The sequence below is a fragment of the Nomascus leucogenys genome, chromosome 11, assembly GCF_006542625.1.
Source record: "Nomascus leucogenys isolate Asia chromosome 11, Asia_NLE_v1, whole genome shotgun sequence".
In the NCBI taxonomy this organism is placed as follows: domain Eukaryota; kingdom Metazoa; phylum Chordata; class Mammalia; order Primates; family Hylobatidae; genus Nomascus; species Nomascus leucogenys.
This window is the reverse complement of record NC_044391.1, coordinates 2,488,477-3,444,009: the sequence shown is the minus strand read 5'-3', so window position 1 is coordinate 3,444,009 and position 955,533 is coordinate 2,488,477. Positions and strand designations below refer to the sequence as shown.

The 955,533-nt window shown below is 38.6% G+C and overlaps 1 protein-coding gene and 1 non-coding gene across 6 annotated transcripts; both read right to left on the bottom strand.

The window, feature by feature from the left end:
• Positions 1-150,866: 150,866 nt before the first annotated feature.
• PLCB1 (phospholipase C beta 1) lies at positions 150,867-938,486 on the bottom strand. Of its 5 annotated transcripts, none has more exons than XM_030821960.1 (33): positions 937,978-938,486; positions 920,459-920,536; positions 696,534-696,602; positions 445,943-446,080; positions 430,136-430,215; positions 428,370-428,423; positions 426,884-426,959; positions 419,004-419,104; positions 417,582-417,748; positions 390,225-390,371; positions 377,883-378,040; positions 368,150-368,232; positions 360,601-360,685; positions 359,098-359,275; positions 354,480-354,547; positions 352,150-352,246; positions 349,505-349,589; positions 347,744-347,868; positions 343,688-343,842; positions 340,159-340,323; positions 338,323-338,422; positions 337,222-337,326; positions 336,096-336,205; positions 320,466-320,598; positions 317,152-317,205; positions 312,346-312,565; positions 302,721-302,901; positions 288,691-288,767; positions 288,496-288,585; positions 287,569-287,626; positions 286,872-286,958; positions 275,767-275,884; positions 150,867-150,883 (listed from the first exon to the last, which is right to left on the bottom strand). In XM_030821960.1, exons 1-32 carry the CDS (start codon positions 938,074-938,076, stop codon positions 275,786-275,788), a joined length of 3,522 nt encoding a protein of 1,173 aa, XP_030677820.1. In that variant the 5' UTR covers positions 938,077-938,486; the 3' UTR covers positions 150,867-150,883; positions 275,767-275,785. The 5 variants fall into 5 exon arrangements, with proteins under 5 accessions (XP_030677820.1, XP_003252638.2, XP_003252637.2 ...); XM_003252590.4 differs by lacking the exon at positions 150,867-150,883 and adding an exon at positions 183,094-186,365; XM_003252589.3 differs by lacking the exons at positions 150,867-150,883; positions 275,767-275,884 and adding an exon at positions 183,094-186,365.
• LOC115837394 lies at positions 238,414-238,621 on the bottom strand. Its single transcript, XR_004032439.1, has one exon. It is a non-coding gene; the product is annotated as a small nucleolar RNA SNORA73 family (small nucleolar RNA).
• Positions 938,487-955,533: the final 17,047 nt, after the last annotated feature.

Here is a 955,533-nt window from a genome sequence, read left to right as displayed (position 1 = left end):
AAAGGCTCATTCCCCTGGCACATCCTGGCCATTTCCAGGCAGGGCTAAGAGATGGGGGGAATAATCATCAAAAGTTTAACCAACTGGGCATCTTTAAGCAAGAGGGGGCTGAGGCCCCACTGACCACTCCCCAGCTCAACTACTAAGCTGTAATTTTAGCTGAGCCTGGAAAAAAAGCTCCTCAGCAGCTGAAGCTGTCTGCCTGTGAAGAAGCCAAGAAAAATATCCCAGACCAAGTTTCCCTACAAGATTGGAAAGGAAAGATAGATCCCAGGGAAAGGCTGGTGGCTCTTCACTGTTAGAGATATTAAAGATGTGGTGATTTTGGCTGGGCGCGGTGGCTCACGCCTGTAATCCCAGCACTTTGGGAGGCCAAGGCGGGTGGATCATCTGAGGTCAGGCTTTCAAGACCAGCTTGGCCAACATGGTGAAACCTCGTCTCTACTAAAAATACAAAAAAAAAAAAAAATTAGCCGGTCCTGGTGGTGGGCACTTGTAATCCCAGCTATTCAGGAGGCTGAGGCAGGAGAATCGCTTGAACACAGGAGGCAGAGGTTGCAGTGAGCTGAGATAGCCCCATTGCACTCCAACCTGGGCGACAAGAGCAAAACTTCGTCTCAAAAAAAAAAAAAAAAAAAAAAGGATGTGGTGATTTTGAGTGATTTCAGCATGATAAGGCAGTGTGTAATGGGCATACAAGTTGCCTGGGGATCTTGTTAAACTCCAGATTTTGATTCAGCAGATCTGGGGTGAGATCAGAGATTCTGCATTTCTAACAAGTTCCCACACCATGCTGATGTTGCTGTCTTTGGATAGATTTTTAGTTGCAAGAGGTTAGGGCAGTATTTTAGGCCTGTTCTTTATTTTATATGTATAAGAAAACGAAGGTTCAAGAAGGTTAAGCAATTTGCCCCCAGGTCACAACGGCCAAGAAGTAGCATCACTAAGCTCAAACCCAATTCTCCAGGGCTTCCTGTGTATGTTCCTATATTCCTAGGTATCACTCACAGATGAGCCGAAGCTGTCATCTGTGTGTCTTGATAGTTTTTAACAATAGAACATAATATTAGTAGATAATGCACCCAAGCATACTATATCAGTTAGCCTTTGGTGTGTAACAAACCACACCAACACATAGTAGCCTAAAGCAACAATTATTCATTAGCTCACAATTCTGTGAATCAGTAACTGGAGCTAAAATCAGCTGAGCAGTGTTGTTCTCCTGGGCCTACTCATGCAGCTGCAGACATGCGGAGCTTGGAGCCTCTTCCGGATGGCAAGGATGACAGGGTATTCCCATATGGCTTCTTCATATGGTGAGTTCCTAGTTCCCAGCAGCAAAAGAAGGAAAGCCCCAATTCAAAATAGCATTTTATACCTCTGCTTGCTAATGTTCTACTGGCCAAAGCAAGCCACATGGCCATGCCCAGATTCAAAACATGGAGAAATCAACTTCGATTTTGATAAAAGGAGACACAAAATAGAGTAGTATTTTGTTTTTAAAATCTACCACACACATCAGATTCCATAAAACTAGCCCACCTGCCTTAGAGTTCAAAGTTGTATAGATTAAGCCTATGTTGCATTTTATATATTGGTAAACTAAGTCACAGTAATCTTTGTTGTTACTGTTAAGTCTTCAATCTAATAATGTGTTTATTAAGGAATCTCAACTCAGTTAGGTATAAACATTAAATAATTTTTTTCTCTAAATCCTAAATTCAATCCAAATTCTAAATTCCCTTACCCTGCCTTTGACGACATATTAGACGGTCATTCATTCAACATTTGTTTTCGAGACAGGGTCTTGCTCTGTTGCCCAGGATGGAGTGCAGTGGCATCATCATGGCTCACTGCAACCTCAAACCAGGGACTCAAGTGATCCTCCCACCTCAGCACTCCCAGTAGCTTGGACTACAAGTGTGCGCTACCAAACTTTGCTAATTTTTTTATTTTATTTTTTTTTGTAGAGACAAAGTCTCACTATGTCGCCCAGGCTGGTTGTGAACTCCTGGGTTCACATGATCCTCTTGCCTCAGCCTCCCAAAGTACTCGGATTTCAGGTTTGAGCCAATGGATTGAGCTTGGATTACAGGTTTGTGCCTGGCCCACTGAACAAATTTTTTGAAAACTTCTATGTGCCAGGCACTATTCTTTGCCCAGGATGCTAAAGTAAGCAAGAGACAAAATCATTGCCCCTAAGAAACTTAGATACTATCACAGGAGATAGACAACAGCATATTTAAAATATGTAACATTGGGCCAGGTGTGGTGGTTCACGCCTGTAATCCCAGGACTTTGGGAGGCCAAGGTGGGCAAATCAGTTGAGGTCAGGAGTTCGAGACCAGCCTGGCCAACATGGCAAAACCCCAACTCTACCAAAAAATACAAAAATTAGCTGGGCATGGTGGCGTGTGCCCATAGTCCAGCTACTCAGGAGGCTGAGGCTTGAATCTGGGAGGTGGAGGCTGCAGTGAGCCAAGGCCGTGGCCACTGCACTCCAGCCTGGGCAACAGAGTGAGACCCTGTCTCAAAAAAAAATATATATATATATATATATGTATATGTATTTAACATCGAGTAGTTCTAAGTAGTGTTTTATAACCTATACATGTAAATATATATATAATCTCTCTCTCTATATATATATGTGTATATATATGTATATATATATATATATACATATATATATATACATGTAAAACATTGAATAGTGCTAAGAACCATGGTGAAAAGAAGGCTTCCTGAGATGAAGTAGAGAGGCAACTATTTTAGATAGGGCTCAGAGATGGCCACTCTAAGGCCATTTGAGTGGAAGCTGAATGAGAGATGTTAATATCTAGGGAACAGTGTTTCCAGCAGCGAGACCAGCAAAAGCTCTCAGATGAGAATGTGCTTGGCATGTCCAAGGGGTGAAAGGAGGCCAGAGTGGCAGAGCAAGACATGGAGTGAGCAGAAGTGGGATCACAGAGGCAGCAGGGGGCCAGACCATGTAAGTTTACAGAAACGATTTTGAACTTTAGTCTGGGTGTGTCATGAACCTATTGGAAGATGTTAAACAGGGTCATGACATGGTCTGATTGATGGTTTAGGAAGATGTGCATTAAGAATGCCTATAGGAGGGAGAGTAGAAAAAGGAGCCTATTCTAAGGATACAGCAGTGGGTCCACTAGGGCAGAGTTTATCACTTTTCAGTATTAAAACTCAGACCAAATGTATTAGTCTGTTTCATGCTGCTGATAAAGACATACCTGAGACTGGGTAATTTATAAAGGAAAGAGGTTTAATGGAGTCACAGTTCCACATGGCTGCAAAGGCTTCACAATCATGGTGGAAGGTAAGGAAGAGCTAAGTCACATCTTGCATGGATGGTGGCAGTCAAGAGCTTGTGCAGGGGAACTCCCCTTTATAAAACCATCAGATTTCATGAGACTTACTATCAGGCGAACAGTACAGGAAAGACCCATCCCCGTGATTCAATTACCTCCCACCGGGTCCCTACCGCAACATGTGGGAATTGTGGGAACTACAATTCGAGATGAGATTTGGGTGGGGACACAGCCAAACCATGTCATCAGGTTAAATCTTCACCTTCAAACTCAACTTAAATTCAGTCTTCTGTCTTCTCCCTGTCCCATTGCAGGCCCTACTAGGTGCCTTAATTCTTGAAGTGGAAGGTTAGTGGCATAGGATCTGGCCTTTAAACATTTTCCTACCCGCTGCCCTTCCCCAGCCATCCTCTCCAACCCTGTCATTTGCCCTTCAAGGCCTAGTTCCGCCAGCATGTTGGGCAGCAAGAAGAAAAGGCCAGTGTCTCTACCTTTGACCTATAGCCATTATGGCCCTCTCTTGGTTCACTGTGGCTGCTTCTCTGGCTAGGAAATCAGGGACACACTCTGTCAGGATTGCAATGCAAGCTCTCTGCCATGGAGATAATAAGGGAGGCCCTTGGAGGGTCCTTCTGGAATTCTCACCCCAGGTTCTCCTTTTTTCCCAGGCTCCACAGTTCTCTTCATGGTGGTCCAGCCCAGAGCATCTCAATGCTGGGTCTCACATGCTAGGTAGGCCACCCTGTTGGGTGAGGCATCTGCAAGAAAGTTAAGCTGAAGAGCCTTCTAGAGTATCTACTGGAAGCCCAGAGAAAATAGAGAAAATTGCCCATCCCAGCCAGGCTAATGGGTTGACCAGCAGGAAGGCAGGTAAGATGGAGCTGTTTCTGCAGCAGGGAGGATGCCTAGACCAATTTTGAAGACTTTCTCTAGAATGTGGATCCCTGAACACCTCATCGTGCTCAGCTGCAGACTCTAGTTATCAATTACCTGGCAACATTGCGTTATGAAAATTAACATTCACCACAAGAAAAGCCAAAACAAACTACAAACACCACCAGTTCTTTACTTTGATTTTTATAGTCTTGCTTTTTGTCATTGTTACTTAATATGAAAGGATAATAGTGACAATAAGGACCTTTAGCTGAATAGTCTCAACCGTATTAGCAAAAGATCATGTTGTATCTCTTTTAGACAAAGGGCAGTACATCTCTTCTTCCCATTTAAAGTGGCACATTAATTACAGTTTTCACCTAGCTTTTTGCATGCTGTCCTTTGGAAGACAGAGATCACCACTGGCCCATTTGTCCAGTTTACCTTAATTAGAGACATATATCTTTGAAAAGTGGGCAGCACACAGACAGGCCTGATATGAGCTGTCTGGACCTCAGGGTATCCTTTCCCTAACTTTGTGTCTTGTTCCCCTGTGCACTGAACAACTAAAACAACTTTGGTTTTCTTTGAATACCAAAGAAAATGATAATGGAGAAAATTGCCTAAGGATTGAGTTTATGTGCAATGTAACGTCTGGTGAAAAAAAAAAACCCACTGAACTTTCGATTACATTAATCATTGATTGGAGTGTAAAGGGAAAATAGAAAAGTAAAATAAAGATTAATTCCATTCCAAACTACTTGCTTAAGAATAGAATTTTGTTTAGGCTTAGGATATGATTAGACTGCAGATGTTCAAATAGACTGGATGATGATGATGAAGAAGATGATGGAGGTATTATATATATATAATATATGTACAATAAAGTACAAAAATCTTAAGTGGGGGCTTGAGGAGTTTTACTTATATAAACATCTATGTGACCACACCTGGATCAAGATATAAATCCTTTACAGCACTCCAGAAATTTCTTCGTGCACTTTCTCAGTCAGTATTCTTCCCACATACAAACACACACACACACACACACCACCACCACTACCACCACCACACCACACCACACCACAGGTAACCACTATTCAAACACCACAGATCTGCTTTCTCTTGTTTGTGAACTTAGTATAAATGAAATCATGCAAAAGGTACTCTTCTGTGTCTGGTTTCTTTCACTCATCATTACATCTGGGAGATTCATTCATGTTGTAGCTTGTATCTGTAGTTTCTTCCTTTTTATTGTTGTGCAGTATATCATTGTATAATAAAATAGAAGGTATTTATACAATCCACTTTGATGGTAAAAAAAAAAAAAATTGTGGGATTTTTTAAAAGTGCACATGGAAGGTCCTTGAAAGCTGGTCTTGGCTGGGCATGGTGACTCACGCCTATAATCCCAGCACTTTGGGAGGCTGAGGCGGGCGAATTACTTGAGGTCAGGAGTTTGAGACCAGCCTGACCAACATAGTGAAACCTCATCTCTACTAAAAATACCAAAATTAGCCAGGCGTGGTGGCACGCAACTGTAATCCCAGTTACTTGGGAAGATGACGCAGGAGAATCGCTTGAACCAGGGAGGCAGAGGTTGCAGTGGCCATTGCACTCCAGCTTGGCAACAGAGCAAGACTCTGTCAAAAAAAAAAAAGAAAAGAAAGAGAGAGAGAGAAAGAGAAGAGAGAAAGAGAAGAGGAAAGAAAGAAAGAAGAAAGAAAAAGAAAGAAAGAAGAAAGAAAGAAAGAAAGAAAGAAAGAAAGAAAGAAAGAAAGAAAAAGAGAGAGAGAAAGAGAGAAAAGAAAAGAAGAAAAGAAAAGAAAAAAGAAAAGGAAGAAAAGACAACTGGTCCCGGTACTACTATACTACTTCTTTCCATATTCTCTATTCCTAGCACAATGTGGTATACTAAGTGCTCAATACGGGGTTGTTCTGTGAGAATAAAGAATATTCTGTGTCATGGTAAAGTAAATTCCCAAATATTTTATTCAGAAGAACAGAAATAAAATTATGACATATTTCTGGATAAAAAAGGGTTTACTCCAAATAATTCAGATGACAAATTATTTTTCTGATGCCAAAACATTAGTAATCGTTCCCTTGAAATGTGAGGAATATGTGCTGTTAAATTTAAATCAGAAAGCCTCAAAACTGATATCAGCATTTAACCTACAGAATATGATTTACAAATGAGTGCACTGTTCCCACTTACCTGTTGTTTATGACAGGATTACGTAAAATGAAATGAGAGCATATGGAAAATATACCCGGTACTTAATGAGGCTGCTCAACTGCTGGCCTAATTGCATGGTTTTATGTTTCTTTCCATTCTTTAAATGTGAACAAATCAGTTTTGTAAATACAATGGTTCGTTCCTACCATTTATGTTATGCTGCGACAAGATTAGAAAAATACATTAACTTACAATATAAATATCAATTGCACACTCAACAAGACTCAATGTTCTTTTCTTTCCTTCACTGACTCCATGTGGTTGGAATCACAACAAAAGTACAATTCAGTTAAAATGATTGTTCCTCTATGCCTCAGGAAGCCCAAAATTTTCACCCACAAACAAAAATAAATTTTTTACATTATTTTTTAGTCAATTTTGCCATTGTGATTAATACTGACCAAAATAATAATTTTTTTTTGCAGTTTTCCACCTAGAAGTGACTTAGAGGATCAAGTGATCCAATCATTTCAACTAATTGATGAACTTTTTTTTTTTTTTTTTTTTTTGAGACAGAGTCTCGCTGTGTCTCCCAGGCTGGAGTGCAGTGGCGGGATCACGGCTCACTGCAAGCTCCGCTTCCTGGGTTCACGCCATTCTCCTGCCTCAGCCTCCCTAGTAGTTGGGACTATAGGTGCCTATCACCACACCTGGCTAATTTTTTGTATTTTTTAGTAAAGACAGGGTTTCACCTTGTTAGCCAGGATGGTCTCGATCTCCTGACCTCATAATCCACCCACCTCGGCCTCCCAAAGTGCTGGTTGATGAACATTTTAAGTCCGAGAGGCTGTGTGACTTGGTCAGTTTGCATACCCAGCTGATGGGACTCCAGCTTCCTTTTCAGAAATTGGACTCACATCAGTTCAACAAAATCCAGAAGAAAGAAGGCAAGATTAATTGAATTTTTACAGAATTTTATGAAGCTTATATTTTAGCTCATGATCAAAAGAAAATTTTTCCTTGCATTTCATAGGTGTTTCCTCAAAGAAGTTCCTTTTCTAGACTTTATTAAACTGAGCTGGCAGGGTACGGTGACTCATGCCTGTAATTGCAGCACTTTGGAAGGCTGAGGCGGGTGAATCACTTGAGGTCAGGAGTTCGAGAACAGCCTGGCCAACAAGGTGAAACCTCATCTGTACTAAAAATGCAAAATCAACCAAGCGTGGTGGTGCATGCCTGTAATTCCAGGTACTCAAGAGGCTGAGGCAGGAGAAAGGCTTGAACCAGAGAGGCAGAGGTTGCCGGAAAGTCCCATCTGAAATTTAGGCAGGACTACCACATACAGTAGGTCAGGTTGCGCACTGCATAAGGATACTCAGCCAATGGGGCAAGTGTTGGCTGAGATGCTCCTCTTGCAAAGCCTTTTGCTTGGCACTGGGCTGAATTGGCCCCAAAGATGTAGTACACTTTTTTATTTTGCACAAAATTGTGGTATAGATCTTACTCTTTGGAGTGGATGCACCCACCAGGTTTACCTTATATGTATAGTATTTTATAAAATGCAGCAGATTTGCAGACAAATAACTAACGGCAAAGGATTTGTGTGATGTTTATGCTTTTTCCTCCCCTTTCAAAATAATATTAATGCAACCAGAAATGAATGCGTCCATTTTGGCTGGTTCATAAAGGGCTTTATTCCATCTCAACTTCATGGTAATGGCAGAAGTACCAGAGAGAGGAAGTGCCAATGCTAAGCCCATTTCACACCTCTGCTTGCATCGTGTCTGCTACCCTCTTGTTTTGCCCAAAGCAAGTCACTGGGTTGGGCCCAGTGTTTAGGTATAGGGCAAAGTGACCTGCCCATAGTGGGAGGGTGCTGCAAAGGATACAGATCGAGAGAGCAGTGATTACTTGAGGTTATGACTGCCATCTACCACATGACATTATTAGATTTCACCTTCCTTAAAGAGAAGGACTGGGCCGGGCGCGGTGGCTCACGCTTGTAATCCCAGCACTTTGGGAGGCCGAGGCGGGCGGATCACAAGGTCAGGAGATCGAGACCACGGTGAAACCCCGTCTCTACTAAAAAATACAAAAAATTAGCCGGGCATGGTGGCGGGTGCCTGTAGTCCCAGCTACTCGGAGAGGCTGAGGCAAGAGAATGGCATGAACCTGGGAGGCGGAGCTTGCAGTGAGCCGAGGTTGTGCCCCTGCACTCCAGCCTGGGCGACAGAGCGAGACTCTGTCTCAAAAAAAAAAAAAAAAAAAAAAAAAAAAAAGAGAAGGACTATTTCTTATTTAAATTCTAATCTCCAGGGTTCACCATGGTGCTTGGAATATAGGGAGGTGGTAAAAAATATTTGCTGAACTAAAAATAAGTAGGCCTGCAATCTACCAGGTGGCTGGAACCAGAACCAGTGAATCTTTTATTTTTTTTTTTTGGTTTTATTTTTCATTGATAAATAATAGTTGTATATATTTATGGAGTACAAGATGATGTTTCCATATTTGGCTTCTTCAGCAGCCTCACATTTTATTTCGAGTCTGTCATTAAGTAGATTCATCTACACCATTTATAAATATTTCTTAAATTATTCTTTCCATTCAAAACTCAGCTTCTCTAACCCCTCCAGTAGGAATTAGGCCTCTTAGGCTTCCCCAAAGCACCTGGTACAGTCTTATTTCATAGCCCTTGCCTCATTATTTAAGAGTTATCTGTTCATCTGTCTCACCTCAAAGGAGTGTGAAACTCTGGAGGGTAAAATCAGGATTCTAACTCATTTTTTCCTTGCCAAAACAACCGCAGTATACATTTTATAATAGGCAGTACATGCACAAAATACAAAATTCAAAAGGCATAAAAAGGGGTATGTTTCAGAATGGCTAGAAGATTTGGAATGTTCTCAATACAAAGAAATGATCAATGTTTAAGGTGATGGATATCCCATTTCCTCTGCTTTAATCATTATACGTTGTATGCATGTATCAAAGTATCATATTTATCCCATAAATATGTACAATTATTATGTATCAATAAAAAGGGGGTATGGCCAGGCACTATGGCTCACGCCTGTAATCCAAGCACTTTGGGAGGCCGAGGCGGGCGGATCACTTGAGGTCAGGGGTTCAAGACCAGCCTGGCCAACTTGGCGAAACGCTGTCTCTACTAAAAATACAAAAATTAGCTGGGCGTGATGGTGGGCATCTGTAATCCCAGCTACTCAGGAGGCTGAGGCAGGAGAATCGCTTGAACTGGGAGGCCGAGTTTGCAGTAAGCCACGACTGTGCCACTGCACTTCAGCCTGAGCTCCGTCTCAAAAAAACAGGGGGGTGGTGGGGTTGGGGGGAATACAGAGAAAAAGACTGCCTTTCCCCAAGACTTCAAATCCTGAGAGGAAAGCATTATATTCCTTATTTAGCCTGCCTGTGAGTCTACACCAGTGTATGTATACCAATTTATATACATACATCCTTTGTTCTTCTTATACACTCTTCTCTTTAAAATTTTGGAAATTATATATATGCATGTAGAGCAGCCTCTATGTTTGTAACAGCTTCATATCATTCCATTGTATGGATGTGCCATGATTTATTACATCTGTACAATTCATGACTATTCCTTACTATAAGAAACAATGAAAGTAATATATTCCCACTCCTTTCTCTTTTTCTCCTCTTCATCATCCAAAACTGTAGTTGCTTACCACATAACTTGTCTCAGTGTTTATCTTTGAAGCTTTAAATATATCTTTACTTCTATTACTTGCTTTATTTGATTTATAATATCTTTGACATCTGGTTCTAAAGGTAATCAGTATATTTACATTGCTTTTCATCTTTCTCCTCCTTCCTTTCCTGAATGTTACTATGTTACTCCTACATTTTCTGGGTTTGATTGGCATTTGATTTAGTCTTAGTCTTAAAATTAAATCATTTCATTGACAGTGAATGTGCTGTATTTTCTCCAGTCATCTCTTGGTTTGCTGACATTTGGCCTATAATAATTTTTTAAGGGATTATGGAATTCATAATCCTTAATGAATGCATGCCAAGATGTCTGTTTGTTCACTGCATACTTAAATGATTGCTTGACTTTGTTTAAAATTTTTGTTTTACCTTTTCTTTCCCTGAGGACTTTGTAGGCATTGCTTCTAGCATATAATGTTGCTGTGAGGGTGTCTGAGGCTGGTCTGATGGCTTTTCCCTTAAAGATTAATTTTTTTAACCAAGATTCCCAAAGGATTCTTTATCTTAAAAGTAAAATAATTTTACTATAATATTTTTACATCAATGGTAATATTTAACAGTGAAAGACGGAATGCTTTCTCAAGTTTTAGATTCAAAGTTGTTATGACTAACATTTTCTCATATTACATTTTCTCATATTTTGAGATGAACTATATGTGCCTTAGATTGCCTTTGTTGGTCTTCCATATATCATTTCTCTCAATCTTTCTTAACTCTTCATTCTTTTACATTATATTTTGCTCACTTTTCTTAATCCTATCTTCCATGTCTGCTACTGTGTTATTCAGCACAGATTTTTTTCTTTGTACCTCTCAGTGGAGTCTTTATTTTTGTGATTTATTTTTCTCTCCCATTTTTCCCTTACCTGTGCTAACTAATCTCCTGGTTATATCTTACTTCATCTTCTCTGAAGTTTCCTGGTGAAACAGATTTGCATTTCTCTTTCCAGCCCACAAAAAGGCAGCTTCAGGGCTATTCCCAAAGCAAGGTTTCTTTCCTCCACTCTGCTGCACTGAGAGACAGCGTCCTACAAATAATGATATCTGTGTAAGTCTTCATCAGCCCTGACTCTTTGGTAGAAAATTTTGTCTAGGGAAGCTCTCACTACCAGCTGTTAGTCTTCCTCTCTGTTGATTAAAACAATCCTGTGTAAATTACATTTCAAAATTTTTAAAATATCCCTAAAAATAGGCTGTGTGCTTTGGAGAATTGTACTCCACTGTCTCAGTCTTAGATCTACTTCAATGGCATGTCTTGTTTCAGCATCTTCCTGTATTCCTAGTTGATCATCATTGAATGTTGCACCCCTTACTTACATATTTGTTAAGGGTCAGGCAGTTGTGTTTTTTCCTCATTTTCTTTTTTTTAGTGTGCTTTGCAAGAGGGAAAGGAAATATTTCTTTACTAGGAAATTTTAAAATCAGAAAAGCATAGCAATAATTTCCATCTTCTAGCTCATTTGTCTTCTAATTTCCAAGGTCTAGTATGATAGGTACTTAATTAAATTGCTAAAAGGAAAACAGAGAAGGAAAGTGTATTAGTTTTCTATTGTTGCTCTAACAAATTACTTATAAACTTAGCGGCTCAAAGCAACACACATTCATTATCTCAGTTCTGTAGGTTAAAAGATCAAAATGCGTTTCACTGGGTAAAATAAGGGTGCCAGCACAGCTGTGTTCCCTTCCAGACTCTCTAGAGGAGAATCTGCTCCCTTGCATTTTCCAACCTCTAGAACCACCCATACTCCTTGGCTCATGGCTCCCTTCCTCCATCTTCAATGCAGCAATGCTGGTGGCAGGTCAAATACTTCCCACATGCCATCACTCTGGCCTTTTCCTATTCTCTTTCTACTTTTAAGTAAATACATGATTATATCCAATCCACCTACATAATCCGGGATAATCTCCAATATCTCAAAATCCTTAATTTAATCATGTCTGCAAAGTCTATGTTGCCATGTAAGGAAACCTATTTATAGGTCCTGAGGATTAGGACACGGACATCTTGGGGGAAGAGGGCATTGTTCTATTACAGAGGATAGAAGGAATTAAAGGAAAAAGTAAGTTAGTCGTTCTTATGCAAATTTAATTCTACAACACAATAGCAGGGTTCTATTTGGCATTAATAGAGGCTGTAAAGTTTCAAAGTACTTAAATACTTGGCCTATCCTGAGATAAGTAAAAATCTTACAGAGAGGGGTTGAAAATCATATTATGTCTCATATAAATATACCTTGATTAATCCTGTTTTTAGGAAGAAACTATATCATTTAATATATAATATTTGAAAAGTCTGTTAAAGCATTTCCTAGATGTACTGGTTACCAACATAGTAAATAGTTTAAGACGGGCCCGAGACCCTCTGGTCTGTGGCCTGTTAGGAAGCAGGCCGCCCAGCAGAAGTTTAAGGCGGTACAGCAAGTGATCATTACCTTCTGAGTTCCACCTCCTGTCAGATCAGCTGTGGCATTAGATTCTCACAGGAGTGCGAACCCTGTTGTGAACTGTGCATGCAAGGGATCTAGGTTGCATGCACCTTATAAGAATCTAACTAATGCCTGATGAGCTGAGATGGAACAGCTTCATCCCAAAACCATCCCCCGCACCACCTTCCATGAAAAATTTCTTCCACGAAACTGGTCCCTGGTGCTAAAAAGGTTGGGGACGGCTGGTATAGGAGATCAAATATAAATATTAAATTAAGTGTAAATATAAAACAGTATATACAGTTTAAATATAGGTATAAAATAAAATATATTATATAATAGATACATGGACACAGAGATATTAAAAAAAGTAAATACTAAACCTAGAGAATAAATGAAGGAATGTTTCAAATTTATCATGATTAAAAGAGACACTTCTAAAATTACCTTTTGAAATCTGAATTTATTCTTTCAAATGAGATGAAATATAGGGAAAGCTTTTGATAACAGAAAGACTGTACAAAAAATATTAAGTTAACACACATGACATTCAAGAATTATGCAAATGAAAACATCTAGGATCTAGAGTGCTCCAGAGCACTCCAATCTGAGTGCAGTGGAGCATGTGATCAAGGCTTACACCTGTACTTAGAGAGGTGAACTACTAATTACAGCTTGGATTAAATCTCTGACACCTTGAAGAAATAAATAAATTCATTATTTTTAAAAAAAGAGAATGAAGAATAGTTCTGAGAATTTCCATGTAGACTACTGAAAATCTTAAGGCAAATCATTTCTTTGAAACTGCCTACAGCATGTGGGCAATGTTTGATTTGGTTTTGTTTTAATCCTGTTTGAAACATCAATAGCTTCTGTGATGCCTCTTTAAAGTGGCCCTATTGCTCCCAGCCCCAAAATGCAGATCTAGAACTCTGGAAATGGCATCTGGACAGATAGCATCTATTGCCCACTGTCCCTCACTATTTTTTAATACTGCACTGATGTTTTGCCAAGGAAGCATGACTCTACTTTCATCTGGCTAATGGCTTTGCGTGCATTTTTCTTTTGCCTATTTCAGTGTCATCTCCATGAAGGCACCACAGTACTTTTTCAGTGAGCCAGGCCCAACTGATTATGGACATTAAGGCTGGGCTGATTCAGCCTTTGGGCTAAATTTAGAAAAATAAAAATAAATAGAAGCAGAAATGAGTTAAGTGGAATTAAATGTAGGTACAGATGAGGAACTGACTAGTGCAATGGAGTTTTCCAGGTGCAGTTTTGGTGAATCTAGGAAAGGATTGTCGAGGTGGCTTCTCTCACTCCAGTTTCTCCATAATTGTGTTAATATCAGGAACAATATTGTCAGTCTACCACTGATTCCAATGTTAATCTCATCCAGTAATACCCTCACAGACATACCCAGAATAATGTTTGGCCAAATGTCTGGACACCTCATGGCCCAGTCAAATAGCCACATAAAATTTACAGTCACAAGTGCTTAGTACAGTATCTGGCACCTACAAAAATTCGATGAATGCTAGCTCAGGAATCTTTCAGACTACTAGAGCTTATTAATCTCTTTCTTTCTCTGAACTTCTACAATGGTTTAGTAGTAGTACTATAAAGGAATGACTTTATATAGCACTTATATTATTGTAATGCATTTTATTGATAGTTTATGTACATTACGTTTTCCTAAAGAGATTAGGGAGATAAAAAGAGAATCACTGGCATCTTCAGCTGCTGAATAGTAAGGAGAACCATGGCTTTTCCCTTCCTCTTCATGAGAGAAAGGAGGGGGTTCTTCTCCCACACCACACCAAAGAAAGAGAGATGCTCTGAATAAACCATTTCTAAAGATTTTGTTTTGCCCCTTAGAAAGGAAGACGGGCATCTCATGGGGCATGTAGTTGGGCAGCATGTGGTCTACAAAACCTATTGGCCCACTTTGTGCTATTACAGCTAACTGGAGCTTGAATGAGGGAGCAGGAGAAGGAAGTTCTTGGGAGAGCTTGAGATGTAGCTGCAGAGTTACTGAAAGGACATAAAGTGTAATGCCTGCTTCTCACGTGGATATCATTATCAATGACAGGAACTTGTGGTGGGTTGGGGAGAGGAGCCAGGCAGGAAGGGAGTGTGGTGTTGCATGCTGGTAAGAAGATGTGGGCAATCTTCACCGTATCTCAGTGCTCTGAGACTCTTAGAGGGCATACAAAAGGGCTTCAGCAATTTCCATGCATGAAGAAGCACAAAGGATAGAAAAGGAAGCAAACCCAGTAGCTACTTCAGACTATATGATGCCCAACCCAGAGATGGGACTGAGGACAAAGGGAAACTTGGCTGCTGCTCTCCACAAGGTCCTCGGTGGGACAGAGGAAAACTATGCTGGACATCACCCCAAGAAACAGTGCATCACCATCCTAAGGGAGATCACCTTGAAACAGACCATCAGCTGCATACCCAGCCAGAGACTGGGGCATGTTCCTCCAACAACGGACAGTCATTTCTATTTCCATTTCTCCTATGTCCTCACCATTTATATAAAACAAAGGATTACAACCTGGAAGGAGAGGAAAGAAATGTTGCCATAAAAGACAACGAATTTCCGGGCTGCGAGCCGTGGCTCACACCTGTAATCCCAACACTTTGGGAGGCCGAGGCGGGTGGATCACGAGGTCAGGAGATCAAGACCATCCTGGCTAACACGGTGAAACTCCATCTCTACTAAAAATACAAAAAATTAGCCTGGCGAGGTCACGGGCACCTGTAGTCCCAGCTACCCGGGAGGCTGAGGCAGGAGAATGGCACGAACCCGGGAGTCGGAGCTTGCAGTGAGCCGAGATGGCGCCACTGCCCTCCAGCCTGGGCGACAGAGCGAGACTCTATCTCAAAAAAAAAAAAAAAAAGACAATGAATTTCCTTTCTTGCATGGGAGAAGAATTAATAATGCTGCCCACACTGCTTCTCTCCCTGAAATTTCCAAGTTTCCAAGTCAGGAGGTAAGAAGATCTCTAAAAGGTATAAATTAAAACTAATTTAAACTGGAGATTTAAAGTGGACCAATCTGAGTGCAGTGGAGCATGTGATCAAGGCTTACACCTGCTCGACCTGCCGGGCTTAGGCCTGCCTCCTGCCTCAGCCTCTCGAGTAATGGGGACTACAGGTATGTGCTACCACACCTGGCTAATTTTTTTTGTCAGTAGAGATGGCGTCTCATTATATCGCCCAAGCTGGTCTTAAACTCCTGGGCTCAAGGGATCCTCCTGCGTCAGCCTCCCAAAGCACTGGGATTACAGTCATGCGTCATAACACCCAGCCTGACTTTTTTTTTAGGTAACAAAGTATAGAAAGATATCACTAGTTACCACCAATATTGAGTTATTTCTTTCTGAGCACACACACACACAAAAAAACAAAAAACAAACCTTACATTTCTCATCCTTCTTGGAGTTAGGCAGAGCTGTGTTTTATTTGTGAATCAATGGACTGTAAGCAAAAGTGACAAGTGATTTTTTCATCTGAGAAAGTAAAAATCCTCCAGGGTTTTCTTTTCCTGCTGTGGGCCCCTGAAAATATACATATTAGGTTAAACTGAGTCATGAGATGTAAGCAGGCTGTATCTCTGAGTCACCTCTTGGAAGGGAAGTGTCCTGGAGTTCTGCTGGGCCCATAGCAGATTTTCTATGAGTAATAACCCTTCGTGAAATCACTGGGATTCCTAGTTAATTTATAATGACAGGATAGTTTAAGCTATTCTGACTCATGTAAGAATTGAAACTGGAAGTAAAGGGCTGTCATAACACAAACCTAAAATGTTTGGTGGAGACTTGTCAGTTAGGTGGTGAACAACTGGCTAATGTGTATCCGAGTCTGGAAAAACAGTGACGCATGTATTACAGGAGCAAAATATTTCTTAAAACGGTTGTCAATGGAACCTTGGGACATGTATTAGATTTTGATTATTACTCCAATGAATTACTACAAATTTAGGCTGAAAGCAACACAAACTTATTATCTTAAAGATCTGTAGTGCAGGAGTCCTATATGAGTCTCACCAGGCTGAAATCAAGGTGTCAGCAGGCTGCATTTCTTTCTTCAGGCTCCAAGGGGGAATCTGGTTTTTTGCACAGTCGGGTTGTTGGCAGAATCAGTTCCTTGGAGTTGTAGCATTGAGATTTACATTTCCTTGCTGACTGTAAACTGAGGGCTGTTCCAGCCTCTAGAGGCTATCACGTTCCTTGACTTGTTATCTCCTTCCTCCACCACCAAAGCCAGCAAGGGCAGATACAGGCATACCTTGTTTTATTTGTTTCACTTTATTGTGCTTTGCAGATATTGCTTTTTTTTTTTTAATAAATTGAAAATTTGTGACAACCCTGCATCAAGCACATCTGTTGGCTCCACTTTTCCGATAGTGTCTTCTCACTCTGTGTCTCGGTGTCACATTTTAGCAATTCTCACAATATTTCAAACTCTTTCGTTATTATCGGGATGATCTGTGATCAGTGATCTGTGATGTTACTATTGTAATCGTTTTGAGGTGCCACAAACTGTGCCCATATAAAGTGACGAATGTAATTAATGAATGTTGTGTGTGTTCTGACTGCTTTACCAACTGCCCGTTTCCCATCTATCTTCCTCCTGACCTCAGGTGATCTGCCCGCCTCGGCCTCCCAAAGTGCTGGAATTACAGGTGTGAGCCACTGCACCTGGCCAGACAGCATTTATTCTTGTAAAAAAAAGAAACAAATTGAGCAAGGTGATGACCAGTGGGGCCCAACCTAATACTTCATGTTGATATAATTGAGAATCAAATGGAAAAAGACTAACTTTTCCAGTTTCTTATTGCTTTTCATTTCACAGATAATGATTACTTAAGATTCACTAATTAGCTCTTAACCCCACACCTATCATCATCATCAAATTTCAATGCATAGGTGTAACTCAGTGATATATTCCTGACATTTTATAAAATTTGAATTTCTTTTTTACTGTCAAATCATATCTTTGCTTTACAGCTGTTTTATCTTGTGCCTTATTCATCTTCAGGTGGCAGCATCTTTTAAGCTACTAAATTTCTCTGTCCCCAGGTTAATCTGCTAAGGAGTTAAGGATCTAAATACACATTTAATTGTGAGAGGAATTAAAAGCTTGGGACCTCAATTCACGATGCCAAAAGGAAAAAATTAAACTGAAAGCTGAGTCATGAAAGAACCTGCCTTTCCTTTTGTTCTTAAGCAGTTAGCTACAGGTAAAATATCTCCATAGGTAGCTAGTCTGTTCACCTTATCTTACATAAAGTGCCCATTTACTGAGCACAAGACAAATGCATAATTGATGATACCTCCACCTGCTTCTTTTCTCTTGAAATATGTGGATGATGATACCTTCCCTCTTTCCTTTCCAGCCCACTTTTCCCTTTTATATATTGAAGCCCTCAAAGTCATCTTTGGAGAAAGGCACGGACCATAGACAGTTTCTGGGTTTCCCTGTATTTTTGTTGTTGTTGTTATTTGTTTGTTTTTCTCTCAGATATTGTCCTTAACCTTGGCAAAATAAACTTCTAAACTGATTGAGACCTATCAGAGATACTTTTTTGGGTTACAAAATATACTAACATAGTTTATTTAAATTTTTTTAAATTTTTATTTCAATAGTTTTGGGAGGTAAAGGTGGTTTTTGGTTATGTGGATAAGTTCTTCATTGGTAATTTCTGAGATTTTAGTGCACCTGTTACCCAAGCAGTGTACACTGTACCCAGTATGTAGTCTTTTATCCCTCACCCCACTCCCAGCCTTTCCCCCATCCTGAGTCCCCAAAGTCCATTCCATCATTCAGATGCCTTTGTATCCTCCTAGCTTAGCCCTCACTTATAAGTGAGAACATACCGTATTTTCCATTCCTGAGTTACTTCATTTAGAATGATGGCCTCCAGATTCCATCCAAGTTGCTGCAAAAGACATTATTTTGTTCCTTTTTACGAGTAGTATTGAGTAGTATTCCATGGTGCATATGTACCACATTTTCTTTATCCACTCATTGGTTGATGGGCACTTAGGTTGGTTCCATATCTTTGCAATTGCAAATCGTGCTGCTATAAATACGCATGTACATGTGTTTTTTCCATATAATGACTTCTTTTCCTTTGAGTAGATACCCAGTAGTGGGATTGCTGGATGGAATGGTAGTTCAGCTTTTAGATCTTTAAGGAATCTCCATACTGTTTTCCATAGTGGTTGTACCGCTATGGAAACCTAATTTGCATTCCCACCAGCAGTGTAAAAGTGTAGGGTAGCTCATTTTTAATCATGATGTCATAGAATCACCGATCATTAATTTATTATTATTATTTGGTTTTCATTTTGTACGCCCACAAGCTTCTTAAGAACTTCCTTGTTCTTAGAAGCCTAGGAATAGTAAAATTGTTAATGGTTCCTACACATTTGGGCAGCTGGCCATGCAACTTTCCAAAGTGACTCCTTTTAAAAAGTTATTCCTCTGAATACAAGAAGAAAACAGCCTAAGGAGAGGTCTGATTTATCCCAAACACACTTTTCTGACAGTTTGTAGCTTTTGAAGATCTATAATCCATCTAGGAGGCCTCAATGGGAAAAAATGTTATGGTCTCAAGAAAGGTCAGGAACAGCTAATTTACAGAAGAAATAAGAGGAAAATGTCCAGCTTCACTTATGGTAGTTAATAAATATAAAAATCTAAAACAATATAATATCTTTCAATGACTGAATTAGCAAAGGCCTCCTTAAATGACCGCACTTATAGCAGATGAAACAAACACTCTAGCCTGGCTAAGGGAAGCATAAACCTTCCTGGAAATTATTTGTAATACTTATATACTCTGTCACTATAAATTCACTTAGAGTAGCCTCTTTAAAATATATACTTTGTTGCAGGGACAATGACTTATATACTAAAGTATTCATTTCAGTGAAAGATGAATTCTGAAAAATAAACTGAAATGAACCTAAATGTCCAACTAGAGACGCATGGTTACGTGCACTATGGAGCAGTCCAGATTCTTTGAAAAAGTTGGGGTTTTGGTGTCTCTGACCTAGATTCTTCTCCCAGCTGTAAAACCTTGGGCAAATCAATTATTCTCTCTGAGTATCACTGCTCTCATCTGAAAAGTGGGGACAATAATACTTAAGATTCATGGATGTTGTATGACAAAGGCTTCTTATAAAAAAAAAATCTCTCTCCACTTTTGGATTTCTCTAAGCAGGCATCTAGAGGTATCCTGTCCAGTGCAGAAGTCACTAGCTATAGATAACTATTTAAATTAAATGTATTAGAAATAAATACAACTTGAGCTTTAGTTCTTTAGTCATACTAGCCATGTTTCAAGTGCTCAGGAGTCACATGGTGACAATGGCTACCTCCCTCAATTCTTCCATGTAGCCCAAGACCAGATAGTTTTGTTTTACTGACTCACTTGCCTGGGTCTGAATCCAGCTCAGGCTGTTTCTAGCCTGATGACTTGGGGTAAACACATAAATTCTTGGAGCCTCATTTACCCATCTGTAACAGGGAGATAATGAAAATAACTAGCTTGTGGATTGTTTTGAGAATGAGAAATAAAGTGGTTCCTGGCACCTAATAACTCAGTTGTAGTTATGAGGATAAGCCTTTCTCTACACCCATTTCCAACAGACTGCCATCTTGCTGCTGAGTTGGCTTCCCAATGATCCTGATACTAGGAGAAGGTGCACTGACAATGTATGAAATAATATTATGCAAGCTAGAGAGGTCTCTCATCATACTCTTGTGAGCTTGAGAGCTATGAGTCAATCCTTTGAGGCTGATCTATTTGCATGTGCCTGCAAAACTGAGTTTCTGAAAATGCACACTTAGGACCATACCCACTGTCATATCACAGCAGAGAGATCAGTCTCCTTAGAGAAATCTACTTTCTTGGGTTGCTTTAGCTACAGCCTACACAATAGTCAGACAGTTTTGTGATTCATTTATATCCGTCATCCTATGCATCTTCCCTATGCAGACCGATTTTCATTTTAAGGGCACATTTATATTTACCATTAATCCTTTTGCTTTGCATCACTCCATATAGAAATAATGCAGTAAGAGTTAAATTTCAAATACGACAAAGCAAAACAAAACAAAACCTTTACCCATCAAGGTCAAAAGAAGCATCTGGAACAATTATCCACACTGAACGCCTTACAAAAAGCAATGAACCCAAATTTCCTCTTTTGTTTTCTTTCCCTGTCTCTGTAGCCATTTTTTAATCATTATCTGATAATCATGGTTTCTCTATTTTTCCCCTATCTCCATCAAGGATTGCTTTAAGAGGGGAAAAAAATCCAATAACCTCATTCACATTAAGATGTAAATTAGCAATTCCCTGCAAGGCTTAATAGGGTCTCTCCCACAGGGAATTTATATTTTAATGTGAACCAAAGGACCATATCTATAAAAGTATAATTTCAGGGATCAGAAAGTTAAGTAAAGAAGGTCACTCAAGGAGGCTATAAGCATTTCTCCAGCCTACATGTGTGCCAGACCCTGGGCAGTGGAGCACAGCAAGACCTGGGAGGAACAGTCAGAAACTGAGGACCAGGCTGAACATTGTGGATGCTCCTGGGTGAGTTACAGCAAAGTGGGAGGTGGAGCGTGGGAGGGGAAGGCTTGGTGGCAGGTGGAAGTCAGGGGCCTAGCTCCTCCAAAGGTGAGTGTAGGGGAGGCCCAGCAAGAGGAAACCACTGGGAGTCCTGGCAGACAGGAGAGGAATCTGGTAATAGGCAATGTGCAGACATCCAGACAAGCAGACAGCAGTGCCAGGAACCATGGACTCCACTGCGACTTTGAGGCTTAAGGCAGGCTTAGTTTTTCAGAGAACCAGGATAAGAAATTCCGAAACTGCGTCCCAGAGTCATGGGGGTAGCAGCCAGACAACCAGAGTGAAGAGTCTCATTGTCCTGTGACACCTGAGACCCTAATGATCCAATCCACCCAATTTCTTGGCTCCAGTACTTACTCAAAAGTAGGTTTTATCCAGCCTCAGTGGCTTAGAACAAATGGGCCATGGCTTTGACCCTGACAAACGCTTGTTGTTGTTGTTGTTTTGTTTGTTTGTTTGTTTTGTTTTTGCCACACTCCTGGCCTTACCTATTTTCCAGGACTGACCTCCGCTCAGTACTCAGCTCTGGAGTTTTTCCAATGTGTGATTATGGAGCATCTGGCTGCTTGCTCTTCTGTCTTTCTCATGCTTTGTAGCTTTGGTTCTTCTTGTCCTAGTCTCCCATTCCTGTTCCTCACCAGCCGACTTCCTTCTATCCTCTGCACTGGCTCCAGTTCCAGTTTCTGAAACTCACTTCCCTTGAAGTAATTTATGTTCCACACAGCTTAATCAAAAGATGCCTCTGATGGTGTCCAAACTATTCCCCTCCTCCCAAGCCAATCTTAGCCAACTATGTCTCAATTACCATTAGTGGGAGCCCTGAAGAAACGTGAAGTAGGAAGAATCTGGCCCATACATGTCAGTTAAATGATGCAAAGAGGAGTTCTCTTTGGTAGCCTGAGCCTTTCACCTCTTAGAAGATCATCAGCAGCGCCCAGAATCCGCTGGTCCGATCAGCTCTTCTACTCTTTCAGGATTTATCCCAGATGTCACAAGTCTCCCTGGACCAAGCAATAAATTTGGGGAAGACTCCGAAGCTCAATTTGTATTTTCTCTTTTTTTGACTGTATTAGTAAAGTTTTTTTTCTTCATGGCAATAATAGCTATATAACAAAGAATTCCCAAGTCTCAGTGACTCAAAGGAAAATTTATGTTTCTGTTGAGATTCCTTTCCCGCAGCAGCTTCCTGGACCGTCAACTGTAGGTTAGCTGAGCCAGCTCTGCTTCAGGCTACAGATTGGATTTAGATCTTCTCCATATGCCTCTCATTCACGGACCCAGGATGAAGAAATAGAGACTACTTGGCATATGTTTTCCTCAAGGAAAATGGCAGAAATACAAGAGAGCAAGCAGAACTATATGAGCACATTCAAAACCTTTGGACAGACATGGTATAGATTATATCTCTCACATTCCATTGACCAAAGCAAGACACATGGCCAGGCCCAAAGTCAGTAAGTTGTAGAATAGTATATTCTGTTAAAAGTGAATTTAACAGAATATAAAAGTATATTCTGTTTAAAGTGACCTCAGAGCAAAGACAGGATTGTGAAAAAACAATACAATCCACAACATTGTCCTAAATAGTGGCACTAAAACAACGGAATAATAGGAGGAAAAGCTACACTTCATTAAATGCTTTCTCTGGGCTAGCCAACGGACTAAGCTCTCTATATGCATTATGTCATCCATCCTATTGACAATTTTCAAAAGCAAATATCTTTTTATTCCCCATGTGTTAGATGAGGAAACTTAGAAACAGATGATAAAGTAAGCACTAACAACAGTAGCAGAAATAGTTATGAGCTCATAGCCACTAAACACTGCATCAGTTTCAAGCCTTTTTTTGTCACAAATAATAGAAAATTCAACTGAAGTTGTTTTAATGATGTCTTTAATTACTTCTTGTGCAAGAAGTCTAGAGGAAGGAGATGACAGGTATGGTTCCCAGTGGTTCATTAGTATCTCTCAAGAATCCAAGGGCAGGCCAGGCGTGGTGTCTCACACCTGTAATCTCAGCACTTTGGGAGGCTGAGGAGGGCGGATCACCTGAGGTTGGGAGTTCAAGGCCAGTCTGACCAACATGGAGAAACCCTGTCTCTACTAAAAATACAAAAATTAGCCGGGCATGGTGGTGCATGCCTGTAATCCCAGCTACTTGGGAGGCTGAAGCAGGAGAATCACTTGAACACGGGAGGTGGAGGTTGAGGTGAGCCGAGATCACACCACTGCACTCCAGCCTGGGCAACAAGAGCAAAACTCCATCTAAAAAAAAAAAAAAAAAATTGGCTGTTATCCAAAAAAAAAAAAAAAAAAGAATCCAAAGGCTTCTTTGTTTCTGTTCTGTCATATGGTGGTGTTGCACCTTCATAACACCAAGATGGCAATCCTATGCAGATGACAACTTCCAAAGTATTCCCATGATGCATCCCTCTATTAAAGTCCTCACAAGACACTTCCCATCATATCCCATTGGCCAGAAGTACGTCACATACTAATGTCTAAACAGTCACTTGACAAGAGATAAAACAACTCCGATTGGCTTACACAAATTATGATTTCTCCCTCTGTGTTTAGGAAAAACCTGCACTTTTTAACAGGCTGTTTCTCTGAGGCAGGTAAATAACATTGGCTTTCTGTTAATGAGGAGGAGAGAAAAGAAAGGCTGTTGGATTGGCAACGAAAATGTCTCCACCCTCTCTTACTATGCGCCATTGTCCACTATGATGAGCGTCCTGCCTGTATTGACTCATCCAATACTCTGAATGGCTCTGTGATTTTAAAGGCTCACAATTTTCTATTTCATTCTGAAAAATGAGGTAAATTTTGCAAGATCACTCAACTAACAAATGGCAGAGCCAAAATCTGAAACTTGAATCAAAATTAGTTTCCAAAGCCGGAGTTCTTAACCAAAGTCTAGATATTTCTGCATTATATTGGTTGTAAGATATATATTGTCACATTTTAATAGCTATGAAATTACAATGTACTAACAACCAATGATGTCTTAAAATCTCACCGCCCACATTTCTTTTCCCTTAAGGATACAGTAGTTCCTGCTTATCATAACAGGGGATATGTTCCAGGACCCCCGAAAGTCATGGATAATACTGAATTCTGTACATAGTATGTTGTTTTCTAAACATACATAGCTATGATGAAGTGTAATTTATAAATCAGGCACCGTAAGAGATTAAAAACAACAACTAGTAATAAAATATAACAATTATAACAATACGTCAGCCCCACTACTCTTGTGCTTTCAGGTCATTATTAAGTAAAATAAGAGTGACTTGGACAAAAGCACTGTGATACCTCCACAGCTGATGTGATCATTGAGACGGCTTCTAAGCGACCAATGGGCAGGTAGCACGTACAGTGTGGGTACACTGGACAAAGGAATGATTCGTGTCTTGGGCATGATGGAGTAGGATAGGCAGAAATTTCATCACACTACTCAAAGTGGTGTGAAATTTAAACTTATACACTTTTATTTCCGGAAATTTTTCTTTTATATTTTTGGATCACGTTTAACATAGGTAACTGAAACTGAAACCATGAATAAGAGGGCTACTGTACATAAAATAATGTAATGATGTAACTTATAATCAAAGGCATGGCTGTGAAGTAATATAATTCCAAGTCAAGATAGGATTTTAAAAAGTGGGCCGGGCATGGTGACTCATGCCTGTAATCCCAGCACTTTGGGAGGCCAAGGCAGGCAGATCACCTGAGATTGGGATTTCAAGACCAGCCTGACCAACATGGTGAAACCCTGTCTCTACTAAAAATACAAAATTAGCCGGGTGTGGTGGTGCATGCCTGTAATCCCAGCTACTTGGGAGGCTGAGGCAGGAGAATCACTTGAACTTGGGAGGCAGAGGTTGCAGTGAGCTGAGATCGCACCATTATACTCCAGCCTGGGTAACAAGAGTGAAACTCTGTCTCAAAAAAAAAAATGATGCCAAATTGCCCAGCCCATGTGTCCAAAATGCCAGTTCCCTGATTAATCACTACTAGGAATATGCGGGAGGGACCTCTTGCCCCTGTTTGTTGGGAAAAGGGGAAGTTCAGACACAAGTAGAAGTTATACATACTAATGGCATATTCTTCTTTTTATGAGTTACAACCCAGAATGACATCCTCTAATGGAGAGTTGTCTCCCACCTTGTATTGACCTTGAAAACTCATAGAAAAATAAGACAGGGAGCCATGCCAGTACCTCTTGTCTCCAGCTGGCCCTACCTGCCTTGAGATCATAGTGTCTTTTATCTAGAACCAACCTTAGTGCATTCTGACTATATAATGAGTACGCCAGCAGCTATACCTACCACCACCACATTCCTACTATCTGATTGGCCCAGGAAAAGACCTGCCTACCCTCTTCCCATACAATCAAAGCCTTCTCTGTTCATGAACATATTGTTACACTCATGCAAATCTGGGCTTCCCTCTAATTTACCCCTTTCCCTGTCCCCTTTGCTTCCACCATCTCCATAGTCACTTTGGATGAATTAATCTCTCTTCATCCTTCTGTTCTGCTCCAGGCTCTTGTGCCAGCCCTGCTGTGAACCAGGGGGATTTGCTTATTTATTTATTTATTTATTTTTATTTTTATTTTAGAGACAGTGTCCCACTCTGATGTCCAAGCTGGAGTGCAGTGGCGTGATCTGCAGCCTCAAACTCCTGGGCTCAAGTGGTCCTCCTGCTTCAGCCTCCCAAGTAGCTAGCTGGGACTATAGGTATGTGTCACCATGCCTGGCTGATTTTGAAATTTTTTGTAGAAACAGCATCTCGTTATGTTTCCCAGGCTGGTCTCCAACTACTGGCCTGAAGTAATTCTCCCCAGAGGGCTAGGATTACAGGCATGAGTCACAAAGCCCAGCCAAGCAGGGGGCATTTAAAGGGCTCTAAGGCTGTAGCTAAGGTATCCTCACCAGTGCATTTATTGGTGTGCATCCTGAGGGGAAAATTTTGAAAAACGCTTTAGGGACACATGGATGAAAATACACAAACTCTTCTCAAATAAGACAGGCTTGCTAAAGGCTAACGACTATAAAGCAGAACCTTATGAGGGTCAAAGCAGAATGCTTAAAATCTGGGGGTGTGTGGGAGATAGAGGCGAGTATTCAGGAGGGTTTTACAGAAACCTTTAACCAGTGCCAAGTTTGTTTTTGTATTTTTTTTTTTTTTTGAGACAGCCTATGTCGCACAGGCTGACACAATCATGGCTCACTGTAGCCTCGACCTCCTGAGCTCAACTGATCCTCCCACCTTAGCGTCCTGATTAGCTGGGACTACAGGTGCACACCACCATGCCTGGCTAATTTTTGTATTTTTTGTAGAGATGGGGTTTTGCCATGTTGGCCAGGCTGGTCTCAAACTTCTGGGCTCAAAGTGGTCCACCAACCTCAGCCTCCCAAAGTGTTGGGATTACAGCCATGAGCCACCATGTGCAGCCGCCAAGTTCTTCAAAAGCATTTTTAGTAGGGATGTAAATGCTAAAACTGACTATTCTATACAGGAAAGGCTAGAGCTAACTCTAGCTAACTCTCACCATAAGAGGTAGAATGCTGAGAGTAGTTTCAGTAGGAATAAAAATGAAAAGATGAATATGGAGTATGAAGGTGCTAATGATGATGCCTTAGCTAGGATTCTGTAGAGGCAAAATCTGAGATGTTCTCAGGAACAACTCAGATAGCACCAGAAAGAAACTAGATAGGATCACTTTCAGCTAGAGGGTAGCCTCAGCCTGTTCCTGCAGGGAGCTCTGGAGTAAGAGCAGCACCACAGAGCTGTCTTCCCTTAAAGCAAGGGGGCTGGGCTTTTAAAAATTCACCATATTGGCTACTAACTGGGGGCTTTTTCTAGGAGAAGCCACCATTTCCCAGGGCATTGCAGGTGAGGCGACTCCCACAGCCAAGGACAGCTCTCCAGAGAAGGGTACATCTATGAACTATGAACGGCCAACATTTACATCAACTGGGCGTCTAGGTGAGACACCAAAATTATCAATGGCAGAAAAATTTTTATAAGACTTAATGACACAGTAGATGGTGATTTCTTAAAACTGAGTTTCTTATGTTTCCATTTTCTATTTTGATTTATCTGTACTTCAAATGCATGTGTTTTTAAACCATAAAGCAATGTAAAAAAACAAAGAATGAGAAAGATTTACTTGCTTCATACTGAAAGAAATCTCTCTTTCCTGTCTCTTTCCACTCTAGCAGAGATATAGATACTGTGTACATACCCAAAGGAATATAAATTGTTCTGTTATAAAGACACATGCACGCATATGTTCTTTGCAGCACTATTCACAATAGCAAAGACATGGAATCAACCTAAATGCCCATCAATGATAGTCTGGATAAAGAAAATGTAGTACATATACACCATAGAATATTATGCAGCCATAAAAAAGAGCAAGATCATGTCCTTTGCAGGGACATGGATGGAGCTAGAGGCCATTATCCTTAGCAAATTAACATAGGAGTGGAAAACCAAATACCGCCACTTACAAATGGGAGGTAAATGATGAGCACATACAAACACGTAGAAAGAAACAACACACCCTAGGGCCTATCAGACAGTACAAGGAAGGAGGAGGGAGAGGATCAGGAAAAATAACTAATCGGCATTGGTGATGAAATAATCTGTACCACAGATCCCCATGACACAAGTTTACTTATGTAACAAACCTGCACACGTACCCCTGAACTTAAATAAAAGTTAAAAAGAAAGAAAAATAAGCTTATCCTTAAAGGGCCTATAATCGTTACCTAAAAATTTGCTCAGGGGAAAAAACATATTGACTTTCTCAATGTCTGAAAATATCCCGATATTTAATCACCTTAACCTAATGGTTGGTTGCCCCACTTTCTCTGTATGTTTTTGTGTTATTCTGCCCACAAACATATGCTCCCTGCTCTGGAGCAATGGTTCTTAGCATTAGTATGCATGAGACTCATCTGGAAGGCTTATAAATACACAAATTCCTGGGCATCACACCCTGAGTGTCTGATTCAATAGGTTTGGACTGTGGATTTTCATTTCTCTTTTTTTGTTTTCCTTTTCATTCCCATCACCCAGGCTGGTATGCAATGGTGCGATCTCGGCTCACTGCAACCTCCACCTCTCAGGCTCAAGTGATTCTCCTGCCTCAGCCTCCCAAGTACCTGGAACTACAGGTGTGTGCCACTGTATCTGGCTAATTTTTGTATTTGTTCTGTAGAGATGGAGGATCTCACTATGCTGTCCACGCTGATCTCAAACTCTTGAGCTCAAGCGATCCACCCACCTTGGCCTCCCAAATTGTTGGGGTTACAGGCTTGAGCCACCACACCCAGCCGGATTTTCATTTCTAACAGCTTTCCAGGTGACACAGATGCTGTTGGTCTGAGGACCTAATTCTGAGAACCACTGCTCTGGGGAAAATGGATGGAAAAGTCAGCATTTTGACCACTACAGATGGCATTTAGCAAGATATTAGATGATCACAATAGGCTTAGACAAGAAATGGCTGGTTTTCAAGTCAATATGAAAGGAAATCAAAAGCATCCCTGTTATGGGGTTGGACTTTCACATAGCGGTAGACCAAACTGAAAGAACTTTGACAAAGTTCCAGGAAATTTCTGTAATTGAACAAAGTTATTCAGCCAGACACAAAGATCAGATAAACCGCCTTGACCTTCTTACTACCTGACTCTGTTCCATATGTCCTCAAAGTAGTTGCCCTTAGCTAAAAAGAAAGACGTTGGGCCTAGAATACAAACTAACAAAATCAGATTTGAGAACTATGTTTAGGATCAGAACTATGTAATGACGTGAGTGTACTACATTTTTGAAGTGCTTGCATTGCCAAAGAAACTGTAAGCCAGGACTGAAAATGTTTGGATTGTTTGAACTTTAAAACAACTTCCAGTCTGTTTCCTTACCTAGAATGTAAGATACATGAAAAAAGCAACCTTGTTTGTCTTCTTAAACCACTGTACCCAGTACCTAGATGGAGCTTCACACAGAATATATGCCTAATAAATGTGTTAAGAATGAACGAAACCAAAACACCACAATACAACCATCAGAGATCTGAAATTTGCAGCTAGAATCTGGCTGTGAAAACTGTGTATCGCCCAAGGAAGGTATAGTCTCCCCAGATATGGCCATAGAGGTTTATGGACAAGAGACTCCTTGAGTGCAGATCTGGGGCATGAGGAAAATGAAGAAGGAAGTTGCTTCTTGCTAGAAACAGGGTCTAGCAAGAAAGTCCCCACAACCCCAAGGGTACTCATGGGGGAAGCTCTTCACAATGTGTGTGTAGCAGGATTTCAAATTTGCCAGTTGTGCATCTCGCAGTATTCCCATTTATGAATGGGAAGATTCTTTGGTCTCTACTGGATCTCTGTGTATTGTGTATTGTGAGGGTTTGCAGATAATTTATCTTTTTAAATTATAGGTCTTTGGACTATCATAAGCCACATGGGGATGGAGTGGTCTCTCCCATCACCTGTGATCTTGTAATTGAGCTGAGCATAGTGACTGGGTAAAGCTTTGAGTTGTCTCCCTTGGAGAGGGAGCATGAGAAAAAGAACAAATGTTTGAAAACCAAAAGAGATGGCTAAATATTCAGCAATCCATTTCCTCTTTCATGTGGGCTACAGATGGCCTATGTTTCCCCTGGCTCCTTTGAAGTTATGTGCAGTCACCTGAGTGAAATGTAGCCAATGGAATGTTCACAAAAGTCATGTGGCCCATTTTCAGGCCTTGTCCATACTGATTTCCCATGTGTGATTCTCTACACTCTTTCTTTGTGCACCATCTAAATGTCAACATCTGGGGCAACCTCCAAAGCCACCTGTCGGAAATGGCAGAGCTTCCATCAGCATGAGCCCCTGAATGACTACATGGAGCTCCCACAGTCATAGACACTTACACTGGAATTTGCATGACAGCCAATAAACTTTTACAGTGTTAAGTTACTGAAATGTTGGGTTTATTTGTTATAGCAGCTGGCATTACTATAATTTATATATGTAGTGTTTCTATATATATAAACATATACATAATATATGTGTTTGTGTATATTATATATATATAAAATGTATCTATCTATAGGTTTTTGCTCAGAGTTCCTGACTTATATTGAACTTTATCTCAAAAGCAAAGGTGGAGTTGGGGGTGACTGAGCTCTTGAGGATTTTAAACTGAGTATTACACCATCGGATTGGAGCTTTGGAAAAAACGCTGTGGTGTGATTTAGAAGATGGATCGCATTTAAGCTGGCATGGTTTTGGGAAGAGCAGTGAGTAGGTACCAGCAATGGTCCAGGAAAGACATATTGGTGGTGAGGTGGTGAGAAGTGGGATTCGATAACAATTTATCCTTCCCTTCCAGCATCTTCTCTCCAGACACCCTCTGCAATGTTCAATGTACTGCTAAACATAGAATAAGTACTCAATAAATTTTTGTTCAATGGAATTGTTATAACTGCTCAAAATCTTTCAAATTCCAGGACAAATTTAGCCCATTCAGCAGTAATCCTACATAGACACAATAATTCCGTGTATGAACTCACGCAATATGCTATTCAAGGTGGATTAAGAGAAGTACCTTGTTATACCAAGCTATAACAAAAAACTCTAAAATCTCAATATCTTAACCTGCTAGAGATTTATTTCTTTAGAGAGAGAACCACCATTCTCTAGGGTCTTGCGGTCCTCTACTAGATCCTTTGCATTTGGCTGGCAGATAGGGAAGCAAGACGATATACATGATATTCACAGTTCTTCTCTACCTTAGCCTGGAAACGACCTACGTCACTCTGCTCACATCCCATGGGGAGAACTTTTTACATGGCTCTACCAAATTGCAAGAGGGCTGGGAAGGGTAGTTGAAGTGTGTGCCCAAGAAAAAGAGAAGAGCAAGCAGTTTTAGCTGTAACATGTTTCCTTGCATAAATCCTAAAATGGCACTCATTTAATAATATACAATTTAATTAAAACACACTTTTCTTCTATATTGAATGTTTCTTGTTGAGGTAGTTGCAGTAAAGGGGGAAGAGATCTTTGTTTTCTAAATATTAATGATTCATCTGCCTACTGTTACAGAGGTCACTATGAGCATATGTAAAATTAATTTGAAATCATCTGATGGATGACATTTAATAGTATAATGTAAATATATTACGAACAATTGCCAAAGAAAATTATAATTTTTTTTTTTTTTTTGAGATGGAGTCTTGCTCTATTGCCCGTGCTGGAGTGCAATGGCGTGATCTCCACTCGCTGCAAATTCCGCCTCCTGGGTTCAAGCAATTCTCCTGTTTCAGCCTCCCGAGTTGCTGGGATTACGGGCATGCACCACCAGGCCTGGCTAATTTTTGTATTTTTAGTAGAGATGGGGCTTTGCCATGTTGGCCAGGCTGGTCTTGAACTCCTGACCTCAGGTGATTCGCCCACCCCAGCCTCCCAAAGTGCTGGGGTTACAGGCGTGAGCCACTGTGCCCGGCCAGAAAATTATACGTCTTGTAAAAGATGCTAGATTTTATGCTGTTAATAAACATGAAATTAGTGAACTTTTTGAACCATACTTCCCAACTCTTCCCCAAAATCTGATAAAGACAAAGTTGAAAGGATTAACAAGTGAAGAAGAAAAGTGAGACCAGAATTTTGATCAAATATGTACTTTAGAGTTGAATAATTTAATATCAAAAGTTAAGAGGAGCCATTGGGAAGGCTAGCGAAGCCTTCAAATTTATTTTTAAAAATTTGCCCTTCTTATGATCATGCTACAGAAATCATTTGTGACTTGAAAAACATTATATCACCTGTATATGTTCATGATTACACGTATACTACTTATACACAACAGCCGGCATTTGATTTACTTGCTGTTCGGTCTAGCAACTAGTGTAAAACTATTATTTTCAACCAGTTTTTAAAAATGTATATAAAATAAAATAAACTTGAATTCATAATTTTTTCTCTTTCATATATCAGGCTTATTTCAATATTAAATCATTTTTTCACTACTTCCTATGAAATTTTGGTCACTACTTTAAGTGGAATTAAATTTCTCAGTACAAAGCGTGTTCGAATAGCAAGGTTTTCCTGTCATGAAGAAGCAGTGGACTTGCACTGGGAAGGCCTGCATGTGTGCTAGCCTATTTACCGAGGAGGAGAGGGTAGGGATAGCTAACCTTGGTTTAAACTACCCAACAGCTAGGTAGACATACAAGTTCATGCACAAATGTTCTTGAATATTATTATGCATTGCAAGGGAAGAAACAGAACGGGCTCAGGCACAGAAAGGCAGAGGACCAATTGGGGGAGAGCATGGGACAAGGCTGGAAGCCAGGGTAGAAGGGCAAGATCATGCTCCCAGGGAGTTGACCAGCAGCCTGATAGGCCTCTTAGTCATTCCTTAAAAGTGTAGAGATGTTTAATGTACTGCTCTGGACTGGAGTGACATCCATGTGTATTAACATCATCTCTACAGGGGTTGTTAAGATAAAATGTCAGAATATATGTAAACTGTAAAGTGCTACGCAAATCTTAGGTATATTTTAATCATTGTATTATCTTGAGATACGATATTAGAAAATTCTTCCACTTGAATTCCTTTCCTTTATTTTTATCATTCTGTTAGAAATATTTTTAAATGCCCTCTGCGATATTAAAACCCATGAGCCATGGGTTATTTATAAGTGTGTTAATTTCCAAAGATCTGAAGTTTTCCACCATATGTTATTAATCTAAATCCATCATGTGCAGGGAACATACCCGGTAGGATTTCAGCCAGTTGAAATGAGAGGTTGTCTATGCCCCAGCACTTGGTCTATACTCGGGAACCTGCTGCTCCCACTGCTCACACTTGAAAAGAATGTGTGTTTTGCAGTGATTGGGTAAGATGGTCTATAAATATCAATTGGGTCAAGGTGGTTAATACAGTTTTAGAAAAAACTTAAAAAATGTCTCTTTAGTTTTAGAAAAAAATTAAATACCTAATCATTTTGGGAATAGAAATTAAATTCGGTAAATTCATGTGCTAGACGATTTTATTGCTAAGCACTCACGAACAATTTTACTTTGTTGACACTCTCAGACTTGGAAAATTCTCTCATTAGCTCAATATGGCTCACTGCTTTTTCCTTCCAGACAGATTTCCTGAGTAGATGAGAATGACTAAACAACACAGTTACTGATGTCTAACTTTATACAAGTCACAAAAAAATATTTATCATCGGAACTTCAGAAGTATCACAGCACTTTAAGCCTCAGTTTTCCAAGCATTTTCTTTTTCAAGGGTTATACAAAGCTAGAGTGACCATAAATCTGGAAATGTTTACGTTTTGCTCTTCTTAATCACTGAATGCACGATCAATCAAATCAGCTAATTCTGCTAAATAAATAAGAAGCTCAAGTCTTCAAGCAATCTATCTTCTACTGCTGGTGTTCGGTTATGAATTATACTTTCCATATAAACCAGAATGATGGCCTGATGTTCAAGGTTCAATATAAACAAAAACGCCTGGAAACATTCATTTAAAATTGAAAAGTATAGGAATATGCCGCCCCAAAATATGCCACTTTGGCATAAGGATTATTTTGAACCGAAGGCAATTGAGAAATAGCAGATAGAAGAAAATTATCCGCTCTTCCCCTATTTGCAGGACATTAATTTTTAAAGGCGTATCCCCTCCCATCTCTACCAGGAAGAGCTGAAGTTCTTCTGACACCTTAGATGGTGCCAGAGAAATACAGGTAACAGACGTTGCTAAAACTAGCTCTTATCTACCATTAGTTTCCCCATGAATTTACCTTCCTACAATTTGCCACCCCTAAAAACTCAAAGTCCTTTTCCTTTGCCTTATCACTTCTCTATAAATTTATTGTTTTAATCACCTCAAGTTACTGAGTGCTCCCATGTGTATGTGTGATGCACATGTTAATAAAGTTCTGTTTGTTTTTCTTCTGTTAATCTGACTTTTGTCAGTCTAATTAATAGAGCCCCAGTCAGAAAACCTAGGAGGGGCGAGGGAAAAAGATGAGTTTTCTTCCCTCCAAAATCAAATGCATATTAGCCCTTGCTTCCTCTCTGTCTGTACTCACCATCTCCCCTTCACCTTCCACCAAGAGTGGAAACAGCCTGAGGCCCTCACCAGATGCAAATGACCAATCTTGAACATTCCAAATATCAGAATCATGAACGAAATAAACCTTTTTTAAATAAATTAAATAAAAATCAAATGCAGTTTAATTTGATTGGTACACTGTATCAGTCAGGGACTTGAGCTGCAAGCAACTGAATTGAACACTGGCTGATTTGAGCTGAAAAAAACATTTAGGAATAGCAGATAGCTCACACAAATGGTAGGCAGGATAGATAGTTGGGATTTGAAAATGGACAGGAAACAAGGCGAATCTGAGTCTGTGGCCTGTTCACTGTATGCAGTTGCAGTCACCTGAGAACCTAAGCGGCTGCTACATTCCTTTTTTCGTCTCCATAGCTTCCCATGAAAAGTTCTGTAACTGCCCAATGGGTTCACCTTGCCTGCTGCCTAGACAGAGAAGATTTATCAAAACAGAGGAATTGCAATAGAGAAAAAGTAATTCTTGGGAAGCCAAAGTGGGTGGATCACTTGAGGTCAGGAGTTCAAGACCAGCCTGACCAACATGGCGAAACCCCATCTCTACTTAAACATACAAAAATTAGCCTGACATGGTGGCACACACGCTTGTAATCCCAGCTACTGGGGAGGCTGAGACAGGAGAAACGCAGGAACCTGGGAGGCAGAGGTTGAAGTGAGCTGAGATCGCTGCACTCCAGCCTGGGTGACAGAGCAAGACTCCAACTCAAAAATAAATAAAATAAAATAACCTCCAGCTGCATGACTCCTAAACCATAATTTCTGATCTTGTGGCTAATTTGTTAGTCCTACAAAGATGGTCTAGTCTCTAGGCCAGAAGGAGGTTTGTTTTCGGAAAAGGCTGATAGAATGTCTTTGTTTCAAATTATAAACTATGTTCCTCCCAACGTTAGTTCAGCCTACGCCCAGAACAAACAAGGACAGCTTGGAGGTTAGAAGCAAGATGGAGTTGGTTAGGTCAGAGCTGTTTCACTGTCTCAGTTATAATTTTGCAATGGCGGCTTCAGTAGGAGCATCTGATTAACCAAGCCTATTCACCATGACTCAGCCACCACATAAGGAGGGAAAGCTATTCATTTTTTTTTTCCAGCATCTTAAAAGGAATTAAGCTCTACATTTTACCAAGCCTCATAAAGCAGGAAATATCTCCCAAATAAGAAGAGTTCAGACAATAGCAGGGAAAAAGAGAGAATACCCACTAAATATATTCTTCCTTTCCGTTTTTGTAGTTGATTATATTCACTCCAATAAGGCAAAGGGAGGGCTTTTTGTCTGTTTTATTTACTTATTTCATATTTTGATTTGTCTTAAAGAGGTAGATAGCACTTCAGCATGTGTTTATCCACACATTGGTCTATAGAATTGGAAGAACTGGGTTTCATACTAGATTTGTTATTGACTAGCTGTGTGATCTTAGTCAAGTCACTATTTCCTTGAGCTTTGGTTTCCTCACCTATAAATGAGGGGATTGGAGTAGATGAACCCTCCATGTCTGTCAGCACTATCCAACAGAACTGCCTGTGATGTTGGAAATGCTCTGCCTCTGGGCTGTCCATCATGGAAGCCAGCTGCCAATGAGACTATTGAAATGTGGTCTGTGTGATTGGAAAACGGTATCTGGGCGGGGCCCGGTGGCTCACGCCTGTACTCCCAGCACTTTGGGAGGCCAAGGCAGGCAGACTACTTGAGGTCTGGAGTTTGAGACCAACCTGACCAACATGGTGAAACCCCATCTCTACTAAAAATATAAAAATTAGCCAGGCGTGGTGGTACATGCCTGTAATCCCAGCTACTCAAGAGGCTGACGCAGGAGAATTGCTTGAACCCAGGAGGCAGAGGTTGCAGTGAGCCAAGATCACGTCACTGCATTCCAGCCTGGGCGACAGAACAAGACTCCATCTCAAATAAAGAAGAAAAAAAGAAAAAAACCAAAATGGTATTTCAGTTCTACTTAATTTCAACTAATTTAAGCTTAAGTAGTCATATGTGACCAGTACTACTAACTTGGGCAGTACAACTGTAGATTTTAAGCCCCGTAAAAGCAAGAAGCCCTGTCTGTTTTGCTAATTATCTAGTCGCAGGGTCAAAGTCTAGACAGTGACTGGTGGAGTGTTTCACGCATTGCAAGATTCCATTCCATATTCCTCTGGCCACTAATATGCCAGGCACTTTTCTAGGCACTGGGCATCAAATTGCAAACACAACAGGTGCAAACCACTGTTCTCATGGCACTTATATTCTACAGGGGAAAATACACAATTAAACTATATATATCAGTAAAATATTCAGTACTGTATATTGAATGATGATAAGAATTAAAGGAGAAAAATAGTCAGAAGAATGATCGGGAGTGTGGGTGCTAGGGCAGGGGGGTTATTATTTAAATAGATCAGGCAATGAGAAGGTGACATTCCAGTAAAGACTTGCCTGAGGCATGGGAGCTAGCCATGCTGGGAGGAAATATTGTTCCAGGCAAAGGTCCCAAGGTGAGATTATGCCTGGAGTGTTCCAGAAACAGCAAGAGGCCAGTGTTGGAGGGAACAAGGGGAGTTACATTAGGTAAAGAGTTTAAAAAGTTGGGCTGGTGCAGCGGCTCATGCCTGTAATCCCAGCACTTTTGGAGGCTCAGGTGGGCAGATCACGTGAAGCCATGGGTTTGAGATCAGCCTGGCCAACAGGGTGAAACCCCATCTCTACTAAAAATACAAAAATTAGCCAAGTATGGTGGTGTACCCCTGTAATCCCAGCTACTTGGGAGGCTGAGGCATGAGAATCCCTTGAACCCAGGAGGCAGCTTTCCTGTCTCCTTGGGAGACTGAATCCCCTTAAGAATTGGAAGTGCTATTGCATTCCAGCCTGGGTGACAGAGTGAGACTCCGTCTCAAAAAAAAAAAAAAAAAGGTATATACCTGTGTTGAGGACGGAAGGGGGGCATGTAGGGCTTGGGAAGCTTTTGTTTTTTTAAAGCCTCTAGCTTTACTTTGAGTGAAATGGGGTTCACTGGAGGGTTTTGAACAGAGGACTGTGATACATCTGATTTGTGGGGGTTTTTTTCAAATTTTTTTGTTTTTATTTTTATTTATTTATTTATTTATTTTGAGATGGTGTCTTGCTCTGTCACCCAGGCTAGAGTGCAGTAGCGCGATCTCGGCTCACTGCAAACTCTGCCTCCTGGGTTCAAGTGATTCTCCTGCCTCATCCTCCTGAGTAGCTGGGATTACAGGTGCCTACCACTGCACCCAGCTAATTTTTGTATTTTTAGTAGAGACGGGGTTTCACCATCTTGGCCAGGCTGGTCTCGAACTCCTGACCTTGTGATCCACCTGCCTTGGCTTCCCAGAGTGTGGGGATTACAGGTGTGAGCCACAGCACCCAGCCCCACCCCTCTCTTTTTTTTTTTTTTTTTTTGAGACAGAGTCTCACTCTGTCGCCCAGGCTGGAGTGCAGTGGCACAATCTTGGCTCACTGCAAGCTCCGCTTCCCGGGTTCACGCCATTCTCCTGCCTCAGCCTCTCCAAGTAGCTGGGACTACAGGCGCCCACCACCATGCCCAGCTAATTTTTTGTATTTTTAGTAGAGACGGGGTTTCACCGTGGTCTCGATCTCCTGACCTCGTGATCCGCCCGCCTCGGCCTCCCAAAGTGCTGGGATTACAAGCGTGAGCCACCGCGCCCGGCCGTCTTTTTTTTTTTTTTAAGAGACAGAGTCTCACACTGTCACCCTGGCTGGAGTGCAGTGGTATGATGTTGAATGCACTCTTGAACTCCCAGGCTCAAGTGATCCTCCTGCCTCAGCCTCCCGAGTAGATGGGACCACAGGTGTGTGCCACCACACCCGGAAAGTTTTTTTTTATTTTTTGTATTGATGGGGTCTCCCTGTGTTGCTACACAGGGAGTAACTCCCAGGCTCAAACAATCCTCCTGACTCTGCCTCCCAAAGTGCTGGGATTATAGGTGTGAGCCACCACACTTGGCCTGATTTGTGTTTTCAAGGGATCACTCTTGCTGCCCTCTTAAGAATGTTGTGGGCCAAGGATGGATACCATAGGGCCATGCAGAGAGATATTCTAACAGTGCAGGCAAGAGACGGTGCTGACTGGGACCATGAGAACAGTGAAGGTGGTGAGAATGATGAAGTTCTGGTTTTAAAGGGAATGCCAACAGCATCAGCTAACAGATTGGCCAGGGACTGTGAGGTAAAGAGATCAGGCAAAGATTACCACAGTTACTTTGGCCAGGGCAACTAGAAGAATGGAGCTGCTATTCACTAGGGTGGACAGCACTGTGGATGGTGCAGGTTCAGGGAGCAGACCAAGAGTTTCATTTGGCATTTATTACGTCCAAATCTGGAACGCAGAATGAACATGCTCTGGAGCTTCCAGCTCCACTGATACGGGAGTCTGCCACTGTAGCAGCCTGTACTGGCTGCCCACCCTGATGGATCCTTAATGGGATCTTACTGGGACCCCAGGGAAGCATGATGCTCTGAAGCTTGCTCTACTGCTCTGTCAAGATATGGAGAATCTCCCTAGCTACCTCCTTTCCTTCCTGAACCCTCAGCTGTCTATGACTGCCCATATCCCAAAGGGCAGAACATCCAGCTGCACTGGCCGCTGTTCGTTCTCCCTAAAGGAAGCTGTCTAGACAATGTCTTTCACTCCTTGCTAATACAGTTTTTCTTAAACTTAATTTTAAGGTGGTGAATAGACGATATTGTGTTTGTTCCCAGAGGTACTTACCTTCCACAACTAGAAAGCATTATTCAATTTTAGCACAAAGAACTGTTTAGAATGTTTATCCTGGGGACAAAATATTGCCTATTAGGACATTTAAAACTAAATTTGTCTTTGTTTTACATAACTTTGTTTAAAACCAGAAAAATACTACATAGAAAATAAATGCAATTAACTTTGAAATGCACAGTCACTGGGGTCAAGAAATAACCGAGAGCTTTTTATATATTCCCGTCAGCCCCAGAAAGGATGTTCTAGGTTTCGGAATCTTTCATTTATGAAAATCTAGAAGTCTGGCATTTGCTTATTCTTGGACAGGCGCCAAGAAAGCGAGATGTTTGTCATCTGATAGGACAGAAGGCCTCTTTGATTTCTTGGGAGAGCACAAACTTGGAGAATGTGAAGCCTGTGGAAAGGTAACTGGAAAGGAAAGCCCCATAGAATGCATACAGCCCTGCCAAGCTTTCTCCTGGGGAAGGATTTGCAGAACAGAGACTGCATTGTTAGTCCACAAGTTACCCAAGACATCTCCCTATTCCTCGCTGCTGAGTTCCTGACTGGGACCTAATTTAAAACCCAGAGATTTGCTTCTGGGTCCTAAATGTGCCCGTGTTTCTTCTGTCATGAGCAAGGACTCGGGCAAGCTGTTTGCTTCTCTCACGTGGCCTCTCTGTATCCATGCTAGCCCGTAACTCCCATATCTCTCCTAAAGGCCTCCTATGGAAAGTGTTTGTTTATCTGCCCATGAAGAGGAGCCCTCATTTTAAGCAATCTGTGTCCACTGGTGTATCCATTTTCACTCCCAATTGGCACTGTTGGTTCTCCACTCGTATCCTGTTTTTATTGTCCTGCACCCTCATCCCTCAGCTGCCACGAGAGCTGCAGCTAATGGCTCACAGTTGCGCCCTTCCCTGGAGAATTGCCCTTGACTGATGGGAGTCACCTGGTCTCAGATGCCTGGCAGGTTAACTCTCCCATGACCAAGTGGCCGTGACTAATAAGTCAGAGGGCACAAAAGCCTGATCTTTTTGACCCAGCAGCAGACAACTTTGCTATGCAATTTGTGCTCCAGAGCACCCCCACGCTGATCAGGTTGAGGCTACCATTCTTGAGGCCTCATCCTTTCTTGGTTTCTTCCAATTCTCTATTCTACTTCCTTCTCTCTCCCATAGGTCTTCTGAAAGTACCTCCTTAATAAATTATGTGCACACACATCCCTGGTTCAGGCTCTGCTTCTAGGAAACCCAAGACAATGGTCTCCTGATCCCAGAGTGAGGAGCACATACTATACTGTCTTATCTTGGGAGAAAAAAAAAAAAAAAGCCCTGCTATTTTTGGTGCTATCAAACAGATTCCCTTGATGTGTACAAACGCAACATGCAGTGAGCCTGTAGAAGACAATTGACAACTGTCTGTTGTCCCTCAAAGAGATGCTTGCTGGCATTTGGCACTCACCTGAATATGACAGATTGCTGCAAGGCTGAATTTGTGCATAAATACTGCCTAACTATATGACTACAACATGAGTGAATAACAGACATGGCAATTACAAGGATTTGATAAAAGATGATTTTAACCTGCAGAAGTGTCAATTGTTTTGAGTGTCTACTGAGTTTCTTCATGATGCTCTATTTTTTAACCAAGTCAAAAATTAGTTTGGGTGGAGTTCTCCAAAGACAACCTAATACCTTTTCTCGCTTAAAGTATGGTTCATGGACCAGTAGCATCAGCATCACCTGGGAGCTCATTAGAATTGCAGAATCTTGGCTGCATGGCTTATGCCTGTAATCCCAGCACTTTGGGAGGCCAAGTTGGGTGGATCACTTGCGGTCAGAAGATTGAGACATGCCTGGCCAACATGGTGAAACCCCGTCTCTACTAAAAATATAAAAATCAGCTGGGCGTGATGGTGCACACCTGTAATCCCAGCTACTCAGTAGGCTGAGGCAGGGAGAATTGTTTGAACCTGGGAGGCTAAGGTTGTGGTGAACCAAGATCACGCCACTGCACTCCAGCCTGGGTGACAGAACGAGACTCTGTCTCAAAAAAAAAAAAAAAATTGCAGAATCTCGTGGACTCCAACCCAGACTGGCTGAATTAGAATTTGCAACAAAATCTCCTAGGAGATTCTTATGCACGTGAAAGTTTGAGAACACTGGCTCGAAGACGTTCTATTGGTGAGTTCTGCTTGGTTGTAATAACTGTGCAAAAACTTGAAGGTGATAGAATTCACAACAACTATAGCTCATGGTAGAATAACAACTCAGTCATCTAGAGATCAATGATTCTGTAGCTTGAACCACCCAGGACACAGGCTAGCACTGAGGGTGTTATGCAAAAGATCTCTGAGAAACCAAAATAGATGTCACAAAGACCACAAACCAAAACTCACTTGTCTTAGAGGAAATCTCCTTAGACTCTCTCTTAGTTGACATTTATTTTTAGCTGTGTGTTCAAGTCTAATAAAATGAGTTATCTGGTTTGAAAGCCTTCTGGAAATTTGAAAGAGCAATTAAAAGGGGAAAAGTGATCTCCTGGAGTTCTCAAAATATAATCTTGGGACCAGGGGCATCAGCATGCGCTGAGGGCTTGCTAGAAATGTAAAGATTGGGTCTATCCCTGACTAGTGAAATAGAAATGTGGGGGTGTGATCCAGCCACCTGTGGTTCAGCAAGCCTCTCAGGTGATTCTGATGCATGCTCAAATCTTGTTTCCATTGTCCTGGAGGAAGTGAAGAGTGAAACTGATGACAAGGGAAGAGACGGGGAAAACAAATAAACAGAGGAACTGAACAGGCTGAGAAGTCTTAGGATCATTTTGGTTTGGTTAAGGGGGTGAGCTAGGGTAGATTTTAGTAAGCAGAGGGTCATGAAACAATTGCATGGCTGGGGCATATATTTTTGAAGTAAGACAGAGAAGATGCTAGAAATGCTGTGAGGAAGTCATTGCAGGCTATTCAAGGAGTTTGGCTTTTGTACTCCCAAGTACTGTGGAGTCTTAATCTTTAAGCGGTAGAGTAACCTGATTAAAAAAGAAAAAAAAAAGTTTTGTAGCTTACAGGAAGAGGATTTCATTATTTAAAGGTTATCCAGTGATGCTGAATAAATGCGGCACTATTATATTCAGTTAAACCAGGAACAATGTCATGTAGATAACCCTGAAGTCATTGACACAAGGCTCTACTGTAATAGGATCTAGTTGTACCCGTTATGATGTACTTGAGACTTTGAGATAGAAATCTTCACAGAAAATGAAAACCGTCATGTTAACATTTCAGGGCACCTTTCCGTGTTTATAATATAACTGTATCTCTCTTCAAAACACTTTCTATATTGTTCTAACAATTATTTCCATTATGTCAATTTTGGTTTCCCATTTTCCCTTCATATCTTTGTGGTTTTAGCCAGTTATATAAGCCATAGTCAGCTTCTAGTTTGCAACTAACTTTTGAGTAGATAGAAAAATTTTAAAAAATACGAAACCACGATTTTAATATTTGTACAAACCATAATGGAATTCAGCCTATGTTATATACTGACTCATTACTAGTTATAATTTTCTTTCACTTTCTTAAATTTTTCTTGTTTATTTTTGATGAATTATGTAGACTGACACAAAATTGCACAGCATGTTGCTCTGCCAAGTCTGTAGCTGGGTGATAATGCTAAAACAAAAGGTCTAAAATGTCCTTTAGATTGGAGAAATACACAGGGGGTACATTAAAATGCATTATTCTATGAGCATTATTCAGAAGCAGCACTGCTTGGTGTTTTGTTTAAATTATCAAAGTGTAAAAAAAAAAAAAAACTGGATGATGTCTTGGTGGCTTCAGGAAGTTCATGTGTCTCCTTTAAACCCCAGCATCAAAAGAAATAACATTATGTTAAGACACATGTTAATTCAGGGTAGACCGCTTCCAGGATAAAGGAACACTTACCCTGCCTGAATGGAAGAGCCCGTACTTTTACACTTATTAAATACAGCTCTGGGGGTGTGTAAGTACCTTGATACCGCTAACCTAATACAGAGAGATGCCAGCTCTAATGACTAGAACGGTTTCAATGTATTTTAGTTCTCTTTGGTACAGACCTTCTTGCAACAGAAAAGAAAGACACGGGTTGCTTCAAAAAGCATTCCTGAAACATTCACAAAATGTTCTCTGCAGTTTTACTATCAATGGTGGTCTTTTGTTTATTGCAAAATAGGACACCTACTTATGTAACTGAAACAAATGAAAAACACATTACTGGAATTTTTTTTTTTTTTTGGTTTGTTTAGTGGTTATATAACCTTTCAGAGATAAGCAAACCGTACTTTTTATATGAGGATACATAGAGACATGATGGATGTTCCTTTCATAATGATGTAAAAAATAATATTTATGTGAGCGATGTTGGGGCAGAATAGCTTTGTAGGGGGAAATATATATATATTTTTATATGGTACCTGAGTTTTGGCCTTATGGGTTGATGTGGTGTCAAAATTCCCAAAGATTTTGAATACCTCTCTCGTGGGCATAATACACACACGTATACGCATTCCTAGATGAATTACACATCTTAAAGTGCTATCTTCTAAAAATAAGGAGGAGCCAGGTGCAGTGGTGCACGCCTGTGATCCTAGCACTTTGAGAGGCCGAGGCGGGTGGATCACTTGATGTCAGGAGTTCGAGACCAGCTTGGCCAGCATGGTGAAACTCTGTCTTTAGTACAAATACAAAAACTAGCCAGGGGAGTTTGTGGGCACCTGTAATCCCAGCCACTCGGGAGGCTGAGGCAGGAGAACTGCTTGAACTTGGGCGGCAGAGGTTGCAGTGAGCCGAGATCATGACACTTCACTCCAGCCTGGGGGACAGAGTGAGAATCTGTCTCAAAAAATAAAAAATCAAAATAAAGAGGAGAAAAAGGTATAGTCATTTTATAATCTTTACCATTCCCATATTCCTCCAAAATGAGAAAATAATAGCTGCTAATTTTATTAAATCCAATTTAAAGTATTAATTATTATTAATTATAAACTATTATAATAATAGCCACGTATACTCAAGGTGGTTTTAAAATCTCAACTCTTTTTTTTTTTTTTAATTGGAAGAGAAGTGCCTCATTCATATGCTGCTTTCTTTATCTGGACTCTTTCACTTCTCCAAAACCTGCAACCCCTTAGTTTTGCTTCAACAGGTGAAAGTCTTATTTTACCAGGATCTCCGATTGGAAGTCACCACCTTCAAGAAGGTTTCCGTGATTTCCTTCCACCAAAAAGTCTGAATCAGTAGCTTCTTTTTTGTATGCCCGTGATGCCTCCCAGTCTTAACACTTATAGCTCTGTATTTAAATTCCCAGCTTTCCTGTCTCCTTGGGAGACTGAATCCCCTTAAGAATTGGAAGGAAGGCTTGTTCGCTGTGATGTCCTTAGGGCTGAGTACAGTTGTTGAAGAAGGATTTAATTGTCGAATGAGTGAATGCCTATATTTTCAGAACTTTTTATGCTCCGGTTAGTATGTCCAACCATCAAAAAAGATCTATAATCCAAAAAAGTCCATAATGCCACTGAATGTGGCAGTTCATAACATTTGACTCATCTTTTTCATAGATTTACAATTAAAACTTTGGCCATACACGTGTAGTGGTTAACAGACTCTGGAGCCGGAATGCTGGGGTTCAAACCACAGCTCTGTGAGACATTGTAAAATTTGCTTAAACTCTCCATGACTTGTTTTCTCATTAGTAGAGGATTTAATTAATTCATGTGTATGCAGCAATTTGAACAGTGCCTGGCAGAAAGTGTGCCTAAGTTTGTTATTTTTACTATTATTATTAATATTTGTAAAATAACCCGGTGACTAATATGACATTTGGCTATATTTTGACAAACCAGTTCTCTAAATATATACATTTATTTTCTTGCCCATTTTTATCTATAAATTGGGATGAAAAATACAAACGCTGAAGTCAAATAAAGATATGATAATATTTCCATTTTCTCTCTTCCAAAGGTATTTTTTCTTAATTTTCCACAACCATAAAATGTAAGCCCTCCCTTGTCATCCTCTTTGCACTGAAAATAATCTCATGCTTTGACATAATGTGAGATTGAAACTTGATGTGGGTTCCACTTTCATTTTCCTGTGCCAGAGTACTGCGGGCTATGATGAAAGAAGGCATTCCATGTGCCAAATCCTCAAACCAAATATATGTGTCCTCTGAGTTCAGAATGGTGAGAATGAGGCCTGTTATTATTAGACTGATAAAGTAACAAGAATATTTTGCACACAGGTGGTATCTACTCAATGCATATGTCAATGCAGTGTCACTTCTGCCACATTCTATTCATGAGAACAGAGTCACTGAGGCCAGCCCATTCTCAGGGAGGACATTCCTCATGGGTAAGACATTCCTTATCCGTTACTTATGGGTAAGACGTTCCTTATCCGTTACTTATGGGTAAGACATTCCTTATCCGTTACTTATGGGTAAGACGTTCCTTATCCGTTACTTATGGGTAAGACGTTCCTTATCCGTTACTTATGGGTAAGACGTTCCTCTGCATGCTCTTTGGCTTAATATTTATATGAGGGAGCCCGAGATGGTTCAATTGCCACAAATATCCTTCTTTTTGGTGTGCCAAAATCTCAGAAATCACCATTAAAGAACTTATTCATAACCAAACACCACCTGTTCCCCAAAAACATATGGAAATAAAAAATAAATTTTTAAAAAAGGACAAAATAAACCCCCATGATTAAAAAAATTCATCTTTAAAATTTCCCTATCTATACCTATCCTGAAAAACTTAGACACCTCAATAGCTTTGACTTTAAGCTTTTATTTCATTCGTCTTTTACATATTACCCATTGACAAGCAATCAAAAAACTGTCTCCTGAAGCATGTGAATATAAAACGACCACTCTCCTGTAACCTTTCATAGACAAAATATTGTTCCTGCAATAAGGAACAGGCATATATCTGTGTGTATTGTCCACAAAATAATTGCAGAAACATCCACCTTTCTAAAGCTTTCACCCCCAGTGCATCAGTGTTTATCTACTCACTATGAAGAAACCATTGTTCTCATTTGATACATCAAGGAAAAAGAAAAAGGCAGCAAAAACAGGATGGAGGGTTATTTTTTTAAGCCACAGAAAGACTTGGAGAGAACAGGAGGGAAGTTTTTGGGGCTTCCCTTTGTTAAATAACCTCCTTTGTTCATCTGTTTTGTCAGTTTTCAATAGTAGTATTATTTTTGTCTGTACCAGCAGAACAGATCTTCGGCCAAAAAGAAAGAAAAGGCAAACCTTGAACACTGATTTTTTTTTTTTAGAAATCACTTAAAAATTGATTCCACTTAGAGATATGAAGCTCTAACCTTACCAATTATCTGTGTATAGTCCCAGGGCAAAACCTTGAATGAACATCCAGCAGTTGCAGCATTAATATGTCTACACTCCTCTCTTCCACCATAAATGTATAAGAAAACTTATGAACAACACATAACAGAATGCCACTGAAAATTTTCACCTGACTTGAGTAGACAAGGCTTAATAATCTGTGCTTGCAGTACAGAATCCTAAAAATTTAATGTGCTACTGCTCTGATTTCACTAATTTAAGTGAAAGAATTTTACCATGGGCATATATTTTGTTCTAGGAAAATAAAAATTTTAATGTAATTCTCAAAGAGTTTATGAAGTGTAGGGAGAGAATTTACTACCAGAAGAATGTGGTACAATGAGATTTCCAGCCTGGGCAACAACAATATTATCTAATAAAAAGCATAATGAATACATGCTACAGAATATTAATTATTACCATAGGATAATTTAGGCATCTTCAGATGGCATCTGCAGGCTATTCTGTCGAGCATGCATCTTATGTGTGGACTGTTGTCTCTGTGTCAGGCTTTCTGAATTAATTCAATGGCTCCTTAATGCCTGTATCTCACGGTTTGGAAGTCCATCACCATTTGGCCCAGTAGCTTTCATTTGCTTGGGTGTAGAATCCCGATATAATAATCACTATCATTTATCAGGCACTGTTTTCTAACCAGTGGGCTAAGTTTATATGAATTATTCCATTTATGCTTATTACAAAATCTTTGTTTTATGAAAAAACAATATTACAGAGGACAAGAAACTTGTCGGATATCTTGCGCTTAGGAAATAACCAACTAAGTTTTGAAACTAAGTGGTCTGTCTCCAAAACTGATGACTTTAACCACTGGGCTACATTGTCTGACACACTATTTTTTAAATCAAATATGCAGCATACTAAGTCAGTTCTAGTTTATTTACAGCGGTTGAGATTATTACAATTGACAGCTAGTCCCAACATCATTTACCTCATTTGCTTGTTTGATATGTGATATATCCTGTACTCTGAGATGGTAGTTTGTGGTTTAAAGTTTATGCTTTAAAATTACAATTTACTGACCACCTACCATGTAACTCATTATTATGATTATTTACAAATAGCTCTATATCAAACCGATTTGACCTTAGTGTCACAAAACAACAACCATTTATTATCATTACCTTTCATGGTTCTGGAAGTCAAATGGGCTGTATTGGGAGGCTCTTGGTTGCAGCTTCTCCTGCAGTTGCAGCTTGATGGTGGCTGTGTAATTAGGCACAGGACAGACTTGGGTCATCTTGGAAATTTCTTCACTTTCATGCCTGGTGCCTTGGCTAGGAAGGCACAAGCAGCTGTGGGCTGGAGCAGCGGGGGCTCTATATCTATGTGATCTCTCTAGAATGGCAGCTTCAGGTAGCCAGGTTTCTTATATGGTAGCCCGGAACTCCAAAGGCATGTGCCCTGAGAGAAACTTGAAAGTCATGCAGTGTCACTTCTGCCACATTCTATTCATGAGAACAGACTCACTGAGGCCAGTGCATCCTCAGGGAGGAGAATTATACTCTATCGAGTGATAGAACGACAAAGAATTTGCAAGCATGTTGTAAAACCACTATAGGCACAATCATAAGCACGCTGCATACTATCTCAGTTAATTATCAAATTAGCAATGCAAAGCAGACATCTTCATAGGACAGTGAAGTAAGCTGACTTTCAGGCAGGAAGTGACAGAACTTGGATTTAAACTCTTATCTGCCTGAATTCATGATGAAATCCCATTCTCTTTGCTACTGAACTCTAAGTACCCATGTTCAAAAAGATATGAAGTTTCCAGTGGAATTAAAATAGGAAATTTAAAGATAAAGAGGACCATTTCAAGGGAGTATAGTGAGTCAATAGTACCCCTTAGTCATTCACTCAACAAATATGTTTTAAGTCCTACTATGCGCCAGGCAGTAGGGATACAGGGGTACACAAATTGGATGCAAGCAGAATAAGGATATTATCTTCTGGGTGGATCAGTATCACAGTATTTTCCACAGTCCCTATTCTTATGGACATTAGTGTCTAGAGAAACTCACATTTAACAGATAACAAAGATTTAGTAATATTTTTGCAAATTATGATAAGTGCTCAGAAGGGGAGTAAAGGATGCTGATGAGATTTGTGATGGATGGTCCTCATTCTAGGTGGTTTGTTGGAATGGACAATCATGTTACCTTACCTATCCTCAAACAGAAAATAATATGGCTCAGGCCAGGCCAAAAATAGTGTCCTATTGCACTGGTCACAGGGATTCATTTAAGAAAGTCCCATTAGAATCCTTCCTGGAATTCATATATACACAGAGGGAAAAGCAGTTTTCTGCCAGGGTTTCCATGCTGGGAGAATATGCATAAGGGTCAGTAGGTAAATATAGTGAAGAAGCATGTCTCGCCAAAGATAAATGATGCTGACACACAGATTTGGAAGAAAGCCATGTGGGGTAGGGGAGAGGAGAGCAGAAGACAGGAGAAGATAGTAGAAGGGGAGAGGAGAGTAGAAGGGGAAAGGAGAGAAAGAGAGCTGGTAGCACCCACTGAGATTAGGCTGGATTACATGGCATCATTGAATTGTCCAGAGCGCTCTGTACTTACCTACATAAGCTTGTTCTGCAACTGCTTGTTGCCTTTTCTGTAAAACCCACTCAAATGTGAAGTTGGGACAGGGCCACCCTTGCCCACCAGTTTATCCCTATCCCCTAATAAAATGTCTGGGACATATTTGATGCCTAGTGAGTATTTAGCCAATGAAGGAATGGGTGGATGAGTGAGTGAGTGACTTTGGAAGGATAAAGAAAAAGAACAGCAGAGGAAATTTGCTTTCCTTTTCTAAACACAAGAGAACAGTGTCCAACTAAGCTGAGGAGTCAGGGAATATTTTGGCATTTTCATATGTAAAAATACATTAATTTTAAAAATCATATAGTATTGATTCAAATACTACATTATCAATAAATAGTCATCAATTAATAGCATAAAGCATTCAATCATAAAAGAAGCTGTAATTTCTCATTCAAGTGAACATAAATGCAACTTAGCTAATAAAATCAAATATCTCAAACTCTTAAATTACATACAGGTTTCAGAGACAACTTAGTTTAAGGAAACTCAATAGTGACAGGTAGAACTCAAAGTCATGAGAAAATTGAGAGGTAATTAAAACCTTCACCTTTGCTAGCTTTCCACTGTAACAGGCTTCAAGCCTATAAAAATAATGGTACTCCCAAATCAAACAGCAACTGAAGTTAGTATGATCAGAGAAGAATCCGGAAGCCAGGGCCTTAGGACCAAAACATAACCAGACTGGATGCATCTTCATGAAGCCTCAGAGGTATAATTTAAAAATTACTGGGTTAATTTGCTCTTCTATAGCAAATGGTCCCTGAAAATGATAGTGTAATTTATCACCCAGGCATGTGGATGAAAAGTTCCTGGTGGGTAGCCAGGCCCTGCCTGATCTCATAAATTCTGGTGCTGTGAGATTTCCTCCATCATTATAGTGAGTTTAATGACACAGTAGATTTCCATGTTACCACTTTTCATTTCCAGTTCTGGCAACCCAAGCCTTTCTATTAAAAAAAATAAAAACAAACATAAAAGCCCATAAACATTCAGCAATAAAAACTAATGAAGAATCCAGACATAGGGGAAGTTAGATTCTGTTGTTGCTAGTCTTTCTTCTTCTCTAACTGTATTAGTCTGTTTTTATGCTGCTGATAAATACATATCTGAGATTGAGCAATTTACAAAAGAAAGAGATTTAGTGGACTTACAGTTCCATGTGGCTGGGGGAGGCCTCACAATCATGGTGGAAGGCAAGGAAGGGCAAGTCACATTTTACATGGATGGCAGCAGACAAAGAGAGAGCTTGTGCAGGGCAACTCCCATTTTTAAAACCATCAGATCTTGTGAGACTCATTCACTATCACGAGAACAGTGCAGCAAAGACCCATCCCCATAATTCAATCACCTCCCACCATGTTCCTCCCATGACACGTGGGAATTGTGGGAGTTACAATTCAACATGAGATATCACCACCCAACTTAGAAGACCACAGCTCTCATGATCCTTCCCACCCCAACTCCACCCATCCTAACCTCATTCATCCACACTAAAGAATACATGACAGTGAGTAACCAAAAGTATTTGTCTTCCGAAGTGCATTGGTAACTTAGGAGAGCAAAGCTTCAAGAGACGGCAATGGGTTCTGATGGTGAAATCTCTGGCATTAGTAAAAAGTTAAGCACATGTTTTGGGGTCCAATGGATTTTTCTAGATATCTCTCTGGCATTGTGGTAGAGTATGTTTTGCAAATGAGCCCAGATGAGAGGCTTACTAGATATTCATAAAATAGAGAATAATCTCTGTTTCATAAACCTGGAAAGGTTTAGGTTGATGACTAAAATTTGGGAATTGTCAGCTGATAGGCACTAAAGGAAACCATTGTGTCAGATGAGTTTTGTTCCTCCTTTACTAGGCATGCTACCTGTGTTATTTTAATTAATACTTGTAACAATCCTTGTATTAGAACATGGTTTCAGCCACATGTGGCTGAGACCAAAAATAGCACTGGCTTAAAAATATTCACATTTTATCTCTTTGGATGTATTCTTGCTAACATATTCTTACTAGCAAATGAAGAAGAAATAAAAGAATCAGAATTATTTCCATTTTGCAATCCCTAAAAATGACTGAGAGATAGATTGATTGATCTAGGTACTGATCTGCAATACCTGCTGACATCATAACAAAAGCAGAACATATGTGCTTCCAAATTAAAGTAGATAACACCATTGTGAAGTAATTTTTCTAAAAGATATCTTATTTTTATTAAACTTGTAGATCTAACTACCAGTTTATGAAAAAACACAGTGAATAAAGGAACATGTTAAACAACACCTAGGAAACGCTAATTATCAAATCCAGACTGTGGAAAACAAAACAGGACAAAATAAATGGTTTATTGGCTGGGAGCAGTGGCTCATGTCTGTAATCCCAGCACTTTGGGAGGCCAAGGTGGACGGATCACCTGGGGTCAGGAGTTTGAGACCAGCCTGGCCAATATAGTAAAACCCTGTCTCTACTAAAATTACAAAAATTAGCCAGGCGTGGTAACTTACACCTGTAGTCCCAGCTACTCAGCAGGCTGAGGCAGGAAAATAGGTCGAACCCAGGAGGTAGAAGTTGCAGTGATGGCGCCACTGCACTCCAGCCTGGGCAACAGAGCAAGACTCCGTCTCAAAAAAGAAAAAAGGAAAAGAAAAAGAAATGGTATATTCAACAAAAATTTCAAGGACAAAAATATTCAAGGCGTAGGTTTTGTCAACCAAATATAATATATAAACCTTAATTAGATCTTGATTTAAACAAAGTTAGAAAACACTATGAGAAAATCAAACACAGATAGAGTATTAGATGATATTATTATCACTTTTTAAGTGTGATACATTGGAGAAAACTACTAATCTTTTAGAAAAATATACGAATATATTGATGAATAAAATTATATAATATCTGATGTCTCTGGGATTGGCTTCAAAATAATAATGGTGAGGTTGGGATGAGGGACACAGATGAAACCAGAGTTGTCACAAATTGATAATGGTTAATATTGTGTGATATGTACATAGGGGACATTATACAAACTTCTATTTTTTAGTGTATGTGTAAAGTTTTTAATATTAAAAAAATTTAATTGATTTCTATGGAAGAGAGAAAGAATGAATATTGGTGGAAACTAGCAATTTTCTACCACAGTATATGTAAACATTTATATCCATTTTATAGATGAAAAACTGTGACTTAGGAAAAGGAAATGGATGGAATGTTAGGGAACACCAGCCTGTAATGGGCAGACTTAGAAAAAGGAACAAAAAAGGAGGCAGAGAAGATAAGGGACTAGCAGGAAGATCAGGAGAGAATGGTGCCATAGAAGTTGAGTTGGAGTTTGGAAAGGAAGACTGTCACAAAATTAGTTGATTTTTTTAAAAGAGAAAATTCATTAATCAAGTACTTATGAAAAGCCTATGGTTAAAGCTCACTGACCTTCAGGAACACACCTTGAGTCAGACAACATGAGATTTATTAATTAATTTATTTAGGGACAGGGTCTTGCTCTGTTGCCCAGGCTGGAGTGCAGTAGCACAATCATAATTTACTGTAGCCTTGAACTCCTGGGCCCTAGTGATCCTCCTGCCTCAGCTTCCGAGTTGCTGGGACTATAGGTGCATGTCACCATGCCTGTCTAACTTTTTAAATTTTCTGTACAGATGGGGTCTTATAATATTATGTTGCTCAGGCTGGTCTGGAACTCCTGAGCTCAAGCAATCCTCCTGCTTTGGCCTCCTAAAGTGCTGAGAGTACAGGTGTGGGCCACCACCATGCCTGGCCCAAAGTGAGATTTATTTAGCTTGCTACAGCAAAGGAGGAACCCCTCCCTGAGGAGTTGTGGGGTTCTTGGTAGGGGTTTTTGGTAATGGGGTTGAAAATCCTTCTTACAGGATATGGGTTTATGTTGGATGATGTCTTAGTCTGTTTGGGCTGCTATAACCAAATACTGTTTAGCCTAGGTAGCTTATAAACCACTGAAATGTATTTCTCACAGTACTAGAGAGGCTGGGAAGACCAAGATTAAGGCACTGATGGATTTGGTGTCTGGTGAGGGTCATTCCTTGTAGCCAGCACCTTCTGGCTGTGTCCTCACGTGGTGGGAGGGTAACTGAGCTCCTGTGGGCCTCTTTTATAAGGCACTAATCTCATTCATGAGCATTTGCTCTCATGGGCCAATTACTTCCAAAAGGCCCCGCCTCCTAATACTACCTCCTTGGGGGCTAGGATTCAACATATAAATTTCAAAAGGACACAAACATTTAGCCCATAGCAGATGACTCTAGGGAGGGTTTAATAAAACAGGGGCCATGCTGGATTGGACATTGTCTAGAAGCTGGGGAACTGAATAATTTTCTCTGTTAAAGCAGGGCTGGAAGTACATTTCGTAAAGAATCTTCTGTCACTTGTTAACCAATAGAAGGCTGTGGTTAATCATTTCTCCTGGGTGCCAAGTGGTCTTATCCCATCTTGTTTGAGCTGTGAGCATTATTTATGTTCAGTAAGGAACACCATGGCCTAGTTGTCAGGAAAGTCACTTTTCACCTTCCTAGTACTCTATGAAGAGTTTTATATTGAGGTTGCAGCTCTGGGTAGCAGAGGCTCTAACCCCTAAAGACATGAAAGTTAGCTTGTGGTTTGACGGGCAATCAGGTGGAGTTTAGGGAAGACATCTTAGCACCTAACACTTTGGGTAAACTTCTTTTCTTTAAGAAGAGCACATATAAGCATGTAAAATGAGAAGAGAGAAATGACAGAGACATAAATGGTTCTCCAATGTTGTGAACACACATAAATCTCACAGTCACAGGCCTGGCATGGTGGCTCACGCCTGTAATCCCAGCACTTTGGGAGGCCGAGGCGGGTGGATCACCTGAGGTCAGGAGTTTGAGACCAGCCTGTCCAACATGGCAAAACCCCATCTCTACTAAAAAATAAAAAATTAGCTGGGCACAGTTGCAGGCACCTGCAATCCCAGCTACTCGGGAGGCTGAGGCAGGAGAATCACTTGAACCTGGGAGGCAGAGGTTGCAGTGGGCTGAGATTGTGCCATTGCACTCCAGCTTCGGAGACAGAGCAAGACTGTCTAAAAAAAAAAAAAAAAAAAAAAACTCAAAGTCACAAAGTGGAATGAAACTAACATAATCAATTACCCAGCAAAATTCCATGTAGAGAGAATAAATAACCCATTACAATAAAAAATAAAAAGGAATCTCATTAATGGTTACAATCATCTTCTAGATTGTTTCAGAAACTATTAACAGAAATCCAAGTTATATTTCTTTAGTGCATTTCACACCATTAACTTTACATAAAGAGCAGCACCATCAAGAAATAAATGAAACAATTCAACTGGCATTGAGTGAAGAATTATTTAAGAAAATCACCATTTAAAAACCAAAACCATGGTGTTTTTCCATTTGTATTTCGGTATTGGCCATATCAAACAATTTCAACTAAAAGAAGAGAGAGTAAAGTAATTAAAATAACTTCCTTTGATATGGGAGGTAAGTAGCTGCAGCTGTTGGCTTTTTTTTTTTTTCAAATCACTTTTTGTTCTCTACTTTTGGTACTTGGAATCCTGATTTTCTGATAAAACTTTTGTCCATGGATATGAAACTGATTCTAGAAGCCCCAAGTTCAGAAAAGGAAGCCTCCTCTGCAATTGTCTGAATATTCGTCTCTCTATGTTGAAAACCCTAGCCTCTAAGGTGATGCTATTAAGAGGTGCAGCCTTTAGCGGGTGATTGGGTCATGAAGGTGGAGTTCTCGTGAACGGCATTATTGCCCTTGTGAAACGGGCCCAGAGAGCTTCCTTCTCAGCCTGCAGAACTGTGAAAAATAAACTTGTTGTTTATAAGCCATCCAGTCGAAGGTATTCTGCGACACCCTCATTCTCCTCTTGTCACTGTGGCATGAATCTTGCAGTAAAATTCTGCTAAAGATAGGGATGGGGCAGGAGCTGATTCTAATCTTGAAGGAAGTACTTCCCTTTCTGAGGAGTAGGAGCTGAGCTCAGAGGTCCCTGAGGTGTGAGCCCCTGCGTCAGAGGCAGGAGAGAAGAGAGGAGAAAGACTGGGAGAAAGAAAAAGGACAGACAAATGAAGAAAATAGGCAGAAGAGAAATGAATGGAAGAGAGAGAAACAAAAGAGACAGATAGAAAAAAGGAGTGAAGGCCGGGTGCCCTGGCTCACACCTGTAATTCCAACACTTTGGGAGGCTGAGGTGGGTGGATCACTTGAGGTCAGGAGTTCGAGACCAGACTGGCCAACATGATGAAAACCCATCTCTACTAAAACTACAAAAATTAGCCAGGATTGGTGGCACATGACTGTAATCCCAGCTACTTGGGAGGCTGAGACAAGAGAATCACTTGAACCTGTGAGGCGGAGTTTGCAGCGAGCAGAGATCCGGCCACTGTACTCCAGCCCAGGCAACAGAGGGAGATTCTGTCTCAAAAATAAAGAGAGAGAGAGAGAGAGGAAGGAAGGAAAGAAGGAAGGAAGGAAAAGAAGAAGGAACGAAGATTGAGTGAGTACCTTCTATGAGCCAGCCACTTTGCTAGGCTCTTTAGACTTGCTAATCTACTTTATTCCCACAAACCCCCTAAATTAGATGTTACTGCTTACAGTTTAGAGAAAATAGAGACATAGGGTAATTTTTCCATCCAGTATATAACTGGAGCTGCTGGGGTGGGGAGCTGTGTTTTAATTACTGCTCAGTAACAACCAGGGATTGCAAAATTAGATTCCTAAAAGGAAGCAAGCAGGTAACACGAAGGTATGATTTGGGTTGAGTGTTGGGAGCTATGGCCAAATTGAATATGTTTGCCCCAACTAAAAGCATTCCACTTTGTAAAAGTCCTGTGCTGGTTTTTCAACACTCTTTTTTTTTTTTTTTTCCTCTTGCACAGCTGATTTATTCATTACTGAAAGCTTTGAAAAATCTCCCATGTCTTAAAAGTTTGCTATTGGTCATGTCATATATATTATTGAAATTATTGTTGAATTTGGGAAAGCTTCTACAAGTGTCTTTTACAGATGGGTTGTAAGACCTCAGTTCATTGCAAGTTTTCATGTGCAGTAACTACTCACAAATTCTCTTTGAATTGACAACATTTGTTAACCAGTTTTTCACCAACTTATTATTACGAGTTTTTAGTCAGTCCTGAAAATTCATGTCACTAGCCTGAGTTAGGGCAGTGAGTAATATTTTTGCAAGCCAATCACTTAGGTATGCGCAGAAATGACAGGAAATCACATGAATATATTCTATAAACCAAAACCGAATGTATCTTCATTCAACGCCTCCTTTTCTGGAGCCCCCAAATATCCCTGATTACTTGATACCATCAGGCACTAGGGAAACGTGTGATTGGAAAGCTAGCAGGGAAAAGAGACAGCAGTGGATAAACTATATGATTTTTGCAATTTTTTTTTTTTTTTTGGAGGCAGAGTTTTACTCTTGTCACCCAGACTGGAGTGCAATGGTGCAATCTCGGCTCACTGTAACCTCTGCCTCCTGGGTTCCAGCTATTCTCCTGCCTCAGCCTGCATGGCACAAGGATACATATGTAACAAACCTGCACATTGTGCACATGTACCCTAAAACCTAAAGTATAATAATAAAAAAAAAAAAGAAAAATAACTCCTAACATTTGGATGCACATGGACTAAAAAAAAAAAAAAAAAAAAAAAAAAAAATCTAGCTGGGCACAGTGACAGGTGCCTGTAATCCCAGCTACTCGGGAGGCTGAGGCAGGTTTTTCAACACTCTTGTGGGTTCCAGCTGATAGAACTTTAGTTTAAGACCTGCGGATAATGCCGTAATCTAAGCCTATTCCTGACATTCTAGCTCTTCAGTACTCTTCCTCCTTATTGTCCTCTCCAAATCTTGTTTCCCTTTTTGTTCCTCTCTCTTTCCTCTCATTTCCAAAGGTTCACTGTAATTAAGAATATTCTCTTATTCCTTCTAATCCACCAGAATGCCTGGGTCAGTTAGTTCTATCTCCTTTGCTTTTTAACTCTACTAACATAAACATAGTAGATTTTAACTTGTTGTAGTAAAAGCTCGGTTCATTTAGAATCTGAGTGATGGAAGAAACCTCAGAAATAATAAAATCTGGGACTGTGATTTTCCCTTCAAAGAATTTAAGGGTCAAGCATCACAGGCTTTCTCAAAGTCATATGGGTTTCCCAAGGTCATAGGGGTTTCCCAAAGTCATTTGGCTTTTTACCAACGTAGCCAAACATTAAAGCTAAGTATCCTCATTTTCCTTGAAGAACAGTTTCTCCAATCCTTTTACTCAAGTAACACAGAAAATTTCTGCTTATTAATTATAGCAATTAGTAAAAGAAACGGTTCAGAGATTGCAAACATATGGGGGAAGGGACAATAAGTCACGTTTATATGGAGCTTCACCGTTTAAAATCTCAGGCCGGGCACGGTGGCTCATGCCTGTAATCCCAACACTTCAGGAAGCCAAGGCGAGTGGATCACCCGAGGTCAGGAGTTCAAGACCAGTATGGCCAACGTGGAGAAACCCCATCTCTACTAAAAATAGAAAAATTAGCAGGGCATGGTAGTCCCAGCTACTCAAAAGGCTGAGGCAGGAGAATTGTTAGAAACTGGGAGGCAGAGGTTGCAGTGAGCCGAGATCGCCCCTCTGCACTCCAACCTGGGTGGCAGAGTGAGACTCTGTCTCAAAAAAAATATATACATATATATATATATGTATATATATATATATATCTCTTATTTGCTCATCAGAACAAGCTTTGGAGATGGGAAGAAAAGATATAACACTTTACAGGTGGGGAAATGGAGAATGAAAGAGCATGAGTTATTTGTCTAAAGTTACATCCTAGGAAAGTTAGAATAAGAAATCCAGCCTCTGGCCCTTACTTTAATTCCCTTTCCATTATGCCACTCTGTTTCTCTTTTTCATAAGGAAATCAGTACTTATGGGCATCAATGCTGTGTGTTTGTTTACTGGTGATTTACTAATTTATCTTACAATCATAAAAGCTACTTAGTTTACCTAGTGTAGTGTCCACTCTCTTTTTGGACCCCTGATACCTGCATGCTACCAAGCCCAGGCTAGCTTTCTGGAAGAAGAGAGACCACATGGAGGGGAGCCCAACTGTAACAGCTAAAGCCTTCCTAGACTGGCCTTTAGCCAGCTAACCTCCAAACATATGAGAGCGCCTAGCCAAGAACTGCAGAGCTGCCTCTTGAAAATACAATACGGAGGCATGAATGAGCCCAGTCAAGACCACAAGTATATGCAGCTGACGTGGAGATATGTGAGCAATAATAAGTTTTTACTACTTTAAGGTATTGAGTTTTGGGATGTGTTGTTATGCAGCAGTAGCTAACTGATACAATGCCTTATTTTAGGGGCCTGTGTCACAGATTTGACATAGACAAACCACCATAGTTTCTACCAATTGCACTGTTGGTTTTAAAGGATGATAAATTTGGAATCTACCTTTTAAAAACCCTCTAAACTGATTTTTAAAAGTTGCTAGACTGCTTGCCTGATTGACTTATGGACTGTGTAGCTTTGTATGGTGGTAATATGAAGAAGTATTGGTTGCTAAGGCAGGGTGTGTGAATGGGCTATTATGAGACATAAAACCTTACCTGGCTGCTAAAATGTTAATTCAAGCAGTGAAATGTTTTAAAAATACCTAGTCATTTTATTAAAAGAGTTTTTAGTTTCTTCCTGGGTCATGAGTTTTAGGTCTCTTTATGAGGAATTGAAGGAATCCAAAAGACCTGAAGAAATGGACACAGAATATAAAGTATTTGTTACTGTCTTAAGCCATGCATTCTCAATCAACAGGGGCAATATTGCTTCCAAAGGAAATGAAATTGGTTTTTGGTGTGTGTGTGGTGTTGTGGGTAGGGGGCAGGATTTTAGATGTTATAGTGGCCTTTGGCCCATCAAAGGACCAGAGTAACATAAACAGATACACGGGATATCGTGGTGTTAGGATTTTAACAATTGGGTGTAGAGTGGGGAGGAGATTAGTATGAAAACGTCTAAAAAGTCTCTTTATGGGGGCAGTAATAAAGAACAGTTTGAGGAACACTGTTCTAAACAGAGGCTAACACCAAATTGTCATGGCTAATAATTTCTTCATCATATCCCTCTCACATTATTTATTTTTTATCTTAATTTATATCCTTTAATGCTTCTGGTTTCTATTTTCCATTTTTCACTCAAAATAAAACTCGTCTCTCTTCATTTCTGTAGTAACTTCCAGAGTAGAATTGTTACTAATATTGTCATCAGCATCACCATCATTATTTACTCTTTGTAAGGTGCCATTAGCAAACACTGTCTCTGGATAAACATGTCCCATCTGCCACAGGTTCTTTATCCTTGTTGCCATGGCATCTCTTAAGATACAAGTCTCTTAAACCTTGCTAGTTTAGCAGCAGGTGCTAAGAAAACAGTTTATCAGTGTACCTAGAGAAGGAGGTGAGAAGGCATTTTCATATTGTCTGCTGGGGATGGAGTCTCCCTTCCCTGATTTCATGTTTCCATTAAAGAAATTTCTACTAGAGTAACACTTCTGGTCTTTTTCCATTCCCTTACCCAGTCCTCTGAAGGACACGAGAGAAGACTCAATCGATAGGTGAGTTCAGAAGAAGCTCAATTCCAAGCTGGTGTCAAGTTGCTCTGTGGTACCAGCTTGCTAGCAAAGATCATTCATTCTCATCCCTTTCATTATGTAAGTTTTTCAGGAACAGGCCCCCATGGGGCAACTGGTGTTTTCCCAAGGACCTGTAATTCATACACAAATTCTACTCAGGAAGCCATATTGGAGAGCAGATAGAAAGCACTTTCCTGCATTTAGCATTTTTCAGACATAAAAGTTATACTTTGAATTCTGATTGATGTCTGCATCCATCTCCTTGTTGTTTCCAAATTTGGATGGGTTAAAAAATGGGTGCTAGACATTAACTTCCTTAAATTCCCACATGAATTTTCCTTAGAAGAAATTTTTCTAAAGTTGAAATAACCTTTTCCAGTTCAACCTCTATACATAGCCTCTCCATTAGACTATAGAATAGCTGGATACCATAATTTATACCACCTACATGGCTCACCCAATGTCCTGCAAAAAGTTTAATGCATGAATCCTTGGATTTTATTAAAGTTGCCACCAGTGAGTCAGGTGTGACAACCTTCTGCCTAATATCGCTATCCTGTAGCATTCATGATGTGAGAGTCAAGGACTCTTCAAGGAAGAAGTTCAGTATTCTATCTTCCCTTATCTGCAATACAATTTCTTCATATAGTTATTCAACAAATATGCATGTGTTATTGGCAGCGAATCCATACAAGTCTGCAGCAACCTCAATTCTTGCCTCCTCAGAAGAAAGAATTTGACTGAGGAGGTATAAGGCAGAAGGAGAGACTGAGGCAAGTTTTAGACCAAGAGTTGTCTAAAGTTTAATTTAAAGTTTATTAAAAAGCTTTAGAGCAGGAAGGAAAAGAAGTAAAGTACACTTGCAAGAGGGCCAAGAGAGTGACTTGAGAGATCAAGTCCATGGTTTGACCTTTTGATTTGAAGTTTTATATGTTGGCATGTTTCCAGGGTCTTGTGGTCCTTCTCCCCTGATTCTTCCGTGGGGTGGGCTGTGTGCATGTGCAGTGGCCTGCTAGCACTTGGGAGGGGAGCATCCACAGTGTGTTTGCTGGAGCTGTACACATGCTCACTTGAGGTATTCTTCCCTTGCCAGTCAGATATTCCTAGAAGGTCATATACCAGTTAAACTCTACCATTTTGCCTCTTAATACACATGCATGAGCCCATTTGCCCAACTCCTGAGATCTTCTTAGGAAGCTTCTGATCACCAGTTTCAGGTGTTTCTGTTTATTGAGAAACTGCCTTTCCCTGGTGCTGGCTATGACCAATTATTACTTTAGAGAGACAGTTAACAACCACCTGACCATCACCCAATGGTCGCCTGACATTCCCGGTGTGTGTGTGTGTGTATGTGTGCACGGGAAGCCCTCTCCTGCTCTGCTCATGTCTGACTAGCTACTTACTGTAACACATGCAGCACACATAAATACTCTGCTTTTACTTGCTACTCTAGACTCTCTTGTGGCAATGGAAATCCATAAGACACATTTGTAAATTATGAAACCTAAACAGACCTCTGCTGTGCAACTTCCGGAAAAACTTGCTTTCATGGAAAAACAGGTAAACCTGGCTGGTGTTTCCATTTCCTGACTTGATTGTAAGCATGGTGCCCGGAAGCACAGTAGCCATCTTGCACCTATGAGGTTATTAATAATAATAAAGATGAAATAAAATCAGTCATGACCTCAGGATGTTGAAGCAGCAAAGCAGAAAGGGCTAGAATTCCTATTTGCAATTTAAACTGTATGAATCACAGCCACCAACTGCCTACCTCCAGATTGCTTTTTACTTTGAGCAGGCAGAGAATAAACCTTTTTTGTTAAGGCTGTGTTAGTCAGGTTTTTGTCACTTGTAGTCAAAAGTTTTTCTAATAGAAAACATGCAACAATGGATAAGATATTGATTCTACTCTGAAGCTACCCAACGTCTACAGTCACCTCAATATAGGTGACAGCGTTATGATAAAAGTAAATACAGGAAGAATGAATATGGAAAACAGACCAATAACTTAGTCTAGACTGGGCCTTTTGGAAGAGTTAAATTCAAGATAAAATCTGGAAGTAAAGAGGAGTAAATTAGAGCTGGGTGCAGTGGCTCATGCCTGTAATTTTGGGAGGCCAAAGCAGGAGGATTGCTTGAGGCCAGGAGTTCGAGACAAGCCTAGGCAACATAGAAAGACCCAGTCTCTACAAAAAAATTTAAAAAGTTTAGCTGGGTGTGGTGGCATGCCCCTGTAGTTTTAGCTACTAGGAAAGCTGAGGCAGGAGGATCCCTTGAGGCCAGGAATTTGAGGTTGCGGTGAGCTATAATAATCATGCTACTGCACTCCAGCCTGAGTGATCGATCAGGACCCTGTCTTTTATTTATTTATTTATTTATTTATTTATTTATTTATTTATTTATTTGATACAGAGTCTCGCTCTGTTACTCAGGCTGGAGTGCAGCTCGTTGCAACCTCCACCTCCCAGGTTTAAGCGATTCTCCTGCCTCAGCTCCCGAGTAGCTGGGATTACAGGCACCCACCACCATGCCCGGCTAATTTTTGTATTTTTAGTAGAGATGGGGTTTCACCACGTTGGCCTGGCTGGTCTAGAACTCCAGACCTCAAATGATCTGCCCACCTCGGCCTCCCAAAGTGCTAGGATTACAGGTGTGAATGACCATGCCCAGCTGACCCTGTCTTTTAAAATAATAAAATTTTAAAACATTGTAAAAGAAGGAATAGGTTAGGTAAAGGGTTAAGGGAACTAGATAGAGGCCCAGCTAGAAAAGATAGCAATAAGATAATAGAGTTAGAAGAGGGGAGGGGAGAAAAGCCAAATGCGGATGGAGAGATGAGACATAACCAAGGACCAGAGGTGAGTCAAATCAAACCTACTCCCTAGGGAAAATATCATGCTCCTTATCATACCTTGAGTGGCAGAAGGATATTGGAACCACCATACATCATGAGTGAAGGATTATGTTTAATTATTATTCCCTACTGGTTTCCTTTCTATTAACAAATACATCTCCTTATACATACTGAAAAATTTTTATGATGATTTAATATACAAATCTCATAAGCTTTCTGTAATCCCTGCTGGGGATAATCCAGAAACAAAGCTGTCTCAGATGCTTAACAATAAATATTCTATTCAGTATTCTCCTGTAAAAACATATTTTGGACTCAAATCTGTGTTATATCTTCTTTGAAGCTCTCCAAATTCTTTAGGCTTTTATGATCCAGTTCTCCTTTTGCCTTTAGTGATGGCTGAGTGAATCAGGAGACTCATGGAATCTACTAGTTATTGGGTATTCTTACCTGAAAGGAGGGAATGTGGAGGCTCAGAGTGGCCTCGTGGGCTGAACCAAGCAATCCTAAAGAGAGGGGTGTTTGGAATGACCTTGACTTGATGATTCTCCTTTCAGCCCCTTTTACCATTCATTGACAGCAAGCATTAACTTCCACCTGCCCATGATTGCTTAACGAACATCCCCCAAATTTAGTGGCTTAAAACAACCCCTATTTCTTTAGCTCATAATATGGTGGTTCAGTTCTTGTTTCACGTTTGGCTTATCTTGGTTGGGCTTGCTCACGCATTTGTTGTCAGCAAGTGAGTTGGAGCTGTCTGCATTTGTGATGTCTGGAGTTGTGGCAGATGGGCTAACTGGGGTCTTTTCTGCATAGTCTCTCAACCTCCAAACTTTTCATATAGCAGTTTCAGGCTCCAAAAGCAATAAATGAGCAAGCTCCAATGTATAAGTACCTTCCAAGTGTTTTAGTCAATTTAGTGTTGCTATAAAGAAATATCTGAGGCTGGGAAATTTATTTTAAAAAGAGATTTATTTGACTCAGAGCTCTGCAGGCTATACAAGGAGCATGGCACCAGCATTTGCTTCTGGTGAGGGCCTCAGGAAGCTTTCACTCATGGTGGAAGGCAAAGCAGAGCCAGCATGTGTGAAAATCACATGGCAAGAAAGAAAGCCAGAGAGAAGGGAGGTACCAAGCTCTTTTTAACAACCAACTTGGGAACTAATAGAGTGAGAACTCACTCATCCTCTCCCCCAGGGGAGGGCATTAATCTATTCATGAGGAATCTGCTCCCATGACCCAAATACCTCCCATTAGGCTCCACCTCCAACATTCAGGATCAAATTTCAACATGAGATTTGGAGGGGGCAAACATCCAACATATAGCACCATGTTTCTGCTTATAGTATGTTTGCTACTATCCCATTGGCTAAAGCAAGTCATGTGGCCAACATTACCTTCAAGAGAGTGGAGAAACAGATTTCTCTTAACAGGAGAAATGACAAAGGCACCTTGCAAAGTATATGGATGCTAGAAGGGGCATAACGTGTGGTCAGTTTTAGCAATCAGCCAACCACAGTGGCACATTGAAATCAACTGGGGATAATGCTTGAGGCTTAGGCAGCACACCACACCAATTGCATCACAATTCCTGAATGTTGGAGTTGGTGTATTATTTTTTATTTATTTATTTTTGCTAACGGCCTACAGTGCTTCCTCTAGCCTGGGGCACCAGTTTATAGAAGAGAGTTAGGCCCTTTGAGAAACTTACTTTACAGTTGGTAAATTTTTCCATAGTTCAGGACTTTTTGATATGCCAACGTGATTTTGGTCTAGCTGACTTGTCAGGTCAGTTCTGACAAAACAGTCAAGACTTGTTGGTCTCTGTAAACCAGGTTTCTTCAAACTTTAGTGTGCATCAGAATTTTCTGGAGGTCTTTTAAAAACAGACTGCTGGACCCCATCTTCAGAGATTCTGATTGAGTAGGTCTGGGGTAAAGTCCAAGAATGTGCATTTCTGACAAGCACTCAGGTGATGCAGCTCCTCCTGACTGGGGATGATATTTTGAGAAACTACTCATGCATATACTGCCTCGATTAAGTATGATGCATAACCAGCTTAGTCTCATTGCCCCGTAGAAGCACTGTGGCTAAAGTGACCTTAGCAGTAGTTTTCAAAACCTTTAACCCCAGGGCATTAAGTATTTCTAAGGAGTAAGTAATCACTACTACAGGAGAAGGAGCCTCCTCCGGGACCAGAGATGGTTCCAATTGCCTGAGACCATTAAAAACCTCAATAGGACTTCCGCTTGGCCAACCATTCCATGCTTTGCCTTCCCTCACAGCTTCTATTAAATTATCAGAAAAGATGAGGATTTGAAGTAGCTGCAGCAAAGAAGCCTGAAGTCTTCAGTCCCCAACAATAAAAGTCAGAGCTATTACAGTGAACTCAGTCGTCCAGTTAACAATATCATCCAGAATGCACGAAAATCTCAAATGTATCCCCGGGGAGTCTATGAACCTGACCTTCTACAAATTGGGAGCTAGTAAGAATAGCGACAGACCACTTGCTCTTTTTGAGGTAAGAGCAAATGCTTTTTAAGGGCAATATTTGCAGCTCATGCCTTGATCATAATGAACAAAACACTCTGGTTTATCCTGATAATTGCAATGGAGAATGAAGGGGCTCTTATCAGTACTGGCCAGAAAATTATTTTCTATTCTTTAATGTAATCAGGAATCTATTTATAAAATATGTATTCCATCTAAGTATTCCCACTTATTAGGTAACAGGACTTCAATAGTCTGCTAGACCAGCAGCTCACTCTCTATGGGAATTTCCAAAGGAGACAAGGATGGCTTTATATAACATGTGTGCCATTGGCTGATACTCTGATTTTCTGCTCAGAGTGACATTGCCAGCTTTGCCACAGCTTGCTACCTTAACCCTAACTCCAATTAATTTAATCAGTGCTCAGCTTGAGCCACTGAGATGATGCTGATCTGCTCTTGACCTCTATTTCTTCTCCTTGGGGGCTTCTGTCTTTCCTTATTCCACGTGCCCCTAAATCTCCAATGTTTGTATCTCTGTTTGGCCAGTCAAGAAAAACTATCTCCCTCTAAACTTCGTATCTTTTGAAAATAAGTTCCTGTAGCAGAGATGTTTGGGCGTCAGTTAATATAGCTCTTTCTGTTTTATCATACAACCCTTTCCTTCCATGTGCATATAGGAATGACCTGGGACATTGGTTCAAGTACACATTAATGTGATAATAATAATAATTATGATATCACAATAATAAAAGTAACTATTATTAGGGAACACTATAATGAATTCTTACTGGTTATCATGCTTTATAGGGAATTAATATGTTTAGTCTGATAGTAAGAGATTATGATGCCCATTTTATGGATGAGGAAACAAGCACAGGGAAACTCCTATTTTTCCAAATTTCCCTCTCACAGAATCTGCAGGCATAACCACTAAACTCAGACCCACTGCCATTTTCAATACGCAGGCTCTGTTGAGTGTAGGCTATGGTCTCAGATTCTTCCTCAATTCAGGAAACCTTCATCTCAAGATCCCTATTTTGTATCGTGATGGAATGGTGGTATAACTTATGGACAGCCAAGAAGCTCAGTTAGAAGATGAAACATTTCTTTAGAGGCAAAGGATATTGAAATCCATGAAGATAGTGACGAAAGGCAAGAGAGCCCTGCAGCGTGCTCCTAACCTGAAGGGCAGAATTCTAAAATCCCCAAGTGGCCACCGGGACAATCAGCTGCTACACTGATCCCCAAAAAGAGAGGGTTGTAGCAGCAGTGAGAAGTCTACACTTCCTCTTCCACAAAGCATTTTTATACACTCCTGCATTCCACACTTCACCATCCCACCTGTCTTTTCTGGAGACTATTTAGCAGGTACAGTACCTGGAACTAAATAACCTCAGCTCATTTTGAGGTATTTAAGTTTATTAGCCTGAAAGGATTAAAGATCAAGTTCCCCAGGCATAGGATCCCTCAGCAAGGCCAGGTTTAGCCCAATTTAGGTCAATTTCTGCAGAACTGTTGCCCTCCCCACCAATGGTCTCCCTTCTTCCCCTCTAAAAGACTCTCAAATATTTGCATATGTCTGATTTACGAAGTTTTAGTCTGGAATTATTTTCTTCCTGGTCACCCTGAGCCACATACATATTAGGGGATGTGGCGAGATGCAGGATAGTCATGGGGGTAGAGTGGAAGGTGAGGGGAAGTAGACGGTTTACTTATTGTCACATCTAAGCTTCTGCTATGACATGGCCACAAACCTCACCGTGGTATTTTCGTTAAGAGAATGTCAGTTCAAATTAGCCAGGCATGGTGGCTGGTGCCTATCATCCTAGCTGCTCAGGAGGCTGAAATGGGAAGATTGCTTGAGGTCAGGAGTTCAAGACTAGTCTGGGCAACATAGTGAGATCCTATCTCTACAAAAAACAATTTTGTTTAAATTAGCTGGGCGTGGAGGATTGCTTGAGCCCCAGCCTTCGAGGATGCAGTGAGCTATGATCATGCCACTGCACTCTAGTGTGGGTGACAGAGAACTTGTCTCAAAAGAAGAAGAAGAAGAAAAAAAAACAGAAAGAAAGAAAATGTCAGTCCAATAAACCAATAGAGTGTGGGTAACCCAGGCATCTCAGGAATGAGGCCAAACAATTAATAATATTAACATTATTTACTACACACACTCACTGGGTAAATGACTATTTGTGTGGGATGAAGAGATGGGGGACCACTTGTAGGGGGGCCTTGGGTCAGTAGGAGCCCCAGTAACATGTTTATCTCAAGCCAGTCAACTTGGAGCTATTTTAACATCTGAGTTTCACAGAAGCTACACTGCATAGAACAAAAACATTGAGATTGAAAAAATTGTTTCAGATGGGCTTTCTAGCTTCAAATTTACTCAATTTCTCAAAAGAAAAAAACAAATAATTTGCAAGATCTGGCTTTACCACTCTTTTCTATCTAAGATTGCTGATTCCATATTTCTTTTATTTGTATAAAGGCAAACTCAGATGTGACCAATTTGAATATTTGATTGAAAAAATTTGTAGTATTTTAAAATAAGTTTAGCCTAACAATCTTTGTTATCTAGAAACTTCATTTATATTTATTTATTTGTTATCTAGAGACTTCATTTATATTTATTTTGATTACTGGTATATCTCAATAATTCCTGCCATTTTAGTTCTCACTTTCTATTTGACCTATTTTAGAAAACATTTTTTGTTTTCTTTTGTTACTTTGTTTTTAATGAATTTTCACCTCATTCTAACTTTTTCTCTCTACTAATAGTGTCTATTCTTTAGAAAATTCCATTTTTTAAGCAAATATCCTGGAAATATTAATATCACTATTTAACTGAAGAGTTCAAAATGAGTATCAATGTGTTTATCTGCTCCTGCACAATAATAAAATATTTGAAACTACTTTAAGTTGACTTATTCCCCAAGTTATATATTTTGTTGCTCTATCTTGAATTTTGTATTTTTCTATTGTTTACACTGTGAATATTTGCTTGGCCCTTTGCATATTTCATCCATTTTTCTTGCTCAAAATCACTTCCTGCATCTCATATCTATGTTTCTGGAATCATTTTTTTGCCCAGACCAATATTCTGAGTTTCTCCAATGTTTTCTTGTAATAGTGTCATAGTTTCAGGTCTTAGATTTAAGTCTTTAATCTATTTTGATTTTATTTTTGTATATGGTGAGAGATAGAGGTCTAGTTTCATTCTTCTGCATATGAATATCCAGTTTTCTTAGTACAATTTATTGAAGAGACTGTCTTTTCCCCAGTATATATGTTCTTGGTACTTTTGTTGAAAATGAGTCCACTGTAGGTGTGTGGATTTTTTCAAGGTTCTGTATTATGTTCCATTGTTCTATGTATCTGTTTGTATGCCAGTATCATGCTGTTTTTGTTATTATAACTCTGTAGTATATTTAAAGACAGGTAATGTGATTTTTCCAGCTTTATTTTTTTGCTCAGGATAGCTTTTGCTGTCCTGGGTCTTTTGTGGTTCCATATAAATTTTAGAATTATTTTTTCTGTTTCTGTGAAGAATATCATTGGTATTTTGACAGGGATTGCATTGAATCTGTAGATTGCTTTGGGTGGTATGGACGTATTAACTATACTGATTCTTCTAATTCATGAATGCAGAATATATTTCCATTTTTAAAATTTTAATTTAATTGTATTTGTGCTATTATAAATGAGATTACTTTCTTGATTTCTTTTTCAGATTGTTCACTGTTGGCATATAGAAATGCTACTGATTTTGGATATTGATTTTTGATCCTGCAACTTTACTGAATTTGTTTTTCAATTATCATAGTTTTTTGGTGGAGTCTTTAGGTTTTTCCAAATATGAGATCATATCATCTGCAAACAAAGATAATTGGACTTCTTCCTTTCCAATGTGAATGTCCTTTACTTCTTTCTCTTGTCTGATTGCTGTAGCTAGGACTTCTTGTACTATGTTGAATAACAGTGGGGAAAGTGTGCATTCTTGCTGCCTAAACACATTCGTTAGATGATCTTTTAGAATAAAATTGTTGCCAGTAAACTGATTCACTATTTTTTCTCTCTCACAAAGTATGACATAAGAGTGCATATAATATATATGTTTATATAATTAATAAGGTTATTTCATTTTCACTATATAGCTCTCTCCTATATTATTTAAACAAACACCACCCAGTTTATGCTTTCTCAGTTTTATTTGTCTGAAAATGTCTATATTTAACATTTGCTCTCAAAAGATATTTTTACTGAGTATAGAATTCGGGGTTGAAAAATATAGACATACCTCATTTTATTTCACTTCATTTTATTGAGCTTTGCGGACATTGTGTTTTTTACAAATTGTAGATTTGTGGCAACCCTGGTCAAGCAAATGCATCAGTGCTATTTTTTCCAACAACATGTGATCACTTCATATCTCTGTGTCACATTCAGTAATCCTCGCAATATTTCAAATTTTAAAATTATCACATTTGTTATGGTTATCTGTGATCAGCAATCTTTGATGTTACCATTGGAATCATTTGGGGGCACCAAGACCCATGCCCATAAAAGACAGTGAAGTTAGTTGATAAATGTGTGTATTCTAACTGCTCCACAGACCAGCGATTCCCTCATGTCACTCCCTCTCCCCAGGGCCTCTCTATTCCCCCAAGGCACAACAATATTGAAAATAGGCCAATTAATGATCCTACAATGGTCTCTAAGTGTTCAGCTGAAAGGAAGAGCTGCATATCTCTTACATTAAACCGAAAGCTAGAAATGATCAGGCTTAGTGAGAAATGCGTGTTGAAAGCAAAGATAGGCCTAAAACTAGGCCTCTTGCACCAAACAGCCAAATTGTAAGGGTAAAGGAAAAGTCCTTGAAGGAAATTAAAACTGCGAATCCAGTGAACACACAAATGATAAGAAAGCAAAAGAGCATTATTGCTGGTGTGGAGAAAGTTTGAGTGTTCTGGATAGACGACCAAACCAGACAACATTCCCTTGAGCCAAAGCCTAACCCAGAGCAAGTCTCTGATTGTCTTCAATTCTAGGAAGACCAAAAGAGGTGATGAAGCTACAGAAGAAAAATTTGAAACTGGCAGAGGTTGGTTCCTGAGGTTTAAGGAAAGAAACCATCTCCATAACATAAAAGGACAAGGTGAAGCAGCAAATGCTGATGGAGAGGGAGACTGCTGCAAGTTATCCATAAGAATTTTCTTTTCTTTTCTTTTTTCTTTTCTTCCTTTACTTCCTTTCTCCTTCCTTTTTTCCTTCCTTCCTTCTCTCTTCCTTTCCTTTCCTCTCTTTTCCTCTGCTCTCCTCTCCTCTCTTTTTAGAGATAGGGTCTTGCTCAGTCACCCAGGCTGGAGTGAAGTGACACAATCATAGCTCACAGTAGCCTTGAACTTCTGGGGCCAAGGAATCCTCCCACCCCAGCCTCCCTAAGTAGCTAGCACTACCCATGCACCATTGCACCCAGCTAATTTCAAACAACAACAACAAAAAATTGTTTTGTAGAGATGAGGCCTCGCTATGCTGCCCAAGCTGGTCTCAAGCAATCCTCCTGCCTCGGCCTCCCAAAGTGCTGATATTACAGGCATGAGTCACTATGTCGGGCCAACAGGCTTTCAACATACACAAAACATCCTTGTATTGGATGAAAGCCATCTGGGACTTTCACAGCTAGAGAGATGTCAAGGCCTGACTTCGGAGCTTCAAAAGACAGGCTGACTCTTTTGTTAGAGGCGAATGCAGCTGGCGACTTTAAGTTGAAGCCAATGCTAATTGACCATTCTGAAAATCCTGGGGCCCTTAAGAGTTCTGCTTAATCTACTCTGCCTGTGCTCTGTGAATTAAAAAAAAAACAAAGCTTGGATGATGGCAAATCTGTTTTCAGTGTGGTTTACTAAACATTTTAAGTCCACTGTTGAGTATTACTGCTCAGAAAAAAGGATTTCTTTCACAATGCACCTAGTCACCCAAGAGCTCTGATGGAGATGTGTAAGGAGAGTAATGTTGTTTTCATGCCTGTTAACACAGTATGCATTTTGTAGCCCATGGATCAAGGAGTCATTTCGACTTTCATGTCTTGTTATTTAAGAAATACATTTCATAAGGCTATAACTGTTATAAATAGTGATACTTCCGATGGATATGGGCCAAGTAAATTGAAAACCTTCTGGAAAGAATTTACCATTCTGGATGCCATTAAGAACAGTCACAATCTATGGAAGGAGGTGAAAATATCAACATTAACAAGAATTTGGAAGAAGTTACTTTCAACCCTCACAAATGACTTTGAGGGATTCAAGATTTTAGTGGAGGAAGTCACTGCAGATGTTGTAGAAATAGCAAGAGAACTAGGATTAGAAGTGGATCCTGGAGATATGACTGAATTGCTGCAATCTCATGAGAAAATGAACAGATGAGGAGCTGCTTCTTCTGGATGAGCAAATAAAGAGGTTTCTTAAGATGGAGTCTGCTCCTGGTGAACATGCAGGATTCAACATTGTTGAAATCACAATAAAAGATTTAGAATATTTCATAAAGTTAGTTGATAAAGCAGTGGCAGGTTTGAGAGGGTTTACTCCAATTTCCAAAGAAGTTCTGCTATGGGTAAAATGCTATCAAACAGCATCAAATGCTACAGAGGTATCTTTCATGAAAGAAAGAGTCCATCAATGTGGCAAACTTAATTGTTGTCTTGTTTTTTTTCAATTGCCACAGCCACTCCAACCTTCAGCAACCACCACCCTGATCAGTTTGCAGCCATCAACATTGAAGTGAGAACTTCCACCAGCAAAAAGATTACAACTTGCTGAAGGCTTAGATGATTGTTAGCAATTTTTAGCAATCAAGCATTTTTTAAATTAAGGTATATACATATTTTTAGACATAATGCTATTACATACTTAATAGACTATAAAATAGTGTAGTCTATTAACTGTATAACTCAGAATAACTTTTACATACACTGAGAAACCAAAAAATTTGTATGACTTGCTTTATTGAAGTGGTCTGGAAGTTGACATGCAATATAGCCGAGGTGCGCCTGTATTTTCTCTTTGAACGTATCATTCCACTTGTTTCTCTCTTCCATTGTTTTTAGAAGAGATAAGCTATCAGTCTAAGTTTTACTACTTTGTAGGTAATATATGTTTTCTCCCCAGCTGCTTTTAAGACCTTCTCTTTTCTGGTTACTAAAATACGTTTAGGTGCAGAATTCTCTTTATTTATGCTGCTAACATTTTATTGCACTTTATGAAATTTACCCAATTCTGGAAAATGATAGCCATTATCTCCCATATATTGCCACTCCCCCATTCACTTGGTTTTCTCCTTCTGACACTGAATAGATACATGCTGGAACTTTTCACTCTACCATCCACATCTGTTAACTTCTCTCTCGTAATTTCCATTGTTTGCTCTATGGGTTGATCTTCTGATAATTTCTTGATATCTATCTTATCCTTTAGCAGTGTCTAATCTACTATTTAATCTATTGGATTTCTCACTTAGCTGTTATATTTTTCACCTTTAAAACATCTGTGTGATTGTTTTTCAAATCTGCTTGATAAATGTTAATAGTCCCTTGTTTCTTTGTTGTAATTTCATTATCCTTTGAACTTAAAAAAAAGCAAAAACAACTAAACAAACTTATTTCCTGTTCCACATCTGTTAAGTTAAACACCTGCTCTTTGAATAGGTCTTATTCTGGTGACCTGTCACTCTCCTTTGTCCTTTGTCCACCCATTAAAACTAAAGATCTCAGATTCTGCTCCCTCCCACTAAATTAAAGACATCTTTGTCTATGGTACAGATCTACCTGGTTAACCTTACACTTTGGCAGAACAGAGAGAAAGTTTGGAAAGCCTCTTCAGGTAGACCTTGCCAAGTGTCCCTGCCATATGCAGGTCAGAAATCTGCAAAGTGAAAAAGCAGGTAAGAGGGCCAGCTGTGCCTGAGTTTAAGTGGTTAAAGAGAAAATATTAATGAGGTGTCTGCTTTTGAGATGCAGCAACTTAGCCCACTAGTGAAACAGGGCCCAATAAAGATCATTATTTCTCCAATTGGATCAATCAATCTTCCTTCTTTTGGGGGGATGGGGGAGCAAATGAGTAGAGGTGGGTGGGGAGCAGTGAAGTATTGGCAGAAGTCTCCTCCTGAAAGCAGCCTATAGACACTTTTGGTTTCCCACATCACAATCTCTTGGCTCACCTGATTTCAGCTGCAGCTGCTGTGGATAGTTTGTGTGAGCTCAGCCCCCTTGCTGGCCGCATTGCATCTGGAGAAAGTTCTATTTTTCAGCTCTCTGCCTTGGAGATTTATCTAGAGCCTTGGGAATCTATTCAGCCTTCCAGCAAGATGGCGATGCTCAACCAATGTGGAGGGGAAGCTGGTGGATATTATGGCTGTGTCTTGGGTAACTTCCATTGACAGTGTCTTTGGTTTTTTTTTCTCTGGGGCTGCTAACATTCCCTAAAGACTATCTGCTTCTCTTCTGCCATCTGGTAGCTGAAGTGGGAAGAAGGAAAACTTTTCCATATTTTATGTAATTTCCTGTTCTCAACTGGGGAATCAGTCACAGTGATTACAAAAATCTTTCATGTCCTTAACAATGCTCCCTAAACTACATGGCCTTAACCAGCAACTATTGGATATTCTGTAGGTGGAAGTTACGGTGCTAATCTCTGTGTTTCTGTCCATAACACCAAGATGTGGGCCCTGACTTTGCATTATTGACCATGTCTTTTGACTGGAAAAATGCATCACATTCATTATAAACATGAAAATAATAGTTTAAATTTAAACATAGATATATGTGAAAACATCTTGATAACATTGTTCTAGCATCAGAATTAGCTATCAGTTGTACTGACATTTAAAATACTTTTTTTATTTTGAAAAATTCAATGTGCTAAGAATAGCATAATGAATGCTCTTATATCCTTCACCTAGATTCACCAATTGTTCTTTTTGGCCCATTTTCTTCCCCTCTCTGTCTCTCTCTGTATTTCCCCTTATCTGTGTCTGTCCTTCACATATGTATATATATATATGTGTATACACATAAACACAGACATGTACACATGTATTTGCTGAATCATTTGAGAGTAAGCCATGATGTCACCTTTTGCATGCATCTACACAGACAAATGTATATTTTTAAATATAACTACAGTACAGTGATCAAAATCAGGAAATTTAACATGGATGCAATGGTCTTATCAAGAATACATATCCAAATTTTGCTAGTTTCTTCAGTAATGTCTTTCATAATAATATTCTTCCTCATCCGGTATCCACTATAGAAGTGTGGGCATTTTATTTAATTAAAAAAAATTTTGCCAGATGCCGCAGCTCACACCTGTAATCCCAACACTTTGGGAAGCCCAGGTGGGCGGATCAGTTGAGGTCAGGAGTTTGAGACCAGCCTGGCCAACATGGTGAAACCCCGTTTCTACTAAAAATACAAAAATTAGCCAGGTATGGTGATGCATGTTTGTAATCCTAGCTACTTGGGAGGCTAAGCTGGGAAGATCGCTTGAACCTAGGAGGCGGAATTTGCAGTGAACTGAGATTGTGCCACTGCACTCCAGTCTGGGTGACAGAGCAAAACTGTGTCTCAAAAAAAAAAAAAAAAAAAAAAAATTTTTTTTTCTTTTCTCACTCCCACCTTCATCACAGTTCCTAGGTCTCTTATTTAATTTTTTAATTCTTTTAGTCTGCTTTAATCTGGAAAATTTCATCAACCTGTCCTTTTTTGGTCTTTCATGACATTGATATTTTTGAAGAATACAGGCCAAGTGTTTATATAATCTGACACTTGTAAAAAGAAGTTTTAAAATAGCAAATCTGAGAATGAGTATACCGTTGGCCCTCTATATTTATGGGTTCTGTATCCTCAGATTCAACCAACTGTGGATGGAAAATGTTTGGGAGAAAAAAGTCAATCAAACTAAGATAAATTCAAAAATACAGTTTAATAACTATATAGCATTTACATTGTATTAGATATTATAAGTAATCTAGAGATGACGTAAAGTATATGGGAGGATGTGCGTAGGCTATATGCAAATTCTATGCCATTTTATATAAGGGACTTGAGCATTTGAGAATTTTGGTACCAATCCCTTGTGGATGCCAAGAGATGACTGTACTTCATATCTATAGACATGATTGTGGTTTCTTTAGATTGTGTCAGTTTGTAGCTTGAATTTTACAAACATCCCTCTGTCTTCAAAGTACTCTATGCTTCATGCATGTATGTGTGTATATACATATAAATATATATAAATATACATATATTTAAATTAAGAGGAAATAAATGGATTTAGGGCTTTGAGACACTCCCTGATATAATTAGGGTCAATCATGCAATTAGGAATCAATTGTCGATTTTGAAATGCAGACCACAAAGATTTTAACACTTTGGCAGATTAATTAATTCAACTTATGTTAAGAAGACACACCTAAAAACAAAATGTATGGTAATATATAAAATTAAAATTGAATCAAGAAACTGATTTTTGAAGGCTAAAATTACAAAATTTTGCGTGCATATTTAGAGAATAAGATTGGTGATTCTATACAGTCTGCACGAACGATATATGGTAACCTACTTTTTATGTGATTTCCCCTTAGAACTAAAATCCCAGTTATAATGAAGAAAAAGGATATTACTCATTAAAAAGAAACGTTCCAATATCCAAAGCACAGAAGGTAAGCTACGTTTATATATAGCAGTGCAGTTCCCTCAGCTTTGCCATTGAGCGTATTCCAGTTGAGCCAAAGCTCAATTGTTGTAATGTCATTGAGGAACAATCTACAGAAGTTTCCCCTTAAGAATTTTGATTTTCAGAACAAAATGAAAGACAACATGAGACTAAAATGGATAAGCAAGACAAAGAGCTGTCAGAGGTGCTTAATCTCTGGACTCCTACAGGTTAATGGACCCGGAACCAGGAATTACTGCTATTGAAGACAACAGATAAGTTATATTTATTATATAAGCCTTGAAGTATGGAATTTCCTTATTTGTTCTGTAATTGTTATGTGTAAGTCTAGTATGATGGGATTAGAGAGACTCAAGCATGCATTCATTCCTGCTTTTGAATAATATTGAGCTCCAAATTGTTTCCCATGTGCTTTTTCAGACATAGGTGATGTATGAACATTCAAAAATATGTGTACCTTACTCCTCAGCCTGTTATACTACCTTAATTACATTATAATCAGTGCATTATAATTATGGCTAATTTCAGAAAGTTTCTGCTTTGTTTTAAAACTATATTGCTAATTCAAGGCTCTACATTGAATGCCTCAGTATTTGTTGCAATTGTTGGTACTAATGTCGGGAATTGAATTATCAAAGTGTCTGCCTGATTCAGAGGAATAGAAACCCTCTCGATAATCTGTGCCGTGTTCCAGATCAAAGGAGGGATCGAAACTGCTGTTCACAGTCGTTGCTCAGGGAACACTATTATCCATTTTGAACTGAAACTACGGGAAGACACTGTATAACGTACGTTTGTAGAATGTGTAATTTAACATGAGATAGTATTTTCAAAAGGGAAATGATAGAGATGTAATTAGCTCCAGGTATTGTTACTAATCTTTTTGACCCTTTCTTATACTGCTGAGGTGACTTTCTAACAGGAAGATAACATTGATAGTTATTTATTTAAATGAAAAATAGTAAAACAATTCACAACAGTTTAACATTTTTAATGTGTGACACTTATTTATGGAGCTAGTGCAAGTATGAAAGTGACTCTGTGGTCACATACATGAATAATTCACTCAATTTCCTCATTCTTGTTCTTCCTAATTCTAATAGAACTGTAGAAACTGAAATATGACTTCTTATTCAGTGTGAATTAGTACCTTCGGGTGAACTAAAAATACAAGTTGTCTATAATATATTTTTGGTTTGTCTGTTTGAATGGAAGGATAAAGACAAGGGAGGAACTGAAATTGCCTTTTTTCTTGAGAGGTCAGAGATGAAACTTAGACACATTGAAGGGCTTCAGAAATATCGCAAAGATAACAGCAGCAGAAAGTCCACAGCCTCCCTTCATTTCCCATTAAATGTTCTTCTTGCTTTACTTTTTAGTCTCTCTTTTTTTTTTTCTGTGATAGCAGCAGCATATAACTCAGAATAAGCTTTTCTATGATATTTGAGAACTGAAGTTTTAGGACGCTGTTCAATGAAGTAAAATCCAAAAGAAGGCTTTACTGGAAAGAGTGTCTGATTTCTGAATTAATAGTAGGAAAAGGAGTTGGAGGATGAGGGGAATATTTAAAAGATGTTTTTAAATGTTTTGAGTTTGGGATCACTTCAGCAAGTTAAAATGCTTTCTTCCTTGCTAATTCTTTTTCTTTACTTTTCTTATTAACTTTTCCTGTTTTCCCTTCCTGCCACATGCCACATGATATTATATTGACTCTATCAGCGAGATTACACACACACTCTGGTGAAAGAGATGGGCATGGTTGGCATTGCATGAAGACTGTTGTGGCTAGAGTCCAGCATAGAATGACACAGGAAAGTAAGATGAAGGATCCCACCTAAGGACCCTCTATTCCATAGGCCAGGGGTTGGCAAATTATAGTCCACTGGCTAAATCCCACCCTCACCTTTCTCTGTGTGTGTGTGTGAGCAAAGATTTATTGGAACACAGCCATACCCATCTATTTACATATTATCTGTGGCTGTTTTCAGAGCAAAGCAGAATTGAGCAGCTATAACAGAGACCATATTGCCTGCAATGCATCGAATTTTTATTTTAATTTTTTGAGCTTAAAACATTTTTAATTGGGGTAAGAACACTTAACATGAGATCTACATCTCTACATCTCTAAGTGTACAATACAGTGTTGTTATCTGTAGGCACAATATTGTCCAGCAGATCTCCAGAACTTATTCATGGGCTAAGAATATTTAGCAAGAATGTTTAACGAGAGCTACCCTCTTAAGAAATTTCTAAGTGTGCAATGCATTACTGTTGACTCTAGATACAATATTGTACAACAGATTTCTTCTAGAACTTATTCATCCTGCTTGACTGAAACTTTATGCCCATTCATTAGTTACTCCCCATTTCCCCTGCCCCCGTCCCCAGCCCATGTCAACAGCCATTCCACTCTTGGATTCTATGAATTTACTATTTTAGATACCTCATATAAGTGGAGTCATGCAGTATATTTAGCTCTCTACGATTGGCTTATTTCCAGATGTTGCTCATGGATTGCAGGTGTGCCGAAGATATTGGTCTATAGGCCATGGCTGGCCTCTTATAAGATCACAAGGGGTCACAGTCTGGGGCAGGACATAATTTGAGTTATATTTTTAAAGATCATTTGGGCAGATTAATGATGATTTTAATACAGAACGAATTTCCTGTCAATCTCAGAGACTACTTTGTAATAACAAAAATGACCATTTTGATCACACTTCATAGTTTACAGTGTAATTCAGAGTGGTCTCAAAAGGCATTTGCAGCTGGAAAATGTTACTTTAGGAGAGACAGTACCTCTGAATAAAAGGCATATGTCTAAGTGTATGTATGTATTTAGTACCCTTTTCTTCAAGTAACTAAATATCTAGGTTCACTAAGGGGATTTAAAAATGTATTTATTTATTTATTTATTTATTTATTATTATACTTTAGGTTTTAGGGTACATGTGCACAATGTGCAGGTTTGTTACATATGTATCCATGTGCCATATTGTTTTGCTGCACCCATTAACTCCTCATTTAGCGTTAGGTATATCTCCTAATGCTGTCCCTCCCCCGTCCCCCGACCCCACAACAGTGCCCGGAGTGTGATGTTCCCCTTCCTGTGTCCATGAGTTCTCATTGTTCAATTCCCACCTATGAGTGAGAACATGCGGTGTTTGTTTTTTTGTCCTTGCAATAGTTTACTGAGAATGATGTTTTCCAGTTTCATCCATGTCCCTACAAAGGACACGAACTCATCATTTTTTATGGCTGCATAGTATTCCATGGTGTATATGTGCCACATTTTCTTAATCCAGTCTATTGTTGTTGGACATTTGGGTTGGTTCCAACCCTTTGCTATTGTGAATAGTGCCGCAATAAACATACGTGTGCATGTGTCTTTATAGCAGCATGATTTATAGTCCTTTGGGTATATACCCAGTAATGGGATGGCTGGGTCAAACGGTATCTCTAGCTCTAGATCCCTGAGGAATCGCCACACTGACTTCCACAATGGTTGAACTAGTTTACAGTCCCACCAACAGTGTAAGAGTGTTCCTATTTCTTCACATCCTCTCCAGCACCTGTTGTTTCCTGACTTTTTAATGATGGCCATTCTAACTGGTGTGAGATGGTATCTCATTGTGGTTTTGATTTGCATTTCTCTGATGGCCAGTGATGATGAGCATTTTTTCATGTGTTTTTTGGCTGCATAAATGTCTTTTTTTGAGAAGTGTTTGTTCATGTCCTTTGCCCACTTTTTGATGGGGTTGTTTGTTTTTTTCTTGTAAATTTGTTTGAGTTCATTGTAGATTCTGGATATTAGCCCTTTGTCAGATGAGTAGGTTGCAAAAATTTTCTCCCATTCTGTAGGTTGCCTGTTCACTCTGATGGTAGTTTCTTTTGCTGTGCAGAAGCTCTTCAGTTTAATTAGATCCCATTTGTCAATTTTGGCTTTTGTTGCCATTGCTTTTGGTGTTTTAGACATGAAGTCCTTGCCCACGCCTATGTCCTGAATGGTATTGCCTAGGTTTTCTTCTAGGGTTTTTATGGTTTTAGGTCTAACATGTAAGTCTTTAATCCGTCTTGAATTAATTTTTGTATAAGGAAGGGATCCAGTTTCAGCTTTCTACATATGGCTAGCCAGTTTTCCCAGCACCATTTATTAAATAGGGAATCCTTTCCCCATTGCTTGTTTTTGTCAGGTTTGTCAAAGATCAGATAGTTGTAGATATGCGGCATTATTTCTGAGGGCTCTGTTTAAATACCCTTTATGCAACCCTATTGTACCATGCTTAAACAAACATTATATATAAAAATCTAGACCAGATAAATTAGTACAGGGGCCCAAGATATTCAACAAATAGTTGAGTCAAGATATTGATCTTCCCTTTTGCACCTAAATAGGATCCCACTGACGATTCATTGCAAGTCGTGTTTTCAGAACATTTCTTTTGCTTTCAGCAAGGCATGCCTGCAGGCTAGCCAATTCATAACTGGCAAGCGCATGCTTGAATGTAAACCAGAAGTAATAAACAGTGGCCCACTGCCCATCTCTCACAGGGATAGAGACTGTTGACTCTTCAGTGGTATGTAGAACGGGGCCAAACAGAACACTGGTCTTGGGAATTGGACCCATGGCTAGGTGTTCGGATTCCTTTCTGCAAATGTCTACCCTGGAACTTAGACCCATAACAGGATCCCCAGAACTATTTTAGGAGAAGCCCAGAGCCAGATCAGCTGGGCCCAGGATGCACTGAAAATCCCCTGTGTTTTTTAGATATCTGGGGATTCTGCAGACTTGAGTCTTATCTGATAACTCTGGATCGCTATTAATCCAGTTTGGACCAAGACAATATTTGGGCTGACATGACGTGCTAACCCGGTTCTCACCCATAAAATACACATATACACACACATCAGTGTGGAAGCACTTGGGCATTTGGAACTTGAAGAGACTGTTGGCCACCATGTGGGGGCTCCCAAAACCTGCGGGGAAGTGAGCTGGGGCTGTAGTCCCTCCGTAGGATAAATTGATCAGACCCACTTCAAACAATTGTGTGGTAGGGCCAAAATTACAAATGGAGCTTGAGAACCACTCCATCCCTAATGTTCCCACTACTATGAGGGACTTTGTGTACATATACCCTCTCCCCAGCTGGCATGTAACTTCTTGGGCATAAGGGTACCAGAGAGGTCTTCCCTAGGAAAGACAGATGCAGGAAGAGGCCCACACAAGCCATGCTCAAGATTTCTGGGCTTCTGCGTACCCACGATGTGGTCTACAAGAGCAGATGTGGGCTCTGGGCAGACCTGTCCTCTTGGCCTACAGACTACTTGCTCCATGGGGAGCCACATAATTAAAGGAGGTCCAGAGCTCTCTGAAGCTTGGGGCCCGGGACAGGGGTCAGGGGTGACTAAGTTCAAGAATGGTTAAGGACAACATTTCTCAATTGACATTTGGGATTAGATACTGCTTTGTTGTGAGAGCTGTCCTGTGCATTGTAGAATGTTTAGCAGCATTCCTGACCTCTACCCACTAGGTGCCAATTGCATCCTCCTAGTTGTGATAGTCAAAAGTATCCATGTACCCTAGAACTTAAAGTATAATAATAATTTTTTAAAAAGTATCCATAGACAATGTTTGGCAAACGTGGCCAAATGTCCCCTGGAGGGCAAAACCACCTCTGGTTGAGAACCACTGTTACACTGGATACCACTGAGTCCCAGCATGTGTCAGTCTCACTTGTTGACCCAGAACTGAATCATCCTTCACTGGGCTGTTAAAACAAGTATAAAATGCAAAGTGAGGCAGTTCCTTTATATTATATGCCATACCATAATTGTGCATAATGGTGGTTCTAGCCTTGCAAGAGTTTGTTCACAATCGCAATGGGAGGCAAAATCAGAAATCTGTGTTCTCATATTGTATCAGGCTGATATTAGGGAAGAATTCATTATGCAGGTGACCAGTATTTTAGAACCAAATATCCAAGAAAAATTGTCATCTCATGCACCGATTCTATAAAATGCATTCAATGAAACCATGATTTTCATTCCATTAACTCATAAGAAATCAATTTGGTGTTATAAATCCAAAGTTGTGAATAGGATGCAAATGTTAAGAATATAAAGAAATGTAGCCATAAAAAAGAATGAGTTTATGTCCTTTGCAGGGACATGGATGAAGCTAGAAGCCATCATTCTCAGCAAACTTACACAGAAACAGAAAACCAAACACCACATGTTCTCACTCATAAGTGGGAGTTGAATAATGAGAACTCATGAGCACAGGGAGGGGAACATCACACACCAGGGCCTGTCGGGGGTTGGGGGCGAGGGGAGGGAAAGCATTAGTGCAAATACCTAATGCATGTGGGGCTTAAAACCTAGATGATGGGTTAATAGGTGCAGCAGACCACCATGGCACATGTATACCTATGTAACAAACCTGCACATTCTGTACATATATCCCAGAACTTAAAGTAAAAAAAGAAAAAAAGATAGAAGGAAATACTTCCCACCAAAATCGAGATTAATGAATGTTACATTTAATCCCAATTTCAGCATGTGGCTAACTCCTAGAAACTAGAGTCCACTTGAAATCATGTTTTTACGATCCCCTCAATAAAATAATATAAAAATAATAAGGTGCCCACTTACCCCAAATGAATCAAATCTACATTATTGAGTTTTGCCTCTTTTTTCCTTTTATTCTTCTTTTGCGAAAGTGCATATTAAAGAAGAAATTTCATTTTAATTAGTCAGGAAAATATAGACAGTGGTTAACCAACTATGGCCTATGGGCCAAATCCAGCCAGCCCGGTGCTTTGTAAATAAAGTTTATTAGAACACGGTCATGCACGTTCATTTACATATTTTCTATGACTTGAATAGTTGTGATCAATTGAGACTGAATGGCCCACAAAGCTGAAAATATTTACTATCTGCCCTTTACGTGAAATTTTTTTGACCCCTGATATAGGAGATTCGGGGATGTAGGGTGTCACTACAGAGGGCTTCCAAATATTTAAATTCATAGTTACATCAAGCCACAGACCCTTTTAGCAACTGTATACTCAAGTCCTCATTTCATGTTCACGAGGGTTGTAGTAGTTATTTTGGTAATTTTCTGAACGTGCCATAGTACAAGTGATCTGATTTTTGTGTTAGCTACTTGGGCACCAACCCATTGGTTGAGGTGTAGGGCGTTGTATTTCTCAATGGATGAATCCACGTTACTTATGTAGTAGATGATTGTCACAGGGGGATCTTGGTTAAACATACCATTGCATTCTGATAAAATTATCTCACATCCAATTATACCTTTTTAAATGATGTGTCAATAAAATGTATCAAGCATTGAAATGGATCATGGAATAAGCAATTCTCTCTTTTTCTTAAAAACTCTTGATATTTGAACATTGCTTGTATTTTCTTAATACCAAGAAATAATTTCAGATGGTTTCTTTAGTGTATTCATATGGAAGGAGGGCAGGCAGCTGTTTTGAGGTCTACCGTTTGTCACCAAGATGATTGTCCTGTTATTTCATGGAATTTTTAATTCTGATTTTTCTTTTCTGATTCAGGGAAAGTCAGTGATAGAATTATATTATGATGCTTCTGTGCATTTATGTTGTCTCAAGTTATCTATAATAGTTTTGAATACCATGCTTGAGAGGATTTAAGAACTGTAGAAAACATAATTTAAAAAAATTTTAGGACCCCAGTCTTCTTTAACATATGTGCTATATAGTACTTATATATCATAACCATATGGCTCTACTATACTTAATAGTTTATCACACTATTAGTATTATCATGTGTAATATAACGTTAAATATCCCTAATATAAATGTGTATATATGTATGGGTGTGTGTAAACTCTATGTGCTTATAGGTGTATGTTTATTGTACAGTGTGTGAAAAGCAGTAATCTATAAACAAAATTGATGGTAAGACCTTGACATAGGAAACTGCCTGTCAAGGTCAGATGTTTCTTTCTTGATGTAACTGAACTTGGTTATCCTGACTCCGCTATCTTTGTGAAGCGTAGAAAATGCTAATGGTGTAAAATGAAACATTCATTACCCTGCTTGTTTAGAACTTTTAGAGATAGATTTCTTCCTTTCTTTTACATTGTATTCTTGACTTTTTACTTTGACTAACTCTCCAAATCATTATACATTGCGCCCATCCCAACTGTCCATTCCCAACTTTTTCAGTGCTGTCTTCTACGAAGCTAGCCTTGGAGGCAGCATTCTCATGAACTCCCCTGGTTGGCAATGAGAGTATGTGGCCTCGTCACAAACACAGTGTCCTTTGGTCCCAATCTCTTATTTCTATCTGTTGACTATTTCCTAATAAATCACAACCAGCTCAAACCCACCCCCACTGACAGAAGAGTTACTCAAACACAAGCTGAATGTTGATGTTGTCTTTGTTTTCGATATTGCTCTTCTAAAGAACGCACCTCCCGACCGGGCATGGTGACTCATGCCTGTAATCCCAGCACTTTGGGAGGCCAAGATGGGTGGATCATTTGAGGTCATGAGTTCGAGAACAGCCTGACCAACATAGTGAAACCTTGAATCTACTAAAAATACAAAATTAGCCAGGCATGGTGGCGCGTGCCTGTAACCTCAGCTACATGGGAGGCTGAGGCAGGAGAATAGCTTGAACCTGGGAGTCAGAGGTTGCAGTGAGCCGAGATCATGCCATCGAACTCCAGCCTGGGCAACCAGAGTGAAACTCTGTCAAAAAAAAAAAAAAAAAAAAAGAAAAGAAAAAGAAAAATCTATACTAGAGGTCTGAGGGAGGTGCGTTTTTGTTTGTTTTTGAGACAGGGTCTTACTCTGTCACCTAGGCTGGAATGCAGTGACTCGATCTCGGCTCACTACAACCTCTGCCTCCTGGGTTTAAGCCATTCTTGTGCCTCAGCCTCCAGAGTAGTTGGGATTACAGGCGCGTGTGCCACCATGCCTGGCTAGTTTTTGTATTTTTAGTAGAGACAGCTTTTGCCATGTTGGCCAGACTGGTCTTGAACTCCTGACCTCAAGCAGTCCACCTGCCTCGGCCTCCCAAAGTGCTGGGATTGCAAGCATGAGCCTCTGCGCGCAGCCTAGTATAGCTTCTTTATCTTGTATGTTCATTTCCTCCCCCACTCCCAAACTGTGAGCTGACTGAGTGGAAGAACTATGTCTCAATTATCTTTATATGCCCCCAGGGGGATGTCTCTGCACACAGTTGGGGACAAGTGAACATTTGTAGAATGAAAAAATAATTCAAAATAACTTTTAAGCCCCTCATATTGGAAAGAGAGTGTAAGCAGTGGATTTTCTTCCATGCCAATTTAACTGACCCAGTCCCTGATGCTAAAATCTAGCAGAGGTCATGGCATTTCCTAGCTGGAGAGGAATTTTAGGCCATGCGCTCTAATCATTTCAGTTAACCATCAAGAAATGTGAGACTAAGAGAGCAAAGAAAAATAAACGTTTATACAATACCAACTGTATGCTAGATCAGTGCTTTGCAAATGTCAAATCTTCACGGTAACCTCTTGCATACTCACCACTTGCTATGAGGAATAGAAGCATAAAGTGAGAAATCATGGCATGGTTGACTTCAAGTGACAGGTGGAGTCTAATTACAGAGCTGAGAAGAGTGGGTTCTGTGGGGCCTCAAAGCCATGCTCACTTCCTTGCATCCTTCCCAGGCAGCCCCTGTCTTGTCTTGGTTTGGGCTGCTATAACAAAGTACCACCTACTGGGTGGCCTATGAGCAACAGAAATTTATTTCTCATGGTTCTGGAAACTGAGTGGCTTATGAACAACAGAAATTTATTTCTCATGGTTCTGGATGTTGGAAGTCTGAGAGCAGAGTGCTAACATGTTAGGGTTCTGGTGGGAGCCCTCTTCTGGGACTGCTGACTTCTCTTTGTGTCCCTAAAGTAGCACAGAGAGGATGAGGCAACTCTTTGGTGTCTCTTTTATATAGGCACTAATCAATTCATGAGGGCTGGGTCCTCATGACCCAAACACCTCCCAAAGGCCCCACCATCTAATACCACCACATTGGGGGTTAGGATTTCAACATATGAATTTGATGGGGATGAGTGGGGATACAAACTTTCAGTTCATAGTAGCCCCTAAGTTCAAGAACTTTGTGTTGCCTGATATTAACTTAAAATCACATGATACCTAACGAACCATTTATGAGAAATACAGAAATAGAGAAGTATGTTACAACATATGACAAGGAAATCATCAGCCATATCCAGAATTAGGGAAATACTACAGGGCAAATGGCCTCATTTCTTCAACACATAAATGGCGTTTAAAAATTGATAGGGGCTGGGCGTGGTGGCTCATGCCTGTAATGCAGCATTTTGGGAGGCCAAGGTGGGCGGATGCATGAGGCCAGGAGTTCGAGACCAGCCTGGCCAACATGGTGAAACCCTGTCTCTACTAAAAATGCAAAAATTAGCTGGGCCTGGTGGTGCATGTCTGTAATCCCAGCTACTTGGGAGGCATGAAAATCGCTTGAGCCTGGGAGGCAGAGGTCGCAGTGAGCTGAGATGGTATCATTGCACTCCAGCCTGGGCAATGGAGTGAAACTGTCAAAAAAAAAAAAAGATAGGGACCATTATATAATACATGACTTATAACTTGTGAACCAACTGTAAAAAGAAAATAATTTGAGAAAACTGGGGAAGTTGAACATGAACTGGTACTAAATAGTAAGAACTATTATGAATTATTTTTTGGTATAAAACTATTATTTTGGTTATGTTTTAAAAATAATGTGTTACAGATACATTTTTAAATGATTATAGGTGGAAAGATATAGTGTCTGTGACTTACTTAAAAACATTCAGATGTGTTCTTCTCTTTGTACAATTAAAAGCATTTGTTGTTGCTGCTGTTGGTATTTGGTTTTTGTTGTTGTTGTTTTTGTTTGTTTTTTAGCCATAATACTCAGAGCCATTAATTTGGTCTGGCTTTAAGTTCAGATACCAGTTCTACCATGGATTCTGAGCGAAGATGAAAATTCCTCATATATGTTTAATATGACTGCATGTTACAACAAAATCAAATTTCTCCAAAATCAAAAGTGTTTGTGGACTGATGTGCTCAGGTGTAATGGAAACACTCCACTCTTCCCCTGGGAGGCAGCTGTCATTGTGGGGTCACAATGGCCCATGCTCACTGCAAACCCTCCAAGGTTACCTGAGATGTCCCATTTGGAAGCATCTCTTTCACCCAAAGCAAGAATGTCTCTCTTCTATAGTGTTGTCATAGTGTCAATGAAAAAAGCCAAACTCTCAATCTGAGCCAAATATGATAATCATGGCCCAAGGCACAGTCTCATGAGGTCCTGAGAAAATGTGTCCAACATGTTTGGGTTACAGCTTGGTTTTATGTGCTTTAGGGAGACATAAGGTATCAATAGATACATGTGAGGTATACATTGGTCCAGAAAGGTGGGACGACTTGAAGGAGGGAGACAACTTGAAGGGAGGGGAGTTCTGATTGGCAATTCATTAGTTGAAAGAATTAAGTTATTATCTAAAGAGACCTGAAATCAATAGAACAGAGTGTCTAGGTAAGGATAAGGGATTGTGGAGACTGAGGTTATTATTATGTAGATGAAGTCTCATAGGTGGCTGCCCTTAGAGACAAAAGATGGGGTAAATGTTTCCTATTTAGATCTTTAAGAGGTGCTAGAATCTCAGTTAATCTCTTTAGGATTGAGAGGGATCTGGACAGGGAAAGGTCTCCTTATTTTAATGGAGATTCTTTACAGATGCAAATTCTCCCCCACTAAAGGTGGCTTTGAAGGCTACTTCAAAATATGGCAAAGAAACACATTTTGATTTCCTTCTTTATCTCTCATGTGATATTATACTAGAGTCAGGTTGGAATTTGGTCTCTTATTGCTACATAGACTCTGTTTTGGCCAGGTGCGCTGGCTCACACACTTTGAGAGGCCAAGGAGGGAGGATTGCTTAAGCCCAAGGAGTTAGCCCTGGCATTGCAGTGAGATCCTGTCTCTACAAAAATTTAAAAATTAGCCAGTTGTGGTGGCTCAGCTACTTGGCAGGCTGAGGTGGGAGGATTGCTTGAGCCCAGGAGGTCAAGGCCACAGTGAACTGCGGTTGTGCCATCGCACTATAGCTTGGGCAACAGAGCAAGACCCTGCCTCAAAAAAAAAAGAAAAAAAAAAAAAAAAAGGAGAGTCTACTTTGTCAGTCTTAAGATCTGTTTTAATGTTAAAGCTAGAGAATTGTCACTGAACTCCAAAAGGGAGAGGGTACAATGAAGCATGTCTGAATCCCCCTTCCCATCATGGCCTGCATTAGTTTTTCAGGCTTCTTTGGAATCCCCCTTGGCTGAGAGGGGAGTCCGTTCAGGCAGTTGGGGGGCTTAGAATTTTATTTTTGGTTTACAGAAGCTTGGAAGTGAGTAAAACCTACAGGCAAAATGACAGCTATCTTCAAGGATTTTTGAAAGCCCTTCCTTGTATATATATATAGCTGAGGAATGTGCAAATTCGTGGATCATTTACCCAAATGCTGCCTAAGAAACCCTAAGAAATCCTATCTCTTTCTCAATACTTTTTCCGAGGAGTTGTTACTGGAAAAGGGTCCGGATCCACACCCCAAGAGAGGGTTCTTGCCCATTTTTATGGTTATTTCTTGATTATGCTAAACAAAGGGTGGATTATTCATGCCTCTTCTTTTTAGACCATATAGGGTAACTCCCTGACATTGCCATGGCATTTGTAAACCGTCGTGATGTTGGTGAGAGTGTAGCAGTGAGGACAACCAGAGGTCACTCTCGTGGCCATCTTGGCTTTGGTGGGTTTTAGCCGGCTTCTTTACTGCGCCTTTTATCAGCAAGGTCTTTCTGACCTGTGTCTTGTGCTGACCTCCTATCTCATCCTGTGACTTAGAATGCCTAACCATCTGGGAACGCAGCTCAGTAAGTGTCAGCCTTATTTTACCCAGCTCCGATTCAAGGTGGAGTTACTCTGGTTCAAACACCTCTGACAGAGTCAGTGGAGAAAGAAAGGAAAGAAGTGATTCACTTCTTGCTGCCCTTTTCCCATAGAAGTACAGCTGTCCAGCTCCTTGTTGGAATGTAGAGAGACAGAAATTGAGGGCGGGGAGACAAGATTTTCTAAGGCTACCAGGGTTTGAGACCAGAATCTTCTCTCCTGGGGTGAAGGAAGGGAATCCCCAATTTCTAAACTAAAACCCACATTTAGTGCTCTAAAGATCAGCGTTTCTCAGTCTCTAATGTGTACCCAAATATCCTGGAAAATCTTGTGAATATGCATATTCTGATTCAGCACTTCTGGGAAGGGGCCCGAGATGCTACATTTCTAACAAACTCCCAGAGGATGAGCTGCTGCTGGTCCACAGATCACACCTTGAGTAGTGTGGTTACATGGTCACTTTTGGAGGTTGCATAGAATTTTATTTTTCTCTTTCTAGAATCAGATCTTTATTATATATCATTTGTGAAAACTTATCTGCTAGCCTTAGTGAGTGTTCTCTTCAAATGAGTCTGCTGATAACTTTGTGTTAAATAAATGGTGACTATTCAAAACCAAATACATTACAAGCCTGCAGAAAGGATTGGAGGATGAAGTGCTGAGTAGGGCCTGGAGATGAACATTTACTAAACTCTAGACCTTTATTTTCATACATTTTCTCAAGTAAGCCTTATAAAAGCTCTCTTTGCTTTGAGCATTATTGTCCCCATTTCATATAATAAAACTCTGAACCACAAGCTTACAACCATCCAGAGCAAAATGTGGGAAATTCTACGGGAAAAATGACCCAGTTTCTTTTATAAAAAGAATGGCATGAAAAAAAAGAGGAGGGGCAGAAACTGTTACAGACGAAGCGACTTAAGGGACATATCAAACTACAATATCAGATTTTGTTTAAAATCTGATTTAACCAAAAAACTCATCAGTAGACATTGTTGAGACATTTGGTAAAATGGAATATAAACTGAGTATTAGGTATTAAGGAACTGTTGCCCATTTTGTTAGGTGTGGTCCTGTTACTAAGCTATAAAACAGAGTCCTTATCAGTCAGAGAACAAATGGTGAAATTATATCCTGTCTGATTTGCTTTAAAATACTTGAGAAAAGAAATAAAAAAGAGAGTAGGAGGAGTAGATGAAACAAGAATGGCAGAATGTTGATAAATATTATTTTAAAAGCTTTTTATTTTGAAACTTTGAAACACTTTGAGAGTTACAGAGAAGTTGTACTTTTTTTAAGCACAGAGGGCCCAAATACGTGCTGCCTAGTTTCCCCTAATGTGATGTCTTACATAACCATGGTACAATGATCAAAACCAGGAAATTAACAAGGCAGCACTATTAACTGACCTAGAGATGTTATCTAATTTCACCTTTTCTTCCTACGAACGTCATTTTTCTTTTTCAGAATCCAACCCACGGTCCTCCCACATTGCGTTTACTTGTCATGTCTCCTTGGGCTACTGTGATCTGTGACAGTCCCCTGGCCTTTCCTGACTTTTGTGTCCCTGACACTTTTGAAGAGTACTCATTAGTTCTTTTGTAGACTGTTCCTCAATTTGTGCTTGCTTGATGTTTTTTTCATGATTACACTGAGATTATGCTAGTAATTATTATGGATGGGTGATGCATATCTAGGTTTTTCTTATATTATTCTCTCTACTTTTGGGTATTTTTGAAATTTTCCATAGTAGAAGTAACTTTTTTTTTTTTTTTTTTAAATAAAGCAGGGTGAGGTTATATAACTTTCTAAAATTGACTTAGTTACTAACTAAGCACAGCAGGGATTATAACCTAGATTAGTTTGACTAAAAAATTGGTGACCTTTACATTGTAAACAATATGATGCAGAATAAATGATCTTTAATTAGGGTTTATTCATAAGCAGCCCTTGTAGAGAGAATTTCTACTGCTCTGAACATAATTAAGCCCCAATTTATGGGTATATACCAATAATGAATATGTTAGGTCAAGGCTGAATGCTATCTTCTACAATGGCTTAGTTAGGAATAATTTAGTTTGTATGGGAAACTAAGACCCACATAAATAAGCTAAAATAAATATTGAATATATAGTGGAAGAGAGTAATATGGAATTCAATGTTATGAGAATAACCAGCTCCCTATTGGACAAGAATTGAGAAAAAGAAAACTCTGGGTATTCCCTTCTCTCTCTCTATCTCTCTCTGTCTGTATTTCTCTGGAGACACATGGAGCAGACAATTTTCTGCTTCTCTCTATGTGCCAGCTTTATCATCCCAGTTCTCTCTGTAATCATCCTTCATCCTTTGTGGCCATAAGAGAATAAATGGCTGTTTCATCTTGATGCTACGCGACCAGTTTATAGGCTTCTTCATTCAAAATCCTGAATTATATAATCAAATTTTTTCTGTCTTGTGGGTTAAATGACCATGCTAGTCCAATGAGCTATGAGCATTGACAGGTGATCCTCTCTGTTACCTGTGGCTACAGGGTAGGGGGGTTGGGGAAAGGGTGAGATTAGGCTAGGCTAAGAAGAAGCAAGTAAACTAGTACCTCAGTTCCATAGAATCAGCCATTGATGAATTTTGTCCATATTTTCTTGATTCTAAATCCTTAGATGAGATTACAGTTGCTGATTGCCGGTTTTCACTGTTGCAAAAGGAAAAAGAAATCTACTGACACTAGGTGATGTGAGCTGCTTGAACACCCCAGAATTTTATACTAAGCAATAGGCATGGTGCTAAGTTCTCTGGGCAGGTTGGCATTGTCCTTACCGTCAAGGAGATCAGAACCTAGTAGAAGAGACAATCGTATACATGAAAAATGACTGTGCTGTGTGATTAGTGCTGCAACAGGAACATATGCAAGGTTCATAGATCCAACATAGGATGGAAAGTCTTCAGAAAGAAGGGGATGTCTGGGCTGGAAAGTGAAGGCCAAGTATGGAGTGAAACACTCTTCTAAGATGATTCTCCTTACGAGGTTGACCCTCAGTCCACCATCTTGAATCTGTAAGGAAAGCTAAAAGATGACCCTCCCCTGCTGGAGCAGAAGGCTCAGTTATGCAGGCTCTCCTGTTTTCTGCCACCTTACCTCCAGAATTAAGTTGTGGGCATTTGTAGGTGTCCTGCTTTTCTGATGGTGGACATATTTGAAGTTCATTCTTATTGATTAGGCTTTTTCCTTGACTACTTAAAAATACAAGTCTGTTCAGATATGAGGCTCTCTTGGATGACATCACTGTGTTGTCCAGTTTGGGGCAGGCTGTCTGAGTAATCCCCATACTTTCAGTGACAATATGAGTTGAAGACTCACTGGTGATTTTACCTCTTTCTTGTTTACATTGTGAAATTGAAATGTGTAGGGTGAGAAGAGCTCTTTCATGATAAATAGTTTGATCAATTGTCCTGGTCTTAGAAAAGCACATATAAAAAGACAGCTGGATGTAGAAAAGTAAAATGTATCCCAGCTTATGAATTCTTAGAACAAGAGTGGGGACATGAGTCTTTCATTGTGCCTCGAAGAATTCATTTTAACTACCAGGTTGTTGAATTTCAGGGTGGAGGATGGATTTGGTTACTTACCAGGAGTGCTGGGTGGATGGGGGATGTATGTATACATACACCCTGCTCTTATTGTCAACTTGTGCATAACCAGAAGTCATAATGTTTGGAGTAGAAATATGGGTAAAACACAGCTGGATTTATTATAGAACAATGCAATAGCCACACCTTTCTTCCTATAATATGCACAAGTGATGCCAGGAAAGTACTAAACAAATGAAGTCAGAGTTTAAAGTGAGCATGTTGATTTACTAGCCTAGGATCCATTGGCCATCTGGCACAGACAATAAAAGGAAACCCATTAGAAAGAAACTTCTGAAACATTCAAACATTGTACCTTGGCTTAAAAGAAGAGGACAGCAGAACCAGTTCCTACTTGGACTGCAGTTTGTTTATTCTGCTGATTTGAAATAAGAACCAATGAGCCAAATGGTTTTGACTGGCTGTAACATTTCTTTGTTTCTGTACACTTGGACTGGGCCAGTTTCTGCAAATGAGCCTTTGCAGATATCACAGGACTTTCTTTTTTAGTTTTAAGGACCTTCAAAATTTCTGGGAAATCATTTCTGAAGTCATGTCTTCTCCAAAACGCTACATAGGGTCATGGAGAGTCAAACATATTATTTAATTGATAACCATTTACAGAATCTCTGCTGCTGTGAAGACAGGATTGTTATCGTGCTGTGGAGTTGGAATGAGGTGTGAGGTGTAGGCATGGGAAGAAATAAACATGGAAAGAGTGACCCTTATCTTCCAAAAAGCAGGTGCTACACTAGGGGAGATAGCTGTATACTCGAGTCACGTATAGGTTTGTCAAAGAAAGGGAGAGAGAAGAGCAAGGAAGGAAACTCAGTTTAGCAATATTTTAAATAGAAGCGTCACAATCAGGAATGGTGCACTTTTCCATCTCATCCCATAGGCACGGTGGAGCAGAGAGAGTCTTTCCCATTCTGAATACAGATCACATCAGTGGAGGGCCCACTCATACATTTCATCCCTTCAGTGTGGGATGAGCCCAGGGCAACTGGAGAGCCCTAGGACTTAGGGCACTGGACAGACCCTTGCCTGTGATGATGAAAGGACAGTGAACATGTCCAAAGTGTCTCTGCTAAAACATGGTAGAGCTAGGATTAAAAATCCAGATTTGGTTGACTTCAAATCTCATAGCCCTGGTCCTGAGACAGATACAATCAGCAAGGCATTTACCCTTTGGCCCCAGATTCTTTATTGGCAAAATAAGCGACTTGGAAACAGTGGTTTTCAAATTTTTTTTTTTAATAAACAATTTAACACTTCTTTCAAATAAGATATTATTCAAGCCCAAGACAGAAAACAGGTCAAAGCCACATTGCTTTGGTTGAAGACTGGGTGGGAGCCACAGCTTTGATCTCTCTCTCACCCCAGACAAGTCTTGTGCTATCTTGCATATTTGTTCAGCAAATACTCGTGCTCCCCTCCTCCTTCCACTGGAGAGTGTGCTTTATCACCTCACTGATGTTGGGCTTGCCTATGTGACTTGCTTTGCTCAATGAAATAGAAGCAGACATGACATTGTTTACATTAAAAATGGGATTGCATAATCAAGATGACTTGGTGTTTTTCACTCTGGCTTCTGTTATGAGAAAAGTATGTCCCAGGCAGTCAATTGCTCCTTCAGCATGGAATGAAAGACAGGTGAAGAATCTGTGTATTTTACTTTTAGCCTGAACAAACTGAAAACCCATCAGTGAGAAATAAAGGTTTGCTTTTGACCACCACTGAGATTTTTGGGGCTGCTTGTTACACAGTGTTACCATGGCAAAGTCTGACCAATGTAAAGTCCCAAAACATGTACTCAAAACCTGTGTGGCTCACAGCACAGATCTAATTAGTGGAGAAAAGTGAGACCCTAAAAAATGAAACAAAACCCACAACAATACCAACAACAAACAACAAACCCCACATTTATTCCATTGATAATCCCCATATCAGATAATTGAGTAGTTTTTTTTGCTGCTTTGCTGCATAGTATTGCTATTTCCCTGTCTTGTTTTCCAGTTAGATTTTTCAGAGTCTACACATCTGTGAAGCTTCTCATTTCACTGAAGTGAAATGACATCCTTGAGTGTCAACTGGCATTTAGACATGGAGATGACAACCTTCCTGTGGTCATCTTGAGCGACCTGGTGTTGGGGAAAATGGCCTACTTTCAGACTGTACAAAATCTGGAAATGGTTTAATTAGTGTGTAAGTTAATCAGGGTTCCTAAGTCAAAATTACCTGGAGTAGGCACATTTGCTTTTCTTAACCTCTTTTTCTTCTTTCCCACCCTGTTTTACTCTTTGTCTCCTTTCCACTCCCCCCAGGCCAAGAATGCAGGCACCACACATGGTTGTCTCTGTTTCATGAGCAGAACCTGAAATCATCAAAGCAGGTTTCAGGAGTTCTGAAATAAGTCCTGAGAATTTGCAATAAAATTTATTCCCGATACAATCATTTTACTTTTAATGTTCTAAGAACTCACTTTAAGTGATAAATAGTATGTGTGTTGAGTATGAAGAACAGCCTGTTTTTTTAAAAAATTTAATCTGAACGGGCTCCAAGTTCTTTGTAATGTTGACTGACAACACTTCATCGTGGAGATTTTTGTCCATGGAGTCTCCTATGAGACGACTGCTTTGGCATACATTTCAGGAAGCTTTGGATTTATTCCTAGCTCCTTCGGGTTCTAGCATCCCAGTCTGTTTCTCACCAGCTCTTAGGGACGTGAAAATCTCCCTGGGCCACAGTTTGTTCATTTGTGAAATGAAAAGTTTAAATAAGATAATTTACGAGATTCTCAATATATCATTTACTATTCTTTCATAAAATTACTAAAAATGCAGTCATACTCATGTTGGATACTTCCTTGGGATATAAGAGTTTAACCTCGCTTTATATTTGGAATTATGTTTATTTATATGGAAGAGGGTCTGGAATCATGGTGGCAGAGAAAGTGAGTTACCTATCAATAATGACAATTTTAATTTAAGATAAAAGACCGTATTTCTAAGCTTCTCTTAACAACTATAGGTGGCCAAAAATATAAATGGAATTGTTAGGTGAGACTGTTAAGAAAATTCCTGCAGAGGGATACAAACAGCAGGAGTAGACCCTACTTGCTTGCTCTATCACCCAACTTCTGCTTTCTGCCTGGAACAGAGATGTAATGGTTGGTGCTCCTGTAGCCATTTTGAACCATGAAACCAGCTTGAAATAAAAAACCATACATAAAGGATGGCAGAGCAGAAAAATAGAAAAAACTTGGGTTTCCTGTGTCACCATGGAGCCTTCATACTAGCCCTGAACATCTGTCTTTGGACTTCTTTTATGTGTTAGAGAAATGAACTTCTACTTTGTTTAACTCACTGTTATTTTGATAGTTTTTAATCAAAGCTGAATTCAATCCTGAACTGAGAGACCCTAGCTTTTTGGTTCTTCAAAACAGCATTTCCCAAACTGCATTAGGGTACTTGTTAAAACACAGATTACTGGGCACACCCCTAGGATTTTTGATTATGTAGGTCTAGGCTGGAGTCAGAGGATTTTCTTTTCTTTCTTTCTTTTTTTTTTTTTTTTCTCGAGACAGGGTCTTGCTATGCTGCGTGTCACTGCCCCTGGCTGAGAATTTGCACTTGTAACAAGTTCCCTGGTGATGCTGATACTGCCGGTCCAGGGACCACATTTCAAGAACCACTGACTTAGAACATCTCCAATTCATTTGAAAAGGAGGGAATAAACCTTTGCCTCTTGACAAAGCAGTGTCATAAACCAGATTATAGGGTGTCGGCAAAATAGTCCTTATGAAACATGTTTACATTTTGCTTCCAGACTCAAGATGAATGGCATCTTGGGAAGTTTTCATTTAAATGCATGGGAATGGATAGTTCCTGAGTTTTTTTTCCCTGAGAACAAAGTGGCGAGAAGCTGGAGCTGACAAGAAATTCAGCCTGGAAGTACCGAGGCAGAGAAATGGCCATATGGAAGGTTGTGTGTGTTGCCATTTTCAATGATGCCACGATTTTCTGTTCTCCCAAACAAATCTCTATCAGTGTTTTTAATAATCTCAAATGCTCTTTTTATTGATATCAAAGGACAGATGGAATTTTTTTTTTTTTTTTCTAAAGCGAGCTGAGGAAAATAAACAATCAGGCCAATTTGTCCCAGTGTTTTGGAAAGTCACCTCGGGATGTCCTCAAGCCTGAGGAAATGTCACTTTCCCAAGTCTCCTCAGGGCAGCCCTTTTGTCCCTTGTTTCCTGAAGGGAACAGTGTGTCTGAAGAGTTTCCTTCTGCCTCCGCTCCAGTTCACCATTGACAACTGTGAAACTCAGTGACCTGAGCACAGCATCTGCAGAAATCTGTCAGAATGATTAGGTGATTCATGGCTGTGGGGTCTCAGAACAGCCCATTCCCTGTAAACTGTTTCCTGGGCTTCATGGTGGCATCAGCATTAGTCATAAGTACCTTTCACAGAGATTGCAGCAGCTGAGTCCTGGGCTGTAAGATTACCTTGCTGTGGTCTGTTTCTCAAGAAGAAAAAGAAGTGCAAGGTGAATTCAGATCTCAGAGAATCCCCGTCCCTCCAGCCCTCATGACCCTTTCTCTCCCCTTTAAATCTTTCTGAGAGCTTGTCTCCTTCACCCTTGGGTGGAACTAATACTGCCCAGGTCTGAGCTGTGTGTGCTTTTACCTATTTGTTTACATATTTTTTCTCTCTGGCCACTTGGCACAGACCAGATGCTTGGCACAACCTCTCACAAACTAGGTGCTTATTTTGTGGAAAAAACAGGTGGAAAGTGTGCAATGGGTGACAGCCTGGGATCTGCAACACGTGCACCTTTATTTCCTTCTCCTTTCCTGCCTTCATTCCTCTGTTTCTCCCTTCTTTCCTTCCTTCCTTCCTTCCTTCCTTCCTTGCCATGGGAGATTCAAGTCAATACTTTAGAGTGCCAAAATTTACATATAGTGAAATGGGCAAATCTTAAGTGTACAGTTTGGTGGTGACATTTAGCTCAAGACCTGAAAGCTTCATGTGGATCAAGAGAATGACATTTCTATCACCCCCAAAGTTTCCTCATGCTCCTACCAGTCATTTGCCCCCCGCCTCAACCCTCAGAGGAAACCGTTGTTCTGATTTTTATCATCATAGGTGAGTTTTTCCTGTTCTTGAATTTCATTTAAGTGTCTGACTTCTTTCACTCAACATAGTGTTTTTGAGATGCAGAGGGCACCTTTCTTAATTTTCTTAAAAATCAAATTACCTGACCTTGAGCTTCATGGCATTGGGTTCCTGGACAGTCTTTTCAGTCAGAATTGGGGCTCTGAGCCCCAGCCTCAGCTACAAGGTCATGGCAACTCTGGCTACGAAGGAGGGGAGGTCTCAGGCACAGAAATATTTGGCGAGGCCTCTCTCTTCCTTATTCCACACTGGCTGAATCACGAAACACCAGCCACTGCTGAGGTTACTGTGGATAATATCAATCAAACAAGATGGTGCACACTGGCTTCCCTAATATGCCCATTGTCTGAGCCAGAGTCACAATGAATGGCATCTTGTGAAGTTTCCATGGTGCTTGGAAACTGAGACCATGGAGGCTCCCTGCAATTTCTAGACAAAGTACACCTGCCAAGGCCAGGGCTGCAGTGCCTAGAGAAGGTATCCTAGGTGTCCTTGCAGGTGCCCCAGGAGTTCCTGTCCCTCCTGAAGGCTCTGCCTTGACCCCTTCAGAAGGGGCAGACCTTCAGGCCTCCCTTTGCTGCCCAGTCTAGGGGAATCTCTTCCCTCTTCCCCTCCTTCCCATTCTCCCATCCTCAGGAATCTGCCTCTGTGTTCCCTCCTATTCCTTTTACAGAAGCCAGGAATGGGATGGTTTTCTTCCAACAATGTCTCTTTTGCTTCTCTGTTATTGCTGCTTCGTGCTCTGACCCAGGCCTGAGACAAAAGACATCAAACGCCATCTCTGGTGGGAATGCAAAGGCCATCTCTGGTGGTTACATAAAGGCCATCTCTGGTGGTTACATAAAGGCCATCTCTGGTGGGTACATAAAGGCCAACTCTGGTGGGTACATAAAGGCCATCTCTGGTGGGTACATAAAGGCCATCTCTGGTGGGTACATAAGGGCCATCTCTGGTGGGTACATAAAGGCCATCTCTGGTGGGAATGCAAAGGCCATCTCTGGTGGATACATAAAGGCCATCTCTGGTGGGTACATAAAGGCCATCTCTGGTAAAGGCCATCTCTGGTGGGTACATAAAGGCCATCTCTGGTGGGTACATAAAGGACATCTCTGGTGGGTACATAAAGGCCATCTCTGGTGGGTACATAAAGGCCGTCTCTGGTGGGGACTCTAATCTCCTTGTTTGGCTTACAAACCTTGTGTAATCTGGCCTGTCTTCCTCGCTGATCTTATCTTGTGCTGCTCCTCTTTCCCTCACTCCCTACACCACAAGCCTAGTGGCTTTCTCTGTTTCTAGAATTCTCCAAGTTCATTCCCTTTTTAGGACTTGGCACTAGCTAGCCCTTTTGTCTAGATTGCTACTTTCATTGGTCTTTGCCTGGCTGACTCTTCGTTCAGATCTTAAACTAATTAAGGTCATCCTTCAGCATCAAAAGTAAAGCCATTGTGTAGGCCCTAACTAATTCTACCACCCCTCCCCTGTTCTGATGTAATTCTGTGATATCACTTACCACTAGCTATTTTTTCTAGTTCATTTGTTCCTTTGTTTATTTGTTCATTTATTATCTTGTTTCCCCATTAAAATGTAAGCCTGGGAGAACAGAGACCTTATCTGTCATGTTCACCATGTGTATCAGTATCAGTTATCTACTGCCACAGTAAAGCTGTGTAACAAATAACCAAGAAAACCTCAATGTCATAAACAAGTAGCACTTATCATGCATTTGCATGTTAGCAATTTAGACTATGCTCCGTGGGATGCTTCTTCTGATCTTGGTTGGGCTCACGAGTCTGGCTGTTTGTTGGCTGGCTGTCAGCTGGAGTGATGTGAATAACTGGGATGCAACAGTAAGAACAAGCCCCAATGAGCAGGCAACTTTCTAAGCCTCAGGTTATGTCATGGTTGCTAATATCCCATTGGCCAAAGCAAGTCACACTGGCCAAGCCCAAGAGAGAGCATACGGACACTAGAAAGTTACACAGCCAAGGGGGAACATGAGAAGGTGTAGTATTAAGGCCAGTGATGTAATGAATCTCCCACAATATGTATTCCTAGCCTTTTCTACATAGAAGGCACTAAGTTCACATTTGGTTTGATTAATGGATGAGTTATTCTTTCTTTTTTTTTATTTTTATTTTTTTCCTTTTTTTCTGATTTTTTTTTTTTTTTATTATACTTTAGGTTTTAGGGTACATGTGCACAATGTGCAGGTTTGTTACATATGTATCCATGTGCCATGTTGATTTCCTGCACCCATTAACTCGTCATTTAGCATTAGGTATATCTCCTAATGCTGTCCCTCCCCCTCCCCCCACCCCACAACAGTCCCCGGAATGTGATGTACCCCTTCCTGTGTCCATGAGTTCTCATTGTTCAATTCCCACCTATGAGTGAGAACATGCGGTGTTTGATTTTTTGTCCTTGCGATAGTTTACTGAGAATGATGTTTTCCAGTTTCATCCATGTCCCTACAAAGGACACGAACTCATCATTTTTTATGGCTGCATAGTATTCCATGGTGTATATCTGCCACATTTTCTTAATCCAGTCTATCGTCGTTGGACATTTGGGTTGGTTCCAACTCTTTGCTATTGTGAATAGTGCCGCAATAAACATACGTGTGCATGTGTCTTTATAGCAGCATGATTTATAGTCCTTTGGGTATATACCCAGTAATGGGATGGCTGGGTCAAATGGTATTTCTAGTTCTAGATCCCTGAGGAATCGCCACACTGACTTCCACAATGGTTGAACTAGTTTACAGTCCCATCAACAGTGTAAAAGTGTTCCTATTTCTCCACATCCTCTCCAGCACCTGTTGTTTCCTGATTTTTTAATGATGGCCATTCTAACTGGTGTGAGATGGTATCTCACTGTGGTTTTGATTTGCATTTCTCTCATGGCCAGTGATGATGAGCATTTCTTCATGTGTTTTTTGGCTGCATAAATGTCTTCTTTTGAGAAGTGTCTGTTCATGTCCTTTGCCCACCTTTTGATGGGGTTGTTTGTTTTTTTCTTGTAAATTTGTTTGAGTTCATTGTAGATTCTGGATGTTAGCCCTTTGTCAGATGAGTAGGTTGCAAAAATTTTCTCCCATTCTGTAGGTTGCCTGTTCACTCTGATGGTAGTTTCTTTTGCTGTGCAGAAGCTCTTTAGTTTAATTAGATCCCATTTGTCAATTTTGGCTTTTGTTGCCATTGCTTTTGGTGTTTTAGACATGAAATCTTTGCCCATGCCTATGTCCTGAATGGTATTTCCTAGGTTTTCTTGTAGGATTTTAATGGTTTTAGGTCTAACATTTAAGTCTTTAATCCATTTTGAATTAATTTTTGTATAAGGTGTAAGGAAGGGATCCAGTTTCAGCTTTCTACATATGGCTAGCCAGTTTTCCCAGCACCATTTATTAAATAGGGAATCCTTTCCCCATTTCTTGTTTTTGTCAGGTTTGTCAAAGATCAGATAGTTGTAGATATGCGGCATCATTTCTGAGGGCTCTGTTCTGTTCCATTGATCTATGTCTCTGTTGTGGTACCAGTACCATGCTGTTTTGGTTACTGTAGCCTTGTAGTATAGTTTGAAGTCAGGTAGCGTGATGCCTCCAGCTTTGTTCTTTTGGCTTAGGATTGACTTGGCAATGTGGGCTCTTTTTTGGTTCCATATGAACTTTAAAGTAGTTTTTTCCAATTCTGTGAAGAAAGTCATTGGTAGCTTGATGGGGATGGCATTGAATCTGTAAATTACTTTGGGCAGTATGGCCATTTTCAAGATATTGATTCTTCCAACCCATGAGCATGGAATGTTCTTCCATTTGTTTGTATCCTCTTTTATTTCATTGAGCAGTGGTTTGTAGTTCTCCTTGAAGAGGTCCTTCACATCCCTTGTAAGTTGGATTCCTAGGTATTTTATTCTCTTTGAAGCAATTGTGAATGGGAGTTCACTCATGATTTGGCTCTCTGTTTGTCTGTGATTGGTGTACAAGAATGCTTGTGATTTTTGTACATTGATTTTGTATCCTGAGACTTTGCTGAAGTTGCTAATCAGATTAAGGAGATTTTGGGCTGAGACAATGGGATTTTCTAGATATACAATCATGTCATCTGCAAACAGGGACAGTTTGACTTCCTCTTTTCCTAATTGAATACCCTTTATTTCCTTCTCCTGCCTGATTGCTCTGGCCAGAACTTCCAGCACTATGTTGAATAGGAGTGGTGAGAGAGGGCATCCCTGTCTTGTGCCAGTTTTCAGAGGGAATGCTTCCAGTTTTTGCCCATTCAGTATGATATTGGCTGTGGGTTTCTCGTATATAGCTCTTAATATTTTGAGATACGTCCCATCAATGCCTAATTTATTGAGAGTTTTTAGCATGAAGGGTTGTTGAATTTTGTCAGAGGCCTTTTCTGCATCTATTGAGATAATCATGTGGTTTTTGTCTTTGGTTCTGTTTATATGCTGGATTACATTTATTGATTTGCGTATGTTGAACCAGCCTTGCATCTCAGGGATGAAGTCCACTTGATCATGGTGTATAAGCTTTTTGATGTGCTGCTGGATTAGGTTTGCCAGTATTTTATTGAGGATTTTTGCATCAATGTTCATCAAGGATATTGGTCTAAAATTCTCTTTTTTGGTTGTGTCTCTGCCAGGCTTTGGTATCAGGACGATGCTGGCTTCATAAAATGTGTTAGGGAGGATTCCCTCTTTTTCTATTGATTGGAATAGTTTCAGAAGGAATGGTACCAGTTCCTCCTTGTACCTCTGATAGAATTCAGCTGTGAATCCATCAGGTCCTGGACTCTTTTTGGTTGGTAAGCTATTGATTATTGCCACAGTTTCAGAACCTGTTATTGGTCTATTCAGAGATTCAACTTCTTCCTGGTTTAGTCTTGGGAGGGTGTATGTGTCGAGGAATTTATCCATTTCTTCTAGATTTTCTAGTTTATTTGCATAGAGGTGTTTGTAGTATTCTCTGATGGTAGATTGTATTTCTGTGGGATCAGTGGTGATATCCCCTTTTTCGTTTTTTATTGCATCTATTTGATTCTTCTCTCTTTTCTTCTTTATTAGTCTTGCTAGCGGTCTATCAATTTTGTTGATCTTCTCAAAATACCAGCTCCTGGATTCATTAATTTTTTGAAGGGTTTTTTGTGTCTCTATTTCCTTCAGTTCTGCTCTGATTTTTGTTATTTCTAGCCTTCTGCTAGCTTTTGAATGTGTTTGCTTTTGCTTTTCTAGTTATTTTAATTGTGATGTTAGGGTGTCAATTTTGGATCTTTCCTGCTTCCTCTTGTGGGCATTTAGTGCTATAAATTTCCCTCTACACACTGCTTTGAATGTGTTCCAGAGATTCTGGTATGTTGTGTCTTTGTTCTCGTTGGTTTCAAAGAACATCTTTATTTCTGCCTTCATTTCATTATGTACCCAATAGTCATTCAGGAGCAGGTTGTTCATTTTCCATGTAGTTGAGCAGTTTTGAGTGAGTTTTTTAATCCTGAGTTCTAGTTTGATTGCACTGTGGTCTGAGAAACAGTTTGTTATAATTTCTGTTCTTTTACATTTGCTGAGGAGAGCTTTACTTCCAACTATGTGGTCAATTTTGGAATAGGTGTGGTGTGGTGCTGAAAAAAATGTATATTCTGTTGATTTGGGGTGGAGAGTTCTGTAGATGTCTATTAGGTCCACTTTGTGCAGAGCTGAGTTCAATTCCTGGATATCCTTGTTAACTTTCTGTCTCGTTGATCTGTCTAATGTTGACAGTGGGGTGTTAAAATCTCCCATTATTATTGTGTGGGAGTTTAAGTCCCTTTGTAGGTCACTCAGGACTTGCTTTATGAATCTGGGTGCTCCTGTGTTGGGTGCATATATATTTAGGATAGTTAGCTCTTCTTGTTGAATTGATCCCTTTACCATTATGTAATGGCCTTCTTTGTCTCTTTTGATCTTTGTTGGTTTAAAGTCTATTTTATCAGAGACTAGGATTGCAACCCCTGCCTTTTTTTGTTTTCCATTTGCTTGATAGATCTTCCTCCATCCCTTTATTTTGAGTCTATGTGTGTCTCTGCACGTGAGATGGGTTTCCTGAATACAGCACACTGATGGGTCCTGACTCCTTATCCAGTTTGCCAGTCTGTGTCTTTTAATTGGAGCATTTAGCCCATTTACATTTAATGTTAATATTGTTATGTGTGAATCTGATCCTGTCATTATGATGTTAGTTGGTTATTTTGCTCATTAGTTGATGCAGTTTCTTCCTAGCCTCGATGGTCTTTACACTTTGGCATGTTTTTGTGGTGGCTGGTACTGGTTGTTCCTTTCCATGTTTAGTGCTTCCTTCAGGAGCTCTTTTAGGGCAGGCCTGGTGGTGACACAATCATTCAGCGTTTGCTTGTCTGTAAAGTATTTTATTTCTCCTTCACTTATGAAGCTTAGTTTGGCTGGATAGGAAATTCTGGGTTGAAAATTCTTTTCTTTAAGAATGTTGAATATTGGCCCCCACTCTCTTCTGGCTTGCAGAGTTTCTGCCGAGAGATCAGCTGTTAGTCTGATGGGCTTCCCTTTGTGGGTAACCCGACCTTTCTCTCTGGCTGCCCTTAACATTTTTTCCTTCATTTCAACTTTGGTGAATCTGACAATTATGTGTCTTGGAGTTGCTCTTCTCGAGGAGAATCTTTGTGGCATTCTCTGTATTTCCTGAATCTGAATGTTGGCCTGCCTTGCTAGATTGGGGAAGTTCTCCTGGATAATATCTTGCAGAGTGTTTTCCAACTTGGTTCCATTCTCCCCGTCATTTTCAGGTACACCAATCAGACGTAGGTTTGGTCGTTTCACATAGTCCCAAATTTCTTGGAGGCTTTGTTCATTTCTTTTTATTCTTTTTTCTGTAGACTTCCCTTCTTGCTTCATTTCATTCATTTCATCTTCCATCAGCGATACCCTTTCTTCCAGTTGATCGCATCTGCTACTGAGGCTTCTGCAATCTTCACGTAGTTCTCGAAACTTGGCTTTCAGCTCCATCATCTCCTTTAAGCCCTTCTCTCCATTGGTTATTCTAGTTATCCATTCGTCTAATTTTTTTTCAAAGTTTTTAACTTCTTTGCTATTGTTTTGAATTTCCTCCCGTAGCTCAGAGTAGTTTGATTGTCTGACGCCTTCTTCTCTCAACTCGTCAAAGTCATCCTCCATCCAGCTTTGTTCCATTGCTGGTGAGGAACTGCGTGCCTTTGGAGGAGGAGAGGTGCTCTGCTTTTTAGAGTTTCCAGTTTTTCTGCTCTGTTTTTTCCCCATCTTTGCAGTTTTATCTACTTTTAGTCTTTGATGATGACAGCAGTGGTGGCTGCAGAACAGCGGATTTTTGTGAGACCACAAATTCAGCTGTCTGATAGTTCCTCTGGAAGTTTTGTCTCAGAGGAGTACCCGGCCGAGTGAGGTGTCAGTCTGTCCCTACTGGGGGGGTGCCTCCCAGTTAGGCTGCTCAGGGGTGAGGGACCGACTTTAGTAGGTAGTCTGTCCGTTCTCAGATCTCCAGCTGTGTGCTGGGAGAACCACTACTCTCTTCAAAGCTGTCAGTCAGACAGGGACAGCCTCTGGAGGTTCCTGCTGACCTTTTGTTTATCTGTGCCCTGCCCCCAGAGGTGGAGCCTACAGAGGCAGACAGGCCTCCTTGAGCTGTGGTGGGCTCCACCCAGTTCGAGCTTCCTGGCTGCTTTGTTTACCTAAGCAAGCCTGGGCAATGGCGGGCGCCCCTCCCCCAGCCTCGCTGCCGCCTTGCAGCTTGATCTCAGACTGCTGTGCTAGCAATCAGCGAGACTCCGTGGGCTTAGGACCCTCTGAGCCAGGTGCGGGACACAATCTCCTAGTGTGCCGTTTTCCAGGCCCGTTGGGAAAGCGCAGTATGAGGGTGGGACTGACCCGATTTTCCAGATGCCGTCTGCTACCCCTTTCTTTGTCTAGGAAAGGGAACTCCCTGACCCCTTGCGCTTCCCGACTGAGGCAGTGCCTCGCCCTGCTTCGGCTCGCGCAGAGTGCGCTTCACCAACTGTTCTGCACCCACTGTTTGGCACTCCCTAGTGAGATGAAACCGGTACCTCAAGCAGAAATGCAGAAATCACCAGTCTTCTATGTCGCTCGGGCTGGGAGCTGGAGACCGGAGCTGTTCCTATTCGGCCATCTTGGCTCCACCCCCGATGAGTTATTGTTTCATAAAGAACATAAGAAAAATCAATTAATATTAACAAACAAAAAAGCCCTGGTGCAAAAAGTTATAATACTGTTACCCAAATACAGGGAGTTTCTGGATGGATTTCAGAAGTTGGAGAACCCCTGAAATGAGATATAAAATAAGGAAAAGATTATCCTTCTGGGCAGACAGCAGCCCATGTTAAAGCTGTGGCCACATCCACTTCCTTGGCTGAGTACAACTGTGCAGTACACAAACCATACAATGGCATGCAGCATCCCTAGGTACTCACATGTTAGAACAACTTTGAGTCTTTCTCCTCTGTCTTTAGTGTAGTTTATTGCCTTGACTACGGCTGTGTCTACTTGTTCGGATGCCATCATTTTTCCAGCTTCCATGTTGATTCTCACAAGCCAATTATTTCTTGCCATAACTGTTAGAGAAAGAAAGTGAAGGTTCATCCTGTCTGAAAAAACACTCAGCCTCCCAATATCTCCTGGGGTGACTTCTTCCCAACTTCTACCTGGAAATTCAGGTGCCTCTTATTGCGGTCCTTAGGGGAAATTATTCTTTATTTTACTTTATTTTATTTATTTATTTTCAGACAGAGTCTCGCTCTGTTGCCCAGGCTGGAGTGCGGTGGCGCGATCTCGGTTCACTGCAAGCTCCGCCTCCCAGCCTCACGCCATTCTCCTGCCTCAGGCTTCCGAGTAGCTGGGACTACAGGCACCTGCCACAACGCCTGGCTAATTTTATTTTTAGTAAAGACGGGGTTTCACCATGTTAGCCATCTCCTGACCTCGTGATCTGCCCCCCTCGGCCTCCCAAAGTGCTGGGATTACAGGCGTGAGCCATCGTGCCTGGCCAATTATTCTTTAAGCTCTAGACATACATCAATTTGCTTCATCGTCAAGAGGCATCTCAGGACCAACACTAATCTCAAATGAATCACCAAATGCCAGACACTGCCGAGGTTACTGTGGATAACATCAATCAAATAAGATAGTGCACATTGCCTTCCCCAACCACCCAAACATTTTCTACACATTCAAAAAGTCTCTAAAATGATGGATTGATCCTTGTTTGCACCAAAGGGATGTCTCATTCCTAAGGAGGTGGTTTCTAATGTTCATATAGTTTGGATATGTGTGCCTTCCAAATCTCATGTTGAAATTTGGTCTTCCGTGTTAGAGGTGGGGCCTGGTGGGAGGTATTTGGGTCATGGAAGCAGATCCCTCATGAATGGTTTGGTGCTTTCCCAGAGGTAATAAGTGAGTTTTCACTCCATTAGTTCACGTGGAAGCTGGTTGTTTAAAAGAGCATGACATCCTTCTCCCTCTCTCTTGCTCTTTCTCTCACCATGGGACACATTTGCTCCCCCTTCACCTTCTACCATGATTGTAAGCCTCTCACTGGATGCAGATGCCAGTGCCATGCTTCTTGTACAGCCTGCAAGAACCATGAGCCAAATAAACCTTTTTTCCTTATGAATTACCCAGCCTCAGGTATTCTCTTACAGCAATGCAAAAGAGACTAAGACAAATATGTTTCTATTATCATAAATAGATATCATAAATGATGTAGACATTATAAGTGATGTAAAGAGATTGTCTTGTCACTTACAATAAATATGTTTTTGAAACATACTATTAATGTAGCTCTTTGGTTTCAAGGGAAAAAATCTGAACCATGATAATCACGGAAAAGTTGACGTTTCTATGATATGACTGTACGCCTGTTTTTTCATGTGGTTCTTTATGTTGTAACATCTTTCTTTTAAAATATGTTTTTAATTTTTTGGACACTCTAAATTTTAAAAAGTCATACATGATCCACATCACAAGAAAGTGTAAATAAGAAAAATGCAAGAAATTATAATATTACTGATATGCATACCAGCTAGATTCACAGTGTGATTTTTATAGTACTAAGTATGTAGAGTTCAACTTTCAGAGAGGAACATTTTTCTAAGTGGTTTCACTCTCCTGAGTCCTTCATGGCCCTGGAAGAATGATGACTACTGGTGATTCAGGAAGAATCTGGGAGCTACAGAAGATAACTGCTTAAAATGCAAAATGAGGCAGCAATAATGAACCGATTCTCCAGGGTCAAGAGGTGGATAATATGTTTATGCACAACTTTCCACGAAGGAAGACTAAGGTGTCACTAAGATATGACTTCAAAGACACAGCAGTTCTATTACAGTTTCCAGGGCTGATTTTGGGATTATCAACCTAAACCCTTGTAGATTATTGTAAGAGTCCAATGGCCTTAAATGCCTTGTCTGGAATTCTAACGTTGCAGACCATTGTAACTTGTTAAGAGAACTGACAAGAGAGTGATGTGGAAACAGGGAAGAAATTATCGGGTTTCTGCTTTAAGGTTCACTTTTGAAAAGAGTCGTCATCAGTGCAGAAAAATATTGATAGACTTTGTCTCAGTAGAAGCTTCATGTCTTTTTCATCTCTCCAGAATTAAAGATCACTACCAGCAACAACCCATGTGACTGAATCTTCAATAAGAACACTTTGTCTGGATAACTTGGCTATTTTATGAGACAATTTTTCCAAGTGACATAAAGTAGTTAAAAGTGACCACAGAAAATCGATCTGCCCAGTTAATCTCCTCTTTTAAACTTAAAAAAAAAAAAATTCTTCATGACAACTTGTTTCTAAGCCATTCTTTCAGCAATCAGAAGCAGATACATAGGGATTAGGAGTTGACAGGTTTTTTTTTTTTATAAATAATATAGAAAATATTTTTTGGCATTCTGGGCCATATGGTCTCTGTTACAACTATTCAACTCTGCCCTGCAATGTGTAAAAAGCAAGAGCTAACATGTAAATTAATGGACAATGCCAACACAGTTTTATTTGCAAAAACAGGGTAAGCCTGTAGGCCATTGGCCAGAGTTTGCAAACCTCTCCTTTGAGGGTCCTCCAAGCAAATGAGCCAGTCTTAGGGAATTCTTTAGGGAGAGAGAAAGTTAGAAAATATCAGATTTGGAAAAGACAAAGGCACCATTTTGGGGGAAAAATGCCCAAACAAAAAACAAAACATCCAGAAGTTATGTTAATTTTACTTGAAAAACAGTAGTTTTGCACATTTATTTTTTAAAGTCAAAGAAATATTTTTCTCAAGTGAGTATTCATAGCAAATCTCAGTAACATATAAAAAGATATTATAAAGGAGATGCTATATTTGAAAGGGAGAATCTCAATGTTTATCTTCTCTTTTGCCCTCTCAGCAATTTCCTAATGTAGCTCTTGAAAATTCCAGGGTCTCTTGAGCAATTTAAAACTCACTGCTCCAGTATAATTTAAAAAAAAAAATATCTTACCTCTAACTTAGGGTTATAAGACTTAGAAAGTAAAAATTCAGGATGCTCGGTTAAATTTGAATTTCAGCAACTTGTACTTTTTTAGCATAGACATGTCATATGTAATATTTGGAATATACACATACTAAAAGCTTACTCATTGTTGATCTGAAATCTAAATTTAACTGGGCATCCTCATTTAACTGGCTACTCTATCTCTACTTCTTTTTTTTTTTTTGAGATGGGAGTCTCACTCTGTCACCCAGGCTGGAGTGCAGTGTCACCATCTCAGCTCACTGCAACCTCTGCCTCCTGGGCTCAATAGATCCTCCTGCCTCAGCCTCCTGAGTAGCTGGGACTACAGGTGCATGCCACCACGCCCAGCTAATTTTTGTATTTTTTGGTAGACGTGGGGTTTTGCCATGTTGCCTAGGCTGATCTTGAGCTCCTGGACTCAAGTGATCTGCTCACCTCAGCCTCCCAAAGTGCTGAGATTACAGGCGTGATCCATTGCACCTGGCCTACTTTTTTTTTTTTTTTTTTTTTTTTGAGATGGCGTCTTGCTCTGTCACCTAGGCTGGAGTGCAGTGGCGCAATCTTGGCTCACAGCAACCTCTGCCTCCTGGGTTCAAGTGATTCTCCTACCTCAGCCTCCTGAGTAGCTGGGACTACAGGCATGTGCCACCATGACCAGCTAATTTTTGTATTTTTAGTAGAGACGGAGTTTCACCATATTGGTGAGGCTGTCCTTGAATTCCTGACCTGGTGATCTGCCCCCCTTGGCCTCCCAAAGGGCTGGGATTACAGGAGTGAGCCACTGTGCCTGGCCTGCACCTGGCCTACTTCTTTAACTTCTCCCAGCCTCAGTTTTCTCATCCGTAAGGCAGGGGAAATGATAATACCAACATGATAGGATTGTTTTAAGTTTTAAAACAGTGAATATTTGTAAAGCACATGGAAAGGATCCTAGCACATAGTGAGTGCTATCTTATGGCCTGTTCACTATTAGTTATGTTGTTAGCTAATTAACTATTTTTAGTAGTGGTATCTGTTGTTAGAGGCTGTAATAATACTTACTGGTTGATATAATTGTTATGCACCAAACTGTGTCCCTACCAAAATTACACGTTGACACTAGCACCCCCAATATGAATGTAAAGAGGCAATAAGGGTTAAATGAGGTCATAAGACTGAGGCCCTAATTTATATGACTCGTGTTCTTATAAGAAAAGTAACTTTGGCTTGCATCTTAAAATTCTGTTATTGCAAATTCTTTTTTTTTTCTTTTGTCACTAAGATTAATGAACTAGACAAACAGTGGGCATTTACTTTTAATTTTCGGTAGTATTCATTCTTTCAGCTAGACCAGGCAGTTAAGTATAAAAGTCATCAATATTCAGTGTAAAACACCCATGTACAGCATCCTGGAATTGACTGTTTTTTTGGTTTTTTTTTTTCCTGAGATGGAGTCTTGCTCTGTTGCTCAGGCTGGAGTGCAATGGCGCGATCATAGCTTACTGCAACCTCCACCTCCTGGGTTCAAGTGATTCTCCTGCCTCAGCCTCCCAAGTAGCTGGGATTACAGACACGCACCACCAAACCTGGCTAATTTGTGTGTGTGTGTGTTGGGGGAGGTTTCCAGTAGAAATGAGGTTTCACTATGTTGGCCAGGCTGGTCTTGGACTCCTGACCTCAAGCTATCCACCTGCCTCAGCCTCCTAAAGTGTTGGGATTACAGGTGTGAGCCACTGTGCCCAGCCTACTGTTTCTTAATGTTGTTGAATATGTATTTGTGTCTTATTTTATATCAAGTTGACTTAGTAGTAAATCCTTTGTATTGTTTTGTAAACTCTTTGAGGTCTAAATAAACTCTCATCTTCAAAAATATAGATTCATTTTCTTCCCTTAAAAGACACTCATAATATCCAGAATTTGCTTCAAAATTATATGGGAGAGAAAGAAGATTAATAATGAGGTGATGGTTATAGCTGTGTGATAGGGTACATTGGAGTTTGTTATGACATTCTGTATAGGGTATGTTTAAGAATTTCCGCTTCGTGGCAGATTTCCAATTCTTTACTCCCCATTGAATAGAATTACATATGCACACTCTGCTGTTTGTGCAGTGCCTCCCACTTTGCTAGGCACCGATACACTTCTTCTCAGATGAGACTCAGCCCAAGGACATTCTTTGGTCAATGGAATGTGACTAGACCTGACATGGGCAATGTTCAAGCAGAGACTTCTTTTTTATATATAATTTTTATTTATTTATTTTTAATCGACAAGAAATTGTATGTATTTGTGGTGTACAACATGCTGTTTTGAAATAGGTATACATTGTGGAATGAGTAAATCAAGCCTATGAATATGAAGACTAAATGTGCTTGCTTGCTCGCCTTGGCCCTTTATTTATTTATTAATCTTTTCTCTTTTTTTTGAGACAGAGTCTTAATCTGTCACCCAGGCTGGAGCAGTGGCTCCATCTTGGCTCACTGCAACCTCTGCCTCCTATGTTCAAGCAATTCTCCTGCCTCAGTCTCCCAAGTATCTTGGACTACAGGCATCCACCACCACACCCAGCTATATATATATATATATATATATATATATATATATATATATATATATATATATATGGTTGTAGTAGTTGTTGTTGTTGTAGAGATGAGGTTTCAACATGTTGGCCAGGCTGGTCTTGAACTCCTGACCTCAACTGATCGGCCTGCCTCAGCCTCTCAAGGTGCTAGGATTACAGGTGTGAGCCACGCGCCTGGCCTAACTCGGCCTTTTATTCTCCACCCTCTGCTATGAAAAGAGGGTCCTCTGGGTAGATGTTATTCCTTCAGCCCACATCCTGGAACAAAAAACGTAGAGCAGACCTGAACTTGAAGTCAGCCTGGGGTCTAGCCTAGCCAAACCCAGCTGAAAATGGCCAAACCACAGCTGTAATAGTAAAATAAATGTTAGTTGTCTTAAGATACTGAGATTTTGGAATTGTTTGTTATGGAGCATTATCACTAGACAAATGTAACTAATACACCTAAATTTTTTTTAAGTAAAGAAATACATATTTAAACACCTAGTTTACATTAACAGTTGTGTGCTACATAATTAGTTGGTGTCACTGACCTTGATCTAACTTATCCTACTGGTTTTCTAACTGGAGTTCATCAGTATCTATTTAACAAATTTTAGAGCTAGAAACTGATTGCACCACTGGCCTGGAGGGTCCTGACTTACATGTAATAATTGACTTAGGACTCTTTCTAATGTTTCTTTAAAGGCTAGAGACGCATTCAAGCTCTGTTTAAGGACAGGGAGAATGCAATGCTGCCTTCTCTCAAGGGCAGGAATAATGACCTGGCTGGGCCTTAGAGGAACAAGAATTGTAACTGAAAGCAAGCAAAGGCAGAGTTACCATATATAGTTGTGAAAGTGAGGGACTTTGGGTTAGCCTTTCACATCTTAGAGACTGTACATTTTTATAGTTATTATGACAATTTCCTGGCATATGGCAATAATGTGCCTTGTTCTATATCAGAAAATGTTTCAATAGGTGAAAAGTGTCTTGAGGAGGTAAAATATTTTTGAAATTTGCAAAAGGCATCATATAGGCTGTAGTGGTTGTGGCAACTTGGACTTCTCTTACTGTCTCTGCTGTCAACTGGCTTTCTCGGGCTCAGAATTTTTGTTCCATCCTAATTTCAACTTGTACTCAGTGCATTGTCTTAGGACAAAGTCAGTGGACTTTGAGAAAAGGGTCACATTTTTCTGCTTAACCACAAGTGTCTTAGTTAATTAGCAGATCCTGAGAAAAGAACTTGGGTGCAAGTAGTTTACTTTTGAGGTGATTCCAGGAAAGCACTAATGAGGGAGTTGGGAAAAGAAGCAGGAAAAGAAGGGAATCCAATAAAAGGTGTGCCAATGAGCAGGTTACTGCTATAACTGGCACTCACGTCTATGGAGACTATGTATTGCGTGGAACATGCTTTAGATCTGTTCCCTGAGCAATGAAGAAACTGAGGCCTTTATCTACTGACTTCTGATTTTCATTGGCTGAGGGTCACTCCTGGCAGCATTAAATCCTCAACTTCCTGGCCGCATCACAGGTAGTCTGAGAACACTTTCAAGGCTCTGGAGAAAGACTTCTTGCAGTGAAAAGGAGAGAAGCAGGTACTTCAGGTGGCGAGTTGATGGAGCCATCAGGAACTGTCCCCATCACAGCTGTGGATAAGTCAGGGATGGATTAAGGGACCATGGCATAGAGCATGCAGCTGTCGTACTAATAAGTTATTTGATTAGACCCAGAACGGGTGTAAGTAGGTGCAAAGGACTGAAGGTATACATCCCTGACAAATTCCTATATTGAAATTCGAACACCCCACAGGTTGATGGTGTTAGGAGGTGGGGCCTTTAGTGGGTGATTAGGTTATGAGGACATAGATGTTATAATGGGATTAGTCCCCTTATCAAGAAGACCCCAGAGAGACCCCTTGTCCCTTCTGCCATGCAAGATTATAGCGAAAAGACGGTGTCTATGAACCAGAAAGTGGGCCCTCACCAGACACCAAATCTGCCAGTGCCTTGATCTTGAACTTCCTAGCTTCCAGGACAGTGAGAAGTAAATTTGTCTTGTTTATAAGCCACCCACCTATGATATTTTGCTATAGCAGCCTACATGGACAAGGACACTTGGGAAAATATTCTTGTATCTAGTATTTCAAATGAGTAAAATCTTAGGCTTCATAGTCTACCACCCACAAAGTACCTTTCAAACCCTGAGGGAAAGGGAAGAGCTGAAAGGTCAAAACACAAAATGAGAGCACTCCATCCATCTTGCCCTATTCTCCTTCCCAGGGGTTTCTCTCTGCCCTGCAGGAGCAAATAAACAAAAGACAGGTCTGTACAAGGGGAGTCATTGCTGGGAGCATCTTCTGCCCCCCAGCCTGCAGTCCCTCTTCTCCAAAGGTGGAGCCCAGTTTATGCTGTTTTACTATTAAGTATCTGGAATTTGTATTTTTTTCTCCCTCAGTTTCATGTCTCTCAGTGTCTGTCAAGCTGCCCTAACATTTTCTTAAAACAAAGCACACTTTGGACATGTTAATATTCCCCAAAGCGATGTTCAAAGTCTTTCTCACAGTAAAAGATAATGTAGCCAGGAAAACAGGAAAGGGCAGAGGGTTGTCTAGATTGTTTTGTGAGAGGATTGCAGAAAGGCAACTTTGATTGCACTTTTTCTATATGTTATGCACTCAGGAAGGACGGAGGCAAAAACATTACATGATGTGTAGTCAATAAAATGGGCTCCACTGGACACTCATAATGATATCCCTGGGTTTATTCATCAAGGAAATGTGGGATTAGTTCACTCAGTGCCTACCCTGCTGTTAACAGCTTTAGTCCCTCTGTTTTACAAATTCAGAATCCCAAGAAATGTATCTGATGTGCTTTGGCTGTGTCCCCACTCAAATATCATCTTGAATTATAGCTCCCATAATTCCCATGTGTTGCGGGAGGGACCTAATGGGAGATAATTGAATCATGACAGCAGTTTCCCCCATACTGTTCTCATGGTAGTAAATAAGACTCATGAGATTTGATGGTTTTATAAGGGGTTTCCTCTTTCACTTGCCTCTCATTCTGTCATCACCAGCTGCCATTCTTCCTTCATCTTCCACCATGATTGTGAGGCCTCTCCAGCCAGGTGGAACTGTGAGTCAATTAAACCTCTTTCCTTTATGAATTACCCAGTCTCAGTACGTCTTTATCAGCAGTGTGAAAACAGACTAATATAGCATCTCATTGGTCCACTACGTTATCAGGCTTGGCCATGCAGGCTGCTGAAATGCCAACCAGTGAGTTATTTTGGGTCAGGATGGGTGCAATAAGCTATGATCTGGGGGAATAGGGTAATGAGGGACCCCTGTGACTCTCAGTAGGATGTTTCCCCAAGAGATCAAACACCACAAGACCCATCTAGGAAACCAATTTTCCTAGGCAGATGATATAAAAAGCTGATTCACACTAACTTGTATTGCAGATGGTGACAGATGCACTAAGAGTCTACCATGGTTCAGACAAATGCATTTGGTTTCCTCTTTATCCTAGGTCAGGTTCCCTAGAAGCAGATCCTGAGATAGGGATTTATGTGTAATGATATTTTTTCAAAAGAAGTGTGACTAGGAGAAACCACAAAAGGAGTTGGGACAGGCAGGCATGAAAAGGAAGGAGAAGAAGCCAGCGGAAGCTATGATTGATTTCAGGTGCAGCCTCAGCCTGATCCTGACCCCGCAGGGGAGCTTAGGAACATAAACTACGCATGCCTCAGAGTTTGTCCCCACTGGAGGGAAAGGAGCTGGACTTTTGTATTTTATATAAGCTAGTCTTAGGCTAATGGACACAGGGACCCAGGAGAGGGGCGAATGCATAGTCCTCTAGGAACTTACAGCTCTCAGGTTGAGTGGGCAGAGCAGCTCTGGTAGCCCAAAGGCAGTTGTAGAAATAGAGTCCGAGGTGCAGGCCATTTGAAACAAAGCACAGAGAAGCCAAAGGGAAGGACAGAGGGAGGTGGAGCTGGGAAGCTACATCTGACTCTGCATATTGTGAGGAAGGGTCCCCAAGTCTTAAGAGTAGCTGGTACCCGATGTGCGAGGACTCACTAGGGGCCATCAACAGTGAGTAGCCCCTTCATTCCGAAAATGGCCTGTTAGAAGGGGCTGGAATCTATATTAATGATGCTCTGGCTTTGCTGACCAGGGAGAGACTGCCCCTCCTAGGATTAGCACATCTTTAGACAGAAAAAATAACTGGAGTATGCCTCTCATATGCAGACCAACCAGTCCAAAGCTCATAACCCCAACTACCTCCTTTAGCTCTTCCACTCCAGGCCAATATTCCCTTGACCTCATTATTCCAGGACCAGATCCCAGACAACTCAGGACAGCCTGGGCCCTTCAGAGCCCACTGAGATTATTCAAACTAGCAAACCTTAAGCCTGCTTACCCTGCCTTGGCTGTTTCTTCCCATGGAAACCACAAAAAAGGCTCTCACCCACACTTTCCCCTTGATCCCTCTGACTCCTGATGGACCCGGCTGCTTCTCCTGGTGTGGACCTGAAGGGCACAGCTGCCCCCTCCTCTTGAGAACTGTGAGTAATAAACTATCTTTTCAATGGCAGCTGTCTCCTATCTGTTGATCTCACCATATCTAAATCATTATAAAACCTACGTTTTAAAACAAAGCTTGGGCCGGGCACATTGGTTTACGCCTGTAATCCCAGTACTTTGGGAGGCCAAGATGGGTGGATCACCTGAGGTCAGGTGTACAAGACCAGCCTGGCCAACATGGTGAAACCTCGTCTCTACCAAAAATACAAAAATTAGGTGGCTGGTGCCTGTAATCCCAGCTACTGGGGAGGCTGAGGCATGGGAATTGCTTGAACCTGGGAGGCAGAGCTTGCAGTGAGCTGAGATCGTGCCTCTGCACTCCAGCCTAGGTGTCAGAGCGAGACTCTGTCTCAAAACAAAAAATTTTAAAAATAAATAAATCAATTAAAGCTTGGCTGAGCACCTTTCTAAAAGGGTAGCAATTGAGGCTGGCATGAGGAAAACCCCGTAGGATGAGGTGATTAGAGGTAAAACCCCCACTAGAGTGAGGTGATATTCTGCTTGGAAGTGGGATGACAGTTACTTTACAGAAATTATAAGTAATAGAGGTAGATATCTTGTAATTGTGAGACATCTTCTATTGTCTGATTATTCCCTTTCATCTGACAGGAGACAGTATGTGGAGAAGAATTTGATGTAGCACCATTCATAACCAAAAGCAAACTGGGGGCCTCAGCCAGATATTCTTTGTCCAGCCAGGCAAACCCTGTAGAAATGAAGTAAGCAGTCACAGAACTGTCAGTATAGGGAGAGTGAATGGAGGACAGATAAAGGATGCTATTTTGGAGACCGTACGTATAGAGTTGTGGTCCTCATGCGGAAGAGCCAGGCCCATCTGAATCAGTATGTTGGAGAAGCAGTCACAGGAATAGCTGAGGATGTTACAGAAGTTGATTATACTCCTCTCTGCCTCCTTCAGTCTAGATGATTGTGGAAAATATCATTCATTATTCTTGAGAACACGATTGTACTGTGAAGGGCAAAAAAACAATGCCAAATTACAACTAGCCTCCCTAATCTGTCTTTGTTCCATCTGCCTCTCTATTTAGACTGGTTGATAGCCCTCATATATTGAGTTTGGTTAAACATCTGGGCATCCCAGAGCTGACCCTGAAGGGCAGGGATCAAGAATACAAGAATAGGATCACAAAGTCTACAGTGCTGAAAGGCTTGGTTAGTAAGGACAAGTGCTGGATGAAGCATATTTTGTGACTAAAGTGAAAAAGTCCTTATATGCCAAGGCTTTGTGATGGCTAGATCAGGGGTTTTGTTTAGTCTTGTATGGCATAATCTAGAGCTCTCCATGCTCTGTGAGATCATTAATGAGAAACTCCACCTTTTGGAAAAACACAGTTATCTCTGACCCATATTTTGCTAATTCATTCAGACAGAATTGTGTTAAGTCCCCTGACTTCTTTGAACTTCTCTTGGAGTTTCAAAGGGCAAAGAATGAGGTGCATGGGGTCAGGAAATAAGTCTGTATTTAGGTAAGTAGGTTCTGTTCTCTAGTCAATAAACTTCCTCTGAGTCATGTAAACATGTCCTCAATTCTTCACGCATCTCTGTAACCACCTTCCATTGCAGCAACTCCCATCAAGACATCTAATTCCCCAAGTCTTGATTCTGGGCTGGCCTTTTGACTTTCTTTGGCCTATATAATGTGGTGGAATTTACATACTAGTTTTGAATAGAGCTTCAAGAGCACTTATATGCTATCCTCTCAGAATTGTTTTAAGCTGCCATATGTAAAAGTCCAGATTATCCTATGGAAGAATGAGAAACACATGGTTCATTCACCCTCATCATCCCAGGTAACAGTGAGCCAACCATGAGATATTTGAGTGAGAGCATCTTAGACTAGCTAGCCCCCCTTAGATATGATTTTCCAGTTGATAAGCACAAGTCTGTAGATCTCTGAGCCAACCCAGTAGAAACCAGAAGAATCACCCAGCCGAGCCAAGCCTAATTGCCAGTTCACAAAGTCATGAGCTAAAATGGGTGCCATTTTAAGCCACTAAATTGGGATGGTTGTTTTACAGAATAAATAACTGATGCAGTCAAGGAACAAAAGCTTTCTGAGCAGTATTTTCCTATCTCTGTGCTGCTTTCTTTGTAAACTATCATGTTCTCCATCAGGAAATTTCAGAGAGATATTGAGAACTCTTTTTGGATCCCCAGTGTTAGAAAGAGGGCAATGGGGAAGCACGCCTAGGTGGAGGAAGCTGAAGATGTGATGTTAACAGAGGAAACCACTATTTCAGGTCAAGCCAAAATAGAAGCCAAGAAATGAGATGAGGTAAAGAATCCTTGAAGGAACGGATCAAAAGATGAATTCTTACTGAGCAGATGTTGCCCAAGGAATATCTTGGACAAGATCTGCTTCTTTAGCACACTTAAGAAATGCCTCTTCAGTATACTTAAGGGCTGTCTCCTGTAGTTATGCTGCATTACTTCAAGAACGTAGGCTTGGCAATAATTCTTTCAATTCTTCCTTCTAAGCCCACTGGTTTCTGCCTATGTGTAGACAAATGTTTTGAAAGCAAGGCAGTATCCACATGTTCTGCACAGAAACTTTCTAGGAAAATTTCCAATCAGAACATTCAATCAAGCCTGTCGATGAAGTCTGTCTGCACAATGGCATGATCAGCAGGAGACACAAGTGTTAGTCTCCCTGATGAGATTGCAAACATGGACATTTGCTGCCAAATGATTGAAAAGAAAGCTGCATTGAAAGCATTTCTGTCAGAGTGCGCAGACATTGCCCACATCAAGTGTTCTTAAGATCCATCCATCATTTTGGGGTCCAGGTTCTGTTTTGAATTTAAGAATACTTTACTAAATTATTCATAATGAACCATATGCAGAGTGCAAAGTTTTTTGGAGCTTTTAGATAGATTCTGCTTTCAGTTCCCAACCCAAGAGGTCTGAGGCTTCCCACAAATTTACCTCTCCAGTGAGAGAAATTGTTCTGCAAAATAGATCAGCACCCTACACACTACCTGTCCTAGAATACCTGAGTCAAATTTCTAAAAAGCATTTCCCTCAAAGTCAAGATGGCAATTTCCTCACCTGTACAGTGGTTACCAGTAAAGATTCCACCTAGATGAAAACAAACAATTTGAGATTTAAGCATATTAAAGAATATGAAAACAAACAGAGAAGTCCTAAATGCTTAAAAATATGAGATCTTATGGAAATTGCTCCCCAAATGAATTCTTCTGGGAAGGCAACATTTGCTCCCAGAAGTGATCCACTAATAGGAGAATTGCAAGAGCCTGGAAATAGAACAGTCCTGACAATCCTTCAGATTGTGCCACCTACCTGAATTTACCTGTCTCACATTTGCTTATGGCTAGGTCCATTCTCCTCATGGCTTAAAAACTCACCTGGATGTTGGTTATCTCAAGTTATGGCAAATCTGCAGGTGCACCAGCATGCCTTGGTCTGCTCCACAACAAAAACTTGCACACTGACTTCACTTGAGTCGGACCAACATTTACTAAGCCCATACTCTGTGCCAGTTATTGTTTAGAGCTATTTGTGCTTGAAATTCACAGATGGCTTTCAATTATCTTTTTTTTTTCTGGCTCCCCCATAGACTTCTACCAAGTCTACTGGAATGAAAATGAGTTGGATAATGTCTTATGAGACTGTAGGTGAGAGAAGAAGAGATGAAGCAGCACACAGCATGAACCAAGTGTAGGAGGTTCCCTCTTTTCTGACACCAGCTGATACTCCCTGCTACCAACCCCTCAGTGGTACCCACACAGAGGCAGTGGTGCAGGCTCTCTTCTTGGCATGGGTGTGATGGCAAATCTAGGTTAGTGCCTCCGACAAACAGAGAAATAAGAATTTATTTTTTGAGGTTTTGTTACAACCTTTCACAGGCATTGCCCAAACAGCCCACAAAAGTCCACTCTCTTTGTAGATGTCCTATTTATAGTGACAGTTACAGCTGAAATGAAAGAAACTTCTTGTTCATCCTTTTATTTTCAATAGTTCAGCCCACGCCAGCATAAATTAGGACTATGTTGCCCCCACAAATCTTATTAATGAGAGTAGGTTGGATGTGTTCTTTGTTGTGTGTAGCTGTCAGTTACCCTTGGCAAGGATGGTCAAGGGTTGGGGGTGGCCCGGAGAGCCTGAGTAAGTTCAGTCTAATGCTGATTTCTGCCCCTCATTTGTGTTGTCAGTTTGAATTCTTTCCCCGCCAGACTTCTCATAGAAAATGCAAATAAATAGTCATATTGGAAAGATCTTTCCTTTTTTTCATTTGCTTTCATTGCCTCTGTCTTTTTCCTTGTTGCATGGCAAAATGGGGCTGCAGGAGAGGAAAGCTGCAGCAGGGGACTTACATAATTCAGAGCCTTCCAGAAGAGTTAATGGAGTTACGTGACTGTATCCTAATTATTTCCCCCTTGGGCTCCATTACATGTTAGGGACTTTCAGGCTCTCCACAAATTTATCATCTTCAAATTCCCATGGATTATAGAAACCAAAGGGCCTGATCCCAAAGCTTAACATTGTTTCCAGTGCCAGCAGAAGGCTTAAAGGATTAGATCACAAGGAACCCAGAGAGGATACTTTCTGTCTTAAGCGGGTAAATAACAGCTTCAAATTTGGCTGAGATTCTTTTGCTGGAAAATCTCCCCTTTCTCATCATTGTCAAAGGGCCAACAGTGTTTTTATTTTTTATAACGGCATCGTGATTTTTGCACACAGGCAAGAGCTGCTGGTGACCAGAATTATTATTGCTTCACCCATGAATGGCCACTTTGTGTTAGTGTTTTGCTGGGTCCTTATTTTCTTATCCTCTTTTGATGGGCTTCTAGAGAGTTTGGGAAGAGTTAGACCATCTCCTCTCAACATGTTTTCAATGATAGGGGGTGTCATAGACACTGTCTATAACATAACACAAATCTAAAACAGTGTCTTACTTGGATAATATTAGCTTCTGTTTATCAGGTGCTTATCAAGGGCCAAGCATTATTTTCAGGTGCCCTGGTCAGGGCCTCAGTGGAAAGCATATGGTACATTTAAAAAGAGTAGTTGAAGGGTGTTTAGTGAAGGGACTATTATAAGAAACCAACAGGGTATGTTGCTGTTCTAGCAACAGCAGAGAGCTTTTTGCCTTTACCAGACACTGGTCTAGAGGGGGTGGGTTTCAGAGTTAGTGAGAGTTCTAGGGGAGGGCCAGGAGACAGAAGAAATTGGTAATTGCCAAACCACAGCCTTCTAATCTCTTGAACATGCTTTCCATTGGTCAAATCCAACCAGAAGTCAGAGGGCAAGAGGGCCAGGTGGCAGAGCCGTTACAGATCAGGTTCCTATTCTGGGCTGAGGCTGGATCTCACATTCACTTTATTATTATTATTATTATTATTTATTTATTTTTTTGAGACAGAGTCTTGCGCTGTCGCCCAGGCTGGAGTGCAGTGGCACGATCTCAGCTCACTGCAAGCTCCGCCTCCTGGGTTCACGCCATTCTCCTGCCTCAGCCTCCCGAGTAGCTGGGACTACAGGCGCCTGCCACTACGCCTGGCTAATTTTTTGTATTTTTTAGTAGAGATGGGATTTCACCATGTTAGCCAGGACGGTCTCGATCTCCTGACCTCGTGATCTGCCCGCCTCGGCCTCCCAAAATGCTGGGATTACAGACGTGAGCCACCACGCCTGGCCCACTTTATTATTAACATGATTGTTTTTCAGATAAACAGAGAGGTTAAGTAACCAGCCTAGGGTCACCCAGAAAGGGAATGATAGAACTGGAATTTGAATCCAGGAAGCCTCTTTCTGGAGCTTGGACTCCTAGTTAATCATGTTATTCTGACATTGGGTGCCTTTGGGCACAAAACACTTAAAGACTCCCATAGCCCCTCCAGATCGGTGTTTTTCTGATTATCAGACTTAGCGATTATATGTTTATCTGCATAACTACCAATCCTCCCAACAGACTCTGTGTTCCAGGAGGCCAAGAACTTTATATTTATTTCCTTCAGGGGCGAATTTCCTAGTACAGAGCACCCAGTAGGCACCCCCTCCATTTTTTTCTAATGAATGAATAAATTTATGGAGAACCTCCTATGTGCCAGGTTCTGTGCTAGGTGCTGCCTTGTTCCTTTCTTTAGGGTGATGTTCAGTCATCCAGTTCTGTTCACTTTCCCCCAGGTACCACCTTTTCTTCAAGTAGAATTCCTTCTCAATTCTCCAACCTGCATGGGCAGGAGTTATGAGTTTCAGGCCATGGTCCTGAAGTGGTGGAATAAAAGGACCAAGGAGGCATCAAAGTTTCTCCTTCCATCATCAGCACACCCTCTCTGCCAACCTTGGGTAGCCTCTTTTTCTCAGGGGTGGACTAAGCAGCTCCTCCGCTGGCTGCCTCTAGAGCAGAGAGCATGCTGGGGCCTTTGTTTTATGCCCTTTCTTCCTATGCTTCCCTTTCTTGGCTCAGTTCTGTGCTTCAGACTGGTATGTCTTACTTAGGCCAGGCCATATTTGGTCTTTATTTCTCCCATTTATACAAACTGAATAAACCTCAGCCTATGGAGCAATTGGACTTCATTAGCCCAGAACTAGCGGGTGGCTGGTTGCATGTACTTAGGGAGAGAGGCCAGCCAGGATGACACAGTTTCCAGGGTCTGATTTACCAGCCATAGAGAACAGAACCCTTGGCCTGATTCATCCCATGAGAATAAAGAGCACCCAATAATTCGTTGTCATTAGCATGATGTATTGGAAAAAGAAGAAATCTATAATGTGATTTCCCACTCCTTCTGAGGTTTAAAGACATATTGCAATCTTTGACACATATGGATTATCGATGGTTTTCTAAATATTCTTTGGAAGAATGCTTTACCATTTGTTTAGGAAGAAATGCATTAATGAAGAATAGTAGAGGTGACAAGTATGTGTGTGTTCGGAGGGTGTCTTAAAATGTCATTTGGTCCATTTCCCTGTCTCAGGGCGACTCTACGTCATCCAAGAGAGGTTTCTATTTTGAAAGAATAAATAGTTCTAAAATATTCTTTGCAACCTGTATAATGAACTGACTTTTTAGAGCTTTTATGTAAGCAAATTGCTATATTTAAAATCTAATTATTTTAACTCTAAAAATAATCTTAATCTAATTTTTCTTATGAAAATATTCTAATATACACAAAGCAGAATGAATAATACAATGAATTCCCATATACCCATCACCCAGACTCAACAATTACCAAGAGTTTACCAAAATTGCTTTATCTATTTCTTTCTTTCTCATTTTCTTTTTCTGTTTTTAGAGTTTTATCATGGAAACACACACACACACAAACAAAACAAAAAGAAAGTTTTATCATGGAATTGTTCTGAAGCAAATCCCAGACACCATGTCATTTAATGCCTGCACACTGCAGTCTGAATCTATAAAAACTATGGTCACTGGTTTTCACTGGATATTCCATAGCAATATTCCATTATTCCATAATAATAATGCCAACTAATAATACTTTGAAAAATAATGACAATCATTACATTGTTGAATGGCAAGTATGTACCAGGAAATTCATTATTTCAGTCCAGGCACGTTTGTGAGAATAGACTGAACTCCATTAGAGCTAGTTTTAAAACAGGGTTTTGTGCATGACTACCTCCCTGAACCAAGGACAAAAAAGTAGCCAGGCTGCAACCAAGGGAATGAAACTAGGAAGTGGAAAGTCATTAGCATTAGGGACTTCCCCAAACTGCCATGTGTTTCCCTGAAAAATCTGTAGCAAGGGAAATCTCTGGCTCCTTTACTGCTGTTCTCTTATAAATTTCTGCGTATATCCAATTTCTATGCAGCTGCAGAAGGAACTCAGTCTTCTGAGAGTTGGCAATCAGGGAGCTGCTATGGCAGTTTGGATCTGAAGCTCAATTTTTAACAATACGTTGCTAGCACGTCATACCTAAGACTTGACAGATTTGATGTTCAAGTTCCAAAGTTTTGGTTTTATGGAATGGGATCACCCACCTCTGTGTGTAGTTGTTCTCTTTTCCAGTCTTTTCCCTCTGATACTAAAGAATTCAGAACAAAGAAGTCTGCACCAAATGTTTAGCACAAATGATGGAATGCAGGGCACCTTTAATCACCCCTGTTTCTATAGCTTATCCACAGGGAGATGTGGATGCTTGAGGGGCTGAATTGTATAAGCAGCTTGGAGACGGAGGTGGGCTGGCTCCATCGGCAGGACTTAATGAACTTAGACCTCTACCCGTGAGTTGAAAATGCCTGCTGCCATTCATAACAGGTTCAGAAGGGTTCCCATCCCAACAGAGCGGGGCTACTTTCATTCTCTACACAAATATCTTGCTCATTTTGTGTTCATTTTTCTCTGTCTGCAAACCAGTTGCTTCTATCCTTGCTTGTTGCCCAAACAAGTGGCTCTTGTCCAGGTGCCTCAAGTGGACTAACTATAATTTCTATGTTTCATTTTCAAATTTTTGAGGGAAAACATCTAGTTGGCCTAAGATAAACTTTGCATCAGTTGTTCATGCTTCGTCCTATCTGTTGTGGTCAGAGGAGAGAAGGTAGAAAGGGCTGTACAGGTTGCTCCTGGTGTTGGAAGTGGGGGAACAGTTCTCAGAGAAAGGACTTTGGATGGGCAAACTCATCTAAAAGGTGTCTATCATACCTATTTAACCACCACAGCTTCCTATGAGGATTTTACAAAAAGGTTAGTTGGGGCTTAGAGAATTATTTTGCTTAAGATTACACATTTGGATGGCAGAATTAGGATTTGAAACCAATTCCATATGCCTCCAGAGCTCCTGGTCTTGCCAATCCCTAGTCTACATTATTCTCATCTTAATATTAATTTATTCATTCAATAATTGTTGCCTCCATTCTGGAGACCTGAGCAGTTTCTTATTTTATAATCTTCAGTCTTTCAGAAAACAAGAGAGTGGCTATTTTGTTTCAATGGGGGGAGAGAGGGCACAAAAGTCACTTTATCCATTAGATATCAGCCAAAAGCTTAGGAATACATGCCCATGAGTTGACGAAACCCCAAGGATGATGAGAACCAGATTGTCTACACCAGGGACCAGCAAACTTTTTCTGTAAAGGGCTAGATAGTAAATATTTTAGATTTTGTGAGCCACATGGTCTCTGTTGTGACTACACAGTGCTGCTGTTTTAGCACAAGAGCAGCCATAGACAATAGGTACAAATGTGGGATGTGTTCCAATAAACATTTTTGTATAGACCCTGAAACACGAATTTCATATAATTTTCACATCATAAAATATTCTTCTTTTGATTTTTTTCAACCATTAAAAATATAAAACCATTCTTAGTTTACAGGCCATACAAAAACAGATTATGGGCCAAATTTGGTTAGTGGGCCATCGTTTGCCAAGCACTAGTATACATTATTTTCAGCCTAACATTAATTTACTCATTCAATAACTATTGAGAAGACACCAGCTGCACATTAGGCGCATGGAAGGCACTGCATTGGCAGTCATTGCATGCATGATGCAAACAAATCCAGACCCTGCTTTCATAGAACTGACCATCTAGTGAAAAGATGATATTAATTACATAATTACATCAAAATGTTAAAAATTACAACAGTAATAAAGTCCATGAAATAAAAGATAAAGGAGTTTTGATTATGTATTGCAAGAAGAGTTGATTTACTTTGAGGGTGGGGTTAGAGAAATTCCCCATTTATTGAGCTAAAGTCTTCTTGTCTTACCTATGAACTTCCACATCTGAAATTAATATTGCTGACTCTCATCCATCACATGGTACTCACTGGCTCTGGGGCAAGTGTCTATTATGGTTATATCCAGCCACTCTTACCCACCTTTGCAGCAATGTGGATTTTTGTTGGGATGAGCCACCTTGCATTTGTTCCTACTGATTTTTTTTCCTCATTTCTATCAAGCTGTCTTTTTAATTTACCCAGGATCATACTGAATTCTAGTCTGGTCTCTTGATCCCTTAGCAACTCCATCTATCTTCATTTTGCTTGCCATTCTAATCCTTATTAATCTCCAGTTCTTTCAGCCAGGCAATTGATAAAGATATTCTGCACCCAGAATAAAATGTCCTTCCTCTTGGGTGCATGGTTCTGTTAAAGTTCTTAAAATTGTTTATTCCATTTCTTTGCTCAGAAGAGCAGCAGATACTTCAATCCATTGGCACTAGCACAATTCCTAGCTTAAACAAATAGATCAGAATATCCCAGGATATAATGCTAGGATGTAAGATATACTCACCTTCAAAACATCCAGGTACTTGGTGCAAAATATGTTACTGAAATGAATGAAGCTCATTTAAACTTGAAACTATCAGAGATGTATTTGTAAATCTTGGACTTAGAGGCAGAAAATATGCTTAAATTTTGGCCCTGCAACTTAAGAGACAGGAAACTGTGAGCCCTTCTAGGTTTCCATTTCTTCAAATGGAACAGGTGAATCACAAGTTCTTTCCCACAGAATTGGAGGAGCAAGGTCTATAAAAATCTGTGTTCATTAAATGGAAACATCTTGTGGCTTCTTTGATAATATGTCTAATGCAGCAACTGGATTAATTGATTTGCATTTCTATGACTACATGCAACATTCTGGGTGAAGACCCAAAGGACATCGGCATAAGAAAAACAATCAACTAAATTTAATTTGGTTATTGCCCTGGTCACACAGGGTGGTGGTTTTAAAAAAGGGCTGAAAATCCTTTGATATTATTCCCATTTAGAGGTGGGATATAATCGCCTCCCCTTGAATTTGCTTGGGTTTGTGACTTATTTATAATTAACCTAATGCAACAGAAGCAATGCTGCATGATTTCTAAGGCAAAGTCAGTTCCCCCTGGGTTCTCAGGGAACATTTGCTGTGGGGAAGTTAGAGGTTAACCATATAAGAAAACTGACTGCCCTGACATCAACATGCTGGGGAGTTACATGTAGATGGCCCAGTCATCAGCCCTAGCTAAGTCCACTGACAGCCTGCACCTCCTGCCAGGCACTTGAGTGAGCCATCTTGGATGTCCAGTCCTTCAGATGACTGCAGCCCAGCCAACATCTGATTGCAACTGCATGGGAGATTCCAAGAGACAACTGCTCAGCTGGGCTGTTTCTGAATTCCTAACCCAAAAGACCAAGAACAAGATAAAATAATAAAAGCTGCTAAGTTTTGGTGCAATCTGTTATGTAGCAATAATACCAACAATAATAACAAGAAATACAGTCACAATAGCAAGTGAATATTACTCTAACCATATGAGGGTGATGGTGGAGATGCTGCTGGTGGTGGTGAAACAACACAGCTTAGCAATATTAGATGGATACATATTGGTTGGGACTTACTTGTGTCATTAGGAAAGAATCAAAAAGAGAAGCATAATGGAAGCAATGAGTTGAGAGAAACATAATGGAAGCAATGAGGGACAAATCTTTGTTACATTTCATTCCCATTGAGGTGATGGAGGTAACTTTTTAAGGGCTGTACTGACTCTTAAGCACATAATAGCCATGACTGCTTAACACTGTCAAGCAAGGTCTGGTTTTATGTCCATAGATTATCTATGGAGTGTTACATAAAATTTATAAGGCCATTGATTTGGACTGAGCTCCTACATTAGGCTCCAACAGACCAAACCGAAATGGAGTCAGTCATGTTCAAGTTCTCCATTACCATTACTCTATTACTTAGATAATAAAACTAAGTTTTATTATCTGACTTTCCAAGAAATCAGGAGAGGGATAGCTAGTAGCCAAACTCCCCAAAAGGCCAGTTTTAGCCAGCATGATAAGGAAGTCCCCTCAACTTCAACTCTTACAAAAAGAGTAATGTGAAGTAACCTGATGCTAACTAATCTGCTTTTTTTTCCCTGTTTCTGCTTTCTTCAGCCCTTTTTTGCCTGTAAAGCCAACTTCATCTGCTCAGGTCATCAGAGAGCCTTTTCTAACTCTTTAGATGAGATGACTCCCAAGGCATGAAAAAGCCAATTAGATCTTTAAATTTGTTGAAATTTTGTCTTTTGCCAAGAGCACAGGCCACACCTGAATCTTAGCCACCACTTTAAAACATGTATGTTTCCTTATAATCAAAAATTGAAAGACGTGAGGAAAAAGGGGGAAACAGAATCCAATCATAAATACGTCTTTCCAAATCTCACATTTGTAAAACTCTTTTAACCTGATTTACCCTGATATGGTTTGGATCTGTGTCTTTGACCAAATCTCATGTCGAACCGTAATCCCCAATACTGGCTATGGGGCTTTGGAGGAGGTAATTGGATCATGGGGGTAATCTTCATGAACCTTCATGAATGGTTTAGCACCATCTTCTTGGTGCTGCTCTCATGACAGTGAGTGACTGCTCAAGAGATCTGGTTGTTTAGAGGTGTGTAGCACCTTCCCCCACACCCCTTCCTCCTGCTCCAGCCATGTGAAGTACTGGCTCCCCCTTCGTCTTCCACCATGATTGTAAGTTCTCCAAGGCCTCCCCAGAAACTGAGCAGATTCTGCCATGCTTCCTGTACAGCCTGTGGGACCATGAGCCAGTTAAACCTCTTTTCTTTTAAATTACCCAGTCTTGGGTATTTCTTTATAGCAGTGTTAGAGCTGACTAATACAGACTCCAACTGGCAATGTATGACAAAATGCAAAATGAAATTTTTTCAAAAGTATATGAGGTAGTGATTCATTACCTGGGATCATTAAACTTTGAGGTGTCTCTCCAGGAGTCCTTAAGATTTTTTATTGGCTTTTAAGTAAACATTTTATTTAAGTATAACATATTTAGAAAAGTGTGCTAGGAGGTAGTGTACAGCTTAGTAAATTTTTTACAGGCTGAACACACTTGGGGAACTAGAGACCAAGTATGAAATCAGAACATGACCAGTTCTCCAGAAGTTCCCTTATACCTTCCTCTAGTAAGTACTCTATCTAATCATCATTCCGGCTTCTAACACAATAGATTAATTTGGTCTGCTTTTGAGCTTTAAATAATGAGACTCACACACTGTATACTCTCTTGTCTGCCTTCTTGTGCCCCATATTATGTTTATGAAATTCATACATGTGGTCAGGTATAATTGAAGATTGTTCATTCTTACTGCAGTATAGTATTCCCTTGTGCCAGTATATTGCGATTTAGTCACCCATTCTTCTATTGGTGTTCTCAATAGATTTATAATATTTCATACAGCTTAATGGAAAATTTGAAGTTCTAATTGGAATCAATTCTGTTGAAAACCTTGAGTATCGAATGTGGTAACTTTGGAATAAGCAGTCACTGTGATCTTATTGTTGGACACTCACTATGGAGAACCTCTGATTGGCAACCCCTGTCTTTGATGATTTTTTTTTAATGGCCTCAAAATGCAGAGTTGGCACCATCTCTACCACATTAATGACTTGGGCGAGTCACTGAAGTCCTTTTGGCCTCAGTGTCTGTGAGGATTCAGCTCTTAAAATGTCAGTGGTTCCCGCTGAGGGTAAGTTTATGGCAAGGAAAACACTGAGCTGAAGAAAACATTGTGCTTAGAGGTTTAGTGGAATGATCAAATCAAATTTCTGAATTACAGTTTGCAGTTTTTGTGGGCTTGTGAAGGATAAGTACATGCTAGCTTCAGAAGCCATGCCACGAGGCAGCTCTCTTTATGTGAAAATATCAGGTGACACTAGACTCTTATTAGGAAATAGAATCCATGCAGTTCACACCCGCTTAAAATAAAAAGCAAGTTATTAACACTTTAAACAGCCATGATGACTGCAGTAAACAAAGGCAGTCTCCTGGCATCAATAAGAAATTGTGGCAGGAGCAGGCTGTGACATTGGGCTACAACTTAGATCCCCATCTGAGTAGTTTACCTCTCTTTTGTTGAAGAACTGGGATCTTTGTGTTAAACATGAAGATTCTCTCCACGTGATTCTTTACCTAGAGTCCTTAATACACACCTCTATGCCGCGCTATTTCAGGAAGAATTCTATCCCAGTGACCTCTAATTAGCCAGGCATCAACTCTGTACATTGTCCCAGGACGAATCAATTCTTTCAGGAGTTAGTTTCTTAAAACCTAGACATTATTTCTTGCTTGGGTAATTTTGTGATTCGTGGAGGCAATTTTGTATTAATCAGGGTAACATAACTGCTGTTACAGAAAAGCCTCCATGCCTCGGTCGTTACTACCCCTCCCTTCCCTGCGCCCATTCCCTGCTGGGCCAGAGAGGCCGCGCCACTGCCTGGTAAGAAGAGTTGGGAGAAGAAAAGCCGAGAAGCGGGTCCTGGGGAGGAGCTCGCAATGCTCCTGAGGAAAGCGGCGACAAGATGGCTGCCTCAGGGAGGAGATGAAGGCCGAGTCACTCCGCTCGGCCCTGGAGGCCGGATGCTGTTTTTTCAATGCGATCGTCCTGCCCGCGGCCCTGACTGTCATGGTGGCTGTCACCACTTCCGGCCTGCTACCCACACTGACTGCGCTGTCTGAGGGAAAGGGATCCCGGCCGTCCCAGGGCCTGTCTTCTTGGAAACAGCGGGGCTGGAGCACAGGAGCACCTTGTGGACGTGCCTGCGAAGGAGCAGATTCTGCTGCAGAAACCCCTGTGGAGGAGCAGGACGCAGGGGACATGCTGTGGCCCAGACAGTGGCGGTGGAGCAGATGGAGCCTGCATCTGCCCAATTTGGCCAAAAACGTCCCCAAACTCTCTGTGAAAAAGATTTCCAGAAGCTGTGTCAATAACAAAGCAAAAAAAAACAAAAAAAACCCCGCAAAATCCTCAACACTAAAGATCATTCTTGAGTCCGATTTGAAAACGGAGTCAAATTCTGCAGAGGGATGCAAGGGACAAGACAGCCAGATCTGTAGGTCCTCTCATCACACCAGGGAAAGTGCTCCATTCACCATTCCTCAGGTCTGGCTGCAGTTTGAGGTCCGTCTATATTGGAGGGGTTTTAAAGCTCGAGGTCACAAGGTTAAGACATCAAGGCCATCCTGGCCAAAATGGTGAAACCCAGTCTCTACTAATAATACAAAAATTAGCTGGGCATAGTGGTGCGCACCTGTAGTCCCAGCTACTCGGGAGGCTGAGGCAGGAGAATGGCTTGAACCCGCGAGGTGGAGGCTGCAGTAAGCTGAGATCACGCCACTGCACTCCAGCCTGGGCAACAAGAACAAAAATCCATCTCAAAAAAAAAAAAAAAAAAAAAAAATCTGAATATAGAGGTCAAGAGGGGAAAGTGTCATGTCATAAGTCAGAGTAGAGTCAACAAGAAAACAACACAATGGCTGACCCCCTAGAGTATACTGGACATTGGTTAGCTACCGGGGATGCAGAGATGAAGAAAACATAGTCCCTTCTTCAAGAAGCTCAATCTAGCAAGGTAGATAGACTCTTTACAGGCAGGACCAGGCTTCCCTGCAGCAGAAGAAGACTTGAAATCAGGGTCATGGGCCTCAGCAGGGATGGGCCAGCATGCTGCCCTGAGAGGATCATGTGTGGACCCTGGGCTGTGGCATGCTCCTCTAGCTGTGCTGTAGGGCCTGGTGGGGCCTGGAGCGGCCTGAGATAGGGGCTGCAGTGAGCTCTTTCCACTCCCCCAAGGCACTGCACAAGTAATGTCACTTTCTATTAACACAAAATCAGGGACACAGTTTTTTCAAACACAGGGTGCCTCCCCTCCCCACAGTCCAGCCCAACAGACGGCCTACCCTGATTGGTGGGCCCTTGTTTCTGTTGGAGAGGAGACAGTCCTCAGGGTTCCAAGTGGTCAGTTGTGGCCCACAGGCCACTGGCAAGTGGAGGCAGAGCTTCAGAGCCCTCAAGAGCCACGGAGAGCCTGTTGCCCACTAGGAGATGCATACTCAGCTGCTGCTGGCCCACCTGAGGATGGCAGAACTAGTGATGTACAGAATCCTGGGACTAGTGCCAGTGAGTGTTGGAGGGAGGTGACTGACCTCCTTGGCCCACACCCCGCTGAGAATCCCGCATCTGCTCAGAGGCAGTAGAGACCATGTGGACCATCAGGACTTGGTAGTGAAGGGAAATAGGGAAGCAAGACACAGTGGTCACCCAGCGTCTTGGGCACAAGTCCCTCTGAAGAGTGTGGATGATGACAGTGACTTAGGTGCATTCTTTAAATGTCCTGAGGGGGATACTGGAGAAGCAGACATGCAACTGTGGGAAGAAAACCAAAGGGGTGAAGTACTCATAGCATAAATCCAAAGTCGGCTCAGCCAGCAGACCTCTCTGTAGGGTGCAAGTGGACAGCTGAAAAGGGACCTCCGGAAGCTACAGCTGGCGACTCCCACTTTGCCTAGACTGCACCAAGAACACACGATGGGGTCTCAGCAGGAAGTCTACTGCTTGGACCTCAGTAAGGTGTACTAAAACTTGAACTGTGTCTTACAGACCTGCAATCACTACAAGAAGATGGCCCAAGACCTGGCCAAGGAATGGAAGTAAGACACTTCCAGTTTTCAGAGAGAAATCCTCTTCTCTGAGAAAATGGCCCAGGAAGGCTGGGTGGCCACTTTATCCACTGAGAGACCGCTCCAGGTACTCTGGAAAGAAAATAAAAGCAATACGCAGAAGCTGGCTGACTGAGAGGCCAAGTTCCAGCCTTTTCCAAGAGGCCCTTTGGCTCCTAGGGCTCCACCTATAGCCCACAGGGGCCTGGAAGTACCAGGGGGACTGTGGTCCACTAAGGACCCAAGGAGGGAGGCTGGTCATGATGTGTGAGCTTGGGTCCAGAGCACCTGCTGATTTGATTCTGTTTTCCCTGTAGCCAGGTCCTAAACACCCAGAGACTCACCAGAACACCCAGAGACTCACCAGAACATCAGCTGGTGCTGCTCACTTTAAAATACTTTTGATTGATCTCTTGTCAGTTTAGCTACTGTTCGTTAGTTGTTGCTGAAATTGCTTTCACTGAAGTTTGATAGATCATGTTACGATTGCAAGGTACTATTTTTCAAATAAAGATTGTTTAATATAAAACAATAAGCCTCCAAATATCAGTGATTTAACACACGAGACATTTATCTCTTGCTTATGTAGCAATGTGATGCTGGCATTCCTGATCAAAAGGTGGGCATTCCAGGAAACGTTCAGAAGCTCAATTTCCTTCCATTTTGTGTTTCTGCCTCCCCAGAGCCTCAGGGGCCTATGTAATTTAGATGACGATGAGGAAAGAGAGTAATACAGAAGAGACCTCAATCTGGAAAAGACACGTATCATGTCTACTTGCAGTCTACTTGTAGAAACTAATCACATGGTCTTGCCCAGATGCAAAGGGTTCTGGGAAATGTCATCTCTTGCTGGGCAGCTGCTTTCTAGCTAAACACTGTATCATGGAACAGAAAGCACACATTTTGGTGGAGAACTAGCTCTCTCTTCTACAGAAAGTGTTGGACATTAGATTTTACCTTATTTTACAAGAAACAACAACACGATATTTGTTTAATTTTAATTAAAATGTGTGAATCTAAGGCTACAAAATTGGGTTACAAAAATATAATTTCATTTCCTATAACTCAAAATAATTTGCATTTTGAAGCATCATCCCTTCAGTACAGCAAGAAAATTTAACTAGGGTCTCTAAAGTGTTTCCTTCCCAGAATTTATGTCAGAATTCTGGAATGAATTTCTGAAATGTTGGGGATTGAGGCAGGAATCTTTTGATGGATTATTGTTGACATGGGTCCTCATGAGATGTCCACTAGAGAAGAAGTCATGCTCTTTAGTTCTAGTGATTTTGTTATGCTATTCTCAGGGCATGGGAATTTTTCTGTGTCTTCTCACAAACCAGTCCCCTAGAATGCAGGCACTGAGGTAGAAGGATGTTGTTTCCCTTTGCTCTGAGATCCCAGATGTTTTTCCAGCACTACTCTCCAATCCTAATCCCAAAGGGAGGAATGTAGCAATACATTTTAGGAAGGGAAATCCTTCTTTCAAGTTCCTGGCTGCTAAGTTTGGACATGGTTTGTTTTTCCCCACCAAATCTCATGTTGAAATTCGATCCCCAGTGTCACAGTGTTGGCAAGTGGGCTGTAATGGGAGGTGTTTGGATCATGATGGTGGAATCCTCATGAATAGATTAACACCCTTTCTAAGCGGTTAATGAGTTCTCACTCTATTATTTCTCAAAAGAGAGCTAGTTGTTAAAAAGAGCCTGTCCCCTCCTCCCTCCTGCTCTCTATTGCTTCCTCTCTCACCTTGTGACCTCTGCACATACCTGCTCTCCTTCACCTTCTGCCAGGAGTGGAAGCAGCCTTAGGCTCTCATCAGATATACATGCCCAGTTTTGAATCTTCCAGCTATCAAAATTGTGAGCCAAACAAACCTTTTATCTTTATAAATTACCCACCCTCAGGTATTTCTTAATAGCAATGCAAAATGACCAAGACACTGACCAAAATGTTTTGTCTATACCCCAAATGCTCCCTTTTTTTCTGAAGTTTAAGCTGTACTTCAAACATGCAAGCCAAACATGCAAGATAGATTCCCACATCCAGATCTTTTTACTTTTGATTAGTAATGGTTCACCAGCCCTTGGAACAGTACTGGGCACATAGTCATCACTCAATAATATTTATAGGATGAATGTCCTTCAAGGCAGATGACATAATCCTCATTTTACAGAAATGAATATTGGGACTCAGAAAGGCTAAGAAAATTGCAAAATGTTCCAAATCTAGTAAATGGGACGGCCAGGAATTCAACCCAGGAAGTCAGTCTGCAACCATATTTATTTTAAAAACTCTTTGCTTTCTTCCAATTCATCTGTAATGCATTAGAGAAAATCCTGGACTTGGATATAAAACTCCCTGTCTTACTGTATTTGTGATTTTGGGCAAATCACTTAATCTCATTATATGGTTCAGTTTCCTCATCTGCAAAGTGCAAATAATGACACATTTCTCACAGATGATTGGGAGGTTTAGATGGTGATAAATTGAGCACTGGGAAGATAGGTAGTTATGTCAGTTATCCATGGTCACCATACACAACAGGGAAGCAGACAACCATGCAACCACAGTGACATAAAACTACCAATTGATAGCTCACACAACTGGGGTCAGCTAGGGTCCAGCTAGGCAGTTCTGCTGATCTTGGCTGGACTCATTCATGTATCTGGGGTTAGGCTGGCTGTCAGCTGCACTAGGCTGGCCTTCACTTGGATGACTGGGTGATTCATTTCTTCCATTTATTTCTCATCCTCCAGCAGGTTACCCCAAGAATGTTGTCATGGTGATAGCAGAGGCACAATAGAGCAGATGAAAACACATAAATTCTCTGAAGCCAAGGCTTAGAAGTAGTACACCATCACTTCCACTGCATCCTGTTGACCGAAGCAGGTCACATAGTCTAGCCTATTTAAAGGCTGGGGGAATTGACTGTGTCTCTTCAGTAGGATGACTTGCAAAGTCACAGGGCAAGGGGCATGGATATAGAGAGAGAAAATAATTGGGCCATTAATGGGATCAATCTCTGACAGTAATTAATACATTTTAGTTCAATCTAATGTGTATTGGGGCATATTAAAACTTGGAATCCACTTAACGATTCCTCAGGAAGCTATTTCATAAACTTGTTTTAGCTTCTTTCCCTTCTGTTTCATTGGATGAATCCCTAGCTACTCTCTGGAAAGGAGAAGGGTGGGTGGAATCCCCTCAGGGGATATAGGCCTGTTTTCTGACTGGAGACTGTCCCTAACTGTCCATATGTCTACAATTAGTAGATTACCAATGTGTGTGTCACTCTCCCTTTCTTCTGAAAAAAGGAAAATCACCCTCCTGTTTCCGAGTAAGGTTTAAGCGTTTCTCTATTTGGGGTCGTAGGTAAAAATCCATCAGCACAGAGATCTGGGGCACCTACCAAGCTCCTCCTTGTACTGCACAAGGGCAAGGACCCTAGGTATACTGGGCACAGCATGGGTATTTTAATTGACCTTGCTCATTGCCTAACCTTTCTCCACTGTGCTAGCTCTGAAGACAAAGGGAGTTAGGTGAGCTCCACAGTCTCCTGGTATGGGAGAGACAGAGAGAAACTCTGGGTTTGATATGTTCTCTTAAATAATATGGGCATACATCATTTTATTGTGCCTTGCTTTATTGTGCTTTGCAGATATGGCGTTTTTTACATATTGATGGTTTATGGCAACCCTGTGTCAACTAAGTCTATCAGCATCATTTTTCCAACAACATGTGCTCGCTTTGTGACTCTGGGTAACATTCTGGTTATTCTCACAATGCTTACAGTTTGTTCATTACTATACACATTATGGTGATCTCTGATCAGTGATCTTTGAGGTTACTATTGTAATTCTTTTGGAGTTACCACAAACTGCACCCACATAAAATGGCAAACTTCATTGATAAATGTTGGGTGTGGTTGGACTGCTCCGAAAACTAGCTGCTCCCCATCTGTCTACCTCTCCTTGATCCTCCCTGTTCCCTGACATGCAACATTATTAAAATTAGGCTGATTAACAACCATACAATAGCCCCTAAGTGTTCAAGTGAAACGAAGTGTTACACATCTCTTACTTGAAATCAAAAGCTAGAAATGACTAAACTTAAAGAAGAAGGCATGTTGAAAGCCAAGGCAGGCCAAAAGCTAAGCCTCTCGTGCCAAACAATTAGCCAAGTTTTCAAAGGAAAACTTCTTGAGGGAAATTAAAGTGCTTCTCCAGTGAACACATGAATAAGAAAGCAAAACAGCCTCTGGCAATGTGGAGAAAGTTTGAGTGGTCCGGATAGAAGATCCAACTAGCCAAAACACTCCCTCAGGCCAGAGCCTAATTCAGAGTGAGGCTGTGACTCTCTTCAATTCTAGGAAAGCTAAGAGATGTGAGTAAGCTGCAGAAAAATGTTAGAAGTTAGCAGAGGTTGGTTCCTGAGGTTTAAGGAAAGAAGCCATCTCCATAACATTAAAGGGCAAGGTGGAGCAGCAAGTGCTGATGGAGAAGCTGCAACAAGTCATCCAGAAGATCTAGTTAAGATCATTAATGAACATGGCCATAATATCAACATTAACAGGAATTTGGAAGATGATTCCAACTCTTATGGATGACTTTGATGTGTTCAGGATTTCACTGGAGGAAGTCACTGCAGATGTGGGGAAAATAGCAAACAACAACAACAAAAACCTAGAATTAGAAGTGGAGCTTAAAGATGTGACTGAATTGCTGCCATTTCATGATAAAACTTCAGTGGATGAGCAATTGTCTTTTTCTGGATGAGCAAAGAAAGAAAGTAGTTTATTGAGATGAAATTCACTCCTGGTGAAAAGGCTGTGAACATTGTTAAAATGAAGACAAAAAATTAGAGTATTAAATAAACTTAGTTGACAAAGGCAGGGCTGAGGGAATTCACTCCAATTTCAAAAGAAGTTATATTGTGGGTAAAATACTACAAAGAGCATCGCATGCTAAAGAGAAATCTTTTGTGAGAACAAGTGTCAACTGATATGGCAAACTTCACTGTTGTTTTATTTTAAGTAAGTACCACAGCAAGCCCAGCTTTCAGCAGCCACCACCCTGATACCTGGCTCAACAAAGCTGTTTGGACCAAAGGAATAAGGCCTGTTCCATCCACTTGCAATTGTCCACAAAATGTAATGAGGATAAAGATTCATCAAACAAGCTCTAGACTTGGGTTCCCTATGAACCTGTTACTATCAAAAATCTACAGTCAATGTGGATGAGAGCTAATTGCTGCTTGTCAAATAAAGTTATAAAACCACACACACACAAAAAAAAAGAGAAAGAAAATAAATACCTGACCCGTTTTTGAGACTGCCTCCTCAAGGACCACAGTGGAATTGTGCTTTCCTGATCTGTATCTGGCCATTCCAAGCTATGTGGATGATAGGTAGTGTTGCTGTAGGACCCCTTAAACTCAAGTCCCCACAGGCACAAAGACTTATCTCTGCTCACTCTGAGGCTGTTACTGATCTTATTTCACAATAACGAAAGGAGACCTATTTATTAGGAACTCATCTCCTGCCTGCAGGCTCAGGGAGTCAAACCCTCTTTTCATCCAGCCACCTGGCCTGGTATTTTGGAAGAGGCTAGGTGAGGGTACCCTCTCTGATTCTAACTGAACCACACAGCCAGGCTTTGATTATCCTAAGAACACATTTCTTCCAGTTCGGCAAGTTCAGAAATACCTAGGTAATTAATTTTTCTTAGAATCTGCATCATAAAAAGCTCTGCTGAAATGAAAGCTGGCAGTAAAGATTTCAAGGTAAATGAAGTCCAGACTGGTTCTGTTCACTAAAATATTTATCCAGTTCTTCAGATATGCTACATGGTAAGATACATGCCTGCCTTCAAGGAGATCACAGTCTGGAAGGTGAAGCAGATAACTAGATCAATACCAAGAATAACCGGGGCAGGTACAAGAGAATGTTACATATAACTTTTTTAGTTGTCTTTGCACGATAGAGAGGAGGAGATAAATGCCATGTGGAAACTAAAGAGCTGCTAGATATTTCTCAGATGATTTGCATCTCCAACTATCTCCCCATTACTCCCCTACTGCCAGCCTATGTAAAAAGAATTAGCAGGGCCTGGCATGGTGGTTCACGCCTGTAATCTCAGCACTTTGGGAGGCTGAGGTGGGTGGATCACTTGAGGGCAGGAGTTCAAGACCAGCCTGGCCAACATGGTGAAACCTTGTCACTACTAAAAATACAAAAATTAGCTGGGCATGATGGCACACATCTGTAATCCCAGCTACTCAGGAGGCTGAGGCAGGAGAATTGCTTGAACTTAGGAGACAGAGGTTGCAGTGAGCCGAGATCGCACCACTGCACTCCAGCCTGGCGGATAAGAGTGAAACTCTGTCTCAAAAAAAAAAAAAAAAAAAATTAGCAGATTTTGTTGGAGACTTTGGGATTGAGTTTCCGGTGGAAACTTACTCCCTCCTATAGGATATGGGAATGGAAGGTGCTCCCTTCCTCCAGCCAGGTGAAAAGGGCACCATAAGTCTTGTTACTTGGAAGAAAGAGGGACTTGCTTTCTTTGCCTCACTGCTCTGTGCGTTTGTTGCCCGATCTCTGGATTTTTTTGAGCAGATTAAAGTGATTGGTGAAATAGAGGGAAGGGAGCAGCCCCACCTCCACTTTCTGAATAGGGGAAGTTCTTGGTTTCCGGATGAGTCAAATGGACAATAGGGGCCTGATCTTGAGCCATCTTTTCAGTACCCCAGCCAATAGAGAGTCAGAGGGGACAACATGAGCTGTGGAGTACACCTTGGGGGTAGAAGATAAAGAGATGGAGAAGAGTCTGATGAGGTCCCTGTAGAGCAGAGAGCTTCTTCTTGCCAGGGAACTATGCCCTTGGAAACATCTTCACAGGATCCCACCAGAAAGTCAGCCTGTGGGCACCCTACACACAGGGCAGTATCGCAGCAGCACCAGCAAGATGCTCTTCTCTGCATATCTGGATTATTGACTATATTCTCAGTCATTCTTAATTTTTTATTTTTAAGGGATGAGGTCTTGTTATATTGCCCAGGCTAGTCTCTAACTCCTGGGTTCAAGTGATCCTCCAGCGTTAGCCTCCAGGCACACCCTACTGTACCCACCTCCTTATTTTCTCAGTCATTTTAAATGGACTGTAAATTTCTATGTCTTGCCCAAAGTTGTGGTTGGAAGCATTGTCTACTCTACAAATACCCAGACAATACCCAGACAATACGGGAGTTCAGTTCCTGGTAGGAGTTTGCCTGAAGAAGCAAATCTGGTATCAGATCCTAAAACTGACATGTTTTCTTTTTATCTTAATGCCAGTAACCTCAGAACCATACCCTTGCCCAATGGGGACCATTAGCCCATCTCGCTCATCCAGAAACATCATCCTTTGCTCCCTTAAGTGACCCCTACCCTTCTAATTGTGCTGTTTGACAGTTGGTTTAATTTTGCAGACTGCCTCATGCCTCCTTGTTAGTGTTGACTCCAATTTCAGTCTTGCGTGTGTGTTCCCCAATGTGAGATGTGAGGAGTGACACATTGATATTGTGGGCCTTGAATCTGGATCAAAGGGTGTCTGTTGTCCAAATACACAGACAACCACAGCTGAAAGCAGAAATGTAAACCTGACTCTAATCAGTGAATTTGCTAAGCTAGCATAGTTCCTATTTTTAAGAATTAGCTACAGTTTACTTTTACATATATTTTTGGCTCTCTGAGCTCTCTGTAGTTAGAAAAAGCCCTAATTTCTAACTACAGAGATTGGCCCAGATTCAAGAGAGAGGACATAGGACACATCATTTGACAGGAGGAGTCCCTTCAAGTTTGAGGCCATGTTTTAAAATTACCACGGTTATTATCTGGAGGAGAGACTTTTCAAGTGATGTCCAGTCTTGCAAAATTTATTCGTGGTGCTTCTTTTTAGCTTTAACCAGAAAACATTACCTCCTGAAGCCAGTTAGGGAATCTTAGGAAGATTTTATTTCTGTGATTTTTATAATGAAAGATGATTGGCCAGGCATGGCTGTTCATACTTCTAATTCCAGCACTTTGGGAAACTGAGTCAGGAGGATCACTTAAGCCCAGGAGTTTAAAACCACCCTAGGCAACATAGGGAGAATCTATCTCTACAAAAAATTTTAAAAATCAGTGGGACTTGGTGGCACATGCCTGTGGTTCCAGTTACTCAGAAGGCTGAGGTGGGACGATTGCTTGAGCCCAAGAGGTGGAGGCTGCAGTGAGCCATGACCACACCACTGTACTTGGGCGAGGTGTCCAAGGTGGCTCTTGTGGCTGACATAGGATGCTGGTTGTCAGCCGGGAGCTCACCTAGGCTCTTGATGGAGGCACCTTCATATGGCATTTCCAACATAGTGGCCTCAGGGTAGTTGGATTTCTTACATCATAACTGGCTTCCCCAGAACGAGCATCACAAGAGAACTAGCAGAAGCCACATAGCCTTTTCCGACCTAGGCTTGGAAGTTACCTGGTGTCACTTCTGCTGTTTTCTGCCGACTACAAGCAAGTCACCAGCGTTGCCCCAGACTCAAGTGAAGGTTGCATAGAACCCATCTTTTGACAGGCAGAGCCCCCAGAATTTGAGGACATGTTTTAAAATTACCATGATTATTATCTGGAAGAGAGATTTTTTCAAGTGGTATCTGGTCTTGCAAAATATATGGGACTATTTAGGGAAACTACTTGAGATAAGGCTGAAGCCATCCTTACGCATGCCTGGGATCTGAATCTATACCAACAAAGCCTTCTACACTCCCTCTTCACCTACACTTTCTATTAAGCTAATTGAGGCAATGGTTTCTCTACTTATTCCATTTAATATTGGGTTTTTAAATAGCGACTTGGGACAAAAACCTAGGCTGTCACAACTAGTACTAGTGTTAATAGTTGCAGCATAATGATAAAAAGGAAAATTCTGCTCTCCTAAAACAAGTTTCCTTGTTTGGATTTACTAATATGAAACCAAAAATTAACATATAGTCATGTGTTGCTTAATGATGGGGATAATGTTCTGAGAAAAGCACCACTAGGTGATTCTGTCATTGTGCAAATATCCTAGAGTGCACTTACAGAAGCCTAGATAGTGTAGCCTATTACACACCTAGGCTATATGGTATAGCCTGTTGTTCCTATGCTACAAACATGGGCAGCATGTTACTGTACTGAATACTGTAGGCAGTTGTAACACAATGCAAAGTATTTGAGTAACTACATATATATAAACATAGAAGAGGTACAGTAAAATGTGGTATTATAATCTTATAGGACCACCATCACATCAGCAGTCCATTCTTGAACTAAAAGTCATTATGAGGCACACACTGTATTAACTATTTGTCCTACTATAGAATTATTAGCAGAGAACTTAAGGTAATTTATAACATCAGATGTCACACATGTATCATATTACAGCAACCACCCCTGAAATATAGTCACTGATTATTCAGTCCATTTCTACCTATAACCTTTCTCAGCTTCTTAGGCATACACCTTGCTGCCATCTGGCTCCCTCCACTCTGGAAGGACTTTCACTGAGAAACAACGTATTTTACAATACAATTTTGAAGATCCTGGTTTCTCCCTACAAACATCTTTAAGAAAACCTTTTGCAACTAACATAAACTTTTGAACTAACGAAGAGTATAGCTATTATTATATCATGTTTGTTACAGCCCCGCTGAGCAAGATGCCTCCTGAGGCTTCTCTCCTCCCCAAATTGTCCAGAATTTCAGTGCATATGGGTCACTAGCTCAGTTCAATGGGATCAAACCTATTTCCCATCACCGGGCAGAGAGGGGACTGGTAGCACTGACCAGTCTAATGCATTTGCTTTGCTATCATATGGGGTCACTGGGTCACTGCTGAATACAAACCTTGCACAGCCCCAAGAACGCCTGCCCATTGCTATAAGATGCTGGTCTGAATTTGTTATGGGGTGGTGCTGTACACCAGGTTAATCTTTGACAGTTACATTGGCTTGGTGTTTATAGCAAGTGATTTCAAACATTTTTTGACCAAGACCCTCAGAAGAAATGCATAGAAGAAATACATTTCACAACATGATCTAAGACACACATATAAAAAAAAAAGTCATGGAACAATGCATAGCCTTAATATTTAAAAACCTATTCTTCTTTTTTTCATGATGAATGTGAGCTACTAAATTGATATTATAACTGATAGGGTTTGGCTGTGTCCCCACCCATATCTCATCTTGAATTCCCGTGTGTTGTAGGAGGGACCCGGTGGGAGGTAACTGAATCATGGGGGCAAGTCTTTCCTGTGCTGTTCTCGTGATAATGAATACATCTCATGAGATCTGATGCTTTTATAAAGAGGAGTTCTTCTGCACAAACTCTCTTTCTTTGCCTGCTGCCATCCATGTAAGACGTGACTTGCCTCTCCTTGCCTTCAATCATGATTCTGAGGCCTCCCCAGCCATGTGGAGCTATAAGTCCATTAAACCTCTTTCTTTTGTAAATTGCTCAGCCTAGGATATGTCTTTATCAGTGGCATGAAAACAGACGACTACAATAACCCACTATTGAGTCATGGATTTTTGTTGTTGTTGTTGTTGACTTGTTTGAGTTTCTTGTAGATTCAGTCCTTTGTCAAAGGCATAATTTACAAATATTTTCTCCCATTCTGTTAGATTGTCTGTTTATTCTGCTGATTTTTTTCCTTCTGTGCTGAAGCTTTTTACTCTAGTCCCATTTGCCTCTTTTTTGTTTTTGTTGCATTTGCTTTTGGGGTCTTCGTCATAAATTCTTCACCTAGACCAATGTCCAGAAGAATTTTTCTTAGGTTTTCTTCAAGTATTTTTATAGTTTCAAGTCTTATGTTTAGGTCTTTAATCCATCTTCAGTTAATTTTTATGTATAGTGAGAGATAGGGGTCCAGATTATTCTTCTGCATATGGCCAGCCAGTTTTCCCAGCACCATTTATTAAATAGGGTGTCCTTTTCCCACTGTTTATTTTTGTTAACTTTATAGAATATCAGTTGGTTGCAGGTATGTGGCTTCATTTCTGGGTTCTCTACTCTGTTCCATTGATCACTATATGTCTATTTTTGTACTGGTACCATGCTGTTTTCAGTCACTAGAGGCTTGTAGTATAATTTGAGGTCAGGTAATGTGATGCCTCTGGATTTGTTTGTTTTTTGCTTAGGAGTGATTTGGCTATTTGGGCTTTTTTTTGGTTCCATATGAAATTTAAGATTGTTCTTTCTAATTATGTAAAAAATGATGTTGGTAATTTGATAGGAATTGTATTGAAACTGTAGATTACTTTGGGTAATATGATCATTTTAACAATATTGATTCTTCCAATCCATGAGCATGGGATGTTTTTCCACTTGTTTGCATTATCTGCAATTTTTTTTTTCATCAGTGTTTTGGAGTTTTTCTTGTAGAGATCTTTCACCTCATTGGTTAAATGTATTCCTAGATTATTTTTGTGGCTGTCATAAATAGGATTGAGTTTTTAATTTGTTTCTCAACTTGAACGTTATGGGTATATAGAAATGCTACTGATTTTTGTATGTTGATTTTGTATTCTGAGACTTTAATGAAGTTGCTTTTCAAGTCTAGGAGTCTTTTGGAGGAGTCTTTCGGGTTTTCTATGTATAGAATTATGTCATCAGTGAGCAGGTACAATTTGACTTCCTCTTTTCCAATTTGGATGCCCTTTCTTTCTTTCTTTCTCTTGTCTGACTGCTCTGGCTAGGACTTCCAGTTCTATGTCGAATAGGAGTGGTGAGAGTGGGCATCCTTGTCTTGTTCTAGTTACTAGGATAAATCATTTCAACTTTTGTCCATTCAGTATGATGTTGGTTGTGGGTTTGTCATATATGGCTCATATTATTTTGAAGTATGTTCTGTTTGTGCCTAGTTTGTCAAAGGTATCATAAAATGATGTTGAATTTTATCAAATGCTTTTTCTGAGATAATCATATGGTTTTTGTTCTTAGTTCTGTTTATGTGGTGAATCATGTTTTTTGATTTGCATATGTTGAACTATTCTTGCATCTCCTGAGTACTTTATATTTCTGACTCATGAAATTCTCACAATGATCCCCATGATACAGATGAAGAAACTGAGGCACAGGTAAATACCTAGCTTACCTGTGGTGACATTGGTAGGAAATGGTGGAGCCAGAAAATGAACCTAGGTATTCTGGCTCCAAAGACCAGTTTGTTAATGACTAAGATGCATTACTTTTCTCTAACAGTGGTTCTCAAAGTTTGGTCCATGGGCCAGCATTATTAGTAGCATCTAGAAGCTGGTTCAAAATGCAGACTCTCAGGCCCTTCCCAGAAACTTCGTGTTAACAAGATCCTCAGGTAGTTTGTGAGCTCATTCATGGTAGAGAAGCACTGCTCTGGAGTCATGTGTACCTGCTCACCTTATATTTGCATAACCTCAGAATCATCTGACTCTTCTTTCTTTGTTACATGTGACACCCAATCCACCAAATTGGATTGGCTTCATCCAAATCCATCCAGCCAATTCTGGCAACTGTTTATTGAAGTATATTTAGAATCTACCACTTCTCAGGACCTCCACTGATTACTACCTTGTACTGAAGCTCCATCTCTTCTCCCTGGATTTGTTGAGACTCCTGTGTCCCCCCTGGTCTCCTTACAGTTTGTTTTCCACACAGCAGCCAGCCAGCACACAGACATTGTCACTCCTCTGCTCAAACCATCATAGGCTTTCTCAATCTACTCAGAAAAAACTACAAGGTGCCACATGATGGCCCCTTTGTGCCCTTACCTCTATGACCTTAAATCACTTACTTCACAGCAAGATGGCTCTGCTCCAGCCACCCAAGCTTCCTTGATTTCCCATGAGTTTGCAAACCTTGCTGTAGCCTCTTCTTTGCATTTCCTGCATACATCTGCATAGCCTGCCCTCTTATTTCTGGGGATCTTGGCTTGAATATCTGTGCAGCCTTCCTCAGCCATCTTCTATAAAACAGCAAGTCTTCCCCCATCTCCAGCATTCCTATCCTTCTACTTACTTTTCCTCCATAGCACCCTTTGATAGCTGATTCCTATACACTTATATTTTTGTTTATTATCTATTAGCCACATTGGAACATGAGTTCTACTCACTGCTCTGATTGCTTCTACACATAGTAGGAGCTCAGTTAAAACTTGCTGAATAAATGAAGGAATGAATGAATGAAGAAGATACTCAAGTATTGAGGTGAGAACCAAGATAAGCTAGAAATGCATTTCTTTTTTCTTAAAAAAAAAAAACTTCTTCATTCCTAGACCCTCCACACCACAAAACAAAACCGGTTCCATTTTAGAGGATGTTCTTGACACCTGATAAAAAGTATCAATAATAAATAATGAAAGGCTTTTTTGAAGGACAGATGAATAAATAAAGCAATTAACCTTTAGATTCTGCCATTTAAACTAAATGATGTAGATGATGGTGCAGAAGGCATTGCCTGCTTTTCTAAGCCACCTGATTTAGGGAAATCTCTGATGGGCTGTAGTTATTGTTGAGAGTAGGCTTAGGACCTGGTTACTTATGATGATGGCTACTGACCATAAACTAGTCTTGGTTACAGACTGGGCATAGCTTGGACTGCACCCCAGAAGATTTTCATGACTATGCTAAAATAAGGTGAGGCAGAGAACTGTTCTAAAACAACAGAAAGGACAAAAGCATGCATCGAATACTTGGAATGTGCCGGAGAGCATGCAGATAACATCACATGGATTTTCTCATTTAATCCTCACCACGGCTCTATGAGGACATAGCACGTTCCATCCCTATTGTATGTGTGTGTGTGTGTGTGTATATATACATATATACATATGTATATATACACACACACACATATATATATAAAACAAACATATATATATTTGTTTGTTTGGTTGGTTGGTTGTTTTGTTTTGTTTTCTTGAGACAGAGTCTCACTCTGTTGCCCAGGCTGGAGTGCAGTGGCATCATCTCGGCTCACTGCAACCTGTGCCTCCTGGGTTCAGGCGATTCTCCTGCCTCAGCCTCCCAAGTAGCTGGGATTATAGGCGCCCGCCACCATGCCTGGCTACTTTTTGTATTTTTAAGTAGAGACGGGGTTTCACCATGTTGGTCAGGCTGGTCTTGAACTCCTGACTTCAGGTGATTAGCCTGCCTCAGCCTCCCAAAGTGCTGGGATTACAGGCATGAGCCACCACGCCCAGCCCTATCACTATTTTAAAGATGAGAAAACCAAAGGTATAGCACATCTTGAATAATTCAGTATAAGAATCGGAATTATCCTGTTTGCAGAGCACTTCCCCCATGCTCTTTCCAGAGCCTTGTGATGCTCTGTGAGATCCCAGGGCCCTGGGCTGGAATCCCTGATAGACAGTGACAGAGCTGAACATGGGAGGACAAATGGTTCCCCAAATTAGAGACTGGGTTGAGATTTGGCACCATGTTGCCTGAGTCCCAATATCTCATTCTCTCTCCACATACAATATCAGAATCACTGCCTTCACAAGAAGGCAAACAAATAATACTAGCAGTACAATGCAACTAGCAAACAAACAAAATCTGGCCATTCCCCCAGAGGGAAGGTGAGGCATTCATTAGTTTGGAGAATTTAAAATGACCCTGGGCTCTGAAGCTCAAAAACCAGTGAGGACAGGTCCAATTCCCCAGGGATGGGCTTCCTTTAGCCAAGTTTGTTCATTTAAGAGGCACGAAGATCTAAACATGCTAAATCAGGATTTACTTATTTCTGCTTTCTCCCTGTGCAGAGCAAAGGTGGAGGCTGAGGAATCATCAGGATGGAGTGAGTCCTGGGGTAGTCAAACACATCTTGTGGTGCCACAAGCCATTTCCCAGAGTGTAGTTCTCAAGCAAGGATTGGCAAAAGACAACCAGCAGCCAAATCCAGCCATGCCGATTCCTGGATACATTGTCTGTGGCTGCTTTCCTGCTACAAAGGCAGGTTGAGTAGTTGCGGCAGACCATATGGCCCGCAAAACTGAAGTATCTGCTATTTTTAGAAAAAGTTTCCTGATCACTACTTCAAACTTTCAAATGCCAGTCATAGTAGGTAGGATAATGGCCAGGTCTCTCCCACTCCTGTGAGTGTCTGCTCAGGGGTCCCTGTGTGCTTACAGCCATACCTCAGGGAAATAGTACCTGCCTTCTTTATCCCATCTCAGCACCCAGACCACGCTGGAGGGAGCCTGCTTGCTGAGTCAAAGCTGTCCTCATTGAATCATTAAAGGGAGGGAAGCTGGTGCAGGGCAAGGGGCTTCTTGCTCCTGTATTAGCCCCAAGTGCCAATGTGCTGCCCCAGCAGTAGCAACTCTGATAGTGGTCTCCTTGTCAGCAGGGCAAAACTCAGTATAGGGAGGTGTCATCTCAGCTGACCAAAGCTCCTTGGGTTCAACCTGGGGTTGGATAATGGGCCCAGCTGTGGCGCTTACTGCCAAATAGGCCAAGGTCGATCAATGCTGTGTTAAAGAGGAGAGTGACTTAGAGAAAAAGTTGGTGAGTGGGGTGTATGTTTCTCCAGTGAATGCTGGTCCTGTCTTTGCTAGCAGAACCACTGACAATTTTTTTTTTTAACAGAAGTGTGGTAGTAAAACCTAAATTCCTGTTGCTCAGCTTCAAGGTGATGCCTGGTGTTTCTCAGATCAAAGGCTGTGAGCTGTTAGATCTGCAGCAGCCCCAAGGATTACTGCTACCTTCACACTGGAGCAGGACCACTTCCTCCTTAGGATCTCAACCATTACGCCACCTTTATCTCTTACCGCAAGGTATTCAGGAGTCTTTTCCCCCCGAGCTTTTCCTTTTTCTTTTTTCTTTTTCTTTTTTTTTTTTTCGAGATGGAGTCTCACTCTGTCACCCAGGCTGGAGTGCAATGGCGTGATCTCGGCTCACTGCAACCTCCGCCTCCCAGGTTTAAGCTATTCTCCTGCCTCAACCTCTTGAGTAGCTGGGATTACAGCCACATGCCACCACGACTGGCTAATTTTTGTATTTTTAGTAGAGACGGGGTTTCACCATGTTGGTCAGGCTGGTCTCAAACTCCTGACCTCGTGATTTGCCCGCCCCGGCCTCCCAAAGTGCTGGGATTATAGGCGTGAGCCACCGCGCCTTGTCCCCCGCGAGCTTTTCAAAACACAAATTTGTTTTTGTTGTTTTTTAATTCCCCATTTTCTAGAACAATGGCACCAACAGACCTCCATTTATATATGTAAGTAAGGACATCACTTATGTGGCTTTTTTTTTTTTTTTTTTTTTTTTTTACTGGTAGAAGATCTGTTTTGTGGTGTATTTCTTGGAGTCTCTACTCAGAGCAGCTAGAAATATCTCTCACTAAAGAGAAGAAAATAATTGGATTGTAATATCTAATAGTCCAAATCTCTGGTAAAGGCTGCTGCAGTATTGGAATCAGAGGGTTGCTGAGTAAGCAAGGAAACAAAACACAAGGCAAACTCCAGGAGAGCTGAGTTCAAATCTATCATCTTCACCCTTGTTTCTCCATCCCTATTGTAACTGTAATAGATTCATTGCCCCATGAACATAGAAAGTCAATATGCAGAGACACTGGGTTGCAGCAGAGAAAGGTTTAATTACAGGGTCACCAAACGAGGGATAGGAGGGAATCATAAATCCACCTCCCAGAGGAATTGGGGGTTAGGGTTTCTAAGGGTTTGGGAGTGGGCCAACGTGTGGAGACCATCGATTGGTTGAAGAGTGCAGGGTGAAGTCATGGGACAGGGAGATAAAGACGCTGTATTCTCATGCTGATCCAGTTCCTCTGTGGGGGTCTTCAAACTGGTTGCTGGAATTCAGGGTCTAAAAAACCTTTTAAGGAATCCTTAAACAAGATCCTTATGATTCTTATGTCAGAGATCCTGTCTATGGGAATGATGGGTTGCAAATCAATTCTTCCAATAATAAGACTTCCAATGTCCTAAAACTTTGGAAATCCTATCCGTGGGGAAAATGGGGATGCAAATGGCTAGCATCTAGTGCTATATGACTTTTAGCAACAAGGAAGTGGGCCAAAATGCTGTCTGATTAATGCTTAATTTTAACGATATTTCTGTCCAGAACCCAGCATGAAATTCTTGTCAACTCTGTGGGGATAGGATGATTTCACCAGCACAGTAGCTGACATAGTAGGTGCTCAATAAAAATTTGTCATGTAACTGAATGATAAAGGAGAATTAGAATTAGTGGCTCAGGTTTGGAAGAGCCTGATGCTTCTGTCTCCCACCAGGGAAGTTCCTGTCTCTGGGATCGGATATGCTTTCTGAGGGCTACAACTGCAATGTTCACTTTGATCCAATGGTGCTGAGGTGGACACTGCTAAATTTTGTCATTATCAAGGTGGTTTTGGCCAGGCATTATGGCACATGCCTGTAAATCCAGCACTTTGGGAGGCCAAGGTGGGAGAATTGCTTGAGGCTAGGAGGAGTTTGAGACCAGCCTGGGCAACATGGAGAAACCTGGTCTCACAGAAAAGCAAACAAAAATTAAATAGAAAACTTAGCTGGTGTGGTGGTGTGCACCTGTAGTCCCAGCTACTCAGGAGGCAAAGGTAGGCAGATCACTTAAGCGTGGGAGTTTGAGGCTGCAGTGAGTGGAGACTGTTCCACTGCACTCCAGCCTGGGAGACAGAGTGAGACTCTGTCTCAAAAAAAAGAAAAAACCAAAAAACAAACAAACAACAACTCTATATTTTTTTGTGTTTCCAGGGCTAAGCTATTTCCCTTCCACTTTGCACATCTTTCCTTTGATATGTTAATACATTTAATCAAGTCCTCATGCCCTCAAGCTAGTCTGCTTATTTCAATTCCAGTAGTGAAAAGGGACTTCCTCTTGGGAGCTAGGTCTGCTCAGAAGTGCGCAGGAGAAAGCAGAACTCAGGTTTAAAATTTCAAGCAGAGCCTATGAATAAGTTTCAGGAATTTACCAAAATTGTACAGAAACTCCTGGGTATGTGTGAGCATTTTTTTAAGGGACAGAATCCAGATATAATCAGATTCTTAAAGGGTTGATGACCACAAACCAGTTAAGTTTTCAGGATTCTGTTGCTTTCCATTGAGTCTCCAATCCATTGAGTATGTTGTGCTGCTTTCTGTGTAAAATGTTCTTTGAGAATCAGCTAAAAAAAAGAGACAAAGAATCACATAGGACCTCTAGAAGTGATTTATCATTTCATTTATTATGCATTAACTGAGCACCTACTATGTGCCATTCACATTACTAGGCACTGGCGTATGAAGACTAAAATGGTATATGATTGATCAAGAACTTGCACTCAGGTAGGAGAAAAAGGCAAGTAAATTAATAGATGCTGCTAGCATGCAATTAGAGAGATGTGCATGTTGAGTGCAAAAAGGAGAATCTAAATTGTGCCAATTAGGCTTCTGGGAAGAGCATACTCTTGGGAAAATATTTTACAAAGTTACAGAACATTATTTAGTCTGAGAAATGGGGTAGTGGATGGGGTTAATTCTGGTAGAGAAAAAAATATGTATTTAAAGACAGAGCTGTGAAATCATATGACATGCTCTGATTAGAGCAGTGGAAAAGAAAGTCATAGAGGTAGTTTAGTTTAGGCCTTAGTTACCAAGCTAAGAGTTTAGCAGAGGAGAGGAATAACAAGACATGTGTTTCAGAAAGCTTATTCTTTTTTTATTTTTTATTTTTTGAGATGGAGTCTCACTCTGTTGCCCAGGCTGGAGTACAGTGGTGTGACCTCAGCTCACTGCAACCTTTGCCCCCCAGGTTCAAATGATTGTCATGCCTCAGCCTCCAGAGTAGCTGGGACCATAGGCACGTGCCACCATGACTGGCTAACTTTTTGTATTTTTAGTAGAGATTGATTTTCACCATGTTGGCCAGGCTGGTCTTGAACTTCTGACCTCAGGTGATCTACCTGTCTTGGCCTCCCAAAGTGCTGGGATCACAAGCATAAGCCACTGTGCCCAGCCCCAGAAAGCTTATTCTGCAAGCACTGTGGGATGGGTTGTTTGGGATAAGGTGAGGCTGAGGTCTTTACCAATGGTGATGTGGTGTGGGGGTGGGGAGGAAGAGAATGCAGACTAACACAATGCTTGGGAGATGTTAATGGAGAATGAAGATTAATTGTGTATGGGTAAAAGGAAGTCCATGGTGAGTCCCAGCTTCTGCATAGAATAGTTTGGATGATAGAAAAGGATCTAATTCACTTGAATATGTTTGGAAAAGGATTGTGGGTTTAATGACAAGCATATTTAAGGGGGCTGAGGAATTGGTGGATATCCAGGTAAAGAGATATTTAATAGACCTTTGCATATAGGTTTGAAACTCAGAATAAAAAGCATGTCTAGAAACATAGACTTGGGAATTTTTAACATATATGTGATAGTTCAGTTTGGATGAAGGTCACAATGAAAATATACAGAATGAGAATAAGAACCAAATAGAGAATTCTGAGATGTGCTGGAATTTAGAGATCAAGAGAAACATGAAGATTCTGGAAAAAAAAATAGTGAGAAGGATAGCCAGAGAGATTTAGGGGGAGACCAAGAGGTAATGGAAAAGGAGGTATCAACAAGGGAGTGGTCAATCATGTCAAACCTTGCAGCAAGGTCAAGAAAGCCAAGGGCAGAAAACATCATTGGTTTGGTAGCTAATCCATCTGTCACTTAACAGGTGCATTTTCTTTGGCTTGGTGGGAACAGAAGCCAGACATGAAAAGGCAGTGAGTAAATGAGAGACGAGAAAGCAGAGGGAGCTAAGAAGCTTGGCTAGGGAAAAAATGAGAGAGCATGGACTCATGGAAGCAATTGTGAGATTGAAGGAATTAGTTTTGTTGTAAAGATTGGAAAGGATTTAATTACATTGACTCATCTTCTACTCAGGATCTGTAAAAGGAACGATAGAGAGTGAGAACAACTCTGAGTTTGTCTCCACAGTAGGAGAGGCTGGGGTCTACAGAAGGAACACAAGAATTCACCTTGGCCTTGAAAACATTATGCTAGGTGAAAGTGTAATTTCCTGATAGGCTCTTCTTGCCTGATGCACAGATGGAGCTATTCACTGAGACAGTGGTATTGCAGTAGAGAAAGAGTTTAATAAACACAGAGCTAGCCAGATGAAAGAATGGGAGTTTATTACTCAAATCGGCCTATCCAAAAGTTCAGAGGCTTAAGTTTTTCAAGGATAGTTTGGTGGGCAGGGGGTTAGGGAATGGACAATGCTGATTGGTTGGGTTGGGGATGAAATCATAGTGGATGGAAGCTGTCTTCTTAGGCTGAGCCATTTCCTAGGTGGCGGTCACAGGGCCAAGTTGAATCAGATCCTTGGTATGGGTAGTTAATCAATTGCCAGAATGAAAAATAATGAAAGATATTGCAAACACCAGTTTCAGGTTTTGCAACAGCAATGTTATCTGTAGGAGCAATTAGGGAAGTTACAAATCTTATGACCACCCATAAGAGACTCCTGAGCAAACACAATGCCTAGTTATCTTTTAACTATAAGCAGGTCTTAGCAAAATTCAGACCTCTCCCATAATTCTAATTTTGTGACTTCTCATTAGTTTTATAAAGGTGGTTTCAGTTCCCAAACAGGGAGTAGTTTTGGGAAGGAGCTATTATTATCCTTGCTTTATGGTTAAAACATGAACTAAATTCCTCCCATAGTTAGTTTGGCCTATGCTCAGGAATGAGCAAAGACAGCTTGTAAGGTTAGAAGCAAGACGGAGTCAGGTATGTCAGATTTCTCTCACTGACTTAATTCTGCAAAGGTGGTTTCCATGGAAGCCAGATACAAAAGGCCACATATTGCATGATTCTATTTGTATAAAATGCTACAATAGGCAAATCTATAGAGACAGAAAGTAGATTAGTGGTTTTCAGGGGCTGTTGGGAGGGGAGAATTATGAATGACTGCTAATGATATAGGGTTTTTGTTTTTTTGTTTTTGAGAATTTGGTAGTGGGGATGGTTGCACAACTTTGTGAATATACTAAAAATCACTGCATTGTACACTTTAAATGGATAAATGCGATGGTGTGTGAATTGTATCTCAATTTAAAAAAACTAAAAAGGAAAAAAAAAGAATTCACTTTGGTGGGAGGAGAGCCTTCTTAATCCTGAGGCAGGAATGCCAAGAGGAGTATAAATGACATGTTTCCATTGGCAGGAGGTAGGGCCAGCTACATGATTTGTGGGATTCAGTGTAAAATGAAAACTGAGGACCCCTTCTTCACAGTGATTAAGAATTTCAAGACAGTTACTGCAGAGCATTAAACCAAGCACAGGGCTCCTCTAAGTGTGGGGCTTAGAAGACCCTTAGAAACTTTGTGTGGTTACACAGGTTTTGCACATTTATGAACTAGCCCTGGAGGAGGCAGAGCTCACCAGATGGGCTTTCTTATGGAAATGAGAAGTGAGAGGAGGTACTAAAGCTGCTGAAATGAGAGAATGGGTGAAATTTGGAACTGTCCTTGAGGGGAATTAGAGAGAAAATCAACTATGGACTTGAAAGAGAATTACTAGGCAAGGAAGAACGCTAGGCATTGGTTGGAGAGCATGAATTTGTAGGAGTATCACTGCAATTTTTCACCATTGGTTCTCAAAAGACCAAATATAGAACTTGAAACAATGAAGAATGATAGGAATAAAGTTTATCTGGGCAAATGTGATTGAAGATTAAAGGAACAAAGGAATAAAAGTTAATGATTAAACTAATTGAAATTAACAGGTTTTAATTAGCTATTGAAAGAGGATGGGTTAGGGAAATTATCACCCTTAGAAGGTGCTCATATAATGCCTGGAAGTAGAATGGCCTATGGCGTCAAAATTAAAATGAAGTCCAAATGTAGAAAAATTGGAAGAAAGAAATGAAAGTCAAAGGATTATGGACTGTCATGGGATTTTTGGAATTTAAGATTTTAGGTGTGGAGTTCTGAGTTTTGTTAAGTTCAAGATCCAATTCTGTTCAGTTAAGGCTGCCTGAAATGATAATGACTCACAAAGCATCAAGATTCAAAAAGAATTAATCTTAAGATCTAATTGGGGTAAGTTATTCTCCTACGTGGAAGGAATGTCCTCAACTACATACAGCAAATTGAGTGTTGATAGATGGTGCGGCATATGGTGTGACAGATGGGGAAAGTCGAGGAACATGTTTTTCCCTTGTCACAGAAGTGTTTTCTCTTGATGGCTTTGCTCTTTTATGGGGATAGCTGTGCTTCTTACAGTTCTCACCTCCTCTCCCCTCTACTACAGAGAAAGGAGGCGTCAGGCACAGCACTCAGGGGGAGAGGAAGAAGTTGGCCAGCATATAACTGTCCAAAGATCCACAGAACCATTTCTTCTTCAATTTATTTAAGTAAACTTTATATTGATGTTTAACATACATATAGAATAGTGCACAAATCATAAGTTTATGCACCCATGGAGCCAGTATAGAAGGCCCTTGTTCTGCTTCCAGTAACAACTCCCCCACAAGGATAATGACTATTCTAATTTCTAGCAGTGAAAATTAGTTTCTCCTGTTTGCACGCTATAAATAAAATCATACAGGATGTACTCTTTTGCATTTGACTTCTTTTGCTCAATATTATGTGTATTAGTCCATCCTCATGCTGCTATAAAGGACACACCCAAGACTGGGTAATTTGTTTAAAAAAGAAGTTTAATTGACTCACAGTTTTACAGGGCTGGAGAGACCTCAGGAAACTTACAATCATGGCAGAAGGGGAAGCAAACATATCCTTCTCCACATGGCAGCAGCAAGGAGAAGTGCAGAACAAAGTAGTGGGGAAGCCCCTTATAAAATCATCGGATGCCGTGAGAATTCACTCACTATCACAAGAACAAGCATAGAGGTAACCACCCCCATGATTCAATGACCTCTCCTGGGTCCCTCCCATGACACATGGAGATTATGGGAACGAGACTTGGGTGGGGACACAGCCAAATCATATCATTATGTTTTTGAGATTCCTCTATGTTTGTTACATTAACTGTGGTGCATTCATTGTGATTGCTGTATAGTATTTTATTGTAAGAATATGCTACAATTTATTTATTCTACTGTTGATGGACTTTTGGGTTGTTTCTAGTTTGGGGCTACTATGAGTAGTGTTTTCTTATACATGTCTTATTGAACATATCTTTACAGTATTGCTGTATATATGCTTAGAGTTAGAATCACTGGGTCCTAGGGTGCAGCACAGATATAGTCAGCTTTACTAGATGCTACCAAAGAGGTTTTCAAAATGGTTGTGTTAATTTTTATTTTCACCAGCACTGGATAAAAGTCCCAATTGCTCTACATCTTTACTGACATTGGTATTGTCTGTCTTTTAAAAATTTAGTCCTTTTTTTGGGTTGTATAGTATCACATCATATTGTTTTCTATTTGTATTTGACATGTGTTTATTAAATAACCCATGGTGGACCTAGCACTGTGCGGGATTATGAAGGATACTCCTAGTGTATTTGTCAGGATTCTCTGCTTTCAAGTGAGAGAAACTCAATTTGAACCAGCACAAGCGAAACCAGAAAAATTTATCTTCTGCATAAGTAATCTGTAGAAAAGAAGCTAGCAGGAACCTAGACATCATCAGGACTTTCTTGGCCTTTCAGCTCTGCTTTCTCTGAGTTTTAGCTTTTCTACTGAAGGCAGGCTTCTTTATGCAGCTGGGCACATGGGTGATGGCAGGGCTGGGCTCTTAGTCCAAGAACAAAGGAGAAAAACATAGCTTTTTATCACCAGTTGTAATGATAAAAGCCCTGGAGAAGTATTCGCACTGGAAAAGCTTAGATTGTATGCACATCTCTAGACCAGTCTTGGAGGTCATTGTAATAGGAATCAGGAGGAAAAATGGTAGATGACTTATTGTGATCAACACATTTGGGACAGGAGGCCGGACTTTATCCAATTACTTTGTCCAGAGGAGCATTGATTATGGAAGAAGATACAATTTTTACACTAATGACATAGCTCAAATTGAGGAAAGAGAAATTCCACACAATGAGAAGGATAAACAGATGTGGTTCCTCCAAGAATCCATAGGAGCCAGGCCAGCATTATTTGGTAGATTATTTGTAAAAATGGCTGTAACTATTCTCCTCTCTGTATCAAAATTTGTTTGCAATGTGATATTAGCTTCTCCTCTTAAGACAAGAGTCTATATTCTCCTTCCTTAAATCTGGGCTGGCCCTGTGACTTCCTTTAATCCACAGAATTCAAAGAAGTAACAATTTGCCAGCTCTCAGCCTAGGCTCAATAAGCCTTGGCAGTTTTCACTCATTTTCTTGACACTCTTCCTAGCTGTGACATGGTGAGCAAGCCCAAGCTGGAGGAAGAGAGATACGTGGAGCACAGGCAAATGTGTCCATTTCACCCAGCTAAGCTGGAGGAAGAGAGATACGTGGAGCACAGGCAAATGTGTCCATTTCACGCAGCTAAGCTGGAGGAAGAGAGATACGTGGAGCACAGGCAAATGTGTCCATTTCACCCAGCTAAGCTGGAGGAAGAGAGATACGTGGAGCACAGGCAAATGTGTCCATTTCACGCAGCTGAGGACTCAGACATGTGGGAGAGTACAGCAAGATTAGCAAAACCAACTAAGATGAGGGGGCCTGGCTAAGACAAGGAGAATCATTCAGCTAAGTCTACCCTAAATTGCTAGCTCACAGAACTGTGAACTAAATATATGGTTATAATTAAATCATTTAGTGTGGGACTATTTGTTACTCAGCAATAGCTAATTGATAATACATATCCCAGTTTGTGATTACTACATGAGAAAATTGCATGGTTTTGTTATTCTAAGAACTTATAGTTTTGGTGAGAAAACAAAACATTCACAAGCAAAAATATTAAAGAACGATATAAAGTAGTGTCAATCAAAGTATAAATAACGTGCAAAAAAAAACCCCACGAGCTAATGTAATGAATGGGTGAGATTAAATATGATGCATTTGAAGAATGCTTCATGGAAATGCAGAGATTTGGGGAAGCCTTTGAGGAAATGAGAACATGAACTACAGAAGAGGTAATAAAAGCCATTCCTAATGAATGAGCAAAGGATTCACATTCAAATATGAAAATGAACAGGGCAGGTATGAAGGACAAATGACCTGCATGGAACTGTGCTTGGATCAATGCATTAATGGCACGGAGAAAGAGAAAGGGTAAGAGAAAAGTGTGGCTCTATGAGTGAGGGTATAAGAGGGAAGCACAGGTGGCCAAGTGGAGACATATAATTTTGATTCATATTCTTTTTAGCAGGAATCTCTTAAAGTTTAAAAAAATATTTTGGCAGACTGTAGGAAGGATCCTAATCCTTTTTTTACTTCCAATATCCATTCATTCTACAATGTAACTTTTTATCTCCTCCCCTCAATAGATGTAGTCAATTTCTCCACTAGGTGAATCAGAACTAGCCTTGTGATTTGCTTTGCACAATAGAATGCAGAGGAAATGATGCTGTGCTAGTTTCAAGCTTAGGCTTCAAAAGGCCTTGGCTGTTTCCAATTATTTTTGGAACCTTGACTCTGCTGTATGAATAAAGCCAGGCTAGTCTGCTGGAGCATGAGAGACTTGCGGAGCAAAGACAAGCCCTCATGGCTGACCCTTTCCTAAAAGAATGGAGCCCTTCCCCAATCCAACACAGCAAAAAACCACAGATCTAAAAGGAAGCCCTGCTAAGATCAGAAAAGCTACCCAGTTGAGTCCAGCCCAAATTGCTAATCTGTAGAATCATCCACTATGTAAAAGTTTGCTGCCTTAAGCTATGTTTTGGAATGGTGTATTACCCAGTAAAAACGGACTGACTCAGATGCCAACATCTGATGGGTGATATCTCATAGAAATATGCCATCTTCCCTTGAAAAAAAATCACATGATGTGAAAATACTGGGCCTGCATTTCTGTTTGAGAACAATTGTGACCTGGGCGATTCTACTTCTCTTAGAGGAGAAATGCATAATCAAGTTTACTGCAATTCCCTCTCTCACTATTGTCTTACACCTGCCCTAATTTACTCATTCTGATTACTTGATTAGCCTTTATCAGTATATTAGTCTGCAACACTAGTTTAAGTAGTGGAACTGTTTGCAGGAGAGGGGATTTGGGGGGCAATAGAATGACATGATAAATGTAATGTGTAAAAAAGGCTATTCTGGTGGTAGGACTGGGGATGTGGAGGCAGGAGGTTAACAGGCTGAAAGTTGCTAGATAAATTTTTGTATCTGAATTTAGAAGACATTGCAAATATAAAGTATCAAAAGACCTTGATAACTGAGTGGTTAGTATGCTGAAAATGGAGACATTTCTAGTCAGAGATGATCCTGAAGTGCCTGGAAAATTGGTGTCATTAACAGCAGTAGGAAAGTTGGAAAGAGGTGCTAGTTTTGAGGGTAGAATGATGTGTTTGGTTTATAAACTAAGCCCAGCAGCTCCCTTAGGAAATGAAGGCTATTAAGGCCTAAAATTAATACCATCTACTTCTAATGATGAGCTAATTATTCAGGGAAGAAAATTTAGTTGACCATTCAGGATCACAGGGTCTTCTGCCCTAGTTAACAGACTGTTAACTTTTCTTTTGCTGTGTAACAAATCACTCCAAAATCAATAGCTTAAACCAACTCTAAGAATTTTCTTCTTATCTCTCATGGTTTTGAGAGTTGACTGGGGTTCAGCTTGGTGGGGTATGTCATGGATCGTGATGGAGTTTGTGACATGCTATTCCAAAATATGGCACCTTGGCATATTAAACATTTTAAGCTGAAATAATTTGAGAAACAGCATGTGCAGGAAGGTCTCTCTGACCTTCCCCTACCCTTCTCCCTTGAAGCAGGTCATAAGACCCTCATGTGAGAGGTGCCCTCCCTATACCCAGAGTAAAGGAACATCTTTACCTCCAAGATAAGGGATGCCAACAAGAATCTGAACAAACACATCTTGCCATTTTCTCCAGTTAGCTCAGACTCTCCTTTTTATCCTGTCATATTTCTCCATGACTTTCCATTCTTCACCAAACCTACCATACAAACACCCATGTTTAGCTGCTTTCTCTAGTCTTCATTTCCTAATGAAGGCTCCTATGACATGTAAAACTTGTATTACATAAAAATGCATGTTTCTCTCTTGTTCATCTGTCTTTTGTTACAAGGCCTTCAGCCAATAACCTAAGATGGGTAGAAGGAAATGATATTTTTCTTCCTCTATAGGCTGCAGTCAAATTGTGGCTGATGCTGGAGTCATGTAAAGGCTCCCTGAGGAACATGTCTGGTGGTAGATGCTGGTAAGCTGGGATACCTACATGTGGTCCTCCCACATGGCTTGGACTTCCTCAGAGCATGGCAGGCGCATTAGCAAGAGCTAGTAATCAAGGAGACCAAGGCAGAATTGAGTGCCAGTATTTTTTGACTTGGTCTTGAAAATCTCATAGTGTCACTTCCTCCATACCCTGTTGATCAAGGCAGTCACAAAAGGTCTGCCCAGGTTAAAGGGAAAAGGACATAAGTCCCCTGTTGGATGGAAGTGGTGTCACCATCACACTGTAGGAGCAAGATCTGCTGGTTGTCTTTGGAAAATATAGTCTGCCGCACACATAACCTAGGAACAATTTTGAAATGAATATAATTCCTGTTCCTTCTTATTTCAATGTGTTTCTAAGGATTGACAAGATTATGAATCCAAGTGATGGCAAAAGGAATGGACAATGGAAAGATTGGAAATTTGGTCTTGTTGTCAATACAATTAATTTGCCAGTTTTGTAGTTCTCAACTAAAATGGATTTCTACTTCAGGAATTCAAAAGTAAACTCAGAAGTGTAGAATTACTGTAATAGATCAGGTCACTAATGAGTATCTAGCCCATTCCTTTGATGCCAGACTAAACTGAATTTAACACATTCCAAGGAGATTTTTTTCTTTTCATCACCCTTCCCAGAATGTACCCATACAAGGAGACTCTTCCATGACATTTCTTGGTTGTGTGTTCCAGGTTCTTTCAAAGAATTCAGGGCCTTTAAAACTTTAAAATGTTGTCAGTACTGGATTTCCCTCATCATAACATCTCATGGTATTACTAAAACCTAAGTCTCAATTTGAAATACGCAAACAAAGTCTATCAACCTCCATGGATTGAAAAATATGCTTCAAGCCAAAATATAATTTTTTATTCTCTTAAATGTTTCTCTTTCCTTCCCAGGAAAATACGAATACTAACTATTTCAAGATATACTAATTATGGATCACAGTAGTAATCTAGGTTGCTTTAGTAGGAGAATATTAGGTCCTAAGAAATTTAAGTTAAAAAAACAGCTTTGCCAGGCTTTAATATGTAAAAACAGATGAAAGTAAAGATGCTCGGGTTTGTGTCCCCCATCCTCTGGATCTTAACCTCAGTCCCTGTGGGTCAGCCATGCCATTCAGCCATCCTACCTCCTGCCTTCCTCTCCCCTTGCAGTGACCCAGTGCCTAGGCCTCTGCAGGTCTTGGTTTGAAAATCACTGGTTACTTAGAATTCTAAGCAGATTGTTGAGAATGATTAGGAGGAGGCATTTGAAGCACTCTCAGCATATCATTACCATCACTGTCATTATCATTATCGTCTTCATCTTTAGAAAACACTAAAAACTAAATGTTCATAAGCAGTCTGTTCAAGGTTGAGCATAAGAGCAGGATAAATAGTGACTTCATTCTAAGAAGGAGAGCCCAGGCTGACAAGCCCAGAAAACACAGGATGAAATATTTTCACAAATTCATGAAGAGTTAATATTTTATTATTCATTCCATTTAAAGCACATATTTTGCCCCAGTCACCAGTTCTGAGAGAAGAGGATGGGTTTAGGAATGACTGCCCTCCCATCTATTGCAAATTCAAGGAGGAAGATGCAGGAACTGGGCGGGATGGTAGGGACTTCCTTCTCGGAGGCATTGACTACCTCCCACAATATAGCTGAGCAGTCATTGAGGTCTCCAAACTTTGGTTTCACTATGTTCTTCTAATCCAGAATGTTATTAAAATGTGGATTCTAATTCAGTAGGTCTAGGATAGGGGCAATATTCTACACTTCTATCAAGTCCCCAGATGATGTCCATGGACCACGCTTCAAGGAAAAACGGTCTAGAGAAGCATCCTTATTGTGTTAAAATGCATACATTTACCAGGTTATGTCTACCTGAACAGGAAAGACAATACTTGGGACATCTGTCTCATCAATTGAAAGCAATGAGAAATGTTGTCTACTTCCCAATTCCGAACAATGGCTAGACAAGACTATTTATTTGTTAGGGATCATGATAAAGTAACAGAAAATCTTCATATATGTGTGTGTGTGTGTGTGTGTGTTTTATAAAGTGTATTATATATAAAGAGTATAACAAACATAAAACGCACATTCAAATATATGTATATAAAAACATTTTTCACCAGCAAGAATATACTGCTTCTTATTATTATAATAATAGTATGTTATTGTGTAGTATAATCATATGTAACATATACTATTATACAGTATATGGAATATACTATAACTTACATTATGTGAGAATTCCAGCATTAAGGAGACTTTCCTGCCAGGCCAATATAGAACAAATTTCACATCAAGGTTTGAAAAGAAAGACAATGTAATGACATAACTTCAGTTTATTCATTCATTAAAACAGGAAGCATTTATTTAGTGTCCATCTTATATCAGGCACTGGAAAAGAATCAGGGTAATATCCACACTCTGTGATGGGAGACAGGGATTCAGACTCTAGTGCAAGAAGCAAACATAAATATCTAAGAAACATGGCAACTTTGACAACAGATCTCTTTGCTGAACTTTTCTTTCTATATTGAAGAAGAGTTTGACTCATTACCAAGCCTGAGAAGACATTTCAGTTTACAAACATATATTGAAATGGTCAATAATGCAGGTGTAGAATGAGAAATAATTTTTTTTTTTTTTTTTTTGAGATAGAGTCTCACTCTGTTGCCCAGGCTGGAGTGCAGTGGCTCAATCTCAGCTGCTTGCAACCTCCCACTCCCAAGTTCAAGTAATTCTTGTGACTCAATCTCCCAAATAGCTAGGACTACAGGCACACACCACCATGCCCAGCTGATTTTTGTAGTTTTAGTAGGGATGAGGTTTTGCCATGTTGGCCAGGCTGGTCTCAAACTCCTGGCCTCAAGTGGCCCGCCTGCCTCAGCCTCTTAAAGTGCTGAGATTACAGGCGTCAACCACCACACCCCACCAAAAATTCTTGTCCTGGTAAACATATGACTCTAGCAGATGGCTATTGTCTTAATAGAGGAGAATGTCTAATAGTGTGAAGACACTATTTTGTTTTGATAAATATCCTGTTTTGTTAAATAACTTAAGTGAATGTAATGAAACCACAAATTCTTGACTACTTGAATCTCCTGTGAAGACTAACTTTTGTAGTTTTTAAATGGCATATGTTTCTTTTACTTTTTCTGAGGCCCTTTACTCAATATGTTAGCTTGGACTGTGGACATTAGCTGAGATTTTTCTCTCTTGGATAGACAATAGCTTCCATGCAAAGCCTTGAAAGCAATTATAGATCTTGTCCATATAGTAACATCTTCCCTCTAAGGAGTTCTGATAAGTTCCAATCTCAATTTTCTCAGATGAACAACCAGAACGTGTACTAAAAGTCCTTAGGACTGCAGCCAGCCCTACAGGACCTTTGTGAGAATTACCAGATTTTAAAAAAAAGCATTTCCCCCAGGCAGTCAACTTACAAAGAAGACATCCCTCTCACCATGCTTCAACCCAGTATCATGACTCAGGGCTTAATTTCAACCTCCTGTACCCTCTCAGTGGGTGCTCACAGATGAGTCCATGCAGCTGTCCTGAATCCCCTCAGTTTAGAAGAACTTCTTTTGAATTTGACAACAAATTGGACAAATGACAACCTAATCTGTACTCCAGAGACCTTGGTAAAAGCTCTCAGGGGACCAGATGTTTCAGGCATGTTTAAGTAGTCAGTAAAGGCAGGCAGAGACGAACTAAAGCTCAATAAAGTTTATAAAAGCCACCAACAGGGCAAACGTATGAATGGGACCGAGGAGCGGAGGAAGTGTCTCAGAGAACAGGTACCTGGTTCCTTGGGATTTGTCATTCTTTCCTGAGAAAAGATCATCTAGAGTAGCCCAAGTCATCCTCTGTCATCTTTTTAACTAACTCGTCCTCATCATATGTGGAAAAGAAATCAAGGCTGGATGTCCTACCTATAGAAATTCGAAAGACACTTCAGTGGACTGTCACTATATGAGTCTGTCTTATTCGGCTCAGGCTTTTGTAATAAAATACCATAGACTGCGTGGCTTAAATGACTAACATTTATTTCTCATAGTTCTGGAGACTGGGATGGATTCCAGGATCCAGGTGCCAGCCGATTTGGTGTCTGGTGAGGGTACCCTTCCTGGTTCACAGATGCACCTTCCTGCTGTATTCTCACCTTGGCTGAGAGAGATCACCTCTATTGTGCCTCTTCTTATAATGGCACAAATCCTATCATGAAGGCTCCACTCTTACGACCTAATTGCCTCCCAAAGTCCTGACCTCCAAATATCATCACATTGGGGATTTAGGTTGCAATGGTGAATTTGTGGCAGGCTGTGGAGCATTCAGTCCACAGCAGTAAGGAAGCCTTAATATAATTTTAGGGGATGAATATAAATAAAAGAGAAATTTGAAAAATGGTCTCTCTAGGTGATAAAGCACTTTCTAAACCTCACTGTTGTTCAGAATTCACACAGGCTTGTTGAGTCCCCACTTGTGTCCAGGTTTCATTTCCATGATATCATTTAATCCTGATGATGATACCTTGAGGTAGGATATTTTTAAATTCCTGTTTTATAGTTGAAGAAATAGGTTCATAAAAACAAAGTAACTTGTCCAAGTGCAAACAGCTAGTTAAGTGATGGGACTGGGGTTTGAATCAAAGCCTTTAGGCCTCAATTCTATTTTTTTAACTGGAGCGTGGCTTTGAATACAATGTCCAACCAGGGGAACTCTGGACCCAATATGAGAGCCAATGCTTGTCTAAGGTATGAAAATTGACCTAGCAAGCGTGACCAAGGCGTACATTCTGCTGATACATTTTCACTGACTCTCTACCTTCCAGTGCATCCTTTGTGTATCTGTTTAGGTCCCAGATTGCTCTTTTTTCTTCCTTTTTTTTTTTTTTTTTTTTTTTTTTTTTCGAGACAGGGGGTCCTGCTGTGTTGCTCAGGCTGAAGTGCAGTGGTGCAATCATAGCTCACTGTGGCCTCTACTTCCTGGTCTCAAGTGATCATCCTGCCTCAGCCTCCTGAGTACCTAGGAGTCATGCACCAACATGCCCAGCTAAGTATTTTATTTTTGGTAGAGATAAGGTCTTGCTGTATTGCCTGGGCTAGTCTCAAATTCCTGGCCTCAAGCAGTCCTTCTGCCTTGGCCTCCCAAAGTGTTGGCCTTACAGGCGTTAGCCATTGTGCTTGGCCCCAGGTCTTTAAAAAAAAAAAAAAAAAAATTTGTGGAGAAACAAATGGGAATAATTGAAATGAATAAATTTGATTAAATCGTTGCTGTGAGATGTAGGACTTCAAGAAGCCAGGGAAGAGGAGTGTGTTGTGTTATGCAATACAATTTGCCTCTATCTTTCACATCTCTTTGAGTCTTCATGGAAGATTTTCATATTTCTTGGTTGGTTTGTTTGATGAGGCACTTGTGTTTCTTCGGAATGTAACCATGTACCAAGATTGACCATGAGGTAGCCCAATTATCTTGAGTTACAGAGTAAATAAGAAACTTGAGAGCCTGGGTCTGTCCATCCTACTATCTCCGTCTACTTCTGACTAATATATACTTCTAGGTTTTCAGTGCACCCTGGTTCTTGCGTCTCCTACAAAACATCAGGTATTATGTGGGGTTTTTTATTTACTCAGCCTTGAATTTGCAGCATGTTCACCTTGTTTCATGGTTCTTTTAAAAAATAATATTTTAAAGGAGTTTGTGGTCAGAGGCCATTTTAGGTATTCTCTATCCCCTGGTCCCCTATGGCTCAGCCTTAAAGCAATACTTTCTGTGACAGTAGTTGGCTTCTTTCTCCTTAGAAGGCATCAAAAGAGCAGACTAAATAAAACAATACTCTAAGCAAAGAAACCACCCAAAGGCACCGTTGATTTGTAGATTTCTTACATTAGGTTGCTGTCTTACATGAGAACAGCCTGCAAGGGAACCAGGACCCATGGCAATGAAGGGAAAGAGAGGGCGTAGAGGCAGGGCACAGATGGGATGGAAAAACCTTATGGTCACTCCTCCTGAGTAATTACTTAAACATCTTAAATGAGGCATTTTTTAATGTCTTCAGCAAGGTCATTAGCTGTGTATGGAGCAAGGTTTATTTTTAAAGTTTTGACGTAGTTCATGGAATGCTTTGTTCCTAATTTAGAGCACTTGTCCTGAGAGTTCCAAGTCTTCGGCATTTGCTTCCACCCACCACGTGTTTCGCTCACAGCAGGCCAAAATCCACTTGGGGTGACATCCCAGAGTCCAGCAGCTCCATGGGGAGCCAGTGAGGCCTGAGAGAGAGGTTGTTTGGGGATGATTTAGAAAAGAACCCAGCTTTTCAAAAAGACATGTAGGATGTGAGAGTTTGGGTTAATTTCAGTAAGCATTCACTTCTTTCCCCTTTCCGTTGCTGGTGGAGTGTCCTTCTTGGCCCTTTGAGGGTGTGCTTGGCTTTGTGACTTACTTTGGTCAGTGATATATTAGCAGATGTGAGGCAAACAGAGACCTCAGTTGAACTTGTTCAGTTAGGCTTAGCTCTTGCATTCTGGTGATCTGCCGTGAGGAGAGTTGCTGCTGGATAGATGCTGCTACTTCTCCCTTAATCTCAGAAGAAACGCAGATGGAGAAAACCTGAATGTAAGCCATAGTTTAGCTGCCTCACAGCCTAAAGCAGAGCCATCCAACTGAGCCCAGACTAGATTAGCCAGCCCCAAAATCGATGACTGTGATATTAATGCTTCTTGTAATTTATCTGGATATTTGTTACATAACATTTTTACAACAATAGCTGACTAATACACAGAGTTCATGATTGGTATTTTTGGTATTTTTTTTTCTGCACCTGGGTGGACATTTATATAACTGAACATGATAGTTTAAAACTTCTTCACACAAGATAAAAAAAAAAAAGGGGGGGGGAGCTTTAATTATCTTCAATCTAGAATTCTGAGACAAAAGAATGGCTTTTTATAGAAGTGGTTTCCCCTCTAACAAAAATGACAGCTGTCCCCAAAGTGAGCCTGCTGGGGAGCCAGGATTAGCAGATACCTAAGAGTGGTTGTGGGGTATTTACATTAATTGATTTATTTTGGCCTATTAGCCTGGAGAGTCCACTGAAATCCTCCAACCCATAAAGACTACCTTAAAAATTGTCTAGAACGTTTTAAATTTCAATGGAAAAATGTATATTTTTGACTTCTTTTGAAAAAAAAAATCAGAGTATTAGGAGATATTGTGCCTGCATTGCTTTCTGATAATATATGTGGGAGCTGAGTATCTGTTCCCTCTAGACTTCGTGTGTGCCTTTCAGTTTACAGAAGTCCTTGACATGTTCTGTTACTCAAATTCAGCTGTCTCATGTGTTTTTGTTACTTGCCTTATCCTTGTGGCACTGAGATTTGTGACATCTACTAGCTCAACAACCCTCATCCCATTTTAAGGAGTTCACAGAGGTAAAGGAAGGCACAAGTGCTTAGCACAGAGTAGATGCTCGAAAGGGTGGCCATACATCAATTCTCCCAAGACAGTCCTGGGTGATACCTGATGTCCTGGGCTCGTGTATCAATTTGATGAGAAGTTATACAGTTGTATGTGGCAGTTGTTACTGGCTTTCAGTTGGCACCTCAGCTGAGCCACTCAAGTGGGGCACCTCACATGGCTGTTCTGTATGGTCTGGGCTTGCTCACAGCATAGAGGCCTCTGGGTAATCAGGCTTCTTGTATGGTGGCTCAGGGTGTCCGAAGCTACAAGGCAGAAGCTGTATCTGTTGCCTTGTTTGACTTAGCCTTGGAAGTCACACAGCACCACTGCTACCTTCTTCTAATGGTCACAATCCTGCCCAGATTCAGGACAGGGGACATAGACACCACTCAGTGTGCAATGACTAGGTAAATCGTAGCAAAGCCAAGACTAGGGCCAAGACTGCTTACTCCATTCAGTGTTAATTCTTCTGTACCGAGAAGACTTATACAACATCATTCCCTCTCACCTCTCCACTGACAATATAACAAATGAGCATCTATGTATTCTGAGAGCTAAGCCGTGCATGATCTTCAGAAGATCTTGTAAAAATCTTGAAATTAAGTGCAAAATGTGTTTTTTTTATTTGATATGCATATATTAGTCAGAGTTCTCTGCTGCAGACATAGTTTAAGCATTTATTGAAGGGCATCAGATGACTCCCAGAATCTCAGAAAGGGTCTAAGAATTAGGCTTGAAAGTTGTACAGCTAGGAACATCTCTAAAGTTACACTGCACAGTGCTTCAGGGAATACTCTGATGCCCTGACTCCAGAACAGAGTCGCCGCACCTCACTTAGATGCCATGCACCATGATGTACCAGTACCGCTGCCCACTCACTGCTGTGTCTGAAATCTCAACGTCTTCGCCTCCGTCCTAGCCAGAGTGGATCTGTGAGTGCATGAGTTTGAATATCGTTTGCTTTCAAATAGATGTCCTATGTATATCTACCTGAATAGTTGATTATGGACCATGTGTCTGTGTCATAGATGCAATCATTGGAAGTGAATTTTTAGATTCTACTCTGGAGGTATGCGGATTAAGAAGGGGAAAAAATTCTCAAACGTAAGAAAAGTGTTTAGGCTAGGTGTGGTGGCTCACGCCTGTAATCCCAGCACTTTGGGAGGCCGAGGTGGGCAGATAACCTGAGGTCAGGAGTTCGAGACCAGCCTGGCTAACATGGTAAAACCCCATCTCTACTAAAAATACAAAAATTAGCTGGGCATGGTGGTGCATGCCTGTAATCCCAGCTACTCAGGAGGCTGAGGCAGGAGAATCACTGGAAGCTAGGAAGTGGGATCGTGCCACTGCACTCCAGCCTGGACGGCAGAGGGAGACTCTGTCTCAAAAAAACAAAAAACAACAAAAAAAACCATGAACAGTGTTTATAAAGCGCTGAGGAGACAAAAATCATGAAAAAGTCTACTATGTGAATGTTTACATTTCTGTGATTTTCTGAATCAAGGTTCTTAGTTTTCATCAGAATCTCTAAGAGATCCCTAATCTCCGCTACTAAGAATCATTGTCACATGGGCTCCCCTTGTATAAACACAAATTTGTGTGCTTGAGTCCATTACATATGAATTCATTATACTTTTCAGAATTGAGGGCTATGAGGTACAACAATTATCTCTACTCCAATAATATAAACAATTAGTAAAAATCAGATGAATACTGGAGTACCTTTTTTTTTTTTTTTTTTTTTGAGACAGAGTCTCACTCTTTCTCTCAGGCTGGAGTGCAGTGGCGCTATCTCGGCTCACTGCAAGCTCGGCTTCCCGGGTTCACGCCATTCTCCTGCCTCAGCCTCCTGAGTAGCTGGGATTACAGGCGCCCGCCACCACGCCTGGCTAATTTTTTGTATTTTTAGTAGAGATGGGGTTTCAAGGTGTTAGCCAGGATTCTTTCTTTTTTTGAGTGATATTTTTGTTCCATTATTAAATCTCTGTTTTGTGTTCCTTTTTGGGATGATGGAAGAGAACAACGTTCACTAAAGCCTTGATTAACAAGGATATTTATTTTAATAGATTTTGTTTGTTTGACTTCTACTTTGAGAATAACATAACAAAAACAAAAGAAAACACAAATCACTGAAAGCTCCCAATAAGGATTCATTCTAAAAATATGCTTTTAGAGAAGGCTTAGAGTAAGAATACATCAGCTCAATTTTCTAGAATTTCCAATACTTGATATGCAAGCAAATCCCTTGGAGACTCAATAAATGCTCAAGTATACAAAAAAAATCAACTTTTCTCACTGTATCATGAGGGATGGCAGGAATGCAGAGTAAAACTTTTTGGGAGATTCCACATGAAAAATAAGATTAGAACTGAAAGGAATCTCAAATCTAAGGCACAGAGAAGGCATGTTTTGTGCAAGACCAGCAAACTCATGGCAGAGAGTCAACTGGAATTGAAGACTTCTGATTCCCAATCTGGTGTCCTTTCTTTTAAAATACCCTTAGAAGGGTTTGTAACAATGATTTTGTGCAAGTTAGTTACTGCTATAAATGAAGCACTCCAAAATTTAGTGGCTAAAACAAAAAATCATTCATTAATGCTTACAAGTTTATGGATTGGCTAGAAAGTTCTACTGCTCTGGGCCAGCTCTGCTACCTTAGCTGGGCTCACTCAGCTGGGCTGTCAGCTGCTGCTTGGCTAGGTGGCTGAACTAATCCTGGTTGGGCTCTATCTTATGTTTGGTCCTTCAGCTGGGAAAATGAGGTCAGCTCTGCTTTATGAGGTTTCTCTTCCTCCAACAGGCTAGCAAAGGCCTGTTCTCATGGGGGTAACAGGATTCCAAAAAAAAAAAAAAAAGAGGCCTAATCTGGGTCCTGGAATAATAGAGTAACTCACTCTCTTAGCCAAGGCCTATCTTAAGACCAGCCCAGATTCAGGGATAGAGAAGAGACATGGCCTCTTCATGGCAAGATCTGCAAAGTCACATTATAAAAATACAGGAAGTCTGTGAAGAATTAGTGCCATTTTTTTTTTTGCAACCAATCTACCACAGGTTAATTAATTTATTCAACCTTTATTAATTGTCATTAATTGTGCCTGGCCCAGTGCTACTATAAGCCCTGGGGATAAAATAAAGAATAATTGATCTTATACTTATTTCTTAGTGAAAAATGTTATGTAATCAAAACATCTGTTTCCTCAGGCAATTTGATGACCAAGGGTCAGATTTTATATCACTGTCCAGAAAGCCATTAGCACTTAAATTTGGTATTATACCTTCTATTAAAAATACACATAGAAATTAGGGAGTAATTTAGGGTGGATAAATTAAAATTGGCATTGTTGAGAATAATTGACTTCTCAGAGGTGCAGCCAACAGGGAACTGTCAGGCTAGATGAGTTTTTACACATCTTAGAGAGAAACTGGATCTCTAGGTGCTAAATTTAGCTTATAAGGATATCATACATACATTTGACAACTTGAAGGTCTTTAGATTATAGAAGAAGGTTTTGCCATCCTTACCTGATATTTTTCTTTCTAGTTGCTATGAGTGTGAGGCTATGGAGTGTCCCCAGACAACAAATGAGCCACTTCATTTTTAGACTTTGATTGGCTACTTTCCCTAGGAGATTAAGAGTAAAAATTTCATGTTAACCAGATGCAGGGCCAGGTCTGGGTATCACTGAATATATTTTTCAGAAAAATAGTTGAAAATGTTCAAATATATCCAGTAGAAACTCAAAAACTCTTCTGAGACAACAACTAAAGTACTAGATAAAGTAGAAAACAAAACCTTTTAAAAATAATGAAGATACAAGATAGCATGTAATTATCATGCCAAACTCTAAGGGAAATCTAGAATCCATAGAGGTAAGTAGAGCACTGAAGCCATTGTTTACCAATCCTGGCAAATTTGAACTTCAATTTTGATGGCCCCATGGGACAGATAAAAATGAAAGTCTGAGTTAATTTAAATCATAAAGTCTAATAAGAGGCCATTTGACCATTAAGCAGGGGTCCCAAAGGGTTCAAAATTAGGATAAAGAAAAATTGGAAGTAATTTTAACACTGTCTTTATGATAGGGCCTGCAAAGAAAGTTTCTTTGATTCTCAGCTAGGGAAAACGTTTTCCCAAAAAGGCTGTATCTGCAAAACTGGCCTCACAGGAAATTGTATTCTTTTTTTTTTTTTGAGACAGAGTCTCGCTTGTCGCCCAGGCTGGAGTGCAATGGCAAGATCAGAAATTGTGTTCTTAAAATGAGATATTGTATACATTAGTGGTTTAGAGACATTAAAAAACCAAACCAAATAAAAAATAAACAAACACTAAAGAGATCTAGGTTAGCTACTCCCCTAGGCACCATGTAGAAACAAACATGAATTCTTTCTGCCAGAAGGCACTTCCATCCTACATCCTAGAGTATGGCCGTAAATAATTTTTCAAGGAAAATAAGTATTATTCAGTAAAAATTAAATACACAAGAAAATAAAGCACTTTAAGCAGGAACCAGTAGAAACTAACCTGTGAAACTGACATTTATAAAACATCTTACCATACTTAAAGGAAAAAAAGACAAGTAGAAATAATTTTCAGGGAACAGAAAACTATGAAAAGTGATCTAGCACTTCTAAAAGAATACCAAAAGAAATGTCTAGAAATAAAAATATGCAAGAGCTGAAATAAAAAGCAAACAACTCAATAGACGGATTTAAGAGCAAATTAGACACAGCTGAAAAGAGAATCATTAAATTGGAAGATAGGTTGGGAAAATTGGAAATAGGAAGCTAACTGAAAATGGTAGCTGTCTCAGAGGCCATTATAAAGTTGATGTGCTGAATGACGTAAGAAGGAACTTGCAAAAAGCAGAGAGGATTTGAGAGGCCATGGACAGCTGGAATAGCTAACATGAGTGGTTATCTAATCTCCCTTGGCATTATGCAGTTCTTAGACAGGCAGTAAATAAGATAAACAGCATAAACAATGGCTTTCTTTCCTCAGAATTAGAATCCAGCACATAATAAGTAGGATAATCCAATATACTGGACCACAGACTACCGTAATGGGCCATTGGAATAGGAAGGACAGTGTATGGCATTAAGCATATTAAGGTAAATATTCAGGTATGCCCAAATCTTAGAAGAAGAAGAAGGGCAAATCTGGAAATTTAAGAAAACATTATCAGCAAGGTTTCAAGCACTGAGAAGAAAAATCAGTGGTCAACATGAGAATCTCTAAGGGAGCTCTTCATCATAGTTGGTCAGTGGAACAACCTTTTATCTTTCATGTCATATACGTGTGTATTCCTTCAGGTCTTAAAGGACGTTTTGGATAAGCTCAGTCATTTGGGGTATAAATGACTATCTTCATGATTCAGAAGCTTTTGGTAGGATATTTTTATGTAACTCGATAGTTCATTTTTTAAGTGCCCATCTGCTAAGAGAAACTCACTTATTTTCAGTTGTAGCTAAATTCCAAGAGGCTTACATAGTGCTAAGATGTGCCAGAAGGAGAACCCACTGATCCTCAATGTCATCTTTCTATGCAGGCCTCTGCTGAGACATCCACCACTCTACTTTGTTGCTGTCCTCCTAGTCCATTTATATTCAATAGTTCTCACTGCTTTGTCTGTTTCCACCTTGGGAATCCTGGAATTTTTCTGTTGTTTCCATGCCACACTAGAATATAGGAATTTATTGAAGCTTCCTTAGTACAATTTGCTAAGGTTGACTGTGGTCCCTCTGAGATCTCGTTCTTTCTTTGGTGTTTTGCATAAAGAGACTAAATTCTTTTCTCAAGAAACTCTGACATCTATGCTTTTAATATACCTGCCCCCCATGTCTGTTTATTTTGTTTATTTTTCTCAGGTCAGGCAGACATTATTTTGTTTCATGATTTCTTTCAACATTTTGTCCATAACTGGAATCCTTTCCAGTCCTCCAATTATTCAGGCTTTTGAATGAGAAAGGCCAGGAAGAGATTCACAGACTTTCAGCTTTCCACCTTACTGCTTTTATTCTCTGAGACATGAAACACAGAAAGGCTTGACTTTTGAGTAAATGAAAGATCACATGGTGTATTAGTTTATTCTTGCACTGCTATAAAGAAATACCTGAGGCTGAGCAATTGACAAAGAAAAGAGGTTTAATTGGCTCACAGTTTGGCAGGCTGTACAGGAAGCATAGTGCTGGCATCTGCTCAGCTTCTGGTGAGGGGCTCAGGGAGCTCTTACTAATGATGGAAGCCAAAGGGAAAGCCAGCATGTCACATGTTCGGAATGGGAGCAAGAGACAGAGAAATGAGGTCTCAGATGTTTCAACAGCCAGGTCTCATGTGAACTAACTGAGCAAGAACTCACTTATCACCAAGGGGATGGTGCTAAACAATTCGTGAGGGATCTACTTCCATGATTCAATGACCTCCCACTAGGCCCCACCTTCAACATTGAGAATCACATTTCAACATGAGCAACATGAGATTTGGACAGGACAAACATCCAAGCCATATCAGATAGGGACAATATCATATTATTTTATATTTTTGAAATTATCCAGCTGCTTATGTTTGGAAGCAGTACTGTCCTGGATCCAGGCAAGAGAAGTGCTTGCCTTGGGCCTCATGTTTTAGAGGTCTTAACTCTGGCCTTTGCCTGGTTGTGCCTCCTCAACTAGGAGAAATCGGTTTGGCCTAATGCCAAACTGGAGGCAACATACCCTTTTTAGACTATAACCAGCACCCTAGAATTCCTGGCTCAAATATTTCCAAGCCCAATTCTAGGGCTGGCATAGGCTTCTTCACTGGGTCCTTCCATTTGAGGATGAGTCAAGTTATAATTGTGGTCATATATAAGTCTCAGAGTTGGGCGAGGGGGTGCCTTGACATTTAACAATTAAAGATCTATAATTCCTAGTGTATAGGTAGCTTTATGGAAACCAGTTTACCTAACTCTTCTGTGTATGTTACTTACAGATGGAATGCAACCTTTCTTGACATGTTGGGTGTTAGGATGTAGCCCTTAGCCTTCTTCAGAGATCACCTGAGAAAAATCTCTATTCACTCAAAGAGTTTTTTCATTTCTGCCTGAGGATGCTTTCTCGCCACAGGAGCATGCTTGGCTAATAGATTGCACAAGTTGGAAGTGTTAAGGAGCTAGTGCCTGAGCAGAAAGCCTCAACTAATGAGTGATGGGAAATGGTGGGTAAATGTCCCAGCTTCTTCATGTCTTGGTGAGTTAACTGTGAGGGGTGCACCTAAGGCCTTTTGAGTTTGACTGGGGGGCTTGAGCACTTTTGTTCACAGTGATAACCCAGTCATCAAAATAACTTTCCTCACACCCCCACCTCCCTTAAAGAAAATAGAAGAAAGAAAGAAAATAGAATAAATCAACTGGGAATTGAGGGAAATGTTAGGGGCAGGTCTTTAATCTGTGACTGTAGTAAACAGGGAGATGAAAAGATGGGGAAAGTAGAGACTTTGTAATGTGTTGTGAATCAATCCTAGTTTGCCATTTTTAATAGAGATTTTAGTACAAATTCATCTCCCAAATAAACTACTTGAACACATAAACTGTCTCTTGGGCTATATCCTAGGTTCCAAAACTTGGGGTGGCCCTTTGCTGCGTGTAAATTGCAAGTGAGGATAAAAAGATGGTAAATGCCATTCAATGCTGAAGACCCTCTGCCACAATCTGGGGTTTGTATGTGTGTGTGTGTGTGTGAGTGTGCAAGAGTGCATACTTGCATAGCATTAGCCCAGCTGTGAGAAAAGAGAAATACAACCTTCCTTCTGTCAAACTGTGTTGGGGTAGAGACACAGAGTCTGAGTAGAGGCACAGAGAGTGGACTTAAAGATATGCTTACCTGGGAATGATTATCACCAAGAAACAGGCACTTTAAATCTGACTGAGCCTATGGCAGAATCAATGCGTAGAATATAGTAGGTGTTTATTAAATATGTGTTGATTGAGTATATTACTGGAAAATATGTTAACGAAGGTGTAGCTGTAGCCTTTCCCAGTGTAAAGATAATTCTATTTTTGCCTGCTTTATTTGTGAGCCTTTTGGGGGCTGAATGAAGCAACACTAGAGCATTCAGACAGAATACAGTGATTCACATTGGAAAGCTTAAAGAGTTAATGCAAAGATTAAAGATGGTTCAAGAAAATAGAGTAAATGCAGAGATGAGGGTGAGGAGAGAAAAGGCAAGAGCTGTACAAGCTGGGTTTTAAGGGTGGTTTTGGTGGCAGTTTCTTTATCAGTGACAATCACGAGAGAGACAAAGAGGGGATGAAAGCAATTTTAAGAGACTCTATGGTAGATTATGAATCAAGTCTTACTTGGGCACTTTTTCTAGCAAGTTTAGTACAAACTTACCTCTGCTTTCCAACTATTTTTCTGGTCTTGGGATATTTTTACTTTGAATACAATCCTGCTTGGAGATTGTGCTTTCTATTGGTTTTAAATAAATTAATGTACAACCATAGGTTCTTATAGAACAGGTAGTTTTGGAAGTAAAAAAAAGAAAGAAAATTATGATATTTCACTGATATTCTAAGATATACTTTTGCTTTTAACCTTCCCGAAATTGAGTTAAATGCCTTTATGCTTGATGAGGAGTCATAATTTAATTGGTAGTTTGTTTTCCTTTGTTATTGGTGTGTTTCTTATTGACACATTGAATTTCTTGACAGCATCAGTTGGATAATGTGTTACGTAGTTTGCTTCAACTTTTAAAGTCTGTGGGGCTAAGATCGCCATTGCAATATTCAAACTTTCACTTGCCCTTAATAAATACATTTTCTTCTGTAAGAAATTTACTGGATCCAAGTTAATGCAACTCACATTTATCAGACATTTTTTGTACTCTAATTTTAGAAGAAAGAGAAGTCTGGGGAAATAAACATTTGACATTTAGTAAAACAATAAGCAGACAAATGGCTTTCTGGATTCACATAGAAAACAACCAGGACAATTTCCTATGCAACCTATAGCTATTCAGTAGCCTCAGAAAAATAATAATGGAAAGAGCCTTCCTAAGATGAGGTTTTGTGATGGACAGCCACAAAATCACCAGAGGCCAAAAATCAAGAAAGGAGACTAGATTTAAAAATAAATATTCAACCAATTAAAAATGGGCAAAGGATTTGAACAGATATTCCACTGAAGATATGCACATGGTCAAGATACACAGCATATTAGTTACTAGACGAATGCAAATGAAAACCACAGTGAGACATTATTCCACTCCCACTAGGATATTAATAATCAAAAAGACAGAAAACAAGTGTGAGCAAGAATGTGAGAGATTGGAAGCTTCATACATGCTGGGTATTTAAAGCAGTACAGCCACTTTGAAAAACAGTTTGGCAGTTCCTCAAAGGGTTAAACATAGAGTTCCCATATAACCCAGCAATTCTACTCCTAAGTAGATACTCAAGAGAAGCTGAAAACATATTTCCACATAAAAACTTGTATGCAAATGTTCATAGCAGCATTATTCATAATAACCAAAAAATGGAAGCAACCCAAATGTCCATCAGGTGTGAATGAATAAATAAAATATATTTCTGATAAAATATTCTCCAATGATTAAAAAGAGTTAAATACTGATAGATGAATCTTGAAAACTTTATGCTAAGTGAAAGAAGCCAGATGGAAAATGTCACATAATGTATAAATCCAATCGTATGAAATGTCCAGAATAGACAAATCCACAGAGACAGAAAAAGAATTAATGGTTTTCACTGGCTGAACAGGGAATGCTTGGGAGAGGGAATGAGAAGTGTTTTCTTATGGGTATGAGGTTTCTTTTTGGGGTGATGAAAATGTTCTGAAATTAGGGTGATGATTAATGAAAAACTGTGATTATACTAAAAACCACTGAAGTGTGTACTTTGTAAAACAGTGTACTTTATGGAACATGAATTATAAAGTTGTTATTTAAAAAGTTAGCTAGGTTGTGTACACCTGTAGTCCCAGCTACTTAGGAGGCTGATGTGGGAGGATTGCTTGGGCCCAGGAGTTTGAAACTGCAGTGAGCTATGAATGCACCACTGCACTCCAGACTGGGTGACAGAGTGAGACTATGCCCTTTTTAGAGACCTAACCCTAACCTGTACCTCTAAAAAAATTAAATACGATATTAAAAAGAATAAAAGATCCAGAATCAGAGAGAAACATAAAACAAACAAACAGATACAATATCCAGAGTGTTCAAAGAAGCAATTTAACAATACATGAACATTCAGGGGCAAGAATTGCTCCTGAATTGTCTCTTATGGGCAAAAAGAGGCTGCTTGGTAACCCCAGGATCTAAGGTAAGCCCCACTTTCTTCACCAATGTCTCAGAAAATAATATTTGGTTTCATCAGTTACTAGCTCTTTCATGTTTTGGAGTTGGTACCATAAGTCAGAGGCAAAGGTGTGGCTCCTGTGTAGTCTAGCCTTACTATTATAGTGTTGCTGACTCAGAAGGTACCTAAATAGCATTGTAGCATTGACTTATTGACATTTATTGTTGAGATAATTGAGATATCAGTTGTTTCTTTTTCTGTTTTTGCTTTGTGTTTGTTTGTTTTTGTTGTTGTTGTTTGTTTGTTTTTGAGACAGGGTATTGCTCTAAGTCTCCCAGGTTAGAGTGCAGTGGTGCAATCATGGCTCACTGCAGCACTGAATTTCTGGGCTCAAGTGATTTTCTTACTTCAGCCTCCCATGTAGCTGGGACTACAGGTGCATGCCACCATGCCCAGCTAATTTTTTCTATTTTAGGAAAGGGAAAAAAATTTATATTTAAAATAGGAAAAATAATATTGGGTCTCACCATGCTTCCCAAGCTGGTCTTGAACTCTTGAGCTCAAGCAATCCAACCACCTCTGCCTCCCAAAGTGTTAGGATTACAGGCATGAGCCTTTGTACCTAGCCAGTTGTTTATTTTCCTCTAATGTAGCACTAATAGCTAGATAAGCAAATGGATTTATTCACTGTAAATGCAGTATTTATTAAGTTATGACATTAGGGTGAGTGTGCAGATTCATCATAAATGAGACATGACATCTGACATCAAAGGTGTCCGTGGAGGATGTATTTAGAGAGAAGGCCATTAGTATTACATGGAGTTGGCATGCACTCTCTATGTGGAAGAAATAACAAGGCATTGCTGGATTGATTACCTTAGTAACAACCCTGTGTCTACATCCTTTTCCTTGTGACATTGGAGGCTCCTTTTATTCTTTATCTGGGCTGGCCTTTTGGCTTATTTTCACCAGTAGAATATGGTAGAAGTGATGGTGTATGGTTCTGAGTTTAGACTTCAAGAGACCTTGAGCACTTTTAGGTGTTCTTTATATCCTGCCTCTGACATGTGAAAAAGCCATACATTTCATACAACTGGATTTATACAATATGTGACCTTTTCCATCTGGCTTCTTTCACTTCACATAAAATTTTAAAGATTTGTCTGGGTTTTAGCGCGTATCAGTATTTAACTCTTTTTAATAGTTGGAGAATATTTTATTGGATACACATTTTGTCTCCTGGAGGATGAGAAATCCTATGAATTAGAGTCACATCAGCCCAGTTGTTCCAGCCAAGGCCCCAGACATGTCAATGAGCCTAGCCATGATCAGCCACCAGATAGCTCTTGGCTTACTGTAGCGGCATAGATGAGCCCAGCTGAGATAAGCCCAGCCCAGCTCGGATCAGCAGAGCCATCTACCCATCCATAGGCTCACAACCAACAGTAAGTGGTAGTTATTTCAAACACCAAGTTTTGCTGTTGCTTGTTATGCAGCAGTGGGTGACTGATACAGGATGCATTGGGAGAATAGATGAAGGGGCCTGACAGAGCTTTGGTGGATCCAAGAAGGGTTCCTAGAGGAATTGACATTTATGTTATAAACTGAAAGATAAATAGAAGTTAGCCAGGGAAAGAAGGGAACCAAAGCAACGTGTGTGTGTGTGTGTGTGTGTGTGTGTGTGTGTGTGTGTGTACTGGGGGTGTGATTTAAGAGAAAGAGAAAGGATGGATGAAGCAGTTGAAAGAAATGGTAGTTTAAAAGCCTATGAGGTGGAATGGTCCATAAGGTTGCATAGGCTGGAGTGTGATTTGTAATACTGGTTTTGTTCACTGATGTAGAAAGCAAAGGAGGTGGAGCAGCTTTGAAGGTAACACAAATTCAGCTTCATGCACACTGTAGGTGGCAGATTATATTTTTTAAAGATGGTCATGTCTATATATTCATTCCATCCCTCATGTACTTCTTCAGGGTGATCAACTGTGTTCCCAAGGTAAGATGGGGTCTATGTTTGTTACTGCACTTTGAATCTGGGAAGGGGCTTGTGATAATACCAATGAATAGAGTCTAGCATAAGTGATGCATGTAACTTTGAGGCTTGGTTATAAAAATGTTGATGGTTTCTGTGTGGCTCTCTCAGGAGGCTCTTCCTTGGAATCCAGCTACCACACTGTGAAAAAGCCCAGGCCCAGGCTCCTCCATAGAAAGGGCATGAGCAAGTATTCCACCCCAGAGCCCCAGCTAGGCTCCCATTTGATACAACATCAACCACTAGATGTGTGAGTGGATTCTAGCCCTAGACCTCTAATCTTCTGGCTGAGGCCCCAGATATCATAGAGACAAGCCATATCTGCTTTGCCCTCTCTGAATTCCTGATTCAAAAAAGCTGTGAGATAACGTTTGATAAAATTCAGCATCACTTTGTGATAAAAGCCCTAAAAAAACTGGATATAGAAGGAAAAGCCATATACAACAAACCTATAGCTAGTATCACACTGAATTGAAAAAAATGGTAAGTCGTTCCTCTAAGATCTGGAACAAGACAAGGATGCACACTTTCACCACTGTTGTTGAATATAGTACTTTAAGTCTTAGCTAGAACAATCAAACAAGAGAAGGAAATAAATGGCATCCAAATTGGAAAGGAAAAATCAAATTATCCTTGTTTGAAGATGATATAATCTTATATTTGTAAAAAGCTAAGACTCCACCAAAAATTATTAGAACTGAGAAACAAATTCAGTAAAGTTGCAGGATATAAAGTTAACATACAAAAAATAATAGCATTTCTATATACCAGCAGTGAACAATCTGAAGAAGATATCGAGTAGATAATCCCATTTATAATAGCTACAAGTAAAATACTTAGGAATAAATTTAAACCAAAGAAGTGAAAGATCTCTACAATAAAAACTACAAAACATTGATGCAAGAAACTGAAAAGGACACAAGAAAAAGGAACGATATTGCATGTTCCTGGATTGGAAGAATCAATATTGTTAAAATGTCCATATCACGCAAAGCAATCTACAGACTCAGTGCAATCCCTATCAAAATACCAGTGACATTCTTCACAGAAATAGAAAAAAAAATCCTAAAATTTATATGGAACCACAAAAGGCCCAGAATAGCCAAAGCTGTCATGAGCAAAAAGAACAAAACTGGGGAGGCCACATTATTTGACTTCAAATTATATTACAGAGCTATAGTAACCCAAACAGCATGGTGCTGGCATAGAAACAGGCACATTGACCAATGGAACAGAGTAGAGAACCCAGAAATAAATCACTACATCTACAGTGAGCTCATTTTCAGCAAAGGTGCCAAGAACATATGTTGGAGAAAGGACAGTCTCTTCAATAAATGGTGCTGGGAAAACTGTATATCCATATACAGAACAATAAAACTTGACCTCTGTCTCTCACCATATACAAACATCAAATCGAAATGGACTAAAGACTTAAATCTAAGCCCTGAAACTATGAAACTACTAAGACAAAATATTGGGGAAACTCTCCAGGACATTGAAGTGGACAAAGATTTCTTAAGGAATACCCCACAAGTGCAGGCAACTGAGGGAAAAATAGACAAGTGGGATCACACAGATTAAAAATCTTCTACACAGAAAAGGAAACAATCAACAAAGTGAAGAGACAATCCACAGAATGGGAGAAAACATTTTAAGACTTCCCAGCTCCCAAGGGATTAATAAGCAGAATATATAAGTAGCTCAAACAATTCTATAGAAAAGAAATCTATCCAATTTAAAAATGAACAAAAGATCTGAACAGACATTTTTTCAAAAGATGACATACAAATGGCAAACAGGTATACTCTACATCATTGATTATCAGAGAAATGCAAATCAAACTACAATGAGATATCATCTTATCCCAGTTAAAATGGCTTTTATCCAAAAGACAGGGAAAAATAAATGCTGATGAGAATGAGGAGAAAAGGGAAGCCTTGTACACTATTGGTGGGAATGTAAATTAGTGCAAGCACTATGGAGAACAGTTTGGAGATTCGTCGGGAAACTAAAAGTAGAGCTACCATATGATCCAGCAATCCCATTTCTAGGCATATACAAAAGAAAAGAAATTAGTACATTGAAGAGATGTCTGCACTACCATGTTTGTTGCAGCACTGTTTACCATAGCCAAGATTTGAAAGTAACGTAAGTGTCCATCAACAGATGAATGGATAAAGGAAATGTGATAACATATATACAATGGAGTACTATTCAGCCATTAAAAATGAGATCCTGTCATTTGCAACAATGTAGATGGAACTGGAGGTCATTACGGTAAGTGAAATAAGCCAGGCACAGAAAGAAGAACATTACATGTCCTACTTATTCATAAGATATAAAAATTAAAATAACTGAACTCATGAAGATAGAGAGCAGAAGGATGGTTACCAGAGGCTGGGAAGGGTAGTTGGGGAAAAGAGGGACTGAGGATGATTAATATGAGCAAAAATGTAGTTAGATAGAATGAACTAGATCTAGTGTTTGATAGCACAACAGGGTGACTACAGTCAATTAATTTATTGTGCATTTAAAAATAATTAGAAGAGTATAATTGGATTGTTTCTAATACAAGGAAAGGATAAATGCTTGAGGTGATGGATACCCCATTTACCCTAATGTAATTATTACACATTTTATGCCTGTATCAACATCTCTCTCTCATGTACCCTATAAATATATATACCTACTATGTACCCATACATTTTTTTTTTGAAAAGCTAAGAAATAAGAGATAATTTTGATTGTTTTAAGCCCCTAGATTTTAGAGCCATTTGTAACACAGAAATAAGTAACTAATATACTGCATTTGGGGTGCCTCTGGAACATTTACATTAAGCTCACACATACATTTCTTATCCTATCAATATTGCAAACACTTTTAAAATCTGTTTCATAAGAAAGTCTACATCAAGTGCTCTGTCAATTCTTGTCACTGTAACTATTTGTCAAAAAACTTTTGACTGTTTTGCTTTGCTTAACTTTGGTCAAGGGAGACAGGGAGAAAGGAAGGAAGAGAGAAAGGAAGAGAGGGTCTCCATTATGGAAACAATGGCAAGTGTAATTCCACTCCTGGATGGAGGGTGGTGGAATGACAGCAATGACAGCTGTGTCCTCTGGCACACATATTGCAGCATCCCAATATCCTTTACAGGCATAGATGTGCCCTGTCAGGGTGGGCATGATGGCCCTAAAGACTGGCATTATGCCCGCTCCCACCACTTTCCCTGTCAAAAGAAGGTTGACTCTGACACCAAGAAATAACAGCTGGGTTGTGTTAAGAAATTTTTATTGTTTCCTTTGGATTTGTGATGAAAGCACATAAAATTACAAGTGGAAGAAACATCATGCCACAAAATTGCATAGAATTATTACAAAAATGTGAATTATGCATTTTAAATAATTTGAGATAGAAGAACCAAAATATGTACATTTTAAGAGCTTCAAATACTTTGTCCTATCTTTTTTTTTTTTTTCTTCTTAAAAGGCAAGAGTCACAATGTCCAATCCATCACAAACAATATTAACGTAGTGCACAAGTGCAACATTAAATTCAAAGTAATGCAAGCAATGGCCCTTTTTTTGGAATTATTTAATGACAGCTTATCTACTACAGGAGTATTAATTAATGTATGGTGATACTCAAATTTTAAAATGAAATGTAAAAAACCAAAAACACATGGCATGTCATTAGAACTTTGAAAATTGGTATGCTATTCTCAGTAGTGTAAAGGTATCAGAGAGACATAGTCTAATTTAATACACAGCTCTACTGTCTATTATAGGAAAAACCACAGTACAGAATTTCACACATTCAACAAAGAACAAGGCAAATACATAAAGGCACAAAACTGCACATCATACAGACCCCTTTTCTTTATCTTAGTCTATTTCAAGTAATATTAATATTATTAAATGATAGTATCATTGTAGTAGTTTCAATGATGCAAGATGGACAGTGTTACACACTACCCCACAACTGCAAAAAGTGTCATTGTACAGATATAAAAATGTGATTACAGTAAATGGCCAAATACAAACATATGGTAAAATGATTAAATTCACTAAGATAATGAAATCCAACTACCAAAACAGTTTTGTGTAAGTCAAGGTTATTCAACTTCATTCCATCTCTGGACTAAAATGTGATACAATGTTCTGCAGTAATCACCATTGTGTTTGGTTATGAATGCTATTATTAGTTCATTCTTCTTCAATTTCAGACAGTCTGTAATTTTGTTTATAAAAATGCAGCATTCGGTTTTGACCATTCTTGCTTCTTTATGATTAATGCCTTTCTTTCAAAGTGCAAAAGTAGAATGACTTACAAAAGATTTCTTTTTCAGTGGAAGTTAAGTTTTATTGTGTCTAATGAACACCCCAAACCCTTCAGATCAAAATATAATCATCTCCAAAGAGGATGTGATTTTCCCCTTATGTCTTACTAGATGTGTTTTTTTTAATCAAACACTATTTCCTTATGTTTGAACTAAGCCTTCATTTTGATTAAAATTTAATTGTAATCTCTAGTTATTGCTTAAAGTTAAATAAAATAATTTTCATAAAAATATTAAATTCTTGAAACACAATTTTCAGGACACAACTGGTTTTTGCGTTTTAAGATATTTTGCAAAGCTACAATCAGACAGGTTTATTTTAAAGTAAAATAAAACTGTGAGCATGTGGCTTCTGGGTTTTAACTTCAATGTTCATGTGTTACTCTCTAAGTTACAGTTTTCTATATATTATTATTTTTCTTTTTTCAGAACTTTCAATCATGCTTTTGATCAGTTTTACCTTGATATAATTTGTTTCTCTTATGCCATCTAAAATAGGAACTTATAAAGACAGAGTTAAGTGAATTAAATATACTTAGTAAATATATAATGAAAGTTTTTTTATGTTAGAATAAAATAGAAATGTGTCAGACTTAAAAATTATGGAACATACTAATAAATGTCCATATTTCTGTCCTAATTTTTTGACCATTAAAACAAGCTTAAAATCTGATACTTAACATCTAATTTTTGATCTTGCAAAATATAAATCAAATTCATATAATAAGTTCTAAATCTACTTCAGTTTGCATCAATGGCTCCATCAATTATTTCTTAGCATCTCCATATAATTTAACATCCATGTAATCTAGATGTTTGACCCTTTTCTTCTCTATCCATTTGTCCCTGAATTTGGTTTTAAGTCTTGTGGAAGAGATTTGGGTCATTGTCAATTAATAAACACATATCTACACTCGTGTGTGTGTATGTGTATATGCACTTACGTGACTAAGTGGGTGCATATATACATGGAGATAATATCTATCATTTACATGTGGGTCTTTGTATTCTCTAGATAAATATTCAATCTTCCTCTCTATATTAAAAATAAATGAACCATAAAAAACGTCAAACAGCAAAATAACCACTGGAACCTGTTCATTCTGATTGAATATCTGCTTAACATATATCAGCTCAACTATTTTTATTCAACAGACCATTTGTAGTTATTTGATCATTTCAGGCCAATAACCAATGAATATCCAGACTTTGAGTGCAAATAGTCAATTCAAACAGCACACTGTCTGGAAGTGTGTGGCTGACTTGCTCATGCAGCCAAATGTACAAACCATATTGCTAAGTCTTAGGATGGCTTCACTGGGCAAGGATACAATCAAGTGATTTTTTTTTTCAAATAGAAAGCAAACTTATTTGAATCGCTACAGTATCTAATAAAACCATGTCAGCAACAAATACATTGATGACTCTATGATAAATAAATTAGCAAACTGCAAGCCACCAGTGCTTGCAAAGCAAAGGATGAAACAATGCAATATGCGCTTTGACTTGAAGATAACGGTAGTTGAGGGGCAGTTTGAAAACAAAATGCTCAAAGTCGGCTGTTCGATAGTGTTAAATAATGCTATGCATTTCTCAAACTATTTCTATGACTTTGAAATATTTTACACCAGAGCTTCGAATAAAAACATGAGCTTGATTTTCTTCAAAGAAGACACTATCCTTCACTAAAAGTTCCATGGAGCCTGCAAGTCGCTTGCTTTGAATTTACTATTGGAAAGAAAACAAAAATCTCACATACATGCATTCTTCACTAGCAGACCTGCGGAGGTTTCCACATGACACATGGAGCCTGGGCATGGGACTTCTTCATGGATTCCTCTGGAACTCTCCCTTTGGTGTGGATTTTAGGCTAAGGGATGCTTCTCGGGAAGATGGTCCTGGGCAGTGATCTTTGTAATAAGAGAGAGTCCAATGACGCTGGAGTGGCCATGCAATTTCTGAAGGCCTGGCAGGAGCATTCACAGAGGAGTATCAAATTCTTTTCCTGGGATGTCTCCTCCCAGCTCCTCACTGGAGGGAGTCTTGTGGTTCACTTTTCCAGGGTCTGAGGACAGGGAGAGAGGGGCAGAACCGTGATTGCTGTCTTCACTGATCTTTCCTTTCATGGCTTCCTGCACGAATTCCAAAATCTCGAGGGGCAGTCTTTTGAATTTGTCTTGGTATTCTTGCTCCAGCTCCACCTGCAGCTGGGAGACATCAAGAGGGGAGAAGACTTGAAGTTGTTTATGTTTCTATACCCACTCCCATAGAAACTCTCTGAAAGAGATATACAAAGGGGGCCGATGAATACATTAACTTAAAATATCATTCACTGGTCACCTATAGAGGAGATGTAACGAAGTTTAGTTGGACATGTCATTTGTCTGTAGCTGAAAGTCAACTTCAAGTTATGTGTGGCACAATAAGGCTAAAGACAGAATAAGATGAATAGTGGTATCTACAAATGCACACACACACACACACACACACACACACACACACACACGGGTCTTTTGAAAAAGGTGTCAGAGGCTGGGCGTGGTGGCTCACACATGTAATCCCAGCACTTTGGGAGGTTGAGGTTGAGGCAGGTGGATTGCTTGAGGTCAGGAGTTTAAGACCAGCATGGGGTGAAACTCTGTCTCTACTAAAATACAAAAATTAGCTGGGTGTGGTGGAGTGCGCCTGTGATCCCAGCACTTTGGGAGGTTGAAGCAGGTGGATTGCTTGAGGTCAGGAGTTTAAGATCAGCCTGGCCAACGTGGTGAAACTCCATCTCTACTAAAATACAAAAATTAGCTGGATATGGTGACGTGCACCTGTGATCCCAGCTACTTGGGAGGCTGGGGCAGGAGAATCGCTTGAACCCAGGAGGCAGTGGTTGCAGTGAGCTGAGACCGCACCAGTGCACTCCAGTCTGGGCGACAGTGAGACTCTGTCTCAAAAACAAAAATGAAAAAAAGAAAAAAGAAAGAAAAAGAGGAAAAGAAAGAAAGAAAGAAAAAGAGAAAAATGTGTCAGAAATAATATAAAATGATCTGAAGAAGTTCTTACATTTAGGGGTTGAGAAATATTGATAGGTGAGCATTCCAAGGTCAGCCATGAACCTGGCTGGGGGAAGCTAAGAAGCTGAGTAGAGTAGACAGAGCAGTGTGGAGTGGACTTTGAGACGTGCAGCTTTAGTCAGAGGCCGGGAAGCCAATGCTGGGGTCTAAGGAGCAGCTCGATGCATTTTCACAAAGTAAACAAACTCGTGTAACCAACTTGAACTTTTCTTTTGGCTTATTTTGCCACCTCTTTATTTTGATTCATTTTTCATTCTAATTTTTATTTGCCTTGTAAACTATTTTAGCTACCCTTTAAACTGTCTCTTAATGTGTCTATTTTATGCCCTGGAGAATTTTCAGATGTTTTAAAGTCCTGGAAGCCTTTCTTCAAATGCAGACTTACGTGGATGTCTTAGTCATAAAATAGTATAAAAGCTGGGATTCTCCGGTAGACAGGGAGAGAACGGGGGCAACAGGGAGAGTTGTCTGGTAGGGAGCTGTGCTGTGCTGAGTCCAAGAGAAAACCTTGAATTTTAAAGAAAATTATCTCTGCTTATCAATTGGTAAGCAGGGAGAATAATCCTTGAAACACGACGCAAGGCTTCCCCCACACCTCCTTATTAGCTTGGAGGCAATTTTTAAGATATGGCCTTAAAACCTGGATTTGTTCCCCCTGCTTTTCAAACTTTAAGGTGCACACAAATCGTCTGGAATTTTGATCTTGATTCTGTCCAACTCAGGAGGCCTGAGTGGGGCCCGAGCTCCTGCGTTTCTCAACAGCTCTTGGGGGGGGATGCCAAGGTGGTTGATCTGCTTTGGCCACTCTGATAGCTCCCTGTCTGGGTTCTACTCTCAGCCCCCAGTTCTACTTTTTGTCTTGATCTTGGCTGTGCATCCTCCCATCTGCAGCTTTCAGGGAGGCCTCTGGGGCTTGTTCTGACCCCTGGAATGCCAGGGTGAAGTCAATCTCCAGGACATCTGGATTCCTGAGTCTTAGCCTCCTTCTAGACAGTGTCAGCAGCTTGGGAACATCCTCTTTAGTTCAACTCCTTTCACTCTCGCTTCTGTGACAGATAAATTGTGCCAATACTAAATTATTTAATTTATATTAAGTAATCCCTTATCTATCCCAAAGTTCTGAAATCCAGAAGTTTCCTTTTTATTCCTTTTCTTTTTTCTTGCAAATTTGTGGCAGACTCATTGACATGAACTGATATTGGGATGATACTGATACATGAAATATGTATAATTTCATGTATCCCCTGTCATATGACTATTCATGAACTTAACTGCAGACATATTAATTTGTTTGATTTTGAGGATTACTCAGGTCTCCCTGGAGTGTTATGCTCATGGTATACGCATCACATTGCCTTTCTAAAATCAGAAAAGTGAAAATTCTGAAAAACAATAAGCCCCAAGAATCTCAGATAATGGATGATGGATCTAGTTTAAATGACTTTTTTTTTTTCCACATCAAAAGCTGTGTGACATGCACTTGTATGTTTATCATAGCACTATTCACAATAGCAAAGACATTAAATCAACCTAGGTGCCCATTAATGGTGGACTGGATAAAGAAAATATGGTACTTATAACGCGGAATAGTAGGCAGCCATAAAAAGAATGAAATCATGTCCTTTGCAGCAACATAGATGCAGCTGGAGGCCATTATCCTAAGCAAATTAATGTAGGAACAGAAAACCAAATACCACACACATTCTCACTTGTAAGTGGGAGCTAAACATTGGGTATTCATGGACATAAATATGGCAATGATGGACACTGGGGACTAATAGAGTGGGGAGAGGGAGTCGGGGACAAGGCTTGAAAAACTAATTGCTGGGTACTATGTTTATTATTTTCGTGACAGGATCATTCGTATCCCAAACCTCAGCAACACACAATATACTCATGTAACAAACCCGTACATGTACCTTCTGAATCTAAAATAAAAGTTGAAATTTTAAAAAATTTATAAAAATTATTTAAATATCAAAGAAAAATAAAAATAAATAAAAATAGAAAATAAAAAAATAAATAAAAATGGTATCTGGTAAAAATTGCTTAGGCTGAGTATTGAAAGTCAACTATTCTCCCCAAATATAAAATGTGGGGTATTTATGAATCTATTTCCTAGCATATAAATTCTTATAAGCCGAGGAGGAAACACGCTGTGAGGGGGCGCTCAGGGCCCTGGACTCATGTGGCTATGACGGAGCACCTTGTAGAGGCCCTACTCTCCATGTTGGCACCTACGAGTCACGGGAGCATCAAACAGGAAGAAGACAATTGCCAGTTCTTTCCCTGCTGTTCCAACAATTTGGAAGGAAGTGGGGCTTTTACAATCTCATACTCTTTTGCATGAGTGAAATCTTAGCCTGGTGTTTGACAGCTTCCATTTACTGCTATTCAGACGTCATCATCAATTCACCTCGATTTTAATTCAGTAACACATGTGTTTCCAAGGAAGATAGGGAAGGGAGAAAAGCAAGTGACCCCGTTTTAAGAAAACAACAGATTGCTGTTCTCTTATAGGTTGAACTAGGGGACCTTCAACTATGGATATATTGTACCTGACCTAGCAGATAATTTCTCTCAGGTTAATGCTCATTGGTGGACAAGACCCCATAGTGCTTGATAATTACTATTTCTTTACTTATTAACAAAAGAAGTAAAATACAAGAAAATGTCAAATACCTAAACCAATGTTTTTTAACATTTTTAATAATTTAATTCTAAGAAAAACTTACATTTTAGTAATTTAATTTTGGTAATGATTTTTAATAATTTATAATAATTGACCCAGTTGTGGCTAAGTTATAACTAGTAGACGTTTATCATGGGATAGTAGGGGATTTTATTATATTCTAAACTAAGTCACTGCCTCATGACATATTAAGTGCCATATATTTCACTCTTTTTAAAAAGCCATACAATTATTAATGAATTAATTTCAAAATTGTATTTATTACATTCCAAGTTAGAACTTTTGCTTTGTCTTCTTATAAACTAAATACTTGTTCATTGTAAGAAAATATGAAAAGAATGCAGGGTAATTCTGGCTCCATTCCAACAAAGCCCCATCCATCGGTGGTCTAGAGCTATTCCAGCCCAAGGGTTGCAAACTCAGATGTTACAGGGGCCAGGCAAGTCATGTAAATAAGTAGCAGGCTGTGTGCAAGGAAGAGGGGGTTGTGAGGGTTCCGAAGAGCTAGAGATGACAGACCCTGTCTAAAGGGAGTACAAACAACTCAGTTCGAGCTGATGCGTGTCAGATTGAAAACTGAAGTCAGAAATCCACATCTTCAGGTAAGAGCCTGAGTTTTTATTGTTGGCAATCAATTCAAATCGCATTCATCAGCCCCACTGGGCTCATGGAGAATTTAGAACCTTTCCCCTAGCAGATTTAAATCTGGCTTTAACCAGGGGACTCCCGAAGTTAGGTCCAACTGTGGAATGCCAGTTTAGATTCTTCCTAATTTTCCTTCCCCACAATCCTAGGCTTAGATGGTCCTCCACAGATCACCAGGGCTTCCTCTCGATTGCCTCTGTTCTGAGGTTCAGCATCATCGTATCTAATTGCCACATTCTGGGTTTTGTACTCTAATATGTGTTCAACTTCTATTCTGTGCAAGTGAAACAGTGTGTTAGGTGGGCATAGTAGATTGGTTGTGCAAATGGCAGTAATTCTTCACCCCTCCTTGTAATCATAACCTTTGTGGTGGGACTTTGCATCTCATCCCATCCCAGCAAAGAACAGAGTGTATTTCTCATCTTCTTGAATCTGGGGAGGCCTTGTTATTTGGTTCTGTCTAGGACAATGTCATATAAAAGTATATGCTGTTCTGAGTCCAGACGTCACAAGGCCTTGTGTGCTTCTGCTCTCACAGTTAGAAGTTTACTCAGCCATCATGTGAACAAGCTCAGCCTAGCTTGCCAGAAGAGGAGACACATGGCCCAGTTATTATACTTTTTCCATCACTTCAATTGACTATCAGATATAAAAGTGAAGCTATTCTAAACCAGCTCACCCCTAGCTGACCACCAGCTAAACACAGGCATGAACAAGCCTACTGAGATCAGGTGAGCCTGGTCCAGACCAGAACCAGTTCATAGACTCATCAACTTAGCAAATACTTGTTTGTTTTCTTTTTAATTTTTATTTTTAATTTTTATTTATAATTTTTAATTTTTATTTATTTTTTTTTATTATACTTTAAGTTTTAGGGTACATGTGCACAATGTGCAGGTTTGTTACATATGTATACATGTGCCATGTTGATTTCCTGCACCCATTAACTCGTCATTTAGCATTAGGTATATCTCCTAATGCTGTCCCTCTCCCCTCCCCCCACCCACAACAGTCCCCGGAGTGTGATGTTCCCCTTCCTGTGTCCATGAGTTCTCATTGTTCAATTCCCAACTATGAGTGAGAACATGCGGTGTTTGGTTTTTTGTCCTTGCAATAGTTTACTGAGAATGATGATTTCCAGTTTCATCCATGTCCCTACAAAGGACATGAACTCATCATTTTTTATGGATGCATAGTATTCCATGGTGTATATGTGCCACATTTTCTTAGTCCAGTCTATCGTTGTTGGACATTTGGGTTGGTTCCAACTCTTTGCTATTGTGAATAGCGCCGCAATAAACATACGTGTGCATGTGTCTTTATAGCAGCATGATTTATAGTCCTTTGGGTATATACCCAGTAATGGGATGGCTGGGTCAAATGGTATTTCTAGTTCTAGATCCCTGAGGAATCACCACACTGACTTCCACAATGGTTGAACTAGTTTACAGTCCCACCAACAGTGTAAAAGTGATCCTATTTCTCCACATCCTCTCCAGCACCTGTTGTTTCCTGATTTTTTAATGAGATGGCCATTCTAACTGGTGTGAGATGGTATCTCACTGTGGTTTTGATTTGCATTTCTCTGATGGCCAGTGATGATGAGCATTTCTTCATGTGTTTTTTGGCTGCATAAATGTCTTCTTTTGAGAAGTGTCTGTTCAGGTCCTTTGCCCACTTTTTGATGGGGTTGTTTGTTTTTTTCTTGTAAATTTGTTTGAGTTCATTGTAGATTCTGGATATTAGCCCTTTGTCAGATGAGTAGGTTGCAAAAATTTTCTCCCATTCTCTAGGTTGCCTGTTCACTCTGATGGTAGTTTCTTTTGCTGTGCAGAAGCTCTTGAGTTTAATTAGATCCCATTTGTCAATTTTGGCTTTTGTTGCCATTGCTTTTGGTGTTTTAGACATGAAGTCTTTGCCCATGCCTATGTCCTGAATGGTATTGCCTAGGTTTTCTTGTAGGATTTTAATGGTTTTAGGTCTAACGTGTAAGTCTTTAATCCATCTTGAATTAATTTTTGTATAAGGTGTAAGGAAGGGATCCAGTTTCAGTTTTCTACATATGGCTAGCCAGTTTTCCCAGCACCATTTATTAAATAGGGAATCCTTTCCCCATTTCTTGTTTTTGTCAGGTTTGTCAAAGATCAGATAGTTGTAGATATGCAGCATCATTTCTGAGGGCTCTGTCCTGTTCCATTGATCTATGTCTCTGTTGTGGTACCAGTACCATGCTGTTTTGGTTACTGTAGCCTTGTAGTATAGTTTGAAGTCAGGTAGCATGATGCCTCCAGCTTTGTTCTTTTGGCTTAGGATTGACTTGGCGATGCGGGCTCTTTTTTGGTTCCATATGAACTTTAGAGTAGTTTTTTTCCAATTCTGTGAAGAAAGTCATTGGTAGCTTGATGGGGATGGCATTGAATCTATAAATTACCTTGGGCAGTATGGCCATTTTCACGATATTGATTCTTCCAACCCATGAGCATGGAATGATCTTCCATTTGTTTGTATCCTCTTTTATTTCATTGAGCAGTGGTTTGTAGTTCTCCTTGAAGAGGTCCTTCACATCCCTTGTAAGTTGGATTCCTAGGTATTTTATTCTCTTTGAAGCAATTGTGAATGGGAGTTCACTCATGATTTGGCTCTCTGTCTATGATTGGTGTACAAGAATGCTTGTGATTTTTGTACATTGATTTTGTATCCTGAGACTTTGCCGAAGTTGCTAATCAGCTTAAGGAGATTTTGGGCTGAGACAATGGGGTTTTCTAGATACACAATCATGTCATCTGCAAACAGGGACAATTTGACTTCCTCTTTTCCTAATTGAATACCCTTTATTTCCTTCTCCTGCCTGATTGCTCTGGCCAAAACTTCCAGCACTATGTTGAGTAGGAGTGGTGAGAGAGGGCATCCTTGTCTTGTGCCAGTTTTCAGAGGGAATGCTTCCAGTTTTTGCCCATTCAGTATGATATTGGCTGTGGGTTTGTCATAGATAGCTCTTATTATTTTGAGATACATCCCATCAATACCTAATTTATTGAGAGTTTTTAGCATGAAGGGTTGTTGAATTTTGTCAAAAGCCTTTTCTGCATCTATTGAGATAATCATGTGGTTTTTGTCTTTTGTTCTGTTTATATGCTGGATTACATTTATTGATTTGCGTATGTTGAATCAGCCTTGCATCCCAGGGATGGAGCCCACTTGATCGTGGTGGATAAGCTTTTTGATGTGCTGCTGGATTAGGTTTGCCAGTATTTTATTGAGGATTTTTGCATCAATGTTCATCAAGGATATTGGTCTGAAATTCTCTTTTTTGGTTATGTCTCTGCCAGGCTTTGGTATCAGGACGATGCTGGCTTCATAAAATGTCTTAGGGAGGATTCCCTCTTTTTCTATCGATTGGAATAGTTTCAGAAGGAATGGTACCAGTTCCTCCTTGTACCTCTGGTAGAATTCGGCTGTGAATCCATCAGGTCCTGGACTCTTTTTGGTTGGTAAGCTATTGATTATTGCCACAATTTCAGAACCTGTTATTGGTCTATTCAGAGATTCAACTTCTTCCTGGTTTAGTCTTGGGAGGGTGTATGTGTCGAGGAATTTATCCATTTCTTCTAGATTTTCTAGTTTATTTGCATAGAGGTGTTTGTAGTATTCTCTGATGGTAGATTGTATTTCTGTGGGATCAGTGGTGATATCCCCTTTTTCATTTTTTATTCCATCTATTTGATTCTTCTCTCTTTTCTTCTTTATTAGTCTTGCTAGCAGTCTATCAATTTTGTTGATCTTTTCAAAAAACCAGCTCCTGGATTCATTAATTTTTTGAAGGGTTTTTTGTGTCTCTATTTCCTTCAGTTCTGCTCTGATTTTAGTTATTTCTAGCCTTCTGCTAGCTTTTGAATGTGTTTGCTCTTGCTTTTCTAGTTCTTTTAATTGTGATGTTAGGGTGTCAATTTTGGATCTTTCCTGCTTCCTCTTGTGGGCATTTAGTGCTATAAATTTCCCTCTACACACTGCTTTGAATGTGTTCCAGAGATTCTGGTATGTTGTGTCTTTGTTCTCATTGGTTTCAAAGAACATGTTTAATTCTGCCTTCATTTCATTATGTACCCAATAGTCATTCAGGAGCAGGTTGTTCAGTTACCATGTAGTTGATGGGTTTTGAGTGAGTTTCTTAATCCTGAGTTCTAGTTTGATTGCATTGTGGTCTGAGAGACAGTTTGTTATAATTTCTGTTCTTTTACATTTGCTGAGGAGAGCTTTACTTCCAACTATGTGGTCAATTTTGGAATAGGTGTGGTGCTGAAAAAAATGTATATTCTGTTGATTTGGGGTGGAGAGTTCTGTAGATGTCTATTAGGTCCACTTTGTGCAGAGCTGAGTTCAATTCCTGGATATCCTTGTTAACTTTCTGTCTCGTTGATCTGTCTAATGTTGACAGTGGGGTGTTAAAATCTCCCATTATTATTGTGTGGGAGTTTAAGTCCCTTTGTAGGTCACTCAGGACTTGCTTTATGAATCTGGGTGCTCCTGTGTTGGGTGCATGTATATTTAGGATAGTTAGCTCTTCTTGTTGAATTGATCCCTTTACCATTATGTAATGGCCTTCTTTGTCTCTTTTGATCTTTGTTGGTTTAAAGTCTATTTTATCAGAGACTAGGATTGCAACCCCTGCCTTTTTGTGTTTTCCATTTGCTTGATAGATCTTCCTCCATCCCTTTATTTTGACTCTATGTGTGTCTCTGCACGTGAGATGGGTTTCCTGAATACAGCACACTGATGGGTCCTGACTCCTTATCCAGTTTGCCAGTCTGTGTCTTTTAATTGGAGCATTTAGCCCATTTACATTTAACCTTAATATTGTTATGTGTGAATCTGATCCTGTTATTATGACGTTAGTTGGTTATTTTGCTCGTTAGTTGATGCAGTTTCTTCCTAGCCTAGATGGTCTTTACAATTTGGCATGTTTTTGCAGTGGCTGGTACCGGTTGTTCTTTCCATGTTTAGTGCTTCCTTCAGGAGCTCTTTTAGGGCAGGCCTGGTGGTGACAAAATCACTCAGCGTTTGCTTGTCTGTAAAGTATTTTATTTCTCCTTCACTTATGAAGCTTAGTTTGGCTGGATAGGAAATTCTGGGTTGAAAATTCTTTTCTTTAACAATGTTGAATATCGGCCCCCACTCTATTCTGGCTTGTAGAGTTTCTGCCAAGAGATCAGCTGTTAGTCTGATGGGCTTCCCTTTGTGGGTAACCCGACCTTTCTCTCTGGCTGCCCTTAACATTTTTTCCTTCATTTCAACTTTGGTGAATCTGACAATTATGTGTCTTGGAGTTGCTCTTCTCGAGGAGAATCTTTGTGGCGTTCTCTGTATTTCCTGAATCTGAATGTTGGCCTGCCTTGCTAGATTGGGGAAGTTCTCCTGGATAATATCTTGCAGAGTGTTTTCCAACTTGGTTCCATTCTCCCCGTCATTTTCAGGTACACCAATCAGATGTAGGTTTGGTCTTTTCACATAGTCCCAAATTTCTTGGAGGGTTTGTTCATTTCTTTTTATTCTTTTTTCTCTAAACTTCCCTTCTCGCTTCATTTCATTCATTTCATCTTCCATCAGCGATACCCTTTCTTCCAGTTGATCGCATCTGCTACTGAGGCTTCTGCAATCTTCGCGTAGTTCTTGAAACTTGGCTTTCAGCTCCATCAGCTCCTTTAAGCCCTTCTCTCCATTGGTTATTCTAGTTATCCATTCTTCTAATTTTTTTTCAAAGTTTTTAACTTCTTTGCTATTGTTTTGAATTTCCTCCCATAGCTCAGAGTAGTTTGGTAGTCTGAAGCCTTCTTCTCTCAACTCATCAAAGTCATCCTCCATCCAGCTTTGTTCCATTGCTGGTGAGGAACTGCGTTCCTTTGGAGGAGGAGAGGTGCTCTGCTTTTTAGAGTTTCCAGTTTTTCTGCTCTGTTTTTTCCCCATCTTTGTGGTTTTATCTACTTTTGGTCTTCGATGATGGTGATGTACAGATGGGTTTTTGGTGTGGCTGTCCTTTCTGTTTGTTAGTTTCCCTTCTAACAGACAGGACCCTCAGCTGCAGGTCTGTTGGAGTTTGCTAGAGGTCCACTCCAGACCCTGTTTAGTGCCTGGGTATCAGCAGCGGTGGCTGTAGTACAGCGTGTATTGGTGAACTGCAAATGCTGCTGCCTGATCGTTCCTCTGGAAGTTTTGTGTCAGAGGAGTACCCGGCTGTGTGAGGTGTCAGTCTGCCCCTACTGGGGCGTGCCTCCCAGTTAGGCTACTCGGGGGTCAGGGACCCACTTGAGGAGGCAGTCTGCCTGTTCTCAGATCTCCAGCTGCCTGCTGGGAGAACCACTACTCTCTTCAAAGCTGTCAGATAGGGACATTTGAGTCTGCAGAAGTTACTGCTGTCTTTTTGTTTGTCTGTGCCCTGCCCCCAGAGGTGGAGCCTACATAGGCAGGCAGGCCTCCTTGAGCTGTGGTGGGCTCCACCCAGTTCGAGCTTCCTGGCCGCTTTGTTTACCTGATCAAACAACTAACTGGGCAATGGCGGGCACCCCTCCCCCAGTCAGTGAGTGGTAATTTTTTACAGCAGCAACAGGAAACTAACACAATTATGAAGAAGACAAATGTCCAACAACGATAGACTGGATTAAGAAAATGTGGCACATATATACCATGGAATACTATGCAGCCATAAAAAATGATGAGTTCATGTCCTTTGTAGGGACATGGATGAAACTGGAAAACATCATTCTCAGTAAACTATCACAAGGACAAAAAACCAAACACCGCATGTTCTCACTCATAGGTGGGAATTGAACAATAAGAACTCATGGCAAAAGGGAATGAGGGCCAACCGTGGCACAAAAACATGTCAAGAAATAAGGACTTATTCACTCTTCAGAAAGAACTCCTTGAAAGAATTGTCTGTGCTCAATGTTAATTTTTTGCTTTTTGTTTTTTTGTGTATGCATTGTATGTTTTTAGATTTGAGGGATGAGGCTTGCAGATAATATAACCCATTATTTTGAACTGATGACAACTTAACACTGATTGCCTGCTGGCAAGGCTGTGAAACAATAGGGACACCTAAGATGGCCGAATAGGAACAGCTCCGGTCTACAGCTCCCAGCCTGAGTGACACAGAAGACGGGTGATTTCTGCATTTCTGCTTGAGGTACCGGTTTCATCTCACTAGGGAGTGCCAAACAGTGGTGCAGGACAGTCGGTGAAGCGCACTGTGCGCGAGCCGAAGCAGGGCAAGGCATTGCCTCACTCGGGAAGTGCAAGGGGTCAGGGAGTTCCCTTTCCTAGTCAAAGAAAGGGGTAACAGACGGCACCTGGAATATCGGGTCAGTCCCACCCTAATACTGTGCTTTTCCAACGGGCCTGGAAAACGGCACACTAGGAGATTGTGTCCCGCACCAGGCTTGGAGGGTCCTATGCCCACTGAGTCTCACTGATTGCTAGCACAGCAGTCTGAGATCAAGCTGCAAGGTGGCAGCGAGGCTGGGGGAGGGGCGCCCGCCATTGCCCAGGCTTGCTTAGCTAAACAAAGCAGCCAGGAAGCTCGAACTGGGTGGAGCCCACCACAGCTCAAGGAGGCCTGCCTGCCTCTGTAGGCTCCACCTCTGGGGGCAGGGCACAGACAAACAAAAAATCAGCAGGAACCTCCACAGACTTAAATGTCCCTGTCTGACTGACAGCTTTGAAGAGAGTAGTGGTTCTCCCAGCACGCAGCTGGAGATCTGAGAACGGACAGACTGCCTCCTAAAGTGGGTCCCTCACCCCTGAGCAGCCTAACTGGGAGGCACCCCCCAGTAGGGACAGACTGACACCTCACTCGGCCAGGTACTCCTCTGAGACAAAACTTCCAGAGGAACAATCAGACAGCTGAATTTGTGGTCTCACGAAAATCCGCTGTTCTGCAGCCACTGCTGCTGACACCCAGCCAAACAGGGTCTGGAGTGGACCTCTAGTAAACTCCAACAGACCTGCAGCTGAGGGTCCTGTCTGGTAGAAGGAAAACTAGCAAATGCTTGTTTTGTGACTGATTTTTATGGTTGGTTGTTAGGCAGCAGTATTATGGCTATAACTTTGAGTGAGGGGAACAGAAAGGAGTCTCATTATGTGGCCTGGCCCCATAAAATACTCATAAGCTAACTCAGCTGGCCCCATCCTTTCATTGCTATGGCCTCCGAGCATATTCTTGGGAAAAAAATCACCACAGGACAGATAGATTTTCAAGACAAATGTGATTTTGTAGGCTATGCCTTGGAGCCTTTCTAGCATAACATTGTCAAACATGAGTTTGTTTAATCTTAAGTTCATAAGACCTCTTTTTGGAAAATGAACAAGAAAGAGGAAAGAACATGATTGAATTTAACCTCTAAATTTAAGATGAGTTATTATTATACTCAGATAGATAGTAATAAAGAAGAGTGTTGTCAGAGTTTGTTTTATTATAGGCCCAGTTCTTCAATTTGACTAGTCAGGCTCAAATTCTAAATTTCTCAGTTAACTTGATTTTCAAAAGACATTGCCCACTAGTCATTACTAGTCATTTTTGTGAACTCTGGGTAGTTAAGCAGGAAAAGGCAATATGGTCAAGTTCAAATGTATTCAATTCTTCCTATGTTGTCAAAGATTTTTGTACTTGGGATGCTTTCTGACACTGACATTCTTTTCTTCTGTCTTTAAAAAAGGCAGAGATTTGATCTAGTTAAGGAAAGCTTTTAGATAAAAAAACATAAGTGAAGGCCAAAGTTACTCTTAAAGGTTAGCTTACAATCAGAAAACAAACAAAACCCAGTATAACATAAATGTGGCATAAATATAAGACAGGTTACTGAGTTATGAATCAGAGACAATCAAACCAATTTCCTAAGGAAACAAATTGAAACCACAGAACAATAAGCCACAGTGGAATAACAAAGAAGAATTGAGAAAACTTAAAAAAAAATGCAGCTGGAGAATGTGCAGACAGATATTTGCGAGGTTTTCAAAATTTGGAATTCCAGAGTCCAACTCAGGTCATTTTGCCCAATGAAGTGTATGAAAGATCTTAATATAAAATATAAGGCCAATGTATTTTATAATATAAATATTAATATATATAAATATTTAATGTTATAATACAAATATTTTATAATATAAATATAATAAATCAATATATTACATAGATTAATATTTATATTATGTATATTATATATACTATGTATAGTATATATACCATTTTATAATATAAAATATGAAGCCAATAACAATCTTAGGATTGTTATTTGCTTCTGTCTAGGAGAATGTGCCAAAAGCATAATTGTGATTGTGAATAATCATATAATCATGGGGTACAGAGACCTTTTTAAGCAAGACAGAAAAACATAAGAAAGAAAAATATAGATATCTTTATCTAGATGAAAATAATCCATTTCTCTGAAAAATGAGCATAAATAAAGCAATTCATAGGAAAAGAAATACAATACAAAGATATATATACAATACAAAAGAAATACAATACAAATATATATATATATTTGAAATATAGATGAAAGCATCTCATTAACAATTAGAGAAATGCAATAGCACAATACCTTTCCAAGGGACATTTATTATATTGCTTAAGTTAATTCATTAAATTTTAAAAGAAATTTCTTTTAAAGAAATAGCATTCTGAGAAATTGACACTTTGAAACACTGGGCAATAATTTGACAAAATTTATAAGAAGGCAAACATAGGCTTGTAACCCAGCAACTCCATTTTTGGGAATTTGGCCTGTAGAAACAAAACCACCAATATACAAGAATGAATACACTAAGATATTTATTTTTGTACAGGAAAAATAGCATTGTTTTAGCATTGTTTGTACAGGCAAAGCAACCAAAAAATAAAACAAAACAAAACCAGCCTGTGAAAACGACCTTAATTTCAATGTTTTGCCACATATGCATTATGTATTGTCTATCTCTATATTTTTTGCTGAGTCATTTGAAAATGTTTCAGGCATCATGACGCATCATGACATTTCACCCATAAAGACTGAAGCATACGTCTCCTAAAAAGGTTGCTTTCTGATAGCATTAGCATGTTTATTTATTTGCTTTATATTAATATATACAGAAATAGTTTCAATATTATGACCTGTCAATAAAATAAGCAAATGAAGCTTGAGACTTTTTTGAAGTTCTTTTTATTCATCAGCTATATCCCACTAAGGATGCACAATTATATTACTCTGCCAAAATTCACTGAAAGTAATTATATTCTTTGTATGGTTATGTTACCTTGAATATAGACATACGATCACTTGTCTCAGTTTGTTTTCTCAGTAGACATTTTCGATTCTGGGATCATCTGTTGTGCGTGTGTGTGTGTACATACAAATATATATGAATAAAATTGACAATTTAAAATTGTATGTATTTAGGTAGTACAGAGTGATGCCATGATTTATAAATACAACATGGAGTAATTAAATAAAGCCAATTAACATATTTATCACCTCAAATACTTACCATTTTTTGTGGTGAGAACATTTGAAATTCAATCTCTTAGCAATTTTGAAATGTAAAATACATGTAATTCCTTATAGTCTTTTAACACTTTAAAAATCTTTGAGAGGCAGGATTGATAATATGGTACTGTAATTATCTTGCTCAGAATATTTTGGAATTTACTGCTCAAGATTAGGGAAAATAGTGAAACTAACAAACAAGCCAAGAAACAGCAAAAACATGAATAAAACTTAAATGTTTCTGTAAAAAAATCATAAGGCTGTCACTTCAAGAACTATGCTGTAGTCAAATAATATAAACCAATGGCTTTGAAAACAAGGAGAAATAATTATATTTTTGTGATAAATGAAAAAATTTACCTATAGTTGTATACGTACTGTGATAATAACTATGACCATTTTTTTAAAAAACTACTTTGAAAAGAAACACTAAAATATAAACTGTGTTAGAATTATGAGTATCTTTATTTTTTCTATTTCTCACTTTCATGGTAATATGATTATTTTATTTTTAGCATAAAAATAGCATTCTAAAATGAAAACAAAATCTAATATAATTACTATAAAATACAAAAAAGAAAAATGTAGACCTCTGAATGTGGGATACGTGACTAGGACAATTTTACAAAGAATTACTGTAAGGACTATAGTATTTTAACCTCAACATCATCAGTTAGCTAAGTGGATATTAAAAGCAATGGGAAATGCATTAAAATAATACATTCATAGAATGAATGGTTTCAAAATTAAGCCTGAGCAAACGTGCAAGGCCTCATCTTATTTTTAGAATAATCTCATGAATTTTGCTTCAAGAATAAAAATAACAGGATCATAAGAAATTTACAGAGTGAGGTTAGTCATGTTACCCAAGGATTGTTGGACAGTGACATATGGGAAAATGGGACCACGTGCTATATCCTAACCACTTCAGTTTTTGTTTGTTAATTTGTTTTCCACTAAGTTTCCATAGAATAAATTGCCATGGGACTTTGAGTCAATATGGCTGACTGAAAATTTCCTTTTCTATTCCAAACATAGGGAAAGGCAAAATAAAACAGTACATACATATTCACTTAAGTTTACAGCTGAGTTTGAATATAAGGAAAAGAAATCCTAAGTTGCAGAAATAACAAAGGAACTCACAGTTAACAGCGTTGAATCTCCATTTTGCGGGGCGAGGAGAGATTGGAAGAGGAGGCCTCAGGATGCCGGGTGTTGGAGTGCTGAACCTGAAGTCCCTGAATAGAGCCAGGGGTGCCCACCCTTGAAATGGGAACTAGGAAAACCCAATCCACAACCTTGGGGATGAGGCAAGGAAGCAAATGATTCATGGAGCACATTGAGGAAAAACATCCACAAAGGGAATTAGAAACCCATGAATGAGTGCAGTTTCCAAATTCATATTACCCCTATGAATTGAGTACCCAGTCCCAATAAATTAAAGCCAAAACTGTTCAGAAACTGATAAAGCCCACTGACTCCCAGCAGAGGCATAGCAAATTCAGAATGTTTGGGTTCCTCGGCAACCAAGGGCAGGACTGACACCTATAGACAAACAACTCCTAGGAAACATGAACTCAAGTTCAAAATTACAAACCACTCAAGTAAAATGCAGCTTTTGTTCAACTTTGTAATTCAAGGTTGCCATTGGCAACTGAAATCTAAAGATAAGGAGTGAAATGGTGATCAGTGTATTTCTAGGTCAAAGTTGAAAATACTCCAGATGTAAACAGAAGCAAATTGGATAGTTCATGCCAATGTAGAAGAATACAGGCCATTCACAATGGAAATCAATTACTGCTGCTTTTTATTGGGTGCTGGAGTTTGGTGCATGCCTATATTTTGGGTAGATTTTCCTAAATATATTTGCTTCAAAATAATATTAATTTTTATCTTGCAAACAAATACCAACTAGCAATAGAACCTGTTACACAGGGCTAAGAAGGCAACATAAGTTAAACTGATGCCATAGATCTACACCAAGTAGACAATTCACTTTGGGATAGATAAGATTCTTCCTCCACACAGGGTTTAGAATGCTTGCATTTTATGAAATATGACCTTGCTCAGCTTATTTAATCTCTTGGAATTTTAACTGTCTCATGTATAAAATAGGAATAATAAAACCAATTTTCCTGGGCTGTTAAAAGGTTTAAACAAGATCATACATATTAAATGCTTCGCATACTCTGACTTATTAATAAATATTGTGTAACCTCATTTTTAAAAAGAGAGAAAAAATCACCTACAGCAAAAAAAATCTAAAGTCTATGAACCGATCCTTGTTCTTTCCAGCTAATCTGAGTCATTATTTGGTCAGTTGTGGTACTTGGTGGATTTCTCTTTTGGGACTATATTCTGATTTGTTGTTGATTTTGATGCATTTGTCAGTAAATGGTATTTTGAACACTCTGACTCATGCAAGGCCCTGTTTGGTGTTGTGGTGACTGAAGAAATTAGAATCCGTCCAAGATGAGAAGCAATGGATACGGGGAAAATAAAACATTGGACTGAATGAGTGCCACACACAAGATGGACTGTGGATGCTGAAAATGAAGACTGCATTGTAGCCTTAAGGTAATATGGGAAATACTTTATGAAGGACATTAGACTTAAAAATTGAGCCTTGTAGAATCTGCCAATACCTTTAGCATTATCCTTATTTTGGGCAGAAGCTCTCAACACTTCCTCCATTGGACATACAATAGGTGACATTCACTGGGGAGACACAGCTCTCTAGCTGTAACTTCCCTCTTCCCTACACAATCTACAGGTATATATGTAAGTATATAGATGTGATAGAAAACATGAATCTCAACTTTGAATCTGCTCTAATACATAAAAATTAAATTATCACACATTTACTTTCATGAATTAGCCATAGATTACAATGGAGGGATTACAATTCTCACATACTCTGTTTTCATAATCTATGGCTAATTTCACAGATGGATGCACATTGAAAGTGACAAGGTAATGTACATACAAAGACCCTGGGGATTTTGTTAAGATGCAGATTCTGATTCAGAAGATCTGGGGTGGGGCATGCTACCCTGCATTTCTAACAAGCTCCAAGGTGATGCTGTTGTTGCTGGTCTAAGAACCACACTGTGAATAGCACCACTTTAGACAAAGGTCTTCCAACAATTTTCTCCTTTTGTGCATTCTCTTCCTTCCTCAACAACATTACTTCAGGGTCTAGATAAATATTAAACAATTCTTTTGTAGATCTCATATCTTCAGACTTCTGGAATGCTAATGCTCAGATTTAGATTCAAAGTGTTGATAAGGCTATTGGGTGAAGGGCAGAATGAGGGTTGCTAAGTTGCCAGAAAGGAAGGATGGAGGAGTCAAGGACAAGGTAGGCAAAGTGCTAAGTAGATCCAAATACTGAATCAATAAAAGAGGAAAGACAGAAACTAGAGACCATGTGATTTACCAAGCACAGTTCGTAACATGCATTTCCTTTTTAAACTTTATTTCAAGTCAAAAGCCAAACGCATTCTGACATAGCTCTTTGGTGTGAACTCCTCTCTAAATGCATATATTCCATGAAACTGCCACAGAGGAAAACTCCTAACATAGTCCACGCTTTTATACCTCCTCTGAGTCCTGAAATATATTTCAAAATTTCTAATCATCTCACAGGTGTCTAGAGACTACCGTAGGAACCCGAAAAAAAACGTTTAACAATTACATAGTCAAACCCTTCATGACTTCGACGTCTCAGAAAATGACTTTAGCAATTATACTCAAATCCTTTCTTTTACTTAGTGAAAATCTGTGGCCCAGAGAAGTTAGGGTCTTTCTCAAGGATATGGCTGGCTAGTAGCAAAACCAGGACCAGGACCTCCTCAATTCTCTCCTCTGTGGTAGATTGACTGGATTAATGGCTCCTCCCTGTACCCAGAGCCTTTGCTTTATGATTCTCAGCTTCTCTTATGAGAGATGAGGGGTCTATTTCTCCATTCCTTGAAGATGATGTGGTCATGTGATGACATTGGTTAATAGGATGTTAGCAGGCATGGCCTATGCAGAGCCTTAAAAAAGCCCTTACTTAGCTTTCACTCCTATTCCTATGGCATGTCATGGGAACATGCTTAGACTACTCTAGTAGAAGATTTAACACAAGGAAAAGAGTTGAGTCACCTCAGTCTTCCCAGTCCCATACCCCAAATTATCCTAGATTCATCAACATCCAACTGATACCCAGAGATGTAAGTCAACCAAGATCAGCAGAGCCACCTGCCTGACCCATAATGAACCACAGATGTATGAACGAGTCCAGCTAAGCTCCGCCACACTCAGCCAAGATCGGCTGAACCCCACAATCTTATGAACTAAATAAATGTTTATTATTGTAAGCCAGTGAAGTTTTGTGTCTGTTATATGGTATTGTTGTTGCATTTCCCCATGACTCTTATAATTTCTCTCAAAAGTGTGCATTAAGTTCTGTGGCCTTGACATGAAATGAGTTGTTTACCATTTTCCAGGAGCAAAATTCTTATTGCTTTATATACATACCCAAGCTACTTACCCTAAAAGCAACTTATACTACAATTTAGGACAATAATTATGCTTCTCAGCAGGCCACGTCAGCCTAGCCCGGCCTTGAACTTTTTATTTCAGCACTGGAGTACTTTCTCCTTATAGGGGCCTGCGATTAAGGCCTAGAAGTTTTCTACTTTTAGTTAGGTGTTTTCTTTTGGAAGACTCAGCTGGGCATAAAAATGATTGTGAATTAGGAAACAAATTGTGATTTTACAAAAATGATAAATAACCTGCACGTTGTGCACATGTACCCTAAAACTTAAAGTATAATAAAAAAAATCAAGATAATAACCCAAAGACATTTGTCAAACAGAAAGTCACTATTGTATTTGAAATACCAAAAGATGTTCTAAGTCTTTGAAGATCCTGTGTTCTGGGGTAAGGAAGCTTAAGATACTTATTTTATAATCTTGAGAGAATAAACATTCAGCACATTGTGCATCAAATCCCATCAATCATGAAGTGAGGAGACTAAAGCCTACCATCCAAGTGGTTCAGCCCAGAATCAAGATCTGAATACTAAATTCTTGCCTCCTGGCCAGGTACAGTGGCTCACGTCTGTAATCCCAGCACTTTGGGAGGCCGAGGTGGGTGGATCACTTGAGGCCAGGAGTTTGGGACGATCCTGGCCAACATGGTGAAATCCCGTCTCTACTAAAAATAAAAATAAAAAATTAGCTGTGTGTGGTGGCTGGCGCCTGTAGTCCCAGCTACCTGGGAGGCTGAGGCACGAGAATCACTTGAACCTGGGAGGCGGAGGTTGAAGTGAGCCAAAATGGTGGCACTGCACTCCAGCCTGGGTGACAGAGTGAGATGCTGTCTCAAAATAAATAAATACATAAAATAAATAAATTCTTGCCTCCTATCCAGGGCTCCATCCCCACCATTCCAGGCCAACTGTTCACTATGTAAAAACAGGATGTGTGAAGATCTCAGGAACCTGATATTCTTGTGTGCTGAGGGGAAAATAACAAAACATTCCAATGTGTTTTCCTTTCATGTTTAGGATTTCAAAGTTGCTCTCACAAAATAATCGGGAATTGTCTTTTACTGAAAAGTGATGCTGAAGAGGGGTCCCATGGCCCAGGGTCTTATTGACCTGCTGCCCTCTTCATAATACAATACAACGGTTTTATGGGAACCAACAAGGACCCTCAACCAGCTGCAATTAGCCCAGTACATTTCTAAATCATCACGGGCTTTTCTTTGTGTCTGTCATACTTGGAAGATCCTGGTTTTTCACTCCCTCTGTGTCATTCTTCAGTTTAGGAAATGTTTATTTGATCAGCTAGTTGTTTTTCTGTTTTCCATTAAGTACAGTCTAATTTAATCAGAATACTTCTGTAAAGAATCAGATACCATAAAAAAGAACAAGCAAATGGAAAACTGGAATAAGGAAAAATCATAGATTAAAAGGAAAAGAAAAAAATCTCTCGGGTTATAACCAACCTAGTAAATTGCTAATAAACAAGGAAATATAGAACCATAAAATAATTATTTACTATAATCACAGTAACATTAAAATTAACTAAGTGCTCATTGTGTGGCTGGCACTGTTCCTAGGACCTTACATGTATTAACTTAATACATGTACATTAATTTCAGAATCTCTGAACTCAAATATCTATGGGGCTCAAGAAACAACACAAATCTGTGAATGAGATCTGGTATAAGGCAATTGAGAAGTAGTGGAATCTGTAGCCAAGTGGAATTGTATTTCTTGTGTAAAACACTCAAATTCAGCAATTTTAACATATACCAAGAGTCCAATAAAAGGCCCAACAGAGTCTGCAAGTCACTACTTTGTGGCTTCTGATTTAGCCGCACATGAGGAGCAAGGGCATGACAGCCTATTCGAGAGAGGCTAAGAAAGACACCACCAGAAGAATCCCATTCTCTTAACCACACGAACCCTGGAAAAAAAAATCAATAAAAGGCCTCCGGGCAATTGAAATAAAAGGCCATTCAAAGGCTAATTATTTTTAGATGAAGGATGTATTTCTTTTCAATCAGGTGGAATGCCACCAACAGGAAAGAACTGAACATACATTATGAATTCAATTCTTACACTGAGTCACATTAGAAGCAAGGTCAATAGTGCAGACAGTGCAAGCAACCACCTCAGAGAATCTGGAGTCCCATGAAGCAGTCTCTTCAGGAAGTCTTGGGTCTCCCAAGGCTTTTTCCTGTGGGGGTCCTGCCCTTGCGTGGGCCTCAGCTCGGATCAGAGTCTCCTCATTGGTGCATGCCTTTATGATAACTCCTTTTCAGATTAACCAAGGATTAGTAATTACCGAACTTGAGCCCTAGCTACAACCACTTTCTCAACTCAAAGCCTGTGCATGGCATTTACAAAACAAGGGACAGGCTGAATCAAATGTCCTAGAATGAACTCAGCTATGTCCCTGGAGAACATCTTTCTCCCGATCACCTAAAATTAGTTTTGGTTTTTCTTTTTCTTTTTATAAATGTATATTTCAAGAGTGGTTAGCCGTCCTAGGGTTTTATCAGGATAATTGATTTTGATGCTTAAGGGAGTATGTCCTAATTACATAGTCCCTCCTTCTAAATATGATGTTTATGTCTGCTGCTTAAATTGCTGTGGTTTTAGGGTGAGTATTTACAATTTTATCTGAAAGGAAACTAGACATTTGTTTCTTGGCCTCACAGGCATTTCGAGAAGCCTGCTTGTTGTGCTTGAATTCTCCCCCCAAGGTGAAGCTGAAAACAATGATGGGATTTCTCAGGGAGAGCAAACTGAGGCAGGGCCAGATCAAAAGGCAAAGTGAGTGACAGGAGCTGGGTGGTTACAGACAGCAGACACCCATTCTTCTAACTAGATTACTACCACATGGAAGTGTATGCCCAAGGTGCCACATCTGATTTTTCAAAAGAATCCAGAAATCTGGATTTTGTGTTAAACCTTCTAATTTGTCAGTGTTGCCTTAAATTAGAAATTTACGAAACACCATGCAGGTCGATTTGCAACTTCTGGAGTATTTGGGTAATGTATTCCATCTGTCTGACTTTGGACTTGATAGTTAACCACCTGAAAGTCTGCTGGGGCCCCACTATTCAGGGACTGGCCTCTATCCTTTTCCTTGTTGCACTAGTGGAGACTTAACCACATTGTGCTGGTGTCTAAAGTCTTTAACAAGGCAACTATCACTGGGAAGAGGAAGGCACTCTCCTTACCCCCAGGTAAATTTTTGATCCAATTCTTGAATAAAAGGCTTCTGCTAGAGAATATTGGACATCTGCCTCTTTTCCCATTTCCTTATTCGTCATGTAAGTGTGGTGATGTAACTGTGCTAAACACACCGGGTTTGGAATGAAAGGTCAGATAAACTGAATAGCAAGTTGTTTTTATAGAAATCCTCTTTTGTAAGTCTTCTAGCCCGGATCCTTCTGTTAATGGATCCACTTCTCGAAGAGGTCTACAGAGGTGACTTGGAATACAAAGTCGTCACTTTACTGATTTTATCTTTAGGGTCTTTGTGAGTAGCAGTCAATTTAGAATAATTCTACATTTAGCAGATTTGGATTCCAGTATTTTGGTCTACATCGCAGAAAATAACTCGGTATCCTCAAAATGTGCATGCACCTGTCCACGGTGTCTGCTGTGCCTGGGTGCAGCTGCCAAATCCACGGACAATGTTTACAAGTCCTCCCTACCACTTTTTAAACCAGGCATAGCCATTTGAAAAAGTCTTACCAATGAAAAGTTAGGGCAGGGCTTTTTGGAGACATATGGAGAATCTCTTCTATTTCTTTCCCTTTTCCAGCAAGATCCTAGGGGATGATGGAGCCACATTATGAAAGGAACCTGGTTCTCTGAATTGCCATGATGAGATAAACTGTTCATCAACTGGAAACACTTATGTTGGACTGTTGTACAAAAAAGAAATAAAATTCTATTGTATGAAGCCATTGGCATTTTGGTACTGTTTGTCACAGCAGCTAGTATTATGCTAACCAATACATTCTCACATACATATTTTGTGTTGCATGATTTATTTTGAGATCAGGGGAATGATGAATATACATGCAGATATGAGTGTTTCTTTTATTTATGATTAATCTTATTTGCCAATGTTTATGTCATAAGGATGGCCTCTTAAATTTCTGGGGCCTTTTTGGTTATTCTGAAGTTAAAGTAGAATTAGAGAATAATCCTAACTATAAATCTTGAGTACTTTATAACTACCTTATAACTATAAGAAAGAAAGAGCTAGTGTTATAAAGCCCAGGGGCACTTTTACTTTCCATCAATGTTTATCTCTTTCTCCTCTACAAGGAAAGTGCAAAGATGAAAAAAACTCCCTTTTCTTCCATTGTTATCACTGGATTAAGGTATATACAGAAGCTATGGCCGCAGTGAAGTTACTCTTATAAGGACAGGAACGGGTGACTTCAATTCAGTACAGTTGCAAATAAGTTTTAAAACACTATTCATTTTTCTTCTGCTTAGATTTACAAGGCAGAGCTTGTCTGCTAAATCTTACTTTCTCCTTCCATCTTCCCATCAGATAACCATATTCTGACATAAATAATTCTGGCGCTGCTTCCCAAAACTTGGGGGTTTCTTCAGATCACTCAACCTAGGAGATTAAAAGCCATTCTGATGCATCATAGGCATCCTTACTTACACTGGGGTAAATGGCTTTAGAGAAAACTACAACTAATCTTACTGGTGACAGGAAAAATCTTCTAGGTTCTAGTTCTAACAAGCCTGTTCTGGTTCTTGGTTGGCATGTCAGCCAGAGAGCCATCCTAATTCCAAATCATGGGAACATGCTGCAATACTTGGAATACTGGACTGAACGGCCAATACCACTGATTCATGGCTCATTCTCTGTTTACATCTACTCGCTTTTTGTGGCCTCCTCTCCCTCACATATTCATTGATTTATTCATTCACGTATCCAAAAATTTATCAAGTGTACTTCTACAAACCTAGCACTGTGACAAGTGCTAGGCAGAGACATGAGTGAGACACAGCCCTGGCTTCAGGAAGACCCAAGACTAGTAGGAGAATGTGAAGCATAAAATAATAAGGTTCTATGCTGAAATATGTACAATTATATGCAATATACATGGTATACTGCAATATACATGGGAAAATTATATGCAACATACAAATGTAACACAAAGGAGGGAGTGACTACCTCTCCTTGGCATCACAGAATAGAAATTACCTAAGACCAGAAGAGCTGGATATTATTAAATGCCAGTCTTTTTGCACATTTGTCCAGGCCACTGCCACTTAACTTCATCAAAGGCCTACCACATCATTTCCCCCTTTCTCTTTGCAGCATATCAAATCAAATTTTAAAATAACTAAAAGAGGAAAAATAATAAGAACTCTGAATTGCTTTTTGAAAACTGAAATATTTTGTCTAATTGTATGCCAAGAAGAATAAAACATTCTGAAAATTGAAGATACCTCTTGATAAATCAGTGATCAATAAGAAAAGACAGTCATGTGCATAATTTTTCATAGTGCTATGTAAAATGCCACTCAGAAACCCTACCAACTTAATCTCTACCTATGAGTTCTTGCTATGAATGACCATCTTTCAGTATGTGTTAATAAAAAATGATTATAAGTATAATAGGGTTTTCAACTCTGGATAGAAGATTCCAACTTTCTGTGGTTTGCCTTCTTCAGAGGTAGAAAAAACTTCCTTTGCTTAACTCTTCCAGTAAGAAGTAGATTGAAAATCAAGGCCTCTTAACATTTTCTTTATCTGAAGAATATAATGTACTTCTTTTGGTTATAATGGTAAAATACAAAACTGATTAGGGCAGGAGCAAGTACAGTGTGTGAGGTTATACAGAGCAGAAGCTCCCAAATTGAGGTCTCCCAAACAGCAGCATCGCTTCATCTGGGATCTTGTTAGAAATACATGTTCTCAGGCTCACCCCAAACTTACTAAGTCAGAAGCTTTGGGGGTGGGAGCCCAGTTATCTGTGTTTTATTGTCTCCTACCTGATTCTGATGAATCCCAAAGTGTGAGAACCATTGATTTAGAGCTTGAAGAAGCCTTGCAGGTGATTCTCATTTACATGAATTGTTGAGAATCATTCATGTATTTAATGGCTAAGTCTTGCCAAAAAAGTAGTGTCAGTTTGGAAAATATTTTCTAAACCCAAACATACTTGATTATTGTCAGACTCAGGCGTGGGTTTAATGCCACTAAAATTTGAATTATGGAGACTACAGCATTATAATCTTGGTGAACTTCTCATCCAATTTGAAGCTAATGATTGATTGTTAGTGCCCAGTTTATAGCTCTTTGGCCTAACCATTGTCATGCAGACTGTCCTAATTCCAACAGCTTGCTTTCTCTTGCAGGGTGCAAAAATGGCTGAAACTACCTGCTCAGTTGGTGTATATAGACTCCAGCTCCCTCGCCCTTTGCAAGAAATAACTCTAAGGTGCATAGTCTACACGGTTTCCCAGAATTCCATGGTGGGATTGATCACCAGTTGCCCACATTTGTAACTTTTCTGAGAAAAGCCACACCTTTTAATTGCTACCTTCTCTTTCCTGCTTCACCTCTCTACTTCCCTGCTGGTTTCCTGGGACCACTGCTCAGAAACACTATTATACTCAAATCCTCATCTCAGGATTTGTTTCTGGGGGAACCAAATGAAGACCTTAACTTAGTCCTTAGTTTGAATTTATTGGCTGGCATATATTGAGTGGACACATTGCAGGGTTTTCTTGTAGTTTTGGATTGATGCGCCCTAGTCCCTGATGCATGCTGACCTTATTTGACTTGTTTATGAAATGTTTGGGCTGGAGAGCTATCGTAAATTATCTAATAACTATGTTTAGATTAAAAAAAAATCCATTTCTTTCTGAGTCTAAATAGTTCTACCTGGACTCGAAGTGATTATATTCAAGCAGCAATCCAAGTTAGTTTGAATATCTTTTGGTCCCTGACTCTAACCATAGCCAACTAGATTCCTGTTACATTATATATGATCACTCAGGTTAAGGTCTATAGACCTAACCTGCTATGAAGCTATTTCCAAATGGAGAACAGAAATTGATGTACAGGAGAAAAGATAGGCTGCGAATAAAATGTGCCCAGCATAGTGATGATACACATTCATTTTCCGCTTCATCCAGCAGCATATGGAATAGACGGATAAACTAAAATGCCAGTTGGTCCTGGTGTTTTTGTTACATAACATTTCAAGTGAAAGAACAGGTTGTCAAGAAAAATTATGCTGAAATTTAAATAAATAAATCATGCATGACATAGTGAGTATATTCAAAAGCAGTTTATCCCATCAAAACAAGACTAAATGTATTCTGCAAGAGGAAATATATTACTGTGCTGTATTCAGTAGCAGAAATATAAATGGTATCCTTAAGAAAATAGCTTTTGCATTAAAATAATAGTCAAATAATAACATGCCAGTCTATTTTTAAATACAATTTTAAAGAAAAGTCTTCTGCATTAAAATAAATATCTAATATCCAGTTGTCTCAATGTATGTTTTCAATGTTTTTCAATAAGTCAAGTTAATCAAGTTCCAATAAATCAATGTACATTTTCATTGTTTTTCTAATAAATCAATGTTTCCCAGTAAATCAAGTTAATTAAATTGTTTTCATCAGCCTGCCTTTTTAATTTTATTTAAGTTCTAGATTTTTATAAAGATGGGGTTTTGCTACATTGTCCAAGTTGATCTCTTTCTTTTTTTTTTTTTTTGTGAAGTGGAGTCTCGCTCTGTCACCAGGCTGGAGTGCAGTGGCACGATCTCGCCTCACTGCAAGCTCCGCCTCCCGGGTTCAAGTGATTCTCCTGCCTCAGCCTCCCGAGTAGCTGGGACTACAGGCATGTGCCACCACGCCCAGCTAATTTTTGTATTTTTAGTAGAGATGGGGTTTCACCATGTTGGCCAAGACGGTCTCAATCTCTTGACCTCGTGATCCGCCCGCCTTGGCCTTCCAAAGTGCTGGGATTACAGGCGTAAACCTCTCAAAGTGCTGGGATTACAGGCATGAGCCATGATGCCTGGGCTAGCCTGCCTATTAACCAAATGTTTTATCTCAAAGAAAATGACCGAATTCACCAACTAATGACTTATCCTTTGTTCTGTCCCAAACAAACATAATAAGTGTATGATTCTTTACTAACATTTCTTGTGCCTTGATCACATATCATTAATACAAACACACAAGTTAAACTTGTTTGCTTTATACAAGTATGTTTGCATTTCCTACTTGGGATACAAATACAACCAACATTTTTCAAGTAGAAATGCCACTTATCAAGACATATAACCTGATTTAAAACATAGCCTTTTAGATTAAAATATAATCAGAAGGAAAACTGGTGATTTGGTTTTCCCTCACCTTTGCTCAACCATTAATTTCTATTCACCTTCTTCTTCCACTACCCTAAAATATGTATATTTATTTAATAAATCGGTAACCAACTTATTTGGAAAATGTCCAACAGAATAAAATTGCAATATTTGTCTGTCAAATCAAACATGGACATGACGATGGTGTTGATTCCTCTAAGAAAGTGTGTCCACCGTGATGTCACAACACTGAATTGAAAGTTAAAAAACTGATTGAAATTACTTAGTTTCAAATCAAAACTAGTTTGAGAACTAATTAATGATTGTTCTATCAGTATATGAACTCTTCCCTGTGAGTCCTCTTTAGACATCAGGGAGCTCATAATTCAAGAAACACATGAGAATGTACTGACATTATACTAATTTCTCAAAGAGGAATAGACCTGAAGATGTCTCTCCTGATTCAGCCAGCCTGAGTCCCTGTGGAGATGAATGGATTACTTTAATTAATCAGTGAAATAACTAATGAATATTTATTGGGGACCTACTAATGTAAACAAATGGCTCTGTGGTATTTGGTTTGGGGAGTCTTGAATAGTATAAAACTGTTACCTCCAAAAAAAAAGGTTAGAAACTTAAAATATAATTAGTGAGCCAAGGCAAAGTTAAATAATAACATGAGCTAGTCATATAAGGTGAATTGCCAAATCAGTGATATGCAGAGTGTTATGAATTCAGGAACTGTGAATCACTGTGGTAGGACTTGTCTCTGAGTTAATCTGTAAAACCAAAGCTTCAAGTTACACTACATGGAAATAAACTTATTGCCAGTGTCTTAAGCACAAAGCTTTTCTTCAGTAGGCCTTTGGGAGCTATTCTGTAATAGTTGTCAAATAACAATGACTACTACTATAAATATTTATTGAGCATTTACTATATCCTGGCACTAGGTTAAATGATTGGCATGGATTATTTGCAAGGATTATCTCTGTGAATTCTCCCATTATTCACTGGAGTAAATATTATGAGCATTTTATGGTTAAGCAACACAGCTGGTAAATGATGAAGTCAGAATTCAAACTCAGTTATTCTGACTCCACAGTCTCCAATTATGTATAATAATCTCTTCTCCTATCAGGCTTTAACAAAAAGCCCACATATTTGTATTCTCTCAATGACTCCCTAGAATGGAAAGTTAGTGGAAGCTTTTATATACAATAAAGAAAGAATAAAGGCAAGATTAATATGTATTATCATGGTAGGTAGAGTGGAGAAAAGTATATTATGTCTTTTTTTTTCTTCCCTCTCCTACTCCCACTGTATTTTCCAGGTTTCACCACATTCTAGCAAACACTTATTCAGTTGGATAACCCATCACCTTTGAAGACATTTGACTTGCTCTAATAGACCCCAAGCTAGAGTCTACCCCATGGAAAAGACTTCAACAAGAAATACCTGAGCAACATTCCAGAATTAGAAGGAGATCCTTAAAACATCCAACAAGATTGAAAAAATAGCCAGCTTTCTTGAATTAATAGAAGACTGAAGTAAAAAAAAAAAAAACCAAAAGGTTTTCAAAAGCTAACCATGATGCCATCTCTAGAAGGAAAAGTTATTCAATTCAGCTGTGCAGGAGAGCAGACCTTTAGAAAGCCTTGCTACTCAAAGTGTGGTCCTGGGACCAGCAGTATCACTTCAGGCCCACTCCAGATCTACTGAATCAGAATTTGCATATCAACAAGATCCACAGGTAATTCACATACACATCACATTTCTGGAAACACGAGTTTAAAGGTAATTGTTATGATTTTCTTCATGTGGGTATGAAGCTGAAAGTGTTCAGGCTGAACTATTTGGAACAATGTTCTATTTGTGAGCAGATGTTATTTATAAATATTCCGGATTTGGTGCTTCTTTATTAATTAAAGTTCTTGAGCCAATCAAGAACAAGCTAACTCTTCCCAAGCGCTGGCCTTAGAAGTAGATGAACCAATTAAGAATCAGTCCCTACTTCCAAAGCAGAAACCTTGAGGAAGAGGGACCAGCAAAGAGGTAGCAGGCCACCATCCTCAGGGCTTCTGAGTTGGAAGTGTGTTGCCCAGTTTCCTTGCCCAGGTGGCAATCTGAGAGATTATCTTATCCCTCCAAACAGGAGGTATGTCAGGAGGCTAAAGAGGAACTATTTGTCCCGCTTCCACTACTCTATTTTTTTTTTTTTTTTTGCACACTCAAATTGCCAGAGTTTGAGAACACTACACTAAGAACAGGAGTTGGGAAAAAGGGAATGGCCTTCTTTGTCTACTGAACCCCTTTTTAAAACAAGATCCTATTTTAAGAGCCTAGCATTAGGGTATGTTCAGTTCATCTGGTCACCTCTAAGTATGAGCAAGGAAGACTTGTGAGCTGTTTACACTGTTGAAATATTCCTATGACCCTATCTCCCTTTAGGACTCGAAGCTATGAAAACAAGCCACGTGAAGGTCAATACTGTAGTCCGTTGAATCCATCAGTGGAAGTGGCCCCGGTAGAATCATACAATCTCTGCACACTCACACTGAAGAGAGCCTACATCTTGGAAAATGTCATGTCATTTTCCATGTCTTGGAAAATGAGATCCCCCTGAGGGATCTCATTTGGACTGCTGCAGCCTTATGCCATTTAGATTTGAATGATTTTTGTGTTATTCTAGCCAGGGCCATCCCTGCCCTATCATTGGAATTTAAACATTTCTGTTACTATACAACATCAGGGTCTGGTGCCAAAAGAAAATGTTCTTTGAAATTATTCTTGTAACTTGTCAGAACGATTTAGATTTCCTGAGTTTGTGATATTTAGATGCTATTACTGAGGACAAGTCCATACCTAAATATTTCATAATGAACACAGGAGCAGCATTACCAAAACTGCTTATAACAAGAGCAGGCCATGGTGTGTCTGTGTGTGTGTGTGTGTGTGTGTGTGTGTGTGTGTGTCTGTGCAAATGAAACAGTATTGGTTATGTTTTGACTGCTAAACCTTTAATCTATTTCAGGTCCTGGGGTAGTTAAGGATTGGCTAAGTAGGCCTCAAGTACAGCTAACAATAAAAATTAAATAAAAATTTAATTCAAATACTTAAAATTATGAGACTTATTCAAATAACACCCTCAATAAAGTGAGAAGCAAGTGATAAACTGGGCAAATATTTTTCACAACAAAAAACATCTGACAAAAGAATAGTATTGAGAATATATAAAGAATTGTTATGAAGTAATGAGAAGACCAATCACTCAATTGAAAAAAGTAATCAAAAGATACAAAGAGGCATTTTGCTTAAGAAGGAACATATGGCTAAAGGCAAAACAAAAACAAACTAAATAGAAGGGATGGTCAGTCTCTTCACTGATCAGAAAAAGGCAGATCAAGACCACATTGAGCTATCATTTCATACTAATCTTAGAAGGAAATATTAGGAAGTCTGACATTAGTATCAACTATTGGCAAGTGTCAGGGTAACAGAGTCTTTCATATATTGCTGAAGGAAGTGTAAAGTGGTACAGTTACTTCAGAAGACAATTTAGCATCATCATGTAAAACTGAAGGTTCATATTCCCTATGGCCCAGTAACTCCACACTTTGTTATACAACCAAGAAAGCTTCTGGTACAGAGATTGCATACTAGGAGACATGAGATGGCATGTTCACAGCAGCTCTGCTTAAAACAGCAACCAACTGGAAATCACCAAATGCACATTGACAGCAGAATGGATAAGTGCAATACATTCATGGAATAGAATGTTATATAGAAGTCAAAATAAACTACAGCAACATTTAACAATATAGATACCTTATACACAGATATACTTTATTTACATTTTTTCATTAGTACACAGAGAGAAGTTCATATAAGAGAAGTGTGGTAGATTGAGTTTTCAAAAACCCACCATTCTTCACTCCTCTTTTGTGACTTGTTTTGTCAATAGGATATGACAAAAATGATACTGTTCCAGTGCTGAGTTGTTCTCAAAGGGCCACATGTGCCTCTACTCTTGCTATTGAAACCCTGCCACCAGCAAGTGAACAAGCCTGGGCTTGCCTGTTCACAGATTAGAGACTAAGTGGAGAGATCCAGTCGTTCTAGCAGAGGCCATATTAGACCAACCTACATCCAAGTGACCCTCAAACATGAAAGCGGGTCCGATAAATATCACTAGCAGAGCTGTCCACCTGATGCTCAGTTGACTCCAGACACATAAGTGAGAACAACTAAGACCAGAAGAACTTCCCAGCTCACCAACTTGTGGATAATAATAAATGCTTATTGTTTTAGGCCACGAGTTTTGTGGTGGTATTTGTTATATAGCAATAGCTAACTGATACAACAAATTCATGGACTTAGGATTTTCTTCCATAAAGTGAACACACCCATTTACCCAGCACTCAGATCAATACCAGCACTCCATAAGACCTCTACATGCCACCTTTCAATCACTAGCCATCCTGTCCCCTACTCAAGATAGCATATTTTCTAACTCTTCATATACACTGAATAATAATGTATGTACTTTTTTGTGTCTGGCTCTTTTTATCTATTTATTTTTTTGAGACACAGTCTTGCTCTGTTGCCCAGGCTGGAGTGCAGTGGTGTGATCTCGGCTCACTGCAAACTCCACCTCCCTGGTTGAAGCAATTCTCATGCCTCAGCCTCCCCAGTAGCTGAGAACTACAGGCGTGTGCCCCCACGCCTAGCTAATTTTTGTATTTTTAGTAGAGACAGGGTTTCATCATGTTGGCCAGGCTGGTCTCGAACTCCTGGCCTCAAGTGATTCACCAGCCTCAGCCTCCCACAGTAAGCAACATATTTTTAAGTGAAAAATTGTAGGCTCCCCCAAATTATATACAGTATAGGTTCAGTATGGTCCCTTAACTTACATTATCATATTTCAGTATGATACTCCATATGATACCATTTTTATGAAGTTAAAACAACTAAGATAAAAAATGAAGTGTTATAGGAATACATATGCATGATATATACGCACATGTATATCTATAACCACGTAAATATGAAAGAACTGGAATATATATACGCACAAGTTTCAGATTCATTGTTACCTTGAAGGGTAGAGGATGGAGAATGAAAGGCCAGGGTACCAGAGGGGGAGAAACCAGTATTGTAGTTTTTGTGCTGTATAATTATTTTATGGGTGTGTATTATATTATAAATACAGTAATACAGTCTTGCATGGACCAGTGAGAAGGAGGTTGTTTATCCAGTTTTCAAAATGTGTGTGTGTAGAGCTACCTAAATAAAGTAGGAGAACAGAAGGGAAGAAAGGGTTCTAAAAAATAACCAGTCTGTGGCAAATTTTACATTTGAAAAGACCAAAAAGACTGAAGACCACAAAATTTAAGTGACTTGGCCAGAAGTCATTCAGATATTCTTATGACATGAATTTGATATGAAGAAAATACATTTTAAAGGTAGTTTTCCCGCCTTATGGTTTATGCTTGAAGCAAATTCTATTTTCTTATGAATGCTGTGTTCTGATATTTAAGATGTTGTCTGGCATCATTAGGTCTCAATCCCTTCTTAGAACAAAATGTTCCTGCGCTCTCCCATTTGAAGAGTATTCTGTCTTCAGATGAGTTTTCTAAACTTTCCTATTAAACTTGCTGGAATGTGAATGGGGAAATTAGAAAGATTTTTGTTTTTTTGTGTCAGTGAGGTGATTAATCACAGCACATTTCTTAGAACTTGGAGGGAACTCTGGGTCTGGGAGTGCTGGCGACTTGGAATAGGTCCTGCTGCAGCTGGGTGAACTGGTCTTTGCAGATTTCTCTCAACTTTATCTCAAGAGGGGGATTTGGCCAAAGAGTTCGAATGGAAATAATGGCATTCTTCTCCCATTTCTTATTTCTTACCTAACAGCACAACTCAAAATACACTCAGGTGTTCTTTTATCTTATGAGACAATCCTCTAGAATTGGTGGGGGTGAGTGGGGGGAAGAACCTGCTCTCCCCTGCACCCCTTACCCCATTTCTGAAATGTCTGAATCTTTCTTCCTTCCAATCACATGCTCAAGAATATCAAAAACAGAAAGATTTCCAAGTCAATTCTACATTTTGATCACATCCCCCTATTAATCAGATGTTTTTGCTACCATCTGCAAGAGAGAAATTTTAAATTCATTGTGCACACATCACTTAAAATTTCCCCTCTCCCTGTTATGTTATTTAAACTTTTCCTACATATCAATTAGTTTGAAATAATAAGTCTTTAGGCTATCCATTAATTGCTGCACTGTAGACACGATCTGTATTTAAAATTATGCAAGGAAAATTAAGCTGAAGCACGAAGGAGTCTTGGCTAACGGTGAAGGCTTCTTAGCCCTTCAGAGCAAGAACTGAGATAACGAGGACAGGAAATACACAGGAGGCTCCTTGCCGAGTTTGTCGTTCGCCAGCGTGGAGACGTGAAAACAGACTGCTCCAGCTGTGGGCTCTTCCCTGCTTTTCAGTTTTCCTTTTGAATTCTTACTGTATTTGGTCATGCCGAGGCAGAAGAAAACGATTGTCAGCCAAAGGTCCTTTTCTAGTAGAAATTTATTATAAATAGTTTAACAGCAACTTGGCTTCGTAATTAATTTCCCTACTCCTCTCCCCTTGCAAAAAACAACACATCTCCATTCTGTAATCTTGGTTAAGTTTGTGGCAGGTAGAAGGGGCTGGACCCAGGGAGAAGAGGAGGAAAAAGGAGAGGTGTTGGGGCTGGTAGCCTTCCTCATTAGTGCCTTGATTTTAGTAAACACCGTGGTGTTATTGGAAGAAATATTACTTTGAATGAAGAAGAAATCACAGAACTCTCTGTTGCTTGTTCAGAGCCCCTGGGGCCTGGGAGCTTTGCAAGATTCTCGCCTTCCTAATAACCAAGGCTCTAGGCAGTGCTAAAAAAACGCCCTCTGAGATCTGTCTGCCTGACCTAGTCCCACCCTGTTGGGTGGTAGTTTCAGCAACTGAGGACTGTGCAATTGAGTTTTGCACACTGGAAAGAGAAAGATGGAACGAGTGTTAGAAAGTGGCTCATGGGTGACATTTTTCAGATCTTCCCTACCCAGGAAAGTTTAAGTTTATGGATGTTTATTTTGCCTTTGTGAGCTCTTCCCTTTTTCTCTCTGGCTTCTTGTTTTTGCCTCGTGATTAATCATTTTGACTGCAGATCTGGCAATGTCAAGCATTGTGGGGCTGCTCTTGCCCTCTAGTGGTGAAATAGTAAAGTACAGCACTCGAAATACTTTACGCCCATTACGAGTAAATGGTTAGAGCTTGGGAGAACAGCACTTCTTTGTTGAATAACGCTTTGAAGATTGCCCACACAATCACATAAAATGCCTCAGCACAGCGGATTGTGGAAGGAGAAGAAAGCGTCTTATTCTGAGTGTCATCATTTAGAAGACTCACACAAAAGTAAGAGAATCTTTCTAGGGAAATGTTCTCTTTTCCTTGCTTGAACTGAAGTTGCAATTTAGAGGCAGTTACCCTTAACCCTGGCATTTTTTTCCCCAGTACAAGTGTTCACAGAAGCACCACATGTAACAGGCAAAAGCTGGAAACAACCTAGATGTCCATCAACAGTGGAATGGGTAAATGAAGTGTGGTGTATTCACATACTTTATAGCAATCTTAAAAAACTTGACTACAGCTATCTACAACAACAAAAAAAGAAGCCAGATGCAAAGAACTATAGACTGTATGACTGTTTATATAAAGTTGCAAAACAGAAAAACTAATCTCTGTGTTGACTGACATCCGAATAGCTGTTACTTCCGGATGGAGGTAGTACTGACTGGGTTGGAGCACGAGGGAAGTTTCTGGGGTGTTGATAATGTTCTGCATCTTGACACAAGTGGTAATTTCATAAATTCTGTAAAAATTTGTCAGGCTGCATACTTTTGATCTGGGCATTTAATTTTTTCCTGAGGCTATCTCATATGGACTAATAACCTACGTTATTTTATTTATATAACTAATTGTCATGAGCATACTATTGGATTTATTTCCTTATGTGCCCAAAGTTCCTTTGATAAATACTTGTTTTTTTTAATTTTGTGATAAGCCATTTTTCAGAAAATTCAATATGCACATGTTTTCATATCATCTGTAAATTCATGCATTCTGTGGAAGTTGTTTTTAGAGAAGCTTCCACTTTCCAGGTGGTGACACTCACCTGACCTGCCTGACACTCATGTCCCCAATGGTCATGGGGGCTGCCACACTGTAAACTGACACAGTGTAACTTCTGGCCACCACTCAGGGGCAGTGACAAAATCAGAGGTCACTTCATGACACCTGGAGCCAGCCAGGGGCTATTGGATGTGATCATTCTGGTATACTGTGCTTCTGTTACCTGTAGGCTCTAGCATTGGTGAGGTAAGAGGGTTGGTAAATATTATAAGAAAACAATAAACATTACAGACCAGGAAAGAGTTGAGAAAATCGGAGAGCAAACTATGCTTTTGGAGATTTGTGGGGGCCTCTGGCACTTTCCAATCTTAGGATGTAAAAGTGAGCCTTCTCACACTAAGCCAATTAGTCCAAGAAGTGAGCGCCTCCTTATTCACTGTGTGCCCCTTGTCTGTGACTGACCCTCTACTGATGTGGCTTCTGTGGACAAAGGAAAGGTTAGAAGAGCAGATTTCCCAGGACCACAGGCCCATCTTAAGGAGGCTGGGATATGGCTAGCGGGAGTTCTGCCCTCCTCCACTTCTTGGGACAGGGGCCCTGATGTCAGTCCTGGAGTATCGGGAACAAGGTAACTCAGAGTAGTTTCTGTCATTAGACTCAGACTGGGTTGGACAGAATTGGTTTTGCTCAGCTCTGTCCTGGAGGATTGTTTTGTGGTTGATGAAAAGGAACACTTTGTAACAGAGCAATTTTCTTAGGTTCTTCAATTAGGAGTTAGAAAAATGATCGATCTTTCTTTTGGGAGACCCAGCGAAAAGATATTCACTAATGTCAGTAGCCACAATTTAGAAATGACACTTAGTAACCCCAGATGTGGCTGAAATGACAGAATAATTAGGAGGCAGAGATAAAACACAAAATGAAAAAAAAAAAACAAAAAAAAAATGGAGATGGAAGCACAGGGCTGATGACTTCTGATGGAGAGCAGCAGCTGGCGTGACTATGGCAGACATCACTGATCAATCTTAGTGGTACTTCCAGGCCATCTAGACAGCCTTGGAATCCTTATCAACAAAAAGTCCCAGGCATCTGCTAGCATACGATGGAGTTGGCATGCAAAAAGTAGCCCACTACCATACAGGATAAGGCACTTCGAACTGAAAGTTGAGTAGACACTCAGGGTTATTTTGCAGCCCAGTATAAATCTGCAAGCAATGACTACCTCCTAGGCTAGTGTGGCCTGTTGAAGCAAGTTTATATAAGCAAACACATATATCATAAATTGCTAGGGACCCTGAATAACAGGAAATTAGCAGTTATTAAACGCAAATGACTTTAGGAGGAAGAGAGGTAAAGAAAAAGAGTGAAAAGCACTGGTGGTGGTGGTGGCATGTGAGTCTAAGATAACAAAGAGTGATGGTGATTGTGGCAAAAGGGAGCCCACAAGGTCACCTAATCGGGGATTCCCCTCCTCAGATCCAGCTAATTGCTGCCAAGTTCATTGGAACATGGCCCCTGTGAGCCAGGTCTTTGAATATTTCAGATAAAGCAAGGAAACATTTTTAAAGGATATCTCCTTATTTTTAAAGTTGGCATCTTGTTCAACAAGAAGACAAAAAAACACTAAGAAAAAAACATTATAACAATGTGTGAGTACAATAAACCATGTTTGTGGATTATTCAGCCAGGTTACTGGTTGCGATCTCCGGCTTAAAGATTTTGGTTGGAATAGGGGCATCAGAGACAGGATTCTGCAATAGGCTGCTGTCTCGGTTCATTCCTGCTGCTATAACAAAATATCTTAGACCAGGTAATTTACAAATAATAGAAATTTATTTCTCACAGTTCTGGAGGAATTCCAGGATCATGGCACCAGAAGATTTGGTGTCTGGTGAGGGCTCATCTCCTGCATCCAAGATGATACCTTTTTGCTGTGTCCTCACATGGCAGAAGGGCAAAAAGGGCAAAGCAGGCTCCTCAAGCCCTTTGATAAGGGCACTATCCCCATCCATGGAGGCAAGGCCCTCATGACCTAAACCTTCTGAAGTCCTCACTTAATACTATTTTACTAGGGATTAAATTTCAGCATGAATTTTGAAGGGACACATATATTCAAACCATAGCAACTTTATTCCTATGTTTTCAGATGTTTGAATGAAAATCACCAGTCAACTGCCTTGGGAAGTTTAGTCTTTTATCTTTTCCTAACCAACTAAAGGGAGCCTGGTCTGCTTTCTCAGGAATGTTTGACTCTGGATGTTCCTCTTCATCCATAATTCATGAGCACTGTTGGTGCTACTCCATACATTTATACAGCCTCTTACATGCTTGAACACCCTGCCTGGCTCTGGAAGCACGATTAGAAAATGTTGTGCCTGTGGGTATTTTTGAGCATTTTAGTTTGCCCAAAAGCTGAAGAGTGTCTGCTCTGGCTATGACAGACATTAACATTCACAGCGGCATCTCCTTTGCTCAAGAAAAAAGAAATCTGCTGGGAGTCACACAGCTCTAAATTGAAATCTGTGCACATTTACACTTACGTGTTTTAAAGAGCTGGTTTAGGGTAGTGGTTTAGAGCGTATGAGTTCTAGGGCTGGGCTGCTTCGTTCTTTTTTTTGTTTTTAGACGGATTCTCGCTCTATCGCCAGGCTGGAGTGCAGTGGCGTGATCTCAGGTCACTGCAACCTCTGCCTCCCGGGTTCAAGTGATTCTCCTGCCTCAGCCTCCCTAGTAGCTGGGATTACAGGCGCCCGCCACCTCGCCCGGCTAATTTTTTGTATTTTTGTTCAGTAGAGATGGGGTTTCACTGTGTTAGCCAGGATGGTCTCGATCTCCTGATCTCATGATCCGCCCACCTCGGCCTCCCAAAGTGCTGGGATTACAGGCGTGAGCCACCGTGCCTGGCCTAATCTAGTACTTTAAATCTGTAGTCTTTCAAGATGCATGCATATGTTCAGAGGATAAAAGGAAAGATGATCTATTGGAATATGGGAAAAGTGTACTAGAATTTCACTTGTAAGGGAAATTAGCTTTACTCATACCTATTATCAGTGTTGACACCGCCGCCACATTAGTTTGTTAAAAGGTTGTTGGTGACTTACAGGGCTTGAGGCCTTCTGAGGAAAGAAGAAGGCACCATACCTTTCCCCTCCCCCACCCCTTTTTTTGAGACCAGGTCTCACTTTGTTACCCAGGCTGGAGTGCAGTGGCCTGATCATAGCTCGATGCCTTGAACACCTGGACTAAAGTGATCCTCCTGGCTCAGCCTCCCAAAGCATTAGGATTACAGGCATTAGCCATGGAACCTGGCCTGTCCCACACGTTCGAGGACTCCGACAGTGGTTGCCCTTGGTTATATAATGACTTTTCAGCTCCTTTCAACACATTCAGTGTACACATGCTCAGATTAAGTGCATTTACAGGCTACCTTATCTATTTTAACCAAACAAACCCTCAACAAATGGACTAAACCCTGCAAAGACAAGGAGATGAACCACATTAGCAACTGCGCCAACGGCAAACAAAAGGAGAATGGCAGAGTTGAGAGCTGACGTTTTCTCCTTTCCTACATTCTGAGGTGAAAACAATCAGATATTGCAGGAGAATCCATTTAAAAAGTAATTTTATGAAGAAAACTGTTTGAAATATGTATTTACTTTCTCACAGCTAACAGTGAGCCTTGCCTTAAGTGTATGGCATGTTAATGAAAGTGGCAAGCCATTGTAATTAGCAGGCACTTAAAAATTAAGCATCCATCAGAAAGTCAAACGTTTACAACTGGTAGATGGGAATGAATAAAAGGAGTGTAATGAAGCAGTAGCCTTGGCAAAGGATGCACATCTTCCATTTTAATCTTCAAATCTGTGTGAGGAATCTTTTTTTCCCCCAGCAGTGACAGCCATTAAAACTAAATATGAAAAAGAAAATCCAAACTTAAGAGTTTTGGATTCCTGTATCAAAGTGTTAAGTAAGGAGTTTTGAAAATAATAAAGGCTATTCAAACACATGGACTGTCTATATTGAGGGCAAAGATTTGTTTTGAATCATTAACAAATAAAATAAAACATCATTTTCATCTTTATTCTTTTTCATTATTTATATTTTATCATTTAAAAAATGTATATTATACATTCATTTATAATGAACACATGTGTTAGTCTAGTAATACCTACAATGTAAAAATGAATACACAAATAAGTGAATATGCCTATGACGGGGGTTGTGAGTGTCTAATTTTTAGGGGCACGAAATGGAAAAGTTTGGGCACTACTGTGGCAAATTACTGGCCTAATATTTAATTTTGTTCTAGTGGAAAACTAAAAGGTTGCCTAAAAGGTTGCCAATGCCCAACTTTAATTTTCACAAAAATAAAATTTGCCAAAGCCAGGAGATCCTAACTTTGAAATAGTTACTACTTTACTGGGGTTCCATTATTTATAGTGTAGAAATTCCACAAAATTTCTGTCTAGGTGATGCTACCAGGTTACGATTTATTTACAATTTGGTAAAACAAAATGGGTGAAAGATTGCCATCTTTCAAGTTCAAATACTCATTTTCAACTCAGATTTTGTAGGTTTTCTAATATTTTAAAAACTTAATGTGTAAGTTAACGTCAATTAAAGAATATATATCCAAATATATATTAGGTTGGTACAAAACTAATTGTGGTTTTAGCCATCACTCTCAATTGCAAAGACCGCAGTTACTTTTGCACCAACCTAATAATTTTTTCTCTTTTATATTTTGGCCCGTTGTTATTGCCAAATCATTTAACTGTTAAGGGAGGCAACCACCCCTCATGTAGTCTTATGCCCAATTTCTGCCTCCACAGAAAGAAGTAGTAAAAACTAAAAGGCAGAAATGGAATCTACAGGCAGATAGCCCAGCACCGTGCCCCAGGCCTGGTAGTGAAAAATCAACCCCTCACCTAACTGCTTGTGTTATCTATAGATTTCAGACACTGTATGCAAAAGCATCGTGAAAATCCCTGTCCTGTTCTGTTCCGTTCTGATTACCGGTGCATGCAGCCCCCCAGTCACGTACCCCCTGCTTGCTCAATCAATCACCCCTTTCACTCGTACCCCCTTAGAGTTGTAGGCCCTTAATAGGGACAGGAATTGCTCACTCAGGGAGCTCAGTTTTTGGAGACGTGAGTCTGCCGATGCTCCCAGCTGAATAAAGCCCTTTCCTTCTACAACTCGGTGTCTGAGGGGTTCTTGTCTGCAGCTCGTCCTGCTACGCTATCAAGTCTATGAATAAAACCTATTATGTACAGAATCCACATAATCTCTTAAGTTCAAATCAAAATAATACAAAACACTTCAGTAGAAGATTTTGCATTGCCATGAAGCACTTTCTGTGGTTTAAAACCACACTTCTGAATAAATTGTAAGGCTAGACTTACAAACAGTCGAAATCAGTAATCATTAGCAAGAAGTTCTAATAATAAATAGCTATTTGATAAAAGGTTGACAATCGCCACCAAAATTAATTAAATATTAAAAATTCATATTAAAATGTCATGCGCTTTAAGCATTTTTTACTGATTGTTTGCTTACCCCTGGGCTTGAGTTAGATGGCTCTGATCATTCTCTCCAGGTTTTTAGACTATTGCAAAGCATGGCATGTACAATGGTCAAATCTCATTCAATCTTACACTGATGTCATCATTTCCTTGTTTTATCTGAATAGTGGTTATATAAGCCAAGGTAATTTCTATGGGCAAAGATTATTAACACTAACTATAATAGGGGTTGGGCAATGTTAATGTCTTATTTCCATTTACTCTCTATTATCCCCAAACAGAGAACACATCAAATAACTAGGTTTTGCAGAAAGCTAAAGAATTAAGGCCCCTGCAAACAAGTTCAACATTTCAATAAAATGACCCCATGATGATACCACTGGTGTGAATCACACATCAAGGACATGCGCGCAGAGTCCATTGAGAACTTAAATTTCAAACTGCAGAGTCTGACAGCTCCCTGACACAAATACGACCAACAGAAACTGTGACCTGCATGGTTCAGAGCTTATTTCCTTCATTGGCATCCTGGACTTCTAATTTTAATATCAATTAGCACAAGTGTAAGAGTGAAGATGTAAGTCAGGAGTTGCATGCACACACATACCCCTTGCCAGCAAAAGGATTTGTCTTATGGAAAGAGAGAGGTAGGAAGGCAGAAAAAACTTGATATTCAACAGAACAAAAAATTAAGAGAGCTGTTGATCTTAATCACAATCATTGTACTGATTTCCTTTTAATAAAGATCTGTTTTAGAAGGAAAACAGTAAACAAATTAGCCTCATGATTCCCGCAAGGGGAAAAATAATTTGTATTTATAACAGTCACGATAAAGCGTTCTGTTCTTTAAAATATGGCCACAACTAAAGGTAATTATGGTAACAGTGACAAAGAGTATTGTTTTAGAAATGACCCCGTAAAATGATTTAATAGCCATTACTCACACATTTTAAGGAAACTGTCTTATAGTATAACACCAGGCTGTTTCTCTATATAGGTTGCAATCATAGAAAATGGTGATGTCTTATTTTTTTTTTAAAAGTTATTGTTGTAGGATGCTATGCATGCATATAAAATAAAAGCTGATGGCTGGGCGCGGTGGTTCACAGCTGTAATCCCAGCACTTTGGGAGGCCAAGATGGGCGGATCACCTGAGGTCAGGAGTTCGAGATCAGCCTGGCCAACATGGTAAAACGCCATCTCTACTAAAAATACAAAAATTGGTTGGGCGTGGTGGCAGGCACCTGTAATCCCAGCTACTCTGGAGGCTGAGGCAGGAGAATCACTTGAACCCAGGAGGCAGAAGTTGCAGTGAGCTGAGATTGCACCACTGCACTCCAGGCTGGGTGACAAGAGCAAAACTCCATCTCAAAATAAATATATATAAAATAAAAGCTGATTTCAAATTTAAAAAGAGGGGGGAAGTGATTTAGTACGATATGTAGCTCAGATTACATTTTTCTTGATGAGATTTGGTCTTAAAGGGGTCTCTGCCAAATTCAAAGAGAAAATGAAATCAATGGAGGGTTCTGGGTTGAATTTCCTCTTATGGCATTTATGAAGCTATTGCCTCCAAAAAGAAAGCATGCAGGCCAAAGTGAAGTTATGAAAGTCTGGAACTTTAAAAGAGAGAATCCACAGCTTGTTCTGAGACCATATGCTCAAGCCAGTCCCTCTACAGACGTCCCACCTTTGCCAGGTATCCTGCAAGACCGAACTCATCGTTTTCCACCCAGCTCACCACGTTCTTGCTACTGTGTAGCTTCCTCAGAGCACTCACTCTATTTTTGGAGCTTCTGTCAACCTATGGCCCATGTCACACAGTCTAGCCCTTGTCTCCTCTCTTCATTCCACTTGGCTATATTGCCCTAGTGAGATTACTAAAAGCAGAGACTGTGCCCTTTCATCTTTAGAAGCTCGCCCTGTTTCTAGATTGGCTGACTGAGGCACAGGAGTATGCTTGAGGCTTGGGCTCATCTAGGAAAAGACCCATTAATACTGCTTCCGTTCGGTCTGTGAAGCAGTACTTAGGGGCCCTGTGAATGCCAGAGAAGAATTCTCAGTGGTTCTATGCGATATGAACAGAACATTGAGGAAAATATGTGAAAAAAAAAAACAAACATATAAGTCAGCCCTGATTATGTTAGAGTCCACCATATAAGCCTTTTTTTTTTTTTTTTTTGAGACAGAGTCTCTCTCTGTCACCCAGGTTGGAGTGCAGTGGCGCGATCTTGGCTCACTGCAACCTCCACCTCTCGGGTTCAAGCGATTCTCCTGCCTCACCCTCCCAAGTAGCTAGGACTACAGGCACGTGCCACCACGCCCAGCTAATTTTTGTATTTTTAGTAGAGACCAGGTTTTGCCATGTTGGCCAGGCTGGTCTCAAACTCCTGACCTGAGGTGATCCACCTGCCTCGGCCTCCCAAAGTGCTGGCGTGAGCCACCGCATCTGGTCAAGCCTATTTTTTTTGGAATTACTAAAAAATAGTGTGACTGAGAAATCAAAAGCAGATAGGCTTTCTAGCATGCTGTGATAATGTTTGATTGCTGGCTTTATTACCTGTGATTTTTGTGACCAGTCACTTACCTGCTTTGAGGTTTCTGTTTCTTCACTTGTAGGGATGTGTGTGGGTGGGTGATGGCAATGGTGTTAATATCTACTTCCGAGCTTTATTGGGACATGACACATAATATTAAATCTAGACACCACTGAATCTGCTGAATCATATGGCCCAAGTGACAGAGCTGCTTGCATAGCAGGCTGGACCTGTTATAAAACCTTCTCTTGTTCTGGGATCCACTCAAAACTAGCAGCTTCTTGGGTCACTAAATAAATGAGTGGGAGTAACACACCCAAATGAGCAATATATTGCCTCCCAAAACTGAAAGAAGCCCACTAGGCATGGTCCCTCTTTTTTGATTTAGCAGGGGCCAGATGCAATATCTTATCCTTCACCTCAGAAGAATATCTCAACATGTCCCACGCCACTGGAATCCTAGGAATTTCACTGAGGTAGAAGGTCCTAAAACTTTGTCAGATATATCTCCTACCCTCTGACATGCAAATGTCTTGCCAATAAAACTAGAGTAGTTGCTACTTCTTGCTCACTAGGTCCAATCAGCATAATGTCATCTATGTAATGGACTAGTGATGAAAGCCAATTAAGATCCCTGTGAACTAAATTACAACATAGGGCTGGAGAGTTGATATGCCCCTTAGGTAGGACAGTGTAGGTGTACTGCTGGCCTTGACAGCTGAAAGCAAACTGCTTCTCATGGGTCTTATTGACAAGGATGTAAATAAAGGCATTTGCCAGATCAATAACTGTGTACCAAGTACCAGGGAATGTGCTAATTAATGAAACCACATCTGGTACAACAGCTGCAATTGGAGTCACCACCTGGTTAAACTTTCCATGTTACTCTCCATCATCCAGTTTTCTGCACAGGTCAAGTAAGTTAAATGGGAGTATAATGAGACTCACCAGCCCTGCGACTTTGAAATTCTTGATGGTAGCACTAATCTCTGCCATCCTTCAGGAATGTGGTACTGCTTTTGGTTTATGATTTTCCTAGGTTGAAACAGTTCTAGTGGCTCCCACTTGGCCTTTCCCTCTGCAATAGCCCTCACTCCACAGGTCACAAGAACCAATGTAGCAGTTCTGTCAGGGAATATATCTATTCCAAGTATACATTTCACACTAGGGAAATTACCACAGGATAAGTTTAGAGACTCATGAAGTTCACGGTGAGATGGACCTGAATTAAAACTCTGTTGATCACCTGACCTCCATTAGCCCTACTCTGCCTGGTGGACCACAGTGAAATACTGGGTCTTCTGGAATAAGTGTCAGTTCAGAGCCAGTGGTCAGTAGTCCCCAAAAGGTCTGATTATTTCCTCTTCTCCAATGCATAGTCACCTGGTAAAACACCATAGGTCCATTTGGAGAAGGGTGGGAGAAAGATGAACAGTATAAATTTTCAGTAATGTACAGGGTTCTTTCCTCAAAGAGACCCAGCCTCCCCTTCATTGAAAGGGTTTTGGGTCTATAAACTGGCTCAAGTGTGGGAATTCCTTGAAGGAGAGTGACTCTCTGCTTTCATGATTCAGGTAATACTTTTTTTTTTTTCATTTGACATAGAAATTTTCTGCTTACAGAGAGCAAAAAAGAATTTAGTCACCTGCCTATCTCTTACTTTCCAGGAACACCATGATCAACTGGCCAGTGCCTGGTTGTCTGTGAGCTAGAGAATTTTGGTTGCTGCCTGACTCCACTGTTCATCATGGTAATCATGCCCATCTTGCCTTTGATGGTCGAGTGCTGCCACTTGGCCCCTGCCACCCTGGGATCCAATTATTCCCTTTACATTTAGACTTTTCAATTCAGTGACTGCAGTTTCCATTGTAAGTTCTGGCCTACAGAGTAGAGTGTCACAGAGCTCTTCAAGGATGCCGGGACTCCCTCGCAAACTTACTTCTCACAGTTATGGTGAAAGGTATGTCTCCAGGACCCTCCCAATGTGAGTGAGTCATTCTTGAATGACAAACCCACTCTAACATCCCAATGTCTCTAAGTCATTTAATCCCTCCCTCTACATTAAACCAAGGGAAGTTCAGCATTTCCAGCTCGCTCACTGTGGGTGACCTTCTGGCCCGTGTTTCAGCCAACTGACTAAACAATTACAGCACTTTCCAAATGCCTGAGCTGCAAAATTAAATGCATGCTGTCTGCTTCCTTTATCCATATCAATAAATTCATTTTGATCTAATTTGTGTTTCTCCTACCGTTATCCTATGTTCTTAATATGCATTCCCTCACAGTTTTCCAAACTTTTCTCTTATAAATTAGAAAACTTAAATACTAAATACTTATTTGGAGCATAGCATAAATCCTCATGGGTTGCACTTTTTACGTCACCTTTAGGGGCCTCTTTGGACTTGAATGTAGTTATAGGTCTAGAAACAAAGAGGGGTCATGAATAGAATCAGCATCATCTTGCATGGCAACTGCCTTGGGGGAGACCCTTAGAGTTTCCTCTGGTGATACAGGATTAATCCCCTTAGAAAAGGCTGGAGAGGGCTCTTCTGCTGGCAAAGAACCCTCATCATAAGTTAGGGGCTCAATGTCCTCAGCTTCATTGGGGCTGAAGCTGATCTCCATTCCAACTTTGAGCAACACATTCCTTCCTAGTTCATACGCTGACTTTAACAGTAGACACCTTGTGAGGCTGAGGGTTCAAATTGTGTTGGTTCAGCCAGTTACAGGATGAGATCCTGCATTTGATTTTCAGTGATCTTAGTCCTAAGGCTATAGGAGATAAAGGTCTCCTTGAGGCAGACATAGCAGCTTTTAGATCATGTATGCAGCATTTGACCTGGGAATTCAAACCCTGAGCTCATTCTTTGTTCAATGACAATAGAAGCCAATCTCTTTACATTTCTTACTTTGCCAATCATGTTCAAAAGCATCATATACACAGTCACCAAAATCTTTGCTTCTTATAAGTGGTTGATTAGGAGTATCCAATGGTAATATTTTGTATATCTCTATCGACAGAGTACACCATGGACTATCTATCAGTGCCCTCTTTATTAATGGAAACAGAGTTATTAGCATTGTTAAACCTAATCGGATGAGAGAACCAATGCCAGAAACCTCAGAACCGATTCAGGAAACTCATCCTTACAATTCTCTTCCTCTAGAACCACTCTTGGGACAAAAATCTGTATTAGTCTTGGTTCTCCAGAAAGACAGAATCAATAGTGTATGTGTGTGTGTGTAATACCCCATCAGCTCTCCTCATTCTCAGGCCATCAGACTCAGACCAAATGAATGGGCACCCGGTGGACCAGTCAAGTTAACACATACAATAAATTAGCATATTATGTATAGATTGAAAAAATGGCCACGGTTATTTTTCAGCTCCTATAAACACTTAGAGTCTACTTCTTTCCCACTTGAATCTGGGCAGGTATTGGTGTTTGCTTTGGACAGTAAAATGTGATCAAAGTGACAATACGCCAGTTTGGGGCCTAGGCCTTAAGAAGTCTATGCTCCTGCTTTTGAGCAAGCTTTGATTAGCCTGCTAGAAGAAGAGAGACACAGGGCCCAGTCACTCCTCCTGTCCCAACTGCCAGCCAGCCAGCTGCCAGCCAGGAAGGTAAGACCGTCCTCAACTAGCCAGACTTCAGTTGATCTGCTAGCTGAACACAGATACCTGCCTAAGACCAGCTGGGATCAATGAAGCCCAACGCACATCAGCAGAAAGGTTCAGCTGACCCATAGACTTGTGAGCAGTAACATACGGTTATTGTCTTAACAGTGATTTGTTTTCAAGTCACTAAGTTTTGAAGTGGTTTGTTATGCAGCTAAAGCTCACTGACCCAGATGCCTTGTCAGGCATTTTATGTTAGAGGCATCTACTTTGGACCATTTCCTGTGCCCTCTGAGGTGGGAATCATGAAATACGTATGGAGAAACTATTAAATCTACTATGCAGTTTATAAGACACAAACTCTCATAAGCTGGTTCTACATGTATATGCATTGTCATTATAGACAGACAGCCCTACTCAAGAGTCCACAAATGAATTCGAACCACAATACTCAGGACAGGCTAGTAACACCAGATATGCCTGGAATTCTTAGTTTCATGAATGAGCAGATTGCTATATATAAGTCATAATAGAATTGGATGAATTACTTTTCATACAGCATAGATCTCTAAAGCCTGTGGTTAGGGACTTAAAATAAGGTTTCATGGGCATAACCAGAAAAAAAAAATACTCATAAAAAGGAAAGAACGTGACAATGGTGGAGACCCTGAAATAGGTCTAACAAAGTAACCAAAAGCAGACAAAAAGCCATGCCCGTGGTCTATCAAGTCTGCTACCAGCCTCACCTCAAGGACACTCTGAATTCATCTGCTACTCATCTCTTGTGCCTCTCAGTCCCTCTTGCACTTGCTGCCTCATTGTTCAATAAGCCAGGCCCTTAGCTTTTGAAATTTACTCTTCCTAGAAAGCTCTTCCCACAGATACCTTATGGCTCACTCAACTCCTCTCCTGTTATGGTTAATTTTGTCAATTTAGCTGGGACACAGAGTGCTCAGATATTTGGTCAATCATTATTCTGAATGTCTCTGTGAGGGTGTTTTTGGATGAGGTTAACATTTAAATCAGTAGCCTGGGCAAAGCAGATTACCCTCCCTAATGTGGGAGGGCCTCATCCAACCAGTTGAAGGCCTGAATAGAACAAAAGGTTAACATTCCCCTGAGTAAGAAAGAATTCTCCTTCCTGATGGCCTCTGAACTAACACATTGGTTCTTTTTTATTCTACAGCAGCCTGTGGCTTTTATTTTATTTTATTTTATTTTTTTTGAGACAGAGTCTATCGCCCAGGCTGGAGTGCAGTGGCGTGGTCTTGGCTCACTGCAACCTCTGCCTCCCGGATTCTCCTGTCTCAGCCTCCTGAGTAGCTGGGATGACAGGCATGCACCACCACACCCAGCTAATTTTTGTATTTTTAATAGAGATGGGGTTTCACCATGCTGGCCAGGCTAGTCTTGAACTCCTGACTTCAAGTGATCTGGCCGCCTTGGCTTCCCGAAGTGCTGGGATTACAGGTGTGAGCCACTGTGTTGACCAGCAGCCTGTGGCTTTTGAACTCAAACTGGGACATCTGCTCTGCAGATGTTGGACTTGCCAGCCTCCATATCACATGAACCAATTCCCTTGCAATAAATCTCATACACACACACATACATATGTAAGTGTGAATATCTCCTATTGGTTCAATTTCTCGGGGGAACTCTGGCTAATATATCTCCTTTCTGGAGGTCACCTTCTTGGTAAAGTCTTCCATAACCATCCTATTAAAACAGAAAACTATTCCCTATCCCTCTTTCTTTCTTAATTCTCTGTAGTTTCTTTTTACTACATCCAACATGCTATAACTTTACCTCTTTATTTTATGTATGGCTTGCCTATGAAAACTTAATGGGAGCAGGGATTTTTGTTCATCTTTCCCCTCACTTCCCCAGGCTTCTCTAGCATGCAGAACAATGCCTGGCACATGTATATGCTCAATAAATATTTGTTGAATATTTATTCAACAAATAATACTGAATGAATAAACTTGAATAGAAAGAAATTCAGTAGTTCAAGCGTTGCTTTTGATCAGATATTTTTTTTTCTGAGCTCTGCAGATTTCACACATACAACCCACAAGAAATGTGGTTGTAATGGTCTGCATAACTGCCACAAAGAATATTCCAGAAGGATGGGCAAGAGCATGGAAGGAAAAAAGACCTTTCAGATACCTCACCTGGAAAAGCAGACATTAGGGAAGGTATGAATAAATGGAGGAAACAGAATTCATTGTTAGTGTATTAGTTTCTTATGGCTGCTATATTGACTTACCAAAAATTGAGTGGCTTAAAACAATAGAAATGTATTCTTTCACAGTTCTGGAGGCCAGAAGTCTGAAATCAACATGTCAGCAGGGCCACACTCCTTTGGGGGAGTCGGTTCCTTGCTTCTTTCACTTTCTAGTAGCTGTCACCATTCCTTGACCTGAGCCTGCACCACTCCAATCTCTGCCTCTGTGGACACATTGCCTCCTGCTCCTCTTCTTTCTGTGTGAAATCTCTCCCTGCCTCACTCTTCTAAGGACATACATCAATATGGTTTGGCTGTGTCTCCACCCAAATCTCATCTTGAATCGTAGCTCCCATAATCCTCATGAGTAATGGGAGGGACCGAGTGCGAGGTAACTGAATCATGGGGGTGGGTTTTTCCTGTGCTGTTCTCATGATAGTGAATAAATCTCATGAGATCTGATGGTTTTATAAAGGACATTTCCCCTGCACATTCTCTTTTGCCTGTCGCCATGTAAGACATGCCTTTGCTCCTCCTTTGCCTTCCACCATGATTGTGAGACCTCCCCAGCCATGTGGAACTATGAGTCCATGAAACCTCTTTTTCTTTATAAATTACCCAGTCTCTGGTATGTCTTTATTAGCAGCATGAGAACAGACTAATACACACATCACTGGATTTAGGGCCCACATGGAAGATCCAGGATAATCTCCTCATTACAAAATCCTAACTTTATAACATCTTTAAATATCTCTTTTCCAAACAAGGGAACATTCACAGGTTCCAGGAAACAGGATAAAGACATGTCTTTTTGGGGACCACCACTCAACTCATAACAGTGAGATAAAAAATTGGATTGTGCCATGATTCCACAATGACAATCCTTGAGGTTGTTGTCCAGCTGCCGACATGAGGGTACCTTCTGAGGGATGTGGGCCTTTGTAGTCAAGACAAAAAGAACCCTCTCAGGGTTCCCTAAGGACTCAAACTAATTCAAATTAATAAGTAAATTAATAAGTAAAGCTTTAAACAGTTACTTATTAAGGTAAAGATCATTTTCAGGAAGCCACATGCTGAAAGCAAGAGCAAGCATTTTCTTTAGACAAGGGAGTCAGCTGTGGGTCAGGCTTTTGATTCTGATTCTTTTCTCCCACTTCTCCTAATCTTATGATAGGGATTCTTATAATCTGGCTCAAGAGTTATCATGTGCTCTAATCCATGGAAAGGCAATACATTGCACTTTGCACTCAAATTTTTAAAATGTTATCAAGGTCATCTCTTAAGCAATCTCTTAAGCAGCACAAGGACATGCGAAGAGATCCAAGTTCAGGATTTCTAGCTGTTTTTCCTGATGCTAGTCTCTATATCCCATGACTGTATTTTCACCTTTCCCTGATGTTCAGGAGGCTTGAAACTTTTAAATGAAATTATTTTGTTTAAAGTATTACAATGGGCAGTTTTCAGGACCAAGTGTTCCACAATTTATTTAAATATCCCATATAGCCCTCCAGTTCCCTGAGTAAGTATAAACAACTATTCTATTTAAATTTTAAGATGCTAAATTTTATTATAGCCAGAAATAGTTTCTTTTTGCTGTTAGAAGTGGAACCACTTAAGTCTCTGACCTTACCATTCCTAGGCCAATAAAATATCTATTAAAAGGTCATATGCCAGTGACATGTAATATCTACTGAGTGAATTCATAAGTCAGATTCTGGCATTAAAAACTCTTTGAAAATTAAAGTTTCACTACTCTGGGCACCCTGCCTATGGGATAGCCCTGCTACACAAGGAGCAATATGAGAGAAAGAAGCACAGAAAGAAGCACAGAAAGAAAGAAAGAAAGGAAAGAAAGAAAGAAAGAGAGAAAGAAAGGAAAGAAAAAAAAGAAAGAAAGAAGGAAAGAAAGAAAAAATTAAATTTCAACTGAAAATGGGGAAATATTTGTGAAATTTATTTCAAAAATTCATTTAGCAAAATATAAATAACTAGCTGGGCATGGTGGTATGTGCCTGTAGTCCCGGCTACTTGGGAGGCTGAGGTGGGAGGATCGCTTGAGACCAGGAGTTTCAGGCTACAGTGAGCTACAATTGTACTACTGCACTCCAGGCAGGGTGACAGAGTGAGAGTTTGTCTCTAAAATAAATAAATAAGTAACAATGTAAACTTTTTTATTTTGGGGCTTAGTTTTTAGGAAAAAAAGAGGCATATTACAATAAAATAAACTGGTGGGATTTATTCAACATCTCAATATCTAAGGTATGGCCTGAGGTCTTAGTGATGGACTTCACTATTTCTTTAAAAATTAATCAATTAATACAGTAAAATAAATTAAGGCAAATTTTTCTTAAACATGTAAGACAAACTTAGACCCAGATTGGGTGCTCTAGAGGGCTGTTTCCTGCATGGTTTGTCTCCTCCATCATTATCCACAGGACTCTGAGAAATTGTAGGAATATGCAGGTGCAGAGTTGAGGCCCAGCTTCATCTCCTAGGTCATAGAAACGGACTGTACATCATGGGGACAGAGCCCTGTGCTGCCCTATGCCACTTGGACACAGCCTGGGGAGAGAGTGACCTCCTGGGTGTATCCACATTGGAGATCCCGCTCTTTTATCGTGACCTGACCTTCATACTGATGACCCCAAGACACTATACACCAAGGCCAAATAATCTAGTAATAAGAGCAGGGCATTTAGAGTGATTTTAAAATACGTATTGAGAGAAAGAAGGATCACCAGTTAGTATGCGGTCAACATTCTAATGCAATCTGATATGGCTGTCCATCATGTGGCAGAGAGATGTGGGGGCCAATGAAACAGCTAGGCTACCTTCTCCTCTTGTCCAGGGTGCTGTAAATTTAAGCAGCACTAATGGACTGATGGCAGTGGAGGCCTCCACCTGTGAAGATCAGTGTGCTTCTAACAGCTATGTCTGAAACTCAAGGGATTCTGGACTGCTTGTGACATCTATGCAAAATCTGGGCTAGAATATACATCCTGCCCAGACATACTGATGCCAGCCTTCAGACAGATTTTTACTACAATTAGTATATGGAGACTCATATTCAGTAGGTTCTAATGAGATGCTTAAATTAAAAAAAAAAACTGTAAAGTTTACTTTCATTTAGAAAGGGTACTTGGTCGGATATATAAAGGAAAATGAAGTAATGGGTGGGTGGTCCTGATCCTTTTCTCTATCTTCCTAATCCTTAGCCGGGGAATATTCTTTTTCTACCAAATGTGTATTCGGTGGTCCTTACCTATGCTTTCTTCTCAGGGACATAAAAGCAGAATATTGCCATTTCATGGATTACAGAAGCAGCCTCCTAATAGGTTTCCTGGTTCCCCTCTCCAATTCGTTTTCCACATCACACTCAAAGAGATTCTGCTAAAACAAAAGCTGGAGCATGCCCTCTCGATGGCGGCTCCTGTCTTCTGGATAAAGCTCCATGCCCTTGATGCTTCTTGCAATGGTCTTGCATGCTCTGGCCCCATTATGGTTCCCCTTGGTCTCAGCTCTTTTCATTGGAATGGACTTCTTTCTGATCCTGCACCGGTCCCTTTGCCTTAGGCCAGCTACATCTGCTGTTCCCTCTGACTTGAACCCCTTCCTACAACTTCTAAGAGTTCTCATTCCTACTCACACATCTCTTACACTGACTTAAGATTCACATCTTCTGGAAATGATATGCAGTGAAGCTAAGACCCTGTTTTATATTATTAGTAGGCCATCTCTTGGACCAGCAGTTATAAATCAAAGACCACTGGTAGTGTAAGTACTTTGAAAAGAGATTTAGAATTATATATGTAGACAATTTGAAGCAATTATCAAAGATAGGTTGGTTTCATAATATTTTCTGACAGGATCATCTCTTTGGCACTGGATACTCTATGCAGCAAAAATATCCATCACGTCCAAAGCTGCCTCTGCGTGCTTCAGAGCTTTCAAGAATAATTTCAAAATCCTTTCAGTCAGGCAAATTTTTACGCTGAGTACTTTTTATTTGGTTTTAAAACCTAATGATCTATACATTGCTGAACAGTTTGTTCTACCCTCTCTACTCTTTCATATTAAATTGAATTAAATAAACAAGACACATCAATGAGAAATCCAAATGTCAAAATGGCTGATTTTTAGCTCCCTTTGGCTAGAAAATATCAGTCCATGGACTCCTTCCAGGCATGCATTGCGAGGGCATTCTGTACTGAAGCAATGAGAAGTCTTCAAATCCATCTACAAAACACTCCAGAATGGTATTGCCTACGTTTTCTTGTAGGATTTTAATGGTTTTAGGTCTAACATTTAAGTCTTTAATCCATCTTGAATTAATTTTTGTATAAGGTGTAAGGAAGGGATCTAGTTTCAGCTTTCTACATATGGCTAGCCAGTTTTCCCAGCACCATTTATTAAATAGGGAATCCTTTCCCCATTTCTTGTTTTTGAGCCAGCCATCCCACTACTAGGTATATACCCAAAGGACTATAAATCATGCTGCTATAAAGACACATGCACACGTATGTTTATTGAGGCACTATTCACAATAGCAAAGAGTTAGAACCAACCCAAATGTCCAACAACGACAGACTGGATTAAGAAAATGTGGCACATATACACCATGGAATACTATGCAGCCATAAAAAAGGATGAGTTCATGTCCTTTGTAGGGACATGGATGAAACTGGAAAACATCATTCTCAGTAAACTATCGCAAGGACAAAAAACCAAACACCGCATGTTCTCACTCATAGGTGGGAACTGAACAATGAGAACTCATGGACACAGGAAGGGGAACATCACACTCTGGGGACTGTTGTGGGGTGGGGGGAGGGGGAGGGACAGCATTAGGAGATATACCTAACGCTGAATGACGAGTTAATGGGTGCAGGAAATCAACATGGCACATGGATACATATGTAACAAACCTGCACATTGTGCACATGTACCCTAAAACCTAAAGTATAATAATAAAAAAAAAAAACCCAAAAAAAAAACACTCCAGAAAGCATCTCTTAACCGAAGATGTACAGAAAGACAGTACAAACCAAAGCACATGTGTAAGGATCGGGCTCAGAAATCCTTTTAAAATCTAGAAGTCTAAGTGCTCATATTCTAAGCACAAAGGCGTTCATCTGAATTATCCCCTACTGGTCAATGGGCAGAACTGTCGCAGGGAGGTCAGCGGGCACACACTGAGGAGATGGGAACTGGGAACTTGCATTTGTGCCTGAACCTGAGCCATGCCCGAGAAAACTTGGACGGCACTCTTTTGGGGTCACAGACTTTTCCTGATGATTTACTCCTTTGAAGACAGTTCTGCCTGTGGCTAATGCTGAGGAATTAGAGGCTTACATGAAATGTATTCCAGGAGGATTTTTTCCCTAACATTTTGTTATGAAAATCTTTACACATATAGAAGAGTTGAAATCATTTTACAGTGGACACCCATATACCTACCACATAGATTCCACCAGTAGCATTTCACCATACTTGCTTTAGCATATGTCTATATCATTTATCCTTTTGGGTGCACTTCAAAGGAAGGTGCAGGCATCAATAAGAATACTCTATTATATGTGCTCTTAACTAGGATTCATGAGGATTAAGAAGGGTGCTCTGCAACAGAAGCATGATTCTCTTTCTAGAACACTAATTCCACTGGGCCTAGAAATTCCCTGGGTGCCCCTTAAGGGAATCTATTCAGGACAAAGCCACACATTTCATCTCTTCCTAAAGAACTACTTATACATATATCAGGGAAGAATATAAAAGGTGTTTTTTCTCCCCACTCCCCCATACAATCTTGTCCATCAACATTATCAAATAGGTTGGCAGGGCTCCCTACAGTGCTTTGTCATGACACCACTCAATTCATAGGTAGAGAAGACACAATGCTAGTTCTGCTGAAATTCTGAATAGCTCCTATTCTGATAGGGAATGACTTAATGACGTTCTTGCATGTATTTAAGCCTGTCCCAATAAGAGATAATGTATTCTTGTTAGTGAGCTCATCCTCAAGAGATGGGAAGAGATGGTTATAATGAGAGCAGCTTGTGACTGGATTGGCTTGGGTCTCACTGCAAAACAATTTTCCATTGTCTTAGGCATTCGCCTAAGAGAATGTTTTAAAAAAAAGACAGATAATTGGCATTGCTGTCAAGAGACTAACTGAATTTCCTTGTTTCATATTGTCAAACTTTTGAGAGGACTTAATTTGCCTTTTACAATGGGGAAGATGGTGAATTACAGAGAGAAGTGAGCTTTTGAGAGTATCCTAAAAAACATGCAAAGACACTGAGAAAGCTGAGGGTATGATGGAGCCTTTTGGATACATGTTAGAGGCTATTGCCAACGTTTCCAGAGCTTTCACCCCGATCCGCCATCACATCCCCAAATGCAGGATATCCCACGGCCATCAAATCTGGGCATGAATTCTAGATATACTTTCCCTTCTCCTTATTGATTTCATTTTCCAAATCTATACAGAATATTTTTTATGAAGGCAATGTGTGATACTACTCCCTTCCTTCCTTTAGCTCAAGAGTTAACAAACTGTTCTTAACGAGCCGGAGAGTACATATTTTAGACTTTGCAGACTACAAAGTCTCTGTCACAACTACTCAATGCAGCTGTTGTAGTGTGAACACATACACAATGCATAACAGAATGCACATGGCTGTGCTCAATAGAAATTTTAAGGACACTAAAATTTGAATCTCAAATGATTTTCATGTGCTCTAAAATATTCTTCTTTCGATTATTTTTCAATCAGTTCAAAATGTCAAAATCATTCTTAGTGCACTGGCTGTGCAGAAAGAGGCACTGGCCTGGATTTGAACCCTGCTCTTGTTTGGCACTATTCAGTAGAACCATCTGTAATTGTGGAAAAGTTGCATATTGGCATTGTCCAATACCACAGCCACTAGCTACATGGGAACACTGAGCACATGAAATGTGCTAGTGTGACTGAGAAACTGAATTTTAAATTTTATTCAATTTTTCAATAATTTACATTTAAATAGCCCTGTATGGCTAGTGTTTACCACCTTGGACAGTACAGCTCCATAATTTTCTTTCCTATTAACTTGAAAAAATGGTCTTATCTCTTGCCTACATTAAAATGGACCCCCAAATCCTTTCCTTTGCTGCTTAAGTTATATAGCTATAACTCTGGGGAGACAACAGTTGATGTCTTGATTTTATATATTACACAGCAAACACAGGGAAACACCGGGAAACATAGCACATGCAAATACCTATACTGCACATGTGCATGAGTGCATATGATCCTGATATAGCTCTTCACTGGAATTCCATCACTTCCAAATTCAGCGAACAAATAATCATGGGGAAAAATGCCTACCACTTAGTAAGGATAGTTCCCTCCTATTCAATGTCTATTATAAAAAATGCAGCATTGGATAATGAAAACTATCATATAGTATAAACTTAAACTTTTGTGGTGGTTTCCTTAATTACTTGTTACAAAATCCTATACCTCCTTTAGACAGCTTGAAATAATGAACTTGCAAAACTGACCTAAGAGATGTCATCTTCTGAAATACGCGAAGTGATCATTTCCAAGTAAATGACTGTACATAAACTCTAGGTCATCTTAAATCAAATCTCAGCACTTCATGCTGAGCTCACAGGTCAAGGCCAGGGAAGCCGACCAGTGAAACACAAAAGTATAAAATCACTGTCATTTAAATGGTTTTGGAACAATCATTTAGCATACCTGTAAAGTCTTATTCATTATACAATGATGTGATTATATTTTTCATCTTGATTAAACCCATTTAGAGTGAAACTTCTATCATCATTGGCAAAGATGATTTAGGGTTAACTAAGGAAATTCTAGAGTGAGAGATGAGTGACAGTTGTCTGCCATGGGTAACACAAAACAATAGAGAAGAAGTTTAAGTTAATGGTGAGAAAATAAACACTTGCCCTTACAATCCTAGTGCTGAGTTTAGGATAATCCCTGGCCTAGTTGCTCCTTGAAAACTCTCCATGGCTCCATCTGAGGCCTTCTTTTCTTTTCTTTTTTTTTTGAGACAGAGTCTTGCTCTGTCGCCCAGGTTGGAGTGCAGTGGCACGATCTCCCGCTCACTGCAAGCTCCACCTCCCGGGTTCATGCCATTCTCCTGCCTCAGTCTCCCGAGTAGCTGGGACTACAGGCGCCTGCCACCACGCCTGGCTAATTTTTTATATTTTTAGTACAGACGGGGTTTCGCCATGTTAGCCAGGATGGTCTCGATCTCTTGACCTCGTGATCCACCTGCCTCAGCCTCCCAAAGTGCTGGGATTATAGGCGTGAGCCACCGCGACCGGCGAGGCCTTCTTTTCTTTGTCATGCTATATTCTCTTCACTTTCCTTCCATTTTAATATGTATGACTCACAAATCTTTTATCTCCAGCTAAGACTTCTCTTCTTAATTCCAAAGTGGTACATTTTACCGTCTACATGACCTCTCTAGATGCCTGAAAACATCTCAATCAAACTATGTCCAACGTTGCTGTCATGGCTCCCTCCCCCTCATTCCTAGTTTGGCAGTTTGACACCTAGCCCAGGAATAGGAGTCAAAATCCACTCAGTTGCACAAACCACATGTCTAGGCAATTCCTTGACTCCTCCCTTTCCCTGTGTCCTACAGCCAATCCGGCTCCAGGCCCTGCTTCTCACATCCTTCTACCTCTGTCCATCACCACTGTCATAAACTGACTCCACACTGCCAATGTCTCTTGCCTGCGCTAACATAGTATCCCTAGCTAATCTTTTGCATCCCGCTTGCCCATTCTGCCCTTTACTTTGCTCCCCACATTAATCAATAAAAATATTTTCAAAGCCTAAATCTGATCATATCACTACCTTCCACCAGCCTTAAGTCTTCTTAGGATAAAAGCCAAAATTGTTCATGCAGCAGCCAAGGCTTTATGGGTTTCATTTCTGTCTACCTTTCTGGCTGCACTGTATATTCTTTTCCCGATGCTCTGCGGTCTATCTACCATGACTCTTCAGTTCCTTGCACACACCATGGTCCCTCCTATCACAGGGATTTTGCGTGTATTATTCTCTGTATCTGAAAGGGTTTCTCTTCGTCCACACACTCTTTCTCACTCTACCAGACCTTATATCATTTACTTAGTTAATTCCTACTCAGCCTTTGGCTCTTAGTTCAAACATCACTTGCTCCAAGATGTTCTGCCTGATCTTCAATCCCCTATACCTACCTTGCTCAGACCAGTCTGGGTTTTCCTGGCACCATGCTCTTTTCTTCCAGAGAACTTGTCTGGGTTTGTAGCTAGACAATTATTTCATGAGATCATTTGTTTATCGGTTCCTTCTCTCCTTTTTTGGGGGGGTAAATTTCACTGGAGCAAGGACAATGTCTACTTTTTACAAAGTATGGTTTCTCCAGAACTTGGTCACTGGCATACTGAATACATTCAAAAAACATGTGAACGAATAAAATGAGTACAATGAGGACCTGGGGACAGTGTAGGTGAGTCTACGGTGGCATCTGGGGATGGGAAGGGATATAATGCCGACCTTCCTTGCAAGCCCAAGCTACTCTAATGATGCTTCACCGCTGTGGCCGGTGTTGACCCATCAACTCAATATCCAGACATCAACCAATATCCAGGATGTTATGGGGTGTGTGTTATGATTGGCTTACTAATTTATTCCTCCCTTACTCCAAGTTACCTTTTTATTCTTATTCTCAATTTTCCCCTTATCTCATATTCCCCAATTATTTTTTATGGATTTTTATCTTTCAGTGATGCATGCATTATTATTATTTGTGTTCCTTCTGAGACCAAAACTACCTTTTAATAAATAACACTTATAATTATAATTTATGAATCCCAATCCCCATTGTACTGCTAAGCCTCGAAAATCCAAGCTGAGATCCAATTCTGGTGGCTATATGGCAATACAGTAGCCAGCTGGATATGCAAGCCTCATCGTCTCAGTAGCATTATTCTTGTTTTGCCCTTAAGTCTACTTGTAGTTTCTATCACATACTCTTTCTCATCCACTTCCTGCCATTCCTGAGTTCTCCTGAATTTCTCCTGCAATAAAACATGGATTAATAAAGGAGAAACAGGGCCCATTCAAATTCTAGCATCCAATGAAAATAAAAGACAGAGAAAGCATGCAGCCTGCATTTTAAACCTGTGCTTTAATATCTTAGGATTTACCATGAAAATATTTTTCTGGGAACAGGTTCTGGGGTCTGTGCTTAGTGTATCTACCCTTTTTCCCAATGTCCCCTTTCGAGAGATATATTTGCATCCAGCTGACACTGATTCATGCAGCCAGATGGCAAAGGACAGAGCCGGACCACTCTAGGCAACATGTGTCCTACTTACAGGCCCAATAATCTGCAGCCTAATACTAAATAAAGGTATTGAGCCTTTAAGTTTCAAAAAATGCAATTTTGTTTGTTGGTTATCCTACATGTAGCATGGACAGTCTGAATGCTGGATGTGTCAATTCCAACAAGCAAGGAGATAAGATGCTAAACTGATTCCCCAAGACAGGATAGACAGAAGTATAGTGGGTGTCATTGCCAACCCTGTGGGAGGCTGACAAAGCCACTGAGAACCAGGAGTAAATGCTTAGGAACCTAAGGAACAAAATTATCACTGGCAGACAATTGTAATGACCTTGTGATATGGTGGGAAGTGTCCCAGGGTATTTAGAATGTGTAAAACCTTCAAGGGCCTTCTGAACTATCTAAGAGAGATGGTAGAGGCATTCCTGTGTAGCAGGTGTTAGTGCCGAGAGCTTGTTCCCTGATGGAAACAGGATATAAATCAAAGGGATATAAATTGAATCAGTGCATTCCATAGAAACAAAGATGCCACTAGGGAATATGCTCTCACATCAAGACATATTAGTTCAGAATTGCCTTGTTCAAAAATGGCCACAGGTATGTCAAATCAAATATCAATGGTTCAATATGGTATAAAACTGGGTAAAGTGTACACGAATTGATTGGCAACCTAATATAATACAGTTGTCCCCAGGCATCCATGAGGGATTGGCTCCAGGACCCTCTTTGGATGCCAAAATCCACGGATGCACAAGTTCCTTATTTAAAGTGGTACAGGCAGGGGTGATGGCTCTGGCTGGGCATGGTGGCTCAGGCCTTTAATCCTAGCACTTTGGGAGGCCGAGGCTGGCAGACCACCTGAGGTCAGGAGTTTGAGACCAGCCTGGCCAACATGGTGAAACCCCGTCTGTACTAAAAATACAAAAATTAGCTGGGCATGGTGGTGCATGCCTGTAATCCCAGCTACTCAGGAGGCTGAGGCAGGAGAATCACTGGAACCCGGGAGGCGAAGGCTGCAGTGAGCCTAGATTGCGTCACTGTACTCCAGCCCGGATGACAGAGCGAGACTCCGTCTCAAAAAAAAAAAACAAAAAAGGGGTGTAGTATTTGCATATACCCATTGCACATCCACTTACACACTTTGAATCATCTCTAGGCTAGTTATAATACCTAACTCAATGTAAATTTAGGGAATAATGATAATACCTAACTCAATGATTTAGGGAATAATGACAAGGACAAAAATCTATACACGTTCAGTACAGACACTGTTTTTTCCCCCAAATATTTCTGATCTGCGGTTGGTTGAATCCACGGATGTGGAAGCCATGGATACAAAGGGCTGACTGAGCTGTAACAGGGAACTTTATAGAGATATCTCTGTTCTCTTCTACTCACATCTTAATTTTATTGCAACAGATCAAAGGTAGAAATATCATTTCATCAGTCAGTCTTGGAACTCAGAGGGGTCTTCCCAGCTGGGGTTTTCAATGACATATCTGAAGAAGTGTTTAGGAAGATGAGGGACTATTGTTTAACCAACTAATCCAGGGACTCGTGTTTTGCTGCTTTTTAGTTTTTCTTTCTCGTGGAAACTCTGGCATTTGTGCAATGCCTGGCTTTGTGTCCTAAAGCTCCCCTTACCTCTGATAGTCTCATCCTTTAATCTCCCCACTGCACTGGCTTTAGGTATCACTATAAGATTATTGAAGAAAAATGCCCAGAATCCTACCCACAGTATTTTGGCAACTTAGTTTCCAGATCATTTGGTTCCTGATTTTACTCTGATCTTCTTAGGCACCTGGAGGCCTGTCCATTCCCAGCACAGGGTTCCTGGCTACCTTCCTGTTCACTCTGTATCCTTAGTATGTAGCACACTGCCTGACACATAGCAAATGCTTAATAAATATCTTTTGGATGAATATTTAAAGTGAATGGGTCTGAACTTTACTGTTTCCCCAATTTAAAAAATAAGAATATATATGCAACTTTCTATTGCCCAACTATTTAGTCTGCAAAATATTAACTCATTCTATAAAGTTGTTGAATATTTCCTCTATGCCAGGTGCTTGGAGAAATAACAGAGATGCAGCCCCTGTGTAGGGACAAAACAATTTATAAACAAGTAATCACAAGAATAAGATATTTTCAGAATGATGGTTGCACACATTAAAAACAAAAAAAAGGAAAAAAGAAACTACTCTGCCATTTGAGAAAGTCTCTCTGCACAGAAACACTTGAACCAAGAACTGCAGAAAAAGGTACCAGCGTGGAGATATCTGGAGGAATTCTGGCCTAGCAGCAGAAACAGGAGAAGCATGGTTCCATCTGGGGACAGACAAAGAGCTGGAACAGTGGGAGTATAGTGTGCACTGCAAGGGGGTGGGTGGAGAGGGATACAGGGCCAGGTTGTGAAGATGCCTACTGAGGAGGTAGGACTTGACACCTTCTGATAAACCCACAGAGCAGGGTAGTGGCTTTATCTGAATGACATGAATGTCCACTTTTTATATGTAATTATTGTTAATCAGTTTAACATAATAAAAAATTTGAATGATGCTGACATGCGAAAATATCCCATCTGTCAAAATTATTCTAACAGTAAACTGATATATCATAGCTACTCTCCTCCCTCCATTTTTAAAAGTGTCATTTAAATATATATATATATATATATATATATTTTTTTTTTTTTTTTTTCTTTTTTGAGACAGAGTCTCACTCTGTTGCCCAGGCTGGAGTGCAGTGGTGCAATCTCAGCTCGCCACAACCTCTGCCTCCCAGGTTCAAGCAATCCTGTTGCCTCAGCCTCCTGAGTAGCTGGGATAGAGACGCGGGCCACCACGTCTGGCTAATTTTTATATTTTTAGTAGAGATAGGGTTTCACCATTTTGGCCAGGCTGGTCTCGAACTCCTGACCTTGTGACCCACCTCAGCCTCCCAAAGTGCTGGGTTTACAGGCATGAGCCACCACACTGGCCTTAAATATATTTTTTAATTAAAAAAATTTTTCTTTTACCTCTACTCAAGATAGCTTTGATCTCTTCAATATTGAGTACATATAAAAGAGGGTAAAATAGTCATACGATATAAAGAACATTGAAGCATAAACACCTACTGACTAGTTTATAAAATCCTCTCTCCTTCCCTGACTCCTTAGAGGTAATGGTAGTCTTGAAATTTTTGGTTTTGGAGGGAGCCAAGAAGGCCGAATAGGAATAGCTCCAGTCTACAGCTCCCAGCGTGAGCGACACAGAAGACGGGTGATTTCTGCATTTCCATCTGAGGTACTGGGTTCATCTCACTAGGGAGTGCCAGACAGTGGGCACAGGACAGTGGGTGCAGTGCATCATGCACGAGCCAAAGCAGGGCGAGGCATTGCCACACTCGGGAAACACAAGGGGTCAGGGAGTTCCCTTTCCTAGCCAAAGAAAGGGGTGACAGATGGCACCTAGAAAATCAGGTCACTCCCACCCTAATACTGCGCTTTTCCCACAGGCTTAAAAAACGGCACACCAGGAGATTATATCCCGCACCTGGCTCGGAGGGTCCTACGCCCACGGAGTCTCACTGATTGCTAGCACAGTAGTCTGAGATCAAACTGCAAGGCAGCAGTGAGGCTGGGGGAGGGGCGCCCGCCATTGCCCAGGCTTGATTAGGTAAACAAAGCAACCGGGAAGCTCGAACTGAGCAGAGCCCACCACAGCTCAAAGAGGCCTTCCTGCCTCTGTAGGCTCCACCTCTGGGGGCAAGGCACAGACAAACAAAAAGACAGCAGTAACCTCTGCAGACTTAAATGTCCCTGTCTGACAGCTTTGAAGAGAGTAGTGGTTCTCCCAGCACGCAGCTGGAGATCTGAGAATGGGCAGACTGCCTCCTAAAGTGGGTCCCTGACCCCTGACCCCCGAGCAGCCTAACTGGGAGGCACCCCCAAGTAGGGGCAGACTGACACCTCACACGGCCAGGTACTCCTTTGAGACAAAACTTCCAGAGGAACGATCAGGCAGCAGCATTCACGGTTCATGAAAATCCACTGTTCTGCAGCCTCCACTGCTGATACTCAGGCAAACAGGGTCTGGAGTGGACCTTTAGCAAACTCCAACAGACCTGCAGCTGAGGGTCCTGTCTGTTAGAAGGAAAACTAACAAACAGAAAGGACATCCACACCAAAACCCCATCTGTACATCACCATCATCAAAGACCAAAAGTAGATAAAACCACAAAGATGGGGAAAAAAACAGAGCAGAAAAACTGGAAACTCTAAAAAGCAGAGTGCCTCTCCTCCTCCAAAGGAATGCAGTTCCTCACCAGCAACGGAACAAAGCTGGATGGAGAATGACTTTGACGAGTTGAGAGGAGAAGGCTTCAGACGATCAAACTACTCTGTGCTACAGGAGGAAATTCAAACCAAAGGCAAAGAAGTTAAAAACTTTGAAAAAAATTTAGACGAATGTATAACTAGAATAACCAATGCAGAGAAGTGCTTAAAGGAGCTGATGGAGCTGAAAGCCAAGGCTCCAGAAATACATGAAGAATGCAGAAGCCTTAGGAGCTGATGCGATCAACTGGAAGAAAGGGTATCAGTGATGGAAGATGAAATGAATGAAATGAAGCGAGAAGGGAAGTTTAGAGAAAAAAGAATAAAAAGAAATGAACAAAGCCTCCAAGCAATATGGGACTATGTGAAAAGACCACATCTACATCTGATTGGTGTACCTGAAAGTGATGGGGAGAATGGAACCAAGTTGGAAAACACTTGGCAGGATATTATCCAGGAGAACTTCCCCAATCTAGCAAGGCAGGCCAACATTCAGATTCAGGAAATACAGAGAATGCCACAAAGATACTCCTCGAGAAGAGCAACTCCAAGACACATAATTGTCAGATTCACCAAAGTTGAAATGAAGGAAAAAATGGTAAGAGCAGCCAGAGAGAAAGGTCGGGTTACCCACAAAGGGAAGCCCATCAGACTAACAGCTGATCTCTCGGCAGAAACTCTACAAGCCAGAAGAGAGTGGGGGCCGATATTCAACATTCTTAAAGAAAAGAATTTTCAACCCAGAATTTCATATCCAGCCAAACTAAGCTTCATAAGTGAAGGAGAAATAAAATACTTTACAGACAAGCAAATGCTGAGAGATTTTGTCACCACCAGGCCTGCCCTAAAAGACCTCCTGAAGGAAGCACTAAACATGGAAAGGAACAACCAGTACCAGCCACTGCAAAATCATGCCAAATTGTAAAGATCATCAAGGCTAGGAAGAAACTGCATCAACTAACGAGCAAAATGACCAGCTAACATCATAATGACAGGATCAGATTCACACATAACAATATTAACTTTAAATGTGAATGGACTAAATGCTCCAATTAAAAGACACAGACTGGCAAATTGGATAAAGAGTCAAGATGCATCAGTGTGCTGTATTCAGGAAACCCATCTCACGTGCAGAGACACACATAGGCTCAAAATAAAAGGATGGAGGAAGATCTACCAAGCAAATGGAAAACAAAAAAAGGCAGGGGTTGCAATCCTAGTCTCTGATAAAACAGACTTTAAACCAACAAAGATCAAAAGAGACAAAGAAGGCCATTACATAATAGTAAAGGGATCAATTCAACAAGAAGAGCTAACTATCCTAAATATATATGCACCCAATACAGGAGCACCCAGATTCATAGAGCAAGTCCTTAGAGACCTACCACATGATAATAATGGGAGGCTTTAACACCCCACTGTCAACATTAGACAGATCAATGAGACAGAAAGTTAACAAGGATATGCAGGAATTGAACTCAGCTCTGCACCAAATGGACCTAATAGACATCTACAGAAGTCTCCACCCCAAATCAACAGAATATACATTCTTTTCAGCACCACACCACACCTATTCCAAAATTGACCACATAGTTGGAAGTAAAGCTCTCCTCAGCAAATGTAAAACAACAGAAATTATAACAAATTGTCTCTCAGACCACAGGGCAATCAAACTAGAACTCAGGATTAAGAAACTCACTCAAAACCGCTCAACTACACGGAAACTGAACAACCTGCTCCTGAATGACTACTGGGTACATAACGAAGTGAAGGCAGAATTAAAGATGTTCTTTGAAACCAACAAGAACAAAGACACAACATACCAGAATCTCTGGGACACATTCAAAGCAGTGTGTAGAGGGAAATTTATAGCACTAAATGCCCACAAGAGAAAGCAGGAAAGATCCAAAATTGACACCCTAACATCACAATTAAAAGAACTAGAAAAGCAAGAGCAAACACATTCAAAAGCTAGCAGAAGGCTAGAAATAACTAAAATCAGAGCAGAACTGAAGGAAATAGAGACACAAAAAACCCTTCAAAAAATTAATGAATCCAGGAGCTGGTTTTTTGAAAAGATCAACAAAATTGATAGACTGCTAGCAAGACTAATAAAGAAGAAAAGAGAGAAGAATCAGATAGATGCAATAAAAAATGATAAAGGGGCTATCACCACCGATCCCACAGAAATACAAACTACCACCAGAGAATACTACAAACACTTCTAGGCAAATAAACTAGAAAATCTAGAAGTAATGGATAAATTCCTCGATACATACACCCTCCCAAGACTAAACCAGGAAGAAGTTGAATCTCTGAACAGACCAATAACAGCCTCTGAAATTGTGGCAATAATCAATAGCTTACCAACCAAAAAGAGTCCAGGACCTGATGGATTCACAGCCGAATTCTACCAGAGGTACAAGGAGGAACTGGTACCATTTCTTCTGAAAGTATTCCAATCAATAAAAAAAGAGGGAATCCTCCCTAGCTCATTTTATGAGGCCAGCATCATCCTGATACCAAAGCCGGGCAGAGACACAACCAAAAAAGAGAATTTTAGTCCAATATCCTTGATGAACATTGATGCAAAAATCCTCAATAAAATACTGGCAAACTGAATCCAGCAGCACATCAAAATGCTTATCCACCATGATCAAGCAGGCTTCATCCCTGGGATGCAAGGCTGGTTCAACATATGCAAATCAATAAATGTAATCCAGCATAGAAACAGAACCAATGACAAAAACCACATTATTATCTCAATAGATGCAGAAAAGGCCTTTGACAATATTCAACAACCTTCATGCTAAAAACTCTCAATAAATTAGGTATTGATGGGACGTATCTCAAAATAATAAGAGCTATCTATGACAAACCCACAGCCAATATCATACTGAATGGGCAAAAACTGGAAGCATTCCCTTTGAAAACTGGCACAAGACAAGGATGCCCTCTTTCACCACTCCTACTCAACATAGTGCTGGAAGTTCTGGCCAGGGCAATTAGGCAGGAGAAGGAAATAAAGGGTATTCAATTAGGAAAAGAGGAAGTCAAATTGTCCCTGTTTGCAGATGACACGATTGTATATCTAGAAAACCCCTTTGTCTCAGCCCAAAATCTCCTTAAGCTGATAAGCAACTTCGGCAAAGTCTCAGGATACAAAATCAATGTACAAAAATCACAAGCATTCTTATACACCAATAACAGACAAACAGAGAGCCAAATCATGAGTGAACTCCCATTTACAATTGCTTCAAAGAGAATAAAATACCTAGGAATCCAACTTACAAGGGACGTGAAGGACCTCTTCAAGGAAAACTACAAACCACTGCTCAATGAAATAAAAGAGGATACAAACAAATGGAAGAACATTCCATGCTCATGGGTTGGAAGAATCAATATCGTGAAAATGGCCATACTGCTCAAGGTAATTTATAGATTCAATGCCATCCCCATCAAGCTACCAATGGCTTTCTTCACAGAATTGGAAAAAAACTACTCTAAAGTTCATATGGAACCAAAAAAGAGCCCACATTGCCAAGTCAATCCTAAGCCAAAAGAACAAAGCTGGAGGCATCATGCTACCTGACTTCAAACTATACTACAAGGCTACAGTAACCAAAACAGCATGGTACTGGTACCAAAACAGAGATATAGATCAATGGAACAGAACAGAGCCCTCAGAAATGATGCCGCATATCTACAACTATCTGATCTTTGACAAACCTGACAAAAACAAGCAATGGGGAAAGGATTCCCTATTTAATAAATGGTGCTGGGAAAACTGGCTAGCCATATGTAGAAAGCTGAAACTGGATCCCTTCCTTACACCTTATACAAAAATTAATTTGAGATGGATTAAAGACTAACATGTTAGAACTAAAACCATAAAAACCCTAGAAGAAAACCTAGGCATTACCATTCAGGACATAGGCATGGGCAAGGACTTCATGTCTAAAACACCAAAAGCAATGTCAGCAAAAGCCAAAATTGACAAATGGGATCTAATTAAACTAAAGAGCTTCTGCATAGCAAAAGAAACTATCATCAGAGTGAACAGGCAACCTAGAGAATGGGAGAAAATTTTTGCAACCTACTCATCTGACAAAGGGCTAATATCCAGAATCTACAATGAACTCAAACAAATTTACAAGAAAAAAACAAACAACCCCATCAAAAAGTGGGCAAAGGACCTGAACAGACACTTCTCAAAAGAAGACATTTATGCAGCCAAAAAACACATGAAGAAATGCTCATCATCACTGGCCATCAGAGAAATGCAAATCAAAACCACATTGAGATGCCATCTCACACCAGTTAGAATGGCCATCATTAAAAAGTCAGGAAACAACAGGTGCTGGAAGGGATGTGGAGAAATAGGAACACTATTACACTGTTGGTGGGACTATAAACTAGTTCAACCATTGTGGAAGTCAGTGTGGCGATTCCTCAAGGATCTAGAACTAGAAATACCATTTGAGCCAGCCATCCCATTACTGGGTATATCCCAAAGGACTATAAATCATGCTGCTATAAAGACACATGCACACGTATGTTTATTGCGGCACTATTCACAATAGCAAAGACTTGGAACCAATCCAAATGTCCAACAACGATAGACTGGATTAAGAAAATGTGGCACATATACACCATGGAATACTATGCAGCCATAAAAAATGATGAGTTCATGTCCTTTGTAGGGACATGGATGAAACTGGAAATCATCATTCTCAGTAAACTATCGCAAGGACAAAAAGCCAAACACTGCATGTTCTCACTCATAGGTGGGAATTGAACAATGAGAACACATGGACACAGGAAGGGGAACATCACACTCTGGAGACTGTTGTGGGGTGGGGGGAGGGGGGAGGGATAGCATTAGGAGATATACCTAATGCTAAATGACGAGTTAATGGGTGCAGCACACCAACATGGCACATGTATACATATGTAACAAACCTGCACATTGTGCACCTGTACCCTAAAACTTAAAGTATAATAATAATAAAGTAAAATAAAATAAAAAAAGGAAGTTTTGGTTTTATTGTTCCCATGCTTTAAACAATTTATTTGTATCATATTTGTATACTAAAACAATATATTGATTCATTTTGCATGCTTTTAAATTTATTGGACTGAATCATACTGTATATATTTTCCTCCCACTTGTTTTTTTAACTAAATATTTTGTTGGTGAAATTTATCCAAGTTGTTATGTGTAGCTACAAGTCATATTTATTTAGTTGTTGTGTAATATTCTTTTCTAGGAGTATATTAACTTTGCTTTATTATACTATTATAGTGGGTTATTTTTCATTTCTTTTTCTAGTACAGAGAGCGTTGCTATGAACACTCTGGCACAACGCTCCTGATACACATACGCTACAATTTCTTTAGGGAGTTTCTACCTTGATGAGGAATTTCTGGTTATAGGACTGTACACCTTCAACTTAACTAGATAATCTCAAATTGTTTTTCAGAGTGTTTGCACCAATTTTTACTCCCACCTGCAGATTACAGTTGTCCCAGATGCACCATATCCTTGCAAATCACTTGATATTGTTAGACTTAAAAAATTTGCCTGCCTGAAGGCACAAAATAATATAACACTGTGGCTTCAATGTGCATTTCTTTGATTACTAATGAGCTTGAGCCTATTTATATGTTGCTAATCTTTTGTGTTTTTCCATATTGGAAGCACCTGTTTGAGTTTTTCCACATTTTTCTACTATTTGTCTTTCACTTAATCTGTAGGAATTTCATATATAATAATATAATACTGTTATAATATATTACTATAATAAAGAGTATATATAATACAATATAATACAGTTGACTCTGTATCCATGGGTTCTCTGTATCCATTGGTTGAATCCATATCCACCAATTCAACAAACCGTAACTCAAAAATTTTTGAAAAATAATACATAAATAAAACATACTACAAATTAAAAACCATACAGTGTAACAAGTATTTATATGGCATTTTAGGTATTATAAGTAATCTGGAGAGGATTTAATACACATAGGAGGATGAATAGGTTTTATAATATATATAATATATATTTATAATACATATAAATAAACCACAGTGTTATACTATTTTATACCTCTACACTGGCATATCTGAGGAAGTGTTTAGGAAGATGAGGGACCATTATTTAACCAACTAAACCAGAGATTTGTGTTTTGCTACTTTTTATTTTTAAGTCTAATGATATTAAGTAATTTTCAAGGATACGGTGCATCTGGGACAACTGTAAACTGTTGGTGGAAGTAAATATTGGTGCAAACCCTCTGGAAATCAATTTGAGACTATCTACACCATTTTGTATCAGACGCTTCAGAATCTGCAGGTTTTGTTATCTGTGGGAGGGTCCTAGAACAAATCCCTCATAGCTAGCAAAGGATGATGTATAATACTAACTTTTGATTAAGTTTACATGTAGGAGTTATCTGTCTTTTTACTCTCTTCGAAGTGTCTTTTGATGAACAGAATATCTTACTTTTAATTTAGCCCAAATTATCAATCTTTCTGTTAAATTTTGTTCTTTTTCTATATTGGTAAAGAAAAACCTTCCTTTTCCCAAATGCACAACGGTATTCTACATAATATTCTAAAGATTTATAGTTTTATATTTCATATTTAATTCTTGAAACCACATAGATAGGATTTTTGTGTGTGAGGTGAGGTAGGAATCCAATTTAGTTTTTTTCCATATCAATAATAATAGTTCTTTCAATATTTATTGAAAAGCCTGAGTTTCTCCACGTCTCCAGTGCCATCTCTATCATAAATCAAGTTCTCACATCAGTGTGCATTTATCCATAGACCACTTATTTGTGCCAATGTTAAATCTGCCAATATCCCACTAATATCTTAATTACTATATATTCAGAATGATTTTTGATATGTGATGAATCTTTATGTTCTGTCCCACTTCAGAAACATCTTGGTAATTCCTGGGCCATTGCTTTACCATAAAAATTTTGGCATCAGCTTGTCAAATTCTACAAATGTTGCCTTTTTTTTGGTACTGCATTTAATCTATACATCAATATGGGAGAACTTTTTTTTTTTTTTTTGAGACTGTGTCTCCCTCTGTCACCCAGGCTGGAGAGTGCAGTGGCACAATCTCGGCTCACTGCAGCCTCTGCCTCCTGGGTTCAAGCGATTCTGCTGCCTCAGCCTCCCAAGTAGCTGGGATTACAGACACATGCCACCACACCCAGCTAATTTTTGCATTTTTAGTAGAGACGGGGTTTCACCATGTTGGCCAGAACTTATTTTTATGCTATTGGCTCTTCCAATTCATAAGCATGTTATAATAGACCTTGTTTGATGTTATACCCAATAATAACTTTACTTGTTATGATGTTAAATATTTTTAAAGTTATTCTATCTGCCTGTTGCTTATATATAGAAATGAAATCGATTTTTATAAATTAATTTTATATTCAGCATATTTGCTAACTCATCAATTAACTTATCTGTAGATTATTCTCATCATTTGCAAATATTTTTCCACTTAATATCCAAATATTATATCTTTTATTTATTCTTCTTGTCTTATTGCATTGGACAGAAAGGGATAATAGTGGGCATCCTTTTGTAAGGAGAATGTTTTAATTATATGGTTTTCCTTGGATTTTGCTTTTGTTTTTTGAGTTTCACACACACATACATTAGTAAAGTTTCTAATTGTGTTGTCTTATCCAAATCTATACTGTGGCAATATTTGTTTGCAGTTTTCTCGATGCATCAATTACTGAGAGAAGTGTGTTGAACATTTTTGACTATAGAGGTAGATTCAGTATTGTCAATATTTTTACTATACATATTGTGACAGTACGTTATTATGTGCACATAAGTTTAAAATTGTTATATGCTCTTGGAGAACTAAACATTTTGTCATTATGTAACAGCTTACTTTGCTTTTGCCTTAAAGTCTATTTTATTTGATATGAACATAGCTGAAGCAGGTTTCTTTTGGTTAGTATTTGCATGGTATATTTTTTGTTTCCTTTTTACTTACAAGTTTTCTAAACTCCTATACTCCATAAATGTCTTTTTGAAGCAGTATATTGCTGAATTTAAAAAATAAATACAAGCTGACAATCTTTGATATTTGAAAATGGAACATTTTTGCATATGCTGTAATTACTGATACTAATGGATTCATTTTTATGCTATGTTTTACTTTCCTTTCTGTGTTTAATTCTTCCTTTTTTCTTGCTTTCTTTTGGATTATATTTTCATCCAAATATGGATGAAAGCAAGAAAAATATTTACATCCAAATATGCTCCATCACTTTTTTATCAGTTGCTCTTATATTGTCAACCTTAAAAGTACTTTCTTAATATTCCGTTTCTCAGAATTCCAAAATCTCAAGTTTTTAGGGCTCATTCTGCTGTCATTTTTGCTCATTCTCACTCATGGACTTTCTTTGTAATCTCATATTTTTTCCCTCTGCAATTTATGGTTTGTTCTTTTATTCTTTTAGCAGCATTGGATGTTTCAATATTTATCACATCCTAGAGTTAATCAATATTTGCCCTCTTCCTGAACATCACAAAGACTTAGAGTGCTTTAATACCAATTATCTATTTTAAATTGATATTGTATTGTTTTATATTTTAGTTCTATTTTTATTTAACTCCATAAAACATTATTATTCTTTTATACCATGAATGTTCAGTTATATTTATCTAGCCATTTACAATTTTCTTTGGTCTTTGTTCAGACTTTCCATCTGGGGTCATCTTTTCCCCTGACTAGTATATGGAGATATGATTTCCTTTAGTGAAGAGTTGCTGGTGGGAAACCCTCAGTCCTCACTGTACCCTTGCTTCCCATCTTTTGTCTTCCTGGGCTGTGCTAAAAATGTCTTTATTACTTTCATCGTTAAATGATACTTGGGTTTCTGGAACTTAAATATGATATATTTAGATATGGCATTCTTTAAAATACACTATGCTTGAGATTTCTTAATCTATGAATTTGTGACTCTATGAATTAATCCAGAATTAATTGTACTAATTCTGAAACATAACCTCTTCAAATAATCTCCTGTACCTATTTGCTCTCACCTCTTCTTCTCATTCTATCCTTCACGCCTCTTGATCTCTCTACCATATTTTCCATGTCTTTGATACTTTGCTATATTCTTGATAATTATATAGAGCTCTAAAAATATACTAATTCTCTTTCTGTTGCTATAACTATGCATTGCATTTTAAATATATTTTTCACTTACAGAGAATCAATTTGTTTGTTTGCAAATGTGCTTCATTGCTTTTTTAGTCAGTTGCTCTTTACTCATATTGTCAACCTTAAAAGTACTTGCTTAATATTGTTTCTCATAATTCCAAAATCTCAAGTTTTTGTAGAGGTCATTCTGCTGTCTGTTATTTTTGCTCTTTCTCACTCATGGACTTACTTTCTATTCACTGTGATTGCTTTCATGTGGTAAATTTCCTGGAACTTTATCTGTAGTAATAGTTTAAGGCCTGGTTTAAAGATGGGTTCCTTTTTAAACAAACTGATTAATTATGTCAGGAGCCCAGAGGATTTCCAGGATGAGACAGATTTAAATTAAATCTCTTTGTTTTTGGTATTCTGAAATTTTCCAGTTTGGAGCCTAAGCACGGGTCATTTCTTTCTTGTTGCTGAGCACTCAGTTTGGCCCTTCAGTCTGGCCCTGAGTTTGTCAGGTGGGGTGAATTCAGGCTTCAAACCCCCAGTGAGGACCAGCTTGCAATCATGAATTCTCAGGGAGAATTTTTTCCTCCTCTATTCTACACCAAGTTTTAATACCAAGTTCTACCAAGCTGACACTGATAGACACCTTCAAGATAAAGGACAGCTTGCATGCTCTGCTCACCTCTCTGGTACCTGCTTTCACTTGGACCTTGTCCTCTGACCGTTCCCTACTTTTTTCCCATTCATTGATGCATTTAAACATATTTTTAAAAGTTATACAGAGTTTTCATTGGAAGTTCAGGTCTCTCTGTTTTCCTGATATTTTGTTATCTTAGATTATATCAGCAACAGATGTGGCATTTTCTATGGCAGAGGGAAACAGGTGACTTCGGGATTGCTTCAGAATCACTGTAATTCTACTAAGAACCAATCAGGTTTGAAGGGCTCATTAACAGAAATGTGATGATATCAAGAAACTATAATGGCTCCTTTTGGTCTGAATTGGATTTCTTTCTAAAGCTAGAAATAGAAAGGGCACTTGAAAGAAGTGGTTCCAGATGAACAGTTAGAAGAAAGCTTAGAATTTCAAACAAGCTCTCATTTAAAACTAACTTTTATCAGTAATGGATTATCTTGCATTAACATGAAGAATACTTTTAATCACCGAGATAATACATAATTACATTATTTCAGTAAACACATGCAAACAAACAATACGGATAGCTGCAAAGCACCCTTTGGCCACCTCCATAATCCTGGTCCCCTCCCCCAGGTAAACCATGGTTTAAGTTTGTTATGTAGATGTCCAGAAATTCTCTGTTTATGCATATTCATATATATGCTTATAGAAAGAACAGAATTTGTTTTGCATTTTAATAAAATACATAGCTGGGCCAGTATTTTGTATGTCTGAACATGTTTTTGTTCTATGGCTTGATAGTATGGCTTTAGAATTCCCCATTAAATTATTTTAGAACTTTGAATGCTTTGCTTTACTCTTCAAACTTTCATTTTTTGTAGAGATGCCTGATCTCATTCTGACTTTCAATTTGTGAGTGGTAGTTTTTGTTCTGGAAATGTTGAAAAAAATTCTCTTTGTTTTTGGTATTCAAAATTTTCCAGTTTGGAGCCTAAGCGTGGGTCATTTCTTTCTTGTTGCTGGGCACTCAGTTTGGCCCTTCAGTCTGGTAATTAACATTCTTCAGTTGTGAAAATGTTTCTTATAATATTTCTTTGATAATTTACTTCCCTTGGTTTTCTCTTTCCAGTGCCCCTCTCAGCTGGGATCCTGTGCTCTGGGCACTTAGCTGTATCTCCTGTTTTTTTCTGAAAGATCAGTTCCTTCCCATTTGTTTGCTTTTAATTATTTACTGATCTCTTATACACTGGTATCTCATCTTTCGTATTCTTTGCCACTGTTTTACTTTTCTCTTCACTACCATTTTATAAGATATCATTAAATATCACTTCCAGAAATCTTTGCCACAATCCTCCTTAGGAATATCTATAAACAGGTTATATAATATGTGTTCTATTAATATATCTTACGGTTTCTGTTGTTTTGTTTCATATTATACATAATTAGATAGATAGATATTATTGATGCTATAGAGGAAAACTACTGATTTTCAAATTTTAAACTGCATCTAGCCCCTAACTAAATTCTTCTCTATGTTTTCAATTGTTTTATGATCAGCAGAAAATTTTTTAATAGTCAGATATTTCTAGATCTTGTGTTGCACTGTAACTCACTAAGATGCATTATTGTTGGGAGAAGAGAGTGGTTGGGTTTGAGGTTGGGCGTACAAAGCAAGGAGGCTGGAAATCAGACTTCTGACCTGGCCCTACCACTGCCTGTAAGTGGACCTCCCTGGGCCTCTTTCCACATCGGCTAAATGAAAGTGTCAGCTCAAATTGTGTCAAAACCACCTCTTACCATCTATGTAATTTTGTGAAATTGTATACCTTAGGTTTGCCAGGGTTAGCAAGGGCTCTTTTATCCCACCATTGCATGATTATAAATTTAACTTGCCCATGGCCCGTCAATTCACTTTTGTGTGAGTAATAAAAATAGCAGAGCATGGGACTACAGTCTGAACACCAGATATCGCCAGAAGTCCATCCAGTGGAAAAATCCTCTATTAAGGAAGAGAAGATAAATCTGAAGAACTATTATTCTTGGACACTGGAGGTAATTAAAGCAAAGCCCTCAAGGTTATGTCATCAATGTTTCAATTAATATGCCTCCCTCCCCCTTTAATTGTGTATAAATTCATAACAGCTGAAAATGAATAAAGGAAGGAACACAGAGAAAAGAAGACTGGAACAAACAATGAAGCAGTGCAGCAATGACCCGTTTACCTGACATCTGCACAGTAGAGAAGGGAAGCACATGATCCAAAATCAAAGGGGACTGGGTTTTTTAAATAATGGACATTACACCTGTATAGTTAGTGTGGATTGCTGTGCAGCAAGACACAATCAAGTCTGCTCATTGGGGAATCTGTTTGCTAAGAAAAGCAAAAAGACTGGAGACTAGATTTCTGGCCTGGCCCTACTCCTGCCTGTAAGTGGACCTCTCTGGGCCTCTTTCCACATCTGCTAAATGAAGGTGTCAGTCCAACTTATGTCAAAACCATAGCAATGGATTAACAAATGTAAGAGATTAGTAGTGCACATGATACAAAATGCAAAGAGAGTAAGAGGATATTTATGGGAACCCATCCTTCCCACCTGTTATTGTTTCATAAGATAATTTCATGGACAATAAAAGTACCAATATAAGCTTCTTCAGTTTAGAGAACTGTACCAAAAGCAATGAGTAAACCTGCCTTTTAAATATGTTTACACACACACACACACACACTCACACACACACACACAAATACTCACGCAAGTACATACCATAGGTGGATAGGTGGATGGAAGAGTGGATGGATGGATGGATGAACGGATGGATGGATAGATGGAACACTACTTATAAATCCCTGTCCTCCAATTTTAAGAGAGAAAAGATATTCAAAGGAAAGACCTATTTTCTACTCTACTCTTTGATAAGTGAGTGACTTGTAATTTCAAGATTGGAAATCTAGGTGTTAAAATCATTCTCAAAATGTAATATTTAGGTTTCTCAACTAAATTAGCTTCAATCCTTAAACAGAAAGTTCCAAAAGGCCAGAATCCTGTCAGAACAAGGATAGAAGCATAATGCCATCGACGAACACCACACACATCTATACTCTTCATCTTGGGCTCTTGTAAAATCTCACACAATACCTTTTTCACATTTACTTTTGCTAATAAGACTTAAATACTGAGGGACTGTAGAAATAAGAATGATCATGATAAAGCTCTGACTAATACATCTAAGAATATAATTAGGCACAAAATTTAAATAAAAAGAAAAAGCCATTTCTAAAACTCCCAGCTGAGCCCCACTTCGGGTAGTCACATCAGGGCAGAGGAAAAACCTACAAATCACATAGAAAGCTTCGTTCACACTGGACCCTTGCTGGGGCAGGCATTCACCTATTAATTCCTCTACAGGAAAAATCAATTGAAATACCACCAGAAAAGTCAAAAGCCAGTTTGTCTATTAGGAATATTTGATTTTATTCATTAATATTTATTTATTTATGTATTTATTTAAAACATAATCTTGCTCTGTTGCCTTGGCTGTGCAGTGGTGTGATCATAATTCACTGCAGCCTGGAATTCCTGGGCTCAAGTGATCCTCCCACCTCAGTCTCCTCAGTAGCTGGGACTACAGGCATGTGTTACCATGCCCAGCTAATTTTTAAATTTTTTTTTGTAGAGATGGGGTCTCACTATGTTGCCCAGGCTGATTTCGATTTCCTTGGCTCAAGCCATCCTCTCACTTCGGGCTCCCAAAGTGCTGGGATTATAGGTGTGAGCCACCGCACCTGGCCCTCATTCATTTTTACAACAAATCCATCACCTCCCAGTGTTTCTTTCTGCCCCCTTTATTATGATGGTTGGGTCTTCTTTGAGTGTGGTGAAATAGTTTACTTTAGAGCTGGTCTCAGTAAGATATTCTGAGATTTTAAGTGTGAAACAGACATTTAAAAACAAAAAACAGATTTCTGAATGTAACAGCAGAATTGAGTCTCTCTTTCAGCCATGAAATAGCAAACATTTTTTTCTTCAAAAAAATGTGAGTTTAAAGGCTTTGCCTAAAAAATCTTGCCAAAGCTTTCCAGGAGTGAGTAGATTTGGTAGAGAAATGTATTAGAAAAACAGGAAAATGCAGGCTCCACCTAAGCCAGTGTGCCTTTTGTTCTGTGTGACCTAATGTTCATGAGACTGTTTGTTATTCACCTCATTACAAACATCTATCTGTCACAGCAGGTGTTGGGTCAGGAGAGGACACGGTGTCCAGGAAACCTGAAATCAGGTTAGAAACCTCCCAGGCGACCAATTCCCTTTCAATTGACTCCGAGTAGCTGGCACTGCCTACCACAGTCCCTGGGCTGCCTGCTCAGGAAATGGCTATAATTTAAGTCACAGCGGAAACACTTCTCAAACTACTCTCCCAGAGGGCGTAGGAGCCACACTTCCCATGACAGGAAGGGAAGCTGCCCTAGCCCTTCTAACTGTTAAAGGAAATAGAGAATTTCCTTATGGTTTCTTCAACATTTCACTCCCCATAGGATTGGTTTTACACGTTTTTTTGCATGAGTCAGTCTCTTTGGGTAAAGTTGAAGCTTATAAAGTTGTCCTTCCCATTTTCAGCTCTCCCAAACGGTGAGTAAATCTATTCAGGAACTCAGTGTGTCTTCCAAGGGGGAGAAAGGCGCAGGCTTAGACCTGCCAGACTGCTCTCTGCACCCTCACAGGTCTGTGCTGTGAAATGGTTGGTCTAGATTTCTCCATGGACGCAAGACGGCTGGCCATTTGGGGCAAGATGCCCCAGTGGAGTCTGGCCAAGTCCACTCATTACTTGAGTCCAGCTGACTTCAGTTATGAAGTCATCACCAGAGGGAGACTCTTTGTCTTGTCCCCAGCTTTCACCAGCCCTGGCTCACACCAGCCCCTGCTCACACCAGCCCCCGCTCACACCGGCCCCCGCTCACACCGGCCCCCGCTCACACTACCATTTCCCATTACCGGGACATGCAAGAGCTTTCCTGTCCCTTCTAAGACACACAAGATATGAGGAGTCATGAGCCTGCTCCAGAATCTTCCAGATTTTCGCCTGGAGGGTAGAAGTCAGAGAGGTACATACAAAGTCTCATTTCCTGCTCTATTCTCTCTCCCCCCTTCTTCTTCCAACAAGTCCAGGGCTGGGGAAGAGAGGAGCAGGCTTTCCTCTTTTTCTGTGTCTTATCCTGAGCTCTGTCATCTTTGGGTATATAGCAAGCAAGGCTCTAGCCCCCCAGACCTGGCTTCTTTGTTAGAAGAAGCTAAAGGAATTTGAAAAATTTGAAAAAAAAAATATCTTCCTCTCTTGTGATCCCTGTTTTACAAAATTTTTCACTTGCTAATGAGGATCTTCTCTTCTAGGGAGTCCCATTCTTTCCTCTCCTGGAGCTATGACTCAACGTTGCTGGTAAAAATCCTACAGGAAAATGTGCTTAAGTACATTACCCCTTAAGGGGTAAGGAAATACATGCGTTTATTATGTGCAAAATATTTTCCCTGCTATAGGAGGCTGAGTAAATACTAATTACAGAAAGGCACATGTGAAGCCTCTTGGTCTGTAGACACTTCAGTGTAGCAGCCATGCAGGCCTGTGGCTTTCTGTATCGGCTCTGACGATCATGATGTAAGTTGTATCAGTATTGCCGTTCATGTACTCAACAGCAAAAGAAAACAACCTAACATTTAAACAAGGTCTACAGAAATCCTTTATTGTTATTGTTCTGAATAATATATGCTGTATACTCATTAACATATTGTTCCTCCATTGAATATTCATTTATCAGAGGGAAAAACCACTCTGCCAACCATTAATGTAGGTGAAATATCTTTTTCCTGTTCTTCCTTGGGAATGAGGTTGATCTGCACAACCCAATATAAAATCTGCTGACGGAAGTGCACAGGGCTATAGAAGCAACTCTTTCATTTGATTTAGTGTTTCATGATAAACTAGACCAAACCACGAATTAGAAGGACTCATTAATCTCTTCTCAAATGAATTTTCCCTCCTATTTCCTCCATTACTAGACCAGAACCCTACTTCCCTTCGAGTCTAAGCCTCCAAATGAGTGTTAGATAAGCTGTCTCCTGTTCCTGGTCTCCTGTTTAATCCACTCTTATCTGGTTCCCTTCCCCACCTTTCGGCTGATTCCTCATTGGATACTAAAACCAAAGAAGACTCTTCTGTAGCATTCACCAGCCTTAGACACTGGGCATCATGCCCTTCATACTCATGCACTGCTTTGCCTCTGGGTTTCTTTGACACTCATAGTTTTCCTCCTACCTCATAGGTGGTCCCTCTTTTGTTTCTCACTTGCTTTTTCTATCCTTCCAGACTATTTATTTATATTTGAGACAGGGTCTCACTCTGTTGTCCAGGCCAGAGTGTAGTAGTGTGATCTTGGCTCACTGCGGCCTTGACCTCCCAGGCTCAAGCAATCCTCCCATCTCTCAGCCCCCCAAGTAGCGGGGACTACAAGCATGCACCACCACACCTGGCTAATTTTAGTATTTTTTGTAGAGATAGGGTTTCGCCATGTTGCCCAGGCTGGTCTCAAACTCTTGGGCTCAAGTCATCTGCCTGACTCGCCCTCCCAAAGTGCTGGGATTATAAGCATGAGCCATCATGCCCGGCCTCTACCAGACATTTTCAAGTTAAAAGTTATCCAGAACTGCCTCCTGGGATCCCTTCCCCATTCTTTAGATATGCCAAGGATTTCATCCATTCTTATGCAATCTAAATTGATTGTAAACGGATTTTATCCATTCTTATTCAATCTAAATTAATGATTCTCAAATTTGGGGGCACATAAATTTCCCTTGGAGAAAGGGTGAAAACTGTAAATCATTTAACCTTTTCTGCTTGAATTCCTTCTTCTATACTCACACTCATACCAGCCTCCCAAAATGTGACAATGGTAAAATAAATCATAACTGAAGAGAGCTCCAATCAGAAAACACATGCACTATGGTGTACATCTGAAGGGAAAGGCCAGGGCAGGAAACTGTGGGCTCTCAAGTATTTTCCATGTAACCTTGGACACATCGCTTGAACTTCCGGAGCCTTGAATTTTAAATCTCACAGGTGTGACATAATTGTAGTTTTAATAAAAGCTCGAATGTGAGTTCTGCCAGATGGTATTACCTTTTCAAAGTCTGAGCAACTTTTTACTTGTTTGGGGATGGTGTGAAGGGGCAACATTGAGAGAAATGTTTCCTACAGAAAATAACATTTAATCTGGAAACTGCTGTTTACTCCAGCATCTGTTCTATTTCGCTTACTGCTACATAAAACTTTTAGAGGAAAAAAAAGTGGCCCCTGTAAAATGGAGTCAAGTGCTATGCTTAGTATTAGCTGTGAGCTAGCACTAGCAGTGGGAGGTATGTTACCTTACAGCTGAGGCAATTTTCAGGTAGAAGACATTGCTGAGGGGGCTAGAAAAAATGTCGTCAATGCTCGGTTTAAGTTTTAGGGGTACTTTTCTGTTATCCTTAAAACATTTTATACTGAGGCCCTGAAAGTTCGTAGATCAACAGAGCGGTACAGGCTCTGTCTAGTGTAGGAAAAAAAAAACGCTTTAAAAAAGGTAATCTATTTCAGTAAAAAGTTTCATTTTGTTTTTAAAGGATGGGTAATAATGTTTCAATCACAGAAAGCTGCAACAGGAACTCCAGATAAATACTGGGAAAACCCTGTACCATGAAAGAGGGTAAGGTTTGTCCCAGCGGTGTGCTGGTAAATGATTAATACATGGCTCTCCCGGAAAATGAAAGGGCCCAGTTTTAGAGATTGTTGATTTTCAATGGTGTAAATACTTGCCCAGAGCCAGTCTCAAAGTAACAAAGTAGTGACCTTGAATAAGGAGTTGGGAGGAGGTAGTTTTAGAGATTGCTGATTTTCAATGGTGTGAATACTTGCCCAGAGCCAGTCGCACAAAGTGGTGACCTTGAATGAGGAGTTGGGAGGAGGTATACGGGAGCAGACTGTCAGAGCCACCACTACCGATGGTGCGCAGTAGATGTAAAGATGCAAAGTACCTCGAGAGCACCGGCAATAGTGAGAGGTATTAAATTATTTGTAAGTGAGCTGAGCACGGTGGCCCATGCCTGTAATCTGAGCACTTTGGGTGGCTGAGGCGGGACGATCGCTTTGAGCTCAGGAGTTTGAGATCAGCCTGGGCAACATGGCAAAACTCCACCTCTACAAAACTAAAAATAAAAAAATCAGCCAAGTGTGGTGGCAAGCCTGTATTCTCAGCTACGTGGGAAGCTGATGTGGGAGGATCGATTGAGCTGACCTCGGGAAATTGAGGCTGCAGTGAGCCGTGATTGCATCACTGCACTCCAGCCGGGCAACACAGTGAGACCCTGTCTTAAAAAAAATTTAAAAAGTGCTTCAACAAAGCTCTAGGAAAAAATTGGTAAATGATGAGTTCTAAGTATTTGTTACATTTGTTTTGAATAAATTTATTTCACTGAAAGTTTATATAATTTGTAGTAATGGTTCTGTTTAATAACCAGGTCACAAAATCCCTGAAAAATTTAAAAATTAACTCTTATGAGCTTAGATAGTAAGCTCCAGCTCACACTGGTTTGTACTCAAAGAATAAAGGGAAATTAATATTTGCTTAAGCAATATTTAATTACATTCGAGTTCTGTGAGGTGGATACTTTGGTTTAGGTATTTTTTGTACGTGTTAATATTCTAGAACCCTATGTTATCTATCACTATGCAAATCAAAAGCAGTGATTAAAATCACCAGATGCTAGGTAAATAGATGATAGTTTTCTACAGAATGTGTGTGAGCCATGTGTGAGAGATATACTTCCTTTATGGACTGAATTGTGTCTACCCCAAATTCACCTATCAAAGCCCTAACCCTCAATGTGACTATATTTGGAGATAGAATCTTTAATGAAGTAATTAAGGTTAAATGAGCTCACGTGAGTAGGTCCCTGATCTGATGGGGCTGGTGTCCTTATAAGAAAAGGAAGAAGGGCCAGCGCGTGGATGCTCGCTCTCTCTCGCTCTCTCTCTCTCTCTCTCTCTCTCTCTGTGCATGTGCACAGAAAGGCCATCTGAGGACACGGCAAAAAGCCACTGTTTGCAAACGCAGAGGAGGAGCCTCCCCAGAAACAAATCTCGCGGGCACCTTGATCTTACACTTCCAGACTCCAGAATTGTGAAAAACTAAATTTCTGTTGCTGAAGCCACCCAGTCTGTGATATTTTGCTATGGAAGCTGAGCAGGGTAACACAACATGTAAATGATGAAATTACATGTAGTTCCACAAAAGTAACATGATACTCGCATCTCAGGCTTTTTCTTGTTGTCACGAGGAAGTCCTTCCTGTCTGCCCCTCTAGGTCTCAGCTCAATGACTGCCACCTCTGTGAAGCCTTCCTTGGTTTCCTCAATTATGTGTCAGCCTTTCCTCCCATAGAAATAGCTCTTTTATAATGATGAACATAGCCTTTTGTCCCAGTGCAATCCTTTTTGACACAACGGTGGATTACACATTAGAAATTAAGATTAAGCATGTGGCTGTTTATATTTACATTTAAAATATAATATTTAAAATAAAATAAAATTAAAAATTCAACTCCTTAGTTGCATCAGCCACATTTCAAATGGTTAATAACTACTTGTGGCTAGTTGCTACTGCACTGGACACTGAGACATGGGAAATTTCCATCACTGCAGAAAATTCGATTGGATAGCACCATACTATAATCAACTTGAAGGGGGGAAAGGGGTGCATCTGTGTTTTTTCCCAGCACCTAGCCCAGTGCCTGCTATGTAGTAGGCATTCAATAACTATTGATTGAATTAAAAGGAAAAAAACACTATTCATTTAATTGTAGCTACTTAAAGCATTCATGGTTCCCAGGTGTCACAGAAGTAAGCACACATATATAAATTTATTTTATTATTGATAAGTAAAATACTAAATGTGAGCGATTTTCATTTTTCCCATGACAAGAACATCAATATTCACCATTAAGATATAATTATAGAATTTATGTCTCAGGTGTTAATATAGCAATCTATAGCTGTTAATTCGGAAGCACAATATCGATTCTAATTTATTTTTTCTAGGCCATCTCTGCACCATCATTCTATAAGTGACCCTATGGTCTCATTAAATCTTTCAGCATGATATTTATGCAACTACTTAATGAGTCCTCCAACACCTTGAATTCTCTGGATCTCATAACTATTATTTTAGTGACAAACTTCCGACTTTAATTAATCGCATCCTTCACGGACTCAAAGGAGATCATAAAAAGGTCACTCAGACATATACAACCCTCTGCTGGTAGATGCCTTCTTTGTCTCCGCATTTAAAGATCTTCAAAGAGACACACAACATCCCTCGGGAATCTATTTAGGTATTTAGATATTTTTACTTTCACAAAAATCTCTTTATTCCTGCTTAAGTCTTTCATAATTTAGCCCAAAGCAGTTGCCCTGAATCTAACTGCAGAGGAAAAGGAGAAGAGGGTCACCTGTCACAGGTTCCAAAGAAGACCTTTTCTGTTCTATGACTGAAACTTAAAGTACAATCTAAAAGGAGATGTTTCTCTAGCAAGATATTCCTTTAGAATTCCTAGCATCCTCAGGGTAAGTAGTAGGGCCTCATAAATATTTAAATGAATAAATGAAATCCACATAAAAAACAATTGCTTAACAAATGAAAGCAGACCCGTTGCAAAGCCCAATGAGTACTCTAACTCCTCTCTTGTATAGTACAGAAGAAGGGTGAGTTATCAAGGATTCTGTTCTAACGCTGGGGGGCAAGAGACAGACTTAAGAGGAGGAATGGGGAGAGGAGAGAGAAAGAAGACCTCAAGGGAAGCAAACCCACCGAGTCTGTTGTTGAAACAGCATTGACATGCATAAGCTGAATGGCTTGCAAGTAGAGGAGAAGAGAGGAAGGAGGAAAGCCAAGGTTGGAAGAGGTGAGAGTGGGTGGGCCCTTCCTCAATCCTGCTGCTTTAGAGAGGGGAACTGTGAGTTTTCAGCAGCCACAGACAGGGAAGGTTGACTCAAAATTATCTTAACCCCACTATGCAGGCCACACTGTGCCTCAGGTGTCTCCCTTTCCCTCTGCTTGGCATTGCTTACCCAGCAGATGCGATGAACACAGAAAACAGCTGCCCACCTCTCAGTGATAGAAACTATGACTAATTGTGGTTTCCTAGAGGTGAGTTCTGTTTTCACAAGGCTGGAAGTTTTCTAAAATCTAGTCCTCAGAGTTGCTCTTCTCCCAGACTTTTGTTGAAAACAAGTGACTTTGAGCAATGTGAACATGCTGCCTGTGATGTTTAATGCCTTGTGCTGTTGTGATCAGTCTGGGGGTGAAATCTCTGGCACAATTTAGCCATGATCTTGTGGAGGCTGGGCTATGCCACCAGCAAATGAAACAGTGTTTGGTATACATGTGTGGTGTGTATCCCTTCTAGCCACTCAAAGAGATATGCTTCTTTAACAAAGAGGCTCCTTATCCTTCCATTTTACAGATAAGTATATTGAGGCACAGGTGGTGTACCCTTATTGCTTGTTTATCCATGTCAACATAAGAAAGAGAAGTCACCTACTCTGACATCTAGATCATAAAATCTTAGCTTCAGGCATTTACTTAGAAAGCTGAAAGACACATGGTGTGTCCAAGTTCTGGTACTTCTTGTCTGACCTTAGTAAAGTTCATTAACCTTTTTGAACCTTAGTTTCTCCAAATGTACAATGGTAAGAATAAGAAGATAACACATGTTATGTGCTTTAAAGGTGCTTGATGATGCAGTAAGTGCTCCATGAATGCTAATTTTTGTTTTTATTATGTGGCAGAAAAATATTTTAATGCCTTTCTATGGCCTTAAACTGACCTTTATTATTTTAAAGCATGTAGGAACTACGTTTTCTGTTCTTTTGTGCTTTCTATTGAAATTGGCATATCCTAGAATAAAGCAGGCATTAATAATTACTTGGCATATATTTATAATTTTCCAATGTTTCATTGGTGTTTTTAGAAATTGGTCATTCTATAGCTCTTTATCTAAAGACTTACATATACATAAAATGAGCAAACATCTTCTTTGTTTATTTTATATCTCACTCTACAGTGATTTGTAGCTATTTAAAAAATGGGTTACCACAGTTAAAAGTATAACTCACCTACTTAGCTTCACCTATTAAGGTCTAGCTGATAACAAGGAATATATTTTTTCACCAATGAAGATTTGCATTCACAAATTAAAAAATTCAAAATTCCAACTATTTATGTGATGACTACTCTTGGGGCCAATCTTCTATCATAATGGAAAACATTATCTTTTGGCAAACATGTGATAGCTTTATAGCTTTATATACTATTCCTGTTTTTTTTTTTTTTTTGAGATGGAGTTTTGCTCTTGTTCCCCAGGCTGGAATGCAATGGTGGGACCTTGGCTCACTGCAACATCTGCCTTCCGGGTTCAAGGGATACTCCTGTCTCACCTCAGCCTCAGCCTCCTGAGTAACTCGGATTACAGGCATCTGCCACCATGCTCAGCTAATTTTTTGTATTTTTAGTAGAGATGGGGTTTCACCATTTTGGTCAGGCGGATCTCGAACTCTTGAACTCAGGTGATCCACCCACCTCGGCCTCCCAAAGTGCTGAGATTACAGGCATGAGCCACCATGCCTGGCCTTATGTACTATTAATTTTTATTCATCATTTTGTTTTCAGCTGTAGTGTATGAATGAAGATGTTTAAGGAAAGAACAAGAATGCAAAAAACATTTGGGGAAATATTAAAATTAGTACAAAAATCTTTTTTCCATACACTATTATAAAATAACATTTTGTTCTTTTTTCGAATATAAAATGCTATAATGGGATTTTCTTTTTCTGCTTTAGCCATAAGGCCTATTTTGACATGAAAAGTGTGAAATATTTATTTTTATGTCATCTTTTATATGTGGAAAGCTAAAGGGACCAAACGAACTAACAATATGATTAAATGTTTGAAGTCTAGGTATTGCGGGGATATTTGTCTCTTTTTTAAAATAAATATTTTTCCCCAGTGGGTGTCTCAGTTGACATTCTAAAGGGAATACAAGTTGTGAACACGCTATTACAAGCCTGAAAGAGCACGGCCACAAAAATGCAGCATTTTTGTCTCTTTTGCATTCGTTTTGAAAAATAAAACCTAAGTCACGTGTTCTTAGCTCCTCCACCCACTGTCATTTGCATCCCCTGAGAAAATATGATATTCTACTTGTGGTATTAGATGTTTCACAATAGCTTTGAAAACTACCAGGGCAGGCCAGGCACCGTGGCTTACGCGTGTAATCCCAGCACTTTGGGAGCCTGAGGCAGGCGGATCACCTGAGGTCGGGAGTTAGGGGCCAGCCTGACCAATATGGAGAAACCCCATTTCTACTAAAAATACAAAATGAGCTGGGCATAGTGGTGGGAGCCTGTAATCCCAGCTACTCGGGAGGCTGAGGCAGGAGAATCACTTGAACCTGGGAGGTGGAGGTTGTGGTGAGCTGAGATTGCGCCATTGCACTCCAGCCTGGGCGACAAGAGCGAAACAATGTCTCAAAAACAAACAAACAAACAAACAAAAACACAAAACTACCAGGGCAGTAACAAGTGTAACAACAACAAAAAATCGAATGATGCTCATCATTGGTGATTTAAAAGACAGTCTTAACATTTATATCCAAATGAAGAGGACATTTTGAAGGTCTCCCTGATGCCTCCTTGTAGAAGCGAGAAATTGATATTATATGTCTGTCCTCTACTCACCTTCCAATATGGCCTTCATTACAAGGTCATACAGAAGCAAAATGATCACTGTTGAGAGGACATGAACAGAATTCACAGCCATGTTGTGACTTTGTTCTGACATGGCATTCCCTGTGTCTCTCTTTCTAGTGTTACAGGCAGCAGAAAAAAAAAAAAAAAAAAAAAAAATCAAAGGCCCAGGCTTGTGATTGGGTCAAAAAGTTAAAATACATTAAAACTCCATGACTGTTGCTTCAAGCTTCTTCCAGGTGCTTAAGCCTGGAGGTAGGAATGTACTAGATCCTGGTCAGTTAAAATGTGCTCCCTGGAACTGTGGCAGCATCAACATTCCCTGGGACCTACTCAGAAAGGCAGACGTTCCGGCCCCACTCGGACTTCCTAGATCAGTGTCTGCAGTTTAACAGGATGCCCGAGTAATTCAGATACCCATAAAGGTCTGAAAAGCTCTGAGCCAGAGCAACAACTGATGTCGAGGAAGAGGAATAACTCATACCTCTTTCTCAGTAAAGTTATTTTCAGCAATTCTCTGACATGTTTTTAAACTGCATTATTTCACAGATCAACACATACTTGAAGACAAAAACAGTATAAGTCTCACTGTAGAATTTTATTTTCATTACATCAGAATAAAGTTTGCTTTATTTATAATCACAAGAATGCTTCTTTTCTCTAAGAATTGCATACTCTTTGGAATGGCTTATGCTAGTTTTCTTATTAGTGAAGGGAATATAATAGTTTTGGTGATGCATCTCCTTGGGTAAGTTAAAGACCGCTCTGATTTTCAAGCTGAAGTTTGCTCTGACAAAGAGCTCCTGGCCCAAGCATCCCTATTAGTGAGATATTTCCAAGAGCTCTTGCTTCTAGAGAATCAGGAAATCACAAGCTATCCCCATTCACTCTAAATACCATGTGGGAATAAAGTAAATTTTGCTGGACTTCCAAAAGGAGGGCTGTAGTAAGTTGAGTGGAGTGGATTGAAAAAGACTCCTTGAGCGTTAACTTGATCCCACTGGATTGTAAGATAATAGGACTGCGGGAAAACAGTGTATTGAGAAGCAGAAATGGAAAAAAAAAAAATGTTTCCAAAGTGGGAACAATAGTCTAAGTGCAAGAGAGAAAATCCAGATTAAAAAGGAAGCCAAATTTGCCAATAGAGAAACAAGAGAAAGAGGAAGAAGACAATATGGAAGAATAAGATTTATGTCAGGAAGAGAGAGCACAATGATGGAGAAATTAATACCAGAGGAAGGCAGAAAGGATGAGGAAATGATCATGGGTGTGGCTGGGAACTTTAGCAGAAAAAAAAAGATGGGAATGTAGAGAAAGGGAGGATGAAGGACAAAGGAGCAAGTCCGTGATGCCTGAAAACCGGATGGCTACACACCACCCTTCTCTCAAAAGCGACCCCTCCCATCCAGTCCTACCTGGCCGGAAGGACGGTGGTCACCACTTGAGAGCTTGAGGGTTGGGGGGAGTAAAGTTGGGGGGAACAGAGGGATCCTCATGGCAAGTTTCCGACAAGAATGAGGAGGAACCTTCCCCCTGTGTGGAAAAAAAGGGAGGCTGTCATTTTTGTGGCAATGAAATTGATTTCTAAGTCACCTGATGTTTCCAATTATTTGTCTGGGACGTCTCTTGGAGTGCCTTCTGGAGTACAGATTTAATTCCTCTGTTTGCCTTTATCTGCTCCAACACCCCCAGTGTGGCTTGGCACCTGGCCTCCCACACATGCAATGGAATTTGCATTGAGTTCTCCTTGGCCTTCCCCACTCTCTGTAAGAATTAGTTGTTAAAAATGATCACAACTGTTACTTTTGAGATATTCTCCACAAAATCCCACTACCATCAAGAAACTTGAGAAAAGATAGTGATGAATGATTGACAGCTGTTTGTTCAGTGAACAACACAGTCCAAGGAGTCTGGGCCTAAGGGCACTACTTTTCTCCCCGCAAAGAGCCAGAACTATTTTTTAACACACAAAGTTAATGTTGTTAGCCCTCTACATACATCATGCATTCAAAAAATATTTATTGAACACCAACTATATGGCAGGCGATGTTCTTGGGTGTCTGGAACTCAAGAGCATCAGGGAACGAAAGAGACAAAGCCTCTTCCCGTTGTGGAGCTTACATTCTGATGGGTGGGGCAGTACTCAAGGACACACTTAGGAAAGAAGGGTATGACTGAATGAGAGAAGGTGACAAATGCTATGAAAAACAGAAAGCACAGCAGAATAAACAGGAGAGAGGATGGCAGGGATGGGAGAGTGGTGGATGGAGGGTTGTAAATTTTAATAAAGTGGTCATGGAAAGCCTCTGACAGATTTGAGCAAACATTTGAAAGACAGGAGAGAGTTGCCCAAACAGACACTTGGGAGTTGAGGAAACAGTCCACGCAATGGCTCAAGGTGGGATTCGCCTGTCTTGTTAGGGCCTAGCAAGGAGCCCAGTGTGGCCTAAGCAGAGAGTATATCAAGGAGGAAAGGAAGAAAAAATGCAGCAAAAATGGAGTTAGACCGTATTGGACTTTTAGAGAGTTATGGGAGCCATTGAAGGGTCTTCAACAGAGGAGCGACCTTATTTAACTTGTGTTCTAAAAGGATGCCTCTGGGTGACATGTTGAGAATAGATTTTGAGTGTGTACATGTGGCGGCAGGAAGACCAGTTTGGAGGCTACTTAGAAATCCAGGGGAGAGATGATGGAGGCTTTGACTAAAGTGATTGCACTGCAGTTGGTACTCAACAATTATAAAGATGTCTTGACTGCTTTACAATATTTTTTTGAAGTCCTAGGGTTTTTTGGTTCCACCTCAAACACAGATCCAATAAGAAATTTAAAAATTGTAACAGCTCACTGTGTATTTTGTAAAACCTAAGAGTTAGCTTTTTTCTTTTTTGGATAATAGGAAAGGTGCAAAGAAAAAGGAAACAAATCTTCCTCAGCCAAAGATAGAAAACAATGTATTTTCTATTCTCTCTTATGTACCAAACACAGGCACATGCTGCTGGCTACTCTCTTTGACACAAATTTTCATATACTAGCATAATTAGATAGGGCAAAATCCATTTTGATGCCAAAATGGTTAATCTGCTAAGCTTCTCTCCAATTGTATAAAGTTGTTTGTGTGTCTGTATAAATGTGTTATTGTGTGTATGTGTGTGTGTGTGTGACTCTTTAAAATCTGAAAATATTATTTGAGGAAATTCAAACACCTCCTTGACAAATTCAAAGATTAACCTCAACTAATGATTATAATAAACACAGAACACTTGTGTCTGTTGATTTCTGTTGACAGAAAATGTATAAACAGTACTCCAAGTGGTGAATTTGCTGCACGAGTATGGCCTTAGATATAATATAATACATAGAAAACAGAGATTGTAATCCTGCTCTTGGCAACTGCTTTCCTGTTTGGAAAGAAAACTTTCTTCAGTGTTTTCTTCAGCCCAGTATTCCTGTGTTTGCCCTCATGCAATAGCCTTTTCTCTCGTCTCCAAGTACTTCTTCATCAAATATTTCAAAGCATCTAGTAGATTTCCTCTTTGGATTTTCTGTAGGTAAATACAGTCATCCCCTTCACATCCATGGGTTCCACATCTGTGGGTTGAACCACTTTTGGATCAAAACTATTTAGAAGAACCATCAGTGGATGGTTGTGTCTGTACTGACCATGTATAGACATTTTTTCTTGACATTATTCCCTAAACAATACTTTATAACACTATTTACATAGAACTTACATTGTATTAGGTATTATAAATAACCTAGTATTGACAAAGTACATGGGAGAATATGCATAGATTATATGCAAATACTATACAATGTTATATAAAGGACCTGAGCATCTGTGGATTTGGGTATCTGAGGGGAGTCCTGGAACCGATCATCCATAGATACCAAGGGATGACAGTATTTCTCTTGGTTTGAGGTTGGCCATCTTTTCCCTTTAAAATATTGAAGGTCATAGTAAAATCACATAATGGTTTCTGGAAATCAATTATACTTCTACATTAGTTGCTTTGAAGTGTTTGGGATGTGTGTGTTTGATAACTTTTCACTATCCTAGTTATACCAAAATAGGGCTTTAAAAAAAACAGAGTTACATTGAGGATAAAAAAAATCTAATGAGTATTAGCAAAATTCATAGAAATCACACCCAATGACAGGCACACAGAAGTAGAAGTGGAAATAGACCCAAAAGATTTTCCATCCGTGGTTGTGTGGACTTTTCATGTATGGCAGGTGGGCAGATGAAAGCCAATGTGATAAAAGTCCACCTCATCCTATTCCCGGTGTTAAAATCATTGTTTGCTGGGAAGACGCTGAACCCCACCAACATGTAGCCCCCTACTCTACCAGGTGGGGAAGATTCTCTTCTGAGACTCTGCCCTCCATCCAGTACATTTATCACCATATGTCCACATTTTCTCATCCTCAAGAAAGAAAAATATGGACAAAGGAGGGGGAAAGAAAGTTTATATGGTAAAGAAAAGGGGGAGGAATCAACGGCATCCATGAGAATCTAAGTTTTAATTTTTGTTTAAATCTCAAACTCAGTTACCTTATGGGGCCAATAGACAATAGAAATCTATGAAACAGCCTAGGGAGTACCATGCAGCCCTAAGGGACAGCTTCTTCTTAGCTTTAGAAATTATTTGCATGTTTCTATTATAATCTTAGGATCTAATTTTTCAAGAGACACAGAGTATTTTTGAAATAAAACATTTTCTGATTTTTACATAACAGTGTGATGCTTTTTATTGTGCCAACTGTCTCAGCCAAACTATATCTCCCAGAGTTCCCTTTCTGTATGTTTCCAGCTATTGTGGGTTCCATGGAGATTCTTCTGAGAATTGGAGGGCTGATGAGGGAGGCAGCGGTCATTGTGTAACACACAGGCGTTGTTGCTGATCTGTTGATTTATGTGTCTGGTTGATGGGAAGAAGCAGCTAAGCCTGCAATCACTTCCCCTGCCTGTTGGGTCTTCCTTTAATTGTCTGACTCCTGGGCCAGATGTGTGTGTGTGTGTGTGTATGTGTGTATGTTCAACTCCGTGACAAAGAGGCTCAGCTTCTGCAGGTTACTCTAGTCACCAAGCCTACTTGTAATTTTCCTTTCCTGCCTGCCAGAGTCCATCATTAAAAAGAGAGACAGCCTTGAGAACGGGGCAGATAGCCATCCACCAAAATTGCATAAGCCAGTTACTGTCACACACACACACAATCTTTTACTGGCTCTGTTTTTCTAGTTGAATCCTGACTGATACAGATGTTAACTAACTCAAATATTTCAGAAACGCAATGTGGGGACTTTCTATTTCTGGTAATGGCTGATTAGGTTATTTGGACCATCCTTTCCACTGAAAAAAATTAAGAAGCTGGGTTTGATACTAAATTTTTTTTTTTCCAATCTGGAGCCTCGCACTGTCACACAGTCTGGAGTGCAGTGGCATGATCTCGGCTTACTGCAGCCTCCACCTCCCAGGTTCAAGCAATTCTCCCACCTCAGCCTCCAGGGTAGCTGGGATTACAGGTGCATACCACCATGCCTGACTAATTTTTGTACTGTTTTTTAATAGAGTCAGTGTTTCACCATGTTGGCCAGGCTGGTCTCAAACTCCTGACCTCAAGTGATCCTGCTGTCTTGGCCTCCCAAAGTGTTGGGATTACAGACATGAGCCACCACGCCTGGCCATTAAAACTATCTTTAAAGACCCAGAGAACTACAACAACTTAATGATCAGGGTCAAACTGAAGGGGACATTGAACCTAGACAGGTAATAAGCAAGGAAGCTGCTTTTGCCCTGATAGGCTTTTGCTCATGATGGAAATTGTGTGTTCACCCTTTGCTAGCCTTGAAAGGTGAGGAGCCTACAGTCAAGAGCTGAGGCTTTCCCAGAGTGAGGAATCTCACAGGAAAGCTTCCCTGCAACAAGCTAAGACATGCAGATTATAGATTTGAAAATAAACCAAATCGAATACCTGGAAATAAAATACAAAACCTGAAATTAAACACTCAGTGGATGTATAGAATAGCAGTTTAAACAAAAAATTGGTGCACTACAAAAAGGGTCAGAAAAATAATTGCCCACAGAGCAGTACAGAAAGACGAAGGGTGGAAAATACTAAAAACAATTCATTGACAGAAGAGATGGAGTAAAAAGGTTCATTTTATTTTATATGCAAATATATATATATGGAATTTTAGAAGGAAAGAAAAAAAATGACAGAAGCTGTATTTGCTTTCATGATAGTTTAGAGTTTTTGCAGAACTGAGGAAAGTGATCCATCTAGCCATCTCAAACACATATTTAGACACATTATAGAAAAACTGCACAAAATATAAGAAAAAAATACTAAATGCTGTCAGTGGGGGTGGGGGGAATACAAATTATCCTCAAAAGAACTGTATTAAGACTAACAGTTAACTTCTCAACAACAGCAATAGATGCTAGAGGGTGGTGGAAGTTTATCTTCAGTGTGCTAAAGGAAAATAACCACCAACACAAAATTTTATATCCAGTGAAAATATCATTCCAGAATGGCAGAAACGGGATACATTAAACAAATAAAGACATTTTTGCACAAAAACAAAAATAAAAACTCCAAAGAGTTTCCCACCAGTAGACCGCATGAAAGGAACTTCTCGAGGAAGTATAAGATGATGATCCCAAATGGGCAGAGGATACAAGAAAAAACGTTTCACAAAGAATATGTGAATATGTAAACATATCTAAATGAACCATGATCATAACATAGAATAGTAATGTCTTATGTGTTTAAAAGTCTATTAGATTAAATTTCAAAAATAAATTGATGAGGGACCAGTGGAATTAAAATTGTTCCAATGCCCTGGTATTGCCCAGAAGGAGAGTAAACACGTCTAAGTTTTATACTCAAGAAAATAAGGCATAACTATGTTTGTTTCCTAAAAAGGCAAATCTTTATATTGACAAAAATGAAAAAGATTTTCTTCTACAGAACAAACAAAAACAAATCACTGTGTGGTTAATTGAGACTTGACAATGAGCAGAAACACTGTCTATAGGCAGCCAGTTTCCACTCTGCAGTTTGCCTTCTGGGAGAAGATCCAATAGGTACTGGCAAGGAAGAATCCATTTCCCCATCAAGCCTCAAAAGATTAGAGGAGGCACAAATGCATTACTTTAAAAAAATATTTTATTTTAAATCCCTAAGTTTGTCTTTTCTCTCCCAAACATTGGAGATATCAGCCACATTTAAGGTTCTGTCTCAGAGCCCAGCGGTAGGTCTAACAAGACTAACTTCAAGCAGAGTGATGAGTCACTCACCCTGTTAGAAAGATGTCAGAGGGGAAATAAGGAAAATCAGTCTATATTCCCTTGGTGGAGGGAAAAAAAAGAGCCAGTAGCTATGTGATGAAATGTTCTTTGGGAATAAATTAAAATGCCCTAAAGCTTCCCGGAATTCTCTTTTGATGAGCTAAATTAATACAGAAAACCTGTGTTCTAAGAAGCATCAAAGACAAATTAAGCATCAGAGAAAAAGTAAATTACACATTTATTGACTGTTTTGTGAGGTTATGGAGATAGTTCATTAAAAATACCCCTCAAAAGATGATTCTTCTTATAAAGAGAGTCAGGAGCTACAAAGTGATCAATAAACATTGGCATATTCACAACAGACTCAAGGCAACTTGTGATTAACCGTGTTTTCCTTTTTTTTTTTTTTTTTTTGAGACAGGGTGGTCTCACTCAGTCGCCCAGGCTGGAATGCAGTGGTGCGATCTCGGCTCACTGCAACCTCTGCCTCTGGGGTTGAAGTGATTCTCCTGCCTCAGCCTCCCAAGTAGCCGGGACTACAGGCACCCACCACCACGCCTGGCTAATTTTTATATTTTGGTAGAGGCGGGGTTTCCCCATGTTGGCCAGGCTGGTCTCGAACTCTTGACCTCAAGTGATCTGCCAGCCTCAGCCTCCCAAAGTGCTGGCATTTCAGGCATGAGGCACCACGCCCGGCCAACCGTGTTTTCATATGTTAAAATGAGTATCTTTGAAGTGTTCAGGAAAAAGGCAGAAGGTCATTTTTGTAATGGATCAATTCAGGGTTGAGCAGGACCACAAAAGGTATGGATTCTCTCTGCACTGGCAGTTGGGTTCTTGAGTTGTTCCTAACATTGTTTGTACACATAAACAACTTCCTATCGGCTTTGGCAAACCCAGGTATGGAAATCTCTAGGAAACCAATTATTTCACTGAGTCAGAAGACTGACCAGTGTTTACTGCATCTGTCTTGAAAATTCTACCACTATGCATTTCATAAAAAGGCACACCTCAAACAAAACTGAAACCCACATACACTCAAGGACTGAATCAAATATCTCACTGCTACAAAACATGCAGTTGAATGTTTCTCCAGAATTCAGAACTCTACTGGAAAGGAGCTAAGTATTCCCTTCTAAGAGTGTCTATTGTTGTTTATAACATAACAAGTTTCCGTGGGACTTATGTGCAGCAATGTACAACATCATTTTGTGTCAAATTGAGGCCATAATATTTTATTGTACAAGTTGCTTCGAGGGACCACCTACTTCCGTTTTCCCCAGTGCCCTCAAAATTACTTACAAAAGGAATAAACTAATGGAATCTCTTTTTTTCATAGGGAAAAAATGAACTCCCCATATGAAAAGAGCCTAGTGCATGTCACAAAGTGGGACAATCTAAAATAAACTTTTCACATGTGACTGGCCACATTTGGTCCCCTACCAAATAGCGACCACAAAGACTGAAGGTCCTGGCTCACATGCAGAATTGAAACAAATTTTTAGCCTGATTTTGATTGAGGCATATTCTCCTATGACTGCTGTTGCAGGATGGTAAAAATGTTGGGAACTCTAGATGACATGCACATTGTTGAGTAAACCGCTAGCAAAGTCACACTTTGAATGAGGTTTCATGTGTAGTTTGCTCTAAATTGAGCCAGAATAACTACTTCTTTGCCACTGAAAAACTGTTAACTTTGAGCCATTGGCTTTTCAAATTTCTTTTACTGAAAGATTTACAAAATATCTGTTTGTTACTTTCAAAGGAGTTGTTTGTTTACCAATGGCTTAGAAAATTATATTGATATGATTGGGGTTGATCAAGGTTCAGAATAGCTCAAAATAGTAATATCCCAGAGCAAACAGTAATGTAAAAAAAGAGCTTCCTCCCTGTTAAGAACAAGATTGGGAACATGAAACACATTATTACATTAGTTAGAATAAGTGGATGAAGAGAAAGTAAATCATTATATACAACTACATGGTGAAAGAAATGGAAGAACAGGAAGAAATATGACGTCATGTAGCCTATACATACTTTTGATGTCTGCAAAAACTTAACTATGATTAATTTCTAGTGAAAAAACTTCATCCCATCTGTAAATTAGTTGAGGGAGGAACTCTATTCTCCTCAATAACCTGTGGCAAAGTTTGGCATGCTTTCTTCTTCATAAGAAGGTTACAATTGTCTTTAATATTACCTGCTGCAATGTCAGCTCACGTTCCTCATCCAAAACCCAGTAATGGAACCATTCATAAAGTTCTAGATGTCACGAAGTCACTCTCTTTTCTTATCTGACTGAATGGAACTGACTCCGTGGACTTGTTTTAGAGATACTATTGATCAGTTTCATTTCCTTGGGTTGTTCCTTGTTTTGTTTCTGCTTTTGCTAATTTCCCTCATGTCTATGTCAAGATTCAAAGCCTATTTCAGTACTACATGTGGAGAGGGATTATTTCAAAGCCAATGTTACTGTAGTTTCAATCCATGCCCCACAGTTACAGGAGCATCAGCGACTGCTACGCTGGCCTGGCCTCTCCTCCCCACCCATTTATTAACACCTACTTTGCTGTCCTGTGCTTTGGTCTTTCTTCACATGCCTCACACTTGATTTTGTTGTTTTACTCTACCGTCTATTACTGCTCCTCTTATCATTGTCATTTCCCTTTATTAACCACCATGTCCTACAATGCTAACAGTCATGATTTATTATTTTGTTAATAAAATCACAGCTCTAAGGCACAACATTTTTAAGCCATGAAGAAAAACCCTCAAGAAATGCTTTAGTTTGACATGGAACCAACAATCTTCAAGGGCAACCTTCAAATCCAGACACAAAAAGATGGTCATGGAGCAACCTCATGGAAGAAAAGCATGGAAGGAAAGAGGAATTCATCACAGTACCTATTTACAATAAAAAATGCAGACAATAGAACTACTAAAAATTCATAGAAACACTTCAGATCTCTTTCCAAGGGGCCAAAAGGGAAGAAATAAAAAATTGTTATAAACATGGCTGTAACATACACTGTATGTTACCTATCTACCCAATTGCTATTTCCCCTCTATTTCTTTGATGATAAAATATCAATTTTGTTCAGGTACCTGATGACCATCGAATTGAGGAAAACTGAACTCTCTCTAGCCTTGTGAGTGAATCTTAATTACTCTAAGCCAATCATGAAAGTTATACCCTACTGCCCATAATTGGTTTAAGAATGGGCATATGAGGCCATTGTACCCAGTGAGGAAACACCAGGTAGAGGGGGATGTAGGAAGGTTTTTCTCAATCCTAGAAAGGGTTACAAAATGAAGACATTTGCTCCACGGCCTTTGAGTGGTTTTATGTAAGGTTATGATGTGTGGAGCTAGGGCAGCCATCTCATGACTGAGTTCACAGCCTGGAGCTAGAAGGCAACAATAGTGGAAATTCTAAAAACACCTGGAGATGAAATTGTTAAGCCACTAAATTAATCATTGCTACAACTGTAGTACCTCTGAATTTCCAGTAATGTGGCTTACTAAATACTCTAACTGTTGAAGCCAGTTTTAATTGGGCTTACTGTAAAACTGCGGCTGAATGCACCCTGACTGCCAATAAATCGGCCCAAAGTTATTAGTTCTTTTCATGTCCAGTTATATCCAGGGAAGAAGTTTAAGGGTGCTTCCACATTTACTGAGGTTGATTTTAATCATGATGACCTAGAGCAGTAACATGAAAATCTTTGTATGGGTTATTGATACTGAGAGTTATAGAATTTAAATACAGTAATGATTTTACATTCACATTTTATCTGTAAGTAAAATAGTTAACATTGTTGAACCAAAACACACACACACACACACAAAGCAAAATGAAACTCTGAAAAGAACCATATTCCCTAAATTTTTTTGAAATACAAAAACTAGCTGAGCCATCAACTATGAGCAAAGTCTATTCTGTCAGTGTACAAAGTAATGACAAATTTAAATCCAGACAGCATAGATTAGAAATGTATGTATCTGAATATATCACCTGAGACCGATTATTATTAACGTATTTCTTAAATTTCAGTCAAACTGGATCTTTTGCTCTAAATAATTTGAGCATTTTAAAAAGATCAATCCTGATTGGAAAGTATAGCAATTTCTGAAATTATGTTAAAAATTATTCCACTTTATTAGTGCATAATCAACCTGACAGGGTGGCTGAGAAGATCTACATTATATGTTTATATGAGAAACATAAAAATTAGCACCATATCTAAGTAATTATTAATTCTTGCTTGAGAATCTATATTGCCAACCCTAAAAACTTAGAAATTAAAAATATTAAATAAATGTCTTATATAATAAATATGAAAGCATAAGAGCACAAAGAACCATGAAAACATATTTAGAATTATCCACAAGAAATCTATAAGAAGTAAATTGGTGAATGAAACATACAATTAAATAAAACTAACGTTTTTTAACTTTGAGGACACAAAAAATACTTGTGTGGAATGGCAGTACTTTTTAGCGTCGATATTTTAAATTGAAAATAGAAGGGCAGGAAAATTGAAAAACACAATTTCCACAAACAGAAAACTATTCAGTGATGAATCAAAATGAAAGGAATGTTCTAAAACTGAGATGCCATTTGCTAATCTCAAAGTATTTCATCTACAGATATTCAGTTCATTCAAAGTTAATATTCATGAGACAATTAATTTTAACCAAACAATGAACATAAGATAATTTTAAAGCAGAGCCCCAATCAACTGTTACTATGGGAAACAAAAGATTTGCTTTTCTCTGATTTAGGAGACTATTTTGCTGGATAAAAACCAAAGTGATTTTGGTGCAGGGCATCCTCTGCTGGACAGAGGGTGGCATTACAACATTACATCAGCTATTTAGAACAGAAGTTAATTAGTAGTATCCAAACTGAAGGTTTGGTTAGTCTCTGATTCTCCAGGGGAAAGGGACTATAAAAATACCTTTGTCTGAGCCATACCCCAGATTAGTTAAAGCCAAATCTCTGGGGCTGGGTTCTGCACATTTGCAGTTTTTAAAAGTTCACCAGGTGATGATAAATGCTTACTGAATATTGCTATATTTTTACTTTCATTGAGAAAGATAAGGGTTTCATATGCAAGAACTGATCTGAGACTGTGTACAAGGTACTTACGTAAACTAGCAAGGTTTTATTCTTACTAAATGGAAATCAAATAAAATAATTGTGTATTTTAATTCAGTTCCGCTTACCTTGGGCTTTTCATCCAGGATCTGCTGACGTATTTCCTTGTGTTTCTCTACGAGTTTTTCTTGCCGTTTACTTTGCGCCTCTTCTAGCTATAAGAAAAGTTACAAGAAACATTATTTTCATCTAAACTTTTAAAAGTGTACATTTTCAGAGAATACTGAAAGCTTTTCAGATCTATGGCTTACATTTGATTATTTCATCTCCTGATCAAGAACTACACTTACAAGTATAGGAAACTGTAGTAAGTGTTGAAGCTAGGTGACAGGAACATAAGGGTGGGAGGTGGTGATCAATGGACTGTACTGTTCTTACCTTTTTATAAATATGTAAACATTTCTATGACATTAAATTGAAAAAAAAAAAAAAAAGAGGACAGCCCTTCGAGGTTGCCATCATCTCTATCACTGACGACAATTAAAGGTTCTTTTGGGAAAACTATCATTTACAATATGTTTCTGGGCTCTTGACTTTGGAAATGACTCAAGTGTCTATTTTTAGGTGAATCCTTTTACATAGTGGTTTGCAATTCAACTTGCAGAAATGTTGATTAAGGAGTGCCCACCCTGTGAAACAGCTCTGCTAGGTGCTAGTGATAAAAAGATATGACAAGGCATGACATTTCCTTCCAGAAGCTCACAGCGAGCTCACCAGATGTTCACACATGGTTCGCAAAGGAAAGCGCGTGATGAGCCCACGTACCCTCTTGATATACTGCACCACTTCCTGGATATACGACCGGATCATCTCTGTCTTCTCCCTAAAAGCAAATGATGAATACATCATCACACCAACTCATCCAAAATTGACAAATGGGAATCTCAGACTTCTAGATGAAAGGTTACAGAACTCTCAACATTCCTTTTCTTTTTTCCTTATTTTTATTTATTTATTTATTGGAGACAAGGTTTCGCTCTGTTGCCCAGGGTAGAGTGCAGTGGCACCATCACGGCTCACTGAAGCTTTGACCTCCCGCGCTGAAGCCATCCTCCGGCCTCAGCCTTCTGAGTACCTGGGGATACAGGTGTGCGCCACCACACCCAGCTAATTTTAAAATTTTTTTGTAGAGACAGAGTCTCCCTGTGTTGCCCAGGCCCCTCTTGAACTCCCAGCCTCAAGCGATCCTCCCACCTAGGACTTTCAAAGTGCTGAGATTACAAGTGTGAGCAAAGAAGTGAGGAGCGCCTCTGCCCGGCCGCCCCATCTGGGAAATGAGGAGAGCCTCTGCCCGGCCACCCATCGTCATAGCAACATTCTTATTACTGCTACAAGAAAGGTATAATCTGCCAGCCTCAGGACAAAGGTCAGGTTCCTCCCAAGGCACAGGCTCTGTTTTCACTAAATGCCAGGAAGGTCATGGGTAGGAAGTGAGGATTTAGCCTTTCCCTGAGGGAAGCTCTTTGCTTACTCTTTATCTAAAAGGCCCTGGGTGTGCCTCACTCCTTTATTGAACCACTCTTTGTTTGAGCCTTCCCTGTTAAAAACCTTACCAAAAGAATCTTTTGAAAGGCTGAGTAGAGGAGAAACTTCACAAAGGAGTCTGTGACTGGTTATGAACCTGTGACTCTGATGTACAGAATAAAACAATTCCCAGGTGAACTGTTGGGGAGAAGGGACATTTTGACTTACTCTTCCATCTGACTTTTGTCTTTGGATTTAGCTTCTGTTATCTTCTCTTGCCTCTTTTTATCCATTTTCTTCTTTAATTCTTTCTTTTCTCTGAAGTCACAACGGAAGTAAAAGAGAAAAAAGGCAAATCAGATGAGAATTTGTGTTGAATAAATTTAGATGCACATGTCAATTGTAATGGGAATGAAGGCTTACTTCTCACAGATTTCTTTGAGCTTCTTTAACTGATTGTTCTGACACTCTTCTGCGACATCCGTCAACTTTTGAATAAGCTGGAAAAAGAAAATGTCAGTTTGCTATTTCAAATGATCACAAACAGAGCTTCCTTCCCACCTCCCTCAAACAACAGAATCTATAGTTAGAAAATCTGTGATGGATGTTTCACAATAGTTAAAGTTGTCAGACATCTAACATTGGCAATGAGGACAATTTAGAACCATCATATTATCTAGGCTTATGGGTTTTAACATGAAATTCTTCTTATTATCTCTTTTTAATTAAACAATTCATTAGATTGTTGTGGCAGTTACTATAGCCCAGCTCAGTGCGAAGACAACTTACAGTGTAGACCTGGTTCCAATCTCTACCCTATGACTTCTTAAAAGTGAAATTTGGGGCAAGACCCTACATTTTCAGAACCTACATTTTCTCAGTTAATCACTATCTTTATGTCTTGGAGGTACTGTGAAGGTCAAAATAAAAATAAGTATGACACAAATGTAAGTTATAATCAACAGCAAGTTATAATTCTTGGCTCACAACTATCATTCATTGTCGAATTGCTTTGAGGATGACATGAGTTTCCCATCTTAGAAGTTGACATTTATGTTCTTGCGTGGGTAATTTCCAGTAGATATAAAGAACATCAGAAATTCTCTTTGTGCTTTCATTGAACTGTCACTACATCACTGTGAACACAAGTATTTATTGTCATACATCTATTATCAAATCAAGCCCCAAGGAGGCATCAATTGTGTTTTTGTATCCTTGGTACTCTGCACAATTCCTAATATTCACTTGATGCCCAGTAAGTGTTTGCCAGTTACATAAAGGTAATTCTGCCTGCTAATCTTTTCCTTTTTTCCTCATGAGGAACCTGGAGAACCTTCTGCAAGGTTTTCAGGTGGCTGTAGCAATTGGACTCAACCCTTCTTACTGGAGCACCATAGATGGTGTGGACATCCTCTGAAAGCTCCCACTGCTTTTCCTATAGATGGAGATTCTCTTTCCCAAAAACATATAATGCAAGCTAAGTTGACTAGTCTTGTACAAGTGGTAGCTGTAATAGTGACAAGACAAATCATAATACCACAAACTTTTGAGACAGCCAAGTATAAGGGGGTCCCCGGAAAAACTCCAACGGGCCTGCTCACCGGGAGGAATGCACACTGAGGTGGAGCCACAGAAATCCACCCCATTTGCAGCAGGGAGGAGCCTGGCCACTCCTCTTCCTGGGTGGAACTTGGAATTCAATCTGCAAGGTGGGAAGCACACTAGCAGGGACTCCAGCCTTGCGGAGAGAACCTGTTTCCCTCTTTTCCTTTTCACACAATAAAACCCTGTCCTCCTCGCTCTTCAAATTGTCTTCAAGCCTAACTTTTTGTGGCCATGTGACAAGGACCCCGTCTTTAGCTGAGCTAAGGATAGGGTCCTACAACACTTTAACTGATAATTTCTATATGTCAGGCATAGTTTTAAAAGATTCACATGTGGCTAGGCACGGTGGCTCACACTTTAATTCCAGCACTTTGGGAGGCCGAGGCAGGTGGATCGCTTGAGGTCAGGAGTTTGAGACTAGCCTGGCCAACATGGTAAAACCCTGTCTCTACTAAAAATACAAAAAAAATTAGCCGGGTCTGGTGGCAGGCGCCTGTAATCCCAGCTACTTGGGAGGCTGAGGCAGGAGAATCATTTGAACCCAGGAGGTAGAGGCTGCAGTGAGCCGAGATTGCACCACTGCACTCCAGCAACTCTGGGCACACTCTAGGCAACAAGAGCAAAACTCCATCTCAAAAAAACAAAAGATTCACATGTATTTATTTAATTCTGAGAACTGCCCTATGCAGTTGGTGTTATTATTTTTGTTTTACATAAGAACACGCTGACACACCTGGCTCAAGTTCCGGGCCCAGGGCCCCAGAGCTGGTAAGTGGCTGAGATGGGTACAAACCCAGACAAATAAGGTTGCATGGCTTGCAAGAGAATTACAATATGGAATCCACATTCATTTAAAATTATCATGAAATTTGATGCATTCATCTGTGAAGTGGATTAAATCTGAACAAATATTAACTAGGACTTGGGCCAGCAGAAAGCCTATTTGATCATTCAAAAGGGATTGCCTAATCATGATTATCACAGTTAAAGAAATCATGAGGCATTACTTTGTAGTCATGCCATTTATCAAGCTGTCTAGATGTAAAATTCCAATGTGCAAAGACTCTGGCCATTTCCTTGGGGTCTCCTGCAATGCCTCTATTTAGCTGAAAGTGTCCTCTCACTAGCACCTTCCCTTCCCTAGAGGGCTTTTCTCCTCTTCCAATCACTTGAAGGAGTTACAGAGAGTTATCCAGGGATCACCTTCCTTGGCTGCAACATCAGAATCACGTGGGGGAACTTCTTACAAATACAGATTCCAGGACCTATGGACTCCAAATGTCTAGGGGTAGGGCCTGGGAATCAATATTCTCAAAATCTCCCGAGGTGATTTGGATGCTTTGTGCCAGACTTGAAGTGGGAGGTTGTCTTGGTGGACCCTCCCTCATTCTACAAGCCACTGCTAAGTCTCCCAGCAACTCTTTTGAATTCAGTAACAATTATATTCCTGTTTCCATGTTCTCATCTCTATCATTCCCCTGACTTCAGAATATTTTCTTGATTACGCCAGCATCTGCTCACTGCTCACATGTACTGTTTTCCTTCCACCTACTGCCCTCATCCTTAGCAGCATCGGCATCTAGTCAATGATGAGACTAAGCTTGAGAACTCACAGACCTTCTCCCATTCAGTTCTGACTTTCACGTTGGTTTGGTGTCAGGCTCCACACCACTGTCAGTGCCGCACTCCCTCCAGGCTCCCCAGAAGTTCCCTGTCTGCTGTGTCCTCTTGCCTCCATCTTGGCTCCCATCACACCCCCTGCATTTGCCCTTTACCCCTTGTAGAACTAGTTCCCACCTCCTGTGGTCCCAGAACACACACTTATCTAAACTATTCGATTCAGCCACGATGCAATGAATATTTATTAAACACTTACTAAATAGCAGGCACTGTTCTAGAAACTCTGAGCTGATGACCTGGCTTTCTAGATCTTGCTACTCAAAGTGTGGTCCAGGTACCAGTGGCAAGAGCATCACCAGGGAGCACATTAGAAATGTAAGTTCACAGGCCCTACTCCAGATCAGCTAAGTCAGAATCTACATGGTCAACAAAATTCCCAGGAGATTTGAGTGCACATTAGAGTTTGAAAAGCATTGTCTAGGTGGTTGTGGAAGATGGAGACAATCTGGAAGAAACCATTTCAATTTCTCTCTGCCCCTTCCCTTTCTAAGACAGCCTTAGGTGATTCTCCCCTTTGACTGCCCAGATAACTCTGGGCGTTGGCCCCCTAATTGGCTTTTCCTATAGGGTATCATTTACAGACATACCTTTTGTATGTAAATACCTTCTTATTGCTCCCACAAAGGGATGTCACCATTTCAACCTTCCATTCTTAATAAATGTTTAGAATCCCAGGCGCTATACAAAATAGGCACTGAAAAAAATGATTGTGGATGAAATCTTCTAAGTTTCAAAACTACACTGGACCCAACCTCAGTGATAGCTATGAAAGCTCACATTCAAGCCACAGGCTGCCTTATTGGAAATACTTTTAAAATTATATAGGTTTGGTGTTTAACAAGCTAAATTTTGTTCCTTTAGGAAAAAGCATCTTAATGTGAAATCCAGGTGAATTTTTTAAACTGAGGCTTTTGCATGCAATTAAATGAAAATGGTGCTTCCCTAGAATCCCAAGGAGTATATGTTTTAAAAGGATATCTCTGTTTAATATGTAAAATATGTAAATATCCTACTGTGCTCAGTTCACCTTCATCTCCCCCATAGTGCCTTACTACACAGCCCCACCTCTGCTCATCTCAGCTTTTTTTTTTGAGACACAGTATCACTCTGTTGCCCAGGCTTCAGTGCAGTGGTGCAATCTCGGCTCACCTCAACCTCCACTTCCTGGGTTCAAGGGATTGTCGTGCCTTAGCCTCCCGAATAGCTGGGATTCCAGGCGTGTGCCACCATACCCAGCTAATTTTTGTAATTTTAGTAGAGACAGGGTTTCACCATGTTGCCCAGGCTGGTCTCAAACTCCTGACCTCATGTGATCTGCCCTTCTCAGTCTCCCAGAGTGCTGGGATTACAGTTGTGAGCCACCGAGCCCAACCTCAGCTATTTTTTAGAAGACCCTCACTATTACTGAAATTCTGCCCATATGGCATTTACCATTTTTATTTAAATTTTGTCTACTGAAGCTCCAGGAGACAGAATAATTAATATTATGATTTTGTTAATATTAAATAGTATGCCACTGCTGTCCAACTCACATTAAATTGGCAATGGGATTTTATACGGGCATCAATAATTTAATCTCTTTTTTATGCTACAAAAAGAGGATTTGAGGTACACTGTAGTTTTCTCTACCCAATACTAACTACTTCTCCAGGAAGAACTTCCTCTGCTTTCTGAGAATGGCCTCTCCCACATGCTTCCCTTGGGAGCTGCTGTATTTTTTACCCTCCATCTCTTGGTCAAGGTAATTGGTCCAGGAGAGGCATTAATCCAAGTTGGGTCAGTCATACTCTGACTTCTGGTTACAGGCTTGGTCATCATAGGACCCAAACAAGGTTTTCCCCAAGATTTTTCCTACATGTCAATGGAGAAATAAAACTCAGAAGAGATCAGTGCCTGTCTTTTTTGTTTTTTTTTTTTTTTGAGACGGAGTCTTGCTCTGTCGCCCAGGCTGGAGTGCAGTGGCACGATCTCAGCTCACTGCAAGCTCCGCCTCCCGGGTTCACGCCATTCTCCTGCCTCAGCCTCCCGAGTAGCTGGGACTACAGGCGCCCGCCACCACGCCCGGCTAATTTTTTATATTTTTAGTAGAGACGGGGTTTCACCGTGGTCTCGATCTCCTGACCTCGTGATCCGCCTGCCTCGGCCTCCCAAAGTGCTGGGATTACAAGCGTGAGCCACCGCGCCCGGCTGTGCCTGTATTTTCTATCAAGGGGAAGTCTGTCTGCCACTTTGGAAAAGAATAACACTAATATGCAGAGAAAAGCAGGGGCAGAGTTTGGACAGCCCCCTTTTTTATGTGATATACCTTTTGTACTTTTCTAGTATATACCCTTCTGGCCTAAGTTAGTCCAGCATGGAATTCTGTGGCTTGCAATCAAAAGAATAAGGACAAAATAAAAACAAACAAAAACAGAAATAAAACAACTCTGCTTAATCTCTAAACAAGATAAACTTCTGTGTTTTGGGCTCAAAGTTCTTACTGCATAAGATGTGAAAATAGTACCCAGAAGAGTGATTTTTCATAAAATTGTTGAAGTGCTTTTTGACTAACCTAAAGGCAAGGTATACCAACTTTTGGTGTATTTATCAGCAGGCTGCCTCTGTTCAAAGAGCCATTCAATCATTTATTAGTCACAAAACTCTGAAAGTAAACTGACTATCAAAGGTAGAGAAGAAGCAAAAATTCACTTGGACTTCCTAGGAAATAAATTAAGAGGGTATGTGGTAAACTGAATGGTAGTAAACAACATTTAATTTTCATTTTTGGTATTTTTTTTTTCTGTCCCAAAGGAACAGACACATTTCAATTACTTTGCTGGTTTGTTTGCCATTCATGATAACTCTCCCAGCTCAATGTTCCAAACCTTTTAAGGAGTTAAAAGAAAGGCCCTGGGGAATAAAACTTCACACTTGTTCTCAACTCTGCTACATTTCACTTGGTTTAGTCATTTGAGGGCAAAGCAAATGGTTTCCACGGAGAAGAATAATTTCTCGACTCTAACTCAAAAGGGATAAAAAATATGTGGACAGAAATTTGTATGTTTGGAGTCTCTTCTAAGAAGGATAATCTTGGAACACAGGCAAAAAGCCGAGTCTAGAATATTCATACTTTAGGCTCAACACATCTTCCTTTCCCTTCCACTAATGTCTAAAGAAGATGCCTCTTTCTTTCCTGTTAGTCAAAGCATTTACTCTGGATTTTCACCATACATTGTTTTTCTTCTACAAGAAATTAATTTACAAAACATCCAAACTAAGTAATGATCTACACAGCAAGCACATCACTGACAATTTGAAAACAAGGTAGTGGCAGGAGGATCCCTCGAAGCCAGGAGTTTGAGACCGACCTGGGCAATACAGTGAGACCTGTCTCTTAAAAAATAGAGAAAATTAGCTGGGCATGGTGGTGCATGCCTGTAGTCCCAGCTACTTGGGAGGCTGAGGTAGGAGGACCACTAGAGCCCAGGAGATGGAGCTGCAGTGCAGTCTTTGTACCACTGCCCTCCAGCCTGGGCAACAAAGCTAGACTTGGTCTCTAAAAAAACAAAAACAAAAGCAAAAACAAGGAAGATGTTTACATGGGAGTGTGACCTGACCATTCATTCAAAGAATATTTACCTACTATGTGCCAGTACTATGCTAGTATTGATGGTCCAACCTTTCTCTGTGAGAAGACAGAGAGGGCCCTGTCCACCCAGAGTTACAATCTCTACTAACTCCCTTCTCTTTTCGGAAGGAGAAAGTCTTGGACAAAAAGGGCAAGCATCTTGATCATTCTATGGGATATTCTTTCACACCTATAAAACTATTATTTTTAAAATTTCCATAGCTAAATAGAACTTATATTAAAATAGCTGCTTATTTGAGTCTCAATGTTATAATAATCTTTGAAATTTTTTTTCCTTGCTGAGCAAAGAAAAAATGAATGTGAAAGTCTGACCAAGGCTTCTATTCAATGTGGAGTTGCCACCTGATATGGTTTGGCTCTGTGACCCCACCCAAATCTCATCTTGTAGCTCCCATAATTCCCATGTGTTGTGGGAGGGACCTGGTGGGAGTTGATTGAATTATGGGGGTGGGTCTTTCCTGTGCTGTTCTTGTGATAGCGAATAAGTCTCACAAGATCTGATAGTATTATAATGGGGAGCTTCCCTGCACAAGCTCTCTTTGCCTGCTGCCATCCACGTCAGATGTGACTTGCTCCTCCTTGCTTTCCGCCATGATTGTGAGGCCTCCCCAGCCATGTGAAACTATGAGTTCAATTAAAACTCATAGTTTGGGTAGAAATTGCCCAGTCTTGGGTATGTCTTTATCAGCAGTGTGAAAATGGACTAATACACCACCTCGAGTAGAGAACTAGATAAATAAATTAAGCTACATTCATACAATAAAGTAATATGAAGCCATGAAAAAGCATTAAAAAGCATGACATGAAAAATCACCATGACATAATACTAAGTAAAAGAAGCAAATTGAAAACTATATGGACTTGGATCTTTGTATGTGTGTGTTTGTGTGTGTGTGTGAATCCCATTAGGGTAATAATCAGGAAAGTTGACAAAAATGTTGACAGTTATTTTATTTCACATTTCACTACTAAAATATTTTGCTTATTTGTCATTTCTTGTTTAGTAGAAAATGCAACATTTTTTGGGAAAGCTAAATTATTTGTTTTTCAAAAAAAAAAATGACCCTATGTAAAGTCCGAATATCAGAGGAAGACAGATAGCACTACCACAACTGACAGTGGGGATACTTCCTGACACTGCAATTACTCCTGGCACATATTCTTCATGTAGGCAACCACAGAAAGGAGAACATTCAAGTGAGTCTCCCAGATAGCTGGGAGAGCACATGGTGCTTGTAGAAATCATTCAAAGAGAGACAATGAGTTCCCTCAAGCTGTAGCAGGATATAAAAAACTGTAATACATATTTATATTTGAAGTGTGTATAGATTTCCTAGTCAATTCAGGTATTGTACAGAAAAAGGCTTTCATTAAAAACAATATTTTAGGTGCATTATCTTGTTGTTCCTCCTTACAGTTTCATGAGGTAAGAGATATTTTTATCTCCATTGAACAGGTGAGAAAATTGACTTTCAGGTGGTCATGCAGTGACTCGGTGGAGGAACAGTGGCCTGAAATGAGGATATATGACCCTAGACCCCCAACTCAACACCATTCACATCCTGATGGGCCTGTCTATTCATAGCTGATCAGTATCTGCCCAGAGCTTGCAGTCTGAAACACAACTTTTTAACTTTCTGGGGCTGAACTCAGTTTGATGGTACTAAGGTTGGTTTGGGGTCCTGGAATGATTGCTGGTGCGACAGACACGAGGATTGTAAGAAGAACGTGAGCCATTAAGGTTGATGTAAAGAAAGAGGTGAATGGATATGATTAGAACATGTGGGAGATATGGGAAAGGGGAGAAAAGACAGGAAGCAAAGCAAAGTGAAGCAAAGCAAGGCTCTGCAGAGGATAACGCATATGGTGACTGCGAAAGAAATGAGGAAATCTCTTTGTGAAGCCGCTAAAAAGGAGGAAGAAGAAAGAAGACAAAATGGTGGGTCAAGCACATCTGTGGCTGAGAAGCAAAAACTCCTTAACATTACCACAAAATCCCTGCTCACTGGGTTGTGGGTGTTTAGTAGAATGCGATGCTAGAGCTGAATACCCAGAGTGATTGGGGACCCTCAGGTAAATCCCTAAGAATTTCCACCCCTCACCAAAGTCACTTTCAAAATTAAAACCTTACCCTAATGGTATAGACGAAACACAGGTTTAACCAGTGGCAGTTGATGAAAAACAGATAAATGAATTAGAACAGATTCCCCACCCTGTAGTTCTTCTCTGGAGCAAGTGTCCTTACCTGGGGTTTACAGACCCCCAAGCTGTTCATTGAGAGATATCATGGAGCACAAGCACTTGAATGGGGTGGAGGAACTTCCATCTTTATTTTCACTCACTTCCAACTAAAGCAACCAGTACCTTCTACTGTGGATGTAGGGAGGGAACCACAGGGGTGATTTCCACAGGAACTATGACTTCGCCACCAACAGATAATACACTCAACTTGATGACCAAGCTGTAAAGAGCTCACTGTATTTCCCATTTCAAATAACAGAAATTGTAGGCTTACTCTAAAATGCATTTGGAGCAATGATACACACTCTAAAACTGTTTCTTCAACTTGACCATATAACAAGTCATCTGGGAATCCTATTAAAATGCAAATTTTGACTTAACAGGTCTGAAGTGGGGCCTGAGACTCTGCATGTCTAACACACTCCTAGGTGATTCAGGGCCCACACTTCACACTTTGAGTAGACAGACTGTAGAGTTATTTAGATGTAGAGCTCTAGGGACACAGATCCCTTTTTTTTTCTTTTTTTTTTTTTTTGCACAGAAGTAGAGTCTACAGAGCTTGGTGTGCATTTTACATCTCCTACGATGATATGAACAATTACATGAAAAACATCCTCTAGGTGCTTATCAATTGATAGAGTTAGGCAAATAGTTACATCTGTGCTTTCATATCCATTTTTTCCTGCTTTTGTTATTTCATTTCTTAGTACTGTTTATTATACACACCCCCTGCGTGTGTGTGGTGACCGTGTTTTATTTATTTTCATCTCCAGTGTCTATCAGAATGTTGTGCAAATATTAAGTTTTCAATAAACATTTGACAGGGAGTTTATGGATGCCATGCTTTCTTTCTTAATTCTTGAACTGTGGATGTGGCATTTGAAATGCATAATCCTTCACCAAAGCACGTTGGTATTTAATCCCCAAAGCAATTTTGGGAGATGAAATACTGTCGGCTTAATTTTCCTCATCACCCAAATACTTCTTTTAACCTGGGGCTTACTTCTTTTTTAATTACACTTTGGTTTGTCTAATTTAGCCTGGGAGGCCTGTTCATTATTTAGAACCACCAGCAAAGATAGAACTAACACTTCTGGGTGCCTTTTAGTCAAAAGATTTCCTGACAGAACAATCTCTGATTATTACAAATGGAGCCAGTAGGAAGCTTTGGCACACACGTCACAGCTAAAGGCAGGTAGTAAAAATTGTAAATGCTCCCAAATGGCCATAAAATAAACATTGTGTGGTTCTAATTCCAAGATATTCAGGCTTTAGCCTTCCTAACAAGGCCAGGATAGGGTGTGTGTAACAGGCACTGGGGCTTTATCTGAAACCCAAATCCACAATCACAGTGGTGCAGGGGTGAGCACTTTGAGTGAGTGGCTTACATTTGGCTTGGGCATGTATTTATGTCCCTCTGAACAGTCTTCAAAACTTTTACAACGTGTACTCACATTCCTTCTTAGGAAGAAGGAAGTGGAAGGGCATATGGTAGAGTTGCCACCTCTAGTAGGATTTCTACCACCTCCCTAGCTCCTCAAGTGCAATTTTCCCACCTACAAGCTCAGCTGGTTTTCCCCAATTCCCAACGAACCTTCTCCTCCAGGAGAAAAGCTCCTGAGCTGCTTTCCACACCCTCATCAGTGGGATTCCATATGGTGCCTCGTGCTCAGTCATTGTTCCTGGGATGTTTAGGTTTTGCATGACTTTCTTGTGACTTCGGCACCCTATTTCTGCAGCTCAAATCTCCCCAAGAGGCCTTCTTGGGATGTTTTGGCTTCTGTTTTCATCTGTACTCTGAATTCCTCTTTCGGGAATCTCCCGTGAGTATTAGGCTTCCCTCTCACTCTGCCACCTCTCTTCTGAATTGACATGTGTCTTTCCTTGGGGAATGGTCTTGCCCAAGGGTTGGGGCCCTGGGGAAACTCCAGATGATTATAGTCGGTGATATGGTTTGGCTGTGTCCTACCCAAATCTCATCTTGAATTCCCACATGTTGTGGGTGGGACCTGGTGGGAGGTAACCGAATCATGGGGGCAAGTCTTTCCCATGCTGTTTTCATGATAGTGAATCTCAGGAGATCTGATGGTTTTAAAATGAGAAATTTCCCTGCACAAGCACTCTTTCTTTGCCTGCTGCCATCCATGTAAGATGTGACTTGTCTTCTGCCATGACTGTGAGGCTTCTCCAGTCACGGTGAAGTTTAAGTCCAATTAAACCTCCTTCAAATTGCCCAGTCTTAGGTATGTCTTTATTAGAAGCATGAAAATGGACTAATACTGGGGTGTCCAGACTTCCTTTTTTTTTTTTTTTGAGATGGAGTCTTGCTCTGTCACCCAGGCTGAAGTGTAATGGCGTGATCTCGGCTCACTGCAACCTCCACCTCCTGGGTTCAAGTGATTCTTGTACCTCAGCCTCCAGAGTAGCTGGGATTACAGGCACCCACCACCATGCCTGGCTAATTTTTGTATTTTTAGTAGAGACAGGGTTTCACTATGTTTCCCAGGCTGGTCTTGAACTCCTGAACTCAGGTGATCCACCTGCCTTAGCATCCCAAAGTGCTGGGATTACAGGTGTGAGCCACCGCACCCAGCTGGGATGTCCAGACTTCTAAGCAACATTCAACCTGTTAGTAAACTTGAGTCATCTGCTGGAGACCCCAGGACTCCTTAATCCCTTGGGCTGCTGTTGGCCTGAACTTTGGGACGGCTGTTTCCTAGGAGACCACTTCCCATAATGTACTAGGAAGCACAGCCCCAGAGTGGTCCTTGTGGAAGTTTCTTCAGATCACATCAATCCTCTGCTCAAAAGCTTCCAACAGCTCCCACCTCACTCCTAGTGAAGACACAGAGGCCTAAAGACCCCAAAAGATCTGTCTCCCACCTCAAAAGTCCCATCTCTCTGACCTGATGCCCTATAATCCTCTTCAGGCAGGGCCACCCTGCTGTTCCCCCAACGCTCAGGCCCATTTCCAGTTCAGAGTCTCTGCATGCCAATCCTTCTGCCTGGAGGAATCCTCCTCCCTGTGTTGGCTATTGTCAGTTCTTCACCTCTTAACTCAGATGTTGCCTTCTGCATAAACCTTTCTCTGCCTACTCTATTTAAAGTTGCCAAGCATACTCATCATCCTTCCCCAAACTGCCCCTCCTTATTCCCCCATTTCTGTTACTGTTTTTCTCCTAAGCCCTTATTACTACCTAACATACTACATATTTTACCAACTTATTTTATGATCTGACTCATCCTTCTACAATATAAGCTCCATAAAGCCTAGGATTGTTATTTTTATTTACTACTGTTTAAAAATATTTAACAAGCAGGTGTCTAATAAGCATTTGTTTCAAGGAATGAATGAATGGCTGAATGCCTAATTTATTAGTATTTCTTTTTAAGGTGATGAAAATGCTCTAAAATTGATTCTGGTGGTGGTTGTACGTATCTATGAATATACAAAAACCATTGAACTGCACACTTTAAAATGAGTGAATTGTATGATATGGGAAATAAAGCTGTTTAAAGAGAGACAGGCATGGCATTCCAGGTATCATAATGAAGAAGTTTGCTGTGTGTTCTCTGTGTGAGCAGGACACCAGTGCAACTCCCTTCATTATGATGACATTGGCTTGAAACCTGAATTAGCAGAGGCATCTACACAATGGTTATAAACTAGGGGCTCTAGAACCCGAGGACCAAGGTTCAAATCCCAACTGCACCACCTTCTAGTTGTCGAACCTTGGAAAAGTCACTAAATTTTGCTATATACATTTTTTATCTGCAAAATGGGGCTGACAATAGTACCAAACTCTAATGGTTATTGTGAAAATTAAATAAGCTGTTTCCTGTAAATGACTCAGCACAGAATATAGCCCCATGGTGAGTGTTTGGTATACGGCCACTATTTTAATTTTTGTTATGTTCTGGAGTACTGGGGATGAGTTGCTGGAGAAAGTCAGATGGCAGTGGTTGTAGCCGGGTCTCAAAGCCATTATTGCCCGTTAAAATTTACTTTGACTTTCTCAGGTCTGTCAAGGCAATCCCTCCCTATGCCCAATCCAACCCCTGCCCAGCCATTCTTTCACTGCTTTGATCTTATTTCAGTAGTTCACAAATAAGGCAACCCCTCGAAATCATGCGGGGCTTGTTAAAAAGCAAATCCTGAGCCTCACATTTAGGTATTGGGCAGTAGTTCTTGAAGTCTGGTCCTGGGATCAGAAATATGAAAACACCAGCCCTACGAGAGATCTATTGAAAACTTAAGGTAGGCCCTAAAAATCGCTTCTAACAAGTTCTCCAGGTGATTCTGATGCATGCTCAGGTTGAGAATAACTGGCCTAGTTAGAATTTGATTTTCAATAAGCAATTCATGTGATTTTGATCTACTCATTGCATACAGTCACTGGGGACTGTTGTACCAGAACAACAGAATTCCACGGAATCACCTATTACACAGTGATGGCTAAATCATCTATAGGCTTCCGACCTTACAAGCTGAAGCAGCTCAGAATTCTCTCATATGCACAGACCCTCAGCAAAGAAATGGACAGTTTATACAAATATCTCTTAAAACCCATTTCTTCTGAATACACTACCTTAATTTCTATCAATCTTACTTACTTCTTTGGTTTTGGCATAAGCTTGTTTTCAAGGATATTTTATTGCTAAATTTATTTAATCTATCTGTCACAAATATTTATTGTGTCCCTACTATGTATAAAGGAATCAACAAAAATGGGGAGAATGTCTCAATTCATGAGAAAACATTTTGGAAAATAAAACTGATTATTAATGGTGAGGATGGCATTTCCTTTCACAGGGAGCCTTATGAATTGGGAAGCCAACATTCTGTGTTGGCCATTTAGGTACTGACTTTTCTAAATATAGAAGAGTGGACTGTATAATTTTTAAAAAATTCTTACAAAGCCCAGTGCTACCAAAAAAAAAAAAAAGGGAAAATTTGTTTGCAACATGTTCTTAATTTCTTAAACAAAGATAAGTGTTTTCTATTTGCTTATGAGATTTCAAAGATTCCCAAAAGCAATTATAAACTTAACATAAGTTAGTGAAAAAAAAATGATAAAATATAGCCTTATTGGCAGAAGACAGAGAAGCTTGGTAAAGATGCTAAGATAGTGGGGCTTATAAAAATAATAGTGTGATGGATACCGTGTCACCTAAACAATCTCTCAAGTTGGTGCCAGTCACACCTGCCCTTGTCTCCTTTTAGTTATCCAAAAGTATCCAAAGTTTCCTATAAGAGAGTTCCAGTTGCACAAACATAAATCATGTTTCTCAGGCTTACCAGTTTAATGTGTTCTCGCTTCTGGTATTTTTCACTATAATACTGTTCTTGCCGAAGATTAAGCAGCTGCTGCTGTTGTTTGTCCTTCAAGTCTATTAACTTTTGGGTCATTTCAGCATCCAGGGCAGCGAGGTCTTGCTCAATCGTTGATGAACCATGATCAGGGCTGCTGGGTTCCGATCTGCAAAGACACAGAGCTTGACTCACAAAACAGACAGGCCATAACAAGGTGGAGGGAAGGTTATTCACCAGAGTTCCTCCTAGAGAAAGTTCTCTGTTCGGAAATACATATTTTCATAAGCCACTTGGGGTAGAGGGTGAGACCCCAAGGACAAGCTTAGCAACAGAGTGTCTCCAATCCCAGAGACTGAATGGAATTCATGGTGCTCTAGAGAGAGGCAGGGGCAGAAAGAAAAGCAGAGAGGCTGGGGGCCCTAGGCATGGCAGTGGTGAGAATCATAATCTCCCTTTGGGAAAAACAGTGTCTAATAAAAAATTTTCAGGTTTTAATCTTTTTTGTTATTTTAAAATGTGACAAATGTAATGGCATTCCCAGTTACCTTTCACATATGAAGACTTCAGTGGACGCTGCATTGAGTCGACTTTGTTAGAGGAAGCTAAAGATGTGCCCTATTTAGCATCAGAGGTGATGATTATAAATGGAGAGCACATGTAGATGCCGCGTGCAGATAACCCTCCTGGCTGACATCTGAGTTCTGTTTCTTAACAATTTTGTTGTTGTTGTTGAGACAGAGTCTTGCTCTGTTGCCCAAGCTGGAGTGCAGTGGCATGATCTCGGCTCACTGCAACCTCCACCTCCCACGTTTGAGTGATTCTCCTGCCTCAGCCCCCTGAGTAGCTGGAACTACAGGCATGTGCCACCATGCCTGGCTAATTTTTGTATTTTTAGTAGAGATGAGGTTTCACCATGTTGGCTAGCATGGTCTCAAACTCTTGACCTCAAGTGATTGGCCCGTCTCAGCCTCCCAGAGTGCTGGGATTACAGACGTGGGCCACTGTGCCCGGTATCTTCACAAGATTTTTAACAGCAAAGACACACAACGAAAGTAAAGCTCTTTGGAGGCTTCACCAACTTCACTGATATCTTTACCCAAACGGCACTTTCCACACAAAGCTTGCAAGGGGAAAGAGATGCGTTAGTTCATTCTAAAATATTTCGAATGCTTCCTCTGAGCAGCATGACTTTCTCTGCATTGTTCTTAGAGAATTATACTTAGAATTATACTTAGAGATACTTAGAAGGTTAGGATGAATGTCAAAATAAATTAAAGCAATTATCATTAACTTAATGGTGTGATTCCTTCCAATTTTGTACTCCGTATTATCGCCTGTAGGAAACAATGGAAAGAAAGACAGAGTATTGGGAACAGGGTACAAAGAGCAGGTATGCTCTTTTCATTTATATGGAATCCCTTCCCGAAAGACTACCTAAGATATTCAACACATCAGACTCTACCTCCATATTTTTCACCTGTGGTCTGATGGGCCGGGTAAAGTTTCTTAGAATCAGCTGTCCGTAATTCTGGTTGCATTTTCTTTGAATTGGGCCAGCATCAGTGGCATCACATGGAGAAGGGAGTTGGTTGAAGCTGGTGTTAGGATCAGATTTTGTCAAATAAGGGATGCAGAATTTTCTCAAGTTTCTTTTTGCATTTTTATGTGCAATGCCAAATGAGGACGGACATTCTATAAGGCTCCTCACTGCAGTGTTGAGGGAATCTTACCTCTTGGCATGACGCAGTTAACATTGAATTATCTTTTTTCTTTTTTTTTTTTTTTTGAGATGGAGTTTTGCTCTTGTAGCCTAGGCTAGCGTGTAATGGCACAATCTCAGCTCACCGCAACTTCCGCCTTCCAGGTTCAAGCGATTCTCCTGCCTCAGCCGCTGTAGCTGGGATTACAGGCATGCACCACCATGCCCAGCTAATTTTTATATTTTTAGTAGACAGGATTTCTCCATGTTGGTCAGGCTGGTCTCGAACTCCCGACCTCAGGTGATCTACCCACCTCAGCCTCCCAAAGTGCTGGGATTACAGGCGTGAGCCACTGTGCCCGGCCTGAATGATCTTATATAGCAGGAAGTCATTGTAGCCAGGGCATAAAGGCATTTCTTCAATCAGTTCCAACCACTCCAGCAGAGGCAGCTCTCATTGCTGACCATCCCCCTATGTGCTAGGCACACTCATATCTGAGTAAGTCGGTATACCCATCTCCAGCTTACATTTGAGGAAACCATGGCTCTGTGAGATAATTGGCCAAGGACACAGCATGAGGTGCAGTAGTGCAACTTGCCCAAGGTCAAAGATTACAGGGGCAGAAGGGCAACACCTGTGCCCTTAAGAGCAACACAGCATGAGTGCATGCCATGTCTGGACCAAAACTATTTTTGAATAACCTGTTCTTCACATTATGTAGAAAGCTCACTTGAGATGATGAATATTAAAGAAATTGGTGTGATTTATTCCAATTTTGTACTCTATATTATCATCTGTAGGAAACAGGGAAAAATAGAGTATTAGGAACAGGCCGGGCGTGGTAATGGCTCGCGCCTGTAATCCCAGCACTTTTAGGGGCCAAGGTGGGCAGATCCCTTGAACTCAGCAGATCAAAGTTAGCCTGGTGGTGAGACCCCATCTCTAAAAAAAAAAAAAAAAAAAAAATTAGCCGGGCCTAGTGGCATGCGACTGTAGTTCCAGCTACCCAGGAGTCTGTGGCAGGAGGATTGACTGAGCCCAGGAGGTCGAGACTGCAGTGAGCTGTGATCATGCCACTGCACTCCAGCCTGAGCAAAAGAGCAAGACCCTGTCAGAAGGAAGGAAGGAAGGAAGGAAGGAAGGAAGGAAGGAAGGAAGGAAGGAAGGAAGGAAGGAGTGATCTTTCACCAGCTTCAACCAACACCCTTCTCCATGTGATGCCACTGATGCTGGCCCAATTCAAAGAAAAGGCAACCAGAATTACGGACAGCTGATTCTAAGAAACTTTACCCGGCCCATCAGACCACAGATGAAAAATATGGAGGCAGAGTCTGATGTGTTGAATATCTTAGGTAGTCTTTTGGGAAGGGATTCCATATAAATGAAAAGAGCATACCTGCTCTTTGTACCCTGTTCCCAATACTCTGTCTTTCTTTCCATTGTTTCCTTTTTTATTGCATATCAAGAGAGATGGAAGACAGGTAGACATAATCAGACCCACTGGCTTTGCTACTTGAAGAAAAGCTCCTCATGACATATCTTTAGACACTATGTACTAAGGGATTTTTTGGTTTTGTTTTGTTTTGAAGGACAATACAAGAAAAAACAAGTGAACAACGTCTCTGCATCTTCTATACAAACAAAGTTGAATTTTGTTTTTATTTTACATTCTTTTTTAAAAAAGTGAAGTCTTAGATATCTGGTGTGTATTTTATAGTTATAACACATCTAACGAGCAATATTTCAAGGACTCAAGAGCCACTGGTAGGTAGCTAGTGGCTCCTGTATTGGGCAGCAGGTCTAGATAATTTATCCAAAGTCTAGGCATGTGTGTTGTTTCTCTTTCTATTTTCATGGGATTTTCACATACAAATCTTCTATGATGTTACCTTCAATATTCTACTGGAAGTTTGCAGGATATGACTTATAAGTAAATACAAAACTGAATAAACAAATACGTACAGTGAAAGGAAAATAAATCTTGGCGCCCCAAATCACTAAGCTAAAGGGAAAAGTCAAGCTAGGAATGGCTTAGGGCCAACCTGCCTGCCATTCTATTCAAAGTCATGCCTCTGCTCACTGAGATAAATGCATATCTGATTGTCTCCTTCGAACAGGCTAATCAGAAAGTCAGTAACAAACCTGCACATTGTGCACATGTACCCTAAAACTTAAAGTATAATAATAATAAAATTTAAAAAAAAAGAATGCAACCATTTGTCTCTTATCTACCTATGACCTGGAAACCCCCTTCCCATCTTCCTGCCTTTGCTGCGAGTTGTCCCGCCTTTCCAGATAGAATCAGTGTTCATCTTGCATAGGTTGAGTGACGTCTCATGTCTCCCTAGAATGTATAAAACCAAACTGCTCTGACCACCTTGGGCACATGTCATCTGGACCTCCTGAGGCTGTCACAGGCACACGTCCTGAACCTTGGAAAAATGAACTTACTAAATAAACTTGCTAAATTAACTGTCTCAGATTTTCGGGGTTCCTAGTACATATGACTAAAGTAGAAATTCAGGAGAAGTTTTAGGCCAAGCTTTGCTTGAACTGGCTGTGTAACTACAGGTAAATGGTAATACCTTTAGCTTTCAGCTTCCTCCTTGAAAAAGTGACAAATGTCACCTAGATGGCCTCTAAGGACGCTCCAGCCTTAAGAAATGATGATTTTGGCCGGGCGCAGTGGCTCAAGCCTGTAATCCCAGCACTTTGGGAGGCTGAGGTGGGCGGATCACGAGGTCAGGAGATCGAGACCATCCTGGCTAACACAGTGAAACCCCGTCTCTACTAAAAATACAAAAAATTAGCCGGGCGTGGTGGCGGGCGCCTGTAGTCCCAGCTACTCAGGAGGCTGAGGCAGGAGAATGGCGTGAACCCAGGAGGCGGAGCTTGCAGTGAGCCGAGATCGCACCACTGCACTCTAGCCTGGGTGACAGAGCGAGACTCCATCTCAAAAAAAAAAAAAAAAAAGAAATGATGATTTTATTACTTTTTAAAGCCCAAGTATTAGGTTTTGATAGTGCTTTCAATTTAAGCATGTGTTAAATCACATGTCACAATATAAATCTAAAAAATGCATCTTATCTCTATGACTTGGCATCAAAAGAAGACTATTCAGTAAAGGAAGGATGTAATAGTTTGTCTTATACTTTGCTCATTGACAGGTCACTTATATACTTACATAGTTTCAGGGTAATTTATAAAGTTTTCAGTTAAAGAATGAAATTTTATTTCTCAGTGGCAATTATTATCAGTCAAGCTTTTGAGATTATCTTTACAGAGAAAGCTGATGACAATGATTCCAAAAAAGTTTTGAGTAAATGTACAACCAATTCTACATAAGATTTCCTAGAGCTGTGAAGATTGTTGGATTATCTTTGGCAATACATTGTCCATTGGTTAGCCAACATATGAAAAATAGGCTATCTGATAAGAGTAATTTATATACTATAGTATAGAAAATTAAGTGGAACAATAATTTAAACTTAAAAGGCTTTTTTTCACTTCTCTTGATGCTACAATTCATTAAAATGCTATATATATATTGAAATAGAACTAAGGGATACTTTTGCTTTTGAAAGTTATAAATCTTCTAAACGATACACTTTTTTTAAAACCACAAATAACATTTTATTTTAAAAATAAAATGTTATTTTAAAATTTTTATTTTAAAAATGTTATGAGTTGATGTTTAAAGATACTTAAGAACAATGACTTACACAATGCTGTTAGTGCTCACTAAATAACTGAAATTAAAAATATTCTTGGCCAGGCGCGGTGGCTCATGCCTTGTAATCCCAGCACTTTGGGAGGCCGAGGCGGGCGGATCACAAGGTCAGGAGATCGAGACCATCCTGGCTAACCTGGTGAAACCCCGTCTCTACTAAAAATACAAAAAGAAAAATTAGCTGGGCATGGTGGCGGGCGCCTGTAGTCCCAGCTACTCGGGAGAGGCTGAGGCAGGAGAATGGCGTGAACCCGGGAGGCGGAGCTTGCAGTGAGCCGAGATCGCGCCACTGCACTCCAGCCTGGGTGACAGAGCGAGACTCCGTCTCAAAAAAAAAAAAAAAAAAAAAAAAAAATTCTTGACAGCTAAATAAGCCCTGAGGAAGACAAGAACTGTCTGTGACCTCAAAAGATAACAAAATTTAAATTCGCTGCATTTATTTTCATTTCCCTAATTATTCAACTTTGAAGAAAATATTTTTATGTAAAAATTAATGCTGTTGATTACAGAACTTCATGCTGCAGAACATTATTTATTGTCAAGAAGTTCATACTATATACCTGCAAAAGATATTCAAAGACATTTCAGGAATCTGAATTCAGAGGAGAAATCTCATAATATTTGGGATAGTTAATGAGGGAATTTATTTGGGTATAGTTATTTCACGCATCTGTTTGTTTTGTTGTGTAGAGACAGAAGATTGTAAGTATAGGGACCAGAAGCAGTCACAGGTCTACAGAGATGCAGATTCCAGATCTGCTATGTCATCCGACACAAGTAGTATCTCATGCCATGACCTCACTGTCACTATAGCCTTGTGTGTTGCATGTGCCCCTGGCCAGGTTACTTGGCCTCAATGAGTTTTAGGTCTTCTCTTATCCAGTGTGGGTGATGCCTATACCTACTTCACAGTGCTGCTGTGGGAAATATATGGAATAGTACATAGAAGTGATTAGCACATGTACTGGGTTAAATAACATCCCCGTAAACTTCAGGTGTTGCCCAGAACCTCAGCCTGTGATCTAATTTGGAAAGAGGTTGTTGCAAATGAAATAGAATGAGGTCACAGTGGATTAGGGTGGACCTGAATCTAATGCCTGGTGTCTGTCATTAGAAGAGGGAAATTTGGACCAAGACACACCTACGAGGGAGAACTCATGTGATATGGAGGTAGAGACTGGAGTGATGTGTCTGTCAGCCAAGGAACGCCAAAGATTGCCAGCAACCAGAAGTTAGAAGAAACAAACAAAAAAAGATTCCTCCCCTAGACTTTTCAGAGAGCGCATAGTCCACCAACACCTTGATTTTGTTTTTTTGTTTTCTTTTGTTTTGTCTTGAGACAGAGTCCTTCTCTGTTGCCCAGGCTGGAGTGCAGTGGCACCATCTTGGCTCACTGCAACCTCCATCTCCTGGTTCAAGCAATCCTCCTACCTCAGCCTCTCAAGTAGCTGGGATTACAGGTGTGCGCCACCAGACCTGGCTAATTTTTGTATTTTTAGTAGAGAATGAGTTTTCACCATGTTGCCCAGGCTGGTCTCAAACTCCTGGCCTCAAGTGATCTTCCCACCTTAGCCTCCCAAAGTGCTGGGATTATAGGCGTGAGCCATTGCGCCCAGGTGACACCTTGATTTTGAATTCCTAGCCTTCCAAAACTGTGTGAAAATACATTTTTATTGTTTTAAGCCATCCAGTTTGCTGTACTTTTTACAGCAACCCTAGGAAACTGATATGACACATATGCCCAGCACTTTGTTGACACTCAATGAAATGCTATTCCAGAACTGGGAACAGCCCTTGATAGGGTGCAAGAGAGGAAGCCCCCTGTGGTCCGCCAGACCCTGTGTCCACAAGGTCCTGTGATAAGCGATGATGAGCAGTCCACATGTGGGGTTCTGAGAGCAGATGACACTCCGAAATCCACACGGCATCCTCACATTTGGAAGCAGGTCTTTGTTGGGAGTTTAGAGCAGCGTCTGCATTGTTCACACAAGAGTCTTGCAATTGAAGAAGGGCCCTGAGCCCAGAGAATCCTAACTGCCCTATCTCATCACGGTGAGAACTCAGCAGAAGGTACAGGTTTTCATGTGAAGTGCTGGGAGATGGCAGCTGGGAAGAGAGGCAGGGATTAGACCAAAGAAGGCCTTTCAGCCACCCTTCAATTTCTAGGATGCTCCTGAATGATTATAGACCAGGGCCCATCAGTGGAAAGTCTGTGAACCAGCAGCATCAGCAAACCTTAGGAGCTCGTTAGAAGCTCAGAAGCTCAGTCCCTACTGAAGGAGGCCCCTGAAGCAGAAACTCTAGGGTCAGGGCCTGAGGGTCTATGTTTAGCAAATGCTGCAAGTGATTCATATGCACACTGAAATTTGAGATGCGCTGATCTAGTCTAGATAATGGAGTGTCATGAACACATTTGGTGTGGGTAACACCAGGAGTTTCATTCTCTAAAGGATACCTGGGAATTGCAGAGACGTACAAGCAGGCTTCTCTCTTCCAGGCCTCTGACCCCGTATTTTACGCTCTTTTTAAAACAAATCAAGAATTCATCCCCTTCTCTCCATGTCTACCAGCGTCATCCTAGACCAAACCACCATCATTACTCAGCTGGACCTCATGGAAAAGTTTCCTAACTGGTCTCCCGCTTTCACTCTGAGCCCTTGATCCTCACTATTCAGAATGTTGTCCATGGAACTGCAGAATCAGCATCACCTGGTGCTGCTCAGGCCCCAATTCAGACATGGAGTCAGAACCTGCACCTAACAAGATCCCTGGTGACTCATGTTCATTTGAGATGCACAGCTTGAGGGTCCCTCTTCCACACAGCAGCTAGAGTCACTGCTCTGAGACTCTCAAATTTCGCCATATCAATTTCTTTCTTCAGTAGAATCTTATTGCATGTTCAATACATTTTGAACTGTTGCTTGCTCCAGCTCTAGAGAACCTAGCAGTGGGATTCCCTCCTGTTTCTCTGATCTCATCCTGTTTCACTCCTCTCATGGTTTACAATGTTTCACCCACTTTGCCAGCTTTACTGTTCCTGGAACAAGCACATTTTTTTCCCGCCTGAGGGCCTTTGCACTTGCGGTTTCCTCAGCCTGGAATAAGTCTCCCTAGTTCTTTGCAGAGCTGACCAGGCTTTATTCTTTCTGTGCCACCTTATTGCAGATCAACATGTCAGAAGGGATCTCCTATCTCTAGTCATTCTCTATCCCATGGTCCTGTTTATTTCTTTCCTTGATAGTCCCCATCACAGCCTGAGATGATGCTGTGTGTTTGTTGTTTATTGTTTATGTTGCCCACATTACCTTGTTAGCTATTTAAGATGATTGGGTAGGTCATGTTTATTGCTGTGTCCCCAGGGCACAGTAGGCACTCAATAAAAATTAAGTGAATGTGTGAGAGATGCTTCTCATCATCAATGTTTGGGTATATGGGGCTGTGGGAACCCAGGCCCAAACATTAGAGTCACCTGTGTAGGGCATTATGGATTTCAGAGAGGGTAGCAAAGGATAGTAAGCTTCTCTTTTCTATAAGACCAGTTGTGGCCGGGCGTGGTGGCTCATGCCTGTACTCCCAGCACTTTGGGAGGCCGAGGCAGGCAGATCACTTGATGCCAGGAGTTCAAGACCAGCTGGGCAACCTGGTAAAACCCCATCTCTACTAAAAATACAAAAATTAGCCAGGTGTAGTGGCATAATCCCAGCTTCTTTGGAGGCTGAGGCACAAGAGTCACTTAGACTCTGGAGGCAGAAGTTGCAGTGAGCCAAGATGATGTCACTGCACTCCGGTCTGGGTGACAGGGCAAGACTCTGTCTCAAAAAAAAAAAAAAAAAAAAAAAACCAGCTGCCTCTCCAGCTAGGTTCTAGGTACCCCAGGCAAAGTCTCATACCCATGAGACTGGCAGCTGTAATAATAGGAAGTTCGTTAATTGGAATTGGGATTGCAGGCTAGACTCACAGGAGAACTTCCTGCATATTTATTCTCAGAATTTGGTCAAATAAAAAAATTCAATCCACAAGCAAATCTGGGCTAAGGTACCTCAAAAGCTGTGGAGAACGGAGGAGATTAGGTGGTTTTCTTGCCATGGTACAGGTCCAAAAATATGATATAAAACATTAAAAATCCATGTTAACAACTCTTCATGCTATGAAACAAACTAAAAATATTCATTGAACTTACTTTTTCTTACTGTCCTTTTTGGCGGACTTTTCCAAAGCTGCTCTCCTTCTCAAGTAGTCATTCTGAATTTCATTATACTTGGTAGTGTGTTCTTTGATAAGGTCAGTGGTTTTCTTGTGGTGTCTCTTAACCAGGTCTTTCATTTCTTTGTAGTGTTTCTTTTGAAGTTTCACAAACGATTTCTGTTGCTTTAGTTCTTCGATGGTCTGTGCTTCCACTTCTGCAACAAATTAATATGAAAGCTAAGGGAATGGGAGGGCTGAACGTCCAGATGGAAAGAAGAGCGGCCACCTTCTTAGGAAGAAATGGTTGATCTTGCCCAGCTAGAGTTTAAGAGCAAAGCTTGATGTCAGCTCTGTCTGGGTTCCAGTTCGGCTCTATCACTTGCTAACTTTGAGACTATGTTACTAAACTTCGCAGAGACCCAATTGCTTCATTTAAATACATATATTTTTAGTTTGGGTTCCCTAGAAGCAGAATGCAAGGTGGGGATTCAGGTGCACGTGATTTACTGAGGGACTCTCAGAGTGGGGGAGCCAGGGAAGCAGACGGGGCTGGGGAAGGAGCCGAGCAAGGGTGTGGTCTCAGAAGGATGGAGTCTGGTCTCTGCCTGATCCCATGGGGAAGCGCTGGAGCATGAGTTGTACCACTGAGCTGGTCTCATCTTGAGGCAAGAAGGCGAGCTTCTTGCATATTTGGAACATTCAGTGCAGGGAGGCATAACCATCTGGAGAGGGGGCTTCCTGTTGGTTGAGGGCAATTTTGCAGAGAAGGAGAAGTTATGAACTGTTAACAGCCAATCCTCACCACCAGCCAGGAGACAGGTGCACCAGCTGTACTAGGAATCTGGGCAGGGCACCAACAGCATTGCTATAAGGATTATAATACTTCTATAACTTTATAGGGTTGTTACGATGATGAAATAAAAGAAGTCATGGAAAGTATTTAACTCAGTTTCTGGTACTGTGCCTGTGGAGGCTTAGAAAATAACTGCAGGTTCTAGAGCACCCTTTCCAAAAGGTACCATTTACAGTACAAACATCGTAAGTTGGTACATTTATCATAAAAGCACATAGCAGTAAAGTATATTGAGGGAAGAGCTCTTAGTATAATTTGCACAAAGTCACCAGAGGCTTTACTAGCACCCCACATTACTACATTATTGTTATTATTATTTTCTTTTTTGATACAGAGTCTTGCTCTGTTGCACAGGCTGGAGTGCAGTGGCGCGATCTCAGCTTACTGCAACCTCCACCTCGCGGGTTCAAGTGATTCTCATGTCTCAGCCTCCCAAGTAGCTGGGATTACAAGCATGCACCAACACGCCCGGATAATTATTTTCTATTTTTTGTGGAGACGGGGTTTCGCCATGTTGGCCAGCCTGGTCTCAAACTCCCAGCCTCAAGTGATCCGCCCTCCTAGGCTTCCCAAAGTGCTGGAATTTCCAGGCATGAGTCACCATGCCTGGCTGATTTTTTTATCCCACGCTGAGAAAACTTTTAATGTGATAGCGCCTGACCTTAAAACATTCTGGGCCAAGCGCAGTGGCTCATGCCTGTAATCCCAGCACTTTGGGAGGCCAAGGCAGGATCACCTGAGGTCAGGAATTTTAGACCAGCCTGGCCAACATGGTGAAACCCCGTCTCTACTAAAAATACAAAAATTAGGCCAGGTGCAGTGGCTCATGCCTGTAATCCCAGCACTTTTGGAGGTCAACGTGGATGGATCATCTGAGGTCAGGAGTTCGAGACCAGCCTGGCCAACATGGCAAAACTTCCGTGTCTACTAAAAACGCAAAAATCAGCTGGGCATGGTGGCACACACCTATAATCCCAGCTGCTCCAGGGGCTGAGGCAGGAGAATTGCTTGAACCGGGGAAGGAGACGTTGCAGTGAGCCAAGATTGCTCCACTGCACTCCAGCCTGGGCGGCAGAGTGAGACTCTGTCTCTAAATAATTAAATAAATAAATAAATACGCAAAAATTGGTCAGGCGTGGTGGCGGGCGCCTGTAATCCTAGCTACTCGGGAGGCTGAGGCAGGAGAATCACTTGAACCCGGGAGATGGAGATTGCAATGAGCTGTGATCACACCATTGCACTCCAGCCTGGGCGACAGAGTGAGACTCCATCTCAAAACAAAACAAAACAAATCTGTATTTTACTGATATATTCAATCAATTCTAGAATGTGCATTTAAAAAATATGTTAACATTTCTGAAATCAAGATGCATCTTATGGTTGGTGGGGTATGACGGTTGGTCAGTGCTTTTCTTTTTTAGCAATACATGAACATAGAATGCTTTACAACTGATGGTATCTTAACTTCAGTGAATTATCATTTATATGGACCTAGATCAAGTCATAGTTCACATGTTTCCATGCTTTGAATTGAATGTCCTGCTTCTAGGAACAAAAAATGTTACCATAAATATTTAAAACTATCAAGAGATTCAGAAATACTATATGCTGTGAATAAGAAGAGACCTGAATAGAAAATAAGATGTCTAGTGAATAAACATTGAAACTAGAATAATAATTTATGTTATTAAATGTTAAGGTCTTTAAGCAATAGAAATATGTTTCCTTTTCTTATACTGTGTCTATTCTCCTGATATTCGATTTCTTTTGAGAATGAGGCCATGGAGAAAATCAGGTACATTTATTTAATGGTTTCCCTCAGGCCCAAATTGACTCATTACGGTTGCATAATAAGTTATTACATTAAGAATTTATAATCCCAAGGAATTGCTGCATTCTTGGTGGCAGATGCAATTCTATTTCTTTAAAAGTGGTTTATAGCATATCAGCTATAGGCAGTTTGGAAATAAGGCTCTAGATGTTCTAACCTAGGATTAGAAATAAATCCACATAAACTATTATTTTTAAAAAGTCTGTAGATGAGAGGCTGTTCCTTAGAATATGCTCTTAAGTATAAAGGCAATGCTCACTTATATAAAGACACAAATATCATTTATAAATAAGCCACCAAGATATAATCACAGCAAATGTATTGGTACAGACCATTGCCTTTTGTCCATTCATTTACATTATTTTAAATAACATTCTAGGAACACTTCTGTCTCTTGTTGTATGCATTAATATGGTATTGTTTCCCATGAAACTAATCTTTTTTTTTTTTTGAGACAGAGTTTCGCGCTTATTGCCCAGGCTGGAGTGCAATGGCACGATCTTGGCTCACCGCAACCTCTGCCTCCTGGGTTCAAGCGAATTTCCTGCCTCAGCTTCCTGAGTAGCTGGGATTATAGGTGCATGCCACCACAGTGGCTAATTTTGTAATTTTTAGTAGAGATGGGGTTTCTCCATGTTGGTCAGGCTGGTCTCGAACTCCCGACCTCAGATGATCTGCCCCCGCCTTGGCCTCCCCAAGTACTGGGATTACAGGCATGAGCCACCACACCCAGCCTACAACTAAATTTTTTAAAAACATGTTTTGTTGGGAGGCACAGTGGCTCACGCCTGTAATCCCAAAACTTTGGGAGGCCGAGGCAGGTGGATCACCTGAGATCAGGAGTTCAAGACCAGCCTGGCCAACGTGGCGAATCACCGTCTCTACTAAAAATACAAAATTAGCCAGGAGTGGTGGCGTGTGCTTGTAATCCCAGCTATTTGGGAGGCTGAGGCAGGAGAATTGCTTGAACCCGGGAGGTGGAGGTTGCGGTCAGCTGAGATTGCACCATTGCACTCCAGCCTGGGTGACAGAGTGAGACTTCGTCTCAAAAACCAAACCAAACCAAACCATGTTTTGTTTTCTTTGAATACTTTCCTCAAGTAATTTTTCTACGCATATTTTATGCATTTCTTGATGAAATGCAAATATACACATCAAAGTGCATAAATCACAAAAGTACAGCCTTGTAAATTCTCCCAAAGTCAATGTGCTTCAATAGCCATCGCTTAGGTCGAAGTCAGAATTTTACCAGCATCCCAGAAGCCTTCCTTTTTGGTTCCCATCTCCCACTAAGTATAATCCAAATCCAGGTTTCCACAGCACGATTAGTTTTGTCTTTGAAGCTGGTGTATATGGAATCCTACAGAACATGCTCTTTTGTGTCTGGCTTTTTTCCTCAACATTATGCTGGAGTTTTATCCATGTTGTGTGTGACGTGAGTTTATTTATTCCTGCAGCTGCCTCCTGTTCTATGCTAGGAATTTATCACAATTTATTTACCTACCTTATGGCTGATGGACATTGGGTTGTTTCTAGATGTGGCCCTTACCAGTGGTGCTGTTTTTGGTGAACATGTGTGTACATTTCTGTTGTATATTGAGCCGAGTATTACAAATATTTTTAAGATTCCACTACATACTGCTAATTGTACTGCACAAAGCTTGTACCAATTTTAGCTCCACTAGTTTATGTGACTAACCAAATATAAAATAATTCCAAACTGTATCACAGTTCTTAAACACTGTGCATTTTATGCTCACAAATGGGTCATATTCTGCATATCTAAAATATAGTTTATTGTTGGCAATTTGGGAAGACACGCATTCTTGTCCACTGGGTTACATTTCCAGGATGAAACTATTCTTTGATGCGGAAATAGGTATCTTGTGAAACTACATTATTTTTATGCCAGTAGGGTTCTAGCCACAAAGTATGGTTACCTCTCTGTGATTATATCATATCATGTAGACTAAACTAAAAATGTATGTCTCTAGATTTTTTAGAAGAAGAAACATTAATGATGTTGTTTTTCAGATATGAATGGAAATTTCCTCTCCTCTAAATACTTCCACTGTGTAATACTCAGCTGCTTAATGGGGGGAAAGGGTGGCATTTACCTGTTAAGACACTCTGAATAAGATCTTCTGTTTTGGCAGGTGCCTTTACAGAACCTGTAATATAAAAGATAAAATAAATAGCCTCTTCAACTTTTTAAATTTTATTCTTCCTGTAAACAAACAAACAAACAAACAAACATATTTGGGCCTTGAATCTAAATCTCTTTTCAGAGAAATGACAAATTGTGTGAGAAAATTCTTTATAAAAATTATTCTTAAAAAGTCTTCATTTGCAGCTTTGAGACAAACCTAATTAAATGTAACATTAGGCCAGGTGCAGTGGCTCATTCCTGTAATCCCGGCAATTTGGGAGGCCGAGGCAGGCGGATCACTTGAGGTCAGGAGTTCAAGACCAGCCTGGCCATATGGTGAAACCCTGTCTCTACTAAAAATAAACAAAGTAGCGGAGCATGGTGGCGGGTACTTGTAATCCCAGCTACCTGGTTGGCTGAAGCAGGAGAATCACTTGAAGCCAGGGGGTGGAGTTTGCAGTGGACTGAGATCATGCCACTGCACTCCAGCCTATGTGACAGAGTGAGTGAAAGTCTGTCTCCAAAAAAAAAAAAAAAAAAAAAAAAAAAAACAGTGATATTATATTATTATATGCCCCATTTATAAGGAGAGAAAAGAGAAAAGACATCCACTTGGAGGCAAAACAAATTCAGTTTGGGCAATGCTATTGCCATCTTCTGGCTAAATCAGGAATGACAAGGGGCCTTTTAAAAGTCAAACGTTGGGAGGCCAAGGCAGATGGATCACCTGAGGTCAGGAGCTTGAGAGCAGCCTGACCAACATGGCGAAACCCCGTCTCTACTAAAAATACAAAATCAGCTGGGTGTGGTGGTACACGCCTGTAATCCCAGCTACTCGGGAGACTGAGGCAGGAGAATCGCTTGAACCCAGGAGACAGAGGTTGCAGTGAGCTGAGATCACACCATTGCACTCCAGCCTGGGCAACAAGAGCCAAACTCTGTCTCAAAATAAAATAAAGTAAAATAAAAATAAAAGTCAAATGTTGACAACTAGGCAGTAATAACTGTTACAGGAAAGATCCATTGGTGAATGTTAAAATCAGTAAGTAAAAGTTTAAGGAAGAACAGGATATTTACATAGTCTCAAAGTAGCTCTCCCAATATATCTAAGAGGGGAAAATAGTAACTTTCAGTGGAGAAACCACCTTAACCAAGTGATCCCATATGATCAGTGATGATACCCAGCAACACCATATATCCGTGATGTGATGCACTGAGAAGGGCGAGTATCACTTGCGTGGTGCTCTTGTCAAAATGCATGCCCTCAACCTAATCATGGGGAAACGTCGGACCAACCCAGACTGAGGGACCTTCTACAAAATAACTGACCAGAGTTCTTCCAAAGTACCAAGGTTATGAAAGACAGGAAAGACTGCGGGACTGCCATAGATTAAAGGAGACTAAAGAATCATGACAATAAAATACAATTCGGGATCCTGCGTTGGAATCTTGAACAGTAAAAGGACATTAGTGGAAAGCAGGTTGGTCCAAATAAAGTGTGCAGTTCAGGTCAGAGTATCGTGCCAATGTTAATTTCCTGGTTTTGATGATTGCCCCACGATCCCGTGAGATGTTAACTTTAGGGGAAGAAGAGGCTATTTTTGCAATGTATTCTGTGCCATTTAAAAAATGTTTTCTGTAAGTTAAATTATTCCAAAATATCAAGTTAAAAAAATTAAATGTGAAAATGCTAAATTCTCTTTTACTTTCAGGAACACATGACTATTTACTCACATTTAAATGATGGATTTATATTTCAGAAGCACTCAAGATGTTTGTATTTGGTATATAAAACTCTTTATTTGAAAATTTACTTCTTGTTTATAAAGTCATCTTCTTACTATTATTGACTTTGGCAGCTTTTTTTTTTTTTTTTTTTTTTTTTTTTGAGATGGAGCCCGCTCTATCACTCAGGCTAGAGTGCAGTGGTGTGATCTCAGCTTACTGCAACCTCCACCTCCCGGGTTCAAGCGATTCTCCTGCCTCAGCCTCCTGAGTTGCTGGAACTACAGGCATGCACCACCATGCCAGGCTAACTTATGTATTTTTAGTAGAGATGGGAGTTTCACCATGTTGGCCAGGTTGGTCCTGAACTGCTGACCTCAAGTGATCCACCTCCCTCAACCTTCCAAAGTACTGGGATTACGGGCATGAGCCACCATGCCTGGCCAGCAACCTTTTAGAAAGCAGTTCAAGCATGTCTGATACGAATTAAACATAATTTGTTTTTTTCTTTAAATTCTCATTCTCTCCCATGAGAAATACCCTTCCACCCTAAATAAAAGATCTGGATCTATTGGCACCCTGACCTAGTAAGACAAAGAAAGGAGCTCCTTTCCACACCTTTATGGAAGGAGATTCTGTTCCCTTTTGTTTACTTTATTAACCAATTCAACAAGAAATTATCAGGGACATGCTATTCCCCAACACTGTATGATGTACAGAGGAGGCATCAAACTGAACTCTACCTAGGAAGCCTCCCATCTACTGGGGTAAACCGGACATACACACAAGGAATAGTTACACCAAGCTGCATAAGATTAAATGTCAAAGTTAGCTGCGTAGAAATCAAAGGATTTTTATTTTATTTATTTTTATTTATTTATTTAGAGAAATGAGACATGAGTGTGGCTTTGGCTGGAATATAGGAGCTAAAAGCAAGGATGTTAGTATCATCGGGAACTGCATCAGGCCTGAGTTCACTCTTCCCTGGCTCTGTGGCCTTCAATAAGTACTTTATCACCTGAAAATGGCAGCTCATTCATCTGCACAATGGGGACAGTTGTAGAATCTACTCTCTGGGCCTGTATGGGGGGGACCTGAAATGATCCATCTGAAAGGCTTAGCAATGTGTCCAGCACATGGCAGACACTCAAAGATGCTGAAAAGAAAGTTGGAGAAAGAGGGAAAGGAGCCCTTGGCACGGAATTAATGAAGCAGGACTAAGAATGCACTTCTAAGGCAGGGCTGTCTATAAGCTGCTTGGAGAATTCTTCTCAAACCGTGCCAGCAGATGGGCCGTAATTCATCACTGAAAAAGGACACAGGAAATCTGGGTGATTTTTTTGTTGTGGTTTCATAAGTTATCTGTAGAGCCAGATGAGCACATATGAATCTCTTCTGGCTTTCATTCATCAGTTGCACATTGACGGAGCACCTCCTAAGTCCACACATCTTTCCTCACTTGATGCTTTAGCTACCCACATCACAGCGCCTCCTTCAGTGGCACTAATGAACTGAAGGATCTTGCTCATATTGTCCAGCTCTTTCCAGATGGCTTACCTGGAGCTGGCTGGCTGTGGAGAGCCTGGGAGGGTGGCTTGGGTGTCAGGGTTGTAGTGTGATTCACCCCATTTTCTGCTGGAGTCGTTCTCGCTTCACTTGGAGGCTCTGATGGTGTTTCTCCAGGATCAGCCTAAAATTATAAATATCCTTTCATTTTCCACATTTCTTTTTATTCTTTTCTTGCCTTCCTAAACCAACAAGGCTACATTTTGCAGCATCTTCACAATTCTTTTGGAGTTGGAAATATCAAATTTGATGCTCCCTGGAAAGCAGGGTTAAAACAGCATAGTGTTGAGCCACGACTATGGGAGGTTAATTGTATTAAAGTCTCCAATTTTTACACCAACCTACGTCTATGCCTGTTGGTGGTGTCCTTCCACACTGACTCTGGACCAGACCATGTGATTTGCTTTGGTCAGTCAGAGAATCGCAAACTTGATACAAAAGACCCTTGCAAATTTTTCCACTGTTCCTCAGGGCCCTATTACAGCAATGGAAGATGAGAGGCCTGAGTCATCCTGATCTCTCATCCAGCTCTTCTGGAGGAGAACTGAGTCATCCTGGTCAAGGATGTCCTGGACCAGCCAGTCCCCAGCTGAGCACATACACTTGAGTGAACCCGGCTGAGATGAGCTGAGACTATGAGTCTGGTCTGGATCTGCAGACCTGCCCAGCTGACCAGATAATGCATGAAAAATAATAACTAGTTGACGTTATAAGCTGCCCAGTTTGGGGTTGTTTTACAGAATGAGCTAATTGATGTGATGCATTTCGGAGCACAGCTTGCCTGGGTTCAGATTCCGGCCCCGCAGTTTACCAGCGGCGTGATTTGGGGCAGTTCACTTAACTCTCTGTGCTTCCATTTCTTTATCCTTATAGATGAAGACAGGTGTTTACTGGGGATCATTATATTATCTTGTTAGATTGTTTAGATGATTAAACAAGTTAATACTTATAAAGTACTTAGAATTGTTTCTGGCACAGAGTAAATATGTGGCTGTTAAATAATGTGAAAGTTGTCAGAATCTAAATGGAGTCCCTTATATTAAAACAACAACAACAACAACAAAAACTCAAAAACCCCTGACAAAAAGAGCCAGGGAATGTCATAAAGAGAAGGTTCTCACTCATAAATGCCTGATAAGAAAAACTCTCACAAAAGACTCTGCAAAAGCCATCACCTTGTACAAAGGCCATTGCAACTTTACACAAAAAATACTTCTGTGAGGACAACTGCTTAGCAACTCCCCGTCCAACCTCAGACTGATGTCATTCTTGTTATTGATCCTTGTAGCCAAGGATAATAATCTCAAAACAATTGTGTAATCCTCCTCATTTATCCTTTAAAAACCTTTGTCTTCCTTCCCTCCCTGGCTAAGCACATAATTTAGTATGCCCTATTTTTAAATAATATCATTTTCTTTTAGAGAGCATCTGTTTGTTATTTATGTTGACATAAAACAAATAAAACATTTAAGCTTCTGGAATACTATCAATGAATAATAATAATAAATGCATTGAAACGTGAAATCTTCATTCGACACCCTCCAGCAGCTAATTCAACATACCTTATACAGAGTAAACAGTTTAAAAATGTTTGTTGAATAAATGCTGATCCTTACAAAATAATTGCCTACATACTCTTTTAATGTTGCTTTTCAATGTGCTAAATTCTCTGTAACTCTTCATCAGAATTGCCTTCAAAGTCCCTGGCAGGTTTTACTGACAATGAGGCTATCCCAATGTTCTACTTTGTAGCACATTTTAAAGATACAGTAGGAAATAAATTTTTCCAGAAGTCATTTGGAGCCCAACATTGTGACATTTTGGCATGTCATTACAGATGAAAAAATGACCTATAATAACATTTTTATAAAAAGTAAGATAAGAGTGAAAATAGTGACACTGTCACCAGTGGCTTTTAATCTGTTTCCCAAATCATCTTTAAAGCATCTTCCAAAACAGCAAGTGACGGCAGAACTTATTTCAATTCAACAAATCATCCCTGCTTGTTTACTGCACTCTGCTCAGTGCTGGAAGAGCCCTTAGTAGCAGTGGATGGACATCAGTTACGGGAGACAGGAGCCTAAACAAGTAACCGGGGCAGCTTGTATAGCTCACTATGGCAGAATCTTTCTTTTGAAAAATGACTACTTCTGATGGGTAAGTGCCAGTATGATCACACTATTTAGTTACATCCATCAGAAAAGTTCTCCCTAGAATTATATGCAAAGGGAAAGGATTGTGTATGTTTTGTTCAGCAAGACATTGCAAACTGGAAACTCATGGTCCCAATGGAGTACATGGATGCATTTTGTTTGGCTCAACCAATGTTGTCAGATCTTTTAATTAAGGTGATCTTATACTGAAACAATGGATTTCTTGCTTCCCTTGAAAAACTAGATTTGACTACATGGGACCTATACACCCACAGTGGGTGGTTCTTTGGCTTAAATACAGCAGGGGTAATGCTTTCCTGGCCTCCCAGCTGAAGAGGGTGCCCATGGTTACCAAACTTAGCTGCTTTAGAAAGCAGGTAGGAAGATGTCTCTGTTCCATGGGGATCTGACCTTCCCCATTATACCCAAGTTGGTTTCTAAAACCATGTGGGGAATGAACCAGATTCTTCCCAATGTGACAGCTCACTAAAATTAGCCCTCTGAAAAAGGATACAGAAAAAGAAAATTTTGATGGAGGAAAGAATGGAAGTTAGGGAAAACCAGCTTCTGTGAAAGTAATAATGGTGGTTTTTTTTTTTTTTTTTTTGGCAACTAGAATTAGTGTCTTGAGGTGTTAGGCTGGAGGTGCATTCAAACTGGATCCAACAAGTTTATTTTTAGCTTTGCATTAGGTTTTCAGATACTCCATGTAGCTGTATGCCCTTGGGAAACCAAGTTCAATTGTCAATTTGAGTCAAATAAAGGAAAAAATAAATCTCTGCTCATCAAGGGCATGTGAGACAAAGCCTCCACCTTCCAAAAAGGGACATAATATATAAAATCAAAGATATTTTTAAAAAGCAGATAGACGTTAAGTAAACATTCAGGCAAATACTTTATGGTTGCAGTTGGGGATGAAGGGGGCACCAAGGGTTGGTGCTGGGCTTCGAAGTACGCTTTGGAGAAATGCTTAGTCCAGGGGTCACACCTGGTGATGTCTCCATGTAGAGTGGACTGTGTCACTCTCGGGACACAACCCCTAAGGACACTATTCGCACTGTAGAGTAATAGGCAGTTAATGGAAATGATAGAAACCAGTGAAGTAGATTTAATGCAATCGGGCAAAGTGAGGTCATGTCCAGAGCAGGAGAGAGACAGCCTGTAAATGGGGCAGTTGTTGCTGTTCATTTTTAGCCTATTGCCGCCCAGGTTTTGAGAAAAATGGAAAAACTAAATTTTTGAGTGAACTCTCCCAGTTTCCAATCACTGAGAAGCCAAACAGAGCACATCTTCAGACTGCATTTGGCCCAGAAGTTGCCAATCTGTACCCTCTGCCAGGAGGAGCAGAGTTTGCCTGGAATTCTGAGATGGTGCAAGAGTGAGCCACGCATCCTTAGCAATACTGAAGGGACAGGGCTGTGCTGGGAACTTGGTAGGCCAGGAGCCAACTAGTCTGCAGCCCACAACTCCTTACCTTCTCGCCCCAGTGGCCAAGCAAAGGCATAGCGAAGAGGGTCAGTAATGAGGACATTAAACACTGGCCTAAGGAATTTGGAGATCCTTGCATAGTCTGATCTTGTCAGGGACCTCATGATTTTCTGGAGACAAATGCTGTATACAAGTTAAGTCAGTGGTCCCCAGCCTTTCTGGCACCAAGGACCAGTTTCATGGAAGATAATTTTTTCATGGACCAGGGGGAGAGGAGGTTATTGAGGGGATGGTTTCAGTATGACTCAAGTGCATTATATGTATTGTGCACTTTATTTCTATTATTATTGTTACACTGTACTATATAATGAAATAATTATACAACTCACCATAATGTAGAATCAGTGGGAGGCCTGAGCTTGTTTTCTTGCAACTAGATGGTCCCATTTGGGGGTGATGGGAAACAGTAACAGATCATCATGCATTAGATTTTCATAAGTAGCCCACAACCCAGATCTCTCACATGTGCAGTTCACAATAGGGTTCACAGTCCTATGAGAATCCAATGCCACCACTGATCTAACAGGAGGCAGAGCTCAGGGGGTAATTTGAGTGATGGGGAGCGGCTATAAATACGGATGAAGCTTTGCTTGCTTGCCCACCTGCTGCTTACTTCCTGCTGTGCGGTCCGGTTCCTAATAGGCTATGGACCAGTGGGGATGCCTGAGTTAAGTAAGGTTCTATAACATATATATGTGACTAATGTTTAAACTTTTTTGCTAAGGGCTGTAGACACATTTTTTTTTTTTTTTTTTAGATGGAGTCTCACTCTGTCACCCAGGCTGGAGTGCATTAGTGCAATCTTGGCTCACTGCAACCTCCACCTCCTGGGTTCAAGAGATTCTCCTGCCTCAGCCTCCCGAGTAGCTGGGATTACGGGCATGCACCACCATGCCCAGCTAATTTTTGTATTTTTAGTAGAGACAGGGTTTCACCATGTTGGCCAGGCTGGTCTCGAACTCCTGACCTCAAGCGATCTGCCTGCCTTGGCCTCCCAAAGTGCTGGATTACAGGTGTGAGCCACCCTGCCTGGCCCATAGATACACATTTTAATTGAATCCATTTACCGAATGGGGACTGCAATTAGAAGTGGCTGTAGATCATCCTGGGTTAGACACTTATATACAACAGCTTTTTCACAGCCAGTCAGTGTAGGCAACACGCACAGTACCATAATAAAGCAAAAAAATCGGAGGTGTTATTAAAAGTCTCCACTAAAAACTTTACTAAAAGTCATGTAACTTGCCAGAGGTCACACAGGAAACTGTGAACAAGTATTTGAATACGTACTATATGCTAAAGACTAAATTTTTCTATTGCAGCAGTCCACTCTATGATAACAGCAGCTTAAGGAACCATAATAATAACTTAACTTGCTGCTGAGTTAGAGATGTATACATGTAAACATAATTCTCAAAGAACTACCCTGTTGCACTAAAAAGGCATCTGTATATACAAAGTTAAATAAGTTAAGCAAAACAATGACTGAAAAATGAAAAAAGCACCTATAGGAGTACAATACTAAAATTGAGCTTTCTGATATTATAATTGAAAGATCGAATAATTCCACTATATGGATCTGTAAGCCAAAGTGCAAAAACCAAATTCCTTATCCCATTCAAGAGAATCAGCAGAAGTCAATATTTTATTTCTCCCCTATTATTTGGTTTTATGAGTGAATAAAAATCTGGTACTGGAAATTGTGATAGAAACAGAAACTAGGAATGCCTAGTTTCTTAATTTGATTCAAAGACTTAAATTCCAATTAAGCAATTAGCAAGGAAAGAAGGTTCAGAAGGTGGTAGTACTTCAGTCGCATTAACTAGATTTTTCTTAGGTGGGTAGTGAAAAAAAAAAAAGTGCAGAATGAACCACAGAAGTAAGTTCCTGCCCTCTAGTGGCCAAATGCAATCATTGCAATATCTTTTTCTTCAAAATATGCCTAACTTGAATGTTAAAATTAAATATAAAAAGAATTTATACGCTCCCTAATTCCAAAATGAACAGAAGTTCATTGAAAATAGAATACAGATGGACTAGTAAAATGGTAACTGAAAAGATCATTTTTATAAGTTTCATAGAAGGAGGAAAAGCCACTTGATGTGCTGGTTGAAAAGATTTCCAACCTGGGCATTCAAAGTTTGGAGCTGATGGTCGAGGAGCAGAGAATTAGGATCTGGAGGATTTAGCTGAATGGTTAACATGGTAAGTGAAGGGTCCTTCAAATATCATACGTATTACTGGGCTATTAGAGGTGTTGGATCATGATTTCCTCGTCTGAGTGATCTAAAGAGTGCAGTTCCGGCCGGGCGCGGTGGCTCACGCCTGTAATCCCAACCCTTTGGGAGGCCGAGGCGAGTGGATCACGAGGTTAGGAGATCGAGACCATCCTGGCTAACATGGTGAAACCCCGTCTCTACTAAAGCTACAAAAAAAAAAAAAAAAAAAAAAAAAAGAAATTAGCCGGGCGTGGTGGTGGGCGCCTGTAGTCCCAGCTACTCGGGAGGCTGAGGCAGGAGAATGGCGTGAACCCGGGAGGCGGAGCTTGCAGTGAGCCGAGATCGCGCCACTGCACTGCAGCCTGGGCGACAGAGCGAGACTCCGTCTCAAACAAACAAACAAACAAAAGAGTGCAGTTCCTTCTGTGTAGCTGATTAGGATGACAGCATCTTGCTTTGGATGGGCACCACATGGCTAAGAGGCAAGGCCATCAGTTTTTCCAGCGTATTACGGGTGAGTCTCATAATTTCATCATGTAGAAATCCACTCTACTCAGGACAAATATTGTCAGAAAGCAGCTTTGTTAGAGCCAGCCTTTCCCTCAAGGAGGAGCTTCTTCAAACATGAGTACAATTTGTACCTTAAATTTCTATTAGTTGAATGAAATTAGATAATGTACCTGCCTCATATTTCTAAGAAATTCAGAATCATTCTTACAAACTTTGTCCTGCTGTATGCACTCCCAAATGTTTGGGAGTGAAGTATACTGATGTTTGCAACCTACTTTAAAATGCATCATATTGACCCAAGGTGGATAGATAAGTGGGTAGAGGGATTTATATGTGATCAAGTGAAAGCATCAAAATTTTAATTATGGAATCCAGGTGGCTGATATATAGGTGTTCCTTGTACAGCTCTTTCAATGTTAGCTTAGAATTTTTCATAATGAAATATGTTAAAACATCTAATTTTGAAGAGTCTACCAGGGTGAATTAGAAGCAAGAGACAGCTTTAATGAGCTGGATAAATTCATCTGTTGACTTCGGTTTTTTGAGCTTCTTCATTAACACCAAGTAAAGTACTTTTGGTGTTTTGCACAGTGAATGTCCAACAAGTTCTTCCAGCGGTAACTGGAGCATGGGTTCAAGTGAATCTTGACACGGCATGGCTGTGTCATCGTATCAGCACTCACATGAGTCAACAGCATTCACATGGTATCATTTTGTTGAACATTAGTAACAGCTGCAATTTTACACATAGATGTATAAATTTTATAATGTCATTCTCTTCCTCCAAGTTGTAAGGGCTATGAGAGCATCTGATTTTCCTCAGCATTGCATATATAATGGCCATCAGAGTGACTGACATATAGTTGTGCTTTTTTAAAAAAATATATTGAGTGAATGAATAAATAATTCATATTTAGTTTCCTGTTAGTACATAATAAATAGCTCTACTATTAATGGCAAAGTCCTGAAAGTAAAGAACTACCTAAATGTTATGCTGAAATAAAAAAAATTTGAATGAATGAATAAATCAATGAATGAAAAGAGTGAAGATGCTGCTTTCTGCTGTCTGTAACAAGTTGGTATTTAATGCGTAATAACGGCAGGTTATTCAGAAGGCTATCAAAGGGTAAAAGACCATAGCTCTGCTGACGCTTTTATATGTGTTACATATATAAACTTTAATATATATGTATATAAAAAAGTTCCTAGCAACTTGAATTTATTAGAAGCGTTTTGATACAGTTTACAAAGAATTCAGAAGGAATGAACTCTTGGCTGTTAGGTGGAAATCATGGATTTCTCTTTTTAAAGGAAAGTAGACCAACAACTCTTTACATTAATTTTGTGGAAATATATCTTTGAAATTACTTAAGTCAAATCATTTGGTGAGGACTATGGTCAATCACTCGCAGGACAAATTCTGGATAATTCCCAGAAAAAGTGTCTCCTGGAGCCCTTCCCAGGTTTCTGTGATTAAGCTGACATTTTAGAGCGGATGGAATTAATGGGTTTCATCTGGGGAGAGCCACACTCTTGGGAAACAAAGATGCAGGGCTTCAAAGCAGCGGTTCTTAATGTGTGGTCCCTAGACCAGCATCAGGTTCACTGCAGATTGTTAGAGATGCAAATTCTTGGGTCCACCCCAGACCTACTGAATCAGAAACTTTGGCTATGACGCCCATCAATCTGTGTTTTAGGAAGCCATCTGGGTGATTCTGGTACATGCTAAAGTTTGAGAGCCCTGCTAATCCAAATATGGTCCATGGGCCACAAGCATCACCTGGAAGCTTGTTAAATATGCAGTGTTTTGTGATCTGTGCCAGACCCATTGAATCTGAATCTGCATTGTAACAAGATTCCCAAGGGATCTGTATGCACGTTTAAAAAAATAAATTTTATTGTGTAAATTCAAGGCATACAACATGATGTTATAAGATACCTATGTACAGTAAAATGGTTACTATAAGGGAACAAATAGACATATCCATCATCTCACATAGTTAACCACTTTGTCCCCCTGTGGCAAGAACAGCTATAATCTACTCATTTAGAAAAAATTCTGACTATGATACACGATTGTTAATTATAGTCCTCATGCTGTACATTAGATTTTTTTACTTGTTCACCCTACACATTTCCTGCTTTGTATGCTTTGACCTGCACCCTTCCATTTCCTACACCTGTATGCGCATTAAAATTTGAGAAGCCCTGCTCCAAAGCAGAGTGCAAAACTTCATCATTAATTGAGAGCCATGATTTTATAACTGGACATGACATGGATATTTAAGTTACTGTACTCATCCCTATTTTAGGCAGATGAACCCAAAGCCCCTCATTAGAATCCACTGAAATTTTAGAAATGTTTATGGAGGATATTTGCAAAAGCAGTTGAATTGAACCAATCATTGACCAGTTTCAATTCAAATGAATGAATGGTTTTTTCTTGATACATATTTAAAAAGACCCTAGTTCTTCAACTTATTGGCCGTTGATATGAGGCACCAAATCACTCTACCATAATGAGCAATTGTTCCCTTCTCTAAAAATGGGGATTACTATGGTTTTCCTAGTTAGGACCCAGTTTTATCCAAGGCATCCAATGAAAGTGCATTGTGAATGCCAAATCTGTACAGTATAGAAATGAAAGAGATAGCATCATTATTTAAAGGAAAATATTTTCTTTTTACTGTATTGGATGCTTTAAAGTTCAGGGATTTTGATAAACTATTATTTCTAAAATTAATATCTTACAAATTTGTTATTTGAGGAGGAAGATTTGAAGGAGGAAGAATTTTATTTAAAGAGAATCCAAAATGAGCTGTAAACTTTATCATCTTTGATTTTAGTCTCAAGTTCTTAAATTGTGAATGAAATATCAAGTTTCTGTTTTGAATAATTAAATGGTATCCAAGGCCTTGGGCAAAACGTTGTAACCTTATGAAAGCACTATCTTGGATTTTTTTGATGTCACATTATTTTATTGGTGGAATTAATATCATTATTAAAATAATCAAATTGGGGCCATACACTGAATTAGGAAATATTTACCAATTATTTTATTTTATTTTATTTATTTTTAAGAGACATGGTCTCTGTTGCCCAGGCTAGGGTGCAGTAGTGCATTCACAGTTCATTGCAGCCTCTGCCTTCTAGACTCAAGAGATTCTCCTGCCTCAGTCTCCTGAGAAGCTGGGACCACAGGCATGTGTTAGCACACCCAGCTAATACTTGCAAACAATTTTTGATGAATTTCAGCTCACTCACAAGAACATGTGAGTCAGACAATATAAAAAGTAGGCCCTTTGGAATAAATAAACTTTTCGTATTACCAAACAACTTTTCCTTTTCGACATCAATATCACACGAAGACCACTCACACACTTCCACTTGCAGGATGAAACACAGACGATGTTGGGAATTCTTGTGAACAATTTTGGCCTTGAGGGCTGGGTAAGATTTGTAGTATCAGGTACTCTGTCTTAGATGACAACTTTCCAAGTATGGAAATGAATGCTTGGCAAATGAATACAGCTTTTGTAACTTCCAAGTCGAGGGATATGTATTTTGGCCAGCCGATGCACAAATCAATCAAATAGAACCCACAAAGATAAACCTAACTTTCTGAAGAATAAGTTCTGACAACATCCAGTGATTAAAGGGGGGAAGTTCTTGACATTCAACTAAAAACTCAATCAAAAGATGTTACTATTTAAGGTAAAGTTCTTATATCCTCTGCTCACTCATTCAGGTAACCTGCTATGGAGGACAGACAGATGAATGAACGGCCCATCCTTGCTAAAGGTTACCAGAAAATTACAGCTTTGTTACAGAGGTAGTGTGTGTGTGTGGTGGAGATGCTTGTTAAACTGTGCTCCAAGGACCAGCAGTATCCCATCACTTGGGAGCTTATTAGAGATGCTGAGTCCCAGGCCCTACCCCAGACCCAGTGAACCAGGATCAGCAATTTATCATGATGCCCTGGTCTTCACACTTAATGTGCTGATGTGGAACATGAGTTGTAGAACCAGATTGCCTGGGTTTCCATCCCAACTCCTTTCTTTACTAATTGTGTGGCACAGGGCAAGCAATTTAACTCCTCAGTGCCTTAGTTTCTTCATTTGTTAAATGGAAATAATGGTAATTAGGACATCCGGAGGTTTTAAGACTTAAGTGAGTGAATACAGTAAAAGCTTCATGGCCAGGCATGGTGAATCACGCCTGCAATCTCAGTGCTTTGGGAGGCGGAAGTGGGAGGATTGCTTGAGCTGGGAGTTGAAGACCAGCTTGGGCAACATATTGAGACCCTGTCTTGAGAAAAGAAAAATAAAATAAAGGGCTCAATATAGTGTCAGGTATACAGTAAGTACTCAGTAAATGCTCATTATATTTTTTTCTTTACTTCTCTAACATTAAAAAAGTCATGTTCAAATATTGCATTTATGACATTATTATCACATAATATTTACTAATAAATGTATTGGATATTTACTTTTTCCTTTTATAGGTATTTTAAAAATAGAAAAAAAGTGTTATGATATTTCACTAGGCATCACTGTAATTACATGATTCGGTCTGTAAAACATTCAAAAAATTATTTTAAAAAAATGTGCATAGAGGCCAGACACGGTGGCTCATACCTGTAATCCCAGCACTTTGGAAGGCCAAGGCAGGTGGATCACCTGAGGTCAGGAGTTCGAGAAGAGCCTAGCCAACATGGTGAAACCCCATCTCTACTAAAAAGACAAAAATTAGCCAGGTGTGGTTGTGCGTGCCTGCAGTCCCGGCTACTTGGGTGGCTGAGGCAGGAGAATCGCTTGAACCCGGGAGGCGGAGGTTGCAGTGAGCCGAGATCATGCCACTGCACTCCAGCCTGGACGACAGAGCGAGACTCTGTCTCAAAAAACAAACAAACAAAAATGTACATAGGAAACATGCTAGAAGGATATACATTAAAAATGTTAACAGTATTTGCAGAATTAGAGGGTTTTAAAATTTTATTTCTTTAGTTTACTGTTTTTAAATTTTTCTACGTGACTTTTTATTTAGAGGAATTAACTGTGAATGTTATGCTTTGTTAGGATTCAGTTAGGCACTTACTCTACAACTTGACTAATCTACCACTCTGAATTTACAAAGACAAAATAAACCCAATAACGAATCTTTACTGTTCCTTAACTTCCAACCATTATTCAGATAATATGTAACCCAAATATTATACATCTATTATACACATAATAGATGTATAATATAATCTGAATAATGTATTTTCGCCTTATCTGAAAGAAATATCTATTGTTCAAATCATGGGGAAATTCCACTTTCTTATCTATTTGGTTTATAAATTACCTAGAAAGATAATTTATAGGACTATTAAACATCTGGTAATATTTTGCAGTCCAATGACATTTTTAATGTTCAAATAGAAATGACCTTTAGAAGCATCACGTTAAAATGATGATACTAAAAAAGTCTTTGCTGCTAAAATAGTGTCCCAGTGCCTGTCATGTCCTAGATAGAATTTTCTTTAGAGAAAACCACAGTTACTTATTTTCAGTGGCGTCATTCAAGCAAACTTACATTATTCCAAGACAAGATAAAAGACACACTGATGCTCAAAGTGTGAAATGACTTTTCTTTCCTAGCATTACGTGTTAAGGGCAAATGATTTTTTTTTTCCCTTGAGTTGTAAAAATGAGGCCAGTTAAGAGTTTGGACATGTCAAAGGAAAAAAAATCATATTTTCTCTATTACACCAATATAGACTCCATGTGCTTCAATGCCTCTAAAATTTTTTCTAAAACTGAAAAATGTCCAAATACTGTCCAAATTTAAACAATATTATACATTTCTAAAAATGCTTTCTGATCACCTTTAAGAAAAGAAAAACAAAAATAAGACTGACCTAAAACTCTACTTCTGTATTTTTGTACATTTTTTCCTCCTAAAATAACTTTTTGATGGTGCAAAGATAAGGTTTTCAGAGGACATCAATTTGTGAAAAGAGCCCTACAACCTCAAAGGCCTTATGTCTCCCATTCTTTAGAGTGACATTTTCCCCTAGTCATTACAGAAATGATCTCTGAAGCACCATTAGTAAAATGTTCCATTATGAGACCTTTAGCTCAATTGCTATATCGAATTGGGGCCATACACTGAATCAGGAAATATTTACAAACTATTTTATTTTATTTTTTATTTTATTTGTTTTTAAGAGACATGGTCTCTGTCGCCTAGGCTAGGGTACAGTAGTGCATTCATAGTTAATTGCAGCCTCTGTCTCCTAGACTCAAGCAATTCCCCTGCCTCAGGCTCCCGAGTAGCTGGGATTACAGGCATGTGTCAGCACAGCCAGCTATTTGAAATAATTTTAGATAAATTTCACCTCACTCACAAGAACATGTGAGTCAGACAATATAAAAAGTAGGCTGAAATATGGTAGTGTTGAAATGTTCTCTTGAAGCAAGTGCTTATTCCTTAGAGACAATGGCTAACTAACGGGTTAAAGTTGATAATCTAAAAAGTATTTCCTCTAAATACTGAAAATACATGTAATTTCACTTGAAAATGCTTTTGTTTAACCTCTATTTCTTACTGAATAAAATACATCCAGATGAAAAAAGACATTCCTGTTTTCTTTTTTTTTTTAGCTTTTATTTTAGGTTCAGGGGTACACACAAGGGTTTGTCATATAGGTGTGTCATAGGGGTTTGGTATTCAGATAACTTTGCCACTCAGGTAATATGTGTTGTACCTAATGGGTCCTGTTTTCTATTTAGAGAAGAATGCTATTAATAGTGATTTATTTATATCTATGTAAATTATCTTTACTTTTAATTATACTTTATTAAATATGCTATTAAGTAAAGCAGGAAAAAGAGAAAAGAATTTGAGAACCTTTTGTGGATTTCCAAAGAGAGAAATTAATTTCATACTGATGGTCATATGAGTAAAACAAGAAACTCATAGAATAGTCTTAATCTTTTAAAGGCCATGGAAAAGAGAAAAAGCACTATTATAACTGAAGAAATATCAGAATGAGAGATGTAACTATTTTCAAATATTTAAATTCTTAATTAATTTTGATTAAGAATTAATTCAGAAACGGAACTCATTCTTGTATTTATTTATAAAACAGCAAGCTACTTAGCATTTCTGGTGTCCCTAGAAGCAGAAGTGGACATGAGGATTCTTGAGCACATGTTGAGCACATGAGTTACTGAGAGAATGGTCTCAGGAAAAAACTGCATGGAGGTGAGGCAAGCAGGTTAAGACAGGGAGGAAGATAAGTCGAAATGTGGCCTCAGGCAAACTCCAGTCTCAGACTGATCCCACAGGGTGCTCTGGAGCATGAATTGCAACATAGAAGTTGCCCACCACGAGCAAGGTACTGAGCTATGATTCTCCCAAATGGGATTTATCCCAGAGATGCAAGGATGGTTCAACATATGCAAATCAATCAATGTGATACATCATATCAACAGAATGAAGGAAAAAAAACCCCATATGATCATTTCAATTGATGTTGAAAAAGCATTTGATAAAATTAAACATCCCTTCTGATAAAAACCCTCAAAAAAACCCCACCTGGGTATAGAAGGAACATACATCAACACAATGAAAGCCATATATAACAGTTCAACAGCTAGTATCAAACTGAATGAAGAAAAACTGAAAGCCTTTCCTCTGAGATCTGGAATAAGACAAGGATGCTCACTTTCACCACTATTACTCAACATAGTACTGGAAATCCAAGCTAGAGCAATTAGACAAGAAAATAAAATAAAGGGCAACCAAATTGGAAAAAGTCAAATCATTCCTGTTTGCAGATAATATGATCTTATATTTGGAAAATCCTAATGACTCCACCAACAAACTATTAGAACTGATGAACATTCAGTAAAGTTGCAGGATTAAAAATCAGTGTACAAAAATCGGTATGTCTGTATCAGAATATCAAATGCACCCCGTAACATATATGCCTACTATGTACCCATAAATAAAATAAAATAGTGCAGCATTGCAAATATCCAATAATTGGGGACTTAGTAATTAAATTATGGTGGAGCTATATGATAGAAGGCTATGAGTTATTAAAAGTCATGTCACAAGAATATTTAATGACATGGACAATGAGATACTTAATACTTTTATTTTTATTTTCACTTGAAACACAGACTGTGAATATTATCCCATTTTATGAAAGAGTAACAATTGTGCATAAAACGGCTAGATATGTATACACCCCACATTTAATATGGCTATCTCTGAGTGGATGGGATGTTTGAATTATAGTTGATTTGTTTGTTGTTTTCTTTTGTCATTTTTACGTTTTAAATTTTCTATAATAAATCTAGGATGCTTTAGAAATAAGAAAAACATTACTTAACAGTATCAACTTTAATAGACTATTTAAATGGACTATTTAATGGATAACTATTAGTTATACTTATTAAAATAATTTTCAAGGTTTTTTCCCCCAATACTGACAGTTCTCCATTTTCTATCTTTTTTCTTGAGTTTTTCCTCTGAATAAAATATGAAAATAGCAAATTTTTATCACTATTTTTAATATTAGTGTCACCCTTAATAATCAAGTTATAATTCACTTTTTTTTTAAAAGCAAAAAGACTGCCAGTCTACATAGAAGCTTTATATATTTAAACTTCATTTCTACTATTTTTAGACCCTTCCTTAATTATGCTTTGCATTGTGATATCTAATTTGGAATAATATATCAATTATTCCCAGGACATACATTATAATACATAAATATACCATCTAATAATAACAGTAGACTCTTTATAACTCATACTATTTTCCAGGTATTGTGTTAACTATTTTATGTGTTATAAAAAATCAGAAAAGCACTTTGAAAATCCTGCATACTACATTAAAGACAAATGGAAACCCTAAATGATTTGATGATTATCTTCCTTTTTAAGTGCCTTCATCACCTTTAATAAGCATGAAATCATGTAGAAAGTTTCATCTGAAATAGCAAGATGTGTGCAGTTTAATTTTATCACAAGATAAGATGCTCGTGGTATCCACAGAATGCCAAAAGAAAATGAAATGTGAAAAATTTAAGTCAATCATCTAGATGTTCTGTGACATGATGCTGAACACCACAAAAGTGTTGTTCCAATGTGCTTTTTCTTCTCCCAAGGTATGTGATATTACTTAGGCAAAGCCAACAAGTAGGTATGGAGATCATGCTTAATGCTATACGTGAGATTAAAACACCCTCTCACCTCTTTCTTTACTTCTTCTTCATCTTCCAGTGTCAAAGCAGCCAATTGCTTAGCTCTCTGTTCCATCAGGTTCACATATCGGATTGGGTTTGATAAAGCTTCAATGACATCTAAATAGGGAAGAGATATTTTAGATCAAAGGTCCTGGAGGTATTGATTATCCATCATTCATCTACTTACTCATCTATCTGACCATCATCAGTCCATGCATTCATTCATCACCCATCTACCCACTCATCCATCCATCCATCCACCCAGTCATTATCCATCTTCCATTCTTCCATCTACCCATATAACTATCTACTCCTCTATGCAACACTTTGAACAAGGACAAGGGTTAGGATTCTGTTGAAACTTCAGGAAGAGAGAAATTAAGAGTTTAGTTCTGAGAGTCAAACTGGACAGGCTTCAACTCAGGATCCTTCAATATTCTTGATTCTTTAGTTTCTTTTTGAGGGTCCCATCCATTCCGGCAATGGCCCACACAATTTTCCTGTTTGGCCCAAATGATGTTTCATAAATAGAGACATTTTACATAAAAAGCCTGCTTTCTGGACTGTTGGGATAACCCAATGATTTGCCAATATCGTTATCCTTTGAAGGGCAGTGCCTAGCTGGAATGAGTTATGGCAGCCAACTTTGGATGGACCATGTGCCCCAAGCTTACTATGGTCTCCACTACTCACCAGTATCTTACACCCAAGCTACTTGGCACTATAAGCATTTACGTTTATGATTCTTGGTTAATTCCTTAAATTTAGGATGTCACCCATGAAAAGAATCAGCATTCTAAAACTGGTGGAAGACAAATTCAGTGCACAGACCTAGACATCTGTTGTAATGGATAACATGAGTTGGTAAGTGCTGGGCCCATGAGAATAAGACTAAAAGGGAATAAATATTCAAAAAACTGAGGTGATTTTAATTAAAATACATTAAATTAAAATGTATTCACAATGGCTCAAGCAATTTACCTCTAAACTTACATACAAAAGTAGGGGTGATTCTGAAGCCAGAATCTCCTGCTTTGTTTGGTTCAGTTTTCCTTTCACTAACCCAAAAATATATGGTGACTCAGACAGAAATACCCCTTTGCGTAAAGGAGTATTTGAGTTAAGTTGTTTACCTGCATATGTGTCTGGCACATAGTCTTTCACTTCTATGTAGACAAAGACAGCAGGCAGCGTCAGAGGCTGGTTCCTTTCATTCCTTAGACAGATATAGTGATAGCCTGGAAGGTGAGAATAATGCTCTGTAGCACATATTTCCTTTCCAATGTTAGTTATAATTATGCGCATCTATGTGATGAAAGCATGTATTTCAGGTTACTTTAGATAAAAAACAGGTCACTTTTTTCATTTTAATAACAGTTATGAATGATAAGGTATTATTTTTCTCATCAGACAAGAAAACATTCATTGTGATTTTTTCCTTTCCAACCATATGTTTTTTCCCACAAAAGATAATTCAGAATCATATGTCATAGACTGAATTATTGATCCAAACTTGCCCCATAACCGAATTATACTTGACATGACTTCTTTTTTTTAAAAATTGTTATTATTATTTTTTTGTAGAGACGGGGTCTCATTCTGTTGCCCAGGCTGGTTTCAAACTTCTGGCCTCAAGAGATCCTCCTGCCTCAGCCTCCCAAAGTGCTGAGATTCTGGGGGTGAGCCACCATGCCCAGCCTTGACGTGATTTCTTGACTTGTGCTTAAGCTCTGCTTTAGTCAACAGTATATTAGTAATTTGGTGTAGGTAGAGGCTTAAAATGCACATGCAGAGTTAGACTTGCCCTTTGTATTCCAATGGTCTGCCAAGAGAAGTCCATATTATAGAAGCAACTGCCACTTCAGCCTGGACCCCAGAGTGAGCGCATGTGGGACAGACATAGACCCAAACCAGAACCTGAAGCACAGCTATGCTGCTGAGCCCAGGCTAGATCAGCCAAACCCGGCCAACCCACAGACCTATGAGCACGAAGATAAATATTTGCATATAAGTTTTCAGATTGTTTGTTACACATAATTATTGTTGAAAGAGTTGACTAACATATTAATACTACAACATGTCACAAAAACATGTAACTAAATCTCATAGCCCTTGTTACATAACAAAATTACAAAGCAGCAAATAGTTTCTTAAGTGATTTTCTAGTAATATTTTAAGCAGTAATGATTTTCTTTGCAATTTTGATAAAAAGTTTCTCAGCACACTACCCATACCTGGCCGAATGGCTTGCACTGGCAAGATACGGTGGCCAATGAATTTACCTCCTTCTTCATAAACTGCTATTCTCAAACAGGCCAGAGTAGGAAGAACCACCTACAAAGGACATTAAGGACACACCTGGTTATAAGAATGAACAATTCCAAGAAATAATTAGAAAGTATTATTCAATGAGGACTAGCTTTTCTTTTCTTTTTTCTTTCTTTTTTTTGAGATAGAGTCTTGCTGTGTCACCCAGGCTGAAGTGCAGTGGCGTGATCTTGGCTCACTGCAACCTCTGCCTCTGGGTTCAAGCGATTCTCCTGTCTTGGCCTTCCGAGTAGCCGGGACTACAGGCGCATGCCCCCACGCCCGACTAATTTTTGTATTTTTTTAGTAGAGACGGCATTTCACCATATTGGTCAGGCTGGTCTCGAATTCCCGACCTCGGGTGATCCACCACCTTGGCCTCCCAAAGTGCTGAGATTATAGGCATGAGCCACTGCGCCTGGCCAGGACCAGCTTTTCAGATCCAAGTAGAAGTTTCTACTTAGCTACTTTAGACAAATAGTTGAGATGTTGCCCTATAAATTTCATTTTCAGAGGAGAAGACACGGGTTGCCAGAGATAGGGCTTCATCTATGTTTTATCACCTTGCCTTAATGAGGCATTTGTTAAAAAAACAGGCTGTTTTATTTTTACGTGACATTCTCAATGTGGACATGACAAAAGTTCTATCTTTAAATAAAAAGAGTTTAGTGGTTTTATCACCATGTGAATATTTCGTTTATGTTTTCAAAGCAAATGACTTTTGCATCTTCAAAGTGAAAGCAAAAAAAGTGAAAACAACCACTGAAAGACAAGAATAACTTTCGGGATAGCTTTCCAAATACAATTGCTTTATAAATTTGTAAATTCCCATAGTAAGCAAAGAGCAACTACTCCTTTCTTTCCTCAGTGTGAAACATCTAAAATACGCAGTTATATCTTATGTCAAGAACATGAAGTCAACTATCTCTTTAAAAATGTATTGTTTACAAAATCAGCAAACTCACATTTATTGAATATTTTCATTGTGCTAGATATTTCTTAAGTGTGGTTAGTGTATTTACTTATGGAATGTTTATAATAACTGTAAGAAGTAAACATTATAGTAAACATTATTATTAAACTCAGTTAACATATGGAAAAATCCCAGAGCACAGAGTTTCCATATTGCTATTCTCTTTGCAGAAGACTAGGCTTTGTAGATATTTTGGCCAGAAAAAAGCAAAGAGTAGGGTAAAAAGTCTACTTCCCACTGAACTTACTTTCTTCCTTTACATGCTAAGCATGTGTGAAGATTTGCTTTTTGGTGAAGAAAGAGAAGGGCCCAGTTGAGTGTGAAAGGTTTCAACTTTATTAGATAGAACCCAGACAAGATTGAATGACCAGCTCTCAGAGGCTAGAGATTTTGGGGAATTTAAATAATATTCCTTTGAAAGGAAATATGAATTTTCTTTATCTCAGCCACTATATTATTCCCTACTTCCACTCTACTTCATTTGAGTTATAATTAAAATGTATCATTTATCACTTGTACTATCAGATGATATGAGTTAAATGTATATGTTTTTATGGCCGTCCATTTGAGGCATACTAGAATGAATTGATTTACAATACAATTCTGAAAATTCAAACAAGTGATTAACAGAATTCTTGAAGGGTTTTCAGAATGGCTTTCAAAAGGTAATTGCTTTATAAATGTGTAAATTTTCAAATTAAACAACAAGTAATTCACGATTTCATTATTTTCTCAGTGTAAAACACCTGAAAAATGCAATTATAACTCATATCAAGAACATGTGACCAACCTTTTTGAACACAATAGGTTCTTCTTCCCAGACAGGATTCACAGCATTTCCTTGGGATGTTTTGGTCTTAAATGCCTTCCTCCTTGTATCCACAGGCAAACCAAACATATCCACTTCCACATAAGTCCCAACTTTCTTATCAGAAAGAAACTGACCTGAAATAATCTAGAAAATCAATCAATCAATCAATCCATAAGGAATTTTGGTATGCAAATAAAAAAGACATAAGAGAATACTTTAAAGAGCCACAAATGCTCTTCAGCGAATGTTGAATTATAAGCAAAATGGAATAGATGCAAGAGCAGAAATATGATTTCCCTTTCACTTAATGGGTTGTGATATGGTTCGGTTCTATATTCTCACCCAAATCTCATGTTGAATTGTAATTTGAATTGTAATCCTCACATATTTGGGGAGGGATCTGGTGGGAGGTGATTGGATTATGGGAGTGGTTTCTCTCATGCTGTTCTCATGATAGTGAGTTCTCACAAGATCTGATGGTTTAAAAGTGTGTGGCAGTTCCCCTCTCACTCTCTCTCTCCTCCCTTCATGTGAGATGTACTTTGCTTCCCCTTCACTTTCCACCATAAATGTAAGTTTCATGAGGCCTCCTCAGCCATGCAGAACTGTGAGTCAATTAAACCTCTTTTCTTTATAAATTGCTCAGTCTCAGGTAGTTCTTTGTAGCAGTGTGAAAATGGACTAATACAGGTTGGTAGAGGGATATTGAAAATGGTGAGGTTAGAAGTAGTCAATTAATAAGACACAGTATTGTAGGAGGAATAAATGAACAAGTATTCACTTTAAACCATCAAGATAATTTTATCATTACCCCAATCTCACATGGTGTCACCATCTTTGTCTAGCTACAGAACTAATGGATATTATAGACATAAAAGAGATTTTTAATATTACATATTTATAAATGTCTTCCATGTCTGCCTCTGTTTCTATCCAAATTTTCAAGATCTGAGCTATCCATCAGCTGTCATAAAGGTTAGCGGAGGCAAACAAGATGTGCTTCTGCTGTATACCAGGAAGGGGAAAGCAGGAAGCAAGTGCTGACCGAGCAAACCTGGTGAATCTGGGTTATGTGGCTACAAGAAAATTGCCTGCTGGTCAAGAACTTTCTGAGCTCAAGATTGTGAAAAGGGGACAGCATTATGGCTGGGCTCACAATCTGAGCTCAGGATTGTGAAAAGGGACAGAATTATGGCGGGGCCAGAAATCAGACAAAATGGTGGCATAAGAATAGCCATCAAAGGCTGAGTAAAGTCAAAGTCAGCTATATGCTGATGTGGTCAGAAATTCTGAGTAATTCAGAGAGAAAGTCATCAGGAAGGCTCTCTGAATTTGCCCTGGGACAACTCATTTCCCCTATATGTTCTATTTGGCTTGAGTGCATGGGACCTGCTAGCAACAGTCTCTCTGTTTAACTTGAGGTTCTATGTGAGAACTATGTCTATAAAATAAGCAAGCATTTCAAAACATGTTTGAAACTTCTAAGTTACGCAAGTCCTACTTGGAATTCAGATGCACAGAAGATTTTGTATGTTTAAGATGTTTGACCAAAGTAGAGTCCTAAACTAAATTCGTGACACTAAACCACAATGCTCTCATCAGTAACATAGGATGGTAGAACATCACGTGAGCTCACAAGTCCATTCTGGCATTATAAAATCTATGCCAGAAGACGAAAACAAAGGCATAATTGGAAAGTTATGATCTGCATCTTGGCTCTAGCTATAATGTCAAAGGTAGGACTCTACTGCAGTGAGAACTGTCCATTCAGGGGAGACTGACAGCTCTGGAGCAGCGTCTCCATTCTGGACAGGAGCAGCAGGTTACACTTGTCTGGGGCTCAACTATTTCCCCTTCACAACTCAATGTACTTTCCTGCCTCTGTGTCATTGTTTTATAATTGCTTACTGTCACAGTAGGATTTTCAAGACCAAAAAAAATAAGCAAACAAATATATTCAAAACAAGACGAATCTGCAAAGCAAAAATATTATTAATTCAACCAAACTATAACAACACTTGACAAGGATTCTAAAAGTAGCATCTCTCAGTACATGAAGCTTATGAGTTTATCTTAATCACACCTGACAGGAATTAAACAGCCTTTTCTGAAAATAATTTCCTAAAATAAACTCTAATTCTGCCAACTTGAACTCTTTATATATGTGGCTTGAAGCAATTTCAAAAGATATAATTATGAGACACTTCATTGACATTTTATTCTTTAAACCCTTGATATAAAGTGATGAAAGTTTTAAGGTAAAAATGTGCTCAACTGCTTAGGGTAGAAAGAAATTAGTGAAGCTATTATAGAAAGCTTTTTAAATAGTTTTTCAAATGCCTTTGTTTAAGGTTAATCAAAAAATTGCATTTATGTCCAGTAAAAAAATTTCTTAGTTCTATAGTTATTCAGTTAAACAGAAAACAGACAATATTTTTGAAAAGCTTTAACAACGAAGAATCCATGTAAAAATGTATTCTAAAAAATTGATTTTCCTTTCATAGTATTAAAAATATTTTCTGATAGCTAAAAAATTATATCTGATATAAAATCAATTTCAAAGACTAAAAAAATTTAGACTTGTTTAGGATCAGATATACATATGTATGTGTATATATATATGATTTTTATATATTTATGATACATATGTATATATATATATTTAATAAAGCAACTGTTATTTAAAGATCATTAATATGTGTTTTAAAATCTCTGAATATGCTGGAAAATTTTCAAAAACCATTTAAAGTAACTTGAAAGCTTTTGTTTAATATTTGATAATTTATTGAGGGAATGTTCTGTCTCTAATTTTCTAAGAACCAAAGGGGGAAAAAAAGACTAGAAAATCTCTCCAATATGGGCCACTAATTATCATGTAAATTTCACAGTAGGATAGTGACACCAAAAAAGAGGACTGGTTATGATGAGTCTCTCCAACTCATTTTATTGATTTAGAGTCAGATTTTTATCATTAAGAATGAAGTTCAGCCCCTTTATCTTATCCATGTGGGCTATGAAAACTTTTTTTTTTTTTTTTTTAATTGAGGCAGAGTCTCGCTCTCTCGCTCTGTCGCCCAGGCTGGAGTGCAGTGGTGCGATCCGGGCTCACTGCAAGCTCCGCCTCCCGGGTTCACGCCATTCTCCTGCCTCAGCCTCCTGAGTAGCTGGGACTACAGGCGCCCGCCACCATGCCTGGCAAAATTTTTTTTTTTTTTGTATTTTTTAGTAGAGACGGGGTTTCACCGTGTTAGCCAGGATGGTCTCGATCTCCTGACCTCGTGATCCGCCCGCCTCAGCCTCCCAAAGTGCTGGGATTACAGGCGTGAGCCACTGCGCCCAGCCCTATGAAAACTTTTAATGTGTATTTGATCTTTAGAGAAAAAAAATGTAGGAAGAAAGTAGAATCTTTGCTAGTTACTAAATTTTTAATGACTAAGCCACTTCTTTCTGCAATGTAGGTAAATTCAACACTATTGTGAGGAACAATTTTGTGATGGGGTATACCTACCTTAACAGACAAAGTGTTTGCCACTATCCCATCTACGATGCCTTCAGTAAATGGATCAAAATGCTTGTCAGGCCTCCTCATGAACTCTGGCTTCAATCTGTAGCCACTCTTCCCGTTGTATTCATACATCCCCATATTTATTTGCATAGCCAGGTCTGAATATCAAAAACACAAGCCTTATTGTGAGTTTATCTATATTTGGGGTAAGAAAGTAAGATTGTAAAGTAAAGTTGATCACAGTCTACTTTTGTGACTGTACTCCTTTAGAAGAGAATCATTGTAGAAATGTAGGAAACACAGATAAGAAAAAAAAAATTACCTCTAATCCCCAAATCCAGAAATAATCACCGCCAACAGGTGGGTGTACAGTCTGCTTTTCCACTTCAAATATATTTTTGACATACAGCATGTTGATTTCTTTTAATATGTATCTGCCTTAATTATAACAGCTGTCTCAAATTCCTTTGATTAAATATATTAGAATAATATATTTGTATATTATAATATATATTAAATAATATAATATAATATATAATATATAATTATATAGAAATATAGTATATATAAAATATCTAATATCTAATATATTATATATTATATATAAAATATATATTATTTATATGAGATATTAGATATATTATTCTAATATATCTATTATCTAATATATTAAATATATTATTCTAATATATAAAGCATATATTAGAATATAATGTATTTAACCAGTCCCCTTTTGGGCACATTTATGTTTTTTCTAATTTTTCACCCTTATAATGTTTTGATAAACATCATTGTGGTGAAATCTTTGAAGCCATCATCAGTGATTTTCTTATGAGAGGAATTCCTGGGACAAATGATGTCCACATTGGAAAAGCTTCCTTTGATGCCTTGCTAAAATGCCCTTCAGAAAGCTTAAACCAGATTACACTACTAAGCCATGTTTTTGAGAATGGACTTCTCCATGCCTCATTAAAAGAGGATTCTATCATTCCTTTTCTTGCTTTTTAATTTGTACAAAAAATTTCTTTTTTAAAATTTGCACGTCTGTGATTACTTACAACGAACATCTAATTCTACATAGACTCTTTTCCAGTGGACAAAGGTTACTGGTCAAAATTTTCCTCAGATTCAGTCAGTGCATCAGATGAATGTTCACACATATTGCAACTGATAGGGTGAAAAAATACATGTTAAAGTTGTAAAGAATCTGGGAAGTTGTCAACGGTTCCAGATTATCTGTGTCACGACTCATCTCTATGTGGATAATAAAGAGGTGATGATAGAATTATTCTAAAGTTTCATGTAACAAATCATTTTTAGAACAGAAAAAATAAGTGAAATTTTCTCTCTTATTAAACGATTATTTTATAAACATAACTGTGATGTCAAAATTGGAGAAAATTTCAAAAAAAATGAATTTATGACACTTGAAAAAATTAGCTTCAAAAACCTAAAAATTACATTAGCAAGTCATATATTCTAAAAATAATACACAACAAATAAGTAGAGCCTATCTTGGGAACAAAAGGATAATTATATATTAGGAAATGAGATCTATTAAGATAACTTATCACATTTATGTCTGAAAGATGAACATATGATCATTCCAATGGATGTCCAAGAGACATTTAATAACATTCAATGCCAACTTCTCAAACATTAGTCAAATAGGACCCGTGTCCTTTAGTGTGTTAAAGAATATCTGACTCAAAGTCACAGCCAGTATCTGACTTGATGATATCACAACAGTGAAATTTGTATTAGGATCAGGATGAAGAGAAAGATGCCCACTCTTCACTTAGATAGAAGACGTTAAGACCTGGTGTTTGATAGATAAGGAGGTGACTATAGTTAACATTAATAGTTTGTACATGTAAAAATAGCTAGAAGAGAGCAATTCAATCGTTTCTAATGTAAAGATAGATATTTCAGGTGATGCATAGCCCAATTACTCTGATTTGATTATATAAATGTATAAATTATCATACGTACTGCAAACGTTTGTACAGCTATTATGTATCAATAAAAATAAATTAATTGATTTTAAAAATCCATAAATATCTAGCAAATTACTCTTAATCGTGGCTAGAGCTTGATAGATACTTAATGAAAGTCATAATGTTGAATTTCCTACTGAATAAAAAAGAAAGATGCCCACTCGGAACCCTCATTTAATATCTTAGAATGGTCAGGCCAAAGCAATAAATAAGGCAGGTGGAGAACTGAGATATGATTAAATTACTGTCTTTGTGTGTCTAAAAATTCCAACGGAATGTACTGCAAAAAATAGGCTATTATAAGAGTTTAGGAAGATGATCATTTGTAAAATACAATTGTTTATAAAATAAATAAATATACAAATATAAATATCCAGAAACAACCTGTTAAAAATATAATATAAATAAAAAGAATGATTCAATCTAAGAAACCTAGACCTCTAATGAAGACAAGTGATTTTGCTGAGGACTTAATACAAAAAATTTTAAAGTAAAGAGAAAAGCATTTTTCCTGTGACAGAAAAACTAAAAATTAAAAAGGTGTCAGTTTTTGTCAGATAAATTTATAAATTTAATATGATTTAAAAAATAGTTTTCTTTTTTTTAGTGGTCAAGGGAAACATAATACAATTAAATTAAGTTGATTTGAAATAAGAATTCCACTGGCAATGGCAAAAAAGGAATTGAAAATTAATAGTAGTAAAGGAGAATCACCACTTCCAGGTGTTAATCCATATTATAAAATACAGTAAAAACAGTGAGTTATTGCATCCAGGAAGGCAGACAAATTTATTAATGGAAAAGATACAAAGTGAAAAAATGGGTCTGAATTAACAACAACAATGAAAAAGGCTGTATCTATTAACGTGTAATTCCAGTTCAGTGGGATGATTGTTTAGGATGGAAAAAAAAGGATTGATCTCACTGAGACTATGGACCAAAATTAAATTTTGTTGGATGAAAAGGTTAAATAAAAAAGAAACCATGAGAAAAATGGGAGCATAAGGCTCTCATCCTGGGGTGAGGAGACTGTAATCATACAAGTAAACCAGGAACTTTAATTAAACATTAATCAGCCTGACCTGATCCGCTGAATTTGTCTCTGTTTCACAAAAGACAATATACCCTTTAAATAAAAAGTGCTGTTATAAATCAACAAGAAAACTGATGAATAGTCCTGAATATGTAATTGATAAAAGCAGAAATACAAAAACCAAGAAACATATTTTAAAAAGTTCAACCTTGATAATGATTCAAGAAATGAATTTAAAATAACAGTGAAATAACACATTTTTGTCTGGTTTAATTATTACTATTATTTAATGATAATACTTAACCATGATCGCAAATGAGAGGCCACGTCATATTAAACATTGCTGACAGAGGAGTAATGTAGCACAACATTTTTTACAGACAATTTGGCAATATTCATAAAGGTACTTAAACTGTTCACATCTTTTAACATTAGTAATTCTGTTTTTAAAATATTTTCCAAAAGAAATTTAGGGAATAGAAATAAGTTTTTAGTGAATTGTGAAATATGCTTAGTATGCAGCTATTGAAATTCATGTCTCTCTATGGCACTTAAGTGAGTGTGTGTTTATATACGTACGTATGAATATATATGTATTTATTTTAAACGAGTAGTTACGTACAAAAGCATTTATATGTAGACAAAAAAGACATAGATTACAAAGCTCAAAGTCAACACTGTGGAATCTCTGAGTTGGTAGCATTCCCGGCAGTTTGTTTTTAAAATACTTACGGAATTTTCCATTATTTTCAAAATAAATATGGATTATTTTAAAAAGTATAAAAATTTTTGTTTGAAAAATAATGCAAAACCTGTAGAAATAAAGATCCATTTACAGAATAATTGAAGAAAATGTCTCGATTTTCAAAATTCACTTTTTTATGCATTGATATTCCCTTCATTGAAATTTGCTTTTATTTATTTTTTCAATGACGTCTGCCAATTTTCTCTCTCCTAATTATGTAAGAATGGTTTTTGGACACATGGCAATGTGAGTTTATAGCAGAATGGGAACGAGCATGTACTTACCCATTGTCTGGAAATTAAGTGCCACCATCTGACAACCTGCGTTCCAGAAGAGCTGAGGCATATAGTTGGATGAATCCACACGTGTTCCTTTTGGATATATCCTGCTAAGCTGCATTTTGTTATATCTGGACCATCATGTTAAGTAGTGAATACAACTATAAAAATATTTAGTTAATAATAGTAACTAAGAAGCTACCTTCCATCTTTCTCCATTTGGAAAATGAAGTAAATATTGATCATCTCATTGGGCTACTTCGGGATATTTAGTGTTAATTTTATGAAAGAAATTAAATAGCCTGTTTCAGTTTATTTTAGTTCATGCATAATAGCAAAAATTTTTGTTGTCAGTATATCAAATACGCAAAAAGCTTTCTAGACAAACAGAGTAAGTATGCTCTTATCACACAGGCATAGCGTCACCTTTGCAGAGCCCCGTGGGTAAAAGCCAATGGGGTAGCAAAAAGTGGCTGAGCCAAAGTCAATGTGATTTGTGGAGAGTATTCAGGATGGACTTAATGACTAAGGACACACAAGGAGGCTGGAATGTGTTAAATCATTTGAAAGAATGATATTGTGTTTGGCAGAAGTAGATAATATGCACTGTATGGCTATTTTTGAAATGCTGTCTGCTCATTTTATTAATTTTCTCTGGGAATGCTATTTGCCAAGACTGTGGTACTCTTTATAATTGATAGCAAGGTCAATGTAGCATGGAAGTTTCTGATCTTGCTTAATATTTTGGTTCCTATCATCATCAGTTTTCTATCCTAAGAATCTTGTAGTTGTTGGACCATGCTATGTCTTTAAAAACATGACTGACTAGTTCCTGTCACCAAGTTAGGTGAAGGTTGGTTAGGGTTCTGAGCTAGGCAAAATGAAACTGAACCTCAACTCTCAAACTTGCCAGCTGAATAACCTTGGACAAGTTGTCTTTCTGTGCCTCAGTCTCTTCATCTATAAAATAGATTTAACAATTTCTACGTCATAGGACTATCGTGAGGATTAAATGAGATAAGACAAGATCTATCACACGGTCAATAATGAATACTAACGACGATAATTTTCTAGCAGGACTTTATTTATGGAGTCAACATTTGTTTCTTCTTCCATTGATGAATTTTAAAGGTTAACTTTATTCTAGGACTTCTTACATGAAATTGAGCGCTTTGTGATATTTAGTGTTAATTTTATGAAAGAAATTTAATAGCCTGTTTCACTTTATTTTAGTTCATGGATAATAGCAAAAATTTTTGTTGTCAGTAATATCAATAAATCCATTCTTAGTAATGTATGTTTATATTTACAATGTCATCATCATCCCTACTATTTGGACATATAGTACATATAAGTATGTGAGATGCCAAGTCAGGTATATATTTCTTTACATATATCTTACATATGTGTAAAGTATGCACACTCATGTTACATATGTTGTACCTAATCCAAAGAGCAAACCATAAAGCTAGTATCATTATTTGTGCTTTATAGACAAGGAAAGTCAGGATTAAGCAAATTGCCTAAAGACACAGAGCTTGGTGGTGTGAAAGGCAACCTTGAAATCTAGGCTTCCTTTATTCCAAGACCAGTTTTTTGTTCTATAGGCCAGACTACCCCGCCCAGCATTGTACATGATACTATCCACCCCAGGCTATATACTTAAGCTATTTTATGCATCTTTCTCCCTATTAAAAAACCAAATGAACAAATAGCACAAGACTTCAGCTGTGTTCATTCTGCAGCCATTCGTCAAATCAAGGATACTCTACAAATTCCACCGGAGACTTGGTGAGTTGTTCAAGTCCTTTGGTTTCCACGAAGGAAGACATTTCAAAACTTTTATTTCTTTCTGAGTTAAGCAACAACAAAACAAAAAAAGGGAAGGTGAGAAATACAATTCATTGTTATAAATTATAACATTATAAAAGAAATGGGTAAATGTTCAGTGAAGTTGAGGGCAAATAATCCTCAATGTAACTTTAATATTTAATTTTTTTTTTCTAGTGCACTATTTACCTGTAACAAAAGTTGAGTCTTGTTAGTTGTCTTTTCTAATATTTGCTACTTGGGTCAGAACTACTTATGCTTTTGTAATTTAGGGACATGAATGAATTTTAGATGAGTATAGTGTGGCAATAAAAAAATTTGTCAAAAGAGCAGGGACCCTGTGGGAATCTTTTGTTCTAAATTCACCCAGATTTTTTTCTTAGGGCCAATATGGGATTTAACAAAAGAGACCATGGGAATGTTTGTGCTAGGTACTGACTATCTCTTTCATACCCACATTGTCACCTTATCAGTTTGTATATACTTTTTTGGTTCAAATAACTAATATGACAGAATTATGGTCTTTCGAAACAGAAAGATCCTTGGAAATTTTCCAGTCTCATGGCTTCATTTTCATATTAGATACATGATATGGTTTGGGTGTGTCCCCACCCAAAATCTCATCTTGAATTGTAAAACCCACAGTGTCAAGGGGGGGTTACCAAGTGGGGGTAATCGAATTATGGGCATGGTTCCCCCGTGTTGTTCTCATGATAATGCATTAGTCTCGTGAGAGCTGATGGTTTTAGAAGCATCTGGCATTTCCCTTGCCTGTATTCATCCTCTCTCGGGCTGCCCTGTGAAGAGTCGCCTTCCGCCATGATTGTTAAGTTTTCTGAGGCCTCCCCAGCCATGCAGAACTGTGAATCAATTAAACCTCTTTTCTTTACAAATTACCCAGTCTCCGATATTTCTTCATAGCAGCACGAGAACGGACTAATAAAGTATAAAATAAAATAGAGGCCAGAGAGGAGGATGTGCTAAACACAAGCAAAACATTTTGAAAGTGAAATTCAAGCCTCCAATTAGAGTGAGAGAAACAAAACAAAGTTATCTTAGTTTAGAAAGACTGAGAGTCACTTTCTCTACCCTCGTCCCCACTAAAAACCAACTATTATGAGCAGTATTTTAGATAAGTATTGCACAGGGTGGTTATATAGCTCTGAATTTTTTAAACTGAGTTATCTTTGAGATATTTTCCCTCTTTGACCTCTCTTTCAAAATTAAAACCTCGTTCTTCTTAATGATTTCCAGGCTTCTTTATCCATCTTCTCACCTTCTCCAATCCACTCTAAGGCAAACCTTGGCTTCTCTTATTTTGGTCCATCATAAATCTACCTTTATATGACTTATTAAATTAAGCATAACGATTAAGTAAAATTCAGTCAACATTAATAAGTACTTGGCAATATATGTTGAATATTCTTTTTTTAAGGTTATAAAATGATATTAAACACAAGGAGAAAAGTGCTTGTTTGTGAGTCTAGCTGGCGCTGTTGTTTCCAGGTTCTGAAGAATCTAAATATATTGGCTCTTTCTCACACTTGGCTACTTGTCTTGGAACTTTTAACTAATGAGTTAGAGAAACTCATTGCAGCCAATGAAATTACAGTGATATAAAAATAACTACGCTAGGATGTTTCAAAGAAAACAACTTGTAAGAAACATCAGAAATTAGGACATCGAATTAAATGTTGAGAAATCATTATATATAAACTCTTGGAAGTTGAATTCTTTGTTGTAGAGATCTAGATTGCATATACCACTAAGTGAAGACTTTTTGTAAAATTATACAAATATAAACAAGTGTGTTTGGTAGAGGCTTGGATTTTGATATAGCTGCAAAGCCATCCTTGATTAGAAGCTAGTACATTTAGGCAACATTTCTGTTTTTAAGGGCACACCCTTATAAGCGGCTAGTAAGTTTCAAGGATTCCCTTAATCTGATAGCATCTTAGACTTCATGCAAATACAAGGGGCATTTTCATAAAAGAACCCTTTTGTCTGGGTAAAGATGATATTTTTCTTTGCACAAGTATGGACGTATAGTTGAACAAACGGAAAACACAAAGTGATGTGAAGTTAATGCATTTTCTTCTAAATATATAAATGTGCTGGACAAATGGAATATAGATAAATTGGTTCTATTTCTAATTATCAGGGTTCATCAAGTCTCTGCCTGCTTCCCTTCTGGGAAATAGGTAGATACTTTATTTCAACATTATCACTTATGTAATAGATGGATCTTACTGTGTGTTGCGAACAAAAAGCAAAGTACAATTCCCAGTTAGTTGTACTCTGGTCATGTGTCTTTCAGATAGCCATGTATGGCCTGTAGCCCTATTAAATATTTTTGGAGAACACCATAGAATACTTTCTCACATGGTTATTTTTATATAGTACAATATATGTATATTTATTATATGTGTAAAGGTAACAAGACAGCAAAAATGTACATATATTTAAGACTTCAAAAGCATAAATCGATCTATTAAGGGTAACATTCTTTGGTCCCATTACTCCGTATTTAAAATATAATCATTATATGCTACAAGAGGGGTTTTTCTCCAGGGAAAACTTACTTTTTGAAATTTCAAATGACTCAAACTTGACTGGCTGAATGTAGTTCACCAGGTTAGACATTTCTTCTGTGGCCATAGCCTCACTTCCAGCGGTCCCCTAGAAGTAGGAATAAAAAAGAAAACATTTCCAGAGTCAGCATTATGTTATCAGTTATTTTCCTGGGAAAATGACAACATGACTCAAGCATGCAGAAAATCATCCCTCCCTTTTTGAAAATTACAAAATGAAAATTCATTACAGGAGAAAGGCAACAGCAACACCTCATTTTATAAAAGGGAGGGAGGAAGGGAGGTGGGAGGTTGAATGGTGGCTGGTAGCATGGCCCCAGCATAATCACTCCCTACCCTCTGCCCCCTCCTTTCCATTTAGAAATGCCTGATCTTAGCCCCTCTACAGGCCTCAGACTCAGATCCTGCATTTTACTAAGGTCATTGGAACGTCCATCAAAGTTTGAGAAGCACTGAGCTACAGCTCATCTTCCATTGCAGGGTGTCCATAGGTGTTGTCTAAGGTTAGTAATTTTTTTTAACATTTATTTTAAATTCAGGGGTACACGTGCAGGTTTTTTTTATGTAAGTAAACTCGTCACTGGGGTTTGTTGTGCAGATTATTTTTTCACCCAGGTATTAAGCCTGGCGTCCATTAGTTATTTTTCCTGATCCTCTCCCTCCTCCCACCTCCACCCTCAGGTAGGCGCCATGTCTATGGTTCCCTCTATGTGTCCATGTGTTCTCATCGGATTCGTAAATTAAGAATTCACTGTACAATAAGAAAATTATTAGGTAGGTGGCCAGCAAATGAACTGAAAATTGTTAATAATAATAAAAAGGTTGCTTTGTGGAAGTGGGCAGGGGTGGGTAAACAACTCCTGCTTTCCTTCATCAACATTCCTCCCTCCCTGCCTTCTTGGTTCTTGATGTGTCTTAGACAAGCAGGATAGTATAGTGCAGGGATTAATGGCTCGGGTTCTAGAGCCAGCCTGCCTGATTTCGAATCCCAGGTCCACTAGTTAGAAACCGGGCAACCTTGGGCAACTTACTTAACTGCTCTGTGCCTCAGTTGACTCATTTGTAAAATTAGGATAAAATCAGTTTCTACAGCATATAGGGGTTTTTGATTAAAAAATAAGTTAATTTATGTGAAGGAGCTTAGAACAGTGCCTGGCAAGTGGTACAATCTCATGTTGCTTTTGCTGTTATTAGCTATGACATATTACTTTGATAGAGTTTTTAATGAAAAAGAAAACCAATAATGCAGTGTTGGCACAAGATGGGCCTCTGTAGAGTGATCTAATATTTTCTCACATTTTTAGAAGAGAGAATGCATGGAGATGAGTTTCTTTTAAAAACTCTGGCAGTATTGTTTAGGTCAAATGTTAACTGGAAACATTCGTTTGCAAATGGACTATCCAATTAGTAAGAGAGTTTAAAAATTATTTAGAATCACTGATCAGAAATTATACACCATTGAAATCATTCTCAGGAACATATACTTTGCCAGACATGGTAAGCTGCTTTCCTCCTGGAAATAAAACATTGAAATTTAGTGGGGGAACATAATTAAGCAAAACTTTAGACATTAAAAAATAATTCTAAGAGGAAGGACGTCAAGTCAGAGCAGCTTATTGCTTGTTTCATTTTTACTAAATTGTAGAGCTACAAGTGCTGAGACAGAACATGTCTAACAAATTTGAAAGCAGATTCAATATAAACTTAAAAATATGTATTTTTAAAGAGAGACGGTGTCTTGCTCTGTTTTCTAAGCTGGAGCACAGTGGATCATAGTTCACTGCAGCCTCAAATTTTTGGACTCAAGCCATCCTCCTGCCTCAGCCTCCCTAGTAGCTGGAACTACAGGTGTACACCACTGCACCTGGATGTGTTTTATCTTTCATTTTCACTTGTTTTTTAAAAGTATGAGGTGTCTCTCTGTTGCCCAGATTGTTTCAGTATGAACTTTTGCTAAGACAAAATTCTAAAATTCCAGTTGATCTGCTTCTGATTCTCTTCTAGGTTCTGTGCAATTAATGTTTTTGAGCTAATCAAGTTACTCAGGATGCCTAAGTTTATATAAATAGGTAGAGCTCTAGTGTTCCAAAATTAAAACAATGCAATGAATGTCACAGTTCTGATCATTTTTCCAAACCCCATATCTTCTCTGGACTTTGGAACTTTTCATAAGCTATTTAATGGCCTCAAAAATTGAAGCTGGCAATTGGAAGGCACAAATCTACGTTTTGCCACTAGATGGCAGAAAGTGACCATGAGACAGATCCAGGAGGGTACAGGTTGGTGGAATGCCTTTGGGACCAGAAGCCCTAAGTACCCACCTCATCCATTGAAGATTTTTTACAGTCATCATCATCATCGTCATCGTCACTTTCCGTATCAGCTTCTCCTGTCAAATTTTAATAACAGCTCATGATGTCAACATTTCAACATTTAGCTTTAAAGCACTTGTAACACATATTTTACCTAAAATCAATTACAGATTTCCTTGGAAGTTGGGCTTTCTGTTTGTTTTAAAATTATTTTTTTCAGGGATTTAAACTTTATTCGTTATAGAAAAGTATACTGACATTTTGAACATAGATTTTTTTTCCTAAACTGTCTTTGTTAATAAATACCACTTAAAATGTCAAAATTCTATAAAAAATGCTTAATATTTTTTCTCTATATGTTTTTAAACATGGCATTGAATACAGTTTGCTGGCACTGAATACAGTTTGCTTTCTATGGTACATGTATTCTATTTTGATATACAAACACTCTTTCAGGGTCTCTATGACCCCAAAACAGATAAACTATCCCTTCTTCATCTTTCTCTCCTTTCCCAAGCCCCGACTCTTCCATGCAATGCTTGGCCAGCACATAGCTCAGTGATCTTGTGTTGACATTTTTCCCAAGGCCAGAGAGGACCTTGCAGAAGTCAAAGAAGTTAGGGGCTGGGGCAGGAACTCTGGGGCTTTGGCAGCAAAGTCACTACACAAAAATCGTGAAGGGCCAACTTTATCCTATGATTTGTCTGCAAGCTTATTTGATGGATGTATTGTCATCACAACGAAGCACATATCGTATAAAATGCTGATGTTATTTTTAAGAGGGCAGGATAACATGGGTGAGTCCTTAAATATCAGCATGATTGGAAACCTAACTCCATCAGAAATAATTGAGCTTCATATTTAGCCAATATACAGTCATTTAAATGAACTGTTTTTCCCCTGAAGAATTAATGGACATTTCTGCTAGGTTAAATATTCATATCAGTATGAAGCATTACATTCTTCCATAGCTATGGGCTTCAGTCAGACCCAGAAATAGCCATTCTATAAAAAAAGATTTTCAAGTAAAAATTCAACGAGGTTGTTCTAAATTGTTCGAAGGTTCTAAATTAACTACTATCTTTCAGGGTTCACACAATGCAATAGCACGATGAGCCCAATAGATGGCAATAGTGGTTCAACAATGAAGTAACTTGCAACCCCCGCCCACTGCCAGCCTTCTGAAAGTTACCTGCCCTACTCGATTTATATAAATGGAGACAGTACCATTGCACTGTCCTCTGAGAAACTTATAAATGTTTTCATTTGGCTGACACAGTTCAATTACTGAATGACAGCAGTGGAAAAAGTATTGCTTAAAAATCTCCAGGGGAAAAAAGATTTTCGGGACCAACAAGGGTTATTATGTATTGGATTGTTTATTAAGGAAAGCCACATACAACCACTTTATAATGCTGATATTGTGTTAGTTAATAAGGTGAATCGATTATATTTTGGATAGAAAACGTATCTCACTACTATATTAGAGACACATTCTTTTAGGGTATTGCCACTTAAGCATTTTTATAATGAAATTTTTGTCCCAAGTTCTTATTCTTATTACCTATTTTTTAAAAAAAAAATCAGAAAGGGGATTCTTTTAATTAAGTAATTAAAAAAATTGTTTGGCAGAGCTTTCTACAACATACTTCATGAGACCCAACAATTCGCAGTCATTTCCAATAGCCAATCAGGTCATCCTTTAGTTTCTGTGGGAAAGAAAGAATTTATCTTTCTTTACTGTAAAAAGCAGAAACCTGATTTTTCTCTTGTAAATCTTTGGAGGGATGCTGGGGGAATCTTGTTGAACTATAAAAGATACCTTACGTTACCCTGGTTCGTTAGGACAAGTCTACTAGCAAAGGGCTGAATCCTGCAAGAGGCATCTGGCCAACGGGGGCCATGATAAGTAAACTAGCTTTGAAATACAATATCTTTCACGTTTTTCAAGTCACTTGAGTTCCCAATACTGTGAACATCTACAAACCAAATGGTAAATTAGCGGCGCTCTTTATTCAGGGGCCTACCTACATATTAAAATGTCCAAAAGTTTCCACTGATTGCATAATAGACGACAGGGCTAGCTTAGGAAATCTACTGAATAACTAACAGATTGTTGCCCTTTCTCTGTATTAAGCAATAATGTTCACTGCCTGTAAAAATCGTCATTTGTGTTATGCATCCTGTTAATAAAAGGAAGAGAACTGGTAGTGGGAAAGGCAGATGGTAAAAAACACAAGCACCTCACACTCAAAGGATGACAAGGTTTGCTTGCTATCGTTCAAGGGATAGAGTTGTGTTAGGAAATAGGTGTGAATGATAGGCCTGTTAATGATACTCACTTCCAAACTTCAAAGAGGACATTTTTACTGAGTACAAAAATTATTTTTGAAAAAATGTTGAAAGACATGCACAATAACGATGAAAGTACACATTCAAAAGCTACAGGACAAAACCCTTTCAAAGAATTATATAATGTCTGTCGATAAAGATTTTAATTGAAACTAAAAAAACAGGCAATTGAGACAGAAAAATAGAAGAAAAGATAAATCAGAGTTTCATGCTACTTTTTTTAACCCTGATTGTCCTAGAGTTTATATTTTAATTATTTTAAAATCTTATAACTGACGTATAACAGGCGTACAGAAAAGTACACATGTCGTAAGTCCACAGCGCAAAGAATTTTCACCAAATAAACGTGTCTGAGTAAATGATATCCAGATCAAGAAACAAAATATAACCAATCTCTAGAAGGCTCTTGGGCTCCCTTCTGGTTGCTTTTCTCCCAAGGGAACCCATTATCCTGACTTCTAATAAATAGCATAAATTAGTTTTGCCTGGTTTTGTATGTTATATAGATTAAATCATACAGTATGTAGTTTTTGTGTACCTGACTTCCTTTGCTCAACATTATGTTTATTTATAGTGATTCATCCATAGTTTTCATTTAGTTATAGATCATTCTCATTGCTGCATATTCCTCCTTTGTGTGAATATACCATAATTCATTTATCTGTTGATGGGTATTTGGTTTCCAGTGTTTGGCTATTCTGAATACCGCTGCTTTAAGCAATTCTTGTACGTGTCTCTTGGTAAACCTAAATACACATCTTTAGCAAGCATATACCTAGGAATGGAACTCCCGAGGTACAGGGAGTGCATATATTCAGCTTTTGTAGACACTGCTAAGTGGTTTTCCAATTGATTGTTCCTGTATTGAACTTACAATTGAAAAACTTCCTAGAGTCAAACTTAAAGTTTCTTCCACTTAATCACCCTGCAATCAGGAGATGTCTGTAATGCGATTTTCAGATTGCCAAGCTTCTGACTGAACTTGGAAGATAAATTAGACTAAATGACAAATAATCCAAAGGAAATGAGTGACCACTGAATTCTTTTCTCATCAACCACAGAAATCTATTTCAACCTTAATTTAAAAGGAAAAGAAATGATATTAGGCATCCTCTAGGAGCTTCAAAAGATAATTTAAGTAATTTTTGCTATGTCACAGATTTTAAAAAGTTCTTTAAAACATGAAAAAATTGAAATGCCTAGAACTCTTCAGCATATCATCAATGACAATGCACCCAGTGCCCAGTTCTATCGTTAATATTTCCCATTATGAAGCTTAAAGTCATATGGTCACTCTGAAGACTATTTGGCTTACATGGTAGCCAGAATAATGACCTCCCAGAGATGTCTCTGCTCCATGAATATGTTAGCTTGCATGATAAAAGGGACATTGCAGGTGAGATGGAGTTAAAGACCTTGACATGGGAGCAATTATCCTGGATTACCTGGATGGATCCAATGTAATGACTTGAGTTCTTGCCAGCAGAGGACATTTCCTGCCTGTGGTCAGAGGGAGATGTGACCACAAAAGAAAGGTTAGTGAAATGCAGCCTTGCTGGCTTTGAAGCTGGAAGGAGCCCCAAGCCAACGAATGTGGGTGGCCTCTAGAAGCTGGAAAAAGCAAGGAAACAGCATCTCCCTTAGAGCCTCCAGGAAGGAACACAGCCCCGCTGACACCTGGAGTGTAGCCCAGTGAAACCCAGGAGGCTTCCTGACTTACAGGACTAGAGGATAATACATTTGTGCTGGTTTAAGCCACTAAGTTTGTAGCAGCAAGAGAAAACCAGTAGTTTAAAACTGTGCAGAAATAGGAATGTTCAAAGTCCTTCTAAGCTAATTTCAGAGTAGCAGATTCTTTTTTTTTTTTTTCTTTTGAGACGGAGTCTCACTCTGTCACCAGGCTGGAGTGCAGTGGCTGGATCTTGTCTTACTGCAACATCTGCCTCCTAGGTTCAAGCGATTCTCCTGCCTCAGCCTCCCGGCTAGCTGGGACTACAGGTACGTGCCACTACGCCCAGATAATTTTTGTATTTTTGCAAGAGACAGGGTTTCACCATGCTGGCCACCAAAGAAATGGGATTTCACCATGTTGGCCACCAAAGAGACGGGGTTTCACCATGTTGGCCAGGATGGTCTCGAACTCCTGACCTCGTGATCCACCTGCGTCTGGGTCCAAAAATAGTGGTATTACAGGCATGAGCCGCCGCGCACAGCCCAGAGCAGCAATTCTTAAACCAACACAAAACATGATGGGGAGAGCCCACCAGCCCCTCACCGGCTCCTGGGGATGAGGGCTCGAACACGCTGGAGGAGTCACTGTAGGTGTTGGAAGCTTGTTCTGAGAGCTTCTTTTTGCCGCTTCCTTCTGATGACTTGTGTGATTTCTTCTTATTTTTCACCAAAATTTTATACATTAAATCCATAGGGCTTGGAAGAGGAACTCCAGATTCCAGCTAATAGAAATGAAAGGCATATTCTTTAAAAATACTGCTCCCTCTTTCAGATCCCCTCCCCAGACCCCCAGCTCAGCTGTGGATACCAAATGTCTAGACTGTTCTCCCCTACCTTCAACACTGCTCATTAAACTCTTAGTGTATCCTGCATGGGAGCTAATTTTTTTTATGTCAAGGATATATTTCCATTACTATACTTTTTTTTGCAACATATTCTACATGAAGAAGACCATAGAAATGTACTGGTAGATATGATGTACTAAATCTGAACATTTATGAATTTTCCAATGGACCATAGAAACCCAATCATCTTGATTTAGGACACATAAGAAGGCCCTGGCCTGAATTTTTGAAGGAAGGAAGCCAGGCATCTGCCAGGAGGAGTTGGTAAAGATGGGCAGAAGCTTCCAGGTGAGCCCATGAAATCATTTTTTCAGATGCCCCTTAAAATTGGCAAAATCCCCATCCTGGTACTAGGTAGTTTAGCTGCACATGTCCCTTGCATCAACAGAAGTGGATGAGGTGGCTTCGGATTTCCTCCCAGCCCTAAGATTCAAGCTACCATATTTGCAAGCCTTATTTTGACTGTTTCAAGTTTGTATATCTAATGGGAAAATCAATTTCCCATCAGGGGGTCATTAGATATTGTATCAGAGAGCATGTGTGCAAGCCACAAGATAGGTTACTTTAAGCAAATCTATAGAATGCCTAAGTTAGTCCTCTATTCTTGGCTTGCAATGAGTGTAGGGACTGGTATAAACTCACTTACAAATGCATGGAGATTGGGCAAAAGGGTGCAGGAAGGAAAATGCTACTTTAGGATATTTCTGCTGCTTTCCTTCCCAAAGCAGAGATATCATCATGGCAATGGGCAACCTGAGTTGTGCCACACCAAAAGGTGCATGCAAGGAAATAGAGAACAGCCAGAAGGGACAGGCCAAGAAGACATTGTGCCACCTGCAGTGCCCTGTTTTGCCAATCCATTCATCTCAAAGGGGTGTGATGAGGTTCCCTGGGAGTGAGCAGAGGCCTGTCCTCTTGGACTGTCTCTATGGGCTGAATGTAATTGTTGGGAAATCTACACTCTTGATTGAGTTTCATCAGGCAGCCAGCGAGAGAGAAGAGTGTGGGAAGAGGAAGAGAGCAGAGGCATTCCTCTACCCTTAGTGGGGCCCATTGCTGGTGTCCTCCTTGTCAAAGATTTCATCATCAACTGCATTAATCTTATCAAGAAACATAAATATGAAAAAGAAGTAAGTTTTCCCTCAACCTCATTCATCAATAATGCACACATTCCTTCAAGGACAAACATCAAAACTGCTTACTGGGTATTTTTCCAGGGGCTCCATGAGAAGGGCATCCCCAAAGATCAGTCGGCAGTATTCCGCCATCTTGGCTTGCTGCTTTGGGCTAAGGGAGAACAAGAACAGAAGAAGGAAAGCAGGGAGGCTTATCCAAAGAACCTGAACATGATTGCTTTGTGTTATTAACTACAGAAAGAAGTAATTCTCTAATCCCATCCATCAGGATTGGTTTTTATCATCCTAGATCTTTATCTTATGTGAATTTGAATAACATACACAGGTGGACAGTGAAGGCATTGATGTGTGAGGTGGTTCCCAAGTTGGACCTGCATAGTCACAGGTGGAGGGGACAGCAGGTCATTTGCTATCACTGGAGCCTTGAAATTCCGAGAGGTAGAGGCTCAGTCCCTTTTGTTTAACTCACTGATTCCAAGTCAATCGCAAGACATTTGGAGAAAGAACCCTTTCATATTTCCATGTAAATTATCAAGTGAAATTTGTAAACCACTGCTGCAAAGGAGTGTTTATGAGGAGATGAAAGAGGATAGATAAGGAAGGATGGCGGGGAGGGAGCTGAATAGGGAAAGAGAGACAACGGAGAAAAAGAGAGCGAGAGAATCTCAAAATGTAGAAAAGGGCAGACAGGCAAACAGTGTGTCCACTTGGGGAAGCGGTCCTGGAGGAAAGATAAAAGTAGCAGGCACCTTGGGGAAAGGTGTGTGCAACTCATATGTACATAATAGAAAAGCAAAACTGGTATCATTCTGAATATGTTGCCAGTAGGGACCTGGTATAATGGAAAAAGGCTGGCACTGCAGGGTTTGCTGAGCTGAGTGACAGGATCTGAACCACTCTGGGTCTATAAAATGAGGAGAATAATAACTGTTCTTGGAAAGGGACAGAGGATGCTGAGAAGATGAAATGAAGTAATGGATGCAAACGCCTTTGAAACATTAAAAGAGCAGGGCAAATGTAAGATGACTCCACTGTTACAAGGCGGCGTCCGCCAGATAGACTAGACAAATCCTACGCCCAGTAACTTGTAAACACAGCTGATACAGGGGAACGTTCATATTCTTTCAATGCTACTGCTCCCCTTGACCTTTCAAAAGCAAACATTTTTTTTTCTCATTTCGTGGAATGTTAAATATCATTATAAAGTTATCCAATTCCTTTGGGTTTTATGGACTTTGAATTTGATCTACAGTCTGTCGAACTTGATTTCCAATAGTTATCTCTATATGCTGCAATGATAATACATTTTAGCAGGACTGTGACTGTACTAAGAATAAGTAACAGCGATGAAAAGCCTTCTTGATGAAAATTCAAATTGATCATAAAATGTGATTCTTATTTTCATTCCCTTTTCCATGAATGTTTAAGCCTGGATCATGGGCTGTTTTGTTTTTTTTTTTTTTCCTGGGGTTAGGGGAGTGGTATTGAGGGTTCAAATCATATTAAAATGGTCCACAGGAAAAGTCACTATTTTGTATTCATTTTTTTCTTTTTAAAAAACAAAGTATGTGCTTTGCGGGGAAAGTGAGTTCTCTGGCATTTGAATAGGAAACCCCAAAGTCACTGCTTCCTTGGAACTGCAGGGAGAGGCTAAGGAGAGATTCACAGGATTTGCAAAGTCCTCCACAGCAACCTTACCCCTTCTCACCAGGCCTCTCTTGGTCTGTATGGGAGCTTACTAAATGGCTTATGTGGTCATCAGAATACACTGCCACGTTGCTCAGCAGTATTAGGGAGAGAAGAAAAACTGCTAATCAGAGAAGTGATCCTGAAAAGCATTGGAGGTTGTTGCTGAGGGACAAGTCATTAGAAACTGTGTCTATGAGACCTTTGGGGGCAGGCAGAGAAGTGGCTGATTTGGTAGGGCCAGCCCCGGGCATCCTCGGGTTCAGGTCTTCTTCCTCCAGTGATAACTTGCACAGGGGTTCAACCAGGTCAGCCTGCACTGTGGCTGCTGCTGCTAAGAAGTACATTGGCACTTCTTATCAGCACTAAGGGCACTAAAGAAATGGCCAAACCCTCCATTTCCCTTTCACTGAAAGACACTACTCAGTATCATGGAGCTTTACTTCTCCAAGTGTGGCCCCTGAACCATCAGCAGAATCACACCAGGAGCTTGTTAGAAATGCAGATTCTGAATCAGAGACTCCGGGACAGTGGAGTTCAGGAGTCTGCATCTTAACAAGCCCTCTTGATTCTGGTGTGTGTTCAAGTTTGAAAACTACTGTGATTGATTAAAGTAAGTCAACATGTGCCAAAGTAGATGACATTTTTCCTGAATGTTGGAAATTGGGAGCCCCGAATTATCTTTGATCAAACACCTGGAGTGAAAGCAGGGCATTTTACCTGAATGCCCTGCTCTCAGGATTTTCCAGGGAACCCTATTCTCTCCATTAGAGGAATTTAAGGGAGATGTCCCAAATATCCCCAAACAGGTGTCCTCTGTCAGGAAGTCCCCAAATCAGGCCTATATAAAGATTTTACTGGAGCCATGATTATCACTCAATTCCACTAAGGAACCACCTAAGCTGTTAATGCTGCAGGTGACAGGATCAAGTCCACAGTCCCCTGATTCATGTAGCTGGGACCAAAGCCCCGAAACATGCATTTTAAGCCAGCCTGAAGATAATTCTGATGCAGGTGGTTAATAAACCATGGTGGTTACAGCTTAGCTCTTCTATTTCATTCACGTTACCTGGGGTCTTATTAAAATGAAGAGTCCAACACAGAGTCCGGGGTGGGGCCCAGGACTTGGCTGCAGCTCTAACTTGCTCTCCAGTGATGCAGATGCTGCTGGTCTGAGGACCACACTTTTAAGAACAAGAATCTATGTCTAATGTAGACGTTTAGAACCTACCTGAGGACTGGGTGTGGTGGCTCATGTCTGCAATCCCAGCCCTTTGGGATGCTGAGGCAGGCAGATCACCTGAGGTCAGGAGTTCGAGATCGGCCTGGCCAACATGGTGAAACCCTGTCTCTACTAAAAATGCAAAAGTTTGCCAGTTGTGGTGGTGCGTGCCCGTAATCCCAGCTACTCAGGAGACAGGAGAATCGCTTGAATCTGGGAGGCGGAGGTTGCAGTGAGCCGAGATTGCACCACAGCACTCCTGCCTGGGTGACAGTGTGAGACCCTCAAACCAACCAAACAAACAAAAACGAAACCTGCCTCAGAATCAACTGAGATGGACAGAACAAGAGGTAGGTGTCCAAGTAAAAAGTAAAATGAGCTATTTGGTAATCAGGCTATTCATGTTCTCAATAAACATGCATACCCACCTGATGGAACTAAATCAGAGCAGAGGGCAAATTGAATTGAAAAAGTCAGAGGAAAACAAACCAACTTTAATTGCAGGTCAGAACTGCAGAAATAAAAGGCATTAAAATTGCAATTAGCAAAAAACAAAATCCTGAAGTGTTTAGAGCATCAATATCAGCCACCATGGAGATGAAGTGAGAGGGAAAAAAAAAATCACAAATGCATTTTGAACTTCAGGTCATAGCAGACATTTCTGAGCATAATAAAATACTCCCAAAGTGTGAGCATCTGGGGCAGATGTCAGTTTTTCTGACTGAGGAACTCACTTGATTTCTTGGGAGCAAATCCTCCAATTTGAACTAAACCAACCTCTTTCCCTATAAAGGAGGAATCTGCAATCCATGGAAATTAAGAACCTTGTTCAAAATTTCACAGTTTTCTGTGGCTGAACACGGGTAAAGATTACTTCAATTGAATTTGGTGTAGAATTCTTTTTATAAAAGTGCTAGTTCACAAGTAGGATGTCAGAGTCAAGTAGGGCTTTTAAAAATATATTTTCAAGTCTTATTTCTAGAAATTCTCAGTCAGGGTAAGGGTGTAGCTCAGGAATCTGCATTTTGAAGACACTTCACGGGATTCTGATGTAGCAACAGGAATCATTGAAAGCAGCTAATAGCAGATTCCCTTTTATTGTCTATGGATAGGTGACTTCAGATATTGGGAGAGAAAACCAGAAGTTTCAGTGGCTTTTCTCATTTTTTCTTTCTTTTTTAATTAATTTATTTTTTTTTGAGACAAAGTCTCACTCTGTCGCCCAGGCTACAGTGTAGTGGCGTGATCTTGGCTCACTGCAGCCACTGCCTCCCAGGTTCAAGCGATTCTCCTGCCTCAGCCTCCTGAGTAACTGGGACTATAGGCACCCGCCATAACACCCGTTTTGTATTTGTAGTAGAGACTGATTTCACCGTGTTGGCCAGGATAGTCTCGATCTCCTGACCTCGTGATCCGCCCGTCTCAGCCTCCCAAAGTGCTGGGATTACAGGCGTGAGCCACCGCGCCCGGTCCTTTTCTCCTTTTTTCTAGTGTAAATTTGTTTTGGACGTGTGGCCCAAGTGACCTGGGGCCAGAGTTCTGAATCTGAAATTCCATATATGCAGCACACAGGGGAATAAAATAGTTCATCAGAGATGGCAAATAGGTGTCAGATGTCTTGCTGGTCTATTGCGAGGTCACTGTGTTGAGAAGGATTCTGAGGTTACTTCTAGGTTTAGTGGGAAAGAGTGCTGCTACTGCCTACTATGGGCTCAGGAACTAGATGAGGTGGCTCGCAAGTCAAGCATGGGGTTTCACCAGCGAAGGGAAAGATGATCGGTTTTCTCTGGGTATGTGCCAGCCTCCCAGGAAAGAATGGTGGCTGAACAATTTTGATATCTGAAGCACAAGGGAAATATGAAGCAAGCGACTCCCACCCACTTCCTCCACAATATGATTTTATCTTGTACTATTTCACTGCCATTACATCATCTCAGTAGCTTGGGACACAATCCTGGCATCCTGGAAAGGCTGTTTTCCTGTTTTCTTTTGTCACATAGAAATTATTAATGAACTTTTAATAGCTAAATTTATCATTTTTAAGCCAGTAAGGGCAGTACAATGGCACTAGTCTCTTTGCCTTTATGCGCAGTGCAGAAATTAGTTTTCATGTCCAGTTTTGGATCTCTAAATGACTAGTGTGAAGAACTGCAAAAATCATCTTGTGTTTAAGGGTTACAAGCCGCAGAGGCAAACATTTGCTGGCCATTGCCTGGTGGATGCTCTTGTTGTTGGAATTTGATGTTTTGAAGGCTTGTGATGCTTCTGTTTAGGCGTAGGAGATGTGTTGGTTAAAAGTGTGCGTTTTGAAGCCACAGTAACTCGATTGGAATCCCATCTCTGTCATGTTTTTGTTACATGGCTTTGAGCAAGTTATTCATCCTCTTTAGGACTCAGTTTCATCATCTGTAAAATGGCGATAATCATAATATTTACTCTTAGAAGCACCTGGGTTTGTGGTAAGGCTTCATGAGCTGAGGCATGTAAAATATTTCAAAAACTGCTTGGCATAAAAAATGTTTAATAAATGTTAGCTATTAATAAAGGTTAGCTATTATGTTGTTGTTGTTGGTGGTGGTTGATATTTTTCTGGCTATGTCAAGGGGAAGCTCAGTGTAGCAGGTGTGACAATACAGAATGGAACCATAGCCTTTCATTTTGTCTAATTTAAATAGAAACTTCTCTTTAAGAAAATAAGTATGCCAATCCCAGCACTTTGGGAGGCCAAGGCGGGCAGATCACCTGAGGTCGGGAGTTCAAGACCAGTCTGACCAACATGGAGAATCCCCATTTCTACTAAAAATACAAAATTAGCCGAGCATGGTGGCGCATGCCTGTAATCCCAGCTACTTGGAAGGCTGAGGCAGGAGAATCACTTGAACTTGGGAGGCGGAGGTTGCAGTGAACCAGGATTGCACCACGGCACTCCAGCCTGGGCAACAAGAGTGAAACTCCACTTCAGAAAAAAAAAAAAAAAGCATTCTCAAGTTGAAACTACAATACCTGAAAGAAAAGTGCTCAAGTATTGTGATATGGTTCGAATCTGCATCCCTGCCCAAATCTCATGTCAAATTGTAACCCCTGATGTTGGAAGTGGGGCCTGGTGGGAGGTGATTGGATCATGGGGGCGATTTCTTATGGTTTACCACCATTCCCCTTGGTACTGTTGTTGTGATAGTGAGTTCTCATGAGATCTGGTTGTTTAAAAGTGTGTGACACCTCCCTACTCTCTCTTAGTTCTCCTCCTGCCATGTAAGACACCTGCTCCCACTCTGTCTTCCCATGAGTAAAAGCTCCCCAGGAGCAGATGCCACCATGCTTCCCGTACAGCCTGTGGAACTGTGAGCCAATTAAAACTCTTTTCTTCATAAATTACCCCGTCTCTTACCCAGGCATTTCTTTATAGCAGTACAAGAATGGACTCATACGTATCGTTACAGGCCAATTATAAATGAATGGACAGAGATGAGAAATTGTTTAACAGAGTCAGTTGCAAAGCAGAACCTTCACAGCAAACTAGGTATTAAATACAGCCTCTAAAGAGATGCCCCTTTGAGTAAGAACAGAAATAGCATGGAACAGAATAAATTCCTTTCTCTTCCTTTGACCCTCAGAAGCGTTGGAGAAACTATGAGCCAAAGGATTACATCATTCATTGGATGATTGTTGCATAATGAAGCAGAATCACAAGCCAGTAAATGTAATATGGATTTCTGGAGGGCAAACTGAAAAAATACAGATAATTATAAAATTGTCACATTTAACTACTTAGAAATTCTTCAAGTTGAAATTTGCTCATGACCAATCTGCATCTTTAAGATCTAGTGAACCCTTTAAGAATTAGAGGATTGAAGCACGTGTTAAAAATTACTTGGACAAAGAGGCTCAGTGACCTGGGAAAGACTCTTAATAGGAAGGAGGGTAAAAAGAAACTTGTAATCCAAGTTAGGACAGGTGCTGCTGGCTTTTAGTTGAAAAATCCGGTTTAGGTTCCTGAAATGAAAGAGAGGCTTTCATTCAATATGGATAAGAATCTTTCATTCCAAAGCTCTTTAAAGTGAGTAACTAGATGATAAACTAATATACATCTCTTAGATATGTGTCTCTCTTTGGTAATGTGTGATAAAATGAATATAAAACAGTGAAGTCAAAATAAACTTTTCTTTGTGTAGCTCAGCAATACATGCAGGCCATTTTGAAATTGGCAAATACAAATATTAACAAACGAGGGAAAGCCAGTGAAAAGGGGAAATATGGAGGTTTGCTGAACTGAGTTCTGTATAAGTGCAAATTGGTAAAATGGAATTCACAGCTCTCCACCTGCCACAAAGTGATGAAATGGTCTCAAATTTCGTGCAATAGAAGAAGCTAATGAAGGAGGGTTATAAAAGTGGCCCACAGCACCCCAAATCTATAACAGATATGTATTGTGTAGAAAAACGTGTTCCACTGCATTGCAAAAAGAAGAGTTTTTAATTTAAAAACCATACTATGGTATGAAAATAGATCCTACAAGTCCAATGGATAATTTTAATGTTGATTATTTTAAGTGAATTCCATCACCGACAAATGAAAACATGCCAGTTAATATAGAACATGATTGAAGAACACCATTAGTAATGTCAGATAATCTTAAATCTGATAAACAATTACTCAGTATGCCCCATTCGGGAAAAAGACTCATTCCTGAATGTGTTGAATACTTACGAATCCACATGGTTCTCAAACGAAAGGAGAATTGGAAAAGGTGAAGTCTTAAATGCACACTCCGCAATTGCTTCTATCACTTCCTAAAAATGAGAACACGTGTATATTCAGTATGCCAGAATTTTTCATCTGTATATTCTTGAAGGGTATTAAATCTATTAGTATAGTTGTCTTTTCCATTCAGAGAATTGTAAAAAAAGGCCTGAAATGGCTAGAAGGGATTTTGAGGGCTGCTGGATGGTGCTAATTCTGACTCTTGATTCTGGAAAGTTTTAAGAAGATTGGATTTTTGTGGAGGGAAGAGAGAAATGCAAAGGAGAGGATTCTCCTGTTTGCTAATTGTATCTATTTTTAATAACGAAAGAAATCTAACCATATTATAAACATTTGGGACAGCAAGAGAAGGTAAAAATTTTGACCCACAAATCCACTTCCTGAACCAAACCATTGTTAGCATTTCATTATATTCATTTCTAGTCTGTCTCTCATGTATTTATGTAGCTTAGTTTTAATTACAGTATATACTCAACTTGTATTTTTAAAAAGCATTGTTATTGAGATGTAACTTTTTTGAGATATAATCTGCCCATTGAAAGTGTACAGTTCAATGGTTTTTAGTATATTCAGAGAGTCATGCGAGCACCATTCCAATATAAGTTAGAACATTTTTATCGCCTCAAAAAGAAACCATGTACCCACTAGCAGTCACTCCTCATTCCTGCACCCCACCCTACACACCTAGTCCCAGGCAATCATTCATCTACTTTATGTCTTCATAGATTTGCCTATTCTAATTATTTCATATAAATGTAACCATACAATATATGGTTGTTTGTGCCGACCACCTTTCACTTAGCATGGTTTCAAAGTTCATCCATGCTGTAACATGTATCAGTACTTCCTTTTCAATCTGCATTTTTTAAAATGTATATGTCACAAGTTTCAATACATGCACAAAATTCTAGAAAGTAAAGGTATTAAAATTGATTTAACCATTCCCCAACTGTTGGACAGCTACATTTTCAGGGTTGTCATTCAAATAATTCTACAAAGAACATCTTCATTTTTTCCCTAATATCTTGATTGATTTTTCTGGGAATGAATTCTCAGAAGGGGAATTCTTGATTTAAGAATATGAATACTCTTACAGTCCCTCATGTATTTCAAATTACTTTTCATTTTAGGTTGCCCAGAGTAATGCATGCAGGACCAGATTTCAATGCATATTCATCAGTTTTGGGCATTATTCTTAAAAATGTTTTTCTTATTTAACTGGTAGTAAAGTGCAGTCTCATTTATTGTTTAATTATATCACTTTCAGTAGTAGTGAGGTTTCATATTCCCATACACTTGTTTTTAGTTACATTTATTTTTTTCATATTCTCCTTTTAAGTAGGGATTTCCACTCCTATTCTTTATGCCTGAGCCTTTTCTGCTATCGTCTCTACCTTCCGCATTCAATATATAACGTTCTTTATATCCACTCCTGAAAGCTATTTCTTTGGCCCCAGAGTATAAATAAGGCTTTCTAATTCTGTACTACATTTGCATATATCCTCTAAGAAGGATTTTCCTGCATGGAGCGAGAAGAATCACTTTTACTGTTTCTTAGAAATGAACTCACAGATTATCTTTCATACATAATCAGTTTAACTTTTATCATAGTTGAGTCTGTCAAAAAAAGCAAGCACTATAAAAGGCAAGCAACATCCAGATTTTAAATGCTATATTTGATTTATTTGAGCATAGACTTTGGATTCAAACAGACTTTTGAATCCTTGCCTCTGAGATTTACAAGCTGTGTGACCTTGGGAAAATCACTTCATGCCTCTGTGTATTGGTTTGCTAATCTATAGAGTGCAATAAACCTCACTTCACAGATCTGTTGTGAAGATGCAGCAAGAGAAGGCAAATGATGGTTATATATTCTCGATGCAACTAAGATGCAGAGATATTAACTGACTTACCTTAAGTCACAGAGAAGAGAATCCAAGATCAAACCCCAGGAAGATTTGTGTGACTCTAGAGCTTATTAATACCCAACCATTGCAGTAACTTCCATGCAGCTAATAATCTTAGCCAGCTAAAAGCAAAGCCCTCAAAAAAACTGAGAATAGAGGTCATCAAGGATGTGGACACTAAGTGTGGAAAAAAAGGGCTGGATTTTGTTTATTTCATAAATTTGGCACTAGTGTATCAGGTAAAGGATAAATACAGCAGAACCATTCTTGCCTCCTCTCCTTCTCTCACACCTTTCAATTCATCAGCAATCTTGTCCAAAATAGATCCGAAGTACAGTCAAGTGTCAGCACCTCCACTGCTATCATCCTGATACAAAAACCACTGCAGTGACTGCTGTGGTAGATTTTATCATCATTCCCACGTATTTGCTTCCCCCTTCCTTTGGGAGGATTATATCTACAGGCTCTGTTGACCATAGGCTTGGCCGTGGTTTTATTTTGGCCAAGGGCCTGTGTGTGAAAATGACATGTGCTGTTGCTGAGTAGAGTCTTGAAGACCCATCATGTTGTTGTCCAGCCATTTCTCTTTCTCTTCTCCCATGAGTCCAGTGATATCATAGATGTGGGTTGTTCTTTCAATATGAATTCCAAACAATAGCAATCAGAGCAACAGCTGACATCTAACCTGAGTGAGAAGTAAACCGTTGTGGTTGTAAATCACTGTGATCCTGGGGTTTCTTCTTATTGCAGCAAAACCTGGGAGAAGCTGACTGACAGAGTCTTTTTACTGCTTTCCCAGCTTCTAGTACTTGCCACTGTATTCCACACCATAGCCAGAGTCATTACTCCTAAACATAAGTAGACAGTTTCGCTCCTGTTTATAAACTTTCCAATGACCTCCCATTTCACACGGAATGAAATCCAAATTCGTTATCATAATCTACACAGCCTAACTTGATCTGGCACCTGCCATTTCTTTAAATTCATCTCCTTTTCCTCTCCCTCTCTGTCACCTGGATACAGTCCATTGATCTTGTTGCTTTTCCTTGAATACATCAAGCATGCTTTCATCTCACCATCTTTGCACTTTGTTCCTTCAGTCAAAAATACTCACATGAAAGCATGATTTACTGCATTGATTTGGGAGTAAGTACAGCACCTGTGCCTAAACAGCACCTTACCAAAGGCCTGCCTCCACCATCCAGACAGCATAACTCAGCTCTCTCTTTTCCTTGCCCACTGATTTAGATGTTTCTATGCACCATATCTTTGTGTTTATTTTGATCTATCTTTCCTCACTAGACAGTGTAAACTTCTTGGGGTAAGAACTTGTTTTCTTCACTGTTCTGCCAAGGCACATTCTAGATGCTCACAAAATACTTTCAAATGAATGAATGAACTCCTAATATATGACAGAAGAGAAACAGAATTTATCTAGTTGTGTTCCCGTTTATTCTTCTATTGACTAGCTCAGAGGTCAGCACACATTTTCCATAAAGGACCAGGTAGTATTTTAGGCTTTGCTGGCCATATGGTTTCTATTTCTATGGCAACGATTCAACTCTGCCTTTGTAGCTCGTGATGATTAATTTTACTTGTCAACTTGACTGGGTCATGGGGTGCCCAGATATTTGGTTAAACATTCTTCTGGGTGTCTCTGTGAGGGGTTTCTGGGTGAGATTAACATTTGAATTGGTAGACCGAGTTAAGCAGCCTGCCCTCCCTAATGTGGATGGGCCTCATTCAACCCACTGGAAGCCTGAATAGGAAAAAAAAAAAAAAAAAAAAGAGTAAAGGAGAATTTGCTGTTTCTGCCCGACTGTTTTTGAGCTGGGACACTGGTCTTCTCCTACCTTGAGACTTGGACTTGGACTGCAGCTTACACCATTAGCTCTCCCTATTCTTAGGTCTTTGGATCGGGACCGCAGCCTTACAGATGACTTAATTCAGCCCCCCACCTTCACTCTGGCTTAATAAGTCCATGCCTATGTAATACACAACCATTATATTTACAGAAAGAAAGCTAACATTTGGCTTTTATGCATTTCAATGATAACATCCAAAGCTAACATTTATAGAGTAGTCACTGCATGCCATGCATAGTTTAAGCAATATTTGTGTATTAAGTAGGGTTATTACGTACAACCACCCTAGGAGGTAAGCACTATTATCATCTCCATTTTGCTGATAACAAAGGAGACTTGCACTGGGAAGGAAGCTTCTCCAAGGCCTTGCAGTGACTGAATGGAAGAGCTTGTACTGGACCCCCGGCAGTCATCTCCAGAGTAGCATCCTTACCTTCTATGTTCATCTTTCTCTCTTTCTCACCCATCCTTCTCCCTCCTCCCTCTGTCCACCTCTCCCCATCTCTACCATAACTTTAGCTAGCAGCTTAGGAAAACTTTTCCAATTATTAAACCAAAAAAAAATTACTAAATATCATCTAATAATTTTAGTTGGGAGCAACTGAAAACTTCAGAAGTTCCACTGGAGAACTTTCATGCTTTCGTGCCTTTGAAATATTTTGTATGGTGTGCGTGATCAGTTAGGATGAGAAAACCAGTTATAGCTTTTAAGTTTCATTCTTTCATACTTGCTATAATTGGTGGACATTGGATGTGAAAGTATGGTAATGCTCCATTGCTCTTTATCAAGCCAAAATTGTTTTTCAGAGACTTGTAACACTAGATTCGATAACCAATAAGCCATATGGTTCAACTACTAAGCTTCAGTGAGACAAACTGGCCTTGAAATCCTTTATCCTCGACAGACAACAGTAGTGTGTATTTGGATATTCACTTTATATGTGCATTTAGGTAGCAGTGAAATTGCATCCTAAATTATTGTTTCTCTCAGGGAATGGATGACACTTTATTTTCAGAAATGCTGGATTTAACCTACTCAAATTTAATATATTTTCCTCATATATTTTATTACATTATCCAGCTTTCCATCTTATATAATTGCTGGTTAAAAGGAAGCTGCCTAAAGGGAGAAAAACCACCCTGGGAAGGAGGTGGGTGGGTGGTGTCAAGTGTAAGGAGAAAGGATATTGGGTGGGAGAAGAGAGAATGAAAACCAAGTGGTGAATTGCTATGTCATGGCCACCAGGAAGGCTAAGGTGATGAGGCATAGAAACAGATATATGGGATAAATAATAAAGCCAGACTACAAAACAAAAAGCCCTTCATAAAGGAGCTGAATGTCTCCTTTCCCAGAACATAACTTTTTATTTTGACCCATACAGTAAACAGGGAGCAAATGCCAATAGGATCTTTTGCTTTTGGGATCTATCACACAGAAGCTTTCCAGGTCACACATACTGAAAGCAGATACGCTGGGTGACATAAAAATGAACTCTGCAATCAGTTTATTTTGCTGCTGCACTATGCAGTGTAGCTATAGAATATAGACTAATTATACTGTGAATATCTGGCCCAAATGTTCAGGGCAGCTAAAACTGGCAAATGTTGGGGGAATGTTTTCCCTGCCTCTACCAACATATTATGTGTAGGATGGAGAAAGAAAAATTCACTTATCTGATGAGCAGAGGCAAGAAAGACTGAAAATGGAGGTTATGCTGTATTTGATCTACTTGCTCTGGGAAGGGAAAATTCATTGAAAAACATTTATTGAGCACCTACTATATGTCAGATTCTACTCAAAGAAGAGAACTTGGGACAGATCAGGGAACAGAACAAAGAGCCCTGTCTTTGTGGAGCTTACGCGTTAGTAGAAGGGACAATAAACAAGGAACATAGGAATTAAGCAAATTAGGCAGATTGTTGGAAGGTGATATGATTAAGTGCCTTAGGAAAATACATTACTAAAAAGTGGGGGTGTCAGGGGTTATGTCAGTAGTGTGGGGATTGGGAGTGGTGGCTGGTGACAGTATTAAATAGATCGGTCCCAGGAGGCCTCACTGAGAAGGTGACATTTGAGGAAGGCTTCAAGGAGGCAAGGGAAGAACCAGGCAGATACCTATGAGAAGACCATTCCAGGCAGAGGGAAGAGCCTGTGCAAAGGCTGTGAGGTGGGACCAGCCTGGCACAGCCAATGAACAGCAAGGCCAGTATTGCTGGAGCCCAGTGGGTGAGGGGAAAACAGTAAGAAACAAGGTAATGGGGGGATTGCAGATTACGTAGGGCCTTGTGCCCTGTTTCTCTTCTTACTTTTTCTTACAAAGTCCCTTTACACACCGGGTTCAGGGAAAGCAGACTGCATGCTGATAATCATGCCAGCAGTGTTGGGACTAGGAGGAGGCAAGAGAGGCAACTAAGTGCAAAATTTAAAGAGACACTCACTCTCTAGTGCCAACTCTGTGCTTACACAGCCCTGAGAGCAAAGACGTCCTTAAATTTTACTTGCTAGGAGACTTACTTGCCTTTCCTACTCTCAGTCCTGATGCAAAGCATCCTTGCTACTGTATATCAGTCTGCAGAACAGGTTGGCATTTCCACTCCCCACATCCATCCTCACCCACTGTCACCTACCCACATCTCAGCCAGCCAGAACTGTCTATCCTGCTATGTGCATTAGCAGGAGGAATAGCTGGAAAAACCAACAGGGATGATGAATTCACTCCTCTCTTTAGCCATCCTGGTCACCTCCCCACTCCCGACTCTAGCAGGCAGAGAGAGAAAGCAGCCTTCTGGGCTAGATTTTAGTCTTTAAGCCCCCACTGGCAAGTGTGTGGATGTGGTTGAGAAGCCATGCTTCCGGAGCCCAGGAAGAGATGTTCAATCAGCCCGTGACTCTGGGATTACAGATGTAATTGAAGAACCACTTCTATGATCGAGTGCATAAGGACAGTCACTCCAAGTTGACTCAATGGCAGGCAGAGGCCAAGAAGCAAATGCTCCACATAAAATAAATATGCCTTAGGATGTGCTTGGTGTTTATTCTCCCACAAGGAACTCAGAGAACTTGGAGGATTTTAAATTATTAAGAAAACAACAATTGCTTCTCAGAATGTCTCTGGAGGGTAGACAGGGCAGTGGCCTGGGGAGTGGGGCAGGTCTTCCTGACGGATGGACAGTGTGTGGGGCCACCAGCTCTCAGCTCCATCAGGGCGTGCTGTCTGCCACTCCAGGAGCATCATCATCCATCAACAGACAGATGCGCCCAGGCTGCACTGGCTCCACATGGGGGTCACCTGTCTCCACTTTTTCTTAAAGGGCCCAACTGTTGCCGGGCGCGGTGGCTCACGCTTGTAATCCCAGCACTTTGGGAGGCCGAGGTGGGCGGATCACGAGGTCAGGAGATCGAGACCACGGTGAAACCCCGTCTCTACTAAAAATACAAAAAATTAGCCGGCCTTGGTGGCGGCGCCTGTAGTCCCAGCTACTCGGAGAGGCTGAGGCAGGAGAATGGCGTGAACCCGGGAGGCGGAGCTTGCAGTGAGCCGAGATCGCGCCACTGCACTCCAGCCTGGGTGACAGAGCGAGACTCCGTCTCAAAAAAAAAAAAAAAAAAAAAAAAAAAAAAAAAAGGGCCCAACTGTTAGACCGCATCTTAGGTAGTTGACAAAGGACCATAGCAAGGTCTGAGAGGGAGGAAGCGGGACTATGGAAATGAATTAAACACTGATTTTCCACTTAAGAAAATGCAAGGGTCATAATCATGCTCAATTTCAGGAACAGACACAGCTTTTAAAGATTTTGATCAGAATTAATGTCAACCCCATATTAAACTTTGTTGTAAAATTTAAGTGAAGGTTGCTATTTTCTCTAATTATTGCATTGTAGGCTAAGTTGAAGAAATGAAAAGTCGTATTCCGTAGGCACAACATAATACACATATTTTTAGGTGTGAATGATATTACTGCTGAAAACATTTTTATTATTGTCTAATACAGCAACTTCGATCAGAAAAATCCTTTTGTCTAAACAGAAACTTGGCTGTCCCTTGAAAATCTTGCTTCTTGTTAGCTGCTTTCTTCAGTGATCACTGTTTATTTTCTCACATCTCAGCTGTTTCACAGTAAGAAGCTGGGGTTTGGGATCTTTTTGCTCTCAATGCTACTTCTAAAACACTACCTTTCAATCTTAAAAAAAAAAATCCTAGTTCCCATGAGGCAGCCAAAAGAGTTTTTACCTCTTCTTCACTTCTGCCATCTACTGAGCCACCGTCATTCAGCAAAGAGTTGGCAAGTGGCTCACAGTTTCTTCATCCAAAGCTTCATCGCTAACCTTGGTGATATTAACATTGAATTCATCCCATATTCCAGCTTCTCAGCAGTCTGACCTGCCATGTTCAATGGCCTTGTCTCCACTCACCTTAGTTACTTACATACTTGGACTCTGTTTCCTTGGTTTCTTCAGATAAGAGTTGGTGACACTTCCCTGAGACCCAGGTATGCAAGGCAATAGGGCTTATGCCTTGGGACCTAGTGCGAGAGGTTGTCCTCTGGCCCTTCTCTTCTGATTCCCATTTAAAGGGGTGAAAAAGTTTGAGTCAGCCAAGAGAGCATGTTCCCTGAAGCCCACAACTTCTTTCTCCAGTCACTCTCCAAGTACCTAGGACCCCAGATTTCCCCTACTCCAATGGCATCAACCCCCTGGGGAAGGCTCTGTTGCAGGACATGTGGACAGACTTTAGATATTTGGGCTTGGGTGTCCATACACATGAATGTGTGGCCCTTTGTGGTGCAAAATAGAGCTAAGGGTGGAAAGAGAGACCAAAAGCACCTCATTTCTCACTAACAAGAATGGCTGATGCATCTTAATCAATAATAGCTTTAGTCCTGCTTCCTAGATAGGATTTACTAAGATACCCTCTCATAGGATTGTTTCTGCTTCCCGACAGCACCCAATCCATTGCAAAACCCTTCTCCATTGAACCATCCCCCAAATCACCTACTATAAGCCCAAGTTCTGTAAGTGCTCTCTAGTACACTTTTACTGAGACATCCCAGCTCCCTACAACATGTGTTCTCCTTTGTCGTATGAGCAAACAAACCCAACTTGACCATAGGTATGTTCCTAGGGGTCTTTGACTGAGAGACATCAACATTCCAAAAGCTAGCATCACAGGATGGAATCTTATATATTAATTAACAGTAGTAATTACTATTATCATCATGATAAAGAAAGCCAAAAAATCTTGAGTTACCTGAAACAATATTAATGAATCTTCTAAACAATGTGGAGTGAAAAAAGCAAGTCATAAAATGATGTATACTATAGTGTGAATCAATTTACAAGTGAAAAAAATTGGTGAAGCTACATCATTTAGGGCTGCACATAAATTTGTACTTTGTGCTCTAAAGAAGTGCAAAGTAGGGACTACTGTAATGGGATGGTTGTCACCTCTGAGGGTAAACAGGTCATTCTGATGGGAATGGATACATGGAAGTGTTTCAGGTACCCCCCAAGTTTCTATTTCTCGATTTAGATGATAGTTACATGGATGCATACTTTATAGCCATTAGTTAAAGCATATCAACAAGTTGTCTGCATTCTTTATGTATGTTATATGTCACAAAAATAAAATGCAAGAAATTAGGAGTAAGAGTGCTAAAGAGGACAAGACAAAAACATTGATATTTCCTTTCACAAGACAGTTTCCTTAGAATTTGATTAGCATGAATTAATTCACCTGATGCCAATTATTCATGAAGAAACAGCCAAATTTTAGCCTCTGAAATGGCAAAGATGATTAACAGCCTTTGGACTTAATTGTGACCATTGGGACTTTCTACCTTAGGAGGCTTTAACCAAAAGGAATCAGGTGTCCCCACTGCCTCTCTTAATAACATTCATATACTCTACCTTGAAAGATATTTCAGTTGTCATGGTGAAGCCATGGGTGATGACAGGTTCCTCTTCTGCAGTCCGTCCCTTCCAGCAGTCCAGCTCCACACAGCGACAACCAGACAGGAGCACTTGGCGATACATCTCAACAGAGGAGTTTCCAGCCAGTTGGCCAGCTATAAAACACCAACAAAACAAACCCCCAGATTCCCATGAAGCAAGGAAGACAGTGGTGCTTTCTTAGAAAGGCTCCTCAATAACGGGAAAACAAAGAGTCTAAGAGCAGAAGCAGTTATTCTTTGCCTTTCTTCTGCCTCAACATACCAGAAGATAATGGCTCAATCTCAAATAGAATCCGTAGTAGTGCTTTGGGGAAAGATAGGGAATTGTAACAATAACAACGATGCGTGTTTATTAACTATTTACCATGTGCCAATTACAGGTTTTTGGACTGCATATATACTAAACATTTAATCTTTACAAAAAATCTCTATGGCATAACTATTTAATAAAAAAAATACCCATTTCACATAATAAAATGGCACAGAGTTCAGTTGCCCAAGTTTCCAATGCCAGGAAGTAGAAGATCCAGGATTATAGCATCAAAACTCACTCTTAATTCTGACTGCCTCCTGATGAGAATTTATTGTTGGAAACTATTATATAAGTCAGCTGCCTCTGACACGTTTGCCGAAGGCACAAATGCTGAGAAAAGCTAAACATTGTTTTAAAAAGTGCTCTTTAAAAAAAAATAAATTTAAATTAAACAAAGGAGTGCAAAACTTATTCTCTAATAATTACAAAATGTTGTTGAAAGAAACTAAAGAAGACCTTAATAAATGGAAATACATCTCATGTTCACGGAGCAGAAGACTTGGTATTGCTAAGATGACACTACGCCCCACCATTGGCCTAAAGATTCAATTCTTATCAAAATCTCACCAGGCTTTTTTTGAAAAAATTGACAAGCTGATCTAAAGTTCATATAGAAATGTAAGGAACCTTAAACAGCCAAAAGCAATCTTGAAAAATAAGAACAAATTTGGAGGAATCACACTTCTCAAAACTTACCACAAAGCTACAGTAATCAAGACCATGTGTACTGGCATAAAGATAGACATATAGATTAATGGAAATAGAATTGAGATTTCCAAAATAAACCCTCAATTTATGGTCAATTGACTTTCAACAATTGCCAAGACAATTCAGTGCAGAAAGAACAGTGTTTTCAATAGTGTTGGGACAACTGGATAGCCACATAAAAATAAAAAAAGAAGAACTTGGGTCCTTACCGCATACCATACAGAACTAAACTCAAATTGGATCAAGTGTACAAATGTAACAGCTAAAACTACAAAACCTTTAGGAGAAAAAACAGCAACAAATTTTTGTGACCTTGATTAGGCAATGGTTTCGTAGATACAACATCAAAAACACAAGCAACAGAAGAAAAAGATAAACTTCACCAGAATTGGACTTTTGTGAATAGAACTAACATACCCTAGTAAAGTGATGAGAATGATTATAATCAAGGCACCTGAAAGGTCTGAGGTCCTTGATTATAATACATAGGGCATGGAAGCCAAAAGCTCCTATTTTACTTAAGTCAATGGAAGTCACTAATTTCAGGATAAATTATTTTTGAAAGGGTAATAATAAATAGCTCTTGCAGCAGGCCCATTAGCAACACACAAATTGAAGTCTTTGGTTTTCCCTATTAAAGATTTTCTTTGATTTATACTCTATAAGCCCCAATCATGTTTTTAGAAGTTTTTCTTTGAAATGGGATCTCACTCTGTCACCCAGGCTAGAGTGCACTGGTGTGATCATAGCTCACTGAAGCCTCAACCTCCTGGGCTCAAGTCATCTTCCTTCCTAAGCCTCCTAAGTAGCTGGGACCACCGATGTGCATGAGCATGCTCAACTAATTTTTGTATTTTGTTTAGAGACAGGGTCTTCTTACGTTGCCCAGGTTGGTCTCAAACTCTGGGCTCAACTGATCCTCCTGCCTCTGCCTCAGGAAGTGCTGAGATTACAGGTATAAACCACCACATTTGGCCTACCATCATTTTTTAAAATAGCCAGTTAAAAGATGGCATATTGATGCAAACCGTCACAATGACTTTGAAATGGACAAGATGTGCCCCGTGGAGACACACAGGACAAAGAAAATGGGATTAAGCCTTCTAGCTTAATTTTATTTTTATATGCATGTCATAATACTCAACCACCAGCATAACGAAAGGATGACATTTTTGAGTTCTATAGAGCCCTGGTAAATGCACTGAAAGGCTGATTAAGTGAGTCTGCATAATAACTTTTCTCTACTGGAAAAACGGGATGTTTTTAACACAAAGATGCATTTGGAAAAGCAGAAATGCTGACAAAATGATCTAGAAACTTCCTGATGCTGGATAATCAAATTGCCATTCCTAATTGCCTCAAAGTTCGTTGTCATGGCAAAGATTTACAAAGGTCTTTTCTGCTTTAGGGACAAGGGGACAGTGGGAGTAAAGGGGAAAAGACAAACATTTATATGTTATTTCTAAACTTAAAGGGGAGCTACCATAGCTAAAGGAAGTGAATAATTCAATATTATCAGGTTATTTAATTTAAAATACTTGCTCCTGCAGAAAATTGCACCAGTATTAAAGAATAGAGCAGATTTTTGTGTGTACTGTTTAGAGAATTGTTTAAGCACATCACTGACTATATCAACACAATTACATACTGTACAATTTCTGAATCAATTTCATTAATACTAGTTGAGTGTTACTAACTTTAGTAAGGATAGTGTGATGAATTTAATCAGATTTAACAGTGTATCGAAGTAGATAAATACCTAACAGACACTAGAGCATTCTGCAATAAGAGGTTCAAAGTTTTGAGAAACATTTCCTTAGATTTTCTTGTGAATATTTTTGATCAAAGAACAATTAGAAGGAATTTGATGTATTTTTTGAATGTTGATCAGTTAATGTTTTGAAAACCATGGTAAGGCATGAGGTTGGGTTTGTGAGATGCAAAGGAATGTGGGGAAAAAAACTGAAGAATAAAAAAGAGAAAGAGTTTATTGTCCAACACCTAAGACCAACAGAATCCCTCCAAGGTAAACTCATTGTTCATTCTTAAAATGAATACTTTTTATTAGAAATGGAAGCCTCCCAAAGAAAGCATACTTTGAGAAAACTCACATTTATCCATAATTATCCTATTCCTTGGAATGCATATTAAGTTCCCTGTGTGTTTTACTTCATTTATGGAAATATTTTTCAAACGCATGTATTCATATTCTCTGTTACTCTCTTCTTTTCTGCCTTAAGCCTCAAAGCTGATTTATTTTTGTTCCCTAAAATTCTTAACTCCTCATTATTACATCTCATCTACCCATTATATTTCCATTTGAATATATTGAATAAATATAGCTTCTGGGGCTAGGGGATTGCTGAAGGTTGAGATTAGTGATAGGTCATGAATCATTCAACCCTTGGTATTTCTGAAACTAGTATTTGACATCATCTCTCCCTGGCTCTGAACACCCTCTGGAATACATTCCAAGCCCATGATTGAACTTGGGAGCTGAAGCTCCTTCTCAGAGTAATTCATAATACTGCTCCAAGTCACAGCTCTGCAACTTCTCACTTGACTGCATTCATTTTGGGTGGCTGGTTACACTCCCTTGAGCTTTGTCTCAGATTACCCAAGGCATCCAGGGATAGAAAAAACCAGAAGATCGAAAATAGCAATCCCTCCATTAACACAAACTTCTGAAGAATTTCTCATCTTGCAGTGGCTGATGATTAATTGCCTGTTTTCATATTTATCATTAATGGCTTCCCTCCAACCTCCAGGGTAAGAAGGTTCCAGAATCTGATATATTTGTTAATTCAGTGGCCTTCTTCAATAGTCATTGTCCCCTTCAACAGATGGAGATGAGGACTATATTTCCTTGCTTTCAATGCTATGACAACCATTCAGGGCATATAATCTCATGGCTACACCTGAGGAAACTGTCCAAAATGCAGAGAATGTATTATTTGTCTTGACCCTCTCTAGATGCATCTGTTTGATCTGATTTCTCACTTACATGGTATCTGCTTGCTGCCCCAGTGAAACCATGGTGCTCGCTTGAACACAGAGCAATTGCCATGAGATGGCTTAGGAGACAAAGTGTCTATGTAAGAGCCTAAAGTCATTTCCACTCTTGAGAAAATGACTTCAAGTATATACTTTACTGATTATAGGAGCTTCACCATTATGTGTTTGTACATATTCCCCAAAATATTTTCTGTGGAAGGCAAAATACTGGTTACTGGGGATATGAAAATGACATGAGACATATTCCTTTACCCTTACCATCCAGGTGGGGAGGCAAACATAAATTTCTTCCCATTCTTACACTTCTGGTTGCCCTTTCTGTCTCTTCTTTCTCTTTTTCCTTGCCAATAAAATATTTTATCTAGGTTCTGATATGCTTCAGGGTCTTCTCTGCAGCCTTGGGGTAAATCTTGATTCTTCTCAGTCAGTCATGGTAGTTCTATGGCCCATGTTAGCGATTACTGTGGGCATTGCTGTGTGGTGTGACTCTGAGCTATATATAACATGGCATAAAGAATGCCTACCAGATTGAGGGGACGGAGGTGGGGTACTGTCAGGGAACCTCTAGGAACATTTTCTTCACTCTTAGAAGGGTCACAAGAACTTTCGCCATGTCCTTTGTGGATCTTGGTTCATAGGGAGGTAATGCTTAGGGTACACAGCATCTTGAAACCATAAAGGGCCAAAAAGACAGAAAGCACCTGGGTCTTCCATGATATTAATGAATTCCTGATTTAACCAGTCCTCAACCACTTTGCTCCTGGGTGCCTTGCTGTGTGAGGTAATACACTGCTTAAATCTTTAAGCTATTAAATAATAGCATCCTATTACTTTCAGCCACAAGAACCCTGGCTGTTTTAATTTATCTCCATTTTACAAACAAACCAAGGCTCAAATGAGTTAAGTATGTTATTTACTTAAAGGACATTTTAAACTGGGCCCTGTTTATTTCCTAAGCTCATCTTCTTTTCATTCTACCACCTGACTTTCTTAGGTCTGTGTGTGCTCTAAAGCAAAAGCAAATGATAAAACGTTGCATATGCTAAGGGCTAAATGAGTGGGAGAGACGGGAAAGAGAGGAGGGATGCTCAAAGTCTGGGTTTGTAGCATATGACTGGCAAGGGTACAGCTAGGTCTTAAATCATTTTTAGAACTTTTCTTCAGCCAAGAACTGACACATGAGGAGAGAAGTTGAATAATTATCAGAAACATTCAGTCAGATAATTTAATTCATCAGATTATTGGGGATAGCAAAACCCTCAAATCTAATGGTTTCTTTCTTATCTGAATGAAGATATTAACTGTCTGGAGATAGATTGCTTTGCGTTTCCAGTGTTTCTGAAGCCATTATCTCCCATATAGTTGGGAGTATGGGAAGGTTTATGAAGAGGTGCACAAGTATAGGTTGTATTTATTGCATAGTGTTTCTTCCTGGGAGGATTTCTTTTTCTTGAGTCATAAGGGTGGATTCCTCAAGGAAAAGCAATAATTTAAAACATAATCAGTACTGAGGGTACTGCCAAAATCACCCCAAATCCAAAAAGTGACCATGGTAATTAAAAACCACTCATTCAGTGCATCTATTTCTCTCAATGATCCAATTTATTTTTACTTCTGGGCATCTTGATATTCAACAAAGGGGCAATAATGAGCAGAGAAATAGACATAATAATAATGCATTGCTAAACTGATTGGTTTCATTCTGTATATTTAATTTTTACAGTCCCTTTGGATGCTCAAAGAACATATCCTGAATATTGAAGTTCTTCCTATTTGGATTTAGACAGCATTTTTCAGGAATATTAGTCCTTAAAATGCTCCAAGAAAATAAGTTGGGTGGTGACAAGGAGGATGAAGTGTTAATGACTGTGAGACTCTGATCCTTTTATTTTATATTCAAAACACATTATGGTAGGTGCTAACCTTCGTTTGCACCTAGCATTTCTTAAACTCATTTGAATAGGAAAACTTTCTTTTTTCTACCAATCACTCTTTATATGAAATAATGTTTCCATAAATACAGTTTTTACTTGTTCTGAAAATGGCTGTAAAGTATAAAAACTAAATTATTTTCTAGATATTAATTTAAAAATTTAATAGGATTCAATTGGATTAGGCATTGGTTATATTTTTATTTTATAACATTCTTAATTGGTTTGGGGTAGCTTGAATGTTTATATCATAGAAATTTGAGTTTATCCAAAGGCTTCTGAGAAACAGGACTTCTACATTACTTTCATCTGTAATTAAAACAATGATTCTACCAATAATATGTGAAGTAAAACCAAATTTTGGCCCATGAGTCAAAACAGCATTTCAGGCAAAACTTCAAGAGCCTGTATTTATATTTTTATATAGTTTTTCTTTCTAATTATATGGAATTCTCCTTAACTTCCTTGCAGGAAAATAAATGACTGGTACTGGGGCAAGGTAATACTGTGAGAATGTAGATTTGACTGCCTTTGCAAACATTTTGACAGTGAGAGAAATCTGACATAGCTGACTCTATTTTGCTTCTAACCTCACAAACTAACTGTCCTTGCTCATTCCTGAGTACAGGCCAAGATAACAATGGGAGGAAATTAATATATAGTTTGATTTTAAAACAAAGATGATAACAGTCCCTTTCCAAAACGAATCCCCTCCTTTCCTGGGGACCAAAACAACTTTGGTAAGACTAACAAATTAACCACAAGGTTGGAATTATGGTTTAGGACTGAAGTCACAAGATTTGTAACCTCCCTAATTGCTCCTATAGATAACATCACTATTATAAAACCTAAGACTGGTGTTTAAGGTATTTTTCAGGCCTTGAATTCTCATGGACAAACTAGTGCCACCCATCCTGTGACCCATGCCAAGAAACAGACTTAACTTCTCCCAGGGACTGGCTCAGTCCAGGAAGACAGCTTTGACCCCCATGTCATTTCTTTCCTGACCCACTAATCAGCATTCCCCATTTCCTAACCACTTCCCAACCCCCTCCTGCCTAACTATCCTTGAAAAATCCTAGCTTCTGAATTATCAGAGACTGATTTGAGAAATATGTCCCATCCTTCTGCTCAGCTGCCTTGTAATAAGTAAACTTTCTCTGCTGTAACACCTGCTGTTCTCAGTGTATTGGCTTTTTCTAGGCAGCAGGCAAGAAGAACCCAATTGGGTGGTTACAGATTTATCTAATGCAAACCTTGGTATAATAATACAGAGCTCAGAAAAGAGAGCAAGATAAAAAACAACAGCAAAAACAAAACCCCTTCGATGAGAATACAATTTAACATAGTTAATATAGTTTTAAAAACTGAGAATTTGAAAATATGTGGATTCTAACAGTACTAGAAATTAAATAATTGAAGAGATAATTGACCAGAAACCAGGTATATGAATCAGATGGTGGTGATACAAAACCATTGTACAGAAATTTGGAGACAGCTATTAGAGTTCTTTCTTCATAAAAAAGGTAAAGCCTTTTCTAATAGCAGAAAGTATCACATAATCTTTTTAGTCTGATTAGCTGTTAATACGCCAACACCCTCAAATTTAAACTAACCTGACAAAATGGAGCCAAATTTTTTATCACATCTGTGTTTACCAAGTTATACATAGGAAGGGCATATGAATGACTTAGAAGAAATTAATTTGATTGTAAATTTTTAGTGAAATGTAATTTAAAAACTGCATATACAAATTTGAACTACATTTTATAGTTTTATTATTTGTATTAATATTGAAAATTTTCTTAATACTATTATAAGGTTGTCAGTAAAGCAAATGAGTTAGTACGTATAATCTGTTAGGTATCAAGATTACTAAAGAGAGCACAGCTCAGCAAAACCAGCACACAAGGGACATACCTTAATGAATTAAAAGCCACCTATGACAAACCCACAGCCAATTTAATACTGAATAGGGAAAAGCTGAAAGCATTCTTCCTGAGAACGGGAACAAAACAAGGACACTCTCACCACCCTTCTTCATCATAGTACTGGAAGTCTTGGCCAGAGCAATCAGACAAGAGAAAGAAATAAAGGGCATCCAAATCAGTAAAGACGAAGTCAAACTGTCCCTGATTGCTGATGATATGATTGTTTACCTTGAAAACCCTAAGGACTCCTCTAGAAAGCTCCTAGAACAGATAAAAGAATTCAGCAAAATTTTCAGGTACAAGATGAATGTATGCAAATCAGTAGCTCTTTTATACACCAACGGTGACCAAGCAGATAATCAAATCAAGAACTCAACCCTTTTACAATAGCTGCAAAAAAAAAAAAATACTTAGGAATATACCTAACAAAGGAGTCAAAAGGCTTCTACAAGGAAAACTACAAAACACTGCTGAAATAAATCATAGATGACACAAACAAATGAAAACACATCCCATGTTCATGGATGGGTAGAATCAATATTGTGAGAATGGCCATACTGCCAAAAGTAATCGACAAATTCAATCCAATCTCCAACAAAATACCACCATCATTCTTCACAGAGTTAGAAAACAACAATTCTAAAATTCATATGGAACCAAAAAAGAGCCCACATAGCCAAAGCAAGACTAAGCAAAAAGAACAAATCTGGAGGCATCACACTACCTGATTTCAAACTATACTCTAAGGCCATAGTCACCAAAACAGTGTGGTACTGGTATAAAAATAGGCACATAGAACAATGGGACAGAATAGAGAACCCAGAAATAAACCCAAATACTTGCAGGCAGCTGATCTTCGACAAAGCAAACAAAAACACAAAGTGGGGGAAAAACACCCTTTTCAACAAAGTGTGCTGGGGTAATTGGCTAGCCACATGTAGGAAAATGAAACTGGATCCTCATCTCTCACCTTATACAAAAATCAACTCAAGATGGATTAAGGACCTAAATCTAAGACCTGAAACTATAAAAATTCTAGAAGATAACATTAGAAAAACCCTTCTAGACATTGGCTTAGGCAAGGATTTCATGAGCAAAAATTGCTTCTGGGTAAAAGCAATTGCATAAAAACAAAGATACATAGCTGGGACCTAATTAAACTAAAGAGCTTTTGCACGGCAAAAGGAACAGTCAGCAGAGTAAACAGACAACCGACAGAGTGGGAGAAAATATTCACAATCTATACATCTGACAAAGGACTAATATCCAGAATCTACAATGAACTCAAACAAATCAGCAAGGAGAAAACAATCAATTCCATCAAAAAGTGGGCTAAGGACATGAATAGACAATTCTCAAAAGAAGATGTACAAATGACCAACACACATATGAAAAAATGCTCAACATCACTAATGATCAGGGAAATACAAATCAAAACCACAATGCGATACCATCTTACTCCTGCAAGAATGGCCATAATCCAAGAATCAAAAAACAGTAGATGGTGGCATGGATGCAGCAATCAGGGAACACTTCTACACTGCTGGTGGGAATGTAAACTAGTACAGCCCCTATGGAAAACAGTGTGGAGATTCCTTAAAGAACTAAAAGTAGAACTACCATTTGATCCAACAATCCCACAATGGGTATCTACCCAGAGGAAAATAAGTCACTATTTGAAAAAGATACTTGCACACGCATGTTTACAGCAGCACAATTCACAATAGCAAAATCGTGGAATCAACTGAAATGCCCATCAGTCAATGAGTGGATATAGAAACTGTGGTAGGTATATATGATAGAACACTACTCATCCACAAAAAGGAATAAATTAACAGCATTTCCAATGACTTGGATGAGATTAGAGACTATTTTTCTTAGTGAAGTAACTCAGGAGTGGAAAACCAAACATCATATGTTCTCACTGACATGTGGAAGCTAAGCTATGAGGATGCAAAGGCCTAAGAATGATATAATAGACTTTGGGGACTTGGGGCAGGGGGTAAGGGATAAAAGACAACAATATGGTTCAGTGTATACTGCTCGGGTGATGGGTGCACCAGGCTCTCATCTCACAAATCTCCACTAAAGAACTTCCTCATGTAACCAAATACCACCAATACCCTTATAACTTACGGAAAAATAATTTTAAAAAAAATAATTTAAATTGGGGACAGGCACAGTGGCTCATGTTGTTCATCCCAGCACCTTGGGAGGCTGAGGCAGAAGGATTGCTTGAGCTCAGGAGTCTGAGTCCAGCCTGGGCAACATAGTGAGACCTTGCCTTCACAAGAAATAAAAAATTAGCCAGGTGTGGTGGCACGTGCCTGTAGTTTCAGCTACTCAGGAGGCTGAGGTGGGAGGACTGCTTGAGCCCAGGAGATTGGGACTACAGTGAGCTGTCATCATGCCACTGTGCTCCAGCCTGGGCAACAGAGTGAGGCCCTGTCTCAATAATAATAATAATAATAATAATTTAAATTGGTAGGTAGAAGTAGAAATATTTATGTGAACTAGTGCCTTAAAAAGACAAAAAAATTATCTTTTCTTCCATTGTTCACTGAAACAGTCCAGGCAATGTTCAGGGTCCAAATTGCTGTTACTCATACTTTCTTTCCCATCAAAAAGAACCAGGGCTCACTGGGGAATAGTCTGTTTCCATCTCTGGAGCAGAAAGGAATAAGGTGAGTCTGGAAGATCTTTATGTGCCAGAACATAAAGATTAATAGGTCATGTCAAGAGGACACAGATGATAGCCTAAAAATGTCTCCTATCAACCAAAGTTGAGACAATTTGGTCTCTCAAAAGGAGAATGGCAGCCATGATGGAATGAACATACATAAAATCTGAAAACCCTAGTGATATGCAGAAAGGGAAAAATTAATATATTCTGAAAGAAGGTGAAAAAATAAAATGTATATCCAATTAGTCTTGTCATTCAATCATTTTGGTATTACTGACTCATTTATTATATGACAAATAAAATAGAATGTAATGAATATAAATATATCAGTTGGAAGGTATTTTGGACTCAAAAGATTATTGGTAAAAAATCTACTCTATATTGTGACTTCCAGAAACAAAATCACACACAATACCCAAAATTCAACCGGACACATATTTAAGTATTTTTGAGTTTTGTGGTCCTAAATATAGGATAAATGTAAGATTCTATAATGTGCTCAGATTTTAAAAATTATACTTCTTTGAATTTTATCATGTCAAAGATCTAGACTGTTAAAGTGATATTCCATGAACCTCCTTGAACTTGGATGAGAAAAAATGGTTACAGTTTTAATTTTAACCTCTACACAAAATTTAACATTCTCTTCAGTTAAGTATGTAGTTTACAAGTCACTAGCAAGATCTGTGTATTATATTCCAATTGTTGCAAATATCACATTTTGCTTATACTTACTTAAATTGTGTTAATACCGAGATATACAAGGATATATATCATAACATTTTATAAAAATATTTCAATGAAATTTATTTCCTCTTTAATTCTAGGTACTTAATTTATGCATTTGGCATTCTGAGAAGGGTGCATACACTTCACCAGACTGCCAAATAGGTCAAGGCTTAATTTAAGATCAGATTAGGAAACACATTGTTGTTTTTTCCTACTTTATTATAATATTTACAATAAAGTATAAGTTGCCATTCACAGGTCAATTTGTTTTTGCCTAAAGCCCTGTCCTACCTTGAACAAAAAGCAATTACTTAATTCTTTTTTTTTTTTGAGACAAAGTTTCATTCTTGTCACCCAGGCTGGGGTGCAGTGGTATGATCTCGGCTCACTGTAACCTCCACCTCTTGGGTTCAGGTGATTCTCCTGCCTCAGCCTCCCAAGTAGCTCGGTTTACAGCCATGCGCCACCACACCTGTCTGATTTTTTTTTTTTTTTTGTATTTTTAGTAGAGACAGGGGTTTCACCATATTGACCAGGCTGGTCTCGAACTCCTGACCTCAGGTGATCTGCTCGCCTCGGCATCCCAAAGTGCTGGGATTACAGGCATGAGCCACCACTTAAGAACTTGCGAGCTGTCATGTAGATGAACACAGCCCAGAGAACTGGGTAGGACTGGACATGGCTTCAAGTACACTGAAGAATGAGTTCAGTTACACAAAAATCCCGTTGATCTGAAAATGTCAGCCATGGTTGCATTTTGGAAGACTTGAAAACTTAGGCTATGGAGAAATGATGCTATTGCTTCATACACGTGTGGACATGACTGCTCATGGGGGGCGGGAGGCTTTGGTGGTGGAACCCCAGAGTTCTCAGAGGCATTTCGCAGGAAATGGAAGAAAACACACCTCAACTTCTGAACAATAGAAAGTAGAGGTTGGTGAAATTTGTTGAGACTGGCTAAAGTAACAAGGAACTAGCAAATTCATACCTGTGAGGTAGGTGTTGTGCGAGGAATTAATGAAATAGTGAGAAAGGGGCTGAGACATGTCTTCATTCAAATCCAGTTTCTCAGGTGAAACGACTCCATTTTCTTCTCCGCTCAGATAGCGCATGAACCCATCCACTGATATTTGTCCTGGAGGAAATGAAGTTAGAAAGGATGTGAATGCATTCTTTTTATGGGTGTCAATTCGCCTCTTTTTTTTTTTTTCCAGAAATATCTGGTAGTGTCCAAGGTAGAAGACGTTTTAGTATGGATAAATAAGAGTGTAGGATTATGCTGTTTCACTACAATTGTTTCCAAATGTCACAGATAATAGAGAAAAAAATGTAGTTACATGAGCCCCACCAACTTTTCACAGGATTTAAACAAACACCAACCTCCTGTTTTCCAATATAAGATTGGGTATTAACTTTATGGATCGGCGCTAAAATGTTACCAGTGCTTATCTCTGTGTAATAGAATTTGGGGTGATTTTTCAATTTTTTTTCTTATTAATATATGTTACTTTATAATCAAAATTATGTACAAGTGGCCTGTAATCCCAGCACTTTGGGAGGCTGAGGCGGGTGGATCACTTGAGGTCAGGAGCTCGAGACCAGCCTGGCCAATATGGCAAAGTCCCGTCTCTACCCAAAACACAAAAATGACCTGGGCATGGTGAGCGCCTATAATCCAGCTACTCAGGAGGCTGAGGCAGGAGAATCGCTTGCACCCAGGAGGTGGAGGTTGCAGTGAGCCGAGATGGCACCACTGCACTCCAGCCTGGGCGACAGAGCGAGACTCCTTCTCAAAATAAAAATAAATAAATAAATAAATAATTTACAAGTGGTTTTATTATTTAAAATAATGTTAAAGTGTTTTCGGGGCTGGGTGCGGTGTCTCACACCTGTAATCCCAGCATTTTGGGAGGCCGAGGCAGGCGGATCACAAGGTCAGGAGATCGAGACCATCCTGGCTAACATGGTGAAACCCCGTCTCTACTAAAAATACAGAAAAATTAGCCAGGTGTGGTGGCAGGCGCCTGCAGTCCCAGCTACTTGAGAGGCTGAGGCAGGAGAATTGTTTGAACCCGGGAGGCGGAGTTTGCAGTGAGCTGAGATCACACCACTACACTCCAGCCTGGGTGACAGAGTGAGACTCTGTCTCAAAAAAAAAAAAAAAAGGTGTTTTCAAATAATGATATTTTTCTCTGAAACAGAAAATAAAGATGCCCACAAATGAGTCTTTCTTGAAAATAAAAATTTGAATGTTCATGAAAAAAGATTTTTAAATCTCATATTAAGAATTATTTTACTTCAGATGGCAGAAATATGACCCAGGTAATTCAGTTTACTCAGATTCTATTTAGAAATTTTTCTATGTTGTAACCTTTCTGAGTTGACTAATACTAAATATTGACAAAATTCTTTTGTCAACTTTATTGAGGTATAATTTAAAAAACTATATAAGGTGTACAACTGGATGTTTTGATACATGTATTGAGACAATTTTTTGTCATAATAATCTTCATAGATACATAGGATCATCTTAAGTATTTTGGTCTATCACTACAATTTGTTTCTTCAATCTTGACAATCAAAGCTTCAAACAACATATTTGCGGGTAGTAAATATGTTGCCAACAAATGTTGGAGGGTAGCATTTTTTTTTTCTTGTTGAAACAGTTTTTTATTACTATAAACGTGGAATATGTTCATTAAAGAAAAATTGGGAAATGAGATACACAGAGAGAAAAAATAAAACTTGTTTTGAATATCCCTAACTTTTCTTTCAGAGATAACTACTGCTAAAATATTGGTATCCTTCCAGAAAAATACCCGTGGGTGTGTATAATTCTTTTATGAAGCTGTAATCATGCATATACACACATACATATAATTATATATATAATTTAGTAACCTTTGTATTAACTGAGCATATATTATGAACATTTTTAATGTAAAAATAAATTCTATGCAGATAAATATTTAACTATAGCATAAAATGTGCAACTATCTATATTTTTTATATCATAAAATATAGCAGTATAATATGAAATAATATTCTATTATCATTGATCATTAAAGTTGTTTCTAATTTTTTCACTAGTATAAATGACATTGCATTGACTACTCTGATGGTTACATCTTTGTATAAATACTTAATTATTTCTTCAGGATGAATTCCCAGAAATAGAATTTCTGATTCAAAGACTTTGCGTATTTTTGAGGAATTTAATACACATAACCAATTTTCTTTCTGTTAAAGTCCTAGCAATTGACTTTCACCAATGGTATATAAAAGTATCTGTTTTCCTTCTCTTCTCCCCTACTGCCGAACCTATCAGTAAAATGACGGCATTTAACAATTCTAATTTTTACTGATTTAAACATTATTTATTCTTGATTGCTAAGAGATGTGTCATTTGTAAATGGCAAAGCTAGCACTGATTATTTACCACAGTAAAAATCTTTTCACATTGAATACATTTCTCAAGATGACCTATGACTGCTTTTCCCAAGTTCTGGAAACTCAATAGCTAAATTGCTTTTACTATTGTCCAAGAATAAAAAATAAGAAGGAAAGTTTGTTTTGCCTCTTTTGATGAGAGGAGCTGTTTCACAAAAGAAAAACCTTCCTCCTGGGCTCAGGCAACCCTCCTACCTCAGCCTCCCGAGTAGCTGGGACCACAGGCATGCAACACCAGGCCCAGGTAATTTTTTTTCTCTCTGTAGAGACAGGGGTCTTCCTATGTTCCCCAGGCTGGTCTTGAACACCTGTACTCAAGCGATCCTCCCACCACAGCCTCCCAAAGTCCTGAGGTTACAGGCATGAGCCACTGAGCTGGGCCTGGGCACGTGCTTTTCACACTAGAATCTCTATTCCTCCCTTTCTCTCTATTTCCTTTCCTTCTCCCCTATCTCTTTTCCTTTCACTAATTTTACAAAGGTTTATTGAACATCTACGATATAATAAATGCACAGAAATATAAAGCACAGTAAAACACAGCCTCTGCCCTCAAAGAGCTCACCATCTAATAGGAAATAAGGCCATTCACCCCTTGAAACCCAGGCACGAGCACCTTTAAAAGCGGAATGTGCATGTATCTTTGTCGTCCCTGGTGTCTACTAGATGCTTTGTGCACAGTGGGTGCTAAATCACTACTTCTTTTGGATGATTATTGGGATTCAAAATAGAAAATAAATTGTTTTGGAACTGGAAGATCACCAAAGACAGCAGCATTTTGTTGGATTCTTATGTTCTGATTAGGTCAAATGATATGAAATTTGTAATATTTGCTGTTTTTCACCTATGCAAAAGGCAATTTCATACAATTCAGTCTCTAACTATAGCAATTCCTTAAAAGACAGGCAATAAATGCAAGTATCTTCAGGGGCCAGGAAAGGAAACTAATGTAACTGCTGGATGAGTGTGCATACTGGTGGAGTCACAGGGTATGGAAAACTGGCAAGTGTGTGCTTGTAAACACATGCATATCATAGCAATAAAATAACTGTGCAATCTAATACAATGGTTTATTGAACATGAAAGAAGAGCAAGAATGAAATGCAAGAATAAACATCCTTTGGTTTGATCAGCAACTTTTAAAAGCAAGAAAAAAACAACATAGGCCAATAGGGCAGAAATGACAAATGGATTTTAACTTTAGTTCCAATTTCCATTTATTGTTAATGTCTTCTGGGTGCTTGTGTTGAGAAAGATTCCGAACCATGCCTGTGATTAATTTCGATGTCTGCCTTGGGTACAGGATAGAAAAGTGAGGGTGTACACATCATATATTTGTCATACTTGAATGAAGATACTATAATCAAGGTCAAGGTATAATTTGGAACATGCAAAGAATGTGTATCCAAGTTTTATTTAATCCATTGTTGAGGAATCCAGAAGATGTCAAAGCCAGGTCAAAGGAGGCTATGAGACACTGATTTTATATATATTTATATATATATTCATATAAATATATGTATATATAAATATATTATGTATAAAATATATATACATTTATATATAAATATATATACACATATATACATATAAATATATATACATAAATATATGTATGTGTTTGTATGTGTATGTGTTTGTATGTATGTGTTTCTATATTTTTGTCAACAAAAACCAAGCAAATAAACCAAAAACCAAAAACACAACCTAGACAGATATTACTAAATTGAATACAGACTAGTTAATATCCTACAGCTCAATTAAACCATAACCTTTTTGGTTATTTTCTCTACCTTTATTATCTCATTGGAATAAAATATTTCAACATAATTTTTAGTATAGATTAAAACCAATAAACAATAATAGTTTGGTGAGTGAGTGTGAGGATTATCTATAATTATATTAAAGAATTTAAAAATCCCTAGTGAAGGAATTTACCTAACCTTGAATAAGAACAAAGATTGAGTTTGAAGGGTAGTTCGGGTAGAAGATGACTGTAGACTACCAGTGAGCTTCTTGTAAACAGATGCATATCATAGCTATACAATAACTGTGCAATCAGGGAACTATAACTGTGAACCAGGGATCAACTTTTCAATCCCCAAGCTTTGCCTTGCTAACAAAATGAGCAAATGCTGAAGATTTTTGATACATTAAATGATTAGGCAGAGATATGTCAAAGTCAAGGAAAGCCAATAAAATGTAAAGATAAAGAGCAGTCAGTTTGTAATCTTGTAGGTGTCAGCTAAGGGGTCAAGAGTATTTGCAAAAATACAGATGTTTTGTCACAAAGAATTAGCCTAAAAAATAGTTCTGCCTAGTACAGACTTGGGGCAGAGAACAAACTTGAGGATTTTCCTTCCGTATAACCTTCAGCTGGAATACTGTTGTCATCATTGACTTAAATGCATTAGCCCTTTTCTATCAAACTTGCACTGTTTGTGAAAAATTTACAATTTTTTTTCTGGTCTACTGAGGGACATAGGAGAATGAAAAACCTTGAGCATTAAGATAAGAAAACACATTGCTTTTCTAAAACACTTAGTAACAGCACAAGAAATCCAGTTTTCTTCCATTCTTGCCAGTGGTCACTGGTCAGGGACAAATTCCTTCATTATAGGATGAGTAAACTATACGGATGCCTCAGCCTCCTCTAGCTCTGAAAGTCTAGGAATTCAATCAGGCTAATACATTAGGAATTATTTCTAGCTAAATTAAAACAAAATGTCCCATATTTGAGTGAGATTATGAAACATCAAACCACAATAAAAGCAATGCTACTATTTTCTGAAATAAAATCACCAGAAAGAGAAGTTGAGTTCAGAAGGATAAAGTTAGTTGACAAAGGCTAAAAATGAATTACCTTATATATTTTGTTAGTAATAAATCAGTATGCTTCCAATTGGATATGTCACTCATATAACAGCATTTAAAGGTCTTTATAAACATACACGGTGTTTGTACCACTTCCAGCTGAAGTAAGAAAAATGTAAATCCCTCAAGGAATGGAAAAAACAATGCTCCTAAAGATGTCAGAAAGACATCAATTCAAAATTCTGCTATGACGTAATGATACCTTCCAGGGATGCTTTAAAATCATGCTTTAAAACCCTGCAGTGTATCCAGTGACACTCAGCTCGATGCCGTCATGCTTGCAAATGCATACAAAGGCCCTTGAGTATTTACTGGGCTATGGGCTACTCCGATGCCTCCTCTACACTCAGGGCCATCCCATTGGCCTTGCAACCATTAAGAATGAGGAAGATCTGTGTCCAGAAAAGGGAACCCTGGAGAAGAGAAAGGAAGAATGGTCTGGGAGAGCATTGTGGAGTGCTTCTCTCATCTTCTCAGGTTCCGATCCCTTTATCTATTGGCTTCTAAAAACCTACTTTTAAGGAGACATTCTGGGTTGACTCTCCTGTTTCAGGTACATGGGAAAAGATGTTTTCAGCTCATATTTCTGCAGGAACAGCAAAATGTTTTGAATGCACCCTGGAGCTGGGGCACTCCTTACTGGTGGTTACCAATGAACACATTTTTACTGAGGGCGCATCTCTATGTGTCAAGGGTTGGAAATAATCAAGGATGTGTCCATCAGAGTGCTGCCTTTCAAGAACTTAAAAACATGGCACATAAAATTCCTCCTTGATTCCTGCTGCTGATCAGTTCAGGTTTCTATTCATTTAGTGTAGTTCTTAGTGCATACAACACTAAAGAGTTTGGAGTTGCAGCCCACACAATCAGTTAGTGGACACACTAATTTCATGTTGGCCAGATAGGAACCTTCTTGGGGATGTAAATTTCAGGACTCTTCTGAAAGAAGCAATTCATTTTGATCCAGCTCTGCTCCAGTTTCCTTTCTATCATTCTGCTGCCCAAGTCTGGCTGAAGATGAAGAAAAATCAGTCAGCGTTGATTGCTGATGGGCTAAGTTTAGAAGAAAGGAATAGGGAGGCGCTGAATGTCTCCAGTGTGTGGAGTCACCAAGGGGAACTAAGAAGCCACCTGTGTGATTTGCTCTTGATGTGCAGATACCACTTCAGGAGACAAGTACCATTTTGACAGCAAGGAGATAAAGTGATCGTAAGCATACGAAAAAATGCTGAGACCTCCTGCATTCTTCTCCAATCTTGCTCTAGAATGCTGGCATCCAGGCCTTCACTTTATCCTGGCAAGAGATTAGATAGAAGTTCTCCCAAGAATCTAGTCTGCCTAAGAGGAAAGACCTAAAGATATCAATATTAGGGATTACTCCGAAAGAGACAAAGACAGATCCCTCTGCAGTGATGCCTTACCAACTCTTATACTTTTCAAGCGCAGCAAACACATCCAGAAATCCAATCAGCTTTTTAGTCTGCCAACTTGAAATATGAACAGATAATTAAGTGTTACTAGACATATGAGGAAAACTTCCTTAAAAATAGGAAAAAGCAGGGAAAAAAGTAACTTTGTAGGAAATAATGACTATATAGTGAGAATTCGTTAAGTATACACATATCTTTAATGTCCATAGAAAAATAACCAAATATATTATGTGCATGAAAAAGAACAGAATGCTAATTTTTTCAATAAATGTCAGAGAACATAAACTGGCTGTTAAACACAAAAACAAAGCACTCCAAAAAAAGGTGGAAATACAGTTGAGGAAATCTTTTAGAGCGTAAAGCAAAAAAATTAGATGAAAGATTGGAGAGAAAATGCATAAAAGTTTAAAATCCGGTCAGGCGTGCTGGCTCATGCCTGTAATCCCAGCTTCCTCATGTCTCCTTACTTAGAAGCAAACACTTTCAAATCTTTTAGCAGAAGCTTTTGGTATTTACTTCTGTGTCTCAAAATAATACTCATGTATTGCTATTTTTGAGTTACCACCATGAAAGATGAGAATATTGCTCTTTCTTATCTCTACTCCTGTAGCACATGTATACATTACTCTCATTCTTTCAGAGATAGTAATACTATAATTTAGTTACAGTGTTCAGTGTTTATGTTATGATGACTACACAGTGTGTTCAGGGTTGAGTCATACAGTAACCTAACAATTATTTTTATCTTCATGCACAATTTTTAAAAATTTTCCCTCTAGTTAATAATTATCTTGTTTTATCATTTGCTTAATTTTTTGTGTATATCACCAGTCCAACTCCAAAGTATCCACCGGTTAGCTAAATGTTTTTGCAATATGTACAAATATAACAAGTGTTCTCTTGGTTAGATTCTCTTGAAGCCTTTTCTGGAGCCTTTTACCTGCTCCAATCTAGATTGATTAATTTCTGTTTTCTTCACTTCTATTCTGTGCTAAATCTCTTTTATTTATACCACGTCTTCCCCTTTAATTGTTAATTTTTTAATTTTAGTTGGAACACATTGGTCAGTAGCTTCCAGAGAAAGAGTTATGAATGTTAAGTTTCTTGAGCCTTGCATGTCTAAAAATGACTTCTTTACACCTGCACACTTGATTGCTAGTTTTGCTGGACACAGTATTTTGGGTTGGATTTTTTTTTTTTTAAGATTTTTATGGGAAAATTTGCTCCACAGTCTTTTAGCTCTGTTAAGAGGTTTGAAGACTTTGTGATTCACCATTCTAAAAACAGGTGTGTGGCCTGTTTTGTTTTGGTTTTTGTCCCTCTGGCAACTTCTAGCACTTTTGGTCCCCGTTTCTTAAAATTTCACAATGATGTGCTTTGGCATGGGTTTATCTACCCCCTGTGCTGGACACCCTTTGAAACCTTTCAGTCTGAAAGCTGTTGTCTTGTTTGGAAAGAAATTTATGAATTATTATGATAATTTCCTCTGTTTTTTCATTCTGGAATATTATTTGTCTGGATTTTAAACTTTTTTTTTGAGACGGAGTTTTGCTCTTGTTGCCCAGGCTGGAGTGCAATGGTGAGATCTTGGCTCACCGCAACCTCCACCTCCCAGGTTCAAGCGATTCTCCTGCCTCAGCCTCCCAAGTAGCTGGGATTATAGGCATGCGCCACCACACCCCACCCGACTAATTTTTGTATTTTTAGTAGAGATGGGGTTTCTCCATGTTGGTCAAGCTGGTCTCAAACTCACGACCTCAGGTGATCCGCCCACCTCAGCCTCCCGAAGTGCTGGGATTACAGGCATGAGCCAACACGCCTGACCGGATTTTAAACTTTTATGCATTTTCTCTCCAATCTTTCATCTAATTTTTTTGCTTTACGCTCTAAAAGATTTCCTCAACTGTGTTTCCACCTTTTTTTGGAGTGCTTTGCTTTTGTGTTTAACAGCCAGTTTATGTTCTCTGACATTTATTGAAAAAATTAGCATTCTGTTCTTTTTCATGGACATAATATATTTGGTTATTTTTCTATGGACATTAATGATATGTGTATACTTAACGAATTCTCACTATATAGTCATTATTTCCTACAAAGTTACTTTTTTCCCTGCTTTTTCCTATTTTTAATGAAGTTTTCCTCATATGTCTAGTAACACTTAATTATCTGTTCATATTTCAAGTTGGCAGACTAAAAAGCTGATTGGATTTCTGGATGTGTTTGCTGCGCTTGAAAAGTATAAGAGTTGGTAAGACATCACTGCAGAGGGATCTGTCTTTGTCTCTTTCGGAGTAATCCCTAATATTGATATCTTTAGGTCTTTCCTCTTAGGCAGATTAGATTCTTGGGAGAACTTCTATCTAATCTCTTGCCAGGATAAAGTGAAGGCCTGGATGCCAGCATTCTAGAGCAAGATTGGAGAAGAATGCAGGAGGTCTCAGCATTTTTTCGTATGCTTACGATCACTTTATCTCCTTGCTGTCAAAATGGTACTTTCTTTCTTTCTCTCCCTCCCTCCCTCCCTCCCTTCCTTTTCTTTCTTTCTTTCTTTCTTTCTTTCTTTCTTTCTTTCTTTCTTTCTTTCTTTCTTTCTTTTTCTTTCTTTCTTTCTTTCTCTTTCTTTCTGTCTCTCTTTCTCTTTCTTTCTTTCTCTTTCTTCTTGAGACAGAGTCTCTCTCTGTCACACAGGCTGGAGTGCAGTGGCGTTATCTTGCCTCACTGCAACCTCTGCCTCCTGGGTTCAAGTGATTCCCCTGCCTCAGCCTCCTGAGTAGCTGGGACTACAGGCACGTGCCACCATGCCAGGCTAATTTTTGCATTTTTTGTAGAGACAGGGTTTCACCAGGCTGGTCTCTAACACCCGACTTCAGGTGATCCGCCTGCTTAAGCCTCCCAAAGTGTTGGCATTACAGGCGTGAGCCACTGCGCCCGGCCTGTAGCCTGCTTTCATCTGGGCTTTGTGTCATCTTCACACCCTGTTTTCCTGACTCCAAAGAATAAATACATAAATAGTCCCTCTAAGGTGGGAGTTCTGACTGTTCCTTAAGTAGCTGTCAACTATCCTCTTTGTTTTATGCCTTATCTTGAATCCCATTTCCAGAGGAAACAAACATCATCAATTTCTGAGACTTTTGAAGTTTTTTTTATTAAAAAAAACTTGGATTGGTTCCAGGTATTCACACGGATGATCAATGATCAGGTTCTCAGATCTGTCAACTGCTGTAAATATATAGCCAGATGCCTAAATTATGTAATGGTCACTTCTTATCTATTATCCCTCACCCTTGCCAGATTATGCCCTTAAAAGTCTCTTTAAATGGAGTTTTGGTGTGGTTTCAAGAAAGTTCAGTTAGTTGAATATGTTCAATCTACCATATTTATCCTGAAGTTCCATGATTCTACTATACCATACTGCAGATATTTTTGTTGATTAAGTTTAACAGTCAGATCTTACATTCCTTATCTTTGATCTTAGTATTTGTAGGTAATGTTGAATCAGATGGGAAGAGCAGAAGGTCTTCTGCTTTGCCTGGCAGGGACTTATCGTGGGATTCCCTGGCTTTCTTTATATTTTTTCTAATAAAAAGTATGCAGTGACTAATCTCTTACCACAGATGGCACTGTATGGATGATCTGTCAGGTTTTCCTTGCTATATCTTCTCCCAGGTAGAGTGCCATCAGAGCCACAGAGGAAGCTTGAGCTCCCAGGTACTTATTAGGTTGGAAATAGCTTGGATATCTTGGCTTCTCTTGCCAATCTCACAAGGCCACTTGTGTGGAACAGGTGCGGTGGTGCGTGCAAGAAGCAGTCAACTCCCCACGTTTCTAAAGGAGTGATCATTGAGTCAAGCTGACCTTTGATTTTCTGAGTGCTGGTGACTTGTCCAACTCCTGTCATGGTGGTCATCGGATATGCTGATACTTGATTCAATCTCCAGGAAATTATGTCCAGATTTGTAATTCTGTACCCTAAGTCTGTCATGTAAAGTTGCAATTTGAATTCAAAACACTGCCAGAGAAATTATACCATTAAATCTAAAAAAATTAAGGAGACTTCTAGAACTAAATTCTAAGGTGATACAATAAATCATGTGTTCAATCCTGTCATATTTGAGAGCTGACATATTTCCTCCTTTATCCTTCACCAGTCCCTCTTACTCTTTTCCAAAACAAGCAGCAACAAAGCATTTGACCTTTTGCTTCAGGGAAGAAAGGGATGGCAGAGAAAGAAGAATGAAAAGGTACATTCTTCTGCTTGGTCCTGAGGACATTCTCATACGAAGGCTTCCTTGTCCTCAAGTCTAGGAGAAACCGCAGACAAGCCTGATGTCCTGAAGAGAGAAGCTCTGTGGCTCCTTTCCCAGAAGGTGCTCCAGAAAGTTGCTGCTGGTATTCCCAAGCAGCCAGAACCCATAGAAGCAGAAGTGTCTAAGTAGATGGGCCTGAGCCTTAGAGAGTTCCTCCTCCGTCCACTCAAGGGTGGCAAAGATGGAGCTGAGTCCGTGGTTATGAAAAAGATGGTCAATGACCAACACCAGAAAAGAATGAGATGATGCAGGGCTACCAGCTTGGACCAGATTCCCTCTCTGATGCCCAGGCACTAGGGAAGGCTCTTAGTGCTTAGCCACCACTCTATGTTATTTCAAAATAGAAATTGAGAGCGAGAGAGAGAGACTTGTTCTGAGTGCACTGAGAGCCTCCTCAAATGTTACCACAACATGAAGCCTTTCCTGAGTAGCCCATACAAATAGCAATCTCTCCTGCTGGCACTCCTGTCTCATATGCTGTTTAATATTTCTCCACAGCATTTATCACCCTCTGTCATTCTACTAATAGATATATTTGCTGGTATGCTAGTTTTGGTCTCTTCATCCAGGGATTGTGAGTTTCATGAGGATGGAGTGTCTTAGTTTGTGTTTCCCTTGAAGGAAATGAGACAAAACATGTACTTGAAGGTGATCCCATTTAAGATTTAAGGGGAGAGGGAGCTGGAGTATTTACACCAAGTCCCATCAGTCATTGTTTGAGGACTGCTTCCAGGGGGATAATTCCCCAGTACTCTTTGGCCAACTGCACCCTTGGGAAGAGGGGGCTGTGGCATCTAAAGACAGCCTTCAGCAAAGAGATGCAGGCACTCAGTGGGAAGTCCAGCAGACAGGCAGTGTTTCTCTAGTTCACTGCTGATCTTTAGAACTCATAACAGTGCCTGGCTTGTAAATGCTCAATAAATATTAATTGAAAAAATGATTATTTTGTCCCCAAATATTAACATTTATGTATTAATTTATATTGTGAGTGGTTTTGTGCTTCATCTTGGCAACCAGGTATCTCAAACGATACTGTATCATAGACAACTAAAAACGGCAATTCCGAATTCAGCCGTAAATGACACTACAAAGGAAGGACTAAGACGAAAACATCAAAGAAATGCAATGAACAGCTCACAGACCAGAACCAAGAGGCCTCGCTGGTGCTGACTAACAGTACCTTGAAGCCCAACAAATATGCGGAAGAAAGACAGGGATTTGGGGGGCTGAGTCCTAACAAAGTCTTATAGAGATTGAAAGTTTTATCCTTACGTCCTACCTCTGCCTAGGAGAAGTGCTAACCAGACAGCATTAAATGCTCAAAGCTATCAAAATAGACTGGAAAAGGGGACTAGAATAATTCAGAATAAGCCAAATCAATCCTTAAGTGACAGCAGAGTTGGCTGTACTTCAAGATATTGCACATTGCGAGCCACCTGCTCCATCAGGGCCATCTCTTCTTAGCTTCCTTTGCTCAGCCCTGGTAGAATTTCATATTAGATTCACAAGTAAAGTATCTGAAATAATTTAATAGGCTCTCACTTTCCACCGAGTTCATGAATGTGACTTTATTTATTTATTTATTTATTTATTTTTGAAATGGACTCTGGCTCTGTCATCCAGGCTGGAGTGCAGTGGCACAATCTCAGCTCACTGCAACCTCTGCCTCCCAGGTTCAAGTGATTCTCCTGCCTCAGCCTCCCGAGTAGCTGGGATTACAGGCGCGCATCACCATGCTAGGCTAATTTTTGTATTTTTAGTAGAGATGGGGCTTCACCATGTTGGCCAGGCTGATCTTGAACTCCTGATCTCAAGTCATCCACCTGCCTCAACCTCCCAAAGTGCTGGGATTACAGATGTGAGCTACTGTGCCCAGCTGAATGTAACTTTAAATAAGGTCAGGTAACACAAGCTGATGCCCCTCATTTAACTATAATTTCTGAGCTCAGTAGCAAGTCCTCAGCATCTAATTCTTTCATTACACTTTGCATGAGCTCTGTGACCCAGGGGAATAAAAGAGTACATAGGGCATAGTCAAAAACTAATCCCTAAATATAACTCATGGCACATTGCTAAGGTCTCTGGAAGGGCCCCCACTGAGGCTCTTCCCTGCTCGATATGCATATCTGGATGGTTAGCTAGGAAATGCCCCCATCATGGCATCAAAGAACTAGCATGGAACTGCCCCTGAGCTAGTCCTAAAAGCAGTTTAAGGCAGCAGCAGCAAAGTGCTAAGGGAAAAAGGATCAAGGAAAGAAAATGTGGCAGGCCATGCTTACACATACAGTACTAAAAAAAAAAAAAAAAAAAAAGAGTATGACAGGAAAGTGCAAGGAGGAAGAGAGCCTTAGAAGAGTTTCATGGTTTAAAATATTTCCAGCATATTGTTTAACAATCTTTTATGATATGCTACTTGCTACATGCAAGTATTAACTCATTTTATCCTCACAGCAACTCTGTAAGTGGGTACTTTTATGACTATTTTATAGATGGGAAACCTGAGGCAAGTAGCTTGCTCAAGGTTTGTGCCCAAGCAAAGACAAGGTTGCTCAAGTAGCTTGCTGAAGGTTGCTCAAGGTTACAAATTCATAAGTGAATATGTTGGGATTTGAGCCCAGGCAGTCAGGCTTTGTGTCTCATGCCATTAAACATGATGCTATGCTGCTTGCTGTAGAAGACATCACACATCATCTAGTGATAGAAGAAGGTAAATAACAATAATTATCATAATAATGGGAGCTACTATTACTGAGCATTGACCACATGCCAGGCATAGAAATCCTATGAGAGACGTACTTTTAAATTCCAATTTTCAGTTGAGTAAACGGAGGCTTAGAGATGTTAGCAACTTGTCTGAGGGCACAGGGTTATTTAGTGTGAAATGGATCTGGATATCACGCCTGGGCAATGGAAAGACAGACAATGGTGGGTGTGGTTGATGGTGCTTATCCACATAACTTTCCTAACACTGGCCTGGATGGGGGGCATGGATGATGGGAAGGAAAGGTATCCTGCCTTCTTGGCAGTTGGCTTCAATCTGGGCACTCTGCATTGATCCTAAAAATAATCCTAAATGTGACCAAGGCAGAGTTCTCCCATGATTTACTTATCTCTCTAAAACGTGTTACTTTAATCTTTCTGTGTAAAGAAGCTGAGCTCTGGTGGACAAATGACCCATCTGGCAGAGGTGTGAGGATTAGCTCTTTGATTTGAATTTGTCTATCAGGTCCAAATTCTTTTCCCGACTTAATTTACATTCTAATCTCTGCAAGTCACTTAAAGGCATCCTCTAGCATTTTTATCCCCCAACCCATGAATCTGATTTTTAGGAAGAAAAATGGAATATAACAGAAAACTTGTCATGCCAACATGAGGACAAGAGAAATGCTGAACACAAGAAGTGACATTGTTTTGTGGGCTTTGCAAAAAATATGCAGGTTAGCTTTAAAAAATAAAAACAGCTAAACACATGCAAATAACATCTTCAGAGCTCTGCAGCACAGAGAAATCTATAAATTTTGACTTGGAAGACAGATGGCCCATAAATCCACGTAGAATAATCACAGTCAAGATGGGAAAACTGGACAATGTGTCTGCCAGCTTGCATGGACACCAGCCTCCTTCTACTGTGCCAAATGCCAATTAGGCAGGATCTGGCACTCAGATGTTTGGATGTCACTGGGATTAGGTGGTTGAGAATCCATTCATCATTGCTCAATCTTCACTCTTAATACAATAATACCAGAGCATACTGGAAAGCTACCAGCCCAGTGGTTTAGCACCTCCTTAAATCACTTCTAAGCACAGCACTGAAAAGCAATTTCTCAGCTCACGTTTTTTCCTGGTGCTTTGGCCCTTGCGAATTCTGCTAGATCAGCTCAGAGAAAGTAACTGCAGATGGCATTAATATCCCATGGCTCAACAAAGTCTATTTGCCTATTTTAAGAAATAATCTAAATGTTCCCTTCTCAGTTGTCTTTGCCCGGGCACAAACTTTCCTATCACATTGGCCAGCTAACTGTGCTTTTGTACATTATATGAACTGCACTGGCTTCTTTCATTATTTTACCATTTTTCCCCTAAATCTGGAGTCAGTATATTCTGCACCTGTTTTCATGTGTTATTATTTTATCTTAAGTTGGAAAGTGTCATATATTGTTATTCCATCTTGATTGCAAAAACTGTGCTATTACCATAACTATGTGCAAATACAGCTCCAAGATGTGGTGTGCTAATGGCCCCTAAATGGCTATGTACTCTCAAAAGCTCCTGCAGATTAGCTCTTCATGCAGTGCTCACAGCTTTCTGTGTGCCTGCAGTTTCCCTGTATTAAGTTGTACTATTTGATGTGGTTTTGTGTGAAAATTCTTAATAATAACACCTTACTTGGATTTAGCACTTTCTGTTTTTCAAAGTATTCTCACATCTGTGAGTTTATTTACTCCTCACCATTCTATTTGGTAGGTAGAAGACAGTTTTATTATTTAACATGACAGAGAAGCAAACTTGTCCCAAGAGAGATTAAACAGCCCCTTTAAAATGACATAGAAAGATAAGAACAGAATCCAGATTAGAACCTGTATCTCTTAAATACAGCTTTAGAGCTGTGTTTGGAACACAGATTTATCATTTAAAATTAGAGGCTCTCAGAGGGTAGGAAACCAATTCCATTGCCTTTTATGAGTGCACTGTCACGGTGCTTTATGAGAGGAGACCCTCCACAGTGGTTCCTGACCATAATGCAAAGGAGGAAAAATGTTCTAGCTCCTTCACCAGAACGTCATGTTCCTTGATCAAATTGGACATTGGCTTTGTATGAGCAAGGACCATGGCCTTCACTTTGTTTATATCTCTTCCATAGTCTAGCATAAAGGCAGGCCTGGAATATTATGTTCTCATCAATGCTTTCTGATGAGCTACTTAAAACATGTCATCTTTTAGTGCCCTAAGTGCCACTTGTCTCTCATTTGGCCCTCTGCTCTGCAGCATAAAGCACAGCATGGAATGTCAGTTTCCTCTTCAGATGCCTTCAGCACATCCTTCCCCACTGTACTGACTACAGAGGAGGTTCTACTACATTGAGAGCCCAGATAGGTGAAGAATGATGCCTTTTCATTGTCTGACTCAAGGGTTGACACAGGTAGCAAGACTCAAAAAACTGTGTGTTGAGTAAATAAACCAACGAGTAAGTCAAGAATAGCATGAAGGCTTCCATTCAGGTCACAAATGTTACATTTTTAGACTGACCTCTCAATAATTCATTCTCAAACAGTATAACAAGTCAAAGGTCTGGACCATCCAAAGACTCGGTTTCCTCATTGTAAAATGGGAATAATAATACGGACTTGAAGACTTGTCTGAGGTTTTGTACAAGAAATAGAAAAGCTGAAAAATGTACCATGGCAATTTGCAGGTAAAGAGCTTGGAGCAATTCCGGAAACTCCCCATAATGTCAATAAACAAAACTTCCCTTTTCCCTCAAGCTTCCCTCGCACATAGTTATTCAATAGATATTTGCTAGATGAATGAATGGAAGTACATTCACGAATGAATGGATATTAGCTAGATGAAGAAATGGAAGTGAATCCCATTATAACTTATTTTATAATTATTTGTAATATTAGAATTTTCTCCTTGTAATTATAGGCTCCTTGAGAGCAAATACCTTATCTGGATTTTGTTCCCCTTTCTAGCAGTTCATAAGTTAGATGGGTAACACATGATTGTTAAAGTGTCCACGCAACTGCATTAGGTATATGTTAGAATAAAGAAATGCGTTCAAGAAGCATCAGGTACTTTGAAGGATCTCTTTTTTGACATGCTGGAGATTCTTGTTAAAGCTGCAGAGTGAGGTGGAAATATCCTTTTTATAGTATCGTGAATAGTGTTTTGCTGGTAATAATATCATAGCAGACTGTACTGGTGCTCCAGGAGATACAGCTGGGCTGGACTTGTATCTGCATCTCTGCCTGATGGCCGACTTTATGTGGTGCAGGCTGGAAGGGCCTAAGAATTAACACTTTCTAAGAGCATCCTCCAACCAATGGCTGTGGTTGGGAATGACTACCTTGACAACACATTTTTTTGTAAGCTGCTTTCTCTTCCTTGTTCACACTCCCTACTGCCCTACTAGTACTTCCTGGAATCACCTTTCAAACTCTATGGACTTGAATCTTCTTTCAAAGTTGGCTTCTGGGAAAACCCCCAACAAAGACATACAGCCACATTGTTCAGAAGCATTTTGGGCTCACTTTCTACATATAAGGTAGAATGCTTAGGTAAGAAGCTTGATTCTGTCCATCATTCTCAATTAACTCTCCTGTTAAAATAGTGCTATCCCTAGCTTGGAGATAATCTTTGCTGTCACAGCTGGCATCCTAGAGACTGCAGTGATTCAGAGTTCAGACAGACCTTCCAGAATCTCCATAAGAGATTTTTGAAACCCTTGGTCACTTTCCACTTCCTGGCGGGATTCCCTACTATGGTACATTTTTCAGCTTTTCTATTAAGGGTTAGGGTGGAAGGTCCATCCCTCACTTAATCTGGTTTCCCTGTGGTTTGCTTTTTTTTTTTTTTTCTGCATTCGACCTATTTCCCTCCCACTTATCTGTTGTATCACATTGACTACTGACAAGACCCTGGATAATGCCGAAGTTAGGAGCCCAACGCCTGTGGCCCTGTGGCCTCTCTCCCTCCCAACACAGTACAACCTGCCAGGCAGTTTTGACTGAGCCAGAGTCCCCTCCATCCCACCCCACAGACACTGCAACTTGCTCCTAGACCCTGCTGACAAGGGGAAAGGTATACTAGCCAACAATTGTCAATGCTGTGTTCTGCTGGGAGGTCACATCTTGGGGGAAAGAAGCCATTCTCTGCTCTGTCCCAATAGCTCTCACATGAAATGGCAAGGCACCTCTGAAAGGTGTGATGAAAGAAAGAAGTTTCAACAAGACTCAGCAGACTATTGGGTTGATGAGGCTACCAAGCTCACTTATCTATCCCGTGGACTGGCATTTGATTTTGCCTTTTACTATTTATATTTTTCCTGTCTGGTTATTTGCTGAAAAAAGGACATTTCAGCTGTGAGTAGACAGGGCTGTGACTTTCTGGCCAGAGCTGTGGGCCTGAGCAGACACTGAGGTCACTGAAATAAAGGAGAAAAGAAACAGAATTCCTGGGCCAGGACTTTGCCTTTCCTCAGGCCCAGGCCCTGCCTTCTGGGAATAAAGGAAATGTAATAAGGGAAAGGAAAGCAAAGGGAGTTGCCAAGTCAACCAACGAACAATAGATCCACAATGACTTTCTTGAAATTTTTTTTTTCATTCTTAGGCTGTCTGAAATATTTCAGAGAAGTCTATGAACATACCAAACATGAAATTAAGAAGAACTTGGAATGCACTTGGGGACGACAATGCCATTTTTCTGTAACCTTCCGCAGAGGCTGGAGAGTCAACAGGTGGAATTTAAATGAGATCTCGATCAATAATATCCTAGAGTAGCTTTTCAGCAGCTTTTTCAGTGTAGTAACTTAATTAAGGCATGAAAGCATTGGCTACATCATATAGTTTTCCTCTGTTTTTGTCTTTTGGGAAGAAAATTGATCTCATCTGTGTTGACTTTGTTGATTCACTTCGGTTCTGTTTCCTTAACTACTTTGTAGGTAATCCATATAAAATGACTTAAATGGATGCCACCTTAATTGTGAGGCAGATCTTTAAACTAGTCAGTATTTCCTTCAGAGGAGTGGTGCTTAAACTGAGTATCCTGAATACTCCAGGGTTTGGGCAGACGTCCCTGCAGAGAATGGGGTAGGTCAGGAGGGGAAAGAGTGGTAGGGCAACAGCCATCATCACCTGTATTCCAGGCTCCCCTCTATTTCACCAAGACAGCACCTTTAAAGCTTTTCCCTATATATTGGCCTTTCTCGCGAGACTTTGTTAGAAGAAATAAACAAATGGTGCTATGTCTAGGACCAGTTTGGAAACCACTGCTATAGATATTGATCACTAACTTCTAAATTGTCTGTGTTGCAACTTTTTTCTAAGCAAGTCCTGATGGAGTGCCTGGGTGGATGTCTGGAGTAGTGGGACAAAGAATATATGGTCTTGGTCCCAACATTGCCATTTCTACAAACTGCCTCTTCTAATAACCTGACAGTTTGGCTAAGCTAAATGGCTAAGTCCTTTGTAGACTGGAAATCTATGATTTGAGGCCACTGGCCAGGGCTTCGTGATTGGAAACAACGAAGACAATAACGTGATAGGTTGGCAGGAATGATGAGGCACAGCCTCTTTCCATTTTTTTTTCTCTCAATGCTCAGCAACTCTGACCTTACCTATCTTTCACTTTTGATTCCCTTAAGGCCATTTATAGAAAAGTTCTTGTCTTAGTTTGAGTTCTTCCAAAAACAGGATCTGAGACAAGGATTTGAGTGCAAGTACCTTTTTTGGGAGTTGACCCTATGAAACAACAGTAGAGAAGAGAAGTGAGACAAGAAGGAAAGGCAGCTAAGAAGAAGGGTATCAGGCAGGTTACAGCTGTGGGCAATTAGGGCTCAGTCTCACCGAGGAACTCTGGGAGAAAGCAGAGAACACACATCAGAACTTTGCAACCCAAGGGGCATGGAAGATGAGGTATTTATTCTTCGACTACTCCTGAGGCATGCAATTCCTGGGAATTGTAGCCTGGCTGTGGATGGACTGATAGAAGGCTCTGGAGAGTTGCCAAGTGTGTAGGTGGCTGGGTTGGAACCATGATTGCCAAGGGACATGGGAATAGCACAGGTGGCTGCTACATTGCTGGACTCATCCCATCTTACAGATGAAGAATCTGAAGCTCACACAAGTAAAGTCTCTTGCCTGAGGTTTACTGGCTTCATCATGACACTGTGCCAGCCTGTTTCTTTAATTAGGGCATGTGTGATCTTTCAAGGATGGAGAATAGAGATTATAATCATCGCCATCATTAGTTTTTATAACTTCTACCTAGTAAAGCGAAATGGTGCTGGAAAAATATGATTCAAAAAACCTACTAGGAAATTGAAGTGATAATGAAGTAAATAGTAAGAGTCAAGTGTACTTCCTTACACTTACGACTATAATTATAATTCCATTTTAATAAAAAGGCATAGAAAAGAATGATTGAGTCAGAAAGGACCATTTGTGCACAGATATGACATGACATATATTTTTAAGTTTCATTAATAAATTATTATACTTATCCTTAATTGTAGTACATTAAATAAGCCTGCTAGATGAGAAACAGCAGTGTTCAGGAATGCCTCAGCCCAAGGCTCTGAGTCTCACTTCTAGACTCATAAATGTTTTAAAATAATTTGGCATAAATGCCAATGATCACTTTTCATTAGTTCAGGTAAATGACGATTTAGCCAACAACAATGAATATATGTAACCTTCTTAACAAAAGCATCTTCTTTAATTCTTCCAGGAATTCTGTCAGGAAATAATTTCAAAGTTGAGAAAACTAGGGAGCAGGGCTAGTCAAAGAAGTTAAATGGTCATAATGAATGACTGATTTCTGAACTAGTTTTAGTGTGATCTGCTCTTTTTATCTGCCAAGAGACCACTATTCCTTCCTCTAGGAAGCACATCCTGGTTGAATTTTAGGGAACCATCTCTCTCCAATTGTCAGTCCGTGTGGTTTATGCTTTAGGTAGTTGACCCCTTATGGGCTCTAGGGGGAGTCATATGACTTAAGCCTGTCCATTTATTTTTATCCCATCCTTCAGGACACTGTGATTCTAATTTAGAAGTGGCCTTGAGTGACCGAAGCCATGCCCTGGATGCTGGGACTTTCACTGGAACCATGAGTAAAAAGGATTTCTGCATACTAGGACTGGTGAGCTATAGGCTTGGAGCTGCTGGTGACTGTCTTGTCACTCAGGAAAATCTGCCCAAGAACTAGAGCCAGTATGAGAAAATGATGAGAGATGAAAAAAGACAATTATTGATGACATGACTTGAGCTCCTGGATATAGTCACGCCTGAAACCATTAACACCTTGACTTTTTGCTTATATGCACAAGCAAATTTATTCAGTGCTTTAGTTTGAGTTAAATTTCTGCCATTTTGCAATTGAAGGAGTCTCACCTAAAACTACAGTTTTCAAGTTTCCCAAGTCCGGTCTCTTTCTATCACTCTCGGCCTATTTCTTGGTGTTGACAATGAGAGAACATAGCTTAATTGCATAATACTTTAAATAAAACTATATTGAAAATGCAATAGGGTTTTTTTCCTACTGATACAATCATTATTGGCTTAGGTCTATTTAAAGGAAAAAAAGCTAAAGCACTTGCTATATCTGAACTGCTACTGCTTTGCCTAAAACCAAATTGCTTCACCATTATAATTTTGAGTTCATTTCAACTATTAAACTATTAACTCAGTGAGTAGTGATCACTAAAAGGGATTATATAGCTTCATTTTTATGACTTAAATACAACAAAGTGGGGAAGCTTTTGTATAGTATACCTTATAAAAATTTAGGAGGAAGAACTGATGATAAAAGGAATGTAGTTTGAAACATCTGCTATTATAATCTGCTACATTAATTCAGTTATTTAACAAACACTCATGAACACTTGATCTTCACAGAATAAAAGCATGAAAAGTTACTGTTTTCTTTTGGTTTGGCAGTTTATTTAAGTAAAATTTGGCCTTCATTTGTAGATATATCAGTTGAAGTCTGCATTCTGTTACCAAAGGTACCTATAGAGCTATTTTATTTTTCATGCTAATTTTACTCACTGTCTTTCATCTGTAGAGTTTAAGTGATTAAAAAAATAACTGTTTTGGAGACACTGATCTTGAAAGTATGATATTCATGAATATTTTGTTTGGAAGAGGCAGGGGTCATTGCATATTCCTGTGCCAGGAATATTTAAGCCTACAGTGCAAACAACATGGAAAGGAAGAAACTTTTGCTGACCAGAGGCCATGGCATTTTTCAATGTGTAATTTTTAAATAGTAAAAATAAACCAAACTCCCAGGAGAATAGTATCCTCTCTGACAAGCTTCAAATTCTCTCTTTGTGGAACCCACACACATGACCCATTTGGCCTCAGACTGCACAGAAATCCTCTGATTATTTATAACCAATATACACATCTCCCGAAACAGAAACTCCAGCATGGAGGTGTGGCTGACATGCTAATTACAGCAGGTCCTCAGAGGGTCAAAGTCTATTGTCTCTTCTGGAGTTTCATTTCATACTCCATGTGTCATACTTTTAGTCAGCTAAACTATGGTCGGCTTTGGCACTTGGGCTTTTGGTGACACTAAAAATTTTTCATTTAATTTCAAGTCTATCTTTTATGTAAAAATTATGTAAAATGCACATAAAAGCTAAACAGCATATGTCAGGTTTGTATATTATTTATTTGTTTAACACCTACTTTAAGATATGTTTATTGATATCAGAGAGTGCGTGTGTGCCTCTGTGTATGTGTATACACATGCAACTATATGTTGTGTCTATATGTTGTGTATATATATGTTATATATATGTTTATATTCTATTATGTATATTATGTGTGTATCTTATGCTTAGCATTTTATAACAAGTATAGGCTATATGGAAGTGCCTTTCTCAGGTAAATAAGACTCAATTTCCAGATCAGCACTGAGATCAACACCAATTTAACTAACACCTGGGCACATCTGTAAACAGTTAAAATGAAAGCAGCAGAAGAATAAATTATAATGTAATACTAAACTTCCCTACTTATTTTCTTATGTGTTTATTGATCCAAATGTATTAACTACTTGACTAAAAGTTTAAAGTTTTAAAGTTTGTAGCTCATCTGTGTTGAAATCAATTCAGCCCAAATGTTACCTCTTCCATGAACTGTTCCCTACAGGAAGAAATCTCTTTATCTTCATGCTTACTGCGCTTTCTCTGTACTTCTTAGAGCTATGCTACTCAGTGTGGGCCTTTGCTAAGCATCTTCTGCCTCACCCAGTAACTTGTCAGAAATGCAGAATCTCAAATCTGCATTTTAACAAGGGCTCAGGTGATTCAGGAGCACATTGGATTTCAAGAAGTAATATTTATATATTATATTAATTATAGATATTAGATTATTAATATACTTAGATATTATGTTAATTATATATTATAATTATATAATAAATAATATATATTATAATTATATAATAAATAATATATATTATATATAATTATAATTATATACTATACATATTATATATATTAAATATTATATATAATTATATATATTAAATATTATATATAATTATATATTAAATATAATATTATACACTTAAAAGTATATATAAGATATATAATTAATATTATATATTATATAATTATATAATAATATTATATAATTATATAATTATTATATAATTATATAATATATAATTATACATTATATTATATATTATATAATTATATTATAATTATATAATATATAATATATAATTGTATTATAATTATATAATATATAATATATAATTATAATTATATAATATATAATTATAATTGTATTATAATTATATAATATATAATTATATTATATATTATATAATATATAATTATATTATATATTATATAATATATAATATATAATTATATTATTATGATATAATATTATCATATATACTATATAATATATATTATTATATATAATGTATACTTTTAAGTATATATTTAATATAATAATATATATTATTATATATTATATAATATATTATATAATATATATAATATATAATATATAATATATAATATATAATTATATATAATAATATATTATATAATATATAATTATATAATATATAATATAATATATAATTATATATTATACATAATTATATAATACATAATTGTATATAATATAATATATAATTATATATTATATATAATTATATAATAAATAATTGTATATATTATATATAATTATATAATAAATAATTGTATATATTATATAATTATATAATAAATAATTGTATATATTATATATAATTATATAATAAATAATTGTATATATTATATATATATACTTTTAAGAGGAGTGCAAATCTCTAGGGGCACAGGGTTTATCTCTGGGTCTGTCACTGTCTGTAGCCTCTTGCCTTTCACTGAAGATTTATTAAATACTGAAGTTATGAATGACTTAATGTAGGTTGGCTTGTAAGTTTGAGTTTGTAAGACTAGAACACCAGAGACTACGTGTTTCCTCTGGTACTATTTAGCCTGCTTGAACAGTGATAATAACAATTTAGGCCATTTACTGAATGACTATTGTGTGCTGAACTAAACATTAACAGACACAATCTCACTTTATCCTAAAACAAGGCAGCGATCATGAGTCCGTTTTTGTGTACATGCCTTAGAGCTCAAATGACCCTACTAAGGTCTTTGTAATTTGACTTTTAACTCCTCAAGAGTTGAATTTCTTTCATATGGATTCTAGAGAAGAAAGAGCTACAGATACAGCCAGCCAGAACTTCTGAAAGGGTGCTGGAGTCCCCTGAGGTGACTGAGGATGCATGTTATATGGTAGCAGGTGGCCGGCCCTTTAGCCACATTCCAGCTGTTGGACTCCAAAGCCTCTGTCCTTCCCACGTGCTAGATAAGGCTTTAGGTAGAGATAGCATTAGCCAAAATTTTTTCTGTACAGAGACCACTAGGCAACATTCTTAAGTGATAAGTTGGGGCACAAATGCTTTGGGGGTCACTGATTAGATTACACCTACAAGTCTACATTAAGGATTTCATGAGCAGGGGTATCTTCTAGGTGCTGGGGAAAACGGAAGAAAGTTTAAGGCCCAGAAATCATAGGATCTCCTAGAAAAAATGGACAACGACACCTGAGGAATGAAAACCAACATACTACACTTCAAAACATTGAGAAGAGTTAACACTTATTCATCACATTACACAGGCCCAGATTCTTCTTTCCAAATGCTTTGCAGGCATTATTTAATTCAAATCTACAAAAAGCGAATCAAGAATTCTTCTGTCCTTAATTTTGAAGATGAAATAATTAAGGCATAGAGAAGTTAAGCATCAAGGCTATATAATTAGTGAGGTGGATCTCAGCTTTGAAACTCAAAAGTGGAACCACTATTCTATGTTGCTTCTTTATGCTGCTATTAAGGTTGACACAGAGGTTTTGTGATCAATGTCATATGAAGGTATAGAAAAACAAATAAAGTTGCCTTTAAAAATATTTAAATTTTTAAATATTTTGCGTGCCTCTTTTGATTTGAAATTCATAAAATGGCACTAAATAATTTTGCAGATGCTAGGAGACATCATCTTAATTTCCATTAGAATCAAAATCAGTTTTTCTAGGATTATGGGGTTTTACAGTAAATCCATCACAATTTTTTCTCTTTGTACCCTCTACATTGTGCAAGTCATCAGAAGATGATATATGGAGCCATTGGATACCAGCTGAAGCCTGGGCCATCAGCAGCGTGGTGGGAAGGAAGGAGAAAAGGAAAAGGCTTACACTTTGGCGTGCTTCACTGGTTTCACAAAAGCTTTTTGTTTTCCCAGTGTTGTGGGCTAACTGGTTTTTAGAAGTGTTGTTGGATTTGTTGTAACAATGCGTTTGTTGTTTTTGGACAAGTTTGGATTTTAGGAGAGAACTTCTAAGCTACATGGGCAAAACCTCCAAGATGTTCCCTGCTTCACGATAAGGGGAAATCTCATCTCTTGTGTACTAGGGAAGAAAGGGCAACCTCTTTAAGTAGGTTTGGAGGGGCAGGCCTGGCCATGCCAAGACATACTGTTGGGCTAGTTGTTTCCTTTAACTAATCTCACCTTCACAGCATCAGTGAAAATGATGACAACAACAAGGGCAAAGTGCTTCAGCAAGAAAACAAATGAAAACTAAAAAATTGCATCTAAAAATTCCCAACTAGTAGCATGTAGAATACAATTAACAGATTTTACATTTATACTTCTTCTTCTTCTTCTTCTTTTTTTTTTTTTTTTTTTTTTTTTGAGACAGAGTCTTCCTCTGTCACCCAGGCTGGAGGGCAGTGGTGCAATCTCGGCTCACTGCAACCTCCGCCTCCTGGGTTCAAGCAATTCTCCTGCCTCAGCCTTTTGAGTAGCTGGGACTACAGGCGTGTGCCATCATGCCAGACTAATTTTTGTATTTTTAATAGAGACAGGATTTCACCATGTTGGCCAGGCTAATCTTGAACTCCTGACCTAAAGTGATCCACCCGCCTTGGCCTCCCAAAGTGTTGGGATTACAGACGTGAGCCACAGCGCCTGGGCCCATTTATACTTCATGCTTTCATTTTCAATTTAGAGGACCAGTTCCAGATTAAACACAATGGGTTAAAAGACTTCTAAATTTACTTTTATGATAATCATTCTTACTGATGACTATCAGCTTGCTAGAACTATTTCTGTTACTTTAGAAAATGCCTGCATATTAATATATAATTGATTTCTTTTCAATAATTGGTTAATTGTACTTTATTTTCCTCCCTATGGAATATCTAGGCAATCTGCAATAACACCAGTGACAACACGCTAATTTTCTTGGTGAAGATATTTCAATCCAGATGAGAGTTAGTCTTCTCAGTGGAAGATCTTGTTCAGGGACAGTGCTGCCACATATAGTTGAAAACTTGCAGTAATTACATCTTTATGATCTTATTTTGGCAATTCATTTTCCCAGAATCAAAAATATAAATTTCTTAAAAACTTCCAGGTAACTTAGAGCTGCCTTTGGGCTATCAATTTTTGGATTGCTTTGTATTTACAACACTAGGCTTTTCTACACAGAGAGCCAAATTTTAGACTATTTCCCCAAGTAGAAAAATTTATCAGATAGTATTTATTAGAGAGCATATACTGGAAAAAGATAAGGGTCTCACAGACTAAATATTCTCTTCAGTTTTAGAACTTTAGAAAAATCTGTGGGTCACTTCACAGAACTTACTAGAAAAAGACACAAAAGGGTAACCTAAAGATAGTGAATTTCCTGCATGAAATATGCATTCAGTCACTGGGTGAATTTGAAAGAAAATGAAGGATTAGACATTTTAAAAATATGTTACATGCATCTATACATATAACAACAATGACAAAAAAAATCACACACCAAAGTTTAAAGAAAAACCTAGTGCCCTGAATCACCAAGTGATTTCAGACTGAAAGGAATGCCTTTGTAAACAGAGGAAACTAACCTAATGGTCACTGGTGTTCCTAACTCCCAGCGTGTGACTACCCCCAATCAGAAACAAGAGCTTCCCTCTGGTGTGAAAGAAAGTACTGACCTTTTCTGGCGAGACTGCTGTTGGGTTCATACTTCTCAATCAATACTTGGACTTGCTCTTGTTTTAGAGGTGGATAAAGTATTTCATTAAGCCGAGGATCTCGCTGCTTAAGGTTGATAAAATCCATCATCTGATCAACGGTAAGATATGGTTTGCTTTTGGCACCACTAAAAACAATGAAAAACCAAGCAATAAGAATTTTTTTAAACTAAGTTTCATTCATATATTTGCATTTAACTCTAGGGAAATAAAATCCTGCTATACTTGGTAAGAAAATGCTATATTGAAACTGCTATCTTGCCCTGAAAACACTGTGCTGCTCCACCATAATTTCTATGCCTCTATGGGCTACAAATATCTTGTGCAATTGCTACCGCTAAAACCCAACGCTCTTGAAAAATACCAAATGGGTAGGAAAACCCACAGCAGAAAAACACTGCATCATGTGCATAAGGGTGCACCACTCTAAACTGAACACAGAGATTTTTTGATTATGACAGTAAAGTTTTGGTTTAATCTCCAACTCCATATCTCTGTAATCATTTAAAGATGTATTTATTGTCATTACTTAAAGTAAACAACCTGTTTGAGTGTTTTTAAAAGTTACAGTTAGGCTTCAACAAGAGACTATAATTCCTCAACATATCGTTCAAACTTCCCATTTCAATTGTACTGATCATCTAAAGACAAATTCGTGGTACAAATGTTGCAGATGTTCAATAAATATATGATGGCAATGAACAGCGCAAAGCAAGAATATGCAATGTCATTTTCAGCAGTACTGTTTGCCTGTCTTCCATCTGAAGAAATCCTTATTTTGTTTACCACATTTTGTATTGATTTTCTGTCATGTAGATTTCAATATTTTAAGAAAGGTAAACTGCTACTTTCCCCATATTTGCCTTAGTGCTTTGGTTTCTTTCTTTTTTTTCCTTTTTTCCTCTAATCTTTCAAAAAAAGGTAACGCCTTGATATAAGTTTATAATTTCTAACATAAAAGCAAATAATTCTTCAGCTGAGAGGGTTCTTAGTAATCCAAACTTCTCATGTCGCTAACGTGGCTCAGAGAGATAAAATAACTGGTTCCCAATCCAGAGTTCTTCCTGCGACATGAGTCTATCTCTGCTAAGCCAAGATGACTCCCTGTTCTACCCATAATCCTTCAACCACACGAAGTTATCTGAGCATACAAAAACAACTACCTCCAGCAATATGTCACAGCAAACTTGTACTCATTAAAAGCAGTGGTTGCACCTCAGGGACAAGATTGTGTGATCCCATCCAAAACATCACACAGGAATATTGCTTTTAGACATAGTGTATGATGTCCTTCCATCTCCAATTACCACTCCAAATCCTGCTCTAGCCACCTGAGAATCAATGCAAGCTGAAAAAGATATGGGTTAAAATGTGTACTCTTACAATTCTGAAAAGATGTTATCAATTTCAGGTCGAGGGCAAAGGTTGTTGAGGAAAACTCTGTACACTTCTGGAGTGAAATCTTCTTGAGGTATTGAATCATTCTGGGGAATAAAACAACAGAGTCAGCAAATGGTCTTTTTCTTTCCCCAGCTTCCTCCTTCCCTGTTTTTTCTCTGTCTTCTTTTCTCTCCTTTCTTTTCTTCCTCCCCTCCCTCACCTTCTCCCTCTCTCTTTCCTTTCTTTTTCCTTTTCTTCTAGGAGGTCAGGGTAAACATTCATAACACACCTATGAGGTCAACCGTAGCGTTCATTTGGACACTGGCTTTAGGGTGTCAAACCCTTTTTTCTGTGGCTTTTTCAGTTTAATTTAAGCTTAAGAATTGTCTCCTGCTAAAGGGATGTTAATGCAATTTCCTACATACATTTTCTAAAGTAAGTTAGACCTAGGAAAGATAGTCTGTTTGACAGAATTATTTTTAGGTTTTTTTTTTTAATTGAATCTTTTTTTTTTTTTTTAAGTAATGACCCTAGAGACAGACATAGTCAAAATGAAAACATAAATTCCAATTTTGCGTCAATTTTTTTCAAACTATGTTCCCTCTGGTTTAAATAATCTGATAAGTTGTAAAACAGTTTATGTATTATAAATATAATATATAAATATATATATAAATCAGATTATATTAAATAATCTGATAAGCTGTAAAAAAATGACAGCACCAGTCATTATTTTTTCACTGATTGCTCCTGGTCCTGTTGTTTAGGAAGCAAGTCATTGATATAAAAGGCCACTTCTATGACTTATTTTTCTGTTTGGTTGGGCTGCCATGGAAACCGGAAGCATGTATTCAAGCCTTTGTTAATAGGAAGGACATTTTTCATGCAGTCTTCCTCTTTCAGGTATGTGTTAATGTGATTATTTTTATTTTTCAAGCCCTTAAACAGAAGAACACACCCTTCCTTTCACTATTTTTGTATGTTTTGAAAGGTACAGTTATACAAATGTCTAGAAATTATTTTCTGAAGTTGTTCACTTGCAAACAGATAGGAGAACTTAGCTCACCACTTAGCAAATAGCAGAACACCCATGTTTGTGGATTGAGTGAATGAAGTAATATTTCCTTTAATAAATCCATTTACAGAGATAGAAAAAAATCTATTTTGCAAAACAGAATTTTGAGACAACCAAACAATACATGAATCATTATACATAGATGTGTTGTATCATTATAACTTAGGCTACTTGCACACAAACTCTGAAATAAGCACAAGTGGTCAAATCCAAGAGCAGTGGGGACTTCTTGTGAATTGTTTTATTAGTATTTTGCCATTCATAAAAAGGGAACAAGTATAACATGCAAGCAGGTTTCCAAAATTCCTCTTGATTTATAGAAAGAGAGAAATCTCTTTAGCTGTAGAGTGCACACTTTTCAGTGCCACCCTCTCTCTAAATTGGACACCTAGAGCTCTGCAAATGGTTTTAATAGATGAAAATGACCCTACCTACCTTACTTATTGGCTATTAGACAAAAGGAAGAGAAATATTTAAAATCAATTGCAAGAACATGCTCAGTGGCACTGCTGGCCAACTCAAGTGCCTCCAGCTTTACTGGATTTTATGAACCCCAAGGGTGTTCTCCTATTTTCCCTACTAAATAGAGTTCACCTCGTTTCGCCTTCCACCACCTTCACCCAACATACACATAAATTAATTTGATCTAACGATAGCAATAATTGTCATCCTTCACTTACTGACCTCTCTTTTCCTTCCCGTCTGTTTATAACTTCTGTTTCTGGAAAGCCTTGCCTTCCCCTTGAACTGGGTTTTGTCCTCCAGTTGTGCACACATCACACCTTTCATGTCTCTCATTTCAACACTCAATGTATTGTGCTCCCAGCTATACAATTCTCTCTATTCTTTGCTAATCTGCAGATGTACACGAGCTAGGATATGTGTCTTGTCTGTTAATGGCTCTATTTCCAGTGTGCCACATAGAGTAGGTATAAATAAATATTTACTAAATGAATGGATGTAATTTATTGAGAAGTGTGGAGAAATTGATAACGAGCACTCATGTGCTGTTATTTCCTTTGAAATATCAGATTTAACTAACATCATTTACATAAGAGTCCTGACACATAATTTGATAGAACAATATGCTTTACTAAAATCTTACCATTGTTTATATACCAGCTGTGAATTAGGAGGGGTCAAATTAATGAGATAATCTGAATAAACACAACATTATTTTCATTGCGAGTTGGATGTTAGCATATTGAAAAAAGAAAACATTTCAATACAGCTGATTTTCTTTGTCTCATTTTTCTCTTGCCCATCTTGACTGATGAGGATACCTCAAAGTCTTCGGGGTTAGTAGGTGAAAATGGAAGAAACAGTGTTCCATAAAGAGGAGTTAAAATAAGTAAGCATCATTAAAAGCTGAAATGAAAGGGTATAGGGGAGATGTTTAGGTAAAAGCTATGGATAATCCCTAATTCCTTGCAACTTAAACAAGACTGAAATTCACAAAGCTAATTCACATACTTTCTCTTTCTGGATCTCACAACTTGGTGAAGTGAATGACACGGACTCATTTTTCCCGTTTGTCTAGGAGGAAATCCAAGGTCTAATACTCTAAAGATCCTGCCTAATGTTCAAATAGTCCTCTGTGAACCCTTCCTGACCACATCAGCTAGACATGACACTACTTTTTCTTTGTGTTCACACTCTCCCTTTATCTATCTTCGTCATTGCATCCATTCCACAGCTTTTCCTTTATTTTTTATATTTCTTATTTTCTACTGAACTATGAGCTTTTGAGTGACATGACAATCTCTTATTTAATTCCTTTGTGTTCCCAGCATGGTGCCTGGCATATAATAGATACCTAATCAGTGTTTGCTGGATGAACCCAGGAGATGATACCAGATCTTGGGTCTTCCGTTTTAATCCAGGACGTGGTCCATCACATCGGGCACCCAATACAAAATGCACTGTCAGTGATTGCTTGTTGTTTGGCCTTTTTGAAGGATGACTTAAGAAGGCTAGTATAATCTAAATCAGTAATCTGAACAAGGCCCATTTATTTTAGAAACTGCAAAGTATTGGCAAACTTGAAAAAATGGAATTGTTTCATTACCATGCTTATATACAAGGACTCTCAAAAGGGAAAGGATTTTAACAATCTTGGTGGTAGTACTGGTGGCATTTGCATTTCTAGATTTCATAGACCTGGTAATGTCATATCCAAATGCCAAATTAAAAATAGAAGCAAGATTCCCCCAATACGTGCATATGAAAAATACTCAAAATGAGAATAATAATTAGCATTTACAGTATATCAGACATAGTTCTATGAGCTTTACTTGAATATTTTCATGTAATCCCATCAACTCTATGCAGTTGGCATTATTACTGTACCACTTTTACAGATAGGAACACTCAAGTGCTAGGAGGTTACAAAACTTGTCTAAGGTCCTGGGTGAGCAAATGAGTGTGATGAGGTGACAATGACTATTTTGAATCTGAGTTGCTTAATTCTATAACTTACACTGTAAACCAGTACACTAAATATTCCTATTAGTTTTGGGATGGTGGTTTGCATTTTCTTCGTTATACATTTCTAGATTTAAAAAATAATTATATGAGAAATGGGTACTTAAATTTCTGAAAAAAATCAGAAAAAATGTTATTTTAAGATATATTAATTCATTGAAGCAGACTCTAATGAATAAAGTCCACAAATACACTTGTTTTTCTTGATAAGTTGATGGACAATTTCCCAGTAAATTCAGAAATTCAACATATTGTCAATATTTTTATTCTGAAACTATAAATAAAACATTGAATTAGCCATGGAATACATGAAATAACTACAAGTAAATCACTCATAATGAACTGAATACTTAATTTGGTTTTAAAGTAGAATTTTGATATTAGTCATATGAAGAATCACAACTACAAAAGTGATTGTTCCTGATTTATATTCAGGATGTAAGGCATAGAAGAAAGGCAACATACTAAAGTTACACACAGAAGTTATTTTATACATTTTATTCGTAGTATTTAGTAAAATTTATACAACTCTTCAAATTTAAAATAATTAATTTCTCTTTGTTTTACATGTGTGCCCATCAACTACAGTAAACGTTATTATTTGAAACAAATACATGGGCTTATTCCTGATCTTCCTCGTTAAAATGCAACTGCATATGCCAGTGCTGTGGCAAGACTACTATACAATTCCCAATGTCACTGAGCTCTTTTCAAGTTAATAAGCCTTAAATCAAGGGAATTTGGTGCAAATAAACTATTTTCAGTTCTCAGAAAGTTTGTGGGTAAAGTGGTAATTTTTTGAATATAGAACCAAGGGTCTCACTGGAAAATATGTTTGGGTTGTTAACAGAAGGACAGTAATTGCTTTGTCTCTCTCTTTGGATACAGTACTACCTTTTAACAATTAGGGTAACTTCAGGCTAGCAACTGTAATTTCTAAATAGTAATATCTTCTAAAGGAATGTGTTATTCTAGTGGATCATGTCGGCCAGGATACAAGTTCAAGTGCCTTATTTATCCCTAACAATGTGCACAAAGATCATGTTTTAAAACAAAATCTCAACAGGATATCCACTGTGTTTCTGGTAATATATCTATTTACAGAGCACAATTAAATCTAGTTTAAATGACTTGGCTACAAAATATGCTCCCATTTATGCAGAACCAACTATGATTTATATAACCCTTTTCTTCCGTGGCTTGTTTAAAATACCTCTTGTGACTATGGCCAAAATTTTTTGCTAATTAGTGGATATTTTCTAGAGTCATTGTTATGTAGAAACGAAATTATCACAGAGATTTAAAACAGAGTTTTGATTCGTCATAGTCAGTTCACAGAAACATTTATTTCCTAGCTCTGAAACTGTCTTTGGTTTTTAGATTTTTAAAAAGCATTCTAATTCTGTAAGTCGTCCAAGTAAATTATACTTTACTATGAATAATAATTTTTCAAAGTTTTAGCATAGGGGTTGTTTTTTAAAGTTATCTCCAACTTTAGATAGTTATCATTACATTTGTTAGAGATGATTTTTTCCAATTTAAACATAACTCATGTTATTTGAATCTCATTTTCCTTTTAAATTTGTCTGCAGTTGACATTGGTCTGAAAGTTTGAACGTATAATAAACATAGTAGATTACTCAATGTATATTTATTGACTGAATGGTCAGAATCCAGTTGTTTAGAAAATTACAATTTATGGGGAATTGGTTGATACATATAATTTTCTATTCCTTCTTTCCCTTAGCTAGATTCATAAGTTAAATATTTTCATTATTATATTTTACCAGACGTTATCCAGAAAAGGTAAAATCAGAAGTGATTGCAAAGTGAAAAAAATTCTTTGCATGTCTTTGCAAATCCATCTCTCATGTTTTCTCTTTATACTTGAATGCAGTGGTCTTTTCTCAGTTGCTTAAATCCAGTAGGGAAATTATTTCCAGCCTCAGGGATTTGCATGCATTGTTTTCTTTTTCTGGAATGAGCTTCCCTTCTTCTCAATAGTAGCTCTCCAGTCTTTCTTTTTATAGCACTTCCCCCAGTTTACAGACGCATTTGTTGGCATGCTTATTGGCCAGTTTCCCCAGAAGACTCTATCGTCCTTGAAACCTTGAGTTTCATTTTCTTCACCACCATATTCTCAATGCCTATGGGCACACAGTAAGAGCTCAAGAAATATTTGTTGCAGTCGGGGACAGGACCTTAATTGTTGTATTTTTCCTACTCCAAAGCACCTAACAAAAAAGCAATAGCAAGCAGGTTCAAGCATTTTATTTTGCTTTATAAAATGAAGGTGAAAATGTTTTGGGGGAGCCTTTCCACAGCTCTGCTCACTTTTTGCAGCCTCATTAGCTTTTTCCGCCTATAGAAGAAAGGTGATAGTGAAGAGGTGCTCTTATTTCTTTCTTCTGACCTACCAAAGTTGTTAATGAACTTTGCTGTTTTGAAAAGTCTTCACAAAAATAATTGGCTGATAAATTTAACCATAGCACTCAATACTTTTATAATTCAATCATAAGTCTAAGAATGGTTTTGCAAACTTATTCAGTGCAACATGAACATTGCTGGCACATTTTGAGGGGCTCAAAGGTTCTTCCTATAAAGTCATGTTATCCTTAGGTAAATGCTTCCTTGTTGCTTAGATACTAAGATAAAAATAATGAAAGGAGAGCTCTGCACGAGAAAAAAGTTTTATGCAATGGACTTCCAGAAACAATAGTAACAACTCATTTTAGGGCAAGTCATGTAGAAATGAATCAAAATGCAAGCAAATTATTTTATTTGAGGTGGTTAATGTTATGATGTACCTTGTATGTGTCAGGCAGAAAAACAAAAAGCATGTTACATGCTTGTCCTCTCACCTACTTTACCACTATATGAGCAGAGTAGGTGTTATCCAAACTGTTTAGATCCTACACCCCTCTCAGTAAAAACTTTCTGAGCACAGCTCTGTAAAGTATGTAAATATATTTATTTATAAGCACATAGCACCATACTAATTGCTTACATAGCTTATAAATCTTAAAACTAAACATTTTAAAATGCTAAGGTGAGATGAAATTAATATTTCAAATATCTTCCTAAACATAATGGCTTCACACTGATCCAGGGCTGGAAAGCCCCAAAGTAGGGCTTAGCCTGCGAGGGTTCTTGGCTTCACTCAGGAAAGAATTCAAGGACGAGCCAGTGGTAGGGTAGAAGAAAATAACTTTACTGAGGCAGCAGTGTTACAGCTCCATGCCCGTTCCCGCAGAGCAGGGCTACTCCATAGGCAGTGTGCTGAGAGTAGCAGCTCAGGCAGTTTTGCGGTTGTATTTATACTTACTTTCAATCATATGTAGATTAAGGAGTGGTTAATACAGAAACTTCTATGATAGGAGTGGCAATTTTTGGGTCATTGGATCATTACCGTGGAAAGTGGTGGCAATTCCTTGGTGTTGCCCTGGCAATGGTAAACTGACATGGGCATATCTTATGGAAAGCTGCTTCTGCTCCCCCTGTTTTAGCTGGTCCTTAATTTGGTCCGGTATTCATACCCCACCACCAGAGTTGAGTCTTGCCTCCTAACTCAACACTATCATTAGCTAATATCTTAAAAAAAACATCAAGAAGGGTTTATTGTTAATAAGTTTGAAACCACATTTCAAATTGTCATCTTGATAACGTTAGCCTTTTTTGGCTGTTTTTAAAATATTACCTGATTAGGTGACTTTTTTATCTACAAAAAGCAAGGGTCATTCTAGATTGAAATATTGGGGTTATAGGAGTGAAAAGGGGCCTCACCAAGTCTTGGCTGTTTCTAGCCGGCTCTATAAACTTTTTTCAGCCTCTGTTCATTACCCAGTTCCAAAGCTGCTTTTACATTTTCAGATATTTGTTATCAGCAAAAACCCCACCTCTTGGTACCAATTTTCAGTCTTACTCTGTTTTCTGATGCATATAGCAGAATACTTGAAACTGTATAATATATAGGAATCAAAATGTATTTCCTACAGTTACAAAGGCTGGGAAGTCCAAGGTGGAGAGGGCACGTCTGGCAAAAGTCTTCTTGCTAGTGGGGACTCTCCACTTTGGCAGAGGTGGCACAGGGAATCCAATGGTGAGGGGGAAGAACATGCTAGCTCAGGTCTGTTTTTCTCTTCTTATAAAGCCACCAGTTCCTCTCCCATGATAATCTATTAATTCATTAACCCATTAATCATGGAGGCTCTTAATTTCCTCTTAAAGGCCCTGCCTCTCAAAACTGTCATATTGCGGATTAAGTTTCAACATGAGTTTTGGAGGGGCTGAACATTCAAACTATAGCATAACACGACACGCTCACCCTTGAAGATGGAAGACTACAAGCCTCTAAAGCAGTTTCAACTCGCTTCCGGTCTGCTGAAAACAAGCGATATATGCTGTGAAGTGAACACAACAAAGGAGAGAGGTTTAAATGGCACATGGATCACAGCACTAACAGATGATGCCAACTCAAAATATTACATTCAGTCAAATCTATTTATTATTCATATTTAACGAACTAAAAGATAACCATTCCTCCATGCATTTGCATCTGTCTTCTGAAAGATCAACTGCGTGCTTTTTAAAATTAAGGTGTCTAGTATAAAATCAATATTTTAGGACTATGGTGCTGACCCAGTTAAAAAATACTGCATTAAATAATCTCTAATATTAAGCACTAAAATAAACATCCTTATTAATTCTGTCCCCTTGCTGCTACTACCCATTGCCCCAAGGTGTACATTGCATTATTAATAAATTTAATTTTTAATTTTTATTTATTTTTAAATTAATTTCTCTTATTTTCTTTCCTTTTTTTTTGGAGACAGGGTCTCACATTGTTGCCCAGGCTGGAGTGCAGTGGCATGATCCCAGCTTACTGCAGTCTCCACTTCCCATGCTCAAGTGATCCTCCCACCTCAGCCTCCCTAGTAGTTAGAACTACAGGCATGTGCCACCACACCTGGCTAATTCTTAAAAATGTCTGCAAAGATAGAGTCTCACTATGTTGCCTAGGCTGCTCTCAAAATCCTGGCCTTAAGAAATCCTTCTGCCTTGGCCTTCCAAAGTGCTGGGATTACAGGCATGAGCCACTGTGCTTGGCTTAATTTGTGTATTCGCAGAAGCTTTCTAATAGCTAGTAAGTCAAAAGTTAAAGACTTTTGGCTGAATATGACCTAGAGATGGACTTTTTTTGGTTACTAATTTGATTTAAAAATAGAACTTAAGTACTGGACAATTTAATATACTAATTTAGGTTTATGGGTTCTATAAAGACATTAGACAACCTAGTGTCAGGTGCTCACCAGTCCCACATGATATATGGTGGAGATGAGCTGTTGTCTCCTTTAGACAGGGTTTGCTCTTTAGTTTTTCCTCCTCCTCCTGACCTGTTTCATCATTTACATTCCCTGCCTGGCTCCAGTTAGCATCTGAGGTTGCAAACCCTGCTTGAGGGCTACAGCCATCTTGGTAGAAAGAGGCACTGAGGTCAGCCAATTTCCACTCCTAGAACAGATCTGAATCTCAGATGGCCTTTTGGGCATAGTAGCAAGGGTCCCTCCACTTCCTCCACCCACTTCCTGCCTTGGTATTTCTGGAAAATAATGCCAGAGGAAAGGGAAGTCCCGGGGAGATGTGTATGAGGAAAGCAGCTGCACTGACATGAGACGTGTGAGGGAGGACGGGGCTACCATGCATTTCCACACTCCCACTTAGGCTGCTGGAGAAACAAAACAGAGCCATGGCATGGATTCAGATCTTTAAGGAAAATAAAATGAATAATGAGAAATGCTCACAAAGCTTACTTTTTGAGAGGAATACGCCCTTCTGGAGTGACTTGCAGCTTAAGTTTAGTATAGCTGTTGGAGAAGCAGAAAAACAAGGGTTTGATTTTTTTAAAAAAGCTTTTTTCTTGAAGAATAAAATACACTCGAAAAAGCCCATGCCTTTGTACATTTTGCTGAATTTCCACAAACTGCCCAAGTCTCCACAGTTGGCACCCAGATTAAGAAATAGAACATTGTCACTTTAGCAGCATTCCAGAAGCCCTTCCAAAACCCCCTGCCAAAAGGAACTGTTATCCTGACTACAAATAGCATAGATTACTTTTGCCTGTTTTTGCACCTTACATAAGGGAATCATACTCTTGTGTTTGGCTTCTTTCACTCAATAGTATGCTTCTGAGAACTAACCATATTTTGCTTATTGTTTGCTTGTGTATTCATTCGCAGAATGAGAACTCTAGGTCACTGTTGATGGATGCATACATAGAGAATTCTACTTCAGGAAGCTGCACACTCTAAGGCCCAGCAATCCCAAAGCTGGATGTGTACAACAAAAATACTAACAATATGTTCACCAAAAGACATGTCCATAGTAGCTATTCATAGGAAGACATCTTTCTGGAATAGACATTTGTAGTAGAGATTGATTAGCCAACTAGCAATAACATGCTATGTTTCAGATAAAACATGTTATTTACCTCTGTGTCCCCTTTCACTAACACTTCCTGGAAGAATGAATGTCCTAGAAACGTTGTCTGGAAAACATATTCTAGAAGAAGGATGATAAAATCAAAGACAAGGTAAAAAGAAAGAGGAAGAAAGGAAGGGAAGAGGTGGAGGCATGAAGAGTCCTTAGGGCAACTAACTCAGGGGAGGAGGCGATCCCATAAAAAAGCCCTTAAATGAAGACCTGAGGTATTGACTAAAAGCAAAAGGAATTCATAGAAGAGTAAAACAAAGGAATGTGGCTGAGGTCTTAGGTCTGGAATGATGGGTATGTCTTACATAAGAAGAGGGAAGACAGAACTCTGTTAAACAAAATAGAGGACCACCTATTAATGTTTCCACTTGTGGTTTTGATTTAAAGACTTCCTAACCTCCTCACCAGCCACAGCTTCCAAAATGAACACAACCAGCTTTCCTTGCTGTTCATCTCGCCTAAGTCATTATTTTCCTTGGTCAAACAATTTTTAGAAAGGCTGTGGCAATTCCAGAGTGATCTGGCAATTTGTTTTGCTTTTCTTTCCTTATTTTCCTTCTTCTCTTTCCTTTAGATCCTTTCTCTTCTTACTAATACTTGCTGGGATCATCTACATGGGATGGAATCAGGATGTCAGCCTATTGATTTAAGTAGTCAGGAAAGGTATTGTAGCATCTATCTATAACTAGATAAATGAGGAACATATGCTGTTCCTCAGATTAATAATTGAGAGGACACACACAGATGTAGAAGCAGAAGTTTGTCTGAAATTAATAATTTTTAGTTCTGAGCGCAGCTGCCAGGATTTGGAAGTGGCTCTTTGTTTTGTGTGTCAAAAGCACTGACATTCATGCGAGCTCAGCCCAGGTGTATAACACGGATGTGCAGCTTGGAGGAGAGAGCAATCTTTCTTGGAAGTCTTCCAGTTCTGAACAGGGGAGGTATCAGTTCTCTAACAGATCCCAAAGGAAAATTTGTGTTTATCAATGTGAGAAGTCAGTGTGGCATAAACAGAAGACTCACAAAGGAGAAAGGAAACTGACTCAGAAGAAGCAACGCCCTTAGCAATAAACTTAGAGTGACTTACGCTTTTTCCAGAAATGCATCCCTGGACATGTTTTGGGCCAGCAGGTTTGTTGCCAAACTGAAAACCTCATTTGTCCATTCCTGAAAAATGTAAATAACACTTGCATTAGCTTAAATACTGCACAGTCATTAGACACATGCTTTTAGCTTGGCTTCCAGGAAGACACATTAGTTCAATGTGCATGCCAAAGGTTTTTTGTTTTATTTTGTTTTATTATCCCTTTTTTGGGTAAAAATGACATAAGTAAATTCAAGTCCCTGAGGGACTACTCTTTTCCTAAGGAGATGTTCTTTGTACACAAAGCTTTTTCTGCTTTTTAAAATTTGTATAAATAGAAAATTGCTATGTTTCCCTTCAATAACTAAGCACTTTTTACTAATTCCTTGAATTACAGATAAAGAGTTATTAAAAAGTTTAAAATATGATCAAATATGTTTCCAACAGAACATGCAAACATAATCTTCCTGCGCTACTACTCATGCCAAAGCAGCTATATCTGGTATCTTTAACTGTTAACTACAGTTCTAGAAATTCTCTATACCAGGTAGTCACAATGCCACACAATATGCAGTATTCTCCCTTCTCCCAACACTGTCTGTCAATGTCTCACTAATCTCCTAATCTTAATCCCTACCTCATAACACAAAGCAATGATCTCACTAGGCTTCCAAGATAATGGAAAAGAGCAAGTCTACAAAAAAATATAGAAGCTCCATTCTGGGTGATTATTTGGAACACACAACACATTCTGGGCCGAAACCCCTACAAAATTCTCCAAGAGAAGATGACACAAGAGCTAGGTCATCATCTGATATTGTTGTAGTTGACTTGGCTCCCTCTTCAATGAAATAATGTCTTTTAGTTTAATTGCTTTGCCACTTGTTTTTTTTGTTATTTCTACTTTTGTTTGATTTGTCTTTTGTTTTTTTTTGCTTCCTGACTTAAGGCACCGATAATACACTGTCATGTATACAGTAACATTCAAGATGGAACTGGAGGAGCAGGGAACACAGAGTGATGGGGAAGAAAAGAGGGAATCCTGAGCAGAGAAAACTGGGAAAAGAACCAGAGGTGAGCTAACATGGCAGGAGTTAGAGCAAACAAAAAGTAGTCCAATAGGAATTAGAAAAGAGGGAGGGGGTTGCGACAACAAACTAGAGTTGTGGTCAGAGGATAAAGAGCATTTAGGTGTCTGGAGATAATTAGTAAAAAAATGTGATGCCAGGGCTAGGCTGCATCTCAGACAGATTATCTGGCAGCCAGGTCAAGGATGGATTTGAGGCTGAGAATCCAAAGAAGAGTAACTCGGTTAGGAAGCTGTAATAGTCCAGTAGTCCAGGTGAGAAATACTGAGACTTTGAACTCTATATGTTGGCGGAGGACTTAAAAAGACAGTACAGAATAGCTGCAAGAGAGAAGCAAAATTATTGCTCACCAAGCTTTATGCAGACACAGAAGAGCATTTCACAATAATTATCTAACAAATTAAAAATCAATTTTCCTCAAAATAGATAATTTTAAACTAAGAATAATAACCACTGATTTCAAAAATATGTTTGTGGTATAATATTTTGTAGGCTCATGGCCAAGCTTTAGACATTTCTAGCTCCATGCCAACTTTCTGCATTGGTAAAAGTATCTATAACTGAGGGCAAGATACAGTTTTTTATGTTTACCAGAGGCTAGTTTCACACCAGAAATAGGTACAGCATTAGAAAGAGTTGGGGAGATTTAACTACACAGAGTAGTTTCATTGCCCTAAAAATTCTCTGTGTTTCACTATTTATCTCGTCCTCTATTGAATTAATATTTAAAAGTTACTGGGATATATAATAATTTTAAACAAGATATTTTAATATTGGTGAGACATGTAAAGGTCCCATTTTTTAATGTTTTATATTTATTTTTTATTTACTGGTAAACTATTGCTGTCATTGGTATTGGTGTCATTCTGATTACCTCTCCTCATAAGGGGGTGGCAGTGTGTGATGTGAGTAAGGAGGAACATTGTGTGATTCAGTCAGTGTTGTCTCACCTGGCTGAACACATTTCTCTCACTACTGGCGTGCATCAGAATTCATCCTGCTGAGCATTTGTCTTAATGACGCAGTGAAGAATCTTTTCATGGTGAAAGATGGTACATGAGCCGGAAAGCCTTTTGTTAAAGTCAGAAAGGACTATCTGATAACTTACTGCACTTTCGATACTATACTGAACATCTAGAATTTTGGAAAAAATTCTGGTATAGTTTCTCTGTGTTAGGTAGCAGTGAAGATCTTATATCATAGTCAAAGTGTTCTCTTTTTTATCTTATACCGAAAGAGAAATGATTGCCAATCATACATAATTACAAAAAACCCAAATAAACAAAAAGCTAGGAAACATACTAGGACTCAATATTGTCATGATTAGGACAACTAGCATAATAATATTACTCAAATCAAAGAAAGATGCATAATTATTTTCAGATGTTATTCAAATATCTTTAAGCTACAGTTGACAAAGGTGCAACTCAAACTAACTTAAGAAATAGGAGAAAGTATCAAGTGCAATGGGTCGTTTCCTGTAATTGAAGGAAAAACTGGACAAACTGCAGCCAAAGAATGCATTTATAATACAAGATCATCAGGAATTTGGAGATTGAATGCACAAGGGCTTTTTTGGTTGCTTTACTCTGCTCTCTTCCTGAGGGCATTTTTCTTTTCCCTACTGACAGGTTCTTCCCCATGGCCACCAACTTCACCAAGAGTTGTCACATATGGTGTCTTTCACCACTAGAGAAGGTCTGACTAATTCATTCATTTTCAGTAACAAGAATGCTGGGAAAGGTCTGACTGGTCTACCTCTTGAACAATCAATCAGGTAAGAACTTAGCAGTGTCCATGACAACCAAGTAATTGGATCTGGGAAGGAAGCAATGACCAGAAGAGGGGAGAGTATAGCAAACATGGCATATGCCCACTACCTAGGATTCCTGTGGGAAAGTAGACAGAAGGAAAGGGTGTGTGTTGTTTCATAACTTACGTGGGATCTCATAGTTCTGCCTCGCATCCTTTTTATAAAATAGGTAATAGATTCATAATCACTGAGTTGACTGCATAAATGAATGTGTAAATGAAAGAGACTGAGTTCCATGCTTTATGATTTATGTCCTTTGAAATTAATTTTTATATCTCCTCTATTGTTATAAGTTTCAATAACCATTCTTGGCTGGAGGGCTTTTAATGCTGGCTTTTTGCATTTCTGTTGTAATGTGAACTATACTGGAATAGTTTGCAAACATTAGGAGTCCTGGATATAACATGGGACTAGCAAGCCCTCCAATTAATAAAGTACAGAAGCTTTTGTGTAAGGGTTTGGGCATCTATGTTGGCTATGTAGACATACTTATTATGCTTTGGTTGATGTTTTGGGCTGTATTCTGAAGAACTCGTTGCTCAAGTATCTGTTTTTCAGATAAGTGAAGCACTATTGTGCTAAATGGTATCCTGATAGTCTAAGGAAGAGTTCAGGCTGTCAGTTCTATTATGTCCTAGTCCTCTTGACATTCCTCTGCCAAATGGGAAAAGTTTAACGTGGTGAAATGAAATGAAAATGAACTTAAGGAGAATTCTTCAACGGGAAAAATTGAAACTCCCCCAAAGAGCAACGTCCATGGCACGGAGTAGAAGAACGGAGAGATGTTTGTTTCTGTTGAAGTTTTCACAATGAGACGATTGCAGCTGTTATCACTGGGAGTCTCAGGTGTATTCTTAGCATCCACTGGGGAGACCTCCTCCCTTCCCTCCTGCTACTTTCCTGAGTCATTGTTCATTTGTACAACTGAGAAAATGCTAATTGCGTGCTCATATACGGAACCCCCAAAGTTTCATTTCTGTGGATTTCATGTCAATCCCCCACATGCCTGAAATGATTCTTCCAACAGTCTCATGTCACTCTTATGAAAACACTTGCTATTATGCCTTTGAATCCTAGCAGTCTCAGTGTTAATTATTACTTTGGTTGTATCTGCCTCAGTGCTGTGTACCATAGACAATAAATGTAAGCGGGGTCTGTAATTATAACTGATAATCGTTGTTCATTACAAAAATAATTCCATTTGAAGAGATCACATAAAAAAGGATTTTAAAAGAAAAAAGCACTGCTAATTTCCTTAGTAAGATGTATGTGAAACAGAAAAAGGGGAGCAATCGCAATTTCTTGGGTATTAAGCATGCTGCTTATCTGCTTATTATGAAATCAGTTCGACAAACTTAAAACTGCATTACTTGAAAACTGATTAGTGAACTAGGCACAGGTAGCTCCTCATTAACTTATAATTTAATGACAATTCTGCTGAAATATAATTTTCTCATTTGGAAATAAATTTGTTTTAAATTACCTTAATTATACCTTCCAACTTTATTTTAAACCTTTTTGCAAGCTAGATTCTTCTCTTCAAATGAAGAGGGTATTTTGCCCTTGGTAACTCAATCCCGTTAGTTCTTCCTCTGCTGTGAGAATGATTCTTTGTCTTTGGCCTCAATTGTTCCATCTTTGACCATTCTCACTGCCTGTGAAGGCCTTGGAATAGTGACTGTTAAACACAGTTTTTTTTTCTTGTCTTCTGATTTAAAAGTAAAATATTGATATCAGTTTATTAAATGGCTCTTCCTGACTTTCATATTGCAGATCCTTTTTCTAGCTTATTATGAATATAACTTATTGGATTTCAGAACACCATTCTACCATTTTCTAGCTGGGACCTTCTGCTAAATGCTATCTACTATCTATTTTATCCTTCTTGCCTAACAGAGACCCAACAGTACTCAGGCCAACAATATGTCCAACTGAAAAAAAAATATCCATTTTCCAATGTCCTTAGCAGCTGGGTGACCACATGTGCCACATGGCAAATCACATGTAAGCAGGTGCCTGCTGGAGGGTTCTGGGAAAATGTGTTTCCTGATATAGATCTCTTTTCCTTTTACTGTAGAGAATGTAAATGGAACGGCTAGAGCTACAGAGGCATCTTGATCTATGAGAAAAAGGCCACAAGAATCATAGGGGCCTTACTCAGCCTTGTTATCCCTGAGCTCCTGAATCAGGGGAGAAACCACCTGTAGAATCCTAATAAGATAAGTAAGCAACAATGAGGAAAGGGCCCTAGGTTGGGGAGAACAATCTGGGATAGCTAATCACAGACAACCCACTGGCACAACATTCTGTTCCCAAATATCTCCTTCAGCACGTAGTCCTGGTAACTCCAGCAGCATGACCTCATTCTGCACATAACCCCTCCATCATGACCCTATGAAACTTCCCTCCAATCCCCGCCTCTTTGCAGACAGCCCCTTCTCTGCTGTGCTGCCCATTGCACCTTTGCAACGTATCTTCATACTTTCTCTAATAAATCTGCCTTTCTTTACCTATTACTGTCTTGGTAAATTCTCTTACCACCCACAATGCCCACCTCAGCCAGTGGCACCCAAGACACTACCTTCAGGCTTCCGGCTACATGAGAAAAAAAGAAAAGAAAATAAAAACTGAACAAAACACAAATTAAAAATCCTTAATTTGTCTCAGCTATTATTTGATTTAGTTTTCTGTTACTCCAGGCCAAATGCAAGTCCTGAGTGACAGAATCATGTTGGACAAGTCTTTTTAAATTTGTCCTCCAATATTCATATATCTTAAAAAATGGAAATAATAATAGAATTTATTTCATAGGGCTTTTGAGAGAATTGGGATAATTCATGTTAGACCAGTGACAGGTGTAATATATGCTTGTTAAATGATAGTAACCTAAAAAACTATTATTTATCAATGAAACAGAGATAGAGTTTCTTAAAAGTTGTTCAGAGGAGTTGGAAAGGCAATGATCACTTCTATGTCCTAGTTCTGTTTCTTGACAATTATTTTTAGCATTTCTGTTCCTAAATTTCTGGGGTTTACTTACACATTTCTATTTAAATATGTGTGTGTGTAATGCTTTTTTCATGTGTGTGTGTGTGTGTGTGTGTGTGTGCATGTATAATGATTTTTCTTAACTGATTTTAGAATTTGACTATAATATTCTGCTCTGATTGAGGAGGCTTTAAATCTCTGACTCCATCTCTCATCTGCCCTTTCTCCTTGCTTGTGATAGAGTTCTATCACTAGTGCCCTTTCCTCCCTGTCACCTCTACAATCTCAAGCAACATACTCAAACTCTCTTGATTCACTTATTAAAAATAGTATCCCTTGGCTCCTCTATGACAGGAGGACATTTACCTGCCATTCCTTTTACTTCCAACTCTCGTTAGCTTAAACTCACTTTTAAATTGTCAGTTTTTGGCCAGGTGTGGTGGCTCACGCCTGTAATCCCAGCACTTTGGGAGGCTGAGGTGGGCGGATCACGAGGTCAGGAAATAGAGATCAACCTGGCTAACACGGTGAAACCCCGTCTCTATGAAAAATACAAAATTAGCCAGGCATGGTGGTGGGTGCCTGTAGTCCCAGCTACTCAGGAGGCTGAGGCAGGAGAATGGCAGGTGAACCCAGGAGGCGGAGCTTGCAGTGAGCCGAGATGGCGCCACTGCACTCTGGCCTGGGGGACAGAGTGAGACTCCGTCTCAAAAAAAATAAAATAAATAAAATAAATGGTCCGTTTTTATCTTGTTCAGCAGTCATAATTATGACTTTAACTATTTGCATGTAAATTGATTCTGAAAGTTTAAAGCAAATACAATAAAGATTTATATGAGTATGAAATTGCAACTATAATTTTCTGCTAGGCTGTATGTTAGAATATATCAGATTATTTGTTTCAGTTCCAACACCATAACCCACGTGGCTTTCCAAAGGGAACATTCCTAATAACAAGCATATATGTATCTTTTTAAGTTCTTTCTTCAGTTGTTGAAAATCTTACATGTTTTAGCATGGTTTATATTTGGATAATACATTTCTGGTACATTTATCCCCACCCTTCTACCTTAACTTTCTTTTGGAGAGAAAAAAATTAAGTCTTTTTCATTTATCTGTCATCTTCCAGTTTCCTACGCATTACCCGAACCTACTCCATTCCTATACTTGCTATTTAGACTTTAAGACCAGTACTTTTGTTTAGCTCTCAGATATTTTCTTGTAATATATTCCTTAATTTCCCTCTTCTGATTTCTCCTTTTCATGGGCTGATTATGCCTGTAAATACTTGTTGAATGAACGAAAATATAGTCATTAGGAAAATTACTAGCAAAGTATTTTCAAAAAGTGTTTTTAATCCTTAGTGCCAGCTTATTCATTGTGCATCATTTGGCTTAACTACTAAAGATGACAACCAATATCAAGGTAGTAGGTGAAACAGATCAACCTGCCTTTCTCAAAGTATGTCAGTATTGCCCTGCCACTGCCAATATTTTATATGTGGAGGGAGAAATTTAAACAAGAAAGCCAGATTTTCTTAGAACTCTTCTTCCTTCCAAAAAGTCACGGTGATTTTTTTTTGTAGTGCCCGTGTTCTTGCTTCCAGGCTAGGCACACAGGTAATGCAATCAGGGCTTACTTAGCTGCCAGGCATCAGAAGGTAGGCAGATGGAGGTATGCAGAAGAGTAGCTTGTCTCTGTGCAATGGAGTGGATGGAAGGAAAAAAGAGATGCTATTGCTGATGCAGTTTTCTGTTTTCTCTTTCCGGGGAGAGGTGGGCTTGTACTAACAGTAGCCCACAGTCTGAAATCACAGTCATTTCTATGTCTCAGCGTTGACATTTTCCCTTCAGTTTGACATTAATTGTTTTTATGTGGGCACCATTGAGCACTGTCTTGCTCCAAAAAAGCTCTTGTCTAGCAAATGCAGAAAAGACACTCAGGAGACAGAAGGCAGGGGTGCTTTCTTCCACAGTCACCAGAATAGCAATTGCTGCTGCTTCTGTGTGTGTAAGGGAGAGACTGAAATCCAAGTTGCCCCTTTTTTTATAAAAATCTTTTCAGTATGAATGTCTTTCTTTTGACTTATGAGCTTTTAAACAAATGTTCCAGATAGACGATGTTCTCACAATATAAAAGTTTAAGTTGTGCATCCTTCATTTGCCTGACACATATCCAAAACGTGCAGAACATAGAGTAAATCTCATTCTCCAACAATGGACACCTACCAGTATAAAATTCCAAGACAAAAAACGCAATGTATTGACATAGTAAGAATATGGTCCTTTTTATGATTGGGTGGAAGAATAGCCTAAGATGACACAGGCATTTTTTTTAATATAATAAGGTCAGGAATAGCAGGTAATGATGATCTCACAAAACACAGTAACTTATGGATCTAACTTTTCATGTTTGTAAACATTGTCTTTTTGGCACATGTATTCTACCTGCAAGGAAGTCATGCATAGTTTTCCATTATGTCCCAAAACAAATTGCTGAACACAATTTATGGCACCACCTTTTCTTTTTCTTAATCATTTTTCATTTAAAGTCAAACTTATAGCTATTGCTTACTCGTCATAAATTTGTTTGAAATTCAAAATAGAAACAAGATAAAGCTCACATTTTGTACAGAATATACGCAAGTGTTTGAAAATTCTTACCTCAATGCATATGTTCCCAGAATAAAAATAAATATAAGAACCTCATGTCTCTTGAGGTCATTTTTAAATAGCTAATACTATTATTTTAGGGCAACTCTAAGAAAATTCCTGAAGTTTTTGATGAATGGCCTGGAGGTGGCCTCAGCAGAACCCTTCACTTGCCCCTCTTTCTTTTCTATTTCCCAACTTCATTTCATAGACTATAATTTCTTTTGCTTAAAAGCAATTCCCCTCTCTGTGACATCTTCTCTCATTTCCTTGTCCTGAAACGTGTCAACTATTTGGTAAATAGAAGCTATTTTTCATTTGCTTAAGAAAGCGTGGAGTAACTGCTGGGTAGGGAAGCGACAGTCATAGTGACTCTAAGTGGGAATAAGGTTAGCTTTGGGAAAAAAGATTAGGAAAATGGAAGCCATCGTAATGAATGCCACCTGGGTCCTCCTACTGAGAATCCTGGCAAGCTGGAGAGAGAATTATTCTGGGAAAAGCCTTAAGCAACCAATCTGCTAAGGGGCCTTAATTTCTCCCAACTCTAAATGAAAAGATTGGAGCACATGATGTTAAAAGACACCATGACTCTAAGATTGTACGTGACCTATCACTTATTTTCAAGAATTCAAAAGCCTCTCCTTTTCCTTTTCCTTTCCCTCCTCCTTCCCCTTTCCTTCCTTTCCTCTCTCACACCTCCCGCATTTATTGAGCCAAGCACTAAGCTAGATCCTGGGAACACAAAACAGACTAAACTACTGTTTTTGACTTTCATCATTTCACAAATACAGGATAGATTATCAGACACACTGACTGATAATTACAGTGTAATAACTGTAACTGAAAATATGTTCAAGGTTGACAGAACAACAGATGAAAGAACAATGGGCTATTCATGGAAGTCATGAGATGGAGCGAGAGATGGATGAACTGAGTTGATGCTGAGTCCCTCGGGAGGCCTAGGACTTTTCTTGGCGGACAAAAGAGAGAAAGGCAGTCTAGGAAACTACCATATTATAAAGGCATTAATATTAAAATTGTAAAGGTAGAAGAATCACAAGTAGTTAGGAACTGCTAGAACAGAATGGTGCAACAGTCAAAGTGGTGAATCATCAGTACCTGAGGGTAGGGACTATGTTGGGTCACTGATGAATCCTCAGTGCCCAGTGAGGTGCTTGGCACATACTAGGCCCTCAATAAATATTTGTTCACTAAATGCACAGAAACTTCATTTTGCAGGTAATAGAGAATGAAAATGATTTAAAATATGATCAGGAATGAGTTTGTTTTTTTAAAAGGCCACTCTTATGCAGATGAGCAGGCAGATTTGTAGAGCAAAGTGTGAGAGAATTTCAGGAAATAGGTAGGTAATGACTGTACATGAGACCTGTCAAAGGCTTAACAAGATGGCAGGAAGAAGCGGGAGCAGGAAAGAGATGTGAGAGCTAGTTAGGAAATTCAGAGAGCTGGTGTGTTGTCTAGATTGTGCACAAGAAATTGATATAGATGAAGTTAACGAAAACTTCCAGAAAATCTCACTCATACCCTTGAAATAAGTGAATTAGACTCTCCAAGATACAGCTACAGAGGGGGAAGAATCTAAAATTACAAACACTAAAGACTAATGTTCAGTTTATATAACATATTTTTAGAGAGTGCATTTCTTCTGTGACAGTTACTTCAAAATGTAATAATTTAACGTACAGAGATCCTCTGATAAATTTTTCTTTTATGTGTGAAATAATATTAAAAAATCAAAATGGCTCAACAAGTTTGAGAAAAGGACAGTATCTATCAAAGCAGTACACATAAGATCTATGAGCAGTCATTACACTCCAATATCTAGCTCTCTGAAAGGCAGATGTTTGTAGCATCATTATTTGTAGCAGCCCTAAACTCACAACTACATGAATGCCCATGAACTGTAAGTAGATTACTGACTACTACTTAGCAGAGAATGGACAAACTACAATCACACAGGAAACATAGAAGAATCTCATAAACCTCATAATATAATGTTGAATAATAGAAGTCAGACCAAAAAGACTTTATTGTATGATTTCATTTACAGATATTTTAAAAACAAGTAAGACTAATCTATCATGTTAACTGCCGATATAGAGATATTAGTAGGGTGGATATCTAGGGTGCTGGTTATGCTCTGTTTCTTGATCTGGATGTTGATTATGTGGATATATTCCTTTTCCAAACCTCCATCAGGGTATAGAGTAAGAAACTGTGCACTTTTCTGTGTATGCTACATTTCAGTAAAACATTAAGTAATCTGGCTCAGTTCCCATGAGCATGGCATTAACTGGCTGCCTCCTCTCAGCTTCCGTTTTTCTGATTCTTTTTTTTTTATGTTGGAGTGTCAATGATTCAGCCCTTGGACATCTCCTCTATCTACAGTCACTTCCTGGCTGATCTCATCCAGCTTCATTAAAAAGTATGATGACTTTTTAATACAATCAAATACCCAATGACCCCCAAATTTACGTGTTATATTTGGCACTCAACTCCAGGCTCATATATCCAACTACCTACTCAAAATCCCCACTTGAGTATTTAATAATAATCTCAAACTGAACATAACCAAAACTGAACTTCTGCTACATACTCCTAAACAAAAAATTGTATTCTATTTTATATTTTCTCTATGTCAGTAAATGATATTTCTATCTTTTCCTCTTGGGCCAAAACTTTAACATCATCTTTGATTCCATGCATCTTTCTTTCACATGCAACATAAAATCCTTAAACATATGCTGTCACTTCCTCCTTTATAATAAAGTGTGTGTGTGTGTGTGTGTGTGTGTGTATACATACATGCAAATTTGGATTCCTTTTTATGTCCTCCACATTCCACATTGGTCTAAGTCATTAGCAACTCAGCTAAATATTTCAATAGTTTGGTAATGAATCTTCTTGCTTCCATTATTTCCCCTCCCCCACGCAATCCATTATTGATTAAATGTTAAGTCAAATCACATCTGTCCTCAGCTGAAACCCTCTCGTGGCTTCCATCTCACTCACAGTAAAAGCCAAAGTCCTTCAAAAGCCTATGCCACCCTACAGCAAAATCAATTGCAACTGCCTCCTCAGTTCCCTCTGCTACTACCTTCCCTCAATCTTGCTTACCCAGCTGCCGTCACGCTTCCCCTTGGCTGTTCCTAAAGTACATCAGACTATCTTTTGCCTCAGGGCTTTTGCACCTGCTGTCGTGCAAGCACAGTGCTGTCTCTCCAGACATCCTCCTGACTTGCTCCCTCACCTCCTTCCAGTCTTTTGCTTAAGGGTCACTTCCTAGAGATGGCTGCACTGACCACCCTATTTAATGCCCTTTTCCACTGCACTCTCCATCCCTACCTCATTTTTGTCAATATCACTCTCTTCCTAATACACTGCGTGGCTGACTTCTTTACTTTACTTATTGTGTCTCCCACACTAGAATGTATGCTCCACATCGGCAAGGGTCTTTATCTGTTTTCTTCACTGCTTGATCCCCAGCATCTAGAATAGGACTTGGCACATTGCAGAAGGCTTAACAAAATGTTGTTGAATAAATGAGTGAACGAATCCAAGTTCTTCATTTTATGGATGAAGAATGTACCCAAACTGTCAAAAGGCTTGAAGGCTCATATCCATTTGGCAGAAGAGTATTGTTAACATTTCTGATGTACAGACATCTTCTCTATTGCTCTCTCCCCTTTACTGTGTTCCTTCCTGGGGCCCAAATTACAGAACTCATGAGTATGAGTTCTGTCCCACTTAGTTCCTTCTCAAAAAGAGTCAAAATTATGGCCTTTCAGGGAAGCATATTTTATTTGCAACAAAGTGTTACTTTTTTCAGCAAGCAAAAAAAAACTACAACCCATATTTGTCTCCTCCAGCAGTAATTTCTCGTTTGCTTGGTTTGCGTTTGTTGAATTAATGGGTTGAGTGTTGTAAGGTGAACTTGTAGAACATTGTGTAGCGATTGTGTTCTTCTTGACTTTTAAATTTGGCCCAAAGGCATGATTTGTCTCCCTTATTCTTTAATTTTCAAGTTACATGTTTAAAAATGGAACCTGGAGACATCCAAAAGATTTTCTTTTTATATTATTCTGTCTCTCTTTCCTTTATAGGGGATGAGAGATGCTGTGGTTAAGAATAGGATCCAATCTAAGTCACAAAAAAGTGGCCTATTATAAAACTTCTGAAAAATGTCCACAATGACCATTAATGGGGCAGATGGTTCTCTGTCTATTGAAAAATATTGTGCTAAAAGGTCACATTTCTTAGGCACCCAGAGGGCTTTAGGAATGGTTTGGAAGTTAGAGAATGAACAAATGTGGTGGAGAGTGCTGATTCTACTCTGCAAGATAACGTTACGTGCTTCCCCCATTGTATTCAGTGGTCAGGACCTGAGGTTTTATTTAGCACAATGTTTTTCTTACTTAATGTGAATCTAGACCAAAAAGCTGCCAAACGGAAGCCCCCAAGTCTCACTCAGACCGTAGTTGTGTTTTTTCGGTTCATGTGGTGTTTTTAAACAACTGTTGCCAATATTTAACATCTTTCATGGATTCTGCAGCTCCTTTTAGAAGAAAATTCAAGATCTGGCAATACTGTGCCCAAGCTTCTCTAAGGAAGAGACTGTCAAAGTGTGGTGCCTGGACCAGCAGCATTAGCATCACCTGGGGACCAGTTAGAAATGAAGATGCTCAGGCTCCATCCCAGACCTGCTGGGGCTGGGGCTGGGGCCCAACAATCTGTGTTTTAACAGGCTCCCTATGTGACTGTGATACGTGATGCTCCAAGATAACAGTGGTACTTGCAAATCTTAAGTTTCTGGCTGAGCAGTTTCAGTGGGGGGTGGGAAAATACTCTATAGAACATCACAGCCAGGGAAGGCAAAATATTCTCCATAGCTTCATTAATTATACTGGGAACATTGAGTAGCCCCTGGGAAAATCTCTACAGATGCACTCCTGATGGGGAGTATTACAGGGATTGGAGATAAAAATCCCTAAGGAAAATTAGTGGGCAGGAAGCAACAGAGAGGAGGAAATTAAATATATTTTAGATAGGACTGCACAAAGGCTTAATGCAACTTGAGATATGCAGACTGATGTGTAATATAAATATATTCACTCTTAGCAAAAGCTTCCCTGAAAGCCACTGCCATTTATTGCATGTTTGTAATTGAGATTTAATGCATCCCATAAATTGGTCACTTTTTTAAAAAGGAATATAGTTCATTTGGGGAAAGATATTTTTAAAATATTTTGTAAACATTTAGAATCTGTTTTTTTCTGTACTCATTTATCCATCCAACTATCCATTCATATACAGGGAAATAAAGTATATGTCACATAGACAATGTTCACTGAACTGAAATCTCTCCAAGTATAAATGATACTATAGAAATAAATGGGTAACTTGGCTCATAAAGAGAGAAAGTAGATTCTGTTTACAACATACTTGGAAGGAGCAGTTTCTAAAGACATTAGACTATTAAAACTGGTTGGCATTTTATGCATCCCATTATAAGAATTAAAGTCAATATTAGGTAAGTGTTAGAAATAAATCCCTGCCAATAATCACTAATGACATAGAAACCAGGACAATTGAGACCATCCTGGTCAATATGGTGAAACCCTGTCTCTACTAAAAATACAAAAATTAGCTGGGCATGGTGGCATGCGCCTGTAGTCCCAGCTATTTGGCAGGCTGAGGCAGGAGAATGGTTTGAACCTGGGAGGCGGAGGTTGAAGTGAGTCAAGTAGAGTGTAGGAGCCACTACCTGCACTCCAACCTGGCAACAGAGTGAGACTCCGTCAAAAAAAAAAAAGAGAGAGCGAGAGAGAGAGAAAGAAAGGAAAGGAAAGGAAAGGAAAGGAAAGGAAAGGAAAGGAAAGGAAAGGAAAGGAAGGAAGGAAGGAACCAGGCCAAAACATCTGGTGTAGCTCAGAAAATCACCAGAGCACTGAGGGTTAAAAAATTGTAGATCACAATACTTAGACAATGCACACTGACATGAAGTGACCCTGTAGTTGTGATGCATGACATGAGAAGCTCTGTAAGGCACATATATTATATGCAGCACTCAAAGTCTTCTTAGATTCATATTCTCAACTCTTGAAGGAAGTTATATGAAGGAGAAGGACTATCACTAGTATTTTATAAACTATAAAAATGGAAAAAGAAAACTCTTCTTTAAATATGTTCATTTCAGTATTCTTTCAGTGACAATAGGACATTTCTAGAGAAAGCATTGCACTTGAATCCAGGGGTCCTAGATGTTCACAGCATCTTGTTTTCCACATTATACCTGTTTTCTAGCTATTTTTGTAAGTATCTGAAAGGCTCGCTCCTAGTGAAATGGCAGCTCCTCAATGGGTGGGCCATATCTAATTTATCTTTCTAATCCATAATTGAATAAATATTATTTGTTCTTATTTAATACTATTTTCATTATTATTTAAAATTTTTATTTTAAAGTGTTAGTTTTTCATTATTCTACATATTAATTGAGTAACTACTACACGGATTATGGTGGGCCAGGTGCTGCCCAGGGATTAAGAAGTTTAAAGAGGGCTGAAGATGTCTGTCCCCTAGGAGAGAGCTGGAAATGAGATGGACTTAGAGACTTAGAAGTGGCATAGGGATGAAGCTGAGAGAGAATGACTTGGGAGAAAGTGTTTAGATGAAATAGAATGTAGTTTTATTTGTATTTTGTTATGCAAAGAAATTATATCAAATGCCTTATTCTTTTTTTTTTTTTTTGAGATAGAGTCTCACTCTGTCACCCAGGCTGGAGTGCAGTGGCACAATCTTGGCTCACTGCAAACTCCACCTCCTGGGTTCAAGCAATTCTCCTGCCTTAGCCTCCCAATTAGCTGGGATTACAGGTGCCCGCCACCACACCCAGCTAATTTTGTATTTTTAGTAGAGACAGGGTTTCGCCATGTTGGCCAGGCTCATCTCGAACTCCTGACCTCAGGTGATCTGTCCGCCTCAGCCTCCCAAAAGTGCTGGGATTATAGGCATGAGTCACCGTGCCCGGACAAATGGCTTATTCTTAATGAAAAAAATCTCCATAATTCTTAAGTCGATGCCATTATTTGGAAGTATTTTAATTGCACTTTACTTGGCAGCTGAATTATTTTTAGGTGAAATTTTAACACATGCTAAATATGACAAAAATTCAGTCTTTTGCAGGCATTAGTATGATAGCTCAAGGGTTCAGATCATGATGATAAGCTTTAGCAGTTTCCATCCACCGTACCTTGGCCACTTCTTCTTGGAAAGCCACGAGATTCAAATGCGAGATGTTCACAAGGTCAGGCCCATACACCACTGTGATCATGCGCTGCTCCAGGCGCCCGATGTTCCCCACATCCAAAAGTTCACGTAATTTGGGGTCCTGGATAATAAATATTGAAAATAATTAATCTATAACTAGAGATTCCAACGTGATAGCATAACTTCAACTTCTGTTGAGTTAGAATGATTTCAAAACACAGTTGCTTTTATTGTTACTAGAAAATTGTAGGAGTTGAAGGCTCCCATCCCACAAATGGCCTAGAGAGATGAAGCAACTTGCCCAGAGGTAGTGGAGAGACAATTTCTGGCTCAATACTATAGCCTTTAGTTAAGTGCTCTTTCTGTGATCCTATCACACATTTTTATGTGCCATGGTTCTCTATTTCCTCCAATCATCCCATAAATTGTGTATTGCAATGAAAAATCTCTATTCTTCTCCTTAATTCCTGAATGCACTAAGACAAAGAAGGTGGTTATTCTGAAATTAAAATATGATGATGCCTACGTAGGGCTAGGGAAGAAACACAGCCCTGGCTCTCAGCATAGACCTGCTCCAACAGTCGGTACTGATGGAAAGAGACACAGAATTAGTGTGAGCAAAACCGTAGTGCCTGCCATGCATATGTTGATTTCAGTTCTGTCCTTGGAATGTACTGGGATTTGGACACAGGGAACTTCTGCAGTCTTTTCAGAGCAAGTTGCATTCTTTGGGTCATCATAAATGGAAATCCTTTGGAGATATAGTGCTGCTGGGAAAGGGAGTTTTCCAAACATTCAAAGCTCAAAGTGAAACCTAAAATAGGGCTCAGTCAGCTTGGCTGAAGTTATTTCCTCCCATAGGGCAGGCCCTGAAGGAAATGAGAAGTCCATGCAGAAAATTAGCATCAAATCAATCACTTAGCAGATTTGCTGGCCAGCTTCTGAGCCAGGAGTACACTTACATTCTTACGTATTTAGCTAAATACTGGGCCAACAGGTCCTGATTACTTAGACTGGCTATTCTGACCTCTTTTTGGAGGTTTTGATATACATCATCCTTATGAAGAAATAGTAGATGTTTAAAAAAAACAAAAACCACACACAACCAAGAAAGAAAACAAACAAAACCTTTCCAGCTGAGTTACTTTACTTGGTGCCATTAATTCTCTCTTTAGTTAATAAAACTTTCTCTGTTTGGCCGCATGAAGAGTCACATTTTCAGGAAAGTTATGAAGAAAGAAAACCCTGTTTCAAAGCTCTGCCTAATATAACTGAAATCTCACCTTCACTAACAAGTTGAAAGCTTATCAAGTACATCAAGCCTCCCAGAAAGATCAAATGCTACCACAAAAACGTCAATTTGCATGACCTAGAAAAGGAGAGGTCTATATCAAAAGTTTTATTAAATAAACAATAATAGCAAAAAAGGGAAACATTTAGCACTCTACCATTAATGAAAGATTAAAGGAGAATGTTCGGGAAGAATGAATGTTTTCTGAAGACTAATTAAACTTGATAACAAGGTGTTTTATGAATTGATTAATTGCATCAAAGTTTTTGAACACCATTGAGACAAGGTTCAAAGAGAAAACATATTAGTACTTGTAATTTTGTGGGGTTCTTTTTGGTATACTCAGAAGAGAAAAAGCATTCTCAGAAATCACCTGAAACTTGTAATTATAAATCACAGGTTTTAAATCAGTGATTACAAAGTCCATCAATATATTTACCTCCACAATCTTTAGTGGGAAAATATTTGGAGATGAATTGGATCTATACATTGGACCCTTTTTTTCCTTCCAGTGACAGCCACACAACTCATTCTCTGGCTTTTTTCTCCCCCGAGCATTTTTTGTTCAGTCTACACTATTTTACTGCCTGATTCGCATGTCCATTCAAAAAACTTTTGCTCAAAACTTGATAAACAGATGATTGGTTAAAGATGGCCGGCCGCCTCTCAATTGCAGACACTAGGTTTGGGGGTCAGGGATTCTCTTGAATCATCCTTAAGATAACGGAACGCAAGGCAAGTAAAGACCACTCAGAGTAGGTGCCCAGAGTAGAAAACAATTCCGGAAAAGAGCTTCTGGGATTTCCACTAAGAATTTATAAGAAACATGACCAACTCCTTCTGAAATCTTTGTTTGAAAAGTTTCCCCAGTAATCAGTAATTGTTGCTCACATATCTTTTTTTTTTTTTTTGAGATGGAGTCTTGCTTTGTTGCTCAGGCTGGTGGGCAGTGGTGTGATCTCAGCTCACTGCAACCTCCACCTCCCGGGTTCAAGCGATTCTCCTGTGTCAGCCTCCCGAGTAGCTGGGACTATAGGGGTGTGCCACCGCGCCCGGCTAATTTTTGTATTTTTAGTAAAGATGGGGTTTCTCCATGTTGGCCAGGCTGATCTCGAACTCCTGACCTCAGCTAATGCACCTACCTCAGCCTCCCAAAGTGCTGGGATTACAGGTGTTTTATATCTTTTAAAAGACTATTGGTCTTTATATAATTAGAAATTTATAATGAAGTATTTAGAAGTGATGTCTGGAATCGGGTGGATGAAACAGGCTGGTAAAATGATGCTGCTGATTGAATCTGAGGGGTAAGTATTTGAGGACTCACTGCATCATTCTGCATCTGGATGGTTAACATTTGGGAAAAAAATTTTAAAAAGGTTTCGTGTATGAACTAAAGGAACATTTAGATTTGAGAAACACTTACTCAGAAGAAACCACAATATTTTAAAACCATATAGTTCTGAATGTAAACAGAGAATATAAAGTATGTAACAAGCCAAGTTTCTTACTAACGTCCTTTTTTGGTGATGCAGCACATTGATTTAAACTATGCTTTACTTTCTTTTCCACCACTGGTCATTTTATCTTTAAAACTGTATCTTTTCTTCATTTATTTCATTTTTATCAACACTAACCTTGATTATGTTAGAATTCTCTTTTAAGAAACAAGTTCACTTTTTATTTGACCTGTACTCAATAACTTATCTATTTTTGAATACGACTCTTTGTTGAGCATATTGATACGCAAGGGGTAGACCGGGAAAGACACTTGTACCTTCAAGTTGTCCTCAGCTGTTTTCAGACTTTCAGAGAATACACAAAGAGGGGATTGTCTGGAAGGACAAACTGCAAATGCACCAACTTTTTAGAGGACTTTATAGGTAGAAGGAATTTGATGAAAACAGATGTGTAAAGAGTGGTTGTTTTCTAGAGTATGACATTGTCAGTTCTTGGGAAATGGGTGGCTGTGTTTCAGAAACAAACAAATAAAATCAAAATAGCAACAATAACAAAAACTGATAGACAACTTGCATGCAAACCACCTTATTTCCCAAACCTATTCTACCAAGGAGCTTTATGTCTGAGTATTTCTTATAGACTCAACTTCCTACGAAGTTTCCAGAGAAGGATTTACCTACTCAAGTAGGTAAATATCTGCAGAGAATATCCTAGATGTATCTCCACAGCTGGAATTAACCAGACCAACTCAGAATACTGGCAGCTATAATTGAATTCCACTTTTAAAGTTAAATCTAGATCATTTCTGTTCCCCTAAGTGCTACCAAATAGAGACTGTCTGACTAAGTAAATTCATTTTCTCTCAATCATCAGGATTTGTGATTAAATTACTTCATGTCTGCTGCAAAGAAAGTTGTGTTTTGCTCTTGTTAAAGTTCATGTTAATGATTCCCATTTTCAGGTAATTGGCCACTGAAGAAAGTAAAGACTGTTCTATACCTAAGAAGCAAGGAGTCAATTACAGCAGTGTTACTGTATTATATCACTTAAAATATTCAAAATTAATGGAAGGAATAAACACAGGCTAAAAGATGATTTAAAAAAAGACTTAAATGCTGGTTTGAATCCTTACTTTTTAATATCACTTTTTAAAAAGGTTATTTATTTGTATGTCAAGTATCTATAAAATAAAACATCTCTTCAAGACCTTTAGATTTTATTTTTGATACCAGAAACATTTTTGGTGCAGAAGATATACCTTACTCATTTTTTCATACTCATGAAATGTATCTTTATTGGATTGTAGGCTTATCTAATGATTTGTATAAGTTAATTTGATTCCCTGCACTTAATGCAATATTCTCAATCTGAATTACTTATATGGATGGAACTCGAATCCATTCCTATCAATCATCAAGCATATAAGAGGCTTTCCGGTAGCACTCAATACAGCAGTTGGAAATGAAAGAGATGGATTCCTTATACTTAAGTGAGATTCGTACGATTCAGCTTCACACCGATAAAGCTACCTTTTCTTTGAAGGCAGAGCTGACTTGCTATGCTTTATTCAAATTTCATCGTAAAGGAAATATATAAATTTACGTCCAGGCTGGTTTCCCATCAAACCCTTGAATTCAACATTTGCATCTCAGAAAATAAAACACAGACTAACAAATTCCCTTTGAATCAATGCTTATCCTCATACCTCTCATTTTCAAGGTTTCTTTCTTTTACAAATGAGTGTGATGAAGGATGTCACTCTGTTCACCAGGGTGTACCAGTGGCTTAGGCGGCTCACACAGCCAGCAAGCCTTTATAGAGGAGACACCTATCCACTTGCATTGATGATGACTCTGAAATATGGCGCTGGGAATATTCTTCTAAATAGAGCAAAAGACTTGGAGGATGTTACTTGTTTAAGTATTTCTTTCCTGCAAGTAACAGATGGAAAATCTTTAAATATTTTTTAGCTATTTTTTTTAACTATGAGGGAGTAGAAGGAGAACAGACTGACTATGTCAAAGAAAAGCAACTCTGGGTACATACTAGAAAAAAGAAAGCTGGTAGAGGACTGCCCTTTCATATCCCGCAATGGCGTTACCATAACGAGAATTCATATTTGTTTTGGGATGGAATAATGATGAATTTGTAAAGTCACTGTATAAGTATAGAAATCTGTTGATGAAGAAGAGGAAATACAGTTAGCTTAGCCATGCATCTTCATCCAAAATATAGTGGTTTGAAGCTGTCAGGCTTGAATTGATTGAGCTAAAGTGAACACACTAAGTCTAAAACCAAAAAAAAAAAAAAAAATTAGAAGAAACAGGAAGGCAATCATCCTGATAATATTCTCCTGGTTCACAAACAGAGAAGCTCAAAGTTCCCTGGAGTTCCCATGGAGCTAAAAGTTTGGTTGTTCTTGGAAGTGGTCACAGAGAAGAGAAAAATAAAGTTAAAGGAGCATCCATAAATGGTGTCCTAGATTTTCCTCATCTCCAGGAGCAAGCTCAGGGTCTGGTTTAATGCAGTTTTGAGAGCTAGGAAGGAAGGAAAGATAAGGGGCTGCTGGAGGGCATTCAGGCAGGCTGACCATAGAAGAAGCAGAAAATAGGATTGAAATAAAGTACCTACAGTCCTTGGACCAAGAAAATTAGGCTCAGAATGTGGAGAGACAACTTCAGAGCTGGGAAAATGCTATTACCTATTTCAAAAAGTTGCATTGCCTGAGCTATTAGGTTGGTGCAAAAGTAATGGCAAAACCCCAACTACTTTTGCACCAGTCTAATAGTTTCCCAGGTTGCAATACGCATGCTTGGCAGACAGGATCTTTGTCTGGATGCCCCAGAAGCTGACGCAAGTCAAAGATCTGGGGACAAGTAATTTATTTTGGAGATGATTGCAGAAAGCACAGTGAGGAGTGGGGAAGTAAGACAAGGAGGGAAGAAGGTCTTTAAAGACTGAGTTAATTAGCAGTTTACCATTTTGGGCAACTGAGGCTCAAAACAGTAGGGCCATTTGGAGACAGTATGAAGAACACATCTTAGGATGTCCCTAAGTAGCCTGGAAACTGCAGCATTTATCTGTTCGGTCTCATCCATCATTGGTGGACAGTCATTCCTGGGGTGCTAACTCTCTTGCATTTCCATAGCTGGAAAACATTCTCAGGACTATATGGGAACTCTCTTTATGTAACCTCTGTGAGTGAGCCAATAGAATATCAATGGACTGAATACACCTGTTACAACATTAAAGAAGTGATTATAAGAAATAAGGAAATGTTATCTTGATATTGATTAATCCTCATGTATTCTATGGGATCTAGAACTGAAAGAATTTCATCAGATAGGCTACTAAGTTTTTTTTTTTTTTGAGACAGAGCCTTGCTCTGTCACCAGGCTGTAATGCAGTGGTGTGATCTCGGCTCACTGCAACCTCTTCCTCCCAGGTTCAAGCGATTCTCCTGCCTCAGCCTCCCAAGTAGCTGGGACTACAGGCGCGTGCCACCAACCACGCCCAGCTAAATTTGTATTTTTGTAGAGACAGGGTTTCACCATGTTGGCCAGGGTGGTCTCCATCTCTTGACCGTGTGATCCGCCTGCCTCGGCTTCCCAAAGTGCTGACTCTGTTCATTTCTCTATAAAAATGATACATATAACAACAAATTCTTCCAATTAGTGACTGTGTCAACCACCACACTAGCTGTTCTGTGTCTTCTTCCCCCTATTTAATCTGCAAACTAACACAGAGAGATAGCTATTGTTATTCCAATTTCACATGAGGTGCTGAAAGATGAAGTAATTTGCTCAGTTTTATAAAATGGTGTAAAGGGAGATTTGAATCCAAGTATACCTGATGGTAAACTCTAAGCCCTCTCCATATCACACTGTGTTACAAAGTATATCCCATTTGATGCAGTTTATATAAAATAGTGCAAATAGTTCAATTGGCAGAATAAAACTTAAATAGCAATCATTCAAGTTACCTTGTTTAGCGATATTTTAGGCAGTTTGTTAAAAATATAAAATAATGCATATGAGAAATCAAAATAGGAAAGAAAGGTGCTCTAATGGAAGTGCTTGCCTTCCCAGGAAAGAGTTGAAGCTAAATGGTCAATTTTAATCATTATTTGTACAATCATCCTTGCTGAAAATAAAAGTGCATGAACTATAGCAATTTGAAAACTAGTCAATGGACAAAGTAGTTAGCTTTTTCCTCCTCATCGAGTCAGTATTTTTCAAACTTAAAAATTCTAAAGTGTAGATAACTTGTCAGCCATGTTTTAAACTATCCCCCCAGTCTTTTTGACATATGCTACCACCTGTCTGCCAGCAAAATTTGTATGCACAGCCCTTACCACTGCGATGCATAAAAAATCCACATGCCCTGAGGGGTAACGGTGTGTGCAAAGCAGACAATTAGGATCCTATGTGCCTTCCTGTTTAAACCCCCCAAAGAGCATGAAAAGCTTTATATTCCCCTTCAACTTTCATCCGAGGTCAATGCTTCTAGCTATCACAATGAGGCCTATTTGTTAATAGAATGCACAGACACCTTTACAGTGAGTCCACAGCATCTCCCTAGATCATGAGTCCTTTATTGGTGAGATTTAAGTTTTCCTATTTTGTAATGTTATCTGTTTCCTTCCATGGTACTTTGCTATAGTTAGATGTGCCAAAGGGGCTTCTAGAACCTCAGAGCATAATTTAAAATCAAACATATCAAAAAAGGAGGATGACAATTCATTAATAATGACAAACACAATGTTCCCTTTGTTCAGAAAATCACACGTGGAGGGAAAGAGCAGACAGCCTGTATTCTATTTCTTTCTTTTTTTTTTTTTTTTTGGCAGGGGCAGGGGACAGGGTTGCTCTGTCACCCAGGCTGGAGGGCAGCGGTGCAATCTGGGTTCACTGCAGCCTCTACCTCCTGGGCTCATGCGATTCTTATGCCTCAGCCCCCAAATAGCTGGGACCGCAGGTGCGCACCACCACACCTGGCTAATTTTTGTATTTTTAGTAAAGACGAGTTTTTGCTATGCTGGCCAGGCTGGTCTCAAGCTCCTGGCCTCAAGTGATCTGTCCATCTCTGCCTCCCAAAATGCCAGGATTGCAAACGTGAACCACTGTGCCCAGCCAGACAGCTTGCATTCTGTCTGGCTTTGAGTTCTGGCTCTGTCGTTTGAAGCCGTGTGACCTTAAAAAGTTTTGTTAATCATTCTGTGCCTCAGTTTTCCAAACTGTGGGATGAGGATAATAGCAGTGTCCCCTTAAAAAGGTTATTACAGGAAATAAAAGAATCATTACATGTTAAGAGCTCAGAGCTGCACATAAAAAGCTGTGAGTACTTGAAAAAAATTAATAGCTGGTGGCATACTTAAAATACGTAATCAATCATGTCAGTCACCACAAAAATATATTAATTTTTTATGTACATGTGACACATTAGAGTTTGTAGATTTGATTTTGCTCACCACACTAATGCTGTAAGGTGACCAGGCATTGCTATTATCATCTACCTTGAGGAAAACTAAGTTGAAGCTCAGGGAATACAAGTTGCCTAATTTTCAAAGCTAGTTAAATGGAAGAACCAGACACGGAAAAGTTCTACAAATGAAAATGAAATACAATATGGGGGGAACATACTGAATAATTTAATCTCTTACAGAGGCAAGAACATTTTAGTATATCTATGTATATCCATTTACTTACTTTGAGATTTGTCGATCAGTATATATATTTGTGTGCGCATTTAGGTATACATTCATGGTTTGTTTATATTTGACTGCCTATATTCTAAACATTTGCATTTTCATTTTGTTTTTCCTTTAATTCATTTTTCCATGGGAAGCTTAATTTAAAGAGTGCTAAAGGACAAGTCATTTCTAGATCTTTTCCGTTTCTGGTTCTTCCATTTAACTAGCTTTGTAAATTAGGCAACTAATATTCTCAAAGCTTTAACTAGTTTCCACCCAAGGTGGATGATAATAGCAATGTCTGTTCACCTTATATCATTAGTGTGGTGATCGAAATTAAATCCTCAAACTCTAATGTATCACACGTACATAAAGAATTAATGTATTTTTGTGGAGACTGACATGATTACTTATTTTAAGAATGCCATGAAAAAATGCAGTGAAATAAATGTTGGCTGTCACTTATCTTTTTCTTATTAAAATTATAAATGATTGTAGGAGTTAAAAGGAGCGAGAAAATTTCCCACCAATTCACTACAGGTAACTGAAGGAGTTTGAAGTAAATGGGTAATTTATCTATAAAGCTAAATATAGATGTGAATGTGCATTTGCTGAAAGTTATAAAAATATTCTAAGAGTAAATATTATTTAATTTTCAGATTTATTTCCTTTGTTTTATTTATATATCTATTTTATATATCTATTTTTACTCTAGATACACATAGGTTAACCATATTCTATAATTCATAAAAATCAATAATATACCTTCAGAAACACAGGGATATAAATATCTTAACAATTCAAAGCCTTCATAAGGTTTGATGTCTACTTTTATAAGGAATAACTAGTTGCATCTAAATAAGCCCTGTCTTCAATATGCCTTTGTGTGTGTGTGTGTGTGCGCTTCATTTCAGGTGAAAGTAAGAAAATGTCTTCTAAAAATCCCTTACTATTGATCCGTCAAAACACACTATACATGAAGACCAAAGTTGTCATCTCTAAGACCTCAACTTTCAATAAGAAAAAAATAGTCTTGTGAATTATGTGACTTGTCTATTGTTAGTCATGTTATGTGATTGTAAAAGCTACCACCAGAATTGTTAGTGCAATTCTAACTTTTTTTTTTTTTTCCTTCTTGTGGAAAACGGGGTCTCACTATGTTGCCCAGGCAGGGCTTGAACCGCTGGGCTCAAGCTATCTTCCCGTCTCTGCCTCCCTAAGGTGTTGGGATTACAGGTGTGAGCCACTGCACTCAGCCAGTACAATTCTAAATAGGAATGGAAAGGAAATTTAAGGAGTGTAAAGCTCTGTTAATTTTTTAAAAATTTTACAAAAAAACAGTAAATATTCCCAGGACATTAGTCACTTCTTTTAGTTGTTGGCCTGCACTGATTAATTTTTAGGCAATTATTTTTTCCTTTTGTTCTCAAATCTCATTCACTTTTTCCACCTTTTTCTCTTCATCCCCCTCTTCACAGCCATCATTTCTCTCCCCAACCAATATTTTCCCAGGGGATTTTTAAAATCCTTTGGAAACTGGAAAGTCAAGTGTTCTTGCATCTTCCTAAGAAGATATTTAATGCATGAAATATTTTGAAATGAATTATAATGCCACCCGTTTTATATAAAGAGAATTCAAATCATCCTATTGTCAAGGATTAACTCAAATTATTATACTTCTTGACTTCTATAATTAATTTATTCAAATATTTTCTATATGGTTAATTTATACCAAACACTATCTTAGGTACTCAAAAAATAGTATATGATGTGGGATTAAAAATAGTATATATATATATAATGTATATTATCTATATCATATAAATATATATAATGTGTATTATACATATATATTTTTATATATTTATATATATATATACTCTCTTTTTTTCTCGAACGAGTCCCACCCAATACCTTTTTGTGAAATGTAGTTTAGAAGAAATGTGGTTTAGACGATTGGAAGATTGAATTCCACTTCAACCTAAGATTTCCTAGTATTGCTAGGTAATTTCAACAATGAAGTAGAAAAAGACAGATTACACTGGGCCACGAATTGGTTGCCTCTTGCGGTATGCTGGCAAATGTTCAACAACAGGCTTTTAGCAAATCAAAACAAACAAGAAATAACAAAACCAAAAAACCCAAAACAACAACAAAAGCCTCCAAATCCCCAAATGTTAGCATTTACTGTTTTCCATGGTGTAAATACTTCCAACATAGCCAATTTCAAGCCACCCTGATGATGTCACTGAATTCAGAATTGAAAAAAGATCAGCAGCAGCACACTATTTCACCATACAGCTGCAAGACTATAAATAGCCTCAAAATCATACTTAATCATAACATTTAATAAAATAATTAGAAAGTGATGAGTTTTGAGTATTCATTACCTGCATTTTTAGTATAATGTATTTAGCTTTAAGTTTAAATTATTTAATTTATCATAATGGCTGTATGTATCAGTCTGTAGCAAATTTAGCAAACATTTAACAATTGGCTCTCATGAACTGGTACAAGCTGGCTTCAGCACACTGCCAGTTACATTTAGAGATGGTCTGTAAGTCTTAAAACTTACTAGAAGGACGACTCTATGCTCCTGGGAAACAGGAAAAGGCCTCAGTTTGAACAGCATTGCTCCAAATCTCTTATTGGCATCAATTTTTAGCTCCCATCTGGCTTTCTTCTTCCCAGCAGGAGATTGCATCATGAATGCTTTCAAGATCTCTCTCCTTAGGCCTTCTCTGAGATACATAAATAGAATCCACTCTGAGTATTCCCCAAGAATAGTCCTGTTGGGCCTAGCCTCCTGGGCTCTATATCTCCGATACAGACTATTCTTGGGGAATACTGAGTGCAGTACATACAGTACAGTCCAACTCAAAGGGAAATGTAATTAGGGTATTTCACTATAAAGTTTGATGACTTATGCAGCTTTCTCCTCATGGGGGAATCTGTTTCTTTAGAGAGGCTCTGCTGTTGACCAATGCTCCAAGACTCTTTTGTAGAAGATTCAGCATTTTCCTTGTGCTTGGGAGTATCTGCCTCATGGTCTTTATTCATCCAGTAATCAAATATTTATTGAGCCCCTACTATTTATCTGGCATTGTGCTAGTTAATGGCGCTACATCAGTGAACAAAAACAGATGCTTACACCCTGGTGGTGCTTATATTCTGGCGAGGAAACGGGCATTAAATTAATCAAACAGCCTCATTAATGTGTGCAAAAGAGTAGGCGAGTCTAACATAATTAATGAAATCAGAGAGGGCTTCCCTAAACAAGCATATGATGAGTTGAAATTTGAAAGATGGAGAAGAGTCTTAGATGAAGGAGGGGATAGTAAGCAGCACTTCAGGCAGTGGAGTAGCATGTTATGCAAATTTCTTGTGGTAGGAGGAAGAGCAGCAAGGATGAGAAAACTAAAAGCTAGTAGAGAAGGTTGGGTGAAATGAAGCTGGATAGGTAGGGGGCCAGATTCTGCAAGGAGGTAAGGTTTGTTCTTGTCAAGGCATTCTAAGCCCTCAAGCAAGGGGAAGCCACCAAATGGCTTTAAATGGGGGAAGGATGGAATGTGACTTGCTGGAATATGGGGGACAGATTTGGAGGGATATGTAAGAGGCAAAATCAGCTTCACTTGATGTTGGATTCAGTTTTGGGGTTGAAGAAATGGAGGTGTCAGTAAGAACCCCCAGTTTCTGAACTGCATAACTGAGAGAAAGGAGTTGTAGTCAAGAGAGGCAGGGAGATCTGGAGAAGGACCCTGTTGGGGAGGAGTAGAGGATATGATTATGATTATGAGTTTGGTTTTTGATATGCAAAGTCTGAGGTGCCTTTGGGGCCATCCCTCCTTGCAGAACATAAATCTAATTGGAAAGGTTTTATGTACCAGGGTATGGTATAGAACACAAAGCCCCTGATTTCAGTTTTATTCCGGATAGAAGTTCAAATACAGCAAAAGCAACTTGCAGAGCAAGATGTCAAGTAAATTTGTTACACATGCTCCTCTCTCATGGATTTCAGGTCATTGTTCTTTAATTCTGAAATTTTTTTCCCTTTGATTCTTGTGTTAAAGTCATTTTATATTTATCAAAATGTTGTCCAGGAGAGCCAAATAAAGTACGTTCATCAAAGAATGGTTTCTAAAGGGACTCAAAGAGAGGTGACACATTTTGGATAAATCTCCTCAGAAGATGGATAGTAACAAAGATTTCTGTGCATTGTTGCATTCAGTAGGGAAAGTGGATACTTGAAAATAAAGGCACTTTATCAAAAACATTGATTTCTAAAGCTATTAGGTTTTGTGAAGGTAGTTTTGAATAGTGATTTGGAACAAAAAAAGCATCTCCAAAGTGTGATGTATTAGATGGTCCTCTACATGTAACAAAATAACTATAAATCACTGTCTTCCCTATAAATTTGATTTTCCCAAACCCAATTAATTTGCAAAATTCTTAAATATTTTAGTATATTCAAGGCAACATGTATAACAGAAATCATTTAAGGACATTAGACAGAATAGTATGCAGCTTTTTAAAGTAATGTTTATGAAGAGTTTCAAAGAATAAAATACAATGCTTATGGTGTATTGGATATAAATACAACATTAAAAACCTGTACATATTTTAATTATGTGCAACTATGAGCATTTAGAACAAAGACTGCAAGGAAATACAACGTGATATTAACAATGCTTATTTCTACATGGTGGAATCATAGGTGAGTTTTTTCAGATGAAAGAAGCTTCTGAATATGAATTAATTGCATGCTCATAAAAAGTTTAAGCAATTTAGAGAATTAAATGAAACTAACTCCAGATCCCACTAGCCAGAAGCAACCATTAAAAACATGGTGGAGAACATCTTTCCAGACCAGTGCTGTCAATAGAAATTTTTGGTGATGCCGGGACCATTCCAAATCTGAGCTGTCCAATATGATAGCCACTAGCTACACATGGCTATTGAATACTTGAAATGTGGCTAATGCAATTTTTAATTTGGTTGAATTTAAATTAATTCAGATTTAAGTAGCAACATGAGGCCAGTGTCTATCAAGTTGAATGGTGCAGTTCTAGACATTTCTCTACATAAACACACACACACACACACACAGAGAGAATTTTACATAAATAGAATCAAAGTAAACATATTTATTTGTAACTTGACCACTTACTGATATACTGATAAAATATTTATAAATATAGAAATATATTTCTCTCTTAATTTGGTTCTGTGGTATTCTACTATATAGATGCACCATAATTTATTTAACACACTTCTCATCATTGGACAGGTATTATTGTTATAAACAATGCTTCAATAAGCATCTGTGTGTGTGTGTGTGTGTGTGTGTACGTGTATGTATATATAATTGAATATTTGAATGAGAATTTACTTAGGATAAATTCCTGGTGTGTAACTGCAGGGCCAAAGGTATTGATACTTCAACTTATGATACCTATAGCGTATGAGATCACCAGCATGGGTTATTGACAATTTTTTTCATCTTTGATAGTCTGCTGAAAAAAAACAGAATATCTTGTTACTGTTTTTATTTGTGTTTTAAAATGACTAGTTATTTGAAATACATCTTCTCATTTATGGCTATTCACATGTCTTTTAGAGTAGAAACAGTCTGTTAAGGCTATAATCCCCCTATTCAAGTAGGATTTTTTTTTCTTATTTATTTATAAACAGCCTTTTTTTGGGCTGCCTAAGTGCTTATTGAACCTTTGCCTGATATATATGTTGTAAAATTTTTTTCAAATGTATCATTTGGTTTAATGCCAAATGAGGTGGTATTTTCTCCTATAGAAATTTAATTTTTTTATATTTAGTTCTATCAATATTTTCACTATAATTTTTCTGATTTATTGCCATGTATAAAAAAGCTTTCCTTACCTTGACATTATAAAAATATTCAGTTTACAGGAATTTATTTTCTCTTCATCATTTTATGTACTTTATAAATGTTTACAAGACTACGAACTCATTTCCTTACTACAATATTGAGAAAAATATAAAAATAAAACCGTTTTTCAAAACAACTAAGAATCAAGTTTTCTTTTCAGTGGGAACTTGTGCTGATAGTTTCTTTTCAATCTATACATGAGGACTTACAAATGCTAAACCTTTTATAAGAATCTTATGATAGGGATTGAAAGTTACGTATTAGCACAGAAGGGAGCCACCTATTAGACTGTATTCTGAATTTCCCCTTGTGAGGTATTTATAATACACACAGGCATGCTAAACAGACACGGCTAATGTCCCTGAAGTTCAGTACCCAAATGTTGTCCATTGTTAAACTCATCACCCCCAGAAAACCCTAAAACGGCTCTGCAATTGTTATGCTCTAATACCTGAGCACTTGAATAAAAATATCATAATTGATAGTTGTGGTCACTGATGTCATCTTATATGATTGCTGTTTAGGCTAAGTATGTGGCACACCGTTCCTTATACAGAGAAGAAATTACAAATTCAGCATGGTATTGGACAGTATTGGGCACTTCTTGTGGTGCCTTTCAACATATTATTTTTTCTTTTAGATAAATAAAGAGACGAGCATTTAGACATTTCATGTATGCAATAGAGCCAATATCCACAGTTCCAAGTGCTACTGCTTTATCATTAAAAATAAAGCAAACAGAATGTGCTTGTACCCACCCACACATGTCACATCCAGATCTGTCTCTGCTCACTCATGCGTTAAGCTGGGCCATGTTGGAGGGTAACACTTAAATGTGGTTATCTAGTTAGAACCCCAAATTCTTCCTGAAAAGTCATTAACAGATGGTGACTTTCTTCAGATTGTCTCAGAAAATGTCCTTCTTGTGGCTACAGCTCAGGGTTAGAGTATTTGACTTCAGAAAATGTCCTTTTTATAGAAAGAAGTACGGCTGTGTCATTAATTAGGCTGGTAGTTCCATTTTTCTGTAATGAAGCTCTGCTAGGGAAGGGGCTTTAAGCTCTCAAGAGCACAGGGGAGGCCATGGAAACCTAAACAACCTGATACGTGTGGCTCAATCAGTAACTGGGGCAGAAGGGTCTAAGGTAACCTACAGATCTATGGGGTTTAGTGGGATGCGCAATAATCCAATGCACCTATGGAGCACAGGACATTTAATCCCTATGGAATATGTAAACCAGAGTGTAGTTGGACTTCCTGGTGAAACCTCTGGAATTTTACTACAGGGAGTTGGGTTGAGCAGTGAAACAACCCTTGTTGCTATGCCACCCTTCCTCCATCCAATGGATGGCAAAGATGAGGGCTTGAGAGCTGCCTTCTTCAAAGCTGACTTGTGGATCTTTATGTCATAGAATCCCAGGAAAACTCTGAACATTTACTGAAGTGACCTCTCCTACAATAATTGATTCACCTATATGCAAATGAATGTTCCAGGAGCTCTACCAATACCATAAACATACTTTTTCATTTGTGTTTTTTATTCACTCAACAAACTTTATGCCTTTATTGCCATTTTCTATACCAGGGTTATGTTTATGAATGTGGCACAGTCTTTGCCCTCAAGCTTCTAATGATCTGGTAGAAGAGAAAAATACGTAGATCCTTTTAAAGGGATAATTGCTTTTGGAGCACAGAGGAAGGCCACCTAACTGTTTTTAAGGAAGTTACAAACTTCCTTAAAAGCTAGTTGGTTTTTCAACAGAGAAAACTTGAGGTGAATATATCTCTAGTTTGTTTTATTTATCCTTTTAGAGACAGAGCCTCCCTCCATCACCCAAGCTGGAGTACAGTGGCACCATCACAGCTCACTGTAGCCTCTATCCCCCGGGCTCAAGCAATCTTCCTGCCTCAGCCTCCCGAGTAGCTAGGACTGCCGGCATGAACCACCATGCCCAGCTAATACATCTCTTAAAAGTTTGCAGATATAGAAATAGTGCTAAGGGAATGTTCTCAAACTACCATTGGAAATACTAAGAGAGTTGATTGAAGAGTCCCTGAATATTTCCTGCACAGTCAATAAAACTCTGTAAACTATTTGATCAGTAAAATATTTTTTAGTTGATATTACTAGGCCCCCTGGTTATTCTAGTCCTTATAAAGAAATTGTTTTTATAGGCTCGAGAAGTAAAAAACATGAGAAAGCCATGTTTTTAGAACTTAAAGGACTTTTTTATTATTAAAATAAAGTCATAATACAGGCTTCTTATATTTTAAGGTAATCAACCCAGACTGACTAGGTAACTTGATGTGAATGAACTGACTATAGTGGAAGCCTTTTTTGGTGATCCCTTTATTAACAATACTGATGTCGTTTTAATTTTAAACCTTACTTAAGAATTTTTTAACACTTAGGCTTAAGCTTATCAAAACCAAAGTATTTCCTTGCATTTTAAAACTAAGAATTAAAGAAGATGGCTCCCAATGGCACCATTTTAGTTTCTTGTATACATGTTTTCTTAGCCTTCAAAACACAATATTTTTTTCTTTAAAGTAGAATTTTACATTCACAAAGAGCTTGGCACATATATAGGTGTCAACCTCTATCCCACTTCATCATTTCATTCTTACCTTCTATAAGTAAAAAGTAAAATAAATGAAAGTAAAATTTTAAGTATAAATTTCCTTACTAATATAAATCCTAGGTTGATTTTCCTAGAAAACCTGAAAAGAGATACATTTCTTAGATATTTAGTTTACCATTTATTTAAGATTTTTCTTTAAATTAGCAAATTTCATACATTAAAATATGTTTATTTAAAATAAAACTTCTCATCACTATCATAATGAGCTTGGACCCTTACCTCACACTATATGCAAAAATCAACTTGAAATTTATCATAGACCTAAATGTAAGAGCTAAAACTCTAAAGATCTTAGAAGAAAACCTGGGTGTAAGTCATTGAGATCTCGGGTTAGGCAGTGGTTTCTTACATAACAAAGAGGACAAGTAACAAAAGAAAATATAGATAGATTGAATTTTATAAAAAACAAAAACTTCATGCTACAAAGGACACTATGAAGAAGGTAAAAAGACAACCAAGAGAACGGGAGAAAATATTTACGAATTCTATCGGAAAGGAATTTATCAAATAAACTGCTGGTAGGAAGGTAAAATGTCACAGCCAATTTGGAAAACAGTTTGCAATGCCTTAAGATGTTAAGGCCGGGCGCGGTGGCTCACGCTTGTAATCCCAGCACTTTGGGAGGCCGAGGCGGGCGGATCACGAGGTCAGGAGATCGAGACCACGGTGAAACCCCGTCTCTACTAGAAATACAAAAAAAAATTAGCCGGGCGTGGTGGCGGGCGCCTGTAGTCCCAGGTACTCAGGAGGCTGAGGCAGGAGAATGGCGTGAACCCGGGAGGCGGAGCCTGCAGTGAGCCGAGATTGTGCCACTGCACTCCAGCCTGGGCGACAGAGCGAGACTCCGTCTCAAAAAAAAAAAAAAAAAAAAAAGATGTTAAACACAGCCATCATATGACCCAGCAATTACACTCTTAGGTATATACCTACGAGAAATGAAAACATGTCCACAGAAAAGCTTATACTTGAAAGCTCATAGCAGCATTTTTCATAATAGCCAAAAAATAAAAACAATCCAAACGTCTATCAACTGATGAATGGAAAATCAAATATGGTATATACATGCAATTGAGTACTATTTGACAATTGACAGCAATGAAGTACTGTTATATGCTATAACATGGATTAACTTTGAAAACATTATGCTAAGTGAAAGAAGCCAGTCACTATATACCAGGTATTAGGTTGGTGCAAAAGTAATTGCAGTTTCGGCCATTACTTTCACAAGCAAAAACAGCAATTACTTTTGCACCAACATAATATTATATGATCCTATTTATATGAAATCTCTGGAATAGTTAGACACATAGAGACAGAAAGATAAATGGTTACCAGGGTCTGGGAAGAGGAAGGAAGGGAGAGTGCTTATTAATGGGTAGGGGGTTTCTTTTTGGAGTAATGAAAATATTCTAAAATTATGTACTGATGCTCATTTTACATCTATGAATATACTAAATATACTAAAAACCACTGAATTGTTCACATTAGAAGGGTTAATTTACTGGTGTGCAAATACAGATATTCACCCTAAAGTACCTGTGCACCTTTGTGATGTGTATACCATGCTTTCAAAAAAGTTGCTTCAGAACACATGTATGAGGCTGTCCATGGTGGCTGACACCTGTAGGTGGCTGACCACCTACTCAGTGGGCTGAGGCGGGAGGATTGCTTGAGCCCAGGAGATTGAGATTTCAGTGAACTATGATCATACCACTGCACTTAAGCCTGGTTGACACAGCACGACTCCCATCTCTTAAAAAAAAGAACCATGTGTAAATCATGGAATTTAGTGTGTTTGAAGAAAACTTCAAAATATTTTTACTCTTGACAGATGCTCAAGTTTTCTTGGCCTAATAATAGGTGGTAAATTGAAGAGAAAAAAGATGGTTAAAATAGCAGAGACTGACTAGATAGATGCGTTGGAGTCAGCAGTTATAACACGCACAGCTTTTGAAGGACACATTTAGCTTGGCATAATGACTTTTAATTCTTAACTCTCTTAAACTGTACCTCACTATTCTTGCCTCATCCAAGTGCTGGAGCATTTTCAAACTTTTAACCTCATTCTGATGCTCTAAGTCACAAATATTAATGTTTGAACCATGTCTTGTATTTTTGGGAAATGTATAGTTATGACATAAGTCAATCTATTAGGTTGGTGCAAAAGTAATTGCAGCTTCTGCCACTGAAATGGCAAAAACCGCAATCACTTTTGCACCAACCTAATAAACTCTGTAGCCTCATCTCCAATAGCTAAGACTATTTTTGCTCTGTTGACATGCCTACTGCATATATGAAAAGTTGGAGGAAATTAACACTTTCAAATCAATAAAGTTTCTCTTATTTTGGCAGGGAATAAGAGAGGGGCATTTAACTTCCCCTTAGCTCCGAAAGCCCTAGGGATGCTAAGGCCAGTTTGCTAGGGTATATTTGAAAGATTAAGATGCTTATAGTTATACATCTCAATACATTTCAGGAGCGAATAGTGCCAAATTACAGAGGCCATCACTGTTGTGCAATTGATGATTGCTGCAGTCTTCTGATTATGGTAAAATAGTGAATTCATTCAAATTTAAGAAACTATAATTAAAATAAAGCTCTATCTGGAACCCAAATAATTACCTCTAATATTTTTATTTCTTATCCTCATTCCTTCATTTATTTATTCAGAAAATGTTTGAGTTGCTACACTGTGCATGTTGCTATGCCAACTGACTCATATTTGTGTTTTCATAAAATACATTTATGAAACATTTTATAAAAGGCATTAGTGTCTTATGCAGGAAAATACCCTATAAATCTAAGTATCCTTATCTAAATATCAGGAACTATTTTCTTATTTGAATTATTTAACAGATGTCACATGATAATGTAAAGCTATCTAATTTGGGTGAGGAATGGGACGTCACCCGATAAAGTATGTTTTGAGGCAAAACAAGTTTGCCCTGTGGGTATACCCTTTTCCTTGAAGCCAGAGTTGATTTCCAGCTCATTTTAAAGTCCATTTAGGACCTTGAGTAAAGGGAGTAATTTTGTTTATCAACCACATGGTAGAGCCCCAAATCTTTACAGAATCCCAAAGCTCATTTTCAAAGAAATTTTAAATTTGCATGTGATATTAGGTCCTGGACTATGTAAAAATGGAAGCTTTTAAGTTACACACATGATTTAAATTTTGTGCTCTCTCTAGTTATTTTAAACATGTATTTATGGGTTTATTTTTTAAAGAAATAACATGCATGCATTAAAGAGCACAGAATGCATTAATTTTAAGTATACAACTTGATGATCTTTACATTTTACACATCCTGTGATCATACCCAAGTACATAGAGATGGAGCACACACTCCCAGCTCCCTGTATATTCTAGTCATTAAAAAAATTGTTGGACGAGTAAAAATTGTATATATATATATATGTGGTGTACAACATGATGTTTTGATATATGTATTCATTGTGGAATGGCTAAATCAAGCTATTTAACACAAGCATTACCTCATATGAGTTTGGGGGATCATTTTTATAACTTTTAAAAATTCTAATTCTTAAATTTCTCAATCTATTCATTTTTAAAATCATTCTGACTATATCCATTCATTCGCTCACTCATTCATTCAATACATATTTAATGAAGGCAAAACATGTGTCAGGCACATGTAAATAATGCATATAATGCTTACAGGTAGGAGAGCAATAAACACACAACTGTAATGAACAAGAACATTTCAGAGAAGAAGTCAAGGATGAAAATAAAATGGGGTAAGGTAAAATACTGAGTGGATTGGGGTAGGAACATTAGATAAAAGAAAAAGGGGCTACACCAAAGTCTAGAGAAGAGAAGAAAGTTCCAGGAAGTGCTGATACCCTGAGGTGGGAATGGATTGGCTTTTGCTCCGGGAACACAGAGTGCAGAGAGGCTGGAACACAGCAAGAGAGCGGCACAGCGATCTGTGATGAGGTGGTTGGGCCAAAGGGCAAATTCTAATCTGAGTCACAAGGGCTCTTAGAGAGATGGAGTTTAGATTTCTATTTGAAACACAAAAGAAGTCTGTTAGGTTTAATGCAGGGGAGTGAAATGATTTAATTTATATTTTTGGAAGATCACTTTGCCATGTGCAAAACCGGAGGCAGGAAGCCAATTAAGAGGCTATTTCAATTGAGTCTATTTCATGGAGGTTGGACTAATGTGAGGTCTATGGAGATGGAGAGAAGTGGATGCGTTGGATGTAATTTGGATATGAAGGCAACAGGCCCGGCTGAGGAATGGGATGTGGGACTGTGGTAAGTGGTGCTAAGGGAAAGAAAGAAATTCAGGAGAATTCCCCAGTTTTGGCATTGTAAATGGGGGGTACTGTGTTGTTATTTATCAAGCCTGATTAGGGAAAGCTATGGATTTAGAATTGGGAACCATCTCCTGCCTAAACTGTTAGAACAACTCCCTTATTGGTGTCTACTTTTAGCCATGCTCCCCAACAATTCATTCTAGAATTGTAGCAATTACCAAAACTGGTCCAAAAGAAAGGGAAGTTTTTAACAACAGATCAAAAATTAGGAAAGACCTTGAAATACTTTTCAAAGTGTTGTTTTAAAGAAATGTTTAGGGCTCATAAAGGTTTGAGAGAAATTCTGTCAATCTATCACAACAAGGATAAATTCTACATTTAGTAATAAAATAAACAGATGCAGAACTTTTTAATTTTATGAAGCCATCAAGTCCCTCATTCAAAGCCTGACAGAATTGATGTAAGCACAGACAACATAGGCCATCTCACTTACAAATATAATTGTAAACATCCTAAAAAAGACTCTAGCATATTGAGTTGGGGAGATAGGGCACTAATAATAATTGTAATCATACTAGTGGTAGTCATATAATATTGATGAAGTTTATTCTGTGTCAGGCACCTTGTGGATTTTTTTTATCAGCTTTTTGAGGGAGATGCTGTTACTGGCTTTCTTCTTTTAGAGGAGGAAATGAAGGCACAGAGAGGTTAAATAACTTGCTCTGTTTATGCCCCTAGTTGGATAAACTTATTTTGCAGATCCATGGAGAAAGTACTGTGTTGGCCGGGCGCGGTGGCTCACGCTTGTAATCCCAGCACTTTGGGAGGCTGAGGCGGGCGGATCACGAGGTCAGGAGATCGAGACCATGGTGAAACCCCGTCTCTACTAAAAATACAAAAAAAATTAGCCGGGCGTGGTGGCGGGCGCCTGTAGTCCCAGCTACTCGGAGAGGCTGAGGCAGGAGAATGGCGTGAACCCGGGAGGCGGAGCTTGCAGTGAGCCGAGATTGCGCCACTGCACTCCAGCCTGGGCGACAGAGCGAGACTCCGTCTCAAAAAAAAAAAAGTATTGTGTTATTTAATAAATGACAAAAAATGTTTTAACTGCTTGGAAAAATTGACTTAGATCTTTTTACTATCTCACAGATCACATTGATGTTCAAATAAAGAGTTAAATGTAAACAACAAAACCATGATGATGAAACTATAGGAAAATTTGTGTATAATATTGGAATAGGAAGGCAATACTATGAAAGAGAACGCTGAACATAAAATGTTTACAATAGCAAAGTCACGGAATCAAGCCAAGTGCCCATCAATGGATAACTGAATAAAGAAAATGTGCTATATGTGTGCTGTGGAATACTACGCAGCCATGAAAAGAATGAAATCATGTCTTGTGCAGCAAAATGGATGAAATGGACAAAGCTGGAGGCCATTATCCTAAAAGAAATAACTCAGAAACAGAAAATCATACACCACATGTTCTCACTTACAAGCAAGAGCTAAACCACGGGTACACATGGACAGAAAGATGACAATAATAGACACTGGGGACTCCTAATGTGGGGAGGATGAGAGGAGAGTGAACGTTGAAAAATTACCTTTTGGATATGATATTCACTTTTTGGGTGGTGGGTACACTAGAAGCCTAAACCTCAGCATTATGAAACTTGTCCATGTGACAAATCTGCACATATACCCTGAGTCTATTTTTTAAAAAAGAATGAGAGCTTTTTTCTTTAAAAAAAAAAAGAAAACACCAAACATAAAATACATGTTAAAATCAAAATTAACAAAAATACAATAAACTGGAAGAACTATTTGACAAAGAGCTTGATGTTTCTAGTATAAACAGAGATACTACAAATCAATAGATTTGACAAATAATCAGCAGAAGCACAAAATATAGGTGTAAGGTTGTTATATTTTAAAGAAAAACGAAGTAATAAGTGTGTTCAATTAAGGGGAATTCAAAATTAATCAAGTGAACTAAGTCTATAGGTGGAAATACTATATGGCCTTAAAATGATATTGATATTGTAGAAGAATATATCTTGTTAAGAAAAAAAATCTGATATGGTAAGGGAAAATAGGTTTTAAAATGGAATATGCTGTTATGTTATTAACTGTACTCTATAGATGTGTGATATGTGTTCACACATACATATATACGCTCTCAAGATACAACAGATTTTACTTCTCCGTTCTGAGAGTAAGGGAAATTGTTTTTTTTTTAATGTATTTTATGATATTTTCCAGTATTCTATATAGTAACGTATTATGTCTATAATAGATGTGTGTGTGGGGGGGATTACAGGGTTATACAGTAAAATAAAATATTACTTCAAGCCTTAATTGATTTATGCTTTTTACATTTAGTGAAACTTCATAGGATTAGGGTTTTTAAAAAAATAAATTTACTTAAAAAAATCCCCAGTGATATTTATAACAAATATATTCAGCAGCTAAGAAACCCTCTACCCAGAAAGGACAACACCCAAGACCTTCGTGTTGCACAATTCCAGGAGGCATCCTCAGATCATATTATAAAATAAAATATACTATATTACATTTCATAAGAAATAAAATTCTATTCATACAATACAATGTCAATAGACCTCTTGAACTGCCCAACATGAGGGTGGTGGTACTATAAGATATTGCCTGAAATTTAATTTTAAAAGCCTGGTTTTTACTTTTCCTGCCTCTTCTATAGTCTTCACCCTAGCAATGACAGACAACCAAATAATGCTTTCCCTTGTTTTGCTTGTAGTTGAAAACTGTTGTTTGGCTGATGAAGAAATTCTAATGAGAAACTTTCCATGAAAAGCACTCAAATCACAGCTTTACAGATACTCTGTTTTATATGTTTACTTGGGAAACCTTAGTAATTGTGTAATTAGAATGCATCATATCATATGTGTAAAAAAAGAATTAGGATGTACTCAAAATAAGAATGATTAAGAATTGGAAATTATTTAATTTGCAGATTTCTTTAGACTGGCACATCTAAAACACTTGAGTTTCATTTATATTACATATTTTTTAAAACAAGGTGAAATTTACATAACAGAAAAGATCAAAGTAACCTTTTTTTCTTTTTTTTTTTTTTTTTTTAGACAGGGCCTCACTCACTCTGTTACTCAGGCTGGAGTGCAGTGGTATGATCTTGGCTCACTGCAACCTCCACTTCCCGGCTTCAGGGGATTCTCGTGCCTCAGCCACCCAAGTAGCTAGGATTACAGGCACACGCCACCACACCTAGCTAATTTTTGTGTTTGCAGTAGAGACAGAGTTTCGCCATGTTGGCCAGGTTGATCTCAAACTCCTGGCCTCATGTGATATACCTACCTCAGCCTCCCAAAGTGCTGGGATTACAGGCGTGAGCCACCAAGCCCGGCCAAAAGTAATCACTGTTAAAGTGAAGAATCCAGTGGCATTTAGTACATTCCCAAGGTTGTGCAACCACCACTTCTATCTAGTTCCAAAATACTATTAACACCCCAAAATAAAATCCTGTACCCATTAAGCAGTTGAAATCACCCACTTTGACCTGCCCAACACGAAGGATCATAAAATTGAAAGCTGTTAATGTTAAGTGGTAGAATTATTGGTTAGTGTCAAGTTGAAACACAAATTTACAAAAGTGGTTCTCAAACTTAGGTGTGCATCAGAACTACCTGCAGGATTTGTTAAAACACACATTGCTACGTCCAACCCCAGAGGTGCTGATTCAGTGAGGCGAGGCCTGAGACTCTGCATTTCTAACAAGTTCCCAAGGGACGCTGATGTTGCTGGTCTAGGGACTGAGAGAAACACCGATCTGTGAATTTAGACACAGCTGAATTGACAAGCACGACCTCTGTGTTGAAGGCCCCCTCCTCTTTGTAGAGAGAGCAGTGGCCCATTTGGAGCCAGCTGGTGATGCTAAAACCCATACCCTGGGATTACCAGAAAGGTCGTTTGAACTGCATCTTGGAGTTCCACTTTAGGCAAAGTGCAAATGTTAACCTGATTTTGGACGGGAGCCACTTTGACAACCTTAAACATTGAACTTAGCCATAGATTTAGAGGGATGTATATAAAAGAGGGGTACTTGATTCCTGAGATGTATTTTTAGTTATAGGTGCCATTCAGAGAGAGTTAAGGTCAATGAGAAAAAAGAGAAGAAAATCTTGTATTTCTTTCCTGGTGCATTTCTTTAAATAACAAGTATGGTAACTTTGAGAGAAAATCGAATTTATTTTTGCTAGAGCATTTGTCCTGTTTTTCATACACAGTAGACCTTTCATTTTCTGTGTTTCGGTGTCCTTAATATAATGCAAATCATCCTGCTGTACAAACCATGTGATACTTTAACAATGAGTTTTACATATCTGGGGCTTTACAAAAGTAAGCAATGCTAAGGACAAAAAAACTAGACAAACAAAATGCTGGGCTTCCACCAGAGGAGCTTCAACTGCACCGCACCTCTGAACGCCAGCTCTCATTCAAACATCCATTTAGGAAAATTTTATTGCTTGGTAAAACAGGAACTTTCTCAACTAACATGTTCACTTTTAACTATGCTTTCAGCTTCTCTTTCATAAGCCGCAGAAATTAAACTCCCTTTAAATAGAAAGGCCTACATATTTGACATCACTGTAATTAAAGCAGTTTAACTTGCAGCACACAGGTTTTCTAAATCATCAAGAACAATAGCTCAAGAAGAGAACAATGAAGCAAAATTTTGAACACTTTTTTAAGCACTCGCTCTGCTTGCCCTTTAAATGACAGAGGCTTTTCTGTTAATATTCTTTGACCTGAATGCATTCCTCAATTAGGATTCTGAAGAATTTGATTGGGTTTCAGCTAGAATCTGTAACCTCTGGTTAATCATCGTGTATTACACAGCTTGTGGATAAAATATATTTGGACAGGGATAGATAAGTCTATTCATGTTAATTCACCATTGACATTCAGGGCTTAATTCAATTTTCAGAAGTGATGATATCCCTGGCATTTCAGCAAGCCTATTTTAATTAATATCTCTACACCTCTTTAAATACCATTTTGTATTTTATACACCTGCTTTAAGTTAAGGCAGTTTAAGGTCTGTTATAAAAGCCTCTATTCTAGGAATATCAAGAGTCAAACTTGCTTTTGATTAAAAGAAAAAACTTGGTGTTGGTGTCATATACTCTTCTTTATTTAGAATATCCATCATTATGTGTATTGGAAAATTATACTTTGTCTCATAGGTTCAGCTTTTCAAACTAGCCTCGTGAGAGAACTTTAATTCTTGTCTGAGGCTAGAGAAGATGCTGCCCAATGGAAAATACATGAAGTGACATTGGAGGACCATCAGATATCCTAAAATGTGGAAGCCATCAAGACCTAAGAGATAAAAGGGTGATGATGGTGAAGGTGTTGGTGCTGCAAGGGAGGGAAAGAGGAAGGGACTGATAGACAGAGCTGTAGAAGAAAACAGCCGCAACACTTCCAGAACAAGCCTTGTCTCAAAACAAGGGGAGATCACACCAGTTAACATTAGCAGGTTTAGACAAATTTTCCATTTCAAACTTGGCTCTCTATCAATGTCTGGTAGCTTTCTAGCAAACATTAATCCATCTGCTTTACTCAAGTGCAAAGAAAACTTGCTCAGAGGTGTTCTAGTTTAGGAATGAATAACCTGGGTGAGTCCCGGCTTTGCACATCACAGCCATGCTAGTGGGGGTGGTCTCTCAACTTTTCCATTTCCTCATCTACACAGGGGCTCACACAGTACCCTTCAGAGGCTTGCTGCTTAGCAGTCAGTGATCAGTACAGATTAGCACATAGGAAGTGCTCAAGAAATGTTAGCTTTTAGCATTTCTGTTATTACCATTATTATTTTTAAACCCATAATATACATTTTCACAATGGGCATCACAAGTCTGGGAAATAAATTAAAAACCAACTCACATGTTCTCACTTATAAGCGGGAGCTAAATAATGAGAACACAGAGACATATCGAGGGAAACAACACACACTGGGACCCATCAGAGGGTGGAGGGTGGGAGGAGAAAGAGGAGCAAGAAAAATAACTAATGGGTACTAGGCTTAATACCTGGGAGATGAAATCATCTGTACAACAAACCCCCATGACACAAGTTTATCTATGTGACAAACCTGCACATATACCCCTGACCTTAAAATAAATGTTAAAAACACCCTCAATTTTCTCTCTACTTCTTTGGCATGTTTAGGTTATTTTTAGCCTCTTAACAGTCTTCTTTTGCTCCTTATATTTTGTATAGACATATTAATTGCCTTTAAAAAACCTATGTCTTTGTATTACACCTAAGATGCATATGTTATGTAGTCTACATATACTTTTGAATGAAAATTCACAGATGCATCTTTAAAAAGGCACCTAGGTTTTAGAATATGGGATGCAAAATTTAAGGCCTAATTTAAAAACAATTCAAAGGTTTGTAAAATGATTTATTCCTTTAAGAAATGCCTTTTTAAACCCCTAATTTGGGCGAGGAACTCCGCTATCTAAGAATGAATTAGAGATGTGCTTAGTGTCTGATGGAGACAAGATACACTTGGTTAAATATTTTCTTTCTAAAAGAGGTAACTTATCTGCTGTGCTATTTATAAAATGCACTTAAAGCACTGAGTTCATATTGATGTCATTGTCTTAAAAGTGCTTTTTTTTTTTTTTTTTTTGGTTTCCTCAAAGATATACTAAGGAGTTTTTGCAAGTCAATGTGCAAAAAGACACTGCGATGAGTGGAGAATCAACAGCGCTCTCAGAACTTTGCTCTCAGAAAACTTAAGTTAGTTACCAGGCACTAAGTGGCTACTCAAAATGTGGTTTGTGGACCGGCAGCATCACATCTCCTGGGAACTAGGTAGGGATGCAGAATCCCAGGACCGCCCCTAACCTACTTAATCAGGTTCTGCATTTTAACAAGATCCCCACGTGACTTGCGAGCACCTGAGTGTTTGAGAAGCCCTGATTGAAGGCAATGTATTGTAGCATGGTGGAGTAGCCCAGGAACACCAAGGACCAAACTTAAAAATCCAGATCGCTAAGTCCCATTCCAGACAGAATTTTCAGGAGGGCAACAAGTTTCTCAAGAGAGGTTTATTTTCAGTCAAGCTTAGAATACATCAAACAGAAGCTATAAACTGATTTCTAAAATAACATGGATCTGGGCTAGGCATGAGGGTTCGTGCCTGTAGTCCTAGCACTTTGGGAGGTTGAGGTGGAGGATTGCTTGAGGCCAGAAGTATTGCTTGAGGCAGGGAGTTCAAGACCAGCATGGGCAACATAGCAAGACCCTGTCTATAAAAAAAAATTAAGTTAACTGGGAATGGTGGTGCACAGCTGTACTCGCAGCTACTTAGGAGGCTGAGGGTGGAGGATGACTTGCACCCAGGAGGTTGAGGCTGCAGTGAGCTATGTTTGTACCACTGCATTCTAGCCTGGGTAACAGAGCAAGATCCTGCCTCTAAAATAAAATAAAATAACACAGATTTGGGCTTAAATGTCAGGGCTGTGTCTTTGGAGAAAGTAAGCCTCAGTTTCCTCCTGATAATAGAATCTTCCCCGAAAAAATGTCACAAAACATGCAAAGTCCATAAAATTGCTGGTATATAAAATGATACATTCTTAGTTATCAAAATTAGTATTGTAAAATTACTCTCACTGTTACTTATAAAGACACGTCCCTCTCCCAAATAAAAAAAAAAACAAAAAATGAAATAAAAACAAAAGTAAAATGCCAATAACAGTAATGTTTATTTTCAGTAGAAACAATGTCAGATTATCATTGGTATTATATTAAGGACTTCAAAAAAATTTTTTTATTATTATTATTATTATACTTTAAGTTTTAGGGTACATGTGCACAATGTGCAGGTTTGTTACATATGTATCCATGTGCCATGTTGGTGTGCTGCACCCATTAACTCGTCATTTAGCATTAGGTGTATCTCCTAATGCTGTCCCTCCCCGCCCCCCCCGCCCACAACAGTCCCCGGAGTGTGATGTTCCCCTTCCTGTGTCCATGAGTTCTCATTGTTCAATTCCCACCTATGAGTGAGAACATGCAGTGTTTGGTTTTTTGTCCTTGCGATAGTTTGCTGAGAATGATGGTTTCCAGTTTCATCCATGTCCCTACAAAGGACATGAACTCATCATTTTTTATGGCTGCATAGTATTCCCTGGTGTATATGTGCCACATTTTCTTAATCCAGTCTATCATTATGAAAATTTATAATTTTCATTTTGTGGGCAAAAATGTAACTGGGAATAAAAGCCTACATGGGGCTGGGTGTGCTGGCTCACACCTGTAATCCCAGCACTTTGAGAGACTAAGTCAGGAGAACTGCTTGAAGCCAGGAGTTGAAGGCCAGCCTGGGGAACATAGCAAGACCCTGTCTTCTCTCTCTGTCTCTCTATCTCTCTCTCTCTCTCTCTCTCACACACACACACACACACACACACACACACACACACACACACACACACATTAGATGGGCATGGTGGCTCGTGCAGGTAGTCCTGGCTACTTGGGAGACTGAGGCAGAAGGATCGCTTGAAGCTGGGAGGTTGAGGCTGCAGTGAGCCATGATCTTGCCACTGCACTCCAGCCTGGATGACGGAGCAAGACTCTGTCTCTTAAAAAAAAGTATACGTGTAAGATGTGGGGGGCGGGGCCTGTGAGTGAGAGAGCTGGGGCAAAAGATGGGGAAAGGCCTGGGCAAATAATACTTACTCAGCAGGCAAAAATATCTGGGCTTGGAATCAGACGAATGAATCTAGGCTCAACCCTGGCTGTGTGATAGAAAATCCTGGAAGCTTTAAAAAATGAGGGGCCTGGATCCCACCCTCAGAGATTCTGATTAACTGGCCTGGGTGCAGCCTGGGTTTCTGGAATCTCACGAGCTGCTCAGCGGGCTCTAATGTGCAGTCAATGTTGAGAATGGCCACTGCAGGGCCTTCCCTGCAGCATCACTGTGATGTTTAAATCAGATAATATATGGTAAGCATTTAACACAGAGTCTTAACCCTCAGTGTAACTGCTAGATTAAAAACAAAAAGAGCATCCTGAACCCAAAACTCCAAAATCTGAATGCTCCAAAATCTGAAACTTTTTGAGTGCTGATGTGATGCCACAGTGGAAAATTCCACTCCTGATCACATGTGACGAGTCACCATCAAAATGCAGGTGCACAACACACAGTTTATTCAGCTTCTCCAAGGGGAAAAAAAAAAGACCCTCTCAGGCCCCTTCAGCTGCAATATATATCTTCTGCCCTTATCCAGACTCCCTCATGTAAGCATTGCCCAGAACAATTAATAAAATGGCATGTATGCCGGCCAGACATGACAACAATAGGTTCCCCATGATGTCCCATATGAAGCCAAGACCTGCATGCACTACTTTTTGCTTATTCTCTGCTCTGTAAAGATATTGTTGAAAATGTCAAAAAGGCTTATAGATACCTCTATGGGTAATAGTGATAAAATACAAGTAATCTGGCAATGCTACTGTGCTGCTTAGTTATCCTGAACATTTTTTTTTTTTTACTGTATTAATGGTTTGTCATATTTTTTACTAGGCACTCAGGTGTGAATAAGTGTAAGAAAACGATTGCTCATCAGTAACAGATAAATTCAGAGACAGGGATGATAGTGGTCAGTGATTGGCCACATGGGCTTGAGATAGTGTAGTGACACATTCGCTTTCTGATTATTTAATGTACAAAACCTTTATTTCATGCACAAAACTATTTAAAATAGTGTATAAAATTACCTTCAGGCTACATGTATAAGGTGTATATGGAACATAAGTGAATTTCTTGTTTAGGCTTGGGTTCCAGCCCCCGAGATATCTCACGATGTATATGCGAGTATTCCAAAACCTGAAAACATTTGAAATTCAAAACACTTCTGGTCCTAAGCATTTCAGATATGGGATACCCAAGCTGTACTGGTTATTGTTACTGTAATATTTGGGATGGCCAGCAAGTTACATGTAATGAAATATGTTTCTCAGTCACCCCCCAAAATATACAAAGAGCTATGTATAATACTGATATCTGTCCCTGGAAGGTGTACAATCTGAAGCAAAGACAGGGGGAAAAAAGTGCTTAACAACAAATGCTTCTCAGGTGGAAATTCCCACGTGGGATCTGCAGTGCAAAGCATATCTATTGCAAGTCTCAAAAAATAACGTCTCTTAAGTGCCCTGGGTGTGAATACAGTTTACTGACACCTTTGCTCCGTACCCACAGCTGGACATTCTATTTGGGCAAGCACTGAATTTACACTGAATTTAAATTGTACCATAGGAAGTCAGTCTTCCTTTACCTTACCTTCTAAACTGGAATCTTACCGAACTGAGTTAGAGGAAAACTAAGGCTCTTTGATTATTTATGTTCTTTAGTGTTGCAGGTCACACGGAAGTTTTTTTTGGCTTCTCTTGCTTATTATCTACTTCGTGCTTATCATCTACTTTGTCTCCCTGGTGATTAAATAAACCCATGTGGCAGGCAGAATAATGGCTCCCCAAAGTTGTCTGTGTCTTAATCCTGGAAACCTGTGGCTGTGTTAGGTTACATGGCAAGGGAGCATTAAGGCTGAAGACGAAATTAAGCATGCTAGCAGCTGATCTTATACACCATGGAATACTATACAGCCATAAAAAGGAACAAGATCACGTCCTTTGCAGGGACATGGATGGAGCTGGAAGCCATTATCCTCAGCAAACTAACGCAGGAACAGAAAACCAAATGCCTCATGTTCTCGCTTATAAGTGGGAGCTGAACAATGAGAACACATGGACACAGGGAGGGGAACAACACACTGGGGTCTGTTGGAAGGTCAGGGAGGGGGAGGGAGAACATTAGGAAACATAGCTAATGCACGCTGGGCTTAATACCTAGGTGATGGGTTGATAGGTGCAGCAAATTACCATGGCACATGTTTACCTATGTAACAAACCTGCACATCCCGCACATGTACCCCCCAGAACCTAAAAAAAAAATTTAAAGTAGGATTATTCTGGATTATCCAGGTAGGCCTAATGGAATCAAGAGGGCCCTTTAGAGTAGAAGAGGGAATTTGAAGAAAGAACCAGAGACATGTCAGCATAAGAAGGACTCAGCCTAACCTTGCTGCCTTTGAAGTTGGAGGAAGGGGTCTATGAAGCTGGAAAAGGTGAGGAAACAGATTTTCCCCCAGGGCCTCCAGGAAGAAATGCACCTGCTGGCGCCTTGATCTTAGCCAAGTAACCTCTATGTCAGACTTCTGACCTATAGAACTGTAAAATAATAAATATCTGTTGTTTTAAGTCACTGAGTTTGTGGTAATTTGTCACAGCAGCAATAGAAATAGCAACAAGAAAAAATACCAAAGAGCAAAGAAAAAGGTGACATCGGTTTTATATTTTAATGAACTAAATTTATTGTATAAATAATTAAATTTCCATAAAAGGAGCTAAAATTAACCCAACTGATACTTCTTATATATTTTACATTCACATAATGAGTTGAAAATAAAGCAGGATTAATTCCCAACCCACGACTTCAGACTTTGTCATAGGTACATTGTGCTGAGAATTTCCTTGGTACTCTCCGGACAAAAAAAAAAAAAAACAGGAATTCTTCAAGGATGTCTCAGTTGAGTCATTCCCAGGCTCCTACCAGGCCCTTTCAAAGTTCCATGTTCAGGCTTCCTTTTCTCTACGTTTATTATATTATTGAAACCATCAGTTTAAGTGGGACTACAATGAACTGAATGTTTATGTCCCCACCCGAAATTCATATTTTGAAATTCTAACCACCAAAGTGATGATATTAGGAGGAGGGGCTTTGGGGAGCTGATTAGGTCATAAGGGTAGAGCCTTGATGAATGGGATTAGTACCCTTATAAAAGAGACCACAAGGGCCAGATGTGGTGGCTCATGCCTGTAATCCCTGCCCTTTGGGAGGCTGAGGTGGGAGGATCACTTGAGGCCAAGAGTTTGAGACCAACCTAGGCAACATAATGAGACTTCTCATCTTTACAAAAAAATTAAAATATTAGCCTGGCATGGTGGCACACATCTGTAGCCCCAGTCACTTGGAAGGCTGAGGTGAGAGGATCGCTTGAGCCCAGAAGGTTGAGGCTGCATGAGCTGCGATTGTATCATTAGACTTCAGTCTGGGTGACAGAGCAAGACCCTGTCTCAAAAAAAAAAAAAGAGAGAGACCCCAGAGAGAGCCCTCACCCCTTCCACCATGTGAGGACACAATAAGAAGATGGTCTTCTATCTACGAACCAGGAAGTGGGCTCTCATCAGACCCCAAATCTGCTGGCACCCTGATCTTAGACTTCCCAGCCTCTAGTACTGTAAGAAATAAATTTGTGTTGTTTGTAAGCCACCCAATCTATGGTAATTTGTTATAGCAGCCCGAACAGATTAAGACAGGGACCATCTCCCCATAAGATGCTGAATTTTTCAAAGGCAAGGACCGTCTAATTCTCCACATGCTACTAGAGTGTAAATTCCAAAGGTAGAATATGAGTCTGTTTTGGTCACCGATGTAACTGAGTCACCTAGAACCGTGCCCAGTGTTCAATTATTGGTTGAACGAATGAAGGAGTGAGTTTCAAAACATGTTCATGTCCTAATTCATTCTGTCTACCCTGATAAAATGAGAGAAGTGCACAACTAAGCCCAAAGACAAAACAGTGATGGGAGTTAACCTGGCCTAGCTCAAATGCCACCTGCTCCTGGAGCCCGTACTGGGCACTTTAGAAGTGCAGTCTCTCCCCCTTGCTGACTTACCGTGATGTCAGACACCCCTCACAAGACACTGGCCCAATGTGGGTTGTCTTGTAAGATATGTGTCTCAAGATTTTTGTGCCGGGGATGGGAGGTGGGAACAAGTGTTCTTTCCCAAGATTGTGTTCTGGTTTTGTGACTGGAGAGGGAATGGGGAAAATTATAAACGTCAGAAAAGCCACAGTGCAGAAAACATGAAAGTTCATGAAATCAGCTACATGAGTTTGCTTGGGCTGCCACAACATAACACCATACTTGGTAGCTGAAACAAGAGAATTGTATTTTCTCTCAGTTTTGGAGGCTGGAAGTCAAAAATCAAGGTGTGGACAGGTTTGGTCTCTCCTGCAGCCTCCCTCCTTGGTCTGCAGAGAGCTGCTTTCTTGCTGTGTCCTCACGCGGCCTCATTTCTGTGCACATGCTTCTCAGATGTTTCTTCCTCTTAGATGAGGGACTGGTGTCCTTCCTCTTAGATGAGGGACTGGTATCCTTCCTCTTATAAGGACACCAGTCTCATCGGATTAGGGTCCTGCCCTTATGACCTCATTTAACATTAATTACCTCTTTAAAGTCCCTATCTCCAAATAAAGTCACATTAGGGGTTAGGGCTTCAATATATGAATATGGGGTGAGCACAGTTTAGTTCCTAACACTGGCTGTATAAGTAATAAAATATGAATCCGGGTGGCATACGCAATTTTTTAAGAAGTTAGAAACAAAACTCAAAGCAATTTAAAAGTGTCATTTGTTGAAGAGACAGACCACTACTATGGTGAGCTATTCTACCCTTCTCCAAAATAATTTTGAAAATTATTTCTTTCATCTTCCCACCTCCCCTGGAGGCCTCTTCAGACCACGTACTGTGTAAGAAGCTGTGTTTTAAATATACTTGAACTTCTCTGTAATTCCCAGTGCAGAGCCTTACATGAAGTATATATTCAATAAGCATGTATTAAATCATATCCTCCATAACTCTCAACTATTTTTTACAGTAACTGAGAGTTATGGCTATTTATCCCAACACCAGAGTGACAGTTTCAATACACGTCAGTCTGGTACAGACTTGGTTTCACAAGTTTTTTATTTTGGTGGGGGTTGGGAGAGACTGAATGAAATCTTACAATTTCAAAATTGGAAGTGGCCTGGTAAGTCACCTCATTTATTATTCTATTTTACAGTTATGTACTGTAGAACATTCAGAAATGTTTACTAACTACAATCTATGGCTACTCTACTAGAAAAAGCTCGAACCCAGGACTCCTGACCTCATATGCTACTTGTCTCTTTGGATTTACTTAATATGCTACATTCACAAATTCCAGGATGAACAAATTCTGCATTAGTACTGCCTTAACCTGAAAATTTATAATCTCAGGCAAGACAGTTGTAAACCAGAACCCAATGGCAACAAATGTACAACTGTGACATTCCGCCCCATGCAAACTTGCCTGGATGAATATAAATATTCTTGACAATAGAAAATAGAAAAAGAAAAACAAAGGACTCATGATGTCTTCAGTAAGGAATGGTTTTGCTCTCACAACTGCTTTCCTGTTTTTCTTTCACTCTTTGGAATGCCGTGAAGTCCTCTTTTGTATAAGCTGGTGTATATCATTGTTGGAATCCCCCTAGCTTGGGTCATTATGATATTATTACATAAAGAAAGCAAGAGTCAAATGGCCACACACCCTCCTAACAGGGTCCCTAGGCAGGCTGCATTAAGAACAGTGCTGTACATGATCTGATAATTGTTTTAATTCCTACTAATTAATAATAACCCAACTCATTTAGTATGAGTCCTAGGAGAATTCTCTGTTGTACTGCTCAAAGCTAAGTAGATTCTACATCGTCTCCCTTTTTGAGATCATATATATATATATATATATATATTTTTTTTTTTTAACTTGATAGTGCTGGCATTAGTTTTAGACAATAGCAAAGAAAGCAGATCATTTTTGCTCTTACAATTTTGGCACAATTACGCAAACCTAATAACATTTATGGTGGGTAAAAGTACTTTCCCCTACTACAGGATATTTTTAGGCCTCCAAATTTAATAAAAATATCATTGTTACATAGCTTATGCCACCAGCTCATCCCCCATACTTTCAAACTAAAATGTTTTAAACTAAAATGCGAGGCTAGGAATTTCTATCTCACAGATTCCATGGTGTACTTATTTGAGGGCCCCAGCTTTAGTAGCTCAGACTTTAGAATTAATACCATGGTTTTGGGTTTTGAAATTGAAATGTGTGAGTCTAAACACAAAGATATGGAGGCATAAGGGTAAAATGTCACTTACAGAAATATGATGTACATTTATGGGAATCTTAAATTTTCTATAATCTAATTTGCATCAAAATGGATTTTGCAGAAAATGTGAAAAGGGGATTCTTTAATCTGCAAATTTAATATTCCAAGATTTTTTTCCTATTTTTGAGTGACCACTAAGGTCTATAGCAGGTTGCTACTTGTCACTGTGAATATCCAACCTTTATCAGGCTGGCCAATGTAAGGGAGGTAATTAGCAAGCCTGGCTCTGCCACAGGTCCAGGATTTGCTTTGAAATGCAAATATGTTTTTCCTTACTTATCATGTTGATAACTCTGCTACCATCACTAGTTTTGTTTCTTTGTGAAAAATGTCCCTGGATAGAAAGCCAAAGGCTAGAGTTGGTGACGTGACCCAGAAAGATGATGTTTAGGCAAAATAATAATAATAATAAATGAATAAAAAAGAAAAAGAAGAAGTTTCAGAAGAATTAGAGAGAAAATCACAATATTAGTAGTTACTTAGGTCTGTGACAGGAGTAAGTCAACCATATATTCTAAGCAGAGAAAATAAAATGCTAATGGGATATTTGAGGATGAAATTCATCTTTTGCCATATCAAGGGCATGTCAACTCTATAGGTCACATTGCTTTTCCAAAAGTCAGATAATGGAACCAATATAACAAAACATCTTTGACCCAGTTTAATTGATGTGATTAATCAAGGAGGCTTGCTTATCCACTCAGCTCTGCATGCATTCATTCAGCGAGCATTTTTTGAATCTGGGGTAATGAGCTGGGCACGGGAGTAGATTGGAATTCAATGTCAAGCAAAACTCTTCTGAAGGAGGTTTTACAATCTAACGGGAAAAATAAAAATATGAAAAACCACTGAGAGGTATTAATGAACTGTCAAATATACATAGAGAAGAAGCAAAGCGCTTCATTGGAGAAGAGGTGAAAAGATTTCATGGAGATAGTGTCTACATTTGAGTTTATAAAAAAATCGTATTTGGTCACTTGGAGCTGGCAAGGAGCAGAGACCACCTCACATTTAGGAGACAGTGGAAGCATTGCTAAAGAAACTCATTAGCATGAGGACCTAGAGAAGAGGGACTTAGCTGAACTTGTGGTTCTAGAATACGACACCTCATCTGAGACTTCAGGGAAAAAGAAATACCATCACATCAAGAGGGGTAAAAACGTGATATATTCTAAAAAGAGTTAATAACGTGATCAAAGACAGGGAGACATGAACGGACATGGTAGACCAGGAACTGGAAGCTGTTTAGTATTATTGGAGTGAAATGTGTGTGGAGTAGATCATGAAAGGAGAAGAGTTTCTAGTTCTTTCCAACATCTCATTTCAAACAATTCTTCAAGAAGCTATTCAAGAAGGCTGAGCCAAACTGTGACCTCTTCTAAGCTATGCACGATTAAGGGTCAGTGAACTGGAGTCTTGGCAATGGAGTCTGCCTCTGCCATCAGACCCCAGCTTATGGGACAGCATGGTGGCACTGGCTCCAGGACATGCACAGAGAAAGTCTTACCTCTGGCAGGTAGGGATGTCTGAAAAGACCTACTTCAGCACCTAGGACATGCATCTGGAAATGCACCTAGAGACATAATACTGAGAGTCTTGGAAGCATTTTGCCCCCCAAAAGTAAGCCGAAGCTCCAAGGACCACAATGAGAACCTGGCCATGGCATGGGCAAGAGCACCCAACGAGGGCAGTGCAAAGGTGATCCCTTCTGAGGGTAAGCAGTAAAAGACTAATGACTTCTTGGGATCACGTTGGGTTAAAGAGAATCTTGAGGGCTGAGCGTGGTGGCTCACCCCTGTGATCCCAGCACTTTGGGAGGCCGAGGCAGGGGGATCACGAGGTCAGGAGTTCAAGAGCAGCCTGACCAACATGGTGCAACACTGTCTCTACTAAAAATACAAAAATTAGTTGGGTGTGGTGGCGGGCGCCTGCAGTCCCAGCTACTCAGGAGGCTGAGGCAGGAGAATCGCTTGAACCTGGGAGGCAGAGATTGCAGTGAGCCAAGATCGTGCCATTGCACTCCAGCCTGGGTGACAGAGTGAGACTCTGTCTCAAAAAAACAGGAGAATCTTGAAATAAGAATCAAGGGATACTATGACTAGATTACTCCTGCTCCAATTTGGAAAAACAATTCTTCCATGGAAGCATGAAAATTTAGGAAGATCTATAGTAGTGGTCTTTTGGTGGGGAGGTAATTAAGGAGGGTTGTTGGGGCACTAGAAATTCTCTATTTCAATATGGATGGGAACTCCACGTGTGTGTGTGTGTGTGTGTTTGTGTAAATTAGTTAAAACACAACATTTAAAATTTACTCACTGTACTCTATGTAAGTTATGCCTTACTAAGAAGTAAAATTTGAGAAAGAAGAAACTAAAGATGACGTATTCACAAGTCCTGATTTTGAAACCTATGTTTGAGTTTGACATAATTTATGAATTCACCCCATATGTACAGAATTCCCACTTGGTGTGGGGCACCATGCCTTGGCATCAGTGGCTGTTTCTCTACATTTTGGGTGTGATCAAATTTTGCCACCTAATGATAAGCCTTCTACGACTGTCCTCATTTAAAATAAAATGTGAAGCAGAAGAATTGTTCAAAGCGATTTCTATTAATAATTAAACTAATTCTAGAAGTGTTCTTCCTGCAGTTAATTTACAAATGCAGACAGAAACCAATATCGTTTTTCTCTGCAAGAGTGCTCCGTTTCATTTCTCTGAGGTCCTTCATTTTTGCCCCGGAAACACTCATTTAAATGCAGGTGTGAGGCTGCATAAGCTTCTTAGCAGTGACTCAGAGTGCTGACGGGCCCCTTTTTATGATTTTTCCAGACAGAGAGGAATGGTTCAGCATGTTAAGTAGCTACAAATGGTAGAATTCAGCTGTAAACTGCTGCTCCACATGATTGCCTGCTGCCTAAATTTCTCCACCTTAAATGTCATGCGAATACACTGGAATTTCGTTTCTCCTTCTCTCACTTAGTTAAATGAAGGCAGATCCAAAGTTCAAAATGCAAAATTGAAAACTCTCCTTGAAAGCATTTTTGAGACTACTTGTAGGTATGCACCAGGAAATGGGGGAGAATTACATAATGATATTCCAGTAAGCTCAGGAATCAAAGGGATGTTCTTTGCTCAACGAAAGCATGCAGATCATCAAGTTCTCTCATGTGTTTGTTAGCACATGGCATATGTACTGGAGATTATACGTTAATTCCATAGAAATTCTCCTGGGGGGATTGTATTAGGTTAGATTCCCTAGAAGCAGAGCCTAAGATGAGGGTTTTTAAATAATTTATTTATTTTGTATTTTAGGTTTTTTTAAAAAACTAATGTATTTTATTTTTTATTTTTAATTGTGATAAAATAGAAATAACATAAGAATTTATCACTTTTACCATTTTTAAGTTCAGCAGTGTTAAAGACATCCACGTTGTTGTACCATCATTGACAGTATCCATCCCCAGAACCCTTTTCACTCTGCATAATAGACACTCTGTACCCATGAAACAAAAACTCCTCATTCCTTTCTCTCCCTAGCCCCTGGCAACCACCATTCTACCTTCTGTCTGTAGGAATTTGACTGCCCTATATGCATCATATGAATGGAATCAAACAGTATTTGTCTTTTTATGACAGGCTTTCTTTACTTAGCATAATATCTTCAAGGTTCATCAATGTAAGGTTCATCAATGTTGGAGCATGTGTTAGAATCATTTTTCTTTTCTTCTTCTTTTTTTTTTTTTTTGAGACGGAGTCTCATTCTGTCACCCAGGCTAGAGTGCAGTGGTGTGATCTCGGCTCACTGCAACTTCCACCTCCTGGATTCAAGCAATCCTCCTGCTTCTTCTTCCCAGCTAGCTGGGATTACAAGCATGTGCCACCATGTCCGGCTAATTTTTTGTAATTTTAGCAGAGAAAGAGTTTCACCATGTGGGCCAGGCTGGTCTGGAACTCCTAGCCTCAAGTGATCTGCCTGCCATGGCCTCCCAAAGTTCTGGGATTATAGGCATGAGCCACCTTGCCCAGCCAATTTTCCTTTTTAAGGCCAAATAATATTACATTGTATGGATATACTCCATTTTGTTTATCCACTCATCCATCAATGGATATTTGGGTTGCTTCCACTTTTGGCTATTATTAATATGAACATAAGGCAGGGATTCATTGAGAGAAGCTCTCAGGGGAAACAGATGAGGGAATAAGGGAAGCAAGATAGGGAAGCAGAGGCAGCTAAGCAAGGATGGAGTTGCAGCTGGAGATTGGTCTCAGCCTGATCCCGGAGAGTTCTGGAGTATGAATGGTACCACAGTGCTGTCCCAACTTGGGGTAAAAAGCCTGACCTTTGACACCACTCTATGAGTCAATCATGGGCTACGGGCCACTATTGGGTGTAGGGCGTTACCTCCCACGCATTCCAGTCACGGCAACTCCTGTTGGCTGAGGACAATTCCTAGAAAAAGGGGTGCCTGTGAGTTGTTAGCTGCCAACACTCGTAGCATCTGGGGGATAAGTGCACTCCCCAGGTAAAGGGATGCAGGGTGAGGTACTAATAGCATCTACATTGGGCTATGCCCGCAATATAATGTCTTCCAAATCTTTTCAGCTCAGCTTACAGTAGAGGTGCGCTGGTAAATGTTTAACAACCAGTTCTGGGGTTGGGGATAGGGGAGAGAAACTCTGATATGTAGAACTTGCTAATTTCCATAGTGTCAATTCTCCCACCATGGCCAACTGCAACCTATTCGCATGACTCAGCAAATGTAGAGTTGTGAAGAAATGAGTAAAATCAGCCTTGTGAACTGGTGTGAATTGGTTCTCGCACAACACTGGTTTACAGAATTTATACTTTCTTGCCTACTCTGGCCAATTTGGATTCATTTTCCGTACAACTGAATGGTAGTTGAGATACAGAGGTTTGGAGGAATACAAACTTCTGAATTCAGAGTAGAAATACTCAATAGCTATTCTTTGCAGGTGGTAAGGCATAGCAGACTTAGGATGACCAACCATCCTGGTTTGCCTGGAACCCTCTTGGTATTGGCACTGACAGTCCTTCATGCATCCCAAGAAACTCCTCAGTCCTGGGCAAACCTGGATAGTGAGTCACTCTAGCAGAACCCACAAAGTGCTACATGTTTAATACTTTACCTTCCTGATTGCCCATAGTAACTGTTGCCTATGTCAAACATTGTAACATTTAGCTCTATTCTAATTAAAAACTTCATCTCACAGTCATCTTGAACTCAGGACATCAAAAATTGTCCCATACTTGCTCCTTATAACCAGTTCTGAACCACCCCAAGCAAGATTTCAAATGTCATCCTAGGTTTACTTTTCATCTTCACCTCCTATATCCAAATAGTCACCAAGTCACTTCTGGTTATAACCATTGGACAGAACTAATCACAGGGCTCCAGTCTAACTGCAAGGAGAACTAGGAAGTATGCGGGAGCATTGGAATATTTAAGTAGCACAGCGTTCTCAGCCACATGAATACATCCTAGGTGCCAGGCCCTAGGTGCTGGGGTACAGATTGTGAAAAAGATGGATAGAATTCCTACCCTCAGATAACTTAAAGTCCTTCATAGTAGAGCCTGAATAACCTTTTAAGCAGGCAGGTTGTTTATATTATTTCTCTGCTTAAGACTCATGAATTGTTCCTTATTGTTAGTGGGGTAAAGCCCCAACTCCTTAGTATAGACTTTGAGCTCCTCCTTGATCACAACCTGCCTCTGGATTAGCCTAATATCTTACCACTTTCCCACATGCACCCCAGTTCCTAGTTGTAAAGGAAATGTTTGTAGCTTCTTACCACACTTTAATTCCTGACTCTGTGCCTTTGCACATACAGTTCCCTGTGCCTGAAGTGTCACCTGCAGCCCTGTGTCAAACTCATCCTTGAAGGCCCACCTTGATGATCTCCTCCCTGAAACTTTCTGACTAATTCCAACAGAGTTGACTGCTCACCATAGCTCAATCATTTGTTTTCATATAATTTGTGCTCATCAAACTATGAGTCCCTTGAGAGCATAATGGCATCTGACTGAAATCCCCCAGCAGCTATCATAGGACCTAGCACCTAGTGGTTGAGCAGTCAATCATTATTAAAGCATATTAAGTTCACATTGCCTTCTATTTCTCTCTTATTGCTTCCCCTGCAAAAAGTCCACAAACTCAGGAAACATGCCTTATATTTTTCCCACATATTTAGCAGAACGCTAAGAAGGTCCTACATCAATCAATGTTGATCATTGGAAAGAAAACCGTCGAAAGAGGACAGTATAGCAAGAAGTTAACACTGCAAACTTTATATAAGACCGAGGATTCCTTTAAAAATATTTTGAGATTCTTGTGGTCATTGTATCATTATCACAGCACATCTACATGACTTTAAGTACAGTGCAACTCCCTTAACTTTTCTAAGAACAGTAATATATTATTGCTTTAGGAATATATTTTTGCAGGGAAGTTTGTATTAGTCATGCCTTTTTATTTTCTGTATTTTTGATGCTTTGACATGTGAGGCCACCCCAGTTTGGATTTTGCTGACACTGGAAGCACTGCCCCAGTGGGCTAGCTAATTCCTGGAGACAGTGAACAAGGACAACACCTGTCATATACAAACTAACCAATCCAGAGCCCACATACCCACCACCTCCTCATTAGGCTGTCATACTCAGGGCCAATATTCTACTGCTCCATCACCCAGGGCCAGGTACCAGACAATAGAGAGAGCTCCTGCACCCCAGAGCCTGCTGAAATTATTCAAACAAGCCAATCCTAAGCCTGCCTTACACGACCTTGCCTATTTGTTCCTGTGGAAACAACAATAAAAGACCTTGCCCACATTTTCCCCTTGCTCCCTCTGTCTCCTGATGATCCTGGTGCTTCCCTATGTGGGCCCCTGTGGCATGGCATGCTCCCTCCATACATAATCCTAGAGAACCCAATATAAGGCCAGCTAGACTCTTCTATAGTCACTTGGTTCTTGGTGTAGGAAAAAAAAAAAAATGAAAATGAAGACAGAATGGTTCAAACTTTCTCAGCATTTTGTGGGAAAAATACATTGTGTTTTTAATTTAATTTGATATCACATCCTATGAATGGGACCTACTCAAAGTCTTTCTAGTCATTGTCTATATGCTTCTATACTTATGATTAGTAAGAAGCAATTATATTTGGATATTGAGAAATCAAGGTGTATCAATTAGGTATTTTCATACTAATGCCATGTAACGAACTAACCCAACGTGTAGAGGCTTGAAACAATAAGTAGTTGTTTAGCTTACACTTGTATGGGTTGACTGCACGGTCGTGTTTGCCTTGACTGAGCCTGCTCACACGTGTGAAGGTAGCCTTGCTGTTGGCTTATCTAGGGTGGCCTTGGTTGAGACAACTGTGGATACTCAGCTCTACCCCATGTGATTCCTCCTCTAGCTGGATAGCCTGGGCCTATCCTTCTCATGGCAGTGTCAGAGGACAACCCTAAGAGCAAGCCCAATTGCACAAGGGCTTTTTACTTCTCTGTATATGTGACATTTGCCAACGTCTCATTTGCAATGTGTCACATTGCTGAGTAGAAGGCAATTATAAAGTTACATGTCTAAGGGCATGGATCCAGGGAGGTAGTAATGATGAAGAATTGGGGCCAATAATGCAATCAATCTTCTGGCGAAGTAAATACCAGCAAGTATAACTTAAAGAAAAAGAAGTGCTCTGAAAACAAACAAGATTAATACTCTATCATCTGTTACAATGCTTGAGAATCCAGATGCACATTTATTAAGTAATTTGTAATGAACCAGTATTTATTCCTATCAAGACGTGACTGCCATCAGAAATTTACTCGGGTCTGTATATGAATATCCATTTTGCTATTAACATACTCACTTGTGATTATATATGGTGACTTAAAGCAGAGTTTGAATTATTGCTTCCAGTTCTACTGGAAGGTAATAAGAAAAGCTGTGATTTATTTCTCAGGAATCCAGGTCAAGGCTGAGTTCTTTCGTAATGACCCTGAATGGTAATGGACAAACACTAAATATGCAGTGTTTACAAAGCCCAGAGAAATAATTGGGGGAACAAGCACAGGCTGTTTCCCTAAGAATTCCATCTAATGTCTTTACTCTGGATAGTCCTTTAAACAGTATGGGTTAGGACTATTCTTTGCACATAACTTTTCATCTTTAATATGTTTATTCTTCTTGCAAATAACTCAGATGTGTTCTCCATCACAACTTCCAGTTATGGCCCTTGTGGCCACTCAACACTTATCCTTTATATTCCATTTCTTACTTAGGAGAGGTTACCTTTTATTAATTCATTTTTATGAGTCAACAGCTTTGTTTCCTTCACTCATTGTGCTTTAAAAGATCAAGGACTGTTGAGAGTTGATCATTCACAACCTTCACACACTGAAAAGCTGCTTTAATTGCCCTGGAGAGAATGTATTATACAGAAGTGGTTATCTCATGCCCATCCAAAGGAAGTTGGCTCACTCAACAAAAATATTAATCAATGGCAGGTACATTATGTGCCAAATACTGTGTTGGTGTCTGAAAAACACACACAAAAGTTTGCATAGTCCTTATTCTTACTAAGCTATTAAGCAGTGAAGACAAAGAAATGAGTACACCAGAAATAAATTGCAAAGGCTTACAGAGGTTAGGATTATGAGTTAATTGTTAGTAAGTTGTATTAGAACAGAGATGAAAGAGATCCCTATGGGCTGAAGGCATCAGGCTTATTAGTTACAGAAGCAATTTTTTTAGGCTTGTTTACCAAGGTGGAGGCTCCACAGCTCTCACGCACTGACCCAGTTATAATGAGAATCTGGTATAAAGAAAAGGACAAATGGTCTTCACAAGAAAACCTAATACAGGAAGCATTATAAGTGCCTTGGCATTTTAACATTGAAAACAAAATCAAACAAGGAAGACAGAAAGGGGAGAAACATAAAGGCATTGATAATCTAATAATTAGCACAGAAAAGAGAACTGGCATGGTTTATTGCCCATGGATTTACCTCTAGCATGGTTTTTGTCCGTGGATTTATCTCTAGCTTTTTAAACTTATTTTAAAACATGTTTTAAATGTAAGTTCTCATTAGATCCCTTAAGTACCAAGACTTATAAACTAAACTAGGACACATATCGTGGGGGAATTATTAATATTTTGATTTTTTAGTTTTGTCAGTTAAGATTGCTTAAGTTAGAAGGTTATCAAGGAAAACGTGAAATGCTTCTATGATTCAACAGTGTTATTTTCAAGATTCTTTTTTTTTTTTTTTTTTTTTTTTGAGACAGAGTCTCGCTCTGTTGCCCAGGCTGGAGTGCAGTGGCACGACCTCGGCTCACTGCAAGCTCCACCTCCCGGGTTCACATCATTCTCCTGCCTCAGCCTCCTGAGTAGCTGGGACCACAGGCACCCACCACCACGCCCAGCTAATTTTTTTTTTTTTTTTTTGTATTTTTAATAGAGACAGGATTTCACCATGTTAGCCAAGATGGTTTCGATCTCCCAACCTCGTGATCCGCCCGCCTCGGCCTCCCAAAGTGCTGGGATTACAGGCGTGGGCCACCGCACCCAGCCTCAAGACTCTCAAAAAGTATTTACCTCTTATATGTCTACAAATAATACATGACTTGATTGTTGGTTTTTTATTAATGCAACTTGTCATCAAACTCACATTCTTTCTCTCTTTGCTCTTCTTTTGAGGTTCTCTACTCCCTTTTCATGACCTGGCTCTACAGGATTAAGGTCAACTCTCTAATATTACTTCTGTACCTCCTTCCATGCACTCAGTTTGCTCCTTATCTCAAATGCAGGTCTCACCATCACACGTAGACTTGAAAAACTCATAGAAATGTAGGTAATGTATGAATTATTGTGTAGTTAATCATTAAATTGATGGCTACAACTTAAAAATATTATGTAATATTATGTTTTAATATCTTACAATATAAAACAATGGCATGAAACACAATCCCACATTTAACTTAATTTCAGCTAGATAAAAGACAAATGATTGCTTAACAATACTACTAGGAGAGATTCCAGGAAATTAACTTGGGTTGCCTTTGGAAAGAGAGATGAGTAACAAATTATATTCTGTTTCTTTATAAGATACATATTCCCAAAATATTTCTAGAATGAGCTTAGATTTTTAGAGTAATTATATATAAAGAGAGACTATGTGTATATGTATACTTACACTAAAAACTGGAAATAATAAATTTAAATGATTGTATGGAAATACGTCAGTGTGAAATGTTATCTCCAAACCTTTTGCTAAAATGAACAGGAGAGAGATTCTTAAACTATATTTAGAATTAGGAATGTCTGGTCCGAGTGTCTTTCTTCTCCTTGGCCTTTTATTTATGGCTTTAGAGTTTGTTCATCCCAGACTGGAGGAATTTCATCAATAACAAAAATGGGCTCCAAGGAATGCCTTTAACAGGATAGCACAGTCCCCGAACTCCAAAATAGTATTCCTTTATTAAGATATAAAATCAGGTTAAGTGCTTCAGGAGGACAGACTAAACTACCACTTTTAATGAAAATTAGGCAGAAATGCCCACCAATTATTAGAAGGTTTTTTTCAATTATTAATTTGATGACCTGGGAAATAATTTACAAATTTAAAACAGAAATTATATTTTCTAAGCAATTTTATAGAAGCTTATTGCAGTTTACTTGAACATGTATGTATGATTTTAATTGAGATATTTTAACTGTGTTTTATAAATTGATCCAGAGTACTTATGACTTAGTTAATTTGCAAATGTTTGAAGGCTGAGTGAGTTCCATGAAGCAAGAGGTTTTATTTCTTACTGAGTTTGATCAATCAGTTTAAAATGGTGACTGATTTACATCTCCAAGCTCGTTACTTGCATAAAACAAAGGGACAAAAGAAGTAGCATAGACCACAATCTCTGATGTTAGAGTGGATATCAACTCTTACGTGATGTTAATCCAAATGGAAATCCAATCAAGATTATTTCAGATTGCAAGATGATTTCACGCTGAAGTTGAATCCAGCCTTACAGTGCAAGCAAATCAGATCAATGGGAATCCCTCTGTTAGCACTCTTGGGTGAGGTGAGAAACAGCCAGGAATTTTCCCACTTACAGTAAAGTAAACCTGTTCACCAAAACCCTAGAGCGGGGGACTCCATCTCTAAATAAAGTGCTAAGGTAGGGTCATTGCCTGATTCTTGTCTAGGTCAAAGGACAAAAGGAATGTTCTGTCCACTTCGCATGATGCTCCTTTGCCAAATTTATGTCTAAGTCAGGAAAGAAAATACAAGAGTCATATGGGCTGTGTCTATGCACAGACATTTTCTGTGGGCACAATACTAATCTTCCACGGTGAAGGGAAAACTCCTGTTGGAATGTTGATGCTGTCTAGTCTAGTGCCTATATCTGTTTCTGAGTCTGGCTGGGGCTAAGTATAAGCTAAGAAGTTTCCATTTGAAATGCTTCACTTGAATGTCTGAGACAGCTATTTTCTTTCTCTCTGTCTAAATATTTGAAGACACATTTTACTCATGTTCATCAAACTCACATATTAATACATCAAGATGTCCAATTTCTCTACTGCATCTGTGCACCCTTGAGCAAGTCACTAAGTATCACTGAGCCTCCATGCCCTTATAAGCCAATCTATGGATTGGACTAAATGGATGATTTCCTAAGGGGGAATGGGAGGTCCTCATTTGGATTAGTGTCAGAAACAAGTACAGACGGAGCTTTGTTTTAACTACTGTTGTCCCTTCCATCCCAATTACAAGCCTCTTTTGGTTCCCCAGCTGTGTCTGTCTTTACCATCTTATTGAATTTGGACTCAATTTCTAACTACCAGCCTTTGTATCTTTTTTGTTGAAGTGATTTTTCCATGGCCAGAGCCTGCTTAAGGCCTAACAGGCTGGAAGTGCAAGAGAGTTGATGTCTCCTGGAAACAACCGTCAACCAATGACTGAAGGAAGTTGGTGGATAAATATCCCAGCTCCCTTGCACCTCCAGTGGGGAAACTCTGAGGCTTGTATTTGATCGTGCCTCCCAGTTCCCAGTGGGATTGACTCTGGTTGCCCACAGTAGTAATGGCTTGATAACATATCCTTTATTGACTACATCACTTCCCTCCCTCCCTTCTGCATACTTCTAATGCTGTTTCCTGGGAACTTCTTCAAAATAAACTATTTTCATTCAAGTCCCTGACTCAGGACCTACATGTGATGAAAATGATTAAGAATCATAAACACTTAGTATTTCTGTTTCTTTTTTCTGTGACTAAAATTCTATGATCCTCAGATACCCTCTTCTTAAACACAGCATTTTTTTTTTTTTTTTTTTTTTTTTTTTTTTTTTTGAGAAGGAGTCTCGCTCTGTCACCCAGGCTGGAGTGCAGTGGCATGATCTCGGCTCAGCGCAACCTCTGCCTCCTGTCTTCAAGCAATTCCCCTGCCTCAGCCTCCAGAGTAGCTGGGATTACAGGTGCCCGCCACCATGCCTGGCTAATTTTTGTATTTTTAATAGAGATGGGGTTTCACCACGTTGGCCAGGAGGGTCTGTCTCCTGACCTCGTGATCTGCCCACCTCAGTCTCCCAAAGTGCTGGGATCACAGGCAGGAGCCACCGTGCCAGGCCAACCACAGCATTTTAAATAAGATTGTTCTTTGGCCTTGATTCCTTCTCTTTTGCTTGTAAACTAATTGCTGGAAACTTTTGAGCTCTAATTTATATGCTTCAAACACAAAGTAGTCTTTAAAAACAAAGTTGTAAAGGAAACCTTAAAAAAATCTACATTTATCTTTCTCTCCCTTTTGCACAATGTCCATCAGCCACTAGCTGCAAAAATGTAAATGTGTAATTACCCTGAAATAACAGACTTACAGAAGCATGGAATTCTTGGCTTTTTGTTCTGTTTTCATTTGTTCATGGCCTGAAAGCCATGAAGGAAACTATCACTGTAATCACCCACTGATACTCCAAAGTCCTGCTTGGAGAGAAGCAAGAAACCAGAAGGAAAAAGCTCTTCATGCCTTTGGGAGCTCAGAGTAAATCTTGATTAACAGAGATCAAAATGAAGCCCAAAGTCATTTAGAACTTGGTCTTTTTCCAGAGAGGTCAGAAGGATCATTTGGCCAGAATCTCACATTTTGAATTAGAATGTGAATAATTGGGACCTCTTGTCCCTGTTGATGGTAGTAGCATGACAAACTGCTTTGCAAAACAGAGGTATGTGTATATACTAAACACTCATGAATACACAGTTTACAATAGGTCCAGAGAATGGAATAGTATACAGCACTGAAAATAATTACTGCCAAACATATCGACATCATTCCCTTGGTACCGCATCCTTCTGCAAGCACAGCACCATTTCTCTGTTCCATTTCCTAGCTAAAGTTCTTGAAAAAGTTGTCAACATTGCTGTGCCTTTTCTCACCATTCATTTTCTCCTGAATGTTCACTTGAATGTTTGTCCTCCTTTTTCTAGAGAGGCTGTATTCACCAAGGTCACCAATGACCCCCATGTTGACAAATCCAATAATGACATTTCCTTTCTCATCTTGCTTGACATCTCAGTAGCTTTCAAGATAAATGATCATATCCCTCTACTTTAACTATTGTCTTCTAGTGGGTTTTAGAATTTTGGACTTTCCCATTATCCTCCTACTTTTCTGGCCATTCCTTCTCAATATACTTTGCAGGTCCATGGCCTTTTGTTTTACTGGAGTGTCTAGGATTCTTTTCTGAGAAGTTTTCTTCATCTCCACACTCCCTGTAGGTGGTCTCACCCTGTCTATGACCTAAAATATTTAATATATAAATACTAATAATTCCCAAGCATACATCTCCAAAAATGACCTTTCTCCGGCACTCCTGACTTCAGTATCTATTTTTGACACATTTCCACATGAATGCAGGGTCAGCTTCACGAGTGTGAGGCCTCTGCAGCCACACAGGGCCCGGTACTCAGAAGGACCCATGCTTAGTTTAATGTTCTGCAGTCATTGTCCTGAAATTCTCCATCATTTTATCTTTGAACTTGTGTTTTGTAACTGAAGTCTGATGGAACAATGGAGAATGCACATAAGCAGGGGAGATATGTGCAAGATACATGTCCATTGTTCTTTGCTGCCCTGCTCACATATTGAATTTGCAATGCTCAGGTGCACAGAATGTCCATGGATCCTCAATAAGAGTTCAATGAGGCTCAAACCAACTACATGATAAAAGTGTTACATCTCCAGGTTCTCACATCTATGAAAAGTCATGCTTTCCATTAGAATCAGAACTTGCTTCAAATGTAGAAATAGCATTCTAAAACATGAAACACCAATAATCCTAATCATTATGTGTTATTTCTATTAGCCAACCATTACACTGAATATAATGACACAGAAAAAGTGAGAAAGATGGAACAACCCAGAGTTCCCCTTCTTTCCAGTCCTTCCTTTCTCATCAGTAAGCTGAAGGTAGAGAAGACTGGTAGAGTGTTCATGTATCGAGAAGTAAAATAAAAACAATGATACTAGTTTTGTACACTAGTTCCTCTATCTTGATAAGAACAAAAAACATAGGCATGTACTATCTATGAAATGTGAATTGTATAATTTTTGTGATTCTGTATATAAATTAAATGCTTAAAATGCATTTTATTTGCTGAAAATGGCATTGCACAATATAAGGATGAATGTTAAAACTCGTAATGTACAATTTTAATTGTTTTTACTTAGAATGACATTAAATAGTAATTTTTAAGAAAATACCATGACCAGTCAAGAGACAGATTGCAGAAGAAAGAAAAGTGTTCTATTTTAGTATCTTTATTGGCACTTCCCCCATTGCTTTTTGGAAAAGGGACCCTTCAGTTTCACTTTTGGAGTGTGCCAGCAAATATGTAATCAGCCCTAATGACTAATAGACACCCCAAACTTTAAATGTCCATAAAGTGTTCTTAGTTCTTCCCTTTCTTTCCAAATCTTCCCTCATTTTCCTCCTCTTGGTCACAGCCCATCAACCCACCAGTTGCTCATATAAAATAATTGAGAGTTAGCCTTTATTCCATGACTTTCTAGATCATTAAGACATAGGGCATTATCTCCACACAGTATACATCAGGCTGTCCATTCCTCTCAATCCTCTATTACTCTTTAGTTCAAGTCATCACCATCTCTTGCCTAGACAAGTACAGCTCTGAATTTCCTGTTGTCTCTCCACAAGCCATCTTATAAAGCATCCTCAGACAGGTCCTTTTTTTTTTTTTTTTTTTTTTTTTTTTCTGAGATGGAGTCTCACTTTGTCACCCAGGCTGGAATGCAGTGGCATGATCTCAGCTCACTGCAACCTCTGTCTCCCGAGTTCAAGTGATTCTCCTGTCTCAGCCTCCCGAGTAGCTGGGATCACAGGCATGTGGCACCACACCCGTCTAATTTTTGTATTTTTATTAGAGATGGAGTTCCACCATGTTGGCTAGGCTGGTCTTGAACTCCTGACCTCAAGTCATCCGTCTGCCCCAGCCTCCCAAAGGCTGGGATAGGGATTACAGGCACAAGCCACCATGCCTGGCCTCCCAAACAGATTTCTAAAACACAGAAATAGATATTTCCCTGTTTCTACTAAAAACATTCAAACGAGTCTCCTTGCTCTTTGCATGACACCCAGATTCCAACCATTGTCTCCAAAGTTTTACATGACCTGGTGCCTACATACCATTCCACACTCTCTTTATCCCATTCCACTTTTCATACACCATGGCTCTGCTTCACAGGACTTGTGATTTCTCCAAAATCCCAGGATTACTTTGACTTGAAAGCCCTTTTGTACTAATGAGCTTTCTTCTCTGTGTGATCCAGACCCCTGATCTTTGCCTGGATGGCTCTTGTTTTCATACAGATCTCAGCTTAAATGTCTCCTCCTCAAAGAGTCCTCCTCTAACCACTCAAAAGAAAACAAAATACACCTGGTTACTCCAGCTGGCGCCTTGCTTTAGTTACTTCACATCATTTTTCCTGATCATGAACTCATTTGCTTATTGCCTGTCTTCCTCCACTGGGATGTCAGCTCTGTGAGATCAGGGACCTCAACTGTCTGATTTATCGTTGTTTCTGGGGTCTCTAGGATAGTGTCTGGAGTAGGTGTCAATTGAATGAGTAAATAAAAGAATTAATCAGCGTGGTAAGTGCAGTTGTGTTTCCTCTGTTGATGGGTGTGTTCGTATATATGTATCTTTACGTATATGCACCCACATGCAAAAATAACATATATACCTATATATATTTATATATTACTGTAGATATTGGCATTGTTTCCTCTTCACCCATTCTCTACCTTCCTCACTGGGTGGAAGCTGCAGACTTAGATGGAAATCGACTCCACCACTGTTGCAGAGGGGTGCCCTGATCTGCTTAAAACCAATCTTATCCACCAGCCACAGTTTTGGATTCACTGACGGGCATGTAACTGAGATCGTACGGAATCCAGCCCTCCTCCGAGAACCTCCCAGAACTAAAGGGTTGGCTAGCAGCTTAGAGTGCTGCCTGGGGCCTAAACTGGAGGTTCCAGGGTGTGTGATCTGGGGCTGGAGTTGCCTGTTTCAGTGGCTAACCCCAGGTAAGTGAGGGGTGCTATCAAGCAGGGATATCTGTGCTTCCATCAGTAAGATGACCTCTGAAATTTTGTTCAGTGGCTGAGGGATAAAAGCCCTCATTCTGACCCTCAGTGTGACCATGGAAGCATCTAGTTTCTAGTTCTAGTTTCTGCGGGCATCAAAATGACAACCAAGAGGAGAGCCTGCTTTGGCACGAAGCGAACATCAAGGAAGAGTGAAGAGAAACAACTAGAGCTTTAATGACCTGGCTGAGCTGCTGGCTGGTTCAAACCTGAAGCCCCGCCCTTGGGCTTTCTAGTTACACAGTTATATGAAGAAATACATTTCATTGTTTAAGCCAGTGAGAGCTGGATTTTCTGTTCCTTGCAAATAAAACATTGTAATTGACACTGGTAGTAAATTTTAATCACTATTAGCCTTTTGGGTGTATTTCCTTCCAGTAGTTTTTAATGCTGTTGAAAAATAAGATAGCTGCAAATGGAATGCATGTATAATTTTGTGTATCATTTTTCTACTTATTGTTACAGTATAAGCATTTATTTTCATGCTAATACTTACCTTAACAACCCTAATCTTATTGATTATAATATCAGTGATTCCATACACTATAATCTACTTAATCATTTCCCTATTTTTGTGGACACATAAGCTATTGTCACTCTCTTCAAGTTTTATTCCATTCTTTCATACTTATATCCTAGAAATTTGATCATTAAGTCAGTATATGTGAACACTGATTTACCTATTGAAACGCAATGCCAAGTGGCTTTTAAAAATAATATTCTTAGTACCAACAGTACCCTGCCATATTAGGCTTTATCACAGTTTTACAAAAATTTGATAATTAAATACCCCTCAACTTGGATTAATCCTGTTTTAATTTGTATTTTTCTGATTACTAGACAGTTTGGGTAATTTCTGATATGTATTTTACTATTAATATTTATCTTTTGGGGAAATACTTGTTTACTTTGTAGTTGGATTTTATAGACAGCTTTTCATTGTGGCAGATGTAGTCAGTGTCCTGGCAATATTTTCTGAGTTCCCATCATTCCTATGATGACTTTTGAGGCAAACAACTGAAGCTTTCTGCCTAAAGGCACTCTTGCTGGTGTCCAGTAGGCCCAAGTATGGGATGAGCAGCAGTGGTTGAATGAAAGAGCATTTCAAGGGAGAGCTCCCTTACAAAGCAAATGCATCCATCAATCAAAACCTGCTGGTGGATAACTACCTCTGCTCCCTTGCCCCTCATGTGGGGTAACAGTAAAGTCGGTGTTGTAACCTCTCACCCCCAATACTGCAGTGGGATTAGGTTCCAGTTGTCCACAATAGTAACCTGCTTGTTAACTCACACCATATTGGCTGCCTTCCTGCCTTTCCTTCTCTCTATTTCTGCCCACGCCTGTACTGGTGCTTGTTGACATCACCTTCCAGTTAAACTCTTCGTACCCAAAAGTGTCTCTCAGTCTTTGGTTCTAGAGAATCCACCTTAAAAGAGCCATCAAATGAGATTTGCTTTAGTGCAATGACTTAGGCGCTTAAGAATACTTGCTGAACATTTGAATTCTTCCCTACTCTGTGTAAAGAAAAAAAAAAGATTCAAAATAAAGGAGCTCACTTTTCTTTGGAAATAAGCAGGAATATTTGATACAATGTACACTGGTCTTTTAAAACTCTTAAAACACTTTCAATAAAAAGGAGCAAAAATAACTAATGATTTTTTATGACTTTTAAGCTAAAAGGAATATTTATTCACTCTATATGTGGATTCAGAACTTTGTTTTTTCTTCCGTGGGGTACTTCATGGAGCTTTTGAAAAGTACAAATTTTTTTTCTCCACAGGCTTTAATCATTATGCTTCAAGGAAATCTTTTGAAATGAAGGCAGCATATGTTGCAATAACTAGGCCCTTTCATTAAATTCATCCCTTAAGAAAAGCCCACGCAGTAACTGATTTTTGACCTCAGTTCAAATAGAACTTTGGCTAGAAAATTCTCAGAGGTAAAATACCAACAGCAATAGGAATGTTTCATATTTTAAAGTTTTCCAGTAACCACAATACACTTTATCCAGCATATATTTGGTTTGGGCTGTTTGAAGTTCACTTGAAGTTTAGACGGTGTTTTAAAGATTGAATGAATACCCTGTTTTCCAAGAATACGTGACCCATTTTAAGGATTGATAATATAAGAAGAAATTACTCTTTTAAAGAAAAGTGTGTTGCTAAGACAATATCACAACTATATATCGATGTCCTTTCAAAACACTGTATTTTAGAACTTCTGGCTTCTTCAGATTTCCAATTTGGTTATGAGATCTGAAAACTTAACTGATAATAGATTCCCTTTAAAGTATAAATTGACTTCAAAGCCACAGCTTTAGTTGCTAAGTCGCAATTTCTAAGTCATGTCTTTAAAAATTTTTAACAACTTCAAATGGACATTTTAACATTGGTTGCTTTTAAGTAGAGAAGGAACACACCGCCTACTAATGATTTTTTTAAGTATTTATTTATTTATGTATTTTAGAGTTGGAGTCTTGCTATGTTGCCCAGGCAAGAGTGCAGTGGCTATTCACAGGCACCATCCCACTACTGATCAGCAATGAAGTTTTGACTACTAATGATTATTGCTAACCTACGTTAAATGAAAGTTTCTGATGCATGCCAGTGACATTGGTTTTATATGCATGATGATGTTCACTCAAAGTAATTGGAATTTTGGAGGGAAGACTTTTCCCATTACTATTTTAGAGAGATTTTCCATCAAGATCTTGATGTATTGGAGAATACTAAACTTATGAACATCATGTTCCCAGGAATTGGGTTGTCCACAGGGGAGAATGAAGTGAAGACTTGGTATCCGGATAATTTAGGCTAAAAACTGTTAGCGGTCAAGTAAAAGGGGTTCAAGACAGAGGGGGAAATGGAATTAAGTTGCCACAGACCTGTATCAGAGTCAACATTTTAGCACCCCTCTGCTTTTAACTTTAAGTGCAATACTGTTCCCAAACTCTAGCACTTGCTCCCAAACTTGGCCCATCGTCCCTGGAGCTCAAGCTCAGGAACACACAAATCAAGAGGCTGCTGCAGAAGTCCCTGGCATTTTAACTGGCTGAAAGTGCTACTGCTTTTCAGTGTTTGTGAGGCCAATGCACAGGCCAATATCACACAATGGCCTGAGATGCCAATAGTGCTCTCATTGAGAAAAATTAGATGTGATCTGATCAAGTTATTCAGCTAACTGACTCAAGATCAGAATTATGAGTTCTGTTATATTTCCTTCTACCTTGCAATTCTGGATTAATTTGCTATTGCATACCAACACAAGGAACCCCCAAGAACAAATGACACCTAGCAAAATTATAGTATCAATATATTCTTTTGCCAGTAGGATCACAGAATAAATCATCTTCTATTGATGCTATATTTCATGAATGTGTAGTTTGAAAAAAAAAAAGTGATTTATAATCTCAAGATAGCTCAAGCTGGGTAACCGAAGTCCAGAAAACCTAAAACAGACTTCGCCACCTGTAAGTACTATAGATATGTAGCCACATATCATAGCCAGTTAAGCACTAAATTTATGTTACAACACCAGGAACATTCCAAGGAAATTCAATAATATCTATTTATTAAATTCAGTGCTATGATTACCAACCAAGCAAAACAAAGCTGAAACATATTCCATGGAAAATCTAACTGCTCAAAAGGTGCCCAACAGAAATGTTATGTTTATTTGGTGATATTTAAATGATGATCATCCTCTCATTCATGTTCACATGCTTCCTAAAAAAATGTTGTTTTTTACATTCCAAAGGATAAGTCACACTTCATTTCTCAACTCTGTTTGACTTTGAAGGTGCTAGAGTATCTGTTATCCTGCTTATTAGAAACAATCAACTTTTTGACAAGGTATACACTAGGTTCACATGCTGAAAACCCGATAGAAACTGAGATGATTCGTCCACCCATTCACTTGCTACATTAAGCAAATATTTTTAATATTTAATGATTGTTTCCACCTGTTGATAAGGCACAATTTTCATCTGAAGTAAGCACAATACATAAGTAGATAGTAGCCTGTTGTAAGGCAGTCAAATATACTTTGTAAAATTACACATAGTTTGGGGTCTTAGAACTAATTTTTAAAATTTAAAAGTGATGATTTAAAAATCCCTACATCATACTTTAATTATGTAATTGATAGCAAATACATAATGAGATGAAACTTTTGAACTGTTGATTTTTTAAATACATAATGATTAATTTTCCTTCATAGGGAATAAATTCAGAAGAGGAATCCAGGGCTGCTGTGGTGGCTTTAGTCACTAGGGCACACATTCTTGTAAATTTCTGCTCTTCCATCCATAGCAATGACATCCAACTGCAAATTTGCCTAAATTCAGTCCAAAATGGCAGTTGGAACCTCAATCTTCACCTCTGTTTTGCAGGTATCATGAAGGAGGAAATGACTGAGGACAAAACACAGGTTCTGGGGTCTATATCCTCTTGAGAAAAAAAATCTTCCTTAAAGTGCTACCTTGCCACTCTTACTTACATCACATTAGTCGGAATTAGTCACATGGCTACTCCAGTCTTCTAGCTGGTTACATTTCCAGAGAAAGGAGAGGAAAGCTATTGGTTAAACAGATATACCATATATTTCTGTTTGCCTATTCAGATCTACTTTCTTTTTTTATTTTTTATTATATTTTAAGTTCTGGGGTACATGCACATAATGTGCAGGTTTGTTACACAGGTATACATGTGCCATGGTGGTTTGCTGCATCCATCAACATGTCATCTACATGAGGTATTTCTCCTAATGATATCCATCCCCTAACCCCCCAACCACTGACAGGCCCCGGTGTGTGATGTTTCCCTTCCTGTGTCCATGTGTTCTCATTGTTCAACTCCCACTTATGAGTGAGAACATGCGGTGTTTGGTTTTCTGTTCTTGTGTTAGTTTGCTGAGAATGATGGCTTCCAGCTTCATCCATGTCCCTGCAAAGGACATGAACTCATCCTTTTTTCTGGCTGCATAGTATTTCATGATATATGTGTGCCACATTTTCTTTATCCAGTCTATCATTGATGGGCATTTGGGTTGGTTCCAAGTCTTTGCTATTGTGAACAGTGCCGTAATAAACATACATGTGCATGTGTCTTTACAGTAGAATGATTTATAATCCTTTGCGTATATACCCAGTAATGGGATTGCTGGGTCAAATGGTATTTCTGGTTCTAGATCCTTGAGGAATTGCCACACTGTCTTCCACAATGGTTGAACTAATTTACACTCCCATCAAAGTGTAAAATTGTTCCTATTTGTCCACATCTTCTCCAGCATCTGTTGTTTCCTGATTTGTTAATGATTGCCATTCCAACTGGCGTTAGATGGTATCTCATTGTGGTTTTTATTTGCATTTCACTAATGACCAGTGATGATGAGTTTTTTTTCATATGTATGTTGGCTGCATAAATGTCTTCTTTTGAGAAGTGTCTGTTCATCTCCTTCGCCCATTTATTGATGGGGTTGTTTGTTTTTTTCTTGTAAATTTGTTTAAGCTCTTTGTAGATTCTGGATATTAGCCCTTTGTCAGGTGGAGAGACTGCAAAAATTTTCGCCCATTCTGTAGGTTGTCTGTTCACTCTGATGGTAGTTTCTTTTGCTGTGCAGAAGCTCTTCAGTTTAATTAGATCCCATTTTCAATTTTGGCTTTTATTGCCATTGCTTTTGGTGTTTTAGTCATGAAATCTTTGCCCATGCCTATGTCCTGAATGGTATTGCCTAGGTTTTCTTCTAGGGTTTTTATGGCTTTAGGTCTTACATTTAAATCTTTAATCCATCTTGAGTTAAATTTTGTATAAGGTGTAAGGAAGGGTTCCAGTTTCAGTTTTCTGCATATGGCTAGCCAGTTTTCCCAACACCATTTACTAACTAGGGAATCCTTTCCCTGTTGCTTGTTTCTGTAAGGTTTGTCAAAGATCAGATGGTTGTAGATGTGTGGTGTTATTTCTGAGGGCTCTGTTCTGTTCCATTGGTCTATATATCTGTTTTGGTACCAGTACCATGCTGTTTCATTACTGTAGCCTTGTAGTATAGTTTGAAGTCAGGTAGTGTGATGTCTCCAGCTTTGTTCTTTCTGCTTAGGATTGTCTTGGCTACATGGGCTCTTTTTTGGTTTCATATGAAATTTAAAGTAAATTTTTCTAATTATGTGAAGAAAGTCAATGGTAGCTTGATGGGGATAGCATTGAATCTAAAAATTACTTTGGGCAGTATGGCCATTTTCACAATATTGATTCTTCCGATCCATGATCATGGAATCTTTTTCCATTTGTTTGTGTCCTCTCTTATTTCCTTGAGCAGTGGTTTGTAGTTCTCCTTGAAGGGGTCCTTCACATCCCTTGTAAGTTGTATTCCTAGGTATTTTATTCTCTTTTTAGCAATTGTGAATGGGAGTTCACTATGATTTGGCTCTCTGTCTATCATTGGTGTATAGGAATGCTTGTGATTTTTGCACATCGATTTTGTATACTGAGACTTTGCTGAAGTTGCTTATCAGGTTAAGAAGATTTTGGGCAGAGACAATGGAGTTTTCTAAATATGCAATCATGTCATCTGCAAAAAGTCAAATTCTCTCTGTTTTCAGACCTACTTTCTAGCTTCTCCATATTGCACTGTGTCCAGGAGACAAACTTCTCTGAACTGCATCAGCCAGCCTTCACCTCCTGGCTTTCCTTTGAGTTTGGACAATGAAACACACCAAGAGGAGGTTGAGAAGTGGGAGGAGAGAGATGATGGGGCCTTGAATCTTCCTGCTGTACCTAAGGACAGAGCCCTTGTCGATAGATGGGAACTAAATTTTTTTTCAGCTGAGACTTTTTAATTTAATTGATTGTTTTTTTTCTACTTGGTACGGCTATACTACTTCCACCTAAACCACATCATTAAAAAAAAAAATCAATTACTTGCTTCTAATTCTTCAGCAAACTTTTTTTGTTCACTGTGTAAATGCAAGTCTTATTTGCCAACACACAGGACTACTCCAACTGAGAATTTTCCAAATTGGCTACTTTATTACCCAGTGATTTAACATAACACGCATACCATTTTGGCTGTCAGTATCATATATCTACATACTATAAGTCTCATAGGTTTACACACTATAAGCTACAAAAGGATTCACTTTTATTCAAGTGGTGGAGGTAATGACATTAATGGCCTACACCATGGTCAGCAAACATGTATTTCATTAAAAAAGTGAGTGTGTGCTTCAAAAAGCCAGACCTCAGTTACATACTTTTCCTGATTTAGAATCTATTCTAGTTTGTAAAAATAGTCTATCACCCAAAATGTCACCAAAGGTGACATTTGAGATTAGAAATATTTTAGAAATTACTTCATTTCAGGTATTGTTAATGTTAAGATGACCCCCACATGAAGTCATATTGCCAAATTACTTAGAATTTCAGTTGGTTATATTTAAACTGGGGTTTTGCATATTAAAAATGCCATCTACTTTTTTAGAATGTAATTTTAAGTCCACAGAGGAGCCAGTGTACTGTTTGGCTGAAAGACTGCACATCATTCTGTTAGGCAGGCTGGCTTCACACAAATATCAATTGTTAATTATCACACGGCCAGAGCAAATGGGATTGCCTTGGCACTGTTACTTCTTAAACAGGCAGCATGGAACACTTAACCTGCTTTTTGCCGGAGCATAGCTTTTACTGAGAGAACCCCCTTCTTTTTCCCAAAGTCCCCAGGCACATTTTTGCCTTACCTGGCCACAGGTAAAGTACTGCTTACTGTAAAGCAGCAGCTGTTAACCATGACCAGATACTAGGACCGCTGGGCAGCTTTTCACACTCACATAGTGTGGATTGCATCTCAGCCCAAGTATATTAGAACCCTACAGTGGGGTCTTGTCATTAAAAATTTTAAGGTGATTTCAATGTATAGCCAAGGTTGCAAACAACTGCTGTAAAGAAACGAGGCTAAAGATGCAAGTAGGATGTATGGAGGAGCAGGTCTTAATTTCTGCTTCCCACTGAGGCAGCCCCTCTGTACTCAGCCCTGAAAGACTTTGGCTAAGCTATGAGTGCACTCAGCGAAAACCCTTTGCTCTTCTCTGCCTTTCTTTACTCAAGGGAGAGTCTGCTAAAAGGAAAAAAATAGCAAGCTTAACTAGACTTTGTTCAATCTCATGCTGGGGGAGTTTTTTGCTGCAAGAATATAAAATTGACCTAGCTCTATAATTTCAGGTGGTGGGTGGAGGGAATAGGCTTATTAGTTCTTATATGTAGATTGTAGTGAACATTCTTAATTTTATAGAAAAAAACACTATTAAATGTCAGCTTGACTATCTTGAAAGGATTTCTAGTCAATTACATTGGTAATCTTTATGTCAATTAGGTTAGGGTATAAAGAAGATTTATTCTATAAATTCCACTTTCTAATTGCATCTGTTAATGAAATTTAATCCTCATGCAAATTGAGCAGTTGAAGCAAATTTACTGAACACAAATGAGGAACGTTAATGTGGAGAGGGAAAAATAAATTAAAAACCCCACAAACCCTGTTATTTTCACTGATAGAATTAAACCACAGCAGTTCTTTCAATGCAATGTGTCAAGACAGAATAGAAAGAGACGCTTGAACTTCTGCTTGAAATTTCAAACTCATTGTATTTTGTTTCAACTCTCCAATGCATGGGTCTTGGCACCCACTTGGGTTAACTAAGAGGAGTGTCTTCAACTGCTCATATCCCGACTATCTTAGAACAGATAAAGAATGAGTGCTTTAGGGTTATCTATAATCCCCCTGCATGAGTTGCAAAACTTAGTTATATGGTTCATAATTATATTATGTTCTAAGTTAAAGATACTAAATTTTACAATAGAAAATATTAATCTAATTTTATTCCTTTAGACTAGAAAGTATATCCACAAACCACAACAAAATGCTGAACCACACACAGGAGATTCTAAGTGAAATACAGATGAAGAGACAAATTCTCTCCACTAATGGTCTTCAGCATTCTACCTGGAACAGTCCCTGCCAAGTCCCAGATCATCTCTCCGTGGCCATTTTCCCATCATCTGGCTTCTAGATAGGACTTTGCTTCCTCATTCCATATCCTAGTTTATCACCACTTTTTCTCCTTGAGCAGTTTAACTCTGCTGACTAGGAAGGTCCTTCCAGTGACAAGTCTAAATTATCCTGCTGAGATTAAGTTTATTCTCGTTATCTTTCCTCAGTGAACATGGATAAAATCCAACAATGCCACCCATTTCAGTTATTATTTTTAAAAGGTTATTCTGTGGCTTAAAGAAATTTTTTTGGCAGAATCTCAAATTACACATATACGATCCATGTAAAAATACACACATATGGTCAAAGACTGGATAGGAAAAATGTATGAATATAATAGACATACTATAGTGGTAGGTTATGGGAGACTTGGTTTTCCATTTATGTTCCTGTCTGTTTCTTGATAATTTAAAAGGACAAACAAAAAAAATGACATTTAAAATTACCTCTCTCCTTCACTCTTGGTATGTTACCTTTGCTTAGATGGAGTTCAGCTCTGGTTAAACACACAAATCATTTGAACAACACTAGACATTTTTCAACAATACTAGTGCTGGGGCTCAATTCTCAGAGATTCTGATTGAATTAATCCATAATGCTTTCTAGACACCAGTATTTTTTTTAAAAACCTTCCCAAGTGGTTGTAATAAGCAGCCAGAAATGAGAAGTGGTTCTCAGCTTTAGTTCTGTATTAAAGACATGTGAGAAGCTTAAAAAAAATCCAGATGACCAGGCAACTCCCAAGCAATTTAAGTCTGAAGATGATACCTAGGCCTCGGTATTCTTAAAGCTCACAGGTGATGTCAATGTACAGCCAAAATGGAGAATCCATGACTTAGACCAGTAGTTCTCAAAGTTCAGTCCGCAAACCAGCAGCATGAGCATCTCCTGGAAGCTTGTTAGAAATGCAGGTCTTAGGGCCTCACTCCAGGCCTACTGAATCAGACACACTGGGTGAGGCCCAGTAGTCTGTATTTTTTATCAGCCTCCCAGGGGATTCTCATATAAACTAAAATTTGAAAGCTAATGACTTGGACTATAAAGTCTACAATTACAGGGGCTATAATTACTGAGATGTGTATCTCCAGAACTTAGCACAGGGCTTGTCACAAGCAGGTACTAAAAACTTGCCTCCTAAAAGAAGGAAGGAAGAAAGAAAGGTAGGAAGGAATTTCTATGTTATAAAAAAAGAGGATTTGCAGAGTTATACACAATGAAACTCAGAGAGGTAAATTAAATTGAATTAGTACAAGACCAAGCTAGGCTCATTCCCTTTTCTATATCAAACCTTAAGCTCTTAGGTGCATATATGTTTTCAATTGTTTTATATTCTTGATGAATTGCCCCATTTATCAATACACAATGTTCTCTGTCTCTTGTAGCATGTGTGACCTAAGGTCTATTTTGACTGATACTAGTATAGCTATTCTAGTTCTCTTTTAGAATTTGAATGAAATCTCTTTTTATATTCTGTCACTTTCAACCTATTTGTATCTTTGGAGCTAAAGTGAATGTGTTGTAAACAGCATAGAGTTGAATCTTGTTGTTATTGTTTTTTTTTAATCTGACAATATCTGCTTTTTAATTGGAGAGTTTAGCTCATTTGCATTTAAAAGTAATTATGGGTGAGAAAGGATTTACTTTTGACATTTTTACTATTTGTGCTCTACATGTTTTATCTTTCCTGTTTCTCAATTCCCCCATTACTGCCTTCTTTTGTGGGTAATTGATTTTTGAAGTGTATTTTTCATTACCTTTTCATTTCTTTTTCTGTATATTTTATAGTTAATATTTTAGTAGTTACCTTGGGGATTACAACTAACATCTTAAACTTATAATCTGGGTTGATTTAACACCAATTTAACTTCAAGAGTATACTATTTCTTTGCTCTTATATTCTCCATATCTCTTTCTTTATATCGTGTTTGTCACAGACTATATCTTTAGACATTGTATGTAAACTAACACAGATTTTTATTCATCGTTTGACATATTTGTCTTTTAAATCATATGAGAAAAAAGAGGGGTTACAAGCCAATAATATAATAAAATAGGCCTTTATATAAGACTATGTAGTTACTTTTAGTAATGGGTTTTATTTTTTTGTACACCTTCAAGTTACTATCAAGTTTGCTGGCATTACATCCTGAAGGCGTCTCCTTACCATTTCTTGTAGGACAGGTCTACTTGTGATAAACTCTATCAGCTTTTATCTGGAAATATTTTACTTTTTTCTTAAATTTTGAAGACTAATTTTGCCAGGTATACAATTCTTGGCTGACAGGCTGTTTTGTTCCTCCTGTTTTGACATTTTAAATATATCATCCAATTACTATCTTGCCTCCATTGTTTCTGATAAGAAATCAGTTACTAATCTCATTGAAGATCATTTGTATGTGATTAATTGCAACTCTCTTGCTAATTTCAAGATTCTTTCTTTGTCTAGAGCTTTCAACTGTTTGATTACAATTTCTCTTAGTGTGGCTGTCTTTGTATTTATCCTACCTGGAGTTCATCAAGCTTCCTGAATGTGTAGATTTATGCCTTTTATCAGCTTTGAGAGTTTTACAACCATTATGTCTTCAAATATTCTTTCTGCCTTTTTTTCTCTCTCCTCACTTGCTGAGACTCCCATTACATTGTTATGCTTGATTGTGTCTCACAGGTCTCTTGGGTTCTGTTCATTTTTCTTCATTCTTTTTTTATCCTTCAGTTCTTTGTCCATGGTTTCATTTATCTTTTTGAGTATATATAACAGTTGATTCATTTATATTTATTTATTTAATTTTTTATTTTGTGGATACATAGTAGGCGTATATATTTATGTATTATATGAGATATTTTGATACAGACATGCAATGCATAATAATCACATCAAGGTAAATGGGGTATTTTTATCGTCAATAATTTATCCTTTGGCTTCAAACAATCCAATGATATGCTTTTAGTTATTTTAAAATGTGTAACTAAATTATTTTTTGACTGTAATCACCCTCTTGTGCTAACATATACTAGATCTTATTCATTTTTCCTATGTTTTTGTACTCATTAAGCTTCACCACTTCCCCCTCCACCTCGCTACCCATTATCCTTCCCAGGCTCTGGTAATCACCCTTTTTGTAAGAGTTGATTTAAAGTCTTAGTTAGTAGATCCAATATGTGTGCTTTTTCAAGGAGAGTTGTTCATTTTTTTCCTGTGAGTGGGATACTCTTTTGTTTCTTCTCATGACTCATAATTTTTTGTTGAGAACAAGACATTTTGAATATTATTATGTGGTAACTCCAGAAACCAGATTCTTCCTACTCCTTGGGGTTTATTTTGGCTGCTTGCTGTGGGTTGGAGTTGTTTCTTTCTTTAGTGACTTTTCTAAACTATTTTTTATTGTGATAAAATATAGATAGCACAAACTTTACTGTTTTAGTCATTTTGTGTACAGTTGAGTGACATTAAGTAAATTCAAAATGTTGTGTTGTGCAATCATCACCAACCACCATCCATCTTCAGAACTTTTTAATATCTTCCAAAGCTGAAACTCTGTACTCACTAAACAATAACTACTTATACTTCTCTCCGACGATCCCCTGGCAACTGCCACTCTGCCTCTATAAATTTGACTCCTCTAGTTATCTCATACGACTTGAATCATACAAATATCTGTCCTTTTGTTTCTGGCATATTTCACTTAGCATGTCTTCAAGGTTTATCCATGTTCTAACATGTGTCAGAATTTCTTTATTTTTAAAGGCTGAATCATATTCCACTGTAAGTATATACCACATTTTGTTTATTTCTTCACTGATGGACATTTGGGTTGTTTCCCACCTTTTGTCTATTGTGAATAACGCTGCTATGACCATCAGTGTACAAATGCCTGTTTCAGTCCCTGATTTTAATTATTTGAGATATATACCCAGAAGTGAACTTGCTGAATTATATAGTAATTCTGTTTATTTTTGAAAAAATACAATACCATTTTCCACAGTGGTTGTACCATTTCCCATCATCACTAGGAACATACATGGGTTACAATTTCCCACATCTTCACCAACATTTGTTTTTTTCCATTTTTATTATTTTTTTCAATAATAGCTATCCAAATGGTGTCAAGTGGTATCTCATTGTGGTTTTGATTCACATTTCCTGAGGGATTACTGACGCTATGCATCTTTTCATGTGTTTATTTCCATTTAAATATCTCTTTGGATAAATGTCTATTCAAACACTTTGCTCATTTTTCTAGACTATTTTTAAAGGCTATATATTTTGTTGTATGGACTCTGAAGTCTCTATTTTGTTAGCTTGTGGTTAGCTAGTGGTTTGGCAGATTTCCCTAAATGCCTAGAGCAAACACACACACACACACACACACCCAACCCTCTCCTAGCCTGGCTGTTTACAACTCTGCCTTAGCCTTCATGTCCTGCTGTTGTGAAGCCTTAAGATCTCAAGCTGAAGGTGAAAGCTTAGTGTCTTCTCAAATCTTTTGAGCATAGGTCCTATCCTGGGCATATGCATCATTTTTTAGGTTCTCTATTATATGGAATATTTTACAAAGCAATTATTCCCCAAAGTAACTCATTCTCCAGCTTTTCCTTCCAGGATTTAGGACTATCTATTGTTTATAACAACTATCATCTTTTTCCCTAAGTGGCAGAGACTTATTCATTTACCTTTCTATGTTTTGGAGGAATGTCCTCTACATGGCTGCTTTTCTGCCCTAAGAGAGTTCCAAGTTAGGAAGGAAAGTACTTTTAGGGACTCTTCAGGTCAAAACAGACAAACACAATTCTTTGGTAATAAGGTCTGCTCTGCTCCTTCCAGAATCAGGTACCCATAGAAAGAATGTGGCTGCCATCTTTCCTACTGCTGCCATGCTGAGGACGGTGTGTGGCAAAGCTAAGTTAAAATGTCACAAATCTCTCCTATCATGTTAGTCACTTTTTTCTTAACTTGGCATTTGCTTGGTTGCCTTTGTCTATTTTCCAGAGTTCTGACAGAGTTGAGTTTGATAGTTTTTGTTGGTTTTATCAATGTTTTTGTGGAGAAATGGGCCCTTGGGGCTCCCTACTCTGCTATTTTTGCTGACTTCACCACCAACCCTCATATTCTTAACTCTGTATCCTTAATAGGGTTGAATGGGTTTCAAAAGGCAAGGTAGGCAATGGATCATGATACTAAGCCAATGATAGGAGCTTTGAAGTGAAAGAGGTGTTTCTAACAAAAAGTAGATGCACACTCTCCACCCACACTCCTCTTCCTCCATCATATCATACAACTCAGAAGCAAGAGGAAAACACAAACTCATAGACTGAGGCCATCCACCACTACCTGAAATGCTGCACCTCACTCAACATGGGATGGGGCTTCGATTGTTATGATTTAAGCACTTCTGAAAACACACTTTCTACTTCCTGTTTGGTCTTAAGTCTTCCCTGGAAAGGTCATCTATCTCCATGTATTTCCTATAAATATCTACCTCTCTTATTAAGTGTTACATTCAAATGCGACAAATTAAAATCAAGTGGAAATATTTTATGTTAATGATAAGGTAAAGCCAAATGTGTATGTCAGAGTAGAATATGGCATGTGCTCTTATCATAAATATTACAGGAGCTATTTGTTTGTCAGGGCTTCATCAAAACATCTGAAAATTGCTTGACTTGGAGGAGAATAGACTATAATTTCCATGTCTGCCCCAAATAATCAGTCACTGACAACTTAGAAAATTCTTATCAATAAAGATGGAACCAATTTTTTCTATTCCATAAAATGTACACGTATCATTTTGAGACAAATTTTAAAATCGTTTTAGACTTGACAAATTACATGAAAGAGACACTGAGTCACAGAAATGATTTTTTTTTAAATGAAGTGAAATTTAGTAAGTGACCGTGAATGTCTGTTGATGTGCTGGGAAGCCCACCTTTGCTTGATCAAAGATTTACCCAGTAATACTCAAAACATCTAGGTTAGTCTTAAAATTTAAATATATTTCCCATCCTGGCTAACACAGTGAAACCCCGTCTCTACTAAAAATACAAAAAATTAGCCGGGCGTGGTCGCGGGCGCCTGTAGTTCCAGCTACTCAGGAGGCTGAGGCAGGAGAATGGCGTGAACCTGGGAGGCGGAGCTTGCAGTGAGCCAAGATCGCGCCACTGCATTCCTGCCTGGGCGACAGAGCGAGACTCTGTCTCAAAATAATAATAATAATAATAATAAATAAATTTCCAGAGTGAATGGGTCTAATCATCTGAGTGCCCCTCAGGGTGCCTCAACCTGATTCTGCTGTCATAACCATCACATCCATCTCTTCTATCTGTGGTTTGATCATTTTGCTTTTCTCAAACCCCTCAACCTACCTGTTAGTTGATATTAAACAACAGGGCTAAAGAAAGACACAAATAAAAGGAATTGTGTAATGTCACATAGTGAAATTTTTTCTAAACTGTGAAATATCCTACTGTTTAGAAAATGTTTTCTGGCTATCTTGAAATAATATTAAATATGTGGGAATTTTTTTTTGTCAATTCCACACAAGAAGACCACAAACATGAGACCCTACCAAAATTAAGATTCCCTTCCTCCCAAAAAAATCTTTATGTTAATTTATTTTATTTTTAAGTTTCTTACATGAAGGGAGAATCTTCAGTTTTTTGGAGCATTTTCTTAAATGGAAAAGTACATGTCCCAGTAATTTCACACAAATAAGATTTTGTCATACACTGAATTTGAATTTAGCTCCTGAGTTAACATAGAAAAACAATAGGTGATACTAGTATTATTAAGCAAGAACTCAGAAGCTGGGCAATTTTTTTATGTTAATAGCACTTTATTGAGGTATAATTTATATACAAATAATGCAAATCATAAACATATGGATCAATGCAATTTGGCAAGTGTATATGACCATGCAATCATCACCCAGGCTAAGGTATAATACACTTCCTATCTCTAGAATGTTCTCCTTTCCAATCAGTCCTCTTGTACTCTACAATCAGCTACTATTCTGGTTTCTATCACTGCAGAATATTTTCTTGTCTTTAAACTTAATATAAATGGAATTGTAGAATATGGTCCATTTTGTGTCTCTTCAGCTCTCTTCAAAAACACTATAATTTTGCGATTCATCACTAGACTGAATGCATTAGCAATTCATTTTTATTTATAGCTGAGTGGTATTCCATTATGTGATTATATCGCAATGTGTTTATTCATTTACCAGTTGGTGGAAATTTGGGTTGTTTCCAGTTTAGGGTTTTTATGAATAAAGGGGCTATGAGCATTCTTTTACAGGTTGTTATATGGATATAAGTTTCATCTCTTTTGGGTAAATACCTAGGAATGGAATTGTTAGGCCATAGGAGAGGTAAGTACATATTTAACTTTATTAGAAACTGCCAGAGAGTTTTCCAAAGCAGTTGTACCATTTTATATCACCCCTGTATGAGAGTTTCAGCTATTCTACAATCTTGCCAACACCTGGCCTCACTACTCTTTTTTTCCTTAATTTTAGCAATTTTAGTTAATGTATAGTGGTGTAATGGCTTTTGTGGAGTTAAACAGCATTTTGCTGTTGTTTTTGAGATGGCGTCTTGCTCTGTTGCCCAGCCTGGAGAACAGTAGTGTGATCTCGGCTCACTGCAACCCCTGCTTGCTAGGTTCAAATGATTATCCTGCCTCAGCCTCCCAAGTAGCTGGGACTACAGGCGTGTACCACCATGCCCAGCTAATTGTTTTGATTTTTAGTAGAGACGGGGTTTCACCATGTCGGCTAGGCTGGTCTTGAACCCCTGATTTCAAGTGATCCACCCACCTCAGCCTCCCAAAGTGCTAGGATTACAGGCATGTGCCACCGTGCCAAGCTAAACAGCAGTTTTATTAAGGCTCCTAATGATAACGTTTTTCTGTATTCATTTGCTTGAATTTTCCTTTACTTGATTTTTCAATCTTAAAAGTTTCCACACCCCAAATGCTGTCAGCAGTTACAGATAAGAATAAAAGATTTAAAAATAACTTTCACTGTGTATGTGTACAAATACCAGCAACAGGAACATACAAGAAAAGTATGCTTACATAATAAGAATCTATTTTTAAAACATAAAGAGTTCTTCCAAAACCGAGAAGTTGGTGTATCTTAAAACAAGATTTATGGGCACCAAATGCTCACTTTATTTCAAGAAACAATTCCACCTTGAACTTGGAGCTGTGTTGATATCATTTACTGACACTTGCTAACTGAAATCTTTGGCACTCCACTAAAACTTCAATAGCAAATCTAAATAGTGAGAAACTGTATCTATATCCTGCCTTGCAATAGCAGAAACCAAAAGCAACCCTGAAATTGCCTTTTCACACTTGCAAGAGTGCCTTTTGAATTTTATGATCACTGTGTCATGAGAAACTATAAAACACATGCAGGTTATAAAATCACCCTTATTCTGGTAACTGATTTATCTGTGGCCCATGCTTTGGCATTTGCAACAAAATTCAACTCACAAATCTTCAGCCCTGTTCTTTATAATGCAGCGATGGATGTAAATCGGACTGTTTTCAAATCAAATATATCAAACATACAGCTCAGGAATAGCTACATTTGGACACATGCTGCTTGTTCACCCAACCAAGTTTATCCCAAATTCTCAATGACTCCCTGAGGTGATTAACACATATTCACCATGAAATCAGCCTGAAAAAGCTTTTCGAGATATAAAACCTACAACCTGGATGGGCGGCTGGGAGCACAGGGCCAGGCGTTAAATGTCTGATGTCTAGGGGTCTAAAGATGGGTAGTGGGTCTGGCATCCAGCATGGGGCCTAGAATTTAATCCACCAAACATATCTGAGCCAAGCAGCAGGTATCTACTATAAAATGTATCTGTGTGTGTGTGTATGTATGACTTTTGGTTCCATATTTCATTTCTTACGAATACTTTGAATTCAGAAAAAAAGCAGAGCCAAGAATATAAGTATAATATCAGAAAAGTGCAATCCATTGCACACTAGCAGGCATTTTATTGTTTCCAAATACGATATGGCTACTGTATAAGAAACACTCTATTTGTTTCAAATGGAAATGCTCGCAGTTTCCCAGAGGTTCATCATCAAGTATTGATTGTTCTGTCCACTCTTCCTTCTCCTGTCTCTTTCATCCATCCACTTCCCTGCAAATCTACCATGGTGCAACTGGACATAGAGCTGAAGGATTTCATGCAGAGAAATACTAAAGACTGAGTTAAAAGAACATAACTTCAAGGTCTTCTCTACATAGTCAAAAGAAAAGCTGTACTTTACATCTGGGTCTGGTGGGCACCACATTAAACATAAATAATATTTAACATATTTAATAATTCACATAACACGCACACCAATCATTCAAACAGTTGGTGCCCACAGCACTTAATGAGGGTCTTAGAAGCCCCTACTGTGGCAAGTAATAAACTTTAGTTGTTGAATCATGGGAAGGAATGGGGGACCATGAAGTGGTCATGACCACTGCAGAGTTGGGAGAAGAAGCTATTTGCAAACGAGCATAAAAGCACTCAATATTTTAACAACTAGTAACACATAACAGTCTTACAAGCCTGGATTGAAGCCTCAAATCTCATTGTAACCACAGCCTTTTGTGAATACCATGGCCTTCTCTCTCAGGTTGCATTCCTCCTTGAAGCAGATCCTTTACAGAAATCCAAAGGCATTCCTTTTTGCGAAAAAAAATTAAGCCTGAGACAAGGGTTCTAGAGAGATAGTTTATTTGGGAGGTGATCAGAGAAAATACGGGTAGAAGAGTGGGAAAGCAAGAAAGGGGATGGAAAAGAGCCAATAAGGGCTGCACTGTTGAGCAAGCTACCACTGTGGGAACCAAGACTTCACCATGTGAGATGCTCCAGGGATGGTGCAGTTTGTCACCTAAGGGATGACACAGCTGAGGATCTGTCAGCTCCCATAGATCATGGTTTGAGGGTTGCCTCTGGAAGGGCTCACTCTCCAGCATGCAAAAGGACAGTCTACCAGAGAAAGCCCTCTGGCAAAGGGATGCAGGTATGGGGTGGGGAGATAGCTGATGTGCACAGGATGGTAAAGGTCACACCCTTCAAAGAACATATCTGTGCCAGGCCTTTAGAATCAATGATTGCCATGAAAAAGGAAAGCTGAGGGTATATTCATATTTTGGCTGAAGCCAAGAAAGAAAATAAGTATCAATGAACACGAAGTACCTAAAAACCATTTCCTATACATTAGAATAAAAGTCTGAGGCTATGTGCTCTGTTTGAGCCAGTCTGTATTGCTCTGATCTTTCCATGGACGATCTCACACTAAATCTCTTCCAGTGATCTTCTGGCAGAGATCATTTTTTTCCTCATATTTTTGGTTATAGCTAACCTGAAGGTAAAATTCCTATCCTTCAGTTATCCTAAATTGAAAACCAACAATTTAGCAAAAGAATTTATGAGTGATTTATGATGAAATGCAGTCATTCATATCTTATGAAATTATACTTAATTCAATTATTTGTGTTAATCAGTGGAAACGATGTGAGAACAACAACAAAAAGTTAGCCCCAGACCTTATTGGATACAATGTCTTAATGCCTGTCATTTGTGTTATAGAATCTAAATTGGTGAACTGATAGATGTATCTTTTAATCCACTCCTGATAGAAATTTTATTATGCAGAGACTTGGGGAGAGGGAGAGAGAAAGAGAGAGAGAGAGTACAAGAGCAAGAGAGATGAGCCACCAGAAGAAGTCTCCAAACTCTTTAGGAGTTGTTGCTAGGAGTTATACTTTTTAATCCATTATACCTGGTGAATTTGATGTAAGGTGCAGAAGACACCATAGAAAAAACTTAAAAGCAACTAACTGGTTTAAAGTTTGATTTTAAGAACATATTCAAGGTACTGTGATGGCCCAGCAATGAAGAGGTCTTGGAGAAGTATGTAAGTCCATTCTTATGCTGCTATGAAGAAATAACCTGAGATTGGGCAATTTATAAAGAAAAGAGGTTTAATTGACTCACAGTTCTGCATGGCTGTGGAGGCCTCAGGAAACTTACAATCATGGTGGAAGGCACTTCTTCACAGAGTGACAGAAGAGAGAATGAGAGCCGAGGGAAGGGGGAAGCCCTTTATATGACCATAAGATCTCATGAGAACTCACTCACTACCATGAGGACAACATAGGGGAAGCCACCCCTATGATTCAATTATATCCACCTGGTCCCGTCCTTGACACATGGGGATTATTACAATTCATGGTGAGATTTGGGTGGGGGGAACACAGAGCCAAATCATATTACTCCATCCCTGGCCCCTCCAAAATCTCATATCCTCACTTTTCAAAACACAATCATGCCCTTCCAACAGTTCCTCAAAGTCTTAACTCATTCCAGCATTAACCCAAAAGCCCAAGTCCACACTCTCAACTGAAATAAAGCAAGTCCCTTCCACCTATGAGCCTGTAAAGTCAAAAGCAAGTTACTTACTTCCTAGATACAATGGGGGTACAGGCATGGGGTAAATATACCTGTTCCAAGTGGGAGAAATTGGCCAAAATGAAGGGGCTACAGGCCCCATGCAAGTCCAAAATCCAGCCAAAGTCCTCAGGAAACTTACAATCATGGCAGAATGCACCTCTTCACAGGGCAGCAGGAGAAAGAATGAGTGCCAAAGGAAGGAGGATGCACCTTATAAAACCATCAGATCTCTGTGGGTGTGGTGGCTCATGCCTATAATCTCAGCACTTTGGGAGGTCCATGCAGGCAGATTGCTTTGAGCTCAAGAGTTTGAGACCAGCCTGGGCAACATGGCAAAACCTTGTCTCTACAAAAATACAAAAGTTAGCCAGGCATTGGTGATTCACACCTGTAGTCCCAGCTACACTTGAGCCCAGGAAGCAGAGGTTGCAGTGAACCGACATTGCACCACTGCACTCCAGCCTGGGTGACAGGGGAGACTCTGTCTCAAAAAACAAAAACAAAAACAAAAACATAGACCTCATGAGAATTCATTCACCATCACGAGAACAACATGAGGGAAACCGCCCCCATGATTCATTTCTCTCCACCTGGTCCTGCCCTCAACACGTGGGGATTATTACAATTCAAGGTGAGATTTGGGTGGAGACACAGAACCAAACTTATCAGGAAATGCATGAGCTAAGGCTTGTTTTTGTAATCAAAAGCAAACACTGTGCAGCCCCTTAGCCATCGGGACATTCCAATGAGTCCTGAACTAGTCCTCTGTTAATTCGTAATTGGCTAAAAAATGAAAATAGTTAAAAGCAAGCACTAGGCGTCTTGGGCCTAGACATTCTTCTTAGATTTCACTTCATCTGTTTCAACTATAACAGTACCTGACAAAACAGGTTTTTTAAAAATATATATATATATATATTTATTTATTTATTTTCTGGTTATTCTTCTTTAAAATTTTACTTTAAGTTCTAGGATACATGTGCAGAACATGCAGGCTTGTTACATAGGTATACATGTGCCATGGTGGTTTGCTGCACCTATCAACCCATCATCTAGGTTTTAAGCCCTGCATGCATTAGGTATTTTTTTTTATGTGCTTTTCATTTGCCTTCCCATTCGCTTTTTAAATTTCTTTTAGTTTTCAGGAATTGTGACTTTCCCATCCTCACTGCTTCACTGAAAATCATTTGCTGGGAAATGTTAAATAACTTATTTTCTTGGCATCCAATATTTTGCAGTGGTTACTTCTTGATCAACATTCAGAGCGCAGTAAAGCACTTTAACTTATTCTACTAATATTTATTGATAGCTCATCTGTCAGACACAAAGTTAGGTTTGAGAATATAAAATTAAGTAATACCAAATACAACCACTGTTCTCACAGAGCTTACAGCCTAGAGTTGCAACTGTAGATACGAATAAATATAAGATTCCAAGTAGAAATAAGTGATCTGAAATATAGAGATTTGGTTCTATTGAATATATACATATAGAGATAGATAGATAGATGAATAGATGGATAGATAATAGACAAAAGCATAGACAGTAGACAGTAGAAGAAAAAGAAAGAAGAAAAGAAAGAAAGAGAGAGGGAGGGAGGGAGGGAGGAAGCAAGAAAGGAAGGAAGGATAGAAATATAGATGATGGAAAGAAAGAACAAATGAATGAAAACAGGTTGAAAGAAGAAAGGAAGGAAGGAAAGAAAGAAAGGGAGGGAGGGGAAGGGAAGGGAAGGGAAGGAAGGAAGGAAGGAAGGAAGGAAGGAAGGAGAGAGATGAAAGAAAGAAAGAAAAAATGATGGAAGGAAGAAAAAGAGGAGAAGGGGAGGGAAGGAAGGAAGGAAGGAAAATGGGAAGAAAGGAAGCTAATGTTGAGAAAGGAAAAAAAGAGAAAGAAAGAAAGAAGGAGAGAATGGAAAAAAAGAAAAGGAAGGAAGAAGGGAAGGGAGAAATAAAGGGAGGAAGGGAGGGAGGAAGGGAGGGAGGAAGGAAGGAAGGGAGGTCCCTGGACCAGGCGTGTGTGGGTGGTTAGGAAGGCTTCTCTGAGGAACTAGCACTTGAGAAATGAAGGTGGAGGAAAAGTATTAACCAAGAGAAGAGATGGGAGAAGAGAAGCATTCTCAGTGGAGGGGATCTCTTCCTCCCAGAGAAAAGGAGACTTAGAACAAATGGTCTGTAGAAGTGAGTGGGGCTAGAACATGTAGAGCCTTCAAGGTCCTGCATAAGGAGTCTGATATTTATACTAAAAGCAATGAAAGTGATTGCAGGTTTTTAAACCTAGGGCTCACTTGAAATACTAGTTAATCTGGAAACACTGCTCTCAATGTAGGTGGAGAAAACACCGGAGAGGAGCATGAATGAAAGATGGAGAGAACAGTGAGGAGGCCACTGTGGAATGTCAAGGTGGACTGACAAGTGGGGTAGTTGAGAAAGAGAAAAATGGATGGATCCAAAAACACAACAGGACAGAATGAATTCAGAAGTACGATTTCAGAACATAGAACGGGTTAGATGTGGGCAATGAGGAAGAGGGAGGTAAAAAGGATGCTGTCTAATTCCTTGCTTGCATAACTGGGTGGGTGGTGGTGACGTTATTCAGACTAAGGAGGTGATGCTTTTGTAACGCATTTGACATATGTCCCCACGCAGGACTAGTTTCCTGAGTCTCAGCTTGAGGTATTATGAGGAACAACTCCTGATCCAAATCTGTGGTGGACAATTAGATCATTCCTTTGATAATATCCATATCTGAAGATGCCATAATTGTTTATTTAAAAAAAAACAATGGTCCCAGAGTCTGCCGTGGGGCTTCAGTGAACACAAGAGCGAGCCGTAAGATGACAGACTGAACACAGAAAACAAATTGCTTGATGCTTAGTAGCCTGAAGAAACAATGAGCTGGCTTTATTACAAGTTTGGGGAAATGAGAAAGTTTTGTGAAGTGATAGTCTGCCACTCTGGGTTCTTCAGAGAAGAATTCCAGCTATTATTCTAGAAATGTTAGCATTTGTTTCTATCAGTGGGCCATTTCACCAGTAACTGTTAACTAATGCCAAGCCTTGATTTCCAATTAAGAGGCACAATTATAAATCTTCAGATACATATAGCAAAATTATGCTCTCCAGAAACAGCAGAGCAGAGATAAGGCAAAGCCATTGCCAGAAGATAATGTTTAGAAAAGCACAGATGAATTCAAAAGAACTCATTTATTATGATATTAAAAAAACTCTTTTTGGAAAATAGAAATGTGATTTTTTTTTTTTTTTTTGTCAAGAGGGTTTATGATACTCGTCATTTCCTACAAACACACGGTTTGAAGAAAAACATCCATAACACAACACTGGTAATGGTGTTTAATATCATCAACTGATCATTTCAGCCACAGATCTGAGGTTTATCAGCTCTGTGCTGAATATACTTATTTTTGCAGCAAGGTCTGTTTATAGTGTGGTTATGCTTTAGAAACACAGGTTGCATTACATTACCTCCCCCCTAGAGCTTACGTGTATGGTCTCAGTTTCCATATAGAATCAGAGTGGCATTCTTGGTAGTATAAGAAAATTCTAAATCATGATGTTCTCCTAAAATACAGCTTAGGAACCAACTTATGAATGTATCATATATTAGAAAAATACCAGTGAAATATTCATCAGAGGGATTCATTGGTATCAATTAGAAATGATCACTGGACCAGGAAATCAAGAATTTCAGTTTCTTTCTTTCTTTTTTTTTTTTTTTTTTTTTTTTTGAGATGGAGTCTCGCTCTGTCACCCAGGCTGGAGTCAGTGGCACGATCTCAGCTCACTGCAACCTCTGCCTCCTGGGTTCAAGCAATTATCCTGCCTCAGCCTCCCAAATAACTGGGACTACAGGCGCCCGCCACCATGCCCAGCTAATTTTTGTATTTTTAGTAGAGACGGGGTTTCACTATATTGGCCAGGCTGGTCTCAAACTCCTGACCTCGTGATCCGCCCGCCTCGGCCTCTCAAAGTGCTGGGATTACAGTCATGAGCCACCACGCCCAGCCAAGAATTTCAGTTTCTTATGTCCAACAATCTGCTAGATTTCTGCAATGATGGCATACAAAGAACACAATATTTATGTTTCTTCTCCAATGGTGGTTCTGCCACCTTAGGCAAGTTACTTCTCTCTAGCCTTAATCCCTCTATGTAAAACTGGTATGATCTTACTCTTCTCACAAGCCTGTTTTGATTATTAAATAGAATAATATATGCAAATGTGTGCAGTATAGAAGAAATAATAATGTTAGCTGTTCCACTAGCACCACTAAGCCAGCATGTCTTAAAAATAAATCCACAATCTTTCACCCATGCACTCTTTCAGGGCTTTTTACTTTGGCTGGGAATTTGAGAGTCATCCTTGGTACTTTCTTCTTTCTCACCTCCCACATCCAGATGGTTTTAAGGTCCAGCCAATTTTTTGATACAATGTTATTTATATTCATTCATATCTGTCCAAACCTATAATCTACTACACTAGTTGAAATCCTCATTTTCTCTCCCCTAAATCATTGCATTTGTTTTTTAATTGGCCTTCCTACCACTGGTCTGTCCCAACATTAGTGCATACTCAACAGAGCTGCCAAAGTCCTCTTCCGCTGACACACTTTGAGTCATACCACACTTCTGCTCAGAAACCTCCATTGGTTTTCCATTTCCAGCCTAGAAAGGCTAGCATGGAAAACTTTCCACGGTCCTGTCTTCAATTAACCTTCTTTAGCCTTCTCTTCCATATCACACTAGCACCCCAAACATAAGCTGTCTCCCAGCCAAACAGGCCACCACATCATTCCAGAAATGCCTTGTATTTTCCTGATTCTATGACATGACTTAATCTATTCTTAATGCTCACTTCAAACACCACTTTTCTCAGGAAGGTTTCCAAGAGACAAGTGTTTATTTTCCCCCCTGTCTAACTCCATTGCATTAATTTTTGTCTTATATTTTCCACATACGGCTTTGCATTCAAGTTACTTTTAGACACCTCTTATCCATTCTTCTAGACTGTCATCTGCTTGACAATAAAGACGGTGTTTCATTCATCTTTGTGTATCCTTCCATGCTTCACTCAGTAGCAGATGCTCAAAAAAATGTTACTGGATACAGGAATGTAAAAGTAGATACCAAATCTATTTTGTGACTTTCAATTTTGTTACAGATGCCCTCTATTTACAAATCAGACATTTCTGTATTTCACTATTTTGTTTTATTGAGAAGAATGGCTCTACCTAAGGAATATATCAGACACCGTGGGTCCCATTTGGGGGAAAACTTCAGCATATGTAATAGATACAGTTTCGCATGCACATCAGGAAAACTTGCACATGCCCTGAAGTTAAGGCAGTGTCAGAAACATCTAATAATGTTTGGTGTCCTCTCCAACTTCTTGGCCTCACTGATGTGAATGCGTCTTGGAAAAGGCCATTTTAGCAGTCCTTACACATACACAGTGCCTTCTCATTTTCAAAGCACCTTTCCAGCATTCACATTGCACTTGACCCCCACATAGCAACGTGGAAACAGGTGCTCTGATTCCCACTTGAAAGAGAAGAAAATTGTATTCCCAAGAATAATACGTGACTGTCACAAAGTTAGGCAGTAGTAGAAGCGAGGTGAAAATAGAATCTAGCTCATAAATACTGACCTAGTGTGCTTTGGCATTTCGGTATCACTTTGAATGCCCCACTCTTATTCTGCATATTCTCATGTGTTCTGGAGTCCTGAAATGAGCTTTTGCAGTGCAAAATCTTGCACATGCTCACACACACCTATTCTTCTGGCTTAGAGAGAAGTTTGGTTTCAGCTGATACTCTTTGCAACAGCTGTTCTCTCATCTGCCTTTTCTTTTCTTTTTCAACTTTTACTTTAGAACCCGAGGTACATCTGCAGGTTTGTTACAGAGGTATGTTGCATGATGCTGAGGTTTGGGGTGTGATTGAACCTGTCACCCAGGTTGTGAGCATAGTACCCACACAAGGAGGTGATCCCGCTTATTTCTTTTACACAATTTAAGTTATATCCCGGTTATGATGTTGTCTATTAGTCCATTCTCACACTGCTATGAAGAATACCCAAGACTGAGTAATTTATAAAGGAAAGAGGTTTAATTGACTCACAGTTCTGTATGGCTGGGGAGGCCTCAGGAAACTGACAATCACGGTGGAAGGTCCCTCTTCACAGTGCAGCAGGAGCGAGAATGAGAGTGAGCCCTCTTATCAAACCATCAGATCTTGTGAGAAGTCACTCACTATCATGAGAACAGCATGGGGGAACTGCCCCCATAATCTAGTCACCAACCCCAAGGTCCCTTCCATGACACATAGGGATTACGGGAGCTACAATTCAAGATGAGATTTGGGTGAGGGCATAGCCAAACCATATCAGATGTGTCCAACAGGATTTTTTTTTTTTTTTTGTAACTCTTTGGAAGTAGTTTGCAAATAACAAAATGCATTCATTCTAAGTGCACCAATAGATGAGTTTTGACAAATATATACAGGAGTGTAATTCCATCACAATCAAGGTACAGAATATTTTTATTACCCCTAAAAGTTTCTTGTGCCCTTTTGTGGCCTATCCCCTGTTGCCAGGCTGCCACTGATCTGTTTTCTATCTGTCTAACACTTAAGGCTGTGCTACATAGAATTTACACTTAGTCACATTACACCATGCCTTGTCTCAAAACCCTCTCCAGTTTTGCCACCCCACTCAGAGCAAAAGCCCACGTCCTTCAAATAACCCACAGAGCCCTGGGCATTTGACCTCCACATATCTCTCTTACATCATCTCCCATTAAGCTCCCCAAACTCTTCCTATTTTCCTTGCTTTATTTATTTTTTTTATCTATTTCTTCTCAACTTGAAAATGCATGCGAAACTCCAGGGGGATGTTGTTTAAAGGATATTCTGATCCAACAGATCTGGGTGGGGCCTGAGATTCTGCATTTCTGACAAACTGCTAATACGGAGGTATTTTGATTACCAAGGTGCTACAGGGTTTATCACCAACATAAGGGCAGAGGTTTGATCTGTTCTGTTTACCACTGTATTCTCCATGCCTTGATATGGCCTGCCACATAATATTAATAGCTGCTCAATACATAGTCGGTGGCCAAATGAATACATGAGTGAATGACTTTTAAATATAAGGAAACAAAGCTGGCTTCCTAGAGAATTTTTGTTTTCACTGGCTGACTTTGCAGCCACAACCGAGGCAAGTCAATTAACTTCTCTGGGCTTCAGTTTCCTTTCCTGATCTGAACAAAGGACACTGAGCACCACCTCTAAGGTCCTTTCTGGCCTGAAATATATTCTTATATGAAGTGTGTGAGAAACAATAATTCCCTAGAATCTGAAAAATAATTGTCCCAACCAAATCAGAAGGAAAAGCAATTTTGCAAATGTCACTGAAACTTTTCCATTCTTTTCTTAAGTGCTGTTCTTTTTTTTCCCCTGCTCTCAACATTTCTAGTCAAGAGCTTTTCCAACATGTGATTTCAGAACAATTATGTGCTAAGTATTATTAAAAGGAAAGAAAGCTCCCAGGCCATATTCACAGCCAAGAAGCACCTTAAAAATTCAACATAATATCCAGTGTGACACTTGACAAGACTGGGCAGCTAATGTGGAGGATGTAGGGGCAACAAACTTACTGTTTAAAATGGTCAAAAGTGACTGTCAGTTTCATCAGCCTATTGCCAGTCTTCCAGCTGACCTCTGCTTTTAGAAAGATATCATCTGAGGCTACTATACGAATTAAATGAATGAACATCTGAATTGATATAGCATCTTAGAACCCTGCACAAACATGCTTTTGGTCTATTCAAAATTGTACCTCTGATTGGGAGGAAAATTACTAGCAGCTGGGTAATGAAGTCATATCTGTGTTCTGCAGCTAGCTGAAACCACCTTGTTCCTCTTTATCTGATCTAAACTGTACTACCACTTCAAAATGCAAACGGGAGGGAAATTTGAAAGAAAACTTGGATCTCAGAAGTCTTGGTAGCTTCTAGATTTGAGACATTGCTTGCAGGTCAGTATTGATTCAAAACTTCTTGATAATTAAGCCATTAAGTGAAGCATGGAACTTGTTATGTATTTTATCTAGGTAATGCTCAATAAATAAATACAAATTATTCAAAAGAAAAGTAAGTTATACATCTGATGAACTCTCATACATTAGTCAACCATGCCCACATTTCACTATCTTTCTTTTTTCTCTTTCTTTCTTTCTTTCTTTCTTTCTTTCTTTCTTTCTCTTTCCTTCCTTCTTTCTTTCTTTCTTTCTTTCTCTTTCCTTCCTTCTTTCTTTCTTTCTTTCTTTCTTCTTTCTTTCTTTCGTTTCTTTCTTTCATCTATCTTTCTTTCTTTCATTATCTGGGTTTCTTGGTCAATTATTCAATCATCACAGTCATTCAGTGCTCTGTTTGTGAGATTTGGAGAACCAGTGCAGTTCCAGAGACAGAGAACTTCTATGTGCCCAGAAGGAGAATGGAGCTGAGCAAATCCTGGAGATTGACATCTCCTCTTTGCAAGTTATCTTGAAGCATTTTTTCTACCATGGTACTCATCTGCTCTAAGGCTTTCAAAGGCTCTCTTCTGCCTGTGGAAGAAAGCCTAAACATCTTGGAATAGAATTCAAAGCCTTCCTTAATATTTGGAGAGCATTAGTGGCATGCCAGCAGTTACAGAGCTACTATATGTTGAAATCCAAATACCCACCCAGGTGGGGTTGGATCTGAAGCCTAAATTCCTAATTTCTACTCATACAGCTCTTAAGCAGTCTATGCTTCACCTAGAAATGCTTAACACAGGTAAGATCCCTGCTGCTTAAAATGGAAGGAACAGTGGAAAACAATTATGGTGTCTGTCCCTTCTCAACGTTAATGGAAGACTCTGTATGCCTTTACCTTCCAGGTGTTTGTGCACATGCCACTGAGACCCAGGCGGTTATAATAATAATAATGATATGCCTCATTGCATAAGCAGTGGAAAAATTAGTAAAAAAAAAGTAAATAAATACAGGGCATCAGGGCTCTAAATCACTGGCTTAGAACAGCCCTGGTAGAAGGTTGTATTTTCAGGAGTCAAAAAATAAGTCCTAACTTCAATAGATCAATTGTAGGTCTAACAATGTTGCCTTTATTTGCTGTCTGTCAACAACTGTGGAGAAGGTGGAAATAACTCTAATCATCAGTTATATCTGACACAACCTCAATCCTGTCTCTCATCAATGGGGGGTCTGTGATGAGAGGTGTGCTCCAGTGGTTTGGAAACATTTTAAAGGAAAACTTAGACATGTGGAGTAATTTGAAAGATTGGAGGGAGGGAGTTGTCTGGCTGCTCTAAGTGAATTGGCAGGAAGGTTTGCGTGAAAGGTCCCATTCAGGCTGACAGGCACAAGGGGCAGACTTTCTGAGATATAATGTGCTTCTGATTGCTGGCTGACAAGGTATTTTCTTTTCTGTCTTCTAAAATATGCAGTATGTACCCATGTTGTGATTTACAACTGGGTTGGGTTTCATCCACCTGTGAACCTCTGCAAGCTGCATAGTGAGCTGCCAATGAGAGGAAAGATGTTCTGACAGGCGCTTCGACACGTCAGAAAAGTAAAAAAAAAGAGAAGGCCCACCCTGCTTTCTAGATGAGACGGTTATTGAGAAAGCAAGAGAATATCAAGTAATAGCTCATTCATCAGGCACCAAAACTAAATGAGAACTTCAATATAAATAAATTTTCCAGATAAAGAAGAAAAAGAGATGCAAACTTTCTTGTTTTTTCTTTAGTATAGTATAATGCGTAGCATTTAACATCTTGAAAAATTGATATCATTCTTGTTAGCCTCACTGACTGTGTTGTCCTATGTGGAAAAGACACTGAATCATTTATTTTGATATCAATTATTAATTGATTACTTCTTTTGTCCAGCCACTGGGCTAATGCTGGAGGTCAAATGGGGAATAAGACTGGCAACCTCCAACCACATGAGGGTTGCTAAGACATAGAAAGCCATACGCTTAAATCCCAGTCACCTAAGCTCTTTATGTTCCTACTTCTGTTTTTTTTCCACCAGTGTGAGTGTTTTATTAATGTTACTCATTTAAATAACAAAAAACCAAAGAACAACAAATGGAAGAGAAAAAGGAAGGAAGGAAGTAAAGAGGACAGAAAAAAGAGAAAGAAGAAAGAAAGGAAGGGAAAGGAAAGGAAGGAAGGAAGAAAGAAAAGAAAGAAAGAAAGAAAGAAAGAAAGAAAGAAAGAAAGAAAGAAAGAAAGAAAATAAATAAAGAAAAGAGGCAAGTATCTACCCTGTACCAAGCATAATATTAGGCACTGGGGGGATAAAACAGTATAACAGCAAAGTCAGGTGAATATTTCCTGACCTCAAAGGGAGAGGTTTTAACTTATTAATCATCTTTAATACTATGTTCCCAGAATCATCATTGCACATAGAATCATTGCTAAATATATGTCCATTGGGTGACTGATCTGTCCTTGAATGAATGAATATGTTCGGATTGGGAAAATGTATTGCACAAGTTTGTTTGAAGTGTGTCAAAACCAGAGACAAATGGTTTTAAATTATTTTCCCCAGAGAATTTTTTTAACTTGAGAGTCTTCGAGATATTAGGTCTTAGCATTCATATAACTGGTTCCATTTGTCATATAGAGTAAGTAACTGAAGAAATTGTTCTGTATTAATCCTAAGTTCCATTTCTTCTACAGCTATGATAAACTGAAAATGAGAATTAAGGGCACGATGAAAATATTTGATTACTTTTTTAAGGAGAGGGGTAGTTAAGGAGTTAGCTGTAGGCCAGGCACAGTGGCTCATGCCCGTAATCCCAGCACTTTGAGAGTCTGAGGCGGGTGGATTCTGAGGTCAGGAGTTCAAGAGCAGCCTGAGACAGTGAAATCCTGTCTCTACTGAAAATACAAAAATTAGCTGGGCGTGGTGGCAGGTGCCTGTAATCCCAGCTACTCGGAAGGCTGAGGCAGGAGAACCACTTGAACCTGGGAGGCAGAGGTTGCAGTGGGCAGAGATGGCACCATTGCACTCCAGCCTGGGTGACAGAGTGGGACTCCATCTCAAAAAAAAAAAGAAAAAAGTTAGCTGTAAAAATAAAAAGGGGAACAGAAAGTTTAAGATAGTTTTAATTTATTGTCTCATTTTCTGGTCACAGAATTGGTGCATTGTACTTTGATATCAATAAATAGGGTTGTTTAATATGTCTGGCATAAAAGAGTACCTTATCAGCTGGGCACAGTGGCTCATACCTGTAATCCCAACACTTTAGGAGGCCAAGGCAGGAGGATCACTTGAGCCCAGGAGCTCAAGACAAGGGTGGGCAACATAGGGAGACTCCATTTCTACAAAACATTTTTTAAAAATTAGCCAGGTGTGGCATAACCTGTGGTCCTAGCTACTAGAAAAGCTGGTGAGGTGGGAGGATCATTTGAGCCCAGGAGCTCGAGGCTGCAGTGAGCCATCATTGCAACACTGCACTCCAGCCTGGGCAGCAGAGCAAGACCATGTTTCCCAGAAAAGAGTACCATATAAGGGGAATGTGCTATAAAGAAAGCAAAATAATGCTTAGGGCTAGTTAATTTGTGGCCTACTGACATGCTTCTAATAAGTGATTTTTACATAATGTCCTTCTTTGTTGATATTTGCAAATATATCTTTATTTCATAACATATGTGCATATTTTAATTGTCTTGACTATTTGCTGATTAATCACAAGCAAGATTAACTGAATGTACAGAATATTAGTCCCCTAGAGCAAATAATAGCCCTGGTCATTTATTCTTACATTTGGAAACAGAATAAGAATTTTGTTATTCATCAAAGAGGGACTCTAGTCAACATTTCTGATTGACTAATTTGTTGATGATTCAGGTGGCCTCTAGTGAGTTCCGTTTCATTTACTTCCTTAGTTATTCTATTAAGCAGTCAGTCTATGATGATGCAAAGATAGTCTTTTTAGCTCGGGACACTTTTCTTCAGTTGAAAGTAGCTTGTATCTTTTCTTAAAAAATTCCTATTAAAATATTAGTTATTGTTTATTTTAAAATGCATAAAACGCTATACTACTAAACATTCCAAATTTCCTTTGGGTGTCACTGCTCTATTCTGATAGATTTCCATAGAAAATTATTATATTGGAGAATTTTAGGAGGCTCCATTTTAGAGCATTCTAATTGGCAAAGTGCTACTTAAAAGCTTTTACACTCTATAGCTGATTGTCAGAAATATTCATTTTGTGTTCATGGTGTTACACATGGTGTTACAGTAGGTAGCTAGTCAGGCATGTGCGGGGCAGGAGAGGGCTCCCCACACACCCCACCAAGAAAGTCAGGTGACCCTGGGCAGGTGGCTGTTAACTGTCTCTCTAAAATAATAATTGGTCACAGCCAGCACCAGGGAAAGGGAGGCTCCCTATATAGATAGGAAACACCTGAAACTGGTGATTTGCAGCTTCCTGATGAGATCTCAGGAGTTGGGCGAGTGAGCTCACACATGTACATTAAGAGGCAAAATGGCAAAGTTTAACTGGTATATGACCTTCAGAGGGCATTCCACCAGAAAAGGGACAAAAGATGCAGGACGTAGGACAGCATGTAAAAACCGTAAGTCTGGGATCAAACAGTGCACTTGACCTCCAAGATGTCCACATGACCCTCTTCCAAGTGTACTTTACTTTCTTTTCATTTCTGCTCTAAAGCTTTTTAATAAACTTTCACTCCTACTCTAAAACTTGCCTCTAGCTCGTCTTCTGCCTTATGCCCCTCAGTCAAATTCTTTCTTCTGAGGAAGCAAGAATTGAGGCTGCTGCAGACCCGTATGAATTTGCCACTAGTAACTTGAATAACTTCCACTGCTAACAATATCTCTGTAGGTAGACATTTTTATCACATGCATATTTCTAGGGAAGATGCTTGCTCTATATTGCATATCCCTCCCTACCTTATGGGAATCTTGGAAATCAAATGTTCTTTGCTGTGGTAGCTTGTGTTCAAAGGCCACCATCAAGCCCTTCCTTTGCTGCACTGTATGATATTCCCCCATGCAGCGAAGGAGTCTACTCTTGCATCCCCTTCAATCTGTGCTGGCTTGGGATTGTGTGGAACCACTGAATATGGTAAAAAGGATTCTCTCTCAGTTCTCGATCTAGTTGTTAAGAGGACTGGCACTTTCTTCTTGCCTTTTGTAGTACCAAGTTGCCATGTAGGAAGACCTGGCTACTCTGCTGTCAAGAGATGCTGCAGATAGTAGCGCTGAGATATGGGACATTTGAGTGATGATCACCTGGGATGTCTAGCCCAGTGCAGCCTTCAGATGACTTCAGCTTCAACCACCATCTTGCTGCAACTGTTTGAGAGGCCCCCAGTGAGAACCACCCAGCAGAGCCCAAGTAGGTTTTTTGGGTGGTTTGCTCTGCAGCAATAGGGCACTAGAACACATGCTCTCTTAGTAAAATACTGTGGTTGGACACAAGCACGAATGATGGAGAACTGTGAGAGGAGAGAGAACTACAAAGCCGGAAAGATCAGCATGAGAAGGTCAAAACTCAAACCACAACAAACTCATCTGGTGCCTAACATGGTGGGTTTTTTCCATATTTTTTTTTCTTCTTGTATATCCATGAACTTTCTTTCTCTTAAGAATCATTTCTTTCATTATAAACTAATATAATAGCTCTGGAAACTAGAGAAGAGAAAAATGTTTCTCCATTATCACCTCATCCTTACATGACTTCATTCAGTTAGCTATTTGGTAATTTCTCATCACATTCTTTTTCCTCCATCATGTGCATTAAGTTTCACTTCCTTAAAATGATAGTCGAAGGAACATCAAGTTTAGTGGTGCCTGAAACTTGTATAACTTCAGGAGGAAAAAAAATTATATTAAAATAAAATTAAAATAATCTTAGTTTAAAAATTTATACAAAAGCCTATAACCATATGAAACACAGTTACAGCCTCCATAAGGGCCTTTGAAGGGCTTCTGTAAGTGAGAGATCCTGCAACTCAAGTTTCACCAGCATCATGGTAAAACTGCCTTTGACCATAATACTGTATATATGAAACAGCATCCTGTTATTTTCTCTTTTATTATATCAAAATAATTTTTCATGTTGAAGCTTAGCCTTTATAATATGAGCTTTAAAGACTGCACATTCTTTTGTTGAGTCAGTACACTCTAATTACACTAATGTACAATTTATGAACCTTGGAGCTATTCACATTTTGGGCTGGATAACTCTGTTGTAGGGGCACTGTCCTTTGCCAAATGTCCCCTGGGGGGCAAAATTGAGAGCAACTACCTTAATCAATCCTCTATCCTGGTTACTTATATTATTTCCTTTATCATGATTATAATTGAAACATTTTCATGCATGTGAGTTTATTCAATTTTTTAACTTCTTTCCCTTAGAAATGGAACTACGTTAAAGGGAATGGCACTGACATGGCTTTTAATGTATACTCCTAAATTTTCCTTCCCAAAAGCCTTGTAGTTTTCTGAAATATAGGACAACACATTTTACTACAGATGTAGATATGTTTAATATATAATAATTGCATATTCTAACTAATTACAACAAAATAGTATATGTTAACTATACATTGCACTGAAGATAGCATACTTAAAACAGTTTTCTTTTTTTTTTTTTTTTTGCCCATAAACTCTATTTTCTGAAAAACCTATACTCTAATAGAATGGTCAGCTAAGGAATTCCAAATTAACTCTATCTTTTTTTTTTTTTACTTGAAAACTCTAAAAATTATATTTTGGAAAAGAATTGCTCTATTTCCACCAACCAGGAGAAGGAACTTGAAGATATCTTTCTAGACTGTTGTTTTTCTTACCATCTGCACGCTTGAGCCCTTCTCAGGGAAAGTCTATATTTAAATTCAGAAAGCAAGCAGTAAAATTGTTTCAACATGATGCATTTGCTGATATAAGGAAACTGTAGGCTTCCTGCTCCCCATGGTGGTTCAGGAGCAGGGATGAAGACACACCCAGCTTCCCAGCCTGTGTCTACAACTGTCAAGATGGATAACCAACTGCTCCCCCACTTTTCCCCTGTCCATCACTGCAAAAGCTCCATTATTCTCCCTTCCTCACTTCCAAAGAGAAACGCAGATCTCAGTTGCTTTGTATCAGGAATAGAATCAAGAAAAATGACTTTTTGCTCTGTCTGATGCCTGCTGATGACATCCCAGCTCTCTGAGGGGAAGCTCTGGATCCTCTCTCCCAGATGGCTGGAAGCAACGCCCCTGTTGTTTCACTCCAGTTCCACAAGGTAGGGCGGAGATCTCTCAGCAGGGACTCCAACAGCCTTTGCCCTTAAGGGGTCCATAAGCCCCTCCTACAGAACTGCCTTCCTCACTCCACTCCAATTTTAGGGAGTGACTGCCAAGGCTCTAAACCATGAGGACAGGCTTTGTAGCTGCTGGAGGAATTGACATAGTAACAGGCTGTCAAAGAAGTAAATATAATGGTTTCATTAAAAGTCTGTCACAGGGGCCAGGAGTGCAGTGGCTCCTGCCTGTAAGTCCAGCACTTTGGGAGGCTGAGGCGGGAGGACTGCTTGAAGCCAGAATAGCCGGGCATAGCAGCGCCTGTACCTGTGGTCCCAGCTGCTGGGGAGGCTAGGAGTGTTCCTGGAACCCAGGAGTTCAAGGCTGCCCTGAGCTGTGATTGCACCACTGCACTGCAGCATGGATGATAGAGTGAGATCCTGTCTCAAAAACAAAGTCTGTCACAGACGGAATATTCCACGATCATTCACATTCATCTCAAAGATGATTTTAAAAGTGCATTTCCTTCTTTCATTCATCCTTCTCTACCTCTCCTTCCATCTGCCTTCCTGCCTCTTTTCCTTTCCAGGTCTCTTTCTTCTTCCTCCCTCTCACTGGCCCATTTCTTCTCCTTCCTCCCAAGTGTTTTGATCGAAGTTCATGAAAATGGAAGTGTAACCGGGATTATCTTTTAATCTTAATATATTCCCCTCCATACTCTCAAATTCCACAGATGGCTTTATGGTTTTGCTCTATTTCTGTTTAATGTGAATCTTCAGAATCAGTTAATAGAAATCTACTATATTTAGCTCCTGGAAATGTCCTTAATGAAGGCTGACAAACAAATGGAGTGCTTATGACAGGGAAATGGAAAGTGAAGACAGGAACTCTCTTGCAACTCCCTGGGAAGTTTGGGGAGGTTGGTGTGAAATGCAGGCCAGGTGGCGTAAGCCATCGGTGTGGAAGAGATTGCTTCCCCAGCAGCTGCCTAGCAACCAAAATGTGTACCCGACATGGCTTTTAATGGGCAAGGTGATGCAGCACCTAGGTACTTAGTAAATGATAAAACAGCTTTCTTGCTGAAGGATCTGATACTGCCCAATAGCTCAGAAGAATCTAATAGGCTCCCAGTTTAAATGCTCATTTTGTTTTACTTAAATAGAAATACTCCAAAAGGTAGGCAATGTAGAATTGATTGTAAAATATATTAGACTGGCAAATAAGACACTAATTTTAGACTAAGGTAGGAAACAAAATACCAATGCCCTGAAGAAGGTAATAGGCCCCTCTAAACCCCAATTTAACCATTACTTAAGCTTTGGGTATTAGGCTAAACAGAGCCCAGTAGATCAGATTTTGGCATTAAACTCACTATCATTTTTACATTGCTATATACATGAATTTCCATTTCTAGTTTTTTATGTAATCAAAAGAAATTAAACCAAATTTATGAAATAAAATTATTTATGCTTGAAAAAAATTCATGAGTCTTAAACTTTTGGATGAGTGGAAACAATTTTGTTTCTGATCTATAACATCATCACAACTTTTTCAAGATATGTGTGCATATATATATACGTATATATGTATATATATACGTATATATACGTATATATATATATATATATTTTTTTTTTGAGACGGAGTCTCGCTGTGTCGCCCAGGCTGGAGTGTAGTGGCGCAATCTCGGCTCACTGCAAGCTCCGCCTCCCGGGTTCACGCCATTCTCCTGCCTCAGCCTCTCCGAGTAGCTGGGACTACAGGTGCCCGCCACCACGCCCGGCTAATTTTTTTGTATTTTTAGTAGAGACAGGGTTTCACCGTGGTCTCGATCTCCTGACCTCGTGATCCACCCTCCTCGGCCTCCCAAAGTGCTGGGATTACAAGCGTGAGCCACCGCGCCCGGCCCATATATATATTTTAATCTGGATGAATTTATAAAATCTCAGGGAACTATTTATTTTACCACCCTTTCCTTTCTACCTCCTGGGATGGTCAGGATTAATTTTTCAAATGTATACAGAGGGGAGGTACAGAGCTAGAAGAAGCATTGCTGAAATTTTATAGGCAAGAATTAATTTTTATCAACTCTACATAGCTTGGAGGATAGATGATAAGTACAAACATAGAAGGCTGGCTTAATTTCCTAGCAGGAAGTGGTTTAGGCACAAGGAATACATACATACATATATAAATACACACACACTAAGATATACATATTATATATATTACTGTCACATTCCAGTTGTAATCATTATGTCTCACCATTGTTATTCAAAAAGTAAATGTATTTAGTCTAGTTGGTTTGGACTAGAGTCAAAACATCATAACACATGTACTAATTATATTCACTCTTTTCTCTGGAGACCTGTGTAAGTCCTGCAAGTATCATTTAGTGTGACATTTATCTCTTTAATATAATTCTTTTACAGAGAAGAGAATTATAGTCTCTTGTTACATGGGTCTAAATAATTGTTAACAATGTGTACTTCCCTCTGCTGAGGTTTTTTCATTTCCACTTATTATTCACACACTCTCCTTTAGACAAAAAGACCATGACCCTATCCATTTTCCTAAATTCTCTCTTCTAAATCTGCTTTAATTTTCTACCTTGGGTCCATCAGTATATCACTGCATCAAAACACAGTTTAAATTTTCATTACTGTCACCTAATAAATATGTCCCATTCTTGCATGAATAGATAATGAAAAAAATAAAAATCCATAAGTAAATAAAAATAAGACAATTTGGTATGTAGCAAGCTTGACAAAATAAACCGGTAGTGAAAAAGATAATTATTTAATAAAAACTATTGTTACAACTGGAATCTGGGGAAAAAAACAGCCTGAACTTAGTTTCACACTTTATATAAAAATAAACCCGGATCAAACCAAATGTTTGAATATAAAAACTGAAAGTGTTCATTAATAATGGACAAATCAGGCTCTTTGATTATAGGCCAACAGTAAAGACATAGAATAGCTGAAAAGTACAATGTACTATTTTGATTTAGTGGAGAATATACATGTTGAAGTACATGTGGGCATTCATAAAACCTAACCACATTTTAGTAATAAAGCTAGTCTTATCAAATTTTGAAGTATTGGTATCATGCTGAACATATTCTTTGATTATAATGCAATTTAGTTTAAATAAATAATCAAAAAATTACAAGGAATACTCCATTTTTTATAGATACAAAAACATACTTCTAAACAATTCATGGATCAAAGGAGAAATAATGGAAATCAGACTGTATTAACAAGTGCATTATAGCAAATATATTAGGTATCAAAGCTTGTAAGATGTAGTTAAGACTTAAGAAGAAATGGTCTTAAATATTTACTTTAAAAAATAAGATAGGCTTGAAGTTAGGGAATGCTGCATCCAATTTAGGCGTTTAAAAATATAACTGACAAATACCTACATCCAAAGTTTATGAGAGATGCTTTATGAGTCAATTAGAAAAAATCCAAGAAACTCAACAGAGAAAAACAGATGTGCAGAACACTTGAAAAGATAATTCATAGAAGTGAAAACCTGAATAAACATCCGAAAAGATGCTCAACTTTGTTAGTCCAGAACATTCATATTTTAATCACAGTGAAATACGATTTCATACACACCAGATTGAAAAGCTTGACACTGACAGTTATGAGCAAGGATGTGGAGCCACACAGCTCTCCTCCACTCCTGATGGGAAGATAAATGAGAACTATCTGGAAAACAGTAACTAATTTTACATAGATAGGTTGAAAATACTCATAGCATACAATGCAAAAATTCTAGTCCTTGTTATACTCCAAGAGTTACAGAACTCTTGAAATCATGTGCACTTGGGGGCAATGACAAGAATATTCATAGCAATATTGTTGGAAATGGCAAAAAAAGTAATCAGCACAGAAACGTATGTTAAACTATTTGAAAATATTACATCTGGGGAAGGGCACAGGATGGCTGGAGAAGGAGGGTGTGAGGGAGACTAGCTTATTTCCTCCTTCTGAATTTTGTGACTGCAGTACAATGCTTGTATTAACTATTGATAAAATAAATAAAATAACGTTAAAATGACCAGCAACACAACTACCCAGCCTTCTAATTCTTTCAAACCCTTTTAAGAGACTGAACAGTAAAGATCTGTCAGTAACTAGTTGAATGTCAATAAAAGGCACTTCCTCAAAAGATGAAACTTTTCCTTATTTTTAAAAACATATCCAAAGAGAGGACGGACTATATAAAATCCCTGCAAATGTTCCTTGAGCATATGCGAGAGGTTCTGGGGGAAGTGTTGCTGTTCATACCCACTTTGAGGAGGAGGAGTAAAATACATCTAAAATAACATGGGAGAAAATTTAAATTGCCTTTTTCTCCTAGGTATATGCAACTATTAATACTGCCATAAAGAACACAGAGGGGTATTTTTGTGCATGGTTTAATCTTTTGGAAAATGATAAATGGATACATAATTAAATATAATTATGATGTTACTACAGAGTTACATGAATGTCTTAATAAAAGCCTAATTCAAAATGATTCATCAATATTTCTTGAAATAGAATGAAAACAAGTTAAAAATTTCAGTACAAAGGAAAAACGTCAAGTGTGTGATGTTGACATATGATAAACATCTGATACTGAAGGGACTGGAAGTACAAACCACCTACACATCCACAATGAGGAATCATTAGAAGGTTATTGTGTAGAACTGTTTTTTTCACTGTTGAAGCATTATATAGTTAGCAGATTCTCCTCACACCCTCTTACTTCACATTTGATGCTCTTTTAGCATTATATAGGAAATATCCATTTCAATTTCTCTGGGAATTGTCGCAGCACTTTTAGCCCCTTGCTTTCAAAAAAGGGTCTAATGATTGAATACATATTATCCAGTATTGGGCATGGGTGCCTTTTGCATCCTCTTTTACAGAATGTTACCAGCTATAATGGATTGAACAAATAAGGCTTTACTTTCTTTTACGTAAGAGTCATGGAAATCCCGGCATTGGTTCACCAGTTCAACAATTTTAGGACTGAAACTTATACATTTTTACTGGGCAGACCCTCAATGTCATACAATGGCTGCTGTAGATCCTGCCAAAGAAGATACAGTATCTTCATCACCAGCTAATTCCTGACCTGCCCACTAGAGGTAAACCACTGTTCTAATATCTATCACCATAGACTAATTTGCCCCTTCTAGAACCTTGTATGAATGGAAAAACTTAGGATGTAACCTGTTATGAATGGAATAACTTTTGTGTCTGGCTTCTTTCATTCAACTTTTTTTTAGATCTATTCATGTTATTATATTCCTGAGTTTTATTGCACTGTATGAATACATCATCATTTCTTTATCCATTGTCCTATTGATAGACATTTAGATTGCTTTCAGTTTTTGGCTGTTATGAATAAAGCTGTTATGAACATTGATGTACAAGTCATTGTATGGACTCATATGTCTTCATTTATATTGGTAGAAATGCAGAAGTGGGATTGCTGAGTCATAGGGCTGAGGTATGTTTAGTTTTATAAGACACTGCCAAAGAGCCCTCTAAAGTGGCTGCACCATTTTACATAACGTAGTTATTCTTGATGACTGCATAATTTTGGAATTGGTGCATCATCAATTATGTAATTGTTTCCACATTATTAGACGTTTATTTTATATTGTTTTCCGTGTCGCTTTTCTAAAATAGGAAATGCTGCATTGAACACCTTCACGTAAACAATATTTTATCTGTTACTGGAATAGTTCTGCTGTTGGAATATTTAATAGAGAAACTAGGGGTGGGATTACAGAGCACCGTTGTGACTTTTTAATTTCCCAAAGGTCTGTACTAGTTTATTTTTTCAATTAATTAAAAAAATTGTTGCTAAGCCCTTTCCTTTTTATTGAGTTGTAACATAATTACAATAATGTGCATAGATCTTAAGTTTACAGCTTGATGAATTTTTACACATATAAAATACAACAGCTACGGCCCAGATGAAGAAATGGAACATTTTCAGCATCTTGGGAAACCTTCAGCTTCTTCCAGACTGTGTACTATGCCTCACAAAGGGAACTACTATTTTGACATTAATCCCAAAAATGATTGTACTTGTGTTTATACTTCATATAAGTGGACTCATATACTTTACAAGCCCTGGCTTGGACTTGCCTTTGCATTGGCCTTTCCTGGGCAACCAACATTCTTACTGTCTTCCAATATGGTAAAACATTCAGTGTAATAAGAGTAGTCTTGACTCGCAGTATAGTTATTGAATCCGTGCTGTTTATTTATTTTCATATGTAAGATTTGAAATATAAAATAGAACTTTTATTCCAAGTCCAATCTTAATTTTTGATATTCACGGGGAAAACCTGAAGCATATTTAACAAAAATAATGGTCACCATTTGTTGAGCTCAGAAATGGATACTAGGTGCTACTTAAGGAATTTATATCCATAATTTCATTTAATCTTTTTAATAATCCAAGAAAAAGATACAATTATACCCATTTTTCTGTATAAGAAATCTGAAGCTAAAAGATATAAAATTACCTTACTAAATCTTATAGGGCTAGTATGGCTGAAGAATGGTGTACTCAAGTGTGTCTGGCATCACCCGGATGTGTCTGACGCCACTGCCCATAACTACACTAGAGACCAGACCTTTAAAATTACAAATGCTCAGTCAACAGAGAAAAGTCTAAACAAGCATCAGAGGATGCTTGAACTGGCCCTGTTTTGCTCTGCTCTTTAAAAAAAGCTGGAGGCAAGCTGCTAAAGATGAGGGGTGAAAAGCTGACTTGATGACAAATGTAATTGCCAGGCATAGTTTTTGCATTAGCTGCCCTCTTCAGTCATTACCAGCTTTACCAGTAAATTGAAACAGTAGGTGCATATTAACATTGCAGCCCACAGCTGGCCATATTACTGCTAATCGGGGCCATTTTTTCATTAAAATTCAATTAAAACCCCAAGACATCAGTATACAAAATTGTATAGAATATAATGAACAGAGCAGCCAATCTCTGAAAAACAGCATGGATTCAACAACTATACTGTGAGCCAAGACTACTCTTACACTAAATATTTTACCATATTGGAGGACAGTAAGAATGTTTATTACCAGGAAAGGCCAATGGAAATGTATTAATAAGTCAAAGCCAGGGCTTATCTCTGAAGGCAGCTGGACACCACTTAACCCAAGTGATTTTCTAGTTCCAAATGAGAAGAAGGCATTAAATAGTATAATACACTAGAAATTGCGAATAGATTTTTACACTACAGAAACCAGGTCCCAGTTAAAAGCTAGGTAAAAATGCATCAAAGAAACATCAAATTAGATATATTTGATAAAAATGCATACATCAAAGAAACATCATCATCAAAAGAAAATGATAGAGCCAGTGCTCAGATAAGATTTCAGGTCTGTGTGACAGCTTCATTTATAGAAATGAACATAGGAGTTCAACCTTTTTTTAAATATAAATTCCTTTTTACAATTTAAAAAATTAGAGTATAAAGGAAGTAAAATTGTATGTGCATAAATCATCAGTGTGTAAATCAATGAAGTTTCACAAAATTAACATACTCAGGTATCTCCACCCCTGATCATGATATAGAATATTTAGTGTGTTTCATAAGCCACTCATATGCCCTATCCTGGTTACTATCCCACTACAAAAGTAACAACTATTCTTTCATTTTAAGGGTAACCATTCATAGTAACACAGGCTTCAAGTATACTGATGCTTTGGAAAAAAAAATACTAAAAATGGATTTTCAATCCCAATTTTTGTTTTTTAGGAGCTGAACAAAGGTCATAACAATGAATAGAATAGAGCTACAAAAGGAGCGAACCAAATAGAGCTACTCATCATCACTCTCTAGCCTCCAAGCCAAAAAAAAAGTTGTTTTTTTTCAATTGTTGGATAGAATTTTATGAATTTTATTTCATTTCATTCAGGTATTTTTAAGAGACTGCACAGAGTCGATTTTTCTTTAAGGTTCTACTTTATCCATTTGACAGCAACACAACCAATTGTTGGTAAAAACAAGAAAATTAAGTCAGTTTTTCCAGGGTTTGTGTACAGTGATTTCCCTGATTTCTCCTTTTTAAGAGCTCTCTGTGCCCAAAGGCACAACATGGTCAATTAGGGTTTAAGTAAATTGTGTCTCCTCAGTACAGTTTTTTAGTGTGAAACTAATCAGCCTAATTGAGATTGATTATTTGAACTTGGCCTTATCAACACCAAAATCAAATTAACTAGAATATTGCCATGCTGATAGATATTTATGACATTTCAACCCCAAATAAATGCAAACCTTGAAAATGCTTCTAAATCCTTAATACTGATTATAAATAAATAGCATGCCTTTCTCCCAAGGTCAGGTTTTTTCCATAATTGGTCTGCAATTAGCTGTTTTTTTTTTTTGGCTATATATATATATATATATATATATATATATATATATACATGGGTTAAGAGGATATTTTATAATGAATTTATGTTTCCCTCTCTATCCACTGTCCTTCAATTTGAGATTGAAAGATTACTTTTTTTCCGCCCGCTACATAAATGTCACTGTCAGCAGTTTCCTTCTGGACATTGGAAGGCTTTGTAAAAGTAACTGAAGGGATATAGGCTATTAATCATGATTTTAAAAATTATTTTACATATACAAAATGTATATCTTTCTAAAAGCAGGTGGTTAAACAATTAACCTCTGCTTACACTTCTCCAAATGTTCTTAGCAAGCCCCAAAGGTGCCTGCAAGGCACTAGGAAGTGGGTGCAGTAATGTTCTCAGCTGTGGCAGTACACAGACACTCCCTCCCTCTCCTACATCTCACCCCTACAGTAAAACTATTTCTGGGGAAAATGGAGAAGGTTTGAGTTACTCAGATATTATTTTTAGATGACTTCTAAACAGGGATCAGTAAATCTTAGACAGCACTGCCACTTTTCATACAAACAAAACAACTCTGGCTTACAAAGACTGCCAATGAAAAGTGTGAGGATCCCAAGATCTTGCATCATTTAAGGAGACCCTGCAGTTTGACACTTGGTTTTACTTCTTAATTGCCTCGTCTGCTCCGTTTAACTTTACTCAACTAGACTTATAAATATTTAATCAGAACATGGCTGCCTGCTTAAAAAAGGAAAAAGAAACCCTGACTGATACTGTTGGCCAAACATGACCTTGAGAAGACAAAGACACACGTTGACAAGGTTATTTTCATCCTAATTTGCATTTAAGGAGAGAAACAAGTGCCATAACTGATTAGCAAAACAAAGTCATTAAAAACAATTGACCTAGGCTTAGGTATCCTGTAGAAAGAAACTGAAAAAATAAAAAGAAAGAGAAAACTCGTAGTGTTCCCCTCCCCTCCCTCAAAGGAAAAAAAAAAAAAAACCCAGGAGATTCATTTTTTTCACGATTTATTGAATTTTCTGAATTGCTAAAGCCATATGGTTGTATTTTAATGTTTATTTTTCTTTAAGCATCTTCTCTAATGTTAGTTTATAGAATATTATAGTTGTGACTGGAGTATGTAAATATATTTAATAACAATCTTGCTACTTTTTGGATATGAAGTCTTTTAATATATAGCATTAAAATAAATTAAGATTTTGTTTGTATTTTATACTTTGTTTTGTTGCTGTATTTTTCAACGTATATTCAAATTTTGAAATGTTCGTTGGAAGCTTTTTGGTATTTTAAAATCAATTAGTTGATTAACCAATTAATTAATCAGTTACTGTGAAATTTCACATACTAACTCTGCCCAGTTGATTCCATACAACACATGCTCCCCATGCAGCCCTCTGGGTGGCATGGTTTCTGCATCCCTGGAGTTGCTTCCTCTGTGTCTCACTGGGCATTTCTCAGGCACACAGTCTCTAGTTCTCAACTCTGAAAATGCACAAGCATCATCTTCCCTCCCAATGCACAATGATCTGAGTAATCTTAACACACTAAGCTCTGAGTAAATTCCATTTGTCCCCTTTTAGTGGATTTAAAAGTGTTGTTCAGTAACCCAACTGATGTCCGCTACTAACACCATATCTGTGGCCAACTATTCACTATATCTCAGGTCTTCCCTGAGACTTTCAATCAAATTCTCATACTGCTAGATTCATTCACGGTCATGTGCTTTCCTTTTTTTTCTCTTTTCTCTGGAGGTGTTGTCTCTCTCCATATATATATATATATATATGCATATACACACACACACACACACACACATATTTGGTATGATCAGGATCACTTGCAAAACTTCCTCTTGACCCTAATTTTTGCTCCAAAGACTTGCTAATCTTTCTTTTGAATCCTCACTAAATCACAACTTCCTGAGCCTTATACATTCTGTTTCCACCATAGCCCTAGTGTCTAGACTAGTTCCTGGCACAGAGTTGGCATTCAGTAAACACTGAGGGGAGGGTTGTTTAGATGGGTGGATGAATAAAGGCAGCAGAGATAACAGGCCTACTACCCCCTTTGTCCAAGGATTATATGACCCTTTCAAAGATACAAGCTCTCAGTTCATCACTTCCGCAGAGGATGATGAGCATCTACAGCAATCTTATCCTCAACTGCCGATTCCATTGAGGACCACGAATCATGCTCTATGGCCAACATTTTATTTGATAGCTTAACCAGCAGATTACACCCAGTTTGACTAAAATGCCTGGGCAATTGACTGGCATTGATTTAATTTAAGATTTCCTTATTTGAGAAGCAGGGGCCTCACCCCACCCCACCAACTTTCTTGCCTCAGTAAATTAGTCTCAAATAAAGATAAGCCTTTATTTCATATTCTTATCTTAATTATCCTCCTATTTTGAAATAATGTACAAGCAAGAACATATTTTACTTTTCTGTGGCTTAGAACACTTATTTTTAAAACTACTTATATTTATTGTAATTAAGACGAATGCAAGCTTCGTATACTTATTGTAATTAAGACTATTCAATGCCTTGTTTTCCAATTATTCATACTTAAAATGGTAGTGTCTGCTTTATTTGCACAGGAGACTGTTTCATTGTTCCAAACTCATTTTCCTCCATTTGACTTTTCTGGGTTCCAAGAAAAGGGTGTTGCATTCTGCTTGACCATGCGTGTCAGTTGGGGAGAAAGTGTAGATCATGGGGTGCTGGAAGAAGACTAGGCTTTGAATTTTATTGGTCTACTCTGAATGGCTTTTGTCCTTCTCAGTGGACTCCAGGAGAAGATAATTGTTAGTGTAACCACAGGCCAGAATGAGGATGATGTCATAGATAAAATGGGTGTGTTAAGTTGGTTTCCCCTAGAAGCAGAGCCTGAGATGGGGAGGTAACAGAGATTCTTAGAAAATGATTTATTGAAGAAGGGCTCTCAGGAAAAACTTGTAAGGGAAGAAGTGTGTTCAATCCAAGGGGAGCTCCAGATTCTACATTGCATCTCTGTATCCGTCTAGCCTTGTGGCGAGGTGACTGAGTTTTCATACCACAGGATTAGAGAGTCCTTGCATACCAGCTTTAGGGTGCATGGGGATAGTAGCGGACTGCCTATCACAGGAGAAGGTGACTCTTGTCTCTCAAGGACAATCTTCTGGAGGCATTTTCAGGTTCCAGCTTTAGTGCCAGCACCCACTGTTCTAGTGATTTAGTCAAGGCCCTGCCTAATCACATTTGCTACAGTGGAAAAGTCTTATGTTAAGAAAGAAGGAGAATATAGTTTGCACTCCCCAACTTTGTTTGGTTTCTGTGTGGTTGAAATGCAATTCACAATTTTACCTTTTCTTGAAAAAGTGGTGTTTAGTTATGTATCTGTGTTTCTTTGATAAAACAGCTGAGTTAGAGGTGAACTTTTAGAATGCAGTCCATGCTTAAGTACCAATGTATTTGAACTAGAACTCCATTGGATCATTGGATGTATTGGATTCTGTGAATCATAATTTATTAAAAGGGTTTTTTTTAGGCAGTCTCACTCCATCACAACTCACTGCAGCCTCGACTTGCTGAGCTTAAGTGATTCTCCCACCTCAGCCTCCCAAGTAACTGGGAGGGAGGCACACACCACCACACCTAGCTAATTTTTGCTACTTTTTATAGAGACTGGTTTTCTCCATGCTGCCCAGGCTGTTCTTGAACTCCTGGGCTCAAGCCATCCACTTACCTGAGCATCTCAAAGTGCTGGAATTACAGACATGAGCCACCCGACAGGGCCTATTGAAATGATTTGATTTGTTAATGTAGGTGAAAGTACCTTGGCCAACAGCACGTAGTAGGCCCTCAATACCTTTACTTATTCTTTTTTTTTTTCCCTTTTATAAGTCTGAAGATGAATCTCCAGAACTCCACATGTAGGTTGACATATTACTAATTTGTACAAATGAGAAGGAGGGCCTCACTGAATTAATAAAAATTATGGAAAGAATGAATTTTTGAAATTCAAGAACAAGTAACTGATACAAGGTTAATGAAGCATTACCTAGAATTAGCCCTTAAGGGAACAGCCTCAATAAATGGATAAGAATAATTTATAATTAGCCTTTTCTTTTTGTACCTCAAGAGTACTTAGGATGAGCTTATCTATGAGAAGCTTAGATATATCTGCTATTGCCTGTGATTTTATTTCTATATTTAATTTGTCTTAGGATAGTTTTCTTAGATATTGTGCAGCTAAACAACATAGTCCCTGCCTAGGGACATTTCATGATAATCAGAAACTTTCAGGTTAACAAATATTAGCTTACCTCCGACAGTGTTTATATAAATTGAGTTGTATGTCCATCTGACCTTTGCAGAAGCCCTGGGCTATCCTTAGTATTTCAGAAATCCTCAGAATGCACAGACATTGAGTAAAAGAAGCCAGACCCCAAAGACTACATACTGTATGGTCCTACTGATACGAAGTTGAAAAGAAATAAAAGTTATTCATACCCATAGAAATTGGATAGCAGTTGCCTTTGGTCGTGGAGTGGTTAGCTAAAATAAGGCAACGTGGAATTTTTGGGGTGACATTCCACATCTTGATCTGGATGTTAGATGAGTTTGTATATTTGTTAAAGTTCTATGTGATGTACATTTAACATTTGTGCATTTTACTGAAGGTAAATTGTACTTTAATAAAGTACTGTTAGAAACAGGTGCATAGGTTGTTACTTGAATCTTAGATCTAACTTTGTGGAGGAGGTGAACAGAGAAAAAAAAATCAGTTGGCCACGGTTAACTGGCAAAATAGTTAATGAAGGTTTAGTATATAGATTTCTATGATATATCCAAACTCTAGTCTTTGTCCCACCACTTATTACAAATATAATATGTCTATTATGATGGAAATTGCAATAATAAGGACTCTAATTTAAAATTAACCAATGGGATATTCTGGAATTCCTAACACGAGATTCCAAAATAAACTGCTTTACTTCTGTTGTTTTTACCAAGAGCTTTCCAACAGTGCTGCTTCTGTAAGTTAAAAAGTTAGGAAGGACCACTGACAGTTTTTCTTCAGGCAAAGTGCTAATGGCCCCTAAAGGGACTTTTCTTATCATTCTGTCACCTAAGTGTGATTTTCTAAGTAGCTTTTTTCTGGGCCTGCCAGGTTTGAGAAAATGCAATTCCTTCTTGACTAAAACATGAACTTTAAAGCATTCATGCTTTAAAAAAGAAACTACATTAAGTAGCCTGAGTTAGAATTTCTTATAATATAGAGACGCTTAAAGTGATGGTTCTGGCCCGAATATCATCTCCTTTTGCACATTATTGATCAGGAAATATACAACAAGAAATCTGAAAACTAAGAATTCTCCAGGATTTAATACATGATGTCCTCATATTGCCTTAAAATGATTAAGCAAAATGACAGTATATAGGTCATAGAAAATTTATTTTCACATGGGAATTTTGGGGAGAGAAGCAAGACATAAATACTACATAGTAATATTTGCAGATCATTTTGGTGTGTTTCTCAAGTAAGAATATAGAGTTCTGTATTTGGCCCCGAATGTGTCTCCTGCCTTTATTTACCCTGGGAAACTAGGCAATTATACAAAATGGAAGCAGTTATACAAAAATATTCTGATCCCTAAGAATAACCCCCTTCCTCAAATTGTCAATCACTGTCGGGGAGAGAGAGCAGGCAGGATGAAGAGGGCTTTTTTGTGGGCAATATTCTGTGTTTCGTTTCGTTTTGTATTCTGTACCTCCTACTTCCTCATCCCCATCTTTGTTTACCTAGTTTGCTACTACTCTTCCTTCTGGCGTCAGATTAAAGTCCCTTCATCAGAGAAGTTTTTCCTTATCTTTTCCTCCCGTAAATGTCTCCCAGCTCCATACTAAATGCACTCACACACGTTGTCTACTACTCCTCTATAGTATTCCCCACTGTAGTAATGCCCTTCTTACTTTCCAGTCTATAAGCTACCGAGAAAGCAAGGATTGTGTCTATTTTTGCTTCGTTTCCAACCTCAGCGGGCATTTTGTCTGGCATGCTGTAGTACAGGGGTCCCCAGTCCCTGAGCCATGGACCGCTACCAGTCCGTGGCCTGCTAGGAACCAGGCTGCACAGCAGGAGGTGAGCAGCAGGCAAGCAAGTGAAACTTCATCTGTATTTACAGCCGCTCCCCCTTGCTCCCATCACCATCTGAGCTCTGCCTCCTGTCAGATTGGCCCCAGCATTAGATTCTCATAGAAGCAAGAACCCTACTGGGAATTTTGCATGCAAGGGATCTACTTTGCATGCTCCTTATGAGAATCTAACACCTGATGATCTTTCACTGTCTTCCATCACCCCCAGATGGGACCATCCAGTTGCAGGAAAACAAGCTTAGGGCTCCCACTGATTCTACATTATGGTGAGTTGTACAAGTATTTCATTATAGACTACAGTGTAATAATAGAATAAAGTGCACAATAAATTTAATGCACTCGAATCATCCTGAAACCATCAGCCCTCCCAACCTGCTGCCCTGGTCCATGGAAAAATTGTCTTTCATGAAACCCGTCTCTGGTGCCAAAAATGCTGGGGACTCCTGCTGTCGTAGATGCCCAATAAGTACAGGATGGATAAATTTATAGATAAACTAATGAACTACTGAAATCTTTCTCTGAAACTGACAATGTTCTGAACATAGACTGTGAGTACATTAACTACTGTTTAGCAAAGAGTAGAAATGAATACCCAGTCTCCACTTGATATTTTCTCCCCAGTAGGGTTTTCTTTCTTCAGTCCTATCCTACATCCCACCTCTGAGAGGCTCCTTTGTGAGCTGTGAAAAAATTCTATAGTCCTAAATATATAGTATTGCTGAAGCTGGGAGAGAAAAGGTGACAATCAAACTCAGCATGTTGGGATTCATTAGTCAATGAAGACAAGTAAGCTATGATCTTGCTACTGCACTCCAGCCTGGGTGACAGAGCGAGAACCTATCTTAAAAACAAATAAAATAGGATAATTTTTTATTTATTTTTTTGAGACAGAGTCTCCCTCTGTCACCAGGCTGGTATGCAGTGGTGCGATCTCGGCTCACTGCAACCTCCACCTCCTGGGGGTTCAAGCGATTCTCCTGCCTCAGCCTCCTGAGTAGCTGGGACTATAGGCGCGTGCCACCAAGCCCAGCTAAATTTTGTATTTTTAGTAGAGATGGGGTTTCACCATGTTGGCCAGGATGGTCTTGATCTCTTGATCTCATGATCCACCTGCCTCAGCCTCCCAAAGTGTTAGGATTACAGGCGTGAGCCACCACGCCCAGCCAGGAAGATAAACTTTTAATGGCTGTCAAGCTTATGTGGCTCTGACTGATGACATCATTGTCTTATCAACCTGGTGTAGGATAAACATACCTGACAGCAATAACCTAAGCATAGCCTTAGAATGACCTTGTACGTCAGTGTCTAGCTCTCTAGGTTGTGGGATGTCAGGAAGGGGATATCAGACACAAACACTTCTATGCTGTTATTTGTGGGATCCCCGAAAGCAGCCCAATGTCATCTCTATATGTGGAATGCCCAACCCCTCTATTGTGGGGAATTTTCTTCTGATCCTTCAAGAGTCAGCTCTAGCACCCACTCTGCTGTCCACTGGTTAAACTCACTCTTTGTGAAATCTGGCATACACCCAGTACACAGGACCTACCACCTCATATTGAGCATCTTACTTATTTGTCTGTAAACACTCTAAGAACTGTAAAGCCTGGAACTGTGTTGTACTTAGCTGCACAGAAATAACAAAGGGCACATAGGAAATCTTTGATGAATGGTTTTCTTGTTGAGTGGATACCCTTGTCACCTTGACTCAACTATTCTTGTTGAGTGGATACCCTTGTCACCTTGACTCAACTATATCTATCTTGCCAAAAACTTTAGTCAAAAACTCTTACAGGTGACTGACTAGTAGTACATAGCATCAAAATAGAATATATATATGATGTTAGGACCATAATTTCTCACTTTCTATAAAAACCTAAGATTCTAAAAGAAACCAAGCAATTCCAATATTTATAATTTGGCTAAATATGGCTGTGGCTATTTAGCATGTTATAAAAATAAACTCAGAGACTTTAAACATTATTGCACTTACATGTATAAAAGGGAAACTATCTCTGATAGAGTAGGTTGTTATTCCAAAATGATCACTCATTTCTGTTCACTTCCATAGGAGATGACACTTCTCTGTTCCATTTATGTTGATCTTGGCCATGTGACTTGCTTTGGCCTCATTGTGGGCAAAATGAATACAGGTTGAGCTTAACTATGTGACTGACTTTGGCCAGTGTAATATTATCAGAAGCAATGAAGTGGAGGCTTGAAATGTGCCATCATGGTTGAATGCGTTCTCATGTGCTTGGGTGACTGCCAGGAGGGCCTGGGCTCAGAGGGGGCATGTGAGATGATGATACAGTTTGGCTGTGTCCCAGACCAAGTCTCTTCTAGAATTGTAGCTCCCATAATTCCCACGTGTTGTGGGAGGGGCTTGATGGGAAGTAATTGAATGAGGGGGGCGGGTCTTTCCTGTGCCGTTTTCATGTTAGTGAACGAGTCTCACAAGAGCTGATGGTTTTATAATGGGAAGTTCCCCTCCACACATCCCCTTGCCTGTTGCCATGTAAGATGTGACTTTGCTCCTCCTTTGCCTTCTGCCATGATTGTGAGGCCTCCCCAGCCATGTAGAATTGTGATTCCATTAAACCTTTTTCCTTTATAAATTACCCATTCTTGGGTATGTCTTTATTAGCAGCATGAGAACAGACTAATAAAGACGCTGTGGAACAGAGCCACCTTAACTAACCTGCCCAGCTGAGCCAAATCTAGATAAGCACTCCCAGCTGTCCCAAATGCAATGATAGATCGTTTTTAGCTTAAGCCACTGTGCTTTGGGGTGTTTGTTATGCATTGATGTTAAATGTGCACATTTCTTATATGAACTTCTCTTTATATTTTGCCTCCCTCAAAGCCATGCACAACCAGACAATAAATTATTTCTGATCAAGGCACTAAACATGGAAATGACCCAGATTATGGGAAGTAGAGATTGGGAAGGAAGTTCTAATTGGCTACTCTCTGAGCTAGGAACACAAGTTTCTAGACACACCAGGCATCAGTTTGAATAACCGTATGGGACATAGGAAAGCAGCCTCATAGAAAAGCCTGCATACACCAACACACATTCACAGTGTCTATGTGATAGGAGGAAAGCTTCAGGAAAGGTAAATGATTAGGGTGGAAATTTTTAATAATTGTATGCAACCTGAGTATATTTAGAGCCATAATTATAAATGTAATTTACTGTAATGGTGTCTTCATGCTAACAACTATTAGTTTAATAAACTGCTGTTATAATGAAGCAGATGCTACTACTGAAACAAGTCTATAATTGAAGGGCTATTACAGTCAGTTTAGAACAGAAACAGTAAATAAGTGGTAGAGGGAAGCTGTTCCTCCAGGGCTGAATAGATTGAAAATTCAGACACTTTCCATACAGCAATACTTTGTGCCTTGATTTTAACATTGTTTTTGTTTGTTCATTTCTTTTTGTTTTTTGTCTTCCTGTCATAAGCTAATCAATGTTAGTGGGCCCAAGTACACTTTAATCTAAGACCTTATTACTCAAAGAGTAGCGTGTAGGCCAGTAGCATTACTATCACCTGGGTACTTACTGGAAACTCAGAATCTTAGCCTAACCCCTGAACTCCTGCAGATGAATATTAGTTTTAACAAAATCCTCAGGTGATTTGTATGACTATTAAAGTTTCAGAAGCATTGGTCTTAGCTATTCATTTTGAAAATTACTTTACATGAACCAAAAATAATAATATAAGAATATTCACCCATACATACATACAAGATATATCATGAAACTAGCAAAAAGATACTGTTTTTGTTTTAACTTTTAGCCACAATTTTCTTTGTTAGGGTAGAAAAAGTACTAAAAGAGAAATGAAACGGCTTAACTCTATGGGGCACAGTATTGTTTAGGGATTGGGTTTCTTGCTTTATTATGGTAGATAATCTTTTTTCTTCTCAGCCTCTGAGTAGCTGGGACTACAGGTGCACACCACCCTGCCTTGCTAATTTTTTTTGTATTTTTCTGTAGAGATGGAGTTTTGCCATGTTGCCCAGGCTGGTTTCTTTTTTCCTTTTTTTTTTTTTTTTTCGGAGATGGAGTCTCGCTTTGTTGCCTAGTCCAGGCTGGAGTGTAGTGGCCTAATCTCAGCTCACTACAACCTCTGCCTCCCAGGTTCAAGTGATTCTCCTGCCTCAGTCTCCCGAGTAGCTGGGACTACAGGCTCACGCCACCACACCTGGCTAATTTTTCTATTTTTAGTAGAGACAGGGTTTCGCCGCGTTGCCCAGGCTGGTCTCGAACTCCTGAGCTCAGGCAATCTGCCCACCTTGGCCTACCAAAAGTGCTAGAATTACAGGCGTGAGCCACTGCGCCTGGCCCACCCAGGCTGGTTTCAAACTCCTGGGCTCAAGCAATCTGCCCACTCTGGCCTCTCAAAGTGCTGGAATTACATCTTTTTTCTTCTTAATGACAGGTATAAAATGCTTTTTCTTCTTCTTTTTTTGTTTTTTTGAGACAGGGGCTGTGTTGCCCAGGCTGGAATGGGGTGGCATGATCTTGGCTCACTGCAGCCTCAACCTGCTGGGCACAAGCCATCTTCCCACCTTAGCCTCCTGGTAGCTGGGAACACAGGCACACACCACCATGCCCAGCTAATTTTTTGTTGCTGTTTTTAAATATTTTTGTAGAGACGGAGGTCTTGCTATTTTCCCAGGCTGGTCTCAAACTCCTGAACTCAAGCAATCTTTCTGCTCTGGCCTCCCAAAATGCTGGGATTACAAGCATGAGCCACTGCACCTGACCACTTTTGTTTCTTTTAGTTCTGTGAGCATTTTATCATTTCACTGAAGGCATTTTTGTCCTATCCTCATGCAGTAGATTTTAGAAAACACTACCATATTTCAGCGATATCTCATGATAGCAACTGGCAGGGGGGACAGAATTCTTACAATACTTCAATGGGGATGCTTCTCTCTTGGTTTCAGCACCTGCAGTATAGGTGTTCATTCTGAATTATCCAATATATTCTAGCACACTTCGTGCATTTAATTGAAGATAATTGTTTATACTGTAAAAATAATGTAATTTGCCTTATTGCAACTTTACCATGAAAATAGTGTTCACTGTGTGTTGTGTTGTCACTTCATAGATTACTTTTCCTGTGTGTGAATGAATGAGTGTGTGCGTGCCCTTCATTACTGCATAACACATGTACATCCAGGGGCTCTAATACTGACTGCATAGCTTAGTGAATTTCTTCACATCTATATCCCTGTGTGGCCTCCACAAAGATGAAAGAATATGTCCAATACTACTGAAAGTTTCTTGTCTCTTTAATCAACTTTACTTGTTCTTGAACTTTCTAAAAAATAGAATCACACAGTACTTTTTTGTGTCTAGATTTATGTATTGAAACCTTTGGTTTAAACATTTTTTAAAAATGAAGCCATTTATACTAAGTAAAATAAGCCAGGCACAGAAGGACAAATATTACATGATCTCATTTGTATGTGGAATCTAAAAATTCGAACTCATAGAGGTAGAAAGTAGAATGGTAGCTACCAGAGATTGGGAGAGGGTGGGAGGTAAAAGGGGAGATGATGGTCAAAGGGTACAAAGTTTCTGTTAGACAAGAGGAATAATTCCTGGTGATCCATTAAACATTAGGTGACTAGAGTTACCAGTAATGTATAGTTCAAAATTGCTAAGAGAATGAATTTGAAATGTTTGTACCACAAAGAAATGGTAAGTATGCGAGGTAATGGATATATTAGTCTGATTTACTCATTCCACAATGTATACATGTATCAAATTTGACCCCATATTGTACATTGGGGTACAATTTGTATTATGAGGGTACAAATTGTACCCCAATGTACAATATGGGGTAAAATTTGATATATGTATACATTGCACCCCATAAATGCGCCCCATAAATGTATATAATTATTATTTATCAATTAAAAAAACAAAGCCACAATGTTTTTTATTGTTTAAAAAAAGGAAAGAAATTTTGACATTACATAATTTCTCCAAGAATCTAAAAAAGTTTATTTTAGAAATATTCTGAAGAACTTTTGGGAGGTTTATATTACAAAATGTTAATTCCTCCCTCATACACAGAAAGTAAAGAGAATTAGGCTATTTTGTAACATGAGTTTTAAAAATATGTGAAAGACATGAAAATTACTTAAGAATTGGAAATATAGCACCTATGCCTAAATCCTGAGTTTTGGTATTGGAATATTGCCTTATTTAAAGCTTGTTTACATAGATTTTTCCATAAAATTTTACAGGATTTCAATGAATCAGAAGGTACTAAAAGTGATGACTGTGCACTTAACTTTATAGATTTATGAATAAAACTACCTCATTGTTTTAATGCCAAAAGAATGAATAGCTTAATCCCCAATCCAATAAATGTTTCACTACCAGTTGGGCAGGTTTTCAATCATATGGACTGAAATTTTGGAACCCAAAAGCTTTTCCTGCTTGTGTTTAAAATAATGATCGTACAGGCGGTAACCTGCGACTGTCCATTTCTGTGCTGAAGAGACAACCCAGAGCGAGATAAAATATTTGCAAACCACACATCTGATAAGGAGTGAATATCCAAAATATATAAGGAACTCAAACAATCTTATAGCAGAAAACAAAGAATCGAATTTTTTTTAAAAAATGGGTAAAGAATTGAAATAGACATTTCTTGAAAGTAGATACACAAATGGTCAACCAGTTTATGAAAAAATGCTCAATATCACTAATTGTCAGAGAAATTAAAATTAAAACAACAGTGAGATATCAGCTCATACCTGTTAGAATGGCTATCATCAAAAAGATAAAAGATAACGAATGTTGGCGAGAATGTGGAGTAAAGGGAACCCCCGTAGGCAGTTGGCAGGAATATAAACTAGTATAGCCAATTATGGAAAACAGTATAGATGTGCCTCAAAGAACTGAAAAAAGAATTACCCTAGAATTCACCAATCTCATTTCTGTGTTCATATCCAAAGGATTTGAAATCAACTGTTAAAGAAATACCTACTCTCCTATGTTCTTGAAGTATTATTGACAACAGGCAAGATATGGAACCAACCTAAGTGTCCATCAGTTAATGAATGGATGAAGAAATGTTTTATATATATTTATCTCCATTCATCAGTTAATGGATGGATAAAGAAATGTTTTGTATGTATATATATATATATATATATATACACACTGTTCAGCCTTAAAAAAAAGAAGCAAATTCCGTCATCTGCAATGACATGAATGAACTTGGAGGAAGTTACGCTAAGTGAAATGAGCCAGGTAGAGGAAGATAAATAAATACTGTTATGATTTCACTTATATGTGGAATCTAAACAAATCAAACTTACACAAGTAGAGAGTAGAATGGTGGTTACCAGAGGCTGAGGCAGAGATGTCAATCAAAAGGTACAAAGCTTCAGTTAGACAGGAGGAATAATTTTTGAGATCTATTGCACAGCATGGTGACCATAATTAATAATAATATATATTTCAAAATTGCTAACAGTGCAGATTTTAAGTGTTCTCACTACAAAATAATGATTAGTGTGTGAGGTGATGGATATGATAACTAGTTTGATATAATCATTCAACAATATATACACATAGCATCACATTGTACCCCATAAACATATGTAATTATTATTTCTCAATTATAAATAAAAATTTCAAAAAATGAAATAATTATTATCCTGTCAGAAAAAGTACTGGCAAAAACCCTCTCTTTCAGAAGTAGTAATTACAGTTTAATTACTTCTTCAGAATGACAATTAAAAATGAGTTCAGTTCTGTGTGATCAGTAAATTTTAAATTGCAGTTTGAAAAAGATCAGGGTTGCTGGGCACGGTGGCTCGCGCCTGTAATCCCAGCACTTCGGGAGGCCGAGGCGGGTGGATCACCTGTGGTCAGGGGTTGGAAACTAGCCTGGCCAACATGGCAAAACCTCGTCTCTACTAAAAATACAAAAAAAAAAATCAGCTGGGCATGGTGGCCCATGCCTGTAATCCTCTTGGGAGGCTGAGGCAGGAGAATCGCTTGAACCTGGGAGGCAGAGGTTGCAGTGAGCCAAGATCACGCCACTGCACTCCAGTCTGGGCAACAAGAGTGAAACTCCATCTCAAAAAAAAAGAAAAGAAAAAGATCAGGGTTATCCTAAAATAAATAACTAGGAAAATTTATTTCGTTGTAAATATAGAGGATTAGATTTAGCTTGTGGAAAATTTCAAAAGTGAAAGCAAGCTCCAGGTTTGAAATCACATGGTTGATAGAGTAAACAATTTCCTTGTTATATTTGACACTTTATTCACTAAAACTATCAGTACAGTGATCTTTGGGCCTCAAACATAGTAGAAAATATAATTACTTTTACATTTCCAGAAAATCTTCCCAGGCTTTTTGTCCCTTATGACCTACAAAATCTACATTAATCAGTCAATCAATCAAGACATTATTCAGTGCTGCACTGTTGGTCATAAATTATAATCACTGCCAGAAATAATGGTGAATAATAAGCGTTTCACAATATATCCTCTGAAAAGAAGATAACATTATAATTAAGGCCAAATGAAACAAAGCAGATGGCAATGTTTTTTGTACTTGCACCGGTCTTTAAATTACCTAACAGAGCAATGTTGTATTGAGCAGTCACTTGGAAAATGAACAATTATTCCCGAAACTTCAGAAGGAACATAGGTTGTAGTCACCTCAACCATCTTCATGCTATCTATCTATCTCTCTCTCTCTCTCTCTCTCTCTCTCTCTATCTGCCTATCTCTCTACCACTCATCTGTCTACCTACCTGTTATATATCTATCTACCTATCTAATCTATTTTTTAACTGACCTCTCTTTTTTCACATTTTTAATGGCTTTTCTAGAGGGTGCCATAGTCGAAATGCTAAAAAACTTTGGGTTTAGCCACTGATATATCCACTCTCTCTTTACTTCCTCTTCATGGTACTTTATAAGCCTAAAGAAGAATATAGTTTGATGAAAAACCTTAACTAGCTTTCTTTTAGAGTACAAACAAAATGGCAAGCACTGATTGCTTTACTTTGCATATATTTTCAAAGCACATGGAAAATATATTTAATAATCTTCCCAGCTTCAGCTCAAATTATGACATCATTTCCCAGTTGTCTTACAAGAATTGATGCTCGCATGCTGTCTCCTGTGGAATGTGTTTGGGGAACATGTTGAAGCAAGGAACTATTTCCATTGTCTAGCCACACATGGGCAAGGAACTTGGGGGGTCACTTTGTAGCATACAACACAAAGCCCCAAAATATTATTCAACACTAGTTGAGGTTTAATGTTGAATTGCTACTACTTCAAACAGGTCAGGTTTTGATGGCTAATGAATTATAGATTTTAATTGATATTAAGGGAAAAAATATATAATTAAAAGCAATAAGACAGTTTAGGAAGTGATGTGTGCCAAGGGTAGAATGGACGGAGTGGTCTGCCCTCCGTTCAAGTAATAAAGGAAAGCATTATCTGAAAGAATTTTTCTTAAATTACAACTAAAAGTTGGTAGTGTTTGCTGTCATTGTTTCCTGGCAATTCTTTATGTCAGCAGTAAAATAATCTTCTTCCTCCCCAAAAAATCTTTTGTTGGTTTCACTTTTATACAATGGCTGAGGTTACTGTTCAGTTTTCATTGTATATATAGTAAAATATAATTCATATATATATATAATTCAAAGCATATACGTGTTTTAAATTTGCAAATTTTTATTACTTACTTTTAAATAAGCATTGCACTCTACGTGGAAGTGCTTTTAGAGAACTCCTACTTACAGTGAACTCCCAAGATAGAGCTGACATATGCACATTCAACACCAGGTTTGTTTCCAGATCACATCAGTAATGGATTATTTGAATTCACTCACTTTGGTCAAAGGTTATATCTCTGTGGTATTACATATACCAGAGTTTAAACAATAGACTGGAAATAGGCAAGGATAGTACATACAGTCATCTTTACCATCTAAAGATGAACAACTAGAACTTGAGTCACTTCGAGTCTGTCATTCTGTAACCCAGGGTCCTCATGTGTTAAGGTACACACTGTGAAAAGGTACCCACTTGTAACTGTCACACCTTGAGTTCTTATTGTTTCAAAAAGTTATAGGAAGAAGCTCAGCCCCAGCAAAACAAAACCGGGATGGACGCAGCGATGCTGATGCTTGAGTTGGATTGAAGTTGGATAACTCCCCTCGTTAGCATACTAAAACCCTGCCCAGGAATGAGTTTATTTTCCCTTTTCTATACATGCAATGTAGGTAGAAGCGTGATAGGCGACTGCTCCTGGCTGCCTTTACTCCCCCTTTATATACAATGACTCAGCTGATCAGCCCAATAAAAGCCCAATTTTCACCTTTGTTCAATCAGGCACTGCCGAACTACCCCAACCCCATGTCCTCCTGACTTGTTGCAAGTAATAAAATCCCTGTGTTAAATCCTCCTTGGGTGTAGTCATTGGAGGCTCACCCACCAAGTGAGCTAGGGTGGAGGGTGTTAGATGCTGCAAAAGCCTAATTTGGATAGGCAGACCTAAAAATTATTAACAGTAATGCACTGCAAAATCATGGCATTAGAAAAGGAGACACATAAACTTCCAAAACTCAATACAGAATATTCAATAATAATGTATTTTTCTTATTCCATGTTTTGTATTATATTTATCTTGTTAAAATATTTATTTTCAAATACCACATTCTTATCCTCTTTACAATTGTTGCATTAACTTTTCTATCCAACTTTCTGGTACCACTCTCTCCAATCCCCCTGGGCCCACCACCATGAAGCAGCTCTCTCTGGCTTACCAGATAAAAAGTAAATTTTTATTGCCTTGTATTCTAGATCTGCAATTTCTCTGATGTCCACTAAATCCTGCTTTTCTACCATGATTTTGATCTTTGTTTACTGTTGGTTGTGACACATGGAGAAAACATACATCTTAAAATGTTCACTGTCCTAAAAGGTTTGTAACTTATTATAACTGTTACTTCTCAGTTGCTTTCTCAGATCCTGACAATCATGCAGTAACCTCCAATTTGTTGAAATCAGCAAATTCCTACCTAGGGTGACCAACGTGACCATACAATTTATTGTTCAAATCATGACACTTGTGAGACTAAAGGGTTTATTACTAAGAAATTACAGTTCATCCTTGAAAATCGTGAGTTTGAGTTGCAAGATTAACTTATATTCTGATTTTCTTCTGCCTTTGCCACCCCTGAGACAGTAAGACCAAGTCCTCCCCTGCCTCCTCCTCTTTGGCCTACTCAACGTGATGACAAACAGGATGAAGACCTTTATGATGATCCACTTCCACTTAACTAATAGTAAATATATTTTCTCTTCCTTGTAATTTTCTTAGTAGCATTTTTTTCTCTACCTTACTTTATTGTAAGAATACAGTATATAATACATAGCATACAAAATATGTGTTAATTGACTGTTATTGGCAAGGCTTCTGGTCAACAGTAGGCTCTTAGTCATTAAGTTTTTAGGGAGTCAAGAGTTATAAGTGGATTTTTGACTATGTAAAGAGTCAGCTCTCCTCACCTCTATGTTGTTCAAGGTTCTACTATAGTTTTATTATATGAATAGACCTATGTAATATTTTTATTAAAACTGTTTTAAAAAGTAAAATTCCAATAATATCCTTTTAAAATTAAAAATCTGAGGCAAATAGCGAACTAATCAAGATTAATTAATCTGAGATTGTATCAGATAAACTGCGGTAAAGGGTCAATCTTTTTATAACTAACCTGGGCTTACAGAAAGTAATTTTACATTAGTTAAGTTCAGTTAGATGGACTGATTATTTAACTATCTTTTTTGGCAATTCACCCTATAAATAATCAACCAACAAATGGAAATTCATTTACAATGAACTCGGTGTCTTTTTTAACATATCTACAATTGTAGCTTCATTAAAGTTCTGATTTTTCCTGAGATATACTTTGGCTTATTAAAATGTATAGTTTTCAAGTTCAATATCTATGGAATAGTTCTCTGCTAGCTGTTTAGCACATTAAATGGTGGAATTTCCATGTTCAGTATAGGGTACAGCACCAAAAAGATTGACATAGATGATTTCACACTGAGAAAAAAACTGAGTTGCTTAGAAAACCTTCTACTAGCCCATTGGTAATATTGAGGTGGGGCAATAGACTTATTATTAGATAAGGAATTTCAATTGAGTTAGGTTCAAGTTCACAGAGCTAAGAATTCTACGTTGGAATTACTGGCCAGATGCCAATAGGCAAATAATTTGTTTTAAAGGCGAATAATACCTTCCAAAATTCTTGCAAACCAAAGAAAGCAACCACAAACCAGATCATACCATGTTGGCTCAAGTGTTATGTTAAACAAAGTTATAAAAGAACAGCATCTGAGTAAGAAAGGAAGAAAACAGAAACTGGGGAAGTGCACACACCCTATGCAATGATCTCACTCCATACAGCAGGGCTGAAACTTACATTCAGAAAAGGAAGTTAAATTCTACTGTTATGCCAAGAACAATTTCCTCAAGAAACAGGGAAAACAGTGCTTTCCCAGTGGTCCATTTTGATAGATTTCTTCAATAATAATGGCAAGTAATTTGCATGCAATCTAACCCATCTTTAATTAAATTGTTACCCCATTCACTCTCTTAAAGGCCAACTTGTTTCTCCAAACAGATGTGACATAATTACCAGCTCCAAGAGATTGCTTCTCAACTGAGCCAACTGTATTTTCCCTCTTCTCTCTTTTAAATGCTAAAATTTCTAATGGCCTGTTGGAGAAGAGTTAATACCATTGATCAATTTAACAGTTTCAGGAAGCTGTCCACACGTCTAGCAAAACAGAATATATTTCATGGAGCATTTCACTTGATGGTACAGTAATAAGAAATTTGCCTCTGCAAAGACTTTAGGGTTTATTTTGGAACAAACACCAAACTGACTAGTAGGCTATATTTCTCTATTCTTTCTATTCCTTTCCTCTCCTGGTGGGAGAGAACCATACACATTACTTTATTCATTAATTGCATTAACTCAAAATGTCTCTGATGGGGTAACTAAAACCAGTATCCATTATCCATTCCTTACATCCCAGCCTATGTGTTCCTATTAGTCACAGTGGGTTGAGATGGAGCAAACTGCTGGGTCTCAAGAGTGCTCGCCACTCAATGAGAAAGGAGGCAACAGACTGAAGAAATGTAAATGGTCCTGGAAGAACCACTGTTGACAGTGTGGGGTAAAAGGAATTGCCATTGGTCCGCCCTGAGAAAAGGCTTCTTGTCCCCTTGTCACAGTAAGAACTATCTGGCTGGGTACATGGGCTCACACATGTAATCCCAGCACTTTTGGAGGTCAAGGCCTCCAGGAGGATTGCTGAGGCCAGGAGTTTGAGACCATCCTGGGCAACATAGCAAGAGCCCATCTCTACCAAAACTTTCAAAATAAGTAGCCAGGCTTGGCGATGTGTACCTGTAGTCCTAGCTACTCTAGAGATTGAGGTAGAAGGATTACTTGAGCCCAGGAGGTCAAGCTGCAATAGGCCAATGTCATTCCACTGAACTTCAGCCTGTGTGACAAAGTAAGACCTTGTCTCTAAAAAACAAAAACTATCCAACATCTTCCTTCCAGAGAGAAAAGCTACAAAGGAGCACAACTGTCCATTTATTAATGCCACATTGGTAATATTAGACATTTCAGTGGTACTGTACATTTCAATATTTTTTTAGGAGCCAAATATTCCAGAGGGCACCCAATTTTTGTTGTTGCTGTTGTTTGGTTGGTTTGGTTTGGTATTCTGGTACCCTGTAGGTTAAACTGTGTTTTTAGGGTGAGGTCAGAGGAAAATATAAGCGAAAGAGGAGGGGAAGAAAACAAGAACAAATAAAGAGGAGGGGAAGAAAGCAAGAACAAATAAAGAGGAGGAAGTTGGGGCAGGAGGTTAAAGCATACTCACCTATAGTTTTCTAATTATGTGAATTTCACCTGTAACACAACCATCTCGCAGCCCAAACTATAACTAAATAAAAAATTAAAAGGAATTCCACTCTTTTTTTTTGAGACTCCACTCGATTTATATTTTTCAGAAAATATTTATCAGTGCTATTTACCATTATTTTTAGTATTTCTAGATACACGGGCCACTGCATGTCTCTGCCCACTTTGATGTTAGGTGTTGCCATGTTGTTTGTTTTGACCAGGAACTTATAGCTCAAGGGGCCTGTGTCACTTCTGGGCAGACATTTGAAGAGCCAGTGTGTGATTCGTCATGTGCTTTTTCCTTCTGCCACAGTAACCGGCAACATTAGAAAGGGTGCAGGCTCCATCGCCTTAGAGTGGAGGTGACACAGAGCACAGCCCCCTCTTGATCTGCAATGGGACCATAGCCAGACTGAGAAATACATTGTTTTTTCTGTCAAGCTCAGCTGCCAAAAACTGATTAAACCAATGTCTTTCAAGTAAAATCTTTATGCTCCTTAACTCTCCTCTCCATTCTGCTTCAACCCTAAGGATGTTAGAGTGTTCTACTGGGTAATGGAGGAGAAATAGGACAAGGGGAAGAGAGGAAATGTTGATAACGGGAGCCATATTCTTTTCTCCACCATATGCCTGTAAGTCAGATAATTTAGATATTAGGTGAGTGAATGAAACTTTTACATTCGACTTTTCTAGACTTAAAATTTTATACTAAATTTTTATTTATGTTACTTACTATTGACATGAGAAATAGATTCCCATGATTAAAAATTCAAAGATTAAATCAATGTATACAATGAAAAGTCTCCCTCATACCCCCAAAGCTATTAGCTTCGATCCTAACATCCACTTTTTTAAAAAAAAATCACAGTCATGTCTACTTTCAGAGATTTGTAGAAGACTGTACAAGAAATACAAATATATCACTTTCTTTTCTCACCATACTCATTCAATACATTGTACATATGACTGTATAGGGTTTAATAGGAAGGGAAGGAAAAAGGATGAAAGCTGGTATTTTTTAAGGCTTGCTCTGTGAAGTATGGTTTACATACGCTCACATAGCAGGTGTCTCCTAACCCTGCAGGTAAAAAAGAAGTGAAAAGAGGTGGAAGGAAAAGGTCATGTCAAAGAGAAGATGGTACTGAATTGTGTGTAGAAGGAAGGCAGAGGTGTCTTACTAGGAATTTGAGGAAAGGAAAAACCATGGGCAGTATCTCTTAGGAATCAAAGGGCAGTCCAAGAAGCCATCAACTATCCTTAGAGATCTGAATGCCATTCTAAGGAGCTTGGATACTTTGTATTGTTGGAGGCAGGCTGGAGGCAGCACTTGATCAGACTGGCATTTAGAAAGATCATTTCCTAGTATTCTACTCCTACTGGTGGCCTTTGTGGTTCACTTTCCAAAGTGTCTTCCCTTCTATTAACTAATTTGGTCTTCACATTAACCTCTAAGAGGGGTTCTCATTCTATCATTGTCCAGATAATCGTCAACTCAGGAGCCAAATGTCCCTGCACATAGCTGGTCAGTGGATGGATCATATATTCCTTACTTCTCCTTAGTCATCCCCAGGATTGATGAAGAGAGATGACTGGCCAGAGTGGAAGAGGGGACTGAATCTGTACTGGGCTTATGTATTTTCTATAACTTGAGGAAAGGAAATGAGAAAGCACAAGACACAGGAATAAAACAAAATTAAACTAATTTTGTAAATTTATTCCTCTCTAGGGGTCATAAGGAAAATGGCAAAATTATTATCTGTAATTGTGGTTTTCTACAACTATTCTGCCAGCGAATTTTCTAAGAATTCTGCAAAGGCGCATGCAGAATAAAATATTTTCTTCAAGAGTTTGAACCTAGCGTTAGAAAACTACTAAGAACCAAAAATGGAGTAGTAATTACCAATTTACCAATCAGCAAAACTGAAAATTTTCTTGTCTATAAGAAGGCAGTTGTTCAAAGAATAACTAGAACAAGAAAATGCTCAATAGATAGATGAACTTAAGTAGGAAAAAACTATTTAATTAAATGCAAGTCAATGTGCCAGAAAATAATTATGCATTTTATTTCCTTCATAAATGCTATCCATATCTTAATATCTCACAAATAATGCCATAAAAGATTTCAAGTTGTAAACATGTCCAGCTGCCTTGTGAGTTGAAAAATGAAAAAACTTTCAGAAAATTATATGGCTATTAATACCACCTTTATCATTTGCTGTGGCAGTGCTGACAAGAATAAGAGAAGATTTAAATGTCAGAATAGTTCATGTCAAGTATTTGGTTCTTCCTAGCACACTTTAAGAATATATATTGTTAATAGCTATACTATATTTAGAGCTGTCCCATGGAACACTGTTAATTTTGGTTTTAAGTTTGTGTAACAGCATTTTAAAAATAAAATCTAATGCAATAGTCATTATATACATTAAAATGGTAGGTAATCTTAGTAATAAAAAGATACATGTTAATTACATTTAACAAATGAAATGAAGCTATTAACCATAAATTTTATTTCTTTATTGGTTTCAATATTTGTTCTTTTGGAATTGCATTCCTTAGAAGAAAACACTATCAACTTTGGAGAATAAAATAAAACATAGGGATAATACAAGCAAGAAAAAATCATATACATATGTGATATATCTTTTTTAAAAAACAGTGGCATACTGCATACTATATACACCACTCCTGCACTTTTAAAAAGAAGACTGTTTATAAATACATGTTAAGGCCTTAAGACTGCACACTAACAATCAAAAGCCATGAATTTAGAGGAAACTCAACTCCATAGAAGAGTTGTGCCTCAGGCCCAGATATGGTATCGGTATGTTTCCTACCACCTATTGTGTGGGATTAATCATAGACGGACATTTTGCTTCCCCAGCTAGAAAATTCAGAAGGACCAGGGATGCTGTTCAGCAGTCCAAGCTAGACTGTTTGGCAAGCTGGAAGAAGCTTCTCTAGAGAGGTGGCCACAGAAGGTGGGAGAGAGTTGAGCAAGCCCTCATGGAAAGGCACAATGGAGGTGACCTGGATTGGACCCACTGCCTTGGGGCACTGCTTTCAATGTAAAGGGCAGACTGTGTCTTTGTTTCTTCAACAAGCACACACTGAGAGCCTATGGTGCATCAGGCACTGTGCTAGGCACCTGGGGAAGAGCAGTCTACTGCTCGTCCAATAGAGTCTCTCCTAGCCTGATCTGACAGCTGAGGATGGAGGGAGTTATTAAGCAAATAAGTGAAGACATTAATTTAGAGTTAGAAATTGTGCCAAGTGATTTGTTTTGGCAGAGGTTGGTTCTTGTCGTGGAAAAGGGATCATCTGTTCCAGCTCTTGAATGGAACATAGCATCTGTCTGGTTGGTCTGTGGATCCTAGCCTCTTGTCTAGCTGGCAGCGTGAGAATGAAAAAGGATGACCTGGTATCAGTCTCAGGTGCATCCATCGGGGGTGTCTGGATATGAACTGTTGGGGTATCTGAGAAATGTGTATTATAAATGCAAGTATGAATACAAGTACCAACAGTGAGGATATCCAGTGTACTTGTGTGGTTCCAGGAATTGTTAACTGTTTTAGCTATGATTTCACTTAAGCCTCCTGACCACCCTACCACAAGTTAGGACCTACCTCATGAATCTCATATTATGGAAGAAGAAACTATGTCTTAGGGAGGTGACATCACTTGCCTAATACCATAAAAAATACTTAAGAGTGACTCTAGGATTTGATTTGAGGCAATCTAACATTTGAGCATGGGCTAGTAATCACTAATAAAGGATGTATAATAAAAATAAAGAAGAAAGAGTTTGGTAAAAGCTTACCTTTCTTATTACAGAAATTAAACACTTAGAGACAGTGTGAGCTATTTGCACACAGCTGAACTCTCAGGTATGGCAGTAACTCTGTATATCTTTCTGACTTCCTAATGACAGAAAAAATTATGTAGTTGTTTGATACATGTACAGCTCAGGTACAGCTTCTCCTGTGATCCCCATGCAGCTGTCAAACCTACCATCATTGGTCATATCACAGTGGATTACACTAGGCTCTATGTTGTCATCCATGATGTTAGCATTTGAGGCAAGATTTGGTTCTTGTTATCTGAAATATCTGTATATAATTAGAGACTAGAAGAGTATATAGAATCCGAATGTAAATGTGTGTTGTATTGGCTGTAAAATAATTGAATTCTCAAACAAAGAGGCCAATTTGTATGGTATAAAATATAATTTAAAGGTATCTCTTATTAAAATGTTCTGTCTCCTTTGTTAGACTCTGCTTTCTTTTGCTTTCTTTTACCTGGTGGACTGATTTGATAGATGTTTCCAATCAAAATGACCTTTACCTAAATTAATAATCTGCTAAACAAATCACTAAAATACTGGATACAGCTTAGTCATAATCTTTTCTATAATCTTTCAGTAAATTTCTTATATTATGTAACCAGGAAAAAATGTAATCTTTTCTGAATTCCCTTAGTAAATTCCTTACATCATGACTTTTGTTAACAAATATTATCTGCTGGTTGTTTCTAAAAAGTAGAAAGACTGACTTGTCCATCTAATGTTTAATAGACTGGAAGCTCAAAGGCAGCAGTAACATTATCTGTTTATTTATCAGTGTTCCCTGCACCGAAAACAATGCCTAACAAATAATACATATTTAGTATAAATTGGTTGAATGAATTAATGAAAAATAAAATGAGAGAGAAAAATTTTGTGAATCACACTCAAATCTCCACAAATATTTAACTTAAGGTGTGCTTCTGTTTTTATCAAATTGCGGCAAGTTAGCCTATTCACTTATTACCAATGTCAGAGTTGAGTATATCCTTTGAGCCACCTGAATGGCATGGATTTTAAAGGGTAGATATTGGCAAGAATATACCAAGAATAAAACAAGCTTATATAAATTTAAACAACAACCAAAATGTTCTAAATTTTATAGACAAGAGTATACAAATACGATTCTCTGCTATATGACCTCCTTATCTTCTCTTCATTGAACAACTGATACAGCCATTGGCACTAATTCTGTATATCTTTCTGACTTCCTAGTGCCAGAAAAAAATATACAGTTATTTGATTTTCTCAAATGTAACTCGTACATAAGGTTTTGCTTCATTCAATCCTGTACTGATGTTCAACACGCCAGGTGAATATATGAGAAGGCATTGCTCCGTGAAATGTACAAGAGAAGAAAATTAGGGAATGTGAAGAAAAAACCAATACTTGCATGTTTCTCAGAATTATTATTTTCACCCTTACATAAAATATCCCATAAGCACATAAGCTATTATAGTTATTCCTTGCTTGAGAAGTCATCATCAAATACTTTCTGAATGAAAACCACATACCAGTTCAAAATTTAACAAACATACATCTTGGCATGAGAATAGACTCTGAAAAGCTCAGTAATATCACTCCAGTGATAGAAAGAATCTTATTTTCCCTTGGGTTTTCAACCTTCACAAGCGGTACAGGATTTGTGGATAATCTGGTCAATTTTTATACAGCATACACTCAAAAGAATGAAATGAAGGCCAGAACGTCTGCTTTACTAATGACCCATGCTGCACTTGGGATCCCTACCACCACCATGTGACACAGAAATAAGCCATCTCAGTTGAGGATACCCTCAGCCCATCTTCAACTCATCTGGAAGTTCACAGTTCTCCCATAAGTTCCTCTAACTGAACTTAGTCTGACCTCCATCAGCAGAAACAGTTAGCTGGGCCTACCCCAAATTTCAAATAGCCGAAACATGAGCCTAAACAAAGAGTTGTCTTAAGTCACTAAATTTTGGGGGTAATTTATGCAACAAAAGCTAACTCACTGTCCTTGGGTTAGTCACTATTACGGCATCACATGTCTCTGGTAATGCGTCACCAACTATAACTATCTTATTTCTGGATGTTCCCCCCCACCTTGAGATTGTGATCCCCAAGGGGACAGGGCCCTTTGACAACTTTATTTTGCCGCTGTACCCCAAATTCTCAGAAGGGTTCATAGTTGTGAGTTGCCCAATAAGCACTGGTGGAGTAAAGAAATAATATCAATTTTATATAATTATTTGAAGGTTAAATAAAATAACATAAAGGAGGTCAGGTGTGATGGCTCACGCCTGTAATCCCAGGACTTTGGGAGGCCGAGGCAGGCAGATCATGAGGTCAGGAGATCGAGACCATTTTGGCCAACATGGTGAAACTCCGTCTCACTGAAATACAAAAAATTACCCGGGCGTGGTGGCACGTGCCTGTAATTGCAGCTACTTGGGAGGCTGGGGCAGGTGAATTGCTTTATCTTGGGAGGCGGCGATTGCAGTGAGCTGAGATCGCGTCACTGCACTCCAGCCTGGCAACAGAGCAAGACTCTATCTCAAAAAGAAAAGAAAAGAAAAATCCATAAAGGCATATTTTGACTCTTGGCTATTTGGCTATAGGAATACACTTTTGTTATTGGTTTTATTGTCTTATTAAAAGATCAATAATGACCAAGAAAGAAAAGGGTATTTGGAGAGTCATTATTATATAAAAGGAAAAATGAGGTTCTGACGACCCGTGAAAAATATTATGTACTAGACTAGAAAATGAACATAGTGGTTAAAAATGAACACTCCCTAATAAATAGACTAAATTTCTATAGTGAATGAGCTTCTTGCATGTTTACTATTAATTAACTGATTTTAAAAATGTATGAGGAATTTAGATACTTTTTCCATACTTTGTTTATTCACAACGTATTCTGTACCTTTACCCAAAATAAATATTTTATTCATCTTATTGCTTTTTAAATCACCCACACACAATCATTTAAATCATCAGTAAGTCAAGGCAATGCTTGGATCATAAAATCATCTAAAACTATAATCCAGCAGCCAGAGCCAATCTATTCTACGGTCAAATGCATGGCTAAATCTTTTATAATTAATTAGCTTGTAACTGTTATGAGCAGCCTTCACAAACTAAAAAATATTTGTCTGGTTTTTAGAAAGCGCCAAGGATGAGATGGGTAATTTGAATAGCAATTTTCTTCTCAAAACATATTTAATAATTGCTGGCAAAACTGTATCGAAAATATCATCTTATGAGTTACTTTCCAAAATTAATTTTAGACAGACAGTATTTACCTAAATCCTCATATATCATTTTAAAGTTCAATAACAAATATCAGATGTGTATTTCAAATATTTAACAATGCAGTTAATTCTAAAAACTTAAACATCTTACTATATGCATATATATAGGCAGCATATATACCCAGGATAAGAGGTAGATTTTTCACTTCCAAATTTCAATGTTTGTTTCTACATGAAAAGCATGAACCTAAGTAAAAATTTTGTGCATTTTCCCCTTCACTTCCAAGCAATTGAATTCATTAGAGCATCTAATGTATATTTATCAAATTCCTTAGACACATATATTACTGACATTCACTCTAATCATAACAGTCTTAAAATTTTATGTCAAGTAAGCTTTTAATATCGTCAAAGTAGTTCAGACCCAGGATTTAGAGACATCAGATAGGCTAGCTTTTCTTTACACAAGTCATGTACTTCTTTGACTCAGTTCTTCCACCTATAAAATGAGGATATTATCTCTCGCCTGACCTTCAATATTATTATAAAAATGAGCATGAAGATTAATTTTAAAGTATCATTAGGAATTGGAGAATCTGGTAGTAGATACACCACTAAACAAAAGACTGTACTTGGTAGGATACAGGCCAACTTGATTCATGTATTAACTTATGATCTGCTCTGCCAGTCTTTCTTTGAACTGATTTCTACCTTCCACCAATGTATGATGGCATTTAAGCACATTCTTAGCCAACTCTATGCCAAAAAAGCACCCTGGGAAGAAAATCTACCTCCATCAATGGCTTTAAGGTATGGCCTGTGAATCTTGTCCATCAGCATTTACTAAAGGGGCCCATGAGAAAAAGAGAGGACTGAGAAAATCACTAATTATTAAACATTTCAAAGTAAAGGTACAAATCAATGACTCTGCATCTCCCTCTCTCTCTGGAGTGCAGTGGCGCCATCACTGCTTAATGCAGCCTCCATCTCCCAGGCTCAAGTGATCCTCCCACCTCAGTCTCCCGAGTAGCTGGGACTACAGGCGCATCCCATGCCTCGCTAATTTTTGTATTTTTTTTTGCAGAGATGGGGTCTTGCCATGTTGCCGAGGCTGTTCTCGAACTTCTGGGCTCAAGTCATCCACCCACCTCAGCCTCCGGAAGTGCTTGGATCACAGGCTTGAGCCACCACGTCCAGCTACTCCACATTTCTAGAGAATAAGTTCTCCTTAGATTATAAGTCTGGTACATGCCTTCACTGCTGTATAAAATTAAGCCTCTCATTTAGTTTTCTCACTCAGTTCACATTAAACATATTATATGCTGGGAACAATACTAGGCACTGGAGATCAAGCTACAAAGAAAAAAGCAATGTCTATGCTCTGTTACGGCTCATATCCTTCATGGGCTGCCAGATAACATGGAGGAAAACCTAATGTAGGAGATCATGTCCTATCGTGATTAATAAAGCAATCCACGGGAACATAAGAGTTGCTTTGGGAGAAGTACCCTTCCTTACTTCGAATAGAGTGAACAAGGCAATGTGGAGAGATGACAATTTTGCTGAGCTGGAAAGATCTAGAAAAATTGCAGAAAGGATGGAATAGAGAATACAAAGGCCCCACGGTAGGAAAAGGGCCCCAAGGTAGGAAAAACGTTGGGTATTGAGGCCAGTGCAAGCTAGTGGCATGATTGGTTAAGAAAGGAAGGTAAATCGACCAGGCGCGGTGGCTCACGCCTGTAATCCCAGCACTTTGGGAGGCCAAGGTGGGCAGATCACGAGGTCAGGAGATCCAGACCATCCTGGCTAACACAGTGAAACCCCGTCTGTACTAAAAATACAAAACATTAGCCGGGCGCGGTGGCGGGCGCCTGTAGTCCCAGCTACTCGGAGAGGCTGAGGCAGGAGAATGGCGTGAACCCGGGAGGCGGAGCTTGCAGTGAGCCGAGATCACGCCACTGCACTGCAGCCTGGGCGACAGAGCGAGACTCTGTCTCAAAAAAAAAAAAAAAAAAGGAAGGTAAGGCAAAGTCCACATTTTGTGGCTATCAGTCCTGTTCCAAACACCGGCTGAACTCAAAGTACAGAGTCTGAAGCCAAAACGTTAACGTCTGCATTTTGACCCCATTACTTACTGGCTATGTGATCTTGCCTTAATCTCTCTAAGACTTTGCTTCCTTATGTATCAAATAGACATAATGATAGCACTTTCATAGAATTGTAATGAGACTAAATGAATTAATGAAAGTGACAGGCTTAAAATGGTGACCAGCCATAGTAAATGCTGATGCCAGAAGTTCAGTTATTCTCCTCCTGCTCATGAATCCACCTCTCCTCCCTTTCTCCATAAGGTTTTTTTTTTTTTCATAAAAGATTTAAAACTACATCTCAGAGTTGGAAGAAAGGAGCCTCAGAGTGGGACAGCAAAGAAGAAAGGAAAGGGGAAAAGAACGTATATTCAGTATTAAGGGCATGATGTTTAGCCTTCTCACATAACGCGGCTCAGTCCTCACCATAACAACCATGTGAAATACAGTAAGTATCATTTGTGTTTTACATAACATGAAACTGAAATTTGGAGGTTAAATTACTACCCAAAAGCCAAAAGAGTCCCTTACTATGTAAACTGGAAGTGGTAGAGAAGGAAGGAAGCAAGGAAGTAAACAGCAAGAGAGGGAGGAAAGATAAATGACTTATGTTAGAGGGAGCATTATGAAACTTTTTGAGCAAGAAGAAAGAAGTAGAAATTGACACAGAAATTGGACAAAGCAAATATTCTGACACATTTAAAGAACACTCAGAATTACAGAATGAGAAAAGCCTGTTTTTCCCTCCTCTCTTCCTAAAGTATTTCATTCACTCTGGCAGCTAGCTTTTGTTTTCTGACTTAAGTGCCGGCTAGCTTCTGAAATGAAAGAGAGTGTTCAAATATTTAAAATACACTGCTAATTTTAAAATATTCTGCCGGGTCATGGCATTTTTGCCTACCACAACAATACAACATATCTTATCTAGAATACATGATTATGTAATTTGAGTTAATTTCCGGGTAATTATTATCTTAGAATTCCTTAAACACATAATAATTCAATCTAAAATGCCTCTGAACATCTATAAAAAGATCTAGAGAAAAAGAAGTGAAAAACTTCAAAAGCGGGAGGAAAGTCATGTTCCAGAATGTTTTCTTGTAATCTTAAGTTTATCAAATATTCAAGACACTACTTTTTAATTCCTTTTCAGAATCTTTGAAGGTGGAAATGCAGACTCTCATACACCAAGGTAAGGACTACTACCTGAGGTTCAGCTTCCAATGGTGCTAAAGCACACAGCACTCTGAAAATTCACTTTACAAGAAACAAAGCATCTCACAAAGTTGGAATGGAAACAAGCTTACCATTTGCTAGGTTCTGAAAATTATGGAGATTTAATAAATTTTCCAGAGACGTGAAGCAAAACAAAGCCTTTTATCTCCTCTAATAAAACCTACCATAAAATTAAACTATTAGCTAAAATCAAATGATGTAAAACACAACCTTAGAAATTCATGAAATTCATGTATAAATTTGTTATACAACCTACACAAGAAATTTTAACCAATGATATATTTGCTTTTGCTCTAAACTCAAATTATTTTTGGAGTATTTTTTTTAAGTCAGTGTTCATTTTTGCCACTTTCTCAGCCAAATGATAGAACAAAAAGGGGTGCCCTTGACGACCAGAAATGAGAGAAATCAGTGAAAGATAGATGACATATAGGACTGACTAAAACAGAAAATCATGGTGCAGGGATAGGCATTTGAAAAGGGGAGAGCAGCCCACGAGTATTCAAACCTCAAAAGCGGCAGGTATATTACAGAAGGGGATCTTGGGGTCCCCACTGGGAAGTGCCCACGCTAAGCTCATTTCAGTGATTACCTTCTGGGAAAGAAATCAGCTGGAGATAAGAAGGTGATATAAGGGAATTTTATTTTATCTGCACAGCTTGACCTGTTTACAATGAGAATGCTATCACTTAAGAACTTCTATAATGAACATAATTTAAAAAATCAACAGAAAAAAATGAACATACATTCAAAATGCACACACACATATATATAAAATAAAGTTTGCTTTGTAGAAATTGATTCATGAAAACAAATTTACCAGTTCATAACTAAATCAGTATAAGAAAAATCGACCTCTGGGAATATTTGTGCTCAGGTTTGATCCTATTATATATTCCCAGACAGATATTCTTAGTTCCTGACTTATGTTTACATTATCACTTAGGCACAGAAGAAAGGCATCATTTCCACCAGCCCCAACCCCACCATTTTTTATTACACTGAAACTATAACCTACTAAATTACTCCCCAGCATATGTACAGAAGGCAATCTGACTTAATAAAAACAAATTATTCCTGCTTAGATTATTTAGCATTATGCCATGTTATTTAAAACACACACACACAAACACATACACAGAGAAAAAGCACTTAATTATGCCAAACATACCCGTAAAACTTTCTTTGATGCAAACATACAAAAGACCTATTTGAACAGTTTATCAGCATCACCAGAATTCAATTTGGTAGATGCAGTTAACAAGGCAAGCTACATAAAAGTGAGTGACTCACACACAGAGTCAAATAAGTTATTTACAAGTCAGAAGGGCTATTTTCAAAAGACTAAATAGTGGAACTCTATGTAAGTAAACAGAATGTGGGTAGCTTAATTTTCTTTTTATAACAGAGAGGGGCTGGTTGAAAAAAAATGGTTGGCAAAGAAACCATTTATTAAAACTGAGTAGGTTTGCTAGTTAATGATGTGGCCAAGACAAATAACACAATCTGGAGAAAATTACTTTAGCCCATTACTCCTTGAACCAAGAATATATATACTAATTTACAAGTCAATTTTGTTATTTCTACTTACTGTCAAAATGGATTAACAGGGATAAGAATTATCCTCAACAACCTGAAACCACAACAGCCAAAAAAAAAAAAACAGAAACAAAAACAAAAAACAAACAAAAAACAGCCAAAACATACAAAACAACTGTTTTTAAGACACAGAATGTCAGATAACAAAGGACAGTGATCCTTGGGGTGCAGGTAAACAAATGAGATGAGTCCTATCATAACTCAACTTATTGTCTTGTGAGAGTTGGCAATCCTTGGTACAGGAAAGAAGAACACAGGGATTCTGAGTTGAGGAGATATTGCTGAGAATCCAGGAAGATTAAGGCAGTTTGAGTTCACAGAAAAGAGTATTGGAAAAGAGCTTCAGAGAGCAATAACTCTGAAGATCTGTACAGGATCCCGGTGAGTATTCACTTGAGTACTGACTTCCCAAGGTTGAGGAAAGACTACCCACAAGATTTCAAGATTTCAAGGTTTAACAATGGTTAGCACTACACGCAGTACTTGTTCCCACTGGAACATTAGACCACTTTTCCAGTCTGGAACTTGTTCCCAGAAAAGTGGTCTAATGTAAAAGTCATTAGAGTCCCTGAAAGAGAGGGAGAGGCAGAAAAATATTTGAGAACATAATGTCTGAAAAACGTTCAAATTTGGTGAGAATAAATTTAAACTGATAGATCAAGGAGCTGAATGCATTCCTAAGTGCAAGAAACCGGAAAGATTTATACACTGAAAACTAAAAAGCAATACTGAAAGAAATGAAAAACTAAGTAAATGAAGAGATATACCATGCTCATAGATGGAATGACTCAATATTTTTTATAAGACCTAAGCATAAAACCTAAACTAAAAAATAAATGATTAAAAAAGAGGATAAAATCTTTGAGTTAGGCAAATATTTATATATATATGCGACACTAACACCAAAATCCATAAAAGAACAAATTGATAACTAGATTTTATAAAAGTAAAATATTTATGCTGTTTGAAAGACAATGTTATAAGAATGAAAAGACATGCCACAGACTTGGAGAATATATTTGAAAAATCATATGTCTAAAGAAAGGATTCGTATTGAGAAAAACACACACATATATGCTAATATATATATGTACATATATATATGCCTATACATATATATATGCCTATACATATATATATGCCTATACATATATATATGACTATACATATATATATGCCTATACATATATATATGACTATACATATAAGCCAACAACTCTCAAAATCTGAAAATAAGAAAAGAAACTATTCTCCTAAAATCGGCATAAACAGACACTTTACCAAATAAGAAACTGGGATGGCAAATAAGCACCAGAAAAGGTGTTTCACATCATTAGTCATTAGGGAAATACAAATTAAAACCATACTGCAATATCACTACCCATGTATTAGAATGACTAAAATTAAAAAGATGCTGTCATACCAAGTGTTAGTAAGAAAGTGGAGCAACTGAAAGTCTCATACACTGCTAGTGGGACAGTAAAATCATAGGCCCACTTTGTAAAACAGTTTGTCATTTGCTTACAAAATTTATCTATGAGAAATAGAAAGCCTGTGTCCATCCACTAAGACTTACTATACATGAATGTTCATAGCAGATTTTAAAATAATATCCTATTAACCAGAAGCTGAGTTGTTTCCACCAATGGGTCAATGTTGCAGTAACAAGCCCAAAAAACTGGTAATTTATGAATAACAAATACTGATTTCTTGCTTACACAATGTCCATTATGGGTCACTCTGGCTCTGCACTCCAGATTCTGGAGATGACCCAGGAGACTTCCTGGCAGAATCACTCAATGGCTCTTCATTTTTTTGGCTCAGAAATGGATTACATTGCTTCCCTTGTATTTCATTGTTCAAAGCAAAGCACGTGCTCAAGCCTCACAGTGGTGGGATATGAAGGATAATCTTCTGAAGAGAGAGGCTCAGTGAGGATGAACAGCTAAGAGGGTAGCAAATATTTTGACAAATACGACCTACCACAGAACTAGACTCTTGTCTTGCCCAGTTTGAGACATTTTTATATTGTATTCTACCTGGATTTTTTCTATCTTACCCCAAAAATGACTGGATCACTGTGAATATGCTGTCAGACATCAACAAAGAAGAAGGGCTCTTCATTAAAATAAATCAAAGGTCTAACCCAATGGAACCTCTGGTGCCCTGGAGCTTTATTTAGAGAATCCCAAATTTGCAGGAAGAATACAGTTCCCCTTTAGATTCAGATGTAGAAGACTCCAGGGTGAAAATGATCAAGTTAAAATGTTCTTTCACTTACAAGTCAGTACTTCCAAGAAGTAAGAACTTTCTAGAATAATGCTGGTACTACGGTTGCTGCATTGCATCTGTACTCTGGCTGACCTTAGGCCACCAGGGCCTGCCAAGTCCTGTACTGCGTGGGCCCTCCTGATTTCTGGAGGCAGTTATGATTTCTACCACCTGCTTGACCCAAACCAGAACTTGCTATGAATATAAACATTTTGAAAAATCTACTAAACGAAAGATACCTTTTGGACTCCAAGAATTTATCAGAAGAAGGCAGAAAAAAGGTGTGCAGCCAAGTTATGCTTTTCACAAAATAAGCAGTTATATAAAGACATAAAGACATTTTTATTTATTACAACTATTTATTTAACTAGGTCATTCAGCTGAAATATTTTAGTTATGTGATACTCACCTTTAATGAAAATAATAATATTCAGCTCCCAGTGGTGCGTTCTTCTAGGTTCTCTTTGCACTTTGTTCTTTTCACTGCTAAAGCTATACCCGATATCCTGCCATGCAAATACACCATCCTCTAGGCAAATCTGGTGTATAGATGTTTACTCATAGATTATTTACAAGTCTGTGCTTGCCCCTAACCCCCCTTTCATCTCCCCATAATAGACATATCCTCTTGGGAACAAGACCTATATTTTACTCTGGGTTCCCAGCTCCTAGCACAGTTGCACATACTTTTAAGGTATTCAATAAGTATATGAGGAATAATTCATTTCATGTTGTAAATACTGCTTATCAGTACCACATAAAATGAGGTATTTTATTTAGAAAAAGTGTTTCCTAATCTCCATTTGTGTTCTTAACGTGCCACTGCTGAGATTAAACAGAACTGTAAACCTTTGCCATGTTATATTTTTCATAAAATAAGCTATCAATTAAATGTTTATCTCTATGCCAGCACTGTCCAGGATAAAGTCATTAAATCTAGAAAATTTACGTGGATTCAATGAATTCCTCTATTTGAAGTCTTACTATGTTTAATAGCAAAACAAAATAGTTACCTAATGCAGTTCAATACATTTTGATATGATGTTATGATGAAGAAACATGAAAACTCTAAAAATGCCCGTTTGTTGATTACAGAGCAATTAAGTTTTAAATGATTCGAGTGAGTCTAGGAATGTAAATCTTAACCATTGCAGAAGTGAATTAAAGCATGTTTAGAGAAATCTCAATTAGTCAAAAAAGGTAAGGTAGATTATTCTAAGCACTTCAGGTCATTTCAAGCATGAGTTTTTAAGTAAGAGGCAGCCCTGATTATATTCAGGGGTTTGATGTTTCCATATTCGATATTGTTAGCTGGGTTTCCCAGAATCAGAGGCTGGGGTGGAAATAATTGTTCCATGATTTATTAAGGGAATGCATTTATGGGAAACCTGTAAGGGAGTGAGAGATGTAGGATGGGGCAGAGGAAGGAGCTGGCAAAGATTTGGCATCTAGATCAGCTTGATCCCTGTGGAGTTCCCTGTTGAGCCCTGTGGTAAGGTAGAATAATCTACCTTACCTTTTTTGACTAATTGTGATTTCTCTAAACATGCTGTAATTCACTTCTGCAATAGTTAAGATTTATATTCCTAGACTCACTCGAATTGTTTAAAACTTAATTGCTCTGTAATCAACAAATGGGCATTTCTAGAATTTTCATGTTTCTGCATCATAACGTCTTATCAAAATGTATTCAACTGCATTAGGTAACTATTTTGTTTTGCTATTAAACATAGTAAGACTTCAAATAGAGGAATTCATTGAATCTAGTAAATTTTCTAGATTTAATGACTTTATCCTGGACAGTGCTGGCATAGATCCCACATCTCACCTAGAGGCAAGGGAGCTGCACATTTATACCCTCATACAAGTCAATCATTGCCTGTGTGCCACCCCTGGGAGGAATGCAACATAATAATGTACCCAGCATCTCAAGGACTGGGGGCACTAGCCTCGGTAAAAAGGACATGGATAAGACACTCAACACAGCTACTGTCGAAAATACTCCACCTTTTTCAGGCACACCTCTAAAGTGGGCTGTTATGAATAATTTCATTGCACCACCGCCCCTTTATCGAAACAGATCTGGAGTAGCTGTAGAAATTTTCTGAGGAGCTGAAGAACAGATCAGACTGAAAAGCTTCACATATCCCCACCCTCTCTGACTGAAGCCAATTAAGAAAGACTCGGTGCCTCTTTTGGTGTTGAAGAATCCCAGCCACTCCAGGAGAAGTAGAGGACAGCTAATCTGCCATTACAAAACTCCATGATGGAGTTCTTGAAAACCCTTCTACACTTGAGCAATCGCCACAGATGATTGTTGCAAAGCAAATGCTGGTCACCTGGATGAATCCCAGTATAAGAGAATTTGGTGTCATTCTATGTCCCCCAGAAGCGCTGCTACAGGTGTCACTGGGAAACCTCCACTTCATACTTCCAGAAAGCCAACCAAGTATGGCCAAAATAGTATCCAAAGGAAACATTATCTTATGATTCACTATTTTGCAAATTGTAGGATTTAGTCACAAAACTATTCCAATACGTCTTGCAGAAGTATTTTACTCAAGTGTAAAAAAATGTGAACAAGGAAAAAATAACCTGAGAATAGCAAGGACTCTATCTCTGATTCTATCTTATTACAGGACAAACCTTTGAATTTACACACATAGACATACACATATGCACACAAACTCACATGGCTTATATTTTGTAATATAGAAAGAAAATAGAAACAATTTGTGAACATAAAGCAGTTGAAATATTCACTTTTCTGTCAAAATGCTGATTGCTGCATTTCCAATCACGTTCATTTGTATGGTGGAGTTATGAAGCCTTATGCTACCTGCAACCTGCCTGGATTATTATTCAATGTTGTATTTCTTTTATTCACATCAGAAACACAAAAGTGTTTAGAAGCCTCTTTGATAGATAAGGTCAACAAACAAATACAGCTTGTCATTTACATCCTTGCAAGATTGTCAGCCACCCTTAAGAAAATATTTGGGAATAAAAGCAGCTAAGAGAAAAAATTTAATCCGTTTAATAGATGGCTGATATTTTATCTTTCTGAATCTGAAAAAAGCTTTTTCCAACTTGAAAGTCTAAAGAGGGAAAAGTAACCATGGCATCTGACAAATTAGTACATCTGAATGGGTTAGAATGAAAGATACATGAGAAATTCAATTGACTACAGTTTGCCTTTTTATCTGCTTTATCCTCTTGTATCTCAGTGTATCCCTCTGATATGGTTTGGCTGTGTCCCCACCCAAATCTCATCTAGATTGTAGTTCCCATAATCCCCATGTGTCACGGGAGGGACCCTGTGGAGGTAATTGGATCATGAGGGCAGTTACCACCATGCTGCTGTTCTCATGGTAGTAAGTTCTTTTGAGGTCTGACGGTTTTATAAGGGGCTTTCCCCCCACTCATTCTTCTCCTTCCTGTTATCATGTGAAGAAGGATGCGTTTGCTTCCCCTTCCGCCATGATTGTAAGTTTCCTGAGGCCTCTCCAGCCCTGTGGAACTGTGAGTCAATTAAACCGCTTTCCTTTATAAATTACCTATTCTCAGGCAGTTGTTTATAGCAGCGTGAGAACAGACTAATACACCCTCCAAGATTGAGGGAGGGTTTCAGCACCTCTGAATACCCCAAATCTCTGATTTAGGAGTAAAGTCCAAGCATGCAGATTTTTCATGCTTTCCCTATGTGATGGAAACATGTATCACACATTTCCCTGTGTGAGTGCTGCCAACATTGGAATTGCTCCTATTAGCAGAATAAGCCCTAGGCTCTGCCACTAATTTGCTGTGCTCATTCGTGCCCAAGTTCACCAGATGAGGTCCTCTAGTCTGAGATTCTGTGCTCAATCATTAATGTTGTTTCTCAGAACTTGCCTTGAAAGAGCCTGGCACATAATGAACTTTTATGTGACGAATGAACCTACATAATAGCATCAACATCACTAAACCCTGATCCTTAATGAACATCTGCCATGTATAGGGAACTTCTTCTGTCCTAAGAATAAGAAGACGTATTTAAATACATTATCTTTTCTGCCTTTAGGCAGCTTACAATTGACTTGAAGAGTTAATCATCAGCATGAGAACAAGGGAAACTTTGGGAAAAAAAATAGATTATTTATTAAATAGCTCTTTTGTTTGTTTGTTTTCCAGAGCTTATAAAAAACCCAATGGAGACAAATGAGTTTTGTGAAGGATTGACTGTGGAGTATACATCTACTCCCTTAATCTAAGTTCTATGTTTGGATGGACTTCATCTAATAGAACCCTCCAGGTTTGGACCACAATAAGAGTATCTCCTGTACAAAGTTCTTTTTGACAGTTTTCTCACTGTATCAGTTCAGTACCCACCGCATGGGGTTCCTGGCAATACAAGTCTATTATAATTAAGTGCTGGTTTTCAAATTATTATTATTATTTTTAAAAATTTTATTATTATTATACTTTAGGTTTTAGGGTACATGTGCACAACGTGCAGGTTTGTTACATATGTATCCATGTGCCATGTTGGTGTGCTGCACCCATTAACTCGTCATTTAGCATTAGGTATATCTCCTAATGCTATCCCTCCCCTCTCCCTCCACCCCACAACAATCCCCGGTGTATGATGTTCCCCTTCCTGTGTCCATGTGTTCTCATTGTTCAATTCCCACCTATGAGTGAGAACATGCGGTGTTTGGTTTTTTGTCCTTGCAATAGTTTGCTGAGAATGATGGTTTCCAGTTTCAAATTATTATTCCCTGGGGAGCAGTGGTAAGCATCTGCCTTTCTAATTTCTCTCTCTTCATTTTGAGTTCTAGAAGGCTTCAGGCCACATAGCAAGTTCCTAAGAGCAAGTACTCACTTTAAACTACTTAGAAAGTGTCACCTGGTACCCACCGGCACAACTAGGGGATACATCAGTCAGCAAACTCTCCTGGAGTTTCTATTTGAATTGGGGTAGACAGACAACAATACTTACACATGGAAGTGAACAAGAAACAACTTGATTTGATAAATGATCTGAAGAAAAGAACACAAAGGGAGATGACACAAGGGGACTATAAGGATAGTTGAGACAAGGTGGTCAAGGAGAGCATCTCTGGAAGAGTGATATCTCAAAAGAGACACATGAAGCTAGCAGGCTGGTGGCTCATGCCTATAATCCCAGCACTTCGGGAGGATTGCTTGAGGTCAGGAGTTCGAGAGCAGCTTGTCCAACATGGTGAAACCCTGTCTTTACTAAAAATGAAAAAATTATCTGGGCATGGTGAGGGGTGCCTGTAGTCCCAGCTACTTGGGAGGCTGTGGCAGGAGAACACTTGAACCCGGGAGGTGGAGGTTGCCATAAGCCAAGATCACACCACTGCATTCCAGCCTGGACGACAGAGGGAGACTCCATTAAAAAAAAAAAAAAAAAAAAAAAAAAAAAGCAGCAGCAGCAGCAGCTAGCAAAAGATCTGAGAAGGTGGCTGGGTGCAGTGGTTCACGCCTATAATCCCAGCACTTTGGGAGGCTGAGGTGGGCGGATCACCTGAGGTTGGGAGTTCGAGACCAGCCTGACCAACATGGGGAAACCCTGTCTCTACTAAAAATACAAAATTAGCCAGGCATGGTGGTGCATGCCTGTGATCCCAGCTACTCGGGAGGCTGAGGCAGAAGAATCATTTGAACCCGAGAGGCTGAGGTTGTGGTGAGCCAAGATCGTGCCATTGTACTCTAGCCTGGGCAACAAGAGCAAAATTCCTTATCAAAAAACGAAACAAAACAAAAGATCTGAGGAAGTAACGGTTCCAAGAATAGGGAACAACAGGTCCAAAGGCCCTGAGGTATGAGCCAGCTTAGCTGCTATGTGTGTGCATTTGTGTTTTGTTTTCCTTGTTCTTAATTTTCTAATTTATTTCTATTTTAGAGTACCAACACTTATTTTATCATTATTTTACTGCTTATACACTTTGTGTCCACTGCCTTCGATCCATTATGAAATGAAGCAAGCCGGTTTAAAGATCAAATGTTTTTAACAGGATACTAGCCTTCATTTGCAGCTCTGTAGCATTCTGCAACATTTTTTTTTATCTAGAAGAATTTAAATTAATTATATATGTGGCCAGAATTATGCAGCATTGTTCTAACCTTAACTCAAATCAAATGTCCCAAAGTTATCTATAAGTTTAGATATTAGCTCAATATTTTTAACTAGGAAGATCTCCCCAAAAAACTCTCTGTTCAAGTACTTACGGCTTCAGGCAGAGAAGGGCTCTTCAGGCAAATTACTTGGCCAACATTTAGAAGGACATTGTTAAACAATAAAATGTCAACTATAAAAGTGTGTTCCATACAGTGATTTCTGAGGACCGACTTCATATAACTAATGTTAACTGTAAATAGTTGATTTAAATAATTGAAGCTGATATGTCAGCATGTGATTAATGGAATGATGAAACTAGATGTGCATTTATAAGGTATGTGGGAGTGCTACCTTTAGAAAAAGGTAAAACAGCTAAGTCCAGCCAATCACACGAAGGAAGGGTCTTCTCTAGAGGGCACATTGCACCATTGTTATGACAAAACAGAAGATTCAGGTTTTGTCTTAAGGTGCTTACAATAGAATTAGAGAGAGAATATGTTTTTATTTATTTGAGATTAATGTTTATTAGATAGAAATAATGGCTGTTTTGGAGAATAGTGCTCTTAAATAGTGAGCTGGTTAATTAACCAGGGCTATGGTCTTCTCCTTTTTTATTGTTTCCGTCAATCAAGAGAACAATGTTAAGATTTCAGGCACGTGGAGAGAAAAATGTCTCCCACATTTTTTTCCCACCATCATTTCCTTACCCCTAAATAACTATCCCACTTCAGCAGAGGGCATTTAAAAAAAGAGGTTAAAAAAAAAAATGAAGGACTGCCTGCCCTGCTTACATTTGCCAAATATCTCTTTGCCATCCATAATATCCTCACGCTCTGTGACTTTTTTATTGTGTTTTGAGCATAAGTATTCAAAATCTACTTTATTACACACAGTCTCACTCCACTTGGCGAGGAGTCTGGATTTCTATATTTTTCCAATCTATAAAATTGCGTCCTTTGTAATTAAATTGTCTTTTATTTTTCTGAGTGAAAATGAGAACTGCATGCAGCATTTTCCAAAATGGAACACATTTTCCCATAATTGGGACTGTTTGGCATTCACTGGAAAATTAAATAATTTTAGAAATATTGCTATTAGTACTTTCAATAAAGAGGGAACTATAGAATGTTACACAAATAGATCTTTAAAGAAATATCCTTTTATGCACTGCTATAGGTAAATGGACATACTAATTTGTGAAGCTGTACAAAAGATACACATGGGAATACAGAACCACAGTTTTAAAAATAATTTCTGGCTGGGCATGGTGGCTCAGGCCTGTAATCCCAGCACATTGGGAGGCCGAGGTGGGTGGATCACAAGATCAAGAGATCAAGACCATCCTGCCCAACATGGTGAAACCCCGTCTCTACTAAAAATACAAAAATTAGTTGGGCGTGCTGGTATGCGCCTGTAATCCCAGCTATTTGGGAGGCTGAGGCAGGAGAATTGCTTGAACCCAAGAGGCAGAGGTTGCAGTGAGCCGAGATCACGCCACTTCACTCCAGCCTGGCGACAGAGTGAGACTCCCTCTCAAAAAAAAAAAAAAAAAAAAAAAAAATTGCTTCAAGCACAAAGTAAATTGAACTATAGAGAAACACACGTTTTATTAAACTATAAATACGCGGCATACTAAAATAATTCTTTAAGCTGCAAATGTTCATGAAAATTCACATCACTATTAAGTGATTATTTTATTCTAAGCCTGAAAGTTATCATGGCACTTAATTTTGCCTTTGTCATAGGAGAGAGATACTCAAGTAGATTTCAACTCCAGCTTGGGAGAAAAAAATCATGACTCACAGAAAACATCGACTTTCAATTGCTTTCATCAGCTGTGAATTTCAGATGAAAAACCAGTTCAAATGATTTATAAGTTCAGTGCTTACTCCATGATGGTCAGCATTATATTATTCAGGTGAGGGACAGAGAAGGACACAGAAGGCACATAAACTCTAGTTGGGGGAGAACAACTACTATACAAAAGAATTCCCCCCCAAAATGGTAATTAAGGACTATTATAGGTAAGCTAGCCTACAATTAATTTTGAGAAAATTTACAAAAAATGAACTAAAATATACAGCCAAGGCAGAACAAGCTTAAAATGTTTATTAAGCATTCTGTTTGGCAAAACTAAATGCAACCACCAACCAGTAAAAACTGAAAATCCTAATACTCTGCAGAGCAAGTAGCAACTTAATAATCATTTACAAATAGAAGAGATAACAGGTATTAAATATCAATATTCCTAGAAAAAGCCCCTTCAAAGTAAAATATATGTATCAGAAGTCATGCAAACAATTCACAATAATTAGTATTATCAAACTAGTGCTATTTAACTAGTACTAGTCTTGCTCGTTAGCAGTGCTATCAGAAGGCGCTCAAGGCACTTTGAAAAGTAAATATCTGAAGTTTTTTTTGTCTGCCTGGTAATGACATATTATAAAAAATTTATTACTAAAGGTGAATATACTACAATTTAACTTTTTAAATGAAAATGTATTTTACATGTTTCTTTTTCTTTTTTGGGAGGGTAGGTGTAGGAGGACTAAGTCTTGCTCTGTCGCCCAAGTTGGAGTGCAGTGGTGCGCTCTTGGCTAACTGCAACCTTCGCCTCCCAGATTCAACTTATTCTCTGACCCCAGCCTCCCCAGTGGGTGGGACTACAGGCACGCACCACCACGCCCAGCTAATTTTTGTATTTTTGGTAGAGACCAGGTTTCGCCGTATTGGCCAGGCCTGTCTCCAACTCCTGAGCTCAGGTGATCAGCCCGCCTCAGCCTCTCAAAGTGCTGGGCATGAGCCACAGCGGTGCCTGGCCAAAATTTGTCTATATTCAATAGTAAACTTTCAGTTTCAGTTCCCCAAACCGAGAGGTACTTCTATAAGTCTGCTTAGAACACCATGTATCTGAGCTTCAAGTTCAGTCCACATTGCAGTTCTCAAACTTTGTGCTACTCTATTCTTCAGAAGGTTCCCTTATTCCAGCCTCTGTCAGATCCTGGGGGAACATCTGGGTAGAACCTGGAGGACCTGACAGGAAACCCACCCTTCTATGGCAATCATCAACAGTTACAGAGCCCTCTTCATTGGTGACACAGAACACACCCAAAGGCGGTAATCTGGCTTCACTAGGCAAACTAGCTAAAAATTGCAGGCAGATTGGAGAGAACTTATTCAGGTATAAATACGCCTTTCTCAGTGACGCTCTTCAGAACATCTCCTTCCCACTTCTCCTCCCCCCGGTTTCAGGACCTGACATATTTTTTCAATGCTTCAAGTTTGTTTCCTATCCCCTTTCTCATTCCTTGAACACTGGGTGTTAACCAAACCTGTGTTGGTGTTTTTCTCTCCATTTTGTGGTGGTGGATATGAGCTTAATCATACTCCGGATTTTATTCCCTGTTCAGCTTGGGGATTGGACAGGGACCCCTGGCTTGCCACCCACTCAGGCACCAAGTCATGCTTGCAGAATCTTCTGGTAACTGCCTGACCCTGCTAACCTGGAAAACCATGTTCTAATGCCACATCTTTGAATCTCTGAAGTAATCTGAACTATTACCTGGCGACCCCAGAGATGGAGAAGTCTCCTGGCCTAGCCAATTTCTCCTTTATTTCTCAGCTACTGTCCCACTACTGAGAAAACCTCTAGAAACTGATACCTAGATAGTTGACCATCACTATCACATGTAGTGCTCAGCTCAAGGAAATCCCATACCTAGAAATCCCAGAACTAAGACATGACTGCATGGAACGTGCTTTGTGCATATAGGTTTGTGTTATGCTACAGGTTGGGTTCTGATCTTCATATCCTTTTCATTTTGAGATCGTCAACTACCTAGAAGATATTTTTCTCATAGTAAATGGCAGAAAAGCAAGAGAAGGAGTCATACCACACAAGCACATGTAAAGTCATTACATCCACTAACGTTTGACTAGCCAAAGCAAGTCACAGGGCCAAGTCAATGCAGTAGATTGTCAACTCCACTTACACTCATGGCAAAGATGGAAAGCAAAAGAATTGTGAATAAATAACACCATCTATCACCAATGCTAGGGACACAAAAGTGAGTAATATAGATGGCTAAGTTGTAAAGGAGCCTGCTGTCTATTAAGAATTGTGACTCTGTAATGTTTCCTGTTAGTGGAAGCAAAGATATAGCATACAACCATTCTCCTCACAAAACTTTCCACTGTCAGTTAATAGACATAGATTTTGCAGTATTAAAGCTCACATAGAATGAAACTTATTTCATGTAAGCTAATGTTTTATAATTTCCTGTCAGGTTTAAAAATATTGTATCTTCTGAAATATATTTCAGCATTACCTTATTGCTGAGAATGCACTGCATTTATCTTTAGGTTACTCATTCCATAATAAAAATAAAATATTTACATACAAATGTACACTTTGATGGCTTGCACCTATTCTATAATAATTTGTTAACAATTAGCATTCTACAGCAGGTGACATAAAACAAATAAACAAGCAAAGTTGATAATAAAAAATAAAGATATTAAACAAATATGTAAATTATAGTGCATATAATTCTACACTATTTTGAAAATGTGCACTTCTTATTAATATTATTACTCCATAATAGAGAATACTTATGTTAACTGAAGTTATAAATCCAGTTTTCCACAATGAAGAATTAATGACAACAGAAATTTCACATAGTAATTATCTAAAGAATTAGGCTTAACAGCCAGACTGTAAAACTGGCTTATAAGCCATGTAAACCAAGCTTTTTACATGTATAATGAATGAAGTTTACATCAAAGTAATTTTGAGCATTTTTAATCTATGAAAAGAGCCTGCTTAACATAGCAGTTTTTAGATCATTAGTAGCAGAAAATTTTTTTTTTCAGAATTGATATTTCACAAAACATTTAACTTTACATTTTGAAGTTAGCAAAAATTACAAAAAAAGCACCACAATCTATAACTTTGAGGAAAAAATAATGAAAATTATAACTATTTAAAATATGCTTATTTTCAAAACTACCTTCCTTAATTAGAGTAAGAAGAATTTCTACAGTTTCCCCAACATACGTGAAATTCTATGCCCAAAATTAAAAATGCAAACTATAAAACGGTGCTGCATGTTTAAGGATAAGCTCTCATATTATTTGTTTCCTGTCATCTGTATGTTATTTATATATGTATATTTATATATTTTGCTTTTGTTGAAGCTGTTTTCTCTAAATGGAATGACCACATCTTAAATCTACTCAAGTTCTGTTGGCTCTGTGAAGGCTCAATTCAAAATGACACCTCCCTTCACTAATTTTTTTTCTGCTCAGTCTGTCTGTGCTCCATTATTAAACCCCCATGTTATGCTTTTTCAATATTTCATAACTTAATAACACATGAGTTGTGTATATTATTTGCAAGTTAAATACATGCATCTCCAACAAATGCCATGAAACTAACCTTTTGCTGTTGTCACCATAATCCTTAGCATGATGCTAGGCACAAAATAGTTTCTCAACAAATACTTGATCTTTCACTCCTTTACTTGAGTTTCAGCCAGTGATAAAGAATGCTACCACTGCAAATTAACAAAACTGTGAGCACAGCTCTCCCTATGAATAACCTATTCCTGTCTTGAATTATTGATTAAATTTCCTTCAGATAAACTTTTACTCAATAGATTTAAAGCCAGAAACAAGCAGTGAGGACTTTCTGGGAGAAAGTCAACCAAAACCCATGACAAAGAGGAGAGATAGATGGAACAGTCTGTGTAAAGCACTAAGATGTGGTTTGGATGTGTGTCCCATCCGAATGTTAAGCTGAAATGTGATTCCCAGTATTGGAGATGGGGCCTAGTGGGAGCTGCTTGGATTATGGGGGCAAATCTTTCATGACTGTCTTGGCGCCATCCCCCTGGTGATGAGTGAGTTCTTGCACAATTAGTTCATGGGAGAGCTGGTTCTTTAAATGAGCCTGGCACATCCTCCCTACTCCTTTCCTTCCTCTCTTGCTATGTGACACACCTGCTCCCCGTTTGCCATCTGCCATGAGTAAAAGCTTCCTGAGGCTTCACCAGATGCTGGTGCCAAGCTTGTACAGCCTGCAGAACCATGAACCAAATAAACCTCTTTTCTTTCTAAATTACTAAATTTCTAAATTTCAGATATTCCTTTACAACAAAGCAAAAATGGGCTAATACACACTAGTTACATGGAACTTGATACATTTTTGGTGTTCTCTCCTTGTTATGTTATACTATTCCAGATGACTCAGGAAGGATATAATCAATGTAATCACCATTGGATGGGTCCTTATGTCTGCCTGTCTTCTTTTGGTCCTAATACCCGGCAGACATCTAAACTATTAGATAGGAAAGAAGACTTTTAATACCTTACAATTAAGTTGCTGTGGCAACTCTACAGCTTTGCCTCCCGGTTAGCAGCATCTCTCAAAATTGAACATGCATTGGAATTGCTTGGGGATCTTTTCAAGCTGTACTTCTGATTCAGTAGATCTGGAGGGGCCTGCGATTCTGTATGGCTCATAAGCTTGCAGGTGTTGCTGGTCTAGAGACTACTCATTAGACTCATGCCCAAGTTGGTCTAGGGTGGATCTTAAATGTCTGTACTCTTTGGAACCCGCTGAGTAATCCTCAAGTACAGCCTGATTTCAGAAAAACTACAATGGACCATCAGTTTGCTGAAAAAAATCCTTTTTCTACAACTGGTGTTGGAATAATCCATCATAGTAAGGAAATAGTGTGACTGCAGCATCTTTGATCAGTGGCCTATATGGTAGGGTGGGAGCCTCCTTTCCATCATTTTAAGCTTCTGGTGATATGTAAACATACAGCTTCCTCATCATTTTGAACGTCACACACACAAAAGAACCATCCTCATACAAGTGAAGATAAGACATTCCAAGGCCCGTCTATTCAGAGTGCTCCAAGGATGCTGTATCCACCTTCTCTAAGATCTTTCAAGAAATGGAAAATTTCAATCCCCACCCCAGACTCACTGAGTCAAGATTTATATTTTTAATAAGATTTTAAGGTGATTTGTGTGCTCATTAAAATTGGAGAAGGCTCTAATGAAGAAATTCTCTTGCATGTTTTCAAAAGCTTTATATTAAAATATTTGATAAAAGGATAGTTTTAATATAGTATCTGAAGCACTTAAGGAAATTAACTTTAGCATCCAGCCAGAATGAATAATAGGAGTAGAATATTAGATTCTTTTTGTTCTGTTTTAGCGAGGTAAAATTTAGGTTACACCAAGGAGCAAAATACATATTCTTCAAGGTGATCAACAGCTTTGCTGTGTGAGATCATGCTTCATCAAGTCAGCTGTGCCAAATCAGGCTGACACACTTGAACAAGGAGGAAGTGATTGATCTGTGGTTTCTTCAGGAATGAGGTACAGAATCCATTGCAATACTTTTACTTCTGCTCTTTATTCCTTTCTACCATCATTCTGTGTCTTTGTGAACTCCTATAAGCTGCTCTACTAGGTCTCCCTTCAGGAATGAGGTACAGAATCCATTGCAATACTTTTACTTCTCCTCTTTATTCCTTTCTATCATCATTCTGTGTCTTTGTGAACTCCTGTAAGCTGCTCTATTAGGTCTCCCTTCAGGAATGAGGTACAGAATCCATTGCAATACTTTTACTTCTGCTCTTTATTCCTTTCTACCATCATTCTGTGTCTTTGTGAACTCCCGTAAGCTGCTCTACTAGGTCTCCCAGGAAACAGTCTTGCAAAAGTGACCAACAGTAGGGGTGGGGCCCAAGGCACAGTGTTTTGGTTGGTGCCGGAAATGACTGCTTAACAGCCTTAAACTCCACATTTAAGAGCACAGAGCAATGACATCTGCATCCCTGGAGTCTGTTAGAAATGCAGAATCTCAGGTCCCACACCAGACCTGTGTCAGAATTGGCATTTTAACAAGATAGGAAGCAGTGGTGTATGACAGTGTGTTAGATACTGTCTTTGTAGAGTTGTAGAGAAGCAGCCATGTGCATGATTGGAAGTTATGGAAATATTAATACAAGGGTCACCGGTGGGATGAAGACTTGTTCTTAAAGAAAACAGCATATGCTCTTTACCAGTTATCCCAGTATTAATCACAGAAGTGTGCTATCACTTTCTACCTTGCGTTGATTATCCTATTGTTTTTCTTTACTTCATACAAACATTGTTCCTGTACAAGATATTGGCTATATCTAAGATGTTATATATCTACCAAATAGTCCATGTGGAGTGAAATATTTTACATATACCAATTATCTGAAAAAAAGTGTGCAAGTGTCTGAACAATGTTGTTGGTTTTAAAAAGACAAGGTGTAGAAAAAAGTTACATTTGTGTTTCAACTTCATGTTACCAGCTGTGTGACTCTGAGCATAGGCTGAACTCCTCCATGCCTCAGTTACCTTGTTTGTAAAATTAGAATAGTTATACCTCGCTTTCTGGTTTGTTGCAAGGACATTTCTCTCTTTTTTCCCACTTATTTTTTTGAGACAGGGTCTTGCTGTGTTGCCCAGGTTGGTCTCCAACCCACAGGCTCAAGCACTCCTGCCACCTCAACCTCCTGAGTAGCTGGGATTACAGGCATGCACCACAGCTCTCGGCTGCCAGGGTATCTCCTGATCTTCATTATGTCTTCGGTAGCACCGAGTAAGCCCCCGCCACCCCAAATGGCTTTTGAACAAATGAATAAAACGTATTTTAAAAGACCTTACTGGCATGTTTTGGGTATCACATAACATAAATGTCTCTCTTATCTTAATGATTGAACATTTTTCATGTAACATCTTTGATTAAAAATATACAATCCCATTATAAATTCATGCACTCAATGATTTCTCCTTGCTAAATATACTAAAGAATGTGTGTGTGTGTGTGTGTGTGTGTGTGTGTGTGTGTGTGATCTTGTTTTTTGACAAGTGTATTTTGTTACTAGATATCTGGAAGCTTTGGTCTGAATTACTCAATGTTTAATCACACCTGGCGAACTTCAGGTGAAAGCAGCAGAATATTATGGAATGAGGAGGGTGAAGAATTTTCTCACTGAAGTGATGATAATAAAATCATCAATTGTGGTCACACTTAGACCTCTTAAAATTCTTAATGGGCAATGTACTTCCCCATTCTCTGAACCCAGAACCAACCTCCCCTCCTTTGACAGTCATCCAAGGTCCAGAAATGTCACATCTTAGTCCCCAGCCTAAATGCAGAGCCCGTAGACCACCCAGCATTACACCTCTGGTGCTAAAGCATGAATGCCAAGTCTGAAATCAAGTGGCTTTACGGATCAATAGTCAGTCCCTTATGAGGGCCTATAGCAGCATCCAGCATGTTTCATGTTCTGCTCCTTCTGCCTCTCCTCCACCATAATCCCCACCACTCTATCCCTCATTCATGTTTGCTCATCTTTAAACTTGCCAAGCACACTCCGATCCAAGGACTTTGCCCCTGCTGTTCCCTACACCTATAATCATTTCCCCAACAAATATCCACATGATTTTCTCCCTCAGAGCATTTCAGCCTCTGCTCAAATGTCATACTCTGACAGCCCATCTTCCAGGCCATGCCACTCCCGCATCACCCTCTAGCACATCATTTTGCTTTGTCTTTCTTCCTAGCACGAAGCTCTACCTGCCATTGGGTTGTATTTTTATTTGCTTATTATGTATAAAAAGAGGAATCTCATTTTATTCATGGCTATATACCCAGCACTAAGATCATTACAAGGCACATAGCAGGTGGTCAGTATTTGTTAAATAAATAAAATCATCTTCATGTCCTGCCCCTCTTTGCCACTGGGGCATGGGAACGAATTGGATGACCTAATGATATTCTTGCCTAATTTACAACACATGCTCAAGTGAGAGATAGGCAAGAGTCAAGACTATTGCAGACAATTCATTAACTGTCTTAACTCAATAAGATTTCTCAGAGGCATCAGTGGTGTTCTGGAGCATGTGATCACTTCTTGTTTTTAAAGATAATGCACCATATTCCCATTTGAGAAAAAAGTCACCATATTATATAAATGGGGTTAAGGTTCTGCATCAGGTTTTTGTACTGCTGCTGGTTTTAAGACCCAGGCTGCTGAGTGCCCAGCCTTTGCAAGAGACCACTTCAGGAATAATGACATCATGCCTTAACTCTTCTGAAACACATTTTCACTCACTGAGCAGTTCAGACAAAACCAATTACATGATGTCATTTTCTATTTTGGAGAAGAGGCCAGGGTGCTTGGATGGATATTTACTTCACATTATTGCATTAGAGCTGTGGCAGGCACCTTAGTCTTGATACTAATGGCACCTGTTGAAATGATAACTAACAAGGCTGGACTGTCAAAATCAATTTTCTTGCTATGTGTGATGCTTTGCTACTCAGTTTAATGTTGAAAGGAGATTCAGGAGATACAAAGAGTCAGTTATTTGTTTTGTAAATTGAGAACAGATCAATAAAATGTGCCTTCCAGGAATGCCAAAGACATCTTTGAACTAATTTGAAGAGAACTTATTAAAGAAATTACTTAACATGTGGATATATTAATTATTAGCCTAAGACTAATGTATAATTAATGTGTGCATGCATGGGTAATTTTTTTTTTCCTTTGGAGATAACTAACTCCATCTCATTAGTCAGATTAATTTCAACACTGCAAATATAAAAAAGCAAATATTCAGCAGCGTATGTCAAGATCACTGCATGTTCACCAAAATCCATTTCATCTTCTTGAGCATATGTGGTTGCATTACGTGCCCCAGTGTCCCTTGGGATGAGAATTGGTGATATGACTGACTTCTAGCACACAGAGTTAGAGCTAGAGTCATGTTCACAGAAACCTTCCACTGGTGACCCTCCATACTCTTTCTCCTTCTGGCTTCATGCAGCCTAGCAGGGTAAGTTGGATGTCTCTATTTGTAGATGATGGGCTTACAAGATGGAAGAATGCTGGCCATGTGAATCATGGCTTGAAGGGAAACAGTCCACCAGAAAGAGCATTTTGTAAACAACAATGCAAACTTCAATAGTGTTAAGCTACTGAGATGTGGGGGTTTATCTTTCACAGCAACTAGCCCCAGGAAGAACTGTGGTGACCTTCCTGGCCCCTATCTTGCATCATATTTTCATAATCGAGCACTTTAATTGGCTACTCTTCAATTCTTCACCATACTTGGGTGATCGATGCAACATCTCAATGATGAAGATAACTTTTTTTTTTTGAGACAAGGTTTTGCAATGTTGGCCAGGTTGGCCTTGAACTCCTAGGCTCAAGTAATCCTCCCACCTCAGCCTCCCCAGTAGCTGGACTACAGGCATGCACCATCATACCTGGCTTAAAGAGAACATGGCTATTCCAGAGACAGTCATTCTGTAAAGTAATGGTATATATGTCTATATGGAGTCAGAGCTAAGCTCTATTATATCAGTGTAGCTAGTTAAGGTGGCTTTATTATATTGGGGCTTGACTTATCCATCACCTTGCTTCTACTTCACAGTAAAATTAAGTGGTCACCAGAACCCCAGTGATGGGGCTGGTATTGGTAAAAACATAAAATTAATAAGAAAATATATAAAAGCAAATAAATAAAATGAAAAGAACATAACAATAAAAGAAAAGGGCCATTCTTTTGAGTTAATGCTTTAATTTGGCCCCCAAAAAACTCCACAAAGATTTGCAAACAATAATATCTTTACAATCAAGTATCTATGCTTAATTTGCCTTGAAACAAAAATTCTGCTACTTCACCAAAAATAAGAGCTAAATTTCCTAATGGACACATTGCTAGTACCTTAGGGGAGAAATCAAAAATAATTATTTTTTCACTTATTACGAATATGGAATAGTTTAAAAATTTTGTATACTTTCAACCTGAAGCAATGTGAACTGCCAAAGACTATTTTTTTTTTGTAATTCTGGAAAGGACAATAAAAGAGCCAGTAACAACTCAACTATTAATTCCTATTTCTAGAAATAGCTCCATTCTCCCTAAATTTATGAGAAAATATGAGATTCACTAAAACATTACCGAAATGAGAAGATCTTTATAATTAAACTGTCTGCATTGAAAAAGTTACTGTTCTTGAATAGAGAGAAACTTACCCAGCTAAAACACAGGAAAAGGAGGGTGATTCAAAGCTTGAACCCTGAGGAGCAGCATGTGTTAAATTTAGAGCTCTTTGAAATACATAACAAGGCGAGCCTGCAAAATCCAATTCACCTAGCAGGGGGTCAATTATGCACTGTAATAAAAAATAAACATGCCAGCTCGCTGAGAAGAATCACAAACTGTCTCAAGTCTTCCCAGGTTTTTTTCTCTTTCTGTTCAACTAATATTAATTTTAATTTCATAAAATGTCAGGCTCCTTCACATATTAATTCTGACTTTGTAACATGTAACTTAACAATTGCTGCTGTTTCATCCAGCCTTTGTACCTGTCCAGTTGTCACAATCTGAGCTCTCCAGGGCAATATATTTTCTTTAAGAAAAATTAACATCTTTAAAGCAATGCTTCCCTGAGTGTGTTCCACAGAACACAAGTCCCAAAAGAAACGATTAGGGAAAGAAAAGGGTTTCATTTTCATGTACAGTCCTTTCTTTGGACACTTACAATGTCTATTTACATATTAAAGGTTCAAGGAAGCCCTTGAGTTAGAACACTCCATCCCGTTTATTGAGCCTATGGTTCTCCAGACTTATTAAGCCACAGACCCCTTTTTGATATAAAACCTATTAACATTCCATGGAACAATTTGGAAAATGGTGGTATTAAATATGACACAAAGATGCAGATTAAATACTGTATTAGAACCAATGTGTAAATTGTACATTATAATTTTCCAAACAGTAAACCAAATATTAACCTGTTCATAATTGGTACAACGTAGTTATCATATTTGCAAGTGTTCCACACTATTTAATTCTTTTTTTCTCATTGCAATTTGTTTAGTAATTACCCACTTTCTACCAATAGCTACTCACTAGTCACCAAAAGGTTAAGAAACGAAACAAGACCAAATCAAACAAAACAAGACCAAAACAAAGAAGAGCACAAAAAAGTGACTCAAATTTTACAATTAAATTTTAAAAAGAAAAAAAAAATTTAAAAATGGGCAAATAATCTGAATACACATTTCTCCAAAAGAGATACATGAATGACCAGTCTGGGCAATATGGCGCGACCCCTTTTCTAAAAAACTAAAGAGTTTGTGCTTTGTAGTCCCAGCTAGTCAGGAGGCTGAGGTGGGAGGATCACTTGATCTTGGGAAGTCAAGGCTGCAGTGAGCTGTGATCGCACCACTGCACTCCAGCCTGGACTAAGAGTGAGACCGTGTCTCAAAGGATGGAAAAAGAAAAAAAAGTAAGCAAATGCACATGCAAGAAGCTCAGCATCACTAGGATTAGGGAAATGCACATCAAAACCACAACAAGATACCATTTCACACCCACTACTATAAACAAAAAGACAAATATTAGCAAGAGCTCGTGAGAATGTGGAGAACTTGGAATCATCATACACTGCTAGTGGGATTGTAAAATGATGCAACTCTTTAGGAAAACTGTCAGTTCCTTACGGTTTAAACATAGTTTCCATATGTCCCAGGAATTCTACTCCTGGGTATATACCAAAGATACATGAAAACATATGTCCTCACAAAAGCTTGTACATAAATGTGTTCTTACTCATATAGCCAAAGTGTGCAAGTGGCTGAAATGTCCATCAACTGATGAAAGGGTAGATAAAATGTGGCACATTCATTCAATTGAATATTATTTGACCATAAAATGGAATAAAAAACTGATCCATTTTACATGGATGGATCTCAAAAACGTTAGGCTATATGAAAGAAGCTGGTCACAAAAGACCACATATTTTGTGATTCCATTTCTATGAAAAGTCCGGAACAGACAAATCCATGGAGACAGAAAGTAGATTAGCGGTTGCAAAGGGCAGAGTGAATTGAGAAATGAGGGGTGACTATTAATGGGTACAGGGTTTCTTCTGGAAGTAACAAAATGTTCTAAAATTACATTGTAGTGATGGTTGCATAACTCTATGAATACACTGAAACCCATAGAATTGTACATTTTATATGAGTGAATTGTATGGTATGTGAATTATATGTTAATAATGCTGTTATTTAAAAAATAGGTGACTGGCTACTTGTTAAAACTCTGGTAAATGGCTGGTGTGAAACAAAGGAAAGCTGGAAAAAATTGAAAGCTTTTTATTTTTATAAGAATTTTGGTCACTGTTTTCTCTCTTTCTTTTCTTCAAGTATTTCAGTTAGTAACAATGGTTGTGGGTACATATATGTACTTTTTTAAAAAAAAAGAAGCTGGAACTAAGTAGGGTTACACTGACAAAACCTGGGGTTACAGCACTGAGACTAATTTTCACATCAATCAAAGACCTAAATAACAATGGTTAAAACACCCTAAAATATTACTCGACACAATGAAATGACAATTTGTGAGAATAACACGACTAGGATACTTGAATTAGAACATTAATTTAGGGGCCTCCCACCATTTTAACATTTTGTCATATAAGTCATTGAGCACCATTAAAATTAGCGTATCTAAGCATACTTTGTTCTCCTATATATAATTTGAGTATTCTTAAGTTCTCTTCTACTATGAAAATTTCCAGCAAGGAGGGTGTTCTCAGGATATAAACCACTTTAGGGAGGCTTCTATTATTTCATACTTCAGTCCTGTTTCCTGAAAAAAGAAATGCAAGCTTTTTGAAGGCAGAACTCAGGTCTGAAGCTTACGCTTTATTCATCTGCAAAGCTTTGCTACTCAAAGCTCAAAGTGCGGTCCATAGGACAGCGGTGTCAGCATCGCCTGGGAAATGCAGCAATCTCAGGACCCACCTCAAACCTGCTAAATCAGACACTACGGGGGGTGGAACTTGTAACTAGCTCTGTAGGTGACTCCAATGTACCCTTCTGTTTGAAGAGGGAAAGATAAATGACTGAGTTGTGACTCTCTCTAATATTTCCTGACTATGTCATTTGGGTAAGTTACTTCAGGTCTTTGCATCTCAGGCTCTAGGTTGGCAAGATGAGGATAAAATTAATATCATTTTTATAGCACTGTTGTGAATAATTAAATTAGATAATGTATATAAATTAGCTTTTAAATATAAAGAGTTACATAAATGTCAGTTGCCATTATAATTACTAAGCAAGTCACAAATAGATAACTAATAAAAACATACCATTTGATGTATTGAATAATGTCAGTCATCTGTCTAAACAGCAGGATGTTTTAAAAAGCAGGAAATGTTTTCAATCAGGACGATATTATACTAAAACTTGCATGTATTGTGGCGGGCATGATGGCAAGTGATTTATACACATCACTCCATTATGCCTTATACAAAAAGTAAAAATGTACAGTTATTACAGAAAATCATCCATTTTACAGATGAGGAAACTTAGTTTCCAAAATCATTCAGATGTTGATTGTAATCAACTGATAATATATCCAAGACTCCAGAGTCCATACTCATATAAGTACTGCAGTAAAACTGATTCTCACTTGTAACCTAAATGAGTTTTTCTTCTTTATTAAGGTATAACATACATATAGTAAAATGCACACGTATTAAATGTACAACTTTATGAATATTTATGTATGTAAACAGGCTTATAACTACTACCTAGATCAAAATATAGAACATTACTCTATAAGGCTCCCTCATGCTTCTTCCAGTCAATATTTCCCAGTCCCAGGGGAAAACTCTATCTGACATCCAGAACCATTTATTAGTTTTGCTTGTTCTTGAATGTCCTACAAACAGAACAACAGAATAAGTAGTCTTTTGCACATGACATCATTTGTTTTATTTGTTCCACACAATCTCTGTGAGATTTATCCACATTTTTCCTGTAGCAGTGGTTTATTATTTCATATTGCTAAGTAGAAGCTTTTATATTTGAGAGATAAATAGGAAAACACTAGTTAAATTCTTTTCATAATCATCCTAATGGTGCAGACAGCAGAGCCTGGCTGGTTTCTATTAGGCAATGTGGTTGAGTTGAAGAAAAACTAAATAAGAAGCCTCAGATGTGTCAATCGCTGAAAGTCTTTCTTGTGTACAAGTTCAAGGACATATGTTCTGATAAAAATCCAAAACCAAGATGATGAAAGCACCCTGGAAAATGCTCAAAAGATAAAAGGAGAAAGGGATGGATGCTATGTCATTATAGAAATAAAGTACAGATTACCTGGACATCTGGTGAAAAGGGAAGGAACTCAGATATAACACTGTACACCTACTGTCCATGGAGTTCATAGAGGCCTTTATTATAGGCTTTAGGACAAGAGGCTGCCCAAATATTCATGAAAATAGGCACAATTCCATAATAGCTTAACTTGACTATTAGCAGGGTGTCGAGGATGTAATTCTGAGTCAGAATCTTCAAATGACCCCAGTGAGGAATAAATGGAGATGATAAATGATGACCTGGTGTGGCTATCCATGGAGCCCTTTGATTAATACAGAGTTGGATTTATAAGTCAAATTCATGTTAACTGATTTAATTCTTCTCTGGCTAAAAAAATCATAAATACAATGTGTGTTGACTTCAGGAAGGCATTTGGCAGAATACGTTCTTGAGGATAAAGAAGTACGGACAGGCGCGGTGGCTCATGCCTGTAATCCCAGCACTTTGGGAGGCCAAGACAGGCAGATCACTTGAGGCCAGGAGTTTGAGACCAGCCTGGCCCACATAGTGAAACCCCATCTCTACTATAAATACAAAAAATTAGTTGGGCATGGTGGCACACGCCTGTAATCCCAGCTACTTGGGAGGCTGAGTCATGAGAATCGCTTGAATCAAGGAGGCAGAAGTTACAGTGAGCTGAGATTGCACCACTGCATTCCAGCCTTGGTGACAGAGGGAGATCTCAAAAATAAAAGAAAAGAAAGAGAAAGTATTCCTAACAGCAGACCTAGTCAACGCCATATCATACACAAGTCTCTACCTAGAGGGGATATTGAGGCTTTAATCTCATCTGAGTCAACATTTTTACAACGGTGTAGTAAAAACATTCAAGTTGTGATGACCAAATGTATTCATGACATGAAATTGGGGAAAATTGTGACTGTTAAGTGATAGAATTAAGATCGAAAAAGTTTTACTGAGCTAAGTCAAACCTACAAACAATAAACTTAATAGTACTAAATTTAAGGTCTTTAATCTGGATCCAAAACACAACTGCACAAGTAAAAGATGGGGAAGAACATTACGTTGGCTTTGGATTTAGCTGATTATAGGCTCAATTGTTAGTATTTCGTTGTGGATGGCAAAAAAAAGCTGCCATGTGTGTTTTGTTTCTCACACTATGCCAGCCTAGATTCCCTGTATAGCTCTTCTGCTGGAAAAGGATGAAAACAAACTAAAGACTCTGAAGAGACATTAACACTGACTCCAGGTTTCACCCTGAAGATATCTGCTGAGTCTTGGCAATCATGAGCTTCCATTTGTATGATTTCAAATGTGTGAGTTGGAGCAATCAGAGAAAAAGTCTAAGGACTTTCCAGTGTGGGGAGTCTCACTGGAGATCCCTTATACAATTGGAACAGCAGCATAAGCTGGAACTGGCAATAAACTCTCTCAGAAAACAAGAAGGGAAATTGCCTGATGAATTGAGCACTAAGTGAAGGAAAAAAAAATCTCCAATGAGATTTCATACCCACAACCTGGTTGGTATTTGAGTTTATGGCTTGTATCATACTACTTTTGTAGGGAGTTAGGGTACGAATTTATTGCTCACTGATTGATTTCCCACCTCTATCTCTGTGGACAGCTACTTGAAGCAAACAAAAATCATCCTTGATGTGAACCCAGGTCTCAGCCAACACTTAAAAGAAAGTTCCATGAAAATACATAATATATAAAATAACAAGTCAACATGAATAAGAAGAGCACAAATAACAAACAACTTCAACCCATAATTCTAAGAGATATAGGAATTATCTAAGAATGTCTAACACATTTCAGGAAAGAAATAAGAAGATGATAATATGATTAAGGAAGAAGTAACTATTAAAAAATGGCCAAATCAATTTTAAAATAAAGCAAAAAGAATATCTAGGAATTAAAAATATGATAATTAAAATTAAAAACCAATGGATGCTGTCATGCTTGGGGTCAAGTTCCAACCCCAGCTGAGGGCTGAGGGGAGTGGGTGGATGTGGGGCAGGGAGCTGGAAGAACACTTGAGAAACAGCAGGTAGATGAGACATGGCTTTATTCAGCAGCTGCCTCACAGGGTCAGTGTTCCTTTTATACATTACACAAACAATAGTGGCTGAGAGCTAGGTGGTGAGCTTCTCTATGTTATGGCTATGGCGGTGAGCTTTTCTATGTTATCTCTACACAGCTATGATTATATAAGACATGGGACTATGCACTTGTACCACAAACCTGCTGAGTCATCCAGGTTGTTTACCTTGGCCTATGCCTGCTTGGGTGCAACACAGTCATGTTCCTTACAGATGTTTTATCAGCAGATTAGACACAGCTGAAGGAAAAATTATTGACCTAGAAGATAGTTATGAAAAAGTGATTTAGAAGGCAGCACAGTGAGACAGCTAGGTTGGAATCATGAGAAAGTTGTTGGAGGGCACGACAGAGTGGAAAAGTCTATTGAGAAAAGGAAAACAGAATGAATGGGAGGAAGGCAAAGTAGCAATGGGCTATAAATGCTAGAGAACTGATTACCTCAAACCTCAGATTTAGGAAGTACAACAAATCCTGAGGAGGAAACTTAGAAAGAAATCTACACCAGGAGACTTAGTGAAATTTCAGGACACCCAATACAACATGAAAATATTAAAAGCAACCAGAGGAAGAGATTACTTCAGAGCAATAACAATTGCCATGACTTGTCAATAGCAACAGTGAATATTAGAGTATAGGAGAAACTGTTGCCAATGTGCCAAGAAGAAACAACTGTCAACCTGGAACTGAAAACCCAGTGAATCCAACTTTTAATACAAAAGATTTCAAAAGGCCATTTTTCATTCAAACAAATGGAAAATATTTAACAATCCTCCCTGGAGGAATTCCTACAGAACCAACTACAGTCAGAAGGAAAATAATCCCAAATGCAAAGTCAGAGATGCATGAAGGAGAGGTAAATTTAAAAAATGCTGAAAAATATGTGAGTGAATTTCTATAAGCATTGATTGTAGTAAAAATGTCTAATGTGTGTGGTTTAGGAAGGTGTAATTAAATACCAGACAACAATAGCTGAAGCTAAAATGCTGAACATATTGTATCATTCAAGAGAATCATAAAGATTTTTATTAAAGTTAAGTATACAAGCCAAAATTTCTGGAGTAACCAAGAGATTAGAAAAAAGAGTGAAGTATATAATTTCAAGCTAGTTCAAAGGATAAAATAGGAAAACTTAAACCTGGCAAAAGTGAGACAAATATAGAGCAGTGAAAAATGGCTGTAGTAACTACATCAACAGAAATACATTTCAAGTAGCATTATTGAATGAAAAATGAAGTTTCATAAGAATACATGCAATATGATTCCATTTTTGTTCAGTATGATTTTTTTTTAAAGAAGTCCAAAACATGTAAAATTAAACAATATATCTTTAGAGGTGCCTGGTATATAGTATGACTGTAAGAGAAGAATGAGAAAAGTAAATGCAAAATTCAGATCAGTGGTTATGTTGGTAGGGAAGAAAATGAAGGGATAAGGGAAGGGTACACAGAAGCTCTCTAAGGTAGGGAAAGCTGCTTATTTTATTATTATTCTTTGTATCTTTGAGAGGCATTATAAATATTTTAGCATATCTTCAATATATAATTAAAAGCATGCAGGAGCACACACACATACACAGACACACACACACACACACACACACACACACTGCTCTGTACTAGGTCAGATTGATCCTGGAGCATGTGCAGAAACTGTAAGAAGATGAATAGGCATGAATCTGAAAAAAATAATCAACATACTGAGTTGCCTCTTAGAGTGTATAAGAAATAAATGAACAAACTGGAATAAAATAAAGAAGTAAATTCTCATTTATTTGAGGTTGGAATAATATAGAAAGGTGCTCCCTTCACAATGCTTTGCCTTTCTACTAATGAAAGGATGTTCTCCCTACTTGTTGTTGGCCTACTGGCCAGCCATAGATCACCTGGTCTCTCATGCCTGAGTGGTGATTAGGAAAACTAAGTGTTTTGCGTCTAAGCCTTATTGTGGAGGGAAGCAAGGGGCAAGGCATGGAGCTCAGGTGGTGAGACAGCCAGTCTGAATTTTGAACTATTTTCCTTCCATAGAAACTCAGAAATACCCAGCACCAATTCAGTCTCAGAAGATTAACATGTGATTGCTTTTACAATTATCCAAATTGGTTGGTTTACTTTAAAATGTAATCTAGAATGAAGGTGAAAACACTGATCAATGCAAATGGAAAGTTGGGTTTGCTGCGAAATAGTTCTAAACAAAATACTTAAATTATTTAATAAGGTCTATGATGCTTGTTTAAGAATATACAAAAGCAGACAGCTGCCTTACAAGCTATAAATACTTTAAGAAACAAAATCAATCTGTTCTCTTTCAGAAATGCCTTGATTTGTCTTAATCGTTCTTAAATGGTGACACTCCTAGTTCAACCTATACATAAATCATGATTGTACAAAGGTCATTGGATGGCACTTCATGTCATTACCAGTGATAAGAGGACTATCAATATTTTCAGAACTCAACACCACAGCAGACAGTAAAAGAGCTTAAAGGTTTACTCAGCCTCAGTGACAACTCAATGTGTTTATATATGTAAGGTGTTTAGAATAGTGCTTTGCATGCTTGCCAAATGTTACCTCTTGTGATTTTTCTTATTTTCTTGAAGTAGGCAATGCTTTTGATTAATATATGTGTGTATATATATGTGTGTGTGTAAGTACATATATGTTTATATATATACACATCTATATTTACATATATACATATATATAAACAGAGGGTATGAAAAACAAAAAAAGCTATTTCAAAGAAAATATACTCAAGAAAAACAAAGAGAAAATATGTCTGTTATATCACTTTAAACAAGGGGAAATTATGTATTCGGCAAATTGGAATGGGATATTTTTAAGATGAGATAGAGTTATGACATTTCAATCACAATTAGCAAAGCATTTATGACACATTTTTAGGAGGGAATTAAATCAAACAACACAAAATCCCAGGCCAAAAATATTGTTTATTTCCACATAAAATAATATAAAATGCAAAGAATCAAAGCAATGTGCTGAAGCCCTCCTCCTTGACCATCGAAACTACTTTCTCCACATGAGAAATGATACAAAACTGCATATAGTTTTGTGTTATTACTTAACCTCTCAATTAGATTGCAACTATGTCCACACAGGGCACCTTCCTCTATTGTTTTACTGAAATATAAATAATTAGGGGAAAAAAGAAATTCATGCTGAAATAACCACAAAAACTAGCATTTGCAGAGCAAATATCACTTGAAAAAAATAGTTTGCCAGGAATTTTATGTGCATAACACAGCAACTCTGTGAGATAGGTATTACATTACCATAATCATGATTGCTATTTTGAGATGAGGAAATTGATGCTTAGAGGGATTAAGTGACTTGTCAGAAATTATCCTGTAAGTGGTAGAGGCTGAGCCACCCACCCACCGTGTCTTATAGCTTCAAAGTCAAATCTTTTTCTTATTTGACAGTTCTATGAGTCTGCCCCCAAAACTGCAGACTAGACCTCTTAATAGGAATGGCATTTACTATGCATACACAATATTCTTGGCCCTATGCAAGATTCTGGAAAATTAGAGCCCTCGACTTTCAGATTCTTTTTCTCAAGACTGGGGAAAGCCAAGGAGCCACGAAGACTTTAATTAAGTCTCCTAGCATAGTCAAATAAGGTGGGTATCTATTTAAATTTAGATTAACTAAACTAAATAAAATTAAATTCTATTTCCTCAGTTGCACTGGCCACATTTCAAATACTCATTAACCACATCTGGCAAGTGGCCACTCATTTGGATGGCACAGATATGAAGCATTTCCATCATCACAGAAACTTCTATTAGATAGCGCTGCTCTAGATACTTGCCACTCAGAGTGTGGGCTCAGCACTGTTCCTATCACCTAGGAGCTAGTTAGCAATGAAGACTCTCAGGCCCCAGCCTACAGAATCAGAATGGTAGTAAGAGTCCCCAGTGATTCCTATGTACTTGAAAATCTTAAATGGGGTGCTTTAGAATAAAGCTTTAAGGGCTTTCTTCAAGTAGTCACAACCAAGTAAAATACGTGAATATGTGGGCTAGTGGGTGAGTGAGGGAAACAGTGAGGAACTTTTAGGAAAAACATAAAGAACTTTACAATCAAAATAAACACTAAGAAATCAGTAATAAAGATCATGGCCATCCTATATGGTTGGCAACATGCCAGGCATCACACAGAAACTTTGCCTATATTTAAATAAAACTTTTAGACAATTTTTGAACAGTAGTCAGTGTGGATAATGCATTCACCTTGTGTTTTGATAAATGCTTGAGAAGAGGGAGTATTCCTACTGAACCTTGAATAGGCATCATAATTTACAAGAAGAATTCACAAAGCTCTGAGTGGGATGCACTCAAGCCATGCTCTTGAATGTCAGCAGGCTTGTGGTCATGTCTCTAAAAATGATATTCTAAGCCAGGTATAAGCAGATGGCTTCCCAGCTCTTAGATGAATGCCAGGAAGGGTAGTTTTAGAGTCCCTTTAGAGTGATACTGGATGATGTCAATATGAAACTGCAGCCATGAAATCTAGAAAAATGCTATGAATTACTAATAAGGATTCAAGAAAGTTCCAGAAAACAGAACTCACTCAGCTGATATCTCTATCACTACTTGATTCTCATCTAGAATTTAGTAGAATCATTTTTGAATTAACAAAGAAAAACAAGTTCTTAAATCTGCCCTTAAGTCTTTTCCATCACCCAAACTGGTTCAGGTAGACAAAACATTAGTTCACAATTTCTGAGCTAAAAATTGCCACTTAAGTTGGCTTCATAGGAGCACATATTCAGTGTTCACATATTGATATTTATCATTTGGGGAAAAGATACTACACAATAACTTAATTACACCTCTCCCACTAATTCTAGGAAATCCTACTGTTGAATATACTCTGGTTTATCACTCCAGGCAATTTCTAGAAACTCCAGTGGTTGTACCATGCAAAGTGGTGATTTGCAAAATAACCTTGGATACAATAGGCAAGGAAAAAATGTCATGGCCTCCGTGGCTGGTCACCACATGCAATGGTTTCAATGACCTGAAATCACTTGAGGTTTGTAACAATCCCTTTAGATAATTTACATGATCAAGTTTTTCATAACCTCACAACAGTCACAATAAAAGTGTTAGTTTAAATGACCTCACATGCTTCTTATACATCAGGCACATTTAATTATCACTCTTTAATAATATTTGAAACACTATATGTGGGCATTCTCTAGTAGACTACCCTCAAACCAAGACCATGTGAAAAACTCAGGTGACTATTACCTGGTAACACCAATAAAGGCAGCAGCAATACATGGCAGACTAGGGGTTCAAGCATCTGGTTATAAAAGATCTAAATGTAAAGTAATTAAGCATTCAACATCAATAATTTATTATTTAAGGACTCGCCAGGATCTATATTAATCCATGTCCAAAGAACAGGATTGAAAAAACATGCTTTCCATGCAGATGCACATTCAGACTCAATACAATTACTATGCAAATGTCTAACGACAAAATTAACTTGCTTAGCCAAAACTTTTCCTCGGAGATGAGTAGACAGATTTCTGTAAATTTAGCTGCAAAAGTGTTTCTTGGTTCATGTTATAACCTATTGTTTTTCTACAAAAATGGATATGAATAAGTACCACCATCACTTCCTCCCCCACAAGCCAATCAGATTCCTCAGAAACTTTGCTAAAACCCAGCTTTTAAATTGTCTAATGGCATCAGTATCACCCCGTGCCTTTATGTAAAAGTCTGACAAGCAATTCACATTTTATTCTTCATGGCTTTTAATTCCATTGAAATAGGATTTGAACATTTCAAAGTGTAGACACCATGTTATTAGAGTATTTTATGGAGTGTCAAGCTCTGTACAAACATTATTTCATTCATCTGCATGATTTCCTTTCTGGAGTGGGTGGTGTGTTATCATTATTACTCTTGTTAAGTGGGATAAATTAGCTTGGAAGGTCAGCTTCTTTACTTTAAAGGAAGAAAACTTAAGAGTCCAGAATGACAACCTCGAATGTCTTTCATCCCAGGCAGGTAATGTAAATAAGGTAAGCAGGCCAAACTGAATATGTGATAAAAATGGATTTTGAAAAATTGGGAAATATATGCCCCCAAGTCTCTGTTTCATCTAAGGACGGTGGTGTAGCATAGTGGTTAAGAGTGAAGGCCTGGGAAATTTCTTGTTGCAAAGAAGTATGCTTTCTCTTGAAATCAGCACATTTAGGCCTATGGGGAAGCTTCCTTTTCTATCCATTAAGAAAGGGAAACATAATTTGTTGAAAGATAAAGAACCTAGGACATTAGAATTTTATCATTAAGATGGATGAAGAGGGAATAATCACTTACTGAGATGAAATATTCATGTACTCATTCAAAAAATAGATTGATCATGAGAGATGGAATATACAAATGGACAATGGCCAGACAATATATGAAAACAGAATTCTGAGCACCACCTCTGCAGCAACCAGCTGGAAGCCAAACCACAACCTCTACAGCAACTGGCCCCAACAATCATGATATAGTCAATGACTGCCAGCTTCCCTATTCTTGGCTCCCTCCTTTCAACTCAGAATCAACCGGAGGAAGCCAGATCTGCTTCCCAAACCAACCACATCAGATGTTCACATCTAGTTAGCTCAACTCCAGCTTCCTCATGCCACAGCACACCTGGAACCTGCTCTTTGTTTCACTCGAAAGGTTTCGTATCTTTCTGTGTTCCTTTAAGTCTGTGCCAAATGCAATTGATAGTGGTTGACTCTTGCAAACCTCTGTTAAATCACCTCTGTTCTTGTGTGTGTGCTCTTCATTTATTTTGTGTGTGTGATCTTCATTATTTTCACAAGCACATATTTAAAAATAACTTTATAAAGTGATCTGGTAAGAGGACAGAGAGGGAAATTCCACAGAGGGTAAAGGCAATCAGAGTTGTGCAGGAGACAGCATGTCAGGAATAGTAAAGGTGGCTGAGGGTGCCTGGAAGGCAGGATGGTGTGTACGTGTGTGTGTGTGCACGCGCGTGCACGCATTAGGGGTATAAGTAGGAGATGACTTTGAATAAAGAGACCAGGAATATCATGCAGTTCATTACTTGACAAACTTGGAATTCTCTATCCTAGTAATGGGCAATAATAAAAATTAAATAGTTGACTTATTAAAATAAGATTTTAATAGGATCGAACTTGGATTTTCTGAAGTGTTACTCTAGCAGTATGATGGAAGCTGGATGGAAGGTGGGCAATTTAGGAAATCATTGCTGCAGGCCTAAACATTGGCAGTGGGGAGAGAAGTAAGGAAAAAATAAGGAGATGAGAAAGATGTTAAGGACACACAACTGGCATTACGTTGGGTGAAGACAAGCAATGAACTGAGAGTCACTCTAGGTTTCTGGGTGGCACTGTTCACGGAGAACAGGTTAGGAAGTAAATAACAATAACGAACGATGACTGGTAAGTGGTGGAGGTGGGACAGGAGTCCAAAATGACCCCTGCAAAGCTCATGTTACTCCCATTTGCATGCACCATGTCCCAGGTAGAGAGGGGACAGTTCTTCACACTTGAACTTGCTTCCAGCTGGTTCTCTTACACTTACAAAAAATAGACGGCCTCATTAGGTAGTCCTTTTGCAGGTGGCATATAAAAATATGTTATCATATAAAAGTGCAGTTGGTTAAAAAATATAACTACCTCTAGAGAAGTCCATATAAGATGATTTTGGTTAAAATGTGACTGACATGAAGAAATTTGCAATATACTGTTTATATACCAATCCAAAATTCATATGTTGAAATCCTAGCCCCCAAGGTGATGATGTTCAGACGTGGAGCCTTGGGGACGTCATGAGGTCCTGAGTGATGCCCTCCCTCCTGAATGGCATTAGTGCCCTTATAAAAGAGGCCCCAAGGAGCTCCCTGGCCACTTCTCCCACGTGAGTTACAGTGGGAAGAAGGCTATCTGTGAGGTAGTGGGCTCTCACCAGACACCAAATCGGTCAGCACCTTGATCTTGGACTTCTCAGCCTGTAGAACTGAGAAATTAATTTCTGATGTTAAAAATCTACCCAGTTTACGGTGTTTTGTTAAATCAGCCCAGGCTAAAGTGAAGGTAAAATGATTTTTTTCCTTTTTTATACCTGTTAAATCTATATTCTGTACATCTTAATTTTATATTGAAATTTATTTATTTTTTTCATAAAACTTCTGTGTTTATTAAAAGCAGAAAATACACCCTTTAAAAGACCAACCTATTTCTTTACTGCTACTCTGCAATGTGTAAACACAAAAAAAAAAAAAAAATCCCCAAAAACCAGTGCTACTAAGCAAACTAACAATTATTTCACTTCTCAATGAAAAATAAAATATTCACCCCAAACTTTTCATTCACAATTCACAGCAAAGATCGGAATTTACTTAACACTGCTGGGTACAAGCACATTCACCATTTTTTGCTCATGCCTATATCATCTCTCTTGTAACAAGCTTTTGGAGGGCAGGTCATTCTTCAAGACACTATGTAAGGACAAATAGTAAAGAATTTTTCTTGATTGTTCTGTGCTAAAATAGTAGTGTGGTGAGACATACAGCAAAATCTTATTATTTAAAAAATAATCACTGTGATAGCATGCTAAGTTATATGAGATCATTCATAATATGTTCCCCTTGGCTAATCTGAAACCAAATCTTTGATTTTCTCTGTATCAAGCATCCAAGCAAGATCAGTCATTGATTAAACCAGAACACGTATTCCTATAATTTACTACATGGTTTTGGTTATGATGCAATAGCTTTGATTTTGCTGTACACATCATTTTGATTACTGTCCCTGCCTGATTACCGTCCTTGAACACAGATGGGAATTAATACTCAGCACAAAGATAGGAGCCCATAGAGGAAACAGGAAATCTGCGTAAGCATTCATTTGTGTGACGGTGGGGAGTGAGTGGCTACAAAAGGATAAAGTTGGTCATGGCCACAGCCTCCTCACATTCTCCCAACCATGTGCTCACACAGCCACAGAACTAAAAACGACTAGTCTCAGATAATCCCAAGCAAAGTCTACTAAGAGGTGGGTGCAGCACACTTAGAAGAGGAAGAATACTTAACACGGTGAAACCCCATCTCTACTAAAAATACAAAAAATTTGCCAGGTGTGGTGGTGGGTGCCTGTAGTCCCAGCCACTTGGTAGGCTGAGGCAGGAGAATGGCATGAACCCAGCAGGCGGAGCTTGCAGTGAGCCGAGACTGTGAGACTGCACTCCAGCCTGGGTGATAGAGCGAGACTCCGTCTTAAAAAAAAAAAAAAAAGAGGAAGAATACTTGTAATAATAATTGTTATATATATCTCATTTAATGGTATAGCCAATTACCTTCCAGATATTTCCAATTGACTAGTACTTTATTATCATTATTATTATTATTATTATTTTTGAGATGGAGTTTCTCTCCTGTTGCCCAGGCTGGAGTGCAATGGCGCAATCTCGGCTCACCGCAACCTGCACCTCCCAGGTTCAAGCCATTCTCATGCCTCGGCCTCCCAAGTAGCTGGGATTACAGGTGTGCGCCACCATGCTCGGCTAATTTTGTATTTTTAGTAGAGACAGGGTTTCTCCAAGTTGGTCAGGCTTGTCTTGAACTCCTGACCTTGATCTGCCCACCTTGGCCTCCCAAAGTGCTAGGATTACAGGCGTGAGCCACCACGCCCAGCCAACTAGTACTCATTTTAACAAAGTTCTTGATTGCTCTTCCCTAGGTTTCACCCATTCATTCATTCATTCATTCATTCATTCATCCATCCTTATATTCAAGAAATATGGATCACCTGTTGTATACCAGACCATGTTCAAGACATGTGAACTAAAAAGCAGTGAACAAAACGATAAAAATGCATGAAATATACATTTTAGAATAAAATAAACAAAATTGGTAAGTAAAATATATAATATGTTAGACAGTGATAAATGCTATAGAGAAAAGAAAGGCATGACAGGGAAACAGAGAGACAATGCAATTTTTAAGAGACTACCCAGGGAAGGTCCGAATCAGAAGGTGACATTTAGTAAAGACATGCAAGACAGGAGAGAGTGAGCCACACTGGTGTCTGCAGAATAGCATTACAGATGTAAGAGTGGCAGTCTCCACAAAAACACCATCACTCACTCGGATGCTCAGCCCAATAACCGGTGAGTCATCCTGACTCGTTTCTTCCCATTCTGCATCCAATCCATCACCAGATTCAGTCAGCTTCATCTCCAAAATTCATCCCAACCACTTCTCACCAACTGCACTAGGGGCTCCTGTCTTCTACCTAACTGCTCTCAAGACCATGGTCTCTGGCCCAGAGTTAATTCCCCACATAGCAACCAGCTTGATCTTTTAAAAACACATGTCATTTTACTCCTTGAAGCACATGCTTCAAAGACATCCATCTCCCTTGGCATCAAATCCTGGCTCCTCATGATGGCAAAGGTTCCTGGATCCTGGCTACTTCTCCAAGGCATTTCCCAGCACTGCCTCCCATCACTGACTCTGCTGCAGTCACATGCCTGGGTCATTTCAGCCTCAGAGCCTGTATTAGTGAGCTTGGGCTGCCATAACAAAACACCACAGACTGGGTGGCTTAAACAACAGGAATTTATTTCCTCACAATTCTGGAGGTGAGAAGACCAAGACCAAGGTGCCTTCAGGGGTGGTTACTGGTGAAGCCTCCCTTCCTGACGTGTAGACGGCCACCTTCCCCTGTCTCCTCACATGGCCTTTCCTCTGTGTGTGCACAGAGTGAGTGAGCTCTGATGTCTTCCTCTTCTTAAAAGGACATCAGTCCATGGGATCAGGGCCCACCCTTATGACCTCATTTAACCTTAATTACTTCTTTAGAGGCCTTATTTTCAAATACAGCTACACTGTGGATGAGGGCTTCAGCACATGCCTTTTAGAGAGATACAATTTAGTCCATAACGGAGGCTTTGTATGTGCTCTTCCCTCTGCCTGAAATACTCTTCTTCCAGATTTCTACATGGTTTATCCCTTTATTTCATGCAGGTAAGATGCTTTCCTTGACCACTCTCTGCAATATCACTACTCTCACTCTGTTCCTCTCTCTCTCTCCCCTTACCCTTTTCTATTCTTCCAGCCACCAAACCCTTTCTGATATATTATGTAGTTAATTGTTTATTTACAGTCTGAATTCAAGGAGGCAAGGACTTGTTTCTCTTTTACATCCCCAGGCCCTAGAATAGTAGCCTATATATAGCAAGTGTTCAGTCCACATTTGTTGGATGAAAATTCTCATAATTCTACCAAGTAGGTACTGTTAGCCCCATCAGAGGAAACTGAGAATATTGAGGACCACAGAAGCTAAATAACTTGACTTGGCTTACTCAGTTAGACTCAGGATTTAAATCCAAGTCTATTTACCTCCAAAGTGAATACATGGTCCATCTATTATCATATCTATTCTTCACAACAGTTCTGTGAAGTGGCTGCAGGAGCTACTGTTATTGCTCACCTTCCATTGGAACCCATGGGACACTGTGCTGATATGAGGAGGAGAACTCTTGAGACTCATGGCCGGGGGCTTCTTGCCTAAGTAGTGCAGTGAAAGAGTAGTTTTTGGAATGAGCATGTTAGGAAGGATGCAATGCCAGAAACAGTTATAATTCCAAAGTTGAGTTATCACATTCACAAAGAAGTACATAAGGAGAAGAAACCATGATGCAGTCAGGCAGGGTTCAAAGAGAACTGATTTGTACCTAGGTTTAAAATAAATAGAGAAGAAATTCTCATAGCTGGAATTCTGGCATCCACGTCAGCTGGGGTACTCAGGGACATTCAACCAGGCAAGCAAACATGGTGTTGTTGATGATGAATCACTATTATGCCAATGTACTTTCCATCTTGGACACTCTACTCACAAGCCCTCCCCAAAGTCCTACAGTTATTTACTCATAGTGTTCCTACCAGAATATCTTTCCTCCAATGTATTCATCTGGTTAAATCCTATTCATCCTTCAAAATCCCAAATCAAATATCATTTCTTCTCTTTGGCTTTTTCTGTACTCATCTCTTTGGACAGAATCAAATGCTTCTTTTGCAGGGATCACTGAGCGCTATTAATAGAATCTTTCTGTACAACCTGGCTCTGTTCTAGCACACAAATCATTATTTGTTTTAGCTCACTCTCTCTTCAGTGAGGTTCTTCAAAAACAGCACCTACATGTTATTCATCTTTCATCTCCAGCACAAAAGCATATGCCTAGCACTTTGGAGAAACACAATAAATGTTTGAAAATTGAACTACAATTTTCATAGGAAGACCTTGATGACAATTAACTAATAGCAGAGCTCAAGTTTTATCCTCAAAATCTCAGTGCTTTTCCAGTAGACCATGTTGCATCTACTTGAATCATTTCACCATATATTCTCACATGGCTAAAAAATTCCTGGGAGTGCCCTGATCACCTTTCTTTTGAACTTTTGGTTTTAGCAAAAAGGCTAAGAGGCTGAATAAAAATTAAAATAGAAAAAAAAGTGAAAAGGAATAATCTCTTCCTATGAGAAAATGCTTATTTCTTAGCAGAGGCATTGGAACAGAGAATTAAAAATGAAAATAGAATGATGCCTTGCAAATTGAGGCTCATCTGAGATACAGTTGTTTTATAAATATTAGAAATTTTTGAAAACATTCAGAATCAACATTGTTTCAAACTTTCCTCACAAATCTCTTAGCTGTTTTCATCTTAAAAATAGGAAATAATTCCAGAACTGGGTTACAGACGACTGTGCAATGAATGTCAAAACTAAAATAATTTCCTCAAAGATCTATACTACAGGTTTTTTGAGATGACTGAAAGAAAGAAGGAAAGCAAGAAATAAGGAGGAAAAAAGGAAGGGAGGGAAGAAAGAAAAAGAGGGAGACACGGAAGAAAGACAGAAGGAAGAGAGGAAGGAATGAGCAAAGGAAGGAAGGAAGAAAGGAAGAAAAGAAGGAAGGAAAATAGAGGCAAATGCAAAGAAGAGAAAGAGAGTCCTAGGAGGGGAGGAAAAAGGAGGAAACGAAGGGATGAAGGAAGGAAACAGCTCATAAGAGGTTTAAAATACTTATCTAAAGAAGGCAATCTGGGCCGGGTGCAGTGGCTCACACCTGTAATCCCAGCACTTTGGGAGGCCGAGGTGGGTGAGTCACTTGAGGTCAAGAGTTTGAGACCAGCCTGTCCAACATGGTGAAACCCCATACCTACTAAAAATACAAAAAAATTAGCTGGGTGTGGTGACGCGCACCTGTGGTCCCAGCTACTCGGTAGGCGGAGGCATGAGAATCACTTGAACCCAGGAGGTAGAGGTGGCAGTGAGCCAAGATCATGCCACTGCACTCCAGCCTGGGTGACAGAGTGAGACTGTGTCTCAAAAAATAAAAAATAAAAAATACAGAAGGCAACCTGAAAGGGATTCACAGGATGAGTCAAAAATAAATCTATTTACCATTTTTATCCAAATGCAAATTGTCATGTTTTTTCCTTTGAACTAACTCTTTTGTGTTTCTTATTGCAAGGACAGAGTAAATTTTTAATGGGAAAATAACTTAGTGACATGGACATATATAGGCATAGCTGAATATGGAATTGATGAATCAATACCGTGTGGCTGAAAAATGAAGTCTTATAATCCATGAAAAACAAATGTACAATCTACATATTATTGTAAAGATTTAGCATTCACCCCACTACTGCTATAGTTCTTGAACATGGACAGCAGTTAGAATCTTGCCTTATTTTGCCAATTTGTGCATATTTTTCACTGGTACTGCATACAAATTTGCCAAATGTTTTCATCAGGTACAAGCCTACTGTTTACAACTTAATAGTAAATTGATGAAATCCAGTGTGGAGAATTGTACTATTTGGTGTGTTTTCTAACTCTACAGTACTTTCACAAAACTTTTGTTAACTGTCCAGGGTAACATTAGCTTCTAGGAACCAGTTCTTCTTAGCCTAATCTTACTGAGTTTGTCATATGTAATACATAGAGGATGGTAGAACCACCCAAATAAAATCTACAAAGTATACAATCACCGGTAGATGTCCCGCTAAGTACAGAGTTCTTAAGAAGAGATCATGCTTTCATTATAAGGTTATAGAGAAATATATTACTTACTCCAGTACTCTGCTTGAAGCACTGATCAAAGCAACCTGGATGTTTGAGGAGCAGAGATTGAAAAAATCAGAGACAAGAAGAAAACAGCAGAACAATGGTAGAAATCTCATGTGAGAATTGTGGGTAAATCCACATTCCAGCACTTCCCTGTTTTTATAAACAAAATGTCACCTAAGAGTGATCGAACTGATGGATGTCTCTACCTATTCACTAATTTCAGAGACTGACAAAAAAAAAAAAAAAAGAAAGAAAAATTTATGTGATGGCTTTGTTCATTCAATAAAACTTTCCCTATATCAATGTAGTTGTTATACTCCATTCAAATTAAATATCAGGTATTGAAATAGATGAAAAGAGACTTGGTGTGAAATTTTTCAAGAGAAATGAGAACTTAATCATTTCATCTGCAATCTGAGACTCATCTAAGACCACAAAGGAAATTAATAGCAGAGCACTTCCAGGAGTAGGATGGGAGGAAGCCTAGGAAAAATGATCTTGAAACAGTCATGCTAAATCATTAGGCTTTCTGAAGACTTCAGCGGGGTCATGCTAATGTGTGGTAGAGATTTCTCTCATTTTATTGAATAATTGAATTCCAAAGAACAAATTTCAATATACTACCATTAGCTTCTATTATATAGTTAGAGATTTAATGTCACAGAAATATTCCCAAATACACCTAGGTTTTATGACCATCAACCCCATGGTATGATGGACATTATAGTCCATTAGTAAGATTATGCCTGTAACTACACAGCAGTAACGTGTGTGTTCTTTAAAAATATCTTACTTTGACTCCTCCCCAAAACAGCACTTTGGTCAAGGACTTGAGGGCAGGAAGTTTATTTGGGAGCTGATCCTAGGATGCAGAAATGAGGTGCATAGACAATGAGATAGGGAAGGAAGATGTATTAGAAGAATGCAGGAGTGAGTTTCTTACCACTGTGTATTGAGTGGGGGGCTCATCCCTGTTAGGGACACTCTAAGAAACTATTGTAGTATGTGCCCCGGAAGTGTTCTCCTTGGGGACAATGAGGCTCGGAGTTTACCCGGAAACCATCCCCACCATTCCACTGGTTGAGGGCTGTCCTTAGATAGAGTATATTATTCTCTCTTCATTCTGAGTTGCACCTGCCTGCTGAATGGTCTTTCAGTTTCTCTTCCCTCTCCGTCTTTCCCACATGCACTTGAAGGAAGCGGGGCACTAGCAATAGGCAATTAACTGTCTACAGCACTTGTGCTGAAATCTAGAGTGCCAAAGAAATGTGGTGTGATGAATCACCAGCGTCTGCTATAGAGAAGCAGGATGCTATGGTAGCCAAAAGAGTGTTTAGTGTCAGCTTCATGACACTGCTTCAGAATATCTACAATCCTCAGTTACCTCCTCCATAAGATGTTGACAATAATAGAATCCATGATGCATATAAAATGTTTGATAAAGGACCTGGTATGTAATAAGCATTCAATAAGTATAAATTGTTTTTATTTTCTTATCTCTAAACATATATTTTACTACTAGCAATGCTCATCAACACCAAGAAATATATCCAATTTCTGTTAGTTTGAATTTGCATTTAAGAATAAATGATTTCCCTTCTCACTTTAGTTGGCATTTGAAATAGCCAGTGGATGAGATATGAAGTGTCACATTCACTAGTAGTTTCTGTGATCATGGGATCATAAAATCTCAGGACTAGAAGAGACCTCCAAGTTCATCCTATTCAATAGCCTGTACATTGCCTTTCAGGAGATGTAATTTCCTTTCTTACCTCGAAGCCATCTGTGTGACCTTAAACTATTGAGGTTGGTTTGTGTGGGATGCAATCCTTTACTTTTTGTCATCACCGCTCATACAAACAGCTAACATCCAGACAGGGGAGAGAAATGCAGTTCCAAAGCTAAAAATGTCCCTTATAAAAAGTATTCAGTAGAAAGGACTCTCCTTTTTCAAAAATGAATTATCCCTGAGATATCACATTGACATTCTCTCCAAGTTTTCTCAGAAAGAACAGATATTGTTATTTCTGTCCCAATAGGAACCCTGGTGTTGGAAAAAGTTTTTATAAGAAAGGATTTTCACAATCTTGGGCACACTATTTGTCTTCAGTGGCGCCCTAACACAGCAATTATTCTGCCAGCTCAGGCTTCTTCCGCTGCCTTCTAAACATAACACATCTACAGATTTAGTTAAAAGTATATCAGCAACTTTGCCATACAAAGGCTCTGCTCCCATCAAAAACATGGAATGTGCTGAGTATCTATGAAAAGCTATAATTATCAACTGCTAGTGGAAGAAACAGAAAAAGGCACAAGACTGATGTGCGTTTCAGGTTTCCAGAGCCTGCTCAATTAGGGTGAGGATACCTAGCAGGAAGGGCCAAAAGAAAAACACAAATACTGTGAAGTTTCTTTTCCTGCTCAACACATTTTTCATTCTGTTCAAGAAAAGGAAGGTACACCTTTGCAAAGGGATTTGTTCCAGCTAGTAAGCGCCTACTCAACAAACAGTTTCTTGAAGAAATCTGCAAGGCTGGTGACACAGAAGACTATTGTATGACACCCAGTGAGCCTCTGGCAGGCCAAAGCATCTGAACAGGAAAATATATGTAGGATTGTCAATAGCAAGTTCGGACAATGTGTCTCAGGACCTTTGCCAAGGGCCTGATTTGAAAGAGGACAACATAAATGCAAACAAAGGTGGCAGCCATTTTCCTGATATTCTGTCCAACACACACATAGAGTCTGAAATCGTAGAGTGCAAAGGGAAATTAAGGGTCATGTTGTGTGACCTTTTCCCCTGTCCTTCCCCTCCCCCACTTCAGCCCTTATTGCAGGAGTTCCTGCTAAGATCATATTCCACGTAGTGATTATCCAGCCTTTGTTGACAAATGGCTCAAAAGGACATTGCTTATCGGCCTGTTTCCTTGTTGGACAGCTCTAGGAGTTAGAAAGGTATTTCTGCTACTGGGTCAAATTATAGTCCTCTGTACCTTTCACTGAGAGTCTCCTTCTGCCTTCCTAGAACAATTTTCTCTCCTCTTGGACAATCTTTCACATTTTGAAAGCAGCCTACTCTATCCCTCAGTATGTTTGTCCACAAGCTGAATTATTCTCAGTTCCCTAGACTGTTACTCACAACATGTGGCTTCCAGACCCATTACACACTGGTAATTATTAGTAGTATTCTAGGTATTGTCTGGAGAGTTTTTGGAATGTGTCAGGCATCACTTCATGTACATTCGCTTAATAAGTATTCCGAGGATCTTAGGTCTCCCATTTCAGAGATGAGGAGCAAAAGATATGCTGCTTGTCCAAATTTCACAGCTAGCACTGAAGGAAGATGTGAGTAAAACCCAAGCCCCTAAATCTAGCTCTTAAAACCCTGAGCTTGAAACTAGTTGCCACAGAGCTCTCTTGGTTGTTTACCTGTTTATCATAGTGCCCCTAAGTGGCAGCGTGTTACCATATGTGGTCTGACTGTTGCAGGGTATAGTTGGCCTTTGATTTCTTTTAATGATGTTCAAATATCATTAATATTTCTAAACAGCCAAATCACCATGTTGCAAAGCAAATCACTCAGTATATGTATATTTATACACACATACTTAAGATTTACATGCAATTTCAGAATTTCTATTCTACATATCTAGAATTCCAGATCACCGAGACCTCTTTGAACCTTGAGAATATTATTCAGTAAATTAATCATATTTCTAAACTGTGCATCAAGTAAAATTAGAAGATAACAACTTCCATGATGACTTCATAGAATTCCTTAATGAGAACAATTTATCAGAAAGAAAGAAAAAAAGTAAGTCATCAGAAGCACCCATTTATTGAGGATGACTGTACAAAGAGCTACTAATCTGAGTAGTACACTAAATGGTCTCCTTCTACTAATTTCTAATACTCACCTTGCTTTTTCCTATGTGTTCCTAACCTTAGGCTTAAAAATCAGGTATTGGTCTGAGACGACTGAGTTTTCAAAATATACAATCATGTCATCTGCGAACAGGGACAATTTGACTTCCTCTTTTCCTAAATGAATACCCTTTATTACTTTCTCCTGCCCGATTGCCCTGGCCAGAACTTCCAACACTATGTTGAATAGGAGTGGTGAGAGAGGGCATCCCTGTCTTGTGCCAGTTTTCAAAGGGAATGCTTCCAGTTTTTGCCCATTCAGTATGATATTGGCTGTGGGTTTGTCATAAATAGCTCTTATTATTTTGAGATACGTCCCATCAATACCTAATTTATTGAGAGTTTTTAACACGAAGGGCTGTTGAATTTTGTCAAAGGCCTTTTCTGCATCTATTGAGATAATCATGTGGTTTTTGTCTTTGTTTCTGTTTATATGCTGGATTACGTTTATTGATTTGCATATGTTGAACCAGCCTTGCATCCCAGGGATGAAGCCCACTTGATCATGGCGGATACGCTTTTTGATGTGCTGCTGGATTCGGTTTGCCAGTATTTCACTGAGGATTTTTGCATCGATGTTCATCAGGGATAGTGGTCTAAAATTCTCTTTTTTTGTTGTGCCTCTGCCAGGCTTTGGTATCAGGATGATGCTGGCCTCATAAAATGAGTTAGGGAGGATTCCCTCTTTTTCTATTGATTGGAATAGCTTCAGAAGGAATGGTACCAGCTCCTCCTTGTACCTCAGGTAGAATTCGGCTGTGAATCCATCTGGTCCTGGACTTTTTTTGGTAAGCAACTTCAGCAAAGTCTCAGGATACAAAATCAATGTGCAAAAATCACAAGCATTCTTATACACCAATAACAGACAAACAGAGAGCCAAATCATGAGTGAACTCCCATTCACAATTGCTAAAAAGAGAATAAAATACCTAGGAATCCAACTTACAAGGGATGTGAAGGACCTCTTCAAGGAGAACTAGAAACCACTGCTCAGTGAAATAAAAGAGCACACAAACAAATGGAAGAACATTCCATGCTCATGGAAAGGAAGAATCAATACCGTGAAAATGGCCATACTGCCCAAGGTAATTTATAGATTCAATACCATCCCAATCAAGCTACCAATGACTTTCTTCACAGAACTGGAAAAAACTACTTTAAAGTTCATATGGAACCAAAAAAGAGCCTGCATTGCCAAGTCAATCCTAAGCCAAAAGAACAGAGCTGGAGGCATCACCCTACCTGACTTCAAACTATACGACATGGTTACAGTAACCAAAACAGCATGGTACTGGCACCAAAACAGAGATATAGACCAATGGAACAGAACAGGGCCCTCAGAAATAATACCACACATTTACAACCATCTGATCTTTGACAAACCTGACAAAAACAAGCAATGGGGAAAAGATTCCCTGTTTACTAAACGGTGCTGGGAAAACTGGCTAGCCATATGTAGAAAGCTGAAACTGGATCTCTTCCTTACACCTTATACAAAAATTAATTCAAGATGGATCAAAGACTTAAATGCTAGACCTAAAACCATAAAAACCCTAGAAGAAAACCTAGGCAATACCATTTAGGACATAGGCATGGGCAAGGACTTCATGTCTAAAACACCAAAAGCAATGGCAACAAAAGCCAAAATTGACAAATGGGATCTAATTAAACTGAAGAGCTTCTGCACAGCAAAAGAAACTATCATCAGAGTGCACAGGCAACCTACAGAATGGGAGAAAATTTTTGCAACCTACTCATGTGACAAAGGGCTAATATCCAGAATCTACAATGAACTCAAACAAATTTACAAGAAAAAAACCACCTCATCAAAAAGTGGGTGAGGGATATGAACAGACACTTCTCAAAAGAAGACATTTATGCAGCCAACAGATACATGAAAAAATGCTCATCATCACTGGCCATCAGAGAAATGCAAACCAAAACCACAATGAGATACCATCTCACACCAGTTAGAATGGCCCTCATTAAAAAGTCAGGAAACAACAGGTGCTAGAGAGGATGTGGAGAAATAGGAACACTTTTACACTGTTGGTGGGACTGTAAACTAGTTCAACCATTGTGGAAGACAGTGTGGCGATTCCTCAAGGATCTAGAACTAGAAATACCATTTGACCCAGCCATCCCGTTACTGGGTATATACCCAAAGGATTATAAATCATGCTGCTATAAAGACACATGCACACGTATGTTTTTTGCAGCACTATTCACAATTGCAAAGACTTGGAACCAACACAAATGTCCATCAATGATAGACTGGATTAAGAAAATGTGGCACATATACACCATGGAATACTATGCAGTCATAAAATATGATGAGTTCATGTCCTTTGTAGGGACATGGATGAAACTGGAAACCATCATTCTCAGTAAACTATCGCAAGGACAAAAAAACCTAACACTGCATGTTCTCACTTATAGGTGGGAATTGAACAATGAGAACACATGGACACAGGAAGGGGAACATCACACACCGGGGCCTGTCATGTGGTGGGGGGAGGGGGGAGGGGGGAGGTATAGCATTAGGAGATACACCTAATGTAAATGATGAGTTAATGGCTGCAGCACACCAACATGGCACATGTATACATATGTAACAAACCTGCACATTGTGCACATGTACCCTAGAACTTAAAGTACAAAAAAAAAGAAAAATCAGGTATGGTCAAGATCTCAGTAAAGAGACAAATTCAAATCAGATAAATTGAGTGAAGAGACTTTAATGAGGAAAAAAGTCTGAGGTGTAAGCAGGTTGGAAGAACCAACAAAAGAAGTTGGTACACCCAGGAAATAGCCACTGCGGGGTGCTACTGTGACCCCTGGACTGGAAGAATTGGGGTAGGGGTGGAAGAAGGGGTTTCGATAGAAATAGAATTATTGTAACTGGTAAGAGCTGGAACCATGGAAGAGAGGTTGCCTGTTGGGAGCTGTAGTTAGGGAGATATTCAGCCATTGCCAGAAATGTGATGCAGAAGCAGAAGGGAGTAGGGAATAACCAAATAACCATTTCATGCCTCTCTTCTTCTGCCCTCCAATAACATGACAGTACCTCCCACTGGTGAAACTCAAGCTGAAGTCAATTGGTCAGGGAGCCAGAATAATGCAGCTTTCTGGGGTAAGGAGTAGGAAAGAAAACCCTGGAGACGTGAAAGACAGCGGATGGAGTGAAGTTGGGGCACCAAACAGAAAACTAAGCCTAATGGTCAATAGGTTTCCCTGCTCATTGCTTTTCCACACTGGTAAAAGTTATTTTTAACTTGATATTGAATAGCATACTCTTCCATTATCTTATTAAAAGCAGGGCCTCATCCTACAAGATGGATGGTCTTCCACATCAGCCAACACTTTTACATTTGAGAAAAACAGAGCCCGGGGTTAGGACCCAGAGTCAACTCCCAGTTGCATTAAAACTCACAAGATGGCCAGGCGCTGTGGCTCACGCCTGTAATCCCAGCACTTCAGGAGGCCGAGGTGGGCAGATCACGAGGTCAGGAGTTGAAGACCAACCTGACCAATATGGTGAAACCCTGTCTCTACCAAAAATACAAAAAAATTAGCTGGGAGTGGTGACGCACACCTGTGGTCCCAGCTACTTGAGAAGCTGAGGCAGGAGAATAGCTTGAACCCAGGAGGCAGAGATTGCAGTGAGCCAAGATCATGCCACTGCACTCCAGCCTGGGCAACAGGACGAGACTCCATCTCAAAAAAAAAAAAAAAAAAAAAAAAACCAAGAAACTCACAAGATAATTTTATAATCAAAGCATTAAATGCAATTTTTCTACTTTCCTGAAATCTGGGCTTTGCTAAGTCTTTCCAAGTTGTGCTACGATCCAAGGGAATAACAAAGACTTGGTAGCCATTCCATCATTATTAGGATTTTCCCAGCATGCTGGTTTTCATATGTGGCTGTTTTACTAGTTTCAATGCCATGGCAAGGTACTTTAATCTCCTGAGTTTTATTAATAAAATAGAAAATATTTGAATAGATAATATTATACATCTTGATAACTCAAGAAAGGTCCATCTGAATTACCTTCAAAAGATGATAATTTTGGTCTAGGATTTCAGTAACCCTTTGTTACAGATATTCATTGGACTGGGCTTTAAATTAAAAAAAAATGGGACCTTCTCAAAAACATGATGTTTGTTATTGCCTCAGTGTGTCCCCTCTAAAATTCAGATGCTAAAACTTAATGGCCAGTGTGATAGCATTAAGAGGTAGAACCTTTAAGAGGTGATTAGGTTATGAGGGCTCCTCTCTCAAAGATGAGATTAAGGCCTTTATAAAAGAGGCTTCATACAGGGTTTGAGCCCACATCTCACCATGCGAGGACAAAGCGTTCCCTCTTCTGGAGGAACCATCTTGGAAGCAGAGAGCCACCCTCACCAGACAACCAAACCTGCTGGCCCCTTGAACATCTCAGTATTCAGAACTGTGAGAAAATAAATTCCTGTTCTTTAGAAATTATCATCTCATGTATTCTGCTATAGCAGTACAAATGGACTAAGATAACCAAGAAGTAAAAATTAAGTATTTAAAACATATTTTTTGTAGAAAATTCTCAAAATAAAAATAAGGAAAAAACTACAGAATCATTGAGCCATGTCTTGAAAACACATGCACACATTAACAAATGGAATATATTCGATTATTTTATTTCTATATTCTAGATTCAATCATATTCAGTGTGTCTTCTGCGTATGTGTGTGTGTTTTAAATTTGAAGCCAGAACTAGAACAAAGAATGTTTCTTGAAAATGGATTCCTTGTTTTCTATATTTATTTATCTTGATACAATGCTTCTTTGAATTAACTATGTAACAGTTATACGGTGCTTTATTGTTGCTGCTTAGCTAATCCTCCTGGATTGATATTTAAAAGGATTTAAAAATTTTTTCAGATAGAAAGAGTTTCATGATCATCCTTCCCTAAGACAATCTCAAGAGAATGCTCCCCTCTCCCCCTCCTCTATCTGCCCATAGGAATTTTTCTGTTAAAAGAGTGATCAATATCTGAGAGATCGTCTGTTGTGGTTGGTCACTGCTTATGTTTCATACCTGCCTGGCTAATTGGTAGGCAAACAGTGTTTCATTCAGTCCCTAGTGTTCATGCAAAACCATCCGTATTTAGATAAACTTTAAGTCACTTAGCAAACCTTCAAAATAAAGATTATTTATTATTTCTTATTGATATAAATTGGAATTACAATGATCAGAGTTTTTACTTTGTGATCAGATTATCTTTGCAACAAGTAAATTTCAAGGCGTCAAAGTTCTTGACTGCAAAATGCACTCAAAGCAATTTTCTCTCGTAGCAAATCACTCCACCTTTCGAAAATTCACATCAAATTCAGAAAATCTTTGGCTGACAGTCTGGTATCAAGCTCTTCTGTAAGTATCCTATTATGGTCTGTAAGTGTAAAAATTGATATTTTCACATAGATTTCAACTATAAATTCTGTAGAGCTAACTATAGATGCCCAATGCCAATGAATAAACAATGTTACTACTTTACTTGGAATATTACTGGTTAGAAACAATGATTTAATTCTAATTGTAGACAGCAATAATAATTGGAACATTGTCAAGAAATGTGGCCACTTATTTGCAGGTATATACTGGGTTTCTTGTAATGCTACCTTTTTCAAAAGATCACTCCATTGAATGATGAGAGTAAAGTTTCTTGAATTTTTTCCACCTCAAGTAAGTCCCTCTACTGTAAAATGGTGAGGCTGGGTTAATTTCTCTTTTTAATTTAATTTCTTAAATTGACACATAATAATTGTATATATTCATGGAGTATAGTGAAGTTTTGATCCATATAATGTACAGTGATCAGATTAGGGTAATTACCATATACATATATCATCAAAAATGTTTATGATTTCTTTGTGTGGGGAACATTAAATATCCTCCTTCTAGCTATCTGATACTATATACCATATGATTGTTAACTTTAGTCATCCTGCAACGCTATACAATACTAGAATTTATTCCTCCTATCTAGCTATAATTTTGTATCCTTTAACAAATCTCTCTCTATCCCTCCCTTCCCCCAACCCTTCCAAAGTGGTTTAGTTGCTTTTCTAGCCATAATATACAAACTTTCTGGTTATGTGGAAACATGGGTAAGCCCTGGGAAGACTGAATTGTCTGGATCCATGGACAAGAACTGGACTGGTTAAAAGGTGTTTGATGGAATAATATGTAATGATCAATTCCTGCAGAAAGTCCAGGTACCACAGGGAATCACTGGGGACCCATTTGACCTGTTTCCCTTCTTTCTTCAATGTTCTAGCTGTAACAGTTAAGTCGTTTTTATAGACAATAAAAACATGACTAAAGTCCAAATAAAATAAATACATCCTTATTTCCCATCACCCATATCAATATGAGTTATGGGATTCACAAATGTTTGAACCTTTTTTGTCATCAGAACATTTAATACTACTGAAATGATTTTCCAGCCTTAGAGATATATTTTTCAGTCATTGATTGCTGGCTTTCAAGGTAAAAGTTGTTTCTGTCCAAACACCACTAGTTTAAATCTTCCTATTTCATGGCAACCTTGAGGTGATCAGCATACATTTCAAATGCCCTTATGAAAGAAGCTCTGAATATGCATAACTATATTATTCAGGAATCTTATCATTCCTTTTGTTTAACATTCTTTGAAGCCAACATAATCTTTTGTATAACTGCCTTACGTACCCTTTACAAGATAATATACATGCATCCACATATAAGCCTACAAATCCTAAGATATGATTAATTAAAATAAAATAGAAAATAGAGGTCAGAATAGTTTTGAAAGAGGGCCAGGGATGACTTAGTCAAAGAAAGCTTTTAAAATTTTAAGAACTTTGGTGCATGGTACAAAGCATTTTCTATGCCTATAAAAAGGTCAATGACCTAGAAGAAAAAATAAATGAAAAAAAATCTAACCAGTCAAAAGAAGGGATGAAGGCTTAAATCAAGCATAAGGCAGAATGTAGAAAATATAATAATGAAGATTTAAATTTTATTTACAGACCTGCTATCCATATACCACCCAAATATTCCAGTATTATCTATCGAAATATCTAATTATTATGAATCTAAATTTCTAAATATGACACAACTTCAAAGAGCGATAAATGCCTGTTTAGAACATGGTCTAAATAGTACAAGCCATGTAATTCCTCAAGAAAATGTGACACAAATTCCAGCTCCCTTGGGTAAGTGTTTGAGTATTTCTGTACCTAAGTTTTTCTTATGAAATAGTAACAGTTTATGTTACCTGTTTTATGGGTCTTAGGAAAAAATACATCCTGTCATGTTTTGAAGCCTTTAAAAAAAGAGGTTTCTTTTTTAGGTATTGTTTGAAATGAGCCAATAAAAGAGTATATTCCTGAGTCTAATAAATGTTTCAGTGTGCTAATGCCCTGCTAGATGCCTAGAGGCTTGGCATCTTTACTACAAGTACTTTAGCCACTGACCCTGAATGTCGTGGATGGAAACGCTACAGTAAGTTGTTGGCAATTTGCACTCCATCGACTGTTAAATCATTTGCTCACTCTTGCCAAAATATTTACTGAATGTCCACTCTGTGTAAAGCACTAGGGATACAAAGGTAGAATAAAGAAATTTACAATGTAGAAAGCTCTAAAGAGCTGCTTAAAATAATTGGAGAGAGCCGTCTTCTAAGAAGATGACCTTATGAGAGCACGTCGCTGACTCTCCTTCCCTCCGAATTCCCTGCTGGCAAAGTCAACAACCAAAGAGCAAACAGGCAGTGCCTGAAGGTCATGTGCAAGGCCAGTCATGCTCCATCTCATCACAAAAAAGCAGAGTGGGTGCCTTCCATCATCTTGGGGCCAGGTGAGATAGCCAGAGGCCACTTTCTGAGGAGATGCTCTTCTTGTGGCCTGGGGTGAGGACAAAGGATTTTGTGGCCTCTTGGGTCAGGAAATGTGGCGAAGACCTGAACCCAATGGTTGCTGTCCATAAGCCATAAAGAGGTATGTCATCCAGCAAAGCTAGGGGGTACTCGGCCAGGAACTGCAGTCATCTGAATCCTGACGCACCCTAGACATTGTGGCTAAGAGACAATTGTGTCTTGCATTCACAGATACCTGGGAACTTTACTTTCTTATTGGGTTGTAAGAGCCATGTGAGAGTATGTTAGAGATGATATATATATTTCCCTTTTCTGATATATCTTGTAACTGTTTTCTCCCAACCTGTAACTTGTCTTTAACTTTGTCTACTTTGTCTTTTGCCCATTAGAAGTTTAACAGTGTTAAGCAGATAATCTGCCAGTGTTTTACTTTGCTTCTGGGTTTTGTGCTATGTCTAAAAATGTTTTCTCCCACTCTACAGTTATAAAAAGTATATTTTGCATATTCCAGCAATTTTGGTTTTCCCTCAATATTTAGGTATGTATATAATATGGAAATTATTTGCTTATATGGTGTGAAGTAGGTTGCCAAAATTACTTTTATATATGGATATTCATCGTTCCAATACCTTTCCAGAAAACACCATTTCACTATTAATTGGAAATGTCACTTATATCAGATGCTTAACTAGCAAAAATAAACATTTATGAAATTATGTTTATAAATATATAAGATAGAACATACAAAATAAAATAAAATTCATATATGAAGATATAATTTTAAAAGTTCTATAAATAGATAAAATAAACCATATTTATAAGTATAAAAAATTTATAAAATAGACTTTTTTATGTTTCAGGGAATGATTACCTCGTAATGGTATAGTCTGTTTGGACATATATTCTCAGTATCATTTATTGGCAATTTATTTCCCTCTACTTGTCAGTCTTTAGAGGCTGCAGTGATATGTATGTGGCCTACTAACTTTTCAAGAATTTCCCCTCATATCTAATTAGCTATAGAATTGGTAATTTTACCTAATACTTCCTTGCTCACTGTCTTGAAGGTTCCCAGAGCCCCAGTAAAAGTGGTATTTTTATATTGAATAGGGAATTTTTCTTTGCCACTCTGGTGCACATTTTTGATAGCCATCTTAGCCCAAAAATGTTCATATAAGTCCAAATAATGGTAGAAATAAACACCATACCAGAGAGAACAAATAGATGGTAGAAACAGTAAGATGTCAGTCTACTATACTGGATGACTAGTTATTTGAGAAATAGTAACTCCACTACTCAGTACTGTAATGGATTTGTGTTCATATATTTTTGTATACTTTAATAAAACCATTTCTAAAACAATAGTGCTACAATGAAATAGCATTTCATGCATCCATTCTAAATGAGTTACGCTTGTTTGAACACTTTCTAAGCTCTTCTACTCCATTGATACAGTTGTCTATTCCTGTACTATTAGGTAATATTTTAGTAAATAGTAGCTTTAGAATATTCTCCTTCTAGCCCAAATTCCCTCTAATCTTGAGATGACTCTAAGTTGGTTTCCTGATTTCCACTCTGAGGAAAATGTCTGAGGTTGTCTCAGTAATGGAACATTTTTATCCATTTTCCTGTTTGAAAACATATCTCCAGCCTGCATGGCTCTGATAGGCTTATTTTACTCCTGGCTACAGGGGAAGGCATGCATTCCAAGCCTGGCTGAACAGATCATTAAAATCCATGGTTACAGACCAGGCTCGGTGGCTCATGCCTGTAATCCCGGCACTTTAGGAGGCCAAGGTGGATGGATCACTTGAGGTTAGGAGTTTGAGACAGGGAGGCTGAGGCAGGAGAATCACTTGAAACCGGGAGGTGGAGGTTGCAGTGAGCCAAGATCGTACCCCTGCACTCCAGCCTGGGCAACAGAGTGAGACTCTGTTTCAGAAAATAATAAATAAATAAATAAATAAATAAATAAATAAATAAATAAATAAAATTCCATGGCTACGGTGGCTAGGTCAAGTGTTGACACATATTCTATGTTGGTCTAATGAAAGGTACATCAGGGTTTTCACTGAAACAGGTGGAATCAGGGATCCTTCCTGGATTTGTAGTTAAAAGTATGTAAGCCTAGAGCAAAGGGTGGTAATACATGGAGAAAAAAAATAGATACCAAAACCTATAAAATGAGGAGAGACAGAGAGGACGAAAAAAAAGAGGAAAAGAGAAAAAAAAAAAAAAAAAAAAAGAGTTTGGTGTTAACAGATTTTTTAAATTAACAATCTCTTCCCATACAGTCACAACATAAAAGGATAAACCTGAAGTGTTTGTTTTCTTGTTTGTTTTTTTCTGAACACAACTTAAGAAGTCTAGATTTTCTGAAGCAGAAATAGTCATTGCTCAAAATAATTAATTTATGTAAACATATGTTCAATATTCTTTTTTTTTTTTTTTGACAGGGTCTCACTCGGTCACCTAGACTGGAATTCAGTGGCGTGATCTCAGTGCAACCTCTGCCTTCCAGGTTAAAGCGATTCTTGATTCTTGTGCCTCAGCCTCTCAAGTAGCAGGGTTAATTAACCACACCTGGCTAACTTTTTTGTGTTTTTAGTAGAGACAGTTTTCGTCATGGCCAGGCTGGTCTCGAACTGCTGGCCTCAACTGATCCACCTGCCTCAGCCTCCCAAAGTGCTGGGATTACAGGCGTGAGCCACTGTGCCTGGTCATATTCAATATCCTTAATGATGGAACTTCCAAGAGAGGTAGAGAACACACTGTTATTTTCCTTGTGTGGAGAGGAATTTTAGTGTATCTCATCTAGGAATCACCTGGCATCATTACGATCTATCCTTAAAGATGCCTGAAATCCTATAAGAGTTCATCTTTTCATCTGGGGTTAGTCAAAACCACAATAGTGATATTTCAAACGGTGCTTAGTCACAACTTCCTTGAAAAAACGATCTCTGTCTTTGCAGTATATCTGGTAACGGAAATGGGATATTAATGTCTAAACGGACTCTCCTGTCAGTGTCTCATAAGACTGTAACTAAGGGATCAGCCAGATTGGGTTAATGTCTGGAGGCTTGATTGGGGAATAATCCACTTCCAAGCTCCTTCAGGTTGACGGTAGAATTCAATTTCTTGAGCTGTGTGACTGAGGGCCCTGGCTTTTTGTGGGGGCCTTGGATACCAGAGGCTGCTTGCAGTTCCGGAGGCTGGCTTCTCCAAAAGAGCCACTAATTTCAGCAAGTCTTCAAGAACAGTCTATTGCCTCCAGAAGGGCCCAGTTCCTTTTTTAAGGGCTTTCACCTAACTATGTCAGGCTCACTCAGGATAATCTCCCTTTTGACTTACTCAAAATCAACTGACATGACACTTTAATTATAGCTGCAAAATCCCTTCACCTTTGTCACATTCTACTGGGCAGAAGCAAACCTTAGGTTTTGTCCACACTTAATGGGCAGGGCATGAACACCAACGGATGGGATTCTGGAGGCCATCTCAGAATTAGGTCTACCACATCTATGCTCCATAGTTTTGTACAGTAAGGATAAATTGTCTTAATGCTTATAGTGTATCTACACAAGAACTAGGCAGTGTTGTGAAGAGTGACACATTCATGCCACTGGGGAGCTTGTAAGTATCACACCAAATTCCTTCTCCAATGGATTAACCTTGTAGCTCTATTCATTTCAATAGATATTCTACTGCAGGGATGTTATACACCATGGACCCATGGACTACAGCTATATAGCATGGTCCCAGCACAATTTCTACAAACTTTTGTTAGAACATTTATATGTGTGTGACTGTCTATGTGCATGAGAGGCTGTGTGGTATAGTGAAAAGTGTGTACACTTTGGAGTCCTGAGAGTGTCAGCTTGCAGTGCCCTCCATTAACCAGGTCCCGCCTTAGAAAATTTTAGCTTTATTATCCACGATGTGGGGAAACCTATTCCTCAACTCCTTCAGTATTAGGGTAAGACGGTGTCATGGATGGAGGTACTGGTTAAGCGCATGAGCTCTAGAGGAGACCTCTATCTAGCTCTTATTAGCTGGGTGACCATAAGCAAATTGCATAACCTCTCTAGACCTCAGTGTTCACTCCTATTTCATAACCTTACTAATTGTTTCTAGTTCGTGGTGTTGAAATACCAGTAGAATGTTTGGTATACAGATATGAATTACTCAATAAACATTAGTTCTCATATTTCTAATATGTGTAAAATGCCTGGGATAGTAATTGATAGAATAAATACTAATTGAACATCTAATCTGTTTTAGGCACTCCCTTAGGAGTAGCGATAAAGCAGTGAATAAGACAGAAGAAATTTCCACCCTCTTGACCTTACATGCTTACATACCTTCCATATATTATTATTAGTTTATGATTTTGTCCTCTGCTATGTGATAACACCATTAAGGACAGAGACCAATCTGACTTATGTGAAACCTTAGGATCTGGTATGTTGGACACATATAGGCATTCAATAACATTTTATAGGAATGAAAAATAAAAAATAGAACAGAGACCGTATCTTCAAAAATGTTTAAATTCCAGAAGGAAGTGCAGACACAAAACTAACTAGAATGAATACGTGAATTAACCAACTGTCAACTATCTTCCTGCCTCATTCAAAAAAATGGTACACACAATCACACCTATTGTGCTTTTTAGCTTAAGAATGGGAAATCAAACTCATAAGAATGAGAAAGAAATAAACATGTTAGTCACAGAAACTAATCCTCACTGTGATTGAAAATCATCTTGTAATTTTCTGGTAATAAGGGCAAAAACGAAAACATAATGGGTTGACTAATTCATGTTTTTTTATAGAAAGAAATGTACTATTCTTCCACAGAAAGAGCTTATCCCTTGGTGCTACCCATGACTCTTCTAGATGTCACACTGATAGAATTCAACAATTTTGAGCATCTATGTACAAGTAGACATCATTTATAGCACTCCTGGGGGCAATTCACAGTATTTCATTATCAGATGGATGAAACCAATTGTCCATGAGGAGGAGGAGGAGGAGGAGGAGGAAGAGGAGAAGGATACACTCGTCATTTACTGAACATTAACTCTGTGCCAACTCCCTTTTATATCCTTTATAAATTTTCTTATTTAATACTTGCAACAATCCTATGAGGCAGTTACTTTTATTACTTGCATTTACAACCCAGAAAACAGGCATGGGAGATGAGGGAACTTCCTAAGGGTCACACAGATAGAGTGTGACATAAGCAAATTCACTCCACAGCAGGGGCTTTACTTTGCAATTCACAGTTCCCCTCTTTATGGAAGACCTTCAGAAAGCATGGGCAAAAGCAGCTTCCACATTACAAATCAAAACGATCCCACTCTCCCCAAACTTAAGCCCTCAGGCCCCTCATTAATAATTTTTCCCAAGATTTTTCTAGAATCCTTTCTTGTTCTACAGTTATTAGAAAGTTAAATTTTACTTTACAGTTAATAGAAAGTTCACGGTTAAAACTTTACAGTTCTTGGAAAGTTAAATTCCCAGACATTTTCAATTTTGCTCCTGATTTTGAAAGTCTGAGGCTTTCCTCTTAATCAACTAACATGGCTAAGAGAGGACCGGATGCTGCGAGGAATTTGCTTCCTGTTGTAACTGTCCTCCCTAAAGCTAATTGTATTAATAAACCTTCCTGGTCTAATTAGAACTTTGGTGAACCTCTGCTGATAGTGCTGATCATCCTGAATCTGTTTGCTCTGGGAAACTGGCTCCAGCCAGGACTGATAAATGGATACTACGTGTGATCAGGAAACTTTGCAGATAGCAAACAAAGCCAGAGGGGGTCACACAATCCCACGGGCGCCACTGGGAGAAATCATCCAGGCATGGAGTTCAGTTAAATTTAACTCAGGACAGGAAATGTTTTCTACTCCAGCTGGATTTCTGCACCTTTGAGCTGTGAATTTAGACGGATGAGCAACAATCTCTCTCCTCCTCGTTTGGCTGGTGACTAGGCCGGATTGATCAAAGGTTTAATGTTGGCAACTTCAAATGCCACTTTTAAGTTTCCGTCACTTTGATCATGAAGAAAATAATTTCTTAGAAAAGAAAAAAACACGGGAATGAAAAACACCGGGTTAAAAAAAAAACTGCTTCAGACCACAGCACATAATCATTTGGTAAAGCAGTTTCAAGTTCTGAGTTTTAGCATCTGCTAAGGATAGAATTTTCTCCCCCACTCCCAGATTCACATGTTAAAGCAGTAGTATTTGGAGATAGGGTCTAGAAAGAAGTAATTAAGGTTAAATAAGGTCATAAGGGTGGGGCTCAGATGGGATGGGATGGGATGGGATGGGATTGGATGGGATGGGATGGGATGGGATGGGATAGGATTGGATTTATGTCCTTACAAAATGAGATGAGACAGCCAGGTGGGAAGAGGTCCTTGGAAAAACTCCAGTCAGCTTGCACACTGGGAGGATTGCGCACTGGCATGGAGCCACAGGAGTTGGTGCTGTTTGCAACGGGGGAAGCCTGGCCCCTCCTATTCCTGGGTGGAACCTGGGATTCAGTCTTCAGGCACGAAGCACTGCAGCAGGGATTCTCGCCTGGCGGAGCATCCCTGTTTCCCTCTTTCACCCAATAAACCCTGCCCTCCTCACGCTTCAGATTGTCTGCAAGCCAAATTTTTCATGGCCATGTGATAAGGACCCCCGTCTTCAGCTGAACTAAGAAGAGATCCCACAACAGAGATATTAGAGAGACCTCCCAGCTCCCACCCCCACCACCACATACAAAGAAGAGGTCATCTGAGCACACACGGTGACATGGTGGTTGCCTACAAGCCAAGAGAAGGGATGTTCTAAAACCTACCTTGCCAGCACCCGGATCATGGACTTCCCAGCCTTCCAAACTGAAATGTTTGTGGTTTAAGCCACCTAATCTACAGCATTTTATTACGGCAGCCCAAGCAGACTAATACAGCATTCAAGCCCTTTCAACTCAAATTTTAAATTTTAGCTAATATTTTGATTTTTATAAGATTCTCACATAAAAACTCAGACCCCAGCATAATTTTTGCTGACATTCTAAATTTTCTAGAAAACTTTACACTATCGTGTAGAATGTGTGTACATACAGAAACCCAGAGATGTTCCCAATCAGACTTAATATTCAAGTCCCCCAGTATTGTACACACCAAATACAGGTCTACAATCCCTTGCCATGATTCTGAAATCCTGAAACCTCTGAAAACCAAACATCCGGTCACGAATTTAGAGAAAGCTCATTTGGTAGCAAACCTTATTGGGAATAGATGTGAAACAATTTTCGGTATTTAAAAATTGCACCTGAAGTGAAGAGTCAAACGTTTGATACATTTTGTCAGAAAGAATTCTTTTCCCTCTCCCTCTGCCTCTGCTTCTGTTTCTGCTTCTTTTTCAAAAAAGCAAAAAAGGTTGATGTTTCCATTCAGGGAAACAGCCTTACAGTGTAACTTGGCTATTCAGATCACTGTCATAATTAAGGCTTGTGTCCAACAGGCAACAGTGAAAATAGCTTCTTGTTAATTTTAGAGGTTTTATTTATTTACATGGAAAACTTCAACATTTGGGATAGTGCCTGAAGCTGACTAATTTTTTGATGCTTCAATTTTCTTTTACACTTCATTTGAGGCTTAGAATTAATTGAAGAAGATGACAATATAAGTTTGTTAATGTATAATATATTAATACATATTTAATATCTGATTATATATTAATGCATATATAATAATAAAATATAAACCCCTTTAATATGTCAAACTAATAAAGATAAACCATAAGGAAAAACTTTTTAATTTTTACTTTTTCTTCTTGTTTTTGAGACATGATCTTGCTCTGTCACCCAGGCTAGAGTACAAGTGGTGTGATCATAGCTCACTGCTGTCTCCAACTCCTGGGCTCAAGAGAGCCTCCTGCCTGAGCCTCCTGAGTAGCTAGGACTACAGACACATGCCACCATGCCAGGCTAATTTTTAAATTTTTAGTAGAGATGGGGTCTTGTTATGTTTCCTAGGCTGGTCTCAAACTCCTGGCCTCAAGTGATCCTCCCACCTTGGCCTCCCAAATTGCTGGGATTACAGGCAAGAACCATGGTACCGGCTCTTCTTTCTTTTGATGAAGAATCAAAATAGGAAATTTCCATCATAATCAGCACTGCTGCAGTTAGGTTGGCCTATTCTTTGAAAGAAAACTTTCACATCAGAACCAGTCTTCCTCCTAACACCTCCCAACTAGGTTCATTAACCACATACCCGTGAGACTTGCATTCTCAGCCATACTTGGGGCCCATCCTGTTCCCAGGCAAGGTGATGCTGAGTCTGCAGTCTCTTGATGCATCAGCTCAGCCTGCTATTTCCAACCATGCCTTGTTCCCAGTTTTCCTGAAATCTTTCAGCCTTAAAACTGACCCGGGAAGAGCATCTGTTCTGCTGACCTCAATCATTATGTACAGATTTTGCATTACCTGAGGCCTCTCCCTTTCCCCTAGGTCTTCGTGATCATTTCTGTCTTCTCTAATTATGTGGACATTCTTCCATCTTGGACTCAGCTTCGATTTTTTTTGCTAATGTAACTCAAAATCAGGGCACATTTTCCCATTTCCTTCATGGGCTTATCTTCTAGTTTCAGATCTATCTTTAGATTCACACCCAGTCACAATGTAAATAACCCCTGGCTTTACTCCAGCATTCAGACCCTCAGGCTTCATCAGGCACCATTGTCTCTACCTGGAATATGCTTCCAGCTCTGTCCAATCTGGCCTGCCCTTCTGTTACCGACCCTGAATTCTGACTAACACAGGTGCTTACTGCGGCTAAAATGAATACATGTTCAAATTCTGGCTCTGAAATAGACAACTAGGCAGGTTCAAGTTAATTTATCATTTAAAGCCCCTGAGAGTTAATTCACTTTTTTAGATCTTTGAGGGTTTATTAATAAACAGGGTAATATAGAGCATCTATCTCAATTAGAAGCTGAAAAGATTAAAGTGGCTGTGCAGGGTAGATTCGCAAATATTTTAGTGTTCTTTCTTCCTTTTACTATAAAAGCTTCATTTAAATATCTTCCTAATAGAAATACATTGATGTTGGTCAGTGGTTTGATATTGTTCTGATCATGCTCCTCAGTAAAAAATGCATTTTATATTATCACTCAGAACACTCACACATGCACGTATACATATGTAACTGAAGTTTTACAAACCATCATTCACCGTTATTAGTTGGGATACCTCTGACATTTTGTATTGCATGGCGCTTGACTCTATTATGTTCTATTTCCTTCATCTTTTTTTTAATTGCAGGTCCCAATCCACAAAATTGAATTCATAACCCACAAATAGGTCACAACCTAAAAAACACGATAGACAACAATACCGTGGTTTCACATTGGCTACCAATGGCACTGAAATCTACGAGCTCTTGTTCAAAAGGTCTACCAGGAAATTCTTTGTCTTCCCATCATGAGTCATTTCATTCAGCGATTAGAGAGTTAGAGAAGTTTTAAAAAATCTAAGTGCATTGTTCCTACTCTGCAAATTAAAATCAAGTGAGTAAGTACATGTGTCAGCCACTTTGGTGGTTAACACCTAAAATGCTCGAGACTGGCAGGAAGGTGTAGTTCGGTCACTTCTCCCACGAGCCTGTTCCTAGGGCAGAAGAGGGTAAGATATAAGCAAGTAAAGGGATTCATAGATATTGCTTGCGTACATACAGTAAACCTCCTCTCATTCTTTCTGGGGATAATATTGGCCTCTCAGAGGCTTTTAAAAGACCCTTCTCTTCCAGAAACCTCCAATGGCACCTGAATCACACAACTAATCCACAAACCACAACAGATTCCATATTAGCTGCCATGGGATAGCATTCAAACATTTTCCCCCTTTATTTCTCATATTTCTGAGAAGTTTCTGTAGGAGATGCCAAGCAGAATGCTAGATGTAGGCCACAGAATACCCTCACCTCTGACACTACATTCTCCATCATTTCTCAAACATGACCTGGACTACCTGGGTTCACAGTCACCAGCTTCCCTGAGAGATCTGAACTCATTTGAACCAGGTAGAACTTCCTATTCAATCTGCCACAGTTCCTCTACATGGCTCTTAAAATGCCTTTGCAGTGAAATGGTTGTTCTCTTGGGATGGGGAATACAAACCAGGAGTGAATAATCCTGTCCCATTTATTGACACTGCACACTTTTTTCCTGTGCTATTTTCTATTATGTAAACACATCTATAAAAACCCTTACAGTTGGCTGGGCATGGTGACTCATGCCTATAATCCCAACACTTTGGGAGGCCAAGGTGGGTGGATCACCTGAGGTCAGGAGTTGGAGACCAGCCTGGCCAACATGGTAAAACCACATCTCTACTAAAAATTCAAAAATTAGCTGAGTGTGGTGGCACACACCTGTAGTCCCAGCTACTCAAGAGGCTGAGGCAGGTGAATCACTTGAACCCAGGAGACAGAGGTTGCAGTGAGCCGAGATTGCACCACTGGATTCCAGCCTGGGCAACAGAGTGAGACTCTGTCACAGAAAAAAACAAAAACAAAAAAACAAAAACAAAAAAACAAAAACAAAAAAACCCTGTCTACCCTTACAGTTGTCCTCAGATTTTTTCTTTCTTTTTTTCCTTTTTTTTTTTTTTAGAGAGACTCAAGTCATGGGGGCTGTTGTTGCTGAGAATGTCCTGAATCATTTGGACCCATCCTGGTTGTATCTGTTTTCCTTTGTTTTGAAACCATCCCTATAAACTTTATAAAATTAATCAGGGAAGAAGGTTGTGGGGGAAGAAAATAAACCAAACTTGCCACACATTCAGCACAAATTATTAGGTCAGCTTTCTCTGACCTGCTTCCTCATAGATGTTTGTGTATTGTTCTAGAATCACATAGACCCTGTTACACAAGATTACAGTTCCCCTCAACTGCTGTACAGATAACAACTTGAACATTATGAAACATTCAGTTTTTCCTTTAAGATATTCTTTCAGGTCCTGCATACCAGTAAAACTATTGACTCCAGCTGGTCTGTAGGGCTCCAAGAGAAGCTGACTTACCAAACAATTCATTTTCCAAAACCTGATGATTTCATCCTCCTCACTCCAACCAATCAAGAATCCCAAATTTCCAGCCCCTCCCTCTTCATAATCCCTTTAAAAATCCCAGCCCAGAACTCCTTCAGGGAGATGGATTTGAAGGTTTCTTCTTATCTCCCTGATCTGCACTTGCAATGATTAAACTCTTTCTCTGCAGCAAATGGTTTGTTACTGTGCAAATGGGCATACGAACCTGTTGGTCTTATAACAGTTTTACTCAAAGCCTTTTTAAAATAGTTCCCTCACCAGGCAACTCCCAGCAAAGCCCCTACCCTCCATTCAAGTTCCAGCTGATGCCTGCATTTTTAACTCACTGAAGGCCACTTGTAATTAGAGAATCAGAATTCAAGGTTTAAATCTCCAAATCCTTAGAAGCCAAGTTTCGTTTTAGATTTTCTGCTTGGGAGAGCAAACAGGATTGTCCATCAGTCTATTCTACAAATCTGAGTATGTCCAGATTCCTGTTCTTCATTATTATAAAACCACCTTGATATAATAATCTTTTTCTGCCTGGGCACAGTGGCTCATGCCTGTAATCCCAGCACTTTGGGAGGCTGAGACAGGCAGATCACCTGAGGTCAGGAGTTCGAGACCAGCCCGGCCAACGTGGTGAAACCTGATCTCTACTAAAAATACAAAATTACCCGGACGTGGTGGCAGGTGCCTGTAATCCCAGTTACTTGGGAGGCTGAGGTCAGAGAATCCCTTGAGCTCAGGAGGCTGCAGTGAGCTGAGATCACGACACTGCACTCCAGCCTGGGCAACACAACGAGACTCCGTCTCAAAGTAATAATAATAATGGTAATCTTCTTCCATTTTATGTGAGTTTCTCATTTTTATCCAGTTCATATTTCTTTTCTATGTTCTGAAAAACTCAGCCTATATGTATTTTTAAATATATTTTATTGTATATATTTGAGGTTTACGATACGATGTTATGAGATACATAGACAGTAAAATCATTGCTACTTTAAAGCAAATTAACATATCTATCATCTCACATGGTTACTTTCTGAGTCTGTGACAAGAGCAGCTAAAACCTACTCATTTAACAAAGAACCCCAATACCATACAGTTTTATTAACTACTATAAATGAGATCTCTAGACTTCTTCATCCTACATATCTGCTGCTCTATGCCCTTTGACCTGCATCTCCCCACTTTCTCAAGTTTTGAAGCACAAACTGGCAAAGAAAGGCTTAAATTTAAACTTATTTTAGCTGAAACCCTAATGGAATCCTCTGTTTTCCATTCTGAGCTTCAATTTTGTGGTCTGAGCATGTGCACACACGTGTGTACCCAAACAAATCAATAAGCAAAACCAGCATGCGTGGTCGGTTTTCTGCAAAAAGAGTGCAAATCAAATTGTAACAGAGTTCCTATTCTCTAAATACCACTGGAAAAGAAATGGAACTTTTTGTTCCTTTAGGATTATGATTGATTTTAGGCCTTGTCCAGAAACTACTGAGAGTTAAAGTAGCACATTTCTCAAGGAGTTGGCCCTTAGTGAAGAGCGATGGCTGTGCTATGTTTCATTTTTCGCCAACCATCCTTCCACGTTTCAGGAAACGAAATCACATTTCATCGTGTCCCTGGCTTTTCCAGGCAGAAATGAAGCAGTGCTTCCCGTGTTCCTTTCAACTCGGCTAAAAAGCGGGCTCTGCTGACATATGTGCCAGAAAAGTGTCACCATAAAGCTCAAAGTGAAAGAGGGGTGAGCTTAAGCAGGTTTCCCCACTGCCTGCTGGAAGATACCAGAAAAATGAGAAGGAAGTTTTAAAAACAGCACAGAAGTGCTCTCACATGGAGAACTTTTCTCAAAACTTTTTTTTTTTTTTTTTCTGAAATTGGATGTAGTGAAGATCGAACATGGAAGCCCATTGCAAAGGAAAATCCAGAAATACAGCCTTAATGAGCGTGGACATTGCTGCTGATGGTGTGTAAAAACTGTCTTGCATTTAGACCAGCATAGCTGGGAATCTCCTCATTGCCTAGGGAGTTTACAGTCACCTAATTTAGAGGCAAAGAATGTGAAATTATGTTTTAAGGAAGAGAACATGATTTTTTTCTTTTCTTTCTTTTTTCTTTTTTTAAATAGAATCTATTTGTGGAAGGGTGATAAATACATTTCCCTTTAGAACTTTGCTACTCAGAGTGTGGTCTATACAACACCCGGGGCCCAGTTTGAGATAAAGAATCTCAGGTACCCCCCAGACCTGGTGAATCCACACTGGCACTTTAAAAGTCTCCCCAGGGATGTGGATGCACGTCATAGTTTTAGAAGCACTACCATAGATAACATGACTGAGGCAGGAGAATAGGGCTTGGAGGCAGGGAACATAAGACTGTTTCATGCCAACTTCCTAGAACTAAATTGAAAGGAAAACCCTAACTTTCCACGCCTAAATTGACCTTTTCTATGAGGCAGATGGGAAGTTGGCGGTCTGCAATAAATCAGACTGATTGCAGGTCCAGTCTTCCTTGGCAACTTTGTAACTTCACCCTAGCCTCTGATTGGTTGCAAAAAGCAGCCAAGGACAGAATGCAGCCCAGAGGATTCATGTATCTTAAGTTAAAAAAAAAAAAACTCAGAATGCAGGTCATTGGTTGTAAAAAGCAACCAGTCAGATGTTTGCACGGGAGTGTGACCTTTGTAACTTCAGTTCAGCCTCTGGTTGGCTGCTTTCTGCAACCAATCAGACTGATTGCAGGCTACCGCTTCAGTTACATGAGGTGAGCACGATTTGGCCAATGGGAAACTTCTAGGGGGTATTTGAACCCAAGAAGATTCTGTGTTTGGGCCCTTGGGCTGCTGCTCGCAGCTCGAGTCTGCTCCCACACTGTGGCGTTAACTTTTGTTTTTGATAAATCCCTGCTTTCCTTCTTTGTTCCTTCATTCCTTCTTTGCTCTGCTGGACGTTTTGTCCAATTCTTTGTGCAAAACGCCAAGAACCTGGACAACATACAGTCACCACCTTCTACCGTTAACATGATCAGCTCTTCCTAAGTATTTTGGTGGAAGCCTTGCTAAACACATAGTATTTGCTTGCTAAATACTAATGCTAGACCATCTGTGCTCAATTCATTCTCTAGAAATGGTGTTGGGGATGACAGAACGCAGCACAGAGGACTCATGTATCTCAAGTTAAAAAAAAAACAACTCAGAATGCAGGTCATGGGAGTTAGTGAAAAGAAAGAGACACTCATTTGGTCTTGTATCAAAATTCGTTTCCACTAAAAAGGTGAGAGAATTGCCAAATGAGCCCCTCCATACTAAAAGAGTGCTGCATCATAGAAATCAAAGTAATTTAGTCTCAACAAAATAATACATTATTGTGTAACCGAGCAAATACCCTGTTGCCTTTCAAATGTAGATATGTTATCTGAGACCCCTACAAATAAACATCTGGATTCCCGTCCTGTGACTCAAACATGAATCTTCTCCACAACATACTTTTCAGTATTGTACACTCTTGCTGTGCTCTGTGTGATTTATCTCATAACTCACGGTCCTTTAAGTAAATCCATCGCTACAGTGTGTGTGTGTGTGTGTGTGTGGGTGTGTTTGTGTGTGTGTGTCAGGTTTGTGAGAATAACCTGTAGGCCTAGCAAGGCCAATAAGGAATTGTAAAATGGAAGCAGTAAGCCTAACTTCCAGATTGTGTGGGTGACCCCTCTGTTCTTCCAGCGGGCAGAGTCTTGGTAAAACACAAAGCCTTACTTTAAACCCTTGGTCTGAAGCTCTTGTGCATGTATTTACACTTCCAAATTCAATTCATTTAGCTTGATCGTCTATTTATTATATGTATTAAATACAAGACACTCTAGGAAGCTCTGAGCGATGCATAGATGAGTGTGATTAGGACCCTGCCTCATGAAATTTGAAGCCAGGTGCACAGATTAATGGAAATAGAGCATCTGCCAAATTTGAGGGGCAGAACTAGTCTGTTGTTAATTTGAGTTTCCTCCCAGTCATAGTATAAATTGTTTAATCTTACTTGATCTACTATCCTGAAGGAAAAAAGGTAAATCAAGCGCAATTAAATGGTATAATTAATGTCTTAGCTTAGCTTCTGAGTATTCTTAAAAGCAGAAGTTTTTGTCTCTCTGAGGACAAATATGATTTTATTCAAAATATTGATATATAAAAAATTCTTCAGATCCTGGGACATGCTATAAGCATTAGGTTCTCAGGGGTTTTCCAATTATTGGCTCCTTCTCACTCAGGAAACTTCCTTGGTCATATCAATCCAGATACCTCATCCCCAGTAAGCTGTTTACGTACCACTCAGCACACAGGATAGGCACATAATAATTTAACCAGTATTTAAGGAAATGATTTTGGTGGAACATTAATATCATAGGACTCACTTCTTTAAGAACCTGTTTTGCTTTAAACATCATTCCTTTATTCATTCATTCATTCATTCATTCATTCAGTGTGTTATGATCTGTTGTGTGTCAGGCACTGTGCTGGTGCTTCAGGAGTACAGTACAAAACAGATCAGTCCCTTTCCCTTATGTCTTGGGGCTCATGAAGTAGGTGGGTGGGCAACTGACAATGACATGCAGATAAATTATTCAAAGTAAGATCATCTTAAAGAAGGATAAGTGCTGTAAAAAAATAAAACCGGTTAAGTTGTAGATGACAGTTACGGTGGTTGTAGCTAGCTTATTGGAGTCACTTTGTTCATCCGATAAATACGTATATAGTGTTTGCTGTGCACCAGAAGTATTCTAAGTTCTTCACAAATATTAAATCATTTGGTCTTCCAAGTGTTCCTGTGCAGGAAATATTTTTATCATTGCCATTTATAGATAGGGAGACTAAGGCACAGAAAGGTCAAATCACATGTGCTAAGTCACTGGGAACTAGGGCGAGATTTGAACCCAGAGTCTATAATTCAGAGTCTATGCCACAACCCCCTCTGCCATCTGGAGAGCTGGCATCGCTGACTGGCATGACCATGAAGTCACTGGAACCCATACTACTCAATGGCTATTCCCTCCCATAAAAATCTCTCCATATACCAGGTGAAGGGCATTCATTTCCAAATGCACATTTCCATTAAAGTATTCTTGACAGCCCATATTGCTGTATCTAATATCAGCTGCACTCAAATTTCATAAGATAAATGTTATACGTCTTTATTGAGGTATAATTCATAGACAGTGAAATCATATATAGACCTTAAATAATTTGCTGAGTTTGACAAATGCATAGACCCATGTAACCCCTATCAATATATAGACCATTTCTAATACCTGAGAAGGGGCCCTTGTTCTCCATCTGGGTCAACTGTATACATTTTAGTTGCTTCTGATAGAGATATTTCTGCAGGCATTTTGCATAATGAGTAGCGTTTTGATTCCTTATAAATGTTTCACCTGTCAGAAAAAAACCAATAATCATATTTGAAAGCCAACCTGCAATTCTGGACTTCTCTGCTCTTTTTTGTGCATATGCAAATCTTCTTCTTGAAGTGTTAGTCACGCTCTGATTTCTACTAAATACATTCGGCTCTATAAACTTCACCAGCTAACGCTATGCCTGGGAAAAGGCACAGACTTCTTTGTCTGCAATTTGTAATCTAGAATTTCATCACTCATAATTCACAAAACAAATTGAGCAGGTTGTAAAGACTCACTCAGGCCTCTGAAAGACATCTCCCAGCATCACAGAAACCAGAGAGGCAGCATGTGCAAATACCATTTGCAGGTACAACTTGCCTGCAGTTCTAATATTGCTTAAACGCTGTGCATAAGACATTTCCTCAGCAAGTCTTTAACTTCAAAGAAGTGAAGGTGGTGAGTCAGAAGGAATACTGGGCCTCTGCTTCTCAAACTTTAGCATGCATACTCATTTTACCTGAGAACCTTGTTAAAATGCAGATTCTGATTTGATAGATCTGAGGCTGGACCTGAGAACTGGCATTTCTAGTAAGCCCTTGGTGATGCTGATGCTGTTCATCTGAGGGCCATATGTTGAGCAGGAAGTTACTAAAGACAAATTCAGGCTTGGATTAAATAAACAGTTACAAGTACGCAATGGTTTTAGGGATTAAAGGGATCTTTGGCCAAAGAAGTTTGGGAACCACTGGGGTAAACTTAAAGTGATTTCTTTAATGTAGGACTTAAAGCCTTTAACATGATAACATGAATTGTCACTCTTCAAGAGAGCATTATGACATATGAGGTTTCACAAATGTATTGATATTACATCATAAACACTTTCTCTGCAGACCATCTGATGGTCTTGGGTGCTCCTTCAATAGGACAAGCTGACCATAGAGACTCTTTCGTTTCCTAAACTTCTGTTATTCCAAGGGTGCACCCTCAGGGCTTTGATTGCCTTAAAAAAAGAAATTAAACCAGGCAAAACAAAAAAAATAGTCCCAATGTTTTGTACTAATTTTTGCTTCTTTCTGAAATGGTAGCTTCCACAAATTTTCTCAGTAAGAAGGCCAAGTCTGTACACTCTTGGCAATTTATTGCCTAAGGACAAGGAGAAGTGTACATACAAAACTTTGTCACATATAAACTGCATAAGCAAATTCATTACATCAATGAGCTGACAAATAATGATCAGGTTCTATAATTCATTTTCTCCACATAATGATGCTGTTCATTCTTTTCATTGCCCTAACTGGGAAAGCTGAGGCCTATGTCTTACTTCTCTCAGTTACATGCTTCCCTCAGTGTGTCTCTTCCTAGAGACATGACTTTGTCTGACAGCTGGGCTTTTTTAGTTCTTTTTCAGACTGTCAAATTGGTCTATTCCATCAGGGTATTTAAAACAAAAACAGACTTTACATACTTCCAGTAAGATTAAGAAATTCTGAATGAAGATGGCAAATTTTCTCTTCTGAATTGGACCTTTCTGCTATTCTCACAGGTATACTTGGAATATCTGAAGTGCAGTCTTGCACCATATTATGACATTCTTGTTTAGCTACTTAAGTGCATTGACCTGATGTGCAGGGCTGAAGCTTTCAAATTTGTATTTATTCAAAAAGATAACATTAAGGAATGCTGCTGTAGCTATTCAGTAGACTCTTGTTACTCTTACATTTAACATTTATGGTTTCACAGAAAACTAAACACTGCATGTTCTCTCTTATGAGTGGGAGCTAAACATTGGGTACAGATGAACACAAAGATGGCAACAGTAAATACTGGGGATTCCAAAAGAGCGGGGGGAGTAAGGGTAGACAAATTATCTATTGGGCTCTGTGTTCACTATCTGGGCCATGGGATTATTAGAAACCTAAACGTCATCATCCTGCAATACATCCATGTAACAAACCTGTACACGTACCCCTTGAATCCAAGAATTTTAAAAAATATATGTATCTATAGTTTCAAATAATCCTGAATAAGCCCGGTGGTTCACTGAATATTTAAAAATGACAATTCTGAGTTCTGCCTCTTGCACGGATAGTAAGTAGGAGCAGTTTGCTAGACGAAAGTGGCTAGCTGACTTCCCAGCATCTTGGTCTTATCTCCACTTGATTGTCTCATCTAGATCATTTTGGGAGCTTCTCTCATTTTCATTACAATTCATAGGGCAGGAATTATTACTCATATTTTACAGGTAAGGAAATTAAGGGCTTTCTCTGTTGTAAAAGTTATAATATGTATTGGAAGTATCCTCAGAGCTGTCAAGAATCAGCTCCACTAATCAGAATTGCTGCTGTGACCTTATTGAATAATGGAACTTCGGCATACTTCTAATAGGCAAATCCCCTTGTAATAACTTCAGATACAAACTGCTGCTCCTATAGATATTTAAGGACTACAAATCAAGGACAGTCACAAACCTACTACAACATTAAGACTAGCATAGTTACCTTAAAAAAATCCAAACTTTATAAGAAGATTGGATATATAAACATTTAACTTACAAACAAAGTATGCTTTTGAACAGCTGGTTCCATTTCCTGCCATTGCCTCCGTGTAAAATCACTGTAATAAAAATGCTTCTCCACTTATGTTGGGGCTATGTTCCGATAAACCCATTGTAAGTTGAAAATATTATAAATCAAAATGCATTTAATATATACCTAATCTTCTGAGCATCATATCTTAGTCTGGCCCACGTTAAACATGATCAGAACACTTACATTAGCCTACAGTTGGGCAGAATTATCTAACACAAAGCCTATTTTATAGTGAAATGTGAATATCTCTTGCAACTTATTGAATACTGTGCTGAAAGTGAAAAGTAGAATCATTGTATGGGTACTTGAAATACAGTTTTTATTGAATGTGTGTCACTTTCCAGCCACTGTAAAATTTTAAAAAATCATAACACAAACCATTGTAAATTGTGGAACCATCTATAATCATTAACATTTTTGGATGCTTTTTATTGGTCTGTCCTCGGCTAGTGGCTAAAGACACATTTCTGAAAATATAAGCAGAGTCAGTAAAAAGACTATTCCCATAACAAATGTAAATCCCCTATAAAAGTATTATAAAAGCTGTTAAGCACTCTACAAAGTTCAGAGTCACATGTTTAATTTTCTACACCAGAGACAAGTAAACTTCCATTTTTAACAGATTAAGTAAACAAAGCTTTTAAATCCAGACATCTTATAAACAATCATTACTTACTAACATCAGTGCCAATATTTTAATTTAACATCTTTAATTTTCCACATGATCAGGGACGCTTACATGATCATTAGCTGCAATAATGATGTGAAAATTACATTAATGAGCTTTGGTGAAAACATCCAGGAAATATTTTATATAGACTGAGTTTTACAAATGGTTCTCTTGGGACTGTAAGAAATCTCAACTGTTGCCCTCTCCCCTCTGTGTAGGCAGATAATGAAATGGGGTATCAGAAGCATTGGAGAAGAGGGATCATTTCACCCAGTAGAACCAATCTTACTCTAGGATAGTTGGGTTAGAGTCAACAAAGTCATCTGTGTGTTTCAGCCAACCTATGCCTCTAGAGTTTAGTGCTTTATGAAAATTAGACTGCCATTAAATAAGAAATTCATGGACAAAGTAATTATCCTCACAGAAATGTAAATATTTTGATTTTCTTATCACAATATAATTTTTCAAAACCCAAATGATCATCTTTGAAAAAATACATAAAAATATATAAGTAATTTATATTAAATGAATTATTTGATAAAGAATAAGAACAAGGAAAGCTTTTAGAAGGTACTCCATCAATAGATGAGGGACTGCCATTTTACTCACAACAAATTTCAATAAAATAAAAATGTATGTATAATTGTGTATTCATTTCCTAGGCCTGTTTAGGACAAATCTACACGTTCTGAAGATATTCAAGCACAGAACACATCACCCAGTGAGTGATGGTGGAGGTGGCCTGAAGGTTGGGCAGGTGCTAGGATTTAAAGAAGCTGACACATGATCAGGGAGGCAGAGCCATTTAGAGTGACACAGAATCGGGGATTTTCAGAGCAATTCACTCTTACAAAACTGAGGGAACTGTTGAAGTCCATTGAAGATTGTTGCTGTTGCATCTACTTTTGGGACTTAACTGAACTGTAAATCAAGGTTGGCAGTTGGGAAAGAAAGCTGGACACAAAATAGAGAGAGGGAGGACAAACTAGACCCTAACTCTGACTTTCACTACTTCCCACCTCAACAATTCAGTTGGCCCACAGAAGATGCTGGTGATCTTCACCAGGGAACTGTCCCCAAGCCTTGGACTTTTAGAAGTTGAAGGAGGAAAACCAGCCAGAGGTAAAGGACTGCAGATGGCTGCCCTGTGCTAGCGAGGTGACCCAAGCTCAGCAACATCCTGTGTGTAATGCTCAGGAGTCCTCTTGTTTTCCTACAGATGGGACTGTAAGCTCATTTCAGTTTGTAAGAGGACATCCTGCTAGACTGAATGATTATTCACAAGTACAAGATGGACATTTGGTATCCAAGATGGTATTTGATGATTTTCTCTCTAAAGATTCTCTGCTCAGACATTCTGTCTCCTTACAAAGTACATGGGAGTCCATTGAGAAAAGGAATTAAATAGCAAGTCAATTGGAGAATCTGATTAGAATTAGATTGTATATCATTTCACGGGCACTTTTATTATGACATGGCTTTGAAGTGTAATCAGTTGTTTGCCTGTATCTTGAACTCCTCTAAAAGAGAGAACATGTTCTATTCAACATTGTAGCTCTAGTACAAGGCACTCGACCAATGCAAATATATGAATTTGCATGAATTCACTGATAATAAATCAGTGACACTGTTTTTACATAGAATTAAAAAAAAAACCCTGAACTATTGGTACAACAGTGTCCTAGTGCTAAGATCAATTTTGATTTATTATATACATATATGTGTGTGTTATAAATGTGTGTGCATATATTATATATGTGTGTGTATACATAATATATACACACACCAGAGACAAAAATGTATATGTGTATCACGGCGAAACCCTGTCTCTACTAAAAATACAAAAAACTAGCTGGGCGTGGTGGCAGGCACCTGTAGTCCCAGCTACTCGGGAGGCTGAGGCAGGAGAATGGCGTGAACCTGGGAGGCGGAGCTTGTGGTGAGCCGAGTTTGCGCCACTGCACTCCAGCCTGGGCGACAGAGTGAGACTCCATCTCAAAAAAAAAAAAAAATACACAGAACAGAGCCCTCAGAAATAATGCCGCATATCTACAACTATCTGATCTTTGACAAACCTGACAAAAACAAGCAATGGGGAAAGGATTCCCTATTTAATAAATGGTGCTGGGAAAACTGGCTAGCCATATGTAGAAGGCTGAAACTGGATCCCTTCCTTACACCTTATACAAAAATTAATTCAAGATGGATTAAAGACTTACATGTTAGACCTAAAACCATAAAAACCCTAGAAGAAAGCCTAGGCAATACCATTCAGGACATAGGCGCAGGCAAGGACTTCATGTCTAAAACACCAAAAGCAATGGCAACAAAAGCCAAAATTGACAAATGGGATCTAATTAAACTAAAGAGCTTCTGCACAGCAAAAGAAACCACCATCAGAGTGAACAGGCAACCTACAGAATGGGAGAAAATTTTTGCAACCTACTCATCTGACAAAGGGCTAATATCCAGAATCTACAATGAACTCAAACAAATTTACAAGAAAAAAACAAACAACCCCATCAAAAAGTGGGCAAAGGACATGAACAGACACTTCTCAAAAGAAGACATTTATGCAGCCAAAAAAACACATGAAAAAATGCTCATCATCACTGGCCATCAGAGAAATGCAAATCAAAACCACAATGAGATACCATCTCACACCAGTTAGAATGGCCATCATTAAAAAGTCAGGAAACAACAGGTGCTGGAGAGGATGTGGAGAAATAGGAACACTTTTACACTGTTGGTGGGACTGTAAACTAGCTCAACCATTGTGGAAGTCAGTGTGGTGATTCCTCAGGGATCTAGAACTAGAAATACCATTTGACCCAGCCATCTCATTACTGGGTATATACCCAAAGGACTATAAATCATGCTGCTATAAAGACACATGCACACGTATGTTTGTTGCGGCACTATTCACAATAGCAAAGACTTGGAACCAACCCAAATGTCCAACAACGATAGACTGGATTAAGAAAATGTGGCACATATACACCATGGAATACTATGCAGCCATAAAAAATGATGAGTTCATGTCCTTTGTAGGGCATGGATGAAACTGGAAAACATCATTCTCAGTAAACTATCGCAAGGACAAAAAACCAAACACCGCATGTTCTCACTCATAGGTGGGAATTGAACAATGAGAACTCATGGACACAGGAAGGGGAACATCACACTCCAGGGACTGCTGTGGGTTGGGGGGAGAGGGGAGGGACAGCATTAGGAAACATACCTAATGCTAAATGACGAGTTAATGGGTGCAGCAAACCAACACGGCACATGGATACATATGTAACAAACCTGCACATTGTGCACATGTACCCTAAAACCTAAAGTATAATAATAAAAAAAAATATGTGTGTGTGTATACATAAATGTATTTAAAACTACATATATATGTGTTTCCAGCTGAAGTGACTCTGTGTGTGTGTGTGTGTGTGTGTGTGTGTATTCTGTCTCTTCAACTGTAAAAGAGACACCATCAAGGACTATTCCCCAAAAGCTCTATGCCCAGCATTCACATTCTTCCCTGGCATTTGCAACTACATCTTCTCTAATTTGCCAAGTACTCTTCAGTCAGGCGACCAGGATCACGCTCAGTTCTGTTTGCTTCACTTTCCTGAAAGAGTCTCTAAACAAAACCCTCACATTTCAAAACTTGCCTCAAATCCTTCCATCTCCAAGCAGGTCATTACTAGTCATGTTAAATCCCATGCTCTGTCTCCACATACCTCCTCCTCAATATCTAGAATCTTTTACAAGCCTTACTCCTGGGACTGTACATAAACCGTGCTCCCTTGTAAACTTATTTTACCTGTTTAGGGGAATATATATTACCTTCCAAAGGGATAGTAAATTGCTAAATGTTAGTGAGCATACCTTTGCACCTTCCACAGCTAGTGTGACACATCTCTTTGATTTTCAAGCAGAGCCTTCAGAATTTTGTTTTATTTAAAAATGACAACTTGATCATATGTAACTAAATCTAATTTAATGTAATATTTTTACATAAAAAGACTTTTTCTATAAATAATTAGTGTTCTCTCCATCCAGAACTCACTGTGCTATGTATATACATAAGTTATTTTACATCATGCTTCAGATAATCATAAATAAATGCATACAAGGATCAGAAAAATCTCCCTTGTCAGACCAAGCTTTCTCGTTATTTTGTTTCTAAAAAATATCATTCAAGTAGTCACAGTACCTTGAATTTAGAAGTAACTCAACACACATGAGTCAAACAGAATTTCAAACAAATCATACCTGTGTTTTGGAGATTCCTTAACCTACAGGTTATTTTTAGTGCTCCCTAGGGGAGAGACAGAGTGAAAGAGCAAGTTTCAGAAAAAAGAAATAAATATATAAACATTGATGAGGAAAGCTGCAGAAGAATACTGGCATGAGAGCAGGGAATAACCTCTGGGATCACAAAGTCCAAAGCCTCCATTACACCCTGTGGCCAAGAGCAACAACCTACCTAAGGCAAACTGACCACTGGCAGACTTTTACCAGATTCGTGGTGTTACCTGGATCTTGGTTTTCATTCCTCAGCAGACGTTGATACTTTTCTGTCCCACATTAAGGGTAGGATCCCATTACATAAGCAATTCCTATTATGGTGTACAAGACCCTGTTGGTGTCCTGCAGCATGCCCACCATCTAAGGGGACTCCTGCAGCTTAGGTGCACAGCTCCCACACATGCTGATGTCTTCCTCCCTTACATGCCCAGCCTCTCAGATAGCCCCAAGAAGGGTTGAGCTCCAGTTGTTCGTATCAGTGGCCCACTCATCCAAGTACCCTTTGATGACCTTTCTCCTTTCTCTGCTTCACTCCCCCTACTCCACTCACTATGGTACCTGGGATCACTTTCAAATAATCCCCCTGTATACAAGTGCTTTTCTCAGAGTCAGCTTTTGCAGGATTCCAAATTAAGACCTATGGAAAGCGGCCAAATGCAATAAATTGTCAACATTTTCTAATTCGAACACTTATAATGTTTCCTTCCTTTGAAATTTTTTAATGGTAATTTTTTAATTCAGGTGTCAAGACTTCTTTTACTACAGAGAAATAAGGTACATATCCAAATGCAACTAGAGATGCTGGGTAAACCTTAATGCCCTTCCACCTGCCATGTAAGGACTCTACGTTTGTTTCATGAATGGGAAAATCAACAGATCAATCAGCAGGGTAAGTTTTGTTCACATTTGGGAAAAGATTTAAAGTAAGCAGTTCAAGCACTATTATGACTCACCCTATTGCATCAAGGACTGCTCTGTGGATAAAATGACAACACTGCTAATGTTCACTCGCTCATGATAAAAATAAAGAATTCTCAGTGTTTCTGAATGGGTAGTTAATTAGCAAGTGAACATTGCTCTAGGGCAGGGCCTCTGGAACTTTCAGGAGCAAACCACTTGCCTGGAGATCTTGTTAAAACGCATATTCTGAGTCAGTAGGTCTGGGTGGGAGCCAAGATGCTATATTTCTAATAAACTCCCAAACATACTTTGAGAGGTAGAGCTGTGAATATGTGCTTTCCCATAAGGCAGCCACTAGCCACATGTGGCTATTTACACTTAAAATGAAATAAAACTAGAAATTCAGTTCCTCAGTCACAAAAGTCACATTTCCAGTGCTCCATAGCTACATGTGGCTAATGGCTACTATACAGACAACACAGATACAGAACATATCTAGTAGTACAGAAAGCTTTGGATAGAATATTAAACATTGCAGAAATGTTCTCAAATAATATTTTACATTTCTTTGATTTTCGATTCTGTTAATCTTTCCTTTCTATTTCTCACATTCCCCAATTCTTTCCAACATCCCATGCTATGTTTGTGGTATTTTTTCTTCTCTTACACATTCATACAGGATTCAGAAAGGGAGGGTGTGTCTAAGGCATCTTGTAGGTAAACTTCTTCTAAAAGAGCTGGTTGAAATTCCATGGGTCATCAAGACAATGTGCAGTTCACAAATCTTATTTCCAAGTTTTGTTTGTTTTTTGTTTTTGTTTCTCGTAGAAGATAATGTGGGGCGATTACATTAAATTTGATACGGCTTATATGTCCTCTTTCCTTAGTATGCTGGCTATAGCAATAATCTTGTTCAATTTTATTATCCCAAATAAAAATATGTGCAGACACCACTCATTTTTTAGTATGACAACTGAGAAAACAGATCTCTTCATTTTCATTAAAAAGAGTCTTTTTTTTCTTGATAGTGCTCTTCCAATCTACCTTTCAGTGAAAATTATACTTTTTTATTGACTCATATAGTCATTTATCTTTTCCACTAGCTGAAAATGCCTTAGAAATATAATATTTGTTTTCCTCTCAGTTAATCTGTTAGAGTTTCAGGAAGTCAGGAGTGGCTATATGATAAACAGGCTTTCTGGAAAATAAAGATATGCCTGAAGTTCAAATACAGCATGAATTGCTTGATTGTAATTAAATGCGATTCAGTTTAGAAAACCACAGATGATGACAGAATATACTGTAGGCAACGCATCCATAGAAGACACCAGAGATGGTGCTAGATCAATTATTCTAGCTCTTGAGTTTTAAAATCTAATCTGAGACAGTGAAAGTTGCAAAAAGTAAAAGATTCAGAATATGTTAAAAAATTTCCCATACCGCAAATAAAGAAAGATCTAGAATTTAGTTGTCTATTGGATGTTCTTTACCTTTGTGGCCAAACAGTGGTAATAGCCTTCTGATATTCATACCTAGCTAGCATACCTGGAAAGGTTCTCTGAAAAGTAGCAGTTAGTGATTAAGTCAACTTCAAGATCTGTAACAAATTCAACAGAATATTTGGCCTATCTCAAATGTTTGATACATTTTGTGTACTTTAGTTATCAAAACTGCTGGTGGAAGCAGATTCAGATTTTAAAGTGCCTTTACTTGCACTGACAACTTGAAAAAGAAAAATCCAGACTGCTCATTGTTCGTGTTATTAAGTACAAATGTTCACAATTTAAACAAACCCGGAAGAGCCTCCATATAAGAAGGGTTTCTTGTGGCAGCACACTCCATCTTTGTCAACGAAAGGAAAACATTAATACTTGATGATTCTAAATAACAATAAGGTGAGGCAAGAAAAACATGTCTGACTTCATTGTTTATAGTTTAAACATATGTAATATTAAAATAAAAATAATGCAAATTATTAGAAATCAAATTCATAAATGTATATTAAAAATAAAACATTTTCTAGAAAATTCCAAGGTGGTAGCTATGAAAACAAAATAAATGTTAATGTTTGCATAATTATCTACACAATTTGGTCAAAGTCTTTAGCAAATAAAACAAATTTTGGAGCTGGAATTCCCCAGTTAAACCAATTCACTGGGTAAATTATCTTTTAAAATGTACATTGATTTTTTTTTTTTTTTGGTCACAGATGATCATGAAAGAAATTTTAGGAAATATTGAAACATATAAAAAGAAAAACAAATTCTTCATTGTGCCAAAACCCAAATATAGGCATCGTTAACATGCTGTGTTTCCTCCATGTTGTTTTATTTCCAAAGCGCATATCAATATAGCTGCAGCTAGTTTCTAAAAATCAAGGCCAAACCAAATAACTAGATGGACAACTAGATAGACAGATACAGACAACAGCTATATCTTTATAATCTTATAATCTTGATGAGTTGCCCTTCATATGAATCTTCAGGATAACCATGTAAAGCAAGCAGTAGTGCTATCCGCTTTACAGATGAGGAAGCACAAGGACGTCAAATAATGGACCTGTGTCCTCTATTAGACCATAAAATCCTCTAAGACAGGGCCTAGCTAGTTACTCATCTCTGACTTCCCGCTTCTTTTACTGCATAATTTGATCACATCTTAGATAATCAATGAATGTGAACCTGCTATTGAAATGACAGTCAGTGGAAGAGGAAAATGATGTTTCCTTGCGTAGTGGATGTGATAATTGTTCTCAATTCCTCAGTCCCACCCTCTGGAACCCCACAGTGGGGTCGAGTAGGTGGTTGTGTACATCTCTGTCCATTGATTTGGGGTTAGACCATGTGACTGGTTTTGGCTAACTGGATCCTGGCTATCTGGATCCAAACTCAGCCAGCACACAGCATAACTCAGCAGCATATATGTACCTGAACAATAAAATAAATGCATGTTATCGTAAACTATTGTGTTTGATGGGTTTTGTTATGCAGCTTTACTGTAGCAATAACTAATAATACCTTACAATGTATTCCTCCACATGCAATAACTAGGGTAAGTTGATCCATAATTTTATTATTTATAAGAGTCAATTTCTTTACTGAGGAAATTGTCTTTTTTTTTCTTTTTTTTGAGACGGAGTCTTTGCTGTTGTTGCCCAGGTTGGAGTGCAGTGGTGCAATCTCGGCTCACTGCAACCTCTGCCTCCTGGGTTCAAGTGCTTCTCCTGCCTCAGTCTCTCAAGAAGCTGGAATTACAGGCATGCGCCACCACGCCTGGCTAATTTTTTGTATTTAGTGGAGATGGGGTTTCACCATGTTGGTCAGGCTGGTCTCAAACTCCTGACCGCAGGTGATCCACTGTCCTTGGCCTCCCAAAGCTCTGGGACTACAGGAGTGAGCCACCAGGCCCGGCCAGGAAATTGTCTTCTGTTTGAAAGGGTTATGCAGGAAAATGCTCTGTTTGTCAGGTAGCAGATCCACATGCTCTTCTGCTAAAAAAAAAAATATTCTGTATAGACCCCAATAGTTTACACAAATGGAATGCAGGATCTCTATATTTGTACCCCAATCTGTGCAACAGAACTTGAAAACAGAAGCCCAATAAAGTCTACTCTTTCACTGGGTGAACAAAGACTAAAAGAATGAATTTATGACGTACTGACAACAGTTAGGCTGTAATTCTTGTAGACAGACCTCTAAATGTTGCCACTCTTGTTTAGGCAGCACTATCTAATAGAATATGTGAATTATACATATACTTTAAAATGTTCCAGTAGTCACATTTTTTAAAAAGGTAAAGAGGCATGGGTGAAATTAATTTTAACACTAAGATGTATTTAGCTCAATATTTCCAATATATTATTATTTCAACCTATTAATAACATGCAAAGGTATTAACGATATATTTTGCATCTCTTTTTTTCATACTAATACTTCAAAATTCACTGTGTATTTTGCACTTACAGTACATCCAGTTTGGACCAGCTACATTTCAAATTTGGCTGCTGGTTAGCACACTGGTGCAGTTTTAGATGATGTGATAAATTGTCTCTTTCAATGTATTAGATTCCTGAGGCTGCCATAACAAATTGCCACACACTTGGTGGTGAAAGAACAGACATTGATTCTCAAAGTTTTGGAGATCAGAAGTCCAAAATTAAAGTGTCATCAGTGTCACACTGCTACAGGAGATTCAGGTCCCTGCCTCTTTCAGCCTCTGGTGGTTCCAGGCATTCCTTGGCATTGCTCTAACCTCTGCCTTCATCTTCACATTGCCTCCTCCTCTTTTGTCTGTGTCAAATCTTCCTAGTATGTCTCTTACAAGGACACTTGTCACTGGATTTAGGACACACCTGGGTAATTCAGGATGATCTTTTCCTCTCAAAATACTTAATTATATCTGCAAAGAGCCTTTTTCCCAATAAGGTGTCATTTATAGGTTCTGAGAATTAGGACATGGACATATCTTTTTGGGGACTACTATTCAACCCATTACAATTAAAAATTACAAATTAACTTAAAAATAAAAAAAAAAGCAGGTTGCATGGGCCTATGAGTAGAGGCTCATGTGTCAAGTGTGGTTCATGCATCAAGACTTATAACTGGGCATAATATGCACATCAAATTCAATAAAAATAAATTATATAAATTTGATTAATAATAAAAGGATCGTTTATTAGGTGTTACCATGGAACACTCACTAGAAAGACATAAATGAACAAAAGGATCACTATCAACTTTGGTGAGGATGTGGAGAACAAGATCTCTCTTGTACTCTTAATAGGAATGTAGATTAGGGCAACTACTTTGAGAAAATGTTTTGCTCTATTGAATATACCCACACTCTATGACTCAGCAATTCCACCCATAGGTGTTTGTGTTAGACCCATGTGTTAGGATGTTGAAAGCAACACCCTTTGTCATAGCACCAAACCGAGAACTGTACAAAAGACTGTCAATTGTATAATGGATAAATAAATTTGGTATATTCATACAATGAAACATTCTACACAGCAAAGAAAACGGACAATCTACAGTAACACCCAACAATATATGCATATAATGTTGAGTGAACCGACCCAGAGAGAAAAAAAGCATACACAGTGTGAATTTATTTATATAAAATTACAGTTTTTATTAGCTCTAATTTTTTAGCTATCAGGAGAATGGGTTTATGATCATTTTCCTCAGACTCAACTCATTATCTGCACCACCCAAAAAAAAGTGTATTAAGTCAGATTCAATGGGGGGACCTCATCCCCCATCATCTTCTTTCCTGTGACTCTGCTTTAGTTTTCTTCATAGTTCATATCAATTTCTTAAATAATATTATTTATTTGCTTGTTTATTGTCTCCTATTATTGATCCCCACTCTTAACAGAATATACATTCCAGCCGGGTGCAGTGGCTCACGCCTGTAATCCCAGCACTTTGGGAGGCTGAGGTGGGTGGATCACCTGAGGTCAGGAGATTGGGACCAGCCTAGCCAACACGGTGAAACCCCATCTCTACTAAAAATACAAAAATTAGCCAGGCATGGTGGTGGGCGCCTGTAATCCCAGCTAGTTGGGAGGCTGAGGAAGAATTACTTGAACCTGGGAGGCAGAGGTTGCAGTGAGCTGAGATTGTGCCATTGCACTTCAGCCTGAGCCACAAGAGCGAAACTCCATCTCAAAATAATAATAATAATAATAATAATAATAATAATAATAATATACATTCCATATGAGCAGTATCCTTGTCGGTCCTCAGAGATGTCAAATTTCATTCAAGAAAATATCTGAAGACCCCTGATTGCTAATGTTGTTTATGTGGAATGGGAATATAGTCCCCCATAGAAAAGGCTTGTAGCATAGCAAGCTTGAGTTATGGTCTTTAATTCTGTCAAGACCCTACTTGTAGAAAGAATGTCATGGGCAGCTGCATGCCATCACAGAAAAACCCTTTCCTTACCCAGGTAAAGCCTAGATAATACACATTTTCTCTCCCTTAGCCCTGACTTTATGTCCACTGGGTTTTTGCATCTTCAGTTAATTTAGTTGGGAACACATGGTAAGTGAATGTGGATGTGGTCTCTCCAAATCAATCTCTAACCCACAAAAATGCTACTTGTTTCTAAAAGAAATGTTTAAATTAAAATGTTGAATACCATGTAAAATACTGAAAATTAAATTTATTTGATAGTAAATCAACTATATTTTGGATTGTAGAGCCCTTTATTCAAATAGACCTTGAACAGTTAATATTAGTAATGAAATTACATAGCTATTAGCAATAAAAAAAATTATTACTGTTACATGACTTCTCAAGTGTCCTGAACACACAGCAATATATTTGTGGCATGGGCAGAAAGGCTGCCGAATGTGAGATGAAGTAATTTGTTTCAGATGCCACAGCTGGGTAGTGGCACAGCTAGAAATAGATCCTAACACAGTTGACATTTTTTTACAGTGTGATTTCGGCTACTCAGACAAAAATGCTAATACGCTTAAAGGTGTAAAGCTATCCAGAGTTAAGAATCGTTGTATTAAATGTGCGTTGCATTCAGCTACCTACAAATTTACAGTATGTCCTATGCATCTGATTTAAAATATCAGAGAATTTGCTAAGGGATGTCTAATATTTATGTCGCCATAATCTGTTTTGTTTTTTAAAAAAAAAACTTCCAATTCAGAACAGTTTTACAGTACCTATTTCATTTTTTCTTTTTCTTTCTTTTCTTTTGTTTCTTTTTTCCTTTTTTTAAGAAGGGGTCTTGCCCAGGCTGCTGGTGTGGTGCAGTGGCTATTCACAGGAGGGCTCCTCATGTACTGCAGCCTTGAACTCCTGGCCCCCAGTATTCCTCCCGCCTCAGCTTCATGATTAGCTGGGACTATAGGTTCACACCACCATGCCCTACTACAGGAACTATTTTAGATGTCTGTAAATAGATTTACAGAAAAGTTGCAAAGAGAATAGACAGAATACTCCTATACCTTCTACAACAGGGGAAACTGTTTCTGCTGTTGTTAATATCTTACATTAGTATATTTGTCACAGTCAATCAACCAATATTGATATTTTTAAAAAACTAATGTCCATATTCTATTCATATTTCCTTAGTTTTGACCTAGTATCCTTTCCTTTTTCCAGGACCCCATTTAGGATACCACATTGCATTTACTGATCATGCCTTCTTAGGTTTCCCTATACCACGAGTTTTCTCAGACTTTCCTTGTTTTTGAAAACCTTGACTGTTTTAAGGAATCCTGCTCAGGTATTTTGCAAAATATCCCTTAATCTGGATTCATCTGATGATTTTCTCATGATTAGACTGGAATTATCAATTCTGGGGAGGAAGACCAGCAGATAATGTCATTATTACATCACATCAAGGTTACAAACCAGCAACATGACTTAATACTGAAAATGTTGACCTGATCACCGGCTGAGGGAGTGTGATTTGGTTTGGCTGTGTCCCCACCCAAATCTCAACTTGATTTGTATCTCCCAGAATTCCCACGTTGTGGAAAGGACCCAAAGGAAGATCACTGAATCATGGGGGCCTGTCTTTCCCATGCTATTCTCGTGATAGTGAATAAGTCTTACGAGATCTGACGAGTTTATCAGCAGTTTCCGCTTTTGCTTCTTCCTCATTTTTCTCTTGCTGCCACCATGTAAGAAGTTCCTTTCGCCTCCTGCATAATTCTGAGGCCTCCCCAGCCATGTGGAACTGTAAGTCCAATTAAACCTCTTTTTGTTCCGAGTTTCGGGTGTGTCTTTATCAGCAGTGTGAAAATGGACTAATACAGAGTGTTTGTCAGGTTTCTCCACTGAGAAAGTTACTCTTTTTCCCTTTCTCCATATTGTACTCTTTGGAAGATACTCATTATCTATGATTTAAAGGCTGGGGAGTTTTGTTCCAGCCTATCAAGGGTGCATTAGCCATATAACTTACTTGGGACCATTCTGTATGAAAGATTTGTTATTTGCTCACATACAAAAAATTTATTTTCAAATTTATCCATTTGTTTCTATATTAAGCTACGCATGCCTCATTTTAGTGTCACATGATTCATTCTAGCTTTCCTCCCTTGGTTATCTGTAACAGTTAAAATATCAGGAGGCAATGGGCTGTGTAGCCTCAGAAGTTACACTGAAAGTTAAAACAATTTTCTTAGGATTGTCGGGGGCTTATAAATAGAATCCTGATTCTTTACTTACTTAGCAGCCTCATTTTTCCTACTCTGAAACACCACATCTCAAATATTTATTATAAGTTCCCACTGTCCAGTACCACATTCTAACAATTCATCAAAATACCCTCAATAAGTGGATTTTAAAAAGGCAGAAAGAGCCCAGATAAGTGGATCCCTCATATAAAATCACTATAATTCTTGTTTTTCTGGGAATTTACTGTAATATTGGTAAAACTGAAGAATAGAATTTGAACAGCCTTACTCTTTGCATTATACTCATTTGCTAGTGCTTCTTCAATGAATTTTCTTTATGAAAAGAGCTCTCTGCTCTACAGGCTCTTATGTAGATGGAATGACCTTTTGCTGCTTTGGAATACTGGAAGGCAAATTTCAACTCATCTGACTCACAAAAATAAGTAAGTTCTGGTCTCAATTAGCAAGGAGATAGAAGATAGTGAACCTCACTTTCCTTTTGTTGCTTTTCAATTCACAATAATTTCATCCTGAAATTATTATGTGTTGAAAACACTTAACACAAGACAATTTTTGCCTGAATGCATATGCCATATTTTAATGACTGAAGCTGTAATTTAAAATATCACCTGCATGTTCTTCATTTTTCCTTAAGGTTATTCTTGTACATTGACACTAGTAAGTTGAATAAATTTGTTTTCATTACATCCAGTAAAGTTTACTAAAGAAAGAAAGTTTACTAAAGAAAGCTTTTATCACCATGGTCATTACTGATTTTAAAATGTAGGTTTAAGCAATTTCGTTTCTTCAATTACTCTATCCACATATTTTCCTTCTTCCATCAAAGCCATAGAACACATAAAAGTCAATAAAGTAATCTGTAACTCATGCTATAAAATGCAGGAATGACTTGACTTGGGCCTTCAAATCCTCCAGCACACATACAGGCAATGATGGGCTGGTAAATGTTAACAAGCAGCTATCAAAAATAAGGAAGAAAAAAAGCCCTAATTAGTAGTGTTTGTCAATTTCTCCTGTGTAAATACTCTCATGGCCAATTTCAATCTATCAACACGGTGTCACTGAGCACAGATTTTGGCAGAGATGTCAGTAGCATCATTATATAGCATTCCTACCATTTGGATATAATGATTATAAATAACTTTGAGAACATGGATAATAATAAAAAGTAGAAAGTGACAGTATTAACATGATTATCTTTTTTCAATATAATGTATTTAGGTTGAAGTTTATGTAGTTTAATAGCTGTGTTTAACAACTGGTTCTGTAAATTGGTACAAGCCAAATTCAATATGATGAAGTCTAACAGGGAAGGTTTTTGGCTACTTGATTGTCCAGGTTTCAGCTGGCTTTAATTTCAGTGGAAACAACCAGCTTCTCAGAAGGAAAGTGGGATAGATTGATTGCAAAAGTGGCCACAATTCTTCACCTTCCCTGTATCCACATCCTTCTGCAACATGACTGCAGCTCCTTTCTATTTCCCTACTGCTAAATCAGGGGAAAACTGGGTTGACCTTGAGACTTGCTTTGGGCTAAAGCATGTGGCATAATTGATGGCGTGCCTGTTCCAAGTCTAGGCCTCAAGAGGCCTTGTGTGTTTCCACTCTGTCTCTTACTGTTCTGCTTTCACTGTGAGGATATCCCCAGGGTGGAGAAACCAGAAGAGTGCTGATTTTAAGGGAGAGCTGAACAAAACATGCAGAGATGAGTAGGGACAACTCTAGACTAGTCTAGAGCCAGATGACCTCGAAACATGTGAGAGACCCCAGCCCAAATCAGCAGAGCCACTTCATCAACCCACAGCTGACCACAGACACATACGTGAACCCAGAAACACTCAGCTGACCTGCAAACTCATTAGCAATAACAAATGTTTATTGTTTTACGTCACTGGGTTTTGGGAAGGTTTGTTAGAGCTTAAGAATAAGACTAATTTCTGTCTTCTATATGGAGAACTGAAAGAGTCATCATTTGAATATCTAACTGAAAGCAAAGAGGACTCCTGAAAATATCAGAGGAAATACGACTAACAGGTAGGAATTAAGCGTTGAGAGAAAAATATTGCTCATTTTGCTAATCTGGACACATAAAACTTCAATAATTGTGGTGTGTTAATGTTACTTGAATCCAAAACTCTGGTCATAATCAGCAATAATTACGCCATGGTGTTAAAGCCATACTTCCAAAATATTGTGTTTTATGGATTCAATACTGATTATACCTTGCAAAGAAGACTTGCTTTTAAAAAATACTATTAGTAAATACTAGTATTTCTGGGGAAGAATTATTAAAAGAATCTGTACATTTTCAAAACTTTGAATATTTAAATTATAGAATGTTACCCTCACCACCATATCATTTTGAGACAATGAAATCATTCAATTCCATACTCCAGTTGCAAATTGATATTTCCTTCGAAATATTAGTTTTCCAAGGAGCTTGACATTCTGCTTCTCAGGGGAGAAAAAAGGAAGAAAGGGAATGCAAAATAAGCTTAGGAATTGTACCTTTTATCCTCTTTACTAGGTGTTTTCAAATCCCATTTTCAGTTCAGTGCCAGGAGATGTGCTTTACATAGAGAAATGCAAATCATTAGACATTCAAGGCAAAGTTGGAATTGGTGTAAAACGTTTCAGAATGGAAGGAACCTAGGAATTTTGTGATCCCAAATGTTTTTTCTACACAATAGGAAACTGAGGAAAAATGGCTTTGTGCCACAGATGTGCAGCTATTTAGCCAAAACCCTGAAACAAAAACATAGGTCCGTTAACTCTTAGAACAGAGCATTTATTCCATGAAATCACAAAACCCATTGCTTTCAATGAAAGTCGACTGTCAATATTCCTTAAATAAAATTTGTCTGCAAAGAAAAATTCATCTTAATTGCTACAAAATCAGTCACAATTTTACTTAATAAAAATAGACAAAACCCGCAATTTCTGTCTATATATAAATACTTATGAGCCAAAAAGCAAGCCTGATTTAACTCAAAGTATCAGATAAATTCTGTGTCATAAAGGAAATTATAGACAAATCGTGACTCTCGATTAATGAGAAAGAAGTGGTCCTAGTTCCCAATACAATGGATACTCAATTTTTAAATTAAGATATGTACAAATGAGTTACTAGTAAACCATTCCCATATGGTTAGTCTCCTGAAGATACTGAATGTTCATGGGTACACCTATTCTAGATGCTGAAAAAAATTAAGCTTTAAAAATGAGTATAGATTTTCCCCTGCGGAATGCAATGGCCATTTCTGCAATCCACAATCTGTCTTGCAGTGGCACTATCAGAGGTCACTGAAGCCTCAACTTCCTGGGCTCAAGCGATCCTCCTGCTTCAGGCTTCCAAGTAGCTTGGACTACAGGTACGTGTCACTACACCCTGCTCACATGCTATCTTCTTTCTGAACATCAACATATCACTTAAATGCTTCCTTCTCTGTGAAGCCTTGCCCATCTTCCTGCATTCCCTCCATTCCAATGCACGGCACCACTGGCCAAATTAAAATCTAATATTTCCAAACACTTCTTATGATTCCCAATTATATCATTTACTACATCTGACCTTGTATTACAGCCTTTGGACACTCCCTGTTGTTTTTTGTTTGGTTGGTTTTTGAGACACAGTCTTGCTTCACTGACCCAGACAGGAGTGCAGTGGTGTGATCATAGCTCATGGAAGCCTTGAACTCCTGGGCTCAAGTAATCCTCCCATCTCAGCCCCTCAAAGCCTTAGGATTACAGTCAGGAGCCACTGTGCCTGGCTTTGCGGGGCCGAGGAGGGAGGGTTTCAAAGGTAAGAATCATGAGCATAAGAACTATGTTTTATTTCTTTTTTTTATATCATTTGGGACCTCACACAGTGATTTTCCTATAGGAGATGTCAAATATTTTTATTGAATTAAATAGTTCTAACTCACAAAGAGTTTAGAATCTAATAAAATGATATCATATACAACATTGATTAATTTTTGCCCAACTGCAAAGGGATGAAAATTTTACCAAGTCATCAAAATATATAAACTTAAATTCAAAGACAAAAAATAGACATAAAATTTAGAAATAAGGAGGTGACACTGTAATTGTTAAAGAGAGTATGAGTTAAAATGAAAAAAATCAAATGAAAACTTTTTATTTTTATTTATTTTTATTTTTTTGAGACGGAGTCTTGCTCTGTTGCCCAGGCTGGAGTGCAGTAGCGTGATCTCGGCTGACTGCAAGCTCCGCCTCCCAGGTTCATGCCATTCTCCTGCCTCAGCCTCCCAAGTAGCTGGGACTACAGGCGTCTGCCACCACGCCTGGCTGATTTTTTTTTTTTTTTGTATTTTTAGTAGAGACGGGGTTTCACCATGTTAGCCAGGATGGTCTCCATCTCCTGACCTTGTGATCCGCCTGCCTCGGCCTTCCAAAGTGCTGGGATTACAGGCGTGAGCAACCACGCCCGGCCTGAAAACTATTTTTTAAAAGATTCGGTGAAGTACATGGATACATAATATTATGTCAAAAATTAGTTTCCTTTTATTTAATAAAAGATGGTTAGAAATATAAATGAAAGCTCCATTTAAAACATCCAAGTGATGTAACACTCAGAGGAAGCTTAACTTTAACTGTAAGATCTATATGATAAAGACCTTAAAACATTACTAAGGAATACAAAAGACAACCTGAATATAAATGAAGACATATTTTCTGCTTGCGTAAAAGTAGTATGCTAAAGACATAAAGTGTTATAACATTAATCTCATCACTTAAAGAAATACCAATAAAAAATACACATGGTTTTTAGGAGAACAATATAAATTGATTCTGAAATTCAAATGAATATTAAAATAAATGTAAATAAAACTTGATAAAGTAGGACTATACCAAGTAATACATATTGTAAAGCCACAATAATTAAAACATTTTATTACTAGTCTAAAAATATATAGAAAAGTCAATGATCTCAGGGGAAAATGGAAAGATACAGAGGCTTTCAGTGTATAACCAAGATAGCATTCCAAATCAATGAGAAAAAGATAGGTTATGCAATAAGTAATGTTAGATGACCCGGCAGCCATCTAGAGTAACATAAAATAGATATTATGGTAAACATTATGAGCTCACTAATCACTGGTTCTCCTTTCACCCCTGGGCCTACTGGAATCTGTATGTCCCAGCCTCCTTGAATTGGGCTGGGCCATGTGACTCAGACACGGTCAATAAGCAGAAGGGATGCGTGTCACTTCTAGGCTGAGGCATTGAGGAATCCTCGTTGATTCTCTAGCTGTTTTCTCCTGCTACAGCAAATGCAAGGCCTCTTGCTGAGATGGTTGAGCTCAAGACAGAAATATCCCTAGATCACTAAGGGTAGCTATCTTGGAATGTTTTTGCAGACCTTCAGCAGATGGTTTGAGCAAGAGATGTATTTTTGATGTGTTATTCCACTGACACTTGGGAGTTGTTTGTTATCATGAACTACTGTAATCCTGACTAATAAAGATTCCTTTGTCACTATCATAAAATAAGGTCCAGATAGCTCAAAGATACAACCATAAAAATTAAAATCATAAAAACACTGGAAGAAATCACAAAATGATCTTTATTATTTTAGAATAGTTATTCCAGGCAGCACTCTGTTTGGAAGTACATTTTTTAAAAAGGGACTAATAAATTTGACTACAAAACATAATTCTGGAAGGCAATAATTCTACAAGGTCAAATTAAAATTAAAAGCTGGAGATCATATTTCCAATATATGATAGCCCTTAATATATCAAAATATCTTACAAAACAGTAAGAACAACTATGTATTGGAAAATGGGCAAAGGATATGGTTAGAAATACAAATGGCATATATGAAAAGTTTCCTCTCCACTCACAGTAGAAGAAATGCAAATTTAAGTAATAAAGAGCTCCCAATTTTTCATCTATAACATTTCAAAGATCAAAAAAATTCAATCAAACATGGTGTTGGCAAGAGTATGAAGAAACAGGTAACCTTGATTGCTGTTGGTGGGAGTGTAATTGATTAATTTATATAATCTCTTAGCTGAGCCATTTGGCAATGCATTTCATAATTAAAAATGCACATACATTTAGACTTAGCAATTTCACCAATAGGAAATTCAAATATACCTGTATTATGCCCAAAGATGATACTTTATATATACATATATATATACACATCAAAGCATTGTTTGAGGCAGCAAAAAACTGGAAACAACAAAATGCCTATTAACAAATGACTCAGTACATAAATTATGGCACATCTATAAAATGAAATAATATTCTACAACCTCTAGAAAAAGAATGAGGACTTGTATTTGTACTGACATGGCATAATTTCTGCAACATATTGCTAAGTTTAAATAGCATTTGATAGCATGTCATCATTTACAGGTTTTCTGGGAAATGAAAACAAGAAACTGCAGTACTATGAATCCTTTCCTCAGGGGAAGGGAACAGAAGAAATGGAGAAGGAGAAATACTTTTTGATAAGACAACCTTTAATAGTTGTAATTTACTTTTTAGTAGATGTAAAAAATATTTATTTCAAAAAATAAAAACAATTTAAAAACATTAAATCAGACCAATTCCACTGCTACCCACATGGGCTAATATCATTTTAATTTTCATTTCACCAAGGTCATAAACGGCAAGAGTGATTATGTGCCTGGTAATCAGTGGTAAGAAAATTCTGGCACAAAGAATAGAATATACAGGCTCAGACAGTTGCCACCTGTGACAATTCACTTAAAGGAAAACTTATTCAACTTAGAATATCTTTCTAAGAGGAAGTGAAACTGACAGTTCTCACCCTCCTCAGATAAAAATCCAATCAGGAGATACGACATTGTCACCTACATAGTGCAGCTAAGGTACTTCCCTACGCCACCACAAGCAGTTGACAATGTCAGAAAACTTCTGACATTATGCAAGATTTCCATTCCATAAAAATGATAGACTTAAAAAGCACAGGGCAGATGCAGCATTAATCTGTTCCCACAGGCTTTATGGCTATTTAAAGGGCCTGTCAACATGAATAATGCACAGGAGTTATTTTTACATAAAATGAGCTCAGAAATTATAGAACAAACAACTTATATGATGGCATGGATTTCTAAAAATGAAAGTTTATAAGGCAGAGTAACCACAAGTGTTTTTTTCTTATTTTTATTTTCTGGACTTTGTGGGTAAATCTACAAGATATTGCTAATTGTTTAACTAGTAATAATTTTGTCATTTTCTAGGAATTTGAAAAAATAAAGTAAAAAAAAATAAAGTTTTGAAAACTAGAAAATGGCATTCTCTACCTACATAAAATATATGAAACAAACAAAAATTGTCTTAGGGAAAAATAGTTTTTTCTTGGGAAGTGGTTGTTGGAAAGGAGAGAATAGTATTGAGAGTAAACTTTGATATAATGGGTTGGTAAAAAATGACAATTTCTGATTGTTTTGTTATTCTAGAATAAGAATCCACTTTTCCCTTATAGAACTTGAATTTAAAGTATTTCAGTAAGCATTAATAGACACACTGAACAATGAAATAGTAAAAAATAGTCCAGAAATAAATCCAGGTACACATGGAAACATTACATATGAAAAAGGTAAGTATTTCAACTCACCTAGACGAAAGTTGGACTTTTTGATAAGTAGTACAAAAGACAGACTTTAAGTAAGTGGTGTTGGCACAACTGGATAGCAAATAAAAAGAGATATGAAATTGGACGTTTAAATAAATGTTATTGGAACACCTAGATACCAGGATAGGGCAAAAGATGGTCTGAAAAAAAAATAGTGTTGGGACAAAAGAATAGTAAGTTAGAAAAATAAAATTGGGTTCATACCTCATGACAAACAAACAAAAAAAACCCCCAAGATGCTCCAAGATCTAAATGGAAAAGCATGAAGTCATACTAGAAAAAAAAAAAAAAAGCTATAGGTGAATTTTCTTTATAAACTAGGCATGAATAAAGACTTACTGTGACTCAAACTCCAAAAGCAATAAGATAAAATATTGATAAATTGACTAGATAAAAATAAAAACAAAAACTTACAAGGCAGAAACAACAACAGCAACAACAAAACACCAAAAGCAAAATCAAAAGGGGAAAAAATAAACTGGGAGAACATTTTTGCACCTCTAGAGTATGATAGAGAGCTAATTCTCCTAATATATGAAGAGCTTAAAAAAATCCAGGGGGAAAAAAAAGGACCAAATACCAGATGAAAAAAAAAAAGTGCAAAGTATGCGAATGAGCATTGTGCTATTGACTGAATGTTTGTCTCCCTTCAAAATTCATATATGGACGCTTAAACCCCAATGTGATAGGGTATTGGAGGTAGGGACTTTGGGAAGTGATTAGGCCATGAGAGGGGAGCCTTCAAAATGGGATTAGTATCTTTGGAAAAAGAGACTAGAGAGTCAACTCTCCCTCTCTCTGCTTTCCCCTATGTGAGGACTCAAAGAATGCAGCCATCTGCAAACCAAGAAATGGGCTCTCAGCAGACATTAGATTTGCTGGCACCTTGCCCTTGGACTACCCAGCCTGCAGAACTACGGGTAATGTTTTTATTTCAGCCACCAGTCTATGGTAATTTGTTATAGAAGCCCAAAGTGACTAAGACATATTTATAATTTGTTATAGAAGTCCAAAGTGATTAAGACATATTTATGTATATTAAGACATATATTATGACATATTAAAATATATGACATATTTTATTAAGACGTTTTAGAAATATATGTATGTATATACATACATGGTCCTTAAACATGTGAAAGGATTCTTAGTTTCATGCATAGGTAAGAAAAAGGTAAGTTAAAAATCTATTAATCACATTTCTTACCAAAGTGGCAAAAATAACAAGCTTAACAATACACTTTGTGGTGAGACTGTGTGTGAATAAAGATTCTGTAATACATTGCAAGGGAGGTAGAAAATGGTAAAATCTAAACAAAGAAAAAGTGTATGAAGATGTTAGCAAAACAAACAAATCCAGGAATTTATCCTGAAACCGAACTTTTGCATATGTAAAGGAAGGCATTTTTTAAAAAAATTGTAGCCTTATACATAATAAAAAATAATGGAAACAACCTAAATGCTCATCCACAGAAGACTGAAAAAACTACAGAACCTCCATATAGTGGAGCAATATGCAGCTGTACAAAAGAATGAAAAAGATTCCCATGACCCATATGAAGAGGTATTGACATTATATTAAGTGAAACAGGCAACATATAAAAGCATATAGATAGAATGTTATATTTTGTGTAAGAAAGACTGAGGCAATTTATATATATTTTGAAAAAACCGGTGTCTCAATTCACTGGGGAAAGATGGACTTTTTATTAAATGAGATGAGAGGACTGGGTAGCTGGGTATGTGTTTGTGTGTGTATTTCCCTATTTTTGTAAACAGAAACATGGTAAGGAAAATCAGAAGGTGGGTGGGAATAGGGTGGAAGGATATGGATGAGAGTGACTTCCCTGAGCCTTCTTCTTTATATAATTTTGAATTTTGAGCCATAGGAATTTTATACATTCCAAATGTAAAACTGATAAAAGCAAGAGAGCATTTTAATCTCCAAAATTGAATGTAACTATAAACAAATCAATCTAAATGTATAGCAAATTAATAATATAACTCTATATAAAATAATTTTAATAATCTTGGAGTATACTTAGTGAAGCATACAATAAGGAATAAAGATAATTGCAAAGAAATGTTGGATTATCTCTAGTGGACTTGTATTAGTAGCAACAGTATTTTCATTCTAGAATTATTTTGTGTAGACTATGACAAAGAAGTGAATATATTAATGCAGTAAGGAATCAAAATTGCCGTTATACAAAAACAGAAATATGTGAAAGGAGAGGAAATGAGTAAGAAACCTGTGATAATGGATTGAATTAGATCTATTTGGATCTGTAATCTCACTGCTAGGATTACAATTCGAGGCAATACTAAAGAATAAAAATGCCAAATGAAGAAGAGATATCTGCTTCAGATTTACCTATAATAGCAAAAATAAAACAGAAATTGTCTATTCAAAAGTAAATAGTAAGTAGTTAATATGATTTCTGATCAATGCATTATTATTCAGCTATACAACTGATAAATATTAAAAATATTTAGAATCATGGCCATGCTTACAATGTCATGTTAGATGAGGAAACTTTAATATGTCGTGTATGCAAATACACAGATGGACACAGTTTGATCTCTGGGAAAATAAACACACGATTGTGTATATCTGGAATTACTAAACCACGAAGGCAACTTATTTAGTTGAATTTTTTTCAAAGCAACTTTTTCTATTAATAGTAGCATCAGATGTTGACAAAATTAAAGACTCACTTGCTGTTACTCTTCCCACCTTGCTTTTAAACTGAACTCAGCAACTTCCCATTTTTTTGAAACTGAATCTTTATTAAGGCAATAATTCAGGGCTGGCCTCTAAAATAATTGGTTTTTCTCTTCTCAATCATACAACTGAATAATTTATTTAAGGCCAAGGACGCATAATTCTAGTGTTGCAGTGTAGTGCTAGGATTAATAGTGCATGAAATTTTTGCCACATGCAACTAATACCAACTAATGCCATTAAAGCAATATGCTTTGTTAGGATTAAAAGAAATATTTTGAATCCCCTTGGATCCACCACAGCTTGAATTTCTGTCCTTGAGTCAACATTGCCGCACCTTATTAATTTAGGCAAAAATGCCATCAACACAGTCAGATGATACTTCTGAACTTTCAGCTCCCCACTTCTGTATTATATGGTTTTAGATATATGATTTATTGTCTAACATCTTGTTGCCAGAGAAACAAGCTCAACTTACAAAAGTAAGGCATGATTCAGCTCAATATATTACTTTTCTGCTACAACTTTGTAGTTTCTCCATTTACAGTATAAATAGAGCATGAATATTAGTAAATTACAAGCCGAATATTTGAGGGACATGATTAAAAGAAGCTTGATGAGTTTCCAGACACTTGGAACAGTTCTAAGCATTTACCAGAAATAATTTAGAATAACATGGTACAGTTAAGTATCAGGGGAAAAGATATTTACAGAGGAGAGTATCCATCTATTATGACTTTCTGTATTTTATAGTCTAGAATAACAATTTACTTTGTTTTTTTTAAATGGGAAAAACAGATTTCTAGTCACACTTTCACCGTATTTCAAATGCTCTACGGTATCCTTCAAATAAATTATTTGACTTAAGAATTTTCAACTCAAACCATGAAATTTTGAGCAGCAAAGCATAAAATTAAATACAGAATCTAGTTCACTATTACTTATACAATTTATTCTTTAACATACTTTCTCAAAGTTTTATCAACCACCAACTCACGTGAAATACCCCACTCAATCATCTATTTTTATTGTAGATATTCTAACAGCTATTCCTTTTCAATAGTATGTATAGATAATTTATTTGAAAGCATTATTGACCTTAAAATTGTGTAAACTTAAAATTTAATTTTCCTTATTCAGCCATTCCACATTCTTTGGTATATGTGTAGGACAGAACTAATATAAGAGATCTTAAATTAATTTTATTTAGATTTTCATCTGGTATCCATAAGTAATAATATGTAGACAATGCCTTCTAAAGAATCTTTAATCTTCAAACAAAATTGCAAGCAAATTGATTAATATAGAAGCATGTTTTAGAGACCCATAAAATAAAATAAATGGCTCATTAACTACTGCTTTCGACAGTAGAGATTTATCTATGGCAAAAATAATAAAGTCAATAGGTGTTTAATTTCCCATATTGTTTGTATGTGTATCAACCAATGAAACTTCTTTTTAAACTCTTACTAAATTTATTTACACTAAGGTCCTGTAAGAATCAAGGAAAATGTAATTCATGCACAGATACAAAATGACTTATTTCAACTAAAGAGAGTCAAATTTAATTTTTAATTAACATTCATAAAAAGAAAAATTGTGTTTGCTAAAGGACTTTAACCAGGTATTACAAATCTTGAAATAGTCTAGGAAGAAACGATTTAATGTAAAAATTTAACATGACCTTACCATTTTTGAAATATGAGTAATGCTCAAAGCTTTTGAAAAATATTGTTAAAGATACCATTAAAAGTGAAAACTTTGCCAGATAGAAGCCTATATACTATACATGGCAAATGCAGATACCTAAAGGAAAACATTGAGAATATGGATGATGCAGCCAAGAGTTTAATTTGTCAAATAATGGCACAGCTTCAAGCCTATTAAACATATGCACTAACGGCCTGTAGTTTTAACGATAACAGTAACTACAACTTACAGATCCCCTATTATGAAATATATGTTATGGCCTTTAGTCCTCACAATAACCCTGAGAAATAGTACCATTAACTTCATTTTATGGATGAAGAAAGCAACATGAAGTTAAGCAACTTGATTATGACCACATGGGTAATACTGGTGGAGCCTCTTAATCACTGCTGTTCCCCAGTGTGAGGATACAGAGGCAAAGCCTCACTTTCAGGGCATAAAAGTCAACTCCCATGAACCAGAGAATCATCAGACTTCTTTCTTGCTGCACACACACACCAGGAACCGAAAAGAAACTATGACTATTAAAAGTTATTGCTTCCTAAGTAAGTTCTACCACTTTAAATCTAACCTCAATTCAAGGTTTACCTTGACTTAAAATCCTTCCACAAAGGCCAAGTAGTACCAATTTTATATAAGTCATAAGATGTGAAACCGCAGAAAAATAGGCTCTGGAAATAGTTACGAGTAGACAGGGAATCTCACTCTAGTGGTACACTAGGCATTAGGCTTGTCTAAATGCCAGCGTAGATTCCAGGTCCTATGGGAATAAATGAAATTCTTGTGTTTTGAGTAATATGTGGGCAAGGCTGACGGTTTTCTGTCATAAACTAAGGTCTCAAATTGAAAAAATAAATTAGGTGGGAATAATGCAAATAGTAAACTTTAAAATTCAAAAATCATAATATAATACAAGACAAAATTCAACATTATATTGATATTATCAAGATATATGAAAAAGATCTTTCTGGTTTAGATCACCTAAGAACCTGTTCTCTAAACATCTTTAATTAGGATCTGTGCTATTCTGAAGACAAGCATCACTCATAAACTGGTGTTCCAGTTTATTAAGTGTGGTTAACTTCATAATAAATGGCTTTTAGAACATTTATATTAATCCTATGAGATGCTTGTGACCAAGAGACCCATAGTTAAAGGAAAAAGAAAGAAGTGACACTAACCCATGTCCAACACATCAAAAGCTGTGAGAAATCCTGCAATAAAGGAACCCTTAGCATCTCCCAAACTTATTTGACCAGTCACCCAGGCTGGAGTGCAGTGGTGCAATCACAGTTCACTGCAGCCTTGAACTCTGGACTCAAGAAATCCTCCCACCTCGGCCTCCTGAGTAGCTGGGAGTATAGGCAGGCATGCACGACTGCATCCAGCTATGTATTTTTTAAGAGATAGGGCTTTGGGTCGCAAACTCCTGGCCTCAAGCAATCCTCCTGCCTTGGCCTCCCAAAGTGCTGGTATTACAGATGTGAGCCACCACACCTAGATGACATTTTTATAACATCTATTAGTATTCCAAGGAACTCACTTGGAGAAATAGTGAGTTTTGCTTTTGATAAAGTATTCTATATACCTGAGAAAAAAAATACAATAACTGTTCACAGAGCTACGCCCATTCATGGCAGGCAGTGATGAGCAAATTCTTCTCTCAAGCCCTCTGGTCTTACCTGAAATTAGTAATGCTTGGGTATAAATTTAAAAATCAAGCAGCATTTGAGTACAGAAGTACCAGGTGGCATAGAGAAAATGTATTAGGTGTGTGAGGAGAATTTTCTGATCTTTTAATCTCAGTGGTCTTGTCTCACCTTTAAACACCAACAAACATACTGTCTAATTAGTTAGGTTATTCCGTCTTCTTGAAATCTCTATGGACATTAATTTCAGGAGTTCTGGAAAACTTTACTTCATCATTAACAAATATCTGTTAAGTGGCAAATATGTTACTATCTTAATTGCCACTTTTTACATAAGATAAATGCCATACATTGGAATTCTTTCATCTGTGAAAATACCTGCTATGGGTCATGTATCACATCCAAAGGCAGTGATATAGGATTTCACTTTTTTATGGTACTTTGAAGGAATTTAAGAATTTTCAGCCATTTCCCATTCAAAGATGACAAAACATAAATTTCGCAGAATAAACTGGTATACATTCCTGAGCTCCTTCCACTCTACCCAACTTGCTCACTTCATATTACTATATCACACATTATGGCTGGCAAATCCATTTGAGAGATGTATATCATTTAGTTCTCACAGTCGCTCCATGATGGATACAAATATTACCTTTAGTCCTCAGGGATCATCCTGCTTGTCTCCTTCATTTTTTGATGAGGAAGGTGAGATTCCTAAAAGATGGTATGACTCTATCCAGGTTATTCCATCAGCTGCAGTGCCCAAATTAAAAACTAGTATCTTAGTCTATGTGTGCTACTATAATAAACAGACTGGCAAATTTATAAGCAAAGATGTGTCAGGTGGGAAATTTTTATAGAAATTTATTTCTCACAGATGTGAAGGCTGGGAGGCTCAAAATCAAGGCGTAGACAGGTTCCGTGTCTGGTGAGGGATGCTCTCTGTTTCAAGAGGGCGTTTCGAATGCTGTTTCCTCAGATGGGCCAAGGAGGAAGGGCAAAAAAGACTGAACCTTGAGTGAAATCTCTTTTATAAGGACCTTAATTACATTCATGAGGGAGGAGTTCTCACCGCCTAATCACCTCCAAAAGGCCACAACTCTAAATACTATTGCATCGGCGATTGAGTTTCAACACGAATATTGGAGGGGACGCAAACTTTCAAACTATAGCACCTCAGTGCTCATAAACTGGACAGTGCCCAGTCTATTATGAGTCCTAAGGCTGAAAAGGAATTATAATGATATACTCCATATTTTCAGAGAATACTCCCATTTCAAAATGTTTCTTTTGTTAAATTACATCCCAGTATTTTCCCCTGTTGGAACATGTATCAAATTACATGCCACATTAGTTTATGACCTAATCTCCAAAATTGAGGAAGTTCAAGTAATATATATATATATATATATACTTCATTATTTACCAGTCTTACGGAACATTAAGAAGAATAAACTGAAAAGTGAACTTAAGGCCCATAGGGAAGTAAGTAGTATCAAACATTATGATTTACGTCTTGTTACCAGTTAAAATCCAACTAGCAAGACAAATCAATACCGCAAGTATTATCATTCACAGAGAAACCAATAAACCTTCCTGGGTTCTCTCAGCTAATAAGTGCTCTGGAGCTTGAATCTGGGTCTCTCTGACCCCTAACCTTGTTACTGCATTTCAAAACATGCTTTGGATTTTGCTTCAATGACTTCATAGTGCAGAGAAAGATACTCGCATGTTCTTAACTCAAAGTAAATTGCTCTAAAATTATTCTGATGGTTGGAAAATCTATTTAACTGTTGGCAAATCTAGACAGTTTTCTAAATAAGAACTGTAAGTCTTGGTACAACAATATTGCTGTGATAGTTCTCTGGGGGTAGGTGTCTGGCTGCAAAGATAAATATGCCTCAAGTTCGTTTTTCTACAGCTAATACACAGAAGTTAGATTTTAATCAGTAGGTTTAAATGCCACAGCTACAAAAGTATAAATCTCTTAGTGATAATCCATATTAGTGCATGGAACTCTATGGTAAATAGGTAAATTATGCCCATTTAACTTGCTTTTCCCCACTGCATCACATACATGTAAGTTATATATTTTATTTACTTAATAATAATAATGATGGCTAAAATGCATTTAGACAAACAACGGATGTGACAATTGTGTTAGGTGCCTTACGTGCATTTTGTCATTGAGTCCTTACTGCAACTAGATGATATAAACATCGAGATTATTCCTATAATTCAGATGAAGAAACTAAGTCTCAGAGATGTGATATAACTTGCAGGATTATACAGCTTGTTATTGGTGTTGTGGCTTGGCTCTCTGACCCAAGAACTTGTGCCCTTAATAACGATACTCTTACAGGCACTTACAATGCACAAAGACACATACTGGGTGCCCTGGGGCATGCAGAGATTAGTGCTGATAATGCCAAATCAACATATTCTGCACTAAAGCCACTCTGCAAAAGCAATCGTGTATTTCTGAAAGGATTCTGACCACGCAGTTTTATCCACATTGACCATTGTATTGATTATAAAGAAAAAAATCTACTTTTCTATATTAAACCGACAGCAAAATAATCATACACTGCTACTCCTTATAAAGAAGCAAATCCTAAACTAGGCTTTGTAATGTAATGAGCGAACACTGTTAAGGGCTGACTTGTGTCTCCTCAACATTTATATGTTGAAGTATTAACCCCCAGTACTTTAGAAGGTAACAGTATTTAGCAATAGTGCCTTAAAGAGGTAATTAAGTTAAATACATTCATGAGGGTGGGTCCTAATGCAATACAACTTGTTCCTTATTAGAAGAGGAAATTAGGAATAGAAACAGAGGGAGGACCATGTGAAGATGCGGGGAAGGCAGCCATCTGTAAGCCGAGGAGAAAGGCCTCCAAAGAAAATAACCCTGCTGGCACCTTTGTCTCAGACTTCTCGCTCCCAGAATTGTGAGAAAATAAACTTCTGTTGTTTAAGCTTTAAGCCACTTAGCCTGTGGTCCTTTCCTGTGGTAACCAGAGAAGACTGATATAAGTACCGTGGTATACTTCTCTACGTTAAGTATAGTGGTCAAGTTTAAGGAAAACTAGACTGAAAAGTGGTCCTTTTGACAAGCATATTTTGTAGGAAAATTCTCAATACTTTTCTGTGTAAAATCTCTATTTTCAAAAGAGAAATCGTCCATGTAAGCGGGTACTCTTTTTACTTAGATGAACGGTTTTGAAACTTGGCTGAACACTGGAATCTCCTGGGAACTTTAAAGAAAATATCAGTGTTGGAGCCCCACAGCAGACATTTCAATTTAATTGATCGGGGTGTGGCCTGCACATCAGGATTTTAAAAGCTCCCCGAGTGCTTCTCATATCTCTCTATTAGAACCCATGATTGAAAACCCTGGCTTAGAGAGCAGTTCACTATGTAGAATTAATTTAAGAATTTAATGTCAGATATGTCCACAAGATGGCGCGTTATTGCATTTAAAAGAATTAAAATTGAGAACTGTTTCCCAAATGCAACTATGTACCATTGCATGTAGAACAAATTGGATTTATGTTGAAATTACACCAGACAGGGGCAATGATAAAAATGAGTCACAATCTTCTGAAAAGACCTGGGTTTGATTAACTCATGGTACTAACTCCGTCTTCAAAAACAGGTCGACTCTGGGCCTCCATGAGAATGTTCTTGGCTGCCAGGCCTTTCACCTACTATTACCCTTGAGCAGAACCGTGACCTTTCCCTTACCTTCTCCACCTACAAGCTCTCCAGGCGCTTTAGAACCCTTTGGCAATAAGGCAATAGGACAGGTGCTGGCCATTATAAATGACATAGACTCTTGATTCAACCACACACATACTCCATTCACTGTATTTTACAAATGGACACCATACATACTGAAAAATGTAGGCATTGCCCAAACATGCAAATGTAACTGTTGACAGGAGATACACCAACCTCTTCTCAAATTTGGGAAATTATACCATCCCAGAAAAGACTTAGCATATCTGCGACTTTTTTTAAAGTAAAAAGCTATTAGCCATTAAAGAAAATATTCTACATTTTAATAGTAGCTTTAAAACTCTTCTCTTGTTCACTATTGAATGGCCATGATGGTAAGGGGCAGGGAGAAAAGCCAAAAGAGTTTTAAATGCAAACATCTACCAAGAGAACCATTCCTTAACCACCCCTGAACCCCTGCCAGCATCCTGATATTTCTGCTACCAAATCTCTGACTAGTTATATAAAGGTTTTTGTTTCCAAGGAAACCACTGACATCTATGGAATTTAATGAACATAAAAAAGGAACTATGCCATATAATTTACATCTAAAGATAAATGTGAATAGCTGTCAAAACCATCACACACACACATGCACACACACACAGATCATTCAGTAAGTTTTTAGCCCTATTTTGCTCCATTTAGTAAAGATGTAAATAAACACACATTTATAGTAACAAAATGACAAAACAAACCAAAAAGCAAACCAAAAAAACTACTGAAGCATGTTAGGTAAATTAAGAAATAGTTGGAACCAAGAATAAGGGTCAAAGGTTGATCTCCTTAGCAATCAGGAGAAAAAAGGAGAAACCTTTACTTTGTTGTATAAAGAGTTTTCTTCTTCTTTCCTAAACCTCAAATATCTATACCAAATTTTATGACTGTAGCTTCACATAATGGTGAAATCTGTACAAAGTCATGGAAACAGCTTATAATCAGCAATGGGAGACAATAAATAAAGCATTCATTTCAACTCCAGGCCTCATGGATGATTCATTGAAACCACTGTTGTATAACATCCAAATAACAGCTCATTATACGATTTATATATTGGCATCCAGATTCTATGATGAGCTATTTGAGATTTGACAACCCTTAAATAAATGGCCTAATTTGAATATTAGCAGGAAATGGTCATGATATAAGGGAAAAAAAAGCATATACAAAAGGGTATCGTCAGTAAAGTTACAAGTGTGCCAAAGTGAAGTCTCAATAAAAAAAGAAAAGCTAGAAGGAAATTCATCATTTGACCTGAATTCACCATTTGATTCCCTCCATGAAATATTTTTTAGGCATCCAGGATATACACTCTTCCGGTTCTTCTTCCTCCTTACTGGTTGCTCCTTCTCAGTTTCTTCCTTTTTTTTTTTTTTTTAAAGTGGTAAAACATACATAATATATAATTTACCATTTTTAAGTACATTAAGCAGTGGCATTAAGTAGATTCACCCTGTTGTGCAACCATCACCACCATCCATCTCTAGAACTTTCTCATCTTCTCAAACTAAAACTCTGTACCCACTAAACAATAACTCCCCATTTTCTCCTCCCCCAGGCCCAGCAACCACCACACAACTTTCTATCTCTATGGATTTGACTACAATAGCTACAAGCACACCTCATTTTATTGCACTTTGCTTCGTTGTGCTTTGCAGATATTGTGGGGGTTTTTTGTTGTTTGTTTTTGTAAATTGAAGGTTTGTGGCATTCCTGAGTCCAGCATGTCTGTTGGTGCCATTTTTACAAAGCATGTGTATGCTTCATGTATCTGTGTCACATTTTGATAATTCTCACAATATTTTAATAATTAACATATCTGTTATGGTGATCTGTTGTAATTGTTTTGGAGCATCAGGAACTGCACCTATATAAGATGTTGAATTTAATGAATAAATGTGTGTGTACTGACTGCTCCATTGGCCAGCTGTTCCCTTATCTTTCTCCCTCTCCTGGGGCCACCCTTTTCTCTGAGACACAACAATATTGAAATTAGGCCAGTTAATAACCTTACAATGGCCTCTAAGTGTACAAGTGAAAGGAAGAATCATGCACCTCTCACTTTAAGTCAAAAGCCAGAAAAGATTAAGCTCAGTGAGGAAGGCATGTCAAAAGCCAAGATAGGCCAAAAGCTAGGCCACGTGTGCCAAGCAGTCAGCCGCCCAGTTGTGAATGCAAAGGAAAAGTCCTTGAAGGAAATTAAAATTGCTACTCCAGTGAACACACAAACGATAAGAAAGCAAAGCAAACGTATTGCTGATAGGGAGAAAGTTTGAGCCATCTGGATAGAAGATCAAACCAGCCCCAATGTTCCCTTAAGCCAAAATCTAACCCACAGCAAGGTCCTAACTCTCTTCAGTCCTGTGACAACAGAGAGAGGCTAGGAAGCTGCAAAAGAAAAGTATGAAGCTAGCAGTGGTTGGTTCATGAGGTTTAAAGAAAGAAGCCTTCTCCATAACATACAAGTGCAAGGTGAAGCAGGAAGTGCTGATGGAGAAGCTACAGCAAATTACCCAGAAGATCTAGCTGAGATCATTGATGAAGGGGGCTACACCAAACAACAGATTTTCAATGTAGACAAAACAGCCTTCTGTTGGAAGATGATGCCATCTAGTACCTTCATATCTTGAGAGAAGTCAATGCCTGACTTCAAAGCTTCAAAGGACAGGCTGACTCTCTTGTTAGGCATTAAGGCAGTTGGTAACTTTAAGTAGGAAGCCAATGCTCATTGACTGTTCTGGAAATCCTAGGGCCCTTAATAATTATGCTAAACCTATTTCACGTGTGCTCTATAAATAGAACAACAAAATCTGATAACAGCATATCTGTTTACAGCGTGGTGTACTAAATACCTCAAGCTTACTGTTGAGACCTAATGCTGAGAAAAGATTCCTTTCAAAATATTAATGCTCGTTGACAATGCACCTGGTCACTCAAGAGCTCTGATGGTGATATACAAGGAGATTAATGTTGTTTTATACTGGCTAACACATCCATTCTGTAGCCCATGGATCAATATATTTGACTTTCAAGTCTTATTATTCAAGAAATACTTTAGGTAGGGCTACACTGCTATAGATAGGGATTTTTCAGATGGATGTGGGCTAAGTAAATTTAAAACATTAATTCACCATTCTAGATGCCATTAAGAACATTCATGATTCATGGGAGGAGGTCAAAATATCAACATTAAGAGGAGTTTGGAAGAAGCTGATTCCAATCCTCCTGGATGACTTTGACTTCAGTGGAGAAAGTCACTGTAGTTGTGGTAGAAATTGCTAGAGGACAATACTTATTATTAGAACCTGAAGGTGTGACTGCTTTGCTGCAATCTTATAATAAAACTTGAACGGGGAGGCAGGGCCAAGATGGCCAACTAGGAGCAGCAGCCATCAGAGAGGCTCCATCAAAAAGAAGCATAATAGTGTGTGAATCCTCCACCAGCAATCAAGATATCCAGGTTCTCTCATCAGAACTGACGAGGCAGCTGGCATGATCCATGGAGAGGAAGGAAGAGCAGTGTGGTGTGGTGGTCCACCTGAGAGCCACATGGGACAGGGGAGCCCTCACCCCCCAGCCAAGGGAGGCAGTGAGTGAGCATGCCACCCAGCTGGGGAAACCATGCTTTTTCCACAGAACTGTGCAACCCATGGGTTGGGAGATCCCACTCGTGAACCCACGCCCCTGGGACCTAGGGTCCCAACCCCAGAGCTGTGCAGATTCTCAACAGCCTCTCAGCTGGAATCTGCTAAAGGCTGCTGAGTTCCCAGGGGGAGGGGCCACCAGCACCACAGCTGTGGCTGCCTGCTGTCTAAGCCATTTGAACTCCTTGCAGGAGGGGCAGCAGCCAGCACTGGGACTTGTAACTGCCTGTCACGCTAAGCTCCCTGGGTGGGGAAGGGCAGCATCCATCTCTACAGTTCCAGGCCACGCTTTTCCTCTCCTGGGGCCAGGGAGGCTGGGCGGCTTCGTCCCAAGAGGTTCCCCCACAGCCCAACACACCAGCTGTGGCAGACTGCAGCCAGAGTGCCTCTTCAGGCCTGACCCTGACTCATCCTTTCTCCCTCGGTGGGGCCTCCTTGCAGGAACTCCAACTCCAGCCAGAGGCTCAGGGAAAGAACCCTGATCTTCCTGGGCCTGAGCCCCAGGGAGAAGAGTGGCCGCAGTTTCTGTGGACCAGCAGACTTAGCCTTTCATCCTGGTAGTTCTGAGGAATCCAGGCAGCCCAGACGAGTGGGTTTCTCCCCAGCAAAGCACATCCCCTCCACCAAGTGACAGTCAAAGTGCTTCATTAAATGGGTCCTGTTCCCTGTGCTACTCAGCTGGGTAAGACCTTCCAACATAGTTGTCAGACACCCTATACAGGAGCGATCCTACCCACATCAGGTTGGTGCCCCTTGAGGTCAGAGATGCCAGAAGAAGGAGCAGGCACCCATCTTTGCTGTCCTCCAGCCTCCTTGAGTGACATCTCCTGGCACAAGAGCAAACCAGATGAATAGGGCCTGAAGTGAACCCCCAGCAAACTGCAGCAGCCCTATAGAGGAGGGACCTGACCATTGAAAGAAAAACAAACAAACAGAAAGCAACGACAACAGCATCAACAACAAAAAGTCCCCACAAATACTCCATCCAAGGGTCAGCAGTTTCAAAGATCAAAACTAGACAAACTCATAAAGACAAGAAAGAATCAACAAAAAAACACTGAAAACCCAAAATGCAGAGTGCCTCTTCTCCTCCAAAGGATCTCAATGCCTCTCCACAGCAGAACTGGACAGAGGATGAGATGGACGCACTGACAGAAGTAGGCTTCAGAAGATGGATAATTAAACACTCCACTGAGTTAAAGGAGCATGTTCTAATCCAATGCAGAGAAGCTAATAACCTTGATAAAAGGTCAGAGGAGCTGCTAACTAGAAAACCAGTTTAGAGAAGAACATAAATGACCTGATGGTGCTGAAAAATACAGCACAAGAACTTTGTGAAGCATGCACAAGTATCAATAGCTGAATCAACCAAGCAGAAGAAAGGATATCAGAGTTTGAAGACCACCTTGCTGAAATAAGGCATGCAGACAAGATTAGAGAAAAAATAATGAAAAGGAACAAACAAAGCCTCCACGAGATATGGGACTATGTAAAAAGACTGAACCTATGATCGAATGGAGTACCTGACAGGGACAAGGAGAATGAAAAGAAGCTGGAAAACACACTTCAGGATATTATCCAGGAGAACTTCCCCAACCTAGCAAGACAGGCAAACATGCAAATTCAGGAAATACAGAGAACACCACTAAGATACTCCATAAGAAGATCAACCCCAAGACACATAATTTTCAGATCCTCCAAGGTCAAAATGAAGGAAAAAATGTTAAGGGCAGCCAGAGAGAAAGGCCAGGTCACCTACAAAGGGAAGCCCATCAGACCAACAGCAGACCTCTCAGCAGAAACCCTACAAGCCAGAAGAGATTGGGGTCCAATATTCAACATTCTTAAAGAAAACACTTTTCAACCTAGAATTTCATATCCAGCCAAACTAAGCTTCATAAGCAAAGGAGAAATAAAAGCCTTTCCAGACAAGCAAATGCTGAGGGATTTTGTCCAGGCCTGACTTGCAAGAGCTCCTGAAGGAAGCACTAAATATGGAAAGGAAAACCAGCCATTGCAAAAACACACCAAAATATAAAGACCAATGACACTATGAAGAAACTGCATCAACTAGTGTGCAAAATAACCAGATAGCATAATGATGACAGGATCAAATTCCCATGTAACCCATACTAACCTTAAATATAAATGGGATAAATGTTCCAATTAAAAGACACATACTGGCAAATTGGATAAAGAGTCAAGACCCAACGGTATGCTGTATTCAGGAGACCCATTCTCATGTGCAAAGACACACATAGGCTCAAAATAAAGTGATGGAGGAAAATTTACCAAGCAAATGGGAAGCAGAAAGAAAAAAGAAAAGCAAGGGTTGCATTTCTAGTCTCTGACAAAACAGACTTTAAACCAACAAAGACAAAAAAAGGGCATTACATAATGGTAAAGGGATCAATTCAACAAGAAGAGCTAACTATCCTAAATATATATGCACCCAATACAGGAGCATCCAGGTTCATAAAACATGTTCTTAGAGACCTACAAAGAGACTTAGATTCCCACACAATACTTGTGGGAGACTTTAACATCCCACTGTCAATATTAGACAGATCAATGAGACAGAAAATTAACAAGTATATTCAGGACTTGAACTCAGCTCTGGATCAACTGGACCTAACAGATATCTACAGAACTCTCCATCCCAAATCAACAGAATATACATTCTTCTCAGTATCACATGGCATTTACTCTAAAATCAACTACATAATTGGAAGTAAAACACTCCTCAGCAAATGCAAAAGTACTGAAATCATAGTAGACTCTCAGACCACAGTACAATCAAATTAGAACTCAGGATTAAGAAACTCACTCAAGGCCGGGTGCAGTGGCTCATGCCTGTAATCCCAGCACTTTGGGAGGCCGAGGTGGGCTGGTCACGAGGTCAGGAGATCGAGACCATCCTGGCTAACATGGTGAAACCCCATCTCTACTAAAAATACAAAAATTAGCCAGGCATGGTGGCAGGCGCCTGTAGTCCCAGCTACTCAGGAGGCTGAGGCAGGAGAATGGTATGAACCCGGGAGGTGGAGTGCAAGAGTGAACTGAGATTGTGCCCCACTGTACTCCAGCCTGGGCAGCAGAGTGAGACTGTGTCTCAAAAAAAAAAAAAAAAAAAAAAAAAGACACTTTGAGAGGCTGAGACGGGTGGATCACGAGGTCAGGAGATTGAGACCATCCTGGCTAACACAATGAAACCCTGTCTCTACTAAAAATACCAAAAAATTAGCTGGGTGTGGTGGTGGGCGCATGTAGACCCAGCTACTCGGGAGGCGAATGGCGTGAACCCGGGAGGCGGAGCTTGCAGAGAGCCGAGATCGCACCACTGCACTTCAGCCTGGGCAACAGAGCAAGACTCCATCTCAAAAAAAAAAAAAAAAAAAAAAAAAAAAAGAAACTCACTCAAAACCACACAATTACATGGAAATTGAACAACCTGCTCCTGAATGACTCCTGGGTAAATAATGAAATTAAGGCAGAAATCAAGAAGTTCTTTGAAACCAATGAGAACAAAGAGACAATGTATATCAGAATCTCTGGGACACAGCTAGAGCAGTGTTAAGAGGGAACTTTATAGCACTAAGTACCCACATCAGAAAGCTAGAAAGGTCTCAAACTGATACCCTAACATCACAATTAAAAGAGTTAGAGAAGTGAGGGCAAACTAATCCAAAAGCTAGCAGAAGACAACACCTAACTAAGATCAGGGCAGACCTGAAGGAGATAGAGACATGAAAAACCCTCCAAAAAAAATCAATGAATCCAGGAGCTTCTTTTTTTTCCCCCCAAAAAAATTAACAAAATAGACTGCTGGCTAGACTAATAAAGAAGAAAAGAGAGAAGAATCAAATGGACACACTAAAAAATGATAAAGGGGATATCACCATTGACCCCATAGAAATACAAACTACCATCAGAGAATACTATAAACACCTCTATGCAAATAAACTAGAAAATCTAGAAGAAATGAATAAATTCCTGGACACTAAACCCTCCCAAGACTAAACCAGGAAGAAGTCAAATCCATGAATAGACCAATAACAAGTTCTGAAATTGAGGCAGTAATTAATAGCCTACCAACCAAAAAAAGCACAGGGCCAGATGGATTCATAGCTGAATTCTACCAGAGGTACAAAGAGGAGCTGATACCATTCCTTCTGAAACTATTCCAAACAAATGAAAAGGAGGGACTCCTCCCTAACTCATTTTATGAAGCCAGCATCATCCTGATACCAAAACCTGGCAGAGACACAACAACAACAACAAAAACTTCAGGCCAATATCCCTGATGAACATCGACGCAAAAATCCTCAATAAAATACTGCAAACTAAATCCAGCAGCACATCAAAAAACTTATCCACTAGGATCAAGACAGCTTCATCCCTGGTATGCAAGGCTGGTTCAATATATGCAAATCAATATACGTAATCCATCACATAAACAGAACCAAAGATAAAAACCATGTGATTATCTCAATAGATGCAGAAAAGGCCTTTGATAAAATTCAACATCACTTCACACTAAAAACTCTCAATAAACTAGGCATTGATAGAGCATATCTCAAAATAATAAGAGCTATTTATCACAAAGCCATAGCCAATATCATATTGAATGGGAAAAAACTGGAAGCATTCTCTTTGAAAACCAATACAAGACAAGGATGGCCTCTCTCACCACTCCTATTCAACCTAGTATTGGAAGTTCTGACCAGGGCAATCAGGCAAGAGAAAGAAATAAAGGGTATTCAAATAGGAAGAGGGAAGTCAACTTGTCTCTGTCTGCAGGCAACATGATTCTATATTTACAAAACCACATCTTCTCAACCCCAATATTCCTTAAGCTGATAAGCAACTTTAGCCAAGTCTCAGAATACAAAATCAACGTGCAAAAATCACAAGCATTCCTTTACACCAACAATAGACAAGCAGGGAGCTAAATCATGAATGAACTCCCATTCACAACTGCTACAAAGAGAATAAAATACCTAGGAATACAGCTAACGAGGGATGTGAAGGATCTCGTCAAGAACTACAAACCACTGCTCAAGGAAATAAGAGAGGACCCAAACAAATGGAAAAAGATTCCATCATCATGGATAGGAAGAATCAATATCATGAAAATGTCCATACTGCCCAAAATAATTTATAGATTCAATGCTATTCCCATCAAACTACCATTGACATTCTTCACAGAATTAGAAAAAACTACTTTAAATTTCATATGGAATCCAAGAAGACCTTGTATAGCCAAGACAATCCTGAGCAAAAAGAACAAAGCTGGAGGCATCACACTAGCTGACTTCAAACTATACTACAATACTACAGTAACCGAAACAGTATGGTACTGGTACCAAAACAGACATACAGAACCAATGGAATAGAACACCACACACCCACAACCATCTGATCTTCAACAAACCTGACAAAAACAAGCAATGGGGAAAGGATCTCCTATTAAATAAATGGTGCTGGGAAAACTGGCTAGCCATATGCAGGAAACTGAAACTTGATCCCTTTCTCCCACCTTATACAAAAATTAACTCAAGATGGATTAAAGATTTAAATGTAAAACCCAAAACCATAAAAATCCCTGGAAGAAAACCTAGGCAATACCATTCAGGACATAGGTATGTGCAAAGACTTCATGACAAATATGCCAAAAGCAATTGCAACAAAAGCCAAGCTTAACAAATGGGATCTAACTAAACTAAAGAGCTCCTGTACAGCAAAAGAAACTATCATCAGAGTGAACAGGCAACCTACAGAATGGGAGAAAATGTCTGCAATCAACCAATCTGACAAAGGTCTAATATCCAGAATTTACAAGGAACTTAAACAAATTTACAAGAAAAAAAAACAAAAAACAAATACCACCATCAAAAAGTGGGCAAAGGATATGAACAGACGCTTCCCAAAAGAAGACATTTATGCAGCCAAGAAACATATGAAAAAAAGCTCAACATCACTGATCATTAGAGAAATGCAAATCAAAACCACAGTAAGATACCATCCCATGCCAGTCAGAATCACGATTATTAAAAAGTCAAGAAACAATAGATGCTGGTGAAGGTGTGGAGAAATAGGAATGCTTTTATACTGTTGGTGGGAATGTAAGTTAGATCAACCATTGTGGAAGACAGTATGGTCATTCCTCATGGATCTAGAACCAGAAACACCATTTGACCCAGCAATTCCATTACTGGGTATATACCCAGAGGAATATAAGTCATTCTGCTATAAAGACGCATGCACACATATGTTTATTGCAGCACTACTTACAATAGCAAAGTCAGGGAACCAACCCAAACACCCATCAGTGATAGACTGGATAAAGAAAATATGGTACATGTAAACCATGGAATACTATGCAGCCATAAAAAGTAATGATATAATGTCTTCTGCAGGGACATGGATGAATTTGGAAGCCATTATCCTCAGCAAACTAACACAGGAACAGAAAACCAAACACTGCATGTTCTCACTCATAAGTGGGAGTTGAACAATGAGAACATGTGGACACAGGGAGGGGAACGTTACAAACCAGGGCCTGTTGGGGGGTGGGGGGGTGAGAGGAGGGAACTTAGAGGACGAGTCAATAGACGCAGCAAACCACCACGGCACGCGTATACCTATGTAACAAACCTGCATGTGCTGCACATGTATCTGAGAACTTAAAGTAAAATTAAAAACATAAAATAAAATAAGAAAAATAAATAAATAAAACTTGAACAGACAAGGGGTTACTTTTATGAATGAGCAAAGAAAGTGGTTTCTTGAAATGGAATCTACTCCTGGTGAAGATGCACTGAACATTGTTGAAACAACAACAAAAGATTTGGAATATTACATAAACTTCGTTGCTAAAACAGAAGCAGGGTTGGAGAGGATGGACTCCAATTTTGAAAGTAGTTCTACTGTTCTACTGTGGGTAAAATATCAAACAGGATTTCATGCTACAGAAAAATCTTTCATGCAATGAAGAGTCAACTGATGCTGCAAACTTCATTGTTGTCTTATTTCAAGAAATTGTCACCACTACCCTAATCTTCACCAATCGCTACCCTGAACTGCCAGCAGCCTTTGATATCGAGGCAAGACCCTCTGTGACTTGCTGAAGACTCAGATGATCATTAGCATGTTTTAGCAATAAAATATTTTTTATTTAATTGTAAAATTATGTCTAAAAATAACTGATTTTTAAGATATAAAGCTATTGTACATGTAATGGACTACAGTATAGTGTAATCATAACTTTTATATGCGGTGGGGAACCAAAAAATGTGTATTACTTATGCTTTTTCAATATTCACTGTATTGTGGTGTTCTGGAACCAAATCTGCAATGCTGCTGCGGTGTGCCTGTACCTCATATAAGAACAGTCATACTATATTTGTCCTTTTATGTCTGGCTTATTTCACTCAGCATAATGTCTTCAAGGTTCCCTCAGGTTGTAGCATGTGTCAAAATTTCATTCTGTTTTAGGGCTAAACAATATTCCATTGTAAGTGTATGCGACATTTTGTATATCCACTCATCCATCAATGGACGTTGGTACACAAGTGTCTGTTTAAGTTCCTGCCTTCTATTCTTTTAGGTATATACCATTCTCAGTCTCTTTTGCTGTTTCCTCCAAGTCTCCTCAAAGTCTAAATGCTGGCAATCCCATGTCTCAGATCTCAAACCTCTTTCTTTTACACCTATATTCCTTAAGAGACCTCACCCAGGCTTTGAGCCTCAAATGCCCACATTTATATCTCCAGGGCCAACATCTTCCCTGAACTCCAGACTTGTGTCTAACTGTACTGACATTATCAGGTAAAAGTCTTGCAGGCATCTCAACATTTAAATATCCAAAACCAAATTCTGGATTTTTTTCTGTTTAAATATGCTCTTCCTTCCTTCTTATCTGAGGACATGGCAACCCAATTCTCCCAATTTTCTGGGCCAAAACACTAATAGTTGTTCTAGAATCTTTTCTTTTGCTCATACTTCACATCCAATACATTATCAAACCCTGTGTCTCTATCTTAAAACATATTCAGATTATGTCATTTTGTTCACCACCTTTCCAGCTACCACCTCAGGCAAAGTCATCATCATCACCCCAGGATATCTGCAGCAGCCATTTAGTTGGTCTGCTTGCTTCTTCTCTCTTTTGTAGTTTACTCCCAACAGCCACCAGTGGAACTCTGAAAAGCTCAGATCTTGTCACTTCTGTGCTCAGAACTTTCAGAAGCCTTCCCTCTTCCATCAGAAGAAAAGCCCAAGTCATTTTCGTGGCCTAAAAGGTCTGAACTCTACTGTAGCCACATGGGCCTTCTTCTATTCCTGAAACATGCTTTGCTCTTGCTGTATCCCCGGCAAAGAGGAATGCTCTCCCTCACTAAATTCATGTCTCTACTCATATAACTGCATCCTATCAAGAGCCCCACTATGGCTCTGTAAAGCAGGAGACCCCTTCCCAGCACTCATTTTCTCAGGTCTCCAATCCCACTTTATGCTTCTCAGTGGGACTTATCTGTTATCCGTTTCCCCTATCCCATGAGGTGCTGGAACCTGCTGATAGGTCTACTGGCCATGGTGTGTATTGCCTTCCAAATCTTCATTGAATTACATCAGGTTGGTAGCTTGAAATTTGCCTCCATGGAAATAGTTACCCATAGGAAATCAGCCAACACAGCAAATCAGGGATTTCTTTTTCTTTTTTTTCTTTTTTTTGAGACGGAGTCTCGCTGTCTCACCCAGGCTGGAGTGCAATGGTGTGATCTCGGCTCACTGCAAGCTCTGCCTCCCAGGTTCATGCTATTCTCCTGCCTCAGCCTCCTGAGTAGCTGGGACTACAGGTGCCTGCCACCATGCTCAGCTAATTTTTTGTATTTTTAGTAGAGATGGGGTTTCACTGTGTTAGCCAGGATGGTCTCGATCTCCTGACCTCATGATCCGCCCGCCTCAGCCACCCAAAGTGCTGGGATTACAGGCCTGCGCCACCGCGCCCAGCCAATTTCTTTTCTTTTTTTAAGACCCAGTTTAAAACCACCACCACCACTTTCTCACTCTTAAATAAAATGCTATATGACGGCATAGCTGTTTGTCTTTTTGTTCATTGCTGTTTTCCAGCACCTATAACAGTACCTGGGAGAAAGAGTCACTCAATGACTTCTGTCGTTGAATATCAATGAATCAATGAATCAATAAAGAATGAAGTAAAAAAGCTATCATGTTTATGTAGAGATTAGGAAAGAAAAGCCTAATCAATTTTTAAAATTTGATTTTACTCTAATCTACCTTATTCTGGTGATACTACATACAACCTAGAATTTAATTGTAGCCTAGATATTTACAAAGAATCTACATTAAAATTAACACTACATATCTGAAATAACTGCCCTTTACCAATAGAATAAACTAGTTGTCAGATCAGCATGACAAGCAGTTTATTTTGTGTAACTATAAAAATATTTTTCAATGGCATTGCTGCATGCATTCTTGAGGGCTGGAAGTTGGCAGCACACGGTTTTCATGTACTAAAGTTGGGAGAGCCTCTGTGACCGTGAGGTCGCTCCCTGTGGTGTCCAAAAGCAATCCTAGAATGCTTTTGAGAAGTCACACATAAAGAAGCTTGACACAAGTCTTTAATCCTTTTTGTTGGCAGAGCACCTTACCTTGGCTAGAGTGTGACTTTTTTTTTTTTTTTTTTGGTTCACTTGGTTTGCATGATGGGGGTAAGAAGTTTCAGGTTGTGTAAACTTATTCAATATCAGTTTTACAATCTGTAAGGTGGAAAGTCATGGGTGTTTAATTCTCAATTTAAAAGCTGGAATCAAGGGCTAACGAAAGTTACATACCTAAAACCATATATCCCATGCCCCATTTCATAGATGAGGAAGTAGAGATGCCGGCAGACAGCACAACTTCCTTACGCTTGTTAATGACAAAGCTGACAAAGCTGGCACTTGAACCCACATCTCCACTTTCCCCACTTTTCCATACCCCTAAGCACGCAATACATGCTGAGAATCGTGAGGATGAAGAAATGATCTTGTTCAGCATCATTTTTAAAACTTCTCTGATACGTATTGCCCACAGTAAAAATTACACTTTATGTTGTGACTCAGAACATACAGTCACATACATGAAAAAAGTTTCACAAAACAACTTGTTCTGTACAAGACAAGATTATTTTCCACTCTCATCAAGTTTCTTTTATTTCATGAAAACTGCACGTGAGCCACTGAATGGATCTGATGGGTCAGGAACTACTAATAGATCAGAGGCCACAGTGATAAACACTCTTTTTAAAAGCAAAGATCTTTTCGAAGTGACGATCCAGAAAGTACATGTATATAGCACAGACAAGATATATATACCACAGCATCTTGCCCTTACGTGTGCTTCACAAACCTGGGAGGGCGGGAAGGAGGGAGAGAGCGAGCAAGAAAAAAAGTAAGCACCTTTGAGATTTCAAAGGATAAAGTGTTTCTTTTCTTTTGGTTATTACATTTGGATAAAGATCTCCCAAGTTCTCTCTAATGTGAAATTTTAAAACTGGCAACTTGAACAAAGGTTATCTACAGAAAAGAAGATCGGGAACTGCATGTGTTGTGTTGAGTATTGACATTTAAATTCATAAACAGGGTAACACGTGGAAGCTTTTCCATTTCCTATAAATGTTATTTCAAATCACAGCAGGCACAAAAAACAGTTCATTTTCAACCAGATCTTGAATTTCTATGTAATGAGATGCTGTAAAAAACAAAAATAATATGAATATAGAGATAAATATTTGTGGGGTGTCTGGGTATTTTGATAAATATCTGCTTCACAAATGTTCTTCATTCCTTTATGGTCTATAAGCCCCCGCAGAAAGTCTTGCAGTCAATCTGTCCTTTTGTTACATTGCCTTTCTGTCCCAAGTTTCCAAGCTTTCTTCACTTTATCCTGATATCTTTATACTTTTAATCTACTCTAAGTTTTGTTCTAACCAACTCAATGGTCTAGTTTTCCTCTTGCAGGCTGTATACCTTCTTCTCCAAGGTAGTTACACTGTAATCCTGATGCAATTCTCTGATAGGCAGCTAGTCTCTCTTTTGGGCCACCCCATATGACACTGTTAGGTGGAAGGCCAGGAGCTGCCAAGGGTGGTGTGCAGAGGGTAGTATCTAAGGGGAACCTGAAGATGGAAAAGGACCTGGTATTAGTCCATTCTCACATTGCTATAAAGAACCTCCCAAGATGGTAGTTTATAAAACAAAGAGGTTTAACTGATTCACAGTTTTGTATGGCTGGAGAGGCCTCAGGAAACTTACAATCATAGTGGAAGACGGCGGGGAGGCAGGCACCTTCTTCACAAGGAAGCAGGAGAGAGTGAACTCAGGAGGAACTACCAAACACTTATAAAACCATTAGATCTCGTGAAAACTCACTCCCTATCATGAGAACAGCATGGGAACTGCCCCCATGATTCAATTACCTCCACTTGGTCTCTCCCTCGACACATGGGGATGATGGGAGTTACAATTCAAGATGAGATTTTGGGTGGGGACACAGCCAAGCCATATCAGAACCCCTACCAGAACCTTGGATGGCATACTGATGAAAAAAAGAGGCACCTAGTCCCTGGTGACATTAACTGAGCAGTGGAATGAAACTTCACCTGAACCTGGCAATTCCACTGAAACTTTCAATACCTTCCAGTGATTTTCAATAAATTATATTTTTATTTATCCAATTTGAGCTGAGGTTTTCGCTGGAAATTTGAGGATTTTAAACTGATAGTAATAGAAACTCCTTTCTTGCCTGTCAATCCACAACCCCCTTTGAGATAAGCCCCTCCTCTGATCCCTCTTGCTGACATAAACGTTTCCAAATTAAGTGAGTGAAATGAAAAGCGGCTTTCTACAATTCTGACTTGAATTTTTTAGTGATAACAAAAACAACAGTGTTACTACCAATAATATTGGCTAATATTTAGTAAGTATTTATTATACACCAAGAGTAAGTTAAGGCAGTGGTGCTCAAATTTTGCTGCAAATTTGTTTTTCAAATCCATCATGCCCACACCACACCTGTATCAATTTGATTCTTATGGTACCAGTATTTCTGGAGGCGGAAAACACACATCAGCATTTTTGAAAGTTTCCCAGGTAATCCCGTGAGCAGTTAAATTTGAGAACTCCTGTGCTAAAGGTTTCCTAATGAATTATTTCATTTAATCCTTATAGCAACCATTTCAAGTACTTATTATTATCATTATCATCACCATTTAGCCAACAAGGAAGAAGCTGGAGTCTCAGGAAAGCCACACAGGTAATATTTAATAGAACCAGGCTTTGAAAATATTAAAGGAGAGTGAGGTTCTTGAACATCAGCAATGAATAGGAGGGGAAAAAAGGAAGCCAGGAGCATAGATAATCCAAAGAGGAAGTAATCAGTCCCTCCAAGAAAGAGCTGATGGAGAAAAGCTGACAAAGTCAGAGTATTCTAAGTGTTAAAAATCCATCCCCACGAGAAACATTTGAGGATCTAACAGTGGTTTATCAGCTGAGCACAGTACAGGCCCTACTGCTGTTCATTTGTCACCGTTCGGTAGACATTTATCAAACCACATCCATAAACGAAACACTTAACTGATAAGCAAGCTGTGTACTGCAATAAAAGAGACACATCCAAGCCTGAAAGAAACCCTCCATGTGGCAGCAGAATTCACTTTGACTCCCAATGCCTGGAGACAAAGGGGGCTCTGATGCAGTGTCAGCAACTGTCTTTAACTAATATCGATACTGAAATTGCAAGTTAGGCCAATAAACTTAGGTTCAAAGACAAATTTCATAGCTACATTATCAATATAGTTCTTGGAACTAACAGGCTTATATGAAATTTGGCTGAAATGTTGTTGGGGGAAGAAGAAAAAATATTCTTTCCTACACTAAAAACTGTGAGCAATTTTGAATCATCAACAAAGCATTAATTATGGTAAGTCTGATACAAAACTGAGAGGCTAAACTATTGAAATTCCATGTTACTAAGGAGATAAACGTAAATAACAGATTAGTTTCATATGAAACACTTACAGAAGCCTTCTTAAATACAGTGCTAATTTTTCTTTCAAAAATCTTTGTTTTTTACATTTTACCATAGATCATTTTAACCCTTTCAGCAAAAAAATAAAAATTAAAAAATCAAAAAACCCAGCAGTTGTGTGTTTGCTGTGTCATGGAATTTGCTGGCACCTACTGCCTTTTTACGCCTCTGAAGAATAATTATTCCAGGTGATTTTTTTTTCTCGCATCTCCAAAGCAACAGATCATTTTAATGTCAGATAAAGAATTTTGACTTTTAAAAGATAAAACAAAAGTTGTGGGAAGACACTTAAATAGAAAATAGCTAGTTTTATATCAATTATGGAAAGACGCATTGAGCTCCTAAATGGCAACTGTACTTCTGTGTTTGCCAATACCCTCTCTGCCAGAAATGAAGTATGTAAAGTACTAAATTTTAAATAAAATGAAAAATAGCTTTTAACTTTGATGGCAAAACAACACATCCTGCTACTATATCCTACCAGATCATCTAAGCTTAAAAAATTATGTTCTTCATCCAATATTTAAAAATTATCTTCAAAAAATAAATAGACTGCAAACACTTCTTTGAATATTTCTTCAGTAAGTTTTTCAAACCAAAACAAATGACACTGCACACAACTCATCCCAAAGTATGCTGATCTTTACTAGTAACATTTGCAGAATTAAAACTATACACCTTTTGATATTGTGGACGGAATCATTTCCATTGCAGAGCATTTCACCTATATGGGAGTTCTATGTCTAATGGTTAGTTCCCATATGTTTACGAGGTTCAAAGATTTTTTCAAATAATTTCAAGTACTTTTTAATCATTTAGAATTACCCAGTAACTTGGGTATTGTTGTTGCTGTCTTTTTTTTCAAACAAAGGCAAAATTAGAGGACGTAAAGCAAGCCCCTATGTCCAAGAACCTACATATTTATTCACTGTTTCCATCTTTTAATAAAAGAGAAAGTGTTTAGGGCATACTGGCTATTGTGTTTTACAACATCTACAACATAGAAACTTTTAATTGGGGCAATTAATTGATATTGTGATACAGCTAAACAATCAAAGCAGCATCTGGTGCATGCACAGCACTCAGCCTCCTACCTTGGGAGCTTTGGCGTGTCTCCCACATCTGGCATCTTTGACAAGGCTGAGATCCAGTAGCTCCGTCTCCTGGAAGGCAAAAACGTGAAATCATCAAGCAACCACACAGATCTTTCCTCTTTGTTTTATGTCATTGACATCACTTAAAAAAATTATCTTGAGACTTGACTGAAGACTTCTCTGCAGTTGGGATATTTCTTTCCTCTTATATCACTTCTCAATTGAATTAGGATGGAAACAAAAAGACAGCTAACTGCTAACTGCTCAGCTATACATTTTGAAAGCAAAAAGTGTGTGGTTATATCCCCAGTCTATCCTACAAGCCATTCCTAAATCATGAAGAATCAGGTCTTCTTGTTCTTCCTTTTGAATATAATCCTGGGAGTCACTGAGCGTAGGTGAGGGTATGAGGGAGGGTATGTCAGTGGAGAGAAGGATTAGGGAGGAGGACGGAGTGAGATGCTCCCATCGGCTCACATACATACCCAGCTTATCTGGCCAAGGCAGAGATACGAATCTGCCTCCGACAGCCCCCAGCCTTTGGCACACATACCTCATGCCCTGATCTTTTCACTTAATCATTACCCATCATTGAACACCTGTAATACACAAGTTACTCTAGGGAATAAGACATAGAAGATATGATTGCTTTCCTGGATGGACCTGTCATCAAATCGAAGTGTAAAGAAATGTATATGTGTAAGACAAGGGGGAATGTGTTAATGCCAATTTTAAAGTTAACTACTAATGGTTGGGGGGCAGCAAAGAAAACACAGTTTTTTTCCTAGGGGCTCAGAGAAAAGTTTATGAGAAATCACTAAGCTTGGAAAAAAGAAGTTGGGGAGGGGCTCCCCCCAGTTGGAGGGGAAAATATGAGCAAATGCCTAGATGAGAAAGGCCCAGAGGTTTTGGCTGAACCTTGAGGTATTCGTGGACTTTAGACACTTAGAGACAGAGAACATTGCAGGTAAAGGAGGTAGGGAGAAGGACAGAGAAGCATCCAGGAGGGAAGAACTGCAAAGGTGCAGGTACAGTGGTATTGTAGAAGGATGGAAGCAGATTCACGTGGGAGGACATTCAATATTCCATTGGCTAGAGCAAAGAACACGTGACAAGAAGTTATGGGAGATGACATCAGAAAGGAATATGGGCCAAAGAATGGAAACCCTAAATGTCTGGCTAAGGAGACTGAGCCATGAGGTTTGTGACACACACAGGTTGCTGCATTAGACGGTGGAGTCTACCACCAGCCAGGTAGGACTGTGGCGCAGTGAGCAGTTGTCTTAAAGTGACTCCAGATGTCCTAACTATGATTCCTGGGCAATGAGCAAGTTGGATGGAGCATCGAGTCCCCTTCTCCCAGCAGGAGGCACTGCATCCTAATTCAGTTGCCAATAGAACCTCTGGATAGGAGTGGCTGTAACTTCTTTTAGGCCAAGTTCCCTAAGAATCAGCACTTTTTGTTCTTAGTCAACTTCTTCAAACAGCTGCTGCCAGTTCCAAATGTCTGGTGCAAACTTGTCTGATTATTTTTCTGCACCTAAGATTGCCTTGTAATAAGGGCCAAATTAAAGGTGACGTCTCACTCCTTGAATGCAAACCCACACAGAAGGTCCAACAGAACTCCTGATACACCTCTCTGTGAGATGAAGGGTGGACAGGCAACAGTGGGTCTCTGCTCTTGCTCACTCTGACCTTGTAAGTTTCATTTTCCCCATTTTAGAGGCTTCCTTAGACCATTTCATGCTGTGTCTGACCCTGTGGAAATCCTCCCAAACCCCTGGGGTGTGACAGGTGGCAACCCAGCAAGGAACTTGCAGGACAGAGTGACTGGTGCCACAGTTTCCTGAAGGCCACACCATCCACAATATTGGAGGTTACCTTATGAGTGTTAGAAAACAATGGTCTCAACCATGTTCAATGCTTCACTTCAGCAAATGCACATTACAGAACCCTCTGTGAAGAAACGGTGGAAAAACCAGACATGAGTAAGTTAAGCATATGTCCAAGTTTCTTCATCTCTACAGCAATGACAACCAAAATATTTGCTGGAAGAGGAGAAACAGTAAGGGAACCAAGCTTGAAGAAGTTTAATCTAGAAGATGGGAAATAAATGGAGATCTGAGAGATGAAAGATGAGAGACAAAATGAAGGTAAGTAATTGGAAGAAAGAGGAGAGAGATGGCAATGGAGGAACTGACTCAAGGAAAGAGGGCAGTCATAAAACACGCTGCAGTTTCCACCTTTCCTACACTGAGACTCAGAAGTTTGGGCAAAATGATAGTGCATTCTGGGGATGTTGGTTTGAGGGGTTTATCCAAGTGGAAATGCCAGTAATTAATTCACTGGAGCATTATTTATTGAATGCCTACAATGTACCAGGCATACACTAGTACTGAGAAACTAAAACATACGAAGATAAGATCCCAGTTTCGACGAGCTCATAAGCAAGTCAAATATTATATGCTAAAGGAAGTATTTCAAAGTGCCCTACAGACATTGGCTACAGAGAGCTATGGCATGATTTCAGCCAGTACACAAGGATGAGACAGAGTTTGCCAGCCTATAACTGTGTGATCGGGGTGGAGAGTGGGTGGTGGTTTCAGAGAGAGGAAATTGTGGGTAGAAACTCACAGAAGCAGGAATTGTGTGCAGAAAACTACAACCCACTTAGGATATGTCACAGAGTTATATGGAGCATTAGCAACAATCACTTTGGTATTTAGTGGTCATTACATGGGTGTTCTCTTTATAATTATTTATAAAACACTAACATTTATGTTTGATGTAATTTTCCATGTATGTTGCATGATGTTTTACATCTATGTAGGATAAAAATATCTCTCTCACACACAGTATTTTTACCTAATTAATAGTAATATTTTCTTTTTCTTTTTCTTTTTTTTTTTTTTTTTTTTTTTGAGAGAGTCTCACTCCATCACCCAGGCTAAAGGGCGGTGGTGCAATCTCAACTCACTGCAACTTCTACCTCCCGGGTTCAAGCGATTCTTGTGCCTCAGCCCTCGAGTAGCTGAAATTACAGGCACACACCACAATGCTCCACTAATTTTTGTATTTTTAGCACATATGGCATTTTGCTATGTTGGCCAGGCTGGTCTCGAACTCCGGACCTTAAGTGATCCACTCGCCTCGGGCTCCCAAAGTGCTGGGATTGCAAGCATGAGCCACCGTGCCCGGCCTGTAATATTTTCTATTTAAGGAAATTCCTCCCAATTGAAGAAACAATAGACATAAACATAACTTGTTTGATTATATAAACAAAGCCCAAATTGAATTAACAAAGAACTAGATCTTAGCAGGCATCATTATATAGACTTTTGCATTACAGATAATGAACTCTGTATTCCACTTCCAAGATTCATTCCCCAAGCCATGGAAGGGTAGTTAACGCCAAGTGTGTCCATGAAAACCACCACAGGGCACTATCATCCAGGGTAATGTGGCGTGGGGAAGACCCCGGTGGAAAAGCTGTCCACGGACTCATTTGGCTAGAAAGCAATGATTCAAATAGTGTCTCCCACTTCTATTAACATACCACAGCCACCCCTCTGGAGTTTAACTGCATCCCTTTCTTTCTGCTACTAAAAAGAAAATGAGGAACCCAATGCATGACCACAAAAGTGTTTCTTGTATCATTAAAACTTTTTCTAGGTTAATTTTCTTGTGACAATAGTTTTAACAACACATTACAATAAAGCAGTGAAATGGTCCCTTTCTGCCCTTCCTCAGTTTAAGAGTTTCTGTTTTCCAGCTTTGTGGAATTCATTATTTCTTTACTCCTTTCTTTGAGAGAGAGACTACAGAGTGTATATTGCAGAAAACTTGGGTTTGAGTGAGGACCTTAAAATTAATTATTAATGTATTTAGTCAATAACTTTATCACACTGAGCATCAATTTTGTCATCTATTAAATGGGTATGATCATACCTTCCATATCAGTGGCTCTCCAACTGCAGCCTGCATTACAGTCACCTGAAAGGCTTATTAAAATACAGATTTGCTCCGTGTCACCTGTCAGACTTTCTGATTCCATGAGTCTGGGGCAGGCCTGAGAATCTGCATCTCAAATAAACCTCCAGTTGATGCTGATGTTGCTGGTCCAATGACCACACTTTGAGAAGCACTAATTATATACTCATGTTGTTATAAGGCCTTTCATGTGAACATCATTGATAAAGCAATACATTACTTATGTTAATATGAAGAATCTATAACTATCATTTCTTTATATCGGGAACTGTCAAATAAAAATATTACACTTACTGAATGTAAAAGTGTGCCTAGTGGTGAGATTTAGCTGAAGAAAAAACTATTGAATGACAAATGCCATTGACTGCTATTTTAATAATTTCTCTTTAGGATTAAATCATATTCTATCCAAGCAAATGTACTAGGTGTTCAGAAACTCAAGCAACCATTGAAATCATTTTGTTTGTCACAGGTGTTCTCCTATAGAACCTTTGCATTATACTTCATAACATTAGATACATCTTTAGAAAAATGGAATAAAGAAATTTAAATTTGTCCTCTCTAACCTTTAAGTCCATCCAACAATGAGAAAGGAATTGAAGTTCCTAAAGTCACATAACCTATCGGAGTCATTAAAAGAGGAATGTACTAAAAGAACCCTTTATTTCCAAGGCCATTAATGACACCCTGCAAAGCTTGGAGATCACACTCTCAGGACCTCAGATGCATCCACTGATGCATTGCTGGATATGCCCTCTCTTTTTGTCAGTATGGATAAAAATGAATTAACAGCATGGATAAAAGTGAATTAACAGTAATATTACAATAATACTGTAACTGTCAATTGACATGGGGTTTCACCACTTGGTGTGAATCCCTCGACAAAAGACCTTGGACTTTTATCTCCATTTGTACAGTGTTTAACATAAAATTCAGCAAACAGGCTGTATTTCATCCTGGTTTGTGAATGAATGACACTCTGCTGAAGATGTTAATTATCAAACTCAGGAAGAAATACAATTTAAAACTCAGCTCTTTCCAGAATCCCAATTTCTGTGCATTGTTAGTGTGGTAAAGTTATTGACTGAATACATGAATAATTAATTTTAGGGTCTTCACTCACACCCAAGTTTTCCGCATATATACCCTGTGATCTCTCTTTCAAAGAAAGTCATAAAGAAATAATGAATTCCACAAAGCTGGAAAACAGAAACTCTTAAACTCTTAAACAAACTGAGGTATTGGGTATTTAATAAAATACCTAAAACCCATTATTACTGATTAATGGGTTTTGGGTATTTAACAAAAATATCTTGAATGAGTGATGAGAAAGCAGGCAAGCTAAGAGAGGACTAAATTGTCTTTGTTGTTTATTATTTAGCAGAGAGATTTCAATCCATCAGCCATAAGCATACTGTGTGGTAGATGAGACATGAAATCCACTTCCAACTCAGGAGGAAATACAATTTAAAACTCAACTCTTTCCAGAATCCCAATTTCTGCGCATTGCTATTGAATTCCATTAGTCGCCCAATATAATAATGTGTTTCAGGTTCACACAGTATATAATCAGAACGGCAACTATAGTCATCAACATTTCACAGAAAAGATATTAATGGCTGGGTGTGTGCACTGTGATTATGTATACTTCCACATACATGTGTGGTATAGTCATTAAGTTGGTCTATTTTGATTTACCAAAAGTAGAATACATTAATATATTTTATTGACTGCCAAACCTCCTTAAAATGCACAATTTAAAAAAAATGATTTTAGAGTCTTTTAATGAAGAGTTTTAATTTAAAAAGAAGCAGATGGACTTAGACTCAATTCTTTGTTCCTTAACTTTATTCCACTTCTGAGGGGGTGAAAAATCTGTGCAATGTACCTCTCAAAGAAATCTCTGCACCGTCTGCCACCTGGTCTCTCTTTTCCTTTGTTTCCTAAGCATGACTGTCATCTTTATTTCCACAATTTTCAATGGAGACCCACAGTAAGAAACACCAATGGAAATGAGAGGTACAGATCATCAATAAGAACCAAGACAGAGAAAAGAGAAAGATGACACATCTGGCTTTCTTTATTTAAACACACTTAGATTTAATATAGTGCAAATTTCATAGAAGTAAGAGGCAGAAAATGTAAGTTCTTCCCTCAAATTATCACTTGTTATCAATGTAGTATTAAACAAGTTGCTTCAGATGCTCATGCATGCCTTGTATCCTCGTCTGTCAAACACAGGTGCAGATGCCAGCAACATCTCCCTCGTTCGGCTGCTGCTAAATCAACTGAAATATTAAATTAAGATCTCCGCTTAGCAAGCAGCGAGTACTCAATATATAGAAATTCTTATGCTTGCAAGATTTCCCATTCTAAGTGAAAGGGGAAAGATCCTAGCAGAAAAGTTGTAAGTTGTTAGACAAAGCATCTAGAAGAAACACAAGGAATGCAGATAAACACAGAAAAAAAAAAAAAAAGATCTGAAAACCTGGGACTCTATAGCTATTTCATAAAAACTTAAAACCTAAGTAATAGAGAAAACTTCTAGAGAAACTAATTTTCACTTTTATGTGTTATAGGTAAATGAAAAATAGGATCAACATTTGAAATGGGAAAAGCAATGAGAACGTTCATGTGTTATAGGTTGTATTGTAACTGTCAATTGACATGGGGTTTCACCACTTGGTGTGAATCCCTCGACAAAAAGACCTTGGACTTTTATCCCGATTTTTATTGTGTTTGACACAAAGTTCAGCACAGAGGCTGTATTTCATCCTGGTTTATGAATGAATGACACCCTGCTGAAGATGTTAGGTATTTCAGACTTTGGCCCTAACAGGAACACAGTACATAAAATACAAGTCAGACTCATCTTTACCCAGAAAACCAACGAGATGCCTCATTTTTGCAAGCAACCTAGGGACACTGAAAGTTCATTAATACAGCAATTGGAATTACCTTCCATGCTCTCATGTTCTCATAAATATCATAGCATAAATTGGGGAAAAAGTGGGTGATCCAATGCCTGTGGATATTATCGGTTCCATTCTCCAGTCTGAATGTTATCCCTGGACCTACTTCCAAAGTCTTTGGCCCAATGTTATTGGCAAGTATATGAATGCGGCAGATAATGTGGAAGATAACTTTTCATTTTTAATTTATTTCCTTGCTTCCTTCATTGTCCCATTGCCTGTCCTAGGGAGATAAGGAATCCACCAACATTTGGAGTTCACGCATTCTTCCGGGAGCCAAGGTCAGTATACAGGAAGATACTGAACCAAAAAAACCCAGACAATATCTCTTAATGCACTTTTTAATCTAAAGAGTCTGCTCAGTACAAATAAAATAAAAACTGAGAAATTATTATTGATGAGATTAAAGGTTCCTACACTAAAGGTGGCAAAGTCCAATAATATCCTTAATAATAACAGCAATAATTATCATATGCATTTATAATAGAGAACCAACATATCAAGAATTGTAAAACAAAATTTGCATGTATTATCTCATTAGTCTTTGCAATAATACTGTCACACAATTATCATATTTCTCTGTTTTGCAGATGAGAGAACTAACAGAGATAGTTACGACTACTATTGACTACTGTTGGTCAGTTGCACAATTTCCTCACAAATCTCTACGTTTTTGCCTGTTTGGTGGAGAGAACTCTAAGATGGCCACCCTCATTTGGGTCTCCTGGTTTCCACATCTCTGTGTAATCCCCTCCCTCTGAGTGTGAGAGGGACCTGCAGCTTTCTTCTAGCCAATACAATATGGCAATGGTGCTGGGCTATCACTCCCACCATTATGTTATGTAATACAGCAAGAGTGAATGAATTTTGAGGTGTAATTAAGGTTCCCAATCAGACAACATAAAGTTAGCCAAAAGAGAGATATCTTGGGTGGGCCATTCAAAAGAGGGTTTAGAAGCGAGAGACTCGAAGCAGCAGAGACACTAATCTGCTGACTGTGCTGTGTACTGACAATGGAAAAGAAGACCTCCAGGAGATCAGAGCATCAGTTCTACCACCACAAGGAACTGAATTCTGGCAACAACCTAAATGAGCTTGGAAGAGGAACTTGAGCTCCAGATGAGAACACAGCCCAGGAGACATCTTGATTTCAGCCTTGGGAGACCCTAAGCAGGTGAGATCCTGACCCACTGAAACTGTGAGATAATAAATGTTTGTTGTTTTAAGCCATTAAGTTGTGGTAGTTTGTTATGAAGCAATAGATAACTAATACACTAACCCCATTGTTTCCAAGTTCTAATGCAACTAATTAAAAAGGAATGCAAATGAATTTACATATCTTGGCACTCCACCCACCCTGCATAAAAATGACTGCAATGCTGTCACCATTATTGAATGTGCCTAAACAGAAACAATTACTGTAATAGAATCACAGACTTTGGGAATGGAAAGAGAACACAGATGAGGAAACTAAGTCCCAGAGAAAATATGTTAATTGCCCAGGACCATTGACCCTATGTACGTAATAGAAGAAATAATCCACATATCCCCAAACTTACTTTTTTCTAAAAATTTTGGATATTGATAAGGTAGCAGGAGTATCATGTAATATAAATGAAAGAAAACCACTTAAGTCTTTTTTCATATATAAGAAAAAATATGATAAATAAATATAACACTAGTTTTCAGAGGCTGTGTCTGCACAAGGCAATGTGAAATATATCAGTGGATATGCAGTTAATTTATTCCTTGCAGATTGCCAGGTGAGACAGTTTGGAGGCTGGTTGTGCAATAGCCAAATATTCTCATTCTTACTTCCTTCTTCAGCAACCTTAGAAACTCTTATACACTCATCTAAGAGTAAAACATTTCCGAAGTTGAAAGTTAAATGCACCTAAACATAAAATTATACGTATAGCACCAAGGCTTTATTAAGACGTAAAATGAATAAAACTTAACTGTAACAGTATTTATGGTATAGTTGCATATACAGAGTCATAGATGACTCTGAGGGAAGAAACTGCCACACTTGCTTCTGGATTCTAGGAAACATTATATTAAGAGATATATTTTAGTAATTTTTTTCAAATGATGAATGAAAAACAAGCGAGATTTAACATGCTAGTAACTGCCTTCATTTTAATGAGATGTCAACTTATTAGGCTGACATTAAAAAACTGAGAAAAAGTTCCATAATCACCATGGATAATCTATATATATTTAAAGATGAATAATTTCAGAAATATATTGGCTCTTTATAGCAATGTGCTTTATTTTTCTAGTTCTTATATATTACAGGCTTATCACAGAGGAATTCTCCACATCTTTATGGATGAAGAATGATGTTGCATGTATTCAGAACTCAGAGTTAAAAAAAATCACAACCATGATGATAAAGATGGCATTGTTACAATTTTCTATTACTGCCTGTGATAAGCTAAATTCCTCATTTCGGACTAATCAGATTAACTAGAAGCAGCATCCATCATTTTGCAAGTAGTTTCATAAGGTGCTAAAAACTCTCTTCCTGAATATTTTGGGTGAGCATAGAATCTGATTTTCATAAAAGGTCTTTTGATAAAAAATATGGAAATGATATAGATTCATCAGGCAAACAAGCTGTTTCCACTTGAAAACTCCAGATGACATAAATGTAGCCAGATTTCCCCTTTGAATCATCTAAAATGTTATCTCTGGTTTACGCCTATTTCACTGTGGCTGAACAGCCAGCCAAGTTTTTTTATCTGGCAGTGCAAACTACTCCCTCAATCTTACCTTAATATAATATTTGAACCCATCACTTATCTGCTTATAGGGCTTCAATGCTTTCATTTCTCCACACCAGTGGTTCTCCAAGTGTGGTCCTTTGACCTATGGCATCATCATCACTTGGGAACAAGCGAAAAATGCAAATTCTCTGGTTCAACTCTAGGCCTACTAAATTAGAACCTCTGGGGTGGCCCAACAATCTGTGCTGGGTGATTCACCTCCCAGTGATTCAGATGCAATCTGAAGTTTGAGAATCTCTGCCCTAGATATTAAATGAAGGCAATGGCTGCCCACAGAGAAGGCTAATTAGGTCTAGAACAGGTAAGGCATTGTGACACTTGGACAGGCTTCCTACATCCCGTTATAAAGTAGCTGCATCAGAATTCTAGGAGCAATGAGAAAACTACTAATAAAACTGAGAAGTCTTCTTCAGACTACTGTGCTTATCAGTAGCTCTAATATCACTGTAGATTAAAGCAGCAATTTCCACATTGGGCCCTAGAGGCCAGACTGTGTCAAGGAGAGGTTCCAAAAATGCTTGGCTGATTTCCACGTTTTGATTCAGCCCTGTGCATGATACATTTGAGTGAGCAACCAACGTATTTTCTCAACCAACGTATTTTCTTTTCTCTCTCATCACACAGTATGGCATTATCTGGTGACTTCCATATTTTCTGAAGTATAGATAGACAGCATTTATCCTTGCTTTACCTTAGTAGCTGATTGGTTATATCCATCTGGATAGTCTCATATTCTCCAGCTATTTATTCCAAAATGTATCACAATTTTTTTTCTGCCAAAGGTTTGCATTTTGACGACCTTTTCATCTCATAAGACATTGTGAATATGTAATGAGTTAATCTATTTTCCAAAATGAGATATTTTAAGTTGACAAGTGTGTAATAATATGTCTTTTTTCCCCTCCCTTTCAAAGAAGTTTGCTTCTTAACATTGCTTTTGGCTTTCTGGCAAGACAGACGGAATCCAACCGAATCTTTTCTGATGCTAATTTGTGGGAGTAGGGGCTGGATATGTCTAAAAGGGAACATCATGCTTAATGAATTTTCCTGAGAAGAACATTCACTGAGTCAATCAATAAATCAGCCCCAAGGTTTTGCCTAAGTGCTGTAAATTTTATCAAAAAGGAACTCTCCTTTTCATTCGACTGTTGATCAATCTCAACACTAATGTAAGTACACAAAATGAAGCTAGCTGTTCATATTAAGAACTATGAATGATTGAAAAAAAATCAATGTAGAGCCATTTTCCAATTACTCAGGAAGTTTGCCTAAAGCTCCTGCAGGAACCTCTATTGATACTAACCTGGTTCCCTGCCAGGCTCCCTTACTGGCTAGACACCATCCCCCAGTGTCCATCAGCTTTATTCCTAACAAGTGACACTTGCAGCCTTTGACTACCTTCGGATTCTTGGAGTCACTTCACTCAGATGTGCAGAGGGCAGGAAGTGCCTGAGATGCTAGATCTCTCCAGAGAGCTGATAGTTCATGTCTGACGGACGCAGGAGAAGCAACTCCAAGTGTAATTTGTGCTCTGCAGCTTTCAGTAGCTTAGGTTGAGGCTGGGACTTCACCTGAAAGCTCACCCTTACTTAACTCTTCTCCATCCATGTCTTGCTTCCTCCACTCTCTTACTGATGTCTCCTGGAAGTAGCTTCCTTAATAAATCACTTGTATACAACCCCTTGCATCTGGGTCTGTTCAGAGAACAGGATCCAAATAGCTATCATTTGCAAATAATCAACTTAGAAAATAACGTTAAACTTGAAATTATTCTGAATCACATATTACTGTTTTTAAACTCATATTTTTATATTAATTACTTTTTGGGCTTTAGATATATTTCTGTATGTTTTGGAATGTTTAAAAAATTTCCTTGAGAATACTTTTCATCATTATACCCACTAAATATGAGCATTCGAGACTAAGGTTTCTCAGTCACAATACACCACATTTTATCTTATGTCATCTTAATCAGGTTTTAAAATATATTGAATACTACTGGGAAAACATATGCATAAATACCCTGTAATCGAATGTGCAAATGGTTTCCCCAAAAGCTTTTTCTCATCATCATGTGAGAGACAGTGCCTGATTTTAAAAAAGAAATATTCCTTACTAAAAATAAATAAATAAAAGCTATAAAAAACATCAGTTTACCTAATCAGAGTTCATTTTTGTCATACCCATAGCTAAAAAGAAATATGTTCATATTCACTTTATTTTACTTTCTTCTTGGTAAAGGTTTATTCTATTTTCTACCCCCTACTCTGACTTTCCTTTCATTAAAATAACAAAAAAAAAAACTATCCATAACAGAATACATAAAGCTCTACTCCAAAGTTGATAAACATAATTCATGTTATCGTTTCATCAAAACCTTACTTAAAAATGAATAAGGATAATTTTTAAAAAGATCTTATGTGAATAACATTTTTTCTAGGAATTTTCACAAACACTATTAATTTAGTATTACTACCTCTTTATGAACAGAGAAGGAGTAAGTAAAAAGCAATCATTGTCAGACCAAAAGTGGGATGGGGACAGATTTTAAAGACAATGATAGGAAGACTGGGAAATGAAAGAATGACTGTTCTTCAGAGGAGATCCTGTAGGAAGAGGGAAAAGAAAAATAATTTAATCATTAAGGAATCAAACTAGATGTTTACCGCAAGGCTAAAATTCAAGGATAAAGCAGGCATCTACATAAAGGTTATCCACCAGAAATCTTGGGATAACTCAGGGATGGCACAGATTTAAAAGGGAGAATATAGCTAATATGAAAAGGAGGGATTTTTATGACCTTTCTGTAAGTTAATTAAACATTGAAATGTTTTAAAGAGGGAGTGTAGGAATTTAAGTTATTAGAGTAAAATGTGAACAGACTTGGAAAGTGGGCAGTGGATTAGTTGCTGTCAAGAGGAAGTTTAAATACACACTCTTGTTGGAATTCTTTAGCTTCTGAACAGAGAGCTACAGAGCAATATGCCTATATGCTTCTCATCTGCACTCCGGAACAATGAGGAAGGAAACAATATTGCATAAAAACTCTTTTACAGGGCCTTATGTTTACTATTATTGCTGCTTCGGAACAGTAGGTTGAAACAAAATAAAGAAGAACAACTAATAGAAGACATCTGTCTTCTTCCAACACATCCTTGACTTGACCTTCATGAGAAACAAGTTAATTCTTAAATTTACTCCCTTCATTAAAAAGGCTGAAAGGTGGAAGCACAGTGCAGTTTATTGCAATAAATTGGTGAGAAGCATAGAATCTTTAAAAAAGTTAAAGGATGAGAAATAGAAAATGAGTAGATAAGAAGAGACAGCATTAAGGCAAGAGAATGTTAGTGCAGGTGGCAGACAATCCAAACATATTGCATACAATTGCACCCTGAAGACAAAGCACATGAATGAAACAGGTTATTGAGATAACGCAAAAAATAAAAGCGAAAACATTTAAGAGGGACTTTTTCCTATTATGTTCTATATTTTTCTGTTACATATCAAAAATATTTCTAAAGAGAAAGGAAGGAAGGAATCAAGGGAGAGAAGGAGGAAGGAAGCAAGATGGGGCAGGGCAGGACAGGCTGGGCGCAGTGGCTCATGCCTGTAATCCCAGCACTTGGGGAGGCCAAGGCGGGTGGATCACCTGAGGTCAGGAGTTCAAGACTAGCCTGGCCAACATGGTGAAACCCCATCTGTACAAAAATACAAAAATAATTAGCCGGGCATGTTGGAGGGTGCCTGTAAGCCCAGCTACTCTTGAGGCTGATACGGAAGAATTGCTTGAACCCAGGAGGCGGAGGTTGCAATGAGCTGAGATCGTGCCATTGCACTCCAGCCTGGGCCACAGAGTGAGACTCCGTCTCAAAAACAAAAAAGTGGGGCAGGACAAACCATGGGCCATGCCACCACGGTAGCTCTGCAAGCTTATGGCCCTGGAGTACAAGGAAAGCAGGTATGCTAGGGTCAACCCAAAGGCTTGCTGTTACTGGGCAAAAGTCAGGGCAAGATGGAGAAATATCCATCTTGATGGAACTATCCATCAAGATGGAGAAATAACAGTGTAAACTGGGAAAGGGACAAGAGGCAGCAGGCTGGCAGGGTCACCTCCCTGGCAGGCCTATCATGAAGGCTTGCTGTTTGATGATGAAGACAGTTGTGACAACACTGTCCCCTAAAAACTCACTCTGAAGGTGCTCAGTAGTGCACTTGACCTTGAGTTTCTGCACATGCTTAGGCACGAACTTTACCTTGTCAAGGCAGAAGAACACTCCAAGAACAGAGAAGCCATAGAATGCTGCCAGAAAGAAAACCACAAAAGAAAACAGTCCTTGCATGACTTTTCTGAAATATTAAATTGGGCGATGAACTAAGAAACATTTGACAGTGCAAGTGTTCTCTAATAAAATTGCCATCAGCAGAATGCAGGGCAGAATTTCTTCGAATCCTTTTCTTCCTTCAAATCCAGACATTCTCATTTTTTTTCTTTTATCTTTCTTTTTTCCTTTTTTATTTTGTAAAGACAAGGTCTCACTATGTTGCTCAGGCTGATCTTGAACTCCTGGGCTCAAGGGATCCTCCTGGCTCGGCCCCCCGGAGTGCTGGGATTACAGGTGTAAGCCACCACACCCAGCCAACATTCTTATTTTTATGCTTCCTTTGTAAATATAGTGGAGAAAAAAAATCACTGTATTAGGATTTTTCACCAAGGGCAAGATAGTCATATGAAATAGTCCTTAGCTTCTTTAGTTGCTTGAATATTACCTCCCTGGTCTGTGAGGTATCTTTTTGCTTCAGATCATTTCCTCAAAGAAACACATTATTGGTTAATATCATTGTTCACCTTTTGAAGTTGGGTCCTATATGCTGATTCCAGGTAGCCCCAGACTTTCAAAAAAGAACCCACTGTGACTTTTATTCCTTCATTCCACAATTTGTAATGTTATGATAAAACACTTTATCCTCCAGAGTTTAGAAAAACTGAATTTCACTATCTTTTTTGAAGCTTAAATATTGACCAGGGTCACTATCCCTGGGTATATAATTTTTCTAAATAAATAATTCATAAATCCTTAACATCAGTTTTGAGCATCCAAGAAGATAGATCACTTTTTCATTATTGCACAATATATTTCTTCTTGCTCAGATGAAAGTAAAACCTAAAAATAAATATTCCTCCAAATTACTTCCTCTGTATTAAGAAAGTAAATACCCAGGAAATTTTTTTGAAAATCCACTTAGCTCAGGCCCTGAACTCATATTTAGTGCTTTTCCTTAAAGTCTTCCATAATTTTCTTATTTTCCTTAATATCTTTGCAACGTATTCTCTGTATACCCTTACCCTTAGCCTAACCACGGCTATCCCTCTAATAACTCATATGTCTCCGTATAGGCCCCATCATAAAAACCCACTGTGTTTCACAACCTAGCTTATTTGGGTTTTCAAGTCAGATAAATCACATTTGCTCTATGTGGGTCAGTCAAAATTAAGTACAGAAGACTCTACGTACCAAAATTGGTGCTATTCTGCCATATGATTATGGAATTAAATTAACCTGAGTCTTAAGCACTGTATGTCTTTCGGCATTATTTTTTTTTTTAAACATAAAAGCTGGGACACATCAAGTAGTCCAACCTCAGAGAAACTGCATAGATTTGATACCTTCCTCCTTACCTTCTGTGGCATTATTTTATAGAAAAATCAGTGGTTTTCAAAGTGTGGTCCCTGGACCAGCAGCATCACATCATCTGGTTACTTGTTAGAAACACAAATTCCTGGCCCACATCCCAGACTTTCTGAACTGAAAACTCCAGGGGTTGGGACCTAGCAATCTGTGTTATAACAAATCCTACAGGTAATTCTGTTACACTTTTAAGTTTGAGAACCACTGAGACGCACAGTGAGAGACTGGTAACATTTATCTTGTGGATATACCAAGGTTTCTTCTTAATAATTCCCTAACTTATAAACACTCAAGTTGACTTTAAAGCACTCAGAAGAAGCATGTTATCCTATTTAAATAATTGATGTTTATGATGATAAGATGTTATTTTTGAACAAAATATATAACTAAAAGTTGATACACTGGAAAAGAGAGAGAGAATATCAGTACAAATACAAAGAAAAAAATTCTAGACACTATGGAGTCTCACTTTATACCATATCTATTCTGCAGGTTTATTTTTAAAGTGAAGAAGAAAAAATACAGTATGATGAGATTTTGTTGCATTAAAAATCATCTAATGCTGAGACTCTAGTGATTTCTTTAATATTATTTTAATCCCTTATAAGCATTCCCAAATGCTTTATAAATACTTTTTCTTAGAATTATTATTAAACCATTTAAGGTGCATAAAAAGCTGAGCATTAAGTGCCCCCATTATACTTGGTGATTACTGCAGGAGTCCTTACTATAATGGTGCTACTCTTCTCCCCATACAGGTGAGTGGGTTTGCACAGTTCAGCATTACTGGGGTCGCACAGAGCTTAAGGCAAAGGTTGTTCATTCGCCACCAAACTTTGCACTTTGCCTCACGCGGTTCAAAGAATTACAGGGAAATTGCTGCCTGAATACAGCCACATTTCACACCACCCTTTGCTTGCATTTAAGGAGGGTCATATGACTAGTTCTCACAAATGGAATGTGAACGGAAGAGATGAGGGTCATTTCGGGTCTTTTTCTTTCCCCCGTGTCCTTTTTACAGAGGACAGAGAGACCCTAGGAGATACTGGAGCTGTTAGATTGGACAGAGTCTAAGTCCCTGAATCACCAGGTAGAAGAAAATCACCTTTATATCAAAAACACCCACACTAGGCTTCTAAGTAAGTGAGGAATACTTTTTAATGTGTTAAGTCATTGAAACTCTGGCATTTATTTTTATTGTACCTATGATACTCCAATTAATATAGGGTTTATATGGCCTTTTCTTTCTCTCTTTTTTTTAAGACAAATACCACTATCTCTGATCATAAAAAGTCACAAGCACATGGGATATTAGAAAAGGAAAAAGAATGTTATAAGCAAAGAACCTGTTTTATCCCCATGTTATAGATGGTAAAACTGAGATCTCTACATGTTAAGTAATTTGACAGCACATAGCTAATGAGTTGTACAACTAGGGTTCCATTTCATGACTGTAGACTCTAATACCCCAGATACATCAACACATTTAAACCAATTCTCTGACTTGGTAGACAGAATACCATGAATTTATAGCAAGCGTTCTCTAATATATGTAGGATCAGCTAAGTTCACTTAAATGTTACAGCCTTACTGAAAAAATTTTGCTATATTCCTATGTGTATGGAATTTTCACTGTTACTAAATTCAAGTCATTGGCAGACAACTATGATCCCAAATGTTAGCTCTGTAGTGAGAAATAATAGTACTAGCATATAATGCTGGTGTGAGGGTTAAAATAATATATAAATAAGCAGAGTTCAATGCCTGGCTTCTAAATGCCACTCCATTAATATAACATCTGGTTACCCCAACTCTCCTCTTCTCAGAGGGCCAGTATTCGGGGCCAAAGTGTATCAGAGCCTCCACTTTTTGTTCTGTTTTTCCACATTCAATACAGAATTTAATTTACTAATAAACAAAATTTTTTTTTTTGTATTTCTTGCCTTGTGTTGTGGTTTTTGGAAGAGGGTGTGTACAACTAAAAAATTACAAAGTAAAGAGAAAACCGTGAGTACTAATTTATTCTCTGTGATTTCTAAACAGGTGTTTTGTTTCCTGGTGTTCTAGTAATGGAAGTGTTTTGCCCTGTGCATCTTACACAGCTTTCCTTCCTATCCCACTGCTTTCTTGTTGGTCCACTTTTAAATTTTGTTTTTAGTCCTTCTGATGTTTCTCTTCTCTAGTTTTCTGTGTCTTTGAGTTTTTTTCTTGAAATACTTGTTTTACTTTGATAAAATATACATGATACAAATTACAATTTTAATCATTTTTAAGTATACAACTCAGTGGCGTTAGGTACGTTCACATTGTTGTGTAACCATCACCATCATAAATCTCAGGAACCATTTACATCTTCTCAAATAGAAATTCTATACACGCTAAGCAATAACTCTCCATTCTCCAACTTTCACTTCCAGCCCCTGGCCACCATGATTATATGTTTAGTTTGGGTCTTTTTTTTTTAATAGCCTTTTATTCTAGAATAATTTTAGCTTTACAAAAAATTTGTACAGAGAATTTCCACGTATGTCACAGGCAGTTCTCCCTATGGTTAATATCTTACATTAGTATGATACATTTGATACAACTAATATACCAATATTGATACTTTAATATTAACTAAGGCCCATACTTCATTGATATTCCTTAGTTTTGACCTACTGTCCTTTTCCTGTGCCAAGAGCCCATCCATGACACCATACTGCACTTAGTGCACCTGTCATCTTAGGGTCTGTCTTTGGCATTCCTTGCTTTTGATGACCTTAACAGTTTTGAGGAGTACTAGTCAGGTATTTTCTAGAATATCCCTTAATATGGGTACAGGATGTTTTTCTCATGATTGGACTGAAGTTGTGGGTTTCAGAAGAAAGACCACAGAGGTAAAATGCCGTTTGCATCACATCATGTCAAAGGTACCTACTATCAACATGACTTAATACTGATGATATTATCCTTGGTCAGCTGACTGAGGCAGTGTTTGTCAGTTCCTGCACCACAGTTACTCTTTATCTCCTCTTTCCATATTGTGCTTTTTTTGAAGGAAGTTGCTACGTGAATGCCACACTTAAGAGAAGGCAGTTTGTATTTGGTATCCTGTATAGGAGAATTGTGTATTCTTCCCAATTATTTATTCATTCAGTGACTCATTTATAATAATGTGGCCTACGGATACTTGTTTTATACTTTGAGTTACAATCTAATATCACATCTTTATTTTGTTGCTTAAATTGTCCCAGCTTTGACCATTGAGAGGTCTTTTAGTTGGCTCCATATGTTCCTCTGACAAACTTTCTTGCTTCCTGGCATTGTTAGATGCTCCAGCCTCATCTTGTAAATTCCCTTCTCCAGCTCTAGAATCAGCCATTTCTCCAAGAGCCCTAGTAACTTTTCTTGAAGAACGGCATTAGAAACCAAGTTCAGGGGGCTGGTTATGCTCATTGATACTGAAGTGTTATCGTTTCTAGGTCCTCTTCAAGAACCCAGTTTGGAAATATAGGTGTATATACAAACCCGTGTATACACACAAATATCTATAACTTTCTATATTCATCCATCTGTATGTATATTACGCTAAAAATGAGTTCACACTGATGTCACAATTCTAGCCTATGTCTACATGGATCATTCTAGCCCCCTTCCTTTGCTCTACAACTACCCGCTCCAACAGTGAGAAACCTTGCTTCCACCATCAGCCATCCAACTAATTATTCAATTCCAGTATATATGTATACTGGTCTCTAAACTGTTAACGGTTGTTAACAACCGTTCTTTTTGCTTTTAGTTTCACAGATTCCATTCATTCCCAGTTACTTCAGTTAGCAACTTCCTCCCTTATTGCCTTCATAAGGTTGTTTTATATATTTATAATATAGATATTATTTGTCACAATCTGCTTTCCATCCTGGGATTCTCTTGACATTCTAAATAATTTTCTAATATTTGAATATATTAAAGTTTATTTTTGTGCTGCAAAATTCTATAGATTTTTATAAATGCAAAGTACATTTGTACATTTAAAAGTACACAGTACATTAATAAATGCATAGTAACTCGTATGCGCATAGTACCTACCATTACAGCACCATACAAAAGAAATTTCCCTATCCTAAAAAGATTCACTGTGCTTCACCTTTTCAATATCCTCTACAACCCCTAGCAGCCACTAATCTGATAACCCTCTCTATGGCATTGCCTTTTTTAGAATATTATATAAATGGAATTATACAACATGCAGTCTTTTCAGACTGACTTATATCACTTAGCATTATGCATTTAAGGTTCATTTATGTCTTTGCATGGTTTGAAAACTAATTCCTTATTATCACTCAATAATATTCCATTGTATATATCACGGTTTGTCTGTCCACCTATTGAAGGATATCGTGATGGCTTCCAGTTTTGGGTTATTAAGAATAAAGCTTCTATAAATATTTGCATGCAGGTTTTTATGGGACATAAATATTCAAATCTGTTAGGTAAATACCTAGGAGCACAATTGCTAGATCATGGGGTAAGAGTATGTTTAGTTCTATAAGAAACTGCCAAACTGTATTTCATTTCATTATACCCATTTTGCAACCCCATTAGTAATGAATAGGAGATACTGTTGCTGTGCATCCTTGCCAAGACTTGGTATCATCAATTTTTAAAATTTTAGCTTTTTTGATAGTGTGTAGTGTATTTCATTAGGGTTTTAAATTGCATTTCCTTTATGACAAATGATGTTGAGCATCTTTTCATATGTGTATTTGCTATGTTTGTATGTTTTCTGTGATGAGATATCTGTTCATACGTTTTGCCAAATTTTAATTTGCATTATTTATTTTCTTCTTGTCGGGTTTTAAGGGTTCTCTGTATATTCGGAATACTATTCTTTTATCACAGTGTGATTTCCAAATACTTTCTCCCAGTCTGTGTCTTTCCCTTTCATTCTTTTAATACTGTCTTCTGCATAGCCAAAGTTTTAAATTTAAGCAAAGTGTAGTTTACTAAAATTTTCTTTCATGGATTATGCTTTTGGTGTTGTATCTAAAAACTCATCCACAAATCCAAGATTGTACAAAATTTATCCTATTTTTCTACTAGAAGTTTAATTGGTTTGCATTTTACATATATGTCTATGACTCATTTTGAGTTAATTTTTTTTTGTAAAGTATGAACTCTAAGTTCATATTTTTGCATATGGACACCCGATTGCTCCAGCACTATTTTTTGAAAAGACTATCCTTTCTTTATTGAATTATTCTTGCACTTTTGTAAAAAAGTCAGTTTACTATAATTATCTGGGTCTATTTGGGGGCTTGCTGCTATTTTCCATTGATCTATGTATCTAATTTGCTAACACCATGCTTCCTTGATTATTGTAGCTTTATAATAAGTCTTAAATCATGTGAGTTCTCTAACTTCATTCTTCCATTTTATTATTGTATTGGCTAATCTCAGTTTTTTGCATTACCATATAAATCTTGCAACAATTATGTCAACATATAAAAAAAGTTTGCTGGGATTGTGATTGGGATTACATTGAATCTATAGTTCAATTGGAAAAAAATTAATATCTTTACAATATTAAATCTTTCCATCCGTGAACACGAAATATCACCCAATCTCATTAGACTTTCTTTGACTTATTTTATCAGAGTTTTGTAGTATTCCACATACAGTTCCTTGATGTATTTTGTCAAATTTACCCTTAAGTATTTCATTTTTTGGTGATATTTTTAATAGTAATTTTTAAAATCTCAAGTTCCACATTTTTATACTGTTGGTGGTAGTGTAAATTATTTCAACCATTGTGGAAGACAGTGTGGTGATTCCTCAAAGATCTAGAGGCAGAAATACCATTTGACTCAGCAATCCCATTACTGGGTATACATCCAAAGGAATATAAATCATTCCGTTACAAAGATACAGGCACACATATATTCATTGCAGCACTATTTACAATGACAAAGAAATGGAATCAACCCAAATGCCCATCAGTGACAGGCTGGATGAAGAAAATGTGGCACATATACACAATGGAATACTGCGCAGCCATAAAAAGGAACAAGATCATGTCCTTTACAGGGACATGGATGGAGATGGAGCCATTATCCTCAGTAAACTAACCCAGGAACATAAAACCAAACACCACATGTTCTCTCTTATAAGTGGAAGCTGAATGATGAGAACACATGGACACACTGTGGGGCAAACACCACACACTGAGGCCTATCCAGGGTGGGGGTCAAGGGAGGGAGAGCATCAGAAAGAAGAGCTGATGGATGGTTGGCTTAATACCTAGGTGATGGATTGATCTGTGCAGCAAACCACCATAGCACACATTTACCTATGGAACGAACCTGCACGTCCAGTGCATGTACCCCAGCTAAAATAAAAGTTGAAGGAAAAAAATTTCAAGTTCCAATTGCTCATTTCTGGAACATAGAAAAACAATAGACTTTTGTACATTGATCTTGCATCTTGCTTTACTCACTTATTTGTTCTAGAAAGTTTTTTTTTAACAGACTCTTGGTGTCTCTGCATAGAAAATTATGCTATCTGCAAATAAAGACAGCTTTATTTCTTTTTTTCATTTGGGTCTTTTTTAATGTACTGATTCTCTTCCTCTTCAACTGGCCCATGTTCAGTACTTTTTCCACAGACCATTCTGACCCCTCCATATCTCCTTCTCAGGGTATTGATCTTCTACCTAGTCTTCTAAGACCTGCTTGTCACATTGCTCTATCTTACTCAGCTCCTCTGTAACAACCACCATTCTTACTCCACTATTTTAAATGCCCTAATTTTTCAGTCTTGACTAGCAATGCTGCCAGCAAAAATAAACAAACAAAAAACCAAAACAAAACAAAATGTTTTTGCTTAAGCAAAGTGCTTTGCTTATGTCCTCTGCAGACACAATTACTACACTGCAATTATTCAGACGGCTCCTTTGACCACAGAACTGCAAGTTGAAGACAAACTGTAAGGACTCTTCATAGAAGAAATTCAGACACTAATTGCACAGTTTTCCTGAAAACGCTACCTGTGGAACAGTGAGGTCTATCATGGTCACTTACACATTTCATTAAGACCAGATAAAATACATGAACGCTAGCAAAAGACCCTTTATATTGAATTGTGACTGTAAATATGTCATACTAAGATATCAACCTAAAACTCTTCCATTTTACAGACAATATATTCATTGTGCCCTATTTCCTCTTCTTGTCACCTGTCTAATCTTTCCTTTTAATCTTCAGGACCAGGTTCTCTGCCCAAACTCCCATCTCTTTCAGTTGTTTCCTCTGAATTCCCAAGGATTTTATTGTCTGTGCACCACTGGTTCTACTGAACTATTACACAATGGAGTTTTTAATATTGTTTTGTTATATGTATATGTGTGTAGTACATGGATGTGTATATGTAGATATGTATATATTTATGTGTGTGTGTAGATATGTATATGTACGTATACACACATATACATACAAAACCATATGCATATACCTTTTTAAATGTCTTGTTTCTTCATGATGAAGAAAGCCACTTGAGGGCCAAAATTCCATTTTATACTTCTTTGCAATCTGTATTCAATCAATTATGTTTGATTGATTTTGATTTCTGTTTTTAAGCAAAGGCATTGTTCTAGTTTCAGTATGAACTGGGGAATTAAAACAAACTGCTAAATATGAGTTAAGTATATTTTTAGTTCTACTTACAACCACAGTGAATGTGTATGAGTTAAGTTTAAGCTCAGCTGTAAGTTTCTAAAAAGGCCAAAACGGCAGCAGCTTAGAAAGGATAGAGACTTATTTCTTCCATGTGAAAGAAGCCTGGAGGTAGGAGACCAGGCCACTAGGGCTGCATCACACAGTTGTTTGGGTCTCAGCTTTTTCTCTCTGACAATCTCTCAATCCCCAGTATGCAGCATCTCCCTCATGGTAGACAGGGCTGCTCCAACACAATTCATATTGGCTACATTTCAGCCTGCAGCAAAGAGGGAAGGAAGAAGCAGCCCATGTCCCTACCTTTAAGAAAAGATCCCCAAATTCTCACAGGTTTTTGTTGATACCTCTTGGCCAGAATTTAGCTCAGAGGCACATCTAGCTGCAAGGGATGCTGGGAAGTATAAGGGGAGAATAGACACAAGGTCAATTACTCACAAGGTCCCTCTATCTAGAGGAAGTACCTTCCTTCGTGCATGTTTGTATCAGCAAAAGTTGCATGTTCTGTAGTAATCAGGCAAGCATTTGCTGAAAGACAGTGGAGTCACTGACTGAATAATTTTCCTTCTTTCTGGAATTGTCCTATGACCTGCTTCCTAGACTTTTCCAGAAGGTCGTCTTTGCAGTCATGACTACAAACACCTCTTCCCCAACAGAAACTTGCAGTGTTTGTAACCGTATCTTTCCCCAAAATACTCCCAATTGTTTTCTCCAGTTACACGATTTACCATCTTACTACCTGGTTTCTTAAGAAGCCAGGCTCTTTTTTTTTTTTTTTTTTGGAGACGGAGTCTCACTGTGTCACCCAGGCTGGAGTGCAGTGGCACGATCTCGGCTCACTGCAAGCTCCACCTCCCAGGTTCATGCCATTTTCCTGCCTCAGGCTCTTTTTGTCTTCTAACCACTTGAAGCTAGAGCAATCCTGAGATTTCAGAGATATTTCTTCATGGAATTCAATAAAAAATTTAACTTAAAAAATTCATCATCTTTATGTTTCATTTTATCTTTCAGGCGTAGTCCATTCATTGGTTGTTATAGTAACATTATAAGTAGCCCTAAAAGAAATACTGAGTATAGCAATATTTTCATGGACAACTCCAACAATATTTTTTGACAATTCCAATTCCATTAATATGGCTATATTCTCAACTTACCAGCAAATAAATTAAGTATATCTATCAATTACTTATGTAGGTTGCCCCCCAATGGAAATTTCCATTTAAATGGATCCAAGGAAATATAAAAATAAGGCACACATGAAATTTATTTTAGACACATCACCTAGCTCCAATTGGAGTCTGTTCTTTCCCTTTTCTGCCTTCTGGTTTGGTTTCAGGTCTTGTTATCAGAGTTCATGTTCTTGATTACTTTATTAGTTAGCTAGCACTGTCAGAATAAGGCACTTACCTTTGTAAAGCTCCCTTACAACAAAATATGAAATAGACATTTCAAGACAATGGACTGCATATTGTTTCCACTATAAACTATAGAACTTTACTTTTACAAAGTGCTTGCTATGACATTATTGTCCTTTATTCCACAAATAGCACAATACAGAGGTAATTCCCAAGGTAAACCACATTTGTTTCTCTCAATCAGCATATTCTTAATTCTTTTCTGTTTATAGCTTTACACAGGAACCCTCTGGATCTGCTTTGCTGCTTAACATCAAAGCTAAGGCTATCCTGGGAGCATGGGCTATTTATTTCCATAGTTTCTATATTTAGCACTTGGCTTTGTTTGTAATCATTTCTTCTCCCTCCATAAATGCTTTAAAATCCCAATTTCACTAGAAAGCCTGTATCCTCCTTCTATCTGTCTAGCTAGCTAGCTTTCCACTGAGTTATGCACTTACTTCTTGAGTTATCTTTCAGATGATTCCTGTTTTTTTCCTCTTTGATTTCCTTCTGGAGAGGAAGGAAATTGCCTTTTGGAACTCAAGAAGCCTTCCAGAGACATAACTCCTACTATTTGCTGCTCTCTTTGGGAATCCAAAAGCAACTGTTGAATGCAGTTTGAGCTCTTGGGACAGGGAGAGGCTTTTCACTCAAAAAGTCAGTGGATTTATTTAATGGCTCATTTAAAAAGTGAACATTACTTTTCTTGCAAGGCAGGTTAAGAGTCCTCGAACAGAATTTTGCTTGTCACTGCCTTGATTAATGTAACAACAAAATACAAGATTAAGGCAGTGTGTACTTAACAGTTTAAATTATAACCCATGATTACTTTGAGAAAAGGTACAAATGTGAGCTGTGTAGACTAAAAAGAAAGAGAATGTTAGGAAACGGTATAAATTAAATCTTCATTAAGCTAGGGGCCTTGCTTTGGTGCAAAGCTCCTGCATTTAATTTTCATGACTGATCAAGAATGAGGTCAACATAACATTCTTAAAATGTCAAAATCATAGTTTTTAAATTACTCAAGCCTTGAAAATCAGGTTTGCTTAATTTTCTTTATTGCATGTAGTCCTTTCATCATGGGTAAATACAAAGGATTGAGTTGTACAGGCAGGCAAAAACAGAGGGAGAGAAAACACAGAAGGGTGAAGTTTCTTAGCAGGAAAAGGTTGAAATTAGTCAGCTTTGCAGTTTGGGGTGACAACCTGAATACTTTTACTATCTTCACCTTGTCTGGCAATTATATTCAATAAGTTATTTTCTTTTTAAAAACACGATAGAAATCTGGTACACTATAAAACTTCTCTTATAATTTTTATCTTGCCAAGACCTAACGTAAAACACAAATATCCTTGGCCTCTTTATGTGAGGACCATACCAAAACTCACTGGACCCTTCAAAGCAGAAACCGTGGCATCTTCTCTCTTCTGCCAGTTTAGATGCTTGAGGAAGATGTGATTTTCTAAAAACTGGCCAAAATTGGGTCGAGAGGAAAGAGTGATATCATTAAAAGAATGTAGCTTTCATTTTGCAGATGCCTCTGCTCTCCTTTGTGCCTGGATCAGCTTAGGAAGAGAATTGGCTTTCACCCAGCACATCTTCAGCATCCCTAGAGACCAATCGTTCTCAACTGGGGGCAATTTTGCCTCCCATTGCCTCCACCTTGCCCTTTCTCCAGTCCAGGGCATTTGGCAAAGTCTAGGAATATTTTGGATGTCACCCTGGTGGGATGCTGCTGGCATCTAAGGGGTCAAGTGCAGGGGTGCTGCTGGACATCCTACAATGCCCAGGGCAGCACCTGTGACTGCTGGAGGATAGTGCCTGGACCAGAAAGAGGGTCTGGCCAGGCAACTATGATCATTTGCTACTCAAGGCTTTCCATTCCACAGCCCTGAGGAGTAGGACTATGGCTCATTCACATGAACATCATCAAAAATAAACTATTTTTAAACACGAGGCCTGATGAGTTTGGGCTCCCTTTTAAGCTTAGGGTCATTCACTGAGAACCTCAATGTTCTAAACCCCCAGCTTGTCCCCTGACTTAAACACTATCAATCAAGGGTACCAATGGGTGAAAACAGAAAAAGGAATAAACAGTAAAAGGAACCCAAGTTTCAAACTGCAGCACATTTCAAATCCTTCAAATGCATCCGTGTCAGTACACAAAAGGACCCAGAACCAACAGCCCAGCTCTTTCCTTTTTCCTACTAAGGCGTCGTGAAGAGTGAAAGAAGAGCCAACTTTGACAGTTTTGAAGCTTCTTTGCTTTTCAAAAATTCTGAAAATACGGAGAGTGAGTATGCATTGTACCAAATACACTAAAATATAATTGCCAGTTGGTTAGAGTAGTTTCCTACCTTTAATTGCCTCAGGTTATGCTGCATAAAGAAAACAGAGATCATTAAGGGGCAAAAATTCCTTTCAGCATGCCAAATCTGCATCAATTGTGCTCACTTTCACTAACCCTTATATCTTTTCTTAACTGTCCTGAATGTTCAAACATTTGCCTGTGGCAAACACTTCCCTGCTCCCTCATGCACTTTCCTTTGAAAACCAGACAAAAGTAAAACCTAGAGGAGTTAAAGTCAATCGCCTTTGTGAGTCACACCACCTGATTTTCATTGGGCTTAACAAGATTGAGTTTAGGATCTGGGTAGGCCTACATGTGTGGGCCTAATCCTGTTGGGGTGAGCACTGGGAGAGGATACACTACAGAGGACATGACTTTTTCAGGGAATCGCTGGAGCAGATGGGCTGCAGTACTGGGAGGTGAAGCTGGAAAGGAAGGCTGAAGCCACAAAGGGTGGAACATCATGAGAAGCCTAGAACTTGGGCATGAAATGGAAAAATAATAAAGGATGTGGATGTACACAGATAAAGCCAGTGCACCATGCAATAGAGAAATCAAATTTTAGCTCAGACCCCGTAAATAAAGTGACTGTTCCCACCCCAAGAAGCAGAATAAAATGTTCCCTTTTGTACTTGTGTGCAAAGAAGAGGGTGGACTAAGGACACGGTGCCCAGTTGGCACAAACTGCGAGACCAAACAAACCCACAAAATCCATCTCTCGGGTTGGTTAGTAAAGCTGGAAGCTAGCATCTGGCAGTGCATTCTGGAGGCAAGTCAAGCTTCTTTATGGACTGCACTTGGAGTATTTACAGATTCAAAGAAAAAGAATTAGGACCAAGATCCCCACAACAAAACAAACATCAGCAACAACAAATAATCCTTGCATCTAGCAGCCTGGAAAAGAAATGGCATGAGATCCCACAGAAGACAATTAACAAAAATAGGGCAGAGCAATGTGAAGGTTAGGTCAGAGCAGGACAGAACAGCCTCCCTCTGGCTTGACACTAGCCACTTTCTTAAGACATTAGACATGGTGGTTGACAGTGGAATCCTGATGTCAATGAGTACGTCAGCCAATCCTGATATCCTACAAAGCATGACGGCCTTGTACTTGGTATTGTCTTATTATAGGTTACTAAAAAGTTTGTACACACCACTCTATAGTATATGTTTATTCATTTTCAATAAATGCTTTTGTGGTCTGTACAAGTTCCTGAAATAAAGAATTCTCTAAATCACTGATAAATATAAGCATGTGAACTGGGTGGGCTATATCTCATAGTAGCTATTGAGATAACCAGAGGGGCAGGCCTCTGAAAAACTTCTTAGGGTTGCTTATATCTAACTGTGTGTTACAGCATGCCAAGAAGCCTGGAAGTATACTAAATCATCCACTGAGAATCGTCAGCAGTTTTTTTAAACATGTAAAAAGTAATTATTTTTAGAATTTTAAAGGATAATTCTGGTGACAGTGATATAATGAAGTAGAGGTGACAGAAAGAAGTCACAGGCTACTACAATAATCTATGATGGTGGATGTCAAAGTGGGGTTCCCAGACCATCAGCAGCAGCATCACCTGAGAACTTGTTAAAGATACAAATTCTGGGGCACCATCCTAGACCTACTCAATTAGATATCTTGCCATAGGGCCTAGAAATCCGTGTTTTCAGATGCCTACAGGGGATTTTGAGGCCTCCTCTGTCTTGGAAAGTGCTGGGCTAGGATCTTGCTATACGATGTGCAATTTGGTGGACCAATGGCACTGGCATCTCCTGGAAGCTGGCTAGAAATGCAGAATCTCGGGCCCCATCCCACACCTGCTGAGCCAGGATCTGTATCTTATCTAGAGCCCCACATGCTTGGTATGCACATTAAGTTTGAAAAGTGGACTAGGAGATGAATAATAAGATCCTAAAAGAGAGAGTCGCCGTGGGAATGAGACGGAGGTGCAGGCTGGAGGAATGTTTTGGGCGATTAGTGAACAGCTTCTCCCTCAAATACTTGACTTATAATCCAGTTGTATAAAACTATTCCTTGGAAACCCATGTGGATGGGATTTATTGGCCTGTTGGCATTTGAGGGCCCCCAGCATCTACTGTAGCTGAATAATACTTTCCATTCTGTGGGGCAAATATTGGCCTTTCTACTCATCCTCTTCCAGAAAAATGCAAACATTTCTGAGAGAGGTTTTATATGTAAAGTCATTAATACAACACTTCCAAGGATTTTTTTGTCTTTCTTTTGGGAAGTAATAGGCAGGAGACAAGGGTGCCATGAGGACCCACCAGAGAGGCAGAGATGGGATTTGCTGAGAACAGGTTAGACTCAGTTCAGGGTTTCTAGGCAGACTGGCTCCTGTGCCGGGCTATTCGGGCTTGCCAGCAACAGATCAACAGTTCACAGGAGCACCAACAAGCTGGGAGAGTATGCTCTGGATTCATGTAATGAAGGCAAAGTTCATCCCGGAGATGGAACTGAACAGGTGGGAAACACCTGCTCTCTCTGTCTGCAAAATGTGTTACAATCTGCTTTCCCTTGCCAATAATCCACGAAGGCCATGGCTTTAATGATTAAGTGAAAGTCAAAGGAAAGAAAATATAGACCAGCGCATCTTCCTTATTTTGCTTTAATTAGGATCTAGTTTCAGTTCATCTTAGATTATGAATTCATTAATGAGTAAACTAATGTATATTTTGTTTACAAACTTCAAGTTTTAGAAATTTATAGTCTTACTCTAAGACTTACATAAGACCCATAATGCAGTTCTTCATCATTTATGACTGCTTTGCACACTCAATGCAAAATGAGATGTGTGTGATCTATTTACTGCTTGAGCCATCACAAAGCCAAACCTTTAAAATCTCAACACTCCAGAGCAAATAAAATGTTAGTTCTCTCCAGGTGGTTCCTTTAAAGATGTTCTGTCTCACCCAATCTCTCTTTGTGCTCCTAGAAAGCAGGGGACACAGCTTAATTCACTGTTTTTTTTTCCCCCTCAATGATTTATATCACAGATCTTGGCATCAGAATAGATGGGTGTGAATTCTTATTATGTTACTTACAGCTTTGGGATCAAGGAAAAGTTATCTAGCCTCTCTGAACCTCAGTTTACACATACAAAAAAATGAAGATAATAGTTCCTACTTCATAACATTATTTTGAATATTAGATGAGCTAATTTAGGACAGGAATTAGCACATAGCAGGTCATTAATGAATGTCAGGGATCATTATTGACAAATGTGCAATTTGTTACAAACTTCCCCATGAAATGTTAACATCTACATAAATAAATGAGAAGATCAGATATAATTAGTGCTATTAAAAATATAAAGTAGCTAGAAAGTCAGGCCAAAGGTTGAAGGAAGCTGCTTTGATTAGGATGGCCTGGGACCAGGAGGGCCTCTGCAAAGAGGTTATATCCATGATGAGAAGGAACATCCCCATGAAGATCTGAGAGAAAAGAATCCAGGCAGAAAAAACAGCAAATCCAGTGTCCCAGAAGTTAGGAGAAGAGCACCTTTCAAAAAAGAGGTAGGCCCATCCGGCGTATAAAGTGAGCCTAAGGGGTCAAGTTAGATGAAAAAGAATGACAAGATGTTGGACGTCGGCAACTTTTCAGCAGAGTGGAGGGGACAACAGCTGTAATGGAGTGTATTGGGGTGAGACCGGGAGGAGAGCAAGCACAGTGAAGACTCTCTACAAAGTCTTCCTTTAGAGAAGTGATTGAAGACTTTCTAAGGAGTTTGACTGTACAGGAGAGCAGCAAAGTCAGGGAATGAGTAGTACCTGCTGATTTCATGTTGGTGATAAGGAAGTACTAACCAGAGAGGGGTAATGTGAGTGACGCATGGAGAAGAGAAGCTTTGTGAAGTGAATGTGGGAGGGGGGCATGGTGGGACAGGGGGAAAGGAGGTTGGTCCACATGTAGGCTTGTGATACCCAAGCATGATTCTGGAGCAAGAGGCAGAAGGGATGAGTGTGAAGAGCTGTACTGGTTCATGGACATCTTGCCTGAAAATAGCAGGGTCAAGAAGAGCTTGGAAAAAAGTGGGCAGCAGGTAGCTGACATTGTTTAAGATAAAACCAATGACCTTTCTGTACCCAGGGCTCATGAAGTCCTCTCTGTTGAGACTGGGAAAGGCACCCTAGACTCCATGAGATCACAGGAACATCAGGAGCACAGAATAATAATGTTTAGGTATTCCACAGGTGGTAACAACTCATTTTTAAAGGGGAGGTACTCTATGTGTTAAAACTAGAGTTTAACAACATATTAAAATCCTTGAAAATGCATAATAGAGCTCTATTTTTAGCACGTAATCCTTAAAATCTAATCCTCATCCTGGGAAATATGAAACAGGAAATCCAAAGGGCCCCAGTTCAAGCTAGCCGGAGCTTTAAAGTTTGCCGTATAAATGGTGCTTGTTTCATTATAATTGTCTCAGAGTAACGGTTTGAGGATGCGCCTTGGAAAGGCAGGGGCCTGGGCAGGAATTCCTAGGTCCGTTCCCAGGAGGGTCTTTCACTAGAATTATCAATTAAGGGGAATTAGAGAGTTGGAAAACCAATCATATGTAGGAAGTACAACAGGAGGGGTTGTGCTGGGAGTTACAGTAGTGTTTACTGAGCACATGGTATGTGCTGAGCCCTTTATAGGCATTAATGATTGAATTAACTTTTTAAAAGTTTATTTATTTTTGTGAAGATACAGGGTCTTACTTTGTTGCCCAGGCTGAGGTGCAGTGGTGTGATCACTGCAGCCTTGAACTCCTGACCTCAAGCGATCCTCCCATCTTGACCCCCCAAAGTACTGAGATTACAGGCATAAGCCACAGTGCCTGGCCCCATTAACTTTTTAATAGAGCATTCTGATCCCCATTTTGTAGACAAGAAAACAGGGACTTGGGGTTGTTAAGTAACTGGCCCAAAGTTATGTATCTTTTAAGAGACAGCTCATGACTATGAAGTTTCAGTGATGAGGATTAACCAAAAAAATCACCAACAACAGAAGAGAGTTTTTGTGAAGCTGTATGAATACACATGAACTGGGCGTGAGAGAAAACAGGTAGAGGTAAGGTCAAGGTGCAAGTGGACTGAAAGCCAGTCCCAGAATTAATTCTGTAACACAGCCAGTCTGCATGGTGTAACTCTTAATGGAAGGTTGGCAGGCATCGCTGGACTGAGGAGTAAATGAGCTGGTCTTGCTGGCAGGGGCAGGATCAATTACCTCTCCAATACACTAACTCCGTAATTCCATTGCCTCCTGTCCCCAGCCTATCATTCTGTCCTACTCGTTCCAGCTCAGTGATATATAAGACTGTGGAAGTGCCCACATGAGGAGCAAGTGACAGCATATCACTGTGATCAAGACCATCTTTGTTCTCTCCCACACTCCTGGTTAGAATATAAAGTGACACAGAACTTCAGAAAACTGAGGTTTCTAATAAAGCAAAATGGACACCTGCTCCATAACTCAGTAAGTCCCTTCCTAGTTAATTGCCCAAGAGAAATGAAAACACACGTCCATGAGAAGACCTGTACAAAATTGTTTATGGCAGCTTTACTCATCATAGCTTACAACTGGAAAGAATGTAAATATCCATCAGCTGGACAGTAGATAAATTGTGGTAAAGTCATACAAAGAAATACCTCACAGCAATAAAAAAGAGGAATGCAACATGGAACAACATGGATGAATCTCAAAAAAATTACATTGCATGAAAGAAGCCAAACACAAAAACACACCATGTGATTCCACCTAGATGAAGGGTAATTATCAGTAAACTAAGCTGGATGATAAGATAATAGTCATCACTGGGTATTTTATGTGCGTGCAGGGGTAGGAGGGAGAGGTATTGAGTGGAAGAGGGCACAAGAGAATTTTCTGGGACCATGAAATGTTCTATCTTAATCTACGCTGTGTTTACACAGGTGTATACATTTGTCAAAATTCACTGAGTGTTATATTTGAGATTTGTGCATTTTACTCTATATAAATTATATCTTAAAGAAGAACCATTAATATACAAGATTAAAAATTATACAAAAAACTTTTCTTGTTCTAACAGCTGAGTAAAAAATGCCTCTTCATTGATGACTTTTAAGTTCATCTTTGTTCTAGCTCTGCTCCTTAGACTTGACCATCACCAACATCACAAGATGGAAAAAGAATCAATGAAACAGAGAATACCCACCAGAGGTACCCTCTCTATTTAACAATTATCATGGTACCAGAACACTTTAGTGCTTTCTTCAGGAAAAGGGTATTGATGAAAAGACATTCCTCCCATTAATGTTAACAAAATAATTATAATGCTGGGTTCCATTGGCGGAATATATTCCCACAGAGAAATAGGACATATCTAAGCTTTCCTTATGAATGTGCAAAACTCCGTGAATGATTAACGTGTCTCTCATTGTTAAAATCCTGCCCTTTATATTTTTGGAAGTGTGAGAATATATTACATATTATTAAAATTTAATAAACTAAGGTATTTGGGAAATAGAAACAGACAGCCCCTGCTAATTCCTAGAACTGTGAATCACTCCGGAAGTACCGCCACTGCCTTCACATCTCTGACTCCTGGACGTCTCTGGCTGCCTGAGAACCACAGCCTTGGTTATGGGCACCTTTCTGGGCATGATTCATCCCTCTCTGTTCATCCTCCTCTCCAGCAATGGTCATGATGTGCTGATATGAGCACATGTCCTTGCCACGGACAATTCTACAACTTTAGATGCCAGGACCTCACTCTTACTCATTTAATCAATCCTTTTCATTTTCCTTATAGAAAAACATTTTAAGGAGTGAATACTAAATCTTAAACATAGTTAACTTACCAAGAAGATAAACCTCTTTGGAAAAGAAATCACTTATCTCCACTTGTCTCTTAAGAGAGAATGCTTAAAAACCTGGTGTAACTTTGCAAAAGGGTTTTTAAATTGTTCAAACCAACATTGAAATCCCGGCATCCTCTAGTTTAGCAAGGGTCACCAAATTATCATTATGAATTTACAAAAGTTTCAGATGTATCTTACAAGTGCTATTTTAAGGCTTACTTCATGAAATTTAAATAGGATAGTCCAACATTTTCCATATGTCTAAGGCAATTCAATAAATGAGTTACAAATTACAAAATGCAGCATGGATGCTCTCAAAGGCTAAATGTCTACTTAAAAGACTAAATTATCAACAAAGATGGTACCCTAATGGTACAAAAATGAAAACCCACATTTTGATATAAGGTAACATCTTATTTTGCATCATCCTCATGAATTCTTCCAATATGGCTGTAACAGTGAGATCCTCAACTCAGAAGCTAGACTGCTTGGGTTCAAGTTCCAATTCTACCATACAAACTGGGTGACTTTCACCAATTATTTAATTTTCCTATACCTCACATTGTTTATCAATAAACTGAGATAAAAATAATGCCTATTCCATAAGTTTATACTTTGGATTAAATAATTTAATGCATATAAACCCCTTAAAGCAATGTCTATCACATAAGCTGTGTTTAATTGGTCTTAGTTATTATTATTTATTATTATTTTTCATTCTGGTTCCTTCTATTAGCATTACTGGGGCATAATTTAAATATAATCTTCATATTACTATGGGAACTGAATTAGACATATAGAAATGATACTAAAATATGTAAATACATGTTTTTCTAAATAAAGATATAAGCAACCAGTAGAAGAGCTATAATATTTGTTTTGAATGTTAAAAAAGGAAAGATTATAATCATAGTCATCACAGTGTTGTAGGCTATATTAGAGAACGGAGAGAAATAGAAAAGAAAAAGAAATGATGAATAATGGTGAGATAGTAAATGAAACACCTATATAATCAACATTCTTTTCCATAGAAAAGAATAAAGTTAAAATCAAGATGAAATAGAAACTTCAAGTTATATGGAAATTTAGGGTTATTTTATCCCATCCTAAGACAAGAATATTTCTAGCATCCCTAGGGATGTTAAGCTAGACCCCTGTTCCTCAAAGTGTAGTCCTAGGACTAGGATCACCTGGTATCTTGTTTGAAATGCAGAATCTCACTCCCCAGCCCAGACCTCCTGAATCAGAATCTGCATTTTAACAAGATCCCCAGGAGATGTGCATGAATACTAAATGCGGAGACCTGCTGGCCTATGCTACTGTAGTCATGGCAAGCCTGCTACTCATGAGGCAGTCTGTTCCACTGGTAATACTACTCCACTGAGAATCCTAGATACTCCCAATTCATAGAATGTCTTTATTATATGAAATCCAAATTTGATTCCCAGTTTAAGGAAAATACATGGGCCATAATCCCATTTTTGTAAAACTATTCTTAAACATATATGCATAATTAAAAATATGTATGTATGTAGGTGTAGGTTTAGGTTTACATAGAAAATCTTCTGGGAGGATAACACTTAACTGTTGACACTAGTAACCAATTTTTAAATGTGTTGTTTGCATTTCTTTCTGTAACTACCTTTTCACCCTTTAGTCTTAATTCTGTTGACTGCAGAATTCAAGATCAGTTTTAGGAATTCTTCCTCAGAGAGCTAAAAATATCTTCCTGCGTCCACTTGGACTACTTTTCTCCAGGCTAAAGACTCTCCAAATGTTCCACTGGATCCTGCTGCTCTACCAGCCTTGCCTCACCCTTCTGAATCCCTCCCTGCTGTGATCAACAGGCCTCTAGAAGCAGCACCAGAACCCAATCCTCCCTGACCAGCATTATTGTAGGCAGTCAGCTGTTCTCCAGAAGTCCTTTCCTCTTGGCTAATAACTTCTTCATTTAAAAATGCCATTTTAACAGTCACAGAAAAAAGAAGTTCCTAAGTCACATAAATTACTACAATGCTTTGCTTCTGCAGTGTTACAGATGTACTGGAGATGCCAAGAAGAGCTCTGTATTTGCCTTGTAATGGCATTAATTGTATAGAACTTGATGTGTATTCCTGAAGCAGAACAGAATAATTATAATGTGCATCATGCTTGAAGGAAGATATTGCAGGAGCACCAAGCAATCTCCAAGGCAGGAGGAGAGCAACTATGGGTGGGGACCAGATCTACTCATACATACACAGAGACACTCAAGTGTAGCCAACAGGGACAATCATGAAACATGAATCAAGTTCCTAAACATAAAGTGACAATTCATATAACAACACAAAACATAAAAATAAAGGACAAGGCTTTTATGTGAACTATTTAGGAGGTTGCGGGTTGGAGGGAGGTGTCTAGGACTTTGTGTTAAAATTGTCTTTTTTATGGTTCATCACTAAGGCAGTCTAGAATAGAGCTCCTCAACAAGTCAGCATGTCATGAACGGTTGTGACAGCTCTGCCTAGATACTGACCCTTTGCCCTGGCTGGGTGAGACCTCAGGAGCTTGTCACCTCGAGCACCAAATGGTCTGCATATATATTTTTACTATGTATACGATGTCACCAAAAAATTACAAGCACTGGTATAAAAATATTGTCTTTTTCCATCAACTTTCAGGGCCACTTTGAAAACATTTATTATAGCATTGGAGCAAAGCAAACACTCCCCAGGCAATAGGAAAAGACATTCGTACTTCAAGTATTGATGAATAGAGCTTCATTCATTAAGACTCAGCATTGCATTCATCTGTGTCAATAGCATTTGGTACAGAAATAGGTATGATTATAGGAAATTTTATGAAGAGTCTGAAACTCAACGTCTGAACTTTGACTAATTGCCAAGAGCACCTGAGAATGTTCTGCAATGGCATGTTGACCTCGCTACAAGGAAATAAGCAGCTATGGATGGAAAAGCATGGGGCAGAGGTAGGTCTGGGTCACAGACTAGCCTAGGATATGAAAGAACAAAAGACCACATAGAACCAGAATGACCACAGAAGACAGAATTTGGACCTGTTTCAGGATAGCAACATTTCTCTAAGTCACTGCTGGCAAAAGGTTCACCAATTCTTTGTCAAGAAGTGACTGGAATTAAAACTGGAATGGCATGAATTGGAGTTGAATATTAACTTGAGTGTTTTTTTTTTTTTTGGAAACCAGTTATTTATTTGACCAATAAAGTAAGAATATATAAAAATATGGGTCAGTACATTATGGCACTCGGTAAATTATTTCTAATTTATTCCACTGTATGGTTTCAAATCTTGTTGACAAGTTATTTTTGTCACATTTATGAAGTCCGGGGAAGGAAAAGAATATTTATAATGAGTGCCTGTTATTTGCTAGTGATTATGGTAAACGTTTTATGTATATCATTCAATTTAATGCTTATAAATCTATGAGGCAGATGGTATTATTCTCAGTTACAGGTGAAGGAAGTGAAGCTTGCAGGGGCTTATTAACTTGCCTCAAATCATATAGTTGTTAACAGAAAGATCTAACTTTAAAGCTAATGTTTTCTTTTCTTTCTTTTCTTTTTTTTTTTTTTTTTTTTTTGAGCAGAATTTCACTCCTGTTGCCCAGGCTGGAGTACAATGGCATGATCGCGGCTCATTGCAACCTCCACCTCCCGGGTTCAAGCAATTCTCCTGCCTCAGCCTCCCGAGTAGCTGGCATTACAGGCATGCACCACCACGCCCAGCCAATTTTGTATTTTTAGTAGAGATGGGGTTTCTCTATGTTGGTCATGCTGATCTCGAACTTCTGACCTCAGGTGATCCATCCACCTCCCAAAGTGCTGGGATTACAGGCGTGAGCCACCGCACCAGGCCCAAAGCTAATGTTTTCTATTCCACTCAATGTTTATTCCACCACAAAATGCGATCTGAGAACCAAAACAGTCTTGTTGTAAAGAATATGTGCCCTGAATGATGTATCCAGTAAGTAAGACCCAATGCAGAGCAGGGGCCACACAGGGTCTCTACATTGTTGAATTGAACTACATGTCACAAGAATGCAGTAAACATGCTCACAGCTGTGGCTGCAAACATGCTCCTAAGACAGGGTTTCTCATCTTCAGCACTATCAACATTTTGGGCCAGATGCTTTTTAGGTTATAAGAGTATATCCTGTGCATTCTAGGAAGCTGAGTAGTATCCCTGGCCTCTACGAACTAGATGTTAGTAGCAATCTCTCATAAGTTGTGACCACCAAAAATGTCTCCAAACATTGCCAAATGTTCCTTGGAGATAAGAACAATATTGCCCCTCGTTGGAAAACATTGCTCTGAGGCCATGAAATAAAAATTTTCTTTATCAAAACATAACAGAAGACGCTGCTAAGTTCAATGACTTACTGAGCATTGTAAAGGCTGGACATTCATGGAATCCCTACCTAGATGAAAGCAACAACACTTTTTACTGTGCTTTTGGCACTAGTTAGCTGTTATAACACAGAACTCAGTGCCTTAATTCACTGCAAGATTATCCTTACTCATGTGAAAATCCAACGTGGGTATTCCTGGTCAGATGGCTTTCCTTCAGGTGATCATTGAGGAACTCAGGCTCCAATGTCTTTGGCTCCATAATCTTCAATACATGACTGGAATTCCCTCCATTCAATCAGGGAGTGGGGAAAAGATGGTGAGGAAAGCACATCTCTGTAACCATGTCATCCTGGAAGTAACACACATCATTTCTCCTCACATTTTATTGGTGAGAAATGGTCACGTAGTCCCTCATTGAGAAGACTTTTGCCAGCAATTGCCCTACGCCATGAAAAGGCATGTGTATTTTTAGTGATCATCTAGCCATCTGTTCCACAGCTATGCACTTTCCAAAGCAGTTACATAAATATTTTAGTCAAATAAGAACCCTAAAAGTTAAGCAAGTATGATTCTAATCATGTATGTGCTATTTTCACATCTTATACATGATAAAGTTTGCACACAAATAGTTCTTCTGACTTGGGTTGACATCCTAGGGCTAGACTCCATAACTTTGGCTATGAGTTGAGAGTTCCTACCTCAAAAGCCAGGTAAGGAGCACCATTAGCGAAAGAGAGGGACAATGTAGCAGTTATAAGCACTGTCACTAGAGTCTGACTGCTCTAACCTTGGCTTTGCCACTGAGTGGCTGCGTGTAACGTCAGGCAAGTCATTTAGTCTTTCAGCACCTCCATTTTTCTCATCTAGGGATAATCATAGTTACCATACTATAAAGTGGTCATGAAGTTTAAATGAGATGCGACATGGAAGCACTTAAAATAGTGTCCAGTACATTTTGCTTATTGATAATATGCCACAAGTGATAACTAATACTTAATCTATACATTTACAGAATGTTCTGGTTAATATACATCACATTGAAATTCTATGTGTTTTGGGATCTATTTAGGTTTTTCCACCTTAGCCTGTTTGCAAGGAACAAATAAAATCTGTCACTGACTTTGGCAAATTTGCTCAATTTGACAGTAGAACGCAGGAGCAGAGGCATCTGGGAAAGCAAGTGTCGATGAATCAGCATAAATCCTTCCCCACTGCTGGAAAGCAGCCCAAAGTGTAAGTCCCGCTGACAGCAAGTCAGTAGAATCATGTTCATTTAAATACCAAGGGCAGCACAAGGCATTATGAAAGATGGGAGCAAGGTCAAATGCTTTGTGTGTTCCTCTGCCAGTTCAGCGGCCAGAAATTCTAGAGCCTCTTAAGAACAGACACCCAGCACCCAATCACATCTTCCAGTTCATGGTCTTGAATCACTTGTTTTACAGATGAGGAGACAAAAGTCCAGAAAAGTCCATGGTTACATGGGACACATGAGCCTAAATCCTACATTTGCTAATTCTCGCTCCAATTGTCATACCTATGCTGCTTTGATGTGTATTACCTTACATTCCATAATTCTGCAGGGTGAAGTGATATTAAGCCATATGAAGCAAACACAAAAAATCCACAGAATACCTGTTAGTAAGGTGTCAAGTTCTTCCACATACCTCTTCTAATTTAAGGGATAGTTCCCCCAAACTGAAGGTGAGTTTCCACCTTCTATGAGCATTTGCCCTCATTTCTTTAATAAAACAAAATAACACCACTTTAACAACAAGCTCTTTGTTTAGGATCAAAATATTCCAAAGCCCCTCTTTTAGAGAAGGGCCTAGTAACTGAAGATGTAATGGTTTGGTGGACTCAGACACCATGCTTCAGTAACTTCTGTTCAGAAAAATGGTGCTGATAAACTGCTCACATCACTGCAGCACAGGCATGCCCCTAACCACAAAACCTTGCAAAAGGCATCAGCCTGCCAAGAGAAAAGGCTTTGCCTTCAGCAGACTGGCATAAAACAAAAAACAAAGAAACCTCAATATGTCAGCTTTGGATAATGCCCTTCTCCCGATTTGAACATAGAAAAAAAAAACCTTACACATATTGAATCTCATTCTTTCAGTGTGTGAATTTTGCCTTGAGAATATGGTAGCAGGCATAGTATTTCAAAAGCAAGTCTTTGTCTGTAAAACATTCTTTTCTGATAGAATTTTAAGAATGGGTCCTCAGACCACTTTCTAATTTCAGTTATACAAGATTTTATTGTTCTTTGGAGGTTAAGCCCAATTCCACTGGGTAATTTTGAGCTTTGTCTATTTGTTTTATTAACTAAAGTGACAACATAAATACCTTTACACAGTGTAGTGTGTACACATGAATCTGTGTATATCTGTGCATGTGTGTGGATGAATTTTCTGCTAGTCCACTGTTTTTGACCTACCAAAATGGTATTTTATATAGTTTAACCTCATATGTACCAGAAGTGCTTTGTGCATATTAAATGTGCAATGTATACTGTAAATCTACTTTATGCCCTGAGAGAATATGATGTCATATTTCCTACTTCCCTCCTTCATAGTTCATTCTATTTTACATCTATCCTTTATGACAAAGCAAAGGATGTAGATGCTAATGTTGTAGGTGCCAACAGCATTCCTTCAACTCAACTACTAACAAATGGCATGAAAATGTCCAGACACCATCTTCAGAATCTGTTACATGTCAATGAGTTTGTCCTCAAAGCAGACTTGTAGAACACTCTGCTGACTTTGAGGGATTCCTTGAATGCTATCAAGAAAACAGGAATCCTGAGCCAACAACTTCTTCAGAAACAAGAAAGCTCCATAGCCTGACATGCATTCATCAGAATTACAGAACTGAGAGTGGTTGCTGGGTGTGAAAAATAAACACACGTCTGATGCAACTGAACCAATGAAAGGAGGACTGATTACCCAAGCCAGCGAGCTGGTGTAACATTTGAGAGCCTGCTAAGGAACACATTTTATCAATGCAGCATGGCTCTTCTATGGCTATAAAATGCAGCTTCTTGAGTGTTTATATGCAAGGCTTAGAAGAACTGTGTCCCTGTAACGATGGTAAAAGAACACAGGCTTTGGAATCTGCCTGGGTTAAACCCTCACCTTTACCAGTTACAGCTGTGAGGCTTGGTGCACGTTGCTTAACCTCTCTCTGATTCAGCTTCCCATCTAAAAAGGAAAATGAGAGTAATATCTGCTCTCTACATTGTCTATAATGATACGACGAGTGAATGCACTGTAAAGTACTAAGAACAAGGCCCAGCACATGATAAACAATTATAAATGATAGCTATTATTATTGATTCAATGTTATTGTTCTCATTCATTTTAAGGCCCCATGGTTTTGTCCTACATTTTTTAGCAGAAGAATCAGGGGGATGGAATCTTGATCTTAGTGGTTTTCGCCCGAGGAAAGAATTATTCTTGAACACCTGCTTGCCACCTACTTATTTTTTCCTATTTTCAATTGCAAAATATGTCAGCATTTAATTACAAGAGGGAAAACTGAAACACAGCTCCTTTGCAAACATTTAAGTAATGCCTATAGAAATACACATTTCTACTGTGTAGGAGAGTTCATGCAATCATAAGACAGGTCCTCATGAGGTTGCTAGACTAAACAGACCCAACTCTGATTTCAGAACATGCTGTGGCACTGTTCTGAGAATTGCATAGGTGGACTCTGAAGCAAACTCTAAAAGCAAACCACAGCCCACATCAAATGAGGATTTTAGAAAGAGAGCAATGCTGAACAGCTTCATTGTAAATCAGGCTTTAGGCTCCACTAGCAGAGGAAGACATTATGCCATCAGTGACATTATCACTGCACAAGGAACAATGATATGGCAGCTTCAGTGAAGAACCTGGATCACTGGAATTTTCCGGAAATTGAAAGAAGAAAACATTTTGATTGTTTGAAAGCAGGGATGCGAACAAACAAACAAACAAGCAGAAAAAAACAAACAGCTATAGATGTGGTAGATAAAAACAAGTCTTTGGCCAGGTTTGGTGGCTCACGCCTGTCATCCCAGCACTTTGGGAGGCCAGGGCAGGTGGATCACTGGAGGCTAGGAGTTCCAGACCAGCCTGCCAACATGAGGAAACGCTGTCTTTACTAAAAATACAATAATTAGCCAGGTGTGGTGGTGCACGCCTGTAATCCCAGATACTTGGGAGGCCAAGGCATGAGAATCACTTGACACTTGAACCCAGAAGGTGGAGATTGCAGTGAGCTGAGATCATGCTACTGCACTCCAGACTGGGTGACACAGCAAGACTCCATCTCAAAAAAAAAAAAAGTATTTATTTTAGGCTAAGAAAAAATGCCACCTATACTCAAAGACCTGGCAGTTCTAGTTGACAGACTTTCACTCACTTCCAAGCACATCTGGTAGAAAAGCAAATAAGACTTTAAAAAATCTTTTCAAGTGGCTGGAATTTGTTTCAATTCATAGAAACACATATAGAACCATTTCACTAAATTTCTCTTTTATAAAATACTGGCTATATATACAGGAATACAGATTTAAATGTTGTCATTTAAGACCTCCCCAAACTAACCAATTGAGTCATAGTAATTAGGAAAGTCATGTGAATCTTGTATTCTCATTTGACAATGGAAGATACTGTTGGCATCAGTAATTGATTCTGAAGATCCTGGGGCTATTCAGGATTGGTAGCTTTTCCCTGACTCTGTACCCGGCACAGGATCTCACACACACATTGTTAGTCAATTGACTACATGTCTAATTAGTTGGCCATAACATAACATCATGCTTATGTTCCGTGTTTCCTTTCTGAACAATCCTCACCCCAGGGAGTCCTCTAGAAGCCTGGAGCAGCAAGTACTCTGTTAGGTATCTTATTTTGAGGCATCTGTCTCAGAGCATATGAATATTCAAAACAGAATCAACTTTCATGTACCCAAAGTTGCATATTAGAGTGGCAGTAGGCTATTATTTTTTTTATATACATGCTCATTTAATTTGTAAAGTTTATATAATTCATATATAATAATATATAAATGTATATATTTATTAGTCACCCAGAAATAAAGAAATAACAAATAAAACACACCTACACAAATGATGCAGGATAACTAAAATTAAAATGGAATAGTTAGGGCCAAAATCAGGCAATGAACCAAAAAACAAAAAACAACTAGTCATATGTCATATGCTTAAAAATTAAGAAAAGCCAACACAGCGACAAGAGAAGCTGGCTGCAGATACCAGCAACTCCAGCATCTGCCTCCTCGTTCCATTTTAAGCACTGTTCAGAAGCAGAAAATTCAAATTTAAGCTGTGATAAAGGCATTCAGCAAGACAAACGAGAGAAAAAAAGATTTGGCGAACGAAATATTAAAAAAATACCCCTAGTCATGTTATCATGTACAGGTTGACCATCTCTCATCTGAAAATCCAAAATCCAATATGCTCTAAAATCCTAAACTTTTTGAGTGCCAACATGATGCTCAAAAGAAACGCTCATTGGAGCATTTCAGATTTTTGGATTACAGATTTTCAACCAGTAGAATGTAAATATTCCGAACTCTGAAACAATCCAAAATCTTAAAACACTTCTGGCCCCAAGCATTTCAGATAGAGAATACTCAACCTGAATTTATGTGATTTGTGTGTGTTTATATATGTGTATATGTGTATATAAGCATGTGTATTACTGTATATGTATATAACACTAATTTGTGTGTGTATACATACATATATAAAACTATACATATGTACACATATATAATATATATTTGTAGTTAGTGAAAAGAACTACAAGATAATCAATTTTCTATGGTGGCATCTAGAAGATAACATAATTTTCAACAATGTGAGAAATAAATTGACAGCCAGAAAACCCTCAGAAAACTACCTGAAGGCCTAAGTGAACTACAAGTTAACTTAAACATTAGAAATTAGAATTATCATGACATAAACTTAGGAAGACCCTGATATTCTGAACTGAGCTATGATGAACAGGCCTTCTATGGAAGAGGCCGCTAACAAGCCTTTTATGGTAGAGGGCTTCTATGGCAGAGGACGCTTCTATGGCAGAGGACTCTTCTATGGCAGAGGACGCTTCTATGGCAGAAGCTGTTTTCCAATACCCAGGTTTTCCTTTCTTCCTTTTGGCAAGAGCAACTTCTGAGTCTGTTGGTTGAACTCTTGCATTAAGCTACATTTTCCAACTTCCCTTCCAGCTAAGCATGGGCATCTGTCTCAGTTCTGGCCAAAATAGAATGTGCACATCTGTGATTTATAAAAGTTCTGCATTATGCCCTTCAAGGGAAAAATGTCCTCCCCTTTCTTCTCCCTCCCCACACCTGGAATGAGGACATGGTGCTGTAACCCATGTTCAGACATACAAATACTTTAGCATATGGTGGAACAACATAAAACAAGCCTGGACACCTCAACAACCAAATGGAGTAGGGTCACACTAAACTGCCCTCTGGTTCAGACCTTAATATGAAAAACAAACAGGCTAGGCACAGTGGCTCACACTTGTAATCCCATCACTTTTGGAGGCCAAGGTGGGTGGATAACTTGAGCTCAAAAGTTCAAGGCCAGTCTGGGCAACATGGCGAAACTCAGTCTCTCCAAAAAATACAAAACTTAGCCAAGCATGGTGGGGCACGGCTGTAGTCCCAGCTACTCAGGAGGCTGAGGTGGGAGAATTGCTTGAGCCCAGGAAGTTGGGGCTACAGTGAGTCATGATTGTGCCACAGCACTCCAGCCTGAGCGACACAGTAACACCCTGTCTCAAACAAAAAACAAAAAACCTCCATCTTGTTTAAGTCAGTTTCATTTGGACGCTGTAAAAGCAGGTCTGTCAACATTCTAGCAAGTATCAGCATCTGTTTCAGTGTGGTGTTTCAGACCCAATAAGCAGGTATACTTTTGAGAAAATTCTGGGGGGTCATAGAAGTAAAATAAAAGTAAGGATGCAATCTGGCATGGATTTATAACATACATATTTCTTTTAAAAAAGTAAAAGACATTGGCGGTTTCCTAGACAAAAGATATGATTAATAATAGGCATTTGTTTCTTCAGAGACTTCACAGGTAAATAGTTAAACTAAGCCACCAACAAACCTTTTGGAAGAAGCAGGTAACTTACACTAGGAACAATTTTGTCAGTCATAAAAAAGGAAAATATATTTTTTATGAAACTAGGAAAATCACAGGCCAAGGGAAATCATAACCTATCATTTCTAGAAAGCTTAAAAACAATTGAAAATTGCCTGTTCTTTGGCCTTCAGCTTCCCTGTGCTGTGCTGTAAGAGCTGAGCTGGAATGCAAACTTTCCAACCTCACAATCTTACACTCAGGACATGGGTGAACACTCACAAGCTACAGAAATGAGCAACAACAGAAAATTAAACCACATATTTTGATTTATATGAAGAATCTATTCTGTAAAGGTAAATATATCGCTATATAATTTCCCAGAGAATTAATATTTAGTATGAAGAGCTTGAAGAAAATAGGTTAGGACTCTTTCTGAAGTTAGAGAGACTCACACAAATACATTCGCAGATATTTACACTTCCAAGTAGGAACACTTAACAGAGAGCAAAATATTTACTTAAACAACCTCGAAGGGTAAATCTCTTTTAAAATAATCAATTTTAATTACTGTTACCTAGATTATAAAACTGAATACAAGTACTTGTAGCTTCATACAGATTTTCAGAATAGTCTAAAACATTTTGTTCCCTGGAAACAACAAGTTTTCCAATGGGCTATGTCCTTTCCAATTGAAATGAAGGTGTTGTCCTCTGGAGCTTTTAAATATTCAAGGTGAAGTCAAGCCTTTCATCCTCTGTACTTTCTGGCACTTCCTGAATATTCCAGTATCCACCTAACCCTGTCATCACTGGCTTGCCCACCCCCATTCCTGCTTAACTAGGAACTCCTCAGGAACAGCCAGAGATGGAGTCTCACAAAAGCATGGACTCTAAGGACAGACAGGGTTTGAATCCAAGTTCCAGCAAATCGTATGTGTGTGGCCTTACACGAGTCACTTAACCTTCCTGACCCTTGTCTTTAAAATAGATGAAATGATTAAATGGCTGGCTGTGAGGATTAAATGAATTAATACATGATAAATTTCTCAGCTCAGTAGCTGGAACCTAGTAAGTACCACCTAAGTGTCACATCAGTCTCTGACTCCATAGATGCCTGAGAAAACCGCCTTTGAACAGAACACGGAGGATTCCCATCATAGTAGGCCAAGTTCAGGGATGGTGTATCTCTCCCAAACAAATGTTGCTTATTAAAATATTTTAAATTTTCCAGTGAAACATAACTAAAATGCTGGGATGATCACATCTCAACAAAATTATCTCACGGGCTTATCAGAGAAGAGTCCAGAATAATGGTCTAGAGTGCATCAATCTTAGCTCAGATGGTAGCTCCTTCTGGAAGACTGGAACTTGAAATCTGAAACACTGTTTTTCAGAATGTGCATTAATTCATCCAACCAAGAAAAACCAATGCTATAGTTTTCAGTCACTTCTTTATTACAGAGCATCTCTGAAATGTCCTTTCTTTTCTGCCTCACCAGTTAACTCCCATTATTCCTACTCCTGCAAATAGTAGGGGTATCCTACTGTTGGTACCATGATTATTACACGAAGAAAACTTCAGTTTAAATGCAAAGCTTCACAAGAAAAGCACCCGAGAAACCTGTTTGTGCCTGTACTGTGTCAGTATCTTTAATTATCAAAAACTTCAGTATTTTCATTCTTGGAAAATTACTTAGAAGTTATTCCCACATGGAAAAATCCATCAGAACCTCTTTCAAATACCCAGAACTGCAATCACCCTGCCTTAGTTTATGTTTCCCTAGAAGCAGTGGCTGTGACAAGGATTTGAGCACCAGTAAATTTTTTTTTCTTTGGAAATAGGTAGAGACGCTGATGTTTATGAATTCATGAGACCAAATTAACACTGAAAGCCAATGAGAAAATGCCCCTTGGCAGAGCTTACACTTTTATTTAAAAAAATGAGAGAACATTAATGGTCTTATTCTCTTTCAACTACAAATCAAACACTTCTACTTGAAAATAATTCAGGAAGTCCCCAACCCCCAGGTTCCAAGGACCCTTGGAGTCCCCATATCAGAGAAAAGCTGCCAATTATAGGTTTTGCCCAGTGATACTTTGTAAGACCTCATTCATTTAACAAACATTTGTATGCTATTTATGATACATAAATCATAATTTATAGTAAGAAAAGAAATCAACTATGTGATTATTGCCTAATATGATCCACCTACTCTCTCTATACAAGGCCTATTGTTTATAATTTCCTTTGGATTGATTATAGATTTAGAAGGTTGTTGGGAACTCTTGCCTGACTCTTATGGAAAATATCAAAACTGAATACATGTCTTTCATTAGATTTAATTAGTGTGACTTCTATAATGGTGTATAAATAATCCTTGTCAAGTAGTTTCACACACACACACACACACACACACACACACACACCCCTACCATTTTAGAGACTGTGAACTAGGACTAAGTTCTGTTCATAATTTTAAAACCGTCTTTACTTATCTGTACTAATCACAGTAGTCTGGCATAGTGTTATGATTATAGCAGTCACTCTGTAAAAATCAGTTTAATTCAATGAAAAAGCAATAGTACATATGTTTTTCTTGATTTAGAAATCAACATCATACTTCTAAATCTTTAGTTTTCTCACTTAACTCTTCCCTCTAGATAAGTATATTTTAAAGGATAGTTGAATAGAGCATAAAAATTAGTAAAAGTATCACTATATTTTTATCATTGGTATATTATTATACCAATTAGCCAGATTTTTTTTTTGGCAGTGACTAAGCATGGTATTAGGTTAAGTGAAGTAGGCTTGCAAACACCAATAAGGCCCTATGATGATGAAAGGTAATCATTAAATGTAATAGTTTAAAAAAGTCTGCAAATTCTTGACAATCTTTCCATCAAGAGGTAAAATCGATGCCCCTTCCTTGAATATGGGCTGCTTTAGTGACTTGCTTTTAACCTAGAGAAGCCTAGATTGTGAAGGGCAACACAGCCATTGCCTGGTGCCCCCTCGTAAGACACGAATCTCTGGAGCCTTGAACCTCCGAATGAGAAGCCCAACTATCCTTAATCCATCCTGCTGGAGAGGCCATAGGGAGAGAGTTTATAGGAACAGACACCAATGCCCAGCTGTTTGGGTCTCCCCACACAAGACAACAGATACGTGAGTGGGGAAGGAAACTTTTGAGATGCTCTAGCCCCAGACACCCTCTGAGTGCAGATTCCTGAGGGACCTGGAAAGATTACTACCTAGCCGGGCCTAGTTGACCCCCAGAACCACAATAGATAATAACAACAAATGATGGTTATTGTTTTATACCACTAAGTTTGGGATGGGATGTTATACAGCAATTGATAATTGGAACATTGTGTATTTTATAAATAAATTTTCCTATAAAGACCTTATACACAACTTAAAATATCACTGACTATATTTTAGAAAGAACACAAAACACATCCGAGAGAAAGAGAATGACCAAATCTCGCAAGTTGTGCATATAACCAAGTTTCTCCTGGCTTCAAATCCCTCTTGCGACTGTGTCTCCAAAGCAATCAGTTAACTGAGTTTTATAGGAAACCCTTTTCATTCTGTGAGCTGGAGATCGGGCTGCACCAGGAAGCTTCTTTGAAGAGCCTCACCTTCTAATGAACAAGAGTTGTTCTCTTCAATTCTAACACGATGTGAGGTATATTTTTTATGTCAGTTCTGTCAAAGCTTGACATGCAGTACAGCCTCAAAAAATTCAACACATATTGTCTAGTCAGTAACAGCTACTTCCTTTCCTCTGACAGATCAAGTAAGCTGCCCACTCTACCAAGCGAGGGAGAGTTCTGAGAAAGTTTTCCAAATTGATGCCTTCTTCTGTCATGTTTAATTCAAAACTTTGGAAGTGAATTTCTGCATTCTTTCACTTTTTGAGAAATACTTTCTGTAGATTTGGATAAGTTTTTCTACTTGATGTCTGATGATCTAAGGCTCTTAAAAAACTAATTTAAGAAATGCTTGTGGAATATCTTCTATCTTTTCAGTTTTTATAACCATATTCTCTCTTGGAATTTAATGAGATTTTTTTTTTGTTTTTTTTGTTTTGTTTTGTTTTGTTTTTGTTTTTGTTTACCTTAAGGGCACTATCAGCAACAACTATTAAGATTCCAGTGTAATATTCTACCTACTGATTTTTTAAAAATTTTATACTTTACTCCTTAGCTGGTTTATAAAATACTTGACCTTGTAGGATGAGGCTAAATAATCTTGGACTGCAAGGAAAAAAGGTAAATGGGGATGGGTTGATAGAAGTAAGAAAAGGACAGAATGAAAATATGAGAAAATAATCTGAATAGCTTCAGTAATTTAATTTTATAATATTATGGTAGATGTCTTCTATAAAGTCCCCCCAGAAACACACTCTGAATTAGAGCTGAGATGGAGGGAGTTTATCTGGGGAAAGGAACCCCAGGAAGCAATGACAGGTGAGTGGGAATACAAGGCAATGAAGAGAAAGAAGCCAAAATAAAGAATATTTCTAAATGGGCAACCATTGTTGGCAATGGGGGCTCAGTTCTGCTAGGGAATTCTAGAAAACTCAGGAGAACATGCCTCAGATCTTCCCCCACTAAAACCTGATGGACTTGGGGTATTTTTCTACCAGATCCCTTAGTAACTAGTGGATGGCTGCTTCCAGAAGCTTTAATTCCTTGATACCTTCAGCCTGCCCAGCATGTGACTGAAAACATTGTGGAACCCAGAGAAATCTCTTAGAAAGCCACAGGTATTTATAACAAGATGCTAGCAGTATATACTGCATGTCAAGGGAATGTCTATCGAGGGGACACTGACATGTCGGCTATGATGACCAAAGTCCTCCAGAACCCAATGCGGGAGAGAGAGGAGACAAAGGATGGTGGCATTTAATGTGGGATTTTTACTTATTTGGGAATATTTTGGTGACTTGGTAACAAAGTTTTAGACCATGCACTGTTATAAAGCCAGTCTAAGTTTGTTGTTGATCTGTACCCATGATATTTTGTATATGAGATTTTGAGGACTATAGGGTACTGGTGAAATACTTAAAGGAATTTCTGATCTCTTTGGCTTGTTATCAGAAGCCTACTGTTCCCATCCCAGGACCCATATCACTCCCCCAGTGTCTTCAAAGGTTCTCCTAATTGCCAGGGCAGCAAGAATGCTTATTTTAAAAGTTGATTTTCATTAACAGGTAACAAATTCTTAGGCAGCAGGACATGGAAGTTTATATGAGGAAACTGAGGACTGAAAAACAAATGTACGAAATGCTTAGAACACAACAATAAGAGGTATGACGAATACCAGTTAGGAACCAGCAAAAGGGCTGCCTGGTTTAAAATCTGTTTCAAATCAGTTTTTCTCACGTGTTTACATTGTGCTATAAAAAGGGAACATGTATAAACCTATGCAAACAAAAAAAGGAGAACAGTTTTGCAAATTGTGCGTATTGCACGCTTTTTTGAATGCTGCAGAATTAGCTTACTACCTAAACGGTTTATTTCAATTATGTTTGCTAACACAGAAATACAGGGTATGAGCCGAACATTGAGGATGACAGAAAAATATTGCAATCCATTACACTTTTTCTCCTCTTCTCTCTTTCTTTCTGTCTCTATTTCCCTCCCTGTTTTACTTCCCTTTTCTTCTTTCCTTCCTTTTTTTCCCTTTCTTTTCCTTCCTTCCTTCCCTCTTTTTTCTTTTCTTTTCTTTTCTTTCCTTTTCTTTCTTTCTTTCCTTCTTTCTTTTTCTCTCCCTCCCTCCTTCCTTCCTTTCTTTCTTCTCTTTCTTTCTTTCTTTCCTCCCTTCCTTTCTTTCTTTCCTAATATTACAAGTATTTTCCATTAAAACTGTTTTGCATTCCTTGATGACACATGAATGGATGGCAAAGGAAAGTCTTATTAGGTATATACCAAATGACTTTGTCAAGACAAAGCCAGAGCTGGATGAAAAACACCCATGGAACAACATGCAAGTCATGATTCGGTTTTCCTGAGAGTTGGTTCAAAGGAAGAAAGCCAGAATTACAACAGTGACCACATATGGAAACCCTAACTGAAGCCACAGCTGTAGAATAGGGGTTTAGCGTTCTGAGCCTGGAGCTTTCCTGCCTGAGGGCAAATCTTGCCATTGTCATTTAATAGCTGTGTCATTTCGGGCCACACGATTAATGTCTAGGAACCTAATTTCCTCATCTCCAAAATAGGGAAGTTTGTATTACCTAATACTTACCTCCTAAAAATTAACTGTGTTACCAGAAGGGAGCTCCTAGAACCAAGTCTGGCATGTAACAAATACTCAGTATTAACTGCCATTACATGGATGTTTTGTAGTTGATACCCAGAGTCCTCAATTTCATATGTATGTGAGTCTATGTTACCCTGAAAGATTAGTGTGAAAAACACACTTTATTAAAAACAACACAATAACAACACATAGAGAAGCATATTTACTCATTCATTCATCATATACTTAGTGAGAAAGTTATGCATTCCCTAAATCCTGAGATATCCAGGCAGCCAAAATACCATGCCTCTGGACCTCACATGTCTCATCTTCACCCTAAACCTCGTGCTAAACACTTTCAATGAGGCTTCTCCTTTCGTCCCAGCATTGGATAGTGACATTATGTATGCTGGTTCGCTCCCATGCCTTGGTGGTAAATAAGGAGAATCTTTATTTCACTAGAGTAATGCACCCTCCATGGGGTCACAATAAGGAAAAGCAAAGCATGAACTCTCCTTGTTCATCTAGCCGAGACTGGAGTAAACTGCTCCAAGTCAGCTTGTGAATAGCTCTGGTGGACTGCATAGATGGCCCTAAGTCACCCCCTCCTTCTTGTACTCACGCCATTTGCCTTCAAAAAGTGGAGTCTTCATTCTAGCTAGCTTTGTGATTTTTTTCTTTCTTTCTTTTTTTTTGCCAAGAATGCACCAGAAGTGACAGTGTGTCATGCTGAGCCTAGGTCTCAAAGGGCCTGATGCTCTCCACTCTCTGTCGGAGCCCTGCCCAGCGACCATGTGAACAATCTTGGGCTAGCCTTCTGGATGATGAGAGACACATGACCCAGTCACCCCTGTCACAGAAGTCAGCTACTCGCCAGACATATGAGTGAGCCAGACCAGAAGACCAGAATTGCCCAGGTGATCCCCACTCAAATCTCCAACCTACAGATACATGAGGTAAATAAATGCTTATTATCTTAAGCCACTGAGGTCGGGAGTAATTAGTTATGCAACATTATTTGGCAATAAATAACTGATTCAATAATAGAAGTAAGATTTCAACACTACGTTTTGTGACTCTAAGAGCCACATCCTCGAAGCTGTAAGAAAGCACTCATTGCATAATTAAACACATGTGTATGGGTGCCTATATAATACACTCTACATTACTAAAAGATAGGTTGAGTAGGTATAGATGTAATACAGCTAAACACAGGCTACTTTAAGTGGAAGTGGAAGGAATTAGCTGTTGGAAGGACTGGTAAGAAAATATCACTTTTACAAAACAAAAAAGAGTGGCAATTTTATAAAAGTAAGAAGGGATGGCTACTTTCACTTTTGACACTTAATAGATTATAAATCATTATTTTTGAGGATTTTATTCTCTGACTATTGTATTATTTAAACATCAGACCACAAAAATATGCACAAAAGTAAGCATCTTATTGGCCCACTGAAAACACTTATTTTTTCAATTTTTTCTTATTTGGTTTTCAAGGAACATAATATTGTCACACAACCCCCCAAAAAATAAACACAGGAGTGGGTATAGACAGAATGAAATACAGTGCCCTTGGATAAAAATGATAATAAAACTTCGTGATTGGTAATCATTCAACAAACATTTTCTGTGCATCTTCTATGTGGAAGGTATTCTGCTAACCTCTGAGAAATCAGGGATGAATAAAACAATCTCAGCCCTGTCCTAATTTCTGTTTTATTTGTACAACAGAGAAACAACCTGGATGACTACCAAAAAAAAAAAAAAAAAAAGTGGGCAATTTCTATGAAATGAAAGGTTTCAAAAGGCCTAAAAATATCTGCATATCTGCATTTGACTAGTCAAAATGGTCTTAATTCAGGTGTATTATATTATTTGAAAGTTTCATTCCTCCCCCTTCTGCCACTAGAAAATCAAGTTAGGAATTAATAATGAATGTGGTAGACTGTAAGGTCAAAAAGGAAAATACATATCTTTGACTTTTAAAAGTCAAAAGACTTTTAAGTCCTAGAAGTCATATAACATCATACACTGCCTAAAAATTTACAAAATAATTTTTTGATTAAGACCTAGTTATGAATACTAGGACGCATCACAGAGATAAGGCTTAAGAGCAATAATGTCTGGTTGTAACTGCCATTTTACTTATGAATTCCAAGTTCAGTGTTGGTCTCTGTATTCCAATAAAGAAGTTGAGATGTTAGATAAATTTCAAAAACAAAAAAAAAAGAAAAGAAATAATTCTTAATGAATTCTCAATGGAAGAAAAATAAATGTTGCCAGTAGTGCCCAGGAGAAAATAATTTTAAAAAAGAGAGTTTCAAACAAACTAAAAGAAGAAAGATGAATGGGTTATTTAATAATTGACTTTAAAACTATGAAGCTTTATTGTTACAAGGTCAACACTAACTCTTTTCTTTATTTCTACAATGAATAAAATAGCCAAAAACCTTAGTAAGTGGAAATAACGATAATGATTAGTGAGAGCATACATCAGCAGAGGCTGTTGATCCTCCCACTCTGAACAGCACTAAGAATAATCTGGATCGGATGTTGAGCTCATCTTCACACATCAATTCTGGTCAAAACTGAGGCATAAGAATGCCTTAGAATTTGCATTTTTCTTTTGATAATACTAAGGATTTACAAGTGCCCCGACTGCATAGATTTGCATGGCGTTGTGTGTGTGTGTCCGGGAGGGGGGTGGGGGGTGTAAATTACTCACTTAACAAATCTTGCTGAGTACTAGCTTGTGCCAAACACTCCACTAGTGATGGGAGACAGCCTGTGTGATCAGAGTGGCACAGCCCCTCCTACCATGGGGCTCACAATCTATGATGGTGGATGTTGCTAAAATAAATAATGACCCAAATGGGGCTTTGATTACAGACATCCAGAATCATCCATTCTGGGGATAAGGCCCAGTAATCTGTGTTTTAAGAGGCCCTCCAAGGGAATCTGATGTACCCTCAAGTGTGAGAACTTTATGTGTTTCTAAAGCACTTTTATGCATTCTATTATCCACAAAACCTTAGACTCTTATCTACTTCTCATCCCCACTCTTTGATGTCATTCAGCCTCTATCCCTTCTCACCTACATTACTGTCACAGCCTCCCAGCTCTTCTCCCTGACTGTATTCATTCACTCATTCATTCAGTCACTTAGCATTTATTGACAGCTATTATGTGTTTGAAATCCATTGGCGAACAAACCAAAGAACTTTATCTTGGTGGAGTTTACTTTCTTGTTTGAGGGTATCTGGGCAGGGGGTGGGTATAGACAGAAAGTAGGCAAACAACATAAAACATAATAAATGAATAAATTTTATATGAGGGAAAGTGATAAATGCTGTGAGGGGATAAAACAAGAGTCCTATGATCTCCAAAGGGGACTGGGGATCTGTACTAACTGGTCTGCCTTGAATCCTCCCAACCAGATCATGTTATAAATGAGGAAAGAAATTCAACTTCCCACCCCTGGTCTTTCTGCCTCCCAAATTTTGATCTCTTTCATTGTCATGGAAGTTATATCACTGATTCCTTGGAAAAGTAAACCTGGAGATAGGGGTTTGTATATAGGCATTTCTTAGAGAATAGTTCTGGGATTAATAACTATGGAAGGGAGTAGTTGGGGTAAAAGAAGAAGTTTGGCTGTGTTACAGTTGCCAAAGAAGTCTCAGCCAACCTCATGGGAACTCCAGGTTGAGATTGACCAACAGAGTTGTCCTGAATTGGGGTGAGGGGGCTGGGTCTTAAATACTGGGATAAGCACTAATTGATTGTATGCTATAAATAAGGAGGCATTATAGGCAAGATCGCTCTCTCCAGGCTAGGTGAATTCCCAGAGAGGAAATTGTCAATAAGAGACTGTGAAACTGTGCCAAGTGTCTTTCAGGACTGGTTCATTCACTGATTTTGAGGGGAGGGGATGAAAAAAAATGTGTCTAAGAGCATATAAACACAATTTCTTTGAGCTATCTTGGAACCTTCTGTCCCACCATATTCAGAAATAACATCTTCCCCCAGAACATCCAGCAAATGTTGATCTGCAGCTTGAGCGCTTTGTAGAGCTAGCAGTGTCAGAAACATAAGTGGGTCTTTGCATGGAAGGATTCAGCTCTGCCGGATATCAATAAACCATACAAGTGCTTATTCAAGGTGAGTAAAACTGCCAAGATTATAATTGCTTGTAACTGGAAGTAGGCAAAGAAATTAATGCTGCTGAATAGTGTTCAACCCCCTGAGAGCTGGCAGATTTAGTTAAGATTGCATATCATTAGAAAAACAGGAGTGAAAACTCCAATCAATATGGTCAGCTTTCTCTGAAATCCATGAGTGGTCACGGTTAACACAGTAAATATTTAATTCCATCACTTACGGTTGCCCTTTGCCCTCAGCTTCTGACTTCAGCAGCCCTGAGTGTTTAGGCAAACACTCAGGCTTCTTTCCCTTGCCGACGCTCATTTTGGCTTGGCTGGCTGTCTTGGGGCAGAATAGCAGGAAATATGTAAGCAAGACCGGCAGACACAAGAAACTTAATGAAGGTAGGCAGTAAGGTGACAAAATTACAGACTAAGAGCTGGAAGGGACCTTAAGGGTGAAAAAGCCCACCTTCCTCCCTCATTTTATACATAAGAAAACTAAGAACACAAGAACAAAAGTGAGAAAGGGTAAGTGATTTTGGCCAAGGTTACACTTCCAGATCTTTTGACTTGAAGGCCAGTTCTTTCTCTTTCTGTGGTACCACACGGTCACTAGAGGAGTATGGTGACTCTTCAATGTGTCAGCTTAACTAGGGTTAACAAGATTTCCCACTGTTTATGATTACCATGAGCCACAAGAGACATTTTGCAGGAAATCTGGAAAAACAAAGTAAAGTGGCCCCATTGCTCTTCCCACTCAGGTCAGGGCAGGTGCCCTTTGTCACTTTTTTGGTGGCTCACTTATTTTGCATGCAATTGCTTCACCTTTTTCTGCCCCTTCATATGTTACCTCCTCGATCAGACATGTGTTCAGCTCCATGATGAAGGGAGCCAGTTTCTCTTGCAAGATCCCTGCTTAATCGAAGGATGGAGGAAGTAAGAACTGACCTGAGTTCTAGTCTGTTCTCATAAGGCCTGGCTCTAGCTCATGAGCCCAGCTTGCCTTGCTCTCCCCCACTTGACATCTTTCCTTCCTTCCCTGTGGACTTTGACCTCCAGACTCAGATGTGAAGACTACCAACTCATAGGGACTGTTTCAGAGCTTCCACAATTGCATAAGGTCAAATCCCGGTAACCAACCCTGATTAGTGGCTCTGTGTCTCTAACTGAATATGACTGAAATAAAGTGCCAGTAGCTGGCAAAATCATTGATCAAAGTTGTTCCTGGTATCATGGGAATAGCCTAGCCCTCTGTTAGGCCCAGGGTCACTCACCTTCCCTTCCTCTCATCAACTGCCCTCGTCTAAGATTTCCAAATGGAGGAGTTACATTGTATCTTAACTTTAAAGGCATGTTTTACCTATTTGTAATTTTTACCACTGCTTAATAAAAAATAGTAGCTAGTATTTTATTCAGTGCTTACTATGGGCCAAGAAAAATGCTAAGCATTTTGGGTATATTAATTCATTAAATCCTCAAAACAACCCTCATTTGGAGCCATTTATTAGCACACAGGGAAACTGAGACAGACAAAGGTTATATAGCTTGCCTAAAGTCACAGTGATAGCAATCAGCAGAACCAGAATTTGAAGTCAGGTCCATTGGCTGAAAGCCCTTCTGTGGGCACAGCACTGCCTATTATTAAGTGATTTTTCCTGAATATAAGGCTTCTTACATATCTTCTAATATTTTGCCATCACTATCATTTCCCTCCAATGAATATCATTACTATTTCTCCACTGAGTTTAGAAGATAAGACACAACTCTCAAAAAAATGAAGAGCTATTTTGGTAGTAAATATGAATGGCCTATCCCCTTCCTCTATTTATGGCAGACATTACTAATCTATGGTAGCATTCATTCCAATTTTTCCTAGTTATGGCTAGAGTTGTTCTTTATATAATTCTCCAAGACAGCTGTTACTAATGGACTGAAGATGACTCTCGAGATGCCATCTCAGATGTAGAGGAAGATCATGTCAGTAGAGACGAAGGAAAAAGAGATTACCGTAGAACTTTGAAAACGGAACTGCCTGTCAATCAACTTACTATTAAACTCTCACTATACAATAAGCCTACTTCGGGAGAATCAAGTAAGTATAAGACATGGTTCCTTACTTGAAGGACCTTAGACTACATTGAAGCAACAAGACATTGTTATAGAGATAAAAATAATCATGACTACAAAGTAATATAAAAACAAACTTGAACAATGACACAGATATTAAGCTTCCAGGAAAGTATAAACTTGAGCTGGGCTTTGGGGAATATTTTGGATTTGGATAGAAAAGAAAAACAGATATTCCAAGAAAGAAAAATGAAGTGTTCAAAATGAGAAAGGTCAAGGTCAGTGAGTAGGAGCAAGATTCTCGAAAGAAAACGGAGAGAAAATGTGAAGTACATTGTAGCTTTGGGGTTCTAGCTAGTGAGTTTCATGTTTCACTTGATAAAATTTCATACGTATGTATATTCTTGTATAAGGTAGATTTTCTCAATGTGTCCAATTCTTTGCTCCTCCCGGCATTCACATCTTTGATCATTAATCTTGTATTGCCCTCCTCCAGTCACCTTATGCTTTACTAGGGGACATTCTTTAGTGAATAAGATCTTAGGAAGTAACACACAGGTGGAGGCTTGAAAGGGTGTGAGTAAGTTCCTCGAATGCTCTCATCTTTGCTCTTCTGTCACCACCATGAGAACATGCTCAGAGTGGCCTGCTGGAGAATGAGAATCATGTAGCTTCATTGTCTCCATCATCTCAAACATCAGCCAGCTGCCAGGCACATGTGAGCCCAGCCAGAACCAGAAGAACTGCCAGCTGAGCCCAGTCTATGCTGATAAACTAAAAATACCTGAGCTAATTTAATTATTTTAATTTGAGACCGTTTGTTACACAGCACTATTTTACAAATAGATGATTGATATAGTTATCTTCTATTGCATCCCATTATATTAAAAAAAATGCTAGTGCTTTTTGCTTTAAGTAAAATTCATGCTGCAGGCAGGCTGAGAAACCCTCCAGGGCACCAAAATTTTATTCTGAAAAGAAATTATTTTCCTTTCCTTTCACATTTTATTAAATACAAATATACATGACATCATTTTCAACATAAGTAAATGCATAGAATAGTTACACTTTTTCTGTGACTCTATAATGCCAAATATTTTGAAGAGGATAGCCACTCTTCCAACAGTGACAATTTCAAGCATAGAAGAGCTGACCAACGATTTAAGCCTTTTCTTTTTCTATAGAGAAAAGATGGAGGCTTGTGGCTCTCAGGAACTACAAAGTCTCTGTCATATTCTAATAACTCAAGGTCAGAGTTTATATTACTTCAATATGTGTCCCTTGTGTTGAAAGTTCTACAAATGGAATGAGTGTAAACGATGCCCTTTTAAGAAGAGTAAAATGTTAAAAATAAACATGCTTTACCTTGTTTTTTCCCCCTCATTACTATGTGGGAGGGTCATTCCTCTTGGTTCTGCCTCATGTAAGAAGAGTGGCACTCCCCAAGCACCGCATGCAGTAGCTTCACAGCAGGCAAAACATTAACATAGCCAACATCTAATTACAGGTACCCAAATATCCAGGTGTAATTTCTTCTTAGAGGCAATCATTGATCCTGTCTTAAATGCAAGCCTTGATCTCTTTGAAGGTCTGTTGAGATTCTTTACCATCTTCATGAAGAAGATAAATAAAGTGCAGTCTTTGGCCTGATCCCACAGAGAGCTCTGGACCATGAAAAGTACCATGGAGTCATTCCTAATTGTGGGAATGGGATAGTCCTGTAGGCTTTTGGGGGGTAGAAGAGTTGTGTGCGGGCCGGAGAAGTGGACGTGAGGAGGCGGGGAGAGGGGATGTCATTGGTGGGTGGGTAGATCTATAACCAACCCTGGCTAGATAACTTCCAGCAATCAAGGATAATTCTCTGAGAGTGAAGGCAGCTGTGAGTCTTCCCAACTAATCCTCACAGCAGCTGGCTCTAAAAGCACAGGCCAGGTGACATGGATCTGGGTAGGCCACCTATAATGTCTTCTGCAACTCACTGTTATCTGTATATGCAAGCAGCATGGATCTAGAGGTTGAGCAGTGAGAGGGAAGAGGGGACATCAAAAGAGAAGAACATTCACAAGGCAGTTGGAGTTTAAAGGCTTGCTCTCCTCCTGCGTAGACATTAGGCAAGGTCTTCTCCATCACTCCAATTCTGGGCCCACAACTGTGTATGTGTTTTTGTCAATTGTGGAATACAGACCGACCTTAACTTCAGGGCATCAACTGACAGCCACATTCCACAAGATTTGACTGCCTCGGCCACCACCTCCTTGGCCTCTTACCCAAGTTCAAGTGGCAACTTAAAAAAGCCAAAGTACTGGTAAGGGCAAAAGATCACTCCGGAGTTATGGTAGCATTTCTGTGCTACTCCAAGGGCTTTCCAAATCACTAGACATGCCAATGTCTGACAAATGATACGTTTAATAGAGATGAACCCTAAGCTCACCCTGAGAAACAAGGTTTTGGATGCCACCCAATCAGAGGCACAATCACAGACGCCTTTTCTCTCATTTCTAAAAAGGAAGATGGATCAAAGTGAAGTACAAATGATCCACTTCCCAACTCAATCAAATCCTCCCTGACCACATAAAACTATAAATGAATGCAGAGCTTCTGGAAGCAGATATCTTCCCACATGGCTCTAGAGATTGACATAAGTATTTGAAATAACAGAATAAACATATCTAGACATGATTTCTAAATTCTGCCAATTGAACTGCCACAAATCATACCACCTTTTCTCAGTTTCCAGTTTTTCTAAGTCTTTGATAACAATCACTCTAGATTTTACAGTGAAGAACATTATTTTCACAGTTTATTTTTTACATTCAGGTAAAATTTATATACAGTGAAATGAACACATCACAAGTTTTGATGAATGCACACACATAACCTAAACTCCTAACAAAATATAGACCATTTTTTATTATTAAAAAGCCAAAAAATAACAGATGTTGGTGAAGCTGTAGAAAAAAGGGAAAGCTTACCCACTGCTGGTGAGAGTGGTATAAAATTGTAGCACTAATCACAACAGAAAAGACATGGCATCAACCTAGGTGCCCATCAGTGGGGGTGCATATACACCATAGAATACTATGCAGCAGCCACAAAAAACAACAAATCATGTCCTCTGCAGCAACATGGATGCAGCTAGAGGCCTTAATCCTAACCAAATTAACACAAAGCCAGAAAACCAAAATCACATGTTCTCACTTATAAGTGGGAGTTAATCTTGGGTAAACACAGACATCAAGATGGAAACAATAGACATGGGGGCTCCAAAAGGAGGGAGAGTGGGAGGGGGCCAAGGGCTGAAAAACTATGTAGGTGATGGGATCAATAGAAAACTATCTGGGTGACGGGATCAGCATCATGCAATATATCCTTGTAACCAACCTGCACATGTAACCCCTGAATCTAAAATAAAAATGGAAATTGAACAAACAAAAGATAAATGATGATTAATGGACCATTTTCATCACCCTAGAAAGCCCCCAAATACCCCTTTCCAGGCCATCCCTGCCCCAGCACCCAGAGGTAACTGCTGTTTCTTTTTTCACCATAGATTAATTTGGTTTGTCCTATAATTCATCTAAATGCAATAAAACAGTATATACTCTTGGTAAAAGGCTTCTTTCACTCAGAATCATGTTTTGAGATTGATCCATAAGCTTGGGACTAACAGTTGAACTTCATTCAACTTTGTGTTGCTAAGTAGTATTCATTGGTGAAATTTACAACTAAACATTTTCCAGCTTTTGTTCAGATGATTCAAGTTGATTAGAACGCTGATTTAGATAATTTGTTTTAAAAACATGATTTCTTTTAAAGAAAATATTTCCAAAGGGATGGGGAAATTTTTTTTCCACTAGAGAGACCCGCCATAACAAAAACAAAAGCTCTGAAGGCAAACTCCTTGAAATCCATTTCTGCTCCACAACAAAACCACAACAAATCTCTCTTTTAATCACTGAATTATTTGAAACTGATTAAAAGATAGTTGAAAAAAAAAAAGAAAACACTAAAGATTACACAGTAGACATCTTATCTTTAAGAGTCATTGCTGGCCTAAGAAAACCAATCAACATTATTAGGACTTAGGCATAGCAGTAGCAATATATAACCTGAAGAAAAATTCCCTGGGTGCTTTATTTCTGGCAAACTCCCTTAATTGGCTAGCGTGCTAATCCCTTTCTTAGAAGAACACTTAGCACTGGAAATGTGTGAGGCAAACACAAAAATACAAGTCCTGGTTTGGTATGCAAATCAGCACCATGGAAACCAGCATGGCATTGCTGAGCTCAGGGCAATCAGCCGGGAGCAGATGAGCTATGAATCAAAGCCCGAAGACAATTGCTGTCAACGGAATTATGGACACAGATTGCTTATCACCCTATAGCTGCTCCCTTTGATTCTGAACTAGGAGACTTAAACTGGACACTTCAATGGACTAGGTCATCATGGGACTTCTATTTCTCATTTGTAGCCCCAATTAACAAAACTATTAGCCAGTTTGAATATGTTCGTCCAAGTATGACATTGTTTTACTTACTATTTCCAGTTATAAGAAACACATTGGTAGAAATCTGGAGGATGCTATGTTTTCTTATTCAACAACAAGAAAAATGCTTTTCCTATGTAGGCCATTACAGGGGCATAGGAATTCTCTTGTCCTTAGTTCTATCTGCAGGACCTTTGTAGACCAGTAAGGTCTTATGCATTATTCTGGGGGTAGGGAGGATTTCCATCTGTGCCTTGTAGAGGGATATTTCCAAGGTTTAATCAAATCATTTTTAGAAAAGCATACCCCCTTGTTCACAGAAGTCCTTCTCTTACGCAAGTGTCTCCCCCAGCCTCCTCAGAAAGAAAGCCATGCGCAACCTACGGTTGTATAAAACCAGAGATTCTCCCACCTCAGATTCTTCATTGCCAAAATAAAATGGGTCAGAAAAATACTATTCCTCCCAGTGCTAACAGTTGGTGATCCCATGAACCACACTACTTACTTATTCACAATGTTTTTTTTTTTTTCCCAATAATACTCAGTTCTAGGTCCACATTTTAAAAAAAACTATATGGATTTTAAGTCACCAAATTTGAGATTTTTTAAATATTAAAAAGAAAAAAATCTATGAGTCCCTATCTGGGATTCAAAATGAACTACACTAGAAAGGCAGAAGTAGTACAATGCTATGATTGGCAGACATTATTATTATTATTATTATTACACTTAATTAAGAGTTATGACCAAAAAGTACTGAGAGCACTGATTAAGCTATGGACACAACCTGGGTCCAAATCCCACCTCTTCCACTTACTAGTGATCTCTGACAAGTTATGTAGGCCTCCATGTATTTCAGTTTTCTCATCTGTAAAACAGGAACATTCATAGTTTTCCTTTTTTTTTTCTTTTTTTTCGATATACGGAGTCTCGTTCTGTCATCCAGGCTGCAGTGCAGTGGCACAGTCTCAGCTCACTGAAACCTCTGCCTCCCAGGCTCAAGTGATTCTCCTGCCTCAGCCTCCCGAGTAGCCGGGATTACAGGTACCTGCCACCGTGCCCAGCTAATTTTTGTGTTTTTATTAGAGACAGGGTTTCACCATGTTGGCCAGGCTGGTCTCGAACTCCTGACCTCAGGTGATCCGCCCACTTTGGCCTCCCGAAGTGCGGGATTACAGGCATGAACTACTGCGCCCGGCCGAACATTCATAGTTCTTTACTCAGAAAGTCCCTATGAAGATTAAATTAGTTAATATTTACAAAGAATATAAATAATTTGGCAGATGGTATGGGCTATATATGTGTTTATTAAATAATAAATTAAGAGCAAGTATTTTGCTCAGAAAGAATTAGAATAAAGTCTTCCTATCTCATGTGGTTTTAATTGCTGGCTATGATAATATGAAAAACTGTCTCCGTACCAGGAGAAGGTCTTCTGCATAAAGCACAAAGCAGCAATGCATTTTGTTTATTTGACCCAAGTAAAAAGTTCAGGAATAACTACTTTGATATTTAAAGTTCTCTATAATACAGACAATAAATACCTCTAGAAAAGGAATAAACAGCCATAAGTCAAGTATAAGGTTTTTTTTGTTTGTTTGTTTGTTTGTTTTGAGATGGAGTCTTGCTCCCAGGCTGGAGTGCAGTGACACTATCTTGGCTCACTGCAACATCTGCCTCCCAGGTTCAAGCAATTCTCCTGCTTTAGCCTCCCAAGTAGCCGGGATTACAGGCGCGTGCCACTATGCCCGGCTAATTTTCGTATTTTTAGTAGAGACAGGGTTTTACCATGTTGGACCAAGCTGGTCTCGAACACCTGACCTCAGGTGATCTACCCACCTTGGCCTCCCAAAGTGCTGGGATTACAGGTGTGATCCACCGTGCCTGGCCCAGTGTTCTTAACTAACAATATAATTAATGATTAATTGGGATTAGGTGGGGAAGTGCTGAACCAAAAAAAACCCCACCAAAAACCCTCAAAAACTAACAAAAAAACCCGACCAAACTAAAAGCACAAAAAGTTCAAAACCTCATTAACATTAAAATACTGTCTAAATGCTAAAGGTGGACAGTCAGGTTGTCGACAGATTATTCCAATTGACAATCTGTAGTTAATCAATGGATTGTTCAATTATTTAATCAGCATTACAGCTGTAGGTTCAGTATCCATAATTCATTTGAAGCTGACACCAGAGAGAGAAGGAAAGCCATTTCTGCTTCATTATTTTGGAACCAGTTAAAGCTGAATCCAGAGACAAAGAGCCTTTCAACTGACCCCTCAGAATGCCCTGCCTGCACCCACATGTGCCCATGCCCACCCCCCCACTCCCACCCTTAAGTCTCCAGGCATGCTGCCTTTACAATAAACACTATCTTTAGCCACTGAAACGTGGAAGCTTTTGTTAATTCTATTTAGAGACTATGCAAGATGCCAGCTAAATGTCCCGTTTTACATCATCCCTCACCAGACCTGACAGTTGGAAACACTTAGTTCTGCTCTGCTTCCATTGTGTTTCTGAAGTCATTTGAATGATTTAAATCAGAGATAAGTATTTGCAAATGAGCTGAAGAAATAAAGATGTATCTGAAAACTCCAAACCACCTTGTTAAGAATGTGCTCAGTTCTAGCTTAATTCTTGGGGATTTGGTTAATGCTTGTAAATTGCAGCGGCAGCTCTTTTCTGATGGTAACATTTCATGGTTCAGCTTTTAAAGAGTCACTGCCTCCAAATCAACTGCTTTTAAAAATTCCTTTAAAAGATTCCTTAAACTGTTCACGTACAAAATTGAACCAAAAAATTGTTTAAAAGAAGAGTTCTTCATTCACTTTGCAATATTTTCATAACTAATATTAAAACAACAATAATTTTAATATAATCCCATTAGATGGGGCATCTATTGTATGCCTGCACTAGGCTATTCGCATTACAGACATTATTTCGTTTGATTCCAAAGACGGTCTCACAAAGTAAGCATTACAAGCTTCACTTTACAGATGAAAATAATGAGGATTGCAGACATTAAGGAGCTTGCCCAAAGTGAGGAGCCGATCTAAGAGTCAATCCAAAACTTAAGTAAATCTGACTAAAATGAAACAAGTTTCCTTCTTATATTTGACTTGTGCAGAAGATTCTAGTTTGACATGACCACTGACCTGCAAGTGGCATCTCTGGGGCACTTCTAAATGTCTCCAGGAGTCCAACGGGAACCTCTCAGTTATAATGAATTCATTTTGGATGGAGAGGAAAAGTTGAAGACTTGTCTGAGACACCGAGTCTTTGCTCTTTCCACCCTTTTTTGCTCCTTCTTTTCCAACAAATCACTTACTCCGTGCAGCCAATCTTTGCAAAGTACAACCCAATGAAGCAATTCATTCTATAATGAGAATAGTCCATCAGCTAAACATCCTCTGAGAGTGTTTAAACTACAAATGAAAAATGCATTAATCCCACCAAATCTTTAAACACCCCAATAGAGGCAGGTGTAAAAGAACAAGTCCTTATTTTTATGCTTCCGAAGCTCCTTTCTGGAGGCATCCTAGCCCACCATCTGCTGCTGCTCCCAATCATGAGGATACCACACACGTGGGTTCAATTTACCTTAGCGGCCCACAAGTCAAACTCTCCAGTCTCAGACTGTTTTCCCATGTGCATCTCTATAAAAATCAAAGCTAACCACTGCAGCGGCACAGAAATGAGCGTTTCAGTACATAATTCCGTCGCCAAAGGCTGAATCTGTATTGCAGCCGATATAGGGTGAGGGCCTCAGAGTTGAGGAAGAGATATAAATAGCAAGGTTTATGGGGGTTCAGGGAACTAACCTTGTGGATGTTTAGCCTCTGAATGCCTCAAGTCAAATCCTAAACCAGAACTCACCTTACCCTTTCTCTCAGACCACTAGAGGGCACTAGTCGCGACCAGCAGGGCTGAGCCTTACAGGAAGTGGACTCATCATGCCTTTACCACAGGTGGTTGGCACCTGCAGGGAGCCGCACCTGCTTACAGACCCCAAGGTGAGTTTGCAGAATGGGAACTCCATGGTTTTGGCCCAGAAGCACACGAGTTCAAATCCTAATTCTGCTGCTTCCCATTATCTTTAACCACTTGGAGCACATTTCTCACTAGGAAGAGTATTTTGCTCAGAAAGAATTTGAAGGTTTTCCTATCTCATGTGGTTTTAATTGCTGGCTATGAAAATATGAAAAACTGTCGGCCAGGCGTGGAGGCTCACGCTTGTAATCCCAGCACTTTGGGAGGCCGAGGCGGGCGGATCGCGAGGTCAGGAGATCGAGACCATGGTGAAACCCCGTCTCTACTAAAAATACAAAAAAAAAAAATTAGTCGGACATGGTGGCGGGCGCCTGTAGTCCTAGCTACTTGGAGAGGCTGAGGCAGGAGAATGGCGTGAACCCAGGAGGCGGAGCTTGCAGTGAGCCAAGATTGTGCCACTGCACTCCAGCCCGGGTGACAGAGCGAGACTCCATCTCAAAAAAAAAAAAAGAAAAACAGTCTTCTTACCAAAAGAAGGTCTTCTTCATAAAGCAGCAATGCACTTTGCTTGCTTGGCCCAAGCAAAAAATTCTGGATTAACCATTTTCATATTTAAGATTCTCTAAAATATAGACAATAAATAGCTCTAGAAAAGGAATAAATGGCCATGAGTTAAGTACAGGTGTTCTTAATTAACAACATAATTAATGATTAATGGGGATGGGATGGGGAAGTGCTGGACCAAACAACAATAACAACAACACATCCTCGAAAAGAATGATTGCTGACTGTTGAAAGGATTAATCAGACCAACTAATCTATAGTTCCTAGCATATAGCCAGTGTGGAGTAGATGATAGCAATGTCAGTCCCCCATAGAAAACTAGCAATGGCTCTTCTCTCCAGACAGGTATGGCTGAAATAGACAAATGAGGACATGAGAAACTTTATAGTGCTGGGGTTAAGAGTGTGGAATAGTAGATTCAGATCCTGGTGAACAAGTTTCTTAATCTCTCTGTGCCTCATATTTTCTCAGTAAAATGGGATAATCCTAGTAACCAGTTCATACAGTTGTTGTGAGGATTATGGGAGCACTTAGAACACTGACTGGCCCACTGGAAGCACTCTGTATGTATTGGCTATTTACTATTACAATAGTAATTGGAATTTACATAAGAGCAAGTGGACACACACACACACACACACACGCAAAGCACTCTCAAAGAAGATATGAAAAGCTCAGAGATGTTTGTCCACAGAAGAGGCCCCTCAGGGGGAGTGTGAGATCCGCCTTCCCCTTTTATTAAAGAGCTATCAAGCAGAAGAAGGTTTTTGATTCATTGTGTTTGGCCCTCAGGGATAAACCAGGCTCAATGGATCTAAGCAGCAGGGGATTCGTTTTTGCTCAATTTTAAGAAAAAATGAAAACTGGCTGAGCTGCTCAGAGATGAAACAGGCTTTTCTTGGAGGGGGGTAGTTTCTGGCCACAAGAGGAGTTCAAGCAGCAACTGGACACCCCTTTGGCAGAAGTAGCCCCAGTGTACTGTAAGCACTGACTGAATGATGAAAACAGCTGACCTTTAAGGACCTTCTCAAGACTGAATCTTAATGGCAACACGATAAATAATGAAGCCAGAAAGACAGACAGATTCTCCATAAAAATCGCAGGCAATGTAATAGAGATATTGACAAAATGCCCTTGAGTCCATCAGATTTGGTCCCCATTTTTTACTGGGCCAGGACTTACTGTTTGGTGTTTGTCCATACCAATTACCCCCTTACAGACAGAGAGCTGTCATGGGAGCTTGCTCACCTCTTAGTCTGAGATGATCTTTCAAGAAAACAGCAAGAAATGCTATTCATTTGAGATGAGGACCTGGTTTTTGGTGCACCGTTCCATTTTAATTCATGGCTTATTGGCAATCACTCATTCCCTGCTGGAAATTAATTAAGGCTTGTGTTCTGCAGGAACTGGTATTTGCTTTGAATCCTAGACCCTACTGCCGAAACGTTGAAATGACAAAAACACATCTCCAATTTGGGGCTCGATGAGGCACATTTGAAGAGCCCCCTGTCGTTCTCAGCTATTCTGTTCTGAACAATGTGCTATAAATGTTCTCAGCAACAATGCACAGGGTAGATTTCAGCCACCTGGAAGTTCCTGCTGATTTTACTAAGGAAGAAAAGTGTCACTCAGACTGGACATAAAAAGCCATTTCGAAGGGTAAAAAGTAGTATTTTCACTGTTTGGAGATTTTTAAATTACCCTCTTTATATTGTGCTTCTGTAATCCTTTTATTAAAGAACTAATGCACTATGTACAAAAAAAGGATAGTAAAATGTCACTTAACTAGAGCGCAGTATTCCAGTTAATGAGTTTTCTGTTTAACAGAGGGCCATGATTTATCACTTCCCTAGTTTCTTACCCAAATTTCTTTTAAAATCTGTATTCATCTTTGTGGCACTCCTGAGCTTCCGTCTGCTCAGGAGGGTAAGTATCTCTTCTGGTAGTTTTAAGAACTAGCAACAACACTTGCCATAAAGGCAAATTGCGCCCAGCAACAAATGACTGAGGAGATAAAATCATGACCTTTACTTTGAAACCCCAGATCTATACAAAGAATAAGGTAACAAGGAGGAAACAGGAAACCTTCTTTCAGCCCAGATGCTCTTCTTATGTTCTGAGAAGCTGCTCATGGGAGCAGACCTTCTATTTCGGGGACATACAGAGGATATCTAATATGGAATCAATTCTACTTTTACAAGGAAAGGCTACTCCTTACCTCTCTTTATATGGATATTTCCAATCTCTAGAAGTACACAAAGCTTTTTCATTGATCCCTACCTCACAGCATAGCAGTGGGTACACCCAGTATAATCGGTTGCAATTCTATTAGCCTATTTTCATCTTCAATCTTATTATATCAAGACTGTCTTCCACCATCTTCAAACATCCATCCCAATGTCTAGATGTTATGTTATGGTATAATATAATATTTAATAAAGAAGATCATTCCTTGAAAAATAAAAGGGACCCTATTTTTTATTTGAAAAACACAGAAACAATTTTGTCTTCTGACACAATTTGTATATAGATAAATGAAGGGTCACGTTAAAAAATAAAATTAAAAAAATTAAAAATTGAAGAGGCATTAGCATATGCAACTTACAATGTATACAAGCAGCAATGATTGGAATCCTCTTTAATCAAAGGAGAAAAAAGCTAGATATTTACATTCTGAAAACATGATGAAGAGATGCACTCACTGCATTGCTATCAAATTTCTAATTGAAAGCCAAAGTTTTAAACAGCTAAAGCACAACACTGATTCCTGACATTAGATAAAGTATAATTAAAAGTCTAATTTTGACGCAACCAAGCCTGTTTAAATTGGACTCATAGCAGAATGAAATTGGCCCCATATTTGGGCCACATTATCAACTTGCCAGGGTCTTGAAAAACTGTCATGACATCTGCAGATGCTATCATGAAAGAGAAGTAGATCCCCGAATTAGCAAATTGGCTTGTGTTCCTCCATAAAAAATTTAGTTTAGTTTAAGAACCTTCATTACTTTTCTTGACATATTAACAACTGTTCACTGAACATCAAATATATCTAAAACACTAGGTTAAAGCTTGCAAAGAATACAAAGAGAAGGTTCTAACGCTTCCACTAATAGCAACTACAGCAAGAAAACGAAGAAAAATTCTCAACAACTGAGAGTCCATTTGAAAGCTTCAGTGCTTACATGTACTGAGTTCTTACTGAGCACCATGCACTGTTCAAAGTATTTCACATTTACTGACACTTTTACTCTTCCCAGTAAACCTAGGAGTTAGTTGCTGATATCAATTCTATCTTAGGTATGAAGCAGTTGAGGCAAAAAGATTAAATGATTTGTCCAAAGTCACAGAACCAGCAAATGGTGAAGCCAAGACTTGAATCAAGGCAGTCTGATGCCAAAGCCACATTCTTGACCACCAAATCCTAACTCCTGGAGATGACATAAATACTGCAAACGTCCTGGCATATTGCCATGCAAACTCAAGGCACAACTCCAATTATTTCCTGAAGATAAATCCTTCAGAGCAAATGTACTGGGTCAAAGCATTTGCACATTTTAAATTTATACCTAGTGCCTGGATGTTGAGTAGAGCCTGGGCTGTCAGGAAAGGTGGGGGAGGGTATTCCAGATGGTAGAAACAGCATGACCAGAAGGACAATGGGGATCACAACCCAGCGGCAGCAGGAGTTGCATGTGTCTAGTGTGTAGAGGATAGCATGGGACGTGGAATGGCGGGTCATGGTGGAGCAGTGGGTGGTGGCTCTCTTACCAGCATTCTGGCTGCCTTTTCTTTCATTGGATTTATAATCCCCTTGATTCCTTGCAATTGTACTCAATTGTACTAATGCTGTTTGCATTAATAATTTGCTAGAAAAAGAAAGTATTATGGATCTTTCAGTCCTTCCTGGTTCTTAAATTCCCCAGAAAACCTTTGAAAATAGACAGCAAATGATTTGACTATTAAATTATGAGGTGCCAAATTCAACTCTTTAAAAACAGCTTCTTTTCTTTGCACTATAAGAAAGTTTTACTAACAAAAATGCCACCCTTGGCATGGAAGATATTGCGGAACATGGCATTACCAGAGTATACATTGTCTTAGGTTACACTCCTCAAAGGACAGCTGAATTTTCAGGGATACAGTAGAGTTTCTCCAGCTGCTTTGACTGGGTCCTGTAATAATGGAATTTTAACCAGCAGAAATAGGCAGGCAAGGCTCTCCAGAATGCAACTTTGTAGAACTGACTCCTCCTGCCCTGACTCTGGTCCAGGGTGAGAAGTACATCACAATCACAGCCTCGGGAACTGGTACATTTCCCAAAAGGCTCAATGAAACCAGAGGCCTTGTAGTAGGTGTGTCAATTTATTGGCTGAAGTCCTTATCTTTACCTGCAGGTGTAAGCAGCACTCTAGCCTGGGGCTATAGTGAGGATATATCATCTGCACCTTGAGAATTCCACTGCCAATCCTTTCCTGTCTTCCATTCCACATTTACTGAGCCCTTAACAATGTACCAGGCATTGTGCTAGGCTCTGTGAGTGAATAAACAAAAGGGAGCTCCTTTCCCTGGGCTCTCATGAGGCTTACAACTTATACAGTTCTTTAAAAATAACCACTTCCAAACAAATGGCTATGAAGTCATAGAAAGGGTGCTGTGAGACAGTATAAATGGGAGAGAAGTGAGACTCTAATTTGGGGAGAAAGGCCTTTCTGACCTAGCGTGGTGGATTTATGGCTTTAATCATCCTAATTCATCATCCTCTCTATATCCCTGTCCTTATTATGGAATTAGCAGATCTCCATTCAGGAAGCAAAGTCTAATTCTCTGCCCCTTGATCACAAGTTAAGAAGTGTGATTTGTTTCAGCCAATGGAATATTAGAAGATGTAACACACCAGAGCATTGAACAAATACTCGTACTTGATATCTCTACTTGTGCTGTGGTGCCTCTGTCATTCCCATGAGAACATTCCCTAGCTAGTCTAGGGGAGGATAAGACACATGGAGCAGAACTGAGTCATCCCAGTCTTCTTAGCTGAAGCCATCCTAAGTCAGCCAGCAGCTTGATGATCCCCAGACATGTGAGTGAGCTCAGCCAAGGTCAGTAGAGTCATCAAGGTGAACCCCAACCACTCAAATGTGACAAATGCCTACTGTTGTGTTTTATGTCAGTGAGGTTTTGTGGTTGTTACACAACATTATTGTGACAAGAGATAGCTGATACATAAGGCAACATTATAGCTGCGCCCTGAGGAGCAGTGAGCCAAGTTAAGCAAGAGGAAGTCCTTGAGCCTTGAGAAAAAGTGAAAATGGAGAGAAGTGGGTGGATTTTAGATGTATTTTGGATATTAAATCAACAGGACGTGGTGATAGATTGCATAGAAGATGAGAACCTTAGGGGTACCCAAAGAGACTCCTTGACATCCAGTTTGGGCAACTAAGTTGATAGCTAACGAATTTACTAAAAAGGAAATATTGAGGAACAGCAGTTTTGGAGGTATATGAAAATTAAGAATTCAGTTGCAGTTGAGAAATCCGGGTGCATGAGAAACATATAAGTGGAAATGTCAGACAGACAGCCTTCAACTCAAAAGGGGCATATGGAAGGAACAGTGATGTGAATTTGGGAGTGGACAGCACGTATGTTTCCATCCATGAGACTGAATGATATGCCCTTGAGGAATAATGTTGATTGAGAATGGGAGACAGCCTAGGCCTGAAAGTTGTGTGTGTATCTACGTGTATGTGTGAGAGATGGTTACTTGTATGCCAAGGCACCTGACAAAAATGTAGATTTTATTGTGCATTCACCAAAACACAAAGAAAGTACTCAAAACCACTGTTTTACAGCATAATTATTGGGTAGCTTGGCTTGTATGCCTTTATATGTTGGTCAGGATGATGGACAGGGAGAACAGACTAAGAGAGTCTAAACAGAATTCCAGCAGAAAGACATGGGGCCACTCCAGCAAGAAAAGAGATTTGGTGTGCAGTGCAGCAGGGGACGTACAGGTGCTATAATGTGTTGGCTTTGCCTCAAGAGGATTTTAGGAAGTTTTGCAGTCTCTCTTTTGCTACTTCTTCAGTAAAAATGAATGAATAAATGAATAAATGAATCTAGTCTGTCTGTCTGTCTATCTACCTACCTATAAGTTGGTTCAAAAGTAATTGCAATTACTTTTGCACCAACCTAATACCTACCTGTCTGTGTCTATAACCTTAATGAAGCATGTTTATGGTTAAAGTGATGCTGTGCATAGCCTTCCCCATTAGCATAACACATGCCCCACGCATCTGTTTGGTTATGTTTTAGATGCTCTGCTGCATTTGAATTCTTGTGTGCTATGTAATACCATCAGAGATTTGAATAGAAGAAGTGCTGAATAAATACTTCTGAAATTAAAGAATAAATGGTTTTAACATGCAATTATTTATTTTTCTGAGCCAAGAAAACCCACATGCAAACAAAACCAAAAACAAAACAAGATTTAAATATTCAGATGAATAATCAATATTCCACACTGACTCATTCCATGATGAGGAAAAAAAAAAGCCCCAATTCCCCACTTCTAAATGGAATACTTAGTTCAGTCAGTGAATAAGGTCTTTTTCAGTATATTTACTTTGAAGTACGTCAGTTTAAAAAAATAAATATTAGAAATATTATCAAGATAATAATGAGTAGTTTGGGGAACAAGAAAAATATGTTGGTTTTTCTCTCAGCATCTGCTAGTCACAAGGACTCTTAAAAGGATAACACAAACTCTATCAATTACTCTTGTCTCTTGTGGTGCAGATGCAGAGCTTTATATTCTTGATTCAAGTTCTTGCATCTTTTTTTTTTTTTTTTTTGAAGACAGGGTCTTGCTCTGTCACACAGTGTGGAGTGCAGTGGTGTGATCATGGCTCACTGCAGCCTTGACCTCCAAGATTCAAGCTGTCCTCCTACCTCAGCCATCCAAGTAGCCGGGACCACCCATGTGCACCACTGTATCTGTATATTTTAATTATTTTTGGTAGAAACAGGGTCTCACTATGTTGTTCAGGCTGGTCTTGAACTCCCGAGCTCAAGCAATCCTCCTGACTAGGCCGCCCAGAGTGTTGGGATTACAGATGTGAGCAAAGCACCCAGCCTCTTGCTTCACCTTATTAAAGAGAATGGGCATTTGATGGGACCGTGATTTAAAATGGCAAACAAGAAGCATGTGAGCCTGCAAAATCATGCAGTGAAGATTTTGGCAAAAACAAAAACCCAAAGACAAATCTACTAAGGTGGTAAGACAGCAAATGAGTGTTGAGGTTTAGAATTGAAGGTGGCCTCTCTAGTGGCTGCACATACTATGCAGGCAGAATTCACTGAAATTAATAGCTCTTGACTGACCAAATGGCCAGAAGCTTCCTGAAAAAATGCCCTGCTGTTATTTCTAACAGTGATGTCTATGCCTCACCTTTTAAAATCCTTCTCAGTGGTTGTGCATTAATGATACTGACATCCTCAGAATCCCAAGAAAGCTTTCTTTTGCCAATCAATACTATCCACTCTCAGCCACCCCTCAGTGGTTATAATGATTATTACTTGGCATTCAATTGCCTCTCTCCATTTTCTCCACTTCCCTTTTGGAATTTTTTATCAATAAACAAAGAGGCCATGTTATTCAGTGGCTTTTTCATATACTACTTTTGTATTGACTAATTTGTATATCAATGTACTCAGCTAATCTCCAGATATTGAACATTATTACTCTTAACATTGCTAATCAACTTTTTTGAGTGTAAATTCATTTTTTTCTACAGAAATGGGGAAAGATTGATAATTTTCAATATGGGAAAGAAACACAAGTGGTATAGTGGCATACTAGGTCCATCTTATCCTCAATTTTATACGTACATTTTATACTTATAAACATACACATATAGATATATATACATGCATATGTATAAATATATACATGCATGTATACATGCATATGCACATACAGGAGTATGCATGTATATATGTATACATATATATTGTGTGTACATGTACATATACATACATCTATACAGATGTATATACAGGTGTGTATGCATGTGTTTGCGTGTGTGTGTGTATATATACATTACACACAACTATATATACTCAAGTTCTTTCAAAGCAAGATAAATGATGATATACTGAGATAGAAAAGGCTGCGCTGTGACTGAGTAAAAAATACTTTGTATCAAAAAAATGAACTTTCAAAGTCTCTCATCTTCCATATAAATGGTTACTCAAACATATGGTCACTTCATGATATATAATGTCTGCATGAAGCTACAACAACGGAAAAGCATTGTGCATTTTCATGACCTTTCTCTAGGTCTGCTCCACACTTTATGAAGCATCCCCGATGACTCCAGACATTTGCATTTACATCACACAGTGCTGGTGGGACAGGGGGATCAATAAAGGCTGGGCTCAACCACAGCCAATGAAACAAAACACCCAGAGGAAGGAACGCCAAACAAGGAGACATAATTCATAAAGAAAGGGCTATGGACACATTCCATCCCTCTGCTCCTTCTTTGTCCTTAAATCACCTTTCCTCCTAACCTCAAGACAACTGTTCACAACTACAAAGTTAACGGGGAAAGGGACCTAAAAGACATTGCCTAGGCCAATAAACTTGGTTATTACCTCAGCTAGACAAAATGCAGAGCGCTCTCGGGTTCTTGGAGGGCATATACTTGTCCTTGTTCCCCACTGTCAGGGCTATATTAAAGTTAAAAAGGTTCAGAGCACAGCACGGAAGTGAGGACTCTATTAATCTGTGTGATTCCTGAAAGAACACTGATGGGTGATGGGAGGTGACCCCAAGTAATTTCAGAGGACAGATGGATCACACACAGTGTTTAAGACACAACATTGTACAAAACAGACTTGTAAGTTTTTCATGTGAAGCTACAGCAAGAGATAATGATGTGATTAACTTGACATATTCAATGGCTAATTACTGACAGAACACCACATATTTGTTTTAAAAATGTTCTGATATCTGGTCTTAACATGAAAATAATTGCAGTGACTATCTTAATATAGATTTCAATCCTCTGCAATATTTGGTTGAGGCGAACTCACCCCATAAACTTAGTCAAAATTGGTTCAGTAATCTTTCTCCTATTAAAAATAAGTAAATTTGGAGGAGGTAGAGGTGGGAGGATTGCTTGAACCCAGGAATTTGAGACCAGCCTAGGCAACAAAGTCAGACCCCATTTCTACAAAAAATAGAAAAAAATTAGCCAGGTGTGGTGGTGTGCATCTGTAGTCCCAGCGACTCGGGAGGCTGAGGTGGGAGGATCACTTGAGTTTGGCAGGTCAAAACTACAGTGAGGTATGATTGTGTCACTGCACTTCAGCCTGGGTGACAGAGACCCTGTCTCAAAAATAAAATAAAATAAAATAATAATAATAATAGTAATAAAAATAATAAAAAGAGGATTATATATATACATATATTATATATATATTTATATATATGTACATATATATATAGAGAGCGAGACTAAATGCCAAATGATAGCTAATATCCTTTGGCAAGCACATAAGTGAAAAAATCAGTGAATTATTTTGGCTATAGATCAATCTAGAAAGCAGCTTCTATTTATTTATTTATTCTGATTAATTCTTTTTGGTTAGCAAACATAGATTTGGTCCCTAATATAGCCTAGAAATTCTTTTGTTTTAAGGCAAGATGTAAACATGACTGAAATAAGATTTTTGCCCTGGAAACTCTCATAATTTATTAGGAGACATGCAGAAAAATTCACATTTACAATACATGTGTAAAACATGAAAGTTACAAAATTTTAAAGGCTTACCAAAGAAACCTTTCCTCTTATCGTATTTTAATATTATTTTGTTATAAATATAAAAATACTCAGCAATATGTGTATCACACACTTGTGTGTATTCTGTCATTATAATAAAAACCAATTTATCTACCTCCCAATTTAAAACATAGAAGGTTACCTATATCATTGCCTTGACCTATATATTCTTCCTGTATCACATCTTTCTGTCTACACACCCCCCAGGAGAAAACACCTTCTTAAAATTCTGTGTTAAATGTAGTCCTGTTTCATTGTATAGTTTTATCAAATAGGTATTATCCAATATAATATGTTTATAGTTATGTTTGCTTTGAACATAATGTATCATACTGCATGTAGTCTTTTGGATTTTTCTTTTTTCTTTAAGGCTTGTATTTCCAAGGTTTCAAGATGTTGCTGCACGTAGCAGTGGTTCATTCATTTTTTACCGCACTGTAGTATTCCAGTGTGGGACTATACCACTAGTAATTTTCCTATCGATGGTCATTTAATTTGCCTTTATTAACATATTACTATCATCATTCTTGTGCAGTTCCCTTGGTAAACTTGTGCTGGGCTTTTGGCAGGGTATATCCCTAAAACTGGATTTTCTGGATTGGAGGGAGTGTAATGTCTAATTGTACAGGATTGCGTGAAATTGTTTTCCAAATGGTGGTGTCACCTTAATCTTCCAACGAGCAGAGAACAAGCACTTCTGATAGGTCCATCTCATTAGGAGTGCTTGTGTTCTGCTAGTTGGAAGATTAGTCCAGGGTCATCTTATCTTCAATTTTATACTTAGATACATACACACATAGACATGTAGATATACACACACATATATGCACGCACATGTATAAATATGTATAAACATACATGCACACATATGTGTAAGTATGTCTATATATATGCATATATATTGTGTGTACATATGCTGAGTCATAGGGGATGTTTCATATCCCTAATGACCCACTTTATCCTCAACCCTTGGTATTGTCAGATTTTTTAATTTTCACCAGTTTATTGGGTATATACAATATCTCACCATGACATTAATTTGCATTTTCCTGATTAATGATGAAGTTTAGAATGACTGTGTCTACTGTCTGACCTGGATAAAGGGTGGAAGAAAAAGTGTATGTCATTGTGGGAAGTCAGGACGGAGAATATCATTTTTTGTAAACTGGGATATTTTGTCAATGTCTTGCATTGTGTTAGGTTCATACAATTATTTTTCTAAATATATAATTGAGGTCATCCTCTAAAGAAGCTTACAATTTCACTACGAAAATGACTTCTGCATTAAAAAGGTTGGGAATGAAAAACATTCCTCTCATTTCCAGCACACAGTGGATGTCCTATTAATCTTTCTTGAATGAACAATTGCACAAGATGTCCTAAGATGTGCAACTCAAATAGATCTTCTAGAAGCCTCATGACCAACATGAATCTATCTTTTCTGCCACAAACCCGCCCTTTCTCTAGTGCCTCACTTCTCTGCAATGGCATCTGTGCCCACTCACTTTCTTAGAATGGGAAATGGTGTCATCCTTGACTCTGCTATCCCTTTCACCCGCCAGTTTTATCTACTGAATGTTTCCATAGCTAAGTGATTCTCAAAGCACAGTACACAGATCTCTGGGTTTCTCCAAGACCCTTTGAGGGTCCCTGAGGTCAAAATAATTTCATAATGATATTAAGAGGTTATTGCCTTTTTCACTGAGATGAAACCTGCACTTTATACAAAAGCAACGCTGAAAAAAAAACTGCTGATATCTTCATACAAATCAAGACCACGGCACCAGACTTCCAGTGTACCAGAAATCATCTGATTATTCATTCCACACACTCACTGTTAAAAACACACTTCAAGAATGTCATCCTTGAAGTGCTAAAAGTTATTAATTTTGTTAAATTTTTGATTCTTTGTGGCTTTTAAAATGTTCCGTATGACAAAATGAGAACTATGCATAAAATAATTATCCAGTATACTGAAACACTTAGGAGATTGAGTTTCAAGCTGAACCAGTCATTCTTCCCAAGTAACACCAGTTTTACTTGAAAGAATAACTGACAGGAAAACTAGGGTTATTCAGACTTGGATATGTGACAGATATTTTCTCGGAAATGAATAAAGTGGGTCTATCAAGGTAAATAACTGACATTATATGTTGCCAATAATAAAATGCAAGCTACCAAGCAAAACTTAGAATTTTGGGAAGCTTGTATCCACCACTGTGAGCTTGATGGCTTCTCAATATTTACAGATTTTTTTTATGAGATCAGTGGCGACATTAATGAATGTGACCACATATGACATCAAATCACACTGTGACCAAAAACCATGTTTTTAGAACTACAGTATCAATCCAAACATAACACTTTAAGGTGATAAGTTCTTCCTACTATGGCTACTGATAGTGTATTCACCCACTTAACAAAAGCACCTACTATGTGCTACATTCTGGGTGCAGAAGTGGTAACAGATTTAAAAACCCAGACATTGTCCAAGGAGTTTTACATATGTTAATTAACTTAATGCTCACAATAATGTTATAAGAAATGTAATATTGAAAACCTCTTTTTGTAGTTGTGGACATTGAGCCATAGGAGTTGGGTAACTTGATTAATGTCATAAGCTTGTAAGTAATGGAGCCAGGCCCCTTTTAAGTCAATTCATAATGACAGCATTATGCAGGACAATATGGTACAGCTGAATCTCATAACCTATTCTTTAAATTTCCCCCTGACTTTAGAATAACAGGAATAGTCGACATTTGGAGCACCCTTAGTAAGTGCCACGCACCCTTCAAAGAGCTTCATGGGATTTAGTCCTCACATTGCACCTGTAAGGTTAGGTACAGATCATGCACCCATTTTAAACATGAACAAACTGAAGGTCAAATACTTTATGTAATTTGTCAATGCTAAATATCCACGAAGAGTCTGGGAATCAAACTCGGGCCTTCTACTTCTTGAGACCCTTTTCTTAAGCAATTGGTTACACTTCATCAAAAAGCACAACTGTGCTTGAGCAAATATGTTTAAGGTAACAAATAAGCCTATTACCAGACATTGAGATTAAAGAAGCTTGATGTGTAACTAGAAAGGAATCAACTTTGCAGGCAAGCAGAAGCTTTTTGATTGATTCATCCAATCCCCATTCGACCCTAGGGTTATCTTAAAAGCTGAGTGATTTGAAAGTTTCTTTCTTCAGTCAGGCTCAGTTTTTCTAGAACTTCAGCTCCCTTAGAATTACCACAGAGAGTCATAAGCATAAAACCACACTGCAGTACTTTGAGGTATTTGAAAGCATTTTCAGAGTTAATTTGGACTCTATGGCATTTTCTCCACTATGTGCTGACTTTATAACCTACCCTTCACCATAACAGAGCCTGGGCAACATTCTTCTAGTAGAATCCAGAGATAGCACAGATAAACCCTTTAATATGTATTGGAAAAGATTCCAAAAGCCATCTGGGATAGGATCAGGGAAGGGCAGAAGGATTAACCTGTGAGTCAAAATTAGTTAATATATACATTTCATCAATCTTAATGTTATTTTCATGATAATACCACCATGACAATTTCTCAGTGCTTCAAGTTCCCCATCTGTAAAATGGGAATAAAAACAGTACCTACACCATGGTGAAGTTTTATGAAGACTAGATGAGTTTAACTTGCCAAGTGCTGGTATGGTCTGGCACACGGTGAGTGCACACTTTGTTAATTAAAATAAAACAAAAATGAAAATGTGTCATTAAGTTGTGTAACAAAACACAAGAAGTTGAAACTACATTTCCAAATATCAACAAATAAATCATGGTTTGGTTTTGAAATCCTCGTCATCTGTAGTGTCTATACACTCACGTGATTCCTAAAGAAATAGTTGAGAAGAACAGATTAATAACTAGTTGCTCATGGGCTTCCACGAGTAGCTTCATGGTGGCAATAACAGAACCCAAAGGGAAAGCTGTTCTTGGACCTTGAGCCCAGTTTCAGTGGCCACACTGTTTTTGCTGTTTTCCTTGTTTGGGGCAGGAATAAGGCTCACAGGTGGGCAAACAGCAGCTGGGCCTGGGAGGTGGCAAGAAAGCCTGTGTAGTGCCAATCAGAACACTCAGAGAACAACACCCTGCAAGCAGCAGAGCCTGATCAGGAGCTGGATTTATTTTTCATTGACCTGGAAGGCACTATTTGATTCCTCTTTTGCCTTTGACAATGCTAAATACAAATGTTGCATTTTAGAGATTAAATCTTAAGCCTGCAAAAAATTACTGCAACACAGAAGCTTCTACTCAATTTTCAGTTTGATGGGGCATTTCTTTTCTCATTTCTTTTTTTTTTTTTTTTTTTTTCACAAAAAGATTGTTACTGGGGGATCCACTCAAAGCCAAGTCACCATGAGGGGTATTCTGAACACTAATGAATAAAATCCCAAAGCACTTTACAGTATGCACAATCTTGTCAATAGTTGTAACTTATAATTTATATAATTTATAGTTTTAATTTATGTTCTCCCAAATGGTGATACAGTGTGGTATTATAAAATGTAAGATGGACAACTGCCTTAGTTAAAGGTCTTCAGGTCAGTGGCACAGGAGTCTTGATTATGGGCTCTATGCAAGGTTGGGAGCAAGTGGCTGTGAACTGGGGGGAAGTCACTGGTGCACAAAAGGTCAAAGCAGCACAGTTTATATTTAGACATTGTAACAGATACTGTGTTCCCTGTCTACATCCCCTTGCCATTTATTTTTCCCAGGTAGACCCAACCCTACAGCTCCAAGTGCAAGCACTTTCATCTCTTTGATGGAGTTTTCTCTGGCTGTCAAAACCAGCCAGGCCTATGACCAGAATGCTTGGAGTTAATGTGAAAAAGTAGCCCTCAACCCAGGACTGATGCGATTGGTGACTTGTTCCTGGTTGGAATAAAACCTAAGTGTGAACCTGTGCCGTCTCCTAGACAACTCCATAGATTGAACACCAGCTGCCCACAATATGACTTATTTGACAATGCATCCCCTATTTGGCTTCCTCCTCTCCCTGTCTCACTTTCCCATTCCTGGCAGGTTTCCTGGCACTACCTTCCAGAAAACTACTTGTATTCAGAGTCCTTGTCTCGGAATCTCCTCCTGGGGGAACACAAACCAAGACAGAGTAATCCAGGATCTTCTCTTGAGTTCTGGAGTCTATTTTCCTCCTTTATGTCTGGACCTCAACAGCAAAATCAATTTCTATTTACCTCTCAAATAAAAGCCAAGTCTCAGCTTTTTATAAACTATGATACAGCTGCCTTCTAACAGCTTTTAGGAAGCCTATTGCACCATTTTAGGGTAAACAGTAAAAATTAATTAGACCCAAGGAAGCCAAGAAATCAATTAGAATGAATCAAGTTATAAATCTCCAGTTGCCTACTGTTTTACATTAAATGTTGAAATATTACAAAAGACGAATCAAATGATCTTTGAGAAATTATAACTGCTGTCATCCACCTCTATTAGGCACTGGCATTCACTCATTAGTTACTTTCAAGCCATTGGGAAACACTGTCAAAACTGCAGCCTAATGATTTGGAGTCATGGGAGGCTGGAAGAGAAACTGACAGTGGAACAGTCTCCCATTGAGTCACGCTCGCTCAAGATTCCGAGTGTCCTAGGGCAGTGTATAGACTGTATTCACTGTGAGATCCACCAGAGGGATGCATTGTCTTTACTTGTTAGCCTGGTCAACCTCACTTATAACTTCATCTTCCAAGAGAGGCCTTTATTCAGAGTATTTCAGGTGACACATTTGGGATTCAGGCTGCCTGGATTCAAATTCTGCTTCCATCTCTTAACAGCTGTGTCATTTTGAGCACATGGCTTAACCTCTCTCTGCCTCACTTTCCTCATCTGTAAAACGGAAATAATAATAGGACCGATTTCATCGAGCTGTTATGAAGATTAATGAGCAAATCCCTTGCCACTCATAGTGTGGTCTGGAGACCAGTAGCATCAGCTTTCCCAGGAATCTCAGTGGAAATGCAGTCCCTCAGGTCCCTCATCAGACCCACTGAAAGAGTCTGCATTTTACCAAGATCCACAGGGGACTTGTGTGCACATTAAAGCCCGAGAAGCACTGCGTTAGTTCATGTCAAGTGCTTGTTTAAAGCAGTGTTAGACAGGCTGAAAGCAATCAATTCTAGCTATTATTATCTCAACTAATAAAACACAGACTAATAAGCAGATGACACTTGTTAGGAGTGAAGCATGCAGAAGCTGGAGAATGGGAACCCAGGATGAAAAAGTCAGGATCTGAGGTGATCTGGATGGGACACTGATAGCATCCACTACAGTTGGGCATGACACAGATTTCCAAAGTTCCTACCTCATCCCGCCCCTACTCATTCAACAAATTGTGTCCCCGGTACCTAACTATGTGCCAGGCACTTGTTTAGAAACTGATGATACAACACTGATGTGCTCTGGAGCTTATGGTATCTAGTGGAAAGGAGACAGATAATAAGCAGTAAATATATAAATATACCTGCTATTTCCAGATAGTGATAAATGCTATGACTATACATAACAGAGTAATAGAGTGACTGTTGGAGGCAAGAGAAAGGAAGGTGGGTAACTGTAGTTAGTACTTCCGTGCCCCACTCAGGTTCCCTTTACCTGATGGGGCCACTGCACCCATCCTGCAGATGCCGCAGGTGTCAGCTGCTAACAGCTGGTACCTCTACCGTTCTCTGAAGGACTGTTCTTGGCTGAGGAGTACCACCCTGGCTGAAGATGCCTGGAAGTTTATGCATGCACCTCTGGGAGAGGTAGGCTGCTGATAGTCCATGACATTCTGCAGGACAGCTCTGTGGTGCAATTCCTACCCCAGAGCTCCCTGTGGGACCAGGTTGAGGCTAGACCTGCTGTCCCATCTTTACTTTATTTCTAATCCTACCCTATTTTTCTTTCTCACTCTCTTTCTCCAGAGAGCATTCCCTCCAAAAATCACTTGCATCAGAATCTCCATCTCAAGCTCTGCTTCTAGATCACCTGACAAAAAATAGTAACTTCTCCTCTTGTCTCCAGAATTTTCTTTCTTTGACAGCATCCCGGGGCAAGAGTTCCAGATATCAAGATGAATGGCCACTTCTCATTTTTTTTGTAGCCTCCAGGCCCCTCAAGCACATGAAACTGAGTAACAAGAAGCTCTATTTTAGTTCATATTGGCATCTGGATAGAAATGCAAGATAGAGAAGGGCAGACCTAAAACACAGCCTTCAAGTTCAGCCAAGAATTACCAATGTACCAATTGGAGGGTCCTCTGCTGCCCAGTCTCTGCAACTAGCCTAAGTCAGTGGGAGAAATATAATAGACAGTTACACCTCAAATAGAGAAGTTCTTTGGTTTAGTATATGTCAAGTGCTTGTTTAAAGCAGAGTTAGACAGGTGAACTCTAGGGCATTTCATAAGCTGCTGCCAAATATATTCAAAACGGCTGCGTCCAACACACATCTTTGTCTTCTTCTTGATGAAGACATCTAAAATCTTTCTCTAAGTGTAATGTCAGTAAAATCTACTCAAATCCTCAATGCTTAAGTTTCATTGGTAATAAACAGGTTTTTAACTGGCCCCGGGACCTTAGCTTTAGGAGGCGTTAATGCAGCAAAGATTATCGTCACATGTAAATGCCATAAATTCCGTGAGTAATTACTAGTCTGTGTAGGTGACGTTGAGGTAATGAACAAGCCAAGAGGGTCCATGCTGATTCTTTGTACATCCATCAGGCAATGCTATGATTCTGCTGGCTTAATTATTACACCTTGTAAAGATGAATGCAGGGAACATGCCTGCCTTGTCGGCAGCCTCCCAGGGGACTGGTACTGAGTGATTGCTTTCCAGCCCTGTAGGAATCATCTACATGGAGCCACAGGCACCATCTGGCTCTCCATTCCTCCTCCACATGCCTCAGCAAGCCTCCTGGGGACAAGATGAGGTACTGGGCGTGGCAGTTATCATCAGTAAGCTGGTGACATCTTATCTTCTTTATTCTAATCACAAATTTTATATTATTAAATATTCCTGATCCCAGAAACACTGTGCTAAATATATATAAAAAGATATCAATTTACACGTATATATTATATCATAGGCTACTACATCATATATAACACACTATTAAATATTATATATATTTATACATATAAATATGGACTAAGTTTACTTATACTGAGGTGAGATTGTTTTGGGATATAGAGTAAAGAGTCACACATGAATAGGTAGGAAATATTTAATAGACACCACTGTAGAATTTGTCCTGTTTTCTGAGGAAAATACATTCCTTTGAATCTCTCTTATCACAAAAAATTCAACATAAAATCCTGTTGAATTAAAAAGTTAAATATTAAAATAATTAGATGAAAAATTTGGATATGAGAATTTATATCCTTGGCCGGTCTTATTATATATAAAGCAAATGGAAGAAGTATAGACAAAAATCCACGATAATTTCTACAGTATAAGAATTTTCGCCCTGTCCAGGCCAAAACCATGATACTTACTTACAACGAGAACAGGAAACTGGGAAGTATTGTATTAAAAATGAAGTAGACAAGAGAATATTATACAGCAGCTACTATAAGGAGACCCTCTCTTTAATATAAGGAACTGGCAAATAAATCCCTGTGTTTCACTGAATGACAGCTCTTAGAAAGATTCAAGAGCTCTAACATACAGTAGACAATAACTGTTGAATTGTTAAAAATTAATTAACAAGAAGAGGAATGGGCAAAGAGCACACCCAGACAATCCACATGGAAGGAACTGTAAAGGATTAATGTACTGGATGCTGTGGGTCCCGTGCCCAGATCCGCTCTACTGGCCAACGGTCCAGTATCCTCTGGCTCAAAAACTTCTGAGAGTATGTATATATTGCTTCTACGATGAAATAGTAATATAAAATGATTTTTGTCAGTATATTGAATAATATGGAACTAGCATTACATAATATGAGAAATCAGGAATCGGGGCAGTAGACAGGTTAAGTTAATGGCATTCATGTAAACTTGGTGCTGAGGAAATGTATCTTTTCCTTTTCTTTTGATATGGAGTCACACTCTGTCACCCAGACTGGAGTGCAGTGGCACCATCTTGGCTCACTGCAACCTCTGCTTTCAGGGTTCAAGCAATTCTCCTGCCTCAGCCTCCTGAGTAGCTGGGACTACAGGCATATGCCACCATGCCCGGCTAATTTTTGTATTTTTGTAGAGACGGGGTTTAGCCATGTTGGCCAGGCTGGTCTTGAACTCCTGACCTCAGGTGATCTGCCTGCCTTGGCCTCCCAAAGGGCTGGGATCACAGGCGTAAGCCACTGTGCCAGGATGAAAATTTATCTTTTTCTCTTATGCTATGCTTCTTGGATTCCTTATAAAATGACCAGTGGACTACTATATGAAAGGACTAATGTATCCAGCCCTGAAAAAATACCATCAATATTTGAGAAACATAAATATTTAGCTAAATATTAGTGAGAAGAGAAATTGTTTGAAGGGAAACACCAGGAACTATCTTGGAAGCCTCCTACTTGAGAAATAAACACAGCATGATTACATGACAATGCTCGCAGTAGCCTACAAACCCCGCACTGGTGGGTACAGGTGTGAAGGCCATAGGAGTAGGTTGCTCTGTCTTATGAAGCAGCTACCCAAGTAAACTTTGGCTCATCTTCCTGACCTGGAGCTTCATTTCAATAATGCCGTGGGTAGCTGCTCAAGGAGGGTCATGTATCCATGGTCACACTATGTACCTGACACAGAGGCCAGTCCAAACAGAAAATTAAATACAGAAAATGGCCATGTCCTTCAAGTGTCTGGATCAATGAACCAGCCACATGAACCTGTGACTGTAATATCCAGTCTTCCAGGTTAAGAAATGAGATAGGGTTCTTAAAAAATAAAAATTAAAAATTGGATGTGAAAATATACTAGAATCTAGCCACCATTATTTCATGTTTATGGTCAAATATCTGGCCTACTTCATAGTCTCTATATTCAATTCTGAATAAATATGAAAAGGAATAAAAACATTTTAAAAGATTGAGCCCTGAAGATACTATGATTTATATATATAGATATAAATATATATATTTAGAAATATATACATTTCTATATTTAGAAATATATACATTTCTATATTTAGAAATATATACATTTCTATATTTAGAAATATATACATTTCTATATTTAGAAATATTTTATATTTATATATAGAAATATATATATATACAAGCAAAACAAAGAGGAAGAGCATACATTTGGGAAAATATTTACTAGAGCAAACACAAGTGAAGCATCTGGTTTAGAGGATCAATAAAATTCCTTGAAACAATAACTCTATAAACAATGAGACAAAAATGCCAGAGAATGAGATAAAACAGGAGCTAAGACACATGCAGAAACAAACCAAGAACAGGGTAGGCTAAGATAACACTGAGAAATAAAAATACCATAACAATATTAAAATCTTTATTAGAAAACAAGCACATAAATGTCAGATCAGAAAAAGCAAACCACTAGTACAGGAACAAACCCTTTAAATTCTCCCAGAATGAAGAGGCAAAAAAGACAAACAGATTCTTAGACTAAGAAAGAAGATAACAGATATGAAAAGCAAACTCAAGTAGTATAAACTGATGCTCCAGAGGAAGAGGCCAAGCAGACCCAAGAGAAATAAGAATTAAGGGCAAAGTGGAAGGAAACATTTCCAGATCTGTCTATTTAATATAATTCTTGATATTCCCAGGGGAAGTTATGAAATGTTATCAATGCCCACTCATATTATATTGAGCTAATTTTGGGAGGCAATTTCAAGAGGAGAGAAAAAGTACCTTAGAGCTGCCAGGAAGATAAAACCAAAAGAGCAATAATTTCTTTTCTTTTCTTTTTGTAGAGACAGGGTCTTGCTATGTTGTCTAGGCTGGTCTGGAACTTCTGCACCCAAGAGATCCTCCTACCTCTGCCTCCCAAAGCTCTGGGATTACAGGCATGAGCCACTGTGCCTGGCCAATAATTTCTTACAAAGAAATAAAACTCAGGCCACTCTTACACCTTATGTCACACATACCAGAAGGTAGGAAAAGGTATACAGAGTTTTGAAGGAAAACAGGATTAATGAATTCTATACAATCACCCAAGTCCTTGGGTAAAGTCAATAGAATGATATTTTGATATGCATGTGTATATGAAGCATATATGCATCTCTCAAGTATTGCTAAAATACATGTTCTAGTCATTCAAGATGAAAACCAAAATGAAAAGCATCCAAAAGGGGGAGACCTGGTTAAAAGAAACAAGGACTAGCAGTAAGCATTAAGAGTAATACAATGTGGTAATAAATCTAATTATTCACTCTTTCAATCCCTCATTAAATTAATATTGATTGATTGCTTACTAGATACAAATAGATATTTATTCTAAATATTATAACAGAACAAATTTCCAAGAATATAAATATTGAAAGAGAAGGCTAACTCAAACCTGGGAAAATATTTCACCAGGGTTAAAGATAAGTTGTATCCATATTATTGAAAGAGTTTTCATAAATTTATAAGTAGAAAAACAGATAAAGGTCATATAGAGAAAATTTAAACCAGATAGACAAATTACCAAGAATTGTTTTTTCAAAGATTCTATGTTGTTCACAAACAAAGAAATACATATCAAAACAATGAGACCATTTGTTAACTATTATATGAGTAATCATCTTAAAATTTGTACTGTTTAGAAGTGAGAAATATTTGATGCAGTGAGTACTCAAATATGACTGTGGGAGTATAATTTTACACCACCTTTTTGAGAGGTAATCTTAAAAATAAAATAAAAACGTTAAAGTGAGTATTTTAACCTATAATTATATATCTTAAAGAACTGAAAAATAATTTTATTTATTTATTTATTTTATTTATTTATTATAAGTACACAATACTATGAAGCCATTAAAATAATGTTTTAAAGACTGATAGAATGTTAGAGCATTTATTATTAAAAAAAGAAAAACAGCATATTATAATATATTGTATAATTCTTTTTAAAAATATGTAACATAGTAAAGTAATGAAATGAAATATGCCAAAAATTAAAGGTAACAGTATCTTTAGGTTTTGAGTTTATGGGTAATAGTTATTTTCTTCTTTATATTTTTTTGTATTCTGGGAAACATTGCTAGCTCTCTCCCAATATCCAGTCTTCCTTTCTTTCTATAGAACCACCAATTTTACATGGGCAAAGGATTAACTAGAATTAAGATGAAACTTCCCAGTTTTCTATTGTGGCTGAGCACAGACTAATGAATTTTAAATGGAGATAATATGTGTCACTTCTGGGAATGTCCAGAGTATCCTTTTCTCTGTTCTCCTTCTTACTGGAAGGTGACTGTGAAGTCTGGAGCTGAAGCAGCCATCTTAGATTAGGAGGCGGAAGCAATGTTGGAGGACGGCAGCATAGCAACAATATGGAGGGAGTCCAGGTTAGGAGTCCTGAACACCATGGAGAACCACGTCAGCTCTTGCCTAATTATCTCAGGGTAGTGTGGGATAGAAATAAACTCTAATCATAAGACACTTGAATGTCTGTTAGAGTAGCTAGACCCATATCCTAATTAGTACTCATACTTCCCAAAAGTCCTACTATGATCCCTTATTAATTTTATGAGAAAAAATAGTATTAAAAGAAAAAGAAGTAAGAGTTTAATTAAAAGCAGTTGGGACAAGATCTAACTTGCAGGCTTATAGTCCAAAAAGCCACAACCAAGAAAAACATCTACCACCCCCTTTAATTGATTATTTTCCCTTGCTTTGTATGCTTATTTTTTACCCAAGTGGATTTCGAGCAATAAAATCTATTTACAGCCTGGCTCCATATTGCTCTTATTATTTTTCTTTGACAGATATAACACGAAATGAAGATTATTTCATTATTGACCAAAAATCAAAACAAAGAATTAACTTCAAACAACTTCCTTTTCAAGACCTAAAGAAACAGAAAAAGTTGGTTATATTCCTTTATTGCCTCCAAATGCAAATTTAAAATGTCAGATGACTTAAAATCTGAGAACCAAAGGCTTTTCTTTTACTCAACAGGTGACCTAGCCCAGGATTAACAGTGAGATGTATAACCTTGTCCTCCAATGAGGTAATAAAAGTCAAGAATAGGATCATAAGGGAAAGAAGCACGATTTATACACTTTGGATTTCTTCTGTTTCATCTTTGTGATTCTCTTGTTTTTATTAAAAACTAAACCTGGCAGGCAGCAGAACACCAATGCTTGACATACACCTCATCTTCCCAGAAGGTATGACTTATGCTGTTGCAGAAACTGCACTACATACAAATATATAGTACATTGTAATACTAAATGTATAAAATAGTTACGAGGTATGGAATGTAAAATGGATAACTTGAGCATTTTAACGTGTGAATGTGTATTTGTATATGTATGTAAATAAATAAGGCTGATTTAAAAATTTTTTAAATATTTCAGTTTAGATTTTCCTATGATAGTTTATCTAAAGTTTTTTCTTTAATGAATATGATAGGGAGTTGCCAATATATTAGAAGTGCACACAAATAAAATGGAAAATCAAACCTCCCTACAATTGAGTTAGTAGGTAGACAGCATCTAGAACAATCCCTGTTGTTGTAGTAGGTATGTTTTCTCTTTTTACAGTACAATGTTAAAAAATAAAATGAAAGTAGACTTCTAAATAGAAGCACTTATGTGTTGAATGATAAGTATGTCAGGAATTATGTGTTACTTTAAAATTAAAAAAAAAAGTAAAAGGCAATGCAACCATACCAAGAAAATAACACTAGAAAACATCTTCATACAAGTTCTAAGCCAAAGTTACAAAGTCTCTTTGGAAACAGATTAAGGAGCAGAGAGAAGGGCTACCTGATTGAACTATTTATATAGATCATTGTTCTTTAGTGTGTAAAGATTTATTGGTAAAAATTAGTCTCAAGGTTTAAGGGGATCTAGTAAAAAAACAGCTTCAATTTCTATGAACTTTAAAAAAAATCTGATCTTTGCTACTGAATTATGAATAGAATCCACGATATCTATGTTAAGAAGATTTAAAAAAATAAAACAGTAGCACAAGCGAAAACAGAAAAAAATGTATTAAAAAGAGTTCTGGGTTTACTTACATGACGTTTCTTTACACTAATAAGAAATCTTAGTGATTTTAAAAGGAGGGCTACCCTCATACGAACCATAACATCTCCAATACACACCTATTTGTCAACTGCAAATGCTTGATAAGCTGTTTTATAGATGCCCAACATGACATTGCTTTGAGTCCTAAACACATAGCTTTGAAAAAAATATGCTAATGTTGTTTATTTCAATATTTATTTAATTTGCAATGCCATCTTACTCCAAATAGGATTTTTACTTTTAGAAAGGTTATTAATTTTTTTATGTAGCTATAAAAAGGTACATAGGCCAGAAAAGAACTACCTATCCAGAAGGCCAAAGATAACCAGTGAGATTCCCAACATGGAAGTTTAATCTTCTTGCCCACTACTGCTTAATGCTTCCTGATCCTTTCTGGGGAAATGGCTTTATTCCGAAATTTAATGTGTGATCCAAACGAAGTTAATTTGGCTTGCTGCAAGTCCTTGCCATGGGGAGGCCAGCTACCCTGGCTAGGCCTTGGCCAAGCAGTTTCAATCTGAAAAAGAAACAAACAAATCCATCTTCCTTTATATTTTCCGTTTAATTTGTAATGATTAAATGCTTAATATTTAATAACCTATGTCAAAAAACAGGGTTTCAAAGTGGAACTTAGTACCGAATGTTGGATTCTGAAGACAAATCATATTCAATACTTATATTTAAGACACTTGTTTTTATATTTATATAAAACAAGCATTTACATTTCCTGGAAGGCTATATTGTTTAAATGTGTAGAATCAAAATTTCTTGCAGTCATTTGATCTAGGTCATTTTGTAGTTTACTGGTTTAGTAATTTGAATTGAACAAATTAAATGACATAAGCCTTATAGTTAAAAACCCAAATAGAAAATAGTATAGTTAAGAGAATCATGTCCACGCCATCCAGTTCTTGTATTATCATCCTCAACACATAACCACTTTTTTCATTTCTTTTTAAAAAACTTTTTTTTTCTTTTTTTTTGAGACAGAGTTTCGCTCTTGTTGCCCAGGCTGGAGTGCAATTGTGCGAACTCCGCTCAATGCAACTGCTGCCTCCGGGTTCAAGCGATTCTCCTGCCTCAGCCTCCCGAGTAGCTGGGATTACAGGCTCCTGCCACCAAGCCCAGCTAATTTTTGTATTTTTAATAGAGACGGGGTTTCACCACGTTGGCCAGGCTGGTCTCGAACTCCTGACCTCAGGTGATCCGCCCGCCTCAGCCTCCGAAAGTGCTGGGATTACAGGCGTGAGCCACCATGCCCTGCCTGAATAACATTTTATTGTGATATGTAACACACATATGTAAAATGCATTAAGAAATGTACAGCTAAACAAATCATTATGAAGTGAATACCCAGATCAAGAGGTGGAACACTGCCAGCATCCCAAAGACGCCTCATCTGCTCCTCACCAAAGATAACCACTGACCTGCCTTCTAGGGCAGTTCCTTTCTTACTTTTCTTTTTACTTCATCCTGATAGTTGCATCCCGATACATCATAGTTTAGTTGTGCCTCTGTGCCCTTTATGTAAGTGAACTTACATACAATTAATTTTATGTATTATTTTGTATACGACTTTCTTCACTCAACATTATATTTGAGAGATTCAACCTGTGGAGTGTATTTATAGTGTATTCATTTTCATCACTGTATAATACTATTTTATATGAACATACTATAATTTGTTTTTTTATTATGGTAAAGTACACGTAACAAAATTTACAGTTTTAACCATTTTAAGCATACAGTTCAGTGGCATTAAGTAGATTCACAATGTTGTGTAACCATCACCACTATTTCCAAAACATTTTCATCATCCCATACAGAAACACTGTACTCATTAAATAATAATTCCCTATTCTTCCTTCTCCCCAGTCCCTTGTAATCTCACTTTCTATCTTTGCGAATATGCCTATTTTAATCCTACAATATTTGTCTGTCGTGACTGGCGTACTTCACTTAGTGTAATGTTTCCAAGCTTCATCCATCTTCTAGGAAATATCAGACTTTCATGGCTTTTTTAAGGCTAGTTTTGCTTATCCATTTTATCTGGGATGGACATTTGAGTGTCCACATTTTGTTGATTGTGAATAGCTTTGCTAGGAACACTGGCATACAAGTATTTGTTAGAGTCCCTGCTTCCAATTCTTTTGCAAATATATCTAGGTATGGAACGCTGGATCATATGGTGATTCTATGTTTAACTTTTTGAGGAATGGATAAACTTTTTTCCACAGCAGCTGGACCATTTTACATTCTCACCAGCAATGCACAAAAGTTCTAATTTTTCTACATTCTTGCCAACACTTGCTATTTTCTGTTTTTTAAAAAAAAATAAAACAAAACAAAAAAACAAAAAAACACTGTATAGTCGTGTTTATTTTGCTGCTGGTGGATATTTAATTTAGGTTATTTCTGGTCTGAGGCTATTGAGAATAATGTTAAGAAGAGCATTCTTGTGCCTGCTTCCTAGGGTGGAGGAGAATATATTTCCAACAGTGCATACCTGGAATTGGGGTTGCTTAGCCATAGGACATGTGCATGTTCACCTTTAATAGAAAATATATTCATAACATGGTTTTGTCCAAGTGTTTACACCAATCTTCACCCTACCAGCATGCATCCAGGTCCCTGGTGCCCTTGCTATTGTAAGAAAATTTAATTTTGGCCAGCTGATGGACATATAGTGATAGCTTCTCCTGGCATTAATTTGCATTATTATTCATGATGTTGAACATGTTTATATATTTACTGGCTGTTTGATATCCTCTTTTATGAATAGACTGGTCAAAAATCTTTGTCTACTTTTTTCCCAGTGCATTATCTGTCATTTTCCTATATAGTTTTAGAAGTTACATTTATGTCTTGGCAAGCTCTTCATCACTTACATGTATCACAGATACTTAATTTGTTTCTTATGTGTGTCTGCAAAGTTCTTTTTAAAATGTCCATACAGGCTAATTCAAATACATATATATATATAATATAAATATATAATCTATAAATACATTATATAAATATATATTTTTATATAATATATAATATATATTTATTATATATAAATATATATATGCTATATGTAAATAATATAAATATTATTTATATATGTGATTTTGTTTCTTTGTTCACACAAAAAACAGTATCACACGTATTTTTCTGCACCTTGCTTTTGTTTTCCCTTACCAATGTACTTGAAGAGTTTCCCCAATCAGTATAAGGGGATATGCTCTAATTCTTTTGTATAGCTGTATAATATTCTATTGCAGCATTTATCGCACTAGTCCCTCATTGACCCTTATGCAACTCCCATTTACAAATAATTCTGCAATGAACATTTCTGTACATATTTCATTTTGCAAGCATATCTGTAGGATAAATTTTCAGAGGTAGGATTGGTGGGTTAAAGCATACACTTTTGATAGATATGCCAAAAACCTCTAGGGATGATTCCCCCTGTATTCCCCAACTTCCAGCAATGCTAGTGCTCTTTCTGGAGAACCCACAGCATATTGTCACCCCTTTGCATTTTTACCAGTCTATGAAGAGAACATTGGTATTGGGTTGTAGTTTTAGATTGTAATTTTTAAAATTATGAATGGAGAGCTTCAGTCTCATATGTTTAAAGGCCTTTTAAATCCATATTTCTCTTGAGTCTTATGGCTTTCCCTATTAACAGTATCAACTACATTAGTTCTGTAATATTAAACATTAACATGCTTAGGATTTTCTGGGGAATCTCAGTAAAATGCAAATTCTGATTCAATATGTCTGGGTTGGGGTTGGAGTCTGAGATTCTGCACTTGTAACAAACTTAGTGTCAAAACTGTGAGTCTAAGAAATATGTTAGAGTAGCATTTATGTTGTGAAACATTTGCAATAATTTAAAGAGGAAATTTGAAATAAATCATCAAGTACAATAGCCATTCATTTAAAATAATCCAGATTTAGGATGCTATGCTCAAAATACCTTCTCTTTTATACATGGCTTGGTATGATGGGATCCTCATATACAATGATTTCACGTATAATTTTCATGTGTGCAAAGGGAATTGAACTATTGAAGAAATGCAATGTAAACCCCGTCTCTACCAAAAATGCAAAAATTAGCTGGGCTTGGTGGCGTGCACCTGTAGTCCCAGCTACTCAGGAGGTTGAGGCAGGAGAATCACTTGAATCTGGGAGGCGGAGGTTGCAGTGAGCCAAGATCGCACCACTGTACTCCAGCCTGGCGACAGAGTGAGACTCCATCTCTAATAATAATGAAGAAGGAAGAAGAAGGAAGAAGAAGGAAGAAGAAGGAAGAAGGAAGAAGGAGGAGGAGGAGGAGGAGGAGGAGGAGGAGGAGGAGGAGGAGGAGGAGGAGAAGGAGAAGGAGAAGGAGAAGGAGAAGGAGAAGGAGAAGGAGAAGGAGAAGGAGAAGGAGAAGGAGAAGGAGAAGGAGAAGAAGAAGAAGAAGAAGAAGAAGAAGAAGAAGAAGAAGAAGAAGAAGAAGAAGAAGAAGAAGCAGCAGCAGCAGCAGCAGCAGCAGCAGCAGCTACCCAAGAGTGGGGTTAAGATTAAAATCAAGGATATAGCAGTCCAACTCCTGAATTCCAGCAGTATTTCATGGAGGGGCTTATGGTTGTGCTGTTGTATATATGAATCCCTTACAGTCCTGGGCTTGGTGACTCAGGCTGAGGGCCAATTTCTGAAGATGGGCACAAAGGATGCACTTGAGGCCTATCTCCAACATAGCCCATTGGCTTCCCTTACATCCCATTTTATCAAACAAAACAACATATTTTGGAAAAAAGCTCAAATAGAGCTTTGGAAAACCAATAGAATTTGCACTTTAAATATTATGCAAAAATCTCATTTAAGGAGTTAAGAATGTAAAAAAAGAACACTCGAAAGAAGAAATCCATGAGGAAATTTCCATTGGATGACATAACGAAAGGAGCAGCAGCCACAGATAATATGTACTAAGTGCTTATCAAGTACTTTCCATATAATCGCACATTTAATCCTCACAGCCATACTGTGAGGCAGGTTTCCCAAGCAGCACTCTACATGTAGCAAAGGATACAGCAGAAAAATTGAATATTATGTTTCATTATTCTCACATGTGAATAACGTGTGCACAAAAAAAAGTTTAAATTTTATCCCCTTGATAGCATTTGGAAATAAAACATGGAAAACTAGCTTTTTAACTGGAGATGTTGATCTGATACAATTTTATCTTTCAAATCAGTGGGAATTCCTGCAGAAATACATTTTGGAAAGGAAAACACCTTCAAATTTTAAGAACATTTTTAATTAATCTTTTTTGCTTTAAGTTTTGCTTTCAAAATAGTAAAGATGCTGGGGTTTAGAATAATCTCGATAGTGCATCTTATCTGAACGTTCCTCACTTTAGTTTTAAAAACCTCCTCAGAGCAAGAAAAAATAAATCAAGAGGAAAAATAAAAATTTCCCAATAAAAAGAAAGTCAGTGAGGTGTGAATGTTCTGTCTTATCCGGCTTGTAAGTGGTGATGAAAAAAAAAAGGAAAAAATATAATACCCTTGACACTGACAAGAGATAAAGTAAAAAAAAGAAAAGCCAGCGGGTGTTCAGTGAAATGTCCTTCTGATAGGCCTAGCTCACACAGTTGGTTATACCCTCTAGACAGCTCCCCGACAGGGACAATGCACCATCTGCAAAGAAAATAGCAGTAACTTTCCGGGCTTAGGTTAAAACCCTGTACTGATTTTCAGGTTAAGACAGAAGATAAAAACTACTTCACAGAATACATTTAAACATAGGCAAAACAGTTATAAACAAAATAAAACGAGAACATACAAGAAACAAAGCTAGACCTAATGCAGTAACTCTGACAGCTAAGAAAACAACAGAAATTTCTGGGGCAGAGCAAGTCACTGACTCCTAACACTGATGCCTCCTCCAAGTCAATGGTTGAGTCCAAACTTACCGAGAATTCTTGTTCATAACCACAAATTGAGAAAGAAAGAAGTTGAATGGGTGTCCTGGTAGTTTCCCTAGTGTGAGTAATAGCAAAGATGCTTCTCACTGAGGACAATAGGAAACAATAATTTCTTTGAATTAAGGGAAGAATTCATCCACTGCTTCAGAATGATTTGAGAAAGCTAATAAAGCCTGACCATGTGCCGCTTAACACACACACACACACACACACACACACACACACAAGCTGATGCAAACCTGGTACAGGACATTTAACAAAGTATCGGGAGAGAAAATAGACCTGAAATTCTAGAAAGAACATATATGACATCAGTATTCCCTTCAGCCTCCCTTCTCAAGAAAATCAGACAGAACGTGAAATATTCAGCTCTCAAACCAAAGCCTGTGAAAAAGAAACATTCTGATCTCAGATAAAGAAAGTCAAGAAGTCACCAATACTTTAAAAGACAAGAGAGAATGTTTGAAAAGGGGCATCGAAGCAAGATTTTTAAAAAAGGGCAAAACAACTATGCAAAATATCCTTGTCCAGAGGAAAATAAAGAGAAGACTTTTTCAAGCATCCAGGCACAAAAAGCAAATAACTCATCGCAGGGAAAGAACAGGTTCTCCTCAGACTTCTGCACAGCAATATTTAGTGCTAGAAGCCCATGGAGCAATGGCTACATATCTGACTCCAAAAATATTATATTGTGCTAAAGTATTAATTTTTAAGGCAAATGACTGACATTGGCCAACATGGGAGATCTCATAAAACACATACACTTCTGAACCCTTCCTAAAAATATTTAAAAAAAATAGACCTTGATGATGAAATAGAGCCAATTTAGAGAAGAAGCAAGATGAGTAATTTAAGAATCCAAAGCCCTGGCAAATGAGGCAGGAGAACATTGATCTTATTTAAATATAGTGCTAGTACTAATGAAATATGGAAATCATGGTTCAAGTCACCATGAATGTTTTAGGGATACACAATGTAAAAAAAACGACACAAGTAACAAAAATCCAAACAGAGGCGGAGAGGGAGGGACACACAAGGGGACGAATGTTCTCATGCTTCATAGAGAGAAAATCAATATTAAAACAAATTTTAAGGCTTCATGTTAAAATAATATCTGTATAATTGTTTTTTATAAAACTATTTTATATGCTTTCATCTATATTGATAATTGCATATATATTTAAAATGATGTTAAACCAATGAAATAATGGTTATTTCTGGGTGGTAGACCTGGGGCTCTGATTTTGTGATTTTTTTCAGTATTTGACACACATACAAACACAAATGTGTGTGTGTGGTGCAAAAACAATGACACGCTTTAAAAAATACTGAGAGCAAACATGGAAAGTTGCCAACAGTGGTCATTCATGATTTAAAATGAGTTTTTCCATTGAAAATATCCAGCCAGTTTCTTCTGCCTCCATTCATCACTTCTACTAATTTCAATATGATGATTTTTTCTCCTATATCTTCCTATTATTTTCAATAGTATTTACATATGCAGATACCTTTGCATCTTCTGAGTCATTAGTTCTATGAACTATTGTTGTCTGAATGTTACAGATCAGGAAACAGATTTTCCCAAGTACACTCTATATGGAAGAGGGAAGATCAGAATCCATATCCATTCCATACCAGTGCCCATGGCATTTACACCATACGTTTTAGAAACAATTCATATGCTCACTCTGGTTTTTAAAACTAATCCATGCAGAACTGTAATATCTTTGAAGCCTACAGGAAATCAACTTCTTGAAATAAATGAAAATTGTGATTGCTCCAAAAATACAATATTCCAGAGGAGCTTTGAAAAATTCAAATCTAAGGGAACACATAAGAGGCAGTTCTTTATATCAGTTCAGCCAGTGGGGTTAGGTTTCCTGCTTATGAAATTTTTCGGGCTGGATGCTTTGAAGTGGCAAAGAAGCACTATTAGTGCCTGCCTATATTATCACCAAATTGGCAATTGATTTTGCACCATAAAAGTTTAGAAGTGAATTACTGTTGCCAAATGATATATATATATAATATAGCCTCTACCTTAAAAGAAGTAAAATTAACAATCAGAAATTAGTATAAAAAGCAATTCAATTTTTCCCATTTCAACTTTGAGACCTTTAGACTTAAGTCCATCAGAGCCAAAAGGAAGTTATTGTTGGTTAATATTAATGAAATGAAAAGCCAAGTCATAAAATGAGGGTTACATACATGCAAGATTTGGTAGGCTGAAAGCCTTTAAATATAGATTTGGTTACTTGCCAACTTCCTTGTTAAAATTTAGTTCATCCAGCTTTAATGATGATTATTTCCAAAGGGTAGAATTTGAAACAAATTTTCTCATGTATTCAACAATCTTTATTCTCCATTATTGCTGTCTCTTAAACTTATTATTGCATCAGTCTGTATTTGGGGAATTGGTACATTTTAATTGTCATTGCTTTACTTTTATGCGCTCTCCTTTGTGTCAGGAATGAGTATATCCACTGAAAACGGGAAAGTCATACATACATGTGCTGCATGCACCTCACCAGATGTTTTGCACTCAGAGGGAGCAAAAACACTAACGATGGCAGAGTAGTCATGTGCTGAGTGCATGATTGCATGATTGCATGATTGTATGATTGTACTGATTGCATGAAATGTTGGCCATTTCAGCAATTACACTTAACTTAGCAGGGACTTCAATATTTTTTATTTCTTCAATCAACAGCTATCATCCCAAGTTTGAAACAAGCAAAAGGTACTACACTTCTGATGTCTGATAAATTTGGTGTGGGGACATTTCCTTAGCATTTCCAACAAACTCCAACACTGGAAAGAATAGGAGAAAACAACCTGGGAAACTGGTTTGGAGTGTAGTTTTCTAATGTGGCTATACTCGAAGTCCATTGGCTAAATATACTTCTTCAGCAGGAATTACTGTTGTTTCAGCTTTAATAGCACAGCACTGAGAAACATCTTATAAGGACTGATGCTGAACGAGTGAAATAGAGACACCCATAAAGGTGGTGGTTGGAATGATTCTGCCCTATCCATTGCTCCTCCTGGACACTGGTCACCATAATAAAGCTCCTTATTACCATCTTGGTTTTTCTTTCTGTCTTTTGTACCTTCCTATGATACCTTTGTTGGATTAACAAAGCATACTGCAATATCTGCATTATCAACAGTGATAATATTACCCTAGTCTAATCCTCTCAAGGCACAAAACATATGCTCTCTATTCACCTAACAACTCTACTTACCAATACGAAAAAGATCTTTCCAAATAAACATATTCTTAGTTAACTGTTCTTGACCATTTTCCTTAGACACAATTCTTAAAGGGTCCAGTTTTGCTTTCCCTCCACCCATATCTAAGCTCTTCTTTTTGCCCCAAAGACTGGCTTGATCAAGGTCTTTGAAGGACAAAACTGTAAGCCATTAGACCCTTAAGTGATGCTGTGCATAATACTAAAAGAAAAAAAAATCTTGAAAGGATGACACAAATGTACACATCAAACTGTTCTTCGTCATTATTCCTTAGAAATCTTTCCCTCCCCACTTCCTCTGTCTTTCTTCAGAGCCTGTGTAGGTGGAATGTGCTACGTGATAAATGCAGTCTAATTATATAATCTCACTTCTTCTTTTACAAGACGCTACACCAGGGTTACCTTAGTTTGTCCCTGTTACGTAATTGGATTGTAGGATGCTTCAGCCCATACACCTACACGAATATTAATTTTATTTCTGTCTTGGTTGATTCCAAGAGATTCAAACTTTAATTTTACATACTTTTAAGGACAACTTTGTTTTTGGAGACAAGACTCTCTAGCTTGCCTCTTTTCTCTATTAATCAAACATTTTATAAATCAAGCTCTTTTATGACCCAGCTATTATATATGTGCTATTTCTTAGAGGAGCCTCTGCAGAAATTTCTCCGCTTAAGATCAAAGACTCAGAAAGTAATAACAATGAGAGCAACAAATAAGAACCATGAACTTAAAGTAATATAAATGGTTTTCTATAAAATAAATTTAACCTGGTTTTAAGGTTTTCATTCATTCTAAAGCATGGATTCTTAATTCTATCAGGAATTACAATGGGATTTTGAGATTCTACTGGAGGGAGGTATGTACACACACTTCATGGAAGTAGAGATGGCCAACAACTTCAATCATATAACCTACTATTGAATGACTTAAATTCTCATATTACAAAATCAACAAAAGAAGATGAGGTTAGAGTAAACTGCCAAAAGAAAAATTGAAGGAAGCCAAAGTGTAATCATCCTCATCTCTTTTATTCCCACATTTCTTCTAGGCAAACCAAAAGCATCTAAGGGAATGATGTCTACCACTGTCGGTGAAACATTGTAGACAAAAATTAAAAATAGCAAACAGAACACAATGGCACAGCAATCAACACACAGCCATCGTTGAAGAATGTTCAGTATTTTTATCCTGAGTTTATGCACAACAATGCATTCTTCTAAGCAGCACGGGGGTTGGTAACTGCTGTGGATAATTTCTTCCATATTTGCGTAGGCTTGTTTTGCTCTATCAGCAAAAGGGGTACAAGATGGGATTCAGGCCAATTATGTAACAGTGGCTCTATAATTTTTTAAATGCTACTATATGACTGAGGCATTTAATCAAGTCAGATTAATTATTTCAAACCCTATAGACAGAAATAAGCAAGAATCTTCTACCAGTATTCACTTTCAAAAAGTAGAAGAGGAAACCTTGGATTTAAATCACAGGCAGCAGGATAAACACACACTAAAGAATAAATATCAAAGAATGAAAACTTAAGATCTTCATCTTAAGAATTCTCATCACTGGGTTTTCTTTGAAGAATGTGATTCCTATTTTTTTTCAGATTAACCAGTATATTGACGATTAATCAATCTACTTATCTATCAATCTAAGCACATATAGTTTCTCCTCATTAACTGAATATGCTGTAACATATGTGAAAATCTCTGTCCAAAATTCCCCAAACCTTGTCCAGTATCAAGTCTTGGAGATTTGCATTCCCATTTATTACATGCCCATGTTACATAACAATCAGCATCAACCTTGACTTGAATCTAAGTCAGCTAACTCTTCCCTTCCCTTGAATCTTTCAAATTCCTGAAAAAAATATTTTGAACCAAAAAGAAAGTCTTTTAGGAAGAAAATACACTGCGTACTTAGCAAGTTGAAGGGCAGGGTGTGGGGGAGAAAGAAATGAAGAAAGCTAATGTAATGTGATTAGGAAAGTGATGACAAGAGAAGTCTTTGCACACACAGGTACTCTTAGCACAAGTGTGTGAATCTGGGTCACAGTACTATGCAATATCTCCAGAATATTATTTTTATTAAGAAATGGCTGTTTTGATAGAGATTGTTTGGTAATCATTCTGGCCACAAATACTAAAGAGTCAGTTTAACCCTGGCCTAACCCAAAATACAGGTGAATTTTACCACTGATGTGGTACCAAGAAAAGTGTCCTTTTCAGCTCAAATCTGCAATCTGCTGATCATAATACCCTCAAATTGTAAAGCTCAGTAGAATTAAATAAGATTAGCCGAGATTTTTTTTAAGGAAAAGGTCTACATTTCACAAATAAAGAATGTTTAAATTATTATTTATTTCTCAGAGCTTCCTAATTTTGAAAGTTTATTTTGCCATATGCCTGAAGTAGCATTCAGGAGAGGAAGTCAAAATATAACATTAAAATGAAGTGAACATTTTTGTATCTTACTGTGCTGTTGTAAGGAAAGCCAAAAATCTGTCTTTGTATCCCCTAGATAGAGATACAAAACTTAGGTTTCAATTTTGACCAAATGAAAAAAACTGCAAGCAACAAAATCAGTTTTCAAAAAAAAATAGGAAACAAGACAATCAGTTGTCTTTATTATTTTATGACTCTATTTTACTGGCATTAGGTAGTTGTATCGGGTTTTTAAAGCTCTGAGTTATAAGAAAATATAGTCTACAAGTATAAATATCATATCCATAGCCCTTGAAACTCCTTTGACATGCATTATCTCATTTAACTTAATTCTCAACAAAATCCCTTGCAATATTAATTATTATTCCCATTTTGCATATGATAATATTGAGAATCAAGTTAAGCAAACTAACACAAGAACAGAAAACCAAACACTGCATGTTCTCATTATATTTTGATAGAGATTTTTTGGTAATCAGTCATAAGTGGGAGTTGAACAATGAGAACACATGGACACAGGGAGGGGAACATCACAGACCGGGGCCTGTTGGGGGTTGGGGGGATGGGGTAGGGATAGCATTAGCAGAAATACCTAATGTAGATGATGGGTTGATGGGTGCAGCAAACCACCATGGCACATGTATACCTATGTAACAAACCTGTACGTTCTGCACATGTACCCCAGAAATTAAAGCATAATAAAAAAATTATTTAAAAAAAGATCTTCATAAATTCTCAGGATCAATAAGTGGCAGAGCCAGGCAGACTGAGGAGATAAATTCATTTTCTCTGAAGCAAAGTTGATGTCCCTTCCTCCAAGACTGCCTCAATACATACATGTGCACTGAAAATTTTGAAATAGGGCCTTTAAAAATATATCTCATAAACATCTGAATTTAATTTCATTTTGTATCTGTGAGGTTTTCTCTATTTTTTCAAGGCACTGAGAATTTAAAAAAATACATAGAGAAAATGACAAAAAAACAAACAACCCCACCAAAAAGTGGGCGAAGGATATGAACAGACACTTCTCAAAAGAAGACATTTATGCAGCCAACAGACGCATGAAAAAATGCTCATCATCACTGGCCATCAGAGAAATGCAAATCAAAACCACAATGAGATACCATCTCACATCAGTTAGAATGGCAATCATTAAAAGGTCAGGAAACAACAGGTGCTGGAGAGGATATGGAGACATAGGAACACTTTTACACTGTTGGTGGGACTGTAAATTAGTTCAACCATTGTGGAAGACAGTGTGGCGATTCCTCAAGGATCTAGAACTAGAAATACCATTTGATCCAGCCATCCCATTACTGGGTATATACCCAAAGGATTATAAATCATGCTGCTATAAAGCCACATGCACACGTATGTTTATTGTGGCACTATTCACAATAGCAAAGACTTGGAACCAACCCAAATGTCCATCAATGATAGACTGCATTAAGAAAATGTGGCACATATACACCATGGAATACTATGCAGCCATAAAAAAGGATGAGTTCATGTCCTTTGTAGGGACACGGATGAAGATAGAAACCATCATTCTCAGCAAACTATCGCAAGGACAAAAAACCAAACACTGCATGTTCTCACTCATAGGTGGGAATTGAACAATGAGAACACTTGGACACAGGAAGGGGAACATCACACTCTGGGGCCTGTCTTTGGGTGGGAGGAGAGGGGAGGGATAGCATTAGGAGATATACCTAATGTAAGTGACGAGTTAATGGGTGCAGCACACCAACATGGCACATGTATACGTATGTAACAAACCTGCACATTGTGCACATGTACCCTAGAACTTAAAGTATAATAATAATAATAAAAAAGAAAGATGGAAAGTACCTCTGATTGGTCCTGTCCCACAACCAATCAGACTGGTTGTGGGCCAAGTCTTCATATGTAACTTTGTAACTCTACTTCAGCCAATGATTGGTCCTCTCCTAGAGCCAGTCAGACTGGTCATGGGCCACTCCTTTATTTACATAGGGTGTAACCAAGTAACCAATGGGAAACCTCTAGAGAGTAATCGAACCCCAGAAAATTCTGTAATCTGGGCTCCTGAGCCACTTGCTCAAGCCCGCTCCCATTCTGTGGAGTATACTTTTGTTTCAATAAATCTATGCTTTTTTTGCTTTAAAAAAAAAAGAAAATGACAGAAAATAACATTGTAACATATATTTCAGGTTGAGTTTTCTAAAACCAGATTCTGAGACAGGGATTAGGATGCCCATGATTTCTTGAGAGTGACTCTCAGGAACAGGAGATGGAGGGAAGCAGAAAGTGAATGGGGCAGAGCTGAGCAAGGCTGTGGCCTCAGCTGGAGTCCACCCTGAGCGTGGACTCAAGGGAGTTCTGGAGCATGGATTATACCACAGAGATGTCCCATCTTGAGGAAAAGTGGTTGGGATGTTTGCACTGCATCAGACAGGCTACCCCTCAGAAGGCGGTGGGTGGGATATGAACCGTGGGCTAGGAGCAGTTCTCCATAGGACTCAGTTGGGGGCTAACAAAAGCCAACCTAGCAGCAGCTGGAGAATCATCAGCCCAAGGGGATCTGGGCACAAAGCCAACATCAACCCTTAAGGCGTGATTATTGCTTGCTGAGTATTGACAAGTTGTGTTCCTCCACCATTAGAAGGTATCACTGAAGCATTTCTTTTTGGCAGTGTTAACAGGTCATGTCTTGTATTTAAGGTACCAGTAGCAGCATACCTATCTGGTCATCCCAGATGTACCCATTCTTTTTTTTTTTTCCTTTACTTTTTTTTAGACGAAGTCTCGCTCTTGTTGCCCAGACTGGAGTACAATGGCACGATCTAGGCTCATTGCACCCTCCGCCTCCCAGGTTCGAGCAATTCTCTTGCCTCAGCATCCCAAGTAGCTGGAATTATAGGTGCCTGCCACCATACCCAGCTAGTTTTTGTATTTTTAGTAAAGACAAGGTTTCACTGTGTTGGCCAGGCTGAACTCGAACTCCTGACCTCAGATGATCCACCCGCCTAGGCCTCCCAAAATGCTGGGATTACAGGCATGAGCCACTGCACCCGGCCCAGATGTACCCATTCTTAACAGGCAGATGAGATGATAGGTAGGGCATCTGGAGAGAAAGGCTATTTTAAAAGTCCAGTTGGGGAGGTCTTCCTGAAAGGTGGTGGCTTCCATATGCAGTGGATCCATGCCATCTGTGGTAGATTGGTTTCATTAGCACCCCAATTAACAGCCTCCATGTAGCCACATTGTTTGCCCTATAACTTTGTAGCTCCCTCCTAGTCTTGCTCTTGGCTTGGCCATAGACTTTCTTTAAGCAACAAGATATTAGCTGACTCGATTCAAGAAGAAATCATGCCTGAGCATTTATGCTTTGTTTTTGCTGTTATGTGATTGCCATGATATTACGACTGGACTAGCCTGAGAAAAAGCCAGCGCTAGCCTCTTGGAGGATGAGGTACCATGTGGAGCAGAGCCCACTCTTCTCTGCTGAGAGCCCAGCCACATCATTGCCCCTCCAAGTCAAATGAAACCAACAAGCTATTACAGAGCAGAGTGTAGGCATGTGAATGAGCCCAAATGGGATATGCTCAGATCAGTAGAACCAATGCAACCATATTACTAGAAACTACAAGTAAGTATTGTAAGCCTAAAGTTCTGGGGTGGCTTTTTACATAGCATTATTGTAGCAATGGTTAATCGATACGCAACTAAAAATTGCAACGCACTGACATCGACTGAAAAAGACGAACCCAAACCCTTAACAGCAAGTTAACTTAGCATTTGACTAAATAAAGTAAGGGATTCAAGAAGACAGGCATTCTTACTTAGACTGTAAATAAGTATACAGGTAAATACGGTTATTTTTACAATAAAAATTAGTCCTCCATCTTACTCTAATGATTGATTTCCACAATGACATTTGTATGATTTCCTAAGGTGATGGTAAAAAAAGTTAAAAATAATAAAAACAATGACTCACAAAACACTAAATACTGTTCCTGCTGTGTTGGCACCTGTTTTTATTGTGAAGTAACTGTTGCTAGGTTAAAGAAAAAGACTATGATTTTGTTAATAATATTATTATGACTTAGCAAAGTTGATGGGAACTGGAGACATGTATTTATGTTCCACCATTCTGGAAATTAGAAATTACTGAAGTTCATATGTTGCAGAATAAAGATTCAAGGACAAGAACATATTAAGATATAAATTTGAGATGTAGTTAGCTACCCATAATAGCAGGTGCCCCAAAATATTTTTTCAAAGCATAAATGAAAGACCAAAAATGCCTGTGAAAGCTCTGTTTTTATATTTTATCCAAGTTCCCTTCTAGCCAAAAATGTGCTCAGTTAGAAATGATCAGTGATATAATTATTTGGATAGTAAATGCCTCCCCCACCCATTGGCATGTCTTAAATGGTACTTCATCATTTGCTTGTGGAATGAAAAGGCCCTGAATTAGACAATTCTAATGGTAACAACTATCCCAGTGCTTTCATGTGTCAGATTCAGGACCAAGTGTTTTTTATATGGATTCACTCATTTAATCCTCACAACTGCTCTAAGGAATAGACATTGCTGTTCCCATTTTATGGATAAGATTGAGATTGTTCAAAATTATGCAGCTAATGACTGGTGTAATTGGTAGAGGTAGGATTACGTCCAAGAATACCTGCCACTAAAACTGATGATCTTAAAACATTAGAATTCTGTACAGTGTCAGACAAATGACAAGTATTTTCAGCGTAGCCATTTCCTGGACTTACAAGTAACTTCCTTTTGAGGTAAGAGCTAGAAATAGGGATACGACTCTCAAGGTTTCCTCATTAATTATCTCCCTGACCCCCTGAAATGCATCTCCAACCATGCATGTTGGCAGATTACATGGGATTGCTACATTTCCCCAGGGCAGTAGGAGGAAAGCACCAAAATTCTTTAGAATGAAACTTCGTATCTGTCCTCTGCTGAGGTGAAAACATCCTTTGCTGTCAATAAATATTGACTTACACCACATTAATAATCAAAATCAAGCATAAGAGATGAACATATGTGTGTGTACCTACACACACACACAGTCATGTACCCCATAATGACATTTCAGTCCATGAGAGGCTGCTTACATGATGGTGGTCCCATAAGATTATAACGGAGCTGAAAAAATTCCTATAACCTAGTGATGTCATGGCTGTCATAACGTCGCAGAGCAACACATCACTCACGCGTTTATGTTATTGCTGGTACAAGCAAAACTATATTGCTGCTAGTTGTATAAAACTCTAGTACATAAAATTATGTACAGTACATAATACTTGACAATGGTAATAAACAACTATGTTACTGGTTTATGTGTTTACTATGCTATGCATTTCATTATTATTTTAGAGTATACTCTTCCTAATAATTAAAGAAAAAAATTAACTGTAAAACAGTCTCAGGTGGGTCCTTCAGTGGCAATTTCAGAAGAAGGCATTGCTGTCATATCAGATGACAGTTCCATGCATATTAGCGCCCCTGCAGACCTTCCAGCGGGACAAGATGTGGAAGTGGAAGACAGTGATATTGATGATGCTGACTCTGTGTCTGAGTAGGTTCATGTGTGTGTTTGCAACTTAGTTTTTAACAAACAAGTTTAAAAAGTAAAAACTAAATATTTAAAACTGGAAGAAACTTATAGAATAAGTCTATAAAGAAACAAAATATGTTTGTACAGCTGTACAACGTGTTTGCGTTTCAAGCTAAGTGTTCTTACGAGAGTCAAAAGTTTAAATAATTTAAAAGTTTATAAAGTAAAAAAGTTAAAGTAGCTAAGGTGGATAATTTATTACTGAGGGAAAAAGTTTATTAATATAAATTTATTTTAGCCTAAGTATACAGTGTTTATAAATTCTCTAGCAGTGTACATTAATGTCCTAGGGCTTCACATTCACTCACCAGTCACTCAACAACTCACCCAGAGCAACTTCCAGGCCTAGGAGCTCCATTCATGGTAAGTGTTTCATACAGGTCCATTGTTTTTTATCTTTTATATCGTATTTTCAATGTACCTTTCCTATGTTTACATATGTTTAGATACATGAATACTTACCATTATGTTACAATCGCTTACAGTATTCAGCACAGTAATATGCTGTACAAGTTTGTACCTAGGAGCAATAAGCTATACCACATATTTTAGGTATGTAGTAGGCTCTACCATCTAGGTTTGCATAAGTTCAGTCCCTGATGTTCACACAATATCAGAATGAATCCCCAGCATTAAGTGACACACGATTATAATATATAATAAGGAAAGAATTAGCAATTTTTATGTTACATAGTGAAGGCGCTCAAATTTCTCCTAATGGGATTGAGTCAACTGATGTCATATTTGAGGAAATAACCTCAGCACTTGAAAGTGATGTTTGTTTAATGTCACAATTTGAAATAATATTGAACCAATTAAAACTTTTGTTGATGATATGATGCTCAGCATCTCCTTTTTAATACAGTCATTTTGATTTTTCTTCTGGTAATGAGAAATTGCCTCATTTCTTAACTACTCCAGAGTTTAACCCAGGCTAATAATCAACGGTTACCAGTTACTGAACGTTTACTCTGTGCCAGACACATTTTTTTTTGGTACTATAGATATTAACTCATTCATTCCCATCTAACAGATGACAAAACTGAGGCTTAGAGAGGTTAAGTAAGTTGTCCAGGATTATTTGGGCAGTCAGTGGCAGGGCTGAAATGTTGCCTGTCCTGCATTAAGAATGCTTATGTGTTCCCCCAAATTCATTTGTTGAAGCCCTTAATCCCCAATGTGATTATATTCACAGGTGGGGCCTTTGTGAGGTAATTAGGTTTAGATTAGGTCATCAGAGTGGGACCCTCATGATGGAGTTAGTTAGAGCCCTTCTAAAAAGAGGAAGACAAATCTCTCTCTCTTATTCTCTTTCTGCCTCATACACAAACAAAAGGAAGGTCAGTTGAACACATAGCGAGAAGGCAGCTGCAAATCAGCAAGCAGGTCCTCACCAGGAACTGAATCTGCCAGCACTTTCATCTTAGCCTTCCCAGCCTCTGGAACGGTGAGAAATAACTGTCTGTTCTTCCAGCCACTCCATCTATGATATTTTGTTATGGCAGCCTGTACTAAAAGAGAGCTCAAATTTTGGGGAGCATAAAACATTCAGATAATGAAGCTGGGTATTTATATATTTGAAATAGCCAGGTACACATAGACTGTTCCAGTGACTGAAGGCAATTCTAAATTCTGCTGAGCGGCATGCTCTAAACTATGTCTCCCTGTTTCTCTTTCTTCATTGGGGTTCTCATAAAACAAAGACGTTATGGATTATACATTCCCCACTGCTCCATCCCTCTAATATTTGGGTATTTCCTTGTGTTAAGAAGGGAAGAAAGGCTGGGCACAATGGCTCACTCCTGTAATCCTAGCACTTTGGGAGGCCAAGGCAGGTGGATCACCTGAGGTCAGGAGTTCGAGACCAGCCTGACCAACATGGTGAAACCCCATCTCTACTAAAAATACAATAAAAAAAAAAATAGCCTGGCATGGTGGCGCATGCCTGTTGTCCCAGCTATTTGTGAGACTGAGGCAGGAGAAAGAGGTGAATCTCTTTTTTTCAATTTTCACAATTTTAATTTGTAAACACAGGAACATTTAACATTTCTTTTGTACAAGTCAAAAAAGTGTGAATATCCTTTCCAAAATTTTAATATCCACAGAGAATTTTTTTAGTGTCATGTTAATTATTACCTATTTTTACTTAGTTTTGGGGTTTTTTTTACCTTAATTTTCTTTTCTTTTTTTTTTTTTCTTTTTGAACTCAGGAGGCGGAGGTTGCAGTAAGCTGAGATCATGCCACTGCACTCCAGCCTGGGTGACAGAGCAAGACTCTGTCTCAAAAACAAACAAACAAAAACACACATGAAAACAAACAAAAAATGAAGGGAAGGAAAAATCCCCAGCTGCCATCAAGAAGAAAGCAGCTAAGAGTGCCCTGTCTGAGATGTATGTGGGGCTATCTGGATGTCTAACTCATAGGCTTGTGTGATGGATTAGATCTCAATGTCCGGATGACCAATACATGGAGACTTGTGTGTCTGATGGACTTTATTTCAATGAGAATTAATCTCAATACTAAATACAATGCTTATCCTCTTGGTTTAAGAAGAAAAGTAAGTTTTCTGTCTTCAGTTGTCAGAATTCAGCATTTATTATGTTTTTGTCCTTTCAATTGTTTTAGGATAACAGGTAACCAAATAGGCAAGACTCAGGAGATATCATGCACTCTACCCCACTATCACCTTCAATAAATTAGGTGGGTTGGTTATTCTTGGGCTCCTAGATAAAAGTCTCCATAAATTTTCTAGTCTCCCAGATCCCCTGGTCAACAATTAATGGCTCATGGAAAGATCACGTTCATTTCATGTTAAGGCTTCTCTTCATAAGGCTCAAGATCAACCGCAAAGTTAGAATCTTATAGGAAGGAAAGGGTTTAATAGCCTTAAGGTATGTTTCCCTAAATAGCTTAGTTAGACATCTCCTTTTTTACCTTGCTAACATGAATTTTGGCACTTAGAGGAGCTTAGTGAAGAGATAAGGGGAGGCAAAGGAGTTCTTACCTGAGTGTTAGAGTAGTAACATGTCAATATGCTAAGTGCAGCAAGTGTATCAAGTTCTCTTTCTCTCTCCTCTTAATGTTTTTTTTTTTTTTGGTTCCTCAGAGTTCCCTATATCAGGTTAGGTTCCCTAAACATAGAGCTTGAGACAGGGATTCTTGTGCAAATGATTTTTGGGGAGAGCTCTCAGAAGAACCCTCTAAAAGATCAAGAGAAGCAGACGGGGGCAGTAGAAGGAGCTTGACAAACATGTTGTTTCAGATGAGATTTAGTCTCCACCCGATCCCTTGGAGAGCTCTGGAGCATGGATTGCAACACAAGGGCTGTCAGGTCTTGAGGCAAGGCAGCCGTGCTTTCTTTTATACCTCTGCATTTTTCAGTCGCTGACCATGGGCAGTCTCCAGATTGGTGGAAGGCATAAACTACAAGGCATCTCTGGGAGAGGGGGCTCCTGTCAGCCCAGGACAGTTGGCCAGAGAATGGGGGCAGCTATGAGTTTCTAGTAACTGGTACCCACAGCAGCTTGAGAATGAATGCACATGCCTTGGGTATAGAAGTTATAGATGACATGAACAACATCTGCTAACCACGCTCCCACAAGAGCTCTTTCTTTAGAAGCTCTCTGGATGGGCATGCTGTGCTTCCCTCTAGCTCACTGTTTATTCCCTCTTTAGCACCAGGCATAGATGATTCTAGCTTATCTAAGCTAGGATTTGCTTGCTCTTATAACAGCACCTTGGACAGAATCTAAGAATACTCCCACACTGGTCACAGGCCATCCTGCAAGTGGTCCTGTTAGGCCCCATCTCACTGTACTAGAGGTGTAAGAGGGGACTCAGACAACATTCCTGACTCTCCCTGAAGTCCCCCACAAGACCCACTCTCAGCTTTCTCAGCCTCTCCTAGCCTCCCAGTCTTACTTTGTGATTTTCATTAAGAAATGTAGTGGTAGGTCATGTGAAGTGGTTCATGCCTGTAATCCCAGCATTTTGGGAGGCTGAGGAGGGGAGAATTGCTTGACCCCAGGAGTTAGAGACCAGTCTGGGCATCATGGAAAGACCTTGTCTCTAACAGAAAAAAAAAAAAAAAATGCTGGGTGCTATGGTGTGTGCCTGTAGTCCCAGCTAATAGGGAGGTTGAGGCTATAAGATTGCTTGAGTCTAGGAGTTTGAGGGTGCAGTGAGCGATGATCTCAAAACTACACTCCAGTCTGGGCAACAGTGTCTGAAAAAAAAGAAGAAAGAAAAAAAAAGAAAAACGAAATGAAAAGAAAAAGAATGTAGTAGCCATGGTCTTTATTCCTTGGCCACTGTGAACACAAGAAGAGTCCTATTTTCACATCCAGATAGACTGATTTCGAATATATTCCTGTGACACTCCTTTTTTAGGGAGAGAGCCTGAAAGTTACATGCTTATGTGAGACACCCAGAAATTACTAGATTCAACTTCAGGAAAATCAGTGTAATGACTGTGTGCCAAACCAGGTAACACGGGATTCTCTGTGAGATACCCAAGTATTTCAAATGATTTACTAGAGGAAAACTTAAGATTGATGAAATGCAATGTACTAATTGTGAAAATTATTTTTAAAATTGGCATATTTTGGATTTAAGCAACAGAACAATGGTAATCAAACGGGAACACAGCCTGAGATCTACTGATGTGCCTTATTATACCAGTAGACAACAGATAATTGCTTTTAGTGGAGACTTTATTTATTTATTTATTGAGACAGGGTCTCATCCTGTTACCCAGACTGGAGTGCAGTGGTGTGATCTTGGATCACACCATCCTCTGCCTTTGGGGCTCAAGCGATCCTTCCACCTCAGCCTCCCCAGTAGCTGCGACCACAGGAGTTGTCACCACTCCTGACTACTTCTTATATTTTTAGTAGAGCTAGGGTTTGCCATGTTGCCCAGGCTGGTCTCTAAGTCTTGACATCAAGTGATCCGCTTACCTCAGCCTCCCAAAGCTTTGATTAGAGGCACTACCCACCATGCCAGCAGAGACTTTCAGTAACACCTTTGGATTCAGACTTCCCTACCACACCCTACTCCTATACACACAAAGTAATTATTTTACCATTTTATTGGATCTTTTCCAAAACAAGTAAGAACATAATTAAATGGCTTTTGTTGTAATTATCAAAAACTAGAAACAAATGTCCTTCAAGTGGGGAATGGGAACTGTATCCATCCAATAAAATATTACTCATCAGTGAAAAAGAATGAATTACTGATACATGGATAAATCTAAAAGGCATTATGCTACATGAAAAGAGCCAGATTCAAAAGGCTACATATCGTATGATTCCATTTATATTTTGGGAAAGGAAACAAATCTATGGTTGCCAGAGACTGGAGAAAGGGGTTGATGACAAAAGAATGCACGGAAATGTTGCCAGTGACAGAATTGTTGTATATCTTGACTTTGGTGATGGATACATGAATGTATAGAATTGTTAAAACTTGCACAACTGTAGACACATACAGGTACATTTCACTCTGTGCAGAGTATACTTAAATTTTAAAAATAGAAAAAACCCACATGGCTTAACAATGTGCATATTAAGCCAAAAATAACATTAATTGAAATTTTAAAAACAGAATTAGTATATTTATTGGTAACAGTGAAATTATCGCCAATTTTAAATGAGTATTAGAATCTCAAATTCAAAGTATTTTCTCTTCAGAAGTAATTATTATTAATCTATAACAAATTCCTCTTCTTAATCAATGAATTCCAGTGTATGCAAATCAGATTTTTAAAGTCTAGCACTTTGCAGGGAAAAACTGAATGCAAGACCTATTTCTTCAAGTGTATGAAATTCATATACCAAACGTTTTTCTATCACCTAAGCTCACCACTTCCAGAGCAAATGTAAACCCATGAATGAGACCAAATCAAGAGTATCTAAGTTAGTAGTAAAGATTCTATAGCACTGATACAGCCTGTTCTCTAGGCAGGCTCCACAATCAATCAATGCTTTATATGGGGTCCAAGGATCTATGAAGAGAACTATAATCACTTTCTTTTCTTTGTGGCATAATTCAGTCAATATTATGGTTGGTACATTTTTAGGGAACAATTAGAAACCATCAAATAAAGAATAAGATGCTGGCATATTACAAGAGTAAAGAATGTGCCACTGTTCTTAGGCTTCATGTACTCTTTATGTATAATGTTTCTTTTTTAAAAAATCATGCCATACATAATGAGAAATTTCTGTATTTAGAAAAACATGCAGAATGAGTGTAAGCTTGAGTAAATGTAGGTAATTCATTGCATTTTAGCTAACAGCCTAAAAAATGCCTATAGCTTCACAAAATTATATATTGGAAATCACCTTAAAAATAAACGAGTCTCATGGACATTCTGAACGACCTTTAAGTCTTATATCCCTTTTACAAGTGGCATCCTATCTGTGCATCTGTGTGTGGTGAGGGGTATTCATCCAATACCTCAAGCTACTTGGGAACAGTGTCTTTGTCCTTTATGTCTGTCTCCCAGGTCCCTGGCAGAGGCACACAGCATGTAAGTTTAAACAAGTGTGAAAAAAATCAGTGAAAATTCATGAAGGTTGGAATAGAAACCAACTATAGTGTTGACAGTGACAGTTAACATTTATTGCCTACCAGGCATTGATCACTGTCCTGTGTATTCCACACATACTGACTTACTGAATTCTCACAATCACCCTGTGACGTAGGAACCATTATTATCCCTGTTCTACTGGGAGGTGTAAGAAGATTAAATAATGTAGAACACACCAGTAACACATAACTAAGCTTAAATTCAAACACAAGCAATCTGTCTTTGAAGTCAGCCATCCTAACTATTTTGTAATATTATCTCTCTCATTATATTAGACTACAAAATTCACAGGCCAGGCAGGTAGAAACAGATGTTATATTTTAATTTTTTTCTTATAAAATTATTACCATATGAGTAGATATTTAAGTCTATCCTTTGTAATTTTCTTTTTCATTTTCTCTAATTTTGTAATTTGTTCAACAAGAGACAGTTGTGTAAAAATCACTCCAGTACCTGATTTTTCTAGACTTGGTGGATGAAACTACTCTAAGGAGATGATATTCATCTTACCTGTAAACTGTAAATGACATGTTAGCCTTTCTGGCCCAAGTATTAAGCTAAATATAGGAATTATGTTCTCCAGGTGAAGGTTGCTTTGGGGAATCATTCATCTAAAACTTAGAACTTTTAGAGGTATCTCTGGAGAGAGAACACATGTAAAACGATCCCTTTAAATTGCAGGCTCAAAATAAAAAATTTGGTTTGATTTACAGTTCCATTTACCCATACCCTTTTAGGAAACCATTTGTTCAGTAACGCAAGATTCACAATGCTCCCAGAGAAAACACAATCCTTCCATTAGCAATAGTAAACTCTTAAATGCAAAATATTTATTATAATCAAATTGACAGAAAATTGCCCAGTTTAAGTAAGTCTTCTACTTATTAATCCTGGATTAGATTAATTTCCACATTAATCTTCTTTTTAGTAGGAGCTCAGCCAGAAGCAGGAAAGAGGGTCTTTATGGAAACCTGACTGAAGGATTTCTTTATATTGCTCCAATGAAAAGGGTAGGGAGCAGAAGAGCATCTGATAAGTTGACTGCATTCATGGCCTCCATTAATGGCCTCCTTATTTTTTTCTCTACCTTTTGCCTTGTTACTCTGCCATTTCTCCAATCAAAAAATTGGAGATTATTTCCCCCTCCCGTTAAATCTGGGCTGGCCTGTGACCTCCTATAGCCAGCAGGATGTGGTCAAAGTGACACTGTACCTGATCCAGTTTAGGCCTTAACATGCCTTAACAGGCCTGGGCTAGTTAGTCTGTTGAGGATTAGAGACGACCAGGGTAGAGGAGAACTGAAGTGCTCCAGGCAAACAGCCAAAAGACTCTCAGAACCACAGTGGCTTAGCAGAATGGCTGACCATACACACAAGGAAGCCAGGAAGAACCACCCAGGATAGGCCAGCTTAAACTGCTAACTCATAGAACTGGCACTAAGTAAATGGTTGTTGTTGAAGTTACTATGTTTGGGATGGTTTGTTACATAGCAATAATTAACAGATACAGTCTCTATTACAGGAAATATAGTCATGCATCACTTAATGAGGGGGATAACTTCTGAGAAATGTGCCCTTAGTTGACTTCATTGTGCAAACATCACAGAGTGTATTTACACAAACCTAGATGGTGTAGTCTACTACACACCCAGGCTATATGGTATAGCCCACTGCTCCTAGGCTACAAACTGTACAGCATGTTACTGTATTGAACACTGTAGGCAACTGCAACACAATGGAAAGAATTTGTATATGTAAACATAGAAAAAGTACAGTAAAAATGTGGCATTATAGTCTTATGAGACCATCATCATATATGTGGTTCATCGTTGATTGAAACGTCATTATGGGGATCATGACGATATATGTAAAAATAACCCCCAGAATATTTTAAAATATGTATTGGTCTTTAGAATATCAACAATTTATTAAATAGTTACACCCCATAGAAGAAATTAAGCTGTCATTTAACATAAAGTAAAATTGTATAAGCTTAATTTATTTTCCTTGATATATTTTTTATACATTCCTAATTCTTAATAAATGTGTTGACTTGAACTGGCTAACTGGTTGTCTTCAATAATGCAATGCTTTATTAGAAGGATATTAATGGTAAAATCTTAGACCCTCTATGGACTCAGGAATTATAAGCATATGATATATAAAAGTCTTAACATTTTGTATCATACCTTAAGTAATACAGTAACTGCTAAGCTGAAGGACAACTATAACATTCTTTAAAAATCTTAAATAAGGTTTAGGGCAATGACATTGTTATTGAATTCGTCTTGTTTTGTTTTGTTTCTGAGCAATGAGTCACAATTAGAACATTTTCTACTTCCATCCAGTGTTTGTATCCGTGTGTTTGTGTATATGTATATATATGGAGAACTTCTCAAAACAATATTTATCCTTACTACCTCTGATATTCCTGTTTTCTAGTATATTCTGTTATGTTTTATTGCACTGTTCATTTTTGTAAAATGCTGATGTCCAACCAATAAACTGATGTCATAACCTACTCGTGGGTCAAGACCACTAGTTTGAAAAACACTGGAGTTAGTTTACATCTGCTGTGAATCATGGTCATTGGAAAATGTTTTGATGATAAAGTACTTGCCTAAGGGTTGAGCTGTTCTTTGCTCAGTGTTAAGACTTTTTTCTCCATTGCAAGTGGCCACAGGTAGTTTTTCCAATATAGTAATGACAACGATTAACAAGTGCCTGGTGCTTTTCAGATTACAAAGCATTTTTCATATATATTACCTCAAACCTCCATTGGGTTAATTGGCAAAGGAAATACAATATTATGCAATTAAGTTCAATTCTAGGTAGACTTGTAATTTTATTATTCAAGATAAAGTGAACCTTCAGCAACTAAGACATATGACACCATTTTCCCATGTCCTGGTAATCTAGTTAGTTTTGAATGTGTGATATGCAGGGATCTTCTGGAAGAGGCATACATTATTTTAAACAAAAAATGCCTCGTAGCGGTATAAAATAATTCAACCTAATAAGTCAACCATATCAGGTTGCACCATAGTCAAACGAAGTTACAAAGCCAAAGATTGGTAGCCTGTATATTACATAAGCCTGTATATAAAGAAAGCCTTTTTTTTTCTTGATTAAGCACTCCTCAGGTAAGAGGAGCCTGATTTATACTCAAGTCCTAACAAAGTCACTCATGTTACCAGTGTCTTCGTAATTACCTCATTTTGAACAACAGAACAATGTTTGGGGAAGATACATTAGCCCAAAATTACCTCTATTAATCCTAGTTTGGATACTTCTAGAGGTTTACTTAAATGAAACAAATATATCAGAAAGTTAAACAAAAATAAGCACAGACTTAGTAATTATTCCCAGGTGGGTACAACCTAACAATTGCAAATGTTGTACACAATTTAAAGAGGTTTGCAGCACCTCAAACAATATAAATATAAGTGAAAAATATGTGTTCTGGAAAAGTCTACTAGATGACTTCAAAAGGTGCTCCAGTGGTCACGAAGGCAATGTGTCCAAGAGTCATGTGAAGATTTAGCAGGGAAAAGGTTCTCTGAAATGTGTACAATATAGCACTATTCATAACAAACATATTGTTTAGTATAAATGTTTTAAATATATGTGTGAATAGCAAAGTCCTGGAGTTAATTTAGGTGCCTGTCAAGGGTGGATTTGATAAAGAAAATGTGGTATATGTACACCATGGGATACTACACAACCATAACAAGAAACGAAATCATGTCCTTTGCAGCAACACAGATGCAGCTGGAGGCCATTATTTTGAGCAAATTAATGCAGGAACAGAAAACCAAATACTGCATGTTCTAGCTTATAAGTAGGGACTAAATATTGGATACTGGTGGACATAAAGATAGCAACAATAGAAACCGGGGAATACTAGAGTGGGGAGGGAGGAAAGGGAGCAGGAGTTGAAAAACTCAGGTACCACGCTTAGTTCTTGGGTTATGGGAACATTCGTACCCAAAACCTCATCATCAGGCAATATTCCCAGGTAACAAACCTGCACATGTACTCCCTGTTTCTAAAGTAAAAGTTGAAAATAAATAAATATATGTGAAGAGAGACACTGCTAGATGTCAACTCTATATTCTTCCTGTCCTCTGTGAATAAAACTGCAAATTCATGTAGACCAGAAATGCATTTAGCCCCAGGCAATAAATCATGGTTTGTTGAAAATGGTGATTCTCAGACCTAATGGCAAATTAAAGTCACCTGAGGATAAATATGTCAGTCTCGTATTGGTATATGGGTAGGTCAATGGATCAGAAGAGAGTCCAGAGATAGACTGACATATATAAAATCACTTCATTTTTGGCAAGGGTGCCAATGAAACGGACTAGGAAAAGGAAATTTTCTAAGTGAATAGTGCTAGAGTAACTGTACATCCACAATGAAAACAACAACAACAAATAAAATTTGACCACCAATTCCTATCAGTTATTGGCTGAAGCATGCTCTTAGGGAAGTCAGTACCTCTGAATTCCAGCTTGGTGAGTGGACCAAGAGTTTCTGTTGTTTCAGTAGAGCACTCTGCACGTGATATCAACAGGCTGATGCCAGTAAGAATATTCTCGAATGCTTAGGTCTGAGGGCTATGAGGACACACTCATAGTATTTGCTATAGGAGACCATATTATTTTGAATCCAAACTGGAATACTTCAGAGAGTGAGAATGGGCATTATTAAGAATTTCTACTGAGAAAACAGGCATAAAAAGGGACTGTCCCAGAAAAACCTGAACATGTGGTCACCTAAATATAAGTAAGGCAAAACAAAGCTATAATGGCACCATAGAAACCATTTTAACTCAAGCCTATTGTACTGATGCTAATTATAGCCATGAGAGGAAGACATGGCATAGCTAAAGGTTGTTCCCTCCATACACATCTCCGTCAAATAGTAAGTGGTCTGGCTAGTGAAATTCTACACTCAGTGCTCTATACAGCAGAGGTAAATAAGGGACAGTGGATGGGTTAAGCAAGTGAGAATTCAATTTGCACTGTGAGCTAATGAGAGTTTATTGAAAACAATCTTAGAAACAGTGTGGTCCAGCTGCACTGTTTATGCACGAAGCAGCTATTTAATAAAATGGAAATTTTCATCAAAATGTATTCTAATTTATTCTAATGTTATATGAGATCACTGGATTAGAATTGGGCATTACCAATTTATATGACCTACTTTTCATCATTTTTTTTTCTTCCATTCCAGCATTCTGCAGGGATAAGAGAAAAGCGAAGTACGAACTTTTCTTGGTGTTAGTGACCCTAAGCAGCTCCAAAACAGGATTCACTGACCTTTAGGCATAGTTTTCACAAGGGAAGTCAGCAGGTTCACATTCAAGAGGTTTGGGTGGCTATTCATTACAGTCTAGAAGAACCATGCTGTCTTTGCACACAGAGACTAGCCAGGTGCCTGATGCTAAGCAATGCCCCTTGGGAGTCAAGCTTCACCAAGGGCTTCCATGCTTGTTTGGATGGCTGGACGAGTTGTGTATCCTCCCCTCCTCTGGTTTTCTTTCTTTTCTATCCAGTCTATGATAGATGTACCACTCTAACCTCACTCCCCCATCACTCATATGTCTTACTACCTATCTTTCATGTATTGAATTTGTGAAGATCTGCTTGAGCCACCAAGTAATAACATCGCCTAGGCCCTTCAGGGCTTCCTACCTTTTCAAAGAGCTTGCAGTGGGCAGCTGTCAGTCTTGACCCACCAATGAGAAAACACTCACACCCAGGTTCCTAAGTCCATGGCAAAAAATATCTTTCATCCATGGGCATTCCTAATTCCAGTGGTCTTCAGAACAGCAAACCAGTGATGCCACCACAAGCTTCACCACCAAAAAATCTGCTCCAATTCTGAAGGCTTTTTGGGGAGAGGGACCTAGGAATGTGTCTCACTCGCAACTATGTAATCTGAGTTGTTGGAAAATTCCCTTTTCTATTACCTTAACCATAGCAGATGCCTCCTAGAAGGGGCACATGCCCTTCTAATAACAAGCAGGAAGAAAATATAGGAACCACTTTGAACAGCATATACAGTTTCTTTGTAATCTGACCCTCATCCAACCATGCCTCAGCTGCAGTCACTCCTTGCCTTATACTTCATTCTCCAATAACTCAAAGTCTCTGATAGATTCTGGAAGCTCTGGCAGGTCTTCATGCTTTTGACCATGTTGTTTCCCCTGCTTTGAAAGACCTCTCCTGCTCTTATCCACCTGGCAAACTCCTCTCTGTGCACCAAGCCTCAGCTCCAAGGCTACTTTCCTTACTCTCCCTAGCAGATATAAAGTTTTTCTCCTTGAGGACTGCACTGTTCTTGGCCTAACCATCATCACTGCTGTTGTTTGAATGTTTCTGTTCCCCCCAAATTCCTATGTTGAAACTTAACTCCCAATGTGATCGTATTAAGAGGTAGGGCCTTTGGGAGGTGAATAAGTGATGTGGACATCCCCTCACGAATGAGGTTAGTGTCCTTACAAAACAGACTCAAGGGAGCCTATTTGTCCCTTTGCACTTCTGACAAGTGCAGACACAGTTTAAAGGAGCCCATCTATGAAGAACAGACCCTTACCAGACACTCAATCTGCTGGTGCCCTTGATCTTGGACTTCCCAACTTCTAGAACTGTAAGCAATAAATTCCTAATGTTTATAAATTACCCAGTCTAAGGTATTGTTGTAATAGCAGCCTGAACAGACTAAGACAATCAGAGTACATATCTTATGTCTCCTGTGTTGTTTTGTTTGTATCACTTCTATAAATTCGGCGAATAAAAGGAACTATGTCTTTTCATCTCCGAATCCACGGCAGCTAGCAAAGTCCCTGGCATATTGTTGGGAGCTCAATAAATATTTGTAGACCGACAGCCTCAAAGTAAGATGAAATGCATCATGGCTCTTGCCCCCTGACCTGGCAGCCAGCAATGTCTCTGTTATATTGTGCGGGCTTAATAAATATTTGCTAACTGACAGACAGAAAGAAAGACTAAATGCACTGTGAGTAAACTTAAGTTCACTAAAAGTTTAAAATGGAACTTTTTTTTTTTATTGTACTTTAAGTTTTAGGGTACATGTGCACAATGTGCAGGTTTGTTACATATGTACCCATGTGCCATGTTGGTGTGCTGCACCCATTAACTCATCATTTAGCATTAGGTGTATCTCCTAATGCTGTCCCTCCCCCGCCCCATCCCACAACAGTCCGGGGAGTGTGATGTTCCCCTTCCTGTGTCCATGCGTTCTCATTGTTCAATTCCCACCTATGAGTGAGAACATGCAGTGTTTGGTTTTTTGTCCTTGCGATAGTTTACTGAGAATGATGATTTCCAGTTTCACCCATGTCCCTACAAAGGACATGAACTCATCATAAAATGGAACTTTTGTAGGTATGTTTTATTGATCGTTTTTCCTACTTTATTAGACTGTGGATTAAGGGGTTTTTTTAAAAAAGGAAAGGTTAAAACCACTCAAAGATGGCAAAAGATATGATGAAGGGTATCTAACTCCCAACTACCTTACAGATGCAAAATCATTTGGAGCACAAGGTCACAAAACCCAACAGATTACAAATAATAAAGTAAAATAGATGCGATAATTATAACATAGACAATACAGGTATTTATAGTAGCAATCTATATTATATGATTATTAAGTGATTTTTTCCTTAATTAACTAAAAATTGAAAAGTATCAAATGGGAAACACTAAAGGAGTAAGACTGCTTTTGCTATGCACCTTGAAAGCATTTTTTTAAGCCTGCATTTCACTTCCCCAATGTCAGATTTTCACAGATATGGGATGGCGCCCATCAGATATACAAGTGATAGGTTTAAGCTTAAACCCCAGTTTTTCAATAACTCCTGTGTTTGATTTTGCAGCTGTGTCAGGGAAAATGTACTCACTCTCAACTAATTCTCCACTAAATGTACTAAGTCAGGAATTGAAGTGACTTGGCCTGCCTGTTAATACTTTGCACCTAAAACAATGACAGTAAATCTCTGGCAACAGGCTTGAGCCTCAGTTCCTCAAGCTTCTAATCCACCATCCTCATGGTCATAAATTTTGAATGGGTAACATTGGAAGCATGGATAATTAGGGGAGGGCACAGCTAATATGCTCAAACAGTCACATCAGAGAAATCGTACAGTCAGTGATCTGCCAGTAATCAAAGGAAACAAATTGAGACTCAGGGCCTTCTGCTTATGGGGCTCACTGGGGTCACACACAGCGACAGACTGTCTCATCTTTGCTGCTTCAGACAGACAGATATGAAGACATGGCTTTAATGACAGCTCAGATTTCAGAGTGGACGTGACCTAAAATCACCAGGAAGCACAGAGCAAAGGGAAAGTGAGTTGTCCATCTATGATACTTTCTGTCGATCACAATAAGAGTTAAAGGATGCTACATCATTCCAATAGTCTTCATAATTAATCTTGGAATCTTGCCACCATTCATGATTTAATGGTTCCAGTTCTCATGTAGCTTCAGGCCTAGTTTTCTTTCCAATTACTTCCAATGATGGACAGGTCTTTACCCACACAAGGATAATGTGAAAATGATAACAAGTCATGAATTACCGATGAAGTGTTTTATTAACTTACCTCGAAAATATTTAAAATTGCTTATTAGCAATTTCTAATCTCTCAAGAGACCCCAAAATGAGGCACATTAGAAATAATTACACCTTAAAATAGATCATCTTTCCACAAATATAAACGCTTTTTTAAAGATGTCAAAGACCACTAACAGCGTTTTGGTTTTGGAAATCTTCTATTTAAATAACTCTATTTCTTATGTAAATCGAACACTTGGATTTTTTTATTACATTTCCTTAGTTAAAAACTACAGCTGAAGATTTATGCAACCAAAATATTTCATTTTGATTTTCAGAAATATCCATGCAAGTCTTAGGATTTCATTTTCCCAGAAGAGAATTTCAGAATTCCTTCTAAATTCTGAAAATCTCCTGAAACTTCCTTTGCTTTCTTTTTAAGTTGCTCTTTCCTAAAATCTAGAGTTAAAATGAAAAGACCACACCTCTTTAGAAGTAAATCTCTCAGCTTATCCATTCATTTCGGAGGAATAGTCCTATATAGCCTGAAAACTAATCACCAATGATTCCCTTCTACGGGGATAATATTAAAGCTGATTCTTGCATACCACCTTCCTTCACCTACTAATACTCTAATCAAATACTCACAGCCACATTCAGATTGTGAATCTTCTAGCAGAAGATTAACTGGGGAAGTTTGAAGTAGATCTTTTGGGTATTTGGTCTTCAAAGATAGACTCATTTCTCTGGACTGATACTGTTTTAGCAGCTGCTTACAAAAATAACACATGAATTTTGACCTCAGTAGTAGACCTGCCCTTCCCATCAGAAGGCCACCATTTTAACAAGAGACGTATTTTCCTGGTGCCTATAAAACCCAAGAGGACATAGCAGATACTGCTGCCACCCAGATTCGTACACCTCTGTCCCTTTTGCAGGGTCTGTGCTCCCATTCCCAGCTTTTACATGCTTCATTTCCAACTGCAGCCTTCTTCAGAAGGCTGAGAATGGAAATGGGAATCTGGGTGGCAACAGAAGATACTGCTGCAGCAGTATCTGTAGCAGCCTTCTTCAGAAATTTCTCTTTTGCCACTGCAACTGCCCTAACACTATGGAGAGCTGGAAGTGCTTAGGAGGTGATAGCCCACCCAGGAGGGCCCATAGCCAGTGACCGATGGATGAAGGAGTGTAAAAGCCAGGCTACCTCGCCTCCAGGCAGGACATACTCTGAGGTGCTATTTATGCTCCAGAGTATGCTGTGAGGTCATGAAGAGGCTGGGACTTCACCTGAAATGGAACCCAGATGTGTCTTCTTTCCCCTCCTCGGCCTGCTCCTTTGCCAGTCTCTCCTGAGATGCTTCCCTTATAAATCGCCTGCACATAATCCTCATTTCAAGGTCTGTTTCTGGGGAACCCAATCTAGGGCAGAGGACTAGTTTATCAGCTGGTCAGCCCCAAGAAAGAGAGGAAGTGAAAGAAGAAGAAGGATAATTTTATACAGCACTTCCTCCTTCCAGACCCTGCCCTAGGCATTCTGTATGGATTATCTCATTGGCTCTTACCCAAGGGTAATACAGGTGCAATCTGGACACTTGAAAGAAAACCCTAAAGCTAAGATGAAGAAGCACAAGGACGTCTGCACAAGTGGTCCTTTGTCATTTAGTCACCACTCCTGATCTGACTTGAGAAGGTCATTTCCTATGCTGCCCTTGTTTTTGAGAGTAATAATACTAATAAAAAAATTGAGCATTTACTACTATGTTCCAGGTATTAGGCAAAAGTGTGTGTGCGCGTGTGTGTGTTTGTGTGTATGTGTGTATGTGTGTTGTATTAAACTGTCTAAGTTCACTCATGTTATTTATAAATGGTGGCACTGGAATTTGAACCTTAGCCTGGCCAATTCTTAAATTCATGTTTTCATTTACTATATGCGAATTAAAAAATAGAGCAACATTCACTGAGCTCCTAATTTAAGATGGTTTTCTAAAGCTCCTTCATTTAACCATTTAAAATTTCTAATGATTTCTAAAGAGATCCTCATTTCTATGTCACTAGGCCTTCAAGAAGAAATGATATGTTGAATGAATAAGTTAGAGAATATGTCATTTTAAGCTGTATAAAGAAAAAAAGAAAAACCTGGAATAATCTGAAAATCAAATTGGATAATTCATATGGCTGATGGCCAAGAAATAAGAAACCAATGCATCTCAGGTGATGAACCCTTTATGAAACTGATAGATATTTCCTGTGCCTCAGTTTACTCATCTGATAAATGTCTTTTCTTGGCACAATAGGGCAAGGGTTTTGGGAACTGATAGTATTGAGAGAGGATGCTAAAGGTGTAGCAAGTGTGGTAATATTGAGAAGTATGACAGTGCTCCTTGGAAAATGCAATTCACAAGTATTGTAAGCCATCTGCATTAAAGAATTAGTTTTGATACCTTGATTATCTAGCCAAACAGACCTGCTGCTGTGGAAAACCACAATATAATATCCTGTCTTCTGGCTACCTGAGAAATAGAGATTAAAATCATTGCAGACATAAGGACTTCAAGAGCATGAGGGTAGCTCTAAAGAGTGGAGAGATTCAGTTCAGCTTAGTCATTCAGAGGAAGCAAATCCTCATCTCAGAAAAAAATTCCCTGAGAAAAGAAAACCAGCCATTTGCAAATTAAAAGATAAAAACTATATAGAAGGTATTCTCAGCAGAAACACATATGCACACACATACTTACACAGTAATAATAAAAAATCAGTGTCCAGGTTCTATGGGACGAATTAAATAAAGTGGTAAGAAAATTTATTTTGCTTTGCTTCCTACACTGAATGAAATAGCTGCAATTATTCCTCAGCCTCTTTCTTTGCCTTCTGCTATGTGCCCTGGTAGTAATTCCCATCAAGTGGTTGAATCTGAGATCACTTTGTGACTCGCTTTGACAGAAAATGTGGTGGAAACCATGCTGTGTCAGTTCTAACAACAGGTCTCAAGAATTATTCTATGTTTCTACATTCTGTCTTGAAACCATACCCCTACATGTGCATAAGCCTGAAAAGGCCTGCTGGAGGATAAGTGCTTCATGGCTCAATTGCCGCTATTTTCCTAGCTGAAGTAAATCTTCAGAGCAAAGCAGCCTAGCTGACTCAGCAGCTTATCATAGATGCTTGAATGAGCCCAGATGAAACAGAAGAACCCTGCTGCTAAGCCCTGACCAGATGATCACAGAATCAGAAACTAAATATGTAGTTGTCATTTCAAATCACTACATTTTGGGATGGCTTTTGCACAAAAATAGCTATCTGATGCATGTTTTTTGCGTTTTAAGTTTTAGTATTGTTTATTATTGACAATGTAATGAGATCATTTTCCTATAAACCACCCTATTTCATGTTACCAATGAATGCTCATGTACAAAATAAAAGGTATGGTGAACATCATATTTGAGAAGTAATATTGCATAGTAGATAAAATCACAGACACTCAAATGGAAAATCCAGGATTTGAATCTGAGGTCTCTTGCTGATTTTGTGAAAATTATTTCAATTTTTTCTTAATTCCCTCATTTGGAAAAAGTTAAAAGAATACTACTACACAGTACCACATTTCGTTACTGTAAATATTAAATAAATACATGAAAAGACCTTAGAACAGTGCCTCACCTACAGCAAGTACTAAATACAAGCAAATTTGATTGTTAACAATGGCAATGCTCTTTCCATCCATACCAAATGCATAGATTCTTATATATAGTCTTTTTGATTCTTATAATTGCTCTGTATTGTGAGTGGCCAAGTATAAATTTATCTCCCTTTGATGGATGAGGAGACATGGGCTCAGACCATTTAAGTGACAAACTCTGATTGCTGTTTCTGAGGCCAAAGCTTTCTCACTGCAGTGCACAAAAGACCTTGCCCAACCAAAACCTATAAACAAAGAACTGGTTAAGTAAATTATGCTATATCTACAGCATGGACTACTGGGCCGCCATAACATACAAGTTGACTTACAGGAATTTCCATGAAGTTTCACTGGGTGAATAAAAGCAAAATGCAGGGAAGTTTGTATACTATAATATCATTTTTATAGCACAAAGACAAATAAAGCTGTACTTACCTATGAATGTTAATATGTGTGGGTGTACACATATACACCCACACACACATATTTCTATGATAAGTATGCCTTATTACATGAGCTTAAATATTGAGTAGGACACACATAGGTTGTGACAATAGAGAGGTAAAGTAAAAGAGGTAGAAGAAACAGGGAAAACATTTTTAAAAAAGACTGCACCAAAATGCTCCACAAGCATGCACAAGGCTCTATTTACAAGAGTGGGTATATATTTATAGAGATATAAACATTTTAAATGTAAAAACTGCTTAAAATTAAAATACATTTTTTTCTTCTTCAATGTATCTGATTAGATATGATATAAAATATAAAAATATTACTTGTCATACATCCCCCCTCAAAATAGAAGTGCTCCTAAGCCACACTATTTTACTATTTTCACAATAGAACAAATTTCCTTTTTTGCAATAAACACAGACAAGTTAAAATCCCTTTGTATTTGCCTGGATACTTCCATTGCATCATCTCCTCTCCAGTTTGGCCCAGAACCAACCTTTTGTACTAGACTTAGCCTCTCTCTTCTCTGTGGAATTGGAAAGGAGAAAATAATGTGTTGTGAAACATTTTGAGGTATAAAACACATATTTCATACTTTTACTGGGGTATAGCACATACATGGAGAAGTATCTAACCTTCATGCACAGTGGGATGAATGTTTGCATATGTACACACTCATGAAAGCACCACTTAGACAACTCCAAAATTATCAGGCACCCCTTTCCTGGTAAAACCCTCCCCAGGAAGAGAGTGGGTTACTCTTTTGATGTCTACCAGCTTCAATTAGTTTTGCCTTTCTTGAATTTCATATACAAGGAATCATATTTCTCTTTTGTGTCCTATTTCTTCCACTTAACATGACATTTCTGAAATTTTATCCATATTGTAGCATGGATTAATAGTTCATTCTTTTTATTGCTGAACAGTATTCTATTTTATGAATATACTACAATTTGTTTATCCAATTGTTGATAAATAATTTATTGTTTGCAGTTTGGGGCTATTACAAATACAACTGTATGATTATTCTTGTAACCGTCTTCTAGTGGACACATATGATCATTTATCTTAGACTGATACAGTAGATATATGCAGGGCACTAACAAACATTAATAAATAGTTTTCCAAAGTGGTAGTAACCAATTTACACTGCTACCAGCAATGCAGTAGAGTTCTCGTTATCTACATCTTTGCCAAATTTGGTATTGCCAGTCATTCAATTTTTGCCATTCCAGTGGACATGTAGGATATCTTTACACTGATCTAAAGTAAATGTCAGTATGACTTTGTTATATTAATTTTCACCATGACATTCTCTGATACAAAAGAGTATAAATCTGATCTTAATTAGTAAAAACCTATTCTTTTAATTATTAAAAAATTAGAGAACCGCATTTAATTTTGAGGTCACACATAAAAATTATGAGGAAACTGAAATTATGCCATCCAGATTCATTACTAACAGCACACCGCTTTGGTGGTATTAGAAAACATTTGTTTTCAATTCTAAGAGAACAGCTAAAAACAATTACTACAGGCCTTTAGCATTTGACCTTATCACAAGTTTCGGGGAGGAAAATATTCTTGATCTCCAAGTTACAAAGCATTCCTATGTGCATTGCATATTCTTAATGAACAAAATAGAGTGGTTTTTAGGAATTAAAGTGCTTGTAAATCAGATCTGGAGTTAAATAAAGTAAGCACCACAAAGCATATGGCTTGTCTCTTTAAAGGTTCTATTTATATTCATTGGATGACAACCATTAGGAGGTACATAGTTCCCTTAGCCGGAGTTATAGACACCTAAAAATATATTTCCTGGCTTCCACCAGGAACTGGCAGGGTCTCAAAAAGAAGTTTGTGGTTTGGCCAAAATACAACCATTCTTTCAGACCTATGTTGCCTGCATTACAGAATGGCTAGGTCCTATTAGTACAAGAAGGAAATATTTAGGTTTGTGTTAGAAAATTAACCTTTTCCTGTTTGCATTTGTAGTCTAAGGCAAGCGTTGGGAATCACCGGCCATTTGCCTAGCACAAGCTTTAAAGCAGGTTCCAGAATCGGTCTTATCCACAGAAGTGCTGGGCTTGCTTCTAGAGTTTTCTCTACCGAACAGAACTCATCTGTTATTACTGTGCTCCAGCAAGCACCAAGACTTTATCTTAGGTCGTGATATTTTTTAACTGTTTCACCACCTGATAATATGACCTAGCCACCTGGAAGTTGAGTGAAATCCTATCACAAACCCACAGATAGCATGCCCGTAATGATGCAAATTTAGATTTAAGGCTACTGGCCACTGACTTCCTGTTTTTCTCCCAAATTCCCCATTTATCATCTCATTAACTTCCAATTAACATAGCTTCACATCTTATCCAATTCACTCTGCACACCCCATTTGTAGCCTTATGGCCATTATTCCCATAGCACAATTGAACCAGACACAGCATTTCCAAACCAGAAACATTATGTCTCTCCTGACATTCAGGTTCCTCCTCCTTCTCCTTTCTTTATGTCCCAAAGCCACACAACCTTGTCCCTATCCCTGGAGCTAAAAGCTGCCTTTAGAACCAGTCAATAAATCCTGCTTTTCCTTCTTTCAAGGTAACTTCTTGCATCCTCAGCAATTGCCATTCCTCTCTTTTCTCTCTAAGTCTAGTAATTTATCCCTAGGCCTCTATTGTTACCATTACCTTTCAGCTCACCTCTGGGGCTCAGTCTCTCCACCCTTTCAACTTGCCATATATCAAACACCTTTCCCTTGCAAACTTCCCCTCTCAATTAGAGGATCAAGTGCCTGGTTTTGCAGTGGCCTTTAAGATACTCCATAGTAAGTCTGACCACATTGACCCCTCACTTCTCCTGTTCCTTGTGGTTCAAATACTAATCATTGCCTTCTTAGAGGAGCTGCTTGTGCCATGATATAGAAGAACCTGCTCCCAGGCTGAGGTAAACGAGAATCTGAAAGCATTATCCTCATCATAGCTGATTGGACCAGGGATAGACATCTGGCCCATGGAATCTGGCACTGAGGCCTAGTGATGCTAGTAGCTGGAATCTTTGCTGCAGCTGATGTGACTGCACGCTGGGTAGAGCAAATAAGCCATTCTGCAGAGAGAAAAAAAATAAAAACAACAACAACAAAAACATGTAGCAGGAAGGTCAAGGGAGAAAGAAGAGACACTAAGTTCTCTGGAGAGACACAGGGAGTCCTTCTAGCTCCTGACTCCTAATATCTAGCTGTTTATCATAAGACCCCAATGAGTTTCTTGCCAATGCCCTTTATCCTCCAAAATTATACTTCCCAAAGCCAGTTGAACAGAGCTCTGTTCTTGTACACTAACCCAGTGAAAGCATGTGTGTACTATGCCTGTCTTCATCTGTGCCTTTACACAGACTACTCTCCCTCTTTAAATGTGGACCCCTCCTCCTTCAATCATCTAAATCTCAGCCACCTTTTGGGACTTAGCTCCAACTCCGCTTCTTCCAAGAGGCCCTCTTTGCCCCAGTGTTCACGGATTCCTACTGAGGTGGGAGGAAGGGTGGTAGAAAGAAGTAGGGAAAGCTAGGGAACCTCTGTATGTACTAGTTGATGTGTTATTCTCTTTCTCAGCCTCCATTTCCTGATACGGAAATCAAACAAAACAAGACTTACAACATGGGTTGTAAGTCTTGTGAGCATAGATTAGATAACATACATAAAAATGCCTAGCCCAGTTCCTTGCCTCTACTCGGTGCCTAATTAATATTTCATTGCACTTCTTGTATTTTTTCACTCCTACAGAACTTTGCTTCAACATCAAGCTGACATTAAGTGACTACAAAGACATAATAGTTTTCCAAAAATATACTCGATGTCAGCCCAGTTGTCCTCAAACACGAGAGAGTTCAAGTGCTGTGCTCCTCCATGTGAAGAGAGAAAGAGGACCCAAAATGAGGTTAACCAAATGCTTAGCCAGGATCATCAGACAATTGTGACCCAACATGACATTAGGATAGAGAAGGACTCATAGAGAATGAACCCAAACTCCATTAAAATTATCTTTCCTGGAAAGTAGAGGCTTAATTTTTCAGGTAGATTACTTGCATTCTTTTTATCAACTCACTATGCATATTTTTCTTACATTTGGGAATACATCAAGGGAAGAAATAAAGATGATTCTGTTGATAAATTTCTAAACCAGGAGAAATTCAGTTACATTAGGAAATACCCAAACCATGAAAATGTTGGCAGATGTGTGATCACAGGATCACACAACCCGGAAAAATAACCTAAAACAGACAAGTAAAGAATCTTGTGTTCATCATAGTTTCCCATAACCCATAATTTGGCAATTATACTTCTGTTTGTATTCAACTCATTGATTTAAATGACCAATCAGAACTGGTTTTGCTTTGTTGGTAAAGAATAGGAAAAGTACGAAGCAAAATTTCATGGGGCTAGTTTAATATACATTATTTTCTTCTTTTATAAATCTGGAAAAAATTTGATGTAGGCACTAGAAATCTATAAAGGAAACAGGATATTTGATTTCTAGTTCCTAAATTGTTATGCTATTTGGAAAGCTATGAAATCTCTGTGCCTTACCTTCTTAACCTTCTTAACTTCTAAAATTAAAAGGCTGCTATACTATCATCTTGAAGGATAAGTTGGCAATGCCACTTAAAATGTAAAATGCATTTATGTTTCCCTATGTATCCCAAAGAAGGCCAGTACCTATGCACAAGGAGGTGTGTGCATTCCAGCATCATTGGTAACAGAAAAAAAATTAAAACAAGCCAAATATCCATTTAAGGAGAAAGTGAAAAAAATGATGGCGCATCCATGTGATGAAATACTGTGCATCAAATAAAAATTGTGAAGTAGCTCTAGGCATACTGACATGCAAAAATCTCTAAGATGTATCACTAAGTATAAAAAGCAAAATGCAAAAAAATGCTATGTATTGAACATACATTACTGCATATTAAGCAAGCGTGTGTGTGTGTGTGTGTGTGTGTGTGTGTGTGTGTCAATATCATGAAAATTTTGGAAGGTTTCACAGCAAACTGATAACAGTTAACCTGTGTGGTTGTCTGGGAGACTGAGAGGTGTTGAAGGAGACACTGACCTCATTCACACAGCTTTTGTTTTTTACATGAAAAAAACTCATAGACTATGGTTGTAATTACAACTCATTTTAAAAATCAGAGGCATAGTCTAGGTAATCATTAAGTCTTTTCCCAGTTCTATGTTTAATAGAAAACTATGGATAATTTGTTTTCAGAAATCTTAATGTCTCTTGGTCTGCTTTGTAAACCATAACTGATTTATAGGCAAATCATTGGGAATTACCTATCGTCTTAAAAGGAAGTAGCATAAATGTGAGATAGTTTTATAGATTTGTACCCAAAACCTTAGAGCTGTGGGCAAGATATTTAACACAGCCTCCAAATCAACATCAACAAAAACCCATTTTACAGCGCATTAGCGGCTACAGTGCTAAGGCTCTTTGTGAACTGAACTGTTGCCAATTCTATCACAAAATTCTAAGGCATAGAATAAAATGCTATTCTTTGTGTTTAATAAAAAGGATCTCCTATCAAGCATCGTATCTTTCTTAAGTGTTCACCAATAAACTCAGTACTCTATTCAATACTCTTTTTCTCAAGATTTATTTCAGAGCTACTTCAACTGACTTTACTTTTTTTTTTAAGTACCAGAAAGAGGAAACACAAAGAGAACACTGAAACACTATTTGGTAAAACTACATGCAATTTACTAGAGACAAAACTTAACACTTTTGCAAACTGCATTTGGTACTCTCTCTAATTTATCCACACCCACCACTAGCTTATTTGCAAACATCACGAAGCTGGTGCCTATTCCTTACACAGGATGGTGACTTTACAAAAGCATATTGTTAGCACTGCCTTGCCTAAGATGGCTGAAATCATCATTTCTGTCCTTACCATATAGGAAGGTTAATGACTGAAAGTTCATGAGAAGGCTTGTTGATGACTTTGGGTCTCTTCTTATCCATCACATTCCAACTAGATTTTAAGTTGCATTCAATGACTCGTCGGACCACATATTTCTGTTCTGGAAGGCGTTAGTTCCCTGTCCACCTCAGTATCATCCTAGCTCTGAGAAATAGGTGCTCCTTCTCTTTTCCAGGGCTCATCCCGGTCCTGGTATACTGCTCCAATCTCCTCCTGCTTTCACTTAGGGTTCTTTCTGTTTACTTAACCATCCCCTCTTTTTCCTGTATTTCAGTGTTCCCCTCTCTCCTGCTTCCTTTTGCTCTACCTAAAGACATGCTCTAGTCTCCCTAAATATAAATAAATGTCTTTTAATCAATGATGCTACACTCTAAGTCCATAGTCTTCCATTCCTCCCCAGGCCTTAGCTTCTGCTTCTAGGGGTCTGATGTCTTCCCCCCAACCCATTTACTCAATGGACCCCACCATCTCTAAGATTACCCATTTCTATCTACTTTTAGGCCCAGTGGCTTGTCTCAGTTCTCATTGCCTCAGGTCTGCCTATAACATTTGAAACCACAGGCCAAACACTTCCCGCAATTTTGCCCCCTTTCCGTTTTCCTTGAGCCTGTCTTATTTCATCTTTTTCTTAAAACCAATTAACTGACCTCTTTTTCCCCTTTCATCCTGCATATGTTAATATGAGTCCTCGTATATATTGTCTTGTTCCTCACTTTGTATATATAGAGGTGAGTCCTTATACTTCTGTCTAGCTCTTCTGAGAGACCTCATCTAGTATGTGACATCTGGCATGACAGAGAGATGGAAACAGCATTGTTTATAATGTAGTTTATGTGAATGATAAGCCCTGGAGCATAACTTCAGATAAGAGAATGAGAAGAGCATCCCCTGGGTTTGGAACTGTGCAAACAGAGGCTCTGCACTAACCTGGAATTCATTGCCTTCATAAGGTTTAGCTGTCACCTTTAGGTAACTGACTCCTATATGAGTATCACCTCACTGACATGTCTGATTCAGGAGCCAATTACATATTCCCAAATGCCTGCTGGATACTTCCACCCAGGTAACTTGTCAGCTCCTCAAATTATCTTACCTGAAATCACAGTCATACCTTGGCTATTCCCACCAACACCCTCCAAGCCACCTCTCCTTCCAGTAAGTTTAAGAATACAAATCATTACTCGTTCAATTTATTCACCTCTCTAACTCCTACAGGGCCACCATGAGTGCATAACTCACATGGAAAAGATTTCGTTGAGTTTCAGACCGTTCATTTTCTTCTTTGAGAATAATTTTAAATTCTTAGAAAAGAGTCAAATACTAAATTCAAATCTGTCTTTCAAAGGTCATCTTTAACTTGTATATCTTAAATCTTTCCCCAAGACATTACACAGTCTTTTCATAAGAAGTTGGCAGGATTAATTTTTTGAAGTTGACACTTGATTGTTTTTGCAAAGAAAAAGACAATTTTTGCACAGGTATGGCTGTTAAAACTGGGATCCCATTTACGTAATTAGTTACCTAATTAATCCCATGGTTGGTGCCTGATTATATTGCAGATTCTATTTGTGTCTACATCAGGGTAAATGAAAAACTAGATTAGCCAATTAAGTAGTAATGGGGAAACCAGTAAATGGAGATTTCTCCTTTAAACTCTGAATTAAGATATAGTTGTAATTATTTCATTTCTGTTTTCTGATTTTAGAAAACAAAACGTCTACTGTAAAATACAATGAAATATGATTTTTATCATGATGTTATAAAAGTAATATATGCTTGCTGTAGAAAAACACTTGCAAATGTGAGGCAAGTACAAGTAAGTAAATTAAAATCATTTATAATCACACAAGACAGAGAAAACCACTGTTACTTTGGTGCATGTCCATATGACTTCTGGGCATTTTTTTCTTTTTAAAAAAATAAGATCTTATTGTTCATTTTCCTTTGTAATCTGCATATTTCCCTTGACACTAGAGCATGAACATATTTATATATTATTTAATTTGGTAACAGCTTTCTTAATGTCTGCCTACGATTCCACTATTGACATATATCATGATTATTTAATTTATTCCTTTGGCTGAGTACTTACAGTTTATGTTTCAATTTGTTATACTATTGATCAGTACTACAATGAATCTCCTTGTAATATCTGCCTACTTTCATTATAATTTCCTTAGAATAATGCATTAAATATAAAATTGTTGAATTAAAGGGCTTGAGGACTTTCATGCTTGTGATAAATATGCCAAAGGCTACCAGAAAAGCTGAACCAATGTAAATTATCTGCAAAATACCTTAGAGTGGTATTTAACCTCCCCATTGCCAACCATTGGAACTTTTAGTTTTGAAAATAAGGGAAATTTTATGGGTGAAAATAATTATTGTTATAGTATGTATTTCTTTGATTATTGCTGAAATTAATAACTTTCTCATATCTATTTATATTTGTATTTCTTTCTTTCTTTGGGGTGTTTACTTGCCCATTCATATCGTTTACCCATATTTCTACTACTCTTTAATTTATAAAGGCTAGTACAGAATAAGGATTTAAAGTTTCTAAAATGTCATCTATTTTGCAAAAATATTCCAGTTTGTTTTGTTTGGACTTGGCATTTGTGAATTGTTTTGTGTAGAAGTATTTTTAAATAATGGTGCTATCAAGTTTGTCTTTACTCTCCTTTTGTAGTTTCTGCCTCTCATTGAATAATCCTGTGTTACCCAATTGATTTAGTATCTTTATTATATTAATTAATTAATTAATTAATATTTTGAGATGGGGTCTTGTTCTGTTACCCAAGCCGGAGTGCAGTTGTGAGATTATAGTTTACTGCAACCTCAAACTCCTGGGCTCAAGCGATCCTCCCGCCTTAGCCTCTCAAGCAGCTAGAACTGCAGGCAGGCACCACTACCCATAGCTAAGTTTTTGAATTTTTTGTAAAGACAGGGGTCTCACTATGTTATCCGGGCCGATTTCAAACTCCCGGCCTCAAGCCATCCTCTTGCCTCAGCCTCCTAAATTACTGGGATTACAGGTGTGAGTCACTGTGCCTGTGTTTTTTTTTTTATAGTAATTAGTGTATTTATGAACTTTCTATTCTGTTTTACTGATGAATTGATTTCCATATCAATAGAGTGCTATATTAGTTGTCTTACACTATATTTGAAATTTTGGTTGGCATAATTCCCTCAGCATTTTTTAGTAGTTTCTTCAAAAAATTTCAAATTAACTTGAGTCATTTTCCAAGTTTGAAAAATACCTTCCTAACTTTAACTGAATTTGCAGTAATTTAATTTGGAAAGAACATGTATCTTTAAAATATTATTCCTTCCAGAAATATAGTGCTTCCACTTATTTAAAACTACTTTGGATTGCCTTGAGAGTTTCAATTTAATACAAGAATCCTATACATGCCTTAAGATTTTTTTTTAATATAGGTCTTTTATATTTGAGGTTGAGGTTTTGAATGTCAGCTTCACTAACTTGGGATTACTGGACATAAAAAACTTTCTCATTTTATAAAAGTATTTTAGAAATAATATCTGTGTTGAACTCTTCATTGGGATTAACATTTTAGTTGATCTTGTTTTTTCAGGGTAGAAAATCATGTCATATGCAAGTTATAAAAAGACATTTCTAATATTTAGAGTGCTTAATTCATTTTACTAAGCAGTGTTCAATAATAGGGATGTGCGTGAATAACTTTGGCTTTCCCAATTTAGAGACATGCCCAAGAATGTTACTATCATGTATGATGTTGTTGGTTTGTGATAGCATCTTATTATTTCTAATTTGTAAGAGATTTTTTAAATTATTAGAATTTTGTCACATCTTTTTGTTGCTTTATCAGTATGATCATGTGGCTTTCCTCTTTTCATCTGTAGAAGTAATAATTATATGGATATATTTTCCAATAATAAAACATTCTTACATTTCAGAATCAATCTCTATTATGTGGTATTTTGATTATACTGCTACCTATTATCTAAGGACAACTTCAATCTTAATTACCCAGTGGAATAATTCTGCAACATGCGTTAGAAATGGAATATTTTATGTGAATTACTAGTAAATAATGCATGTTATATTTTTATTCTCTCTAAGCTCCACATATATCTCTAAATGACTGGAAAAGGCTCTGAATAATATCTCAGGCACATACTTTCAAAGATAACCACATATGGTGCATATATTCTGAAATGTCCAATAAACACTTTAACCCAGAAGGAAGTTACATGAATTTAGGCAACATGGTGCTCTGTTGTTATCTTTGAGGAGACATAACAGGTAAAAATCATTATTGAAAAATCACTACTCATCAGGCGTATTCACTATGTGATTCTGAACCCCTCAAATTGGATTCTTACAAGGAGACATATACATTCTAAACATAATATAAAAAACAAAAGGGGTTAAGCCAGTAAGCATTATATTCCGGGTGATAGTTAGCATCATGGCAAAGAGAAACAGACATTCACTCACACTGTCTCTTGAGACACTGATAATCAGCCAAGAGGTCTATTTTTAGTTAAATACTGTTTTTAATCTAGTGATCTTCTACTCTAAAACAATTTATCAACCATTGCCAGATCCACAAAGTCAAAGCAAAGACAATAGAGGCAAAAAAAAATCTGGATATTCAAACACAGAATTTCATGTTCACTAAAGTATGCATATGTCTTGGAACAGGAGTAGCATTCTGAAATATTATATTCAGCTCTAGCAATAGTATTTAATAGGATGTGGAAATTTCACAGTTGACCTTTAATGTGGTACTGCATTGAGAAGGAAGAAGTTCAAAAAGGGTAAAGTGTTACATTCCATTAGTGGCTGGAAATTTCAGGGAAGAATAAGCAAAATGAACACATGACAGGATTGCAAATTCATGCACCCAGCTAACCAGTAACAACCAAATTTGACAGTCATACACTGCATATTTCTGTAACACTATTTCTGCAACTCCACCCTGCTCCCTTTTATTATCGTTGTTGTTATTATTATTATTACTTTAACCTTTGGTTAACTCCTGCATGCTCCTCAAAACTCAACACTTTTACACCATTTTGGAAAACCATTTCACAGTATCTATTAAAGCTGAGTATAGGCACTCCCTTTTACCAGCAGTGTCACCAGCTCATGCGCTGATTGCGTACGTCTCTTTCCCATTCCACCTTCAATCCCACAAATGCCTATAACTCAGCAGTTTCACTCTAAGACACATACCAAGCAGAAATTTTTACGTGTGCAAGAAAATATGAACACTAGAATACCCATAGCAATGCTATGAACTATGATCCAAAAATGAAACTATCCAACTGCCTATAACAGTAGAATGAATACATGGAACATCCACACAGTGGAATATTATACAGCAATGAGAATTACAATCGCATGCAACAATGTGGGATGAATTTTACAAACACCACGTTGAGTGAAAAAATGCGGACACATACACAAAAAGAGTAGATGAGTTTGTTTCATTGACGTAAAGAATAAAACAGGCACAGCTTATCTATGCTGTTAAAGCCAGGAGATTAGCCTTGGGTAGAGAGGCAGCAGAATTCAGGAAGGGTGCTGGGTGGTGGGAAGAGGGTGCAGTTAGGGGGATGTGAGGACCTCTGGGACGCAGGAAATGTCCTGTTTCTTAATGTGGTTATCAGACTGCTGGTTACAGGGATGTGCTCATCTTGTAAAAACTCACTGAGCTATACTATTTAGAATAGTGTACCTTTTTAACTGCATTTTATATTTCAAGAAAAGGTAAAGGAAAGAAAAAAATAATCAACTTAACCAAGCATCAATTTCTAAAGAGGGTTTCCACTATTTTTGAATGCCTGTCTGCCTCACCAAGTAGTTATGAGACTTTGAATAGAAATGCAAACTATATAGAAATTACAAGCACCTTGCCTGGCATACAGTACACTGTTACTAAAAAGGATTCATTCTTATTGTCTTTCTCTGATTGCCCCCTTATCTGTGTTCCATACCCCTTTGTATATCCATTTCTCACTGTACAATAATCATGTTTTTGCTTCATTATTATTCCCATTAGATGACCAGCAGCTTGATGAATATGACGTCTTACTGTATTCACTGGAGCTATCCCAGAGCGGGTATTTGATAAATATTTGATGGGATTGAATAAATGACTGTAACAAAGCTTCATGGTTTTGTGATTAGTAGGATCCCAGGTGATTTGGTGGTCATGCTCTCAATCCATCTAACTGGCCATGTGGTTGAGTTACAGAGGAAGCTGAAAGCTGCCTAGGACCAAGAGTGTGACAGGGCTGAGGCAAGCATCTCCTGGAGTGAGAGAGGGAGCTGATTCTTTGCAGTGAAAAAATGTATACATATTTCCACTTAGAGCCCAGCCCATAGCATAGTGGCAGATTCACATTGCAATGCCAGCACCAGCTGCTAGAAGGGTATTGGACCATGCCTGCAGAGATTAAAGGTAGGTCAAATCTAGAAAAACATTGCAAGAAGTGCTAAACCAAGAAAGGAGAGAGGAATTAACCATCTTTCCTCCAGTCCAAAACAAGAGAATGCCAATATTAAGACAATTAGAGTTAGGTATATAAAGACATATCAGGTAACACTGGGCAGAAATGGTGCCCAGCAAGAAGCACAAATACTATAAGGCCCAGAATTTCAGAACGCACGAAGTGGGGGATCAGGCTTCTGAGAGGATTCTAGATGGAAGAAGAGCAAAGCAAATGAGAGACTCCAAAGCTGTTGCAGGCCTGGATGGCAGAGAACTTCCAGTTCTTCTCTACTTGGCTTGAGAAATATGGTAGAGCTGAACTAGGTCACCACCCTATAACATTGCTCTAGTGCCAGGGAACTTACTAGTGAAGAGCAGAGCAGCAGACATCAGAGTTTAGAGCTTTCAAATCAAGAACATCACTGTCTTATAATTTTGCATTTGATTGGTTATAAATGATGGAACCTCAAAATTCTATGTATATCTTAAGATGCTAATGATGGCTGGAGTAGGACCTAAGGAAAGTGTCCAGATGCGGAAAAAATGAGGAATCTGAAAGCATGATCTTGTCTCTCTCTCTCTCTCTCGCTCTCTCTTTTTAAAGACATGTGCTCTTGCTCTGTTGGACAGGCTGGAGTGCTGTAGCTTTTCACAGGCACCATGATGGTGCACTACAGCCTTGAACTCCTGGGCTCAAGCAATTTTCCTGCCCTGGCCTCCTGAATAGCAGGGACTACAGATGCACACCACCAAGCCCTGCTGGAATGAATGATCTTTTAGGTTTCTTCCAAATTCTGAAACCGTGTGTTGACAGATGGCTGAAAAGCTGATAGATGGCGACTCTGACCCCTAGCTAAAAGCTATATAAAATAGTTACATAAGATACAGCTATTTTACATACATATATACAGTATATATAAAATAGCTAACCAAACTGAGCATCACAGGGAGGCTGTTACATCCAATTCATTCCCAGTCCCAGTCTTCATTTTAAGAGGTTGATAATTCTGTCTATCCCTCTACTGTGGATCAGCCAACCAAACCAACTGGCCACGGGAGACACCTATGATCAATGACTGCCCTGCAGGGCTCTCCTATTTGGTCAGTGGGCTCACTCATGAAATAGAATTAGACTTGGGAATGTGTTGCTTACTGTGCAAAGAAGCAGAATAAAAGAAAGAAGAAACAAAGGATGCAAGGAAAGAAGAAAGGAAACACCTGCTGACGACAGATTTCCTAATCAATCATTCATTCAGCATGTATACCAACATAGTGCCAATTGAGTGCAGGACCTATGTACTGTGCTGTGGTTTGAAGTGTCTCACAGACCTCAAGAGGCTCTCCTTAGAAAACAGACAGGTCTAAGGTAGTGGTTCTTATGCATTGGTGATTTTGCTTCCCGGGGCACATTTGACAATATGCAGATATATTTCTGATGGTCACAACTGGGGAGGTTACCGACATCCAGTGAGTAGAGGTTAGGAATGAGACTAAACATTTTACAGCTCACAAGACAGCTGTCTACTTTCCCAAGAAAGTGTTATCTTATCTGGCCCCAAATGTCAATAGTGCTGAGGCTGAGAAATGCTGATCTAAATGGAGAGAATAAATCAACAGCAAAAGCATGTGATACATGCATACACAGGCTTCTACCTAAGAAATGAAAGGGGACAATCTAAATTGTGGCAGGGTTGGAGCATGGGATGGTTTCTAGAAAAGCTTTCTGGAGCAGCTGACCATGAGGTAAACTTTGACACAGAGATTAGTTGAAGATCATGGGGAGGTGAATGGAAAGAAGGGAATGGAAAAATAGTGGTCAAGGTGAAGGAACAATGGGGGTGATGGTGCATAGGAACTAAATTACATAACTTATTTGTGTTAGAGACAAGGGCCAACCTGGGGCACCATCGTTTGGAGGCTTGAGAGGTAGGCAGGGGGTAGTTCTGCTAGACGATGAGGTCTCTGGATGTTAAACTAGAGTCTAAATCAGTAACGTGCAATCAAACTTTTTGCAGTTAAGAAAATGTTCTGTATCTACACTGTCCAACTCAGTAGCCACCAGCCACATGTGACAAATGAGTACTTGAAATGTGACTGGGGGGCTGGGAAAATAATTTTTGAACTTTAAATGATTTTTAAACTTAATGTAAATTAAGTTTAATTAGCTTAAATTGAAATAAACACATGTGGCTAATGCCTACCACTTTAGATAAAGCTGGTCTTGAAAGCTATGGAAAGATTAGTGGTAGGTACAAATATACAGTTATATAAAAGGAATAAATTCTAATGTTGGACAGCACAGTAGGATAACTATACCTAACAATGATACATTGTATATATTATTTCAAAATAGCTAGGAGAGATTTGAAATATTTCCAACACACAAAAAAAAATGATAAATGTTGAAGGTTATGGCTATCCTAAATACCCTGATTTGATTATTACACATTCTAAGCATGTACCGAAAGATCACGTGTATCCCATAACCACATGTGTCCCAAATATGTACACATATTATGTATCATTTTAAAAGGATTAGTAGGATAGTCCGATCAGATTTGGACTTTAGATTGTCCTAGAAACATCCTGGAGTAGGGCTTCTACTTTTAAAGTACATAGGGGTCACCTAAGAAACTTATTGAATTGCACATTCTGTTTCAAGAGGTTTAGGCCTACTTTGTTTTTTGTTTTTTAGGTTTTTTGTTTGTTTGTTTTGTTTTGTTTTGTTTTGTTTTTGCTACAAAGTCTCAACTCTGTTGCCCAGGCTGAAGTGTGGTGATGCGATCATGGCTCACTGGAGGCGTGAATTCCTGGGCTCAAGTGATACGCCCACCTCAGCCTCCCAGGTAGCTGGGACTACAAGTGTGTGTCCCCATATCTGGCTAAATTATTTTATTTATTTTATTTATTTTATTTTATTTTATTTTATTGAGATGGGATCTCACCATATTGCCCAGGCTGGTCTCAAACTCCTGGACTCAAGCAACCCACCCCCGCCTTGGCCTCCCAAAGTATTGGGATTACAGGTATGAACCACTGCATCCAGCTCAGATTCCTCATTTCTAGCAAGCTCTCATGTGTAGTAAGAACTGCTGGCTCATGGACCACTCTGTAAGTAGCAAGGGTCTACGGCAGTACTGTTCAATAAAGCTTTCTGCGATGACGGAAATGTTCCATATCTGTGATGTCCAATATAGTTATCACTAGCCATACGTGGCTACTGAATACCTGAAATGTGGCTAATTCAATGGAGAAATTGAATTTTTAATGAATTTAAGTTAAACTAATTGAAATTTAACTTTAAACATCTGCATGTGAGTACTGGCTACAGCATTGGACTGTGCGGATCTATATCAATGCTACCTGAATTATGAACCAAGCTGTTTTAAAATTTCACAGGAAGATAAGTATAGAAACTGAGAGTAAATATGGGAACTTACAGAGCAAGTTGAGAGAGCAATTTTAGTCTATTTAAATTAATAATTATTTAAATTTTTCAAATAATGTTTTAAATATTTTTTAATATTTTGCATGCCTGGGTTTTTCTCATTTAATTTTTCTAATAATTCGTTTGTATTATGTTTTATAGTAATATTGGACAGCAATGTATTCAGGAAAGAGCCTGCTCTTCTCCAGGAATAGAAAGATAAATACTGCTTGTTCTCATTCACATACGGAAGCTACAAACATTGATCTCTTAGAAGTAGAGTAGAACAGTGGCTACTAGAGGCTGAGAAGAGTAGCGGGGAGGGTGCATGGGGGGATTTGTTAAAGGACACAAAATTACAGCTAGAGGAAAGGAATGAGTTCTAGTGTTCGACAGCAATGTAGGATGACTGTAGTCAAAAAGTATGTATATTTTCAAATATATATAAGACAGGATTTTGAATGTTCCCAACAAAACAAATTGTGACCTTCTGAGGTGATAGATATGCTAATTACCCTGATTTGATCACTAGACATGTATCAAAACTCACTATGTACCTCATAAATATGTACAATTATTATATGCCAATTAAAAAATTAAAAACTGAAAAACAAGTGGAGAGTTCAGCCTGAGCAACACGAACCTTGTCTCTACAAATAAATAAATAAATAAAAACACACAAAAAAATTACTGGGGCGTGGTGGTGTACATCTGTAATTCCAGTATTCTGTGGGAGGCTGAGGTGAGAGAATCACTTGAGCCAGGGAGGTCAAGGCTGCAATGAGCTGTGATCATGATCATGCCACTGCACTCCAGCCTGGGTGAAAGACCCGGTCTCAAAAATGAAACAAACCAAGAACCAGACAGTTTGAAACACTGGCCTGGAGGACAAATGTCGGGGTGGGGATGCACAGAGAAGGCAAGGAGACTTGTCAGGAGGCCATTCCAGCAATCCAGATGGATAGATGGATGGCAGGGAACAGAGAGGAAAGTGCAGCTTTGAGGGGAATTAAAAAGATGTGCTCTATAAAGTTTGGTGACTGAGTGGGTGTATGAGGTAGTGGGGAGGTGGGTACTTGTATCAATAACCAATGCTGGCCATTTAACAAAACGTCCTCTTGCTGGGGTAAAAATTGTATGGGCCAATTGTTATTCATCTTTTTTTATTTTATTTTATCTTATCTTATCTTATTTATTTATTTATTTTGAGATGGATGTTGCCAGGGCTGGAGTGCAATGGCACAATCTTGGCTCACTGCAACTTCCCTCACCCAGGTTCAAGCAATTCTCCTGCCTCACCCTCCAGAGTTTGACTTTTATTTTTCATACTTTTTTAAGTCTCCAAAGTTTGTCATTAGACTTTATGAGGGATAGAACCGACTTATTTAGATATGTTCAAATCATTAGAATATATTTAACTAGAAAGATCATTCTCATATATCATTAGATATATTTTTGGATAAAATCTGGGAGTCACTTTTGCTTCATCCATACATCAATAAGTCATCTCCTTGAGTGGGTTTTCCCAGAAAGTTTGCTAAGCCCGTATATTTTATGTGGACTCTTGAGAGCATTAAAATCAGATTGACCATTCCAGAGCTTCAGTCCGAAATTTTAAGATTTGCTTCATTTGAGTCCTATGGGAATTTTTCTTTCTTGATTGCCAACCTGTACATAATGAAATGATATTTTTAAAGCGTGGCTGTTTCAACATTAAGCTAAAAAGCAATTTGTAAAAGTATGGGTTGGTAGGGGTGAAGACAGAATTGGAGCTTTGCTGTCAGACAACTAAAATGGACTCACTGAAAGTGGAAGTGGCAAGGCATCGAGCAACTGCCTGTAGTCAGTTTTTAATTCAGGGATTGGTTGGTTGGAGTACCTGCTGTGAGGTCAGCAGTGTGCTATGTGTTTGGGTGGATTGAGAGGAAACCAGAGGCTTAATTTCTGTGATCAAAAATCTGCCTGGTTGAGTGGAAGACAAATTTTACATATCAAGTGGCAGTGGGAAACAGGCACCTGGAGTTAATGAAATGCTAAGGTAGACAGGCAAAGCCGCACCATCCTAAGAGTTTATTTATTGTTTTTGCTTTTCTTTTAAAATTATCTAGAAGCTTCCTCATTCATGACCTAGACTCATTCTGTCCAATATGGTAGCCTCTAGTCCTGCAATGTGGCTTGTCCAAACTGAGGTGTATTGTAAGGGAAAAATACACACTCTGGGATCCAGACTCTGTACCCATTCCCTCCCAAAAAAAGAAGACAAGGAGAATGTAAAATACCTCAATAAATGTTTATATTGATTACATGTTGAAATGATAATATTTCAGATGTTTTAGACTAAATAAAAATATTTTTAAAATCAGTTTTCCTTGGCCGGGTGCGGTGGCTCACGCCTGTAATCCCAGCACTTTGGGAGGCCAAGGAGGGTGGATCACGAGGTCAGGAGTTCAAGACCAGTCTGGCCAAGATGGTGAACCTCTGTCTCTACTAAAAATACAAAAAATTAGCCAGGCGCAGTGGCAGATGCCTGTAATCTCAGCTACTCAGGAGGCTGAGGCAGGAGAATCGCTGGAACTCAGAGGGTGGGGGTTGCAGTGAGCCGAGATCACGCCACTGCACTCCAGCCTGGGAGACAGAGTGAGACTTCGTCTCAAAAAAAAAAAAAAAAAAAAAAAATTAATTTTACTTGCTCTCCTTTTTATTTCTCTTTAATTTGGCAACTAGACTATTTCACATTACCTGTTAATTTAAACGAAGTCATTGCATCAATTCTGGAAGACTGAAACAAGCCATGGAGAAGGAAGTAGGAGGATATAATATAAAGGAGATAGCGAGGTCCTGGAAACTTCTTCAGGGAAATGCAGAAGATATGAGGAAAGCATCCAACTTTGGATCAATGATTCTAAAATCATTGCTATAGGCCCCCAGCTTCTCCTCATTCATGTCCTCCAAGCTCAACCTTCCTCCTGGCAGTGTGCTCAATATGACCTGGGCACAGTCAAATGGCAAAGGTGAGGGAGGTGACCAGGCAAAGCTGACGTCACAGGGTCCAGCACAGAACAGCTAGTGGAGAGAAAGCAGCAGGGAGTGCACAAGTACCAAGGGAAGCTGTAGGATTGGTGGACAGAAGTAGGTCTGGGGTTGGGGCCAGAGTTCACAGCGAAAGGTAAGCTTATGGCTTGAAGCAACAGTGAACATCATCAACAGAGGTGTCAGAATGACCTGCAAAAGACACTTAATTTTCAATAACCACAGAAGACCTGGCTTGACATTAAACAATATAAGAGCCCTCAACCAACCAGTGACAACTGCAAGAACAAGATGGCCCTTCGCATGTGCCTAGACACCATCCCATGATGGAAGAGACAGAGAGGAAAACCCTTGTACAGGTTACAGATGAGGAGGCAGAAACTTAAGGCTGAAAAGTTTTAAACGTGAAAAGACTGCAAGATATTTAACTGGTAACATCAAATATTTGCTGTGGTCAGCTTAAACAAAGATAAACTCGAAATGAAAAATCATTTAAACAAACACCTAATCGTGTCAGCTGTATTGTTATATCCTTAAAGTCACTGTCCCATCCAACTGGCAAAAGTGAGAACTGAAAGTGAGAACATCTCGGCCTTCTCTGTTCCTTTCAGGGAATTTTTGTAGGTCTCAGTGATGAATTTCTTCAGATGAGCTGAGCTAAAATTGCCCATTGTGCCTGCCACTTGGCAGGTAAATCAAGAGAGCAAAAATAGCAAAAAGTAGACTCTATCATACCAAAGGTGAAAAAGTCGGTGAAGCTAAAAGTTCACTTTCAAAACACAGAGGGGATTCCAAGTATGCCAAGACACAAGATATCAAGAAACTATAAGATTATCTCAAATTCTAATATTCTAAAATACTATAAGCCTCAACATATTTAATTTGAAAATATGCAGAATGTTTCTTTCTTCACATGAGCCATAAAGAACTCAAAGACTCAGTTTATATAAATGGGACTCTCCCCCAATTTACAATTAGGCATTTAAAATAAGGTATCTTCACACTTCATTCAGACCCTATTGTAAAAAATCCAACTGTAGAAAACAACAAAACAGAAGAAACAAAACAAAAAACCCTTATGACACAATGGAGAAATGCTGATCCAAGACAGGATATTGAAAACATGTAATTACTGTTAAGTTCGTAGATGTGACAAAAAGAATCCTTTTCTTGCTGAGAGACTTACTAAAATATTCATGGATGAAATGATAGGATGTTTGGAGAAAATAATCCATTGCCTTGGGGACAGCAGAGAATTAAGTCGGTGTTTAAATCAAAGTATTTATGAGTTAAGGATGGTTTTAAAGAAGTGATGGACACATTAGGGTTCACTATACTTTCTCATCTTTTGTGTATATTTGAAATTTTCCATAATGAGTGGTTAAAAAATGAATACCACAAGCATAATGAGCTGAAGAAGCCATGATATAAATGAGTACACACTGTGATTCCGTGTATATAAAGTTCAAAACCAGGCGAAACTCATCTAATGAAAGGAAGTCAGAATATTCTACCTTGGTGAGGATGGATAGTGAATAGAAAGAACACACGGAGATTCTAGGGGTGGCATGGTGGGCGGGGGGATGGTGCCAGAAATGTCCTATTTCTTGATCAGGCAATGGTTATGAGGTTGTTCAGTTTGTGAAAATTATTTTGAATTATAAACTTTATGATTTGTTCACTTTTCTATATCTTTGTTATGACACCATCAAAAAGTTCTTTAAAAGTTTTTTTTAAAGCTGATATGCTGCGTGATGATTACATAGGTGTCTATTACTATTAAATTCATTAACATTTATGGTTTATGCATTTTATGTGTGGTGTATACTTCACAAAAAAAGATTTCAAAATATAGTCTCAATTGCCTCAACCCAGCAAGATCACTATGAACAACCTGAAGTTATTAGACTAATAATCTAGAAGTTATTAGTCAAAAGCAAAATACTTTAATGTTTTGGTCTTGTCTATTCTCAAAATTCAAAGTACTTATTAAAAACCCTGTGGGTGCTGAACTGCTTAACCCTCTAATCCACTCTTAAAGATAGATATGATCATTTCTAATTTATAGAAAAAGAAATGGTGGCTAAGAAGAGCTGAGAAACTTAGCCAATGCCACAGAATTAGTAAGCCAGGACTCAAATCCACATCTACCTGGCTCAGAAGCCTCTGTGATTATTTCCATTTTACCACAATGATTTCCAAAACAAGCACCCAACAAATGTGCAAATTAAGTTACATGTTTATTTTACATTAAGCAGACTGCTTGTTTAAAATGTGGTTTCTGTTTTTAACCAAAATAACTCAAAATGAAAACAATTTGAAACTGTATGCAACTTTATAAGCAACTTTGAAAAATTCCCTTAACTTCACACATGCCAAATCTCACTAAAATTTATCTATTAATTCTATCCCTTTTGTGCTTTCTAGAGCATAATTGCTAGTCACCAAGCAAGCACTGTAGGGGTGAGGCTAATTATCCTACTTGAACTTAAGATATATTTTATTCTGGAAGAATGAGAGTTCTTTGCATCAGGTTGGGGAAATTCATTTTTAAATCTATTAACTATATGCTTCCTTACAGAAGACGTTTAATCTGCATGCATGTGTTTGAATTGAGTCACTCTTAAGAATGTATGCTCTTTTTGAATTCAACAAGTATTTGGATAGATGTTTACATACCCAAAACACAATCCTTTCCCATGGAATTTAACCAAGATTTTTTGCCCTGGGAAATGAAGAGACCTGGACTTAATTCAACAAAAGCAAATGTGCACAGTAAAACAAGTTTAAGGCTGAATTTCAAAAGTTGAGACACATTACAATCAGTAGTAAGCAGTCATTTTTCTATTTTCTAAGAAAGAAAAAGATAGAGAGAGAAAAAAAAAAAACTAAAAGGTCAAAGTTGAGACTCTATCAAGTCCTCAGGCTTGATTGTTCAATTTTGATTCCTCCAAAGGGCTGGCTTGCAGGGTATTATCCAATGTGATGGTAAAAATGAGTCTTCAAGTCTTACTTGAGACAGAGTGATCTTAACAGTCTGTTCTAAATAGAGCTGTGAGACAATATAAATGTTCAAAGAAGGCCTGGGTTTTGGCAGTTTATTTGAAGCACAAATTCCCTGAAAGGGCAAGACTCCTTAGCAGGGCAACTATGGCTTCTATAATAGAAATGCAACCAGGTCCTTATATGGGACATACACAGGAAAGCTTATTGATGCTGTGGCAAAAATAGAATTCCACTTAATAGAGGCACTGCTGCAAGCTACAGTAAAGTTGAAACATTTACCTATCAGTGGAAGTTTGCTTGTTTTAAGTGGACAAAACTGTTCAATTTAGGACAGGCAGTAGACATATGGACATAGGTTAATCACTCATGAGTGAAATGATAATTTAGCTAATCAAATACTATTACCATGACACATTTACAGAAAGGATGACATACACATTTGTTGAATAGCTGTTGTAAAAAAAAAAATACTGTATAGTAAAGGATTGAATTTATTTCACAGAGAAGGCTGATGTAATCAAGGTTAAGAAAGCCAGTTTATTTGCATCTGATTACAATATTGAAGACAAATATTGAACAAAATTATTAAAAATAATGTAAAATAGGGCAACATTAAAAAGTCTAACAGCATGTAATTGGAGTCCCAAAAGAAGAGAAGAAAGAGAGTGGGACAAGATATTTGAAGAAATGAACAAAATTTTGCCAAATTTGGTGAAAGACATGAATTTACAGACTGAAGAAACTCAGCAAAAACCAAGTAGAATAAATACAAAGAAATTCATGTTTAGATTCATCATAGTATAAGTGCTGAAAACCAAAAGTAAAGAGAAAATTTTGAAAGCCACTAGAGTAATACAAAATATTACTTAGACGTGAACTATGAATTTGAGTGATTAATGACAACGGGCACAATAAGTTGACAAATATCATAAACGTATTGAAAGGAAACAACTATGTTACCCCAGAATTCTATATCTAGAAAAAAATATCATTTAGAAATGAAGGGAGAATGGAGACGTTTTTAAACAGAATAAAATAAAGATAACTTTTCTCCAGCAGATCTGTACAATGGCAAATGCTAAAGGAAGCTGGGCTGAAGAGAAGTGAAACTCAGAACTTCAGAAATTAACAAGCACTGATAGTGGTAAATATGTGAATAAGGTGTTTTTAAAGATGATTTTCCATCTGAATTTCTTTAAAATACATATTAGCATTTGAAGCAAAACTATAAACATTGTCTTGTTAGGTTCTACAACCACTATGGAACCAAGAAGCATGTAAATGAGCCTCTATGATTGCATGATTTCTACATGACGAGATATAGTATTAAAGCTGTTTTCAAAACATTTATTAAAAGTTCTTGGAAAAATAATGGAAAGTGAAACCTAAATTTCCAGACATTTTGATGTTTTTGCTTCAATTCAGCATAAGTAATTATGCAAAGAGATGTTTGAGGAGTATAGGTAAATGTACAGAGCTATGGAATATGGAGTTCTCAGACCCATTTAAATATTGAAACTCAGTGTAAATTTTAGCTTTGACCTTGAACTTCTCTTCTCTGAATGTTTCTTATATAATACATATTTCGTTAATGCACTTAGGTTGCTATTTGAGATTTTAAATCTAATGAAGAATTATTTATTAACTGGGGACAGAAGAGCCCAGCCTGAGCTCAGAGAGGGCAGTGATAGTGATAGTGTGTGAGAGATGAATCTGACGTGTTCATCTCTCAATTAAACACACTGGCAAAGAGCCAGCCTGGAACCTTCTCATGATAACTGAGATTTAAAACTTTGCCTTTACTGTGAAACATACAGAATCTGTAAAGAAATTGTAAGGTTCAAGGACTTTCTCAAGCTCCTCACTTTCAATTTCTTGGTTCTTATTAAATAGTGTCCAAAAGTTGCAGTTACTTAAAAGATATATAAAAAAAATTGCAATTAGAATGCAAATCAGCCAAGTGAAGTTAATTGACCAGTTTTGGTTATCATCATCATGATGACAAAGGCTAATTCAGATGCTCTGACAAAGAGGTGATCGAGTCCTGAATCAAAATGAAAAATGTCACCTTTCTTTTTTTACGTTCTTGGCTCACAGTCTTGTAAACTAGAGCTATCTGAAACTGAACTATGGTTGCCTCAAGTTACCTAGTCTATAGTAATAATCATTAACATTGAGAAGGTATTATTCCAAGATATATGTATGCATATATTCAAGCTACATATATTATTTCATTTAACCTTCAAGTCAACTAAAGGACTGGATACAGCTATCATCACTTGGAGTTTACAGGTGGGAACTGGAAGATTCCCAACTTCCCGGAGTATTGCCAGTGATGAAACCATAGTCTCATCTGTGTCTCAAAGCCAGTACTTTTAAACTTTAGGCTAACTGCTTCTACCTCCATGAAGGTCTGGCCAATTGTACTGATCCCAGGACACAAGGCAAATTTCCAGAAGCATTATTTCACCTCTGACCCTGTCCCTTTCTTCAGAAGAGGAAAAAATGGTGATCACTTGTATTACTTTCCTAGGGCTCCCATAACAAAGTATCACAAACTGGGTGACTTGGAACAACAGACATTTATTCTCTCACAGTTCTGGAAGCTGGAAGTCCAAGCTCAAGTTGTCAGCAGGGCCATGTTCCTTCTCTAGGCTCCAGGGAAGAATCCTTCCTTGCCCTTCCTAGCTTCTGTGGCTCCTGGCAGTCCTTGGCATTCCCTGGCTTGCAGCTGTATCACCCCAATCTTGGCCTCCACCATCATATGGCCTTCTCTATGACTCCCCATGTATCATCTCCTCTTCTTATCAGGATGCCACATAGGATTTTGGGTCCACTCTGATCCAATATAACCTCATCTTAACTAATTTTATCTTCAAAAAATATATTTCTAAATAAGGTTACATTCTGAGGTTCTAAGTGGATGTGAATTTGCAGGGAACACTATTCAACCAACTAAACCCCTAACGAATGCATCATCTCTCTCTGAATAAGCCCTAATCTGATTCTATTGTTTTTGTGGAATTTAGTAAACCTTGTATTTGATTAGCACTTTGTGGATTTCAAATGGTTTTATCTGTCTTCTCTCTTTTGATCTTAAAAATGTCATACATAACCTGGGCATGTGATACCAATCTCAGTTTTTGGATGATGATACCAAGATTTTAAGTCATTTCTCAAACTTCAAAACTCAGTTAAGTGACAGATCAGGAAGTAGGATCTAGAATATATAACTTTAACTCCATTTACATTCCCAAATCCACCACCCCACAAATAAGGGCTCATTCATTTATCAAAGATGTATTGCCAGGCATTGTTTTAGTTAACAAGAGCACAAAGATACTCAAATTTGACTCCCCACCTGTCAATAATTTGCAACCCAAAGAAAAAATCACTTATGAAACCCTCACATTGTTTAAATGGGCCACATGTACTACTTATAAATAATAATATATCAAATGCATCAATGTGAAAAAATAAGTTTTTAACATATAACAATTCAAATTCTTATCTATCCCTCTAATAATGTAACTTTTATTTGCGGGAGAAATGGGTCAAATAACACACATTTGTGTGAGCAAGTGAACTTAAATCTAGAATTGTGTGAGTATGTAAATAGATTTGGACATAAATCTGAGCTGTTGGTTTAGGTGTAGTGACTACTCTCTATCAGAAAGACATGAGCTTCTACCTTGTTTACAAAGGTTTAAAGAGAACTGTCAGTATCTTACATCAACAAACCAGAGCTTGGAAAGCTAAGACTATGCTAAATCCTTCAGGTTACAGTTCCTGCCAATTTGACAACTGCTTTCCTTATGGTGAGCAGTAGTTCCCTTATAGAGAGCATCCCACCTTCTAACAACTATCCAGGCTCTGTAACTCTAACTGACACCTGCCCCAGGGACTTTGCTTGTAGCAGAGGTTCCCACCCATATCAGTCCCAACACTGCCACTAACAAATATGTATAAGAAAATAAAATGTAATCTATCTAGCCACTGATATGATTTCTTAAAAGCCAATATAATACTCTCATTTAAATATGAAGACATAAAAGGAAAGCAAGTTATTCTAACAGCATATGCATCTCAATATATTAGTGATTGGTTACAGCTTCACCAGAAAACACAGTGAAGTCTTGAGATGCTTGTACAAATAAGGAGAACCACAATGAGTGTCACACATTGATGGAGGTGCATTACACAGGGATTCAAATGCTAGGACTGGTGTTATCAGTGACATTCTGAAATAGTGAGTAACTCTTGGTAATGTTCTTAGCAAAACAAAGGAAATCATCCCTCAAATTACAAGGCAGTCACAGTCCTGGAAATCCAGTGTAGAATAAAACTCTGAAACTTCCAATTCACAGCTCAATAAAACACCAACACACCTACATATAAGTGGAATTACATGTAGTTCAGATCATTTTAAAATGCCTTTTTTGCATCTGCATAAATATCTGCTAGAATATTTGAAACTTCTGCAGGAATGTGCTGGCCCTTTCCCACCATATTCCCCAATCCATGGAACAACCAAAATGCCCACAAAATTCTGAAATATTTTCTAGGGAGTAGCATTGCCCCTTCCTTGAGACCAACTAATTCATGCTCTCTGTTGCCTCTTACACACTAGATTTTGTCTAAGGGCCTATTTTTATTTGTCAATACCTATAGAGTGCTTACTATGTGCCAAGACATTTTATAAACACTAACGTATTTAATCTTCAAAATAGCTCTGTGAAGTAGGTATTATTATTACTCCCAGTGTACATTAGAGGTAACTGAGGAATTAAATCACTGGCCCAAAGCCACAGAGCTGGTAAGTGGTGGAAGCTGAAATTTGAACTAGGCAGTCTGGCTCCAGAATCAACGCTTTTCTGTGTACTAATGCTTCTTACTAGTTGGGGAAAAAGAGGCAAGTTTGTTATATGAAAACTGTTAGCTCTACCACTGCCTCACTCTATGACCTATCTGAACTCTGAGCATGTGTATTATGCAGGGAAGACCCAAAGCACCTTTAGATACTCCCATCTCTAACACTCTCCCAGGGGATAAAACACTGCCCTTTCAGAAGCCATACTTGCAAGAGCATCCCCCACCAATGAAAACAGGGAACACATTTGCCTTGTTCACTGCACATGCCCCTGACATATATAATGGTTATATAATGAAGAGCATGAATATTATTGGATAGATGAATGAATAAATGTGAATCAAAAATTCAGTTCAATAGTTAGCCCACCTGTCTTAGTCCATTTTGTGGTTGCTATAATAAAATACCACAGACTAGGTAATTTATAATAAACAGAGTTTTGCTTCTTACAATTCTGGAGGCTGGGAAGTCCAAGATCAAGTGCCTGCATCTGGCAAGGGGCTGCTTGATGCATTATCCCATGATGGAAGGTGGAAGGGCAAAAGAGTGCAAGCGGGAGCAAGAACAAGAGAGTAAAGGAGCCAGACTCATTCTTTTAATCAGGAACCCACTTCCACAATAACTATCCAACTCCTGCAATAATAGCATTGATTCATTCATAAAGGCAGAGCATGCATGACCTAATCACCTCTGAAAAGCCAACATTGTTGCACTGGGAATTAAATTTCCAACGCACATAAACTTTGGAGGACATATTCAAACCATAGCACCTTTCCTTTACAACTTTCCTCAAGATCTTCAGCTCTATGCATCATCCTACTGGAAAAATCACACTGCATTTCATACTTTGGTAAGAAGTCCAAGGTCATTGATATCACAGTCTCACAAATTCCTTCCTATCACTTTCATCAGATTATTGAACAGCTACACCTTTCTCTCCACCTGGAAGCCTCTGTGCTGCTCTTCCTCTGTCCTCCCTCCTTCCATCCTCAGGGAGAGATGGGGTACTCCATCTCATCTCTTTTCTTTCTTCTTCATTCAGTCCCTTGGTTTCCTCTTGAGCTTTCTTCTCCATGAAGTTATCAATCAGCAGATCTTGGCCTTCAACTCTACCATTTCCTGAGGCTCTGACCCCACATTTTCACTGCACTTATTGCAGAGATAACCTAGGGTTAGAGATCCACTAGCCCTAGAATCTTCATATTTAATGAGGTCTTTTACTCAGAACTGTAACACACTTTGGCTTCTGTGTCAAGGTTTCAGATGCTTTTACAAAGGAGATGTGAATAAGGAATAACTGGGGAAATGTCACCTTCAGTAAAGTGGGTTTAAAACAAGGTATAGGAGAGGTGGACAAAGGCTTCACAGTATCCACTCACCGTCAGATAGACTGAAATCACTTAGAGAAGGGGAGTGACCAAGCACCTCAGTGGTGAGCCGTGCACAAGAGGACACATCTGGGAGAACGTCTCTGGTCAGGGGGAGAACAGGAGGTATCTGCCACTAGTTGTGGCATGTCAAAGAAGTGGGCTGACACCACTATTTTGGTTTTGGTTTGCTCAGGGTTCTGAATGCTCTATAATGAATAGACTTAGAGCTCCATGTACTTGAGTTTCTATATAGCCACTGCAGATGTCAAATATTTTTATGTTCATCTATAGCAAGAGAAATACTCTGAATTTCTCCCTCTTATGCTATATCATTGTTGTGTACTTTTATAAGATATCTTTAAATATGCGGATTTGTGGGGCCTTTTCTCTGACCTTTCTGAGAGGAAGGATCTTCTACTTCCCAGGAAACTACCTTTGGTTGAGTGGACACCATGAGTCATGATCAGGTTTCTATTTCTACTCAACCATACCCACTTTCTATCTTTACTTAGAATCGTATTTTTAAACTCAAATTCATCTCTGAACTCTGCCTCTGTTTTAGAAGTCCTTTTTAAATTGTGGAGACCAAAACAGAACACAACACATTCTACTTTAGCTTTGTGAAAGAGAATTACAGAATTCCAGCATGGTTTCAGATTGAGGTTTGTTTCTAGCTTCAGGAGTGAATATTGCAGCCTTGTACTCAGTCTGAGATCCACAATGACCATAGCATTTGAGCTCTCTATGTTTTCTCCATCCTAAAATTTTATATTGCCCAATAGCTTTGCTAAATTCATTCTGTGAATAGAAGTCCATGCACAAAGTATGATGGGTGATTTCAATTATAAAGACTCCCTAAGTAAAAAACATACAGTTTACATAAAACTTTGCCAAGGACTCCCAAATATGGCAGTTCTTCAACTGTGAGAGCCTTCCAATTTTTCTGAACTCATGTCCCCATGTCCTATAATCATATAAAATGTCAAAAAGATCCTAAAATATCAGCTAATTTTAACAAACTCCTCAACATCATATAAATAGGCTTTTTTAATGAAAAGCATGAAAAGAAAGAAAGCGTAAAACTGAATTATTGAATGATGTGGGTATCATCAAATTAGGGTATCATCCAATTAACTCTGCACAAAGTAGATTTCTCTCTTATGATGTGTGTACTGCTCCCTGCTATGAATTAAATATGTATAGAAATATATATACACACATATAAAACTTAAATGATGGCAGATCGTCTAATATTTTGCCCTGTATCAGCACTTTTCAAAGATGTCTAAGGCTGCCTTCTGAGGCTGATTTACTTGTGCAAGTTTTGGATGTGAGCCCAGAACACTTGGTCTGTATAACCAAAACAATACTGATGGTCACAGGGCACCTGATGAACACAAATTTGTCAAGACTCACAAAAACTCTAAATGTTCACAACCTAGCCTTAGCCTCAGACTGGGACTGTTGTGAGAGAATTCCAAACAAATTGCATAATCTCTGGCTGTCGTGCTCCAAGAGGGACGGGGGCTGCAAAATGTCAGCTATTTGAAGGGAAAAAACTGGCCTCCACCACCTTCCAAAAACATACTATGGCTTCTGATTGGCTGCAATTCAAAGCTGTCCTCTGGCTTGCGAGGCGACATGATGTTGCTGTCTCTAATCCCTCAACAGACTACAAAGATGCTCCCCAAGCATCCTAGCTTCAAAGTCTTCCAAGAATCTGTTTGAACTTTTTTTTTTTCTCTGTTAGCTACTTAAGTTTTCAGGTTTTTACGGCCTTTTGAGATTAACAAATTGATTCCGAAATTTAAGAAGCAGATACATCTGAGTGGGTGCCTATGGGTTGGCTTTTATTTATAGTGTGGTGGAAGGTAGGAGGAGAAAGGTCTGATGGGAGCTTTCAGAAGGTCAAGAGATCAGAACAACAAAATAATCTTCTCAGTGGCCTCAAATTCACATGGTAAACACACAGCTTCTGCATTCAGCCTATCTCTGTAAATCAGACTCTGTCCTGAAAAAGGAGCTGTGGAGCTGAGAAGGAAAAGGACTTTTTCAGCCAGTAGCACACAAAGGAATTAGATGGTGGGAAACCTATTTCAGCAATAACTGCACCATTTTCCATTTCGTTTGGCCTTTTCTCTGTCTTGCCCTCCATAGCCACAACACCTCAAGCAAGAAAGTGCAAATAGTCCCCCCAAATAACTTTGGGAGTAGCACTTAGATCCTTTTTATATTTGAGAGTGAAAAAAGAAGGCAAAATAGCACACACCCCCAAAACTATCATCCCAAACTCCACGATTCCTTATGGGCAACTCACAGGCCACATCAGAGGATGTTATCACATGAAAAAAAGAATGAGGTGACATTAGGTCTTGAAATAAAAGACGTTAGTTCTAAATGGAGGAAAAGCAAGTCTGCCAAATGCAGTAGTAGGCATAGTTCAGTAGCCTGTTAATGAATGAAGACACAGGGTATTGGGCTGTTCTTGCATTGCTATGAAGAAATACCTGAGACCGGGTAATTTATAAAGAAAACGTTTAATTGGCTCTGCAGGTGGTAGAGAAAGCATCACACAGATGTCTGCTTCTGGGGAGGCCTCAGGAAGGTTACAATCATGGCAGAAGGCAAAGAGGGAGGAGGGGCCTCGCATGGTGGGACAGGAGCAAAAGAGAAAGAGCGAGGCGCCACACTTTTAAATAGGCAGATCTCCTGAGAAGTCAATCACTGTCGTGAGGACAGCACTAAGGGGATGGTGCTAAACCATTCATGAGAAATCCGCGTCCATGATCCCATCACCTTCCACCATCACCTTCCACCTCCAATACTGGGGATTACAGTTCAACAGGAGATTTGTGCAGGGACACAGATCCAAACTATGTTACATAGCTACTTTCATCAGCATATATATAATACCCATCTACTCAGCTGTGGTTTGTAAATCAGTCCTGAAGCTGGAAGCTTACGTGTAAGACTGCTCTTTACCTCAACCTCCTTTGTTTCACTTTTGCTTTTTAGTCACCTGAATCAGGAGGATTTGTAAAACACATTTTCTATTGTCCCTGTTTGGTCTAATATTTAAGGATTAAAGTATAACAGAACTGTTAGTTGTGATGCTAAATTAGACTAGGACTCTCTGCCCTGTAGGAAAATGACGTTATTTGTATTTCCTTGCTAAATGCTGGAAAGTAACCGCATTACTGGGGAGAACTTCCTCCAAAAGAATCATGAACAATCTGCTTACATGCTTACAATCTGCTTACAACTCATACGAGATAAGCAAGATCTAATTTTTAAATTCTAAGCATTCTTTTTTTATTTCATGACAATTTGTGATAATGCAAACTTAATCATGTTACTCTCAGGCAGACACACACACACACCACCACCACCACCACCATTTCCCCTATTTCCACCTTGCTCAAATTCTTCATTGGCTTCTTATTGCATTTCAGATGTAATAAAAAATGCACAGCAGGGCAAGCTTTATTCTGACCCCTATTCTGGCTTTATCTTTGACCAAACTTCACCTTGTGTTCTGGGCTCAGCCACTGGGCCTTATAACTTCAACAACTCTAACTTGCTCTGCTACCTCCTGCTGCAGGGCCTTTGTATGTCTCTGATTTCAAAGCTCTTCCTCCCAGCCCACTTCCTACCCCCATTACTTTGGATAATTAGCTCTTACTCACCTTTGGAGCTAAGATCACTTCCCAGTGAGCTTTTCCCTGAAGCCCCTGGTCACTGCCAGTCACCATCAGACTGAATCATGTCCTTCTGTATTCACCCTTCTTGTTTTGGAAAAGCACAGGCATTCCTGCCATTATCTAATTAACATTTTTTTTCCTAATCCACTAGACCTTAAGCTTCACAAAAGCAACTATGAAACATAATGCTCTTGTTTACCACTGCAGCCTTCAGTGTAACACCAGGCCCCCAAAATTCTTGGATGAATTAGTGAACACACTTTTTGTCACCATCAAGCTTTGAGACAGTAGAGTTGTGAAGACTCAGAAGGAAACATGGTGTGCAATCTAAAAGGTACCTGGAGAGGCTTGAATGAAGTGGCCATTCACAAAGACAGGAGTGGAGGAAGAGAACTCAGGAAGGAAGAAATCTTGTTTTTCTTCATACAGATTTGCAAAGAAAAAAAAAAATCTACAATGTCAACTTTTGATACAGCTTTCATGGTAGCAAAGGTGAAAATTAAAATGTTCACATACTTTGATTCCGTATTTTCACATATAAATTCTAAAATATGTACTTGAATGTTCTTTGGGAGTCTCTGCATGTGGAGTGCAACTGGAACTTCAAAGTGCTCCAAATGTCCTTCAAGAGGCAAATAAATAATGGTATACTCATGCAAGGGTATATCATTCAGCCATCAGCAGTGAACAATGCTTTTGGCCAAGGTCTGAAATTGTAGAGATGTTTCATCTTCTGTGTTTTGCATATCTACGTGGTTTGTGTTTTCTCTAATTTTATATTGCTTTTAAAATTCTAAATCTCAGTAACAATTAAGAAGAATCACCATGACTAAACCATTTCATTTTATAAATGGTAACAAAGTGACTCAGAGACATGTTTACTTGAAAAAGGTCACAGAGCAGAAAGAGGAAAGTCTGCTGTCAGACTCTTACTCCAGGGCTCTTTTCACCCACCATATTTTCTTGATGTCAGTTGTATTTAGAATAAAATGCATACAAAATGGTTAGATAGTAATTCTGGAAAAAATTGAACAATTACTATGATGAACTAAAAATTCAAATGCTGTTCTAGACTTAGGAAATTGAGTTCTCATGTATTTATGCTGAAGAAGTTTTGATTTGCTTGAAAATAAAGCAAAACAAAAATCAGGCTTTTCTAATGTACCACTAATGAAGCATCCTTGTGACAATTCTTGAATTTTACTGCAATAAAAATCGTAGAAACCAGGAACATCTATCACAAGAAGTAAAATACAAATATACAAATATAAATACAGTTCAGTAAATATAAATATATTGGAGAAGTTCCTTGTCCCTGGGTGGGCTGGAATGAAGTTCACTGACATCGGAGCATAATTACTAAAAATAATTCAAACATCAATTAATATTCAAAACAATGACATTCATATTTCAGCTACTTTCAGTTGCTAATAAAAGAAACTAAAAGGCTTATAATATGAAAAGGATATTAAGAGCTTAATGAAGATTGACCTAGAAAGCAGGTTTTTATTTTAACCCAGGAAAGATTTATAGATAATGAACTGCTTTTAATGATTTATTTTAGGAAAACTGATACACTGGGAGATTTTGCAATCTATTCCAATCATAATTCACAAAAGAACTGCAATAGATGTTAACAGAAATTGAAATGAATACATCTTCTGCTCTAAAACACAAAACTAAGTAAAATTTAAGGAATCTCGGCAACTCAAAACAACGTAGTCTATATTTTCCTACCTTACTTCATCATCGATATCCATCATTCTGCATCCTCTCCTTTCTCTGAAGATTTTTATAGACCAATCTATACCCCTACAACTTCATTTGAATGTAATTATATGTAAAGAACCTAAAAGTCCAAATTCAGTAAAATTTGTAAACGCTCATCACTGGCATTTTTCTCATAGTAGCCAACAAACTCTTTCATGTAAATGGTCTAAAATGGTGTTATGCAAATAGAGATAGAAGTATACATAAATATTTTTCAAGAGAAACATGGGCATGGAGAGTTTTAAGTGAATGAAATTCAGTAGGTTTTCAACTTTCCCAAGTCTGATAAGCCTGAGATGTCTGTGGGACTGCTGGCCACTCCTGCTCCTTTCTTATCCACCCTAAACTGGTGTCCTTCTCATCCCTTAAAAAATAAAGCCAAGTCTCTCATCTAACCAGAATCTTGCTAAGGGGCATAATCTCAGGAAGTAGAATCATCCGGGGCACCAAACGAAGGGATGTAATAAGTTTCTTCCATCCAAGGCACCATAAGCATATAAAGGTGCTTTGGTTTTCCCTGCATCATACACACGCCCAGAGTGCAGACAGGTTATAGAGTGAAGCAGCGGTAGAGCTAACAGTTTTCATTGAACAATCTTGCCTCTTTATCCCCTGCTATTGAGAATGCATGCATCCATCCTGAGGGATAGTCCCAGGAGGACAAATGGGAATGAGTTGGAAGACACCTTGACAGCAGCAGAGCATCACGTCACCAAGCCTTGTGCCTCTTCTATCTCAATTCAAAATTTCAGAAATGAAATGAAGATCATTGTAGTACATATTAACATGTTCACTTGTACTGAGAAATGAAATCAGAGTTTGTCTGACATTGAGGGCTGAGTTCGCCAATTAGATTATATGTAAATAACGTTTCCCATGAATTGAATGAATTAAAACTACAACTCCAAGGATTGAATACCCATAAATTTAAGATAAAAGCTTTCCTCAAAAAAAATTACATGAGCAAAAGTGTACTGAAATTACCAATATTCTGAGCCTTTCTAAGTTTTACATGATTCTGCTATGTGAAAAAATAACTGATATAGAGAATGATCCTTTGATCCCTTGCCCCAAACTGAGAAAGTAAAAGACCCCAATACTGGTAAATAAATCGTTCTACAAGTCAGGTTGTTTCCAATTTCTTAGATTTAATGAATTTAAAGGTAAGCCTACTTAAGTCATCCATCAACAGATTAATAAAATGGCTTTTGGTGACAGAGCACTGATGATGTTTTTTTTACATATAACTTAGGAGTTCAAAGATTTGAGAGGCATGACTATAAAACATACTTCCATTACCACCCATTTAGTTATGTGAGCATTATTTTCAGCATGTACATTTATGAAAAAGAAAAAGAAATACTATTGATATTAACGCTTATTTCATTTTAGTAATAATAATTTTCACCCCAGGCACATGAAATAATTTTTTGAAAAGATGGTCTCATCTATCTTCTTAGGAGATATATTTCCAGTTAAGTTATACTTTTCACATTAAAAATATTTATAAAGTTGGGCTCGGTGGCTCAGGCCAGGAGTGCGAGACCAGCCTGGACAACATAATAATACCCCATCTCTACAAAATACTTAAAAATTAGCCAGGTGTAGTGGCACAAGCCTGTGGCCTTAGCTACTTGGAAAGCTAAGGTGGGAGGATCCCTTGTGCCCAGCAGTTCAACGTTATATAGAGCTAGGATCGCTCCACTGCACTCTAGCATGGGTGACAGAGTGAGTAAAATTAAAGTGGCTAAAGTGTATAAAAGCACTTTAATAGGAACAGGGCTGGGATGAACACTTGTGCATGTTATACATGATGATTTTCTATGTCAGTATGTTTGCCTTTACTTAGAATAAAATGTTCTATATAGTGACATATCAAATTGATCACAAGCATGACCACTGGGTGGATCAGGGAATGAAGAGAGAAACTCCTTTTTGTTTCACATACTTCTGTATTATTTAGTTCTTCTTTCCCAACAGAAATTATGACGCCGGAATTGAAAATCATCAAATATTTTCAACCAGCAAGTACTACTTTTATAATTTAAAAAAAGAAAAACAAATAACTTTAAGGAAATAAAATAACGTTTTAAAACAATATAACACATCACAATAAAATTACCATAAGATTACACACTTCTTTTCCGTTCCTAAGTTACATTTTACATATACCAATTGTTTGAAGACAATAACTAACTCCTCTGAGAACAAAGTCTACATTTGCTAAGAAAAGCTGTTTCCCACTTTCACTTACAATAGGAAAGTCGCTGGGTTACTGAACTGAAAAACTGCACACTGGCTTGTTCCTGTAAACTGTTCAGTTTTTCTACGACTGTTGACAAACCCCGAGGTTAAACACATTGTGTAACCTCAATACTTACTTACTTAGGAAAAAAAACAAAAAACAAAAAACAGTTTCTTTTCTTCTGCCTCAAGTTTAATTAAAATAGCAGCCAGAGTTCCTGTGGTCAGGACAGCCACCCCTTGAAGACCATCTGTACAATCCGTAGAACCAGTTTTTCTTTAATGTTATCTCTACCACTATTAATCATCCTCTTCAAAGATAACTGCCTGCAAAGCATTTTTAGAAACAAACACATTAATACCATCTTGACTATCTGATTATAATCTTTACTTTTAAGAGAGCCAAGACAAAAACTGAGAAAACTTTTAATATCATTCAGAACAAAAATGTCTTCCACTTTCTATTTTACTTAACTAATTGATCAGTGGCTTTGGACGGAAAACTTTACATTCATAAATAAAATATTTTGCACACTTTTATCTGAAAGAGCATTCTCATTTTTATTAAATTATATTCAATAATCTCATGAAATATGAAAAAAATTGCTATCATCCTCATCTATAATTTGACTTGCCAATTTTCTTATGTTTGTGTATGTGCATCAGAAAGCATATACAGACTCCTTGGGGCAGGGACCATATTTTTATATTCCAAGAGCACTCCACATGACATCTAGGAAATAGATGCATGATACTAAACATAGCTCTACATTTTATTAAGACATCTGTGTGTTTAGTGAGATAATAAACCCTTTAATTAATTTGAAAAAAAAAAAAGCTACTCCATAAACAAGAGACAGGGTAATATTTGCTTCCCAGCAGCAATAACCTAGTGGTGGAATGAACCAAGCATGCCTATGGTTTATTGATGTATGGAAAAATGACCACCTCCTCCCTTCCCCTTCCATCACCAGCCCTTCTCAAAGGTTGTGTCCATTATCTCCTTTTAAAAGCAGCCAGCTTTTCAGAGTTTCTAATTTTAGCTTAACTGTAGAGTAAAAAGAAATAAGCTAAAGAATCACTCCATCCAGTTATATGGTTTTGCCTTCCCATCCCACAGCCCAAGAATTTCTTAAAGTCTATGGAACAATTCACTGGGGCCCCAGAATAGGACCTACGATGTCTCTGAAAAAAAGAGAAAAAGAAAAAATCAAAACAGTTATCTACGATGTAGCTCAAATATCTGTCTAGTCGTTGGGATCCTGACAAAAGGAAGCAAATCTCCAGATGTTCTAAAAATGCCTTCCAGTGCACTAAACCCCCAGCAAAAGGCCAATTCCCTCCTCAACCTCTTCCTTCCCCCGGCATGCAGATACCCCATATGAACATGGAAGAGTAAGACTCTAGGTTAGCACCTGAAAATATTTATCTACAATTTAAAAGCTGCAGGAGGAGAAAGGAGGCAGTTATTGAAACAAGAACTTAGCCAGGCAGGTGGCTAATGCCTGTAATCCCAGTGCTTTGGGTGGCCCAGATGCGATGATCACTTGAGCCCAGAAATTTGATATCAGCTTGGACAACAGAGTGAGACCTTGTCTCTACTAAATATTAAAAAATTAGTTGGGCGTTGTGGTGCATGACTCTAGTTTCAGCTACTCAGGAGTCTGAGGTGGGAGAATTCCTTGAACCCAAGAGTTTGAGGCTGCAGTGACCTATGATCATGCCACTTCACACCAGCCTGGGTGACAGACCAAGATCTCGTGTCTTAAAAAAATTTAAAAAGCAAAATAATATTATAGAGGAACAAAATGGGGCAATGGAAAAGAAAATATCACCTCTGGGAGGCACTATATGAGTGACTAAGGCACTCACCAGCATCCCTTCAGACTTTCCAGTGTTTGGTAAGTACCCACCCGGGTCCAGCACTGTACTGGACATTAGGTGAAGCTTATCTTCATAGTGATGCAATGCTTCTTTAAGGGCGTAAGATTTATAACAGCACTTTTCCTTTCTGTTTAAGAAGGACAGAGCCAGGAGATTCTCTGCATTGTTCCGTATAATACAAACTAGACTTTAAAATATGTGGCAGTTCATTGCATATCATTCACTGTATTTATTAGAGCTAACTTAAAAGTAATCTTGCACTTTTTCCCCTGTAGGATGGCATTTTCAATATAATTAGAGTTTTTCATGGCAGAATTTTTTTTTTGTTTTCTGCACTTTTAACATTTTATAAATATCATATAACAGCAGAAGAGAATTTAAAGGAAAAATAACTCATCCTTAATACCAACACTACAACGCAACACCTGGCTTCATTTTGGAACATCCTCTTACAGTCTTTTGTCAATAAACTAACATATTTCACATATTTATATCAGAGTGAAGGCACAATTTTTATTCTCCTTATATTTTTCCCTAATTTTACATCTCAATATTTCCATATTGTTGCATTTTAAAAATTTATTTCTCATGGTACTTCAATAATTCCTGTTGCTGAAATATCATGATTTATGTATTTACTTTTTGAAACTTTTTATCATTTGATTCATGTCTAATTGTTTTAGTCCTGAAAATACTATAATGACAATCTTTTTTTCTGCTGACTTTGTTGTCCTTTACAATGACTACCTTTGTGCATATTTTCTTTTTTTGAAATATTTTCTTGGGATATATTTATATGATTCCACACAGCAATTTAGATAATTCTTAATATTTACCATTCTTAGGAATAAAAATAATGAAAAAGTATGTTAGTTAAAATATAGTAAGTATAGTAAGTATTTATTTTATACTTCATATTAGTTGTGGCAGAAGCAAATCTAGATGCAGGTCCAAAAATGAATTTTATTAAATTTACCAAATTATTATATGAAAGACTAATAATTTCCAAGTCAGAGTGAGGGCATATTTCCTTCAAAAAGGTAGCAACGACAATAATGCCTTCATACTCCTTTATGAGGTTACCCATAATTCCTGTCTCATTTTATTGAATCCCACAGCTCTGAAATGAAGCAAATTTAACTGAGAGGCACTATATAAGACTTTTACATCTTATCTAAAATGTTCACAATATACAAATGATTAAAATACCAGGAAGGTGGGAGAAGGATGAGAAATGCTGAAAGAATGTTTACCTTAAAATCAAAGCCACTGTGCTAACATCTGTACAAGTCATAGGTCAGGAAAAGAGCACACACAAATGTGCTATTTTCTCATTCTCTTCTTTGAGCAAAGGTCAAAACTGGATTTGCAATGAAGCTTACTGTAGGAGGATGTTAGTTGATTCTTGAACTTGTTTAACCTTATGTCTATCAAACAGGTGAATTTAAGAAACCATGCTATTACATAACAAAGTTTTTATTGGAAAAAATAAACTATAATTTATTCATACACTGAGGATGATCTACCTATATATTAATTTAACTTTTTCCATTTTTATCATGGATAATTTTGAATATACACAAAAGTAAACTTAATAGTATAATGCACACTCAAAGCCATAAACCAGCCTCAAAAACCATTCATTCATGGCCATCCTGTCCAGCCCCATCCCCTTCTCCCGTGCCCCTATTCTACTTTAATCCAATCCCAGATATCATATAATTATACCTGTAAATAATTCAGAATGTATCTCTAACATTGTAGTTTCCCTCTTTTGCAAATAACTAAAATACCTGAAGCAAATTAATAGTAATTCCTAAATATCATCAAATACTCAATATTCAAATTATCTCACAAGTGCCATAATTTTAAAAATCCCAATCTAAATGAAAGCCATACATTGGAATTGTTTAAAATCAGCTGTATGTATTCTAAACTATCGTTTCCCCTTCTGTCTTATTTTTTTCTTGGAATTTATTTGTTGACTAAACCAGATTGATTGTTCTGAAGATTTTCCTACTTCCTATAGTATAGTATGGACCAATTTCATCCTTCATCATTTAATCATACATTTCTCTTTTCAGTGTTTTCAGTAAATCAGTAGCTGGATCTAGAAGCTTGAAGAATTTCAGGTTTGATACTTGTTTTGGTATAAGTATTTCACAGAATGTATATCAAGAAGACTTTTAATTAATAAAATATATGAATGCTAATAAAATTAGAAGCCAGAGAAGACCAGATAAGAAAAGTAGATAAGAAAAAACTCATTTTGTTCTGTTTCAACATGTGTAAGAATATTAATCACCTTTTCAAGAGTCCTGTTATATTTCATAATAACATTAAATAAACTATTTTAAATAATGTTTTTTCACTCTGTCTTTTCGGATTATTATGCTAAATGGATTTTAGCATAAAGAATTTAAGGCAACTTCAAGATGGATATTCAGTTTAAATTCAAAACATATTTCTAGGATAATAACTTATTATCACAGATGGCAAAAGCAGAATAAGATTAACTGAATTCAATGTCAGAAAGTAGAAGCAACCAGTATTGTCAAATAAGTGGCAAGGAAAAAAAACGATGAAAGGGAACCCTATTATTTAAGGCAGAAAATCGTAGGTGTGACACATAGGATATGATTTATAAATATTTGTTGAATGACTAAGGACAACAGACTTAGAATGAATGGACTATCCCAGTGTATTAGGCTGTTCTTGCATTGCTATAAAGAAATACCTGAGACTGGGTATTTTATAAAGAAAAGAGGTTTAATTGGCTCACAGTTCTGCAGGCCGTACCCGAAGCATGTGCCAGCATCTGCTCTCAGGGAGCTTTCAATCATGGTGAAAAGCAAAAGGGGAAGCCAGCATCTCACATGGTGGGAGCAAGGTTGGGTGCAAGGAGGTGCCACAAAGACACCACCAAGCCATGAGGGATCTGCCCCCATGAGCCAAACACCTTCCACCAGGCCCCACCTCCAGCACTGGGGATTACAATTCAACCGGAGATTGGAGCCCAGGACAAACATCCAAACTATATCACCTAGGGTGCTTATGAAGATGCCTGAGCTCAGTAAACAATTCTGTCTCCTTCTATGAGAAATGCCAGAATGAATGATCAAGAATGATCGCATCACTAACATTATGTGCCTTCACTCCAATCTTTTCCTGTGTTTCTCCAGAGATGAAAAGCCCCTAATCCTCCAACTCCAATTATTTAGTTGTTAATAATTTAACAAATTATTTCCATCCCTCTGCTCCCTTGACACATTGCTTATGACACCGGACTACCTATTCAATTATTTCTCCACCCTGTCATTCTTAGTTCTCTCTTTCCACAGTTCATCTTCCTTCTAACCTATTCCAGTCCATTCTTAGGAAGAAAGAAACCAAAATTCTATTTGTCTTAGGTATTTTGTCTCCCAGAAGTAGATCCTAACGCAAGGATTTGGTTGCAAGTAGGTTATCCTGAGGTGACCCCAGAAGGCACCAAGAGGGAAGGTGAGAAGTGAGACAGAGAGGAGATGGAAGGCAATGAAAGGTGTTATAAAGTTCAAGTCCTTCGCTATGGGGAACTGGGGCTGAATCCTGCAGGGGATTCTGGAAGAGTATGTGCAATGTGCTTCAGGGTTGTACCAATTCAAGGGAAAGAACACTAAGGCATGTATTAAACAATCTCCATCTATTATTTTGTTGCCTCTTCCCTCTAGAAACATTTGTCCTTTAATTTTCAATAAAATGTCCTCCAAGTTTTCTCCCTGCATCTCACTGATCATTCTTCAGCAAGACAAGAGATCCCTCCCATCATATGCCTTAAATGTTTCTGTTTTTCAGGAACCTGATTTGTCTGTGATTTGTCTCTCCCTGAACAAGCACATCTCCTCCCTCGGCTTCAATCATCCCCCACCCCACCCCACCCCCGGCCTGGTGACATGTACTTCTCTCTTTTCAGAGCCCAAACTCATTTTCCTTATGTAAAGTGACATTTCCACCTAAATAGTTATGCAGGCTCCTCAAACTCAGTATGTTCAAAATAAAATTCAGTATCTTTTTCTTTTCATCACTACACTGGAAATTATTTTAAAAATAAAACAATTTCTCCATCCTAATACTCTTCCATTAATGAGTCACTTTCCATCTGGTCACACAAGCTAGATCCTTCCACATCATCTTTGCTTCTTCCTCTTCCTTATTTCCCATATTAAATTTGTCATCAATTCCATCCATTTCTTATGTCCGTCCCACGTTCCTATTGTTCAGACTACTACCATTGCTCAGATTCTCATCTGTATCCTCAACTCTAGTGATTTTTACTTTCTCCAGCTTCCAAATGATCCTCCATGCCACCGCCTGTGTGTGTGTGTGTGTGTGTGTGTGTGTGTGTGTGCGTGTGTGTGTATACAACCCAGAATGACTGAGCTCTTCCAGCTTAAACTTTCCTGCTCCATAATCACTACTCACTACTTGCCACGTGCACTATAATATTTCCCATTCATTAAAGAAGCAAAGTACCCTGGTGATTCAGTGTTTTGACTCGCTCCCCCTCATATGAAATACAACTCTCTTCAAGGCCTAGACCAAATTCTACTTTCTCTGTGTGTTCTTCATCATCTCTGCTCCCACATTCACCCTCAAGTCCCTGCAAAACAAATTATTTCCATCCCTGTGCTCCCTCGACACATTGTTTATGACACTGGACTATCAGTCAGCATATTGTCTGATGTGATTATTGCAGGCAAACCATCTACCTCCCACCATTATGAGGTCTTTATCCCTGTGTGGGATCCCAGAACACAGTGCATTGCCTGGCACACACTGTACTCTCAACATATGTGATTGAATTAAATAAACAAGCAAGCAAACCTATTCCGTGTGATATTGATATTATCTAGTCCAACAAATACCTTGATGTATTCTGCATTTGAATGTCTGCGTATCTGTCATAAATATCCACAGACAGATAGATATCACTGTAGAAACAGACTATGTAGGAAGTGCCCACATATGTGTGTACACATAAAATAGCTGAATTTCCAAGTGGTATAATATCAACATTAACAGGAATAAAAAGTAAGCCAAGAAATAAATGCTGCAAAAAAAACATTATAGGCTGTGTGCAGTGGCTCACGCCTGTAGTCCCAGCACTTTGGGAGGCCAAGGTAAGTGGATCACTTGAAGCCAGGAGTTGGAGACCAGCTTAGCCAACATGGGGAAACCCTGTCATTACTAAAATTACAAAAATTAGCTGGGCATGGTGGCGCATGCCTGTAATTCCAGCTACCGCACAAGGCTGAGGCATGAGAATTGCTTGAACCCAGGAGGTGGAGTTTGCAATGAGCAGAGATAGCACCACTGCCCTCCAGTCTGGGCGACAGAGTGAGACACTGTCTCAGAACAACAACAACAGCAAAATAAACAAACAAAACAAAAGAACAACATTATAAAATAACTATACTGCCTTCCTGAATATACTGGCTGAGGAATAAGATTAATATTAACCATGTTGGACATTTTCATTCTGACATCTCTATTAAATATAAGCAGGAATCAAGAAGGATCTACAAAACCCAACACAGGCAATAACTCTATACTTCTTCATTCATGTTGTAGGTAAACTGTGTTCTTCATGTCTGCTCATTTAAAAAATTAACATTTTCCTTTAAATTTTCTCAATGAGAATTTAAAAACTAAGTCACTGATAGCATCTTTGATTGTAAAGCTGAAAGAGGAAATTTTGCTCCAGAGATGAACACTTTCAGGCTATCTATAACTTGCTTCAGTATGCTTAGGAATTCCAACTGCTTGCTAAAGTAAATCCTTACTCTGGCTGAGTAGTAACCTATATGAGATTGAAAGCTTCTGGAATTAAATTTTTCTTCTCCAGTTATATGTTGAGTTGAAGGCTTACTTTTGCATTAAGTACTAAATCATAATGTTGAATTAGGTAGAGATTCAGGTTTATTTTAAACCTGAAACCAATAGCAGTTCTCTTGGGCACCCCAGCTGGCATCATGAAGAATACATTTGAGGTTTTGGCTAAAAAAAATTTTTGGATTTTTTTCCTCTGGTTTTAAAATAAGAATTGTATAACCCTATTTTGATTATATACATGGAGAGGCCAATTCTAAGTTATCTATTTAAGATTTAAAGGTTAAAAAAACCCACAATATTTCAAAATAGAAGAAAAACAGAGGTGATTATTTTTATACTATTGCTGGAGGGGGGTCCTTTTTTAATAAATAAAACACACAAGACAGAAACTAATAGTAAATGCTGAGAAGAACTGGGAACATAACAAAGCTTAAATAACTAACAAAAGAAACCCAAATAAATAAGACAATTATTCTAACTTATTCTATGAAGTGGTATTATCTTGATATTGAACAAGGAAAGTCTAAGAAATAATAATCCTAGGTGGGCCTGCCTTACGAATATAGATGCAAAATAAAATATTAGCAAGCAGTTTGCAGCAGAGGAGAAAAGCTTATTTTATTATATGCAGAGAAGTCATTTGACAAAACTTAGCCTATTTATAATTTTTCTAAATCCTTCAGCGAATCAAGCATAAAAGGGAACTGATCTTAATCTGTTAAGAAATATCTTCTACAAATCTAAAGCTGATATTATGCTTAATATTAAAACACAAGAAGCCTTCCCTCTAAGATCAGGGAAAATACATGGGTCCAGATAAATACTGCTTTTATTCGGTATTTTATCAGAGGCCCAAGATAATTCAAGGAGAAAAATATAAAATGGTAAAACGGTTGGAAAAATGTGTGGTGATGTATAGATTAGATCTTCAGAAAAAAACTATTAAAATTCAAAGGATTGTTAAGCAAGATTACTGGGTTACTAGATCAATATTCTAAGCTCCAATAGCATTCCTATATACTAGAATAACCAATTTTGAAAGGCAATAAAACAATTTCATTCTCTGTAATAATAAAATTTTGAAAGCACATACAAATAAAATGGGAAGTTCAAGGCCTTAATAAAGTTAGTTACATTGATAAATATTGCTGATGGTACACACTTTCTGTAACAAAATAGATACAATTCAGTTCCTATCATATCAAACACAGAAATCGACTCCAGGTAGATTAAAGCTCTGAATGTTAAAAATAAAAATTCAAGATTTTTGGAAGAAAATATTAAGGCCTATTTCATGCCATAACAGTAACAATAGATTTTCTAGTATGCTACAAAAACAATACCCAGGAAGAAAAATATTGATAAGGCTGATCACATTATTATAATCATATAATGGCTATGACATACTTGTGTATATCAAAATATAGCATAAACAACATTAAAAGAGAGACTTCCAAGAGGGAGAAGATACTAGTAGTGCAAATGAGTGACAATGAATTAATATCCAGAATAAATAAATATTTTTTTAACCAATTATAAAATGCAGTGGCAAGAACAAGAACTCTAAAGGTAATTGCCTGGCTTTGAATTCAGTTTCTCCACTCAGTCCTATGTAAACTTAGGCAGTACATTCAACCTCTCCGTGCCTAAGTATGCTCATTGTAGAATAGAGATAGTATCAGGATACATCTTAAATAATTTTATGAGGATAAAATAAGTTAATATTTGTAAATGCATAAGATATTACCTATTACAGTATTCACAAAAACTTGTTGCATTATCATATATTAAATATTAGTACGTACAAAGATCTTCATTATGTAATTTATTTTTAATTATTTCGTAAGTAATATTGTAAGCAAATAAAGTTAAAAGATTAGTTACAAACTAGAAAAATTATTTGCAATAACTGAAAAATCATTAAGTTCCTTAATATATAAAATCATTAAGAATCTCACATACAAACTAATTAAAATACAAGAAACGAATCACCAAATAAGCTTGAAATAATAGGAAAAATAACTTAGGCAAGGAGGCTCAACTTCAAAATAAAGAAATAAAATAGAGGCTACAAGGATATATTTTGATATTGCCAAAAATTTATTTCGGCAAACATTCATGGCAATAGGCACATTCATACATTCGTGGTGGAAGTTGAAATTGGAGCGGTTTTATTCTGAGAGTCAATTTAACTATATGCAATCAGACTCAATTTTTTATATACTTGATTTAATAATTCCAATTCTAGACTTTTACCCAAAGGGAAACATCTGGGTAGAATGCACAATCAACATGCAAGGATGTCCACTACGGCACTGCTGATAATGGCGAAATTTCCATCAATGTGAGACCTTTTAAATCAGGTACAGATCATCCAAAGAAGGGGCTACTGTTCAGCCTTTAAAAATGATAATATTTGCTCGATGTTCATTGTCAAGGAAAATATGTCTATTATTAAAAGCAATTATACACTATACACACACACACTTTTGGTAAATAAAATTGCAGATTTATAAATAATTATGTATAGCCACATAGAAAAAAAATTTTAATGTTCCCACAAATTAAGATGTTTCTGTCCAGATAATGGGTACTGGGTCCGTGTGTGTGTGTGTGTGTGTGTGTGTGTGGTGTGTGTGTGTCTGTCTGTCTATGTATCTTTCTCTCTCTCCCTCTTTCTCTCCTTCACACCTTCCATTATTTGTGGAGCTTTATTGAAATGCTTACCACATAATCATAAAACTAAAAACTTGTTCTTGCTTCATGTAATTTGTAATTGTAGTTGGAAATACAAAGACTATCATTCAGTTCTTCAGAAGTGAAGAACAGGCGGATTAGCTGAGAAACCAGCCATTAGCACTAGTGTCAGATATCTAGTTTGAAGCAGCAGCAGTTCTATGCATTCTCTTTCTGAGGCAATACAAAAAAAGAAAAGAAATACGGTCTGTGGGAATCAGCACATTTCCCTTGATGGCTGGAGTTTACATAGTCTGAGATTATTTTAAAAAAAGATCCCAAAAGGTGAGATAGTTCATCCTATACATCTGTTCTCTCTTCCTAGCAGAAGAAGATACTAGGTAAGGTTCTTCCTAGGCACAGGTAAGAGAACCCCATTGCTGTCTCTTTTCCTTGGTTGTAACAGCCTTCTGCAACCTTGAATGGAGAAGAGCTTCTACAGAAAATAACTAGGAATCCACCTCATAAGGGATGTGAAGGACTTCTTCAAGGAGAACTACAAACCACTGCTCAATGAAATAAAAGAGGACACAAACAAATGGAAGAACATTCCATGCTCATGGGTAGGAAGAATCAATATTGTCAAAATGGCCATACTGCCCAAGGTAATTTATAGATTCAATGCCATCCCCATCAAGCTACCAATGACTTTCTTCACAGAATTGGAAAAAACTACTTTCAAGTTCATATGGAACCAAAAAAGAGCCTGCATTGCCAAGTCAATCCTAAGCCAAAAGAACAAAGCTGGAGGCATCACGCTACCTGACTTCAAACTATACTACAAGGCTACAGTAGCCAAAACAGCATGGTACTGGTACCAAAACACAGATATAGACCAATGGAACAGAACAGAACCCTCAGAAATAATAGCACACATCTATAACTATCTGATCTTTGACAAACCTGACAAAAACAAGAAATGGTGAAAAGATTCCCTATTTAATAAATGGTGCTGGGAAACTGGCTAGCCATATGTAGAAAGCTGAAACTGGATCCCTTCCTTACACCTTATACAAAAATTAATTCAAGATGGATTAAAGACTTAAATGTTAGACCTAAAACCATAAAAACCCTAGAAGAAAACCTAGGCAATACCATTCAGGACATAGGCATGGGCAAGAACTTCATGTCTAAAACACCAAAAGCAATGGCAACAAAAGCCAAAACTGACAAATGGGATCTAATTAAACTAAAGAGCTTCTGCACAGCAAAAGAAACCACCATCAGAGTGAACAGGCAACCTACAGAATGGCAGAAAATTTTTGCAATCTATTCATCTGACAAAGGGCTAATATCCAGAATCTACAATGAACTCAAACAAATTTACAAGAAAAAACCCCATCAACAAGTGGGCGAAGGATATGAACAGACACTTCTCAAAAGAAGACATTTATGCAGCCAACAGACACATGAAAAAATGCTCATCATCACTGGCCATCAGAGAAATGCAAATCAAAACCACAATGAGATACCATCTCACACCAGTTAGAATGGCGATCATTAAAAAGTCAGGAAACAACACGTGCTGGAGAGGATGTGGAGAAATAGGAACACTTTTACACTGTTGGTGGGACTAGTTCAAACATTGCGGAAGACAGTGTGGTGATTCCTCAGGGATCTAGAACGAGAAATACCATTTGACCCAGCCATTCCATTACTGGGTATATACCCAAAGGAATATAAATCATGCTGCTATAAAGACAGATGTACCCTTATGTTTATTGCCGCACTATTCACAATAGCAAAGATTTGGAACCAACCCAAATGTCCAACAATGATAGACTGGATTAAGAAAATGTGTCACATATACACCATGGAATACCATGTAGCCATAAAAAATGATGAGTTCATGTCCTTTGTCGGGACATGGATGAAGCTAGAAACCATCATTCTCAGCAAACTATCACAAGGACAAAAAATCAAACACCACATGTTCCCACTCATAGGTGGGAATTGAACAATGAGAACTCATGGACACAGGAAGGGGAACATCACACACTGGGGCCTGTTGTGGGGTTGGGGGAGGGGGTAGGGATAGCATTAGGAGATATACTTAATGTAAATGATGAGTTAATGGGTGCAGCACACCAACATGGCACATGTATACGTACGTAACAAACCTGCACATTGTGCACATGTACCCTAGAACTTAAAGTACAATTAAAAATATATTATATATATTATATATATATTATATTATATTATATTATATATATTATATATATATTATATATAATATATTATATATATTATATATTTTATTATATATACTATATATTTTATATTATATATACTATATATTATATTATATATATTATTATATATTACATATTATATATATATAAAGAAAAGGAGCTTCTTTGAGGCTGTTAGATGGAAGGAGTACTTGACCATCAAGGAATACTTGACCATCACCTGCCTCTATAAACGCACTGCAGCACATGTGTCTTTATCCCTTTTCTTAACCCAGCTAGTAAGAACACCTACAATAATCAGATGTTGAGCTTTTATTTTCCATTTCTACAGAGGTAGAAAAAAACACCAGATTAGTTGGTAAAAATAATCCCATCTTTCTTTCTAAATGTGATACACTTGTGAGCAAAATGGAGAATATGCAGCTAAAATTTCAAGCTACAAAATGCTTGCTCAATAATGATGCAGAGTTTGAATTAGAGGCAAATTGGTCAAAGAGCCAACTGCCAAATGGTATTTCAAAATATCATTTTCTGTCTGATAGAATGCGCTGGGAAAGGCACAGCATCACTTCGGTGATATTTTTGCCAAGAATGCTGATATGGTTTGGTTCTGTGTCCCCACCCAGATCTCACCTTGAGTTGTCATAATCCCCATGTGTCAAGGGAGGGACCAGGTGGATACAATTGAATGATGGGGCGGGTTCCCCCATGCTGTTCTTGTGATAGTGAGTTCTCATTAGATTTTGTAGTTTTAAAAGGAGCTTTTCCCCACTTCACTCTGCTCTCATTCTCGCTCCTGCCACCCTGTGATGAGGTACCTTGCACCATGATTGTAAGTTTCCAGAGGCCTCCCCAGCCATGCGGAACTGTGAGCCAATTAAACCTCTTTTCTTCATAAATTACCCAGTCTCAGGTATTTCTTCACACCAATGTGAGAATCGACTAATACAAATGCAGAACCTCAATATAATCATGAGAAAACATCACACAAATCAAGACTGAGAGACATTGCATAAAGTAACTGACCAATACTTTTTAAAAGTGCCAAGGATGTGAAAGACAAGGAAAGACTAAGGAACTGTCACAGATTTCAGAAGACTAAATAACATCATGACAATTAAATGCAATGTGGGAAAACTGAGTTGATTCTAGAACAAAAAATCCATCAGTTGCCAAACCGGTAATGTTTGAATTAGGTCTCTCGTTTACTTAACAGTATTGTACCAATGTTAATTTTCTGCTTTTAAAAATTGAACTATGGTCATGTAAGATGTTAGGGGAAGTTGGATGAAGAGGATGCAGACACACTACATGAGGGCCATTTTCTGGTTCATAGAAAGCCATCTTTTTGCTGTGTCTTCACCTGGCTGATGGGCAAGGGAGTTCTCTTGGGCCTCTTTCCCAAGGGCACTGATCCCATTTATGAGGGCTCTGCCCCCATGCCCTAATCACCCCCCAGTGGCCCCAAATCCAAATAACTTCTCATTGGGGATTAGGTTTAATATATCTATAGGAGAATCTTAACTTGAAAAACATAAAGACAAACTGCTATATCTTCTGAGCCTTTTTTGAAAAATCATGTCCCTCTGCATGGTTTCTTCCTTACTTTCCTAAAAGATTTTCTACTAATAGCATGCAGGAAAGTCCATCTCCATAATACAAAAAAAGATGTAAAAATTAGTTTTAAAATATTATTTCTACTTAAAGCAGGGAAAGAGGCTGCTAAATCAGGCATGCAAATTAAAATCTGTAGAAGGGAATCCAAAGAAATGATCTCAAGTCTAAAACTTTAGATATTATGAAACACCAGTTGAATTTGTTTGCTTCCTCAGTCTATTAAGAACTCTGTTCAGTGGTGTTATTACATTGCTTTTCAGTGAGCAAAGTTGGTTTAGACAGATGTCTAATGTAAGACAGATGGACTTGTGCTACCACTAATGGAATTCCCTTCCTCGTCCAATATGAAAAAGTATGAGGCTTCCAGCAATGAGACAATGACATACTCTTTTACTACCAAATCTTTTTGAGAGAAAAGTTTAATGTTTACTTAGTAAATACAGTTCATTTATTATAGTCACATTAACAGATGTCAGACTGAAAATACATCAGCCCTCCCTACCACCATGTTAGCAAGCATCCTGCAAATCTATAAAACAAATTTCATCCATGTTTCCATATTTTTTTCTCTATTATTCATCATAATTTTTACCAGAATTATATGTGTGGTAATAAAAGAGACATATGCTTTTCCTAAAATCAATTTGTTTCTGCATCTTTAAGTCCATGATTGAGATTCTGCATATTTATTTTGACAAAAGAAGTATGGTTAATTTAACTGCATATGAAATACTAAAAATTCAGCTGTACATCTAAATTAAAAAGAAAAACAACAGGGTGCACTTACGGAAGTTTTCATTGGCACTTTGGACTGCAACACACTTTACCAGATAATAGTCACATCTCATGATTCTCCAGAAACACTTTTCACATGCCATAATTGTATCAACCCAAAGTGGAACTGGATTTGAGGTAAAGTCACAAGCTTAGAGGGCCCAAGCAAAGTTCGCAAAGAAAAGATCTTAAAGAAAAAAAGTATTCTACATTTGGGGCAAATACTGGATTAGACTCCAGTGCCTAATCAACACCATAAAGATCAAAATAAGTGTGAGGTACACAGGGTAGGGCTTTCTTTCTTGGATATAAGAGAATCCAAGAAGCAGCCAGTATGTTGGCACCATAGTATCACCCAGGACTCATGGGTCTGTCTTTCTCTGTCCTCTTAGCACATGGTTTCCAATATCAAGGCCCCCTCATTGCCAAGATGTCTGCTGAGCTTCTAAATATCACATCTATATTGGAAAGAAGAAAGCAAGGCAGAAAGACCCTCATAGCTGAATAGATCCATTTAAAAAGTACCAAGATGTACCACACAGCACTTATTATACCTCATTGACTTCAACCACACCTAGCTGCAAGAGAAGCTGGAAACATTATTTTAAGTCTACAGGGCAATGTTCTGGTTTAAAATAAAAAACAATTGGGAGAATAAATGTTAGGGTAGAAAATTAGCAGTCCTTGCCATTCTTATAAGAACACAATAGTTCTCTTTTCATTTTTTCCATTAACTAGTACAGAAACAGCTCAGAAATTTTGAAGTATAAAAAGTTTTACAGAGTGAAGACTTTCACACCCACCCTTGTCTCCATCTACCAGTTTCCACCCACTACAAAACACTTTTATTCTGTTTTTTATATCTCCTTCTAGTTCCTTTATGCAAATATATGCAAATGTGATTATGCTTGCCTTCTCTCTAGGGGATATTTCTAAATCAACCCATAGAGCACATCTTTCTCCTCCTCCTCTTTTTCTTCTCCTTTTTTTTTTTTTTTTGATTTTTTTCTTTTACAGCTGCATAGTATTCTATGGCTGGCAGGGTTTATTTGACCAGTTTCCATTTTCAAATATTTGGTTTGGGATTTAATATTCTGCTTTTTATGCATTATGCAGAAGTAATTCCATAAGATACATTACAGAAGTTGGACTTTCAGGGCAAAGGGCATATTTGTAATTTTGATAGTTATCATCAAGTTGCCCTCCTATAGGTAGTGTCATGATTTACACTCCCACCAGCAATATGTGAATGTGCCTATTTTCCCACAGCATCTCCTACAAAGTATGTGTCAAGTTAATAGTTCTCTTTATCCTGAATGTTCTTTGTCAGTCTCTGGTTATATCCTATTACATATGCAAAGGCAGAAATTCCTGGGCTGGACTTCACTATGGCAAGATGTGCATGAACAAATCTTTTAGCAAAATTTTGAATGTAATTGAATATTTGAAAGGTATCCACTCATTATGTACATCCTGTTCTACTAACTGGATGGTAGAGACCACTCCTTTAGCCCCCATCCTGTTTCATGAGAATTGGAAACTGGAAATCCCTGACACACACATTAGACCCCTCCATATTTGGCCACTCCTCAACAGTTATCTGCTTCTCTGCAGTTATATATTTTTATTTACATCATTTCTTATTCTCTTCCCTCCTTTCTACCTACCCAATTCCTTAAGTCTGCTCTATTTGTCTCTAAGATATCTCTCCATCCCCTGAATCCTTAGGTACTTACACTGGTGCCACTTATGTAGCATTTACTCCTTGTAAATGATGTGAGTACAGTGATATGAGTACAGTCTTGCCTCCATAACTGGCTTAGGGATGATGCACATCCTGCCTCCAGAACTGAATTCAGGTTGCAGATGATGTTGCATTCTTTAAAAGAAAAAAAATCTACCAATGCCTTCAGAGAAGCACTGATGTTAAGATACTCAGGAAGGCTCTCCTCCCACATCGCTAACCAAATTCTCACAGGTGAGTGATATCTGTCCTTTATGTTGTTCTTTAGTGTTCATCTTAGTCTCACCTTTTAGCAGTCTGCAGTTCACCTAGTGAATCGATTTTTTTTTTTAATTAGCTTCTCGGGCAAGAAAATCCATCAGACTTAATACTATTCTTTGAAACACAGGCTGTAAAAACAAATATGAGATAACTATAAACAGATTATTCTAATGGCAAGCATCTCCCTAAAGTCTTCAGGAAGAGGGTTTTAACCTTGTTAATTATCGCTACAATAGTGCACCATTAGAAAGTCTGAATAAAAGGATGACTTTTTTAAAATCCAAAATTCAAATAGTATGCCTTGTCTGTATTACTTATGTTACTATACTGACTCTCTCCTTATTTTAGCCATATTTGATCAGCCTTTTATTGTATCCTAACTATATTTATACTGAATTGTATACTGAAAACCAGAAAGCCAACACACCAAGAGGTCCAGTTATGGCTGAATATTGAAGTCAACCTTCCTTGCATCTTTTATTCCAACCTGCTTTACAAGTGGTATGTGAAAGTTAGGCTTGAGTAAGTGCCAATAATCATCACCTTTGGAAGTCATTAGGAAAAACAAAGACACCTGAGCGTTGACTAAAATAGGCAAATGAGTTATTGAATAAGTGACTGACCCTCATCTGATATGTATTTGGATCATCCAGTAATTTCATAATTGAAATTTAGCTTAATACATGACTTAAATAATTAAGTCAGCTTAATTTCCCCTTTACAGAACATACTAATCTGTCCCAATTCAACTCATACTTTGGCATTTTGGAATATAGTAGTCATTCACTTTCATTTTTCTGTTTCTTTCTATATAACATATTAAAAACATACATCACAACTGGATAGTAGTATGCACCATTATGATTTTGATAATTATGCACTGTGGTCATGTAAAAAATGTTCTTGTTCTTGGAGTATACGCACTGAATTATTTAAGGTGAAGGGCTATCCTGTCTGCAACTTACCGTGAAATGGTTCAGGAAAAAAAAGATATTAAGTAGATTGATATCTTGGTAGATATAATGAGGTAGCAGATGGAAAAAATGAGAAACAATCAGTGAATTTGTGTGAAGGATGTATAGTTGTTCAATCTCTTGATCTTACAAATTGTAAGTTTGAAATTATATCACTACAAAGGATAAATGCTTGAGAGGATGAATACCCAGGTCTCCACGATGTGATCATTACACATTGTATGCCCATATCAAAACATGTCATGTACCCCATAAATATATAAACCTACTATGTACCCATAAAAATTAAAAAAATATAAAATAAAAAATAAGAAATTATGTCAAAATTAAAAGTTACAAAAAAACCATAAAGGTATTCAGCTCAAAATCCTTATGCATGTATATACTCTTCTCTAATGAGGTTGTTTTATCATAACTCAGATTTATTTCAGCCTCTCTAAACTCCTACTACATCTGTTAATCAGCTTTTTCTTGCCAGAATATAATTATTATGAACTTGATTAGCTTACTATGTACTGGGTGACTACAAATAACAAATCAGCCAGCTTCTCCACCGGACCCGGTCATTCACTTGAGAAAGGACATTAAATATTTGAAGCTGCAGAATGACCTTGAGTGAACTGCACCATTAGCAAAACCAGGCCATTTAGAGGAATACATGAACATCTCCAGGCCTCTAGTTACTTATTAAATGGTTCCCTGGTGACCCACGAGAGTTAATGCTCGCCCTTAAATAGCCAACTTACACCAGCAAGTGGCTTGGTCCCTGAGAATAGAAGGCAATTTAGACCATTATGTATTTAACAAGTTGCCTGTGGACTTCCCAATGTCCAGCTCACTTTGTCTGTAAACACAGCAGCCAGCTGAACTGGAGGCCTGACCATCAAGATAATTGTCTGCAATCTTCACTTTGCTCTGCCATCATAAACACAGAGCTACATGTGGGTATCAAGCCGCTAACTACAAAACATAACTTGTCCCTGATGGAGAATGTTAAGGCATTTCAAACTTTAAAATCACACTAGGGTATTTAGGAAAAATTAGTTTATAAACAAAGTGTAAAATTGTAAATAAGCAAAAATAACTCTAAATACTTTCAATAGCAAGTACAAAAAGAGATATTAAGAAACTACTTATCCAAGAATTTCAGGTGGTTCATACACCCTGACTTGCTTAATTATTAACTAGGTTTCACAAAAAGGGCATTAAGAATGTATACTATGAACAAAACACGGGAACGCAGAGCATATTTCTGCAGCACACTGGTATTGCTGTCATCTGCCATTGAATTTAGTTTTTCAAAGAAATTGAATAAGAACTCTGTCTTTAGGTGTTGGTATGGAAGCTATATTTCTCATATATTTATATGTCAAGGTATGGGGGAAAGAAAATCAGTGAAGTCATAAGTTTGCCATTAATTCAAGACTTGCTAAGAACATGCTACCTAGTTTTCATATCACAACCTTAAATCTTGGACATTCTATTAAAACTGCACTTCTCTTTCTCCTGCTTTTTCACACTTGTGCATTTTTTTTCCTGGCAAAACATTCCCTTGAAACACGGTAAATGGTTAAGTGTTGAGGTTTCTAGGGGATTCTGAGAATGACAAATATGAGACATGGAAAGTTGTCAGTTCTTAAAATTTTCCAAGTTGAAACGGATATACATTTGTTGGATGAATCTCACTGTGAATAATACAACTGTTGAAAATTTGGGTGACTGAAAATTAAAGACATTGTCATATGCATGTTTCTTAAGACAATTTGGATGATAAATGTGTTACAGTTTTGACAAATTTTGTAATTTGGTAGAAAATTTGAGTACATTCAACCACAAGTTCATTGTGTTTTCTATGACTAGATAAAAGTGTCGCCGCCTACATTTCAGGTGTAGAAGTGAAAGAGACCCATTTTCCTGGTGTAATATCTTTGTTATTATATAAATTTCCTATGGAAATGTCTTATATCTACATGCACAATTCAAATCCTTCCTAACACTAATAAAGGAAACCCTACATCATGTTCATTTAGGCCATATTTTAAAATACATTTTATTGTGCACATTTAAGGTATATAACATGATGTTATGTTATATATACATATATATATATAGTTACTATAGTCAAACAAATCATCATATCCACTATCTCACATAGTTACCCATCCCCCAACTCTCCAATGGCAAGAGCAGCTATAGCTATTCACTTAGCAAAAATCTCGAATACAATACTTGGAAGCCATTATGCTAAGTGAAATAAGCCAGACACAGAAAAAAAATATTGCATGATTCACTTATATGTGGAATCCTAGAAGGAAACAGTCAAATGTACAGAGATAGAAAATGAAATAGTGGTTATCAGGAGCAGGATAGGCAACATTACTTTTAAATAAATATTACAACTATTCACCTCTTGGGACATTTCTCATTTCAATTTCTAAATCAGTTGCTTTATAGCAATATTTTCCTCTGAAACACTTACAAAATATTTGAATTACCTATCAAATCACAATGTCATCAATCATATACTAATTTTAGCAGTCTGCTACACAATACCGTAAGAATTCTAAGTTTAACTTCTGACATTCTGTATCTTGATATAGTCAAAGCTGATATGTTAATGTTTGACTCTTTAGCTCATTTTATAAGACCCTAACAAAATTGGCTAAGAATAGTTTTGAAGGTGAAAACGTCACAATACACTTCACTCTTTATATGGCTCAGAGATTACAAACATGGATGAAAATAGACAATTCCCAGGAAGTTTCCGAAAGAACTGTGGAAGTTTATAAATTGATGGCTACTCTTAAGAAAGAATTAGCACATAATAATGTCATAAATACTTATGTCTAGCAATCCACATTGCTCCTCTTTTGGTTCCTAATTTTAACAGGAAAATGAATCTCCTCTGCTAATTAGACTTAAACGTAAAACAGGAAAGGCATTTGCACGTAACTAACCCCAAGTTTTTTCTATTTATTTTCTTTTTATGGAAAGCAATCATCGTAATTGTGTTCAACTGCATTATTGTTGCCAGTACTTCATCCTTCCCTGTGTCTACTTCCTTTGTAGCCCCTCCCACTAGACCATTTGATGTTGGGCTTGGCCACGTAACCTGCTTTGGCCAAAGGAATGTTAGTGGACAGTACATAAGGAAAGACTTCAAATGTGCTTGTGCCATTGGTCTTGCTTTCTTGTATTTTGCCATCTATGAAAAGAAGCTTCTTCACATGGCTGCTGGCTCTTAAACCTGGGCCCCACAACAAACACATGTTGAGAAGACCAGAGCCTCATACACATCCTGAGCCTGGAACAGAAAATGCCTAAGACAAAGCTTGATGTGAAGCTTATGTGAGCCCAGCCTAAATCAGCCAAACCTCAGCCAAGCCACGCATGAGAGAGCTAGAAATAACAACCACTGTTTCATGCCACAGAGATTCTGTGATTGTTGGTTACACAAATAACTGATTCATACAGCAATAAACTGGTAAGGTTTTATCATATCTAGTTTTAACATACATACATGTGCACAGTCACACATACCACCACCACCACCAAATATGTAGTGGTCCTATACATTTATTGATTCAGTTATCCACTTTTGATGCTTTCTGTATTACTATATGGGGAGTAGAATTGCTGGCTCTGGTGTCAGGAACTCATCCATCATAAAAATTTATCATTCATAATATCTGTGTGACAAGCAGATGGAAAAAATGCCAGCACTCCAACAGCATTCACCATTGCAGATCTGGACCTTTTCTACAAGTCTAAGTGCAGAAGAATGGCTGAGGATGAGATCAGCAATGAAAACTCTAGAAGTGGAGACATACCTGCCAGTCACTACTGTTAAAAAATAGACGATGGACCTATAGTGGCAAACTCCATCTTAAAGTATGTGATTCTAAAGAAGAATCTATGAACCAAATTAGAACTGTCATAACAGAAATGGGAGGAGGGACCAGAGTTTAGAACGTTAGATACATGCAAAGGACATGGTGGCTGGTTGGATATTTGATGTGAAGGAGAGGAAGAGGTACAGATGACTCCTAGTTTTCAATATGGGAAAGGGGAAGAAAGGAGACATGATAAACTAATACAGGAATAAATGGTGGGACTGGAGGAGGTGAAGGATCATAAGTTCATCATGGGGTGTTGAGTTTGAGGGTCTGCAAGGCAGCAAAGCACACAGAAGGCAATTGGAAAATAGGCTTGGCATGCCAGGTAAAGATAGTAATGAGGACTACAGACTGAGACTAGGTGATAATCCACTTCATAGTAGTGGATGAGGTCATCCAAAAAAAGTAAGAAGAGGCCCATATAAGCTTTAGAAAGATGCACTGGTAAGAACCCCTAGAGGGATCTCAGCTGACCAAGGGGCTCAGCCTGCTTAGCTCTGAAAGCCATCACCCCATTTAGGCTGCGGCCATCTAGTACTCCCAGCAATGACTACTGCCAACAGAGAGATTAAGGCATGCCTCTTCCTAGGAGACATGGGACTCCTCTAACTGTGAACTTGGATGCTCCTTCAGGTTTCCTGAAACTGCATGCCAGTCCAGAAGACTTCCAACCAACCTTGTCTCCCTCTCTCCTTCACTCAGGGTCAAATGTGCATCACAGTCTGAGGGCTCTGTCAGCTGCCCCCAGCTGCCTCCCTTTTTTTCACTCGCACAGGTTTTCTCCCTAATAAGGTTTTTGCACATTTAATCCCATGATGATGTCTGCTTCTCAGAGAATCTGGACTATCACAGGCACATACAGAAACTAGATGATGTTCCTCCTTTTATTGTTTCAGTCATACTGTTTTAGCATCATGGGGGCAAACTCACAGAGATTTGCAAGACATTTTGTACATTCCACACATAGAAAAACTTTATCTACAAGGCTTATGTCACAGTCAATACAGAATAAAGACATGAAACAGCCTACTTCTCTATTAGAGAGCACTCACACAATTCATGACCTAAACAATATAGTAAAGAGTAAAGACAACATCAATTAACATCAATTTCAAGGTATATGCAATTAAAACAAACACAAAACTTCAGATTATCCTTCAATTTATTTCACATACTCAGGAAAAATGTATAAATAATCGCATAGAGAAAATTTTGAATTATATCTCTCAAGATGTAAAACACTTCCCTGAGTATATTCCATAATAGAAAGTTAGAAAGCTAAAATCCACAAAATAATGCAACATTAAAAGATAACCCAAAAAAACTTTGGGGTAAAATTAGAAAGTATAAACCATTTTAGTGAGCTCCTTTTCCACCTCAAAAAAAATTCACTAAAACAAAAACAAAAACAAAAGCAAAGTATAGGGTGAAAAACTCTACTTTTTGAAAGTGCCACAATCTCATTCCAGAGGACACTAGAATAGTTCTAACAACATTTTGAGGTAGAAAACAAGTGAGACCAAAAGATTTTAAAGGTTTTCAAGGGAGAATTGATACACACAATTTTGATAGATATCCTCATTCATGCAGCAATTTAGGAAACAGAACATTCATTCATTTCCTTTAAAATTAACTAGACGGCAAAATCTAGCTAATCAAAAAGTCAATCAAATTAAAGAAGTCATGAATGAGGAGTCTGAGACAAAGCAGTGCTGTTCAGAATGAATCCACTTAATGCTTTAACATTCTTTTTTGTAATAAGTAATTATTAGTGATAAATAAAAACAAATTAAAGAGACAAATTAAAATTACCAGTCTCCCAGTGCCCTTCCTCTCCTGTCCCCTCTCATACAAGGTAAACATTTTCCTTAAAGTGTTTATATATAAAGTGTTTATATATATAAGTAATAAATAAATATATGTATATATACACAAACAAATACAATTTTATCTCTTTACACACACTTTCTGGACATGAACATTTTACCAATCAATATACCTTAGAGATCTTCCTAAATCAATACAGAGATCTCTTCTTTTTCCCTTCTCTACCTTTTCCTTCTGTTCCCCATTAGCTGCAAAATATTTCACTGTATGAATGTTCCATAATTTATTTAACCAGTCCCTTACTGATGGACGCTTACGTTCTTTGTAAGTTAGAATGTTATAAGCAGCTCAGCTGACTAACCTTGTAAACACATCATTTTTGTGCACGTGCAGATATATATAAAAAGATAAATGCCCAGAAAAGAAATTATTGGGTCAAAAGCTAAGCATATGTAGTTTTGGTAGATATCACTAAATTACCCTCCTCCCAGCAATGCATGATAAAACCTGTTTCCCCATAGCCTTAATATTAAAAGGATGAGTTAATGTCCTTTGCAGGGACATGGATGAAGCTGTAAACCATCATTCTCAGCAAACTAACACAGGAACAGAAAACCAAACACCACATGTTCTCACTCATAAGTGGGGGTTGAACAGTGAGAACACATGGACACAGGGAGGTGAACATCACACACCAGGGCCTGTTGGGGAGTGGGGGGCTAGGGGAGGGATAGCATTAGGAGAAATACCTAATGTAGATGACCGGTTGATGGTGAGAGGTGACAGCATGCTGGCAGTCCTCACAGCCCTCGCTCACTCTCAGGGCCTCCTCTGCCTGGGCTCCCACTTTGGTGGCACTTGAGGAGCCCTTCAGCCCACCGCTGCACTGTGGGAGCCCCTTTCTGGGCTGGCCAAGGCGGGAGCCGGCTCCCTCAGCTTGCGGGGAGGCGTGGAGGGAGAGGCGTGAGCGGGAACTGGGGCTGCGCACGCGCTTGCGGGCCAGCTGGAGTTCCGGGTGGGCGTGGCCTTGGCAGGCCCTGCACTCAGAGCAGCTGGCCCGCCCTGCCGGCCCCGGGCAATGAGGGGCTTAGCACCCAGGCCAGAGGCTGCGGAGGGTGTACTGGGTCCCCCAGCAGTGCCAGCCCACCGGCGCTGTGCTCGATTTCTCACCGGGCCTTAGCTGCCTTCCCACAGGGCAGGGCTCGGGACCTGCAGCCCGCCATGCCTGAGCCTCCCACCCCCTCCATGGGCTCCTGTGCAGCCCGAGCCTCCCCGACGAGCGCCACTCCCTGCTCCACGGTGTCCAGTCCCATCAACCACCCAAGGGCTGAGGAGTGCGAGCGCACGGCGGGGGACTGGCAGGCAGCTCCACCTGCAGCCGCGGTGCAGGATCCACTGGGTGAAGCCAGCTGGGCTCCTGAGTCTGGTGGAGACGTGGAGAACCTTTATGTCTAGCTCACGGATTGTAAATACACCAATCAGCACCCTGTGTCTAGCTTGAGGTTTGTGGATGCACTAATCAACACTCTGTGTCTGGCTGCTCTGGTGGGGCCTTGGAGAACCTTTGTGTCCATACTCTGTATCTAACTGATCTGATGGGGATGTGGAAAACTTTTATGCGTAGCTCAGGGATGGCAAACGCACCAATCAGCGCCCTGTCAGAACAGACCACTCGGCTCTACCAAACAGCAGGACGTGGATGGGGCCAGATAAGAGAATAAAAGCAGGCTGCCCGAGCCAGCAGTGGCAACCCACTCGGGTCCCCTTCCACACTGTGGAAGCTTTGTTCTTTCCCTCTTTGCAATAAATCTTGCTACTGCTCACTCTTTGGGTCCACACTGCTTTTATGAGCTGTAACACTCACGGCGAAGGTCTGCAGCTTCACTCCTGAAGCCAGCGAGACCACAAACCCACCAGAAAGAAGAAACTCCAAACACACCCGAACATCAGAAGGAACAAACTCCAGACACGTCACCTTTAGAACTGTAACACTCACCTCGAGGGTCCGCGGCTTCATTCTTGAAGTCAGTGAGACCAAGAACCCACCAATTCCGGACACAATGGGTGCAGCAAACCACCATGGGACATATATACCTATGTAACAAACCTGCACATTCTGCACATGTATCCCAGAACTTAAAGTATAATAATAAGAATAATAAGAATAATAAAGGTATTGTCAAACTTTCAAAATGTTGACAATCTGATAGGTAAGAAATGGAAACTCAGTGTGGTTACAATTTACATTTCTACTATTATGAATGGGTTTAGGTAAGAAATGGAAACTCAGTGTGGTTACAATTTACATTTCTACTATTATGAATGGGTTTTCTTATGCATCTGAAGACTTTTTGTATTTCCAATTTTAATTGAATTGCTAAGTTTCTTATAAAATCTGATAAAATTTTGAAGAATTTCAGAAATTATTGCCACAAAGCATCCTAGCATGGCAGAAGCCTCAAAAATATAAAAATAATATAACTGACAAATTCAGAGGCTGAGATGGTAAAGTAAAAAAGAAGCCCACCTAATCTAATTTCTTTGTCTTTCATAACAAAATTTAGAGATGGTTAAAGGAAAATTTTTAGTTACATAAGTAACGACGTAAACTTCAATTTCTTCATAATCATTTCTTATGAACTTTAGAGGGATCTTTTAGAAACAACTTATTCTGCAGTGAAATTGTTACTAGAGTTCAGCCACTTAGATTATATTTAGCTTCTTTTTTTATGCTTAATTTCAAGTAAAGTTAAATTTAAGATGTTAATTAAATTAGTAGGCATCATATATTCTAGTTGTTCTAAAAGCACTCCTATTTATTCATTATCTTTCTATGTGTATATATGCACAGGCTGATACCTGAATTTATAGTCTCTAAAAGTTAATTAACAGTGTAAGTCTCTGGGTGAAGGTATCTGGAGTACATTTTATTTAATTTTATTCATTCATTATTTATTACTTAAAATTTTATAATATTACATATTATTACCCCAAAAACATATTTAAAATCTAGAAAAATTCAAAATATTCAAGATGGAAGAATGCAGTTTACAGTCAAACCAAGAAAACTATTTTTGGTTCTTTTTTAACCAGTATTTGTGGTTATTCAAATAGTAAGCTAGTTAAGGATATAGAGTCAACTTTTATCTCAGTGGCTGCAAATAAGATAACTTTGAATGCTGATAAGCTTAAATTAGTGAAGTTTTTTTCTATATTTCAAAATCATATGGAAACCTGTGGATTGTGAAACATGTGCGTCTGATTCACACCCTGATATCCCTGGAGACTGACATTCATACTTGACATTCCGAACTAAAACATGTCCATGAGTAAATCAAAACTTGTTTGGGTTTATTTTATTTAAAGTCTCCTTCTGTAAGCCACACTTATAAAACTAAACAAAATTTCTTCTCTAGTTAATTTCAAATTCATCATAAACATATCAAAGGGTATCAAAATATGCCTAAGTTATTTCAACACTGTGACTGGCATGGCATTAGAATAGTCCTTATGTTTGTTTATTTCTTTTATGTAGTAGCTGAAAGATCAAATGCATTGGAAAAAAACTTAAATGTAGTTCATTATTACAGAGCAGAGAGTTTTAAATTAATCAAATTTTACATTGTGATGTATAGATAATAAATACATTTACACATATTTCACTTCACTTTAGCAATTTTGTGAGTTAGACAAAAATAAGTTTTTTTGCATTTTACATATGTCACTTAATGATGTTAAAATATTTGCTGAAGCCACATAGCTAGTTAAAGGAAGAACCAGGACTGGAACCCCGAAGGAAAGATAGCCAATCTCCTTCTCTACAAGGATGAAGCCGGATGGATCATGTATCTATTACCGCAACAATGCCACATAACAAACAACTACAAAATCTCAATAGCATACGGCAAAGCCTCATCTTTGCTCATGTTTGTATGGGACAGATCAATGGTTCTGCTGATCTGGGCCCAGCTCAGCTGAATGCAGCTTCATGAGCTCAAATACCAAAAAGCGGTTCTTTTTTAACCAATAGAGTCATATTTGTGGTTATTCTAATAGTAAGTTAAGGATATAGCGTCAACTTTTATCTCAGTGGCTGCAAATAAAATAATCAACTGTGCAGCCGGGCGCGGTGGCTCACACCTGTAATCCCAGCACTTTGGGAGGCTGAGGTGGGCAGATCACTTGCGGTTAGGAGATCAAGACCAGCCTGGCCAACATGGTGAAACCCTGTCTCTACTAAAAATACAAAAATTAGCCGGGCATGGTTGCGGGCACCTGTAATCCCAGGTACTCAGGAGGCTGAGGCACAAGAATCGCTTGAACTTGGGAGGCGGAGGTTGCAGTGAGCCGAGATCGTGCCACCGTACTCCAGTCTGAGCAATAGAGTAAGACTCAGTCTCAAAAAAAAAAAAAAAAAAAAAAGAGATAATCAACTGTGATCAATTGGCAAGTCAAATGGGAGCTTGATGGTGTAGGATGACTTGTCTCTCTTCCACATGATCTTTCATCTTCTGGCAGGATGGCAGGATAATCTGAGCTTGTTCTCTTGACAGACATAGGGGTCCACAGGATAAAACAGAAATACAAAAGGCAACTGGAAGACCAAGCTCAGATATGACACACCATCACTTCTACCACATTTTACCAGACAAAGAAACTGACAACCCCAGCCCAGTTTTAAGGGGCGAGGAAATAGTCTCCAACTCTCAATGGGAGGATCCACAAAGTCAAACTGCAAAGAGGTATGCCACAGGAAAGGGAGTATTAGAGCTACCCATCCTTCACACTCAACACTGGAAAGCTGCTGCACACCTGGTTCACATGGTTTTATATCTGCTAGAATTGCTAGTAATGAATAACTTTTGATCTGTGTCTCAGAATGATATGAGACTAATTCCTGTGAATGCCATTGCCCCTGTGTCTTATAGGAATGTCACTCACTAAAAGATGTGGTTTTTCATCTTTATGGGTATATAGTGGAGAAATCTCTTAAATATCAGTATTAGTGGTAGCTTTTTTGTTTCTTTTTAGACACAGGATCTTACTCTGTAGCTCAGGCTAGAGTGCAGTGGCATAATCATAGCTCACTGTAACCTGTAACTCTTGAGCTCAAGTGATTCTCTGCCTCACCAACCCAAGTAGCTGGGACTATAGGTGTGATTCACCATGCCCAGATATTTTTTATTTTTATTTTTGTAGACATAGGGTCTTCCTTTGTGGCTCAGGTTGGTCTTGCACTCCTGGACTCAGGTGATCCTCCTGCCTTAGCCTCCCAAAGCACTGGGATTACAGGTGTGAGCCACCACGAACAGCCAGTGGTAGCTATTAATAGCTATGGTAGGCATTAGATTCCTGAACAGCTAGTCTGTTCACTCCAGTCACCACTGAGAATCCTTGCATATACCTCTAGGAAACTCAGCCAAAATATAGATCACTTGGACTAAAAAGGCCAAGTGCAGGGTCTTTTGGCATATTGGCTTATAAGCTCTACCTCTGGTTTCAGCTATTTTGTCATATGCTAGTTTTTCCTTTGCTTAAACTTCTTCCTTTTAAAAAATAATGGTGTATTGTTATTTTTTTTATTTCAACAATAAGGTAAAGAAATCATAAGGAAATCTGAAGATGCACAATGGCATGGGAAAGAAAATAAATCCTCCACACATTCCTACCATTCCCCAAAGCAAAGCGCTGTCAAAATTCTGACATATATTTTTCTAGTCTTTTTTACTTATTCTTTTTTTTTTTTTTTTTTTTTTTTTTGAGACAGAGTCTCATTCTATCGGCCAGGCTAGAGTGCAGTGGCATGATCTCGGCTCACTGCAACCTCCACCTCCCAGGGTCAAGCAATTCTCCTGCCTCAGCCTCCCGTGTAGCTGGGATTACAGGCATGCCACCAAGCCTGGCTAATTTTTGTATTTTTAGTAGAGACGGGGTTTCGCCATGTTGGCCAGGCTGGTCTCGAACTCCTGACCTCAGGTAATCCGCCTGTCTTGGCCTCCCAATCTTATTCTTCTTTACACACACACGCACGCACACACACACACACACACACTTTTACATTATGAATGTATGAAAAAATGCCAAATGCAATTCCTTTTTTAAATTTAATGTTTCATAAGTATTTCCTGTGGCATTAATTATTCACGCATAGCATGAGTTTTAAGGGTTGCAATGTTTAGAGGTACCATGATTCAGGCAATCCCATATCACCAGATAGTTAAAGACTGTTAGCCTCATTTACTGTTATCCTAGATGGCATATATTCTTCTGAGTTAACCCAAATTTTCATTTGGAATTTAAAAGGAAATTGACAAATACATTTTTTGTCAACCAACTGGACTTTGGATTGCTGAAAGTATATCACATGCCCCTGTATTCATCACTTTTGGCCTATTCCTTAATCTCTGTTTCCAAATTCAACCAAATTCAACTGTTTCTTATATAGCCCTGGGAATATGGTACCATTCCTACTAAAACTATTCTAAAAATCTGAGGAGGAGGGACTTCTGCCTAATTCATTCTGTGAGGCCAGCATCATTCCGCTACCAAAATCTGGCAAACACACAACAAAAAAGGAAAACTTCAGGCCAATATCCTTGATGAATTCAGATACAAAAATCCTTAACAAAATACTAGCAAACTGAATTCAGTAGTACATCAAAAAGCTAATCCACCATGATCAAATAGGCTTTATCCCTGGGATGCAAATTTGGGTTAACATACGCAAATCAGTAAATGTGATTTATCACATAAATAGAACTAAAACCAAAAACCACATGATTATAGGCTTTTTAAAAATATCAGCATCACTTCATGTTAAAAGCCCTGAAGAAACTAGGCATCGAAGGAACATATCTCAAAATAATAAGAGCCATCTATGAAAAACTCACAGTCAATATCATACTGAACAAGCAAAAGCTGGACGCATTCCCCTTGAGAACTGGGACAAGAACAAGATAAAGATGCCCATTCTCACCACTCCTATTCGATACAGTACTGGAAGTCCTAGCCAGAGCAATTGGGCAAGAGAAAGAAATGAAAGACATGCAAATAGAAAGATAAGATGTCAAACCATCTCTGTTTGCAGACGATATGATTTTATACCTAGTACCTAGAAAACCCTATTGCCTCTGCCCAAAAAGCTCCTTGATCTAATAAACAACTTCAGCAAATTTTCAGGATACAAAATCAACGTACGAAATTCAGTAGTATTTCTATACACCAACAATATCAATGCTGAGAGCCAAATAAATAATGCAATCCCATTCACAATAGCCACAAAAAAAGAATAAAATACCTAGGAATACAGCTAACCAGGGAGTTGAAAGCTCTCTACAGTGAGAATTACAAAACACCGCTCAAAGAAATCAGAGATGATACAAACAAATAGAAATATATTCCATGCTTATGGATAGGAAGAGTCAATATTGATAAACTGGCCATACTGCCCAAAGCAATGTACACACTCAGTGCTATTCTTATCAAACTGCCAATGACATTCTTCAGAGAATTAGAAAAAAATATTCTTTTTTTTTTTTTTTTTTTGGTAGAGACGGAGTCTTGCTCTGTCGCCAAGGCTGGAGTGCAGTGGTGCGACCTCGGCTCATTGCAAGCTCTGCCTCTCGGGTTCACGCCATTCTCCTGCCTCAGCCTCTCCGAGTAGCTGGGACTACAGGCGCCCGCCACCACGCCTGGCTAATTTTTTTGTATTTTTAGTAGAGACGGGGTTTCACCGTGGTCTCGATCTCCTGACCACGTGATCCACCCGCCTCGGCCTCCCAAAGTGCTGGGATTACAAGCGTGAGCCACCGCGCCCGGCCTAGAAAAAAATATTCTAAAATTCATATGGAATCAAAAAAGAGCCTGAATAGCCAAAGCAATCCTAAACAAAAGAACAAAGCTGGAGGCATCACATTACCTGACTTCAAACTATACTACAAGGCTATACAGTAATGAAAACAGCATGGTACTGTTACAAAATAGACACGTAAACCAATGGAACCGAATAGAGAGCCCAGAAATAAAGCCACACACCTACTACCATATGACCCTTGACACAGTCGACAAAACAAGCAATGAGGAATGGACTGCCTATTCAATAAATGGTGCTAGGATAACTGGCTAGCCATATGCAGAAGACTGAAACTAGACCCTTTCTTTAAACCATATACAAAAATAAACTCAAAATGGATTAAAGACTTAAATGTAAAACCGAAAACTATAAATACCCTTGAAGAAAACCTAGGAAATAGCACTCTAGACATAGGCCCTGGCAACAATTTTGTGTCGAAGATGCCAAGAGCAATTGCAACAAAAACAAAAATTGACAAATGGGATCTAATTAAACCAAAGAGCTCCTTCACAGCACAAGAAACTATCAACAGAGTAAATAGAAAGCCTGCAGAATGTGAGAAAACATTTGCAAACTGAAAAAGGTCTAATATCCAGAATCTATAACGAATTTAAATTAACAAGAAAAAGCAAACAACCCCATTAAAAGTAGGCAAAGGACATGAACAGAGACTTTTCGACAAAAGACAAATACATGACCAACAAGCACATGAAAAAATGCTGAATGTCACTAATCATGAGAGAAATGCGAATCAAAACCACAATGAGACACCATCTCACACCAGTCAGAAAAATCAAAAAACACTTATATGCCACTGGTGGGAATGTCAATTAGTTCCGAGCCACTGTGGAAAGCAGTCTGGCTATTTCTCAAAGAATTTAGAACTACCATTCAATCCAGCAACCCCATTATTGGATATATACTCAAAGGAATATAAATAATTCTATCATAAAGACATATGCACATGTATGTTCATTGCAGCACTATTCACAAAAACAAAGACATGCAATCAACCTAAATGCCCATCAACAATAGCCTGGATAAAGAAAATATGGTACATATACACCATAAAATACTATGCAGCCATAAAAAAGAGTGAGATCATGTCCTCTGCAGCAACATGGAGGGAGCTGGAGGCCATTATCCTAAGCGAACTAACGCAGGAACAGAAAACCAAACATCACGAATGTTCTCATGTATAAGTGGGAGCTAAACATTGAGTACACATGGACAGAAAGAAGGGAATAATAAACACCGGGACCTACTTGACAGTAGAGAGTGGAAGGAGGGTGAGGATTGAAAAACTATCTATTGGGTACTATGCTTATTACCTGGGCGATTAAATACTATGTACAGCAAATCCCTGGGACCTGTAATTTTTCTATAGAACCAACTTGCACATATACCCCTGAAAATAAGTAAAAGTTTTTTAAAAAGCTGAATCACATACAAGAACAAACATGAGTAAAATAAAATTTTAAAAATAGTAATAATAATAATAATACCTGGGCCCTGCATAGCACCCTTCATAAACAGAGGGTGAAGCTGCTGATTTCCACCCTTGTGTCTTATAGAAGGGAGTAGCAGCCTAGAATAGAAACAGCAGCAATAAAGCCATATTGCCCAACATCATTTCTCCCAGAGCAGTCATATTTATTTGAATTAACATCATCGTCTCAGTCCAGGTAGACTATTATAACAAAATGCCTTACTTAGACTGGGTAATTTATCAACAGAAATGTATTCCTCACTCCTCTGGAGGCTGAGAAGTCCAAGATCAAGATGCTGGCAGATTCAGCATCTGGTGATTGCCCATTTCTCAGAGAAGGTGCCTTCTATGAATGCTCATGTGGTGGAAAGGTAAAAAGACTCTCAAGCCTCTTTTATTAGGGCAAAAATCCCATTCATGAGGGCAGAGCTCTCATGACCTAATCACTTCCCAAAAGACTCACCTCTTAATACGATCACTGTGGAGGTTAGGTTTCAACATATGATTATTTGGGGGGACACAAACATAAGAGTTAAATCTGTCAGCCATTTGCACTCTCGTGTAAAATTATTTTAATTTGATTTTAATACCAACAAACATTGACAAACCATGAGATATTTTTCTATAAATATAATATTATACTACTGATTACTGAGAAAGGAGTGGTGATAATATCATATTATGAAAAACTCGTAATAAAGTAATACTCATTCTATCACTTTTGTCTAGAGATGTTCTGAGGTCAAGGCTATTACTGAGAGTCCTCAGGCACTACTCTGGAGGTTCCTTTTTATTTCATTGAAATTTTATTGAGATAATTACAGATTTCATATGCAGTTGTAAGTAATAATATAGAGGGAGCCCTTTTACCTTTTACCCAATTTTCCCTAATGGTAATATCTTGCAAAACTACAGTACAACATCACAACCAGGACGTTGATATTGATACAATCTATTAGTCTAATCCAGATTTCCCCAGTTTGACTTGCATGTGTGTGTATTCAATTCTATACAAGTTTATCATCTGTAGGTTCATGCATTCCTCACCACAGTCAAGATATAGAACAGTATCGTCACCACAAGCATTCCTCATGTTGCTCTTTTATAACTACAGCAGCCTCCCTCCCTGCCTACGCCTGTGCCTAACACTTTACAGACACAAAATTGTCCCTCATTAAAATTTTGCCATTGCAAAACTCTTATGTAAATGGAATCATACAGTATGAAACCTTTTGAGATTGGCTTTTTCCATTCAGCATACTGGAGACTTATCCAGGCTGTGTACACCAACAGTTCATTGCTTTTTATTGCTGAGTGGCATATGTCACAGTATGGACGTGCCATCTTTATTTAACCATTTGCTCACTGAAGGCATCTGGTCTATTTTTAGTTTGGGCTATTATTAATCAAGCTGCTTTGAATATTTGTGTACAGATTTTTTGTGTGAACATACTTTTAAAACATGTTTCTGGGGTCAACGCTCCGTAGTACAATAGTTATATCATATAGTAACTACATGTTTAGTTTTATAAGAAACTGCCGGACTGTTTAACCTACCATTGATCTGTTCCTCCACAGCCTTGCCAGCATTTGGTAATGTCACTATTTTAATTCCAGCCATTCTGATAGGTGTGCAGTGAGATCTCACTGGGGTTTTAATTTGCATTTCCCTAATGGCTGATGAAGGCGACATCTTTTCATATGCTTATGTGCCATCTGTGTATCCTCTTTAGTGGATTGTCTACTTAGACCTTTTGCCCATTTTCTAAATGGATTGTTTGGTTTAGGTTTTTTGTTTTTTGTTTTTTTTTTCCTGTGAATTTGAAGGTCCTTTATGTATTCTAGATACAAGTCCTTTGGCAGATATGTGGTTTACAAACACTTTCTCTCAGTCTGTAGCTTGTCTTCTCATCCTCTTTTTAGGATTTTACGCAGAGAAATTATTTTAATTTTAATGAGATCCAAATTTTCTTCTTATGAATCACGGTTTTGATTCAAAGAACTCTGCCTAGATCCATATTCCGAAGATTTTCCTATGTGTTTTCCTAAAAGTTTTAGTTTTATGTTTTACATTTATATCTAGGATCTATTTGAATTCATTTTTGTATGAAGTGTGAAGCTTATGTTGAACTTCATTTTATACTTTTTTTATTTTTGCCTATTTTTTGCCTATGAATATCCAATTTCTCCATCATCACTTGTTGAAAATACTGTCCTTTGCCTTGTTGAACTAATTTTGTGTGTTTGTAAAAGATCAACAGAGCATATGTGTATGGGTCTATATCTGGGTTCTCTTTGCTTTTACCTTTAAGGTATTTATTCATACATTAGAGCTTACATCTGCCTTTTTATTATTTATTTTCCATTTGTTTACTCTGGTTTTTGTTCTGCTGTTTTCCTTTTCTTGCCTTCTTGGAGGTTAGTCAAATATTTTTTAGGATTTTATCTTGATTTCTTTATACATTTTTTAAGTGTAAGGTTTTTGTTTGTTATTAGGTTGGTGCAAAAGTAATTGCAGTTTTTATTATTACTTTTAGTATTTTTTAGAGATGGGGTCTTGCTCTGTCACTCATTCTGGAGTGTAGTGGTACAGTGACAGCTCACTGCAGCCTCAACTTCCTGTGCTAAAGTCATCTTCCTGCCTCAGCCTCCCAAGTAGCTGGGACTACAGGCACATGTCACCACACCCATCTTATTTATTTTGTTATTTTTATTTTTAACTTTTTGTAGAGGTGGAATTTGCTATCATGCCCAGGCTGGTCTCAAACTCCTGGCCTCATGCAATCCTCCTGCAATGACCTCCTAAAGTGTTGGGATTAGAGGCATCGGCCCTCACACCTGGCCTAATACAATATGCATATGTGATTTATTACATTTTATGCGTATCAATATTTTATACTTCAGCTGAAGAGTGGAAATCATCTGACTTTCATTTAGGTCCCTTTACCGACTCCTACTTTTAAATAGCATTGCCTTGAGTATCGGATGCTGATATAATGTTTCAACCATCAAATATGATTTACAAACTGTTGAGGCATAGGATGGTCTATTGCCTGCACACATATTTCAGCTCTTTCCATTATTTTCTGTTTCTGATACTCCAAGTTTCCTTCTTCTATAATTTCCTTTCTGTTTTACAAAATTCCATTAGTCAATCTTAATGGGTGGGTCTGCTACTGAAAAATTCCGGTTTTCATCATCTGAGAGAAATCCTAGGAGGATATTTTCACTGGACACAGAAGTCACTGTTGACAGATACTTTCTTTCAGCCATTGAAAGATGCGCTGCCTTCTGGCCTCCATGTTTCCTGATGAGAAATTGCTATCATTTGAATTGGTACTTCTCTGTAGTTAATGCATCATTTCTCTTAGTCTGCTTTGAAGATTTTTTTCCTTTGCTTTTGTTTTCAGAAGTTTACATATGATGTATCTTGGTGTAGATTTCCTAAGGTGTATCCTGTTTGAGGTGTGCTCAGATTCTTAGGTTGTGTTTTTTTGCCAAATTTGGGACATTTTCAGCCATTATTTATTCAAATATTCCTCAGCCCAGTTCCCCTGGGTCTCTTCTGCAACTCCATTGATAGAAATCTTAGAAATTTTGTTATTGTTCCACAGGTCCCCGGAGCTCAGTTCATTTTTAAAATCTATTTTATCTCTTCTGTTGTTCAGATTGAGTACATTCTGCCAATTTGTCCTCAATTCACTGACACTATCTTCTGTCATTTCCACTCTACTATTGAACCCACCTATTGTGTTCTTTTATTTTGGCCATTATATTTTTCAGTTTTATCCTTTACATGTGGTTCTTTTTAAAAACTTCTATTTTTTTGCTGAAGTTTTCTATTTTTGCACTTGTTTCAAAATAATGTTTTTGATTGCTGAAACATTTTTTATGGTGGCTGCTTTAAAATTCTTGTAAGATAATTCCAAAATCTGATTCATCTTGATGTTGACTAAATTTTCTGACTCAAGCCGTGATCTTCTCAGTTCTTTGTATGATGAGCAACTTTCAATTGTATCCTGGATGTTTTATTTTTGTATATTTGAAGACTCTAAATTCTATTCAAATCTTTCCTTCTAGCAGGTAGTCACCCTGGTTTAAGTTTATCACATGAGTTCTGGTCTACTTTTGTGGGTTGTCATTCCACAAATGCGTTTAATTTTCAGAACCTTTGCTGTGTTATTTTGGTCTGCTTGGTTTATATGATATGAGAGGGGCTTCCAGAGGTCCCTGTGCCTGAGAGGGCTGACAGGTTTCTTCAGTCTGACTGTCCAGTGTCTCTTGGTGAGGGAACAGCATCTTGGGTCTACGGAGACAAACAGGCTTCATAGTCCCAGTGTCTCTGGGCAGGAGAGAGGAGTTTCAGGCCCATGGAGGAAGAGGTATCCCAGGCCAGGCTGCTTGTTGTCACAGGCCTGGGCTCCCTTTTGCTGGTACAACCTGGTGACCCTGTGTTGTATCTCTTGGTAGAGGGAGAAGTCCCAGGCCTGGTCAGGAAGAAGAGCGTTTACCCTGCCCGTATATGGCTAGCCACAACTGAATTCCCGACTGATCCATTTGCCAATGGTGTTGGGCTTCCCTGTTGACACCGGATGGATTCCCTGAAAGGAAGGAGCTTCCCTGAGCCACCTTCTGTTGCTAGGTCAGAAGCTGTAAAATGCTGGTCCTGATCACCTTCTTTTACTGGCTGGGGGAAACAGAAGATACCCTGCCCCATGCTGCTTCTCTGGTCCTGATGCTAGAAACCAGTTTGCCTTCCTCTTAGCACCTTTCAGAGTCCTCTGCTGGTGGCCTCTCACATTATGTCCGGGATGTATAGTTGTACTTAGGGAAGAAGAACAAGGAAAAATGTTCAGGTCCGATATCTAATCTGGCCATCTGCAGATCAGGAGTCTCCGTGATCCTTTCTTAAAAAACGCAAGTCTAATCACATCACATCTGTATTCAAAACTTTATAACATCTTTGAATTTCATGCAGAGAAAAGTCAAAGCCCTTACAATGGCTGCAAAAACCTAATACAATTCGCCCTCATCTTCAGCCATCTCTCTGACCTCACCTCCTACTACTGATCCCAATCCCCATTTACTATGCTCCAGCCAACTGGCCTCTTGAACTGTTTGTCTAACTATCCCAGAAGTCACATACCTTCACATTTGCCAATTCTTTTGCTTAGAACATTCTTCCTCCAGATAACCGACCACACGGCTTATCCCTCACAGCCTTTACATCTCTGCTCAAAGGTCAGCTTACTAGAGATTCCTTTCTTGAGTACCTATGTAAAACAGTTACTACTGCTCCCTCCCTGAACTCTTCCCATCACTCTTACTACTCTTAATAGTACAATATCTTGCTTACTATGCATTTAGGTAGTTGTGTATTATCTATAATATACCCGACACAGGGAGCGCCTAACACTTAGCAGATGCTCAATACAATTGTGCTGAATAAGTGAATGAATTTCAGAGTGCACATTCCTATACACAGACCCCAACCATCGCTTACTGGAAATACAGCGGTTACACCAAACCGCTTTGTGGGAAAGGACATAACGGAAAAAAAATGCACTAGAACATATGATAAGCAACAACAGATGGGACAGTTCCCAGACAAGTGAACACTCACAGGCAGTTTACTGCCACCAACCTATCCTCAGAAATTGTAAACTAATTAAGGAAGTGCTACCCTATAGGTTTATCTGGCTTGCATGGACTTTACGATGAGAAAGTAACCTGCTCTCAGATGAATTTCTGGTACAACAGAAGTAGTACAGCTTCTCTCTTTAAAAGACAAAAAGTCATCCTCCAGACGGTCTATGCATGCAAGTTTCATAAAGGAGACTACAATGAGAAGTAATAATAATAAACACTTACCTAGTACTTCCAACATGATAAGCACTGATCCAAACACATTATATTAATTCATGTAATCCCTAACACAACCTTAAGGGAGCACTAATATTATCCTTTTTTCATATATATTAAAACTGAGGTGCAGAAAGTTTAAGCCACTTACTCAAAATCACACAGCTCATAAGGGATAGAGCTGGGATTCAAACCTAGGCAGATAGGGTTCAGAGTATGTACTTTTAACTACCATCCTCTACTACAAAAGAAGTAACCTAAATCAGTACCTCTCCCATACAACAACAACAAAAAAACATAACATATGAACAAATAAAATGATGAATATATGAGAAATGAACTTGAAGCTTATTTCCCTCAAATTCCAATTTGAAGCTGACCTCTTAGGCAACATTTATGTTTGTACTTAGTTAAATGTATATAATTTATATGCATTTTAAGTATATATGTTACATATATTTTACATGCTTATATATTTTATATATATTAAACATGATATTCTTGAAAGTAGCATACTCTTTCTTGTTATTTATAAAATGTTGCACCATATACTAAAATAACTTCACTTGATATTTACAGAGCATGTGCCATAAACTCTATTTAAAAACAGAGGTAAGAAGGGGGAAATCACTCGAAAATATAACTGGAGTAATCAGTTTCATTCAAAATGCAAGTGGGAGAATCAGAATAGAAAATAATGTGATTTGCAGATTTATTTTAAATCAGATCTGAATTAGAATAAAATCATATCCATTAACAATAGAGAAGTTAACTCATGTTTGCCACGTCAATATGAGGTTCTAAACTGTCAGAATCAGATGGTCAGCTAAGCAAAAGTAATGCTATTGCTCTCAGAACGACTGTATTGTTGGCCTATGAGAAACCGCCTGTGTTTGGCCATTTTTGGCCTACAATTATGGCTATTTCATATGGCTCAGCCTCATAGAGTCAGGGCTCCTTTTTTATTTCTTCCTAGGCTCAGTCTTTTCTATTCGTGGTTTTTATGTTTATATAAAGTCAGAGATTAAAGGTCTCCTTCCTTCTATGTACCAAGTATATACCCTTTCAATATAATATGCTTCTTCTTGGTCAAAAAGCAGAAACCAAATAAGGTTCACCACACAGCCTATTTCCTACAGATTTATTGATTTGTTTTCCTAAGAAGTTCTAAGCAATGACACTCCTTTTTTCCGCTCAGACCTTGCAAATCTAAAAATTTAGATATGATTTAAAATAAGTCTGCAAATCACATTATTTTCTATTCTGATTCTCCCACTTACATTTTGAATGAAACTGATTACTCGAGTTATATTTTTGAGTGCTTCCCCCTTCTTACCTCTGTTTTTAAATAGAGTTTATGACATGTGCTCTGTAAATATCAAGTAAAATTACTTTAGGATTCAAAATAGTCTATTTAAGAAAAAGAAAGAAAGAAATACCTGCTATTTTCTCCTAGAGTCAGTAAGATTTTCCTATTTGTCCTTACAATGGATAGAATAGTTTATTACTTTGGTAGGTTTCTCCAACTGGAGATCTCAGATACCACAACAAAGAGCACATCATGGGCACTCAAATATATCTAAGGTGGGTGCACAGGGATGAAGGAGAACAGGAGCAGAATCTTGACACCGACCAGCAGGAGGAATTTAACTGAATGCCTCAGGCCATCTTGACTGAGACCCTAATGCCATTCTTTTAATAGAAGATGCCTTGCTGACACAAAACGAAATCAAACATGGCACCTGTTTTCAAAGGGTTGAGAATTCAGTCTCATTCTCCAGGGCCAGCCCAGCAAGTGAGCCCTCCAAATTTGTCCAGAACCTTAGTTTTGATGACAAACTATCTTCTCCCCTTCAGCCTTCCATTCCTAAGATTCAATAGGCCAGAAGCAATTGTAGACCTAAGCCACATGCACCACACACCATGTCCTCTCTGAATTCAGGCATCGAAATCTGCACTCCAAGTTTCTGGGAGTCTGAGTGGATCTACTAACTCTTAGATAGTTGTCCAATCAAGGACTTTATCTGCAACTTGGCAGTATTATCTGCAACCTGAGACACTGTCATTCCTTGGGGGCCCTGATGTTTCAACCAATTGGGTGCAAAAAGACTCAGAATATGAATCAGAAGTATCCAAATACCTGTCCTAGTTCAGATTCACACAATATATATTAAAATTTACTAAAATTTATCCTAAAAATCAGTAGCAGTTGTGAAGCACCTATCAGCATGCGTGTTGTGCCAAGTGTTTCAGATGTGTTATCTCATTTAATCCTCATGAGATTCCTAGTTATTATTTCTAGTTTGTGGAAGAGAAAATGGAAGCTCAGAGTGAGTTAAACGTCTTCCTCAGAGATACATAGTGTTCAAGGCAGGTTTTGAACCCCGGGAGTTGGATTTCAGAGTCTATAATCTGATACAGGGTATCCTACAAAAGAACAATTATGGAGGTCATGAACAACTTCCATACAGCCCAAAGTGAAGAGATGGCAGTAGGCTGAATTTTTTAACCTCAGTGGCTCCCCACCCAATATACATTCACTAGGTAATGGCCTTCCTTCCCCTTCACCGCATGCCCTGTCGGCTCAGTCAGATATAAATACACTGATGCCTGCAACTTCCAAGAGCACACTCAGCTTAAAAAAAAAGATGAGCTCAGAGTAAGGACTGATCCCTTTACATGCTTCATTGACAAAATCTACCAAACTTTTCCTTGGTCAAACTCATGTGCTTTTCATCCCAGAAAAATGCATGTTGTGGGCCCCGGCTAGGAGAAGCAGTCTGACATGATTTCCAACTCTCTACTGCAGAACATTTCCCATCATCATTTTTCAGCAGTAAAGAATCCCAAAGTTTAATTTCCATTCTCCAGTGTTTTTACAGATTTTGAATTATTTCCATTTCCCAACACAGGATACAAAGAAAAGGAAAAAAAAAAAAAAGACTACATCAGGCACAGAAAAATCACTTCCAAATCATTTAGGAAGAAAAAAAATAGCACAACAAACTGGTATCCTCAAAGATGACTTAAGGTTTCCCTCTCTTGTTGCAATTGCTCCCAACTCACCTCATTCCTCAATATGTCTGAAAACACCATCTGCTTTAAGAGACGTTGCTAGGAGGCTGCTGTCTGTGCACCACGTTGGGATGCGGCTTTACTTCCCTGTAACCTTATAGGGATCTTCTTTCAGAACACCAATCAGGGACCTCCAAGTCTAGGGTATGGTGAGAGACACCCACCTCACTGCAGCATAAGTGCTCTAATATTGGGCATACATAATTAACACAATTGTCCAGGTGGGGTACTTCATATTGCCTTAATATTTCAGAAAGATGAGGAAGCTAGCAGTCAGTTCTGTCCCATCACAGAGACAATCCTCTACTAATTTGAAGAAGAAATTACTTTTTTGTATTTAATTCAAAAACAGCCACAAATTATTCCTTTCACTGTAATCATGCCTCTTCACAGTGTGACTTTTCAGATCTTGTCATCAATAGGTGGCATCTATTTCCCCAACCTATGGATGATTTGCTTTGGCATAGAAAATGTGGCAGAAGTGCCAGTATGGCCATTCTGCTTCTAGGGCTTTGCAGCTTCCACCCTGTTTCAGAACTCTGCCAGTGATCTACCAGAGCAAGCTGGACTAGCCTGTTGGAAGATAAGAGACCACATGGGACAGATACAAGTCAGCCTAGCCATCCTAGCTGAAGCCTCAGACAGGAGAGGCCAGCCATATCAGCAGAGCCACACATCCAACCCATGGGTAGCTGCAGAAGCCAGAAGGAGCCCAACTGAGACCAGAAAAATGATTCCCCAGAGCCTGCACCAGATTATTAACCCAAAGAAGGGTGGCCCCAAAAAAATGGTTGTTGTTTTAAGGCGTAAGTTTTGGGGTGGTTTGCTACACCACAAAAGCTGACTAATATCTTTGTTCTATAAATAAGTACATCAGAATATTAAAGAAGAAAAATATAAAAGAGAAATCCCTCTTAAGAGACAACTCATAATTTAAAAAGAAATTATAAAATATTGCTTTTTCTTTTACAAAGCAGATTTATTTATACGTCCAACTACATCACTATCTAATAATGCAATCTGAACTAAATGACTAGTAGAAATAAATTACTTTCCTTTTAGAAGTGATAATGCACTACAGTAGAAGGAGTGTTGGTGGGTAATTAAAAGATGTGCATTTTAACCTAGGCTCATCTACCAGAGAGCTATGTGATTGTGGCAGATCTCACTTCCTGACCCTCAATTCTAATGAAGAAAAACAAAGGGATGGCATATGATAAACTTTCAGGCTGGGTCCAATTCTAAAATTTTAAAAATTATTTCATTTTTCTCTGAAACATTAGCATTTTTTACTGTACTTCCAGTGGGAATAAAAACACCACATTCACTCCTCCAACTAATAGTCTTTGAGTTCCTACAACGTGCCAAGCACTGCCCTAACTCATGAAAATACAGCAGTCAATAAGACAGACAAGTATCTGCCCTAGCGGTGAGCTGGGGCAAGCTTGTAAGCTTATGAGAGCCAACTGTACCCTTCATTTTCCAAATCTGTGTTCAGTGGCGAAGTATCCATATCTCGAAATCAGACACTACAGTATTTACACCATGGAAATTAGCGAATGCTGCAAGTTACTTTCCCCACCAAGAGAGCCAGGTCTTAAACACGGACAAGGACAACTCTGGACTCTGCTCTCATTGAGCCAACATCCTAATACGGGAGCTAGATATTATATAACTATGTAAAAAACATTTGATTACAACTGTGAGAAGTGTGGTGAAGCAGGGGAGGGGCTAATGCATGGGGAGAAAACATATGTTCTAAGCAGAGGAAAAGTATTGTGAAAAATTTCAGCAGAAAGAAATATGCCGTGTCTAGGGAAACAGAAGAAGGCTATTGTGGCTATTGTGGATGGAGCACAAAAGGAAAGGAAAGGGGCCAAGAAGTTGGAGGGAAGGTGGAAAAGAAGGTGTTAAGGAAGACTTTCAGGGTTCAGGACTGTGCCACTCTGTGAAGCGTGGTACCTTTAATAAGGCAGCAGGACCAGGTCAGGGTTTAAGGGAGGAAGAGCATGATACCAGTCTTGGAAATGCTTGCTTTCTGGTATCTCAGGAACAGAGTATTGGAAGATGATGTGAAATTGGGAGCCAATGTATCCAGATGGTAAAAGAAGTTGTAAGTGCAGGTGAGATTCCCTAAAATGTGAGTAGAGAAGGACTGCAACTTACAGCCAGTAAAGTAGATTGCGAATGGGTGGCTGGAGAGGTAGGAAGAGGTAGGAGAAAAAGAAAGTCAAGAAAAGAAAGTGTTTCTAGGAAAATGGGGTTATCAACAATGTAAAATTGTGATAAAAATAATCAAGCACACAGAGCTCAAGACGGCCAGCATGTTTTAAAATGTGAAGGTCATTGATGGGTTAAGAAAGAGTAACTTGGAGGAGTAGTGGGTACAGAATCCGGGTTGATATGGAATGAAGAGTTGGTGAAAGGTGAGAATAATAGAGAGCGCATAGGCAGGTCTTTCAAGAAGCTTGCTATGAGTGAAAGTGAGAAAGGAAGGAAGTAGCTAGTGAGGGTCAAGAGGGGATATAGGGTTTTCTTTTAAGATGGGTAAGCATGTCATGTTTAATATTGATGTACAGATCTGGTTACAGGGGAAATATTGACAACACAACAAAGGGAAGGGATCAATTTTAGTGTGAAATCATTGGGAAGCTAGGGTCCAAGGTCAAAGTGGAAAGGATGGGCTGGGAAAGGAAGAGGGAGACAGAAGAAAGCAGCTGTAAATGAAAGTGTACTATTACGTCTGGTGGCAGGGAATACTGTGTCTCCTCTCTTCTCCAGGAGACAGAGGTCACATAAACTGCTAAGAGTAAGACAGCTGGAGATTTAAACAAGAAGGAGAGGGTTTTAATGAATGAACTATTGAAAGGTCATTGGCTTTGGACCTGACAGATCTGGCTTTCCACCACTTAGTAACCTGTAACCTTAGACAAGATGCACAGCCTTTGTAAGTCTCATTCATTTGACACACATCGATTGAGCAATGACTGTATGTTAGCAGTGTATTCAAAATGCCAAACAACTGGGGTAAAGTCCCTGAATTCAAGGCCTTCATCATCCACTGGGAAAGGAAAAAGAGTCAGACAGAATCAACATAGCATTAAAAGTGCTAAGGTAAAGGAAGGCACAAGGTATTCCAGAAGAACAGAAGAGAGGGTTTCATTCCAAATTGGCAGGATTAGAGAAAGTCTTCCAGAGTAAAAATCACCCTCTCCATAGCCTCAGCTTCCTCAACGCGAAATGGAAAAAAATCAATCAATTGATGAATTCATGTGACAGTTTGTCCACATAAGGTACCTTGGCACAAAGTCTGCAGCACAACAGTTTATTAATAAGTTCGACTTTCCTTCCCCAGAAATTATCGTGGTACCATTAAGGCTATTAGGTTTAACATACAATATTGCCAAAAACTTATATTCTCTGTACAGTTTTCAATTTTCCCCACGTTTCTCAAGACATATTCTTTCCTCATGATGGCTAGAAGCCACTAAAATTATCCTTGAAATGTTAAAGCCCAGATTAGAAGACTATACAAAAGTAACAATAATGTCTTGTACAGGGAATGATAGCCACTGACAGAGTTAACACATTCTATTCCCGCTTTTATTTCTCTTTCAAGTTTATGGGCCAGATGTTAGCTGGATCCTTAACACCTGAGTCTCTGCCTTCCTTCAAATAAATGATTGTCCCATGTGTCAGTCAGTAACTCTAACTGCAAAGGGACAAACACTCTATCTTCAACTGGCATAGCCTATGAAGGGGATTGATTCATTCATGGAATTGAAATGGACTGATCTGGCATCTCAAATGACATCATTAAGGACTTGGTTCTTCACTGGCTTGTCTTCTGCAGGGCTAGCTTCCCCTTCGGGCTCCCAAATTGGCATCTGAGCTACTCCAATATCTTCTTTCATGGGAACAAGATAACAAAAGTGAGTCCAGATATTACATCCTTGCAGCACATAATCCAGAAAAAGAAGGAAAGTTTCTTTCCCCACAAATTCAAGGAAGCTTCTTATTGCAAGAAACTTTGCATTGACTCTGAAGAGCCATTCCTGATCCAAGCTCTGTGCAGCGATGTCCAATAACATATTCTGCAATGATGGAAATGGCACCTGGGCACAGGTGGCTAGTGAGCACCTGAAAGGTAGGTAGTGGAATTGAGAAACTGAATTTTTAATTCAATTTTAATTAATTAAAACAACTGTAAACAGTGACATGAGTCTAGAGGCTACTGTATGAGACAGCACAGCTCTACGGTGAGAAAAGGGTGGACTACACTGGTGGGCTAAACCAGTCAATGCTCACTGCTTTGATCTGGGGGTGAAGTTAATCCCATTCATTCGACCAATGGAACCAAGGGAAGTCATTCTGCCTGGTGTCCTGGAGGCCATCATTCTTATTTTCCCTAGACTAATGGCCCAATTCGACATAAAAATCCTTTGCCAAGGACTGATATTTATAAATCTTACCTAGCAAAATGACACCTGAAAGTCACTTTGGTATAATAGCCTTTTAAGTCAGAGAGGGACCTCAGGGCTCCTACGCTTTAGATCCATATATCACAGAGAAGAATTGGGATTGGAGCATAATTGCTTTGCTTATGGCCATTATGAGCAAGACCTGGATATGCTGACCTTCAGCCATTTTTCCACTGTAAAAATCTAGTCTTTATGCCACAGCACTCCAATAGGCCCACTGTGTCAGAACTGACCTCATTCCATATGAAGCTTTGCAATCATTAGCGTATTGAAGCTTCCAGTATAGGATGTTACCATAGAGGCCCGATATTTATACTCAAATGTCTAAATGAGCTTAAAAGGTCATGTAAATTAGGTAGGCTAGCCTAGTGGGAACAGTGGCAGATTGCATACCACACGCCCTGTCTAAAGCAGGCAGCCGCTGCACTGCCCCAGCCAAATGTGGCCACGGGGGTATGTCGGCGGGCATTGCCATGCCTTCTGATTTTTTGAGAAATCCAGATCTGTGTATGAACCTGCAGATTTTTAAATGCTGGCAACTCATGTTTATGTATTTAATTATTTGCACAGGCCAAGCAAGAACTGTTCGTGAATGGGTGCAGGCTCCAGTTTGCACGCTGTGATATAGACGTTAAAAGTCTGACTTACCAGAAATTAAAGCTACCAGAGTGGCTGCTGCTGGTGGTGCCCATGTGTTTTCATGTATGCCAACTGACAGCTTCCAACTGCATCTATGTCTGAGGGATTTCTCAAAGCCTGGGGCCCGCTGGCCTGGAAGCCCCTCAGTCTCTAGGAGAGGCTGGCAGAAGAGCTGAGAAGATAACCTCTGAGACAGCTGCCCGCAGTCACTGATTATTAGGAACTGGTGGGTATACCACTGCTCCCTCTCCTCTCTGCACTGTCTCCCAGGGCTCTCCAATGGGACGGAGCTTCACTTGTCCACCATGGTAACTTATGTGATAGCTCACCCTTTAATGGCTGTCTTCCCTTGCCTATCTCACTTCCCCACGGCCCTGCCCACACTTTCTGGGGTCACCTCCCAAATAAAATACTTGAACTTGAATCCTTTCCTTGCAGTCAACTGTTGGAAAAACTCAACCTACAAACACCAGAAATGTGAAATTATTTTGAAATTCTGTTTTTGTTCTTTACTTTTTTCCTCTAGTTATGAACTATGTCAGGGCTAAAATATATGAAAAAGTCACTTTAGTATCTAAGAAGGCATATACTCTGATATGTTAATATCTCAGTATTCACAATATAATGCTGAAACTTCTGTCCTCTTGCATAATGAAGCCATGCTATAGGACCAAATGTTCATCTAAAAATAGAATCCATTATGTATACCAGCACAGTCATTAGTTTCTTAGCATAGCAAGTAGTTCTGTCCCATAAAACTTTTCACTGAAGCATTCATTTCACACAGGTGCATTGTTTGCTGTGATGCAATATAATTTCCAGACCACTGTTCCTAAGTGGGGAGTTTTGCACAATGCCAGGGAGAAATCTCATGAAAAATCATTACCACAATCCCCATTCCCTATGGAAGCAGAACAAAAAACCAAACATTCTAACAGGAGACATGTGAATTTTACTATTCTGAAATGTATCGTGTAGAGGTGATGAAAGGCACACTTCCTATCACACCTGAAATTATCTAGCTCTCTCTGGTTTGCCCAGTTGAGTGTATGTCTCAGTTAAGGAAGGATTCCTACAAATTGGTAAGAAATGACATAATGCTGCAATTTAATAAGATAATATCTGCCTTTGTATCCAGAAATGAAAAATTAGCTATAAAATAAAATAGTTACATAAGGTCATTCTTAAAACAACATTCACCCATTCAAGGGTGCAGCTAATTTAATTAAGTATGGAATTTACATAGTACTGTGATCTAAACAAGGGTCTCAAAAAATACAAATATAAGGTTAATAAACAGGACTTGAATTCTGAGGACATGTTTGGTAAGGATAAAACAAACAGCTAATACCTGTAACATTCAGGGAATGGCAAGTTAAAAAAATTTTAATCAACAGAATATAATAAAAAATCTATTTTGATTCAACCTCAGATATTGAGACTCATTCTAAAAAATGCTAGGCATTTATTGCCTTACTAAGCACAGTGTAAGGAATATTATCCAGTCATAGTCAAATAATTCAGAATCTGGTAGGGCCTGTAGTTGCTCATGTGGAGAATTACTTCTGAGTAGAAAGTAGGCCACGTTACAGGCAGGAAAGGCAAAGTGAGCACATCCTTTCAGGAAGTTTACTGAATTAATTTGTAAGGTCAGCTTGCTTTCTATCCGTGTTCACCTTGGCTGTACATTAGAATCAAATGAGGAGCTTTCAAAAAAAAAAAAAAAAAAGTCCAATGTTCTGACCACACCCCAGACCAATTAAGTCAGATTCTCTGGAGGCAGGAAGCCCAGGCAGCAGCGTCCTTTGAGGCTCCCCCTGTGATTTCAGTGTGCAGCCCAACTTGAGAATACCTTCTTCACACGGTTTGTCTGTTTCTGGCAAATGTACTAGGCCTACTGAGGTTTCTTTTTCAAACAAATCCAAGGAAAAACGTCCTGCAGGTAAACTTAACTTTACATATTAAACGGCTTCTTCAAACAGCAAAAAGGTAAGAGCCAGAACATAAAGCCAGACTGCGCTGCCACTGTTGTTTCTATTCCTGACTCTGTCATTAACCAACTGTATGACCAGGGATCATGACTTAACCTCTGTGCACACTTCAGTTTACTCACTTTTAAATGTAGATAATAGTAGCACTGTCCTTCATAGGATTATGGAAATGACGAAATTGCGTATGTCTGCCAACACATACTATATATATGTGTAAGTTTACACACACTATGTATGTATATATGTAGCACAGCATATAGACACATTATGTATGTATATATGTAGCATATATGCACAATATACATACTATTATAGACTATAAGTATACATATGCAATATATACTATATAAATGTATGTATAAAAATATGTATATGCTATAAATATACAGACTATATATTATTAGAATTGTGCCTAGCATGGATAAAACAGCATATATGTGTTTGCTGTTGGTGGGGCTAAGGATAATGAAGATAATAATAACAATGATGAAAAGGTATGTGCAAAGTAAATTAGTGAATATTACATACATCGCTAGATTTGAGAAACTTATTTATAATAGGTACCAACACCCTAATAAGTCAGTTGTTCCAAGTTTGCATTTTTGCCTTTTAAATTACTTAAAGTAAATTTAAAATATTTTAAAGTGGAAGAAAGTAATTATATTATTTATTGTAATATTTTGTGTGTGTGATAAATGTTTAAATAATCCAACTGTCAATCTAAATTTATTTTACCAAAAGACAAAAAGAGACTTGTCTTGCTGATTAAATGTAGAAAGAGCTTGACAAGTGATAGGTTTGGCTGTGTCCCCATCCAAATCTCATCTTGAATTCCCCTGTGTTGTAAGAGGGACCTGGTGGGAGGTAATGGAATCATGCGGGCAGGTCTTTCCTGTGCTGTTCTCATGATAGTGAATAAATCTCACAAGATCTAATGGTTTTAAAAATGGGAGTTTCCCTGTAGAAACCCTTTTCTCTTGCCTGACATCATGTGAGACAAGCCTCTCACCTTCCACTATGATTGTGAGGCCTCCCCAGCCACATGGAACTGTAATCCCATTAAGCCTCTTTCTTTTATAAATTGTCCAGTCTTGGGTATGTCTTTATCAGTGGCATGAAAATGGACTAATACAGTAAATTGGTACCAGCAGTGTGGTGTTGCTGAAAACATATCCAAAAATGGGGAAGCAACTTTGGAACTGGGTAAAAAGCAGAGGTTAGAACAGTTTGGAGGGCTCAGAAGAAGACAGGAAAATGTGGAAAAGTTTAGAACTTCCTAGAGACTTGTTGAATGGCTTTGACAAAAATGCTGATAGTGATATGAACGATAAGGTCCAGGCTGAGGAGGTCTCAGATGGAGATGAGGAACTCATTGGGAACTGGAGCAAAGGTGACTCTTGTTATGTTTTAGCAAAGAGACTGGCAGCATTTTTCCCCTGCCCTGGAGATTTAGAGAACTTTGAACTAGAGAGAGATGATTTAGGGTATCTGGTGGAAGAAATTTCTGGTTTTTTTTTTTTTTTTTTTTTTTTTTTTTTTTTTTTTGAGATGGAGTTTTACTCTTGTTGCCCAGGCTGGAGTACAATGGCGCGATCTTGGCTCACTGCAACCTCCGCTTCCCAGGTTCAAGCAATTCACCTGTCTCAGCCTTCCCGAGTAGCTGGGATTACAGGCATGTGCCACCATGCCCAGCTAATCTTGTGTTTTTAATAGAGACGGGGTTTCTCCATGTTGTTCAGGCTGGTCCCGAACTCCCAACCTCAGGTGATCCGCATGCCTCAGCCTCCCAAAGTGCTGGGATTACAGGCATGAGCCACCACGCCCAGCCTGGTGGAAGAAATTTCTAACCAGCAAAGCATTCAAGAGGTGACTTGGATACTGTTAAAGACATTCAGTTTTATAAGGGAAACAGAGCATAAAAGTTCAGAAAATTTGCAGCCTGACAATGCAATAGAAAAGAAAATCCCATTTTCTGAGGAGAAGTTCAAGCTGGCTGCAGAAATTTGCATAAGTAACAAGGAGCCAAATGTTAATCCCCAAGACAATGAGGAAAATGGCTCCAGGTCTTGTCAGATGTCTTCATGGCAGCCCCTCCCATCACAGGCCCAGAGGCCTAGGGGGAAAAAATGGTTTTGTGGGCTGGGCCCAGGGTCCCTGTGCTGTGTGTAGCCTAGGGACTTGGTGCCCTACATTCCAGCCACTCTAGCTGTGTCTAAAAGGGGCCAATATAGAACATGAGCCATGGCTTCAGAAAGTGCAAGCACCAAGCCTTGGCAGCTTCCACATGGTGTTAAGCCTGTGGGTGCACAGAAGTCAAGAATTGAGGTTTGGGAACCTCTGCCTAGATTTCAGATGATGTATGGAAACACCTGGATGTCCTGGCAGAAGATTGCTGCAGGGGTGGAGCTCTCATGGACAGCCTCTGCTAGGGCAGTGCAGAAGGGAAATGTGGGGTTGGAGCCCCCCATAGAGAGTCCCAACTGGGGCACTGTCTAGTGGAGCTTTGAGAAGAAGGCCACCATCCTCCAGATTCTAGAATGGTAGATCCACCTACAACTTGCACCGTGCCCCTGGAAAAGCCACAGACACTCAATGCCAGCCCATGAAAGCAGCCAGGAGGGGGGCTGTACCCTGCAAAGCGACAGGGGTAGAGTTGCCCAAGGCCGTGAGAGCCCATCTCTTGCATCAGTTGACCTGGATGTGAGACATGGAGTCAAAGGAGATCATTTTGGAGCTTTAAGATTTGACTACCCCACTGGATTTTGGACTTGCATGAGGCCTGTAGCCCCTTTGTTTTGGCCAATTTCTCCCATTTGTAATGGCTCTATTTACCCAATGCCTATACCTCCATTGTATCTAGAAAGTAACTAGCTTTCAGTTTTACAAGCTCATAGGCAGAAGGGAATTGCTTTGTCTTGGATTAGACTTTGGACTGTGGACTTTTGAGTTAATGCTGAAATGAGTTAAGACTTTGGGTGACTGTTGGAAAGGCATGATTGGTTTTGAAATATTAGGACATGAGATTTGGGAGGTGCCAGGGGCAGAATGATATGGTTTGGCTCTTTCCCTACCCAAATCTCATCTTGAATTCCCATTTGTTGTGGGTGAGACCTCTTTCTTTTGTAAACTGCCCAGTCTCAGGTATGTCTTATCAGCAGCAAGAAAATGGACTAATACAACAATGTCTCCATCAGTACCATCAACAATCTTGAGTTGGCAAGAAAATGAACTACAGAACAACCAAAAATGCCTACTCTACCTACAGCATTTGTAATTCAAACAAAAGAGCATGGCATTATATCAATACCAAGTACCCAGGGATTCTATTTGTAACAAAGTCAAAGGAATTTTCTCCATAACAGGAAGTAAAATTATGAACAATATGCAGAATGCATTTCCTTCACATATTCTGCCAATCCAATATCTCGAAACATTTTTTGGCATCAAAAAGTACAAATATTCCATTATAATAGCTTCATAGCATGGAAAGTATCCAATTTAATTTCTCCTAAAATAGTGGGAAGAGCTAAATATATGCAACTTATGAAACCAAGGAATAATTTTGTAATTAAATTATATTAGGAGTAATGAATTTTTGTGGTACTACATGTTTCTAAACTCTGGTTACAGTGTATTAAAACGAGCATTGCTGTTGTTATGCCCATAATGAAGTGTGGTGATGGTGAAATAAAAATCATATTAACACATTTCTACTCTAAAAATGATTCCAAAGAAGCTGCAATGAAACCATCTCAAAATGACCAGCCTAATTTTAAAATATACTTTAAGAGGCTACACTTCAATTAGAAATTCTGCCAAAAAAATCATGTATCACAGTCTCTAAGAAGAACCTGTAAATGATTCCATTCTAATAACATTTATTTGTATGTTGTGTCTACATAAGCTAAGGTATCACGACATGTCTATTCTACGCTAGCCAGAGTTCACTGGTGCAAAATCTTTGGGGAGTCACAGAAGTGAAAAGAAGGTAATGTTAATAAAAACGGAAAAACTTAACCTGGAAGTTGATTTGGTGAGGATAGATTTGTTCCTCAGCAATCTGAACCTTGGCTTAGTGGCTAAACTATCCTCAAAAACACTAAAAGTTTAATCTCTAAGGTCAGTAGGGAGGAAGAGGAGTGGCCTGATGCCCATGTAGTTGTCATAATCCTAAAGTGATTATCTTAGGAAAAAGGCACAGGCAACCATGATTATGTCCAATTCTTCTTGTGAATAATACAATTTTCTCCTATCAAAGTCCTCTAAATCATCTTAAAAGTTGTTCCATACGATGCTTCAAATTTCCAAGGTTCCAAGAAACTTTCACCTATGATGGAGTATTTATTAGCGAACTATCCCCAGAGGGAAAGTCTTTTAAACAATAAATCCTTCTTTTGTCTTCCATGGCTCTGTCCTCAAAACATTATGAAATACATAAATAAACATCTTATTTGCCCAAACAGACCTAAGCTTCAATGTTTCAGATCAAAAGACCACAGCAGAGTCTAAATAGAAAACAAGTCAGTGTCACCTTGAAGAAGAAAATATGAATAAAAAGATATACATAAATAAATGGCCACTTGGTTTTCAAAACAGCACATTTTTGTGGTCTCTAATGCTTATGGACAACTGTTTGGTCAGAGAGTAATTGTTTATTATGTAGCAATAATAAAAGCCACCACAAAGGATGGAGAGTTTACAAAGTAGCAGGTGTTATGTTAAGTCATTCATTTTACACATCGAATATTCACAACAACACTAAGAGAGTAATACCCACCTTATAGATAATAACGAAACCAAGGCTTGGATTTTTAAAGAGATTCACTGAGGGTGACTCATTAAATACACAGCAGAGCCAGACTGTGACAATCCACATCTGTCACAGCTTCAAAGCTGGTTTCCTCAACCAACTTTGGGCTTCCCAAATTAGGACTGTTTTAGGAAAACCAGACTTGGCTTCAAACAAAAGTGTTCACCTAATATGTTCCAATCTCTCTTAACCAAGGAATCATTTTTAAACCCTTCATTTGGAGGCATCTATGTTAAGTTGTTAAGCACTATGCATCTGCACTAAGCAGTTCCTAGGTAAGGATTCTAGTAAAAGTAGTTTATTTTAGAGGTGGTTTTAGAACACAATCAGGAGTGGAGAGGTGAGACAGGAAGGGAAGGAAGCCCATAAGGGGAACATTTTCAAGCCAGTTACCACTGTGGGTAACTGGGCTTAATCCCACTAGAGAGTTCTGGGATATAATATAAAGAATGCACCTTTAAGTTATCCCACCCAAGAGGTGAGGGAGCTGTGGTATTTATCCACTGAATCTCATCGGTGAGGGTGAGTGTGAATTGCCAGGAACTTCTGGGCAGCTGCACGGGTAGCAACGTGAGTTCTAGTAGCCAGACAAAGCAAAACAATGCAGGCACTGGCCAGCCACTGGAGCTCAGCTTATGTTCTCAGGAGTGGTGAGGAAGAGGGTGCGGATATGGCACTGTGTCTGTGTTAGCTATTAATATCATCAATACTGGTGAAGGAAATTCAAGGAAGGTGAAGGAAAGGACTTAGTCCCCAGATGCTGCTGCTTAGTCAACAATGACTGACACACTGCTCCAGGCCAGGGAACAATCCCAGCCCTCACAAAGCAATCCTCATGTGAATTTTGCTGGGTTTTTTTCCAGATAATGTAAGTTATTGTTTCAACTTTTAGAGAAAGCTACCAAATAAAATAAACAGCACTTATCTTCTAAATTTATAACTACATCATTGCATTTAATCACTCAGTGGACTCTTGAATGACCTACCCCATTTACCATACACAAGAAGGGTCAAAGTTGACAATTTTGGGATACCCTAGAGAAGTACATCCCAAAGAGAAAGCCCCACTGCTAAAAATCATTAGTGAAATGTGTGGTGCCCAGTAGTTCTTTATGGAAGCCAGACTATTTTTAATAGGAAATCACTAGATCTTCTTGTTGACATTTATGATGCATCATTCAAAATATTTTTGAACTCTGCACTCATGCTGAAAAATGTTACTGTGACTTATGTAAATATTTAACTTTTAAACTTTGCTTTTGAACTCTGTAGAAATTTAAGATTAACATAAGAGAAGTCTATCTATGGTTGCCATTAATGGAAACTGAATCATCACCCTGTACAAACATCCAGAATGGTGTCTCATGCAAATTCACAGGCCAGAACAAGATGGCAGATGGCATGGATGGTAGAACCAATCTTTCTTGTCCTAAGTCTCCAGAAATGACTAAATATTCAGGTATAAATTTAAATCTCTAATCTAGGATCACAGGTAAACAAAAAGAATTACACTTTTTGAACCACAAAGTATGAAACGCAGAAAATAAATGAGATAAGAATGAAGTAGGAAATCAGAACCCAGCAGTCCACAGGCATTAAAACATAACAGATCCTTGGGCCATCCAAACCAGGTGGTGAAATGTCAGCTCTATGAGTGATATGAAGAAACTGAAGTTAGAGCTCCACCTTACACCAGTCCTCATAATACATTACATACGGATTAAAAACCTAGATTAATAATGGTGATGAGAAGGAATCAGAAATATCTTAAAGGAAGCAAAAAGTGGGGAGGTAGTTGGAATGTAACTACATCAAAATTTAAAGCTTCAAGTCATCTTTTGTTACCCATAAATTAGATGTTAAGAAAGTCAAAGACAAACCACAGACAGGAAGAGTGTAATTGCAACATTTATAACAGCCAAAGGAGTACATCTAGAATACACAGAGAACTGTCCACACAAGGACAAGAGATATAAATAGGCAATCCATGTAAGGAAAAACTGAAATGATCAATAAATGTATGATAATATACACAGTTTACTAGCAAATCAGGCAACGGCAGATTAAAACAAGGTAATATATTTAGGTAGCAGAAATTGTAGCAGATACACAGTTTACTAGCAAATCAGGCAATGGCAGATTAAAACAAGGTGATATATTTAGGTAGCAGAAATCAGTTGGGCAAAAATTAAAACATTTCCTATTACTGTTGGTTGGGCTTAAGAAAACAGTTCCACTCATAAGAAGGGTAGGGTTATAAAATGGTACAGCCATTCATTATAATTTAGGATAGGTGTAGCCTCGAATCAGCAGTCGCACTTCTGAGCATTTACCCTAGGGAATCCCTGACGGATATTCCCAGAGAGGGCTACACACAGCTGACTATGACTCCATATTATAGGATTCTTTGTAACCCCAAATTAGAAACAAACACCAAGAATCCATCAGTGAGAACTTCTGTGTTCTTAAATAAAATTTGGTAATCAATTCTTTAACATATGATAGAGCAATATGAAAGAATGTGATACATACACATGTACTAACATGAGAAATTCCCTAAGATGGACCAATTTAACAGAATGATATAGACACACATGTACTAACTTGAAAAGTTCTCTAAAACACACTATATGGTAAAAAGGAAATTGTGGAATAGTTAATATGATGTGACTTAGCATAAAAATGGACATAAGCAAAACAAAATGAAATATGTCCATAGTTACACGTGCACAAATTTATTCAAAAGAGTCCTAGAAAGAAACCATGAAGCTATTACTATTAGTTGACTCTGAATAGAGAACTAGGATTGGAGTCAATGGGAGAGTGCGGTTTAAAGATAGTTACATTGCTTTACTCTTTTACAGATAAAAAGTTATTGTATATTATCCACAATATTAAAAATAAATAAAATTTGTAACAAAAAAGAAAGTAATGGGAGTTCTTCATGTAAAACGTGTGTTTTTCCTCCCATTCCTTTTCAAATTTAATGATGTGTTCCTTTTCCCTTCCCCCAAGCTCCAGCTTTATGAAGACGAGGAAGAGTTTACTGAACTATATTGAACTTCTTGGATCTGAACTAGCGGTGACCAGTTTTATTTTTACACCAACCTTGGCACAGAAGCAGGGCATCAAGTTGCAAGGCAAAGGTCTAATTTTTTTCATATTCTAGCAGGATAGGTTTTGGTTAGCTCTTTAACATTGACATTTTTTTCTTCTTTAGCCTTTCTTTCAAAACCGGTAGAGCAGATTCTTATAGTTCACGTGGTTTTCACAGCTAATACATCCTGTGTTGGTTTCCAGTGTTCACATGGCACGGATCCAAAGAAAAGTTATAGCCTAATGTAGGCCACCTCTCGAGTACTCAGGCTGTGCAGGACTCCCCCCTCACCCATGACTTACAAATAAATTCATCCTCTTCACATCACCTACACTTACACAAGAAAAACCACTCTGCTTAAAATAGCCATATTCAGAAACTCATTTTTGCTCATTTTATTCAATAAGATTTACAGAGCCAACAATACAGTGAAAAGAATTATTAAAATAAGTCCAGAGCTGGTACAAAGCATGAACATTTATCCCCAAAAATGATATTCATATTTATCTGCTTCCAACAACTCCAAACATTCTGTCAGTGTTTCACTAAAGCACATTTCTGCTACCTAAAAATGACTTGCTACTTCTTTAGTTTTTAATTCCTAAATTCATCATCTGTGCTGTTTTCTTTGTCACCTATCATTTCTATGGTGACAAATCAAAGGAGGGGTTTTGGAAGGCAGCACGTCATTGTCTACAAAGGGGAAAAGCCAGTGGCTTGAAATAAGTGGCTCTGATACAAGATCCGATGTAACCATGACAAGAGAAGGACATGCACAGAACATCATACAATGTGACCATTTACCGCCAATGCTATAAAAAAGAAAAACAAAAAACACTTGTAAAATCCCCTCTGCTAGGGATTTCTGCTCACCTCTGAGCAGACTAGGCCTCAGACGATTGCTAACCCAAGTGCTTTGGTATAAGCTTTGTGGACCAAAGGGGAATATATTGGAAGAAGCCCAAAGGAAGAAGAGAGGCATATTACAATAAATACCAATGCAAGCTTCCCACAACGGAAAACACAGTGTATAAAATCAAGGGATAAACTTAAAGGTATCACATTTTTTTGTTTTCTGAGAGATTATCTCTACGGTACATGTGGCAGATTCCTAAAACTAACTGCCAGATAAAAAATATTTTTTAAGGCCGGGCGCGGTGGCTCATGCTTGTAATCCCAGCACTTTGGGAGGCCGAGGCGGGTGGATCACGAGGTCAGGAGATCGAGACCACGGTGAAACCCGTCTCTACTAAAAATACAAAAAACAATTAGCCGGGCGTGGTGGCGGGCGCCTGTAGTCCCAGCTACTCGGAGAGGGAGCGGCTGAGGCAGGAGAATGGCGTGAGCCCGGGAAGCGGAGCTTCCAGTGAGCCGAGATTGTGCCACTGCACTCCAGCCTGGGTGACAGAGCGAGACTCCGTCTCAAAATATATATTTATATATATATTTTTTTTTAAGTGGCCCTCTAAGTAGCATCATGATTGTACCATTCATTCATGTACCTTCAAATGATCTTATGCAAAAATGCCCAATAAAAGCTTGGCGTGTCATCTTTTATTTGCATGCACCATTTCTTCTAGCACACATTTACTCTAATTCATCACTTAGAGTCGTCCATCTCCTAAAAGTGGATGAATCACTCTTACTGGTTCCAGGACTGGGCTTAAAGCCAGAAAGAAAATGACAAACTTGAAAGCATGGTAAGTTTAATTTTTTTTCTTAAATCCTCTCATCTTTTGGATTCTAAGATATATGATCACTAAGAAATAAGCCTCCAAATTCTGATAAATGACTGAGAGATGACTTTGGTATTTAGAAAGTGAAAAGTAAAATTTACTATTTCTATCTCTTGGCTAGAACTGTAAAAGTAATACCCATGAAAAGAAAAGCAGTAATGTGATAAAAGGAATTGCTACCACATTATCTGTTTCAGTTGGTCATAAACAGCATTACAACCAAGACTAAAAAGTTTGTGTAAAAAATGAAAACAAATTTTCCTACATTTGAAAATAAGCATCGGTCAAAATACTGGGTTCACAATAGAGATGCAACAGAGAGCCTTTGGTCCTAAACCCTTTTTCTTTATTAAGGAAATAAATATTGATGATTGGTCTAGAGGGGAGCTTAACTGAGTTGCCATGAATTATTTAAAAATCCCAGAATATCTTCTGTTGCTTTTATAGAAGCTTGATCTACAAGTTGAAAAATCAAACTGACAGTTTGGTCTCTCGTACAAACACCCAACCTTTAGAAATGCTCTAGGCATTATAAGTACATCTTTCATGAATATAGTTTCAACAGTTCTAAAAATATCCTTTAGGAGAAGAAAAATACACCCGAAAAACAAAACCTCTTGCAAGCCATTGTTTCACACATAACAGCAGGAAACCAAACAGAATGTCTAAGCCAAAGAGATTAACACACCCAATAATAAATGTGAGCGTTAAGTAGGAAATCTTACTCATACAATTTTTGACATTAGCATAGGGTCTATGGTTTACCCCCACTTCTACAGCCACACACGGTTCCAGGGCACACTGATTTAGAGTCTAACTCCAGGACAACAAGACAGAAATTCGCCTTTTGAATGATGTGTAAACAGGCTCATTCAGTAGTGGCCCTGGGGCCAGACACAGGTGTAATTGAGCTTGCCTCAGAGACAGAAGGCAAAGCTGACAGGCAACTCCAGGAACTCTGGATATAAGAAACTAATGTAGAGTTTTGAAAGAGCTAACAATTTGTTACTCCTTCATCAGTAACTGTGGAGGTTCCAGCTATTTTAATGGTATACTATTACTATTCTATTGTTTTCAATATGTATTTAGCATTCTCAATAAACCCTATCCCATTTCTCCATATATCAAAACTTAGAGAACAAAAACATTCTATATTCTGTGGCCTCTGAGGTTCAAGTGTAGGACTGTGGCAACGATGCTTGAAATAATAACCACTTTCCATGAGTGTTCTCATCTAACTGCCCATTAAACTCCAAATAAATCTTACGATCAGCAGATATTCTACTTTTTAATAATTCAGTACAGAATCATCAACTGGTTTCATAACAAATGAGATAATAAATTCATGCTATTGTGGGCAGAAAGCTAATTTAGTAAGAAATTCCTGACAACTGAAGGAATAGGCTAAAGGAATTTTATTCTTGGTTTTCTGACATGAACAAATTATCAAGGCCAAATTCCTGCTGATTCTGAGAGAGTCCTTAATGAACAGCACAGGGGAAAAGAGACAGAAAGAAAAGCCAAGGGGTATGGCTATTGGGTCAAAAGTTATTTTCTCATCATTTTTCTTCATCCTTTATGGGTGGGGACTTAAATCAGTAACGCTGACTAATTATGTTCTACACCAAATGTAATTGAAATTTCCCTGTTCTTATCCTAACACATAATATAAACAGAACCAAAAATACCAATTGCTCTAGAATTTAGCAAATCTAATATTTCAAACTAGTGACTTTGAAAAGTCCAAAGTCCTAAGAATACCTTCGATATTTTTTAAAAGTAGAACCTTTAAATAAACTGCCAAAGATCTGTGAAATGGATGTTCTTCTATAGATAAGATACATAAATACTTTTCAAAGTAATAAACAACTGAAAAATGTAAGAAAGGCATATCTCATTTGTTACCTTGTTTTGATCTGTCCAGTAAAAGAAAAATCCCTGAGGGTCAGTCCTCAAAATAATTGGAGTAACAATAGTTGAGTCCTAGAAATGTAAGAAGAAACATGAATATCAACATATATCATTGTAGAAAAATCTATCCAGGAGTTATTTAAGAAGTAATAATTGTAGAGATTCTCCAAAGTAGTCAATTATTAAGAAAAATTTCAAAAGAAATTAGACATGGCATTTTTAACTTCATGGAATTATCCATTACGTAACTGAGGTACTTTCCTAATAATCAGAAGACTTATACATAACTTGTAAAGGAAAAAGCATTATGCATTTATTGATTAAGGTATGTTTTCTATTAAAAATCTATATTTAGTTTTTCAAATAATTTTAACACTAAACATCATTACATATTTTTATGATTACTATTAACTGAAATCCATGCTTAAGAATAGTATTTTAAATTACATTTACTCCATAAAATGATTTTTAATTGTAGTAGGGTAAAACATAGTATTTGAGCATCACTGTTTCCAAGGTAACAGTAAATAAGGCCATCTTCTACATATTCAGAAAGATATATACAAACTTGTTGCAAATTTCAATTTTACATGCTAAAATAAAACATAGGTAAATAGGCTTCTGAGTTTAAAGCATGCATAGTATAAAGCAAAACTTGCATACATTGTAATTATAATATTAAACATTTCTAAAATGTGTGTTCTTTTCTCTTAGCAATTTTCAGAAAGACATACCATATGCACAAGAAAATACGTGTTACTGGATATGGATTTTTATACTGAAACACTCAGGCCTTTGCAGGAATTGCATTTTTTAGAGAGACATAAATTGCCAGTTTTTTCAATTTTTTCATACACATAACCATAGTGTGTCATATCATCTAGCTTATTAAAAGAACTTGTAATGAAAATTAGAACTTCCAGAGATAATTTTGGCATTTGGGACTTTTTTCTTCCTAATGGGCAGAGCAGTATGAATGATTTTAATCTACATATTAAGTTTTATTGTAAGAGCCTGGTTCTGGAAGATGTTCTCTTGGGTTCAAATTCCTGCCTGTCCCATCTCGGTGCACAGCTTTACACAACTGAAAAAAGAAAGGGATAATCATCATACCTAACTCAGAAGGTTGTTGTGAGAATTAGCTAGGATAATTTGGGGTAAAGCATCTGGGCATGTTTGCCACATGAAAATGTTCATTATTATTATAGTGGATTATATTTAAAAACAGATGTATCAAAATACTAAATGTAAGTTTATCAGGATATTCTGTGTTACTGTAGTAAAATATACAGAACATAACATTTACTCTTTTTTAATATGCCTTTCAGTGGTATTACAATGCATTCACCTTGCTGTGCTGCCATCAGCACCATCCATCTTCAGAACTTTAAATCTTCCCAAATTGAAATGCCACATGCATTAAACACTAACTCCTCATTTCCTCTTCCCCCCATAACCTGGCAACCACCATTCTTACTTTCTGTATCCATGAATTTGACTACTCCAGGTAATTAAATAATTTGACTATTCTAAGTAGTTATATAAGTAAAATTATGTAATATTTGTCCTTTTGTGTTTGGTTCATTTTATTTGGCATAAAGTCCTAAAACTTAATTCAGGGAGCATGTGTCGTATCTCCTTCCTGGGTAAAGCTGAATAATATTCCATTTATGTATATGCCATGTTTTGTTTATGCATTCATCCACTGATGAATATCTAGGTTGTTTCCATCTTTTGGCTATTGCGAATAATGCTGTTATGAACATAGGGGCACAAACATCTATCTGAGTCCTTGGTTTCAGTATATACCCAGAAGTGGAATTACTGGATCATATGATAGTACTATGTTTAATTCTTTGAGGAACTGCCATTCTGTTTTATGCTGATATTCCATATATACATCCTTAACATGCAGTTTGAAAAATATCTTTTACAAGCACTGCGCTGTTGCAGGGGATTTCAGCTAGAATTTTAACATTTCCCAATTGCTTCTAAATGTCAAAAAAAGACATTTGGAAATAAACCTGATATTATAATGAAGGAATAATTTTTAAAATATTTGAGGCTTCTTTCATGAGATTGCATGCATAACAGCTCACACCAATGTTTCCAATAAATCACAGCAATATTTTCAGTCCTGTTTTGTTACTTCTAGAAGTTGGCAAAATAAAAGTTTTGACAGGCTGCACGCAGCACACATTCCCACTTCTGGAGGAATTTAGAATAAACTGTAGGTGTAACTTATCTTTTTCAGGTCAGTTCCTTTTCTTATCAGAGCATCTGACAAAATTCTAATCAAAATCTTGGTGGCAATTCCCTGCAAGGATCCCAGACAACCAAACATTTAAGTGAGCAGAATAAAACTTCTCAGGGAGGCTGAGGCAGGAGAATGGCATGAATCCGGGAGGCAGAGCTTGCAGTGAGCCAAGATTGTGCCACTGCACTCCAGCCTGGGCGACAGAGCGAGACTCCATCTCAAAAAAAAAAAAAATCTTTTCAAAATTTATATTTAGGAACACTGTTCTATGCTGCCTAGTTTGTTTCAGATACTTCCATTTCTAGCTTATTCCTTCCCCTCCTTCAAAATTAACCCTTCTTTGTTCAATGTTTTCTTGACCCCACTCTTCCGGCCACAGTTCCTGTTAGGCGATCATTTATCTCGGCTCCCTGCCCGCTTCCTTCATAATCACCTCTAACATTCCAAGATCAGCTGGAACTTGGCATTCTTGCCATGCAAAGTAGGATCTGACCCAGAAATATATGAATGTCTATTTTCAATTCCACCTGCTTGTTTTCCCACCTCCCACATAGCTGCTAGTATCTATATTCTCCCCATACCAAAGTAGCCACTCAACCCAGATCCCAAATATTCTTAATTGTCAGAACATATGCCCAGGTTTGAAACTTGAAATATATGACCACCCTTCATTGACAAAGGAGCTGCAGATGGGTTGCGACTCTTGGGACCTTTGACTGTAGAATGATGAAGACAGCTCTCAGAGAGTCTATATTTTAATCCTTTACCTCTTCATCAACATCTATAACGTGTATTTCATAAGACTGTGGTTTTGAAACTTGCATATGCATCAAGTTCACTGAGAGATCTTGTAAAAACACAGATTGCTGGGCTCTTTCACCAAAGTCCCTCATTTAGTAGCTCTGGGACGGAGTCTGAAAATCTGGACTTCTAAGAAGCTCATGGTGATGCTGATGCTGTTGGTCCAGGGGCCACACTTATAAAACCACAGATGTAGGCCTACAATGGGCGAGGCTTTGGGTCAGGAATGCGATGATGTTTACCTCCAAGAACACCTGTGACCTTAGAATGCAGGCAAACCATATCTTGTGAGTATATTGCTTCTAAGAATTCAACTCTAGTTTACTTAAACTTATATTTTTTCTGATAAATGTTTGTCTGTAAAAAAGAAAACTAATAAACATACTTCTCTTAAGTTAGTAATAGCAGATAATGTTCAGTCAATTTCTATTTGCTGCTCTTTATTTGATAGAATACGTTTTACTGTCATTCCTATATCATCAATAGTGAAGACTAATATAGTCATTAAGAAGATGTTATTTAGTAATTTACAAGAATCTCTAAAGAGTCTTTAAGCCAAATCAAAAACGATCAAGGGGCAAAGCAAAAGACCTTAACAAAACCTCGAAATCCTGAAGAATGAGAAACAACTCAGCAAGAAAACAAAGAGCCACTGGAATCAACATTAACATTACAATGATTTGCTCATCAATGCACTGATAGAAGTCAATAATAAATACTAAAGAAACTGAGACGAAATGACAAAGGCACTACTAATCCAAACTCACTTCTAATACCAGTATCCCTTTTTATAAAAATCCCTGACTGAATAGTAACTGATACATCCTCAACATTTGCTCTGAGCCAGTCACTGTGGTGAACTTCACATGGCTTTTCTCCTTTAATACTTACGACAACTTAAGAGGTAGACGCTATTATTATTCCCATTTTACAGATACCTATAGACCAAGGCTTGGGCTAAGTAACTTGCTCAAGGAAAGCCAGTTAAGCTGGTACGGGAAGCACTGGAAATTAAACCTTCAAGTACACGCTCTATAACAGTGCTTCTCAACTTTTTCCATGATTGCCCTGCAAGGGAGCCTTTTTAGGTTTTTATTTTTCTAATCATCCCCCATGACATCTCAATATTGCAGATAGGGTGAATATCTGTTTATATGCTGTATGTATAACTATGCTTTATACCAAAAAAAAAAAAAAAAAAACCAGTAAGAAGATTTTTTTTGTTCCCCAAAACCACTTTTCATTTCCTTGGAGGCGACATGGCCCCTGTTGAGAATGGATGCCCTATACTGGTGCTGTCCAATACAGGAGCTGCTGTGGCTCCCTTGTGACTACTGAGCACTTGAAATGCGACTGCTGAGACTAAGATGTGCTGCAAGATTTCAAAGACTAAGAATGGAAACAGGAATAGAAAATAGCTCTCTAATGATTTCTGACATTGATTACATGTCAAAATGGCTACACTGGATTAAGTTAAATATAGTATTCTTATTAATCCCATCTGTTTCTTTTTTGCTGGTTTTAATGAGGCTACTAGAACATTTACAAGTGTCCTATGTGGCTCACGTTATGTTTCTGTTAGGCAGGGCAACTCCAAACCTTCACAGGGACACTCTTTAACAGGGAGATTTCTCACAAAGCAATCTCAGTGCTCTTGTCACACAATTCCAGCAAGGCAGTTTATGGTTTTATCCACATATGCAGCTACCATTTAATTTTTAACATTTAAGTAGTACAAAATAAATCTAACTTATTCTCTAAGTGTCAGTTCTTCCATGTCTAACTAGAGCCGTCATGCTGCTACCCTCTGAGCTACGCTTTACCAGGCTGAGGTATGTCGCCTCAGGTTTATCGTGGCCTCCTCCCCAACAACTCACATGTTGAAGTCCTAACCCTCAGTACCTCCAAGTGTGACCGTATTTAGAGATAGGGTCTTCACAGATATGATTAAGTTAAAAGGAGGCCTTAGAGTGGGCCCTAATCCAGTATGACTGGTGTCATTATAAGAAGAGGACATCAGGACACAGGCATGTACAGAAGGAAAATGATGTGAAGATGCAGGGAGAAGCAGGCCATCTACCAGCCAAGACCAGAGGCCTGGAACACATCCTTCCCTCAGGGCCCTCAGCAGGAAGCAACCCTGCTGACACCTTTATCTCCCACTTCCTCCCAAACTGTGAGAAAATAAATTTCCGTTGTGTAATCCACCCAGGCTATGGTCCTTTGTTATGGAAATCTTAGTAAACTACTAGAAAGTATAACCCTAAACCTCAAGGCTCATATCAAGGGCCAGTCCACAGACCCATGGCACATTCCTCAGCACCACTGTCAGAAAGTCTCCTGGCCAAGCTTGACCACAATTCTCACTCCACAGCGATTCTCATGTTTTGATGGTATTACAAGAGAACACACATGAATACAGGCATGCACTTCTAAACTAATCAATACCACAGAGTCAACAGGAAAAGTAACAAGCGATGTTCCACAGGGATTGCCCAAGACTTGCATCAGGAAGCAGCAGAGCCAAATACAGCAAATAAAGACACTGGGGAGAAAACAGCTACGCAACAGACAGTTGCAAAATCAGATGTGATGCCTGTCAAACTAAACATGAGCAATACAGCCCCGACTATGAAATGAAACAAATGTAGTCTTGGATGCCAGATGAGGAATTAAGATCATTGAAGTAAAACATCCGTGTGTATCAGCATTGATGAGACTTTTCCTCCAGGAGTATGTCTACTCTGAAATTTCCCAAAATAAAGAAATTTCAGCAGAAGAGACGAAGAAGGTCCAGAGTAGAGGATGCAAAACAGTGGAGAGAAGCAACGTGAAGATACTGGCTTCCTACAGAACAAGCAGAAAAATCCCTTTTAATACAATGTAGGGAAATGTTGGAAGAATTGTTTTTCAAGTGCCATGCAAGATACTTCACATAATCCACAACAGAACCAAATAAAGGCCCAGATCCCAAATCAACCGAGGTGCTCCTGGCTTAGTGGGGGCATCAGACGAGAAAAACCAATAATTTCAATAACATATAGCTCTGGTGGGTATGCAGTGGCACCTCATTGTGTTTTTTAATTTGCATTTCTCCAATGCCTAATGATGTTAAACATCTTTTCATGTACTTATTGGCCTTTGGGGTTGCGGGGAGGGCGGTGAACTGGCCGGATACTATTAAAAGCATAGTATATCATTTATCATTTTCATCAGTGGTTCTCAACTGGGAGCAATTTTGCACCCCAGGAGACTTTCGGCAATGTCTGGAGCCAATTTTTGTTGTCACTACTGGGGGGTTTTGCCACTGACACCCAGTATCTACAGTGAGGGATGCTGCTAAATATCATATAATACACAGGCCAGACTCCACAACAAAAAATTACTGGGGCCAAATGTCAATGGCGCCAGGGTTGAAAACATGGTTTTAATGGTTTCTGGTTGACTTTATAAGTCTAAAATCCTGCAAGGACCTACGCAGTACATATGCAGGCCCTTGCCATCCAACCACATTATCTGAGCCACACTCCCCTGTGCTAATTCTGCTTCTCTCCTTCAAAATCTTGTGTTCCTTGGCTCTTTGGAATACCCACACCTGCTGTTCCCTCCACCTGACACATTCTTCTACTCATGTTGGCCTAAATCCCACTTGTCATAAATAGAATTTTCCAGGGAAACCTTCCATGCTTCCTATACTCACTTGTACTTTTTTTCCTTCATAGCAGTTATAATGAAAATAATTGTACCTCTATTTGCTTAGCATCTGTCTCCCCAATAAGGGCAGGCATGAAATCATTAATCATCATCAATCCACAACACTAGCACAATGCTTAAAAGAGACATCAGTACATTTTTAAAGTATGACTGGTGAGTGAATGGATGAAGGGGTGGAAGGTACTGCAGCAAATAAAAACAAGGAAGATTCTGAAAAACATCTGTTGGGGTTGCTGGGAGCCATGTTGCCCACAGCCATGATAAAGAAATTTCAAAGTAGTGGTGAGGGCAGAAAAAGGCTTTGGAGGGCTGAGAAGAAGTGGGTAGGAGGTGAGGACAGGGAGACAGTGACTATAAGTTACACTTGCATAGTAGAGGGAAGGAGATGAAGAAGAAGACAGTAACTAAAGGAGGAAAAGGGACTGGGGAACATTGTGTTGGTTTTGAGGTTGGGATTTTTACTAGTAAAGGCATATTGCTATGTTCTTAGGAAAGCTTCAACTGAGGGGAAACTCACATAGACCCTGTTAAAAGAAAGGGGAGTGGTGTCAGATAATAATGAAGTCAGGATTCAGAGATGCCAGGAAGGTCGAGTTCCAAAATATAAATGCAGAAGGTGAGGTATTTCTCAGGGACAGGAGGGCAGCTGGAATAATGGAGGTGGCCCAAGTACATTAAACGAGGAGTGGAGAAGGGAGGAAATTAAAAGCATCGTTCCAGGGACTTCCATTGCCTCTGTACACAAAGAATAGTGTAGGTGGAAGTTTATTATAAATCAGATTTAGAACTATGTCTTGTTACTTTTCTCACTTTAACAATAAAGCACAAGTATTCTTTTTTTTCTTTGTGAATCATTATCGTGATAGAATGTTTTCACAACCATGCATCTTTTGTTCTGTCACTCCCAACACTTCTGAATTTCTTTAAGGGCAATTTTCATTGCAATATTTGGGTGTATGGATGAGCATATTTTTCAGAAAATAGGAACTAATGGTAAAATTTAGAATATGAGAAATAAATACATTAAGCATCATGATCTTCAACCAATATTGAATTGCAGTGTAGTATACACTCAGTCTTAAGACATATTTGGACCTTAAATGAAGTCAGCAGTGTAACAACAGTGAGCTCTGCATTGCCAATAAATAGCTTCCTTCTCAAATGCACATGGAGAAATCTCATTTAAGAAGGCCACAGAGTCCCTTAGGACCCTAGAAGATTTCAGATGGAATGGAAGGACAAGGAGCAAGGTGTTCCAACCAATGCAACACAATACCTCAAAGGTCATGAAGGTCTCCTAGGAGCATGACTGCCCTCCAGGTCTGCCTCAAGGCTGCACACTCCCCTGTGTGAACCCACTGTGAGCCAAACACCAGACATTTCCTTCATTCCACAAATATCCCCTGAGCATCAGCACCTCCCAGTGCCAGGCCTATGCTCTCCCTTGGGGAAAAAAATAATAATGATAATTATAAAGCTATAGCCCTCCAGAAGTCCTGCTCTAGTTGTAATATAAACAAAGCATATCCACCTCCCTGCACAAGTAATATAGATCTGGCCTCTCAGTTGACACTGTCTTGCATTCTGCATCGTGCTTGAGAGCAGGCAACTTACCCTCTACACTTCCTTCACGCCTATCGTATTCTTATTCTTCCCATGATCCATGATTTCTATGAGAGGCCATGGGACCAGCCTTAATAGGAATCAGCAAAAGACAACATTTGCATGTATGTCGAGAAGAAGAAAAGGTGGAGTAACAGATATAAAGAGTCTTGCTGAATACAAGGTCACTTACTCGACAATGAAAAAAAGACCTTTAACACCATACCTGAATACCTGTTTTTCCACGTGCACGTTTCTACACTGACTGACTGATGTAGAATATCTTTAAAGACTATAGAGCATACATTGCCCCCTCCTTTTTTTTTTTTTTTTGTTTTGTTTTGGAGTCTCGCTCTGTCGCCCAGGCTGGAATGCAGTGGTGCGATCTTGGCTCACTGCAACCTCTGCCTGCCTCCTGGGTTTAAGTGATTCTTCTGCCTCAGCCTCCCAAGTAGTCGGGATTACAGGTGTGCACCACCACACCCAGCTAATTTTTGTATTCTAGTAGAGATGGGGTTTCATCATGTTGGCCAGGCTGGTCTTGAACTCCTGACCTAAAGTGATCCACCTGCCTTGGCTTCCCAATATGCTTGGGATTACAGGCGTGAGCCACTGCGGCTGGCCCGCCCTTTCTGTCTCAAAGCAGCGATGAGGTTTTCCAATGCTCACACATCTTGCACAGTGTAGACAAAAACGGACTGTACATACACCATGAAAAATAGCTATTTTGAAGACAATAGCTCAAAAACTGAGTTTGCAGGGATCTAAGCTTCATATGTATGAATCCTAAAAATAACAGAGATTCTTTGGAAAAGTCTATCAATCTCTTTAAACTTGTATTCATTTAGACTCTATTAAAAGTGTTTGTTGGCAATGTTTGGTGGCTCACGTCTATAATCCCAGCACTTTGGGAGGCTGAGGCGGGTGGATCACGAGGTCAGGAGTTTGAGAACAGCCTGACCAACATGGAGAAACCTTATCTCTACTAAAACTACAAAATTAGCTGGGCATGGTGGCACAAGCCTGTAATCTCAGCTACTCGGGAGGCTGAGGCAGGAGAATCGCTTGAACTGGGGGGGCAGAGGTTGCGGTGAGCCGAGATTGCGCCATTGCACTCCAGCCTGGGCAAAAAGAGCAAAACTCCATCTAAAAAAAAAAATAAAAAGTTTATTGGTTGTTGTTGTTGTTACTAAAAGGACCCTGTTTGGGGACATCATGGTAGACTGGAAAGGACACTGAATTTGGCCAGAAGACGTAGTTTTAAATTCCTATTCCAGATCTACTTAGTTATGTGTCCTTCGACAAATCACAATCACTAGCCTCGATTTACTTCTATGTGAAATGCAAAAGAAGAACGCTTGCTCTTTTTCCTACCACCCGAGGTGGTCTTAATGACTGAACAGGGGTAGGCAGGGCTGCTATATAAGCATGAATGCCTGCTATTACGACTCAGTCTGGATATGGAATTCCAGAGGAAATATTACAGCAAAACTGCATTTTACTCAACTGTAGTACTGAAGGAGAAAGCTAGGTAGGGTACTTAGATGATTATTATATTTAGGACTGAAAGCTGTGAAATCCTAGAACCACAAAAAGCCATATCAACCAGGATCTGGTGTGAGAAACAGACATTTCTCTTGAATTTTGAAGATAAAGGGACTTAATATAAATTAAGCACTTGACAGAAAAACTGGAAGGGTTGGAGGAGCAGGCTTTAGGTTGGGTCTCCATGAATGAACCCAGAACATAGCAGCACAGACCCTTGAGCAGAGCTATTGTATCTACCACCTTCAGAAAGGTGAGAAATCAAGAAGGAACTCCCGGGGTCCAAACAAAACACCAGCTTTGTTGAAGCCAAAGAAGTGTAAGCTGCCAACAGGGAGTGGCCACTGTCACCACTGCCTCTCAGAGACACTGAAGAACTATCACAGAAAGTCCCACCTCTTTTAGCATCTCAGGTATCTGTAGCAACAACCCAAAGGATGCAGGAAGTTGGCCCCTTTAATGTTTCTGCCCTCCATATCTCATATGCATGCATTTATTTGGTGGAAATATTAATTTTCAAGAAGAATGTTCATCAGAAAGGAGTCTGGTAAATGTAGCTTTAGAAGTCCAGACTTTATATTATAAGAAGTCCTACTAAGAGGATGTAGGAATTGATGCTATATGAGATTCAACCATATCCAACACAGCACACCTGAGGAGGATCACGATTGGCATCTTTAACATTTTTTGACCAGATCAATTGCTGATTTGCTCTATGGTTTTCCAGCTTCATGAGCTCATATGGCTTCTTCTATAAAATGGATTAAAATTAAATTAAATTTCCCTTACTCTTAACTATTTCATAGACAACTTCCAAAAAAATTTGTTTTTTTTAAGTGGCAAAATAATATCTTAATCTTCTAGATATCAGTGCTATATATTGATATCCATGTGACTACTTCAGGTAAATGTTTTCTTTACTAACTAATCCACTTTCTGTGATCTTGTACATTAAACGTCAATTCAGTAAAAAGAAACAGAACATTAACCAAATATTGTAAACAAAAGAAGCCCTTGAAGGCCGGGTGCGGTGGCTCACGCCTGTAATCCTAGCACTTTGGGAGGCTGAGGTGGGCGGATTACCCGAGGTCAGGAGTTCCAGACCAGCCTGGCCAACATGGCAAAACCCCCGTCTCTACTTAAAATAAAAATAAAAAAAATTAGCCAGGCATGGTGGCGTGTGCCTGTAATCCCAGATACTCTGGAGGCTGAGGCACGAGAATCGCTTGAACCCGGCGGCAGAGGTTGGCAGTGAGCCGAGATGGTGCCACTGTGCCACTGCACTCCAGCCTGGGTGACAGAGCAAGACTCTGTCTCAAAAAAAAAAAAAAAAAAAAAAAAAAAAACCTTGAAATAAAAGACAGATGTAGGATGCTTTTATTTATGTTTTAATATAAATAAAATAATTTTAATATAAATAAAAATAACTTTCTTCCAATTTTATATAATAGTTTGTTACTCAATTTATAATAATTTAGTTTCTCGATAAATGTATAGATTTAGACAATCTCAATTAATAAGTACATGCAAACCATTTTTGGAATACAAATTTAAATAAAAATTTTGAGAATTAACACATGGTAATGATAATAAAATCAAACATTAGATCTTAAAGAGATCAGAGGAAAACCAGAGAGACTCTTAAAGAACATAAGCATCCTTTATATTCTATTCCAATTAGTTAGTTCCTTTATATCCTATTTCAGTTAGTTAGTTACAAAGATCAATGGCTTTTTTATGGTCATATATGTAAATGACCTCAGAAATACGTCTATATTTCCTTTGCCTACTTACACATAGGGGCACAAGGCTCTGATTAGGGGGATCGGACATAGAACAGAGAGGGAAAAGATTAGATGGAATAGACTGTGAAATATGCCTGAGCATTTGGAATTTATGATATGATCTGAAAGGTTGCATGAACCTAATTATTAGCTCCAGTAACAAGAAGACTAATGATTTCAGTTACCAGGGGTTTGTTATTTAAGTGGAGACCCATAGCGTTAGTCAATGATTCACCATCAATCCCCTTCCATTTTCTGCTGGCACTTCTTGTTCATGATAACATGAAACAATTCTGATAAGAAAACATTTACAGGTTACCAAATCCCACATAAAAAAGTAAAATGTTCCCGTTCCATTTATACATCATTGCAGGTAAATATAACTTGAAGCTATTTATTGATAGGCTAAACTTTCAAATGAAGCTAATAGCCAGTGCAAATTATCCTCATTCACCATAGGTAGGGAAATATTAGTGTTAAGCAAGATAAGAGAGAAAACCTATGAGTGAAAATTATATTCCAGCAACAGTACTGTACTAGTCAGCTTTGCCATGCCAATAACAGCCTGTAGGCATTACATTTCCTCTGTAAATTACTAGGGTTTTGTTGAACTGTTCCCTCCTTCAGGGCACTATACCTGCTGCACTTCCCGGACTTGGGACAGACAAGAACCGAATCAACGGCCATCTAAACTGACTATAAGTCACTTTTGTTGCTATTGTTCAAGAGGATCAGTTCAGCAATAATAAAAATGCTTTAGGCTGAAGAGGTTTTTTTTAAGTTTTCATTCAAAGTAAAAATAGCTTATTAGATTAAAAACAAGCAAAACCAAACTATAAAGTTAGAAGTCAAGATAAGGGTTACCCTTAGGAGGGGATGTAGAGACTGGAAGAGAGCACTCAGGAATTCTGGGGCAAGTGATGCTGTTTCTTGATCTGGTACTGATGACATGGCAATGTTCACTTTGTGAAAATGGATCCAGCTGGACACAGGATTTGTGTGTTTTGTTGTATGCATGTTACACTGATTTTTAAAAAAGTTTCAAGTAGCTTTATTGATTTGCTTGCAAAAAAGTTATGCTCTTACACTTACATTACAGTAATTATTGACTGCCAGTGAGAAATTCTCAAAGCTCTTTGGACAAGAAAAATGGACATAACTGGGCATATTTAAGTGGCTCCTTAGAGCGCACCTGCTAGCCTTCCATTCTAAAATCCACCTTGCACTTTGTAGTTGCTCCATCCACATCAGCCAGCTACCAACTCAGAGAAGTTTCCTCCCTGTTTCCCGTAACCTTTCCAAAGTGAATGCTACTAAATTCCCACCTCGCAAACCCTTTTCCCTCTGCTCTCTCATTAATCTTGTGAGTGTCATCTTGTCATCATTTTCTTGTCATCATTTGGAAACTGGAACAGCAGATTCCACATAATGCAAAAGTTCTAAGCTTTTGTGTAGGATGCTGGGAACTGTGCAATATACTAGTATTTCTTAAATTACCTGTTTCAGCTGTGGGGGTTGGAGGTGTGGTAAAGGAGGGAGTTACTTGATTAAAAGTAACTCCAGATGGCATTAATGCAAATCCAAACTTCTGAGTCTCATCAGACTTCTCAGACAACTTAGTCTAGCAATTATTTTTCCATGTTAGAATATGCTTGTAAGACAGAACGTGCAATGTGAAATTATATACACATATATACATAAATATATTCTATATGGAATTTAAGTAAAAATAAACTTTTGGATTATTTGTAAACTGACTTGCTGTAGAGAATGGATCCTGCTCTAAATTACGTAGACTTATTTTCCGTGAAACACCTGGATTTTTAAAATAAGGTAAGAAACCTGATTTTTCTCCAAATTATAAAATCAAAACACACATTAAAGGGAATGGAAGTAAGGTCTGAATTTTTCCACTAGTAGAATAAAAAAGCCATAGAACACCTGCTAATCACCTTGATACAATTCACGTCCATCTTATTTTTGAGGGACAATAACTTTTTTTTTTTTTTTTGAGATGGAGTCTTGCTCTGTTGCCCAGGCTGGAGTGCAGTGGCGTGATCTCAGCTCAATGCAAGCTCCACCTCCCAGGTTCACGCCATTCTCCTGCCTCAGCCTCCCCAGCAGCTGGGACTGCAGACGCCTGCCACCACACCCGGCTAATTTTTTGTATTTTTAGTAGAGACGGGGTTTCACCGTGTTAGCCAGGGTGGTCTCGATCTCCTGACCTTGTGATCCACCCGCCTTGGCCTCCCAAAATGCTGGGATTACAGGCTTGAGCCACCGCGCCCGGCCAACAATAACTTTTAAAAACATGTTTTATTGAAGGTTGCCTGTATGTCAGGCTTTATACAAAGAAATGCATATGCATTCATTCATTTAAGCTCAACAGCTATTCTGAGTTAGGAGATGTTACAATTTGCATGTTACCGTTGACGAAACTGAAGTTGGGACGCATTAAGCAACCTGCCCACAGTAAGATCTGAATTTGAAAGGTAAGAATGAAGAAACAGAAAGAATAAACAAATGAAAACCCTTCCATCCCTCAGAGGTTATGGGACAGTGAGACAGAGTACTTAGGCATGGAAAACAGGGCCAAATCAGTGGTTGGGCGTCCTGTTGTACAGTTTACAGTCCTTGCTCTTTCTCTCCATGTCTTGTCCAATATAGACCAAGGCCAAGATCCAGAAGAGAGAGGAGCTTCTCTCACAATCTCCCAAGCTTCCTAGCTTAGATCAAGAAAGTAACTCTCCTTCCACTGTCTTCCTCACCAGAATTCTCCCACAATCCTTTACACCCACTTCCTACCACTAGAGCCTGCTAACAGACAAATGCAAAACAAAAGCAAAGACATGAGGTTGAATTTTTTAAATATCATTAGGTCAGTCCTTTATCTTCATGCCAAGTTCAGGAGGACACGTATAGCCTTGATGTTCAGACAATATACACCATGAGTTTTAAAATATTGAAATAGTCAAAAAACTCCAGCTACCTACCCACCCATCCACAGACCGTGGGGACTCCCAAACCTCCCCATGATCAAGCAGCAAAAACATTAGTGCCTGGCCCTGGTACAACAGGGTATCTCCAGGATCTATTACCCCCTGCTGTCTGTTGTGATTGTTTAGTGCCCATGTTAAAGCTTTTGACTATCACCCTTAAAGCATCCACAGCCTCACTGTGTCTTGGTAGGTGGCCAACAAATTATGCATGGCACTGCAACCTCTGGGTGACATCTTCCATTCCATATGGTGGTCAAGACAACAAGACCAGTGATTATAGTGCTTTAATCACTTCAGGAACAAGAGATAATTTCTTCACATCCTAAACAGCCCCAAATTCATCATTTTTGAATGTCCTGTAACATTACCACGCTTTTACACAAGAAGCAGCAAAAATACAGAGAACCTAAGTGATTTGCCTAAAGTCATGCAGCTTACTGGTGAAAGAACTAGGAGGTAAACTCAGGACTTTGATTCAAGATCTGGTTCTTTTTTGTCTTCAACACACTGTCTCACTAAGGCACAATATAAATAGCCAGATAACTTGAACTGGCTTGATTCTGGAAGGGCAGATAAGAGCTGAGAAGAGTAGAAAAGGGATGCCTGGGGAGGAAAAAGGCAACCCTAAGAAAGGCTGGGTCCCTTGTAGTCCACTGATCGGCATGAAGACCCAGAGAACCAAAGAGCCTGCAGGATAGCTCATTATATTCCAGATAACTTGACTCCTGAGTGCAGTCTAGGTTTTTTTTTTTTTTTTAAAGACCTGAAATTCTTCTGGTCTTCTCCTTAGTGCCTACGTCCTTCCTTCCAGGAGGGCTTCCTCGGAAACTCATCCTCTCTATTACCCTCAATGCATCACCCAATCTCTCTCCCATTGGTGTTTTTGATGATTTTTGTCTCCTCCACCTAGCATGTAAGGTCCGTAACAGCAGAGATTTTGTCTACTTTTTTCACCACCCCAGGATCCAGTCTAGGATTGGCAGTAATAGATGAGCAAGAAATATGTGTTACAGAAATGCACATAATGAAAGTCATCTACCTGGATATATCAAAATGTGTTTTCATAGAATATTTTCATTCTCAATGTGATGTTGGCTATTCTCTCCCAAACAAGAAATTATAGAGAATTATTTAAAATACAGTTTAGAATCATCGCTGTATACAAATCCAGAGCTTACGCTGAAACTCCCTTTTCTAAATTCTGCAAAGTCTCTTTCTCTTCCCTCTGCCCTTCACACTCTTCCTCAGTAAATCCATCATCACATCACCTCTCTATTCAAGGATCTCAGAATGGGCAAGACCATCTTATTTATTGCTGAACTGCATTTTCTTTGTCTTTTTTTTCCCCTGACACAAAGCATTTAATCTGCGTCTGAATTTATTGTTTAGATTCTATTCCATTTAAAAAACATTCAGTCCAATTAGACTGGAACAGAAAGAAGAAAAGTGTGAAGCCCATGGTAAAAAGATGTATGTTTACATCCTTGCCTACAGCATTTAATAATTGGCACGAGCTTTCAAGGAAGCTGTGGTTCATACTCCAAGTTCCGTTAGCGCTTCCAGCTGGACAAAATATAGTCACAGACGCACTCAGTTAAGTAATTGGATTCACTACCTGGAATATTTAAATTGTTTTCAGACACAGGAAAATGGCTTAAGAAGATTAAAGAAAAATACCCTAGAGGATAACAGGCTATAATTTACCAGGTGGAAAATCTTTTCGGAAAGAAGAACGCCTCATTCTCCTATAATTCCTTCTGATTAAGAGATGTATTAGTCATTTGGACTTAAATTTGCTTAGAGCCTGGCAACTCGGGTTTATTTCAGTAGGTTTTTCTTATCGAATCTTTAGAATGACACCCAGGACATAAAATTGATACCATAATGTTCTCCATCCAAAGATTCGCATGTTTTCAGCTGGATAGCTAATTTACGTGTTTTGAAGACAATTGGGGTAGAGGGGAAGGTGAAGCCATTTGAAGTCCTGGGGTCTGGGCTACACGTAAAGCATTAGAGACCCCGGCGCTGGGCTAGGCTCTGCCCTATGTGGCAAATGGTGCAGGTAAATCGTGGGGCAACCCCTCAACGTGTATATTTCAGGCAGAAGACTCCCATCAGCTCAGTTCTCAAAAGTCAGCCCTCCCCACTTGCCTGCGGGCCCATGAGCCCTCCAGGACCCCTCAAGGGCCCCCATTCTGTTCACGCCCTCCCCAGATGTGTCCCCGCAGCCCTTTTCAGGGACCCTCACTCCGGAGTCAGGCGCTGAAGTTTGGCATCAACGACCACCTGTTGGCTGGACCGTTGTGTCCTCCACCGCGTGGGCTCCCACAAAAGCGCCAAGAGGGTTCGCAATCACTAAAGTGTTTTGGACTTCAGGCCCTTCCTTCTTGAAATCGGGCAAAAGAGGTAACAGGGGGTGCGTCCGCAGGCGGAGAGGGACGCGATTTGTTCACACCAGGCGCTTTCCAGTTGGTCCCAACTTCACACTCCCTACTTTGCGAACTCTCAGGACCTGTCACCAGGCAAAGCTTGGCCCTCCCTCTCCACTGGCCCAAAAGATTTAAGACCCTCAGGGGGCGCTTGCCAGACCCAGAAAGGATGGCAACTACTAAAGCACGATGAAACAGGAGCGCGCGCAAAGCTTCTGCCCTTGGACATCCGCTTTGGTAGATGCCAACCTGTGCGCCCGAGGCGGCCCCTGCCCGCTCCCAGTGCGCCCATTGCATAACGCGCCCCTCGCCCCACCCCCACGACGCCCGCCCTGCCCGGTGCCCGAGCCAGCGCCCCGACTCGGGCCGCCCCAATACTTACATCATCCCACTTGACGAATTTGGTGCCCTTCTTGAGGCTGTCGGACACGCACACGGGCTTGAGTTGCAAGGCGTGCACTCCGGGTTGAGCCCCGGCCATCTGGGCTCATCTGGGCTCCGGGCGGCCCGGGCAAGCGCGGCAGGGACCGGGGACCGCGCGCGGGGCGCGGGGCGCGGGGCCGCGGGCTCCTTTCTCCGCTCCGGAGGCGCTCGACTCTGCTCCCCGCCGGCCTCCCGGGCCTCCCGGCCTCCGCACCTCCCTCCGGCGCAGCTCAGCAGGCAGAGCGCGCGGGGGCGCAGCGCCCGGCCATGCCCCGGGCGGGACGCGAGGTCTGGAGCCCGCGGTGGACGAGGAGCCTCGGAAGGCGAAGAGAAGCCGAGCCGGGCAGCCGAGGCTGCCAGTCGCGGCGGATTCTGCTCCTCCGCCGCCGCCGCCTCAAAGCGCACCATTCAGCACATCCTCTATACACAGAGGGAGAGAGCGAGTGACACACGCCCGGCGCCCCCCCTCCCCGCTCTTTTCCCTCCTCCCTTCTCCTCCCCCCCGCCCCCCTTCCCGCCACCCTCGCTCGCTGGGTCCTTCCTTCCCCCCGCGGCTCCCAGCCCAACTTTGCACGCTGGGTCAGGCGCCAGGAAGCGGGGACGCAGCGGCACCTCCTGGCTCCCGAGCCCCATTGCAGCCAACGCCTGCCTCCCGCATTCGCTCTGAGCATGCCCCGTGCCCTGGTTGCAGGGGTGCTAGGGGTCCCCAGGAGCCTTACGCTCTTTGGGGTTTTCTTGGGAATTTGGGCTCGAGCTCCGGAGCGTCTTTGGATCCCAACCGGGTGGGAAAGGGGGCCCATCTGGAGGAACCAAAGAGGCAACCCCTAGCTTTTGGCTCTAGCTGGAGCTCTCCAGCGCCGGCCACAAACCAGCTTTTTGAAAAGAGAATTATCATTTATCAGCAGAGAAGAGCGCAGTTGAGAGGCTCTTTGAGGAAACCTCGCCGCGCCTGAGAGTTTGTAGCGCGCTGATCTTGAAACCCGGGCAAACGGTTACGTTGTGCTTTTGAGACAAAATCCCACCCTAAAGAAAGCAAAGGTTTTATTTTCCAAGGAAGAAAGAGGATCCCCTCTCCCGCTCCTCTCCTTGAGTATGTAGGATTTGAGTGTAGCGGGTGGGGGAGAGTCTTATTAATAGAAACTTGCTCATTTAGGAACATAGGTCCAGGAATGTTTGTCTTCACTCCTTCCACAAACATTTCTCAATTCAAGAAAGAAAGGGAGGGAGGGAAGAAGGGAAAGAGGGGGACCAGAATGGATAAAACTTTAAAGACTGGTAATACCAAATGCTTGAAAGGGTGTGGAGCAACTGGAACTCTTTTTTTTTTTTTTTTTTTTTAAGGAGAGAGAGGAGAGGGAGAGGGAGAGAGACAGTGAGTGACTGAGAGAGAGAGAGAGAGAAGAGAGAGAGGAGAGAGAGAGAGAGACACGCGGGGGTGGGGGGGTGGAGAGAGAGAGGGAGAAATAGCTTGGAACTCTTGTTCGTTGCTGGAGGGAATATAAAATAGTAAAGCCACTTTGGAGAATAGTTTCTTATAAAGTAAGACATTTACTTATCATACAACCTAGAATTCCACTCCTAGGTATTTGTCCAAAAGAAATGAAAACGTTTAAGTCCTCAGGGACTTGTAAAGTGATAGGAATAACTTTCTTCTTAGTAGCCCGCAAATGTCAATCAACAGGCGAATGGATAAACAAACTGTGGTATACCCAAATATTGGAATACTATTCCACAATAAAAATGAGTGGGCATGCATGGCAGGGATGAATCGCGACTTTAAGCTTTGTAAAAGAAGCCGGACACGATAGACTGTATGCTGCATGATTCCATGTGTGGGAATTGCAGAATAGGCAAGATATTGTATGTTGACAGAAAGCTTGCCTGTGGCCGCAGGTAGGTAGAGATGGACAGGGAAGAGCTACCAGCACCTGATGAGCATGTCGGAAATGTTCTATATCGTGTGTGTATTTATCAAAACGTGTAAGTTCTGTAAGTACGCCTAAATTGAGTGCAGTTTGTTTTAAGTAAATTCTATCTCAGAAAGGTTGACTTTTAAAAAGAAGAAAGACTATGAAGAGAGAAAAATGACTTTCTCTCAATTCTTCATTCTCCCTTTTCTCTGCCCTCAGGACTCCAAGGCCCAATGCTTATGAACTCAGTCAAAACATTACCAAAATCCAATACAGAAATTTGCTATTAAATATTTCAATGCATTTAAAATATACTTATTGGTAGCCAGCTGTATACTAGCCACTGTTGTAATCACCATGGATAGCCTGGTGAACAAGACCCATGACTCCTGCTGTCATTTGAGGGTCTTGCCTTGTGCTTGGAAGCCACTTGCTACAAAGAATTTCATGAAAAACTGACTGGTTTCATTTTGATCACATGTCCCTAAACTAAAACCTGAATGGTCCACAGTCCCTTTAGCCAGCAGCCTTGGCTTGCTAATCACCTCACAGAAGGTACGTCACCTTCTCAAGTCGATTTTCTCTACTTCAGAGTACTGCAATGAAACTCTGCTTCCAGGGCTCCAGAACTTCTCAATTGTCCTTACAACTGATCATACCTAATTGTTTTCCTTTCCTTTCCTGTTTCCTTCTATCTCTTTGTTATTTACTGGAAAGATTATTGGGCAAATAGTTTTTACCTATCACAGTGGCTTAGGAAGGCAAGACAGGGCTGCGCTCACTAGAAGGGGAGATTGGAGAGTTACAATGAGCTCTAAGCAAAATAAGAAAGTAGATTGAGCCTCCTGTGGTAGTTTATTGCATCATAGTTCTCTGCTCCCTGCTCCTTTCTGTGTCCACACATTTTTCTTTGTGACCTTACAGTTTTTGCTAGACACGCTGTTTATTTATCCATCCCATTGATGTTGGGCAATGTGACTTGCTTTGGCCAATGGGATGTTTGAAGATGTGATATTAGCAAAGGCTCAAAATATGCTTTGAGGTTGGGCTTTCCCTCTTGGGTTTCTTATCATTTCCATGAGATAAACATGCCTCAGGGAGCCTCTGATCTAAGGAGACAATCAGGACAGACCTAAGCCCCATTTACAGCTTGGAAGCAAGTCCTGTAGAAACCATCCTAGATCTCCCAGACTCAGCCAACCTGCAGACTCATGAAAATGACAATAAATGTTCATTGTTGAATGGCACTGAGTTGGGAGTAATTTGGTAACCACCATTATTGGCAATGGATAGTTGAGTATTTCATCTAGCATCCCTGATTCCTCCCAGCTGTTGCTGTGAACGTGGATGTAAAAAGTAGAGGACGCTGTAGAAATCTGAACAGGATTTGTCTTCAAGACAAACATGGGCTGCAAGAGTTTCTTCAGCCAGCAAAATGACGCAGCTTCTTAAAGGAGAACTACAGGATAAATCCCTTCAACATGTAGCATGAGGCTTGAAGCAACATGTTTTAACTCCCTCATTTTCCACACCTTTTGTTCAGTATACAAGATAGAAATGTTTCTAAAGTGTGGAGATTTTTGCTATGCAAAGGGATCTGTAAGAAATCCAAAATTGTGTGAGCCAGGCCTGTGATCCATCAAGTTCGGTGCTGTGTACTGTTTTTTGAAACAATAGGAAGGTCTGTTTTTTGTGAGAGCACAGAATTGCCCTCTGGGAATGTCAACCTCAGGGAGCTAGCAAAGCTAACCTTTATTGAGCACTCACTGTGGGTCAGAGCACTAAGCTAAGCACTTTGCAGACACTCAAAAACATAACCCTTCCTATTCAACACCACTCTCCACCCTCTTTTTCTTGTAAGCAAACCCTGACTTAATTTGGGTGGCAGTCATGCTTAGGAAACGTGGCCCCTCTCTCTTTCCAAGGAACAAGCTATGATTGGCCCCAACTAATGACAATAATTCCATTCCTCTTTGTCTGTAACTGGTTTAGGAGCTACGTGAGGGGCTCAGTTCTGACTAATGTCTGCAGGGAAATTCTCTTTCTCTGTCTCATATTGTTATGTAAAGAGGACACTGACAAGAAAGATGCAAAGAAACCTGGTCCTTCATGAGCTTTTTTTTTTTTGAGACGGAGTCTTGCTCTGTCGCCCAGGCTCTGGAGTGCAGTGGCGCAAACTCGGTTCACTGCAAGCTCCGCCCCCCAGGTTCACGCCATTCTCCTGCCTCAGCCTCCTGAGTAGCTGGGACTACAGGTGCCCGCCACCACGCCTGGCTAATTTTTTTTGTATTTTTAGTAGAGTCAGGGTTTCACTGTGTTAGCCAGGATGGTCTCGATCTCCTGACCTCGTGATCCACCTGCCTCGGCCTCCCAAAGTGCTGGGATTACAGGTGTGACTTTATGAGCTTTTTAAACCCTTTAAATTTTCTTTAGACTGCTTAATGAGATAATAAATCTCTTTATTATTTAAGCTTTATTGTTACTCTCAGCAAGCTGATCTGGTAGATAATATTATTGTATCCTAGTTTACTGATTTATATACTAAAGCTTGGAGGATGGATTAACCTCCTCCAGTTACAAAATTCGGAATTGAGATCGAGACCTAGGAAGTCTGACTTTAGAACCTTGACTCTTAACTACCATGGTAGATACTTCTAGAACTTACAAGGCAGATATGAGTAGTTTCTCTCTCCTTTTAACCACAGTGTAATATAAATAGTCCTAATTTCCCTAGAAACTAGATTGTGGTATGTACTCCAGTCTCTTGTCAGCTCATAACTCACTTGAGGCCTGCCACAGTGGGAAGGACAGTGTTTTGATTTGAATAGACATATCTTTTAACAGCCAGTTCTACCGATTACTACGTATGGGACCCTGGGAACGTCTCTTATCTCTTCTGAAATACAATATCCTAATATGTAAATGGAGAAATAGTAATAATGTCAAAGCTTTTTATGTCACATACTCTTCTCGGGGTTTTACATTTTTAATGCATTCACTGTCATATTAACCCCTGTGAGCTGGGTTACTATTATCTCCACTTCATAGCTGGGTAATCTGAGTCAGAGAAGTGTTAAGTAGTTGTTTAACATTTTCCAGCTAATAAGTGAATGAACCAGAATTTAAACCAGGCAGTTTGACCCCAGAGCCTGCATATTTAACCTCCACACTAAGCTGTCTTAAAGAGGTATTGCAAAGATTAAATGAAATCATATATCTAAGTCCCTGTCACAGCGGTAATCAATAGTAGTTAACACACATATGGTTATTCTAAAATTCTACTACATTCCCTTTCTATGCCCTAGAATAACTCTTTTAGTCTTAAAAGACAGCATTCTAATTCTGTGGTCTGAAATTTAGTAAACTTCTTTTTGGCTGCATTGATTCTATAAACTTTAATCATATTCATTTTCGTCTCTAACCTTCTAGAATTGAAAAGTTCTTTTCCATCATGAATAAATGGGTTCTAATTGCATCTAAGAATCAGGGCTCCTTTAACTCACCTTTTTTGAAATAAGAGAGATATGGAGAAAAACTACCCAGAACCAGCTTTATAATAATCTGGGTTACAGTCAGTAGCCTCTGGCAGATGAAACCCTCCCATATGTGCTGATCCATGCTCTTCCCTGCCTAGCTGGCCAGAATGAAGGTGATCCCGGTGGTGACCTTGGAAGCCACGCACTGAAGAAGGCAGAGCTTCTGTTAGTTGGAGTCCCTGATTAACTCCATGGAAAAAGGTCACCCTGATGACTTGTTCACCTGCCCAGTAAATTATGTGAACAAGAGGCACACTTATAAAGTATTAGAGCCAAGAATTAAATGCCATTGGCATCATTATTTTCATTACTTTTCACATTAATATAAGAGATAAGGCTTACACCTCTTGAATGGTAAATAAGAAAATGCATCATGATGAAATTGCCAGCTTTTGACTCAGTGAGTTCTGCTATCAAGTAAAACACTGGCAGAGGCAGAGACTCAAAGGAAGACAACTTAAAATTATCATCCACACATGGAGAAGAACATCTTCCTTAGAAGCTCTTATTTGAACCCTTTCTTGATAGCACAGTATGTTTCTCTAAATTCTATCACACAAAAGAAAAAAACCTTCAGATTGCTTTAGTTATGTTACAGAAATGGTGAGGTTTTATTTTTTTTTCTTCTTGAAAAACAAGACAAATGACCTTCTGTTCATTTAAGCTCTACTTTATGCTTCATATAAAGCAAAGGCTTTCATTGAAATCTGGCTGATCGCCTTAAACGCAATTTCAAAAAAAGAATTTGGAAGCTCAGATCCAAAAATATTTAAGGAGAGACACCCTCAGTACAATCCAGATTTCACAGAAAATGCAGGTGTTTGCAGAGAAGACTGCGGAAACGATGCCTCAGGATGGCAAGAAGCACCCACCTCACCCTATTTCCTTCTCCGTCATCTCTGGGCCCTCAGACAAAGTGACTGAGACACACCAGTGTAAATATATAATCTTCATGAGTCAGTTTATCTTCCAGATACTTATCTTCCCTGTTCTATAAAAATAAACACCAGCATACCCCCAATTCTCTCTCACTTCAAATAAAATCACTGAGCTTTAGGTCTCTAATGATATCTATTGTTGTAAGCAACAGGATTTAAAGGAAGTTTCATTTTATTTTCACTTCGGGGCACTATAAACAGATTTGCATTTTAAAAAACATCCTTTTGCCTTTCAATTTGTTTGGGGTAAAAATCCTCTTCCAAATTTTGCTGGAGTTAAATTCCACACTTCAGTGCCTCCCTTTTGTATACAAAGACTTCAACCACCATTACTGATACAGTGACAACTGTAAAATATGAATAATCACCTTTTCACATTTTTCTAGAAATTTTAACAAAGAACGACATGATTTTGCTTCATCAAGACTTCTCTTTCTGGTGTTCCCTCATTTCACTGTAGTGACACCATCTTAGGAAACTAAAAGCAAACTCTTTGACTTTTTCATTGGTTATAACTATTCCTATTATTCTTTAAAGCATACAAAGGAGGGGGTAAAGTCACTTTTCAAAGGAGCTGTGTTAGAGATTTCTAGTTGCCATCCAATACCTATTTTCCTAGTGTCCATTAGCAGCAGACTCCCAATTTGAAGTCGCAATGTGTTTTGTTCACCTTCCCCCTTCCTCCTTCTCGTGGCCTGGAATGGCCACTCAAGGGCTGAAGCTCCAGCTAGGAGGTGACCTTGAGCATGAAAGCCAGGAGCTAGACTAGTAGAGAAGAAAGAAATCCTTGGGTCTCCAAACCACCACACCATCCTGGATCATCTAGATTTTAAATGACAGGAAAAAAGTTCCTAACTTGTTTAAACCCCTATAATTTAGCGGTTTTCATCCTATGCAACCACAATCAACTCTCACTGATATGGCGGCAAATACCGAACACTGGCAGCTTCTAGTGCTATTGCTTTGTTCTACATCAGTTCTTCAATTACCTTTCTAAGCTCTGCGCCAGCAGGTTGGGAAAAAATGTCTTTTGTTTTTTTCAAGTATTTCCCCAAGGTTCTGTTCCTGAATAAATTGCTGGTTCTCATTCATTCCTCCAAAATTTGAAATAATTTTGCCCTGCCTGGCCTCATCAGGATCAGTATAGAAACATTGGTTTTTATGGAGAATAATTGTACTCAAAGTATTTGCAAAGATAGGTAACGAAGGAACTTACATAGTGATGCATTTTATTTAAAAATTAGTCCCAATGCTATGGTAGCAGCTACATAATTAAAGTAGGTGTCACCATGAATGTCAATCTATGGTGATTTACAGATACTCTATTATGAAGTTTAGCTTTTTCTCACTTGAATACACATCTTTTATGTTAATGTTGATATTATAATATGCTAGGGAATTGATGAACAAGGCTTTGGACAATTTCATTCTTCATTTAACTAAATAGCATGACTCAAAATTTATTCCAGGTTCTCTCAGACTGTGAAAACTGAAATAAGTAAATAATCCTACATCATTGTTGACCTAGTTTTGTAATGCCAAACTGAATCATACAGATAAGGAATAATGTTGAGCTGGGATTTTTTTGCATTCACAAAAAGAGGTTCTAGGTTAGTAATTTAAGACACTAAAGTTTTGAATCAACTGAATTGAATTCAAATTGTACCTATGTATGTTGGGTAAATCTAGATAAGTTTTAAATGTATATACATTCCCTTACTATATCTTATGCCCATTGGTACCTATTAAATATCAAATGCACATATGCAAACATGTACAAAGAGCAGGAAAGAACAGCTAAGTCAAGCAACAGATGGCATTGGTTATGTTACAAATAGGGAAAAGAAAAATAACTTGGAAAATGATTAAATTAAAATTGTAGTAAAAAATTCAAATCATCAAGATGAAGATGCATAAAACACCCCCTTTTTTTCTTGACTATAGATAAAAATAATTGAAAACACTTGAAAAGCAAATAGTCCCCATGGCAGAGCGCAGTGGCTCACTCCTGTAATTCCAGCACTTTGGGAGGCCAAGGCGGGCAGATCACAAGATCAGGAGATCGAGACCATACTGGCTAACACGGTGAAACCCTGTCTCTACTAAAAATACAAAAAATTAGCCGGGTGTGTTGGTGGGCGCCTGTGGTCCCAGCTACTCGGGAGGCTGAGGCAGGAGAATGGCGTGAACCTGGGAGGCGGAGCTTGCAGTGAGCTAGATCGCCCCACTACACTCCAGTCTGGGCCACAGAGGGAGACTCCATCTCAAAAAAAAAAAAAAAAAAGCAAATAGTCCCTTTTTTTTGGAGTGGTAAAGAAAAATTAAGTTGCAGATAAAGACAATGAAGAGAATCTCCCCCTTCCCTAACAGATTCTATTCTGTGATTTGAGCTATATTGCCACTGCATCTTCCAAAGAGAGAGAAAAGGTAGGATTTGTAATCATCCTACAGTCTAATTCTAATCTTACCAAGTGAAGGTTATAAAGCCATCTCCTGTTACCTTTTCAAACTAAGGAATTAGAATATAATCTTTAGTTTTATGGCAGGATGGACAAACACTTTCAGCAAAAGTCAGAGAGGAAATATTTTAGGCTTTGTGGGCCATATGATCTCCATCATTACTACCCAATTCTCCCAACTCTACCATTGTAGACTAAAAACAGCCATAGACAATGTGTAAATGAAAGAGTGTGTCTGTATTCCAATAAAAGTTTATTTACAAAAACTGGTAGCAGGCTGGATTTGGCCCACGGGCTATAGTTTGCCAACCCTTACAAGAAGAAGTAATTTCAAGATTTCTTGAAACTTTCACAGTCTACCCTAAAATAATTGAGCATTTACTCTTTTATAAAAGTCTCATTTATTTATTTCTTTGTGATATATAATATGCAGCTTTAGTAAATTCCACTACTATACTATAAACAAGTAAACCCATATACTACAGCAGATCTGAAGCAGAATATGTTTTATATATGAAGATAGGCAACAGACTAAACTAGGTAAAGATGAGTGAATGTAAGATTTTGGCCCATAACAACCATGTAGCAACAAAAATAGCCTGGCAACAGCTAATTCACACACACACACACACACACACACACACACACACACACTCTCTCTCTCTCTCTCTAAGGAGATCATCTTGGAAAATACACATTACCCATAAAATAATATTTGGGACATCTAATTTATAACTATGCAAATGAATCTCGAAAATACTTGAGAAATTCTGTTAATAGCACTTCTCATTAGCATTATTTGTAAATGTAAAACTGCACCAAGCATATACAGATAATAGCCTAGCTGTCATTAAATACAGCTAAGACCTGTTCTGTAGGATTTCCCTATACATTTCCAAGGGTAGTATAGTTACCCAAAATATGCTGAGTTCCTACTATGTGATAGAAAATCGAATGGAATCTATTATTAGATTTCTGCCTTCCGTGCCAACATACGAAATTTGGCAATGTAGTAAATGAGCAGCTTATGGTATCATTTAGTGCCTGGTTACTCAGCGCGTGGTCCATAGACCAGCAGCATCAACATTGTTTGGAGCTTCTTAGAAATACAGAATCTTGGACCCCACTCCAATCCCACTGTATCAGAGGGTACCTCTGGTACCAGAAGCCCAGGGGATTGTGTGCACATTGGAGTTATGAAGCACTTGTGGGGTCTATTAGCACCACAGTCAGGTAAGTGATTCTCTAGTGTCCCGGCATCCTGGTTCCAACTTCCTTAGGAACTAATTTGTTATCAAAGAATATCTTGGCATTGCAGAAAATTTGACTATTTTATTATACATAAAATAATCACAGTGTCTTCTAGGCATGTACACCAAGCCTCGTTTCCCAAGATGTTTATGCTTTACAGGATAGCTGAGACCAACTCTGTTTACTGGAGTAACATGCTGAGATTTGATGGGCTACTGAGGTCAGGCAAAAATATCTACGTTGATACCACATTGCTTGGGAAACATACTAATCACTTAGTTATTCATGTTAGAATATCGTTTGAGGTGCTGTGGTGGAAATTAAGATTGAACCACATGGGAAAGCCAACACACTGCCTAATTTCTATATTCAGAGAGTTAATTTATCTTAATGCCTTCCCTCATTTTTATGCCTGAATGTTGAGAGAATTGATTTTTTGGCCCCATAGTACAATGACCAGTGCTACTTAGAAAAATGGCACTACAGGATTGTAAGTTGATAATACTTGATATTTGAATTTTAAACATGAGATTAACTGTTTACATAATTATTTGTCTCCTTTATACATATTTAATTTTTGATCCTTCATTTAGTTGAAGGCTTTTATATATTTTAGTGAGGCCAATTATTATTTTGGTCTAGTTTTGGAAGCATACATATACATGCTTCCAAATATATATATATATATATATGTATATATATTTGGTAATAAAATATATCTTACATTTTCACTCTGTTTTTTATTCCACAGGAAGGATGCAGAGGATAATGTTGGTCACTGCTTTCCTGCTGCCAAGACTTAGCTGTAAAGTTGTTTAACAGGTTTGAGTTCTCAAGAATGTACAATAAAATCTACAGATAAAGGTTAGACAAGCACTGCAGTACTCACAGAAAAAAATATGTTTTACATTTAGAAAATAGTTGCTTTGTATGATGATGATGTAAATTTGTGTGCAAACACACGTGTGTGTGTGTCTATATGTCAATATGTTCATGTTTAAAAATGCCAACAAATTGTTTATTTGGAAAAATATTTGTCTTTATTTTTTAAAACACTGAACTAATAAGAGTAATGTCATAGATGCATTTTTTCCAACGTTTAGGCTTTATTTCCATCAAATTATACCAACACTTTTTACGAATCAAATAAATCTACAAAGATACTTATAAATAGAAGCAGCTTTTTATCCTGCATCTACACAACTTCCCTCTCTTCAGATGTAGGTACTTTTAATTATTCTAGCTGATTCTTTGGCATTTAGCCACATATTGCAAAATAATATACTGCTGATTACTGATTCACTCTGTTCATTATCTGTCGCCTTCTTGGTATAGAAGACGACAAATGTCTTTTTTCACCACCCTCTCCCTCTTTCTCCTGCCCTTATAATACCGTCATAAAGATGGATTTATCTTCATTTTTGTTAGCTCAATATTTCATGTTCACATTGTGATTATTAGATATGATATATAATTATAATACTATATATAGTTCCTTAGTATTTATAAGGATATGTATATATATATACACATATATACACACACACACACACACACACATATACAGGTGAGTCTGAATTATGCAGTTGCCATAATTACTTTTCATTTCCTGTATACTTTGTTCTGCATGCTTTGTTTTGTCATTTGATCAGCTCGTTTGTCCTTACCACCAATTCAAGGCAGAGATAGCCTCCATTTTGAAAGCTCCTTGTGATAAATGCAAACAGGTTGAATATTCTCTCAATCTCTCCGGCTGGACGAGGTCTTTTCTGGAGACTTCTGCCCTGCTCCAGTGTGGATTCTCTTTGTCCTCTGGGTCTCTGCACCACTATCTTCTGGAGGTCTCCTTCATCATCAGGCTGAGAATTCCCTTCGTCTCGTGGCTCTATTGGAACTCCTAATTCTTGCCTTCATTTTTGCTCAACCCAACAAGATTTCATGGGTTTTATCTTTATATGGCTTCCTGAGAAATTGTGCAAAGGAAGTAAAATATTTGAAAGCTGACATGTACCAAAATGCCTTTATTCTGCCCTTCATGATTAATCTATACACTGGCCAAACAGAAACATTCTAGTTTAGAAATCATATTCTCTCAAAATTTGGAAGGCTTTCTTTCTCCCATTGTCTTTTAGCAATACCGCTTTTGAAAAGACTAATTGTCTTCCTTGATCCTCCATATGAAAACTTGTTTGGTTTTTCTAGGATTTTATATCTGGAAATTTATTGCTATTCCTCTTTGTCCCCAGAGTTCTGATTTTATGTGAGTTTTGGACTGTGGTTTGGGTTATTTTCATTCACTATGCTGAACATTAATTCAGCTCTTTTAATTTAGAAAATCATGATTTACAATTCTGGGAAATGTTCTAGAATTATTTCATTGCTTACTTCTTCTCCTTCATTTTCTTTCTGGAAGACTCATGTTTTGGATATCAGACCTCCTAGATTGGTCCTCTAATTTTATTATATATTCTTTCCTGTCTTCCCTGTTTTTATCTTTTTGTTATACCTTCTATGGCATTTTCTAACTTTATCTTTCAACTCTTCTGCTTCAGTTTTCCTCTCTGCTATCATGTATTTAATTTTGAAGAGCTGTTTTTGTTCTCTGAATGATCATTTTTATAGCATCCTAGTCTCATCTCGAGTTGTCTCCATAATGTTGATCTACTTTGTTTATTTTTAAAGTCTTCTAAAGGCTGGTCTTTATCTCACCTGGTCTTTGCTCCCTCCTGCTTGCTTTGCCTCTGATTTTCCTCATGTCATCAAGATGTCAAGTATCAGTTAGAGACTTCCCATAAATATCTGATGATTTTTTGGCTGCCAGTTTATTTTTCAAAAAGTGAAACAAGAAAAAAATGCTGATTGAAAGCTTGAAGTGCATAGACAGGGCTCATTACATGTGGCTCATACTGTAGGATAATCAGACTGGGCTTTTGCAGGAGTAACTTCCATATCCATATTTTTAGTTTTTTTCTCTTATGTCGGTCATATTCCCTAGCAAAGATTCTTCCGTGGATTAAGATACTGGTGTATTTTAAAGTGTGACTTCTGGCTATCATTATTTATAGAATTTTTGCCACATGTTTACTTTACGAATGCTACCTGATTGTACTATTTACAACAATCTTTTGAGGTAAACAACATTATTATCTCCAATTTAAAGGTGAGGAAAATAAGGTTTTGGGAGGTAAACCCTTATCGATGTCATATAATTAGTAAGGTAGGAGCCAGGATTTAACTCCAAATTTTAGCTTTCTCCAACATAAGATTTAAACATTATTATTATTATTTTAAAATGTTATAAATATTCTACTTAAATAAATACATGAATTCAGTGAATAGGAGGTTAAAATAGACAATTAGTAACATTGGGGAGATAAAAGCCAAAACAGAACTCTTAAATCCAAGGCTTGCACAAGATTTTAATCTCTACACAGAGCACGTAGATTGGCACAGGCCTTTGGACTCAAAAGCGATTCAGCAGGCAAACAGAAAGAAAAATTGAGAGAAACAGGGATTTTAATTCAAACTTTGGAAAATGAACTGCTGAAGTAGCAGTAGTTTTCCCGTGTGACTCTTCCTACATACATAACACGTACAATATTCTGATGCTTTAAATCATGACTAGAACTAGTAAAAACATTGCAAGTTGAAGCATAACATGTAAGATTATTTTCTCACTTCACGACTGGTTAGAAAATGTTCAACTCCTCTAAATGCATGACTGCTACATTTCATAACTTCAAATCTTATCTTTGGAGTGACCGTGGCTGAGAAGCTGCCTTGGCTATATTCTGAAATATCTGAAAGAATCAGTGGGGTTATAGCTTTCTTAATTATATAATTTTACATTTTTCTGCAGTGATTTGATTCTGTTGTCGTTATTCATTTCATTTTCCCCAGAATATTCTTTAATCCTATTTTCTCTGTATGCAGTTTATGCAAGCAAAAACTTTGTTATTAACAAGGCCAGGCAACAAAATGTTATTTTAATTGATCTAAATTCCTCTTTAGAACTCCGGGTTTAAATGAAGAAATTGTCTACAGCCGCAGAAGCAAAGAATTGTAAGTACTCCTCCCCACCACATACTATTTTGGTGTCTATAAATACAAGTAAATGTGCTATACAACTACCCTTTGTATTAGGGGCCGTGTTTCCAAATATGAGTAGGTAAAGATAACTTTCCTTCCTTTAAAAATATAAGCAAGTAAGACAAAAATGAAAATGACATAAATGTATTCCGTAAATTAAATCAAATATGTAAAATAAATAGCAACTTAATTCTGTGATAAGGATGGCTGAGAAGGGGATCACACCACCAGTTATTGTGTCTGATTTGTTTGCTCAAGTGGCACAAATGGGATGTTTCAGATATTAGAAAATGTATGTCAGCCAAACTTGTACATTCATAAAAATAGTTGGCAAGTCTTATAGATCCCTCTAAGTACAAATTTGGCTTGCTCTGCACAGCCTGCCGGTTATGGTGGCATGCTGCTGCAGCAGTGTCCAGATTTCTGAAGCTTTCCAGATGTTTATAAGCCTTTGACTTCTGCTCATAAGGAAATTCAAGTAGAATAGTATGGTGGACTGAATGCAAAAGTGGCCCTAATTCTCCTCTTTTCCCTGTATCTACACCTTTTGCAATGTAATTTTGCACCTACTCCCATTCAGCAGTCGAGTCTTTTTGCCTTCTTCTTTAATCTGGGCTGGTCTTGTAACTGATTTGTTCCGAAGGATGGTGCCAAAGTGAAATAGGTCAATTCTGAGCCTAAGCCTGAGTCATGCCCAGGGACCATAAGGATATAAGCCCTAGCGAGCCTGCAGGAGGGATGTGAGAAACCAAAGAAGAAAAGCTTAGTCATTTCAGCTGATCCTAATCTAAACCTGCTTAAGGCCAGCCCACTCCCAAATATGTGAGAGAGCCCAGCCAAGTTCAAGGGAGCTGCCTTTCCACCCCACATCTGACTGCAGATGTGTGAGTGTGCTCAGCCAATACCAAAAGACCGGTCCATCTGACCCACGTACTCATTAGCAGTAATAAGTGTCTTTTGTCTTAAACCACTGAGTTTTGGGGTGGTTATAACATAGCATTGTCATAGAAATAGATAAAAGATATGCATATGGGTATCACTAATTATTAAACCAAAATCTCACTAAGCCTATAAAAAGACTTTTTTGTTTGTTTTCCATTAGTTCTTTGGTGTTCTTTCTCTTTGCAAATCCAGAGTTTGCTTCTACTTTACCAAAGTTATTCAGGTCATGACTTTCATATGTTCTTTGTTGAAATTCTGAAACCTTCCATTTTTATAGACTAGGATCCTGACTCTAATATTAGTCAAGGGTAACAAACACTATTTAAGTAACATGAAAATAAATTGATGTATCACCTACAGTAACTTTAGGAGCAACTTTCATTTTTATGACTTGATTTTTTTAAGTGCTTATTCTTTTCTTTCAGTTTCTGAGAAAATTCTGGAGGTAAATATTCTCATCATACCTATTACTTACATAGGAAATCTGAATCTTAAAAGAAGTAAATGACTTTTCCATTTTCATGCAACTTTTCATAAAATAAAAGACCTTTCCTTTAGTCTAGTTTAAAGACATACCTTATGAGTCCCATGCACTATTCAGCAGAAAACAAAGGACAAACGCACATTTTCAGATACTTAGTATTAATATTTATATTTGATAACTGTACGCTATATGGTTATACTATCTCATAATTTGGTGGCACTTGTGAGATTTCCAAACCCTGAGGATGTAGGAAGGGAAGTTAAATGTCTCTTTCCATAGAATGAAATACCAAAGTTTAGCGGGGCTAATGAGGTCACCAGGATCATACAATGATGGAACCAGATATGGTTCATCCCAGTTTTTAGACACAAATACCAGAAGCCTGAGTCTGACCCTTTACTTGAAAGAGATTTATTCAGGTCATTTCCTTAATATTCTCTGTGTACAAGTTGCACACTAATGTAGCTGAGATCATCATGGCCCAAGAGGAAAAACCATGCCAAATAAGTTAAAGGGAAGTCTACTGCTGGCTTAACTAGAGTGAGCAGTGTTAAGACTTTGCAAGTTAGGACTCACTGTGATACACTACACAGAAGAATCTATTCATGAAGAAATAGACCAAACTGATTCATTGGCTTCTATTGTGTGTGTTGTTGGAGTTCATAGTCAGAACAATCTTTGAATCAGGATTTTGTTCTCTCAAAAAGGAGGGGTAAGTGCACTGTCACATTCAATTAATGAAGAATATGCTTTGATACTAGCAGTATGGCTGGATCGAGCCTGTACTTATTGTGCACAGAGTATGCTAGTTGTTCTCTGGAAGGTCTTGGACACAAAATTACAGCCTGCAACCCTCTGCAACACAGGATTGTAGCCACAACTGACAGCTGCACACCATGAAAGTGGGAAGTTAAACCGTGGACCCCATCTGGTTATGCTTCTTAACAAGAACAAGTTACTCTTCCAAAGATTGGCAGCAGCCCAGTTAGCACACCAGGTCCTTCCAAGTACATCAGCTTCCTCAATCTCCGATCAAGCATAGGCCAAGTAGTCAAGTGAATTTTGACTTCTATCACTAAGGCTTGGGGTAGCAAACTCCTCATGTTGAAGTTCTTCTGTTGACCCTGCCCTTCTCTACCCTGCTCTCTGCCCTAGCCTTTGGGATGCTAAGCTGAATGAATATCTCAAGGTAGCAGGGGTACCTTGCTCTCTGTCTTCTGGTGGCTTCAGCCAAAGGGTACATCAGGATGAGGTGGGAGGAAGGAAGGAGTGTGATGTCAGAGTATTCCCCTGGCTCCCCGCCAGCTGGATCTCAGTAAATCTGCTGGTCCCATCTACTGTCAAGCTCCAGTCAAGTTGCCCTCACAGCTCTCTCCGCAGGTTCTGGGAGCCACTTCTTTTCACTTCTTCAGGTTTAGGAGTGGTAGTAGCTCCCTGATGTTATTATGTGGCTCAGCCAGGGTCCTGCATCCCTTGTTTTTCACTCTAAACTTTGTGATAGTCCTTTTATCAACCTTCATCAATCACCCAGCTTGAATGTGTCATCTGCTTCCTGCCAAGACCCCTGATTCACACTCTGTTGGATGGCATCTCACTAGACCCACTCCAGGCTTTTGTGTTCACTTATTAAAAAGCAGGTGTGATGTGTTGATTGCATTTCAAAGAGCAATCTACATGCTGTATTGAAAAGCACAAGAACTTGGTTTTCATCCCTGCCATATGTGACTTAGCTTTGCGACCACAGACAACTACATTCTATTTTGAAAACTTTTTTGGGGAAAAATCATCTGATCTATGCCAGGCACTGGCTAGGACCTGCAAATAAAAAAAATGTAATACAAGATATTCACCTTCTTCTAGCTCCTAAGATTAACAGGTGAGATAGAGATAAAAACAAAGATATCTT

Bases quoted from the DNA above. Each gene is read 5' to 3' on its own strand.
- PLCB1 (XM_003252589.3), bottom strand. From the start codon at position 938,076: ATGGCCGGGGCTCAACCCGGAGTGCACGCCTTGCAACTCAAGCCCGTG. The intron at 920,537-937,977 runs GTAAGTATTGGG...TTACATTTCTAG, and splicing joins AATTCGTCAAGTGGGATGAT to GACTCAACTATTGTTACTCC. The intron at 446,081-696,533 runs GTAGGAGGCTGA...TTTATTATCCAG, and splicing joins GACACGCCAAAGCTCCCAAG to GACCCCAAATTACGTGAACT.